At 45.0% G+C, this 1,064,198-nt stretch overlaps 17 protein-coding genes across 27 annotated transcripts; 8 read left to right on the top strand and 9 right to left on the bottom strand.

The window, feature by feature from the left end:
* Nucleotides 1–4,188: 4,188 nt before the first annotated feature.
* LOC119659112 lies at nucleotides 4,189–67,466 on the bottom strand. The gene is made up of 18 exons (XM_038067034.1): nucleotides 67,311–67,466; nucleotides 62,361–62,541; nucleotides 58,010–58,331; nucleotides 57,793–57,944; nucleotides 52,483–53,997; nucleotides 52,291–52,428; nucleotides 45,419–45,655; nucleotides 44,670–45,249; nucleotides 39,432–39,944; nucleotides 35,227–35,467; nucleotides 24,774–24,963; nucleotides 18,558–18,824; nucleotides 17,816–18,049; nucleotides 10,787–11,336; nucleotides 5,163–5,384; nucleotides 4,830–5,102; nucleotides 4,603–4,749; nucleotides 4,189–4,468 (listed from the first exon to the last, which is right to left on the bottom strand). Exons 1-18 carry the CDS (start codon nucleotides 67,388–67,390, stop codon nucleotides 4,248–4,250), a joined length of 6,063 nt encoding a protein of 2,020 aa, XP_037922962.1. The 5' UTR covers nucleotides 67,391–67,466; the 3' UTR covers nucleotides 4,189–4,247.
* Nucleotides 31,449–32,279, top strand: LOC119659125. Its single transcript, XM_038067049.1, has one exon. The coding sequence runs from the start codon at nucleotides 31,607–31,609 to the stop codon at nucleotides 32,258–32,260; it is 654 nt and encodes a 217-aa protein (XP_037922977.1). The 5' UTR covers nucleotides 31,449–31,606; the 3' UTR covers nucleotides 32,261–32,279.
* A 3,598-nt stretch (nucleotides 67,467–71,064) lies between the features above and the next one.
* Nucleotides 71,065–101,037, bottom strand: LOC119659460 (zinc finger protein 2 homolog). Its single transcript, XM_038067546.1, has 8 exons — nucleotides 100,780–101,037; nucleotides 87,224–87,427; nucleotides 86,964–87,149; nucleotides 84,239–84,346; nucleotides 83,604–84,186; nucleotides 76,765–77,265; nucleotides 76,563–76,709; nucleotides 71,065–71,433 (listed from the first exon to the last, which is right to left on the bottom strand). Exons 1-8 carry the CDS (start codon nucleotides 100,927–100,929, stop codon nucleotides 71,294–71,296), a joined length of 2,019 nt encoding a protein of 672 aa, XP_037923474.1. The 5' UTR covers nucleotides 100,930–101,037; the 3' UTR covers nucleotides 71,065–71,293.
* Nucleotides 101,038–101,156: 119 nt separating this feature from the next.
* Nucleotides 101,157–102,416, top strand: LOC119659461 (SAGA-associated factor 29). The gene has a single exon (XM_038067547.1). It carries the CDS (start codon nucleotides 101,421–101,423, stop codon nucleotides 102,300–102,302), a length of 882 nt encoding a protein of 293 aa, XP_037923475.1. The 5' UTR covers nucleotides 101,157–101,420; the 3' UTR covers nucleotides 102,303–102,416.
* Nucleotides 102,417–112,108: 9,692 nt separating this feature from the next.
* Nucleotides 112,109–130,261, top strand: LOC119660367 (zinc finger protein 260-like). 3 transcript variants are annotated; one of them, XM_038068878.1, is made up of 9 exons: nucleotides 112,109–112,349; nucleotides 112,409–112,603; nucleotides 112,656–112,808; nucleotides 116,505–116,585; nucleotides 116,832–117,129; nucleotides 117,185–117,268; nucleotides 117,332–117,925; nucleotides 129,820–129,966; nucleotides 130,020–130,261. In XM_038068878.1, exons 1-9 carry the CDS (start codon nucleotides 112,191–112,193, stop codon nucleotides 130,124–130,126), a joined length of 1,818 nt encoding a protein of 605 aa, XP_037924806.1. In that variant the 5' UTR covers nucleotides 112,109–112,190; the 3' UTR covers nucleotides 130,127–130,261. The 3 variants fall into 3 exon arrangements, with proteins under 3 accessions (XP_037924806.1, XP_037924805.1, XP_037924804.1); XM_038068877.1 differs by having other exon boundaries at nucleotides 116,505–117,123; XM_038068876.1 differs by having other exon boundaries at nucleotides 116,505–117,129.
* A 2,808-nt stretch (nucleotides 130,262–133,069) lies between these two features.
* LOC119658827 (acyl-coenzyme A thioesterase 9, mitochondrial-like) lies at nucleotides 133,070–142,542 on the bottom strand. Its single transcript, XM_038066561.1, has 4 exons — nucleotides 142,331–142,542; nucleotides 142,196–142,275; nucleotides 134,443–134,685; nucleotides 133,070–134,380 (listed from the first exon to the last, which is right to left on the bottom strand). The coding sequence occupies exons 1-4, from the start codon at nucleotides 142,426–142,428 to the stop codon at nucleotides 133,455–133,457; spliced, it is 1,347 nt and encodes a 448-aa protein (XP_037922489.1). The 5' UTR covers nucleotides 142,429–142,542; the 3' UTR covers nucleotides 133,070–133,454.
* Nucleotides 142,543–142,874: 332 nt separating this feature from the next.
* Nucleotides 142,875–154,483, top strand: LOC119658826 (poly [ADP-ribose] polymerase). The gene is made up of 7 exons (XM_038066560.1): nucleotides 142,875–143,126; nucleotides 149,388–149,529; nucleotides 149,588–149,930; nucleotides 149,984–150,508; nucleotides 150,571–151,143; nucleotides 151,203–151,359; nucleotides 152,977–154,483. The coding sequence occupies exons 1-7, from the start codon at nucleotides 143,004–143,006 to the stop codon at nucleotides 154,111–154,113; spliced, it is 3,000 nt and encodes a 999-aa protein (XP_037922488.1). The 5' UTR covers nucleotides 142,875–143,003; the 3' UTR covers nucleotides 154,114–154,483.
* A 9,543-nt stretch (nucleotides 154,484–164,026) lies between these two features.
* Nucleotides 164,027–165,317, bottom strand: LOC119659908 (60S ribosomal protein L6). Its single transcript, XM_038068233.1, has 2 exons — nucleotides 165,146–165,317; nucleotides 164,027–164,748 (listed from the first exon to the last, which is right to left on the bottom strand). The coding sequence occupies exons 1-2, from the start codon at nucleotides 165,254–165,256 to the stop codon at nucleotides 164,074–164,076; spliced, it is 786 nt and encodes a 261-aa protein (XP_037924161.1). The 5' UTR covers nucleotides 165,257–165,317; the 3' UTR covers nucleotides 164,027–164,073.
* An 873-nt stretch (nucleotides 165,318–166,190) lies between these two features.
* On the bottom strand, nucleotides 166,191–167,030 carry LOC119659111 (uncharacterized protein K02A2.6-like). Its single transcript, XM_038067033.1, has one exon. It carries the CDS (start codon nucleotides 167,028–167,030, stop codon nucleotides 166,191–166,193), a length of 840 nt encoding a protein of 279 aa, XP_037922961.1.
* A 19,572-nt stretch (nucleotides 167,031–186,602) lies between these two features.
* On the bottom strand, nucleotides 186,603–188,297 carry LOC119659525 (phospholipid phosphatase 1-like). The gene has a single exon (XM_038067661.1). It carries the CDS (start codon nucleotides 188,161–188,163, stop codon nucleotides 187,222–187,224), a length of 942 nt encoding a protein of 313 aa, XP_037923589.1. The 5' UTR covers nucleotides 188,164–188,297; the 3' UTR covers nucleotides 186,603–187,221.
* Nucleotides 188,298–202,517: 14,220 nt separating this feature from the next.
* Nucleotides 202,518–676,308, top strand: LOC119659230 (IDLSRF-like peptide). Its single transcript, XM_038067205.1, has 5 exons — nucleotides 202,518–202,617; nucleotides 202,766–203,109; nucleotides 656,461–656,589; nucleotides 663,189–663,387; nucleotides 674,111–676,308. The coding sequence occupies exons 2-5, from the start codon at nucleotides 202,983–202,985 to the stop codon at nucleotides 674,256–674,258; spliced, it is 603 nt and encodes a 200-aa protein (XP_037923133.1). The 5' UTR covers nucleotides 202,518–202,617; nucleotides 202,766–202,982; the 3' UTR covers nucleotides 674,259–676,308.
* A 20,335-nt stretch (nucleotides 676,309–696,643) lies between these two features.
* On the bottom strand, nucleotides 696,644–717,544 carry LOC119660541 (rho GTPase-activating protein 11A-like). 2 transcript variants are annotated; one of them, XM_038069173.1, is made up of 6 exons: nucleotides 717,367–717,544; nucleotides 717,098–717,289; nucleotides 700,328–700,826; nucleotides 700,110–700,263; nucleotides 699,981–700,046; nucleotides 696,644–698,633 (listed from the first exon to the last, which is right to left on the bottom strand). In XM_038069173.1, the coding sequence occupies exons 1-6, from the start codon at nucleotides 717,475–717,477 to the stop codon at nucleotides 696,800–696,802; spliced, it is 2,856 nt and encodes a 951-aa protein (XP_037925101.1). In that variant the 5' UTR covers nucleotides 717,478–717,544; the 3' UTR covers nucleotides 696,644–696,799. The 2 variants fall into 2 exon arrangements, with proteins under 2 accessions (XP_037925101.1, XP_037925102.1); XM_038069174.1 differs by having other exon boundaries at nucleotides 700,340–700,826.
* Nucleotides 717,545–717,907: 363 nt separating this feature from the next.
* LOC119660346 (protein max) lies at nucleotides 717,908–731,064 on the top strand. Of its 4 annotated transcripts, none has more exons than XM_038068838.1 (5): nucleotides 717,908–718,200; nucleotides 718,284–718,346; nucleotides 730,364–730,474; nucleotides 730,531–730,654; nucleotides 730,712–731,064. In XM_038068838.1, the coding sequence occupies exons 1-5, from the start codon at nucleotides 718,162–718,164 to the stop codon at nucleotides 730,852–730,854; spliced, it is 480 nt and encodes a 159-aa protein (XP_037924766.1). In that variant the 5' UTR covers nucleotides 717,908–718,161; the 3' UTR covers nucleotides 730,855–731,064. The 4 variants fall into 4 exon arrangements, with proteins under 4 accessions (XP_037924766.1, XP_037924767.1, XP_037924769.1 ...); XM_038068839.1 differs by having other exon boundaries at nucleotides 730,364–730,471; nucleotides 730,712–731,059; XM_038068841.1 differs by lacking the exon at nucleotides 718,284–718,346 and having other exon boundaries at nucleotides 730,364–730,471.
* Nucleotides 731,065–743,520: 12,456 nt separating this feature from the next.
* Nucleotides 743,521–754,110, bottom strand: LOC119660221 (protein farnesyltransferase subunit beta). Its single transcript, XM_038068659.1, has 6 exons — nucleotides 753,921–754,110; nucleotides 753,600–753,856; nucleotides 744,366–744,801; nucleotides 744,171–744,303; nucleotides 743,957–744,071; nucleotides 743,521–743,895 (listed from the first exon to the last, which is right to left on the bottom strand). Exons 1-6 carry the CDS (start codon nucleotides 754,011–754,013, stop codon nucleotides 743,646–743,648), a joined length of 1,284 nt encoding a protein of 427 aa, XP_037924587.1. The 5' UTR covers nucleotides 754,014–754,110; the 3' UTR covers nucleotides 743,521–743,645.
* Nucleotides 754,111–761,154: 7,044 nt separating this feature from the next.
* On the top strand, nucleotides 761,155–816,837 carry LOC119659972 (cyclin G-like). 4 transcript variants are annotated; one of them, XM_038068336.1, is made up of 6 exons: nucleotides 761,155–761,309; nucleotides 798,206–798,633; nucleotides 805,446–805,685; nucleotides 814,685–815,059; nucleotides 815,124–815,341; nucleotides 815,471–816,837. In XM_038068336.1, exons 2-6 carry the CDS (start codon nucleotides 798,226–798,228, stop codon nucleotides 815,544–815,546), a joined length of 1,317 nt encoding a protein of 438 aa, XP_037924264.1. In that variant the 5' UTR covers nucleotides 761,155–761,309; nucleotides 798,206–798,225; the 3' UTR covers nucleotides 815,547–816,837. The 4 variants fall into 4 exon arrangements, with proteins under 4 accessions (XP_037924264.1, XP_037924263.1, XP_037924262.1 ...); XM_038068335.1 differs by lacking the exon at nucleotides 761,155–761,309 and adding an exon at nucleotides 792,661–792,813 and having other exon boundaries at nucleotides 815,476–816,837; XM_038068334.1 differs by lacking the exon at nucleotides 761,155–761,309 and adding an exon at nucleotides 792,661–792,813.
* Nucleotides 816,838–829,933: 13,096 nt separating this feature from the next.
* LOC119660428 (proclotting enzyme) lies at nucleotides 829,934–894,925 on the bottom strand. Its single transcript, XM_038068979.1, has 7 exons — nucleotides 894,406–894,925; nucleotides 845,498–845,572; nucleotides 844,860–845,420; nucleotides 838,455–839,031; nucleotides 838,283–838,393; nucleotides 830,249–830,561; nucleotides 829,934–830,187 (listed from the first exon to the last, which is right to left on the bottom strand). The coding sequence occupies exons 1-7, from the start codon at nucleotides 894,431–894,433 to the stop codon at nucleotides 830,029–830,031; spliced, it is 1,824 nt and encodes a 607-aa protein (XP_037924907.1). The 5' UTR covers nucleotides 894,434–894,925; the 3' UTR covers nucleotides 829,934–830,028.
* A 34,874-nt stretch (nucleotides 894,926–929,799) lies between these two features.
* Nucleotides 929,800–1,063,173, top strand: LOC119660389 (nicotinamidase). Of its 2 annotated transcripts, none has more exons than XM_038068913.1 (9): nucleotides 929,800–929,914; nucleotides 978,251–978,369; nucleotides 998,736–998,922; nucleotides 1,027,530–1,027,634; nucleotides 1,027,690–1,027,824; nucleotides 1,029,218–1,029,346; nucleotides 1,029,402–1,029,570; nucleotides 1,029,629–1,029,771; nucleotides 1,062,587–1,063,173. In XM_038068913.1, the coding sequence occupies exons 2-9, from the start codon at nucleotides 978,284–978,286 to the stop codon at nucleotides 1,062,704–1,062,706; spliced, it is 1,074 nt and encodes a 357-aa protein (XP_037924841.1). In that variant the 5' UTR covers nucleotides 929,800–929,914; nucleotides 978,251–978,283; the 3' UTR covers nucleotides 1,062,707–1,063,173. The 2 variants fall into 2 exon arrangements, with proteins under 2 accessions (XP_037924841.1, XP_037924840.1); XM_038068912.1 differs by lacking the exon at nucleotides 929,800–929,914 and adding an exon at nucleotides 978,069–978,195.
* The last annotated feature ends 1,025 nt before the right edge of the window (nucleotides 1,063,174–1,064,198 follow it).

The raw sequence follows: 1,064,198 nt of genomic DNA, 5'->3' as shown, positions 1-1,064,198 counted from the left end.
TGCGGACCTCAGCATCTCCTCCACGAAATTATGGAGTTCGATAACTGGATTGAGGGCGTCGTTCAACCTCCTTTCATTCGCGAATCTCGGACAGTGGAACATAACATGCTCCGCGTCCTCGGGTGTAGCGGCGCATTCGGGACAGTCTAGAGACTCATCCAATCTGAAGCGATGCAAGTACTTCCTGTATCCGCCGTGTCCCATAACAAACTGCGTTAGGTGGTAATTTAATTCTCTATGCTTGCGCTCGACCCATATCTCAATATACGGGATCAATGTATGGATCCAGCGGCCCTTTTCGGAATTATCCCACCGTTGCTGCCATCTCCTGTACAGCTCCTTCCTAGTGGCTTTTAGGAAGCCCGCGGCCAATTCGGTCATTCGCCAGAAGATCCAAGAGAATCATTCCCGCGATGGCACACACTGCCACTTCTGATACCGTTCTATATGCACTACACACCCTCAGCGCGATTGGTTGGTATGCCGAACTTACCCTTCTCTGGTTCATTGTGTTATCCAGTGCGCACGTCCAGACAGGAGCCGCGTATAGCAAGATTAATTTCACCAGCCGGCGACTAGATTTCAACACTCCAATATTTGGCATCATCCTTGCTAGAGATGAACTAGCCTTTGCTGCCCTTCGCGAGTATAGTTCAGGTGCCCCTTGAAGCTCAACCCCAGGTATCTAATGATCGATTTTCAAACGACCTCGTGATTTCCAACTCGAATTTTGAGTGTTTTTTCCTGCGATTGGTAATAAAGACCGCCTCCGTCTTACCTTCCGCCAGGTTCAATTTACCATTTGGAGCCATGCTTTGACAGCATGAATGGTTTCACTTGCGTACAGTACCACGTCCTGGTGGTCTTTCACAACTAGTACCACTGCCAGGTCGTCTTCAAAACCAATCAATGTTGCTTCCCTTGCCACGCGAACACGGAGAACTCCATCATACATTATGTTCCACGGCAGGGGCGCCAGCACGAAGCCTTCTGGAACACCTGCTGTCACAATATATTCCTTCGGCCCGTCGTCCGTCTCGTACCAAAGAAGTCTCTCCGAAAAATCACTCTCGATTATCCGAGATAAGTAACCAGGGACACCCAGATTAGCCAGGGTGCCCTTAATCTAATAACCGGTTGGCTGACATCCAGGGCTATCACCGCGCAGCCCTTACCAGCGGCCGATGCCTCCCGGGCCAGGTCCACGACCGTTACAATGGCATCAACCGTGGAGCGCGCTCCACGAAACCCATACTGCCGATCCGATCGGAAGCAGAGTATTGTATATCTCCCTGTCCAACATCTTCCCCATAGTGTTTTAAAGACAGATAGGCCGATATGAAGAGAGTGCGCCAGGTGGTTTTTGGGGTTTCAGTGGCAGAACCAACCTCTTCCACTGAGCGGGCAACACTCCTTCAACCATCCATGATTCAAATGTACTTATGAACCATGCGGGCCTGATTTTAGCAGCCAATTTCAGGTCTTTGTAGTTCCTCTTCCTTCACCCCGGGGATTATGAAAACATCCTATTGAACTATTGGATGAGGTCCGCTTTCTTCTTGCTGTGGGAAAAGGATTGTTATTTTGAACAAGAGTCGCGGACAGGTCACTTGGTGTAATTTTTGTCCATGAATCTTGTTCACTGTTTCGTATTTGCTTCAAGGCACAACTGCTTGCAGCGATTCAGTTTACTTTCCCGTATAGTGTTCTTAAGGCTACTTCGAAGATCGCGGTATTCTTTCTCCGATTGCTGATGTTCTGGCTTCCCTCTGGTCCTTTGACTAAGCCTCCTCGCTCGCAGACACGATGCTCTCAACAGCGCGATTTCTTGGTTCCACCAGCAATTCCTATTGTGATGATGCTTGCGTCGCGGCATTGTAGAGTCCCAGGCCTCAGTTATCCGTTGACATAATTGGCTCACTTTTTCCAGCGCCATTCCCTTCGGGTCGTAACCTCCTTCTAAAGCCACCAGGAATGTCTCTTCCTTGAAAGCTCCAGTGGACCACCCAGCTATCCTGATTTGTCCGCTTTTGATGCTCACTCGGCTGTCGCCTCCCCCGTTCCTGACGTCGAAAATGATGGCCTGATGGTCACTCTGGGTATAGTACTCACCCACCCACCAAACCATCTCTCGACAACGAGGTACTGAGGTAGGTTAGATCGACGATTGAGCAGAGGTCTTGCAAGGTGTGCACGCATCCAGCGTTGGTGAGTACGGTGTCCAGCTCCGCGAAGGTTCCAAGCAAGATTTGGCCCCTGGTTTTCGTCATTCGACTTCCCCAGTCTAAGGCCCATGCGTTGAAATCGCTGGCAATGATTTTGGGGCCGTACAAAGCCCACTTCAAGGCCCTGATCCAATATGGATTGTTGCGCCAACGATTTACAAAGCCGGTTCCCGGGAATGCCATTGTTTGTTGAATGGTTTGCGGTCCACATGCACATATCGCCGCGTGTGAGTCTTTGACCCATTTAGCACTAACGTAATTTCGGTACGGTTTACATATTATCGCCACGTCCACATTCGGCTCAAGCTTTGACCGCGTATATCCGGAAACTGCTCAGGAACTACTGGATCAATTTTGATACTTGCTGTTGTCAAAATGAGCATAATACTGACCACTATGGCCCAAACTAACATTTCCGAGATTCGTTTACATTAAATTCCTTTTTAAGATTTTGTCTCAAACAAAACCTTATTAGAACCGATTCAATGTATGTCTGTCTGTCACACTCGATTTATTCAGAAACGGCTAAGGCTACTGTCACGAAATTTGGTGAGAACATGTGGTCTGTGAATTCCTTTCCATACACTAAGTGGCGCCAGTTTGTGTTGAGTTTAAAGGCAGTCGTCGGCAGAAACTTCGCTTCCTAAATATACACATTGATCAACCGACGCCTGCGATGCTCTGCCCATTAATGCAGATAGGGTGAGTGCGAAAACTCGTCAGTAAAAGGATCTTAGTTTTGTTCGTGTTTATCTTTAGTCCAAATCTACTTGACTCTCTTGCCACATCCGGAGCCATGTGACCAGGTTCCATGACCCAGTTAGAGAGCAAATAGATGTCATCAGTCGTAGTTTTACGCCGTCATGTCGCTCTGATAATAGCTATTAGCTTCTATGGAATGCCCTGCCTACATAGAGCAGATACGCTCCCTGTTCACGCTATAGAAAGGTTTCTCGAAATCGATGAAGAGCAGGTGCAGTGAAGAATTAAATTCCACGCGCCATTTCAAAATGATCCGTAAGGTGTTGATGTTGGTCATTGCAGGAGCGGTTCTTTGATGCGTTCCAGAACCATTTTAGCTATTATCTTTACGAGGGCAGGGAGCACGCAGATACCCCTCCACTTGTCACATTCAAAACGGGTGCCCTTTTTGTGATCTTAACGATCATCCCCTCCTTCCACTCTCTGGGAAAGGTCTCGGATTCCCAAGATTCCCGTATGAGCGGAAGCAATACATCTGCAGTAACTGCAGGTGCAGCAATAAATGACTCTGCGGGAAGACCGTCAAGCCCAGCGGCTTTACTCCGTTTGAGTGTATTGATGACCGAAACGATATCTCTTCTACTTGGAGGAACAGTCCGTATCCACATGTTATGGTGACTAGCCATTTCATCCACAAGAGGAGGAATCTTACCGAATGTAATACGGTTAAGAACCATGGTGAAGTGTTTCTTCCACCTCTTCAATTGTTCACTATCGTAGATGAGAAAGAAGTAAATCGTCCAATTAGCTGATATAGCGGTGAGCTTTTGCAACCGGTCATCAAATCTCTCGACTCCTTTAATGACATCACGGAAAGCATCAGAGATGGTGATGCTAAAACCATTTTTAACTAGTTCGTGTTCTACGTCACAGCTTTTGGTATCACACCAGCGAGTATCTCCCTCTTTCCAGTAAGGGTACCCATATTTAGCGTGCAGATATTCATTTATTCTACTCGAACTAATTTATCTTCCTCCTGACGCCATCCATGCATCAAGAACCCTTGCTGATTTCTAGACAGAACCGGAGCCAGTCTTGTTGCGCCGACTAAGGTAAACGCCCTAGTATTTCTTCGAGGCTTTGAATACAACGCGATCATTTTTGTTTTTAACAACATTCAATGCATTTTCTTGGTCGGCCTGTTGGCCTTCTTCTTTATCTTAATATATTCTTTCCTGATTCAATTCAATTACAAACCAACTTCTAGAAAACATTTATTGTATTGATATTTTCAAATATTCTTCTCAGCGAGTCTTGCTGTTATGCCAAAATATCATCGTCTTCGAAGATACTCATTTTATCTTCCTGATTACTGAATGAAGCTTCTTGGCTATCAGTTTTTGAGCCCTTAGGTTCCTCATCATTAGGTTGGTGGTTTTCAACATCATTTGCTGCTAAATCATCCATTTCTTGCTCGTACATGCTTACCAGCTGCTCATTTAGATTTTTCAATTCTGCGGCCGAATGAGTTAGAGAATGATCTGTAAAAATGAACGACTCATTACAATCTCTGGCACTGAAGAAAGGAACAATTGGGTCTCGAAATATGATACAATGACATTTTTTAGCCAAAAAAGAAATTACTTTGAAGCATAGAAGTGAGAGAGCAACATACTTTTTAAGGTACTGCAGGAAGCGTATCGTTTTCCACATATTCGGCAGATGTATGGTTTTTCATTAGAGTGTTGCCGCGTATGAGCTCGCAGCTTAGGCAGCCACCTATAGGCAGCAGGACATTGATTGCATTTATAAGGATAATTTTCTGTAAGATTAATAAAATTGTAATGTTAATAAATATGAGTTCAGGGCTACATATTCTGACTTTGAATCAGTAAAAGTTACCTTCGTGGACCCGTTGATGGCACAGTAGTTCGTAATTTTCCGAAAATCCTTTTCCACACTTTAAACAAACGCAACGTTTCTCCTTGCGATGTATCCGGCGTACATGTGCTTTCAAATGAGTTATACGTTTGAACCCGTTGCCGCATTCTGTACAGTTGAAAGGTCGCTTCTCTACGTGCCGTTGCAAGTGCTGTTCTAAACCATAAGTTGTAGCAAAGAAACGAGGACAGAGAGTACATTTGAAAGTTGCTTTTTTCGAACGTGTGCTCGTCGCTGCAAATTTATAGTACTTCAGGTAAAGATACACACAAACGCATATATTTTACAACTTACATCTCACAATTTTGGTTGTACCCACTTTTACTGGATATCTAATTAATGGTGAAGCCTTTTTCTCTTCTTCTGTATGTTTATTAAAGTGATTTTCCAGCCCCTTATAAGAGAAGCCCTTTCCGCAAACTGGACATATATAGCTTCGTTTTTGATATGCCTTCGACACCTCGATCGCATGTTTTTTACCTTGATGTACTCGTAGATGAGTGAAACCAAGAAATGCTAAAATTATAAAAAAAAGATCGCTTGACACTTTGAATCCAAGCCGATAGTCTTTCATATTTAAGTAGGTTTCTGCTTCAAAGTTGTCCGACTACGCAAAATCGATACGAAATAAGGAAAGTATATGCTCTTTTGTGGATCATAGGCCGCTCCATTACCAACTAAACACCTGAGGTTATTAGTTCAAAAAACCCCTTGCCATCCGATCCCTCTACCGATCGCAATCAACCTCCTTGGTAACAAGAAAACCCCAACGATAAAATTGTTGACGAAACCCACTAATCCATTGCAGAGCCTTGCCAATCTTGTGCAGGTAACACTGAAAACCTACATGCCCACTTAGGTGTTAGGTAAAGAAATAATCAACCTCACCATGCTTTCCATCAAGCCACGGATCTAGTTCGTTTATTCCTGAAAAAATGACCTTTCCGGCGGGTAGTATCGAAGGTAGTTCTCCCCTAACCAAATTCTGCACTAGCTGGACGGAATGAGTTTAAGCAAAGCAAAGTAACTGGAAGTGTGCTCCACAGTCACATGGTGGGACTTTTGTTCCGTTCCTCGAAAAAATGTTCAATACCGTATATCATTACCAATTTTGGTCCACCTAATCTTGCCGATACTGTACGGACAGTCAGATTGACCGCTTTGCGATCAGCAGTAGATTTAGGAGTTGTCTCCTGAATGTGCGTAACAATAGAGGTGCAGAGAGCGGCCTCGAAAGACAGGGACAGGCTGGTTTTTGCTCTGGATCCTCCTGCATTGACCACATCAACACTTTACGGATCATTTTGGAGTAGCGCGTGGAGTTCAGATCTTGACAGAGTTTTCGACTGCGCCGACAGAGAGTGTGTCTGGGTGCTTTAAGCGGAAAAGGCATTCTGGAGGAACTAGTAGCTATCATCAGAACGACACACAATGGCGCCAAATGTCACATGCTGCATCGAGGTACAATCTCAGAGGAATTAGAAGTCCAAGCGGAGACCGCCAGGGTTGCATCTTGTCACTGATTGTATTTCTTCTTGTTATCGATGACGTTCTTCATGCTTGTCCGGAGGATGTGGAAGAGTTCAATGAACGATGACATTTTTCCCAAGCTTTCGACTACGCTGATAACATCTGTTTGCTCTCCTACCGCTCTCACGCTCAAGGTTCATGACCAGATCTTGGCCAAATGACTCTGGGTTAGGAAAGAGACATATGTTCCCTCTCTCACGGAGTCATGGATCTTGGCCAATAGGCTTTGGATTTGGAAAGGGAGGCAAGTAGAGTTGGACTGAAGAGAAACACTAGCAAAACCAAAATTGTTAGTCTGACGGGGCATTGCATTCTCCCTATCTGCATAAATGAACAAAGCACCGAAGGCATCGATCGATTTGTATAGCTAGAAAGTTTGGTTTCTGCCGACGCGACGGTCGCACGGAACTGGATGACGCCCAGCGCAATAACCACGCTAAATCCGCTTTCGCTACCTTGTCGGAAATCTGGAAATGCAGTTATCTCAACAGCAAGATCAAGTCGAGACTGTTCCGTGCTAGTGTTGTCTTCTGGAAGTAGCACATGGAAAGTAACTCTCACTATCACTCGAACCCTCCAAGCTTTCATGAACAACTGTCTGCAACGTATCATAGGAATACGGTGGCCTGATACTCTTACAAACGAAGAAATCGATGGGGGTAATTGAAGGCGGAAGTGGTAGTGAATAGGTCACACATTAAGGAGGGAAGACAATTGCATTGCTAGCTACGCCATGCAGTGAAATCTTCTCTCCCAAAATGGCCGACGAGCGGTTCGCCCCAAGAACTCTTGGCACAGTACCGCACAGGAAGAGTGCTAAGAGGGAACAATTTAAGCATTGCGGAATAGAAGAGAGTCCAATAAAGAGGATAAGAAAAGCATATAGGGGTACACAGACCGCTGATTTCACCGGAAAATCAGCGGTTAAATTGATAATCACGAGCGGGGTAAGATTAGGTTAGATCCTATGCCAATCTCAGGAGATGCTCCATGCATGTGGATGGTAAGTCATGCAAAAAACGAAAGGCTTTGTACGGGCAAAAGTCCATGGCGTTCACATCTGCAACTGGTATGCCCTCTTAGTGCAACAATAGCCCAATATGAAGGGATGCTTGGTGTTGGACGCTAGAAACCACAGCACTAAAATTATTGACGGCGATTTCAACTGTGTGGCTTGGAATGGGGAAGCTGAATGACAAAGATCAGGGACCAAATCCTACTTAAAATCATCGCAAAGCTAGACATTGTACTAGTCAACATAGGATACATGCCCACCTTTCGAGGCAGAGGGTTAGGTTCGTTCTGATTTACATCAATACCTCGTTGGCAAACGGGGTGGTCTGCCACGTGAGTGAACCCTACTCCTGTAGGCCATTTTTCTCGATATTAAAAATGGAGGAGACCACAATCGAGAAGGTAGCAATCCAAGGAGTAACAAACGTGAAAGAACTATAATAGCTGGATGATCCACTGGAGCTTTCGAGGAGGAACATTCCTGGCGACTTTAAAAGACGATCACGGCCCGAAGCGAATGGCACAGGAAAAGGTGAGTCAACTCTACTATGCGATGACATTTCCATCACAGTAGGAAACCAAACTACTGGTGGACCAGAAAATGTCGCTATTAAGATTAGCGCATCTGCGAGCAAGGAGACTTCGCCAAAGAACGAGAATTAAGCCAGCATTGGCCGATGAAGAAGGAATACTGAAATTTTTGAAGTAGGCTTAAGAAGACCATAAGGAAAAGTAATCGGAATTGCTGCAGACAGTTGTGACTTGAGGTAAATACGAACCCGTGAGGCACGCCTATAAGGTTCCAACGGACCACATCCGTGCGCAAAAATTAGTGATGTGCTCACACATGAAGAAAGCGAACCTCAGCCAACGGTTCAACATTACGTCTTCTTGAGCCTTGGGGTGACTGACGAACTAGCGAACTGGACGAATTGAGGATAATAAGGTTCCGGGATTGAACGAAAGTTTAGCTGCTAAAATCAGACCCACATCGCTCATAAACGCATCTGAATCTTGCATTATGGATGTAGTGTTTCCCCCTCAGTGGAAAAAGCAGAAGTTGGTTCTGCTACTGGAACCCTAAAAACCAGCAGCCCTCTTCATATCGCCCTATATGTCTAATGATATAGAACAGACTGCTTGCCTTCGTCGTTGGTCTATCGCGAAGCATATTATGTTCCTTTGTTAAAAATCGCGGATAAAAGAAGAAAGTTGAAACACGCCCTCAACGTAGTTATCGTGTGCCATGAGGAGCATATCCACCCTTTCCCTGGTGACACTGATGCAATTGCCACGTTTCGAACTCATGGTAAAAAGAGAAGCAAATCTTGCAGCGTCCAGCTTCAGTTGAACGGCATGTGCACCTGTGGCCGTAGCAGAACCACCAAAATAATCACAAACTCAACCATGGAAATCGGTACTAATACTACCGCCTTCAAATACTGACTCTCAAGGTCGAGACCACGATAATTAAGGAGAACTAGAAACATTGGAATGATAGCCATCTGAGGAACCATGTGGTGCAAAGATGGATCTAAGACAAAAGACGGGATTGCAGTTGGGATACATGGAGTGAACCTGAGGCACGAAAAGTCACAAGCTCTAGGTCAACATACAACTGTTTTTCAGGCGGAAATATATGCAGAAATCATCATTAATACGGCCAAAAACATGCTTGGCCCTAATCGATAGAAAAAGTTGGGACGGCCAGTACGACGATGAATGTAAGCTAGCAACAGAACGGAAGAATGATGCATACCGGGTAATCATACACTCTCGGGCACGCACAGAGACCTATCACAAACTCCGTCGAGTGGAGAAGTGACTTCGTAGACAGAAAAAGGAAGGCTGGGATAACCAATAAATCTGGAAACTCGAGAAGTACAGTTAGCACCCGCACCAGGGGCGGAGGTTTTCTCAGTAATTCAACAGGATGGAGCCTTAGACACCCCGATGCTCATCCTGCCCAGACAAAGAGGGAAATCTGATTTCCGACCGTATGGGCATTTTGGAGCGAGGGGTTCAGCACTACTGCTCAATAATCAAAATATCAGCGAGTTGGTGGTCCTACCAACTGAACACGACGGACAAATGCTGCCACCACTAACCATGGACATGGCATTTATCTGTCCTATACACAAAAAGGATAGCTGAGTGGTTAGAGCGGAAGGCTGTCGTACGGAAGGTCGCGGTTCAAATCTCACTGGTGGCAGTGAAATTTGTATCGTGATTTGATGTCGGATACCAGTCGACTCAGCTGTGAATGAATAGCTGAGTCAAATCAGGGTAATAATCTCGGGCGAGCGCAATGCTGACCACATTGCCTCCTAGTGTACCGTTACGGTCTTGAATGAAGTGCTCTAACACACTTCAAGGCCCTGATCCAACATGGATTGTTGCGCCAACGATTATTATTATTATACACAAACAGGGGACAATTATAGATGTACCGCGTTACTGAATACCATATATAAGATATTCTCCGCTATCTTGCTAGGTCGGTCAGCCACATACGCCCAGAACATCACCGGCCCTTGCCAAAGAGGCTTCATTCCCAGCAAATCAGCAACAGTTCAGATTTTCTCTCTGTGGCAAGCGATGAAAAACGTCGACTTCAAACCCACCAGCATAGCCAGGGTAGAATTGTACACCATGAGAGAATTCGGTATCCCGAAGAAAATGGTAAGATTGACTAGGCTGACCAATGAGCGAGGCAGCAGGATCACCCTCGGGACCATTCAACACTAACAACGGTGTAAGACAAGAGGATCTTTAACTGTCAGTGGCAACGACCTGTCGAACCGAACGATTGACATATCTCGGACCAATGCTATCGGCCAATGGTGAGCGCGTTATAAAATTGCTTCACGCATCAGCGCAACCTAGTTTCTTTGTGATTGACGGATCAACGAACATCTCACATTTAAAATTTACCGCAATGTCGCCCTTTTTGAACTTATTGTTTACTTACGGTCAGAAAAAGATATGTGTAACAAAAAGGGTCCCGACATCAACCTCCGACCAAACAAAAAATATCACGTATTCCAAAGTCGAGGTACTTTTGATCAGAATTAAAACACGAGTAGCGTAGTACGAAATATATACAAAGACTCGACACACCAAATTACTTCCACGGATAAAATAAGGAATTGCTGAAAGTTGAAAGTTAAATCGTCGCAGAGATTACAGGATGGCATCTAAGAGTGATAACTCATCTCTTCTAAGGCGAGCACGAATTATTTCAGGACCCACTATTCGTTTTAAAGGTACGGCAAAGAGTCCCCTCTCCACAATTTCTCAAATTCTGAATTCGTACATTTACAGGTAGAAAGAAATATGTATACAATAAAAAATTCGTGACATTCTAAACTTACATTCTCCACACATATCACATAAAAAGCTTCGTTCCACAGGACCAGTATGTTTAGCTTCGTGAATTCTCATGTTACGCGGTTGCATGAAACCTTTCCCGCAATGTTTGCACTGGAAAAGTTTTTCGTCGGTATGGGCTTTCATGTGGCGTTCATAAGTGTATTCAGTTTTTAGCACTTTCTTACACTCGGGACACTCCCGATTGACAACGGCGATATGCTCTTTCTTATTATGCTTTATCAGATAATATTTACTATGAAAGTCTATGTTACATATTTCACATTTAGTGAGTCCTCGTTCGTGTATTTTTCGCATATGGTTTGTGCGTTGATTGAAAGTTTGAAAACTGCAAAAACAAATGGGGCAAGCAGGTTGTCCTTCGGAATGCATAGTGTCAATGTGCTCCTCCAATTCTTCATCAGATTCAAATCGTCGAGTACAATATTTGCACAGCTTCCCAATGACTTTGGGGCACAGCTGAATATGCAGCCTCACACGAGCAAATTTATTGTGACAATAAGGACATGTCTCCTTCCTTTCAATATTTTTGAACTGCAAATAGAAAAAAAATAGAAATTAATTCTATGATTCGGTTGTTTATTTAGAGGAATAGAACGGAAATTAGGATATTCCCAAAATACGTGAGATTTTACAGGAGATCCAGGAGTCCAGAGAAGAGAAGTACACGCAGCCGTCTACAACTCCTTGCCAACGTTGATGGGGTTTTGTGAGCCTAGTTCTGCTAAGGTGGTAGTTGTGGCGTGTATCTGGAGCCAGTCCATTCGGGACCCTGATCGGGTAGTGTGCATTGAACTGGTATTAGTAGAGCGCTGACTTCCGGGATCAGCTCAGCGTAGGTCAGGCCTCAGGGGACTATACCCGTTTCTGACCATTGCACACGATGCGCTGGTAAAAACTTCAATGAAGAATAAAAACGACATAAATGAGAAAACAGCGAAAACGGAGAAAGAGTTGGCTGCGTTTGTATGTATGCAGCACGAAAACGCGTCTCTCGGCGTAACCCCCAGTGAAGGACGCAGAAAGGGCTGAAATTCGAGACATGGGGGTGCCCAAATAAAGAGGAAGACACGCAAAGTAATTCGGCACCTGGGACGGAGACGGCAACCCAGACAGTACCATGCAGTGCTGTTGTTGCGGAAAGAAGCACCGTGAAAACTGCTGAAACTGACCAGATGGCGTCGAATATAAGCCGAGTGGAAGTGTAAGCAACTGTTCTTGTGAAAGTCGAAGAGGAAAGGCTTATCAAGAAATGTGCAGCAGTTGTGAAGCGCATGTGGTCTGCGACGTTCCTCCAGAAAAACATCAGCAAAGGTGTGAAAAACGAGCTAATGAATCTGAATGAGTTCCTGGATCGAATTTCATACTACAGGCGGATATAGAGAGCAACAGAAGATGCGCTAAAAGCAGAAGCAATTGCGTCCCCCGCTGAAAGCACCGCAAGCGCCAAAAAGATCGCAGATAGCCCGTTGCAGAGCGTCTGTTTTTCAGGCGGAGATATATGCATTAATATGGCCACAAACGTACTTGGCTCCGTCGATGAATGTAAGCTAACAACGGAACGGAAGAATGCTGCATGTCAATGCTACAATCTCAAAGAACGCGGGCACGCATGAACTTCGTCGAATAAAGAAGCGAATTCACAGACAGAAAAAGAAAGCCTGGGATAACCAACAAATCTGTGAGCTCGAGAAGTATAGTTAGCAGCCGCATCAGGGGCGGAAGTTTTAGCAAGCCAGCAAGATGAAGCCTTATACACCGCAATGCTCATTCTGCCCAGACAAAGAGGGAAACATGATTTCGCAGATGGCCCGTTACAGAGCGAACTGGGGAAAACATGAAAGGAGAAAGGGCCATCTGAAGAAGACTTTACTCAGGTACTCTTCAGGGCTCCAAAAAAGAAGGTTAAGAGGGATAAAAGAAGACAACACGACGTGTCGTCAGAAAAACCTCTGCCTAAAATTAAGGCGGACACGAAAGGTGGAGCAACAGAAGAAAAGATGCGGATACGAAGGAGGACTAGACGATCAGATCTACTTATTACGCCGACGGAAGGCAAGACTTTTGCGGAAGTATTCAGCGAAATTCGTTATAGAACCAAGCCTGAAGAGCGGAAGTGTCTTCCTTTCGAAAAACGAAGGGTGATGAAGCCTTAGTCGAAGTCCCGAGGATAACAGATAAAGGGACTCTGGGAGAGATGGCTTTGGTTTCTAGTCTAGAACCCACGTACTCTCTGGAAATCCGAGATATTGACTGCCTCACAAAAAAGAATGCCATTAAATGCGAATGTCCGGAGGTAGCCAATGCCTGGAATGGTATTACCTTCGCGAACTAGCGAAGCTAAAAACTTGCTGGGATGGAAGTTGCCAAACAATACGCGAGGAAATTTCTTAACAGCGGGAAAATCAGAATTGGTTGAGTAGCAGTAGGAGCATACCAAATGTTACAGTTGTTTAGATTATGGACACACGTTTGCAACCTACCGGGGACCTGGCAGGAGGGCAACGTGCCACGGATAGAGCCAGGTAGACCACAAAGCAAAACCTGTAACCAAAAGGCGAGTTGCGTTCTATGCAGGGATCGCGGCACGTCTGATGAAAATTTTGCGCACACTGCCGGCTCGGAACGTTCAGTTTTGAGGGCAGAAATGGAAAAACTAGGACGCGGCTAACATGATCCCCACCCTACAGATCAATATGCACCAGACTGAAACCGCCCACAATTTGCTACAGCAATTTACTACGGAGATTAAAGCTGATCTAGTGCCTATCAGTGAACAGTGCCGAAATAAGCATCCAGCTTCGTGGTACCCCGACATGTTAGGTACCGTTACCATTTAGGGTTCTTGCCCAAGGCCTGGGGGACGGCTTTATCTGGATTCGGTGCTTAGGGGTAACGTTTTTCAATGTTTACCTAATATCGAATGAGACGATGCCGAACTTCGACGCAGGTTTGATGCTCTGGAGGGTGCTATCTTGGGCACAGAAAAGCGGATCCTGGTCGAGGGTGACTTCAATGCCAGGGAATTTGAATGGGACGTAATCCAGACTCCAGAGGGAAACAAATTCTCGAAATGGCGGCGAGAACATGACTCGTAGGCTGCGGAGGAAGCATTCCAGATGTAACCTTCACATAAAAATCACTGGTGTCGCTGGTGAATGGGTGGCGAGTTCTGGAAGACTTCTCGGCAAGCGACCATCAATACAACGCCTCCGAATTAGTTGGCACAACCTCTCGAAACCCTTGTAGCAGGTGGGGCGTGCTAGAGGGCACTACTGGGAGTAGCGGCGTTGTAGCTGACAATGCCGTAAATTCAGTTATAAACCTGATAACAGCGGCCTGTGGTGCTTCCATACCCAGAAGGGCAAGCCTTCTATGGATTAGTGGACAGCAGAAATTGCAGAGCTCCGGAAGGAATATGACAAACTCCGCCGCTTGGCACAAGGTTTAAACGACCATGAGGGAGCATGTACCACAATGATAGAGTCCAGATGAGCCAAAACGCAATGAACAAAAGCAAAGCTTACTGCTGGCAGACCCTAGTTGACGAGGTAAATGGGGACCCGTAGGAACTCGGTTACAAACTAGTAATCCAAAAAATTGGGGATCTCCGGAAACCCTATTCACTTAAGGCCAAGCATATGAATTGCATTGTAGGGGCACTATTCCTTGTACATCCCATATGGGAAGGTGACACCAGCGCGGACGATGCCAAGAACACTTTTCTCTATAAAAGAGTTGGAAGAGGCAGTCCTCTCTGTGAAAAAAAAAACGAAAAGGATCCGATGGTATCTCGGCAGAGATATACACACTGGTGCTCCAATATTGGCCAGACCTTACTACTCGGCAAATTCAACGCTTGCCTAAACGAGAGCATTTTCCATTCTACTTGGAAGGTAGCTTGCGCTGATCAGCAAAGGGAAGGGCATCCTGAGCTGCCGCCGTCTCCATACCAACTACTTCGTATCTTTGATACTGTTGGGAAAGTGCTCGAAAAGCTCAACAAGATTAGACTCGCTGAGGTAATACGTGCTTCTGGAGACTTATCCCCACGGCAGTTTGGCTTTGGAACAGGGAGATCCACAGTTGAAGCTGTCATGTAAGTCATGGATCCCGTTCATCGAGAGGAAGCTATCGAGCTCGATAGGTGGTGTTCTTCGTAACGTGACGATAGAAATGCCTTTAATTCCTTAAAATGGAAAGGCATTCTAAGCATACTAGATAATACTTTCCCCGTGCCGAATTATTTTTTACGGATATTGAGGGACTATCTGAGAAACCGCTCCCTGCTCTATAAAACGAAAGAGGATCATTCGAGAGTGGAAGTCACGTCGTGGGTAGCGAAAGGAGCCATCCTAGGGCCGGTTCTTTGAAACGCATATTATGATAGCCTGCTGAGGCTCGACATGACAGAAGAGTCGCACCTGGTCGGTTATGCTGATGATGTCGCGACGCTTGTTGCAGGACGCACTGTCGAACAGGCGCAAACCAGACTTGGCATATTGATGCGACGAGTAAGCGGATGGATGACTGCTCAAGATTTCAACTGGAAAAAACCGAAGTAGTCATCTTGACAAAAAGAGTATCCTAACCCTGCCTTCCGTATCTATCGGCGAGTCGATAATCATATCAAAACCAACGGTTAAATATCTTAGACTGACCAAACATTGGGGGTCTCACGGTTAGCAAGCAACGTCCCCTGATGAATTCTGATCTGCTCTACGGCGCAAAGGTATGCGTTAACACTCTTGACAAGGAAGTATATCGTAAGCGACTTGCGCAAGTACAGAGACGGGGAGCTTTGCGGGTGGCGTCTGCGTACCGCACCGTCTCTAATCTGGCCGTGAGAGTGATTACCCTTCTTGCTAAGGAGGTAGTTTCTCATGACGAACGGTAACGTAGACTAGATAAATAGTAGCTCTATTGGCAAAATGAGACATGAGACAGATGGACTTTCCGAAAAGCTTGCACTCTTTTTCCAGTTTATACGACATGTTGGAGTAGCACAACCCGCCGGGCCTAATCTAGCTCGTATTCCGTCAAAGCTCATCATTTGGAATTCTCTTGGATGTTGCTTTTGTTGGTATTTACCTTCACTATGACTCTGCTTACCTCCTCATTAAAAAAAAACAGCCAATCAGCCAATTTATATGTGTCGGTATAGAGTAAAGAGGTGTTACAGCGCAATCGAAGGAGGATAGGATATCCACGCAGTCCATTAGCTGTTACCGATTCTCACACATATTTTATTTTCAAGAAAACTACGCTTCAGTTTTGCTATGATCACACTTAATACTGTGTAAGTGATAAGCTTACAGCAGTGGAGACAAACAATAAGACGAAAAAAAACAAAAATCAAAGATGACATGGTCCAATAAAACCAAGGCGTCACCGATAACAAGAAGAAAAAGTATCTACTGATCCAATTTACGTTCCTTCCTCCTCCCCTGTAAACACCAAACCTTATTAAAATCGGTTTACCGTCTGTCTGTCTGTCCGTCACACGCATTTTTCTCGGAGACGGTTATAGCGATTGACACCAAATTTGGTGGAAAGATGGGAACCGTGAACGCTCACACATACAGTGAGTTACATCCTTTTACGTTGAATTTAAGGGGGGGGGGGTCCCCATTCATGCAAAAGGGGAGTGTAAAATTTTTTTTCATCAAATATAGTCATGTGGGGTATCAAATTAAAGGCCTGGATTAGTACTTTTCGAAGCCGGTCTTAATTTTGGCATTTCTTGCAAACGTGGGGAGTGCGGGGGTTGAAAGTAATCATTTCTTTAAGGGGGCCATTCTCAGAAACTACCAAACCGAAAAATCTGAAAAAAATCAGGAGGCTGCCAGTATATGGTGCCTTGGTTCCGAAATACCTTTCATACCGATATCTGTTCAAAGAAAGTTAATAATATTACTATAATTTTTTGTAATTGGCTGGAAACCTCCCTTAAATTCATCCTAGCGGCACGAAATTCTGCAGTGATATAGGCTATAATGTAGAGCATGATCATACCATGGAAATCGCACTATTACTAACAAATTTATAATACCTCGAAGTTATTGCTTCTTTGAAAATTGAAGACTATCAATGTCAATATCACCCGAAAGTGGACATATGCATATATTACGTGCTACGTACTAAGAAATACACAAAACCTTTCGTACCTGAAGCGTCCAGCTTCCGGTTTCCCGACTTGTTTTACTTGTCAGGTTGTAATATCTGCTATCGGCATTCTTTCCTAATTTTGCCGTTATAGCTGTGCATTTATGAAAAAGACGCCTTGTTGGCTACATCAGTCTGGTGGCTTCGATTTTTCGCAATTTTAAAACTAGAAATGTGAGTTTGACCCAACATTTATCAACCGTATCATTGCTGGGGACGAGACCTATTGCTATCAAGCCAAGACCGAAAGGTCATGGAATTTTTGGTCGAAAAAAATGGGATTATGCTGGTGTTTGAATCCCAATTCACCACGGACTTTTGTGTTTATCTTTCTACTATTCCGCTGCAGAGAGCATATGCAGAGCACCGAATATGATGATAATAAGCACAGTCACGTTGAAAATTGAATAGGAAAAAGATATAGCAAAACGAAGAGGAGATACTCCGCAATGGAGCAAACAGGAGGCATATATACTGAAAAAAAAACATGAAACGTCCTGTGAAACTACAGATAATAAGCTGCAAAACTTGCAATTCGATCATAGATCGTACAAGTATAGACAGAGTGTTATATCAGCACTTAGCTGCTGTCCAGAGTCTAACCACCATTCCCATCTCAGCACCATAAATCTTAGAAAAAAAAGAGGGCGGTTGAAAAGGTTTCCACAAATGCCAGATGCCAGCGATAAATTAAACAATTGGTTAGCAATGTCAGGAAATGAGAGTGCAGACCTTTAGATCCAATAACAACAGCTAAAAGAAGAATCAATTTTTCCAAATATCAAAATTATCTTCTGGAATGATCCTTAGAACTAAATGATTAAAAATTGATTGTGTTTCATCCATACCAAACCTTTAATGTGTACTTTATTGGACTTTTCCTGTTTCTGGTTTCGAGTTGAGCTCTCGAGCTTAGATACACCAGGTCGCACATCTCCCTTCTCTGTTTCCTCCATCTCCCCATCGTCCGTATCAGAATCCGAATTTAGGACGTATTCACACTTCCAATCACTTCCCTTCGGTACCATTTCATCCTTAGGTAAATTATCAGAGTCTAATGTTGTCTTGCTTTGGGTTTTATTCTAAAAAAAGAAAAAAAAAGAATTTAATGAGGGAATTGTTGACTTTAAAGGTAATATTCCATAACAAGTGAAGGAAACGAAAAAAAATTTATAGGTATGTGGGCGCTACGTCCAAAAGAGAAGTCATTGGATGACTCTCCATTTGATCTGATCCGACGTAAAGTGAATAGACTTAGGCTCTCTCATTTCCTAAATAAAAAAATGCTTTTCATATTTCTAGAATGAAGCATTAAGGAAACGATCAGATATTACATCCGCGGTACGTATTTGAGAGAGTTTCCAATATTCTATTAAAGTTATACTTTCTACTACTTTTTTACCCTGGTAGGTAATGTGCTTCCTAATTCACCAGTTTTCATCATTTTAATTTCTCTACCAAGGAATCGGAGTCGGCAAAATAGCAATGACGAACACGGCAGGAATAAGCCTAACGTGAAGGTTTTCCAAGTAGCTATGACAAGTTATTCTAATTTACCTAAAAACAACTTTAATGTTCTTAATATTATACCTCACAGTCATTGTTTTCATTATCACTATCGGATAAAAGGAAGTCATCGTGTAAATCCTCTATTATAACCAGATCTTCCTCTTGCTTAAATTCCGCTTTTGGTACTTCAGCGAAGTTCAATGTAGCTGCATCTGCGGATTGCAAACTAAAAACTGCCAATAGACGCTCCTGAACTTTCTCACAATGTTTACGAAATTCACTAAAAGCTGCAAATGTTTTGAGACAGTTCTTGCACATCTTTTTCGGGAGCCCATCATTTTCGTTGAACTGAAAAAAATAGAACAAGAGAGTCGGTTAATAAAGTAATAAAGTAAGACGGGAATTATAGAAATGATGGGAAGAGCCAGGGTTGTAATTCTTATGAATTGGGGTCGAAACACACAGCAAAAACTAATATTTATAAGCGGTGGGCACCATCACCATAGTTGGAGTTTGTAAATACACAAAAAATATTTGTCTCTTTTCGTAAAAGGCAGAGAGATAGAAATTCGAGGGCTGCCAACCTTAAAATCTCAAACGTTCACAACCTCTCGGATAAGGACTGATCTCACGGCTACAATTTTTCGCTATCAAAAATGATTTATAATTATTAGGTTGTTGCAAATGAAATGTCGGATATTTGAGTAAAATTTCAAAAAACTATAACTTTTATGAAAATTAATTTTATTAGTCAAAATAAGAACCAGCAGCTTCAATGCACTTCTCCCAACGAGATGCAAGGGCATTTATTCCAGTTTCGTAAAAGTCTGGGTTTCTAGAGCTAAGAAATTCTTCAAAGGCACTTTTGACAGCTACTTCATTGCTGAATTGTTTCCCCGCCAAAAATTGATCCAAATGCTTAAAAAAGTGGTAGTCGGTTGGCGAGAGGTCGGGTGAATATGGTGGATGAGGAAGAGTCTCATATCGTAATTCATTTAATTTTTGGACCGTCATTCTGGAAACATGAGGTCGGGCGTTATCATGGAGCAGTATCACTCCATCTCTGTTGACCAATCTAGGCCGCTGAACACGTAATTTCTCGTGCATTTCATCAAGTTGGGCACAATATTTCTCTGCATTAATTGTTTCACCACGCTCCAAAAACGAATAATGAATAATTCCAGATGCAGACCACCAAACAGTTACCATTACCTTGTTCGGGTGAAGGCTCGGTTTTGGCATGTGTTGTGGAGGCTGATCGGCATCTAGCCATTGCGCTGATCTGCACGGTTGTCGTACAATATCCACTTTTCATCGCATGTCACTATTCTGCGCAAAAAGGGATTGTTCCTGTTGCGGTTGAGTAGAGAACTGGATATTTCCATTCGCAGCGCCATGTTTTGCTCGTTGAGTTCATGCGGAACCCACTTATCAAGCTTCTTCACCTTTCCAAGCTGTTGTAAGTGCCGAGATACTGTCGAATAGTGTACGCCTATTTTCTCTGCAATGTCACGAATCGATGATCGGGGATCAGATTCCACTATCAAACGCAACTCGTCGTTGTCGATCGATGGTCCTGGGTGTCCACGAGGTTCACTTTGGAGGGTCATGTCGCCTGATCGGAATTTTTCGAACCACCGCTGTGTCGTTCGTTCGTTTGCTGCGTCAGCTCCAAATGCTCTGCAAATGTTTCTGGTTGCCTCCGCTGCGTTGTGACCAAGTTTAAATTCATATAGAAAAAGTAGACGTTTTTGACTCCCTTCCATCCTTTTTTCTTTGAGTTTTACTTGGAACTTCAATGACGATCGAAACTGAAATGACTCCTTGATCGAACGAACGACTATTTATACTCAATTATCCCATACCACCAGAGTCACCTTGCGGCAGTTTTAAACATTAAAATCATAACAAACTTCACTTCATTGAAAAATCCGACATTTCATTTGCAACAACCTAATAGTTTCTGGGATGTGTGCACGCTTGACAACGCTATCATGAGTCCCAAACATTTTGGACCTAAACAAATTGAGATGGCTGACCTCGAGGGATGACTCCCTTCCCTTCTATGACACTGCACTTTTGTACTCTAGAAAGCTAAGTCCGAGCAGACGCAAATCTGATATCAGATTATTGCTAACATCTCTTGCAAAAGGCGCTCCTATAAGCTCAGAGCCGGTTTCTGGCAGGATCTTAATTGCCAGATTCTGGTATAGGTTAAGAGGCATCACAATTGCGCATTACTCTGCATCAGATACCCAAAAGAGGCCGCGTTGGTGGTTTGAAAATCAAGCTCCTCAGGGGTCGTCAGTGACTTTTAACTGGTTGCTTACCATACGGGATGTAACGTCCCCGAAGTGCCCGAGTAAATAGTTGGCCACCTAGCTGGCAGTATACAATACAGAACGTCCTAGGTAGGCCTTGAGAAACATCTCGGTGAAAAGCGAACCGCGAATGACCGGTACATGTCGAGACACACTGGAAGTCCCCACAGCCGTCGAGTCGACAGCTCTCTACAGACGTCGATGGAGTGATGTGACCCTAGCTCTGCCAAGATGGTAGTTGACGTGTGACGTGTATCAGGAGTCAGCCCTTTCGGAACCCTGGTCGGATAGTGTGCATTGAACGAGCGTGCGCTGATTCGTCCGTGAATTCCGGGATCAGTTAGCGGAGGTCAGACCTCAGGGAACTGGGGTAAGGGCTGCGTTCCCGAGGGTACACCCGTTCCTGACTCTTGCGGCACGCTCCCTTGCACACGATGCGATGGTAAATTTTCCATGGAGAATAAAACTAAACCAACAAAAAAAAGCGACAAAATACCAGGGAATGGTTAGGGGACCACACCACCGAAATATATTCAAGAATATTACGGACGAAGGATTTATAAAGGGAAAGCCGGACATTTTGGAAGCACGGCTTAGTACATTGACAAATTAAATCGGAGTTTGCTGTCAAAGGTCACACCTAGATCCTTGTAAGAGGCAATCACGGTTGGCCATCAAGATAATAAACGGATGTCCGGGCACAAGTTTTTAGTAAATAGCATAAAGAGTAGCATTTCATCACATTAAGTAGCAACTTGTTAAGAACGCACCACTGAGATATTGTGTCAAGATTTGACTGAAGGCTACACTGATCAGTAGGCAAACCGAACAAGGAAGGAAGATCATTCACAGATCACACACAATTGAAAACAGAAATGGACCCTTGGGGTACACTCGATGATGAAGAACAACCATTGAAGAAAACACAATTTACTCTACCATTTAAATAAGATCTTAACCAGGAAAGAACACTTGTCGGAAATCCATACCATCTCAGTTTGGTGAGAAGCAAGGAGTGGTCAATGGAATCAAAAGCTTTAAAGATGTCAGTATATATGGACGTCGTTTCTTGTATTTACTGACTTCGCAACAAAGTTGGTGAATTCCAACAAATTGGTCACAATAGCGCGACCGGATTGAAACCCATATTGGCCTTTTATAATGAGGTAATTGAAACCAGACGAAATGCAGTCTTTTACGTATCTTTCAAAAATTTTGGAGAACCAGAAAAGGATGGATAAAAGTCGATAGTTTTCGGCCTGGTTATTGTCACTTTTTTTGATGAGATAACTACATTCCGAAATGTTAGACATTGTTAATGCGTCGGACATCATCCAGTTTGGTGTCATTATCGGCAGAAACCAGGTTTTCTAGATATACAAATTCATCGACGCCTTCAATGCTCTTCCCATTAATGCAGATAGCAGATGCGATGACTCATCAGACAGAGAACATTGGCTTAGTTGGTGTTTATCTTCAGTCTAACTCTACTTGTTTCTCTTTACAAATCCAGAATCATTTGCCCAATGTCCATGACCCGGTGAGAGAGCAAGCAGATATCATCAAGGTAGGCGAGGTGCTTGAGGAAAGATGTCACAGTCCATTGATGTCTTCCACGTTCTCCGACAAGGCAGACGAACAACGTCGCCGATAACAAGAAGAAATAGTATCGCTGACAAGATGAAGCTCTAATGGATCCCGTTTTAGACCTCAAAATCCTCCGAGATTTTACCACGGTACATCACGCCACATTTTGTACCATCATAGCATTCGCTCTTATAATAGTTATTAGTTTCTCCAGAATACCCATCCTGCGTAGAGCTCACCAAATACACTCCCTGTTCACGCTGTTGATCGTCTTCTCGAAATCGATGAAGAGCAGATGAAGCGAAGATCTAAACTTCGCACACGGGTATTGATGTGGTCATTGAGGAGAATTCGGAGCGGAAACAAGGCTCCTCTCTATCGATCAAGCTTTCGAGATGTTCTTTGATGCGCTTCATGATTATTTTAACAATTATCTTTGCGACGGAGGGAGCACGCATCTACCCCTCCAATTCACAATGAAAATGAGTGTGGAGTTCTTTGGAATCTTATCGAGCATTCCCTTCTTCCTCTCTTTGGGAAAGGTCTCGGATTCCGAAAATGTTCGTACGAATGGAAGTAGGAGATCTGGGGGTAACTGCGGCTGCAGCTACAAACAACTTTGCTGGGAAACCGTCAAACCCAGCGGGTTTACTCCGGTTGAATGAATGATTTCTTTTCTGCATGGAGAACCAGTCCTTATCCGCATGCTACGACTAACCATTTCAGCTGCAAGAAGAGGAACCGCGGATGTGATACTGCTAAGAACCGTGTTCAAGTTTTCTTTTTCCATCTCTTTAGTTGCTCGCCATCCTGGACGAGAAGTCAACCGTTGACGTCCGTCACAAGACCGTCGAAAGATTTGCGACCACATGCAAACGTAAGCAACCATTAGATAGTGATCCCTTTCGAGGCCAACGTCAATGCCTTTCTCGTTACAAGACAACTTCTAAATCTACTGCTGATCACCACATGGTTAATCTGATTGCTCGTGCGGTGTCGATTAATTAAAATCCAACTGACCTTATGGCAGGTTCTGTGCTCGAACAATGTGCCACCAATAACAAGGTGGTGAAAATTGCAGAAATCCACAAAGCTCCCACCATTATCATTATGGCCGCCAAGACCGTGTTTCCCCATCACATCTCCGAGCAAGGTGTTTTTAGAGCCCACCTTAGCATTCAGATCACCCATCACGAACACAATGTCGCCTTTTAGGAAGTCCCCACGGAACTCCGTATAATTGCTCGTAAAAAGGATCCTCCTCCACTACATCGGAAGTCTCCGTTGACACACAGCACTTTACAATTGTGATGCTCCTTAACCTGGATGAGAATCTTGCAAGTCAGAATCCTGTTGAAAACCGGCTCCGAGATCAAGAGAGCGCATATTACGGTAGCTATATCAAATTCGCATCGGCTCTCGGTTTTCATAGCATAATACAAAGCACATTATCGTATGAGGGAGAGGAGTACTCTCCAGAATCACACCATCTTACTTCCCTTAGGCCCAAAATATTCAACTTGGAGAAAACGAGCATTCGGAGGATCCTCGCTACCATTATCAAGGTGTGTCTGCATATTCCAAAGACCAGCTATTGTCTGTTTTCCATAGCCAAAGGTCATAGCCGTGAGGTCATCTTGTTTCTACTAAACACATCAGTCCTTCAGTTCTTTACCAGGCCATTTTTAATGAATTTACTTATGGTAGACTGATGAAATACTAATGATGTAAGGCTAACCTTACACGATCAGTATTTCATCAGTCTGGCGTCAGTCAGAATGACAAAATTATGGCAAAGTGAATGTCTAAGGTATTTTTATGGCAATGACTGATGGATCAAATAAAATGTGCCAGTCTGGCTGGACTGATAATAAGTTAAGTGTAGTGCAGTTATCATTATGTTGTTAATCGAAACATGACTTGCAAATGGTTCGGATCTTCAAATGCTTTGGGATTCTGTCGTCATTAGTTTTGAATTATGTTTCCGTTGGTAATGTACTGTTTCCGTCGCTCATGGCGACAAACTTCTCAAATTTTGTTTCAGTTCCTAATTCAAATTTAATTAATACTGTTTCTGTTCTATTAATTATTACAATTCCACCAGTCGAAAGTAGCCTGGCTTTTATGGCGGACTTAATAATAATAATCGTTGGCGCAACAATCCATATTGGATCAGTGCCTTGAAGTGTGTTAGAGCACTTCATTCAAGACCGTAACGGTACACTAGGAGACAATGTGGTCAGCATTGCTGGCTGACTTAATAATCTTAAAATCAATCGAACAATTCACTTATAAAATTCGGTAATGTAAACTGGAGGAATATGCGAAACCCTATTGAATTGATTAACAACATCACATGCACCCGTTTGGTACTGAACCGCATACTCACTTTGAATTCAAGAGAATGCAAAAGGTGGACAATTTCTTTGGAAACTGCCGAGGCCGATGTGAAAAGATGCGTAAATTCAGCATCACTTTCTGCCGTCGTTCCACAAGTGCGGCATGTGTTGCCAATCGGCCGCTGCTTGAGATTCAGTTGGTCAACATCGTTCATCATCACTTTACGGGGGATTTTCGCTCTTTATTTAAAAACACCAGAGCCACGGCCAGCGGACATACAGCACCCTTTGACACTATTCCCGAGCGAGTGTTCGTCCCTTGATGTCATTGCAAGAAAATGACATTCGTGTCAGCGCGCAAAAGATCGCTACAGCTGCTTGTCTCTTTCTAACTTGTCAATGTAGTGCAGCCAAATGTAGAAAAAAATATGTTATTACTCTACCGGATGTGACGTATTAAAGTTATTGTTGGTAAACACAATTGAGGAATAAAGTGAAAGTAACATTAATTTCTCAAGCTACCTCAGTTATGGCTCGGACGGTGTGAGAAAGGTTGCATTCGTGGAGAGGAATATGGATGCGAAAATAAAAACCAATTTAAAAAAAAATCTGCATGCCAGCGCATCGATATTTGGGTATTTATCAAACTGCCAAAATAGTCACCCGAAACAAGGCAGCAGCGTGATGATTATATTAAGGAGCGTTTTCCAACTGTTGCCACTTTCGGTCATGCTGCTCCCAGAGTAAAGGATAAGGCAGCGTTTGATGAATTACCTTTGCCCTGGACGAAACTGTTAGTCTTTCTTTATGGACTTAATTATTGAAAATTTAGGAATATTATTAAATGGCAGAAAGCATGGTTTTGATGCGGAGCAAATTCACTTAAATATGGTAGTTTAGTGTTTTGACACATTCATTTCTCATTGTTCGTATTTAAAACTATCTAATCGAAGTCAATTCGCTCAACATCAAAACCACGTTTTCTTCCATTTAATGGACAATATTCGGCCATGATTTTTACACCTCATTTGAAAGCTAACATGATGAGATAACTTTTTTTCAACTTTGTAGGTTTTAAAATTTAGATGAAAAATCGATTTTAAGATTTCTTTAAAATTTGAACAGTTATATCTTCGAATAATTAATGAATTGAAAAAATGTAATTGAAAAAAATATTTATTTATAAAAAAAAGTTAAGAAATAAGGAGTGGAAAATTGAGATTTTGTTAGGACAGTCAAGCTTTTTGACAACATTCGCGAAAAACGCTATAACTCTGCAATGTTAAAAGATATAGTGCCCATTCCATGAACCAATTTTCCTCAAACAAGTGGTAGTACCTATCATTACAATTTCTACCATCGTGAGCCCGACACACTGTATATTGATTGTCTAAGGACCGCTTAAGAGACTCTCTAATTCAACATGGTTAATGGTACATACGGGAATGATATTTGGTTTGAAATATAACTCTAAAAGAAAGAAATAAAAAGGGTTGTGGGACTATGTTTTGTGGAAGCTCGTTGTTTCCCCTGAGCAGTAACCAATGATATTGAATTGCGTCTATGCATGGAATCAACACGCTGAAAAGACAAAATTGAGGATATGTCAATTTTCACTCTAGATTTATTCCTCAAGATGATTATTTGTTGCGTTTCTATATGGCGTGGACGCTCTGAAATGTTGGCTCCTGCTAATTTCCATCATTTGTCGCTTTGAGGATAGCTGTTAGTTTCTCTGGGATACCCTTTCTACATAAAACACTCAAGATGCATTCTGTGTTCATTCTGTCGAAAGTTTTCTCGAAATCGATGAAGACGGATGAAGGGAAGATCTAAACACCGCACACTGTTCAAAAGAAGGATCCGGAGCGGAAACAAGCCTTCTCTCTATTTATCAAGCTTTCGAGATTTTCTTTCATGCGTTTCATGATTATTTTAACCATAATTTTTGCGACGGGAGGGAGCGCGTAGATATCCCACCCATTGTCATATTCAGAACGGATGCCCTTCTTTGGAATTTTAACGATCATCCCCTTTTTCGTCGGATTTCCGTACGAGTGGAATTAGCAGATCTGTAGTAAATCAGGTGCTGCGATGAATAACTCTGCGGGAAAATCGTCAAGCCAGTGCCATTACTTCGTGTGGATACATTACTTGGTGAGATGATTTCTTTTCTGCTTGGAAGAATGTCCGCAAGTTACGGTGACTGTTCTTTTCGTTTACAAAAAGTCGGACTTCACTAGATGTGATACGATTAAGACCCATAGTGAAGTGTTCTTCTCACTTCTTCAGCTCTTCAGGAGTCGCCCCGCAAGCTCTTTCGTGATGCGCTATACATTTCTGAAATCATTGCGTTCTGCGGTATCTTCTCTTTCGCTGATCAGTGTTGTAACAAATCCCCTTTGGCCAGCATCTATACCAGTGAATGCGAAGTATAACTCATGCATCTATCGGAACTAAGGAATACAACGTCGTGTTGTACAGGGGAACCCCAGGATTGAGCTCACAAGGAGCTCCGGCGATAATTTGGTCACAACTATTAAGCTTCCAGAAGAGACCAATCGCAAATAATTGTGCCGAGATCACATCCCCCAGGAATTCTCCTAAGACATGATACCAAAGCCACTTTAAATGGGTCCCTGGTAAACTCAAGAATAATCGCCGCGCTCAAGTTGATGTGAATACAGCGTTTCCCGGTACAACTACTTGGAAGTTCTTCGTGTGCCGTTTGGTGTTGACTCCGCCAACAAAATTGCTACCCTATTTGCCTCTTCGTCATCTGTCGTCCCTTTTCAGAATACAAAAGCGCATTGTCGCACGACGGAAAGAAGTACTCATTAAAATTCCACCATCTTACTTTGTTTAAGCCCACAGGATTTTGTACTGCGCCCACTGTTGTGGAAGATCAGATACTATATGCTGTATTGCAGTAACCATCAGAAACAACCCGACACCGAATTCGCGTCTGCTACCACTTGGCTTTCCAGTGTAAAAAATCACATCGCCAGAAGAGGGAGAAGAGTACTCTTCAGAGACCCACTATATTATTTCGCTTATGCCGAGAATGTATAACTTATATCATTGCAATTCGTGGTCGAGTTAGAGAAAGTGAGCATTCTGGGGACCTTCGGTACTGTTGTCAATGGGTGTGCGCAAACTCAAGAAATCAATCTTAGTCCGCTTTGGATAGACAAACTTCTCAGCTTTGAAGTCAGCTACTATTCGAGGCGTTGTTAATATTTCGGTCGCAGTAAGGTTTGGAAATTTGCAGGTGGCTAACCTACAAAATGTCCTTCCATCTTAGTCGTCGAAAAGCAGGGATCACCTTGATTGTGCTTTTAAGCCCCAGCTCACAGGGGAAACAACTTGCGTCCACTTTCTTTGGTCCACAGACCCATCTTTTTGACCTTAGCACTATATCGTGAAGACCGTTATTTTTCTTTTATTCAAGACTATAAATTTCCGTCCATTTTCGACAATTTTTATGGATTTTCTTACATTAATTAATTCCCTGAGTTAGTTTGACGCGAGTCCTAAGGTGAGGTTTAGACACATGAAATTGCTATGCATCGTGTGTGAGGAACTGAAGTATTCAAAATTCCTAATCCTTCATCCCGAGCTTAGCAAGCGAGAGGTCCGTAAGTTTGTGGCGATGGAATACTTCAGTAAAACTGCCTCAAAGATGTCTCAGCGATCGAGATTGACATTAAGCAACTCTTAGGGTCAATTCACATTCACATTCAGGCCAGCTACTAATCGAGACTGACTATATTTCGTAAAGAACAATTTTAGAATCGATCTCCCTCCCCTCTTGCATGTGCTATAACCGAGGAGAACGCACACGAACCAGTTATTCTCCTGAGACATATAAGTTCAGGGACTATCCCGGTTGCCACGATACCAGTATTCCCCTGGTAAGGTTTCGCGACCCAAAGCCGCTTCAGATGAGTCCCCCGTCAGTAAAACAAAAATAAAATGCTGAGATCAGGGAAGGAGATAAATAAAGTATAGTTGGAGTTATTCCACTGTGCTTAACCCCACCTACTCTCTCTTGGTGACAGGTCCCGCGACAGGCTGATAAAAAAAAAACGCATCCAATGTCGTAAAAAACAAAATGATGGTGTTGAGAGATCGTAAGCCTTACAGAAATGCGTCTACCTCAGTCGACGCCGCAGTGTGGGCCTCGGCCCTGTTGAGAAATGGGCACAGGTTCTTGACAAATGGGCGGCGTCCGGACGTAAAGCCCGTCATCCACTTTCAGTTCGGCTTATCAGTTACGCTGAAAGAGCCCGCAGTGCACCCCGCCGCTAATTGAACTGAAAGCACCATCCACGTTCCGGTAAGCAAAGCGGCATCATTAGTTTAACTCTGCACGTGGAAGGCGCTGAGATGTAAATTTGAGATATAAACAAACGTAGAATTTCACGCTCGCAGCATAGACAAACATATCCGGCCGAATCAATTTTTGGTCAATCACCACCGCCTGAACAGTCAAAACTGACAGACCAACTGCATCCCATCTTCGTTACGGCCGCGGCGAACTAAACTCGGATGGCGGGCTTATGTAAATTAGTCCGAGCAAAACAAATAGGTGTTTGCAACCTAAATATTAGCACCCTCACTGGAAAGACCGAGGAGCTCGCAAGAGACCTTAGGAAACGGCGCATTGATATTTGCGCTCTACAAAAAACCCCATGCAGTGCAACTTACTCTCACTTTTTTGGTCCACGAACCTTTTGCTTTGGGCATACCGGACACCGCAACATCTAGCACGTATGCAGAATGGTATATTTCTGCATGATTTGAACCAGACTGTGTGAGAGTCCCAGGACATCAAGGGAAGCCTTGAGGGATTTAGGTACAATACCTGTAGTTCACAATATTATGAGAACTAAAATCACCCGCACGAGATGCCAAATTTTTTTGATTTCCCGAGCCAGTGGCTCATAGTTCGCCTACTTCTCCATGTATTTCCATTCAATGTTGCTATTATGGGGGTAGCAACATCAATAATATACGCGGCGCGACCTATCTTGCCAACTAACAGTACGTCAGGCTTTATATGTGGAATATAGCGAGCAGTTAGAACTTGGGCGGTCCCAATACATGCTATAAGCTGAACTATCAAGTACTGCTTGCGGCTCATATCGGTAAAACCGACATGTTCCCGTGATCAGCCCAAGCTTGTATGGAAGGTTTTGATGAATCACCTTACATACAGCATTATACCTGATGCTATATGGCACCGGTGCTATCACAGTACAGCCAGAAATGAGATGGTCTAACGTCTCTAACGCCGAACCACACATTCTGCACTGGTCGTTCTCCACCCACTCTTTCATTATATGCTTGTTATAAGTTCGGGTGATGACAACGCCGTCCCGAATTGTGCACATGAATTCCTCCGTCTCTGCAAAGGGTACCCAGCCCACAGCCATCTGTTCGACAAATGCAAATCGACAAATGGCTGCCAAAGACAATTTACGTGTTTACAATGCTTTGCCTTCGACTTCCATTAATCAATCTGCTCTTGGTCCGACTTCACCCCATTCAAATGATTGAAAGATCGATCCTTCAAGTCTACAGTCTGCCTTACAAACAGCCGCATGCAAGGGACTTGCCTGCTCTTCGCTGTAAAAATAAGCGCGCAGCGAGTCGACTTGGCGATGATGTTGTGCCGCCACGTCAACCACGCCTCTACCTCCGATGTCACGAGGCAGGTTCATCCGCTCCACGGCAGACTTTGGGTGATGCATTCGGAATTTGGACATAGTTGTCCGTATCCGCCGCTGGACGTTTTCCAGATCGGTCTTCGTCCACGGCAATATTCCGAATGCATAAGCCAGTGAAGGGATGGTGAATACATTCAACGCGCTTACTTTATTCTTCCCAGCTTTACACGTCGCAGGAATTCGGACAGCAGAGCTTCTTTCAGATCACCAACTCGAGCATGGGTTCCTTGCAGAATTCCTAGGTACTTGTAGAAGTCTGTCTCGGTCATAGCTTCGATGTGGATGGCACCAATGCTATGTCCGGCATGTGGCTCGTGATGACCTTTGCGGATGGCTTGGATTCGACACTTGTCTAATCCAAACTCCATCCGAATATCACGGCTGAACATGTCTATTATTCGCAACAGACTTCTAAGATGGTCGTCAGTACCAGCATACAGCTTGATGTCATCTAAGTACATCAACTGTGTCAGTTCGCACTTAGCACGTAGGCCATACTTTATTGCAAAACCATGCCCTCTAGCATCATTCAGTAGCCATGAAAGGGGGTTCAGTGCCATACAAAACCAAAGGGGACTCAATGAATCCCCCTGGAACATGCCCCTCCGTGTACGGATGGGCTCTGAGGTATTAGTACCCTCAGATGTACGGACTGGTAAGGTGGTATGCCACATTATTCTTTTAAGGGGAAATTGCACTGCGTCCTTAAAGAACTATTGTGCCCTTTTTAATGGTTATAGTGTACCTTTTGACTATAGTATCTCAAGCAAGCCTATAACACTGTTATTATACAAATATATAATGTTACTATATGTAAATGATTTTCTGTATTACTATGAGTGTATAATCAAGTTTCTTGAGTCTTACAGCCGTATCTATTTTGCATTTATTTGCATGCCATCTACTATATAGCTATATATCTACTATATTTTCACTTATATCTGAGCTACAATATTTGCGGTTGTGAATAGTTTGATAAGCCCAAGCACACGATAACTGGTGACCTATCATCACATAAATTCTCAGACCATCCCATTATGTGGTTTTAGTCGTAATCAACAAAAGATAAGGCGCAAATCCAAAGATCTAGCATTTGTGTAAAGTAAAAACAAAAGTAGTTTTGTCTGGATTATGTATCTTCGAAGTTCATCATGTGTTCTACGCTCCAAATTCGACTAGCTAAAGATGAAGATCAGGAAGATATCAATTCATCTTTTCTTCAACACTTCCTCCAGACCGAGCCAATGAATGTTTATCTCAAGGATTATAAACCAGCTACACCCAGCGATTTTGAACATGCTCCAGACTTTGGACTCACTTTGGTTGCAGAAGTCATCGAATCTGAGGATCAATGCAAACTAGCTGGATTTCTCATATGTAAAGTGTGCGAACGAGGAACTGCATCTGAATCTAACACATCCTTCATACTCGAAGAGGATCGTGCAGGATTTGAGATTTCGCGCCTCCTGAAAGAGCTGAACGATGAATTTGATGTGTTTCGAATGTATGATGTTCAAGAAGCTGTTGATTTAGTGATTCTGGGAACAGTTCCTGAATACCGCGGTCGATCAATTGGATTTAAATTATGTGAAGCAGCTATTGATCTTGTTAGAGTTCGTGGCTATAAAGTGATCTTTATGGACTGTACCAGTTCTTATAGTGCAGCTATAGCTCAAAAGTGTGGAATGGAGTGTATTGGTGAAATTTCCTATGACGACTATCAGAAGAAATTAGGTGAAAGATTATTTGTTGTGAACTCTGTTCATACACATGTTCGACGATTTGTTAAGATATTAAATCAATAATATAAGTTCTTAAAACCGTTTTCTTTGTTGTCTTTTGAAACTTTAAGACCGAAGTAACATTAACGTGAAGTTTTTAGGGCAACTTCTAAGTCTACTCATCATCATCAACGACGCAACAGTCAGTATCCGGTCTAGGCCTGCCTGGGAACCCCAGACATACCGGTTTTGCACCGAGGTCCACCAATTCGATATCCCTAAAAGCTGTCTGGCGTCCTGACCTACGCCATCGCTCCATCTGAGCCAGGGTCTGCTTCGTCTTCTTTTTCTACCATAGATATTGCCCTTATAGAGGTTCCGGGCTGGATCATCCTCATCCATACGGATTAAGTGATCAGCCCACCGTAACCTATTGAGCCGATTTTATCCACAACCGGACGGTCATGGTATCGCTCATAGATTTCGTCGTTATGTAGGCTACGGAATCGTCCATCCTCATGTAGGGGACCAAAAATTCTTCGGAGGATTCTTCTCTCGAACGAGCCCAAGAGTTCGCAATTCTTCTTACTAAGAACCCAAGTCTCCGAGAAATAAATGGGGACTGGCAAGAACACTGTCTTGTACAATAAGAGCTTTGACCCTATGGTCAGACGTTTCGAGCGGAACAGTTTTTGTAAGCTGAAATAGGCTGACAACAACCGTGCGCGGATTTCATCATCGTAGCTGTTATCGGTTGTGATTTTCGACCCTAGATAGGAGAAATTATCAACGGTCTCGAAGTTGTAGTCTCCCATCTTTATTCTTCCCGTTTCACCAGTGCGGTTTGATGTTGTTGGTTGGTTGGTTTTCGATGCTGACGTTGCTACCATATACTTTGTCTTGCCTTCATTGATGTCCAGCCCAAAATCTCGCGCCAATCGCCGCCTGCTCGATCTGGATGAAGGCAGTTTGTACGTCTCGGGTGTTTCTTCCCATGATGTCGATATCGTCAGCATAGGCCAGTAGTTGGGTGGACTTAAAGAGGATCGTACCTCTTGCATTTACCTCAGCATCACGGACCACTTTCTCCAGGGCCAGGTTAAAGAGGACGCATGATAGGGCATCCCCTTGTCGTAGACCATTGTTGATGTCGAATGGTCTTAAGAGTGATCCTGCTCCTTTTATCTGGCCTCGTACATTGGTCAGGGTCAGCCTAGTCAGTCTTATTAATTTCATCGGGATACCGAATTCTCTCTTGGACGTGTACAGTTTTACCCTGGCTATGCCATCATAGGCGGCTTTAAAGTCGATGAATAGATGGTGCAACTGTTGTCCATATTCCATCAGTTTTTCCATCGCTTGCCGCACAGAGAAAATCTGATCTGTTGCTGATTTGACGGGAGTGAAGCCTCTTTGGTATGTGCTAATGATGTTCTGGGCGTATGGGGCTATCCGGCCTAGCAAGATAGCGGAGAATATCTTATAGATGGTACTCAGCAACGTGACACCTCTATAATTGCTGCACTGTATGATATCTCCCTTTTTATGTATGAGACAGATAATGCCTCGTTGCCAATCGTCAGGCATTGATTCGCTGTCCCATACATTGAGCACAAATTGATGGACCACTTGGTCCATCCAGCCTCCATATTTAACTAATTCGGCTGTAATTCCATCGGCTCCTGGCGACTTATGATTTCTAAGCCGATGAATTGCACGGACAGTTTCTTCGATACTTGGTTGTGGCAGTATTTGTCCGTCGTCTTCAGTTGGCGGGACCTCCAATTCCCTGATGTTCTAGCTGTTCAGTAGCTCATCAAATTTCTCAACCCATCGCTCCAATATGCCCATTCTGTTGGAAATCAGATTTCCCTCTTTGTCTCGGCAGGATGAGCATCTACTAAGGATTCGAATGTTGTCGATCACATTTGATGCTTTAAAACTCTTTTCCTCTGTTGCCGTTGAATCCTCCAATAGCAAAAATACAGAAACCTTGATGACGTTACAGACACAGGCATTCAAAATCTATCCCGCGGCTTCGATTACTTTCCAATAGTTGCATCGGGTACATTTCGTTAGAGTATAATGAACCCCCGCGGTCTAAGTGCTCAGAGGCCCTCTCCTCCACACTGCCGCAGTTCACCACTTGAAAGAGTAGCGCATATTCATTTCTAGGAAGGTCAGAGCGATTCCGTATTTGATGAACGACAAGACGCCAAGGAACTTGACACAAAGGTTGCCTCCGGATGTTAACAAAAAATCGATTATTCTGGATGGGATGAACAACGCGTGTTATTGTGGCAACAAATTGTAAAGCGAGGATTACAGAAACTATAAGCTTACACTCCGCGCATTTTTAGCAATCAACTCAAAGACATGAATTGTGGCATCAAAACGGCGCACCAAAGCGCTAATTGGGCTCCTCGGAGCGGCCACTGATACCTACCTACCTACCCAAAGTCATGAAAATCGTATATAATTCAGATACTACGGACGCCTACATTCAGGCCCGTGCTCACGAAGGACAGAAAGGTTCTAAGGCGTCTCCCTCCTCTTCAGCGTTAGGCAGCTTTTGCACTCAGGTTTGTCTACCCTCGTAGTCCATTTTGCCAATTCGCAAGGAGTTTACTCTTTCATTGATGCTGGATACCGCTACACATGGAGACAACCGGCACGTATAGTCTAAAGGGCAGCAAGCTACGTTGAGACCATGGGGACTTGTCCACGAGAAGCGGACCGCTACGAACTCTCTGCTGGAGAAAGACGTTTGCCGCTGGAGCAGAAAGGTGTATATAATATCACAGTGAAACTTAAAGAAGGATGATGGTTCCGTTACTAGCTGCAGTGTAACGCGCTAATATAAAACTTTCCGGATAACTCAGGAAATTCAGACAACGAATTCTCATTCTCATTGCTAAAAATAAAACAGCAGAATCCATACATTCTTATTTGAACACTAAGATCTTATATTTACGTTTGTTTCTTTTCACTAGGGTCACTTAAAATAAGTTAAAAACATTTCCAATGTAAGTCTAAATGATATAAATTAAATTTCCTCCATTTGTTCAACTTCGAAAACTTGAATTCCATTGTCTTCCATATAATTGTCCTCCATTTCACTGTCATCCATTTCAATTTCCTCCAATTCATTTTCTGTGAGTTTTTCCATGTCAAAGTCGTCCTCTTTGATTAGATGTTCATATGGTATGTTTTTGCGACGTAGATGTGTGATCAGAACTCGTTTGTTTTTATATGCGACTGGGCAGTGGAAACATTTGTAAGGCCTCTCACCTGAAAGGGAATAATTAATTTTTATATCTATTAGTTGGAGTTCATCAAAGGCGTGAATTTCTTAAACTTCAAGGATCAAATTCTAGGTGGGTGGATTCCTACAGGGTTAGTAAAAGGACCTTGACAATGGGTGCTACCCATTAATTCTTTTTATTCTAATCTACGTCTGCAAAGGATAAATCGCCTGAATTGGCGCTCCACGTGTGACATAGTCTGTCGAAAGGACAACTGTCTGATTGTGAACAATTTTATCAAGCACATCTTGACTTGGAGTTGGTGAGCTGATTCGGGATCCTTCTGTTTAGTTTAGTTTCGATAATCGGGCGGAGGTCTTTCTTCTAGTTTTGCAATAAAGTTTTATTCTTAGTATTTTAGCCGAACTAGATAGGAGAAACTCTAAACTATCGCATCGGAAAGCCACGGCTCAACTCTCACTGATTACAGAGGGATTATAATCATAAATTAATTGCTGAATAATCCGTCGATTCAGCTGTGAAAGAGAATGGTTTTCTGAGCTCTGAAAACAATGAAAGATATCTTTTCAGTTTTATTATTACTTCTAATCATGTGCATCTAGGTTACGTACAAAGCTAGATGCTTTTTGAGGTTGAAAAAAATGGACTGCAATCAACCTTTGTCTACCTACCTACCCAGATTTTTATTGCCGCCAGACTTTCGCCGGACGTCGTGGCCCGTCAGCAAACTTTTAGGCACTCTGTGGGGACCAATTTTCAAAATCAAGTTTCCTTTTCTTTTATAAACTAACAAAACGACTTTTAAAAATAAATTCTAACAACTCCAGGTAGGTTAGCACTGATGAAGGGGTTCCCGAAATATCGGTATTTACAAGAATAAATATCCATACCAACGAAAAAGAAACAACAAGTTTTATTATTTCAAACTACAGGTAATTAGTACGGCGAAAAGCGGCCCTAGGCGCCGCAAAACCAACAACGACGGAATTACACATACCATCTGATGACGAAATTAACAATGACTTCGAATCATAGCAGTAAACGCCGGCGAGCTCGACGAGATGCGAAATAAGTATGATGATGTGCTGAGGCAAAATGAGAATCAACGTACTCAAATCGAGCTGCTGACGAAAACGATCGGCGAACACACTGCTGCCCTGACCAAGCCAACAGAAGTTCTAGTTGGCTTTCCTCCACTGCGCGAGCCACGTCATGAAGCCACTTCGTCATCCCGTCCAACACAAGTGAACCAAAGCAAACACCCGATGCAGAAAAGATATGCCTTGACGTCGTCTCTCGGCGGAAAAAGCTCAAACGCAACAGGTGAGTGCTAAAAGGGTAAGTGGTCCCCAAGTGCCAAGTTTCTATGTCTTAATGCTCAAAAAGGAGGCAATTCCTCCAATTGCGACATGTAATATAATTCACTATTCCGCAGCTACTCAAACCACTAAAGACAAGAGCCTAAAGGCGGAGTTCACAGGAAACCATGCCAAAAATTTGTTGGACATGTTGCTCAAAATTGCTCGATGCTCGAGATGCGTTAAATGCACAAAAAGCCATCCGTGTGGGGAACATTCAAGACACACGACAGATGTTCCGCATTGCTACAACTGTGACCAAACTGAGCACCCAGGAAATTATCGTGGAATGGTAGCCAGACGGGAAGCTGCCAAAATTCAGAAGGCAACTGAGAAATTTCAGTTGGCTCAACTTGAGTTTGACCAACCTAGGCATGTCATGCGTGTAAACTGCTTTCTCTTTCCAAAACAGAGAATCAAGCGAACGCCAAACAACCAAACGGAGGTTTCCGAGAATAGGTTGAAGCTCTCGCTTCTGCGCCCAGCAACGAGCAGCGTCAATTGGTGGCCATTAAACTTTTCCTTAACTTATGAGGTTAAGTATTGTCACATTTGACTCCGCGTGCGTAATCTCACACAACCAACGTGTCACCGCCCAATTGTAAATTGACTCTCTGAAGGCAGACTTCTTCTGCATTTCCAACATTTACCTTAAGAGCATAATGAAAGCTTCACCGGATATAGCATCATTCGGAAATATAACAATTCCGGCGCTTTTTGAGGAAGTCGCCATCCAACATGCCAATTTCTTCCACTGCGCCGGCAATAGTTAAAATCACCGATGGTATGCGGATCTTGGTAGTCTCCGTCTACATCAAATGGATTTCTGAACGAGTGGGAACTGACTTGGCAGACTTGAGCAATCTCCAGTCAGGACCCTTTTTCGCCCACCAATATTGAGATGGTTTTGCTACATATACTGACAGGTGTATCCTCGATTACGAACTAAACGATCCGGCCTTAATTTCAACTGTTGATGCGACAATTAGAAAATTCTTCTCTTCCAAAAAGTTAGTGACCTTTTCGGCTACGAACATCGAAGTCAGACCAGTGGATTCGCAACATGTTCTGAGTCTTCTACAAAAAAATCAGCTGAACCTGACGAATTTACCAATTTCGTCATTAGAAATTTACCTATCGTCTTCTTAAAATTTCTTCTAGCAGTGTAGCTTGAATAACGGCTATTTCCATATTCTTGGAAAGTGGCAAAAATCGATCCAAAAGAAAGGAATCTAGGACAACTTTTTGAGAGAGCTTGGACAACACGGACCGCTGCATGAATCTAGCTTCCTTTTCGACGCTGTCGTTTCTAAACTTAACGTCAACAATCAACCAACCGTAGCTGCTTACGGGCTTTGACTTCGTATGGGTAAACGGACTCATATACAAACTAATCGAAAACCACTTCCCAATTCCGATTATCAGAATTGCCATCAGCTTCTTCGAAGATAGGCTGTTCTATGTCAGTGCGTGAAACGAATTTTCCAATCTTTTGTCAATATCATCAGGAATACCAACATGTTTTGTAATGTTTTCACGGCTGATATTCCCATTCCTAAGATCGACACTGATATCATCCAATATATCGATGCACCCTTATCTTCGCGTCAAACCTCCGCCTAAAGAAAGCCTTGGCGGCTTTAGAAAAATACTTGGTACTTCTCTGCAAATACTTCCGCTATTGGGGCATTAGAATAAATTAGGCAAAAATGCAATTATGTAATTTCAGGAGACAATCTACACGCTAGATCCATAAAAATGTTAAACGCTTGAAATGAATCAAATTCTTGGGAGTTAAGCTTCACGAACTTCTCAAGTTTAATGCGCACCTGGAGCTCGCTATCAGTAAGGCACGCGCGGCGCAGTTAGTAAGATCTACTATCTTCTTCGCAAGAAATTAGGTCTTAGTGTTAAAGCCATACTGATTCTCTGCAAGACCTTGATAAACCATTATCTGTTACGGAGCCCAGAAATCCAAACTCTGCTGCGAAGCATTTGAACGCCGAATACTGTCTTATAACTGGAAAACTAGAAAGATCGGAAAAAACGCAGAAATATAAACTACTTTGAGAATATATTCTCTATTAAGGTTTTTCGAGAAAACAAAGACCATCCATGAGCACATTCCTTTCGGCCATATTTCTTAGGCGCTGCCAAATTGTAAAGAGTGGAGGCTTTTAACTTATTACTATAAAACCCTCCACTCTTCACCTCTTTGACACTCCTGGCCTGACAGGGATACATAGAGGATAAGCACAAGTTACTACAATGTGCGATTGTATGTAGTAATTTTAAGTATCCTAAGTTAGAATTAAGCATCTAAATAGTAGTTTTTTAAGTAAGTAAAATAAAAATCTTCTGGCGCTAAAAACTAAAATTAATTTTAACATTCTAGTTTGTAACAGAAGTGCAATCCCAACTTTTACTTTTCCAACTTCGGACATATGCAATAATTGGGAAGAAGTTCTAACTGATACTCTCATAACAGACAGTAGAGTTTCGAAGGTGTACAACTTGGGAAGTGAGTGATATTAATATACTCTGATAATTTAACAGCATAAAGTTGAGCGACAGTAATTCACATAAACTACGAAAATCATCAATAACAATAAAAAAAAAAACAAATCTTACCTTCATGAACCCTAGAATGATATTTCAATCCGAATAAATCCCAAAAGTTTTGATTGCATACGCCACATATAACATCCTTTTTCTTCCCATGAGCTTTTCGAAGATGAGCGACTAGCTCATATCTTCGAATAAATCTGCATCCACAATTTTCACAAACATATTTCTTCTGGGGATCATGCATTGATAACATATGATTCTCCAAAGAATAGGCTTTAGTGAAACCTTTCTTGCAAATATCACAAGTAAATTCGAGAGCCTTTTCAACTTCCACGAATCTTCGAAGAATGCCATGGACCACTTCCATATGTTTCAAATATAAGGTTCTCCTTTCGAATCTTTCTTTACATAATATGCAGCTTGAAACTTTATTTTGCTGTCTTATGTGGCCGTACTTATGCTCCCGTAGCTTACGCCTCGTGCTGAACGTTTTACTGCATAAATCACATTTGAATTCACCTTGTTTCTTCTCATGGCCCACAACATGTTCCAGATATCCTTGTTTGTATGGAAACGCTGAAATTAGAGAATAAAGTGAATATTTTATAAATTCTTAGAAGATCGGTAGAATTTGAGAGCTGAACTAGGGAATGTGAAAGTATATTCTGCAGAGTATGAGGCCGTTTTCTTTTGTTAGTATATTATTTCATTTGCGCACTATGTATGCCTCGCCGGTGGCACTGATGAAGGAAATAAGGGGTTCAAAAAATACTAAAATTTAGCGAAAATAAGCAATATCTTATGCTTCATTAATCTATAATTGAAAACGTATACATTAAAAGAAATTGTTGCAATGAGTGAAGAGATTGAATGAACATCTAGAAGTTCTGAGAAACCACGGGAAACCCGAAACTAAGCGGTGATCCCAAACCTAATAATAGTAATAACTCCGTCGTAGCCGGTCCCAAACCCGGTTGTGAAAAACGAAGGGATGGATAAGTTCAATCTGAATGGCTGTACGCTACCACAGCGTCTCAAGGAGGTTCAGCAGGTTCGCGTGGCGAGGAGATAAAGTAGACTGAAGAAACCAACTTCTTCATCATTCGTACCTACTACGAAATAACAGCGAGGGAGGGTACCATATCTTACCATCCTTTGTTGCACCAGAGATTCGTCCAGCATTTAACGCTATTCGCGTACATGACTGCAGCGAATCGCAGACCAGTACTGTTTTATTACTCGCAGCGGCACAATGCCGGTCATCATCAGGGAACGTGTTCGACTCGAGGCCATCGCGGAAACTAGTGACCAAGAGTCGATCGGGGCGGAGTACTCACAGAAGCGCTCTTCTTCACCGGCCAGTTGAAGTTTCTGCTGAAGTTCGGGACGAATTCCAAAAAGCGTGCATAGAATTCTCGGAAATGGATCCTTTAGGTAGACCAGGTATTCCCAGGCTCTATGTATTCAGCAACTCCGAGAGTTCTATATCAAATCAATGATGAGATTGCATCTGACTGTCAGATTGCATGGTCAGAAGATTCGCTTTCGCGTTATTGGTTTGAGCGACCGAAGAGATCCACCATGGAAAATTCGTTTGAAACGTCGACGTGACTCACTAATGCAGGACATTACTAGGGTGATTCAAATCAGTACTGGCAATGCCAGCAGACGAGTGAGAAATAAAGTGCAGAGAGTTTACAGGAACTATGCCAACCCCAGTGAAACATCCGTAGTTAAAATTCTGGACTAAAACAGAAACTTCCTGTCGTATGCAGTCGGTTACGACGGTAACTCGAAAGTACTCCAAACGTGTCCAAAATGCAACATACGCGAGAAACCAGAATCCCAAGCTGCAACATACGCGAGGAACGAGAGGAGTTTGCTCAGATTTCTAGATGAATCTTAACAGCTTCCAGACAGTACAGCATGCTGAGTGTATTACCGTTAAAAGAACCCGCCATGCCACTATGCGGATTTTATCGAAGAGGAGGTTCGACAAGCCATAAACAGCTCGAAAAACTTGAGGGGTCCAGGTCTGGATCGGGTGCAGAGTTTCTGGTATAAAAAGGTTACCAGTGTACAGTGTACAGCATAAATCAGGTCATTAGCCGGCCTGGGGAATTTTCACCTTTCCTCACTGCGGGAATTACCCACCTTGTTCCTAAAAGGAGCACGGTGCAGGGCCCCGCAGACACAAGAACGATTATTTGCTTATCAACACTCTACCAATTCATAACGTCCGTTATTAGTGGAAAGGTTAATGCGCACCTCGAAATGAACAACATGCTGTCCGAGGAGCATCGAATCGTAAATCGTTTTCATCGACTTGTGAATCAGCGCATTACCCTGGTAAGACTGCGGTTTTTTCTTTGCCATGTAAGGCCTTTTCTGCTTAATTGCGTCAACCAATCGATCCAATACTTCAATGAAGTGGTCGCTGTCCAAAGGTAAAATTCCTTGGATGTCCCAAAACACAGAGGCCATGACCTTGCCTACTGACTGTTGTGTCTTCGGACGCTCTGGTCGGCTTTTGCCTTTTCGTCTCCATTCGCCTGACGCTCTTTTTGACTCTGGAGTATAATGATAAATACAGGTTTCATCCATTGTTATGTACCGACGTAAAAATCCTTTCTATATCACGTAAACAGCTGCAAGCAGCCTTCTGAATCATCAATTTGCTGTTGTTTTTGCTCCACTGTGAGCAAATGCGGTATCCAATGAGAACAAATAGTCTTTCATATTCAAATTGTCATATACTTCCAACCTTGCTCTATGATTGGATATAACGACTTTTAGGACTTTTGGATGTTTTCGGGCGCAGCCACCTCGCGCACTTTGCATTCCTTTCGACGGGCACTTTTCTGGGTAACACTTTTTCAACTCTTGTGCAGCCTTTTTCCCATTAAAAAACAGTGGTTGATTAACACGCGGAATTCATTTTTTTCCATTGTCACTTAACCTTCAATATCTCAAAAACCGAATGAAATTTTGACACGTCTTCTCTAGTTGGTTCTACTTGAAAAAAAAAACATGGTAGTATGGTAATCGCGGCGCGATGTGTGTGTTAATTTCGGGACTTAATGACCTATGTGTTATGTTCAAGTTCTTAATGCATCATCCAAATTCTGCCGTGGAGCGGATAAACTTGCCTCGCGATATAGAAGACAGGGGCGTGGTTGACATGGCGGCACAATATCATCGCCAAGTCGACTCGCTACGCGCTTATTTTTACGGTAAGAATCAGTCGAGTCCCTTGCATGACTATGGGTTGACTCCATTTAACTTGAAGGATCGATATTTCTATCCTCTGAGTGGGGTGAAGTCGGATCGATGAATGGAAGTCGAAGGCAATGCATGGGAAACACGTGAATTGTCTTTGACAGCTATTTGTCGAACAGATGGCTGTGTGTTGGGACGCTTTTTGGTGACACGGAGGGATTTATGTTTGCCATTCAGGACGGCGTGGTCATCGCCCGAGCTCAAGTGGAGAATGTGTGGTTTGGCGTTAGAAACGTTGGACCATCTCATTTCTGGCTACACTGTTATGGCATCGGTGCGATACACGAACAGGCATAATGCTGTATGTAAGGTGATTCATTAAAACCTTGCATACAAGCATGGGCTGATCGTGGGAAAATGTCCGGTTTATCGGTATGAACTGCAGGTAGTACTTGATAGTTCTGCTTACATCATGTATTGAGATCGGCAAGTTCTAATAGTTCGTCACATACTCCAGGACATGCCTAACGCGCTTTTAGTTGACAAGACGATCGCTCGGCGTATATTATTAATGTTGCTATCCTCCATAATGGCAACTTTGAGCAGAAACACGTGGAGAAGGTGAACTATGAGCCACTGGCTGGGAAAATCAAAGAAATTTGGCCAATCGAGAAGGTGGTTCGAGTTCCCATAATATGGTCAACTATAAGTATTGTACCTAAATCCGTCACGGCTTTCCTTGATGTCCTAGGACTCTCATAAAGTTTGACTCAAACCATGCAGGAGTGTACTATTCTGCATACGTGTTCGATGTCGCGGAGAGTTTTCGATGCATTCTCCCATTAACCTACCGTCAACCACCACCACCTGACCGCCTTTACCTTTTAAGTAGTTAGGACCTTCCGAGCCTGAATGCTTGGCACTTAGTGCTAGTATTAGATAAAATATGGCATCTGCCGAGATTGTGACAACTCGGACACTCTATCCTTAAAAACCTTCACATTAATTGAGCACAATGCAATCTTACCCTTATTCCTATTTTCTTCATGGTGTTTCGCCAGAACGCCATTGATTGCTCATCATATTCTGAGCATAAATCGTAATAAATCCTGAGCTAACTCTGAGTCGTCAATTGCTTGAAAAACTAATTGGAGCCGTCCCAAATTTCATTCTTTGCACTTTTTCTTCTTGCTCTCTCCTTTCCCGGCCACAGTCGTTCACTGAACAAACACCAAAATCGGAATCATTTTTTTGTTAAGGACGAGAATGATCTCCAGAGTATCCCTGCTTCTTCCGAATCTAGAGGAAGATTAACCTGGGACGGTGCCCACTTTTACTCTCCACTTATCTAATTTTCCTGTTTGCAGTCTGAAATGTATGCTTCCGCTACTAAGGCACAGCGTCACTTTGAACTAGGCCATGTTTGCTCAAAAAGGCTTAAGTCTTTCTGCACTCTCAAAACACCAAACGATCCCTTCGGTGTACTCCTTCCAAAAGACAAAAGGACTCGGTGCCCCTAATTCCTACTTTTGGAATTGAAAAGTAAGTGAATGCCGGGATGGGAATTATGAATTAGAAAAAGAGCTAAATGCCAGCTGTAGCCGCTTTCGGCTACGCTGTTCAACTGGGAGAAACAGCTGTTCCGCTGAGGCAGCGTCTGATGAGATCGCTTGTCCTGCAATCGAAACCAACCAAGCCACAAGTATTGGGCACATGCCCAAGCAAAGAATAATCCGTGCACTTAACAGAGGAAGGAAGTTCCTTCTCAAACTAGTGCGCCATTAAGTGGATGGCGGGCCCAGAACAACTTATTTCCAAACAAAAAGAGTTCAGTTTCATTAATCAACTATGAATAGTCTTTCGCTAGTTAATATCTGTCAGCGAGCTGTCGTAGGACCCAATATCACATACACAAACTTTGTGTTTGTCTAGTTCTACAGAGTCTACAGAGAGGCCAGCTACATCCGTTCTTTGTAAGTACAGCCACTCTTTAATATAATCAAAGGGAAATCAAAGCTGCTTCTGACTTGATCTAATCAAAATATATTCGTGTACTTACTATTTTCAAATCAAAATACTTACAACGTCCACAAATGTGACATAAATGTGGTTTTTCCCCTGTATGTGTACGCATGTGGTTCCTCAATTGGACAGAATTTTCAAACCGTTTGTCGCATTGATCACATTTATGTTTTTTCCTTTCTGCATGCTGCAAAGTATGAGTTCTGAACTCTTTCGGATGCGTAAATGTAGCGTCGCACATTTTGCATTCGAAAAACCCTTCTCGGTGTACCCGTTTTTCATGATCCTCAAGAGATGCTTTTGAAAAATATACACGTTGACAAGTCTCACATTTATATTCTTTCCGCTTTTCATGCACACGTTCAATGTGGGAATCACGAGCTCTTCTCGTAGCAAATTTCCGATTGCAATGCGGACATTCAGGTCTCAAATCATCTTTGTGGAAATCTTCCATATGTTTTTCGAATTTTTCTTTATCTTCACATTTTATTGTACAAACAACGCATATTAAATCGTCAACCTCATCAGTTGAATAACGGTATTCACAGTTTTTAGTATGTAACTCAAGAGTAGCGATCTTGAAGAAGCAACGTCCGCAAAATGTACAACAATGTAGCACTTCTGATTCCAGTGATTTGTTCTGAAAATTAGAATTAATTCAGTTGAAATATATTTTCGTAGCCAAAGAGTAAATTAGAGGAGTTTCGTGCACGTAGTCCATTAGCTGAGGTCTTTAAAATATTCCCTTCAATGGTGTTAACCAAAAAATATTTAAACATTTTTAACGGAAAATATCAGTAAATACATACATTTATCAAATTTCCACTCTTCAGAATTTGCTCTGGTCCCGACGATGGACGGTGAAAGCCTTGGAAACATGGATCTAAACATAATCTGGGAGAGTTCGGACACTCCTTGCAATAGTAGTCAGTAAGCCGTTGACACAATTTGCACCTCTTCCTTCCAGCACTCGAAGTTTCTGAATCACAGTCATACTTACTTGGTACATGTTTTACTGGCAGAGAATCATTTTTCGCAGAGAAAGGCTTTGAGGAAATATAAAAATAAAAAGTAAGATTTATGGTAGAAATAAATAAAGAAAAATTATTAAAATTCAGAACACAAAATGGCGTGTCTCAAATACACTCTGTTTCACTTAATGCGGACAATATTTCCTTTGAAACATTGGTTTGTGGGGACTGTTTTAAAATTCAATTTCGCACATTACAAACTCAACATAATTCTGCACCCCCAAAACTGCAATTACTTTAACGCAGAATGCCGTTGGTAGTTTACTACTACACAAAGGGTGTCCAAAAACACATGAAGGATTGTAACTCTCCAATTGGTAAGAAGTCACAGACTTCGACCCGCGACTTTGAGAAATCAGGTCATGGCCGAGGCACGGATTTTAAAGACCTCACCAGAGATGATGGAAATCTGTGAAATACAAGCTCTTCACTTCAGTGGAAAACTTGTAACCAGTGTCTACGGCGCGGTGAGTCAGAAAGAGTGTGTGTGTATATGGTGGGGAAAAAGCTACAGCTTCTGAGCACTCAGGCCGTGTTAGCCCACTGTACTCGCCTCCCCCGTCTAACGGAATATTTCAGATTCGTTAACGTATCGCAGGATTTCCGTTAGTGGATGTGATGCTACCCGCCGCAATTGGAGAACATCGGCACCAAAGATCTGATGCCTGATGCGTCCATAGGAGGGGCATTCACATTGGAAATGCTCCGTGGATTCCGCTTCCTCATTACAGGAGGGACACGTATCATCTTCGGTAATTCCTATTCTGAACATATGCCCAGCTAGTGAATTATGGCCTGCCAGAATGCCCACAATACACCTGCACGTCTTCCTGCTTTTCGACAGGATAAACTTTGCGGTAAGTATGGTCGATTCTGACAGGAAAAGTTTGGTATGTTGAGCAGCATTTAGGCTCTGCCACCTGTCATTATGGGAAGCTTGTTCCCAGTTTTTGAAAACAGACTTAGCCAATGCTACTGATACTCCAATTGCTGGCTCTGGTTCCGGCATAGGGGAGATTGACCTCTCTTTCGCTAAAGTGTCCGAGATTTCATTTCCCTCTATGCCACAGTGACCAGGTACCCAGAGTAGTTCTACCGTATTGAATCTAGAAATAGAGTTCAAACGGTTTCTACATTCCTGAACGATTTTCGAGGTGATCAAAGGACAGCTCAATGCCCTCAATGCAGCTTGACTGTCGCTGCAGATTGCGATGCGCCTGCCCTTCAACCGCTCGTCAATCAGCCAGTTTACCACCCTTCGGATCGCATAAACTTCGGCTTGAAAAACCGTTGCATATTGTTCCAAGCCAAAGCCCATTTCTCGTTTTTATTCGAGAGGTAGACTCCAGCTCCAGAACCCTCTTCTGTTTTTGAGCCATCGGTGTAGAAGACTACCGTATATCCCGCCACGCATTCCTCTGGGTCTTCCCAGTCCTCTCTACGCTCCAGGGTAACTTCATATCTTCTACCAAACACGAGAATCGGAAGGCATTGTAAGAACTGGATTCAGTCCTCCCAATAACTCTTCCAATGCTCTGTGCCCCCCACATCCGTTGTTTTCCCATAGATCTAATCGAATTAGTCTATGAGCTGCTCTCATTGCAGTGCTTTGAATAAATATATCCAGGGGCTGCAAATTGAATAGTGCATTCAGAGCTGCGCCGGATGTCGTGCTCATGGCACCAGTGATACCCAGGCACACAGTTCTTTGCAGAGCGGCTAGTTTACGGTGAATACCTTTTTGTCTCACCTTAACCCACCACACTACGGATGCATCAGAAAGGTAGTACAGCAACTCCCTTAATGAGAGGAAATGGAAAACTGACCACGGCCGGCCTGTCGGTGACACTGTGGCCTAACCCTTCCAAAAACGGGATTAGAAGGCGCGGCAGAAGGAAACTTCAGTCGCAGAGAAGAAGGGTCTACAGGCTTGTCTGTCAGAAAAAATCGGAAGAAAGGGAAGCGGAAGGGTGAGTTGGACACAACTGTTCTAATTCCGATATGTGGAAACAAATCCATGCAGCCCGGACACCAAGTGTGGCGATATCCAGAGAAATCGGACGAAAGAAAGCGGAACTTTCGACGGAAAGTGAGGACAAGCTGGTGACCTCGGAGAGATCCACACTGAATTTAGCAGACTCAGTTAGCGGCGGCTTTCCTATTAGACTACAATTATGTCTACAAACATAAGAGCTAGATAAATTAATTTCCAGCATGCCAAAGCCTCTTTATCTCTACTGGCAGCAAAGTTGCCAAAGATGCAGGGCTTCCCTTATATATTTCTGGTACATGAACCATGGGTTAGTTTTAAGAAAATCTGTGGTATTAGATCAGTTTCCGTAGCCTACATAACGACGAGACCTATGACCGAAACCATGATCATCAGGTTGTGGATAAAATCCGACTCAATAGGTTGCGGTGGGGGGGTCACTTAATCCGTAGGGATGAGGATGATCCAGCCCGAAAAGTCTATAAGGGCAATATCTATGGTAGAAAAACAAGACGAGGCAGACCCTGCCTGAGATGAAGCGATGGCGTAGGTCAGGACGCCAGACAGCTTTTGGAGATATCGAATTGGTGGACCTCGGCGCAAAACCGGGATGTCTGGAGTTCGTTGTTAAGGCAGGCCTAGACCGGATACCGGTTGTTGCGCCGTTGATGATGATTAGATCAATTAAGGGGACTAGGATCTTCTTTGATGAGAGATCTCCAAGACCGAGGGCCTGCGTTCTGATGTCAAAATTGTTAGAGGCAATCTTGCTAAGATAATTCTGTTCCCAGGACCTTGTTGCGGTTAACTTAGAATACCAAGTTAGGGTAAGAGGAGAAACGTCATAGTTGCCTTTGCTTACTTACAATATAATTCTTTGTGAACTAAGGGATCTGATAGTGTATGTAGAATCAAGTGACCTTGAACTTTTATTAAATTGTGATGCGAACGCTCAGCATATTTGTTGGAGCAGTAGCAAATCCAATCCTAGAGGAGAGAAGCTGTTTGATTTTATCACTTCGGCTTGTCTGATGACCGCGAACGTAGGGTGTGTCCCTACGTTCGTGGGACCAAGAAGAAGTAAAGTAATTGACTTGACAATCAGTACTTCAAAGTTGTTAGAACTGATTAGAGACTAGCGAATGCTCGACGAAGTTTCACCCTCAGATCATCGTTACTTAGAATTTAGTCTGACTATTGCAGGCGAACAGTCTGTAATAAAAAGACGAAATCCTAGGAAAACGAATTGGACAAAGTTTAATGAACTTCTTGGCGACAAAGTGGAGGGCCGTAGGCAGAATCTTTTGGCGATAGAAGGTGAATTAGAAATTCTGAATCGCACACTTGTAGAGTGCTTTGAAAAGGCTTGTCCTATTTCCCGAGGCCAACGCGGTAAAACGGTTTCCTTGTGGAACTGAGAGCTGCAAAGATTCACGAAATCAACCAGATGACTTCTAAGTCTTGCATGCAAAAGCAATAAGAATGAAGATTGGTTAAACTTTCGGAATTCACAGCGTGAATATAAGAGGCTCGTAAAACGTTCGAAACGGAACTCCTTTAGGTGAAAGGAGATTTTCAGGCTGTGCAGAGTCCTTAATAAGGACGAGTTGGCCAACTTGGATTCCCTTAGAAAGTCGGATGGTACTTTAACGAATTCCAGAGTGGAGTCAATACAGATTCTCTTTGAAGTACACCATCCGAGAGAACAGGTCGCAGAATTGAGAGGAAGAGAATTGGCAGTTTCTGCAAACTTTACAACTCGAAGGTGTTTTAAGTGGAATTGGGACACTGCGAGAACGGTTGTTACCAGTGAAAATGCGAGAGCTGCTATACTATCCTTTGAACACTTCAAAGCACCTGGCATGGATGGCATCTATCTAGCGATGCTAAAGTAGAATATAGAGCACTTAGAGCAGCTTCTAAGAAATATTTTTCGAAGATGTCTTGCTCTGGGCTACGTGCCTTCATCTTGGCAGAAGGTTAAGGTAGTCTTCACCACTAGACCTGAGAAAGATGGCTGTTCAAATTCAAAGAACTTCAGACAAACCAGCTTAACATAATTTTCGCTGAAATGCCTGGAGAGACTGGTTGAGCGTCACATTCGCATTCGCAAGAAGGCGTTAAGGTCGCACCCTCTAAATGAAAACCAACATGCTTACCGACGTAGAAAGTCCTGTGAGTCTGCTCTTCACTTTTTGGTTTCAAAGGTAAGGGACGCAAACCTGAAGGGCGAATACGCGATGGGATGTTCGTGGACATTCAAGGCGTTTGACTGTGCGTTCTTCCAAAAGCTGTGTGATGACACCAGAGAACATGGCGTTGATGAAACTTTGATTAAGTGGATCTACGAATGTTATGTTAACGCAGAAATTGCTGTGTGCTGAAGTGGGTGTTGATTGCTACCTAACAACAGAAGTGACGAAAGACTGCCCGAGGTGTGCTATCGCCGCTTCCGTGGAGTATGTTGATCGCCTCATTACTATGTGAACTGCAAAGTCTGCCAATACACGCTCAAGCTTATGCGGATGACATGACGTGGCTGTGCTAGTTGTTGGACGAAATCTCGAAATGGTGTATAGAAATGCACAACGCGAAAGTTGGAGCCTCATGCATGGACTTTCAGTAAATCCAAATAGTAAGGAAGCTTAATACTCTTTGCCTTCCAGAGATGAGGGGTACAAACCTTCAACTCTCCGAAGAAGTGAAATATCTGGGAATTATTCTAGACAAGAAGCTTCCTTGGAACAAACATGTAGAGGTAAAGATGAAACGAGCTCTCACAGCTTATGGGCTGCGTAGGCGGACGTTTCCCTCGACATGGGGACTTAGGCCTCAGGTAGTAGTGTGGACATTCGGCGGATGTTCGCTTATGGATCCGCAGTGGCTAGGGTTAAGGCGATATAAAAGGGGTTTCCCTGCAAAGTCACCACTCTTCAAAGAACTGTGTGCCAGGGTATCACCGGTATCATGGCCACGACATTCAGCTTAGCTCTGAATGCATTATTTAGTTTGCAGCTCTTGGATTTGTTTATTCAGAGAAATGCAATGAGAGCAGCTCGTAGATTGATTCGACTAGATCTATGGGGAAACAATGGACGTGGGGACACAGAGCATTGGAAGAGTAATTGGGAGAACTGAATCCAGTTTTCGCAATGTCTTCTGATTCTCTCTTCTACATCTATTTGGTATAAGATATAAAGTTATCTTGAAACGAAGAGAAAACTGGAACGAACCAGAAGAATACGAGTATACTTGACGTCTTATACACCGTTGGCGTAAAACCAGAACAGGTTTCGGGAGCGGAAGTCTACCTCTCGAATAAAAACTAAAAGTGGGCTTTTCCCTTGGGACAATTTACAATGCAATGGAACATTTTCTATGTGCCTATTTTTGGTGCTGATGTGTTACAACTGCAGCGGATCATCCACACATCCACACATCCACTAACAGAAATCCTGCGATACATAAACGAATCCGGGATATTCCGTTAGAGGGGCGAATCGAGTACAATGGACCACTGGAGCCTGAGTGCCCACCTCAAACACACACGCAAGTATATTATTCAATAGTTTTGCATTTTCAGTACTTTACTAAAATCAAATGAACCTAGTTTGCTTAGATTCGTAAAGAGACCCTAACTAACGTAAAGGAATTTGTCTCTATTCCTTAATTAATACTTCTTTTATTCTGTGTTAGTAGGTTGTCTTACAGAAAAACAATCGTTGGCCACCAAGTAATTCTTGGGTTTGTGGGATGTGTGTATGTGTGTGTATGGTGGGGGAGAAGCTACAGCTTCTGAACACTCAGGTCGTATTGGCCCATTGTACTCGCCACCCCCGTTTAACGGAATATTCCGGATTCGTTAACGTATCGCAGGATTTCCATTAGTGGATGTGATGCTACTCGTCGCAATTGGAGAACATCGGCACCAAAGATCTGCTGCCTGATGCGTCCATAGGCGGGACATTCACATAGGAAATGCTCCGTGGATTCCGCCTCCTCATTACAGGAGGGACACGTATCATCTTGAGTAATTCCTATTCTGAACATATGCCCAGCTAGTGAATTATGGCCTGTCAGAATGCCCACAATACACCTGCAAGTCCTCCTGCTTTTCGACAGGATAAACTTTGCGGGACGTATGTTGGGTTCTGACAGGAAAAGTTTGGTGTGTCGAGCAGCATTTAGGCTCTGCCACCTGTCATTATGAGAAGCTTGTGCCCAGTTTTTGAAAACAGACTTAGCCAATGCTACTGATACTCCATTTGCTGGCTCCGGTCCCAGCATAGGGGAGATTGATCCCTCTTTCGCTAAAGCGTCCGACATTTCATTTCCCTCTAGGCCACAGGGACCAGGTACCCAGAGGTTTCTGCATTCCTGAACGATTTTCGAGGTGATCAAAGGACTCACCATCCATATTTCCAATCAAGTGAAACGGAGTGTACATGTATTGTTAAAATGCATAATCGGAAATGTTACTCCTACATGAAAATGAAACGAGTCAAGGATATAAGAGCAATATGAACGTCGTCAAATCACCGTTCAAAGAAACGGGCGCAAAAGTTTCGCATCACTAGCGTATCGCTTATATTGCTCTTTAAAATGTGTACCCTGAGTTGAAATATTTTCATATGGGTATGCTGAAATAGGCTAGAGTTACCTTGTTTACATCGGCTTGAAAATTGGATTCGTTTGGAAATACTTCATCTTCTGGATTAATAAAATATTCACATTTCCAGTCGTCGTCACTTTCGTCATCCGAAGGAAAGAATTCATCATTCCTTAAAATTTTGTTTGCCTATAAAGAATAATTGTCAAACGGAATCATTATAGCATGCATGAATTTGTATACCCAAAGTGTGTCAACGTCAACATCACCTCCTTTATCAAGTTTTCGTTTATTGTTGATTTTCTTATTAACTTTGCCGCAACGATTATTCGTTGCAGGTTTGGAATATGTGACAGAAATGATAGGCTCCAAAATCTTTGGAGGTGCAACAAAAGCAATCTCACAATGTTCTTTAGATTCAACAGGCTCTGAAATTCGGGTAGAATCAAATTTCGTAGGTTTGATTGTTTGATCTTGGTTGTGGTTGTCATCCTTGGAGTTTAATACATGATCAATGTTCGCAGGTTTACAGGTTTCAACAGAGCTAACAGGCTTGGTATTTTGTACAAGATCACCTTTTGTCGACTGGCTGTGATTAAAGGAGGCAGGGTCAGCATTCGGAGGATTGAAATTTTGTTCAGAATGACTATTGGCAGGATTAGGACTTTGAATATAGCTAGAGCTAGCAGTCTTGGCAGTTTCTACAAGATCAATTTGGGCTGGACTGGGAGTTTGGCTATCGTTAAAAGAGTTAAGGTCAGCCTCTTCAGGATTTAAATTCTGTTCAGAGTGAATATTCGCAGGATAAGGACTTTGGACAACGTTAGAGCTAGCAGTCTTGGTTATTTCCACAAGATCAATTTGTGTCGAACTGCGAGGTTGGCTGTCGTTAGAAGAGTTAAGGCCAACCTTTTCAGGATTGCAATTTTGTTCAGACTCAACAATCGCAGGATCAAGGGTTTGAAGATGATTTGAGCTAGCAGACTTAGTACCTTCTACAAATTCAATTTTTGCCGAATTAGATTCTCGGATGTGATTAAAGGAAATAGAGTCAATATTGGAATTTTGTTCAGGATCAATATCTACAGGTTTTGAGATTTGAAAATGTTTGGAATTAGTAGGCTTGATAGTTTGTGTAAGGTCAGTCTTAGCGACATTGGAAATTTTGACGGTTATAGAGGACGTAGAATCCGGACGTAGGATCGCAGCATGCTCAGCATTTTTAAGATTTAGATCATTTTTCGTGCATTTTGAACTTTCAAGATTGTCAATATTAGCGGACGTAGAACTTCGAACGGGATCAGGATCCACCGGCTCGGGTGGTGGAACATGGACAAATTGGGCGGGTTGGGAAATTTCAATGGATTTTTCCTGATCCTCTGCCTTTGCTACATTGGAATTGTGAAAGTGTATGTCGGATTTAGAGTCAACCTCATTTTTAACACTTAGATCATTTTCCGCATGTTTGGAAGTTGTAAAATTGTCATCATTAGCAGAATTAGAAGTTGGGACAGGGTTAGTTTTTGCCGGTTTAGGTGTTTGAGCTTGGATAAAGTCGACAATTTTCGAAATTTGAACAGAGCTAACCTGTAACGCTGGTTTAGCATTATCAACTGTATCTACGTTTTCTGTTGATTTGAAATATTTTACTAGATCTCTCTGAACACTTTGACATTGCTTTCTAAATTGCATAACTATTGAAAAACTCTGCAGACATTTTTGACAAATTTGTTGAGGCAAACAATCGTTTTCTGTCACCTGGAAAAAAATGGAAGATTATTTATTTTTTATTCACATGTCAAATGTCCTTTATTGAAATATGAAACTTTATTCAATTCAACTTAACATCAATTATCAAAGATTCTATTCATGCATGCATCTTCTTCTTTTTGTTCAGCCTTTGTCCCGTTCACAAGCGAGGTCGGCTCGTCGTGATCGTTTCGCCATTTGGCTTTATCGAATGCCTGATCTAGGTGCAATCTCGAGGCTTTTAAATCCCCATCCAGCGTATCAAGCCACCGTTGTTTCGGCCGGCCTTCTGGTGGTTTACCATTGACTTCGATGTTCAGACCAATCTTGGCAAGTGAATTCTCGTTAGCACGAATTGCGTGACCATACCATCAAAGATGTCTCTCTCGCAATTTTTCCACGATCGGTGCAACCCCATAACGATCGCGGATATCCTCATTTCGGATGTGATCAAAAAGTGTCACGCCACTAGTCCAACACAACATCTTCGTCTCCACTACCGCAAGACGCCATTCATTGTCTTTTATAGTCGGCCAACACTCAGAACCATAGAGGGTGACAGGACGGACGACATTGCATGCATCAATTTAAAATAATAATAACTATTGGCGCGACAATCCAATTGGATTAGGACCTTGAATGGTGTTAGAACAAACAACACCGTAACGATACAACACAGGATTGCAATATACCGTAGGAAGCAATATGGTTAGCATTGCGCTTGCCCATGAGTATTGACTCAGGTTCTTATTCCCAGTTGAGTGAACTGGTAACCGACATCCAGTTACGATACAAATCCTTCTGCTCCCAGTGAGATTTTAACCTTGATCTACGACAGCCTAGCGTTCTAACCACTGAATCACCCGGTCAAAAATAAATCTATTACTTATCACATTGTCATAGTTCACTTTTTTTAAAGCCAAGCAAAATAGGGCATATATCCATTTTTTAGAAAAGGTTGAGCGATTTGGTTCAGTATTAGAGATTTCAAAACAAGTTGAAAATAAAACTGCATTTTCTCCACATTTTACTCTGATATTTTCCGGAAGAACAAAAGTGCAGCCCTGTAAAAATTGTGTGAAGTTAACGGTGACAATGCTCCCAACAAACATTATTGTCGAAACTGTTTCAAGAAATTCCGCACTTGGAATTTCGAAATTTAATATTCTTCTCGTTCAGAACGGCCCATCTAGATTCATGACGACAAAATTCAAAGTCAAATCAAACCCCTTTACATGATTCATTGTAGAAACATTAAATGTGTTGACCTACACCTAAAGAAGCTTGAATATTTAAACAAGCTCGACATCCTCATGAACTCAAAAAAATAAATATCCGCGATATGCTCTTGAAACGCCAAGGAAACGATTTTTTTGAGAAGATTGATAACTGACGATGAAAAGTGGATCTTTTACGAGAATGTGTAAAGCAAACGGTCTTGATCTCGATCCACCTTAAACGACTTCAAAATTAGAACATCACCGAAGGAAGGTTATGTTCTCAGCGCTGGTGGTTGTAAAGGGTGTGACCTTTTTTGAACTCCTACTCAGGAACCGAACAATCAATTCGGAGGAATATTGTCGGCTTTTGGGCAGTCTGAACCCCTTTTTATCCGGAAAATTTTGAAGCTCAGCAATGGTATGTCCATCATCACAATCAACGGCGGAACAAGCGATATGCGGTCTAGGTATGCCTTAGTAAGGAACTCCAAACATCCCAATTTTGCATCGGGGTCCACCAATTCAACCTCCCTAAAAGCTGTCTGGCATCCTAGCCTACGCTATCGCTCCCTCTCAGGCAAGGTCTGCTCGTCCTCATTTTTCTACCATAGATATTGCCCTTCTAGACTTTCCGAGATTATCTTTTTCCATACGGATTAAATGGCCCGCCCACTGTAACCTATTGAGCCGAATTTTATCCACAACTGAACGGTTGTGGTATCGCTCATAAATTTCGTCGTTATATACATACGCTACAGATTCACACCTCCTCATGTAGGGGACCAAAAATTTTTCGGCGCAATTTTTCTTACTTAAAGGCCCAAGTCTCCGAAGAATATATGCGGCATTGTATGTTCGATAAAGATCATTTGAGGCCCAAACAAAATTATTTGAGCTTGCATGGGATGTGCCTCATGTAGCGTCCTCCATTGACCTTACGTCGTCAGACTTTCACTTAAAATGCCCTGAATGGAGGAGCCTTAAATTGAGGTGGGGCGGCAAATCAGCACCATCTTCAGTTTTTCGCCAATAAAGACGGGTAATTCTACGAACGGGGAATTATGAAGCGCAAGGAAAGGTGATAAAAGGTCGTTGAACAAAATTTCATGTCATTTTAAATATTAACCACTTACCGCAACCACCTTATTTGGCTTCATACGATTTATATTTAATCAGAAAATTAAATTACGTCATAGAAGGAATGGATTATACAAACGGTGATAGCATTCAACCGCAATTCCGAATTTGATAATGAGCTAAAAACTATAAATCTAATGAATGGAAGCGAATAATAAACTTGTTACTTTTAGAGCGGCATGGTGGTACTAGCGCACACACTTGCCACAAAAAATTAAGTTGTGAAAATTATCCACACTAGTAATGGAATCTTATATTGCACCCTACATATAAAAACTGATCCTTGCAGTCCCTGCAATTTCTGTACAGCTGATGCCTCCGTTCTTTCAAAAATCCTGGGAATCTGAGATCTTTCCAAGGAGTGGTATTTTTGCGCTCCTTGCGTCGATAGTAGCTGAAATAATCCTGGAAGAATGGAACAAGCTTGTCTCTTGTGTAAATCTTCCTGCACCGACCAGATTAACAGTCTTCGGATTACTGTGGACCAATGTCCAAAGTGGAAGCGGACTTAGGACTTCCCAATTCCTAAAAAAGTTGTCTAGCTTTCCTTGTCGTGTTTGCGAATTATAAAAGGGAGCGTATACCATCTGCGAATGATAAAAGGGAACGTATAACATCTGCGAACCGCTTCGGTCACGCTGCTCCCAGGGCAGAGGTGAGACAGCGTCTGAAGAATTGCCTCTGACCTGGTAAACTTTGGTGTTAAACCCAAAAAGAGGAGTCCGTGGACCATCAAGAGTCAGAGCAAGTTGCTCTCCATTTGGTCCGGTCCGGCATCGAGTGGATGCGGACTTAGGACTCCCCAATCCTTAAAAAAGACATGATTTTTCGGGTTTCGTCGGATTCGAAAATCGATCGTTTCTATGGCCTGCCGTGTCCTTACAGTATGATGTCTTCCCGATCTTGGTCGTTCTTTCACATCGTTAGCGTCGTCAAATAATTTATAGCATCATAGCTAAATATACGGCTTATACTGAATAGCTTTAGTGTTTTAAATGTCAGACTTTTTTCCATCTCGAACTTAGCGCAATTATCGCAATTCTATTTTATTTGACGCTACACTCCATTGAAAAACAAAAGAAACCGAAAAAGCGACACAGTTGTGCAAATACTTCTAGACTTTAAGGACTCTTAACAGCAGAGACATGTAGACGTTCAATAAAAGTCAGTGCGGCGTAGATCCCACTAGGCAAGACTGCTACCGAACAGGACTCTTCGGACCACAACACAGCTTAGATCGAACATCTTCAGCGGTTTATGTAAATTTTGCGAGACAAATTCCGCCATCGGGGTGCCAAATGATCTATTCAGCTAATTGTGCCTCCATGACCCTGTCTAAGTGCTCTAAACTCCTTTTGAAATATCCCAAAATTTAAACCAATACTACTCTAATTTTGAGAACTTTGTTCTATAAAAATTGAAAATGTAAATTTCCAGTCATGCTTACTTGCAAACCAAAAGCGATTAATTCGTTGAACAAATCTGGCCGGAAATTTTTAAGTGATAAAGGCCCCGCAAACAGTTGAGTACAATCCTTTTCGTCACTAAACTGCACAGAACATGTTCGGCATGTTGTTTCCAAACGAAATATTGTTCTAGCTGTAAAAGACGAAGTTGGAAATTTTTGATAATTTATAGATTGATTCCACTTATCTCATACTTACACGTCAGATTTTCTACATGGTTTGTATCCTGGTCAACTGCAAAGAGAGTTGGTACAGCACCTTTTTTCAATCTCAGATTATCAACTTCAACTTTATGATCAACACCTTCCTGGTTTACAAATGATTTCTTTTTCATAAGATATCGATCTTCGAAGTGTATGTGGCATATTTGAGATCCTCTAAGAAATTTAACTTTTTTGTCTGGTATTCGACTGGCCCAACGAGCTTGTACCACGAGGCTGTGCGGAACACGAAAAAATGTCACGCCGATAGAATTTTTATTTGATGAACAATTTGGTATAAAGCAACGCGGCGAGTCTCTCTGAAATTGAAAAAAATAAGAAGATCATATTGTAGATATCCTTACAACAGTAACATGCATCCTTCTTGATAGCGGAATTTAGTTTCCTGAGACAAGGAATTGGGGTGTTTATTTATTCCATTAAACATTTTCTAATACCGAAATATGTTCAAACCTTTTTAGGGGGGAAGTACAGGGTACGTTATATTTATGTCGATATGAAAATATCCAATGACTTTAGCATATACCCATCAACTAAAACGTCATTTCAGTGCAATTTTAACCATGAAACAACGCGCCGAAGTAGTGGCAATGTGGATTCAAAATAGTCGTCCAGTTGTGCTAACTCAACGTGCATATCGTCAAAAATATCGTGGCCAACAGGCACCGTTTAACAGTCCTATCTGCCATTCGTTTCGAATTTTGTTGAGTACGGGGCAACGGGAGATCGTCAACATACTGTTCATCAACGATCAACACGTTCAAATGAACTGCTTGAAGCGCTGAGAGAGAACGGTGCCATGAACCCAAAAGTGTCGTATCGTCACCACGCTCAGCGTTTTGGAGGATGCATTTTGCAGGATGATTAACATTGTCCCTATGTAAAACGTAGTTGATAGAAACGGTATTGCCGACGGACCGTCCAGGTCGCTTGAAATACGACCAAACAGTCGGCCAAATGGAGACCCATTTCAGGGTGTTAATAATTAATAAATTGACCCATTTAGGGGAAGAATCCACACACACAAGCATGATGGAAAAGTGACTGTTTGGGCCGGCGTTCGCACCAAAACTATCACTGAACCATTTTTTTTCAAAGAAAATGGAACTGTCGATGGAAATCGATCCTGGTGGATGTTGGCTCACTATGTCAGGCCACAAATGCGTAAAAAAGCTATTCATGGCTACTGGTTTCAAGAAGATGATGCACCATGACACAATGCAAATCAAACAATCCAGGAAGGAAAAAAATAGGCGACATTGACCGGCTACTTACTTATCTCCAGATCTGACCCCTCCGGACTTGTTTTTGTGGGTTCATTTAAAAAGCAAAATGTACGCCAGCAACCCTCAGACCATTGAAGAGTTCTAACCAAACATTCGTGCGGAAATCAATGCTGTACCACCCGAGATGCTCGAAAAGATAATGGAAAACGTAGCAATAAGGTCACAATTAACTTTACTCAAAAAAGATGGCCACTTGATCGACGTGGTATTCAAAAACTAGCCCAAATAAATTGCAAAAGGAGTCACTTTAACAAAAATATCACATATATAAAAATCAGGTTTTTTCGTAAGTTATTCGATGTTTTTATACCAACATTCCAACGTCAAAAAGTTAAAAGAGCATTTCATTAGTGATGAAAACAGATAGCTTTTCTTGGTACACAATTCTTATTACATATAAATGTCGATGACAAAAAACACCAGTTGTGGAACGTCACTTCATCCAGGTTGCGTTAATGTGTGAAGCAATTTCATAACGCAGTTCTCCATTGGCTGATAGCGTTGACCCGAAGTACTTAAATCGCTCAGTTCTGGGCAGATCAATGGCGCTGTGATTGCGCCTGTTTCACGGGGAACTCAATCATTATGTTTGTAACGACAAATCGAAAGCTGCGAGAAAACTCAAGAGAAGCACTAATAGCAATTCAAATTAGAAAGTGAAGGTGATGCTGGAATCCACATTTTGCGAAGACCAGCAAAAATGTAGTTAGGCCACGAACTAAATGGAAGAATTGAAAGTGAATGACGAAAATTGGGCAGAAATCCAAATTCAATTAGGAACAGAATAGGACTGTATCTGAAATAGGAAATAAACAGGACGTTTTACTCCGAATATAATGCACAGGAACATACCTATATATACAGTTGAGTGCATAGAAATATTTTTAATTAAGTATTTTTCAATTTTTGGTTAAATATGAAACAGATTGGATAACACTTTTAGAAATAAAGCACACGTTCGTGAGTTTATACTGACAAAACCTTAACAAATACGTCTAAATTCAGAGTGGTTGTCATAAACACCTATGATGAGCATAGCAATTCAACCACACCCACGAGCCACCGTTTCCGGCTCCTGCAAATATGTTTAAGCTCTCTCCCAAAGTGCAAGCTTTTCAAAAGAGTGTGCACTCTTCCTCCGTCGCTCTGCGCCACGCAGGAGCCACGATCGTCAATCATCTGGGGCAGTGGGTTCCATTGCACGGTATAATCGCAATGTGACCTATGCACTGCTTCTTCGGGCTTTTGACCAACATTTTCACGAGTATCCGGCTATTCGTCGACGAAGTTCTGCGTTTGATATTGTCTCAGGCAAAAATACAGTGGAACCCACTTAGCATCACTATGAAGCAAGCATTCTTTATCCACAAAAACGTGCGTAGAAATATATGCACATATGAGCTGAAACATATACGGCGCTAGCGTCTGAGAAGAAACTTTCATATGCTACGGCGCCCTTAGGCAACGCGCAAATTCCTTAAAAGTATGCATTGATTAAGCTACATGCTTTCTCCTTCAAATTTGTTCTAGAATCCAGTTAATAACTTAAATATTTATAAGTGCAGTGTCCGAATGGCTCAAGTGGTTAGAGCGTCGTAACCGAAGGTCGTGATTCAAATCTCACTGGTGGCAAAGGGATTTGTAATCGTGACTGGATGTCGGATACCAGTTGACTCAGCTATGAATGAGTACCTGAGTCAAATCAGACTAATGATCTCGGGTGAACGCAATACTGACCACATTGCCTCCTACAGTGTACTGTAGTGTACCATTACGGTTTTGAATGAAGTGCTCTAATACACTGTAAGGACTTGGTTTTTTTTGTTCTGTTGAACTTACAATTGGTAGCAATCTCGTGCTGCATATGTGTATACTTTTTTTAGTTACTTAAATTTACTTTCAAGTAAAAAAAGCCCACAGGAGATTCGTCACTCAGCCCATTGCTTGAATATATAGTGGAAGAAAAGCATTCCACATGTTCCACATTCTTCCATCACATGTACGCGAAAAAAATATTTATGGCTTACCACATGGGGTGGTGAAACATATAGAAGAAACCCATCTAGGCGATCAAGGAATAATAAAATGTTTCAAAACATATTAGCGTATACATCTTGTACCAAAACAGCTTTTAGTGTCAGAAAGCGGAGTTTCTCAGCAGGATTTTTCAAAAGCAATTTATGTTTCAGGGGCTGCAAAACTTATTAAAAGATGTTGGTCGTTGGTTGCTCTGAATAATGGAAACCTTCCAGAATATCATACTTTTATCGACGCAGAAGTCCAACAGCTTCTGCCTATTTCGAAAATGCATTTAGAGAATATGTTCCTTCTGTGCAATATAAATATTGAGTGCTTTGGAGAGATTACGCATGAGGAAAATGTGGCAGAAGTGATGGACTGCAGCACTGAAATAACTGAAGGCGATAACGAAGCCGAAGAATCGCCAGAAATTGAAAGTATAAAACGAATTACCTCACCACTTTCTGTACTCAAGAAATGATAATGAAAATATTCATTTTGAATTGATTAAAGCCATTCTAAAGAAATCAATCACAATCTCGGACGAGAGCAATGCCCACCACGAACGAAATGCTCTAACACACTTCAAGGCCCTGTTCTAATTGTATTGTCACGCAAACAATATTATTAGATATACAAATTATTCAACGCCGTCAATGTTGCGCCCACCAGTCAGACTGAGAACCTTGGTTTTGTTGGTGTTAATCTTCAATCTGACTCTACTTGCAAGAGCCATTTGGCGAAGGTCCATGACTTGAAAAGAGAGTAACGTAGTCGAGGTATTTGAGAAAATATGACATCGCCCATGGAATCTCTCTAAGCTGTCAAGCCAAGGCACGGTTAACGATAAGCTATCGGTCACAGAATGCCAGCCTAGGTCATAACTTCAGATAGCATGTTAACATCAGCGTGTATTAGTAGAAAGCTTAAAATAACATCAAATAATATCTTCAATTTATTCTGAAAATTTGGTACTTTCTTCCTTATATCTCTAAGCGTCGAAATCCTCTTAATGGGACTTACCTTGATTTTTAACTTCACTGATGGAACTGCAACACTTAATAACCGAAGCTTTTTACGAACTTTTATATAAGAGTCCTTTGAAAAGTGTAGGGAACAAACGGCTCCCTTTGGGGGAATATTTCGATCTGGCTTACCAATTGCTTTAAGCCATTCCTTCCGTTGAGCCTCATCAGAAGGAAGCCTGGAAATGAGAGAAAAGCAAAATCAATATATGGCAAGCAACTCAAATAACTTCGAAACCTATATTTATTAAATATGTACATTAGATCGTCATACATGTATGAAACTCTTTAATTATTTTTCCCATGTCATGGTGGCCGATTAAGACTTTTCACTGATATTAAAATGCACTGGTCAAATAAGAACAATAAAGATAGGAGATAACAACTTTGAGATCGTTAATAATTTCTCCTAACTAAGGTTGAAAATCATAACCGATCACAATTACAACAATGAAATCCGCGCATAGTTGTTGGCGGCCAACAGAGCCTATTTCAGCTTACAAAAACTGTTTCGATCGAAACGTCTCACCATAGGATCAAAGCTCTTACTGTACAAGACAATGATCTTGCCAGTCCCCATTTATTCCTCGGATACTTGGGCCCTTAGCAAGAAGAATTGCGAACTCTTTTTGTCGCGTTCGAGATAAGAATCCTCCAAAGAATTTTTGGTCTCCTAAATGAGGATGGACAATTCCGTAGCCTACATAACGACGTAATCTATGAACGATACCATGACCGTCTGGTTGTCGATAAAATCAGGCTCAATAGGTTACGGTGGGCGGGTCACTTAATCCGTATGGATGAGGATGATCCAGCCCGAAAAGTCTATAAAGGCAATATCTATGGTAGAAAAAGAAGACGAAGCAGACCCTGCCTAAGATGGAGTGATGGCGTAGGTCAGGACGCCAGACAGCTTTTGGGGATATCGGATTGGTGGACCTCGGTGCAAAACCGAGATGCCGGGAGTTCCTTATTAAGGCAGACCTAAACCGGATACCGGTTGTTGCGCCGTTGATGATGATTTATCCCGTTCACAATAGGGGTCACATCATCGAAGACGCTTCTCGCAATTTTTCCACGATCGGTGCAATTCCATATCGATCGCGGATATCTTCATTTCGGATGTGATCAAAACGTTCCATCTTCGTCTCCATTACCGCGCGGCCAACCCTCACAATCATAGAGAGCGACAGGATGGACGATATTGCGGTAAATTTTAGATTTGAGACGTTCGTTGATACGTAGATCACAAAGAACAGCAGTTGTAGAACGCCACTGGTCACTGCCGTTGACAGTGATTGTGCCTGTTTCGTGCGGATCGGTCGTCAAAAATTCAGTTTTGTTTAAATTCAATCTGAGACCGTGTTGCATGAGGCGATCATTCCATTTTTGAACAAGTTGCTCGAGATTATTTTTGCTCTAGGAAAACATCATCTGCATAAAGTAGTGTACAGGGCACTGGACGTTGGATGCCCCACGTGACGGTGTCCATAACAAGAACAAAGAGGAGTGGCGAGAGGGCGCTTCCTTGATGAACACCAACAGATACACCCGTTACAGTTCGAACTTTACTTTTCGGATCGCAGTGCACAAGTTCTTCTGGCACTGAGTGTTGTCCTAGAACATACCAGAACAAATCCAGAAATGCAATGTAAGAGGGAAATGCTTTTCACAGTGTTTTTCCGTGTACCGTGTATTGTGCCAGTAGTTCCGTAGTAGTTGACAAATCTGGCTTGATTCCCGGTTATTTCAACGACTTGCGAATACGGTGTTGGTGACTGCTCTCACTAAATTGGGCCATTCAACTTTATCAACTGTTTTCTATTTGCGTACTCTATTCCCTTTAGCATTTCCTCAAAATGGGAGAGAAAGTATTAAACGGAATTTACAATTTAACGATAATTTTTTTCAGCACCTTTCTCAATCCGGCGTATTTTTGTAGAAAGAGCCGACGTTTTTAAATGACGCAATTTAAATGTGGGTCGTGTATGTAGGTATTCTGCATAAAACCAATTTGAATCGACACTTTATGCATACATTTCGTACACCGCTCACCGAAGTTTGGTCCCGCGGTTTGAATCATCCACGGAAACAGGATCCGTGGTGAAACTTTTTCATTGAAATTTCTATGTCGCACGTTAGTTTGTGAATACACACCTACATACGAGTACATGAATTTAAGAAGATTTGTGATTTGCACCGTGGAATCGATTCTTCGATTTCGACTTGCACTCTATTGATTCTCTATCTGACACCATAAAAGCAAATTATGAGCCGGAATTGGCTATCTTCCACAGATTCAAGAAATCTGTAAATAAGAAATATTAGGCCTGAATTCAAGAAAAAATGGACCCATGTTCGGCGCCATTTGTGACGAACTATTCTGGGTTAGGGTGGTCAAACCACCATCCTTAGTGGACGAAGACGACCCAGAGGGGAGAGCTATGCCAAAACCTAAAAGAAATTAGCTAAGTGTCCGTGAAGGTCTACCCGCAAATACTGAAGCTCCATCAAACCGCTCAGTTGAAACGTTCGTGCACGCTTCTGTGCTAGCCAGGCTCGGGAATGTGGGGGTGGGGTCCTTTGCATACTCCGATCGCGCACGTGTCATTTTTATTATCTAATTTTCCGTGACGGGGAGCAACTCGATTGTTGTTTCTTCGTTACTAAGCACCGTGGGTGGAAGTTTTTCTGCACACAGGTGAAACAGATTTCCTTAGATTGGGATGGCATTTAAGCCATCCGAGAATTGTGCAGAATTGATTAAAGGAGTTGAACATTTAGGAACATCCTCCAAAATAATGGCCGGAGGATGTCAGGGAGCCTCAGGGGCCGCGCCTCATTGAAAATCGGAGGCAGAGGAAACAATTTATTTATTTATTTTTTTAATGAGACAATACACAGAAAACGAATTCCTTATTACATATTGTCCTCAGAGGGAAGAGTAAATGAATGGCTTATTTTACGTTTAAAACTAGAGAAGAAAATAGAGTCAAAGGACCCGAGCTGTAGGGCGTTATAGGACCGGCATAGCCTCGGGATCGGAGAGTGGAAGTAGACTTCGAGCTCCGCGAAGGGTACATCAAAAATGTCCGCACTACGTGTGTTATGAGACGAGGCGATACGGAAAGTAATATCCGAGTTGGAAGAGCAGTCTATCACACAATTGTAGAGTCTGAAAAGAGTACACATATCACGGAAAATACGGCGTTGCTGTAAGGAGGGGAGATTGAGGGTGCGGAGTCGTGACAGATAATCAACCTGTGGAAAGTTCTTTTTGTAAAAAAGGGTCCGCGTGAATTTGCGTTGTACAACTTTAAGAGCGGCAGTCACGAATGCGGAAGGGGGACCAGACTGCACAGCAATATTGAAGGATGTTTCTGACAATGGATGAGGTAAAGTCGGAGGAGGAACGTAGGATAAAACCAGACATTTTGGAAGCTCTATTGATGATATCAACGAAGTGGGAATTGAAACGAAGTTTGTCGTCAAATATTACACCCAGGTCTTGGAAGGAGGTCAGTGGTGAAAGGGGTTGTCCACTGTAGAGAATAGGAAAAGGATATGGGGGAAAGTTTAAGCGAATGGCACAACCAGTGGCATTTGTTAACATTGAGTGTTAGCTTGTTGACCGAACACCAACGGACAAAATTATCAAGGTTGGACTGTAAGAGAGCACAGCCCAGCAGAGACGAAACAGAGGCAAACAGGGGCAGGTGAGGATGTAAGCGAGGTCATTGATAAAAACAGGAAGAGTAGCGGGCCAAATATAGAGCCTTGGGAAACACCAGAGGAAGGAGAGAAGGAACGAGATGAGTAACCATGAGAAGAAACTTTGCAGGATCGGTATGAGAGATAGGAGGAAAGCCAGCAGATGACTGAAGGAGGGAAGTCTAGTAATGAAAGTTTAGAGAGGAGAATGTTATGATCAACGGTGTCAAAGGCTTTGGAGAAATCGGTATAAATAGCGTGTACCTCCTGTTGTGAATTCAAGCATTTAGCAAAAAGGTTGGTAAAGACCAGAAGGTTTGCATCCGTAGATCCATGTTTCGCGAAACCATGTTACTCTTTGACAATGGGGTGACCGAAGTACGCGGTCAACCAGTAGTTGACGTATCTTTCGAGGGTTTTGCAGCAAGAGGAGAGAAGAGATATGGGGCGGTAGTTCGTAGCAAGAGGAGGGTCTCCGCTCTTGAGGATAGGGATGATAAGGGTCTCTTTCCAGAGACGAGGAAAGTAGCATTCATCTAGATTTTTGTTGTAGATTATACTCAGGGGGAGGGAAATGTGTTTTCTACAGTTAAGGAGGAAGAGGTTAGGAAGCGCATCGGGGCCAGGTCCGACATTGGGGTCAAGATTTCCAATGAGGAGCTCAACTAAGGAAGGCGTAAGAAGAGGAATGGCCAGAGATTCGGAGCAATCTGCAGTTATGAGAGGTGTAGAGGGTGGAGGGCTCGGGGGAGAAAACACTGAAGAGTGGCTAGTTTAAGAGAAGGCTTTGGTAACTAATCAGGAAACTATGTGCTGTCTTGAAATCCGGGTTCTAGACTCTCTCATAGAAAAGATCAAAGTGGAGTTGACCATGAGACGCGAATGTAACCAATGTCCGAATAGGTACCACCTCTACAAATCACTGAAGCCAAAAACTCTCTGTGGTGGTAGTTACCGTGCAATTAGCGGGAAAACCAGAAGCAGAACCATAAAGCAAGGTTTCGTAAGCGTTGACTGCTTCTACTTGGCGGATCGATTGAGAAGGTATAAAATTACATGAAGGCGCAGTGCCTCCTTCAAAGTTTGGAATTCACATTTCAATTTCTTATTTGAACGGGGAAAACTAAGCGAAGTGCGCTGGGTATATGTACACAGGCGATTTAGTGTTTTCTAAATTAAGAAAGGTCGGTTCACGGTAAAACCCCTCCATAAACTAATTATTTATAAATTGACTCACTTGTGAAAAACTATTCCAGGCGCTTTCCGTTCTTGATTTGAAACGCAACCTTTTACGAGACATTTCATTTTGGATTCCATTGAGAAATATCTTCAATAAACATCCAAATACAACACAACGCAGGATTCCAATAGCGCGGCACGACACTGAAAACGTCAAAATTTCTGACTACTCAAGACTTGTCAATTCTGTTTCGCATTACTACAGCATATGTACAAAGTTCGTGTACAGCATGGATTTTAAATATAGATTAGCGTTTAACTTGGCGAATATATGTAAGCGTTATTTATTTAAATTCAGCCTGGCATCTATCATCACTCCAAGTTATTTAAATGCTGGCTTTGAAGTGATGATATTCTTCCCCATTCTGATATGGGTAATGGTTTCCTTACGCCGCTTCGTAAAAAGCACCGCCTCTGTTTTATCCTCCGCAAGTGCGAGACCTGTATCTTTCAACCACTTCTTTATAGCGGTGATTACTTCGGTTGAATACAATTCCACATCCGCCAGATCTTTTGCAACAATAATCATCGCTATATCATGGGCGTAACCCACTATTGTTACCTCCCTAGCAACTAGAACATTGAGCACATCATTATACATGACGTTCCACAATAGCGGTCCCAGCACAGAGACCTGTGGAATACCCGCGAAGACAATGTATTCTTTGGTTCCATTGTCTCTGTCGTACCAAAGCCTTCTAACTGTTAAGTAGCTGTCGACTAGCGCAGTTAATTCCTTGGTTAAACCAATCGCCGCCAATGGCAGAGATTAACGCATTTTGCACGTCAAGGGTAATCACAGCACAATGCTTGCTAGTGCGACCCGTTCTGTGCATCGCATTTTCAGCTAAACCAATGACCAGTTTGATGGCGTCGACCGTTGATCTGGCCGTACGGAAGCGGAATTGTCGGTCTAATAAGCCTCCCAAACTTTCTACAGCCGGGAGCAATCTGTTGTAGATTATTCTCTCCAATATTTTCCCCATAGTGTCCAATAGTTATATAGGCCTGTAGGAAGATGGTTCACCAGGAGGCTTACAAGGTTTAGGCAACATCACCAACTTTCGACGGCCAACTTAAAGGCTTTGTTTGGTATGCCGTCGAGGTCGGCCGCTTTGTTGTCTCTCAGCCTACTGCAAATCTCCAGTTCTTCTTCCTGCGTTACTGGGGGTATTACGGCCACATCTAAAGATGTACGTAGATTGTAACCCCTTGTGTTCTCCTACGGGAACAAACCCTGAACGATTTTCAGTAGGAGATCGGGACATGTAATTTGTGGAGCTGCCTGACCTCTAAATCTTTCCATCACAACCCTGTAGGCGCTTTCCCATGGGTCTATATACGCCTCTGCGCAGAATTGTTTAAACCAATCTCTCTTGCTTCGCTGTATAGCCAGCTCCAGGTTTCTTCGGGCTTCCTTGTAAGCTCGTTGTTTTACCTCCTGGTCAATCCTACCCATTGCTCTCTGAGCCGCTCGTCCGACGGCACACCGATCAGTTGGGTCTTTTACTGGGGAAAGTATAACGTCTCGGCATCGATGAATCGCATGCCTTCGCGATATACTTCGTGATATGGAGGGCTCTTTCGAATGGTGTACCTTGTATAGTGTCCTGGTTCAACCACACATCTATGAAAGTTAGCTCTGCTTTCGCAGCCCAACCTAGCGTTCCCCTCATTTTTGGACGAGCAGATTTCCAGCCGCTTGTTTTGCTCTTCAGGTCAAAAAGTATTGCCTGGTTATCTCTATGGGTGTAAATTTCACTGACGTTCCAGGACATATCGCGAGCTAGTGAAAGACTAACAAAAGTCAGATCCACAACGTCGAATGAGTAATTTTTGGGCTCTCCTTCAAATCTTTCTCATCTTCCCGCGATTTGTTGTATAGAACCCTGATGACTGACACCATATGCTTGATTGCTTGGTGCACGTTGTGTTTATCTTTGATGAATTCTGACAACTCAACTATTTTCGCTCCAAGCAAAATGAAGGATGACTCTTGCAGGTCGGACTTCTGTTCCAAAGCCTCCATTCTTCTTTCCGCACAATTTCTGGCGTCAATGGGATTCCTGTGGCCCAGGTCCTTTTTTGCTTTGGATATTGGGGGAGATCTCACCGTAAGTTTATACACCTTTTCTTCGTCCATATCGGTTTATTATTCTGGATACCCTTCCCATAGCCATTTTTATCCACGGGGGGAGTTCTTCTCCCACCTACCCGACCTACGCATAAATATGCCCATGCACGCACGCATTCGAATGCGTACAAGTACATATTTATAAGCATTCGCCGAGCATTCCCCTATCTGCACGAAGAAATGCGCCTGATGGGAGATCTAGCAACTCCTCAGAGGTCGTTTCAAAGGTCTAATTCTCCTCTATACAAGTGATCACGAATTAAGCTCCTTTTCTCGAAATTCTCAATACGAACGGAAATACAAGCGTTTAAAGTTTTTCAAAAGATTCCTCCACTTTCCGGCCATTTTCCCGACACCTAGACCCCCGAACCCATATACCATTTCAATGGTCTAATTCTCCTCTATATTATTAATTACTTATTTGACTTACAGATACCAATATTTAAAGACACTCATAGCAATACTCCCTTTACATGCAGGAAGTGGCACCATTTTGCGTTGTGATTAATATATCCGAAAGGGGATGTACATTTTTTTCGTAGCATATGGTCGTGTAGGTTATCAGAGAAAAGGACTCGATTGATATCTTTCGAAACTGATCTTACTTCTGATGAAATTATGTGAAGGACCACTAGTACTGGAAGACTACCCATTGGCATGAAAGTCATAGTGGTGTATTATATATCGTTATCAATGACCCAACAAACGGCGTTCGGTCTAGGGTTGTCTTAATAATGAACTCCAAATTTCCAGGTTTTGCGCCAAGATTCATCAATCCGATATGCCTAACAGCTATCTGGCTTCATGGCATGCGCCATCGCTCCATTTGTAGCACAATCTGTCACGTTTCCTTTTCATAACGTAGATATTGCTGGACATTCCGGAGTGGATGGATCGTTATTACACATATGGATTCAGGAAAAAAGCAGCAGATGAGGATGCAATCCATTGTTGATCTTCCCTTCTCGATAACAGCACACGGATCTTGATGTCATCCGACTCATTTCGGTTTTATCCAAGCATCCAAAAGAACCCTCCCACATTTCCGAGTCTGAACAGTACCAAAGCGTACAAGCACATGTTGATCGGACATTTCAGTGGATCATCATCTATTATGTCATTTTGGAAGTGTGCATTTGTCAGCGGCACGAGGGAAATTTGCTTAAAACGATCGACAATGAACGGATCCTTTCATCCTTTTACTTAGACTGTCTGCTACGTTCCTAATTAATTCGTCGAATGAAATTTTGTCAGTAAATCGAGGGTATGCCGTCCCTATGTACTCGAGCGAAGTGGTACCATGCGAACCGAGATGGCCCTTTGAGAGCCTATGATCCAGAAGAATTTCTGGGTGATACCCTCTCGGCCCGGTTATTGTCGGTTGGCCCCCTTGTGAGAGCTTCATGGTGGTTGCAGCTGTGCTCATATTCAGGGCAAAACTTCTCTGGCGGAAAACCATAGAGTTGCGCTGTACAACTCAGGCGCCGTATTAAACGAACAAAATTTCGGACCAGTATACAGAGTTGATTAATTTTCCCACGTGCGTACTCAATATGTGTGGATCATCTGCACAAAAATCTACGGAAAGTTTCTATATTTGGGAATTAATAGACGCATATATTATTCAGTCTGCTCGAATCGCATCGTTTATTTGATTAAGTAATAAACAAGAGAAATCAAGTCATTCTCCGAATGGAATCAATCTCTTATATTTACGAGAGACGTTACTAAAAAAAATAGAACTTAATCAAAATTTCGTTATATGTAAAAGGCATGCAAAAAATGCGTTTCTTTTCATCAATTCTCTTAAATTTAAATACAAAGTTGTGACTTTCTAATCTTTAAATTCAAACATTTATCAAATCATCTTTCATTTCTTCGCTAGGCTCGTTACTGTCTATTCTAGATGTCGCTTCCTCTAGTTCTTTTCGCACCAATTCTGACATAAATTGTTTTTGTGAATCGGAGTGCACCCTTTGCGTATGTACTGGAAAAAAATGATTTGAAAATAATTATCTGAGAAGGAGAAAGTTAGTCTAATGATAAGTAGTGAAAGTGCTGCTTTAACTAAACCAATACGAAAATGTTCAGAAATTCGAATCTTCTGGTCCTTATTTCTGGCTTTCTTTTAAGATACTTTTATTTAAATTTCTTAATTTTTTTAACAATTTTGAGGAGGATTGAAATCGAAATCGACAGGAAGTACAAAGGTACAAACTATTAGGTTGGGGAACAAGTAATGTCGTATTTTGTCAATAGATGGCGACACTTAAACATATATTGTGTTGTACTTATCGCATCGGGTCATACTTTATGATCGTACGTTTCAGTCTCAAGTTGGTTCGATCGATTTCGTTCTGGTGTAGTGGATGTCGAAGATACACCCCGTACTGGTAGGCCAATCGTCGTAGAAACCGATAAAATCGACGAAATGATCCAAGTAGACCGGCATGTGAGCATTCGCTCGATTGGCCAGGAACTGGGTATAGACCATAAAACCAAATGGAACCATTTGCAGAAGATTGGATTCCAAAAAAGTTGGATGTTTGGGTGGCAACTGAGTTGACGGAAAAAAATCTCTTGGACCGAAACAACGCCTGCGATGCACTGCTGAAACGGAACGAAGTCGACCCATTTTTGAAGGCGATGGTGACTGGTGATGAAAAGCAGATCACGTACGAAAATCTCAAGCGAAAAAGAGAGCCGGCCCAAACCATCGCCAAGCCCGGATTGACGGTGTGTGTTTGGTGGGATTGGAAGGGAGCCCATCACGCTATCAAAGACCAAGTGCGTTCTATCAGGGCGACGTTCTTTAAGGCTAAAGAGGATGTAAAAGTACGCGAAGAAGGTATACTGCCGAACAGCCAACAGAAAGTGATGGTTACTGTAGCAACACAAACTATGGTGAAAACATCTCTTCCCAAGAGGCTTTTTAACAAAGAAGGTATCCAAGGTGAAAGAGACATCTCAGCAATGCGCAATAAGCGACAAAGAGACCCCAACGAAGAGGTACAATCACCCCAACGGACAGCGAAACGCAAAAAGGAGAAACCAATTCCGGCGCAACCTAGGAAGACAGGCCACGGAAGCTTATCGGCCCACCCGGAAAAGGCCACTAACCGCGCCGAAGAATCTACCTGGACTAAAGTAGAAGGTAAGAAACGGTTGCAAAGGAGAGCCAGGCCAGACGCGCTGATTATAACAAAAACTAGCGAGCCGACGTACGCGGAGATTTTGCGTAAAGTAAAAGCAGATACCTCCCTGACTGAACTAAGCGGTAATGTTACGCGTATCAGGCGTACGCAGAAAGGTGATCTGTTGCTGGAGCTTAAAGCGGATGAAGATGTAGGCGAAAACCTATGAAAAAAAATCGAAGTGGCACTAGGTGAGGCTGCAGCAATCAAAATGAGCAGAGATTCAGTGGTGATAGAATGTAAGGACTTGGATGAAATCGCCACAAAGTCGGAGATCTGTGAAGCCTTGCAATCTCAATTAGGACTACAGTCAGTGAGCGAGGCCAACGTGCTACGACTTAGGAAGGCGTACGGGGATACACAGATAGCGTCGATAAGTCTTCCTATCGAAGCAGCAAAAAAGGAGATAGCAGCAGGTAAAGTTCGTATTGGATGGGTGGTTTGCCGGATACGAGAGCAAAGTCAGGTGCATAAATGTTTTAAATGCTGGCAGTTCGGCCACATTGCGAAAGCCTGTACCAGCTCACAAGACAGATCTAGTCTGTGTCGCAAGTGCGGAGAGCAAGGCCATTTTGCGAAGGATTGCAACGGAAAGCCCAAATGCGTGTTCTGTGTCGAAATGAAAAATAGCGACAGCGCGAGCGGCCCAAGACCTGCTCTCCCAGAGCGTGTTTGAAAATAATGTCGACGTAGCTATTGTATGCGAACAATATGAAAATCTTCATAGCGGAGTATGGGTAGCTGACAAAAACAGCGATATGGAGCTGCGGAAGTCGTGCTATAGAAGATGTAAAAAAACATCCAGAGAACGGATTTATACGTGCCAAAATAGGAGGTATATACATCTATAGTTGTTACGCAGCCCCGAGCCTCACGCTGGAGGAATTCACTTTGTTGCTTGAGAAACTATCTTTTGATGCCAGGCGCTATAATCCCAAAATAATTGCCGGTGATTTCAACTCATGGGCAGAAGAATGGGGAAGCAGAAAAACAAATGCAAGGGGGCAAATACTGCTAGAGGCATTCTCGCGTCTAAATGTCGTACTTGCGAACTCTGGGGGAGCCAACACATACCGGAGGGAGGGGAGAATTACAATCGGTAGTAGACCTCACTTTCGTCAGTGACACCCTTATCAAAGACTTGCAGTGGCATGTTAGCGAAGAGTACACACACAGCGATCATCAGGCTATTGTCTTCCAAACCTCGCGTAAGAATTACATGAAGCCACAAAAAAGAATAACGATGAGCTGGGTAACTAACAAATTCGATGAAGGAATGTTCAAGGAGGTACTTCTAGATGACACATTAGTATCGGGAAGCGCACAAGAAAAAGCTTTACAGGCCGCGGAAAATTTGCAGCGGGCATGCGATGCCTCTATGCCACGGCGTAGCGCTTTCCGAAGACGAAATCCCAATTTCTGGTGGAATTCAGAAATTGAGGAATGTCGGAAAAACTGCCTCAGAGCTAGGAGATGCTCCCAGCGCAGAAGAAATCAACCTGAATTCGTTGAGCTGCACATGCAATACAAGAACGCGAGGAAAAAATTGCAAGTAGCTATCACGAAGAGCAAATCCGAAAATTTCAAGCGGATGTGGACCGAAGCTGATTCTGATCCATGGGGTGGCGCCTACAGGTCTGTAATGTCATCACTGAAAGGCAAGCCCCCACCCATTACCTGCCCAAAATTACTACAAAACATAGTGGACACTCTCTTCCCAGAGGATGTGAACTACACAAATCTGCCTAAAGTGCATGTAAACCCCGACGAAATCCCTGAAGTGGTAGAAGAGGAAATTTTTGATGCAGCAAGTAAATTCGCTGAAAATAAGACCCCAGGGCCAGATGGAATCCCGAATATCGCCCTGAAAGTGGCAGCCAGGTCAGCACCAAGTATGTTTGCCAAAGTTTTTACGGCATGCCTTAGAGAAGGAGAATTCCCCGAGAAATGGAAGTTGCAAAAGTTGATACTTATTCCGAAGCCAGGTAAACCATTGGGAGACCCCTCCTCATATCGACCGATATGTTTGGTCAATACCATTGGTAAACTATTTGAACGAGTATTATACAACAGGCTGCTCGCTGTTGCGGAAAAGGAAGGAGGCCTATCCGACAAGCAATTCGGGTTTCGTAAGGGGAGATCAACCATCGATGCAATCAACATGGTGACTGGCCTGGCTCGCGCTGCAATACAAGATGACAAATGCTGCGCAGTGGTGACCCTCGATGTAAAAAATCCTTTCAACACTGCAAAGTGGACGAAAATCGTAGAGGCTCTAACCAAACTAAATGAATGAAGCGATATGGGAGATCAATTCCTGGTTGAAAAAGTCCGGTCTATCACTTGCTGAGCATAAAACGGAACTAGTGCTAATCAGCAAAAGAAGGAAAGACACGATCGTGAAAATTAAAGTTGGTGGAAAAACAATTTACTCCCAAGAGTCGCTTAAATATAATATTTGGGAGTAATGATTGACAAAAGACTCAACTTTAAAAAACACATTGAGTGCGCTGCAACTAAAGCATCTTCCATCGCTGTAACGATCTCGAGGATACTACCGAGCATTGGTGGACCAAGACAAAGTCGACGTCGTCTTATTTCAAGGGTAGTTAGTTCCGTGCTACTCTACGCAGCTCCAGTTCCGTATCGACTAAGTGCACTCCGGGTATGCAGTGCTTATCGAACGACATCAGGAGAAGCAGCATATGTACTGGCAGGGACAAACCCCATAGACATCTTGGCGGATGAAGGTCGGCGTCTCTACGACAATATGTATGCAATCGGTGAGTCTATTGTACTTCGACGGCAACTAGCACGGCGAGAATCCATCGCAAAATGGCAAAAGAGATGGAACGAGGCACAAACTGGCCGTTGGACCTACCGTATCATTCCACACATTCGAAGATGGATGGAAAGGAATCACGGGGAACTAAGCTACGAGCTAACACAATTTTTAAGTGGACATGGAGGTTATGGGGCTTATCTTTATCGATTTGGACACGACGAGTCACCACGGTGCCCAAGATGTGGTAACGTGGCTGAGAATGCGGAGCATGTTGTGTTTGAGTGCCCAAGGTTTACAGCACACCGGACTAGGCTGGAGGCAATCGCAGATAGGCGCTTAACACCTGGAAATATAGTGGAGTTTATGTTGGAATCCACGGAGGCTTGGAATCAAGTGGTAATTGAGCTGAAAATGATTCATGAACAGCAAAGGCATGCAGAACTGCGAAGAAAGCAAGAAAGGGAGCGAACATTAATGCGCCGCAGTTAAGAACTGATCCAGCCCCACGATGCAATACTTATAGCAGTCCCGTGGGGAGAGTGGAAGAAGAAGGAGGTGGTTTTAGTGAGTAGAAGTCTCACATAACTGTTTGGCAGGAGCCAGCAGTAGGTTTTGAACCTTTCCACCTTCCAACGATGAAAAAAAAAAGACCCTAAATTCAGTCCTCTACTGTGAGCAACTCGACTGTTTGAAACAGGCGATTGACCAGAAGTGGCCAGGATTGGTCAATAGGAATAGTGTTCCGTTCCACCAGGACAACGCTCGGCCTCACACATTTTTGATGACCCGCCAGAAGCTACGGGAGCTCGGATGGGATGTCCTATCGCACCCACCGTATAGTCCGGACCTGGCACCAAGTGATTACCATCTCCTCCGGTCCTTGCAAAACGCTCTTGGTGCTACTAAGTTCACCTCAAAAGAGGCTTGCGAAAACTGGCTGTCTGAGTTTTTTGTAAATAAGGAAGGGGAGGTTTTATAAGGGGGGGATAATGGAGTTGCCTTCTAAATGGCAACAACTTTGCGAACAAAACGGCGCATATTTGACCTAAATCGGATAATTCTAAGTATGTTAAATAAAGCGTTAAAATTCGAACACAAATACGACATTACTTTTTCCCCAACCCAATATTTACTTACACACAACTATGGTACGATTGAAAAACCGCATATCGCAAATGCCACAAGCATATTCTTTTCTGCCTTCATGTTTCAGCATATGATCTTTCAAGGACCGTTGCCGTTTGAACGAAGCAGGACATTTAGTGCATGTAAATGGCCTGGCACCTGCAACAGAATACTGTAGTCATCTAATAAGTTAAAATACACGAAATTGTCTTACTGTCATGCACCACCATGTGCGCTCGTAGCGCACATTTCTCCAGATATTCCCTTCCACATACTTCACATTTGTGCTCCGTTATCTTCAAATGCATACGTTTAATATGCAACTTTAGGTGATCGGATCGTTTATATCCATTTCCACAATGTGGGCAAACGTGTTTACGTTCGGTATCTGTATGAATTTTTATATGCTTCGATAAACTCGTTAACACTGAGAATCCTTTTGAACATTTTGGGCAATTAAACGGGTAATTAGTTTTACGTTTTGGATTGTATTCAGCGATTTTATGTTCATTGTATTTATGTGCGTAGAGATCTAACTTGTAGGCGAACGCTTCGCCGCATATTTCACACGCGTGATTTTTGCTCATGTGTTTGCGTTTGTGATTAGACAACTGACGATTCGTATAAAATGTTAAACCGCACATATCACATGCTATATCACGCTTACTTTCGTGAGTTTTCATGTGGTCCAGGAATTGCGTTCGATAACGGAAAGCTGAAATTATACCAGTTAATTATGGGTTAGTATGAATATTTTGGTGTTAGAAATTAATGACTTAAAATTGAATAAAACAAATTTCCATAAACAATGAAAGCATTATTCAATCAGTGATCAATTTATGATATTCCCATTATTATCTTATGGAGCACTAAGCAGCACCTGTAGAATTACAAGAAAGATAAAAACACTTTGTAAACGATCCAAGAAAAAAAGCATGTTTAGTAAATAAATTCTCAGCATTAATCTAATCAGAGTCACACTATCCGGGCTCTTTGGGGTCAAATTCTCGTCCTCATACCCCGAGTTAGAGCAAGGTAAGCGGCGCTCATCGGTGGACCGGCCCAAGTTCAGTTCGAGACATTCGTAATTCAATTAGTGGTCAATTGATAGCAGCGCATAGTTTAGGCAAAATGTGTTTTCTGTAGAAAATTCGCCGCAGTTTCCGGGTGTATAGGTTTGTATGTGCATCGGACCGTGCATACCATGAGAAGTTGTATTGAATGTTTGCATCGTTTCGTTGCCGACAGCAGAGGCGGACTTACATAGTTTGTTTGTAAATGAAAAAGCACCACAGGAGCACATGAATTTCGAAGCGCGCAGCTGAAGCGATCTCGAACGTCACATCGCTACCATCGCCTCTAATTTCTCCGAAATAAAGGAGAAAGTCGATCGCACTTCTAGCAAGAGGAAACATCAGCAGGACCAGGACTCGATGGCGAAGTAACCGAACCAAGAAAATTAGACGACCAGTAATTCAAATTTCCATACATGGATCAAATTCGCATTCAGAGCAAATAATTACAGCTCAATATTTTGCTGCAGAAAATTCTTTCGCGCAAGCCCCGCCCCGTTTTGGCGGCGAAACCCGGATGCGAAAGGAATCAATTGCTGACAGATTTAACTCTTGGCGATCGCACATCCAGCCAGTTTCTTCGGGCAATGGAACAGCTGGGTGGGGACAAGGTCGGTGCGGAGCTCCTAAAGTCCTTGTGGCTTCAATGACTGCCAAAGGGCACGCAGGCCATCCTAGCGTGTGGGGACGGCAATTCTCTTAAGGTATTGGTCGCGACGGCGACTAAGATACACCAGGGACACGCGCACCCCGTGGTCGCGGAGGTGTCTCCCGAATCCGCCGACTTGACGAAACTTCGGAGACAACTGGCAGCGCTTATGAACAATGTGGCCATACTGTCGGCAGCAAAGCATCCAGCTTTGCATTCGAGAGAGCGGTCTCGAACTCGTTCAAAGGACACCTCGAGAAATGGACGTTTGGGCGCGGCGCGCGCGGTCTACATCGAACTCCGGCGTGTACTGATACCACCGTAGGTTTGTGGATCAAACTGCGATATATACCACCAAATGTACTTTTAACGCAAATCCAAAAAAATGAGTTCGCTGGAGGGCGCGCCAACGCCTACCCGAAGTGCAAAAATACGTCGCCTTACAGTATACCTTCATCATCAACGGCGCAACAAACGGTATCCGATCTAACCCTGCCTTAATAAGGAACTCCAGATATTCCGGTTTTACGCCTAGGTCCACCAATTCGACATCCCTAAAAGTTGTCTGGCTTCCTAGCCTTCACCATCGTCCCATATCAGGCAGGGTCTGACTCTTCTTCTTTTTCTACCATAGATATTGGTAGATCATCCTCATCCATACGAATTAGGTGACCCGCCCACCGTGACCCATTGAACCGGATTTTATCCACAACCGGACGGTCATGATAGCGCTCATGGATCTCTCGTCGTTATGTAGGCTACGGAATCGTTCATCCTCATGTAGGGGGCTAAAAATTCTTCGGAAGATTCTTCTCTCGAACGCGGCCAAGAGTTCGCAATTTTTCTTGCTAAGAACCCAAGTCTCCGAGAAATACATGAGGACTCGCGAGATCACTGTCCTGTATAGTAAGAGCTTTGACCCTATGGTGAGACGTCTTGAGCGGAACAATTTTTGTAAGCTGAAATAGGATCTATTGGCTGACAACAACCGTGCGCGGATTTCATCATCGTAGTTGTTATCGGTTGTGATTTTCGACCCTAGATAGGAGAAATTATCAACAGTCTCAAAGTTGTAGTCTCCTATCTTTATTCTTCCCGTTGGACCAGTGTGATTTGATGTTGTTGGTTGGTTTTGGTGCTGACGTTGCCATCATATATTTTGTCTTGCTTTCATTGATGTGCAGCCCAAGATCTCGCTTCAATCGCCGCGTGCTCGTTTTGGATGAAGGTAGTTTGTGCGTCTCGGGCCGTTCTTCCCATGATGTCGATATCTTCAGCATAGGCCAGTAGTTGGGTGGACTTAAAGAGGGTCGTACCCCTCGCATTTACCTCAGCATCACGGATCCCCTTTTCCAAGGCCAGGTTAAAGAGGGCGCATGATAGAGCATCCCTTTGTCTTAAGCCGTTGTTGATGTCGAATGGTCTTGAGAGTGATCCTGCTCCTTTTATCTGGCCTCGCACATTAGTCAGAGTCAACCTAGTTAGTCTTATCAATTTCATCGGGATACCGAATTCTCTCATGGTCGTGTACAGTTTTACCCTGGCTATGGCTATAGGCGACTTTAAAGTCGGTGAAAAGATAGTGCAACTGATGTCCATATTCCAACAGTTTTTCCATCGCCGAAAAGAGAAAATCTGATCTACTGCTGTTTTGCCTGCAGTGAAGCCTCTTTGGTATGGATCAATTATGTTCTGGGCGTATGGAGCTATCCGACCTAACAAGATGGAGGAGAATATTGTATAGATGGTACTCACTGTTCCAAACTTTAAGCAACCGTTGATGAACCGCTTGGTGTAATTGGTCGCCTCCAGATTTAAGTTCGGCTGTAACTCCATTGGCTCCTGGCGGCTTATAGTTTTTAAGTCGATGAATTGCACGAATTGGTTCTTCTATGCTTGGTGCCGGCAGTATTTGCCCGTCGTCTTCATTTGGCGGGACCTCAAACTCGCCCATATTTTAGTTGTTGAGCAGTTCATCAAAATACTTAACCCATCGCTCCAATATGCCCATTCTGTCGGAAATCAGATTTCCCTCTTTGTCTCGGCAGGATGAGCATCGAGATGTATAAGGCTTCATTCAGCTGACTTGTTCGTAAAACTTGTGTGCCTGTTGCGTTTGGTCTCTGTACTTTTCGAGTTCACAGTTTTGTTGGTTCTCCCAGGCTTCCTTTTTGTGTCAGTGAAGTCGCTTCTCTGCTCGACGGAGTTCGTGATAAGTTTCCACGCGTGCCTGTGTTCTTTGAGAATGTAACGTTACTCGGTATGCAGCATTCTTTTGTTCCGTTGCTGGCGCACACTCATCGTCGAACCAGCCATTCCGAGTTTTCTTGCGGCTGGGGCCAAGTATCTTTCTGGCCGTATAAATGATAATCTTCTTCAGATGGCTGTGAGGATCATTTGTTGATGCTTCATCTCCAGGACATCCGTTAGCTGCGGTTATTGCGGCATCCATTTCCCTCTTACAGCTTCAGTTTTTCACCGGAAGGTCAGAGGCTATTATGGGCGATTTTGTTATTCGAGCTCGTAACTCCATACCAACGAGATAGTGATCCGAATCTATTGGCCCCCCTATATGTTCCGACATTCATCAAGGCTGAGGGGTTGAAAGTGGTCCCGTCTTGAGAGGCCCACGTTTGCTTGTAGACCACTTTCCGTGCAAACCAGGTACTTCCAACAACCATTTCTTGTGAAACCCCTATCTGAATAATTCGCAATCCGCTATCATTTGTATTTTGATATAAGCTATGGGAGCCGACGTATCACCTGAATACGGGTTCCGTCCCTAATCCCCAAGTATGATCTTGATATCATACCTGGGTCAGACTTCGAGGGGTTGCTCTACTGCCTCGAAGAAGGTATCCTTCTCCAACTCTGCAGTCTCCTCTGTAGGGGCGTGAAGGTTAATGAGTCTTATATTTCAAAATTTGCCCCGCAAGGGCGGAGTGTATAGCGTTTCGCTTATATTTTCAAAGCCAATAACAACAGGTTTAACTTTTTTGCTGACTTAGAAACCTACTCTGAGCACATAGTTTACTGAATGACCACTATAATATATCGTGTAGGTGCTCTTCTCCAGCAAACCGCTCCCTGTCCAACGCATCTCCACCAAGCTGTTGTTGGCAGAGATGGCTCTGTACATGGAGCGCACATTCCATGAGAAATGCACAAATCGTTATTCCGCTGTCGTCGCCTGTTTCGGCATTGTATAGTCAATCCAGTCCGAAACTCCTTTTGCGGCTTCCTAATAGGTATTTTTCGTGTAGGGTTGCTAGCCGGACATTCAGTTGCACTTAAGTGACGGACATGCACATGCGGTAATTGAAAAGACGCAATAGCTTGGTTACCGGAATTGGAAAAACCGAATTATTTTTTTTGCCGGACAAGGCAGAAGGAGGCAAAAGATAGGGCGCAGAGTCGCAGAGGATGGCCGCTTGCCAATTGGTTTGAGGAGATTCAGAGCCATTGCCAGCCGCAGCATCAAAAAGATAAGGAGCGGATTCCATCCCATTGTAGCCGGATCTGTAATGCGCATTATCTTCCATGAAATTCCCTTCACGCAATTTCTCGGTTCTTCTGTCAAGGAGCATAGCCGTTTCGTTTAACTACAGCAATAGTTTCCCTGGAAGTCCGCACGCAAAAGTCCTAATGCATCCGTGTGTTTTTCACGGATTGGCTCTGGTTTGCGTTTGTTCTGAGTATTTTTCAGGATCCAGTGCGAACTCACGCACTGGCAATGATACGTGATTTTCTTTGTAAAATAACACTGAAGGATCGAAATGTTCAAAAGAGCCCCATTCAAATTTTTGTCATGACATCTCACTCGCCAAATATGTAGTGAATTGACCGAACGAAGAAAACAAAGAAAGGCGCTTCCACTCACATGGACACAAGCAATGCTTTTTGTATCGAATTGAGATGGGAATGAAAAATGAAAGAGAAAAGAATGGTGGCTCCGGAAGAACGCCAACGCCGAGAGTCAAGCAGCACCTTCACCCAAAGACCATGATTTACGCTTCGTGAGATAGGAACTGTATAGTACATTGGGAGATAATTAAAAAAGCAGCACAAATTACCCAGCTACATGACGTAAATGACGCAATTCAGCTGGAGAGATTACTTCGACAAGGATTAGGAATAGGTTTGATGTTACACCACCATATTCCATCCAATGAATTTCCATCCTTTCCGTTCCCTGTCGAACCAAATGGTGTTACTTTTGACAACGAAGAGAACCCCAAAGACTTACTCAACTTTTCGACACGAAACCAGCCAATTTCCAGCCCAATAATTTACATTAATAAAGTAATAATAATCGTTGGCCCAACAATCCAAATGGATCAAATGAGACGAGATCAGAGAAATAAAGAATTAACACAGATTATTAATTTAAAGGAAAACAAATCGAAGGGCATCGTAGATTGGCACAGAAAGAATTCAGATATCGTAGAGTCTGTTGATCACAAAGGCGATTTTCGAGACTGGAGGATGGATGTTTATACAGAGCTTAGAAAGATGGAATGAGAAAGTCGCACGAAAATTTATAATAGTGCTAAGGCGGAATTTAAAGGAATCTCTTCGGTATATCACACACCAATACTATAGAGAAAACCGAACGGCAGCTCTACTGGGCTGGGTACCTATAGTCGATTTCAGAATGGATAAAATCTTATAGACAATGTGTAAGGAGACCGAAAACACAGAGGCATGATATGCAGAAATGTGATGTGTGGAACCAAGTTCAGACGGGAGGTTATGGGCAAAGCAAAGCCGTCATCAATGAACGCCAAAGAGAATTTGCATCCTCCAATGATAACAGAAAAACGACATTGAACTTGAGAACCAACTTTTTTGGCTCATACGAAAAGAAACGTGTTATTCACGAACTCACAACTTGATAAGAAATTATAAAATCGCAATCAAATTCAGCCAACAATGTAAGTTGTATAAAAGTTAAAGAAGTATGAAAAATCACATATAAGAGTTTCCATCACGAAATTCCCACGGTATCGTGCTTTGAAAGCTTCCGGGTTTTAAGATAATCAATCAGAGTACGGAGGTCTCAGCATCGATGTAAACACGCTTGTAAAAATACGTACGAAATAAAGTCAATGTATAACTCGCTTTCAAGACCTATGTTAACAACTGACAAGCGTTCGCTACATTCTGTTAATAGTTTAGAAGCCCTACCCGCCAACTATGATTTGAATTTCAATTCACACATCAACAATAAGTCCATACCTGGAGCGATTTTCTAGATACATAAACTAACATACTAAGATCTTAATAAATAACATAAAACTTGAAAATTCTCACAAATATAAATGTACTTACCGACACCGCACTGGTTGCACAAAAATGGTCTTTCTCCGGTGTGAGATCGTTCATGAACACGCATAACGAACTGCGTTGCAAATGGCTTTTCACAATATTTACATTTGAATTTCATATTTTCCGGATGAGCATGGGTCCAGTGATAACGGTATTTATTCCAGTTCGAGAATTTCTGATGACAAATGGAGCATTCATTTTCGCAATCCTGATGATGCCGCGTCTTGTGATATTTCAGATAAATATTTGTCCTGAATGACTTTTCACATAAATCGCAATGATATTCTTTTTCAGTATTGTGCGCAGTTGCTATATGTGAATCCCGATTAGAGGTACTTGCAAACGTTTTTGAACATATTGGGCACATTGGTTCGCCTCCATTAGGATGTGCGTCGGTCATGTGTTTATCAAGAAGCTCTCTAGATTGGAACGCAACTGTACATATTGAACAAGGAAGCTCTGACCGTTCGGAACATACTCTAATGTGACGTGATAAGGTTGATAATGATTTGCATGGTTTACCGCAATGATTGCAGGGAAAAGTGGGTTTCGGAGTGACTTCCTTTTGTTTGCTGTCTGGGGAATCCTATGAATGAGGGATGTAATTAGGATAGATAATGAGCGGAGTAAAGTAGTACCTTCCCCTCCTTTGTTGGCGATCTTGTTTTTTTAGTTGCTTTTTTAACTTTTGTGACTCCTTTCATGTAGTCTTTTAGTGGTATGTCATCTGAGTCGCTATCGCTGTCCTAAAGTCAAAGAAAAATGTGAAATTAAGCACAAAGCTCATTCGTTTCTGGTGTAGAAGCTACTAACAGCACTTTCTTAACTTAGAAGTAAGGAAGTGGATAAGTCGACCTGCAGAAAACTTGTGAAAACAACTCTCGTCATTTAGGAGACCGCACAAGTGAGAAAAAACGGACGTTTGTAGAACCATTTCTGCGCCAATATGGTGGCACTACTACTGTCCTTATATTTATTGGAAGCGGAGCGCAAGCGAGACCTTGAAATCTTGCCTTCTCTTGTCTGTATTTGGGCCGGATTCCACACAATATAATCCGTCCCAAATACAGACAAGAGAAGGCAAGATTTCAAGGTCCCGCCTCTGCTCCGCTTCCAATAAATATAAAGACAGTGGTAGTGCCACCATATTGACGCAGAAATCCGGTTATAACGGGAATGCCATTTTGCTACTGCGAAGATAGTCCACGAATTCACGGTTTCACTGTTATTTTGCTGAGTATCAACCAACTTGACAATATTTTTTTGAGAATTGCGTGGTCCTAAGTCCGCATCAACTTGATGCCGGACCGGACTAAATGGGGAACAACTTACTCCCTCTTTTTTTGGTCCAGGAACCCTTCGTTTAGGGCTTAGCACCCAAACTTTCAAAATATTAAGCGAAGTGATAATCCGTTCAGTGGCGAATGCAGTAAATGCGCCAGATAACAGTGAGGTTGCGGAGTTCAAACCCCAAATGACAGCCGTAACGAGATCAATAGAGAAATTAACTTTGGTACCTTTCGCTTCTGATTTGTCTAAATTTCGGTGTAATTTGAACTAAATTAATTTGTTCATTTATGAAGAAGCTACATAAGATTTTATTGACAAAATTACGGGGGAAAAATCTACATAGTATAGCCATAAGTTCTGTCAGTCGATGCGTATAGCGAGAAATGTTAGGCCGCCGAAACTGGTAATATTGCGCACGGAGAGTACTTAATCATACCGGACTTCCGTCAGACTTTCAGGTTCCGAAGGTCAATGCGCGTGAACGACAACACGATGAAGTTCGGTAACTATGAAAAAAGAATTGCGATTATCGCATTGCACCAATGTGGGAATACGCCGAAAAAGATTCATAGTTTGTTAAAAAAAACTGACTATAAACGAACGATTCGTTTTTAGGACCTTAGATCCATATCGCGAAACAGCTGATGTGATTGACAGGCCGCGGGAGGGGCGCGTAAGTCGCCGGAATGTCGTGCATGCTGTGCGTGAGCGTGTTCGCCGCAATTCTTTCCGCAAGCAGAAACGAATATCAGCGGAAATTGGCGTTTCAACTCGAAGTATGAGTCGTATTCTACGAGAAGATCTCGGTCTCAGTGCGTTTGCCATATGTTAACGCCAAACCTGAAGGAAATACGGCGAACTCGGTGTGCTACTCTTCTGCAACGATTTCCCGGTAAAAATTATCGCAAAATTCTATTTTCTGATGAAAAAATTCTTACCATGGAGGAAAAATTCAACCGACAAAATGATCGAGCATATGCTCACAATTGTTATGAAGCTAAAGAAAATGCTCCGCGACGTCACCATCAGCTCCAACGTCGTCACCATCCGACTTCTGTCATGGTATGGTGAGGCGTCTCATATCACGGAGTAACTGATATTCATTTCTGCGGGATCGGCGTCAAAAACAAAGCGAGCGTGTACGACAAGATGTTAGAGGATGTAGTTGAGCCATTGAGTGAATCTCTATTCGCCGGGAAACCATGGTGCTCCCAGCACAACTCGGCCCCCGCTCACAAAACCAAGATAATTCAGCAGTAGTTAGCGGTGCATGTTCCTGACCTCATAACCGCGCATGAATGGGCATCAGGCAGCCCAGATCTGAATCCTCTGGAATACAGCCTTTGGGTTAAGTTAGATGAGACTGCCTGCGATCGAACTTTGATGGCCAGCATCGTGCGCGCAGCTCGAGAAATGCCGCTTCACATCGTGTGTGAAGCGATCGATGCATGGCCTCACAGACTTCGGCCCTATATAGCTGCTAGCGACCGCCATTTTTAATGATTTTTTTTTTTCATTTGAAAGCTGTATATTTCCCCCTTTCTAATGGTGTACATTTCGATTGATTTGGCTTATTACTTCGTGAGAAATAAAGATTTGTTTGACTGACAGAACTTATGTCTATACCATGTAAAAATTCAGTTTCCGAAACACCAAATTAATAACTAATCTATATCTAATAAAAATCCATAGGCTATTAAGAACGATAAATAATCGGAAATGCTATTCCACATACTTCCAACAAAGCTTTGCTTATCAGGGTTCGGTAGTATTCTACGCTGCCTTAAGGCCACTGAGTTTATGACACTGTTTGTTGCTGCTGTCAAGACGGCGAACAATGGTTGCCTAAGGGCTTAACATTAGATTTTTGCCTGGCGAACAAGCAGAGCATGATTATTCGCCACGTATAAACACTGGCTTAAATGTATACTTCAATATAAAGAAAAACAACCTGCGTCGCCCAAACTAGATATTACAGAGTTTGCTTTTGTGGCTCTTACAGAAAAGAAGAAAAATAGAGAATAATATCTTGATATTTCATGCGTAAAATTTCATAATGGCAAACATACACACCTGAGCCTTTCGTGTATTTAAGGAACTTTCCTTTGACGATGTCTTTTCCGAACCATCGTGCCCATTGTTGATAGGAGTGTCCGTCATCAAATATTCACTTTCCCATCGATCTTCGTCTTCATAAAACTGCGCATCAACGTTTATTTCCTCGATTTTAGTGGAGTTCGCTGGGATTTCTTCTAATTTCTGAAGTTTAGGAGAGAATTATCATGATATTTATCCAACAAATAAAGCGACTGTTTTCCTGTTTTCCAACTCACTATTAGTTCAGGTTCTGCCTTCACGAAATTATCGTCATATTCTTGAAGCACTTTCACGTCAATTGTATTCTTATCATTGCGAACGTAAATTGCCTCTAATACATCTTGGGCTTCTCTACAATGATCACGAAACTGTACGATGAAATTGAAATTGTCCAAACATGCGGAACATATTTGTTGTGGAAGTCCATCATCCTCGCTTATCTGGAAATATGAAATTGAAAATTTAAAAACTAGAATAATAAAAATTCGTTGTAATGAAAAATTGAATGATAATTTCGGCTTATTTTCCATTGTCATCTTTTTTACTAGATAATGTGGGAGTCTGTAATCTGTAAGTTCAATATTTTATTGCCGCACTTGTGGTAAACCTGAAACCTTCAAATTTCCTTCACCTTCTCCGGCATCCTTCCCCTCTCCATTGATATATCCACCATCACTCTAGATTGTTTAGTTTGCTTGCTGTGTCGTGTTGAGTAGACGTGTGTTGGTGATGCTCGTCACGAGAAACGAAATGTGTCGCGATAAAATTTTGCGCCAGATTGGGCGAAACACCTTCGGAAACGTACGCTAAAATTGTAAAAGTGCATGGTGATAGTGCTCTTAGTCGTGCCCCGGTGTTTCGATGGCATAAAGAGATGCGAATGCGCAGCGTGTGCGCGTCCTAATCCGTGAAGATCGGCATTTAGTAGTTCAAATGTTGGCCTCGAAACTGGGTATGAACCGTGAAACAATCAGACAAATTTGAACAGGCGATTTCGGGATGAAAGAAAGAAGAAAGAAAGAACCTTTCTGAGGAGCAAAAGCAGCATCGAATGACCGCCCCAGAACACTGTTTGGAACAAGTGAAAAACGATCCCACGCTGCTTGATCGAGTTATTACAGGCGATCAGAGCTGTTTTTTCCAATGCGTCCCGGAAACCAAACGTCAAAGCTCTCAATGGTTGTCTCCGTACGCCCCCCGCCCGAAAAAAGCTCGCATGAGCAAGTCGAAGGTGAAAACTATGACTATTGCCTTTTTTGATAGCCGTGGAATCATCCACAAAGAATTTGTTCAACCGGGACAAATCGTAAATCAAATCTAATATCGCCGAAAGATTGCGAAAACGTATCAACAGGATGCGCCCATACATCGCTCGTAACTGGATCCTTCATCACGACAACGCGCCGTGCCACACCGTCCTCAGCGTATCCCAGTACTTAGCCTCTAAAGGGATCGCCGTGTTTCCGCCTTATTCGCCCGATATTTAACCCTGTGCCTTTTTTTGTCCCCTAGAACAAAATTGATGGTGAAAGGAACGCATTTTGAGTCAATTACGGACATACAAGCGGTCATGACAAGGGTACTCGCAGACATCCCAGTCGAAGTGTTCCAGAAATCGCTGTATATCTGCCCAAGGGGATGGCAGAGTTGCAGAATAATTTTTAAATATACGGTTTTTATGAAATCAGTCTCATTATTTAATTGTCTAACCTCGTAGCTTCTCCTACACCGAATTATTAATGGGCAAAATATCGAGCGTCAAATAAACGTGGTGGCCCCGAACTCGACGATGTTCATTGCATTAAAGCGCTACACCCGTTCTGCCTGTTTCATCTAAAATCTAGAAATGGCGCTCAATGGCCACATAAATTTGAGGTTGTTTTGCACTAAATATTTCTGTTCTGCTATATCAGATGAGCACATAGAAAATGGTCGCCATGTTACTCGCAAACTCCAAGTCTTCGTTAACACACAAATTCCCATCCGAGTTTAGACTTAGAATCGAACTATTTATCTTGGAATCATTTATGACATTTCAAATGAAAATCTAGCCGAGACGAAGAGACTGCAACTTGCAGACCCAGATTACAACAAAAAGTCGAGTGCTGAGGAGCGAATGTTTTTTAAGAAATAATACAGCCCCGAATCATAAGGGGAAATCGTCACCAAGAAGACTAGATTAGGCTGAATTCTATTCGGAAAGGTTCCTATAAAGACAAAGACAAGCAGGACTATCGTACGTAATATATCCACGTTCAAATTCCAAGTAGCACTTAAAAACTTCTCCGATTTGGGTAAGGTTCGAGGAGAGCCGCCGTCTGTCAATGAGTGCAAAGTCATTTCTGAGAGCACGATCTCTTGTGAAACGGATGGAAATTATGAAGTTACATTGTCCTTCAAAGATAATCCTAGTATATAGCCATTGGGAAACTCATACAACAGGGCATTAATATGTTTACGGTAGTTGGAAAAGCAACTTGATAAGGACAATGAACTGCAAATAGCGCATCATAAGGCGGATGCAGGAATACATCAAGTTAGATCATATGAAACCCGCTATTCCCTTCGTAGAGGAGGACAAAGATGTTTATTACCTTATTCTTATCAGATATCGAGCATGATCGGCATGCAGCCGTGTCATAGGGATCTCCAAAAGGATGATGTGTAGACCAATAAAAAATATGCTCCGGGCACAATCCTTTCAATCAGAATGAATGAAGGGAATAAGTTCTCTATTGCGGAGAAAAAAACGAAAAGGATTTTTCCGTCAACAATTTCTGGAGCCGAACTGAAATAAGAAGCGATTACAGATTTTCCGAAAGTATTTGGATTAAACTTGTGAAAGTGGGTTACGAACGACTTGAGATTGCTGCATGAAATCCCGGACAAATCTAAGGAATTTGGATTGCATACGATAACACAGGAAAAAACTATCGCCACATTAGAGGTACTGCGGAATCCATCATCGAATGACATTAGATTCAAGTAGATAAAGTATGATTGAACGGAGCGGAAGATACTGTTTAACAACGCTGCAGTGGCTTGCACCAATGACGATAGCAATCAAACTATTGATGCAGAAAATTTAGCGATCATAAATTGGCGGACGATGTGCCTTCAGAAGATACTGTTGAGCAGTGGGAAAAAGTATGCAATCTAGCTTTCAAAACTGGAATCTATCTGAATACCGAGGTGGATCCATTATGTAAAAAGAAACCAGTGCGAGTTACATGGTTTTTCTGAAGCTTCGGAATCAGCGTATCTGCGGACATCCACAGCAGGACAATTGATGAACGGTGTGTGCATGACTATTTGAGGGTAAAACCCTCGCAAAGCCTTTGAAGCATTTGAAGCCTTCCAAAGCTAAAATTGAAGGACGCCATGCTTCTAGCAGAGTTCATGAAAAAGATAATCTCCACGATGGAACACAAGGAGGTAGCAGCGTATTGCTGGTGTGACTCAACGACAGTTTTGGGCTGGTTTAAGAAAGATCCATCGAAGCTGGATAAGAATGTCGGTCGCCAGGTTAAAGAACAACCCAGCAGTTTGGCGTCCAAAGGCATAAGTTCTCGAAGTTTGGTGAATCTTCCCTCTATGTTGAAAAGGGCCACAATGATTGTCTGTCATAGAGGTCACTAGGAAGGTGATCAGCTCCACCAGTGTTCATCATAACTGATGTATTGAAGCGGTTTTCAAGTTTTTAGGAGACATAAGAATAGTGTTTCCTTCCTTTCGATTCACTAAGTATTTAAGAGGTCGGATTTGATGATGAGAATCGACTTCGGGGTTTCCATTTAGTACAAAGAACTGAGTTCACTAAGGAAATGAAGATATCATGACAAGAAACTCCAAATCTGTACAGAGGAGACTGTGAAACCTGAATCCGTTCATTGACAAACAAGGCCTGCTAGGGCCAAACTGCGTAACGCTAACACCACAGATGATAACAAACACCCAATTATGTTACCGCAAAGTCATCACGTTATATTTACGATAATATGGGAGGCTCATAAGAATACCCTCCAAGGAGGGGTTACAAGTGTCCGGGAAGTTTTGATGATGCGATAGTGGATCCTGAATGGTAAAAAAGTGATCCGAAGTGAGCTCCTTCGTTTTCTGACCTGTGTTAGATATGCAACCGTTGGGAAACATTCTTGTCGTTTCCGCCATCTCCAATCCGCCGTTTTTACAATGCGGAGTAAACGCACGTCATTTCAGGACACAGATGTCCAACGGCCGGGATTCTGATGTTCTAAAAGAATATGTTTGCATATTTACCCTATGATCAAAACCTACCGAAAATGTTTAATTTAAAAGAACCCTCGGAAATCTTGAACTTGGCATTGTTTTCAGAAACGCTCATCACATTGTGGTGAAAATTTTGCGTATGAAATGTACCGCATCCGACTCATACCAAAAGAGCTGAATTTCATGCAAAAACAATATTTAAAGGCGAATGCAGACATGATTTCTGAAGCTAATAATGACGCGACCTTCATCAATCTGATGGTAATAACAATGATAGTCCGAGTGGCGTTTTAACAATGAACCAAAGCCGAAAAAAACAGAATGTGACGAGAAAACTAAATGTAATTGGAATACTGGAATACTGGCGTGGGTGTATTACTTCAAAAGCATTTTATTTTGGAGGAAATAAAATAAATTTAATTGAAAATTAAATGGTTTTCTTTTCCTTTCAAAATTTCCAGTAGTTTTTTTATCATAGGTTATGTGCATGGTGATATTTGTAAGTAGTAAGCGGCTTGTCTTTCGAAACAACATTTAAGCGATTCACTGTGAGGAGATGTGACCACTGGTTCGATTAATTTTGTATGAGCCAGCAATCAATTGAACAACGAAATGCGGCAAGCGACAGAAACGGTAACCAAATACTCCTAAGTATTTGAGTTGCACAAAAGCGAAAAACAAAAATTTCTTAGGAATTCTCCTTGAACATTTTTTATAAAAATATAGAAATCCATACATCAAAAGACAATATCAAGTCGGGAAACCGGAAGCTGGACGCTTCAGGTATGAAAGATTTTGTGTATTTCCTTTATAAAAACATTTGGGTGGACATTTGTCCCATTATTACTAGCACGTAAGATATTTAAGTATTTATTCAGTTTTATTAAAGCTATTGCATTATTGTCACTAAATTGTCTTTTATATACAAAAATATTTAATTTAATTCAAAAGAAAAATATTTGAAAAGCGAATCGTTTGAATTGACATAATCATAGAACTTATCTTTTTTTTTTATATTATTTACAATTATTCTTTAATTTAAGATGAAATACAAAACCAAAACGACCAGTCCGGTTGATGGTTGAGAACTGAATTCCTTCTTGCTTCTCAAACGTTAGAGGCAGAAAAGACGTCTCCCTTCATTTGTTTCTTTTCTGCCCCTAACTCATGGCACACTCGCCGGTCCTCCACTCCCGTGTCGTGATCCGCAAAGTGGATAGATCCGCGCCATCTACTCGTTGGCACTCGCAACATTCGAAATAAATTTCGAATGCCGCGAATCCTGCCGCGCCACAATATGTATATATTATGTGAGAATATCCATTTTGACCTTTTATAACTTTGTTAGTAATAGTGCGACCTCCACCAAATTTGGTAGGACATGCCTATAATGCTGCATTTCGTGATTCTAGGAGGAATTTAAGGGGGGTTTTGCAATCCACCACTAAAAAATTATATATATGGAGGATATTTCGGAGACACCATATAGAGGCAGCTTCTTGATTTTTTCAGATTTTTCCGTTGGGTAGTTTCTGAGAAATGATCATTTCCCTCACCGAAAACGTGAAAACGCTGGTACTTCGATGGCACCTGGTAACAGACGAATTCTCATTCGCAATAGATGAGAGAAGAACAATCAAATCACACAAAACGTTCCTTATTGTCTGAGTGAAATTATGCGGTGTTTCCAACGATTAATTAATTGAAATAATTAAAACTTGTTGTTTCTTTTTCGTTGGTGTGAATATTTATTCTTGCAAATACCGGTTAGTAGCATCGAATTGCAAGGTAGCCCCCATCAAAACACAGCCCCGTTTGGAACTATGTGGTACAGTTCCATTAGTGGAACTTATGACCTTAGTAGTGAAAGGACATGGACGCCTTATCTCAATTAGAGGCGCTCTCCCGATCTGTCCCCTTGTGATTTTTTTCTATGGGGTTTTTTGAAATCCCGTGCTTATATGAACCGTCCAAGAACCCTACAAGATTTGAAGACCAACATCCAAGAAGAAATTGCCAACATAACACCTGCTATGCTAACAAGAGTCATGACAAACGCCAGAAATCGGTTTACGCAATGTATGGAGAATGGGGGACGTCACCTAACAGATTTGATCTTCAAAACTTTAGACATGTACCTACATTATAAAAAATAAATAAAAATTTTCCGATGCATACAATAGTTTTTATTGAGTTTTGAAAAAAGTTCTCGATGCGTAAAGACAATGTTTGGTAGTAATGCGTGGAATTTCTAGTGTGTACGGATAATAGAGGAATTCACAAGGACGCTGAGACTGAGGTGGTCATGAAGGTAAATAAGTAAGGAAAGTTATACATTTTTTACATTCTTTCCCTTGATTAGTAGAAGTTGAATCTTTAAACTATAGCATTTAATTACTTTTAATAACCCTGGTGGTTGCATTTAGGAAGGGAAAATTTTCTGTATACGTGCGAGGTCAAATTTAGTGAAGTCCTTTTTTCAATCAAAATAGAAAAACCGAGCTCTCCTGATCATCAAATATTTAGGAATCAATTTCAATGAATTCCTAGGGAATATTAAATCCTATTGGCAAGGCAAGTGGTTAGAATCCACTTTCTTCTTCGCAACAAAGTGGATTTAAGCACCAAAGCCAAGCTAATCCTATACAAGATCCTCATCAGACCCATCGTATGCTACGGAGCCCCTTCGTGGATCACTTGCTCTTCGAAAGCCATAGATAAATGCATGTTTTTCGAACGCCGTGTATTCGTTTTCCGCCATTTGCTTTGTTCGACTGCAGGTCTCGCGTACGATATAGACGGTTACAAGTGCCGTATATATCCAATTAGTAAATTAAATTCGACGGTGCGTAACGGTTTACGTGCCGTTTATGTCAATAAAAAAACAGTATCGGCAAAAAAATCGATCCTTTAGCACCTTCTGTTACCTACGCTACTAGTTTAGGATATTTTGCATCACCATCGTCAACCTGGAATGCAGTTTAAAACCCGGGTGGCTCTTGGTGGGCGGAATGTAAGAGCATTGAACTGTAAATTGCAATTATTCTAATTCCCACAATAAACTTACAAGTATCTAGTTTCACACATTACTCCACCTCGGACACCACCTTGTCATGGTAATTTACTACTAAAATAAGGGTGTCCAAAAACACATGAAGATGGAAACAAAGGATTGTACCTCTCCAAGTGGTAAGAAGTCACAAACTTCGAACCCACCCGCGACTTTGGGAAATCAGGTCATGGCCGAGGCACGGATTTTGGAGGCCTCACCTAATTCCTGTTCCCCCCACGGAGAAATCTGTGAAAGGTAGGCTTTCCACTTCATTGGAAAACCTACACCCGGTGTCTATGGGGCGGTCAGCCAAAAGGATAGTACAGCAACTGTCTTAATGAGAGGAACTAGAAATCTGCCTGTGGCCGGCCTGTCGGTGACACGGTTGCCCTCTTCTAAAATACGGGGGAGGAAGGCTCGGCAGAAGGAAACTTTAGTCGCAAAGGAGAAGGGACTACAGGCTGAATCCTGCCTGTCAGAATATTCTCTTCCTCCTGTACCCGGAAAAACGGAAGAAAGGGAAGCTGGTAATTTGGACACAACTGATCTAAAGCCAGTATGTGAAAACAGATCCATGCAGCCCGAACTCCGTGAACTTGGGAGGGCTTCTAGCCGACGACGACGGAATGCACTTCGAAAGAATGCGAAGTTTCCTGGGAATGAGGACATGGACGTTGTTACACCACCAAGTGTGACGATATCCAAAGAAATCGGACGCAAGAAAGCGGAACTTTCGGCGGAAGGTGAGGACAAGCTGGTAACCCTGGTGAGATCTACACTGAACGCGGCAAACTTTTCAGTTAGCGACGGTTTTCATATTAGACTGCACTTATGACTAGAAACATAAAAGTTAGTCAAATCAATCTGCAGCTTACCAAAGCTTCTTCCTATCTACTAGCGAACAGCCCGTAATACAAAGACGGAATCCTAGAAAAGCGAATTGGACGACAAAATTGAGCTCTCTAGGCGACTGAGGAGTCCTTTGACGATAGAAGATCCATTGAAAACTCTGAATCGCACACATTTAGAGTGCTTTGAAGACGCTTGTCCTATTTCATGAGGACAACCGAGCAACACTTAGAGTAACTTCTAAGAAATATTTTTCGAGAATGTCTTGATGTCTTTCCCTTGAAATATCTGGGAATTAGAGTGAAATTATGCGGTGTTTCCAACGATTAATTAATTGAAATAATAAAACTTGTTGTTTCTTTTTCGTTGGTGTGGGTATTTATTCTTGCAAATGCCGATATTTCGGGAACCACTTGTTCCCTTCATCAGTGCAAAACTTTTTCGTTGGTGTGGGTATTTATTCTTGCAAATGCCGATATTTCGGGAACCACTTGTTCCCTTCATCAGTGCAAAACTTGTTGCACTGATGAAGGGAACAAGTGGTTCCCGAAATATCGGTATTTGCAAGAATAAATACCCACACCAACGAAAAAGAAACAACAAGTTTTATTATTTCAATCTGGGAATTATTCTAGACAAGAAGCTTCTTTGGAACAATCATGTAGAGATAAAGATGAAACGAGGTCTCACAGCTTATGGGCTGTGTGGGCGGACTTTTGCCTCGACATGGGGACTTGGGCCTCAGGTAATAATGTAGATATACGTTGCTATCATTAAGCCGTTGTTTGCTTATGCATCCGTAGTGTGGTGGGTTAAGATAAAATAAGAGAGTTTTCGCTGTAAACTTGCCACACTGCAAAGAACTGTGTGTCTGGGTATCACCGGTGCCATGAGCATCACATCCGGCGCAGCTCTGAATGCATTTCTCAGTTTGCAGTCCTTGGATTTGTCTATTCAGAACACTGCAATGAGAGCAGATCATAGACTAACTCGATTAGATCTATTGGAAAGCAATGGACGTGGGGCGCACAGATCATTGGAAGAGTCTTTGAGGTGTAGAGGAAAATGAAATCTCGGATGCTTTAGCAAAAGAGATTTCAAGTTTCCCCATGCCCGGACCGGAACCAGCAATTGGGATGTCAGTATCATTTGCTGATGCTGCGATCAAAAGCTGAGAAGAAGCTACCCATAATGACAGGTGGCGAAGCCTTAATGCTGCTAGACAGACAAAACTTTTCCTGTCACAACCAAACAAACATACTACAAAATTTATCCTGTCGAAAAACAGGAAGACTAGCAACAGTATTGTGGGCATTCTCACTGGCCATAATTCCCTCGCTGGGCATCTGTTCAGAATAGGAATTATCCAAGATGATAGGTGTCCATCCTGTAAAGAGGAAGCGGAATCCACGGAACATTTTCTATGTGAATGCCCCGCCTATGGACGGGGTGGTGGTCAAAGGGTAGTATAGGTGCCAGGGCGAAACGTGGATTGGTACCCACGAGGGAACATAAAACCTGAGAAACGACTGCTGAACCAACATCAACAGCTCTACTACGAAACCCTATCTCCACCTCCATGTGGTGACCGCTGGGAGCTCTTTCTTAACGAAAACTGCTGGCGGAGAAAGATGAGGGCGAATCTCCCGCACCTAAAAACGGGACAAATTGTGTAATTGAGTGATCCTCCAGGTTGGGGGTTGGGTAGGGCTGACAAACCTACACGGAAAATAACTTGTTACGAAGCCACAACAGGAGCCTCGGACTGGACGGATAATACAACGACGAACCCGGCAACGACAAAGGAATAACGATTTGCGCATTTTCTCATGGACCATGCGCTCCCCGTACAGAGATGAATTTGCTGAGCAGCTAGCCGATACGCTGTCCCAATATAGGGCTGACGTAACAGCGTTACAGGAGATGCGTTGGAGAATAGTTGCTGCACCATATATTATAGCGGCCATCCAGTAAACCATGTGCTCAGACTAGATTTCTTAGTCAGCCAAAAAATGAAACCTGCTGTTATCGGTTTTGAAAACATAAGCGAACGGCTATGCATTCTGCGCTTGTGAGGAAATTTAAAAATATAAGCCGTTCACAACGTTCACGCCCCTACAGAGGAGACTGCAGAGTCGGAGAAGGATACCTTCTACGTGACAGTAGAGCGAACCCTCGAAGCCTGCCCCAGATATGATATCAAAATCATACTTGAGGATTTTAACAGGCAAGTAGGGAAGGAGCCCGTTTTCAGGCGATACGTTGGCTCCCATAGCTTACACCAAAATACAAATGATAACGAACTGCGGACCATTCAGTCAGCAGTGTCACACGAAATGGTTGTTGGAAGTACCTGGTTTTCGCGGAAAGCAGTCCACAAATATACGTGGACCTCTCCAGACGGGACCACTTTCAACCAAATTGACCACGTATTGATCAAACGACGCCAACTCACACCCTTGAATGAATGTCAGAACATATATGGGGGCCAATATAAACTTGGATCACTATTTCGTTGGCATGGTGCTCCGAGCTCGAATAACAACACCACCTAGAATCCCCTCTGACAATCAGGTGAGAGATAACACTGAAGCCATCCACTACACAGCTCTCCGCAACACCTATAAGAGGGAAATTGATGCCGCAATAACCGCAGTCAACCGAGATCCTGGAGATGAAGCATCAACAAATGATCTTCACAATCACCTGAAGAACGTTATCATAAATACGGCCACAAACATGCTTGGCCCCAGCCGCAAAAAGAGTCGGGACGGCTGGTTTGACGATGAATGTAAGCTAACAACGGAACGGAAGAATGCTGCATACCGTGTAATGTTGCATTCTCAAAGAACGCGGGCACGCGCAGAGATTTATCACCAACTCAGTCGAGCGGAGAAGCGACTTCACAGACGGAAAAAGGAAACCTCAGAGAACTAACAGATCTGTAAACTCGCAAGTTTTACCAACAAGTCAGGTTGGTGAAGCCGTACACACCTCGATTTTCATCCTGCCGAGACAAACAGGGAAATTTGATTTCCGACAAAATGGGCATATTGGAGCGATGGGTTGAGTACTTTGATGAACTACTCAACAACCAGAATACCGGCGAGTTGGAGGTTCCGCCAACTGAAGACGACGGACAAATACTGCCGCCACCAAGTATAAAAGAAGCAGTCCGTGCAATTCATCCGCTTAAAAATCATAAGTCGCCAGGGGCCGATGGAATTACAGCCGAATTGGTTAAATATGGATGCGACCAATTACACCAAGTGGTTCATCAACTTGTGCACAAGGTGTGAGACAGCGAATCAATGCCTGACGACTGGCAAAGAGGTATTATCTGCCTCATACATAAAAAGGGAGTTATCATACAGTGCAGCAATTGTAGAGGTATCACGTTGCTGAGTACCATCTATAAGATATTCTTCGTTATCTTGCTAGACCGGATACCTTCATACGCCCAGAACATCATTGGCCCATACCAAAGAGGCGTCACTCCAGGCAAATTAGCAACAGATCACATTTTCTCTCTGCGTCAAGCGATGGAAAAACTGTTGGAATATGGACATCAGTTGCATGCATCATCGACTTTAAAGCCGCCTATTGATGGCATAGCCAGGGTAAAACTGTACATAGTCATGAGACAATTCGGTATCCCGATGAAATTGATAAGACTGACTTGACCCTGACCAATGTGCGAGGCCAGATAAAAGCAGCAGGATCACTCTCAAGACCATTCAACATCAACAACGGATGCCCTATCATGCGTCCTATTTAACCTGGCCCTCGAGAAAGTGATCCGTGATGCCAAGGTAAATGCAAAAGGTACGATCCTCTTTAAGTCCACCTAACTACTGGCCTATGCTGACGATATCGACATCATGGGAAGAACGACCCGAGACGTACAAACTGCCTTCATCCAGATATAGTAGGCGGCGCGAGATCTTGGGTTGCATATCAATGAAGGCAAGACAAAGTATCTGGTGGCAACATCAGCAGCGAAAATCAACCTACCAACAACATCTAACCGCACTGGTCAAAGGGAAGAATAAATATAGGAAACTACAACTTTGAGACCGTTGATAATTGCTCCTATCTAGGGTCGAAAATCACAACCGATAATAGCTAGAATGAGGAAATCCGCGCACGGTTGTTGTCAGCCAACAGAGCCTATTTCAGCTTAAAAAAATTGTTCCGCTCGGAACGTCTCACCATAGGGTCAAAGCTCTTACTGTACAAGACTATGATCTTACCAGTCCTCATGTATTCCTCAGAGACTTGGGTTCTTAGCAAGAAGAATTGCAAACTCTTGGCCGCGTTCGAGAGAAGAAACCTCCGAAGAATTTTTGGCCCCCTACATGAGGATGGACTATTCCGTAGCCTACATAACGACGAAATCTATGAGCGATACCATGACCGTCCGATTGTGGATAAAATCCGGCTCAATAGGTTACGGTGGGCGGGTCATTTAATCCGTATGGATGCGGATGATCCAGCCCGGAAAGTCTATAAGGGCAATATGTATGGTAGAAAAAGAAGGCGAGGCAGACCCTGCCTAAGATCGAATTGGTGGACCTCGGCGCAAAACCGGGATGTCTGGAGTTCCTTATTAAAGCAGTTCTAGATCGGATACCGGTGGTTGCGCCGTTGATGATGATGATCAAACGATTTATTTAAATCGCTTTCTGAAGGCTAGAGGGCAATGGAATTTTTAACTATGTGACACGGAACACAAGTATCACGCCGTCGTCACTCCTCACATCTTCTTCCTTCTCTTCAGCCTCTGTTCCGTTCCGAGCCGTTGCGGGATCGGCTCGTAGTGATCAATTTCGCCATTTTATTTTAACAAATGCCTGGATGTAATCACGAGGCTTTTAAATCCCCATCCAGCGTATCAAACCTTTTGCCTTTTGGTCGTTTACCATCGACTTCGATGTTCAGCCCAATCTTGGCAAGTGAATTCTCGTTTGCACGAATTGCGTGACCATACCATCGAAGACGCCTCTCTCGCAACTTTTCCACGATCGGTGCAACCCCATAACGATCGCGGATATCCTCATTTCGGATGTGATCTAAACGTGTGGCGCCACTAGGCCAACGTAGCATCTTCGTCTCCATTACCGCAAGACGCCGTTCATTGTCTTTTATGGTCGGCCAACACTCAGAACCATAGAGAGCGACTGGACGGACGACATTGCGGTAAATTTTAGATTTGAGACGGTCGTTGATACGCCGACCACAAAGAACACCAGTTGTAAAGCCAGGTTGCGTTAGTGTGAAGCATTTTCATTACGCAGTTCTCCAATTGGCTGATAGCAGAGAGAGTAGGAACTTTAGTCCCGAGCAACATGAACGTAGGAGCGAACAAAGCGATTATAACGAATACGATCCGAAGTATGTTAATTTGGTTTCTGCGGCAACTGACGGCATATCTACCGGCAAACAATTTATGACACAGAATTCACCCCACAAATGTCCAAGATCCGTCTAATCACGGAACAAACACCAAGAGTTTTTGAGAATCAAATTGTATGAATCTGGTACCATAAATGGGAACGCTACAAAGAATTTTTCTATTAACACTCCCTATGCCCTCTTTAATATTCTTATTTGAGTAATTTCCCTAAACTGCATTCACATTACCTTCAAGCTGAATGCATACAATTCCGCCAAGACATCTTCTCTTGCTCGTTGACATGATGTAGGCCCGGCGAAAAGTGGAGTGAATGTTTCGCTATCTTTCTGAACGGCACAAGTTCGACATGTTGTCCGCACGGTCTCAGGAACCTCCATCTTTAGTATTTTCAAAGCACCAAAATAAAACTCCTAAGAAAAACCAACGAGACGAAAATTGTCAACAACCGACAAGCATTCCTATGTTCCCGTCATCCTGACATCTGTCACTTGATCTCGCCATTGAACTTGAATTATTTTAAATTAGTTATCAGTGGTCTTTCCCGATACAAGACAGCGCCCAGGTCACAAAACATATTTTTATTGCCATTTAAACAATTTGAAAACTAAATATCAAATTGTTTAAATGGGTGTAAGTATTTTATCGTTCATATTTAATGTTTTCCTTTGGGAAGGAAAACTAAGATCGAAATTACTTTGTCCTAAAGAAATGACCTTACTTCACCGGTAAAGCAAAATTCCTAAGCAATGGCAACACTAACTACAATCCCAAGAATAAATTAGACTTGACAATTCATCATAAATTGTTTTGTTTACGGTTGGCCGTGTCAGTTGTGTCTGCTTGTGTCTACCATTTTCTTGGATAAAACATGCCGCTAACAGCTGAAGCGGCAGCACAACAAGTGCAGGAACGCTTAAAGGACCTTCAAGGGCTGATTCATGACATTGAAGACGAACGCAAAAAGAACGAAGCCAACCTGGGCAGCATTATTCGAGCTCAGGAGAAACTCATCCACGATGATCGCAACGCTCTTCCCCAACACAAAATGAAAGCTTTATACAAGGCCGGACTGCAGGATGCAGCCGAGGAGGAAGCACTGATCCGGCAAGCATTGGGTAAGATCCAGGAGATCCGGAACATAAGAAACGAACGCCGCATGCAAGCCCGTAATGCCGGAAACAAGGAGACCATCCGTCGGGGCGCTCTCATGAATATGTTCCAAATCACAGCGCAAACTTTGCCCTTGTTCGTAAGCAAACCAGGCGAAAAAGTCCCTCCACTTTGCGGTGCAATTCCAGCCGAAAGTAATTATATTGCGAAACCTGGCGACATGGTGGCAGCTTTGGTAAAAGGCATCGAAGTTCCAGAGAATTGGATCCTTGCAGAAGTTGTACAATTTCTCAGCGGGCAAAACAAGTACGAGGTGGACGATATCGACGAGGAAGAAAAAGAACGTCATATACTAAGTAAAAGGAAGATTATTCCATTGCCGCTGATGCGAGTGAACCCCGAGACAGACGGCCATGCCCTTTTCCCCAAAGGCACTATGGTTCTGGCATTGTATCCGCAGACGACTTGTTTCTACAAAGCTCTAGTGAATCAGACGCCACAAACGGCAAGTGAGGACTACGAGCTTCTCTTTGAGGATGGTAACTACGACGAAGGCTACTCACCTCCGCTTCAGGTGGCCCAACGTTATGTTATCGCTTACAAACCGACGAAGAAATCAGGCGGTCTTTCATCCACTTGACAGCAGTATTCTTCGGATAACTCCATTGAGGATTGTTGAGCTGAACACGAAACGATTATTGATTACGATATGCTCGTTAAATTTAAATTGCAATAAAAATGGAAAGAAAATAAATCAGATAAAAGTTTCTTTTGTGTGAAAGTCCATCGGCATCATTGTATGATTGGTGCGTTGTTTGATATTTTAACAGTAAGGTTTTTTAATAGCTGGAAGGTTTCAAAAGGCCTGCCTCAAGGTTCACGATCCCGGAGAGTGTGGGTTTTTTACCCACTAAAACCACCTCTCGACAAGCTACAAGCTTTATTGGGAGAAGACCCTGGGGTATACACCAGCGATTCGGTTGGCTTCACTGAGGAATTGGCTGTTCCTCAGTAGCTTATATCCTTTATGTTAGCAAGTCATTTGGCTTTACTCTTTTCAGTCGTCTCATTACATCAGCGTTATAAGTCTATTTCGGACTTCGTTATTCTCATGTAATCGTAGCCGGTGGCTATGGTTAATTGCTTGGTCTTTAATGACCTTACTAACCAGCTGTACTCTCAAGTCCCTATACAGATCCTCATTATGAACCGAATGGGCCAGAGAGCGGTTTCTATGCTTCTAAGCACTTTTAAATCAGGGCTCTGTGGAAGCCCTGCATACTAAGCCCCGACCAGATGAACCGTATTGTGCGGGCATTGTTCCCCAGACACCCTGTACGGGTTGATGTAAATAGCGCGGAAAGCGTCGTGGATTGCCCCCTTTTCACAATGAGAGAGCTTGAAGAAGCGGTTCTCACTATGAAAAACAGGAAGGCGCCAGGTCCTGATAACATCCCGGCGGAAGTTTACAAACTGGTGTTCTGCCAACGGCCAGAATTGCTGCTTGAAGTGTTCAACGCGTGCTTGAAGGAGGACATTTTTCAAAACCAGCGATTAAATACCTTGGTTTAATGCTCGACTCGAAAATGAACTTCTTCGAGCAAATCAAAACAGCAGCGGACAGGGCTGCAGCTGGAGTCGCGGCCTTGAGTCGGCTAATGGCGAATGTCGGGGGCCCTATATCAACTAGGAGGCATATCCTCATGGGAGCAACGCAGTCGGTTCTTCTCTATGGTGCGGAGGTATGGGCAGATGCTCTTGACAAGGACGTGTATCGTAAACGCCTTGCTCAAGTGCAAAGGCGGGGAGCTTTGCGAATGGCGTCTGCTTATCGCACCGCCTCCGAACCGGCTGTGATGGTGATCGCGGGAGTGAGCCCCGTTGCCCTCCTTGCCAAGGAGCGCAAAGCTATCTATCGCCGTAAGGGCGAAAACTTAAGAGAAGTGGTTGCCCGTGAAGAACGTCAACGCACCCTTAGCGAGTGGCAACTTTCTTGGCAAAAAGAGCCAAGGAGCAAGTGGACTGCGCGGCTCATCGACAAATTAGACCCATGGTTGAACAGAACGCACGGTGAGATTGATTACTTCCTTACCCAATTTCTAAAAGGGCATGGAGGTTTTCAGTCTTACCTGCACAGGATTGGAAAGGCGCGATCCTCTGATTGTGTGTTCTGCAATGGAGTGGCGGACGACGCTGAACACACCTTTTTCTCTTGCGCGATTTGGGACGGACTCCGCCAGCAGCTTTATGCAGACGCAGGGGAGCTCTCTTCAGACAACATTGTCAGAGAGATGCTGAAGAGCGCTGGTAGCTGGAATCGTATTGCGCATTATGTTCGGGCTTTTCTTATTACGAAGAAGATTGAACTCGACCGGCAGAGGGATCGGACGGTAAGGGGTTCCCTGAACTAACAACAACTCCCTTCCTCCCCTCCCCTCCCGTTGGTGAAAGGAATTCCCTGACTTGAAGGCTCCCAAAGCCGGGAGAGCGGGAGGGCTAGCCCGAAGTAATCTGTCAAACGGTTCCAGGCTAGTTCTCTGATGACAGGGAGGTGTTTAGTTGGTAGTCCGCCAGCGTGCTGTTGCGGGAGTCCAACACTGTGTGCGTAAATGCATTCACCTACCCTACTCTCAAAATAAAAAAGCATTTTATTTTGGAACGTTTGTATGACTTTTAAGTTTAATTCTTTGGCAAAGCCCCAGAGCTGGATACCATACGTCCATATGGGCCTTTGGATCTGTCACGTGGATATAATTTTTCTGGCCACTTCCGAAGTATTCTAATCTTCAGGCTTCGGCCACGGATGGGAAATTTATCGTTGTGACTGTTCTCCTCTGCTTTGCCGCACATGGATTTGGAATTGGTTTTTCGAAAAGAACAGGGACGAGTAGCGCGCGGGCAATTGGTACTTAAGGAAGAAATGGATATCTCATACACTGATCTTACGTTTCCATAGTTTGTGTTTATTTTTAGGAATATAATTTTTGTTGCAGACACGGAGCGTCTTCACATCACCGATCGTGATTAGCGCGAGAAATCGGGTGGAAGAAAAAACGTTTCTTGTGTTTTCAGTTGATTCTCGATATGCCATGAGGCGTTCATGACCACGGTCCCTGTTCAATTGGGAAATTCGCTTAAATAAGCGGGGACTGAAAATTGGGTTTGTTGGTGTGCTCACTGGCAGAAGTCGCGAATAATTTGGAGCTACGAGTGACGAAGCCGCCACAGCGGAAAGCACAAAGTTGCGAGCCTCTCCCCCAGTTTGCGAGGTAAATTGGTTTCCATATTCTGGCGGATGTTTGGTCTCGTTGATGAGGTTAACGCCGGGCGCTCGTCTCAGCACGCAAAAGCATCTTTGACGGAATCTCAAAAGCGGCATATCAGCTGGCGTTTACTGACCGGAACAGCTTCCGCCTGGGCAGACAGGTATTCGAAAAACGTGGAAAAAACCGTTGGCCCAGTGGCAGCTTGATCACCACATCGAAGACTTCTCTACAAAAATTGTTAGTAGCAGTAAAACCTGGTAGTCGTGAGTATTTTTTTTCTTGAAAATATGAAGGACAATTTATCAATCGAAATCTACTGCGGCCTTTGTTTGGATGTGAGTCGACCGAAATATTATAAACTGGAACCAATCTTCTACTGGCGTTGATCCTTTGATATCTTATTTAAAACACAAGTGAAAATATACATTTAATTCATTTCATTTCATTTAAGAAGGATCTACTTTACTAGTTTTGATATACACCGTATCATACGGGACTTTCCTACCAGGTTAAGTTCGATACGTATTGTTTCCTTCGCCACATGCAACCGGCATACATTCTTTTTTAAGAGAATCTTTCCATTCTTAAGGTACCAGATACAAGTATGTCTGCGTTTTTTAAGGTTTTGTGTAAAACAAAACCTTATTAAAATCGGTTTACTGTCTGTCCGCCGGTCGGTCACACGCATTTTTCTCGGAGACGGTTGTAGCGGTTCGTATCAAATTTCGTGGAAAAATGGGAATTACCCAACTCAAAAATCTGAAAAAAAATGAAGAAGCTGCCACTATATGGTGCCTAGGCTCGGAAATATCCTCCATATTACTATAATTTTTAGTAATTGGCTGCAAAACCACCTTTAGTTCATTCTAGCACATCAATGTAGGGTATACCATAGAGGATGATCCTACCAAATTTGGTGGAAATCGGACAAAGTTATAATAGTTCAAATTTTTCGCTTCTTTGCAAATTCAAGACTGAAAATGGATATTCTCACATAATATAGGCATACATTATCTGCTACGTACTAATGGATGGCGTCGGTCCTACCATTTTTACGGTTCCCACCATTATATTGGAAGCGGCAGGGGGCGGACGATTAGTTTGGGGTGGGCCACCGCAGGGCTATCATATCAACTGACCGCCCATGAGGAAGAAAGGAAGGCGGGGGCCAGTCGTCGCATAGATGTTCGCCTCGAGACTTCACGTCTCTAATAGAATAGTTTACCCCAGGTGGGTTCAGTTTTGTTGACTTCTGAGTCAAGGCATGTGATTAAATCTCTGTGTCCTGACAGGGAGATAATATGTGAGAACCAAGAACCCCGGCCCACATTTCGGCGAACTGCTAGTATTCGGGTTAGCCCCAGCGCGTGTTCACCGGTTCCATATACATTGTATTATCTCGCGCAGCCGGTGTTCACGGCTGTCAAACCTGTTAGTAGAGTTTGGTTGGTTGACAGCCTTAATGACCGTGTTGGTGCCAAGATGATGCAACGTTCGACTCTCATTGTAGATCTACTTATAGATTAGCAGCTTGTTGTCGATACTCAGCTGGGAATTCCTCCCCAATAGCCAGTAACATCTGTATGTCTCTGGCATTTAGCTCGTCCTTCTTCCTTAGGATGTGGCTTTTCCATCTGAGCTTAGCATCGAGGGTCATACCTAAATATTTGACCTCACTCGCCTGTGGCACATCTTGTCCGTTTATGATGCTTTAGCCTTAGCTGAATTATCTTTTTTGTTGGTGAAGTTAATGTACGTTGATTTGCGTTCGTTGAATTTTATTTTCCATTTCTTGTTCCATTCTAAAGTGTTGGCGTCAATAGCTGTTTGTAACTTTATTTTTCCTTCTTCTATAGTTTTACCCGTGGTAAGAATGGCAGTGTCGCCCGCGAATGTCGTTATTTTGGCTTTTTCACAGCAAGGCATATCATTGGTATACAGGAGTAACAATGTTGGGCCCAAGACACCAGCTGTAATTTTTTTTCAGTTCAGAGTAGGTTCCTTCGTACTTCACTCTGGAGAGGCGCTCTGATACATATGATTTTAACATAGCAAAAAATTCTTCTGGGAGCTCCCTATGCAATTTATACAACAACCACACCTTCTTAAACGCCTAGGCGACATCAAGAATAATGCCCGCTCTTTTTCCATTGCATTTTCTATCGGATTCGAAATCCTGTGCACCTATTGAATTGTGGAATGCTTTTCGCGGACACCGAATTGATGGGGTGTTATTTGATTTCGATTCACACTGATTTGTTTCAGTCTCTTAAAGAGAAGCCTTTCAAATAGCTTGGCTATAGTAGGGAGTAGCGATATTAGTCGATACGATTCGATTCTACTTGTCTCCTTCCATGGGCATGATGCATTGTAGAGAGGATTTTCCCAGCTTTGTAGGAGGGGCAAAAGCTTGATAACTAAATCTATTGAAAGTTCAGGCAAACCACCTCTGTATGTCTCATATATTTTTAAGCATTGTGGGTTGCCATTCACATCTTGGTGGCACATAGTCCATCAATTACTCCTACGCCACTAAAAAAACGCTTCAGCTCGTTCCCGAGAACCTGAAACTTCTCCTTTGCAAGTTTACGCCAGGTGCACTTGGGATTATCTACTCTTTGGACATTGGATTCCACTCCAATGGAATTGTCGTCCCTCCTTAATGTATGACCCATCCATTGTTACTTCCGGCTTCTGATTACATCGACCGATGATACGTCGCAGAGAGATGTTCACGAAGGCTTGGAGCTTTCGAATGACAGTGGTGGTCACCTTTCATTTACTACTCTCATATAGCAACACAGAACAATCTCAACTTGATCTTGGCTTTCAGATACCCGCATTTCGAAATCTTAGACAAGGTAGCGAATTCGACTCTACTTTCCTCTCTTTCCAAATCCAAAGCCATTTGGCCAAGATCCTCGCTGAAGTCGATATACACTTCTGAACTTTCGTTTCCCTCACCAGAGTATTAACAAACTTCTTTTTATCCCGGCGCAGACTACTTTGTACTTATCGGGATATCGGAGCACGAGCGCATCACGTTTGCCCTAACCCACAGCGGTCGAGCGACACCACGATCACAAAAAAACGGTCGATCTTGAACTTGAGGGCTTGAAGCTCTCAAACCCTACAAGAAGAAGCGACCATCAGATGGTGATCCATTTGGAGGCCGATGTCCACCCCTCTATTGTTGTGCACATCTAGAAGACAACTGCTAAATGTACCGCTTTTTAAACCTTAACTGGAGTCATGGGGTCCAAATGGACGTAGGCATTTTTGCTTTAGTAATTTTTTAAGTAATCTCATTACGGTACGTGCTGCGGTCGTTACCGAACGTAGTGCGGCTAATCTTTGCTTGAAACAGAAATACAAATGGTGTGGGACCCACGACATAAGTTATATATATCTATTTTTTTAATTTGAATTTATAAATATTATTTTCGTTTTTTTTTTTTCATTAATTTGAAACAGAAGTCTGGAATTTGGAAACATTTCGAGAACTGTTCAAGCAATTACGATAGGTCAAAGTTATGCCGAAGATGCGGAGAAGAAGGTCATATTGCCAAAGAATGCAATGGGAACCCCAAATGCCTGCTATGGAGAGAAACACAGGAGGGTAACATCGACCATATCACAAGCAGTTGCAGATGTCCGGCATTTAAGAAGGCGATTTCAGCTTTCTGTAAATGAAGTTCCTACAGCTGAATTTAAACCATTGCTAGGCAGCTCAGGAACTGCTCTCTCAAAGCGTGCTTGAAAAAGAAATTGACGTTGCCATTATATGCGAATATTACAAAGATATCCACAGTGGTATCTTTGTATCAGACAGAAGTGACAATCTGGATTTGCGGAAACCGAGGAATTGAAAACACGAGCAATAGGGCAGAAGACGGATTCACACGAACTAAGGTAGGCGGCATTCACATATTCAGCTGCTACGCTGCGCTTAGCCTCACGCTAGATGAATTCGTACTGATGGTGGGAAATTTAGCTTCCGAAGCAAACTGCCGCAACCCAATAATAATAGCTGGCGTTTTTAACGCTTGGGGCAAAGATTGGAGTAGTCACGAAACAAGACCGCATATTGATCGAAGTATTTTCACGTCTGAATGTCGTTCTGGCAAATACTAGCGGCGTTAATACTTTTCGTAGACGGAATATGGGATCAGTGATAGACTTTACGTTTATTAGCGATACATTATCTAAGGATCTCCAATGGCAGGTGAGCGCGGAGTATACGCATAGTGACCATCAGGCTATCATCTTCCAGATGGAGCGTAGGACAGCAGCAAAGCGAAGAAAACTGCAGTAGCGGGTTGGACATCCAAAAAACTTGATAAGGAAATATTCGAGGAATCGATGCTAGTGGGAAATGCACAAGAAAAGGTGAGGCAAGTTCTTGAAAAGATACAAAAAGTGTGTGACGCTTCCATGCCCCGTCGCACGGTACTCAAGAAACGAATGCAAAACTCCTGGTGGAATGCCGAAATCGAAGAACTCGTGCCTTAAACCAGAAGACACAGCCAACGTAGCAGAGACCGGCCTGAGTCTGATGAGTTGCACAACCGATATTAGAAGGCGTGAAAAGAACGGCGAGCAGCCATATCTAGAAGTAAAACTGAACACTTCAAGAGGTTATACAAGGAAGCGGACTTCAATCCATGGGAAGGTACATACAAGGCAGTTATGGCATCAATCAAGGGTAAGCGCTCACCGCCGATCACCAATCCTGATTTGCTGCGGGATATCATTAGCACTCTCGAACCTTCCCACTGCCCAGATAGATCATGATGAAATTCCCGAGGTTACCACTGAAGAAGTCCTGGATCCCATGAAGATGATTGCCGAAAATAAAGCCCCAAGTTTAGACGGCATTTCCGAATAAAGGACTGACAGTGTCGTCGAAACAGTTCCAAGGTGGTTCGCTGAAATATTTACGACGTGCCTCATATATGGGATTTTCCCGGAAAACTGGAGGAAATAACAGCTTGTGCTAATCCCGAAGCCAAATAAACCTTTGGGTGATTCTTTGTCTTATAGGCCTATATACCTGCTAAACACCAAACTTTTCGAACGGGTCATCTTCAATAGGGTTGTGCCAATCACAGAAGAGGAGGGTTTCTCAGACAGGCAGTTTGGATTCCGAAAGGCAAGATCTATACCTGGTGCACAAATTCATGCAATTTCTCCGGGAGAGGACGTTGTGTTACGATTCGGACGATGGACCTAAGACGTATAAAGCAACCTGCGGGGTTCCACAAGGATCAGTCCTCGGTCCTCCCCTGTGGATAATAATGTATGACGGAATTTTAAAGTTGCAACTACCCAAAGGGGTAGACGTAGACGACATCGGAGTGACTATCGTAGCACTAGATATTTTATGAGATCGAGGTACTCACAAACGAGACAATTGTTGACATCAGATCTTGGCTAGAGAAAGCTGATCTGACGCTCGCAGAGCATAAAATCGAGGTAGTTTTGATCACCAAGCGAAAGAAGCAAACATCGATAAAGATCAGGTTTGGTGAACACATTATACAGTCGCAACTAACGCTTAAATATCTAGGAGTCATGGTTGACCAAAGGCTGAAATTCAAGTCCCATTTTGAAAATTTAGGAGCCAAAGCTTCCGAAATGGTTACATTGTTGGTAAGAATGTTACTAAATATAGGTGGTCCTAGGCAAAGCCGTCGATTCATGATCTCGAGAGTTGTCAGCTCCATCTTACTTTATGCAGCTCCGGTCTAGGCACCGTCTTTGAAGTTGGAAACAAATAGAAGAAAAATCGCAGCCCCATACCGGTTGAGTGCATTGCGGACGTCTTGCGCTTACCGTACATCAGACGAAACAGTCCGTGTAGTAACAGTCATGGTCCTCATCGACATCTTGGCGAACGAGGGTCGACGCCTCTATGACCCATCATATGCAATCGGCGAGTTCTGTATCTATTATCGGCAATTGGCAGGCAGTGAATTTATTTTGGAATGGCAAAAGAGATGGGATGATTCACCTAAAGTACGCTGGACACACAGGATCATTTCAGATGTCTCTAAATGGATCAAACGAAGGCACGATTTTCAGCGTTTTTACTACTTTTGTCGGAAGCTTGAAGACGATGTGGATTTTGTGTTTTTAAGGATTCTCCCGATTTATTCCGTTGTGCTTTTTCTGCACGGTAACGAGGGGAGTAGTTTTTTTAATAATACGATTGCTTGCTTGCTTTACCGTTTTCAATTCCTGGTGTAGATGCACCTTGTCTGCAGTGTTTACACTTCTGTAGATGGCAGAATTGAGGACCGATTGTATTTGAAATGGATGGTGATGTGATGTTGAATGTAGATCTCTGTTGGTATGCGTTGGTTTCCTGTATATATTATGTCCTAGTGAGTTGTCTGGATTCTTAACTACAAACCAACACGTCAAGAAAGCGTAGTTTCCTTTTTTATTCTTTGGCCATGTTTGGATGCAACCCGTTTAAGTATACCAGAAATCCCTGAAGTTTGGCCAGATTAAGAAGATATCGTCAACGTATTTGAACCAAACTAAATTGAATTCTTCGGGATAAAATTTTTGATTGTTGATTCGAACTAGTTGATTATTTCTTCTTCAGGAATTTTAGTTGGTGCAATGGCGAAATTGTATCCTTTTGATACAGCTTTCACGGCTGTCAATGGTTTGATTAAACAAATTTTTGACTATGAACGGCTGATCTTTAATTCTTGGTGACGGTGAAAATTTCTCGAATTTCCGTTTCTGTATTTCTCTGAGTTGGATTGTGTGCAGCGCCCATATTTATCACCAGTAATACCGGATGGCTTTGTGTCGTGACTGCATATCGGATACCAATCGACTCAGTTGTGAATGAGTACCTGAGTCAAATCAGGGTAATAATCTCGGGCGGGCGCAATGCTGACCACATTGCATCCTATCGCGTATTGTATTGTATCGTTACGGTATTGAATGAAATGCTCTAACACGCTTCAAGATTACTTAGCGATTTCGATGTGTTTCCCGCTGATCAAACTTTGCCATTCACAGTGAATGTCGTCTGTATTGCTTTCGTTTTCTAACGGAGTTTAGTTCTTATTAGTGAGCTTGTTTGCAGCGGTTCGTTCTTGTCGCCGGCCAAAATCTGTTTGACATACAGCTGTTTGATTGACTTAAGGGTCTTGTCACCTCTCCAGAAAACATCCCGTCTAACAGGAGCAGTCGTTGGTAGTTTATGTTTCCTAGATTAGCAGACGAATAATCCCATTGTAATGTCTAAAGACGTTGATGTGGACTTGTTGACTACCTGCCGTACATGCCTAGAAGTCAACGTCGAACGTAAAGGATATATGGCCTTGTTTACACCCACAAATTCTTTGAAGGTGGCTCCAAACAATGTTCTTGTGGAGTTAGACTCTTTCCAATTGGGGGTAAGTACGATATCAACTTCAGAATTCGTTCTTTCTACAGGTTATTCCGCATTTATCAGATAACCAGAGATGATGGTCTCCCACAACAAATCTGCTCGAAATGCCGTGAAGCATTCTCATCTATCAATCAGTTTAGGAAGCAATGCGTGGAAGTGCAGAAGAAGTTAGTAACATACTTTACCCGGGTCGACCTTAAGCCTAGGTCAAATGAGGAAGATTCACTCGAATCCCTGACCGTCAAGTCGGAGGAGACTGTAAGTCGTTACTCTCTGCTCTTATTATTATATTAACTAAGCTTCTTCAAAGGATCCTGATACAAAGAAGAAGTTGGAAAACAAGAACGAGGAAGAGTGTATTTACGAAATATATGAGCATGAACTGGTTGAGGTTGAAAGTTTAGATGGAACGATTAAGTTAGAAGAGCCCAATGAATCGATTCAAATATGTGAAAGGGAGGAGGTGAGTAATTTGGCTTTATTAAGTTCTGTTAGTGACAATGTTCTGTGCTAAATATAATCGAAAGGAAGCTTCCATTTAGGGATGGTTCACTATAAAAAAATTGAATAAGAAGAAACAGTCATCATCCAGCCGCCGTTATGTACGGATCGTGATATTTTTTCTTTTGCTTAATCTTGACCCGCGCAATGCTGACCACATTGCCTCCTGCAGGGTGGTGTACCGTTACATTCTTGAATGAAGTGCTCTAACACACTTCAAGGCCCTGATCCAATTGTATTGTTGCGCCAACGATTATAATTATTTTCCGAGTTGTCCCAACCTCGGCAGATGTCGGATTTTATCTAATACTAGCACTAAATTCCAAGCATTCAGGTTCAGTACTGGTTTTGATGGATGACCTTACATACAGCCTGTTCGTTTATAGCACCGGTGCCATAACAGTGCAGCCAGAAATGAGATGCTCGAACGTTTCTAACGCCGAAATACACATTCTGGACTGGGCGTTCTCCACCTGTTTTTTATAAGTTCGGGTCGCGACCACGCCGTCCTGAATGGCACACATCCGTCTCAGCACACAGCAATCGGTTTGACAAATGCAAATCGGCAAATGGCTGCCAAAGACAATTCACGTGTTTACCGTGCATTGTCTTCGACTTCCATTTATTGATCCGCTCTTGGTCTGACTTCACTCCACTCAGAGGATAGAAAGATTGATCCTTCAAATTAAGTGGAGTTAGTCCACAGTCTGTCTTACAGACAGCCGCATGCAAGGAACTCGTTTGCTCCTTGCTGTAAAAGTAAGCGCGTAGTTAGTCGACTTGGCGATGATGTTGTCCCGCCACGTTAATCAAGCCCCTACCTCCGATGTCACGAGGCAGGTTCATTGCTCCACGGTCGAGTTTGGATGATGCATTGGACATAGTAGTCCCTGTTCGCCCCTGGGCGTTTTCCAGATCAGTTTTCGTCCGTTCGAATACGTTCTTCTTCTTTTTCTCCAGCCTTTGTCCCGTTCACAAGCGGAGTCGGCTCGTCGTGATCGGTTACGCCATTTGGCTTTATCGAATGCCTGATCTGGGTGCAATCTTGAGGCTTTTAAATCCCCATCCAGCGTATCAGGCCACCGTTGTTTTTGGTCGTTTACCATCGACTTCGATGTTCAGACCAATCTTGGCAAGTGAATTCTCGTTAGCACGAATTGCGTGACCATACCATTGAAGGCGCCTCTCTCGCAACTTTTCCACGATCGATGCAGTGGTACTTTCTTGCCAGTCAGATGGTGTTCTCCCTTCCTGAATAACCCGATTAAAGAATTCACTGAGCCACAGTGTTGGGTCTCAGCTCTTCGCTTTTCAGAGCTCAGATGCGATGTCGTCAGGTCCTGCGGCTTTCCCCGATTTCATTCGTTTTATTGCCTCCTCGACTTCAGTTGCGCTGACAGTTAAGTCTCTGTGGGTTAACGTGAGCACCCGTCCAGTGGACTTAATCTCACGGTCTTCTTAAGACACGGATTGATTTTGTGACCACAATCAGAGCCCCGATGAGACAAGCAACAGCGGTACCAGTCTATACCAAGTGCATGGCTTAGCATTCATACTGGTGGATGCAAGACATACCTAAATCTCTACCGAACTATGGAGTAGGGCACCCGTGTTGAAACGCAACACCACGCCGAGGCCCGAAGGTCTCTTCTCGCTTGAGCATAACCACAGCCACCATGAAACTCCCACTAGGGGGCCTACCGCAAATAACCGAGCTGTACTCACATACAACGGGAGTTCACCCGAAGTATGAGAGTCCAGGAGCTATCCCGGTTCCCATGGTACCGGTATACCCCTGGTAAGGTTTCGTGGCCAATCACCCCTTCAGATGAGTCCCCGTGTATTTGCTGATCGCCCTAATTAGGCCTTTGGAGCATTCGCCTACTGCATTACGGCCGGCAAACCAAAGTGAGTATAGCGTCTTCCGGTGCCACCACTATGAAGGTTCCTCGGCCACTTGGTTTTGGTTTGGCCGACAGGGTTGCCACTCCGTCTTCCTCACCGCCACCTCCGAGCACCAGTTGCACTGACAGGTGGAACTGGTCCAAATGTCGGCAATGATTGTGGAAGTGGGGGTTGAGCAAATTCTTCAGTTGAAATCTGCTCGAAGTATTCTCGCCACATATCCGTTGCGGTTCGACGGTTGTCATTAACGCAACAGAAGTGTTCGATATCCTGTGTACGTTCGTTACGGCTTTTAGCAAGTCGATACAGATCTCTCTCACCATCCCAAATGTCCAGTTCGTAAAGATTTTTGTAATGATTCGTTCGGGTGACAGCGACCAATTTCTTTGCTTTCCGGTTGGCATTTTTATAGATTTGCCAATTAGCAGGTGTTTTATCGTCGAGAAATTTGTGGTAGACGCGTTTCTTTTCACGGACTTTCATTTCAACATCATCATTCCAAAGCCAAGTATCTCGGTTGATGTACCACTTACCCGGCTTGGTGACCCCGAGGGTTGCAGAGGCCGCTTTGTGGATCGTGTCTTTCATTTGGTTGCCAACAACCAACTTGAGTGCCAATACCATATTGAGTGTGTGGGTTACCAAAATAGAGAAGTTTATAGCAATTTTTACTGCGTTTGCGTTCAATGTCGCAGCTTTTGGCACCAGACCATCGGGTTTCTTGCAGAGCGCAGATATCAATGCGCCTTTTCCGAAGGGCTCTTGCGAGTTCCTCCGTATTTCCAGTTAGATTACCAACATTGAGCGTGCAGACACGTATTTGTTTTGTTCGGACTAACTTGCTTACGTCCTGGCGCCGTCCATGCGCCAAGAACCCTTGTCCATTTCTCGACAGGACCGGGGCCCGTCTTGCCGCGTCGATTGAGGTGGCTTGGGACCAGCATACTATGTTAATAGCATGGCGGAGTTGCCAACGAGATAGTGATCCGAGTCTATATTGGCACCCTTATATGTTCTGACATTCATCAAGGCTGAGAGGTGGCGGCATTCGATCAACACGTAGTCAATTTAGTGGTGGTCAAAAAGTGGCCCTGTCTGGAGACGTGCTTGTGGACAGCTTTCCGCGTAAACCAGGTACTTCCAACAATCATTCCATGTCACACTGCTAATTGGATATTCCGCAATTCGTTATTATTTGTATTTTAATGTAAGCTATGAGAGCGAACGTAATGCCTGAATAGGGGCTCCGTCCCTACTTGGCTGTTAAAATCTCCAAGTATGATTTTGATATCAGATCTGGGACATGTTTCGAGGGTTCGTTCTACTGCTTCGTAAAAGTATCCTTCTCCGACACTGCAGTCTCCTCTGCAGGGGCGTGACCGTTAATGAGGCTTATATTTCTAAATTAGCCTCGCAAGCGCAGAGTGCATAGCCGTTCGCTTATGTTTTCAAAGCCGATAACAGCAGGTTTCATTTTTTGGCTCACGTTTAGGTTTACTTCGTTAGACTGTCGCGAATTCCCTTGTTCGTTGTGTCATTTTTAGATCCGGTGCGGATCCACCCATCGGTATAACGTTGATTTTGTACAAATGACACATGGGGGATAAAAGCGCATTCTCAAGCCTAGCTAGCGCAGAGGCGTGCTTTATTATTTTCAGGCTAACCTTCACGGTCACTAAGCCAATGTCTTTTACGTTTTCACGTTTCAAGCCTATATATTACAACAATTTTTATTTATTTATATAATTTTCAGTCTGTGACGGGAAATCTCCAGGAATCAGAGGATACTTCAATGGATGAATTCATAATTATACCGACAGAAGAAGACACAACGGTAAACGAAATCCCAAATTATATAGAAGTCATTGAAAATTCAACGCCCGAAAAAATAGTTACTCATTTAATTACCAACACTAGCTCATCAAATACTCTAATATGCTGTTTTTGCAACAAAAGTTTCGAGTCATCATCAAGTCTCGAATCCCATTTAGAATCGTGTTTGCCGAAAAATCGATCATTTGTTTGCCCGATCTGTAATCGTAAGTTCAATAACGCTTCAAATCGAAATTCACATTTGCAGTCACATAATGAGCTTGATACGCATAGATGTGATATTTGCAACCAAGGATTTAAGAGCAAAATTTACGTAGCGAAACACAAACGGGCAGTACATGAGACTGGCAAACATGAATGTTCGGTTTGTTGTAAAACATTTACGAATACGATGAAGTATAACTATCACATGCGCTCTCATAATCCTATAAAGAAATACAAATGCACGTACTGCGATAGGTCGTTTATGCAACTTCACCATTTGACGAATCATGAAAGGACACATACTGGATTGCGTCCATTTCTGTGTAACATTTGCGGTAAAAGTAGGTCAAATAATTGGATGGTCGATCTTTTACGACACTAACATATATTTTATAGATTTTAAACAGGAATCGAACTTCAAGATACATTTACGGGTGCATAGTGGTGAACGACCGTATGAGTGCGATATTTGTGGCAAAAGTAAGAACCCTATTGTATAGTTTATAAGCATTAAATTGAGGTTTGCTTTCTTTTCTCTTCCAGATTTTGTTCAAAGAACTGCATTCGTCATGCATATGCGGCATCACAACAATATTCGTCCATATCAGTGTGAAATCTGCGGTAAAAACTTTATTCAAAAGTCAACATTAACTGCTCACCAACGGACTCATACCGGTGAAAGGCCTTATAAATGTGATTTATGCGACAAAGCGTTCGTTCAATCGCATCAATTGAAATATCATAAGTATTCGTCACATAATGGTCGGTCCGGACCAAATAAAAAACAAAAAATTAGGACAGAAGGATCATCAACAAAAGAATCTAGCATGGAAAATCATTCTGCTGAATCTTTAGAATCGTCTGATGACCAACAAAGTCTCAATCAACATTTATATGTTTGCCAAATTTGCTCGAGAAGCTTTAAGCTGCCATCGTCTTTAACATCTCATTTAAAATGCCATTCGGAGGAGAGGAAGCATGTTTGTAAGATGTGCGGTAATACATTCAAACGCGCTGAACATTTGCGAATCCATGTGAATGGGGTACACTTAAAAAAGAAGCCGTATGCATGTAATTTATGTGACAAGACGTTTTCCCAAATTGGTGATCGAAATATTCACATGAAAAGTCATACAGGTAAGAAATTTTACTTTCAATATTGTTTTTTAAGGTTTTGTTGTTGCCTGTCTGTCCGTCTTTCATACGCACTTTTCGCAGAAACGATTGCACCGATTGACAAAAAATTTGGTGGGAAGTTAGTTAGTTAGTTTAGTTAACTGGGGGGGAGCCGCAGCTCCAAGCACTCAGGCCATTATTAGGCCGATTGTACTATCCCCCTAAGTTGCCTATTCAATAGCTTCCCGCCTACGGTGTTCGCAGGCTTTAGCGAATCTGAGAACATTCTCAAGAGGCAGAGAGTGTGCGGATTCCTCATTGAAGAAAACCTTGCCAAGGTGTCTTCGTCTGAGATTTGAGGATGCCGGGCAGCTGCATAAAAAGTGCAGGGCCGTCTCCTCCTCCTCCTCACATTGGCTGCACATAGCCGAAACCACTACCCCAATCTTTTCCATAAGGTAGTTTAAGGGGCAGTGTCCCGTCAAAAGCCCTACTAGGGTTTTCATGTCCCACTTCTTAAGGGACAACAAAAATGCCGCTCTAGTGGCCCTAGGCTCCTTCACAAGGATTTTCGCTTGCCGGCAAGAGTCCAAATTTCTCCATTGGGTTGCGTGAATCCTTGCAATTTCACCCTTCAGAGTAGACCTGACAGTAGATGGTCGGATTCCAAGAGGTGGTTCTGGCCCCACCATTGTGGATCCAGACCCTCGGCGAGCCAATCTGTCAGCCTCCTCATTACCGGCGATGTTAGAGTGCCCCGGCACCCACATCAGGAATGTTTCGTTCAGTCGGCCAAGCTTCAGCAGCACGTGATGACAACTCCACACCAACTGGGTTGATATGTTGTTGCCATTTAGTGCTGATAATGCCGCCCGACTGTCGAAACAGATACGAATGGTGCGACCCCTCCATTTTTGTCGCAGACATTCTTCTGCTGCCAATGAAATGGCATATATCTCCGCCTGGAATATGGTCGTCATTTTTCCGAGAGGTCGGACCAGTTCTATAATCGGATTCTCCGAGAACACACCTGCACCCGATCCATCCTCCGTGACTGACCCGTCGGTGAAGATTATTAGGTCTGTAATCTGAAAAGACTCATGGCCACTTGTCGACCATTCTTCTCTTTCGGTGATTACGACACTGTATGTCTTTTCAAAGACGAATCTGGAAACCATATGATTGGTCAGCATCAGGGCTACCGGATGTTTTTCAAGGAATTTCCAGATAGACGCATGCCCGTTGGATTGGCTGCCTTTCCACGCCCCAATGGTATCGAATCTATATGCGTCGTTGGCCGCTTTCCGTTTCACCTCCAAGTGAATGGGGGGTAAATTTAGGATAGCTTCAAGTGCCGCAGTCGGCGTAGTACTCCAGTAATACTTAGTGCTCCAGTAATACTTAGGCAACCAAGTCTCTGAATCTGCGTTAGCAGCTTTCTGCTGTTAGCAAAGTTTAGTCTTGGCCACCAGACGATGCATGCATACATCAAAATGGGTTTTATTATGGATGTATACATCCAGTATTTCCGTTTAGGTGAAAGTCCCCAGGTCTTACCTATCGCATTCCTACAGCACCAGAGCAATCTGCAGGATTTCTGATATTGTTCCTGGATATGATGCTTCCACGTTAACTTGGAGTCGAAATGTACTGCTAAGTACTTGACTATTTGTGCCAGCTGAATTTCCGCCCCTGCTAAGGTGGGTATCGTATAGCTGCCCCACCTGACGTTCCTAGTGAACATAACTAGTCCAGCCTTTCTAGCGTTCACCGTGAGTCCATTGCGGAGACACCAGCTGTGGATTACATGCAGAGTTGCATTCAAGCGGTCACATACTGTGTCCGCAAACTTGCCGGTAATTATTACGGGTAGGTCGTCCGCAAATGCTTGCGCGAAGACTTTTTTGTCCTCCAGGAGCCACAGCAGGGTATCTATCACCAAGAGCCATAACAGTGGAGAGAGAACCCCTCCCTGTGGGCAGCTCCTGAGACATCCTGCTTCAATAGACTTCTGGCCGACCGATATGTGGATTTTTCTACACTCTAGCATGTGAAATATTCAACTGATTAGCAGCGGTTCGATTCCATGCTGTCTTGCCGCATCACAAATTGCCGCAAATGAGGCATAATTGAAGGCACCTTCGATGTCCATGAATGCGCCTAAGGCGTATTCTTTTTCGGACATCGCCTTTTTAAATTTTGCCGTAAGTTCATGGAGTGCTGTCTCCGTGGATTTGCCTTTCTGGTAGGCGTGTTGCCTATGGTGAAGTGGCCACTTAGGAATGTGTGTATCCCTTATGAACCGATCTACTAGTCTTTCTAGTCCTTTTAGCAGAAAGGACGTTAGGCTGATCGGTCGAAAGCTTTTTGCGTCTGTATAGGTGGGTTTTCCTGGTTTGGCAATGAACAACACCTTCACATCCCGCCATTTAATTGGAATATAAGCATGTGCTAGACATGCACGATATATATTCCGAATGTGTAGACCCAGAGCATCCATTCCTTCTATTACTAGCGCAGGGATGATGCCATCCGGACCTGCAGACTTGTATCTATGGAACGAGTTAAATGCCCATTTCACTCGGTCCAGTGATACTACTTTGCATGTCAGATTCCAGTCTCTCGGTTGAGGGCTGTTGGCCCCGAGATTAGATTTTGGATGCTGCCTGGGAAGTGTACTTCAAGCAAATGATTTGCCGTTTCATCATCGCTTTCTGTGTACTTCCCATTCTGTACACGTGCATAACCCAGTTTCTGGCTACGTTCTTTGACCAGAATCCGCTTCAGCTTTGAGGTTGCCTCAAGAGAGTTAGTTTCCTCGCAAAAGCGTCTCCAAGATGATTATTTACCTGATTCACCCTTCAGAGCACGATTAAGGAACATCCTTGTCCTTCTCCTCTGTTTTGCCAAATCCGAGTTCCACCATGGTGTTTTACCCTTCTTTGGCATCTTGAGTGGGCAGCTTTCTTCGAAAGCTTCTCTCATGCTAGTTGTGATCATCTGGGTTGCCTTCTCAATTCCAGCAATGGATTTGATGCGCTTCCCAGGGATCGTGACTCGGGCGCTCAATTCTGTTTGATACATTACCCAATCTGTCTTTCTGGGATTCCGAAATGGAGCGGGTGGAGGTGGATCCATGCCCATAACGAAGTCAATGTGTCTGCGATCCGAGAATGTGATATCGTTTGATACTCTCCACTCTCCGACCAGAGCGGCGATGTCAGGAGATGCCACCGTGATGTCAATGACCTCTCGCCTGATCACGTTGAACAAAGTGGGTTCAATACCCAAATTAAGGATTTGCAAATCGGTTCCTACTAGATACTCCAGTACTCTCGATCCTCTTGCATTGATGTTCGAACTTCCCCAGCATATGTGGTGAGCGTTGACATCACATCCTGCTATTACCCCCATGCCTCTACTTTTGGCATATTGGATAGCTCTGATGAATGTTCCACTGGGAACGTCTTCTGCGTCGTAGGGGAAATATGCAGAGCACCATAGTATCTCTTTATCTCCCTGTTGACTTTTTACGGTTAGCTTAGCCGATGTGGTGTCGCCATCACATAGGTCGTTAACCAGGTTTGCCTGGAAGTCTTTGGAGACTACCATGCAGGTGCGGGGTCGATCGCTTCCATTGGCATACAATAGGTCAGCATGTTGGAAGTTTAGGCCCCTGACTGCCCCACCAACCAATTTGGTGGGAAAGTGGGAACTGTGAACACCCCATGCAGTAAGTTACATCGTTCTATGTGCAATATAAGGGGGGTCCCTATATATGCAAAAGGAGGTATACATTTTTTTCACCAAATATAGTCAGGCGGGGTGTCAAATGAAAGGTCTAGATTAGTACTTTCCGAATCAGCTCTTAGTTTTAAAGTTGATTGCGAATCGGGGGAGCGAGGAGGATATAAAAGGGTTACTTAAATTAAGGGACCCTTTTCAGAAACTCTTCTTCTTTTTCTTCAGTCTTTGTCTCGTTCACAAGCGGGGTCGGCTCGTCGTGATCGGTTTCGCCATTTGACTCTATTGAATGCCTCATCTGGGTGCAATCTCGAGGCTTTTATCAGGTGTACTCCTAATTAATTTCCGGTTTTTTTTTCGAGAGATGGCATTCTATGTTTTGTGTCGCTGTTGGTCACACATACGTGTCATTTTATTTAGTTGTTGTCGAGTGTCTAAACTGCGTTGACGTTTCCCCAAAAAGTTCCTCCAACAAGTTTCTATTGCGCGCCAAATATGTCGACGTACGTACCGAATTTCGAGGATATGCGCCATGCATTGCTTTTCATGTTCAATCAAGGAAAAAAAGTGTCCGAGAGCCACTGTGCACTTGTGGAAGTTTATGGTGGTGCATTAACACTTCGAACGTGTGAAACATGGTTTCGACAATTTAAAAATGGAGATTTCGACCTGAACGACGCCCTACTCTCTGGCAAGCGAAAATCGTTTGGTTACGCCGAATTGCAGGCATTATTGGATGAAGACAATACGCAAACGCAACGACAGCTTGCAGATACGTTAGAAGTTCAACAGCAAGCAATTTCGAAACGTCTGCGAGCCATGGGAAAAATTCAGAAGTGTGAAAAGTGGGTAGCGCATGAACTGAACGAGAGACAAATGGAGAACCGAAAAGTGACGTGTGAAATGCTGCTTCAACGGTATAAAAGAAAGTCTTTTCTCCATCGAATTGTTACGGGCGACGAAAAGTGGATTGCCTTGGAGAACCCTAAACGCAACAAATCGTGGGTGAGTTCAGGTGAAGCATCGACATCGACGGCACGACCAAATCGTTACGGTCGGAAGGTCATGCTGTGTGTGTGGTGGGACCAGACCGGTGTGATCTACTTTGAACGCGAAACTGTGAACGCCGTTCGCTACAAACAACAAATGAAAGATTTAAGCCGAGCGATTGCGGAGAACCGACCAGAATATCGAGAAAGACAGAAAAAGTTGATTTTGTTCGCTGGAAAAAATCAAGTGGGAGGTGCTTAACCTTTCTCACAATTTTTCCACGATCGGTGCAACCCCATAACGATCGCGGATACCCTCATTTCGGATGTGATCAAAATGTGTCAAGCCACTAGTCCAACGCAATATCTTCGTCTCCATTAGCGCAAGACGCCGTTCATTCGCTTTTATAGTTAGCCAACACTCAGAATCATAGACAACATTGCGTCCTGTCGCCCTCTATGGTTCTGAGTGTTGTTTCAGAAACTATATAAGAATAATAATCATTGGCGAAACAATCCAATTGCATCACGGCCTTGAAGTGTGTTAGAGCACTTCATTCAAGACCGTAACGGTACTCTACAGGATTATAGTACCCTGTAGGAGGCAATGTGGCCAGCATTGCGCTCGCCCTTATTACCCTGATTTGAATCAGGTACTTATTCACAGCTGAGCTACAAACTCCACTGCCACCAGTGAGATTCGAAACACGACCTTCCGTACGACAGCCTTGTGCTCTATCCACTCAGCTATCCAGACACTTTCAGAAACTATTCACTAGAAAAATATGAAAAAAAAATCATGATGATGCTTTATATAACATCTAGGCTACCTATCTAGCTATCCTCCATAGCGATATCTGCTAAAATAAAGTTAATAATAGCATATTAATATATTTTTAAAATTTGCTGCGAATCCCCCCTCCTTAAGTTCATCCTAGACCCGTCAAATTTTACACTAATATAGGCTTTAACATGGAGCAGCTTACTGGTGTGGAGCATGGACGAATCATCGTTAATTAGCTCTCGCCTCCACACTACCCCATCTCCAGGTGATATTGGCTTTCAGTGATAAACCCGACTCCTTTTCCTCCCTTTTCCTCGAAGCCTCATCCCCGGAAACTAAAGGCTGTAATCTGGACACTAAGACGTTCATGGGCCTGCCGTCGACGTCAAGCCTAAAGAAGTACTCTCCCAAGTTCAACACTTCACATGGACCCTCATATGGTAGTTGCAAGGACTTCCGGGAAGTATCCACGCGAACCAAGACGTGTGTGCAGACATCCAAGTTCTTAGGGATGATAACCCTCGTCGAAGAATGACGGGATGGCGGGGTAATTTTAATCTTGCCACGGTGTCCCGGAAAACGCAAAAGCTCAGTGGTGGAAAGGGCTAACCTAGTGTCGAACATAGGATCACTGAGGAGTCCCGACGGAGCTGGCGACAAACTCTTCACGATGGACTTTAAGTAAGCCAAGTAAACCGAAAGGCAGGACTTCCGACCATGAAGAGTCGTCGTTTGCCATCATAGCAGCCGTTAAAGTCATATGCCAGCGTTCCATCATCCCATTGGATTGCGGATGGTACGCAGTCGTCCGGTAGCATTTGAAGCCCAGGAGTTTGACCAACTCGGAGAACAGGGTAGACTCGAACTGCATTCCCTGGTCAGTAATGACTTCGGCCGGAACTCCAACGCGTGGGATCCATTCACGACAAAGTGCCTCAGCGCAATGTGCCACTATGTGAGCATATCGATGATTGTGAGGCAATACTTGAAGCCATGCGAATCTTGCAACGGGCCAATAATGTCCAAGTGGATCATGTGAAAACGCTTTGTAGACCGAGGGAATGAGCTTACCTCTTTCTGTACATGCTTGGTGACTTTAAACTTCTGGCACGCGATGCACTGTCTGGCCCAACCTTATTCATTGTTGGCCAGAAATATTTATTAGTGACAAGCCGATTCGTTGTCCGAATGCTTTGGTGCGCAATATCGTGTACTGCATGGAATACTTCCTTGCGAAAAGCGGCCGGAATATATGGCCTAGTTCCCTTTTCAGAGATCTCGCAGACTATTTCGGCGGTTGGTTCGGGAAACTACCAAAATTTGTATTTGGAGTTGTCCTTGAGGCTCTCCAGCACTGTCTATGGCTCGGCGATTGCCGAAAAATCGACCGTGGCAGGGATTTTAACCTCTGAAACGTGTGACAAATCGTTTGTAACTACATTACCCTTGCTGTATGTCCGAAGTAAACTGGCTTATGAAGCTCACGTGCCGGAGTTGGCGAGGGGACGCTTTGTTGGGCATCTGCTTAAAAGCGAAGGTAAGAGGCGTGTGGTCCGTGAACACTGTGAACGGTCCGTCTTCTAGGGAGTATCAGAAATACTTTATTGCCATGTACGCGTACCTACTGCGATGTCTGAGGCATCGACGAATACGGCTAGGAGTGCAACTGTTTGAGGAAATGACAGGAGTGTAGCGTCAGTCTTTAGTCTTGGGTTCAGACAAGAAGGCATTGAGGATCGCTTGATGTTGTGCGGCTTTGAGCAAGAAACGACGGTAGAAGTTTAACAAGCTCAAAAACCTTCACAGATCCTTTACTGTTTTAGGTTGCGGGAAGTCTGCGATGGCCTGAACCTTGTCTGGATCCCTCAAGGAAAATCATGTGGCCTAAAAATTTCACCTGCTGTTGAAGAAATTTGCATTTTTCAACGTTAAGCCCAAGATCGACCTCAAGGGGATGTTGAAAAATGCATTTGAGATGTTCCAAATGCTCAGACTCTGAACAAAAGGTGATTAAAACATCATCCAAGTACACGGAACAAAAGTTAAGGTTTCGCAGGACAGATTGCAACCTCTGAAAAGTTTACGCCGCATTGCACAGACAAAAAGGCATCGGTGTGAACTCGAAGAGTTCGAAGGGCGTGCATATTGGCGTTTTCGGAATGTATTCTGGAGCTACAGGGATTTGATGGTCCCTTTTCAGAGGTGTGCAAAGTCGTGGATGAGTGGTATGGGATAGCGGTCTGGAATGGTCTGAGCATTCAGACGTCTGTAATCGCCACATGGGCTCCATTCGCCGTTGGACTTTAGGACTATGTGTAGTGAAGAAGAGCAGCAGCTGTTTGATGGTCTGCAAATATCCTCCTTTAAAAATGTTCGAATTTTTTCTCAGCAACAACGAGCTTCAGGGGTGGTAATACGCATCTTCGAGAAGCTAGGGGAGCCAGTAGTGGGGATGTGGTGTGATGTACATCATGCTTAGATGGCTGCGAGAGACTAGTTTTGATAGTTGTGCTGCGCGCGAATGCGAGGGTCGACTACTTCTTCAAAAATGATCGAAAGACTGACAGTAAAACAGGTGGCAAGTTTACCTGAAGACCTGAGCGAAGTTACGGGATCTATAAGAGACTTATTCTGCAGATCCACTAGCAATCCAAAGTGCCCTAGAAAGTCTGCCTCTAATATGGGACTACTGATATCCGCTACAACGAAACGCCATGAGAACGTTAGTCGAAATTTCAGACTTACGTCTACTTGCCTGTAGCCGTAAGTGTATATGATTGAAGAATTTGCCGCCGCTAGTTTGAGTTGTTGCAGGATCAGTTTGTGATTCCGCGATATCGGGAGAACTGAGACGTCGGCGCCTGTGTCGATCAGGTAACCGCGCTTACTCAAGGGGTCGAATATTGCTAAGCGGCGTGGAACTGTGTTTTGGATAGCCGCCGCCAACGAGTTCAGTTTTTGAAGCCGTGAACGTATTTGTTTTGTTGGCAAAGATGCATTGGTACCAGCAAATTCCTCGCTGAGGTCCCCGACGTATAACTACCCGATCACCCATTTCGGGTGACGGACCGCGAACGAGTTCGGGACCTAGTTTAGAGACGGTAGCCGCGAGGGCTGCCACCTCGGCAGGGCTCAGCAGTTTGGCTCGTGGCTTCGCACGACACTTCACTGACCACGGTGCGCGCATGCATTTCATGAATTTTATCAGCAGTGTTCGCCAACACCCCCAATGATCCGGAGTCCGCACAGACTAAGATGGTCTGGGTGCATTTCGGGGAGCGCCAGCTCCATCGACAAGTGACATAGCTGTAAAATACTGTAAAACTTACCCACATTATCATTGCTTATTACGTACTATTTTCTCCCATATACTGTACATTCATATGTACCTAAAAGTACCAAAAGGCCTACTAAGCATATTTAAGTTTTGTATAAATTAGGAAACATGAATTTAGAAATATATAGTTTCTCAGAATTATCAAAGCTGAACAGGACGTGTTTAAATGTTGTGGAGTTTAAGCAATTGCTGCTCCCAAAATCGGTTGGCCTGGAGTTTGGCACTTTAGCTACTCCGACTTTGCATAAACTCGCATAAAGAGAAGGCAAGATAAAGAGGCTAGGATCGGAGGGAGCACAAATACGACTCTTGGGAACTATCATTGGACTGGTAACATCACACAGCTTTACTGACTCACCGACAGTCGCTTTATGAGAGTGCCCTTTAATTTCGAGTAGGAACACACTTTCGGCTCCTACTCTTTATGGGAGCAAGTTGCTTTTCATTTGTTCCAGTCCGACATCAAATGAATGCGGACTTAGGACTTCTCAATTCCTAAACAGAAATTGTATAAAAGGGAGCATCTAACACCTGCGAGCGGCTTTCCTGGGCAGAGGTGAATCAGCGTCTTCATCAATCTTTTATTTATATGCAAACAAAAAATTGAAAACAAGGTGGAAATCAGCGCTTCAGATACAAAAGGTTTTATGATTTTTTTATGTGACCATTTTTGGGTCCTCCATAAAGTCCGTAGTGTATTCGTACTGTTCGACTATTCATTTTAATGGGATGCTGACATTCTAGATACACGTGGTGCCTTAGGCTATAGTAAATTTACGGGAAAAAGGCAACTTGGAACTACTAAAACTTGCCAGTAAGATGTTCTATACATTTCATAGCGTATGTTAGGGAAAGTTTTATTATTTTAGAATGAACTTAAGGGGGGTTGCGTTCGATTTCCAGAAAAAAAAATAGTAACATATTACTATTAACTCTATTGTAGAGGATACCTAAAGAGATTATTCCGGATTTGCTGATAGTTTCCCTTGATTAAAGTGACACCAACAAACTTAAATTCATCGAAGAAAAATGCTCACCCCTGATTTGCATGTATGAAGAGAAGTTCAACAACAACAGGGTTATTCACTGCATGCGTGTGGGTTCACATTTTCAACCTTTCCAGCATGACAGATTGCCTTGGAAGATATTTTCCCATTTTTTTGACTAAAAGTATCTAATTTAAACAAATACGTATTTCGGGGACCAACTGACACCTTCTTCAGTGCTTTATCTTCTGAAAAATTTTGCCCCATTTGGGTTTTTATAGCTGTTCTAATTAGGTTTTTATTCTTCTCCTAGTTCTTCCTAAAAGCTCTACCAAGGTGGAAACCTTTTTTCGGGGCGAATTTTTGAGATGCGGAGACTCTCATAGGAATCTACTCTCCTAACGTCGTACACCTACTTCAAGATATTGGCGTTGTCCAAAGACATTTGTTGTCCCTGCTCTATTATATGTCTGGCATCCGCGGACCTTATGTAAGGGTTATTCTTATTTTTAGCAGATGCGGCCTTCTTTAAGGGTTCTAACACCCTGGTGCGGACTAGCCGTTTTGTTTGCCCTACGTAAATCTTGTTGTAGTCCTGGCAGGAGATCTTATAAATGCCGTTTTTTCCGTAATCCCTTTTTTGTCCTTGACTGATGTAACCGAGTCCTAAGCAGATATCTTCTGCTGGTCGAGGTGGCCCGGAATCCACGTTTAGGTAGCCGCCTTTTGATGTTCTGCGTCCGACTCGAGTAGGTTAGTGTTATCCATTGCCTAGATCTGTGTTCACTTCCTGGTAGAATGTTGAACATTGCTGTCTTAAGGCTTGGCGTAGTTTCTTTTTGATCCGATTTTCGATGAGGTTTCTGTTGTATCCGTTTTTCTTGGCTGTTTCCAGGATATAATTCATTTCTTTATTTCTTCGCCCCTCATTGAGCGGTGTTGTGACCATCCTGTAAATCATAAAGTTGTAAGCCGCCATCTTATGGTGGAAATCGTGGTTTGAGCTGTATGTGATATTTTGTTGTGTCTGAGTCGGTCTTCTGTAGATGTCAAATTCAAAATCCCCTCTTTCCCGAATTATTTTTAAGTCTAGGAATGGTATCTACCCTTCCTTTTCGATCTCTATGGGAAAATCGATGTTCCTGTGTGCCCGGTTGCTTTCCAGCATATTTCGTGTTACTGAGTGTAATCGTTTTTAAGTAAAGGTCGTGTTTTCTAGAGAGCAGAATACAGGGGTCAGCCACTGTACTCCGCATTCACAAAGTCAGCTTCTTTAAATTCAATGGAAGACCTACACCTAAATTGAATTCCAATCGACATTCCTTCTGTAGATTTTTACTCCGGGAGACGTTGTAATCACTTTGGTTTGCCGGCCGTGATTCAGTAGGCGAATGCTCCAAAGGCTTAATCAGGGCGATCAGACCCGAGTCTGCACGGGGACTCATCTGAAGTGGCAAATTGGTCACGAAACTTTACCAGGGGTATACTGGTACCATGGGAACCGGGAAAGCTCCTGGACTCACATACTTCGGGTGAACTCTTGTTGTATGTGAGGACAGCTCGGTTATTTGCGGTTGGCCCCCCTAGTGGGAGTTTCATGGTGGTTGTGGTTATGCTCAAGCGAGAAGAGACCTTCGGGCCTCGACGTGGTGTTGCGTATCAACACGGGTGCCGTACTCCATAGTTCGGTAGAGATTTAGGTAATTCTTGCATCCACCAGTATGAATGCTAAGCCATGCACTTGGTATAGACTGGTACCGTTGTTGCTTGTCTCAGCGGGGCTCTGATTGTGGTCACAAAATCAATCCGTGTCCTAAGAGGACCGTAGGATTAAGTCTCACGACAGGTGCCTACGTAAAACACCATGGGCTTCACTGTAGATTTTTACTTAAATGAGTAGTTCTTCCAATCAGATGTCAAACAAAGAAAATTATGTTATTGTTCCGCTTTGTTTTTCCCTATTCCTTAGAGCTTACACAGCAATATGATTCTATTTCTTTATGGCAGCCATGGAATAGCTTCAATTCATGTTAGCGTTTGATACTTTGGTAATCATTGTTTTATAATAATTACAGGTGATAAACCGCATGCGTGTAGGTACTGCAATAAAAGATTCAAATTGCAAAAATCTCTTCGAGCACATGAGCGGATACATACGGGTGAAAAGCCATTTGTCTGTGAAATTTGTGAGATGGGTTTCATTTCATACAATGCCCTCGCAAGTAAGTTTGTGTTTGAAAACTGTAAATATTAATCCTTACCTTCATCGTTCCAGTTCATATCATGAAACATACGGAGGAGGAAAAGAAATTCATTAAAGAGAAGACGTTGCAAGAGATGCAAGATTGGATTAGTAAAAACAGTAATGAAACGAAGAGCTAAAAAGAACTTTATCAGGAGAATTGCACGATTATTGTAATACCTTGAAGAGAATCCTGTGTGATTATTAGTCATTGTGAATCCAGAGCTAGGGTGGGTAGTAATAAATGAAATTTTGACGTACGCAAATTTGTTTTCAAAGAATACGTAAGCATTTATTAGGATTATCATTTCTTCGCCTTTCTAATCAGCTTTTGTTCCGTTCAGGAGCGGGTTCGTGGGGTCCTGATCGACTTCGCCATTTCACTCGGTCATACTCCTGATTTGGATGGTGTCGAGAGGTTTTCAAATCACTAGTGTATCAAACCATCGTTGTTTTGGTCGAACCATCGATTTCCATGTTCAGAACAATGTTAGCAATTGTCGCTGCAAATGGTATACCATCAAAAATAGTGAGTAAAAAGTGATTGCTTTTTTTTCAACGGATGGTATTGACACAGTTTCGGAACCTTCTAGAGGTCTAAAAAAATTGAAGATCGAAGATGGGGTAGGCTGCCTCAGCCAGCATATTTACCTGACCCGTACCGGCAGAGTTCTACTTGTTTCGCTCTTGAATGGTAGGTATCAGTGGCCGCTCACAGGAGCTCAATTAGCACTGTGGTGCGCCGTTTTGAAGTCACAAACTCCTAAGACTGTGACTGCTGTTATGAGAGCAAGGTCGCAGAGTCCAGCCGGCTCAGATATTCAGAACCAGCTCATAGCATCCACGGAGGAAAGCAGCTCTCTCATCCTGCGGCTAGAAAACTCTCTGGGGTACCCATAGATTGGTTTATCCAGTGTCCGTAGCCCCACTCTAGCTAGAGCTGGGCAATCACATAGGAAGTGCCTGAGGGTTTCCTCCTTTTGTCCGCAGCTTCATCAATGCGAATTGTAGGGTACGCCGAGCCTGACGGTATGGTCCTCTATGGGCCAGTGCCCCCTACAGACCGCCGTAATCTTGTATGCATTTGTAAGCGTCTGGTACAGCAGCTCTCGTGATCGGGTTTTGTTATAAGCGAGCCAAATATTGACTATTGGCTTGGCACAGGTGGTGAGCCTTCGACATTTGAGGTCCGCAGCTGCTAAGTAGTGCGAATAGATTCTGCCCTACCCGCTAAAGGACTGCCAAGAGCAGAGCCTCGCCGTGTGCCGCCCAGACTGTTTAGCGCATTTCTGTATTGCCACACCAGCCTGGAGGATGTCGTCGCTAAGTACAAGACCTTAATGACCGCTTGGTTGTCGGTCAGAATGGTTATGTTACCCTTGGGCTCGGATCATACCCCAGCTATCGACATGCTTCCAGTATCGCCAGTATTGGAATGTCCACAGTAAAGTTTCTCGTGAAGTTCAGCTTACGTGTGGCATAGTCCGTGGGGAATGCCCAGATTTCCCGAGGTACTTCGTCTAAGATGTTACTATGGCCATAGGGCTTCGCTGTCCAGCATCGGAACTCATGGAGTCTGATGGCACTGCACACTACGACATATTTTATATGGAGGTGTAAGGCGAAGAGATGCAGGAGATGCAGCTGCCGGGCAGGACTGCAGAGCCCGGTAGTGTGGCGCGGCAGCGAATACCAGCGGACAGATTACGTCACCGGCGCTCCACTCAGTTCAGACCGCGCTACAAGAGTGAAGAACAGAGTAGGTGACGAGAAACTTCAGATGAAAAAAAATAATAAGTAAGAAAAAAGTTGGTTGGCAGTCATTGTGAAAAGAACGAGTTTTGTGCAGAAAGAAAATAGTTACGGACGGAAATCAGTATAATTTCTAATATCCCTGAGTTATAATAGGAGTACTTTTTTGAAATTGTGTATTGAACTTTGTTAAATACGAGAACTTTGTAAAATACAAAAAACATGCCAGAAAACTATTTCAAAAGTACCTGGTTGTTAATTTTATCTGGAATTCCGGACGAATTGTTTACATATTATTAAGTTTTCGTTAAAGTGAAGGGATAAACATGGGTTCAACTTGGAAAAGAATACAAGCTCCTAAGGTAGCACCTGTACATGCAGTTCTTTGAATCCTATTAAGCTGTGTTCTATTCTACTTTCTGCTCAAAGCCTACCACCATACATTAGTCGTATGTTAGGATGGGACGCACCACAGCTGTGTACTTCCAGAGGATCATTCCCGGCCGAAGACCCCATTTGTTTACAAAGGTTCTCTTGTAGGCATAGAAGATTATACAGGCCTTCTTAATCCTCAGTTCTATGTTCAATCTCCAATTTAACTTTGGATCCAGAATTACACCCAAATACTTTACATTGGAGGAAAGGACCAAACTTTGTTCATTCAGTTGCGCTAGATGGAATTCTAGTACCCTTGCTTTGGTGGTTCCGTTTTGGTTGGCTTTCTGCCGAGTCCGCATCTTGTGGTCCACAGCCACATCTTTCGCAACGCTCCTTCCATGATGTCACTCCCAAAGGAGGGAAACGTCCCGGTATGAAAACCACTCGTGCGCATCTCCAGGACTGTGGTACGCATCCTAAAGAGATGCAACTCCAATAAATCTTAACAAGTCACGGCACAACCCTTTCCTGCTGCTTCTGTAGCATGCTTGGCATTATGTCATTTGGACATGGAGATTTATATACGGAGGAGCTGTTTATAGCCCAACCGATCTTATCCTCGGTAAGTTGATAGTCTCGCACAGCTGAGGTGGCCGCAAACCCTTCAAGCAAGGCTCTGACTCACAGTCCTCCTCGTCTGCGGGAAAGTTTGTGTGAACCAGCAGCTGCAAGGTTTCACCAGAATAAAGGATGAGCTTCTATGTTCCTTGGACAGAATCTTACTTAGCCTTTCGAATTCGCTGCTTCAATGTTCTGACAATAGTCCAATGAAGGCCACCTCTTGGCAGTCTTAATGATCGACTTGTAGCTTCAAGCCGCTCTTGTTTTATTATTTTACCTACTCTTGGAAATTTTTACCGGTGCTGTGATGGCAGGACATCAATCTAATCGGATTCAGTTCAAAGTTGCATTTTATTCAAATTTATTTGTTTGACATTTCAAATACATTTCTGTTAGGATTTGACTTCATCTTGGCCTATAATTAATTGCCAATAATAGCGACGCTATTATACTGAATTAATGATGAAGTCTAGCTCTCACTGTAGCATGGCATATATATAATATCGTAACAATATCCAAATGTATTTCTGTTACTATCCAAATTATGAGTAAAATGTTAGTGTAGCATTCGATACATTTGTTCCTATACATATAAACAAAATTATCATATAAGATAAATGCTTCAACATTTTTTTCTTAAAGGACAGGAGGAGCTAAAATTATTTCATTTAAATCCATTTAAGTACTAATGTCCACTAATTATAAATGTAAAGTTATTCAAGCATGCCCCCGGGCATACTCCATTTTTCTTTTGCCCTGCAAGAACCATATGGCCTCATGATAAGTTTTAGGAACAATGGCTGGACACTGCTTATCAACTGAAAACGTAAAGTAAAATTCATTAGTAGTAAACTGCTCGCCTGTTAGAGCGTCGTGAATATTTGCAACGCAAACGATTTGCATGTAGTTCTTCTCCGTGTAGAGGACATGTGCTACCATATTTATGAAGGACGAAACTGGAACAGGTTTCCTGAAAGCAATATCGCTTATATGTTCCAACGTGGGTCGTAGTTTTGAAAACATGTAGGCACAAGAAAATGCCATTTCCAATGCCTGGCGCATCAAATAACCGCCAAAAATTTTATCATGAGCATTGCGATTTTGGGGGTGGGTTAAAATAAGATTTGACAGCTTGGTATCGGAAAGCCATACAGAATTGGGAGGCAAGTATGACTCATTCACTGCGTGAATATCACCAGGGATAGTTTTCATGAAAATTGTGTGGATAAGCCTTTGCTCTTCATCATTGGGCTCCACTTTGAACAACGATTGCTCCTGCAATTGAATACGTCGCTTCCGACGTTGCTCACCGCCTTCTAAAATCTTGCGTTCCTCCTCATTGCCTGGAATCAGTTGGTTAACACACGCCGCTTTTGTATTAGTGGCGTTTCTGGCGGCAAATAAAAATAGCGCCCTCGTTATTTTCTTCCAATCATCGTCGACAAATTGTTCGAGCCACACTACAATCTCCATCGATGAACGTCCAACCCAACTAATATGACCTGAAATCCGAACATCCTGATCTACTTTGGATGATATCGGAGTGAAGTCGATTCGGTCCACCAGAATAGTGACAAATGTGTAGGGAAGGTGCACACTGGGATCTAATTTCGGTATATAAATATGTTGATGACATACCCAAGCTGCAAGAATGAAGCTAAATGAATCAATCAATCCATGGAGACTATTTACAAAATATACATACATGCAAACAGGTCCATGTCTTCTAATAATCTTCCAAGCCTCAGGCGACCCAGGAAAGCTGTGTATTTATCACGAAGCATCAAATCAGTACTTAATGGTATAATAGCTGAAGTAAACGAATCCTGCATACTGCGTGGCGGGAGATCCTCGGGAGTCGGTTCGTATTGTGTTAGATGATCACGTGGCACTGGATTTAGGCTGTATGTCAAAGGCAGACCAAGACTAGCTCGTATCTTTTCTTTCACTGTAAATAGAAGAATATAGTTAGCACTAGAGCCAAACCTGAAAAACTTTGTTTCAAATTAAAAGAGGAGCCAACAAGTTAACCATTCTGCTTACTTCTCGTATACACACCCCTCGGAATGGGGAACGGACAGCAAAAGGTATTCCCCCGGACGTGAAATTCTTTCGGGACTTAGAGTAGAAATTTTAAGAAAATTGTGCAATATGGGATCATTTTCACCCCGGACTCTGTTTCTAATCCCCACAACCCTGAACAATGAATGAATCGGCGAAACGAAGCCACGCTTCCCATCTACAATGATGAGCAACCCTAGCAAGGTAAGGCGATCTTCCGGCAAATTCTTCCTTGCAGCTCCTATTAGAGCAAGGTTCATGTCTCGATGAAAGAGCGAATAGATGTCATCAGCGCATTCGCAGGAGGGTTTAAGGAAAGATGTCCTGTGCATTGAACTACGACAGGTTCTCCGGACAAGGCAGTATGAAGAACGTTACCGATAACTAGTAGAAGTAATATCAATGACTAATTGCGACCCGCTTTGGGCCTCGAAATCCTCTCAGATTTTATCTTGGTGTAGCACATACGCTCTGATAATAGCTATTAGTTTCTATGGAATTCCCCTTCTGTTTAGGCATGTCAGATACACTCTCTGTTGACGTTGTCGAAAGTCTTCTCAAAATCGATGAATAGCAATTAAAGCGAACCGTTCGAAAATTATGTCAATTAAGCTTTAGCTATAATCTTAGCAACGACAGGAAACACGCAGTTACCCCTCCAATTGCCGCACTCAAGACGAGTGATTTTCCCGGGATTTCGCATGGTATTAGGGCTTGCTGACGATTTGCGTAACACCCGATGATTTTTTATAGGCCAAATGTTCGTCGATATTCTCAAGCGGGGTGCTCAGGGTATCTGCCGTCTAATCAGCCAGATGGGACTCCGACTGCCAAGCGATAGCTAGATCATATAAGTGGCGGACGCAACACGAAGCAAAGGTAAGTGACCATCCGGTAGTGAATTCTTACGAGGTCGATGTCACCGCCTCTCTTGTTACGCCCATCTAGAAGACAACTCCTAAATCTACTGTTGATCGCAAAATGACCAATCTGATTGCTCGTAACGTGTCGGTTAGCTGAAATCCATTTTATGGCAAGCTCTATACTCGAACAATCTGCCACTAATGATGAAACGGTAGAAGTAGCAGAAAACTACAAACTTCCCAATTATCGTCACAGTCGCTAAGGCCATGCTTCTCCATAACATGTCTAAGCAAGGCGTGGTCAATGGCAATCAGATTACCCACATCAATCACAATATCAAAATTGCAGTAAAAATCCTTTTATAAGGAGCGCATTTTCGCTGGCTTTCCAGAATACAAAAGCACATGGCTGCAAGAGAGAGAGGAGTCTAACCACCAAATAGATTAAAAAAAACTCCAACTTTTCGTCAACACCAGTCTGCTCGTGTCGGCCGGTATACAGGCCGTACGCACTATGATCAGAAGACACAATTGGCAGTGGATAGGTCATACATTGAGGACGGGTGACAATTGCACTGCTAGCAATGTCTCAAGAATTCGGGGAGGAGGCTGAAGCGTATTTCAGGTAGCCGTGAGTGATGATATGTAGAGGTGGTTGACGCGCTGTACTCCAACAAGTGGTGAAGGGCAACCATATATATACACATAGTTCACAAAGCCCACGAACCTTCTTCCCGCCGGATGGGCTGAAGGTAGCATACAAAGGCCCGCCACAGCGATGATATGTTTCAACGTAAAGTGTGTGCATCCTTGCGACAATGTATTGTTACATCCCGATTGTCAAGCAATGACACGGTGGTTCTAAACTACAGAGACATAGATCTTAAATGGAAGACAGTACAAATCAAGACTGAAGCCCATTAGGTCAAATTTTTACCAGACAGGACTCTTCCGAACATAGCATAGGTTGCAAGGATAACCGCTTTTTGCATCTCCATGCCCGCTTTTTGGAGTCCAGCCGTAAGATCGAGTGTTTTCAGCGCTTTATGTAAATTTTGCGGAACTAATTCCGTCGCTAAAATTATCACTGGGGCTATTTCGATCTTCTGTTGTCTCCAAGTCTGCTTCAATCGTCCGCCAGAGGGCCGTAGTTCCAAATTTTTCCTTGCTGTTTTTCAACAATGTTCCTGTCTAACGGTGCGGTTACATCGATTATGAAACACGATCATTCTTTATTGAGAAGCAGAGCTAGATCGGGTATATCGTGGTTAACACTGTCGTGGGCGGCAATAGTGTGCTCCCACAGTAGTTTGGCCCGAGTATTTTCTAAGATTCTCTGCGGAGTGCACTTATAATAAGGATGATAGGTTGAGTTATAGTTCAACGCAAAGTTTTGATGGAGGATCTTGCAGGAGTTATAACGATTGAGGTACTCGTTACTGCTCAACACCCTGCACGCAGATGTTATGTGGTTTTCAAGGGCTGCTTCTACGTCAGCTTCAGTTATGTCAGGCATGGTCATTTCGGGAAGGGCCTCTCATGAATGCATAAGATGTGGAAGTCACGCTGCTTCTAAATTGCAACGGCTAGGTTTGCTCCAGAAGTCTTCTGCCGGGTCCAGACCGAGGTTGCTTCCCCGATCTGAGTTTGTAAGATTTTTATAGAATCCCCGTTGGTTTGTCCTTCGCTGAAAGCTCTTTAGATACCTACGGATGCGATTGGAGCATACCGCAAGTTTCTGCTCAAGCATCTCGACGATTCCTTCGACTGGCAAAGCATTGGGTAGAGTAGTTTCCAATGATGTTGGCAACGCATCTGTGCATTCTTCCTTTCTCAATTTTTAGACACTTTTGTTGAGTCGAAACACCCAGAACGATAAAGTCTTCCTGCGCATACCTCCCTCCAAGATGTTGTTATGAACCTCTGTCGGAGTAATCTCACTAGCCAAATGATGAGACAAAATTCTGTCAACGGCAGCAATGATGTTGGTAGTTGCCGAAGTAAACTTTAGTTTTGGGATCTTTGGCCTAGCGTCTGGGAGAATCTCAGCATGTTTTGTGAATGCGACCTGGAATGCGGTCAAACCCTCATTATGAATTGGGTCGACATCCCTAGTTACTAAGCTTCTTCTGATTACTGGGTTCATGGAGCACCTTATAGGTACGCCCGGAAGTGATCCGGAATTTACAAAAAGGGGACGTACCTTATGCCGACATCCTTAAGCAAGTTAAGTCGGACCCACAGCTTAGAGATCTAGAGAACAACGTCAACCGAATTAGGCGGTCACAGAAGGGTCACCTCATGCTGGAACTAAAGAAGTCTAATGGCAAAATAGCGGAGAAATTTTTCGGTCAGGTGAAAAAACCCTTGGCCAGCAGGCTGAAGTAAGGGCCAGACGGCAGGAGGTAACTATCTAGTGCAAGGATATCGATAAGGTTCCCACAAAGGAGGATGTGGCGCAGCACTAGAAACGGTGCTCGAGTTTCCGGGACTACAGGAGTCAGCAGTCAAATCGATGCAAAAGGATTATGGTGGAACGCAGACTGCAGTTATCAACCTACCAGCAGAGACAGCGTTTAAAATGCTAGCAGGGGTCGGCTCAGAGAGCGAGTGGAAATGATCATATAGTCGCAGTATGCATCAGGGTCCATGATAAATCAAAGCGGTGCAGAAAGTGCGGAGGAGAGGGACATATTGCCAAGGAGTGCACAGATGACCCGAAATGCATGCTGTGCGAAGGAAAGGAGAGCATCGACAATCAACATATTACAGGCTGTAGCAAATGTCTAGTGTTCAAAAGAACGCTAAATACATGGCCCAAATGAGATTGATTCAAATCAATCTGGTCTTGCGGATGAACAATATGTGGTTCCGCAAAGCTCGCTCTACTGTTGGTTCTGTGGGAAGAATGGTGGACTTGGCTCGAGAGGCGATGCTTTCTGGCAAGCGCTGTGCCGCGGTGACGGTTGATTTAAAAAAATGTATTCAACTCCGCCAACTGGGGCTGCATTAAGGAGTGGTTAGTTGGCTAAGTTAATCGAGAGTTACCTGACGGACAGAGCTCTATGGAATGGGACGGACGACGGGTCTAATGAATACATCATCGCAGCGGAGGTACCACAAAATTCGATATTGGGCTCTTTGCTCTGGAACGTGATGTAAAACGGGGTGCTCTTGCTTCCCGTAGCAGAGAAAGCCACGTTGGTCGGATTTGCAGATGACCTTGCCATAGTGATCGTTGCAAAACTCCCGGAGGATTTGGAGGTTTGCGCCTTGGCTGTAAGGTCCTGACTTGGGTGGTCTGACTGAGCCTGGCGGATGAAAAGACGAACGCAAAAAATTCTTCGGAGGGTTCTTCTTTCGAACGTGGCCAAGAGTTCGCAGTTTTTTTGCTAAGAACCCAAGTCTCCGAGGAATACATAAGGACTGGCAAAATCATTGTCTTGTACATTAAGAGCTTTGACCCTATGGTGGGACGTTTCGAGCGAAACAGTTTTTGTAAGCTGAAATAGGCTCTATTGCAGCCAACAATCGTGCGCGGATTTCATTGTCATAGCTGTTATTGGTTGTGATTTTCGATCCTAGATAGGAGAGAACGGTCTAAAAGTTGTAGTCTCCTATCTCCATTATTTTCGTTTAGCCAGTGGTCGATGTTGTTGTTTATTTCGGTTTTGGCGCTGACGTTGCCACCACGTATTTCATCTTGCCATTCATTCATTAATGTGTAGCCCAAGATCTCGCGCCGCCTGCTCCATCTGGATGAGGGTAGACTGTACATTTCAGGTTCTTCTTCCCATGATATCAATGTCGATATCGTAGGCCAGTAGTTGGGTGGATTTGAAGAGGATGGTGCCTCTCCCATTTACATCGGCATCGCGAATTACTTTCTCCAGGGCCAGATTAAAGAGGACGCGAGTTATGGTTTTTAAACCGATGAATTGCAGGGAATGTTTCTTCTATACTTGGTGGTGGCAGTATTTGTCTGTCGTCTTCAGTTGGCGGGACCTCGAACTCGCCGACATTTTCGTTGCTGAGAAATTCATCAAAGTACTCAAACCATCGCTCCAATATGCCCATTCTGTCGGAAATTAGATTTCCCTCTTCGTCTCGGCAGGGTGAGCATCGAGGTGTATAAGGTTTCATCCGGCTGGCTTCTTGGTAAAACTTCTGCGCCTAGTGCGGTTGCTCGATGTACTTTTCTAGCTTACAGACCTGTTTGTTCTCCCAGGCTTCCTTTTTCCGTCTATGAAGTCGCTTCTCCGCTCGACGAAGTTCGTGATCAGTCTCTACGCGTACCCGCGCTCTTTGAGTATGTAACATTACTCGGTATGTGGCATTCTTCTGTTCCTTTGCTAGCTGACATTCATCGTCGAATCAGCCGTTCCGACTTTTCTTGCAGCTGGGGCCAAGTATGTTTGTGGCCGTATCAATGATAACGTTCTTCAGGTGGTTGTGAAGATCATTTGTTGATGCTTCATCTCAAGGACATCTGTTAGCTGCGGTTATTGCGGCATCTATCAGGTTTCGAGGGTCCGCTCAACTGCCTCGTAGAAGGTATCCTTCTCCGACTCTGCAGTCTCCTCTGTAGGGGCGTGAACGTGTATGAGGCTTATATTTCTAAACTTGCCTTGCAAACGCAGAGTGCATAGCCTTTCGCTTATATTTTCAAACCTACTCCGAGCACATGGTTTACTGGATGGCCTTTATAATATATGGTGTAGCGGCTTTTCTCCAGGAAACCGGTCCCTGTCCAGCGTATCTATTGCCTTATATTGGGACTGGGTATTGGCTAGCTGCTGTGTACATTGAGTGCATTTTCCATGAGAGGCTCCTTCCGTGGCTTCGTAACTTTGGTTTTCCGTGTAGGCTTATCAGCCCTATCCAACCCCCAACCTGAAGGACCAGTTGGTACATTTTGTCCCGTTTTTAGGCGCGGGAGAGTTTTTTATTAAGAAAGAACGCCCAGCGATCACCACATGGAGGTGGAGATAGGGTTTGGTAGTAGAGATGTTGTTGTTGGTTCAGCAGGCGTTTCCCAGATTTTATGCTCCATCGTGGGTACCAATCCACGTTTCGCCCTGGGCCCTCATTGCAAATCGCCGGAGAAGAAATACGATCAGTCTGCCAGCCAGGTTGAGTTTCAAAGGGCATATATCGGACGCCTGTGAAAAAGCTGCCACCACGGCTCTTGCCGAGCGGATGTGGGCCAAAACAGTGTAGCTGCTGATAGCTGGGGTCGTGCCATATTGTTGTACGCGTGGCCTGTATGAGCGGAGGCACAACGTACAGAACTGGAGGAAGGTGAATTCTACCTATCGTCTGATTGCGCTGAGAGTGAGCAGCGCATTTCGAACCAGTTCGGATGATGGGCTGTTCGTAATCGCAGGGATGGTCCCTATTGACCTATGAGCGAGAAAGATGCGATGCCGGTACGGACGGAGGCAGGTCCATCAGGAACAGAAGCAGATCACCGGCGAACGGCAAGAGAGGAGTCGCACAGACTCTGGCGACGACGGTGGGACGAGTCGCCGAAGGATCGGTGGACATACAAGCTTATTCTTGATATTAAGGAATGGCTTGACTACTACCTCATGCAGTTTCTCACTGGGCACGGTGGTTGCTGCCGAACGTATTTACGTCCCATCGGTATGGATGATTCCCCGAACTGTTACTGATGTCGTGGGAACCCGGAGCATGTGCTGTTTGAGTGCCAGAGATTCTGGGAGGAGAGAAGAGCCTGAGTGAGGCCCTGGGAGCCGACGTGAGCCCCCAAAACTTAATCCGGGAAATGCTCAGGCCAAAGGCAAACTGGACTTCGGTCATTCACGCAATTGTGAGGACCCAGTCCTGAGAGAAGTACGCATAAGAAGAGCGCAAAGAAGTGGAGAGCTGAAAATATGAAGGCAAACCCGTTTTGCGAAGTAATACCTAAATGGTGGTCCTGTGGGGCAAAGGCAGGAGAGATGTTGTGGTGGTCTTTTAGTGGGAGTGAATCCGACACTACATCCATGATGCTTTATTATTATTGCTATAAAGCCATGTGTTTTTTAAAATTTACCATAAAATTTAAGTTTTAGATTTACGAATAGAATCATCTGGAAGGGCAGAAGGGAAGGGATAGAAATAACCCTTTCTCGAAAAACAATATTAGACCACTTTGTAGATAAAAAGGCAAAACCTCATGTACTCCAGCCACGCCAAAATGCTAAATCTGATAAATAAAGAAAATCTGGAATGCCTGCAGTTGTTTCTCTTACTTGGCGGGAAACAGTATCGAATCGTTTACAATTTTCATTTCAGCTAACAAAATTACCATAAAATATTTTATGACATTCATGCTCTGATGAAGCTCATACACGCGTACTGTGCTAGACGATCGCGAACATGTACACAGAGCGATAGTACACACGCTCTGCTCATTAGATACAGAAATATCTTAAATTACCAATTAAACTGATTTGCCAAGGTCAGTCAGTGAGTCTTTTTCACGAGTCCAAAGATCATTAATATCTACGGCCAATATTCATAACTCACCTTCTGCCATTGTCATAGTGGGTTTCTTCTCAGAATTGCGTTGTCCAGCTGAACGCCCAACAGTCGAAAACCGTCGAAATCTACAACATAAGAAATGTAAATAAAAGATCCGAAACAAATAGTTAGTCTTCTTACAGGATCTCCATTTTTACAGTTGTGTTCCGTTGGGGAGGCGGTTTACATATGAAAGTTTGCAATCGCAAAGCAGAACTGATTAACTTAAAAGTCGACATTCCCTAACTGAAATTTGCACTCAGATCGCAGGCCGCACTGCAACTTCGCTCAAAGTACGCCAACAATATAACATCGCCACAAACGTCATTCGATGCCCAAAGTTAGACTAGTAAACTTAGTATTGCGCAAGAATGTGCACATTTGGTGATGTCATGGATCATATGACGGAAATTATACTATCCGAAACGTCAAAAAGAAATATTTCTATACGAAATAGTGCATCCACATCAAACCAAGGGTATGACAGCATTTTCCTTTTGTTAAAACAACAACCGCCCCAAAGGATAACTTCCCTTCCTAGTTAGCCAACTTCCGTTCTAGTTAAATTTGAATTTTACTCGAACCTTATCCGAGACACAATAACCGCCGTATTTTCGTCAAGTCAGCTAACAGCTGTCTTTGAAACATACCGGCAACAAGCGCGCCTTTTGAACCGGTTCGCGGACAGCGGCTACAAAACTTGTGAAGGAATTCGCAATTGCAAAGATTGGTTCAGGCGTCTCGATAGTGTCGTTACTTCGTGGAAGTTTTAGTGTTTTTCGAGCTTGATTTGCGTTGATTTTGATTGCGTGTCATGGCTACAGCAGATGAAGACCTTCCGTTCCGTGCGGAATACGCAAAGACTGGCAGGGCCAGCTGCAAAATGTGTAAATCGCCAATCGGGAAAGACTCATTGCGACTTGCCGCCATGGTCCAGGTGGGTAGAGCGTCATTTTCAGTTGTGAAATTATTCGGACGCTTTGATGGAAACGGACAACAATGTTTTTTTTGCGTTGGACTAGGGAGACGCTTATATATCGATAATTGAATGTAGACCCCACTATCTAGGAGGGTAAACACAATCGATAAGATGCGTTTGTTTCCGATAACGATATGCTCAGTGTTTTGACTTTGGTTGCCGGTGGAGTAGGAAGATATTGGCTTATTTGTTGGTTGAATTGATTTGTCTCTTCCCCAGAGAAATTGTATAATGGTCCAATTTATAATGCAATTGTGGGTCTGCTTCAGGACGTTTCCTTGTTGTGCGAGGTCTGGTTGCATCCTTGCTGCTGTAGATGGGGATGTCATTGGGGCTACTGTGTTTTTACACGCGCGGTAAGCTTTCTAGCCGGCTAACTTCCTACTAGACCCTTGAGTATTTTAGGCCGCAGTCATGTTAATTATTTTTAATTGTTTTTGTGAAACAAATTTTTATTAAAACCGGTTTACTGTGTCACTCGGATCGACACGAAATTCTGGTGAAAATTCATGCATGCGACTTGTGATATCATCGTCATCAACTGCGCAATAATCGGTATCCGGTCTAGGCCTTCCTTAATCCAGAGACATCCCGGTTTTGCCCCGAGATCCACCAATTCGATATCCCTAAAAGCTGTCGGGTTCCTGACCTACGGCATCGCTCCATTTTAGGCAGGGTCTGCCTCGTCTTCTTTTTCTACCATAGATATTGCCCTTATAGACTTTTCGGACTGGATCATCCTCATCCATACGGATTAAGTGACCCGCCCACCGTTACCTATTGAGCCGGATTTTATCCACAACTTGACGGTCATGGTATCGCTCGTAGATTTCGTCGTTATGTATGCTACGGAATCGTCCATCTTCATGTAGGGAGCCAAAAATTCTTCGGAGGATTCTTCCCTCGAACGTGATCAAGGGTTCGCAATTGTTACCCAAGTTTCCGACGAATACATGAGGACTGGCAAGATCATTGTCTTGTACAGTAAGAGCTTTGACCCTATGATGAGACGTTTTGAGCGGAACAGTTTTCTTAAGCTGAAATAGGCTCTGTTGGCTGACAACAACCGTTCGCGAATTTCATCATCGTAGCTGTTATCGGTTGTGATTTTGACCCTAGATAGGAGCAATTATCAACGGTCTCAAAGTTGTATTCTCCTTTATTCTTCTCGTTTGACTAGTGCGGTTTGATGTTGTTGCCTGGTTCGTTTTCGGTGCTGACGTTGCCACCATATATTTTGTCTTGTCTTCATTGATGTACAGCCCAAGATCTCGCGCCGCCTGCTCGATCTGGATGAAGGCAGTTTGTACGTCTCGGGTCGTTCTTCTCATCATGTCGATATCGTCAGCATAGCCCAGTAGTTGGGTGAACTTAAAGAGGATCGTACCTCTTCCATTTACCTCAGCATCCGGGATCACTTTCTCGAGGGCCAGGTTAAAGAGGACGCATGATAGGTCATCCCCTTGTCGTAGTCCGTTGTTGATGTCGAATGGTCTTGATAGTGATGCTGCTGCTTTTATCTGGCCTCGCACATTGGTCAGGGTCAGCCTAGTCAGTCTTATAAGTTTCGTCGGGATACCGAATTCTCTCATGGCCGTGTACAGTTTTACCCTGGCTATGCTATCATAGGCAGCTTTAAAGTCGATGAATAGATGGTGCAACTGATGTCCATATTCCAACAGTTCTTCCATCGCTTGCCGCACAGAGAAAATCTGATCTGTTGCTGATTTGCCTGGAGTGAAGCCTCTTTGGTATGGGCCAATGATGTTCTGGGCGTATGGGGCTATCCGGCCTAGCAAGATAGCGGAGAATCTTATAGACGGTACTCAGCAACGTGATACCTCTATAATTGCTGCCCTATGTGATATCTCACTTTTTATGTATGAGACAGATAATGCCTCGTTGCCAATCGTCAGGCATTGATTCGCTGTCCCATATCTTGAGCACAAGTTGATGGCCCACTTGATGTAATTGGTCGCCTCCGTATTTAACCAATTCCATCGGTTCCTGGCGACTTATGATTTTTTAGCCGATGAATTGCACATACTGTTTCTCTTAAACTTGGTGGTGGCAGTATTTGTCCGTCGTCTTCAGTTGGCGGGACATCCAACTCGCCGATGTTCTGTTTGTTCAGTAGCTCATCAAAGTACTCAACCCATCGCTCCAATATGCCCATTCTGTCGGAAATCACATTTCTCTCTTTGTCTCGGGAGGATGAGCATCGAGGTGTATAAGGCTTCATCCTGCTGACTTGTTGGTAAGACTTCCGCGCCTGGTGCGGTTGCTCACTGTACTTTTCTAGTTCACAGAATTATTGGTTCTCCCAGGCTTTCTTTTTCCGTTTGTAAACTCGCTTCTCCGCTCCACGGAGTTCGTGATAAGTCTCTGCGCGTGGCCGCGTTCTTTGAGAATGCAACATTACTCGGTATGCGGCATTCTTCCGTTCCGTTGCTAGCTTACATTCATCGCCAAACCAGCCGTTCCGACTCCTTATGCGGCTGGGGCCAAGTATGTTGGTGGCCGTATCAATGATAACGTTCTTCAGGTGGTTGTGAAGATCATTTGTTGATGCTTCATCTTCAGGTCCTCTGCTGACTGTGGTTATTGTGGCATCCATTTCCCTCTTATAGGTGTCGCAGAGGGCTGTGTTGTGGATGGTTTCAGTGTTAACTCTTACCTGATTGTCAGAGGGGATTCTGGGTGGTGTTGTTATTCGAGCTCGGAGCATCATGCCAACGAGATAGTGATCTGAGTCTATATTGGCCCCCCTATATAATCTGACATTCATCAAGGCTGAGAAGTGGCGGCGTTCGATCAACACGTGGTCAATTTGGTTGAAAGTGGTCCCGTCTGGAGAGGCCAATGTATGTTTGTGGACCGCTTTCCGCGCAAACCAGGTACTTCCAACAACCATTTCGTGTGACCCTGCTAATTGACTAATCCGCAGTCCGTTATCATTTATATTTTGGTGTAAGCTATGGGAGCCAACGTATCGCCTTCCCTACTTGAGTGTTAAAATCCCCAAGTATGATTTTGATATCATATCTGGGACAGGCTCCGAGGGTTCGTTCTACTGCCTCGTAGAAGGTATCCTTCTCCGACTCTGCAGTCTCCTCTGTAGGGGCGTGAACATTAATGCGGCTTATATTTCTAAACTTGCCTCGCAAGCGCAGGGTGCATAGCCGTTCGCTTATGTTTTCAAAGCCGATAACAGCAGGTTTCATTTTCTGGCTGACTAAGAAACCTACTCCGAGCACATGGTTTACTGGATGGCCGCTATAATATATGGTGTAACGGCTCTTCTCCAGGAAACCGGTCCCTGTCCAATGCATCTCCTGCAACGCTGTTACATCAGCCCTATATTGGGACAGGGTATCGGCTAGTTGCTCATCAGCTTCATCTCTGTACAGAGAGCGCACGTTCCATGAGAAAATGCGCAAATCGTTATTTCGTTGTCGTTGCCGGGTTCGTCGCTGTATAATCCGTCCAGTCCGACGCTCCTGTTGTGGCTTCGTGACAAGTTGTTTTCCGTGTAGGGTTGTCAGCCCTACCCAACCCCCAACCTGGAGGACCAGTAGGTACAATTTGTCCCGTTTTTAGGCGCGGGACACTCGCCTTCATCCTTCTCCGTCTGCAGCTTTTCGTTAAGAAAGAGTTCCCAGCGGTCACCACGTGGAGGTGGAGATACGGTTTGGTAGTAGAGCTGTTGGTGTTGGTTCAGCAGGCATTTCCCAGGTTTTATGCTCCATCATGGGTACCAATCCAGGGTTCGCCCTGGGACCTATACTACCCTTTGACCACCAAGCCGCCGTCTTGTTAATTATTTTTAATTGTTTTTGTAAAACAAATTTTTACTAAAATCGGTTTACTGTGTCAGTCGGATTGACACGAAATTCTGGTCAAATTTCATGCATGCAACAAGTGATGTCATCCATGGTTGAATATTAAAGAGGGTTCCCATACGTTCAAAGGAGGGTGTTAAATTTTTCCGCCAATAGGAGGCAGAGTGTGGGTGTTGCATTAACAAAAGGAAGGATGCCTTTTAGCCGAGTCATCTCAACCTCGGAATCTAGAACTAACTAACCGAGTTCGATGAGGGATCGTCCTTAACTGCCCTATTAAACATATGTATGGTCGACATGAAACTCCGTGTGGGGCGTGGAGTTTCAATCACCCTTACGTCCTATCGGCGTCATTTTCTGGCAATGTGCTTCAGCTAATCCATTTTCCTTCACTCTTGTATGCCATATCTAGATCTAGGGCGTTTCACTCGGCCTCATTTTATAGTAAATTTGATGTCAGCCAAAGGGCTATCGAAATGGACTATGATTGGTTTCTGTAATATGCTCACGCTCCTCGAAAACGGTAGCGAGGGTCCTTAGAAGGCTTGCTTTCTCCAAATCGAGCGAGAATTCCAACGAATAACCTGGGCATTCTGGGCCTAGGCGAAGAAAGTATTGCTCTCCCTCTTGCCACGCTAATGGCAATGTGCTTTCGTACGCTGAAAACACAAGTGGCAGCAGGCGCGAATCCGATGTCGAGTTGCTTCTGACGGCTACCTCAAGGCGAGCAACTGGAATTGCAAGATTTCGGTCCAGGTTAAGGAGCATCACAATTGTACAATGTTACGCATCAACGGAGACTTCTGATATAGTGGAAGGTCTTAGTGGTTTAACGTGAGTATCTGCCGTGCAGGCATGATCCCACGGTCCTCTTCGGGCACTGATTGATTTGGAGATTAGAATCAGAGCCCCGCCATGACTGGCACAGCGACACTGGTTTATACTGAGTGCAGGCTCAGCATTCACATCAGTGGGTGCAAAGCCTATCTGACACCTCTGCCGCAACTCAGGGGTACGGTGCCCGGGTTGTACAACGCAACTCCACGCTTGAGCTCCAAGGAGCTCTGCCCACGATGTAGGCATAACCACAACCACCATGAACTTCCACAAGGAGCTTATGCTCTCAGAGGGCCAGCCCGGTTACCATGGTACCAGATAACCTCCGATGAGGCTTCGTGGCAAGAGCCACTTCAGATGAGTCTTTCCGAGACTCGGGTCTGATCGCCCTTCTCGAGTGTGTGGGGACGGCACTTCCCAACGGGTTAACTGGAATTAGCTCGAAGCGGAGAACCGCATCGAAACCATTCCACCAGTCCGCTCTGCGTACAATACAACACGAAAGACGTCACAAGACAACACTAGCACAAAAAAAGTCGAGAAACCGGAAGCTTGACGCTTCAAGTATAAAAGGTTTTGTGTTTCTCTGTGTGAGAAGCATAACGCAATTCTCCATTGGCTGATAGCATTGACTCGAGATATTTAAATCGCTCAGTTCTGTCAATGGCAGCAACCTGTCCAGAACTGAGCGATTTAAATATCTCGGGTCAATGCTATCAGTTAATGGAGAACTGCGTAATAAAATGAAGTGGCATTCCACAACTTGTGTTCTTTGTGATCGACGTATCAGCGAACGTCTCAAATCTAAAATTTACCGCAATGTCATTCGCCTATCGTTCTCTATAGTTCTGAGTGTTGGCCGAATATAAAAGGCAATGAACGGCGTCTTGCGTTGATGAAGACGAAGATGTTGCTTTGGATTAGTAGGGTGACACGTTTTGATCGCATCCGAAGTGAGGATATCCTTTCTGAGTCCCTCGAAGAATCTCGACTGCCTGGAGGTAAAGTTGCCTTCAGTAGGGACCTCCCAAGTTTTGAGCTTTTTCGAAAAGGATCCGGTGTAGATCTCATTTCCACTCCACTAAGATCTCTTGTAGCATTAGATGCTAAAGTAGCCATGTTCCCCAGTTCTGAGGCACTGCGGTCGTTGGATATCGACGGCCGAGGCCCGCTTGCCCACTCCCAAAAACCGCCGGTACTGGATTTGCGAAGCCCTGCATCGTAAAAAAATATTTATCTTGTCCTCTATATGTGGTTGGATTTCTGAGTGTCCTTCCCATAGCCAATGTTTTTCCATGGGTGGGGGTTTATTTCCCACCTACCCGGCCTGCGCATAGACACGCCCATGCATACACATTTCCTGATGCGTGCATGTACATATCCTTATGGGTGTCAGTTTACTGCCCACTTTCGCAAAGATTTCGAGTGGGATATCGTTCAGGTAATTGTCATTCGTGTCTCACTCGGCGGGTCCCATAACTTTAAACATTTAAGGGGTTGATGCACTGTATTCATTTAATCTTCGATATTTTGATTCCAGTCGAGTTTCTTCGATGGAAGGCAACCGAATTGGTTTCATGAGAGCTGTTTCTTTAAAAAGCAGCGTCCGGCGTCTGAAGGTGATATCGCCAACTTTGAGAACATTCGTTATGATGATCAGCAGCGGATAAAAAAACAAATTGGTAATATGCACATATTTCATTTACATTTAAGTTTTTCTAATTAAAACGAACACTGTAGCGGATCTTGGCAACGGAGCTGTGATAGCACCCACTGGAAAAGGTAAAAAGCGATCCAAAGGGGACTCTGCGGCAATGAAAGATTTCGGAATTGAGTATTCGAAATCTGGGAGAGCGACATGTCCTGGCTGTCAACTGAAAGTATCGAAGGATGACGTACGTGTGAAGAAGGTGGTTTATGATACTGAAGTGGGCATGAAATTTGGTGGCCAAGCTTTGTGGCATCATCTTGAATGTTTCGCACAAATTCGAAATGATTTAGGATGGCTGGAAAAGGGGGAAATGTTACCTGGATTTAAAGCGCTCTCTGCTGAAGACCAAAAAAAAGTGAAGACACTTTTACCGTAAGTATCGACTGGGTTGTTAGGCTGAGTAGTCTCTGACATTATTTTTATAGGGCAATAAAAGCAGAGGGAGCTCCGGAGGTGAAGAAGGCAAAACTGGAGCTCAAAGAGGATCCGGAAGCAAAGGAACTTGAGGAGAAGATCGCCAAACAGAATGCTGAATTATTCAAATATCGCGATAAAATCCAGAAAGAAAAGATGAAAAAGGACGATATGATCGCTATTCTAGAGGAAAATGATCAAGATGTGCCGGAGGGAGACACCCTCAAGCTGCTAAATCTGGTTTGCGATGTCTTAACATTTGGAGCTTTGAAACGGTGCAAGAAATGCAAAACTGGGCAATATGTTTTCAACAAATCTGGTTACATCTGCACTGGTGATCTGAGCGAGTGGGTTAAATGCGCCAATTTAGAGAAGGATCCACCTCGCAAGCCATGCATCATAAGTCGGGAGTTGAAGGAGCAGTACTCGTTCCTGAAAAAATACAAAGGGAAAGTACAAACTAGAGCTATTAAGTATGTTCCTCCAAGCGCTCCCTCCTCACTTGAGCCCATTAAAAAGGAGGAAGACTTAGATGGGTAAGTGTTTCTTAATTGCCATTTACAAACGAAATATACATCCAGTGGGTATTGCTCTGCAGGACACCGAAAGTTAAGCGCGAGAAACCGCCACTTTATCAATTGCAATTCGTTATCATTGGTTTGAAACCCAGTGAGGAAAAAATCAAAAAAGCTATTCACAAGTTAGGCGGTAATGTTGTTTCGAAAGTACACGAAGGTCTCGCGGCGGTTATTTCTGACGAAGAAGCGGTCGAGAAAATGGGTTCTCGAATGGAACAAGCAAAGTCTTTTGGTATTCAGGTTGTGCCGGAGGATTTCGTCGATGCTGTAAAGGACGATCCATCAGGAGCGATTTCTTATATTACCAGCAAGAGTATTTGTGATTGGGGAACTGACCCTCACTCTCGTATACCTCAGGAGGATTCAAACAAATCGAAATCCAAGAGCATCTACACCAAGTCCGTTCCAAAATCGAAAAAACTGAAGTTGAAAGGCGGCGTTGCAGTAGATCCCGATTCCGGATTGGATGAGGTTGCCCATGTTTACATTAAAGGTAAGGAGGTATGGAATGTGGTGCTGGGCTTGATGGATCTACAGAAGAAAAAGAATTCTTTCTACAAGTTGCAGTTGTTAGAACGTGATACTGGGAACAAGTAAGTTTTTGGGTAAAGTTGTGCAAGGAGTTCAGAATGGTGGAATGGTTTTATTTTAGGTACTGGCTCTTCAGATCTTGGGGAAGGATAGGGACAACAATTGGGGGTAATAAGGTGGAAGATTGTCGCGGTTTAATAGAAGCGCAGAATAAATTCATGGAACTTTATGAGGAGAAGTCTGGGAACCCGTGGGAAAACAGAGATAATTTCCAAAAAGTGCGTATTTTTTTAATATTATTTAATATTAGGTTGGGGAAAAAGTAATGTCATATTTTGTCAATAGATGGCGACACTTAAACATATCTTGTGTTGTACTTATCGCATCGGGTCATACTATACGTTGATTTGAAGACGACAATCTGGGCTACAGATGTCTTTTTGACAGTTTTATGATCGTACGTTTTAGTCTCAAGTTATAGTGCGTCAAAAATGGGAGCCCACCAAGGAAGAAATCCCTCATATTTTACATTTTTACTACCTGAGAGGTAAGAATGCAACGAAAGCGGCCAAAAAAATTTGTGGAGTTTATGGGTCCGATACTGTAACGATTCGCACAGCGCAGCGTTGGTTCGATCGATTTCGTTCTGGTGTAGTGAATGTCGAAGATACACCCCGTACTGGTAGGTCAATCGTCGTAGAAACCGATAAAATCGTCGAAATCATCCAAGTAGACCGGCATGTGAGCATTCGCTCGATTGGCCAGGAGCTGGGTATAGACCATAAAACCGTTTGGAACCACTTGCAGAAGATTGGATTCCAAAAAAAGCTGAATGTTTGGGTGCCACACGAGTTAACGCAAAAAAAAATCTCTTGGACCGAATCAACGCCTGCGACGCACTGCTGAAAGGGAACGAATTCGACCCATTTTTGTAGCGTATGGTGACTATAATAATAATAATCGTTGGCGCAACAATCCATATTGGATCAGGGCCTTGAAGTGTGTTAGAGCACTTCATTCAAGACCGTAACGGTACACTAGGAGGCAATGTGGTCAGCATTGCGCTCGCCCGAGATTATTAGCCTGATTTGACTCAGGTACTCATTCACAGCTGAGTCGACTGGCATCCGACGTCAAATCACGATACAAATTCCACTGCCACCAGTGAGATTTGAACCGCGACCTTCCGTACGACAGCCTTGCGCTCTAACCATTCGGCTATGGTGACTGGTGATGAAAAGTGGATCACGTACGAAAATCTCAAGCGAAAAAGATCGTGGTCGAAGCGCGGCGAGCTGGCCCAAACCATCGCCAAGCTCGGATTGAGGGCCAGGAAGGTTTTGCTGTGTGTTTGGTGGGATTGGAAGGGAGTCATCCACTATGAGCTGCTTAACTATGGCCAGACCCTCAATTCGGTTCTCTACTGTGAGCAACTCGACCGTTTGAAGCAGGCGATTGACCAGAAGCGGCCAGGATTGGTCAATAGAAATGGTGTTCTGTTCCACCACGACAAAGCTCGGCCTCACACATTTTTGATGACCCGCCAGAAGCTACGGGAGCTCGGATGGGATGTCCTATCGCCCCCACCGTATAGTCCGGACCTGGCACCAAGTGATTACCATCTCGTCCGCTCCATGTAAAACTCTCTTGGTGCTACTAAGTTGGCCTCAAAAGAGGCTTGCGAAAACTGGCTGTCTGAGTTTTTTGCAAATAAGGAGGGGGGATAATGATGCCTTTTAAATGGCAACAAGTTTGCGAACGGCGCATATTTGACTTAAATCGGATAATTCTAAGTATGTGAAATAAAGCGTTAAAATTCGATCTCAAATACGACATTACTTTTTTCCCCAACCCAATGTTTGTGGTGAGATTTTTACTAAATTTAATTTTCACAGCTTCCAGGCAAGATGTATCCAATAGATATCGACTATGGGGCAGATGAGGAGAAACTTGTTGGCATCGGGCACAGCAACATTAAATCCAACTTACCTGACCGCGTGCAAGATTTCATCAAATTAATTTTCGATGTTAATATGATGAAAAAGGTGATGTTGGAATTTGATCTGGACATGGAAAAGATGCCTTTGGGTAAGCTAAGTACGAAACAGCTGCAAAGCGCTTATAAGGTGCTCACGGAAATTTCTGAGTTGATTAAGAATGGCGGGGAAACTTCCCAATTTATCGATTGCACAAATCGCTTTTACACATTGGTTCCTCATAATTTCGGTGTGAATAATCCGCCGATATTGAACACAGTTGAACAAGTGACCCATCACAGTGAAGTACTTGACTCTCTAATGGAGATCGAATGTGCTTATAACATGCTCCAGAGTGAGGAAGCTAGTAAAGACGTTAATCCACTTGATCAACACTACGCCCAGCTTAAGACCGATATGGTTCCTCTGAGCAAGGATACAGACGAGTTTAAATTGCTCGCTCAATATGTTCAGAATACTCACGCGGAAACTCATCGTATGTACGATTTGGAAATCGTAGACATATTCAAAGTCGCACGTAAGGGCGAAGAACGTCGCTTTAAACCGTTCAGAAAGTTACATAATCGCAAGCTTTTGTGGCACGGTTCTCGTCTCACAAACTTTGTGGGCATTCTTAGCCATGGCTTGAAAATTGCCCCGCCGGAAGCTCCGGTAACTGGTTATATGTTCGGTAAAGGTATTTACTTCGCTGATATGGTGTCGAAATCGGCCAATTATTGTTTCACATCAAAGGAGAACAATACGGGTTTGCTATTGTTGTCTGAAGTTGCTTTGGGCGATATGCTGGAGTGTACTCAGGCGAAGTACATCACTAAGCTGCCGAAGGACAAGCACAGTCTTAAAGGTATCGGACGAACGCAACCAAACCCTGAAGAGTCTCATGTGCGTGCAGATGGGGTGGAGATACCATTGGGAAAACCCCTTACCTCACAGGATCTAAAATCCTCGTTATTATACAATGAATTTATTGTGTATGATGTCGCTCAGGTTAATATTCAGTACTTGTTTAGAGTCAACTTCAACTACAAATATTAGAGTGCTAAGCAGGGACTTTGTTATATTCTGTTGTTTTACGTTTTTTTTTGCCACATTTTCGAAAGTAATGCGTTGTTGCGTTGCAGAGCTTTGAGACCAAAATGGAAAATTGCTGAATGCGCCACTGATTGATAACTGTAGAGGAACGCTTTGTTTTAAGCAGAAAAAAAAGAGTTCGATTGTCTTATTATTGGATATAAGTGGCCCATTTCCAAGTTTTCATTCTAATTTGAAAGCTCGAGAACTAACAATGTGTTGTTAACCTAAACTTTAAAATTTATGCATAACACCACAGGTTATGATTGAGCTACATTCGCATTCCTTTTTATGTTTACGATTAATCTAATAAAGTTGAAAGCCTACAGTGAAATTTCGTGGTTTCCCTCTAATATTAAGGTTTGATAAAACATCGATAAAAGTGTAAAAGACAGTAAGAAAAGCGATTCGCCAGCTTGTGAAATTCGTCTTGAAAGACACAAAAAGAAGTCAATTTTGTATCGAACAATTACCGGTGATAAAATTTGACTCACTATGACAATAGTGAACATCGGGAAGTTCGCCGAAGCTCTTGGAGCAGGCAGGGGCGCGCTGGAGGGCGCTCCGAGGGGTGGTAGTGTCACAGCTGACACCGTCGTAAATTCAGTGATGAACCTGATAACGACGGGGTCCATGACCCGGAGGGACCCCAGGCGTGACAAGCCTATGCAGTGATGGACGGCAGAAATTGCCGACCTACGGAGGAAGGTGTCATAAGCTCCGCCGTTTGGCCAAACGTTGGCACGCCAACGAGGAGGCATGCGCCATAAATGCACAGTATAGATAAGCAAAAAGGAGACTCCGGAGCGCTTAAATAAAAGCAAAGCTCGCGGCTCGCAGAGCCTTGTCAACGAGGTGAATGAGGACCCGTGGGGTCTTGGCTATAAGCCTGTCCCCCGGAGAATCGGTGCTCTGCGGAGGCCCTGCATACTAAGTATCGACCAGATGGACCGCATTATGCGGGCATTGTTCCCCAGGCACCCGGTACGGGTTGATGTCAATAGCCCGGAAAGCGTCGAGGATTGCTCCCTTTTCACAATTAGAGAGCTTGAAGAAGCGGTTCTCACTATGAAAAACAAGAAGGCGCCAGGCCCTAATGACATCCCAGCGGAAGATTACAAACTAATGTTCCGCCAATCGCCAGAATTGCTGCTTGAGACGTTCAACGCTTGCTTGAAAGAGGGTGTTTTTCCTGGTCGCTGGAAAATGGCCAGACTTGCACTGATCAGCAAGGGTGAAGGAGACCCGGAGTCCCGTCTGCATACCGACCGCTGTGTAGGTTTGACACAGCCGGAGAAGTGCTCGGCAAGCTCATCAGGAGTAGACTCGCTGAAGCGATCCGCGCTGCCGGGGACTTATCCTCAAGGCAGTTCCGGTTCAGAACAGTGAAATCCACAGTAGATGCTATTACGGAGGTCGTAGATACGGTTCGTTGAGCCGAGGCATACACCTGCCAATCTCGAGGGACAGTGCTCCTCATAACGCTTGAAGCCAGAAATGCCTTCATTTCAGTAAGATGGACAGATATACTAGACAGATTAGAAAACTCATTTCATGTGTGAAGCTATCTCTTGCGTATATTGATGGATTATCTTAAAGACCGCTCTCTGCTCTATGAGACGCTAGAGGGCCAGAGGAGGGTGGAAATCACGTCGGAAGTATCAAAGGGATCCATCTTAGGGCCGGACCTCTGGAACGCCCGAAGATTCGCGCCCGGTCGGTTATGCAGACGACGTTGCGGCACTTGTTGCCGGACGCGCAGTTGAACAGGCGCAAAGCAGACTTGGCATATTGATGCGACGGCTAAGTGGATGGAAAAAACCGAAGTAGTCGTCTTGATCAGAAGGAGAATCCTGACCCTGCGTCCCCTATCGATCGGCGAGTTGACTATAGAGTCAAAACCAGCGGTTAAATACTTTAGTTTAATGCTCGATTTGAAGATGAGTTTCTTCGAGCAAATCAAAGCAACAGCGGACAGGGATGCAGCTGGAGTCGCGGCCTTTACTCGACTAATGGCGAATGTTGGGGGCCCTATATCTACTAGCAGACGTCTCCTTATGGGATCAACACAGTCGGTTCTGCTCTATGGCGCGGAGGTATGGGCTCATGCCCTTGGCAAGGAGGTGCATCGTAAACGCCTTGCTCAAGTGCAGAGGCGGGAGCTTTGTGAGTGGCGTCTGATTATCGCACCGTTTCCGAACGGGCTGTCACGGTGATCGCGGGAGTGATCCCCGTTGCCCACCTTGCCAAAGAGCGCAAAGCTATCTACCGCCGTAAGGGTGAGAACTTAAGAGAGGTGGTTGTCCGTGAACGTCAGCGCATCGTTATCGAGTGGCAACTTTCTTGGCAAAATGAGCCAAGGGGCAGACGGACTGCGCGGCTCATCGACAATTTAGACTCGGGGTAGAGCTGAACGCACGGTGAGATTGATTATTTCCTTACCCAACTTCTAAGTGGCCATGGAGGTTTTTAGTTTTACCTGCACAGGATTGGGAAGGCGCGATCTCCTGATTGTGTGTTCTGCAATGGAGAGGCCGACGACGTTGAACACACCTTTTTCTCTTGCGAGAAGTGGGACCGCTTTCGTCAGCAGCTATATGCAGACACAGGGGAACTCTATCCAGACAACATTTTCAGAGAGATGCTGAAGAGCGCTGGCAGCTGGAATCGTATTATTGCGAAGAAATCTGAAATCGACCGGCGGAGGGATCGGACGGTAGGGGGTTCCCTGAACTGACAACTCCCTTCCTCCTCTCCCGTTGGTGTCCCCTGACCTGAAGGCTCCCAAAGCCGGGAGAGCTAGCCCGAAGTAATGTGTCAAACGGTTCCAGGTTAGTTCTCTGATGACAGGGAGGTGTTTAGTTGTAAATGCATTCACCTACCCTACCCACCCAAAAAAAAAAACAGTGAAGCCAGGTGACAGGTCAATATCGACACCAAAACTAGACATTCCCGGCAGCTGATGTTGCGTATCTGGTGGGACCAACAAATTGGTCACAAACGAATAAAATTATGACAGTTGAACGATATCGAGAGCAAATGAGCCGAAAGACAAACGGGATTTTGCTTTAAGACAACGCTAGATCTCATGCTTCGAAAATCGTAAAAGAAATGTTGCAGTTGCTTGGTTTTGCCTCACCTGCCTTATTTTCTGGACACTGGACATTCGAACTAGCATTTGCTCCGATCGATGGAAAGTGGTTTACTAGAACAGCACTTCAAAAACTACGAAGAAACCAAAAATTGGGTCGACCACAGAGAGAACCATTTTTTGCCCAAAAGAGCAAAAGGTCATCGATGCAAATGGAAAATATTTTACTTCATTTCGGCTGCAAATATTTTTTTAAATAAAATTATTTTCGAATACCTAAAAACGCTTGTTATTTATTCCACCTCCCAATATTTATTATCTCCACACATTTCTCCAAGTCAGCCTGAAGGTTTTCTCGCGCACTCACCTTTGTCGCGTTTCATATTACGCATATTGAATTCGGAGACAAGGTTCAAGGTGCGACCCCATATACGCGACGCGATACTACATTTAGCACAACGACCGCGACGCGGCATGTCTACATTGCATTAGCGCGGCAGCCAACAACTAAATGTTTTGACATTTTAACGGGTGGATACCAACCAAAACTGGAAAATCGTAGCAGTCAACTGAGGCAATATCGGCTAAGAAAAGACTTGTTGTCACTTTGAGGTGAGGTTTATTCTTAATTAGGAAAATGCATTTTATTCAAATTTAAAATGTTAATTAGGAAAATAAAATTTTAATGAAATTTTAAAAATAATTACAAAGTACAATAAAATAATGGTGTGGTCAAAGGGTCCCAGGTCCCAGGGCGAAACGTGGATTGGTACCCACGATGAAGCATAAAACCTGGGAAATGCCTGCTGAACCAACATCAACAGCTCTACTACCAAACCGTATCTCCACCTCCACGTGGTGACCGCTGGGAAATCTTTCTTAACGAAAAGCTGCAGACGGAGAAGGATGAAGGTGAGTGTCCCGCGCCTAAAAACGGGACAAATTGTACCAACTGGTCCTCCAGGTTGGGGGTTGTGTAGGGCTGACAACCCTACACGGAAAACAACTTGTCACGAAGCCACAACAGGAGCCTCGGACTGGACGGATTATACAGCGACGAATCCGGCAACGACAACCGAATAACGTTTTGCGCATTTTCTCATGGAACGTGCGCTCCCTGTACAGAGATGAAGCTGATGAGCAGCTAGGCGATACCCTGCCCCAATATAAAGCTGATGTAACAGCGTTACAGGAGATGCGTTGGACAGGGACCGGTTTCCTGGAGAAGAGCTGCTACACCATATATTATAGTGGCCATCAAGTAAATCATGTGCTCGGAGAAGGTTTCTTAGTCAGCCAAAAAATGAAACTTGCTGTTATCGGCTTTGAAAACATAAGCAAACGGCTATGTACTCTGCACTTGTGAGGCAAATTTAGAAATATAAGCCTCATTAACGTTCACGCCCCTACAGAGGAGACAGCAGAGTCGAAGAAGGATACCTTGTACGAGGCAGTAGAACGAACCCTCGAAGCCTGTCTCAGATACGATATCAAAATCATACTTGGGGATTTTAACAGCCAAGTAGGGAAGGAGCCCGTATTCAGGCGATACGTTGGCTCCCATAGTTTACACCAAAATACAAATGATAACGGACTGTGGATTATTCAATTAGCAGGGTCACACGAAGTGGTTGTTGGAAGTACCTGGTTTGCGCGGAAAGCTGTCCACAAACATACGTGGGCATCTCAAGACGGGGCCACTTTCAACAAAATTGACCACGTGTGGATCGAACGCCGCCACCTCTCAGCCATGATGACTGTCAGAACCTATAGGGGGGCCAATATAGACTCGGATCACTATCTCGTTTGCATAGTGCTCCGAGTTCGAATAACAACACTACCTAGAATCCCCTCTGACAATCAGGTGACAGTTAACACTGAAACCATTCACAACACAGCCCTCCGCGACACCTATAAGAGGGAAATGGATGCCGCAATAACCGCAGTCAATAGAGGACCTGGAGATGAAGCATCAACTAATGATCTTCACAACCACCTGAAGAACGTTATCATGGATACGGCCACAAATATACTTGGCCCCAGCCGCAAAAGGAGTCGGAACGGCTGGTTTGACGATGAATGTAAGCTAGCAACGGAACGGAAGAATGCCGCATACCGAGTAATGTTGCATTCTCAAAGAACGCGGGCGCGCGCAGAGACTTATTACGAACTCCGTCGAGCGGAGAAGCGACTTCACAGACGGAAAAAGGAAGTCTGAGAGAACCAACAGTCTGTGAACTAGAAAAGTACATCGAGCAACCGCACCAGGCGCAGAAGTTTTACCAACAAGTCAGCCTTATACACCTCGATGCTCATCCTGCTGAGACAGAGAGGGAAATCTGATTTCCAACAGAATGTGCATATTGGAGCGATGGGTTGAGTACTTTGATGAGCTACTGAACAACCAGAACATCGGCGAGTTGGAGGTCCCGCCAACTGAAAACGACGGACAAATACTGCCACCACCAAGTTTAGGAGAAACACTCCGTGCTTAAAAATCATAAGTCGCCAGGAGCCGATGGAATTACAGTCGAATTGATTAAATATGGAGGCGACCAATTACACCAAGTGGTTCATCAACTTGTGCTCAAGATATGGTACAGCGAATCAATGCCTGACGATTGGCAACGAGGCATTATCTGTCTCATACATAAAAAGGGAGATATCACACAGTGCAGCAATTATAGAGGTATCACGTTGCTGAGTACTATCTATAAGATATTCTCCACTATCTTGCTAGGCCGGTTAGTCCTATACGCCCAGAACATCATTGGCCCATACCACAGAGGCTTCACTCCAGGCAAATCAGCAACAGATCAGATTCTCTGCGGCAAGCGATGGAGATTCTGTTGGAATATGGACAACAGTTGCACCAACTATTCATCGATTTTAAAGCCGCCTATGATAGCATAGCCAGGGTAAAACTTTACACGGCCATGAGAGAATTCGGTATCCCGACGAAATTAATAAGACTGACTAGGCTGACCCTGACCAATGTAAGAGGCCAGATAAAAGCAGCAGGATTACTCTGAAGACCATTCGACATCAACAACGGTCTACGACAAGGGGATGCCTTATCATGCGGCCCTTTAACCTGGTCTTGAGAAAGTGATCCGTGATGCCGAGGTAAATGCAAGAGGTACGATCCTCATTAAGTCCACCCAACAACTGACCCATGCTGACGATATCGACATCATGGGAGGAACGACCCGAGACGTACAAATTGCCTTCATCTAGATCGAGCTGGCGGTGATTGGAGCGAGATCTTGAGGTGCACATCAATGAAGACAAGACAAAATATATGGTGGCAACGTTAGCACCGAAAACCAACCAACCAACAACATCAAACCGCACTAGTCTAACAGGAAGAATAAGGATAGGAGAATACAACTTTGAGACCATTGATAATTTGTCCTATCTAAGGTCGAAAATCATAACCGATAACAGCTACGATGATGAAATCCGCGCACTGTTGTTGTCAGCCAACAGAGCCTATTTCAGCTTACAAAGACTGTTCCGCTCGAAACGTCTCACGATAGGATCAAAGCTCTTACTGTACAAGACACTGATCTTGCCAGTCCTCATGTATTCCTCGGAGACTTGGGTTCTTAGCAAGAAGAATTGCGAACTCTTGACCGCGTTCAAGAGAAGAATCATGGAACCAAATGAAAGACACGATCCACAAAGCGGCCTTTGCAATCCTCGGGATCACCAAGCCGGGTAAGCGGTACATCAACCGAGATACTTGGCTTTGGAATGATGATGTTGAAATGAAGGTCCGTGAAAAGAAACGCCTCTACCACAAATTTCTCGACGATAAAACGCCTGCTAATTGGCAAATTTATAAGAATACCAACCTTGAAGCAAAGAAAGCGGTCGCTGTCACCCGAGCGAACCATTTCAAAAATCTTTACGATAAACTGGACACTCGGGATGACGAGAGAGATCTGTATCGACTTGCTCATAATGAACGCACACAGGATATCGAACACTTCTGTTGTGTTAATGACAAGAACGGTACTTTGCTTACCAACCGTCGAGCCGCAACGGACAGATGGCGAGAATACTTCGAGCAGATTTCAACTGAAGAATTTGCTCATCCTCCACTTCCACAATCATTGCCGACATTGGGAGCAGTTCCACCAGTCAGCGCAACTGAAGTTGAGGAGGCAATAAAACAAATGAAATCGGGGAAAGCAGCAAGACCTGACGACATCGCATCTGAGCTCTGGAAAGCGAAGAGCTGGGACCCAACATTGTGGCTCAGTGAATTCTTTAACCGGGTTATTCAGGAAGGAAGAACACCATCTGACTGGCAAGAAAGTACCACTGTTCCAATATGGAAAAAGAAAGGTATCCCAGCAGAATGTTCAAATTACCGTCCGATCCGGTTACTTTCCCATACCATGAAGATTTTTGAACGCATTTTTGACAATCGTATTCGCGAAATCGTTGAAATAACCGTGAATCAAGCCGGATTTGTCAAGAACTGCGGAACTACTGACGCAATACACGCTGCGCAGTTACTCATGGAAAAACACCGTGAGAAGCATCGCCCTCTTTACATTGCCTTTCTGGATCTAGAGAAAGCGTTTGACCGTGTACCACACGAACTCATCTGGTATGCTTTACGACAACACTTCGTGCCAGAAGAACTCGTGCGCTGGGTTCAATTGCTCTACCACGATCCGGAAAATAAAGTTCGAAGTATGGCGGGTGTATCAAAACCGCTTCGTGTCTCTGTTGGTGTTCATCAAGGAAGTGCCCTCTCACCACTCCTCTTTGTCCTTGTTATGGACACCGTCACACGGGATATCCAACGTCCAGCGCCCTACACACTGCTTTATGCAGATGATGTTTTCCTAGCATCTGATAGCAAAAATGATCTCGAGCAACTTGTTCAAAGATGGAATGATCGCCTCATGCAACACGGTCTCAGATTGAATTTAAACAAAACTGAATTTTTGACGACCGATCCCCATGAGGCGGGCACAATCACTGTCAGCGGCAGTGATCTGCCCAGAACTGAGCGATTTAAATACCTCGGGTCAACGCTACCAGCCAATGGAGAGCTGCGTTATGAAATTGCTTCACGCATTAACGCAACCTGGATGAAGTGGCGTTCCACAACTGGTGTCCTTTGTGATCGACGTATCAACGAACGTCTCAAATGTAAAATTTACCGCAATGTCGTCCGTCCAGTCGCTCTCTATGGTTCTGAGTGTTGGCCGACCATAAAAGACAATGAACGGCGTCTTGCGGTAATGGAGACGAAGATGCTACGTTGGACTAGTGGCGTCACACGTTTATATCACATCCGAAATGAGGATATCCGCGATCGTTATGGGGTTGCACCGATCGTGGAAAAGTTTCGAGAGAGGCGTCTTCGATGGTATGGTCACGCAATTCTTGCAAACGAGAATTCACTTGCCAAGATTGGTCTGAACATCGAAGTCGATGGTAAACGATCAAAAGGCAGACCTAAGCAACGGTGGCTTAATACGCTTAATGGGGATTTGAAAGCCTCGAGATTGCACCCTGATCAGGCATTTGATAGAGCCAAATGGCGAAGCCGATCACGACGAGCCGACCCCGCTTGTGAACGGGACAAAGGCTGAAGAAAAAGAAGAAGAGAAAAATCCTCCGAACACATGAGGATGGACTATTCCGTAGCCTACATAACGACGAAATCTATGAGCGATACCATGACCGTCTGGTTGTGGATAAAATCCGGCTCAATAGGTTGCGTATGGGTGAGGATGATCCAACTCGGAGTCTATAACGGCAATATCTATAGTAGAAAAAGAAGACGAGGCAGGCCCTGCCTAAGATGGAGCGATGGCGTAGGCCAGGACGCCAGACAGCTTTTAGGGATATCGAATTGGTGTACCTCGGCGCAAAATCGGGATGTCTGGAGTTCCTTATTAAGGCAGGTCTAGACCGGATACCGATTGTTGCGCCGTCGATGATCTTATCTTATGCACAGGTTGCTTTTGAAATCTGATCCAGTAATGACAGGTGTGAGACCACACAGGAGGTAACCATCGGAACCTTTTGCGAGTGAACCTATTTCCATGCTCGAATCTAGTGGCCATGACTTACCTGATATCCTATTTGATGATTTTTAGGTTCTGAAAACTAAATATGTGGCTGGTGTTGAACCGACAACCACGCCCTGTTGTGATTGGCTGTTGCATTCAGCTAAACGGAAACGTCATGTAACGTAAAAGTTAGAACGCTGCAAGGTTCTATGCCATGCAATGCGTATCGTAATGTGACCTAGGAGTTCTCAAGTGCTTGACTCTTACGAGCGGCTTAAATTAAGTGCAATAGGTTCAGTGACATCTCATTATGTGCATCATAAATGCGTTGCAAACATCCCAATTACAGAACCTACGCACAAAACGCATGAGAACAATGCGATGCATTATATCAATTTCAAAGGATTAAGAGGAAAGGTCGCTCACCCCTTTCACTTTCATGGGATACACGGGGCAAGTTCAGGAACGAAACTTCAAAAAGGAAGTACCACCCACGCACAAAGTTGCCATGAACACAATTGACAAACTCAATACTGTTCTGGGGATTCACCGATCAATCGAGCTGGGCCCGTTGAGTTGAGGTGCGGTCAGATCGGATAAGTAGAGAGAAACCACTCCGAAAGGTAGAAATAAACAAAAACACAACAAATAAAAAACAGGGAGTTTCGCACACACCAAGATAGTCTTCCCTGAAATACACTAGACGGGTTTCACCGGTCTCCAACTTCTGGAATAAAAAGCACAATTTAAGTTTAAGATTGTTTTATTTTATGTAAAAATGCCACTGCCATCTTAGAACCTCATTCTGTGAGGGTATTGTGTGGCGCGGAGGCTGAACATGCTCTTCAGGTATTTGACGATGAATTTGCCGTCCTTGTTCTTCTTGATCACCTTCAAGATAGCGTCGTCGACAGCCTTCTGGTCGGCCTTGCGTTGCTCATTGGGCACATACTTGGTCTTCTTGGCGGCGAAAATATCGGCCTCGCCGGTCTTCTTCTCCTTGTTCAGGATACGTCGGAAGTACTTGTCGTCGAGGTGCTCTGGAACCTTGTACTTGCTCAAGTTCAAGCGGGTTTGGCAGGCAATCACGTATCGCTGTGAGATGCGACGAAGAGGACAGCCGTTCACTGTGTATGGGCCAGTCACCAACAAAAGACCAGATTTCAGGACCTTGAGGAGGACGACTCGCTTGCCTTGGTGGCGTCCAGCGAGCAAGATCAGGACACGACCAGGCTTCAGTGAGCGGCGTGTGTAGCGGGTATGAGCGCTGAATGTGGAGCGGGCTGGTCTCTTCTGGACACGTTTCTTGGTTGGGTAGTCAGCCTTTGGCTTCTTCAAGTAAACTGTTCGCTCACCACCGTTCTTGGGACCTCCGATCTTCTTCACCTTCTTGATGGGGATCTTCTCTTTCTTGACTACTGGGCGCTTGACGTCCTTCAGCCGGTACAGAGCCCTCCGTTTGTACATCTACGAGAAAAAAGGTTAGCTACCACACAATAATAACATCGACTTCTTCCCGATGGTATCCTTGCGTGTTTGAGACAATATTTGACTAGTATCCGTCCATGGAATGGCAGGACCATAACAGAATCAGTAATTCTCCACCTGTGAATGTCATGAGCTTCTGCCAATGACAGGTGCATTGCCATTTATCAAAGGCGGATTGCGACTTTCTAAATTCCAGGACCATTACGTTAGACGGAACTTTTAGAAGGAAGCCCGAAGGAATTAGGCCACAATAAACGATCCTTGCGGCTGCTCATCAAGAATATTTTCTTCAAAACATTCAGCATCAGTTGTCAAACACGCGAGACACCACCGAACTTCAAAGTCAAAAACCCACTGAAATTCCTGAAATCCGTACCTTACTCTTTGAATACCGCATGATGCCAGCCCCCAAGATTGCATTTAGAGGATGTTTATTCTTTTTCTTGCCGCCGGCAGCGGGTTTTTTTGATTTAACTGCGTTCACCATTTCGACACACGTGTACACCGTACAGGATTTCACGGAAAAAGGAGGGTTATGTTTCCAATTGGTTCGAGTGCCAATCGCATGGTGGCGCTTTTTGACATTCCGCCATTTTGAGATAGTTTGGAAAGTGAAACATAATGACATTCGTTGAATTTTATATTTTCCATGACACGAACCGCAGTTCGACTGTGGGAACGAAATAGTTTTGGCGGGAAATAGGATTTGTTGACTAATTTTTACCGGTTCGTGTTTTCCCGGATGTGACTCCTAGGTTGGTCGAGAGAATTGTAATGGCTTCCTCCGGTTAAAATACGCCTATTTTCGTTCGTAAGGGGATATTCATGCTCATCTAATATATTAGAAGTAATTAATTCTTTGTAAGATTTTTTGTAAGAAGAAAACCTTTTCAAATCGGTTCATTAGCTGTCTATTTGCCACTATAAATGACATGATATTATATGAAGTTTAAAGAGTTAAGAAAGTGACGAGATGATGATAAATGAAAATGTAAGTTGTTTATTTACTTGATATTTGGTTGGATATTCTTTTTGTCACGGTCTTGTTTGAAGTGCTCTAACACACTTCAATGCCCTGATCCAATATGGATTGTTGCGCCAACGATTATTATTATTTCCGAGTTGTCACAATCTCGGCAGATGCCGCATAAGTGCCAAGCATTTAGGCTCGGACAATCCGAAAGGGGCGCATGTGGTGATAAGTCAATGGGAGAATCCGTCGAGAACTCCCCGCAACATCGAGCACGTATGCAGAATGGTGTACTTCTGCATAGTGTTGTGGAATCATATTTATTTGAAAAAATATTTAACAGTTGAATGTATACTAAATACAGTTGTAGTAAACTTAATTGTTAATTCACACTATGTATTACATTTAATGGTTAGTTCACACTGTTACATTTCTCCTTCCTTCAGTAATTTTACATCTCTTCGACTAGTCTCTTGGGTCGATTTCTTAGCCGTTGGCTTCGCCGTACTGGATGTTCAATTTGTTGTGCTTCGGTGTGTTGTCCTTGTTCACTCATGTTTCCGTTTTCATGCGACGGTATAGCGGGCTGCATAGACTGCTGATGTTCCTGTTCATCATTTGCTGTCGGGCTTGCAGATTGGTAATGGAAACTGTTTCGCTTAAAATCTGAGACATCCCGGAAGTCGATTGATGGTGGTATTACCCTCCGTTCTCGGATATGATCTGCATGTCGTCTTCTTTCTACACCGTCCTTCGTTCGAACACGGTAGGAATATCGATTTGTTCTTTCGACTTGACTGTTAGGCTGCTCTGCTTGAAGATTTTGTTTTACATGTTTAAAATGCATCTCTCGCCGTACATTAGGCTTCAGATTGTCTAATAAAGTTCGCAGGCGTCGACCTAGCAAAAATTCAGATGGTGTCTTCCCTGTAAAGGAGTGTGGTGTGTTTCGATATGTAAATAGAAATGTGCGCAAGCGCTGACGTTGTGATAAACCATCATATTCACTGGCTTTCATGCGCTCCTTGAATGTTCGTACGAATCGTTCGGCTAGTCCGTTGGTTTTCGGATGGTACGGCGAAGACGTTACATGTTTTATTCCATGACTTTGACAATAATTTCGAAACTCTTCTGACGTAAATTGACTACCATTATCCGACACGATAATTTCCGGATAACCAAATGTTATAAACTTCTCCTCTAGGAATTCGCACAAAGTTCTTGTGGTGGCAACATAAAGTACATCTGCTTCTACCCACTTTGATAAAGCATCAACAAGCACAATCCACATTTTTCCTTCGAAAGGACCTGCAAAGTCCACATGCAGTCGTTGCCAACAATGCTCTGGCAGGGATCAAAAGTAGATTGGCAGTTCAGATTGTTTTGGGCGTTGCCGTTGACATGCCATGCATGATTTCACTGTATGTTCCACGTCCTTGTCGATGTTCGGCCACCATACATAGTACCTCGCTGACGCACGCATAGAGCCAATGCCAGGATGCCCTCTATGAAGATGCCTCAATGTTACTTCTTGAAGATTATCGGGCACGATAATTCGTCCTTGCCACATCAAAATACCGTTTTCGTATGATAGTTCCTCCCGTTTGTCGTAGTATGGTTTCAGCTCGTTGTTGATACACTTCGTGTCTGGCCAGTGACGCTCAATTAACTCAATTACTCGTCGTAATATTAGGTTATGTTTCGTCTGCTTCCTAAGTTCCTGTTCTGTTAGTACAATATCATCAAGCTTCCGTGTTTGAATTCCCGCATAAATTTTATGAATCTTCTGCGCTTCCTCCGAAATTGCTTCATGTGCGTTTGGTAAGCGTGATAAGCAATCAGCTAGAATATTGTATTTGCCTTGACGATACTGTATATCGTCATCTCGTCAGACGGTTGTTTACGATTTTTTGCAAATTTCGTTTGTCTCCCAACAGGTGTTGAAGCGGCTTGTGATCCGTAATTAATGTAAACTTTGTCCCATGTAAATATGGATCAAATTTCTTCACGGCGAAAAATATTGCTAAGGCCTCCTTGTCAATGGTAGCGTATTTTTGTTCTGCTTCGTGCAATTTTCGTGACGCGTAGGCGATAGGTAACTCGTTGTTAGCCTCGTCCTGATGATATAAAACAGCACCAAGGCCTACATCGGATGCGTCTGTTGCCAAATAAAGCGGTTTTGTGTGATCGTAAGGAGTTAGATGACGGGCGCTAGCTATCATATGTTTAACATTATCAAATTGTTTCTGTTCCTTTATTGACCATCGCCATTGCGACTTTGTACCAGTTAATGCGTGTAGTTCGGAACATGCTCCATGTAAGTTGGGTATGAATTTCTCGTAAAAATTGACTAATCCCAGAAAGGATCGTAACTCCTTTTTGTTAGTGGGTATTGCAGCATTTTTTATTGCTATCAGCTTGTCTTCCACTGGATAGATCCCTTTTCGGTTGAATTGATGGCCCAAATAGTCGATACTGTCTTGAAAAAAGCTACATTTGTTCTTTTCGATACGAAAACCAGCTTCACGCAGACGTTTAAAAACTTCTCTTAATGATCTTAGATGGCTACCTTCATCTGGACCTGTAATGCCTATGTCGTCGAAATAGATTGCAACGTTGGGTATGCCAGCAAGTAGATTTTCCATATAATTTTGAAATGTTCCGGGTGCACTCGATATACCAGGAGTCATACGGTTATACTGAAAATACCCTTTGTGTGTGGATATGATTAGGTATTTTCTTGACTCTGGACTAATCTCGAATTGTAGATAGGCATCGCGTAGATCTAATTTCGTGTACTTCTCACCCTTGGCAAGCTGCTGACGGATGTTTTCGAATGTTGGTACTGGATGTCGTATTGTTACTAGTGCTGGATTCAGAGTAACACGAAAATCACCACAAATACGTATATTTCCGTTTCGTTTAACCACGTTGACAGTGGGTGTTGCCCATTCGATCGGTGTTTCGTTGGGGTCAACAGGTGAGATAATTCCAAGCTGCTGTGACCTTTCAAGTTCGAATTCCACGCTTTTTTGAATTCCGAATCGGACTGGCCTGGCTGGAATATGTATTGGTGTTGCTGTTTCCTTTACGTGAATTTTAACTTGGTAGTTATTTATTTTTCCCAGTCCTTCTTCGAATAGCTGCTTGTTCTCTTCCAATATGTCATTTAACTTCTGATGCAGTGGTTTCGTTGTCGGCTGCACGTGGTTGTTGACACGATCTACGTTGTACACAGGTTCGGGCAGTGGCAAATTGAAGGCTTCATTCCACTCTAAGCCAAATAACATTGGATTCGCGTTGTCCACCACGACTACTTTCAAAGATCGCGTTCGCTTGTTCAGCGTCACTGTCACTGTAGCTTCCCCTTGGCAAGGTAAATCGAAATTGCCATAAGCCCGTAGTTTTGGCTTCCCTTTAAGCGTTGGTGATCCGATCTGTTTCCAAAAATCTGTATTTATAATGGAAACTGACGCGCCCGGATCCCAGTCCATCGTACACGTGACACCGTTTATCTTAACGTCAATGTTTCTTTTCTTAGCAATGGCACTCATTACTTTAAAAACTTGCTCACAACTCGAAATAGATGTATCACTATTTTTTACGTTGTAAATACGCTGTTGTTTCTTTTTGTCTCTCGCGATCAATTTAGCTCTGCCTTTTCTTATACAGCACGACCCGTAATGTCCACGTTTGCCACACGCTTCACAATTGTGATTCGCCGCCTTGCAGTTGTCTTTTGAATGTCTTTCACGCGCACCACATCTTAAACATTGTTCTTCCGACAAAATTCGGATCCGCTTACCGATTTTCGCACGACGTTTTACTATCTTTTTTCCTCACACAATTCCAAAAGTTCGTTAGAGCTTTGAAGCGCGTGGTTTTTCGTTCAAAAAGCTTCACGAATTTTTCCGCGATTTCCGTGTAAGTCAGGTTTTCAAATTTTTTCTTTGCGTCCGCAAATGCAATTTTTAGTTCACGATAGGTTTCCGGCTTTAGACATGATACGAATAATTCTCTTTTCGAACTTCTATCATCCGCGATTCCCCACATGTGGCACTGGGCTTCAAAATAATCTACGAAAACACTAGCCGTTGTAACGCCATCATATTTCTCACATTTTTTAGGATATTTTGTTTATTTACCTCTGTAGAGATGTTTTCTCTACCAACCGTCACGGTAGCGAAATTTTCAAGAATTTTTAGGATGGCGGTTTGTTGCTCCGCCTGTACACGTAAAAATTCGGCAAACTGTGTGGCGTCCATATTTAACTCGCGCTCGGAAAAACGAAAAACACGACCGTCCTCGTCGCCAGTATGTTGTGGAATCATATTTATTTGAAAAAATATTTGACAGTTGAATGTATACTAAATACAGTTGTAGTAAATTTAATTGTTAATTCACACTATGTATTACATTTAATGGTTAGTTCACACTGTTACACATAGTTTGAACCAGACTGTGCCAAAGTCCCAGGACATCAAGGGAAGCCGTGAGCCATTTAGGTACAATACCTGTAGCTGGCAATATTATGGGAACTACAACCACCTTACCGAGGTGCCAAATTTCTTTGAATTCCCAAGCTAGTGGCTTATAGTTCACCTTCTTCTCTACGTATTTCCGTTCAATGTTGCTATTATTGGGGATAGCAACATCAATTATATACGCGGAGCGGCCCGTCTTGTCAACTAACAGTACGTCATGTACGTAGAGTATGGCGATCAGTCAGAACTTGCCGGTCCCAACATATGCTGTAGGCAGAATTATCAAGTACTGCTTGTGACTCATATCGGTAGACTGGGTATGTTCCCGTGATCAGCCCATGCTTGTATGCAAGGTGTTGATGGATAACCTTACATGCAGCATTATGCCTGGTGATGTATTCCATCGGTGACATAACAGTACAGCCAGAAATGAGATGGTCCAACGTCTCTAACGTCGAACCAGACATTCTGCACTAGTCGTTCCCCACCCGTTCTTTCATGATGAGCTTTTTATAAGCTCCGGTGGCGACCACGCCATCCTGAATGGCACACATGAACCCCTCCGTCTCAGCAAAGAGTTCCCCAGCACATAGCCATCTGTTCGATAAATGTAAATCGACAAATGGCTGTCAAAGACAATTCACGTGTTTACCGTGCATTACCTTCGATTTCCATTCATCGATCTGCTCTTGGTCCGACTTCACCCCACTCAGAGGATTGAAAGATCGATCCTTCAAGTTAAGTGGAGTCAGCTCATAGTCTGCCTTACAGACAGTCGCATGTAAGGGACTCGCCTGCTCTTTGTTGTAAAAATAAGCGCGAGGCGAGTCGATTTGGCGACGATGTTGTGTCGCCACGTCAACCACGCCCCTACCTCGGATGTCACTAGGCAGGTTCATCCGCTCCATGGTAGATTTCAAATGATGCATTCGGAATTTGGACATAGTTGTCCGTATCCGCCACTGGACGTTTTCCAGATCGGTCTTCGTCCACGGCAATATTCCGAATGCATAAGTCAGTGAAGGGATAGCGAATACATTCAACGCGCTTATTTTATTCTTCATCGAGAGATGCGATTTTAGCACTTTACACGCCGCAGGAATTCGGACAGCAGAGCATCTTTTAGATCACCAACTCGAGCATGCGTTGCTTGCAGAAATCCTAGGTACTTGTAGAAGTCTGTCTCGGGTATAGCTTGGATGTGGAGGTCACCAATGCTATGTCCGGCATGCGGTTCGTGATGACCGATTGCGGATGGCTTGGATTCGACACTTGTCTAATCCAAGTTCCATTCAAATGTCACGACTGAACATGTCTATTATTCGCAACAGAATTCTAAGGTGGTCGTCAGTACTAGCATACAGCTTGATGTCATTTATGTACATCAGATGTGTCATCAGATCAGATGTTCGCACTTAGCACGTAGGCCATACTTTATTGCAAAACCATGCCCCCTAGAATCATTCAGTAGCCATGAAAAGGGGTTCGGTGCCATACAAAACCAAAAGGGATTCAACGAATCCCCCTGGAAGATGCCCTTCCGTATACGGATGGGCTCTGAGGTGTTATCACCCTCAGATGTGCGTACTGATAAGTTGGTATGCCACCCATCCATGACTGTCGCCAAAAACGTTATTAGTTTCGGATCAATGCGATGCAGATGTAGGACATCGATTAGCCAGGTATGCGGAATGCTATCAAAAGCCTTGGCATAATCGATATAGCAACTAAAGAGGTTTCTTTGGCCTCTAGTTGCTTGTCTTACAACTACCGAGTCAATAATGAGTTGCTCTTTGCAACCCCTTGACCCAACTCGACAGCTCTTCCGCTCCTCGGACAGAATGTTGGTTTCGAGGGGCGCATTGACCCTTCCACTAATAATGGACGTTATGAATTTATAGAGGGTTGGTAAGCGAGTAATCGGTCTTATGTCTGCGGGGTCCTGCACCGTGTTCTTCTTAGGGATAAGGTAGGTAATCCCCGCAGTGAGGAAGGGTGGAAATTCTTCCGGCTCATGACCTTATTTATATTGCGTACCAACCGACTGTGTACGCTGGTAAATTTCTTATACCAGAGAGTCTGCACCCGATTCAACTCTGGGCACCTCCAGTTCTTCGAGCTGTTTATGGCTCGTCGAACTTCCTCTTCGGTAACATCCGGAAAATTCATGCCAAGCGTATTGGCATGGCGGGTGTCTTCGGCGGTGATTCACTCAGCATGCTGGGCAAGTAACCCCCAAAGTCCACCCCAATACTTTTTCGCTTCCGTCACCGAAAACTGTATTGTCTGGACGCTCTGTTGCGATTCGTTGAGAGATCTGAAAAGCTCCGCTGGTTCCTCGCGTATGTTGCATTCTGGACACGTCTGGAATGACTTTCGCAATACCGTCGTAACCGACTGCATATGGCAGAAAGTTTCTGCTTTAGTGTGCCCAGAATTTCAACTAAGGGTGTCTCACGGGGGATGGCATAGATCCGGTAAATCCTCTGCACTTTATTCTTCAACCGTCTGCTGGCATTGCCAGTTCTGATCTGAATGAGTCTAGCAATGTTTTGCCAATGTTCAGCAGCGATATATCAGCACACAGCCGAGATGCAATCTCATCATTGATTTGAGATAGAATTTCTGGAGTTGCTGGAGATGCATAGAGCCTGGGAATACCTGGTCTATGCAAAGGATGCATATCCGAGAATTCTATATACACGCTCTTTGGAATTCATCCCGAACCTGAGCGGAAACCTCAGCTGGACGAAAACAGTGCTTCGGCGAGTATTGAAACTGTTGCCTGCAGTGCGGCGTGGTGTTGTTGATGCCGTCGTCTCTGCCCCCATCGACTCTCGGTTACCAGTTTCCCCGATGACCTCAAATCGAACACGCTCCCTGATGGTGGCCGGGATTGTGTCGATGCGAGTAATAAAGTGGTATTCGTCTGCGACTCGCTGCAGAGTCATCTGTGCGAATTGCGGGAAACGCTCGACGAATCTCTGGTGTAAAAAGAGGCGGTAAGATGTTGTACCTGCCCCCGCCGTTATTTCGTAGTAGGAACGGATGATGAAGAAGTTCATTTCTTCAGTCCACTTCATCAGCTGCATACGCGAACCAGCTGAAGTGGTCCCCACAGATTGTGGTGAAACGGTTGCAGCAGGCGGAGCAATGCTCCTGGTCGTCGTATTTTATTGAGAAGTGTTAAAATTTATGGTTTTAATATTTCTATCAATCGTGTTTAAGACACATTTTTGCGAAAAATTGAAAATGGTGAAGTACGCGATAAATGGCTGTGATAGTTATCAAGGCAAAAGAGGAAGCACCTTGAGATTCTTTCGTTTTCCGAAGAGTCATACAATTTGCGAAAAGTGGAAAAAACTTTGCGAAAAGTGTAGGGAGATCGACTTGAAAAACGCTCGTGTGTGTTCAAAACATTTTACGCAAGACGATTATAAGCCTCAAGACATACTTTTGAAGACTGTGGAAAGCAAAAGGCGGTTGAAGGACGACGATATTCCGAGTCAGTATTTACGGCAGCACGGTAATGAAAGCGACAGATCCAAAAGAGTAAAGCTTAGGAGACAAAGTACGGTGGTACAAGATGCTGTATCGTCTTTTGAGAGGTATGTTATTCAATTTGAAGACAAAATTTAAAAAATAGAAAAGGACTAGATGCTGTCATGCAAGATGGAGGCATAATTTATCAGACGCTACCTGACCTCCACCTTGTCAGCAGTGTGACCAAAAAGCGGTAGTTAGGTATTGTATTCTGCTTATGTTTATTCAGTGTTCCTCCTTCTTGGACGAAACCGCTTTTTCCTCTTTTTTTCATTGGGTACTTGCCCATGAACGAGGGGTACGCGCATAAAAAGTGGCACAGCAAGTTTCTGGCGAAACCTATCACGACGAGCCGACCCCGCTTGTGAACGGGACAAAGGCTGAAGAAAAAGAAGAAGAAGATATATTAAAGGTAAGAAGAAATTGCAAGTTGTCAAAGCGAAGTTGAAAGGTATTTTGCCTCTTCAACCGACTTGAAAAGACGCCGAGGTTCAAACGACTGTTTGTTTGATCTTTTGACGAGATGAAGATCAGAAGTACTTTTGAGTATGATAAGGCCAACGACTGTGTTTTGCATCCATATAAATATGTTCAAGTGGCGATGATTTGCCGTATTTATAAAAATTGGAAGCAAATCATATATTAAGATTGTGCCATGACCGCTTCAATATTTAAGCATATAGCTGGAGACTGCGGGTTATTAATTTCATTGTTGTAGCTATAGTTTCAGATATGGGACCCACAAACGTAGTATTCATCATCATCAACGGCGCAACAACCAGTATACGGTCTAGGCCTGCCTTAATAAGGTACTTCAGACACCCTGTTTTTGGCGCCGAGGTCCACCAATTCGATATCCCTAAAAGCTGTTCTGACCTACGCCATCGCTCCATCTCAGGCAGGGTCTGCCTCGTCTTCTTTTTCTACCATAGATATTACCCTTATAGGCTTTCCGGGCTGGATCATCCTCATCCATACGGAATATGTGACCCGCCAACCGTAACCTATTGAGCCGGATTTCATCCACAACCGGGCGGTCATGGTATCGCTCATAGATTTCGTCCTTATATAGGTTACGGAATCGTCCATCCTCATGTAGGGGGCCAAAAATTCTTCGAAGGATTCTTCTTTCGAACGCGGCCAAGACTTTGTAATTCTGTCTTGCTAAGAACCCAAGTCTCTGAGGAATACATCACTTTCTCGAGGGCCAGGTCAAAGACGACGCATGATAGGGCATCCCTTTGTCGTAGACCGTTGTTGATGTCGAATGGTCTTGAGAGTGATCTTGCTGCTTTTATCTGGCCTCGCACATTGTTCAGGGTCAGTCTAGTCAGTCTTATTAATTTCGTCGGGATACTGAATTCTCTCATGGCCGTGTACAGTTTTACCCTGGCTATGCTGTCATAGGTGCCTTTAAAGTCGATGGATAGATGGTGCAACTGACGTCCATATTCCAACAGTTTTTCCATTGATTGCCGCAGAGAAAAAATCTGATCTGTTGCTGATTTGCCTGAAGTGAAGCCTCTTTGATATGGACCAATGATGTTCTGGGCGTATGGGGCTATCCGGCCTAGCAAGATAGAGGAGAATATCTTATAGATGGTACTCAGCAAAGTGATACCTCTATAATTGCTGCACTGTGTGATATCTCCCTTTTTATGTATGAGACAGATAATGCCTCGTTGCCAATCGTCAGGCATTGATTCGCTGTCCCATACCTTGAGCACAAGTTGATGAACCACTTGGTGTAACTGGTCGCTTCCATATTTAACCAATTCGGCTGTAATTCCATCGGCTCCTGGCGACTTATGATTTTTTAGCCGATGAATTGCACGGACTGTTTCTCCTAAACTTAGTGGTGGCAGTATTTGTCCGTCGTCTTCAGTTGGCCGGACCTTCAACTCGCTGATGTTCTGGTTGTTCAGTAGCTCATCAAAGTACTCAACCCATCGCTCTAATATGCCCATTCTGTCGGAAATCAGATTTCTCTCTTTGTCTCGGCAGGATGAGCATCGAGGTGTATAAGGCTTCATCTTGCTGACTTGTTGGTAAAACTTCCGCGCCTGGTGCGGTTGCTCCCTGTACTTTTCTAGTTCACAGACTTGTTGGTTCTCCCAGGCTTCCTTTTTCCGTCTGTGAAGTCGCTTCTCCGCTCGACGGAGTTCGTGATAAGTCTCTGCGCGTGCCCGCGTTCTTTGAGAATGCAACATTGCTCGGTATGCGGCATTCTTCCGTTCCGTTACTAGCTTACATTCATCGTCAAACCAGCCGTTCCGACTGCTTTTGCGGCTGGGGCCAAGTATATTTGTGGCCGTATCAATGATAACATTCTTCAGGTGGTTGTGAAGATCATTAGTTGATGCTTCATCTCCAGGTCCTCTGTTGACTGCGGTTATTGCGGCATCCATTTCCCTCTTATAGATGTCGCGGAGGGTTGTGCTGTGGATGGCTTCAGTGTTCACTCTCACCTGATTGTCAGAGGGGATTCTAGGTGGTATTGTTATTCGAGCTCGGAGCACCATGCCAACGAGATAGTGATCCGAGTCTGTATTGGCCACCCATATGTTCTGACATTCATCAAGGCTGAGAGGTGGCGGCGTTCGATCAACACGTGGTCAATTTGGTTGAAAGTGGTCCCGTCTGGAGAGGCCCACGTATGTTTGTGGACCGCTTTCCGCGCAAACCAGGTACTTCCAACAACCATTTCGTGTGACCCTGCTAATTGAATAGTCCGCAGTCCGTTATCATTTGTGTTTTCGTGTAAGCTATGGGAGCCAACGTATCGCCTGAATACGGGCTCCTTCCCTACTTGGCTGTTAAAATCCCCAAGTATGATTTTGATATCATATCTGGGACAGGCTTCGAGGGTTCGTTCTACTGCCTCGTAGAAGGTATCCTTCTCCGACTCTGCAGTCTTCTCTGTAGGGGCGTGAACTTTAATGAGGCTTATATTTCTAAACTTGCCTTGCAAACGCAGAGTGGATATCCGTTCGCTTATGTTTTCAAAGCCAATAACAGCAGGTTTCATTTTTTGACTAAGAAACCTACACCGAGCACATGATTTACTGGATGGCTGCTGTAATATATGGTGTAGTGACTCTTCTCTAGGAAACCGGTCTCTGACCAACGCATCTCCTGTAACGCTGTTACATCAGCTCTATATTGGGACAGAGTATCGGCTAGCTGCTTGGCAGCTCCATCTCTGTACAGGGAGCACACGTTCCATGAGAAAATGCGCAAATCGTTATTCCGTTTTCGTTGCCGGGGTCGTCGTTGTGTAATCCGTCCAGTCCGAGGTTCCTGTTGTGGTTTCATAACAAGTTGTTTTCCGTGTAGGGTTGTCAGCCCTACCCAACCCCCAACCTGGAGGACCAGTTGGTACAATTTGTTTCGTTTTTAGGAGCGGGAGACTAGCCTTCATCCTTCTCCGTCTGCAGCTTTTTGTTAAGAAAGAGCTTCCAGCGGTCATCACGTGGAGGTGGAGATAGGGTTTGGTAGTAGAGCTGTTGGTATTTGTTCAGCATCCCTCCATCGTGGGTACTAACCCACGTTTCGTCCTGGGACCTATACTACCCTTTGACCACCGATTCTTACCTATAATTTATGATTGTGTGGTAGTCTGCGCTAAACAGCAGCAGGATCCAAAAACTGCGATTGTCAGCACTACTTAGACTGTGCGGTTCGAAACAGACGTCCTGAAAGTATATCTGCACCTCCGTCTACTTGAACTTTAAATACACCAGAGTATACATATTAGGCAAGGGAGTATTACGGTTGTAGCAATATCTTGGGCCTGCTACTAGGAGGATTTAACATCTGCATTGATTTGATTAGTCGGTGTAGAGACGAACTGAACTGTCGGGGCAGTCTAATGAAAGTCTTTCCCTTCTGGGTTCCCGAACCTAAGAATGTAGAGCAGAACAAGCGGGTCAACGAGCTGGCCGAAAGGGGTTTCGGGTTTTTCTCTTTGGCTGCCTGACGGGCGTAGTCTCCTGGCTGTGGTGTACAGCGGAGCCTACTTGCAGTACTTGTCAGTTGCTGATTCCAGAGGGTTCATGCTAACCATCTGAGCTAAATTGAGGAACATTTGGTTCCCTACAGCAAAATACTAACACAGGTGCTTATGAGCCGGATAGGGGGGGATTTTTACAGGATCACAGCGATCTGTACGGGGACGGGCCGCTAAAAAAACTTCTATAAAATTGCTTCGCGATTGCCTGGTGTTAGTTACAGTCAGACATGCAGAATAAGTAATCTGTTCCTTGACTATCTTGTAAATTTCAAGGGTTGGTTCTAATATCCAGAGCCCACCAGATTTTTCTCCTTTTCTGATAGTAGTCATAGCGTTGGAAATAACACTTTTCTCTATGTACCTCACCTTCACTGAAAGAAAAAGTAGCAAGAGATCAAGGACAGAGACCGTTATAGCGGCATTTTCGTTGTTATCTGGAAAGGGACAGGAATTAGCGAGGATTCGTAGAAATTCACTGCCACAATCTCCGTCACCAAAGAACTCAGGCCATCTTGGCCAGTGCGTACTCCGGATCATTGAGTTTTTCGTTCGTAGTGGGGTTCGGACCTTTCTTCATTTTTCTTTTCTAGGTGGTTCGTGTATTTTTTTTATGAATGTCAATTAATAACAGCGCGGCAAACGCCTCCGGCACCTCAGCACAGCAAAGCTGAATAATTCGCTGACGAAGCTCAGTTTAGGTGACCGCTCTGCCTCTCCCTAGTGGATCTGCAGAATAGGTCTCTTATAGATCCCGTAACTTCGCTCAGGTCTTTAGGAAACATTGCCACCTGCTCTACTGCCAGCCTTTCGATCAATTTTGAAGAGGTAGCCGACCCCCGCATTCGTGATCTTTTCCAAAAATTCAGCAACATAACTATCGGATGTAGCCAGCTAAGCATGATGTACAGCACTACTGGCTCACATGTCTTCTCGAAGGTGTGTCCGTTGCCACCCCAGAAGTTCGCTAAGAAAGAATTTGACACACTCTTAAAGCAGGACATTTGCAGACCATTAAATAGTTGCTGCTCTACTCCACTACACGTGTTCCTAAAGTCCAACGGCGACTGCAGACCATGTGGAGATTAAAGACGTCATAATGCTCAGATCATTCCAGACCGCTACCCTATACCACTCATCCACGACTTTGCGTACAATCTCGCTAACTACCGTGTTTTCACGACCTTGGACCCAAGGTGCAAGGTATCAAATTCTTGTAGCTCCAGAACATATTCCGAAAACGGTAATACGCACACCCTTCAGACTCTTCGAATTCACACGGATGCCTTTTGGTCTGTGCAATGCGGCGCAAACTTTTGCCCTGCGAAACCTTGCCTTTTGTTTCGTGTACTTGGATGATGTTTTGGTCGTCTCTTCTTCTGAGTCTGAGCATTTGGAACATCTCGAATGTATTTTTCAACGTCCGCTATAGGCCGGTCTTGTACTTAACGTTGAAAAGTGCACATTCCTTCAACAATAGGGGGAGTTTTTAGGCTAGATAATTTCCATTGAGGGAATCCAACCAGATTCAGACAAGGTTCAGGCCATCATAGACTTCTCACAATCTAAAACGGTTAAGGATCTGCGAAGGTTTTTGGGTATGTTAAACTTCTATCGTCGTTTCTTGCCCAAAGTCGTACAACATCATGTGGTCCTCAATGGCAACTTGTCTGACCCAAGGACTCACTCGTGATGGCGTGGTTTACAGAGGCTCTTCAGGCATTTGAGCTAGCGAAACGTCAGCGCTACGCTTCTGTCATTTCTTGAAACAGATGCACCTTTAGCCATATTTCCCGATGCCTCAGGCATCGCAGTAGGTGTTGCCCTTCACCAAAAAGTGAACCCAATCTGGCAGCCATTGAGCTTCCTTTCGAAGAAATTAAATACAGTTTAACAGAACCTTCGATCGTGAGCTAGTCCGACACTTTTGAGAAGGCGGAAAGTTCACAGTGTTCATGGACAACAAGCCTCTTACCTTTGCGTTTAAGCTGAAGTTCTATAAAGCGTCCGCCCGCCAACTACGGCATCCGAGCTTCAAAAGCCAGTTTCCTTCGCACATTCAACATGTGTAGGGAAAGGATAATGTAGTTATAGATGCTTTGTCATGCGTTTCAGAGGTTAAAATTCGTACCACGGTTGATTTTTCGGCATCCGCCGAGGCATGAAGGATGACGCAGTGCTTCAGAGCCCCGGGCACAACTTCAAGTACACGAGAGTTTCCTCTTTTCGGCTCAACCTCTGAAATAGTCTAGGGGATTTAGAGATCTAGACCATATATTCCGGCCATTTTTCGCAAGGAAGTATTCCATGCAGTACGTGATCTTGTGCACCTAGGCATTCAGATAACGAATCGGCTTGTCACTAGTAGATATTTCTGGCTCTCAATAAATAAGGATGGTAGCTCTTGGGCCAGACAGTGCATCGCGTGGCAGAAGTGTAAAATCACGAAGCACGTACAGAAAGAGGTAGACTCATTTCCTCAGTCTACAAAGCATTTTTACAGGATCCACATCGATATTATTGGCCCCTTGCGAGATTCGCATGGCTTAAGGTGTTGCCTCACAATCATCGATAGGTTCACGCGGTAGCCTGAATACCTCTGGCCGACATTTCCGCACAATCGTGCAGCGAGGCTCTTTGTTATGAATGGATCCCACGCTTTGGAGTTCCGGCCGAAGTCATTACTCATCAGGGAATGCAGTTCGAGTCTACCCTGTTCTCGGAGTTGGGCAAACTTCTGGGCTTTAAACGCCATCGGACGACTGCGTAATCCAATGGGATGTTGGACCGTTGGCATAGGGCACTGAAGGCCGCAAGACTCCTCGTGGTCGCAGGTCTCGCCTTTTGTTTTACTTTGCCTACGTACAGCCCATCGCAAGGAGTTTGCCGCCGGTTCCGCCGAGTTATTATTATTCTGTTAAGGGAAAGTCGCACCGCGTCCTTGAAGAACTATTGTGCACCTTTTACTGGTTATAGTGTACCTATTGATCATAGTATCTCAAGCAGGCCTGTAACCGTTAGAAACTTTAGTATGTTCCCCACTTCCAGAAGTTTCAGCTTTGCATCTGGTATTAAGTGTTCTCCCAGATGTATCGACCTACTTTGCACAAGTGCCGGACACTGTCCCAGGACGTGCATAGAGGTTTCGTCCTCCTCCTCACAGAACCTGCAGGCAGTGTCCGTAGATATCCCTAGCTTCCCTAGGTGGTAGTTCAGCCGACAATGACCAGTGAGAATTCCCACTATGATTCGAAGGTTCTTTTTGGTGAGGTTTAAGCAATCCTTTGTGCGCATGGGTTCGTATCCCCCAATTAGCACCCTGGACTGCTCCATCCCTGGTAGGCCCGCCCAATATAGTTCCCTCAACCGTTTCTCTTCGTTTCTTAGATTCATAGCCATGAAACCGTTTCCGATTCCACAGAAGGGTTCTGGCCCGTGTAAAGGCATCCCTGCTCCCTTCTTGGCTAGTTCATCCGCTGCCTCATTGCCTTCTAGCCCAGCATGGCCTGGAACCCAAAGTATCCAGACCTTGTTGGACGAGCCGAATGTATTCAGTCTCTCAAGGCATTCCCATACCAGTTTAGAGTTCACCTGGTTGGACCTAAGTGCCTTGATCGCTGCTTGGCTATCGGTGAGAATAGCTATGTTCTGCCCCCTGTAGTTCCTTTGCAGGTTAAAGGAGGCACATTTGTCTATGGCGTAAATTTCCGCCTGGAATATGCTAGTGTACCGGCCCATTGGCTCAAAGTACATTTTCCTTGGACCAATGACACCGGCACCCGCTCCCTCTGCTGTGAGGGATCCGTCAGTGTACCAAGTAATCAGTTGCTGGTTTAAGCCGTATGTCGCAGCCACGCTATCCCAGTTTGCCTTGTTACTCCAACGTGTTTCAAACTTCTTATCGAAGTGAAACCTCGTTGTCATGTTGTCCCTCGGTATCAGTAATTCGGGATACCGCCTAGAAAGGATATCAATCTTCCTTCCATTTAGGCAGCTCCCCGCCTCACTCATGCCACCGGCCATCCTGAATATTGATCTCCTAGCCTGCATCTGTATGTGCAGATGGAGAGGGGTTAATCCCAGAAGGACCTCCAGGGATGCCGTTGGGCATGTCCTCATTGCCCCACTGATACACACGCAAGCCAGCCTTTGGAGCTTATGTAATTCCCTGGCTTGTGTGCTGAGTTGGGTTCTTTCTGCCCAGATTACCGCTCCATAGGTAATCATTGGTCTTACTATTGCAGTATATATCCAAAGTAGTATCTTCGGGCTGCAACCCCATTTTTTTCCTGCTATGGATCTGCAAGTCATCAGAGCCCTCGTGGCTTTCCGACAAGTGTTTCCGACATGTGTCTTCCAGAGTAATTTTTGGTCTAGCGTGATTCCCAAATATTTGACCTCTGTTTCTCGTTTCACCTCCATATCATGTAATGTTATGGCTTTCAGGTGATCCAGCTTACGCCTCCTAGTGAATGGTACTATGGTGGTTTTGGTTGGGTTGATCGGCAGTCCCACCTTCCTGCACCAGGCACTAGTAACCCTTAATCCAGTTTGGATTCTATCACATAGGGTATCTTCATATTTGCCCCTACAGATTAGAACAATGTCGTCCGCGTAGCCCTGGACTTGTATTCCAGTATTAGTTAACACGTCCAGGAGTTCATCCACTACCATACTCCACATCAGCGGCGATAGTACTCCGCCCTGTGGACAGTCTTGAGTGGTGTTCATGATAATAGAATTTGTACCTGTTTGTACCTCTATTTATCTGCTTTCTAGCATTTTGCCCATCCAGAGTGCTAGGGTGTTTCCCACTCCTTTGCGGCTCAGGGCATCCTGTATCTCTGTGTGCGATGTGTTGTCGAATGCTCCTTCGATATCCAAAAACGCGCACAGTGCAATTTCTTTTGTTTCTATGGCGTCCCGTAGTACCTCTGTCAGCTGATACAGAGCAGTTTCAGTTGACCTTCCTGCCCGGTAAGCGTGTTGACAGTGATGTAAGGGATTACGCTTTAGAACGTTAGTTCTAATATATAATAGTTGTCTATGACCTTCTCCACCGTTTTGAGTATGAACGATGTTAGGCAGATTGGTCTGAAAGATTTAGGATGAAAAGGATCCTTTTTACCCGCCTTCGGAATAAAGACCCAGTGCTATGCTCCCCGTTACCACCCTCAGAAGAAACTCTAAGATAATTCCTAGGCCTCTCTGGATAAGTGCTGGGAAAATGCCATCTGCTCCGGGAGATTTCATTGGTTGAAAGGTTCCCACTGCCCATCTTAGCCTACCTCTTTTGCTAGTTTCCAGCTCTCTTTCATTCCCCTTTTATTCGTTGTTGGGGTGTCAGGCAGATTATTGTCGCCTGCCGCCGAGGGGTAGGACCCCGGGAAATGAGTTCTGAGAAGCAGGTGTACCCTGTCCTCCTCATTCTCGGTGAATGTCCCATCTTCCTTTTTCAGGCAGACAGAGGATATTCCCCCGTCTTTGGCTACAGCTTTGTACAGCCTGGTTGCTTCTGTGATCTGTTCAATCCCTTCACAGAATTCCCTAAAGCTGTTCCGTTTCGCTTCCCTGATGGCGTTGCTATACGCAGTCAGTGCATTTTTATACCTCCGCCAGTCCCCGGTTCGTTTTGCCCGGTTAAAGAGTTTTCGTACCTCCGTTCTCATTCTGGCTAAGTTCCTGTTCCACCATGGTACATCCCTTGATGACTTGACTGTCTTGGCAGGACAGCTGGCCTCATATGCGTCAATGACGATTCTGTTGAGGTCTTCCACCACCGTTTCTAATTCTAATTCGCTCCTGATGTCACCGCCCCTTGAAGGTGGGCAATGTTGTTGCTCAAGTGCGTTGCGTAGGATTCCCAATCCATTCTCCTGGGATTCCTTATTATTCTTTCTATTTCGGAGTTACCCTCAATGTCGAATCTGATTATCCTGTGATCAGACATTGAGGGTTTATCCGACACCCTCCAATTCCTGACCATTCCGCTCATTAGGGTATTTCCTAGAGTTATATCTAGTACCTCTTGTCTGGTGCTGGTCACAAATGTTGGAGTGTTCCCTACGTTGTATATTTCTAACTTATTACTAAGAATAAATTCGAGAAGGTACTCACCTCTACGATTAGTGTCACTGCTTCCCCACACTTCGTGGTGGGCGTTGGCATCGCAGCCGAGAAGAAGTGGTAACGCCCTCTCCTCGCAATACTCCGTCAGCTTTGCGACTTGTTCCGGTGGAGCCCGGCTCTCGTCTCCTGGAAAGTATCCCGATGCTACAACTACCTCTCGAGTGCTTCTCCCGGCTTCCAATGAGACTTGGATAGCCACAAGGTCCCCGGTTAAGAACTCTGAAAGACATATGTATTTTAAATTACGTTTGAGAATTATACAAGCTCTTGGTTTTTCACAAGAGGAGTCCCAAATTACCTGCATGTCTCCTCCTTGCAGACCGCGAATCTGCCCCCGGTACACCCAGGGCTCCTGAGCCAGCACTATTCCAATGTTCTCCTTGGAATTTGCCCTTGCAATCACTGCAGATGCAGCTCTCGCATGGTGGAGGTTTATCTGGGCTATCCTAGTGCTGGCCATTGGCTCCGTTATTGTTTGGAGCTCTTCTCCACTGTCGGAGTGTCACCCTCCTCCTCCGACATGGCGCTTTCCTGCGCGTCACTGTCCACCCCGAGCCCTAGGAGTCCTAGGTCTAGGTCGTCCAGCTTCTGCTCTTCACTGGGCAGCAGGTCTATTTCCCTGGTTGATCCCGTTCTTTCCGCCTCTATGGCTTCCGCGACTTCTTCAGGGACATCGGTAAGTTTTCCACCCGATGCCTCCTCCGAGGTCTCTTTTCTTGGCTTTTCCTTGTGCACATGCACGGGTATGTTGCCAAATCGGTAGTTGATATGACAACTCCGACGTTTAATTGCCTCTAGGGATCGGTCATCTACCCCGATCGTGAGGAGTTTACCCTTTCCCTCCACCTTGCTTCTGAAGACTCTCCATAGTCGAGTATGGAGATCTTCGTTCTGAGCAATTAGGAGTCTCATAAGGTCTTCTGTTACTATTGCCGCGGCCTTTGGGAGAAAAACTGTCACCATGTGGGCTCCTGGTATATCATCTCCAGCACATGTTGACAACCGGAGTCTACCTCTCGAATAAAAACGAGAAGTGGGCTTTTCCTTTGGGACAATATGCAACGGTTTTTCAAGCCGAAGTTTATGCGATCCTAAGGGTGGCAAACTGGGTGATTGACGAGCGGTTGAAGGGCAGGCGCATCGCAATCTGCAGTGACAGTCAAGCTGCACTGAGGGCATTGAGCAGTCCTTTGATCACCTCGAAAATCGTTCAGGAATGCAGAAACCGTTTGAATTCTATGTCTAGATTCAATACGGTGGAACTACTCTGGGTACCTGGTCACTGTGGCATAGAAGGAAATGAAATCTCGGACGCTTTAGCGAAAGAGGGGTCAATCTCCCCTATGCCGGGACCGGAGCCAGCAATTGGGGTATCAGTAGCATTGGCTAAATCTGTTTTCAAAAACTGGGAACAGGTTTCCAATAATGACAGGTGGCAGAGCCTTAATGCTGCTCGACACACCAAACTTTTCCTGCCAGAACCCAACATACGTACCGCAAAGTTTATCCTGTCGAAAAGCAGGAGGACTTGCAGGTGTATTGTGGGCATTCTGACAGGCCATAATTCACTAGCTGGGCATATGTTCAGAATAGGAATTACCGAAGATGATACGTGTCCCTCCTGTAATGAGGAAGCGGAATCCACGGAGCATTTCCTATGTGAATGCCCCGCCTATGGACGTATCAGGCATCAAATCTTTGGTGCCGATGTTCTCCAATTACGACGGGTAGCATCACATCCACTAACGGAAATCCTACGATACGTTAACGAATCCGGAATATTCCGTTAGACGGGGGACGCGAGTACAATGGGCCAACACGGCCTGAGTGCTCAGAAGCTGTAGCTTCTCCCCACCACCACACACACACACACACACACATGTTGACAGTTCCACCCCTTCCCAGCCTGGCAATCTAGGAATTATGGTTCTAACTCATTCTGCGGTACCTTCCGTCGCGCAGTCCACCAGTATAAGGCCTGGTCGAAAGCGTATCCCGACGTCCAACCCTTGATCATCTGCTTGACGACAAGTTCTTCAATGATTTCCTGTTCCTCCCGAGTGAGTATTTGTTCGGGAAATCTTTTTGGCAGTATGGCCAGTCGAATGCCCTTAACCGCACTAGCATAGCTAATGCCGGGCTTCCTGGGTCCTGCTTTCACTCCTGACCTGCCCGGGTTTTCTCCTCCCGTGGGTTCAGGTCTGGGTTTTTTGGGAGCATTCCGTTCATGCGGGCTGATCTCTGCTGCTCCCCGCTTTCTCGGCTCCGGTAGAGATGGCTTAGGTCTCTCCTGAGCCTTCTTCCGCCGAGTTAGTATACGGAGAGAATTTCAGACTCCCTAGCGATCCTGTGTTCGATACCCGGTGGGCCCTTTCCGCCACTGGGTTTTTGCGCTTGCTTCGGGACACCGTGGGAAGATTTAAATCACCCTCGCCAACCCGTCATTCTTCGACGAAGGCTGACACTCCCAGAGACCTGAATGTCTGCACACACGTCTTGGTTTGCGTGGATGTTTGCCAGAGGCCCTTGCAGCCACCATATGAGGGTTGATATGAAGTGGTGAACAGAGGAGGGCACTTGTTCAGGCTTGACGTCGGCGACAGGCCCAAGAACGTCTCTGTCTCCAGGTTAAAGTGTCATATACCTTCTTCTGCACGTGTTTATTAAAATTGAAGTTCACGTTTATGGTGACTTTATTTTTCATTGTACATAAATTTCATGATTAAAAACTATTCGCTAATCTAGAAAGAGAGTGAAATTCCTTTGGATGCAAGATCATTTTTCTGTTCATCCGTTCTGGTCTTCCAGGAAAAATTGGGAGCAGAAAAGGAAATATAATAGTTCTCCAAAATTTCCTGGTAAACGCTCGAAAAAAATGGGAGCCTTTGGTATGTAGAATGCAAATAACAGGCAAGAGGAGCCACCCTCTTGCTTCGAGTAGGAAGGCAAATTTCCGCTCTTAGAACGACCTTGGGCTAAGTGGAAATTTCCCTCCCCCGAGAATCAGCACCATGTTTTCCAAACGTTATTCGAAATTCACTAGCAAACCGGTGAGTAGTCCTTTCTGGCCTGCAAGGTAAAGCTCTAAATCTCCGTAAATGGTAGAGTTTTCATTACTTTTTCAGAGGATTCACTGAATTTCGATTTTTTTTTGTTGAACATGTGCGTTTCTCCTGGTGCAGTTTTGGTCTTTGCAACTGTTTCCTTTTCCTGAGTTGACATCCTTGGGATGGAAGAGGCGCTTCTGCCTATTTTCCAAATGTCTCTCACATCCAAAAGGACTTCATGTTCAGAAGGAAAGCTTTAAAATGTTCAGATCATACCATTATTTTCCTAAGTGGGTAGACATCTTCGGCAATAAAAAACATGAAAGACGCCAAACTGACACCGATTGCGATCCCTGCGGCAACATCAGTCCAATGGTGTAGGTTATCAGTTACCTGCGCAGATGCAATGTATATTAAACTGACGGCCAAACTCGCTTGTAACATTGGTTTTAAAATGCAGCCAAATTCGAATGCCCAACGGTACTGCAGGACGAAAATAACATAGGTCGCTGCATATGCAACCAATGCTACCAGACAGCTGGGAAACGACTGACGTGCACGAGTAATGATATCCTGAGCAAATTTTCTGTTTGTACAGCTAAAATCGGATACATAGGCTAGGATAAATTCTGGCGAAGTGCAGTTGATACCACGATTGGATACTGGTTCACACACGTCGTAAAAGTTTGGTCCCAACCGTCCGACGGTTTTTTGAAGGACAATCACAATTAGGCAATCAATTCCACAGCCAAAAAGGAAGAGACCAACATATTTATAGGTATCCGCAACAATCCCGGGAATCTGCCACTTCCCTAAGCGGTGGGGACTCTTCATCCCGTTGTAATGACATAGTTCGACGATGACCGTAAACAGGATAGCAGCCCCTAATGAAGCGAGAATTGTTGGCCACCAAGGAAATGTAGCCTTTTTGAACGGTAATCGAATAGCAGTATCGTTGCAGAAGAATCCATTTCGCACAATTGGCATAAACCGATAAAACAGGACGTTGATGACGATACAAAGAATCAGAAGGACTGACACATCTATTGCTACTTTTAACAAGGTTTCGAATGATTTCTCTTCGTCCTCAAGTTGCTTTGCATACTCCGACACATCAGGGAGAATTTCTGAACTATAATTTCTTGTCCGGAATCTATAGTTTCGTCCGGTCTTTGTTAAAGGATAATTTTGTTGGCTCCTGTTTGGGTGCATAGTCTGAATTTGGATTTACGCCTTTGCGGAGTAAAAATAATAAAACGTATAAAACGAAAGGTCTAATTTTTCAATTTTACATAATGAAAGCAAACGATGGGATTTGCACCAGAATGTCATTGTGACGTTGGGAGCATGTACTGCTGTAACTTATTGAAAGGAACTCGTAGCATTTCTTAAAAAAAGTTGGAGTTATTTCCTCAAAATATTTCGGAAACACTTTAAATAAATAAAGTCCATTGTATTATCCCCGAAAATCGACTACTCAATAATGTGAATATGAAAACGTCCTCCAGAGACCGAGAATGCGCAAATTCTTCGTTGAAGGAAACCTTAGCGAGGTATCTTCATCTGAGATCTGAGGAGGCCGGTTAGTTGCATAAGAAGTTCAGGGCCTCCTTCCAGAACACCACCCCAATTTTTCCTATGTGGTAGTTTAGAGAACAGGGCGCCCTATCAGCGTTTTCAGGATCCATTTCTCTATAGGCTAACAAAAACGCTGCGCCTTCACAAAGATTCCTGCAGGCAGGAATTCATATTTCTCCGTTAGGTTGTGTTGGTCCTTGTTATTTCTCCATTTATAGTAGACTTGACCGTGCATGGCCGAATGCCAAATACGGGCTTTGGCTCCTCTGGATCCAGACTAGTCTGCCAGCTTCCCCATTATCAGCGATGTTCGAGTGTCCTGGCAATCTTATCACGAATATGTCGTTCAGTCGGCTAAGTTTCAACAGTAACTGGTGGCAACTCCATACCAACTGGTTTGACATCATTATCATCTCCATGACACTGCAATCCGACGTCGGACCCTGCCGCCTGGATCATTGTCCTTCAATTATCTTGGTCACGTGATTGCGTCCTCCAATCTTGGAAGCTCAGTAGTTGCTCGGCGTGCATATATTTTGTGCTCTCTCACCTTGCTCTCCGTCTTCCCCGTAGTTTCACTTCGTCATCTGTTCATAACCTTTTTAGGCATGAGATCGTCGTTCATTCGTTGGACATACCCTGCCCACTGAAGGCGTTGTAGTTTAACGAATTTCGAAACATCTAGCTCATCTTATAGTTCATACAACTCATGGTTGTACCAGATGCGCCATTCATCACGGTCGCGAACTGCGCCGAAAAATCGCCAAAGGGCTTTCCTTTAGGGTTAGGGTCTAGGTTTCGCACCCATAGCATAGCACTGGTCGTATGCTTTTTTGTATGCGCGGAGTTTCATGTTTCCGGGCACATGCTTCGAATTCATTATAAGAAGGACCGAGAAAACAGTTTTATTCGCTAGCTGTATCTGTCGCTTGACTTTGTCATTGGCATCCTTTGACAGGCTGCTATCCAGATACATAAGCTATGAATTTGATGTTGAGGTCCCCTACTTTGATGCTCGAATGAGCTGCTGTCCTACTTCTTGATTGCATCATTATTTTCGTTTTTCACAACAGTGTCAAGAGTATGCAGAAGTTCCTCTGCGTCGGTCAGTTTTTGAGATATGATGTTGATGTCATCTGTGTCTGCTCACAATTGTGTCGACTTAATGAGTAGTGCCCGGTTGGTGTCGGTATCCATTGCCCGGATAGTGTATTCGAGTGCTAGGTTGAAGAGCGTCGGTGCCAGTCTGTCGCTCTGCTTCAAACCATTACGTGTTTCAAAAGGATTAGTTGACCTGTTCTTGATCTTGACCTGTGGGATGGAGTTGGTCATAGTATGTCAGTAGTACTAGTTTATCTAGTATATCAAAACGCAATAATTACTTGAAACCGACAGAGATTTGGTACACGTCAACGTTATATTCCCAGCACTTCTGCAGGATTCATCACCATCAACGGCGCAACAACCGGTATCCGGTCTAGGCCTGCCTTAATAAGGAACCCTAGACATCCCGGTTTTGCGCCGAGGTCCACCAATTCGATATCCCTAAAAGTTGTCTGGCGTCCTGGTGTACGCCATCGCTCCATCTTAGGCTGGGTCTGCCTCGTCTTCTTTTTCTACCATAGACATTGCCCTTATAGACTTTCCGAGTGGGATCATTCTCATCAATACGGATTAAGTGACCCGCCCACCGTAAACTGTTGAGCCAGATTTTAACCACAACCAGACGGTCATGGTATCGCTCATAGATTTCGTCATTGTGTAGGCTACGGAATCGTCCATCCTCATGTAGGGGGCCAAAAATTCTTCGGAGGATTCTTCTCTCGAACGCGGCCAAGAGTTCGCAGTTCTTCTTGCTAAGAACCCAAGTCTCCGAGGAATGGATGAGGACTGGCAAGATCATTGTCTTGTACAATAAGAGCTTTGCCCGAGTTGTATTCTCCTATCCTTATTCTTCCTGTAATGGTAATCGCGGGAGTTATTCCGATCGCTTTCCAAGCGGTCGAACGGAGGCTTATATACTTCAGAAAAGGCGAGGGAAATAAAGAAGCTGTCGCTTGTGAAGAGAGAGCCTGGCACTCTCTGCGCATGACAGCAATTTTGGGAAAGAGAATTCAGAGGTAGATGGACCGCGCATTTCATAAAAGACGTGTGGCCACGGTTTAATTCAAAGTACGGTGTGGCTGACTATTACCTAACCCAGCTACTCATCGGACATGGGTATTTCCTATCTTACCTGCACACAATCGGGAAATCACGGTCGCCCGACCGCATTTATTGCAAGGATGTGGTGGATGATGCCCGCCACACTTTTTTCTTCTGCAGAAGGAGGGGGTGCCATCGCCATCACCTTTCGATGGAAGAGTGTCTTAGGTCCTCGGAGATCACAATTGATGCCATGTTGCAGAGTGTTCTCAAGGCATTCGTAAAACGAAAAAGAGGGAGATGAATAGGAGAGATACCAGGGTAGCTCAGGTTCCCTGAATCCACGGGGTTTTACTCCTATACTGAATAGGTCTGGCCTGAGGTAATGTGTCAGACGATCCTGGGTCAGAGTCGTAGACGCTCCAGGGGGGTGTTTTAGTCGGTGGTCTGTCTGAGACAGGAGTCCGACACTTTCTGTGTAAATGCATTTCACCTCCCTACCCAAAAAAACTATAGTGACCTTCGTAGGTACTAGAAATTCTTAGTTCAGTTTAGATTCCTTCAGATAAGATATTCTCATATTTGTCTCTACAGATTAAAATAATCTCATCATCGTAGCCCTGGACTTGTATTCCAGTGTTAGTTAGCTCTCCTAGGAGTTCATCAACTTTCATATCCCACGGTGATATTATCCCATCTTGTGGATAACCTTGAGCAGTATTCATGACAATAGAGCTAGACATTTCTGTTCGCTTGCGCTCTAACATTTTGCCTATTTATCATAGAAGGCCAGGGAGTTTCCCATGTTATTGCGGATCATCTCGTATTTCTGTATGCCATGTATTGTCGAACGCTAGTTGGATGACCAAAAGCGCACATTGTGCTGTTTCTTCAGTTTCTATTGTATCTGTCGCAGTACATCCGTCACCTGATACAGGTGTATTGACATGGATACAGAGAGTTAGAACCTTAGAACGAACGTTAGTTCTAATCTAGTTGCCTATGACCTTCTTTACTGTATTGAGGGCGAATGATGTCAGGCGAATTAATTTGGAAGATTTAGGGCGAAAAAGATCCTTTTAACACGCTTTTGGAATAAATATCACTTTTGTCCGCCTCTATGTCCCTCCTTCCTAAGGCTATGCTGCTCTTTACCACTCTTAGGAGAGATTCTAAGATGATTTCGTGGCCTCTCTGGTTGAAACTGCTCATCTCACTGTAGCTTCCGAGCATATCCCTTAATTAGTTTCAAATTTTAATTTTCCCCTTTCACATGTTGTCAGTCCATCTTTGTACCTCGACCAGTCCCCGGTTTGATTTGCCTGGTTAAAGAGTTTTTGGACCTTCCTTCTCATTTTGACAAGCCCTGTGTCATCAGGTATATCCCTTGATGACGGGACTGTCTTAGCTGGAGACCTGACTTGGCATATGCGTCAATGACGACGGTGTTGAGATCTTCGATTAATGTTTCTAGTTCTATTTCGCTCTTCATGTCACTGTCCACTTGTAGATGAACTACGCTGGTGTTCAGGTGTCTTTTAGTGGAGTCCCAAACTGCCCCCTCCCTTCAAATTGCTCGCTATTTGTTCTACTTCAGAGTTGCCCTTAATATCGAATTTGATTATTCAGTGCTCAGATATAGAGGGCTCATTTGGCATCCTTCAATTTTTGACTAGCCCGTCCGTTGGAGTATTCCCTAGAGTTATGACTCTCTCTTGCTTGGTGCTGGCCACGAATGTTACCGTGTTTCCGACATGATATATTTCTAGCTTATTGCCAAGAATAAATTAAAGAAAGTGCTCAATATTGCAGTAGAGAAGAAGTGTTAACCCCTTTCTCTCGCAGAATTTCACCAGTCTACTGCCTCTCTAGTTCTCCCCCGGCTTCCATTAAGACTTGAACAGTCACGAGGTCTCCAGTCAGGAACTTTGGAAGACATATATATTTGCATTCAAGTGTTATTCAAGCTCCTGATTTTTCGCAAGAGGGATCCCAAGTTGCCTGCAGGTTTCCTCTTTGTAGGTCACGAAGCTGGCCCTAGTACATTTGGGGATCTTGAGCCAACACTATTGCAATGTTATTTTTGAAAATATCCCTTGTAATTACTGCCGAAGCATCTTTTGCATGTTGGAGGTTTATCTGGGCTCTCTTGTGTGCTGACCATTGCTCCATTAATGCTTGGAGCTCTTCGTCAATGTTTGAGTGCTATGCGCGATACGCAAGAAAGTGTCATGTCGGAGAAGGAATTCTCCGACATGACACTTTCTTGCGTATCGTTGGGTGCCTTGAGCCTTACTAGGTTTGTCCGGGTCCTCCCCTTCAGTGGGCAGCAGGTCCTCTTCCCAGTTTGGTCTTGCTCTTTAAACCTCTATGGCTTCCGCGATTCCTTGCGGGATCTCGTTGGGCTTTCCACCCGATGTGTCCTCGAAAGTACCGTTGCCCATGTTATCCTACCGGCTGCGCCAATTGTTAGTTGGTGAGTATCCTACCGGCTGCGCCAATTGTTATGTGGACGCTGATAGCATCCACCGACTCCTGTATTAATTTGAATACCAAAACTGTTTTAAAGTAGAAAATCCCTTATTATGCTCATTTTATTTTCGTTTTATAAACCCACCTGGGGGGGGGGGGGGTCTCGCTGTTTTTTGCTTTTTTCGTTGCCGGTATTCCAATACCTCGACCCTCTTCCGTTCTTGGAGTTTCCGCATGTGGATCCCCGTTTGCCGCTGGGTTTCCCCGTTCCAATCGCCTGGTGACCTTTCGTCCTCCTCTTGGATGTCGTGGAACTGTTGTATCATACATACCTCCGTTACTGAGGGCCACACTTGAAGACGGGCTTGGTACTCCGTAAGAGTAATTGCCTTCCGTCTGGTGTCTGTTGGGGTTGGTCTACTGCTCCCAGGGACCTCTTTTGGCTCGTCTTGTGGCAACTAGGAGAGAGATGACAGTGCACCGAAATAGCCAGAAGTTGGCAAGAGGCCAGAATAACAAACTAATTCGGATATTGGTGCATGCGGTAGAGTTTTGGGAAAAGGAAGCTAGGATTGGCGCTGTGGATGGGTAAGTTTCGAAAATCGGGATGAGGAGTAGTTACCGGTGTAGAAGACTACTCTACCGTCGGGTTCAAAAAGGAGGTTTCGGGTATGGAGAGATAAGACGATTTGAGGGAACAGATCAGTTCGTAGAAGATTCCCTTCGACGATCTCGATTTGCATCTCCTGGGAGATAAGGAGAACCCATCCTAATCGGTTTGATATTTAGTGAAGAAATTGAGGGCATGATGGGCTAGGATGGCGTCGATGCGGGGCGTTTGGCAGGTGTCGTAGAAGATCTGGCTGAAGATGTATTTTGAGCGGTCTTCTTGTTGAAGGTTGGAAGGGCTGGGCTGAAATGGGCTAGGTTGATGGTGGGATGGCAACGGTGGAATTGTTCCCCGTTCTAGTTCGACCGTGCATCGAACCAGGACGGGTGTCTGACGTTGAGGTCTCCACCGATAATTAAGAACCACTGTTTTTCGGGAGGACGTGGTTGAGAGGCGTAGAGGGACTTTATACGAATGAAGTCGTGTGTATCGAGGGATTAGTTAGGGCAGTAGATGAACGCGAGGAAGACCGACGTTGATTGGAATTCGAAGGAGATGGGGTGGTTTCTATTGTATGTTGGAGTTGATGTTCAACTCGATTATCTTAACGTCCATTAATTGATGTCCAGATACCGACCATTGAGTTGAACATCTGCAGGAATTCTTAAAATTTCCTGGGGAACTCAAGGAAGTCAAGATAGGAGATGGTAGTGGGGTTATACGGGTAGGTACCTGGGGGAAGTTTCCGCTTCGTGCGGTGTCTGCAAAGGACAGGTGAAGGCGAGATTGGTTATTGGGCGACCAGAGGGACGTGAGGTAGTTGTGCGGAGAGGGTGGGTGGTTGGCGCACATTTTTGTGCATTTCTCCTTGCCCCTATCTGGACAAACCTGGGACATTTTCTTTAGTTTGCCCCCCTCCGTTGCCCCCACAGTTCACGCACTTTGGTACCTGCTCTGCAGTTTTGGCGCACACGTCTGGACCATGAAGCTGGTCACAGTTGACGCATCGGTACGCAAGATGGCAGTTGGTTGCCGCGTGTCCGATGAGATTAGATTTTCGTCTGCTACTTGTAGTCCAGTCTAAAATTAATAGACAAGAAGTAGCTTTCTCCCAAACTACAATTTTTCTACCATATGTATGATATATATATATTTCGAGAGCGACATACCCCTTCTGGCAATTTTTACATTGCAGTACCTGTTTATTTTTGATTTGTTCGAAGCGAACGATCATGTGTTGAATGGATTTTACGTTACGTAACTGTTCCTCCTTGAACGTTGTGTCAAAACTGACCAACCCCAAATCGAGGTTAATGCTATTGCTCCTAGCCCAGGTCGTGGCGAAGGGTTTTGCGTTCAAGGTACTGGAGACTTCCTGAACTTTTAGTTTGTCGACGATCTCCTGAGGCGAGAATGTTGGCTAGGTTAACCACGAAGGATGAGGCTGGTAGTCTTTCGTGCAGGGAGGGTATAAGTGAAGAACTTGTTATGGTTCTCCACTAGGAGAACACCTGCCGGTGTTCTGGTTAGTATATCGTGTGGCTTACCTGATTTTTTGATCAGGTAAGTCTGCTAAGCTGTTAGGGAAAGCGCAGGAAATGCTTTGTATTATGCTTCTAAATATCTTGGAGGGATGTTTCCATTTACCTCCTATTTGTTTCTTGGTGTTGCATTGTAGGTGGTAGCGGTTGATTGGCTCTTCTCCCCTGGTGATGGTTGCTTGGCCGCGCTGGTGGGACGTAGCTTCTTGGCTTCGGTGAGGGTGGGGAAGTCCTCGGGCTGGGACCCAGTTTTGGGCACTAGCGGTGACTCATCCACGTGTGCGGGTGCGCGGTAGTGTCCACCTCCTTTGGTTTTCTGTTGGTCGGCATGGGGAGAGGGGGGTGGATAGGCTGGGTGCCCCGAAAGCACGCACCATCGTGGCCTCTAGCGACACGATCACGGCCATAAGCTCTTTGATCTTTTCATCTTGAGGTCTGTTGTTCTTGGGCTTCCTCGAGTTTCCTTGCTAGTTTCTTGTTCTCTTGCCGACTTGCTGATCGCGTTTACCTATACCGTATTCCTCACGGTATCGTCAGAGCCAGACTGTGAGTCGGACTTGATAGAGTCGTTTTGGACACGGTAACGTCGCCGTCGCCATCCAGCTGAAGTTCAGCGGTCAGGTTGTCTGTCGCCTTACGAGGCTTTTCCGCACTAGAAATTGTTTTGCACTCGCACTGAACTGTCACTAACTTGAACGTGCCTTGAGCTGTGATAACACGTCCTACTGGCTGTGATGACATGATCCAAAAAAATGAACTGTAAGAAGTTGCCGTAGACTGTCATCACTATGTGTTCCTGGTATATTATTTCCAGCCCATGTCGACAGTTTCGGGTTCCTCCAGCCTGGTATTTTGGGGCCGATGGTCCTAAATTAATCCACCGTGTCTTCCGTCGCGTAGTCTACCAGTATGAGACCTGATCGAAATCGCATGTCAGTGAACAAAAGCTCCGTATTCCTTTCCTTGCACATCTGCATGGTAATGTGGTCTTTGATGATTTCCTTCTCCTCACGAGGGAGCTTTTGCTTCGGAAATAATTCGGCGGGTCCTACCTTCAGCCCTGACATATCCGGGATTTCCTCCTCTTTGGTTTCTTGAAAGCATTCTCCTATTGTGGGCTAATCTACGCTACACCTTTCTTCCTTGGATCCGTTGTTGATGGCTTAGGTCTATTCTGAGCCTGTTCAAGTGCCTCTTTCGATTTCAGGCTTACTTCAGTTAGCACAGATACCATTTAACTCCTGTGCCATTGACTCATGTCGCCTTTGTAACACCTGATATAATCTCTGAGGTACTTTTGATGGCTCCTGCCCTCTTAACAAGGACTTTTGTCCCCCTTCTTAGTGTAGTCTGTGTATGTAATGTCAATGCAATATTTGGCGGTAGTTCTGCGGGAAATGAGATAGCTTTAGTGTCCAAAAATCTACACGCTGGTAACATAAGAGGACCAGCATCTTTTGAAGATTCCCACCCCTGGAGAGGCCTGTGCGGAGTTGCCAAATCTCCCATCAGGCGCGTCCCTTCGTGCGGATAAGGGAATGCTCGGCGAATGTGTCATGGGCATGCACATGCACGCATCCGGAGATGTGCGTGTATGGGCATGCTTATGCGCAGGCCGGGTAGGTGGGAAGTAAACGCCCACCCGTGGATAAAAATTGGCTATGGGAAGGACACCCAGAAATTAAACCAAATATGGAAGAGGAGAAAAGTAGTTTTTTTACGGTGCAGGGCTTCGGAAACCCAGTGCCGGCGGTTTTTGGGAGTGAGCAAGCGGGCTCCCGGCCGTCGATATCCAACGACCGCAGTGCCTCAGTAGTGGGAAACTTGGCTACTGTGGCATCTCATGCTACAAGAGACAATGGTGGAGTGGAAATTAGGTCCACACCGGATCCCTTTAGGAGGAGTTCGAAGCTTGGGAGATCACCACCGAGAACAATGGTTCTGTTTGGTAGTCGAGATTCGTCGCGGGATTCTGAAAGAAATACGAATAGTCCCTTAATCGAGATCATTCCTTGTGGCGCAAGGCGCGAAAGCAAACGGGAACATACCGGAATGGCGTTCGTTATACTCGGGGAACGAATAAATGAACTGTGCGAGTTCATCAAGGAGAGGCGGAATATCCACCAAAATATTCGAGCCTTGATAAGAGGCATTAAATTGTCTTATATCAAGGCACTCGAAGAAAAGAATTCCCAAGGGTCAGTTGGCAAGGTCACAAGGGAAACGCAGGTGACACCTCCCCGTGATAAAGCAGGCGTGAAGACAGGAAAACGGGCTAGAGACGGTACCAGCGAGCCTCTTGGACCACAGCAAGTCCCGAAGAAGCAAAAAACCTCTTCACCAAAGAAGGCGGAGCCGGCGAGAGTACCCGCGAAAGTCGGTAATCTCACGATTGCAGCCACAACACCTACAAAAGTGGAAGAAACCAACGCCCGGAGGCCCGAACAATGGACTAAGGTGAGCAACAAAAGGAAAAAGGACAAAAAGAAGCTCCGCCCGGAAATAATAATTATTTCCAAGAAGGGAAATATGTCCTATGCCGACATCCTCCGAAAGGTGAAGTCAGACCCGGAATTGAAGGATTTGGGGGATAGTGTGAGCCGTATCAGGCGAACACAGAGAGGGGATCTGATGCTGGAGTTAAGTAAATCCGCCGACAAGTCGGCCGATAACTTCCGCGGGAAGGTGGAAAGTGTACTTGGAGAGGAAGCTGAGGTAAGAGCTCGGAAACAGGAGATAGTGGTCGAATGCAAGGACCTAGATGAAGTCACCTCACGGGAGGACATCTGTGCTGCGCTGAAGCAACAGTTCAACCTTGGTAATATAGACCAGAGTGCCATAAGAAGGATGAAGAAGGCATATGGTGGCACACAGACCGCTATTATTAGTTTGCCGGCGGAATCAGCTATTAAGTTAATTACCGCGGGCAAGGTAAGAGTAGGTTGGGTCGTGTGCAGGCTCAGGGAGCAAATCTCTCTAAAGAGATGCTTCAGATGCCTCGATTTCGGCCATTTTGCGGCGGCATGCACTAGCCAGCATGATAGATCGAGGAGTTACAGGAAGTGCGGGGAGAAGAGGGCCACCTCATCAAAGATTGCACCGGAGATCCACGGTGTAAGTTATGTAGTGGGAAAGAGGACGTGGACGGCCGGCATATTGCGGGAAGCAGCAGATGTCCGGTATATAGGAGGGAGCTGAACCGCACAGGCAAATGAGATTGATACAAATCAATCTCAATCACTGTGAGGCAGCTCAGGATCTGCTCTCGCAAACCATTCGAGAGTCGAATGTCGATGTCGCGGTTATTTGCGAGCCGTACAGAAACTACGGCGGTGCGACTTGGGCGGTGGATGCGTCTGGCAACGCCGCAATCTGGGCGTGCGGAAGACAGGCCATTCAGGAAGTCATGGTCCCCCCGGCAGCCGGTTTTATAAGGACGAAGGTCAACGGTGTCCATATTTACAGCTGCTACGCTCCTCCTAGTGCAACCTTAGCAGAATATGAGGAGATGTTAGACAGTCTGGTGTTGGATGCTAGAGACCGCAGCCCTAAAATCATTGCGGGCGATTTCAACGCGTGGGCCCTGGAGTGGGGAAGCCCATCGACGAACACCAGAGGTCAAATTCTGTTGGAGTCATTTGCGGAGCTGGACATCGTGCTGGCCAACGTTGGATGCGTGCCCACATTTCGAGGAAGAGGGTCGAGTTCGATTGTTGACCTGACATTTGTTAGCACTTCACTGGTGAGGGAGATGGCTTGGCAAGTGAGTGAGCACTACACTCACAGTGACCACCAGGCCATTTTCCCCTGCGCTGGGAACCGGGGAAGCAGTCAACGACGCTCTGGAGGTGGAAAGGCTAAGGCGGTTGGCTGGTCTATCGGAGCTTTCGACGAGGAGACATTCCTGGCCGCATTGGAGGGAGCCCATGATCCGGATGGAACAGCGGTGGAAAGGATCACACAGCTGTCTCAGTGTGTAACCGAATCATGCGACGCTACGATGCCACGACGACGTTTGCACCACGGCAAGAGGCCAAACTACTGGTGGAACACGGAGATCGCTGCCTTGAGATCCTCTTGTCTCCGAGCGAGGAGACTTTCCCACAGGACAAGGGGAAGGCCGGAGCACCAGGAGCGTGAGGAGGAATACAGGGATCTGCGAAGCAACCTTAAGAAGGCCATTCGGAGAAGCAAGCGGGAATGCTACCAGAAGCTCTGCATGGAGGCTAATACGAATCCGTGGGGTACAGCCTACCAAGTTGTAATGAAGAAGACCCGCGGGCGAAAATCACCTTAAGTGACATGCCCACGGCTCTTGTTGCAAATAATTACAACTCTTTTCCCGCAGCAGGAGCAGGACGAAAGAGAACCCCAACTGGCAGCTCAGCAGGACGTCTTCTCGATCCCTGATGTTACCGAAGAGGAACTTTGGGAAATCTGCAGACGTATTGGGGACAGCAACGCTCCGGGATTGGACGGAATTCCGAACGGGGCTCTGAAGGTGGCGGTCAAGGCTAGACCAAGGTGGTTCGCAAGCACATTCGAATCGTGCATGGCGGAAGGAGTGTTTCCCGCCCAGTGGAAGAGGCAGAAGCTGGTCTTGCTACCGAAGCCCCGAAAACCACCCGGCGTGCCCTCTTCATATCGCCCTATTTGTCTCTTAGACACCATGGGGAAGATGTTGGAGAGGGTGATATACAACAGGTTGCTCCCGTTCATCGAGCTTGCGGGTGGTCTTTCAGAGCGGCAATATGGGTTTCGGCGAGCCCGTTCTACGGTCGATGCAGTAGCAAAGGTCGTGGAATTGGCTCGAAATGCAATGGCCATGGGCAAATGTTGTGCTCTGGTGACGCTGGACGTCAAAAATGCTTTTAACTCAGCCAACTGGGGCTGGATTAAGGGCGCTTTGACCAAACTGGGTGTTCCTAGCTACTTGGCTCGGCTAATAGAGAGTTACCTTTTGGACAGACTTCTCTGGTACGAGACGGACGACGGGCCGAAGGAGTAATTGTGACAGCAGGTGTGCCTCAAGGTTCTGTATTGGGACCGCTGCTGTGGAACATAATGTACGACGGAGTGCTTGGCCTTCGCGTGCCGGAGGAGACAACGCTGATTGGTTTTGCGGACGACTTGGCGGTAGTTGCAATTGCAAAGCATCCCGAGGACGTGGAGCTTTATGCAAATGAAGCCATTCATACCATCAAGTCATGGTTACGAATGGCCAAGCTGGACCTGGCGGACGAAAAGACGGAGGCGGTCCTCATTACCAACCGTAGGAAGAACAACACGGTTACCATCCAGGTTGGTAATCGTGAGGCCGTCTCAAAATCGGTTGTCAAATACCTGGGGGTGATGATCGATGCCAAGCTGAGTTTCAAGGGACACTTGGATTATGCGCGAGAGAAGGTAGCAAATGCCAGCTCATCCCTTGCAAGGATGATGCCTAACGTGGGAGGGCCGAAGTATAGTCGTAGGCTACTCATCGCGAGAGTGGTGAGGTCGATGCTGCTATACGCGGCCCCTGTTTGGGCGGGAGCGTTGGACCACGCTGTCAACCGGAGGAAGATATGTTCGGCATACCGGCCAATTGCGCTAAGGGTGTGCAGCGCATTTAGGACGGCGTCGACGGAGGCAGTGTGTGTTATCGCGGGAATGATCCCTATAGATCTTCTAGCGAGCGAGGCACACTGGCTCTACGAAAAATGGAAGGCAAATCCAGCCGAGGTGAATGCGGATTTCCGAAAAGCCATTAGGAGAGAGTTGTGTGGCAAGTGGCAACAACGATGGGCAAACTCCGACAAGGGCAGGTGGACTCATACATTGATCCCGTGTATCGAGAAATGGGTCAACCGAAAGCACGGAGAGTTGAATTACCACCTGACACAGTTCCTTACGGGACACGGTGGCTATAGGAAGTGCTTGTATCGCTTCGAGTTGGACGAGTCTCCCAACTGTCCTGAATGCGATGCTACACCCGAGGACCCGGAGCACGTTATGTTCCATTGTCCCAGATTTCTGCAGCAGAAAAGGAGGTTGAACAGCATCTTAGGGGCGGACATCGAGCCTTCGAACCTGGTGGAAGAGATACTGAAGTCGGAGGAAAACTGGATGGCGGTAAATGAGGCAGTAGCCGTGGTGCAGACAAAACTCCAGGAGTTGGATCGAGCTCGGCAGGCGGCGCGACGAAGACGTGACATGGACGAGCTGGTATAGCGAACCAGAGCCTCCCCCGCGAAGTAATACTTCACGGTGGTCCCGCGGGGAGGGGCGGAAGAGTGGGGGTGGTTTTAGTGGGTGCGAATCCCACACAGTGCTGCAACCTGGCGCAGCAGCGTCTTTCTAAGATTTCCACCTCCATCCATAAAAAAAAAAACCCCTGGAGAGGGGACCAGTAGGCAGTGACTTTCTCACATAAATCCTTAGCACCCGGAACTATTTATTATATATTTCGTCGTGCTCGTATTTATTACGTTTTCGCCACTGCATTTCTTTCTTGTCCATATTATTAGGACAATTTGGTTAGAACTATTTGAACTCCTCTCCTTGATGCATGCTGGGAAAGTATTCACTCGGTTGTCCTGGTGATGCACCAACTTCTGACATGTTTTCCCTTCATCACTCATCATTGATATATTTATCATGAAATTTTCCTTTCAGAATTTTTACCGTATACCATATATTTCCATGAACACCGCTGTCTCCTTGTTCACAGATTCGTCTTTAGCTTTCTATGTGCTTTTTGTTCTCATCCTTGTTATGTTGCCCTTCAAAACCATGTAACCCTCTGCATTCCCACCACAGAACATGTTGACTTGCTTCGTTTTCCCACTTTTCCTCTTGCATGACACCCACATATTATCCTTCGTTTCGCGGTTCACATTCAACAATGTCGTCCTGTCTTCCTCAGATGGCAGGTTCCTTACAATAGAGAGAACAGGACAGGCTGCTGAAGCTTTTTGATGACGTTGCAGATAATCAACCTGTTAGCAATGGGGGCGAGAAGTAGGTCCTTGAGGAGCTTTCCTTGTCAGTGACAGTGCGGGCTTGGGAGTGGTTTGTGCGCTCGTTTTTCGTCCTTTTTTGGCCAGTGCAGCAGTCGTCAGGTGAGTGCGTATAGTGGCGCTTTCCTGCATTTGTTTTAATTAGGTATGTGGGTGGATAGGTGGCGTCAGTCGAAGGTCCTTTTTTTGCCTTGCTGGCACGTCATATATATGAAGGATTGAAAAGCTCACAATTAGACAGTCGAATTTTAAACTTGCTCTGATTCACTTTGAGAGCCTTTCACGGATTCCAATCGATTTTGTGAAAGGACATTTTAAAGTAAATCCTTGCATTTAACATAGAATATTTTTATATTTTGTTTAGAGAACTTTTCAAGTTTTTTTTTCCACCTTTAATTTATTTTATTGCGCGTTTCATTTTTATGATCCTTTTTTCTTTTCATGTTTTATTATCCTTCACATTTCAGGTGTTGAAGTAATCCCAAAAGAGAGTTCGCTTCGTCTAAAATACTTGAAAATTCGTTTAAGTTGTACGGGCGTGAAATTGTCGGATCGTGAGTTAAAAACAGGAGCAAAGAGTGCGCTCAGGCCGTTTGCAACGGATAACTTGAGTCCTTCGTAAGGACATTTTCAACAAGTGTGAATAAAGGAGTCGTCCAACCCTAATTGTATTATTCTGCCAATATGTCTAAAGTGGTGTTGTGCTGTGCTGTGCTGAGCGTTTTTGTAGCAACGCTTCCCTTCTCGGCGAAGGCAATCGATTTGAGTCGTCTGTATGGCCATTTGGGATCACCGGTTCAGAAACGCAGTGGTAAGTTGTAATTGACGTGGTAATGTTCATACATTTTTTATGGGAAAACCTGTTTTATATTTAATTCGACTCCTACATGTTGGCGTTGTGAGTCAGTAGGCGAGGTAATTCAGGAGAACAGGACATTGGGTCGTTCCTTGATAAGCAGGCATGCATACATGAACATGTATCCTTTCGACAAGCGTCACCTAATGACTAGTAGAAAAAAAGTTTGGGGGACAATTAGCCCTGGATTTGAATCAATGTCTGATTATCCCGTGCTGAGTTAATTTTGCTGCGGATTGGAGTTTCTATCAATTAAATTCTACTTTTGACACTTTGGTTATGACGTTTGGGGCTGACGCTAGGCTCAGTATCAGCAGTAAAGCTGGCGACCGTATTATCATGTATTTATTGTTGGGAGAACTATGATAATGTGCAACAGATATAGGGGGGCGAAAAACCTAATGGTGGTACCATGTCACTATATTGATTGCTTTCCAGGTAAACATAAAAGAAGTCAGGTTGAAAGAGCCTGAAATAAGCTTTTGTAAATGGAAGCCTATCCAAAGAATATCACCCTTCTGCTGGTGCTAATATGAGTTTGATTGCAGAAGGCTTAAAAGTACGTAAGCATTCAGTGGAAGAATTCCGTCATTACTTGCAGGAGAACCTGAGTTTTACAGTGTATAATACATAAGTCCCATTAGCGCAATCTTATCGTTGAAGGATCTACACGCATGGAGATTTGAGTGGTTGTTCCCATAATGTTTTGTGACTTCCCAGATCTTTTGTTCTGTCCGACACGGTCTATTTTATCAAGCGGAGACATGTCCTGTATGCTTATGTTGAACCAAAATTATCCTTCTCTTCGGTGCTTTTATAAACTGGAAGCTATCACGTAAACTGCAGGGTACTTCGAGTTATGCTTCAGAGCGCAAATTATCGCCGCTTCACAACCACATGTCTTACATTGGTGCTTTGTTCACATGAGGTTCATAACTGCTTTTTGTTCTGACCTTATTGTTAAATTAAGCGAACAGCGTCAATCATCATTAAGTTTATTGCACTATTAGACTGCTTCCGTTTCAATGTAAAGCTCCTTGGCTTCTTACTATTTTCGTCCTTAGGTAGTATCGTGGTCTGCATCCACGAGGGTGGCGGAATAGGTAACTTGGTCTACATACTGACAGAGGTCGAAAATGCTATTTGCATATTTTGTTGTGAGGCTACTTCCTATCAATCCTTATCGCTTCCAGTAATTTTAACATTAGCTTATCGTCTGATGATAAGGGTCTCGAATAGAATCGATCGGTTTACGTGATAGTGAATAATGGATGAATCCGAGTTCTTGGAAGGGATTGTAAATGAGATTGAAGGATTGGATTTAATCATATTTAGTCATCTGGTTCACGAAGTCAAACAACAACAGGGCAAAGAATGATTCGATATGATTGATTGACAGTGTATAAGTCATTAAAAAATTAATGGGGTAGGTAGGGGCTGATTTGTAATGAATTTGGTTACTTTGGAGTGGAGACACATAATCATTTGAATAGTTTGACAAGAAGAAAGAACTTGACTCTTGTCTAACTATTAAAGTTAAGCGTTATAGGAATTAGTTAGTACTTAGACGGGGGACCGCCTGGATTTATTTAAATACCAGTTCCGTAGTTTATATATGGTTGCTATTCACCATTTGGTGGGGTATAGGGCGTCAACTAAATCCTATGCGCCATCGTTCACGGTTCACTGGAATGTGGTTCAACTTCCCAGAGGACTTCCCCAGATGCCTGCACTCCTCTACTACTGTTCTGCGCCAACTGCTCTCGAGGCAACCTTCTCGTCGGTCATCTGAAACGAGCGGATACCATTGCATAGCCTAGTCAGCAATGGAATTATCATCCCTCTTTAATGTGTGACCTGTCTACTGTCACTTCCGCGTTCCGATAATATTGTCACGGGTAATAGGACTGTGGGCCGACTTAGTTTTTTGTCCGAAACAGTAGGTCAGCGTGCAACGATGATATGCCGTAGACATGTGTCTATGAAGGCTTTGAGCCTTCGAGTGACAGTGGCGGTCACTTTCCATGTGCTACTGCCATATAACAACACGGAAAGAACATTATCATAAAACAGTCTCATCTCGATGTTGCTGTTGAGATAACTGGATTTCCAGATTTTAGACAAGACAGCGAAAGCGGAACTAGCGCTAATAATGCGTCGCGTGATATCCAGGTCGGTGCCTACATTTCCGAGAAATACTAATTGAGCAATGCCTTTAATGTTCTGCCCATTAATGCAGATAGGGAGAGTGCGATGATCTGACAGACTGAGTTCAGTCCAATTTTCCTTACCTCTCTTTTTAAATACAGAGTCGTTTGGCCAGTCCATGACCCCTTGAGAAAGTAAACAGATATCATCAGCGTAGTTGAGGTGTTTGAGGAAAGATGTCATAGTCTAATGAGCTCGGTAATAAGATGCAACCCCGGCGGACGCCGCTTTGGACCTCAAATTCCTCTGAGATTTTGTCCCATTCCATACTCTTATAATTATTAGTTTTTCTGGAATACTTCTTCGTCCTAGAGTACTCTAGATATACTGCTATTAAACGCTTTCTCGAAATCTAGGAAGAACATGAAGCAAAGATCTAAACTCCGCGCAGGATGATCCAGAATGGAAATCAGTTTGCTTTCTGTCGATCAAGTTTCCAGATATTCTTTGATGCGTTGCCAAATTATTTTAGTTATTATGTTTGTGTCATACCTCTCCAATAATTAGATTCAAAATGGGTGCCCTTCTTTCGAATCTTCACCTCCTTGGGAAAAATCTCGGATCTCAGTACGTCTCCGAACGCAGCGGCTTTATTCCGTTTAAGTGCATTGATGTCAGAAATGATCTCTTTTTCTACTTGCAGAAACAATGCGTATCCGCGTGGTAGGGTGACTAGATATTTTTTTTTTTTTTTGTGCGTACACGGAGGTGGAAAATCTTAGAAAGACACGTCCGCCGCCCGAACGGCGGAACTACAGCGGGCGCGTGTGGGATTCACAACCACTAAAAACCTACACAAGCGACGAGTAGACCAGGGTGGAGCGCACCACTCCGACTAGCACCAACCTCTGGCAATGTTTCGGTCCACCAATATTTGGCAACATTTTTGCAAGTGCCGCGGTGGCACTGGCTGCCTTTTGGCATGCATACTCTAGGTGTTCCCTAAAACTCAATTTGGTGTCAATTATTACCCCCAGGTATTTGATAGCCGGCTTTGATACGACCGTATGTCCACCGACCTCCACTTTTACAGTGTTATTTTTCCTGCGTTTCGTTATTAAGACCGCTTCCGTTTTCGCGTCCGCCAAGGTCAGCCCGGCCTTTTCTAGCCAGGACTTTACCGCTCTCAGTGTTTCCGTCGCGTAAACCTCCACATCTTCTGGGTGTTTTGCTGCAATAACCACAGCTAGGGGACGGGAAGAGCAAGCACCCCATGATATTCCACAACAGGGGACCAAGTACCGATCCCTGTGGTACCCCGGCTGTGACAATGTACTCTTTGGGGCCCTCGTCCGTCCCGTACCAGAGAGTCCTCTCTGAGAGGTAGTTTTCCACCAAATTCGCTAAGTATCCGGGGACACCTATGTCAGCGAACGCCCCTTTAATTCTATTCCAGTTGGCCGAGTTGAATGCGTTTTTGACATCCAACGCCACCACGGCACAACAGCCGCCAGAAATCAGTGCACTTTTTGCCAGGTTTACCACCATGCCAATTGTGTCCACCGTAGAGTGGGCGCGTCGGAAACCAAACTGGCGTTCCGACAAACCATTGCTGGCTTCGACGATGGGCAGGAGTCTGTTGTAGATGACTCTCTCCACCATCTTCCCCATTGTATCCAACAGGCAGATAGGACGATACGACGCTGAGTTTCCAGGTGGCTTGCCAGGCTTCGGAAGCAACACCAACTTTTGCTTTTTCCACTGGGCAGGGAATATTCCTTCTTTTAGGCACGACTCGAAGGTGTTGGCGAAAAGGTCGGGCCTAGTCTTCACTGCCAGTTTCAAAGCTCGGCTGGGGATGCCATCCAAACCTGGGGCCTTGTTTTCACCGAACCTACCACATATTTCCCGCAGCTCCTCCACAGTTACAGGCGGTATTATGCCGTCATTTAGCTGGACAAAAATTTGCCTTCCCCTATTTTTGTGGTGACGGAACAGAGTGGTAATAATCTGTTTCAGGAGGCGCGGACAGGTCACCTGGGGTGATTTCCGCAGCCTTTTCATCTCCACTCTGTAAGTCTCGCCCCAAGGGTTTATGTCGGCATGGTCGCACAGCTATTTGAAGCAGTTCTTTTTGCTCCTCCGAATGGCTTCCTTTAGGCGGCCACGCAATTGCTTGTGTGCCTCCTCTCGACCGTCGCCACCGGGTTTTCCCCTGAGCCTCTGGCAAAGCCTCCTTGCCCGAAAACATGCAGCTCGCAAACTAGCGATTTCGTTGTCCCACCAATAGTTGGGTTGCCTACTGGGGAGCAATCGCCTTCTGGTCATAGTAGCATCGCATGCTTCCGTCACCCATCGAGTGATCTGGGTGGCTTTCTCTCCAGCCGTACCAATCAGGGATATGTCGGATTTGAGCACCACGGAAAACGTGTCCCCCTCGAAAGCTTTCACTGTCCAGCCAAGCATACCACCCGGCATTCTGCGAAAACTCTTTCTTCGAGCTCGATCCGCCCTTGATCTCTATGCAGATTGCCTGGTGGTCGCTGTGAGTATAGTCCTCACTGACATGCCAAGCGATTCTACTGGCTAAAGTGGCACTCACGTATGTCAGGTCCACTATAGATCCCAGGCCCCTTCCCCGGAAAGTGTACGAAGACCCAATATTCGCCAGTACCACGTCATGCTCCGCGAATGCTTCGAGGAGAACACGTTCCCTGACATTAGTTATCCGGTGACTAGTTATTTACGGATAGATAGATAGATACGGTTAGGAACCGTGGTGAAGTGATATACCTCTTCACCACCCGCTTGTCGTCGTGGACAATTGTCAATCGTTAATGTTCTTCACAGGACGACGATCGACAGATTTGCGACCACATGCCTGTTTCTTCTTGATGCGGCATATACTTCTGAAATCATTGCGTTCTGTGGTACCTTTCACTTCACTGACCAGCACAATAACAAATTTCCTTTTGTCATGCCGCTGAACTTCCCGAGATTTCGCACGGTATCGTAGCTTGAGCGCGTCACGCTCACCATTGCTCGGAACCGTTAAAAGAGCCTTCATTCCCTTCTGTTCATCGATCCGCTTCCATGATTCTGTAGTCAACCAAATCTTACGACGCCCCCTCCAAGAAAAAAGCCAATGCTCATCGATATTCTCAGGCGGGTTACTCAGTGTATCTACCATCCGATGAGCAAGATAGCTCTCCCAGTGTCGAGCGGGATTTAGTTGAACTTGGGGGGTCTCAGCTCTCCAGCCTTTCAAGAAGTGATGGACCCAGCATGAAAACGGGACTTAGCAAGGGTGATCTTCCGCGAGGTCGATGTTAGTGCCTCCCTTTCCACCCACATCTAGAAGACAACTCTTAAATCAACCACTGACCGCACAAAGGTTAATCTGATTGCCCGTATGGTATCGGTCAGTCGCAACCCATCTGGCCTTATGGCAATCTCTGTGCTCGAAGAATGTGCCGTCAATGACGAAGTGGTGGAACCTGTAGAAATCCACATTCGTCGCATCACTATCATTACGGTCACCACATGCCTGAACAAGGTGTTGTCAGAGTCCACCTTCGCATTCAGGTTATTCACTGTTAGCATTCAGGTTAGCTCTAGCACGTGTCGTCCGATTTTAAAAATTATCTCTCGTTTAAAGCCGAGAAGTTTGGAATCCATTCTCAGCACAAGATTGTGCAGTGCTGTCTTTCAGAGGTATCGCCTCAGCCCACCGCGTAAACATATCGATGATTTTGAGGAAATACCGCGTCCAAACCGTGCGACGGGCCAATGATGTCGAGGTAAATTGTATGGAAATGCTTGGTGGACCGAGGGAACGCACCTACCTCTTTCCTCACATGCTTTGTTGTTATGGACTGCTGGTACGCGATGCACTGTCTTGCCCAAAAATTAATGTCCTTGTTCATGGATGGGCAGAAATAATTTCCGGTGACTAACCGATTCATTGTCCGAATGCCTGGATGCGCTAGATCGTGAACGGCGCGAAATACTTCCTTTCGGAACTCGACCGGAATATATGGCCTTGGTCCCTTGTTTGACGTTTCGCAGTATATATTGGATATTCATCCGAAGATAGGAAACTCCCTGAAGGTGTATCTGGAGTTAGTCCTTAAGCTCTGAAGAATTGTCTCCCTCTTCTGCGTCTCGGCGATTGCCGGAAAATTGACCTCCACGTGACAAAGCATCAGCAACCACGTTATCTTTTCCAGGCATATGTTGAATGTTGGAGGTGACCTGGTTGATAAAGCTCAAGTACCGCTCAAGTGGCGAGGGGACGCTTTGTCGGACTATTGTTTCGAAGTAAAAGTGAGTGGCTAATGGCCAGTGATCAATGGGAGCGGTCTTCCTTTAGGAGAATACCGGAAGTATTTAATTGCGAGGCTGTTTGAAGAAGGCTGCCAGATTTGATTCACTTTTTGTTGAAGAGCAGCACCTACGGCAATATCTGAGGCATCGACGAATATGGTTAGGGTGCATCTTTCTGAGGGAATGCCAGAAGTGCAGCATCCACTAGCTGTTGCTTCGTGGTCTCAAACGCCTGGATAGCCTCTGGGAACCACACAATCAGATGGGAGTCTTTGGTTTTCGGCCCAGACAAGAAGACGTTAAGGAACGATTGATGGTGGCCGGACTGGGCAAGAAAGGACGATAGAGGTTTACCTTATCCAACGGTTTTGGAAGCGGGAAGCTCGAAATCGCTTACACTTTGACTGGGTCTGATTTGGGGCCTTGAGGGGTAATCAGGTGGCCGAGGAATCTCACCTGCGATTGCAAGAATTTGCATGCCAGAAAGAATGAAATAGAAATAGAGGTTTCTCAGAATAGAGTGGATGAATCCCTGGAAGGTTTCTGCCGCGTTGTACAATCCAAAAATCATCCTAGTGAATTCTAAGAGTTCGAAAGATGTGCATATTGCCGTTTGCGGAATGTCTTCGGACCTACAGGGATCTGAAGGTCGGTAAAATACGACAGTTTGAGATAGAGGGCGCAAAATCGTGAATGAATGGGATGCGGTATCGGTTTGAAATGGCATGAGCATTCAGACATCTGTAATCGACAAACGGTCTCCATTTGCCATTGGGTTTAGGGACCATGTGAAGTGGCGAAGACCAGCAAACAGTTTAGCGGTCCGCAAATGCCCTGCTTAAACAGTTCTTTGAACTATTTCCGTGCAACTGTGAGCTTCTGCGGTGGACGCACCTTAGAAAAGATCGGGAAGCCAATAGTATTGATGTGGTGCTGAACATCATGCTTAACGGGTTCAACGACTAAGTGCGAATATGTGCGTCGTCTTCAAAAACAATGGAAAGAGTGCTGAGTGAGCAGGATGAGATTTTTACTGATGACCTAAGGGAAGTTGTGAGGTCAATGAGGGACCTGTTATGTATATCCATTAGCAATCCATAGTGGCACAGGGAATCCGCGTCTAAGATGGGTATTCTGATATCCGCGGTAATGAAGCCCCAAGAAAATGCTCGTCGAAGTCCTAAACTCAAGTCTACCTGCCTGTAGCCATGCGTGCAGATGGACGACGGATTTGCTGCCGCGAGTTTTAACGATTGCGATATTATTATTATTATTATGCCAGAATATTGGAAGAACTGAAACTTGAATGCTTGTATCAACCAGGTAGTTGCGTCAGTTCAAGGGGTCGTAAATTGTGAGGCGACGTGGTGCTGCTGGTACATTTCTTAGGTTTCTCGGCGAACCTACGATGGTACCAGCATGCCCTTGTATTTGCCGAAGGTCCCGACGACCTACTATCCAATCGCTTATTTCGGGAGGCGGATCTGAACCTGGTCCTACTCCTCGAACGCAAAACCCCGACGGTCTCTGCCAACTCAGAGACAATAGCCGTTGATGCTGCCACCATCTGCTGCAACTGAGCCACCTGGCTCGACTCATCGCGAGACACCCCACCAACCATGGATCGCACGTAGTTCCCACGAACTTCATCCGCGGTGGTGGCCAACGAGTCCAGAGATTCCGAATCTGCATATGCCAGGATGAGTTGTGTGCTCCCCGGGAGCTCCTGCAGCCGCAAAGACTGTAGCAGCTTGGTGCCGACTTTGTCACCACCCAACTGCTTCAGGAGGAGGATGTCGGAAATAAGCTCAACTGGCTCCTCGCCCAGCCCAATCAGCGCGTAATTGTGTGTCTGAAGCCGACTAAAGTGAATTGGGCCTCGAACAGGAGGAACCATGCTGCCGGGCTCCTACGCGAAAGCAGCGGCACCTGTACGCCCACCGTAGTCATCGATTATATTGTAAGCGAAAGCGAACATCCCAAGAGAGAGAACACTCAAGTGGAATGAGTAGTGGAACAAGCAGAAAGAGCGGGGGAGAAGGAAAACGGTCCTGCTCGGTCTCTTGCGGCGTTTTTGATAGGTAAACGTATCTTTCCTTGGTAGTGTTTGTTCGGTATTTTGCCCGTTTGCCCACAATACACCTGCAAGTCCTCCTGCTTTTCGACAGGATAAACTTTGCGGTACGTATATTCGGTTCTGGCAGGAAAAGTTTGGTGTGTCGAGCAGCATTTAGGCCCTGCCACCTGTCATTATGGGAAGCTTGTTCCCAGTTTTTGAAAACAGACTTAGCCAATGCTACTGATACTCTAGTTGCTGGCTCCAGTCCCGGCATAGGGGAGATTGACCCCTCTTTCGCTAAAGCGTCCGAGATTTCATTTCCCTCTACGCCACAGTGACCAGGTACGCAGAGTAGTTCCACCGTATTGAATCTAGACATAGCGTTCAAACGGTTTCTGCATTCCTGAACGATTTTCGAGGTGATCAAAGGACTGCTCAATGCCCTCAATTGACTTGGCAGTCACTGCAGATTGCGATGCGCCTGCCCTTCAACCGCACATCAATCACCCAGTTGCCGCCCTTAGGATCGCATAAACTGTGGCTTGAAAAACCGTTGCATATTGTCCCAAAGGAAAAGTTCATTTCTCGTTTTTATTCGAGAGGTAGACTCGGCTCCAGGACCCTCTGGTGTTTTTGAGCTATCGGTGTAGAAGACTTCCGTGTATCCCGCCACGCGTTCCCCTGGGTCTTCCCAGTGCTCTCTACACTTCAGCGTAACTTCATATCTTCTACCAAACAGATGTATGGGGAGACGAGAATCGGAATGCATTGTAAGGACTGGATTCAGTCCTTCCAGTAACTCTTCCAATGCTCTGTGCTCCCCACATCCGTTGTTTTCCCATAGATCTAATCGATCTGCATGCGCTCTGGCGGCAGTGTTTGAGAAGGTGCACAGTCAAAGTCCACGAACACCCCCATCGCGTACTGGCCATTCAAAGTTGTATCCTCTATCTTTGTGACCAAGAATGAGGAGCAGACTCACAGGACTTTCCACGTTGGTAAGCATGTTGGTTTTCACTAAGTGGGTGTGACCTAAGTGCGTTTCCACGAATGTGACGCTCCACCAGTCTCTCCAAACCTTTCAGCAAGAATGAAGTCAAGCTGATCTGTCTGAAGTTCTTTGGATTAAAATAGTCATCTTTTCCAGGTTTCAGTATGAAAACTACCTTACCCTGTTGCCAAGAGGAAGGCACGTAGCCCAGAGCAAGACATCCTCGAAAAATATTTCTTAGAGGTGGCTCTAAATGCTTCATACCCTCCTTTAGCATTGCCGGATAGATGCCATCCATGCCAGGTGCCTTGAAATGTTCAAAGGACAGTATGGCAGCTCTCACCTCTACATGGGTAACAACCGCTTTCGCAGTGTTCCAGTTCCCCTTGCAACACTTGCGTGTTGAATGGGTCGCAAGAACCGTCAACTCTCCCCCTACCACTTCTCTCACCCGTTCTCCCGGGTGGTGTACTTCCAGGAGGGTTTATACTGAATCCAGTCTGGAGCTCGTGAAAGTACCGTCGGGTTTTCTAAGAGAATCCAACTTGGCCGACTCATCCCTTTTGAGGACTCTGCACAGCCTTGAAGTCTCTCTTTCGCCTTCCAGTTCCTCACAGTACGCTCTTAAGGAGTCTCGTTTCGAACACCTAACGAGTCTCTTATATTCACGTTGTGAGTTCCTGAAATTTAACCAGTCTTCGTTCTTGTTACTTTTGCAAGCACGGTTTAGAAGTCGCCTGGTTGATTTCCTGAGTTTTTGCAGTTCTCGGTTCCACCAAGGAGCCGTTTTACCGCTTTAGCCTCGGGAAATAGGACAAGCCTCTTCATAGCACTCTAAAAGTGTGCAGTTCAGAGTTTTCAATTCATCTTCCAGCGTCAAAGGAGTCCTTAGTCGCCTAGGGAACTGTACTTTATTGCCAAGAAGTTCATTGAATTTTGTTCAATCCGTTTTCCTAGGGTTCCCTCTTTGAACCGCAGACTGTTCGCCCACAATAGTCAGATTGAATTCTAGGTATCGATGATCTGTCAGTGAGACCTCGTCTAGCACTCGCCAGTGTGTAATCAGCTCTAACACTTTTGAGGTACAGATTGTTAGGTCAATTACTTCGCTTCTTCTCGGTCCCACGAACGTAGGGGCGCACCCTACGTTTGCAGTCATAAGACTAGCTGAAGTGATGAAATCAAATAGCTTCTCTCCTCTTGGATTGCATTTGGTACTGCCCCAACAAATATGTTGAGCATTCGCATCGCAACCTATTAAGAGTTCGAGACCATTTGATTCTGCATGCGCCACCAGATCCCTAAGCTCTTGTGTCGGTGGAGGATACAAAGAATCATAGGGTAAATAAGCGGAGGCAACTAGGATGTTTTTCCTCTCGCCATTTATCTGGTATTGTATGATGACCGTAGTTAAGTCCTGGGAACAACATTGTCTCAGCATAGTTGCCTCTAACCGTTTTGACATCAGGACGCAAGCTCTCGGTCTTATGGATCTTTCGTCGTAGAAGATCCTAGCCCCCTTTACTGATCCAATGCCACAGATTCTGTTAAATCGAACCCACGGTTCTTGCACCAGAAAGATATAGGGGAAATCCTGTAGCTTTGTCATTCTCGGTGCCAACAGGTAGGAGGGAGCTTTGGCATGCTGCAGGTTGATTTGACCAATCTTTATGTTTTTCGACATAAACTTAGTCTATTGTCGCTGACAGAAGAGTCTGGTGCGTCCAGTGTGGATGTTACCGGGGTTTCCGGTTTATCCCCACCTTCCGCCGGAGATTCCGCTTCCTTGTGTCCGATTTCTCTGGGCGTTACCGCGCCTAGTGGTACAGCCACGTCCATGTCCTCATTCCAAAGGTGCTTCTTCTTCCTTCGCAGTGCTCTCTTCTGCCGTCGGCTTCGGGCCTTTCCAGGTTCACGGTGTCCGGACCGCTTGGATCCATTTCCACACACCGGCGTTAAACCAGTAGCGTCCACGTCACCAGCTTCCCGTTCTTCCGCTCTTCCTGGTAAGGATGAAGGAGAAGGTTCTGATAGGCAGAATTCAGCCGTAGTCGGATTTCCAGTTTCTCCCAATTTGAAAGTTTCCGTACTTTCCTTTCTGGCTAACTTCGCCGTAGGCACCAAGTGCAAACTTTCCACTGAGTCGGAAAGCATGCTTTCTACAGATTGATCTGTAGGCGAATATGAATGTGGTGAGGCCTCCAAAATCCGCGCCTCGGCCGCGACATGATTGCTCATGGTCGCGGGTGGATTCGAAGTCTGTGACTTCTTACCACTTGGAGAGTTTAAATCCATCGTTTCCATATTCATATTTTTGGACACCCTTAGTGTAGTTGTAAACTACTACAGGCTCCCCCACCGCGACAAGGTGGTGTCCGAGGGGGAGGCCGCACGGCGTAGTCAGCAATAGAATTATTGCCCCTCCTTAATGTGTGACCTATCCACTGCCAATTCCGTGTTCCGATCGTATCACTATGGATGACAGTCTTGTGCTTGGACTAAGTTTTTTGTACGAAATAGTATCAGGTTAGCGTACAACGATGATGTGTCGCAGATTTGAAGGTTATGAAGGTTTTGATCCTTCGAGTAAAAACACGAAAAGAACACTAGCACAGAATAATCTCAGCTCGATGTGGCTGTTGAGGTAACTGCATTTCCAGATTTTAGATAAGACAGCGAAAGCGGATCTAGCGCTACTAATGCGTCGGGTGACATCCAGTTCGGCATCACCGTCGGCAGATATTACCTGTCCTAGATATCCTAATTGATCGATGCCTTTTATTTTCTGCCAATGTCATCAGCGTAGTTGAGATGTTTGAGGAAAGATGTCATAGTCTGTTTAGACCTCAAATTCCTCTGAAATTTTACTTTGATGCAGCATGTAACATTTTCTACCATGCCATGCTCTGATAATAGCTATTCGTTTTTCTGGTATCCCCCGCCTAGAGCACCTGAGGTATTCTACTATCGAAAACTTTCTCGAAATTGGTGAAGAACACGTGAAACAAAGATCTAAACCCCGCGGATTTTACTGATATGGACAATGCAGGAGGATCCGGAGCGGAAATCAGACTGCCCTCTGTCGATCGAGTTTCCGAAATGTTTCTTGACGCCCAGGATTATTTTAGTTATTATGTTTGTACCATATCTCTCCAAGTGACAGATTCAAAACGGATGCCCTTCTTCCTCTCCTTGGGAGAAGTTTCGGCTTGCCAGGATTTCCATACGGGTGGAAATAGAAAATCTGCAGTAGCAACAATAAATAACTAGGCTGTCAGATCCAGTGGCTTTAATCCGTTTGATTGCATTGATGGCCGAAATAATTTCCCTTCTACTTGGACGAATAGTCCGCATCCGTATGTTATGGTGACTGGCTATTTCATCTGCATGAGATACGGTTAAGGGCACCGTGGAGAAGTGGCCTTTCCACCTCTTCAGCTGCTCGCCATTGTGGATAAGAAGTCGACCGTTAACGTTCTTCACAGGCCGATCGACAGATTTGCGGCCACATGCCAGTTCTTCCGTTCTTCTACGGTGTACACTTCTGAAATCATTGCGTTCTGTGGTACCTTTCGCTTCCCTGACCAGCGCAATTTGTTAAAGTGCATATTATGTTGAACTTCCCGGCATTTTGCACGTAGTTCGAGTACATCACGCTCACCATTGCTTGCAGCTGTCAAAAGAGCCTTCAATTCCTTCTGTCCATCGATCCGCTTCTATTATTTACTAGTCAGCCAGATTTTAGAACTGTGTAGCACTCTTGAACAGAGCATTTTTGATGGTGGCTCAATGCTCATCGATATTGTCAAGTGGGCTACTCAGTGTATCTGCCATCCGATGAGCAAAACAGCTCTCCCACTGTCGACAGGTTGGTGTTGAACTTGAGGAGTCGTAGTTCTCCAATCCTGCGAGAGTAAGCGATGCTGAGGCCGATGTTAGTTTTAAAACTACTGCCAACCGCAAAGTGGTTAATATGATTGCCTGTATGGTGTCGATCAGTTGAAACCCAACTGACCTTATGGCAACCTCTGTGCTCGAATAATGTGCTATCGATGACGAGGCCGGTGAACCTGCAGAAATCCGAAAACCTCTCATCATTTTCGTTAAGGCCACCAAAACTGTGTTCCCCACTCACATATACGAGCAGGGTGTTGTCAGAGCCCACTTTGATATTCAGATCGTTTATCAGGATCACAATGTCACCTTTAGGAAACCTCTCCTAAACAGCTTGTAATTACTGGTAAAAAGCTTCCTCCTCCATTATATTGGAAATCTCCGTTGGTGCATAGGACTGTACACTGGTGATAGCCATGAACCTGGATCAGAATCTTGTATTCAGAATCCTTTCAAAACCGGTTTCCTGGTGAAAACACTGCGCCTTGCAGTAGTCAGCAGAAACAATCTGACACCGCAAAAGATCGTAGTATTCGAGGCATTGTTCACGTTTCAGAAGTAGTAAAGGTTCGAAATTCGCTGGTTGCTGGCCCACAAATTTCTATCTCTTTTAGTTACCTTTTATGAAAAGCAGATAAGACTTCGAGTGTATTTTGACACTGACAGAGGACAGCTTTCGCTGTTTGGTTTCGTAAAAATGTTTTTTCTATTGGTACTGCGGGAGAACGTTTTGAATACTCCGCGTGTTGTTGGCACGACGAATAAAGTTAATATTAAATGAAAACTTGGTTCACCTCTGATAATCGAATTGATCCGTTATTGAAAGTGGTAATACAAAGTTGGGTAAGCATTTGATAACATCATAGGTCGTGAGCACAATAAAACGAAATGAATTTTGGAAAAAAACATTTTTGTCCGATTGTTAAAGTTCGCCCTTGTCGCCTTCTGTGACTCTGACTGTTGGCCGACTATAAAAGACAATGAATGGCGCCTCGCGGTAATTGAGATGAAGATGTTGCGCCACGCCACATCCAAAATAAAAACAAATGCCATTTGCAGTATCGAAGTAAAGCCTCAGAGGAATTTCAAATTCGAAGGGGAGTCCGCCAGGGGGGCATCTTGTTGTCGAAACTTTTTCTCCTCATTATCGGTGACCTTTTCCTAAGCACCTTCACTACGCCGATGGCATCTGTTTCCACTCTTACCGAGTTATGGATCTTGGGTAAATGGCTCTGGATGTAGATTCGGACTAAAGAAGAACACATCAACAAAACCAAGTTTCTCAGTCTGGTGGGTCATCGCACTGCATTAATGGGGAGAGATTTGAAGGCGTCGATATTAATGATATCTAGCAAAAGTGGTTTCTATCGTTGGTGGCACCGAATTGGACGTCACTCCACGCATTAACAGTGTAAGATCTGCCTTCGTTCGATATGGAAATACCCATCTTAACAACAATATTAAGTTGAGACTGTTCTGTGCTAATGTTCTTTTCGAACTGCTAGACGGGAGCAGCATGTTACATGAAAAGTGATCCCCACTGTGTCTCAAAAGTTCCAAGCCTTCATCAATACTTGTCTGCGACGTGTCATGCGGGTACGCTGGCCTGATACTATTTTGAACAAAGAATTTTGTCGATGCACAGGCTAGTTATCCGTGGACGAGTTGTTCAGAAGGCGGAAGTGGCAGTGTATAGGTCACACATTAAGGAGAGGCGATAGTTCCATTGCTGACTACGAAATGCAGTGGAACCCATTCTGGGAAGATGATCGACGAGTGGGTCACCCCAAGAACACTTGGCGCAGAACAGTGGAGGAGGAGTGTAGGGTTCTTGGCAAATCCTGGAAGGAGTTGAAGCGCACTTCAACAGACCATGTATGATGACACGTAGATATGATAGACGCCCTATGCCCATCCTCGGTGGATGACAACTATGTACATACTTGGAGAATATTAATTAACAATTAATCCAAATCTGATAAAATTCAACCCCTTCTCATAAGTCACCGACTCGTAGGATCGCAGACTGGCAGCCTGGCAGCCTGGCGACAAACTTCCTTCCTTGGAAATTCTACGAGTGATGTTTTTCAAGGCATCTTCCGTGCTCTTTTCTTCTTCGATTCGATGTGCAGTGCCAGAAAACTCATTTTTCGGGTCCTACTTCCAAGGCCTTGTTTTAGTTCGTACGCTTACAAGCGGTGTTTCATGGAGCGGTGTCCGAGATACACTGTCTAACGGCCTAACAAGGGAGGGGTCAAAATCATTGTGTCCTAACAGGGAGATAATACTTTTGAATCAAGAACTTCGTCCCTAATCTCGCCGAACTGCTAGCATTCGAGTTAGCTATAGCACGTGCCGTCCGATTTTTAATATTATCTCGCGCAGTCGGTGTTCATGACTGGCAAACCACTTAGGGAAATTTGGCTGGTTGATAGTTTTGTAAACCGTCTTGATGATGCAACTTGCCATCTATACCAGCTCGCGGAACTTGTAGCAAATTTTTGTCGATTGGCTGTCTGGAGGCCAAGTAGAACAAGTGGCAGGACCTGTGACCATCGTCCTGTGCCATCTTTCGAGCATCCTATTGGATTGCGGGTGATACGGTGTTGTCCGGTGCCGTTTCAAGCCGGGAAGTTTCCCCAAGTCTGAGAAAAGGGCGGACTCAAACTGTATTCCTTGGTCGGTGATTATAATTGCCGGCACACCAAAGGGTGGAATCAATTTTCGACAGAGGGCCTCTGCATAAGATTGTGCAGCAATGTTTTTCACAGGTATCGCCTCAGGCCATCGCGTAAACCTATGACTTTGAGGCAATACCCTGGGAATCTCGCAAATGGCCAATGATGTCGAAGTGGATTGTGTGGAAACGCTTGGTGGAACGAGGGAACACTCCTACCTCTTTCCTCACATGCTTTGTAGTTTTGCACTTCTGGCATGCAATGTACTGTTTGGCCCATGAATTAATGTGCTTGTTCATGGACGGCCAGCAATACCTCGCGGTAACTAACTGATTCGTTGTCCTAATGCCTGGGTGCGCCAGATCGTGGATTGGCGTGAAATACTTATTTTCGGAAATCGGTAGGAATATATGGCCATGGTCCCTTGTTTGAGGTCTCGCAGTATATACTGGATATTGGGCCGAAGGTAGGAGACTCCTTGAAAGTGCGCCTCGGCGATTGCCGGCAAATCGACGGTGGCGGGGATTTTGACCTCTGCAACCCGTGACAAAGCGTCAGCAACCACGTTATCTTTTTCAGACATATGTTGAATGTCCGAAGGGACCTGGCTGATAAAGCTCAAGTGCCGAAGTTGGCGTGGCTAATGGTCCGCAAATAATGTGAACGGTCTGCTTTCAAGGGAATATCGGAAGTATTTAATTGCGAGGTACGCGGCGAATAGCTCACGGTCGTAGGTGCTGTAGTTTCGTTGAGCGGGATTGAGCTGTTTGAAGAAGCAACTGAACGGCTGTCAGATTTGATTCACTTTTGGTGAAGATCAGCACTTTAGGCAATATTTGAGGCATTGACGAATATGGCTAGGGGTGCATCTTGCTGAGGGAATGCCAGAAGTGTGGCATCCACCAAATGTTGCTTGGTGGTCTCAAACGCCTGGATAGCCTCTGGGAACCACACAATCAGATGAGAGTCTTTGGTTTTCGGCCCATACAATAAAGCGTTAAGGAACGATTGATGGTAGGCGGCACTGGGCAAGAAACAACGATAGAAGTTTAACATGCCCAAGAACCCTCTGAGATCCTTAACTGTTTTTGGAAGCGGGAAGCACGAAATCGCTTACACTTTGACTGGGTCCGATTGGATGCCTTCAGGGGTAATCAGGTGACCGAGGATTGCAAGAATTTGCATTTCTCAAAGGTAAGAACTAGACCTACCTCAAGGAGACGTTGAAAAAGGTACTCCAGGTGTTCTAAATGCTCGGACTCAGAGGAAGATGCGACCAGGATATCATCCAAATAAACGAAACAGAAGTTGAGGTTTCTTAGAATAGAGTGGATGAATCCTTGCAAGGTTTGCGCCGCGTTGTATAGTCCAAAAATCATCCTAGTGAACTCTGAGAGTTCGAAAGTTGTGCATATTGCCGTTTGCGGAATGTCTTTCGGACCTACAGTGATCTGAAGGTCGGTAAAATACGACAGTTTGCGATAGAGGGCGCAAAATCGTGAATGAATTGGATGGGGTATCCGTTTGAAATGGCCTGAGCATTCAGACGTCTGTAATCGACACCAGGTCTCCATTCGCCATTAGGTTTAGGGACCATGTGAAGTGGCGAAGACCAGCAACTGTTTGGCGGTCTGCAAATGCCCTGCTTAAAAAGTTCTTTGAACTATTTCTGTGCAATTGTGAGCTCCTGCGGTGGTAATGGGCGCACCTTAGGAAAGATCGGGGCGCCAATAGTATTGATGTGGTGCTGAACATCATGCTTAACGGGTTCAGAAACTAAGTTCGCGAATATGTGCGTCGGCCTCAAAAACAATGGAAAGAGTGCTGAGTGAGCTGGATGAGATTTTTCCTGATGACCTAAGGGAAGTTGTGGGGTCAATGAGGATACTGTTATGTATATCAACTAGCGATTCATAGTGGCTCAGGAAATCCGCGCCTAAGATGGGTATGTTGATATCCTCGATAATGAAGCGCCAGTAAAATGCTCGTCGAAGTCTTAAACGCAAGTCTACCTGCCTGTAGCCGTACGTGCGGATCGACGAAGAATTTGCTGCCGCGAGTTTTAACCATTGCGGTATTATATTATCATATTATCGCGATGAAACAGGCACAATCGCTACCTGTCCAGAACTGAGCAATTTAAATACCTCCGGTCAACGCTATCAGCCAATGGAGAACTGCGTTATGAGATTGCTTCACGCATTAACGCAACCTGAATGAAGTGACGTTCTTTGAGATCGACGTATCAACGAACGTCTCAAAACAAAAAATTACCGCAACGTCGTTCGTCCTGTCGCCCTCTATGGTTCTGAGTCTTGGCCGACTATAAAAGACAATGAACGGCATGTTGCAGTAATGGAGACGAAGATATTACGTTGGACTAATGGCGTGACACGTTTTGATTACATCCAAAATGGGGATATTCGCGATCGTTATGGGGTTGCACCGCTCGTGGAAAAACTGTGAGAGAGGCGTCTTCGATGGTACGGTCACGTAATTCGCGCTAACGAGAATTCACTTGCCAAGATTGGTCTGAACATCGAAGTCGATGGTAAATGACCAAAAGACAGGCCGAAACAACGATGGCTTGAAGCGCTGGATGGGGATTTAAAAACCTCGAGATTGCATCCAGATCAGGCATTTGATAGAGCCGCTTGTGAACGGGACAAAGGCTGAAGAAAAAGAAGATATGGGAAGAACTGAAACTTCAGCGCCTATATCGACTAGGTAGCCACGCCGATTCAAGGGGTCGTAGATTGTGAGGCGACGTGGTGCTGCATTTCGGGTAGCAGTCGCGAGAACTCTCGGCAGGCCTGAATTGGTTAGTTAAAAATTGCAGGTGATGGTACATTTCTTAGGTTTCTCGGCGAAGCTACGATGGTACCAGGATGCCCTTGCACTTGCCGAAGGTCCCGACGACCTACTATCCAATCGCCTATTTCGGGAGGCAGATCTAAACCTAGTCCTACTCCTCGAACGCAAAGCCCCGACGGCCTCTGCCAACTCAGAGAAGGTAGCTGCTAATGCTGCCACCATCTGCTGCAACTGAGTCACCTGGCTCGACTCATCGCGAGACACCCGACCAAGCATGAATTGCACGTGGTTCTCACGAACTTTATCCGCGGTGGCAGCCAACGAGTCCAGGGATTCCGAATCTGTATATGCCAGGATGGGTTGTGTGCTCTCCGGGAGCTCCTGCAGCCGCAAAGACTGTAGCAACTTGGTGCCGACTATGTCACCACTCAACTGCTTCAGGAGGAGGATGTCGGAGACAAGCTTTACCGGCTCCTCGTCCAGCCCGACCAGCGCGTAATTGTGTGTCTGAAGCCGGCTAAAGTGAATTGGCCGTCGAACTGGAGGAATCATGCTGCCGGGCTCCTACGCCAAAACAGCGGCACCTGTACGCCCACCGTAGTCATTGATTACATCGCCATTCGTTACATTTTTCTTCGGCCACACGCTTGTATTCTTCTCTTTAGCTTTCTCTTCTTCCTGTAGCTTTGCGGAGGTGAAGCAGAATATCAAGGATGTTTGGGTGCGGATGTTGGTAGAAGCATGACTGCGAAACTCTTGCTCATCCTCAAGTTCTTTGTGTTCCCCGTGGGATTTTGGGTATTGACAATGGGAAACCATTTGCCAACTGTGACCCTACTAAATTTCCAACCGACGCCGGTGATAGCTGCCAATGAGATGGGGGCTGTTGTTGCACTTGTGACCATAAATGATGCTGTGGTGGCTGTTGTGGATGCTGCACCTGCTTTTATTGCGGGCGAATGCGCTTGCGCAGACTGTGATTTTATTGATGGTAATGGTGATGTACTTGTGCAGTTGGGTGGAATTTTAGCAGCTGTTGGCATTGGCTCAACCAGTAGAGGTAGAGATGCAGTTTTTTGATTGGATATAGGCGCGAGAACTGCACCTTTCTTCAAAACTTCAATTGTTTACGGGCGGAAAATTCCTATCACAAATAGAAAGTGGAACTCGTGGCTAACTTTTCTAATTAGACCAGTTGGGAAGTTAAGCGTTCTAAGAATTTTGGCTCTTAGATGGGGGACGCGGATATTTCATTTGTGAATCCGGGACCGAGAGGTTGATGATCAACCATCACGTGCCCGCCTTGTGACAATATCGGGGAAATCCAGAGAAAGGCAATGAGAGGTTGAAAATGACTCGCTGCAGTGTTCTTTATTCAGAAAGTTTTCACCTTTTGAGTTTCTTAGATGTCTCAGTAAACTTTCTGCTAAGGGATCATTGGGGTTCCTTTGGTTTTGGACTATATTTTAGAATGTAAGCATATCGTCCTTCTTTATACATTTAGGGCGGTTATGATACCAGTTCAGCCAGCATTACTAAACGTTGTTTCATGTATGTGTTGATGTCCTTCCACTGAAAGCACGCAAGTAAGTGGAAATATACCTACATAAGTACCTGGTTATGTACGATATATTGGGTGTCGACTTGTGACTTTATTCCAAGGATTAGATTACCACTATCATCTAATAATACCTCATACAAGAACCGTGGGTTGTTGATGGGGCAGTCAGGGGCCTAAACTTCCAACATGCTGACCTATTGTATGCCAATGGAAGCCATCGACCCCGGACCAAAGTCTTCCAGGCTAACTTGGTTAACGGCCGACACCACATCGGCTAAGCTAACCATAAAAAGTCAACAGTGAGATAAAGAGATACTATGGTGCTCTTTATATTTTCCCTACGACGCAGAAGACGTTCCCAGTGGAACATTCAGCAGAGCTATCCAATATGCCAAAAGTAAAGGCATGGGGGTAATAGCAGGATGTGATGTCAACCCTCACCACATATGCTGGAGAAGTTCGAACATCAATGCAAGAGGATCGAGACTACCGGAGTATCTAGTAGGAACCGATTTGCAGATCTTAAATGTGGGTAATGAACTCACTTTCTTCGACGTTGTCAGGCGAGAGGTCATCGACATCACGGTGGCATCTCCTGACATCGCGGCTCTGATCGGAGAGTGGAGAGTATCAAACGATATCACACTCTCGGATCACAGACGCATTGATTTCGTTATGGGCATGGGTCCACCTCCACACACTCCATTTCGGAATCCGAGGAAGACAGATTGGGTGATGTATCAAATAGAATTGAGCGCCCGAGTCACGATCCCTGGGAAGCGCATCAAATCCATTGCTGGAATTGAGAAGACAACCCAGATGATCACAACTAGCATGAGAGAAGCTTTCGAAGAAACCTGTCCACTCAAGATGTCAAAGAAGGGTAAAACACCATGGTGGAACTCGGATTTGGCAAAACAGAGGAGAACGACAAGGATGGTCCTCAATTGTGCTCTGAAGGGTGAATCAGGCACTAGCTGGAATCGCTATAAAGAGGCACAGAAGGTTCTAAAGAAGAGCATAAGATCGGCTAAGCGATCATCTTGGAGACGCTTTTACGAAGAGACTAACTCTCTTGAGGCAACCTCAAAGCTGAAGCGGATTCTGGTCAAAGAATGTAGCCAGAAACTGGGTTAGTTACGTTTAGGGAATGGGTAGCACACAGACAGCGATGAAGAAACGGCAAACCATTTGCTTGAAGTACACTTCCCCGGCAGCATCCAAAATCTAATCTCGGGGCCAACCGGTGCATACAGCCCTCAACCGAGAGACTGGAATCTGGCATGCAAAGTAGTATCACTGGAGCGAGTGAAATGGGCGTTCAACTCGTTCCATAGATACAAGTCTGCAGGTCCGGATGGCACCATCCCTGCGCTAGTAATAGAGGGAATGGATGCCCTGGGTCTACATATTCGGAATATATATCGTGGATGCCTAGCTCACGCTTATATTCTAATTAAATGGCGGGATGTGAAGGTGTTGTTCATTCCCAAACCGGGAAAACCCACCCACACAGACGCAAAAAGCTTTCAACCGATCAGCCTAACGTCCTTTCTGCTAAAAGAACTAGAAAGACTAGTAGATCGGTTCATAAGGGATACACACATCCCTAAGTGGCCACTTCACCATAGGCAACACGCCCACCAGAAAGGCAAATCCACGGAGACAGCATTCCATGAACTTACGGCAAAACTTGAAAAGGTGATGTCCGAAAAAGAATACGACTTAGGCGCATTTATGGACATCGAAGGTGCCTTCAATTATGCCTCATTCGCGGCAATTTGTGATGGCAAGACAGCATGGAATCGAGTCGCTGCTAACCAGTTGGATCCTTCACATGCTAGATTGGAGAAAAATCCACATATCGGTCGGCCAGAAGTTTATTGAAGCATAATGTCTCAGGGGCAGCCCAGAGGGAGGGGTTCTCTCTCCACTGTTATGGTTCTTGGTAACGGATGCCCTGCTGTGACTCCCGGAGGACACAAAAGTCTGCGCAAGCGTTTGCGGACCACCTAGCCGTAACAATTACCGGAAATTTTGCAGACACAGTATGTGATCGCTTGAATGCAACTCTGCATGTAATCCACAGCTGGTGCCTCCGCAATGGTCTCACGGTGAACGCTAGGAAGACTGGACTAGTTATGTTTACTAGGAACGTCAGGTGGGCAGCTATACGCTACCCACCTTAGCAGGGGTGGAAATCCAGCTGGCACAAACAGTCAAGTACTTAGGAGTACTTTTCGACTCCAAGTTAACGTGGAAGCATCATATCCAGGAATAATATCAGAAATCCTGCAGATTGCTCTGGTGCTGTAGGAATGCGATAGGTAAGACCAGGGCACTTTCACCCAAACGGATATACTGGATGTATACATCCATAATAAAACCCATTTTGATGTATGTATGCATCGTCTGGTGGCCAAGATAGAACTTTGCTAACAGCAGGAAGCTGCTAACGCAGATTCAGAGACTTGGTTGCCTAAGTATTACTGGAGCAATGAGTACTACGTTGACTGCGGCTAAATTTACCCCCCATTCACTTGGAGGTGAAACGGAAAGCAGCCAATGATGCATATAGGCTCGATACCATTGGGGCGTGGAAAGGCGGCCAATCAAACGGTCATGCGTCTATCTGGAAATTCCTTGAAAAACATCCGGTAGCCCTAATGTCAACCGATCATATGGTTTCCAGATTCGTCTTTGAAAAGACATACACTGTCGTAATCACCAAAAGAGAAGAATGGTCGTCAAGTGGCCATGAGTCTTTTCAGATTACAGACCTAATAATCTTCACCGACTGATCAGTCATGGAGCGTGGTTCGGGTGCGGGGGTATTCTCGGAGAATCCGATTATAGAACTGGCTCAATCCCTCGGAAAAATGACGACCATATTCCAGGCGGAGATATATGCCATTTGATTGGCAGCAGAAGAATGTCTGCGACAAAAATGGAGGGGTCGCACCATTCGAATCTGTTCCGACAGTCGGGCGGCGTTATCAGTACTAAATGGCAACGACATATCAAGCCAGTTGGTGTGGAGTTGTCATCAGGTGCTGCTGAAACTTGGCCGACTGAACGAAACATTCCTGATGTGGGTGCCGGGGCACTCTAACATCGCCGGTAATGAGGAGGCTGACAGACTGGCTCGCCGAGGGTCTGGATCCACAATGGTGGAGCCAGAATCAGCGCTTGGAATCCGACCATCTACTGTCAAGTCTACTCCGAAGAATGAAATTGCAAGGATTCACGCAACCGAGTGAAGAAATTTTGACTCTTGTCGGCAAGCGAAAATCCTTGTGAAAGAGCCTAGGGCCACTAGAGCGGCATTTTTGTTGTCCCTGAAAAAGTGGGACATGAAAACCCTAGTAGGGCTTTTGACGGGACACTGCTCCTTAAACTACCATATGGAAAAGATTGGGGTAGTGGTTTCGGTTATGTGCAGCCAATGTGAGGAGGAAGAGGAGACGGTCCTGCAGCTGCCCGGCATCCTTAGATCTCAGACGAAGACGCCTTGGCAAGGTTTTCTTCAATGAAGAATCTGCACACTCTCTGCTTCTGGAGAATGTTCTCAGATTCGCTAAAGCCTGCGAACACCGTAGGCGGGAAGCCATTGAATAGGCAACTTACAAGGATAGTACAATGGGTCTAATAATGGCCTGAGTGCTCGGAGCTGCGGCCCCCCAGTAAATTAAACTAAAACTAATCATCTAATAATATTAAACAGAGGTCATGAGACCCGGGCAGTATCATGATCATTCAACTCCTACACCGGAGCGTGACGACGGGCCACCAAGAAATTGATTCGAATTCCTTGGAATTTCGTCTTGCTATTAATTTCTCGTCCTTGCATATCGTTACATAGCATCTTGTGAGATTCACCTAATGCTTAGCAAGGGAGGATTATGCAAATTGTGGGAACTAATGTCATTTGCATGATGCATTTTTGAGCAACTTCTTGGAAGTCCTGAAATGATATCCTTGATGTCTAGGGTCTATGGTCCTGTATGCTGCTATAGTGACAATCTGATTACACGAGGATTCGATGTGTAATGCCAGAAACAATGCGAATGTAACTATTTAAAACTTCCATTTCCCTCGCTTCATGGAACTGCAAAGAACTTTTCTACTCTAATCAAGCCCTGCCATGTGTCTCCGTCCTTCCTAGACCGACATGACATATCCTTACTGGGAAATATATACTAAAGACGCATACATCACACACTAAAGCTAATTAGAATTCTAATATGATGAATTCAGCACACTAAGCCCATGAACTGTGATGTCTTTCTGCCTTTGCTGAGCTGGTGGGTGCTTCCTCTGTTAATTAAGTTCCGTACTTCATGCTTGAATACGAACCTTTAGCAGCCTCATTTACTCATGTCGTCCTTTTTTTGGAACGAATTAAAGCTTGTGATATATACGGCACGCTGCACAGTCGACAGGCCGACAGGGTATGTTGTATTAAGTTAATTGAAAGGTTGATATTTGTGAGATAGAACGACTGGGACGATTAGAACTAGTGAATATGTCTGATCAGAACTTTTTCAAGGTCTTCTCGGCAGGGGAAGCAAATGGATTTAGTTACAGTTGGCTAACTTCTAAGAGCAGCTTCTGACAACCTCACCAAGTTTTAGTTGAATTTATTCCTTTAATTTTATCTTCTTATATCCTATGCCAAGTCCATTAAAGTTTGGGAAATTCATGGAGCTCTTGTCTAGATGAAACAGAGTCTGTCAGACCCATGTGCACCTACTTGCCAACCACGCAAGCATGCTATGTGAAATTCTATGGTCAAGAATAGAATTCGTTAGAGGAGCTCGGATATATGCAGGTCGTAATATGAATATGCAAGGACTAGTACCAGCTCCACCTCCTACAACATAAAGTTAATTGAAATTACGAATATTCTGGTTTTCACTTGGTTAATAAATTGAATGTTGATTCCAGTGTTGGTAGCTTAGTAACTGTGGGTGGATAATGTGAGCATTTACTTTACATGCATATTCATACGTGTTCACACATATGCTTAGTGCAGCTAACCCGAAGAGCATTACTTTGGAGTTATCAGAAAATTTGTAGAATATATACATTCGGAGTTAAGAACTTTGTGTAGGAGGATCTTATTTAACTTAGGAGGACTTTCCGTGTTGTGTGGTGTTAACCAAGGGAACGATTATGGAGTTCCGTTTGCCTTTAAGTTGGTAAAGTCCTACGATTTGGTAAAATTATTATAAGCGATAGTAACACATGACATTCAGCGGATGCATCTGGGTTCCCTGAGGAGCCATTTTGTTAAGAAGAATAATCAAAACCCCAAACCACTTATCCACTACCGTCGGCTGAGGGTTGAACGTCACATTGGGTTAGGATGTGGCTGTGAACGGTGAACCTTGGGTGCTAGGTGACAGGCAGTTTCAACAAGCCTGGCTTCGACTCTGTCAAGATTGACTTACTTTCTCTGGAAAAACAAAGGCCATGGTGGCAACCAGTTATGGAAAATTCAAAAACAGGCAACGAAAACAAAAATTAAATTTCGATTGAGACGAGACCTAACTCTGAACTCAGATTCTCAACTTATTCAACTGGGAACGAATCCAATTGGGAACCAGTCCTTAACGGACGATTAGAGGCAGGCGCGTCTGGTCCCGAGTTCCAGTTGGCGATACCTGATGAGGCTAAAGTCCCATCGGAGAGCATCTGTTTTCAGACAGAAAACAAGCTGTGGAAAAACCGCCTTCGGACGAAACCTCCCCGGGCAAAACCGCAACTCCCTGTCTCAGGGGTCGTTAGCGATTTTTAAACGGGTCGCTTACGATACGGGGTGTGACGTCCCCGAGGTGCCCGAGTAAGTAGTTTTGCCCCCTAGCTGGCAGCATACCTGCGTCCTAGGTAGTAGCCTCGAGAAAGCTTCTCGGTGAAGAGCGAACCGCGAATGACCGGTACACGTCGGGACACACTGGGAGTCTCCGGAGCCGTCGACAACTCTCTGTCGGCGTCGACGGGGTGATGTGAGCGTAGCTCTGCCAAGGTGGTAGTTGCGACGTGTATCAGGAGCCAGCCCCTTCGGGACCCTGGTCGGGAAGTGTGCATTGAACCGGTGTTAGTAGACCGCGTTGCCCCGAGCGAGCGCTGATCCGTCCGTGAATTCCGGGATCAGGTAAGCGTAGGTCAGGCCTCAGGGAACTGGGGTAGGGGCTGTGTCCCCGAGGGTATACCCGTTCTTGACTATTGCGGCCCGCTCCTTTGCACACGATGCGCTGGTAACTTTTTCATGGAGAATATTCTGAAAATTATAAAAAAAAAACGACGAAACAATAGACAAGGAGGAAGAGCTGGGTGCGTTTGGGCGGAGCACAAAGATGCGTCGTTCACCGCAGCGACCAGTGAAAGAGGCAACGAGGGCTGATATACCCGATGAGACACCGGGGCGCCCAAATAAAGAGGAAGCCTCATCAAGTGGTGCGACTGACCGTGCGGGGATGGCAACTCCACTACCTTGCAGTGCCCCTGTCCTGGAAGTAAGCTCAGTGAGAAACGCTAGTCCTGAGCAGATGGATTTGGGCACAAATCGAGTGGAAATGCATTCGACCGTCCTCGCTAGAGCCGAAGAGGAAAGGCTCATCAGAAAGTGCGCAGCAGTGGTGAAGCGTATGCGGTCGGCAACGTTCCTTCAGAGAAACGTCAGCAAAGGCGTCAAAAACGGGCTGATGGAACTGGAGGAACTACTGGACCGCGTTTCCTTTTATAGACGCACGTGGAGAGCAGCGGAAGACGATTGTAGAACAGAAGCAGTCGCACTCCCCGCTGAGAATGCTGCTTGCGTCAAACGGACCGCAGATAGCCCTCTGCAAAGTGAACAGGGGAAAAAACGGAAAGAGGACGACGTGCCTGAAGGAGACTTTATCGAAGTAGTCTCCAAGGCCCAAAAAAAAAGGCGAAAAAGGATAAAAAGGAACAACGGACTCCGGCGCCAGAGACACGTCTGTTCAAAAACAAGGAGGCTGCCAACCCAAAGCCAGTAGCGGAAAAAACGAGGAAACGAAGAAGGACTAGACCGTCGGCTCTGCTCATTAAGCCGACGGAAGGCAAGACATTTGCGGAAGTCCTTAGTGAAATCCGCTACAGGATGAAACCCGAGGAGAACGGAGCAGAGGTGTCTTCGATACGGAAAACGAGGAGTGGTGGAGTTCTCGTCGAACTGGGCCCAAAGACGACCAACAAGAGCACGTTCTGCGAAGCGGTCAAGGGGCTATTGGGGGAGAAGGCCAGCCTAGAACCCATGTGCTCTCTGGAAATACGGGATCTTGACTGCCTCACAGAAAAGGTCGAAGTAGAGGAGGCGCTAAAGCGTGAATGCCCAGAGGTAACCAATGCCCGGGTAGCTATTACCTCTATAAATGCTCGAGGCCAAAAACTTGCCGTGGTGGATGTCCCCGAGCAATATGCGAAGAAACTCCTTAACAGCGGGAGAATCAAAATCGGATGGGTAGTATGCAGGGTACAAATGCGGATAGTCCCCACCAAGTGCTACAGGTGTCTGGACTATGGACACACGTCAGCAGCTTGCAAGGGTCCGGACAGGAGGACAGCATGCCGGAGATGCGGCCAAGCGGGTCATCAAGCGAAGACTTGCAAGGAAAGCGAGAGTTGTGTTCTCTGCAGGGATCGTGGCGCGTCTGGCGAAAGCGTCGCAGACACTGCGGGCTCGGGACGGTGTCCGATCTTCAGGGTGGAATTGGAGAGGGCTAGGGTGCGAACGCCATGATCCGCATTTTGCAAATTAACATGCACCGGAGTGCAACCGCTCACCAGTTGCTAGCGCAGTTCGCTGCGGAAGTAAATGCTGATCTAGTGCTGATTAGCGAGCAATACCGAAACAAGGACCCGTCCTCATGGTATCTGGACTGATCGGGCACCGCTGCCATTTGGGTTCGGGACGACGTTCGACTTCGTGTTCTTGCCGAAGGCCGGGGGGACGGATTTGCCTGGATCCGGTGTTTAGGGATAACGTATTTTAGCGTTTACCTGACGCCGAATGAGTCGATTCCGGACTTTCAACGCCGGCTTGATGCTCTGGAGGACGCCGTTTCGAGCACGGAGGGACGAATCCTGGTTGGCGGTGATTTTAATGCCAGGGCTCTTGAATGGGGCATGCCTCAATCAGACTCCAGAGGGAAACGAATTCTAGAAATGGCGGCGAGAACCGGGCTCGTAATTTTAAACACTGGATCCACGCCAACGTTTCGGCGCTCAGGTTGTGAAGGAAGCATTCCCGACATCACTTTTGCGTCGGAATCTCTGGCATCATCGGTGGACGGGTGGCGAGTCCTAGAAGACTTCTCGGCAAGTGATCATCAGTACATTGCGTTCGAAGTGTTTGACGCTACTTGCCGGCGAGCACCAACACGACGTTCCCCCTGCGTGTGGAATGTCGCGAAGGTGAACATCGGAAGGTTCGTCGAAGCTCTTGGAGCAGGTAGGGCCGCACTGGGGGGCACTCCGGGGGGTGGTGGTGTCGCAGCTGACACCGTCGTAAATTCAGTGATGAATCTGATAACGACGGCGTGTGAGGCTTCCATGCCCCGGAGAGGCCCCAGGCGCGACAAGCCTTCTATGTACTGGTGGACGGCGGAAATTGCCGACCTACGGAAGGAGTGTCATAAGCTCCGCCGTTTGGCACAACGTTTGTACGCCAACGAGGAGGCATGTGCCATAAAGGCACAATATAGATCAGCAAAAAGGAGACTCCGCAGCGCTATAAATAAAAGCAAAGCTCGCGGCTGGCAAAATCTTGTTAATGAGGTGAATGATGACCCGTGGGGACTTGGCTATAAGCTTGTCACTCGGAAAATCGGGGCTCTGCGGAAGCCCTGCATACTGAGCACCGACCAGATGGACCGCATTGTGTGGGCATTGTTCCCCAGACACCCTGTACGGGTTGATGTAAACAGCGCGGAAAGCCTCGTGGATTGCCCCCTTTTCACAATGGGAGAACTCGAAGAAGCGGTTCTCACTATGAAAAACAGGAAGGCGCCAGGCCCTGATGGCATCCCGGCGGAAGTTTACAAACTGGTGTTCCGCCAACGGCCAGAATTGCTGCTCGAAGCGTTCAACGCGTGCTTGAAGGAGGGCATTTTTCCTTGTCGCTGGAAAGTGGCCAGACTCGCGTTGATCCGTAAGGGTAAAGGAGATCCGGAGCTCCCGTCTGCATACCGACCGCTGTGTATGCTTGACACGGCCGGAAAAGTGCTCGAGAAGCTCATCAGGGGTAGACTCGCTGAAGCGATCCGTACTGCCGGGGACTTATCCGCAAGGCAGTTCGGGTTTAGAACAGGGAAATCTACAGTGGATGCTGTTATGGAGGTCGTAGATGCGTTTAATCGAGCCGGGGCGCACAGCCGCCGATCTCGACGGATAGTGCTCCTCATAACGCTTGACGTCAGAAATGCCTTCAATTCCGTAAGATGGACAGATATGCTGGGCACACTAGAGAACTCCTTTCACGTGCCAAGCTATCTCTTGCGGATATTGAGGGATTATCTGAAAGACCGCTCCCTGTTCTATGAGACGCTAGAGGGCCAGAGGAGGATGGAAATCACGTCGGGAGTAGCGCAGGGATCCATCCTAGGGCCGGACCTCTGGAACGCTTCCTACGATAGTCTGCTGAGACTCGATATGCCTGAAGAGTCGCGCCTGGTCGGTTATGCAGACGACGTTGCGGCACTTGTTGCCGGACGCACTGTTGAACAGGCGCAAAGCAGACTTGGCATATTGATGCGACGGGTAAGCGGATGGATGACTGCTCACGGTTTCAACCTTGCGCTGGAGAAATCCGAAGTAGTCATCCTGAGCAGAAGGAGAATCCCGACCTTGCGTCCCATATCGATCGGCGAGTTGACTATAGAGTCAAAACCAGCGGTTAAATACCTTGGTTTAATGCTCGACTCGAAGATGAGCTTCTTCGAGCAAATCAAAGCAGCCGCGGACAGGGCTGCAGCAGGAGTCGCGGCCTTGAGTCGGCTAATGGCGAATGTGGGCGGCCCTATATCAACTAGGAGACGTCTCCTCATGGGAGCAACGCAGTCCGTCCTTCTCTATGGTGCGGAGGTATGGGCTGATGCCCTTGACAAGGAGGTGCATCGTAAACGCCTAGCTCAAGTGCAGAGGCGGGGAGCTTTGCGAGTGGCGTCTGCTTATCGCACTGTCTCCGAACCGGCTGTGATGGTGATTGCGGGAGTGATCCCCGTTGCCCTCCTTGCCAAGGAGCGCAAAGCTATCTATCGCCGTAAGGGCGAAAACTTAAGAGAGGTGGTTGCCCGTGAAGAACGTCAACGCACCCTTAACGAGTGGCAACTTTCTTGGCAAAATGAGCCAAGGGGCAGGTGGACTGCGCGGCTCATCGACAAATTAGATCCGTGGTTGAACAGAAAGCACGGTGAGATTGATTACTTCCTTACCCAACTTCTAAGTGGGCATGGAGGTTTTCAGTCTTACCTGCACAGGGTTGGGAAGGCGCGATCTCCTGATTGTGTGTTTTGCAATAGAGTGCCGGATGACGCTGAACACACCTTTTTCTCTTGCGAGAGGTGGGACGGCCTGCGCCAGCAGCTTTATGCAGACACAGGGGAGCTCTCTCCAGATAACATTGTGCGAGAGATGCTGAAGAGCGCTGGCAGCTGGAATTGTATTGCGCATTATGTTCGGGCTCTTCTTACTACGAAGAAGATTGAACTCGACCGGCAGAGGGATCGGACGGTAAGGGGTTCCCTGAACTAACAACTCCCTTCCTCCCCTCCCCTCCCGTTGGTGAAGGGAATTCCCTGACTTGAAGGCTCCCAAAGCCGGGAAAGCGGGAGGGCTAGCCCGAAGTAATGTGTCAAACGGTTCCAGGCTAGTTCTCTGATGACAGGGAGGTGTTTAGTTGGTAGTCCGCCAGCGTGCTGTTGCGGGAGTCCAACACTCAGTGCGTAAACGCATTCACCTACCCTACTCCAAAAAAAAAAAAAAAAACCGCAACTCCCGGGATACCAAAGCTAAGGGGAAAGGATCGTCCGGGACATCTGCGGCCAAGGGCAAACCGAAGCGGCGGTGGTCCTCTGACGATCCCAACTCCTTTGTTACAACGGCAGCCTAGAGAGCTCGGTTGGCCATGGCTAAATCGTTATTCGCAGCCAAGGCTATCGAAGCCAATGGATGAGTCTTGTATGGCGACAACAATCCATCCGGTTATAGCTCAGAAGAAACTCCTCCTAGTTTTAAAGATTGTATGCTCGCGAGGCATTAAACTTCGGTTAGATGTATACCATAAAATGTTACGACTAAACTTTGCCGACGATAGCACGCCCGGTTGGCCTGGGTCTCTGAACTGCTATGGTTCAACAAGTATTTTCTCTAACTTCCAGAGAAGGAGCGTAATTGTGGCGAGGTTCTGGAACGATACGGTGCCCGCAATAACCTCCACCTGGATGCTACTTGTTACTAAATCAGGGGAGGGGAGGGGGCTGGTTGGCCGAGAACTGTCCTCACTATTGGCGTTCCTGAACCGAATGTTAAGAATGTTTGGGACCAAACGAGCCATCGGCTCTGCTACGGGCTTGGGCCCGTTACGTTACAAGTGTGCGTTCCTGAAGTAGGTAAAGGGGACGTGCGGCCTATCATCATCAGCGTCATTAATGGCGCAACAACCGGTATCCGGTCTAGGCTAAAAGCTCTCTGGCGTCCTGACCTACGCCATCGCTCCATCTTAGACAGGGTCTACCTCGTCTTCTTTTTCTACCATAGATATTGCCTTTATAGACTTTCCGGGTGGCATCATCCTCTTCCATACGGATTAAGTGACCCGCCCACCGTAACCTATTGACCCGGATTTTATCCACAACCGGGCGGTCATGGTATCGCTCATAGAGTTCGTCGTTATGTAAGCTACGGAATCGTCCATCCTCCTGTGGGGGGCCAAAAATTCTTCGTGTGATTCTTCTTTCAAACGCGGCCAAGAATTCGCAATTCTTCTTGCTAAGAACCCAAGTCTCCGAGGAATCCATGAGGACTGGCAAGGTCATTGTCTTGTACAGTAAGAGCTTCGACCCTATGGTGGAACAGTTTTTGTAAGCTGAAATAGGGTCTGTTGGCTGACAACAACCGTACGCGGATTTCTTCATTGTAGCTGTTATCGGTTGTGATTTTCGACCCTAGATAGGAGAAATTGTCAACGGTCTCAAAGTTGTATTCTCCTATCCTTATTCTTCCTGTTTGACCAGTGCGGTTTGACGTTGTTGGTTGGTTCGTCTTCGATGTTGACGTTGCCACCATATATTTATGCAACCCAAGATCTCGCGCCGCCTGCTCGATCTGGATGAAGGCAGTTTGTACGTCTCGGGTGGTTCTTCCCATGATGTCGATATCGTCAGCATAGGCCAGTAGTTGGGTGGACTTAAAAAGGATCGCATCTCTCGCATTTACCTCAGCATCATGGATCACTTTCTCGAGGCCCAGGTTAAAGAGGACGCATGATAGGGCATCCCCTTCTCGTATACCGTTGTTGATGTCGAATGGTCTTGAGAGTGATCCTGCTGCTTTTATCTGACCTCGCACATTGGTGAGGGTCAGCCTAGTCAGGCTTATTAATTTCGTCGGGATACCGAATTGTCTCATGGCCGTGTAGAGTTTTACCCTGGCTATGATATCATAGGCGGCTTTAAAGTCGATGAACAGATGGTGCAACTGTTGTCCGTATTCCAACAGTTTTTCCATCGTTTGCCGCACAGAGAAAATCTGATCTGTTGCTGATTTGCCTGGAGTGAAGCCTCTTTGGTATGGACCAGTGATGTTCTGGGCGTATGGGGCTATCCGGCCTAGCAATATAGCGGAGAATATCTTATAGATGGTACTCAGCAACGTGATACCTCTATAATTGCTGCACTATGTAATATTTTCCTTTTGATGTATGAGACAGATAATGCCTCGTTGCCAATCGTCAGGCATTGATTCGCTGTCCCACACCTTGAGCATAAATTAATGAACAGTTTGGTGTAACTGGTCGCCTCCTTATTTAACCAATTTGGCTGTAATTCCATCGGCTCCTGGCGACTTATGATTTTTAAGCCGATGAACGGACTGTTTCTCCTAAACTTGGTGGTGGGAGTTTTGCCCATCGTCTTCAGTTGGTGGGACCTCCAACTCGCCGATGTTCTGGTTGTTCAGTAGCTTATCAAAGTACTCAAACCATCGCTCCAATATGCCCATTCTGTCGGAAATCAGATTTCCCTCTTTGTCTCGGCAGGATGAGCATCGAGGTGTATAAGGCTTCATCCTGCTGACTTGTTGGTAAAACTTGCGCGCCTGGTGCTCCCTGCACTTTTCTAGTTCACAGACTTGTTGGTTCTCCTGGGCTTCCTTTTTCCGTCTGTGAAGTCGCTTTTTCGCTCGACGAAGTTCATGATCAGTTTCTGCGCGTGCCCGCGTTCTTTGAGAATGCAACATTACTCGGTATGTGACATTCTTCCCTTCCATTGCTAGCTTACATTCATCGTCAAACCAGCCGCTCCGACTCCTTTTGCGGCTGGGGCCAAGTATGTTTGTGGCCGTATCAATGATAATGTTCTTCAGGTGGTTGTGAAGATCATTTGTTGATGCTTTATCTCCAGATCCTCTGTTGACTGCGGTTATTGCGGCATATATTTCCCTCTTATAGGTGTCGCGGAGGGTTGTGTTGTGGATGGCTTCAGTGTCAACTCTCACCTGATTGTCAGAGGGGATTCTGGGTGGTGTTGTTATTCGAGCTCGGAACACCATGCCAACGAGATAGTGATCCGAGTCTATTTTGGCCCCCCTATATGTTCTGACATTCATCAAGGTTGAGAGGTGGCGGCGTTCAATCAACACGTGGTGAATTTGGTTGAAAGTGGTCCCGTCTGGAGAGGTCCATGTATGTTTGTGGTCCACTTTCCGCGCAAACCACGTACTTCCAACAACCATTTCGTGTGATACTGCTAATTGAATCATCCGCAGTCCGTTATCATTTGTATTTTGGTGTAAGCTATGGGAGCCAGCGTATCGCCTGAATACGGGCTCCTTCCCTACTTGGCTGTTAAAATCCCCAAGTATGATTTTAATATCATATCTGGGACAGGCTTCGAGGGTTCGTACTACTGCCTCGTAAAAGGTATCCTTCTCCGACCCTGCAGTCTCCTTTGTAGGGGCGTGAACGTTAATGAGGCTTATATTTGTAAACTTGCCTCGCAAGCGCAGAGTGGATATCCGTTCGCTTATGTTTTCAAAGCCGATAACAGCAGGTTTCATTTTTTGGCTGACTAAGAAACCTACTCCGAGCACATGGTTTACTGGATGGCCACTATAATATATAGTGTAGCGGCTCTTCTCCAGGAAACCGGTCCCTGTCCAACGCATCTCCTGTAACGCTGTTACATCAGCCCTATATTGGGACAGGATATCGCCTAGCTGTTCATCAGTTTCATCTCTGTACAGGGAGCGCACGTTCCATGAGAAAATGCGCAAATCGTTGTTCCTTTGTCGTTGCCGGGTCCGTCGTTTTAAAATCCGTCCTATCCGAGGCTCCTGTTGTGGCTTCGTAACAAGTTGTTTTCCGTGTAGGGTTGTCAGTCCTACCCAACCCCCAACCTGGAGGACCAGTTGGTACAATTTGTCTCGTTTTTAGGCGCGGGAGACTCGCCTTCATCCTTCTCCGTCTGCAGCTTTTCGTCAAGAAAGAGCTCCCAGCGGTCACCACGTGGAGGTGGAAATAGGGTTTGGTAGTAGAGCTGTTGGTGTTGGTTCAGCAGGCATTTCCCAGGTTTTATGCTCCATCGTGGGTACCAATCCACGATTCGCCCTGGGACCTATACTACCTTTTCACCATCACGGCAGCATAGCAGCATATATTTGGGTAAAGCTTAGAAAAACTCCTCCCAGTTGTAAGGATTGCATCCTCGTAAGGCATTAAACTTCGCTTTGAGTCGGTAGATATATACTGTAAAATGTTACGACTAAACTTTGCCGACAAAAACACGCCCGGTTGGGTCAGACAGTACTGGTCCTCCCTTAACGATGTGAGAGGGTTGGCGACTAACATTGAAGAGGGTCTCTGAGTTGCTATAGTTCAAAAACTGCTTTCTCTGACTTTTAGAGAAGAAACGAGGTTTTGGAACGATATGGGGCCCGGAATAACCTCCACCTGGATGCTGCTAGTTAGCAAATTAAGAGGGAGACGATTGGCCGGGAACTGGCCCTACTATTGTTCCTGAATCGGATGTTAAGAAAGTCTGGAAAGAACCGAACTGCCGACTCTACTAAGAGCTTGGGACGTGCGGCCTATGGCTCTTCATTTGAAGCGTAGATGAGGTGCTATACCTAAATAAATTTGCAGAATTGTGAAGTAGCCACTGCACTAATGAGCCATCATGGAAGAACCATGGATTGCTCGTGGCGAAATCAGGGGATTAAACTTGCGGCAGAATATCGGAGGCATGAACCACGACTGCATTGCCGGTGGTGAAATGGCCTTCGCACACGCACTGTACTGCCGCCGACACGGCTGGCGGCCTGACACGGCGCGCGAACTTCCATCTTTCTGATTCGAACAAAAAAACAAAAGTTCAAAAAAACAAATTAATATTTTCTTACTCGTCCCACCCTTGTTTAACATAGAGTAATGGTTTTTTAATTTAGAAGGTTGTCAAGTTAAGTGGACCAGGCTTCTGGACGAGGTTTCTAAAACTGGTAACCCCGACAATTCGGACAACTTAGACAACAAAAACGGACATGGTGTACAGCAGTTTCCTGGAAAGTTGCGAGGATTTTCGTCTTAGATTCAACGCAAGCAAAAAAGTTGCGATTTCATCATTCGTTTATCAGTGCCTGATTGCCAAAGTAGAGGAGTTTTTGCAAATGGGAACCGTTGAAATTGGGTTGGTGAATCAAAGAACAAACTGCCATCAAAATAACAGTCGTGCCTTACAAGTGTGGAATGCATTGTTGATTCTCCGCGTCCACAAGTTTTCCACATTTTTAGTGAATTCATCTGAGGTTTCATCAACGAGAGGTTTTCAACTCAGACAACTCAGAGCAGAGCCGCTGTCTTTCCCAATATTAACAAATGAGTGGACAGCGAGAGAGTATTGAACAAGTTCAGTATAGAGCCGATCTTGTAATGTGTCCTTCATTATGCATCCGCCTGGAAGTGCATTGGAACCACGCAAACGTCACAATGAACCCAGAGTTGTGCCAATACAGAATCAACTACCAGTAACGACAACCTTGCAGAATTCAGAGCAGGCGACTTAGCAAGCTCTGATGACATAGCAACAACAGAACTTAGCATAGCAGCCACGAAACCTACAGCAGAGAATCGAAAACCGCAACTACAAAAACTCATCCAGCAGAAAATCAAGGACTTCCACAATCCGCCCAGAACTCTCGACGCTCGCCGGAGAAGTTTACACTTGTGGGGGTCGTGAGTTCATTCTGTTCTCTTTTCGTTTCGGTCGTCGGATTACGCTCCGGTGTTCCGTCTCTGCTTCACTTGCTACCTCACATGTCTCGGTAAGACAAACAAGCGGGAGACGTGATCCCCTCCTGTGGCAGCGGTTTCAGTCCGGGTGCCCCTCTTTTGGCGGCGCAACCCGCTGACAGGCGTTAAAAGAGACGCCGTTATCTGTCTCAACGAGGAGACCATTAGTTTGTTCACGGGTGCTCGCGGAAGTCTCTTGAGCCACACGTCAGGGAGCGGGAGTCCTGAAAGCAATGGTGACGGCAGTTGTGGACGTCGTGCCCAAACCTATGACGACCGTAGGTGTTTTGTGTTTGGGAGGTAGATCTCGATCACAGTCACGGTCGAGGTCTGCTTTCATAAAAAAGGGCGTTCGGGCGGTCGCACGCCCGACGATTTGCTGGCACCACCGTAAATTCGGAGCTCAAATGACTAAATGTACCACCAAAACTTGCGACTGGTTACCGCGAACTCCTCTCCCATTCGCATTTACGGCTACAGACAGCTGGACGTGAGTCTCGAACTGGGCCCAACCTTTTTGTGGCGATACATTTTTGGAGATGTTAGCACCTTCATTCCCTGTGTCACTATGGGCTATTAGTGGACCTGCTGAACAAAGCCCTAACAGTCATCGCAACCTCTTTAAAGTCATCTGGAAAAATTTCCACCTGCGCAAACGACACTCTTTCCATTGTTTTCGAGGAAGTTGCCGACCATCGCATTCGCGCACTTATTGGAAAATATCGCAACATCCAGCCGATTAAGCACGAGGTGCAGCACCACATCAACACTACCGGTTTCCCGATCTTCTCAAAAGTGCGTCCCCTATCACCTCAAAAGTTAGCTGTTGTAAAGAAAGTGTTCGATGATCTCATGAAGCGGGGTATTTGCAGAACTTCCAATAGCTCTTGGTCGTCTCCACTCCGTTTGGTCCCTAAGCCAAACGGCGAATGGAGGCCTTGCGGAGATTATAGACTTCTGAATGCTCAGGTAATTGCCAATCCTATTCCACCACCTTGAATCTGGCCAAGGCATACCACCAAATACCTATGGCTACCGAAGACATACCGAAATCGGCTAGCGGCACAACTTTCCGACTTTTCGGGTTCACCAGGATGACCTTGACCCTCCAATCTGTCCTACGAAACTTAAATTTCTGTTTCGTTTACATGGATGATGTTTTGGTTACCCCTTCTTCTGATTCTGAGCCTTTGGATCATCTCGAGTGCATTTGTCAACGTCTCCTTGATGCTGGACTCGTTCTAAACGTTGAAAATTACAAATTCCTACAGAAGCAGCTGAAATTTCTCGGCCACAAGATTACCCCTGACGGAACTCAACCAGGTCCAGACAAGTGAGACGGTGAAGTATCTCATTAGCGCTTGGTGATGAGGACTGCTTCCGTTGTTTCCTCCGTAAGTGTCAGTTTAGCGCTATCTAACCAAGCCTTAACAGAATTGAGTGCTTTACATGAGTACAACTCAGTATCTTTAAGATGCTTAAGATGGCATAACTTATCACAATGTCCGGATAGCTCCGTGGTTGGAACCCAAGCGGTCGTACGGAAGGTTCAAAACTCACTGGTGGCAGTGGTATTTGTACCGTGATTTGATGTCGGATACCAGTCGACTCAGCTGTGAATGAGTACCTGAGTCAAATCGCTCTTGTAAGTAGTTATCGACAGCGGGATGAGTGGGAACATCAATCGTCGTCATCGTGCTGTAGATAATATCCCTTCAGATATGCACACTTCGAGCAGCTAGCAAATATATACCTTCTGGATATCACGACGAGCTTCGGTATATCGTCCAGGGCCGGAGCTTTGTAATTGCCTATTATACTGCAGATCTCCAACATCGTCTCTGGTTACTGCAGGAATTACCGTCACATTCAGAGATGTCTGAAAAGTGTCAATGTCCTTCTCTTGCTGGGGGAATGACGCGTGGATCATTTTTAAGAAAAGGGTAGGGTTCATGATCTGCGGTGATGACCGGTGTTTAGATTGTTCCATCAAGGGTTGACATACGCTTCCGAGTAGAAATCTTTACAGCATTCCCTCTTCCTCCGTTGGATGCTTAGCTCGAGAATTTTATGGCCTTCCTTATATGCATGTTCTTTTTGACCCTGATCGATTTTACCTACTGCCCTCTGAGTAATTCGTCTGGCTCGGAGGTAGGCTGATCAAAGGCTCGCTAGTTTACAATTCCATCAATGGTTGAGTCTTCTATGCTAACGAGCCAGGGCATATCGCGCACCAATGCAGGACCGACACAGGCCACAACTTTCCTTTCGAAAAGGCGCTCTCACCATCTTCACTGACCAGAATTATATCCAACTGGGCAAAAGTCCTCTGCTTCCCCCACTCGAAACGTTCAGCTGGCCAGGCTGTTTGGGCGGAAAATTCCCCATTCGGAATCACTGATGTCGCTGGTGGACGGGTGGCGAGTTCTGGAAAACTTCTCGGCAAGTGATCATTAACGCATTGCATTCGTTGTACCCTACCCCGGCGCTCTTTCTGAGAGTGGAACGTCGTGAATGTAAACACGGGGAAACAATTGAAGCAGATGGGGCCCCCCTGGAGGGTACTCCTGGGGGCGATTGTACTGCAGCTCGCGCTGCTGTAGACTCAGTTATGAAGCCAATAACGACGTGTTGTGGAGCTTCCATGCCGAGAAGAACATCGAGACGTGGTAAGCCTACTATATATTGGTGGACGGCAGAGCTCCGGAAGGAGAGTTACAAACTCCGCTGCTTACTGTAGCGCAATAAACAGTGGCAAAGCTCGCTACTGACAGGACCTGGTCGACGAAGTGAATGGGGACCCGTGGGGACTCGGTTATAAACGGGTTATCAACCTAAAAAATGGGGGCTCTCCGGAAACTCTATTCCCGCAATTCCCGGGCATTATTGCCTTACGAGATGATGACAGAAGCGCCGAGGACTGCCCATATTTCTCTATAAAAGAGTTGCCAGAGGTGCTCCTCTCTACGAATATGTGGTATACAGAGGTATATAGACTTGTTCTCCAGCATGGGCCAGGTCTACTGCTCGGCCCATTCAACGTTTGCCTGAAAGAGGGCATTTTCCCTTCCCGTTGGAAGGTGGCAAGGCTTGCGTTGATCAACAAATTCGAAAGTCGACCATTAGTTATCGTGTATACTTGCTGGGAAAGTGCTCGAAAATCTCAAGAGAACTAGACTCGCTGAGGAGATACGTGCTGCTAAAGACTTGCCCCCACGTCAGTTCGGCTTTAGAACAGGGAGATCTACTGTTGATGCTGTCATGCAAGTCGTGGATGCCGTTCATCGATCGATGGAAACATACAGGCGTTGAGCTTGATGGTAAGTGCTCCTTGTAATGCCTTGCCTTGAAATGCCTGTAATTCCGTAAGATGGAAAGACATTCTAGACACATTAGATAATACTTTCCAAGTGATAAGCTAACTATTACGGATATAAAGGTATTATCTGAAGACCTGCTTCTTGCTTTATGAGGCGCTAGAGGGTCAGGGGAGGATGGAGGTCATGTCGCGGTAGCGCAGGGATCCTTCCTAGGGTCGGATCTCTAGAACGCTTCCTATGATAGTGTACTTAGACTCGAAATCCAGAAGAGTCGTCCCTGATCAGTTATGCAAATGTCGCGGTGCTTGTTGCTGGACGCACTGTCGAAAATGCGACGGGTAAGCGCATGGATGTCTACTCATGGTTTCAACCTTGCACTGGACTGACTAAAAAGAGAATTCCGACCTTGCGTCCAATATCGTTCGGCGAGTTGATAGTCAAGTCAAAACTTGGACTAATTCTTGACTCAACGATGAACTTTTTTGAGATGCAGCTGGAGTGCTACGTGTGGTGAATTCAACGCGGCCTGTTCTAGTTAACGGCGTAGTGGTATAGGCTAACACTCTTGGCAATAAAGTATATCGTAAGCACCTTGCGCCGGTACAAAGACAGGGAGATTTGCGAGTGGCGCTGTCTCTGAAACGGCGATGATGGTGATGGCGTGAGTAATTTCCGTTGCCCTTCTTGCTAAGGAGCGTAAAGAAATATATAAGCCCAGAGGAGAAGAACCAGAGGAGGTGGTCTGGATGCTAGATGAACGGCGGGGCTTATTGGCAGCTTACGTGCGTGGCTGATTCGGAAGCATGGTGGGACTGATTATTTCTTCATCTAACTTCTAAGTGGACTTGGAGGTATGATTTCCTTCCTGATTGTGTATTTCCCAATGGGGTTGTGGACGACACGCATCACACCTTTTTTTGTGGAAGGTGGGCTGGGATTCGTTAACCACTCTATTTAAACACAGGGGATCTCTCTTCACGCAATATTTTCGGGGAGATACTGAGGAGCGCGAATGCGTGTTGCGCATTACATCCGAGTTCTTCGCGTTGCAAAGAAGATAGAGCTAGACTGGTGGAGGGGCCCGATGGCAAGGGGTTCCTTAAACTGATAGTTCCTTTCCTTCTTTCAACTCCCGTTGGTGAAAGGATTTCCCTAATTTGAAGACAGCGCAAGGCAGGATAGCTCGGGGGCTAGCCCGAAGTAATGTGACACGCGGTTCCGGGTAAGCTCTTTGACGATGGGGCGGTGTTTACTCTGTAATCCGACGGCATACCGTTATGGGAGTCCAAAAAACAAAAATATGTGTCCCTGGTATATCATCTGCAGCACATGTCGACAGTTCTGATATCTTCCAACCTAGGAATTTGGGGATTCTGATCCCTCACAGTTTACTAGTATAAGACTTGTATGCCGGTGAACACGAGCTCGTTACTCTATTCCTCGCATATCTGTATGGTGATGCGGTCTCCGAAGGTTTTTCGCTCCACATGAGGGAGTATTCGCTCCGGAGATGCTTTCAACAGTATAATCAGTCGAATACCCTTCACTGCATAAGTATAGCTAACGGCGGGTCTCCTGACTCTTACTTTCACCCCTGACTTACCTCTTGGGAGCAATCTTTTTTTAAGGGCTGATCTCCTCTATTCCCCTTTTCCTTGGCTCCGTTGTTGATGACTTAGGTCTGTCTTGAGCCTTCCTAAATGCCTTTTCCGCCAGATAGCGAGGATACCATATAGAACTTGCGCCACTGAGAACTGTCTCCTTTCTGACGTCTGACGTACTAGTCTCAGAGGTACTTTTGCTTATTCCAGATTTCTGAGCAAGGACATTTGTTGGTTGCGGTCTTTGCAATAGGCTATAGTTGACTTTGGCTCCAGTGTTTGACTTCCCAATTTCTATCTTCTGAGAGTTCATTGTTATGTTTCGTTTGCACCAAGTATATCGACAATTCTTCCTTCCTCTTGTTGATGCAGTCGGAGGCAAACTATTTTCTCTGCCACTGACCGCTATTGCCACAAATCCTTACGAACCTAGGAACATAGATAACCTTCCAGGACACCACTTGCCAATCTACTCTTCAATGCCACTTACAACATTATTTAATTAACCAATCAAGGAACATGAATGACATAGTAGCCTGGAAATTGGAAGACAAGGGTCGAATCCTTACAAGGCATTTTCACGTCGGAAATTGTCAGGCACCCAACTAGGTGTGGTTGAACGGTCCACAATTAAGAGAATTAGAAATCACTAAGACAGGATGAGCGTGTACTGTTTCGGTCCAGGGTCAGTTAGACATGAAGCGTTCGTCAAGGACATAGTCTCCCGTCCACAAATTGAAATGTATGCTCATGTGTATCCTTCAAATTCCTAGGAATTTATGCCTTGATTTGAGGAATGAATTGCCCCATCAACTTCCTGAAAGATACTTCTCTAGTCCGGGGAGGTTTTGTGGAGATGAACTTTGAATTTTAAAGGTTTTCGCAGTCCATTTCGAATCGGGTGGTTTTATTGGCTACGATAAATTGCTTGAAAAAATGTGAAAAAGCCAATACAGGGATCGCAGGAGCTTCGGGGAGAAAGTGCAAAGAGTTATAATAATAAAACCCTTTTACGCGTTCAGATAGCTTTGGCTTACGAAAAAATTTATGAGATATTTGGCGTTTGCATTTTATTCGGTGAGTTTACGTCCCTGTTGATGTACTCCGCCTTTTTGAAAGTCATTCTTTATTAAGTGAATCCGAGTTGAGGTGCGTTTATCATTCGGTCATACCTTTTCGCTCCTTTCATAACTTAGTCGATAACGTTTCTTGCTTTTATTCGAAGGAAATTGAGAGGGTGTTATGAGAGCCAAAGAGGGTTGCTCGCTTTCTGTGGAAAAAAAGCGAAGATATAACTTAAGGATAACTTTTGTGAACAATTTTCGGGAATTGTTAAACTTTCGCAGTTCACTTTGAGTTCGTTTGAAGAGAATATTTTCATTGTGAATACTATTTTAGGTCGAAATGGAAGTGTGGATAAATGAGGGGCTTCCGCTACTTTTCGATATCCATTCTAGGGTGAAACAAAATTCAGTTCTTTCAGCTTACTAGTGGTAATTATACGGAATAGGTGTGACCCAGGGTCAAAATTCCTTTGAAAATTCCCCCAGGAAATTCTTAGAAACGGAACCGTCTCATTTCTAGTTGCGTGCTCCATTTTTCCAGGACGGTAATGGATTTTCTTGAATCTTTGATCTTGATACATATACTTTGCTTTCGAGTATGCATAATGAGAAGTGATTTGTTTGATGTTGTCTTATTAAGTTTAGATTCAAGTGGTTACGATTAGACGCTTATTTTTAAGGTTTTGTTTGCAAAACAAACCCTTATTAAAATCGGCTTACTGTCTGTCTGTCTTTTTTTTTCTGTGGAAATCTTCAAAAGACACTGGTCTGGACACACCAGCGTGAGGGATTTTTACTCACTAAAACCACCCCCGACTCCTTCCCTGCCCCGCGGAACCACCATAAGGTATTACATCACGGGGCGGAGTCAGCTCATTCTAGCTTAGTCACCTTTCTTCTATACGCGGCGCACGTGACCGCGTTTTTCTCCTCTCCTCTGCTTTTCGCAGTTTATTTTGGATAGATGCGATCATAGAGTTGACCGCATCCCAATTCTTTTGATGTGCTAGCATTTTCGGCTCCAGATTTTCTGGTATCAGCACCTCTCCTAGAGTCTCCTCTAGATTCTTCCTTTCTTCCACAAATCTCGGACAGTGGAAGAATACATGCTCTGGGTCCTCTGGGACTCCATCGCAATTTGGACAATCGGGTGAGGTCTCCAATTTCAACCTGTGAAGGTATTGGAGAAATCCTCCATGCCCCGCGAGAAACTGGGTGAGATTATAATTAATCTCACCGTGTCGTCTCTCTAACCACTCCTTGATGGCAGGAGTGAGCCTGTGAGTCCACCGACCCTTTCCCGAACGTTCCCACTCTTGACATCTATTTATGGATCTCTCCCTCTCAGTCTTCTTCGTTCGCAATGAGGAAGAGGTTGGCTTCGCATTGTATATGTTCGCCATCTTATCTGCCAAGATGTCAATCGGCATCATCCCAGAGATGGCGAACGCTGCATCATCTGAGACAGTCCTGAAGGCAGAGCATACCCTCAGGGCTGTCCTTCTGTAGACTGAACTCAGTTTCGTAACGTTCCCTGACATGCACAACGCCTCCCTCCAAACTGGGGTTGCATACAGCATAATCGAGGTCACTACCATGGCTATAAGCAACCTAGAGGTATGCCGTGGCCCTCCCAGGATCGGCATCATTCTTGCCAGGGCCATACTTGCAGTTAATGATTTGTCGCAAACATACCGCACATGTTGCTTATAGCTAAGCTTCCTGCCTAGAACCACCCCCAAGTATTTGAATGTCGGCTTGGAAGTGATGATATTGTTATATGCGTTCTGGGTTCGTTTGGATTAAAAACACTATTTTCCGTTTTATTTACACACACACTTTATTTTACTGTTTCAATTTAATCGCGGTTATACTAATTTCGCGCTCTCGGCGACACGTCCGCACATACGACATTCTCGCTCACCATTTTGCTTTTTCTTGCGCTTCCAAAATCACTCTATTTCTATTCGCTTCCGCAATTTTAGTCGGTATTTTTCTGCTTCAGCTGGTCGTCGCACAGTTGCTTCCAATTCCTTTTCCCGACGCTGCATCTCTTGCTCCTGAACAGCAATCCCCTGTGTGCGTTCGACCACCTTCACCTGCCTTTGTTTTGCCTGTTCGTGTGGAACTCGTCAGTGTCAATTCGATTTGTCAGTTCAGTGTTTGTTTTTGTGTTCAGTGTGTTTACGACACTACCCCCCCTTTAGTCCCTTCGCCCCGAAAGGGTGCCGCTTCTAATGTGTTGGGTCGTTAGCCGTATATGGTGCCAGACGGTCGAGATGTACCACTTTCATCTTCGCTCTCGGTTTTCCGTGCCGTTGAATACGATAAACGACGTCATTGATGCGGGTAATCACCAGGTACGGCCCTTCCCAGTCCGCTTGTAGTTTCGGTGATAAACCTTTTTGTCGTTTCGGGTTGTAGAGCCACACCAGATCGTCAGCCTGGAAACCTGCGGTATTAGCCCGCCTGTCGTACCGTGTCTTCATGCGGTCGCTGGTAATTTGTAACCGTTTCCTTACCAAGTGGTGTACATAATTCAATTTGTTTTTCAGTTCGCTAACCTACTCCGACATGATGCCTGAATATCCCGGCGGTGTTCCGAATTTCAGATCGGCTGGCATCCGGATATTGTTTCCAAAAATTACTGTGGCGGGCGACTCCCCGGTTGTCGAGTGTTCTGCTGATCGGTAAGCCATCAAGAATATGGGAATATGGCGGTCCCAATCGCGTTGATTCTCGCTAACGACCTTGGCAAGATGGTCCTTGAGGGTCTTGTTGAATCTTTCGACCATGCCGTCCGATTGAGGGTGTAACGGTGTCGTGCGAGTTTTTCGGATTCCTAACAAGTTGCACATTTCGCTGAATATCTGCGACTCGAAATTCCTTCCTTGGTCCGAATGGATTTCGTTCGGGACCCCGTAACGGCTTATCCAATTGAACACCAGCTGTTCGGCAATCGTGGTTGCTTCTTGGTTCGGGATTGCGTATACTTCAGGCCACTTGCTGAAATAGTCCGAGATCACTCAAGTGTAACGGTTACCATCATTTGTTTCCGGGAATGGTCCTGCGACATCGATGGCGATACGCTCGAAGGGTACCCCCACATTGTAGAGCTGCATTTTTCCACGAGGTTTGTGTTTTGGGCCTTTGACAGACGCGCATGCATGGCATTTACGGCACCAGTCTTCAACGTCTTCTCGCGCGTGCATCCAGTAGAAGCGCTCACGGACCTTCGCCAAAGTTTTGTTGACACCTAAATGTCCTCCGGTTGCGCCTTCGTGCAGTTCTGCCAGTACTTCCTTTACCCTGGAACGTGGAAGTAGTAGCTGCATCCGATGTTGCTGACCGTCCGGTGATTCCCATTTCCCATTTCCGTTTCAGGACACCATTTTCAATATGCAGGGAGTCCCATTGGGCCCAGTAGCTCTTCAACGTGGCGCTTTTGTCCGATATATCCGCCCAGGCAGAACGCTGGCTCTTTTCCTTCGCTGTAATGACTAAACCGATGTCCTCGTCGTCCAATTGAGCCTTGCGTATTTCTTCCGCAGACCATCCAATTTCTGGTTCCACCGCTAACGCGTTGACTCCGATTTCGGTCGCCTTGTGTTCCGTCTTCCAACAATGTTTGCAATCCTGTGGACAAGGCCGTCGAGATAATGCGTCAGCATTGCTGTGGGTGCGACCTTTCCGATGTACGATTTTAAAGTCATAGGCTTGCAATCGTTCGATCCATCGGGCAATTTGTCCTTCCGGATTTTTAAAATTTAACAGCCATCGTAGTGCCCCATGGTCGGTCCGGACTACGAACTTCTGGCCATACAGGTATTTGTGGTAATGTTTGGTCGCCTCTACAACCGCCAATAATTCCCTGCGGGTGACGCAATAATTCCTTTCACTCTTTGACAGTACTCGGCTGTAAAATGAAATTGGTCTCTCCTCGCCGTCCACTTCCTGCGACAGTACTGCGCCTATCCCGATATTGCTGGCATCGGTGTCGATGATGAAGGTTACTCCCGGTCGTGGATATTCCAGCATGAGTGCTTCGATCAGTTTAGCTTTGAGTGTATCGAACGCATTCTGGCATTGCTCGTTCCATTTGTATGGCCGGTGCTTCTCCGTCAGTTGATGTAAACATTTGGCGATTTGCGCGAAGCCCTTCACGAATCGTCGGTAATATGTGGCTAGCCCCAGGAAACTGCGTAGCTGACGTTTGTCTTTCGGTGTTGGCCAATCCTTTATCGCCTTGATTTTGTCCGGATCGGTTTTAATTCCATCGGCAGAAACTGTATGGCCCAGATATTTTACTTCCTTAGCAAACAAGGTGCACTTCTTCGGGCTAAGTTTTAGGTTTGCAGATCGTAGCCTTAGGAATACTTCTCGAAGATTTTTCAGATGTTCCTCGAAACTCCGGCCGATCACGATTATGTCGTCGAGATACACTAGACAAATTTACCAGCTGAGTCCTCGAAGTACGCATTCCATCAGCCTTTCGAACGTTGCTGGAGTATTGCATAGACCGAATGGCATCACCACAAACTGCCATAGCCCCGATCCAACAGAAAAGGCAGTCTTTTCTCGATCGCTTTCCTCGATTTCCACTTGCCAGTATCCACTTATTAGGTCCAGAGTCGAAAACCATACTGATCCTGCAAGTGTATCCATAATGTCATCGATGCGCGGCAGCGGGTAGTTATCCTTCTTAGTGACATCATTTAGTTGCCGATAGTCTACACAGAATCGAGTGCTTCCGTCCTTCTTTTTGACCAAGACCACCGGTGACCTCCATGGACTATTTGAGGGCTCAATGATTCCCTGTTTTTCCATGTTGGCCATCATTTTGTCGACTTCAGGTTGCTTAGCGAGTGGTAGTCGACGAGGTGCCTGCCGGATAGGCTTTGAATCTCCAGTGTTGATTCGATGAGTTACCAGCTTCGTCCTTCCGCGATCATCGCTGCTTTCGGCAAAGACGTCAGAAAACTCGTCCACCAGATTCGCCGCCTTCTGATATTCTTCAGCTGACAACCGGTTTGGTTCCAGAACCTCAGTAGATACTCGTCGCAATGACACCTCAGCTTTCATTTCACTCGATTCCAGCCTCGTTATCGTTGCCACTGGTTCGCAGAGACCGATTACGTCACCCTGTTTTATGGCTACTGGCCTTTCCGATGTGTTTAGGACTCTTATCGGTATTACATTGTCGTCGCGTGGTTTGATCAGTATTCTTGCCAGCATTAGATTTTTGACGGCTGGCGTTTTCGTTGGCTCCACGAGATAGAACCTGTGGCCTTGCGGATTGCCGTCTATTTTTGCAGATATTAAACTTTCCGATAACGGTGAAATGGTCGTATTGCTGTCTATGATCACTCGCAGCCTTTTAGCTTCCATATGTGTGATTTCTATCGGAACTTCGACGTTCTGCCACTTAAGGAGTCGCTCTTTGAAGTTGAGTGAGAAGCCGTGCGCTTTGAGGAAATCCATTCCGATGATGCATTCGTCAGTAATATTCGCCACTAGGAAATCGTGCCTGAATTCCAGGTCGCCAAGCTGAACCTTTCGGTTGACCTCTCCTAGTACTGGTACTGCTTCCCCTGTCGCTGTTCTAAGCACGTAGTTACTGGATCCAAATAACCTCACATTCGCTATGTCTGGCCTCAGAATCGACTTCATTGCGCCAGTGTCGATAGTTATAACTCGCCATTCGCCGTTGATTCGTCCGCTTAAGCTCAAGTCATGATTGTTTTTGTGAAGACGGGCGATTATGATGGTGTTGTCGTCGGGGCCACAGATTCTATTAGCCAACTTCTGCCCCACGAAATTGGCTTTTACTCGTTTCCCGCTTCCTCGACGGGAGAGGCGGGAGAGGCAGAATTGCGCGCCGTTCGTCTGCGCATAGCTGCACAATGTTGGCAGAAGTATGCCCGTTGTGGCTTTTTGCAGTCACGTTTTAGGTGACCCTTTTCTCCACAATTCCAGCATCTTGGTGCTCCTGCTGCCGATGACTCCTTTAAAATTTCGGCTCGTCGACACTCGCAGTCGTGAACCCGTTCTTCAGCTACCTCTCGAACTTTTGCAGCGGTTTTGCACTCCTCTCTGCTGGCTAGGTAGCGTAGGCTGTACGAGAGCGCCTGTTGGACAGAATTTCTCTGTTTGGCCATCGTCACGGCATGTTTCAGCTCGGGGTCTCGTAAAGCATTGATGAAAGCGTCGACTCCTTGCACGGTGCGGCTTTCCGGACTCTCTGGGTAGCCAAGAAGTGCCAGCCTCTCGATATCCTGGGCAAGTTCCTGAAGTGTTTCACCAGGCTTCTGCACTCGTCCTCGTAGCTGAGATCGATAGATGATGATTCTGTCATCAACTTCCTCCTTGAGCTGCAACATTCGTTTGTCGACTTTTTCGATTTTGTCATTTAGGCCTTCTTCCGTTTTCCGGATTTCCTCGCGGACTTCGCAGAACCTCGAATCGATTTTCGCCAGTTGATCGGTAATAACCGTCGTCTTTGTTGCCTGCTCCTCGAATCGTTGATTCATCGACACAGTTTGTTCTTCGAGGCGTTGATTCATCGATGCTGTTATTGATGTTGATTGCTCCTCGAATCGTTGATTGTTGCTCGAGTCGTTGATTCATCGTCGATGTCATAGCTGACAGCATTTCCATTATTTTGTCGGTTTTGGTTGGTGCCTGCTCGGGGGATTGTTCAGTTTCCGAGTCATCCGATAATTCTTCCGCTTCCGGGAATTCGTAGGTATCCGGGTCGAATCCTTCGTTCGTGAGGGCTTCTATTAATTCCGCTAAAAGGCTGGCTTTATTACCTCGCGTCGGCAATCCTCGTTTCGCGAGCTCAGCCTTTAGCTCACTCGCCTTAAGCGAATAAATATCTCGCGGCATTTCCGACTATTTACACTGCTCTGTTTTTTTTTTTTTTCACACAGTTCAGAGTCACTCACAGTCACTTTTTGATTTTAATCCCACTTCTGACACCAATGTTATATGCGTTCTGGGTTCGTTTGGATTAAAAACACTATTTTCCGTTTTATTTACACACACACTTTATTTTACTGTTTCAATTTAATCGCGGTTATACTAATTTCGCACTCTCGGCGACACGTCCGCACATACGACATTCTCGCTCACCATTTTGCTTTTTCTTGCGCTTCCAAAATCACTCTATTTCTATTCGCTTCCGCAATTTTCTCTAGTCGGTATTTTTCTGCTTCAGCTGGTCGTCGCACAGTTGCTTCCAATTCGTTTTCCCGACGCTGCATCTCTTGCTCCTGAACAGCAATCTCCTGTGTGCTTTCGACCACCTTCACCTGCCTTTGTTTTGCCTGTTCGTGTGGAACTCGTCAAACCTGTCAGTGTCAATTCGATTTGTCAGTTCAGTGTTTGTTTTTGTGTTCAGTGTGTTGACGACAATATGATTCCCGCTCTTTGGCCAACTTTTAACAGCACTGATTGTCTCGCCTGAGTATAACTCAGCATCTTCGAGATGCTTTGCGACAACAACCAGCGCTATGTCGTCATCGCAACCTACCACTGTGGCTTCCTCCGGAAGGAGAAGATTAAGTACATCGTTGTACATAACGTTCCACAGTAGTGAGCCCAATACGGAGCCCTGTGGGACACTCGCGGAAACAACGTATTCCTGGGGTGCGTCATCGGTGTCATACCAGAGCCTCCTTTCAGTTAAATAACTATCAACGATAGCAGCGAGATAGGCGGGAATACCAACTTTCGCTAGAGATTTCCGTATTAGATTCCAATTGGCCGAATTGAATGCATTTTTTACGTCCAGGGTTACTACCACGCAATATTTTCTGGTACTACCCTTTCCGTAAATTGCATCTCCGGCCAAGCCAGTAACCAACTTGATGGCATCAATGGTTGATCTGGCTTTACGGAACCCATACTGCCGATCTGAAAGGCCGCCTTGACTCTCAACAACTGGGAGTAATCTATTATATTATAGATTTCCTCACATTGTCCAAAAAACATGGGTCGGTATGAGGATGGTTCACCTGGAGGTTTACGAGGCTTACGCAGAAGTGCCAACTTCTGCCACTTCCATGTCGCTGGAAATATTCCCTCGGACGTGCACGCTTCGAACAACTCAGCGAACATGTCCGGCCTGGATTTCACGGCAAGCTTAAGGGCGTTATTCGGTACTCTGTCCAGGCCCGGCCCTTTATTATCCAGTATTCAGATCTCCAGCAGCTCGAATCTGGTGACTGGCAGAATTACCGTCACATTCAGAGGTGGTTGGAATGTGTCCATAAAAAAATCAATCCAAAAATCTGGCTTCAGTTCATCTTTGTTTGGTCTTCTGGTCTACTGGTGTTCTCGGTAAGGTCGTAGTCCGCTTGAACACCTCCTTCTCCAGATCCAAATCGCTTGTAACATTATATGCCAAGGTGGCCAAGTTGTCCACCACCGAGCCACTGCGGTCGAGGGATATCGACGACCGGGAGCCCGCTTAAACACTCCCAAAACCCGCTGGTACTGGGGCTCCGAGCCCCTACACCGTAAGTTTCCTCCTTCTCTCGTCTTCTACTGTGTTTTTATGTTCTGGGTATCCTTCCCATAGCCATTTTGGTTCACGCACCAGAGATGAGCAAACACTAGCCCATGCACAGTCAGAAAAGAAAAGTGCATGAACATATATTTACACATCAATAGGTATACCTCAATCCGCCAGCTGGGGTCGCGCCTGATGGGAGATCTGTCTGTCTGTTACAAGCACTTTTCTCAGAAACTCAACTGACTTTACGCTAACCTTTGTGCTCGAACAATGTGCCATCAACTACGAGGTGGTGAAACTTGGGGAAATCCAAAAACCTCCCATCACAATCATTACGGTCACCAAGACTCTGTTCCAACGTAAGGTGTTGTCAGAGTCCACTTTGCCATTCAGATTATTCATCAGGATCCCACTGTCATCTTTAGGAAACCTCTCTCGCTAATTGCTTGCAGAAAGTATCCTTCATCGCTATATCGGAAATCTCCTTTGGTTTGTGATTCTCCTTCACCTGGACCGCTATCTTGCAGTCAGAATCCTGCCAGCAACCGGCTTCTTGGTGATGACAGCATGTTTTGCGGTAGCCATCAGAAATAACCAGACACAGACAAAATGCCCAGCTCATATCGTTCTCGCTCAAGCGTTGTCGCGGGGCGCGCACATTTCAGGAAACAATCATAGTCAGTTTTCGATAGGGAAAGATCTTCGGCGTGAGATCAGTCCCTATTCGAGGCATTGTTGACATTTCGATAGCAGTAAAGTTTTGAAATTTGCAGGTTGCTAGCCTATAAATTTCTAGGCCTTTTACGGTAAGTGGGCTCTACTCTGAGTACTGTTATTGGTCAGAATGGCTACGTTGCGCTTGGGGTTACAGTATCGCCAGAACTTCCGCTTGGAATGCATTGGCGAAACCTGGAAGACCATACGCGTGTATTCGAAAAAACACCGACTCCACAGACCATTTTCGATCCTGGATGGAAAGTCCACAGCAAAGTTTCTCGTGAATTTCAGCTTGCGTGTCATAGTCCGCGGGGGATGCCCAGATTTCCCAATGTACTTCGTCTAGGATGCTACTATGGCCGTAGGGCTGCGCTGTCAGAATCCGAGCTCACGGCACTGCACGCTATAACGTATTTAGTGTGGAAGTCTAGGGGGGGGAGATGCAGGAGTACATTGAGAGTATCTTCTAGGCAGGACTGCAGAGCCCCAGTAGCACCTGGACCCGCGGTTCTTTGGATTCTATTAAGCTTCGTCCTATTGTACTTTTTGCTCAAAGTCTGCCACTATACAATAGAGCCGTACGTTAGGATCAATATTAACCAGAGCACTGGGGAGATGGCGCCATTCAGGGGCATGCCTCTATTTACAGCTCTGGTCGAAAGTTCTTCGCGGGCTCATGGCCGCGTCTGGGAGAAGCTGTTTATAACCCAAATATCAATTTGAGGGTCTCGTGCGGCTGTGGTAGCTGCAAACCCTCCAAGTAAGGCTCTGACTCACAGTCCTCCTCGCTGGCGGGAAAGTGCGTCTGAACCAGCAGCTCCAAGTTTTCACCAGAAGATTCCGTCCAGGAGCCTTCCGATTTTTTAAGAAAGGATGAACTCTTATGTTCCCTGGGCAGAATCTTACTGAACCTTGCGGATTCTTTGGTGCTTTCGATATTCCGACAATAGTCTGACCAAGATCGTCTCTTGGTGCTCTTGATTGCCGATTGTAGCAGATGTTGAAGATTTCCCTGGTCAGCTTCCCGAGGCTGGAGAGATCTTCATTCCACCGCGGTGGCAGTATATTCTGGCTGTAGTTAGCAGGGGAGGAGACTTTAAAAGGCATTCGGCCTTTTGCAGAGCTCCGACCTTTGACTCCAGTTCGTTTATCGTGCCAATCTTGCCAATTTGTGCCCGGGAGAGTTTGTTATCGATTACTAAACCGAACTTTCGCAAGACGATCCACCTGGTGTCTCTGAAGTGAAAAGTATCCAACTATGATCTGAGAAGGACCTCTGTTTAGGAATTCTCCAGTTCTCTACTCTAAGAATCCCATTGTCGGTTAGTAGGGTGGTATGGTGGAGGTGATCGGTCGTGAGCCATGTAATCCGGGGAAATATATAATATACGTTCTCTGACCCAGCCTGCTCCAGTTTGACTACGACTATTTCGCTGGAACTGAGATGCAGACACAGAAAAGGGTGCAGACTCTTCCTCGCGAGAATACATGCTTTAGGTCTGTCCTTATCAGCGTCTGCTGTTCGTTGGAATAAATTATAATATTTCGTTTGAAGCCCTTCGATGGTTCGGTCGCCTCCGACTCAAAGCTCTTGCATTAGTGCGATGTCGATAACGCCGGAGTCGTTCCATTTGGAATGGGGAAGTGTAGAACCAGAAAATGAGGAGGAGTTGGATAAACTGTTTGCATCGCAACAACCTAATTTTCTAGGGAGTTGGGATGTTGTATTTGATGCTGGGACATAATGTCTCGAAGGCACCGGTTGCACGGCTCAGTGCGTTGATCATACAGGGTACGTGGGGCAGAGGCGAGTTTATAGTCACCCCAAGATATATGACTTCTTTGGCAGTTGGGATGAGAGTTGGACTTTAGGAACATGGTAAAGATATTCTTCCACATTCCTACTTCCATGGAGTAGGAAGGTTTCGCATTTCTGGAGATTCAGGGGTGGGATGGGTGTGGTTCGTACGGTAGGCAGGACTAATGAAAACTGATAATAGGAAAAGTTGTGAGGATAAGAATTTTTCGGATATGAGTTTGGCTTTGTCGCTGCAAGTATTGCGGCCTTGAGGTTAGGTTAGGTTCGGTCCCCACGGAGAAGTTTGACATTACGGAATCTGAGGTTGTATCTATAGTTCAGCTTGGTTTTACACAGGAGGACAATATTGGGTTAATTTTCACCAAAAATAGACTGAATTTGTGCCTGCGAGCTCGGCCGAAAATTGTTTATTTTTACCCAATCAAACTTTGCCACCTACCTCTACTGATTTAACCTGATTATTCTAACGGTCATTAAACATCTGGAGGAATTCTAGGACTTCATGGCGAACGCCAGGAAGTCAGGATTTGAGATGGTGGTAGGGGTTGCAGGGGTGGGAGTGTTTGAGGAGTTTCTTTGTACGGCATCTGCGAAGGGCACAGATGGTCGTGGGAATGGTGGATTGGTTATCGGGAGGCGGATGCTCGTCTAAACTCAGACGGCAGCTAGACAGTTGCGGTAGTTGGCTGGATGGTCGTTCCGCCATAGTGTACGCATTTAGTTAGCTGTTCTGGGGTCTTCGGGCACTCTTCCAAACCATACAGCTGGTTGCATTTGACGCAGCGGTTGTTGTTTGCTACCGCGTGCTCCATTCGCTGGCAACTTCTTCGATTTGCTACAGCTGATCTGCGCCTCAGTGAAGGAGACGTCGAATATGACCAGCTACCGGACGAGGTTTATGTTACTGGTTTTTGCCCACGTCGTGATGTAGATTTTGGCGCTCATGGTACTCGAGATCCATTGAACTTTCAGCTTATCGACGATCTCCTACTAAGGGAAAGTTGGGGCGAAACCTCTCATTATTATTATTCTGTTAAGGGAAAGTCGCACCGCGTCCTTGAAGAACTATTGTGCCCCTTTTACTGGTTATAGTGTACCTGTTGATCATAGTATCTCAAGCAGGCCTGTAACTGTTAGGAACTTTAGTATGTTCCCCACTTCCAGAAGTTTCAGCTTTGCATCTGGTATTAAGTGTTCTCCCAGATGTATCGACCTACTTTGCACAAGTGCCGGACACTGTCCCAGGACGTGCATAGAGGTTTCGTCCTCCTCCTCACAGAACCTGCAGGCAATGTCCGTAGATATCCCTAGCTTCCCTAGGTGGTAGTTCAGCCGACAATGACCAGTGAGAATTCCCACTATGATTCGAAAGTTCTTTTTGGTGAGGTTTAAGCAATCCTTTGTGCGCATGGGTTCGTATCCCCCAATAAGCACCCTGGACTGCTCCATCCCTGGTAGGCCCGCCCAATATAGTTCCCTCAACCGTTTTTCTTCGTTTCTTAGATTCATAGCCATGAAACCGTTTCCGATTCCACAGAAGGGTTCTGGCCCGTGTAAAGACATCCCTGCTCCCTTCTTGGCTAGTTCATCCGCTGCCTCATTGTCTTCCAGCCCAGCATGGCCTGGAACCCAAAGTATCCAGACCTTGTTGGACGAGCCGAGTGTATTCAGTCTCTCAAGGTATTCCCATACCAGTTTAGGGTTCACCTGGTTGGACCTAAGTGCCTTGATCGCTGCTTGGCTATCGGTGAGAATAGCTATGTTCTACCCCCTGTAGTTCCTTTGCAGATTAAAGGAGGCACATTTGTCTATGGCGTAAATTTCCGCCTGGAATATGCTAGTGTACCTGCCCATTGGCTCAAAGTACATTTTCCTTGGACCAATGACACCGGCACCCGCTCCCTCTGCTGTGAGGGATCCGTCAGTGTACCAAGTAATCAGTTGCTGGTTTAAGCCGTATGTCGCAGCCACGCTCTCCCAGTTTGCCTTGTTACTCCAACGTGTTTCAAACTTCTTATCGAAGTGAAACCTCGCTGTCATGTTGTCCCTCGGTATCAGTAATTCGGGATACCGTCTAGAAAGGATATCAATCTTCCTTCGATTTAGGCAGCTCCCCGCCTCACTCATGCTACCGGCCATCCTGAATATTGATCTCCTTGCCTGCATCTGTATGTGCAGATGGAGAGGGGTTAATCCCAGAAGGACCTCCAGGGATGCCGTTGGGCATGTCCTCATTGCCCCACTGATACACACGCAAGCCAGCCTTTGGAGCTTATGTAATTCCCTGGCTTGTGTGCTGAGTTGGGTTCTTTCTGCCCAGATTACCGCTCCATAGGTAATCATTGGTCTTACTATTGCAGTATATATCCAAAGTAGTATCTTCGGGCTGCAACCCCATTTTTTTCCTGCTATGGATCTGCAAGTCATCAGAGCCCTCGTGGCTTTCCGACAAGTGTTTCCGACATGTGTCTTCCAGAGTAATTTTTGGTCTAGCGTGATTCCCAAATATTTGACCTCTGTTTCTCGTTTCACCTCCATATCATGTAATGTTATGGCTTTCAGGTGATCCAGCTTACGCCTTCTAGTGAGTGGTACTATGGTGGTTTTGGTTGGGTTGATCCGCAGTCCCACCTTCCTGCACCAGGCACTACTAACCCTTAATCCAGTTTGGATTCTATCACATAGGGTATCTTCATATTTGCCCCTACAGATTAGAACAATGTCGTCCGCGTAGCCCTGGACTTGTATTCCAGTATTTGTTAACACGTCCAGGAATCCATCCACTACCATACTCCACATCAGCGGCGATAGTACTCCGCCCTGTGGACAGCCTTGAGTGGTGTTCATGATAATAGAATTTGTACCTGTTTGTACCTCTATTTGTCTGCTTTCTAGCATTTTGCCCATCCAGAGTGCTAGGGTGTTTCCCACTCCTTTGCGGCTCAGGGCATCCTGTATCTCTGTGTGCGATGTGTTGTCGAATGCTCCTTCGATATCCAAAAACGCGCACAGTGCAATTTCTTTTGTTTCTATGGCGTCCCGTAGTACCTCTGTCAGCTGATACAGAGCAATTTCAGTTGACCTTCTTGCCCGGTAAGCGTGTTGACAGTGATGTAAGGGATTACGCTTTAGAACGTTAGTTCTAATATAGTTGTCTATGACCTTCTCCACCGTTTTGAGTACGAACGATGTTAGGCAGATTGGTCTGAAAGATTTAGGGTGAAAAGGATCCTTTTTACCCGCCTTCGGAATAAAGACCACTTTTGCCCGTCTCCATGCCCTTGGTATGTAACCCAGTGCTATGCTCCCCCTTACCACCCTCAGAAGAGACTCTAAGATAATTCCTAGGCCTCTCTGGATAAGTGCTGGGAAAATGCCATCTGCTCCGGGAGATTTCATTGGTTGAAAGGTTCCCACTGCCCATCTTAGCCTAGCTTCTGAGCATACCTCTTTTGCTAGTTTCCAGCTCTCTTTCCTTCCCCTTTTATTCGTTGTTGGGGTGTCAGGCAGATTATTGTCGCCTGCCGCCGAGGGGTAGGACCCCGGGAAATGAGTTCTGTGAAGCGGGTGTACCCTGTCCTCCTCATTCTCGGTGAATGTCCCATCTTCCTTTTTCAAGCAGACAGAGGATATTCCCCCGTCTTTGGCTACAGCCTTGTACAGCCTGGTTGCTTCTGTGATCTGTTCAATCCCTTCACAGAATTCCCTAAAGCTGTTCCGTTTCGTTCCCTGATCGCGTTGCTATACGCAGTCAGTGCATTTTTATACCTCCGCCAGTCCCCGGTTCGTTTTGCCCGGTTAAAGAGTTTTCGTACCTCCGTTCTCATTCTGGCTAAGTTCCTGTTCCACCATGGTACATCCCTTGATGACTTGACTGTCTTGGCCGGACAGCTGGCCTCATATGCGTCAATGACGATTGTGTTGAGGTCTTCCACCACCGTTTCTACTTCTATTATAATTCGCTCCTGATGTCACCGCCCCCTTGAAGGTGGGCAATGTTGTTGCTGAGGTGCATTGTGTAGGATTCCCAATCCGTTCTCTTGGGATTTCTTATTATTCTTTTTATTTCGGAGTTACCCTCAATGTCGAATCTGATTATCTTGTGATCAGACATTGAGGGTTCATCCAACACTCTCCAATTCCTGACCATCCCATTCATTAGGGTATTTCTTAGAGTTATGTCTAGTACCTCTTGTTTGGTGCTGGTCACAAACGTTGGAGTGTTCCCTACGTTGTATATTTCTAACTTTTTACTAAGAATAAATTCGAGAAGGTACTCACCTCTACGATTAGTGTCACTGCTTCCCCACACTTCGTGGTGGGCGTTGGCATCGCAGCCGAGAAGAAGTTGTAACGCCCTCTCCTCGCAATACTCCGTCAGCTTTGCGACTTGTTCCGGTGGAGCCCGGCTCTCGTCTCCTGGGAAGTATCCCGATGCTACAACTACCTCTCGAGTGCTCCTCCCGGCTTCCAATGAGACTTGGATAGCCACAAGGTCCCCGGTTAAGAACTCTGAAAGACATATGTATTTTAAATTACGTTTGAGGATTATGCAAGCTCTTGGTTTTTCACAAGAGGAGTCCCAAATTACCTGCATGTCTCCTCCTTGCAGACCGCGAATCTGCCCCCGGTACACCCAGGGGTCCTGAGCCAGCACTATTCCAATGTTCTCCTTGGAATTTACCCTTGCAATCACTGCAGATGTAGTTCTCGCATGGTGGAGGTTTATCTGGGCTATCCTAGTGCTGGCCATTGGCTCCGTTATTGTTTGGAGCTCTTCTCCACTGTCGGAGTGTCACTCTCCTCCTCCGACATGGCGCTTTCCTGCGTATCGCTGTCCACCCTGAGCCCTAGGAGTCCTAGGTCTAGGTCGTCCAGCTTCTGCTCTTCACTGGGCAGCAGGTCTATTTCCCTGGTTGATCCCGTTCTTTCCGCCTCTATGGCTTCCGCGACTTCTTCAGGGACCTCGGTAAGTTTTCCACCCGATGTCTCCTCCGAGGTCTCTTTCCTTGGCTTTTCCTTGTGCACATGCACGGGTATGTTGCCAAATCGGTAGTTGATATGACAACTCCGACGTTTAATTGCCTCTAGGGATCGGTCATCTACCCCGATCGTGAGGAGTTTACCCTTTCCCTCCACCTTGCTTCTGAAGACTCTCCATAGTCGAGTATGGAGATCTTCATTCTGAGCAATTAGGAGTCTCATAAGGTCTTCTGTTACTATTGCCGCGGCCTTTGGGAGAAAAACTGTCACCATGTGGGCTCCTGGTATATCATCTCCAGCACATGTTGACAGTTCCACCCCTTCCCAGCCTGGCAATCTAGGAATTATGGTTCTAACTCATTCTGCGGTACCTTCCGTCGTGCAGTCCACCAGTATAAGGCCTGGTCGAAAGCGTATCCCGACGTCCAACCCTTGATCATCTGCTTGACGACAAGTTCTTCAATGATTTCCTGTTCCTCCCGAGTGAGTATTTGCTCGGGACACCTTTTTGGCAGTATGGCCAGTCGAATGCCCTTAACCGCACTAGCATAGCTAATGCCGGGCTTCCTGGGTCCTGCTTTCACTCCTGACCTGCCCGGGTTTTCTCCTCCCGTGGGTTCAGGTCTGGGTTTTTTGGGAGCATTCCCTTCATGCGGGCTGATCTCTGCTGCTCCCCGCTTTCTCGGCTCCGGTAGAGATGGCTTAGGTCTGTCCTGAGCCTTCTTAAGGGCCTCTTCTGGTTTCAGGCCTTCCTTCAGATAGCGCAGGTACCATTTAACCCCGGCGCCACTGAGACCTGTCTCCTTCCTGACGTCTGTTATATTTATCTCAGACGTGCTTTTGCTGGTCCCTGCTCTTTGAGCAGTTGTGTTCGTTGGCTGTAGTCCACGCAGTATACCAATGCTCACCTTGGATCCACTGCTTGACGTCCCAACTTCTCCCTTCTTGGGTGTAGTCACCTGGCTTTCAGTAATTCGGAGACGTGCCTCCGCCTGATTAACCAGTTTTGATGCGGTACGGGGCCCCGCTTTTTTGGTTTTTGTTTTCTTTTCTAGTTTTGTACTCATTTGATTCCCACGAGTATGGGGGTTAAGAGGTCCGCCGTGCCACAACCCCCCCTAGCACGGTAAGATCTAACTTACTTACTGAGGCGACCAGGTATCAGTGAGGCTCCGTTCGAATACAGCCAGTTACCCCCGACTGCAAACTATCCAATGGGCACGGTTCGCATGACACCCTGGACAACTCATCCTTAGAGAAAGATAGGTTGGCCTCGGGGAGCTATGTTCCGCATCAGTCTATTCTGCAGTACACTGCTTGACCCCGAAACCTCTCATGATGAGACTTGTTGTTTTTTAAGGAAAAAGCATTGGGATGAAGAACTTGTCTGGTTTTCCACCAGGATTTTTTTGGCGGCCTAGTAGTCTTCTGTGGATTTAGTGGTGTGCATTACCTTTTGATCTTGGACTTGACTGTCTTGAAAGTTTTCTACGACGAGTGGAGGAATTTTTCGACTTGCATCCTTTTGCTTTATCAATCCAGCAGCGTTGCTGCAACTGGCTAGGGATCAGTTCCACCGACCGCTCATTTAATATTCGATGACATGATGATCGCTTAGAGTCTTCGAATGAGATCCATCTGTGACTTATTTTTGGCGCTTCCTTAAGCCTTTTGGGGAGGCGCTTGTTTCAGGGCAGCGGATTTCTATATCTCTCCACCGAATCAAAACCGGAAGCTGGATGCTAAATCTGTGAAAGTTTTAGCGCTTTCCTATGTATGGAACTCTGAGTGCATGGACATTTAATTTTACTTTTTTTGTTTGGAATTGAAGGAACCCTGGGTCCGGCTTCCACTTGATAGCGGACTGGAGCAATTGAAGAGAAACTGCCTGCTACATTTCTGTCTACTATTTGTAACGAACCAAGATATTGGAGACCTTTATTTTTGGCCCTGATGTCTTGGGTCATTACAAAGTAATTTCCAACGCCGATTTTGGACTATAGTTAAAAAATTAACTTTCATATTGTCCTTAATTCGTTTATTGTGTAAAGACTTTGTCGCCAACTTGGATTCTATGGGATTGCCTTATTTCCCCTTTTATAATGTAGAGGAACATTCGCACTAAAATAAGAAGGGCCACCCTCTTATGTAATACCAGAACACAATGAGATATATTTCAGATCAAACCTCCCGATGGCCCATTTATATGATGAGAGGTGCTTGTATTCCATTGCCTGGATGAAGTCCCAATAAAATGGTACGAACAAGTTGGGAAAGACAACTTGTCGACATGACCACTACAAAACCATGATATATCAAATCAGTTTCCGGAAGATGTGGGCAAAAATACATTAAAGCAATTCAAGTGAATAGTGGAGCAACATTTGTTAGAATTTCTCCTGGAGGATTTCATGGCTTCGTGACCAAGATACTAAATGGTGGTGTTAGTTCGAAGTTCATCCTATCGTAGCAGTCCCCCACTCTTCCAAATTTTCGTGAACATCGTTGAAAATGATGGAAATACATCCCAGTCTACCGATGAATCTCTAAGGAAACTGAAAAGGATATCAGTTTTATGTTTTACTTAACTGGCGTGGTGGTGCACTTCGGATATTAATTCCGCTGGGGGCACTGGAGCGAATGGAAATGCACAAACATTGGTAAGCAGCCCGTGTTGTTGCCAAGTTTTCCTCCTTGTGTACTGCTTTTCCGCCGAGTGCGGATTGTACGTTGATAAATGATTCCGCTTCGAAATTGCCTTTGCAAAGTTTACTTTGTTTCCGCCAAATAATCTTGATTATTGTTTGGAATTTCAGCGATAAAGTTGCGACAACTTGAGGGACTTTTGTAATTTGAATGAATCAGGGTAAAGGCTGAGGTAAATATCTGTTTTAAGATGAATAAATCTGTTGTAAATAAAAAGGCAAAACATAATCACGTTGAACTTTGGGAACTTTCTTTGTGTTTGCCCTTTACGCCCAGGGCATGCTATTTTGAAGATTAGAGTCCTTTATGTTATTATTTCTCAAAAGTGACTTAAATGCCCCTTACCCAAGCCAAAATTCTCTAATAATCGGTTTACAGTCGGGAAGGGGCTATTGTTACCCGCTAAACCTACCCCTGAGCTCCCATCCCTTCTCTACGGAACCATCATGAAGTATTATGTAGCTCTACACTAGAACTCTAGCTACCTCGCCCTTTACCCATCGGCTGCCTCTTTTTCTTCCCGCCATTCTAGAGTAAAGCCTGCGGGTTTACCGTTGGTACTTGTCATGTCGGCTTAGCCCCACGGTCCTCTTTGGACACTGCTGATTTTTGTTTGGGTAGGACAGGCGAATGCGTTTATGCAAAGAGTATTGGACTCCCGCAATGGTTCATCACGGACTCTAGACACCCCCCCGTCATTAGAGAACTAGCATTCCACCGTTTGTCACATTATTTCGGGCTAGCCTTCCTGCCTTGGGGAGCATTCAAGTCGGGGAATTCCTTTTGCAAACGGGAGGGGGAAGAAAGAAGGGAACTATTAGTTAAAGGAATCCGCACGGGTCTCTTTGCAACCAGAAGAACCCGAAGGTAATGCCACCTGTCAGTACTCCTTACCATCTAATCGGCTATGTTATCTGCAGAGAGTGTTCCTTAGTTTTAATAAAGGAGATGACAAATTCAATTCAATTTTCCACAAGAAAACAAGTCGGGAAACCGCCTTTATTTCGTCGTCTGCAAGGTAATGCACTCCGGATGCAATGCACTTAAGCCAATGTTTATTCCAGTTCTCGAAACATTTGTTAAAATCTGTTCCCAAAATCGCCTTTAGGGCCTTCTTCAATGCGGTTTGAATCTTCTCAATCGAGTAGAAACGATGTCTACGAAGTGTCAATTTCAGTTTGGGGAACACCCCGAAGTCAGACGGAGCTAAATCAGGGGAATAGAGTGGCTGCGGTACGATATGCGTTGCATTTTTGATGAAAAAGTCACGGAGAACCAATGCCGTATGTGAAAGTGTTTTATCGTTTTGTCCGTACCAAACGAGATGAGATGCATCTGAGGCCTAATTGGTCTTTGGTGAAAGTACCAATCGGGACCTTTCATTTGATACCCTACATGACTATATTTGGTGAAAAAAAAGTTTTTTAATTATGGGGATCCCCCCTTAAATGCGACGTAAAATGATGTAACTCACTGTAAGCATGAGTATTCACAATTACCACCTTTGGTGTCAATCCGAGAAAAATGCTTGTGATAGACAGACAAACAGTAAAATCGATTTTAATAATGTTTACAAAACTTACACCTAAGTTGTCAATGAGCCATCCGCATTTTGTCTCGTTTTGCCAAGGGAGTTGGTACTCATGTAGTGTACGTTGCCGTTCTTCATGAGCAACCACCTCCCTTGAGTTTTCTCCTTTACGCTTTAGGTTCCTTAGCAAGATGGGCAACAGAGATCACTCATGCGATCACCATCATTGTTAATTCAGAGATAGTGCAGCAAGTAGACAACATCGACAAAGCTCCGTAACTCTGCACTTGCGCAAGGCGCTTAGGATATACCTCGTTGAGCATCAGCGCATACCTCCGCTCCGTAGAGCAGAACAGAACACGCCTCCAGCTAGATTTATTACCTTCAATGTTTGCCATTAGTCGATTTAATGGCAAACATTGGAGGCAGCCTTGTTCGCTGCTGCTTCGATTCGCTCGAAAAAGCTCCTTGACTTGAGCGTCAATCCGAGGTACCCATAACCGCTCGATTATCGATTCGCCGATCAATATGAAACGCAGGGTCGGGATTCTCGTTTTAGTCAAGGTGACTACTTTGGTTTTTCCAAGCGCAAAGCTAAAACCATCGGCAGTCATCCATCCACCAAGGGCGACTCTTCTGGCATATCGAGTCTTAGCAGGTTATCGTAGGAAGCTTTCAAGAGGTCTGGCCCTAGGATGGGTCCCTGCGTTACCCCTGACGTTATCTCCATCGACCTTTGACCCTATAGCATTTCACAGAGTAGAGGGTTACTAGTTTATAACTGAGTCTGCTCGGGTCCCTATTCACCACGTCAATTAAGTCCTACCTTAAGCGAGCCTTGTTCCTGTTTATTGCGCTGCAGAGTTTCCTTTCGACTGATCTGTACTCTGTCATTATGCTGCATGTCTTCTCTGGGTCAGTTAGGCGTTGCATCAAGCGGTGAAATTTATGACACTCCTCCTGGAGCTTCACTACTTCTGTTTACTAGCAATACATAGAAGGTTCGTCACCTCTCGCGCTTTCTCAAGCACGGAACTTTCGCACGCTGCCGTTAAGTCGGGTTTCCATGAAGCTTGGTCCCTGTTCCGGTGCTGTTCATAATGAGCAGCGAACTGGGCTAGTAAATCATGAGCGGTTGCACTCCGATGCATACTGATCGGTAGAATTCAGATCTAGCTGTTTCCAATTTTTCTCTGAAGGTACGACACCGCTCCGAGCCTGCAGTATGTACAATGCTCTCATTAGATGTTCCATGATCCCTGTATGGAACGCAGCTCTCCCTTTCGTTGCAGGTATCCGCTTTATCACCTAACTGATCGCATCTGCGGCATGCTACCCTTTGTCGGGTTCCCGGCAAATCGCAGACATGTGCCCATAATCTAAGCATCTGAACCACATGTTAGGGACTGCCCAATTCCTTACTCTGCATACTACCCACCCTCATCTAATTTTCCTGCTGTTAAGAAGTTTCTTCGCGGATTGTTCGGCAACTTCCTCCACAAAGAGTCTTAGGTCTCAAGAATTCGCAAAGATGATATAAACCTCGCATTGATTACCTCCGGACATTCGCGGTGGATTCCTCTTTGTATTTTCTGCGAGACAGTCAACATCTCGAATTTTCAGAGAGTAAATAGGTTCTAAGCTAGAAACTAAAACTTTCCCTCCCAAAGGCCCCTTCACCGCTTCACAGAACGCTCATTCGTTTATCGTCTTCGGACCTATTCCGACAAGGACTCTACCACCAATTGTTTTCCGAATGCAAGAGACTTTTGCTCGGCTGCTCTCGGGCTTGATCCCATAACAAATCTAGCTGAGGACTTCCGCAAAGGTCTTGTCTTCTTGTCTCCGCACCTTTTCTTTTGGTGGTCTACTATTCGCGTCCGCTTTAACTTTAGGTAGAAACTGTGAACCCTGCGTGTTACTGTCTTTTGTCTCTTCTCGCTTTCTCCTTTTGTGAATGGAAAGTATCTGGGTGAAATCTCTCGACTTCGTCCTTTCGCCTTCTCCCGAGTTCGCTCTTCAACCGCGATCCGTTTGGGGCTTAGGATGCTCTCGGCAGGGGCGCGGTCGATTCTGTTTTTTGCGCGTTTTTTGCTGCTCTCCATGCCTGCCTATGGAAGGAAATGCAATCAAGGAGTTTCTCCAGTTCCATAAGCCCGTTTTTCATACGTTTGTTGAAATTTTGCTGGAGGAATGTTGCACACTGGCTGCGCCGCGCATTTTCTCATAACCGTTCCTTCTTCGGCTTTCTCAAGCACAGTCGATTACGTTCCCACTCGGGTCATTTTAGAAGTCAACTGCCCATTTTCAGCGGCTTCCTCTGTGCCGCTTTCCCGAACAGCGCACCGCGTGGTACTGGGGTTGTCGTACCCGTCCCGGGTGTCGGATAATTTGCGAGTTATCTTCATTTGGCTGTGCGAATCCCGATGCCTCGTCAGATATTTCAGTTCTTGCTGCATCTTTTGCTGTACGTTACGGGCAGTGGCGCATTCTCGTGTAGCACACAAACGCAGCCAACATCTTCTCCATTGCTGTCTCCTTAGCTTTATATCTTTTACTAAACAATAAAAGTTTTGTGGCGCGGCAGGATTCGCGGCATTCGAAATTTATTTCGAATGTCACGAATACCAGCGGGCAGATGACGCCACCGGCGCTCCACTCAGTTCAGACCTCACTACAAGAGTGAGGAACAGAGTAGATGGCGAGAAACGTCAGATAAAAAAATAATAATAAGAAAAATGAGTTAAGAAGATAGTTGGCAGTCATTGTAAAAGGAGCGAGTTTTGTGCAGAAAGAAAATAGTTACGGACGGAAATCAGTATAATTTCTAATATCCCTGAATTATAATAGGAGTACTCTTTTGAAATTGTGAATTGAACGTTGTTAAATACAAGCTCCTAAAGTTTAACCAACGTATCTTCCGCAAAGACGCGGGCTGTAAAAGTCAAGAAAGGGTGTACCCTCGGGGACAAAACCCCTAACCTAGTTCCTTGAAGCCTGGAATTTATGGACGAATCAGCGCCCGCCCGGGGGCAACGCGGTCTACTAATACGGGTTCAATGCACACTATTCCGAAGGGGCTGGCTATAATTACTACTTTCGCAAAGCTAGATTTACATCACTCCATTGGCTCTAAGGACTCCCAGTATGCGCCGGCGTGTATCGTTTTTCGAGACTGATGACCCCTGAGGGAGATTGACTTGGAGACCACAATCAGAGTCCAGCCATAACTGGTATAGCGATTCTGGTGTTCGATGATTGCAAGCTCACTATTCATACCAGTTGATGCTAGGTTAAGATAAACCTCCACCGCATACAGTACAACTCCACACTTGAGCCTACAAGGAACTTTGCCCACGATATAGGCAAAACCACAATGGAACTCCCCAAAGGGGGCTAACCGTAGACTTCCCGGCCGAGAACATACCGCTCAGTAATTCTGCTGATAGATAACCGGTGGTGAGGCTTCGTGGCATGAGCCACTGTCACATCTGCCTCCTTACCACCTCTGACTGGAGCACTTTCCAGCACGTATAGCTGCGCCTGCTATTGGATCGTATGAATACTCTCATAGTAAATGTGTGTAACATTTTTTTTGTGTCTGACACGTGTAGTGGTGGACGCGCTAGCTGCTAGATCGTATGAGTAGTAGTAGTAGTAATCTGCAGTTCCACCTATTAGTGCGACTGAAGTGAAACAAAACGATTGAAGTTGGGGAAAGCAACATTACCTCTGAACTCAGGAAAGCGAAGAGATGGGACCCAACATTGTAGCTCAGTGAGTTCTTTAATCGAAAGATAGAACATCGTCTGACTGGCAAGAAAGCACCACAGTTACAAAATGGAAAAAGTAGTCCATTAGCGTGTTCAAATTATCGTCCCCATACCATGAAGATTTTTGAATGCATTTTTGGCAACCGTATTCGCGAAAACGTTCTAATAACTATAATTCAAGGTGGGTTTGTCAAGAACTGTAGAACTACTGACGCAATACTCAATCAAAACCACTTCGTGTCTCCACCGGTGCTCATCAAGGAAGCGCCCTTTCGCCACCTCTCTTTGTTCTTGTAATAGACATCGTCACAGAACGCTATACACTGCTTGATGCAGTTGATGCTTTGGTTGCCTCTCATAGTAAATCTGATCTAGAGTATGAAATGAAATGACCATCACTGTCAGTGCCTGTGAACTGCCAAAAATTGAGCTATTTATATATTCTGAATCAATGCTATCAGCCAGTAGTGGACTGCCGTCCGTTCGGCCTCTATGATTCTCAGTGTTGACCGACTATAAAAGACAATGACTGGCGCCTTGCGGTAATGGAGAGAAAGGTGTTGAGTTGAACCAGTAGTGTAACGCGCCAAGATCACATTGGAAGTCGACCTCGCTTTTTAATGGGACAAATATTGGACGATTTTCCAGTTAACCATGTAAGCAGGGCATCTCTTTAAGGACAGCATCAGATGGTTTACAATTTTGAAATAAAAGAAAGCCACTTCTGAGAATGCTATGCTATCCTGTCTAGTTTCATTGGTAGGTATCACCTCACTTCCATAATAGTGAGGTAAGGCAGTAAAGCATACCCACGCAAATTGAAGATGAGAATCATACTTCACCTACGCAATCAAGCGAACTCTCATCTAATTAGTCCAAAAACATTACAGCAAATGTACTCCAATTATCTTGAATTTCAGTCCAATGAAGTCTTTTTTCCGAAAAAGAACTGAAACCATGAAAGCCAACCGAAGCTCGTCGAAGTGGATACATTCGTAAAACGTAATCCCTCTTTGCTAAGTAATCCACTATTCAAAGTGAATGGTTTCATACAGATACGTATAGTGTGTATATATATAAATAACCTCCCATTCGCTCTATATTGAACACATCAGAAGTAAAGGACTCCACTTCGAGGGGACGTGGGAAGGAAGCTTCACAAAGAGGTATCGAGCTCAACCGGCATATATGAAGGGTATTGGTGTCATTTGCAATAAGAGAGTGGAATTGAACTTATTTTTGGCAGGCACTTAAGTATTAATTCTCTATATTGAGGAAATAAGGACTCCAAAGGTGAAAAAAATATTACGAAAATTAATAAATGCAACTGGAGTAATCGCCGTTCAGGTTTTTATCTCATATAGGCTAAGGATTTTAAAGCCGTTTCCGTAGATATATTATTTATTCGGTTCCAAGTTAGCACTTTCAAGATTTGTTGAAAAGAAAAACCTTATTAAAATTGGTTTAATGTCTGGGTGACTGTCACACAGGATTTATTCAAAAAAGGTTGATCACTGCGAAATTGTGTGCCGTGTTGGAACTATGAGATCATTACTTTGGTAGAAAACTATTTTCCCCGAATATACAATGGTCATGCAGTATCAAACGAAAGGTCTTGATAAATCTTTGGATACTCGTGGCAGTCACTCTTTTTTATCAAATTATGGTGTTTCAAATTGGGACTTTTTAGATCATCATGGTAAAGTTGGGTATACAAACTGCTGCTCTCGGAGAGAAAAAGGGTGCAAAAGGTATGCAGGAGTGGGACGAAGTTCTATCTTTGAAAACTCTAGTAATGTAAACCATAATTGTAATGAACCTAAGGGAAATAGGACGACCTAGGGGGAAGAGCTATCCCAAAACCTTAAAGAAATTGGCTAAGTGACTGTGAAGGTCAGTCCGCAAATACTGAAGCTCCATTGAAGCGCTCGATTGACACGTCTTTGTCCTAGCCAGGCTTGGGAATGTGGGGGTCCTTAGAGCGCTCCGATCCCTCACGTGCCAGTTTTACAAAATCAATGTGTCTATACCGATGCGTGGGTCCGCATCGGATCTAAAATTAATCAAACCAACAAGGCGATTCGCAATGGCTTAACGGGATAAACCAGAACGAGTGCTAAAACCTGGAAAATAAAAAAAAAAACGGTTCTACTGCGCACGTCGAGCCGTGAATCTCCGGACCCGAGTGCTGCGATCGAGGGGGGAAAATTCAGGACGGATCGCAGCCTCGAAAATTGTTTCATCTGCTTCAGATTTTCAATGAGCCGCGGCCCCTGAGGTTCCCTCCTTTCATTGACATCCTGCGGTCAAGGGTTTTGGAGGATATCGCCATTGTGTATGAGTTTTGCGGGGTCAAGGAGGAGGAGAACAGAAGGAAGTCCTCAAAATCAAAGAAACGTAACTACAATTCATCGCCACAGGTAAATTTTAAAACCATAGATCAGGAAAGGTTATCCGTAAACCGGATATGTTCCTATGAGCAGCCCATGCTTGCATGAAAAGTTTTGGTGAATTACCTTACATACAACATTGATTTCTGTATCACGCCGGTGCCATGGCAGTGCCGCCAGAAATGAGATGGTCCAACGTCTCTAACGCTGAAACACACACACACACACACTCTGTACCGGTCGTTTTCCACCCGCTCTTTCATTAAGAGCAAAGAGCTCACCAACATACAGCCTTCTGTTCGACAAATGCAAATCGACAAATGGTTGCCAAAGATACATTACTTTCCACTTCCATTCATCGATTCGCTCTTGGTCCAACTTCACCCTACTCAGAGGATTGGAAGATCGATCCTTCAAGTGAAGTGGAGTCAGTCCACAGTCTGCCTCACAAATAGTTGCATGCAAAAGGCTCGTCTGCTCTTTGCTGTAAAAATAAGCGCGTAACGGTCTCGGTCATAGGTTGGATGTGGAGGTCATCAATGCTCTGTCTGGCAAGCTGCTCGGGAAGACCCTTGCGAATGGCTTGGATTCAACACTTGTCTAATGCAAATTCCATCCGAATATCACGCCTAACCATGTCTACTATTCGTAACATACTTTCGGTTTTCGTCAGTGTAAGTTGTAAGTGTGTAAGCTTGCATTTAGCACATAAGCCACTCTTTATTGCGAGATCCCCCGGAAGATGCCCTTCCGTATGCGGTTGGGTTCTGAGGTGTTGGTACCCTGAGATGAATGCACTGATAAGGTGGTATGTCACTCTTCCATGACTGTCGAAAAAACTTCAATAATTTCGGATAATGAATAATGAGTTGCTCTTTGCAACCCCTTGACCCAACTCGGCAGCCTTTCTGCTGCTCGGGCAGAATGTTATTGATCTCGAGGTGCGCATTCCGATCCTTCCACTAATAATGGACGTGATGAATTTGTAGAGGGTTGGTGGCAAAGTAATCGGTCTTGTGTCTGCGCGCTCCTGCATTGTGTCCTTCTTAGGGATAAGGTAATCCCCGCAGCGAGGAAAGGTGGAAATTCCTCCGGGCGAATCATGACCTGATGCATGTTCAGTACCAACCGACCATGTATACTGGAGAACTTTTTTTACCAGAAGTACTGCACCCGATTCCGAGCTGGGCTCCTCCAGTTCTTCGAGCTTTTTATGGTCGAACCTCCACTTTGGCAACTTCCGCAAAATTCATGCCCGACAAATTGGCATGGCGGTTGCATTTATCCATAATCCACTCAGCATGGTGGGTGATTCTTTAGCTTCCAACACCAAAAACTGCACTGTTTGGATGCTCTGTTGGGATTCGTTAAGTGATCTGGAAGAGCTTTCCGAGAATTCTATACACACTCTTTGGAATTCGTCCCGAGCCTGAGCGGAGATTTCTGCTGGACGGTGAAGAAGAGTGCTTTGACAAGCATTCAAGCAGCAGCATTCAAACTGTTGCCTGCAGTGCGGCGTAGTATTGTTGTTGCCGCCGTCTCTCTCGACTCTTGGTCAACAGTTTCCGTGATGCCCTCGAGTCGAACACGTTCTTTGATGATGAACGGGATGTCGCTGCGAATAATGAAGCAGTGCTAGTCCACGTGTTCGTATTGCGGGAAACGCTTGACGAATCTGTGGTGCAACAAGGGGAAATAGTATACCCGCCCTCGCCCTAATTTCGTAGTAGGAGCGGATGATGCACCTACGCGAACCTGCTGAATTGGTTGCCACAGATTGTGGCGAAACAGCTGCAGCAGGACGCCTAAACGTCGAATCGCCCCACGAATAGCGGTTTCGAGGCCGTACTGTCAATTACGGGAGCCCGACCCAGTCACGACTCCCACTTAACTTTATACCTAACTTCCAGGTGTGGTGATAGCTTCCTCAGTGACTAATATACAAGACTGCAAAGTTCCTCCACTTTCCTCACGTACTCCCTGAGACGCTGCGGTGGTGTACAGTCATTCAGACTCCTCCTTTCACAACCGGGCTTGGGACCGGCGGAGGCTATTATTATTATTATTAAACTGAGTCCTGAGTTTACAGAGGCCATATAAGAAAATAGCCCCTTTTCATATCTTTTAAGGAATAGTAGCCGCTACCTCCACTCTTCCTCTTACATGCCCTCTTTACCCTCTACACTTCCGAAGCAAATCAAACTTTTCCATGACGATATTAAAATGATCTGTAACTTTTTAAGCTGGGACAATTTCCGCAATTCTTCAAAGGATTTTGAGAGAAAGGACCTTCCGATTATCCTTTCTTACCTTCCTTTCCCCTTATAAGGGTGGGGCTCAAAATTAAACCCTGCCATCATGACATGAAAATGGCCCCGATTTGAGGCGCTATGACATTTTAAAGGGTAGGGTCGCGGCCGTAATTCTTTAAGGAGATCGAAAAGGGAGAGCTTTGTCTTCCTTCCACATATCCTCCTTATCCTCTTCTTACCATTTTATCGGATCTTCTTTAATGTTACGTCTCCTCCTCTCCTAAGTGCTTACGCTCTCACCCTGTCTGGTGCACAACTGAAGTTCACAAAAAACATATACATAGTCCATCTGGATTACGACAGTTGGAAAAGCGGCTTGAAAAGGACAATTGCGAATAACGTCTCATAAGACGATGCAGGAATACATCAACTTAGGCCATATGAAGCCGACGATTCCATTCGTAGGAGAGAACAAGGATGTGTATTACTTGGTACATCATCCAGTCATTAAAAAGGAAAATACAACGAGTAAGGTCCGACAGAGTGTTTGACGCCTCGATGAAAACTTCGACAGGAATTAGCTTGAATGATCGACCTTACACCGACTACTACCGGAGATGGAAAAAGTATGAATATGCGTTCTTATCAGATATCGAGAAAATGTCCCGCATGGTTAACATGCAGCCGTGCTATAGGGATTTCCAAAGGATGCTGTATAGGTCAATGAAGAATATGCCAGTTCAAGAATACGTCTTTACAACAGTTTCATTCTGCGAAACTCCAGCCACAGTCCTCTCAGTCGGGACATAATACCAGCCGGCTAAGGACGAAAAAAATAGGTTCCCTATTGGGGCGGACAAATTAGAAAAGGATTTTTTTTGTTGATAATTTCTTGAGCGATGCTGATATAAAGGCGGAGAAAACGTTTCTTATTGAGCAAATCAAAGATCTTCTGAAAGTACACGGTTTCAACCTAAGAAAATCTGCTCCGAATAACCTAGGATTACTGAGGGGAATTCCGGACGGACCGAAGGAAGTCAGACTACATGAGATAACAAAAGAAACAACCATCGCGGATGACATCAGATTCAAGTCGGTGAAATACGATTCGACTGAGAGCCTAACCAAGCGTAAGATACTGTCCAATATTGCTGGGATCTACGACCCTCTGCAGTGGCTTGCAGCAATGACAACAGTAATGAAACTACTAATGCAGAAGTAGTGGCAATCAGAAATTGGCTGGGATGACCTTCCTCTAGAAGATATTGTGGAATAGCGGAGAAAGTATGAAGCCGAGCTTCCAGAGCTGGACGTATACCACGGTGAATTCATTATTCAATGAGGAACCGGTGCGAGCTTCATGGTTTCTGTGATGTCTCGGAATCAGCGTATGCTGCGGTCAACTATAGTAAGACAATAGATGGATTTGGGGAGGTATCTGTATCCCTACTTTGTGCAAAGGCTCGCGTGAAGCCTTTAAAAAGGCAGTTCACGCTTTCAAAGTTGGAGCTGAAGGGTGCCATGCTTCTACTAGAACTCATGAAAAAGGTGATTTTCACGATAGAAGTAATGGAGGTAACGTTGTATTGGTGGTACGACTCAACGATAGTTTTGGACTAGTTTACGAAGGACCCAGCGAAGTTCGATAGTGATGTCAACGAGTATGTGGTCCAGTTAAAAATGCTAGTGGAGATTCCTGGACTTGGGGCCATATCAGGTCGAAAGACAACCTATAAGTCCTCGCAGTTTGGTGAATCATTCTTTATGGTGGAAGGGTGTGGCTGGCGTACAGGGAAGGGATGATTGGCGGCAATTATTTGAGTTGTATTTGAGAAGGTGATTCGAAACGAACTTCATTGCTACCTGACCTGTGTTAGATACAAGAACAGATGTACTCAGCAACTGATGGGAAACATTCCTGTCATTTTCGTAATCTCCAGCCCCCCGTTTTTGCATTGCAGGATAGACTACGCAGGTTCTTTCACAGGCAAGGATGTTCAAAGGCTGGCTTACTACAGGGTGCGGCAGCATAACTTCCTTTTTTCAAAACTCAATAAAAACTATTGTATGCATCGGAAAATATTTATTTATTTTTTATAATGTAGGTGTATGTCTAAAGTTTTTATTTACATTGTTTTGAAGATCAAATCTGTTAGGTGACGTCCCCCATTCTCCATACATTGCGAAAACCGATTTCTAACGTTTGTCATGACTCTTGTTAGCATAGCAGGTGTTATGTTGGCAATTTCTTCTTGGATGTTGGTCTTCAAATCTTGTAGGGTTCTTGGACGGTTCACACAAACACGGGATTTCAAAAAACCCCATAGAAAAAAATCACAAGGGGACAGATCGGGAGAGCGTGCCGGCCATTCCAAATCGCCTCTAATTGAGATAAGGCGCTCTGGAAACTGTTCCCTCAAAACAACCATCGATGCTCTTGAAGTGTGTGCTGTTACACCGTCTTGTTGGAACCAAGTGTCCCCCAAATCCAAATTTTCTAGCCGTGGGAAAAAAAAATTCTGTAGCATGTTTACATACCGGTGCGAAATCATTGTCACTGAAACCTCATTTTCCTCAAAAAACCAGGGACCAATAATTCCAGCTGAGGAAATTGCACACCACACTGTGACTTTGGGTGAATGCACAGGCTTTTCATACAATTCTCGAGGGTTGGTGTCAGCCCAGTGGCGTATGTTTTGTTTGTTAACCGACCCACACAAATGAAAATGGGCTTCATCGCTAAAAAAAAACAATAGCACCCTCGGGAACGACATCAAGAAGAAGCTCACACGCGTTCATCCGAGAATTGAAGTCACGCTCTGAAAGTTCCTGCACTATCGCCATCTTATAGGGATGAAAATGAAAATCATCACGAAGAATTCTTCTCACAGAACGATCGGATAGTCCAAGGGCAGATGCGTGTTTGCGCGCAGAACGCCGTGGCGATCGCAACATTGACGCTCTCACTGCTTCAATGTTCTCAGGTGATCTAACGGGCCGAGGGACTCCAGTTCTTCCTTTTGTCGCACTTGCAGTTTGTCTGAATGTAGTGACCCATGTAACAATTGATTTGCGGTCTGGGACGGGAGCCAACGGGGATAAATTAAAGCGATTCCGAAATGCACGCTCTGTTGCAATAACCGAACATCCGCTTGAAAAGAAAACCTCAACGGCAAAGTCACGCTCCTCACTATTCCAACGCATGATGGCGACTGAATCGTGTCGGGACAAAACTTTACAGTATCCCCTCTTGAACGAGATCACTAGCGCTCCACTATGAAATCAACTAACTGAGTGGCGCGCATTTTAAAAAAGGAAGTTATGCTGCCGCACCCTGTACTATTCTAAAAGAATATGTTTGCGTCTTCATATGCATGGTGACCAAGGCTGTGCATTTGGAACTAGTGAGCCACTTGGCTACCGAAGCTTCCTTGGTGGCACTCACAAGATTCGAGGTCTATAGTGATCATGGTACTAATTTTGTAGGAGGAAGCAATCAATTAGACAAGGAGATGCAACAGGCGATAGAGGTGGCAACGAAGAGGGTCGCAGCTATGTTCGCGAAAGACGGTATTACCTGGAAATTTATTCCTGCAGCTACGCCAAACTTTGGTGGGCTCTAAGAGGCTGCAGCGAAGTTAGCTAAACAACACCTGAAGTGCGTACTCGACGAAGCGAAAATAATTCCAACATTTGAAGAATTTGCGACTATACTATGCCGAGTGGGGGCTTGCCTGAACTCAAGACCTCTAGTTTCACTCACAAACAATGCTGATGATTTCGAAGTGTTGACGCCGGGAGATTTATTGGTGCAACGACCATTGATTCCAATTCGTGAGACTGATAGGACTCAATGGAGTCTGTTCGAGTGGTGGCAACAACTGAAGGCGATACATCAAACTTTCTGGTAGAGGCCGACTCGAGACAGGCTAGATCAAAATAGTTTGACGAGGCTTCTAACGGAACGACTGGACAGCTGCTTCTGCTCCGAGAACGCGACACGCGGTCGACGAAATGACCGTTGCCACGAATCTGGAAGATCCATCCAGGAGATGATGGGAGAGTTTGAACCATCGCCGTCCGTTATCATGGCTGCCAGAAGAAGCAGTTTGGCGTGGTGAACCTTTGTTCGTTCCAGATCAAGGTTTCGGAAGATGCGAAGACCACCCTGCCGTCAGGGGGAACGGTCCATTTGAAGCGGAAAAAGCGGTTGCCGGGACCATCGGATATAAGAGATATCAAAATAGTCCCAATTTGAGGTACCATACATTTTTGAAGGGAGATGTTCGCCGCCATTTTCCAACGGAGTTAGAGAGGAGGGGTTGTCCCCTTCTTCCTACATGCTATCTACATATAATTTAAAAACAACAGTTTCGGAAGCCATCACTTTTTAAGGGGAAAACCTCCTCCTTACCCCCATAAAATCTTCACACTCTCCGGCGATAAATTGGAAAATTCAACCTTTACCATTATGTTACTATTAAAATATTATTTGTTCTTATGAAACCAAGATATATCCTTTCCAATCAGATTCCAAACTCCATGATTCCTTACCAAATAGTATAAAGCATTTGAAAAAGCAAAGATATATTTTACTAAGAACCAAATCTCATAATCACCAAAGTTTTGAACTTTGAAGTTCATTTTTTGCTCTTTCACAGTTCATGAAGTCGGCACTGCAAATGTGAAAAGTTTGGTGAAATTCCTATCACTATTAACACAATGGCAGTAGCGTCAAATCTGATTTTTCTTCTGAACTGTCATAACAATTTTTGAGATAGTAAACCACTTTCATCTTATAAAGAAGATTTATTCAGTAACAGATTTAATTTCAAAACTACAGAGTATGCATGTATATTATATCCTTTAGTAATAGTTTGAGATTCCTTCATGATTCCTACTCTCTACATATTTAATTCCCTTGGAAACTGGTCTGGCTTCATGTGAACTATCAAAAAGGATTTCAAGGCTTTCCATCTGAACAGGCTTTACGTGCTTTCTCGATTTAATTTCACTTACACAAAAAAAAATCCCAACCAACCTTTTTCCAATAAATAAGACAGCAAACTCGATTTCCTAGTCGTTGAAAGGTTTCGATTATATCTATTTTGCCATGTCACGTTCATGACCTATTTCATGGTAACAAGCACAGCCATCACCATCGACTTCCATCCATATATATTCCTTGAATCCACCACCACCGCAGAAAATGCTTCACGGAAAATTCCAACTAAAAATAGTTGATGTAATTATATAGGATTGGATTTGAAATTCGAAGAAATCCAGTGGGGGCGAAGTTGAAAGTAATTATATAATAGCTTCCTTTATGGGGTTTTATTGCAACTCATGCCTATCAAAGGAATCAATGATTACAGCAAGACCTATCTCACTCATAAATTAGATATTGAATGCCAAGTGCAGGACAGGTTCATTCTACACTATCAATAAAACTACGGAGCTTCTAGGACGGCCAATAAAACTGCATGCTTCGTTCCTTCGTTATTGATTTTATCGCTTAAAGGATTCGATGAGATACTGGAAAGAAGCGAAACGATATTAAGAGCTCTTAAGTGCCTTTGACACGGAAGATTTGCAATCGATTCCAAGTAGGATGCATCTGAAAGCGATGCTGCCTCTCGATGGAATAGATGGGACTATTTTTCTATTCACTAATTTGATATTTGAGAGTTATCAATAAATTCGGAACGACGTCAGGTGCAGGCTACATAAAAAAGTAGGAACGGAGGATCACATTCGTCATTCCTTTCAGGATTAGATTTGCTTCCACAAATTATAGTCTTCCTACTGTACTGAATATTTATTCGAGCTCGGATGTGGATGAAAACCTCTCAAATATCTCCCTCTAGTTCCTAATTCTGGTGTTGCATTATTGTTTCCACTGGCAGCTGATATACTATTGTCAAAGGGGCCGAGACAGAAAGCAAAGTCTTTAACTGATTTACAAGAATTGTTTATTTCACGTTTTTAGACACGGAACATATTGTGGTCCATATCGGTCGGCGTCTCGAACTCGACTCTTTTGCTACCCATCGTTGTCGCGATTGCTCGTTTGTGACACTATTATTATTATTCTGTTAAGGGAAAGTCGCACCGCGTCCATGAAGAACTATTGTGCCCCTTTTACTGGGTATAGTGTACCTATTGATCATAGTGTCTCAAGCAGGCCTATAACCGTTAGTAACTTTAGTATGTTCCCTACTTCCAGATCTTTCGGCCTTGCATCTGGCAGTAAGTGTTCTCCCAGATGCCTCGACCTACTTTGCACAAGTGCCGGACACTGTTCCAGGGCGTGTATAGAGGTTTCGCCCTCCTTCCTAGGTGATAGTTCAGCCGACAATGACCAGTGAGAATTCCCACTATGATTTGGAGGTTCTTTTTGGTGAGGTTTAAGCAATCCTTTGTGCTTATGGGTTTGTATCCCCCAATAAGCACCCTGGACTGCTCCATCCCCGGTAGGCCCGCCCAGTATAGTTTCTTCAACCGTTCCTCTTCATTTCTTAGATTCATAGCTATGAAACCGTTTCCGATTCCACAGAAGGGTTCTGGCTCGTGTAAAGGTGTCTCTGCTCCCTTCTTGGCTAGTTCGTCCGCTGCCGCGTTGCCTTCCAACCCAGCATGACCTGAAACCCAAAGTATCCAGACCTTATTGGACGAGCCGAGTGCAGCGAGCCAGTGTCTCAAGGCATTCCCATACCAGTTTAGAGTTCACCTGGTTGGACCGAAGTGCCTTGATCGCTGCTTGGCTATTGGTGAGAATAGCTATGTTCTACCCCCTGTAGTTCCTTTCCAGATTAAAGGCGGCACATTTGTCTATGGCGTATATTTCCGCCTGGAATATGCTAGTGTACCTGCCCATTGGCTCAAAGTATATTTTCCTTGGATCAATGACACCGTCACCCGCTCCCTCTGCTGTGAAGGATCCGTCACGGTACCAAGTAATCAGTTGTTGGTTTAAGCCGTATGTCGCAGCCACGCTCTCCCAGTTTGCCTTGTTACTCCAACGAGTTTCAAACTTCTTATCGAAGTGAAACCTCGTTGTCAGGTTATCCCTTGGTATCAGTAATTCGGGATACCGCCTAGAAAGAATATCGATCTTCCTTCGATTTAGGCAGCTCCCCGCCTCACTGATACTGATACTCCCCTGAATATTGCCCTCCTTGCCTGGATCTGTATGTGCAGATGGAGAGGGGTTAATCCCAGAAGGACCTCTAGGGATGCCGTTGAGCATGTTCTCATTGCCCCACTGATACACATGCAAGCCAGCCTTTGGAGCTTATGTAATTCCCTGGCTTGTGTGCTGGGTTCGGTTCTTTCTGCCCAGATTACCGCTCCATAGGTAATCATTGGTCTTACTATTGCAGTATATATCCAAAGTAGTATCTTCGGGCTGCAACCCCATTTTTTTCCTGCTATGGATCTGCAAGTCATCAGAGCCCTCGTGGCTTTCCGACATGTGTCTCCCAGAGTAATTTTTGGTCTAGCGTAATTCCCAAATATTTGACCTCTGTTTCTCGTTTCACCTCCATATCATGTAATGTTATGGCTCTCAGGTGATCAAGCTTACGCCTCCAAGTGAATAGTACTATGGTGGTTTTGGTTGGGTTGATCCGCAGTCCCACCTTCCTGCTCCAGGCACTAGTAACCCTTAATCCAGTTTGGATGCTATCATATAGGGTATTCTCATATTTGCCCCTACAGATTAAAACAATGTCGTCCGCGTAACCCTGGACTTGCATTCCAGTATTTGTTAACACGTCCAAGAGTTCATCCACGGGGGGTTACGCTTTAGAACAGCTGATATACTAAGTAACCACGTTACCCTCACAGGAAAATCAGCGGATGCAATGGTCATTGGTCTAAAAAAAAAGTACTTTAAACCAATGGGAAAGCAAAGCAGGCAGAAATATTTATACATTTTGCAAGTCTAATTAAGAATTTTTCAAATGAAATTCAGAATTTTCTGAATTAATTTCAGACCTTCCCAAATTAAGGGGGTCATCCCGTGTGAAGGTCGTTTTTACGGTTTTATGTACAACAAAACCTTATTAAAATAGGTTTACTGCCTGTCTGTCGGTCTTTTTTTTTTGACAGGGTACGCATGCCGGACTCTTACGGACTAAAACCTCTCATATTTTCTCCACACTCTCCCCCGCAGGACGACCGTTCCGGTATTGCTTCGCGGGGCTGTTCAGCTCTTAGCTTTTCACTCTAAACGAGCTACTACCGCTTTGCGTGGCGTTAATTGCAGTAGCTTCCCTTTTATGTTTCCGCTGCGCTTCTGCTGCTTTTAGCTGTTGGTCGCTCCGTTTCACCATTGCAACTAGCGCGTCCCATGTTGTATTCGATTGCACCATGTACCTTATCAGCTTTTCCACCGTTAAACGGGTATTTAGCCCTGCTTCAAGCTTTCTCCTTGAGGTTTTAAATTTTGGGCAGGCATACGTAGGACAATTGGGCGATTCATCTAGACCGAACCTATAGAGGTAATTCCTGTGTCCACCGTGTCCACTCAAGAACTGAGCCAGATCGTAACTTGTCTCACCGTGGTTCCGTGGGATAAGCTTGTGTGTCCACCGGCCATTTTCTAGCTGGTCCCATGCTGTTTGCTACGCAGCTTATGGCCGCATATGCTCACCTTGCTTGTTTAGGTTCGCTTCCTGATTCTCGTACAGAGGACTTGTCTTATAGGTTAAAATATCCCCTGGGATCATCCCCGCATGCCGCCTCTTAAGATGTTGTTCGGTAGGTGCAAAATGTTCGGAGAGCTCTTAACCAATATGCAGCTTGGAGTTGTTTGCGACTTTCTCCGGTTTTTATCGTCGGCGATAAGGTGCCGCGTATACGGCGATAAGGGTAATCGTCAACTGCGTTTTGGTCCGGTTGATAGTCGCCGCTTTCTGCCCAGTAAGCTTTAAGTGGAGTTTAAAGCTCAGCTTGAAGTCGAATGTTACTTCCAGCGATGGTTGAGAGCTAACGACATGCGTACCGATGCAAATTTCAACAGTTGCCTGTTTCCGCTGCTTTGCAAAAAGCACCAGCTCCGTCTAGTGCTCGCGAAACTCCAGCCCGTGGTCCTAAAGCCAACACTTAATCGTTCGTACAGTCTCGTTTACCTATATTTGTACTTCGTCGGGGTGATTGGATGTTATGACCACTTCAAGGTCATCTGCGAATCCCACGACAAAGGCTTGTTTGGCTACTGGAAGTAGTAAAACGCCGTTATACATTAAGTTCTATAGCAGAGGGCTCAGAACACACCCCAGCGGATTACCTGCCGTTATTACATACATCTTCGATCATTCGTCCGTATTATAAATATCTGTCTGTCTATCACACGCTTTTTTTTGGAGACGGTTACAGCGACTGATACCAAATTTGCTGGAAAGGTGGGAACTGTGAACGCTCGCGCATACAGTGAGTGACATCCTTTTACGTTGAATTTCAGGAGCGGTTCCCATACATGTAAAAGGGGGTATCATTTTTTTTACCAAATATAGTCATGTGGGATATCAAATGAAAGGTCTTAGTTAGTACTTTCCGAAGCCGGTTTTAGTTTTAACAATTGTTGGAAAGGTGGGGAGGGTCGACATTGATCATTTCTTTAACGGACCCATTCTCAGAGACTACCCAACCGAAAACTCCCAAAAAAAATCAAGAGGCTGCCACTATATTGTGCCTAGGCTTCGCAATACCCTCCATACCGATATCCTTTCAAATAAAGTTAATAATACTATATTACTGTAATTTTTAGCAATTGGCTGCAAAATCCTCCTTAAGTTCATCCTAGCACCACGAAATTGCATTTGCAGGAATGTAGGCTGTAATATAGAGCATGATCATTCTAAGTTTGGTGGAAATCGCACCGTTACTAACAAAGTTATAATAAAATTGATAGACCAGTAGCTTCCTCCAAACTACAATTTTCATTTTTCAATGTAGATGTATATTTCGGAAGCAACTTACCCGTTTCATCAGTACAAATGTACTTATAGCTATCAACTTTAGGCTAGACTACAAATAGCCAAACCTTTCATACCTGAAACGTCCAGCTTCCGGTTTTCCGACTTGTTTTCTTTTGAGGAGGTGGAAATTTTCAAAAGACACTGGCTTGGACACGTCAGCGTGTGGAACCTTTACCCACTAAAACCACTCCCGACTTCTACCATGCCATTCCCGAAATGACCAACGCAACACCATCTGAGACAGTCCTAAAGGCAGACTGCACTCAGTTTATGAGTATTGGCTGAAATATGCAACGTCTTTACCTAAACTGGGGTTGTATAGAGCAAGATCGAGCTCACTACCTTGCCTATAAGCAACTTAGAAGTATCCCAAGGCCATACTTGCAGCGATTGCATTGTTGCAAACATACTGTACGTATTACTTATAGCTGAGCGTCCAAGTATTTGATGACCGGTTTAGAAGTGATGATATAATCCCCAATTTGAATACGGGCATCAATTCTTTTGCGACTCTTGGTAATGAGGACCGCTTCCATTTTTCTTCCTCCGCAACCAGTGCTATATCGTTGGCATAACCCACTACCGTGGCTTCCTCCGAGACCGAAAGATTTAGCCCAGTAGAGAGCTCTGTGAGACACTCATGGAGACCACATACTCCTGGAGTCCGTCATCGTCGTCATACCATCCTCCGTTCTTGTAATTAGCTATTGACAATAGCCACCAGATAATCGGGAGCACCTATCTTTGCCAAACATTTCTGTATTAGGTTCCAATTGGCCGCATTTTTTACGTCCAGGGTCACCATCAGGAAAATTGTTGATCTCGCTCTACGGAGCCCATACTATCGATCTGAAATGTCCCCTTGGCACATTTTTCCCACAGTGTTCATAAGACATATGAACCTGCCTTAGGCAGAAGTATTCTACTGCAAAATTCCAGTAGCTTCTGGTGACTGCTGGAACCACTGTCATATTCAGAGATTGCTGGAAGTTATTGATGCCCTTCCATTTCTGGGGGAATGACCAAGAGAGTAGGGCATGTGATCTGTAGAGATGAACGACCTCTGAACGGTCCCATTACGATTCTATAGGCCCTCCCCCACGCAGCAAGCATTCCCTCTTGATCCACTGAATAGCCAGCTTGAGGGTTTTGGGGGCTTTTTGTAGGCGCGCTTTTTCCTCTCTGATCGATCCTGCCTACTACCCTGTGAGCTATTATATTTATCTGGCCCGGTGGCAGGCTGATCGAAGGCTGGCCAATTCACCATCCCACCAGAGAGCTCTTTTTGTAGAGGCGGCTGATCTACTAGGTTTACTAGGTCGATCTAACCACACCTTTATGAAGGTCTGCTCATCCAAAGCCTTTCCAGACCAGTCTGATATCTTTCTCCGTTTTGAGCATGATGGTTTTCTGCCCTGTGGCTTCTACCGCAGTTCAAAGTGGATAGCCTGGTGGTCGCTGTGGGGGTAGTCCTCGCTGACGTACCAGGGCACACCATGGCTGATGAAAGTCAAATCTACGATTGAGGTAGACTCTCCCGTCCGAAAGTTGTTTATATCACATCCAACTGGGCAAAAATTTCTAATAGACTATGCCTCCTCGCATTTGTTTCTTTTCTATCCCACTCAAGTGCACAAGCATTGAAATTACCGGCGATCACCTTTGGAAATCTGTAGCCCATTCGGTACTTCACTTATAATGGCAATTTTCATCTCCGATTCGTAGGTAGTCTTCTTAAGCAAATCCTGAGCGACCTTGCAATTATTGAGATTTATTTCAACAAACCTCATTTTCTCATTGCAGTCAATGCCTTTCTCAATTCCTGGCATTTACCACTTCCTGCTATCACGCCCCTTCTTTCCTTCACACAACATGCATTTGGGGTCCCTATTGCACTCCCTGGCAATATGGGCTTTGCCCCACACTTTCTGCATTGACCGGATCGATTAAGCTGCAAGCCTTCACGTCGTGTCCTACATAATGCATTTAAAGCACTTCTTAAGTGGGATCTGTTCTCGCACTTTGGCCATTTGCTCTGTAAACTTTTACTTCCGCTTTTTAGGATTCCCTAGGTGGTCCCTCCTTTTGTCGTACTCTCTTATGTGGTCTTAATTCGACAGCAGTACGGTTATGCGTCACTTGAGTGGTCTGAGACACTGTTGGGACACCTGGGTTCGGCTTCTCCTTGGAATTTATTTCGTCCCCTGCATTCTATTATAGAGGACTCTGATAGCTCTTTCCATATTCTTTATGGCTTGGTGCACGCAGTGCTTGCTCTTGATAACTTTATTCTTTTACTCCGAGCTGGGTGATCAAGGCTCTATTCTCTATGAGTCCCAACGAGATTACTTCTCTTATACATTTCTTCACGTTTGGCTTGTATTGACCTGTCTTGTACTCTTTATTTTACAGTCCTTGGCATTGACGGAGATTTCAGAGTTGACGAGCTCCTCCTGAATGGGTCCTTTTCCTGGTCTTGAACCACCTCCTGCTGTCATCCTTCTTGAACAAACGCGGTGGGTGTTATTACCGGTTTTTTAGTCCAGTGATCTGCTTTTACCTCAGTTTTCTTTGGTTGTGTGTTCCGGTAACATGGTACTACGCCTGCAGACTCCTTTCTCTAAATCTAAAACCCTTATCCCCCTTAGCCAAGGCACTGCGGTCGAGGGATATCGATGACCGGGAGCCCACTTGCTCACTCCCAAAATTCCCCGGTACTGGGCTTTCGAGCCCCTGCACTAAAAGTTTACTCCTACTCTCGTCTTGCATGCTGGTCAATAGGCATGCCTGTATCCGCCTCCTGGGGTTGCACTTAATGGGAGATCCGGTAACTCCTCATAGTTCCGTCTGTTAGTCTGTTTGGCAGTCCGTCTGGCTGTCTGTCCCTCTGTCTGTCTCTCCGTCTGTCCACCTTTTTTTTGTTGATGGAGGTGGAAATCTTAGAAAGGTTCTGCTGCGCCAGGTTGCAGCAGGCTGTCCGTCTGTCCACCTGTTCGTTTGTCCATCTGTCCACCTTTTTTTATCGATGGAAGTGGAAATCTTAGGAAGTTACTGCTGCGCTAGGTTGCAGCAAGTTGTGCGTTTGTCCACCTTTTTTTAACGATGGAGGTGGAAATCTTAGAAAGATACTGCTGCGCCAGGTTGCAGCACTATGTGAGATTCTCAGCTATTAAAACCACCCCAGTTTCTCATCTTCCTTCCCCGGGGAAGCGTTATAAGGCATGACTTCGCGAGGAGGACTACGCTTTAAGCGACCAAACCTTCCGTTCTTTGCGTACCTTGCGTGCTCCGCTTTTCCAAGCTCCTCTTGTATACTTTTGATTGCGAGGTTCACCGGACACCAGTTTCCTTCCGACTTCAGAATATCCCCGACGATGTTCTGCGGACTAATGTTGATTTTCAGAAAGCCTTCCAGGCTCTTCCTCTCTGAGTAAAATCGTGGACAGTGGAACATAGTGTGCTCCGAGTCCTCAGGTGTGCAGTCACATTCAGGACAAAAGGGGGAATTGTCCAACCTGAATTGGTGCGTACAGACAGCCTGCCTCACTTGCACTGTCTTGCTATGTCCATCGGGATCATTCCCGCAATAACACACGCTGCCTCGCCTGATACTGTTCTGAAGGCGCTGCATACCCTTAGCGCCACTAAGTGGTAAGTCATATTCACCCTCTTACGATTACTCTCACACGCTAGTGCTTCCTCCCAAACGGGTGTCGCGTATAATAGTGTGAAGTAAACCACCTCGGCCTCAAGTAATCTGCGACTGCATCTTGGATTTCCAATGTTAGGCATCATACGTATTAATGATACGCTAATATTTTCCGTTTTCTCACAGGCATAGTCTAGGTGTCCCTTGAAATTGATTTTAGTGTCATCCAGGCATTTGATAACCGGCTTCGAAGTGATGATGTGGCCACCAACACGAATATTAACAATATTCCTCTTCCTGCGGTTGGTAATCAAGACCGCCTTGGTCTTTTGTTCCGCAATTGTTTCCTTAGCGTACACTTCCATGTCTTTTGGTTGTTTCGTGGAGACAACCACGGCTAGATCATCTGCAAAACCGATTATCGTGGGCCCCTTTGACACGCGAAAGAGAAGGACTCCATTATACATCACGTTCCTCAAGAGAGGATCCAACACTGAGCCCTGTGGTACAACACTGAGCCCTGCGGTACCCCTACAGTGACAGTGTACTCCTCCCTCATCCTTATCGTACCAAAGTGTCCTTTCCGAGAGGTAACTTTCGAAGAGCTTAGTCAAATAACTAGGGACACCCGTTTTGGCTAGTGAACTTTGTATCCACTCTCAGCTGGCTGAATCGAACCCATTTTTGAACTCCAACGTTATCACGGTACAGTATTTATTAGACGACATCGCGTTTCGAGCCAGCTTCAAAACAACGTCTACGGCGTCGATCATTCGTTGAAATGAAATTAAATGAATTCCAAATTGTTACTCCGATAGTCAGAGGCAGAAGTGTATTGCTGATGGCCCTTTCGAGAATCTTTCTTACCGTATCGATAAGGCGGTATGTTGATGTATGTACCGGTTGCTTATTCGGTTTTGAGAGCAAGACTAGTTTTTGCCTCTACCACCAAGCTGATAAACCAATCAGGTCAGGCTTTAACAGCGAGTTTAACAGCTCTATTATTGGGGGCACCATGGGGAGCTTTGTTATCATCAATTCTTCTGCAAATTTGCGCAGATTCCTCCTCAGTTATAGCAGGTATGGTGTAGACGCCCAATGCCTCCTTATGTCTTTTGGGCCATCCAGGGGGAAGAGAGCCATTACGATATCGAGCAGAAGATGCGGGCAGGCCCTCTCATCATCTTCATAACCACCCTGTATGCTGCTCCGTAGGGGTTTTGGTTTGCTTCTGCGCAAATTTCTTCGAAGCATTCTCGCTCGCTGGTCCATATAGCCTGCTTAAGCCAACCTCGGAGACTCACATATACTTACCGTTTCTCGACGAAGTTTGGTCTTCCTCTAGATCGCTGGTAGATCCTTCTAGCTCGAAAACATGCAGTTCACAACTCTGCGATCTCTTCATATCACCAGTTGTTTGACCACCTTTTTGCGGGATTGTTGCCTCCCAATAGCATCTCTATGAATGCATCCTTTTCAAATTCAATGTCACGGTCCAGACCTGGTGCCTAGCTTCGTGGGAACGCCAATGTGATACTCACATATATCAGATCGACTATTGAGCCTGACCTTGTCCCACAAAAGGTGGACACATTTCCCATATTTCATCATCATCATCATTAACGGCGCAACAACCGGTATCCGGTCTAGGTCTACTTTAATAAGGAACTCCAGACATTCCGGTTTTGCGCCGAGGTCCACCAATTCGATATCCATAAAAGTTGTCTGGCGTCCTGACCTACGCCATCGCTCCATCTTAAGCAGGGTCTACCTCGTCTTCTTTTTCTACCATAGATATTGCCCTTATAGACTTTCCGGGTGGATGACCAGTGCGGTTTGATGTTGTTGGTTGATTTGTTTTCGGTGCTGACGTTGCCACCATATATTTTGTCTTGCCTTCATTGATGTGCAGCCCAAGATCTCGCGCCTATTGCCGCCTGCTAGATCTGGATGAAGGCAGTTTGTACGTCTCGGGTGGTTCTTCCCATGATGTCGATATCGTCAGCATAGGCCAGTAGTTGCGTGGACTTGTAGAGGATCGTACCTCTTACATTTACCTCAGCAACACGGATCACTTTCTCAAGGGCCAGCTTAAAGAGGACGCATGATAGGGCATCCCCTTGTCGTAGACCGTTGTTGATGTCGATAGGTCTTGAGAGTGATCCTACTGCTTTTATCTGGCCTCGCACATTGGTGAGGGTCAGCCTAGTCAGTCTTCTGAATTTCGTCGGGATACCGAATTCTCTCATGGCCGTGTAAAATTTTACCCTGGCTATGCTATCATAGGCGGCTTGAAAGTCGATGAACAGATGGTGCAACCGTTGTCCATATTCCAACAGTTTTTCCATAGCTTGCCGCAGAGATAAAATCTGATGTGTTGCTGATTTGCCTGGAGTGAAGCCTCTTTGGTATGGACCAATAATGTTCTGGGCGTATGGGGCTATCCGGCCTAGCAAGATAGCGGAGAATATTTTGTAGATGGTACTCAGCAACGTGATACCTCTATAATTGCTGCACTGTGTGATATCTCCCTTTTTATGTATGAGACAGATAATGCCTCGTTGCCAATCGTCAGGTATTGACTCGCTGTCCCATACCTTGAGCACAAATTGATGAACCACGTGGGGTAACTGGTCGCCTCCATATTTAACCAATTCGGCTGTAATTCCATCGGCTCCTGGCGACTTATGATTTTGTAGCCGATGAATTGTACGGACTGTTTCTCCTAGTTTAGTCCTGACGAATCCAATCTCTGGAAACTCCATCACTGCTTCAATGGCTTTATTTCGACACGCTCGTATTGCCGCCTTGCCAGTTACTTCTGTAGCCCAGGCACCGCTATTATTATTGCGATAAGGCCAGCTGATTATAGCAGCTTCGATTCATTTCTCGTAGATGGTCTGCGACAGGTCCAACGACCCAACCTATTTTTACTTTACCAGCCGCCAGCATTTTGAACGCTGCTTCAGCTGGTAAGCATATAGTTGCCGTTTGTGTGCCTCCGTATGCCTTCTCCAGTCTTCTGATTGCGGAATTTTGCAAACCAAGTGATCCGAACTGCTTTTCTAAGGCCTCGCGGATATCCTCTTTGGTCGTGATTTCATCAATCCCCTTACGTTGTATCACAATCTCCTGCTTTCTGGTCCGTATTTGTGCGCCTTGCTCTAAGGACTTTTCCACCGTGACGAGGAAATTTTCGGTCGTTTTACCCAGGGACTTCTTTAGCTCCAGCATCAAATCTCCTTTTTGGGAGCGTTTGATTCGGCTTACGCTTTCTTCAAGATCCATCAACTCCGGATTGAATTTTACTTTCCTGAGGATATCGGCATATGTCATATCACTTTTTTTCGAGATGATAGTCAAGTCGGGCCGTAATTTTATTTGACGTGTTGCTTTTTTCTTCCCCCCAATCTTGGTCCATGATCCTTGGTTCCTTTTTGGGGCTTTACCTCCCTTGGCTCGACTGGAGTCGGCGTCGCTGTTTCCACGGTTTTGGTCATTTTGTTTGCCTTCCCCTTTGCTGGTAGGAGGCCTTTTTGCCTGTTCGCATCCTGGGAGAATTCGAAAGAGTCGTTCGTGCCCTCTCTATTCCTGGGTTCTTCTATAAAACAGAATTATGAAAAGCTTTAAGGTCCCAAGTTGTTTTTCGATTACAACAACAAATTAAACCCTAATCATGCTTCTGTTCTCCACGGAATTACCTGGTTCGGTTATTTCCTAGAGCAAATAGCATAAAGCAATTTTAATGGCCGTTATTGCAGCGCATAGACGCTGCCATAAACGCATATCCTACATGAACTTCTGTTTCAATTTTCATTACCAACTCAATAACATCAACAAAAATCCATTAAACAAGTGCTCAAATATTTATGGGGGACAAGCACAACCTTCACTTACTTCTGAAGCCCCATTCATCACTCAGTGTCAGCTGGCAACAAGTTTAACCCCAATCCAATGGAATAAGGGTGCAGAGGATACAACCACAAGGCGCGCTTGCACTATGGCTTTCGCATTCACATGAATAAAGGCGCCTCCACGTCATGGAGATATGTGTGTACATCCTGTCGTTCATTCGACCCCGTATATTCCATCCTCAGACAACGGGGAGTATGGTTGGCATAGCAAGGACACTTGCTGTTAACCTTGTATGTCGCACTCCTTCCGGACTGTATGATGCAAGCCTCACATCTGTCGACTAATAATTGCAGGAAAAATCGATAAAGTTAGAGTGGTCATACATGTTGAAGGATGTTACCCGGGTTTGATTGAATCGGGAACATGAATGGAAATTACTATTTTGCATTTGCGGGTGTTGCGGGAATTGAGAAGGATTATGGGATCAATCACGTCAGTAATACAGGAAAGCTCAGAGTAATCTGGCATTCGAAACGTAGGAGTTTTGCTAAGGTTAAGCATTCAAGACAAAAAGGGGGACCTAAAATAATGTTCATAAATCTAAGGCTCCTTCCCGGACCATTCTTTAGAATTATAGTCATCGCTTACCTTTCCATTGTACAATCTTCTTACCTCCTTATCCAAAATGTCAGTGGGTATCATGGAGAGGTAATTTGCCCAGATAGGTGTGGCTTACAAGGATATCGACAAAATTACATGAAAGAGGGCGTATGGAGGGAATTGGTTCGGTAATTTAAAATTCAAGATGGCAGTGACCACGAATTAAAAGGTAATCAAGAACTTGCTTCTTCTTCTTTGTCTATGTCCCGTTCAGAAAGGAGGACGCCCCGTCATTTTGCTCTGCCAACCATCTAGCGTATCACCATATCACCACCGTTCCTTCGGCCGGCCTTTTGGTCCTTTACGATTGACTTCGAAATCTCGTTAGTGCGAACTACGTGACCATACCATCTCTCACAATTATTCCACGATTGGTGCAACGGCAGCAACATCTCTCTGACAATGTTGTCTGGAGAGACCTCCCCTGTGTGCATAAAGCTGCTGACGAAAGGAGGAAAAGGTGTGTTCAGCGTCGTCCACCACTCCATTGCAGAGCACACAGTCAGGAGATTGCGCCTTCGCAATCTTGTGCAGGTAAGACTGAAAATTTTCATGCACACTTAGAAGTTGGGTAAGGAAGTAATCAATCTCACTGTGCGTTCGGTCGATGAGCCGCAGAGTTCGTCTGCCTCTTGGTTTATTTTGCCAGGAGAGTTGCCACTCGGTGGGTGTGCGTTCACGTTCTTCATGGGCAACCACCTTTCATAAGTTTCCGTTCTTGCGGCTGTATATAGCTTTACGCTCCTTAGCAAGGAGGGCAACGGGAAATACTTTCACGGTTCTGAGGCAGTGTGATAAGCAGACGTCATTTGCAAAACTCCCCGTCTTTGCACTTGAGCAAGGCGCTTACAATACACCTCCTTGTCAAGGGCATCAGCCCATACCTCCGCGCCATAGAGCAGAAAGGACTGCATTGCTGCCATAATAAGGCGTCTCCTAGTAGATATAGGGCCCCAAAATTTGTCATTAGGCGACCCAAGACCGAGACCCCAGCTGAAGGGAGCTGCGGTCCTAGGATGGATCCCTGTGCTATTCCCGATGTGATCTCCATCCTTCTTTGGCTCTCTAGCATCTCATAGAGCAGGGAGCGGTCTTTTAGATTGAGGGATACTCAATATCCGCAAGAGATAGCTTGGCACACTGGAATGAGTTTTCTAATGTGCCTAGTATATCTATCCATTTTGCGGAATTGAAGGCAGTTCTAATATCACGCGTTATGAGGAACACTACCCGTCGAGATTAGCGGCTGGGTGCCTCGGCTTGATGAACCGCATCCACGACCTCCATTGTAGTACCCACCGTGTATCTCCCTGTTTTGAGCCCGAAAAGCCTTGAGGATAAGTGTCCGGCAGCGGGGATCGTTTCAGCGAGTCTACTCCTGATGAGCTTTTCGAGCACCTGCTCAGCGGTCTCAAACATACATAGCAGTTGGTACGCAGACGACAGCTACGAGTCTCCTTTTTCCTTGTTGATCAACGCGAGTCTCACTACCTTCCAGTCACAAAGAAAAATGCCCTCAATCAAGCAAGCATTGAACGCTCCGAGCAACAAATCTAGCTGTTCGCGGTACACCAGTTTGTAAACTTTGGCCGGGATACCGTTAGGACCTGGCACCTTCTTGTTTTTCAGCGGTGAGAAACCCTGCTTCGAGCTCTCTCATTGTGAAAAGTGGGCAATTCTCGACGTTTTCCACGCTATTGACATTGACCCGTATAGGATGTCTGGGGAATAACGCCCGTACAATTTGGTCCATCTGGTCGGTATGCAGAGCTTCCGCAGGTCCCCGATTTTCCGGGTGACCAGTTTATAGCCAAATCCCCACGGGTCCTCATTCACGTCGTTGACCAGGTTCTGTCAGCCGCGAGCTTTGCTTTTATTTAGAGCGCTGATCTATACTCTGCCTTTATGGCGCATGCTTCCTGGTTGGCGTGTAAACGTTGTGCCAAACGGCGGAGCTTATGACACTCCTTCCGTAGGTCGGCAATTTCTACCGTTCACGAGTCCATAGAAGTCTTGTCACGGCGGGGGCCTCTCCGGGGCATGGAAACCTCAGACGCTGTCGTTACCAGGTTCATTACTGAGTTTACCATAGTGTCGGCTGCAACGCTACCGCTCCCCAAAGCGCCCTCCATCGTAATTCTGCCTGTTTCAAGAGCTTCGAGGAACTTTCCGATGTTCATTTTCACGACATTTCACACGCAAGGGGAGCGCCGGGTTGCTAATCACTTCGAACGCGATGTATTGGTGAGCACTTGACGCGAAGTCTTCCAGTACTAGTGACCCGTCCACCGACGTAAAAGTGATGTCAGGGATGCTTCTTTCACAGCCTGGGCGCCGAAACGTTGGCGTTAATTCCTTGTTTAAAACTATGAGTCCAGTTTTCGCCGCCATTTCCTGAATCCGTTTCCCTCTGGAGTCTGGCTGAGGCATGCGCCATTCAAGGGCCCTAGCATTAAAATCACCGTCTTCCAGGATTTGTCTTCCCGCGCCCGAAACGGTGACGTCCAGAGCATCAAGTCGCCGCAGAAAGCCCGGCATCGCCTTATTCGCCGTCAGATAAACGCTGAAAAATGTTATCCCTAAATATCGAATTCAGACGAACCCATTCCCTCGACCTTGGACAAGAACACGAAGTCGAACATCGTTCCGAACCCAGATGACCGCGGTACCCGATAAGTCGAGATGTCATGAAGCTGGGTCCCTATGCCGGTATTGCTCGCTGATTAGCACTAGATCAGTCTTCACCTATGCAGCGAATTGCGCTAGCAACTCGTTAGTGGTTGCACTTCAGTGTATGTTATTGCTATTCGGGCCCTAGTCTTTTCCAATTCCGCCCTAAAAATTGGATACCGTCCCTCACCCGCAGTGTGTGCGACGATCTCACCAGATGCACCACGATCTCTGAAGGGAATCCAACTTTCATTTTCATTGCAGGTCTTCGCTTGGTGACCTACCTGGCCGCATGCGCGGCATGCTGTCCTCCTGTCTGGTCTTTTGCAAGTTGCTGACGTGTGTAGATAGTCCAGACACCTGTAACACTTGGTGGGGATTATCCATATTCGTACCCTGCGTACTAGCCATCCAATTTTGATTTTCCCGCTGCTAAGGAGTTTCCTCGCATATTGTCGGGGACTTCCACCAGAGGAAGTTTTTGAGAGAGAGGTGATAGCTATCGGGGATTGGTTACCTCTGGAAATTCACGTTTTATGTCCTCCACTTCCACCTTTTCTCTGAGGCAGTCAAGATCTCGGATTTGTAGAGAGCACATAGGCTATAGGCTAGAGACAAGGGCATTCTCCCTAATAATCCCTTCACCGCTTCGCAGAACGTACACTTGCTTGTCGTCTTCGGACCCAGCTCGACGAGGACTCTGCCACCCTTCGTTTTCCGTATGGAAGACACCTCTACGCCGTTGTCGTCGGGTTTCATTCGGTAGCGGATTTCACTAAGGATTTCCGGAAATCTCTTGCCTTCCGTCGGCTTAATGAGTAAAGCTGACGGTCTAGTCCTTCTTCGTTTCTTTGTCTTTTCTGCTACTGGCTTTTGGTTTGGAGCCTCCTTGTCTGTAGACAGACGGGTCTCTGCCGGCATAGTTAGTTGTTTCCTTTTATCCTTCTTTGCCTTTTTTTGGAACGTGGAAACTACTTTGATAAAGCCTCCTTCAGGTACGACGTCCTCTTTCCGCTTTTTCCCTAGTTTGCTTTGCAGTGGGCTATCTGCGGTCCGTTTGGCGTCAGCAGCGTTCTCAGCGGGGAATGCAGTTGTTTCTGCTTTCCAATCGTCTTCCGCTGCTCTTCCCGTTTGCCTGTAGAAGGACATGCTCCTTCAGTTCCATCAGCCCATTTTTGACACCTTTGCTGACGTTCCTCTGGGTTAATGTTGCCGACCGTATACGCTTCACCACTGCCGCGGATTTCCTTAAGAGCGTTTTCTCTTCGGCTCTAGCTAGGACGGTCGACTGATTTCTACTCCGTTCGTGTCCGAATCAACCTGCTCAGGACTGGCAGGATCGCCTGCTGGGTTTTTTTTGGAACAGGGGCACTACAGGGTATTGGAGTCGCCGCCTCTGCACCGTAAGTCGCGGCACTTGGGAAGGCTTCCTCTTTATTTTGGCGTCCTCTTTCGCTGGTCGCTGCGGTGAGCGGCGCATTTTTGTGCTACGTCCAAACGCAGTCAGCTCTTCCTCCTTTCCCACTATTTTGTAGATTTTTTTGTTTGTTTAGATTTATTCTCCATGGAAAATTCACCAGCGCATCGTGTGCAAGGGAGCAGACCGCAATAGTTAAGGACCCCTCAGGGATCGTCAACGATCCTTCATGGGTCGTTTACGATACGGGGAGTGGCGTCCCCGAGGTGCCCGAGCAAGTAGTTCTGACCTCCTAGCTGGCATAATACTTGCGTCCTAGGTAGTAGCCTCGAGAAAGTTTATCGGTGAAGAGCGAACTGCTAATGACCGATACACGCCGGGACACACTGGGAGTCCCCGGAGCCGTCGACAACTCCCTGTCGACGTCGATGGGGTGATGTGAGCCTAGCTCTGTCAAGGTGGGAGTTGTGGCGTGTATCAGGAGCCAGCCCCTTCGAGACACTGGTCGGGTAGTGTGCATTGAACCGGTGTTAGTAGACCGCGTTGCCCCGAGCGAGCGCTGATCCGTCCGTGAATTCCGGGATCAGCTAAGCGTAGGTCAGGCCTCAGGGAACTGGGGTAGAGGCTGTGTCCCCGAGGGTATACCCGTTCCTGACTATTGCGGCCCGCTCCCTTGCACACGATGCACTGGTAAACAACTCAAATGGAGAATAAAAACGAACAAAACGAGGAGATAGTGGAAATGGAGCGCACGAAAATGCGCCGTCCGCCCCAGCGCCCAGCGAAGGACGCAACAAGGGCTGAAATACCCGACGAGACATCGGGACGCGCAGACGGAGAAAAAGACTCGGAAAGTGATGCGGCACCTGCAACACAGATAGGAACGCCGACCATACAGCACAGTGCTGTAATTGGGGAAAGAGGCACAGTGGAAACTGGCGAAACTAATAAAATGGTTTCGAATATAAGCCGAGTGGGAGGACTGTCGATTACTCTGGCGCAAGCGGAAGAGGAAAGACTTATTAAAAAATGCACGGCAGTTGTGAAGCACATACGATCTTCGACGTTCCTTCAGAAAAACGTCGGTAAGGGGGTGAAAAACCGGCTAATGGAACTGGAAGAACTCCTGGACAGGATTTCATACTATAGGCGAACATGGAAAGTAAGACAAAATCCGCAGGAAGCGGAAACAACCACGCTTTCCGTGGAGAACACCACGAGTACTAAACGGATCGCTGACAGCCCATTGCAGAGCGAACTTGGTAAAAAACGAAAGGAGGAAGGGACATCTGAAGGAGACCTCACTCAGGTACTCTCCAGGGCTGAAAAGAAGAAGGCAAAGAGGATCAAAAGACAACAATACGTCGCGCCATCAGAAAAACCTCTGCCTAAAACTAAGGCGGACACGAAGAACGGAGTGCCAAAAGAAAAGGTGGGGAGACGAAGGAGAACTAGACCGCCAGCTTTGCTTATTAAGCCGACGGAAGGCAAGACTTTTGCGGAAGTCCTCAGCGAAATCCGTTACAAAATCAAATCCGAAGACAACGGAGCGGAGGTGTCTTCCATACGTAAAACGAAGGGTGGTGGAGTCTTAGCCGAACTAGGCCCGAAGACTATAAATAAAGTCACGTTCTGTGAAGCAGTCAAGGGGCTTCTAGGAGAAAAAGCTTTGGTTTCTAGCCTGGAACCCACGTGTGCTTTAGAAATTCGAGACCTTGACTGTCTCACGGAAAAGAACGAGGTAGAAGAGGCCATCAAACGCGAATGCCCGGAGATAACCAATGTCCGGATTGGTATCACCTCCGCAAACTCCCGAGGCCAAAAACTCGCTGTGGTGGAAGTTGCCGAGCAATACGCGAGGAAGCTTCTAAACAGCGGGAAAATAAGAATTGGTTGGGTAGTGTGTAGGATACGAATTCGGACCGCCCCAACCAAATGTTACAGATGTTTGGACTATGGGCAGACATCTGCAAACTGTCGGGGACCTGACAGAAGGGCAACATGCCGTAAATGCGGTCAGGCAGGCCATAAAGCGAACAGCTGCAATGAAAAGGAAAGCTGCGTCCTATGCAGGGACCGTGGCGCGACTGATGAGAGCATTGCGCACACTGCGGGATCGGGGCGGTGTCCAGTTTTCAGAGCAGAACTGGAAAGAGCTAGGATACGGTCAACATGATTCGCATCCTACAAATCAATATGCAGCGGAGTGCAACCGCTCACGAGTTGCTAGCGCAGTTCGCTGCGGAGACCAAAGCTGATTTGGTACTCATCAGTGAGCAGTACCGAAACAAGGGCCCAGTTTCATGGCACCCAGACATATCAGGTACCGCTACCATCTGGGTTCGGGACGGCACCCTTCTGGGGGTTCTTGCCCAAGGCCGAGGGGATGGCTTTGTCTGGATTCGGTGTTCAGGGATAACGTTTTTTAGTGTCTATCTTACGCCGAATGAGACGATGCCGGACATTCGTCGGAGGCTTGAGGCTTTGGAGGACGCTATCTTAAGCACGGATGGGCGGATCCTGGTCGGGGGTGACTTCAATGCTAGGGCACTTGAATGGGGCATGCCTCACACAGATTCCAGAGGGAAACGAATTCTAGAAATGGCGGCGAGAACAGGACTGGTAGTTCTAAACACCGGATCCACCCCAACGTTCCGGCGCCCGGGCTGCGAAGGAAGGATTCCAGACGTAACCTTCGCATCGGAATCACTGGTGTCGCTGGTGGACGGGTGGCGAGTTCTGGAAGACTTTTCGGCCAGTGACCACCAATACATTGCTTTCGAAGTGGTGGACACAAACTCTCGGTGTGCGCCACCCCAGCGATCTTTCTGTGTATGGAACGTCGCGAAAGTGAACACCGGGAAGTTTGTCGAAACTCTGGGAACAGGTGGGGCCACGCTGAAGGGTACTCCTGGGGGCGGTGGCGCCGCTGCTGACACTGTCGTAAATTCAGTTATGAACCTGATAACGACGGTCTGCGGAGTCTCCATGCCCAGGAAGACATCGAGGCGCGGCAAACCTTCCATGTATTGGTGGACAGTGGAAATCGCAGAGCTCCGGAAGGAATGTCACAGGCTCCGCCGCTTAACACAACGTCTAGGCGACCGGGAGGAGGCATGTACCATAATGATGGAGTACAAATCAGCCAAAAGGAGACTCCGCAGCGCAATAAACAAGAGCAAAGCTCGCTGCTGGCAAGATCTGATCGACGAGGTGAATGGGGATCCGTGGGGACTCGGTTACAAACTTGTAACCCGAAAAATCGGGGCTCTGCGGAAACCCTGTTCACTTAAGGCCGAACAGATGGACCGCATTGTGAGGGCACTCCTCCTGCACACCCCGTATGGGATGGTGACGTCGGCGCGGAGAGCGCAGAGGACTGTCCACTTTTCTCTGTAAAAGAGTTGGAACAGGCAGTCCTTTCTATGAAAAACAAGAAGGCGCCAGGACCCGATGGTATTCCAGCAGAGGTGTACAAACTGGTATTCCAACACCGGCCAGACCTACTGCTCGGCGCATTCAACGCTTGCCTGAAAGAGGGCATTTTCCCTTCTCGTTGGAAAGTTGCGAGGCTTGCGCTGATCCCTAAAGGGAAAGGCGATCCCGAACTGCCGTCTTCATACCGCCCACTGTGTATGCTTGATACTGCTGGGAAAGTGCTCGAAAAGCTCATCAGAAGTAGACTCGCTGAAGCGATACGCGCTGCCGGAGATTTATCTCCTCGGCAGTTTGGTTTTAGGGCAGGGAGATCGACAATTGATGCTGTCATGCAGGTCGTGGACGCCGTTCGACGAGCAGAGGCACATAGCCGCCGAACTCGACGGGTGGTGCTCCTCGTAACGCTTGACGTCAGAAACGCCTTCAATTCCGTAAGATGGAAAGACATTCTAGGCACACTAGACAATACCTTCAACGTGCCGAACTACCTCTTACGGATTTTGAGGGACTATCTGAGGAACCGCTCCCTGCTCTATGAAACACTAGAGGGTCAAAGGTGGGTGGAGGTCACGTCGGGGGTAGCACAGGGATCCATCCTAGGGCCGGACCTCTGGAACGCTACCTATGACAGTCTGCTTAAACTCGACATACCAGAAGAGTCGCGCCTGGTCGGCTACGCAGATGATGTCGCAGCGCTTGTTGCTGGACGCACTGTCGAACAGGCGCAAAGCAGACTCGGCATATTGATGCGACGGGTAAGCGGGTTTCAACCTTGCACTGGAAAAAACCGAAGTATTCATCCTGACTAAGAAGAGAATTCCGACCCTGCGTCCCATATCGTTCGGCGAGTCGATAATCGAGTCAAAATCAGCGGTAAAGTACCTCGGGTTGACTTTTGACTCAAAGATGAGCTTTTCTGAGCAAATCCAAGCAGCAGCGAACAATGCTGCGGCTGGAGTTTCGGCGTTAAGTAGGCTAATGGGGGGTCCTACGGGGGTCCTACGTCTAGTAGGCGACGTCTCCTGATGAGCTCAACGCAGTCTGCCCTGCCCTACGGCGCAGAGGTATGGGCTGGCGCTCTTAACAAGGAGGTATATCGTAGACGCCTCGCGCAAGTACAGAGACGGGGAGCTTTACGGGTGGCGTCTGCGTACCGCACAGTCTCTGAACCGGCCGTGATGGTGATCGCGGGAGTTATTCCCGTTGCCCTTCTTGCTAGGGAGTGTCAGGCCATATACAAGCGCAAGGGAGATGAGCGAAGGGAGGTGGTTGCTCGCGAAGAACGGCAACGCACCCTAGACGAGTGACAGCTCTCTTGGCAAAATGAAACTAGAGGCAGATGAACTGCGCGGCTCATCGGCAACTTAGGTGCGTGGCTGAATCGGAAGCATGGTGAGACTGACTATTTCCTTACCCAATTTTTAAGTGGGCATGGAAATTTTCAGTCTTACCTGCACAAGATTGGAAAGGCGCGTTCTCCGGATTGTGTGTTTTGCAATGGAGTTGTGGACGACGTCTACTACACTTTTTTTTCTTGTGGAAGGTGGGATGGGGTTCGTCAGCAGCTCTATTTAAACACAGGGGTTTCTCTCCAGACAACATTGTGGAAGAGATGCTGAGGACTGCTGATAGCTGGAACCGTGTTGCCCATTACGTTCGGGCCCTTCTCGTTGCTAAGAAGATAGAACTCGACCGGTGGGGGAGCCGGATGGCAGGGGGTTCCTTGAACTGACAGTTCCCTTCCTCCGCTCCCCTCCCGTTGGTGAAAGGAATTCCCTGATTTGAAGGCTCCGCAAGGCGGGAGAGTTCGGAGGCTGGCCCGGAGTAATGTGACAAACGGTTCCAGGCTAGCTCTCTGACGATGGGGAGGTGTTTAGTTGGTAGTCCGACGACGTACCGAATCGGGAGTCCAAAACTGTGTGCGTAAATGCATTCACCTACCCTACCCCAAAAAAAAAAAAAATAGTTAGGGACGGGTGTACCCTCGGGGACGCAACCCCTACCCCAGTTCCCGGAGGTCTGACCTACGCTTAACTGATCCCGGAATTCACGGACGGATCAGCGCTCCGTCGGGCAAAGCGGTCTACTAACACTGGTTCAATGCACACTACCCAACCAGGATCCCGAAGGAGCTGGCTCTTGATACAGATTACAACTACCACCTTGGCAGCGCTAGGTTCACATCACCCAATTGACGTCGATAGAGAACTGTCGACGACTCCGGGGAATCCTCGTGTGACCTGACGTGTATGGGTGATTCGCGGTTCGCTCTTCACCGAGAGGCTTTCTCAAGGTATCGGAAGCGACCCGTTAAAGGGGGATTTTGGATAAGGTGTTTATGATGACTATCTAGTCGACATGTTGCACCAAAGGGATGGAGCTCGAATTGATATTTAGCGACAGGTTCTCGGTCCCAAAGGTATTTTCGAATCCATTCCCAATCTGTTTTCGCGAAAAAAGATTATCTGACACTTCTTAGGATTGAGGCAAGTTTCTATTTGGTAAAGTATGTGTAAACCTCGTCCAAATATGGATTCAGTTGATTTATATACATATGTCTACACCAAGTGCAAGTAAGCAAATTATTGGACCTTCCATACCAGAAGCTCTTCGCTTCCAGCCTTCCGCTTCCTTTAAAATGTTCCCACAAAACGCAATTTGAAATGCAAATAAATACAAAATGTTTATTGGAACCGTTGAGAGAAAATTCATACAAGTGGCTTGGAATGCCACCAATTGCCTTTGTTGCTGAATCCCACACCCCCATCTTTACCGAGGAGACCCACATTATTAGCTTCCATTTTTGTGAAAACGCTGCAAGTTTGTCACACTTGTAACAAAAGTAAATTCAAAAATAACATGTGCAAACACTTCCAGCTATTTACGTAACACATCCAGTATCCTATTTCAAAGGATCCAGTCCCGAATGTACATATGTTGTTAGCAGATTTGGGAAGGTTGGGAAGGACGGTTTGAAACGAGAGCAACATTGTCCTTCCTACACTTAAAAATTCCATGGATTTTGTAATGTTGTGCTCCATTCTCGAAAGTTCTCCTGCGTAGGATTCGTTAGTTTCTCCCATGGGTATATGGTCATGGGTTTGGGCTGCTTTGTATTCAGTAAGGATATCCGAACATAAAAGCCATTCATTGTAATTGTATTTCGAGCAGTACAGTCTGTAGATTGCCGTAATTGAAAGTTGAGCCCGACATGTTAACTTGTTAGAATGTAGCCATTTGTTTTTAGTGTGCGTTCCGTTTTTCTGGTGTTTCTACACTTTATTAGGATAATTATAAAAATTGATTCAGGTTCACTTTTGAAAGTTATAAAACCTCAAGGACTCGAGGCTTCATGACCATAAGATAGCATAACATAGCACAAAAGTTAGATAATTTTATTCTCAGATTTTACGACAAGGTGGTCGTGCAGTTTCTAAGTCGTCAAAAGTCCTTACGGAGCCATTGTTGTTGTTTAAGCTGCTCAATTGGAGAATCAGGCATTGTAGGCTCTGCCACCGCAAGAAGCAATCTTCCAAGCATACAGTCGGTTGGAGCAATCGGGAATTTGTTGTCTAGTTCATCCCGCAGCGATATGATTGGCCTAGAGTTAAGGCAAGCCACGATGCGCACAACAAGGATGTATAGGTCTTCCCACTAGACGGGTCAAATGGTTGATTTGACCGCTGCCTCCCATAACTCTCCCCTGTGAAAACGACACGTGGAGAGCTGAAATGCAAATGTCACCAAGTCTGACAATGCCTGTCGATTCTGATCCAATTCAACGACAGCCCGATTCTGGCGAAGGATCCTTTTGAGCTGATGAAAACCATGCATTATCAGCGTATGGGTAAGCGCATTTCCCTCGACGCCCGATGAAACATGTGACAGTGTCGAGAAACGGCTGGTAGTTGAGGTCCTCCACTTCTTCAATGTGCATGGCAAGCGTAGCCATGCAAACTAAAATGGCCAAATACGCTTTCTGGGTAGCGCTTGGTGTCAACGCGCAGAATAATTGACCTGCTGGTATGAAGAAAAAAGCGCCCAGTGGAGCCCACTTCTGAGAACGGAGCCATTTGCTGTTCGGTAAGCCTCTTCCAGTAATGTCAACATACGGGCTGGCTGTTGCGGTCACCATCTAGAATCGTGTGTTAGTAGCATGAGCTGCACCCAAGAAGATTATATAGACATGATATTCAACTCCCGGCACATTCTTTGAAATTTTATGGTGACGGAAAGTCACTGCATATTTTTGACGGCGATGGGAGTTGTGCGACAATAATTTTATTCATAAGAGCTGGTGTTAGTGCCGTGTATGTGATCCAGTGCATTGGGGTGCGCCCATGTGGCTGCGAGTTGCTGCGAGCGCGTGGCAGCATATATCATAATAATAGATATTGCACAGCTGTTTATGACTTCCCACATTCCAGCGTGAAACAAAAGCCAAAAAGTTTCCTTAAAGATTCATTTCGGATTAATGATAATGGATGTTAATGAGATTCCACTATAGGCAGCTTGGTGGAAGCAAACACGCGCAACATTCTCGGCAATTGTTGCATGCGAGGAGCAATTAAGTAGATGAATCCAAGATCAACCTTTCGGAAACATCCGTTTCCTGCTGGTATAGGATTGGAAAACACACAACGAAACCATCTAAGCGACATCGACACACCGGCACACCAGTACATTAACCATAACGGGCCATCGCGGGCGATTAAGGACCATTTACTTACGTCGTCCCTTCGCAAAAAGTACACAATGCGATTCCGTGCTCCTTTGCTGGATATGCACCTTTTGGGTATAGTCTTTTCTGCTGCACCACAAAGTTATAAGTGATGAGATGCACCTGATGGATGAGAAACTGAGATAAAGTGCCGGTCCTCGGCACTAGATCAGGAAGCGCTGATCATGTAACTGAGAGCTTAGAGTGTTAGATTTGCCCTCCTAATCGAAGCAATCTTTGATCTCCCAGATGTGGGGTGACGGGGAGGAGAGGACTAGAACTCGCCAAGGGAGTGTTGCCACGGAGTGCCTGAAGTTCTGCTGCTAAAACCGTGCATTGCTTGATGCGAAGTACCAGCGCCCGGACCAATTCATGAGCGCTAATATTTGGGGTAGACAAATATCAATGGCTGCTCCGAGGAGCCTAATTAGTGCTATGGTGCGCCGTTTTGATGCCCCAAACTCCTAAGACCGTAACTACTGTTATGATAGCAGGGAAGCAGTCGGTTGAGATCTTCAAAGCCAGCCCGTAGCATTCGCGAAGGAAAGCAGCCCTTCCATTCTGCAGCTTGAAATTTCTTGGAGGTCCCCAAAGAATGGTTTACCCAGTGTCCGTAGCCTGACTCTAGCTAGAGCTGGGCAATCGCAAAGGAAGTGCCTGAGAGTTTCTCCCTCTTCTCCGCAGCTTCGGCAATGCAAATTGTAGGGTATGTAGAGCCTGGCGCTATCGTCCCCTATGGGCCACTGCCCTGTGCAGACCGCCGTAATTATTTGCACCCGTCTGGCACAAGAACTCTTGTGATCGAATTTTATTATAAGGGGGCCAAATCCTCCTTGACTTGGCACAGGTGTTGAACCTTGTGTAGTGTACTGTACTACAACCTATCACAATAATATTCCCGTGCACTGTAAGCTATATCACATTTCCTTACACTTGGCCATTTGAGGTCTGCTGCTGCTAAGTAGTGCAAGTAGATTCCGCTCTTGGCAGTCGCCAGCGAGACACCGACTGTATACGCCGAAGGACTGCCAAGAGCAGAGTCCTGCCCCGCCAATCCGTCAGCCCGCTCATTCCCCTCTATATTCCTATGACCGGAAACCCGTGCCGGCCAGAGTCTTCAGCGCGCTTCTGCACTGTCCCACCAGCCTGGAAGATGTCGTCGCTGAGTATAGGGCCTCAATGATCGCTTGCCTCTCGGTCAGAATGGCTATGTTAAGCTTGAGGCTGGGATCATGTTCTACCAATCGACAGGCTCGTATCGCTCTTACCTCCGGTTGAACTACATTGGCGAAACCTGGGAGATCATACGACTCAGATACAGTGTTCGTATTCAAGAAAACTCTCGCACCGACCCGTCGGTGAATAATTCTTTGTCATAGCCTTGCAACACGTCGCCGATGTTATACTTTGCCCTGGTTTGAAAGTCCACAGCAAAGTTTCTCGTGATGTTCATCTTGCATGTGGCATAGTCCGTGGGGAATACCAAGATTTCGTCTAGGATGTTACTGTGGCCGTAGGGCTTCGCTCTCCAGCGCCCTGACTCACGTAGTCTGACATCACTGCACGCTACAATGAATTTAAGGTGGAGGTCTAGGGGGAGGAGATGTTGGAGTACATTGAGAGCAACTGCCGGACTGGACTGCAGAGCCCCAGTATAGCACCTGCACACGCGGTTCTTTGAATCCTATTAAGCTTCGTTCTATTGTACTTTTTGCTTAAAGCCTGTCACTATACAAAATAGAGCCATACGTTAGCATTGAACGCACGATAGCTGTGTACATCCAGAAAACCCTAATCGGCCGGAGACCCCATTTCTTTGCAAAGGTTCTCTTCTAGGCATAGAGGGCAATATAGGTGAGGCTGATTGGTCGAAAGTCCTTCGCGGACTCATGGCCCCACCTGCTCGCTTTCGGTATGAAAACCACCCGTGCGCGTCTCCAGGTTTCCTGTGGTACGTATCCTAAAGGGGTACAGCTCCGGTAAATCTTTGCAACACACGGCACAACCTTTTCCTGCTGGTCCTGTAACATGATTGGCATTATGCCATCTAGACCCGGAAATTTATGAGATTTACATGTGAAGAAGCTGTTTACAGCCCACCCGATCTTACCCTCGGTAATTACCGAGATGTTAGTTTTGTGCGGCTGGGGTGGCTGTAAATCCTCCAAGCAAGGCTCTCAGCACCCTCTTGTTCACGGTCGACTTGTACTTCTTCACGCAGTCGTTGTATAATAATAATATTTATGCCTGCAACAGATGTTAAAGATTTCCTTGGTCAGCTTCCTGAGACTGTAGGGATCTTTATTCTACCACGGTGGCAGTGTTTTCTTGCTGTATTCAGCAGGGCACGAGACTTTAAAGGCGGTATCGAATGCCTTTTCCAGAGCCCCGACCTTTGACTTCAGTTCGTCTGTCATGCCAGTTTCATTAATTTTCGCACGGGAGAGTTTGTTCTTGACAACTTAACCAAACTTCCATCAGTCGATCCTCAGGTTGGCTGTTTCTTCGGGGTTCCTCCTCCTTCTCCGCCCGTGGTAATCCTGGGATTTTGAAGGCGCAGGGATTGGACGAGCTTGTCCTTATCCATGCGGATCTTCTGCAACCAGATGTGAGAGACCGGTCTCCTGGAATCTCGTAGTAGGGGATGACTTTGAGCTTTACGCCCTCCCAGGTGTCGCTGATCTTATCGACTTATGAACCAAGAAAGTCCCTGGAGAATTGGTCCTCGCATGCTATAGCGTGGAACCCACGACCACCTGAGAGGGATCAAAGCAAAGGACGGATCCCTCTTTGACATCCAGGAGATGCTCAATGACCATCTCCGAATGTCTCGGCTCAACGCTGGTCCACTTTTAACTAATCTTCACGAGGCGGAATCGAAACTTTACTGTTCTCACGATAAGCTCGCTCTTGTGAGATGCCCGGGGAATTTTCGTAATAGAAAAGTCGAGATCGGATTGAAAGAAATCAAAAGATTGGACTTGTAAAGATTTGACTTGATTTACTTTATTTAATTCTTACAATACTTTTCTATTACTCGCGCTGAAGTGATCTGTCTCGCGGTTGGGAACAGAAGAGACCGACTTATTTCCATGCGGTCCTTACTGTCCCAACCAACGGCACTTTTTTACCGCTGGCTCTCCACTTCCCCGGTGCGTTCTGAAAACGCGTGAGTGGAGAGTTTCCACGTTCAGCGCCATCTACCCGTCCGCATCCGCAACATCCGAAATAAATTTCGAATGCTGCAGATCCTGCCGCGCCACACACTCCTCCGTCGCTAGTTTTCCGCTAGTGGAGTTGCCATCCGCCAGCGTCACACATACGTGGCTACTTCACTGAAAGGTTTCGCAGTTCGTTCGTCGGCTGGCGGTTACTGGTTACTTTTCTCCAGAGGGTGCTATTATATTTCTCAATAATCGTGTGCTATTTAGCGTGCTCCTTTCCAGCTCGTCGACAGTACCGGGCTCCTTATTCTTAGCAATCTTGCTGCTTCTTAGCTGATTTCCGGTGGCCGACGGTTTTGTCGGCCTTTACTTTTGAAGGATCCTCTGAAGTCGACGGTTTCGAGCTAGGAGTACTATGTCTGGTACTCGCTACACCCAGCTTGACGGCAGCAGATTCCAGGCTGGAAACCGCTAGTCCGTCTATCACCACGCTTTGGGAGGTCTGATTTCAGCACAACGGTGCTACGGCCGGCACCGACTGTAAAGTTCTCGACGGTTATTGTCTCCTGACTGGATGCCAGCAGCCCGTACTCCAATGATGCCCCTCACCACCTCTTCTTCTCTTGTCGGTTTATTTTGTTTTTTGTTATCTGAGCCCATGTCTTGGTCTCACGAGTAGTCCGGGAAGAATGTCCATCCTAGCTAGTCCGGTCTCCAGGGTAAAGATCATATTTGCCTAAGGTGTTTAGAGTTCGTGTGCTAAAGACCAAGCTTCCGTTGGCCACGCAGCCCTCGGCGAATGCTATTCCACCTTGGCCTGAGGTCCTATTTGCATCTTCTCCTGTGCAAGGAGGACGATCCCCGAGCTGTTGCTTCGGTTCATCCCCCGTCCGATCCATTTGAACTTAACGCACGCTAATCGATGAAATGCCCAAGAGATGTCGTAGAGAAGGGATCCAGCGCCGAAATTAGCTAAATCGATCCAAGAAGAAAATGGTTATCTTGCCGATTGCTAAAGAGGATAGTCAAGAAGCTCGGTAGGTAAGACTCTGCGGCTGGCGGAGCCAGCGGGTCTCTCGTCCTATTTTACATAGCGCTACTCGTTTGGGGATGAGAGGTCCTGGATTCTCTTCACACATAGGGTTTCAGTTCCGTAGGGTTCTTCGGAAACAAGCAAAACACGATCTGCAGGTCGGTTCAATATGTGGACGGGTACGAAAGCGCTGAAGGCACGTTACCTATCATTGCTGCCAGGAAAAACGCGTCGTTCAGCTCTAACCTCGGAATTGCAGCACCGTATTGTGGTAGATTGATTTGTTGTGATATCTTAAGAGGGACCACCTTAGTACTTGCTGAAATGAAGGCGGCATGGTTGTGACCCTGGATACGCGCTTAGACGACCACACTACAAGCCTGTATACTGGCGTTCGAAAAACCATGAAATGCCATCATGCAACTAGAAGCCATATGTGACTATCGTGGAATGCGGAGTTGATTGAAGCCGTCCATTCCATTGCGAAAAGTGAGCTATGTTCACGCCGTGGTTTTCTTCAGTCCAAGCCAACAGCCCAGAGAAACTGGTGATAATGACGACTATCCCAGAAAAATGATGAATGCCACAAAGCCCACAGTATCGAAACGTCACCTCTTGCTAAGCACTTGTCGTTTAGCCGGAGGTGACGTCAAGAATGGAAGGTGCAATCGAAAGTAAAGCTCGTCAGAGATTGAATCCCATCGTAACCCAAGTACCGACATGGGAGATTGTCCATATCTAACTCGGTAAATCGAGCAGTAGTGCCAGAAATTTCTTGCATCACCGAAATCTCATTAGACTTCTACTTGTCTACTATGTGCCGCCAGCTGTTCGGTATCAAGGCTTATTTAAAAATCGTCGATGTAGAGCGACCAAAAGATTGGATTTCACGCAGTTGCTGCATCACTAGCAACGATCACTAGTTGATAAAGTCCAAGAGGTTTGTCGGGATGCTCTCGCCAAATGATTCGCTAGTAATCGCGATAGTTGGGTGAAACCTAAATCTGCTGGAAAATTTTTTCGGCGTCTGCCAGTAGTCCCACTCAGAACTGCCTGAACCACAAGAAGCTGTATATCAGAGAAGGCTGAATTGACATTGGACTTTGACACCCCCGAAGCATTAAAGGCGACATGAAATTTCTGTTGCAGGGCATAGTGTAGGACGTAGTAACTATGGTGGTCCTGGTAGATGATCAACGAGTAGTATGTGATGAATATGAACGGAAAATCCAGTGATTATGAAACGCTTTAGCAACCGATTGAGCCGTTTGGTCTCACAAAGGGACAGCTTCGGACCACGTAGAGAACCTGTATATTATCGTGGAACAGTACTTGAATCCCTGTCATTTGATTAGGGGTCTCACTATATCCACCTGAAAGTGTTAAAACCTCGCGTCCGGAATCGGGATAGCATGGATTGGGTCTTTATTGTGACGGTCGATTTTCGAGTGTTGGCACGGGATGCAGGTACGAGGCCACTAATGAACACCTTTGCTCATTATCGTCCACACGAACTTTCTTTCTTCTGTAGTTGAGCCGCGTCCTTTAATAACCGTCGGTAGAAGCCTCCGGAAGTCTGAAAGTCCTTGACGATTTTGGATTTCGCACTGCATCAACCCGAAGTTTGGGAGGCGCTATACCGTTCTGAGTGACTGTATGGCCTAAATATTCGATTTCGGGGACTTGAAATACGCATTTGTCGACATTGATGACGATTGAGTATTCAGAGAGGCGTTGCACTAACATCCTCAAATATTATTCATCCTCGTTTGGTTCTCGCGATGCGATGAGAATGTCATCCACATAACACGCACAGAAATCCAATCTTCGGAGGACCTCATCTATAACTCGCTGGAAAGTATGGTATGGGCGTTTTTTTTACCGAAAAGTCATCAGCGTAAACTCGTATAAGCCAAACGGCGTGATGACTGCTGTCTTCGGAATATCCTCTTCCGCTACGTGGTCCAATTTAGAAAATATCTTCTCCTTGTGCAATCCAGCGACGATGACCTGAATGTTATAAAGCGGGTAGACGTTAGGACGAGTGAAGTTGTTGAGGCGTTGGTAATCCCCACAGGGACGTCAGGAGTTCTTCTTGGGCGTCAGATGAAGCACGCTTCCCCAAGGGCTGGACTATGGGTTGCAGTAACCTCTTTTCAGTAAAAACTTAAATTCTCGATAACCCACTTTCAGCTTATCTGGAGGCAAACCATCGTAGACAGGGGGACCTGTGGCTTTTATGTGGTGCTTAACTCCGTAACTAATGTTTTGTTTGCAAAATGCCGGATTTGTGACCTCTGGAAACGCCAGTGGAACCAACACATCGGCCTTTTGTCGGTTTTTCCCCGACGGGATGATATGGAGCGGCTTCACGAGCCGAGCACGTTGGGCATGCATTACGTCCTAAGGGCTTTTTTTTAGTGGTGGCGCGCAACTCAGCAATTTCTTGCGCCAGAGAGTCTGTAGGGGGAGGGGGGACATTTAAGATTTGTCGTACGGTAAAGAAGTACTACCCTAATTTACTTGCTACGAAGATATGCCACAAAGAAGTACACAGAATTAACTAACCATCCCAACTGTTACTCCGTTTTCAACTCCTCTTCTCGCTGTAGACCACAAGCCCCCTAGTGGCTTTTTGTTGAACCGCCACATATAAAGCAGCATTTCGGGGAGCATAGGAACAAAATAATTACTGTTGGCCTTTTGAGGAAGTCGCGCATTAGTTAAGAATGAGTTTGGAAAACCACAATGGATGATGTGTTTACAAAGCAAACTTTTAATCATGTTATGTCGCATACACGTAAGGACCATCCATCCTTTCCCTCCAGAAGTAGTTCAAAAAGACTTGACAACTTCTTAGCCCCAATTATGAAGTTATTCTTCGGTCTGGCTAACTAATTAAGGTGACAGTTTCTGTCCTCGCAAACTTTCTCCAATTTCCTAGAAATGAATAAGTTTTCACACTCAATAAATAAATCTAGGAAATATTGATTGAATCAACTAAATAATATCTTTTTCTTTCAGGTAAGTGCTAAGCAAAAGAAAAATCAATCACATCATGATATTCTGGACTTTAAAGGGTAATTGTGGTTTATACTGAAAATAAAGTAAGTTTTGCTTAAGGGTTGTTGTGGCCCGCTAGACTAGACTGTTTTTTTTCTTGATATAAGGAAACACCAAACATCACCAACACCAAATCTAATGGGGATGGAGGATTTTAATTTCTCCGCAAATTCTTCCCCTGATAATTGGTCAGAACCTTCAGAACATGGCCACTGCCGCTCCAATTTAATTACTTTGGTTCACAAAAGGGAGTACAAATGTTAACCTGTGTACCACAAACGCTGCTCCAAAAGAAAGCTTAGTGAGGTGCGAACAGTTTGTGTCCGCGATGCAATTAAACTGCTCTGTACCGTCTCAGCCAACTTTTCTCGAATCGGCCGAAATCTAAGAGGGCTACACTTAGATGCCATTATCCATATGCGCAATATTTCTCTTTAGCGAGAAATATGCATTGGAAGTGTAATTCTTAATATGCAAGATGAATAAATCAATGTGTAAACAACAACAAAAAAAGGTTAATGATCGTTTTCGAAATGTTAGAAAAATTCTGTATTAGCCTTGAAATATTTAAATGAATTTTAGGGTTTTGTGGTGAAAGCATTTGGTAAATGGAATTAATATTAAAAATTATTGTTTTAAAGTTAATATCTTAAAATAAATGGATATTGGGATGGGAAATAGGAAATTGAAAGAAGAGTAATGGAAGGCATTGAAGGGGGTTAAATAGGAGCACAGTAAAAACGTTGTATATAAGAAACTCAATCCCTCATCCGCTCATTACAGTACAAAGGGAACGAAATGATACGAATGCCGAGAATCCACGGATTTCACACTTAACAACTACTAAGAGGGAGTGTGGTGCCACAATTTCACTTACCAGAGAAAGCAGTTCTTATTTGGATGTTGTGCCGATTAATAATCTCACGTGGTGGTGTGAAACTTTACTGGTTGTGATACGACTCCTACGCCCTCTTACTTACCAGTAAAAATCAGTCGACCGTATTTCGGGAACCATTTATTCCGTTCTTCAGTGCTCTTACTCCGAAGTTGGGCTTGGATGATTTAGAAGTTACCAAGGTGGGCGGGGGTTGGTTTATGAGACGATCCGCCGAAATCTTAAGCAACACCAGACGGGTTTGTTGAAAGGTATACTTCTGCATAATTTGGACTAAACTGTGCGAGATTTCCAGCACATCTAGGGAAGTCCCGAGGGATTTTGGTAGAACACCTGTAGCTGACAATATTGACAATATTATGCAAACTACAAATGCAATGGGTTCAATCATTTCTAAAAAAAGCGCGTGTGGTAGATGACTAGAGATAGAAGTAGCTCGACACAGGGACGGCCAGATTATTTTGATTAGGTTTTAGTTTCACAGGCTAACCCCCGACGTTCGAATCGCTAACTTAATTTTATTAAATTTATTTTATTTAATTTAACGGACAACAAACAGAGAAAAACTCTAATTAATTATTGTCCTCAGGAGGAGGAGACAGCAAAAAACTTATCCTACGTTTAAAACTACTTAAAGTATAGAACTTCAAAGGACCAAGCTGTTCTGCGTGGTAATTTAGGCAGAGCCTAGGAATCGGGGAATGAAAGTAGACTTCGTGCTCTGCGAAGGGCACGTTGAAAATGTCTATCTACGCTGTTGTAGGAAGGGAAGGTTCAGAAAGCGGAGGCGGTAGCGGTAGTCCACACGAGGGAAGCTTTTCTTAAAGAAGAGGGAACGGGTGAATTTAGGTTGTACATTTTCAAGGGCAAGATAATGACAGTTACGGGAGGGAGACCAGATCACAGAGCTATACTCGAGCGTATTCCTCACGAGGGAATTGAAGAGAGCTAAGAAGGGTTGGATGGAGTCAAAATCAGAGGAGGAGGGAAGTATAAAGCCTGATAATTTTGCTGCTCGATTGATGACATCGCGGCAATGGGTGTCAAAGCGGAGTTTATTATTGAAGGTGACTCCGAGGAAAGGAATGCCCGTTAAGAGAGTAGGAGAAAGAAGTGAGTGAGGATTTTAGGGAGTAGCACATAGAGTGACACTTTCTGACGTTTAGCGCTAAACTATTAGTCGAGCACCAACGAACCAGAGTGTCCAGGTTAGACTGAAGGAAAACACAGTCCATATGCGACGATATAGCGAAAACAGCTTAAGGTCGTCTGTGTAGAGCAAACAGGGACAAGTAAGGAAGAGGGGAAAGTTGTTAATCAAAAATAAAAGTAACAAGGGACCCAGAATAGATCCCTGTGGGACGCCAGAGGAGGGGGAGAAGAAGCGGGAAATACAGCCGTCAAAAGAGACGCGGCTGAATCGGTTGGAAAGGTAAGAGGCAAGCCATAAAACAAGTGGTATGGGAACGTTTAGAGACGAGAGTTTGGATAGAAGTATCTTGTGATTTACAGTGTCGAAGGCTTTAGCGAAGTCAGTGTAAATGGTATGCACTTTTTGCCGTGAATTTAGACATTTGGCGACAAAGTTGGTAAAGTCAAGCAGGTTGGAGGTAGTGGACCTATGTTTAACAAAGCCATGTTACTCTTTGACTATGTGCTGGCCAAAGTGGGCGGACAACCAGTCGCTGACATATCTTTCGAGGATTTTGGAACAGGAGGAGAGGAGGGAAATGGGACGGTAATTTTCGGCAAGCGTACGATCGCCCCTTTTGTGTATGGGGATGATGAGAGCCTCTTTCCACAAGCCGGGAAAATGATTCTCTTCGAGGCTTTTGTTGAAAATAAGAGATAGGGGAAGGGAGATGTACTAACCAGTTTTGAGCAAAAAGAGGTTTGGAAGAGCATCGTAATTAGGTCCGACATTGTCAACAAGTTTGCCAATGAGGTACCTGAAAAGGATATGGGTAAGAAGGGGAAAACATAGAACATAGTTGTCATCTAGAACTATTTGCAGAAGTCTGTCAGATATGCGGTACATGATGGCATTTACGGTTGTGTCAATTAATAGCTAGAACATAGGCAACATTTGGGAGCATAACCATGTCGTCTGGTATGAACATCAAAAGGGATTTAACGGATTCCACTTAGAAAATGCATCTCCGTGTTATGATGGGTTTTGATGTGGTGTTATCCTCAAATGAGGACACTGACAAGGCAGTATACCACCCTTCTATGTGCGTTACAATGGTGCGATGGTTGCGGGGGTAGAGCGTCAGCCTCTCAATATCGTTGCTCTAGGTTTTGTGTTTATTTCGCTGCTGGGAGCTTATAGAGTGATGAGAAAGGAACTTGGACTTGTGGATGCTTTATACTTCACTAAGGAGTTAATAGGATGCACTAATGATTGTCGCCAAAAATTGATATCGATCAGCCAGCTATGCGGGATGTGGTCAAAAGGCTTCGCATAATCGATTTAACGACTAACCAAATTTCGGTCCTAGTTATCTATTTTACTACTGGAAAGTCGATAATGAACTGCTCTTTGCCGACCTCCGATGTGCTATATGCGTTTGACAGAAGAAATGCTGCAGCACCAACAAAGATACAATAAATACAAGGCTTCTATCCCGGGAAGTGGAAGGGCCTCTGAAGGCCACATCCTTTTCATTTCACGAAATGGAAAGCGTAGTACAAACCAATTTGTTAAAAAATTGGTTTCTAATGTTAACTGAAAAATAGTTCAATATTTTCAAGTAATTCCCATATATTCAAGTAGCGGCGTTTTCTTCATCCAAGCTTCCCTATCCTTATTACCCACTCACCTTCAATGGAACACGCGGAAAAATGGAACCTAGAGACATGAATGAAATTGGCTTGATCCCAGCTTGTGGAATCGGACCTGCACAAACCATGAAAAAGAGCAGAATGCACGAAGAGATGAGACCTTCTGTGGATGAGGACATGGGCACTGCTGCATATCCGATTCTCGGAGAAATCGATCATGAGGGGATCGTGTATTTGTCAGTATGGTGGAAGAGAAATTTATTTACATACCGACCATAATATACGCTTCAAGCTGTTTTCTATTACATATTAGATTAAGCTTACGTTGAAAAACCTAAAGGTTGGTCATATTAACCTGCAGCGTGCCAAAAGCTCCGCCTATCAGCTGGCAACCAGATTGACAAAGCTGCAGGACGGCCCTTATGCTCCTCTGGTACAAGAGCCATGAATTTGATTTAACAAAATATGTTTCACTGAGGTGGGGGTTAGCCAAAGTTCAATGAACTTCCTGGGAATAAAGGGCAATTCCTTAGACGACTATGGGCTCCTTTGGCGATTGAAGATCAATTAGATACTCTGAATCGCACACTTTTAGGGTGCTGTCAAAATCTCAGAAAATCATGCTTGCAGAAGCAATAAGAATGAAAACCGGTAGAACTTCCGGAACTCAGAAGCACGTGAAACGGTCGAAGCGAGACTCCCGGACGGCGAAAAAGAGGCTGTGCCGAGTCCTTAACAGGGATAAGTCGGCTAAGTTGGAGTCTCTTTGAAAACGGGGTGGAACTTTCCCGTACTGCAGAGTTGAATCAGTGCAGACTCTCTTGAAAGTGCCCCATCTGGGAGAACAGGCAGCCAAAGTGGAAGGTAGAGAATTTATCGTTTCTATAAACGTTCCAACACTAAAGTAACAGCGGTGGTTACCAATGAAATGTGAGAGCTGCTATACGGTCTTCACTTCAAACACCTGGCTTGGATGGCATCTGAAGGTTTAGAGGACCTCGAGCGACTTTTATGAAATACTTTTTAGGGTTTGCTGTAGATTATGTGCTTACCTATTGGCAAAAGGTTAAATTGCCAAAACCCTGTTTAGATGACTATTGAAGTCAACTTCAGACAAATCGACTTGACATCATTCTCGATGAAATGTTTGGAGAGGACGGTTAAGCGTCACATTTGCGAGAAGGCGCTAAGCTCACACCCACCAAATGGAAAGTCCTGAGAGTATGTTCTTCATTCCTGGGTTTCAAAGATAGAGAATGCAACATGGGTGGGCACTGAAGGGGCCTTTGACTGTACTTTTGCAAGAATTTTATGGTGCTACCTGAGAGCATGGTGTGGATGATATATACTTTAATCAAATGGATCTATGCAATGCAATCGCAGAGGTCGCTATGCGCTGACGTGGTTGTTAATCGCTACCTAACAACAGAAGCAATGGAAGGCCCCCCGAGGAGGTCTACTGTCGCCACTTCTGCGCAGTATACTCATCGACTCATTACTATGTATGCGAACTAGAAAATTTGCCAATATACGTCCAAGCTTATGGGTTGACTTCATTGACAGTAAACTGAAATAAAACCTTAATGGGCCTTCCCCTTGGGCTAGTATGCTAAAGTTACACTCTCTAAGTCAAAATCAACATGGTCACAAGCATTGAAAGTTCTGAAAGCCTATTTCGAAGATAGAGGGCGCGACTTCCTGGGCATTGAAGGGGCCTTTGATTGCCCGTCTTTTCTAAGAAAAGAGAATTCAATTTCTGCTATGCAGAATGGGCAATTGGAGAGTCATTTGCATTTTCAAATAGTGCTATGAAAAACTGAAAATGGGTTTACTTTAAGAATAAGTGGAACAGGCTAGTCCCACCAAACTTTTACTATCAGAGATAGCAGATATACTTTAAAGTTTGCCCTGTTGTGACCCTCACTAGCTGGATACGCATTCAGAGTAGGAGCATTACAAGATGATAAGGGTGGAACCTGTAACGACCAGGACCAGGATTCGAACCCAGAGCAAAAATACCAAAAAGCTGGCTCTCAACCAACTCTACTACTGCGCCGTCAACATATACCACCAAATTTGTATTTATTTGATTGAAATCAATCCCCAGCAATCGAATATGAATATTCTCCAATATTCTCTATTCTGAAATTTCTACTCTGCTCCTGCCTTCTCTATTTCGAAATTTAGTTAAACCCTTGTTTGAAATTCCACCCAATTCAGATCATCAATCAAAAGGGATGTTCCCCTTTTCTCCCCTATATACTTCGCACTTTGTCATTTTTTCCTATTAATTCAATATCAATCGTAAATTTGATGTTATAAACAAAGAAAATTGACTGATTACGGCTATTAATCAAAAAGTGTGTAAGTTTTTGCCATTCGGATACACATTTGGCTCGAAGGGAAGCACATTGCCCCAGCTTCTCGGTGCTGGGTAATGTCTCATTTTATGGTCAACATTTTATTTGAGAAATTAATGGGAAGCATAAAGCCCTGACTAATGTTCCTTACTTGCTTTTTACACCAGATATAACCCAGATAACATCCTTAGGATGGCTACATCATTGAATTCAATTGGCCGACAACAAAAATGTAATTTTCCCATCGGACTCTTTCAGCATCCCATGTAATTTCAAAACATTGGAGCTGAAATATGGGGTCGTAAGCAGGTCTGAGATGTTTGAATGAGGAAAGCTCCCTGAAGCATATATCCTTGTAGGTATCGAAGAAGTTACTTTAAGAGCCGCGATGAATTGCTTCGTTATAAGATCCACCTTTCAGCAAATCATCGATTTTAATCCTCCAGCCCTGGATGTACGACTTTTTCCTCCTCGATTGTATCTAATTTTTTTCAGGGCATGTTCAGCTTCTGTCTTTTTAATGTCTGTCTTTGCAGATACCAGGCTTCAAACCTGTCTAGGGGTTTTTGTGTGATTTATCATGACAGTCGTGTCTCAGTCCAAGCACACGGATCCCCTATAAATCAATGTCGTTTCTTCACTCCCTTTGTACATTTGACGTAATGTCCTTTTGGATAGTTCATTCAATTTCTGGAAGTCTGCATTCTTTCTTTTATATGTCACCGTTGTATAAACCTTGTCGTTATACACATATATTCGACAGGACGACAAAAGGTATTTAGTTCATTTTCAAGGAAGCATTAAAAATAGATGTCACGTATTATCCAATGAAGTTTGGGGATGCAAGGGTAGTAGGTGGCATTTCCTTGACCTTTTAGCTAGAGGGTAACAAGTCAAGTGAAGTCACTTCCACTTAGGGTGTCGGAATTTAAAAAGGATTTGGAAGTATTGTCAATTTAAATTTGATATTGGAGATGAAATCAGTTGGCCAACATCATGTCCTTTGTCAAACATTGGAGCATCCATGTAGTCTCTTCTTCGTATTGTTAGTTTTTCCCCCATTTGATTTTCGATGATATTGTATTTCATTTTTTATTATCATCATCATCATGTGCAGCGATATGCACAGGTGGTAAGTTGTCAGCAGTAGGACAGCGCAAAGTCCAATCCAAACATCCAGCACGAATCGGGATTTGAACCCGGGGCAACGAGATTAAGATCAACTCGATCATCATCAGTTAGCAAACATGCTATGCTAAACTGAGCTCAGCTGTTAGAACGATTTGGCAACAATGCATTCGTTTTTTTTTTTGGGGGTAGGGTAGGTGAATGGATTTACGCACACAGTGTTGGACTTCCGATTCGGTACATCGTCGGACTACCAACTAAACACCTCCCCATCGTCAGAGATCTAGCCTGGAACCGTTTGTCACATTACTTCGGGCTAGTCCCCGAAATCTCCCGCCTTAGGGAGCCTTCAAATCAGGGAATTTCTTTCACCAACGGGAGGGGAGAGGAGGAAGGGAACTGTCAGTTCAAGGAACCCCCTGCCATCCGGCTCCTCCACCGGTCGAGTTCTATCTTCTGAGCAACGAGAAGGGCCCGAACGTAATGGGCAACACGGTTCCACCTGTCAGCAGTCCTCAGCATCTCTTCGACAATGTTGTCTGGAGAGAGATCCCCTGTGTTTAAATGGAGCTGCTGACGAACCCCATCCCACCTTCCACAAGAAAAAAAAGTGTAGTAGACGTCGTCCACAACTCCATTGCAAAACACACAATCCGGAGACCGCGCCTTTCCAATCTTGTGCAGGTAAAAATTAAAACTTCCATGCCCACTTAATAATTGGGTAAGGAAATAGTTAGTCTCACCATGCTTCCGATTCAGCCACGCACTTAAGTTGCCGATGAGCCGCGCAGTCCATCTGCCTCTAGTTTCATTTTGCCAAGAGAGCTGCCACTCGTCTAGAGTGTGTTGCCGTTTTTCGCGAGCAACCACCTCCCTTGGCTCGTCTCCCTTGCGCTTGTATATGGCCGGACGCTCCTTAGCAAGAAGGGCAACGGGGATCACTGCCGCGATCACCATCACGGCCGGTTCAGAGACAGTGCGGTACGCAGACGCCACCCGTAAAGCTCCCGTCTTTGTACTTGCGCGAGGCGTTTACGATATACCTCCTTGTTAAGAGCTCCAGCCCATACCTCTGCGCCGTAGAGCAGGACAGACTGCGTTGAACTCATCAGGAGACGTCGCCTACTAGACGTAGGACCCCCAATGTTTGCCATTAGCCTACTTAACGCCGAAACTCCAGCCGCAGCCTTGTTCGCTACTCCTTGGATTTGCTCAGAAAAGCTCATCTTTGAGTCAAGAGTCAACCCGAGGTAATTTACCGCTGATTTTGACTCGATTATCGACTCGCCGAACGATATGGGACGCAGGGTCGGAATTCTCTTTTTAGTCAGGATGACTACTTCGATTTTTTCCAGTGCAAGGTTGAAACCATGACTAATCATCCATCCGCTTACCCGTCGCATCAATATGCCTAGTCTGCTTTGCGCCTGTTCGACAGTGCGTCCAGCAACAAGCGCTGCGACATCATCTGCATAGCCGACCAGGCGCGACTCTTTTGGCATGTCGAGTTTAAGCAGACTGTCATAGGTAGCGTTCCAGAGGTCCGGCCCTAGAATGGATCCCTGTGCTACCCCCGACGTGACCTCCATCCACCTTTGACCCTCTAGTGTTTCATAGAGCAGAGAGCGGTTCCTCAGATAGTCCCTCAAAATCCGTAAGAGATAGTTCAGCACGTTGAAAGTATTATCTAGTGTGCCTAGAATGTCTTTCTAGCTTACGGAATTAATCGCGTTTCTGACGTCAAGTGAGGAGCACCAGCCGTCGAGTTCGGTGGCTATGTGCCTTTGCTCGTCGAACGGTCTCCACGACTTGCATGACAGCAGCGATCGTCGATCTCCCTGCTCTAAAACCAAACTGCCGGGGAGACAAATCTCCGGCAGCTTTTCGAGCACTTTCCCAGCAGTGTCAAGCACACATAGTGGGCGGTATGAAGACGGCAATTCGGGGTCGCCTTTCCCTTTATGGATCAGCGCAAGCCTCGCAACCTTCCAACGAGCAAGGAAAATGCCCTCTTTCAGGCAAGCGTTGAATGCGCCGAGCAGTAGGTCTGACCGGTGTTGGAATATCAGTTTGTATACCTCTGCTGGAATACCATCGGGTCCTGGCGCCTTCTTGTTTTTCATTAGAGAGGACTGCCCACCAATACATAGAAGGTTTGCCGCGCCTCGATGTCGATGTCTTCCTGGGCACGGAGGGTCCGCAGACCGTCGTTATCAGGTGAACTTACGACAGTATCAGCTGCGGCGCCACCGCCCCCAGGAGTACGCTCCAGCGTGGCCCCACCTGTTCCCAGAATTTCGACAAACTTCCCGGTGTTCACTTTCGCGACGTTCCATGCACAGAAAGATCGCAGGGGTGGCGCACATCGAGAGTTTGTGTTTATCACTTCGAAAGCAATGTATTGGTGGTCACTTGCCGAGAAGTCTTCCAGAACTCGCCACCCGTCCACCAGCGATACCAGTGATTCCGACGCGAAGGTTACGTCTGGAATGCTTCCTTCGCAGCCCGGGCGCCGGAACGTTGGGGTGGATCCGGTATTTCCAGAATTCGTTTCCCTCTGCAATCTGTGTGAGGCATGCCCCATTCAAGTGCCCTAGCATTGAAGTCACCCCCGACCAGGATTCGCCCATCCGTGCTTAAGATAGCGTCCTCCAAAGTATCGGCATCGTCTAATTCAGCGTAAGGTAGACAATAAAAAACGTTATCCCTGAACACCGAATCCAGACAAAGCCATCTCCTTGGGCAAGAACTCTAAGGAAGGTGCCGTCCCGAATCCAGATGGCAGCGGTACCTGATATGTCTGGGTGCCATGAAACTGGGCCCTTGTTGCGGTACTGCTCACTGATGAGTACTAAATCAGCGCTAGCAACTCGTGAGCGGTTGCACTCCGGTGTATATTGATTTGTAGGATGCGAATCATGTTGACCGTGCCCTAGCTCTTTCCAGTTCTGCTCTGAAAACTGGACACCGCCCCGATGCTGCAGTGTGCGCAACGCTCTCTTCAGTCGCTCCACGGTCCCTGCATAGGACGCAGCGTTCCTTTTCATTGCAGGTGTTCGCTTTATGGCCTGCCTGACCGCATTTACGGCATGTTGCCCTTCTGTCAGGTCCCCGACAGTTTGCAGATGTGTGCCCATAATCCAAACATCTGTAACATTTGGTTGGGGCGGCCCGAATTCGTATCCTACACACCGCCCAACCAATTCTTATTTTCCCGCTGTCTAGAAGCTTCCTCGCGTATTGCTCGGCAACTTCCACCACAGCGAGTTTTTGGCCTCGAGAGTTTGCGGAGGTGATACCAATCCGGACATTGGTTACCTCCGGGCATTCGCGTTTGATGGCCTCTTCTACCTCGTTCTTTTCCGTGAGACAGTCAAGGTCTCGGATTTCCAAACCACACGTGGGTTCCAGGCTGGAAACCAAAGCTTTTTCTCCCAGAAGCCCCTTGACTGCTTCACAGAACGTGCCTTTATTTATAGTCTTCGGGCCTAGTTCGACTAAGACTCCACCACCCTTCGTTTTACGTATGGAAAACACTTCCTCTCCGTTGTCTTTGGGTTTAATTTTGTAACGGATTTCACTGAGGACTTCCGCAAAAGTCTTGCCTTCCGTCGGCTATTCGAATATGTTATGCGAAAGTTACGTGCACAGAAGGGCATAGTAATTCCGCGGTGTAAATGTTTGCAGTGACGACCTTTCGTGCAGGTGTGTAACGGCCCCATGTTGATGTCAACATACGTAGCGACACAAATATCAAGAGACAACCCTTGATGTCAACAACCGTACATGCGGAAGCTGATACCCAGGAGTTAAAGCTTAGTGCGGGGTTCTTTCCTTTGCAGATATCGTGCCGAGCAAAAACCCGTCTGCTCCAACATCTCAACGCACAAATTTCCCGAACATTTCCAATCCTGATTTCCTCGAGTTCGCCAGAAAATCACAGTCCTGCAAATGTTCAACGCAATTCGATATTCTAACGTTCAATAATGGACGTTGAACATTAACTCGATTATCGGCCGCAGGCATGAACTGGAGCTATTTTTTGGCGAGCATAATCCCCACATTGTGCTCCTGTGTGAAACCAGGCTGCACTATAAGCAAATTTCTACCTTTTCAGAACTGATGTCCTCAGTCTAGTCCTCAAGGCCGAGACACCTGTGGTGGAATGGCCATCCTTCTTTCCGACGAATTCCTTGCCAAACAATTGTTCCCTCCATCCAATAGCTTCAAATCTATTGAGGTTACGCTTATTTCCTTAGAAGCCCAACCTTACTTGGTTTTCGTTGCTGCTGTCTACTGTCCTGATCAATCCTTTGATACCCATGACATCCGTTTTATTCTTTCCTATTGTGCCGTCCAACCAAGAGCAAACAAGTTCTGGTTCATAATTATATGTGGAGACCTCAACGCCAGGCACCTGTCATGGTTCGATGTACGGTCGAACAAGAAAGTCATTTAATAAAGGTTATTACCATTCCTAGCTTGACCAATTCCTAATCAGCAGCAGTTTAACCCTCAAAGCCAATCCCAATAGTTATCCCTTCCTAGAAACAGTCCCCGGTATCAGTGACTACGATGCGGTGGTCTTAGATATTTCACTTCCCGGCAGAGCCACCTGGCCCTTTCCTACTTTAGTCGCTGACTTCCAGAAGGCGAACTGGAAACTCCTTAACCGTACACTTAAATCTAAACTTGAACCTCTCCTCCTCCCTTCCAATGAAACAATTTCCAACAATTTCCAATGAAACAATTTCCAACACTATAGATTGGGCAATTCGTCAATACACTGAAGTAATTCAGCAAGTATGTGACGAACTTCTCTCCTAAATGATCTCCTTGAAGATATAAAATACAAACGTACCCTAAGGCGGAGGCTATTTAGAAATAGATACTCTCCGCAATCCTCTCCTCTCCGTGACGAGAACCTTTCCCTTGATAGGTTAATCCGCGATAGAATTTTAACCGTTTACACCAACCACTTCCACAAACGTCTCTTCAACATAGAACTGAATCTTGATACCTTCAGGGAATTCAGAAAAACTTGCCCTCGTCTAGGCAAGTCCACCCAACAAACTACTATCTTTCCGTAAAATATTTCAACTCACGAAAAGGTGAACATCCTAGCGGATCACGTCCTTCAAGCACACCATTGCACCCTCCGCATTCGTAATCAACACTTCGAAAGTTTTGTAAGCGAATCCATAGAGCAACTCCAATCCTTACCAACTTTTTACCGCCCCAGTCCAAACCTAAACATTTTCTCTCAACGCCTTATTCATCCTGTTTCTCTCATCCACTTTGTCAGCCCAAATTCAGTGGAAGCTTTAATTGCCACTTCCAAGAACAAACAAGTCGGGAAACCGGAAGCTTGACGCTTCAGGTATAAAAGGTTTTGTGTTTCCCTATGTGAGGAGCATAACGTAGTTCTCCATTGGCTTATAGCATTGACCCGAAATATTGAAATCGGTCAGTTCTGGGCAGGTTACTGCCATTGCCAGAACTAAGCGATTTAGATATCTAGGATTCGCCCATCCGTGCTTAAGATAGCGTCCTCCAAAGTATCGGCATCGTCTAATTCAGCGTAAGGTAGACAATAAAAAACGTTATCCCTGAACACCGAATCCAGACAAAGCCATCTCCTTGGGCAAGAACTCTAAGGAAGGTGCCGTCCCGAATCCAGATGGCAGCGGTACCTGATATGTCTGGGTGCCATGAAACTGGGCCCTTGTTGCGGTACTGCTCACTGATGAGTACTAAATCAGCGCTAGCAACTCGTGAGCGGTTGCACTCCGGTGTATATTGATTTGTAGGATGCGAATCATGTTGACCGTGCCCTAGCTCTTTCCAGTTCTGCTCTGAAAACTGGACACCGCCCCGATGCTGCAGTGTGCGCAACGCTCTCTTCAGTCGCTCCACGGTCCCTGCATAGGACGCAGCGTTCCTTTTCATTGCAGGTGTTCGCTTTATGGCCTGCCTGACCGCATTTACGGCATGTTGCCCTTCTGTCAGGTCCCCGACAGTTTGCAGATGTGTGCCCATAATCCAAACATCTGTAACATTTGGTTGGGGCGGCCCGAATTCGTATCCTACACACCGCCCAACCAATTCTTATTTTCCCGCTGTCTAGAAGCTTCCTCGCGTATTGCTCGGCAACTTCCACCACAGCGAGTTTTTGGCCTCGAGAGTTTGCGGAGGTGATACCAATCCGGACATTGGTTACCTCCGGGCATTCGCGTTTGATGGCCTCTTCTACCTCGTTCTTTTCCGTGAGACAGTCAAGGTCTCGGATTTCCAAACCACACGTGGGTTCCAGGCTGGAAACCAAAGCTTTTTCTCCCAGAAGCCCCTTGACTGCTTCACAGAACGTGCCTTTATTTATAGTCTTCGGGCCTAGTTCGACTAAGACTCCACCACCCTTCGTTTTACGTATGGAAAACACTTCCTCTCCGTTGTCTTTGGGTTTAATTTTGTAACGGATTTCACTGAGGACTTCCGCAAAAGTCTTGCCTTCCGTCGGCTATTCGAATATGTTATGCGAAAGTTACGTGCACAGAAGGGCATAGTAATTCCGCGGTGTAAATGTTTGCAGTGACGACCTTTCGTGCAGGTGTGTAACGGCCCCATGTTGATGTCAACATACGTAGCGACACAAATATCAAGAGACAACCCTTGATGTCAACAACCGTACATGCGGAAGCTGATACCCAGGAGTTAAAGCTTAGTGCGGGGTTCTTTCCTTTGCAGATATCGTGCCGAGCAAAAACCCGTCTGCTCCAACATCTCAACGCACAAATTTCCCGAACATTTCCAATCCTGATTTCCTCGAGTTCGCCAGAAAATCACAGTCCTGCAAATGTTCAACGCAATTCGATATTCTAACGTTCAATAATGGACGTTGAACATTAACTCGATTATCGGCCGCAGGCATGAACTGGAGCTATTTTTTGGCGAGCATAATCCCCACATAGTGCTCCTGTGTGAAACCAGGCTGCACTATAAGCAAATTTCTACCTTTTCAGAACTGATGTCCTCAGTCTAGTCCTCAAGGCCGAGACACCTGTGGTGGAATGGCCATCCTTCTTTCCGACGAATTCCTTGCCAAACAATTGTTCCCTCCATCCAATAGCTTCAAATCTATTGAGGTTACGCTTATTTCCTTAGAAGCCCAACCTTACTTGGTTTTCGTTGCTGCTGTCTACTGTCCTGATCAATCCTTTGATACCCATGACATCCGTTTTATTCTTTCCTATTGTGCCGTCCAACCAAGAGCAAACAAGTTCTGGTTCATAATTATATGTGGAGACCTCAACGCCAGGCACCTGTCATGGTTCGATGTACGGTCGAACAAGAAAGTCATTTAATAAAGGTTATTACCATTCCTAGCTTGACCAATTCCTAATCAGCAGCAGTTTAACCCTCAAAGCCAATCCCAATAGTTATCCCTTCCTAGAAACAGTCCCCGGTATCAGTGACTACGATGCGGTGGTCTTAGATATTTCACTTCCCGACAGAGCCACCTGGCCCTTTCCTACTTTAGTCGCTGACTTCCAGAAGGCGAACTGGAAACTCCTTAACCGTACACTTAAATCTAAACTTGAACCTCTCCTCCTCCCTTCCAATGAAACAATTTCCAACAATTTCCAATGAAACAATTTCCAACACTATAGATTGGGCAATTCGTCAATACACTGAAGTAATTCAGCAAGTATGTGACGAACTTCTCTCCTAAATGATCTCCTTGAAGATATAAAATACAAACGTACCCTAAGGCGGAGGCTATTTAGAAATAGATACTCTCCGCAATCCTCTCCTCTCCGTGACGAGAACCTTTCCCTTGATAGGTTAATCCGCGATAGAATTTTAACCGTTTACACCAACCACTTCCACAAACGTCTCTTCAACATAGAACTGAATCTTGATACCTTCAGGGAATTCAGAAAAACTTGCCCTCGTCTAGGCAAGTCCACCCAACAAACTACTATCTTTCCGTAAAATATTTCAACTCACGAAAAGGTGAACATCCTAGCGGATCACGTCCTTCAAGCACACCATTGCACCCTCCGCATTCGTAATCAACACTTCGAAAGTTTTGTAAGCGAATCCATAGAGCAACTCCAATCCTTACCAACTTTTTACCGCCCCAGTCCAAACCTAAACATTTTCTCTCAACGCCTTATTCATCCTGTTTCTCTCATCCACTTTGTCAGCCCAAATTCAGTGGAAGCTTTAATTGCCACTTCCAAGAACAAACAAGTCGGGAAACCGGAAGCTTGACGCTTCAGGTATAAAAGGTTTTGTGTTTCCCTATGTGAGGAGCATAACGTAGTTCTCCATTGGCTTATAGCATTGACCCGAAATATTGAAATCGGTCAGTTCTGGGCAGGTTACTGCCATTGCCAGAACTAAGCGATTTAGATATCTCGAAGGGCAGGTTACTGCCATTGCCAGAACTCAGCGATTTAAATATCTCGAGCCAATGCTATCATGGGGGATTTGAAAGCATCGAGCCGACTCCGCTTGTGAACGGGACAAAGGTTGAAGAACAAGAAGAAGAATGCTATCAGCCAATGGAGAACTTCGTAACGAAATTGTTTCACGCATTAATGCATTCCCCAACTGGTGTTCTTTGTGATCGACGTATCATCGTACGTCCCAAATTTAAAATTTACTGCAATGTCGTCCGTCTGCCGCTCTCTATAGTTCTGAGTGTTGGCCGACAATAAAGGACAATGAACGGCGTCTTGCGGTAGTGAGGACGAAGATGTTGCATTGCACTGGTGGCGTGACACGTTTTGATTACATCTGAAATGAGAATATCCGCGATCGATATGGGTTTGCACCGATCGTGGAAAAACTGCAAGAGAGACGTTTTCGATGCTGTGGTCACGTAATTCACGCTAACGAGAATTCAACAACCAGTATTGGTCAGAACATCGAAAGCAATGGTAAGCAACCAAAAAGCCGGCCAAAACAATGATGGCTTGATACGCTGGATAGGGATTTAAAGGTCTCGCAATTACATCCTGATCAGGCATTTGATGAAATAAAATGACGAAACCGATCACCACGAGCCGACCCCGCTTGTGAACTGAAGACTGAAGAAAACGAAAAAGATGTGAGGAGTGACGAGCGGATGACAGCTCCGTGTCACATAGCTAAAAATTCCATTGCCCTCTATTTTTTAGAGGCGATTTAAATAAATCACTTGATGGAAACCCCTGTATTGATAATAGTCAACCTCATACGCTGCATACTCTGAGTTTAATATTATTATCAAATGCGAAGAATTTAACCGACACCAGATATAAACAAGTCGGGAAACCGGAAGCTGGAGGCTTCAGGTATGAAAGGTTTTGTGTATTTCTTAGTACGTAGCACGTAATATATCCATATATTATGTAAGAATATCCACTTTCGGATGATATTGACACTCATAGTCTCGAATTTGTAAAGAAGCGACAGTTTTGACCTATTGTAACTTTATTAGTAATAGTGCGATTTCCATCAAAGGTAGGATCATGCTCTATGTCATACCCTGTATTGTTTTGTGGTGCTAGCATGAGCTTAAGGGGGGTTTTGCAGCCAATTACTAAAAATTATAGTAATGTACTATTATTAACTTTATTTGTACAGATATCAGTATAGAAGGTATTTCGGAGCTCATGCACCCTATAGTGGCAGCCTGATGAGTTTTTTTCAGATTTTTCGGTTGGGTAGTTTCTGAGAATGGCCCCTTAAAGGAATGATCACTTTCAACCCCTCGCACTGCCCACCTTTCCAACAAATGTCAAAACTAAGGCCAGTTTCGAAAAGTACTAACCGAGACCTTTAATTTGATACTCCATATGACTATATTTGAAGAAAAAAAAAATGTACACCGCCCTTTTGCATGATGGGGACCCCCCTTAAATTCGACGTAAAAGGATGTAACTCATTCTATGCGTGAGCGTTCACAGTTCCCATCTTTCTACCAAATTTGGTGTCAATCGCTATAACCGTTTCCGAGAAAAATGCGTGTGACGGACAGACAGACATACAGACAGACAGACCGACAGACAGATAGACAGACAGACGGTAAACTGATTTTAATAAGGTTTTGTGTTTACACAAAACCTTAAAAAGAAAAAAAAACATGGACGCGAGTGAAAAACACTTACTTTTCTTTTATGAGAACTTGGTAACAACGTGGCGGAGGCAACCAGAAATATTTGCAGAGCATTTGGAGCTGTTACGGTAAAGGAACAAACCATACAGCGGTGGTGATATGAGCCGTCAAACTGAGCCACGAAGGCATCCAGGATCATTGATCGACAACGACGAGCTGTGCTTGGTAGTGGAGTCTGGCACACATGCATCTATAAGGGGCATTGCAATAAAATTGGACGTGCACTGTTCGACAGTTTCCCGGCACTTGGGACAGTTTGGAAAGGTGAAAAAGTTTGATAAGCCAGTTCCGCATGAACTTACAGAGCAAAACATGGCGGTTCGAATGGAAATTTGCAGAATAGTGATATGCTATGAAAAGTGATATCGGTAAGGTGCTGAAAGTCGGTAATGGTGACTACTCCCAGGGCAGAGGTGAGGCAGCGTCTGACGATTTGACTCTGCTCTGGTAAGAAACCGTAAAGCCTTCATCGCCTGACATTTTTTTCAAGTTTGGGTGCTAAGTCCTAAATGAGGGGTCCGTGGACCACAGAAAAAAGGGGTAAGTTGCTCCTCATTTAATCCGGTCTGGCATTAAGTTGATGCGGACTTAGGACCCCACAATTCTCAAAAAATATTATCCACTATTGTTTTTTGCAACGTAGTGAAACGATTAATGCAGAGAAATACTGTGCCCTAATCAATAAATTGTATTGTACAGCAGACATGGAGTGATGATATGGATTGACAACGCACGACCTCATGTGTCCAGAATAACGGCCCAAAAATTACCGACCTCTTGCCAACCGACTACCACTTTTTAAGGTTTTGTGTAAACACAAAACCTTATTAACATCGGTTTACTGTCTGTCTGTCTGTCTGTCTGTCTGTCCGTCTGTCTGTCTTTTTTTTTTTTGTTGAGGAGGTGGAAATCTTCAAAAAGACACTGGTCTGGACACACCAGCGTGTGGGATTTTTACCCACTAAAACCACCCCCGACTCCCTCCCTACCCCGCGGACCCACCATAAGGTATTACATCACGGGGCGGAGTCAGCTCCTCACTCTAGCTTTGTCACCTTTCTTCTATACGCGGCGCACGTGACCGCGTTTTTCTCCTCTACTCTGCTTTTCGCAGTTTATTTTGGATAGATGCGATCATGGAGTTTACCGCATCCCAATTCTCTTGATGTGCTAGCATTTTCGGCACCAGATTTTCTGGTACCAGCACCTCCCCTAGAGTCTCCTCTAGATTCCTCCTTTCTTCCACAAATCTCGGACAGTGGAAGAGAATACATGCTCTGGGTCCTCTGGGACTCCATTGCAATTGGGACAATCGGGTGAGGTCTCCAATTTAAACCTGTGAAGGTATTGGAGATATCCTCCGTGCCCCGTGAGAAACTGGGTGAGATTATAATTAATCTCACCGTGTCGTCTCTCCAACCACTCCTTGATGGCAGGAATGAGCCTGTGCGTCCACCGGCCCTTTCCCGAGCGTTCCCACCGCTCTTGCCATCTATTTATGGATCTCTCCCTTTCAGTCTTCCTCGTCCGCGATAAGGAAGAGGTTGGCTTTGCATTGTATATGTTCGCCATCTCATCTGCCAAGATGTCAATCGGCATCATTCCAGAGATGACGAATGCTGCATCATCTGAGACAGTCCTGAAGGCAGAGCATACCGTCAGGGCTGTCCTCCTGTAGACTGAACTCAGTTTGGTAGCGTTCCCTGACATCCACAACGCCTCCCTCCAAACTGGGGTTGCATAGAGCATGATCGAGGTCACCACCCTGGCTATAAGCAACCTAGAGGTATGCCCTGGCCCTCCAATGTTCGGCATCATCCTTGCCAGGGCCATACTTGCAGTGGATGATTTGTCGCAAACATACCGCACATGTTGCTTATAGCTAAGCTTCCTGTCTATCACCACTCCCAAGTATTTGATGGTCGGCTTGGAAGTGACGATATGATTCCCGATTCTAATACAGGCGTAATCTCTCTTCCGGCGCTTAGTAATGAGGACCGCTTCCGTTTTTTCCTCCGCAAGTGTCAGACCAGAGCTCTTTAGCCAACTTTTAACAGCACCGATTGCCTCACTTGAGTATAACTCAGCATCTTCGAGATGCTTTGCGACAACAACCAGCGCTATGTCGTCAGCGTAACCCACCACTGTGGCTTCCCCCGGAAGGGGAAGATTAAATATATCGTTGTACATGATGTTCCACAGTAGTGGGCCCAATACGGAGCCCTGCGGGACACCCGCGGAAACAACGTACTCCTGGGGTCCGTCATCGGTGTCATACCAGAGCCTCCTTTCAGTTAAATAACTATCGACGATAGCAGCGAGATAGGCGGGAATACCAACCTTCGCTAAAGATCTCCGTATTAGATTCCAATTGGCCGAATTGAATGCATTTTTCACATCCAGGGTTACTACCACGCAATATTTACTGGTACTACCCTTTCCGTGAATTGCATCTTCGGCCAAGCCAGTAACCAATTTGATGGCATCAATGGTTGATCTGGCTTTACGGAACCCATACTGCCGATCCGAAAGGCCGCCTTGGTCTTGGTCTGAGTAATCTATTGTAGATTACCCGCTCTAGCATTTTCCCCACCGTGTCCAGGAGACATATGGGTCGATATGACGATGGTTCACCTGGAGGTTTACCTGGTTTAGGCAGAAGTACCAACTTCTGTCGCTTCCATGCCACTGGAAATATCCCCTCGGACATGCACGCTTCGAACAACTCAGCGAACATGTCCGGTCTGGATTTCACGGCAAGCTTAAGGGCCTTATTCGGTACTCCGTCCAGGCCCGGCGCTTTGTTGTCTCCTATTCTACCGCAGATATCCAACAGCTCGTCTCTGGTGACTGGCGGAATTGCCGCCACATTCAGAGGTGGTTGGAATGTGTCGGTGCTCTCCTCTTGCTGGGGGAATAACCCCTGGATGATTTTTAGCAAGAGGGTGGGGCACGTGATCTGCGGAGATGAACGGCCTCTGAATCGTCCCATCACGATTCTGTAGGCATTCCCCCACGGGTTTATGCTCAGAAGCGGCAGAGCTCCTTAAAGCACTCCCTCTTGCTTCACTGGATGGCGAGCTTGAGGTTTTTGCGGGCTGCCTTATAGGCGCGTTCCTTTTGTCCCTGTTCGACTCTACCTACCGCCCTCTGAGCCACTCTTCTGGTTCGGTGGCAGGCTGATCGAAGGCCGGTCAGTTCATCATTCCACCAGTAGTTTGGTCTTCTACTGGGGAATGAACACCTTCTAGGCATGGACGCGTCACACGCTTTGGCAATGCATTGAGCCAGATGGACGGCTCTTTCCGTAGAGGTGCCTGCTTTATCAGGCTGATCTAACCACACCTTTATGAAGGTCTCCTCATCCAAAGATTTTGCAGACCAGCCTGAAATCTTTCTCGGTTTCGGGCATGATAGCTCTTTGCCCTGTGGCTCGACACATGTCTCAAAGAAGATTGCCTGGTGATCGCTGTGGGTGTAGCGTTCACTGACGCACCAGGACATACCACGCGCCAGCGAAGGGCTGACAAAGGTCAGGTCTACAACCGAGCCTGACCCCCCTTTCTGGAAGGTATTTACAGCACCTTCGTTGGCCAAAACTATGTCCATCTGCGCAAAAGCTTCTAATAAACTGCGCCCCTTAGCATTTGATTCTCTACTACCCCACTCTAGGGCCCAAGCATTGAAATCACCAGCAATCACCTTTGGACTACGTCCCCTCGCGTCGAGAACAAGATTATCAAGCATTTGCTCGAATTCAGACAGTGTCAAACTTGGCGGGGCGTAGCAGCTGTATACATATACACCACTTATTTTCGCCCACACGAAGCCACTGCCTGCTTGACTTGCAGTACATTGTATGGCCTGTCGACCGCAAGCCCATATCGCCGCTCCACCAGTCGAATCTTTGACCCATATGCCACCGTGACGGTGTCTATACGGTTCGCTTATGATGGCGATTTCCATCTCAGATTCGAACGTGGCCTGCTTAAGTAAATCCTGAGCGATCCTGCAATGATTGAGGTTTATTTGGATAAACCTCATTTTCTCATTGCAGTGAGCGCCTTCCTAAATTCCGGACATTTACCACTTCCGGCAATATGCCGGTTATCTTGTCCCTCTTTTACTTCGCACAATAGGCATTTGGGGTCCCCATTGCACTCTCTGGCAATATGACCTTTCTCCCCACACCTTCTGCATCGATCGGATCGATCAATGCTGCTGGTGCATGCCTTCGCGAAGTGCCCAAACATAAGGCATTTAAAGCACCTCTTCAGTGAAATTTGTTCCCTTAAACGGCAGACAACCCATCCAATCCGAACCCTTCCGGCAGCCAATAACATCTGTGCTGCCTCCGCTGGTACTCGTATTGTGGCTGTTTGAGTACCACCATAGGCTTTTCGTAAGCCCACAATAGACTCCTCGGTGAGTTCTTTCAACTTGAATTGCTCCCTCAGAGCAATACAAATTTCTTCTTTCGATGTTACTTATCGAGATCCTTACATTGAAGGTAGATCTCATGTTTTTGGGCACGCACTGCGGCATTCTCCCCAAGTGAGTTTTTCACTTGAGTGCGAAAGTCATCAGTTTTGCCCACGCTGGATCTTTTCAGCTCGAACATGAGATCCCCTTTCTGGGTTCTTCGGATTCGGTTTACATTTCCGCTCAGATCTTTCAGGTCGGGATCCGCTTTGACCTTTTTGAGTATCTCCGCGTAGGATAGATTGCCCTTACTGGAGATAACAATTACATCTGGACGAGTTCGCACTTTTGCTTTTCGTTCCGCTTTTTTGTTGGTAACTTTAGTCCATCCATCGTTTTCGCTGGTCTTGGGCTTCGCAACGCTGGTCGAGTTTCCTAGATTCGCTGTACGGTTTCCTCCTTCTGGCCTGTTGGTGTTGGTTTTCAGGATGTCCTGTCCTCCTTTTTTTCTCTAAGGCGCCTGCTGATTATTTACAGGATCCTCCTCTTTTTCACGTACTCGCTTATTTCGCTGGAATTGGATGGTAGTACGGTTAGGCGTCACTTGGGTCGCTTGTGATACTGTTGGCGCAGCGGGGTTCGGCGTGTCCTTATTATTCTTTTCCTCCTGTGATCTATTGTAGAGCACTCTAATAGCCCTCACCATATTCTTTATGGCTTGGTGCACGTTGTGCTTGTCCTTGATAAACTCGGACAGCTCAACTATTTTTGCCCCAAGCTGGGTGAAGGGTAATTCCTCCAGATCAGGACTCTGTTCCCTATAAGTCCCGGCAGGGTTACCCCTTTTACACGGTCCTTCACTTTTGGCGTTTGTTCACCTTGCCTGTACTTTGTCCTTCATCGTCTTTGGCATTGGTGGAGATCTCAAAGTTGATGAGCTTCTTTTGAATGGATCCTTATCTTGTTCCTGGAGCACCTCTTGCTGTCGCGCGTCTTGAACATATGCGGTGGGTGTTGTTACAGTTTTTGTCGTCCAACGATTCATCTTCAGTTCATCCTTGGTTGTTCTTGCTACTGGTGTTCTCGGTAAGGTTGTACTTCGCTTGAACACCTCCTTCTCCAGATCCAAATCACTTGTAACATTATATGCCAAGGTGGCCAAGTTGTCCACCACCGAGGCACTGCGGTCGAGGGATATCGACGACCGGGAGCCCGCTTGCTCACTCCCAAAAGCCGCCGGTACTGGGGTTCCGAGCCCCTGCACCGTAAGTTTACTCCTTCTCTCGTCTTCCATGGTGGTTTTATGTTCTGGGTATCCTTCCCATAGCCATTTTGGTCCGCGCACCAGAGATGAGCAAACACTAGCCCATGCACAGTCAGAAAAGAAAAGTGCATGAACACATATTTACACATCAATAGGTATGCCCCTATCCGCCACCTGGGGTCGCGCCTGATGGGAGATCTGGCCACTCCTCACAGGTCCGTCTGTCTGTCTGTCTGTCTGTCCGTCACACGCATTTTTCTCGGCGACGGTTATAGCGATTGACACCAAATTTGGTGGAAAGCTGGGAACTGTGAACCCTCACGCATACAGTGAATTACATCCTTTTACAACGAATTTAAGGGGGGGTCCCCATACATGCAAAAGGGGGGTGTAAATTTTTTTTTTATCAAATATAGTCATGTGGGGTCTCAAATTAAAGGTCTCGGTCAGTACTTTTCGAAGCTGGTCTTAGTTTTCACATTTGTTGAAAAGGTGGGGAGTGCGGGTGGTTGAAAGTGACCATTCCTTTACGGGGGCCATTCTCAGAAACTACCCAACCGAAAAATCTGAAAAAAAACAAGAGGCTGCCACTATATGGTGCCTGGGCTCCGAAATACCTTCCATACTGATATCTGCATAAATAAAGTTAATAATAGTATATTACTATAATTTTTAGTAATTCGCTGCAGAACCCCCCTTAAATTCATGCTAGGACCACGAAATCTCGCAAAAATATAGGGTATAACATAGAGCATGATCTTACCAAGTTTGGCACTATTACTAACAAAGTTATAATACGTCAAATTTGTCGCTTCTTTGCAAATTCAAGACTATGAATGTCAATATCATCCGAAAGTGGATATTCCCACATAATATATGCATATATTACGTGCTACGTACTAAGAACTACACAAAACCTTTCGTACCTGAAACGTCCAGCTTCCGGTTTCCCGACTTGTTAAGATTTAGTGACACAAACGGACAATCAATCAAGAATCAACTGGCTCAAAATTTGTTGACTGCGATGGGTATTGTCGTTAAATCTTATCACACTAAATGTCTTGGCATTTTCGCCGCTTTTCTCGACTTTTGTATAAAGCTCTTCGAATCTGTCTTACCGCTGTAACAGTTGTTGTGACACTACGCTCTCTGATGCGATCCAGCTTATGCATTAGCACATAGCAGTGTTAGCGAGTTGGAACGGCCAACTCCAATCTGCAGCCATCAGGTACATCCCCGTGCTTAATCCCGCTATCCGGCGCTTTATTTGGTGTCAATATATCACCGGCCACCATACATCAGCCGCCTTCATTCCGAACTCCTCTCCTACGCATTCGGGTGGCCCACTGCTTCAAGTCGCATCACCGCCTAAGCAACGTTTCGTTACCAGATTTGTCTGTTCTACTTCTTCTGATGAAGTAAAGCTGGCTTATCTCCATCGCGTCTTCCGTATGTGAAACTGACGAAGAATGGCTCCTCCGATCGCGTATTTGCATCCTTTAAAGTGACGTGTCCACATGACTTCAATGTCGTCGCTCAACCCTCCTTTTGGCAGCAAGGAGTATTCATTAAGCCTTATGAGCGGAATAAATTACGAACAAATTTCGGTGTCGCCCGTCTGCCTCGCCGACCACCATAAACAACTTGTCTAGTAGCGTCTTTATGATCACCAAGCTGTCGTGTTTCAATCTTTCTGCTCTGGCTTTCCAACATCATCTCATCTGTATCACTGGAGCGTGGTTGGATGATAGGATTTTAAGCACTGAGCTCCTCGAGGGTTTCTCAGTCTTTCACTGCGACAGAGATCGCGTAGCTTCAGGTAAGTCAGTTGGTGGAAGTGCCTTGATCGCAGTTAAGTCCCCCCTATGACCCGAATCCATCTTTTCTTTATCTTCTACTCCCTATGATTGTATCAACTTTCGTGCTTTCCCTCCCAACCCCAGTCCTTTTATTATCTGTTGCGAATACTTCCCTCGCCTCCCTTCTATCTGTACGATGAATTTTTCGACAGTCTTTCAGAGATCTTTATTGGGGAAAGTTGCTTTATTGCTGCTTTTCCGTCCAACCGCACCACAAATCATCTAAATTGCACTCCCGATCTAGTCTTCTCCAACACGCCAGAACGGTTCCTTCCTCAATCTTCGTTTGTTCTTCCCTATGTCGCTCTTGATGCCCCTCATCCTGCTTTTGAGTTCGGGGTACAACTGCCACGCCTCAATTCCCATACTATGCGTAAGCCCTCTAAGCTCATCTTTCGTAAGGGCAATTTTGAGGGTTTGAACTTAACTCTGGCGTCAATCAATTGGGTTCCCATTCTCTAACCGTTAATCTGCTACCAAGCGGGGGAAAAAGCTTTCATCCACCGGAAGCCATGCAGACTTTGACCATTTCAGCGCTTTGTGATCGTCAGTTAAGCTGCTGATAGTTAAGTCTAGGAAGGATTATCTGGACAGTGCTGGAAGTCGAATTGGCGCGTGGTAACTTGAAGCCTTTCTGGTCTCACATTCGTAACGCCCGCAATGCCTCCCAGTCTCCTTCCTCTTTCATCAAATTCTCAGGGTCCACTGCTACCTCTTCTGAGCTATCCTGTGATTTACTTTGCAGTTACTTCTCCTCGGCGTATAGCTCGTCTCCTTCTTCTTCCTCTCTCCCCCTTCGGAGTACAGTTTCCTCTGAATCTCCTGCCATTCCCCTCTTTACTCCCTCATTGGTAGCGTACCTCATTGACTACTTTGATGCCAATGTCGGACACGATCGGGATGATCTTCTCAACCTCTTCCTGATTAAAACCTTAAGTTCATTTCTCTTCCCCTATGCATTATTTTCAATAAGAGCCCCGAAGAGTGTCATTCTCCTTGGGAATCGACGTAGCTCGGCGGCTGTCTCTGGTTTCGAGAATTCTTTGATGGCTTGGACTTTGCGTGGAGGGGGCTCGATACCATCAGCTGAAATTAAGTATTCTACTTCGTTTCTACCCAGGATTCATTAATCCGGGTTACTCCGGGCGGAGCAGGATGGCAAGCAAATTTTGGATGTTTGATGGTGGTCATCGTTCGCTACAAAGATGTCCAAATAACATTTGGCGAATGGGCAATCCCGCAAGAGGTGATGATTCTCTGCTCCTGTAAGTCGTGAAATTACTCCTTGGCGGCTTTGAGGCAGTGGCCGACAAGCCTCGGATATCGATTAGCAGTCCGCGCTTCGATAGGAAATCTGCACCGAGGATTGCTGATTGTATGTCTGCGACGATAAACTGCCAAGGATGTGGACGTTGCAGGCAAAATTCAGCATCATCGCGAATGTGCCGAATGTGGCGATTCGTCAGGTATTGGCTGCGTGGAGAGTAAGAGGCTGACGCTGGTGAGGCTTCTTCTCAACCACTGATTTAGGGAGTAGCGAAATATCCGATCCAGAGTCTATTAGAAATTTGATTTTGGTGTTCCGGTCGAGCACGTGCAGGCGGTTTTCTGCAGGGACTGTAGCCCCGACTTCTGCCACCTGGGTCGGGGGTGGCTTCCGTACTTGAGGGCCATATACTTGGCGATACCTACACCAGCTTGGGTTGGTTGCTAGAGAGTTGGGACGGTCTCTTAGTAGACTTTGCCCTCCTGACTTTCTTTGATGATAGGCGAAAACGTCGGTTTGGCTCTGGATCAACTGCCTAGTCAGCGCGATAAGCTGAGTTATATTGAGACGGAGTGCTGCAGGCTTCTTGGTTATCGGTTCGACGTTTGTTTGGGCAAAGGATGAAGGTCGAGACTGGCATGCGCTAGCGGCATAGACGAAAGGATCTATAGAGATTACCTTATCTGCGAAGGTTTCTTGTTCGCCAAGGATGAAGGCTTTGTGGATCTTCAGCAGTCTGTTTAGGTTTGGGGGCAGAGCAGTTGAGGTTTTTGGAGGGTTGCAAGCGACGATAAGTACGGCATCGGTACTTGTCGGTGGTTCGATAGTCACCTGCATTGTCGAGATGCAGATTGTGTCGCTGGTGGCAAGATGGTGGGCTACGTTCTTCTCTCCTTTTCGGGGTCATGGGTGGGGTGACGCGATCGTTTTGCCAATGCGATCGTTCAGTTTCACCAATTTAGGGTAGCAGATGGCCTAGTGGGGTTCCCTAGTGGGGTTTCCTATCATGGTGAAAGCAATGAGTGCGTGTTGCCAAACGGAGCCAAAGGCAGGCTGGCGATGGTTGGTGTTTTGCGTTTGAATCCGCTTAAAGGGTCGGTTTTGAGTACGAAGAGTGCGTGCTCGACTGAATGTTGCGGATGATTTGCAAACTGAAAGTTTGGGATGATATCGTTGGCCGCGCAGTGTTCGCCAATCCTCGTTTTGATGGCTCACTCAAAGAGTTTGGCGGTTGACGGTAAGATTGAGATGGGTCTGTAGCTATCTGGTGTCAACAAGTTCTCGTTTTTCTTCGGGATAGGGGCTTTTTTTGGCATTCCAAATCGTGGGGAAGTACGTATTGAGTGTACAGTGATTGAAAACGTTGGGGAGGAAGGGACTGAGAGAGGCGGTGGGTTGCGTTAGAAATGCTGGTGAGTTGAGGAGAGAGGAGATAGAGGAGGCGACTTCCTTTTCTGCCTAGAAAATGATTGGATGATTGCTCGGTTTTTTCCGGTGGTGAAATGTTTTGAGGCAAGATGGTGCTTGGAGTATTACTTTTACCAAGTCTGGAACATGTTTGTCTCAGTTCAGGGTAGGTGTGCGGGTTGAAATCGATATTGAATAGTTGACCGTATGGTGCTCAGCGTAGATAGTTTGGATTCCTTGACGAATCGAATTACCGAGATCGTAAATCTCGTTATCTCATTTTTGAGGGAGAGACAGTGGGCGTCATATCTGTTTCTAAAAAGTCTTCTTCGAATGGTTCTAGTCAGTTTGATGTCCCTTAGGAGATGTTCAGGCAGCGAGATTAGGTTTCTATAGTTGAGGGAACGTTGCGGTATTTGTTTTTCGTACACCTTCATTGGAGATGGGTGTGATGTTACTGATTTCGATCTGTGAGAGCGAGGATTTGAGGGACTGGTTGATACTTCTCCAGTTTGCCTCTTGGTAGTCGGGGATGGTTCAGTGATTGGGGAGGGAAGTGCTATCAGGCAGGTTGATCGCAAGTACAACCGTATTATGATCGCTGATGCCTGGAACGGTTTTGAGGAAGGGAAACGTATTTGGGCGTGGGATTGGATTTAGGTCGTTTGTTGTAAAGAAGTGGTCAAGGTGTGATTGAGTGTAAAGGTTAATATAACTGGATAGGGCAGGACTGAAATGTTGGAATTTCAGGGCTGGCGGAGCGGGAGCGAGCCAGTCGTATAGTTGAAGGCCGTTTAGGTTGTGGGCCGTGTCAAGTCAGGACCTATGTCTCATCTCTGATGATCATGTGCCGTGATTTGTAGTCGGGGTGCAGATGGGATGCGCAGACGTTGAACAGACTTGAGAAATCACTAGTATCGAGGAACTGATTTGGGCACTAGACCGAGGCTAAAAGAATGTGTTTCTGTAGCAACAACTGTTACTTCTTGGGACACACACATGTTACTGGGAGGGAACATTTGGGCGGTTGGAAGCTTGTCGGAGGTGAGAATTGCAGTACCTCCTGCCAAGTTGTTACTGTTTTCGTTGTGGTGGTTGGTTTTGAAAAAGTTAAACCCGGAAAAGGAAGGTTTGTAGCCGAAGTGAAGCCTGGTCCCACGTAGGAGGACTATTTGGGGTTTGTGCTTCTTGAGAAAAAGGTCGAACTCGAACAATCGAATTGATGTTCAGTTCGATAATTTTAATGTTTATGACTGGACGAAAGGGCAACAATCATTGCATTGAACATATTCAAAAATTGTTGTGATTTTTCAACAAATTCTTGCGTGTTCACTGGGAAGCTTGATTTGTTTTGGGTTGATTGCTGCGTGCTAGTGCGAACAGCGTCAGCGAAAAAGACGTCTAGAGAGCAAAAATGACCTCTAGTGAAACCAGAATTGAGGATCTTTCACGGGGTTGGAGGTGCTTGTTTGGGTGCGTTCTACCTGGCGTCGGCTCGAATAAAGGCAAGGCAATTCCTGTAATTAGCCGGATGGTCAGGACTGTCCTAGTTAACGTAGTAGGGCTCCTCTCGGGTGTTGCTGCTCTCCAGGGCGGTGCGTTTTATCGCATTTAGCACAGCGATATCCAATTTGGGCGCTACGTGACCGCGTTGGCAGTTTTTGCATTGCAAAATCTGTTTCGCCTTGATTTGTTCGAAGCGAACAATTTTATGGTTGAAGGCTTTCACTTTGGACAGTTGATTCTCGTCAAAGGTGGCGTCAAAAGTGGTTAGCCAATTTCTGTTTTGGTTGTTATGAAGGCTTTATGCCTTTAATGTTTTTGATCCTCTGGGCGGAGAGGTCGTCTTTGATTTCCTCAGGTGAATAGTTGTGGTCCAAGCCATGAAATATCAGAGAAGTGGTCTTCTCGGTCAGCAAGGTAGAGTTATAAAATTTAGACTTTTTGTCGACCAAGACGTTCTTCGCCTGGTTGTAGTCCTCCGAGGAGGTGCTGCTGGTGTGGCTGTCACAGTTGAAGGCCGGACGGGTGGATGCTGGCGGGATGCGGGAACTTCGGAGGTGCGTCTCTTCACTCCTAACGGTGGGAAGTCGTTCGCTGGCGGAGGAGGAACATGATATGTCGGTGCTGGTTTTTCCCATTTCTTATCCGGGAAAGCCGGATGGTGAATTGCAGCGACTTCAGTCGTCCGGTTGAGGGTGGAAATTTGTTCTTTCTGCTGGACACTGAGAGCGAGAAGTATTTTGCACTCGTTCCTTAGAGCTTCTACGTCGTCGTCCTTCTCGGGTTAGTTGGGTGCAGCGGTGTGGAGGGAAACTTCGTCTGGGTCATCAGACTGGTATTCGATGTTGGATAACATCGAAAGTTCCTCGTTAAATTCATCCTGCAAGGCGTCGTTCGGTTGGAGTTTCTATATGAAACTCATTTTGCGGCATTTGGGGCCGCTAGACGGTTTACCCATTGTCGTCAGAAATCTGTAGGGAGTAAAATCCGGCGCAACGGTTTGCCAGAGGGTGAAGCTGTTGGTGGACAGACTTCTCGGTTCGAGTCTGTGCTCACGGTGTAAGTCCCCGGTGGATATCGGGGGTACCATCAATTTATGCGCATCTCTTGATCAAGTGGTCCCAAGTTGCGTGATTTGTCGAGACGCTTCTCCCTTTACTGATGCCCAAAGACATTGTATCTTCAGTATCCCGGACAAGCTCCACTCCAAACTGACCGCCACTGCTTCTGATGATGATAAGGTTCCATCCACTGAACCATTGGTATCTCTCCATCGCCACCTGAACTCCGACACTCAGGTACTTCTGCAAAAACTCTTTCTTTTGAGCCAGGTTTTCAACTGAAAGGTGATTACTTTCTTTCAAGGTGATTACCGTCTTTCATTTTCAATGCAGTACTACCAGTTTCGTTTCAAAGTAAAGTTCGTTATATCGAGTCTTTGTATCCCTCTTCAAGTTCTGGGTGACAATTAATGGGGTGAATGGGTGAATTACCTGTTCATACTTGGTAGAGGGTGAAAGTCGTCGTATTGGTTTGCGTGAAGCGTATCTTTTTGCGAAGAGTCTAGTATGATGATTTTATTCTGGAGTGGAAATAGTATTGATGACCTGAGCGTTGTGGAATGCGGAGGGTTGATAACGCGTTTCTTGAACAGTAGAAAATATGGAAATGCTCGGAACAATCTAATCTACTTGTCTAGCATAAGACAATAAAGAAGCAAAGATGATTTGTATGTCGCGTTGATATAGTCTTTTGTCGTCCTGATCACGAAAGTACCGAGGGAGGTATTTTCAGGTTATTACTTTCATCACTCTTTCCAAAAGCCATCAAGAGGAGGTGGCGATTCCATTTTATCTGAATTAGCCAATTTATTTTCCACTCACTTAATGGGAGAGGTCCTGAAATGTGGACTGTATTTTGTTGGACCTATCCACAATACGTATTAAACTTTATAGCACACAATTCATGCTGTGAAAATTTCAAGTTAGATTCTTTCCTCACTTTATTTCATACCCAAGACACAAAATTCAAATCTGGGACTGAAATTCAGCAAAACCTGCATAAAAAAATCAACTGAATTCCCTCTGATTTTGGGCGTGCACGTTGCCGCTATGAATAACAATAGAACAGACACATCGTATCTTTTTACGATACGCGAGTAGCTCCTAAGTATTAATATGCATAATGAGCGAATGATTTAATTTTTATGCCAGCACCTGGAACGCATTAGCCCGTCACGAAAAAGCTTTCCTTTTCGTACATAAATCCACATCCTACAGCCATTCGATGGACAGGACTACCAGCACTGTATTGAATAGAATGCCAGTAATTTATGTTCCTTTCTGTACGTGCAGATATGGAGGTAGGTAAGGTGGTATCCACCGAATATATAAGGTTTACGAGGATTTCGTGCTCAGCAATGTTATTCGCCGGGAGGACCTCTGTACAGCCAAGCACGTTGGCTTAGCAATGGCTTTGACTTGTCTTCGCTGAGAAGGTAACTAGCTCATAAACAGGAACGGGGGAACTCAGTCGTGTATATGAGTCAGCGAAGACATTGAAAGCCAGTGAACTCCTGGCACATGTCCTGAAATTCATTAAAAAGTGGAATTAGCGGTTTATCTGCGTTTCTGTAACATATAGCCTTTGTCACTGAATCTTATCTAAAGAAAATTATCCAATTTTTTACTGTACAGAGAAAGGCTGTAAAACCTTCTGGGGATCCTCAGGGGCGAAATAACCTTTCCTTTTACAATGGGGGAAATTGAACATTTTATGTTTAAAACCCCTACAGGGAATATCCCCGAGCAATGAGCTTAATTCTTTCGAAAAAAAACCGAGCAAACATCGAAGCGCATCAATGGAATCAATATAGAGTGTAAATTGCACAAACACACGTCGCCACTATATAAAGCCAATCCTTATACGTATTTATGTATAAAAGCCGTGTCTGAGGCATTCACTAATCCCATCGACATTTATCTAACTGGGATGTGCTGGGAGAAAAGTGGGCAGCCCCAAGGAGAGATTACTCCTGTACCTGTTTCAACCGAAAAGGTAGCACAAGGATTAATTTTCGAATGCAATTTGCTTCAGTTCACCTCGTTGAATATCCATTAAAGGGGTTTAATAAGTTTTCCTTTCCATAATGGTATTGATTCTAGTGCAGTCAAATGGTTGATTAGCTCAGAATTAAGTAGTGGGTTTAATGGGGGTAACCTTTCATGTTTAATTTGGTTGAAATTCAGGGTGTGAATACTTTTGAAATTAAAAGTGAGAATTTAGAAGTCATCTCTGATCTTGTTAAGATATTTGAGTATTGCCGTATTGCTAAGGATGAGGATGTTACTCTAGGAGAACTTCTTCTGAAATTGATTCTCTCTAAAATTGCCCAACCACTGCGATGAGAGAGTTAATTTCAAGGGTTTAGTTTACCAAGGTGTGTTCGTCTGAGATCTGAGGAGGCCGGGCAGCTGCATATAAAGTGCAGGGCCGTCTCCTCCTCCTTCTCACATTGGCTACACATAGCCGAAACCGCTACCCCAATCTTTTCCATGTGGTAGTTTAAGGAGCACTGTTCTGTTAGAAGCTCTACTAGGTTTTTCATGTCCCACTTCTTAACGGACAACAAAACTGCCGCTCAGGCGACCCCAGGTTCTTTCACAAGAATTTTCGCCTATCGGTAAGAATTCAAATTTCTCCACTCAGCTGCGTGAATCCTTGCTATTTCACCCATCAGAGTAGATTTGAAATGGATGGCCGGATGCCAAAAAGTGGTTTTGGCCCCACCATTGTGAATCCAGACCCTCGGCGAGCCAGTCTGTCAGCCTCTTCATTACCAGCGATGTTTGAGTGCCCTGGCACCCACATCAGGAGTGTTTCGTTCAGTCGGCCAAATTTCAGTAACATCTGATGACAACTCCACACCAACTGGCTTGATATGTCTTTGCTGTTTAGTAGGTAGGCAGGTAGGTATCAGTGGCCACTCCGAGGAGCCCAATTAGCGCTTTGGTGCGCCGTTTCGATGCCACAAACTCCTAAGACCGTGACTGTTGTTATAGGAACAGGGAAGCAGAGTCCAGCTGGCTCGGATCTTCAGAGCCAGCCCGTAGCATTCACGAAGGAAAGCAGCTCTCCGACCCTGCAGCTAGAAATCTCACTAAGGTCCCCAAAGAATGGTTTACCCAGTGTCCGCAGCCTGACTCGAGCCAGAGCTGGACAATCGCAGAGAAAGTGCATAAGGGTTTCCCTTCCTTCTCCGCAGCTTCGGCAATGCGAGTTGTAGGGTAAGCCGAGCCTAGCGGCATGGTCCCCTATGGGCCAGTGCCCCGTGCAGACCGCCGTAATCTTGAATGCATTTGCACGCGTCTGGCATAGGAGCTCTCGTGATCGGGCTATGTTGTAAGCGGGCCAAATTCTCCTTGATTTGGCACAGCTTGTAAGCCTTCGCCATCTCAGGCCCGCGGCTGCTAGGTAGTGCGAGTAGACTCGGCCCCCGACAGCCGCCAGCGGAACACCGACTGTATTCGCCGAGGGACTGCCCTCTATGTTCCTATGCCCGGGAACCCAGGGGAGAGTGATCTTGAGCGTGCCGCCCAGATGGTTGAGCGTGTCTCTGCACTGCCCCACCAACCGGGAAGATGTCGTTGAGCACAAGGCCTTGATGGCCGCTTGGCTGTCGGTCAGAATGGCTATGTTACGCTTGGGGCTCGAATCACGCTCCAGCCATCGACAGACTTCCAATATCGCCAGTACTTCCGCCTGGAATACACTGGCGAAACCTGGGAGACCATACGACTTGGATACACCGTGTGTATTCGAGAAAACCCCCGCGCCGACTCCATAGGCCATCTTTGATCCGTCTGTAAAGAATACCGTGTTATAGTCTTGCAACACGCCGCCGGTCTTCCACTTTGCCCTGGTTGGAAGATCCACAGCAAAGTTTCTCGTGAAGTTCAGCTTGCGTGTGACATAGTCCGTGGGGGATGCCTAGATTTCTCGAGGTATTTCATCTAGAATGTTGCTGTGGCCGTAGGACTTCGCTGTCCAACATCCGGACTCACGTGGTCTGACGGCACTGCACGCTGCAACATATTTTATGTGGAGGTCAAGGGGGAGGAGATGCAGGAGTACATTGAGAACATCTGCCGGGCAGGACTGCAGAGCCCCCGTAGCACCTGCGCACGCGGTTCTTTGAATCCTATTAAACTTCGTTCTATTGTATTTCTTCCTCAAAGCCTGCCACCATACAATAGATCCGTACGTCAGGATCGGACGCACTACAGCGGTGTACATCCAGAGAACCATCCTCGGCTGGAGACCCCATTTCTTGGCAAAGGTTCTCTTACAGGCATAGAGGGCTATACAGGCCTTCTTAACCCTCAGTTCTATGTTCAACCTCCAATTTAGCTTAGGATCCAGGATTACACCCAGATACTTTACATTAGAGGAAAGAACCAATCTTTGTTCATTCAGCCGTGGTAGATGGAATTCAGGTATCCTTGTCTTGGTGGTGAATAGCATCAGTTGCGTTTTGGTTGGGTTTATGCTGAGTCCGCATCTTGCGGCCCACAGGCACACCTTTCGCAACGCTTCTTCCATGATGTCGCCCATAATGGACAGAAACATCCCTGATACTAATATCACCAAGTCGTCGGCATACGCCACCACCTTCACCCCGCTGCTGTCCAATGTACGTAAAATTTTGTCCATTACTATTAACCAGAGCACCGGTGAGATAGCACCACCCTGGGGCGTGCCTCTGTTTACAGCTCTGGTCAAGTGGTTGCCTCCCAGATCGGACTGGATTATCCTGGTACTCAGCATGGATATAATCCAATGCGTGAGATACCCCTCCAGTCCAATACCGGTCAAGGCTTCCTTGATGGCGTTGGTACTAACTTTGTTGAAAGCTCCTTCTATATCCAAGAAAGCAGCAAGGGTATACTGCTTGTACTGCAGCGACCGCTCAACCGTGCCAATTACTTCGTGGAGGGCGGTTTCTGTGGATTTTCCTTTGAGGTAGGCATGCTGGGACTTAGAGAAAGGCGTTCTCTCCATAATCGTCCTTAAGTGAATGTCCAGGACGCGTTCTAGGGTCTTCAGCACGAAAGAGGTCAGGCTGATTGGCCGAAAGTCCTTCGCGGACTCATGACCGCGCCTGCCCGCTTTCGGTATGAAAACCACCCGTGCGCGCCTCCAGGACTGCGGTACGTATCCTAAAGTGATGCAGCTTCGGTAAATCTCAACAAGCCACGGCACAACCCTTTCCTGCTGCTTCTGTAGCATGACTGGCATTATGCCATCTGGGCCTGGAGATTTGTATGCGCAGAAGCTTTTTATAGCCCAGCCGATCCTCTCCCCGGTAATTACCGACTTGATAGTCTCACACAGCTGGGGTTGCCGCAAACCCTCCAAGCGAGGTTCTGACTCACAGTCCTCCTCGTTGGAGGGAAAGTGCGTTTGCACCAGCAGCTCCAAGGTTTCACTAGAAGATTCCGTCCAGGAGCCTTCCGAATTTTTAAGGAAGGATGGACTCTTATGTTCCTTGGACAGAATCTTATTGAGCCTCGCAGATTCACTAGTGCTTTCAATGTTCTGACAATAGTCTAGCCAAGACCGTCTCTTGGCGGTCCTGATAGCCGACTTGTACTTCTTTAGGCAGTCCTTGTATGGCTGCCAGTATTTTTGCCTGTAGCAGATGTTGAAGATTTCTCTGGTCAGCTTCCTGAGGCAAGAGAGGTCTTCATTCCACCACGGTGGCAGGGTCTTTTTGCTGTACTTAGCAGGGCACGAGACTTTGAAGGCGGTATCAAAAGCCTTCTCCAGAGCCCCGACCTTTGACTCTAGTTCGTCTGTCGTGCCAATCCTACCAATTTGCGCACCGGAGAGTTTGTTCTTAATTACCTGACCAAACCTTCTCCAGTCGATCCTCCTGGGGTCTCTAAAGGGCTTGGAGACCTCTGCGACGAGATCTAGACTGAAGAGTATGCAACTGTGATCAGAGAAGGATCTCTGGTCAGACACTCTCCAGTCCTCCACCCTAAGAATCCCGTTGTCGGTTATTAGGGTGATATCAAGGACCTCCTCCCAACCGTCACAGTTCTCCGAGCAGGGGAAATGAAAGGTTGGTGTACTGCCCCTGTTACACACCGATAGATTTGAAGTAATAATAAAATCAAAGAATGACTCACCTCTTTCGTTGATTTCGGAGCTGCCCCAAAGCGTATGCCTTGCATTTGCGTCGTAGCCTATCAGCAGGTTGGCTTTCTTTGGTGTTATGGTGTTCGTCAGATGTTGTAGTTCTTCTGGCGGAGTTGATCGGTCGTGAGCCATGTACGCCGAGGATATATACATGTTCTCTGCCCCCACCTGCTCCAGCTTGACCACAGCTACGTCACTGGAGCTCAGGTCCGGGCACAGGAAAGCGTGCAGACTCTTCCTCGCAAGAATACATGCTTTAGGTTTAGCCTGATCAGCGTCTCCGGTGGTGTGGAATAAATTAAAATATTTGCTTTGGAGCCCTTTGATGGTTCGGTCGCTTCTGACCCAGGGCTCCTGTATTAACGCGATGTCGATGTCTTCCTCTAAGAGAAAGACGAGCAGATTAGCCGAGGCACACTTCGAGTGCTGCAGATTTATCTGCGTTACCCTCAGCATGATCTGCTTGCGTGGGGGGTTTGTCAGCCCCCGTCGGACCGTCGATCGTCATCTCCTCCAACAGCTCGTTGGCGGCGTCGATTGGGTCAAGGTCGTCGTCCGGTTTTGCAGAGCGGAACACTTTTACTTTGGCATTCCTGACTCCGAGCCACACTTTATAATCAGCCTTTTTTAGTGCCTCCAGGCACTCCTCGTTTATGCGGAGTAGTACGGGCTGGCTGTTTATCTGAGGTTCCTCCTCCTTTATAACAACTCAGTCGTCCATGGGGATCCCGGGGTTGTGAAGGCGCAGGAAATGGACCAGCTTGTCCTTCTCCATGCGGATCTTCGGCAACCAAATGCGAGCGACCGGTCTCCTGGGAATCTCGTCGTAAGGGATAATCTTGAGCTTAACGCCCTCCCAAGCGTCGCTGATCTTAGCGACACACGAGCCGAGAAAGTCCTTAGAGAACTGGTCCATGCAAGCTATTACGTGGAACCCACGGACCACCTGAGATGAATCAAAGTAGGGAGTGAGTCTCGGGTGTTTACCTCCCGTTTCCACGAGATGTTCATAGACCATGCCCGACAGCCTAGCCTCAACACTGGTCCACACCTCCAGCGTTAGTTTGCCGCTAGCAGAATTGCCATCCGCCAGCGCCACCCATAAGTGACTTCTGGCCACATCGCTGAAGGGCTTCGCAGTACGTGGCCCACCGGCTGACGGTTGCTGTACAATTTCCTCCGTATGTTGCTTGGCGTCTGCGCTCTTGCCCACTCTTCTCCGGTTCTTATCTTGTTCGACCTCGTCTTGAGATCGGTTGCGTTTTAGAGCGATGGGATTCGCCTTCTGCTCGTCAGCCCGGCGTTTGCTGTTGTATTCATCAACAATCGCCTGGTATTTAGCGAGGTCTTTTTCATCCCGCTCGTCGACAGTACCGGCCTCCTTATTCTTGGCAATCTTGCCGAGAATATGCATGGCCTTCTGGTACTGGCTCTTGAGCAGGACACCCGTGGACCTTCGCTTCTTAGCCGGTTTCCGGCGACCGGCATTCTTGTCAGTTTTCGCTTTCGAGGGTTCCCCCGACGCTGGGGGCTTCGGGTCAGGAGTACTATGTCTGGTACTCGCTACACCCAGCCTGACGGCAGTGGGTTCCAGGCTGGAAGCCACTAGTCCGTCTGACGCCTCGCTCCGGGAGGTCCCTGCGGTTGGTTTCAGCACAACGGTGCTACAGCTGGCACCGAGTGTACTGCTCTCGACGGCCACTGTTTCCTGGCTGGAGGCTAGCAGTTCGTCCACCGATGATGCGCCTGGCATCATCGCCTCCTCTTCTATCGTCGTTTCGGTTTTTTTATTAATTGAGTCCATGTCTTGGTCCCACGAGTAGTCCGGGAAGAATGTCCACCCTGGCTGGCCAGGCCACCAGGGTAAGGGTCTTATTTGAAATTGAAGGTGCCCAAGGTATTCAGAGTTCGCATACTAAAGACCAAGCTCCCCATTGGCCACGCAGCCCTCGGCTGTTCCACCTTGGCTTGGGGTCCTATTAGCACCTTCTCCGGTGCAGGGAGGACGATCCCCGGGCTGTTGCTTCAGTCCATCCCCCCGCCAGATCTACTTGCCCCTAACACATGACCAGCAGACAAGCAGATCCTCTTCAGTTGGATGAGCCCACTCCCACCCGGCCCTACACACTCTTGGCCCGCCCGAACACGGTTTCCAGCGGCCACCACGCGGAGGTCGTGTGAGGACTTGCCTAATTATGCAACTTTAACCTGAAGCATAATCAGACCAGGCCGCCTGCTGTTTAGTACTGATAATGCTACCTAACTGTCGGAACAGATTCGAATAGTGCGACCCCCCATTTTTGTCGCGGACACTCTTCTCCTGCTAATGAAATGGCAAATATTTCTGCCTGGAATATGGTCGTAATTTTTCCGAGGGTTCGGGCCAGTTCCATACTCGGATTCTCCGAAAACACCCCTTCGCCTGATCTGCCTTCCATGACTAACCCGTCGGTGAAGATTATTAAGTCTGTAATCTATATCTGAAAAGGCTCATGGTCATTTATCGACCATTCTTCTTTTTTGGTATATAGCTTTTTGAAGACGAATCTGGCCGGCATCAGAGCTACTGGATGTTTCTCAAGGAGATGCATGACCGTATAATTGGCCGCCTTTCCACGCGCCAATGGTATCGAGTCTATATGCGCCGTTGGTTGCTTTCCTTTTCACCTCCAAGTGAATGGGGGTAGATTTAGGATAGCTTCAAGTGCGGCAGTCGGCGTAGTACTCATTGCTACAGTAATACTTAGGCAACCGAGCCTCTGAATCTGTGTTAGCAGTTTCCTGCTGTTAGCAAAGTTTAGTCTCAGCTATCAGGCGATAAATGCATACATCAAAATGGATTTTATTATCGATGGGTGCATCCAATGTAACCGTTTTGGTGAAAGTCCTTCCTAGTGAACATAATTAGTCGAGTCTTCCTAGCGTCCACTGTGAGTCCATTGCGGAGGCACTAACTGTGGTTTACATGCAGAGTTTCATTCAAGCGGTCACATACAGCGTCCGCAAACTTGCCGGTAAATATTACGGCTAGATCGTCCGCAAATGCTTGTGAGAAGACTTTTTGTCCTCCAGGAGCCATAACAAGGTATTATAAGCCATAACAGCGAAGAGAGAACCCCTCCCTGTGGGCAGCCTCTAAGATATCCTGGCTCATAAGACTTCTGGCCGAATAATATCTGGGTTTTCCTTCACTCTAACATGTGAAGTATCTAACTAATTAACAGCGGTTCAATTCCATACTGTTTTGCCGCATCCCAAATTGCCGCGAATTAGGCATAATTGAAGTCACCTTCGATGTCCATGAATGCGCCGCTTCACTTGTCACCTCTCGTTTCCTAGAGAATCTTCCTTACTGAGCTCCCTCATCATGATAAATTAGGTAATCATCGAGGGAGTGAATCGAAATTAACATGGAAAACAAACAGAAAACCTCACAATCCTCCTTGCACTGGATAAGGTGCTACTAGGACCTCAAGTCAAGGTGGTACAGCATATGCCGGGGGCTGTGTAATCTATGGGAAGAGTTTCTAGTATGTGGACTCTGAAGACCTTGAGCACTTTAGTTTCAAGCAAGACCCTCATTCTGTTAGTCGGGGTAACCAGGGAGGATATTTTTTCCCGGATTATTCGTGAGACCGAGAGATTGACTCAACAAATATAATTTAATAAGTCGACGACTGCAGCTTGAATGTACCCAACATTCAGTTTGACGTGGTACTGACATCTTAAATCGTAGGGAGTAGTAATTTAACGTATAAGGGGCAACTTTGACCTACTATAACTTTGTTAATAATCATATGAATTCCACCAAACTTTCCAGTATGATGCTACCTAATAAACTGCAGGATCTAGGGTAGACTTAGGAGGGTGTTCTATCCTCATGGTTTCAACAGCCTGATATTTTTTCGCATATTTGGAAAGTAGATTAGGTTAAGAATAGGTCATAAAAGGATTTTGAGAGAAGCACGTTTCTTCCTGGGTATTCCGAAGGTACAATATAAACACCTGCGATCTTTTCGAGCGCTTAGTGGCATGTAAAGGCTGCGCTCATCCGCTTGATGATATTTGCCTAATTTCAAAATAATGAAAATCTCTCCAGGGGAAAGCATAGCCAACGAGACACTTATTGACAAGAAATATAAATAATATTTTTTGTTGAGGATGCTGGGAGTCCTAAGTCCGCACCCAGTTAGTGACGGACCGAACCACTTGGGGAACACCTTACTCCCTCTTTGTAATTTCCGGACTCCTCTAGTTTTGAGTTAAACCCAAGTTTACAAAAAAAGACAAAAAGTTGACTGACGGTTTCGTCCAGGGCAGAGGCAACTCATCAAAATATAAAGAGAGAGATAAAATGACCGTTCAGGTGCCACCAAGTTGCCCATGGCATTTCCACAAGGACTATGGTAAGGGCTTTTCGTTATCTTCAGTGGTTGCTTTCAAATTAATTCCCAAAAATAAACCCCGGAATTTATGCTTGACAGTAGAAGATCGGTTTAATGGCCGTTCACAGTAAATTTTCAAAATACAATAATATACTATTATTAACTTTATTTGCAAAGATATCGTAACGCGAAGTATTTTGCGGTCTAGATACCATACGCTCCACCTATCAAGTATTTCAGATTTCAGGGTTAGGTAGCTTCTGAGAACAGGGTCTTGAAATAATTGATCCCTCTATGACCCCGCCCTCCTTCCTTTCGCAATCAATGTCAAAACTAATATCTGCTAATCGCACTAATCGATACATTTCCTTTGTTACGCTACCTGACTATATTCGGTGAAAAAAAATAGAACACCCTCCTTAAACTCAACGTGGAACAATGGTACTCACCGCATGCAAGGGGATTCACAATTTTTACCTTTCCATCGAATTTCGGTACAGTGGGTTCTGAGAAAATGTGTACGACAAACAGACAGACAGACAGTAAACCGATTTGAATAAAGTTTTGTTTTCAACAAGACCTTAAAAATGTTCGACGATAGATGAAAAAGGGGTGATGTTGCCGGACGCATGATCGAAGGACGAGCTGTTTGTGTTCAGCCAGGAGACAGTGGTCTCGCGAGGTCAGTGCAATGGGTGTTTTTGGTAGCACCGCTGTGTTGAAGCCAGTAAGAGTGACCTTCGGGAGCAAGACTTCAATTCGGCTAGCAATTTACTACTTGGAAACCCCTGTCGTCAAACTGGATGTAAGCAGTACCAGCAACAGCTGTCCTACCACCCTACTATTTATAAGTGGGATAAAAACGATTTTGTATAATACCAGCCATTGAATGCAGCGGTGGAGGCGAATTCATAATGGCGCCTAGGTTCTTGCTGCGATATGTCGCTGCACTCGGATACCAAGAAACCTCTGCAAACAGTGAAACAGTAGCGGTACAAAACTTCAGAGACCTGACCAGGAGCACACTTATAGGTGGTGCCTATGTGGTAATTCGAAGGTGTGGACCAGTGCTCAGGTTATGGTGATCGAGGTCATCCAGGTCATCCAGGATGCCAAAGAGCAAAGGGGGAGGGAGGCGGGTACATCCCTTACTTTGATTCCTGTCAGATGGTCCCAGGTTCTATTAAAATCGAATAAATGTCTAGAGGAACTCGTGGACCATAAAGCGCGTCGGAATTAGGAACACAAAGAAAAAACAAAGTATTCTGGATGCATTCAACGCCGCGAATAAGCTGTTGGACGAGATGAAAATGGACGGTTCAACGAGGACTGACGAACCTCCTACGTAAGCAGATCATGCCGCAGGTAAATTTGCAGCACTCGAATATCGCCTCAGCTAATTTCCTAGTCTTTTTTCGAGAGAAAGATACCGGCGTCTGATTAATAGAGGACCCCTATATTGGAGGAGGCCGAAGCATGAAAGTAAATCATTTATTATAAAGCACACCGCACACTGATTGGGTCAGGCGTACACCATGTATCATTGCGAGCAATCGCCTGCACACTTTTCTCTGTAGGCACTTGAGTTTCAGCGAACTAAAAAACTGGAGCAGTTGGGAGTGTAGAACGTTTATATCTACGACTGATCACAACAAAGGAGGCCAATCTGTTGATAGGCTGCGAAGGCAATGCAAGGCATACGCTTTGGGGCAGCTCGGAAATCATCGAAAATGCTGAGTCTCCTTTTGAGTTTTTTATTAATAGAAACCAATCAATGTGGAGAATTGGAAAATGTCTGATTGATCTTTCTCATATCATAGTTGGATACTTTTCGGACCGAATCTCGCTGTAGAGACTCCCAACCCTCTCAGAGACCCTAGGAGGATCGACTGGAGGAAGTTTTGTCAAGCTGTCAAGAACAAACCCTTCGGTGAGCTAATCAGTGGATTAACTGGACTCAAAGATCGGGAAAAGGCATTCGAAACCCCATATACAGTCTCGTACCTTTCAAAATACGCAAAAAGATATTGTCTCCGTGGTAGAATGAAGGTCTGACCAAACTCAGGAAGCAGACCAGAGAGGTTTTTTACTTCTGCGGCTTCCAAAGAGCGAACATAGGAGCCTTTTCTTTCTTAAAAAGTTCGAAGGTTCCTGGGCGGGATCTTCTGTTGAGATCCTGCAGAAATTGATGGGCAGCTAAAATTTCGCTCACTGCATAAGCTAATGCAGCTTATCCAGTTTTAAAATGTTGGTACAACACGTTATAGGAAAACATTAAAAAAATTCAGAATTTGAAATGGAAAATTCCGAATTTGAAGTAGAAAATTCTGAAATTGATTTGGAAAAATCTGAATTCCGTTGAAAAAAATTTGGAAAATTCCGAATCAGACTTTCAAAACCTATACAACTTCCGAACGCAGAATGCATAATGTCACTTATGCTTCAGAACCAGCAAGAAAGGAGTGTGCGGTGGCTCGTAGAGATTCACCGGAGTTGCACTTCTTTCGTATCTGTACTGCACCTCTGGAGACGCATATGCGTGGCTTTCATACCGAATCACCTTGAGTCCGGGAAGGACTTTCGTTCGATCAAGCTCACCTTTTTCATATTAAAGATCCTAGACCGCGTCCCGGCGATTCACTTAAGAACAATCATGGGGAGAGAACACCCTTCCGCGAGGTATTTAGTACGGTTGAGTCCTCGCTACGCTACAAGCGGTATACCCCAGCTATCTTTCTGGGCACAGAGGGAGCATTTCATAACTTTTATGCTGGAGCTATTAAGGAAGCTCTATCCACAATAGGATAGGAGGGATGTCTTTCACATTGCATAATATCCATGTAGAGGACCAGGATAATCTGTGGGTAGAGGGACGCCGTATGACGACGGTACATCTCCGGTTGATGGTGATGGATGAAAATCTACGCACTTTGGACAGACGCGAGGTAAATGCGGTGGTATGTACTAACAACTTGATAATGTTAGTATCAGGAATATTTCCCGCTGTTATGAGTGAAATTATGGACGGCGCGTTGGCAAAAGTTTGCGTATGGGCTGCTAGATACGGACTTGCCATAAATCTAATCAATCTATTATATTTACCACCAAGACAAGGGTACCCGAATTGTATCTCCCGCGACTAAATGACCAGAGAGTGGCGTTTTTCTTCCGATGTAACATATGTGAGTGCAATCCTGGATTCTAAGTTGAATTGGAGACTGAATATATAACCGAGGGTTAGGAAGTCCTGTATAGCCCTCTATGCCTGTGAGAGAATCTTTGTAAGGGAATAAGGTCTTCGACGGAGGATGGTTCTCAGGATGTACACAACGGTGGTTCACTCTATTCTAAATACGGTGGTGGTTCACAATATCCTAAATAAAAGTACGGCTCTATTGTGTGGTGGCGGGCGCCGAACAAGAATTATAACAGAACCAAGTTTAATAAGGGGGCTCCATATTCCCGTCTGGTAGATGTCATGTACTCCTGCATCTCTTCCCCCAATAATCTCCATATTAAATGCGCTGTAGGGTGTAGTTCTGTCAGAATACGTGAGCCCGGATGTTGGAAAGCGAAACCATACGGTCATAGAGTGTAACATTATAGACAAGGTTATTAGACAGTATTCTTTACCGAAGGATCAAATATGACTGTGGAGTCGGTGTGGGAGTTTCCTCGGATACACACAGTATAGCCAAGTCATATGGTCTCCTAAAGCGCAACATAGTCATTCTCACTGACAGCCAGGTGGCAATTAAGGCTTTGCACTCCGTGAAAACATCCTCCACGTTGCTGGGCAGTGGAGGGACATGCTGAATAATCTGGACAGGCTCAATGTCACTCTCTTCTGGGTTGCCGATTATAGGAGCATAGAGGGAAATTAGAGGGCTGACGGATTGCCCAGACGGGATTCAGCACCTGTCCGTCCCTCGATGGGGACAGTCCCACTGACATCCCACATCCTTTCCCAGTACTTAGGAACCGCTGACTTCAAATAGTGATGACTAGCCACCTGCACCAAGTCAAGGAGAATTTGGCCCAATCGCGACAGCTTTTGAGCCAGTTGTGTATAAATGGATACAGGATTACGGCGGTCTATACGAAACACTGGTCTGTGGGTTACGATGCTGTCAGATTCGGCATACCCTACAACTCGCATTGCCAAAGTTGGGTAGAGAAAGGGAACAAACTCTCTGAGGACCATAAAGAAATTTCTTGGATTGGTAAGCTGCTATTTTTCGGGAATGCTACTGACTGGCTCTGAGGACCTGAGCTGGCTGGATTTTGTTCCTCTTGCTCTTCCATAGCAGTCATTGTCTTAGGAGTTTGTGGAATCAAAACGGCGCATCACAGCACTGATTGGCTCCTCGGAGCAGCCACTAATACCTACCTATCCTGGCCCTTGTTAATATTCTAGTTTATATGTAGTGCATGACATCAACAATATTTTTTTTTTATATTCCTTCAAAAACATACTTTTAAGGCAATCTCCAATTTTACGGTGAATTATGTTATTTGCCTTTACGTGTTGTAGGATTTTTATAAGCTTCATAAAAGCCTGACGTACATATCTTGCTTTAATTTCTTTCCATCAAATCACGAAAATGGACTAGCTGCAAGGACATCGTTCATTAAGCAATGCGTATAATATATGTGCGTGTAAAATCCGACACTCGGAGATAAGGATTTTATATTCACCTTCCTGGACTGGACTTCCCCACGGTAGTTGCCTTAAAATTATGAGACTGTACTAGGCAATTTCTCGTTCTCTTAAGTAGCTTTTCGGCCAAATCCGAAATATCTGAAAGAACTTTTACAGGCAAAATCCTATCCCATTTGGAAGAGGGTTCACTTTTCTTTTTCAGTGTCCTTTCCTAATCCTTAATAGCATTTGTCTTGAATAGGTAAAAGTTGCCTATTCTGCAGGTCTTTTAATTTTTATAAGGGTTGAGCAGGAAGACAACCAAGGAAGGACATGAACAAAATGACCGGATTCTCCAACGGTCTTCCTTGAATTCAAGGATGGAATTTATCTGTAATGGAAACTACTTGAATAAGCTTTTACAACTCCTCATGGAATTCTTGCAAGTAATGAAAATTCTTGAAATGACAATTTTATGGGCGCTCTCTACGGTTTTCTTTTCGTGATATTTCTTCTGCTATCATCAGATATGTGGGACGGGGTAAATCTCTTGAATTAGAGAAAATAAATTATGTGGAAGAAGGTTTGGCGGTAACAGGGGTGGGGTCAGAAAACAACTTTACCTGCGCTCAACAGCATGTGAATTGACCGGGAATCCAATCTGAGCTTTACCTTTTGATATATGTGGAGTGTAGCATATCAGCCGTATTTAGGCGCCACCGACCGGGGTTCGTTAAGATGTGCTTCAGCTTCTCCCAAGACTTCTCGAAGTGCCCGACTTCCTTCTCTACCATTCTGCGATAAGTGCTCTTGGGGTGACCTACACGTCGGCCATATTGGGATAGTGGGTTCCACGGGTGTTCACAAAGGCTTGGAGCCTTCGACTGTTGGTCACTTTCCATGTGCTACTCCCACACAGTTACGCAGAAAAAAACCCTGGCACGGAGCAGTCTTAACTTGATCTTGGTGGTAAGATAACAGCATTTCCAGATTTTAGACAAGGCAGCGAATGCAAATCTAGCGCTGTCAATGCGTCAGCCAACATCCAGTTTGATACCACCGTCGGCAGAAACCACGCTTCCTAGATATATAAATTAATTGACGGCTTCAATGTTCTGCAATGACCCGCCAGACTGAGAACTTTGGTTTTCGTGGTGTTTATCTTTAGGCCAGCCTACTTGCCTCTCTTTTCAAATCCAGAGTCGTTTGGCCAGGGGGGGAGTTGCGTCCCCGAACTGCCCGAACAAGTAGTTCCGACCCTCTAGCTGGCATATACCTGCGTTCTAGGTAGTAGCCTCGAGAAAGTTTCACGGTGAAAAGTGAACTGCTAATGATCGATACGCCGGGACTCCCTTGTCCACGTCGATGGGGTGATGTGAGCCTTGCTCTGCCAAGGTGGTAGTTGTGGCGTGTATCAGGAGTTAGCCCCTTTGGGACCCTGGTCGGGTAGTGTGCATTGAACTGGTATTAGTAGACCGCGTTGCCCCGAGCGAGCGCTGATCCGTGCGTGAGTTATGGGATCAGCTAATCGTGGGTCAGGTCTCAGGGAACTGGGGTAGGGGCTTTGTTCCCGAGATTGTACCCATTTTTGACAATTGCGGCCCGCTCCCTTGCACACAATACGCTGGTAATAACTAAAATGGCGAATACAGTTAGAGTGAATGAAGAATAACCTGGGTGCGTTTATATCCAGCACGAAAGTGCGTGCAAGGGCTGAAGTACCCGATGAGACAGCGGGATGGGCAAACAGGAAAGAAGAAGTGATGCGGCACCTGCAACGGCGACGGCAACCCGGACAGTACCACGAAAAATGGAAAAAGGCACAGCGGAAACTGCTCAAACTAATCAGATGGTTTTAAATATAAGCCGAGTGGGAACGCTGTCGACTACTCTGGCGAAAGCTGAAGAGGAAAGGCTTATTAAGAAATGCGCAGCAATTATGGAGCGCATGCGATCTGCAATGTTCCTACTCAAAACGCTAGCAAAGGGGTGACAAACGAGCTGAGGAGACCAAATTTCGTATTATAGGCGGGCACAAAATCCGCCGGAAGCAGAAACAACCGCGTCTCCCGATGAGAACATGGCAAGCGCTAAAGGGATCGCAGACAGATTGTTGCAGAGTGAACTGGGGGAAAAACCGATAGAAGGAAGGGCATCTGAATGAGAATTCACTTAGGTACTCTCCAAGGCTCAAAAGAAGAAGGCGAAGAGGGACAAGAGACAACAACATGCCACGTTATCAGAAAAACCTCTGCTTAAAATTAAGTTGGACACAAAGGATGGAGCACATAAAGAAAAGTTGGGGAGGCGAAGAAGGACTAGACTGTCGGTTCTGCTTATTAAGCCGGCGGAAAGCAAGACTTTTGCAGAAGTCCTTAGTGAAATCCGTTACAAGATCAATACCGAAGATAATGCAACAGAAGTGTCTTCCATTCGAAAAACGAAGGTCGAATTAGGTCGGCGGACAGCAAATAAAGTTACGTTCTTTGAAGCAGCCAAGGGTCTTCCGGAAGAGAAAGCTTCGGGTTCCAGCCTGGAACCCACATGCTTTCTGGAAAGAAGAGAAGAGAACAGGCTACCAAATTCGAATGTCTGGAGGTAACTAAGGTTCGGATTGGTATCACCTCTGTCCGAGGCCAAAAACTCGCCTTCCTTATTCTTATTACAGTTAACTCATCATCATCAACGGTACCACAACCACTATCCAGTCCAGGCCTGCAAGGAACTCCAGATATTCCGGTTTCGTGCCGAGGTCTACCAATTGGATAACCGCATAAGCGGCCTGGTATCCTAGCTAAAGCTCTATCTGAGGTTGGGTCTGCCAGGTCCTCTTTTTCCACCATAGATATCGCCATTATCGATTTCCCGTGCTAAATCATCTTTACCCATACGGATTAAGTGACACATTTACCGCAACATATTGAGTCGCGGTATCGTTCACAAATTTTATCGGTGTATAGGTTACGTAATGGAATATTTTCCTGTAGGGATTCGAAAATTCTGGAACGCCGCTAAGAATTCGCAAATTTTCTTGCTAAGAGCCCAAGTATCCGAGAAATCAATGAGGACACGAGCTTTGACACTATGGTAAGGCCTTTCGAGCGAAACAGTTTTTGTAAGCCGAAAAAGGCTCCCAACAGATTTGTCGTCATAGCTGTTATCGGTTGTGGTTTTCGACGTTAGACTGGGGAAATTAATAATAATCGTTGGCGCAACAATCCAATTGGATCAGGGCCCTGAAGTATATTAGAGTCCTTCATTCAAGACCGTAACGGTACACTACAGGATTTCAGTGTCCTATAGAAGGCAATGGGGTCAGCATTGCGCTCGCCCGAGATTATTACCCTGATTTGACTCAGGTACTCACTCATAGCTGAGTCCACTTTTATCCGACATCAAATCACGATAAAAATCCCACTGCTACCAGTGAGATTTCAACCGCGACCTTCCGTATGACAGCCTCGTGTTCTAACCACTCAGCTATCTGGACACACGGGGAAATCATCCATAGTTTTAAAGTTGTAGTTTCCTATTTTAATTGTTTTGAGTTGACCAATGTCATTTGATGCTGGCGGTATTCTTTCCTCATCCGTCGATGTTCTAGCTTCCCTCTTGTTCTTGGGCGAAGTCTCCGCGCAGGCATGACAATTTCAACGGTGCAATTGGCTGGTTCCACCAATAGTTTGGTTCCCTACTGCAGTGGAAAAGCCTCCACGTCATTGTACAGTCACAGACTCAGTTACTCACTGATATAACTGACTAACCTTTTTCGGCGCCAGCCGCTCTGAAAGGACTTTCACTACCGTCCAAGGCTGTCAATTCCAGATTGGCTTTCACTTTCCGAAGGATATCTTTTATTTACGAACGGATTTCCTTTTTCTCCCCCTCCGGTTTTTATTGCTCACTTTTGCTGGGCACCAAAGTGTTCACTAATACCGACCCTACTCCGTTTCCCCGCGTTCTTATCAAACTTATGTTGAGGAAGTGTCACTTGTGGTTCTTGTGTAACCTAATCACATAAAACTTGGGTATTTGATGGTCGATATTAGCGTCCTGATATTTTCGTTTAAATCCTGTTCTAGTCTATAGCTTTCGTTCTTCTTTTACCATAGCAACATTAATGTTGATCCATGGACTATTCATATTCCCTTCCAAATCCCGCGGCGATTCTCGGTTGCTGGGGGATAACTTTGCCTTCGGAGGTGACCTTTGAAGCTTCGAACTCTAATGAAAAGGATCTGATGTGGACCTTATTTCCACTCCACTGTTATATCTTGCAACATTATATGTCAAAGTAGGCAAGATTCCCACTACAGGGGTACTACGTTTGCTGGATATCGATAGCCGAAACCCCGCTTACCCACTCCCAAAGATCATTGATAAAGAGTTTTCATAGTCAATTTTTATCCACCCTTTATCCTGTTGTGTACATATGGAAGCCCATAACGCAGTCGCCGAACGTTCCGTAATGCCAACGAAGGGTCGCGCCTGATGCGAGATTTGACAACTACAGGAACGTGGCGAGATGGTGGAGGTGGCCCTTATTTGGGAACGGTCCCTGTGGTAGGTAGGTAGGTCCCCCCGTGTATCATACCACAGGACTGGCAGCAAACCTCGGATAGTATGCAATTGTCCGCTGGTGTTTGAATTCAAGGAGCTTTCCGAGCTCTGAGAAGAGAGTGGATTCGAATTGGATACCCTGGTCTGTGATGATGCCCTTGCCCCAGGCTACAGTATAAACCGATCAATGATCGTGAAGCAATACTTGTAGCCGTGCGACTCTCGTAAAGGGCCTACTTAATTTGACTTAAGGAATACGCCTACCTCCTTCCTAGCATGCCTTGAGACACCTTACATTACAGGCATGCGACGCCCTCTCTGGCCCTCTCTCTGGAGATTAACCGGTTCGTTGTTGGAATGCCAGAGTGCGCAGCACTTCCTTAAGGAAAGCGGCTGGAATATATGGCTTAGGTCTCGCAACATACAGAAGAAGGTGAGCCAACAATGGGAAACTTCTTAAACTTGTGTTTACACTCCGACTGTAGGCTCTAAAAGACTGCATTATCCTTCTAGGCCACAGCGATTGCGAAAAATCGACTATGGCTGGAACGTTGATCTCGAAGTTCCTTGACAGAGCATCAACGACTAAATTGTCTTTATCGGACACATGCTGAATATCCGATGTAAACTGGCTGATTCAGACTAAGTTTCGACGATGGTGAGGGGACACTCTTTCGGGCTTGTGTCTTAAGGCAAAAGTATCCGTGATTCAGTTAAGAAGGCCTGTATAGGCTTCTATGCCTGTAAGAGAACCTTTGCCAAGAAATGGGGTCTCCGGCCGAGGATGGTTCTCTGGATGTACACCGCTGTAGTGCGTCCGATCCTGACGTACGGATCTATTGTATGGTGGCAGGCTTTGAGAAGAAATACAATAGAACGAAGTTTAATAGGATTCAAAGAACCGCGTGTGCAGGTGCTACGGGGGCTCTGCAGTCTTGCCCGGCAGATGTTCTCAATGTGCTCCTGCATCTCCTCCCCCTTGACCTCCACATCAAATATGTTGCAGCGTGCAGTGCCGTCAGACTACGTGAGTCCGGATGCTGGGCAGCGAAGTCCTACGGCCACAGCAACATTCTAGATGAAATACCTCGAGAAATCTGGGCATCCCCCACGGACTATGTCGCACGCAAGCTGAACTTCACGAGAAACTTTGCTGTAGACCTTTCAACCAGGGCAAAGTGGAAGACCGGCGGCGTGTTGCAAGACTACGACACGGTATTCTTTACGGACGGATCAAAGATGGCCTATGGAGTCGGCGCGGGGTTTTCTCGAATACACACGGTGTGTCCAAGTCGTATGGTCTCCCAGGTTTCACCAGTGTATTCCAGGCGGAAGTACTGGCGATATTGAAAGTCTGTCGATGGCTGGACCGTCATTCGAGCCCCAAGCGTAACATAGCCATTCTGACCGACAGCCAAGCGGCCATCAAGGCCTTGTACTCAACGACGACATCTTCCCGGTTGGTGGGGCAGTGCTCAACCATCTGGGCCGCACGCTCAAGATAACTCTTCTCTGGGTTCCTGGGCATAGGAACATAGAAGGGAATGAGCGGGCTGACGGATTGGCCACGCAAGGCTCTGCTCTTGGCAGTCCCTCGGGGAACACAGTCGGTGTTCCGCTGGCGGCTGTCGGGGGCCGAGTCTACTTGCACTACCTAGCAGCCGCGGGTCTGAGATGGCGAAGGCTTACAAGCTGTGCCAAATCAAGGAGAATTTGGCCCGCTTATAACATAGCCCGATCACGAGAGCTCCTGTGCCAGACGCGTGCAAATGCATTCAAGATTACGGCGGTCTGCACGGGGCACTGGCCCATAGGGGACCATGCCGCTAGGCTCGGCTTACCCTACAACTCGCATTGCCGAAGCTGCGGAGAAGGAAGGGAAACCCTCATGCACTTTCTCTGCGATTGCCCGGCTCTGGCTCGAGTCAGGCTGCGGACACTGGGTAAACCATTCTTTGGAGACCTCAGTGAGATTTCTGGTTGCAGGGTCGCAGAGCTGCTTTCCTTTGTGAATGCTACGGGCTGGCTCTGAAGATTCGATCCAGCTGGACTCCGCTTCCCTGTTCCTATAACGACAGTCACGGTCTTAGGAGTTTGTGGCATCAAAACGGCGCACCAAAGCGCTAATTGGGCTCCTCGGAGCGGCCACTGATACCTACCTACCCCCATCCGTGATTCAACAATTTTGAGAAAAAATTCAACGGCGGTATCGAAGAATATGTAGGTTTGCATCCTGCTGAGGAAATGTCAAAAGTGTAGTGCGGACGGCTTCTGGAGACCATACCACTTCCCGTGATTCTTTGATCTTAGGACCAGACAGGAAAGCGTTAAGTAAGGCCTGGTGGTGAGCGAGTTTGGGTTAGAAACGACGTTTTTAGCAGCGGAAAGTTCGCAATCGCTTGTACCTTGCCTGCGCCGGGTTGTATATCGTCAGGGATGAAGGAATGACGTAGAAATTTCACCGGCACTAGTCATCCGTGTGAATTCAAATACCCTCGAGTGCTACAACGATCTGGTGGTAAGTCTCGGCAAAATCTAAGGTCCGGTTTCGTTTTTCACCCCTTTTCCCGCTCCCTTTTTGGCCGTTGGCGCACCCGAAAATGCGCAAATCGTTATTCCTTTTCCATTGCCGGGGTTTCTTCTGAAGACCAATTGGTGCAGGCTGTCCTGTTTTTAGGCTCACAGGAGTTGCCTTCATCCTTCTACGTCTGTTGTTTTTCGGAAAGAACTCTCAACAACCAACATGGGGAAGTGGAGATGAAGAGTTTGGTAACAGAGCTGTTGGTGTTGATTCAGCAGGTATTTAACAGGTTTTGCTATACGATATACGTAGCTCGGAAGTTTCGGAGGTGGAATTGGCTAAGTGACCGTGAAGGTCTGCCTGTAAATACTTAAGCTCCATCAAAACACTCGGTTGACACGTTCTTGCACGCCTCTGTGCTAGCCCGCCTCGGAGCGCTTCGATCCCTCACATATCATTTTTATAAAATAAACGTGTCTATTCCGATTCGTGGGTCCGCACCGGATATAAAAATAACCAAACAAACAAGGAAATTCGCAACGGCCTAATGAGATAAATCAGAACGCGAGTAAAACTTCTTCTTTTTCTTCAGCCTTTGTCCCGTTCACAAGCGGGGTCGGCTCGTCGTGATCGGCTTCGCCATTTGGCTCTATCGAATGCCTGATCTGGGTGCAATCTCGAGACTTTAAAATCCCCATCCAACGTATCAAGCCACCGTTGCTTAGGTCTGCCTTTTGGTCGTTTACCATCGACTTCGATATTCAGACCAATCTTGGCTAGTGAATTCTCGTTTGCACGAACTGCGTGACCATACTATCGAAAACGCCTCTCTCGCAACTTTTCCACGATCGGTACAACCCCATAACGATCGCGGATATCCTCATTTCGGATGTGATCTAAACGTGTGACGCCACTAGTCCAACGTAGAATCTTCGTCTCCATTACCGCAAGACGCCGTTCATTGTATTTTATGGTCGGCCAACACTCAGAACCATAGAGAGCGACAGGACGGACGACATTGCGGTAAATTTTAGATTTGAGACGTTCGTTGATACGTCGATCACAAAGGACACCAGTTGTGGAAGGCCACTTGGAAAATAAAAAACGAGTTGACCGTGCACGTGGGGCCGTGAGTCTCCGGCCCCGAGTGCCGCGATTGAGGGGGGGGAGGATATCCACACCGAATCACAGCTTATATCACTGTTTCCTCTGCCTCAGATTTTCAATGAAGCGTGGTCCCTGAGGTTCCCTTCCTTCCTCTTCATCCTCAGGCGATGGAGGATGTGTTCGAGTTTGCGGGGTCAAGGAGGAAGAGAAAAGAAGGAAGTTCTCAAACTAAAGAAATTACCTTAAATGCATGGTATATGTATTCAAGCGAAAATGCTAGTGCCAGTACAACCATCGATAATGCAAATAAAATATATATTCAGAGGAGCAACACGAAGAGCAAACGGAAAAAGGCCAGGGTTGCAAAAAAGTTGGTTTTCGTGTAAATTCTCCGGTGAAGAATAACAAACACTGCGGGAAAACTCGACAGCTGTTCTGATGAACGGCGAGAACTGACGTTCACTGAAGACTACAGTCACAATGCCAAAGGAAAACTCCTTAATTTTCGTGAAATTCTGTTCATGACCAAGCGAAAAGTTATTGAGTGAGTACGGAGTCACTTCAATATTAAATACATTAACTACAATTGGGCAGTGACATAGTCCAGGCAACACTCCTTCGCGGACAGAATTTCTTCGGAATCGTACAACTATTTACAAAAATCAAAAAGAAAATCAACAAAAACACAGTTGGAAACGAGCATAGCGTCTCCACTACGCTGAACGCAAAACTCTTCCCAAACTATGAGTGATTTCCCAAGTGGCCGCACTCCATGGCACACAGTTTCAATCGAAACTGACGCAGGAAAGAAACTCAACAATGTAAGTTTTGCGATTCAAGACAAAATTTTGCACATTAACCACGGTTGGTGGCTAACTTTGCAAGTTTTCAGGCTATCCATTCCACAAAAATTCCGATAAAACTGCACGAAACAATTAACTACTACTACAATAACTTTAAATAAATTCACCTTGGTTGAAAAAGGAAAATCGCGGGAAACCAAAAGCAATCCTCCCGCCCGAAATGACAACCTGTTATTAAAACCTCGCGATTTGGATCCAATTCATTCATTTCTAAGTGTGATTTCTCACGGTTAGAATTCTCCTCCTCGTCTGTCGGCGCAAAGAAGAGCATAACTCACATTCGCCTCCAGCAAGTCCAAAATCTGAGTCAAAAATGATCTCCTCTGCCCATCAACTGTCTCTCGATCAGCCGGTCTCGCTAAACTTGGCCTTGAACTTCGCGAGTTCATGTTGCTAGTAACAAGCGCAGCAGCGTTGACGGATGCGGCAGATCATTCCTCTCTATAACGATCAATTCGCCCGAATGCATTCAATTATGTGCAATATGCGGCGAGTAAAGTAATTACATACTATATAATGCACTATTTGATCAAATTAATCCCGAAAAGGCGAATAAAATCCTGCTCCCATGGCAAAGCTGCGGCCACTACAGATGAACAAATAAACATTACTGGTAGCGTGACTGGGCTGGAATGAGTGTTGATTCTGCATTGTTTACAGGAAGATCTCGTTATATGTTTCGTGGAATTTTTTCGAAAGTGTATTAAATTTTGATGCTAGGTATGTATCAAAGGAATTATCTTTTTTTAAACGTTTTGTGTAAAACAAAACCTTATTAAAATCGATTCAATGTCTGTCTGTCTGTCTGTCTTTTCTTTTTTTTTTGTTTGAGGAGGTGGAAATCTTCAAAAGACACTGGTCTGGACACACCAGCGTGTGGGTTTTTTACCCACTAAAACCACCCCCGACTCCCTCCCTGCCCCGCGGAACCACCATAAGGTATTACATCACGGGGCGGAGTCAGCTCACTCTAGCTTAATCCCATTTCGCCGCGTATAGAGGCGCACGTGACCGCGCTTTTCTCCTTTCCTCTGTTTTTCGCAATTTATCTTGAATAAATGCAACCATGGAGTTGACGGCATCCCAATTCTCTTGATGTGCTAGCATTTTCGGCACCAGATTTTCTGGTACCAGCACCTCTCCAAGAGTCTCCTCTAGATTCCTCCTTTCTTCCACAAATCTCGGACAGTGGAAGAATACATGCTCTGGGTCCTCTGGGACTCCATCACAATTTGGACAGTCGGGTGAGGTCTCCAATTTAAACCTGTGAAGGTATTGGAGATATCCTCCATGTCCCGTGAGAAACTGGGTGAGATTATAATTAATCTCACCGTGTCGTCTCTCCAACCACTCCTTGATGGCAAGAATGAGCCTGTGAGTCCACCGACCCTTTCCCGAGCGTTCCCACCGCTCTTGCCTTCTATTTATGGATCTCTTCCTTTCAGCCTTCTTCGTCTGCGATAAGGAAGAGATTGACTTCGCATGGTATATATTCGCCATCTCATCTGCCAAGATGTCAATCGGCATCATTCCAGAGATGACGAATGCTGTATCATCTGAGACAGTCCTGAGGCAGAGCATACCCTCAGAGCTGTCCTCCTGTAGACTGCATTCAGTTTGCTAGTGTTAACTGACATCCGCAATGCCTCGCTCCAAACTGGGGTCGCATAGAGCATGATTGAGGTCACCACCCTGGCAATAAGCAACCTAGAGGTATGCCGTGGCCCTCCCACATTCGGCATCATCCTCGCCAGGGCCATACTAGCAGTGGATGATTTATCACAAACATACTGTACGTGTTGCTTATAGCTGAGCTTCCTGTCTATCACCACCCCCAAGTATTTGATGGTCGGCTTGGAAGTGATGATATGATTCCCGATTCTAACACAGGCGTAATTTCTCTTCCGGCGCTTCGTGATGAGGACCGCTTCTGTTTTTTCCTCCGCAAGCGTCAAACTAGAGCTCTCCAACCAGCATTTGACAGCACCGATTGCCTCACTTGAGTATAACTCATCATCTTCAAGATGCTTTGCGACAACAACCAGTGCTATGTCGTCCGCGTAACCCACCACTGTGGCTTCCTCCGGAAGGGGAAGATTAAGTACATCGTTGTACATGATGTTCCACAGTAGTGGGCCCAATACGGAGCCCTGCGGGACACCCGCGGAAACAGCATACTCCTGGGGTCCATCATCAGTGTCATACCAGAGCCTCCTTTCAGTTAAGTAGCTATTGACGATAGCAGCGAGATAGGCGGGAATACCAACTTTCGCTAGGGATTTACGTATTAGATTCCAATTGGCCGAATTGAATGCATTTTTCACGTCCAGGGTTACTACCACGTAATATTTGCTGGTACTACCCTTTCCGTGAATTGCATCTTCGGTCAACCCAGTAACCAATTTGATGGCATCAATGGTTGATCTGGCTTTTCGGAACCCATACTGCCGATCTGAAAGGCCGCCTTGGCTCTCAACAACCGGGAGTAATCTATTATAGATTACCCGCTCCAACATTTTCCCCACCGTGTCCAAAAGACATATGGGTCGGTATGACGATGGTTCGATGTACCATGTACCGATGTTCGACGATGGCAGAAGTACCAACTTCTGTCGCTTCCAAGCCGCCGGAAATATTCCCTCGGACATGCATGCTTCGAACAACTCAGCGAACATGTCCGGCCTGGATTTCACGGCAAGCTTAAGGGCCTTATTCGGTACTCCGTCCAGGCCCGGCGCTTTATTGTCTCCTATTCTACCGCAGATCTCCAGCAGTTCATCTCTGGTGACTGGAGGAATTGCCGTCAGATTCAGAGGTGGTTGGAATATGTCGGTGCTCTCCTCTTGCTGGGGGAATAACCCCTGTATGATTTTTAGCAAGAGGGTGGGACACGTGATCTGCGGAGATGAGCGGCCTCTGAATCGTATCATCACTATTCTATAAGCACTCCCCTACGGGTTTATGTCCGCTTCTGAGCAGAGCTCCTTAAAGCATTTCGCCTTGCTTCGCTAGATGGCGAGCTTGAGGGTTTTGCGGGCTGCCTTATAGCCGCACTCTTTCTGCCGCTGATCGAATCTACCAACCGCCCTCTGAGCCGCTCTTCTGGCTCGGTGGCAGGCTGATCGAAGACCGGTCAGTTCATCGTTCCACCAGTAGTCTTCTACTGGGGAATGAGCACCTTCTAGGCATAGACGCGTCACACACATGCTTTGGCGATGCATTGAGCCAGATGGACGGCTCTTTCCGTAGAAGCGCCTGCTTTATCAGGTTGATCTAACCACACCTGTATGAAGGTCTGCTCATCCAAAGATTTTGCAGACCAGCCTGAAATCTTTTTCGGTTTCGGGCATGATAGCCCTTTGCCCTGTGGCTCGACACATGTCTCAAAGAAGATTGCCTGGTGATCGCTGTGGGTGTAGCGTTCGCTGACGCACCAGGACGTACCACGCGCCAGGGAAGGGCTGATAAAGGTCAGGTCTACAACCGAGCCTGACCCCCCTTTCTGAAAGGTGTTTACAGCACCTTCGTTAGCCAAAACCATGTCCATCTGCGCGAAAGCTTCTATTAAACTGCGCCCCCTAGCATTTGATTCTCTGCTACCCCACTCTAGGGCCCAAGCATTGAAATCACCAGCAATGACCTTTGGACTTCGTCCCCTTGCGTCGAGCACAAGATTATCAAGCATTTGCTCGAATTCAGGCACTGTCAAACTTGGTGGGGCGTAGCAACTGTATACATGTACACCACTTATTTTCGCCCACACAAAGCCACTGGCTGCCTGACTTGCAGTACATTATATGGCCTGTCGACCACAAGCCCATATCGCCGCTCCACCAGTCGAATCTGTTACCCATACGCCACCGTGACGGTTTCTGTACGGTTCAATTATGATGGCAACTTCCATCTTAGATTCGAACGTGGTCTGCTCAAGTAAATCCTGAGCGACCCTGCAATGATTGAGGTTTATTTGAATAAACCTCATTTTCTCATTGCAGTGAGCGCCTTCCTAAATTCCGGACATTTGCCACTTCCGGCAATGTGCCGGTTATCCTGTTTGTGTAAACACAAAATCTTATTAAAATCGGTTTATTAAGGTTTTGTGTAAACACAAAACCTTATTAAAATCGGTTTACTGTCTGTCTGTCTGTCCGTCACACGCATTTTTCTCGGAGACGGTTATAGCGATTGACACCAAATTTGGTAGAAAGGTGGGAACTGTGAACACTCACGCATACAGTGAATTACATCCTTTTATGTCGAATTTAAGGGGGGGTCCCCATACATGCAAAAGGGGGGTGTAAAATTTTTTTTCATCAAATATAGTCATGTGGGGTATCAAATTAAAGGTCTCGATTAGTACTTTTCAAAGCCGATCTTAGTTTTGACATTCGTTGGAAGGGTGGGGAGTGCGGGGGGTTGAAAGCGATCACTTGTTTAAGGGGGCCATTCTCAGAAACTACCAAACCGAAAAATCTGCAAAAAATCAGGAGGCTGCCACTATATGGTGCTTGGGCTCCGAAATACCTTCCATGCTGATATCTGTTTAAATAAAGTTAATAATAGTATATTACTACAATTTTTTGTAATTGGCGAGAAACCCCCCTTAAGTTCATCCTAGTACGATGAAATTTTGCAGTGATATAGGCTATAATATAGAGCATGATCTTACCAAGTTTGGTACTATTACTAACAAAGTTATAATACCTCAAATTTGTTGCTTCTTTGAAAATTGAAGACTATGAATGTCAATATCACCCGAAAGTGGATACTCTCACATAATATATGGATATATTACGTGCTACGTACTAAGAAATACACAAAACCTTTCGTACCTGAAGCGTTTAGCTTCCGGTTTCCCGACTTGTTTATATTTGATGTTGGTTGAATTGTTTTCATTCGCTAATAATATTAAACTGAGAGCGTGAAGCGTATGAGGTTGATCATTATCAACACAGGGCTTTCCATCAAATGATTTATTTAAGTCGCTTTCTAGAAAATAGAGGGTAATGGAATTTTTAGCTATGTAACACGGAGCTGTCATGCGCTCGTCACTCCTCACATCTTCTTCGTTTTCTTCAGCCTTCAGTTCACAAGCGGGGTCGGCTCGTGGTGATCGGTTTCGTCATTTTATTTTATCAAATGCCTCATTAGGATGTAATCGCGAGACCTTTAAATCCCCATCCAGCGTATCAAGCCACCATTGTTTTGGCCGGCTTTTTGGTTGCTTACCATTGCTTTCGATGTTCTGATCAATACTGGTTGTTGAATTCTCCTTAGCGTGAATTACGTGACCACACCATCGAAAACGCGTCTCTTGCAGTTTTCCACGATCGATGCAAACCCATATCGATCGCGGATATTCTCACTTCAGACGTAATCAAAACGTGTCACGCCACCAGTGCAATGCAACATCTTCGTCCCCATTACGGCAAGACGGCGTTCATTGTCCTCTATAGTCGGCCAACACTCAGAACTATAGAGAGTGGCAGACGGACGACATTGCAGTAAATTTTAGATTTGGGACGTGCGCTGATACGTCGATCACAAAGAGCACCAGTTGGGGAATGCCACTTCATCAAGGTTGCGTTAATGCGTGAAACAATTTCATTACGCAGTTCTCCATTGGCTGATAGCGTTGACTCGAGATATTTAAATCGCTCAGTTCTGGCAATGGCAGTAACCTGCCCAGAACTGAACGATTTCAATATCTCGGGTCAATGCTATAAGCCAATGGGGAACTACGTTATGCTCCTCACATAGGGAAACACAAAACCTTTTATACCTGAAGCGTCAAGCTTCCGGTTTCCCGACTTGTTTATTTTTTTTATGGATGGAGGTGGAAATCTTAGAAAGACGCTGCTGCGCCAGGTTGCACTGCTGTGGGATTCGCACCCACTAAAACCACCCCTACTCTTCCGCCCCTCCCCGCGGGACCACCGTGAAGTATTACTTCGCGGGGGAGACTCTGGTTCGCTATACCAGCTCGCCCATGTCGCGTCTGCGTCACGCCGCCTTCCGACCTCGTTCCAACTCCAGGAGTTTTGTCTGCACAATGGCTACTGCCTCATTTACTGCCATCCAGCTTTCCTCCGACTTCAGCATCTCTTCCACCAGGTTGGAGGGCTGGATGTTCGCCCCCAAGATGCTGTTCAACCTCCTTTTCTGCTGCAGAAATCTGCGACAATGGAACGTAACGTGCTGTGGGTCCTCGGGTGTAGCACCGCATTCACGACAGTTGGCAGACTCGTCCAAATCGAAGCGATGCAAGTACTTCCTATAGCCACCGTGTCTCGTAAGGAACTGTGTCAGGTGGTAATTCAATTCTCTGTGCTTTCGGTCCACCTATTTCTCGATACATGTGATCAATGTATGAGTCCACCTGCCCTTGTCGGAGTTATCCCACCGTTATTGCCACTTGCCACACAACTCTCTCCTGATGGCTTTTCGAAAATCCGCATTCACCTCGGCTGGATTTGCCTTCCATTTTTTGTACAGCCAGTGTGCCTCGCTAGCTAGAAGATTTATAGGGATCATTCCCGCGATGACACATACTGCCTCCGTTGACGCCGTCCTAAATGCGCTGCACACACTTAGCACAATTGGCCGGTATGCCGAACTTATCTTCCTCTGGTTGACAACGTGGTTCAACGCTTCCGCCGAGACAGGGGCCGCGTATAGCAGGATCGACTTCGCCACTCCCGCGATGAGTAGCCGCGACTATACTTCGGCCCTCCCACGTTAGGCATCATCCTTGCAAGGGATGAGCTGGCATTTGCTGCCTTCTCTCGCGCATAATCCAAGTGTCCCTTGAAACTCAGCTTGGCATCGATCATCACCCTCAGGTATTTGACAAGTGATTTTGAGATGACCTCACGATTACCAACCCGGATGTTAGCCGTGTTGTTCTTTCTACGGTTGGTAATGAGGACCGCCTCCGTCTTGTCGTCCCCCAGGTCTAGCTTGGCCATTCGTAAACATGACTTGATGGTATGAATGGCTTCATTTGCATAAAGCTCCACATCCTCGGGATGCTTTGCAATTGCAACTGTCGCCAAGTCGTCCGCAAAACAAATCTGCGTTGCCTTCTCCGGCACGCCTAGGCCAAGCACTCCGTCGTACATTATGTTCCACAGCAGTGGTCCCAATACAGAACCTTGAGGCACACCTGCTGTCACAATTACTCCTTCGGCCCGTCGTCCGTCTCGTACCAGAGAAGTCTGTCCAAAAGGTAACTCTCTATTAGCCGAGCCAAGTAGCTAGGAACACCCAGTTTGGCTAAAGCGCCTTTAATCCAGCCCCAGTTGGCTGAGTTAAAAGCATTTTTGACGTCCAGCGTCACCAGAGCACAGCATTTGCCCATGGCCATTGCATTTCGAGCTAATTCCATGACCTTTGCTACTGCATCGACCGTAGAACGGGCTCACCGAAACCCATATTGTCGCTCTGAAAGACCACCCGCATACTCGATGAACGGGAGCAGCCTGTTGTATATCACCCTCTCCAACATCTTCCCCATGGTGTCTAAGAGACAAATAGGGCGATGTAAAGAGGGCACGCCGGGTGGTTTTGGGGGCTTTGGTAGCAACACTGACTTCTGCCTTTTCCACTGTGCGGGAAATACTCCTTCCGCCATGCACGATTGGAATGTGCTTGCAAACCACCTTGGTCTGGCCTTGTTCGGAATTCCGTCCAATCCCGGAGCCTTGCTATCCCTAGTACATCTGCAGATTTCCCCAAGTTCCTCTTCGGTAACACCAGGGATCGAGAAGACGTCTAGTTGGGGACGCCAGTTGGAGTTCACTTTCATACTGCTCCTGCTGCGGGAAAAGAGTTGTAATTATTTGCAACAAGAGCCGTGGGCATGTCACTTCAGGTGATTTTTGCCCGCGGATCTTGTTCATTACAACTTGGTAGGCTGTACCCCACGGATTCGTATTAGCCTCCATTCAGAGCTTCTGGTAGCATTCCCGCTTTGCTTCTCCGTATGGCCTTCTTAAGGTTGCTTCGTAGATCCCTGTATTCCTCCTTACGCTCCTGGTGTTCCGGCCTTCCTCTTGTTCTGTGAGAAAGTCTCCTCGCTCGGAGACAAGAGGATCTCAAGGCAACGATCTCCTTGTTCCACCAGTAGATTGGCTTGCGGTGGGGCCATGACTTCCTGAATGGCCTGTCTTCAAAGGAATTATCTGTAGATATATAGTATTATAATGCCTAGAATGTGGAAAGGTGATATCGTTTACAGGATTGTGTAATTTCCTTGAATTCAGCATGTTATTTTCATATTATGTCTACGTCTTCAAACTCAGTAAAAGAAGATAAGATCGTCTAGCATTGCCTCCCATATTGAGCGTCGCTGAATCGAATTCAAAGTAGTTTTCATTATCACTCATGCAATTACATACAGCTAAAATATTTATATGTACATTTCGTAAGCAAGATGTCCGCACATATATTAATAATAATAATAATCGTTGGCACAACAATCCAATTGAATCAGGGCCTTGAAGTGTGTTAGAGCACTTAAAATGCTCTATCCTACAAACTAATAGTCCGACAACTGTCAAATTTGCACACGTGTCTTTTGAAGGTTAGGGTTAACTAAAAATCATATGGATTTGATGCCAGTAGTGCCATATGTGTGTTAGCCAACGAACTTTTCATCCCAACTGTAGATATCTTAAATCTGGGAATAAAGAAATTTTTCTTAACGATTTCTTTCAAAACTTTTTAACTAATTTGTTTAGTCATCTTTCGTTGAAACGGCCCTTTAGCACGATTGTCTAGGACCTAAATTAAGCTATTCGTGAGCCCCCTAAAGTCATAGGATAAACGTGGAAATGATTCACGCTTAATCCCTGGTGCCAATGTTAATACCAAAATTTATGGTATCCCCGTATATGCAAATATTCGAGCCTACATGCTAATATTCTCAGAATACCCAGCGGCGAGCTCTCAAAAACATTATCCTTATTCGCTGTTAAGGTGTGAATGGACAAATTGTTCCTGTCAGCAGACAGATTGTGTGTTTAGGAAGCAAACATAAGCCTAATGTGAGCTTTGCACGAACAATAACTGAATTCGCTCTCTATAGTGCGATAAGTTCTCCTTTCTTAGAGTTCGTCGTGTTTTGGAATCTCTATTTATGGTATAGTTGCTGCGAAGGATGTTTAATATTTGTACTTCGAAATTTATATTCCCTCCGGGGAGCTGTGAACAAATATATGTTTAGCAAAAGTGTTCTGGCATTGACACTTCAATTAATCTTGTTGGAGCTATAGGTGTCCATTGTGGATATAAATTCAGTAACAGGACACAGTGTTGAATGCTTCTAAGTTTACTCAATGTGTTTATCAGTAACTTTTATGATTGCAAGGAATATATGTTTGTATTTCGTGAGAATTATATATGTCTTTCCAAGGCTAGAGATTTTGAGTAATAAGGATAGTTTGCGACGATCGAGAAAAATTGACGATAATTTCTCTCATGCACTTTCTCTGCGATTGCCCAGCTCTGGTCCGAGTCAGGCTGCGGACACCGGGTAAATCATTCTTTGGGGACCTCGGCGAGATTTCTAGCTGCAGGGTCGGAGAGCTGCTTTCCTTCGTGAATACTACGGGCTGGCTCTGAAGATCCGAGCCGACTGGACTCTGCTTCCCTGTTCCTATAACAACAGTCACGGTTTTAGGAGTTTGTGGCATCAAAACGGCGCACCAAAGCGCTAATTGGGCTCCTCGGAGCGGCCACTGATACCTACCTACCTATCTACCTTACCAAGTAACAATACCAGAGAAGCATTTCAACTTGCTTCAATAACACTCTTTCGTTAATTTTAGAAGACGTTGCCGAACCACGTATTCGGGCACTTCTTCGAAAACTCAGCAACACAACTACCAAATGTAGTCTCCCAAAGCCGGTTAAGCGTGATGCTCAGTGTCACACCAACACTAACGATCCTATCTTCTCCGAGATGTGAAACTCGCGGTTGTCAAAAAAAGGTTTTCTGAGCTCCTGAAAGGAAGTATATGCAGATCTTCCAACAGTTGTTGGTCATCTCCACTCCATATGGTTCCTAAACCAAATGGTGAATGGAGACCTTGCGGAGTTTACAGGCGCCTAAATGCTCAGACAGTTCCTTACCGGTACCCTATTTCACTCAGCCATGATTTCGCACATTATTTGACAAACTGCTGTGTTTTCTCGACCTTAGATCTAGTCAAGGCATACCATCAAATCCCTGTAGCTCCTGAAGTATTCCGCGCTCTTCGAATTCACTAGGATGACTTTCGGCCTGTGCAATTCAGTGCAAACTTTTCAGGGGTTCATCCACTACGATTCTACGAAACTTAAACTTCTGATTCGTCTACATGGAGATGTCTCCCTCAGAATCGCTGGACTTGGACCATATTGAGTGCATTTTTCAACGTCTCCTTGAGGCCGGTCTTGTTCTTAACTAAACTTGCTTTTTCTATTCGCTAGTGATATTTTTTAAGCTTGCAAAGTGATATTCATTAAGTTTGCAAATACCGATTTTCATAAGTGCTAACAAAAGACTTGTTGACAGAGGGAACAAGTGGTTCCCGAAATATCGGAATTTGTTAGCTTAATAAATATCACTGGCGAATAGAAAAAGCTAGTTTTAATTATTTCAAATAATTTAATCGCTTGAACCACCGCGAGATTACACTTAGATTGTTTTTCTTGTTGATAAATGCTAGTTCCTAAGAAAGCAGGTATTACTCTTGATGGAATTCACCCAGACCCAGGTAAGGTACACGTCACGTCAAAACTGTAAAGGACCTGCCAAAGCTTCTGGTCATGTTGAACTTCGATCGTTGTTTCTTGCCCAGAACGGCTCACCATCAAGCGATCCTCAACGCTTACTCGCCTGAGCTCAAAATAAAGGACTCTCGCATGATTGCATGGTCAGTCCGTCCAGGCAACAGTTGGTTGACGCGGCACTTTTGCTGTTTTCTCAGTCAGATGCACCTTTAGCTATGTTCGTCGATGCCTTAGACACAGCGATAGACGCTGCTCTTCACCAGCGAGTAACCTCGTAACCTTTGAGCTTTTTCAGGGGAATCCACCTCAACGGAACTACAACGCCTACGATCGTGAGTTCACTTAGATTGTTCTTCACGTTGATAGATGCTGTCAAGGCTTCTGGCCATGTTGAACTTCTATCGTTGTTTCTTGCCCAGAACCGCTCACCATCAAGTGATCCTCAACCCTTACTTGCCTGAGCTCAAAATAAAAGACTCTCGTATGATTGCATGGTCAGGCCGTCCCGGCAACAGTTGGTTGACGCGGCACTTATGGTGTTTCCTCAGTCAGATGCTCCTTTAGCCATGTTCGCCGATGGCTCAAACACAGCGATAGACGCTGCTCTTCACCAGCGAGTGAATCAAACTTCATAACCTTTGAGCTTTTTCAGAGGAATCCAGCTCAACGAAACTACACCTCCTACGGTCGTAAGTTACTCGCCGCATACCTCGCCATTAAATACTTCCGTTTCTCCCTCGAGGGCAGGTCGCTTACAATGTTCACGGTCCACAGGTCCCTCACCGGACAAAGCATCTCGTCGCCAACTTCGGCAACTGAGCTTCATCAGTCAGTTCTTCTGATATTCCACCCGTGTTCGGCAAGGACAATGTGTTTGCAGTTGCTTTGTCACGTGTCTCCAAGGGCACGGTTGCAGCAACGGTCGATTTTACGGCAACTGCCGTGGTACAGAAAGAAGTCCCAGCACTTCAGAGCCTAAGGACAGATTCCAAATGTTGATTCAAAAGTTTCCTATTTTCGGCTCAAACTCTCACCTATTTTGCGAAACCTCGAAAAAGGGACCAAGGCCATTCATTTCGGCCGCTTTTCGGAAGGAAGTATTTCGTGTTGTCCACGATCTCGAGTACTGAGGCATCCGGGCAACGAATCAGTTAGTGGCAGGAAAGTTTTTCTGGCTCTTCATGAACAAGGACATGAGTTTTTGGGTCAGATATCGCATGTTAGAAGTGCAAGGTCACTAAGCATGTAAGGAAAGAAGTAGGCGTATTCCCTCGTGCGATCAAACGCTTTCACACCATTCACCTCGATAATATTGGCCCTTTGCGAAAATCGCAAGGATTTAAGCATTGCTTCGACAGGTTCACGACGTTGCCGGAAGCAATAGCCCTGACTAATATTACTGTACAATCATGTGCTGGGGCCCTTTGTCGAGAGTGGATCCCGCGCTTTGGTGTACCAGCCATAATTATAACAGACCAGAGAATGAAGTTCGGGTTTGCTCTTTTCTCGGAGTTAGGCAAGCTCCTAGGTTCAAGCGCCACACCACCCAGAGTCCAATGGGATGTTGGAACGATGTCGCCGAACGTTGAAGGCTGCTTAATAGCTCCCAATGATCCGTCTTGGTCGCGGACCTTGCCTTTTGTCCTGCTAGGCCTCCGAACAGCCCAACGAGAAGAAGCCCTGTGGAATCGTTGTACGGGGAAAACTTAAGACTGCCCGCCGACCCTGTGCTTGGCACAAGGTTGAGTTGGTGGTGATACTGGTACGCTGCACCTGCTAAAAAATGCGGCTTCGAAGCTGCGACCGCCTAAGCCTAAGAGAAAGTCGACACCCCTAGAGGTTTCGAGACGTGTTCGAAGAACCTCATCAGAGTAGATGCTGCTCCGGGCCCGCTGCAGTACCATACAAGGGTCCCTTCAAAGTCCTGGAGCGAAGCACTCACGCATTCAAACTTGATGTCCAGAGCAGGCCCGAGTAGGTCTTCCTATCGAGACTTAATCCATTTACGAGGCAACAGGTGATACCGGTAACACAACGCCTCCGTTCCGCCAAGTGTAAGTAAGTCGGAGCTAAGTAGTGGCATTTCATCGCTGAAAAAGCACGGCTTCCGTTCATTCGAAAAACATTTCCATGAGATTGAGAACGAATTCTCTAAGTGGTCTGACATTTGCTCGTCGACATGGCCCCCTACATGAGGATTGACAATTCCATAGTCTACATAACGACGAAATCTATGAGTGATACCATGACCGTCTAGTTGTGGATAAAATCCGGCCCAATAGGCTACGGTGGTCGGGTTGCTTAATCCGTATGGATGAGGATGATCCAGCGCCAAAAAGTCTATAAGGGCAATATCTATGCTAGAAAAGAACGAGGCAGACTCTGCCTGAGATGGAGCGATGGCGTAGGCCAGGATGCCGGAGAGCTTTTAGGAACCTCGTTTTGGTGGACTACGGCGCAAAATCAGGATGTCTGGAGTTGCTCATTAAGGCAGGTCAAGACCGGATATCGGTTGTTGCGCCGTTGATGATGATGATGCTTTACTGGTAGCAATCTTAAGGGGAGGATTGAACTTTGGGAATCTATTGAGTTGGATTCCCAAATACGTAATGGATTTTGATCCGTTCGCTGTAGTATTCCAGACTTTGAGCTTTAAGCGTCTAGGATTCTTGTGAATGGATCTAGAATCTGGGTATCTAGATTTTCTCCAAAAGATGCAAACTGTGACAGAATGAGTCAGGTTACCCACATAGAGCCAAAGGCCTTTCCTAGCTCAAGAGTATACTCTACCGTATTGACGTTTAGTCGGGTACTCACGGTACCGTGGAAGTAGCTTAGAGCATTCTGGGTAAAGTGTTTGAATGGGAATCTAAACTGATGATGATGGGAGAGGCGTCTCCGATGATATGGTCATGTATAGTACGTGACGGCGCCGCACCAGGCCTTTAGCAGGGCAATATATCATGAAAGAAGGCTAAAGAAAAAGAAGATTACTCGATTTTGCAGTGCTGAGGTCGAGGACATTTTGAGTTCCACTGCATAGTGGCCTGGTGGAATTTTAAAAGAGATCACTTGAAAGCTTTGTCTCGTTTCCTCAGATAACAGGAAATAGTCAAGGAAGGATTGGCTAGAAGGTCTTGTAGGAGAATTCGGTAAAAACTTCTCAAGGTTGGTTGGTGTCGAAGGGTCGTGGATCCATTTCGGTAGGGTTTCCCCATTTTTGTTGACTGCTTTATCGCCCAAGAAAGTATGCCCCGAATTGAAACCGCCTCTGAAAATAAGGTATTTAGACTTCAGCTTGAGATTGCCCAAGATTTTCAGGTCTTGGTTCAGTCGTTCAATATGGGAGCTGTATCTAATATAGACGAAGTCGACCAAAATCCGCCTAATATCTGCAGTTTTTAGTATTGCCGAAAGGGACGAGCAGGACCTCGATGACGACTTTGTCAAAATGACAGTCTTTCTTGACTAAAGGGACGGCACCAGTGTTGTTGTTATTCCGGATATAGTTATATCTGCTAATTTGAAGATTGTTCCCACTCTAAAGATGTGTTTCTGAAACCCCGAAGATGTCTGCTTTCAGAGTGTCAATCAATACTTGTGCAATAGATCAGGGATCCGGAGTAAAACGTTATGATGTTTAACTCTATAGCTTGGGAATCAGTTTCATAACAGCGAATTGACACTTGTCGGGTGGACTGGGAACCGGTAGAACAATCGCTTTTGAGAGTGTCTTGAGTGTAAGAAACTCCGGGACTTGTCGACAGTTGTGCCACCGTTTGCTTGGCATGGGGGACTTCGGTTATTTTCCGATTTTTGACAGCCTCCCTAACATCTTTTTGTAGGCTGGGCATCAGCGATAACTCGCACGGTGGCCAGCTTGGCTATAGTTACCACAGTGTGGCACCTCACTTGTGGGTTTTATGCACCCCCCGTGTATCTCTGTACAATCGTACAGTTTAGGCCGATGTGCCCGAAGTTCTGACAGTTAAAGCACCACATTTGTTCAACTGGCTTTACCTCTTCAAAAGTGACCTTTGGATGAAGGATGTATCCATCCTTTTTACGAATTCGATAAGCTTTTGAGCGAGTTCGAAGGTGGGCACGATGAGAACCTATTGCGATTTAATCGGGACCGTAGGGTTCCCCGAGTGGAGAGTCACAAAATTTGCGCCTGAACGTACGTTAAACTGAGGGTATTCAGCTTTTATATCCAACAGAATATCGGTTAGGTCTGTTTCCTGGTGGAAGCCTCGAATAATTAAGGACTGTGTCTTGAATGAAGGAGGGGTACTTATTGGGGCATTCACTCATAGCTATTTAAGACTTGTGAAAATCTTTCCGTGGTTCTCGACGGACTGTGCGAATATAAGGGTCCTACTTGCCTTGGTGTTTTTACGGGTTGCTTTCAATCCATTCCATCCTTCAAAACCCGCAGAAGTTGCGTTAAGTTCAAATGATATCCGGTGATGGAAGGTTTTTTTTTCGTCTTTACTTCTCCGGATAACGATCTGGTTCCAATTGGACTGGAGAGGGGATGCCTGTGAAGCACTAACCTGCTTCTTAGTTCCCTTCTGCGAGCTGCTACAAATTTGAATGGGTCCTCATTCGTTGTTTCATCCCCGGTTAGAACTACTTCTAGGGACATGCCTCCCGGTGCTAACCGGTCTCCTGGTAATCTCTCCGTATGGGATAATCCTGCCCTTTGCGCCCTCTCAGGCGTCACTGGTCTTAATGGCGCACAAACCGAGAAAGTTCCTGGACAATTATTATAGATCTTGCATTCTATCACGTGGAACCTATGGATCATTTGCTGACGCTAGCAGAATTTCCATCTGCCAGTGCCACCCGTAAGTTTCTCCTGGTCACGTCGCTGAAGGACTTCGCAATGCATACTTCATCGGTTGGCAGCCGCTGTTTCACTGTTAGCAGAGGTTGCTTGGCGTCCAAACCCTTGTATACTCTGCTTCTTTTGCTTTGTTGTCCCACCTCGAGATCGATTGTGATTGCAGCCTGTAGTTTTCGCCTACTACTGATTTCTCAGGCGGTTGTTGTTGTATTGCTCTAGAATCAACTGGTAATCTACGAGATCTTTTTCATGCCGCTTGTCGATAGTGCCGCCCTTCTTATTCTTCACAATCTTGCTCAGAATATGTATGGCCTTCTGGTACTGGCTAGCAAGACTTCAACAGACCATCGCTGACCGACATTCTTATCGACCTTTGTTCCTTGCATGAGTCGCGGGGTCGACGATTTCGGAGTAGGATTACTGTGGTTGGTGTTCGCTGCATCCAGTTCGACGGTGTCCGTTTTTTATTTGTTTTTAGAGAGTCCGTGTCTTTATCCCATCCCCCCGGAAATAATGTTTAAACTGGCTAGCCCGACCGTGAGGGTAAATGTTATTTGAAACTTAAGCTGCCTAAGTTGTTCAGAGTTCACCTGGTAGCCTTTGACACATGCTGTTCCACCTTGGCTTGGGACATATTAGCATCTTTTGTAACGCTGGGTAGATGGTACTCAGGCTGTTACTTCGGCACATCCTCGCCAAATCGCCAGCAGGTAAACAGATCCCCCCAGGTGGAAGAATCTATTCGCAGCCCGGCCCTACACACTCATGGCGCGTTCGAAGATGGTTTCAGCGGCAAACGCGCGAAAGTCGTGGGGGGACTTGCCGAATTATGCAACCTTAAACTGAAGCATAATCAGACCATGCGGCAGAGAGAACTGGAAAGGTGGGCCTTTTGGCTATACGAGCGTGAGGATTGAAAGGAGTTAATTGATGTATTGGCATCAGCTTCAGAGCTTTGGTCAGGGGTGTAGGGTCATGAAACAGCTTTTTGAGTTTTGCCCGATGTTGAAAAGGCGATAATGGGAATTGGTTAGTATAGGGGATCCTTTAATGGAGCTGCGGAAACCATGAATCTTGTCCATTAGGAAGGAAGAAGAAGAATAAGTATTTCTCCTGAAAGGGATTTTACGGCGCATATGTTGTTCGGATCAAAAAGTTGGTTAAGACATAGGAGAGAAACGACATATAAGAAATCGGGGGCGGCATTCTATTGAGGTGATGGTAACTTCTAGAAATTCGACGGCATTGGCTGAAAGGAAGATTTGCTTTGCGAGGAATTTTTCGGAGGTGGTATGAAGTTGTTTGGTTAGAATCGTGTCGGTCTCTGTCGAGAAGGTTTAAGTTTGAGAAGTAAGTTTGTATCGATAATGTAACCTGGTTTCACACGGTACCAGTTCGAGGCTATGTTTTCGAGTCCGAACAACTATAGACTTGATGTTTGACACAATCATTCATCATCTATGCTCTAAAGAAAAAACTGCGGCAATTGCCTAACGAATTGACAGAGGTGCTGAATGGCTGGGTTAGATGGTGTTTGTTGAGCCGAGTTGCCGAAAGGCATGAGGTTTAGTGGATAGGATTGGAAAGGTCCGAGATGGAGGAGTCACCATTTTGACGAAGGCATGGCACTTGCAGTAGTTCCGGGTGGTCGGTTGCGCTATAGTTTATATATCTGGGGCTTTTGTCGAACGTGTCAAAACACACATTTGGCTCGTATGTTTCACAACTTTTCATGCGGTTTTTCACTTAACAGCTCATCTATCCAGTATAGGTTTTAAGAGAGCCAAATTTTTCCATGAAATAAATTGAAATGTACTCGTACCTGGGGCAGCTCCGAAAGCAACGAAAGAGGCGAGTTATTCTTTGATTTTCTTATTACTTCAAATCTATCGGTGTGTAATAGGGGCACCAACCTTCCATTTCCTCTGCTCGGAGAACTGTGACGGTTGGGAGGAGGTCCTTGATATCACCCGAATAACCGATAATGGGATTCTTGAGTGGAGGACTGGATTGTGTCTGACCAGAGATCCTTCTCCGACCACACTTGGATACTCTTCAGTCTAGATCTCGCCGCAGAGGCCTCCAAGCCCTTTAGAGACCCCAGGAGGATCGACTGGAAAAAGTTTGGTCAGATAATTAAGAACAAACTCTCCGGTGCGCAAATTGGTAGGATTAGCACGACAGATGAACTGGAATCAAAGGTCGGGGCTCTGGAGAAGGCATTTGATACCGCCTTTAAAGTCTCGAGCTCTACTAAGTACAGCAAAAAGACCCTGCCACCGTGGTGGAATGAAGACCTCTCTTGCCTCAGGAAGCTGACCAGAGAAATCTTCAACATCTGCTACAGGCAAAAATACTGGCAGCCATACAAGGACTGCCTGAAGAAGTACAAGTCGACCATCAGGACCACCAAGAGGCGGTCTTGGCTAGACTATTGTCAGAACATTGAAAGCACTAGTGAATCCGCTAGGCTCAGTAAGATTCTGTCCAAGGAACATAAGAGCCCATTCTTCCTTAAATAGTCGGAAGGCTCCTGGACGGAATATTCTAGCGAAACTTTGGAGCTGCTGGTTCAAACGCACTTTCCCTCCAGCGAGGAGGACTGTGAGTCAGAACCTGGCTTGGAGGGTTTGCGGCAACCCCAGCTGTGCGAGACTATCAAATCGGTAATTACCGAGGATAGGATCGGCTGGGCTATAAACAGCTTCTCCGCATACAAATCTCCAGGCCCAGATGGCATAATGCCAGTTATGCTACAGAAGCAGCAGGAAAGGGTTGTGCCATGGCTTGTTGAGATTTACCGGAGCAGCATCTCTTTAGGATACGTACCGCAGTCCTCGAGGTGCGCAAGAGTGGTTTTCATACCGAAAGCGAGCAGGCGCGGTCATGAGTCCGCGAAAGACTTTTGACCAATCAGCCTGACCTCTTTCGTGCTGAGGACCCTAGAACGCGTCCTGGACATTCACTTAAGGACGATTATGGAGAGAACGCCTTTCTCTAAGTTCCGGCATGCCTACTTCAAAAGAAAATCCACAGAAACCGCCTTCTACGAGATAATTGGCACGGTTGAGCGGTCGCTGCAGTACAAGCAGTATACCCTTGCTGCCTTCTTGGATATAGAGGGAGCTTTTAACAACGTCAGCACCAATGCCATCAAGGAAGCCTTGACCGGTATTGGATTGGAGGGATATCTCACGCATTGGATTATATCCATGCTGAGTACCATGGATTATCCTGGTCTGGGATCTGGGAGGCAACCACTTGACCAGAGTTGTGAACAGAGCACGCCCCAGGATGGCGCCATCTCACCGGTGCTCTGGTTAATATTAATGGACAAAATTTTACGTATATTGGACAACAGGGGGGTGAAGGTGGTGGCGTATGCCGACGACTTGGTGATATTAGTATCAGGGATGTTTCTGTCTGAGGGACATCATGGAAGGAGCGTTGCGAAAGGTGTGCCTGTGGCCCGTCTCAGTATACACCCAACCAAAACGTAACTGATGCTATTCACCACCAAGACAAGGATACCTGAATTCCATCTACCACGGCTGAATGAACAAAGATTGGTTCTTTCCTCTAGTATAAAGTATCTGGGTGTAAACCTGGATCCTAAGGTAAATTGAAGATTGAACATAGAACTGAGGGTTAAGAAGGCCTGTATAGCTTTCTATGCCTGCAAGAGAACCTTTGCAAAGAAATGGTGTCTCCGGTTGAGGATGGTTCTCTGGATGTACACCGCTGTAGTGCGTCCGATCCTAACGTACGGCTGTGTTGTATGGTGGCAGGCTTTGAGGAAAAAATACAATAGAACGAAGCTTAATAGGAGTCTAAGAACCGCGTGTGTAGGTGCTACTGCTATGCCACACGCAAGCTGAATTTGACGAGAAACTTTGCTGTGGATCTTCCAACCAGGGCAAAGTGGAAGACTGGCGGCGTGTTGCAAGATTATGACAAAGTATTCTTTACGGACGGATCAAAGATGGCCTGTGGAGTCGGCGCAGGGGTTTTCTCGAATACACACAGTGTATCCAAATTGTATGGTCTCCCAGGTTTCTCCAGGTGGAAGTACTGGCGATATTGGAAGTCTGTCGATGGCTGGAGTGAGATTCGAGCCCCAAACGTAACATAGCCATTCTGACCGACAACCAAGTGGCCATCAGGGCCATGCATTCAGCGACGAAATCTTCCAGGCTAGTGGGGCAGTGCAGAGACGCGCTCAACTGTCTGTGCGGCACGCTCAAGGTCACTCTCCACTGGGTTCCCGGGCATTGGAACATAGAGGGGAATGAGCAGGCTGACAGATCGGCCAGGCATGGCTCTGCTCTTGACAGTCCTTCCGCGAATATAGTCGGTGTTTTGTTGCTGGATTCTGCCTCCCTGCTCCCATAACAACAGTCACGGTCTTAGGAGTTTGTGGCATCAAAACGGCGCACCAAAGCGCTAATTGGGCTCCTCGAAATGGCCACTGATACCTACCCTACCTATCTACTCGTATCTGGTCCATTAACGTAGCATACCCTCGTGAAACATTCAGAATCCACCGGCACAGAAATAAGTTTGTCTTCCACAATTCCTGGGATGAATAAATCTAACTTTTTAATTTACTAAATTTATAAAATCTACATATAACAGCGCTCGTGTTCGGAATCATCTTTATTATCCCAAACACGTCTGCAATTCGTCAGATACGGGTATGCCCTTTTGTGGCTCTAATAAAAAAGCTCACGTAATGGTGAGCACCTTTTTCCCTTGAAATTTTGCATTTCGCGAAGTGTTTGAATTGCGTATTCTTAACTTAAAATTCAGATTTCGTCTGACCTACTAAGTTACTGCAGAAATGGTAACAAGGAGTGTTTCTGATCCCTTTTTCGGCTTTTAAGTGTGCTGTACTGTACTGCTGCACTCCTGTGTGCTACGGAGCGGAATGAACTGGAAAGTCTGAAATGTGAATGGAAAAATTGAAAAGAAAAATATATTGCATACTCCAAAAAGGTCTGAAGTATTTTCGGTCCAGCTTTGAAGAGAGGGCTATTGTGATTTGGCTCCTTAAAATGAACTATGAATTTTGATTCGTGTTTCAAAAGGTGTATTTTATTTGGGAACCTCGAAGTTCTTTTTTAGCATTAAAGTTGTTTGTTGAAACTCTTAACCAATTTTAGTAAATACAATTTATATCTTGCGTCCTCTTTCCCATTCAGGGGAGTTGGACCATCCATTCAGCTCAATCCCATTGAGTTATAATAGATACTAACCTCGAAATAGAGAATCATCATGGATCAGACTTTTTTTGAGCCTTTAACACCTTCCACACAATTGCTTCCGAGCAGCCCTTCAGAAATCTGCATATGCTTCGACCAGATTCACTATCCTTCTCTCCTTTGTAAAGGTAAAGTGATGGTTTGAGAATGCGTTGACCTTACTGTGACAAAGGATGTCAAGTAGTTTTCGCAACTACCTTAATGGCAAATCCCTGTGCTGAGATCCAAGGAAAACCTTGAATATCTTGAACTTCTAGCTGGACAGTATAGCCCCCCTCTCTTCCGAATGTCCTTAGATATCCGACAATTTCTCAGCCCTTCTTTGAAGAAGAGCTAACTACTGCCTTGCTTAGGGAGAAGCCTGTTTCTGCCCCTGGGTCTGACAATATTACTTACCAGTTTATACGCTGGTTGGCGCCGGAAAATTTCTCTGCCTTGCTGCAAGGTTTGGACCTCATCTGGTGCAAGTTAAGTCCGCCCGAGGATTGGCCTATTACTAGGGTGGCACCCATCCCCAAAACGCTCAAGGACCCTATACTTTTGACTAGTTGCCGCCCAAGTGCTCTCATTAATATATTTGTTAAACTGCTTTAATTAATGATCAAATTTCGAATCAATAAATTCATTCATGAATACAAAGTCCTACCTGTAAACTGTTATGCTTATTGTGCAGGTAAACCTGCACCCGCCTGCATCAATGATGTGTTATTGCACATTTTGACCACTAAAAATAAAGGTTCAGCAAGTATTGGCTATGGCGCTGAATGTGAAGAATGCCTATGAGAACGTTGTTCTGGCGACCCTAAGTTATATAATGCTTGACTTTACCAACTTTGTCGCCAAATGTCTAAATTCACGGCAAAAAGTGCATACCATTTACACTGACTTCGCTAAAGCCTTCGACACTGTAAATCACAAGATACTTCTATCCAAGCTCTCGTCCCTAAACGTTCCTATACCACTTGTTTCATGGCTTGCCTCTTACCTTTCCAACCGATCCTGCCGCGTCTCTTTTGACGCCTGTTCTTCTCGCACGTAAATTCACCCGTTCCCTCTTCTTTAAGAAAAGCTTCCCTCGTGTGGACTACCGCTCCCGCCTCCGCTTTCTGAACCTTCCCTTCCTACAACAGCATAGATCCTATTTGGATCTATGCACATTCTTTAAACTTTCCTCGGGTCTGATGGACTGCTTCGCCACTGACGAGACCACCTGCCGTCCTGCGTCTTATAACACACGTAGCGCAGACATTTTCAACGTGCCCTTCGCAGAGCTCGAAGTCTACTTTCATTCCCCCATTCCTAGGCTTTGCCGAAATTATAATGCAGAACAGCTTGGTCCTTTTAACTTCCCTACTTTAAGTAGTTTTAAATGTAGGATAAGTCTTTTGCGTTCTCCTCCTCCTGAGGACAATAAGTATTAGGTGTACAAATAAGTTTCCGCGGTTTTTTATAAAAAATTAGGAATTTATTGTGAAGGACCAGTACATTACGTTTTATTTAAAGTATTTTCCATCATTTGCCACTACTTTTCCCCATCTTTCTGGCAACATTCGGATACCCCGTCGAAAAAACTCTTCATCTTTTGACGCTATCCACAAATCTACCCAATTTTTGGTGTCTTCATATGATGTGAAGCGCTGCTCAGACAGACCATGTGCCATCGACCGGAACAGGTGATAATCGGAAGGGGCTAAGTCTGGTGAATACGGCGGGTGGGGTAAAACTTCCCAGTTGAGTGTTTCCAAGTATGTTTTTACCGGCGCCGCAACATGTGGACGAGCATTATCGTGTAAAAGAATAATTTTGTCGTGTCTGGAGTAGTAATGGGCGCGTTTTTCCTTAAGTGCCCGACTCAATCTCATCAATTGTGTTCGGTAGAGAGCTCCAGTAATGGTTTCGCTTGGTTTCAGCAATTCATAATACACGACACCAAGCTGATCCCACCAAATACACAGCATAAGTTTTTTTCCATGAATATTCGGCTTAGCTGTCGATGTTGATGGTTCGCCGGGCTTAACCCATGACTTTCTCTTCTTTGGATTATCGTAGTGAATCCATTTTTCGTCACCAGTGACTATACGATGCAAAAAACTCTTTTTTTTATTCCTGGCAAGCAGCATTTCACTCATGCATAATCGGCGTTCAACGTCTCTCGGCTTTAGTTCATATGGAACCCAATTTCCTTGTTTTTGAATCATTCCTAACGATTTTAAACGTTGTGAAATTGCTTGTTGAGTCACTTGTAATGTAAGTGCAAGTTCTTTTTGCGTTTGGGACGAATCTTCCTCCAATAGTACTTCTAATTCCATGTCTTCGTACACTTTCGGCCTTCCACTGCGTTCTTTGTCCTTCACGTAAAACTCACCGTTCTTAAACTTTTGAAACCATTCCTGACAACTTCTCTCACTTAAAGCAGCTTCACCATATGCTTCTAGAAGCAATCGATGCGCCTCAGCTGCAGATTTTTTCAAATTAAAGAAGTAAATCAAAAGTTCCCGCAAATGATGCTTATTCGGCACAAAACTTGACATTTTTGCACGAAAAAAATTACGTGATGCTGATACGGAATCACTAGTACTTTAAGGTTATGGTGTTGCCGGATGACGAAACTTGGGATATTACGTTTTACATCTGACAATTTCTCCATAACCTTCTGGTGGGGCAATCTTTTGACAAACCGCGAAAACTTATTTGTACACCTAATAATTGGAATTTACTCTGTTGGTTGTCCGTTGAATTAAATAAATAAATAATGTCAAATTTTCTTTTTCTTGCTTAAATTGTTTTATGGGTGTCAAGGATAATGTCCAAATGACGCCCTCAGCTAGGGTTAGACTGTTCAAGTAGGCAAACGCGGACAATTTTCTCATATTAGCCACTATAGATGATTGGATTTCGACTTCCAAATGTCTGTAAATGCAGGTCAGTGAGTTCGTCGCTGAAGCCCATAGGTTGGACCTACCGATTAGTCTAACCAAATCCAAATCTATCTCCTTCAAAAGTTGCAGAGTAACACCCCTGCTTATTAAAATTAATGATCATACCCTCGCCCATGTTATGTCCATCAGCTTTTTAGGCAGGGAGATAGCGAGGACGTGCTCTGTAAGAGACCACTTGAATTCAAGGCTGGTAGGTTGATAAAGGTAGGTTGAGTAATTTTTCAACCGGTTTTTCTTGGAGTACACCACCCCAAAAGACTATTAATCTCTATTGATCTTTGGTAAGGTCCATCATAGAATATGCCGCCACTTTCACTATGAACCCTACAAAGTTCTTTTGAAAACACACTCAACTCAATATCTGCTCGTATCTTGAGAAGATGCTTGGTGTTGACTAGAACCACCCCCTTACACCAGTCTTTGCTTAAGCCAAAGACTACTCCATTTCAGAAGGCCTCTTCTGGCAGCCAGAAAACTTTTTAAATTAATGGAAATGAATCCTAGAACTTATCAATTGCTGGTGCCAAATCTTGATGCTGACAATGGTCGGTACTTGATCTGTTAGTCTTTCCAAAGCCTGTGTGATACTGTAATTCCCAACGGGTATCCTGTCGTATGATTTGGGTGTCGCTGGCAGTGCCCATGTGACGGCTGCGTATGGCAGTGCTATGGAGGATCTTAAGTCAAGGGGTTTTCTAGTCTTTGGGTCGGACGCTTCTATCAGAAGGGATGAGTTTGCCTTCACTATAATAGGTTTTGAGGGGACGTATGTCTCACGTTTTTCTTTGAAAGTGAATACGGTCCTGGCTGTTGAACTTTTCGCCGTTCTTCAAGCCATCAATGTGGCCTTCACAATGGGAGCAGAGAAAGTTGCTATGTAATGATACTTATGGAGATATGAGATCCAGTCGATCCCTTGAGTGGCCGATAACGACCTAGAGGGCAGAGCTATCCCAAAAAAACTAAACAATTTGGCAAAATTTGACCGTGAAGGTCCGCCCACGAAGATTGCAGCTCTATCAAAGCTCTCGGTCGACACGTTCTTGCACGCCTCTGTGCTAGCCAGGCTCGGGAATGTGGGGGGGTCCTTTGAGCGCTTTGATCCCTCACGCTTCATTACTAAAAATAACGTGTCTTTACCGGTGCGTGGGTCCGCACCGGATTTTAAAATCGAATTTATGTAGGAATTCGCGACGGCCTATCGAATAAAACCAGAACGCGAGCTAAATTGGAAAATTGGAAAATAAAAAAAAACGGCTCGACCGCGCGCGTGGAGCCGTTTGTCTCCGGACCCGAGTGCCGCGATCAAGTATTGGAAAATCTACGACGGATCACCTTCCCGATTGCCGTCCCTTCCGCCTCAGATCTTGAACGAGGCGCGGCCGGTGAGGTTCCCACCCTTCCTCGACATCCTCCGGCCAGTTATTCTTTTTTTTTTAGAGGATGTCCCTTGTTATAAGAATCCCGCGGGAGTAAGGAGGAACTAAGGGAAGGAAGTCCTCAAACTACCTTTGATTATTCACCCATTAATGTATTTTTTTCACGCTTATGATCATAATACAAAGAAAGAAATTATTACAACCAAGAAGAAATTAAAATAAAGTTAACTAAAAATGTAAATTTATGAAAAAGAAAATGAAAATAAAATAAGAGAAAAAAAACAATAAATAACCAAAGTGTAATAATTACCAACGAAAAGGGAAATAAACTAAAAATCATACAAAAAAAAGAAAAGAAAAGAAAATAAACAACCACTTACCCAAATGTCACTCCGAGCTCGGACCGATCCTTCGGGTACCTATTTCTTTGTTTGTCTTTGAATTCAAATTATTTAAAAACTAAAAAAAATATATATAGTCCTACGACACAAAACTAACGTTAGTTCACTTCTTCTTTAAGATTTCGTTCTTCATGCTTTTATGAGGGATTGTTTATACACAACGCGCAAATTTCGACACTAGACTTCTGCAAATTAGATATTAACTTCTTTCCGTTACGATTTCGTCTATTCCAGTTGTTTTTCTTCTCTTTGTTTTAAACTCTGTACTTTATTCATGTATTAACGATTAAACGATTTGAATCTAATCTCCGAATCTTCGTTTAAACTACACTTCCGATAGCACGATGTGGTGTTAGTTTTCTCGGTCGGATTCTTTTATTTTGCTCGCGAAAATCTTCACTTTAGGATGAATCATCCTCTTCTTTATCCTCCGTCCTCACTCTTCTCTTTCCTCCTCCTCGGTTTCTTTTTCCCCTCAGTCTTGCTGCACCTTCCTTCGCTCAATCCACCAGCCTTCTCCTCAAGATCAAAACTTGCTCCTCCACCCAAAAGCTCCTCGAACCGCCGTCTTTCAGTTCTCTGACCAAACTCCCCGTTTTTCCTTCCCGCCAAAAACCTCCTCCTCGCAACATTCTCGCTGCCTTTGTTCGTGCACCGCTTCTATTCCCGCTACATAGCCTTTCTCACTCGCTAGGCAATGTTGCGGCAACATACGCATGCGCCTGCGGATGCGGCAAATCATTCCCCTCCTGTCAAGATCAATTCGCTTGAATACATTGAATAATGTGCAATCTGCGGCGAACTTTAAGGCAATTGCACACTATTAAATGCATTGTTTAAGCAAATTGATTAAGAAAGAGCCGAATGAAATTCCGCTCCCGTCGCGCAGCCGCGGTCACTACAGGGCAGCTGGGTTTTCGAGACCCGCTCGAGGAAAGAAAGCTGAAGACCAGTGAGGGCCTCACTGCTGATAGCGGCTGGGTGTTGGCGGTTACAAGGAAAGGTAGACCGAGATCCAAACCCACATTAGGTCTTGAGGTCCTTCGCGTGAGCGATGCCCAGGTTACGACCCTCCATGTCCTCCAGCTCGTATTGAACCGTTCCGACTCGACCGATGACCTTCGCCTTCACGAACTTCCGATCCAATTTGGCATTATATCGCTTTGCTGCACTGCTTAAGTTGAAGAGCCGCTTATACACGATATCTCCGACCTGAAATTCACGAGCTCGGGATCGTAAGTTGTAACCCCTTTCCTGTGTCTCTCTTGCCTGAAGGATTCGCCCTTGAACCTCTGCTCTCAGAATAGCAAGTTTATCCTGAGAACAGATCTCCAAGGTCGCATCAGGTAAGGCGTTCAGGCGTCGTAAGAGGGCGTAGGTACTCCCATGGGTGACCATGCTTTGCCCAAAAACGACGTGATAGGGTGATGTCCCTATCGAGACGTGTTTCGCTGAACGCAAGGCACAGTTGATGGATGACAACTTGTTATCCCAATCTCTTTGATCAGGACCGATATAAGCGCGTATAGCAGCCAACAGTGAGCGATTTACTCGCTCCGAGGCGTTTGCCTGCGGGGAGTATAAAGCGGTGTAAATGTGTTGAATGCCATACTGGTTCAGAAGATCGTTGAAAGCCACGGATTTGAACTGTACCCCATTATCAGAGGTGATCGACTCAGGGATTCCAAACACAAGAAAGATTCTCTTCTCCAAGTATTCTGTCAGCACGTTTGCGGTAAACCGTTTAATCGGCTCCACAAATGAAAACTTTGAGAGAGAATCGAGAACGACTATTGCTCCGATATTTCCGGCGCGAGATCTGGGGTATGGGCCGATCAAATCGATATACAAACGTTGAAATACCCGATCGGAGATGAGCGCTTTTCCCATTAGAGGTTGGAGCGTTTGGTTGGGAGCTTTTGACGTCTTGCACGTTTCACAATTGCGAATATAGTCCTTGACCTGTGAAACCATTTTAGGCCAATAAAACCACAACCGCAGTCCACCCAAGGTTTTACCAACCCCCCCATGTGCACTCAAAGGATGATCATGGGCACGGGTGATCACCTCCATCGTCAGCTCCTCCGGAATCCAAAGCTTCCAAGCCTGTTGTTCTTGCATCTCATCTCCTGAAGCATGATTGGTTCGTTTGTATACCAATCCATCGCACACCTGCAGATCAGGGAGTTTGTTGGAATTCTCCCTAATACGCTCTATTAACTGCAAATAGTTCGCAGACCGAAAATGTGGTGAATTAAAATCCACGTCTGCGTTGTTCCCACTTCTCTCCAAAGCATCCACCTCCGCTGGTGAATACATGCGAGATAGAGAATCCGGGACCAGATGTTGTGATCCCTTTCTGTGTTTAATGATGAACGAGAATCCTTGAAGCTTCAATGCCCATCTGGCCAGTCTGCCGTGAAGGTCGGACTGGTTCATCAGCCATTTGAGCGAAGCGTGGTCAGTTACCACTTCGAATGTTGTGCCTTCAACATACGCTCGGAATTTGCGCACTGCCTCCACCGCTGCCAGACATTCTTGCTCAGTGACAGTGTAGTTTCGCTGAGGCTGTGTAAGCTTCTTCGACATATACGCTATAGGAACTTCATGTCCCTCCTCTGTCTTCTGCATCAGCACCGCTCCTATGCCATGTTGACTTGCGTCACAATGTATGGCGAAAGGCTTGGAGAAGTCGGGGCTGTGCAGAACTGGAGCCGAGGAGAGACTCGTTTTCAGAGCGTCGAAGGCCGAGATAGCTTCCTCAGACCAGCAAAACTGACGCTTCTTCTGAAGCATGTCTGTCAACGGTGCAGTCAGCGAAGCGTAATTTGGCACAAATCGCTGATACCACCCACACATCCCAAGAAACCGCCGCAGTTGCCTGACGGTTTTCGGCCGCGGAAAATCTTTGATGGCGTGTACCTTGTCGGGATCGGTACAAATCGTCCCGTTACCGATGATGTGCCCCAAGTATCGAACTTCCTTCATGACAAATTTGCTCTTCCGGATGTTCAACGTCAAGCCAGCGCGTCTCATACAGAGAGCCACTTCGCTTAAGAGCAGCAGGTGCTGGTCGAAGGTCTCTGTAATAAGCAGCAAGTCATCTAAATATACAAAGACTTGATGACGTAAGTGAGCAGGAATGACCTTATCCATCAGTCGCTGCATGGTTTGAGGTGCATTGCAGAGCCCAAACGGCATGGTCACAAACTGATAGAGTGGCCGACCTGGGACGGTGAAGGCAGTCTTATCCTTGGACGCCTCATCCAGAGGAATTTGCCAGAACGCATCCTTCAGATCTAAACTCGTAATGAATCTAGCCTTCGGGAGACGACTGAAAATTCCCTCGATGAGAGGTAAAGGATAAGCGTCCTTCACTGTTACACTATTCACTTTACGTGCATCAAGGCAAAGTCGCACTTTACCAGGCTTCACCACAAGGGTAACTGGCGAAGACCAGGCGCTTTGCGATTCTTCGATGACTCCCAAAGCCAGCATCCTATCAATCTCTTCGTAGAGGAGCTTTTCGATGGCGGGAGAGACTGAGAAGTGTCTCTGTTTAATCGGTTTGTTACCGCCGACATCGATGACGTGTGTCGTAAGACTTGTACGTCCTAAGCCCTCCGACTCGAAAGACGGAAAACTGCCAATGACAGCCTCGAGCCTTGCTCGCTGGTGTGTCGTCAACTGGTGTTGATTGACGTTCTCAACATTTTCTATAGAACAAACGGAAGGTACAAATAAGTCCTGTGCGAGATCGAACTTGCGCACAAAATCAGCTCCAAGGTAAAGATTTTGCGTTAACGACGGGATAAGGAGGAACGACATCGATTCCGTCCGATCACGAAACGTGATGTCAGCTGACACTCTGCCTACTGTCGAGTGGCTAGTCCCGTCAGCTGTCCTGAGATCGATGCGTAATCTCTCCCACTTGTACCGACCGTCGTTAATAATTTTCCGGGCGAAATCCGAAGCTAAGCAACTTACAGTGGCTCCGGTATCAATCAGTCCTGAAACACGCTCACCCAAGACTGTGACATCCGCATACGGGCGAATGTCGTTATTGGGCCGACTCGTGAGAATGGCAGAGTAGTAAAGACGACGGTTGCGCATTATTCGCATCCAATAGTGGCGTAAGCGAAGAGTTGAACGCTTCGGTTTTTTCGTCGCCATCTCTGCTACTCCGAAAATTCGTTCTCTGGCCGCTTGATATTGTTGCAGTCTTACGTGCAACGGCCTCAGAACCGAAAGCATCGGTTTCCTTGAAACAATTGGTGGTGGGGTCAAATCCGGGTAGGTCATGTTTAAGTTATCGGACCGCTTCAACACGGTAACTTTCGGAGTTACTGTGGAAGACGTTGTCGCAACGCCTGCGCAGTCACGTGCGTCCAATGCAGGAACGCCCTGATGACTGGGGCTGGGCTCCGGAACTCGACAGTTCGGACATACGGGCTTACGAGTGTTCGGGCGCCCGCAACCGAAACAAAAGACTTTGGGATCCTCCCAACAGTCTTCAAACAAATGTCCAATCTGCCGACAATTCCAGCAGACCAAGTCCAAATCTCGATCATGAATCTCAGACTGAGGATTTCCTGAGATGTTCTTTATGTCAACACCCTCTTCAGATTCAGCAGAATAGCTGTGTAATTGGTGAGAGAGCCTGCTTGAGAGACGCTCCTCTAAAATTTCGCTCTGCTGCACTAACTTACGCAGCTCGCGAACCGTACTAGCCGGAAAATAGAGAAGTTGCCTCTGAACGTCGGGTCTCAGCCCACGACGTAGCAACTCTACCAACTTGTCTTCCGTTAAAGAATTTTCTAACCTATTGGCTAGCGAACGCACAGCTTTATAGTAACTGTCGAAATCTTCGGATGGACCTTGCATGCGGTCCCTCATCAGTTCAAGGATATCCCAGTCATCTAGAGAATCCTTAAACTCATGGCGAAGAGCCTCACGAAAAGAGGTCCACTCGATTCGTCCGACAGACTGGTGATAGTCCCAATACCAATCTGCTGCTCTGTCTCTGAAAAGAGTGTGTACATAAGTACACAGCAGGCCGAAATCCCCCTGTAAGGTTGTGTTGGTCAAAGCCTCCACGCGGAACAAAAATTGGTTGATGGGAAAAGTTTCCGATGTGCCATCAAAAACCAAGTTCCAGGATGCCAAAATTGAATAAACACGATCCGTTGACATGGTACTAAGCGGTCGTGCCTGGCATCCATACGGCGAATCGTCCTCGTCAGAGTCAGTAAAATTGTACATATAGTCGAGTCCGGATCTGTCGTCATGTCGTTGAATGTTCTCGGATCCGGACCTGTCGTCAAGTCCGTAAAAATTGTCTTTATTATGTCCATTGTCACGGTTGTCCTCAACATGTACTGCACGAGTTGAAGCAGGCTGATGTTGAGCTGCCTGATGCATTGAGTGCGTGTTCGGGTTCGAGTCTCGAAGCGCAGCAAATTGCTCTCGAACCAATCCTTCAACTCGTGAAGCGTCCGTCGCCCTAGCATCCCGCGTGGAAGGATCAACCCAACCCACAGGATCTCTCCTCGCCGCCTCATGCCACCGTCAGTCGTCACGGCGTGCTGGCAGGTCAAGCTCAGCTGAGCTCCATTGACCTGGAGGTAGCGTGGAAGGAAGACGATAAAGGTCGCGAGACCCGTGATCTCTTTGATGAGACATATCGTTATAGAAATTTAAAAAAAAATAAAATTGGAAACGACCAAAAGGAAGTCCAAGAAAAAAAAAAAAAAGAAAAAGGAAAAAGAATGCGAAAGAAAAAAAAACGAAATATATAAAAGAAAGCAAAACAAAATTTAAAATAATTGAATGAAATCGAAAAGAAAAAGAAGCAAAAAAAAACAAGGCAAAAGAAAGAAAATAGTGAAAAACAAGAACGAAAAAGGAAAAAAAAAATGAATTATGAGGACTCCTCTCTATCCAAATTCTCAACTCCATATTTAACTCCCGCAAAACTCTCGGATGACCAAAATGCCATCCCAACCTCATAAATTTTTTCACATCTGTGTGCAGAAAACTTCCACACACAGTGTTTTTCATCATGAAGAGACAGCAATCGAGTTGCTCCCCGTCGCAGAATATTAAATAAAAGAACAAAAGCAAAAAGGAATCGCGAGAATTCAATCTTCCTCGTCTGGAGTCAGAGAACAAAGTGAAGATGAATCATTGAGGACGGAACGGTACAGCATGTAGCCGACTACCTCCGTATTCCATCAAGGATCCATCTCACCCGTCACTTCATCCCTACGAAGAAGAAAGAATATTTAATTTTCTTCAAATCTGAATCGAAGAGATAGCCGTTTCACATAAAGGTAGGGAAGGACACTCCTCAGAAGCTCGGACGGCAATACCTTTCAGCTTATAGCCGCAAAGGCCCGTAGATCCAGAGGCTTCTGGGAGGCAATCACCTACGAGACGTTAAGTCTCAAGACAAACACAACAAACGACTAGCTCTTTTGGTATTCTACCAAGGATAGGGCAGGAAACTCTACGTTACAAGGTGGGAAAGGAAATTGAGGCTTAGGAACACTTGCTTCCGGGGAAAAAGGCGTGAAACCTAAAACTAGAAATCTGAAGACAAGTGTACGTGGAGCCTAGCCGGGAACAATATTGAGAATCTATTGATTCTCTATCCGACACCACCAAACGAAGTTGTGAGCCGGAATAGGCTATCTTCCACTTGATTCAGGAAACCTGTAAATAATAAATTATGCCTGAATCCAGGAAATGTTGGGCCCCACGTTGGGCGCCATTTGTAATGATACTTATGGAGATATGAGATCCAGTCGATCCCTTGAGTGGCCGATAACGACCTAGAGGGCAGAGCTATCCCAAAAAAACTAAACAATTTGGCAAAATTTGACCGTGAAGGTCCGCCCACGAAGATTGCAGCTCTATCAAAGCTCTCGGTCGACACGTTCTTGCACGCCTCTGTGCTAGCCAGGCTCGGGAATGTGGGGGGGTCCTTTGAGCGCTTTGATCCCTCACGCTTCATTACTAAAAATAACGTGTCTTTACCGGTGCGTGGGTCCGCACCGGATTTTAAAATCGAATTTATGTAGGAATTCGCGACGGCCTATCGAATAAAACCAGAACGCGAGCTAAATTGGAAAATTGGAAAATAAAAAAAAACGGCTCGACCGCGCGCGTGGAGCCGTTTGTCTCCGGACCCGAGTGCCGCGATCAAGTATTGGAAAATCTACGACGGATCACCTTCCCGATTGCCGTCCCTTCCGCCTCAGATCTTGAACGAGGCGCGGCCGGTGAGGTTCCCACCCTTCCTCGACATCCTCCGGCCAGTTATTCTTTTTTTTTTAGAGGATGTCCCTTGTTATAAGAATCCCGCGGGAGTAAGGAGGAACTAAGGGAAGGAAGTCCTCAAACTACCTTTGATTATTCACCCATTAATGTATTTTTTTCACGCTTATGATCATAATACAAAGAAAGAAATTATTACAACCAAGAAGAAATTAAAATAAAGTTAACTAAAAATGTAAATTTATGAAAAAGAAAATGAAAATAAAATAAGAGAAAAAAAACAATAAATAACCAAAGTGTAATAATTACCAACGAAAAGGGAAATAAACTAAAAATCATACAAAAAAAAGAAAAGAAAAGAAAATAAACAACCACTTACCCAAATGTCACTCCGAGCTCGGACCGATCCTTCGGGTACCTATTTCTTTGTTTGTCTTTGAATTCAAATTATTTAAAAACTAAAAAAAATATATATAGTCCTACGACACAAAACTAACGTTAGTTCACTTCTTCTTTAAGATTTCGTTCTTCATGCTTTTATGAGGGATTGTTTATACACAACGCGCAAATTTCGACACTAGACTTCTGCAAATTAGATATTAACTTCTTTCCGTTACGATTTCGTCTATTCCAGTTGTTTTTCTTCTCTTTGTTTTAAACTCTGTACTTTATTCATGTATTAACGATTAAACGATTTGAATCTAATCTCCGAATCTTCGTTTAAACTACACTTCCGATAGCACGATGTGGTGTTAGTTTTCTCGGTCGGATTCTTTTATTTTGCTCGCGAAAATCTTCACTTTAGGATGAATCATCCTCTTCTTTATCCTCCGTCCTCACTCTTCTCTTTCCTCCTCCTCGGTTTCTTTTTCCCCTCAGTCTTGCTGCACCTTCCTTCGCTCAATCCACCAGCCTTCTCCTCAAGATCAAAACTTGCTCCTCCACCCAAAAGCTCCTCGAACCGCCGTCTTTCAGTTCTCTGACCAAACTCCCCGTTTTTCCTTCCCGCCAAAAACCTCCTCCTCGCAACATTCTCGCTGCCTTTGTTCGTGCACCGCTTCTATTCCCGCTACATAGCCTTTCTCACTCGCTAGGCAATGTTGCGGCAACATACGCATGCGCCTGCGGATGCGGCAAATCATTCCCCTCCTGTCAAGATCAATTCGCTTGAATACATTGAATAATGTGCAATCTGCGGCGAACTTTAAGGCAATTGCACACTATTAAATGCATTGTTTAAGCAAATTGATTAAGAAAGAGCCGAATGAAATTCCGCTCCCGTCGCGCAGCCGCGGTCACTACAGCTATCATTACAGACTCTCTCCATATCTGTAAATTACTCAAACAAACTGTGCTGTCGCATCACCTAGTGGGTGAAATACATGCCGTTGCTTCTGACCCCTTTTTAAGTCACTGATTTTATGGTGCCCGGCTCATGCGGGGTACCCACTAGACGAACTGGTCCATATTGAGGCCTGTAAGGCTCTGGGGTGCGGTGCTACCAGGTTCGTTGAATTCCCTCCTGAGGATGTTCTTAAAGCAATTCAGGAACACTGCTATAGAGAATGGAGGGATGATTTTCTGTCAAAAGCGCGGGTCAAAGGAAAGAAAAATTACTGAATCGTTTTCAGACCAATCATATACAAAATAAAGTTTTCTTCTCAAGATGTTTGGCAACATAGATTTGGATAAATCTTCTTGAGTAGAAATCCTTGCATGATTGATAACCTTAACTACGGAGGAGTACCCACAGCAACAAGTTTCTACCGGCTTGCTGGGTTTGAGGTGATGCACATTTTATCTGAAAGCCACAGCCAGCCGGATCAGCGGTTTGTGTGGGAGCCGCAGTCAGGAGTTCGAGATCTCAGCACTCGTATACCCTGGATTCTAACATGCATCCTGTTTTTCAGATCTTAACATTCCGTATACTGGTACCTAAGCGCATCTCGTTTCAGCATTATCAACCAACTTGCCAAACGCATCCCTTGTAATGCTGTGACATCAGTCCTATATTGGGGCAGGGTGTTGGCTAGCTGCTGGACAGCATTCGATTTGTACAGGGACCGCACGTTCTATGAGACATTCCCCGACTTTACTAGACCGGAGTTTACTCGTTTGAAGGTTTTGTGTAGAACAAAATCTGATTAAAATCGGTTTATTGTGTGTCTGTTTGTCTATTTTCTTTTTTTGGTGAAGGTGAAAATTTGCAAAAGGCACTGGTCTGGAGATGCGACAAAAAACATACCAAAGACCTTGTCATTTATCATCATCCCCTACCATAAAGGAGAGATTGACTTCGCAGTGTATATGTTCGTCATCTCATCTGGCAAGATGTTAATCGGTATCATCCCCTAGATGACGAACGTTGCGTCATCTGAGACAGTCCTGAAGGCTGCGCATACCCCTAGGTATGTCCTTCTCGGCACTCAGTTTAGCGTCCATTTCTTCCTCCCCAAGTATTAGATGAGAACCCTCTAGCCAAACCTAAATAGCACTGATTGTTTTTCATGAGTATAACTTTCGTGGTTCTTTATTAGTATAACCATCGCTATATCGTTGACGTAACCCACCATCGTTGCTTTCTCTGTAACCGGAAGACTAAGTACATTGTTGTACATGATGTTCCATGTCAACCGTGTCATACCATCATAGTCGTCATTCATATTGACGTTTGCAGCGAGGTAGGTAGGAATACCAATCTTCGCCTGGGATTTCTGTATTGAGTTCTGACTCTTCTTCTTTTTCTTCAGCCTTTGTCCGCCATTTGGCTCTATCGAACGCCTGGACTGGGTGTAATCTCGTGGCTTTTAAATCCCCATCCAGCGTATCAAGCCACCGTTGTTCCGGCCTGCCTTTTGGTCGTTTACCATCGACTACGATGTTCAGACCAATCTTGAATTCTCGTTAGCACGAATTGCTTGTCCATACCTTCGAAGACTCCTCTTTCGCAATTTTTCCACGATCGGTGCAACCCCATAACGATCGCGGATATCCTCAATTCGGGTGTGGTCAAAACGTGTCACGTCACTAGTCCAACGTAGCATCTTCGTCTCCATTACCGCAAGACGCCGTTCATTGTCTTTTATAGTCGGCCAACACTCGAAACCATAGAGGGCGACACAACGGACGACATTGTGGTAAATTTTTGATTTGAGGCGTTCGTTGATACGTCGATCACAAAGAACACTAGTTGTGAAACACCACTTCATCCAGATTACTTTAATGCGTGAAGCAATTTCATAACGTAGTTCTCCATTGGCTGATAGCGTTGACCCGAGGTATTTAAATCGCTCAGTTCTAGGCAGACCACTGCCGCTGACTGTGGTTGTGCCTGTTTCATGGGGATCGGTTGTCAAAAAATCAGTTTTGTTTAGATTCAATCTGAGACCGTGTTGCATGGGGCGATCATTCCATTTTTGGACAAGTTGCTCGAGATCATTTTTACTATCAGATGCTAGGAAAACATCATCTGCATAAAGCAGTGTATAGGGCGCTGGGCGTTGGATATCCCGTGTAACGGTGCCTATGACAAGAACAAAGAGGTGTAGTGAGAGGGTGCTTTCTTTATGAACACCAACAGAACCACATGCAAATCCTTATTCCGTTTTCATTGCCGGGTTCGTCGTTGCGAAATCCATCCAGCCCGAGGCTACTACCCAACCTGGAGGACCAGTTGGTACAATTTGTCCTGTTTTTGGGCGCGGGAGACTCGCCTTCATCCTTCTCCGACTGCAACTGAAGAAAGAACTCCCAGCGGTCATCTGATGGAGGTGGAAATAAAGTTTGGTTTTAGAGCTATTGGTGTTTGTTCAGCAGGCGTTCCTCAGGTACCTATACTACCATTTGACCGTCATATACGTATATTCGATTTTAGAAAAATTCCCGATTCGTCGAGATTTCTTCAGTCATAAAGTAATCATCCAATACATGCTTTATACTTTTGGCTGAGATAGATATATATGTGCCTACCTCCTTCAAAATCCAGAAAAAAATTGGCAAAAGTCTATGACTTGGTGGAAGAGCAAAGCGATGCCATTAGCGTAGTCGAGGTGTTTGGAGAAAGATATCATGGTCCCCGTCATCCGGATGGCACCATCGAGGACGTCATCGATAATAAAAAGTGATGGTATCAGCAACAGACAACGGGGTGAAGGGGGTGGCGTATGGCGATGACTTGGTGATATCAGTATCCGGGATGTTTCTGTCCATTATGAGCGACATCATGGAAGGAGCGTTGCAAAAGGTGTGCCTGTGAGCCGCAAGATGCTATTCACCACCAAGACAAGGATACCTGAATTCCATCTACCACGGCTGAATGAACAAAGATTGGTTCTTTTCTCTAATGTAAAGTATCTGGCTGTAATCCAGGATCCTAAGCTAAATTGGAGGTTGAACATACAACTGAGGGTTAAGAAGGCCTGTATAGCCTTTTATGCCTGCAAGAGAACCTTTGCGAAAAAATGGGGTCTCCGACCGATGATGATTCCCTGGATGTACACCGCTGTAGTGCGTCCGATCCTAACGTACGGCTCTATTGTATGGTGGCAGGCTTTGAAGAAGAAATACAATTGAACGAAGCTTAATAGGATTCAAAGAACCGCGTGTGCAGGTGCTACTGGGGCTCTGCAGTCCTGCCCGGCGGGTACTCTCAATGTACTTCTGCATCTCCTCCCCTTAGACCTCCACATTAAATATGTTGCAGCGTGCAGTGCCGGCAGACTACGTGAGTCCGGATGCTGGGCATCGAAGTCCTACGGCCACAGCAACATCCTAGATGAAATACCTCGGGAAATCTGGGCATCCCCCACGGGCTATGTCACACGCAAGATGAACTTCACAAGAAACTTTGCTGTGGATCTTCCAACCAGGGTAAAGTGGAAGATCGGCGGCGTGTTGCAAGACTATGACACGGTATTCTTTACAGACGGATCAAAGATGGCCTATGGAATCGGCGCGAGGGTTTTCTCGAATACACACGGTGTATCCAAGTCTTATGGTCTCTCAGGTTTCGCCAGTGTATTCCAGGTGGAAGTACTGGCAATATTGAAAGTCTGCAGATGGCTGGAGCGTGATTCGAGCCCCAAACGTAACATAGCCATTCTGACCGACAGTCAAGCGGCTGTCAAGGCCTTGTACTCAACGACGACATCTTCCAGGCTAGTGGGGCAGTGCAGAGACGGGCTTAAGTGTCTGGGCGGCACGCTCAAGGTTACTCTCCTCTGGGTTCCCGGGAATAGGAACATAGAGGGGAATGAGCGGGCTGACGGATTGGCCAGGCATGGCTCTGCTCTTGGCAGTCCCTCGGCGAATACAGTCGGGGTTCCGCTGGCGGCGTCGGGGGCCGAGTCTACTCGCACTACCTAACAGCCGCGGCCTGAGATGGCGAAGGCTTACTAGCTGTGCCAAGTCAAGGAGAATTTTTGGGCAGACGCGTGCAAATGCATTCAAGATTACGGCGGTCCACACGGGGCACTGGCCCATAGGGGACCATGCCGCTAGGTTCGGCATACCCTATAACTCGCATTGCCGAAGCTGTGGAGAAGGAAGGGAAACTCTCATGCACTTTCTCTAGAATTGCCCAGCTCTGGCTCGAGTCAGGCTGCGGACACTGGGTAAACCATTTTTAGGGGCCCTCAAGGAGATTTCTAGCTGCAGGGTTGGAGAGCTGCTTTCCTTCGTGAATGCTACGGGCTGGCTCTGAAGATTCGAGCCGGCTGGACTTTGCCTCCCTGCTTCCATAACAGTCACGGTCTTAGGAGTTTGTGGCATCAAAACGGCGCACCAAAGCTCCTCGGAGCGGCCACTAATATCTACCCATCAGCAACAGAATGCAGGTTTTTCAGACTCCGTTTTGGACTTCAAATTCATCTGGGATTTTATCTTGATCCGACATGTGTTATTTGGTGTCGGTACATACCGTTCTGATTAGAGTTGCTTAGAATGTTCCTGCTGCGTAGATCATTCCAGATATACTCCCTGTTAACATTTTCGATGCCTTTGTTGGAGTTGCTGAGGAGTCAGTGCAACAGAGATTTAAACTCCGCACACTGTTCCACAATAAGTAGGAAGCGGTCAATACAGGAGGATTCAGAGCGAAAACCAGCTTCTTCTTGGTAGACCAAGCTTTCGAGGAGTTCCTTGATGCGTTCCAAGAATATTTTATCTATTATTTTTGCGATGACGGGGAACACGTCAATACCCATTTTTGATGGCAGCCCAATGCTCATCAATGTTTTCCGGCGAGTTTTTCAGGATAGTTATCAGCCGGTCAGAAGGATAGTTCTCCCACGACAGCCGAATCCTGGAACCATGTTGAACTTTAAAGTTCACGGCTGTTCGCGTATATCCAGAAGGCGACTCCTAAATCTACCTAATTGATCGGATTAGAAGTATGGTACATTCGTGGATTTTGCGCTTTAACACCACACCCGCCAATGATGAAGCAATGGAAATTACAGAAAGCGATAAATCCATAAACCCTGTTTCCCCATCATAAGCCCAAACAAGGTGTTATCAGAGCCTACCTTGGCAATCAAATCAACTTTTGCGGTTGCGATGGTCTTCTTTCGGAAACCTCTCGTGGTCGGCATTCAATTGATCATAAAAGTCCTTTTTTTCTTTCGTATCGGAAGTCTTTGTTGGTGCGTAACACTATACTATTGGAATGTTCCTTATTTTGGACCTGGGATCTGGGAGTTAATATTTTGCCTGATATTAGTTCCCAGGAGATGAGGAACGTCTTGTTATCAATTCGACACCACATTCGCGCCTTCTTCTTGCAGGTTTATCAGAGTATAATAATGCAATGCCGATAGAGGAAGGTTTGCTACCGTTGAAGTTATATATGGCAAGTGAGCATTCCGGGAGACTACTTGTGCAGGAGTGAACTTCTCAAGTTACCAGCAAATACTTACACTCTGAGACGCCCAGGTTTAATGGTGTCGCTTGATGTATATGGGAAGGATCTTGTTGGACGTTATCGACTAGCGCACCGGTTTGGAGTTGCCTTCAAGTACCCCCCCCCCCCCTTGAATATTTATGGTAGAAAAAGAAGACGAAGCAGATCCTGCCTGGGATGGAACGGCAGCGTAGACCAGGATGCCAGACAGTTTTTTTAGGGATATCGAAATGGTGGACCTCGGCGCAGAACTGGGAAGTCTGGAGTTCCTTTTTAAAGCAGACCTAGACCGGATACCGATTGTTGCGCCATTGATGTGGATGAGCTACCAAAGGGGCATTTGTGACCCGGGTTGAAAATGATCCTGCCCCCTTGAACATTGCAAAATTTGCAAAATTTCGTCCCTAATTTTCACTTCGTGAAAATGCTAGGCCCCGGGGATGAATTTGGGTATGAGCCAAATGTTCCCCATTTGGGAATATGATGATGCGTTAGAATGTTACAGACAGGAAATGGGGGTACTGCCTACCACGTAAATGCCAATGAAATAGTGTCAGAAATCACAAAGTTTGGTAACATTTCATGCCATGAAAAGTTCAACCCAATCACTTTTAAGTAGTCCTTAAACTTGCTCCTTGCATATACGAGTATTATGAAAATTGCAGAATATTTTGCTGGTACAGTTCAGATTTTATTCTTAGAAAGAATGAAATCACAATTAGAATGGGTTAAAAATCTTTTCCCTTCCCTTTCTGAGCCTACGTCTTGTCATTGGTGGTTTTCTTCATTTATTATGATATTTTCTCTATTATCCAGGGAATGATTTGTTCATGAAAATTTGATAGCTCTTCTAATCTGCCATGACAACAGGTGTAGGTTGCGAAATACATTGAATTCATATAAATGATAAAATTGGGATACAGAATTTGTATTTATTCGAAGCGTTGGCCTCGAAAAGAGATCCTAAGACAGTAGGAGTACACCTTGATTGACATTAGAACAATGACAGGTGAAGGTAATAAATCTAATCGGATTAAATGAAACTTAATACGAAATAATTCAAAATGAAAAGATAAAAACAAGAAGTGAAAATATATATATATATTTCTTGCCAATATGTATCCATATTTCGCATAGATACTTATTTTAACGGCTTTTTTGGGTCCAATGCCAGGCTATCTGTCCATCTATCCGTCAATTTTTAGCCTTGTTTTACACAAAACCTTATTAAAAGCAGTTCAATATCTGCCTGGCTGTCAGACACACTTTCCTCAGAAACGGCTGCCACGATTGACACGAAATTAGGTGAGAAGGTGGGAATAGGGAGGAAGGGGGGTGGCGTCCCCATACATGCAAAATGGGGGTGTAATTTTTTTCACCAAATATATTCATGTGGGGTAGCAAATGAAAGTTCTTGATGAATACTTTCCGATGCCGGTGTTGTATTTTACATTTATTGGAAAGTCGGCGTATAAGGGGTCCGAAAATTTCTTCCATGGAAATCATTCTCAGAAATTAACCAACCGAAAAACGTGAAAAAAAATCATGAAGCTGCTTTTATATGATATCCAGGCTTCAAAATACCCTTCATACCAGTATCTATTATAATTAAATTAATAATTGTATACCATGTTCTTTGAAAAGTTGACAAGAAACCCCCCTTAATTTTTTCCTAGAGTCATAAAAATGGTACCTTTTTTTCGCGATTACTCTTACTATTACTAACAGAAAAACAAACGGAAAACTAAATATCAATACCACACTTAAGTGAGTAGTCTGACGTTTGAATGAAACGAAAAGATCGAAAAAATCGAACATTGAGGACCACGTAGTCAGCCATGCTGAATGCATATATATTACAACTAAATCGAACAGTTTTCCACTCAAATATGCGTACGGACGAAATACACAAAACCTTTCATACTCGAAGCTTTGAGCTTCTGGTTCTTGCTTTGCTAACGGAGTTGAAATTTTAGAAACGAGTAATCTGCGATTTTATGTTGAGCTTCCGATCATCATCATCAACGGTGCAGTAACCAGTATCCGGTCCATACCTGCCTTAGTAAGGAACTCCAGACACCTCGGATCTGCGCTCAGGTCCACAAACTCGGTATACCAAAAAGTTGTCTGGCGGCCTGGCCTGGACTGTAGGACTTTCCAGGCTGGGTCATCTTATCACATACCGATTAGGTGACCCTCCCAACGCAACTTTGAGAAATTGAGCTTCCGTCGATAATTTCTGTATGTAGTTGATGATCGGGTTTGATACGGTGGTGTGGTCACCAACTAGAATACAAACAGTATTCCGTCGCATATTTGTGACCAAGACCGCCTTCATTTTGGTTCCGTCAGGTCAAGCACGACCATCTCTAGGTATATCTTACCTATAAAGACATATGATGGACAATTATCAAATGGGCAATGACCATTTGTAATGACGAAATGGGATTAGCGATGGTCCGAAGACCATCCTAAGTGCCCGAAGGCGGCGATCAAGAGGGGAGTGCTATCCCAAACATTTGAAAAGATGGCGCAATTGACCGTGGAGGTCAGCCCACAAATATTTAAGCTACATGGACGTGTTCCGTAGGCGAGTGCTTCCAGGCCCTTATATTAGCCAGGCTAGGGAGTGTGAGAAGGTCCTTTGAGCAGTTTGATTCCTCACGAGTCATTACAAAAAAATTCAGGTGTCCTTTTAGCCAATGCATAGTTCACACCGAATTCGTATTCAGCCCGTATTCAGGCGATACTTTGGCTACTATAGTTTACATGAAAACACCAAAATAATAATGGACTGCGGATTATTCAGTTAGCAGTATCGCACGAAATGGTTGTTGGAAGTACCTGGTTACGCGGAAAACGGTCCGCAAACATACGTGGACCTCACCAGACGGAACAATTTCAATCAAATTGACCACGAATTGATTGATGAATGTCAGAACATATTGGGGGCCAATATAACTGGGATGACTATTTCGTTGGCATAGTGCACCGGGCTCAAATTACAACACTTTCTCCAATCCCATATGACAATCAGGTGAGAGTGAATACTGAAACCATCCACAATACAGCCCTCCGTAGCACCGCAACTACAGAGATCCTGGAGATGAAGCATCAACAAATAATTTTCACAATCATATGAAGAGCGTTATCATTGATTCGCCCACAAACATACCTGGCTTCAGCCGCATGAAAAGTCGGAACGGCTGATTTGATGATGAATGTAAGCTAGTAACGGAACGAAAAAAGGCTGCATACCGAGTAATTATCACGAAACTCGTCGAGCGGCGAAGCGACTCCACAGAAGGAAAAGGGAAGCCTGATTGAGCCAGCAGATATGTGAACTCGAAAAGTACAGGGGGTAACCACGCGCAAGTTTCACCAACAAGTCAGAAGGGTGAAGCCTTATACATCTCGATTCTCATCCTGCCGAGACAAAGAGAGAAATCTAATTTCCGACAAAATGGACATATTGGAGCGATGGGTTGTAGATGACCCGCCAACTGAAGACGACGGACAAATGCTGCCACCGCCTAGCATGGAAGAAACAGTCCGTGCAATTTATCGGCTTAAAAACCATAAGTCACCAGGGGTCGATGGTTTTACAACCGAATTAACTACACCAAGTGGTTCATCGACTGATGCTCAAGGTGTGGGGCAGCGAATCAATGCCTGAGGAATGACAACGAGGCATTATCTGTCCCATATATAAAAAGGGATATATCACGCATTGCAGCAGTTACATGGGTATCACGTTGCTGAGTACGATCGGTGAGATATTCTCCGCTACCTTGCTAGACCAGATGGCCCCATACGCCCAGCACATCATTGGCAAATACCAAATGGGCTTAAATCGAGGCAAATCAGCAACAGATCAGATTTTCTCTGTGCGGCAAGCGATGAAAAAAATGTTGGCATCATCCTCTTCAAGTCGACCTAACTGCTAGCTTATGGTGACGATATTGACATTATGGAAGGATAACCCGAGATGGACACCTACACCTTCATCCAGATAGAGCAGGCGACGCGAGATCTTGGGCTGCCCATTAATAAAGGCAAGATGAAGTACATTGTCGCAACGTCAGCGCCAAAGCACAAAGAATCAACAAAATCAAGTCAAGAGAGGAGACTACAACTTTGAGACCGTTGAAAATTTCTCTTATTTAGGGTCAAAAATCGCAACCGATAACAGCTATGACGATAAAATCCGCCCACGGTTGTTGGCTACCAACAGAACCTATTTCAGCTTACGCAAACTGTTACGCTCGCTTCCCCATAGGGTTAAAGCTCTTACTGAATAAAATAATGATGTTGCCAGTCCTCATGTATTCCTCAGAGTCTTGGGTTCTTAGCAAGAAAAAAATTGCAAACTGTTGGCCGCGTTCGAGAGAAGAATCTACCGAACAAAGGCAATATGTATAGTAGAAGATGGAGCAATGGCGTAGGTCAGGACGCCAGACAGCTTTTAGGGATATCGAATTGGTGATCCTCGGCGTAAAACCGGGATGTCTGGAGTTCCTTATTAGGGGAGGCCTAGACCGGATACCGGTTGTTGCGCCATTGATGATGATGATGATGCTGCTATGACGTGACACTCATGGACCACACGCGAGAAGTTAAAATATCAAATGGGTTTGCCCTGATTCAATCCACTGCCAAGCATATATATGTATACAGTAACCGCTTCAAACGGTTCCATATTAGTCCACCCCTCCGATGATAGTTTGCAGTTATTATGCACCAGCGTCACATGCTGGCGGCATCTGACCATGTTTTTGAAGGGTTAAACGGTTTCCATAATGTTGCGAACCTTATCCCTTTTGTTAGCCTCATCAACGTCAAAAACTTCTATTTTGGCTTCTAATGGACCTCCTTGCGTTCATTGTTTCCTGTTCACTCCATAGTGGTGAATAGGGGATCCACACAGTCTCTGATGAGGCTGTACTTTAGTTTCATTATGTTCACATTTGGTGGTGTGTATATGATAAATTCACAGCACCAAGCCAAACGCAAGATGAACCCAGATATCCACGACGGTTTGGATTCCAATTTAGACTAATGAGATTGAGAGGCTGGCACTCTACCCCGCAACCATCGGGCCATTCCTGATATTTGGCATTGTTTTTTCGCTTCGTTCGTTAACCATATCCACCTCCCTGGTGGTAATATTGTCACGAGTATAGACCAATATCCGGCAATAGCTCTTGAGAAGGATTCCTGCGGGTTTTCGTTTTTTTCCGAGTTTTTCGGTCTCGATAATTGGCAGCCTTTTCTACCTTTGTCACATGAGCATTTCCGTAAGAATGCTATGTATAGCACTCACTATGACGTTTTGACAACATTGGTTTCCGATAGTCCTTCTGTCTCATTATCAGATATCTTCACTGATATTGGTTGCAGCATCAGAATCCATGCTTTGTCACACCGGCTAGTCAAGCTACCATGAAAAACGCCATGAAACCAAAGATACTCATGATCAGAACAATAGCAACACCTCCGCCAGGGCGCCTGAAGGTCATCCGCAACAATCGCAGACTCTGGAATTAAAGGAACGATACCTCCTAGGTGTGTCGGCGCAATTTCATCTGAGGAGCCCCGACGAAAAACCCAAGCAGAACCGGGACTCAACCGATCGCTTGGTGTTCAATTGAACCTGTGAGTCGCCGCCGAGGGGATCCTTCGAAACGTCCCCGGCTTTTGATCTTCGCTGAACTCGCAACCCGCCTACTTGGACGTCAAACTTGCACGTCCCGTGCAGATCGTGCTGATTGCAAACTGAACCCAAATAAAGGGTTGACAGCGAAGTAGATTGTGTCGCGCAACTCCGCTCCGGCCGCTTTCCCTTGAACGGAAAACGTGAAAATTCACTCAAAGAAATCACCACCTGGCCATGGTTTATGAAGATTGTGATGAGGTTACTCTCCGGATAAGAAATTAAAACCCCTGCAAGAGATAGTGTACAACAGCTTTTCATCGCGGGTTTTTCATTCCTTTGGCGAGGTACTCTAATTACTTTCGGCCTGCGCATAAAGCGCCCGCTTTGGGGTGCGTCGTTGGTGTGCCTTTTTCTTTGCTCGTGCGGACATTTGAAGGTACGGCTTGCCGTGTCGATTAGGGCTTTAGCTGAAGTCGGTATCACCGCGTTTTCGTCACTAATTCGCGTCGTAGTTTTACCTTTCTGGAATGTCAGTTGACGGCAAAGACGCGGCAGGTCCATCGGACCCGCAAGTGACCGCCCTCGCCGTGTGCGTCCCTCCGTTTTGGCGGCGGAACTCGGAACTGTGGTTCGTGCATTTGGAAGCACAGTTCCAGATATCCGGGATCACAGCGGACGCGACTCGCTTTAATCACGCGGTGGTCGGCCTGAACGAGGAGACCATCGTGTTGGTGCCCGACGTAGTGAAATCGGCTTCGTACTCGCTGCTGAAGACCGAATTGATCAGGCGCCTGTCAGTAAGTGAGTCGGCAAAACTAGATCACTTGCTGACAGGCCTAACCTTGGAAGATCGAACTCCCAGCCAATTGCTGCGCGAATTGAAACAATTGGGTGGGAGTAAGATTGACGACGAATTGATAAAGTCGCTTTGACTGCGTCGGCTCCCGGAGAGCACCCAGGTGGTTCTCGCGTGCGTCTCCGGTTCTTTGGAAGGACTGGCAGCTGTGGCCGACAAAGTGCACGAGGTGCACGCACGCTCGACCATAGCGGCCGTTCAACAGCCGTCGGACGAGGTGGGCGACTTAAGGCGCGAGATAGCCGCCTTAACAGCCAGTGTGGCCGAGATGCGGGCGGCGCCGGACGCTCAGCATTCGGACGCCAGATCACGAGCTCACTCGGCGATCGGGTTCTGGTCGCTTCTTCCTCAGAGTCTGAGCACTTAGCCCATCTCGAGTGCATTTTTCAATGTCTCCTTGAGGCCGGGTTTGTCCTAAACGTTGAGAAATGTAAGTTCCTTCAAACACAGGTAAGATTCCTCGGCCACTTCATTTCCCCTGAAGGAATACAGCCCGACTCAGACAAGGCGCAAGCGATTACAAGCTTCCCGCGTCCGAAAACTGTAAAGGATTTGCGGAGGTTCTTGGGCATGCTAAACTTCTATCGTCGTTTCCTGCCCAAGGCCCCCAACACCAATCCGTTTTGAACGGGTACTTGTCTGGCCCCAAAACTAAGGACACACGAGAGATCGTGTGGTTTGAAGAGGCTGTCCACGCGTTCAATAAATCCCGACAGCAACTGGTTGATGCTACACTCTTGGTATTTCCTCTGCAAGATGCACCTCTAGCCGTTTTTGTTGATGCCTCTGACACCGCAGTAGGTGCCGCTCTTCACCAAAAGGTGAATCACGTCTGGCGACCGTTGAGCTTCTTCTCTAGGCAGTTGAACCCCGTTCAACGGAATTACAGTACCTACGATCGTGAACTGCTTGCCACGTACTTGAGCATCAATTACTTCCGTTTTTCCCTTGAAGGCAGGCTGTTCACAGTGTTCACGGACCATAAGCCTCTCACATATGCTTTGAAACAAAAGCCCGACAAAGCGTCCCCTCGTCAACTTCGACATCTGAGCTTTATAAACCAGTTTACGTCAGACATCCAGCACGTGTCTGGCAAGGATAACATAGTTGCTGACGTTTTGTCTTGTGTCTCCGACACTATGTCTCGTGCCTCACTCGACTTCTCGGCTATTGCCAAGGCGCAGCAGGATGACGCAGTACTTCAGAGCCTCAAATCCAACCCAAAATACAAATTTAGGGAGTTGCACATCTTTGGCTCGAACCTCTCTCTCTACTGCAAAGACTCGGAAAAGGGACCTCGGCCATACATTCCGGCCACCTTTCGCAAGAAAGTTTTCCACGCGGTTCACGACTTAGCGCATCTAGGCATCAGGTCAACAAATCGGTTAGTCATCGGGAAATAGTTCTGGCCCTTCATGAACAAGGATGTCAACTCCTGGGCCAAAGAGTGCATTGCATGCCAAAAGTGTAAAGTCGCCAGGCATGTAAGGAAAGAAGTGGGCTCATTCCCCGCACTACCAAGCGTTTCCACACAATACACCTCGACATAGTAGGGCCTTTGCGAGACTTGCACGGTTACAAGTATTGCCTCACCTTCATGGACAGGTTTACGGGGTGGCCTAAGGCAATACCTCTGAAAGACATTACGGCGCAATCTTGTGCCGAAGCCCTCTGTCGAGAATAACAAAATATTTCAGATCTCTCTCTCTTTGGCTTAAAGTATGGGCGGATTTAGATTCAATATAATTCGTACTCACGTAGTGTTCTGCGAATTATATAAAGGAGCATTTAATATCTGCGAAACATTTCCGTTACGCCGCTCTCAGGACAGAGGTGAGGCAGTGTCTGAGAAGCTTCTTGTGTCCTAGTACGAAACCGTAAAACCGTCTTCGCTTATCTTATTTCTTGCATGATCCTATTCGGTTTAAATTTATTGAACTTGAGGTTGGCGTAAACCCTTGCAATAATCATGAACTGTATTGCGTCCTGTTTAATGAAGAGTTAATTAACCCCGACAATGGCTAGATAATAAATTCGCGAACTCAATCTTTTGTAATACTTCCACTCCTTCAATTAATTATTAACTATTCTGCTTTGATCCTTGGCAAAATTTCCAGGATTGCTGAGCTAATCTTGCATGTTCAATTATTTTATAATCCCAGATATGATAGCATCCTCCAAAACCATCTCACAAAGTCAAAACTAATGCATAATATAAAAGGAGGAAAATATTCGAAAGTTGATATTCAAAATTTTAAATGGGAATATCTTTCCTTGCAGAATATGTAATTAACTCATTAACAAAGTTTCAAGATGCAGAACTTACTGAATTCAGATAAAGCTGATGAGGGTTGATGATATGTTCAGCAAGTGATGGAAGCTTCATCTTGCGGAATTCTTATAAAGGGGATGTTTTGAGGGACCCACCCTTTCTTCTAGAAATGTGGAAGTAGAAGCACGTCATGCAAACGAAAGACTTCATCTAAATTCAACAAGTTCTGCAGCTTCCTTGTGCAACAGAACTGAAGGAAACCGGAATAATGAGGAACTGTTAATGAGGACTAAATGACAAACTTTAGGTCTGTATCGAGTTTCGTAATTGTAGTCCTAGTTATCTGGCTTGCATGGACGAATGGTTTCTGTTTCGTATCTCACGATACGATGTGCTTTATATTGTGCTCAGAAGGTAAAGGATCCAAGTATTTATCAAATATAATGAGATGGTTCATAATAGATAAGGCTTCTTCAGGTACAGCATTATTATGCGAATATAAAAAAGTTTGTATCCCTCCCTGAAAACGTTTTGCTGTTGAATTTATTTATATTTTGCCTTGAGAACCTTCAGGGCTTCAGTAGATACTTTTCCTATCTCCATGAATTCTAAAATAAGATAACAAATAGAACTATAGTGTTGGTCTTCTTTCCCTTCGATATTCTTGGTTGAAGCTGTTTAAGAGAGCAAGGGCAAGGGCAACTTTCCCTTACTGAATTGACTAAGTTGGGAAGCCAGCGAAACCAATATTTTTATTAGTTGAAGTTAAAGTGAAATTATTAAAATTTTATCGAGACGTTATGCTTGTATGCAGCTTCGACAGTACAGCTCCACTTGCAGCCACGATAATAAAGAGACAGTTGACTCAGGATCTGAAAATTGCCTTTGCTTCTGCATGAAAACACTAAATGTTCAATTTTTAAGGTTTTGTTTGGAAATCTTCAAAAGACTCTGGCCTGGGCACGCCAGAGTGTGGGACTTTTATCCGCTAAAACCAGCCCCGACTCCCCCCTACTCCGTGGAATCACCTTTAGGTATTACATCACGGGGCGGAGTTAGCTTACTTTAGTTAGGTCTCCTTCCGTCTTCCCGTGGGTTCGTAACCTTCCTCACTTCATCTGCTTTTCGCAGTTTCTTCTGGATTACGACGATCATGGAATTTGCGATCAATCCCATGATTCCCAGTCTTTTTGCCAAGCTACCATTTTCCGAACAAAATTTTCTGGTGATAGCACTTCACCTAGCCTTTCCTCTAGATTCCTCTTTTTTTCACGAATCTAGGACATTGGAAGAATATGTGTGCTGGGTCCTCTAGGACTCCGTCGCAGTTTGGACAATTAGGTGAGGTGTCCAATTTAAACCTGTACAGGTATTGACAGTATCCTCCATGGCCGGTGAGAAACTAGGTGAGATTATAATTGATCTCCCCATGCTTTCTCTCCAGCCCCCCAATGGAAGGGATCAACCTGTAAGTCCAACGACCCTTTTCTGACCGGTCCCATCGCTATTGCCATCTGCTTATGGATCTCTCCCTTTCGGGTTTTTTCACCTGCGATAAGCGAGAGATGGATCTGGTGTTATAAATATTCATCATTTCGGTTGCCAGGATGTCAATCGGCATCATTCCCGAGGTGACGAACGCTGCATCGTCCGAGACGGTCCTGAAGCCAGAACACACCCTTAAGGCTGTTCTTCTGCAAACCTTAGTCAGTTTATATGCATTGCCTAAAACCTGCAGCGCTTTTGCCCAAACTGGGACTGCATATAGCATGATAGATTTCACCACTTTGGCTATGAACAGCCTGGAAATGTGCCTCGGGCTTCCTACGTTGGGCATCATCCTTGCCAGAGCCATACTCGTGGTATACAAGTATACTCTATGTGCTGCTTAAAATTAAGTCCTCCGTCTATCATCACCCCCGAGTATTTGATGGTCGACTTGGAAGTGATGATACGATTCCCGATTCTAATGCAGGCGTAATTTCTTTTGCGGCGCTTAGTGATGATGACCGCTTTTGTTTTTTCCTCCGCGAGTGTCAGTCAAGCACTCTCTAACCAAGCCTTAACAACACTAATTGCTTCGCTTGAGTATAACTCAGCATCCTCGAGATGCTTTGCGACCACAACCAGTGCTATGTCATCGGCGTAACCCACCACCGTGGCTTCCTCCGGAACCGGAAGGTTAAGCACTTCATTGTACATGATGTTCTAGAGTAGTGGGCCCAGTACAGAGCCCTGTGGGACACACGCGGAGATAACGTACTCCTTGGGTCCATCATCGGTATTATACCAGAGTGTCCGCTCTTTTAAGTAACTATCAATAATTGCGGCGAGGCAGGTGGGAACATCAATCGTCGCTAGAGACTTTCGTATAAGGTTCCAATTCGCCAAGTTGAATGCATTCCTCACATCTAGGCTCACTACCACACAATATTTGCTGGTACAACCCCTTCCGTGAATTGTATTTTCGGCCAAGCCAATAATCATTTTGACGGCATCAATGTTTGATCTGGCCCTTACGGAACCCATACTGCCTATCTGAAAGGCCTCCTTAGCTCTCGACGACCCGCTTCAACATTTTCCCCATAGTGTCTAGAAGACATGTGGGTCTATGGGAGAACGTTTCCCCTGGCGGTTTGCCAGCCTTATGCAGCAGCATCAGCTTCTGCCACTTCCATGATGCAGGAAAGATACCCTCGGACATGTAAATTTCGAACAGCTGCGTGAACATATCCGGCAAGTTATCCAATACCAATACGCCGTCCAGACCCGGGTTTTGCTGTCGCCTATTTGACTGCAGATGTCCAGCAGCTCGTCCCTGGTGACTGGTGGAATCGACGTCACATTCAGGGGACGCTGGAAGGTGTCATTTTCAACAAAAGCATAGGGCACGTGGTGTGCGGGGATGATCGGCCTCTGAATCGTCCTGTCCCGATTTTATACCTCACGGATTTATGTCCGCTTTCAAACAGAGCTCCTTGAAACATTCCCTTTTACTCCGCTGGATGGCGAGTTTAAGGTTCTTGCGTGATTTCCTATAGGCATGCTCCTTTTGCCCTTGATTTATCCTACCTATTGCTCTTTGAGCCGTTCGTGTGGTTTTGTGGCAAATCGATCGAAGGCTGGCAAGTTCACTATTCCACAAATAATTGGGATTTCTAGTGGGGAATGAGCATCTTCTAGGCATCGATGCGTCACATGCCTTAGAAATGCTTTGTGTAACATGGAGAGTTCTCTCTGTGGAGGTACCTGCTTTGCTAGGCAGGTCTAACCAGACTTCCATGAATGTTTGCTCATCCATCGATTTTGTAGACCATTCTGATGTTTTTTGGATTTTGGCTTCCAGGGTGCATGTGTCCTGCCTTGTGGCTTCGTCCTTAGTTCAAAGTTGATTGCCTGGTGGTCGCTATACGTGAAGTCCTCGCTAACGTCACGTGCCAGCGCAGGGCTGGCAAAAATCAGATCTAGAATTGAACCAGTTCCCCCTTTCCGATAAGTGTTTCCATCGCCTTCGTTGGCCAGAACTATAGCCAATTGGGCGAATGCTTCTAATAAGCACCGTCTCCTTGCGTTAGTCTCTTTGCTGATCGACTCGATATCCCACGCATTAAAGTCACTTTTGGACCTCGTCCCCTTGCTTCGTGAACAAGATTGTCTAACAGTTCTTCAAACTCAGACAGTGCGAGGCTTGATGGGGCGTAACAGCTATACTTTTTGCCCACAGAAAGCCACTAGCCGCCTGACCAATGCTATATTGGATGGCTTGACGACCGCATACCCATATTGCCGCTCCACCAGTCGAATCTCTAACCCATACATCACCGCCAAGGTTTCTGTACGGTTCACTAATGATAGCAATTTTCATCGCGGATTCGTAAGTGGTCTGCGCAAGCAAATCTTGTGCGACCCTGCAATGATTGAGGTTTATTTGTATTAACCTCATTTTTTCACTGCAGGTAACGCCTTCCTAAATTCCGGACATTTACCACTTCCGGCAATATGCCGGTTATCCCTTCCCTCTTTTCCTTCGCACAAAATACATTTGGGGTTCTCTATTGCACTCCTTGGCAATATGTCTTTTCTCCCCACACCTTCGACATCGATCGGATCGATCGATACCGCTAGTGCATGCCTTCGCGAAGTGTCCAAATATTAGGCATTTAAAGCACCTCTTTAAAGAGATCTATTCCCTTAGTCGGCAAACAACCCTTCCAATCCGAACCTTCCCCACGGCCAACAACTTCTGCGCTGACTCCACTGGCAGTCGCATTGTGGCCGTTTGAGTACCGCCATAAGCTTTTCTAAGGCTCACGATAGATTCTTCGCTGAATTCCTCCAACTTGAATTGTTGTTTCAAGGCAGTGCAGATCTCTTCTCTGGATGTTACCTCTTCGAGAGCTTTGCACTGTATATAGACCTCATGTTTTTGGGAACGAGCCGCGACATTCTCCCCAAGTGAGTTTATAACTTGATTACGAAAGCATCAGTTTTCCCGACGCTGGGTTTTTTCAGCTCAAACATGAGGTCCCTTTCTGGGTCCTTCTGATTTTGCTGACATTTCCGCCTAGGTCTTTTAGGTCGGGGTCAGATTTCACCTTCTTCATTATCTCCGCGTACGTTAGATATCCTCTGCTGGAAATTACAATTGGCTCTGGGCGAATTCGTATCTTTGGTTGCTTGTTTCTTTTTTTGTTCACGACCTAGTTCAACCATCGTTCTTATTGTCCTTTAGTTGCGCTTCACTAGCCGGCATTCCTATTTTGGGTGCTTTGGGCCCTTCTAAACTTTTAGTTCCATTTGTTGGACTGATCAAGAACCCTTTTTTCCTTGTTGGTTGCTGTTGATTCTATGAAGCTTCCCCCTCTTTGTCTCGCACTCTCTTACTTGAGCGAAGGTCGATGACTTTGTGCTTTGTTGTCACTTCGGTCGCCTGTAACACTATTGGGGCTGGGATGTCCGGCTTTTCCTTGGCTTTCTTATTTCTTCCTGCGACCTATTGTAAAGCATCCTGTGTGTACCCGGCTCAACGAAATGTCCTTCAGATTTTTCCGGGAAGCCAACACTCTCCCTCTACCATTTGGCCCTTTGTGTTTCTAGGGTAATCTACTCCCTTTCTTGTATGTTTATGACCTACTGACAGTCATTTCCGCCTTCTCATCAATGCATATACCGATCCTTGGCCCATACGCCGACTCTCCAAAACCATCCGAAAGGTGTTAAGATGGCCAATACACAATGATCCAGAACGGAAACTAGTCTAGACTGTGGTTTGTTTTTAAGGTTTTATGTGAAACAACGTCTTATCAGAATCGAGTCGATGTCTATCTGTCCGTCTGTCTGTCTGCTTGTCTTTTTTTATAAAGAGGTGGAAGACTCTAAGTGTGGGATTTTTATCCACTAAAGCCGCCGCCGACTACACCTGCCTCATGGAGCCACCATAAGGTATTACATCACGGGGCGGAGTAAGCTCATTTTAGCTATTTCTCCTATCGTCTATGCGCGACGTTCGTAATCGCGTCTTCCTTACCTTTTCCACTTTTCGCAGTTTGCTCCGGATTGATGCGATCATTGAATTGATTGCATCCCAATCCTCCTGGGATGTTAGCATTCTCCTTACAACATTTTCCGGTATCAGTGCTTCACTTAAAGTTGCCTCTAGGTTTCTCCTCCCGTCCGTGAATTTCAGATAGTGGAAGAATATGTGCTCTGGGTCCTCAGGGACTCCCACGCAGTTTGGGTAATTGGGCGAATTGTCAAATTTGAACCTGTAGAGGTACTCCAATCCCTGTCAGAAACTGGGTTAGATTATAATTAATCTCCCCACGTTTTCTTGAATACACACAGTATGGTCTACCGGATTTTCTGTCGATGGCTGGATCATGACCTGAGCCACAAGCGTAACATAACCACAGCCAAGCGGCGATTTAGGCCTTGTACTCAGCGACAACATCCTCTAGGTTGGTGGGGCAGTGCGGAAACCTGCTGAACAGCCTGGGCCGCACACTCAAGGTCACCCTCCCCTGGGTTCCCTGTTATAGGAATATAGAGGAGAATGAACGGACTAACGGAGTGGCCAGGCGGGGCTCTGCTCTTGGCAGTCATTCAGCGAGTACAGTCGATGTCTCGCTGGCGACTGTCAAGGGCAGAATCTACTTGTGTTACTTAGCCGCTGGCGTTAGATGGTGAATGCTTATAACCTGCGCCAAGTTAAGGAGGATTTGGCCAGCTTATAACAAAACCCGATCACGGGAGATCCTGTGACAGACGCGTGCAAATGCGTACCAGATTACGGCGGTTTGTACGTGGCACTGGCCCATAGGGGACCTTACAATTCGCATTGAGGGGAAACCCTCAGTAACTTACTCTGTGATTGCCCAACTCTAGTTAAAGTCAGCCTACGGGCACTGGATAAATCATTCTTTGGGGACATCAGACAGATTTATAGCTGCGGGGTGGAAAAGCTGCTTTCCTTCGTGACTCTGACGATCTGAGCCGATGGGATCCTGCTTCCCTGCTCTCATAACAGCAGTCACGGTGTTAGTAGTTTGTGGCATCAAAATGGCGCACCACCGCGTAAATTGAGCTCTTCGAAGCGCCCACTGATACCTACCTACATAGCTCCGCTTGCTGTCATCTCCCCAGCCACTCCTTGATGGTGGGGGTTAGCTTGTGTGTGCGCCTGCCCTTTTCCGAGTGACCCCAACGCTCAGATCTTTCCCTCTCGACGTTCTTCCTTTGAATCCAAGAGAGACTGACTTCAGATTCATCTCATCTGTCAAGATGTCAATCGGCATCATTCCGGAGATGACGAATGCTGCCTCATCTGAGACGGTTCTGAAGGCAGGACATAACCTTAGGGCTGTCTTCCTATAGACCCCACTCAGCATATGAGCATTACATGACATGCGAAATGCATTTCCCCAAATAGGGGTGGCATAAAGTAAGATCGATCTTACCACCCTGGCAATAAGTAGACTACAAGTATACCGTCACAGTCCCATGCTCGGCGTAATCCTTGCATTATATTGCACAACTTAACTTTGCCTCTATCATCACTCCTAAGTATTTAATGGTTGGCTTGGAACTGATAATGTGATTGCCGATTCTAATTCGGGCGTAATTTCGCTTCCGGAGCTTTACTATGAGGTCCACTTCCCTTTTTTCTTCCGCAATTGCAAGTCTATTGCTCTCTAACCAGGCCTGAACAGCGCTTATTGCTTCGAAGGGAGCTGTCCATTTATGATGCCAAAGAAGGATAAAACACCATGGTGGAACTCGGATTTGGCAAAACAGAGGTGAACGAAAAGGGTGCTCCTCAACCGCGCTTTAAAGTCTCATTCAGCCGCATACTGGATTCGGTACGACGAGGCTCAAAAACCTTTAAAGAAGAGTATAAGGTTGGCCAAACGATCATCACGGAGGTACTTTTGCAAAGAGACCAACTCTCTTGAGACAACTTCAAAGCTATATTGGATCCTTGTCAAAGAACCTAGCCAGATGGAAAGATGGAAAGATTAGATCGGTTCATAAGAAATACATATATCGCTAGGTGGCGACCTCACTTGAGGAATATGCCTACCAGAAAGGAAATCCATGGAGACAGTACTCCATGAGCTAACGGCAAAAATGGCGATGTCTGACAAACAATACACCTTAGACGTATTCGTGGACATCGAAAGCGCTTTCAGACAAGACAGCATGGAATCGATCCGCTGGTAATCAGTTGGATCCTTCGCATGCTAGAGTGGAGAAAGATCCACATATTGGTCGGAGAGATGTCTATTGATACAAGGTGCCTTAGGGGTTTCCCACAGGGAGCGGTTCTCTCTCATCTGTTATGGCTCCTAGTTGTGGACACCTTGTTATGGGCCCTGGAGGACACAAAGGTTTTCGCATAAGCATTTGCGGACGATCTAGCCGTAATAATTATCGGCAAGTTTGCGGGCACAGTATGCGACCTCCTGAATGCAACACTGTCCAATCCACAGTTGATGCCTCCATAATGGATGGCTGCACTTGTTATATTCACAAGGAACGTTAGGTGGGGCAGCTACACGCCACCCACCTTAACAGGATCAGAAATTTAGCTGGTATAAGGAGTCAAATATCTAAGAGTAACTCTCAACTCGAAGTTAACGTGAAAGAACCGTATCCAGGAACAGTACCAGAAATCCTGCAGATTGCTCTGGTGCTGCAGGACTGCGATCGGTAAGCCCTGGGGACCTTCACCAAAACTGGCTCATTGGATGTATACATCCATAATAAAACCCATTTTGATGTATGCATGCATCGTCTGGTGGCCGAGACGAAAATTTGCTAACAGCAGGAAGCTGCTGACGCAGATTCAGGGGCTCTGGTTGCCTAAGCATTACTGGAGCAATCAGTAGTACGCCGACTGTGGCACTCGTCAGTCTCTAATCAGCTCTAACAACTTTGAAGGGCAGAATTAATTCACTCCTTTTTGGCTCCTCGAACGTAGGGGTTCGCGGATCGCGGTTATCAGATCAGCTGAAGTGATAAAATCAAGCAACTTCTCCTCTAGAATTGCATTTGCTACTGCCCAAACAAATATACTTAGGGTCCGCATCTCAACTTATTAAGAATTCAAGGCCACTTGATTCTGCATACATTACCAGATCCTCTAGTTCTTGAGTCGGCGGAGTACACAAAGAATCAAAGGGAAGTAAGCAGAGACAACTATGACGTTTCTGCTCTTACCATTAACCTGGTATTGTAAGTTGACCGCAACAAGGTCCTAGGAACAAAATTGTCTCAGCATCGTTGCCTCTAACAATTTTGACATTAGAACGCAAACCGAGGGTCTCGAGGATCTTTCATCATAGAAGATCCTAGTCCCCTTTAATGGTCCAATACCACAGATTTTGTTAAAATGAACCCATGGCTCTTGAACGAGAAATATATAAGGACAGCCTTGCTGCCAGTAGATAGGAAGAAGCTTTGGCATTCTGCAGGTTAATTTGACTAATTCGTATGTTTTTAGACGCAAATGTAGTCTAATATGAAAACCGCCAAGAGTGGCCAAGAGCGCAGACGCTAAGCAACATCCGAAGGACATTGCGGAGCAACCGTCAGCCGACGGGCCACGAACTGCGAAGCCTTCAGCGACGTGGCCAGGAGTCACTTACGTGTGACGCTGGCGGATGGCAATTCCGCTAGCGGCAAACTAGCGCTGGAGGTCGAACGGGAGACCGGTCGCTCGCATCTGGTTGCCGAAGATCCGCATGGATAAGGACAAGCTTGTCAAATTCCTGCACCTTCACAACTCCGGGATTCCCATGGACGACTGGGTTGTTATCAAGGAGGAGGAACCTCAGACAAATAGCCAGCCTGTACTACTCCGTATAAACGAGGAGTGTGTTCGGGAGTCAGGAATGCAAAGGTAAAAGTGTTCCGCTCTGCAAAACCGAACGGTGACCTAGACTCAATCGACGCCACCAACGAGCTGTTGGAGGAGATGACCATCGACGGTCCGACGGGGACTGGCGAATCCCCCACGCAAGCAGATCATGCTGAGGGTAACGCAGATAAATCTGCAGCACTCGAAGTGCGCCTAGGCTAATCTGCTTGTCTTCCTCTTAGAGGAAGACATCGACATCGCATTAATACAGGAGCACTGGGTCGGAAATGACCGAACCATCAAATGGCTCCAAAGCAAATATTTCAATTTATTCCACAGCACAGGAGACACTGATCAGGATAGACCTAGATCATGTATTCTTGCGAGGAAAAGCCTGCACGCTTTCCTGTGCCCGGACCTGAGTTCCAGAGACCTAGTCGTGGTCAAGCTGGAGCAGGCGGGGGCAGAGATCGTGTATATTTCCTCGGCTTGCATGGTTCATGACCGACCAGCTCCGCCAGAAGAACTACAACATCTGACGAACACCATAGCAACAAAGAAACCCAACCTGCTGATAGGCTGCGATGCTAATGCAAGGCATACGCTTTGGGGCAGCTCCGAAATCAACGAAAGAGGTGAGTCATTCTTTGATTTTATTATTACTTCAAATCTATCGGTGTGTAACACCAACCTTCCATTTCCCCTGCTCGGAGAACTGTGACGGTTGGGAGGAGGTCTTTGATATCACCCTAATAACCGACAATGGGATTCTTAGGGTGGAGGACTGGAGAGTGTCTGAGCAGGGATCCTTCTCTGACCGCAGTTGGATATTCTTCAGTCTAAATCTCGCCGCAGAGGTCTCCAAGCCCTTTAGAAACCCCAGGAGGATCGACTGGAGAAAGTTTGGTCAGGTAATTAAGAACAAACTCTCCGGTGCGCGAATTGGTAAGATTGGCACGACAGACGAACTGGAGTCAAAGGTCGGGGCACTGGAGAAGGCACTCGATACCGCCTTTAAAGTCTCCTGCCCTACTAAGTACAGCAAAAAGACCCTGCCACCGTGGTGGAATGAAGATCTCTTTAGCCTCAGATCAGTAATTGCCGAGGATAGGATCGGCTGGGCTATAAACAGCTTCTCCGCATACAAATCTCCAGACCCAGATGGAATAATGCCAGTCATGCTACAGAAGCAGCAGGAAAGAGTTGCGCCGTGGCCTGTTGAGATTTACCGGAGCCACATCTCTTTAGAATACGTACCGCAGTCCTGGAGGCGGGCACGAGTGGTTTTCATACCGAAAGCGGGCAGGCGCGGTGATGAGTCCGCGAAGGACTTTCGACCAATCGGCCTGTCCTCTTTCGTGCTGAAGACTCTAGAACGCATCGTGGATATTCACTTAAGGACGATTATGGAGAGAACGCCTTTCTCTAAGTCCCAACATGCCTACCTCAAAGGAAAATCCACAGAAACTGCCCTCCACGAGGTAATTGGCACGGTTGAGTACAAGCAGTATACCCTTGCTGCCTTCCTGGATATAGAGGGAGCTTTTAACAACGTCAGTATCAACGCCATCAAGGAAGCCTTGACCGGTATTGAATTGAAGGGGTACCTCACGCATTGGATTATATCCATGCTACGTATCAGGATAATCCAGTCGGATCTGGGAGGCTACCACTTGACCAGAGCTGTGAACAGAAGCACGCCCCAGGGTGGCGCCATCTCACCGGTGCTCTGGTTAATAGTAATGGACAAAATTTCACGTACATTGGACAGCAGCGGGGTGAAGGTGGTGGCGTATGCCGACGACTTGTTGATATTAGTATCAGGGATGTTTCTGTTCATTATGGGCCATATCAGGGAAGGAGCGTTGCGAAAAGTGTGCCTGTGGGCCGCAAGATGCGGACTCAGCATAAACCCAACCAAAACGCAACTGATACTCTCAATGTACTCCTCCATCTCCTCCCCCTCGACGTCCACATTAAATATGTTGCAGCGTGCAGTGCCGTCAGACTACGTGAGTCCGGATGCTGAGCAGCGGAGTCCTAGGGCCACAGCAACATCCTAGATGAAATACCTCGGGAAACCTGGATATCCCCCACGGACTATGTCACACGCAAGCTGAACTTCACGAGAAACTTTGCTGTGGACCTTCCAACCAGGGCAAAGTGGAAGACCAGCGGCGTGTTGCAAGACTATGATACAGCGTTCTTTGCGGACGGATCAAGGATGGCCTATGGACTCACAGTGTATCCAAGCCGTATGGTCTCTCAGGTTTCGCCAGTGTATTCCAGGCGATATTGGAAGTCTGTCGATGGCTGGAGCGCGATTCGAGCCCCAAGCGTAACATAGCCATTCTGACCGACAGCCAAGCGGCCATGAAGGCCTTTTACTCAACGACGACATCTTCCAGGCTGGTGGGGCAGTGCAGAGACGCGCTTAACCGTTTGGGCGGCACGTTCAAGGTCACTCTCCTCTGGGTTTCCGGGGATAGGAACATAGAGGGGAATAAGCGGGCTGACGGATTGGCCAGGCAAGGCTGTGCTCTTGGCAGTCCCTCGGGGAATATAGTCGGTGTTCCGCTGGCGGCTGTCGGGGGCCGAGCCTACTCGCATTACCTAGCAGCCGCAGGCCTAAGATGGAGAAGGCTTACAAGCTGTACCAAGTCAAGGAGAATTTGGCTCGCTTATAACATAGTCCGATCACGAGAGCTTCTGGGCTAGATGCGTGCAAATGCATTCAAGATTACGGCGGTACACACGGGACACTGGCCCATAGGGCGCCATGCCGCTAGGCTCGGCATACCCTAAAACTCGCATTGCCGAAGCGAAACCCTCATGCACTGTCTCTGGGATTGCCCAGCTCTACCTAGATTCAGGCTACGGACACTGGGTAAATCATTCTTTGGGGACCTCAGAGAGATTTCTAGTTGCAGGGTGGAAGAGCTGCTTTCCTTCATGAATGCTACGGGCTGGCTCTGAAGATCCGAGCCGGCTAGACTCTGCCTCCCTGTTCCCATAACAACAGGCACAGTCTTACGAGTTTGTGGCATCAAAACGGGGCTCCAAAGCGTTAATTGGGCTCCTCGGAGCTGCCACTGATAGCTACCTACCTACCCATGAAAACCGCCGCTAACTGTAAAGTCTGCTGCGTTCAGTATGTGTCGCATCGTGGTTATCAGCTTGCCTTAACCTTTCGTCGGGAGTTCCGTTGTCGTCGACTGGGAATCTTCCCGGGTTGCATGGATCTGTTTCCGCATACCAGAATTAGACTAGTTGCATCCACATCAGCAGCTTCCCTTTCTTCCGCTTTTCCTGGTTAAGCCGGGGAAGGTTCTCACAGGCAAGTCTGTTGTCCCTTCTCTTTTGCGGTTTCCTTCCTCTCCCGTTTTTTGGGAGAGTTAGGTAACAGTGTCATCGGCAGGCCGGCTGTAGTGAGGTTTCTAGTTCCTCTCATTGAGGGAGTTACTATACTATCCTTTCTGGCTGACCACGTCGGAGACACTGGGTCTTCCACTGAAATGAAGAGCCTGTCTTCCATAGATTTCTCCGTCGGAAACATGAATCATGAATCTGGTCAGTCGTGACCTGATTTCTCAAAGTCGCGGGTGGTTTCGGAGTCTGTGACTTCTTATCACTTGGAAAGTTACAATCCTTTGTTTCCATCTCTATGTCGGAGGAGTAGCCTCCTGGGGGGTTCTCCATTTATTTCCTAAATTTGGGCTCATTAACAGCCGATCTTATTCCGGACCAAAACTGCACATCTGATATCATGGATTCCCACTAATGCCCCACCCAGAATAATAGCCTCATGATCCAGCACCACAAGTTACAAACAGGTGTTGACGTGAAATATGTAGGTTCTTGAGCAAATAGTCTCATTAATCTTACGAACTTTGAGATTTCCTTAATGAAAAGAAATTTTCAAGGAATGGTTGTGTATATGGAATATAGCCTTCCTTCCAAATTACCATAGATTTACGGGGCAATGATCTGTAAATTGGTACTTATTTTTATGTATTTTCTTGAGTACTTCTAATCTTTGCCAATCTCAAACAGACCTCATCATTGCAAACACCGAACTGCGGTTACATATGTTTTATGTGTGTCTTATGCCCTTTAGCCTGCTTAGAAATAGGAATTGGGATCAATAGATCAACAAGCTTTGTCGTAACCTCGCAACCTCTTATTAATACAAATTCTCTCGTCTATATCTGATGCACGTACCAAAGATACATATATCTAAGTGCGTGTACGAAAAGAACCCAATCATCTGGACCCCTTCCTTTCCTTGTTGGACATTCGGAGTTGCTTTTCTTCCACTCCTCTTAAAGTAGCATCCTTGGAAAATCTTTAGTGTGTTCGCATAACAGGAGCAGATGCGCTAACATTATCTATAATTTGCCTTTTATTACGTCAAATAAAATGTTTTATCCGAAGAATACAAAGCAGAGCGAACATTGTCGGTCTCACAGAAGTGGGGGCTGTATTTTATCTGCTTTATTTTATTAACTCCACTGACAAAGATTCAAGGAGCGACCTTAGGTTTTCTCGTCGGACATAGGAAGCACAGAAGAGTGGCTTCTAGGAGAAAACGAGTATGTTTGCCCTGGGAAAGACCACAAATGAATGTATGTGTGCATATGTACTTCAGACGAAAGTAAATTTCCTTGTGGGCTGCAATAAAAATGTAAATTCTATGTTAATAATAAATTCGCAAGTCTGCTCGTTTCGTGTGGCGGAATGGTTGGTAGAAGATAAACTTGCATCGTGAAGGATGAGTTTTTATGCTTTATAACGATGGTGGTTGCCAATTATAATAAAAGCCTAATGGACATAAGTTGAAGTTGAAGATACCGGCACCAACGAGGTTCCTCTGCTTTGTGAAGTATGCGCCTCTCGAAATCTACCACTCATTGCTAGTTTGGTCCTGAGTCCTTTTATTGACCGAAAAGGCTTTCTCGAAATAAGTTTCAGTTCTCTCCAACTATTCCCGGGATGCCTACTGTTTTTCATTACATATTTCTAGGGCCCTTTTTTAAGGTGTGACCTATCCACTGTCCTTTCCGTCCTCTAATTAATACGTCTGCTAGGACCTGCCCGTTAATACAGATAAGGAGATTGCAATTTTTTTTTTTTTTGGGAGTAGGGTAGGTGATTGCGTTTACGCACAGAGTGTTGGACTCCCGCAATAGCACGCTGGTGAACTATCAACTAAACACCTCCCTGTCATCAGAAAACTAGCCTGGAACCGTTTGACACATTACTTCGGGCTAGCACTCCCGCTTTCTCGGCTTTGGGAGCCTTCAAGTCAGGGAATTCCTTTCACCAACGGGAGGGGAGCGGAGGAAGGGAGTTGTTGTTAGTTCAGGGAACCCCTTACCATCCGATCCCTCCGCCGGTCGAGTTCAATCTTCTTCGTTATAAGAAGAGCCGAACATAATGCGCAATACGATTTCAGCAGCCAACGCTCTTCAGCATCTCTCGCACAATGTTGTCTGGAGAGAGCTTCCCTTGTATCTGCATAAAGCTGCTGGCGAGGGCCGTCCCACCTCTCGGAAGAAAAAAAGGTGTGTTCAGTGTCATCAGCCACTCCATTGCAGAACACACAATCAGGAGATCGCGCCTTCCCAATTCTGTGCAGGTAAGACTGAAAACCTCCATGCCCACTTAGAAGTTTGGTAAGGAAGTAATCAATCTCACCGTGCGTTCTGTTCAACCATGGGTCAAATTTGTCGATGAGCCGCGCAGCCCATTTGTCCCTTGGCTCATTTTGCCAAGAAAGTTGCCACTCGCTAAGGGTGCGTTCTCTTAAGTTTTCGCCCTTATGGCGATAGATAGCTTTGCGCTCCTTGGCAAGGAGGGCAACGGGGTCACTCCCGCAATCACCATCACAGCCGGTTCGGAGACGGTGCGATAAGCAGACGCCACTCGCAAAGCTCCCCGCCTCTGCACTTGAGCGAGGCGTTTACGATGCACCTCCTTGTCAAGGGTATCAGCCCATACCTCCGTACCATAGAGAAGAACGGACTGCGTTGCTCCCATGAGTAGACGTCTCCTAGTTGATATAGGGCCCCCAACATTCGCCATTAGCCGACTCAAGGCCGCGACTCCAGCCCTATCCGCTGCTGCTTTGATTTGCTCGAAGAAGCTGATCTTCGAGTCGAGCATTAAACCAAGGTAGTTAACCGCTGGTTTTGACTCTATAGTCAATTCGCCGATCGATATGGGACGCAGGGTCGGGATTCTCCTTCTGGTTAGGATGACTACTTCGGTTTTTTCCAGCGCAAGGTTGAAACCGTGAGCAGTCATCCATCCGCTTACCCGTCGCATCAATATGCCAAGTCTGCTTTGCGCCTGTTCAACTGTGCGTCCGGCAACAAGTGCCGCAACATCGTCTGCATAACCGACCGGGCGCGAATCTTCGGGCATTCCCGAGGTCCGGCCCTAGGATGGATCCCTGTGCTACTCCCGACGTGATTTCCATCCTCTTCTGGCCCTCTGGCGTCTCATAGAGCAGGGAGCGGTCTTTCAGATAATCCCTCAATATCCGCAAGAGATAGCTTGGCACGTGAACGAAGTTCTCTAGTGTGCCTAGTATATCTGCCCATCTTACGGAATTGAAGGCATTTCTGACATTAAGCGTTATGAGGAGCACTATCCGTCGAGATCGGCGGCTGTGTGCCCCGGCTCGATTAAACGCATCTACGACCTCCATAACAGCATCCACTGTAGATTTCCCTGTTCTAAACCCGAATTGCCTTGCGAATAATTCCCCGGCAGCACGGATCGCTTCAGCGAGTCTGCCCCTGATGAGTTTCTCGAACACTTTTCGGGTCGTGTCAAGCATACACAGCGGTCGGTATGCAGGCGGGAGCTCCGGGTCTCCTTTACCCTTACTGATCAACGCCAGTCTGGCCACTTTCCAGCAACAAGGAAAAATGCCCTCCTTCAAGCACGCGTTGAACACTTCAAGCAGCAATTCTGGCCGTTGGCGGAACACCAGTTTGTAAACTTCCGCCGGGATTCCATCAGGACCTGGTGCCTTCCTGTTTTTCATAGTGAGAACCGCTTCTTCGAGCTCTCTCATTGTGAAAAGGGGGCAGTCCGCGTTATTTACATCAACCCGTACAAGGTGTCTGGGAAACAATGCCCGCACAATGCGGTCCATCTGGTCGGTGCTCAGTATGCAGGGCTTCCGCAGAGGTCCGATTTTCCGAATGACAAGACGGGTCCTCGTTCACCTCATTAACAAGATTCTGCCAGCCGCGAGCTTTGCTTTTATTTATAGCGCTGCGGAGTCTCCTTTTTGTTGATCTATATTGTGTCTTTATGGCACATGCGTCCTCGTTGGCGTGCAAACATTGTGCCAAACGGCGGAGCTTATGACACTCCTTCCGTAGGTCGGCAATTTCTGCCGTCCACCAGTACATAGAAGGCTTGTCGCGCCTGGGGCCTCTCCGGGGCATGGAAGCCTCACACGCCGTCGTTATCAGATTCATCACTGAATTTACGACGGTGTCAGCTGCGACACTACCACCCCCCGCAATGCTCCCCAGTGTGGTCCTACCTGCTTCAAGAGCTTCGACGAACTTTCCGATGTTCACCTTCGTGGCTTTCCACACGCAGGGGGAACGTCGTGTTGGTGCTCGCCGGCAAGTAGCGTCAAATACTTCGAACGCAATGTACTGATGATCACTTGCCGAGAAGTCTTCTAGGACTCGCCACCCGTCCACCAATGATGCCAGAGATTCCGACGCAAAAGTGATGTCAGGAATGCTTCCTTTACAATCTGGGCGCCGAAACGTTGGCGTGGATCCGGTGTTTAAAACTACGAGCCGGGTTCTCGCCGCCATTTCCAAAATCCTTTTACCTCTGGAGTCTGATTGAGGCATGCCCCATTCAAGAGCCCTGGCATTAAAATCACCGCCAACCAGGATTCGTCCCTCCGTGCTCGAAACGGCGTCCTCCAGAGCATCAAGCCGGCGCCGAAAGTCCGGCATCGTCTCATTCGGCGTCAGGTAAACGCTAAGAAACGTTATCCCTAAACACCCGATCCAGACAAATCCGCCCCCCCCCGGCCTTCGGCAAGAACACGAAGTCGAACGTTATCCCGAACCCGGTGGCAGCGGTGTCCGATAAGTCGAGATACCATGAGGACGCGTCCTTGTTTCGGTATTGCTCGCTAATCAGCACTAAATCAGCATTTACTTCCGCAGGAGATTGCAATGACCAGTCAGATTGAGAACTTTGCTTTTGTTGGTGTTGATCTTCAGTCCGGCTCTGCTTACATCTCTTTTCAAATTCGGAATCATTTTGCAAAAAAAAAATATATTGATCCATTGAAGCCCTCCATATCTTCCGGACAAGGTAACATGGATAACGTCACAGAAAATAGGAAGGAATAGTATCGTCTATAGAACCCAAGCTTCTCAATTCCCGAAAATTTTATCTCGATGCAGCACGTGACATTTTGTGCTATTGTATCTTCTTATTCTTTAACTTTTGTCCCGTTCACAGGCGGGGTCGACTTGTCGTGATCGGTTGCGCCATTTTGTTCTATCATCTGCTGTATCCAGTCGGGAGGTTTTCAAATCTCCATTATCAAGCCGCTGACCTTCATCATTGTAGCATGATAGATCCTGGTCACACTAGCCATATGCCTGTTTTTCTTACTAATTGTGCTTAAACGGCAATCTTACGTTTTTCTTCTTGTTGAGAATTCGCTGATAATCATGGTGAAGGTTTTTTGCGTGTTGTGTGTTGGATCCTCGGTGTTGGTTCTTTTTCTAAGTTCTAACACTGTTTTTTCCACTCATAGCATTGGGACCTTAATCATGAAGTCATCAGGCGCAGAGAGGCTGATGTCCTACTGGGGTGTCTACTCCTCCGCCCTAATTTATCTAGAGTCGTGGGCCTTACAGACTATGTAAGGCAGCCCATCTGAAAGCAGTTGGGCACCTGAACTCTTAAGATTTTCCAAAATCTTATTCAGATGACGTCTGTGGATCCTCTTGGAATCTCCTTCAACCTTTTGAAGTGTTCAAGGGACTTCTTTGAGTTTTCCTTCTTATGTTGTTTGTTGGTTTTGGTAACTCCATTTAATCCTTTAACATCGGGCTCCCTCTAGTGAGATGCAGCTGTTCCTCAACACTGGACTCTTTTACTATGTCCAGATGAGATGGGCGTTTGCTCCCATGCGTAGTAGCCTCAGTCACCTACTGTGCAATTACACTCTACAATATGAATATCTGGTAGTAATATGGTAAACCAGATACGCATTAAAGATTGCTACACCAGCCTTACGGCAGATAAGGATAGCAACAAATGATAGAATGAGCCTGTAGCCAGAACGCAACTGAAACGTGCTTGCAGACGACAAGGACCTGTACTGTGAGTGGGAGGACCTTGTAAGAAAGTGGCAGCAGTTGGAGTTTCGTGGATATCTCTTCACGAGAACTGATATAATAGTTCACAAAATGGTCATAGGTCGATAGTCGTCGGGTCAAGCCAGCTTGCAATGTAGAATGTAAGTTGTCGACCACACAAACCAAAAAAAAGCCAGCCTTTTAGTCGCTTTTTCGACTCCGATGCTCCGACCAATCTTGGCAATAGAACTCTCGTTAGCGCGAATTACATGACCATACCTTCGGAGACATCTCTCACGTAATTTTTACATGATCGGTACAACCCCATATCGATTGCGATATCTTCATCCCTCACTAGTCCAAAGCAATATTTTCGTCTAAATTTCTGTGAGACGCAGTTCATTGTTTTTTTTTATAGTCGGCAAACAGAACCATAGGTAGAGGGCGACAGAGCGGAACATCAAAAGGATACCACTTGTGGAACGACATCCATCCAGGTTGCGGTAATGCGTGTTGCATGAGGTGATCATTCCATTTTGGGAAAAGTTGCTCTAGATCATCAGCTAGGAAAACATCATCTACATAGAGTAGCGCATAGGCCCGCTGAATGTTGCATGTTCCATGTGGCAGTGTTCTTGATGAGGCTCTGACAGAAACATGAAGCGTACACTCGTCACACTTCCAACTTTACTTTTCGGATCGTGATAGAGCAATTTAACCCACCGCACAAGTTATTCTGTTACTAGGTGTTGCCATAGAGCATACCGGTTGGTACACGGTCAAATGCTTTCTCTAGATCCAGAAATGCAATGTAAAGAGAGGGGATGCTTCTCACGATGTTTCTCCATGATTAACCGCGTAATGTGTTGCGTCAATAGTTCCGCAGCTCTTGACTGTTGGAACTGTGGTACTATCTTGCCAGTCAGATGGTGTTCTACCTTCCTCAATAAACCGATTGAAGAATTCACTGAGTCGCAGTATTGCGTTCCAGCTCTTCGCTTTCCAGAGCTCAGATTTGATATCGTCAGGTTCTGTTACTTTCACCGATTTCTCGACTTCCGTGCCGCTGGCAGTTACGTCTCTATGGTTTTACGTGGGTACCTGCCTCGGGGACTTAATCCCACGATCTTCTTAAGACAGGGATTTATTTTGTGACCACAATCAGTCCCCCCCCCCCCCCCTGTGACTAGCTACAGCGGTACCAGTCTATACCAAGTGCATGGCTCAACATTCATACTGGTGGATGCGAGACCTACCTTAATCTCTATCGAACTAAAGAGTACGGCTCCCGTGTTGAAACATAACACCATGTCGAGGCCCAAGGGTCTCTGTTAGCTTGAACGTAACCAACAACCCCCATGAAACTCCCAACCGCAACAATCGAGCTGAATGCGCATACAACAAGAATTTCCCTGAAGTATGTGAATTCAGGCTTATCCCGGTACCAGTATACCCTTGGTAAGGTTTCCTGACCTATTGCCACCTTAGATGAGTCCCCGTGCGGACTCGGGTCTGATTGACCTAATTAGGTCTTTGAAGAATTCGCCTAAAACATCACGGCCGGCAAACCAAAGTGATACAGCGTCTCCCGGTGTCACCACTATGGAGGTTTTCCTCGGCCATTTGGTTTTGATTCGGCCGCCAGATTTGCCGAGGCCTTTCTCACCGCCATCTGTGAGCACCAGTGCTGATGATTAGTGGAATTGCTTTAAATGTTGGTATTGCGTGTGTAAGTGGAGGATGAACAAATTTTTGGGTTAAAATTTGCTCGAAATATTCTCGCCGTATATCCGTGGTGGACCTTCGGCCGGTAAGCAAAGTACCGTTCTTGTCATTAACGCAATAGAAGTGTTTGATATCCTGTATGCATTGCTGTCGGCTTTTGACAAGTCGATACAGATCTCTCTCGCCATCCCGAGTGTCCAGTTTATCGTAAGGGTCTTTGTAATGAGCAGCTCGTGAAACACCGACCGCGATCCATAAGCCTCTCGCCATCATCATTACGATTCCTTCCCCATCACATTTCCGAGGAAAGTATTGTCAGAGCCACCCCTCTCTCTCTCTCCAGAGGGCGTTAAGTAAGACTAATTAAGAAAGAAAGAATAAACCTTTAGGAAACCGAAAGAGGCTTCACGTTAGCTGTGTGCCGTAGAGGCATACGCTTGAAGGGGCTCTCTTCAGCGATGAACATAAGCTTGTGGTGAGGCTTGGGATCACTTAAAAGCCATACGTCACTGCTAACCGCACACCGGATACACTGAGAGTCGACAACTCCTTGTCGATGTCGATGGGGTGATGTGAGCCTAGCTCAATTAAGGTGGTAATTGAGGCGTGTATCAGGAGCCAGCTCCTTCGGGACCCTGATCGGCTAGCATGCAATGAACCGGTTTTAGTATCCCGCGTTGCCCCGAGCGAGCGCTGATCGATCTGTGAGTTCCAGGATCAGCTAATGGGTGTATCCATTCCTGACTATTACGGCCCACATTCTTGCACAGGATGCCCTGGTAATAACTGGAATGGCGAATAAAGACAGTATGAATAATGAGATAGTGGGAATTGGCGTCATTAGCCGCATTACCTACCGAAGCACACAGCTAGGGCTCAAAAAGTCGACGATACATTGGGATTCGGGAACAGAGAACAAAACTAGCAAAATGATGCGGCACCTGCGACAGGGATGATAACCCAGATAGTACCACGTAGCGCTGTTGCTGCAGAAAGAGGCACAGTGGAAACTGCTGAAGCTGACCAGATCGCTACGAATATAAGCCGAGTAGGAGCGCTTTCGACTACTCTTGCGGAAGTCGGAGAGGAAAGGCTTTTTAAGAAATGCGCAGCAGTTGTGTAGCACAGACGGTCGGCAAGATTTCTCCAGAAAAACGTCCGCAAAGTGGTTTTCACCCCTGGGCTGATGAAGTTGCGTTCTATGCAGGGATCGCGGGGTATCTGGTAGGAGCGTTGCGCACACTGCATGCTTGGAGCGGTGTCCAACCTTCAGAGCAGAACTGAAAAGAACTACGTCGCGACTAACATAGTCGGCGTCCTACTAATCTATATGCACCGGAGTGCAATCGCTCACGAGTTGCTAGCGCAGTTCACTGCGTAACAGTACCGAAGCAAGGACCAAGCTTCATGGCACTATATCAGATACCACCGCATCTTGGTTTGGGACGGCATCCTATCTAAGATTCTTCCCCAGGGCCGAGGGGATGACTTTCTATGGATTCAGTGTTTAGAGGTAATGTATTTCACATACATTTCCTTCGAAGTGGTTGGCGCAACTTTTTAGTGTGCCTTTCCTGCGTGTGGATTGGCGCGATAACGACGGCTTGCGTAGCTTCCATACCCAGGAGGGCATCGAGACGTAGCAAACCTTCTAGGTATTGGTGGATGGCGGTAATGACAGAGCTCTGGAAGGAGTGTCACCGACTCCACCGCTTGAAACGACATTTATACGACCGGGAGGAAACATGTGCCACATTGACAGAGTACAGGTCAGCCAAATGGAAACTCAGCAGCGCAATGAACACGAACAAAGCTCGCTGCTGGCAGGATCTAGCCGACGAGGTAAATGGGGAACCGTGAGGACTAGAATACAAATTGCTAACTCGAAAAATCAATGCGCTGCAGAAACCCTGTTCACTTAATGTAGATGCAGATGGACCGCATTGGAAGGGCACTATTCCCTGCGCACTACGTACGAGATGATGGCGGCAGCGTGGAGAGCGTTGAGGACCGCCCACTTTTCTCTATGAAAGAGTTGGAGGAGGCTGTCCTCTCTATGAGAGACAAGGAGGCGCCTCGACACGATGGTATCCCGGGAGAGGTATAAAAACTGGTGCTTCAATATCGGTCAGAGTTACTGCTCGGCACATTCAAGGTTTGCGTGAAAGAAGAAATTTTCCCTTCACGTTGAAAGGTGACGAAATTTGTCCTGATCTGTAAAGGGAAAGCGATCCTGAGCCGTCTTCATACCGATCACTTTGTATGCTTGACACTGCCGGGGAAGTGTTCGAGAAACTCATTAGAAGTGAACTCGCTGGAGCAATCCGTGCTGCCGGAGACTTATCCCCACGACAGTTCGGCTTTAGAGCAGGGTGATCCACAGTGGATGCTGTCATGCAAGTCGTAGATGTCGTTCATCGAGCGGAGGCGCAGAGCCGCTGAGCTCGACGAGTGGTGCTCCGCGAAACCCTTCATCATCATCAACGGCGCAACAACCGGTATCCGGTCTAGGCCTGCCTTAATAAGGAACTCCAGACATCCCGGTTTTGCGCCGAGGTCCACCAATTCGATATCCCTAAAAGCTGTCTGGCGTCCTGGCCCACGCCATCGCGAAACCCTTGACGTCAGAAATTTCTTGAATTCCTTGAGATAGAAAGACATTCTAGGTCCACTAGAGAATACTTTCCACGTGTCGAGCTATCTTTTACGAATATTGAGGGAGTATTTGAGGAACTGCTCTGCCCTGCTCTATGAAACGCTAAAGGGTTGGAGGAGGATGGAGGTCACGTCGGAAGTAAGGCAGGAGTCCATCCTGGAGCGGACCTCAGGAACGTTTCCTATGATAGTCTCTTTAAACTCGACATGCCGGAAGAGTCTCGCCTGGTCGATTATGCAGATGATGTCACGGCGCTTATGGCTGGACGCACTGTCGAACAGGCGCAAAGCAGACATGGCATGTTGATGCGATGGGTCATGGTCATGGATCATGGTTTCAACCTCGCACTGGAGAAAGAAAGAGAATGAAATAGTCAACCTGACTAAAAAGAGAATTCCAATTCTGCGTCCCATATTGACAGACGAGTCGATAATCGTTTCAAAACCAATGTTAAAGTGCCTTGGACTGACTCGTGTCAGCAGCAGTGACCAAAGTTCCAGCTGAAATTTCGGCTAATGACAAATATTGGGGGTCCTACGTCTAGCAGGTGACGTTTCCTGATGAGTTCAACATACTCTGTCCTACCCTACGGCGCAAAAGTATGGGCTAACATTCTTGGCAAGGAGGCATCGTCTCTCGCAAGTGCAGAGACGAGGAGCTTTACGGGTGGCGACTGCGTACCGTACTGTCTCTAAACGGCCAGAAGAGCCGGGGCAAGGGAGGTGGTTGCTCGTTTAGAACGGCGACGTTCACTAGATGAATGGTGACTCTCCTGGAAAAATGAGACTAGAGCCAGATGGACTGCGTGACTGAATTGGAAGCATGATAAGGCTGACTCTTTCAGGCACAATCTCCTGGTTATGTGTTTGGTAATGAGGTTGTGGGCGACGTCTACCACACCTCTTTTCTTGTGGAAGATTGGATGGGATATGTCAGCAGCTCTGTTTAAAAGCACAGACAAGATTTTCGAGGATATGCTGATTAGCGCTGGAAGGGGGCCGTGTTGCGCGTTATGGTTATTGCAAAGAACATAGAGCCCGACCGGTGGAGGCGCTGGATTACAGAGGGTTCTTTGAACTAACAGTTCCTTCCCTCCTTTGTCCTTCCGACAATATACGCCAAAGTTAAATGTTTAATATAGAACCCGCGTACTTTTTACCCCCGGCCCGGGGCTATCTATGACCTTGCCGTTGACGCATAGATATTCCCTTACTTCGAATCCTTAGATTGCTGCGTTGTTATTTCATCAACGTAGTAATCACAGGTCGATAACAATCCTAGTGGTATAATGATATTTTAATTTTATGTAAATTGGTGTTGTGAAATGATATCATCATGTGGGTCTTACCATTCATTGTTTGTAATAGATATGATCCCTGACATTTGTCATGAATGGCGGTTTATTCAAATTACATTTAAGGATTTCTGTACAGTTGTATACTTTCATTAGGATTACATTGCTTGTTTCTGTGAAATATTCACACAATCTTTAATGCCATTCATTTGATCTATCTATTCCATTGACACATGTTTTTTCTTCTCTTGCAGGTACGTAAAATTCTCATTAGGATAAGAGTGAAAATTGCTGTTGTAGGACTACTTGAAAAGGTATAAATATGTCAATATAAACTTGGTCGTTTTTCAGATAAACTACAAAGCATAGATAATTTATTCCTACACTTACAAGCAAGCAATAGGCACCATAAGCAGGCCTGACGAGAAGGAAGTGGAAAAGGGGGAGTCCCCCCGGATCCGGAATTGTTGGGGGCTCGAAGTAGAAATCTCTATGAAAAAAGGTATATTAGATGGGTCCGCATAATATTTACCTCAGACTTGCAAAACTTTCACCTCGGGCCCCATTTTACCCATAATTTCCACCTCTGGCCCGGATTTTCCCTCTACGGCCCTGACCATAGGAAATGAGGGCAAAATCAGTGCGTAGTTTTTTATGGTGGGTATCAGTGGCCGCTCCAAGGAGCTCAATTATCGCTGTGATGCGCTGTTTTGATGCCACAAACTCCTAAGACCGTGACTGCTATTCTGAGAGCAGGGAGGCAGAGCCCAGCCGGCTCGGATCTTCAGAACCAGCCAGCAGCATTCACGAAGGAAAGCAGCTCTCCCACCCTGCAGCCAGAAATCTCTCTAAGGTCTCCAAAGAATGGTTTACTCAGTGTCGGCAGTCTGTCTCTAGCTAGAGCTGGGCAATCGGAGAGGAGGGTAACCCCCTTCTCCACAGCTTAGGCAGGAATTGTAGGGTAAGCCGAGTCTGGTGGTATGGTCCCCTAGGTGCCAGTGCCCCGTGCAGACCGCTGTAATCTTGAATGCTTTTGCACGCGTCTGGAACAGGAGCTTTCGTGGTCAGGCTATGTTATAAGCTAAATACTCAAATACTCCTTGACTTGGCATAGGTGGTAAGCCTTTGTCATCTAAGGTCCGCGGCTGCTAAGTAGTGCGGGTAGATTCCGCCAGCGAGACACCGATTGGCTGCCAAGAGCAGAGTTTCACCTGGCCAAGCCGTCAGCTCGCTTATTCTCCTCGATGTTCCTATGGCCGGGAACCCAGAGGAGGGTGACCTCGAGCGCGCTGCCCAGACTGTTCAGCGCATTTCGGCCCTGCCCCACTAGCCTGGACGATATCATCGCTGAGTACAATGCCTTAATGGCCGCTTTTTTTTTTTTTTTTTTTTTTGAGGAGGTGGAAATCTTCAAAAGACACTGGTCTGGACACACCAGCGTGTGGGATTTTTACCCACTAAAACCACCCCCGACCCCCTCCCAGCCCCGCGGAACCACCATAAGGTATTACATCACGGGGCGGAGTCAGCTCACTCTAGTTTAATCCCATTTCTTCTATACGCGGCGCACGTGACCGCGTTTTTCTCCTTTGCTCTGCCTTTCGCAATTTATCTTGAATTGATGCGATCATGGAGTTGACCGCATCCCAATTCTCTTGATGTGCTAGCATTTTCGGCACCAGATTTTCTGGTACCAGCACCTCTCCTAAAGTCTCCTCTAGTTTCCTCCTCTCTTCCACAAATCTCGAACAGTGGAAGAATACATGCTCTGGGTCCTCTGGGACTCCATCGCAATTTGGACAGTCGGGTGAGGTCTCCAATTTAAACCTGTGAAGGTATTGGAGATATCCTCCATGTCCCGTGAGAAACTGGGTGAGATTATAATTAATCTCACCATGTCGTCTCTCCAACCACTCCTTGATGGCAGGAATGAGCCTGTGAGTCCACCGACCCTTTCCCGAGCGTTCCCACCGCTCTTGCCATCTATTTATGGATCTCTCCCTTTCAGCCTTCTTCGTCTGCAATAAGGGAGAGATTGGCTTCGCATGGTATATATTCGCCATCTCATCTGCCAAGATATCAATCGGCATCATTCCAGAGATGACGAATGCTGCATCATCTGAGACAGTCCTGAAGGCAGAGCATACCCTCAGAGCTGTCCTCCTGTAGACTGCATTCAGTTTGCTAGTGTTAATTGACATCCGCAACGCCTCGCTCCAAACTGGAGTCGCATAGAGCATGATTGAGGTCACCACCCTGGCTATAAGCAACCTAGAGGCATGCCGAGGCCCTCCCACGTTCGGCATCATCCTGGCCAGGGCCATACTAGCTTTGGATGATTTATCACAAACATACTGTACGTGTTGCTTATAGCTGAGCTTCCAGTCTATCATCACCCCCAAGTATTTGATGGCCGGCTTGGAAGTGATGATATGATTCCCGACTCTAACACAGGCGTAATTTCTCTTCCGGCGCTTCGTGGTGAGGACCGCTTCCGTTTTTTCCTCCGCAAGCGTCAGACCAGAGCTCTCTAACCAGCATTTGACATCACTGATTGCCTCGCTTGAGTATAACTCAGCATCTTCGAGATGCTTTGCGACAACAACCAGTGCAATGTCGTCAGCGTAACCCACCACTGTGGCTTCCTCCGGAACGGGAAGATTAAGTACATCGTTGTACATGATGTTCCACAGTAGTGGGCCCAATACGGAGCCCTGTGGGACACCCGCGGAAAGGACGTACTCCTGCGGTCCGTTATCAGTGTCGTACCAGAGCCTCCTTTCAGTTAAATAACTATCGACAGTTGCGGCGAGATAGGCGGGAATACCAACCTTCGCTAGGGATTTCCGGATTAGATTCCAATTGGCCGAATTGAATGCATTTTTCACGTCCAGGGTTACTACCACTGAATATTTGCTGGTACTACCCTTTCCGTGGATTGCATCTTCGGCCAAGCCAGTAACCAATTTGATGGCACCAATGGTTGATCTGGCTTTACGGAACCCATACTGCCGATCTGAAAGGCCGCCTTGGCTCTCAACTACCGGGAGTAATCTATTATAGATTACCCGCTCTAGCATTTTCCCCACCGTGTCCAAAAGACATATGGGTCGGTATGAGGATGGTTCACCTGGAGGTTTACCAGGCTTAGGCAGAAGTACCAACTTCTGCCGCTTCCGTACCGCTGGAAATTTTCCCTCGGACATGCACGTTACGAACAACTCAGCGAACATGTGCGGCCTGGATTTCACGGCAAGCTTAAGGGCCTTATTCGGTACTCCGTCCAGGCCCGGCGCTTTATTGTCTCCTATTCTGCCGCAGATCTCCAGGAGCTCGTCTCTGGTGACTGGCGGGATTGCCGTCACATTCAGAGATGGTTGGAATGTGTCGGTGTTCTCCTCTTGCTGGGGGAATAACCCCTGGATGATTTTCAACAAGAGGGTGGGGCACGTGATCTGCGGAGACGAACGGCCTCTAAATCGTCCCATCACGATTCCATAAGCTCTTCCCCACGGATTTACGTCCGCTTCTGAGCAGAGCTCCCTAAAGCATTTCCTCTTGTTTCGCTGGATGGCGAGCTTGAGGGTTTTGCGGGCTGCCTTGTAGGCGCACTCTTTCTGCCCTTGATCGACTCCACCTACCGCCCTCTGAGCCGCTCTTCTGGCTTGGTAGCAGGCCGATCGAAGGCCGGTCAGTTCATCATTCCACCAGTAGTTTGGTCTTCTACGGGAGAATGCGCACCTCCTAGGCATGGACGCGTCACATGCTTTAGCGATGCATTGAGCCAGATGGACAGCTCTTTCCGTAGAGGCGCCTGCTATATCAGGTTGATCTAACCACACCTCTAAGAAGCTCTGCTCATCCAAAGATTTAGCAGACCAGCCTGAAATCTTTTTCGGTTTCGAGCATGATAGCTCTTTGCCCTGTGGCTCGACACATGTCTCAAAGAAGATTGCCTGGTGATCGCTGTGGGTGTAGCGTTCGCTGACGCACCAGGCCATACCACGCGCCAGCGAAGGGCTGACAAAGGTCAGGTCTACAACTGAGCCTGACCCCCCTTTCTGGAAGGTGTTTACAGCACCTTCGTTAGCCAAAACTATGTCCATCTGCGCGAAAGCTTCTATTAAACTGCGTCCCCTAGCATTTGATTCTCTGCTACCCCACTCTAGGGCCCAAGCATTGAAATCACCAGCAATGACCTTTAGACTTCGTCCCCTTGCGTCGAGCACAAGATTATCAAGCATTTGCTCGAATTCAGACAGTGCCAAACTTGGTGGGGCGTAGCAGCTGTATACATATACATCACTTATTTTCGCCCACACAAAGCCACTGGCTGCCTGACTTGCAGTACATTGTATGGCCTGTCGACCGCAAGCCCATATCGCTGCTCCACCAGTCGAATCTGTGACCCATACGCCACCGTGATGGCTTCTGTACGGCTCACTTATGATGGCGATTTCCATCTCTGATTCGAACGTGGTCTGCTCAAGTAAATCCTGAGCGACCCTGCAAGAATTGAGGTTTATCTGAATAAACCTCATTTTCTTATTGCAGTGAGCGCCTTCCTAAATTCAGGACATTTACTTCTTCCGGCAATATGCCGGTTATCTTGCCCCTCCTTCACCTCGCACAATAGGCATTTGGGGTCCCTATTGCACTCCCTGGCAATATGGCCCTTCTCCCCACACCTTCTGCATCGATCGGATCGATCAATGCTGCTGGTGCGTACCTTGGCGAAGTGCCCAAACATGAGGCATTTAAAGCACCTCTTTAGTGAAGTCTGTTCTCTTAAACGGCAGGCAACCCATCCAATCCGAACTTTTCCGGCAGCCAACAACATCTGCGCTGCCTCCGCTGGTACTCGTATTGTGGCCGTTTGAGTACCGCCATAGACTTTTCGTAAACTTACAACAGACTCCTCTGTAAGTTCTTCCAATTTGAATTGCTCCTTCAGAGCAGTACAAATTTCTGCTTTTGATGTTATTTCATCGAGATCCTTACATTGTATGTAGATCTCATGTTTTTGGGCACGCACTGCGGCATTCTCCCCAAGTGAGTCCTTCACCCGAGTGCGAAAGTCATCAGCCTTGCCCACGCTGGATCTTTTCAGCTCGAACATGAGATCCCCTTTCTGGGTTCTTCGGATTCGATTCATATTTCCGCTCAGATCTTTTAGGTCGGGATCCGCTTTCTGAGTATCTCCGCGTAGGACAGATTGCTCTTACTGGAGATAACAATCGCATCTGGACGGGTTCGCAATTTTGCTTTTCCTTTCACTTTTTTGCTCGTAACCTTAGTCCATTCATCGTTTCCGTTCGTCTTGGGCTTCGCAACGCTGGTCGACTTTTCTACATTCGCTGTACGCTTTCCTCCTTCAGAGCTATTAGTGCTGGTTTTCAGAGTTTCCTGTACGCCTTTTTTTCTCTTAGGTGTCTGCTGATTATTTGAAGGATCCCCCTCTTTTTCCCGTACTCGTTTATTTCGCCGTGTCTCGATGGTAGTACGGTTAGGTGTCACTTGGGTCGCTTGTGACACTGTTGGTGCAGCGGGGTTCGGTATATCCTTAGTATTCTTTTCCTCCATCTGCGATCTATTATAGAGGACTCTAATGGTCTTCACCATATTCTTTATGGCTTGGTGCACGTTGTGCTTGTCCTTGATGAACTCAGACAGCTCAACTATTTTTGCCCCAAGCTGGAAAAATGGTAATTCCTCCGGATCGGGACTCCGCTCCTTATAAACCCCGACAGGGTTACTCCTTTTATACGCTGTTTCACTTTTGCCAGTTATTGATCTTGCCTGTACTTTTTCCTTCATCGCCTTTAGCATTGGTGGAGATCTCAAAGTTGATGAGCTTCTTTTGAATGGATCCTTATCTTGTTCCTGGAGCACCTCTTGCTGTCGCGCATCTTGAACATATGCTGTGGGTTTTGTTACAGTTTTTGTCGTCCAACGATCCATCTTCAGTTCATCCTTGGTTGTTCTTGCTACTGGTGTTCTCGGTAAGGTCGTACTTCGCTTGAATACTTCCTTCTCCAGATCCAAATCACTTGTAACATTATATGCCAAGGTGGCCAAGTTGTCCACCACCGAGGCAAACCGGTCGAGGGATATCGACGACCGGGAGCCCGCTTGCTCACTCCCAAAAGCCGCCGGTACTGGGGTTCCGAGCCCCTGCACCGTAAGTTTACTCCTTCTCTCGTCTTCCATGGTGGTTTTATGTTTTGGGTATCCTTCCCACAGCCATTTTGGTCCACGCACCAGAGATGAGCAAACATGAACACACATATTTACACATCAATAGGTATGCCCCTATCCGCCACCTGGGGTCGCGCCTGATGGGACATCTGGCAACTCCTCACAGGCCTTAATGGCCGCTTGGCTATCGGTCAGAATGGCTATGTTACGCTTAGGGCTCGGATCATGTTCCAGTCATCGACAGACTTCCAGTATCGCCAGTACTTTCGCTTGGAATACACTGGTAGACCATATGACTCTGATACACTGTATGTATTCGAGAAGACCACCGCGTCGACTCCGCAGACCATCTTTGATCCATCGGTGAAGATATACTGTATCATAACCTTGCAACACGCTGCCAGTCTTCTACTCTGCCCTGGTTGGAAAAGTCACAGCAAAGCTTCTTGTGAAGTTCAGCTTGCCTGTGGCATAGTCCGTGGGGATGCCCCAATTTCCCCGAGGTACTTTGCTGTCGAGCATCCGGACGGCACTGCACGCTACAAGGTAATTAAGGTGGAGGTCTAGGGCATGCATGCAAGAGTACATTGAGATGCATGCAGAGCCCCAGCAGTATCTGCAAACGCGGTTCTTTTTATCCTATTAAGCTTCGTTCTATTGTATTTTTTGCTCAAAGCCTACCACCATACAATAGAGCCGTATGTTAGGATGTGACGCACGATAAACACGGCACGGTAAACATCCAGAGAACTATCCTCGGCCGGCGACCTCATTTCTTTGTAAAGGTTCTCTTGTAGCGATAGAAGGCTATCAAGGCCTTCTTAACTTTCAGTGCTATATTCAATCTCCAGTTTAGTTTTAGATCCACGATTACATCCAGATACTTTACATTGGAGGAAAGAATCAATCTTTGTTCATTCAGGCGGGGTAAGTACAATTCAGGCACCCTTGTCTTGGTGGTAAATATCATCAGTTCCGTTTTGGTTGGGTTTATGCCAAGTCCGCATTTTGCGGTCCACAGGCAGACCTTTCGCAACGCTCGTTCCATGAAGTCGTCATAATGGACGGAAACATCTCTGACACTAATATCACCAGGTCGTCGGCATGCGCCCCAAACTTCACCCCGCTGCTATGCAATGTTTGCAAAATTTCGCCCATCACTATCAACCAGAGCACCGGAGAGATATTCCCAACCTGGGGCGTGCCTCTATTCCTCCCAGATCCCACTGGATTATCCTGGTTCTTAGCCTAGATATAACTCAATGCGTGAGATGCCCCTCCAATCCAGTACTGGTCAAAGCTCCCTCTATATCTAAGAAGGCAGCTAGGGTATACTGGTTGTATTGCAGTAACCGCTCAACCGCGCCAATTACCTCGCACAGAGCGGTTTCTGTGTATTTGCCTTTGAGGTAGGCATGCTGGGAGTTGTCCATGACGCGCTCTGGGGTCTTGAGCACGAAAGAGGTGAGGCTGATGGTGAGGCGCTACTCGTGCGCGTCTCCAGGACTGTGGTAACTATTCTAAAGAGAGTTTGTTCATAATAATGACTAGATTTCCATCCAACAGTAATGACATATGGAAAGTCGGCCCATTTAATTGTTTGTTACTTTATTCAAGAGACATCCAAATATGGAACTTGTTTTTATAACCAACTTGTTTAAATGACTGCCATTAGTGGCCCTGGTGCTTCTAGTAAAAGTTGTAAATAATTTCAATTTTAGGCTCCGTTTCCGGCGCTTGTAAACTTTTGTTGCTCCCTTTCTCAACGCTCCCAGAATTCGGGACCAATTTGTCCCTTTGTAGGACGAGTAAATTCCACACTAACAGTCGCCAGCGGAAGACAGACTGTGTCCACTGAGGGACTAGCTGCCTCAAGGAGTATGCCCTGCATTGGCGTCACAGCTTATCAACAGGTTAGCCTTCTTTGCTGCGATGATGGCAAATGTTGTACTTCTTCTGGCAGAGTTGATCGGCCGTGAGTCATATAAGTCGAGGGCATATACAAGTTATTAGCTCCGATCTGCTTCAAGTTGATCATGGTTAGGCCACTAGAGCATAGGGTCGAACGCAGAAAAGCCTGCAAGCTCTTCCTGGCGAGGATTTATGCTCTAGGGCTGTCCTGACCAATGTCTCTTATGCTGTAGATGAAATTTTTATACTAGCTTTAGAGTCCTTTGATTGTTTGGTCTCCTCCGATCTAGGGCTCTTGTACTGATGCGACATTGACGTCTTCTTCTAAGAGGAAGATTAACAGGTTAGCTGAGACATGCTTCGAGTGTTGCAGATGTATGTTATCTTCGGTACCCTCAGCATTATATGCTTGCGAAACGGGTTGGGCAGTCACCGTCGGGCCGTCGATGTTCATCTCCTCCAACAGCTCGACCCGATCCGGCTCATTGTATGGTTTTGCGTAACGGAACACTTTCCTGTTCCGAACCGCACTTTGTAATCAGCCTAGCTGTTCACCTGGGACTTCCCCTCCTTAATAACCACCCAGTCAATGGGAATCTCGAGGTTTCGAAGGTGCTGGGAGCCGTAGAAAGTCATCTTACATTATGTTCCTTAGCAGAGGACGGAGATCAGACCTCTGCAGAACACCTGTCATTATCTTGCACCTCCTTGGTCCTTCATCCGAATCGTAGAATAGCTTTCGTTATTGAACGCGTTCTTGATGTTGAAAGTCACTAGTGCGCTGCATTTCCCTTTGTTAAACGCTTTTCTGGCTAGCTCAATAACCATTTTACTACCGCCGACCCAGACTTGCGGAAGCGACGGTTATTGAGCTGCCTCCAGGTATTCTTCATTTATACAGAACAGAAAAGGTTGGCTGTTCACCATTGGTTTCCCCTCCTTGCTAACCACCAGGTAGTCAATGGTAAACCCGGAGCTTCTATTTATCCATCCCGCAGCCTACTGGGCATCCCGTCGAATGGGATGTCTTATGTCCTCCCGCCACGCACGAACCGAGAAAGTGCGTTCTTCTTTGGTGCCCATGAGATGTTCGATAACTATCCCCGACGAGTTGACCTCAACGCTGGTTCACATCTTTGGTGCTGGTTTGCAGTTAGCGGAATTAGAATTCGCCAGTCACACCTAAGCTGCTTCTGACCAAGTCGCGGAAAATTTTCGCAGTTTATGGATCATTGGGCGGCTGTTGTTGCTTAGCTGTTTGTAGAGGTTGCTTGGCGTCCGAGTCCCCTGATTCGCTTGTCCTCGTCTTGAGCAAGATTGCGTTTGTTGTTGTATATCAGTTGGATGAACCTACTGCCAGCTCGTCTCTAGTCCCTCCTCCTCCTCAAAACTGACCACCACTAAACTAAGCCCTAAATGAGAATGGAGTGTATTATGGCCGTTTACACCCAAAGAGCTATCTTCGATATTACACTTTCTATTAAACGCAAATATGCGGATATAGTAAGCTAAGCTGGCTTTCTTAATCTGCAGCTCCCTGTTTTACTTTCAATTCAAATTATTATCCAACACTATATCAAGATACTACGCACCTTGCCAATGTCAACCTCTGGCTGTCCAGTCGGCATGGGTTGAAGACCCTTATTTAAAATTTTCGTGGTGAACAACATCAAGTCGATTTTACTTGAATAAACACTGGCACAACAAGTTACAGCCCATGAGTACACCACATCCAAACTTCCCTTAATCATTTCACCGATGCTGGAGGGGAAGTGTTTTGACACTGATATCAACACATCAGCTGCATATACCACAACTCAAACCCCATGGGGTATTTCTCTGCTGACTCATTTCGTAAGTCGACTGATTTCCAACTTCACTGCAGTTCTCTTGCTTCTTGGCCTAGATACTATCAATTGAGTGAGATCTTCAATCAAATATTTTTTAAGGTCTGTGGATAACCTTACCGGATTTACCCCAATATCGTCCGCCCTGTCGTCCTCCATGGTTCTGAGTGTTGGTCGACTGTAGATGACAATGAACAACGCCTCGCGGTAATGTAAACAAAGATAATGCGTTGGAACATACCATTATCCACCCGAAATGTGGATATCTGCGATCTATATGAGGTTGCACCCATTGTGGAGAAATTGCGAGGGAGGCATCTTTGATGATATAGTTACGCAATTCGCGCCAACGGGAATCCACTTGACAAAATTAGTCTGAACATTGAAATCGATTTGAAACGAACAATTGGCCGGTCCAAACAACCATGGCTTGATGTGCTTGATTTGAAAGTTTCTCGACTCCCGGCTATTAGGGCTTTCACCGAACAAAATGGCACAACCGATCAAGACGAGCCAACTCCGTTTCTGAACGGGACAAAGGCTGAAAAAGAAAAATATCTGGAATGGTAGGTATGGATACTTTTTGTTCTGAATTACCTGTTCAATGGTTGTACCATCTTTTGCTGGGCTATCTCAGTGGATCTTTCGGCCGCATCAGACCTGCTTAGTGGTGATCCGTCTATTATTTCTCTAATAGTGCAAAAGAAGTGGGGACAATTTTTCTGAATTTCTTCAAACATTTGTATATTCGCCTTTTAGCCTTCGGAATGAAGACCATTCGTAGGTATGTCCTGTAGACACGAACATGGCCACGGAACTTCTGCAAAAAATATTTTCACGTTAGCCTTTTTTACATATATTTTTGGATCCTAGCTACTCGTCTGTTTAGTGAAGTGGCCTCGTGACGAAACCAACGAAATATTTAGCCGGGCGAACCAGCACTAAGTCCATAGGGCAGTTATGTGAAAAGAAAGCCGCCTTGTCCATAGCCAGTTTTTTTGACTTGGGTAGGTGAACGCACTGAGTGTTGGACCTCGCACTGGTGCATCGTTGGATTGCCGAATACATACTTCCCCGTTGTCAGAGAACAAGCGCGGGACCGTTTCATAAAATTACTTTGGGCTAACCCTCTTGCTCTGCTGCCTTAGGGCTACAAAAGTACGAGATTGAGATTTGATAGGGAGCAAGGGTTGTCTCTGTGGAAGGCCTTATCCTTCCTGGTCACAAGATTTAAAACCGAATGAACTTTTAAAAGTTGGTGCTCTGAAATGAATTCCGATATAATATCGTCGGGATCAGTTTGCCTGTGTGGACAATAGTTAATTATGAACTGAGCCCTGAAAGATGTAGGGGCGTTGAGACTTCGTTGTTTCATCAACAAAAAAAATTTGGCGAAGCCTTCTGTGAACTCCAAAAAAATAGTGTTCTATCACTCCCAATGTTTTTAGTGTCGCCTTTAACCCATTGTTCTCGAGCAGTATCAATAACTCCGTCAAAATTATAATATTATTAGCAAATGTTGAAGAAACTGTCTTCTTTTTAGCCTTTGAAACAGAATACTTACACATTTAGCTCCACAACGTTGCTTTTCGTGCCTTTTCGCCGAAGTTGAACGAGTCCTTTTTTGGTCCCTCCTCGCCGTCCTCATGACACATCCTCTCTATTTCGGGTGCCTTCTTTGAGTCACTTGCCGTCTGTTCCCCTAAAGGACGGGATGACGAATTCGCTGTTTGACGTAGTTTGCGCAATGGTGGAAAGTCAGCTGGTACTCCGCTTGTCTTCATCAGCACTGCAGTGTTCTCTGGCTCGCTAATAGCGTCAACATAGATTGCAGGAATTTCAGGGTGTCCCTAAGTTCGGTTATCGTCTTTGTTAGCAACTCGGTTTAAGTGTATTGATCCTTGTTTTACCGCAGCCCAGCATCATATTTAGCTCGCATTTCCACGAGCTAAGGTATACTGGACTCCACAGAGATTTATTGGGATGATTCGATGCCACTATAATTTTCATTCGTCGGATGCCATAGGCAACTCCGACCTCACGTCATCCTCGAAAACGTAGCTATAATTTTGGACGTCGCGCTCCCTTGGTTCACTGCTGGTATAGAAGCGCTTAGGGCCGCTTTGTTTCGAATTGTTAATAGCTAATTTAGAAAAAGTTTGTCAGCTCCCAAAGGAAAAGACAGTTATGAAAAATGGTCGGCACACAGTGCCTGAATGTTTGTTGTCGAGTCGCAATGTTCGACATAGTTTGGCGGCATTAAAGCCCTTTACTCTTACAAAATGTCGCCGCTCTTAACTTCCCCTCTGTAGACGCAGATACAGGTTGGTGCGTTCCTTCAATACCTTTTATACTTATTTGATGGAATCAGGCAATGGATCAAAGTATCCTTCACTTTTTAGTTTCTCGTGTACTTGTTTATTATATTCCTTTTTGTCTATGATTACTAACGAGTAGTCCTTGCCCCCTGTTTGGTGCATCCTTTTGTTTCAGCTGTTTAACCAGTTTAGTTTCCTTGGAAAGGCAAACGAATTTCTTGTTAATTACAGATTTTATCACTTTCGCTGGACTTTAAGTTTATCAAAAAAGGGTTTCATTGAACCAACCACCGAACCATCCACCCCACCTTTTTTTTTTTTTGGGAGTAGGGTAGGTGAATGCGTTTACGCACAGAGTGTTGGACTCCCGCAACAGCACGCTGGCGGACTACCAACTAAACACCTCCCTGTCATTAGAGAACTAGCCTGGAACCGTTTGACACATTACTTCGGGCTAGCCCTCCCGCTCTCCCGGCTTTGGGAGCCTTCAAGTCAGGGAATTCCCTTCACCAACGGGAGGGGAGGGGAGGAAGGGAGTTGTTGTTAGTCTGATCCCTCTGCCGGTCGAGTTCAATCTTCTTCGTAGTAAGAAGAGTCCGAACATAATGCGCAATACGATTCCAGCTGCCAGCGCTCTTCAGCATCTCTCGCACAATGTTATCTAGAGAGAGCTCCACTGTGTCTGCATAAAGCTGCTGGCGGAGGCCGTCCCACCTCTCGCAAGAGAAAAAGGTGTGTTCAGCGTCATCCGCCACTCTATTGCAGAACACACAATCAGGAGATCACGCCTTCCCAACCCTGTGCTAGCAACTGGTGAGCGGTTGCACTCCGGTGCATGTTAATTTGCAAAATGCGGATCATGGCGTTCGCACCCTAGCCCTCTCCAATTCCGCCCTGAAGATTGGACACCGTCCCGAGCCCGCAGTGTGTGCGACGCTTTCGCCAGACGCGCCACGATCCCCGCAGAGAACACAACTCTCGCTTTCCTTGCAAGTCTTCGCTTGATGACCCGCTTGGCCGCATCTCCGGCATACTGTCCTCCTGTCCGGACCCTTGCAAGCTGCTGACGTGTGTCCATAGTCCAGACACCTGTAGCACTTGGTGGGGACTATCCGCATTCGTACCCTGCATACTACCCATCCGATTTTGATTCTCCCGCTATTAAGGAGTTTCCTCGCATATTGCTCGGGGACATCCACCACGGCAAGTTTTTGGCCTCGAGCATTTACAGAGGTAATACCTACCCGGGTATTGGTTACCTCTGGACATTCACGTTTTTGCGCCTCCTCTACTTCGACCTTTTCTGTGAGGCAGTCAAGATCCCATATTTGTAGAGAGCACATGGGTTCTAGGCTGGAAACAAGAGCCTTCTTCCCCAATAGCCCCTTGACCGCTTCGCAGAACGTGCTCTTGTTGGTCGTCTTTGGGCCCAGTTCGACGAGAACTCCACCACTCCTCGTTTTCCGTATCGAAGACACCTCTGCTCCGTTCTTCTCGGGTTTCATCCTGTAGCGGATTTCACTAAGGACTTCCGCAAATGTCTTGCCTTCCGTCGGCTTAATGAGCAGAGCCGACGGTCTAGTCCTTCTTCATTTCCTCGTTTTTTCCGCTACTGGCTTTGGGTTGGCAGCCTCCTTGTTTTTGGACAGACGTGTCTCTGGCGACGGAGTCCGTTGTTTCTTTTTATCCTTTTTCGCCTTCTTTTTTTGTGCCTTGGAGACTACTTCGACAAAGTCTCCTTCAAGCACGTCGTCCTCTTTCCGCTTTTTCCCCTGTTCACTTTGCAGAGGGCTATCTGCAGTCCGTTTGACGCAAGCAGCATTCTCAGCGGGGAGTGCGACTGTTTCTGCTCTACAATCGTCTTCCGCTGCTCTCCACGTGCGTCTATAAAAGGAAATGCGATCCAGTAGTTCCTCCAGTTCCATCAGCCCGTTTTTGACGCCTTTGCTGACGTTTCTCTGAAGGAACGTTGCTGACTGCATAGGTTTCACCACTGCTGCGCACTTTCTGATGAGCCTTTCCTCTTCGGCTCTAGCGAGGACAGTCGAATGCACTTCCACTCGATTTGTGTCCAAATCCATCTGCTCAGGACTAGCGTTTCTCACTGAGCTTACTTCCAAAACAGGGGCACTGCAAGGTAATGGAGTTGCCATCTCCGCACGGTCAGTCGCGCCACTTGATGAGGCTTCCTCTTTATTTGGGCGCCCCGGTGTCTCATCGGGTATATCAGCCCTCGTTGCCTCTTTCACTGATCGCTGCGGTGAACGACGCACTTTTGTGCTCCGCCCAAACGCACCCAGCTCTTCCTCCTTGTCTGTTGTTTCGTCGTTTTTTTTATAATTTTCAGAAAATTCTCCATGAAAAAGGTACCAGCGCATCGTGTGCAAGGGAGCGGGCCGCAATAGTCAAGAACGGGTATACCCTCGGGGACACGGCCCCTACCCCAGTTCCCTGAGGCCTGACCTACGCTTAGCCGATCCCGGAATTCACGGACGGATCAGCGGTTCAATGCACACTTCCCGACCAGGGTCCCGAAGGGGCTGGCTCCTGATACACGTCGCAATCACCACCTTGGCAGAGCTACGCTCACATCACCCCGTCGGCGCCGACAGAGAGTTGTCGACGGCTCTGGAGACTCCCAGTGTGTCTCGACGTGTACCGGCCATTCGCGGTTCGCTCTTCACCGAGAAGCTTTCTCGAGGCTACTACCTAGGACGCAGGTATGCTGCCAGCTAGGGGGCAGAACTACTTACTCGGGCACCTCGGGGACGTCACACCCCGTATCGTAAGCGACCCGTTTAAAAATCGCTAACGACCCCTGAGGGCACCTGGCAATTATAAAAGTGGATTACCCACAAAAGTGTTTTCACTGAGCTGAGGTCTAGGGTAGCAGGTAGCTAACTACCATTTTCAAGAGCTTCATTGTTCCAGGTCTCTAGTGTTACCTTTGAGTCGGCAAATTTCTCATTTACCGGAGCTAGTTTTTGGTGGTTTCTTGTCACCCTATCCTGGTATTGGCATTTTTTTTTCTATTTTTTCATTTGGTTCCAGGAGAGTCGGGATACCAGGTGACTTAGTTGAAACCCAAGGTCCCTCAAGTATTCGACGTTCGCACACTAATTACCATATATTCACTTACTCACGCAGCCATGGGTCTATGGTGTTTCACTTTTAACTTGAAAGCTACCTCAGTGTCTATGCAAGGTCAGACAGTCCTTAAGTTTTTACTTTAACTGTTTCATCAGCTGGTGCTCAAAGGCGGCAAGGAGGTAAAGAGGACAGCAACCCCGTCTGTTGAGTCAACAACAAAGTGGTCAAAGGGGAATCCACCATGAGATGGTACTGGGAAATGCTGAATTCACTATAGTTTGCTGGCTGTGATGCAGTAGGCGGATATCTTGAGACCTTGCCTAACAGCAGCTATAAGACTGTTGGCAAAGTCGACAAGTGTTAGATTAACGTACTATTAGACTATATGTATTGGGTTCATTTAGTCCTATAAACACAAATCAAACTTTGGTAGGATCTTGCTGGTTCTAGGCTGAGTTGCTCTTGTGTTTCAATTTTTGTTCCTTTGAGGATTTGTTCCTGTCATTAAACGTAGTGAAGGTGAGTTTTGACAAATATTGGATATTGTAAGTAATGTAACCAAAAATGCACGTGAGGCATCCAAGCATGACATAACGACCTCCTGGAGCTTGGAGTGCACGCAGAATCCAACAAAACCCTAAAAGAACTATTGCGTCGGCTTAAGAGAAAGCTATACCGAACGCATGCTTGGGGGTTGAACACTGTGCAGGCATGCTTCAAATGTGCTCAACGGTGAACTTGGACTCGAGGTGGTTGCGGTGTTAAGCAAGTGAACCTGCTAGAGATACATCCCCGGTGAGGGTCGCCTAAGTGTGCCCTCTTCGAGAAATCTTCCATCTAGCTTGCTAGAAAAACCCCGTCTCTTCGGATGGGAAAGTTTGTCCGTAAGGCACGTGCTGTAGACACAAGAAGCTTGTTCCATCAGCCACCCACGTACTTGAGGAGTGCGATTAGATCCAAATCTGCAAGGAACGCATCTAGAATAGCTCTTGCCATGGAGCCCCACCGAGGGTGACCTGCATTCACTTATTAAAAATGTAGGAAAAAAAGTGTGAATAAGCAATGGATCTTCTATAGGGCCTACAAATAAGTTCTGTCGGTTTTTTTGTTAAATTTGAAGCTTTATTGTGAAAAATTGGTTATACATTCATTGTTCGAAGTATTGCCCATCGCTAGCCACAACTTTTTTCCATCTTTCAGGCAATTCATAGATACCATCGCGCCAAAAATTGGCCGGCTTGGCCGCTATCCACTCATCGAGCCATTTTTTGAGTTCCTCGTAATTGGAGAAGTGCTGGTCAACCAGGCCATGCTGCAGCGACCGGAACAAATAGTAATCAGAAGGAGCAATGTCTGGGGAGTACGGCGGGTGGGGTAGGACTTCCCATTTCAACGTTTCTAGATATGTTTTAACGGGCTGTGCAACATGTGGACGAGCATTGTCATGTTGCAAAATAACTTTATCATGCCTTTGCTGGTATTGCGGCCGTTTTTTCTTGAGTTCGCGGCTCAAACGCATCATTTGACGTCGGTAGAGGTTGCCCGTGACCGTTTCGTTCGGTTTTAGCAGCTCATAGTATACCACACCCAGCTGGTCCCACCATATACACAGCATGATCTTCTCACCATGAATATTCGCTTTGGCCGTCGATGATGAGGCATGGCCGGGGTATCCCCACGTTGCCCGACGCTTGGGATTATCGTAATGGATCCACTTTTCATCGCCAGTAATTATTCGATGCAGAAAACTCTTCCTTTCTTGTCGTTGGAGCAGTTGTTCGCACGTGAAAAAACGGCGTTCGACGTCTCTTGGCTTCAGTTCATACTGAACCCAATTTCCGACCTTTCGGATCATTCCCATTGCTTTTAAACGGTGAGAAATGGCTTGCTGAGTGACTCCAAGTGTTTTTCCAAGTTCTTCTTGCATTTGCGGTGGATCTTGGTCGAGCAATGCCTCTAATTCTTCATCTTCAAAAATTGTTGGCCGTCCGGCGCGCTCTTCGTCTTCCAAGTCAAAATTGCCACTTTTAAACCGTCCAAACCACCTCTGACACGTTCGCTCAGATAGAGCATGGTCACCATAAACTTCCACCAAAATGCGATGACTTTCGGTTGCTTTTTTCTTCAGAATGAAATAATGAAGTAGAGCTCCCCTCAAAAACACACTATTTGGTACAAAATTGGCCATTTTCGTTGATGAAAAAAGTATTGTTGTTTACACTTCAATTAAATAATTTATACTGACGTTTGTGCCTATTGACAGTAGCTTTCCGATGAATGTTTGGAAATGTGGTTCAATGGAATAAAAAACAAGCTACGCCATCTATTGTGAAAACCGACAGAACTTATTTATAGACCCTATATTATATTTCAATATTGGATTCTGATCTGATCTACCCTTTCTTGAAATTTGTCATTTTCTGTCCATCCACGCAAAACTCAGATACAAGTCTGGGGTCGCTATCACTCAGGCCACTATTATAAAGATACGAGGTGTGAAAATTTGATGCTGAATGGTAATCAAATCCCACAAATCGCCCAAGTGAACTCTTTTTCTCCTAGGTATCAGGCGACCCCCAGTTCCAACTGCCCTTGTCTGAATCTTGTCTGAATGCCGGGATCGACCTGTTTTCCCAGGAGAAACCAAGTCCATGGCAGACAACCATGAAAGCTTAAAAAAAGTAAAATAAAGGACATGATTTTAACTCCAGGTTCGGGCTTGGGTAGGGCTGACAACCCTTCAAGGAAAACCGACTTTACGAAACCACGAACCAAGCCTCGGATTGGACTGACAGCACAACGACGAACTCGACAACGAAAACAGAATGTTAGCAGTACAGACCGATACTGCTCTGTAACTAGCCGAAACCCTGTCTCAATATAAGGCTGATGTAACGCCATTGCAAGAGATGCGTTGGACACGGCCCGGTTTCCTGGAGAAAAGCCACTGCACCATATATTATAGCGGCTATATCGTTGGCATAGTGTTCCGGAATAATGGGAGGGTGAACGTTTCCGCATCTCTACAATGACGAAAAATATGAGTGATACCACGACTGTGTGTTTGTGGATAAAATCCGGCTCAAAAGGCTGTGGTGGACGCGTAGCTAATCTGTATGGGTGAGGATGATCCAGCTCGGAAAGTCTATAAGGACAATATCTCTGGTAGAGAAAAAAGACCTTGGTAGACCCTGCCTGAGATCAGCCTTTCAGTGAATAAAGGCGAGGTTCCCAAACATTGGGCGACTCCGAATGCCTAATCCTACGCTTCCAAGAATCAGATGTTAACCGAAAATCCACAAGGAGGGAGACGAGATGCGAGAAATCATTACAAACTCGAACTCACTGACGGACAACATCGCCAAATGGTTGATCAATTAGTACCAGGCCTTGGGACGACGAATAGTAAGTATTCAGTGGCTAACTCCAAGCTGCGACGAATTGAGAGGATGCATGAGGACGAGATGATGGTGTCGTTCGACGTGAAGGCATTGTTTCCCAACATGCCAGTGAAAGTGTCAATTTTCAGACTCAAGAGATGGCTGAGCCAAGTTGGATTTGGCCCGGAATGGAGAAGAAAAGTTCGAATCTATGCAAACCTTGTACTAGAGTTAGAAAAGGATGGGCTCTACCCTTCCTAGATCTGAATATCATCAACTCTAGCGGGAAATTGATAGACAAGCGGTAGCTCCTCCAAACTACAATTTTTAGTTTTAAATGTAAATATATATTTCGGGAGTGACTTACTCCCTTCATCAGTACAAAGCTAAGTAAGTAGCTTTCTACTGATAAAGGGGGTAAGTCCCTCCTGAAATATATATTTAAATTTAAAATTAAAAATTCTAGTTTGGAAGAAGCTACCCCTTGCTTATCAATGCCTTCAAACAAACTGCCTCCGAGCAAACGAAGCTATACCAGGGGTGAGGAAAAGGCATCTTTTTTTTTTTTTTTTTTTTTTTATGGATGGAGGTGGAAATCTTAGAAAGACGCTGCTGCGCCAGGTTGCAGCAGTGTGTGGGATTCACACCCATTAAAACCACCCCCACTCTTCCGCCCCTCCCCGCGGGACCACCGTGAAGTATTACTTCGCGGGGGAGGCTCTGGTTCGCTATACCAGTTCGTCCATGTCACGTCTCCGTCGCGCCGCCTTCCGAGCTCGATCCAACTCCAGGAGTTTTGTCTGCACCACGGCTACTGCCTCATTTACCGCCATCCACTTTTCCTCCGACTTCAACATCTCTTCCACCAGGTTGGAGGGCGCGATGTCCGCCCCTAAGATGCTGTTCAACCTCCTTTTCTGCTGGAGAAATCTGGGACAATGGAACGTAACGTGCTCCGGGTCCTCGAGTGTAGCACCGCATTCAGGACAGTTGGGAGATTCGTCCAACTCGAAGCGATGCAAGTACTTCCTATAGCCACCGTGTCCCGTAAGGAACTGTGTCAGGTGGTAATTCAATTCTCCGTGCTTTCGGTTGACCCATTTCTCGATGCACGGGATCAATGTATGGGTCCACCTGCCCTTGTCGGAGTTATCCCATCGTTGTTGCCACTTGCCACACAACTCTCTCCTGATGGCTTTTCGGAAATCCGCATTCACCTCGGCTGGATTTGCCCTCCGTTTTTCGTAGAGCCAGTGTGCCTCGCTCGCTAGAAGATCAATAGGGATCATTCCTGCGATAACACACACTGCCTCCGTTGACGCCGTCCTAAATGCGCTGCACACCCTTAGCGCAATTGGCCGGTATGCCGAACATATCTTCCTCTGGTTGACAGCGTGGTTCAACGCTCCCGCCCAGACAGGGGCCGCATATAGCAGGATCGACCTCACCACTCCCGCGATGAGTAGCCTGCAACTATACTTCGGCCCTCCCACGTTAGGCATCATCCTTGCAAGGGATGAGCTGGCATTTGCTGCCTTCTCTCGCGCATAATCCAAGTGTCCCTTGAAGCTCAGCTTGGCATCGATCATCACCCCCAGGTATTTGACAACCGATTTTGAGACGACCTCACGATTACCAACCTGGATGGTAACCGTGTTGTTCTTCGTACGGTTGGTAATGAGGACCGCCTCCGTCTTTTCGTCCGCCAGGTCCAGCTTGGCCATTCGTAACCATGACTTGATGGTATGAATGGCTTCATTTGCATAAAGCTCCACGTCCTCGGGATGCTTTGCAATTGCAACTCCCGCCAAGTCGTCCGCAAAACCAATCAGCGTTGTCTCCTCCGGCACACGAAGGCCAAGCACTCCGTCGTACATTATGTTCCACAGCAGCGGTCCCAATACAGAACCTTGAGGCACACCTGCTGTCACAATGTACTTCTTCGGCCCGTCGTCCGTCTCGTACCAGAGAAGTCTGTCCGAAAAGTAACTCTCGATGAGCCGAGCCAAGTAGGTAGGAACACCCAGTTTGGCCAAAGCGCCCTTAATCCAGCCCCAGTTGGCTGAGTTAAAAGCATTTTTGACGTCCAGCGTCACCAGAGCACAGCATTTGCCCATGGCCATTGCATTTCGAACCAATTCCACGACCTTTGCTACTGCATCGACCGTAGAACGGGCTCGCCGAAACCCATATTGCCGCTCTGAAAGGCCACCCGCAAGCTCGATGAACGGGAGCAGCCTGTTGTATATCACCCTCTCCAACATCTTCCCCATGGTGTCTAAGAGACAAATAGGGCGATATGAAGAGGGCACGCCGGGTGGTTTTCGGGGCTTCGGTAGCAAGACCAGCTTCTGCCTCTTCCACTGGGCGGGAAACACTCCTTCCGCCATGCACGATTCGAATGTTCTTGCGAACCACCTTGGTCTGGCTTTGACCGCCACCTTCAGAGCCCTGTTCGGAATTCCGTCCAATCCCGGAGCCTTGCTGTCCCCAATACGTCTGCAGATTTCCCAAAGTTCCTCTTCGGTAACATCAGGGATCGAGAAGACGTCCTGCTGAGCTACCAGTTGGGGTTCTCTTTCGTCCTGCTCCTGCTGCGGGAAAAGAGTTGCAATTATTTGCAACAAGAGCCGTGGGCATGTCACCTGAGGTGATTTTCGCCCGCGGATCTTCTTCATTACAACTTGGTAGGCTGTACCCCACGGATTCGTATTAGCCTCCATGCAGAGCTTCTGGTAGCATTCCCGCTTGCTTCTCCGAATGGCCTTCTTAAGGTTGCTTCGCAGATCCCTGTATTCCTCCTCACGCTCCTGGTGCTCCGGCCTTCCCCTTGTCCTGTGGGAAAGTCTCCTCGCTCGGAGACAAGAGGATCTCAAGGCAGCGATCTCCGTGTTCCACCAGTAGTTTGGCCTCTTGCCGTCGTGCAAACGTCGTCGTGGCATCGTAGCGTCGCATGCTTCGGTTACACACTGAGACAGCTGTGTGACCCTTTCCACCGCTGTTCCATCCGGATCATAGGCTCCCTCCAATGCGGCCAGGAATGTCTCCTCGTCGAAAGCTCCGATAGACCAGCAAACCGCCTTAGCCTTTTCACCTCCAGAGCGTCGTTGACTGCTTCCCCGGTTCCCAATGCAGAGGAAGATGGCCTGGTGGTCACTGTGGGTGTAGTGCTCACTCACTTGCCAAGCCATCCCCCTCACCAGTGAAGTGCTAACAAATGTCAGGTCAACGATCGAACCCGACCCTCTTCCTCGAAAGGTGGGCACGCATCCAACGTTGGCCAGCACGATGTCCAGCTCCGCAAATGACTCCAACAGAATTTGACCTCTGGTGTTCGTCGATCGGCTTCCCCATTCCAGGGCCCATGCGTTGAAATCGCCCGCAATGATTTTAGGGCTGCGGTCTCTAGCATCCAACACCAGACTGTCTAACATCTCCTCATATTCTGCTAAGGTTGCACTAGGAGGAGCGTAGCAGCTGTAAATATGGACACCGTTGACCTTCGTCCTTATAAAACCGGCTGCCGGGGGGACCATGACTTCCTGAATGGCCTGTCTTCCGCACGCCCAGATTGCGGCGTTGCCAGACGCATCCACCGCCCAAGTGGCACCGCCGTAGTTTCTGTACGGCTCGCAAATAACCGCGACATCGACATTCGACTCTCGAATGGTTTGCGAGAGCAGGTCCTGAGCTGCCTCACAGTGATTGAGATTGATTTGTATCAATCTCATTTGCCTGTGCGGTTCAGCTCCCTCCTATATACCGGACATCTGCTGCTTCCCGCAATATGCCGGCCGTCCACGCCCTCTTTCCCACTACATAACATACACCGTGGATCTCTGGTGCAATCTTTGATGAGGTGGCCCTCTTCCCCACACTTCCTGCAACTCCTCGACCTATCATGCTGGCTAGTGCATGCCGCCGCAAAATGGCCGAAATCGAGGCATCTGAAGCATCTCTTTAGAGAGATTTGCTCCCTGAGCCTGCACACGACCCAACCTACTCTTACCTTGCCCGCGGTAATTAACTTAATAGCTGATTCCGCCGGCAAACTAATAATAGCGGTCTGTGTGCCACCATATGCCTTCTTCATCCTTCTTATGGCACTCTGGTCTATATCACCAAGGTTGAACTGTTGCTTCAGCGCAGCACAGATGTCCTCCCGTGAGGTGACTTCATCTAGGTCCTTGCATTCGACCACTATCTCCTGTTTCCGAGCTCTTACCTCAGCTTCCTCTCCAAGTACACTTTCCACCTTCCCGCGGAAGTTATCGGCCGACTTGTCGGCGGATTTACTTAACTCCAGCATCAGATCCCCTCTCTGTGTTCGCCTGATACGGCTCACACTATCCCCCAAATCCTTCAATTCCGGGTCTGACTTCACCTTTCGGAGGATGTCGGCATAGGACATATTTCCCTTCTTGGAAATAATTATTATTTCCGGGCGGAGCTTCTTTTTGTCCTTTTTCCTCTTGTTGCTCACCTTAGTCCATTGTTCGGGCCTCCGGGCGTTGGTTTCTTCCACTTTTGTAGGTGTTGTGGCTGCAATCGTGAGATTACCGAGTTTCGCGGGTACTCTCGCCGGCTGCGCCTTCTTTGGTGAAAAGGCTTTTTTCTTCTTCGGGACTTGCTGTGGTCCAAGAGGCTCGCTGGTACCGTCTTTAGCCCGTTTTCCTGTCTTCACGCCTGCTTTATCACGGGGAGGTGTCACCTGCGTTTCCCTTGTGACCTTGCCAACTGACGCTTGGGAATTATTTTCTTCGAGTGCCTTGATATAAGACAATTTAATGCCTCTTATCAAGGCTCGAATATTTTGGTGGATATTCCGCCTCTCCTTGATGAACTCGCACAGTTCATTTATTCGTTCCCCGAGTGTAACGAACGCCATTCCCGTATGTTCCCGTTTGCTTTCGCGCCTTGCGCCACAAGGAATGATCTCGATTAAGGGACTATTCGTATTTCTTTCAGAATCCCGCGACGAATCTCGACTACCAAAAAGAACCATTGTTCTCGGTGGTGATCTCCCAAGCTTTGAACTCCTCCTAAAGGGATCCGGTGTGGACCTAATTTCCACTCCACCATTATCTCTTGTAGCATTAGATGCCACAGTAGCCAAGTTTCCCACTACTGAGGCACTGCGGTCGTTGGATATCGACGGCCGGGAGCCCGCTTGCTCACTCCCAAAAACCGCCGGCACTGGGTTTCCGAAGCCCTGCACCGTAAAAAAACTACTTTTCTCCTCTTCCATATTTGGTTTAATTTCTGTGTGTCCTTCCCATAGCCAATTTTTATCCACGGGTGGGCGTTTACTTCCCACCTACCCGGCCTGCGCATAAGCATGCCCATACACGCACATCTCCGGATGCGTGCATGTGCACGCCCATGACACATTCGCCGAGCATTCCCTTATCCGCACGAAGGGACGCGCCTGATGGGAGATTTGGCAACTCCGCACAGGAGGAAAAGGCATCTTTCGCAGTATCTACAGATAATAGTAAACCGAAATGGCAGACTTCCTTAGACAGATTTCAACTCGCCAACCTAAACGGTAGCTAATTAAACCCGGCCGACAACGGTTTATTTTTGGTGGAACCAAATAATGTACATTTTTATCTAAGCTGATGGCACCAGTTTTTAAGGTTTTTTCTGGATGTCTGTCTATTTTTTGGCGGAGGAAATCCATGATAAATACGTGTCTGCAATCGAGGTTGGACATGTCGGGCTTTTACCGACGGATACCCTCCGCTTCTTTTAGTCGCTGGTAGATTCGTTTCACCATTGTCACTACCATGTTCCATTCCGTATTTGATTGCACCATGTATCTTACCATATTTCCATGAGAACCGAGATGGCCCTCTGAGTGCATGTGTTCCTGTAACCAGTATAAACCAGTACTGGTACATGGTAGAACCCTGATCGTGGTCTCCAATTCAACCCGCATCCAATCAGGACCGTGGGACTATCCGTACACAGCGTTGAATCTCCAAGACTTTCATGTTCCTTTAGCTACTTCTTTCTTGTCGCCAAAGCATGGCCGGAAGACATGTAGGTCAATGTTACTTAAAAAAGCTTACACCTAGCCCGGCTAAACACACCTTCCTTAGAGGGTAAAAAAATGCTTGTTATGTAGCATTAATCCGAAACATTAAAGAACAATTAAAATTGTATCGCGGCTTTCTATACTACCCATTCAGAGAACACCAAATTGCGCCCCAGAGAAATTGGTTTGTTATCTCTAATCAGTGGACATTTAAGTTGGCGGGTGCCACCAAGAGGAGCATTCTCTACCTGTTCAAACATGAGTAGCCCACTTGGTTACCAATTCTACCATTTTCAAGTACAATATAACTGATTTTCGGTACCTAGATAAAAGATACTCACAACAGATATCACTTTCTGCTGCTGCTGCTACTTTCATTCGAGTTCGTCTACCATGAACTTCTTGCAACACCTTCTATCCTGGCCCCAGTTGCATGGCTCATTTTGGCTTATTTGGTTTCAAAACTAATCCTGCACACATGAACATATTCTATCCTCTTTGATGTGGTTATGCGTGTACCCTCAAAGCCAGGGGTTTGCTACAAACTATGTGGGAAAATAAAACAAAATACGGAGCCCACAATTAAAGCACCCAAAGCAAACAGGCCAAAGTAATAATTTCGGAATCAAGGACTAATTAAAATCCCCTTCATTGCCACCCCCATAAAGGATTTCCATATAAATGCGGCAAGCCGATTAACAGTCATTATAGATAATTGGAAGCGTACACAAGATGAATTATGCTGAAACGACGTGCTCGTTAAGAATTCCAGTTTATAAACCAAAATCAATAACAATTCAACCATTTTCTGTTGTTTGTATCCTACACACTTGCTGGGCTCCAATTGAGTTTCCACATTAATTATTATCAGTCATTAACTTCAAATTAAATGAAAACACACTTAAAAACAATCAATAATGACCTTTTATCGAGTGGAAATCAAAATGCTCTCGGGTAATTGGTGGAAAATGGTCAAATGACCAAAGGTAATCAATTAGGTGCCGTTTAATAGCAGAAATAAATTTGAATTTATGGGGATAGGTTGGCAATTTGAATGATCATGGTTTGATTGATTTTGCCTTTCATTCTTCTTTAGATAATCAGAAGTGTCCAATTTGTCCGAAACCGAGAAAGTTGTCAGGCTGGTCCGCTAAAGCTCTGGATAAGCAGACCATCATGGAGGTATGGTTAGACCAATTTAATAAAGCAGGCGCCTCTACGGAAAGAGCTGCCCATGTGGCCCAATGAATCGCCAAAGCGTGTGAGGCGTCCATGCCTAGGAGGTGCTCATTCCCCAGTAGAAAACCAAACTACTGGTGTAATGCTGAACTGGCCAGCCTGTCATCGAGCCAGAAGAGCGGCTCAAAGAGCGGTAGGCGGAATCGACCAAGGGCAAAAAGAGCGCGCCTATAAGGAAGCTCGCAAGACCCTCAAGCTCACCATCCAACGGAGCAAGAGGGAATACTTTAAGGAGCTCTGTTTAGAAGCGGACGTAAACCCGTGGGGGTGCGCCTATCGAATTGTGATGGGGCGGTTCAGAGTCCGATCATCGCCGCAGATCACGTGCCCTTCACTTTTGTTAAAAATTATCCAGGGGTTATTCCCTCAGCAAGAGGAGGGCATAGGCAGCTTCCAGCGACCTCTGAACGACACGGTAATACCGCTAGTCACCAGTGACGAGCTGCTGGAGATCTGCGCTAGGATAGGAGATAACAGAGCTCCGGGTCTGGATGGCCGTGCCGAATAAGGCCCTTAAGCTTGCCGTGAAATCCAGACCGGACATGTTCGCTGAGTTGTTCGAATTGTACATGTCCGAGGGTATCTTTCCTGCATCATAGAAACAACAGAAGTTCGTGCTACTGCCTAAGACTGGCAAACCTCCAGGTGAACCAACCTCCTACCGACCTATTTGTCTTTTAGATACTGTGGGCAAAATGCTAGAGCGAGTAATCTATAATAGATTACTCCCGGTTGTTGAGAGCCAGGGAGGTCTCTCAGATCGGCAGTATGGGTTCCGTAAAGCCAGATCAACCATCGATGCCATCAAAATGGTTAGTGGCTTGGCCGAAGATGCAATCCACAGAAAGGGTAGTACTAGCAAATATTGCATAGGAGTGACCCTGGATGTGAGAAATGCATTCAATTCGGCCAATTGGAGTCTAATACGGGAATCTCTGGCGAAGATTGGTATTCCCGCTTATCTTGCAGCTATTGTCAACAGCTGTTTACAACAACGGAGGCTTTGGTATGACACCGATGACGGACCCAAAGAGTACGTTGTCTCCGCGGGTGTCCCACAGGGCTCCATACTGGACCCACTGCTGTGGAACATCATGTACAACGATGTTCTTAATCTTCCCTTCCGGAGGAAGCCACGGTGGTGGGCTACGCCGATGATATAGCGCTGGTTGTTGTCGCAAAGCATCTCGAAGATGCTGAGTTATACTCATGCGAAGCGATCAGTGCTGTTAAGGGTTAGCTAGAGAGCTGTGGTCTGACACTTGCGGACGAAAAAAACGGAAGCGGTCCTCATCACCAAGCGCCGTGAAGAAATTTTGTCCGTATTCAAATTGGGAATCATATCATTACTTCGAAGCCTGCGATCAAATACTTGGGAGTGATGATAGATGGGAAGCTTAGCTATAAGCCACACGTGCAGTATGTCCATGACAAAGCATCCACTGTGAGTGTGACCCTGGCAAGAATGATGCCGAACGTGGGAGGGCCACAGCATGCTTCCAGGTTGCTTATAGCTAGGGTAGTGTGTTCGATCCTGCTCTATGCAGCTCCAGTTTGGGGAAAGGCATTGCAGGTTACATTAACGCTAACAAACTGAGTTCAGTCTGCAGAAGGACACCCCTAAGGGTGTGCTCACCATTCAGAACTGTCTCTGATGATGCAGCGTTCTTCATCTCTGGAATGATGCCCATTGACATCTTGGTAGATGAGATGACGAATATATATAATGCGAAGTCTATCTCTCCTTTATCGCAGACGAAGAACGCCGAAAGGGAGAGATCTCTAAATAGATGGCAAGAGCTTTGGGAACGCCGGGAAAAGGGTCGGTGGACACACAGGCTCATCCCTGCCATCAAGGAGTGGGAGAGACGACACGGTGAGATTAATTATAATCTTACTCAGTTTCTCACGAGGCATGGAGGATATCGCCAGTACCTGCTCAGGTTTAAACTAGATACCTCACCCGATTGTCCAAACTGCGATGGAGTCCCAGAGGACCCAGAGCATGTATTCTTTCACTGTTCAAGGTTTGTGGAGGAAAGGAAGAAACTAGAGGCGACTCTAGGAGAGGTGCTTGTACCAGAGAATCTGGTGCGAAGAATGCTAGCATGTCAGGAAGGCTGGGATGCAATCAACTCCATGGTCGTATCTATCCATAGCAAACTGCGAAAGGCAGAGGAGACCAGAAAAGCGCGGTTAGGTACGCCGCGTAGAGACGAAAGCGGACCAAGTTAAAATGAGCTGACTCCGCTCCGCGATGTAATACCCGCTGGGCTTGGAAGGAGTCGGGGGTGGTTTTAGTGGGTAAGAATCCAGGCCAGTGTCTTTTGAAGATTTCCACCTCCTCAACAAAAAAAGAAAAAAAGAAAAGGAAGTGTCCAATTTAGAACTAAAGAGAGACTGACGGTATCCTTCATGCCCCATGAGGAACTGGCAGAAATTGTACTTAATCTGCATGCTTACTCTCTAGCCTTTTCCGAGTGGCACGCATCAACCAGTGTGTTCAACAACTGTTTAAATAATTCCGTCACTGTTTCTTCTTCTCATGGATTTTTCCTTTCTGGCTTTTTTTAAGGCTACATACAACCAGATGGAGCTCACTACCCTCATTATAAGCGTCCTAGAAGTAAGACGCGTTCCTCCTACACTTGCCATCATTCTTGCTAGAGTCATACATGCGATAGATGCTTTGTTTCAAGTAACTTCGTGTCTTCTTCTTCATCTTCAGCCTTTGTCCCACTCGGAAGCTAGGTCGACCTATTTAGCTCAGTCATGTGCCTAATCTGGATGGAATCGAGAAACTCTCGAATCACGATCTAACGTATGAAGCCACTATCCTTTTGTTTGTTTTCCATTGACTTGAAAGTTGAGACCAATATTTTAAAGTTGGTTCTCATCATCGCGAAATACATGCCTATACCATCGGAGACGCCTCTCTTGAAGCTTCTCTACGATTGGCAAACCCATTTCGGTCCCGGATATCCTCATTTCTGATATTGTCATAGCGCGATTTGCCACTGTTCCAATGCAATATTTTTGCTTTCATTAGCGCGAGGCGCCATTCATTGCCTTTATATAGTCGGTTAACACTCAGAACCATACAAGGCAGACAATTTTGCGGGAAATTTTTGGATGACAGCCTTGGGACTTTGGATATCACGTGGGACGTCTCCACAACAAGAACACACATGAATGGTGAATGACGCTTTCTTGTTTAACACCAGCAGAAATATGAAGCTGCTTTGATAAAAACACCGCACATCGAGCTTTACTTTTCGTTTAGAATTAATTTTTAGATTTCTTATTACACCCAAGTATTTGATGGGTGACTTGGAAATGCCGCTATGAGTCCTCATTCTAATGCGAGTGAGTTTCCTGCCGGGAACTTCCGTATAAGGCTCCAATTGACCGAATGAATCATTCCTTATGTCTAAAGTCCTCACCACATTGGTACTATGTGGATTGCGTCTTTGGACAAGCCAGTAACCAATAACGGAAATCAGTTGGCGATGTGAAACCCATACTGCGAATCCGAAAGGTCTTCTTGGCTCTCCGCAACTAGGAGCAATCTATTATAGATTACTCGCTTAAACATAACAAAACTAAGAGATAACCGGGGCTATAGAGGGATGACTCGCCTGGAAATGAAACAGCCTTAGGCAACAATACCTGTTTGTACTACTTTCATGCAGGAGGAAACATTCCTTCGGATATGTACGCCCCGCTGACTTAGTTGTTGCCGCATACCATATTGCAGATCACCAGCCGCCTGTTTCTGGTTACAGTAAGGATTGCCGTCACATTTGGCGGTCTCCTAAAAGTATAAGCATCCCTTTCTTAACTGGAGGAGTAGAACCTGGATGATTTTCAGTAAGAGAGTAGGACACATGATTTCTAGACTTCTATCTTATCCCATCGCAACTCTACAAGCGCTCTCCAACGAGTTTCCGTACACCTCCTAGCAGAACCTTTTGAAAGATTCCCTCTTACTCCACTTTATGGCCAGCTTGAGGTTTTGTGTAAAACGAAACCTTATTAAAATCGGTTTACTGTCTGTCTGTCACACGCTGTTTGCTCAGAAACCGTTGTACCGATTGTCACCAAATTTGGGAGAATGTGGGAACTGTGAACCGCCCACACGTGCAGTGAGCTACATCGCACTAAGCGGAATTTAAGAGTGGCAAACAAAAAGGGGGCGAGCTTGTTTTTCTCCGAAGATAGTCGTCTTAAGGGGCGGGCAAAAAGGGGCGAACTTTTTTTTCTCCGAATATAGTCATCTACGATATAAAATGAAAGGTCTCAATTTATACTTTTTAAAGCTGTTCGGAGCTCTGACATTTAATGCACAAGCCTAGCAAAGCAGGCACTTCCACGGATAGAGTTCTTCATGTCACACAAAGCATCTCTAAAGCATGGGACGTGTCGATGCCTAGGAGATGCTCATTCCCCACTAGAAGACTCAATTATTGGTGGAATAGTGAACTTGCCAACCTTCGATCGATTTGCCACAGAGCTAGACGACCGGCTCAGAGGGCAATAGGTAGGATCGATCAAGGGCAAATGGAGCATGCCTATAGAGAAGCCCGCACGAACCTCAAGTATGCCAACCAGTGAAATAAATAAAATTATCCGTGGGAGAGCGCCTCTAAAATCGTGCAAGACGATTCAGAGGCCAATCATCTCCGCAGATCACGTGCTCTATGCTCTTGTTAAAAATGATCCGGGGGTTATTTCCCCAGCAAGCGGGGGGGGGGGGGGGAGGGTACTGACACCTTTCAGTGCCCCTTGAATGTGACGCTGATTCCTCCAGTCAAAAGGGACGAGCTGCTCGAGATCGAAAAGGTGACAGCAAAGCCCCGGGTCTCGACGGCATACCAAATAAGGCCCTCAAACTTGCCGTCAAATGTAGACCGGATATATTCGTGGAGCTGTTCCAAATGCGCATGTCCGAGGGTATCTTTCCTGCACCATGGAAGCGGCGGAAGCTGGTGCTGCTGCCTAAGGCTGACAAACCTCCAAGGGAACCGTCCTCCTATAGACTCATATGTCTTCTAGACACTATGGGGAAAATGTTGGGGCAAGTAATTTATAATGGATTACTGCCAGTCGTCGAGAGCCAACGAGGCCTTTCAGATAGGCAGTGTGGGTTCCATAAAGCCAGATCAACAAATGATGCCATCAAAATGGTTACTGGCTTGGCCGAAAATGCAATCCACGGAAGGGGTTGTACCAGCAAATATTGTGTGGTGATGACCCTGGATGTGAGGAATGCATTCAACTCGGCCAATTAGAACCTTATACGAAAGTCTCTGGCGACGATTCGTGTTCCCATCTACTCCGCCACAATTATCGATAGCTACTTGTAACAGTGGACGCTCTGGTATAATACCGATGATGGCCCAGGGAGTACATTGTCTCTGTGAGTGTCCCACAGGGCTCTGTACTGTGCCCACTACTGTGGAACATCATGTATAATTGTGTACTTAACCTTCCGGTCCCAGAGGAGTTCACTGTGGTGGGTTACGCATACGGTATAGCACTGGTTGTGGTCGCGAGGCATCTCAAGGATGCTGAGTTGTACTCAAGCGAAACAATCAGAGTTGTTAAGGCTTGGTTAGAGAGTGCTGGACTTCACTCGTGGAGGAAAAGACGGAAACGGTTCTCATCACGAAGTACCGCAAGAAAAATTACCCCTGCATTAGAATCGAGAATCGTATCAACACTTCTAAGCCGGCCATCAAATACTTGAGGGTGATGATGGACGGAAAACTCAATTTTAAGCAGCACATAGAGCATGCCTGCGAAGAAGCATCCACAACGAATATGGCTCTGGCAAGGATGATGCTGAACGTAGGAGGACCGCGACATACTTGCAGGCTGCTCATAGCCAGGGTGGTGATATCTATCTTCTTGTTTGCAATCCCAGTTTGAAGAAAAGCCCTGCATGTTTCAGGCAATGGACATAAACTGAGTACGGTCTACAGAAGCACAACCTTAAGGGTGTGTTCTGCCTTCAGGAGGCAGCGTTCGTCATCTCAAGAATGATGCCAATTTACATTTAGCCAATCGAGATGATGGACATTTATAACACCAGATCCATCTCTCCCTCATCGCAGATGGAAAAAGCCGAAAGGGAGAGACCCATAGGCCGATGGTAACAGCGATAGGAGCAGTCAAAAAAGGGTCGTCGGCTTTACAAGTTGATCCCTTCCATCGGGGATTGGCTGGAGAGAAAGCATGGGGACATCAATTATAATCTCACCCAGTTTCTCACCGGCCATGGAGGATACCATCAATATCTGTACTGGTTTAAATTGGACACCACACCGGATTATCCACATTGCGACGGGGACTCAGCACACGTATTCTTCCAATGTCTTAGGTTCGTGGAAGAAAGGAGGAACCTAGAGGAAACTGTAGGTGAAGTGCTATCACCAGAAAATTTTGTCCGGAGAATGGTAGTTTGCCTGGAGGATTGGGATGCGATCAATTCCATGATCCAGTAATCCAGGATAAACTGCCAAAAGCAGAAGAAGTGAAGAATATGCGGTTACGAACTCCGCGGGTAGACGGAAGGAGACCTAACTAAAGTATGCTAACTCCGCCTCGTGATGTAACACCTAAAGGTGGTTCCACGGAGTAGGGGTAGGGAAGGGGGGGTGGGGCTTGATTTTAGTGGGTAAAAATCCCACACTCTAGCGTGCCCAGGCCAGAGTCTTTTGAAGATTTCCACCTCCTTAAAAAAAGACAGACAGTAAACCGATTTTAGTAAGGTTTTGTTTTACACAAAACCTTGAAAAGTGACAACCATTCAGGCTGAGAACTTGGTTTTATTGGTGATTGTCTTCAGTCCGACTCTGCTTTTTCAAATACAGAGGCATGATTGAGCGAACTAATGTCATCAAGGTTACTAATCTCTCCGGAGTAACTCTCTAATTTATACTCACGTCGTGTTCATGAATTGTATATGTTATAAAGGCACAAACAACACCATGTAACCACTTTGATCAAGCCGCTGGCAGAGTGGAGGGTGAGACAGCATCTGATGAGTTGTATCTGTCCCAGACGAAACCGCAAGTCGTATATTTGTTGTTGAAAAAGTTATTGATCCATATATGGTGTTTTCCCACGAATAAATCAAAAATATCCAGTGAAGGTGGAGCAATAAGACCTGCCGAAATCAATCAATTTTTTGGACGTCATTGTACTCGTGTCGTTATTTATTCAAAATAACCGAATGCCGACAATGACATCATAAAAAATGCCGGAAAAAAGAACAGACCAAAAGCAAGTTATCTATTATGTATGGTCCTAGGAATTGTTCAGATTTAATGCAATTCTCTCCATTCGCCACGCAATGCGCAAGGATCAACCTCAAAACTTTCCTTCTGTTCCTTGTCCCTGCCACGTCTGTACCGAATATCGATTTAAAAGTCACTCATCCTGGAAAAACACTTACCATTTCAAACGAGTACCTTGTTACCCCCTACGCCTCCTGATATTCTGATGTTGTGGTGGCTCAAAATAAACGGTACGCGGAGGTAACCACCAGAAGCAGGTGCAAATTCTCTACCGATTTACTCTCTAAAAACGACACGACTCAACTCCTGTTTAATAATGTCGACTTGTCTTTGGGTGGTTGTCCATAAAGCAACAAAGGATTTTCTCCTGGCGGGACACTTTCCATGACTTGCACCTGCAAGGTGAGGGGAATGCGAAGTACGTTGGTAGAATAATAAAAAGTCCTTGAATGACATGGGGTTGACTTTCGTTTGCCACCTTGATGTGCTCCGCGATTTAATGAATATGTGGGAGTAAAGGTAACTATAGTAGACATGGAAATTTGCTGCAGGCATTTGACTTGTAAACATCTATAATGAATATTGTGTTTATTATAATTCTGAACAAACTAGGGGTTGGGGGTTTTCGAAAAAAATGGCTTTGTTTGTCGAAGCGAAAAAAAAATGTTTGCACAATGTTTCCGCCACCACCATCTTTCCCGTATTACATTCAAATTTTAAGATGCACACGTCTGTAGGTTTCAATGTTCTTTCTACATCCGAAAAAAAATATAAGGAAAAGCGTTCATGAATTTTTCACTTGATAACATAACGAATCTAAAACCATGCAACCAATTTTTGTCATTTTTCCCGGGCATGACATTATCTATTATTGCTCGGTGAATTTTAATCATGTCTTGTGATGTGATATCACATCGGAACGAAGAGTTCAAAATATTACTTACTACAAAAGTAATATCATCATCACTTCATTTTCAAAGATAATGTTGTAATGTTAAATGATGTTGTTATATTAAATAACCTTGTGATGTCAGGTGATGTTTGGTGGATTCTGATTGTTTTCGGATTGCAATCGGTGATGCAGTATTACACTTTAATGTTATATCATATTGGTGATATTACATATATCTCTACTCTCGAGTCCAGATAGCTCAGTGGTTAGAGCACTGGACTGTCGTAACAGAAGGACGCGGTTCAAATCTCACGGGTGGATTGTATCATGACTGGATGTCGAATTCCAGTCAACTCAGTTAGTACCTAAATCAGGGTAATAATCTCGGACGAGCACAATGTTGACCACATTGACTTCTTCAGTGTACTATAGCGTACTTTTACCTTCTTAAGAAAGTGCTCTATCAGGCTTCAAGGCCGTGATCCAATCCGCATCAACGATTATTATTATAATCTCTACTCTCAGCCAATGACGAACTGCACAATGAAATGAGGGTACTTTTATCGTACATTGGGTTCCACGTATAGAATATCAACGAAATTTACTGTGGAGTCATACTCCCTATCACCCTCTATAGACCAAATTCTTTTGATGACTAATGGCATCAACCGCTATATGGGCTCGTTGAAACGGTGTGAGTAGACAGACTCGCCCCCTGCGTTGGTGCAAATTCCATCATCATCATCAACGACACAACAACCGGTAGTCGGTCTAGGGCTGCCTTAGTAAGGAACTCCAGACATATCCGTTTTGCGCCGAGGTCCACCAAATCGATATCCCTAAAAGCTGTCTGGTCTCCTGACCTATGCCATCGCTCAATTTTAAGTAGGGTCTGCCTCGTCTTCTTTTTCTACCATAAATATTAACTTTCTAGACTTTTCGGGCTGCATCATCCTCATTCTTATGAATTAGGTAACCTGTCCACCGTAACCTATTGAGCCAGATTTTATCCACAACCTGACAGTCGTGGTATCGCTCATAGATTTCGTCGTTATGTAGGCTACGGAATCGTCCATCCTCATGTAGCGGGCCAAAAATTCTTCGGAGAATTCTTCTCTCGAACGCGGCCAAGAGTTCGCAATTTTTCTTGCTAAGAACCCAAGTTGTACAGTAAGAGCTTTGACCCTATGGTGAGACGTTCTGAGCGGAACAGTTTTTGTAAGCTGAAATAGGCTCTGTTAGCTAACAACAACCGAGCGCAGATTTCATCATCGTAACTGTTATCGGTTGTGATTTTCGACGCTAGACAGGAGAAATTGTCAACGTCTCAAAGTTGTATTCTCCTATCCTTATCATTCCTGTTTGACCAGTGCGGTTTGATGTTGTTGGATAGTTCGTTTTCGGTGTTGACGTTTACATCCTATCACCAATATTATTTCTTCTAGTTATTGGTGGCTTTCTTGATGCTGCCTTGTCTGAAGGACGTGGAGGAGCTCAATGGACTATGATGCCTTTCCTCAAACGCTTCGACTACGCTCATGACATCTGTTTGCTCTCTCACCGGGTCATGAAACCTGGCCAAATAGCTCTGAACTTGGAAAGAGAGGCAAGTAGAGTTGGACTGAAGATAAACACCAACTAAATCAAGGTTTTCAGTCTGACGGATCAACGCACTCTCCCTATCTTGCATTAATGGGCGAGGTATCGATCAATTGTATACCTAGGAAGCGTAATTTCTGCCGACGGTGGCACCGAACTGCAAGACACTGTTCTGTGCTAGTGTCCCTTCTATGTTGCTATTTGGGAGTAACACATGAAATTGAACTCCACTGTTACCCAAAAGCTCCAAGCTTTCGTCAATACCTGTCTGCGTCGTATCAACAGAGTGCGCTGGCTTGACACTATCTCAAACAAAAAACTTGGTCGGCCAATAGGCCTGCCACTCGTAAGCACTGTGATCGGAAGACGAAAGTGGCAGTGGACAGGTCACACTTTAAGGAGGGGCGACAATTGCATTGTGGAGTACGCCATGCAGTGGAATTCACTCTCAAAAGATGGGCGACGATTGGGCCGCGATGGCGAAGAATAGTAGGGGGGGGGAGGGGGGGGGGGGGAGTGCGAGCGTCTTGGGAAATCATGGGGAAACCTTTCAGCACATTTCAGTTAACTGTCTTATGAGGCTACTTGTATATGCCTATTAAACGGCATCGGAAAACTTTTCGAACGAGTCATCGATGGGCTTTTGCCGATCACAAAGAGGGAGAGTGGTATCTCAGACACGTTTCAGATTCTAAAAGGCGAGATCTATTATCAACGTGTCCGCCAGTACGCCAGTAATTCCCCAATAATTTTTGCGCAGTAGCTACCCTCACTGAGAGAAATGCCTTTAATTATGTGAGGTGGAACAACATAATTGAGGCGATAACCAAATTCGCTGCTTCCAAATACTTGATGCGCAAAATCATAAAAGTCTTCTAGAAGACGTCATTGTCGTACAATTAGACGTATCAAACAACGGGTGGCGTACTAGCAGGATTAGCCGTCGGTCCTATTATGTAAATAATATTGTACTACGGACTTTTGAGCTTACAGCTCCCCAAAGAGGTGACTCCTATTCGCTTCGCAGATGACATGGGAGTGACTGCCGTGGCAAAATGGATCCTCACAAATGAGACAATTTTTGAAATCAAATCTTGGTTGGAAAACATGTGTCGAGGTAAATGTGACCCCCAAACGAACAACATTGATAAAGGTTAGGATTGGCGAACACACCATGCATTCGCCACCATCGCTTAAATACTTAGAAATCATGATCGACCAAAAATTAAACTTTAAGTCACATCTTGTGAATTTAACCTTAAAGGCTTCTGGAGCTGCTGCATTGGTGCAAAAAAAATGCTACCGAATGTAGGTGGCCAAAGGTTATGCCATCGGCTCCTTATCTCGAGAATGGTCAGCTCCTTTCTGGGCCTCGGCTTAGAAGTAAATAGACGAAAATCGCAACCTCATACCAATTGAGTGCATTGCGAATGTCGTGCGCTTGTGATACAACATCAGATTAAGCAGCATGTGTGTAGTAGACATGGTGACCAACGACACCTTGCCGAACGGAGGTCGACGCCTCCATGGCCCAAAATAGGCAATTAGTGAATCTTGTACCTATCATCGGAACTTAGCCCAAAGTGAACCTATTTTGGAGTTCCAAAACGATGGGACGGTACACCTAAAGACCGCTAAACTGACAGAATTAACCAAGATATCTAAAGTGAAGTGAGCCACGATCTAATCCAATTCCTAAGCGGACACGGAGGGTATCGTTCAAGCCTTTATTGCTTCAGGCGTGACGACTCCCCTTATTGTCTGACATGCGAGATGATTCCCGTCGATGTTTTTAACTGTCCGAGATTTGCCGCATACTGCGCGGGTTCGCAGTTGTCATCCGAGACTATGTAAACCATATGCTAGCCTCTGCGTCAGGCAATAGCCAACGGTAGGTTTTGAACCTTTCCACCTTCTAATGGTAAGAAAAAGACAGACAGGCATCCTCAACACCCAAACTTACGGGAGACAATTCAAAGGCCCCAAGGATGATTTAGAAACTTTCCGACTTCATCCGCACCATCTTTACAGTCGAAAGAAGTGGCGACTCTGATCCAGATGAGCCTTCCCTAGTACTGGAATCAGGACTAGAGAAGAATAGTAACAATGGAATGTTACTGCTGATTCAGAATTGGAGGACCTATTCCAAGAGTGACGTGCTCTATCGAAAGCCCAATATATGACATGAATTTCGTTTTTTCATTCATAAGGAAAATCGAACAGAAACAGTTTTCCACTTCGTTAACCCTTCGCTAACTTGACTAACTCACCAGTCACCACAGAATCCTTGCATTTCATCATTCATAGTTGAACCTCGGACTATTTCCATCCGTGACATTTTATAAATTTAATCTCATCTTTAACGTAAAACTCTATTCCATTCGATTTCATTCCCAGAGGCAAGAGAAATCCACAAACTGCGTATTAGACAAATCCTGCAGGCTATGCACCATTTTCCATATATATTCCTGATGGAAGGGGATGAAGCAGCTTGTTGAACTTGAATCTCCATAGCCCACAATGCATTACCCTTGAAGGGAAACTTCCCGAACCATAACATAACTATTATCCACTTGAGTTGAGGACGTTTACGTATGTATGCAAGCATCCTTATAAACATGCTTTTCAATATGGCTATGAACGTGAATGGTGGATAAAGCGGAAATGTATAACCTGCAGAGACCAGAAAATAGTTAGAAATGTTTGCCTTCCAACCCTGTCAAAGCCATTAAATATTAACTCCTGTAGGAGTTAGGTCTTTGGCTTTGAAAGATTTAAAATGGAGGACGGGTAATTACTGCTGGAGTTATTTTACTCAATTGACTGCGTTAGTTGGATGAACTGCAGGAAACGTGCCAGAAGAAAAAGTTTCATTGAAAAGAGAACGTCAAATATTTATGAGATAAATACTTGTGGAGAAGGCAGTGCGATACCCTACATTGACACTGAGTTGACAGTTGGCAAGGGCAGTTGAATTGAACTTAACTAGGTCACTAACATCATACAGAACATTCCAACTTAAGTCGTTAGGAATCATTACAATAATCTCGCTCCCAATTTTTCATGGTGTGGTATTTAGCAACTAGTGTACCCAAAATGGTCCTGAAGGCCAAATACACCCTGAAGGTTGTCTTTCTGTAAATTGCGTTCACTTTAAATAGAACGCCTTTCCCATCCATAAAGCAGAATGGGACTCATCATCTTAGCTATGTATAAGCGGCCTACAGATATGTATATCCCAACAATGTCCTGGCCAGAGCCACACTGGTGCTGAGTACCTTGCCAGGGGTACACTGTATGTGCCGTTAAAATTGATGTTCTGCAGTAGTAGTCCTACGAAAGAGAGATCTGGAGCTCCCATGGAGAAGACGTTTTCCTTAGCTCTATCACCTGTTTCTCAAAAGAGCCTTTTTTCCTAAACAGCTTTTCACGATAGTAGCGACGTAATTGAGAATATCAATACCAACCATCTTGTTAACTGCTTTCCAGTTTTCCTGACATGCAGACATTTTCGCAGCTGACATGGTTAGGTGCAGCGGAACTATAGTTGGTACTACTTGTTTTCGTCACCTCTGACATTCTAAAGCCTTCTTTCTGAAGATAGCTATCTATAAGTGCGCCTGTATACCGATAGACAGATTGTCGTCAGGAAACTTCATATCAGGCTCCAAATTGGGCACACTGAGTGAATTTCGGACATAAATGGTAATTCATCATCATCATCAACGGCACAACAACCGGTATCCGGTCTAGGCCTGCCTTAATAAGGAACTCCAGACATCCCGGTTTTGCGCCGAGGTCCACCAATTCGATATCCCTAAAAGCTGTCTGGCGTCCTGGCCTACGCCATCGCTCCATCTTAGGCAGGGTCTGCCTCGTCTTCTTTTTCTACTATAGATATTGCCCTTATAGACTTTTCGGGTGGGATCATCCTCATCCATACGGATTAAGTGACCCGCCCACCGTAACCTATTGAGCCGGATTTTATCCAGAACCTGACGGTCATGGTATCGCTCATAGATTTCGTCATTGTGTAGGCTACGGAATCGTCCATCCTCATGTAGGGGGCCGAAAATCCTTCGGAGGATTATAAGCCTCCGCTCAGCAGCGTGGAGATCAATCGGAATAACTCCAGCAGATACGACTCGGAAAGCCCACCGCGGTTGTACTTGGGCTTACTGAGAGAGTCGGCCCATACTTCGGTGTCATAAAGGAAGACGGACAGAACGGCACTCAGTAAACGCCGCATACTGGATAAGGGACCTCTCACATTGGACATCGGCCGACAAATCGCAAATATTCTAGCCGGAGGTTCGTCTGCGGTGTGGCGAATCTGCTCCAAGAAACTCATCTCCGTGTCTATCATGATGCAGAGATATTTCACGGCAGATTTCCCCAAATTAAATAGGCCGGACTGTGGGAATCTTTTCCCTTGTCGGAACAATGACTTCGGTTTTTACCAGAGCTAGAGAGAGGCCATGTTCAACCATCCATCTACTAATTCGCCGCATACCAGTTCCCCGTTTATCCGACCAGATGCGATTCATCAGATACTTCAATTCGTAAAAGATTGTCACATAAAACGTTCAAAGGGACCAGACCAAGGGCAGATCTCTGAGCTACCCCGATATGACCTTCATTTTATGCTTCCCTCCCCGGGTCTAGTAGAGCAGGGCACGGTTGTTTAAATAATTCTTAAATATCAGCAAAAGGAAGGCTAGAATTTGGAAACCATTTTTCGGCGCTTCATGCATGTGGCACCACCTCGCAGAATTGAAGGCGTTTTGAACGTCTAGGACACAAGAAGCACCATTCACCGACAGTGGCAACTACTACAATCGCATCAATTGTGGATCGTCCTGCTCTAAAACTCCCCGCAGCATGTATTGGGTCAGTCAGTTTTGGCTTGATAGTCTTCTCAAGCAGCTTCCCCGCTGTGTTAAGCACACTGAGAAGACGTTCCGCTGGTGGTGCATCGTAGTCGCATTTGCCCTTGCTTATCGGCACAAGCCAAGATTGCAGCGGAGGGAAAGCACCCGCTGTAAAACACGAGACGAATGTGCTGTGCAGCAAGCCCGGCTTATACTTACATACAAGTCCCAGCACTTCGCTGGGAACACCATCTGGTTCTTTACAGTGATGAGTGAGCGTTCCTCAGTATCCACCTTCTTATCGACAGAGCCAGCTGGATGGGGAGGACAGGAAAAACGATATGAATGATCTTTCCATCTTCTTCACTGTTTCGACGAAATAGGGCGATCGAAGGGGACCGTGTTTTTTGGTAACGAACTTATACCGGAGGCTCCAAGGCCCCAGGCAACCAGCGTGCTTTCTGCCTATTTATTTCTACGGTGGAGTTCCTTTTTCCTTCTCTAATATTCGATCCTCTGAAGTGAAGAACTTTAGCCGTCCACCAGTGCACAGGTAACTTTCCGTGACATAGTCTATTTATGGACGCCGATGCATTTCAAACTACGGTGATAAGATTCATTCTTGAATGTTCTTGTGTCCACGCCCTGTTGCTCATTTACCCCTCTTGAGAGAGCTTTGGAAAATTTTCCAACTTCGATTTGCGCGGTGTTTCACCTGGTAGATGTTTGCCAGAAGGGACAGAACATTGGGAGAAGCCGTTTATCACTTCGAAGGAAATGTACTGATTATCGGTGGTCGTGAAATCTTCCAATATCTTCCTTCGTTAGACAGCCGATGCTAATGACTGCGCAGAAAAGGTTACGTCACGAATGGTGCCCTCACAAGCATGACATCGGAATGTGGGAGTCCCATCGATAAGACAATAAGTCCTATCCCGGCGACCGTCTCTAAAATGTGCACCGAGAATCTGGTTGAGGCATGCCTCATTCGTGGGCCACACTTGTAACACAAACTTCTTCTATCCTGCCCTTTTCAAGCCTCTGCAATGTGCCCGTAGGCACAATATTTAAAACAGCGGGTTTGAAGTGTATTTCACCATATCCTGCAAATAATCTACCCGATCTTTATTCTCCCGACATGAACAACTATGCTCGCTGTCTTTTCAGGGGCGACGACAACGGCCAAGTTTTGTTTTCTGGAGTTGACAGATGTAACTCCCACTTTAAAGTTGCTCACAACTAGGTCAGACCTTTTAATTGTCCCGTCCACGTGTTCCGTGTTCGTGAGGCAATAATTTATTTCAAGGATGCGGATGGGTTCTAGGTTGGAAATAACTATTTTCGTGCTTAGAATGCTTTGGACTGTCCCAAACAACGTACTCTTCTTATCGGTTTTCGACCCGAACTTGACAAGTGTATCGCTGGTTCGAGTCGGCCGGATAGATTTAATGTCTTCCCAGCATCTTCTGGTTTGGCGTTGCTTCCGACTTTCCGAAAAACTTTCACCAAAGATCTTTCTTCGTGTGACTTGATGGGAGAGAAGAGAGAAGAATCAATGGTAATCACTGACAAATATTACTGCTGCTGAAAGGGTACTACTCATTACTGACCAATTTAATGGCGTAAATGGTTGATCTGGCTCTGTGGAAGCTGGAATGTTGGTGAAATAAACCACTCCCACAGTTTTAACAACAGGAAGAAATATGTTGCAGATTAATCATTCTAAAACTTCTCTCATAGTGACTAAGGTTCACCAGAAAACTGTTCACCTGCTTAAGGGTTTTTTTGGGTATACCGCCGAAGCTCGGTTCTTCATTGCCCCCAATCCGTAAACGCTTCTCCGCAGAATTTTGTCAACCCCGTTGAGAAGCGCCTGCTTTCGCCTCCTGGTCAATCCTATCCTATGCTTTGTGAGTCCCTCGTCTGACAAGGTAACGCTGGGTCTATCAGCGATCGATACGTATTTATCCCAGGTACATTAACTAATATGAAACGTTTTCCAAAAGCAAAGCCTTCTTTGTGAACTTCCCCGTTCTATGGTCTACGTAGTGGAGTTATCCGGATTGACTTTTGGACTCCCCCTGGTGTCAGCATATCCTTGAACTATACCAACAGGAAGCTTAAAGGAGTACAGTAACTACAAACGTATATGCCGCATAATAATTATTATAATATATTATATTAATTACAGATTGGCTCATATATTCGTTCTATATAGCTTAGTTGCGTACGACAGCAACATCTTCTGACCTAGCGGATCTGTCGTCCCAATATTATTGCCAAGGTTCCTATGATGTTCACTTGCTACATCAACCTGTACCTCCAATTCGTAGGTGCAGTGATGTGGGTTGATTCAAATCAATCGCCGCTTTAGACATATTCCCTGGCAATTTGAACCTTTTCTCCTAACCTTCTGCATTTGATGAACCATTTAATAGCACTTAAATGTGCCCTTGAACGATAGTTGTACAATAGAGACTTGAGGTCTATTATCTCAGTTGACAGATAGCGGATTCATTGCGTGATTTTGCTGCGTACTGAAATGTATATTTTCCACTTACTCCTTGGTAGAGTACAGCGCGTCAACCTCCCAACGTCAACGCTCCCGATCACATTTCGTTCGGGTGCGCCGACTAAGTTCTTCGCTTGAAACAGTATTAGGTCAATGTACTCCATGAAAGCTTGGAATTTTCGAGTGTTCCGTATGCCACTCCCATATATCAACACAAGAAGAACACTAGCACAGTACAGTCTCAATTTGACCTGGGTGTTGAGATAACCTGATTTCGACATCCAGTTTGTTGCTACCGTCGGCAGAAACCATGCTTCGATGCTCTACCCATTGATCATTGATGATCCGTCAAACTGAGAATCTTGGTTTTGTTGGTGTTCAACTTCAATCCAACTTTACTTGTCTCTACTTGTTTTCAAATCCAGAGCCATTTGAACAAGAATCAGGACTCGGTAAGAGAGCAAACAAATGTCATCACCGTAACTTTTACACTTTACATTGCATTTCTCGATCTGGAGAAGACATTTGACTATGTGGCGCACGTACTCATCTAGTATGTTTTACAACAACACCTCGTGCCAGAGGAACTCGTTCGCTGACTTCAATTGCTCTACTACAATCCGAAAAGTGAAGATCCAAGCATGATGGGTGTACCAAAACGGCTTTGTGTCTATGGTCATATAATTCGCGCTAATGAAAATTCACTTACCAATATGGGCCTGAACATTGAAATCGATGGTAAGCGACCAAAAGGTATACCGAAACAACTGTGGCTTGATACGTGACTGCAGATTCGGCCTTTCATAGAACAAAAATGGCGCAAACGATAGCCACTAGTCGGCCTTGCTTGCAAATGAAACAAAGATTAAAGGAAAAGAAGAAGAAGTGTAGCAGAAATGTTTGAGAAAAGATATCACAGTTCATAGAACTCCTCCACGTCCTCTGGACAAAACAGCAGCAAGAAAGTCACCGATAACAAGAAGAAATAATATCGGTGACAAAATGGAACCCTAGTGGACTCCGCTTTGGACCTTAAATTCATCTGAGATCCCACTTCGACGCAGTACGTCACATTAGCTTTTAATTTTCCGGAATGCATCTTTGGGAATGTATCTGGCATGCGCTATGCCAGATATACTCCCGATTCAGACTGTAGAAAGTTTTTTCGAAATTAATAAAGAGCAGATAACGCGCGCAGGAAATTCTGCGCTCTGTTCCAAAATAATTCGTAGAGTGTTGACGTCGCCAAAACAGGAAGATCGGAAGCGGAAACCAACCTGCTCTCTGTTGATAAACCTTTTAAGATTTTCTGGGAAGCATTCCAGGATTATTTTAGTTATTATCTTTGTGACGACAGGGAGCGCTCAAATACCTCTCCAACTGTCACACTTAAAGCGGGTGCCCTTCTTTGGAATCATAACGATAGCTAACTCAGCCGGGGGACCGTCGAGCCCAGCAACTTTACTTCCAGTGCACTACGCTGAATTTCTCGATAATTTGCGCGGAATCAGATCTCCAGTGTGACACATTCGTTATCACTCGCAGCGGTCAATAGAGCCTTAAGTCCCTTCCGTTCATCAATCCGCTTCTGAGATTCCGCAGTCAGCCAGATTTTATGACGCACCTCGTGACGTGGCCTGCGTAGTGCACGAGAAAAGATCATTTTTCATGTCGGCCCAATGTTCATCGGTATTCTCTGGCGGGTCACTCAGTGTATCTGTCGTCCGATCAGCATGATAGCTTCAGGCGACAGATGGATCATGTAAACGGTCAATGTTGAACTTGCGGAGCGCAGCTCCCCAACTCTGCTAGAAGTGGTGGACGCAACACACAAGTGGTCGAAAGCGACTATTAGATGCTGTCCCTTTTCGAGAAATTCGAAAATCTCCCAGGATCTCCCAGGTTACCCTGTCACATCTCCGAACAAGGTGTTGTCAGAGAGCCCTTGGCATTCAGATCACCCATTACAATCATTATGTCACCTTTAGGAAACCTCTCCTGAACTGCGTATAATTGCTCGTAGAAAGCTTCCTTCTACGGATGCTATGGAATGTAGCTGATACCCAACCGTATATTTGTGGATGGTGTAAAGGAAGACGAACACCCCCGAAAACAGCAGATTCCCAAAAAAGAAAAAGACGTGTCACCCATTTTGAGGGGAAAAATAATGCTTAAAATGATGGCACTCCCACGGGAGCCGGCGTTCAGTCGTGACGTTTGGAGTAAGGTTGAGCCAAAAACGCTAAAAAGAAGGAAAAAATGAGGTTCCGGGGATGTGACAAGGAGGCAAGACATATTGGCGGAAGCATGTGTCTTGAATTCAAAAAGACGCTAAATGTGGTAGAAAAATGAGGTTGATCCAGGTGAGCTTCAACCAATGCTAATCAATCAATGCCGCCCAAACCCTGTTTTCGCAGACTACACTGTCACTGATTGCAAAGTCGTTCCCTATGAGACCATCGCACCTCAACATCGGCCGTTGATTGCTGTCCTGCGAATTAAGCCACCGATAAAACGGCGTGAGGAACGCACTGGCCCGCCGCGCATTAAATGGTGGCGATTTGGTGAGAAGAACGAAGAAACGGTCTCACTCATACGATTGCCAACCATTACGAATGTGGAAAAATCATGGAACCAAATGAAAGACACGATCCACAAAGCGGCCTCTGCAACCCTCGGGGTCACCAAGCCGGGTAAGCGGTACATCAACCGAGATACTTGGCTTTGGAATGATGATGTTGAAATGAAGGTCCGTGAAAAGAAACGCCTCTACCACAAATTTCTCGACGATAAAACGCCTGCTAATTGGCAAATTTATAAGAATGCCAACCGGGAAGCAAAGAAAGCGGTCGCTGTCACCCGAGCGAACCATTTCAAAAATCTTTACGATAAACTGGACACTCGGGATGGCGAGAGAGATCTGTACCGACTTGCTAAAAGCCGTGATGAACGCACACAGGATATCGAACACTTCTGTTGTGTTAATGACAAGAACGGTACTTTGCTTACTGATCGTCGAGCCGCGACGGATAGATGGCGAGAATACTTCGAGCAGATTTCAACTGAAGAATTTGCTCATCCTCCACTTCCACAATCATTGCCGACATTTGGAGCAGTTCCACCAGTCAGCGTAACTGAAGTCGAGGAGGCAATAAAACAAATGAAATCGGGGAAAGCAACAGGACCTGACGACATCGCATCTGAGCTCTGGAAAGCAAAGAGCTGGGACCCAACACCGTGGCTCAGTGAATTCTTTAACCGGGTTATTCAGGAAGGAAGAACACCATCTGACTGGCAAGAAAGTACCACTGTTCCAATATGGAAAAAGAAAGGTAGCCCAGCAGAATGTTCAAATTACCGTCCGATCCGGTTACTTTCCCATACCATGAAGATTTTTGAACGCATTCTTGACAACCGTATTCGCGAAATCGTTGAAATAACCGTGAATCAAGCCGGATTTGTCAAGAACTGCGGAACTACTGACGCAATACACACTGCGCGGTTACTCATGGAGAAACACCGTGAGAAGCATCGCCCTCTTTACATTGCCTTTCTGGATCTTGAGAAAGCGTTTGACCGTGTGCCACACGAACTCATCTGGTATGCTTTACGACAACACTTCGTGCCAGAAGAACTCGTGCGCTGGGTTCAATTGCTCTACCACGATCCGAAAAGTAAAGTTCGAAGTATGGCGGGTGTATCAAAACCGCTTCGTGTCTCTGTTGGAGTTCATCAAGGAAGTGCCCTCTCACCACTCCTCTTTGTCCTTGTTATGGACACCGTCACACGGGATATCCAACGTCCAGCGCCCTACACATTGCTTTATGCAGATGATGTTTTTCTAGCATCTGATAGCAAAAATGATCTCGAGCAACTTGTTCAAAAATGGAATGATCGCCTCATGCAACACGGTCTCAGATTGAATTTAAACAAAACTGAATTTTTGACGACCGATCCCCATGAAACAGGCACAATCACTGTCAGCGGCAGTGATCTGCCCAGAACTGAGCGATTTAAATACCTCGGGTCAACGCTATCAGCCAATGGAGAGCTGCGTTATGAAATTGCTTCACGCATTAACGCAACCTGGATGAAGTGGCGTTCCACAACTGGTGTCCTTTGTGATCGACGTATCAACGAACGTCTCAAATCTAAAATTTACCGCAATGTCGTCCGTCCAGTCGCTCTCTATGGTTCTGAGTGTTGGCCGACCATAAAAGACAATGAACGACGTCTTGCGGTAATGGAGACGAAGATGCTACGTTGGACTAGTGGCGTCACACGTTTAGATCACATCCGAAATGAGGATATCCGCGATCGTTATGGGGTTGCACCGATCGTGGAAAAGTTGCGAGAGAGGCGTCTTCGATGGTATGGTCACGCAATTCGTGCAAACGAGAATTCACTTGCCAAGATTGGTCTGAACATCGAAGTCGATGGTAAACGACCAAAAGGCAGACCTAAGCAACGGTGGCTTGATACGCTGGACGGGGATTTGAAAGCCTCGAGATTGCACCCAGATCAGGCATTCAATAGAGCCAAATGGCGAAGCCGATCACGACGAGCCGACCCCGCTTGTGAACGGGACAAAGGCTGAAGAAAAAGAAAGATCAGTGGCCGTAATAAGTGAACCCTATAGAAATCCTAATAATAATATTATAGATTGGTAGCCGATCCTATAAAGGGGATGCTTTGTGGACATGCTCGGACCGAGCTTTACACAAATGTATGAAGCAGCCCACAAGTGGGTTCGTCCGGGAAAAAGTAGAAAGCATATATGTCTACAGTTACTATGCTCTTACAAGCCTGATATTGGCTCGAGTATATGTTGGAAAGATCGGTCTTGGAGGCAAAAAGATGGACACCAAATGTCATTGCCAGTGATTCATGAAAAGCGGGGCCGGCCCAGTTGTGAACCTGAACTTTGTTAGTCCTTCATTAGCTCGCGATATGCCCTGCAAATCAGTGAACACTACACCGTCTTCATGGCCTTTGACCTGAAGAATAAGCCAAGCGTTTGGCGACCTGCACGGCCAAGAAAGATTAGAACGTCAGGTTGGTCCACGACAAAAATTGACGAGCTAACATTTATAGATTTGTTAGGACCAGGACACTATACTAGGCACACTCGGAGGGAGCCTTCCATATCACGGAATACAACGCGATGGCATTCGACCTATAGATGGTGAGACGTTATACTTCCCCCAGTAGAAGACCTAACTTATGGTAGAACAGTGAACTATCTGATCTACGGTCGGTGTGCCATCGGACCAGATGAGCGGCGCAAAAATCAATGTGTACAATTTACCAGGGAGTGTAGCAGCAGGAAAGCTTGAAGAAACCTCAAGATAACTATACAGCGCAAAAGAGGAAATAACTCTGCGCAGAGGCGAATATAAACCAAGACGGAACCGCCTACAGAGTTGTAATGGCGAGATTCAAAGATCAGACAGCTTCGCCATTAAATTACTTGTCTCTATTTATATATATATATATATATATATTATTCAAAAAGCCCACGGACCCTTTATATATATACCTGGCGTACCAGGTTTATCCTCACCTGAGTTGCAAACGCAGAGCTGCATGCGACCAGGCGCGTGTCATGGGTTGCGGATAATGACATGACCCACCGGGTCAGCTACGAATATCGCAAGTTAATCTTGTAAATAAGTAGCCGCGGACAAGCAGAACGTTTCCCTTTGTGTTCGTCCTCCCTTACCGATTCTTCCCGTTCAGGGGGAGTAAACCTCCTTAACAAATTCGTAATCCGGGGTGAAGGGATCGACGCGCCTATCGTATGAATTGCAGTGACGTTACACTGTATTTCAGCGGCTCCCCTCCAAATACCTTCCCTACCTTTGGAGGTAACCATGGGGCATTGCAACATTGGGGCTCTGTTGCAGGGTTGACTGCTTCCCCAATACTCGTGGGAATAAAAATTGGGGAAAACAATTTAAATTCTCTTAATGGGACCCCAGGGACACGAAGACAGTACCCAACACGGTTAAGGGTCGTTCAACAACATCAGAGCGGCTCTTCGCCCTTGGATGTTTTGGCGGTTATGCCGTCAACCACCAGGGACGGGAGACCTAGGCGTCGTATGGTTTGGACGAACCAACTCAACGAATTTATCGTCCGCGCCTATTACCGTGTCACGGATTTGGAACGGAATCCATCAGGGTACAGACATCGACTACATGATGCTAAGTCATGTTCCGGAACAGAACGTCGTCAACCAGTACCGGGTGATAGTGAATAACAACCGAGTTGCCTTACCAACTAGGCAACAAATCTTTCAAGAGGTTTCACTTGAGCTCGGGCTGGAGTCATCAAATTACCGGACTAGTCAAAGGAGTGACACAAGTACTCCACCTGTAAGGCACTCCATGAATCCAGTAGTCAGGAGAAGCTTAGTAACTGGGGATGTCGACCCAATTTATAATGAGACTTTGACCGCATTCCAGGTCGCATTCACAGAGTATGCTGAGATTCTCCCAGACGCTAGGCCAAAGATCCCAAAACTGAAGTTTACTTCGGCAACTACTAACATCATTGCTGCCGTTGACAGAATTTTGGCTGATCGTTTGGCTAGCGAGATTACTGCTACAGAGGTTCACAGCCTGATCTACGTTGCAGCTGCCACGGTTATTCGCCTCCATAACCAACATCTTAGAGCGAATAACAGAGGTATGCGCAGAAGGACTTTACCGTTCACGGGGGGGGGTGTTTCGGGTGTTTCGACTCAACAGAAGAGTCGAAAAGTTGAGAAAGGAGATTGGTCGTGTGACGCAAGCACTCCTTGGAAATCCATCACCAAGAGTGCACAGATGCGTTGCGAACATCATTGGAAACTACCATCTGGCCAATGATGTGCCAATCGAAGAAATCCTCGAGGTGCTGAAGCAGAAACTTGCGGTATGCTCCAATTGCATCCGTAGGTATCAGAAAAGCTTTCAGCGAAGGACAGACAACACCTTGTTCTTCCAGAACCAACGGGGATTCTGCAAAAATCTCACCAGCTCAGATAGGGAAAGTAACCACAATCTGGATCAGGCAGAAGACTTCTGGAGAAGTGTTTGGAGCGAATCCAGTCGTTGCAATTTAGAAGCAGCGTGGCTCCCACACCTTATGCGGTCATGCGAGGCCCTCCCCGAAACGACCATGCCTGACGTAACTGAAGTCGACGTTAAAGCAGTCCTTGACAAAGCAGGTAACTGGAAGGCGCCAGGAGTTGACAAGATTCACAACTTCTGGCTGAAGCGGTTCAAGAGCACTCACAGGATATTGGCAAATCAATTTAATCAGATGATTGCCGATCCTGATTTAGTTCCACCATTTTTCACCAAGGGAATAACTTTCCTCATCCACAAGGAACGGGGTGCCTCTTGCCCTGCAAAATGTCGACCAGTTACTTGTCTTCCTACCATCTACAAGGTCTTCACTTCAGTTCTGTGCGCGAACATCTCAAAACATCTTGATGTTCATAAATTGATAGCTGAGGAGCAAAAAGGATGCGCAAAAGGCTTCCGAGGCTGCAAAGAACAGCTTATAATCGATACGGTAGCTGTAAAGCAGGCTGTCCACCAAAAACGAAACATCTCGACAGCCTACATCGATTATAAATCAGCCTTTGACTCCATATCACATTCGTGGTTACTACAAGTGTTACGCTTGTATAAAATCAACCCGAATGTCGTTCTTCTACTGAGAACAGTAATGAAGAATTGGAGCACGAAGCTATCGGTATCTTCGCAAACATCAGGAGAGATACCAATCAGGCGTGGCATTTTCCAAGGCGACTCTCTAAGCCCACTGTGGTTTTGTTTGGCTTTGAATCCGTTATCCCATCTTTTGCATGAAAGCAAATACGGGTTCCAAGTCAAGCATGGCATATTGTCGAAATGTACATTAAGCCATTTAATGTACATTGACGACATCAAATTGTATGCCAAAGACGAAAACCAACTTCGCTCCTTGCTGGCCATCACCATCCAGCTCAGCAGGGATGTCGGCATGCAGTTCGGGAAAACACACCGACAACGAAGGATACAGCCAAAATAACATCCGAATTGAGGGCATAGATTCGGACGACGTCTACAAATACCTCGGCATATTGCAAGCAACAACACCTGCTGTGGCAATGATCAAATCTAAGTTGCTGGGGGAATTTGAGCGGCGTCCGGATCTTGTCCTTAAAACTGAGCTGTACGGGAAAAATAAAATCATGGCAATCAACACCTTTGCCATTCCCGTCCTTCTATACACTTTCGGTGTGATACAGTGGAGTAATACTGATTTAGAATCTGTCAATAGACGGGTAAGGGTAGTTCTTGCAAACAACAACATGCACAATAAAGCTGCCGAAAAATTGAGGATCACTATCCCACGTCATCAGGGAGGAAGGGGGGTACTTGATTTAAAAACGTTGCACTACAATCAAGTGCATTCCCTTCGTGAGTTTTTCTATGAGAAACAATCCTCTAGCCAAATACATCAGGCTACCGTCATGGCAGATAATAAATTATCTCCTTTGAACTTGAGAAGCAGAGAATGGGATCCCATGTCGAATGTTACTTCAGTCCAACAGAAGATCGACATGTGGAAAGAGAAACCCATTCACGGAGGTCATATAAAAAATTTGTTGTTGTCAGGCATTGACATCGAAGCCTCCAACAAATGGTTGACAAATGGTGTACTGTTCTATGAGACCGAAGCATTCCTAACTTCAATTCAGGATGCTTCGCTCCCAACAAAAAATTATAAATGGTACATTCTTCACGACTCCTCAATCACCAACTCCAGTTGTAGGTTATGCAACTGTGAAGAGGAGACCATCCAGCACATAACATCTGCGTGCAGGATGTTGAGCGGTACCGAGAACACCAATCGTCATAACTCCGTCTGCAAGATTCTCCATCAAAACCTTGCGTTGAAGTATAACTTAGTGGCAACCTACCATCCTTACTATAAGTATACTCCGCAGAGAATCTTGGAAAATGATCGGGTCAAACTACTGTGGGATCACACTATTGCCACCGACCACAGTGTTAATCATAACAGACCCGATCTAGTTCTGCTTCTGAAGGAAGAACGAGCGTGCTTTATAATCGATGTAGCCGTACCGTTGGACCGGAACACTGTTGAAAAACAGCACGAAAAAAGCCGGAACTACGGCCCCTTGGCAGATGATATGAAGCAGACTTGGAGACTACAAAAGATCCAAGTAGTCCCAGTAATAATTTCAGCGACGGGATTAGTCCCGCAGAACTTACATAAAGCGCTGAAAACGCTCGATCTTAGGGCTGGACTATACATGGAGATGCAAAAAGCAGTTATCCTTGCAACCTGTAGCCGATAGTCTGCAAGCAGCGTAAACTACCTGCCCTCCACGTTACATTTGAAGTACTTAACGGCGGCGAAAGTAACGATAAGCTTGCGATCGTACGTCGTGTACCTCTGATCCGTGGGCGATAGCTTTCTAGAATAGATTCCCAAAGGAACCCAGCTTCCATCCATGCGGCGGCTATGGCGTTGCTAGAGGTGTCTGTTCGAGGCGAGGGGGCCTTGCGAGGAAAGGAAAGCCGTAGTTGTAGCGTTAAGGATGCTATCTTTGCAGCTTTAGAAGGCGTCGATGGTGGTTGTTGTCCATTAAAAGAGCTGAAGACAAGCCTTTCAGCAATGCGGTGAGCGTAGCTTGCATATCAGCCGTGTTCAGGATGCAACGTCGATAAAAAGTGAACATGCCGAGAAATACACGTCACTCGCTTTGACCTGGTATCCATCGAAGGTAACTGCGTTCTTCCTGAAGTGACACTTCGCCCAGTTGACGGAAAGCTTCGCGTCTCGCAGGGTGGAGGTAATGTCGATGCTTGTCGGGGCTGCTGGTAAAAAGCGCAATGGAGGTGGATAATGGAGAAAACCGTGCCTTGGCAATCCTACAATAGGTCCTCGATCACCGGAAGCGGGTAACGGCGTGTCTTTATTCCGGCCGTCGCCGGGTTTAGGCACAAGGTGTAGCGAGCTGGCCCACTAGATTGAAGACGGCCTGAAAACCACCCTTCTTCAGAAGCCCCCCCCCCCCCTTCCTCCTCCTCCCCCTCCACCTATGAATCGGTCACCGTACGAGTTATTCTGCCAAACGTGTGCCACTTTATCATATCCTATGCATATTTTTCATGCCTTAGGACCCCTTTCCACTTTCCTATCTACTTTTATGCACACCTGTACCGCCCTCCAATTTAACCTTTCTAGAAACGACTTAGATCACACTCTTGATTTTGTCCTCGCTAGCCTTCTTGTGCATTGTCTTTTCCAACCCCCTTAATGCCTTCTTACTTTGCCACTGACGCTCATCATCATCCTGCTCTCGAGTTTGATGCTCAGATATCCCGACTCCACTTCCTTGTCGCGCGCGAGCTTACCAAGTTTAACTTTCGTAAGGCGAACTTTCTGAACTCAGCCCAGACGACAATCAACTGGGTTCACCTTTTCTCTACATTAACGTGTGGCTAAGGACTTAATACTTTGCATATCAGTTTATTTGCTCTTCCTGGTTATATCCCATCCTCTTCTAACTGCTTGCGCTCTTACCCTGTCTGATTCACCACTTTGATTTCAGTGGCGAGGGAGAGTTCCTGTCTTCTAGAACCTATGCTGACTTAGTTTTTTTTAAAACTCTACGTTCCACGGTCAAATCCTTAATATGTAAGTCTTGAAACGAATATCTGACCAGTGCTGGTGACTCACTAAAGCGCGGAAATCTCAAACCTTTCTGGTCCCACATTCGCAACTCCCGCTCTCCCACCCAGCTATCTCCTCCGTCCATTATGGCCCCTCAGCTAACTCCCTCCAACTATCTTGTGAAGTATTCTGCCGCACTTTTCCCCAGTCTATATTCTCTCTCCTCCGCCCTCTTTATCCCCCTCTTCACCATTAGTGAATCTAGCCTGCCCTGCATCGCCTACCATTCCTCTCGTTACCCCTCTCCTTGTCGTTCACCTCATTGGCAAACTTGATGCCAAAGTCGGTCCTGGTTACGATGGTCTTCCAAACCTTCTTTTGTTTAAAACTGGTAAGCCCGCATCCCTTCCCCTATCCGCCAGGTTCAACAAAAGCTTCGAAGAGAATCATTTTCCTGGCCCGTGGAAAGAGGCTCTCATCATCCCCATTCATAAAAGTGGTAATCGTACTCTTGCCAAGAATTACCGTCCCATTTCGCTGTTCTCCTCCTATTCCCAAGTCTTAGAGAGATATGTTAGTGTCCGCCCACTTTGATCACCTCACCTCCAACCTACTCAATTTTATCAACGAACATATTCTATGCATCTGTAAATAACTTTCGCGTCATTATTGAACAGCAAATTAAAATGGGCGACATTAGCCCTTGTAAGGATAAAAATTGCTAGGATCACGAATATGTTCAGTGAACTACCCACAAAAAATCACAGTGTAGGCCGCCTCGAAATCCAATACATAACAAACATCCCGAAATACTACAATTTCGATCCTTCCATTACGAAAAGAGATTACTTCCATAAACTTTACAATGTGCTAGTGCTCCTTGCTCGGAATTATGCATCCCCTTCTCTAGCATTTCTCTCAAACCAGACATGGTACCACTCGTTGCCAACTGTATCCTGCAATAACGAAAACATGCTTACGGAATTGGAAATATTGGACATGTATTTTCCATTCTCGTATTACCCAAAGGAATAAATTCTGCGCATCCATAAATATTTCATCCAAAAAAAGGTCCTGTCGAATTGAAATTGAGTTTTTGGGAAAAACAATCTCAGTTCCTTTATCTTCCATGAGAAGTGCGCATGCAATTTCTCATTCGGCATCCAAGTTCCTTAGATGTATTACTTCTTGCATTTATGGGCCATACGTGCTTCCTACGTAGAACTTTCCAAAACTTTTTTCTATAAATTGGTTTTGTTTGGGAAGGACCCGAAAGTGCAAGAAGATGTGCATGATTTGTAGCGCCATGATTAGCAATTCTGCCCAGTCAGGTCTCCATATTTTAATCATTTCTTCTTTACTTTTTTCCATAAGGCAAAACCCACTTCCGCAAAGAAATGAGGATCCTTCGATGTAAATTTGTACTAAAAATATAGACATAGTCAGTTTGAGGTAGTCGTAAATGCTGAATTTTGAAAAAGATCTGGGCAAACCATTATTATTATTATTCTGTTAAGGGAAAGTCGCAGCGCGTCCTTGAAGAACTATTGTGCCCCTTTTACTGGTTATAGTGTACCTATTGATCATAGTATCTCAAGCAGGCCTATAACCGTTAGGAACTTTAGTATGTTTCCTACTTCCAGATCTTTCAACTTTACATCTGGTATAAAGTGTTCTCCCAGATGCCTCGACCTACTTTGCTGGACACTGTCCCAGGACATGTATAGAGGTTTCGTCCTCCTCCTCACAAAACCTGCAGACAGTGTCCGTAGATAACCCTAGCTTCCCTACGTGATAGTTCAGCCGACAATGACCAGTGAGAATTCCCACTATGATTCGGAGGTTCTTTTTGATGAGGTTTAAGCAATCCTTTGCGCGCATGGGTTCGTATCCCCCAATAAGCACCCTGACCTGCTCCATCGCTGGTAGGCCCGCCCAATACAGTTCCCTCAACCGTTCCTTTTTATTTCCTAGATTCATAGCCATGAAACCATTTCCGATTCCACAGAAGGGTTCTGGCCCATGTAAAGGCGTCCCTGCTCCCTTCTTGACTAGTTCGTCCGCTGCCTCATTACAACCCAGCATGGTCTGGAGCCCAAAGTATCTAGACCTTGTTGGACGAGCCGAGTGTATTCAGTCTCTCAAGGCATTCCCATACCAGTTTAGAGTTCACCTGGTTGGACCTAAGTGTCTTGATCGCTGCTTGGATGTCGGCGAAAATAGCTATGTTTTGCCCCCTGTAGTTCCTTTGCAGATTAAAGGAGGCACATTTGTCTATGGCGTATATTTCCGCCTGGAATATGCTAGTGCCTGCCCATTGGCTCAAATATACATTTTCCTTGATGAATATTGAATATTGATCTCCTTGCCTGCATCTCTTTGCGCAGATGAAGAGGGGTTAATCCCAGAACGACCTCCAGGGATGCCGTTGGGCATGTCCTCATTGCCCCACTGATACACACGCAAGCCAGCCTTTGGAGCTTATGTAATTCCCTGGCTTGTGTGCTGAGTTGGGTTCTTTCTGCCCAGATTACCGCTCCATAGGTAATCATTGGCCTTACTATTGTAGTATATATCCAAAGTAGTATCTTCGGGCTGCAACCCCATTTTTTTCCTGCTATGGATCTGGAGGTCATCAGAGCCCTCGTGGCTTTCCGACAAGTGTTTCTGACATGTGTCTTCCAGAGTAATTTTTGGTCTAGCGTAATTCCCAAATATTTGACCTCTGTTTCTCGTTTCACTTCCATATCATGTAATGTTATGGCTCTCAGGTGATCCAGCTTACGTCTCCTAGTGAATGGTACTATGGTGGTTTTGGTTGGGTTGATCCCCAGTCCCACCTTCCTGCACCAGGCACTACTAACCCTTAATCCAGTTTGGATTCTATCATATAGGGTATCTTCATATTTGCCCCTACATATTAAAACAATGTCGTCCGCGTAGCCCTGGAATTGTATACCAGTATTTCTTAACACGTCCAGGAGTTCATCCACTACCATGCTCCACATCAGCGGCGATATTACTCCACCCTGTGGACAGCCTTGAGTGATGTTCATGATAATAGAATTTGTACCTGTTTGTACCTCTATTTGTCTGCTTTCTAGCATTTTGCCCATCCAGAGTGCCAGGGTGTTTCCCACTCCTTTGTGGCTCAGGGCGTCCTGTATCTCTGTGTGCGATGTGTTGTCGAATGCTCCTTCGATTTGTTTCTATGGCATCCCGTAGTACCTCTTTCAGCTGATACAGAGCAGTTTCAGTTGACCGTCCTGCCCGGTAAGCGTGCTGATAGTGATGTAGGGGATTACGCTTTAGAACGTTAGTTCTAATATAGTTGTCTATGACCTTCTCCATCGTTTTGAGTACGAACGATGTTAGGCAAATTGGTCTGAAAGATTAAGGGTGAAACGGATCCTTTTTACCCGCTTTCGGAATAAAGACCACTTTTGCCCATCTCCATGCCCTTGGTAAGATAATTCCTAATCCCCTCTGTAGTACTGAGAAAATGCCATCTACTCCGGGAGATTTCAGTGGTTTAAAAGTTCCCACTGTCCATCTTAGCCTAGCTTCTGAGTATATCTCTTTTGCTAGTTTCCAGTTCTTCTTCCTTCCCGTTTTATTCGTTGTTGGGATGTCAGGCAGACTGTTGTCGCCTGCAACCGAGAGATAGCACCCCGGGAAATGAGATCTGAGAAGCAGGTGTACTCTGTCCTCCTCATTCTCGGTAAATGTACCATCTTCATTTTTTAAGCAGACAGAGGATATTCCCCCGTCTTTAGCTACGGCCTTGTACACCCTGGTTGCTTCTGTGATCTGTTCGATCCCTTCACAGAATTCCCTGAAGTTGTTCCGTTTCTATTTCGGAGTTACCCTCAATGTCGAACCTGGTTATCCTGTAATCAGACGTCGCCTACTAGACATACGGCCCCTAATGTTTACCATTAGCTAACTTTATGCCTAAACTCCAGCTGCAGTCTCATCTTTGAATCAAGCGCCGTCCAAGGAACTAAACCGTTGGTTTTGACTCGATTATCCATTCGTGGACGGTATTGTCAAGTGCACCAAAAAAGTCTTTCGATCTTACGGAATAAACGCCATCCATGACTTGCATGACAGCATCTACTATGGATCTTCCTGTTCTAAAATCGAACCGCAGTGGTGGTAACTCTCCAGCAGCAAATATGACTTCAGAGAGTCTAATTTTGATGAGCTTTTCGGACACTTTCCCGGTCGTGTCAATCATATAAAGTGGTCGGTATGTAGATGGCAGCTCAGGGTCGTCTTCCCCTTTGCTGATTAGCGGAAACCTAGCACCTTCCGTCGAGAAGGAAAAATCCCTTCTTTCAGACAAGCATTGAATGCGCTGTGCAGTAGGTCTGGCCGATCTTGAAGCGCCTTTGCCGGTATAACATCGGGCCTTTCGTAGGCAGCACAGCCCCAACCCTCTTATCCATAGAACTGAGCAATCCTCGGCGCCTTTTACGCTTCTGAAATTATCAACTCGTACAGAATGCGCAGGGAATGGTGCTCGTATAATGAGCATCAGTCTATATACCTAATATTCGTTGGAAGGACCGCCTCTCCCAACTTTTTTATAGAGAAAAGTGGGCAGTCCTCGCATCCTCGGCACTACTGTCATCATCCCGTACCGGGTGCGCAGGGATTAGTGCCCGTACAATGCGAGCCACCTGATCAAACAGGGCTTCAGCAAAACCTCGATTTTTCGGGTTACTAGTTTGAAACCCCACGTCCCCATGGGTCTCTATTCACTTCGTCGATCAGGTTCTGCCTGTTTATTACGCTGCGGAGTCTTTTTTTGGCTAATTTTTACTCTGACATTGTGGTAAATGCATCCTCACGGTCTCGTAAGCGTTGTGTCAAGCAGTGAATTTTGTCACACTCTTTCTGGAGTTCTGCAATTTCCTCCATCTACCAATACATAGAAGACATGGCACGTATCGATGCTCTCCTAACCATGGAAGCTCCGCAGACGTCGTTGTCAGGTACATATTTGAGTTTATGACATTATCAGCTTTAGCGCCACCACCGCCAGGGAGTCCCCTCCAGCACGGCTCCATCTGCTCAAAGAGCTCCACAAATCTCCCTGTGTTCTCCTTCGTTCCACGCGCAGAAAGTGCACCGAAGCATTTTAAAGGCAACGTATTGATGGTCGTTTGCCGAGAAGTATTCAACAACTCACCACCTGTCTACGAGCGACACCAGTAATCGCGACACGATGTTAAGTCTGAAATGCTTCTTTCACAGCATGGATGCTGGAACGGTAGGGTGGATCTGGTATTTAAAACTACGTGCCCTTCTCTCGCGGCTGTTTCGAGAATTCCTTTTCCTCTGAAGTCAGGATGAGGTATGCCTCATTTAAGTGCCCTGGCATTGAAGTCAGTCGCTGTGAGAATCCGCTCCTGCGTGCCTAAGATAGTGTCCTCCAGAGCATCAAACCTGCGTTGAAAGTTCGGGATCGTCTCATTTGGTATCAGATGGACACTGAAAAACGTTCCCGCTAAACACCGAATCCAGACAAAGCCGACCCCTCGGCTTTCGGCAAGAACCCTAAAGTGGGTGCCGTCCCGAATCGAGATGGCATCGGTACCTAGTAGGTCGGGGTGCCATGAAAGTGGGTCTTTGTTTCGGTACTGTTCACTAATAAGCACTAAATCAGGTTTTATCTCCGCAGCGAAATGCGCTAGCAAACTCATGATGGATCGAATCATGTTAACCGCATCCTAGCTCTTTTCAATTCTGCTCTAAACACTAGACACTACCCCGATCCCGCAGTGTACACCATACTCTCAGACGCACTACGATCCCTGCTTAGAGCGAAACTCTTCTTTTCGTTGCAGGTATTCGCTTCATGGCTTATCTGGCCACATCTCCGGAATGTTGCCCTCCTGCTGGACCCCTGGCGGCTTGTAGACTTGTGCGCATATTCTAAAAATCTGTACCGTTTGATTGGGGCTGCCCGAATTGATTATGATTTTCCCGCTATTAAATAGTTTTCTCGCGTATTGCTCGGAAACCTCTACCAGTGCTAGCTTTTGCCCTCGGGAATTCGCAGAGGTAATACCAACCGATGCCCGGGGTTACCTCTGGACATTGGCGATTAATCGCCTCTTCTGCTTCGTTCTTTTCTGTGAGGCAGTCAAGGTCTCGGATTTCCAGAGAGCAGGACGTTTCTAGGCTAGAAACCAAATCTTTCTCTCCCAGTAGCCCCTCCCCCGCATCACAGAACGTACCAGTTTATTGTTTTCGGGTCGAGGACTCAAAGAGTGGCAGTTTTCCGAAAGGAGGTCATTTCTGCTTCGCTATCTTCGGGGTTGATCCTATAACGGATTTCGATGAAGACTTCCGCAAAGGTCTTGCTTTATGTCGGGTTCCGTCTAATCCATCTTCGTCTCAGCACCTTTTCTTTTGGCGTTTCACCATTCGTGTCCGCCCTAATTTTAGGCAGCAATTTTTCTGACGACACGGCGTCTTCTTACCTCTTGTCTCTCTTCGTCATTTGAGCTTTGAAGGGTACTTGCGAGAAGCCCATTTCAGATGCCCTTTTCCTTTCGTTTTTCCCCAGTTCGTTCTGCAGCGGGCTATCAGAGCCGCTTACGGTGCTCTCATTGGAAGGCGCCGTCTATTCTACTTTTTGAGCACTTTCTATTGCTCTTCATGTCCGCCTATTTTACCAAATTCGATTCAGGAACTGCTCTAGCTCCATTAGTCCGTTTTCACGACTTTACGGACGTTTTTCTGAAGGAACGTTGCAGTCCTCTTTTCGCAACACCAGTACTGCGTTGTACTGTCTGCGTTACCGTTTCCGTCCCAGGTGTCGCACTGCTTTGTGAGTTTAATGTCTCGTCATGTATGCCCTTGCTGCGCTGAACGCCACGGCGAGCAACGCATATTCGTGCTGGGCACAACCGCAACCAACTCACGGACGAATCAATACACACTATTTGGCCAGGGTCCCAAAGACTTCTGATACACACCACAATTACCACCTTTGCAAAGCACATTATCTCATCGACAGGACCTCGGCAAGGAGTTGTCGCTCTTCACCCAGAAACTTTCTCAAGGCTACTACCTAGATCGCAGGTATAATGCCAGCTCAGTCAGAGCTATTTGGTCGGCCACCTCGGGACGCCACTTCCTGTATTGCGCGACACGTTAAGGATCGCTGCCGACCCACGAGGGAACATTGTTGTCAGCTTTACGCTCGCCCGGAACTATTATGCCATTGAGTCAACTGATCCGAGACTTCCAGTCTACGATACAAATCTCTCTGCCACTTGCCTCTATGAAATTTAAACCACACAGCGTTTCGCATTATTTTCGATATTAGCTGCCTTCTATCAGCATCTTTGGTTGGTTATTTAGATGTAACAATCTAAACGGCTGTGAGTTTTCAATTGTCTGATCCCATGGTGACACTTTTCAACCGGAATAGGTTTTGTAAGCTGAAATAGACTCTGCTGGCCGCCAATTAGCTCCACAAACCACGCCGTTCCGTCTTCACTCCCAGCTGAAACTAAAGGGGTTTAAATAGGGAACCGCTGGGTTTTTTTAGAAAGAAAGGTTTACGCTGCGGGGGAAGACCTTCTTGGGCGTATCTCCGAAGTCAAGACTGAAATAGTGTCGGCCTCGCTGGAGGACCTCATAGGGGCGCTAATAAGGTGGGTGCTACGGTATCCAGGAGGCGTCCATCCTAATTAGGACGTGCGTGCAGGACTCGAGATCCCTAAGTACGTCCCCAGGACTTGCAACAAATTCCCCGAGATTAGCTGCCCGGAGGCCTAGTAGAGCGAATGGCAGGACTTGCGATCAGGAAGGTCTTGGGCCATATAGCAGCTTTCATCGTCCTGTGCCATCTTTCAGGTATCCCATTGGGCTGCATTGATGATTGTGATGCAATACTGAAACAGTGTGTGTCTTGCAAGGTGTCGATTATGTCGAAATTGATTGTGTGAAACCGCTTGGCGGACCGACTTAGCACGCCTACCTCGTTCCTCGCATATTTTGTAACCTTGTACTTTTGGCATGCCATGCACCGTCTGGCAGAAGAATTTATATCCTTGTTCGCGGACGGCCAAAAGCTTTTGGCGGTGGCCAGTCGATGCCTGGCCTGTAGCCTTGGTCATTTGTCAGCTTAGCAGAATATATTGGACGTTAAGTCGATAATATGAAAGTCCTTAAATAAGTTGTTCCTAAGGCTCTGTAGGATATCGTAGAGGGAACTTCGTTTTCCTTTCCAAACACGTGTTGAATGTCGAAAATGGAATGACTGATAGAGTTCAGGTGCCGAAGTTAGGTTTCTGTTACAAAACGATGATGATTGGCTTATGGTCAGTGAGCACTGTGAAAGGCCTGCCTTCAAGAGAATACCGGAAGTAAGTTAAGCGAGGTTGCTTGGAAAAGAAGCTGAACGGCTATCAGATTTGGTTCAACTTTTGGAGAAGGGCAACACCTACGGCAATGTCTGAAGCATTGACGAATATGGCTAGGAGTCCATTTTGCTACTACTACTACTACTGCTTGCTGGTCCTAAGCGTTTGGACCGCCTCTTGAGAGCACACTATCAGCCGGGAGTCCTTAGTCTCTTCAGCCCAAACAGATAAGCGTTAAGGATCATGAATACGGCAATCTGCGATTGAGTTCGAAAAGCCCTGGTGGAATGCTGTTTCGGTCTGGATACTATGAGCGTTTAGACGATTGTATTCGCTATTTTTAAGACCAACAGTTGTCTGAAGGTCTGCAAATACCCAGATTAAGAAGGTTTTCGGACTTCCCCCATGCGATTTTAAGGGACGCATCCATAGTGGTATAGGAAGTCTACGCCTAAGATTGGGGTGCTGATATCTGCTGTAACCAAGCACCAAGAAAAATCTTTTAGATGATGCTGCGTTTGGTGTAGTCACTGCCAGAGCTCCCGGTGAGTCTAGACTTTTCGGAAAAAAGTGAAAGGTCTTGGACATTTAGTGACTATTTCAGTGAACTTTCAGTGGTACTAGCACGCTTTTTTACACGTTGATGATCCCGAATGCCCACCGTCAGATTCCCGTTTTCAGGAGGCGGATCTAAACTATGATCTAGTCCTACTTCTCCCGAAGGCAAATCATCAACCGTCTCCGCTAACTTAGAAACGGGGGCTGTTGGCGCTTTCACCGTTTACTATGGCTGGGCCACGTTACTCGGCACCCCTTGTTTTTTATTGGCGGTGGAACCCTAGGGAACCCTGAATCCGCATATGTCAGGATGGCCTGTGTGCTCTCCAAGAGTCTCTGCAGCCACACAGACCATCAGCTCATGGCCAACGCACTTTTCTTAGAAACAATTGTACTGATTGTCACGAAATTTGATGGGAAGGTGGGAAATGTGAACCCCCACACATATCGTAAATTACATTGCTGCACGTTGATTTTGAGGGAGCCCCTATATACATAACGGGGGGGGGGGTGAAAAAATTTTTTATGTACTAAATATAGTGATGTGGGGTATCAAATGAAAGGTCTCGTTTAGTAGAGTGCGGATGTTAGTTTTGACATTAGTTGCAAATGGAAGGACTGCAGGAGTATTCACTTTGCTCTTAGGAACTACCCGACTTTTGTAACGAATTTCGATTAATTTTGATTGAGATGAAAGGTCCAATCACACTAAGCTGCTTGTAATTAGTGCTACCAGTCAATGTTAATACACCGACATGACGGTTACTTCAGCAAGTCTGAATAATATCAAATCAGGCTGAAATAACCTCAAGGTGAATACACCGCATGTACAAGAAATCAATTAAATCTTAAACCACAAAATTGATTTCACCCTTTGATATTCAGTGAAGTGTTTTCCGCGAATGTAAATTCCTGAAAACCCATCTTGAACTTGAGTAAGGTCGAAGTGGGGAAGTGGGTCGAAGAGTTTTGGTCTTTTTTTAGGTATAAGGTACCGTTTGCAAATACCAAACCAATTTAAGGCATCCTTCCATTTTAAAGAGTGCTGAAAGGTCAAAACATCAAACCTTACCTAGTAACTAACAATTAGAAAAAGTCCCTGAGGGACTTCAAATTCTCGGGTCGCCTTTTGCATAATTACTTTCTTTCCACCTACAAACGTTGCATGATTGCCGAAGCAATTAATTCTTCACACTTCAGCTTGCTTCCTGGCTATTTTTTCAGAGCTTCATTTACGTATCTGGGAATTCGTAAGTGGAACTTTGCAGGCCTCGATGCTCACTTGACTCCTATGGAAATCACGAAAGCCAGGCAGGAAATTTGCAATTAGTCGTAAGCCTAAAACAACCCTGGTACTCCAGGATAAGATCTATTACCAAATTCAAATTGTGATTTGGATTAAGGATGATGGGAGTTTGCTGGCGCTCTACAAAAAGGACTCAACAAATTCTAGCCTATATTGAGTGCGATAAGGCGACTGACTGCTTAAAGATTGCACCAAATATAAAGTTCCTCCAATTATCGCTATACCTTATGATGCTGGACTAAGGATACTACAAAAAGTTTCAACGAAGGATGGTTTCTTAATGTAGGCTGAAGAACGTGGAGAAAAATAAGATAAACCAAAAATTTACATATAAAATGAATCATTTGCATGAACAATTCAAACAACTTGAGTCATCTGGGGTTAGAGTCAGTAATCCAATGATTTCACATAACATGGACTTCATTAAAGTGTGCAGCCTCTTGGACTCATTGTGGGGGCAATTACAAATACTGTCATGAATGGCAAAATTCCAGCATAATAGCTTGTAGGATCCTTTTAATGTTCCCATTATCGCTTATGCTAATGTTGGTTATTTGTATTATTCATTGTTTTATGGATGTGGGAATTACATCTGCGTTTTGAAAGTGCATTTCGTTCCTGGCAAGCCTCCGCTATTTGCAGTATTTGAATTAACTTTTCTAAATAGGTTTTTAGTACATATTTTGACGAAAATCACTTTGGAAAATTATGTGTGGCGTCAATGTGAATCGTAGTTATGACAAGTTGCGTCTTTGCCATGTTGACTAACATCATTCAGCCGGTTTAACGGTAAACCAGTGACAGTTAGAGATTTAGTTCACGTGCCATCTCGATAACAAAGTGAAGCCGAAAAAAGCGAATGTGAAACGAATGACACTGAACCACAGCATGTTAAGGACGCGGAGCCAGTTTACACCATCGCTGCTCATGGACTGGGCAATTCTAACATCACCACACAACTTCTTCATTCGGCCGAAGACATGATTAATGGCGAATGTCTTTGAGGACCAGCCGGACGCTCGGAACGGTGAAGTAAATTCCTCTATCAATTACATCCACAGACCTCAAGAAGAATTCAAACTTGCCTCAAGGAAGTCTGTCTTCAAGCGAAAACAAACGAATTCGGGCATCTCGGACATCGGGGTCCCAACGAGGAAAACCCGTTTCCATTTTCTCTCAGACAACGAGCAGCGCCCCGAAGCGACGCACCACGTCCCGGAACTTTAAAATCTACTGATTCGGCCAACCCGCTGGTACTTAAAGATATTAGTAGAATTTATTCCCCCCCCCCCCATATTTCTCTATGGCATTACCAGCTTACCAACCAACAAGCTCAAAGTCCGGCTCAATTGTCACAAGCGACTCCTCCGTTTAATCAAGATCACCAAACTAGAGGGTAATTCTTTCACTCTGAAGGAGGAGAGGAAGCCAACCCTCAGAGGAATCTCTCCTCACGAAAATCAAGGAATTACCATAGGTTACGCTGATTCGCGCAACAAGGCCCACAACCCCGTGGTCACGGGTCATCGACACCAACTTAAGCCTCTTTCGCATGAGCTTCAACTTCGAGGCAGATGCCATCCTAGTCTCTAAACTAAAAACCCCACTATATCAGCAGATCAGCTGGAAGAAACCTAGAAAAGGGGATGTCACTCAATGAATTTGGCCACGTTTCTTCAAATTGCGGCTACCACTCCAGATGTATCAAATGCGCAGGCCCACATGCCTTCAGGGACGGCCTTCGTTTGACTGTCCAAAATAAACCTGATAAGGAGTCGGCGTCGCCTCTCAAATGCCAAACTGAGGCCAAACTGGGTCACCCAGCGAATTTCTCCAAATGTCCCCGTAGGTTGAAATGCATCCAACGTAAAAAGAGAGCTAAAACTGTCCTGCACTCCCGCCTTGGTCCATTCCAACTAATCCCCCGCCCCCACCCCCCCCCCCCCCCCCCTTGAACAGACTCTCCGCTGTTCGTGATTCTCAGCCTGGCTCTCTGCCTCATTCCAACTGAAGCACCCTTCCCTCACTGACCCCTTCTTTCGCCGCAGTAGCCAGGGGCCGATTAAGCCCCAAAGCCCTCAACTACTCATCGCCCCTACATTCTTCCATTTCCAGGTGCTTCTTCATGGAAGGCATGTCATTCTCCTCCCTCTGCAGCACAATCTGTCACTTCTACCACAACTACCTCTGTCTCCCCCTGAAGAGAAATCCGAAGCGTACTTATAATTTCTCTTTAAATTGCTAGACAACCAAAATGAAGGTGCTCACACTCAACGCTAATTTGCTCATATCAAACGACAAAGATTTTGCTCTCCACAAGCTCCTCTAGGAAATTGATCCCAATCTAGCTCTCCTAAACGAAACCAGACTGGGAAAGCCCCCAACATACTTTCCGCACAGCCATCTTAGTCAGATCGAGAGCAAACACCATCCCATCGGATGCACTTGCATCAAACTGCTTGTTAGAAGTGGTCAGACAACCTGTTCGAGGCGGAGGCGTCCTCCGAGTCCTAATCGACTCACTCCACTTCCCGGACAGTACAGGTCACTCCCATTCTATTCGAACTTTGGGAAATCGCGGCCAGTCTCAACGCTTTCCTCCTTGGAGCGACGAATAACGAGCGTTAAGAACGAAAACGGCAAAGCGCTTTTTGATTGGTTCCAGCCAGTCCCATTCCTCAGCACGGACATCTTTAACGCGGGAGTACGTCCTATCCTCCAGGGTCTTCCTTCCTAGACGGTTTTATAATCTTGTCCAATCTCTCTGCTTATGTTACTAACTGTTCCTCGTTGGCAGCTCACTCCAACCATCTTGCCCTCCACTTATCTATGCATTTACAGCTTGGATGCGAAGGTCACGAATGCTATGTCAGGCATGTGACTCGTAATGAACGTCACGGAGAACTTGGATTCGACACTTGTCTAATCCACCCAGCATCGTTTAGTAGTCAAGAAAGGGCGTTCAGTCTTATACAAAACCGAAGAGAACTCAATGAATCTCCTTGGAGCGAGGCTTGAGGCGTTGGTACCCTAAGGTGAATGCACTTGAAACTTGGTATGCTACTTTTCCATGACAGTCGCAAAAAACTTTATTAGTTTCGAACCATTGCGGTACAGATGTTGGACATCGATTAGGCAGGTATGGGGGTTGCTGTCAACAGCCTTGGCATAGTCGAGATAGCAACTAATGAGATTTCTTTGCCCTCTAGTAGCCTGTCTTCCAACTGCTAAGTTGCTCTTTGCAATCCAATTATCCAACTCGGCAGCCCTTCTGCTCCCCGAACAGAGTATTGTTCGTCCCTTGATACGTATTTACCCTTCCACTAATAGCAGAAGTTAGGAACTTGTGGAAGATTGGTAAACAAGCAATCAGCCTTGTGTCTGAGGGGCCCTGCTCCTTCTAAAAGATAAGGCAGGTAATCCCTGCAGTAAGGAAGAGTAGAAATTTCTCAGGCCGACTTGGTTTATACCATGCGCCAATCAACCATCTATACTGGCAAGCTTTTGATACCATAAATTCTGCACTCGATCTAGACCAGAAACCCTCCAGTTCTTCGAGCTTTTATGGCTCGTTGGTTCTCCTCTTCCGTAGCATCCACCAAATATATGCCCGATGGATGCTTCAGCGGAAATCCACTCAGCAGGCATGAGCATCAGTTAGGCATAAACATGCAAATCTACTAAATAAGGAGAAAGAGAGACGTAAGCTCTCATACGGAGAACCGGCGGTATCTGATTATGCGTCTGGGTCGGGGTCCCGTAGTAGACAGCATGGCGCCAATACTGCTAATCGTGGGCAATTCGTAGTCTAGGCAACACGATAACCAAGAGAATGGCACAGTCTGTCAGCTGGCGACCAGGAAATGAGCCTCTTTATCATTCGCCTTTTCTTTTTCTTCAGCCTCTGTCCCATTCACAAGTGGGGTCGACTCGGCGTGATCGGTGTTTCCCTCGGATTAACTTACTTACGTCCTCACGTTCATGGGTCAATAACACTTGCCCATTTCTCGACAGGACTGGGGCCCGGCCTACCACGTCGGCTGAAATGGACGCCCAGGCATTTCTCTGAAGCTCATTGTTACTAAATTCGAACATTTTGTATTTAATGACATTGGATGAATTCTCTTAGCCGGCCTGTCGCGGGACCTGTCACCAAAAGAGATCAGGTTGGATTTATCATATGAAATCTTACTGTCCTTTATTGTACCAAAAATTTGTCGTACCCTTTCCCGCAATATGCGTACATAGTTGTCCAGCGTCAGATAGGTGAAGAATAAAGTTGAGAAGGTTTACTGGAACTATCTCACCCTCTCTAAGATGCGGGTACCGGTTGCGAGAAACCAGTGGAGTTTTTTCAGATCACTCGGTGAATCGAGACAGCGCAGTTTTCGGTGGTAGGTTCCTCACTGAGTAATCTCAAGGGTTCCAAACTTCCTGTACTATCCTCATCTACCCTCTGAAATTCTGCGCCGGCGTACAGTCATTCAGACTGAAGCTATCTATCTCTGCACCTTTCACAACCGGACTTGAGACTGGTTACGGAGAAGTTTTTATTTTTATCGCAAGCTTTCACAATCTAGGTAGATGCCGGATTTTGCCTAATACTAGCGCTAAGTGCCAAACATTTAGGCTCGAACGATCCCAACTACTTAAAAGATAAAGGGGCGCTTGTGGTGATTGCCGGTGGTAAGTTAGTGGCAGAATCCGTCGTGAACTCCCGCAGCGTCGAGCACGTATGGAGAATGATGTCCTTCTGCATGGTTTGAACCAAACAATGTCAGAGTCTCAGGACATCAAAGGAAGTCGTGAGAAATTTAGGTACAATACCTGTAACTGACAATATTATGGGAACTACAACCAGTTTCTCAAGACGCCAAATTTCTTTGATTTCCCGAGCCAATACATGCTGTACGTTATCAAGTACTATTTGCTGCTCATATCGGTAACCCGGACATCCCATATTCCCGTGAACACACCTTCCTTGTATGCAAAGTTTTGATGAATCGCCTTACATACAGCATTATGCCTGTTTGTGTTTTGTAGCGGTACCATTAGAGTGCAGCCAGAGATTAGATGGACCAAGGTCTCGAACGCCGAACTTTTTATAAGCTCAGGTGGCGACCACGCAGTCCTGAATGGCACACATAAATCCCTCCATCTCAGCAAAGAACTCCCTAGTACACAGCCATCTGTTCGACAAATGAAAATCGACAAATAGTTGCCAAAGACAATTCACGTGTTTACCATGCAAGTGACTCGCCCGCTCCTTTCTGTAAAAACAAGCGCACAGGGAGTCCACTTGGCGGTGATGTTGTGCTACCACGTCAACCACGCCCCTACTTCTACTTTCACAAAGCAGGTTCATCTGCTCCACGGCATAGTTTGGATGATTCATTCAGAATTTGGACATAGTGGCCCATATCTGCCGCTGGACGTTTTTTATTCCGAATGCATAAGCCAGTGAAGAGGTGATGAATGCATTCAATGAGCTTATTTTATTCTTTCTCGAATCATACGAATTCATTACCAGCTTTAAACGTCGCAGCAATTCGGACAGCAGAGATCACTAAGATCACTAACTCGAGCATGGATTCCTTGAAGAATTCCCAGGTATTTGTATAAGTCTGTCTCGGTCATAGGCTATGTCCGGCATGTGGTTCATGATGACCTTTGAGAATGGCTTGGATTCGACACTTGTCTAATCCAAATTCCATCCGAATATCCCAGCTGAACATGTCTACTATTCGCAACAGACTTGTAAGATAGTCGTCAGTACCGTGATGTCATCTAAGTACATCAAGTGTGTCAGGTCGCATTTAGCACGTAGACCATGTTTGACTGCTCCATCTAGCATCATTCAGTAACAATGAAAGGGTGTCCAGTGTCTTGCAAAACCAAAGGGGACCTAATGAATCCCCTGGAACGCACTGATAAGGTGGTGTGCCACCCTGCCATGGCTGTCGCCCGAAACTTTGTTAGTTTCGGATTAATGCGACATAGATGTAGGATATCGATGAGCCCAGTATGCGGTACGCTGTCGAAAGCCTTGGGATAATCGATAAAGCAATTAAAAAGGTTTCTATGGCCTCTAGTTGCTTGTCCTACAACTACGAATCGATAACGAGTTGCTCTTTCCAACCCATTGCCCCGACTGGGCAAGCAATCTGCAAATTGGACATGATTTTGTTGGTTGAGGTGCGCATTGACCCTTCCATTAACAATGGACGTTATGAATTTGTAGAGCGTTGCTAAGCAAGTAATCGGTCTTGTATCTGCGGGGTCCTGCACCGGGTCCTTCTTAGGGATAAGGTACGTAATCCCTGCGGTCTGGGAAGGTGGAAATTCTTCCGGCCGTCTAATGACCTGATTTGTCCTGTGTGCCAACCGACTGTGTACGCTGGTAAATTTCTTATACCAAAAATTCTGCACCCAATCCAGACCTGGACCCTTCCAGTTCTTTGAGCTGTTTATGGCTCGTGGAACTTCCTCTTCGGTAACATCCGCAAAATTCATGCCAGGCGTATTGGCATGGCGGGTGCCTTCGGCGATGACCCAGTGAACATGCTCAGCATGCTGGGCAGGTAACCCCCAAAGTCCACCCCAAGATTCTTTCGCTTCCGTCACCGAAAACTGTGTTGTGTTGGAATTCGTTGAGTAATCTGAAAAAGCTCCGCTGGCTCCTCACGTATGTTGCATTTCGGACACATATGGAGTGAATTTCGCCATACCATCGTAACCGATTGCATATGACAGAAAGTTTCTGCTTTAGTGTTTTAATTTCTGTAAACCCTCTGCACTTTATTCTTTACCCGTCTGCTGGCATTGCCAGTGCTGATCCGAATCAGTCTAGCAATGTCCTGCCTTAGTGAGCCCCGCCGACGAATTTTCGTGCAATCTGACAGTTCTAATCGCTCCACAATAAACAAGTGATTGTAGTTGCAGCAGCGACATATCAGCACATAGCCGAGATCCGATCTCATCATTGATTTGAGATAGAATTCTCGCGGTTCCTGGAGATGCATAGAGCCTGGGAATACCTGGTCTATGCAAAGGATCCATTTCCGAGAATTACAATTACACGCTCTTTGGAATTTGTCCCGAACCTCAGCAGACGGTGGAGAAAAGTGTTTCGGCGAGTACTGAAACGGTTGCCTGCAAGATGGGGTGGGTTGTTGATGCTGCCGCCACTGCCCTCATTGACCTTTGGTCAGCAGTTTCCGCAATGACTTCAAGCCAAACACGCTCCCTGATGATGGCCGAGATTGTGTCACTGTGAATAATAAAGCGACTGGCCTAGACGTCGAATCATTCCACGACTAGCAGTTTCGACGCGTGCTGTCCATTACGGGAACCCGATCCAGTTACCGGGTTAGACAACTCCCGCCGATCATCCGTACCGAACCTTAAGTTTCTACTTCTCCTCACTAGATGGATTTGCATTTAATACCTAACTGCCAGGCTTGGTGATAGCTTCCTCAGTGAGTAATTTGCACAGACTGCAAAGATCCTGCCCTTTCCTCACCTACTCCCTAAGACGGTGCGGTGGTATACAGCCATTCAGACTGAAGCTATCCATCCCTCCTTCTTTCATAACTGGGCTTGGGACCGGCTACGGCGGACTTATTATTTTATTTATTTATTTGTTCGTTGTTTATTTTGGAGCTTTCTAATCATTTATTATTATTATTATTCTGTTAATGGAAAGTCGCACCGCGTCCTTGAAGAACTATTGCGCCTCTTTTACTGGTTATGGTGTTCCTATTGATCATAGTATCTCAAGCAGGCCTATAACCGTTAGGAACTTTAGTATGTTCCCTACTTCCAGATCTTTCAGCCTTGCATCTGGACGTGTATAGAGGTTTCGTCCTCCTCCTCACAAAACCTGCAGGCAGTGTTCGTATATATCCCTAGCTTCCCTCGGTGATAGTTCACCTGACAATGACCAGTGAGAATTCCCACTATGATTCGGAGGTTCTTTTTGGTGAGGTTTAAGCAATCCTTTGTGCTTATGGGTTCGTATCCCCCAATAAGTACCCTGGACTGCTCGTCCGCGTAACCCTGGACTTGTATTCCAGTATTTGTTAACACGCCCAGGAGTTCATCCACTACCATACTCCACATCAGCGGCGATAGTACCCAACCCTGTGGACAGCCTTGAGTGGTGTTCATGATAATAGAATTTGTACCTGTTTGTACCTCTATTTGCCTGCTTTCTAGCATTTTGCCCATCGGCTCAGGGCATCTTGTATCTCTGTGTGCGATGGGTTGTCGAATGCTCTTTCGATATCCAAAAACGCGCAGTGCAATTTCTTTTGTTTCTATGGCATCCCGTAGTACCTCTGTCAGCTGATACGGAGCAGTTTCAGTTGACAGTCCTGTCCGGTAAGTGTGCTGACAGTGATGTAGGGGATTACGCTTTAGAACGTTAGTTCTAATATAGTTGTCTATGACCTTCTCCATCGTTTTGAGTACGAACGATGTTAGGCAAATTGGTCTGAAAGATTAAGGGTGAAACGGATCCTTTTTACCCGCTTTCGGAATAAAGATACTTTTGCCCGTCTCCATGCGCTTGGTATGTATCCCAGTGCTATGCTCCCTCTTACCACCCTCAGAAGAGACTCTAAGATAATTTCTAGGTCTCTCTGAATAAGTGCTGGGAAAATGCCATTTACTCTGGGAGATTTCAGTGGTTTAAAAGTTCTCACTGCCCATCTTAGCCTAGCTTCTAAGCATATCTCTTTTGCTAGTTTGCAGCTCTCCTTTCTTCCCCTTCTCTTCGTTGTTGTTCGGATAGCTGGGCTCATATGCGTCAATGACGATTGTGTTGAGGTTTTCCACCACCGTTTCTAATTACAGTTCACTGCTGATGTCACCGCCCCCTTGAAGGTGGGCAATGTTGTTGCTCAAGTGCGTTGCGTAGGATTCCCAATCCAGTCTCTTGGGATTCCTTATTATTCTTTCTATTTCGGAGTTACCCTCAATGTCGAATCTGATTATCCGGTGATCAGACATAGAGGGTTCATCCGACACCCTCCAATTCCTGACCATTCCGTTCTTTCCCTAGAGTTATATCTAGTATATCTAGAGCCCGGATTTCGTCTCTTGGGAAGTATCCCGATGCCACAACAGCCTCTCGAGTGCTCCTCCCGGCTTCCAATGAGACTTGGATAGCCACAAGGTCCCCGGTTAAGAACTCTGAAAGACATATGTATTTTAAATTACGTTTAAGAATTATGCTAGCTCTTGGTTTTTCACAAGAGGAGTCCCAAATTACCTGCATGCTTCCTCCTTGCAGACCGCAAATCTGTCCCCAGTACACCCAGGGCTCCTGAGCCAGCACTATTCCAATGTTCTCCTTGGAACTTGCCCTTGCAATCACTGCAGATGCAGCTCTCGCATGGTGGAGGTTTATCTGGGCTATCTTAGTGCTGGCCATTGGTTCCGTTATTGTTTGGAGCTCTTCTCTACTGTTGGAGTGTCACCCTCCTCCTCCGACATGGCGCTTTCCTTCCCTTCCTGGGCCTTCCCACCCCTTCCCAGCCTGGCAATCTAGGAACTATGGTTCTAACCCATTCTGCGGTGTCTTCCGTCGCGCACCACTATAAGGCTTGGTCGAAAGCGTATCCCGGTGAACACCAGTTTTAAAGTCCAACCCTTGATCATCTGCTTGACGACAAGATCCTCAATGATTTCCTGCTCCTCACGAATGAGTATTTGCTCGGGAAACCGTTTTGGCAGTATGGCCAATCGAATGCTATTGACCGCACTAGCATGGCTAATGGCGGGCTTCCTGGGTCCTGCCTTCACTCCTGACCTGCCCGGGTTTTCTCCCCCTTTGAGGTCAGGTTTGAATTTTTTGGGAGTATTCCCTTCATGCGGGCTGATCTCTGCTGCTCCTCGCTTTCTCGGCTCCGGTAGAGATGGCTTAGGTTTGTCCTGAACCTTCTTAAGGGCTCTTCTGGTTTCAGGCCTTTCTTCAGATAGCGCAGGTACCATTTAACACGGGCGCCACTGAGAGCTGTCTCCTTCCTGACGTCAGTTATATTTATCTCAGACGTGCTTTTGCTGGTCCCTGCTCTTTGAGCAGTGGTGTTCGTTGGCTATTATCCACGCAGTATACCAATGTTATCCTTGGATCCATTGCTTGACGTCCCAACTTCTCCCTTCTTGGGTGTAATCACCTGGCTCTCAGTAATTCGGAGACATGCCTCCGCCTGATTAATCAGTTTTTGGCGGTACGGTTCCCCGCTTGTTTGGTTTTCGTTTTCTTTTCTTTTTTGTACTCATTTGGTTCCCACGAGTATGGGGCTTAAGAGGTCCGCCGTGCCATAGCCACCCGTAGCACGGTAAGATCTAACTTACTCACTGAGGCGACCAGGTATCAGTGAGGCTCCGTTCGAATACAGTCAGTTACTCCCGACTGCAAACTGTCCAATAGGCACGGTTCGCATGACACCCTGGATTGGGGGAGGTGTTTTTCGACTCCCCAGTCTAGATCCGTAGCGTTTTGTTAATAGTAGGGTCACCTGGTACAGGGTCTGGCTATCACCACTCACTAACGGTCTTGGTAGACGAGAGGCTTGGCCCCTGAAAAACTAAGCACCGGCCCAGAGGAGAGACAGCTCATTCTCAGAGAGAGATAGGTTGGCCTCATGGAGCTATGTTCCGCGTCAGTCTATCCTGCAGTGCACTGCTTGACCCCTTCTAATCATTTACTTTACGTCTAACCTTGCGAAGTTTCAAGCAAAGGTAAGGAAACAGACCCCTTTTGAATCATATACTTTCAGTGACCTTACTTTGATATTACCAACCCATTTGATTTTAATTATATACACATACGAGCTCGACATATCTTTTCCTTTCGATTTCGTATCTAATTTTCCCTCTAATGCAACATTGGCTAATATATCCTCCTAATTTCGGAGGATATGTCAATAACAGGTGACCCATTTTCCACCATTTTATGGTAAGCAAGGATTCGTTGTAATTATTTGCTCACAAAATTCTCTACTGTTGTGGCCAAGTTACCGGAAATACGAACGCAATAAAGGAGCTAATAAATATCTCTGTCGAGTTCATTATTGTGGATAACATGAGTTGGGTTTACTTTGCCATACTCAGTTTAACGTTGTCCATAAAGAGGGCAATATAGTGGTGTAGCTTGAGCAATCCAGTGAAATTGAACCTCATCTAAAGTTTATAGGGTGGATGTTCTTTGTTAATTACTTGATCCATCTGTTCTGGCTCCATGATAATTTACCAATGGGGAAGTTTTTACACAGACTTCAACTTTTCCTGAATTCCTTACCCTTATCATGAAAAATAAGTCAATAATATGATTGTCCTGATAAACCTTTTCTTTCTCTTTCCAGGTAAGTTTTAAACAAACAAGACTTCAGCGGCAAAGTATGCAGCCATCAGCCTCAGGTTTGTCCTTGCTTGTCGAGGTAAAACTCCAACTCAAACATTCAATCGGAAATTCCCAAAACAGATTATCCCCTCCATACTTTTTTTGGGAACTTTCTTTAATGCTACTATTAACTTCTAAGGACCCGAACTTTGTAATGAGTCCTCGTTAAGACAACAGTAGTTTGAACTTTATCCAAAAAAGGACAATGAGATGTTCATCCTTGAGGCAAGCTTCCACCTACAACCGGTGTCCAGGATGGAAACTGGCACATAGGCATTTTTTGCTCCTTCGTCTTCCATAAAATTATCAAAGAATAATTTAAATATTCCAAGGACATTTTTATGAAAAGTTGAATGGATTAATGGTGGCCTCGCCTGGGGGATGCATTGGATATCAAAAATGAATAGATGATCAAAAATAATTTTTTTCAGCCCCGAAAGGATCCAGATAGAAGCTTTTTAATGGAGGAAAGACAAATATTTAAATGAGGAAAAATGGAAGGTCTTTGAGTTGACAGACTCGCTCCCTACTTATGCAATCTAAATGAGAGTCCACACAGAATTAATCCACCCGTTTCTAATATTTAAGTTGCAAATACCTAAGGACATGTGTCCACATTCGTGTATAATATACCGAAACATATAGGATACTATCGCAATGCTACCAGAACTTAGCAGTTCCATTCCGTCCGTTGAAATTCAACAAGTGTTGAACTAAATGAGAAAGTGGAAAGGACTCGTAGCAATCGTTGGATTTTAGTCGTCCTGTCACGCAAAAAGCAGTTTATCGATGTGAAATGACTTGAGGGCGATGAAATTCGCTGATAATTGCTTTTAACGGTTCAGATGGTATCCGAATGGTTATTTTATGAGAATACTTTTCATGTTAGCGAAACATGACCTTAAGCATTGAGTCCTGTAACCGAGGAATGGGTTTTCCGTAAAAGTTGCTACTCCTTTCAGAACTGAGCGCAATTATAGTTCGGAGAGGACATTAATTATGCGAATAATGGGAACTGAAATTTATCACCCACTTTTTAAGGTTTTGTGTAAAATAGGAGGCATGCGCACAGTATAGATCAACAAAAAGGAGACTCCGTAGCGCTCTCGGGGAGCCTTGGCTATAAGCTTGTCACCTGAAGAATCAGGGGTCTGCGGAGGCCCGACATAGCAAGTATCAACCAGATGGACCGGATTGTACGGGCATTGTTCCCCAGACATCCTGTACCGGTTGATGTCAATAGCGCGGAAAGCGTCGAGGATTTCCCCCTTTTCACAATGAAAGACCTCGAAGAAGCGGTTCTCACTATGAAAAAGAAAAAGGCGCCAGGTCCTGATGGCATCCCGGCGGAAGTTTACACACTAGTGTTCCAGCAACGACCAGACTTGCTGCCTGAGAAGGTCAACGCTTGCTTGAAGGAGAACGTTTTTCCTTGTCGCTGGAAAGTGGCCTGACTCGCGCTGATCAGCAAGGATAAAAGAGACCCGGAGCCCCCGTCTGCATACCGACCGCTGTGTATGCTTGACACGGCCGGGAAAGTGCTCGAGGGATATTGAGGGATTATCTGAAAGACTGCTTCCTGCTCTATGAGAAGCTAGAGGGCCAGCGGAGGATGGAAATCACATCGGGAGTAGCGCGCCTGGTCAGTTATACAGACGACGTTGCGGCAATTGTTGCCGGACGCACTGTTGACATAGTGATGCGACGGGTAAGCGGATGGATGACTGCTCACGTCTTCAACTTTGCGCTGCAAAAATGGGAGTAGTCATTTTGACCAGAAGGAGGACCCTGCGTCCCATATCGATCGACAAGTTGACTATAAAGTCAAAACCAGCGGTTAAATACCTTGGTTTAATGCTCGACTCGAAGATGAGCTTCTTCGAACAAATCAAAGCAGCAGCGGACAGGGTTGCAGCTGGAGCCGCGGCCTTGAGTCGGCTAATAACGAATTTTGAGGGCCCTATATCTATTAGGAGACGTCTACTTATGGGAGCAACGCAGTCCGTTCTGCTCTATGGCGCGGAGGTATGGGTTGATACCCTTGACAAGGAGGTGCGTAAGCACCCTTTTTTTTTTTTTTTTTTTTTGTGCGTACACGGAGGTGGAAAATCTTAGAAAGACACGTCCGCCGCAGCTCCGCCGCCCGAACGGCGGAACAACAGCGGGCGCGTGTGGGATTCACACCCACTAAAAACCACCCCCGGCCTCTCCAGCCCCAGCCCCGCGGGACCACCATTGAGGTATTACTTCGCGGGGTAGGTTTGCCCTTAGGCACTCATCCTTCTCCTATTTGCAGCTTTCCTCCTTCTTTGTTCTTTCAGCAACTCCTCCTGCATTTGGATGATTGCGGAGCTAACCGCAAGCCACTTCTCCTCGGACTCCAGCATCTCAGTAACCAAGCTCTCCGGGGTCACGCTCCTGCCCAGCACCTGGTTTAAGCTCCTTCTCTCCATCGCAAATCGTGGGCAGTGAAACATCACATGCTTTGGATCCTCCGGTATGCCATCGCATCTGGGACAGTTCGGAAAGTCATCCAACCCAAAGCGGTGCAGATACTGCCTGTAGCAACCACCGTGTCCCGTGAGGAACTGGGTAATGTGGTAGTTGGTGTCCCCATGTTTTCGCTCAAGCCACACCCTAATGTTGGGAATGAGCCTGTGCGTCCACCGACCTTTCGCAGACTCGTCCCATCTGCGTTGCCAGAGATCAAGCGACTCTGACCTTGCCGCATTTCTACGCTGTACATGCCCCTCCATATGTCTTGCATTGTACAGGACACACATTTCTTTGGCCAGAATGTCAACCGGGATCATGCCTGCCACCACCAATGCTGCCTCATCTGATGTGGTTCTAAAAGCACTGCCAACCTTCAAAGCCATCCGCCGGTAAACCGAGTTCACCTGCTTCCGTCTCTGAGAGTTTGCAAGCGCCTCTGCCCACACAGGCGACGAGTAGAGCAGGATGGAGCGCACCACCCCGGCTAGCACCAACCTCCGGCAGTGTTTCGGCCCACCAATATTTGGCAACATTTTTGCAAGTGCCGTGGTGGCATTGGCTGCCTTTTGGCATGCATACTCTAGGTGCTCCCTAAAACTCAATTTGGTGTCAATTATTACCCCCAGGTATTTGATAGCCGGCTTTGATACGACCGTATGTCTACCGACCTCCACTTTTACAGTGTTATTTTTCGTGCGTTTCGTTATTAAGACCGCTTCCGTTTTCGCGTCCGGCCTTTTCTAGCCAGGACTTTACCGCTCTCACTGTTTCCGTTGCGTAAACCTCCACATCTTCTGGGTGTTTTGCTGCAACAACCACAGCTAGGTCATCAGTAAAGCCGACAATCGTAGTCCCCTCTGGGACGGGAAGAGCAAGCACCCCATTATACATGATATTCCACAACAGGGGACCAAGTACCGATCCCTGTGGTACCCCGGCTGTGACAATGTACTCTTTGGGGCCCTCATCCGTCCCGTACCAGAGAGTCCTCTCTGAGAGGTAGTTTTCCACCAAATTGGCTAAGTATCCGGGGACACCTATGTCAGCCAACGCCCCTTTAATTCTATTCTAGTTGGCCGAGTTGAATGCGTTTTTGACATCCAACGCCACCACGGCACAGCAGCCGCCAGAAATCAGTGCACCTTTTGCCAGGTTTACCACCATGCCAATTGCGTCCACCGTAGAGTGGGCGCGTCGGAAACCAAACTGGCGTTCCGACAGACCATTGCTGGCTTCGACGATGGGCAGGAGTCTGTTGTAGAGCGTAAGCACCTTGCTTAAGTGCAGAGGCGGAGAGCTTTGCAAGTGGGCTCCGCTTATCGCACTGTCTCCGAACCGGCGTGATGGTGATTGCGGGAGTGATCCCTATAGAGAGGTGATTGCCCGTGAAGAACGTTAACGTACCCTTACCGAGTGGCAAATCTCTTGGCAAAATGAGCCAAGAGGCAGATGGACTACGCGGCTCATCGACAAATTTAGACCCGTGGCTGAACCGAACGTACAGTGAGATTGGTTACTTCCTTACCCAACTTCTAAGCGGGCATGAAGGTTTTCAGTCTTACCTACATGAGATCAGGAAGGCACAATCTCCCAATTGTGTGTTCTGCAATGCAGTGGCGGACGAAGCTGATCACACCTTTTTCTCTTACAAGAGGTGGGACCGCTTTCGTCAGCAGCTTTAGGCAGACACAGGGGAGCTCTCTCCAGACAAGATTGTCAGAGAGATGCTGAAAAGCACTGGCAGCTGAAATCGTATTGCGCATCATGGTCGGGCTCTTCTTATCGCGAAGAAGATTGAACTCCACCGGCGGAGGGATCGAACGGTAAAGGGTTCTCTGAACTGACAACTGCCTTCCTCTCCTCCCTTCCTATTGGTGAGAGGCATTCCCTTACTTAAAGGTTCCCAAAGCTGGGAGAGCGGGAGAGCTAGCCCGAAGTAATGTGTTGAACGGTTCTAGGCTAGTTCTCTGATGACAGAGAGTTGATAGGGAGTTGATAGTCCGACAGCGTACTGTTGCGGAAGTCCAACACTCTGTGTGTAAACGCATTCACCTACCCTACTCCTCAAAAAAAAAAATGAAGCCCTCTGGGTTGCGAATCTCAGACAATGAAATCAAACGTGTTCTACGTCCTCTGCAATATTTGGGCACTTTAGGTAATATGGCGAATCATCATGCCCGATTCGATACAAATATGCTCGATAACTTTCGTCCGTTCAAGAATTAAGTGAGGTCGAAACTCGAGTCATTTCTGGATATTCCATATGATTCTGTGAGTTCAGCTTCGCCTGCCGCCTACAAGAGCAAATAACTCTAAAAAGATGCTTCAGGTGTTTGGAATTTTGGCACATGGCGAAAAAATGTACTAGCGTACATACGGGGGGGTTCCGAACTTTTGGTGGAACTCTAAATTCGGAGAATGTCACAAGGCCTGCCTCAAGGCCGAAAAGGACGGCACCCTCCCTGAGAATCAGTTCAGTTTTTGAAAGGGTATGTCTATGACGAACGCAGTCGTCCTGCTGGCTAACACAGCTAAGACCGCATTTAGCGAGGAGAAAATATGCACAGTGATCACACTCTACGTGAACAAAGCTTTCAAATCCGCAAAATGGGGCAAGAAACTTAAGTCCCTAATCAATTTAGTCGTGCCGAAGTACGTATTGTTGTCGACTTTCTAATCGATATGCTTCTGGGCTGCAAATCAGACGAAGGAATGAAATTACAGCAAACGACATGCGAAGTCCCACAAAGGTCTGTCATAGGGCCACTCTGGTGGATTATTATTATGTATAATGGAGTACTGACCTAGCGTCAGTCCTACTGGTGTGCCCTCCATAGGTTTCGCGGACGACTTTAATGTAGCAGTTGTTTCACACTTCCACGAAGAAGTCGAGCTTTATGGAAATGAAGCAGTCTATGACATTAAATCCTTATTAAATAATGCTAGTCTACAGCTCGCAGAACATAAGGCCAAGCGCAGAAAGTGCACGTCCATGAAGATCAAAGTTGGAACACCAACTATTCATTCCAAGCCTGCACTCAAGAAACTAAACTTCAGATGGCTTATGGAAGATGCAGCAACCAAGGCATATAACATCGGGGCGATTATTGTGAGAATACTACCAGATAAAGGTGGCCCAAGGTTAATTACCGCTATACGGTTGGAAAGGGTTTGAATCACATCGGTGGTTTTGTTTCCAGCTTCCTAAACTTATCATCAACGACGCAACAACCGGTATCCAATCTAGGCCTGCCTTAGTAAAGAACTGCAGACACCCGGGTTTTGCACCGAGGTCCACTAATGCAATTTCTCAAAAAGCTGTGTAGCGTCCTGACCTACGCCATCACTCCATCTCAGACAAGGTCTGCTTCGTCTTCTTTTTCTACCATAGATATTGCCCTTATAGACTTTCCATGACGGATCATCCTCATCCATACGGATTAAGGGGCTCGCCCATCGCAACCTGTTGAGTCGGATTTTATCCATAACCAGACGGTCGTGGTATCGCTCATAGATTTCGTTGCTATGTAGGCTACGGAATCGTCCTTCCTCCTCATGTAGGGTGCCAAAAATTCTTCAGACGATTCTTCTCTCGAACGCGGCCAAGAGTTCGCAACTTTTCTTGCTAAGAACCCAGGTTTCCGAGAAATACATAAGGATGGCAAGATTATAGTCCTGTACAGCAAGAGCTTTGACCCTATGGTGGGAAGTTTTCTAGCGAAACAGTGCAGCCCGATATTTCCCACCTTTTGTTCAATCTGGATGAAGGTAGACTGTACATCTCGGGTGGTTCTTCCTATGATGTCGACATCGTCAGCGTAGGCCAGTAGTTGGTTGTTGCATTGACATCTGCAGCCCGAAACACTTTCGCCAGGGCCAGGTTAAAGAGAACGCATGATAGGGCATCCCCTTGTCTTAGACCGTTGTTGATGTTGAATGGTCTCGAGAATGATCCTGTTGCTTTTATCTGACCTCGCACATTGGTCAGGGTTAGGCTTATCAGTCTTACCAATTTTTACGCAGGCTATGCTGTCATAGGCGGCCTTAAAGTCGATAAAATGATGATGCAAGTGGAGGCTAGATTCTAACAGTTTTTCCATCGCTTGCCGCCGAGAGAAAATCTGATCTATTGCTGATTTGCCTGGAGTGAAGCCTCTCTGGTATGGTCTAGTGACGTTCTGGGCGTATGGGGTATTCGCCTAGCAAGATAGCGGAGAATATCTTATAGATGGTGTTCAGTAACGTGATACCTCTATAATTACTGCACTGCGTGATATCCCCGGTTTTGTGTATCGGACAGATAATTCCTCATTGCCAGTCAGGCATTGATTCGCTGTCCAACACCTTGAGGGTTAGCTGATGAACCGCTTTTTATAGTCGGTCGCTTCCATATTTAACCAATTCGGCTGAAATTCCATCCGGTCCTGGCGACTTATGGTTTTTAAGCCGGTATCCAAAATACCGCTACTGCTTTGGTTTGCCTTTTGTCGCAGATGCCCCAAATGATCCGTTGCTTTCAACATTGGCACAACCCGGGGTTTACGGTCTACTCGAGGGCGGTCTGCCCAGGGGCTGTTTGGTACCCGAAGCCAGGTACTTACCCGTAAGCAAGACTTTAGCCTCAGGAGATGGTACGGACTGGAGCCCGGAGTCAGGAGTGTTGACAGAAGGGGCCTGCTTGGGCTCGTAATTGGACTCGTTCCCACTTGAATAGGTAGACAATCTGAGTCAAGACTTAGGTTCTCCGTCCATGAGCTCAAGGCTGGATCGTCATAATCGAAATTCATTTTATACTTTTGTTTTGTGTTCGGGTTTCAAACTGTTTCATAGTTGGCTGCCATTGCCTTCCTTCTACCGGAGCACATAAATCCATATCGGCAGAGCCCCTTTTTGCCGAGCGAGGCACAACTATTTATACACTTTCATATCGGGAGCGAGCACTATGTATAGCACATTCAAAGGCCAATATTTTTGGAAATATTGAACCGAAGATATTCCTAGTGGAGCAAAATTCTGACACTCTTTCCACTCGTTTCCCATGAAAAAGACGTCTATGAACATTCAATTGAATGAAGAGTGCCTAAAGTTCATAGGTGAAAAGTTCTTGCAGTTCCTATTAAACTTGCATAAACACAACATGAAAACGTTATTATTTATCTGATACTGAAGTAGATAAAGTAGCGGATAGCAATTACCCATATTATTTTGAGAAGAAATGCTAACATTTACTGCAAACTGTGTAAGATAGTGCAGCAGGGAGACCAGTAAATAAGCTCCTCTAGATGCGAAAAACAAGAGGTGAAATCCTACTCCCTGGGGGTGAAAGTTTGGGATATTACGAGAGAATACCAATTAAAATGTGTATAAATTTTTTATTTTGATGAAAGTTGGGCTTCTCTCGGTGCCCCCAGGAAATTTTCAACCCTCCCTTTGTTTGTATATTGTTATGCTAACCCGAGTGCGAAAAGATAGTAATGAATTCTGAGCGACGTTGGTAAATGTTCTCTAGATCTTTAGAGCAGATACGTATCTGTGTATCTATAAAACTCGCTTAAGGACCATTCTTAGAGACGTTGCGCAATAAAAATAACCAGAGAACTTGTTTGAAGTTCACTCTGTGTTTTTAGCATCCTCATCTTAAGCGCCTCCACCGAGGTGTACAAATTGTAAGATAATACAAAAGGCTCTTCGGTGTTAAGTGCATTGCACAAGTGACTCTCTGCTTTTCTTATGCAGTCAGGTGTTGTTGTTGTTACGAAAATAACTTTAAGATAAGTGTGTAGTTCCATGCTTACAAATGTTTGGTCGGTTGAACTTGATTTAGATTAATCAATAAAATTCTTCTGCAGAGAATTTTGATACGGCGTATATCGACCCAAAAAGTATAGTTTTGCGATAAGTCTCAAGACATCGCCCCCTCAACCCCTCTGAACAACTGAATCTGTCGTTTTCAATTCAATTTTCATCAGCGCTCTCTCAGGTCAATGCTATCAGTCAATGGAGAACTGCGTTATATCCGCCCTGTCGCCCGCTATAGTTCTGAGTGTTAGCCGACTATGAAAGACAATGAACGACGTCTCGCGATAATGGACACGAAAATGCTACATTGATCTAGTAGCGTGTTACGCCTTGATCACATCCGAAATGAGGATATCCGCGATCGATATATCGTTGAAACATTCGTGGAACAATTGCGAGATTGGTGTCTTCGATGGACTTCGATGGACTGTTCGGCTCGAAACGTCTCACCATAGGTTCAAAGCTCTTACTGTACAAGACTATGATCTTGCCAGTCCTCATGTATTCCTCGAAAACTTGGGTTCTTAGCAAGAAAAATTGCGAACTCTTGGCCGCGTTTGAGAGAAGAATCCTCCGAAGAATTTTTGGCCCCCTACATGAGGATGGACGATTCCGTAGCCTACACAATGAGCGATACCATGACCGTCCGGTTGTGGATAAAATCCGGCTCAATAGGTTACGGTGGGTGGGTCACTTAATCCGTATGGATGAGGATGATCCCACCCAGAAAGTCTATAAGGGCAATATCTATGGTAGAAAAAGAAGACGAGGCCGACCCTGCCTAAGATGGAGCGATGGCGTAGGTCAGGACGCCAGACAGCTTTTAGGGATATCGAATTGGTGGACCTCGGCGCAAAACCGGGATGTTTGGAGTTCCTTATTAAGACAGGCCTGGACCGGATACCGGTTGTTTCGCCGTTGATGATGATGATGTCTTCGATGGTATGATCATATAATTCGCGTCAACCGCCTCGATTTGTCTGAACATCGAAGCCGCTGATAAGCTACCAAAAGGTCAAAACAGCGGTAACTTGATAGGATCGATGGGGATTTTGAAAGTTTCGCGGCTGCATCCAGATTGGACATTTGATAGAACCAAATTGCGTAACCGATCACGACAAGCGACCCCGCTTGTGAACGGGACAAGGGCTAATGAAAAAGAAAAGATTTTAGTTATTACCCTGCCATAAGCAAGCTAAGCTTCTTTCTTAATAATAACATAATCGTCAAGGTCCTAAAACTTAGTATTCGGGGTAGGCTTGCCTTAATAAGGAACTCGAGACGTCCTGTTTTTGCGCCGAAATCCACACATTCAATGTCCTTAGAAGATGTTTGGCGTCCTGGCCTACGCCACCGCTCCACCTCAAGCAGGATCTACCATGTCTTCTTTTCCTACCATAAATCTTACGCTTATAGACTTTCCTAGCTAGATCGTCTTCACCTATACAGATTAGGTGTCCCGTCCACCGTAACCTATTGGGCCTAATTTTATTCACAACCAGACAGTCGTGATATCGCTCATAAATTTCGCTGGTATAGGAGCTATCTGTGTGTGTGTGTGGTGAGAGAGAAGCTACAACTTAACGTATCAAAAGATTTCCAGATTAACCCAGGTTGCCGAAAATACTTCACCTAGAAAAACCGTTGCATATTGTCCCAAGGGAAAGAGGCTTCCCTACACGTTCTTCTGAGACTTCCCAGTATTTCCTACGATTCAGGGTAACTTCATATATTCTACCAAATAGATGTATGAGGACCCGAAAATCGGACGATCAGCATAAGCTTGAGCATGTTTTGGCAGATTTTGCAGTTCGCATAATAGTGAGTCGATCAGCATACACCACAGACGTGGCAAAAGCATACCTACTTGGGAGCAGCCTTTCGTTGCTTCTTCTGTTAGGTGACGATCGATACCCACTTCAGCACACAGCCTGCGTTAGCATAGCATAGATCTACTTAACTAACGTACCATCGACACCATGCGCTCTGGCGGCAAGTTTTTAGAAAGGCGCACAGTCAAACGCCCCTTCAATGCCCACGAACACCCCCAAAGCGCACTTACCCTTCAGAGTTGCATCCTCTATCTTCGAAACCAAAGGATGAAGAGTAGACTCATAGGACTTTCCACGCTGGTAAGCACTTTGGCTTTCATGAAGTGGGTGCGACCTAAGCACCTTCCCACGAATGTGACGCTCAACTAGTCTCTCTAAACCTCTCCGCAAGGATAAAGTCAAGCTGACCTGTCTGAACTTCTTTGGATTAGAATAGTCATCTTTCTCAGGCTTCGGTATGAAAACTACCTTAACCTTCTGCCAAGAGGCAGGCACTTAGCCTAACGCAAGACATGCTAGAATAATATTTCTTAGCGTTCGCTTTAAGTGCTCCATACCTTCCTTTAGCGTTACTGGATGGAAACCATCCGTGTCAGGTGTTTTGAAGTGTTCAAAGGACAGTATGTCAGCTCTCACCTTTTCGTTGGTAACAATTGCTTTCGCCGTGTTTCAGTTCACCTCGCAACACCTGCATGTTGAAAGGATTGCAAGAACCGTCAACCCTCCCCTTTCCAGTCTGGAGCTTGTAAAAGTACCATCGGCTTTTCTAAGAGAGTTCAACTTGGCCGACGCATCCCTTTTAAGGACTCAGCACAGCCTTCTTTCGCCCTTCAGTTCCTCATAGTACGCTCTAAAGAAGTCTCGTTTCGAACATTTAACGAGCCTTTTATATTCACGCTATGAATTCCGAAAGTTTCATCAAGCTTCATTCTTATTGCTTCTATAAGCACGGTTCAGAAGTCGACTGGTTGATTTCCTGAGTTTTTACAGTTCGCGGTTCCATCAAGGAACCGTTTTACCGCTTTGGCCTCGGGAAATACGACAAGCCTCCTCATAGCACTCCTCTAAAAGTGTGCAATTCAGAGTTTCCAGGTCATCCGCAAGCGCCAAAGGAGTCCTTGGTTAAGTAGCTTCACTTTGTTGCCAAGAAGTTCATTGAATTTGATCCAATCCGTTTTCTTAGGGTTTCGTCTTTGTATTACAGACTGTTGCCCTGCAGTAGTCAGATTGAATTCTATGTATCGGTAATCTGAGAGTGAGATTTCGTCAGCACCCGCCAGTCTGTAATCATCTCTAGCACCTTTGAAGTATACATTGATAGGTCAATTACTTCACTTCTTCTCGGTCCCACGATCCTATGTTCGTGCACCCTACGTTTGCAGTCGTCAGACCAGCTCAAGTGATGAAATCAAATAGCTTCTTTCCTCTTGGATTGCATTTATATTAAGAGTTCGAGACAACTTGATTTTGCATTCCCAGATCCCAGATCCCTAGGTTCTTACGTTGGTAGAGGATACAACGAATCATAGAGTAAATAAGCGAAGGCAGTTATGATGTTTTCCCACCTGCCATTAATCGGATATTGTACGATGACCATAAGTCCTCGGAACAGAACTATCTCAGCTTGGTTGCCTCTAACCGTCTTGACATCAGGACACAAGCTCTCGGTCTTATGGATCTTTCATCGTAAAAGATCCTAGCCCTCTTTACTGATCCAATGATATAGAATCTATTAAATCGAACCCATGGCTTGTGCACCAGAAAAAGATATGGGCAATCCTACAGCTTTGTCCGCCTCGCTGCCAGCAGATAGAAGGAGCCTTTGGCATGCTGCAGAGTGCATTGGTCTGTTAGACTTAACACCTTCACTGGTTTGCGTCGTCCGGCTTACATAGACCCGATGACACGAAAAGTTTGGTTCATGTCTCTGGCTTCCCTTTCTTCGGCCTGTTCCATAAATGGTGTAGGACAAGTTACTAGCAGGTAGGATTCATTCTGTAGTCCCTTCGCGGTGCGAACCCCCATGCGGAGCTTCACTACTGTATGCACTATCCTCCGCACGCAGCTCCGTTGTGTGTGAGTCGAAGATCATCATTGTTCTTCTCCCTCAAAATGGACATGATGATCTACAGTTTCCTAATATGATTGAATATCAATTTATCTAGGAAAAATTGGAGCACTATATGGGGGCTTTCCCTGAGCACATTTAGACTCTTTTGGTCACTTTTGTAAATTTGTCCTTCCTGGCATTCATGAACTTTAGCCTCCAGTTCCGAAATCCATGCCCGGGTTCTGTTCATCCAACATATAGATGATGTCCCCTATCTTCCTTCGAAGGTCAGGTAACCAAAATCCGATATTTTCTGCTCGAAGGGTTCTCAATAATGAACTTGGGCCGACCGCCACAACTGAAAGCCGGAATTACTTGGTAGAACCACTTTAAGGCAGCCTCATCAATGTACTCCAAAAGGAAAAGCTCAACGCGAAAACCTGGCTCCAGCATTTTTTCCGGAGGTTTACCCGGATGATGGCAAATCGTTCCTCTGACATTTTGCCATCCTTGGAGGAGGCTGCAGCTTCTCTTCCTTTCCACCTTCGGGTCCGTATTTCTATGAGGGGAACTAGCTTAGTTCAGATCCCTCTCGCTGACTTCATCACCGGTCCTATATCCCCGGGAAACCCACGGATGTAGGCCCTAGTGCAGAGCATAATAAAGCGTCGCCCATCACAGATGTGTTAGTCCTACGCTTCTTGCGCCTTCCTATTTTCTTGTAAAATATTCCCTATGAGGTGGATAACAGTCAACATGGTAATCACAATTAGTTAGATAGTTTAGTTGCCTGAGGAGAGGCGCAACTCCGAGCACTTATGTCATTCTTAGGTCCATTGTACTATGCCCGTAAATCGCGTTCGCAGGATTTAGCAAATCTGAGAACACTCTCCACAGTGTCTCTCCACACAGAGAGTGTGCAAATTTTTCATTGAAGAAAACCTTACCAAGGTATCTTCCTCTGAGATCTGAGGAGGCCGGACAACTGCATATAAAGTACAGGGCCGTCTCCTCCTCCTCGTCACATTGGTGGCATATTGCCGAAACCACCACCCCAATTTTTTCCATATGGTAGTTTAAGGAGCAGTGTCGCGTTCAAAGCCCTACTAGGGTTTTCATGTCCCACTTCTTAATGACAACAAAAATGCCGCTCTGGCGACCCTAGCTTCTTTCAAAAGGATTTTTACCTGCCGGCAAGAGCTAAACTTTCTCCACTCTGCTGCATGAATTCTCACAATTACACCCTTTAGAGTAGACTTGACAGTGGATGGCCGGATTCAAAAAGCTGGTTCTGGCTCTACCATTGTGGATCCAGACCCCCGGCGAGCCATTCTGTCAGCCTCCTCACTACCAACGATATTAGAGTGCGCCGGCATCCCTATCAAGAATGTTTCGTTCAGTCGGTTAAGTTTCAGCAACACCCGATGACAACTCCACACCAACTGAGTTTATATGTCATTGCTGTTTAGTGCCCGACTGTCGGAACAGATTCGAATGGTGCGACCCCTCCATTTTTGTCGCAGCCATTCCTCTGCTGCCAATTAAATGGTACGTCTGGAATATGGTCGTAATTTTTCCGAGGGGTCGGGCCAGTTCCATAATCGGATTTCCCGAGAACCCATACGCCCAATCTGTCTTCCATGACTGAAACGCCGGTGAAGATCATTAAGTCTGTAATCTGAAAACACTCTTGGGCATTTGTCGACTATTCTTCTCTTTCGGTGATTACGATTGTGTCTACCCTCGAATCCTCGAATTTGGAGACCATATAATCCGCCAGCATCAGAGCTACCGGATGTTTGTCCAGAAAGTCGCGTGGCCGTATGATTAGCCGCCTTTCCACGCGCCAATGGTATCGAGTCTATATGCGTCATTGGCTGCTTTCCGTTTCACCTCCAAGTGAATGGGAGTAGATTTAGGATAGCTTCAAGTGCCTTAGTCGGCATAGTACTCATTACTCCAGTAATACTTAGGCGACCGACCGTCTGAATTTGCGTTAGCAGCTTCCTGCTGTTAGCAAAGTTCAATCTCCGCTACCAGACCAGTCCGTGGATTTCCGCCCCTGCTAAGGTGGGTAGCGTATAGCTACCCCACCTAACGTTCCTAGTGAACATAACTTGTCCAGTCTTCCTAGCGTACACCGTGAGTGAGTGAAGTGGGCATTTGGGAATGTGTGTATCCCTTATGAGCCTATCCACTAGTCTTTCTAGTCCTTTTAGCAGAAAGGACGTTAGACTGATCGGTCGGAAGTTTTTTGCAGCCCGTTTGTTCCCGAACCTTCATCACGTTCGGAAACGCGGATAGTAAGGAAAGTTTCCGGCCTATCGACTCTCTCTCTCCTGTTTTACTACCTAGCAGCATCCAGGCGGAGTGTTGAGGTTACTCTGGACACCAAGTTGTTCCAGAACCTCAGCACCATTACGCTCTTTTTCTGGAAGCCAGAGGAAGCCCTTTCTGAGCGATGGTAACTCAGAGACCCTTTCCACTATTCACATCGTTGAGGGAGGAGCAATACTGCATGAGCACTCGTTCGTGTTTTCGTCGGAAAAATTTTTCCGTAACATTGTACGGTGTACACCGGTCGATTCAAAGCGAAGCCTAATGCCTTGCGAGAATACAATCCTTGCAGTTAGGAGGAGTTTCTCCATAAGCTGTTTGCACTACTCAGTATCGTAACCGGATGGATTAGTATCGTCATACAAGACCCATCCATCGGCTTGGATAGCCTTGAGTGCAAATGAAGACATAGCCGTTCCGGTCGAGCATTCTTTGCTGCTTTTTTTGTCGAAGAGTTGGGATCGTCTGAGGACCTTGGCACACCTGGTGGGTTGTGATTTGACCGAAGGCGGTTTGCTCGGAGACGGTTTGCCCGAAGGCTGTTTGCTGTTCGTGGACAGGTCTTTACCCATAGACAAGACTTTAGCCTCAGCAGGTCGCGCCGATTGAAAGAGTGTTGACAGAACGGGCCTGCTTCAGCACGTCGTTAACGACTGGGTCCCAAATAGATTGGTTCCCACTTGAATAAGTGGACAATCTGAGTCTAGACTTAGGTTGTTCATCGATGAGCTCCCCCCGGGATTCGATAGTCACGATCGAAATTTAATTTTAGTTTTTTAATAACTTTTTCTTTTTTTAAATTCTCATAATTGGCTGCCATGGCCTCAGTTTTATCAGCGAAAGTAAGTCGATCCCGGCAGAGCCCCTTTCTGTCGAGATAAGGCTAGTTGAAACTGGGGGTCGCCTGGTACCCAGAGTTCACCATCTACGGCCACATCTTAACTCATGTGACCATTCAGCCCTTGGCGCGGTAATCACACCTCGACTTGGGGTTTTGATTACCGCTTGGCTTCAGGTGACACCTCTCGTTTCCTAGAGGATCTTCCTTACTGAGCTCCCTCACCACGACAAGATGGGTGATCGTCGAGGGAATAAACCCAACTAACCCTCTTTTATTTAGTGTACAATTTTATTCCTTTCCACGTTTCTTCGATAACTTTTTAAAACTTAGAATTTAAGATTTAACCAACTTACTTTCCTCGTCCTTGTTAAACTTTTCAACGTAAGTCTTGCAGATGACGCCTCCATTTGCAAATGAGGTTATGAACAAATCCTGCTGCACGAGAAATCCCTAAATAGGGTGTGAGCTCCTTTTCAAATTTACAACTTCTCTAACGGAAACTATCATCGCTGCCTAAGTGGTTCTGACATGCAATTAGCAAAACTTTCTGTTGTTCTGGTGAATGCACCTAGTTTCTGCGACCTGGTCCTGGGAACCTGTCCTGTGCAATTTTGAACGTCAAACTGTCTTCGATAAGCATACGGAAAGAAACCTTCTGGATGAAAAAGGACTCCTCCTTCATTAGTTGAAATCTAGTTTTACATATGTTATATTCCTCCCGGAATTTCTGAAAAGGTGAATTTATTCAGATATCCTTTGAAAAGACAATTGCTCATTGCTGACATTTGGGAATGCTTCTTTATAGCCTTCGACAAAACACCAGAGGAACCCTATGGCTGACAACTCAGAATAAATATGTCTTCTCCGTCTATTTGCTTAAATGTTTGTGTTTGCACCTTGTGAATTGAATTCCTTGTATTTGTAAGGAATACTGGGTTAAATTTAAGAATGTTCCACTCCCTTGTGGCTCCATAAAGACACAGCAATCAACCCTGCATAGCTGGAAACTTGCAGCAGAATTTCACTTGGCCATGGAGGTGTCATGGTAATAACTTCTGTCTCCTTGCAAAATATTCAATCCAGACTTTTCCATCAAATACGTATGCATATATCCTCAGTTCTTCTTTTTGGGTAGATGCAGATACAGAGGACACAAAACCAAAAGACTGAGGCACTGTATAGTATCTTCAGAATTTTACATGTCACATTACGTTTGTAGTTTAAGACCAAAGGGAACAAGGATAAAGCTCCAATTGTTTGCGAATCTGCCACCTTTTCGGTCCAGGAGGAATTCAATCACGATGGGATTATGTGTGAACTACCTCGGAACAACATACTAATACCACTCGCTAGGATGCTAATACCATAGGTACATAGAATCATTGGCCTGTACAGTACGAACTGGACGCAGAAATCCATAACGATCATACGCTGTTCATGGAGGGTATGTCAAGGTTAAGCTCAGCACATATTGAATATGAGAGTAATACGTCCGACATGGAAATCGATGGTATCGAGGAGAGAATCCAACTATGGAAGCCGAAATATATTCAATGTTACCGAACGAGAGAGCCTGTCGTTCGATACAAGGGAAATTCAAAAAACTAATTGGACATACGAGTAAAGGAAAAGGATTTATGAGTATTACGAGGGTGGTGTAAAACTCATATGAATTTTTGAAAGAAGGGTTTTATGAAATAGGTTTCAGCAGGAGCACTACCAAAATTTAAATAGAGATTTATATTACAGGAACCGACGAAGCATGAATTTCCACTGAAAACCAAGTACAATATTTATCAAATCGACAATAGAAGAAATAAAATGGAATGAGTCCTAGAGAGGGTGTAGAATTTGTAGGAATTGACAAATATTATGTTGAGCTGACAGCACATATACCATACACTGTCAGTATTTTGAAAATTTCACGCACGACTTTCACTGGCCTTCAAAGTGGCAAATTGGAGTACTAACGACGACAGGCGACTTCTTTAAGCTTATTACACAAAGAACCAATGGATTTAAGTCTGGTCTTCCGGAAGGCCAGTCAGCCAATGCTATGAAATCTGGAATATTCACCGATAACCAATTTTCAATTTTCTTGGCCTTGTGGGCGGGAAGCTTTCATTCAGTGGCTCAACTACGGTCTCTAACATCTGTTGCTTGGTCTTGACACCAGTTTCACAAAAGTGAATGTTCTTCACGCCTTTGTGGCGCAGCAGGGTTAGCAACATTCGAAATTTATTTCGAATGTTGTTAATTCGACAGATAGATGCCACCACCGGTGCACTCCGTGTAGCGACATGGTAATGACATGACAGCACCAACAGCCGAAAACATCCCTTCAGAGTGATTTCCGGCCGCCGATAGCTAATCGACCAGCAGGCGTATTCGTGGAAGCGGCACGCATACAAAAATTTCCGTCATTTTATCGACCCGACCCGGCATTTTGGTTTGAGCAGGTAGAGGCTGCGTTCCACACTAATCACATCACGTCGGACGAAACAAGATTTAAATATGTGATACAATTTGCCGAGCCGGAAATCCTTCCGCATGTGATCTCGATAGCACGCAATCCTCCGGCAAAAAATAAGTAGGAAGCCGTGAAGGAGAGGATATTGGCAGCATTTGCAGAGTCCGCCGAATCCAAGCTGCGACGACTTTTCCAAGGGAAAAATTTGGAAGGAAAGAGACCATCGCATTACCTGCAGGACTTGCGAAACACTGGCGGAGAGCAGGTAACTGACGCCATGCTAAGATCGTTGCTACTTGAGCAATTGCCCGAAAATATTCGAATGGTGTTAGCGATTTCTAACGAAGCAGACGTCGATAAATTGGCGAAAATGGCGGATTTAATGATCGAGATGCAACAACTGCCTTGCATTTCCACCGTTCAGAAGGCATCCACGGAAAATGATGTCTTGGAGCAAATATTGAGCCAAATTGACCCGACTGGAAATCACGACACGCAACCGGTCCCGATCCAAACAACGGAGCACCAGAAGGCAAAGATCAGGTTCACGGAATCGAGGGTCTTCTTTCATCAACGGTTTGGGAAACAAGCACGTAATTGCCGACCGCCATGTAAGTGGCAAAATAATTCCGCGACTTCGGAAAACTAAATTCGTCGTCCCGAATTTCGGCGGTCGAGGACGACCCCTCTCACAGTAAACCCAGCCGATTATTAGTACTCGATCGGAAAAGCGGCATGCATTTACTGGTGGATACCGGTGCTGATATTTCAGTTTTGCCTAAAGACAAAAATCAGCACACGCCAATGCAATTTCAGCTTTATGCCGCCAACAATACGCCGATTAAACCATATGGACATCGCATCATAACGCTCGACCTCGGCTTACGACGACCGTTTACCTGGAGGTTCGTTTTAGCGGATGTTCGACAACCAATAATTGGTGTCGATTTGCTGCACCATTATGGCTTATTAGTGGACCTACGCAGGAGGAAGATAATCGACGAAAAGACCAACTTATCCTGGATCGCAAAGCTCACTGGCACCATAACTTGTGGTATGACAACACTGAAGTCTAGCGAAAGTTATCATGACATTCTGAGAGATTTTGTCGACATCACAATTCCATCTGACCGAGCGAAAGTGATGGCTCATGATATCTACCACCATATCCTGACTAAAGGACCGCCTGTTTTTGACCGACCCAGACGATTAACGCCCGAAAAACTGCGCGAGGCAAAGGCTACAACAGGGAGTTTGCCAACCATCGAGTAGCCCATGGGCGAGCCCGTTACACTTGGTACGGAAGAAAAACGGACAATGGAGACTATGTGGAGATTATCGGCGTTTGAACGCTATCACCGTCCCAGATAAGTACCCCATCGCTCACATTAGTGACTTTGCGCACAAACTGAGTGGATGCAAGGTATTTTCCACGATTGATCTGACGAGAGCATACCACCAGATTCCTGTAGCACCCGAGGACATTCCCAAAACAGCTGTCATTACTCCTTTTGGGCTTTTTGAGTTCCGAGTAATGATGTTCAGTCTACGTAATGCCGCACAAACTTTCCAGCGGTACATTGATCATGCACTCCGCGGATTGGACTTTTGCTATCCATACATCGATGACATTCTTATCGCTTCTAAATCGAACAAGGAGCATCGGAAGCACTTATTGGCGATATTTAATCGACTCCATGAATACGGATTATCCATCAATGTCGATAAATGCAGCTTCGGAACATCTTCTGCCGAATATTTAGGATATTTGGTGAGCGAAAATGGCATCAAGCCCCTTCCAGGACGAGTGGAAACCATTTTGAATTTCGGAAAACCGTCAACAATTGCCGATTTGCGACGATTTCTAGGAGCTGTTAATTTCTATAGAAAATCGTTGTAGAATGCAGCCGAAATTCAAGCACCTCTCCACGAGTATCTCATTGGTGCAAGGAAACGGGATAAACGCAAAATAGAATGGAATCCACGTGCAAATGTCTCATTTGAAAAGTGTAAACAGCAAATTGCCAACGCCATCAAATCAGGCGCATCGGACACGGCTATGGGAGCAGTTCTCGAACAGTGGAACAACGATGTTTGGGAACCGCTCGGGTTCTTTTCGAAGAAGTTCTCCGATACACAACGTAGGTACAGCACTTACGATCGAGAACTCCAAGCAATCTGCAGTGCAGTCAAGTTTTTTCGCTACATGGTCGAAGGTCGTCAGTTATTAATCAAAACCGATCATAAGCCGATAACGTTTGCCTTCCAACAGAAAGCCGATAAAGCTAGCCCACGGCAATTAAGGCAACTGGACTATATCGGCCAATTCTCGAACAATATCATATACGTCACTGGCGAGGAAAACGTTACAGCAGACGCCTTGTCCCGAATTAGTGCTGTTACATTGCCGGTTGCCATAACGCCCGAAGAATTAGCTACAGCGCAACGAAACGATGAGGAACTCCAGCATCTACTGCGTTCTGAAACAACCTTGGATTTGAAAAAGTTGCGAGCTGACGACAAGGATACAATGTTGTACTGCGACGTGTCAACTCCCCAAATACGGCCGTATATCCCAATACTTCTCAGGAGGAGAATATTTGAGATTACTCACCGACTATCTCATCCAAGCGGACGCGTCACGAAGAAGCTGATTTGCCGAAAATATGTCTGGCCTAGTATGTCCAAGGACATTCTCGAGTGGGCACGAACATGTCTAGCGTGTCAACGAAGTAAGATTGGACGACATGCAAAACCATCGCATGGCCAAATCGATATGCCGGACACGAGATTCAGTCATGTACATATCGATATTGTCGGACCGCTAACGCAATCACAAGGTCACTCGTATGTATTGACTATGATCGATAGATTTACGAGATGGCCTGAAGCGGTTCCGATACGATCAATTACGGCAGATGTTATCGCAGACGCATTCTACACCAACTGGATTTCACGATTTGGAGCACCTACTATATTAACATCGGACCAAGGATCCCAGTTCGAATCCTTGATCTTCCAGTCGCTGACACACTTAGTGGGTTGCAAAAAGATTCGAACCACTGCATACCAACCTGCTTCTAACGGATTGATTGAGCGATGCACCGATCGATGAAAGCAGCTATTATGTGCCACAACAACCGTGAATGGGTCGAAGTTTTGCCAACGGTTTTGCTCGGTCTTCGTACAAGCGTTAAGGAGGATATTGGCGCAACAGCTGCTGAGCTATTCTATGGGACAACGATTCGCATTCCTGGAGAGTTCTTTCTTGACGAGGAAATGCCTCCCAATCCGAAATTTTTCGTTGAGAAATTTCGTCACCATATGACGCAAGTTCGTGCAACGCCAATCTCTCGACATGATAGAAGGAAGGGTTTCGTCCACAAGGATCTTTCTACATGCTCACACGTGTTCGTGCGGATTGATCGAGTGAAGAAGCCGCTAGAGCATCCGTACGAAGGACCATATAAGGCGTTAGAAAGACTTTCCGACAACGTTTTTAAAATGGAAATTCAGGGCAAAGCAACAAATATCAGCGTCGAGCGACTAAAACCTGCCTATTTCGAAGTAACATCTGATCCAACGGAAGCAGCCCAACGACCAATAAGTTTGGCTCCCAAAATGTATGTAGGACCAAGAGCGAAATCAGCGAGTGAGAGGCGAGTAATATTCGATACGTAGTTTTCCAGCCGTTAACCGTGAAAACTACTCAGGAGGGAGCAGTGTAGCGACATGGTAATGACATGACAGCACCAACATGACAACGCCTTTCAACAGCTGATATGCTCAACAAAGTAACGTCACTATATGGATCGGCAAGGATATAAATTCGACGCCATCCGACTCTTGTACGCACTCTTTCTCTCGACCTTCTCGGTGTTTGTTGAATAAATGGGTAGAACCTTAAAAACATACTTTTTCATGTTTCTACATCCGTGGCGTAGTAGGCCTTGCCAACTGATGTGAAAAATTGTGTAAATAATTGAAGGGAGTTAGTTGCTAGCGTTCGGCCAAACTGGTCGAATTAAAACTTAAGAATTTACTTGTCATTCACAGAAAGGGGAAGAACTCCTCATAGTATTCTTCAATTTTAAGTTTTCAGTTGAATTCAAGTTTTAATTGAATTGTCATTGTACTCGTATATCCTTGATGTTTTTTGTAATAATAAATTAGAGTGATAAGCAACTAAATTGGTGACCCCGAAGAACTCGCCCGGTTCGAGAATAATTGGAATAAAATTCCCGATTGATTGGAACGAGGAGAAAAGGCAGGCGACGATTGTGTCCAGGTAGAGCCAGGCAGCGTAGCCAGGACTTGAGCGAGAGCCGACATTGTCGCAGGGCCAGTTCGTGCTGTTTTTTTGTGTGCCGCGCGTTGCGAAAACGGCGAAAGGTGGCCAAACCGTGCTCCTGAAGAAGCCAGACGCAGCACCGCGAACGCAGCTTCGAATGAACGGTCGCAAGAAATTCATTTAGTGGAACGCCGTCGTCGTGGTTGTGGCCACCACATAGTTGAATTCTGTCGAGGACATCCCGTATCAGCGGCGACTGGAAGGTTCGTGCCGTTTATTTTGCTGGGAGAGGTGCTTAGATCGTCGCTGAATTGAAGAGCATAGCGTGAAGTAGACATATTGCAGACGCGAAAAATTCCGTTGGTTCTTTTGTGCTTCCGACGTCTAGTGCTGAAATCATTGATCAGTCCGTTGAGCCGCCAGCCCCTAAGAAGCGGAAGCTGATTTCGACGACGTCACCGCAGGAAACCGGGGCCGCCGACAAGGATCAACCGCACAGTCAGGAGCCCCAACTTCAAAAACGCTGTCAGTTCAAGCTGCCGCAGGGAAAAAATTTCTAAGCCGTAAAATTTTGTATTGGTTGATATTCATGACCGCTTTTGAGCACTCTGGCAATTCAATTTTTCTTCCATAGAAAAGATTTTTTCATCCGTAAAAAGAATTTGTGATGTTCGTTTTTGGCGAAGGGTTTTTTTTCAGTTCTTTTACCATCGCTGAAGATGGATTTCTTTTAATTTCTTTTAATTTAGACGTAAGTAAATGACGTTCATGTCATTTGCTAAACGCTTTAGTTTGTGCAATGGATTCCGCTAAACTCTTGAACGAACAGCCTGCACAACATTCAGCTGTCGTGCAGACGTCGGACGCCCCTCTTTCGGCCGAACTTTGATTTGTTTTAACGTTCGATAGTCTAAGCGTTTTATGAATCTCTTTTTCAGTCTTTCCACACTCGCAAAGGTAACAATAGCCATGCATTACTCGTATTTGCCAAACCTTATCGTTACGCAGCTTACCAAAAACTAACTGTGGCGATCTGAAACTTAAGGAGTAAGAGGCGGGATCCTATATTACACCTTCACAGTATTCCCACTGTTTTTCGTTTCTCAATTCTTTCGCTACGTTTCGTGATTTACTGACAGACGGCTGTGTTGCTGACATACTAGTTATGAAAGTTATGGTGATCCTTCGAACACTTCGATCCCTTACGTGTCATTTTACAAAAATTCGCGTATTCTTTGCGATGCTTGGATCCGTACCGGGTCTTAAAAAAATAAACAAGCAGAGAAATTCACGCGAGCCTACTGAAATAATATCACGCGGGCTAAACTGGAATGATAATAAAAAAAAACCAAAGCTCAACCCCGCCGTGAAATTCCGGGCCCAAGTGCGCATGATCGAACAGGAGAATCCATGACAGATCACATCTTTGATCGATGTTTCTCCTGCCTCAGCTGTATGTTGAGGTGCGGGCACGTAGGGAGGGAACTTCGAATGATGCGTCTCAATATACATCTGAGGCAAGTGAAACATCGATCGAGGTTGTGATCTGTTTGGATTCCCCTGTTTGACCGTCGACACGGGCTTGCACACATCCACCCCTCCTTGGCGAAGATGCGGCGATCTGATGAGAAGGTTCATTTGATGGTGGGCGACGTTTTTCCTTTACTTACTATTTAGTATCCTTCAATATCTCCACTTTCCTATTTCCCATCCAGGCATATTTAACAAAAACATTAACAAATTTCAAAATATTAATTTAGAAATAATCACATACAATTACATATATATCTTCTGAAATCTTTACTCACAAAAAACACTTTTACCTTTCAAATTTCCCGCAATTCTAAAACCCATTTAAATATTTTCAATTCTTGTATGGAAATTTTTGAATATTCAAAAATGATCATTAACCTTTTTTGTTTGTTGCTGTTTTCACCATTGTATGGGTCGACCATATACGTACATGTCACGCTGTGTATTAGTAAATGTATGTTTAGCATTTGTCTCGGCCTAATGTGAAACGATAGAGAAGTATTGCTACAAAACCAGCTGACATTCCGGGGATTATTGTAGCGAAGTTAACTTTTCTATGTTCTTTTGTTCGGAATAAAAAAATCTGGTTGCTTGTAGGGATCGGTGCTGCTGTTCCTTCCAGTTTCTCGCCTATACCCTTCCTTTCCTCTGCGAATCTAGGACAATGGAAGAAAACATTTTCCGGGTTCTCCGGAATACCGTTGCAGCTGGGAGAGTTGCCAGGACCATGCTAACATTGGACACCTAAGTGCAAATATGTTGTAAGTAAAATTCAGCCCCGCATCTATAATATCATCACTCCAAAGTATTTAATTGCTGGTTTTGAAGTGATGATATGGTTCCCCATTCAAATACGGGCAGTGGTTTCTTTACACCGCTTCTTGATAAGCACCGCCTCTGTTTTATCCTCCGCGAGTACAAGATCTGCATCTGTCAGCCACTTCTTTATAGCAGTGATTGTTTCGGATTAATATAATTCCACATCCACCAGATCTTTTGCGACGTTGCGGACATCATTATACATGATCTTTCACAATATCAGTCCAAGAAAAGAGCCATATGGAGCATCCGCGGAGATAGTGAATTCTTTGGTTCCATTGTTTGTATCGTACCAGAGCCTTCTATCTGTTAAATAGTTAAGTAACTGGGTACACCAATCGCCGCCAATGACCTCTTTATAAGGAACCTTATAAGGTTCCAACTGGCGATTTAAACGTATTTTGCACGTCAAGGGTAATCACAACACAATTCTTGCAAATGCCACCCCTTCCATGCATCCCATTTCCAGCTAAGCAAATGATGAGTTTGATGGCGTCGACGGTTGATCTGACCGTATGTATGCCGAATAGTCGGTCTGATAAACCTCCCACACTCTCTGCAGCCGGGAGCCATCTATTGTAGATTCTCTCCAACATTTTCCCTTAGTGTCCAATAGAGATGTAGGTCTGTAGGAACATGGTTCACCAAGAGACTTACCAAGTTTAGGCAACAACACCAACCTTTCTCTTTTCCATGTCTTGGGAAAGATGCCATCCGCCAAGCGTGCTTCAAACAACTCTACGAATATGTCTGGCCTCGACTTAAGGGCTTTGTTTGGTATGCCGTCCAGGCCTGGCTCTTTGTTTTCTTCCAGCCTACTGAAAATCTTCAGTACTTCTTTTACTGAGGGTATTCCAGCCACATCTAAAGATATCTGTAGACTGCAACCCCTCGTGCTCTCCTAAGGGAACAAACCCTGAACGCGCAGGGGCGATCGGGACATGTAATTTGCGGAGCTGCCTGACCTGTAATTCTCCCCATCATAACCCTTTAGGCGCTTCGCAATGGCTCCATATCCGCCTCTGCACAGAATTGCTTGAAGCACTCCCTCTTGCATAGTTGTATAGCCAGTTTGGAGTTTCTTCGAGCTTCCTTGTACGCTCGTTGCTTCACCTTCTGGTCAATCCTAGCCATTGATCCCTGAGCTGCTCGTCTGGCCCGATGACACGCCCACCGAAGGTCACACAATTCAGTATTCCACCAGCAGTTTGGCCTTTTACTGGGGAATACATTCCGTGATACGGAGGGGTCTTTCCGAAGGATGCACCAGGTATAGTGTCCTGATCCAACCGCACATCTGTGGATGTTTGCTCGTCAATTGCTTTCGCAGAACAACCTGATATTCTCCTCATTTTTGGACCAGAAGGTTTCCATTCGCTTGACTTGCTCTTGAGGTCAAAGACTATTGCCTGGTGATCACTATGAGTGCACTGTTCACTGACGTTCCAGGAGATATTGGGAGCTAGTGAAGTACTAAGAAAGACTAGATCCACAACCGAACCGCGCTCATTTTTCCGGGAAGTATTAACCTGACCGTCATTAGCCAATATTATATCTAATTGTGCGAAAGCCTCCAAGAGACAACACCCTCTTGCATTCGTCAGTGAACTTCCCCATTCTGTAGTCCATCCATTGAATTAACCGGCGATGCCTTTTGGTTTACGTCCTTTTGTATCCAAGACCAGTCTGTCCAATATGTCCTCGAATTCAGCCAAAGTCAGGCTTGGAGGAGCATAGATGCTGTAGACGTATATGCCGTCTATTTATGCCCATACGAACTCACTTGTGGACTGCCTCATACATTCCTGCATGGCTACCCGCATGCCCACAAGGCCGCCCTACCTGTAGGGTCAACTACCCATTCATTATCGTTAGGGTTACTAAAGAGTTCACTCATTATAACCACTTGGTCCTCTGATTCGTGGATGGTCTGGAAGAGCCGGTCTTGAGCGACCCAACAGCGATTGAGGTTGATTTAGATCAACCTCATTTTCCCCCTGTAGTTAACGTCTTTTTGAACTCGGAACACTTTCCGCTTCCGGTAATATCCCCGCTGTCCAGGCCCTCTTTTTCATTACACAAGATACATTTGGGATCATTGTTACAATCCCCGCTGTCCAGGCCCTCTTTTTCATCACAGAACATGCATTTGAGATCCTTTTTACAATCCCGAGCCATGTAACCCATTTCTCCAGGTTTACATCGATCAGCCAGATGTCAGTTCAAGAGACACATGAAGCATCTCTTCAATGAGATTTGCTCTCTAGGCCGGACCTTGCCGACATCCAGCAGCTTGCCGGGTGGTCGCCGTTTGTATACTTCTATGCACCTATTTAAGGCTTACAATGGATGCCTCCTGCAAGTCGTGCAGCTTGCAGTGAGCTGTTCCACTAAGGCAGTGCAAATTTCCACCTTAGAAATGGCCTCATCTAGGTCCATGTACTGTATAGTAATCTCCTGCCTTTGAGCATTCATGGCAGCACTTTCTCTAAGTAAATTTTTGGTTCCCCGGATCCTACTTGCATTTCCGTCCAAATCTTTGAGATCAGTGTCAACTTTCACTCTTCCTTGCTTGAAATGATGATCGCCTCGGGCGGATCCTCATTCTCTCTTTCTTCTTTTTTGGCTTCTTTGGTCCAACGTAATTCCAACCACTATTTTCCCGCCTTCCGTTGTTTTAGGCCCCTTCTTCAATGCGGGTGATACGCCTTTGTTATGGGTATTCTAGGGAGTGATGTGCTCGGTTTAAATACCTCCTTATCTAAGCTGCTTGTAGCATTAGATCCCATAGTGGCCAAGCTGTCAACCATCGAGATTCTGCAGTCGAAGGATATCGATGACCGGGAGCCTGCTTGCCCACTCACAAAAGAAGCCGACACTGGGGTTCCGACCCCGTACCGTAAGTGTGTACACCTTCTCTTCGTCCATATTAGTTTATTATTCTGGGTGACCTTCCCATAGCCATTTTTATTCATGGATGGGCGTTTTTCTTCCACCTACCCCACCTGCCCATGCCTTTGCACGCACACCTTCGAAAACGTACAAGTACATATTCATACGCATCCCCAAGCATTCCCTTATCCCCCTGATGCGTGATCTGGTAACTCCTCACAGGTCTGTCTATCTTTTTTTTTTGTTTTTTTTTTTTATACGTTGGAAAGTGGAAAGGTTCAAAACCTACCGCTGGCTCCTGCCATACGGTTATGTGAGACTTTTACTCACTAAAACCACCTCCTTCTCCTTCGCTTACCCCACGGGACTGCCATTTCGGTATTACATCGCGGGGCAGAATCAGTTATCAACTGCTGCTTCTGTCGTTATTTGTCACTTTCCTCCGAAGCTCCTCCCTCCTCAGCAGATTGTGGATCGCCTTCATTAATTTTTCAACCGCCCTCCAAGATGTTTCAGAAGCTAGCATGTGGTCCACGATATTCTCGGGTGTCAACCGTGCCTCGGCGTTAATTTCCGCCTCCGCTCTGTGTGCAGCGAACCGCGGGCAGTTAAGAACAACATGCTCCGCATCTTCCGGAATCATCACGCATGCTGGGCAATATGGGGAGTCGTCACGCCCGAAGCGATGAAGGTATGCACGGTACCCTCCGTGTCCGCTTAGAAATTGAGTTAAGTGGCAACTAACCTCACCGTGCCTTCGCTTGATCCATTTAGAGACATCTGGAATAATCCTGTGTGTCCAGCGTCTTTAAGTGATTCATCCCACCTTTTTTGCCATTCCAAAATAGAATCACTTCGTGCCAATTGCCGACGATTGGTATAAGACTCACCGATTGCATATGATGGGTCATAGAGCCGTCGGCCCTCGTTCGCCAAGATGTCGATGGGGATCATGCCGGCTATCATACAAGCTGCTTCATCTGAAGTTGTACGGTAAGCGCATGATGTACGTAATGCGCTCAATCGGTATGGGGCTGCGATTTTTCTTCTGTTTGCTTCCACCTTCAAAGACGATGCCCAGACTGGAGCTGCATAAAGCAAGATGGAGCTAACAACACTCGAGATTAGGAGCCGACGGCTTTGCCTAGGACCACCTATATTTGGCAACATTCTTGCCAACAATGTAGCCACTCCGGAAGCCTTGGTTGCTAAATTTTCAAGATGAGACTTGAATTTCAGTCTTTGGTCAACCGTGACTCCCAGGTATTTAAGCGCTGGCTGCGACTGTATTATGTGTTCTCCAATCCTGACCTTTACCGACGTCTGCTTCCTTCGCTTTGTAATCAAAACTACCTCGGTTTTATGCTCCGCGAGTGTCAGACCAGCTTCCTCTAGCCAAGACCTAATTTCGAAAATTGCCTCGTTTGTGAGTACCCCGACCTCATCAATGTCTTGTGCGACGATAGTTACTCCGATATCGTCTGCGAAGCCAATGATTATCACTCCTTTGGGAAGTTGCAACTTTAGAATTCCGTCATACATTATTATCCACAGGAGAGGACCGAGGACTGATCCTTGTGGAACCCCGCAGGTTGTTGTATACGTTTTAGGTCCATCGTCCGAATCGTAACACAATATCCTCTCCCGGAGAAATTCCATGACTATGTGCACCAGATATTTAGGAGCGCCCAATTTGGTTAAAGTCGCAATTATTTTGTTCCATTTTGCCGTATTAAAGGCATTTTTCACATCGAGAGTAACTACCGCGCAAGATTTATTGGCCTCCATTGCTCCAATTTCCGTCACCGTGCTGATGGCATTGACAGTAGTTCTTGCCTTTCGGAATCCGAACTGCCTGTCTGAGAGACCACCCTCCCTTTCTGTGATTGGTACAAGCCTATTGAAGATGACCCGTTCGAAAAGTTTGCCGATGCCGTTTAGCAGGCATATAGGTCTATAAGACGAAGGATCACCCAAAGGTTTATTTGGCTTCGGGATTAGCACAAGCTTCTGTTTCCGCCACTCTTCCGGGAAAATCCCATCTTTGAGGCACGTGGTAAATGTTTCAGAGAACCACCTTGGAACTGTCTTGACGGCCACTGTCAGTGCTTTATTCGGAATGCCGTCTAAACCTGGGGCTTTATTTTCGGCAATCTTCTTCGCGGCTTTCAGGACTTCTTTCGTGGTTACCTCGGGAATTTCACCGGGATCTACCTGGACAGTGGGTAGGTTCGACTCACTTGAAACGTATGGGAAAAGAGTGCTAATGATTTCCCGCAGCAAATCAGAGTTGGTGATCGGCGGTGAGCGCTTTCCCTTGATTGCTGCCATAACTGCCTTGTATGCACCTCCCCATGGGTCGAAGTCCGCTTCCTTGCATAATCTCTTGAAGTGTTCAGTTTTACTTCTAGAGATGGCTGCTTGCAATGCTTTCCTCGCCTTCTTATATTGGTTGTGCAACTCTTCAGACTCAGACCGGTTTCTGCAACGTTGGCTGTGTCTTCTGGCTTTAAGGGAAACTTTACGAAGTTCTTCGATTTCGGCATTCCATCAGAAGTTGGGCATTCGTTTTTTGAGTACCGTGCGGCGAGGCATGGAAGCGTCACAAGCTTTTTGTAACTTTTCAAGGACCTGTGCCACCTTTTCTCGTGCATTTCCCACCGGCATCGCTTCCTGCAGAAGTATTTCCTCGAACATTTCCTCATCAAGTTTTTTGGAGGTCCAACCCGATATTGCAGTGTTCTTGCTTCGCTTTGCTCCTGTCGTACGCTCCATCTGGAAGATGATAGCCTGATGGTCATTGTGCGTATATTCCTCGCTCACATGCCATTGGAGATCCCTAAATAATGAATCGCTAACAAAGGTGAGGTCTATTACCGATCCCATATCCCGTCTCCGAAAAGTATTGACGCCAACAGTATTCGCCAGAACAACGTTCAAACGTGAAAATACTTCGAGCAATATGCGGCCTCTAGCTGAATGTCTCTACGAAAGGGAAGATGTTACAGTCTAGTATGATAGTGATGTTAGAGGAAATTACCAAGTGATCTAGTTAGGAGTGACAGTTGGAGTGGAAAAAGGTTGGTTGGGCAAAACTAAAGTGGGACATACTTCGGGTTGAGGAAGAAGACCTGGAGTTGGTGACCATTGAAATTGGGGTTTTTGTCGAGCCATGAAGGATGTTTGGCATTCAGGTCCCGCCAATGACGAGGGCTCAAGACTTGGCTACCTCTCGTGGTTCAGAGGATGAGAGGAGCAAGAAGCGTTGAGGTCGGAAAAGCCAGAGTCGAAGGATTGCTTAGGGCAGTAAATAGCTGCAATGTATACCGTGATAGACACAAGCGTTAAAATCGCCAGCTATTATTATTGGGTTGTGGCAGCTTGCTTCGGAAGCTAATTTTTCCAACATCAATGCGAATTCATCTAGCGTGAGGCTAGGCGCAGCGTAGCAGCTGAATACGTGAATGCCGCCTACCTTGACTCTTGTGAATCCGTCTTCTATCCTATTGCTCGTATTTTCGATGGCTCGGTTTCCGCAAGTCCAGATTGCCGCTTTGCCGCTTCTGTCTGATACAAAGACACCACTGTGGAAGCCTTTGTAATATTCGCATATAATGGCAACGTCAATTTCATATTCCAGCACGCTTTGAGAAAGCAGCTCCTGAGCTGCTGAAATCGCCTTTTTAAACGCCGAACATCGGTAACTGCCTGTGACATGATCGACGTTACCCTCCTGTGTTTCTCTGCATAGCAGGCATTTAGGATTCGCATTGCACTCTTTGGCAATATGCCCTTCTTCTCCACATCTTCGGCACAACTTAGATCTATCGTACTTGCTGGAACAGTTTCTCGAGATGTGTCCAAATTCCAGGCATTTGAAACACTTCTTTGGCGATATCTGTTCTCGCAGTCGACAGCTGACCCAACCGACGCGTATTTTGCCAACAGTAACAGCCTTTTTTGCTGCTTCGAATGGTAGGGCTATTGTGGCCGTCTGAGTACCATCATATGTTTTTCGCAGCCTTATCACATTGGACTCAAGGATCGAATCTAGCCCGAGTTGAGTCTTTAAGGCCTCGCAGATCTCCGCTTTTGTGGTGATCTCATCCAGGTCCTTGCATTCAATTAGCATTGAGTCCTGGCTCACCTTTACCTTAGCTACTTTGCCTAGTGATGACTCGATCTTCTTATGTAAATCGTGGGAGTTACTCTGTCCTGGCCTAAGCTCAAGGAGCAAATCGCCTTTCTGCGTGCGTCTTATACGGATCACGTGTTCACCCAAGTCCAAGAGGGAACTGTCTGTTTTTACTTTCCGTAAGATTTCTGCATATGTCAGGTCGCTTGTTGATTTTATAATAAGCGCATCGGGCCGTGACCTCTTTTGTGGCCTACCTTTTCGCTCTACTTTAGTCCAAGTAGAGTCACTGACGCGTATCTCCTAATGGTTTGGTAAACTTTCACCGAGAAAGTTTGTTGATTGCACTTGCTGTAATTTGCCTTTCTTGCGCTTTGGAGTCCGCTCTGGGGATTCTATATTAGCGTCCCTATGCCGTTTGCGGGGCTCTGCTATTTTTTTTTTTTCGCGAAGGCGATCCACTGCTAGATTATCAGCTCTAGTCCGAGTCTGTCTATCTGTCCGTCTGTCTGTCTGAATGTCTGTCACACGCATTTTTCTCGGCAGCGATTATACCTATTGACATCAAATTTGGTGGGATGGTGGGAACTGTGACCGCTCGCGATGCAGTGGGTTACGTCGTTTTACGTGGAATTGAAATATGGGGACCCCCCTCCCCCCTGTATACAAAATGGCGGTGAAGAATTTTTTTTACCAAATGTAGTCATGTGGGGTATCAAATGAAAGGTCTTGGTTAGTACTTTCCGAAGCCAGTCTTAGTTTTGACATTTATATTACGTGCTAGGTACTAATAGGACAAATGCCCACTTAAATGTTTTTTTATAAGAAACACACAAAACCTTTCACACGTGAAGCGTCCAGCTTGCGGTTCCACGAATTGTTTAGTCTTTTTGTCCTTGGCATCATCTAGTATAACTTTGGCTAGAACTTTTTTCAAAGTTTCGTTTTCGTCTGTTGGGCGGTATTAAATACCCGCTTCGATGTCCACCTATATTAGAAGTCTCCCCTCCTTTAGACCGTAGTTCATGGGATGATATGTTTTTTAACGATGCTCAATGTGTTTTCGTCGCTTTAACGGGTAACCTATTACGAGAGAGATCAGATAGGATTCATCACTGGAAAATAACTCCGAATATACTTTGTGTTTTTATTCCACTAAGAACGGTACTGGATATGTTTACATCAAACCATCCTTTAATTTGCCGCAGGACAGGCTTACTCTTCAGCCCAAAATAAATAACTTGCTGTCTTGCTTATTTGTTTCATGCTGAATAGCTAGACAAAACAATTTAGCTCCTCGATTACACTCGTCTGTACTCCAGCTAGAAGTCACTACCTTACCCTGCATTTTTTCAATTATCAAAGAATATACGCTTGCCATATATGCCAGGTTCAGTTGAAAGAGCATCCCAAGCACACATGGGAATTCAATCAGCTTAAATTGATTAAAAACAATCTTTTACTAAACAAATATCCTTAAACGAATCCGTTTCGCGAATTCTATAAATTATTAAATTAGTACCCGTCCTCATGTCGGGAAATATACAACCCAAATATGCAATACATAAATATTATGTTTATCTTACTACCACGGAGGATATCAGGAACAGCGTGGGAAAGCAAACAAGGATACCCAATAACATAATATCAATATACAGCGAACATTGAATACTTTCACGACCAATTTTCATCTGATATAATACGAATATATCGTCATTTTCCACATTGCTTGGATATCATAGCATTGTTGCTCGGTTGAAACCTTTCCCCCTCTCTCGATTTTATCCCATCGTTTACGTTCATAATACTATGACCTATCGATGGGGGTGTAAGATTTCAGCCCGGGGAACATAACATGTAAAGTATGATACATATGTATGATGCCACCCCTTTATATGGTATGTGAGCAAATATTTATGGTAGTTGCTAAATCTGGTGAAATGTATACAACGAGGTCCTATTTGCATGGCAGGACGCAACATGAGAAATTTCGTGATGGAATTTTAACTATGAACAGAAAAGTCACATGTTTAGGAACGAAAACATCTACTAGCTGGGGGCCGCGCAATCGAGTCTTGTAACCGCTAGTGCAGTGGATTCCCCGTCTGAGTGGGGGATGAGTTTCACTTCATAGTGAATTACATCGTTCCCGTGCGGAGCCCGGACGAATCCGTGTTAATTAGCCTGTGCCTCCACACTACCCCATCCCCAGCTGATACTATACTTCAGCGATAACCCCGGCTCCTGGCCCGCCAACTTCAAATCTCACGCGCCGTGCACCCCTTCTCCCAGAAGCCACAGCTCCGGAGACAAAAGGCTTTAACCTGGACACCGAGACGTTCTTGGGCCTGCTGCCGACATCAAGCCTAAAGAAGTGCTCCATTTTGTTCAGGCTTCCGGAAAACATTCAAATGAACCAAGACGCGTCTGCAGACATCCAGATTTCTCAGGGGATGTCACCCCTCATCGAAGAATGATGGGATGGTGGGGGTGATTTAAATCTTGCCACGGTGTCGCAGAGTAAACGCAAAAACCCAGTGGTGGAAAGGGCCAACTTGGTATCAAACACAGGATCACTGGGGAGTCTCAAGTTCTCCCGTATACCAACTCGACGGAACTGCAGCAACTCCTCGCGGTTGGTTGTACGTGGGCCAAGTAAAACGAAAGGCAGGACTTGCGACAACGGAGTCATCGTGGGCCATTATAGCAGCGTTCAGTGTCCTTTGCCAGCGTTCCATTATCTCATTGGATTGCGGGTGGTACGCAGTTGTCCGATGACGTTTGAAGCCCAGGAGTTTGCCCAACTCCGAGAGCAGGGTAGACTCGAACTCCCTGATCAGTAAGAACTTCGGCCGGAACCCCAAAGCTCGCGGCAAAGGGCGCAGGATTGTGCCCAAATGTCGGCGTGAACCAATCGATAATTATGAGACAATACTTGAAGCCATGCGAATCTCGCAAGGGACCAATAATGTCAATGTGGATCGTGTGAAAACGCTTTGTAGACCGAGGAAATGAGTCTACCTCTTTCAGTACGTGCTTGGTGACTTTACACTTCTGACACGCGCTGCACTGTCTGACCCAGGAGTTGACATTCTTATTCATTGATAGCCAGAAATATCTACTAATGACAAACCGATTCGTTGTCCGAATGCTTGGATGCGCAAGATCGTGTGTTGCATGGAATACTTCCTTGCGAAAAGCAGCCAGAATATATAATCTAGGTCGTTTTTCAGAGGTCGACCTGAAAAGGGGAAACTCTCCAAATTTGTATTTGGAGTTGTCCCTGAGGCTCTGAAGCACTGCGTCATCCTTCTGTGCTTCGGGATTTTAACCTCTGAAACGCATGACAAAGCATCTGCAAGTACATTATCCTTGCTGGACAAATGTTGGATGTCCAAAGTAAACTGGCTTATGAAACTCAGGTGCCGGAGTTGGCGCAAAGGTAAGAGGCTTGCGGTCTGTGATCACTGTGAACGGCCTGCCTTCTGGGAGTATCGGGAGTACCTTATTGTCATGTACGCGACTAATCGCTCACGATCATAAGTGCTATAGTTCTGCTGAGCGATAATCAATTTTTTAGAAAAGAAGCTCAATGGCTGGCAGATTTGGTTCACTTTTTGGTGTAGGGCAGCACCTACTGCGATGTCTGGGGGATTGACGAATACGGCTAGGAGTACATCTGTTTGAGGAAATGACAGGAGTTTAGCGTCAGTCATCTGTTGTTTGACTAGCTCAAAAGTCAGAACGGACTCTGTAGACCACGCAATCACGCGTGAGTCTTTAGTCTTGAGTCCAGACAAGTTGGCAGTGAGGATCACTTGATGTTATGCGGCTTTGGGCAGGGAACGACGATAGAAATTTAACAAGCCCAAAAACTTTCGCAGATCCTTAACCGTCTTAGACGGTGAGAAATCTATGATGACCTGAACCTTCTCTGGATCCGGTTGGATTCCCCCAAGGGGAATCATGTGGCCTAAAAACTTCACCTGCTGTTGAAGGTATTTGCACTTTTCAACGTTAAGCACAAGACCCGTCTCAAGGAGGCGTTGAAAAATGCATTTGAGATGTTCCAAATGCTTGGACTTTGAAGAAGAGGTAATCAAAACATCATCCAAGTACATGAAACAAAAGTTAAAGTTTCCCAGGACAAATTGGAACCTCTGAAAAGTTTGCGCCGCATTGCACAGACCAAAAGGCATCGGTGTGAACTTGAAGATTCCGAAGGGTATGCATATTGCCGTTTTCGGAATGTCTTGTGGAGCTACAGGGATTTGATGGTGTGCCTTGACTAAGTCCTAGGTCCCTTTTCAGAGGTGTATGGTATAGTGGTCTGGAATGGTCTAAGCATTCAAACGCCTGTAATCGCCACATGGTCTCCATTCGCCGTTAGATTTTGGGACTATATGTAGTGCAGTAGAGCAGCACCCATTTGATGGTTTGCAAATGCCCTGCTTTAAAAGTGTGTCGAATTCTTTCTTAGCAACAGCGAGCTTCTGGGGTGGTAATGCGTACCTTCGAGAAGCTAGAGGAGCCAGTGTGCGAATGTGGTGTGATGTACATCATGCTTAGATGGCTGCGAGAGACTACTTCCGGTAGTTATGCTGCTGTATTTTGCAAGGGGCGCACGAATTCGAGGGTCGGCTACTTCTTCAAAAATGATTGAAAGACTGACAGTAGAGCAGGTGGCAAGTTTTCCTGAAGACCTGAGTGAAGTTACGGGATCTCCTCCTCTAAGTGATTCAGCTTTGCCGACTCACTTACCGACAGTCGCTTGATGAGGGCGCCCTTTAACTTCAAGTAAGAAAGTAGGAACACTCCTCCAGAATGTTGGCGACGAGCCCAATCGACTCCTCCTCCAGGCCTACGAACGCGAGATTAAATTTTGTGACATCAGCAGTGATTCCCGTTGGCGTGAACTGCACCTCCGGGTTACGTCGCCAAAAGGGCGGCATTCGTACCGCCACTGCGGCCACAAGGAGTGTGGAGGCGCCAAAAGCGTTTACTGCGCCGTTAGTATTACCCGAACACCATGATTTATTCATTATCCTTCTACACTGACATTCGTCTTTCCGGAACTCGGGGTATCTCGTAACAGTGACCAATTTTGGCTAGTATTTTCTGGATGTTTGGGAACAGACTATCGACTTCCAGCAGGACTAAGATATCCCCATGGCCCTACAATGCATCTCTAATTTTGGAGTATTTCATATCTAAATAATCGTAGTAATCGATGGATGTTAGATGTGTTGATACGATCTACATCCTCAGGCTAGCAGCATTGAGCTTGACAAACCAGTCACTCATTTTGTTGTCTGATGATTTGACTTCATCCAGTTTTTTTAAAGAATTGTTCTAACTTGTTAGAGGCAGTCGTGTCGCATTCTCGGATCGGCATTAACTGTCCAGGCCTTACGTTAGGGATTTCCTTAGTCCTGGATTGTAAGTACTGCAAATATTCCTGGGACCACCTTTTCGAAAATATCTGATGTTAAGCAATCGTTACCGTTCGTGAAGGTCTTGCTAGAATCTATCTACCTCCGGTAATGCTGTTAACGTTCGGTACACCAGAAAGTATCCCGGTGTTAATGCTTCGAGGTCTTCAGGATTGCTTAATAGTGGGGCCAGTAGCCTTGAATATAAACAAGCCTCAATTTTATATAACACTGTCGTAAATTCCTTCAAAGTTGGGAATATTTTCGCCTCATCAAACACACATTTCAACTGTCGCTTAATCGATTTTACCGCAGCTTCGCATAACCCACCAAAATTCGCGGTTACTGCAGGAATAAATCGCCAAGTAGCCCCATCTTCTTCGAAAATCGAGGCTACCTTTTTCGATGCCGAATATATTACCTGCTGCATTTCCCGATCCATCTGGTTCTTCACCCCTACAAAGTTTGTTCCGTGATCACTATATATCTCCGAACATAAATCTCTTCTTGCCATGAATTGTTTGAATGCGGCCAAAAATGCTTCTGTTGATAAGTCGCTGACTAATTCGAGATTGATAGACAAGGGGTAGCTTCCACCAAACTACAAACTTACCTCCTTTACATTACATTAGTACAAAGCTAATTCGAGATGTGCAGCCTTTCCCACCATGCACACGAACACGCAGCCGTACCCTTTCAACATTGCCGAGGAGCGCCCCTTAGACATCTTCATCTTGTATGAGCCTGCGTGATCTACCCCGCAATGCAGGTACGGTGGACTTGGAGTAATCCTTTTTGCAGGAAGTTTACCCATTTGCCACTGACTAACTGCAAAGTCGTGGAAGCGGATCGATGAACCGAATGGGTTGAAGGCTCTACTGACGCTGCAAATGATGGCGAACCTAAGGCGCTCGAACTCCGAGAAGTTCAGCGTAGTGTACGCCATGACAAGAGAGAATTTGCTATTACGCTTGTAAAAGAAGTGGAAGATGCCGCAAATCGCAATGATTTCAGGAATGTGTACCGCATCACAAAAGAGCTTCCACGTGATCGCAAATCTTTCAATGGTCCTGTGAAGGACGTCAACGATCGACTACTTATCCACGATAATGAAGAACCGAGGAGGTGGAAAAAAAGTGGTTCTTAACCGTATTAGATCCGATGAGGTTCCTCTTCTTGTGAATGAAATAGCCAGTCACCGTAACATGCGAATACCGACTGTTCCTCGGAGCAGAAGAGAAATAATTTTGGCCATCAATGCACTCAAGCAAAGTGAAGCCGTTGAGCTTGACGGTCTCCCCGCAAAGTTATTTATCGTTGCACCTGTAGTTAGCGCTGATTTACTGCTTCAACTCGTATTGAAATCTTAGGAATCCGAGACCTTTGCCAGAGAGTTGAAGAAGAGGATGATGGTCAAGGTCCCAAAGAAGGGCACACGTTTTGAGTGTGACAATTGGAGGGATATCTGCGTGCTCCCTGCCGTGGCAAAGCGAATAGCTAAAACAGCAGGCTGGTTTCCGCTCGGGATCCTTCTGCATTCACACATCAACAACCTGCACATTTTAGAAGAGTGCATACAGTTTAGATCTTCACTGCACTTACTCCTCATCGATTTCGAAAAAGTGCTCTAAACAAGAGGACATCTCTTATATTATATCAGAGCGACATATAATGGCGCAAAATGTCACGTGCTGCACCGAGGTAAAATCTAGGAGGGTTTTGAGGTTCAAAGCCGAGTCCGTCAGGATTGCATCCTATCACCAATATTATTTCTTCTTGTTATCGGTTCTTCATGCCGTCCGGAGGACTTGAAAAATACAATGGGTGATGCCATCTATCCTCACACGCCTCGACTGCGTTGATAACATTTCTTTGCTCTCTCACCAGGTCGTGCAACTTGCCCAAATGGCTTTAGATTTGGTAAGAGAGGCAAGTAGAGTTCTCAGTGTGATGGGTCATCGCACTCTCCCTGTCTGTATTAAGGGGCAGAGCATTGAAAGCGTCAATCAATTTGTATATCTAGTAAGCGTGGTTCCTATCGGCGGTGACGCCTAATTGGATATTGTCCGACGCATTAAGAGCGCTAGATCCACTTTCGCTGCCCTGCCTAAAATCTGAAAATGCAGTTACCTCAACACTAAGATCAATATTTTTTTGAAAATTGTGGGGTCCTAAGTCCGCATCAAATTAATGCCGTATCGAACCAAATCAAGTTGAAACTATTCTGCGCTAGTGTTCTTTCTGTGTTGCTATATAGGAATAGCATATGGAAAATGAAATGTTACTCAAAAGCTCCAAGTTTTCGTCGATACCCATTCGCGTTGTATTATCGTCGCCCCATGGTCACTTGGCGCAGAATAGTTGAGGAAGTCGTGGAAGGGAGCTGAAGGACATTTCAGGTAAGCGCAAACCATAGCGCATAGATGCGGTTCATGCGGTATACCCCATATATATATTTAGATTTTTGGGATAGTTCTCCCCCAACTAAAACGGGCTTTGATCATAGCCTCAATCCCATTTAGTCATCACACTTCAACATGGTGACTTTCGGAGCTACCTTAGAAGCCATGGTCGTAATGTCCACGTAGTCCCGTGCATCCGATGTAGGTTTTTAAAGTTTTGTGAAAAATAAACCCTCACTAACATCGGTTCATTAGTTGTCTATCAGTCCCTCTCACGCAGAAACAGTTACATTGGCAGGAAACCATACTGGAAAGTTTGGCCGAAATCCTACTATTATTAACGGAAGAAGAATCCTCCGAAAAATTTTTGCTCCCAACATGACAATGAAAGATTCCGTAGCCGAAGGAATACCATTCGGAAAATAAAAACAGAAATGGGTCGAGGATGGAATCTTCTGGTATTCCCAATGAGGGGAAAAGTGGAGACGAAATGCAATGGTTGAAGAAGATACGATTTATTACCATATACCATCTAAGTAAGATCTTAACCATGAGAGACTGGTAGGTAGGTATCAGTGGCCGGTCCGAGGAGTCCAAATGGGGCTGTGGTGCGCCGTTTTAATGCCACAAACTCCTAAAACCGTGACTGCTCTTTTGAGAGCAGGGAGATAAAGTCCAACCGGCTCGGATCATCAGAGCCAGCCCGTAGTATTCACGAAGGAAGCCTGCAGCTAGAAATCTCTCTGAGATCCCCAAGAATGGTTTACCCAGTGTCCATAGCCTGACTCTAGCTGGGCAATCGCAGAGAAAGTGCATGCGGGTTTCCCTTTCTTCTGCGTAGCTTCGGCACCATGAGAGAATACTTGCTGGATGTCTATACGATTGGAGTTTGGTGAGTAGCAAGGAGTGGTCAATTGAATTGATAGCTTTGGAGAAGTCAGTATAAATTGTACGGGCATTGTTTCTTGTATTCAAAGATTTCGCGACAAAGTTGGTGATTTCCAAAAACTTGGTTACAGTCGAGTGACAGTATTGAACCTTAGCTGCTTTTTCAATATGAGCTGACCAAAACGAGAGGAAAGGCTATCTTTTATATATTTTTAAAAAATTTGCCGAAGAAGGAAAGGATGAATATTGGCCGGTAGTTTTCGACTGCGGAACATCATCCGTTTTGTGTAAGGGGTTAATACCAGCTACATATCCATAAAAATACATTCGGACAAACTTTTGTTATAAATGATAATAAGAGGAAAGGAGATGTTCTGTTTACATTATTTTAGAAAGTGATTCTGATTTCTATTGGGATCGCAACCGCCACTAACGTCAACGTTTTTAAGAAGGAATTCAACTATGGAGGAATTCGGAACAGGAATGGAAGATACACTATTATAGCTGAAGAGGAATCGGAAGAGAGCTGAGATGAATAGATAGCCCTATCTTCGGCATTACCGAAGCGTTGGAATCTCAGACGAGCTTTGTGTTTCGATCGAAGAGTATTGCAGACTTCTACAGTGAAACAGACAGTGTATTTGCTTCGACTAGGATGAGATAACTTCTCTTGAATCTTGAGTCACCTCCTAATTTTCGAACCCTCCTTACCAGGCTATTTTAACGACTGTCTATTCCATCTCTATTTCGTTTTCTTAGGTACCTATATACAGGGTGTGGCAGCATAACTTCTTTTTTTCAAAACTCAATAAAAACTATTGTATGCGTCGGAAAATATTTATTTATTTTTTATAATGTAGGCACATGTCTAAAGTTTTTATTTACATTGTTTTGAAGATCAAATCTGTTAGGTGACGTCCCCCATTCTCCATACATTGCGTAAACCGATTTCTGACGTTTGTCATGACTCTTGTTAGCATAGCAGGTGTTATGTTGGCAATTTCTTCTTGGATGTTGGTCTTCAAATCTTGTAGGGTTCTTGGACGGTTCACACAAACACGGGATTTCAAAAAACCCCATAGAAAAAAATCACAAGGGGACAGATCGGGAGAGCGTGCCGGCCATTCCAAATCGCCCCTAATTGAGATAAGGTGCTCTGGAAACTGTTCCCTCAAAACAGCCATCGATGCTCTTGAAGTGTGCGCTGTTGCACCGTCTTGTTGGAACCAAGTGTCCCCCAAATCCAAATTTTCTAGCCGTGGAAAAAAAAAATTCTGTAGCATGTTTACATACCAGTCCGAATTCACTGTCACTGTAACCTCATTTTCCTCAAAAAAACCAGGGACCAATAATTCCAGCTGAGAAAATTGCACACCACACTGTGATTTTGGGTGAATTCAAAGGCTTTTGATACAATTCTCGAGGGTTGGTGTCAGCCCAGTAGCGCATGTTTTGTTTGTTAACCGACCCACACAAATGAAAATGGGCTTCATCGCTAAAAAAAACAATAGCACCCTCGGGAACGACATCAAGAAGAAGCTCACACGCGTTCATCCGAGAATTGAAGTCACGTTCTGAAAGTTCCTGCACTATCGCCATCTTATAGGGATGAAAATGAAGATCATCACGAAGAATTCTTCTCACAGAACGATCGGATAGTCCAAGGGCAGATGCGTGTTTGCGCGCAGAACGCCGTGGCGATCGCAACTTTGACGCTCTCACTGCTTCAATGTTCTCAGGTGATCTAACGGGCCGAGGGACTCCAGTTCTTCCTTTTGTGGCACTTGCAGTTTGTCTGAATGTAGTGACCCATTAACAATTGATTTGCTGTCTGGGACGGGAGCCAACGGGGCTAAATTAAAGCGATTCCGAAATGCACGCTGTGTTGCAATAACCGAACATCCGCTTGAAAAGTAAACCTCAACGGCAAAAGCACGCTCCTCGCTATTCCAACGTATGATGGCGACTGAACCGTGTCGGGACAAAACTTTACAGTATCCCCTCTCGAACGAGACCACTAGCGCTCCGCTATGACATAAACTAACTGACTGGCGCGCATTTTAAAAAAGGAAGTTATGCTGCCGCACCCTGTATTACTTAGACTCAATTCTAGACCCAGACAAATTTGTTGTCTTCATCAAGGACCTCCCTCGCTTTCGGGTGTGAGAATGGCTACAATAAACAAATACTCATATTATTTACATATAAGCATCGAAATGCACTGAATAGGATTTAATTTAGATACACAAATATCTATACCATTGCTCCGAGGATTTAATTGGATCATATCTCTGGAATATACTATTTGTAAACAGTTAAGATTTCAATTTGTATTTCAAACATTGAAATAATTGAATTTACAAATAAATTTCAATTCCAATCCGCTAAAATAACATACGTATGAATATAAATATACTTTGTTAGTGTTACGCAAACACCATCAGTTACATTTTCTCCTACTGCTGATGGAAATTGCTTTTCATTTGCATACCGGGAAGAAACTCCCAGCAGTAATGAGAATTTCTATTTATGAGCTACTCCTATACGCATAAACAGCAACTATTTGGAATTAGTTTTCCGCATTTATCCGTTACTAGGTGTGGATTTTATATACTTTCCATAATGATGAAATGCATGTACAAGAAAGCTATGCGAAATATCATTATTTCGACATCTCATTATGTAAAAAAGGAAATTTTTGAGATTACCAAAATGAGCAGCGCAGAGCTATCCCAAAAACTCAGCATCTAAATACAATTCAACTGAAATGTCCCGTCCATACGCGGACCTCTGTGTTAGCCAAGGTGCGGAAAATAAAATAGCTTTTTGAACACTTCAGTCCCCAGCCTCTCATGTACAAAAGTTCAACTGTCTTTATAGAGAGTGCTCCCCTTATGATGGTAGAAATTTTAATGATGGATAGCTCCACTTGTTTGAGGAAAATTGGACCATGGAATGGACACTCTATCTTTTACCGTTACAGAGCTATAGCGTTTTTTGTGAATAATGTCAAAAAGATTGGCCTTTCCAACAAAATCACAACTCTCCACTCCCTCAATCATTTATCTCTCAGATTTGATTCCATTTTCGGAAACTACATAAAATTTCTTATAAATTGATATTTATTGAATTGCAAAGGTCATCATCATTTCGATAATATGTCTTCAAACTTTAATATAATTTCAAAATCGATCTTTTATCTAAATTTCAAAATGCAATATCGTAACGGTACTTTAAACTTAGAAACCTGCAAAGTTGACACAAGTTGCGTCATTATGTCAACTGTATAAGGTGAGTAGTAGTAGTTTTTCCAGCCGTTATGTTTCAGCAACTGTCAAAGTTACCAAAGCCATTCAGCTGTCAAAGTATTCAGCAAGCTTCGTCATTTCATAACGAATAATTTCAGACTTGCCAAACGTCATGAAACTTGACACCCTTCCTTATTTTCCCTGGGGTTACGACAAGTCTTTAGTCTAGAGGCTAAGAAACCAACTTTGGGCCAGCTCGAGTCTAATATTCGAGGCGCAATTACCGGAATAGTTCCCTATACATATTGGACTGAGTCTTCCAGAATTATACCAACTGGTTAAAGTATTGCCAACGCAACCAAAGCGAACATTTGAATTATGTGCTTTTTCGTAGATAATAATGTGAATGTAGGTTCAATCAAAAACTGCTTTTCCTTTATTTAAATTTATTCTCTATCGTTCTGATCTGATCACTAAGTACATAGTGTATTGAGTTCACACAGATTGTGAAATAAAGAAAACCAAGTCGGGAAACCGGAAGCTGGACGCTTCAGGTACGAAAGGTTTTGTGTATTTCTTAGTACGTGGCACGTAATATGTGCATATACAATATTATGTCAGAATATCCACTTTCGGATGATATTGACATTCATAGTCTTGAATTTGCAAAGAAGCGACAACTTTGACGTATTATAACTTTGTTAGCAATAGTGAGAGTTCCACCAAACTTGGTGAGATGATGCTCTAGATTATACCCTATATTGTTGTTCCTGGTGCTAGCATGAACTTAAGGGGGGTTTTGCAGCCAATTACTAAAAATTATAGTAATATACTATTATTTCGAAGCCCAGGCACCATATAGTGGCAGCCTCCTGATTTTTTTTCAGATTTTTCGGTTTGGTAGTTTCTGAGAATGGCTCCCTTAAAGGAATGATCACTTTCAACCCTCCGCGCTCCCTACCTTTCTAACAAATGTCAAAACTAAGAGCAGCTTCGAAAAGTACTAACCGAGACCTTTGATACCCCACATGACAATATATATTGAAAAAAAAAATGTACACCTCCTTTTGGCTGTATGAGGACCCCCTTAAACTCGTCGTAAAAGGATGTAACTTACTGTATGCGTGAGCGTTCACAGTTCCCAGCTTTCTACCAAATTTGGTGTCAATCGCTGTAACTGTTCCCGAGAAAAATGCGTGTGATGGACAGACAGACAGTAAACCGATTTTAATAAGGTTTTGTATTTACACAAAAACTTAAAAATGAAAGGTGCAGTTAAGCATTCCGAGTTTTACGTTGAGAGTTCCGCGTTCCGATGTTGGAGTTCCCAGTGTACACATGCTGCGGTCAACTACCATTGCTTCAGTTTTGCTTCACGTAGAAAATATTCCGTGAATTCCGGTTCCTTATTAAGGATGGACACGTATCATCTTGCGGAATCCCTATTTTGAATATATGTGTAACTAGTGAATCATGGTCAATCAGCATGCCAGCAATACAGCTGCATATCTTCCTGCGTTTCGACAGGAAAAACTTTGCAATGTGTTTGATTTCGACAGGAAAAATTTGTCTTGCAGCATTAAGGTTTCTTCCTACATTTGGAAATAGCATTAGCCAACGCTACTAAAACTCCAATTGCTAGTTGTGGTCCAGGCATGGATCAAATTGAACCCCCATTTACTGAACCATACAGTTAAAGATAACTTCATCTTTTCTTTTTTTTCTTCAGCCTCAGTCCCGTCCACAAGCAAGGTCGGCTCATCGTGACCGATTGTGCCATTTTGTTCTGTCAAAAGCCTGATTTGGATGCAATCTCTCAAGCTCTCAAATCCCCATCAAATATACCAAGCCACGGTTATTTCGCTTACCATCGATTTCGATGTTCAGACCTATCTTGACGAGTGAGTTCTTTCTCACAATTTTTCCACAATTGGTGCAGCTCGATATCGATCGCGGAAATCCTCATTTCGGATATAATTAAGACGTGTTACGCCACTAGTCCAACATAACATCTTCGTCTCCATTACGGCGAGACGGTGTTCATTGTCTTTTATAGTCGCCCAAAACTCAAAACCATGGAAGGCGGCAGGGCGAACAACATTGTAGTAAATTTTAGAATGGGGATGGTCCTTGATACGTCGATCACAAAGAACACCAGTTGTGGAACGCCATTTCATCCAAGTTGCACTAATATGTGAAGAAATTTCATAACGCAGGTGATATTCAAATGACTCTGTTCGGGGGCAGATCACTGCCACTACAGTGGTAAATTCTATTTTATTCAGATTCAATCTGAGACCATGAAGCGACCATTCCATTTTTGAACAATTTGCGCGAGATCAGTTTTCTTATTAGATACTAGGAAAACATCATCCGCCTAAAGCAGTGTAAAGAGCGCTGGACATTGGAAATCCCCTGTGACAATGTCCATAACTAGAATTTGATATGACTATATTTGGTGGAAAAAAATTTTACGCCCCCCCTTTCACATGTATGGGGACCCCCCTAAATCTCAAAGTAGGAGGATATCACTCACTGCATGTCTGGGGATCCACAGATCCCACCTTCTCACCAAATTTCGTGTCACTCGGTATAGCCGCTTCTGAGAAAAGTGCCTGTGACAGACAGACAGACATTGAACTCATTTTAATAGAGTGGTGAGAGGGCGCTTCCTTGATGAACACTGACAGAGACACGAAGCGGTTTTAATATACCCGCCACATTTCGAACTTTACTTTTTGGATCGTGGTAGAGCACTTTAACCCAGCACCCGATTCTTTCTGGCACTTGGTGTTATCATAGAGCATACCTGCACACGGTCACACCCCTTCTCTAGATCCAAAATGCCATTTACATGGCATGGCGTTGCCTCTCATAGTGTTTTTCTATGAGTAACCGCCGCCAATACGATTGTCAACAGTGTCTTTAAAAATCTTCATGGTATAGGACAGCGACCGGATCTGACGGTAATTTGGACATTTTGCTGGTCTACTTTTCCTTGTTCATATTGGAACTGTGGTGCTTTCTAGCCAATCAAATAATGTTCTATCGTCCCCAGTGACCCGAATTCCCTGAGCTACAATGTTGGGACCCAGCTCTTCACTTTCCAGAGCTCGGATGCGATGTCGTCAGGTTCTGTTGCTTTCCACGATTTCATTCGTTTTATTGCTTCTTCGACTTCAGTGGCGCTTTCTTTGCATCCCGGTTAGCATTTTTGTAAATTTGCCAATTGGCCAGCGTCTTATCGTCGAGAAGCTCGTAGTATAGGCGTTTCTTTTAAAAATCGTCATTTCAAAGCCAAGCATCTCGTTTGATGAACTGCTTACCTCATCCCCCAAGGGTTGCATGGGCCGCATTGGAGATCGTGTTTTTAATTTGGTTTCACGATTCTTCCACATGGTTGATAATCGCGTAAGAGCGTCCACACACGGCAAACCAAGTTGGTGACCAAGTTTGCGGTTCGTTTGCCACAGACGCAGCAATCGACCGGCAACTTCATTTCGTTGCGAGATCTCGACCAGTGCACATCAACGCGCCGTAATGGTCATTATTATGCGAGATGTCGAACAGGGCACATCGTTGCGTCGTGAGCTTCGCTATAGATATATGTTTCCTTGAAAAATGAAAACGCACGATTTACTTATTAATATAATTTTATTTGTTTCGACAAACTCAACTCTAACAACTCAACTGCTCGTTCCATGTCTTTTTGGTGTCCTTATATGTGGACAACATTGTCTTAAAATCAACCTTCGAACTATTGACTAGATAAGAAAAATGAAACGCTCATTAGAATTATCTGAAATACATTATCGCGTCGACTCATTAAAATGCATCTTTCTGCTCATACGCATTTTAAGCCTAATCAGAAAATTGATTCTCGCGTCTCAAATTTATCTCTATTTGTCGTTGTCGTTTCATTTTTAAGGTTTTGTTTGTAAAACAAAACCTTATTAAAATCGGTTTACTGTCTGTCTGTCTGTCTGTCTGTCTGTCCGTCACACGCATTTTTCTCGGAGACGGTTGTAACGATTGGCACCAAATTTGGTAGAAAGGTGGGAACTGTGAACGCTCACGCATATAGTGAGTTACATCCTTATACGACGAATTTAAGGGGGGGGTCCCCATACATGCAAAGGGAGGGTGTAAATTTTTTTTTCATCAAATATAGTCATGTGGGGTATCAAATTAAAGGTCTCGATTAGTACTTTTCGAAGCCAGTCTTAGTTTTGACATTTCTTGAAAAGCTGGGGGGTGCGGGGGGTTGAAAGTGGTCATTTTTTTAACCAACCCATTCTCAGAAACTACCCAACCGAAAAATCTGAAAAAAATCAGGGGGCTGCCACTATATGGTGCCTAGGCTCCGAAATACCCTCCATATCGATACCTGTTCAAATAAAGTTAATAATAGTACATTACTATAATGTTTAGTAATTGACAGGAAAACCCCCCTTAAGTTCACCCTAGAATCACATCATTGCAATTATATAGGCTACAGCATAGAGCATGATCCTGCCAAATTTGGTAAAAATCGCACTATTACTAACAAAGTTATACTAGGTCAAATCAGCGCTCTTCTGCAAATTCGAGACTGTGAATGTCAATATCACTTGGCATATCAATCAGTCAATATCAGTGGCTATTTTCACATAATATATGCATATTTTACGTGCTACATGCTAATGGGACAAATGCACACCCAAATCTCTTTATAAAAGAAATACACAAAACCTTTCATACCTGAAGCGTCTAGCTTCCGGTTTCCCGACTTGTTCTTATCTGGAGTGGTCTGGTTTATGACTCTATGTTGCACGCTCTCTTTTAGTGTGGCGAGATATATGTTTTCTTGAAAGTGAAAACGCACGATTTATTTATTAAGATGATTTTATTTCCAATCGTCAAACCCAACTCTAACAACTCAACTGCTCGTTACATGTCTTTTTCGTGGCGCTCTCTGGATTTTTACCAACATTTGATCCAGCGGGGCTCCAATTAATGTTGCTTCTCTGGCCAATTTTAAATGGGTACTATATGCCTTTAAGTTTTGTTTTGCTTGTTGCGCTTAGAGACCCGAGATTGTGATATTCAGGGCCTGTAGTTCCATGCGTTTCTTGACCTCCCCGGTTATACTATGATTAGATTTTATATGAATTTGTTGGGATTTTGGTATTATATTATTATAAAATCGAATCGTAGTATAACCTGGATACATACACCCTAAACAAGGATGGCTTCCATAAAGAAAGAATGTTCATTCTTGATACAGCAATCAAGAATGGTTAATGGAATAAAATCCTTCCTATGAAAATACAATATAAAAGTGGTCGGATCAAGCAGAGACGCAACTCAAAAGACAATTAGGGAGCGAAAAGGACCTATTAACGGAAGAGGAAAAAAGTGAGATTTACAAGCTCAGCTGCAATGATTGCGAGATGGTCTACATTGGCCAAACAAAACGCCTCATCACGACTAGGTTCCAAGAACACCTAAAGGAAGTAGAGAAGGGAGAAAGACGAGGAACCAACACGGTGTGTTCTTCGGTTGGGATGCACGTCATCGAGGAGGGTCATTCTATGACGAGGCCAAATTTGGAGCTGGTACGACCAGTGAATAAGCCACACACTTTGGACGCATGGGAGAGCTTGGAAATATTGCGAAAGGATGCGGCAAAATTGATGAACACAGATGCAGGAAATTGTGCATCGAGGCTGATTAAAAAAACTCGCTGACAAACATAGGGACCGCACCACCCACTAACTATTGATAATTGATGGCCATCAACCCAAAAGTTATAAGATTATCCCTTCCTGCATGTGGACCTTTTTGCGTTTTTCTCTTTACCTTTTAGAATGTGTACCCACATACGGATCTTTAACTTTTAAACAACTTTTTATCATCTGCCCCTACAGACCTTTAATTTGTTTTATTTAAAAATCAGGGAAAACTTCCTAATGATTTAGTAACTTAAGTACTGAGGAAGAGAGTAAGTAGCTCTCGAAATACGTATTTACTAACTATTAAAATATATTGTAGTAGGAGAAAGCTACCTAGTTTTATTTTTATTTAGAAGAACTACAAGCATCGGAACGATAACTATTGGTAACGAGGTTTCGGTTTGTTCGCCACACAGGCAGCAATTGGTGCTGCAACTTCATTTCCTTGCGAGATCTCGAGGAGTGTACATTCGCGCATCGTGAAAGTAATTTTGGTTACATTGTCGTGAACTGGAAGTGGGTGGTTGAATTGGATTGCGTGGGAAAAGTGTATATATAGAGATTTAAGAGTGAATTGAACGTATTTGCAGTGGATTTTATAAATTGTGCAGTTAATAAAATAAACATGAGTGTGAATTTGAAAAGGGCCTTATTATGTGTCATAATAGACGAACTATGTAATGATGATATACAAGAACCAACCCAAATAAAGAGGAGAAAGGTTTGGTCTAAAAGTTGGTATTTAAATAGGCCTGAATTATCACATTCGAACTACTAGCGTTAGTTAGCGCAAACTATGTGTTTTTAATGGTTGAAGCCGGCGCAAATGGGCGTGTTTCTGATGCTGGTGTGTTTCATAATAGCAAATTTTTTGCGAAATTGAATTATGGATTACTTAACATTCCACACTCACAAGCTATACTTGAATTTTCAGAAGTAGATATGCCCTTTGTTTTTGTGGGGGATGATGCCTTTCCATTATTGAGGAATTTGATGAAAGCGTACAGCCGCAATAATCTATCAATAGAGGAAAGGGTATACAATTACAGTGTGGCAAGGGCTAGAAGGATTGTGGAAAATGCTTTTGGAATTGTGGCAACGCGATTCCGCATACTTATAAACCGCATGAATTTGAACCCTAAAAAAGCTAGCATAGTAGTTCTAGCATGTTGTTATTTCCACAATTTTTTAAGGAGAACCAACCCCTCGGTCTACTTAAGAGGAAGTGTTGATGTTGAACATATAAATAATGGTGATATTCAATTGGGTGCTTGGAGACAAGACAGCCAGCAGCTTTCTGAACTTCAACTAACTGCATCGAGAAATACAGCTTCAATAGCAAAAGATACAAGAATGAAAAGGAAAAGGTATTTTAATGAAGTTGGAGCAGTGCCTTGGCAAAGTTTGTTTATAAATGAAAACAACAATTAGGATTTTTCATCTTATAAGTATGTATTTATATGTAACTATATGATTAAATAATAACAGGAAGGAAGGAAGGTTATTCACCGCTATGCTCACTTGAAGTTGCTAAGGCTTCAGCAATATTGACTGTAGTCAAACGTAGGGCTCCCAATTGCCCCAGCGTGAAAATATCTTGTATCGTATTCGGTATGGCGACGTCACCATCTATTAAAGGGCCATTTTTTAATCATTACCAAGCGCGAAGTATATATTTCACCTTTGAACATGTATTAAGAATTTTCCTTTTATTTTTAAACTAGACTTACTTTTTATTGCCTATGATAATCCTCATATCTGGGATTAGCCAGCTCACCCCGCCGGAAAATACTTAAGCCATAAATATTCTATAATAATATAATATACTGATCCTGCAGAAGGCAAATGCTTGCAAAACAATAAAAAAATGGAAACTTTCGTACAGCTACATATTCCTTAATTGAAGCTGTCCTTCCTGAAATGCAAGCCATAATTCTCAAAGGCGCCGTGCATATTTTAAAAAGGTTCCTAACAAAATATATGCGTCCCATCCCAACATTTATTAGACTTCAATTTTTATTGGCCATCATTATTTTCATTGTCGGCATTTCCCACCTCACTCAACCAACAATCCTTTATAAAACATCACACAAATGAAACGTGATAAAGAGGTAAACCTGAAAATGGATATATGGTATCTGTAAACAATCACTAATTGCGTTCCTCTCCTTTTTTACACATATTTGAAATTTTGTCTCCAACCTAATTACCATGATTGCCATTGTCGGTCTTACTTTCCATTTTGCAGGCAAACTAATTAAGTTAGCCGACGATCCGTTGCAAGGGAAATGATTGCTAAACAGAAACAAGTCGGGAAACCGGAAGCTTGACGCTTCAGGTATAAAAGGTTTTGTGTTTCCCTATGTGAGGAGCATAACGTAGTTCTCCATTGGCTTATAGCATTGACCCGAGATATTTAAATCGCTCAGTTCTGGGCAGGTTACCACCATTGCCAGAACTCAGCGATTTAAATATCTGGAGGGGCAGATTACTGCCATTGAAAGAACTGAGCGATTTAAATATCTCGAGTTAATGCTACCAGCCAATGGAGAACTGTGTAATGAAATGTTTCAAGCATTAACGCCACCTGGATGAAGTGACATTCCGCAACTGGTGTTCTTTGTGATCGACGTATCAGCACACGTCCCAAGTCTAAAATTTACTGTAATATCGTCCGTCTGTCGCTCTCTATAGTTTGAGTGTTGACTATAAAGGACAATGAACGGCGTCTTGCGGTAATGGGGACGGAGATGTTGCATTGCACTGGTGGCGTGACACGTTTTGATTACGTCTGAAATGAGAATATCCGCGATCGATATGGGTTTGCACCGATCGAAGGAAAAAACAGGAAAAACTGCAAGAGAGGCGTTTTCGATGGTGTGGTCACGTAATTCACGCTAACGAGAATTCAACAACCAGTATTGGTCAGAACATCGAAGTCAATGGTAAGCAACCAAAAAACCGGCCAAAACAATGGTCGCATGATACACTGGATGGGGATTTGAAGGTCTCGCGATTACATTCTGATCAGGCATTTAATAAAATAAAATGACGCAACCGATCACGACGAGCCGACCCCACTTGTGAACTGAAGGCTGAAGAAAAAGAAGAAGATGTGAGGAGCGGTGAGCCTGACAGTTCCGTGTCACATAGTTAAAAATTCTATTGGCATCTATTTTTTAGAAAGTAATTTAAATAAATCATTTGTTGGAAAACCCTGTATTGAAATAGTCAACCTCATACGCTTCACACATATTATTAGCAAATGCCAACAATTTAACCAACATCAAATATAAAAAGGGCTAGGGAGAATTAGATTCTTCTTGAATGGAATTTTAATATTTCACTCGAATTTCAATTATTCTCGTTAATTATGAGGTAAGCATCTTATTTGTATGGCTTAGGATGCTGTTAATTAGCACGAAATTGATAAGTTTGAACTGCTATAACTTTCCCACTAATAGTTGGATTTTCATGAAACCTGGCGTGTGTATGCACGAGGCCTTCCTCTATGTCGGTGTAGTACACTTAGGATGAACTTAAGGGGAGTTTTTTAGTTTATTTCTAAAAGTTGATAATATACTATTAGTAAATTTTTTGAGCAGATACCGGAATGGGACATCTCTCGAAGATTAGATTTCACATAAGTGTTTTACACAAAACCTTAAAAAGGGCTGCAGATAAATAGATTCTTCATAAATGCGACTTTAATATTCCACGCGAATGTCAATTATTCCGGGTAATTATGACGTCAGCATCTGATTTGCATGGCTTTGAAAGCAGTAAACTCGCGCGAAATTGCTAAGTTTGAACTCCAATAACTTTGGCGTTAAGTGCCTGATTTCTATGAAATATTGTCCTCTATGCTGGTACAAAATTCGGAAGTCCTAGGATGAATTTAAGGGGGGTTTTTCAGTAAATTTCTAAAAAGTAGTAATATACTATAAGTAAGTTTATTTGAGCAGATATCGGAATGGGACATATTTTGAGGCCTAGATTTCATCTAGGCGCACCACCCTGATTTTTTTCGGATTTTTAGGTTGGGTAGTTTCCGAAAAGGAGTCCTGTCTCACTTCAAGTGCGTACATTTTGACTCCTTACTCACTCACTTTGCAATTTATGCCAAAACTAATGTCAGTTTCGGAAAGTACAAATCGAGACCTTTAATTTGATATCCTACACAACTATATCCGGTTAAAAAATTTTTTGAATCCCCCCTTTGCATGTATGGGGAGCCCCCCTTTAAACTCCACCTAAATTTATGCCACTCGCTGTATGCGTGGGATTTCCCATCTATCCACCAAATTTCGTTCGGATCGGTTTAGCCGTTTTGGAGAAAAATGCGTGTGACAGACAGACATTGAATTGATTTTAATAAGGTTTTGTTTTACACAAAACCTTAAAAAATGGGAAAACTATGGTAAATAATGTGCTTATTTACAAAAGCAAAATGAGGAAATGTATGTGCCACCTTTGAACATTGCATTTAATGCTTTGTTTTTCTTGTGATATACATTTATATTTCCCCTGAAAAATTAATAAATGGTTTCAAACAATTAAATTATATGTATAGAAGTAGCTATTCCGCTTATAGAAGGTCATGTTACCTATAGATTAAGTACAAATATAAACACATCAAAATGTATATCTGCGTCATCTTTCACCAATAGGTTAATTAGAATTTGATGGATCAACTTCTTAATTTTCAGTGCGCATAATTTAATTTAATTGCATGTTTATAAATACAAAGAAATTAACGGTATATTGAGCGAATTGCTGATTATTGTATCTTAAATGATTTTCCTGTGATTACCTGTTGCATCTTAATTAACGAGTTAATTTCAAGATAAAGCAAAGGACAAGCGTCACTATAATTTCTCATTTTCAGAAAATGGTAGGCAAAGTTACAGAGTACAAGTACATCGCAAATCCATTTTTTTTAAAAAAACGAAATTCCTATTTGAACAATACCCAAACGCGGTATTTTGCTTTCGTTAATGCAGAACATAATTATTAATTACGAGGCATGTGCCGCACGGGAATTCAACCGTTGCTGCAACCGTTGCCCCAACCTGAGTTTGTATGGAGAATTTCTCCACAGACGTCCAACCGCACTGCAACCGACAACTTGGTCACCAACTTGGTTTGTCGTCTGTGGGCGCTTTAAGTGATCATTTTTTCTTTGTTCTCAGGAAATCGCCACCATCCGCGGCGGACCAGTGCGTTCCGCCGGTTTTTTTTATCGGTGGATTGATTCGCAAGAGAGTAGTCAACGGCCGATCTTGAGGTGCGATGGTCTCATATAGAACTACTTTGCAGTCACCTCTGCCCTAGGAGCACCGTGACAAGGCGGTTTTTTTCCTCGTTATAATTCATACACATATTGTGTTTTAGAATTAATATAAGGGACCAAATGCCAATGGTGAGGCAGCGTCTGATGAGTTGCCTCCGCCCTGGACGAAACCGCAAATCATATACTTTGTGTAACTTGGGGTGCTTACTCAAGAACGAGGGTTTCGTGGACCACAACCGTAGAAGTATGTTGCTTTCCAACTGGTCCGGTCCGCCATTAAGGAGACGGCGGGCTTAGGAATCCCTCGATTCTCAAACAAGGGTAAAGTTAATTAAGTTAACTCATGTCTCGAAGAGTCACTCAGGATTTACATTCCCAGACCGCCTCCGAAGTGAACCTTATAGAAGCCTTCTTAATAATATCTGGATCATACATTAGACTGAGGTGCACATTCTCTCACCAAAGGCCCTAACTACTCATAGAAGAGATGATTATCCAGAAGGTGGAAGGTTAAACTGATCGAAGTAGCGCCTAAAGCGACCTCCAATTAGATGCTTGGAAGGCTTCTATTCAGAGATAAACATAAGTTTTCGTGGATTTCTTGAGGGTGTGATAGGACCACTCGAAAAGCATACTTTCCCGCAGGTCATGTGGACCAATCTCCTGCTGAAAATCATTCAAGGATGTTTTCTTCAGCAAAGAAGAAATCGTGGCTGCAATCAAAGGCATGGGAAGTGGGTACTACCCCCAGAAATCAAAGACGGGCTACTGGAAAATTGCGGTACGATGTGCAGAACCGCAGATTTGGGGCCGGAAGGCAAACTTAATAAGGTCTTCCAGCTCGTGTTGCTGAGTTATTCGAAGCATGCATTGCAGGAAACATTTTTCCTGCATTATAGGCATGACAGTAACTTCTTTTGGTACCAAACCTCATAAACGTTCATCTATTGAAAAGCGTAGTAAAGCGAGCTGCTACTGAAATTAATGCAGCTCGATATTCAGTAGATGGTAGTAGATGGGCCCCACTAATTAATAATTAACCCCTAGACAAAAAGTAGTTGTACTACCGTAAACTTTATTAACATATACATAAGCATATGTCTGTCTCGAAAATTGTTGAGTTGTCGGAATTTATCAACAATAAACACCAAGCAAAGAAGCATATGGTGAGAGTCAACAGGGTTCCATATAACAAATCGCGGCAAGATGTGAAACAATTGAAGAAGAGCCCCAAAATTACTCTTTCGGCAGTAACGCAGTCAACGCAGGTGACACCCACCCGTAAACCGTCGATAAGCAGAGGAAAAAGAGGGTTCGGGAAAATGAAGACGAATATACAGGAAATCTGTAGGTTTCCAAAAAACAGGAGCCTAAACCCTCGGTAAAAAAAGGAGCCTAAAACCTCGGTAAGTGGGAAAATAGTACCTAAAACACTAGCGCCATCAAGGAAGCCGATGTCTCAAAAGGTCCACGACGTTTGAACTAAGGTTGGACCCAAAGAGGAAAAAAGAAGAAGGAAGAAGGAGTCCCGAGGCGATCATCATTTCAAACACCGGTAGTATGTCCTACGCAGATACACTAAGTAGAGTGAAAGCTGACCCTGATTTCAATGCCTTGCGGGGAAATGTAAGCAGGATCCAGAGGAATCAAAAGAGAGATATCATGCTGGAATTGAAAAGGTGCGAAAAGAGCAAAGCCGAAGACTTCCGCAGCCAGGTCAGAAATTTACATGCGTGCTCAAAAGCATGAGATCGTTATACGGTGGAAGGACCTAGATGAGGTCACTTCTAAGGCGGAAATCTGCACTGCCTTAGCAGAGCAGTTCAAGCTGCATGACTTGCAAGAGACGTCCATTGTAAGCTTTAGAAAGGCGTATGGGGGTACATAGGCTGCCACCATCTGGCTAGCTGCAGAAACAGCGCGCAAGCTGTTAGATGTCGGGAAAATCCGTATTGGATAGTTAGTCTGTCGCCTTAGAGATCAAATCTCGTTGAAGAGATGCTGAGGTGCCTCTTGTATAGACATCTGGCGAGAATATGCGCAAATGCGGTTGACCGGTCTGACCGATGCAGATGTTATGAAGAAAGAGGTCACTTTGCTCGAAATTGTAACAAGGATCACAAATGTTGTGTGATGAAAAAGAGGTCCTGGATAGCGGGTATATTGCCGCAACCGGCAAGTGTCCTGAAATAATCAAAAAATGAAAGCTAAAATATGCCTCGCTTTCAAGTGAGTTCACATTATATGATAATGATGTCACGCGTCTTGGAGTACAATGGATTCAAATACAAAACTTTGACCTCCTATAACTTTGTTAGTAATCGTTGGATTGCCTTCAAACTTCCCAGAATTATGTCTTATATTATCATTTATACTGATGCAATATTCACACTTCTAGCATGAGCTTAAAGGAGTCCTCCGGTAAATTTCTAGAATACAGTAATAAAGAACGGACGTGTCTACAAATTGATATTATTAATAAAAATAATTTAAAATTGAAATTAAATTAACTTTTATCAAGAATATAAGAAGATATTTATATTACTTAATTAATAATATATAATTTAAAACTTAATTGAAACTAATTTACTTTTGAGTTATTATCTAAGTTACTTTTCCTTAAATAGTTTTGAGAAAAAATTTGTTTTTTTTTGGCTTGACGGGAATGAGCGGCGAGCCGCCGGCGGGTGGCGGACCAGACCGGCCCCACCATAAGGCCTAGGGGCACTGGGATCGGTCGTGGAGTCCGCAACGAGGAGGATCCAGACTTGAAAATAGCCAAAGTGAGGATAGCCAATCTTGAAAGAAGAAATGGCGAGCTGGCGAAGACACTCGAAGATTTGAAAAAGCAAATGACAACATTGATAAAAAAAATGGAAAGCTTACCTGAGCAGCTAATGGCTGGGAAGGCGGGCCTGCCGTCTCCAAAGGTAGCCAGAACAAAGGTTAAGCTTTCCTCGACTACTTTTGCAGTCATGGAGGAACCGCGCTGCCTTGAGGGCGAACAAGTTCTCGACAGCGAATTTGTCCGTATGGAGGACATAGAGAGCAGTAAAGCAGACGATACGAGAGTCGGCGACAACGGTGGCGATGGAAATGTCCCAGAAGAGGATGCTAACCAGGCAAGTTGCAATAGTGAAGATGGAAAATTGGGTGAGTTTTTGGTCTATGTTTCCAAAAAATTCAAGAAAAAAAACAAAACTCAAGAAAAAATGTTAAATAATGTTAAAAATAATGCAAGTACGAGTGAAAATTTAAACAAGTCGGGAAACCGGAAGCTGGACGCTTCAGGTACGAAAGGTTTTGTGTATTTCTTAGTACGTAGCACGTAATATATCCATATATTATGTGAGAGTATCCACTTTCGGGTGATATTGACATTCATAGTCTTCAATTTTCAAAGATGCAACAAATTTGAGGTATTATAACTTTGTTAGTAATAGTGCGATTTTCACGAAACTTGGTAAGATCATGCTCTATATTATAGCCTATGCACTGCAATTTCATGGTACTAGGATGAACTTAAGGGAGGTTTCTAACCAATTACAAAAAATTGTAGTAATATACTATTATTAACTTTATTTAAACAGATATCGGCATGGAAGGTATTTCGCAGCCCAGGCACCATATAGTGGCAGCCTCCTGATTTTTTTCAGATTTTTCGGTTCGGTAGTTTCTGAGAATGGCCCCCTTAAAGAAGTGATCACTTTCAACCCCCGCGATCCCCACCCTCCCAACGAATATCAAAACTAAGATCGGCTTTGAAAAGTAATAATCGAAACCTTTAATTTGATACCCCACATGACTATATTTGATGAAAAAAAATTTTACACCCCCCTTTTGCATGTATGGGGTTCCCCCCTTAAATTCGACATAAAAAGATGTAATTCACTGTATGCGTGAGCGTTCACAGTTCCCACCTTTCTACCAAATTTGGTGTCAATCGCTATAACCGTCTCCGAGAAAAATGCGTGTGACGGACAGACAGACAGACAGACAGTAAACCGATTTTAATAAGGTTTTGTGTTTACACAAAACCTTAAAAATGGTCCGACTGGGGATACAATTAGCACCCGAAGTAAAGAAAAGGGGGAAAGGGTGCCCCCCATTAATGTTTATAAATTAGGTGGTAGAGATTTAGCCACTCTACTTAATAGGAGCGCGGGGCTCTCAAATTTTGTTATTAAAAAGACGGGGGCCGAGAGAGCCCAAGTCAAATGCAATAAAATTGCAGATTACAAAAAAGCACGGGAGGTCCTCGAGCGAGTGAAGGCTCCTCACTTCACCTACACTCCAAAGGAAGAGAAGGTACAAACCTTCCTTCTGAAAGGCTTGGATGCGGAGGAAGAGCCCGATGAGGTGCTCAAAATGCTCCGGGAGACGGGAACTGAGGTTAAGTTCCTCTCAGTGTCACGATTTAGTACGAGGAGGTCCATTTTGGAAAAACGAATCCTGCCGCACTTTCTCGTGCAGATAAGTCCGGAGAGCCGGGGAAGCGATCTGATCGGCATTAGGTCGCTTAATTACCAGGCCATTCGTTTTGAGCGCCTGCTAAAGGACAAAATAGTCCAGTGTCGAAGATGCCAGCGCTATGGTCACTCGGCAGTGAACGGTCAAATGACCTTACGATGTGTAAAGTGCGGGAAAGACCATACCGCAGCTGAATGTTCGCTGACTGAAGCAGATGGCAAGGAAAAAACTTTCTGTGTTAACTGCGGAAGCGGAGGGCATCCGGCTTCGTACCGTGGATGTCCTGCATACCGCAATGTTAAGGTCTCAAGGCAGCAGGCACCGAGATCGGCCCAAAGAACGAGGGTGTCAGCGTTGGACGGTACCGTCCCTTCGGCACCAATCGTTTCGGGGATCCCATTTGCAGAAGTAGTTCGACAAGGGGGAGCTAAGAAGCCCCAACAAGATGCAAGTGGTGGGATGAACACTATTCTCAATAAAATACTAACCATGTGTGAAAACATGCAGCATACGCTACACGTACACAATACAAAAATAAATAGCATAACAGAATATTTACACAAACAGCATGCCCGCTGCTAGGTCTGCAGTCACAGCGGTACCACTGGATGGTCTCCGGATCATCGCGATTAATGTGAATTCCATCGTAGGAATCCATCGAAGAGCGGAGCTCCTTGATTTCGCTGCCAGACAGCAGCCTGACATAGTCTTGATTTCAGAAACCCACCTCAATCCGAGGCATTCGATAGCATTCAAGGATTTTGAATTCGTGAGGAACGATAGACGAAATTGTGATGGGGGAGGTGGTACCGGAATACTTGTGGGTCGCCATTATCGTTTCAGGCATATTAATAGGCCTGAATTTGAAACCTTTGAGTGTATCGAAGTCTCATGTATTCTTTTTTCACTGCCTAGAGGAGGGAATTTATACATTCTGTCAGTCTATGCAGTGGGAAACAACCGAGCCAAGTTCAAGGAGGAATTCCATTCTCTGTTTACGATACTCGAACTGAATAGGCTGCATAATTACTATATTATAGCTGGCGACTTGAATGCTAAGCATACATACGCCACAAACAATCCCAGAGGGGTATTCCTCAAATCTTGGATAGAGCAATACCAGATAGAGTATAAATGCGAATTATATGGGTCAGAGAGTCCAGCCTGGCCCAGGGCAAATTCCTATCTGGATTTGTGCATTGCTGACGCGCGCTTGAACTTTAATTTTAGGAATCCTCAACGGAAACTACAGACTCTTCCTTACGATAGCGACCATAACGCTATTCTTATTGAAGTTCTGTTTGATGGACGAAGAGTTCGCCTTCTTCCGATGGACAGTGGCGTCCACAGGCTGAACTTTAAACAAACAAATTGGAAGAAATTCCAAGAGAGGTATTCGGGGATATCGAGAGGAATGCCCACCTCTTGATGGGGAAAACGATAGTACAATTGCACCAGGTGACAGCAACTTGAGCAACGAGGAAATACTTCACTATCTTCTCAAGCTGGAGAACTTGACGCTGGAAACAATTGAACAAGTCGTCCCTAAGATTAAACCTCGCAATAATATGGAAGGATATAAAACAGCAGCCATAAAACGGTTGAAAAAAGTGAAAAGCCTTCTGCTCACTCGCGTCAACAAAATCTATCGGAGATATGGGGACTATCATCATCCCATATTGGTTGAGTTCAAATCACTTCTAAAGATCGCGCCGGATCTTATCCGTCAACATTACGTAAATGAAGTGAACTTCCAATGGCGGGAGAAGTTAAAGAGTATTTCACCAAGCCATCCAGATTCCATGTTTACTAAGATAAATACGTTATTCCGGAAGAAGTCACGAATAACTGTGCCGAGAATTAAAGTCGGTGGCAGCGAGATACAACACCTTATTAACTCAGGTATAGACACGAATAGTGTAACTGCTGATGCGCAAGGCAATTACATCGTGATGGATGATGCTCTGAAACTCGAACTTATAGGGGAGCACTTTGAATCGGTGCATCGGCCCAGAACGGACTTAGAGCCAACGCGACTTTCGGAAATTGTAGAACGAGATGTCCACAATTTCAAATATAGCCTGAACGGCACCACAGTTCTCCAATTTAGCTCTGCGTTGCAGGCTGATCTCGTACCGAGTGATAATCTGCTTGATTACTTTGTCTCATGTGTAGAGTTAACTTCCATATTCAGAAGAGTAAACAATAAGAGATCATCCGGTATGGATGGCATTCCCAACGTGGTCCTCAGGCATTTACCAGACATTGCCATTCGTAATTATTGCATTTTGTTCAATAATTTATTGAACAATTCCTTCTTTCCAGGACAATGGAAGAAAGCCCGAGCATTCCCGATTTTAAAGAGAGGGAAGGATTCATCCAGCCCTCAAAGCTACCGCCCAATCAGCTTGCTGCCTAACATCAGCAAGGTGTTTGAGGTTTTGGTATTGAAAGCCTTGAAAGGGCATATAAAGAAGAAGGAATTATTGCCGAACGCGCAATTCGGATCAGGACATTCAACAATACATGCAATAACGAAGGTAACGTCTGATATTTGCTGGCGGATTAACAATGGTGAGTGCGTAGGCGCTTTCCTTATAGACATGGAGAAAGCCTTTGATACCGTCTGGTTGGATGGACTGATTTTCAGGCTCCTGAAGAATGAGTTTCCCAGTCACCTCGTAGCGATGATGTGTAGTATGCTTTGTCATTACGGACGGAAATCTCACTACTAGCAGAGAATTTCATGTTCTGAATGGATTACAGCAAGGGACAGTGACTGCGCCTACACTTTTTGCGGTATTTGCCGGCGAATTGCTCAATTCTTTCGATTTTAATAAATCTCCTAAAAGGTCGTTGGTTGCCTTTGCTGACGATCTGATAGCCTACACGGCGCACAAGAAGGTAACTGAGGTGCAAGTTGAACTTCAGAAGATGTTCAATGATATTAAGTTCTTCACGAACAGTTGGCGGATGAAAATCAATGCGCAAAAGTGTGAAACGATTCTGTTTCGAAATTCCTTGGCGTATGCCAGTAGGAACTTGAAAAGGAATTGGAGAGATTTCCACATTGTCGCGAACGAGGATAGTTCAGAGCGCATTCCTCATAAGAAGTGCGTTAGATACCTGGGTGTGCGTCTTGACGAGCGTCTCCAATTTAACGAGCACGTTAAAGTCGTGCTAGAGAGCGCTCGCAAGGCATTCATGTCTCTCCGAAGACTCTTTTATGCTCCACATCTTAGCCGGAAGGTTAAGATTATTTGCTATCTTACTTTGGTTAGACCGGTGCTCACCCACGGGTGAGCTATCTGGTTTAATTTGAGTGCTAGCCAAATGGAGAAAATAAGGATCTTTGAAAGGAAATGTCTGCGTGCTTACACGGGGCTTAATAGGACTGCTTCGTCAAACTATGAGCACTATATAACTAACGAAGTGATGTATGCAGCTGCTGCTGTGCCAAGAATCGACACAGTTATCGTCAGATTGATTCGGAATCATATAGTACGATCTGCTTCGCATGGTGAGAACCCTTGGGTTTCGCAGCCGTTCTACCCAAATGATGGGTATTTCGAGAAAACTCTCACGACAGGTTTCATTCCTCCCGAAGCGTTCGTGTATCTTGACAGGAATGGTCTAATTCTTGATTCTGCCGGTGATCCAGTTATGTATCATATATATAGACGGGCCACGGACAAAAGGATAGAATACCCCCCGAATTTGACAGTGGGGGCTCCGGGATTCGACTGGAGATACTCCAGAGCGAGAGCAATTGATATTAAGCGGGATGAAAAAGAGAAATCTTGGTACTGGTGGCTGCGGGATGCCGGTTAGCGGTGGCCGTGCTCAGTTCTGCTATTTGTTTCTTGGTGGGGCTTTGTAAATATGTACATATTGAACGGGTGCTGATTTTGTTTCCAGTTGTAACTTATAAATACATACGTTATTATTCTTTGTTTTTTTTGTATGGATGTTATTGTAAAAAAAAGAAAAAATGTATAATATAAAATATATAATTATGATAGTTTTAAGAACAATAATTTAAGTTTAAAGTATCTTTTGAAGCGATCAAATATTTATTATTACTTTTATATTTCTTTATTTGCCACTAAGGCCAAGTGAATTCTGTCGGGTTTTTGACCATTTCCCGACAACTTATTGTAAAATTAGATTTTTATTTATTACTGTTTCTCTTCTCTGCCTGTAAATTGTTATTCGAAAACTTTGAGAGCCCACGGTGGCTATTAGATTTAAGTTATTTTTTGTTATTTTAAAAGATTGTTTTTTATTGTTCATTTTTCCAATCTAGGTACTATTGTTACCTATTTCTTAAAAATAAAAATGATTTCAAAAACAAAAAAACAAAAGGCCTAGATATCATATAGATGTTATATTGTGTTTTTGTTCAGATTCGGTTGGGTTCTGAGAACGAGACGTGTTTCACTTTGTGTTGTCCATATTTTTAGCCCTCACTACCCTATGTTTCACCCAATAATAGAAATATCAGGAGAATCAGTTTCGAAAAGTACTAATCAAGTCCTTTCATTGGTTACACTCTCATTTAGCATGTTTGGGAGCCCCCCCCCCCCCTCCCAAATTCGACACAAAATGTAAAGTGCTTCACAGACCACACCTTCTCACCAATTTCGTGACAATTGCTTCAGCCTTTTCCGAATAAACAGGGTGTGACAGACAGACAGACATTGGATCGATTTTAATAAGGTTTTGTTTCACACAAAACCTTAAAATTGTTGATCAATAATAGATATATGATGTTTTAGAATTCAGTAAATTCGCACGAAGAGCACGGCTTTGCTTCACTATAAATTCGTTACTTGAAATAGCATTTACATGAAACTTTCCAATCACCGACATTATGGCTTGCATTTTGTAGTCCTAGCACAGACTCTGAAAAGAAATTCATAATTTCCATATGATCGTAAAGTTTTGTACCGATAAGCTTGGCCGTTTTCGCGGAAAATGTGTGCATAGTCAGAATACACAGTGGACAATTTCGACGTACTAATAATGCTTGGATTTCCACCAAACTTTTCAGTATTGTGCCCAATGCTATGATCTATTTTTTGCAAAGCGGTGCACTTTTAGAGTAAATGTAAATACAAGCTTCCAGTAAATTTACGAAAGATACGCACGTACTGTTACTAACTTTATTTGCCGGTGTAAAAGGAATGAATAGGGGAGCCGGATGGGAAAGGGGGATAAGGTAGGGCCTAGAGGTCATACACGGGCATTGTTGTTTTTTCAGCTTTGTCGGGTGGGTAGTTCCTGAGAATGGATCCGTCTGTAAGTCTATAATTTTTTATCATTGTTTAAACAGAATTGTATACCCGAATATTGTAGCTATTCATTTAAAGAATGAATAAATCGAAAACTCAGAAACACTGCAATTTCAGAAGCCGCAGTAACTCATAATTCAGCAGTCACGCATCCAACACATGTATCTTATGTAGTAGAATAAAATATCTTTCCCTATTATCACTTCTCTTATTGCTCAATAAAGAACGTAAACTCTGAACAGTAAACATTTGTTGTCCCAGAACCGATTGCTACGTTAACTTCACGATGGATGTGGGTCTTCCAGAATGCTAACATTATTCATAAATAAGGATGGAGGTCCCCTGATTGAATATCGAGGTGAAATCCATTTTCGATTCAATAAAATCATTCGATTCACTGCATCTTGATTGCATTTTCAAAAATTATCATATCTGCCAATGCACGATGCAGTCAATTTCATCATCAGATTGACCTTCAGCATATTTGAACTTACTAAATACCACCCACAGCCTGAACTTCACTTCGGTTGACTTAGCACATCACATTACATATCACGGATCAATTTCTCCATTCCCACAATTTTCAATTTAAATTATGCATGTAAACGCATGTGGTGATTTACTAAACAAATACAATTCCCCCACGCGGTTATGGCTTCAGGAAAGATAAATTCACGGTCAAAATATTCGATATCAGCTTTGATGTATTTTCGTGTTTTATCACCTGGGGCGGGGCAGGATATAATACGCCCCAAACATATTGGTTTCATTTCATTTAGTTTCGTTCAGGGATTTGTGGGTTCTTTTTATTGCAATCAATAAATTTAACACCGACGAAAACATTGAAAATATTAAGTTTCATTTTCGATTGGTTTTTCCTAATTGGATCTAGATGGCGGGCAAAAGATTTATTTGATTTTTGCTTGTTACAATCCACAATGGGGGAAATTTATACCTTTTTGTGTGGGTAACCATTTTAATGTAATATTGGGAACCACATCATTTGCTATTCTAATACCGACCTTGTAGCCGCTATAATTATTCAAGAAAAATAATAATAAATAACGTAAATTAAAATAAAATAAATTACGTCATTAATTTTGAAGAGGGTAGATAGGCAAGCCCGAAGCTATGTCAAAAATACCAACCCCGGTTGAAAAAATCTAGGAGCCCCCATTGACCCTTGAATTTGTAAAGGGTTGGTAAGTAAGCAATTGGTCTTGTGCCTGCGGGGTCCTGTACTGAGCCCTTCTTAGCGATAAGGCAGGTAATCCCCGCAGTGAGGAAGGGGTGCTATTCCTCCGGCCGACTCATGACCTGATTTATGTTGTGTGTCAACAGAGGATGTATACTGGTGAACTTGTTGTACCAGAAATTCTGCATCAGATCCACACCTAGGCCCCTCCAATTCGTCGAAATGTTTATGACCCGTCGAACCTCCTCTTCGGTAACATCCGCAATATTCATGCCCGGCATAGTGACATGGCAGGTGGCTTTGGCGGTAATCCACTCAGCTTGCTAAGCGGATAACCCCAAAAGTCCACCCCAATATTCTTTCGCTTCCATCACCGAAAACTGTACGGTTGGGACGCTCTGTTGGGATTCGTTGAGTTACCTAAAAAACCTCCGTTGGTTCTCCGCGTACGTTGCATTCTGGACACGTCTAGAGTGACAATTTCTGCTTTAGTATGCCCATCACATAGTTCCAGTAAACCTTCTGCACTTTATTTCTCACCTGTCTGCTGACACTGTCAGTACCGATTTGAATCAGCCTAGCAATGTCCTGCCTTAGACAGTCACGCCGATGTTCCAGACGAATTTTCCATGGTGAATCTCTTCAGTCACTCAAACCAATAAGGCGAATCTTCTGACCGTGCAGTCTGACAGCCGTAACTGCACCACAATCCATAAATAATTGTAGTTACAGCGGCGACATATCAGCACAGAGCCAAGACGCATTGAATTGAAATAGAATTCTCGGATATGCTAGAGATGCATAGAGCCTGGGAATACCTTGTCTATACAAAGGATCCATTTCCGAAAATCCTGTACATGCTCTTTGGGATTAATCCCGAACCTAGCGGAGACTTCAGCTCCAGCGAGTACTGAAACTGTTACCTGCAGACGAACCTGCAACAAGGGCTGGGGAATTGGTTTTTTCGGGAAGAAAGAAGAAGAGAAGGAAGGTGGCAAGTACGGAGTGTGTCTTGCACGTTGTTTTTTGAGGTTGGGATGTCGAAAATTGTAAGTATGGGGGTCGCCTGGGGTGAAAATTGACAAATAGTAGGCTCCGCCCGGTCAAAGCCACTTAACTATGAAAAGTGGATCGCGATTGTGTCGGACATATTCTGCTTTCCTATCGAGTGCGAAAGCAAACGTCGTCATTTCCATTATTGTTCCCCGGATTATTGGTGGGAGGTTGTGTGTTACGAGCAAATAAATGCATCTGGCTCACGGCGATTTGAAATCGTAAACTCAAGAAAAATCGGGAAATTCAACCACCGTGAAAGATAAATCCGTGATTTTTATTCTACATGACAGCCTTTGTCGCGTTACGTTAGCCACCCTTTTAATGGTCGTGTCGTCCAGGCGTCGATGTGTGCGTCATTGGCGCCTTGACCGGTTGTTTTCAACCGTAAGGAGGGGTACCTGTGCAAGATGAGGATCTGCCATGTCCGCGGTGACAACATCATCCATTGTAGTCCATCGAGTCCACCGCGACTATGTTCGCTGTCGAGAGTGAAGGCACTATGTCGACGATAAGCTCAACCATATGAAGGATCAAGTTCCCCGTGTATAATTTTTTTAATTGGTGGAGGTGGAAATCTTAAAAATACGCTGCTGCGCCAAGTTGCAGCAGTGTGGAGGATTCTCACCTACTAAAACCACCCTTACTTTTCCGCCCATATCCTCGTGGGACCACCGTGAAGTATTATTTCGCGAGGAGGGCTCTGGTTTACACCAGCGCAACTAAGTCACTCGTCCGTCGCGCTTTCCGAGCTCGCTCCAGTTCCTTTAGCTTCTCCTGTGTCGCAATTACTCTTCCGCTTACCACACTCCAGTTTGCTGCGGGCCTCAGCGATGAGGGCATCGTTTAACCTCCTTATTTCATTCGCGAATCTCGGACAGTGGAACATAGCATGCTCCGGGTCTTCGAGTGTAGCGGAGCATTCGGGACAGTCTGGAGACTCATCCAATCCGAAACGATGCAAGAATTTCCTGTATCCACCATGTCCCGTAAGGAACTGCATTAGGTGGTAATTTAGTTCTCTATGCTTGCGCTTGACCCATCCCCCCGGGGATTGTGAAGACGTCCTGTTGAACCATTGGATGAGTGATTTTTGTCCACGAATTTTGTTCATTACAACCTTATAAGCAGCGTCCCACGAGTTCGTATTTGCTTCAAGGTTCAACTGCTTGTAGCAATTCCTCTTACTTTCCCGTATAGCCTTCTTAAGGCGTTCCTGATATCGAGATAGATGGCTTGATGGTCACTGTGGGTATAGTGCTCACTCATCCGCCAGACCATCCCTCTCGCCAACGAGGTACTGGGATAGGTTAGATCGACGTCCTCTGCCTCGGAATTTGGGCACGCATCCAACGTCCAGCTCCGCGAAATTTTCAAGCAAGATTTGACCCCTGGTGTTCGTCACTCGACTTCCCCAGTCTAAAACTCACGCGTTGAAATCGCCGGCATTGATTTTGGGGCTGTGGTCTCCAGCGTGCAACACCAAGCCGTCTAGCATCTCTTGATATTGCGCTCCAGTCCACTTAGACTTGTTAGCACTGATAAAGGGAACAAGTGGTTCCCGAAATATCGGTTTTTGCAAAATAAAATTTTTCACTAGCGAGTAGAAAAAAACAAGTTTTATTATTTCAAATAATGACTTCCGGACGAGTCTTCTTTTTCTCTTTGTACCGCTTTTTGCCGTTCACCTATATCCATTCTTCGCGTTTACGAGCTGTAGGCTGTTCCCCTTTTGTCATAATAGGACCCGTAATCGAAGAACTACCCGGAAGTTTCGCCGACGCAGCTTTCTTTGACGCTGAGGCATTTTTCTTCTTGACCGCTTGTTGGACAAGAAGAAATTCACTTATTTCGTCCCTACTCCGTTTGCCAGTGTTCTCGCCTGTCTTACGTTGAAGTGGCGTCACCTGCGTCTTCCATGTGACTTTGCATTCCCCCAATGCAGCAAACGCTGTTGCAGTTTGCTGCCATCCACGATCGCATTTTACAGCATCGATAGTTATATCAGCCTTGGGACTCTCCCAGTTCCTTTTCGAGTCCGTCAACGAATCTCGACTGCTGAACTGGGGTAAAGTTGACTTCAGTAGTGACCTCCCAAGGTTTCAGCTTTTTTGGAATAGATCCGGTGTAGATCTCATTTCCGCACCACTAAGATCTCTTGTAGCATTCCTCACGCGTTAGGTTTTTGTGAGTTAGTCCTCTGCCTTATAAGGCCGTGAAGTATTTTAGCTCCTTTGGGATTGATATCCATGGTGATGTCACTCCGCCTCGAGACTGCACGTCTCTATTAGAGTAGTTTACTCCAGGTGGGCTTTATTTTGTTGACTCTTGAGTCAAGGCACGCGATTAAATCACTGTGTCCTGACAGGGAGATAATATGTGAGAACCCAGAACCCCGGCCCACATTTAGCCGAACTGCTAGCATTCGGGTTAGCTTCAACATGTGCCGTCGGTTTCTATATATTATCTTACGCAGTCGGTGTTCACGACTGGCAAAGCTGTTAGGGGAGTTTGGTTGATTGACAGCCTTGGTGGCCGTGTTGGTGCCAAGGTGATGCAACGCCGGACTTTGACTGTAATATGCAGCAACCGGAGCAATGCTCCTGGTGATCGTGGTGCCTAGAGTTCGAACCGCCCCCCTATTAGTGGTTTCGAAGACTCAGCCACCAAGTTAGACGACTCCCGCCGATTATCCGTACCGAACCTCAAATTTTTCCTTACCTTCATTTTTGGATTTGCCTTTTATATCTAACAGTCAGATGTGGTGATAGCTTCCTCAGTGAGACTGCGAAGTTCAAGCACTTTCGTCACCTACCCCCTGAGACGCTACGGTGGTGTGCAACTATTCAGACCGGGCTTGGAACCGGCTAGGGTATTTAACATGCCTCTTTCCCAAAATCGAGGTATGTACGATGTTAGAAGCTAGTAGAATGTTGTGGTATGTTTTGATCAAATATTAATATTCTTAGATCCTTCTTTCAAATATTTTAAGACTTTTGAGCCGTCGAGTTCTGGACTCTTGTAACAGATCCTTTGCCAAACTCTGGAGTGAGACCACGGTTGTTTGCATGTCTTCATTTGACTTCGCAGAAAGAATATCTGGACCCGTGGTGAAAATTATACAGAAAACGAGGTAGACGGTAGATACAATCCTCGCCGATTGCATATGTTGCATCATAGAGACATCAACCCTCGTTCACCAAGATGTCGATGGGAAACATGCCTGCTACTACACATGCTGTTTCGTCTGATGTTGTACGGTAAGCGCACGACTTTCGCAGTGTTCTGAATCGGTATGAGACTGCAATTTTTCCTCAATTTGATTCTGGCTGCCCAGATAGGAACGGTATTAAGCAAGGTGGAACTGACAACTCTCGAGATGATTAGTCGACGACTTTACCTTATAGCAAGTTCGGAAGCCTCTGGTACTTAATTCTCAAGATGTGACTTGAAGTTTAGTTTTTGGTCAATTATAACTCCAATATATTTAAGCGCTGGTTACTAATGTATGATATTGTCGCCACTCCTAATCTTTATCGATGTATATTTCCCTCGTCTCCCCTGATCAGAATTACCTCTTTCTGCCAAGATCTGATTTAAAAATTGCTTTGTTTTGTCAGAAACTCGATTTACAATGTGCCACGATAGTCACTCCGATGTCATCTGCGAAGTCAATGAGGGTCACCCCTTAGCAAAACTGTAATCTTTCGTTCAAATTATAACACAAAGTCTCCCAGAGAAATTCTATAACTATGCCCATCAGGTATTTGGGAGCGCCTAATTTTTTGAAGCCTCAATTATTTTGCTCCACCCCTAGAGAGTAACTTCAGCGTCCCGGTACTGATCGCATTAAGAGTAAACCTCCCTTTCAGAATCCGAACTGCTTACCTGAGAGACCACCCTCCCTTTCTGTGATACCGTTCCGTAGGCATATAGGTCTATACGATGAAGCATCATCCAACGGCTTTATTGGCTTCAGAATTAACACTAGCTTCTGTTGTCTCTACTTTTCCGCACGGACCTGTTTGAGTGAACCAATTTGGAACACACTTGACGTAGCGGTTCTCAAACCTTTCTCGCCTTTCTATATCGGTTGTGCAATTCTTGAAACTCAGAACGGTTCCCACTACTCTGACTGAGCCCCCTGGCTTTAAGGCAAACTTTGCAGCATTCTTCTAGCCTGAGGCTGGGTGCAGCATACCAGCTGTACATGTTTGTGTTTGGGCGCAGGCCCATATTGCAGTTTTGCCGCTTATATCTGATACCACTCCGAGGTCTCTACACATATTGCTCGCCTGTGATGACAACGGCAATCCTATTTTCCAGCGCACTTCGAGAAAATTTGCCCTGAGCTGGCTGTCAATGACTCAAGTTCTGCTACCTGTGATATGGGCGACTTCAGCATTTGCCCTGCTGATTTTCAGAGAGTCTTCTCGGCTACTCCTATTTGAGCAAAAACGTGGACAGTAAAACATAATATGCTCCAGGTCGTCAGGTGTGCAATCACATTCAGAGCAAAGGAAGAATCATCCAACCTGAATCAGTGCAGATACCTCCTGTAACCACCACGCTCCGACAGGATTTGTATCAGGTAGTAGTTAATCTCGCCATGTCGTTACTGAATCTACTCCTCAATACGGGGAATCATAGTGTAGGTCCAGCGACCACTCTGCGAGATATCCCACCATTGCTATCTCGCTTGAGATTGTTCTGAAAACGCTGCATACTCTTACTCCGATTACTCTCACACGCTAATGCTACCTCCCATCATCCGCCTCTTCCACCGAACGAGAAAAATTGCTTCTATCATGCATGCCTCAAATACGCCGATAAACCAGTCGGGTCTGATGTTAACACCGAGCTGAAGGGCTCTGTTGGGCACACCATCCAAACCAGGAGCTTTATTATCTCTGATTCTCCGGCAAATCTTCAAGTTGCACCTTAGTTAGCACAGGTATGGTGTAGACGTCTAACGCTTGTTTTTTGCACTCCCCTTTATCCGCGCCATCACTATATAGAGTCGTAGATGCGTGCAAGTCAACTGGGGTATTCCCCCTCTTATCTTCCTCATAACAACTCTATACGCTATTCCCCAAGGCCTTTGGTCTGCCTCCGCGCAAATCATTCTGGCTTACTGGTCCATATAACCTGCTTAAGCCTACCTCGGTCCGCATATACTTGCCGTTTCTCGTCCAAGTCTGGTCTTCTAGCATACCGTTGGAAGATCCTTCTTACCACGAAAAGCGGATACATCTCTGATATTTGGAAGCACTGAGTCTAGCTCCGCGAAAGCCAGGAACAGAATTGGACTCCCGGTATAAGTAGTTCGACTTCTCCAATCCACAGCCCACACACTAAAATCACTCGCCATGATTTTGGTGTTTCGATTTCTTGCATCTGAGACCAGCTTACACATTATTTCTTGATTGGTTTGATTTCCGCACACCTATAACACTCTTATTGTTGTGATAAGGTTCGCTTTGGTTCCCTCACACCCCCTCCCCCCTAGGACGGTCTGAAAGGGTAGGTCTTGCACTGCCTCGCAGGGGTTGACGTTGATTTGCATCACTTCATTTCTTCATTGCATCCAAGGCTTTACCAAACTGAGCATCTTCTGCTGCCTGCAACATGCCAACAGTCAACGCCCTTTTTTTTCTTTGCAAAACATACATTCAGAGTCAGCCTTGCACTCCCACTGACCTTGTCCCCCAAATTTTCTGCACTCACAGTCGCGGGTGCATTTCGCCGCAATGTGGCCAAATTCAAAACATCTTAAGCAGCGCTTGAGGGACACCTGCTCTTTGAGTCGGCAACGGACCAACCTATTTTTGCTTTACCAGTCGCCAGCAATTAGAATGCTGCTTCAACTGATAAGCTTATAGTTGCCGTTTGCGTGCCTCGATATGCCTTCCTCAGTCCGCTGATTGCGGAATTTTCCAAACCGAATAGTCCGAAATGTAATTTAGGGGACTTACATATATCCTCCCTGGTCGTGTTTTTATCAATGCCCGGAGACTTCTTCAGCTAAACCATCGGAACTCCTTTCTGGGGGTGTATGATCCGGCTGACGCTTTCTTTAAAGTCCATCATCTTCTGATCGAATTAAACCTTCCGAAGATATCGGCGAATGTAATATCTCCGCCGTAATCTTCTTCCCTGGTTGCTCTTGGGAACTTTACCTCCCTTGGGTCGATTGGAGTCAATGGCACTGTTTCCACAAATTTGGTTACTTTGTTGGCCTTCCCCGGCAAGGATCCAAAAGAATCTTTTGCGACCTCTCTACCATTCCTTACAAGTCTACCGCTTTTTGAATTTTGAGGACGCATGACTTGTATTGCCTGAGTGATGCTTGCTTTCTTCGAGGAACTTTGATCATCCTTGGCACTATTGTAAAGGCACTGACTATGTTTTTGATGGTCTGGTGCACATTTCGTTTCTCCCTTATGAATTCGGATAACTCTGTTATTTTCCCTTCGAATAAGGCGAACAAAGATTCGTCCGTATTCTGACACTGTTCCTCTCTATGGTTTTCCCACTGTGCACATCCGTATTTTTTTGCCTCCCGAGAGCTTACTTTATTTCCTTATTTCAGCAACGTTGACTTCGGGACAAATCGAAGGATTGCCGGTCTTCTCTTTAGTGAGCCAAGCACTAGTTCCTGCGGCATCTCCTGACCAGTTGTAGTCACCCCACTGTGAGCTGATGAATAACCAGCCTGTGAAGCATCTTTTCGTGTTTTAGAACAAGGGTTGTAATGACTCTGAGGATTGTCGATGACTAAATGACCATGGGTCACCGACAATCCTCAGGGTCATTACAAACGCTTGTTCTATAAACACGATGGATGGAGACGACCAAGAAGAGAGAGCTAACCCCCAAAAAAACCTAAAAAAAATAGCGAAGTTGACCGTGAAGATCCGGCCGCAAACAAAATGAAAAAAGGCGGCTCGACAGCGCCCGTGGAGCCGTAAAATTCGAGACTCGAGTGCCACAATCGAAAAGGAGGTGTATTGCAATTGTAAGGCGCGGCCTCTCAGGCTCCAACTCTACCTTGACATCCTCAGACCATGATATTATGTCCCTTTATTATGAGTTTTTGGGGGGTTGGAGAGGAGTAGGGGAAAAGGAAGTGCTCAAATTAAAAGGGGAATCAATTCTGACTCATCTCCATATATAATTCAACAAGAGAAAAGTTATAAATTCAGAACAGAAAAAAAATATAGAAATGAGGAAATAAAGATCTAACAAAAAGAAATAAAAACAAGAAAATATTAATAAAAATAATAAAAAATAATTTGAAAATGGGAAAATAAAATATGCAAAAAAAAATAAAATAAGGAAATAAAACAAGTATCACTCAGATACCATGAAATAGAGGCCTTGAGAGCTTTCCAGGGGAGTTTACATAAATACTGAACTGAACCCAATTCCAAGGACAAATACGATCCTACTAATGGTTTGCGGAATCCGGTGCTCACCAGCTATCAGCAATAAATAGGAATCTACTTGGGGCAGATTCTCTTCTTTTCCCTACGCTATGGCAAATTCAAGTGAAGCTAAAAATGAGAGTAGCCTTGGATCGAGCATGTTGAAGGAATCCAGGATCAATTGATTTTAGTTCGGAACTGCGACAAACTTCAAACACTGAGCGAATCCAAACATCAAGATATTGCGAAGGCACAACCCTCCCTTTCGCGTTAAACATGCACCATCGCCCAGAGTAACTTCAAAATAATTCCTCTTTTCCGCAACCACCGTTTGCATATTCTCAAACTTAATATTTCGTCGGTGCACTAGCATCGATGCCTCCGCATGTGTGAAGAATGCAAGCGAAATAAGAACCCAGGCGGAGGAAACACGCATTCATTCCTCGGTCTGTCGCGGCCACCGCAGAAACAACACTCAAGAAGGTTTCAAATCGAAACGTCAAATTGAAGTTACCCGTCTGAACTTCCACGCTGACTAATTTCCCACCAATTTGGTTTTCCTCGCAAGGAAGGAGTGTGCCCATCCGCTATGCTTTTGGAACAAAAAAGAAGAGACCCTTTCGAATACTATATGTCTATGATTCTTTCTCAATCGAACTCCTTCATGACCACTATTACTTTACTACAATTTACCAATTCACCAAGGGAATGGTGACACTTTCATTTCAACTGATCCGCTGTCAATCGATCAGCCGGTCTATGGTCTTGAAAGTCCATGCCAGTTCAGTGTCAGCAGACAAATACACTTTTGCTGAAGTGTACGGCGAGCATTTCTCTCAGCCACGAATGTGCAACCTTGATGACGTTCATTCATGCAATACGATATACCAGTCGAAGAGTGAAAACCCATTGTTATGGTAAAGTCGAAATAGTATAGGCAACAGAGTTGCTTAGCACTTTATATTCTCCCGTAGTTTCCATGCATCTACGCGTTTGTCAAAACCACGGTTCCCTAAATAGATTTGTAACAAAAGAGCTCACAACTGCTAACGAGTTCTACAGAAAATAAAACATGATATTCTCCCCGAATTTACAGGTGCTGCATTTTCGCACCAAATTCATTCAATTTATGCAGAAATGTTAAAAACTCTGTTTCCATGTTACCTCAATATAGTACACCGAAATACAAACATACACAAAACAACGAGGTCCTCCTGATATAAAGTCACTATCTGCATCAGATAGAATGGCAGCTAGGACAAAACAGGACCTGGCCACCCCCTTGCTCAGTTTGTTCAACTTCCCTGTAATTTACAGGGAGAAACTCGGTCCCGCGATACAATGGAAAATGGCATGCACATTCGTTCAGACAAGTAATTGAAAATTTGCTGAAAGCAAACTGTCACGACCAAGAGAATTTAGGCAAAAAAAAATGGTTTTAATTTACTTACCTGCAGGGAATCCTTGCGCAAAAAAATAGATGAGATGAATGCTCTCCACTCTGAAAATGCCAGGAAAATAGCAACGAGTTTTTGAATAAAACATGCACCGGGGAGACAATGTTTCGTTGCTGGGGTTGTTTATGTTGAACTAAACAGAGGAGTCATGCACTAGTGCGAGGCTTGAGAGTCGGAAAACAAATATTATGTTAGCAGGAATTAGTTGCATTTGCAGTTACTGCACTAAAGGGTTTTGTTTATACTTCGCTAATTGCATTCAAAACCATTAACTCGAGGAGTTGCTATAGGGTTTGTATTAATTTCTTATGTGTATATTTGATACATACGGCAGTGTGTCCTCTGAAGATAATTCCTTCTATATATGTACGTATAATTCAAATGTTTGCTTCCCTTATAGAAGGCGCAGGATGATAGGAATACCTTTGACCCTCTGGAAAGGTGAATCGCTTTTGACCATATACGGAAATATGTTCTGTCGAAAGTTATTTTCCTTGAAAAAGTTCGAAAAGGTGTGACTTATAGCCAAAAGAGCATCCTAGTTAGCCAGCGTCGACTTAAAGGGGAGCACTCTCCCAGAAAACCTAAAAAGTTGGCGAAATCGACCATCAATGTCCGCCTGCAAATATTGAAGCTCCACTAAAATGTTCCGTCGATACGTGCTTGGTTGCCTCTTTGCCAACCAGAAACGAAACTCCAGTGCCACAAAAACTTCACGTATCCTTATACAAATGTATGGGTCCCCACCGGAACCTGAAAAACTAGCAATCGTCGGTAAATCGCGTGTATCCAAGTTCGAAAGTTCGATCGAAACGAAAGATTCACGACGGACCACATCCTTAATCAATGCTTCTCCTGCCATAATCATTCAGGAGGCGCGGCCTTTCTGCTTCCCAATCTGCCTTCATATGCTCAACCCATTATAATCGAGAATGCCCCTTTTACGGACTAAAGAGGAGAAGAGGAAGAGGAAGTCCTTAAATTAAAAAAAGTAATTCATCTAAATGTCTCTATAATCTAAATCTTAAAGAAAAAACAGGAAGTAGTAAACTGCAAAAAAAAACATAAAAATAAATCAAAATCTAGATAATCTTTAGACTAAAATTAAAATAAGAACTTAAAACATAAGAATATAAACAAATGAAATAAAAATAAAAGGATACAAATAAAATGCCTTGCACCTTTAGAGATCTAGAAGGAAGTGGCAAATTGTATCTTTTGTACAAATGAATTCTGCTGCAAACTAGCTAAAATTTCAGGATTTTCAACAAAAGAAAATTTTCATTGATCGTCCTTAAGTTCTACAAGATAACGAGCCTTCGAAACACGAAGTGAGCTAAAATTTGTAGGGGCCACGGCTTCGCGACGGGAGCTGGATTTCATTTGCCTTTTTCGGGATTAATTTGATCAAATAATGCGTTCTATAGGTGCCATTACCTTAAATTTCGTCGCATATTGCACATTATTGAATGCATTTGGCCGAATTGATCGTGACAGAGGGGAATGATCTGCCGCATCCGTCAACGCTACTGCGTATGTTACTGGCAACGTGAACTCTGGAAGTTCAAGGCGATTGTAGCGGCATGGAAAGCTGTTCCTAGTGGACAGCTGATTAACGGCCGGTGAATTGGCAACTTCGTGAGCGAGGCGGCGGATGGCGGGGAGTCTTCCGAGAACAAAGGAATCAATCAACCGGTCCGAAGAAAGCGGAACAATAGAGACGTTGGATTAAAGCTTAAAATATTGTGAAGTGGGTAGGAATCAAGAACTTAAAAGGAGAGTTACGAAAACGAAGTTGTATTGAGGAAAGAAATCGATTACGAGCGGAAATCAGTGTAATTTTGAATATCTGGGAGTTATAATTCTTGAAATTTTATTAGGCATGGTAAAATTCGTATACAGAATGGTGTGTATGTGTGTGTGTGTGTATGGTGGGGGAGAAACTACAGCTTCTGAGCACTCAGGCCGTGTTGGCCCATTGTACTCGCCTCCCCCGTCTAACGAAATATTCCGGATTCGTTAACGTATCGCAGGATTTCCGTTACTGGATGTGATGCTACCCGTCGCAATTGGAGGACATCGGCACCAAAGATCTGATGTCTGATGCGTCCATAGGCGGGGCATTCACATTGGAAATGCTCCGTGGATTCCGCTTCCTCATTACAGGAGGGACAAGTATCATTTTCGGTAATTCCTATTCTGAACATATGCCCAGCTAGTGAATTATGGCCTGTCAGAATGCCCACACTACACGTGCAAGTCCTCCTGCTTTTCGACAGGATAAACTTTGCGGTACGTACATTGGGTTCTGACAGGAAAAGTTTGGTGTGTCGAGCAGCATTTAAGCTCTGCCACCTGTCATTATGGGAAACTTGCTCCCAGTTTTTGAAAACAGATTTAGCCAATGCTACTGATACCCCAATTGCTGGCTCCGGTCCCGGCATAGGGGAGATTGACCCCTCTTTCGCTAAAGCGTCCGAGATTTCATTTCCCTCTATGCCACAGTAACCAGGTACCCAGAGTAGTTCCACCATATTGAAACTAGACATAGAGTTCAAACGGTTTCTGCATTCCTGAACGATTTTCGAGGTGATCAAAGGACTGCTCAATGCCCTCAGTGCAGCTTGACTGTCACTGCAGATTGCGATGCGCCTGCCCTTCAACTACTCGTCAATCACCCAGTTTGCCACCCTTAGGATCGCATAAACTTCCGCTTGAAAAACCGTTGCATATTGTCCCAAAGGAAAAGCCCACTTCTCGTTTTTATTCGAGAGGTAGACTCCGGCTCCAGAACCCTCTGCGGTTTTTGAGCCATCGGTGTAGAAGACTTCCGTATATCCCGCCACGCATTCCCCTTGGTCTTCCCAGTCCTCACTACGCTTCAGGGTAACTACATATCTTCTACCAAACAGATGTATGGGGACACGAGAATCGGAAGGCATTGTAAGAACTGGATTTAGTCCTCCCAGTAACTCTTCCAATGCTCTGTGCCCCCCACATCCGTTGTTTTCCCATAGATCTAATCGAATTAGCCCATGAGCTGCTCTCATTGCAGTGCTTTGAATAAATATATCCAGTGGCTGCAAATTGAGTAGTGCATTCAGAGCTGCGCCGGATGTCGTACTCATGGCACCAGTGATACCCAGACAAACAGTTCTTTGCAGTGCGTCTAGTTTACGGTGAAAACCTTTTTGTCTCACCTTAACCCACCACACTACGGATGCATATACGAACATCGGCCTAATGATGGCAACATATATCCACATTACCACATGAGGCCTGAGTCCCCATGTCGAGGCAAAGGTCCGTCTGCACAGCCCATAAGCTGTGAGAGCTCGTTTCATCTTTACCTCTACATGTTTGTTCCAAAGAAGTTTTTTATCTAGAGTGACCCCCAGATATTTCACTTCTTCGGAGAGTTGAAGGGTAGTACCCCTCATCTCAGGGAAACAAAGTCCATCCAGTTTTCTCCTTTTTGTGAATAAAACCATTGTGGTTTTATTTGGATTAACTGACAAACCATGTCTAAGGCACCAGCTGTCTATCAAATCAACGGCACGCTGTATATTCCTACACACCGTTCCAAGATCCCGATCAACAGCAAGTACAGCCACGTCATCAGCATAAGCTTGAGCATGTATTGGCAAATTTTGCAGTTCGCAAAGCAGTGAGTCATCAGCATACTCCATAGAAGCGGCGAAAGCACACCTCCTTGGGGGCAGCCCTTTGTCGCTTCTGAAGTCAGGTAGCGATCGACCCATACCTTAGCGCACAACAATCTTTGCGTTAGCATAGCATGGATCCACTTAATTAAAGCATCATCAACACCATGCGCTCTGGCGGCATCACAAAGTTTTTGAAAAGGCGCACAGTCAAAAGCCCCTTCAATGTCCACGAACACCCCCATCGCGTACTCACCATTCAAAGTTGCATCCTCTATCTTTGTGACCAAAGAATGAAGAGCAGACTCACAGGACTTTCCACGTTGGTAAGCATGTTGGTTTTCACTAAGTGGGTGTGACCTAAGTGCGTTTCCACGAATATGACGCTCCACCAGTCTCTCCAAACCTTTCAGCAAGAATGAGGTCAAGCTGATCTGTCTGAAGTTCTTTGGATTAGAATAGTCATCTTTCCCAGGTTTCAGTATGAAAACTACCTTAACCTGTTACCAAGAAGAAGGCACGTAGCCCAGAGCAAGACATCCTCGAAAAATATTTCTTAGAGGTCGCTCTAAAGGCTCCATACCCTCCTTTAGCATTGCCGGATAGATGCCATCCATGCCAGGTGCTTTGAAATATTCAAAGGACAGTATGGCAGCTCTCACCTTTTCATGGGTAACAACCGCTTTCGCAGTGTTCCAGTTCCCCTTGCAACGCTTGCGTGTTGAAGGGGTTGCAAGAACCGTCAACTCTCCCTCTACCACTTCTCTCACCCGCTCTCCCGGGTGGTGTACTTCCAGGAGGGTCTGTACTGAGTCCAGTCTGGAGCTCGTGAAAGTACCGTCGGGTTTTCTAAGAGAATCCAACTTGGCCGACTCATCCCTTTTGAGGACTCTGCACAGCCTTGAAGTCTCCCTTTCACCTTCCAGTCCCTCACAGTACGCTCTAAAGGAGTCTCGTTTCGAGCACCTCACGAGCCTCTTATATTCATGTTGTGAGTTCCTGAAATTTAACCAGTCTTCGTCCTTGTTACTTTTGCAAGCACGATTTAGAAGTCTCCTGGTTGATTTCCTGAGTTTTTGCAGTTCTCGGTTCCACCAAGGAACCGTTTTACCGCTTTGGCCTCGGGAAATAGGACAAGCCTCTTCATAGCACTCTAAAAGTGTGCCGTTCAGAGTTTTCAATTCAATTCAAAAGGAGTCCTTAGTCGCCTAGGGAACTGTACTTTATTGCCAAGAAGTTCATTGAACTTTGCCCAATCCGTTTTCCTAGGGTTCCGTCTTTGTACTGCAGACTGTTCGCCCGCAATAGTCAGATTGAATTCTAGATATCGGTGATCTGACAGTGAGACCTCGTCTAACACTCGCCAGTGTGTAATCAACTCTAAAAATTTTGGGGTACAGATTGTTAGGTCAATTACTTCGCTTCTTCTCGGTCCCACGAACGTAGGGGCGCACCCTACGTTTGCAGTCATAAGACCAGCTGAAGTGATGAAATCAAATAGCTTCTCTCCTCTTGGATTGCATTTGCTACTGCCCCAACAAATATGTTGAGCGTTCGCATCGCAACCTATTAAGAGTTCGAGACTACTTGATTCTGCATACGCCACCAGATCCCTAAGTTCTTGCGTCGGTGGAGGATAGAAAGAATCATAAGGTAAATAAGCGGAGGCAACTATGATGTTTTTCCTCTCGCCATTTATTTGGTATTGTATGATGACCGTAGCTAAGTCCTGGGAACAATATTGTCTCAGCATAGTTGCCTCTAACCGTCTTGACATCAGGACGCAAGCTCTTGGTCTTATGGATCTTTCGTCGTAGAAGATCCTAGCCCCCTTTACTGATCCAAATGCCACAGATTCTGTTAAATCGAACCCACGGTTCTTGCACCAGAAAGATAAAGAGGAAGTCCTGCAGCTTTGTCATTCTCACTGCCAACAGGTAGGAGGGAGCTTTGGCATGCTGCAGGTTGATTTGACCAATCTTTATGTTTTTCGACATAAACTTAGTCTATTGTCGCTGACAGAAGAGTCTGGTGCGTCCAGTGTGGATCTTACCGGGGTTTCCAGTTTATCCCCACCTTCCGCCGGAGATTCCGCTTCCTTGTGTCCGATTTCTCTAGGCGTTACCGCGCCTAGTGGTACAGCCACGTCCATGTCCTCATTCCCAAGGTGCTTCATCTTCCTTCGCAGTGTTCTCTTTTGCCGTCGGCTTCGGGCCTTTCCAGGTTCACGGTATCCGGGCCGCTTGGATCCATTTCCACACACCGGCGTTAAACCAGTAGCGTCCACGTCACCAGCTTCCCGTTCTTCCGCTCTTCCTGGTAAGGATGAAGGAGAAGGTTCTGACAGGCAGAATTCAACCGTAGTCGGATTTCCAGTTTCTCCCAATTTAAAAGTTTCCGTACTTTCCTTTCTGGCTAACTTCGCCGTAGGCACCAAGTGCAAACTTTCCACTGAGTCGGAAAGCATGCCTGTGATTGATCTGTAGGCGAATATGAATGTGGTGAGGCCTCCAAAATCCGCGCCTCGGCCGCGACATGATTGCTCATGGTCGCGGGTGGATTCGAAGTCTGTGACTTCTTACCACTTGGAGAGTTTAAATCCATCGTTTCCATATTCATATTTTTGGACACCCTTAGTGTAGTAGTAAACTACTACAGGCTCCTCCACCACGACAAGGTGGTGTCCGAGGGGGAGACAGAATGGTGTACTTCTGCATGGTTTAAACTAGACTGTGTGAGAGTTCCAGGACATCAGGAGAAGCTGTGAGGGATTTTGGTACAATACCTGTAGCTGACAATTTATTGGAACTATAACCACCCGCCCGAGACGCCAAATTTCTTTCGTTTTCCGAGCCAATGGCTCATAGCTCATCTCCACCTGTTTCCGTTCGATATTGCTATTATGGGGGACAGAAACATCAACAATATACACGGAGCGACCCGTCTTATCAACTGACAGTACCTCAAGCTTATTGTGCGGTATGTGGCGATCAGCTAGAACTTGCCGGTCCCAGTACATGCAGTAAGCACAACTATCAAGTACTGCTTGCGGCCCATATCGGATACCCGTGATCAGTCCATGCTCGTATGCAAGGTTTTGATGAATCGCCTTACAGACAGCATTATGCTTGTTTGTGTATTGCACCGGTGCCATAAAAGTGCAGCCAGAAGTGAAATGGTCCATTGCATTGCGTTCGACTTCCATTCATCGATCCGCTCTTGGTCCGACTTCGCCCCACTCAGAGGATTGAAAAACCGATCCTTCAAGTTAAGTGGAGTCAGCCCACAGTCTGCCCGCATGCAAGGGACTCGCCTGCTCTTTGCTGTAAAAGTAAGCGCATAGCGAGTCGAATTGGCGATGATGTTGTGCCGTCATGTCAACCATGTTCCTGCCTCCAATGTCACGAGGAAGGTTCATCCGCTCCACGGCAGAGTTTGGATGATGCATTCGGAATTTGGACATTTTAGTCCGTATCCGCCGCTGGACATTTTCCAGATGGGTTTTCCTTCTCGACAATATTCCAAATGCATAAGTCCGTGAAGGAATAGCGAATACATCCAATCCGCTTATTGTATTCTGCCCCGAGAGATACGATTTCAGTACCATCTTTATACGTCACAAGAATTCGTACAACAGAGCATCCTTCAGATCACCAACTTGAGCATGGGTTCCTTGCGGAATTACTAGATACTTGTATTAGTCTGTGTCGGCCATAGCTTAGATGTGGAGGTCACCAATGCTATGTTCAACATGCGGCTCATGATAAACTTTGCGGATGGCTCGGATTCAACACTGGTCTAATCCAAGTTCGATCCAAATATCCCGGCTGAATATGTCTACTATTCGCAACAAACTTCTAAGGTGGTCTTCAGTACCAGCATACAGCTTAATGTCATCTAAGTACATCAATGTCAGCTCGCACTTATCACGTAGGCCAAATTTGATTGCAAAACCATGCCCTCCATCCGACATTGGCCAATACCAAAGAAACTTGACTCCAGACAAATCAGCAACAGATCAGATTTTCTCTCTCCGGCAAGCGATAGAAAACTAATGGAATATGGACATCGGTTGCACCATCTTTTCATCGACTTTAACGCCGCCTATGATAGCATAGCAATAGCCATAGGTTCACTGCCTACCTGCTCCCCGTGTGGTGAGGAGAGAGCATGTTTACAATTTTTCGTAGAAACCGTAGACAGGTCACTTGGGGCGACCTTTGCCCCTGCAACTTCTTCATAACCAGCCAGTAGGCCATGCCCCAGGGGTTTATGCTGGCATCCACCCACAGTCACCTCAAGGAATCTCTTTTGCTCCTACGAATGGCCTCCTTTATTCTGCCACGCAACGTTCTATAATCCCATTCGGGCTCCTGGTGATCGGGTCTTCCCCTGGATCGCTGGAACTGCCTTTTTGGTCGATCCCCCCTGCGGGGGCACCAGAGAAACTAATAGCTTCTTTTAAAGCAACATATGTCGAGGTAACACCTCAGAGAATTTAGAGCACCAAACCAAAGCCCGCCAGGGTTACATCTTGTAACGTGGGGGAGTTCAATGGACTATCGCATCTTTCCTATACCATCTCCACTAAACTGATGACATCTATTTGCTCTCTCACCGAGTTATGCACCTTCAGCAAATGGCCCTCGTAGAGTTGGACTGAAGATAAACACCAAAACGCAAAGGTTTTCAGTTTGATTATTCATCGCACTTTCCTTATCTGCATTGATGGACAGAGCATTGAAGGCGTGGATCAATTTGAATATCTGGGAAGTGTAGTTTCTGCGGATAGTGGCACCGAACTGAATGTTGGCCGATGCATTAACAGCGTTCAAGACATCCCGCTGATTTTTCTTAAATTTGGAATGCGATTATCTCATCATCATATTGTTTTCTGTGTTGTTATACGGAAGAACCACATGGAAAGTGACCACCATCATCATCATCATCAACGGCGCAACAACCGGTATCCGGTCTAGGCCTGCCTTAATAAGGAACCCCAGACATCCCGGTTTTGCGCCGAGGTCCACCAATTCGATATCCCTAAAAGCTGTCTGGCGTCCTGACCTACGCCATCGCTCCATCTTAGGCAGAGTCTGCCTCGTCTTCTTTTTCTACCATAGATATTGCCCTTTCCGGGCTGGATCATCCCCATTAATACGGATTAATTGACCCACCCACCGTAACCTATTGAACCGGATTTTATCCACAACCGGACGATCATGGTATCGCTCATAGATTTCGTCGTTATGTAGGTTACGCAATTGTCCATCCTCATGTAGGGGGCCAAAAATTCTTCGGAGGATTCTTCTCTCGAACCCGGCCAAGAGTTCGCAATTCTTCTTGCTAAGAACTCAAGTCTCCGAGGAATACATGAGGACTGGCAAGATCATAGTCTTGTACAATAAGAGTTTTGACCCTATGGTGATACGTTTCGAGCGGAACAGTTTTTGTAAGCTGAAATAGGCTCTGTTGGCTGCCAACAACCGTGCGCGGATTTCATCGTCGTAGCTGTTATCGGTTGTGATTTTCGACCCTAGATAGGAGAAACTATCAACGGTTTCAAAGTTGTAGTCTCCTATCTTTATTCTTCCCATTTGACCAGTGCGGTTTAATGTTGTTGGTTGGTTGGTTTTTGGTGCTGACGTTGCCACCATATATTTTGTCTGCCCTTCATTGATGTGCAGCCCAAGCTCTCGCGCCGCCTGGTCGATCTGAATAAAGGCAGCTTTTACGTCTCGGGTTGTTCTTCCCATTATGTCGATATCATCAGCATAGGCCAGTAGCTGGGTGGACTTAAAGAGGATCGTACCTCTTGCATTTACCTCAGCATCATGTATCACTCGCTCCAGAGCCAGATTAAAGAGGACGAATGATAGGGCATCCCTTTGCCTTAGACCGTTGTTGATGTCAAATGGCCTTGAGAGTGATCCTGCTATCTGGCCTCGCACATTGTTCACAGTCCTAGGCTTAGTTAGTCTTATCAATTTCGTCTGGATACCGAATTCCCTCATGGACAGTTTTACCCTGGCTATGTTATCATTGGCAGCCTTAAAGTCGATGAAAAAATAGTGCAACTGATGTCCATATTTCAATAGTATTTCGATCGCTTGCCGCAGAGAAAATCTGATCTGTTGCTGATTTGCCTGGAGTGAAGCCTCTTTAGTATGGGTCGATTGTGTTCTGGGCGTATGGGGCTATCCGACCTAGGAAGACTGCGGAGAATATGTTATAGATGGTACTCAGTAAAGTATTATAATACCTCTATAATTGCTGCACTGTGTGATATCTCCCTTTGTATGTAGAAGACCGATAATGCCTCGTTGCCAGTCGTCAGGCATTGATTCTCTGTCCCACACCATGAACACAAGTAAATAAACCACTTGGTGTAATTGGTCGCCTCCATATTTAACCAATTCATCAAAGTACTCCACCCATCGCTCCAATATGCCCATTTTGTCGGAAATCAGAGTTCCCTCTTTGTCTCGACAGAATGAGCATCAAGGTGTGTAAGGCTTCCTGCTGACTTGTTAGTAAAACTTCCGCGCCTGGTGCGGTTGCTCCTTGTGCTTTTCGAGTTCACAGACTTGTTGGTTCTCCCAAGCTTCCTTTTTCCGTCTGTGTCGCTTTTCCACTCGCCGGAGTTTGTGATAAGTCTCCGCCCGTGCAAGCATCCTCTGAGAATGCAACATTACTCGGTATACAGCATTCTCTCGCTCCGTTGCTAGCTTACATTCATCGTCAAACCAGCCGTTCCGACTCTTTTTGCGGCTGGGGCTAAGTATATTTGTGGTGGTTATTGTGATAACGTTCTTCAGGTGATTGTGAATATAATTTGTTGATCTCCAGGATCTCTGTTGACTGTGGTTATTGCGGCATCCATTTCCCTCTTATAGGTGTTGCAGAGGGCTGTGTTGTGGATGGCCTCAATGTTAACTCTCACCTGATTGTCAGGGGGGATTCTGGGTGGTGTAGTTATTCGAGCTCGGAGCACCATACCAACGAGACAGTGATCTGAGTCTATATTGCCCCCCCATCAAGACTCAAGGATGGCGGAGTTCGATCAACACGTGGTCAATTTGGTTGAAAGTGGTCCGGTCTGGAGAGGCCCACGTATGTTTGTGGACCGCTTTCCACGCGAACCAGATGCTTCCAGCAACCATTTCGTGTGACACTGCTAACTGAATAATCCGCAGACTGTTATCATTGGTATCCTAATGTAAGCTATGGGAGCGAACGTATCGCCTCAATACGGGCTCCGTCCCTGCTTGGCTGTTAAAATCCACAAGTATGATTTTGATATCATACCTGGGACGGGCTTCGAGGGTTTGTTCCACTGCCTCATAGATGATATCCTCCCCCGACTATGCAGTCTCCTCTATAGGGGCGTGAACGTTAATGAGGCTTATATTTCTAAATTTGCCTCTCAAGCGAATATTGCATAACCGGTTGTTTATATTTTCAAAACCAATAACAGCAGGTTTCATTTTTTGGGTGACTAAGAAACCTATTTCGAGCACATGGTTTACTGGATATATGGTGTAGTGGCTCTCCTCCAGGAAACCGGTCCCTGTCCAACGCATTTGCTGCAACGCTGTTACATCAGCTCTATATTGGGACAGGGTATCGACTAGCTGCTTGGCAGCTCCGTTCCGCACGTTCCATGAGAAAATGCGCAAATCGTTATTTCGTCGGGGTTTGTCGTTATATTATCCATCCAGTCCGAGGCTCCTGTTGTGCCTTCGTAACTTCGGTTTTTCGTGTAGGGTTGTCAGCCCTACCAAACCCCCAACCTAGAGGACCAGTTGATACAATTTGTCCCGTTTTTAGGCGCGGGAGACTCGCCTTCATCCTTCTCCGTCTGCAGCTTTTCGTCTAGAAAGAGCTCCCAGCGGTCACCACGTGGAGGTGAAGATAGGGTTTGGTAGTAGAGCTGTTGGTGTTGGTTCAGCAGGCGTTTCCCAGGTTTTATACTCCATCGTGGGTACCAATCCACATTTCGTCCTGGGACCTATACTACCCTTTGACCACCGAAATGTTAATTATTCTCGTTAATTATGTCAGCATCTTATTTGCATGGATTTAGAAGCAGTAAATTCGCGCGAAATTGGTAAGTTAGAACTACTATAACTTTGGCGTTAATAGCCCGATTTCCATGAAATTTGGCACGTGTATGCAAGATAGTGTCCTCTATGCTGCTGCGTGGTATTCCTAGGATGAACCTAAGGGGTTTTTTTAGTCAATTTCTAAGAGTTGGTAATTTACTTTAAGTAAGTTTTTTTGAGCATGGCAAACGGCACATATTTTGACACCTAGATTTCATCTAGGCTCACCACCCTGATTTTTTTTGGGATTTTTTGGTTGGGTATTTTCCGAGAATGAGTCTTGTCTCACTTTAAGTGTGCCCATTTCGACTCCTTACTGGCGCACTTTACAATTCACGTCAAAACTAATATCAGTTTCGAAAAGTAATAAGTGACTTTTCATTTCAATCAACAATATCGAACCGCACTGGTAAAACCGGAAGAATAAGGATAGGAGAATACAACTTTGAGATCGTTGATAATTTCTCCTATCTAGGGTCGAAAATCACAACCGATAACAGCTACGATGATGAAATCCGCGCACGGTTGTTGGCAGCCAACATAGCCTATTTCAGCTTACAAAAACTGTTCCGCTCGAAACGTCTCACCATAGGGTCAAAGCTCTTATTGTACAAGATAATGATCTTGCCAGTCCTCATGTATTCCTCGGAGACTTGGGTTCTTGGCAAGAAGAATTGCGAACTTTTGGCCGCGTTCGAGAGAAGAATCCTCCGAAGAATTTTTGGCGCCCTACATGAGGATGGACGATTCCGTAGCCTACATAACGACGAAATCTATGAGCGATACCATGACCGTCCGGTTGTGGATACAATCCGGCTCAACAGGTTACGGTGGGCGGGTCACTTAATCCGTATGAGGATGATCCAGCCCAGAAAGTCTATAAGGGTAATATCTATGGTAGAAAAAGAAAACAAGGCAGACCCTGCCTAAGATGGAGCGATGGGGTAGGTCAGGACGGCAGACAGCTTTTAGGGATATCGAATTGGCGGACCTCGGCGCAAAACCGGGATGTTTTACACAAAACCTTAAAAACGACTTCAATATGCTCAAAAGTTCGTTTATGAGCCAGAGAAAGTTTTGGAAAACAGTTATTTTTGAAGCGAATCCAAATTTAACAACATAATTCAAGCCCGCCGTAGTAATATGGCGGATGCCTTCGGCGGGGATCCACTCAGCATAGTGGGTGGATAGCCCCCAAAGTCCGCCCCAACACTCTTTTGCTTCCGTCACCGAAAACTGCACTGTCAAGAGGCTCTGTTGGGATTCGTTCAGTGATCTAAAAAAAACTCCGCTGGTTCCTCGCGTACGTTACATTCTGGTCACGTCTGGAATAACTTTCGCCATACCGTCGTAACCGACTGTATACGACAGAAAGTTTTTGCTTTAATGTGTCCAGAATTTCAACTACGGATGTATCACTAAGGATGGTATAGTTCCTGTAAACCCTCTGCACTTTATTCTTCACTCGTCTGCTGACATTTCCAGTGCTGATCTGAATCAGTCTAGCAATGTTCCGCCTTAGTGAGTCCCACCAACGTTCCAGACGAATTTTCCATGGTGAATCTCTTCGATCACTCAAATCAATAACGCGAAAGCGAATCTTCTGACCGTGCAATGTGACAGCCGCAACTACACCACAATAGACAAGTAATTGTAGTTGCAGCGGCGACATATCAGCACATTACCGAGATGCAATCTCATGATTGATTTGAGATAGAATTGTGGGAGTTGCTGAAGATGCATAGAGCCCGGGAATACCTGGTCTAAGCAAAGGATCCATTTCCAAGAATTCTATACAGTATCTTTGGAATTCGTCCCGAACCTCAATTGGACGGTGGAGAAGAGTGCTTCGGCGAGTACTGAAACTGTTACCTGCAGTGCGGCGTGGTGTTATTGATGCCAGTGCCTCTGCACCATCTGAAAATTAGGAAATGTCAACAGTAGACATAGTAGATTCTTTTACAGATCCTTAGTGGTTAGTTACAGTCATTTTAATTCTTAGATCCATTGTTTCCTTGTAATTTGTTTGTGAAAGGAAAAAAGGATGGAGGTTCGATTTTAATAAAAATTTTCTCTCTGAAAACCTTAGAGACATTCTACGATATTGGAAATTACAATGGACCCTTGGGCATTAAAACACCATATTTAAAAATATGACGATTCATACCTCTTTGATTGGTAATTGAGTGGATAAATTAATTTCAATCGACTTCCTTCTATCAACCAGAAAAGTTATATAAACGTCCGAGAATATGTACACATCCTTTGCACTATAAATGAACTACAGAACTCTCTAAGGATGTATTACGAAAATAGATTCAATTTACTCTTCCGGAGTTGAGTTTTGATTGATTTCCCATGGACCTGCAGCCAGCTCCGGCGCTCGGCTCTGTTGAAAGTTTCTGTTATGCCACTCATTCTAGACAACTTTGTGAATGTGAATCACGAATGGCGAATACAAGTGAAGACCAATAAATCAGGAATGCCTGTACATTAATAAGTATCAATCACCAGCTCGGATGCAGCCTATTCACTCGACGTATTCATTATTCATTTGTCATTTGAGTGGCATGTATGGAACTCTAACACTCAGAGCGTTAGTTGGGCTTGATTTTTAGGTTCAATAAAGGACAATAGTTGATACGACGTAAGCTGGACGTTTTGAGGTCAAATCTCGTGTTGATAGGACAGAGGCAACTCATCAGACGCTGCCTCACCTAGCATGAACGAAATCGTCAATCAACCTCTTTTTTAAAACTTAACTCAAAAAGAGAGGTCTGCAGACCACCAGAGAGAAAGTTATTTGCTTCCCAAGTGGTCCCTCCGTCATCTAGGGAATGCGGGCTCAGGACTCCCTGCATCCTTAACAAAAAATTCACTTCGGCCTAGTTCAGGTCTGAACATACGATACATTTCACTTCAATATAATTCGTACTCATGTCGTGTTTGCGACTGCGACCTGTCTCCACTTTTGGTCACGCTGCTCCCAAGGTAAAGGCGAGGCAGCGTCTGATGAGTTGCCAATGCCCTGGACGAAACTGTCAGTCAACCTTTTTTTTCCTTCTTCATTGTTTTTATTGATATGTACGAAGTTAAAGTTGCCTTAATGGAGAAAGTGGATCGCATAACTAACTAAAATTATCAGTACAATAATTGAACCAGTTTACTGCTTCCAAATTCTTGCTTCTCAACCCGTTCATAACATTCGTTGCAATAAGGACACCAGCTTGATGAATTCGCGTACGGAGCTGCCAACAAGCGCCATGAAATTTAACCTATTTACCTTCTTCTCCTTCCGTCTTTGTTCCGTTCAAAAGCAAATTTAGCCCATTCATATTCTGATAAATATGTAGTTCACAAAGTGATTTAATTTTTAGTTGAATAAATTTAACGAATTATACATCATGAGGACCATCGCAGTGTAAATTTTGCCAACAATATGTAAATAATTCAATAATTTGGAAAAATCTACGACTGATCACCCAGCGATAATGAAGAAAGTGTATTTATTAAAGCCAAAAACAATGCCTACAATTTGCCTCAACTGAACTGGCTTTTGTTTGATTTTCCTTTTGGTCGGTACCATAGGCTCTGCCTTTTAGCACTCGTTTGGGTATCTTTCCCTCAAGCATGTACTTGATGGAGAGAGGCTATAGCCTCTGAGCACTGAGACCGTGATGACCCGTTGAAATTGGAACACTAAAGATGTGAAGTCTAATGCGTCCATAAGCGGGGCATTCACATAAAAAATGCTCTGTGGATTCCGTTTCCTTATTACAGAAGGAACACGTATCATATTTAGTAATTCCTATTCTGAATATATGCCCAGCTAGTGCGTTATGGCCTGTTAGAATGTCCCCAATCCGTCTGTAAGTCTTTCTGCTTTTCAGCAGGATAAACTTTGCCGTGCTTTGTTTAGTTCTGACTGGAAAAAATTGATGTGTCTAGCAGCATTTAGGCTCTGCCACCTGTCATTATGGGAAGCTTGTCTCCAGTTTATGCAGATACCCTTAGCCAATGCCACATATACTCCAATTGCTGGTTCTGCTCCTGGTATGGAGGATATTGAACCGTCTTTGGCTAACGCATCTGAGATTTCATTTCCCTCTACAACACAGTAACCAGAGTAGTTCCACCGTCTTGAATCTAGAGTTCCAACGGTTTCTGCATTCCTGAACAATTTTTGAGGTAATCAAAGGACTGCTCAACGCCCCCAATGCAGCCTGGCTAACAACTGCAGATTGCGATACGCCTACCCTTCAACCGGTTGTCAATCACCCGTCCCACTTCTTGTTGTTCTGACCATCGGTGTAGAAAACCTCCATATATCCTGCCACGCATTCCTTTGGGACCTCTCTACGTTTCAGGGTAACTTCATATCTTCTACCAAACAGATGTATGGGGACCCGAACATCAAAAGGCATTGTAAGAATTGGATTCAATTCTGCCAGCAACTTTCAATGCTCTGTGCCCCCCCCCCTGCCAAGTCCGTTGCTTCCTAACAGATTTAATCGAATTAGTCTATGAGATGCTCTCATTGTAGTGCTTTGAAAAAAATATATCCAGGGGCTGCAAATTGAGTAATGCATCTGACATTTTACCATCCCTGGAGGAAACTTATACACAAACAGTCAGGAACGAGCCTGCAGCTTGCGCATACGTCCTCTTTCTTCCCGCCTTCGTATCCGAATTCCTATGGGAGGGACCAGCTTCTCTCTGTTACTGATTTGATCACTTACCGGCTTATCCCCGTAGGACGCATGGATGTAAGCCCTGGTGCGGAACACACTCCAAGGTGCTTCAACTTCCTTTCCAGTGCGTTCTTCTGCCACCAGTATGCAGCCTTACCAGGTTACTTGGGTCCATTTCCACATACCGGCGTTAAACCAGTAGCGTAAGCTCGTCCCAGTAAGGGTGAAGGAGAAGGTTTTGACAGGCAGGATTCATCCTGTATTCCCCCCTTCTTTGTTGTTGGAGTTCCCTTCTGGCGAGTCTTCCTCTTCCATTTACGGGTAGATTTGGGCAGTGGTACCTCGGACGGGTCGGCCATTGTCGGCTTCCCAGTTTCTCCCAAGTTGAGAATTACCGTACTTTCCTTTGTGACTAGCTTCGCCGTAGGCACTAAATGCAAGCTTTCCATTAAGTCTGAAAGCATGCCTTCTGGAGATTTCTCCGTAAGGGGACATGAATTTGGTGAGGCCTCCAAAATCCGCGCCTCGGCCACGACCCGATTGGTCATGATCGAAGTATGTAACTTCTTGCTATTTGGAGCTTCCATATGCATTTTGGACACCCTTATTGTAGTAGTACACTACTACAGGCTACCCCACCACGATAAGTTGGTGCTCAAGGCATAATGTATTTTATGATTGTACCTATTTGTTTCGCCAAACACCGTCTTACTTTATTTCCAGACATTTTTCAGTGAATTTCCTTACAAAAGTATAGAGATGCTTTCTTGACACTTGCGGCAAGTTTCTGCAGTGAAATTCTCACACTGTCTGCGACTCCATGATTTTTGCAAAATTCTTCATCTTCAGCCCTTGCTCTGTTCAGAAAGAGGATCGCTTTTTTCAGGTTGTAATGATTGCCAAGCTAGTATAAACGACATGGGGGCAGTCTTCTTATAACGAAGGAACTGTACAACAGCAAACCAAATTTAATTTAAGGGTAATGGCAATCTATGGTATATACCACACCATAGCCCATTAGCCTCAACCCACTTATGCGCCATAGTTTTTGGTTCAATGAAATGTGCATCAGCACCCTTCTTCTTCTTCCCGAGAAACCCACACCCCTCCTCTACTGCGCCATGGATGTTTAGGTCGACCCAATCGTCGACCTCTCTGGGATGGTGGATTCCATAGCATGACCTAGTGAGCAATGGAGTTGTCGCCCTTTCTTAAAGCGTAACCCGCCCGCTGCAACAAGTCTGCCAGTGCCTGACCCGTATGACAACGCAGTTTTCCCTCGAGATTATGTCAGACCAGATCTCCCTAATGATATGGCTACAGCAAATGGTCATGAAGGTTCGGAGCTTTCGAGTAAAACTGTCGATTACTTTCCATGTGCTAACAGCACAGAGAGATGCTTGGTCCAGAAAAAAACCCATCACCAGTCGAAACAACGTCTTCCAGATAAACAAATTGATTATTTTCAGTTCGACCTTACTTGCCTTCACGGTGTAAGATGACACGGTTCCTCAAGTCCCCTCCCACCGCGCACAAAGCGTTACCGATGACAAAAACGAATACTATCGTTGACAGAATGTAACCCTGACGGACTTCCTCCAAAATGTTACTTCCATGCAGCATCTGATATTTTGTGCAGTCATATGTCCTCTGATATAGTTATTGGTTTCTCTAGCATACCTCTCCTGTGTAGGGCATTCGAGATACACTAACTATCCACGCTTTTGAAAGCTTTTCCAAATTCGGTGAAAAGCAGGAAAAGTGCAGCTCGAAACTCCATATTCTGCCCACAATGATCCAGAGAGTGTTGATGTGGTCAGTGCAGGAAGATTGGAAACATTCTGGTCTCGGTCGATCAGATGCATTCGGCGGAAAACCCTTGGCTTGGTTATGAAACTCAAGACCTGCGATCAGAATGAGTCGTTCGGTGCCATAATAACGGCCTTCAGAGGCCGGTGCCGTTGTTTCAGCATCCCATTGGACTGCAAATGGTATGCAGTCGTTCGATGGCATTTCAAACCGAGGATCTTTCCGAGCTCCAAAAGGAGGACTAATTCAAACTGCATTCCTTGGTCTGTAATTATTACGGCTGAAATACCAAAGCACCGGATCCACTCTCGGCAGATAGCCTTAGCAGATAAGTGTGCTGTAATGTCCTTCAGAGGTATTGCCTTAGGCCACTGCGTAAACCGATCAATGATCGTGAGGCAATACTTGCAGCCGTGCCAGTCTCGCTTTGTTTACCTAGGGAATACACCTATTTCCTTCTCTTACACTTCTGACATGCGATGCACTCTCTCGCCCAAGAATTAACGTTCTTGTTCACATGGACGCGAAAAACATTTGTTAGCGACCAGCCGGTTCGTTGTCTGAATGCGAGGGTGCGCAAGTTCGTGCATTGAGGTAGACACTTCCTTACGAAAAAGGTCGAAATATATAGCTAGGGTCCTTTTTCGGAGATCTCGCAGCAGTTAGAGGAAGGTGAACCTATGATAGGGAACTCCTTGAACTTGTGTTTAGAATTCGACTGCAGGCTTTGAAGTCCCCAACCTACTGGCTTTGGTTCGACTTCCGGTGAAAAGTAGCGTCTTCTGCGATGTCTGAGGCATTGACGAACACGGCTAGAGATGCTTCCTGTTGAAAAAATGTCAAAAGTCTAGCGTCTACTGCTTAGTGGTCTCAAACCTCTAGACAGCTTTTGGAGACCAGACAAAAGCCTCCCACAATTCTTTGGCTTTTGACCTAGCCAGGAAAGCGTTAAGAAGGGGCTGGTGGTAAGCGACTTTGGGCAGAAAACGTCGGTAGTAGTTTAGCATGCCCAAGAATCTTCTGGGATCGAGACAGTGGAAAGCTCGCAATCGCTTGTACCTTGCCTTGTTCGGTTTGGAGAGTTGGTGGTGATGAATTCGCATTTTTCAACATTTGGAGCTGCTGTCGAGATTTGCCAAATGCTTGGAAACGGTGAAGGAAGCAGCCGTGTGGACCCGAAGAGACCGGAAGGTGCACACCTTTCTTTCTGTTTTTAGTCGAGAAAACACCACAGTTTAGTAGATAAGTAATGCGCAAAGTGTTATATGCGATTTTTGGGGTTCCCGTCCAAAATCGTCTGAGCATTTAGGCGTTTGTAATCTCCACAAGGTCACCATTTTAAATTGTGGACCAAATGGAGTGTAAATAACCAACAACTAGTATTAACTATACCCTGTTTAAGAAGTTGTTCAAACTCTTTCCGCGCGCAGCGAGCTTCTGGGGTGATAAAGATTGCACATTCGAAAAGATTGGGTAGCCAGCAATATTGATGTTGTGCTGAATATTATGCTTAACTGCCCTACATTCGAAAGAAATATTTCGGCATCCTTTCCACACAGGAAGGCTACGCTTAATATGGGGGTACAGATGTCGGTTAAAAGGAAGCCCCACGAAAAAATCCTATGCCAATCAAAACTCACGCCTACTTGCCGGTAGCCATAAGTGTTTATTGACGTAAAATTTACTGGCGCCAATTCTAGATGCTTTGGAAATTGTAATTTGTTGGATCTGGTGACGGGGAGAGGGGGTTGTACACTGTCAAGCCACGTGTTACTGTATTTCGTGGAAACGTCGTCACATCCTCCAACGAACTTGGTTGTTTTGTTGTGTTGCGATATACGTGCCTGAACTGTTACATTTAGTAGTTCTGTCTGCAAATCTGCGATGGTACCAATACGCGCCGAAGTTCGTTGTGGACCGCGGAACGCGACTACTTGACCGTTCGTTTCGTAAGGTGGATGTCGAACGTGCCATCCTTTCCAACAAATAACATTCGGGGCCGCTGTCAGCGTGGCTGTGAGACCACCCATTTGTTTCCGCATTTCCGCGATCACGGGGTACATCTCCTATATTTTATTGGCCGTCGCGGTCAACACCTCCAGGGAGCTGCCATCGGCACATGCTAGTACGCCTTGAGTACCCGCTGAAGCCGCAAAAACTTCAGGCACTCAGTGACAACTTTATCTCCACCCAGCTGCTTGATTTCATTCAGCAATTGGCTGGAAGTGCTATCGCCTGCCAGCAAGTGCTTCAGCTTTGCTGTCTCATTTATAGACAGGCACCTGATAAACTGTTCCTTAAGTTCAACGTGGAAGCCCCCACCCAGAATATCAGCGATGAGCATGAGTCACTCCACACCCAGGTCCATCCTCCAGTTCCTGACACTGCTCGATCCACCTCTATGTACCCACCGCCAGCCAGATCTTATGGCACCCCTCGAGACGTGCCGACAACTTGACTCATGGCATAGGTAAGAGTGCTTGTTATGGCGGCCCTTAAGGACCTGGCGAGCGCTAGGTGAGTCTCTTCGGTCCCAGAATAGAGGCCTTAACAAAATTAGATATGGAGAGCGACTTCTATTCACGGTGGGCTCAGATTTTCTCTCTACAGTCCTACTTATGTAGGTATAATTCAAGAAGCAATGCTGGGTATTGATAGGTCTATTCAATGCAAAAGTTATGGGCATGATGGTCGACCGGGTCATTGCATCTTTCAAGGTTACTTATCCGCACGAAGTTGATGTCCTCGGCAACCCTTCTTTCTGGCCTGAAGGTGTATTCATAAAGCCGTATAAACGCCCCAATTCGCGGGTAAATTTCAGGGCAACCCGCCTGCCTCGCCGAGCTATATAACTGGATCCATGTTCACTGTCCGTCTGTCCTATCAGAACGTCAGGGGTTTAAGAACCAAGCTGGGGGCCTTCAATTTATCCGCGCTGGCTCAGCAACACCATGCCATCTGTATCTCCGAAACCTGGCTAGACGATGCCATATTATACTCCGAGCTCCCCGAAGGGTACTCCACTTTCCGTTGTGACAGGGACCGGGATGCTTCTCGTAAGTCCACTGGCGGTGGAGTCCTAATTGCTATAAAAGATTCACTCCCCGCTGAACTCGTCTTCTCCTCCTCTGGCTTTCCTTTTGATTGTGTTGCTCTTCGTGTCTCCCCGCCCAACTTCCTCCCGTTCATTGTTTCTTGTGTATATGTCCCCTGTGCTAGCCCTTCTCACCTGTATGAAGAATTGTTTGACAGTTTGTCTGAACTCCTTACCGTCAGATTCCCTTCCCTCCCTTTCTTCCTTTGTGGAGATTTCAACCTCCCCATACTCAACTGGCCTAATCATCCTAGTCTTCCAATTCCTTCCAACAACCTCTCCCATTCTTCCCTCCCACTTTCTTCTTTTATGTATACTTGCTCTGCCCTGAATTTCAATACCACCAAAAACTCCTTGGGCCGCACTCTCGATCTCTTCCTTTCCAACCTCACCGAGCGCCACCTCTCTTTATTTCCTGGCATATCCCCGTATGTAAAAACCGACGCTCACCATCCCGCGGTTGAATTTGAAGCGGAGCTCCCTCGTTTAAAACCCAAAACCAAGCGTAAACCCACTAAGTTCAACTTCCGCAAAGCCAATTTTGACGGTCTGAACTCAGCTTTAGCGTCTTTCAACTGGGTTCATATATTAAGTAATTCATCGTGTGATCAAGCTCTTAACACCTTCTACAATATCCTCTCTGATCTCCTCTCCTGTTATGTCCCTTCTTCCCCTCCCTGCCTACGTTCTTACCCAACTTGGTTCACAACGGAACTTCATATTAACATTCGCTTGAAACATACACTGAGGAAGAAGTTTCGGGCTTCTAAAAATGACGCCGACCTTGCTCACTTTAAAGCTATACGATCTACTGGGAAATCAATGGTCAGAAAAGCGCGTAAAAGGTACCTATTTAGCGTCGAAGCCGCCCTTGCCCGCGGTAACTTAAAACCCTTTTGGTCTCACGCTCGCAACTCTCTTAATCCAACTCAATCTGTCCCTTCTTCTATCAGCTTCGCTGACTCCACTGCCAACTCCCCACAACAATCCTGCGACCTTCTCTGCACCTACTTCTCTTCAGTGTTTTCTCCCTCGAGCCCTTCACCCTCTACATCTTTCATAACCACAGACTCCTCCGAATCGCTAGCCATTCCTCTCCTACGTCTTCCTTGGTTGAGTTCCTCATTGGTAACCTTGATCCCAATGTCGGACCTGGCCCCGATGGGCTTCCTAATCTCTTCCTCCTTAACTGTAGAAAACACATTTCCCTCCCCCTGTGTATAATCTACAACAAAAGTCTAGACGAATGCTACTTTCCCCGTCTCTGGAAAGAGGCCCTTATCATTCCTATCCTCAAGAGCGGAGACCCTTCCCTTGCTGTGAACTACCACCCCATTTCCCTTCTCTCCTCTTGCTCCAAAATCCTAGAAAGATACGTCAACGACTGGTTGACCGCGCACTTCGGTCACCTCATTGTCAAAGAGCAGCATGGTTTCGTGAAACATAGATCAACGGCTTCAAATCTTCTGGTCTTTACCAACTTTGTTGCTAAACGCTTGAATTCACGACAGGAGGTACATGCTGTTTATACTGATTTCTCCAAAGCCTTTGACACCGTTGACCATAACATTCTCCTCTCTAAACTTTCTTCGCTAGAGTTCCCTCCCTCAGTCATCTCCTGGCTTTCCTCCTATCTCTCATACCGTTCCTGCAAAGTTTCTTTTCATGGTCACTCATCTCGTTCCTTCTCTTCTTCCTCTGTTGTTCCCCAAGGCTCTACACTTGGCCCCCTACTCTTCCTGTTTTTTATCAATGACCTCGCCTCCATCCTCACCTATCCGTATTTGCTTTACGCAGACGACCTTAAATTGTTTGCCTCTGTTTCGTCTCCATTGGACTGTGCTCTCTTACAATCCAACCTTGATAATTTAGCCCGTTGGTGTTCGGTCAACAAGCTAACACTGAATGTCAACAAATGTCACTGGATGCGCTATTCCCTGAAGCCCTCCCCATCATCCTCTTCCTATTCTCTCAGTGGTCAACCCCTTTCACTACTGACCTCCTTCAAAGACCTGGGTGTAATATTCGACGATAAACTTCGTTTCAATTCCCACTTCGTTGACATCATCAATAGAGCTTCCAAAATGTCTGGTTTTATCCTACGTTCTTCGTCCGACTTTACCTCAATCCAGCCCTCCTTAACACTCTTCAATTCCCTTGTCAAAAACATCCTTGAATATTGCTGTGTAGTCTGGTCCCCCTACCGCATCCGTGACGGCCGCGCTCTTGAAGCTGTACAACGCAAATTCACCCGGACCCTCTTTTACAAAAAGAACCTTCCACGGGTTGATTATCCGTCACGACTCCGCACCCTCAATCTCCCCTCCCTACAGCAACGCCGTATCTTCCTTGATATGTGTACTCTTTTCAAACTCTGCAATGGTCTGATGGACTGCTCCGCCAACTCGGATATTACTCGGATATTACTCCTCGTCTCATAACACACGTAATGCGAACATTTTTGATGTACCCTTCGCCGAGCTCGAGATTTACTTTCACTCTCCGATCCCGAGGTTTTGCCGGTCCTACAATGCCCTACAGCTTGGTTCCTTTGACTCTATGTCCCTCTCTAGCTTTAAGCGCAAAATATGCCATTTACTTGCTCCTCCCTCTGAGGACAATATGTAATAAGAAATTTGCTTTCTGTGTATTGTCCTCATTAAATAAATAAATAAATAAATATTGCCAAGGAATGTAGCTCGACCCAATGTCCGTGTCATGCAAAGGTAAGGAATATTTTTGAAATACCCAGAACTATGTTAACTAAAGCGGAAGAATAAAATTAATCCGACCTCAACCTTGCAAGAGCGGTTCAGAGTTTCCACTTTCAGGCCACTTCCCAAGTAAATCTTTCCGGAAGCTCCCCAAGAATGTATGAATCACTGATTCGGCAGATAAAACCCCAACTTAGACGTCCGGTGAACATATACTGTAGATGAGATCATCATCATCACCAACGGCGCAACAGTCGGTATTTCGTCTAGGCATGCCTTAGTAAGAAACTCCAGATATCCCGGTTTTACGCCGGGGTCCACCAATTTGATATCCCTAAGAGCTGCCTGGAGTCCTGACCTACGCCATCGTTCCATCTCTTCTTTTTCTACCCTATTGCCCTTATAGACTTTCCGGCCTGGATCATCCTCACCCATACGGATTAGGTGACCCGCCCACCGCAACCTGTTGAGCCGGATTTTATCCACAAGGCGGTCGTAGTATCACTCATAGAAGGAAGGATAAAGATGAATGTTGGGGACCAAAAATTCTTCGAAAGATTCTTCTCTCGAACGTGACCAAGAGTTAGCAATTTTTCTGTCTCCGAGGAATACATAAGGACTAACAAAATCATTGCCACAGGTGGTATGAAGGATAGTTTTAGGTTATTCAGAGTGACTCACTGCGAACATGGTTATTGCAAATAGATGTTGAAATCCGAGAATGTTAAGCTTTACACGAGCAAGGCTACTTAAAGCTGACTCAGATAGCTTTAGACCATGTGGTTCAAAAAGATACACCATCATTCACAGGGCAGTGTCTACTAATCGAAACCATGCAGGCTACAAAAATCCTGTAGACCTTCCATAAGCTCTTATGAATGCTTTACCCAAACTATAGGAAATATTTATCTTCACTTAAGCCACGAACAATTTTAGGGTTAATGCGAATAAACAAGGTACACCCATAAATTCAGTGGGCGCGTATAGCATTTAGTAGGAAGTGACAAACCAAAATCGAACACAATTCATTGCCTAAAGATTAGACCCGCCGATATTAAAACCAGATAAAAGGCAACCACCCCCAATAGCATTCGAATGAAATAAACTTCTAAATTTGAATGTCATGGACGAGCAAACAACCCTCAATGATAGCAAAAACAAATCAATAGGATAAACAACTTCAACTTTCAACTTAGGAAAAGCTAAAAGCAACAGAACAGAATATCTTTTTCTGAGGAAATTATAAGGCGCTAAGGTTAAAAGGAAGAAATCCTCTTTTGCAAACTAATTCAAATACACATAACAGTTCAACAGGAAAGATGGAAAAGATATCTTTTCACATCCTTTAAGTGGATAAAAACCGTCCAAAGCCTAACAACTGCAGACTCTTTCCCTTTCGATTCAACTTTATGTCCCAGAAAGTTTCAACTACTTTGGAGCTGGTTCAAACTTATCTGCGGAAGGACACCAAAGAGAAAACACGTCTAACAGACGCACCAAGAGCTATACATAGCAGCGAAGGACAACAAATTTTTGGGTGGCTACAGATAAATAAGGCCTTTCCTGGAAACACTCAATTTCCACACAAATTTTCCTTTTCTTTGGGTTCGTCGAGGATAGGGGAACAATCGAGTAATTGGGAAAGTTTTCGGAATGTAGAAATTATATTTCCACCGAAAAAAAATAAATACATAGAAAATTAAACTGCACGGTTAAGTCCTTGGACTCGTATAATTGCGTTGGAATTACCAGCAATCGCTTTTGGGTGGTTTTCGCCCACATCAATGATGATATGAATCATGGTGGGTTAAAAGTTCGGGCGTTACTTCATATATTACTTTATTGTTTGGTAAAAAGCTGGTTTTATCTTAAAGGTTTGTTTTGCTCTTGTATCCTGGCGAATGGTACATATTTAATAAGATCCAGATTCGAAGATTTATTAAAACGAGTATGTAAAATAACAACTACTGTGCGCAGTATGAACATGAAGATTGGAAAGACCTAGAAGTGACCAAGATGGCAGCTAAAGTACTTCTTGTTCTTTTTGTTGTCAATGGCAGCGAAAGTTAGATGTTTCGAAATATAGGGTTGCCGCACAGCCCTCATCCGAGTGACGAAACTTGTTGAGGAGCAAAAGTTAGGTGTTTGTTGTTTCCTGGCGTATGTTCGTAAGGTCGGCTAAGATTTTATCATAGCTCTATTGAAGTTGGTAATGCGACAGTTACACTGATTGTATTTTCGTAGTAGGCTGGCTTACTTGAAAACATGGTCAGATATGCGTTCAAGCACCTCATAAAGTCTTTCGTACGGTTGCTCGCATGGTGTCGACTCTGATGAAAACATGCTTGTAGGTTTTCAAATCCTTGAAAATGTCTCATTTGATGTGCTGTCAGTATGGACTTGATGGCGAATCGAAACTTTCATGTAAACAAGAGAGGATCGATTTGAGGCTCACTCTCGAAAAAACAATTGTTCAGAAATCCGACGAGATATACCATAAAGTAAATCAGCAACTGATGCTTCAATGTTATCCTTGAAAGAGGTTCGTAGCCCGGACAACATAGTTGGTAGATCTTCTGGCAATTCAGATTTTTCGTGGCACTTTTTGACTGACTTGAGCCATCTGTGCCACCGCTCTACCATTCCGTTTGACGCTGAGTGGTAAGCTATTGTTCTCACTCACTTACTGCTTCTTTAAAGCATCAAAACACTAGGACTCGAATTGACTACCCCTGTCTGTTGTGATGGTTTTTGGTGAATCGAACCACGCGATCCAACCGTTGAAAAATTAGGTGACGTATGGGCCATGATGTTTTTTAATGAGAATGCCCCAGACCATTGCGGAAATTGGTCGATTGCTATTAACATAGTATGCTGGTCCCAAGCCCAGGTAAAGGAGGAGGGTTTGAGGCAACGTACTCTGTACTATCCTCAGTAAAACAAAAATAAAATGCTGAGATCAGGGAAAGAGATAAATAGAGTATAGTTGGAGTTATTCTACTATGCTAAATCCTACCTGATCTCTCTTGGTGACAGGCCCCGCGACAGGTCGACCAACAAAATGCATAGAATGTCGTTACAAACATGATGATCGGATTCAGTCACAAGCCTCGGAGAAATGCTAGGGCGTCCACCTCATTCGACACGGCAGGACGGGCCCCGGTCCTGTCAAGAAATGGGCAAGGGTTCTTGACGCATGGACGGCGTCAGGACGTAAGCAAGTTAGTCCGCACACAACGAACAAAACAAATACGTGTCTGCACACTAAATGTTGGTACCCTAACTGGAAAGACCGAGGAACTCGCAAGAGCCCTTCGGAAAAGGTGCATTGACATCTGCGCTCTGCAAGAAACCCGATGGTCTGGTGCCAAAAGCTGCGACATTGAACGCGAACGCGGTAAAAATGGCTACAAACTTCTCTATTTTGGTAACCCACACACTCAATATGGTGTTGGCATTGCCATCTCAGAGGGTTTCCGTGATGCCATTAAAGAAGTCGAACGATTTGATAATCGGCTGATGAAGCTCACCATTATATCAGCTGATCGCACTATTCACTTCTTCACCGCGTATGCACCACAAACAGGTCGACCTGATGCCGAGAAAGATGCCTTCTGGCAACTTCTCGATGAAAAGACTTGTCACATGCCTGCTGACGATTACATAATCATTGCCGGCGACCTTAATGGTCATGTGGGTGAAAAGGCAGACGGTAACAGGTGCCATGGGGGAAAGGGGTTCGGAGCGCGCAATGAAGGTGGCGAGCGTATAATCGATTTTGCGGACACCCATGACCTTGTACTTATGAATACATGGTTCATCAAACGATTGTCTCACCTTCCCACATTTTATAGTGGGAACAATAAAACGCAAATCGACTATATTCTCATAAGGCGCCAACATTTTACCACTGTCACTGATTGCAAAGTCGTTCCCTATGAGACCATCGCACCTCAACATCGGCCGTTGATTGCCGTCCTACGAATTAAGCCACCGATAAAACAGCGTGAGGAACGCACTGGCCCGCCGCGCATTAAATTGTGGGGGTTTGGTGAGGAGAAAGAAGAAACGGTCTCACTCATACGATTGCCAACCATTACGAATGTGGAAGAATCATGGAACCAAATGAAAGACACGATCCACAAAGCGGCCTCTGCAACCCTCGGGGTCACCAAGCCGGGTAAGCGGTACATCAACCGAGATACTTGGCTTTGGAATGATGATGTTGAAATGAAGGTCCGTGAAAAGAAACGCCTCTACCACAAATTTCTCGACGATAAAACGCCTGCTAATTGGCAAATTTATAAGAATGCCAACCGGGCAGCAAAGAAAGCGGTCGCTGTCACCCGAGCGAACCATTTCAAAAATCTTTACGATAAACTGGACACTCGGGATGGCGAGGGAGATCTGTATCGACTTGCTAAAAGTCGTGATGAACGCACACAGGATATCGAACACTTCTTTGCTTACCAACCGTCGAGCCGCAACGGATAGATGGCGAGAATACTTCGAGCAGATTTCAACTCAAGAATTTGCTCATCCTCCACAATCATTGCCGACATTTGGAGCAGTTCCACCAGTCAGCGCAGCTGAAGTCGAGGAGGCAATAAAACAAATGAAATCGGAGAAAGCAACAGGACCTGACGACATCGCATCTGAGCTCTGGAAAGCAAAGAGCTGGGACCCAACACTGTGGCTCAGTGAATTCTTTAACCGGGTTATTCAGGAAGGAAGAACACCATCTGACTGGCAAGAAAGTACCACTGTTCCAATATGGAAAAAGAAAGGTAGCCCAGTAGAATGTTCAAATTACCGTCCGATCCGGTTACTTTCCCATACCATGAAGATTTTTGAACGCATTCTTGACAACCGTATTCGCGAAATCGTTGAAATAACCGTGAATCAAGCCGGATTTGTCAAGAACTGCGGAACTACTGACGCAATACACGTGAGAAGCATCGCCCTCTTTACATTGCCTTTCTGGATCTAGAGAAAGCATTTGACCGTATACCACACGAACTCATCTGGTATGCTTTACGACAACACTTCGTGCCAGAAGAACTCGTGCGCTGGGTTCAATTGCTCTACCACGATCCGAAAAGTAAGGTTCGAAGTATGGCGGGTGTATCAAAACCGCTTCGTGTCTCTGTTGGAATTCATCAAGGAAGTGCCCTCTCACCACTCCTCTTTGTCCTTGTTATGGACACCGTCACACGGGATATCCAACGTCCAGCGCCCTACACACTGCTTTATGCAGATGATGTTTTCCTAGCATCTGATAGCAAAAATGATCTCGAGCAACTTGTTCAAAAATGGAATGATCGCCTCATGCAACACGGTCTCAGATTGAATTTAAACAAAACTGAATTTTTGACGACCGATCCCCATGAAACAGGCACAATCACTGTCAGCGGCAGTGATCTGCCCAGAACTGAGCGATTTAAATACCTCGGGTCAACGCTATCAGCCAATGGAGAGCTGCGCTATGAAATTGCTTCACGCATTAACGCAACCTGGATAAAGTGGCGTTCCACAACTGGTGTCCTTTGTGATCGACGTATCAACGAACGTCTCAAATCTAAAATTTACCGCAATGTCGTCCGTCCAGTCGCTCTCTATGGTTCGGAGTGTTGGCCAACCATAAAAGACAATGAACGGCGTCTTGCAGTAATGGAGACGAAGATGCTACGTTGGACTAGTGGCGTCACACGTTTAGATCACATCCGAAATGAGGATATCCGCGATCGTTATGGGGTTGCACCGATCGTGGAAAAGTTGCGAGAGAGGCGTCTTCGATGGTATGGTCACGCAATTCGTGCAAACGAGAATTCACTTGCCAAGATTGGTCTGAACATTGAAGTCGATGGTAAACGACCAAAAGGCAGACCTAAGCAACGATGGCTTGATACGCTGGATGGGGATTTGAAAGCCTCGAGATTGCACCCAGATCAGGCATTCGATAGAGCCAAATGGCGAAGCCGATCACGACGAGCCGACCCCGCTTGTGAACGGGACAAAGGCTGAAGAAAAAGAAAGGTTTGCCTTGTATGATGGCTTAACGATTATATCGATATGGACGTGTTGAAATCGTGTTTTTCGAATGGGGATGTCCTGTGGAGCCTTTGTATCGCGGTGATTCACTTTACTTCGTTGGTGCGCTAGACAATATTAGGCCCATTCGGCGTTTGGCGGCATTAATTCCTCCTCGTTGCGCGACCGCTCGTATATGCCATACTAGACTTCATAGAAATTCCGGAACGTGCGGTCGTATTCGTTCTAGAAATATGTCGCAAAAAAATGGTTAGACTGTCGGTGAACTGTTTGGTTCCAGGTTAAACGCAAATTATCTCTAAAGAAGGTGCTTCAACTCGTCGTCGTCCTCTTGGTTGGCATTATGATGACGTTAATTGGAGAAAAGGCTTCCGCTTTGAAGTTTGCCGCACCTTGAATGCGAACTAGTGCATAATTGGGTAATATATATAATCCAATTGTCTGTGTTGCCGTGGCGATGCTTGGTTTGCTTTCTGACGAAAGGCAATCATTATTGGCTTATGTTCGGTCACGATCTGAATTTTTAAACCTTCGAAGATTCTTTCGTCACATTGATGGTCCTGTAAATCGCGAGTTATTCGCAGTCGTAAGCCCTATAACATCATCATCATCATTAACGCTGCAACAACCGGTATCCGATCTAGGCCTGCCGAGGTTCACCAATTGGATCTACTCGAAAAACCTGGCTGCTGTCCTGACCTACGCCATCGCTCCATCTCAGGCAGGGTCTGCCTCGTCTTCTTTTTCTAGATATTGCCTTATAGCTGATTTGCCTGCAGTAAAACCTCTGATGTTCCTAGCCTAGCAAGCTATCGGAGCATGTTTTATAGGTCATGCACTGCATAATACCCCTGTTTTTATCTACGGGACCGATGATGCCTCGTTTCCAGTCGTCAAGCATTGATTCGCTGTCTCACACCTTAAACATCAGTTGGCAAACCACTTGACGCACGGACTGTTTCTTTGATACTTGGTGGTAGCAGCATTTTGTCTGTCGTCTTCAGTTCGCGGAACCTCCAACTCGCCGATATTTTAGTTATTGAACAGTTCACTAAAGTATTTAACCCATCGCTCGAAAATCAGATTTCCCTCTTTGTCTTGGCAGAGTGAAGATCATATGTATAAGGTTTGATCCTGCTGACTTGTTGGTAAAACTTCCGCGGCTAGTGCGGTTGCTGTCTGTACTTTTGGATTTCACAGACCTGATGGTTATCCCAGGCTTCCTTTTTCCGTCCATTTGGTGGAGTTCATGATAGGCCTCTGTGTGTGCATGCGTTCTTTGAGAGTATTGTAGGGTATGCAGCCTTCTACCGTTCTGTTGCTAGCTTACCTTCATCGTCAAACCAGCCGTTCCGACTTTTTTTGCGGCTAGTTCCAAGTGGGCTTGTGGCTGAACCAATGATAATGCTCTTCAGGTGTTTGTGAAGATCATTTGTTGATACTTAATCTTCAGGCCCTCTATTAACTGCAGTTATTTCGGCATCCATTTCCCCCTTATAGGTTTTACGGATTCACTCCTATAGGTACGCTAGCAACACATTTTTTTTTATTAGCGATTTACATTCTCGTAGCCTACATAACGATGAAACCTATGAGCGACATGACCAACAGGTTGTGAATAAAATCCAGCTCAATAGGTTACGGTGGGCGGGTCACTTAATCACTTTTGGATGAGGATGATCCAGCCCGAACAGTCTATAAGGGCAATATCCATGGTAGAAAAAGAAGACGAGGCATTAAACATTGAAGCGGTTGTCCAGCATTCCGTAAACCAAACGGCATAACATTATTTCGAGACAATCCGGACGGTATTATTATGGCGATTTTATGTAGGTCTCGTAATGCGATTTTACTCTGCTGAGCGAGCTAAGTCTATTATGTTAAAAACGACGCCTCAATCCAACTTCTAGGCAAAACCAGAAAACTTTGGTATCGGGTGTTGATCCGGAACTTTTTTTTGAATTAAGGCCCCTGTAATCGCCATAGGTTCGCTAGCCAAAAGGTTTTTTTGGGATAAAGTGTATTGGCAATGATATTCGCTATTTAGCGGCTCGATTGATGTGGTCACCATTGGGCACGCCCGAGATTATTACCCTGATTTCAGTCAGGTACTCATTCATTGAATTGGCAGTCCAGCGCTCTAATCACTTGAGTCAACAGGAAATCTTACGCGATGACGGCTTTATTGTTTCTTACCAGGACAGAGGCAAATCGTCAGACGCTGCCTCACCTCTGCCTGGGAGCAGCGTCACTGAAACGGCTCGCAGATGTTAAGTGCTCCTTTATATAATTTGCAGAGCACAACATGACTAAGAATTATATTGAGAGCAAATCCGCCGTATTGACCAGAGCTTAACCAGAGCTGAAAATATTTAAACAAAAATATTCTCAAAAAAATTCAACCGAAAATCGATTACTCCTTGCTCGACGAGATATTCGACTTCCCTTTTCGCTGCCTCGAGTCGTTCACCTAGTAATCTGCAAACTTTCTCGCAGACGAGTGAACCTTCGATTTGGATTTTATGCTCAATTAGGAATTGTTCCGATAAGTTCTCTTTCCTAAATTGGGTGATCCCACAAAACCTTTCAAGTAAATCTAAATACTTGCAGGTTGGGTCGAGTGTATTCAACGAGGTACTGTGATTAGGAGATCGTACTGACATACTGCTGCTAGCATAAATTTTCTTTGAAATTATCGTCTAAGACCCAAATCAAGGTAGAGAAGACGGGTAAGGTACATGTTTATGGGTGATCCATTTACAACGTAGAGACGACATTCTTTTTTAAAACTAGGATTCGGAAAGACTGGAAGAACGTCCACTCCGGTGTCTACAAGAAAAACGCAGTTTGTGACTTCTCCAAACGTGGTTGGAATATGTGGAATATGTGGTTCTACTTAGTTTTGTGCTCTACACTAAAACGAGCATGATAATAATACAGCCTGAAAGTAATTTGGGTCCGAGCCCACAACTAATGCGAGCAGAGGCTGGTGATGAGAATTGGATGTTTTGAACTATGTATACGGTTCCCAAACTTTATATATTACTCAATGTAAAAATATCTGTTGAGAATTACATATGACTTAGAAGTTTTATCACAGATGACAACACTTAAACAATTGGCTAGTGTAGTATGTCGGCACAATAATATATCAGCTGTTCAGCTTGAGATAGCAGCTGTCAAACGTGATATAAATTACTTCTTAAATAAGCAAATAAATTATTATAATTTTAGAATGAAAAAGACGCAGTCAATTGCTAAAAATTATAGTAATATATTATACTATTATTAGCTTTATTGTAACAGATATAGCTATTAAGACTATTTCTGAGCGTAGGAAACATGCAGTGGTAGCTTCGATATTTTTTCAAATTTGTCGGTTCTGAAGATGGCTCCGCGAAAGAAATAACCACTCTCCGCCCCCACCCTCCCCCGTATTGCATAAATGTTAGAGCTGAGGCTAGCATTCAAAAGTAGTAATCCAGACCATCCATTTGATACCCCACATGACTTTACTTGGTGAAAAATAGATTTACACCCCCCCCCCCTTTTAGATTCTAAGTAACTCACTGTATGCGCGGACATTCACACACACACAGACGCCTTCCTACCAAATGTGGCTATACTCGATACAAACGTTTCTGCGAAAATTCCGTATGCCCGGCAGACAGACAGTAAACCGATTTTAATACGGTTTTGTTTTGCACCAAACCTAACAAAACGAGCACTTTCTGAGAAACAACCATAGTTGGAGAATCTACGCATCGAAGTTATTCTGCAATATGACAATCGACGGCCCCATGTTGCCGAAGTTGTCCAAAACTATTATACCTGATTGAAGTGAACTTAGATATTTACCATATGCAGTAGACATTGCTCCTTTTATCAGTTTTGTCTGATCAGCAATTTCATAATTGCGAAAATAAGATATTTTTCCCATGCGGAATCTGCTTTTTATTTGAAAGACGAAAAACAAAATTTCAGGATCGCCAATTCTCATTAATTTCAGGTTGTCAATTGCCTCCATGTTCAACTTCCAGCGCACAAAAGACTTGCTTTTTTTATAAAACGAAATTGAATTTAGCTATTTCGTCGTGTTTTTATTCTTTTTAATTCTTTAGCACTTATTCTAGCTATTGAGCCGGGGTTTTAAAAATACCCTGAAAGTATCCTCTCGCTGCGGTCAGGGATTTCGATGCCAGAAACTCCTAGAGTAGTAACTACTGTCGTAAGGGCAAGGGAGAAAAATCCAGTCAGCTCAGATCTTCTCAGCTAGCACATAAAATTTAGGGATAGCAGCTCTCTCATCCTGCTACCGGAAATCTCTTTGAGGTCGTCAAACAATTGTTTATCAACTCCCGCACCCTGAGCTGAGCAATTACAAAGGAAGTGCTTGAGGATTTCTTCATCTCAACGCCCTCCCCCCTAGTTTGACAGTACGAATTTCAGGGTATTTCGTCGGGCGGCATGATCCCCTATAGGGAGAGGAGGTCACTATATAATGAGGCGCTTGTATTCCAGGACTTTCAAATTCTGACACAGAGGAAGCACTGAAAGCCGAAGCAACTCTTTTATTCTTTTCAAAATCGCATCAAGAAGTCTCTTAACACTTTCTTAGGTGCCCCTACAGAGCACAAATGCCACCTTCATAATTATAGAAAGGGGCACCTACCCATCCACAAATAATTGTTTGCACCTATCCAAAAGTTCAGTAACTTTCCTGGCAAATTAATTAAATCTCATATAAGTTCAAAGATATTATTTAAAAATATCCATTTTTCCAATTTTAAAGTTTTTCTGAATTCACAAAGGTCAATAAAATTTCTTCTTCTGACAAACATCCCCTATTGCATCACGTCCTCCCATGCGCTCCATACGGATTAGCTTCAACAAGCAAGGATTTATCTCCATAGATGTTTCGAAAGAAATATTTGCTTGAGGCTCCCCAAAGTGTCCTGGCTGATGTCAATGTGTTTTGTCTGGGTTTCAGATGCAAATTGGAAAAGTTGGCCTTACAGATGTTATTGCATTGTTGTTCGGTGTTTTGAGATTCCATAAGTTTCAGGCTGAGTCAGTTCCATTCATATGAACGAACATAGTTGGCTTCATGTGCATTTGGCCCAGACAGATATGAAAAACTCGCAGGAGAATGAGATTGGATTTCTTCATTACAATTTATATAATTCAGGAAGATCCTTAGAATTCAAAATTTAAAGTTTTCCTGAGCACTCAATATTTTGACTTTGATGAGTTTTCAAGTTTTGAACTTAAGTAAAAAAGGATAACGCCACTATTTGCTTATGCGACTTTTTCTTTTCCTCCTTAATTTTTGTTCCTTTTTGTGGCAGATAAACATGGCCCGCGTGGAACTAAGAGCTGTCGTATCAAACCGTTTTGGTCATTATTTGGGTCGTTTTCCATTGGCTAATCGTAGATATTGTTACGAAAATGACACATAGGAAATCGTAACAATTGGTGACAGCGGTGGCGTAAGCCAGGATGGTTAAATTCGAGGGCTTGAAAGTGGAGCAGCTGAAAAAGGAGCTGCTAGCGCTAGAGCTTCCTACGACGGGAACTCAAGCAGAACTACAGAAAAGACTTCGCGAAGCTTTGGAGTTACGAGGTATTCATGTCGAGGAGCGTGAATTCCAGTGTGAGCCTACACCGTCTGTTGAGAGTCGTGAGGAAGCAGCTGGAACGACCCCGATGAACAACAACGACATAGTAGCTCTAGTGCAAGCTATGTAGGTTAAATATCCGCTTGGGTCGCTTATCTCCCATTTACAGTTAATTCCGAAACATTGTAAACATTATTGAGTGCACCTGCATAACGGATGCACAAACCAATAGAATCATAAACATTATTAAGTGCACCTGCATAACGGATGCACAAACGAGCGAGCATCGTAGGTATTAAGGTAGCAGTAAGATAATAAAAGGAAGAGTCTAGTTGGAACTGTGAGAGGATGAAGATCAATAAAATATGTTAAATTAATAACTTCAAGTATTATTAATTTTAGTGGCGCAGTCGGTAGGATCCATGCATCGAGCAGGATCCAGTGATACGCGAAGTTACGTGTTTTAAATTCGTTCAAGAACCGGCGCAATTTTTTAGAAACAAAGTTGTTTTAACTAAAAAAATCAAGTGTCGCGATTCGTTTAATAATATAAAAAAAAAAAATATATTAACTAAAATAAATACAAAGCTAGGAGGCGGAGTAACAAGCATAAATCCGTCTTAAAACACATTCTGAGGCTGGTTTGGAATCCTAGCAATAAAAAAAAAAAAAAAAAAATCTAATATAAAAGTGCAGTGAAATAGACTCACCTCAAGACTCAACGTAGAGACAGACTAGCTATTTACCATCGACGCATCCTTCAAGCCGAAATGGATAACGTATTAGCGCAACGATTGATAGCAGCTTTGGAGAATTTAGCTAATATGCAACGGCCGAATCGAGCAGAAACAATAATAAAACAAATTGCCTACATAAAAGAGTTTTCGGGAGACAGGAAGCAGCTAACGCAGTTTCTAACAACCGTTGGTGGTCATCTTAGTGCTATTGATGAATCACGGGAAGAAGCCTGGCAGGTAATTTATAACATAAAAATTACAGGAGCGGCAAAGGAACTTTTGTTAAATAATCGTCCGGAAAACTGGGAGTCGGCTAGAAATTTACTCAAACAACATTTTCGACCATTCACGAACTACAAGGACCTTTCGAGAAGAATAACGCAACTCAAAGTATATTCTATCTCCGATCTTAACTCTAAAATTGAATATATTATAGAAGAAATCAATACATTCGCCACTTATGAATCGAATACAGCGGAAACTCGCCAAACTTTCTACGCGTTATTAGTGAATAGAATTAAGCAAATAGTTAGTGGTAATTTGTCACGTGATATAAGAAATTTGTTTGATTTACATGAAGTAAAAGAAATTTTATACTCGTACGTGGGCTACGATCAAGATAATTTAGACCGAGAAACACTATATCAGGAAAGAAAGAATTATAACAGTCAGGACTATAGGAAACACCATAACAAACAGGACAATAGACAGAAACAATCCGGTAATCATGGACAATACAATTCAAATTTTGGTATACCAAATAGGGTAGAATCAAATCAATGCAGACGTAGCTCGGGACATTTTTGGCAAGATCGACAAAATTCTCGACTAAATAACTTCCGAGATTCTGGGTTTAGAAGTAATAATAATCCTACTCAACATAGACAACATTCCTGGAATCGTTCTGACCAGGTTAGGCGATCACCACCTGAACCTATGGAGATAGGTACCGTGACCCATAGAAGATCAAACCAAAATAGAAATGACCCATCACCCGGGTCTAATTCAGTAAACGAGGAGGTTCATAATATTGAACCAGAGTTTTTTTATGAATTAGGCCTCGGAAACAAAATCTTTGCTAATCTTACCATTGATGATAAGCTGTACAAGTGCTTGATAGATACAGGTTCAACAATGAGCATTGTGAACTCTGCTAGAGTAGATTGTAGCAAGTTTAAAATCTTCGATAAGACTAACATCCGTTTGCAGACTATAAACCATACAACCACGGAAAGCGTTGAACGAGTAATTACAAATATTCCAACAGAATTTAACTTTGATCCAAAAGGTGGAATCAAATGGTATAAGAGGGATTTATTAGGGAAGTCGTATGACTTTTTAATCGGAATGGACATATTATCCAAAATTGTGAAAATCTTCAATTTTGAGAATAAATGTCTCATCCTAAATAATGGTAGTAAAATATCTTTAGATTCTTCAGAAAATGAAGAAAATCTCAAGTGCTTTGAACTTAATGCCGAACAAGGGGAAGTTGACTTAAGTCATTTAAATAAAGAAGAAAAAAGTGAAATGGAAAAATTATTGAAAGAATTTAGTCAACGTAATCAACGGTGGTTACTGAAACTACAAGAGTATCAGTTTGATATAGAGTATATCAAAGGTAAGGAAAACAAGGTTGCAGACTTCTTGAGTCGCATTCCAGAAGCCACTAATCAAAAAGAAAATTCCACTGATAACCAATCGATCAATGATTTGTCAGATAACGCTACAGTTCATTCACAAGATGAACAACAGTTGGATCACATTCCTATTAAAGAGACCATAGTAAATAAATATAAAACGCAGTTAATACTAGCATATGACGTAGATCAGGAAATAGAAATATTGCATAATCGTAGAATAATATATATGGATATGACTAGGGATAGGGACCATTGGGTTGACCTTTTAAGAAGGTATATTCGACCAGGTATAACAGGAATCTACACCGAACTTTCATACCATCAGTTTAATAAAATTCAGCAAGTATTAATTGAACTATTTGGAGACGATAGGAACATAAAGTTTATCAAAGCTACAATGAGGGCTAGAGAAATAAAAACAGCAGAGGAAATCCATAGACAGATATCCTTATATCACACAGTTGAGAGTATGCACAGTGGGATTATAGAAACCTTTAATAGTCTAAAAAATAAATTGTATTACCCGAAGTTAGTCGAGGAGATAACCAAAGTTATTAATAATTGTAAAACGTGTTTGGAAACCAAATACGAACGTAAGCCTTTCAGAGTTAAATACAAAATTAGTGAAACTTCCACTAGTATAAACGAAATTTTGCATATGGATATATACTATTTCATGAAGCAGGCATTTCTAACGCTAATTGATAAGCTGACGAAAAAAGCTTATATTTATCATTTGCAAAATAGAAATTGGAATAGGAAGATCGAAGTGTTGGAAGAACACTTCTCTATATTTGGTAAACCGCAGAAGATTATTACCGATAATGAGTTCGCCAGTATTAATATCAAGGACTTCTTTAGAACGCAAGGTATAGCATTACATTTCACGAAACCTAATACCCATACAGGGAATAGTGATATCGAAAGGTTTCACTCAACATTACAGGAAAAACTAGTATCTATGAGGAAATTAGATCTAACTTTATTACAGAAAATACATAGGGCAGTAAGTAATTATAATGATAGATATCACTCTTCTATCAAAATGACTCCGAATCAAGCAGTACGGGCTGATCCTGCAAAGCTTGAAAAGACTTTGAAGGAGTACAAGAATAAATATATAAATAAGCTTAATAAGAAAAGAGAAGATTATAGGGAGACTAGGAGAATTATTCCAGTTAAGAACTATAAACGTAATTACTATAAGACCGAACCGAGATATAGGATTAAAGAATTAGGTAGAGAACATCCCATTAATATAAAACGTCCTCGTAAATTTGCAGGTGATGACCTCAGTTTGGGTAGTTGCACTGCAACTTCTACTATTAGCAACACCACAGATAGACAGGAAATAGTAGAACATATCCAACTAATAGAAGAGAATTGTGAAAATGCAGTTCAAAACCTTAATAAATAAATTGAACTCAATTCTCATTTTAATAACTCGATTAAATACCTTAAAAATCTGATAGAGTCAGAGAAATTATTAGTAAAAAAAAAAAAAAAAAACAACTGAAAACAGACCAAATTTTAAAAACTCCGAATTTTGGAAGAGAAGTTAAATCAGATTATTGACAACATAGCAATGATGAAACATGGATTGATTCACTCTAGTATGCTAACAGCAACCGAAATTTTGACGACTAAACTGGAGTTTTATAAACTCAAAAACGTACGAACCGGACTACTGAAGTATAAGGAAAACACAATAATTTTGGCCCTTAAAATTCCAAATTCTTACAAAATTGAAGAGTACAAATTAATTACATCGTTACCCACTACGAATAATTTACAAGCAATGTTAGAAGATCAGTATTTTATAGAAATAAATGGAACAAAATATGTTTATGATGAAAAATTGAATTATGAAAGGGAGTTGAAACCCTTGAGTAAGAGTATTACAAGAAATAATTGCGTACGTGTAGAAAATAATGGAACAGAAATTGTGAAGGTTGATGATAACACTATAATCTGTAAGAATCTTAAACAAACTAGTATTGTTAATTATTGTGACGACAGAAACATACACCTAAATGGTAACTATTTAATCAACATCAATAACTGTACAATCCAGATACTAAATCAAACCTTTGGTAAAACAAATGTAAAATTTATTGACAGGTTCTTTTATAATGAAAATACGGATTATAATTTCACCAAAAACATTGATTTCAAAGAGATAGTTTTAGAAAATAAGAGAAGCTTGGAACATATCAATATTTTAAAATTTCATAAAAATGTAAATTACCTATCTGGTTCAATTGTAAGCGCATTTTTGTTAATACTATTTATCATAATACTTACTCTATATCATGGACACAAAAAAATTGAAAATTGTTGTAAAAAGCTCGCAATCCAGTAAAATTACGGAGAATTTCAAGTTAAATAGGGGAGAGGTTAAATATCCGCTTGGGTCGCTTATCTCCCATTTACAGTTAATTCCGAAACATTGTAAACATTATTGAGTGCACCTGTATAACGGATGCACAAACTAATAGAATCATAAACATTATTGAGTGCACCTGCATAACGGATGCACAAACCAATAGAATCATAAACATTATTAAGTGCACCTGCATAACGGATGCACAAACCAATAGAATCATAAACATTATTAAGTGCACCTGCATAACGGATGCACAAACGAGCGAGCATCGTAGGTATTAAGGTAGCAGTAAGATAATAAAAGGAAGAGTCTAGTTGGAACTGTGAGAGGATGAAGATCAATAAAATATATTAAATTAATAACTTCAAGTGTTATTAATTTTAGTTGTATAGAATGCAACAAGAAGAATCTAGAAAGCAACAAGAAAAATCTAGAAAGCAACTAGAAGAATTTTTAAGACGGCAAGAGGACAAGGAAGCACGACAGGACGAAACGCTGGCAAAATTTATGAAAGAGATGACAAGTCAACAAGAAGAATCTAGAAAAGAACAAAAAGAAAGCATGAGCAAAATGAACGAAGCCATCGAATGGTTTGCAAAACGACAGAAAGAAGACTTCGAAGGGAGCAAACAGCATATAGGAAGCCTTGATACCATGTATGACGAGATTACCCGAAAACTCGATTCAAAAGTCGAGGATTTGAACATTAAATTTAAGAATCTACAAGGAAGCCTGAAATGTGATTCAGGAAAAATAGTGAAGTTGGAACAAGAGCTACAAGAAATTAAATTGGGTGAATGTTCGCTTCAGCGCTTCAGCGAAAATACGGAAGCGAACATAGAAAACAAGTCTTCCGAATGGAGTTCAAGAATAGGTCTCAAAGAGTTGGTGAAACTCTGCAAGACTTTGTAGCAAAAGTGGAAAGATTGGCGCGTATGGCTTATAGAGATTGCTCGGCAGACTACATCGAGCGAAGCAAAATTAAAACATTTCGCCAAAAAACCCTTAAATGGAGACTGTTTCGAATGCATTAGTGTCGGAAGCTGCCTCTGCAGTATGCCGACCAGCCTGCAAGGTGCGGAATCTGGAGTGCGAAGATGACGAATTCGAAATGAAAGTTCGCCGTGTAGCTTTGGGATTGCCAGCGCCTCGAGGTTTTAAAGGCAAATGTTTTAATTGTGATAAGGTAGGACATATAACTCGAGGTTGCCAGAAGACTCGAAAAAGATCCAGTTCGTCCGAATCGCATGAGGCAGGAAATAAAAAGGAATGTTTGAGACGTCAAGACGAAAAATACAAACAATGATTGGAAAAAATATTTAATGAAAAGGAGTTGACCGAAGAACAAAAGGAAAGCGCTCAGGAAATAGAATGCCGAGAGAATGAAAAATCGCAGTATGAAGGTACTCCAGAAGTAGTAGAACAAATAGCAGAAACTACAAAGCAATTGCGAGATTCCCCTGAAGAACCTCAGGAAAGAAAAGACGGACCTGTAGTGTGTCAGAACGTGAAGCTAGTGTTTCAAAAAGTTAGTAATCAGGAAGTGAATATACAGAAGGAAGTGATACAGCATGAGAACGCCAACGAGATTCCAAAGCCGATGGATGAGATGGTGCAAGAAGTTGAAAACCGGCAGGAGGAAGCTGACAAGTTGCAGTCCAGTCAGGATATTCGAGAATCACAAGAAGTGATTAGTCAAGATGTGACTGAAGAGAAGGAGCGAAACTGCCGAGAAGCAGTAAACCATGAAGAGGTCATGAGTGAAGATGTAAAATGGCAGAAAGGGGCCATGAGAGAAGGTATGAAACAGGTGGAAGAAATTTGTAAGCAGGATGAGCATAACTGGCAGGACAGTGCAAAGCCGGAGGAAATGACTATTCGAGAAGTAATATGTCGGCAGACGAAAAATGTGAAGTGGCGAGAAGTGATTGACAGCTAGCAACAGGCATATGCTGGACGGAAATGAACCTAACATGGATTGGATGTCACCGAAACTATAACGAAGAGCAAACGGCGGATTTATTGGACTAGATGTTTAGGATGAGATTGCGTGAGATCATGTGGAATGCATAACTTTGCAAAGAGGCCGAAGAGACGAAGAAGGTGGTACATGCTATGTGAAATTGGAACTATAATACATTCGGAAGGAGATTTATGGTTAAGGATCAATTGGTATTGCTTCAGAGTCTACAGCCCAAGAAGGAAGATACACGAAAGTCGCAATCGAAATTGGAAGGACTTCGTGGGGAAATTAGGGACTTTAATGACACCATTAACTAAATTAGGAAAAGTCGATAAATGCCGGACGAAGATTGAATTGAATTACCTGTAGAAATGGTCACGATTCGGAACACCAGGCAGATAGCGTTGATTCTTGTTCGGGACAAACAAGTTTAGTTGGTGGGCGGTGTTACGAAAATCACTTTGGAAAATTATGTCTGATGTCAATATGAATCCTAGTTATGATAATTAGCGAAGACACCAAAATTGTATAGCAGTAGGGCGAATATTTAGTTACGATAATTGTCAACAGATGACTCTAATGCCGATAAAAAGATCCCGTCGCAAAGTATTATAGTTTTCTAGTAAAGTGTTTACATGCCTTTCCGGAATATTCTGCGGGGTATGAAAGGGCCGAAAATCCGCCCACAAAGTCAGTCTGGTTCTAAAGTGAGAACAGATCGCGTCAGGTATGAATACGCCACGAATTGTACTAGTTAAATTGTTCTATAATTAATTATACAGTACGGTTGTATAATTTAGTGTTGAATAAACGCTTGTATTAAAGTTATAGAATGGGTTTTTGTTTAGTGCTACGCAATCCAGTGATACGAGCCTACGCAAAGTAAGTTATGTAACGAGTGACAAGTACGAATAGCTAAGAACGTAACAATTGGTGACAGCGAAGGGTTTACGTGAAGGAAATCGTAACAATTGGTGACAGCGGCAGAAGTACGTAGAAGCAAATTCGTAACAATATTATTTAAAGAGCTGTCATCAACGGGCTGACATGACATCCCAGCTTCTACCGCTTCCATGCTGTACCCCTTCGGACATGCACACTTTCAACAACTCAAAAAATATGTACAATCTGAACTCTATGGCGAGCCTAAGGGCTCTATTTGGTATCGAAGTCAGTCTCGTGGCTTTATTATCACCTATTCTGTTACAGATCTCCAACAACGTCACATTCAGAGATCTCCAAAATATGTCAATGCCTCTCACTTGCTGGGAGAATAAACCCTGGCTGATTTTCAACAAGGGGGTAGTGTACGTAATCTGTTAGATGACCAGCCTCTATGCTATCTGTCACGATTCCTTAAGCAGTTCCCTACGGGTTTATAACGCCCCAAACAGAGCTCCCTAAAACACGCCCTGTTGCTCCGCTGGATGGCCAGCTTGAAGTTTTTGCGGGATTAAGGATCCCTCCTTATTTCAAAGATGACTGCCTGCTGATCACTGTTTTCTCGTAGTCCGTGCAGTGCTGACAAAACTCAGGTCTACGATTGAAGTAGGCTGCCCGTTGCGAAAGGTACTAGCATTACCTTCATTGGCCAAAATTATCTCCAACCAGACAAAAGCCTCTAATAGATATCCACCACTTGCGCTCCTTGCTTCGCCACTCAAGGGCCCAAGTGGTGAAATCACTGGCAATCACCTTTCAACTTTTTCCCCTTGCGTCGTGATTCTCTGTCTGTCGCACGCACTTTTCTCAAAAACGGCTACGCTTTGAAATTCCATGTATGACATAAATATGCGTGGAGCATAAAGGAGGCCTCTTGAACCATGCATAAGGCGGAGTGTAATTTTTTTTTTCTCCTAGTATACCCATGTAGGGTATCAAATTAAAGGTATCAATTAATACTTTCACAAACACATAGCGCATAGCATGGGTGAGTAAGTGTCAAAATGCGCAAACTTAAAGTGAGACAGGATTCATTTTCAAAAACTACACAGCCCAAAAATTTGAAAAAAATTCCGGACAATGCGCTTTTATGAAATCTAGGCCACAAAACATATCCCATTCCGATATCTGCTGAAATAAACTTAATATTATATTGACAAATTTAGGACATTAACTTGAAAACCCGCCTTAAGGCTAGTATCGCGCATAACACCTGCTGCAAAGCTTCATATATGAAAAACCTACATTTCCCCACTCTTTTTTGAGGTTTTGTTGAAAACAAAATCTGTTTGTCTGCCTATCTATCTGTCCGTCTGGTCATCTCTCTGCCCATCTGTCCGTCTGTCACATCCGATTTACTCGGAAATGGCTGAACCTATGTCACGAAGTTACAGTTATAGTTAATTTACAATAGCACACTGGAAGAAAATATAGGCCTTAAAATACATTATATCCCGATATCTGCTTAAATAGAATTAATATCTTGCATATTACCATATTTTATAAATTTCCCTGAAAACCCCCCTTAAGTTCTTGCTAGAAGCATAAAGTTTGCCACCATTATAAAGCACAATATAATACAGACCCGCGCTCCTCCTCTACTGTTCTGTGCCAAGTGCCCTTGGGGTGATCCATTCGTCGGCCTTCTCGAGAGAGCCGATTCTACTGCATGACATAGTCAGCAATGCGAGTGTCCTTCCTCCTTTATGTGCAATATAAAGTTAATGCAACACGCAAGTAAACGTAAGCGACCATCAGATGGAGATCCTTTTCGAGGCCGATGTTAGCGCCTCCCTTGTTACGCACATCAAGTAAACAACTCCTAAATCTACTGCTGATCCCAAAGCGGTTAATTAAATTGCTCATACAGCGTCGGTCAGTTGAAACTCAACTGACCTTTGCAATGACGAAATGGGATTGGCGATGATCAAAGCGACCACCCTGAGTGGTTGGAAACGACTAAGAAGGAAGAACTATCCCAAAAACCTAAAAAGATAGCAAAATTGACCCTGAGGAAGTGTTCCATCGATATATGTTTGCATGCCTCTGCGCTAGCCAAGTTCGGGAATGTGAGAGGGGGGTCGTTTGAGCACTTGGATGTCATCATTCAAAAATTGACGTGCCCCTTTAACCGACGCCTGAGTTCATACCAGATCCTGAAACTTCCACAAACAGGGTAATTTCCTCGATCCTACCGAAAGATCAACACGCGATCTAAAATTTGAAGACGAAAATAAAAAAAAAACAATAATGGCTTGATCAAGTGCGTGAATTCGTAAAACTCCGGAACCGAATGACGTGATCAAAAGGGAAGTTCGACGACGGTTCGCATCGTTAATCAATGCTTCTCGTGCCTCTAATGCTTTGGCATCTTCAGGCTATTCTATTGGAAAATGTCCGTTTTGTAAGAGAGCTCTCTGGGGTAAACAGGAGGAGAATGGGAAAATTTTTCCAACAACCCCTGTATTTACTGTTAGTATTGATACGATCGGCAGTATGTAACCTTTCCTGTTATACTCCAAAAAAAAGTTAATCGCATTCATAGGGATCCTACTACATATTATAATGAACCTAAAGAAAGAGAGAGAGAGAGAGAGAGGGAAGAGCTATACCAAAATCTAAAAGGCATTTGCAAAGTGACCGTGAATGTCAGCCCGTAAATACTGAAGCTCCATCAAAGTGCTCGGTTGACACCTTCTTGCACGCCTCTGTGCTAGCCGGAGTGGGAAATGTGGAGGGAGGTCCTTTGAGCACTTTGATCCCTCATGTGTCATTTGTACAGAATCAACGCGTATGTCCGCACCGGATCAAAAAATGACGCAACGAACAAGGGAATTCGCGAAGGCCTGACGAAATAAACTATAACGCGAGCTAAGCTTGGAAAAATGAAAAAAACGGCTCGACCAGGATCAAGAGGGAAGATCCACGACGGATCACAGTGTTGATCCTTGCTTCTCCTGCTTCAGATGGTTATTGAGGCTGAGGTTACCTCCCAACTTTCATATCCTCATTATTTGGAAGATGTCCCCAAAAGAGTTTTGCGGCGTCAAGGAGGGAGAGAAAAAAAGAAGTCCTCAAATTATAAAGAAGGATTCAAGGAAAAGTTCCCATTTTCCAAGTAAAAGAAGCAAGGTGGTTCCTCGTACGTAACAAAAATAAATTGGTTGTCTTCCTTGTTTTCTTTCCTGAGCCTCTCCAGCCACGCATACGCGAGCGGGAAAAAGTCCCGCACACATTCCGACCAGAAATTCTCGGCGACATTCTCCGTATACCGCACACTCAATGGAGCAGCTCCACGAAACTAAAACTTCGCCAGAAATCACTACAAGATTTTTCCAGCGAGAAACTGAGGAAATTCACGAGGTCAGCAGAAGCAAAGCAAGCTCCTCCTTGACAAACGTTTTGTCGTTCGTTAATCACGTCCTCTTGGCAGAATATGATTTCTTCTGCTTTTCGTCCTGCCGGCTCACGCCCAAGTACAAATTTCCCAAAACTTAATTAACGACGTTTTAGAACACATATTTAATAAATATCAGGTAGAAACGGTCGTCCGTCGTCACACAATTGAAAACTCTCCACTGATGACTAATAAAAGAAATTCCCCGAGTTTCCGACTACGCCTCCACGATATCCACCGCCTCGCTTGCCAACTTCCTTTCCAATCTTCCTTCTTCTCACCCTTTATAGCCGGAAAGGATTATTTTATATCCTTGAAGGCGGACTGAATACGTCTCGAACGAAATACCGAAAAAAACCCCGCACCAAACAAGCGTATTCCTCTATGCTCCCAGAAACTAATCCCAAAATCTTCTCCCAGACTCCGCACGTTCATTAGCTGTCCACCCGCGAACCGGTCTCTATGCTCTCTACGCTCGCTTTCAACTTGGAGAGTTCATGTTGCAACAACATACGCATGCGCATACGGATGCGGTAAATCGTTCCCCTCTGTCACGATCAATTCGCCACTACAATATCACCAAAGGTTCTAAAGAGCTCGTATTGGTTAACTATTTATGGGCACTTCTGTATAACACCTTCACGAACTGTTCGTCATAAATCTTTTGACGATCACTAAAATAATAGGTAACACTGAATGGATTCAACCAACACACGCAAAGTTATCGTGAAATATTTCTTTCCGAGTTAATATTGTTAAAATGAAAGTTATCTAGACTTCGAATTTTTAAAAAGGTTCCCATAATCGTGAATTTGGAATGAAAAATTTAACCAGCATTAAACAATTAATATGCAGGAAGTAAGCTCCTAGTCCAGCGACAATAAGACAACTCCTCTCTCTTCGAATGACAAAAACGATCTCCCTTGCTACGTCAAGCTGCCAACGGTCCCAATCAAGCTAATTCTCACTTTTGCTGACCCCGACCTTGAACTTCAAACCGCCCATGTCGCAAACAATGTGCCACGGATGACGGGACGTACAAGCTGCAGAACTCCACAAACCTCCCATCAATATCATTACGATCGCCAGGACCGTGTTTCGCCATCACATGCCCGTGTCAGATCACCTATCACGATCACTATGCCTCCTTTAGGAGACCTCTCCTAAAATGCATGTAATTGCTCGTAGAGAGCATCCTTCTCCACTATATGGAAAATCTTCGCTGGCGCATAGTACTCTGCAATTATGATGCTCCTTAACCTGCACTGAAATTTTGCAGCCAGGGACCTATCGGGAATTGGTTCCCAGGTCAAGCGAGCGCCTTGCTATAGCCGTCAGTAACATTCCGACACCTAGCAGATGGGAATCTGCTATCACTTGAATTTCCAGAGTACGAAAGCAGATTGCTTCAAAAGATAAAGGAGTACTCTCCAGAGTACCACCATCTTACTTCGCTTGGGCTTGAAATATCCAGTTTATATTGTTGGAATTTCCGCTCGAGTTGGAGAAAGCGGGCATTCTGAGGACCCTCGATACCGTTGTCGAGATGCGTGCTTCCTTCGAAAACCAATCATAGTACGTTTTCGATAGCCAAAGGTCGCAGTTGCGAGAAGGGCGATCAGACCCGAGTCTGCAAGGCTCTCATCTGAAGTGACTTTTGCCACGAAGCCTTACCGGGGGCTATCTCGCCGAGCTATATAACTGGATCCATGTTCACTGTCCGTATGTTTTATCAAAACGTCAGGGGTTTAAGAACCAATTTATCCGCGCTGGCTCAGCAACACCATGCCATCTGTATCTCCGAAACCTGGCTAGACGATGCCATATTATACTCCGAGCTCCCCGAAGGGTACTCCATTTCCGTTGTGACAGGGACCGGGATGCTTCTCATAAGTCCACTGGCGGTGGAGTCCTAATTGCTATAAAAGATTCACTCCCCGCTGAACTCGTCTTCTCCTCCTCCGGCTTTCCTTTTGATTGTGTTGCTCTTCGTGTCTCCCCGCCCAACTTCCTCCCGTTCATTGTTTCTTGTGTTTATGTCCCTTGTGCTAGCCCTTCTCACCTGTATGAAGAATTGTTTGACAGTTTATCTGAGCTCCTTACCGTCAGATTCCCTTCCCTCCCTTTCTTCCTTTGTGGAGATTTCAACCTCCCCATGCTCAACTGGCCTAACCATCCTAGTCTTCCAATTCCTTCCAACAACCTCTCCCATTCTTCCCTCCCACTTTCTTCCTTTATGTATACTTGCTCTGCCCTGAATTTCAACACCACCAAAAACTCCTTGGGCCGCACTCTCGATCTCTTCCTTTCCAACCTCCCCGAGCGCCACCTCTCTTTATTTCCTGGCACATCCCCGTATGTAAAAACCGACGCTCACCATCCCACGGTTGAATTTGAAGCGTAGCTCCCTCGTTCAAAACCCAAAACCAAGCGTAAACCCACTAAGTTCAACTTCCGCAAAGCCAATTTTGACCGTCTGAACTCAGCTTTAGCGTCTTTCAACTGGGTTCATATATTAAGTAATTCATCGTGTGATCAAGCTCTTAACACCTTCTACAATATCCTCTCTGATCTCCTCTCCTGTTATGTCCCTTCTTCCCCTCCCTGCCTACGTTCTTTCCCAACTTGGTTCACAACAGAACTTCATATTAACATTCGCTTGAAACATACACTGAGGAAGAAGTTTCGGGCTTCTAAAAATGACGCCGACCTTGCTCACTTTAAAGCTATACGATCTACTGTGAAGTCAATGGTCAGAAAGGCGCGTAAAAGGTACCTATTGAGCGTCGAAGCCGCCCTTGCCCGCGGTAACTTAAAACTCTTTTGGTCTCACGGTCGCAACTCTCGTAATCCAACCCATTCTGTCCCTTCTTCTATCAGCTTCGCTGACTCCACTGCCAACTTCCCACAACAATCCTGCGACCTTCTCTGCACCTCTACTTCTCTTCAGTGTTTTCTCCCTCGAGCCCTTCACCCTCTACACCTTTCATAACCACAGACTCCTCCGAATCACTAGCCATTCCTCTCCTTACGCCTTCCTTGGTTGAGTTCCTCATTGGTAACCTTGACCCCAATGTCGGACCTGGCCCCGATGGGCTTCCTAATCTCTTCCTCCTTAACTGTAGAAAACACATTTCCCTCCCCCTGTGTATAATCTACAACAAAAGTCTAGACGAATGCTACTTTCCCCGTCTCTGGATAGAGGCCCTTATCATTCCTATCCTCAAGAGCGGAGACCCTTCCCTTGCTGTGAACTACCGCCCAATTTCCCTTCTCTCCTCTTGCTCCAAAATCCTAGAAAGATACGTCAACGACTGGTTGACCGCGCACTTCGGTCACCTCATTGTTAAAGAGCAGCATGGTTTCGTGAAACATAGATCAACGGCTTCAAATCTTCTGGTCTTTACCAACTTTGTTGCTAAACGCTTGAATTCACGACAGGAGGTACATGCTGTTTATACTGATTTCTCCAAAGCCTTTGACACCGTTGACCATAACATTCTCCTCTCTAAACTTTCTTCGCTAGAGTTCCCTCCCTCAGTCATCTCCTGGCTTTCCTCCTATCTCTCATACCGTTCCTGCAAAGTTTCTTTTCATGGTCACTCATCTCGTTCCTTCTCTTCTTCCTCTGTTGTTCCCCAAGGCTCTACACTTGGCCCCCTACTCTTCCTGTTTTTTATCAATGACCTCGCCTCCATCCTCACCTATCCGTATTTGCTTTACGCAGACGACCTTAAATTGTTTGCCTCTGTTTCGTCTCCATTGGACTGTGCTCTCTTACAATCCAACCTTGATAATTTAGCCCGTTGGTGTTCGGTCAACAAGCTAACACTGAATGTCAACAAATGTCACTGGATGCGCTATTCCCTGAAGCCCTCCCCATCATCCTCTTCCTATTCTCTCAGTGGTCAACCCCTTTCACTACTGACCTCCTTCAAAGACCTGGGTGTAATATTCGACGATAAACTTCGTTTCAATTCCCACTTCGTTGACATCATCAATAGAGCTTCCAAAATGTCTGGTTTTATCCTACGTCCCTCGTCCGACTTTACCTCAATCCAGCCCTCCTTAACACTCTTCAATTCCCTTCTCAAAAACATCCTTGAATACTGCTGTGTAGTCTGGTCCCCCTACCGCATCCGTGACGGCCGCGCTCTTGAAGCTGTACAACGCAAATTCACCCGGACCCTCTTTTACAAAAAGAACCTTCCACGGGTTGATTATCCGTCACGACCCCGCACCCTCAATCTCCCCTCCCTACAGCAACGCCGTATTTTCCTTGATATGTGTACTCTTTTCAAACTCTGCAATGGTCTGATGGACTGCTCCGCCAACTCGGATATTACTCTCCGTATCGCCTCGTCTCATGACACACGTAATGCGGACACTTTTGATGTGCCCTTCGCCGAGCTCGAGATTTACTTTCATTCTCCGATCCCGAGGTTTTGCCGGTCCTACAATGCCCTACAGCTTGGTTCATTTGACTCTATGTCCCCCTCTAGCTTTAAGCGCAAAATATGCCATTTACTTGCTCCTCCCTCTGAGGACAATATGTAATTAGAAATTTGCTTTCTGTGTATTGTCCTCATTAAATAAATAAATAAATAAATCTCGTACCATGGGAACCGGGATGGCCCTCTGAGAGCACATGCTCCAGGAGAATTCCTGGAGGATGTATTCTCGGCCCGGTTATTTGCGGTTGGCCCTCTAGTGGGAGTTTCACGGTGGTTGTGGTTATGCCTACATCGCGGGCAGAGCTCCTCGAAGCTCAAGCGTGGAGTTGCGCTGTACTACTCGGGTGCCGTACCCCTTAGTTGCGGTAGAGGTGTTAGATAGGCCTTGAATCCACTGCTGAGTCTGCACTCATTTTAAACCAGTACCGCTGTGCCAGTCATAGCGGGGCTCTGATTGTGGTCTCCAAATCAATCCGTGTCCGAAGAGGACCGTGGGATTATGCCTACACTGCAGTTACTCGCGTCAAACCCCTAGGATTTTCATCCCTTTTAGTCACCTTTTATGACAAGCAGGTTCGACTTCGAGTGTATTCTTAAACCCCAACTCACAAGGGGTGAATTTGCGTGGACCAAAAAGACATTGAAGGCTTTGAACAGAACTTACCAACCCGTATACATATGAAGCCGTCTGGCCTGAAATTAGGACGACTCACCGTCAATGGGATTAAGTTGGTCTTATAAATGATTCGCCGAGCTGACTTCCATGGGGTTTAATGTTTGAGTGGCCAAGTAATAATTTTATTTTGACTTTCTTTCCTAGCCGACGCACGGGGGATTAATTGGCAAATAAACCATCAAACGACTCCGTCATATATAGTACAAAAATTAAAGAATTGCTTGTTCAGTTTTTCATCAACTTTAAAGCTCTCCGGAATATTTATTATCTTGTACCCTTTTGAATTTTAAGTCTCCCTTAAATGGAATATTCATCAACTCTGTTGCCGTAAATAAAATTCATTTAGTATTTTCAGGCACCTAACCGCCGTCATAATTTAAAAGGACAAAATTTACGGCAAAATGTCAGATTCACTTGAGGAATTCAAGCGCTAGCTTAATGGAGCAATAGTGGGTAGACTTTCCTTCCTTTGGGTATAATAAATGTTGGAATATATTTCTGCCAAAACTACGGTGTAGTGAATCAAAAGGAAGGAAAGGACCCTTTTGAAGCTGCCTCTATTTTGCTTACATTACTTTTTCCAGGATAAGATTTTGTTATGTGCAACCGAAATTGATAAAAATTTTGGAATACGAAAATGAATGGTTTGCAAAGTGACCAACTCATTTATTTTTCCACCCCCCCCCCCTTCCAGAGAAATTAGACGGCAAAAAATAATACTGCGTCCAGTGGATCTTTGTAAGGAGCCCTAACCATCTTACTATCGTTGTCCAACGTTCTTTCCAAAAAACAGCTCAGTACGAATAAGTTTGAATGAAGATAAAGCTCTCTTTTTTCTCAACCCCTTCCATCAACCATTCCTCGTCTGAACCTTGCTAATGAGTACAGCATTATGAAAATGAAGTGTGCGAAGAAAGCAGCCAACACCTTGTTATTCCCAATTGCACAATATATTTATGATTCATCTTCATCTTTAAATCCCTCGTTCACAATTCAAAAGATTCGATTTTCATCCCCTCTGGGTGTGCTAAGGTAACTTGTGTGGTATAGCATGTACGAGAATCATCCCTAAAAGAAATTAATTTTAATGTTTTGATGTATGTAAGAAATTGAGTGCTTTGTGAGGTAAGTTGTTAATATTAAATGTCGATTTGGTAACTTAAAAGGTTCGTAATTTATGACAGTTAAAAAAGCATTTGAAACATCGAAAGCGGTTGATAAACTGATCTGTTTAACTTTTTGGGGTCCTCACTCCCTTGTACTTATTTATATCAGAAATTCGAAAAGTACTAATCGAGGCGTTCCATTTGATATCCCACATGCCTATATTCTGTAAAAAAGAATTTTACACCTCCTTCCGCATATATGAGGAGCCCCCTTAAACCTAACATAAAATGACTCTAGTCGTTATATATGAAGCGGTTCACAGACTACATATTCCCACCAAATTTGGTGATGATAGCTCCAGCCGTTTCCATACAGCCCCCTTCCGCATATATGGGGAGCCCCCCTTTTTTTTTTTTATAGGGTACGTGAATGCGTTTACGCACAGAGTGTTGGACTCCCGCAACAGCACGCTGGCGGACTACCAACTAAACACCTCCCTGTCATCAGAGAACTAGCCTGGAACCGTTTGATACATTACTTCGGGCTAGCCCTCCCGCTCTCCCGGCTTTGGGAGCCTTCAAGGCAGGGAATTCCTTTCACCAACGGGAGGGGAGGGGAGGAAGGGAGTTGTTAGTTCAGGGAACCCCTTACCGTCTGATCCCTCTGCCGGTCGAGTTCAATCTTCTTCGTAGTAAGAAGAGCCCGAACATAATGCCCAATACGATTCCAGCTGCCAGCGCTCTTCAGCATCTCTCTGACAATGTTGTCTGGTGAGAGCTCCCCTGTGTCTGCATAAAGCTGCTGGCGAAGGCCGTCCCACCTCTCGCAAGAGAAAAAGGTGTGTTCAGCGTCATCCGCCACTCTATTGCAGAACACACAATCAGGAGATCGCGGCTTCCCAACCCTGTGCAGGTAAGACTGAAAACCTCCATGCCCACTTAGAAGTTGGGTAAGGAAGTAATCAATCTCACCGTGCTTTCTGTTCAACCATGCGTCTAATTTGTCGATGAGCCGCGCGGTCCACTTGCCCCTTGGCTCATTTTGCCAAGAAAGTTGCCACTCGTTAAGGGTGCGTTGACGTTCTTCACGGGCAACCACTTCTCTTAAGTTTTCGCTCTTACAGCGGTAGATAGCTTTGCGCTCCTTGGCAAGGAGAGCAACGGGGATCACTCCCGCAATCACCATCACAGCCGGTTCAGAGACGGTGCGATAAGCAGGCGCCACTCGCAAAGCTCCCCGCCTCTGCACTTGAGCGAAGCGTTTACGATGCACCTCCTTGTCAAGGGCATCAGCCCATACCTCCGCACCATAGAGAAGGACGGACTGCGTTGCTCCCATGAGGAGACGTCTCCTAGTTGATATAGGGCCGCCGACTCAAGGCTGCGACTCCTGCTGCAGCCCTGTCCGCGGCTGCTTTGATCTGCTCGAAGAAGCTCATCTTCGAGTCGAGCATTAAACCAAGGTATTTAATCGCTGGTTTTGATTCTATAGTCAACTAGCCGATCGATATGGGACGCAAGATCGGGATTCTTCTTCTGGTCAGAATGACTACTTCGGTTTTTTCCAGCGCAAGGTTGAAACCGTGAGCAGTCATCCATCCGCTTACCCGTCGCATCAATATGCCAAGTCTGCTTTGCGCCTGTTCAACAGAGCGTCCGGCAACAAGTGCCGCAACGTCGTCTGCATAACCGACCAGGCGCGACTCTTCAGGCATATCGAGTCTCAGCAGACTATCGTAGGAAGCGTTCCAGAGGTCCGGCCCTAGGATGGATCCCTGCGCTACTCCCGACGTGATTTCCATCCTCCTCTGGCCCTCTAGCGTCTCATAGAACAGGGAGCGGTCTTTCAGATAATCCCTCAATATCCGCAAGAGATAGCTTGGCACGTGAAAGGAGTTCTCTAGTGTGCCTAGCATATCTGTCCATCTTACGGAATTGAAGGCATTTCTGACATCAAGCGTTATGAGGAGCACTATCCGTCGAGATCGGCGGCTGTGTGCCCCGGCTCGATTAAACGCATCTACGACCTCCATAACAGCATCCACTGTAGATTTCCCTGTTCTAAACCGGAACTGCCTTGCGGATAAGTCCCCGGCAGCACGGATCGCTTCAGTGAGTCTACCCCTGATGAGCTTCTCGAGCACTTTTCCGGCCGTGTCAAGCATACACAGCGGTCGGTATGCAGACGGGAGCTCCGGATCTCCTTTACCCTTACGGATCAACGCGAGTCTGGCCACTTTCCAGCGAGAAGGAAAAATGCCCTCCTTCAAGCACGCGTTGAACGCTTCGAGCAGCAATTCTGGCCGTTGGCGGAACACCAGTTTGTAAACTTCCGCCGGGATGCTATCAGGACCTGGCGCCTTCCTGTTTTTCATAGTGAGAACCGCTTCTTCGAGTTCTCCCATTGTGAAAAGGGGGCAATCCACGACGCTTTCCGCGCTGTTTACATCAACCCGTACAGGGTGTCTGGGGAACAATGCCCGCACAATGCGTCCATCTGGTCGGTGCTCAATATGCAGGGCTTCCGCAGAGCTCCGATTTTCCGAGTGACAAGCTTATAGCCAAGTCCCCACGGGTCATCATTCACCTCATTAACAAGATTTTGCCAGCCGCGAGCGGGGCGGGCCCCCCTTAAACCTAACTTAAAATGACGCTAATCGTTGAATTTCTTGGTGATAGCTCCAGCCGTTTCCATACACCCCCCTTCCGCATATATGGGGAGCCCCCCTTAAACCTAACATAAAATGACGCTAATCGTTATCTATGAAGCGGTTCACAGACCATATGTTCTCACCAAATTTCTTGATGATAGCTCCAGCCGTTTCCGAGTAAAATCCGTGTGACAGACGGACAAACAAGAGTTGAACCGATTTTAATAAGATTTTGTTTGACACAAAACCTTATTTTAATTAACTAGGAATGAGTGTTCCCTTCCCTTTGCTGACTCACAGCTTCCACCCGATGCTTAACTGATACAGCAAAATTTTTGATGAATTCTTCTAAGAACTCCTCCGATTGATTCTTTGATTGGGTGATTGAAAACAAAACCTTATAAAAACCAATTCACTGTCAGCGTGTCTGTCTGTTTTTTTTTTTTTTGTGTAAAGAGGTGGAAATCATCAAAGGACTCTTGCCTAGACACTCCAGAGTATCAGATTTTCACCCATTAAAGCCACTATCGACGCCCCGTGAAGTCACCATAATGTATTACATCACGGAGCGGAGTTAGCTCACTTTAGCTATTTATCCTATCTTCTATGCACGAGGTTCGTAACCGCGCCTTCCTCAACTTCTCCTCTTTCGCCCTATATTGATGCGATCATTGAGTTGATGGCATCCCAATCCTCCTGCCATGTTAGCATCCTCCTCCCCACATTTTCCGATATCAGTGCTTCACCTAAAGTTTCCTCTAGGCTTTTCCTCTCGCCCCTGAAAATAAGCCAGTGGAGGAATATGTACTCTCGGTCCTCGGGGACTTCCTCGCAGTTTGGACAATTGGGCGAATTAGCCAATTTGAATCTGTACAAGTACTGGCGACACCCCCATGCCCCGTCAGAAACTGGGTGAGATTATAGTTAATCTCCCCATGTTGTCTCCCCAACCGCTCCTTGATGGTAGAGATCAGCTTGTATGTCCGCCGGCCCTTTCCCGAGCAGTCCCAACACTCCTGCTATCTATTTACAGGTCTTTCCCTTTCGACGTTCTTCGTCTGCGACAAAGGAGAGACTAAATTCAGATTGTATATACTCCTCATATCATCTGCCAAAATGCCAATTGGCATCATTCCGAAGATGACGAATGCAGCCTCATCTGAGACCGTTCTGAAGACAGAACCCACAGCTAAGGCTGTCTTCGTATAGACCGAACTCAGTTCATGCGTATTACATGATATGCGGAATGCCTTTCCCCAAATAAGGGAAAAACAAAATTGAATTCACCACCCTGGCAATAAGGCGCCCACAAGTATACCGTGGCCCTCCCATCTTCGGCATTATCCCTGCTCACTCCAAAATATTTTATGGTCGGCTTGGAAGTAATGATGTGATTGTCGATTCTAATTCGGGAGTAATTTCCCCTCCAACGCTTTGTGAGCGCGCTCTCTAACAGCACTGATTGCTTCGCAAGAATATCACTCATCATCCCAGATACTCTGCGACTACAACCAATACTATACCCACCACCGTGGCTTCTTCTGGAACTGGAAGGTTAAGTACGCCGCTGTCCATGATGTTCCACAGTATTGGGCCCATTGCAGAGCCTTGCGAGAGACCCACGCAGATAACGTCCTCCTTGGGACCACCATCGGTGTCATACCAGAGAGTCCCTTCTGGCAGGTAGCCATCGACAACAGTTGTGAGATTGGTGGGAACACCAATCGTCGCCAGGCACTTCCATATAAGCTTCCAATTGGCCAAATTAAATGCATTCGTCACATGCAGGGTCACCACCACGCAATATTTACTGGTACTGCTCCTTCCGTGAATTGCATTTTCGGCCAAGCCAGTAACCATTTTGATGGCATCAATGGTTGATCTGGCGGCACGGAACCCATACTGCTGAGCTGAGAGGTCTCGTTGGCTCTTGACGATCGGGAGTTATAAATTACCCGCGCCAACATTTGCTCCAGAGTGTCTAGAAGACATATGGGTCTACAAGAGGATAGTTCACCTGGAGGTTTACCAGCCTTAGGCCACTATATAAGGGAGTTGCTCTCTAAAATACTTTAAAACTGGTACAAGTCCTAGACAGAAAAAAAGATTGAAAAAGAAAGATCCGAACAAATAATTATCTCACACCGCAACAAAATAAGATGCCACATTCAATTGGACCCCCAGAATAAGTCGAACATAAAAAAGAACATTAAATACTTCCATTCCTAGAACGGAAGAAATACCCCCATTGCCCGGAACTTAACCAGAATCGACCCAAAGTTATGCAAACAATGCTTCGAAATAGATTTTCATCAAGAAAATACTCCATTATTTCTCACATAAAACAGTCGTTTCGTTTCTTCAGGTGATTTCCGCCTCAATAAAAGTCGTCTGGACAACGAAGAGAACAAATTGTTTGAGACAACCCGTCCTTGTCCAAGTTATTTCATCTAATATTAGGAGAAGGACTATTAGCTTCACAAGGACACATGACTGGAAAGAGGAAAACTTGGTATATTACCTTATTTGGTTAAAGGGTGGGAAAACATCACCGTTAATGAACTAAAACAGGGATGTCAGCACGCCAGATTTAAGGAAAACAAATCTAATAAAAATCTTACAACCATAATGAAAGTATTGGAATTTGTGACTTTAGATGGGAAGGTAATCATAGATGTGAGTTGCATTCGCAAATGTACGTCATATATTAAACAGATATACAACCAATTTAGATAAATCCTTTTCATGCTTCCTCCTTGCATTCACACTTTCCAAAACGCATAGTATGCAGCCAAGTGCAACTTTACTTTCACCTCAGGCTGAAGACACGGATTGATTTTGGGACCACAATCAGAACCCCGCCATGATTAGCACAACGATGCTGGTTTATACTGAGTGCAAGCTCAGCATTCATACCAGTGGATGCAAGACCTATCTAACACCTCTGGCGCAACTAAGGGGTACGGCACCCGAGTAGTACAGCGCAACTCCACGCTTGAGCTCCGAGGAGTTCTGCCCGCGATGTAGGCATAACCACAACCACCATGAAACTCCCACTAGGGGGCCAACCCCAAATAACCGGGCCGAGAACACATCCTCCAGGAATTCTCCTGGAGTATATGCTCTCAGAGGGCCATCCCGATTCCCATGGTACCAGATAACCTCCGGTGAGGCTTCGTGGCAGAACCACTTCAGATGGGTCCCTTGCAGACTCGGGTCTGATCGCCCTCCTCGAGTACGTGGGGACGGCACTCCCCAACGGGTTAACTGGAGAGCAAGGACGACATATGCGACTGGTCTACTGTGCCTACTACTCTATATCTCATCCTTTCCTCTTTTCCACTGTCTATGGCACTATCATCGCCGCTTTGCCGGCCGTTACACTATGTTTTCAGTTTTGCCGAAAGTTACAATCGAGATCGCTGGTATCCAATCACCCTTACTTGTCCTTGTATTACTACTCCCAAAGAAATAAAAGAAGATATATTGGAACCTAAGATTCAAAATGGAGATAGAGAACAATGGAGAACTCCCATTGATCATTGATATCAGCTTTTTTTTATTTATTTTCTCGTAGAAAGCGTGAATAATAGCGAAATTGATGAAAAACTTTCAAACCTGAAACGCCCAACTTCCGTTTTCCTACCTGTTTTGAATAACTATATTTAATCCAAAAACAAGGGATCCGTTGACAACAAAAGTGGAAGTAAGTTGCTTCCCAATTGGTCCAGTCCGCCATCAAATCAATGCGGAATTAGCACTTCCTCAATCCTCAAACGGAAAGAAAAAGAGAAGGAAAGGACGTAGCCTGGTGGGATTTCTGCAGGACTATTATATGGCGTAGATAATGGTAGCTGAACTTTCACCTGGAATCGCCGTAGTTGTATCGCGATAGGGAGTCGATGCCTTTACTTATATTAAGAAGGCATGCTATTCTTGGGGTCTTGCGGCTAATTCCGAGCAAGACATCGGTTTTATTCGAGTGACCTCTTCGCTGGGCGCAGTGAAACTCTGGAATAAAGTTGTCACTATCGCAGCGCTCGTCAATAATTGATTTGATAATGATTTAGGAATGGAATTGTCTTTATGTTTTGATTTGTGGTGTTGTAGGTCCATTGTACGTAGAGAGTGCCAGCTGAAATAGGAGATATTTCGAGCAGCAGGACTTGTTGTCAACCAACGGTGCAGCTAACGATCATTTTTGTTAAGTAGAAGTCAAAAAGAAGGTATACCTGGCATTTAAATCGCCCCCTAAAATTAGGGACCACGATTTGCCAGGTGGGCGTGGTTGATCCACACAGAAGGAATTTATGGTTGATAGGTCATTCAGATCAAAGGTTTTATTTAGGACAATAAACGGAAAAGATATGTACGAAGCGAAATACTATTTCGATTGAGAACAATGGTCACCGCGAGGGATTCAAGACCGTTAGTGTTTAGGCAGAATTGTGTAGTGATGAATTTTTTAAGGATTGCAATTGTGGCGCTTCCGACGAGGAGTGTGATCATTTGGTTTGGATAGTGTCTATGGGTTCGGAACAGTTTGAAGTTAGGATATAAAACCCTATGGCAGTAGATGATTAAAGCTTCCTGATTTTTTAACCAGGAAATTCTTGATAACAGAGTTGGGAATCCAGGATTGAGTACACCGTCCGGGTCCTACGACCACTATTAGAAGAGTTTTTTGTACTAACCTGTTTTCTCCGAGGTGCCTGCTGTTGCTTGGATGTCAATGGTTGCTACTGCACTGGTTTGGCAGAAACGAAAAGTGTGGTATCCATCTTCGATGATTCCTATTTTGTTGGCGACTGGCGCGGTACCTGGTGAGGCTGTGGCGATGGTGGAACGGCGGTTGCCTTCGGGCTCGATCTCCAGAAGTCCGCAGTCTCCAGCGAAGCTATCGTTGCTTGAAGTTTCGAACTACCTCTTCCAGGTAGTTGCTCTTGCACAGAGTCTCCTTTAGTTTGTGACGGAGGCTTGCATTCTGCTTTTCCAAAGTGACAATTTGGTGAATTTCGCCAACGCCTATTCCGGCCAGTTCATTCTTGATGGTACCATCGGAATCGTTGCTTAGATTGCGAGTAATATAAGCCTTCATTCTTCCTTGAAGCTTAGAGCCTATCGTCCTCTGGAAGTTAATGCAAGGTTCGAATTGATAATTGACTTACTTATGCACTGAGAGTTGCATAAGTAAGTATCGTCAATCTGTAGTGTTTGGTCGTAATCCTGATCTCCTTCATCACGCTTTGCCGTTCTTAAAGTCCCTTCTGAATTCGTTATCTCTCGGTGTTAAAATATGATTAGTTGGTGCTTTTATGAGTTCTCAGGATCGTTGGATTAACTAGTCCTTTTTATCGATGCTAACAAGGGATGCAGTCCTTGCTAGGCAATTTAAAGAGGATTTTGGCCCTCCTTTTGTGAATTGAGGTGGTATCATCAAGCTATAGATGGCCGCCCCGAACAGAATACCACCTGAATATCTCCTGAAGAACATATATTGGTAATATTTGGTACCACCAATGCTGGCACACTAATAACTTCATTTTAAGACCCTGCATAGATTTTTAATGATTTGCTACCTTTAGTTTGAAGCAACTGGTCGATTCTTTGATAAGACTTCGGTGTTTTCCTACTTTAGAAAGTTGAAAAATACCTTTTTTCCACTAACTCTCTCCGTTGTCAGCTCTACAACTGAAGTACATTCTTTCCTGAAAGGTTTAAAGACAGTTTTCACACTCAGAGCGGAATTAGTAAATTGTGATTTCTCAGAAATGAAATAACAGTTGGATTTGCTTCTTTTATTTTGAAGATAAAGACTGAATTCAAAATAAAAAGTGTATCTGATTCTTCTTTTTCTTCAGCCTTTGTCCCGTTCACAAGCTGGGTCGGCTCGTCGTGATCGGCTTCGCCATTTGGCTCTATCGAATGCCTGATCTGGGTGCAATCCCCATCCAGCGTATCAAGCCACCGTTGCTTAGGTCTGCCTTTTGGTCGTTTACCATCGACTTCGATGTTCAGACCAATCTTTGCAAGTGAATTCTCGTTTGCACGAATTGCGTGACCACACCATCGAAGACGCCTCTCTCGCAACTTTTCCACGATCGGTGCAACCCCATAACGATCGCGGATATCCTCATTTCGGATGTGATCTAAACGTGTGACGCCACTAGTCCAACGTTGCATCTTCGTCTCCATTACCGCGAGACGCCGTTCATTGTCTTTTATGGTCGGCCAACACTCAGAACCATAGAGAGCGACTGGACGGACGACATTGCGGTAAATTTTAGATTTGAGACGTTCGTTGATACGTCGATCACAAAGGACACCAGTTGTGGAACGCCACTTCATCCAGGTTGCGTTAATGCGTGAAGCAATTTCATAACGCAGCTCTCCATTGGCTGATAGCGTTGACCCGAGGTATTTAAATCGCTCAGTTCTGGGCAGATCACTGCCGCTGACAGTGATTGTGCCTGTTTCATGGGGATCGGTCGTCAAAAATTCAGTTTTGTTTAAATTCAATCTGAGACCGTGTTGCATGAGGCGATCATTCCATTTTTGAACAAGTTGTTCGAGATCATTTTTGCTATCAGATGCTAGGAAAACATCATCTGCATAAAGCAGTGTGTAGGGCGCTGGACGTTGGATATCCCGTGTGACGGTGTCCATAACAAGGACAAAGAGGAGTGGTGAGAGGGCACTTCCTTGATGAACACCAACAGAGACACGAAGCGGTTTTGATACACCCGCCATACTTCGAACTTTACTTTTCGGATCGTGGTAGAGCAGTTGAACCCAGCGCACTAGTTCTTCTGGCACGAAGTGTTGTCGTAAAGCATACCAGATGAGTTCGTGTGGTACACGGTCAAACGCTTTCTCTAGATCCAGAAAGGCAATGTAAAGAGGGCGATGCTTCTCACGGTGTTTCTCCATGAGTAACCGCGCAGCGTGTATTGCGTCAGTAGTTCCGCAGTTCTTGACAAATCCGGCTTGATTCACGGTTATTTCAACGATTTCGCGAATAGGGTTGTCAAGAATGCGTTCAAAAATCTTCATGGTATGGGAAAGTAACCGGATCCAACGGTAATTTGAACATTCTGCTGGGCTACCTTTCTTTTTCCATATTGGAACAGTGGTACTTTCTTGCCAGTCAGATGGTGTTCTTCCTTCCCAAAAGTGTATCTGATTGTTGTTATTAATATACACAGGATTGTATTTGATGTTGAAATTGCCCTTTTTTGGACTTGATCGAACTTCTCCTGCTTTTTTACCCAACCTGACAGTACCTTGGTCCTGTCAAAGGAGAGTTAATGTCCCGATAATAATTTGTTCTCCGCTAGGGTTGACTATGTGAAGCAGTTGTGTTTTACATTGCTTTCGTGCTCCTTAATCCGTTGTTGTATCGTGCTACCGGCCTCCGCTATGTAACATAGACTTTTTTGCAGGAGCAAGGAATTTTACATTTCCCTAGTGTGTGAAGTGGCCGCATTTTGTCCATCATGGTTTTTAGCATTTGCCCTATTTTGGTCGGCGACTTAAAGATGATGCGGAATCTGTGTTTCCTGAGAATTTCCCAGATGACGTTCCATGTAGATATCTATTGATGTGCCCCGGTTTCCTGTATACATTATAGCCTTGTGTGTTGTCTGGTTTCTTTATACCAACACGTCAAGAAATGGAACATCTGATGTTTGAGTGCAGCCCGTTTACGTATCCCAAGGATTCATTCTCACGTTTATGTGGGCAGATTAAGAGAACGTCATCGACGTATCTGAGCCAGACTTATGGTTAGTATGGGACCTCTTTTAGCGCTGTGGACTCAAAGTGTTCCAAGAATATATTGGCAATGATGGGCAAGATGAGGGATTCCATAGCAGTCCGGATGTTTGTTGGTAGATTTAGATGTTGATCGAGAAGTATGTACTGATAAGACAATGTCCTATAAGGGAGATGAGATGTACCGCAAAGAATGTCCATAATTTGGGATATGCACCTTCGTAAATAAGGATTCAGCTTCGAAAATGGTTAGTGTATTCGTTGGTTGAATCTTTGAATTTATTGAACCTTTTGACAGAAAAATTTTAAAATAGAACACGCTTGGGTTCTTAGCAAAAATACTGCGAACTCTTGGCCGCGTTCGACAGAAGAATCCTCCGCAGAATTTTAGACCCCCTATATGGGGATGAACGATTGCGTAGCCTACATAACGACGAAATCTATGAGCGATACCACGGCCGTCTGGTTGTGGATAAAATCCGGCTCAACAGGTTGCGGTGGGCGGGTCACTTAATCCGTATGGATAACGATGATTCGGCCCGGAAAGTCTATAAGGGCAATATCTATCTATCTATCTATCCAGACAGCTTTTAGGGATATCGCAAAACCGGGATGTCTGGAGTTTCTTATTAAGGCAGGCCTAGACCGGATACCGGTTGTTGCGCCATTGATGATGGTGATGAGTCTTTCGCTTCGAAGGCCGTACTATTAAAGATTAAACAGGCATCATACATATATACCAAATACTCATCTACACAAAGTCAAATCAATACCACACTTTGTCTTTCTGTTGTCGTATATGTAACTTTAGTGGTTCCCTCCAACATAGCGTAAATTTCTCCCCTGAATATAACTACTTCCTAAGTGCTTCCACTGTAAATTCAACTCCATCCCTAACCAAAATAAAGATGTGCTTCGTCATGGAGTCTATCTGTTCTTTTACCGCCGCTCTTCATTATCTTCTTGTCTTTTTAAGGTTTTGTGTGAAACAAAACCTTATTAGAATCGAGACGGTGTCTGTCTGTCCGTCTGTCCGTCTGTCTGTCTGTCTGTCTGTCTGTCTGTCTGTCTGTCTGTCTGTCTGTCTGTCTGTCTGTCACACCCGATTTATTCGGAAACGGCTGGACCGATTGTCACGAAAATTGGTGAGAGTATGTAATCTGGTGATCCCTTTACATGCAGTAAGTGGCGCCATCTTGTGTTAAGTTTAAGGGGGGGCTCCCCATATATGTGAATGGAGGGTGCAAATTTTTTTTTCACAGAATATAGCCATGTGGGGTATCAAATGAAAGGCCTCACTTAGTACTTTTCGAAACTGGTGCAATATTTGATATTGGGTGAAACATGGAGGAGTGAGCGCTCAAAATATGACCCCCAAAAAGTGTAACAGGTCTCGTTCTCAGAACCTATCCAACCGAAAAATCTGAAAAAAATCACAGTGACGCATCTCTACAAAATCTAGGCCTCAAAATATATCCGGTTCCGACATCTGCACAAATAAAGTTAATAATAGTATATTTCCACATTTTAGAAATTTACCCGGCACCCCCCTTATGTTCATCCCAGAAGTACAAAATTCGGCGTGCGCGTAATGAAGAACATAATGCACAAATCGGTCAAATTTGAAGAAAATCCAACTATTATTAACAAAGTTATAGGAGGTGAAACTTTACAATTTTTTGTGAATTTCGTGCACTCTACAACCTGCATGACGTCATCATCACATATCAATTCGTCAATACTACAACGAAATAAGTTCTTATGAATTGGGTCGCGGAGAATTATTTTGTTTTAGTTTTTTTAGTTATTTGCCAGCCAGACATGTGTGCATGTAGGTATATAATATATGCGTGCTAATGAACTTTGCGGGTAGTGCCTAATTCAAATAGATATAAGAAGTAAATCGGAAATATGGGTATTACCAATTTATATACGTGCATATGTATGTACAGTATTCGGAAATAGGCAGTTTGTTTGTTTAGGGTGAGCGTAGTATCTATGGCTGTAATATGTACGTATGTCTCGTAGTTTGGAAAAATATGAAGGATTATGTTGGATTTGTAGCTAAATACGGATAGCAAAATATGCGTTGAAATTTCTTACATAAAATGAACACAAAACCTTTATATCCGAAGCGCGAGCTTCCGGTATTCCGACTTGTTTTATTTTGTACAATTTCCCATCTACACACAAATTTACTTAAACTACAATTAAAGATGCAAAATTTCAAATTCACCAGATTCCCAAGCGAACTATAGCCAAGTGTTGAAATTAAATAAGTAAAAAGTTATCTTTGATTTTTTCCAGATGCCTGCCATCCATACGAACCATTCAAGTGTCCTGGGGATGGAAATTGTATTTCCATCCAATATTTATGCGATGGAGCTCCAGACTGTTCTGATGGATACGACGAGGATATGAGACTTTGCACAGCAGGTAATTTAAATAAACCGCATTCAGCCCAGAATCATCCCCCCCCCCTTCCGCTTTTGGGAATGAATAGAATCTGTAAGTTTGAAAAAAACCGAGCGGAAACCACTGATGAAATCCGGTACTTTATTTGCGCTTTGAATTGGGTCTTCCTCAAACGAATTTTTTATTGAGTCGGATCGCTGTAATGGAGTGCTGACGAGGTTGGGTTAAACAATGCCATGATATCCTCAAAAATTATGGAAGTGGAACCTCAATAAGCGGCTGGTACCCAACAATGGAATAATATTTCGTGGAAATTACAGGGAATTCACGCACGCCAAGACTAATGCTTCTGATTTTATCCTTTTCTGGTTTGTAGCCATAAAAACATGTTTTACTTGTCGGTCGTCGGAAATTTTAAATAAATGCAAAATGTCTACGGTTTTCGTCCAGTCAGAAATTCGAACGGGAGGTTTATATTAAGCCTAACTAAAAGATTTGATTTAAATTTTATTTAATAAAAAAGTAAATCCTTTTGTTGATAATATGATCGACTATATCACTGGCGGATGTATTCCCTGCATTGGTATATCCGTGTGTCGCTGGAATTTAAATGGTTTTCTTATGTGTGTTTCCCCATTCCATGTGACAAGTCATAAACAGCTGTGCAATGCCACATGCCTGCAACGGGTACGTCCCGAAAGTAAGTATACACAATTCGTGGAGGATTCAGAAAAAAAAAATGTACGTTTGTTAGATTTGTATATTTCGATTCAGATTATGAGGTGGTGATCAATTTTTAAGGTTTTGTTGCAAATAAAGCCTTCGTAAAATCGGTTCACTGTCTTTCCGTCTTTCTGTCTGTCTGTCACATGCTTTTTTCTTAGAAATCGTTACACCTATTGACAAGAAATTTGGTGGAAAAGCGGCACCTGTAAACGCCCACGCATACAGTAAGTTACATCATCGTACCTTGAATTTAAGGGCAGGGTACCTATCAGGCCTGACGAGAAGGGAGTAAAAAGGGCCCCCAGTCCAAGAACTTAGCCTTTTTCGTGTAATTACCGTTAATTTTCTTGAGTGTTATATTGTTGGAAATTGCTTTGTGCTAATTGTACTGTGATTTTAGGCTTAACAAATCGCACGAGTTTTTCTGTGTGCAGTTTCTACCTCGAACCTCTGAATCTGTTGCCTGAACATATGCAATATAATAGCGATGCCTTACTTAAATCGCCTTTCAACTTGCTATACACCACCGGTGCAGCAGTCTTCAAAGAAAATGCTGGCAACAGATTATCCTGCTCTTACATCCACGCCTGATTCATCTGTACGCATCGTTATCATCATCATCATCATCATCATCAACGGCGCAACAACCGGTATCCGGTCTAGGCCTGCCTTAATAAGGAACTCCAGACATCCCGGTTTTGCGCCGAGGTCCACCAATTCAATATCCCTAAAAGCTGTCTGGCGTCCTGACCCACGCCATCGCTCCATCTTAGGCAGGGTCTGCCTCGTCTTCTTTTTCTACCATAGATATTGCCCTTATAGACTTTCCGGGCGGGATCATCCTCATCCACACGGATTAAGTGACCCGCCCACCGTAACCTATTGAGCCGTATTTTATCCACAACCGGACGGTCATGGTATCGCTCATAGATTTCGTCATTGTGTAGGCTACGGAATCGTCCATCCTCATGTAGGGGCCCAAAAATTCTTCGGAGGATTCTTCTCTCGAACGCGGCCAAGAGTTCGCAATTTTTCTTGCTAAGAACCCAAGTTTCCGAGGAATACATGAGGGCTGGCAAGATCATAGTCTTGTACAGTAAGAACTTTGACTCTATGGTGAGACGTTTCGAGCGGAACAGTCTTTGTAAGCTGAAATAGGCTCTGTTGGCTGACAACAACCGTGCGCGGATTTCATCATCGTAGGTGTTATCGGTTGTGATTTTTGACCCTAGATAGGAGAAATTGTCAACGGTCTCAAAGTTGTATTCTCCTATCCTTATTCTTCTTCGTGTTTGTGTTTGACCAGTGCGGTTTGATGTTGTTGGTTGATTCGTCTTCGGTGCTGACGTTGCCACCATATATTTTGTCTTGCCTGGATGAAGGCAGTTTGTACATCTCGGGTCGTTCTTCCCATGATGTCGATATCGTCAGTATAGGCCAGTAGTTGGGTGGACTTGAAGAGGATCGTACCTCTTGCATTTACCTCGGCATCACGGATCACTTTCTCGAGGGCCAGGTTAAAGAGGACGCATGATAGCGCATCCCCTTCTCGTAGACCGTTGTTGATGTCGAATGGTCTTGAGAGTGATCCTGCTGCTTTTATCTGGCCTCGCACATTGGTCAGGGTCAGCCTAGTCAGTCTTATTAATTTCGTCGGGATACCGAATTCTCTCATAGCCGTGTACAGTTTTACCCTGGCTATGCTATCATAGGCGGCTTTAAAGTCGATGAACAGATGGTGCAACTGTTGTCCATATTCCAACAGTTTTTCCATCGCTTGCCGCTGAGAGAAAATCTAATCTGTTGCTGATTTGCCTGGAGTGAAGCCTCTTTGGTGTGGGCCAATGATGTTCTGGGCGTATGGGGCTATCCGGCCTAGTAAGATAGTGGAGAATATCTTATAGATGGTACTAAGCAACGTGATACCTCTATAATTGCTGCACTGTGTGATATCTCCCTTTTTATGTATGAGACAGATAATGCCTCGTTGCCAATCGTCAGGCATTGATTCGCTGTCCCATACCTTGAGCACAAGTTGATGAACCACTTGGTGCAACTGGTCGCCTCCATATTTAACCAATTCGGCTGTAATTCCATCGGCTCCTGGCGACTTATGATTTTATAGCCGATGAATTGCACGGACTGCTTCTCCTAAACTTGGTGGTGGCAGTATTTGTCCGTCGTCTTCAGTTGGCTCATCAAAGTACTCAACCCATCGCTCTAATATGCCCATTCTGTCGGAAATTAGATTTCCCTCTTTGTCTCGGCAGGATGAGCATCGAAGTGTATAAGGCTTCATCCTGCTGACTTGCTGGTAAAACTTGCGCGCTTGGTGCGGCTGCCCCCTGTACTTTTCTAGTTCACAGACTTGTTGGTTTTGCGGCTGGGGCCAAGTATGTTTGTGGCCGTATCCATGATAACGTTCTTCAGGTGATTGTGAAGATCATTTGTTGATGCTTCATCTCCAGGTCCTCTGTTGACTGCGGTTATTGCGGCATCCACTTCCCTCTTATAGGTGTCGCGGAGGGTTGTGTTGTGGATGGCTTCAGTGTTCACTCTCACCTGATTGTCAGAGGGGATTCTAGGTGGTATTGTTATTCGAGCTCGGAGCACCATGCCAACGAGATAGTGATCCGAGTCTATATTGGCCCCCCTATATGTTCTAACATTCATCAAGGCTGAGAGGTGGCGGCGTTCGATCAACACGTGGTCAATTTGGTTGAAAGTGGTCCCGTCTGGAGAGGCCCACGTATGTTTGTGGACCGCTTTCCGCGCAAACCAGGTACTTCCAACAACCATTTCGTGTGACACTACTGACTGAATAGTCCGCAGTCCGTTATCATTTGTTTTTTCGTGCAAGCTATGGGAGCCAACGTAACGCCTGAATACTGGCTCCTTCCCTACTTGGCTGTTAAAATCCCCAAGTATGATTTTGATATCATATCTGGGACAGGCTTCGAGGGTTCGTTCTACTGCCTCGTAGAAGGTATCCTTCTCCGACTCTGCAGTCTCCTCTGTAGGGGCGTGAACGTTTATGAGGCTTATATTTCTAAACTTGCCTCGCAAGCGCAGAGTGCATACCCGTTCGCTTATGTTTTCAAAGCCGATAAAAGCAGGTTTCATTTTTTGGCTGACTAAGAAACCTTCTACTCCGAGCACATGGTTTACTGGATGACCGCTATAATATATGGTGTAGTGGCTCTTCTCCAGGAAACCGGTCCCTGTCCATCGCATCTCTTACAACGCTCTTATATGAGCCCTATATTGGGGCAGGGTATCGGCTAGCTGCTCGTCAGCTTCATCTCTGTACAGGGAGCACACGTTCCATGAGAAAATGCGCAAATCGTTGTTCCGTTGTCGTTGCCGGGTCCGTCGTTTTAAAATCCGTCCTGTCCGAGGCTCCTGTTGTAGCTTCGTAGCAAGTTGTTTTCCGTGTAGGGTTGTTAGCCCTACCCAACCCCCAACCTGGAGGACCAGTTGGTACAATTTGTCCCGTTTTTAGGCGCGGGAGACTCGCCTTCATCCTTCTCCGTCTGCAGCTTTTCGTCAAGAAAGAGCTCCCAGCGGTCACCACGTGGAGGTGGAGATAGGGTTTGGTAGTAGAGCTGTTGGTGTTGGTTCAGCAGGCATTTCCCAGGTTTTATGCTCCATCGTGGGTACCAATCCACGTTTCGCCCTGGGACCTATACTACCCTTTGACCACGCATCGTTATACGTACCAACTAATTGTTTGTCTCGAGGCTTGCCTTCGACACCTCCTCGGATGACATCCTAAGCTATGTTAAAGGTATACTACGATTCTTGCCGACACCGGTTGTTAGAACTAAGTTACCGAGGGACAACAATCCTGGCCGAGTCATAGGGATCAAGGATTTTCAAACTCACCCTGTAAATTTTCGAAAGAATCACCGCAATCATCGTCACAGTTAATGCCGTTTTCCCTATGCTTGTACTATCAAAATGTGAAAGGTCCCAAAACAAAGCGGCCGGATTTTGGATTAATGCGTGAAGCAATTTCATGGAGAACTGCGTCATTTAGTTGCTTCAGGCATTAACGCAATCTGGATGGAGTGGCGTTCCACAACTGGTGTTCTTTGTGATCGACGTATCAACGAACATCTCAAATCTCCTCCTGTCACTCTCTATGGTTCTGAGTGTTTTCAGTCGGATTTTGCTTGCCCCCATCTTCGGTGAGAAAGCTTATAGTTTCTTAGGAATCTCCCTCTTTTGTAGAATACTCTAGATATTCTCCCTATTCACGCTATCGTGGACTCTCAAAATCGGCGAAGAACAAGTGAAGCGATGATCTAAACTTAGTGCGTTGCTCCACAGCGATCCGCAAGGTGTTAAGGTCGCTTCAGGAAAATCCAGTGCGAAAACTAGCTCTCTATCGATCAAATTTTCTTCCTTTGATGCATTTCGAGATGATTTTAACTAGCCCTTTTTCGGAATTATGAAAATCATCTTTTTCTTCCACTCCCTGGGAAGATACTAGAATTCTCGAAATATACGATTCTGCAAAACCTTCTGGGATTGCGGTAAACGAACGATGTATAACCGAGACGTGTTCGCATGTAACGGTGACTAGTCATTTCAACCTCGAGAAGAGAAATTTCATCGAATATGATAAGGTTGAAAACCATCAAATTATGGTCCCTTTTGAAACCGAGCCGAACTTTCACCGCATTACGACTCTCACTACCTTTAGTGACCGACACCATCTTAACGAGGAGTATGCCAATGTGAAGCGTGCAGACATGAATTTGTCAGACTAGGATTAGCTTGCTTACGTCCTTACAAGGCTTATTGTATGGACCTATCACAAGGGGAGACCAGGTAGGATCTGACATGATGGTGCAACCCTATCTATACACTTTTATCTCTTTCGCTGTTCTCATTAATTTTGATTTGATTTTACGGAAGATGCAACTGGAAGGAGGATATCTTTCTGTATTATATCTAATCACCTCATTAAACTTATCTTAATCACTTTAGTATGTATGTATGCACGGTCTATTTACAAATGTGTGTAAAACATAACCTTATTAAAATCAGTTTACACACGCACGTTTTTAGAAAGCTTTAGAACGTGGAAACTGTGAACACCCACGCATACAGTGAGTTATATCCTTCTATGTCAAACTTAAGGGGGGTCTTCATAGATGCAAAAGGGAAGTGTAAAAACTTTTTCACCAGACATAGTCGTGTGGGGTTCCAAATGAAAGATTTCGACATTTCAACACTGCCCTCACTTCTGATATTTAATACAAAACGGGAGGGGCGGTGGCTGGAATGTGATAATTTCTTTCAAAGAACCATTTTCAAAACACAACCCCAACCCAACCGAAAAATCAGGAAAAAAAAATCACGAAGCTGTCACTATGCGTGCCTAGGCCCAGAAATGCCCTCCATGCCGATATCTGTACAAATAAAGTTGGTAATAGTATATTACTATAATTTTTTGTAATTGACTGTAAAACCCCTTCAAGTTCATCCTAGAAACATGAAATTTTACAGTAATGCTATGATGCAAAGCATGGTCCATTCATCATGATGAAGTTTAGTAGAAATCGCACTATTATTAGCCAAGTTGTAGTAAGCTGAAGTTGCCGCTAAATGCCAATTCTAAGACTGACTGTCAGTGTCACGCTGAAGTGAATATTCTGACATAATATGACATATGCGTGCTAGGTACATATGGAACGAATATCCACTCAAATATTTTTTATATGAGAAATACACAAAACATTTCATACCTGAAGCGTCCAGTTTCCGATTTCCCGTGTTTTTGTTGTGAATAATTCAAACTGAAATCTATCCTAATCCCATATGCAATTGATTCACATGATTCGAGAGACAATTTATAAATTTTTCTTTCCTTATTTTTTTCACAGCAAAACGACCACCCGTTGAAGAAACAGCATCTTTTCTACAGAGCTTGATAGCATCACATGGCCCTAATTATTTAGAAAAATTATTTGGAAGCAAAGCACGTGATGCTCTTCAGCCTTTAGGGGGCGTAGAAAAAGTGGCAATTGCATTAAGTGAATCACAGACTATTGAAGATTTTGGAGCTGCACTGCATCTTATGAGGTAAGTGAATTTGTATGAATAAAACAATGGAATCCCTTTTTGTGTTCGCAAACTAATTATGACTATTGACTACAGACGTCAGTCGGTTTGCAAAACTGTGGGCTGTTCTAGAGCTACCAAAGCTGATCATGCACAATATAATGAAGTCGGGGAAAGCAACAGGACCCGACAACATCGCATATGAACTCTGGAAATCGAAGAGCTGGGACCCAATATTGTGGCTCAGTGACTTCTTCAATCGGGTTATTGAGGAGGGTACACAGTTCCAATGTGGAAAAACAAAGGTAGTCCAGCAGAATATTCAAATTTCCGTCTGATCCAGTTACCTTCCCATACCATGAAGAATTTAAAACGCATTCTTGACAACCGTATTTGCGACGTCGTTCAAATAACCGTGAATCAGACTAGGTTTGTCAAGAACTGCGAAATTACTCGCTGTGCGGTTACTCATGGAGAGACACCGTGAGAAGCATCGCCCTCTTTACGTTGGATTTCTGGATTTAGAGAGGTTGTTTGACCGTGTGCCACTCGACCCCAGTACCGGTGGCTTTTGAGAGTGAGCAAGCGAGTTCTCGGTTGTCGATATCCCTCGAACGCAGTGCCTGGGTGGTGGACAACTTGGCCACCGTGGCATAGAATACTACAAGTGATTTGGATCTGGAGAAGGAGGTGTTCAAGTGAAGTGCCACCTTACCGAGAACACTTGTAACAAGACCAAACAAAGATGAACTGAAGGCAGATCATTGGACGACAAAAACCGTGATAACATCCACCGCATATGTTCAAGATGCGCGACAACAGGAGGTTTCCAGGACCAAAAAAAAAGAAGAAAAAGCTCGTCAACTATGAGATCTCCATCAATATCAAAGACGGTAACGGGTAACATACAGACAAGCTCAATAAACGCCAAACGTGAAGGAACTTATAAAAGAAATAACCCTGTCGGGGCTCTTAGAGAGCAGATTCCCGATCCGGAGAAATTGCCTTATACTCAGCTTGGGGCAAAAAATGTTGAGCTCATTCCTGCCATCAAGGAGTGTTTGGAGAGATGACACGGTGTGATTAATTATAATCTCACGCAGTTTCTCACTTGGCATGGAGGATATCGCCAATACCTGCACAGGTTTAAACTAGAGACCTCACCCGATTGTCCAAACTACGATGAAGTCCCAGAGAACCCACAACCACTGTCCGAATTTTGGGGAAGAAAGGAGGAATCTAGAGGAGACTCTAGGAGAGAAGCTGGTACCAGAAAATCTGGTGCCGAAAATAGTAGCACGTCATGGGGATTGGGATGCGGTCAACTCTATGGTGGCATCTATCCAGAACAAACTGCGAAAGGCAGAGGAGAGGAGAAAATCGCGGGCACATACGTAGCGTATAGAAGGAAGGTGATCAAGCTAGAGTAAGCTCACTCCGCTCCATAATGTAATACCTTATGGTGGTTCCGCGGGGCAGGGGAAAGTTCAGGGTGGTTTTAGTGGATAAAAATTCCACACGTTGGTGTGTCCAGATCAGTGTCTTTGAGGATTTTCACCTCCTCAAAAAAAAGACAGACAGATAGTCTACTTACTTGGCCGAAAATGAATTCACGGAAGGGGCAGTACCAGCAAATTCTGGTTGGTGGTGACCCTAATTCGGCCTATTGGAACCTCATACGAAAGTGCCTGGCCACGATTGGTGTTCCCACCTATCTCGCAGCTTTCGTCGATAGCTACCTGCGAGAACGGACGCTCTGATATGACACCGATGATAAGAAAAACGTCGAAATAAGTAATGTGAGCTAACTCCGCTCGGTGATGTAATACCTTATGGTGGTTCCACGGGGCAGAGGGGAGTCGAGGGCGGTTTCAGTGGGTGAAAATCACTCTGGCGATATTATTCCAATGAAGGTCACAACTAGAGTTCTCCAACTGCCGGATTATGGAGGAGTAGGGAAGTGAAACGCATAAAGTGTCAGACTTCTGACTCAGGACTCGGCTCCACGTGTCTTTGCTCTGCAGCATGGTCTCAATTATGATGTCCGGGGAACCAAGACACCCTTCCTTTAAACGGTGATGGTAATGACGCTCCCACCTTCTATAGAAGAAAAAGATATGGCTAGCATCATCCATCACATCCTTGCAATAAATACAGTCGACCATGATTTCTCGATTGTGTGTAGGGTTATGTAATAGTCAACATCATCGTGCTCTCGATTGAACCACAGCCACGTGTCTTTGATAAAATGCGTGGTCCATCCACCTCTCGATTCTGTTTCCCAAGATCACTGCCATGCGCAGAGAGTACGGGGTCTCTATTCCCAAGCGACAGCTTCGTTATTTCCCTAGCCCTTCCTGAGGTATATAAGCCTCCGTTCGGCAGCATGGAGAGCGACCGGAATAATTCCCGCTATTACCATTACAGCTGGTTGCGGGACACAACTCGCAGAGCCTCTCGTCTGAGTACTTGCGCTGTATTTGATTAAGGAGGGGGTCAGCCCATATTTTGAAACCGTGAAGGAGGACAGACTAAACCGCGCTCATTAGCAAGCGACGCCTGCTGGATAAGGGACCTCCGACGTTGGATATCAGCCGGAAAGTCGCAAACATTCTAGCCGCAGCCTTGTTTGCGGTGTTGCGAATCTGCTCGAAGAAGCTCATCTTCGTGTCTATCATGATGCCCAGGTATTTCACCGCCTGCTTCGACAAGACCATGATTTCATCAACCTGAATAGGGAGGACTGTAGGAACCCTCTCCTTGGTCAGCACAACTTCAGTTTTCTCAGAGCTAGGGAGAATCTATACTTAGCGATCCATCTGTTCACTCGCCGCATCATCATTCCCAGTGCATGCGGTAAGTAGTGCTAACATACTGCCCTTGTTTGCGGACCTTTGCCCTTGCTTATCAGCACAAGTCTCGCAGCTTTCCAACGGGATGAAAAAGCACCCGCTGTCAAATATGTATTGAATGCGCCGAGCAGAAATTCCGGCTTGTATCTACATACGAATTTTCACACTTCGCTGGGAATACCGGTTCCGGTGCTTTTTTGTCCTTCATGGAGAAGACAGCCTCCTTCCTCAGCACTCACGATTTCATCGACAGCGTCAGTTCGAAAAAAGGCCTGCACAATTTCTTCCATCTTCGCTGCTTCCTTAGAACAGGGACACCGATGAACACCGAGTTTTTTGGTAGGTGTTTGCCGGACAGTACAACATTGGGAAGTGCGGTTTGTCACTTCGAAGGAAATGTACTGAACCGCTGACACTAAGGAATCCGTAGCGAAAGTTACGTCAGGGATAGTGTCCTCGCAACCAGGTCATCGAAATGTCGGAATGCTACCGGTATTTATTTAGGACAATGAGTCCTGTCCTGGCGATAAGCTCTAAAATCTGCGTGCCTCGAAAATCTGATTGAGGCATGCCCCATTCGAGGGCTCTGGCGTTAAAGTCACCTCTCAATAGAATTCTCCCTTCCGTTGTCCTCCAAAGCGGCGAACCTATTCCGAAAAGGTTGTATAGATCCGTTCGATGTGAGGCAAATGCTGAAAAACGTCATCTACGCACAACGAACCCAAACGAAGCCGTCCCATCGACGGTGACCCCATACTCGCAAGTTAACTGTGTCTCTCACCTAAATGGCAGCGGTGCCAGATATATCTGCACACCACGATGGTGAATTCCTATCTCAATACTGCTCGCCGAGAAGCAACAAGTCAACTATTTTTTCATGCACTATCTCCCCCACCAATCTTAACCATGGTGCTTTAGTTTTCGCTGTCTGTAACTCTTCTTTGAAAACCTGGCAACGCCCAGAACCGGCAGCATGACCCACATTTTCTGTCTGCAGACAGAACTGCCCTTCGTCTTATTCTGCAAATAATCCACCCGACTTTTATTTTCCCGCGATGGAGAAGTTGGCTCGCTATCTTCTCAGGGACAGTGGCAATGGCCAGTTTTTGTCCTCTAGGGTTGACAGACATAACTCCCACCTTAAGGTTGCCCACATCTGGGTAATCCCTTTTTATTGCCTGCACCTCTTTCTTATTATTGAGACAATCCAGATCCCTCATTTCAAAGGTGCACATGGGTTCTCGAGTGGAAACCATTACCTCGTTCAGCTTAATGAGAATGACCTCTGACCATGGTTTTCCCATTCTCTTATTCTTTGGCGCTGATGTTGCCTTTGTCTTTGTCGACTTCGACTTTGCTACAGTGGAGCCGTTGCTATGGCTATTTGACTTAGGTTATTACCACTGAATTTTCTCCTGTTTTCCACAGTGCTTGGTCCACTTGGTTACCACCTCGCAAAATTCTTCTTGTTACGTCCTCTTCGGCAGATCCCCTCTGTTTTCCCCTCGCCTCCCTTTGCCATTTTTTGTTCGCTCTCTAGCGAGTTTAAAGCACTGCGTTTTGTGAAACTAAAGGCTGCGTTAGCGATATACTGTTTCCTTAGCTCCTCTTCAGCTGTCATCCAGGAGTTTCGCTGGTGTGAAATAAGGTCCAGCAGTTCTTTCATATCCATTATGCCATTTTTGACATCCATGGAGATGTTTCGCTGGACGATGGAAACACCTTCATTTTCCGTAGGACCACCCCGCACTTCTTTAGTAGCTTTCCTTCTTCTACTCGAGATGACTTACTTTTCCGCCTGATTGGAGAGTTCGTCTCCCTTTCTTCCCAACAAAGAAATGGCATACAAATCGAAGTTTTCAATCATTTTTCGTGGTCCCTTTTCCGAACTCGAATTCGATGGCGTCTCTCCTTTTTGGTAGCCAAGGCTCGTAGCCTCTACCGTGTCACTCCCTTTTTCACTCTCAGTCGCCTTCACCGTTGGAACAGTGGGTCTTTCTAGGTGACCATCGTAACTTGGCGCTTCTCGCAAAGGGATTTATAATGGCTCCTCCCATTTCAGCTGCTAGAAACGGTGTGCGTGGTGTTTTGCTGCTTCTTCTAAAAATTTTGTCTATGGCCTATTGCCTATTGCTGGTTGTGTAGTCGTGTTTATTGTTGCTATTTTTGTTGTTGTCATTTTAATTTGAATCCCAGCTGCAAGCCGCTGTCTCCGGTAAAAAGTGCAGTCGCCTTAAATGTGTCACGTGATTGTCTATGCAAGCAGGAAGGTCACTCATGGGTTGAGACACATCCTTATGGGAGTTCTGAGCCGGGATCAGGCAATAGTCAAGAGTTCATCTAAACTGAGCCTGCACTGCCAAGTTAACAGTGTAATAGCTTTGAGCGTACTTGTAGCTCCGCCAAGATTATAATCAGGACGGAGGCAGCTGTAATATTAGCTTTTTTTTTTTTGAGGAGGTGGATATCTTCAAAAGACTCTGGCCTGGGCACTGGGCACGCCAGAGTGTGGGATTTGTACCCACTAAAACCACTCCCGACTCCCCTCCTACCCCGTGGGACCACCTTTAGGTATTACATCACGGGGCGGAGTTAGCTTTCTTTACCTGGATCTCCTTCCGTCTACCCGCGGGGTTCGTAACCGCGTCTTCCTCACTTCTTCTGTTTTTCGCAGTTTTTCCTGGATTACAGCGATCATGGAATTGATCGCATCCCAGTCTTCCTGACAGGCTACCATTCTTCGGACTAAATTTTCCGGTGATAGCACTTCACCTAGAGTTTCCTCCAGGTTCCTCCTTTCTTCCACGAACCTAGGACACTGGAAGAAAACGTGCGCCGGGTCCTCTGGGACCCCGCAGTTTGGACAATTAGGCGAGGTGTCCAATTTAAACCTGTACAGGTATTGACGGTATCCTCCATGGCCGGTGAGAAACTGGGTGAGATTATAATTGATCTCCCCATGCTTTCTCTCCAGCCACTCCCCGATAGAAGGGATCAACCTGTAAGTCCAACGACCCTTTTCTGACTGGTCCCATCGCTGTTGCCACCTGCTTATGGATCTCTTCCTTTCGGCTTTTTTCACCTGAGATAAGGGAGAAATGGACCTGGTGTTATAAATGTTCATCATTTCGGTTGCCAGGATGTCAATCGGCATCATTCCCGAGATGACGAACGCTGCATCGTCTGAGACGGTCCTGAAGGTAGAACACACCCTTAGGGATGCTCTTCTGTAGACCGCACTCAGTTTATGTGTATTGCCTAAAACCTGCAGTGCTTTTCCCCAAACTGGGACTGCATACAGCATGATAGAGTTCACCACCCTGGCTATGAGCAGCCTGCAAGTATGCCGCGGGCCTCCTACGTTCGGCATCATCCTTGCCAGAGAAATACTCGTGGTGGATGCTCGTTTACAAGTATGCTCTATGTTCGTTTTGAGAATGCTCTATGTGCTGCTTAAAATTAAGTCCTCCGTCTATGTATCATCACCCCCAAGTATTTGATGGCCGGCTTGGAAGTGATGATACGATTCCCGATTCTAATGCAGGCGTAATTTCTTTTGCGGCGCTTAGTGATGAGGACCGCTTCCGTCTTTTCCTCCGCGAGTGCCAGTCCAGCACTCTCTAACCAAGCCTTAATAACACTGATTGCTTCGCTTGAGTACAACTGAGCATCCTCGAGATGCTTTGCAACCACAACCAGTGCTATATCATCGGCGTAACCCACCACCGTAGCCTCCTCCGGAACCGGAATGTTGAGCACATCATTATACATGATGTTCCACAGTAATGGGCCCAGTACAGAGCCCTGGGGGACACCCGCGGAGACAACGTACTCTTTGGATCCGTCATCGGTATCATACCAGAGTGTCCGCTCTTTCAAGTAGCTATCGATAATAGCGGTGAGGTAGGTGGGAACACCAATCGTCACCAGAGACTTTCGTATAAGGTTCCAATTGGCCGAGTTAAATGCATTCCTCACATCTAGGGTCACCACCACGCAATATTTGCTGGTACAACCCCTTCCGTGAATTGCATTTTCGGCCAAGCCAGTAACCATTTTAATGGCATCGATGGTTGATCTGGCTTTCCGGAACCCATACTGCCTATCTGAAAGGCCCCCTTGGCTCTCGACGACTGGAAGCAATCTATTATAAATGGCCCGCTCCAACATTTTCCCCATAGTGTCTAGAAGACATATGGGTCTATAGGAGGACGGTTCACCTGGAGGTTTGCCAGCCTTAGGCAACAGTACCAGCTTCTGCCGCTTCCATGGTGCAGGAAAAATACCCTCCAACATGCACGTTTCAAACACCTCTGCGAACATATCCGGTCTACTTTTGACGGCAAGTTTGAGAGCCTTATTCGGTATGCCGTCAAGACCCGGGGCTTTACTGTCGCCTATTCGACTGCAGATCTCTAGCAGCTCGTCCCTGCTGACTGGTGGAATCGGCGTCACATTCAGGGGGCGCTGGAAGGTGTCAGCACCCCCTCTTGCTGGGGAAATAACCCCTGGATTATTTTCAACAAGAGCATAGGGCACGTGATCTGCGGAGACGATCGGCCTCTGAATCGTCCTGTCACGATTTTATAGGCGCTACCCCACGGATTTATGTCCGCTTCCGAACAGAGCCCCTTAAAACATTCCCTCTTACTCCGCTGGATGGCGAGCTTGAGGTTCTTGCGAGCTTCCCTATAGGCATGCTCCTTTTGCCCCTGATCGATCCTACCTATTGCCCTCTGAGCCGTTCGTCTGGCTCTGTGGCAAATCGATCGAAGATTGGCAAGTTCGCTATTCCACCAATAATTGGGTCTTCTAGTGGGGAATGAACATCTCCTAGGCATCGGCGCGTCACATGCTTTAGAGATGCTCTGTGTGACATGGAGAGCTCTATCCGTGGAGGTGCCTGCTTTGCTAGGCAAGTCTAGCCACACCTCCATGAATGTCTGCTCATCCATCGCTTTGGCAGACCATCCTGGTGTTCCTCTGGATTTCGGCTTCCGGGGTGCGGGTCTCCTGCCTTGTGGCTCCATCCTTAGTTCAAAGGTGATTGCCTGGTGGTCGCTGTACGTGAAGTCCTCACTAACTTGCCAGGACATGTCACGTGCTAACGCAGGGCTGATAAAAGTCAGATATACAATTGACCCAGTTCCCCCTTTCCGATAAGTGTTTATATCGCCTTCGTTGGCCAAAACCACATCCAACTGGGCGAATGCTTCTAATAAGCACCGCCCCCTTGCGTTAGTCTCTTTGCTGCCCCACTCGATAGCCCACGCATTAAAGTCACCGGCTATCACCTTTGGACTCCGTCCCTTTGCATCGTGAACAAGATCGTCTAACAGTTCTTCAAACTCGGGCAGTGTGAGGCTCGGTGGGGCGTAACAGCTATATATGAATATACCGCTTATTTTTGCCCACACAAAGCCTCTAGCCGCCTGACCCATGCTATATTGTATGGCTTGACGACCGCACGCCCATATCGCCGCTCCACCAGTCGAATCTGTGACCCATACAGCACCGTCAAGATTTCTGTACGGTTCACTAATGATAGCAATCTCCATTGCGGATTCGTAAGCGGTCTGCGCAAGCAAATCTTGTGCGACCCTGCAATGATTAAGGTTTATTTGTATTAACATCATTTTTTCACTGCAGTTAACGCCTTCCTAAATTCTGGGCATTTCCCACTTCCGACAATATGCCGGTTATCCCTTCCCTCCTTTTCTTCGCACAAAATGCATTTGGGGTCTCTATTGCACTCCTTGGCAATATGTCCTTTTTCCCCACATCTTCGACATCGATCGGACCGATCATGCATGCTTTCGCGAAGTGTCCAAACATTAGGCATTTGAAGCACCTTTTTAAGGAGATCTGTTCCCTTAGTCGGCAAACAACCCATCCAATCCGAACCTTCCCTACGGCCAACAACTTCTGCGCTGACTCCACTGGCAGTCGCATTGTGGCCGTTTGAGTAGCGCCATAAGCCTTTCTTAGGCTCACGATGGATTCTTCCCTGAAATCCTCCAACTTGAATTGTTCCTTCAAGGCAGTGCAGATCTCTTCTCTGGATGTTACCTCATCGAGATCCTTGCACTGAATATAGATCTCATGTTTTTGGGAACGAACCGCGACATTCTCCCCAAGTGAGTTTAAAACTTGGTTACGAAAGTCGTCAGTTTTACCCACGCTGGATTTTTTCAGCTCAAACATGAGATCACCTTTCTGGGTCCTCCGGATTTAGCTAACATTTTCGCCTAGGTCTTTTAGGTCGGGGTCAGATTTCACCTTCTTCAGTATCTCCGCATATGTTAGATGTCCTCTGCTGGAGATTATAATTGCCTCCGGGCGAATTCGCACCTTTGGTTTCTTATTTCTTTTTTTATTCACGACCTTAGTCCAACCATCGTTCTTATTTTCTTTCAGTTTCGGTTCGCTAGCCGACTTTCCTACTTTTGGTACTTTGGGCCCTTCTGAACTTTTAGTTCCCTTTGTTGGACTGATCAAAACCCCTTTTTTCCTTTTTGGGGCTTGTTGATTCAAAAAAGCTTCCCCCTCCTTGTCTCTCACTCTTTTACTTAAGCGAAGGTCGGCGACTTTGTGCTTGGGTGTCACTTGGGTCGCCTGTGACACTGTTGAGGCTGGGATGTCCGGCTTTTCCTTAGGTTTTCTTATTTCTTCCTGTGACCTATTATAAAGCAGCCTGATGGCTCTCACCATGTTCTTAATCGCTTGGTGCACGTTGTGCTTGTCCTTGATGAATTCGGACAGCTCAACTATTTTAGTTCCAAGCTGCAAAAAAGGTAGTTCTTCTGGGTCAGGGCTCTGTTCTCGGTGAGTCCTGGCCAGACTACTCCTTTTACTGACTGCTTCACCTTTTTCAGTTGCTGAGCTCCCATGAGCTTTCTCTTTTGCCGGCTTTGATATTGGAGTAGATCGTAAAATTGATGACCTTCTCCTGAATGGATCTATTTGCTGCTGCTGGAGTACCTCTTGATCAGATCCGATGGGTGTCGAAATCGCCTTTTTTGGCCAGCTATCTCCTTTTAGCCCATCATTCTTTGCCTTCGCAATTGGTGTTCTTGGCAGAGTTGTGCTTCGTTTGAACACCTCCTTCTCCAAATCTAAAACACTTGTAGTATTAGATGCAACGGTGGCCAAGTTGTCCACCACCGAAGCACTGCGGTCGAGGGATATCGACGACCGGGAGCCCGCTTGATCACTCCCAAAAGCCGCCGGTACTGGGGTTCCGAGCCCCTGCACCGTAACTTTACTCCTTCTCAGTTCGTCCATGTTGGTTTTATTTTCTGGGTGTCCTTCCCATAGCCATTTTGGTCCACGCACCAGAGATGAGCAAACACTAGCCCATGCACAGTCAGAAAAGAAAAGTGCATGAACACATATTTACACATCAATAGGTATGCCCCTATCCGCCACCTGGGGTCGCGCCTGATGGGAGATCTGGCCACTCCTCACAGGCTGTAATATTAGCCTGAAAGCCGTTTCAACGGGGTGTCACTCTCGTGTACTAAGTTAACAGAATGCCATAGCTGTCAGCTCCGAATCGTTTGCCAAATCATAAATCAATGCCATGCCAAGTTGTCGCCGTTCTCGCCGTTTACGTTAGTTAACCACCAGGTTGACTAGTGGTTATCCGGGCTACTAACTTGGAGGTGTGAGTTCGGAAATAACAAGGATCATTGCCAGCCAGCAACTTTCTAGGGGAAACCCGTTTAATGTATTCTGGGATAGCTAAGATAACGATTTATGCAATAAAAAGAAGTCGATTCTGAAAACCTCCTAATGTGGTTTCCCCCCTTAAAGCCATTTATTTAAATTCCAGTCTAGCCTTTTGTAGAGTGAAAATTTCGATCACTACAAATACTATTATCTCATTACAGGTCCGATTTGGAGCACTTACGATCTGTTTTCATGGCTGTAGAAAATGGAGATCTTGGAATGTTGAAATCACTAGGAATAAAAGACTCGGAGTTGGGTGATGTGAAATTCTTCCTCGAAAAATTGGTCAACACAGGATTCCTCGATTGAGTAGGACCAGATCCAGCTTCCCCATATTATTATTCAGTTCCAATTAACAGTCAATTTTATTCATATTTAAGTTCATATATCGACAGATATAATTATTAGATTTCCAATTATTCAAATTTGTAGATTATTTTTTTTTTATTTATTTATAGATTTCTATTGTTATGATAAATACTATGTTTCAGAAAAATACAAAAAAAAATATAAAACAAATTAAGTTGCTTGCATGGTTTAAGTTGCTCCAACATACAAATAAAAACCACAAAAAAAAAAGAATTTATTTCGCAAAATAGAGAATTGGATATTTTTATTAGAGGAAAAGCTGACACTGTAGGAGTCATCTCTATATTGCGAAATACCCTTAAGAACAAATAGTAAATAAAAAAAAATAGTAGAAAACACAATCTACGTGTATTAGAGGCTGGCAAATATACGTATATTACTCTGCTTAACCCCAATACAATATGGTATAGTTAAATCAACATTAGTTTTGTTTTTCTGGAATTGCATTTTGTTAGGTGATCTTATTATTCATTTAATTTCAACCATTTCGAATTCAAAAGTAAAAAATAAATATCTGGAAGCAATTTTGAAAATATTCTAAGGTCACTTTCCGTTATTTTTTCAATGATAATTAACGCATATATTTCTTAATGGAAGCAGGATCGAATTGAACAATGAAAATATATTTTTAAAATGATAATAATACGAAAAATTGTTAATGTAACAGTTTTGAACTTTTTTCAACGAAAAGTTTATATTTTAGGATTAAATTTTAGAAAATCCTTTTAAATATTTATTAATATTACAATAAATTTCATATTTGGTCAACAATTTGAACTACTCTTATATTATTATTAATTTTTTTCATTCATTGCAATTGCTATAAATTTATTTATAAATTTTTCATTGTTAATTCTCTATAAATTAAATGTTTTCCTGCAATCAATATTCAGATAAAAAAGATACTTGGATCCACCAAAAAAGGATGTTTATAGATATTTCCAAAGTAGCTCAGCTAGTAAAAAGAACCGGTCCTTTGCCTAGCCGTTTAGACAGTGACAATGTTCCCCAGCAATAATTGAAGGTAGTTGTCGTAGTTGATCCAATTTCACATTATTGCTAAATGAATCTTGAAATTCTGCATGTCATGTGATATGTGTTTCTTATGTCCTACCCTTAACACAGAAAGAGGAAGTTGAACAAAGTAAATTATTATATGGAGTGCCGCAGCCCAAAACTAACAATTAATATCAATCTAAAGAAAAAAACATGAACTTATAACTAAATACCTGAACAAATATCTGTGTGTAATCAACTATCTTACAAACTTGAAAATAGCACAATCGTGAAGCATAAATATATATATATAAATATATATTTTTATTTACTCTCCATACACAAGTAACATGAATATATTTTTAAAAGTCTAAATCTAATGTAAATTTAAATATCAACAAACATATCAATTACACTCATAACTATTCTCTGTAAGTGATGTTAGTATTAGAAAGGACTAACGAGAAATTGAACAAGTGAATTATGGAAGCAAATGATCCAAATGCCTAAAACTATTGAGTCCAGTCATTAATATACGATAGTAGTATATGAAATTCATGATAATAGATTTATAAAACTAATGCAAACTATTTGAAATTTGGTATTTAACAAACACATATATATACATATCAACCGTTTCACAAGCATATCCACTGAATTTTGATTAGAAACAAAGAGAACTGTGAATATGGAATCAAGTGAGTAAACCCAAATTAATTACATATCATACTTTTAGAGACTAATTTAACGAGTGGATAAAATATTGAAATCCCTGAAAAATGTTTATCAAGTTTATGGTTTTCAACACCAACTCACTGTAACACTTGTTCATATTATAATCTTATATACAACATCAAAGACAAAATTATTAAAAAAAAAAATTTGAAAATGGCAAAAAGATAAGAAAATAGTCATAGAAAAAAGGAGAAATTATGAAGCTAATGGAGTTATGTACCTTACACTAGATTATTAGAAAAGAGAAAATACCATTCACAAAAAATGCTTTCCTGCGTTAGGACAAATAATGATAAAAATTCCATAAATTATATTTATTCTAATTGTTAATATTTTATGCATTTTCCGATTATAATATTTTCTTTTTTTTATTATTATTATTGAACGATTGCAAAGACTGAGAAAGCAATTTGCTTTGAAATAAGGGAAGTTATGTTACTTATAATTTTACTTCGATATATGAGTTTTTGATCTCACTCTCAACAGAAATACCAATAGTAATTAGAGTGGGAGAATGGTAACTAAACCACTTTTAGATATGTAACCCCTGTTGGAGTTTAATGTTAGCAAAATGGTGACTTAGGACTTCGGAACTTCTGCATTTTAAAATAGAAAACAAAATTCTGTGTAACCGGATTATAACATAAGGTCAACCTCAGTTATAATCGGTCACGACATTACAGAAGAAATTAACGCACCAAACAGAGAGAAATAAAACTTTATTTGTAATTATTTCTCCGAAATAACATAAATAAAAATCTCCAGAGTACATACCTATATCCAAATAAAAAATGGAAAAACGAAAACGTATCACAGTCACGGCACAAAGAACACAAAAAGTGAAAATAGGTGCGCTAAAGTAATAATCGATCACTGAAACATAAAGACTCACATTTTTCCAAGAGGACAAAAAAGGCACACCAGTAATTCGCTCGTAATACACTTCTCAATCAACACGACATCGAAGAAACCAAACCACTAGGATTTTGCTCCATTCCACCAGTAAACGCTCTGTCCACTGTCAACTGTCTTTCACGCAGTTTGTTGTCCAAAAAATCACAACGGTTCTCTGCAGGGTTCAAGTCTGGCGACTGTGGAAAGGGTAGGATATCCGAGCCGCAATTATAGAGCAGCCATAATCGAGTATCTAACGCGGTTTGTTTAGGATCCTTATCCTGATATAGCTGGAAGGTCCACGGTAATCCCACTTTAAGGGACCAATATATGATGCAGTCCCCCCAATAGCCCCATCGTCACAGAGCTAGCCTGGAACTGTTTGTCACATTACTTCAAGTTAGCCCCGAACTCACCCGCCTTGGGAAGCTCTCAAATCAAGTAATTCCCATCGGAAGAGGAGAGGAAGAAGGGAATGTCAGTTCTAGGAACCCCCTGCCATTTAGCTCCTCCACCGGGTAGCTCTATCTTCTTTACAATGAGAAGAAACAGAACATAATGCGCAACACGGTTCAATCCCTCAGCGCTCCTCAGGATCTCTCTGAAAATGTTGTCTGGAGGGAGCTCCCCTGTATCTACCTAAAGCTGATGACCTTTTACAAGAGAAAAAGGTCTGTTCACCGCCATCCGACACTTCACGGCAGAACACACAATCAGGGGATCGCGCCTTCCCAATATTGTGCCGGTAAAACTGAAGACCTCCATGCCCACTTAGAAGTTGGGTAAGGAAGTAATCAACTTCATCGTCTGTTCAGTTCAGCCGTGGATCAAAATTTTCTATAAAACGGGCAGTCCATCTGTCTCTTGGTTCATTTTGCCAAGAGAGTTGCCACTCGGTAAGGGTACGTTGACATTCTTCACGGACAACCACCTCTCTTAAGTTTTCGTCCTTGCGGCTGTAGATAGCTCTACGCTCCTTAGAAAGGAGGGCAACGGTTGTATCTACATTTGAGCAAGGCGCTTACGATGCATCTTCTTGTCAAGGGTATCAGCCCATACCTCCGCGCCATAGAGTAGAACAACTGCGTTGCTTTCATGAAGAGGCGGTTCCTAGTAGATAAAAGGCCCCCAACATTCGCCATTAGCCGACTCAAGGCTGAGACTCCAGCTGCAACCCTGTCCTTTGCTACTTTGATTTGTTCGAAGTAGCTCATCTTCCAGTCGAGCATTAAACCAAGGTATTTAACCGCTGGTTTGGAATCTAAAGTCAAGTCGCCGATCGATATAGGACACAGGATCAAGATTCTCTTTCTGGTCAAGATGACTACTTCGGTTTTTTTCCAGCATAAGGCTGAAACCGTCAGCAGTCATCTATGCGCTTGCCCGTCGCATCAATATGCCAAGTCAGCTTTGCGCCTGTTCAACAGTGTGTCCGTCAATAAATGCCGCATCGTCGTGTGCATAACCGACCAGGTGCGATTGTTCGGGTATATCGACTTTCAGCAGATTATGGTAAAAAGCGTTGCAGAGGTCCGGGCCTAGAATGGGTCCGTGTGCTACTCCCGACATCATCTCCATCCTCCTCTGACCTCCTTTCATAGAGCAGGGAGCGATCTTTCAGTTAATCCCTCAATATCCATAAGAGATAGCTTGGCACGTGGAATGAGTTTTCTAATGTGCCTACCATATCTGTCCATCTTACGGAATTGAAGGCATTTCTGACATCAAGCGTTAAGAGGAGCATCATTCGTCTAGATCGGCGGCTATGTGCCTCACCCTGTTCTGAACCCGAACTGCCTTGGGGATAAGTCTCCGGCAGCGGGGAGCACTTTAGCGACGAGTCTACTCCTGATGAATCTTCGAGCACTTTCCGGGCGTAGCAAGCACGACAGCTTCGCGTCCCCTTTTCCCTTGCTGATCAACGCAAGTCTCGCTGCCTTCCAGCGATAAGGAAAAATTCCGTCTTTCATGCAAACGTTGAACACGCCCAGCAGCAAGTCCGGCCGTTAGCGGAACACCAGTTTGTAAATTTCCGGCGAGATATCATCAGTACCTGGCGCCTTCTTATTTTTCATGGTGAGAACCGTTTCTTCCAGCGCTCTCATTGTGAAAAGAGGGTAATCCGCGACGCTTTCCACGCTATTGACATCTATCCGTGCGGGATGTCTGTGGAATAATGCCCGTACAGTGCGGTCCATCCGGTCGGTACTTAGTATGCAGGGCTTCCGCAGAGCCCCGATTTTCCGGGTGACAAGTTTATAGTCAAGTCCCCACGGGTCCTCATTCATCTTGTTGACCAGGTTCTGCCAGTCGCGAGCTTTGCTTTTATTTATCGCATTGCAGAGTCTTTTCTTCGCTGATCTATACTCTGCCTTTATGGTGCATGCCACCTCGCTGGCATGCAAACGTTACGCCAAACGGCGGAGGTTATGACACTACTTCCGTATATCGCCAATTTCTGCCGTCTACCAATATATAGAAGGCTTGTCACGGCTGGGGCACGGGAACCTCAAACGTTTTGGTTATGAGCTTCATTACTAAGCTTACTACAGTTTACCACCTCTACCTGCTCCAAGAGTTTCGACAAACTTCCCGATGTTCACCCTTGCGACATTCCTCACGCATTGGAAGCGCCGGGTTGGTGCACGCCGACAAGTGGTATCAACCATTTCGAACGCGATGTGCTGGTGATCATTTGTCGAGAAGTCGTTCAGGACTCGCCACTTATCCACTGATGGTGTCAGAGATTTCGACGCAAAAGTGATGTCAGGGATGCTTCCTTAGCAGCCTAGGCGCCGAAACATTAGCATGGATCCGGTGTTTAAAACTACGAGCCCGGTTCTCGCCGCCATTTGCAGGATCGGTTTCCCTCTGGAGTTTGGCTGAGGGCATGCCCCAGTCAGGGGCCCTAGCATTAAAATCACTGCCTACCAATATTCGCCCATCCGTGCCCGAGACAGCAGAACATTCGGTGTCAGGAAAACGTTAAAAAACATTATCCCTAAGAACCAAAGCCAATCCCTCTGCCTTGGACAAGAGCATAAAATCGAACGTCGTCCCGAACCCAGATAGCAGCGGTACCCGATAAGTCAAGATCGAGATGATTCATGTAAAATGCGGATCATATTATTCGTGCCTTAGCCTTTTCTAGTTCCGCCCTAAAGATTGGACACCGTCCGGACCCCCAGTGTGTGCGACATTCTTACCATACGCGCCACAATCCCTGCAAAGAACACAACTTTCACTATCATTGCAGGTCTTCGCTTGGTGACCTACCTAACCGCAGCTGCGGTATGCTGTCCCCCTATTGAGTCCGATGCAAGTTACTAACATATGTCCATAGTCCAGGCACTTGTAGCATTTGATGGGGATTATCCGCATTCGTACCCTGCATACTACCCATCCAATTTCGATTTTCCTGCTGCTAAGCAGTTTTCTCGCATATTGCTCGAGGACTTCCACCACAGCGAGTTTTTGGCCTCGAGCATTTACAAAGATGATGCCTATCCGGGCATTGGTTACCTCTAGACATTCACGTTTAATGGCCTCCTTCACTTCGGCCTACTCTGAGGGGCAGGCAAGATCTCAGATTTGTAGAGAGCACATAGGTTCTGGACTAGAAATGAAAGCCTTCTTCCCTAATAACCACTTGACCACTTCGCAGAACGTAATCTTGCGAGTCGTTTTCGGGCCTAGTTCGACGAGGAATCTGACACCCTTTGTTTTCCGTATGGAGAACACTTCTGCACCGTTGTCTTCAGATTTCATCCTGCATCGAATTTCACTAAGCACTTCCGCAATATCTTGCCTTCCATCGGCTTTCTTCCTTCCTTCCTTCTTCCTTCCTTCTGCGTTTCCTCGTCTTTTCTGTTTCTGGCTCTTGGTTTGTAACCTACCTGTCTTTGGACAGACGGATCTCTGGCGGCGTAGCCAATTGTTTCCTTTTATCTTTCTTCACCTTCTTTTTTTAGGCGCTGGAAACTCGCTCGACAGGTGTTAACTACGTGCTAAGTTACGTAAGTGTCAAAGGGCATTCATCAGCAAAGAACTGTTCTGCCGGATCCTTTTTACCCGCTTTTGAAAAAAAGACCACTTTTGCCCGTCTCCATGCCCTTGGTATATAACCCAGGGCTATGCTGCCCCTTACCATCCTCATAAAAGACTCTAAGATGATTTCTAGGCCTCCCTTCATTAGTGCTGGGAAAATGCCATTTACTCCGGGGGATTTGAGTGGGTTAAAAGTTCTCACCATCCACCTTACCATAGCTTCTGAGCATACCTCGCCAATTCTCCGGTTTATTTTGCCCAGTTGAAGACTTTTCGCGCTTTTGTTCTTATTCTGGCCAGGTTCCTGTTCCACTATGGTACATCCCTTGATGACTTAATTGTCTTAGCCGGACAGCTAGCCTCATATGCGTCAATGACGACTGTGTTGAGGTTTTTCACTACTGTTTCTAGTTCCAGTTCGCCCCGGTGAAGTTTTGCCACGTTGTTGCCCAGGTGCGCTACATAGGATTCCTAATAAGTTCTCCTGGGATTCCTCATTATTTTTTTATTTCGGAGTTACCCTCAATGTCGAATCTGATTATTCTGTGATCAGACATAAAGGTCTCATCCGACACCTTCCAATTCCTGACCATTCCGTTAGAGTATTTCCTAGAGTTATTTCTAGTACCTCTTGTCCAGTGCTAGTCACAAATGTGGGAGTGTTCCCTATGTTATATGTTTCTAACTTATTGCTAAGAATAAATTCAAGAAGGTACTCACCTCTCCAATTTGTGTCGCTACTTCCCCAGACTTCGTGATGGGCGTTGCCATCGCAGCCGAGGAGAAGTTGTAACGCCCTCTTCTCACAGTACTTCAGCAGTTTAGCGACTTGTTCCTTTGGAACCCGGATAGCGTCTCCTGGAAAGTATCCCGATGCCACGACCGCCTCTCGAGTGCCCCTCCCGGCTTGGGGAGTTCAACCAATGAAACTTGATAGCCACAAGAACTCCGGTCAGAAACTGTGAGAAACATATATATTTTAAATTACTTTTATCAATTACGCAAGCTCTTGGTTTTTCACAAGAGGAGCCCCAAATTACCTGTATGCTTCCTCCTTGCAGGCCGCGAATCTGTACACGTACATCCAGGGCTTCTGGGCCAACACTATTCCAATGTTCTTTTTGGAAGTTTCCCTTGCAATTACCGCAGATGCAGCTTTCGTATGGTGGAGGTTTATCTGGACTATCACACCACCACAAACTCCGTTATTGTTTGGGGCTCTTCTCCGCTGCCGTAGTATTGCCTTCCTCCTCCGATATGGCGCTTTCCTACACGTCGCCCTAGAAGTCCTAGATCTAGGTCGTCCAGCTTCTCCTCTTCACTGGGCAGCAAGTCTTTCCGCCTCAATGACTTTCAAGGCTTCTTCGGGGACCTCGGTATGCTTCTCACCCGGTGTCTTTCCTCGGCTTTTCACTGTACGCGTGCACAGGTATGTTGCCAAATCTAAAGTTGATATGGCAACTCCGACGTTTGATTGCCTCCAGGGATCGGTCATCTACCCTTGCTTCTGAAGACTCTTCATAATCGGGTTCTGAGCGATTAGGAAATCCATGAAATCTTCCGTTTCTATTGTTGCAGCTATCGGGAAAAACACTGTCACCATGTATGCTCCTGGTGTATCATCCCCAGCACATGTTGACAGTTCTGCTCCTTCCCAACCTGGCAATTTAGGAACTGTGGTCCTATGCCACTCTGCAGTGTCGTCCGTCGCACAGTTCACCAGTATATGACCTGATCGAAAGCGTATCCCGGTGAACACAAGTTTCGCAGTCCATTCCTTGCACATCTGCCTGACGATAAGGTTTTCGATAGTTTCCTGCTCCTCACGAGTGAGTATTTACTCGGGAAACATTTTTGGCTGTATGGCCAGTGTAATGCCCTTGACCGCGCTAGCATAGCTAATGGCGGGCTTCCTGATTCCTGCCTTCACCTCTGATCTGCTCGGGTTTTCGACCCTCTTGGGTTGAGGTTCGGATTTTTTTGGGAGCAATGTCTTCATACAGGCTAGTCTCTACTGCTCCCTGCCTTCTTAGCTCTGGTAAAGATTGCTTAGGTATATCCTGAGCCTTCTTAAGAGCCTCTTTTGGTTTCAAGCCATCCTTCAGGTAACACAGGTACCATTTAGTATCAGCGCCACTAAGACCTGTCTCCTTCCTGGCATCTGATCTATTTATCTTAGACGAGCTTTTGCATGTTCTTGCTTTTTGAGCAGTAGTGTTTCTTGGTTGTTGTCCTCGCAGTACACCATTGTTGACCTTGAATTCACTGCTTGAGGTCCCAATTCTTCCCTTCTTGGGTGTAATCATCTGACTCTCAGAACTTCGGAGACGTGCCTCAGCCTGGTTAACTAGTTTTTGTGCAGTACAGTGTCTGAATATAGTCAGTTACCCCCGACTGAACACTATCCAAAGGGCACGGTTCGCATGAGATCCTGGATTGGGGTAGGTGTTTTTCGGCTCTCCAGTCTAGATTCGTAGCGTTTTGTTAATAGTATGGTCACCTCGTACAGGATGTGGCTATCACCACTTACTAACTGACAAGAGGCTTGGCCCCTTTGAAGCCACACATCGCCTTAGAGGAGAGACAGCTCACCCTCAAAGAGAGATAGGTTGGCTTCAGGGAACTATATTCCGCGTCAGTCTATCCTGCAGTGCACTGCTTGGCCCCTGTCATATGTCAACTTATCACCTTTTTCTGGATAGGGCATATTACACTTCCTGACCACACTTGCAGGATCTGTTGCATGGAGTGCAAATGGAGGCAACGAAATTATGGGTAGCCCTCTTGAACCGCTGAAGTTGATGAGTTCCGCGGGGATGCCATCTATACCCGGCGCTTAGTCCTTTTTTGACATTTGATTGTTGTTTTGTACCAATGTTGGCGGTTCAATGTTCGCATTATGCTTGATCATAATTCTTGTGGCTTATGGTGATTGGGTTCAGGACGATGTACAGATATATATGACGACCAACGGTTTCCTTCGGTTTCGGTAGAAAGAGTTACAGAAGTGATGCAAGGATTCCTTGAATGGGGGGGGGCGACTACAATTGACACCACTTTTTATGCAGAATATTTGCACTTTAGCCAGATGTGCGTGCAAGGTGGGTTCCTAAAGTGGTACACTACACAAGAAACTAAGGAAAAGTCTAGTTTATTCAAATGTTTTTAACTGATGTGAAAATCTAACTTCGTAGCCATAAAAAAGGATTAGTAAGGTTAGGAAGCCATACTCAACAAAAAAATTGGTGTTAAATAATAATTAAATAAATAAAAATTGGAGTTAAAAATAGTAACAGTTACAAACTGGGTCATAGAAAAGAAATTCTGGGCCCGGGGTCAAAATCATTCTGGCTCCCCTCAATGAACCTTATTATGTTCAAGAATCTGGTACTGCCTCTTACGCCCCCCCCTCCCTTCCCTCTCGATGGGCTTAGTTACAAGCAGAAGATTCCGTTGTTCAGAGGACTCACCAATTAAAAACAATTTATATCTGGACTAGTGAAATGAAACTTGCTGGAGAAATACAAATTCTCCTCCGTTCAAGTATTCAGTAATGAGTTTTTACTGAATTCAAGGTCATAAAAATGGCGAGTATTTCTTGAGCTTTCCGTAAGTCTTTAATGCAACGCGATTCGTCAAACCGTTTCCTCAGGAGTACAGCTTGGTAGCGATAAATATGCCTCCGATCGTCCTACGCTTCTAGATTTCGCAAAGCCCTTTTATGAAGGCTACAAACTTGTTGTATTTATTTTTATTTCATTACACTAAATTAAAAATCAATTCATTTAAAATTGTATTCGTAATTCAAAACTTTTTCATCTCCTTCCTTAATTCCAAAAACGTCACAATTCATTTTTTTTAATTTCAATTCTTTTTTCGACTTCATCCAGGCTGACTCCGCCACGGAGAACATTCGGTGGTGGCAACTGTCAACCGAATTAACAACATTCGAAATAAATTTCGAATGTTGTTAACCCCGTTGCGCATTCTATCTAGAGATGTGAAAACCAAAACTCATATATTGGAGCCTTTGAATTTTCGTGCTGCTTCAAAAATGTTAAACCCTAGGACTAACATTTTTAACCCTTATGATTTGCTAAGCTAAAGTATCTTCAAATTTACAAAAATGAACATGAAAAACTTTATTCTTAAAACTTTTTTCAACATCTAAATGTCTACTTATAATCTAGTGATATCTAAAGCTTATCAAAGGCAATCTAACCTCGTGCATACCTACCGATGAACAATGATAGATACAAAACAATGTGAACCTTAAAAACCATAGAATGGTGCGATATGAAATGTGCAGCTAATATTTGTTAAAATAGTGGACAAAGTTGATAAACAGAAATAACTAATACCAATGTAAGGCATCAGATCAATTAAATAGATAAAAGGAGCATATTAAGATACAAAAGTCTTTCTTAATCCGTAAATTTTGGGTACTCTCAGAAATTTTGCAAATGCGAGTACATACTTAATTGTGTCAAATTTCGTACTTTTACAAATTTTCAAAATTATTTCCGCTCGTCTCAAAGTTTGAATCGTTTAAATGGAGACTTCTCTTACTGACTTGGTTGTCCACTGCAAGGACTAAGGGGCTTCAAATGAAAATTTCACGGAAGAAGTGATTCATTTCACAGCAGCTAGATGTAAGTACAAGGACAGGACAAATGATAAAATAAAAGATGAGATATAAAACAAAACATATCCACTAAACATATCATATTTACAAGAAACCCAAAAAATATAATACCACGTAGTCTAGCAATCCCACAAGGACTAAGGTCTTATTTTTCTCAATGTACTAATTACTTAGAAATTAGGAGGATTTTGATGAGAAGCCAGTGATGAGCGTAATGTGAATAGAACCCTAAATTGGAAATTAGAACATTTCAAAATTAAAATTGTATTATCGGCATTAGAAATTGAAATGTTGTGTCCCGAAGTGGGAAAGTGAATCCTGACCCGACACATTCAAAAGCAAAATACCAATCGCTTTCCCATTCCGGAATACAACGCAACCTTTAAAAGGATTGTAATCAGATAATTTAAGTAATTTGGCTACATAAATTTTGTGCTTTATCCATTGTTATAATTTCTATTCGCATGTGAGGAATTTTTTGTATTCAAATTTTATATTTGTATAAGAGGATAAACGACCGAAAAAAAACCTTTCACTTGATACATGATAAGGATACATTTACCAAAGAAATGGAACTCAAAACGAACGTATTGCGAGAGAGTAAAAGTGACGGATCGATTATGAGAATATTGACATTTGTGCATTTGTACAGAATTATATATAATATTTATTTAATGGTAAATAAATTTTATCATTGAAAATGAATAAGCAATTGTGTTGTTATTAATGATACTTTCGAGTCATGCATGCCGGACCAAAGGGAAGAAATCCGGGAGCCAGGGTGCCAATTATACCAACACCCACATCCATTAAAATCAAATTAAATCTGTATTGGCTTTTTCTCTTTTCTTCTCTTTTTTAAGGTTTTGTGTAGTCGGAGATGGTTTGAACGAAGCCACCTAGCCCTAGGCAGCAGCACCAGTTTCTGCCGTTTCCATAGGGCAGGAAAAATTCCCTCGGACATGCACGCCTCGAACAACTTCGGGAACATATTCGGTCTACATTTGACGGCAAGCTTGAGGGCCTTATTCGGTATGCCATCCAGACCCAAGGCTTTGCTATCACCTATTCGACTGCAGATCTCCAGCAGCTCCCTGGGCACGTGATCAGCGGAAGTGAACAGCCTCTGTGTCCGGATGGCTAAAGTGGTTAGAGCGCTGAGCGCGAAAGATCGCGGTTCAAATCTCACTGTTGGCATCGGGGTAATAATCTGGGGCGAGCGCAATGCCTCTCCTACAGTGTACTATAGTGTACCGTTACGGTCTTGAATGAAATGCTCCAACACACTTCAAGGCCCCCGGGGCCCTTAATAGAAATTTCAATGAAGAAAGGGATAATAGGGGGCCCGCATAGCTTTCACCCCAGGCCGGTATTTCCACCCCGGACGCGGATTTTCTCTCTACGGTCCTTAATATGGACTTAAATGACATCAAGCTCCTAAGGTGGTCATCAGTATAGTCAATCATCAATCATCATACACTAATGACCACATTAGGATTCTGTTACGAATGTTAAGTCGTGATGTTCGGATGCAATTTGGGCTAGACGAGTGTTGAATCCAAGCCACACGAGGTCATCACGAGGCACATGCCGAACATAGCGTTGATGACCTTCACATCCAAACTATGGCCGAGGCAAACTTTTACATATACTTAGAAACTCTGCAAGGAACCGAGTTAGCGATCTGAAGGATTCTCTAATCTCCGAATTTCTGCGACCTGTAAAACTGGTGCTAAAATCGTATCTCTCAGGCTGACCTCCTTAACTTGGAGTATCGATCTTTCAATCTTCTGGATGGAGTGCAGTCAGACCAAAAGCGGGTCTATGAATTGTCTCTGCCAGCAATTTACCGATTTGCGTTTGCCGAACATATGGCTATGTGCCATTAGGATGACGTGGTCGCCACCTGAGCTCACAAAAAGTTCATAATAAAAGAGTGAGCGGAAATCGACCAGTGCCCACCCACTTATTTCTAACTGCACTGTCATGGCATCGGTGCAAAACGTGAACAGGCATTATGCTGCATGGAAGGTGATCCATCAAAACCTTGCATGCACGTTTAGTATTTAATGAATTATATACTGTTAAACTTAATTTTATTTAAAAAACAAAATAAATTTCATAAACTAACACAATTCATAAAAGCTTTTTATATCTCAAAGTGTAAGCGAAGTGCAGATGTCGATTCCTTTTTTTTCTCCAGGTCGTTGTCAGTCGAAGTCGAAGTCCAGCAATTATTTTTTTCAAATGACATTCTGCCGTCCCTTCATGGCACTCTGCTCTCCACTCCTGTGGTGAGATCTAAACTGAGTGGAGAGCGCCGGTAGCGTCATCTGTTCGCTGGTATTCGCAACATTTGAAATAAATTTCGAATGGCGCGAATCCTGCCGCCCCACACACGCATGCGTTGATCACGGGAACACAACGGATTTACCAACATAAGCGTTGGCTTTTGATGAGGATCATGGAGTTCCCAAAATGTTATCAACTACAGATCCCTTGCGGCTTGCCCTTGATATCCTGGGACTCTCAAGCAGTCTGGTTTGAAGCATGCTGAAATGCACCATTCTACAAACGTGCCCGATGTTGCAGGGGCTCTCAAGGGACTCTCCCACTAACCTACCACCGCCTGTATATATTTATTTAGTAGGTAGGATTGTCCGAACCTAAATGCTTGGCACTTATTGTTAGTATTAGGTGAAACCCAACACTTTCCGAGCGTGTTATATCTCGGAAATAAGAAAAACATTGAGAAAGTAGCCCAGAAAAGCCAAAGTCCACTGTTCGTTATGTATCATAATAAAACACTAAAAAAGTAGCTTCGCTTCTGGTAAAACGGGTAGTTCTTGACTTCCGAAAATATCGAAGTCGGAAAGGTGGGAGAACACCCACCCGTCCACAATAATGGATATGGGTTGGACTTCCAGAACATGAAACCAATATAGAGGAAGAAACGACAATAAAGCTCACAACCCCAGTGCCTGCGGCTTTTGAAAGCGGTCAGTGCCAGTGGGGCAGTTTAAACTGCTTGGTTCGCTGGAGTCCGCAATTAGATACTTAGGAATACGTATGGAGGCTCGCAAATGGCTTGCTTATAGCTTGGGTCGTTTGCCTACCCAGAGAGCAAGTGCCCCTTAAGTGCTGTTTTAGATGGCTTGAATATTTGGCCACATAGCGGTGATATGCACTGGTGGATGGCTACTTTTTTCGAGCGATTATCTACGATGCTGAGTATGAACTTGCATAGATGTGGGTGGAAAGACAGGGAATGATTTAATTTATGGACTAGTCCGTACTGCCAGACTGAGTCGAAGGCCTTCCTTAAATCAAGAAGGCAGGCTATGATAAGGGTTGAGGTTCAGTAGGATGTCCGTTTTTAAGACAAGAAGAGCATGCTCAGCCGAATGTGCAGGACGGTTTGCGAACTGGAAATCTGGTATAAAGTTATTGCAGTCGATTAGATCATCGATGAGCGTTTTGATAGTTCTGGCAAAGACTTTGGCTAGCGAAGAGGGTATCGAGAGTAGCCGATAGCAGTTAAGTTGAAGTAGATTTTCTTGTTTTTTGAGGATTAGGACGATTCTTGCGCATTTCCAACTTGTGGGAAAGTGTGGATTCAGGATGCAGTGATTTATTGGGTTGGACAGGAAAGGGCTGATGGATTTGGCGCCATTTCTTAAGGACGACCATAGGAATACGATCGAAACCGGCTGACCTTTTATTTTTGCTCCTTATTTTGACGTTTTTGACCATACTCTATACTTGGTGGTCAAAGGGTAGTATAGGTCCCAGGGCGAAACGTGGATTGGTACCCACGATCGAGCATAAAACCTGGGAAATGCCTGCTGAACTAACAACAACAGCTCTACTACCAAACCCTATCTCCACCTCCACGTGGTGACCGCTGGGAGCTCTTTCTTAACGAAAAGCTGTAGACGGAGAAGGATGAAGGCGAGTCTCCCGCGCCTAGAAACGGGACAAATTGTACCAACTGGTCCTCCAGGTTGGGGGTTGGGTAGGGCTGATAACCCTACACGGAAAACAACTTGTTCCAGAGCCACAACAGGAGCCTCGGACAGGACGGATTTTAAAACGACGGACCCGGCAACGAACACGGAATAACGATTTTCGCATTTTCTCATGGAACGTGCGCTCCCTGTACAGAGATGAAGCTGATGAACAGCTAGCCGATACCCTGTCCCAATATAGGGCTGATATAACAGCGTTGCAAGAGATGCGATGGACAGGGACCGGTTTCCTGGAGAACAGCCGCTACACCATATATTATAGCGGTCATCCAGTAAACCATGTGCTCGGAGTAGGTTTCTTAGTCAGCCAAAAAATGAAACCTGCTGTTATCGGCTTTGAAAATATAAGCGGCTATGCACTCTGCGTTTGCGAGTCAAATTTAGAAATATAAGCCTCATAAACGTCCACGTCCCTACAGACACTGCAGAGTCGGAGAAAGATACCTTCTACGAGGCAATTGAGCGGACCCTCGAAGCCTGTCCCAAGTATGATATCAAAATCATACTTGGAGGTTTCAACAGTCAAGTAGGGACGGAGCCTGTATTCAGGCGATACGTCGGCTCCTATAGTTACACAGGGAAATCAATGATAGCGGACTGCGGATTAGTCAGTTGCCAGTATCGCACGAAATGATTGTTGGAAGTACTTGGTTTGCACGAAAAGCGGTCCACAAACATATGTGGGCCTCTCCAAACGGGATCACTTTCAACCAAATTGACCACGTGCTGATTGAACGCCGCCACCTCTCAGCCTTCATGAATGTCAGAACATATAGAGAGGCCAATATACTCAGACCACTATCTCGTTGGCATAGTGCTCCGAGCTCGAATTACGACACCACCTATAATCCCCCCTGACAATCAGGTAAGAGTGAATGCTGATGCCATCCACAACACAGCCTTCCGCGACACCTATAAGAGGGAAATGATTGCCGCAATAACTGCAGTCAACAGAGGACCTGGAGATGAAGCATCAACAAATGATCTTCACAATCACCTGAAAAAAAAAGTCGGAACGGCTGGTTTGACGATCAATGTAAGCTAGCAACGGAACGGAAGAATCCCACACACCGAGTAATGTTGCCTACTCAAAGAACGCGGGCACGCGCAAAGACTAATCACGAACTCCGGCGAGCGGAGAAGCGACTTCACAGACGGAAAAAGGAAGCCTGTGATAACCAACAAGTCTGTGAACTAGAAAAATATAGGACCAACCGCACCAGGCGTGCAACTTTTACCAACAAGTCAGCAGGATGAAGTCTTATACACCTCGATGCTCATCCTGCCTAAACAAAGAGGGAAATCTGATTTCCGACAGAATGACTGAAGACGGCGGACAAATACTGCCACCACCAAGTATAGGAGAAATAGTCCGTGCAATTCATCGGCTAAAAAATCATATGTCGCCAGGAGCCGATGGAATTACAGCCGAATTGGTTAAATATGGGGGCGACCAGTTTCACCAAGTGGTTCATTAACTTGTACTCAAGGTATAGGATAGCGAATCAATGCCTGACGACTGGCCACAAAGGCATTATCTGTCTCATACATAAAAAGCGAGATATCACACAGTGCAGCAATTATAGATGTATCATGTTGCTGAGTACCATCTATAAGATATTATCCGCTATCTTGTTAGGCTAGATAGCCCCATACGCTCGGAACATCATTGGCTTATACCAAAGAGGCTTCATTCCAGGCAAATCAACAACAGATCAGATTTTCTCTCTGCGGCAAGCCATGGAAAAACTATTGGAATATGGACATCAGTTGCACCATCCTTTCATCGACTTTAAAGCCGCCTATGATAGCATAGCCAGGGTAAAACTGTACACGGCCAGAAGAGAATTCGGTATCCCGACGAAACTAATACGACTGACTAGGCTGACCCTGACCAGTGTGCGAGGCCAGATAAAAGCAGCAGGATCACTCTCAAAACCATTCGACATCAACAACGGTCTAAGACAAGGGGATCCCTATGATGCGTCCTCTGTAACCTGGCCCTCGAGAAAGTGATCCGTCATGCTGAGGTAAATGCAAGAGGTACGATCTTCTTTAAGTCCACCTACTGGTCTCTGCTGGCGATATCGATACCATGGGAAGAACCACCCGAGACGTACAAACTGCCTTCATCCAGATCGAACAGGCGGCGACTGGCGCAGGATCTTAGGCTGCACATAAATGAAGGCAAGACAAAGTATATGGTGGCAACGTCAGCACCAAAAACCAACCAACCAACAACATTAAACCGCACTGGTCAAACGGGAAAATGAAGATAGGAGACTACAACTTTGAGACCGTTGATAATTTCTCCTATCTAGGGTCAAAAATCACAACCGATAAAAACTACGATGACGAAATTCACGCACGGTTGTTGTCAGCCAACAGAGCCTATTTCAGCTTACAAAAACTGTTCCGCTCGAAACGTCTCACCATAGGGTCAAAGCTCTTATTGTACAAGACCATGATCTTGCCAGTCCTCATGTATTCCTCGGAAACTTGGGTTCTTAGCAAGAAAAATTGCGAATTCTTGGCCGCGTTCGAGAGAAGAATCCTCCGAAGAATTTTTGGCCCCCTACATGAGGATGGACGATTCCATAGCCTACACAATGACGAAATCTATGAGCGATACCATGACTGTCCGGTTGTGGATAAAATCCGGCTCAATAGGTTACGGTGGGCGGGTCACTTAATCCCTATGGATGGGGATAATCCCACCCGTAAAGTCTATAAGGGCAATATCTATGGTAGAAAAAGAAGACGAGGCAGACCCTGCCTAAGATGAAGCGATGGCGTAGGTCAAGACTCCAGACAGCTTTTAGGGATATCGAATTGATAGACCTCGATGCAAAACCGGGATGTCTGGAGTTCCTTATTAAGGCAGGCCTAGACCAGATACCAGCTGTTGCGCCGTTGATGATGATGAAGAAAACGTTCGTCGAAATCCTAAACTCAAGTCTACCTGGCTGTAGCCATACGTACGGGTCGACAAAGAATTTGCTACCGCGATTTTCAATGATTGTGGTATTAAATTGTTATGGCGGGATACAGGAAGAATCGAGACTTTAGCGCCTATATCGACCAGGTAGTTGCACCGGCTCAAGGGGTCGTAGATTATGAGCCGACGTGGTGTTGCATTTCGGGTGGCAGTTGCCATAACTCCCGGCAAGTCTGATTTATTTGGTGAGAAATTGCAGTGGCTAGTACACTTTGTGGTGGTGGACTTTGTCCGCGATGACGGCTAGCGTATCGAGACACCCCAAATCCGCACAAGTCAGGATGGCCACAAAGGCTGTAGCAGCTCGGTGCCGACTTTGTCATCACCCAACTGCCTCATCTCACGCTGCAGTTGACTTGGCGCACGATCACCCAGCGTTAGCTGTCAGTAAGCAGTTAAATTTAGCCGTCTCACTTATTTACAGCGTTTTCACGAGTTGCTCTTTCAAGCGCCTCTAAGAGCAGTCCTCGAGGACCTCGGAGACAAGCCCAACTGCCTCCTCGTCCAGCATAATTAAAACGAACAGCATCCGCTGTGATGCCGGCTGATGGCAATATTTGTTGTTGGTACTGGACTGGATCCTCCGAAAACGATTTCATTCTCGATGAAGGCTGTGTGGATGCTGCATCTGCGGTTGTTGCGTCTGCAAGCCGGGCGATTATGCTTGCACAAACTTTCATTGCGGTGCAGGTTTTTGATTGAATATAGGCGTCAGAACTGCACCTTTTTTCAAAACTTCATCGGCATACTTGAGAATTCCGTTTCTCGCCGGCTTGTTTCAAATTGAATGATTCTTCCTTTGTTGCACAAGAACTTCTGAGCAACACTTTGCTGCGTACGTGCGTTGACAGGGGGTCACCAATTATAATAAAAAAAAACTTTAATGAATTTTCGCTGTCAAAAATTGTTTTTCGATGTCATGGCCAACCCGATTCGCACTTGCGCACGTGCAGTTCGTTCCACGCCGATCAAATTTAAAGGAAGACGAATTTCGCTTTGAAATTGCATTCAAACTGTTATAATAATAATCGTTGGCGCAACAATCCATATTGGATCAGGGCCTTGAAGTGTGTTAGAGCACTTCATTCAAGACCGTAACGGTACACTAGGAGGCAATGTGGTCAGCATTGCGCTCGCCCGAGATTTATTACCCTGATTTGACTCAGGTACTCATTCACAGCTGAGTCGACTGGTATCCGACGTCAAGTCACGATACGATTCCCACTGCCACCAGCGAGATTTGAACCGCGGTCCGCCGTATGACAACCCAGTGGTCTAACCTCTCTCTCTAATTCAAACTGCTGGCAGTTGGTAAAGTAAAAATACCTTGGGTCGTTTGCCTACTCAGAGAACAGGTGCCCCTTAAGTGCTGTTTTAGATGCCTTGAATATTTGGCCACATACCGGCAAAACGCACTGCGATATATCAAAGAAATGCTTTACAAAGGAAAAAGAAGAGCCTTGAAACCAATCAAGAAAGGAGGTTAAAGCAAATCAATCTCAACCATATTGAGCAGTTGAAGTGACCAAAATGAGGGAGATAGAAAGAAAACAGAGAGGAGAAAAGAGAAGATAGAAAGTAGAAAGAGGGAGGAGGTGCGTGGAGAGGGGGTGGGGTTAGTTGCGTCTATTAGGTCGGTTGGGCTTCACGTATTGTGAAGGGGAATAGGGGCCAGTGAAGAGGGCGACTGTTCCTTCTTCGTCGAACACGTTTCCGCGATCTAGATTGTGGAGGGTTATCTGGATTAATTGGTTGACTGTAAGGAGATTTTCTTGATTGGAGGGTTCAGGTGGATCTTGCACTTTGAAAGGAATTTTATTCATTGGTTGACGAGGAAAGCGTCAATGCGAGGGATTTCGCCGGTAGTATAGAGGATGGTATGTTCCGCCAGCGTGTCGTAGGAAGCATCTTTCTCTACAGGTGTTTTTGCTCCATCTGCGCTGGGAATAAATCGCACCAGAAAATAGGGGCCTCGATTGAGCAAAAAGGGGCGAAAGGGGGAGTTGGCCTTGAGAAGGGTTTCCTTGATGTGGGGAATATTGGATAGTTTGAAGTTCATTATGACTCCTAGGTATGTGCCATTATTAGTGTTTGGAATGGGAGAGTTGTTAATTTGAAGTGACATGTTTTTGAGGTAGCTTCGGAAGGCAATGGTTCGGCCTTTGTGGGGATTCAGGACGAGTGAAATAGTGCTGCAGGTCCTCAAAATAGGAGTTGAGGCGGAATTCCCTGCAAAGAATCTTTCTTTTCGAGGTGTAGATGATGAGGTCGTCTGCGTGTTGGAGGATTCTAATGGGGTTTTGAGATGAATGTGGTTTTGGGAGGTCTGTCATGAAGAGTAAGAACAGGGTGGCGCAGAGGACCGAACCTTGTGGGGAGTCAGCTGGACAAGACTAGGGTGGTGAGGTGAATTCGTGAATGGCTACTTTTTTCGAGCGATTATCTACGAAGCTGAGTATGAGCTTGCATAGATGTGGGTGGAAAGACAGGGAATGGTTTAATTTAAGGACTAGTCCGTGCTGCCAGACTGAGTCGACGGCTTTCTTAAAGTCAAGAAGGCAGGCTATGATAAGGGTTTAGGTTCAGTAGGATGTCCGTTTTTAGGACGAGAAAGACATGCTCAGCCGAATGTGCAGGACGGTTTGCGAACTGGAAATCTGGTATGGAGTTATTGCAGTCGATTTGATCATCGATGAGCGTTTTGATAGTTCTTGCAAAGACTTTGTCTAGCGAAGAGGATATCGAGAGTAGCCGATAGCTGTTAAGATGAAGTCGATTTTTTTGTTTTTTGAGGATTAGGACGATTCGTGCGCGTTTCCAGCTTGTAGGAAAGTGTGCATTCAGGATGCAGTGATTTATTAGGTTGGACAGGAAAGGGCTGATGGATTTGGCGCCATTTCTTAAGGACGACCATAGGGATACAATCGAAACCGGTTGACCTTTTATTTTTGCTGCTTATTTTGACGTTTTTGACCATACTAAGCTTGGTGAAGAATAGGGATGGAGTGGATTCGGGTTATGTTGGATTTTAAAATGGATTGGCAAAAGTATTGGACAAATGACGCTTTAATGAGTAGGTGTTGAACGATTTTAATCGGGAGATATTCTCTACGATTTCCGATTCTGTGAGGGAGTTTTGCACTGCAACAGTGGTTTGGTAAGCTTCGAAGAAGTAGTCCGCAAGCACTTTGGCCTGTTCCGGTGAAGAAATATTCCGAGAAAAGATCGTCGAGGAGAGGAGAAAGATTTTCCAAGATCAGACCAGGCAGGTACTCGCTGAACGCGAGTTAGTATGTTCTGAACACAGAGGGCGGATTCTAGTTCTAAAAGACAAGTCGAACTCCTATAGCTTGGCTTTTAGGGTATGGAAATGTGGCAAGAATCTATTACTCTCTATCTAATCTACGAAAGGGAAGATGTTACGGTTTAGTATGATGGTGATGTTAGAGGAAATGACCAAGTGATCTAGTTAGGAGTGACAGTTGGAGTGGAAAAAGGTTGGTTGGGCGAAACTAAAATGGGACATACTTCGGGCTGAGGAAGAAGACCTGGAGTTGGTGATCATTGAAATTGGGGTTTTGGTCGAGCCATGAAGGATGTTTGGCATTCAGGTCTCCGCCAATGACGAGGGCCCAAGACTTGGCTACCTCTCATGGTTCAGAGGACGAGAGGAGCAAGAAGCGATGAGGTCGGAAAAGCCAAAGGAGTCGAAAGATAGCTTAGGGCAGTAAATAGCTGCAATGTATTCCGTGATAGACACAATAAGGGGATGAGAGTGGCTTCAATGGATTTGAAGAAATTCACTGGAGGGTAGTGTTGCGTTGAGAACAATTTATTGGAGATAACCACTGCGGTTCCACCGACAATATTGGAGCCGGGTTATAGCTGTTGAAAGCGGTATGTACGAAATAGATCGTAATTAGGGAAAAAGGGCTTGTAGCTGCTTCTCAGTGTTCCAACACAAAAAGCAAACACCTGGATTTTAATGATACGCATTTTTATTTCTTTTTTTTTAAAGTGACTTCTAAATATATGCTTACACATAAAAAAATATAAAATATGACACTTAATGAACGACAATCTCAATGAGATGCAAATAATGTACGCAACAATGGTACATTTATTAAAAACAACAAAACTAAGAAGTGTATTTATTCTCGGATTGTAGCTTCAGCCTGGGCGAGCATCGCGTTCCTACAGGAGTTGCCTTTAAAGGAGTGCGTCGTCCCCCGCTCGTGTTAGACTGGCCCCGCGGCGTTTTTACAAAACGTCTTGGAGAATTCACTTGCAACGGTTTTTTTATCCGTGGCGTATTGCAATATGGACTGTCGGCATTACTCGACTTTCTGCCTGAGTTCGCACTACGCGACAGTGAGTTATTCTTCACATTGCCGTCACTGTTATTAGATACATTTTCAATATCATTTACGATATTTTCTATCGTGGCTCGATTCTGGATAACTTGTCGTGACAACGACAACTTTTGCATTTGTCGCTTTTGCACATATCCAGGACTTTTCGGGGTGACTTTTCGACGAGGAGTTTTAGCACTGGAAAAATCAGACATTCTATCTTTTGGCATCTGAGTGATAAGGTTTTTGTAAGGAACTAAATAACAGTTGTTAGCCTCGTTATGTGAACTGATTTTGTTCTGATAAATTGAACTTTTCCGGCGATTCTCGTTAGCGCGAAGTGGAAGTTTAGGCTTATCCACATCGGAGCCTAGCTCATCGAAAAGTTTAGCTTTGGCCATAACCATTCCGGCATTTTGACTTCTCAAGCGTGCAATTGACGCCCTTCCTTGAAGACCGTCTTCAGGAACAGGTTTTTGGATATTTTTGGGTTCAATTTTTGAATGTGATTTAGAGACGCTAGCCTTCTTAACAGTTGACTTTGGCGGCAGCATAGGCGTTTTTGCTTCGTTGAGATTGATAGTTGTTATATACATGGGAGTCTCATCATTTGATTTCGGTCGTTTGGCTGGAGTTTTGAACTCATTTGTTTCAGCGTTCTCCTCTACGATCGCATCAGTAGTACTTTGAACGCCAATACTTCGCCTCTTCGCCCCATTTGTATTATTAAAGAATATTTCTGCCGACGTCCACTTTTCTCCCTCATTTAAATTATTGTCGTCTATATTATCTTCTTCCATCTTAGAAATCGACCCGGGTTGATGCAATCCTGTGAACACTGTGTTCGGCCTTCCTCGCTTAAGATTGCTCTTCGGATAAAATGGTACGACTCCATTTCTAACTTCTATATTTGGTTGCACCTCTGTTACTTTGTTGCTAATATGCCACGTTTTATTTCGCGCTAATTTAACATTCTCCCGTGAGCGGCGTCGCATCGTTCCAATCTTCCGTGCAGACGGTGACCGGATAACTTTATGCTCCTCGCTTCCTCGGATTTTTAATTCTCGGGAAAGTCGCTTTGCTAAAAGCTCCGTTTGTGGTGAAGTTACATTTCCTGCCTCTTCCATAGTTTTCTCGAATTTATTTAGAACTTTTTCGGGACCGCTTAGGCTGTTATCTAAATCTGAAGATGATGAACGTAGAATACAGTCCCTGACACTCCCAAATTCCTGAGAAATCCGAGTTTCTATAGCTGAAACTCTTTCTTTAATCGCTTCGTATTCGCTTTTCGGTATTCGTACAAAATCGTAATCACATACTGCATTCGTGGGTTCAGTAATGCTTAGTGTCTTATCTTCATCTTTTTCGAACGTTTCCACCGGTGTATTTTCTTTCGGGCTATCTACATCGACAATGCACGGCGCTGACATAATTGGAGATAACGACGGATTGGAAGCTTCCACTTTTCGATCGAATTCCGTTTGACTATGCTTTTTCCGATTCCAACCAGGACCAACCATACTCCAACGACGTTCAACGGGTAGCCCATTAGCAGACGTACTCGACGAGCTCTTCGCAACTTTTCGACCACCCAGACTTAATCTAGTCTTTTTCGTTTCTCTGCAGAGTAAATGGAAATATATAAAAGATCATTAATTTTAAATCTGCTTTCCAGTTAAAATATTGAGTTGGGGAAAAAGAAATGTTGTATTTGTGATCGAAATTTGACGCTTTATTTAACATACTTAGAATTATCCGATTTTAAGTCAAATATGCGCCACAAACTTGTTGCCATTTAGAAGGCAACTTCATTATCCCCCCCCCCCCCCCTTATAAAACCCGCTCTCCTTATTTGCAAAAAACTCGGACAGCCACTTTTCACTAGCCTCTTTTGAGGCCAACTTAATAGCACGAAGAGCGTTTTGCATGGACCGGAAGAGATGGTAATCACTTGGTGTCAGGTCCGGACTATATGGTGGGTGCAATAGGGTCCTATTGACCAATTCTGGCTGCTTCTGCTCAATCGCCTACTTCAAACGGTCGAGTTGCTCACAGTAGAGGACCGAATTGAGGGTCTGGCTATAGTTGAGCAGCTCATAGTGGATGATTCCTTTCCAGTCCCACCAAACACACAGCAAAACCTTCCTGGCCGTCAATCCGGGCTTGGTGTTTTTTTAGGCCGGCTCGCCACGCTTCGACCACGATCTTTTTCGCTTGAGGTTATCGTACGTAATCCACTTTTCATCACCAACCAACATCGGTTTCATAAATGGGACGAATTCGTTCCGTTTCAGTGGTGCACCGCAGGCGTTGACTCGGCCCAAGAGATTTTTTTGAATCAACTCGTTTGGCACCCAAACATCCAGCTTTTTTTGGAATCCAATCTTCTGCAAATGATTCCAAAGGATTTTATGATCTATAGCCAGTTCCTGGCCAATCGAGCGGATGCTCACATGCCGTTCTACTTGGATGATTTCGACGATTTTATCGGTTTCTACAAAGATTGGCCTACCAGTACAGGGTGTATCTTCAACATCCACTACACCAGAACGAAATCGATCCAACCAACGCGGTGCTGTGCGAATCGTTACAGTATCGAGCCCATAAGCCTTCGTTGCATTTTTACCTCTCAAGTAGTAAAAATGTAAAATATGACGAATTTCTTGCTTGGTGGACTCCATCTTTGACGCGCTATGACTTGAGACTGGAAAGTACGATCACAACACTGTCAAAGAGACACTTGTAGCACAGATGGTCGTCTTCAAATCGCCGTATAGTATTACCCGATACGATAAGTACAACACAAGATATGTTTAAGTGTCGCCATCTATTGACAAAATACGACAATTCGTTTTCCCCAACCCAATATATTAAAATTGATAGGAAATTATTTCGCCACAACATAGAAAAAGATTCGCCGTTGTACATTAAGGGAAGATAAATCATATCCACGTTCGAAGCACTTACTTTTCTGAAAATGGTGTGTTTGGAAGTACTCCTTCGTTCTCGGGAAACAACGCCAGCAAATCCTTTCTGAATTATCGTTCAAACAGATCAAAATTCTCTACACAACGTAACTAGTATGCAAATACTCACTTCTTTTTCGCACTGAAAGCTGATACATCGGCCAATTTTCTCTTCTTTGCCGATTTACTAAGGCACGGCGTGGCTGGCTCATTTTCTGCTGTGCTATCCAGATTTTCAGCCGATCCAATCACTCCAACAATCTTTCGTAAGCCGTTGAACATGCCTACATGAGGAGGGAGAAAGTAAAAATAGCTAAGTCCAGCATATTTCTAATTGAAACACATTACGAGTTAGCGAACCGCTTCGTCTCTTTTTCTTCTTTTTGTCGGCCCCCGATGGAGTTTTTGCCGCCAAATGGTTCAATTTCTCTGCGATGCTTTCAGGCAAAACCCCGATCAATTCTGATTTCTCAATAAGTAATTTGACGACTTTTACGTGGTTGGCGAAGCGAACTCCACTTATATCGGCTAAAGGCATCAGACCTGGTGTGAACAATATTGCTAAGTTGTCGGTAGTCATCTTATTTCGGTGGGAGGATAACGAAACCGTATGAAGAAATTGCATAAAAAATGCCAATGTGTTTATATTCAGCATTGGTAGAAGTAAGCATGTCATCAGCAATGGCTTTGTGCCTCTTTCGCCAGCTAGCAAGCTGCGTAACAACGGCTCTTGAATACTAGGTGGAATCAGCGGCTCTGGTAATTCACGGAAAAAGGACTTAAGCACATTTGCCACATCAATAACGTGATGCAATCGTCCCAAAGGCAATCCAGCTTCTAAACCGACCTAGGAAAAGGAAAAAATAGGAAATGAGATATTTGAAAACAATTTGAACGTTGATAGAACTTGTACAGTTGTTTTTTTGGGACTAAACTATTCTACTACTCATGCAATACTGCGCCGTGGTAACTATGGTACGCATACCAGATTTAAATGCGAATCCGTAGACGGATATTGACGGCAACGACATACGCAAGGCAAATACAATTTGATTTCGAGAGTTACATGCACAACAGTGACTTCCGATGCCCAAAAAGAAGAATGAATTCCAGAGCAAGCTCCCTAAGAGTTGACTTCGTCATCATAACGGCAAAAGCTTTGTAGACATCTGCCTCCGCCGTATCATTGCTCAAAGACATAGCTTACCCTAAGACATCCTACATCTGCTAATATATTTGATCAAGCAAGAGAAGGATGGATACTAGAGGTGATAATATTCAAAAGGACGTTTGAGTTATTCATTGTAAAAACGAATGAATGAGTTTTTACTATTTGCTGAAATGAGTTGAATGAGCATGAGTCTTGCTACGATTAAGACAATATATCACTCGAGCCAATATCTTGTAGTGGCCGCAGCTTTGCGACGGGAGCAGGATTCATTCGCCTTTTTCGGGATTAATTTGCAATAATGCAATCTATAGTGTGAAATTACCTTAAAATTCGTTGCATATTGCACATTATTGAATGCATTCGGGCGAATTGATCGTGATAGAGGAGAATGATCTTGTTCAGGCTGCAGTAAAAAACCGTCTGCACGCGCATCCGGTGCATGCAAAAAATATTTGCATATCCAAGGTGAATATTTTCCGCATGCACGCATATTTAGCATGTAAGCAATTTGTAATTTTTCTCATAGCAAGTAAACATTTTTGTACACTTTTTGATATTAGCGTGTAAGCACTTTTGTTCCTATTTAAGCGAGAACAATTAATAAAGAATTTAGTGTATTTTCAAGTCCCGAAGAACTAAGCCTTTTATTCTTCTCCAGTGAGGCTGCTGGAGACTTCGAAGATTTGGAAATATACTCTACTGGACTAAACTTGATTCGGTGTTCCACCCAATTAAGAAAGACGGACTCATTCGGTTTTTCACCCAATGAACATACTGACAGACTTAAAAACGAACTTTACTTGGTTTTGACTTGAGCAGGTGTTTCACTTGATCAAGAAGAAAGACTCACCCGGTGTATCACCGAGTGGACCTATCAGGATTAAGACATTTTTTGGTGACCCCGACGTGATCGGCCGATCACAACATTAAAGGGACACGAGGCGAGTTAATAACTTTGTGGAATTATCCTAGCCAATCATGGAGGCGATACTTGAGAAAGTTAATAATCTTACTCACCAACAAGATGTGACGGGCCAGGAGATTCAGCGTCTTTTGAGTAACTACCGGAAAGATTCGGTAGCTCGTAAGACAAGGGAATATCTCACGACGAGATTGGAACAATTGGAAAATCTCTGGACAGCCTTTTCGGAGAGAAATGAAGAGCTTGAAGAGTTAGCGCATTATCTTCCAGCTCATCCATATTTCGAGAAACAATATTTCTCTTCAATGCAGCGCGAGTACACCAAGTACAAGGACGACATTGCGGAACGCCTTCAGAGTTTGGAAGGCACGTCCAAGTTGAATATCAATTTGGGTAAATCAGCCACGGATGCTTTAGATACAAAGGCCGCCAGGGCAGTAAACAATGCTCAGAACGAGCGATGTCCCAGCGATGTCGTGGTACTAATAAGGCAACAGGAATCAAGGATACGGGCTGTGGAAAACATTATTAGCGGCATCGACACAGTTGAACAGGCACAACCCAAATCATACTACGAATTGAAGACAGCTACTTTATCAAAGTACTGGGAAGAGTTGCGTCAAGGCCATCAGAATATATGGCAATATTCCAGCGATCCAAATGAGTTAGGGTACAACGAGGAGAATTTTCTCAACCTCGAAGAGCGAATTCAAGACACCTTAATATTTCTCGCTGAATGCCGTTCAAAGCTGGATCCTAGCATAGCTCCCGCTACAAGGGCCTTTCCAAGCATCAACTTGCCACACGTGACAATTCCTGCCTTTGACGGCGATTATGCACAATGGCAATCTTTCCACGACTTATTCCGCCAGATGATTCACGAGCAGCAATTGGGAAATGCTCAGAAAATGTGGTATTTGAAGAGCAATCTAAAGGGTGAAGCAGAGCGACTTATACGTCATCTGCCCATCACTGACGAAAATTATGACATTGCATGGACAACGCTAACAAACCGCTACAGCAATCAACGATTGATGGTAGCCACGCTATTGGATAGGCTCACACAGCAGCCGATGATTACTTCGGACTCCCCCAGTGCTTTGAAGAAACTTCATGACATTACGAAGGAATGTCTAGCAGGACTCAAGAACTTTAATATCAATATAGCTAGTTGGGATCCCATTTTATTACATATTTTACTGAAGAAGTTAGACAAGGTTACGCACGCCTTATACGAACAAACTTTGACTTCACCACGAGAACTGCAGCCGATTGATGCATTTCTCGCGTTTTTGGAAAGACGCTTTCAGTCTTTAGAGGCCTTGTGTAGCGACAAGAGGAGTACGACTCAAAACAAACCTACAAACCGAACCTCGGCTTTAATATCCACCAAGGACAGTCAATCTTTACAGTGCAAAAACTGCAAGGGAAGCCATCGAATCTACACATGTGAAGCCTTTAAACAATTGTCCATCTGGGATCGAGTAGCCAAAATCAAGCAGCTGAGGCTATGTTTGAACTGCCTACGGGAAGGACATCGAAGTGCACAGTGCAGCGCAGGAAATTGTCTTAAATGTGACAAGAAGCACAACACTCTACTACATATGGACGCCAACAATCAAGACAAAACAACGCTCTCTATCACCGCAATTCAAACAACAGACAGCGCCACCAAGCAAGGTCAAGTATCACGTGTTGTAAAGGACAAGGATTCTACAAATGTCAACCATTCTATTGCATTATCAACGGAAATATCTGCATCAGAGGGGCCTTTTGTTCTATTAGCTACTGCACTCATCAAGGTGACAAACCAAAAGGGCAAGTCGATAGAAATGAGAGCTCTGCTGAATAGTGGCTCCCAAATAAACATAATTACAGAAACGGCTGTGAGAAAGCTGGGACTACAACCAACTAGTTACCATATACACATTCGTGGTCTGGGCGGAGCGTTTGCAACAATCGCAACAGAAGGTAACGTTGTCATTGCAATCAAGAATCACTACGTTTACGCGGAAGATAGACGCTATAGTTTTACCACATATAACATCCTTTCAACCATCGCAATGTCTGAATTCAAGGAATTGGGCCATACCCGGCAACATTCAGCTTGCCGATCCTCATTTTGATCGGGAAGGGCGTATTGATCTACTTCTCGGAGCTGACATCTACTACGAACTATTAGCTACAGGGCAGATGCGGCTATCAAGGAACCTGCCACTGCTGCAAAACACGGTCTTTGGCTGGATAATTGCTGGAAGAGTTGCAACATCCTATTAGAAAGAGGTTACATGCGGCATCCTCAACACCGACGATTCCAAGCTCAGCGAGCAGATAGAGCGTTTTTGGAAATTGGAGGAACCAGAATCTACAGAGAACCTTGCGATGACAACACAAGAAATAAAGTGTGAAAATCATTTTGCTCAAACCATGAAACGAACGAACAATGGACGTTTCATTGTGAAACCGCCTTTCAAGGTGGATCCAGCAAAACTCGGCAAATCTAGGGGCAATGCGGAGAGGCGACTTTTCAAATTAGAATGGAGATTAGCACGAAACCCAGAACTACGCAAACAGTACAATGAATTTATGAACGAATACAAGCAACTGGGGCATATGACGGAAATAGATGAAGGAAGTATTCCGAGTCTTCATTACTTTCTTCCCCATCATAGCGTTCTGAAGCCAGAGAGCACCACCACTAAACTTAGAGTAGTTTTTGACGCCTCTTCGGAAACCTAGGCCCTACCATCCAATCCGAATTATTTACCATTCTCGTACGATTTCGGCTGCCTTGCCTTGTTTTTACTGCTGACATCGAAAAGATGTATCGGCAAATCCAGGTGTCGGAGGAAGACAAGAGATTTCAACTAATTCTATGGCGAAATGAGCCTAATGAACCTATAAGATGTTATCAGCTGAACACGGTCACATATGGTACTTCCTCTGCACCATATCTAGCCACTAAATGCCTACAAGAATTGTCATCACAGACAACGCATAAATACCCATCCGGTTCGACTGCATTAAGACGGGATTTTTATATGGACGATGTGATGTCAGGTGCAAACACCTTGACAGAAGCTATTGGGACGCAACATCAACTTCGCACAATCTTGCAATCAGCCGGCTTTAAGCTTCGAAAGTGGTGTGCAAACAACAAGAATCTTTTAAACAACATTCCTGTTGAAGATCAGGCACTCCAACTGGACATAACCCAAGAAAGGGAGGAAAACGTGAAGACACTAGGATTAGTTTGGACTCCTAAGACAGATGAATTTCAAATTAGATGCCCATACACGGAATCTAAGAAAGTAACAAAGAGATCAGCGCTATCAGATATCGCTCATCTGTTCGATCCGCTAGGATTGATGGCACCAGTTACAGTTACTGCTAAAATCTTCCTTCAAAGGCTGTGGAGCCTCAAAATAGGATGGGATGAAGAAATTCCTTTAGAACTACAGGCGGAATGGTCAAGATATTATAATGACTTGCAGGGGCTGAATCAAATGAAGGTACCTCGTCACATATTTGGAGGGAAGGTACCTGAAAAAATACAGTTACATGTCTTTTCGGACGCTTTGGAAAAAGCGTATGGTGCAGCGGTATATTTACGAGCTATTCAGTCAGATGGGATTCGCACAGTTCGTCTTTTATGTGCAAAGTCGAAGGTGGCACCATTAAAACGAGTGACCCTACCAAGATTGGAATTGTGTGCAGCAAGGCTAGCAGCTGAACTCGTTCATCGGCTTAAACGGGACATAGAAATTCCAGACTATAATTGCTTTTACTGGACCGACTCCGAAATTGTCCTAAATTGGATCAATGCGGAAGCATCGTCATTTTATACGTTCGTGGCTAATCGAGTCGCTGCTATACAACAAAAATCCTCACCCAAGCAATGGAGGCACATACATTCAAAGGAGAATCGAGCAGATTTGGTATCGAGAGGTGTCGCTCCTGGAAAACTGCAGAATTATGCCATCTGGTTCTATGGGCCTATATTTCTTGATGGGACTGAAGAGTGCTGGCCGGAAAGGTTTCATAGTGTAGATACCACCTTGGAGAAAAAACGTTCAAAAATGGTATTGGCCATGGTAAAGGACTCAATTTCCCTTATCAATCAAATCGACCATCAAAACTCGTTTCAACGACTGCAACGCATAATGGCACATGTGATACGGTTCGTTAGGAATGCACGAACAACGAACCACAAGGAACGAGAAAAATCGCTCTTAACTGCAAGCGAAATGGAGGAAGCCTTGCGAGTAATAGTAAAGGAAGCTCAATGGGATGTATATCGAGAATCAATGCAGCAACTAACATGTAACAAGCAATTAAACAACAGCGATCCATTGAGCAGTCTGCATCCATTCTTAGACGAATTCGGACTTTTGAGAGTCGGCGGTCGGCTTGAAGCTTCAAATTTAACTTATGATACCAAACACCCGATCATCCTTCCTTACGGTCATTACGTAATTCGATTGATTTTAAATGATCTGCACCATAAGCATCTTCACGCCGGACCACAAGCCTTATTGGCAATAGCGAGACAACGATTTTGGCCTATCAAGGGCAAAGCAGCCATCAGATCTATCGTGCAGAGCTGTATGAAATGCGCAAGGGCGAAACCAAAACTCATGACGCAACTCATGGGAAACCTGCCCGCCCATCGAGTACAACCAGCCAGACCATTCACGAATACTGGTATCGACTTCGCCGGCCCTCTATGGATTCACTTTAAGGGGAGAGCCAATCGTCCGCAAAAGGCGTACCTTGCTGTTTTTTGTTGCTTTGCAACAAAGGCGGTGCACCTGGAACTAGTGACAAATCTAACGATAGAAGCCTTCATCAATGCGCTGAAACGTTTCATTGGGCGTAGAGGACATTGTCGAAATCTATATTGCGACAATGCAACTAACTTTGTGGGCGCCAAAAATCAACTAGCAGAATTAAACGAAAGCATATACGGGGAACAATCCCCAGAACAACTAATCAATTTTTGCACACCCAAGAGTATTGATTTTCATTTTATTCCACCAAGATCGCCTCATTTCGGTGGCCTGTGGGAGGCGGCAGTAAAATCTGCCAAACACTTTTTAATCAGAAACATGTCCCCAGCAAAACTTACGTATGAAGAAATGGCAACTTTAATAATCGAAGTCGAGGCTATTTTGAATTCAAGGCCACTGACACCTCTATCATCCGAGCCCAGAGACCTTACGGCATTAACTCCAGGCCATTTCTTAATTGGGGAACCACTAACGAACCCAGTTGATGTACACGCCCAAGCAGTAAAGGCAAATTTACCGCAAAGATGGAAGGAAATCAATGACATAAAGAATAGATTCTGGCAAAGATGGTCAAGCGAATATTTGTCGGAACTGCAACATCGTCAAAAATGGAAACAGAGCTGCGAAAACGTAAAACCTGGAATGCTGGTGGCTATCAAAGAAGACAATATTCCCGTTCTGCAGTGGAGATTGGGGCGAATAATAAAGGGGATAAAAGGTCGAGATGGTCTAATAAGAATAGCAGAGATCAAAACATCGTCAGGAGTCCTACAGAGAGCAATTCATAACTTAGCACCGTTACCGGTAGAACCGAACGACACTGAAGACTCCTCGCAGCAAAAACCCCCAGCTCCATCAAAGGAACGGATTATAGATACCTGCACGCAAAACTCAGAAGCAACTCGATGTTCAAGAGCGAAGAAGAAGAGAATTTCGCACTCCCTCGTAAACCTGCTATTGTGGACTAGTTTAATCCTACCCGTTCTAGCCAACCCAGCACGGATCACCCCTTTCCAATCTCCACCAGGTATCTACTTCGAAAATTTAGGAGCCACCCACTTGATCCTGAACGATTGGAATTTGATAATCTATTACAACCTCACATCATACTGGAAGAACATGGACAACCTACAAACAGGAATTGCGAGACTTCACAATATTTGTAACCAACTACACAACAATAACTCCTGTTTAGCCACCACAATGCAGCTTAACCATCTCTTAAGCGATATAGCAGTTAATAACGAACTGTTACGGCCATTCAATAACGAGATGTCACGAAGACATAAAAGAGGAGCTCTAAATATCGTTGGTAACCTTGCCAACTCACTCTTCGGAGTACTCGATTCTGACTATGCTACAAAAATGACAGAAACCATAAAGAACTTAAAGGGGAACGACGAACATCTCCTGCAATTACTGAAAAACCAGACGTCCATCGTTGACTTCACCTTCAATGTAATGATGAACTTGGAGCAATCAACCCACAAATCGATGCAAACTCTAAACGTAGCTCTCAACCATACCGCCACACAAACAAACAAAATAGCCAAGGAAGTGTGGGAGCAAGAAGTGATGCAGACCTTGTCATCAGCAGCGTTGCAGCTCTTATTATCAGTCAACCACTATCAAAAGGTACAAACAAGTTTACTAGACATCCTTATTGACACACACCATGGAAAATTTAACCCGCAATTGTTGGCACCACAACAGGAGTTATCCAACATCAGGGAGGAACTACCTCCACATTTACGGGTGCCAACTAAATCGAACGATCTACTAGAGCTGTATAATATCATGACTATTGAAGGACGCATCATGGCAGAGCATATTATCTTCCGATTAAAACTACCATTAATATCGGTCGAAAGTTTCGAGCTATTCTTTATTGTTCCTGTGCCCATCTCTGCTAATGGAATCGTCACTGCAATCACAACAACGTTACGTTATCTAATCGTTAATTGGGATCGTGACCAGTACTATCTCATGCCTGATCAGGAGATGGAGCACTGCTATCGGACTCAGAAGTTGAACTACGTCTGCAGACAACGGCATCCCTTATATCGGATAGGATCAAGAGTGAATGCATGTGAAATGAGCTTCGTCAGTCACATTCCTTCCAAGGAACGATACAAAATGTCCAAATTAGACAACCCTCCACGATGGATCCAGTTGCCAAACACCAACCGTTGGATATATTTCTTCGAAGACAAGGAGATAAACATAGGCTGCGGCACAACAGTTACTCAGATGACTCTATCGGGAAGCGGTATCATTGAACTACGTGAAGGTTGCACCATAAGAGAGGAATCACTAACTATCCAAGCACATCAAGTATTTCCAAGCACTATTAACATTTCATTTACACCAATTCAGAATCTTACCGAATTCGTTTTACCACCGCATAGCAGCGAATTAAGTAATGACGAAGGCATGGTTTGCGCGGAAAGCGGTCCACAAACATACGTGGGCCTCTCCAGACGGGACCACTTTCAACCAAATTGACCACGTGTTGATCGAACGCCGCCACCTCTCAGCCTTGATGAATGTCAGAACATATAGGGGGGCCAATATAGACTCGGATCACTATCTCGTTGGCATGGTGCTCCGAGCTCGAATAACAATACCACCTAGAATCCCCTCTGACAATCAGGTGAGAGTGAACACTGGAGCCATCCACAACACAACCCTCCGCGACACCTATAAGAGGGAAATGGATGCCGCAATAACCGCAGTCAATAGAGGACCTGGAGATGAAGTATCAACTAATGATCTTCACAATCACCTGAAGAACGTTATCATGGATACGGCCACAAATATACTTGGCCCCAGCCGCAAAAGGAGTCGGAACGGCTGGTTTGACGATGAATGTAAGCTAGCAACGGAACGGAAGAATGCCGCATACCGAGTAATGTTGCATTCTCAAAGAACGCGGGCACGCGCAGAGACTTATCACGAACTCCGTCGAGCGGAGAAGCGACTTCACAGACGGAAAAAGGAAGCCTGGGAGAACCAACAAGTCTGTGAACTAGAAAAGTACAGGGAGCAACCGCACCAGGCGCGGAAGTTTTACCAACAAGTCAGCAGGATGAAGCCTTATACACCTCGATGCTCATCCTGCCGAGACAAAGAGGGAAATCTGATTTCCGACAGAATGGGCATATTAGAGCGATGGGTTGAGTACTTTGATGAGCTACTGAACAACCAGAACATCGGCGAGTTGGAGGTCCCGCCAACTGAAGACGACGGACAAATACTGCCACCACCAAGTTTAGGAGAAACAGTCCGTGCAATTCATCGGCTAAAAAATCATAAGTCGCCAGGAGCCGATGGAATTACAGCCGAATTGGTTAAATATGGAGGCGACCAGTTACACCAAGTGGTTCATCAACTTGTGCTCAAGGTATGGGACAGCGAATCAATGCCTGACGATTGGCAGCGAGGCATAATCTGTCTCATACACAAAAAGGGAGATATCACACAGTGCAGCAATTATAGAGGTATCACGTTGCTGAGTACCATCTATAAGATATTCTCCACTATCTTGCTAGGCCGGATAGCGCCATACGCCCAGAACATCATTGGCCCATACCAAAGAGGCTTCACTCCAGGCAAATCAGCAACAGATCAGATTTTCTCTCTGCGGCAAGCGATGGAAAAACTGTTGGAATATGGACAACAGTTGCACCATCTGTTCATCGACTTTAAAGCCGCCTATGATAGCATAGCCAGGGTAAAACTGTACACGGCCATGAGAGAATTCGGTATCCCGACGAAATTAATAAGACTGACTAGGCTGACCCTGACCAATGTGCGAGGCCAGATAAAAGCAGCAGGATCACTCTCAAGACCATTCGACATCAACAACGGTCTACGACAAGGGGATGCGCTATCATGCGTCCTCTTTAACCTGGCCCTCGAGAAGGTGATCCGTGATGCTGAGGTGAATGCAAGAGGTACGATCCTCTTCAAGTCCACCCAACTACTGGCCTATGCTGACGATATCGACATCATGGGAAGAACCACCCGAGACGTACAAACTGCCTTCATCCAGATCGAGCAGGCGGCGCGAGATCTTGGGCTGCACATCAATGAAGGCAAGACAAAACACATGGTGGCAACGTCAGCACCGAAGACGAATCAACCAACAACATCAAACCGCACTGGTCAAACACAAGCACGAACAAGAATAAGGATAGGAGAATACAACTTTGAGACCGTTGACAATTTCTCCTATCTAGGGTCGAAAATCACAACCGATAACAACTACGATGATGAAATCCGCGCACGGTTGTTGTCAGCCAACAGAGCCTACTTCAGCTTACAAAGACTGTTCCGCTCGAAACGTCTCACCATAAGGTCAAAGCTCTTACTGTACAAGACTATGATCTTGCCAGTCCTCATGTATTCCTCGGAAACTTGGGTTCTTAGCAAGAAAAATTGCGAACTCTTGGCCGCGTTCGAGAGAAGAATCCTCCGAAGAATTTTTGGCCCCCTACATGAGGATGGACGATTCCGTAGCCTACACAATGACGAAATCTATGAGCGATACCATGACCGTCCGGTTGTGGATAAAATCCGGCTCAATAGCTTACGGTGGGCGGGTCACTTAATCCGTATGGATGAAGATGATCCCACCCGGAAAGTCTATAAGGGCAATATCTATGGTAGGAAAAGAAGACGAGGCAGACCCTGCCTAAGATGGAGCGATGGCGTGGGCCAGGACGCCAGACAGCTTTTAGGGATATCGAATTGGTGGACCTCGGCGCAAAACCGGGATGTCTGGAGTTCCTTATTAAGGCAGGCCTAGACCGGATACCGGTTGTTGCGCCGTTGATGATGATGATGAAGGCATAGGAGAATCCCTTCTAAAAAATTTAACAGAACTGAAGATGGATCTATACAACTTGCAACAACGGGAGCATCTAGTGACTACCATACTACCAAAGGACGTTCACCATATCACTGTCGCCTACATTTGTCTCGGTGGTATTCTAACAGTAGTAATTTACCTTTATTGGAAACACAGATGTAGGACCTCTCGGAACACTACTACGAAACCGATACCTCTACCTAGGAATCTTTCAACCCCAGCCTTTACGATTGCGATCGATCCAGAATAACGGTTGACCTAACGCTCAACGGAGGGGAGGATGTTCAGGCTGCAGTAAAAAAAAAAAAAACCGTCTGCACGCGCATCCGGTACATGCAAAAAATATTTGCATATCCAAGGTGAATATTTTCCGCATGCACGCATATTTAGCATGTAAGCAATTTGTAATTTTTCTCATAGCAAGTAAACATTTTTGTACACTTTTTGATATTAGCGTGTAAGCACTTTTGTTCCTATTTAAGCGAGAACAATTAATAAAGAATTTAGTGTATTTTCAAGTCCCGAAGAACTAAGCCTTTTATTCTTCTCCAGTGAGGCTGCTGGAGACTTCGAAGATTTGGAAATATACTCTACTGGACTAAACTTGATTCGGTGTTCCACCCAATTAAGAAAGACGGACTCATTCGGTGTTTCACCCAATGAACATACTGACAGACTTAAAAACGAACTTTACTTGGTTTTGACTTGAGCAGGTGTTTCACTTGATCAAGAAGAAAGACTCACCCGGTGTTTCACCGAGTGGACCTATCAGGATTAAAACAGATCTGCCGCATCCGCCAATGCTACTGCGCAACATGAACACGAGAAGTTCGAGGACAGGTTTAGCGTTTAGGTTTAGTTTACACTTAAAACTAAAGTGCAAAGTCCACGGGACCAAGCTGTAGTGCATTATAACTCCCGACAGAGTCTCGGGATCGCGAAGGGCACACCGAAAATGTCAGCGTTACGCATGTTGTATGACAAGTTACGAAGAACGATATCAGCAAAGGTACAGAGTTTGAAGAGGGTGCAAAGATCGATGAAGATTCTACATTGTTGGAGATAAGGGAAACGAAAGGTACGGAGGCGGGCGGGATAGTCAACACGGGAGAGGTTCATCTTGAAGAAGAACGAGCGGGTGAATTTGCGCTGTATCTTTTCTAGGGCAAGACAATCACAATTACGGAAGGGGGACCAAATCACGGAACAATACTCAAGGATACTTCTCACGAGGGAGTTAAAAAACATTATGGAGGGTTAGACCGAGGTGAAATCAGTACAGGAACGCAGTATGAAACCTCACATTTTGGAAGCACGGTTGATGGTATCGAAGTAGGCTATCAAAACGGAGTTTATCGTCGAAGGTTACGCCCAAGTCGAGGATAGAGTTCAAATAAGACAGAGAGCAACCACCAAGTGATTTTTTTATAGGAAAGGTTCGGAGAACGAGACCGGTTTCACTTTTTGGTGCGCACATTTTGAGCTCGGTCTCCCCTACGTTTCACCCAATATCAAAAATACATTTCGAAAAGTACTTATTGAGCCCTTTCATTTGATATTCCACATAACCATGTTCTGTGAAAAAAATGTACACCCTCCTTTCTTATGTATGAGGGGCCCCCCTTCAAACTCAACATAAAATGGCGCCACTCACTGTATGTGACCACACGGGTTCTCACCAAATTTCGTGATAATCCGTTCAGCCGTTTCCGAATAAATCGAATGTGACAGACAGACAGACTTTTAATCGATTTTAACAAGGTTTTGTTCCACTCAAAACCTTAAAAACGTCTGGGGAGAAGTAGATTCTGAACGGAATTTTAAAATTTTACTCGAATATCAGTTCATTGTCAACGGCGCAGCAACCGGTATCCGGTCTAGGCCTGCCTTAATAAAGAACTCCAGACACCCCGGTTTTGCGCCGAGGTCCACCAATTCGATATCCCTAAAAGCTGTCTGGCGTCCTGACCTACGCCATCACTCTCGTCATCTATTTCTACCATAGATATTGCCCTTAGAGACTTTCCGGACTGGATCATCCTCATCCATACGGATTAAGTGACCCGCCCAACGTAACCTATTGGACCAGATTTTATCCACAACCTAACGGTCACGGTATCGCTCATAGATTTCGTCGTTATGTAGGCTACGCAATCGTCCACCTTCATATAGGGGACCAAAAATTCTTCGGAGGATTCTTCTCTCGAACGCGGCCAAGACTTCGGAATTTTTCTTGCTAAGAACCAAAGTCTCCCAGGAATACATGAGGACTGGCAAGATCATTGTCTTGTACAGTAAGAGCTTTGACCCTATGATGAGACGTTTCGAGCGGAACAGTTTTTGTAAGCTGAAATCGGCTCTGTTGGCTGCCAACAACCGAGCGCGGATTTCATCGTCGTAGCTGTTATCGATTTTGATTTTCAACCCTAGATAGGAGAAATTGTCAACGGTCTCAAAGTTGTAGTCTCCTATCTTTATTCTTCCCGTTTGACCAGTGCGAATTGATGTTGTTGGTTGGTTGTTTTTCGGTGCTAACGTTGCCACCATATATTTTGTCTTGCCTTCATTGATGTGCAGCCCAAGATCTCGTGCCGCCTGCTCGATCTGGATGAAGGCAATTTGTACATCTTCGGTCGTTCTTCCCATGATGTCGATATCGTCAGCGTAGGCCAGTAGTTGGCTGGATTTAAAGAGGATCATACCCCTCGCATTTACCTCAGCATCACTTTATCCGGGGCCAGGTTAAAGAGGACGCATGTCGAATGGTCTTGAGTGATCCTGCTACTCCTATCTGGCATCGCACATTGGTCAGGATCAGCCTAGTCAGTCTTATCAATTTCGTTGGGATACCCAATTCCCTCATGGTCGTGTACAATTTTACCCTGGCTATGCTATCATAATCGATGAAAAGATGGTGAAACTGATGTCCATATTTCAACAGTTTTTCCACCGCTTGCCGCAAAGAGTGATGTTCTGAGCATATGGGGCTATCCGGTCTAGCAAGATAGCAGAGAATATCTTATAGATGGTACTTAGTAACGTGATACCTCTATAATTGCCGCACTGCCTCATATCTCCCTTTTTATGTATGGGACAGATAATGCCTTTTTGCCAGTCGTCAGGCATTGATTCGCTGTCTCATACTTTGAGCACAAGTTGATGAACCACTTGATGTAATTGGTCGCCTCCATATTTAACAAATTCGCCTGTAATTCCATCGCCTCCTGGCGACTTATGATTTTTTAGCCGTTTCTTCTATACTTGGTGGTGGCAGTATTTGACCGTCGTCTTCAGTTCGCCAATGTTCTGGTTGTTCAGTAGTTTATCAAAGTACTCAACCCATCGCTCCAATATGTCCATTTAGTCGGAAATCAGCTTTCCCTTTTTGTTTCATCTCCAGGACTCTGTTGACTGCGGTTATTGCGGCATCCATTTTTTTTTATAAGTGTTGCGGAGGGCTGTCATTGTCATTGTCATAGGGAATTTCGGGCGGTGTTGTTATTCGTGCTCGGAGCACCATGCCAACAAGATGGTGATCCGAGTCTATATTACCACACCTCAGACATTGCAATAAGAGCTGCTCTTCACCAGATGCTGAACCAAAGCTGACAAACGTTTCGTTCAACGGAATTACTGTACCTACGATAGTGCATATCTGAGCATTAAGTACTTCCGTTTTACCCTTGAAAGGTGGCCATTCACCGTGTTCACGGACCATAAGCCTCTAACTTTTGCCTTAAGGTAGAAGCTCGACAAAACGTCCCTTCGTCGATTTCGGCACTTAGATTAGATCGCATCGAAAATTCAACGTGTGCCCAGCAAAGACAACTGAGCCTTTGTCCCGGATCTCTGAGATCAATATCCCAGCCGCAGTCGATTTTTCGGATGACGCAGTTCTTCAAAGCCTGCAGTCGGTCTCCAAATACAAGTTTAAAGAGTTCCCCATCTTTGGATCACCTCACAGTAAATAGATACTGCAAGACCTCTGAAAAGGGACCTAGGCCATATAACGAAGTGTTTCGCTCAGCGCACGATGTTCGGCATTCGCCAACGAGCCGGCTAGTCTCCAGCAAAACATCTTTGGCCGCCCGTGAACAAGGACGTGAATTCTTGGTCTAGAAAATGCATGCTAAGGAGGAGTTATTGTTTTCCCTATCAGCAATGTGCTCTTAAACCATACATCTCGATACTGTAGGCGAAAGTATTGTCTCACGACCATGGATCGATTTATGCGGTGGATGGATGCAATACCTCTGGATGACATTACAGAACAGTCATATGCCCTCTGTCGGGAATGGATTCCGCGCTAGAACGTTGGCATCGAACGCTGAAGGCAGCCATTATGGCGCGCGACGTGCCGTCCTGGTCACAGGTCTTGCCTTTTGTTCTGTTTGGCCTCCACCAATAGTTTCCTGCCCTGGTGTACGAGAAGAACATACGATTGCCCAACAACCTGATCCTCGACAAGAGAGACGGGCTTGAAGAAACCGGATTGTTGCGTCTGCTAAGGGAGGCCGTTTTACCATCTCATAACACATGGCCAACGGTCCACAAACCTGTGGAGCTTGAAATCTGCAACGATATTCTGGCGAGGATTGGTGCGACTAGGAGGCCGCTGCAGTCAACGTACAAGGTTCCAAAATGTGCATAAATCTAGATCGGTTCTACCCTGTTGTACGGAGGGAAGGCACTCCTCACGAAGATTTTTTTTTTAAAGAAAAGGGAACGAGTGAATCTACGCTGGTCCTGAAAAGATGACAAGAGCAAAACAAACGCGATTACGGGAGAGTGACTAGATCAAGGAGAGAGTTGAAGAAAGTTAAGGATGGTTGGATCGAGTCAAAATCAGAGGAGGAGCGAAGTATAAAGACTAACAATTTTGCTGCTCGATTGATGACTCCAAAGTCGTGCGACTCAAAAGTGACTCCGAGGTCTGACCTGTGGTTCTGATTTGATAAGAAATATCCGACACGGTTGTAGGAAAAGGAAATGGGTGAGGATTTGGGCGAGTAGCGCATAGAGTGACACTTTCTGACGTTTAGCGCTAAACCATTAGTGGAGCACCAGTGAATAGGAGTATCTAAATTTGATTGAAGAGAGATACAGTCTGTGGGCAACAATATGGCGGAAAACTGCTTATTGTAATCGGCAGAGCCACGTAAGGAGGGGAGATGTCATCTATAAAGAATAAATATAACAAAGAGCCGAGAATAAAGCTCTGTGGGCCGCCAAAAAGAGAAAAAGAAACGGACCCTAATCAAAAGGTAAAGGCAAGACCCCAAAAAACATAAAACCAGGAATGGTCAACACCAGATCATGGCCGTTCCAAACCAAATTTTAAAATACACTTTCCAATACGCACCCTGATCTCTTTCTGTCGATTGGCTGATCCTGCCTTCCTGAACAATCCCTCGGTTTCCACTTGCTCCAAAATCCGCTGACACGCGTCCGCCACAAACTTGGGAATCTGCACAACTCCTCCGCTCGCCAGAACCACATCAGTCAGCTCCAACGCAGCCAGTGGCATTCGGAATATCCTCCTACAGCATTTCTCCTTCATAACAAAACAGTCACCATAAGTCACATTCAAATTTTTCCGCGGGCAGCGGACACTTCAAACCGAAACATTACCTGAGCACTTTTGGTCTTCTTTTCCTTGCGAAATTTGATGCCGAACTCTTTCAACTCGGCTATCACCAGCGAGGACAGCTCGTCTTTGTTTAACACATCGCCTAATAGCATTTTAAAATTGATAAATCTAGTCTAGGATCGACATTTCACGCATCTCGGCTAAGAAATCTGCTTTTAAACGAACAACACACAAAAAATTCAACTGTCAACGGACTCTACGACGTTGCCCATTCAAAATTTCCCATTGGGGGCAATTCATATCCTTGCCAATCCAACTGAAGAAAGTACTCCATCGAGGAAACCTATTCAACCAATGGTGGGTGGAGCTATTAGACTTGATTTAGCTAATAATTGCACAGAGCGTGCGAGTCGTTCATATCTATGGGAAAAACTGTTGTTGCAGTAGAAATCAATTACGTAGAATCTAGAAAGTAATTGATTGTCTAAATATTTGCATCCTCCATTGTAGCATGAAATGCGATGAATTTTTCATCAACACGTAACATTGGTAACCCGATTGCTATTTTCTGTGCCTTGACAGATCTCCATGTGCGGCGAACGTGTGTAGGTGTTTGTGATGTTTATTTGCTAATTTTGAAGTTGCTCCGTCGAGTGCTCGAAGAGCCGTCGTCCCCGATCACTTCCCTTGATGCAGCAGAACCGCCGTCAATTGCATTGTGATTTCGCCAAATTCGGAACATTTAGTTCGCCCGCGGCCGAATAGTTTCGTGATAAACAAGGAATTGTGTGAATGTCCGGAAGAGTCAGCATTCTTCCAGCCCCGAGCAAGTTACTATGAGCGAGGATGACAGGGACATCGACATCGAGAGCGACGTACGTGAAATGAATAATTTGCAATTCAGGCAATGTAGCACCGCCGTCAGTAATGGTTGTTGTTGCGTTTTGTTTTCTTGCAGGAAGAAAATGACTCCGACCCACGACCGCCGCCGCGCAATGCAATTAATCCCAGCTACTCACAGGTAACTGCGTGGAGTTTGTTTTGTTGATGGCAGACGTGAGTTCTGTGTGCGCCCGACGGCCAGCCCGGGAACTGAGTCGTTCACGTGTCACGTGTTCGGGGCCCGTGTTCGACCGTTAGCACTTGCAAAATGTGTGCCAATAACATTTGCTTTCCGCTTGACCAACCAAGGGACTTAGGGCGAGGCCTTGCTGTTTATCTTTTGCTAATTTATCGGAAAACAGCTCAGGGCGGAATTCCCAAACTCTCTCGCTTGGCCGCACTGGAGAGGTTGGTCGACAATGAGTATCGGGTGTGATAGGAAAAACCAAATAACGCAGGCCACAGCAATCATTTTGCTTTCCAAGTCTAAACCCAAAAGGGATGATGTCTGCGGAATGTATAAAACGCAAACACGATTTTGTATTTTTTTTCTAAATCCCATTAAATTGTCAAGCGCTTGTCATTTAGCAATATAAACTGCGTAAAAATACATTTCTGTTGTGTAAAATGAAGGTTTTGGCAGGAGTCAACTAAGCACGAAGATTCCTAGCACCAACTTAATTTGGAATGGTCAACGTGGAGCCAGTCCCACTTCCAAATTATTTTGTGTACGTTGATCTTTTAGAACGGCAGACAACCTTCACCTCACTCGAAAGAGCAAAGGTCGAGGAAATCGTAAGCTGTTTGTGAGTTTGAGGTGGGGGAGAGGCAAAGCCTCTGAGCACTTAGACCTTAGTAGTCCATTGTACTCGATTCCCCCGTCTAGCGAAATATCCCGGACTCGTTTATGTATCGCAGGATTTCCGTCAGTGGATGTGATGCTATCCACTGCAATTGGAGCACATTCATCATCAACGGCGCAACAACCGGTATCCGGTCCAGGCCTGCCTTAATAAGGAACTCCAAACTTCCCGGTTTTGCGCTGAGGTCCACCAATTCGATATCCCTAAAAGCTGTTTGGCGCCCTGACCTACGCCATCACTCCATCTCATGCAGGGTCTACCTCGTCTTCTTTTTTTACCATAGATATTGCCTTTAGAGACTTTCCGGGTTGGATCATCCTCATCCATACGGATTAAGCGACCCGCCCACCGTTACCTATTGAGCCGGATTTTATCCACAACCAGACGGTCATGGCATCGCTCATAGATTTCGTCGTTATGTAGGCTACGGAATCGTCCATCCTCATGTAGGGGGCCAAAAATTCTTCGGAGGATGCTTCTCTCAAACGCGGACAAGAGTTCGCAATTCTTCTTGCTAAGACCCCAAGCCTCCGAGGAATGCATGAGGACTGGCAAGATCATAGTCTTGTACAGTAAGAACTTTGACCCTATGGTGAGACGTTTCGAGCGGAACAGTCTTTGTAAGCTGAAATAGGCTCTGTTGGCTGACAACAACCGTGCGCGGATTTCATCATCTTAGTTGTTATCGGTTGTGATTTTCGACCCTAGATAGGAGAAATTGTCAACTTTCTCAAAGTTGTATTCTCCTATCTTTACTCTTCCTGTTTGACCAGTGCGGTTTGATGCTGTGGGTTGGTTCTTCTTCGGTGCTGACGTTGCCAACATATATTTTGTCTTGCCTTCATTGATGTGCAGCCCAAGATCTCGCGCCAATCGTCGCCTGCTCGATCTGGATGAAGGCAGTTGGTACGTCTCGGGTCGTTCTTCCCATGATGTCGATATCGTCAGCATAGGCCAGTAGTTGGGTGGACTTAAAGAGGATCGTACCCCTTGCATTTACCTCGGCATCACGGATCACTTTCTCGAGGGCCAGGTTAAAGAGGACGCATGTTAGGGCATCACCTTGTCGTAGACCGTTCTTATTTTTCTTCAGCCTTTGTCCCGTTCACAAGCGGGGTCGGCTCGTCGTGATCGGCTTCGCCATTTGGCTCTATCGAATGCCTGATCTGGGTGCAATCTCGAGGCTTTCAAATCCCCATCCAGCGTATCAAGCCACCGTTGCTTAGGTCTGCCTTTTGGTCGTTTACCATCGAATTCTCGTTTGCACGAATTGCGTGACCATACCATCGAAGACGCCTCTCTCACAACTTTTCCACGATCGGTGCAGCCCCATAACGATCGCGGATATCCTCATTTCGGATGTGATCTAAACGTGTGACGCCATTAGTCCAACGCAACATCTTCGTCTCCATTCCCGCAAGACGCCGTTCATTGTCTTTTATGGTCGGCCAACACTCAGAACCATAGCGAGCGACTGGACGGACGACATTGCGGTAAATTTTAGATTTGAGACGTTCGTTGATATGTCGATCACAGAGGACACCAGTTGTGGAACGCCACTTCATCCAGGTTGCGTTTAATGCGTGAAGCAATTTCATAACGCAGTTCTCCATTGGCTGATAGCGTTGACCCGAGGTATTTAAATCGCTCAATTCTAGGCAGATCACTGCCGCTGACAGTGATTGTGTCTGTTTCATGGGGATCGGTCGTCAAAAATTCAGTTTTGTTTAAATTCAATCTGAGACCGTATTGCATGAGGCGATCATTCTATTTTTGAACAAGTTGCTCGAGATCATTTTTGCTATCAGATGCTAGGAAAACATCATCTGCATAAAGCAGTGTGTAGGGCGCTGGACGTTGGATATCCCGTGTGACGGTGTCCATAACAAGGACAAAGAGGAGTGGTGAGAGGGCACTTCCTTGATGAACACCAACAGAGACACGAAGCGGTTTTGATACACCCGCCATGCTTCGAACTTTACTTTTCGGATCGTGGTAGAGCAATTGAACTCAGCGCACGACTTCTTCTGGCACGAAGTGTTGTCGTAAAGCATACCAGATGAGTTCGTGTGGTACACGGTCAAACGCTTTCTCTAGATCCAGAAAGGCAATGTAAAGAGGGCGATGCTTCTCACGGTGTTTCTCCATGAGTAACCGCGCAGCGTGTATTGCGTCAGTAGTTCCGCAGTTCTTGACAAATCCGGCTTGATTCACGGTTATTTCAATGATTTCGCGAATACGGTTGTCAAGAATGCGTTCAAAAATCTTCATGGTATGGGAAAGTAACCGGATCGGACGGTAATTTGAACATTCTGCTGGGCTACCTTTCTTTTTCCATATTGGAACAGTGGTACTTTCTTGCCAGTCAGATGGTGTTCTTCCTTCCTGAATAACCCGGTTAAAGAATTCACTGAGCCACAGTGTTGGGTCCCAGCTCTTCGCTTTCCAGAGCTCAGATGCGATGTCGTCAGGTCCTGTTGCTTTCCCCGATTTCATTTGTTTTATTGCCTCCTCGACTTCAGGTGCGCTGACTGGTGGAACTGCTCCAAATGTCGGCAATGATTGTGGAAGTGGAGAATGAGCAAATTCTTCAGTTGAAACCTGCTCGAAGTATTCTCGCCATCTATCCGTTGCGGCTCGACGGTTGGTAAGCAAAGTACCGTTCTTGTCATTAACACAACAGAAGTGTTCGATATCCTGTGTGCGTTCATCACGGCTTTTAGCAAGTCGATACAGATCTCTCTCGCCATCCCGAGTGTCCAATTTATCGTAAAGATTTTTGAAATGGTTCGCTCGGGTGACAGCGACCGCTTTCTTTACTTCCCGGTTGGCTTTCTTATAAATTTACCAATTAGCAGGCGTTTTATCGTCGAGAAATTTGTGGTAGAGGCGTTTCTTTTCACGGACCTTCATTTCAACATTATCATTCCAAAGCCAAGTATCTCGGTTGATGTACCGCTTACCCGGCTTGGTGACCCCGAGGGTTGCAGAGGCCGCTTTGTGGATCGTGTCTTTCATTTGATTCCATGATTCTTCCACATTCGTAATGGGTGGCAATCGTATGAGTGAGACCGTTTCTTCTTTCTTCTCACCAAATCGCCACCATTTAATGCGCGGCGGGCCAGTGCGTTCCTCACGCTGTTTTATCGGTGGCTTAATTCGCAGGACGGCAATCAACGGCCGATGTTGAGGTGCGATGGTCTCATAGGGAACGACTTTGCAATCAGTGACAGTGGTAAAATGTTGGCGTCTTATGAGAATATAGTCGATTTGCGTTTTATTGTTCCCACTATAAAATGTGGGAAGATGAGACAATCGTTTGATGAGCCATGTATTCATAAGTACAAGGTCATGGGTGTCCGCAAAATCGATTATACGCTCGCCACCTTCATTGCGCGCTCCGAACCCCTTTCCCCCATGCCACCTGTTACCGTCTGCCTTTTCACCCACATGACCATTAAGGTCGCCGGCAATGATTATGTAATCGTCAGCAGGCACGTGACAAGTCTTTTCATCGAGAAGTTGCCAGAAGGCATCTTTCTCGGCATCAGGTCGACCTGTCTGTGGTGCATACGCGGTGGAGAAGTGAATAGTGCGATCAGCTGATATAATGGTGAGCTTCATCAGCCGATCATCAAATCGTTCGACTTCTTTAATGGCATCACGGAAACCCTCTGAGATTGCAATGCCAACACCATGTTGAGTGTGTGGGTTACCAAAATAGAGAAGTTTGTAGCCATTTTTACCGCATTCGTTTTCAATGTCACAGCTGTTGGCACCAGACCATCGGGTTTCTTGCAGAGCGCAGATGTCAATGCACCTTTTCCGAAGGGCTCTTACGAGTTCCTCCGTCTTTCCAGTTAGGGTACCAACATTTAGCGTGCAGACCGTTGTTGATGTCGAATGGTCTTGAGAGTGATCCTGCTGCTTTTATCTGGCCTCGCACGTTGGTCAGGGTCAGCCTAGTCAGTCTTATCAATTTCGTTGGGATATCGAATTCTATGCTATCATAGGCGGCTTTAAAGTCGATGAACAGATCGTGCAACTGTTGTCCATATTCCAACAGTTTTTCCATCGCTTGCCGCACAGAGAAAATCTGTTCCGATTTGCCTAGACTGAAACCTCTTTGGTATGAGCCAATGATGTTCTAGGCGGATGGGGCTATCCGGCCTAGCAAGATAACGGAGAATATCTTATAGATGGTACTCAGCAACGTGATACCTAAATAATTGCTGCACTGTGTGATATATCCCTTTTTATGTATGAGACAGATAATGCCTCTTTGCCAATCGTCAGGCATTGATTCGCTGTTCCATACCTTGAGCACAAGCTGATGAACCACTTGGTGTAACTGGTCGCCTCCATATTTAACCAATTCGGCTATAATTCCATCGGCTTCTGGCGACTTATGATTTTTTAGCCGATGAATTGCACGGACTGTTTCTCCTAAATTTGGTGGTGGCAGTATTTGTTCGTCGTCTTCAATTGGCGAGACCTCCAACTCGCCGATGTTATGGTTGTTTAGTAGCTCATGAAAGTACTCAACCCATCGCTCCAATATGCCCATTCTATTGGAAATCAGATTTCCCTCTTTGTCTCGGCAGGATGAGCGTGGAGGTGTATAAGGCTTCATCCTGCTGACTTGTTGGTAAAACTTCCGTGCGTGATACGGTTGCTACCTGTACTTTTCTAATTCACAGACTTGTTGGTCCTGCCAGGCTTCCTTTTTCCGTCTGTGAAGTCGCTTCTCCGCTCGACGGAGTTCGTGATAAGTCTCTGCGCGTGCCCGCGTTCTTTGAGAATGCAACATTACTCGGTATGCGGCATTCATCGTCAAACCAGCCGTTCCGACTCCTTTTGCGGCTGGGGTCAATGTTGTGGCCGTATCAATGATAACGTTCTTCAGGTGTTTCTGAAGCTCATTTGTCGATGCTTCATCTCTAGGTCCTCTGTTAACTGCGGTTATTGCGGCATCCATTTCCCTCTTATAGGTGTCGCGGAAGGTTGTGTTGTGGATGGCTCCAGTGTTCACTCTCACCTGATTGTCAGAGGGGATTCTGGGTGGTGTTGTTATTCGAGCTCGGAACACTATGCCAACGAGATAGTGATCCGAATCTATATTGTCGTTGCCGGGTTCGTTGTTGTGTAATCCGTCCAGTCCGAGGCTCCTGTTGTGGCTTCGTAACAAGTTGTTTTCCGTGTATGGTTGTCAGCCCTACCCAACTCCCACAATTTGTCCCGTTTTTTTGAGCGCGGGAGACTCGCCTTCATTCTTCTTCGTCTGCAGCTTTTCGTTAAGAAAGAGCTCCCAGCGGTCATCACGTGTAGGTGGAGATAGGGTTTGGTAGTAGAGCTGTTGGTGTTGGTTCAGCAGGCATTTTTCAGGTTTTATGCTCCATCGTGGGTACCAATCCACGTTTCGCCCTGGGACCTATACTACCCTTTGATCATCAGCACATTAGCACCAAAAATCTGATGTCTGATGCGTCCGTACGCGGGGCACTCACATAGAAAATGTTCCGTGGATTCCGCTTCCTCTTTACAGGATAGACACGTACCATCTTGTAATTCCTATTCTGAACATATGGCCAGTCATAATGTCCACAATACTTTTGCAAGTCTTCCTGCTTTTCGACAAGATAAACTTTGCAGCATGTTTGTAAGGTTCTCACATTATGGGAAGCTTCCCAGATTTTGATAGCAGCATCAGCCAATGTTACCGACACCCCAATTGCTGGTTCCGGTCCGGGCAGGGGGAAAGTTGAAGCCTCTTTTGCTAAGGCATCCGAGATTTCATTTGCTCTACACCACAATGACCAGGTACCCAGAGTAAATCTACCGTATTGAACTAAAAACAGAATTCAATCAGTTTTAACATTCTTGAATGCTTTTGAAGTAATCAAAGTACTACTCAACCCCCTCAGTGCTAGATTCAGTTCTCCCAATGACTCTTCCAATGCCCTGTGCCCCCCACGTCCTTTTCTTTCCCGTAGATTTAATCGAATTAGTCTATGAGCTGCTCTCATTGCAGGTCTCTGAGTAAACAAATCCAAGGGCTGCACATTGAGTAATGCATTCACAGTTTCGCCGGATGTGGTGCTCATTGCACCGGAGACAACCTAAACACACCGTTCTTTGAACTTTGGCTAGTTTACAGCGAAAACTCTTCTGTTTCACCTTAACCCATCACACTACGGATGCATAAGCAAACATCGACCTAATGATAGCAACATATATCCACATTACTACCTGAGGGCTAAGTCCCCATATCCAGGCAAAGGTCCGCCTACACGGCCCATAAGCTGTAAGAGCTCGTTTCATTTAGGGCGTGCGACTTTAACGCCTTCTCGCGAATGTGACGCTCAACCAGTCTCCCCAGACATTTCAGCAAAAATGGTATGGTATAGGCTGATTTGCCTGAAGTTCTTTGGATTAGAATAGTCACCTTTCCCAGGCTTTGTTATGCAGACTACCTTCACCTTCTGCCAAGAGGAAGACACCTAGCCCAGGGCAAGACATCTTCAAAAAATATTTCTTAGAATTTGCTCTAAGTGCTCTATACTCTTCTTTAGCATCGCTGGGTAGATGTCATTCATACCAGGTGCTTTGAAATGTTCAAATGATAGTACAGCAGCTTTCGCTTTTTCACTAGTAACAACCGCTCTCGCAGTGTCCTAATTCCCCTTGCAACACCTTCGTGCTGAAGGTTTTGCAGAAACCGCCAATTCTCTTCTTCCCACTTCTGAGACCTGTTTTTCCGGGTGGTGTTCTTCTAAGAGAGTCTGTGTAGACTCGTTCTCGTCGGCTAGAAGCCCTTCCAAGTTCACGGAGTCCGAGCTGCATGGATTTATTTTCACATACCGAAATTAGACCAGTTGCGTCCACATTATCAGCTTCCCTTTCTTCTGCTTTCCCGGGTACAGACGAAGGAGAAAGTTCTAACAGGCAAGCCTGTAGTCCCTTTTTCTTTGCGACTAAAGTTTCCTTCCTCCCCCATATTTTAGAAGAGTTAGGTAACAATGTCACCGACCAACCAGCCGTAGTCAGATTTCCAGCTCCTCTCATTAAGGGAGTTGTTGTACTATCTTTTTGGTTGACCGCGCCGTAGACACCGGGTGTAGGTTTTCCACTGAAGTGGAGAGTCTGTTTTCCACAGATTTCTCCGTGGGGAACATGAATTAGGTGAGGCCTCCGAAATTCGTGCCTCGGCCACGACCTGATTTCTCAAAGTCAGGGGTGGATTCGAAGTCTGTGACTTCTTACCATTTGGAGAGTTACAATCCTCTGTTTCCGTCTTCATGTGTTTTTGGACGCTCTTAGTGTAGTAGTAAACTACCACAAGCCACGACAAGGTGGTAGGCCGCAGAAGCATGGGCTTACGCTCTTGGCAAGGAGTTATATCGTAAGCGTCTCGCGCAAGTACAGAAATGCGGGTGGATTGATCCCCGTTTCCCTTCTTACTAAGGAGCCTCAAGCCATATACAAGGGGGAAAAGCCAAGGAAGGTGGTTGCTCGTGACGAACGACAGCGCACCCTAGATGAGTGGCAGCTCTCTTGGCAAAATGAAATTAGATGCAGATGGACTTTGCCGCTCGTTGGTATCTTTGGTGCATCGCTGAATCGGAAGCATAGTGGGGCTGACTATTTCCTTATTCAGTTCTTAAGTGGGCATGATGGTTTTCAGTCTTATCTGCACAAGATTGGAAAGGCACGATCTCTGGGTTGTGTGTTTTCCAATGGAGTTGTGGACGAAACCCAACCTTTTTTCTCAGACAACATTTTCGCGGAGATGCTGAGGAGCGCTAACAGGTAGAGCCGTGTTGCCCATTACGTTCGGGTCCTTCTCATTGCAAAGAAGATAGAGCTCGACCGGGTGGAGGAGCCAGGGCTTCCTTGAATTGACTGTTCCCTTCCTCCCCTCTCCTCCCGTTGGTGAAAGGAATTCTCTGATTTGGAAACTCCGCAAGGCGGGGGCTAACCCGAAGTAATGTGACAAACGGTTCCAGGCTAGCTCTTTGACGATGGGGAGAGTAAGGTTTAGTTGGTGATCTGTGGACGTAGCGTTGTGGGAGTCCAACACTCTGTACGTAAATGCCCATGCCCACCAAGTAAACCCCCTGTCATCAGAGAACTAGCCTGGTACAGTTTGACGCATTTCTTCGGGCTAGCCTTCCGGCTCTCATGGCCTTGGGAACCTCCAAGTCAGGGAATTCCTTTCACCAACGGAAGGGGATTGGAGGAAGGAAGTTGTTAATTCTGGATACTGCTTGCATTCCGGTCCCTCCATCGGTGGAGCTCAATCTTCTTCGCAATAAGAAGAGCCCGAATAAAATCGGCAACACGACTCCATCTGCCAGCGCTCTTTAGCATCGTCTCTTTAACAATGTTATCTAGAGAGAGCTCCCCTGTGTATCCATAAAGCTGCTAACGAAAGCCGTCCCACTCTTCTGAGACAGTGCGAGAAACACACGTTATTCGCGAAGCTCCCCGTCTCTGGGGGCATCAGCCCATACTCCCGCGCCATAGACCAGAAAAAAGAACTAAGTTGCTCCCATAAAAAGACGGCTCTTAGTAGATATAGGGCCCGTAACTTTCGCCATTAGACGACTTAATGCCGAGACTCCAGCTGCCGCCCTGTCCGCTGCTACTTTGATTTGCTCGAAGAACCTTATCTTTGAGTCGAGCATCAAACCAAGGTATTTAACCGCTGTTTTTTGACTCTATAGTAAACTCGTGGATCGATATTGGACGGTTCGGGATTTTCTTTCTAGTCATAACTTCTTCGGTTTTTTTCCAGCGCAACGCTGAAACCATGAGCAATCATCCATCCGCTTACTCGTCGCATAAATATTCCAAGTTTGCTTTGCGCCTGTTTAACAGTGCGTCCGGCCGGAACGTAGTCTGCACAACCGGCCAGGTGTGACTTTTCTGGCATGTCAAGTCTCAGAAAACTATCGTATGAAGCGTTCCTGAGATCCAGTCTTAGGGTGGATCCCTGTGCTACTCCCGACGTGGTCCTCCTCTGGCTGTCTAGCGGTCAGATAATCCCTTAATATCCACAAGAGATAGCTCGGCACGTGGAATGAGTTTTCTAATGTACCTAGCATATTTAGCCGTCTTACGGAATTGAAGCGTTATGAGGAGTACATCATTCGCCGCCAAAGACCCTATAGGGTTCCAACTGGTCAAGTCATCACATATATGATAGATCTGTAGGAAAATGATGCAAATCCCTAGTGCTTCTTTCGACGTCACTGGGGGTATTACAGTCACATCTAAAGGTGTCTGGACACTGTGCCTGACCTTTAAAACCCTCCAGGCGCTTCGCCATGGGTCTATATTTGCCTCTGTTTGAAGAAGTCTCTCTTGCTTCGCTGTATAGATAGCTTGAGGTTTCTTCGAGCTTCCTTTTAGACATGCTGCTTTGCTACATGGTCAATGCTATCTATGGCTCTCTGCGCCGCACGTCTAGCCCGATAACTGCTTTCGCAGACCAATCTGACGTTCCCCTCATTCGAGGATGAACCGGTCTCCAACATGTCCTCGAATTCATTCAACGGCCGACTTGGAAATTGGGTTCACTTATTTTAGCCTTTTGCTGGACACTTGCCGCTGCGGCAATATGTTCGCTCCATGTTGGATCTTGCTTACATTTCCCTCCAAGTCTTTGACATCCAGTTGTTAGAAACGATTATCGCCTCGGGGCGAATCCTCATTCTCTCCTTCTTCTTTTTAGGCTTTGCCTAATTTTGGCCCAACTGTAACATACCTTTTGGTCAGACATCGGTTCCCTTGGCAGCACTAGTGTTTCAAACCCTATTTTACGCCTACCGATGTAATGGGCCGCTTTCTAAGCTTCCTTATTTCTTGGGAACCTGCTAATTTCCTGAATGTTCGTCGTCTCTTTTCTGAACTGTTTCCTCTGTCCATCCACGAATATTCGGTTGGGTGACACCTGTTTTGACATACATAGAACACGAATGACTCTCACCACAGGGTTGATTGCTTGGTTTACTTGTGTTTGGCTTTGTTCAATTCCGACAACTCAACAATGTTCGCTCCAAGGTAAATGAAGGATGCTCTTCCAGGTTTGATTTCTAATTCACAGTCTCTTTCTCCAGAGTGACCTCCATTTTACTTTCCGCAGATTTTGGGGCATTATAGATATTGAATATTGAAAGGGATCTCATAATGAGTTTCTCCTAAATGGACCCGGTACTCGATCTTGAGAAACCTCTCATAGCCCCTTACGTTCCAATGCTGCTGGTGTTACTGTGGCTTGACACGCCCACCTTTCTCCTTTTCCATCGACTTCTTTCTGCGCTTTTGTCATGAGTGTTCTAGGTAGCCACGAGCTCGATTTAAGCCCTCACGTGTCTAAGCTGCTTTTAGCATCAGATGCAATGGTGACCAAGCTGTCTACAATCAAAGCACTGCAGTCGAGGTATGTCAACGACAAGCAGCCTACTTGTCCACTCCGAAAGGCCCCGGTACGCACAGTTCCGAGCGTAAATTTCCACCATCTCTCTTCTTCCATTTTGGCTTTTTTTATTCTAGGTGACTTTCCCATAGCCATTTTTGTCCACGGGTGGGCGGTTTCTTCCCACCTTCCCGATCTGCGCATAGAAATGCCCGTGAACACACACCTCCGAATGCGTATAAGTGCATATTCATACGCAGCATCCCCTTATCCACACAGAGTGACGCGCCTGATGAGAAATTTAGCAACTCCATCTATCTGTCTGTCACACATACTTTTCTTAGAAAGGCTGCACCCATTGAGATGAAATTTGGTGGGAAGGCGGGGACTGTGAACGCCCACATATATAGTGATTTACATCCTTCTACGTTGAGTACATACAAAAGAGGGGTGTATTTTTTTCACCAAATACAGTTGTGGGAAGGTATCAAATCAAAAGTCCCGAACAGCATATTCTAAAACCGGTGCCATTTCTGCCAGGACAAGTGGCGGGGATCGCTAGTCATCAGATTTCCTGCAACTAACAAAGGAGACATCCCAAGTTTCCATTTACTTCCCGACTTCTAACGGGTATTTTCAACGGCACATCGAAAGTCATGGAAAGAAATGTGATCGAAACAGATGGCTGATGTTGAAAAGGAATGGAATATTCCTGGAATTTGTGTTGCTGTAAATGTACCAACAACAAACACTGTTACCAATTTATTTTTCTTTCTCACAGTTTTCCTTTTGCTGTTTGTGCCACTAATTCAATGTAGCGAGCTGTAGACTGACACACCTATCAAACGACATAATTTCTTCTTTTTTTTTCAGGCCGAAAAGCGGGCTCATCACAATGCTCTAGAGCGAAAGAGGCGCGATCATATAAAAGACAGTTTTACGTCATTACGTGAAGCGGTTCCATCACTTCAAGGCGAAAAAGTAGTTAGTTTCCATTATGGTCGCTCAATCCATTACTAAACTGTTGCTTATCCTTTTAGCCAAGTAGAGCACAAATACTCAAAAAAGCAGCCGAGTACATTCAGTTTATGCGGCGGAAAAATCAAGCACATCAACAAGATATCGAAGACCTGAAAAAACAAAATAACGCATTAGAGTCACAAAGTAAAAATGAAGCCTCTGTTAATGTGAATAATGTACTATGACATTTTACCTTTACAGTACGGCAACTGGAAAAGGCGAAAGATTCATTTTCAGACCAAATGGCAGACCGGATCAAGTCAGAACCAGAAAGTTCGGATGATGATGAAAATCACATGAATGGACGCCGGAGTAAAAAGATGAAGTCGTCAGCTTATCACTGAATGCTATTGGTCAAGGATTAACCGCAAGCTGAAATCAAAGAATGGAAATGATCAAAATAAATCCATAGAAACGTTCAGGAATTAAATGGCGATTGTATATTTCATTCATTTTTCTAGTTGACGGATAATAATGACTTTTGTAAAGCCTGCATACACTATTAATTTTTAGGGATATTTTTGTGCAAAATATAATAAATTATTTTAAGATGATCTTGTCGGTTCCTTAATGCCATACATTTCTCGATGTAACAGAATTTTACGAGCTGTTCAGGCTAAATTATAGTGTAATCCAGGTTGTATACACTGGCACAGCTGGGTCAACAACAGACTTTCGTTCTAGGGCAGAATCAATTCATCAGACGCCGTACCGCCTCTGCCCTGGGAGCAGGATGACCGAAGCGATTTGCAGGCCTTATGCGGTCCCTTTAAAATAATTGACAAGAAAAAAGGCATCGGTGAGCGAGGCACTAAGTGGAATCTGCGCTACCTGAAGAAAAGTCTGCATCTCAAGAAAAGAGGGCATCATAGATCAATGCTCCCAAGAAAGAAGGAATCTCAGGTAGGTTAGAAGCAAAGGTAGGAGCCAGGAAACCCTGTGTTAGCTAGCCAGCACAGCCAAGAGTCTTCTTCTTTCTTCTTTTTCTTCAGCCTTTGTCCCGTTCACAAGCGGGGTCGGCTCGTCGTGATCGGCTTCGCCGTTTGGCTCTATCGAATGCCTGATCTGGGTGCAATCTCGAGGCTTTCAAACCCCATCCAGCGTATCAAGCCATCGTTGTTTAGGTCTGCCTTTTGGTCGTTTACCATCGAATTCTTGTTTGCACGAATTGTGTGACCATACCATCGAAGACGCCTCTCTCGCAACTTTTCCACGATCGGTGCAACCCCATAACGATCGCGGATATCCTCATTTCGGATGTGATCTAAACGTGTGACGCCACTAGTCCAACGTAGCATCTTCGTCTCCATTACCGCAAGACACCGTTCATTGTCTTTTATGGTTGGCCAACACTCCGAACCATAGAGAGCGACCGAACGGACGACATTGCGGTAATTTTTAGATTTGAGACGTTCGTTGATACGTCGATCACAAAGGACACCAGTTGTGGAACGCCATTTCATCCAGGTTGCGTTAATGCGTGAAGCAATTTCATAACGCAGTTCTCCATTGGCTGATAGCATTGACCCGAGGTATTTAAATCGCTCAGTTCTGGGCAGATCACTGCCGCTGACAGTGATTGTGCCTGTTTCATGGGGATCGGTCGTCAAAAATTCAGTTTTGTTTAAATTCAATCTGAGACCGTGTTGCATGAGGCGATCATTTCATTTTTGAACAAGTTGCTCGAGATCATTTTTGCTATCAGATGCTAGGAAAACATCATCTGCATAAAGCAGTGTGTAGGGCGCTGGACGTTGGATATCCAGTGTGACGGTGTCCGTAACAACGACAAAGAGGAGTGGTGAGAGGGCACTTCCTTGATGAACTCTAACAGAGACACGAAGCGGTTTTGATACACCCGCCATACTTCGAACTTTACTTTTCGGATCGTGCGCTGGGTTCAGCACGAGTTCTTCTGGCATGAAGTGTTGTCGTAAAGCATACCAGATGAGTTCGTGTGGTACACGGTCAAACGTTTTCTCTAGATCCAGAAAGGCAATGTAAAGAGGGAGATGCTTCTCACGGTGTTTCTCCATGAGTAACCGTGCAGCGTGTATTGCGTCAGTAGTTCCGCAGTTCTTGACAAATCCGGCTTGATTCACGGTTATTTCAACGATTTCGCGAATACGGTTGTCAAGAATGCGTTCAAAAATCTTCATAGTATGGGAAAGTAACCGGATCGGACGGTAATTTGAACATTCTGCTGGGCTACCTTTCTTTTTCCATATTGGAACAGTGGTACTTTCTTGCCAGTCAGATGGCGGTCTTCCTTCCTGAATGACCCGGTTAAAGAATTCACTGAGCCACAGTGTTGGGTCCCAGCTCTTCGGTTTCCAGAGCTCAGATGCGATGTCGTCAGGTCCTGTTGCTTTCCCCGATTTCATTTGTTTTATTGCCTCCTCGACTTCAGTTGCGCTGACTGGTGGAACTCCTCCAAATGTCGGCAATGATTGTGGAAGTGGAGGATGAGCAAATTCATCAGTTGAAATCTGCTCGAAGTATTCTCGCCATCTATCCGTTGCGGCTCGACGGTTGGTAAGCAAAGTACCGTTCTTGTCATTAACACAACAGAAGTGTTCAATATCCTGTGTGCATTCATCACGACTTTTAGCAAGTCGATACAGATCTCTCTCGCCATCCCGAGTGTCCAGTTTATTGTAAAGATTTTTGAAATGGTTCGCTCGGGTGACAGCGACCGATTTCTTTGCTTCCCGGTTGGCATTCTTATCAATTTACCAATTAGCAGGCGTTTTATCGTCGAGAAATTTGTGGTAGAGGCGTTTCTTTTCACGGACCTTCATTTCAACATAATCATTCCAAAGCCAAGTAACTCGGTTGATGTACCGCTCACCTGGCTTGGTGACCCCGAGGGTTGCAGAGGCCGCTTTGTGGATCGTGTCTTTCATTTGGTTCCATGATTCCTCCACATTCGTAATGGTTGGCAATCGTATGGAGAAGGTCGTGGGTGTCCGCAAAATCGATTATACGCTCGCCACCCTCATTGCGCGCTCCGAACCCCTTTCCCCCATGGCACCTGTTACCGTCTGCCTTTTCACCCACATGACCATTAAGGTCGCCGGCAATGATTATGTAATCGTCAGCAGACACGTGCAAGTCTTTTCATCGAGAAGTTGCCAGAAGGCATCTTTGTTGGCATCAGGTCGACCTGCCTGTGGTGCATACGCGGTGAAGAAGTGAATAGTGCGATCAGCTGATATAATGGTGAGCTTCATCAGCCGATCATCAAATCGTTCGACTTCTTTAATGGCATCACGGAAACCCTCTGAGATGGCAATGCCAACACCATATTGAGTGTGTGGGTTACCAAAATAGAGAAGTTGGTAGCCATTTTTACCGCGTTCGCGTTCAATGTCGCAGCTTTTGGCACCAAACCATCGGGTTTCTTGCAGAGCGCAGATATCAATGAGCCTTTTCCGAAGGGTTCTTGCGAGTTCCTCGCCTTTCCAGTTAGGGTACCAACATTTAGCGTGCAGACACGTATTTGTTTTGTTCGTTGTGTGCGGACTAACTTGCTTACGTCCTGACGCCATTCATGCGTCAAGAACCCTTGCCCATTTCTCGACAGGACCGGGGCCCGTCCTACCGCGTCGACTGAGGTGGACGCCCTAGCATTTCTCCGAGGCTTGTGACTCAATCCGATCATCATGTTTGTAACGACATTCTATGCATTTTCTTGGTCGAGCTGTCGCGGGGCCTGTCACCAAGAGAGATCAGGTAGGATTTAGCATAGTAGAATAACTCCAACTATACTCTATTTATCTCTTTCCCTGATCTCAGCATTTTATTTTTGTTTTACTGAGGATAGTACAGAGTACGTTGCCTCAAACCCTCCTCCTTTACCTGGGCTTGGGACCAGCATACTATGTTAATAGCATGGCCAAGAGTATCCATCTAATAATCATTGAGAACACTACTATCAGGCAGATGTATCAGGGAGGAATGCCCAGCTTGTATTCAGCGGCATACGCTTTCGACCAGACCTGCAGTTCCTTTGAAAATTAAAGGAGACACATCTATCTATTGCGTATGTTTCTGCCTGGAATATGCTTGTGTGCTTACCCATTGGCTCCAAGTACATTTTCCCTGAACCAATGACCCCAGCACCCGCTCCGCCTGCTGTGAGGGATCCGTCAATATACCAAGTTATCAGTTGCTGGTTTAAGCCGTATGTCACAGAGCCACGCTCTCCCAGTTTGTCTTGTCACTCCAAAGTATTTCAAACATCCCTTGGTGTAAATAATTCGGGGTACCGCCTAGAAAGAATATCAATCTTACTTCGATTTAGGCAGCTCCCCGCCTCCCCGATTTATGGTGCAGATCAAAAACAACAAGTACCGCATCAAATACAGATTCGGTAACATCCCAGTGCACATGCACAAGGAGAAACCCAAGAAGGATACTTTGGAGGACACATCATTTCGAAAATTTGAAGGGTAGGAGCGAGTAAAAAAGTGGACCTGATACTTATTAAGGAAAAGAGCCTGGACGATCTAGAGTTGTATTTCACAGAGAAGTACCATATCAAAGGAAGAGAACGATACTCCGACATTGGAAAAAAGCTACCACTGAGCAACCAATGCAATCCTCCACTATGCATCTGCGGTAATTGCAGTTATTCCAGTTGCTAGCTCAGAGTGTACTGGGGGCAGATTTGTGGTCTGTAAGGGGGAACTATGCATACAATTTGGGATTTCTTTCTTGAAAAACAAAAAGCTTGCATCACTCTTATATCCAAAGCGATATATATATACTGTGACTCATAAGTCCGATCGAATTATCGCTTTTCACCATCATCAAGGGCGCAACAACCGGTATCCAGTCTAAACCTGGCTTAATAAGGAACTCCAGACATCCCGGTTTTGCACTGAGGTCCACCAATTCGATATCCCTAAAAGCTGCCTGGAGTCCTGACCTACCCCATCGCTTCAACTCAATCAGAGTCTGCCTCGTCTTCTTTTTCTACCATAGATATTGCCCTTATAGACTTTCCGGGCTGGATCATCCTCATCCATACGCCCACCATAACTTGTTGAGCCGGATTTTATACACAACCAGAAGGTCATGGTATCGCTCATAGATTTCGTCGTTATGTAGGCTACGCAATCGCCCATCCTCATATAGGGGGCCAAAAATTCTTCGGAGGATTCTTCTCTCGAACGCGGCCAAGAGTTCGCAATTCTTCATGCTAAGAACCCAAGTCTCCGAGGAATACATGAGGACTGGCAAGATCATTGTCTTGTACAGAAAGACCCTATGGTGAGACGTTTCGAGCGGAACAGTTTTTGTAAGCTGAAATAGGTTCTGTTGGCTGACAACAACCGTGCGCGGATTTCATCATCGTAGTTGTTATCGGTTGTGATTTTCGACCCTAGATAGGAGAAATTATCAACGGTCTCAAAGTTGTAGTCTCCTATCTTCATTTTCCCGTTTGACCAGTGCGGTTTGATGTTGTTGGTTGGTTGGTTTTTGGTGCTGACGTTGCCACCATATACTTTGTCTTGCCTTCATTTATGTGCAGCCTAAGATCCCGCTTGTCGCCGCCTGTTCGATCTGGATGAAGGCAGTTTGTACGTCTCGGGTGGTTCTCCCCATGATGTTGATATCGTCAGTACAGGCCAGCAGTTGGGTGGACTTAAAGGTTACCGTACCTCTTGTATTTACCTCACCATCACGGTTCACTTTCTCGAGGGACAGGTTAAAGCGAACGCATGATAGGGCATCCCCTTGTCGTAGACCGTTGTTGATGTCGAATGGTCTTGAGAGTGATCCTGCTGCTTTTATTTGGCCTCGCACATTGGTCAGGGTCAGCCTAGTCAGTCTTACCAATTTCGTCGAGATACCGAATTCTCTCATGGCCGTGTACAGTTTTACCCTGGCTATACTATCATAGGCCGCTTTAAAGTCGATGAATAGGTGGAGCAACTGATATCCATATTCCAACAGTTTTTCCATCGCTTGCCGCACAGAGAAAATATGATCTGTTGCTGATTTGCCTGGAGTGAAGTTTCTTTGGTATGGGCCAATGATGTTCTGCGCGTATGGGGCTATCCGGCCTAGAAGGTAGAGGAGAATATCTTAGAGATGGTACTCAGCAACGTGATACCTCTATAGTTGCTGCACTGTGTGATATCTCCCTTTTTATGTATGAGACAGATAATGCCTCTTTGCTAGTCGTCAGGCATTGATTCGCTGTCCCACACCTTGAGGACAAGTTGATGAACCAATTCGGCTGTAATTCCATCGGCTCCTGGCGACTTATGATTTTTTGGCCGATGAATTCCATGGACGGTTTCTCCTAAACTTGATGGTGACCGTATTTGTCCGTCGTCTTCAGTTGGCGGGACCTCCAACTCGCCGACGTTCTGGTTGTTCAGTAGCTTATCAAAGTACTCAACCCATCGCTCAAATATGCCCATTCTGTCGGAAATCACATTTCCCTCTTTGTCTCGGCAGGATGAACATCGAGGTGTGTGAGGCTTGACTTGTTGGTGAAACTTCCGCGCCTCGTGCGGCTGCTCCCTGTACTTTTCGAGTTCACAGATCTGTTGGTTCTCCCAGGCTTCCTTTTTCCGTCTATGAAGTCGTTTCTCCGCTCGAGTTTCGTGATAAGTCTCCGCCCGTACCCGCGTCCTTTGAGAATGTAGCATTAGTCGGCAGCCAGCTCGTGGCAGCTGGAATCGTATTGCGCATTATGTTCGGGCTCTTCTTACTACAAAGAAGATTGAACTCGATCAGCAGAGGGATCGGACGGTAAGGGGTTCCCTGAACTAACAACTCCCTTCCTCCCCTTCCTCCTCGGTGTGCAACATTCTTCCGTTCCGTTGCTAACTTACATTCATCGTCAAACCAGCCGTTCTGACTCTTTTTGCGGCTGGGACCAAGTATGTTTGTGGCCGTATTTATGATAACGTTCTTCAGGTGATTGTGAAGATCATTTGTTGATGCTTCACATCCAGGATCGTATGTTTGTGAATCGCTTTCCGCGCAAAGCAAGTACTTCCTACAACCTTTTCGTGTGACACTGCTAATTGAATGATCGGCAGTCCGTTATCATTTGTATTTTGGTGTAAGCTATGGGAGCCAACGTATCGCCTGAATACGGGCTCCTTCCTTACTTGGCTTATATTTCTAAACTTGCCTCGCAAGCGCAGAGTGCATAGCCGTTCGCTTATGTTTTCAAAGCCGATAACAGCAGGTTTCATTTTTTGGTTGACTAAGAAACCTATTCCGGGCACATGGTTTACTGAATGGCCACTATAATATATGGTGTAGTGACTTTTCTCCAGGAAACCGCTCTCCGCCCAACGCATCTCCTGTAACGCTGTTACATCAGCCCTATATTGGAACAGGGTATCGGCTAGTTGTTTGGCAGCTTCATCTCTGAGGGGAGCGCACGTTTCATGAGAAAATGCGCAAATCGTTATTGCTTTGTCGTTGCCGGGTTCGTCGTTGTATTATCCGTCCAGTTCGAGGCTCCTATTGCGGCTTCGTAACTTCGGTTTTCCGTGTAGGGTTGTCAGCCCTAACCAACCTGGAGGACCAGTTGGTACAATTTGTTCGGTTTTTAGACGCGAGAGACTCACTTTCATCCTTCTCCGTCTACAGCTTTTTGTTAAGAAAGAGCTCCCAGCGGTCACCACGTGGAGGTGGAGATAGGGTTTTGTAGTTGAGCTGTTGGTGTTGGTTCAGCAGGCGTTTCCCAGGTTTTATGCTCCATCGTGGGTACCAATGCACGTCTCGCCTTGGGACCTATACTACCCTTTGACCAAGGAGGAGGAATGGTTGAGGGAACTATATTAAACTAACTTACCAGGAATGAAACAGTCCAGGGGGATCATGGGGAATTGTGAGCCAAAGCGCTGCACCTCACCAAGGACAGCCTTACGGTCGTAATGGGAACACTAACGAGCCATTGCAGGCTAAACAACTACTTAAGGAAATTAAGAATATCTGTTGACAATGTCTGAAGGATACTGAATATTACACGCTAACAAAACAGAGAGTAGTAAACATCATTAGAGTTCAGTGTTGATCGACATATTATAGATAGATAGACCATAACCATTAAAGGAGTTCGTTTCGTTTTGTTCGTTCGCTTGAAACTGTATGGTGGAAAAAGTCATTGCACATGTTCGACCTTCTACGGTATGAGCGCGAGAAAAATTCCACACATTAGCTCTAGTGTTCGTGCCGTGTTTGTGATGCAGTGCATTGGTGTGGAGCCACGTAGTTGTATGCACAGGGGGATGGCGGAACACACACAAGGGAACAAAGGCCACGGGCTAGTTAACTACCTAGTCCCTACTCCAACCAAAGAGCTGTGCCAAGGTTGAGGGGAAAGGAGCGTTCGGGGCACCTGCGGCTAAGGGGAAACCGAAGCGGCAGCGGTCCTCGGACGATCCTAACTCTTCGACACAAAAGGCGGCAAAAAGGGCTCGGCCGGCAACGGCTAGGCCTTCGTTTGCAGCCAAGGCTATCGAAGCCGACGGATGGGTCCTGTATGACGACTCTAATCCATCCGGCTACGATACTGAGCAGTGCGAACAGCTTAGAAGGAAACTCTTCCTAGCTGTAAGGACTGCGTCCGCGCAAGGCATTAAGCTTTGCTTTGAGTCGGTAGGTGTATACCGTAAAATGTTACGGCTGAACTTTGCCGACGAAGACACGAGCGAGTGGCTCAGGCAGTACTGCTCCTCCCTTAACGATGTGTGGGAGGGTGCGCGACTAACCTTGAAAAGGGTCTCTGAGCTGCCATCGATCAAAAAGTGCTTTCTCTGGCTTCCAGAAGAAGAGCGAAATGGTGTCAGGGTTCTGGAACAACTTGGTGTACAGAACAACCTTAACACTTCCACCTGGTTGCTGCTAGGCAGCAAAACAGGAGAGAGAACCGATAGGCCGGGAACTTTTCTCACTATCGGCGTTCCCGAACCTGATGTTAAGATAGTTCGGGAAAAATCGGGTTGCCGGCTCTACTATGGGCTGGGGACCGTCACGTTACAAGTGTCGGCTCCTAAAACCATTGAAGGGGACATGCAGCCCCCGGCATCTACATCTGAAACATAGATGAGGTGCCACATCTCCCAAGTAAATTTGCAGCATTGTAAAGCGGCGACTGCACTTATCAGTCGTCGGATCAATAGCTGCAAGACATTTATATAGCTCATACAAGAACCGTGGGTTGTTGGTGGGGCAGTCAGGGGCCTAAACTTCCAACATGCTGACCTATTGTATGCCAATGGAAGCGATCGACCCCGCACCTGCATGGTAGTCTCCAAAGACTTCCAGGCTAACCTGGTTAACGATCTATGTGATGGCGACACCACATCGGCTAAGCTAACCATAAAAAGTCAACAGGGAGATAAAGAGATACTATGGTGCTCTGCATACTTCCCCTACGACGCAGAACACGTTCCCAGTGGAACATTCATCAGAGCTATCCAATATGCCAAAAGTAGAGGCATGGGGGTAATAGCAGGATGTGATGTCAACGCTCACCACATATGCTGGGGAAGTTCGAACATCAATGCAAGAGGATCGAGAGTACTGGAGTATCTAGTAGGAACCGATTTGCAAATCCTTAATTTGGGTATTGAACCCACTTTGTTCAACGTGATCAGGCGAGAGGTCATTGACATCACGGTGGCATCTCCTGACATCGCCGCTCTGGTCGGAGAGTGGAGAGTATCAAACGATATCACATTCTCGGATCGCAGACACATTGACTTCGTTATGGGCATGGATCCACCTCCACCCGCTCCATTTCGGAATCCCAGAAAGACAGATTGGGTAATGTATCAAACAGAATTGAGCGCCCGAGTCACGATCCCTGGGAAGCGCATCAAATCCATTGCTGGAATTGAGAAGGCAACCCAGATGATCACAACTAGCATGAGAGAAGCTTTCGAAGAAAGCTGCCCACTCAAGATGCCAAAGAAGGGTAAAACACCATGGTGGAACTCGGATTTGGCAAAACAGAGGAGAAGGACAAGGATGTTCCTTAATCGTGCTCTGAAGGGTGAATCAGGTAAATAATCATCTTGGAGACGCTTTTGCGAGGAAACTAACTCTCTTGAGGCAACCTCAAAGCTGAAGCGGATTCTGGTCAAAGAACGTAGCCAGAAACTGGGTTATGCACGTGTACAGAATGGGAAGTACACAGAAAGCGATGATGAAACGGCAAATCATTTGCTTGAAGTACACTTCCCAGGCAGCATCCAAAATCTAATCTCGGGGCCAACAGGTGCATACAGCCCTCAGCCGAGAGATTGGAATCTGGCATGCAAAGTAGTATCACTGGAGCGAGTGAAATGGGCATTTAACTCTTTCCACAGATATAAGTCTGCAGGTCCGGATGGCATCATTCCTGCGCTAGTAATAGAAGGAATGGATGCCCTGGGTCGACACATTCGGAATATATATCGGGCATGCCTAGCACACGCTTATATTCCAATTAGATGGCGGGATGTGAAGGTGTTGTTCATTCCCAAACCAGGAAAACCCACCTACACAGACGCAAAAAGCTTTCGACCGATCAGCCTAACGTCCTTTCTGCTAAAAGGACTAGAAAGATTAGTAGATCGGTTCATAAGGGATACACACATTCCTAAATGGCCACTTCACCATAGGCAACACGCCTACCAGAAAGGCAAATCCACGGAGACAGCATTCCATGAACTTACGGCAAAAATTGAAAAGGCGATGTCTGGTAAAGAATACGCTTTAGGCGCATTCATGGACATCGAAGGTGCCTTCAATTATGCCTCATTTGCGGCAATTTGTGATGCGGCAAGACAGCATGGAATCGAACCGCTGCTAATCAGTTGGATCCTTCACATGCTAGAGTGGAGAAAAATCCACATATCGGTCGGCCAGAAGTCTATTGAAGCAGGATGTCTCAGGGGCTGCCCACAGGGAGGGGTTCTCTCTCCACTGTTATGGCTCTTGGTGATGGATACCCTGCTGTGGCTCCTGGAGGACAAAAAAGTCTTCGCGCAAGCATTTGCGGACGACCTAGCCGTAATAATTAACGGCAAGTTTGCGGACACAGTATGTGACCGCTTGAGTGCAACTCTGCATGTAATCCACAGCTGGTGCCTCCGCAATGGACTCACGGTGAACGCTAGAAAGACTGGACTAGTTATGTTCACTAAGAATGTCAGGTGGGGCAGCTATACGCTACCCACCTTAGCAGGGGCGGAAATCCAGCTGGCACAAACAGTCAAGTACTTAGGAGTACATTTCGACTCCAAGTTAACGTGGAAGCATCATATCCAGGAACAATATCAGAAATCGTGCAGATTGCTCTGGTGCTGTAGGAATGCGATAGGTAAGACCTGGGGACTTTCACCTAAACGGATATATTGGATGTATACATCCATAATAAAACCCATTTTGATGTATGCATGCATCGTCTGGTGGTCAAGACTGAACTTTGCTAACAGCAGGAAGCTGCTAACGCAGATTCAGAGACTTGGTTGCCTAAGTATTACTGGAGCAATGAGTACTACGCCGACTGCGGCACTTGAAGCCATCCTAAATTTACCCCCCATCCACTTGGAGGTGAAACGGAAAGCAGCAAACGACGCATATAGGCTCGATACCATTGGGGCGTGGAAAGGCGGCCAATCCAACGGGCATGCGTCTATATGGAAATTCCTTGAAAAACATCCGGTAGCCCTGATGCCGACCGATCATATGGTTTCCAGATTCGTCTTTGAAAAGACATACACTGTCGTAATTACCGAAAGAGAAGAATGGTCGACAAGTGGCCATGAGTCTTTTCAGATTACAGACCTAATAATCTTCACCGACGGGTCAGTCACGGAGGATGGATCGGGTGCAGGCGTGTTCTCGGAGAATCCGATTATAGAACTGGCCCGACCCCTCGGAAAAATGACGACCATATTTCAGGCGGAGATATATGCCATTTCATTGGCAGCAGAAGAATGTCTGCGACAAAAATGGAGGGGTCGCACCATTCGAATCTGTTCCGACAGTCGGCCGGCATTATCAGCACTAGATGGCAACAACATATCAAGCCAGTTGGTGTGGAGTTGTCGTCAGGTGCTGCTGAAACTTGGCCGACTGAACGAAACATTCCTAATGTGGGTGCCGGGGCACTCTAACATCGCCGGTAATGAGGGGGCTGATAGACTGGCTCGCCGAGGGTCTGGATCCACAATGGTGGGCCCAGAACCAGCTCTTGGAATCCGACCATCTACTGTCAAGTCTACTCTGAAAGGTGAAATTGCAAGGATTCACGCAACCGAGTGGAGAAATTTGGACTCTTGCCGGCAGGCGAAAATCCTTGTGAAGGAGCCTAGGGCCACTAGAGCGGCATTTTTGTTGTCCCTTTAGAAGTGGGACATGAAAACCCTAGTAGGGCTTTTGACGGGACACTGCCCCTTAAACTACCATATGGAAAAGATTGGGGTAGTGGTTTCGGCTGTGTGCAGCCAATGTGAGGAGGAGGAGGAAACTGCCCTGCACTTTTTATGCAGCTGCCCGGCATCCTCAGATCTCAGACGAAGACACCTTGGCAAGGTTTTCTTCAATGAAGAATCTGCACACTCTCTGCCTCTTGAGAATGTTCTCAGATTCGCTAAAGCCTGCGAACACCGTAGGCAGGAAGCCATTGAATAGGCAACTTACGGGGATAGTACAATGGGCCTAATAATGGCCTGAGTGCTCGGAGCTGCGGCTCCCCCCATTTAACTAAACTAAACTAACTAGTCCCTACTCCACGAATACGCACTGTCACTCCGTATCTCTTAGGCCCTTTGATTTGCTCCTCTTGTTCTTAGCCATCTTGCCGCAGGCCATTGAGGCTATGTTGTATCTGACACGCTCACTTACTGTTGTTGGTAAGTATGAAAAGAGCTTTATGCCTTTTGTTATGTACTCCACGTGCGCCTTTAATAAAACTTCCAGCTGAAAATGAGTTCTACAAAGTTGCATATCGGTTAATTCATATAAAAATCAAAAGCATATTTTCGTGAACACGAGCAATTAGCAACCGATGGAAAGCTAATGCAATCTCTATTTGTCTATTCTTTTTATAAAAAATACACCACACTAAGTAGTGAAACATCAGAACAGCTAGTTTTTGGTAAATTTAACTTGAAGGTTTCGAGTTATTTGTCTCGTCACTTTTATCGGACGACATTTCATCATCATAAAAACTGCATTTTTGAAAATATTTTATACAATTTATAACAGACATTGGAGGTACGTTATGGAGCGGATGCACAGGTAACAGTTCGTTTTCAGGATTTCCTAGAACGTATGGTTGCAAGTAACTACTGCAGTGTTGAGCAACTGATACGCCACTTAATGTGTAGCACGTGTGATACAAGTCTTGTGGTCTGTGGATAAAGGATTTTTAGATTAACAAAGAAGCGTTTTGTCAAAAACATATATACTTACTTTCCTGGCTTATCAATAAGACCACCGTTTGGCTTCTGGCAACATAACAGAATATATTCTTGCAAAGCTTCACTGTTCAATAAATGGTTCTGCAAAATTTCAGAGGCAGCTGGATCTGAAAAGTTAGTTAATATTTTTTCAAAGAATGGATTCAATTATCTGTCGCATGGTCTACAAAGTTATATTTTTATGAAAGACAACAAAACATATTTACCGTTTTTCATAAGTATTGCTTTCACTATTGGGAAAATGGCTCCAACCCAGAAAGAATAACACCCGTCTACTAATTTATTCGTTCTACCTTGAAATCCGCCTTCGAAACGCATTTGACGCGATGCTGTCCATTTCTGGAAGCAAAATACATATTTAACTTCATGTGATATTTACAGATATATTGCATAGAGGCTACCAATAAACGATCAAGATTGCATTTATCCGTACAACCTAAAAAGACTAGAGAAGCGATCCCACAAAATGTATAACCTCCGTGTGCTTCTAGATCTGGAGCACCGCCGAAACCTCCTTCGTAAGTTTGACAACTTGCTACCCAGTCGGCTGTTCCACGGAAAACTTCCTTTTCTTCTTCTTCTGAAAAATTTACTAGTTTGGCACAAGACAGGGCACAGTAAGCGCCTCTAACATCAGTTTCTCCATCCACGTGTAGTCTGAATGCACCATCTGGATCTCGAACAGATAAAAGAAACTGTTTAAGGGTTTTCCTGTTAATCGCTTCGTACGCTCTTTCTGTCCCAATGATACATAAACTATTAACAGCGGCATAGGTAGGGGCTAAGTGTGCATATTGTCCAGGGCCACCACCGAAGCCGCCAGTCGGAGCACGGCATCTGAATAGAAGAAAAAATAAGATCAAATTAAAAACAAGTCAGAATACCGTCCGGAAGCCGGACGCTTCAGGTAGAAAGGTTTTGTGTTCATCTCTATCCACGTGTTGTATCATAATTCGTACATAACTGAGAATTTATTTACATTTTACAGGTAGAAAATCATCCAATCCAAAGCGGTGCAGATACTGCCTGTAGCAACCACCGTGTCCCGTGAGGAACTAGGTAATGTGGTAGTCGGTCTCCCCATGTTTCCGCTCAAGCCACACCCTAATGTTGGGAATGAGCCTATGCGTCCACCGACCCTTCGTAGACTCGTCCCAGAGATTATTTGACTCTGACTTAGCCGCATTTCCACGTTCTGTGTGTCCCCCTCCACACGTTTTGCATGGTACAGCACTCTCATCTTCTTTGCCAGAATGTCGACAGGGATCATGGCGGCTACCACCAATACAGCCTCACCTGATGTGGTTCTAAAAACAGTGCGAACCCTTAGAGCCATCAGCTGGTAAACCAAGTTCACCTGCTTCCGTCTCTGAATAAAACGAAGCTTAATAGGATTCAAAGAACCGCATGTGCAGGTGCTACGGGGGTTCTGCAGTCCTGCCCGGCAGATGCTCTCAATGTACTCCTGCATCTCCTCCCCCTAGACCTCCACATCAAATATGTTGCAGCGTGCAGTGCCGTCAGACTACGTGAGTCCGGATGCTGGACAGCGAAGTCCTACGGCCACAGCAACATCCTAGATGAAATGCCTCGGGAAATCTGGGCATCCCCCACGGACTATATCACACGCAGCTGAACTTCACGAGAAACTTTGCTGTGGACCTTCCAACCAGGGCAAAGTGGAAGACCGGCGGCGTGTTGCAAGACTATGACACGGTATTCTTTACGGACGGATCAAAGATGGCCTATGGAGTCGGCGTGGGAGTTTTCTCGAATACACACGGTGTATCCAAGTCGTATGGTCTCCCAGGTTTCACCAGTGTATTCCAGGCAGAAGTACTGGCGATATTGGAAGTCTGTCGACGGCTGGAGCGTGATTCGAGCCCCAAGCGTAACATAGCCATTCTAACAGACAGCCAAGCGGCTATCAAGGCATTGTACTCAACGACGACATCTTCCCGGTTGGTGGGGCAGTGCAGAGACGCGCTCAGCCATCTGGGCGGCACGCTCAAGATCACTCTCCTCTGGGTTCCCGGGCATAGGAACATAGAGGGGAATGAGCGGGCTGACGAATTGGCCAGGCAAGGCTCTGCTCTTGGCAGTCCCTCGGGGAACACAGTCGGTGTTCCGCTGGCGACTGTCGGGGGCCGAGTTTACTCGCACTACCTAGCAGCCGCGGGCCTGAGATGGCGAAGGCTTACAAGCTGTGCCAAATCAAGGAGAATTTGGCCCGCTTATAACATAGCCCGATCACGAGAGCTCCTGTGCCAGACGCGTGCAAATGCATTCAAGATTACGGCGATCTGCACGGGACACTGGCCCATAGGGGACCACGTCGTTAGGCTCGGCTTACCCTACAACTCGCATTGCCGAAGCTGCGGAGATGGAAGGGAAACCCTCATGCACTTTCTCTGTGATTGCCCAGCTCTGGCTCGAGTCAGGCTGTGGACACTGGCTAAACCATTCTTTGGGGACCTCAGTGAGATTTCTAGCTGCAGGGTCGGAAAGTCGCTTTCCTTCTTGAATGCTACGGGCTGGCTCTGAAGATCCGAGCCAGTTGGACTCTGCTTCCCTGTTCCTATAACAACAGTCACGGTCTTAGGAGTTTGTGGCATCAAAACGGCGCACCAAAGCGCTAATTGGGCTCCTCGGAGAGGCCACTGATACCTACCTACCTACCCCTCCGTCTCTGAGAGTTTCAACCCGCCTCTGTCCACACAGGTGACGAGCGAAGCAGGATGGATCGCCCCACTCCGGTTAGAAGCAACCTCCGACAGCCTTTCGCCCCAACAATATTCGGCAACATTTTTGCAAGTGCCACGGTGGCACTGGATAATTTGGCATGCATAATCTAGGCGTTCTCTGAAGCTCAATTTGGTGTCAATGATCACCCCAAGGTATTTGATTGCCGGCTTTGATACGACCGTACATCTACCGACTTGCATTTTCACAGTTGTCCGCCAAGATCAGCCCGGCGCTTTTAGCTAAGACTTTACCGCTCTCACTGTTTCCGTCGCGAAGACCTCTACATCTTCAGTCAGTATTCTTGAAACTGGAGCAAGTGACTGTTGAGACGCTGCAGTGTGGAGCCGCTTAGCGGGGATTCACCGGAGCTCTACATCAAAGTAGCGCAACTCACCCGCCTGAGTAGCTCGCCTACTTGCTGGTTGCAAGTCGACAGCAACGGGGCCAACGTAGGAACTGCACAGTTGAGTCTGGGGTCAGTCGTGTAAAAAATAAGAATGATATAAGATTGAGATAAATAATTAAATAAATTTCAATTTAAGTCTTAAGTTCAAGTGAAATCTTTAGTGATGACCCCGAATAAAAAAGCAAAATTAATAAACGTGTAATGAGTAGTCCATCCATTTGATTGCGTCTAAACATATTCGTTTCGTTTTCATCCAATCCAATCTCCACTGCATAACTGGTCGACGTCGTCGATGTTATTATTTAATTGGTTAAATTTAAATTATTTCAAGTTGTCACAATCCCGGCAGATGTCGGATTTTACCTAATCCTAGCACCAAGTGCCAAGCATTTAGGCTCAGACGATCCTACCTACTTAAAAGCTAAAGGGGCGCTGGTTGTGGTGGCCGGTGGTAGGTTAATGGGAGAATCCATCGAGAACTCCCTGCAACATCGAGCACGTATGCAGATTGGTGTACTTCTGTATGGTTTGAGCCAGGCTGTGCGAAAGTCCGAGGACATCAAGGGAAGCCGTGAAGGATTTAGGTATAATACCTGCAGCTGACAATATTATGGGAACTACAACCACCCGCTCGAGACGCCAAATTTTTTTGATTTCCCGAGCCAATGGCTCATAGTTCACCTTCTTCTCCACGTATTTCCGTTCAATGTTGCTATTATGGGGGATAACAGCATCAATAATATACGCCCGTCTTGTCAACGAACAGTACGTCAGGTTTCTTGTGTGGAGTACGGCGGTCAGTCAGAACTTGCCGGTCCCAATGCATGCTATAAGCAGAACTATCAAGTACTGCTTGCGACTAATATCGGTATTCCCGTGATCAGCCCATGGTTGTATGCAAGGTTTTGATGGATAACCTTACATACAGTATTATGCCTGGCGATGTATTGCACCGGTGCCCTAACAGTACAGCCAGAAATGAGATGATCTAATGTCTGTAACGCCGAACCACACATTCTGCACTGGTCGTTCTCCACCCGTTCTTTCATGATGAGCTTTTTATAAGCTCGGGTGGGGACCACGCCGTCCTGAATGGCATACATGAACCCCTCCGTCTCAGCAAAGAGCTCCCCAACACACAGCCATTTACTCGACAAATGCAAATCGACAAATGGCTGCCAAAGACAATTCACGCTCTTGGTCCGACTTCACCCCACTCAGAGGATTGAAAGATCGATCCTTCAAGTTAAGTGGAGTCAGTCCACAGTCTGCCTTACAGACAGCCGCATGCAGAGGGACTCACCTGCTCCTTGCTGTAAAAATAAGCGCGCAGCGAGTCGACTTGGCGATGATGTTGTGCCACCACGTCAACCACGCCCCTACCTCCGATGTCACGAGGCAGGTTCATCCGCTCCACGGCAGATTTTGGGTGATGCATTTGGAATTTGGACATAGTTGTCCGTATCCACCGCTGGACATTTTCCAGATCGATTTTCGTCCACAGCAATATTCCGAATGCATAAGCCAGTTAAGGGATAGCGAATACATTCAACGTGCTTATTTTATTCTTCCCCGAGAAATGCGTCGGAGGAATTCTGACAGCAGAGTATCCTTCAGATCACCAACTTAAGCATGGGTTCCTTGCAGAATTCCTAGGTACTTGTAGAAGTCTGTCTCAGTCATAGCTTCAATGTGGAGGTCACAAATGCTATGTCCGACATGCGGCTTGGCTTGGATTCGACACTTGTCTAATCGAAACTCCATCCGAATATCACGGCTGAACATGTCTATTATTTGCAACAGACTTCAAAGATGGTCGTCTGTACCAGCATATAGCTTGTCATCTAAATACATCAAGCGTGTCAGTTCACACTTAGCACATAGGTCATACTTTATTACAAAACCATGCCCTCTAGCTTCATTCAGTAGCCATAGAAGGGGGTTCAGTGCTGTACAAAACCAAAGGGGGCTCAATGAATTGCCTGAATTATTATTATTATTCTTTGTGAAAAGTAAAAAACGTTAGGCTACAAGAATCGGCGCAAAGTTTTCTGAAAAAAAAGACAAAGTTGGGCCGACTGTGGACTCTGGCGGTCCGTTAGTTCTCTTGGTTCCGCTTCGGACGTGGTATTGTTAAACTTTCTGCTCTGATCGCAATTTGCAATGTCGTATGAAAACACTGTTTTCTCCAGGCGTTTCCGGCACCTCCGCACCCCCTGTGGCTACAGTGGTGGTACGGGTGCTACCGTTTTTGGCGATGTAACCCGGAGGTCTGGTTCCACCAATTGGAGGCACAGTTCGCGCTCGTGGGAATCACTACTGATGCCACGCGATTTAAACACGCACTCGTCGGCTTAGACAACGAGTCGGTTAGGCTCGTCGCCAACGTGCTCAAAAAGTGTTCCTACTTAAAACTAAAGGGCACCCTCATCAAGCCGCTGTCGGTAAGTGAATGAGCAAAGCTGATTCACGTCCTGACGGAGTTCACCTTAAGCGGCCACTTCCCGCGCCAACTGCTGCGTGAGATGAAGCAATTAAGCGGGATAAGGTCGGGATTGAACTTCTGAAGTCGCTACGGTTACGGCAACCACCCAGGCCATCTTAGCCTGTGCGGACTCCGTATCTTTCGAGGTGTAGGCGAACGCCGCTGACAAAATTCATGAAGTGCGTGGGCGCCCCGTGGTCAGTGAAGTTTCGCGGGAAGCGACGGGCCAAATTTCCGAGTTTCAGAAGACGGTAGACCCCTCTCGGCTACCGTCACTAGCGGCAACAGCCGGCGCTTTGCGTTCGGAAGGTAGATCCCGAAGTCGTTCGTGGTCGGTGAACCGAAATGAGCGATTGGGTAGTGGCGCGTCGTGAACCTCAACGAGTCCTGCAATTTACTGGAACAGCTCGTGCACGTTCACAGCTTCAAAAAACTGAACTCGTTGCGAGCTCTGGCGGCGGCTACCCAGAACAAAGCTCCACGCCGCCTAACAATATATGATTCTTTCAACAAGCGCCATTACCTGGTCGTTCTCCCGGTATCGCGGAATGACAAACTGATTCCGCAACAACTAGCGGCGGCAAAATCCTCACCTATACACACTTACGGCTACAGGCAGGTAGACGTAAGTCTAGGACTTCGACAAACGTTTTCATGGGTCAGAGTGAAATTATGCGGTGTTTCCAACGATTAATTAATTGAAGTAATAAAAACTTGTTTCTTTTTCGTTGGTGTGGGTATTTATTCTTGCAAATACCGATATTTCGGGAACCACTTGTTCCCTTCATCAGTGCAAACAAGTTTGCTCATCTGCTAATTTAGTTTTCTAAACAATGGGGAATAGCAATTACCCAAATCTGAGTTCAACCTAGTGTCAATCGGTTGTTTGTTAATGAACCAGCTTTCGTAAGCATCCAGCTGGTTAGTCTTTTTTACCTGCTTTAGGAATTTCAAGTCCTCAGCGCTTACTTTATGGCCGCATTCGACCATATGTTTTGCCACCATAGATTTAGTGGGTTTTCGGGAGTGCTTTACAGCCAGCTCTGCTTCTTTCATGTGCTCCCTAAATCTGGTGGTTGCCAATCTTTTTGTTTGCCCGATATATACCTTCGGGCAATCTGAGCAGGCGATTTTATAAATGCCGCTCATCTCTTCTACCATTTTTCGACCTTTTTCCCCCGCCAGCTGGGTTTTTAGCTGGTAGATACGGCTTGATCCTACCAGCTGTATGTCAAACCTTTTCAATGTCCTTTGTATGTGTTTGGACAGATTTGAGAAGGTGACACTTGATCTTTTTTGAGCAGTTAAGGGTAATTGTTGGCTATAGAGTGTAGTAAGATTACTACGTTCTAACCTTCGGGTGTGTTTCTTAATCATTGTTTCTATGGTGGCGCTGGGGTCCCCGTTCTTCATAGCCGTGTCTAAGATGTAGAGTTTTTCGCTCCGGTAGTCTTCCTCAGTGAGCGGAATTGTTAGGAGGCGGTGGATCATAGTGCCATAAGAAGCCATTTTGTGTTGGTAGCTGTGGAACGAAGTGGCCGGGATTGTACGTTGAGTGCTGGTCGGTTTCCTGAAAATAGAAAAGGTAACTTGTCCGTTTTGACGTTTGATTGTCAAATCTAGGAAAGCCAATTGATTATTAACTTCAATCTCGTGAGTGAAGGTTATTTTAGGGTGCAGAGTGTTGATTTTATCCAGCATATTTTGGATATTTGTGTCCGGGATCACTGCCAAAATGTCGTCCACGTATCTGAACCATTTATTTGGCAATAATCCATCCGCCTCCATTTTTTCCTGTAGTGATGCCATGAAAATTTCACTTAGGAGTGGGGAGAGGGGATTGCTCATCGCTACACCTGAGGTCGTTTTGAAATATTTTCCCCTGAATGTGAAATAGTTCTCACTCATGCAGAGGGAAGCCAACCTCGCATATTGTTTAGCCTTTTTCCTCCATTCTGGTGTTGAACCAAAACGTAGTAGCCACTCTTCAAATTTTGTTATGGCTTCTTTTACAGGCGTGCTTGGGAATAGAGCTTTGACGTCAAATGACACTAGTCGTTCATTATCCGCCAAAGCCCCCACTGCACTCAATCTATCAATCAATTCTTTCGAGTTTTTTACGGATTGGTTTCCGTTAATGGATCCCAATTTTTGGCATTCCTCGACCAATTTAGCAATGTTGTACGTAAGGGAGTTAGAATCTGCAATGATCTCCCTCATCTCATTGCCTGGTTTATGAATTTTTGGTTGGCATCTAATTCTAGGTAACGAGGGGTTTGGCATCCGCAGCCTGGCGGGGTTACCAACCACTAGAGAGCATTCTTTGAGGGCCTTCTCTACTCTTTTTATAGATCCTGGTAGCGGGTTATTCCTTAGTTCGAAATAGTTTCCTCCGGTCAATTTTTCCATTACAAGGTTATCGTAATGTTGCTTGTCCATAATTACGATCATGTTACCCTTATCCGTTTTTAAGTAGTATACCGGCTTCTTCTTCAGTTCTCGTACGATCTTGATTTCACGCTGGTTAGCAGACTTCCGAATCCTGTTCTGGTGACCCATGGCTTTTGACATTTGATGCCGGATTTCCTCCTTTGCTTCATTGCCCATGAATTTTATAGCTCCTTCTACATCTACTACAGTGTGCTCAACTGGCAGGTCGCCTGCTCAGATTGCGCGAAGGTATATATCGGGCAAACAAAAAGATTGGCAACCACCAGATTTAGGGAGCACATGAAGGAGGCAGAGCCCGAAAACCCACTAAATTTATGGTGGCAAAACATATGGTCGAATGCGGCCATAAAGTAAGCGCTGAGGACTTGAAAGTCCTAAAGCAGGTAAGAAAGACTAACCAGCTGGATGCTTACGAAAGCTGGTTCATTAACAAACAACCGGTTGACACTAGGTTGAACTCAGATTTGGGTAACTGCTATTCCCCAAAAATACAGCAACATAACTACCGAGAATAGTCTCTCGCAGGCAGCTAAGCATGATGTACAGCACCCCATCCCACCCCAGAAACTCAATCCAAGACCAAAGACTTGCGCATGATAACGTGGTCCACAGAGACATTTGAGCTAGCTAAACGACAGCTGGTGGACGCTACAGTCCTGGCATTCCCTCAGCCAGATGTACCCCTAGTCGTATTCGTCGATGCCTCAGATATCGTATCTGGCGACAGCTCAACAGAACTACAGCACCTACAATCGTGAGTTATTAGCCGCCTACGTGGTAATCAAATATTTCCGATATTCCCTAGGAGGAGGTCCACAACCCCCTTACCTTCGCTTTTAAGCAGAAGCGCGCCATAGCGTCCCCTCGCCAACTTCGGCACTTGAACTTCACAAGCCAGTTCACTTCGGCCATCCAGCACGTGTCCGTGACACTTTGTCACGCATTTCACCGTTTAAAATCCCTACCACGGTCGATTTTTCGGCAATTGCCGAAGCAACGAAGGATGACGCAGCCTCAGGGACAACCTTAAATACAAATTTCGGGAGTTTCCCCTTATCGGCTCAACCTCCGAGATACTCTGCGCGACCTCTGAAAAGGGACCTAAGCCATATATTCCGATCTTGCGCACCCAGGCTTTCGGACAACGGGATGACTGGTCACTAAGAGCACTTCAACCGCGCTGACAGGTGGATTTGCTCCAAATATCGACAGTGCTTGTAGAAGTGGAGGATAAACAAATTCTTCCATTGGAATATTCTACCCATCGCGGGTCGACGGTCGGTAAGCAAGGTACCGTTCTTGTCATTAACGCAGCTGAAGTGTTCGATATCATGCGTGCGTTGGTGTCGGTTTTTGACAAGTCGATACAGACCTCTCTCGCCATCGCCAGTGTCCAAATTATCGTAAATACATGAATCTACTCTCAGAAGTCATAAAGGATTGCGTGAAATTCTCAGTTATGCGCTTCGTAAATTATTCTATTGCAGTAATTTATGGTTATATCAAATAAGCTGGTCATTATACCACCCAAATTCGGAAAATACTTACTTTTCTAAAAAGTCAACGACATTATCCAGCAATTCGTCGCTAAACTTGAAATTGAGCAAATGCGCTGGATTCAGAATCCAATAAACCAGCCACGGCCGGCTGCTATCCAAACATTCGTATGACGACGACAAATATCTCAAGGCATTTTCTAGATATCTGATATGCTGATCGCGATAGAAATAAGGCAGCGATTGGTCCAAGCATTTAAGCTGTTCGAAACGATCGAAACACTTCTCGATCAGATGCTCGGTGTTTATCTGTTGATAAGATGAGGGCATGAGTAAGTGCTTCTCACCACCCGCAAACAACCAAATATAATACCTGTTCGCGTGAGGTTATTGTTGATATTCGTTCATCATTGAACTTCTCCCTTTTCAGCGCTGCAAAATCTCGAAATTCCGCCGGCGATTCCATCTTGTATAAAATTCTTAAACGAAAGAATCCTTATCCGAACTTTGTCAAAGTAATGTCAACATTTTTCAAATGTCCAATTGGAAATGCAAGTTGACAGATTAACAAGAGGTGGTTATCAAACGACCAGCTAAGGGAGTGAGTTGATAGAAGACAAGCGCTTCCTTTTGAAAATAAACGGTTTTGATAATATATGATTAAAATTGGAGATTGAAGAGCATAACCAAATTGACCACGTGTTGATCGAACGCCGCCACCTCTCAGCCTTGATGAGTGTAAGAACATATAGGGGGGCCAATATAGACTCGGACCACTATCTCGTTGGTATGGTGGTCCAAGCTCAAATAACAACACCACCCAGAATCCCCTCTGACAATCAGGTGAGAGTTAACACTGAAGCCATCCACAACACAGCCCTCCGCGACACCTATAAGAGGGAAATGGATGCTGCAATAACCGCAGTCAAGAGAGGACCTGGAGATGAAGCATCAACAAATGATCTCCACAACCACCTGAAGAACGTTACCATGGATACGGCCACAAACATACTTGGCCCCAAAATTGATAGACCAGTAGCTTACTCCAAACTACAATTTTATTTTATTATGTATATATATATTTCGGGAGCAACTTACTCCCTTCATCAGTACAAAGCTACTGAAAAACTACTTGGCCCCAGCCGCAAAAAAAATCGGAACGGCTGGTTTGACGATGAATGTAAGCTAGCAACGGAACGGAAGAATGCCGCATACCGAGTAATGTTGCATTCTCAAAGAAAGAAAGAAAGAAGAACTCCATCGAGCGGAGAAGCGACTTCACAGACGGAAAAAGGAAGCCTGGGAGAACCAACAAATCTGTGAACTAGAAAAGTACAGGGACTAACCGCACCAGGCGCAGAAGTTTTACCAACAAGTCAACAGGATGAAGCCTTATACACCTCGATATTCATCCTGCCGAGACAAAGAGGGAAATCTGATTTCCGACAGAATGGGCATACTGGAGCGATGGATTGAGTACTTTGATGAGCTACTGAACAACCAGAACATCGGCGAGTTGGAAGTCCCGCCAACTGAAGACGGCGGACAAATACTCCCACCACCAAGCTTAGGAGAAACAGTCCGTGCAATTCATCGGCTAAAAAATCATAAGTCGCCAGGAGCCGATGGAATTACAGCCGAATTAGTTAAATATGGAGGCGACCAGTTACACCAAGTGGTTCATCAACTTGTGCTCAAGGTATGGGACAGCGAATCAATGCCTGACGATTAGCAAGGAGGCATTATCTGTCTCATACATAAAAAGGGAGATATCACACAGTGCAGCAATTATAGAGGTATCACGTTGCTGAGTACCATCTATAAGATATTCTCCTCTACCTTCTAGGTCGGATAGCCCCATACGCCCAGAACACCATTGGCCCATACCAAAGAGGCTTCAGACAAATCACCAACAGATCAGATTTTCTTTCTGCGGCAGGCGATGGAAAACCTGTTGGAATATGGACAATAGTTGCACCATCTATTCATCGACTTTAAAGTCGCCTATGATAGCATTTTTTTTTTTTTTTTTTTTTTGGGGTAGGGTAGGTGAATGCATTTACGCACACAGTGTTGGACTCCCGATTCGGTACGTCATCGGACTACCAACTAAACACCTCCCCATCGTCAGAGAGCTAGCCTGGAACCGTTTGTCACATTACTTAGGGCCAGCCCCCGAACTCTCCCGCTTTGCGGAGCCTTCAAATCAGGGAATTCCTTTCACCAACGGGGGGGGGGGGAGAGGAGGAAGGGAACTGTCAGTTCAAGGAACCCCCTGCCATCCGGCTCCTCCACCGGTCGAGTTCTATCTTCTTAGCAACGAGAAGGGCCCGAACGTAATGGGCAACACGGTTCCAGCTATCAGCATCTCTTCCACAATGTTGTCTGGAGAGAGATCCCCTGTGTTTAAATAGAGCTGCTGACGAACCCCATCCCACCTTCCACAAGAAAAAAAAGTGTGGTGGGCATCGTCCACAACTCCATTGCAAAACACACAATCCGGAGAACGCGCCTTTCCAATCTTGTGCAGGTAAGACTGAAAATTTCCATGCCCACTTAAAAATTGGGTAAGGAAATAGTCAGTCTCACCATGCTTCCGATTCAGCCACGCACCTAAGTTGCCGATGAGCCGCGCAGTCCATCTGCCTCTAGTTTCATTTTGCCAAGAGAGCTGCCACTCGTCTAGAGTGTGTTGCCGTTCTTCGCGAGCAACCACCTCCCTTGGCTCATCTCCCTTGCGCTTGTATAGCAAGAAGGGCAACGGGGATAACTCCCGCGATCACCATCACGGCCGGTTCAGAGACTGTGCGGTACGCAGACGCCACCCGTAAAGCTCCCCGTCTCTGTACTTGCGCGAGGCGTCTACGATATACCTCCTTGTTAAGAGCGCCAGCCCATACCTCTGCACCATAGAGCAGGGCAGACTGCGTTGAGCTCATCAGGAGACGTCGCCTACTAGACGTAGGACCCCCAATGTTTGCCATTAGCCTACTTAACGCCGAAACTCCAGCCGCAGCCTTGTTCGCTGCTGCTTGGATTTGCTCAGAAAAACTCATCTTTGAGTCAAGAGTCAACCCGAGGTACTTTACCGCCGATTTTGACTCGATTATCGACTCGTCGAACGATATGGGACGCAGGGTCGGAATTCTCTTCTTAGTCAGGATGACTACTTCGGTTTTTTCCAGTGCAAGGTTAAAACCATGAGTAGTCATCCATCCACTTACCCGTCGCATCAATATGCCGAGTCTACTTTGCGCCTGTTCGACAGTGCGTCCAGCAACAAGCGCTGCGACATCATCTGCATAGCCGACCAGGCGCGACTCTTCTGGCATGACGAGTTTAAGCAGACTGTCATAGGTAGCGTTCCAGAGGTCCGGCCCTAGGATGGATCCCTGTGCTACCCCCGATGTGACCTCCATCCACCTTTGACCCTCTAGTGTTTCATAGAGCAGGGAGCGGTTCCTCAGATAGTCCCTCAAAATCCGTAAGAGATAGTTCGGCACGTTGAAGGTATTCTCTAGTGTGCCTAGAATGTCTTTCCATCTTACGGAATTGAAGGCGTTTCTGACGTCAAGCGTTACGAGGAGCACCACCCATCGAGTTCGGCGGCTATGTGCCTCTGCTCGTCGAACGGCGTCCACGACCTGCATGACAGCATCAATTGTCGATCTCCCTGCTCTAAAACCAAACTGCCGGGGAGATAAATCTCCGGCAGCGCGTATCGCTTCAGTGAGTCTACTTCTGATGAGCTTTTCGAGCACTTTCCCAGCAGTATCAAGCATACATAGTGGGCGATATGAAGACGGCAGTTCGGGATCGCCTTTCCCTTTAGGGATCAGCGCAAGCCTCGCAACTTTCCAACGAGCAGGGAAGATGCCCTCTTTCAGACAAGCGTTGAATGCGCCGAGCAGTAGGTCTGGCCGGTGTTGGAATACCAGTTTGTACACCTCTGCTGGAATACCATCGGGTCCTGGCGCCTTCTTGTTTTTCATAGAGAGGACTGCCTGTTCCAACTCTTTTACAGAGAAAAGTGGACAGTCCTCTGCGCTCTCCGCGCCGACGTCACCATCCCATACGGGGTGTGCAGGGAAGAGTGCCCTCACAATGCGGTCCATCTGCTCGGCCTTAAGTGAACAGGGTTTCCGCAGAGCCCCGATTTTTCGGGTTACAAGTTTGTAACCGAGTCCCCACGATCCCCATTCACCTCATCGATCAGGTCTTGCCAGCAGCGAGCTTTGCTCTTGCTTATTGCGATGCGGAGTCTCCTTTTGGCTGATTTGTACTCCATCATTATGGTACATGCCTCCTCCCGGTCACCTAGACGTTGCGTTAAGCCTGTGACATTCCTTCCGGAGCTCTGCGATTTCCACTGTCCACCAATACATGGAAGGTTTGCCGCGCCTCGATGTCTTCCTGGGCATGGAGGCTCCACAGACCGTCGTTATCAGGTTCATAACTGAATTTACGACAGTGTCAGCTGCGGCGCCACCGCTCCCAGGAGTACCCTTCAGCGTGGCCCCACCTGTTCCCAGAGTTTCGACAAACTTCCCGGCGTTCACTTTCGCGACGTTCCACACACAGAAAGATCGCTGGGGTGGCGCACACCGAGAGTTTGTGTCCACCACTTCGAAAGCAATGTATTGGTGGTCACTTGCCGAAAAGTCTTCCAGAACTCGCCACCCGTCCACCAGCGACATCAGTGATTCCGATGCGAAGGTTACGTCTGGAATGCTTCCTTCGCGGCCCGGGCGCCGGAACGTTGGGGTGGATCCGGTGTTTAGAACTACCAGTCCTGTTCTCGCCGCCATTTCCAGAATTCGTTTCCCTCTGGAATCTGTGTGAGGCATGCCCCATTCAAGTGCCCTAGCATTGAAGTCACCTCCGACCAGGATCCGCCCATCCGTGCTTAAGATAGCGTCCTCCAAAGGCTCAAGCCTCCGACGAAAGTCCGGCATCGTCACATTCGGCGTAAGATAGACACTAAAAAACGTTATCCCTGAACACCGAATCCAGACAAAGCCGTCCCCTCGGCCTTGGGCAAGAACCCCCAGGAGGGTGCCGTCCCGAACCCAGATGGCAGCGGTACCTGATATGTCTGGGTGCCATGAATCTGGGCCCTTGTTTCGGTACTCCTCACTGATGAGTACTAAATCAGCTTTGGTCTCCGCAGCGAACTGCGCTAGCAACTCGTGAGCGGTTGCACTCCGGTGCATATTGATTTGTAGGATGCGAATCATGTTGACCGTATCCTAGCTCTTTCCAGTTCTGCTCTGAAAGCTGGACACCGCCCCGATCCCGCAGTGTGCGCAATGCTCTCATCAGTCGCGCCACGGTCCCTGCATAGGACGCAGCTTTCCTTTTCATTGCAGCTGTTCGCTTTATGGCCATCCTGACCGCATTTACGGCATGTTGCCCTTCTGTCAGGTCCCCGACAGTTTGCAGATGTGTGCCCATAGTCCAAACATCTGTAACATTTGGTTGGGGCGGCCCGAATTCGTATCCTACACACTACCCAACCAATTCTTATTTTCCCGCTGTTTAGAAGCTTCCTCGCGTATTGCTCGGCAACTTCCACCACAGCGAGTTTTTGGCCTCGGGAGTTTGCGGGGGTGATACCAATCCGGACATTGGTTACCTCCGGGCATTCGCGTTTGATGGCCTCTTCTACCTCGTTCTTTTCCGTGAGACAGTCAAGGTCTCGAATTTCTAAAGCACACATGGGTTCCAGGCTAGAAACCAAAGCTTTTTCTCCTAGAAGCCCCTTGACTGCTTCACAGAACGTGACTTTATTTATAGTCTTCGGGCCTAGTTCGACTAAGACTCCACCACCCTTCGTTTTACGTATGGAAGACACCTCCGCTCCGTTGTCTTCGGGTTTGATTTTGTATCGGATTTCACTGAGGACTTCCGCAAAAGTCTTGCCTCCTGTCGGCCTAATAAGCAAAGCTGGCGGTCTAGTCCTCCTTCGTCTCCCCACCTTTTCTTTTGGCACTCCGTCCTTCGTGTCCGCCTTAGTTTTAGGCAGAGGTTTTTCTGATGGCGCGACGTGTTGTTGTCTTTTGATCCTCTTCGCCTGAGTACCTGAGTGAAGTCTCCTTCAGCTGTCCCTTCCTCCTTTCGTTTTTTACCAAGTTCGCTCTGCAATGGGCTGTCAGCGATCCGTTTGGTACTCGTGGTGTTCTCCTCGGGAAGCGCGGTTGTTTCTGATCCTGAGGATTTTGTCTTACTTTCCATGTTCGCCTATAGTATGAAATCCTGTCCAGGAGCTCTTCCAGTTCCATTAGCCCGTTTTTCACCCCCTTACCGACGATCGCATGTGCTTCACAACTGCCGTTCATTTTTTGATAAGTCTTTCCTCTTCCGCTTGTGCCAGAGTAATCGACAGTCCTCCCACTCGGCTTATATTCGAAACCATTGATAGCATAGCCAGGGTAAAAGTGTACACGGCCATGAGAGAATTCTGTATCCCGACGAAATTAATAAGACTGACTAGGCTGGCCCTGACCAATGTGCGAGGCCAGGTAAAAGCAGCAGGATCACTCTCAAGACCATTCGACATCAACAACCGTCTACGACAAGGGGATGCCCTATCATGCGTCCTCTTTAACCTGGCCCTCGAGAAAGTGATCCGTGATACTGATGTAAATGCAAGAGATACGATCCTCTTTAAGTCCACCCAACTACTGGCCTATGCTGACGATATCGACATCATCGGAAGAACCACCCGAGACGTACAAACTGCCTTCATCCAGATCGAACAGGCGCCGACTGGCGCGAGATCTTGGGCTGCACAAAAATGAAGGCAAGACAAAGTATATTGTGGCAACGTCAGCACCGAAGACGAATCAACCAACAACATCAAACCGCACTGGTCAAACACAAACACGAAGAAGAATAAGGATAGGAGAATACAACTTTGAGACCGTTGACAATTTCTCCTATCTAGGGTTGAAAATCACAACCGATAACAGCTACGATGAGGAAATCCGCGGACGGTTGTTGTCAGCCAACAGAGCCTATTTCAGCTTACAAAAACTGTTCTGCTTGAAACGTCTCGCCATACGGTCAAAGCGCTGTACAAGACAATTACCTTGCCAGTCCTCATGTATTCCTCGGAAACTTGGATTCTTAGCAAGAAAAATTGCGAACTCTTGGCCGCGTTCGAGAGAAGAATCCTCCGAAGAATTTTTGGCCCTCTACATGAGGATGGACGATTCCGTAGCCTACATAACGACGAAATCTATGAGCGATACCGAAATTGAAGCGTAGTCCTTTTAAAATGAAATCGGAGGAAAATGATTAAAAAGAAGGAATCTGGTAGGGTGTCCTCTACTCCGAAAAAGACCGAACGGGAGACCTAAATTAATAAACTAAAGTGGATTTAACCTTCCTACACTTTGTCTACTTACTCAGGTTTTTTGCCATAAATAATTTTTTTCTTTTTCGTCAATAAACACCATCATACAATACACGGTATATTGCCAATAGCTTTATATAAAATTTAAATCTATTGCGCGAAACTTTTCGTTTCGTTCAAATTTGTTCCCGCTTGAATATGGCCAACCAAATCTTCACGCCGGCCATCTTTAACTGCATAAGTTTCGTTGACTTCATTCGTGGATTTCTGTCTTATAAGAAATATCGTCTGCTGTCAGTGCGGGAACGAAAAAATTCTTAAATGGTGTATTCTCAGTAAATTTAAAGATTAATTTGTTTTGTGACGAGTATACTAAAAGCCTAAAAAGTGATCAGAAGCATCCGGGTAAGTTATATCGTGTGATGTGGATGTATATTTCCTTTCGAAAAATTTCCGATGTTTTCAAAGATGATGAAATTCAAAATGGTGGAGTATATTTTGAATGGAAGAGTTCGATGTGAAATTTATTGGTTAAGGTTTGAAAATAGTGCATGGACTGCTGCGTGTGAAGTGAGTTTAATGTGTGGTTAGTTTTGAATGGATGAATGGTTTTCAAGATGTTTTCTCAGGTTTTTTTAGAGGATTCAATATGTTGGTCCTGCGAACTTTGCGACTGAGCAAGAACAGGTTCAAGATCTGAACGCTTTTGCGCAGTGGAAATTCCGGCATCCTCATTGGCTGGAGTCTATTCTGACGTAAGGGCTTGAGGGCGTACGATTTGGACTCAATCACTTATCTTCGCTTGGACGGACAGGTCCGTTCTTGAACTTTCCACGCAGTGTCGTCGAATATTTGCGTAATCGCATCCACAAACGATTCATTGCGATCTTTGGCAGCCGCCAAAACGTCTGGCATTTTTTTTAGTGACGTAGATCGGAAAACTACCTGGCAGCCGCCGATCGAAATTTCTGGAAATCTCCAGCACCTCTAGGTAGCGGTATAAGTGGTGGGTGTGCGTAGCTTACACCTGATCCACAAACAAGTGCAGAATTTCAACTTGTTCAGTCATGTTCCGTTGCTTTTCCAGCTTTTCATAATGGCATATGAATGAGAAACTGCAATACGCGTAGGCCTCGTCCCAGCGCTTAATGGAAAATGGTTTCAATTGAACAGAGTCCTGACGCGATGGAAACAAATTTTGTTGGTGCAAGGAATCATTACTTATCCTAAGAAAATAAAATAATTTCGAACATGCAATTTATGGCTTGATTGGGCGATTTAGGGGAGGACTTTTATACAATCACCCTCACATCTTCTGTATCCGTGCTTTAGGGCACTTCCCCGTAGAACGCCTACCTCAAAGGAGGCACTGTGGCCCGGCAGGATTCGCAGCATTCCAAATTTATTTCGAATGTTGCAAATACTAGCGGACAGACGACGCCACCGGCGCTGTCGGGAATTATTGAACGCGCGTACAGCCTCTTCAGACCACACGATCTCTCGTGTGTCCTTAGTTTTGGGGCCAGACAAGTACGCGTTCAAAACGGACTGTTGTTGGGCGGCCTTGGGCAGGAAACGACGATAGAAGTTTAGCATGCCCAAGAACCTCCGCAAATCTTTTATAGCAACTCTTGGCATTTCCACTGCAAGATGCACCTCTAGCCGTTTTTGTTGATGCCTCTGACATCACAGTAGGTGCTGCTCTTCACCAAAAGGTGAATCACGTCTGGCAGCTGTTGAGCTTCTTCTCTAGGCAGTTGAAACCCGCTCAACGGAATTACAGTATCTACGATCGTGATCTGCTTACCGCGTACTTGAGCATCAAATATTTCCACTTCTCCCTTGAAGGCAGGCCGATCAGTGTTCACGGACCATAAGCCTCTCGCATATGCTTTGAAACAAAAGCCCGACAAGGCATCCTCTCGTCAGCTTCGACATCTGAGCCAGTTTACGTCAGACATCCAGCACGTGTCCGACAAGGATAATATAGTTGCTGGCGCTTTGTCTCTGAAGTTAACATCTCCGCCTCACTCGATTTCTCGGCTATTGCCAAGGCGCAGGAGGATGACGCAGCACTTCAGAGCCTCAAATCCAACCCCAAATACAAATTTCGGGAGTTGCCCATATTCGGCTCGAACCCCTCTCTCTGCTGCGAAGACTCGGAAAAGGGACCCCGGCCATTCATTCCGGCTACCTTTCGCAAGGAAGTGTTCCACGCGGTTCATGACTTAGCGCATCCAGGCATCAGGTCAGCAAATCGGTTAGTCACCGATAAATACTTCTGGCCCATTATGAACAAGGATGTCAACTCCTGGGCTAAAGAGTGCATTGCATGCCAAAAGTGTGAAGTCACCAGGCATGTAAGGGAAGAAGTGGGTTCATTCCCCCGCACCACACCTCGACATAGTAAGGCCTTTGTGAGACTCGCACGGTTCAAAGTATTGCCTCACAATCATCGACAGGTTAACGCGGTGGCCTGAGGCAATACCTCTGAAAGACATTACGGCGCAATCTTGTGCCGAAGTCCTCTGTCGAGAGTGGATACCTCGCTTTGGCGTCCCTGCAATGATCATTACTGACCAGGGAATGCAATTTGAGTCCATCCTTTTCTCGGAGTTAGGCAAATTCCTGGGGTTTAAACGCCAGCGGACTACTGCATACCACCCGCAATCCAACGGGAAGCTAGAACGTTGGCACCGGACGCTGAAAGCCGCCATTATGGCACGCGACGATCCGTCTTGGACCCAAGTCTTGCCTCTCGTCCTACTCGGCCTACGTACAACCCGAGAACCCGAGACTCCCAAGTGATCCGGTCTTCGATAAGAGATCGGGTCTCACAGAGTCGGCGTTGGTGCGTCTGCTGAGAGACAATCTTCGACGCATCAAGGCGAATCCTCCCACCCAACATTCTGTGCGTCCAAGGAACTGGACACGTGTACGCACGTCCTGGTCAGGATGGATGCCGTCCGGAAGCCGCTACAACTTTCTTATGAAGGCCCGTATCGCGTTCTCGAGCAGGGAGAACATTCCTTCCAGCTCGAGATCGATTGACACAAAAAGGCGATCTCCCTGTTTAGGCTGAAGCCTGTGTGCATCCCAAAACAACGGCGCGTTCGCTTCAAGGACTGATAGGGAACACAGTTCGAGATTCGATCGCTGAAACCCCTCGGTTTCATCTGGAGGCGGAGTGATGTGACGCGGCAGGATTCGCGGCATTTGAAATTTATTTCGAATGTTGCGAATACGAGCGGACAAATGACGTTACCGGCGCTCTCCACTCAGTTTAGACCTCGCCACAGGAGTGGAGAGCAGAGTGCCATGAAGGGACGGCAGAATGTCATTTAAAAAAAAAAACAATTGCTGGATTTCGGCTGGCAACGACATAGAGAAAAAACAGGAATCGGCATCTGCACTCCGCTTACATTTTGAGATATAAAAAGTTTTTATGAATTGTGTTAGTTTATGAAATTAATTTTGTTCTTTAAATAAAATTAAGTTTAACAGTATATAATTCATTAAATACTAAAGCACCATAGAAATCGAGAATTTGAGGAGTGCCAGGAGAACCAGGCTGATCCAATCTTATCTGCGAAGAATCTATTTGATCAGATCTGTGAGTAGAGACGCATCCCACTATAAGGCCACTAAACTACTGGCCTATGCTGACGATATTGATATTACGGGGAGAATAACCAGAGATGTACAATCTACCTCCATCTAGATCGAGCGAGCGCCGCAAGATTTTGGGCTGCACATTAATGAAGGCAAGATGAAGTATATGTTGGCAATGACAGTGCCAAAGAACAAAGAATCAACAATATCGAATCGCAATGGTCAAACGAAAACAATAAAGATAGGAGACTGCAATTTTGAAACCGTTGAAAATTTCTCATATCTAGGGTCGAACCTCACAACCGATAACAGCTATGACGATGAAATTCGCGAAAGGTTGTTGGCTGTTTCGCTCGAAACGTCTCACCATAGGGTCAAAGCTCTTACTGTACAAACCTATAATCTTGCCAGTCCTTATCTATTCCTCGGAGACTTGGGTCCTTAGCAAGAAAAATTGCGAGCTCTTAGCCGCGTTCGAGAGGAGAATCCTCCTAAGAATTTTTGGTCCTCTACAGCCCCAGTTCATCAAATTAGCATCACTAACGTTTTTTCTCTAAATTCAGTTTCCTTTGGCATGCTTTCTTAGCAGCGGTTACTCATGTCTTTGATATCATCGTTATTTTCTCAGATAATCGATAATTTTTGCCCTGAGCACCTATAAAATGGGATTAGGGAAGGAACAAACTTTCGAATTCCACAGGCTCCAAAGATCGGGGAAATTGCCAGACCAAGAAAGAATCGGGATATTGCAGGTATTTATCAAATTAAGGGAGGATATAACGTAAAAAATCCGCAGTGCCTCAGATAATCTATCCGGCAATGTTAAAGGAAGGTATGGAGCATTTAGAGCGACCTCTAAGAAATATTTTTCGAGGATATTTTGCTCTGGGCTACGTGCCTTCCTTTTGGCAACAGGTTAAGGTAGTCTTCATACCGAAACCTGGGAAAGATGACTATTCTAATCCAAAGAACTTCAGACAGATCAGCTTGACTTCATTCTTGCTGAAAGGTCTGGAGAGACTGATGGAGCGTCACATTCGTGGAAACGCACTTAGGTCACACCCACTTAGTGAAAACATGCTTACCAACGTGGAAAGCCCTGTGAGTCTGCTCTTCATTCTTTGGTCACAAAGATAGAGGATGGAACTTTGAATGGTGAGTACGCGATGGGGGTGTTCGTGGACATTGAAGGAAGTTTTGAATGTGCGCCTTTTCAAAAACTTTGTGATGCCGCTAGAGCGCATGGTGTTGATGATGCTTTAATTAAGTGGATTCATGCTATGCTAACGCAGAGATTGCTGTGCGCTGAGGTATCTGTCGATTGCTATCTGACTGCAGAAGCAACGAAGGGTTGCCCCCAAGGAGGTGTGCTTTTGCCATTTCTGTGGAGTATGCTGATCGACTCACTACTATGCGAACTGCAAAATTTGCCAATACACGCCCACGCTTATTCTGATGACGTGGCTGTGCTTGCTGTTGATCGGGGTCTTGGAACGGTGTGTAGGAATATTCAACGTGCCGTTGATTTGATAGACAGCTGGTGCCTCAGACATGGTCTGTCAGTTAATCCAAATAAAACCACAATGGTTTTATTCACAAAAAGGAGAAAACTGGATGGACTTTGCCTCCCTGAGATGAGGGGTACTACCCTTCAACTCTCCGAAGAAGTGAAATATCTGGGAGTCATTTAGATAAAAAACTTCTTTGGAACAAACATGTAGAAGTAAAGATGAAACGAGCACTCACAGCTTATGGGCTGTGCAGACAGACCTTTGCCTCGACATGGTGACTCAGGCCTCATGTGGTAATGTGGATATATGCTGCCATCATTAGGCCGATGTTCGTATATGCATCCGTAGTGTGGTGGGTTAAGGTGAGACAAAATGGTTTTCACCGTAAACTAGCCGCACTGCGAAGAACTGTGTGTCTGGGTATCACTGGTGCAATAAGCACTACATCCGGCGCAGCTCTGAATGCAGTAATCAATTTGCAGCCCCTGGATATATTTATTCAAAGCGACTGCAATGAGAGCAGCTAATAGACTAATTCGATTAAATCTATGGGGAAACAACGGATGTGGGGGGCACAGAGCATTGGAGGAGTTACTGGGTGGACTGAATCCGGTTCTTACAATGCCTTCCGATTCTCGTGTCCCCATACATCTGTTTGGTAGAAGATATGAAGTTACCTTAAAGCGTAGATAGGACTGGGAAGACGCCGAGGAATGCGTGGCGGGATATACGGAAGTCTTCTACACCGATGACTCAAAAACAGAAGAGGGTTCTGGAGCCGGAGTCTACCTCTCGAATAAAAATGAGAAGTGGGCTTTTCCTTTGGGACAATATGCAACGGTTTTTCAAGCCGAAATTTATGCGATCCTAAGGGCGGGAAACTGGGTGATTGACGAGCGGTCGAAGGGCAGGCGCATCGCAATCTGCAGTGACAGCCAAGCTGCATTGAGGGTATTGAATAGTCCTTTGATCACCTCGAAAATCGTTCAGGAATGCAGAAACTGTTTGAACTCGTTATCTTTAGATTCAATACGGTGGAACTACTCTGGGTACCTGGTCACTGTGGCGTAGAGGGAAATGAAATCTCGGATTCTTTAGCGAAAGAGCGGTCAATCTCCCCTATGCCGGGATCGGAGCCAGCAATTGGAGTGTCAGTAGCATTGGTTAAGTCTGTTTTCAAAAACTGGGAATAAGTTTCCCATAATAACAGGTGGCAGAACCTAAATTCTGCTCGACACACCAAACATTTCCTGTCAGAACCGAACATACGTACCGCAAAGCTTATCCTGTCGAAAAGTCGGAGGACTTGCAGGTGTATTGTGGGCATTCTGACAGGCCATAATTAACTAGCTGGCCATATGTTCAGAATAGGAATTACTCAAGATGATACGTGTCCCTCCTGTAATGAGGAAGCGGAATCCACGGAGCATTTCCTATGTGAATGCCCCGGCTATGGACGCATCAGGCATCAGATCTTTGGTGCCGATGTTCTCCAATTGCGACGGGTAGCATCACATCCACTAACGGAAATCCTGCGATACGTTAACGAATCGGGAATATTCGGTTAGACGGGGGTGGTGGCGAGTACAATAGGCCAACACGGCCTGAGTGTTCAGAAGCTGTAGCTTCTCCAGCATACACGCACACACGCCTCAGATAATTAAAATAAGAAATCAAGATTTAGGCAGTGACAGGCAGGTACTGGCGGGGGTCCATTGTTCCTTGCACAAAATATACGGGTCCAAGTCCATCGGCGAAGATAACTGACCAGAACAACGTTGCTGGTCGATTTTTTATCGTCGCAGGACGCATTCTTCATTGTATCGTTGTGATGGTCTTTTTCGAACATATTGGCGGTCCACTAACCGCCTGCAGCCTACATTCGTTGCACAATGCTTCCCAAATGAGACCAAAAAATGTTCTTCATTTTCGTGGTTAGTTTAAGCTTTTTTGCCGGTCTTTTCGATCTTAAATTTTGTTAGTAATGCCTTCTCCTTAATGTCATTTACGAAATGTGTATTTTCCCTTCTTAAAGCCCCTGATGCAGTCTTTAAAGTAGAAAAAAACCTCCTCACAAGCCTTTTCAATGATTCTGCGGGAAGTAGTTCTGAGAAGTAGTTTCCCTTTTAAAGCAGCAACTTTACCGTTTGTTGCGGACTTGTCCTTCATGATGGATGTATCCTGATGATTGTGCTCAGTGTTTGATAGGAAACGTTTTCCTTCTTTGCGATATTTCGGAAGGAAAGCATGTTGGTGCTTGATAAAGCCAGTATTGCACTCCCTTTTTCCAGGATTAATGTTCTTACGCCTTCCCATTTTGAAATTTTACCGAACCACAGAAAATTTTTTTACGAATTTAACACTCCACAGTTTTTCTGTATCTTCAAACAATTTCACATAACTCTTCAGTAAATTACCAATAATTATTTTCCAAAAATGTATAAAAGAATATTGAAAAATGCTTTTCTTAATTAGTTCAAATATCTTTAGGAAAATCTCAAAGATTAGGTAAAAAGGAGGTGAGGTAATAAAACTGCCTTTGAAAAAGGGTTAAGGGTATTTTACTGATAGATTTATTGTTAAGAAGGAGCATTCCCATTTTCATAATGCCACAGATAAAATTTCCAGAGAATTGTAAAAAAAATTGATTGGCTCTAATTCAATAGACAGGGATTGTATGGGTGGACGATTCCGTAGCTACTATAACGTCTGGTTGTGGATAGAATCCGGCTCAATAGGTTGTAACCTGCCTGAGATCAAGCGATAGCGTAGGTCAGGACGCCAGACAGCTTTTAATGATATCGAATTGGTGGACCCCGGTGCAAAACTGGAATGTCTGGAGTTCCTTACTAAGGCAGTCGTTAATCGGAATGTGTTCTTTCGTTCTGAGTGATATTATGAAGGGCGCATTTCGAAAGGTATGCAAGATACGGACACCGCATAAGTCCAACCAAAAAGAAGCCGGCATTATGTACTACCAAGGGAAGGATAATCGAATTCCACTTCGGCGGCTAAATTGACGTTCCTCAATGTAAAGTATCTGAGTGTGATCCTGCACCCCCGGTTAAATTGAAGAATTGAAGGTTAAGGGCGACTACCAGGTGCACAAGTTTACATCCGTTTTTTTTTTTTTTTTTTAAATAATACATCTTTTTTGTAGGAATCAAAAAAAAACTTTATTCTTGCTTTTCCGTCTTTCGGGTAATTTATAAATACCATGCCAATAAAACTGTTGATGTTTCGAGATAAACCACTTATCAAGCCATTTTGCGACGTCTGCGTAAGAATTGAAGTGTTGCTCAGTGAGCGAGTGACCCATCGATGAACACAGATGATAGTCGGATGGGGCCAGCTCCTGGTGAATAAGCGGGATGGGGTAGTATCTCCTAGTTGAGCGTTTCTAAGTAGTTTTGAACTTTTTTCGACGTGTGCGACGGAGCATTATCATGAAAGGAAATCAGCTTTTCATGTCTTTGCTGATATTCCGGCCGTTTTTCATTCAGAGCACGATGCAATTTTATGGGTGGGTGGGGATCGACAGTTTCACCAGCAGTTCCTAGTAGGCAATACCCCGCCGATTCCTTCCGTCCGAAGCGATTTGGTCTTCGGAAGATGTCGCTCGTTGGCCGGCATCAACCCACGATTTTTTTCCTTTAGGATTCTCGAAATAAATTCACTTTTCGTCGCCAGTCACAATGCTTTGCCGCCGCTCTATCTGGCTATCGTTCAATTCATGCGGTATCCATTTTCCGATCTTTCGAACCTTACCTATTGCACATAGACGCATGGAAACGGTTTGTTGAGAAACACTTAATTTCTTGGCGAGCATTTTCTGCGCTTGAGTATCGTCTTCTTTCAAAAGAGCCTCTAATTCCTGGTCCTTAACTTTCGTGGGCCGATTTTCACACTCCTCGTCGCTCAGATCGAAATCGCCATCTTTGAACCGACGGAACCAGTCTCGGCACGTTGTTTCCGATAGAGCATTGTCGCCGTAGGTCTTTACAAGCATTCGATGCGATTCAGCGGCTGATTTCTTCGAATTGAAGCAAAAAAGTAGAGCTTCCCGGAAATGCTTTTTTTCCGAGAACAAAACTGGACGAGAACGAAACGAAGAGAAAAAATATGTTTTTGCATGAAATCGCTGATGATATGATCTGACAATTGTTGACAAATGTCTTTCTAAAAAAAATATGGCGTGCTCATACCAGCTTGATACGCTCGCTGACGCCATCTGTGAGCAAACAGCGGATTTAAGCTTGTACACCTGGTATATCGGCAATATAGTCATGCAAGATGACTTTCCTGAGGAGATGGGGTCTTCGTGAGTCTGGCTACACAACTGTAATAACTTTATGGCGGAAGTGAAGTTCCCAACGGAAGCCGAGCTTCAAGGGACATTTTTCTATCGGTTTTCTAGCCAGGATAGAGTGGGGTGATATGTTGCAGCGTTACGAAACAGTATCCTTTACCAACGACTCAAAAATAGAATCAGAATTGGGAGTATGGGAGTATTCCGGATATGCATAGTGTAGTCGAGTCGTATAGTTGATACTGAAGGCTTTTCAAAGCCATTCTGCCCGACATCCAAGTCGCCATCAAGGTCTTTTCTTAAGTGGCAACATCTATGTTGGTAGAACAGTGTAGAAATACGCGGGTTATTTTGGGTGGTACGTTCAAGTCATCCTACTCTGGGTCTGATTTTAGGAATATAGAGGGGCAAGCGAAAATCCTTGTGAAAGAGCCTAGAGCTACTAGAGCGGCGTTTTTGTTGTCCCTTAAGAAGTGGGACATGAAAACACTAGTAGGGCTTTTAACGGGACACTGCTCCTTAAACTACCATATGGAAAAGATTCGGGTAGTGGTTTCGGCTATATGTGTCAATGTGAGGAGGAGGAGGAGACGGCCCTGCATTTTTTATGCAGCTGCCCGGCATCCTCAGATCTCAGATGAAGACACCTTGGCAAGGTTTTCTTCAATGAAGAATCTGCACACTCTTTGGCCTCTGGAGAATTTTCTCAGATTCGCTAAAGCCTGCGAACACCGTAGGCGGGTAGCCATTGAATAGGCAATTTACGGGGATAATACAATGGGCCTAACAATGGACTGAGTGCTCGGAGTTGCGGCTCCCCCCAGTATACTAAACTAAACTAAATATGAATTAAAAACAGTTAAATAATTTAATTCAATCCTTATTTGGTAATCTAAAGAATATTAATCTAGTTTTTAACGTTTTTATATAAACTGATTTTGATTGAGAATGACCTTCTGAATGTTATTGCAAAGAAGTTGAAACCTATAAATTAAATATCAACCAACGAAACTGAACTGTTATTTGACATCTTCATTTGATTGAATTTACAATTAACAATATCAAACAATCTTTAACTGTAATTGACGTTATCGCTGGTGCAAATAGACCAACCCGAATCAACCCGTGTTTATCTTCAACAATTAAGCCTCTAAACAACGCAATGTTTCTCAAGTACAAATTTTAAATTATCGCATCATAAGACATTCTTATCTCCTCCTTCTTATCTGCATCAGTTTTACTAGTGTCATATTACTACGGATCTTCTTTCAGAGCCTTAATCAGAAAGTCCAAAGTTAAATATATGCACAGCCGTTGTATTTTTCAATTGGAACTTGCTGTTAATCAATTCGTTTTACGTTTAATCTAATTCATAAGTCAATGGGGGACTGATTAAAACCAATCTAACACCATTCAGTGGTGTTATACTTGATTTTTTGCGTACCTCTCAGATTTTTGCGAGACCTCTTATCTGTTTAGATTTCGCCATGGAGTATGCATTCAGTCATGAGAATGAATGTTGATGTTCAGATACGTACGAATACAGATGCGCGTAGGCATTGGGTTTAGTAATTTCTTTTGGCTGATGCAAAAATGAAATTCAAGTAATGTGTTGATAATATATAGTCACATCTTAAGGTATACATACTTGTTGGAACGTCATTCTATAGCGGGAGTAAGTTTCACAATAAAGACAATTGAGGTTCATTGAATTGAAAGTTGTGAGATGGAGGTTTTGTGAGAAAAATATGAGGTTGCGTTTCGAAGGTTTACGTGATATTTGACGCAATGCTATGGCAAAAACCTAATATTATAAAAACATCTTGGATGAAAAATGGGGCTAGCTTTTGATTTATCAGATTTGTATAGATATACACTTAGGCAAAATTATTAGATTCTTTAAATCTACGCGAATCTATTTTTTATTTGTGTTCAATAAGTCAATAAAATATGAACAAAAATCGATATTTCATGCGGTGGACATTTCTAATAACAATCAGCTTGTCATCTACTGATAAATGCATTCCAACCGTTCCGAACAAGTGAAATATTGAAATCTGACAAAAAAAATCGAATGTAGTTCTGCTGCGGAACTTGAATCGACAGATAAGATATTTTCAACTGTATGTGCTGTTGCCAGTTTTTCAGTTACATCATGGTCATATTTTTAAGAATATTTGAAACGTTGTCCTGTTGATTTAATTGATCTATATCTCGTGACTTGCTGATTTCACAGTAGCGGTTATTTTTTCAAAGTTTGACTCTGATTTTTGTGATAACAGTCATTGAAGTCTCAAGAAAACTAATTATGCAATTAGTTGTGGAATGAGTTACACAGCTCTCGCTTGATTCTGGATTGTGTAATGAACTTAAATTGGGTATTATACGTTTTGCGATGATGGATACGTTAGTATTAATTTATTCGTTTTTATTAGGAAACCTTATCGAAAGCCTTAACCCGGATTGATAAGATGTTATCTACAATCGTTGGGGATATCGGTGCAATTGAGGGATTATGCTAGTGTAGAAATTTCAAAAAATCAATCTTTTGTTTTTTTTGTCCGACAAATGTCCCAACCATTTAAGAACGTCATACTCAAAGGTGGACAAAATTTTTAAATATTTCCTTTTTGGATTTTAGCGTAGCACCCTTTAGTCTGATGCGAGCATAACGAAAATTTTGTTCGTGTGTAAAACAAAATCTTATTAAGGTCGACTCAAGATCTGTCCCGTCTGTCTGTCACATGCACTTTTCTCAGAAATGGTTCTATCGATTGACGCGGAATTCGGTGAAAAAGTGGGAACTGTGAACGTCCAAACATGTAGTAAATTACATCTTTCTATGTTGAGTTTAAGAGGGGAGGGAGTTCTCATACATGCAAAAGGGGGGTGTACAATTTTTTTTCACCGAATATAAATCATGTTGGGTATCAAATGAAAGATCTCAATTAGTACTTTTCGAAGCCGGTCTTAGTTTTGTCATTTGTTGGGATGGCGGGGACTGCGGGGGGTCCAAAGTGATGATTTCTTTATCGGACCCATTCTCAGAAAATACCCAGCGGAAAAATCTGAAAAAAGTCATGAAGTCATACGGTGTCCTGGCCTCGAAATATTCTCCATATTGATATCTACTCAAACTAAGTTAATACTAGTATATACAGTACAGCCATAAGTTCTGTCAGAAAATCGTGAAACGTCTTACCTAGAAAAATGAGAAACGAAAAATTGTGGCATAATATAGGATCCCGTCTTACCCCCACTTAAGTTCCAGACCGCCATAGATAGTTGTTGGTGAGTAGCGTAACGATGATATTCGGCAATTACTAGAAACGCGTGGCTATGTTGCCTTATACGGGTGTGGAAAGACGGCCAAAGAGATTCTTAAGTGAATGATTCGTGCATCGAACGTTACAATGGTACAGAAAAACAAATGACATCGAAGATCGAGAGAGGGGCGTCCGAGGTCTGTACGACAGCCGAATCTTTTGCAGGCTTTTCGTGACAAGCTTATTGAAATCCGCTGTGCGAACAGAAGCATTTAGCGAGTGAAATGAACATCTCCACACGTACCATGACTCGTATTTTATGTGATGATTTCTAGTTGAGGGCCTACAGATGCTGTGAAAGCAATTTATTTACGCCTAAATTAAAAGAAATCCGTTTTCAGCGATGCAAGAAACTGATAAAACGCTTCGCAAAAAATGAGTATCACAAAATCCGTTTTTACGGATAAAAGAAACCTTTTCTATCGAAGAAAAATTTGGTTGCCAAAGTGATCGGGTGTAGGGAAGGTCATTATCAGGCTAAGGATCGAGCACCACGCGTTCAAAGGGAGCACCACCCTCCTTTTATGGTAATGTGGTGGGGAGTTTTCTAACATGCCGCGGTTGACATTTATTTTCTGTGAAACCGGTGTCAAGACCAACTCATCGATGTATGGATAGATGTTACAGATCGCTGTTGAGCCTCTGAATAAAAGCTTGTTCGAGGGTTATAATTGGTGCTTTTAGCAGGATTCTGCGCCACCCAATAAGGCCAAGGAAATTCAAAATTGGATATCGGTAAACGTGTCAGATTTCATAGCGTCGCGTCGGTTAACTGGAAGCCCAGACTTAATCCATTGGATTGTTCTCTGTGGAAGAAGCATGTAGAGGTAACCGCTGAATACAATTCTGCAGCAATCGATGAGTGGCCCATTCGTCTGAGGCTTTGTGTGAAGAACCGTTGCGTTCGTTTCGAATAACTATGTACGCTTACTTATTACACTATTTTGTGCCTTGGGGCGTAATTTGTATCTATTTTAGTCTTGCTGTGATAAATTTTCAAAGTACTGACAGAATTTATGGCTATACTGTGTATTACATGTTTTTGGGAAATTAGAAGCCGACAAGCGCCAGGAGATAACGCTGGCGGTTGACGGTTAAAATTTGATTTTTCGTAAAAAAAAAAATCAGTGGTAAACGTCGAACGATGAGGCGTCGCATTATCGTGCAAAAGTGCCATTGTCGTGGTGATGCGGCGAGCTTTAAAAAAATGAAAAAAAAAAAACAATATCGGTCGGTGATTCGATTTTTGTTTTTGGCAGTGAAGTCAAAGAGCGCTTGGATGCTGTGTACGGCGATTCTACTCCTGCGATGGCGACCATAAAAAATTGGTTTAACGGGTTTTAACACACGTTGGTTTTTGATGAGCCACGCTCAGGTGCCTTGAAAACGGCTACCACGGAGGATAAAGTGCCAAAAATCTACGATCGGCACATGGCCGAACGTGCTCGGAAGAAGGAAGACTGCCCTATCGGCCGTTTTCTTGGATTGGCAAGGTTTTATCTGCATCGACTACTTGGAGAAGGGCAAAACGGTCACAAAGCTCTACTATGCCATATTATTGGGCCGATTCGACGACGAATTGCAGAAAAAAGGCCCCATTTGGCTGAGAAAAAGCGCTCTTTCACCATGACAACGCACCGGCGAATTGGGCTACGAGCTGCTACCCCATCCATCGTATTCAGATTTTGCGACTATTTTTTGTTTCCGAACTTTCCGAACACATGAAAATATCGATCAGCATACGGAAATATTCGGGCTGTGCTATTAACGGTTGCGCGATGCTTATATCTTTCCACTTTGAGTGAACGAGATAAACTAAACTGTCTCCCGAATGAATAAATTTGTCCAAAACATTAATTCGTGTAAAAAAAGCCACGATTTCCTGGATTTTTTTTTAATGACACAGTTAAGATCTATTAAAACCAATGGTACATTGAGGTATACTGTAGCATTCGAACAGAAATTATTCGGAAGCGTCTCCGATAAAAGTAGAATTGTGGTGGTCCTCATAACTCGGTGCTGGATCATGTGAAATTAAAACAAGTCGGGAAACCGGAAGCTGGACGCTTCAGGTACGAAAGGTTTTGTGTATTTCTTAGTACGTAGCACATAATATATCCATATATTATGTGAGAGTATCCACTTTCGGGTGATATTGACATTCATAGTCTTCAATTTTCAAATAAGCAACAAATTTGAGGTATTATAACTTTGTCAGTAATAGTGCGATTTCCACCAAACTTGGTAAGATCATGCTCTATATTATAGCCTATATCACTGCAAAATTTCATGGTATTAGGATGAACTTAAGGGAGGTTTCTAACCAATTACAAAAAATTGTAGTAATATACTATTATTAACTTTATTTAAACAGATATCGGCATGGAAGGTATTTCGGAGCCCAGGCACCATATAGTGGCAGCCTCCTGATTTTTTTCAGATTTTTCGGTTTAGTAGTTTCTGAGAATGGCCCCCTTAAAGAAGTGATCACTTTCAACCCCCCACGCTCTCCACCCTTCCAACGAATGTCAAAACTAAGATCGGCTTTGAAAAGTACTAATTGAGACCTTTAATTTGATACCCCATATGACTATATTCGATGAAAAAAAATTTTACACCCCCCTTTTGCATGTATGGGGACCCCCCCTTAAATTCGACGTAAAAGGATGTAATTCACTGTATGCGTGAGCGTTCACAGTTCCCACCTTTCTACCAAATTTAGTGTCAATCGCTGTAACCGTCTCCGAGAAAAATGCGTGTGACGGACAGACAGACAGACAGTAAACCGATTTTAATAAGGTTCTGTGTTTACACAAAATCTTAAAAATCAAAGCTCTTCCAGTAGATGGTCGCTGTCCTCAGAAAACGATGGGGGAGGGTTTCTCGAAATTTCAATTTTTCACATTTTGGGAACACTTTGAAGTGAAAAGCGTAATTTTTGCGGAAAAAAATTGGCTAATTTATTATTGCATAATAAAAAATATTGACAAATTTAAAAAACTCCAGCGTTACTTTGTAAATTATGAACAGAAATAGTTTTCAAAATTCGAAATGGATCGGTATAGTAATGTTGGAGCTATGGGGGGTATCGATTTTGAAAACGTGATTTGTTGGAAAAACGCTTTGAAATTTTAAACACTAATTAGTTTGGAATGAAACTTTCATGAGTGAGTGCTTTCGGCTTAGCTCACACTGAATCATAAAAGGATAATGTCCATAGAGGGTGTTGCTATCATCCATAATGTCTGAAGCACCTTTCTGCTCCTGTCTATGATGTATCCTGCCTTCTTTAGTTCGTTTTTCAGCTTTCTGCTCCGCTTGGCTTATGAACGCATGGTTAGTAAAGCAAAGAACTTTCATTGAAGACAGGGTGATACATAAACTGTAATTTCAGCGATGACTGAGGTTCGGCTCAAGTGCTTTCGTGAGATTTTCCAAACAAGCTTATTCAAGCTCTTATTTTTGTTTTGCGTAAAATGTCCGTCCTATCGATCCAGGAGGGCATCTTTGCTCAATTCTCCATAGATAGGCTTGATGGCATCCAAAACATCCTTGGCAAGAGCACTATACGTGTGTTTGAACGAATTCAATGCATTAGCGCTGCAGCGTTTTGCCATTCGAATCACGAATCCGTGCTGAGTAATGTATGAGACGTGGTTGCTTAAACCGCTGTATCTTCCTTAGTTTTGTTCCGATTCATTTCACACGATATACTTGAAAGATTCTCCATTCAAAAAAAAAATAAAAAAAAAACCTACTTGTGGAACGATAAGTATGGAATTTTTGGCGAAAAAGTGCAGTGTGTGGGTACATTATCGTGATATAAAAACCAAGAATTGTCTGCCCATAATTCAGGCTTCTTCTTGCGAATAGCTTCACGCAAACGACGCATAGTACTCAAATGGGTAGGTAGGTAGGTATCAGTGGCCGCTCCGAAGAACCCAACTAGAGCTGTGGTGCGCCGTTTTGATGCCACAAACCCCTAAGATCGTGACTGCTGTTATGAGAGCAAAGAGGCAAACTTGCATCCAACATGCAAAATGTAAGATTTGTGGTTTCGTCCAGGGCAGAGACAACTCATCAGACGCTGCCTCACCTCTGCCCTGGGAGCAGCGTGACCGAAGTGATTACAAGATGTTATTTGCATCTTAGGTGCTTACCCAAGGATGAGGGTTTCGTGGAACACAACCGCGAAAGCATGTTACTTTCCAACTGGTCCGGTCCGGTCCGGCATTAAGTCGATGGCACACTTAGGAATCCCTCAATTCTTAAACAAAATTTTAAAGAGGCAGAATCCAGCCGGCTCAGATCTTCGGGGCCAGACCGTTTCATTCATGAAGGAGAGCAGTTCTCTCACCCTGCAGTACTTAAATAATAATCTTTGTAGACGATTTGTCTGGATGAAAGGAATTCCGAATGGATAATCGTTGAAAACTGCCAGCATGACCTTGATTTAAGGGCGACTTTGGCGCGAACTTTTCAGTTTGGCTTCACGTTTTGCACGATAATTAACTGGATTGGTCGCTGGTTTCTGGATCGTAAGCGTAAATTCTAGTTTTATTTCCAGTAATAATTGGTTTCATGGCAGACATGAGAGTATCGTTCATAGATGTTAATACTACGCTCTCGAAGAGATTCAGTTCTTTTGAGCACTAGTCGGGACTACACGATTTAGGCCCAAAATATTTTTCAGATCAGCAATGTCTATAGCAGCCATTCCACGATTGAGAAGCATAAGTTTTTCGATTTTCTTGACGTGTTCATCAACCATCTTTGAACTATTTGTTTATATCATTTGTAAACATTCCTTTGGAGCAAAGCATGATCCCAGAAGGCTATCTTTATCATCCTGAATGTTTCTGCAACCGAAAATTTACTTCGCAGGAGAAATTTAATGCAACTCTGAGTGAAATTATGCGGTGTTTCCAACGATTAATTACTTGAAATAATAAAAACTTGTTGTTTCTTTTTCGTTGGTGTGCATATTTATTCTTGCAAATACCGATATTTCGGGAACCACTTGTGTTTGCCCCTTGTTTGCACTGATGAAGGGAACAAGTGGTTCCCGAAATATCGGTATTTGCAAGAATAAATATTTACACCAACGAAAAAGAAACAATAAGTTTTTATTATTTCAAGTTAATGCAACTTCTTTGCTTAATTTAATTAGGCATTGCAACACTCGCAGAATGCACTTTATCGTCGTTCGTACGAAACCAAGTCTGAAGTCTGAATTTATACAGTTTGTCATATGTACAGTGAAGGATCTTTTTTTCGACGTCACAGAATTGATTTACTTCACTATCTCTCTGAGAAAAATTTTGAAATATGCTCATTTTTCTCAACGCTACAGTGTCCTAGAAGCGTCATCAAAGAATAAATTTTAATGGTAAACCTTTTCACTAAAGCTTTTTCATATTTTACAACATTAAAATGGATTGTTTTCCAAGTTTGTGAAATCGGAAGACAAACTGAAATTAATAAACTAAAGTCAATTTTTTTCCGGTCGAGATTTGTATGCCAAGCGTATATCATCCATTGACTATTTTCACCCCTTAATTCATACGTAATGTATTAGTGTATATGAGTCGCACCCTCTTTGGGCCTCTATCCCATTACAAAGTCAAGCTGAGCAAGTTTCGTTGAATAAAGGTGTTCCAGAGACCAGCTGCAAAGTTAAGTTATGCAGTCACATGGAAGCGAGGGTTATCGTAACTTTTTGTACTGTTTTTTATCTCCCTTTCATTATGTCCCATACCCTTATGTTGTAACTACTACGTCAAATTTCATATAAATTTTTTGTAACCTGTTTAATTTAGGAGATTTGAATAGTTGTGGGTACGGTTTCTATTTTTGTTAAGTTTTTGATTATGACCTCCAATAATTAGTGTACGGAAGTTTAACTAATATCTATTTCTGGCAAAAACCAAATCGATGAACGTGTAGAAGTTATTCTTGAGATTTATTCAAGGTTAGGCAGTCAAAATAGCTCTTTCCAATCATCATCACTAATGGAGCCAACCAGATTCATTCTAACTTATACAGCTTGTTTGCAACAGCTGCTAACATGTTTATCTGTTCACCTTGCCGCATTTTGCAACATTTTCGATGTTACTTACGAGCATACAAATATTTGGATAATCCTCACGTATATTAGCCTAAGGTCATTATGGCCCTCATATCTGAAAGCGTAGAGTTCAAAAACTGAAAACTGTCTGCAACATAAACGGCGCGTGATACATTGTTCATCGTTTATTACATTGGTAGAGTCATGGCTGCGACACAGTTATCGAACAACAGCTGCTGTTTGAGAGTCATGTGTCTAATGTATGCGATGAATTTCCAATTGAATACCTTAAACCTGCAATATATGTTTGTAATAAGCTCGTCAGACTGTTAAATTTTATGGTAAACGACATCAGGCAAAATTTAGACTTCAATTTTTTTTTCGAAAGTTTTCTTCTTTCTATGCCAGACGCTAATGCAATGTGTGATGTGGGTTTAGGTTTTAGTAAATATTTCTTCTTTATGTTTGATGTGCATATGAGGGACAAGCTTTCGTTTACTGAGTTGTTAGCCAACTATTATGGTTAGCAAATTTCTTTCCTCGCCGGAAATTTATGGCCACGAAAAAATGAAATATGTGACAATATCACAGTTCAGTATTTTCGGTAGAGAAACTTGGTGTTCTGTACAAGAGCTGTTGATGCAATACATACTTCAGTTGTGAACGAACTATATATTTCCAATAATTGAAAGTGATGGTAATTGTCTAACAATTAACAAAATTTTAAATAGGCCTAGTTGTAGTGAGCTACACCGCTTGAAGTGTAAGTAAATAAAGTTGTTGTTTGGGGCAATTGACCACCCTACAGAAACGTTTTCTCATATAGTCTTCGTGATCGGCTAGGAAAATGGTTACCAACAAATAGTTTTATTCAATTTAGTCCATTTTGCAGGATTGATGTAGGGTTGAATTAGGACACTTCCGTTAACATTTTAGTGTCGAAAACTGTAAAGTAATGGAGCCATAATAATGCGCTTAAACGTTTTCCATCCTTCGAAAATAATATTAGGTTGGGGAAAAGGTAATGTCGTATTTTGTCAATAGATGGCGACACTTAAACATAACTTGTGTTGTACTTATCGCATCGGGTCATACTATACGACGATTTGAGGACGACAATCTGGGCTACAGGTGTCTCTTTGACAGTTTTATGATTATACGTTTCAGTGTCAAGTTATAGCGCGTCAAAGATGGAGTCCACCCAGGAAGAAATTCGTCATATTTTACATTTTTACTACCTGAGAGGTAAAAATGCAACGAAGGCGGCCAAAAAAAATTTGTGAAGTCTATGGGTCCGATACTGTGACGATTCGCACAGCACAGTGCTGAAACGGACCCAATTCGAGCCATTTTTGAAGCGGATGGTGATTGGTGATGAAAAGTGGATCACGTACGAAAATCTCAAGCGAAAGAGATCGTGGTCGAAGCGCGGCGAGCCGGCCCAAACCATCGTCAAACTCAGATTGACGGCCAGGAAGGTTTTGCTGTGTGTTTGGTGGGATTGGAAGGGAGTCATCCACTATGAGCTGCTCAACTATGGCCAGACCCTCAATTCGGTCCTCTACTGTGAGCAACTCTACCGTTTGAAGCAGGCGATTTATCAGAAGCGGCCAGGATTGGTCAATAGGAATGGTGTTCTATTCCACCAGAACAACGCTCGGCCTCACACATCTTTGATGACCCGCCAGAAGCTACGGGAGCTCGGATGGGATGTCTTATCGCACCCACCGTATAGTCCGGACCTGGCACCAAGTGATTATCATCTCTTCCGGTCCATGCAAAACGCTCTTGGAGCTATTAAGTTGGCCTCAAAAGAGGCTTGTGAAAACTGGTTGTCTCAGCTTTTTGCAAATAAAGAAGGCGGGTTTCATAAGAGGGGGATAATGGAGTTGCCTTCTAAATGGCAACAAATTTGCGCACAAAATGACGCATATTTGACTTAAATCGGATAATTCGAAGTATTGTGAAATGCAGGGTTAAAATTCGATCACAAATACGACATTACTTTTTCCCCAACCCAATAAATTCCATACTAAAAGATCACGAATATCGACGCCCTTACATTTAAAGTTCAGCATCAACAGTATGCCCGAAGTATCTTTCGTAGCGTAACGAACAACCAAAATCATTTGCTTAATTTTTAAGGTTTTGTGTAAAACAAAAAAATCGACTCATTGTCTGTATGTCTGTCACACGCACTTTTCTCCAAAACGGCTAGACCGATCCGAGCGAAATTTGGTGGACAGATGGGAACTATAAAATCCCACGCATACAGCGAGTGGTATAAATTTAGGTGAAGTTTAAAGGGGGCTCCCCATACATGCAAAGAGGGGATTAAAAAATTTTTTTTCAGTGGTGTAGGGTATGAAATGAAAGGTCTCGATTAGTACTTTCCGAAACTGGCATTAGTTTTTTTTTTCGTGAATTGCAAAGTGCGTGAGTAAGGAATCAAAATGTACGCACTTAAAGTGAGACAGGACTCATTTTTGGAAACTGCCCAACCCAAAAATCGAAAAAAAAAATCAGGAAAGTGTGCCATCTAAGCACACTCTAGGCCTCAAAATATATCCTATTCCGATGTCTGCTCAAATAAATTTACTAATAGTGTGTTACCAACTTTTAGAAATTGACTAAAAAACCCTCGTTAAATTCATCCTAGAACATCAAAATTTCGCACCAGCATAGAGGACAATATTTCGTATGCACGTGACAAATTTCATGGAAATGGAATGAAATTTTTAGCTGTGTCACGCAGCTGTCATCCACTCGTCGTTCCTCACATCTTTTTCTTCAGCTTTTGTCCCGTTCCCAAGCGGGGTCGGCTCGTCGTGATCGGCTTCGCCATTGTATTTTATCAACTACCTGATCTGGATTTTTTTCATTTTTTATTTTAAAATCATTTATTATCATTTATTTATACATAGCGTTTGTTTATTATTACTAGCCTAAATGTAAAAAAAAAACGGGTGGCTATTACAATGTTTGGCCTGCCCGACCTTCTCTGACATTACTTTTTACGGTGTATTTACTTTACACATAGATCTTGACAATTCATGATTAAAAAACGACATATATTTGAAAAAAAAATGCTCTTGCACCTAGAGCGCGAGAAGGCTTATTTACTTACTTATTCTAACTTAATCTAATCTAATAAATAATACTTAAATCTAATTCTTATAACTAATGTTTTTATAGCGCTCACAATTTCGCGCTTAACCTCTGTGCACCCCTACCAGGCAAGGAGTGTCGAAGAGAGAGACAATGGCGGGTTTTAATGCAGAGCTCACAATTTGGCAAGGCCTTAAGAATGTGGCCAATGGGGTGGAGTTACCCTCCAGATAAAGGTGCCTCATGAGTGGATTGGGGTGATTCTCCGTTCTTTCGAAGAATCTTTCTAACAGGTTGAGAGCGAACTCTCGAAGAGGTTTAACTTTTACTCGCCTGTACACTTCGGCGTTGCGGTCGCATTTCTTGGTTCTCCAATTGTACGACAAGCCGACGCAGTGTCTCAAAATTTCGTGCTCGAAGGACTCGCACTTCTTCATAGCTTTGGTCGAGCAAGAGATCCATGTAGGGGCTCCGTAGCAAAGAATCGGTCTTATGAGGACTTTGTATAGGGTCAGTTTAGATTTAGTGCAAAGTCCTACTCTTTTACGAAGAATAGAGTAGGTTTTACTTAGTGCACCGCGTGCTCTGCTGAGAGCAAGATTAAGGTGGGGGTCGAATCGTAGGTGTTCATGAAATAGCATTCCCAGGTATTTCATTTGTTGTGAATTGTTTACTACGGTATTTCCGATGCGTAGCTTTAAGCGTTTAGCTTTTCTGTGGATGTATCTGGATTTTCTCCGAAGAGTAATAACCTGTGTTTTAGCCTCGTTGATTTTTATCCCCCAGGTCTGGTAGTACTTGCAGAGATCTGTTAAGTATTTCTCTATAGCATTAGCTGCCTTACTGGGTCGGAGGCTTGGCGAGAAGATAAGCGTGTCGTCAGCGAACTGTAATAGTTCTGTGCCGCTCTCTGGGATTGGAGCATCGGCCGTGAAAATGTTGTAGAGTGCAGGTCCTGAAATGGATCCCTGCAGTACTCCAGAAGTGATTGGTAGGAGATCGGAATAATCATTTCTCACGCTGACATAAAAATGCCTATCTTCGAAGAAACTTATTATAAGTCTGATCACCGGGATAGGGAAATCAAGGCTGATTAATTTGAAGATAAGTCCGTTGACCCACACGGAATCAAATGCCTTTTCGAGGTCTAATGCACACACTACTGTGGACTTGATATTGACGTTAAGTCTGCTACTCACTGAATCGTGAAGGTAGCTTAGTGCGTGTTGGGTCCCGTGCTTTGTCCGGAACTCGAATTGATGGTTCGGAATAATGGTTTTCCGATCGCAATGTTGGACTAATCCCACTGTCCATACTTTTTCGAAGAGCTTGCCCAATTTGGAGAGGAGAGAGACGGGCCTGAAGTTTTGTGGTTCGTGGGAGCCGCCTTTTTTTTAATGGCGATTATTTTTGCTACTTTCCAAGTAGTGGGAAAGTAACCATTATTGATGCAGTTGTTGAAGACTGCAAAAAGGAACTTCATTGATGCCCTAGGGAGGTTTTTGATGACAATATTTGCTATGTCATCTGGTCCAGTGGATTTTTTGCCGTTAAGGCTTTTAGTGATGGCTGCGAGCTGTGATAAGATCAAAAAGGTTTTTGGGTCATTTGGTTTGCAGGATGGGTTAAAGGTGGAGAAGGTAGTTAGTTTGAGTGAATGCTCATGAAGAAAGTCTTTGATTGTCGTGTCTACAATCGAACTGACGGCTCGGTTGTTACTAGGTGAAGGAGAGTTTAGTTGATTTAGGAAAGACTCCGCGAGTATTTGAGCTTTCCTAGCGTCACTGCCGATGTTTTCATTGTTCTTGGTAAGAATGAAGTTTTTGGATCTGTTGCGGCCTGTCAGCCTATTTATATGTACAAACATATTAGATCCGGGTTTCACATCTGCTAGCTTGCGAGTGAGTTCCTTGCTACGGAATTGTTCCACCATTTGACGGATTAATGTACTAAGGCAGTTAATCCGCGAAATTAACACTTTATATTCCGTGTTAGTTCTGTTGCCATTTTTGTGGAAGTTTCGTTTGAGATTTCTGCGCCAGATTTATCTGACTTTCAAGTGTTTCATTATCTCATGCGGCAGTTTATTGAACTGAATCTCATCGATTTTGAGGAGCTTTGTGTTTCTGCGTGTAGCAGAGTTGATGGCATCAGTAGCCAAGATGATGACCTCATCGATTTCCTTGTCCGTTAGGTTTTGCGAGACAGTGATTTTTTTCAGGTTTAGCTGTGGTGCTAATTCTACCCTGAATTTATCCCAGTTAGTATGGGCGAATGATCTTATTGCGCTGGGTACTCGCTTTTGCAGTTGAGAGTTCCTGATCTGGATGTAATCGCGACTCTTTTAAATCTCCATCCAGTGCATCCAGCCACCGTTGTTTCGGCCTGCCTCTTGGTCGCTTACCATTGACTTCGATGTTCAAACCAATATTGGCAAGTGAATTTTCGTTAGCGTGAATTACGTGACCATACCATCGAAAACGCCTCTCTCGCAGTTTTTTCACGATCGATGCAACCCCATATCGATCGCGGATATCCTCATTTCGGATGTGATCAAAACGTGTCACGCCACCAGCCCAATGCAACATATTCGTCTCCGTTAGCGCAAGATGCCGTTCATTGTCTTTTATAGTCGGCCAACACTCAGAACTATAGAGAATGGCAGACGGACGACATTGCTGTAAATTTTAGATTTGAGAAGTTCGTTGATACGTCGATCTTAAAGAACACCAGTTGGGGAATGCCACTTCATCCAGGTCGCATCAATGCGTAAAGCAAATTCATTACGCAGTTCTCCATTGGCTGATAGCATTGATCCGAGATATTTAATTCGCCCAGTTCTAGACAGGTTACTGAAGCTGACAGCACATAAGGAAACACAAAACCTTTTGTAACTGAAGCGTCAAGCTTCCGGTTTCCTGGCTTGTTCATATTTTTTTAGTGGAAGCACGTACAGTGTTCAAGAGGAGAGGTTTTAAATGATTAAGATTTATAATTGAATTGCTTTTGAGATTTAAATACAAAATATAATTTGCAAATTATGTTACATTGTGTAGATCGGCGCAAAAATTAAATTTTGAGAGGATTGTATATTGACAATTTAATTTAACCTGTGATTATGTACTTTCAAAAATTAGATAGACGAAAATGAAATTAATCGAGGAACCGGAATGACTCGGCAATAATCTATAGATTCATATATTCAATTCGTAATTCATTTCCATTTCCGCGTGTTTCACTTGTATGACCTTCACACTGTGAAAACGCACTATTGAAATATCTCTTGCCTTTTCTATCTTCATCTAAAGTATTGGAAATTCATTTTCAAAATTAGATACTTGGGGTCACATGGTTCTGTCATCCTCTCATAAGAATAGATAAAATTTGTTCGTGAAAATTAACAAATCGCTAACAACTATCGCAGACAACTTAAAGGCTTAGTGTTAGTATAACTGACAAAAACGTATGAAATGTAGAGTCACGCAAAATCTGCGTCGTAGACGTTTCTAGATTGCGCGTTCATGCGAAGATTGGGCAAATTGAGTAAAAAAGCTAGAAAAAACTCTTCTGTTAGTTTGTTAGTATAAACTGTTGATTTGTTTGCGTGTAGTTTTAATGGGACTTGTATATCTAGCTGGCTCATGGTGCACAAATTGTGTTAGCTCCCTAACATAGCATCTGGATATGTTGAGTTTTGAGTTTTGTTGATCGATTCTGATGTTTAGGGAGTCCCGTTAAAATTTCTGCAGATGGTTTGGTCAGGTTTTAGTGTACTCTTTCGCTTTAGTATTTGCCATTTAATGTTGATCTCTCTTTCGTTTGAGCTAAAGAAATTAGATTTTTTGAATGATTTCGTCAAATTTGGAACTCGTTAAATCAATAAGATTTTGGATCAACAGAACTTTCCAGTTTCCTGCTTCAGGCTCTGAGAAATAACTGAACTCATTCGAATTTTTGAAGAGTTTTGCGTATACTTGTTCGCATTTTGCTAATTTAAATAGTTCACAGATAAGCCATGGAAACTTTTGCTATTACGCTGAGAATGATTTTTTTAACTGATTTTTCGATTATATGGGTTTTATTTCGGCCTCTAGTTGCTTTCCTATTTGAGTTTTCTCCCTTAATTAATTGTTAACTTACAAATTGAAAGGCAAGGTTCTTCCTAAATTTATTTTTAATAAGGGCTTTCCAGATAAATTCACTTAAATAGAAGTAATTGGTAAGGTACAACACATTACAAAAAAAATTTGTAGATGCACCAACTCAAAATTAGAGAAAGCAAAATGGTGCATTGCGTTCCAAAGCCAAACAGAAAATAGGCCATCAACCCCTCCTGTTTATCTATTTATAATAATATTAGCTATAATGTTAGCAGCTTTAATTGCATATTTGGAATGAACGAACATAAGGTCTTATCAAAATCGGTTTACTGTGCGTCACACGCTCTAAAACGGCTGCACCGATTGAAACGAAATTCGGTGGGCATATGGGAGCTATCACACGCATATAGTGAGTGGCATACTTTGCGTGGAGTTTAAAGGGGGGTCCATACTTGCCAAGGAAGGATGTACATTTTTTCTCCTAATTAGCCGTGTTGGGTATTACTTGAAAGATCTTAATTAGTACTTTCCATAAGCAAATTTTAGTTTGCACGTAAACTGCAAATGGGGGGTAAGGGGTGAAAAATGAGACAAGTGAGACAAGACTCATTTTCGAAGACTACTTAGCTCAAATATTTTAAATTTAGGCCTCAAAATACATACCACGTATTCCGCATAAATTTAATAATAGTATATTACTACTTTTGAAAATTGATCGGAAAATTACCCTAATACCATGAGAAGTAGTAAAAATTACCCAAAATTCAAGTTTTTTTTTCTCAGCTATTTTATTACATATGGCAATGATAATGTTACTACGCATTATTTTAGCCTTCAAAAGTACTGAAGAAAATTGTCTGGTTTTCTTGTCATTTTTCAAAAAAAAAAATGTAGAGGGCGCTTGAAATTAGACCCTCCAAAAATGCATCGTCCCATTTCGGCCAGTAAATCCTAGAAATGGTAAATCTGGAACAAAAAAACACTTTAACAAGAAGGTTTCTTACATGAAAATTTCCTAGTTGAGATTTTATTTTTTATTCTGGTAAATTGTCAACGTTATACACCTTAAGAAAATCTAACAAGATTTATTAAAATCGGTCGAACGATTCCTGAGAATAACTGTCCGCACTTTGAGAAAAACGCGTACAGTTTTTTCACGATTTATTTAGGTAATATTTCTTTAAAAAAAATAAGTTTTAACATTTCCAATTGAGCAATTTGCTATCTGTGGATGACATAAAAGTTCTCCTGAGTTGATATACTCTTGCTCCTCTCCTTGCTGCGCTATTTTATTTGGTCGAAAACGCTACCTTCGTCGTAGCTATTTCGGCGATTGCAATCCTCCCTTTATTGTTTGCATGGCGCATTCGTAGAATTTAAAGTCAATTGAGCAGCTCACAATGTCTAACAGAGTTATCCTGTCTTTATTGAACCTGGCCAGTATAATATGCATGCACTCAATCCATGACTTCCTTACCCGTAAATGTTTGTTTACGAATGATCGTCCAAAGCGTTTTTCATAACACTCGTTATTTTGAGTGTTTTTTTTACCAAACAACGTTTGAGTACACCGTGGGCCGCTAATTTTTCAAAAACAGGTTTAATATACTCCCCTTAAATCCAAAATGTACAGAATCACTATTCGGCTTTTCCGCCTCTATCTTGCTCTAACATATCTCTGGAGCTGGCGTGTATATCTCTTTTTAAGGTTTTGTTTGCAAAACAAAACCTTATTAAAATCGGTTTAATGTCTGTCTGTCTGTCACATGCACTTTTCTCAGAAACGGCAATACCGATTGATACGAAATTTGGTGAGAAGACATGCACTGAGTGACATCCTTCTACGTTGAGATTTTGGGGGGTCCCCATACATATAAAAGGGGGGTGTAAAATTTTTTTTCACCGAATATAGTCATGTGGGTTTGTTAGTTTTGCGATTTGTTAGAAAGGCGGGGACTGGGAGGAGTGGAAAGTGATGATTTCTTTAACGGACCCATTCTCAGAAACTACCCAACCGAAAAATTTGAAAAAAATCATGAAGCTGCCTCTATATGGTGCCCAGGCCTCAAAATACTCTCCATATTGATATGTATTCAAATTAACTTAATAGTATATTACCATATTTTTGTCTTTACCGTGTAAATTTACAACCTGAAGTACTAAATCTGACATGCTAAATGCATATACATAACGGGCTACCATACCTACAAATGGGATAGTTCTACACTCAAATATACTCACAGAAGAAGCAAACAAAACTTTTCATACCTGAAGCGCTCAGCTTCCTGCTCCCCGACTTGTTTCGCCTGTAGATATTTACACCACATTTTACACTTGCCCTGTTGCTTTGCCCTGGCTGCTGGCACTTGCACAAAGTCGAAGATGCGCGCACGAAAACTAATCAGACGCTGCCTCATCTCTGCCCTGGGAGCAGCGTGACCGAAAGTGGCAATAGGTGGAAAACGGTATTTGGTCCGGTCCAACATTAAGTGTCAAAATGTACATAGTTAAAGTGAGACAGGACTCATTTTCGGAAACTCCCCCTCGTGGTCAGATATATTTACGTCTTTTGCTTTAGTTTTTTATTAAAACATATATTTCGGATATTTCCTGATGTACATATTAAAGCACGTTTTATTACAGCTTAAAAGCTACGTAATTATAAAACAGTTAAATTAATAATGAAGTGTATTTCAGATTGCCTACAGATGTAAATAATAACATTAATATTTACTGGGCCCATCCCCTACCTCCAATAGTACCTTGATCTTATGTGGCATGAAATCAATTGATTTTCTGGAGTAATTGAGAGAAATATCATTCTTCCACGTTTCTGTTATTTATGAAATTATGTCGGATTTTTTTTTGGGCTTTTTCGAATCGCGTATTTTTTGAAAGATAAGACAGCAGTTTTTATCTGGACCATTTCCGGCTCAATTTAAAGTCGTAAGCTGCATTTGTTGCAAATATGTCTTTATCTACTAAAGAAGGAAGGTAGTAATTTTAATATTGGTGTGTAACTTTCTTGCGATAATGATAATGGGCACAAACAAATGCAATGCTACCTGTGGCATGGCGTAGAGTCAACTCGGAAAATTTGATCAATCGCCGTAGGGAACAGTGAGCCGATTGATAGCTGGCTCCAAGTAATTCGTTATAATGTTTTTGTAGTTATCCGCATTGAGTGAACCTTCAATCGACGCCAAATTACTAAAACCGTAATATGAGATTTTAGGCACATTTCCTTCCCACGATCCTTCCGCGTCGTCGTTATTCGGTTCGGTTTTCCACTTCCAGAAGCTCTCTCCCCATACATGCAAAAGGAGGTGTAATTTTTCTTCACCAAATATAGTCATGTGGGGTAACAAATGAAAGGTCTCGGTTAGTACTTTCCGAAGCCCGTTTTCGTTTTGACATTTGTTGGAAAGTTTGGGAGTGCAGGGGGTGGGGTCTAAAGTGATAATTTCTTTCATTTTCAGAAACTATACAAACGGAAAATCTAAAAAAAATCAAGAGGTTTCCACTGTATGGTGCCTAGCCTCGAAACACCTTCTACATCGATATCTGTGCAGATAAAGTCAATAATAGTACATTAGTATATTATCATAATTTTTAGTAATTGACTGCAAATAAAACCGTTCATATCGGAAACGTCCTGCTTCCGGTTTTCCGACTTATTTCTTAAAAGACGAGAGTCTCACAATATGTATTAACTGATGCTGCTAACCGCCTTTTAATAAACATTTACTAAGTTGTCGAAAACAAATTGAGAAAATGTCATATCATCCACTGCAACTGTTTATAACCCTTTGACTTCAAAATTGCAAATTTTCTGATTACTACTTAGTTAACTTCCGTACTTTCACTGCTTGCCACTCCAGTCACTACTGCAAATGACTGCATGCGCGTTTTCTTCCGAATTTTGTTCAATTTCGATAAAGGGACTTTTCTACACAACCAGCTTCACAGTACGGATCTTAAAAATGTTATGAAAAAAAAAACAACGCTGCTATGCTCGATTGTTTTCGAGTCAAGTTTGCTACAGGCAATTATCTGGCCATCACAATATTTATACCAAAGTAACATCGTTCCACAATAATAATAATAATTGTTGGCGCAACAATCCATATTGGATCAGAGCCTTGAAGTGTGTTAGAGCATTCAGTCAAGACCGTAACGGTACAATACAGTACACTGTAGGAGATAATGTGGTCAGCATTGCGCTCGCCCGAGATTATTACCATGATTTGACTCAGGTGCTCATTCACAGCTGAGTCGACTGGTATCCGACTTCCAGTAACGATAACAAATCCCTCTGTCACCAGTGAGATTCGAATCGCGATCTTCCGCTACGACAGCCCAGCGCTGTAACCACTTGAGCCACCTGGACATCGTTCCATGTTGAGCTTAAAGAATCGAGGGGGAGGTGAGGGTGTCATATATGCATAAGATGGGTTTAATTTTTTTTCATCACATCTTGTCGTGTGGGGTATCAAATGAAAGATCTCGATTAGTACTTTTCGAAGCAATTTTGGCATTGGCTGAAAGGGGGTAGGACTGCAGAGGCACGAAATGGCCAATTACTTCAAGGGCCTGTTTTCAGAAACTATTCAACCGAAAAATTTGAAAAAAAAAATATGGTTGTTCAGGCATGTGGTATCGAGGCCTCAAAGTACCCCATGTTCCATCAATATATACTCAATTAAAGACAATAATAGTATATTTATTAACAATCACTATATTTTTCAGAAATTGTTTGGAAATCATCACCGAAGTTTATCCTAGTATCATCAGGTTTTGCAGTAAAATAAACTACAATATTGAGTACGATACTCTCAAGTTTTGTGGAAATCGAATTATTCCTAACAAAGTTCAAAGTGTCATTCTTGTGGAAATTTACTGCAATCTAAGGATTTGAATGTCAATATCACAATAAAGTGAATTGCCAGTCATGCTAAATGAATAAACATAACGAGCTATGTACAAAGCGGACAAAGGGAGGATCAATGATGCTGCACTTGAATTAAGTTTAACTTACTGCTTCCACCTTCAATTTTTACAAGAATTGGGGGCCGTTTGCATTTTATTATAATATTCCATTGGAATGATCCGTCCGAAAACTACCTTATTGATAACGATTATAGCGAAAACCAAAGTCGAATTTTCACATAATACAACATTTCAGATGTGAGTAGGGACCAAAGTAGAAGTGACGAATTTTCTTCCCGGGAAGTACAAATTCCATTAGAGATATTTTAAAATGCTCGGAAAATTTTTGGTAATTTCTATGCAACTGATAAGTTTCCCATAAGAGGTCTGAAAATATGACTCCTTATTGTCTCCGATAGATTGTTTAGTCATTTAGATTAAAATGACGCATTCCCTTATCGGATTTTTGAGGTAAATCATGAACAACTATGGTATGCAAAGTAAAAATGGTAACACCTCGAAAAATGCCTCGGCCATGGCAAAATCGTACGTGTATATGAAGAGTGTGGGGTGTGTTCATTGGACTTTGCAATGTGTATAGCACGTTCGGGTATATCGACTCAATCTCACGCGTACGCTAAGCTAAGTTGTCCATGGTCGCATACAGGTCGGCAGAAAGAGATGTAGCAATGTTGTACTTTGGTATTTCAATTGAGAGCCGAAGTTGAACGAGGTCTTCTGGATTTTCAAATGGGCTGATTTTCACTATTGTGTGAGTGTTGTAATATGAAGTTTGTTATTTTCTTGGGCACTTTTCAGTAATACTCGTTCAGCTGTGATAACATTAAGCAAGTTCAAACCAAAATATTGTTAGCATGACAAAATCAGTTGTTCAATGATTTAGTGATTAAATTTGCCTGCTCAGCGTTATATGGAAATCAGGAAAAGTGAGTGAAAATTTGTTGTATTGTAAATGAAAACAAAAGTGTTCAATTTCCCTGGGCAATATTGAAACTCGCATCAAGCGAATTGCGTATATCGGATGGGTGGTTGTGTGCGTGAGAGAACGATTGGAAGTGGAACAATTGGACTCAATAAGAATTTACTCTATGTGTGAGTGACTACCTACCTAAAGTTTTGAGTTTTTCATTAAAAGTCACCCATGGACCTACTAGTCTTTTACAGTAAATTAAAATATAGTTGGGATAGTTTAGAGCTAGATAATTCTGTTGAGATCAGAAGTTTATTTCATATGAAGAGAGTATGCAAATTTTGTATAGCAATTTTAAACAACAAGCTCCTTTAGCATTCGTATAGGAACTCACAACAGGATTGTTTGTCTCTCTATGAGATTCATGTTCTAAACAAAGTTTTGCAAGTCATTCACCTTTTTTGAAGCGACACTCCGTTTGATAACGAACTTGATTCTTTTCATATTAAAGGATAATTGTAGTTGTGTGACCAGCTAGCCAAACTTTTAAAGAAAAAAATTTTCAGATAAAACACTGAAGAAGGAGACAGTTGGTTCCCGAAATACGTATTTGTATATATTTTCATTTCCATATTGGGTTTGTCTATGGAGTCTCCTAACAATGCCCTTTTCTTCAGCCTTTGTCCCGATAACAACCGGGGTCGGCTCGTTGTGATCGGCTTCGCCATTTGGCTCTATCGAGTACCTGATCTGGGTGCAATCTCGAGGCTTTCAAATCCCCATCCAGCGTATCAAGCCACCGTTGCTTATGTCTGCCTTTTGGTCGTTTACCATCGACTTCGATGTTCAGACCAATTTTGGCAAGTGAATTCTCGTTTGCACGAATTGCGTGACCATACCATCAAAGACGCCTCTCAACTTTTCCACGATCGGTGCAACCCCATAACGATCGCGGATATCCTCATTTCGGATGTGACCTAAACGTGTGACGCCACTAGTCCAACGTAGCATCTTCGTCTAACAATGCCCTATCTAAAATAAATTATTTTCTTCATTGTCAAGTCTGAAGTATGTTTGTTAGTCAGTTTTTTCCGTTTTGGGTTAAATTCGGTACTTCGGGAACTGGAGAATCAATCAAAAGGTTCCCGAAATAGCGTATATGTATGCAACATAATAGATTTATCCAAAAACGCAAAAAACTTAAAACGGGGTCCCCAAACACGCAAAGGGGGGATTCAAAAAAATTTTTCACCGAATATAGTCGTGTAGGGTATCAAATGAAAGATCTCGATTAGTGCTTTGCACAACTGCGCGAGTGAGGAGTCAAAATGTACGCACTTAAAATTAGACAGGACTCATTTTCGGAAACTTCCCAACCTAAAAATCCGAAATAAATCAGGTTGGTGCGCTTAGATGAAATCTAGGCATCAAAATATATCCAATTCCAATATCTGCTCAAATAAATTTGCTAATAGTTTATTATCAACTTCCAGAAATTTACTGAAAAACTTCCCTAGGACTTCCAAGTTTTGTATCAGCATAAAGGACAATATGCCGTATATACATGCTAAATTTCATGGAAATGTGGCCATTGACGCCAAAGTTATAGCAGTTCAAACTTAGCAATTTCGTGCGAATTAACAGCATCCTAAGCCATACAAATAAGATGCTGACGTCATAATTAACGAGAATAATTGAAATTCAAGAAGAATCTAATTCTTCCCGGCCTTTTTAAGGTTATTAAAATCGGTTCAATGTCTTTTTTTTATACGTTCGAATGTGGAAAGGTTCAAAACCTACCGCTGGCTCCTGCCATACGATTATGTGAGACTTTTACTCACTAAAACCACCTCCTTTTCCTTCGCTTACCCCGCGGGATTGCCATTTCGGTATTACATCGCGGGGCAGGATCAGTTATGAAGTGCGGCTTCTGTCGTTATTTGTAACTTTCCTCCGAAGTTCCTCCCTCCTCAGCAGATTGTGGATCGCCTTCATTAATTTTTCCACCGCCCTCCAAGATGTTTCAGAGGCTAGCATGTGGTCCACGATATTCTCGGGTGTCAACCGTGCCTTGGCGTCAATTTCCGCCTCCGATTTGTGTGCGGCGAATCGCGAGCAGTTGAAAATAACATGCTCTGCATCTTCCGGAATCATCACGCATGTCGAGCAATACGGGGAGTCGTCACGTCCGAAGCGATAAAGGTATGCACGGTACCCTCAGTGTCCGCTTAAGAATTGAGTTAGGTGGTAACTAACCTTATCGTGCCTTTGCTTGATCTATTTAGAGTTATCTGGAATAATCCTGTGTGTCCAGCGTCCTTTAGGTGAATCATTCTATCTTTTCTGCCATTCCAAAATAGATTCACTTCGTGCCAATTGCCGACGATTCGTATAGGACTCGTCGATTGCATATGATGGGTCATAGAGGCGTCGATGGGGATCATGCCTGCTATCACACAAGCTGCTTCATCTGAAGTTGTACGCTAAGCGCATGACGTTCGCAATGCACTCAATCGGTATGGGGCTGCGATTTTTCTTCTGTTTGCTTCCACCTTCAAAGACAATGCCCAGACTGGAGCTGCATAAAGCAAGATGAAGCTAACAACATTCAAGATCAGGAGCAGGTGGACGGCTTTGCCTAGGACCACCTATATTTGGTAGCATTCTTGCCAACAATGTAGCCACTCCGGAAGCCTTGGTTGCTAAATTTTCAAGATGGGGCTTGAATTTCAGTCTTTGGTCAACCATGACTCCCAAAGTATTTAAGCGTTGGCTGCGACTGTATGATGTGTTCACTAATCCTGATCTTTATCGATGTCTGCTTCCTTCGCTTGGTAATCAAGACTACCTCGGTTTTATGCTCCGCGAGTGTCAGACCAGCTTCCTCTAGCCAAGACCTGATTTCAAAAGTTGCCTCGTTTGTGAGTACCTCGATCTCATCAATGTCTTTTGCCGTTATAGTTACTCCGATATCGTCTGTGAAACCAATGATTGTCATTCCTTTGGGTAGTTGCAACATTAAAATTCCGTCATACATTATTATCCACAGGAGAGGACCGAGGACTGATCCTTGTGGAACCCCGCAGGTTGTATACGTCTTAGGTCCATCGTCCGAATCGTAACACAATATCCTCTCCCGGAGAAATTGCATGACTATTTGCACCAGATATTTAGGAGCGCCCAATTTGGCTAAAGCCGCAATTCTTTTGCTCCATTTGGCCGTATTAAAGGCATTCTTCACGTCGAGAGTAACTACCGCGCAAGATTTTGGCCTCCATTGCTTTTTCCGCAATTTCCGTCGCCGTGCTCAATGTCAATGTCTATCTGTCCGTCTGTCTGTCGCAGGCACTTTTCTTAGAAGCGGCTATACCGATTGACACGAAATTTGATGAGAAGGCGGGACCTGTGGACTCCCAGACATGCAGTGAGTGGTATCCTTCTACGTTGAGATTTAGGGGGGTAGGGAGTGGGAGGGGTGGAAAGTGATGATTTCTTTAACGGACCCATTTTCAGAAACTACCCGACCGAAAAATCTGAAAAAAAATCATGAAGCTGCCTCTATATGGTGCCCAGGCCTCAAAATACTCTCCATATAATTTTCTTGGCATTTGTCTAATAATATTAAACTCAAGAGTCTAAAGCGTACGAGGTTGACTATTATCAATAGAGGGCTTTCCATCAAATAATTTATTTAAATCGCTGCCTAAAAAATAGAGGGCAATGGAATTTTTAGCTATGTGACACGGAGCTGTCGTGCACTCGTCGCTCCTCACATCTTTTTCTTCAGCATCAAGATGTAATCGCGAGGCCTTTAAATCCCCATCCAGCGTATCAAGTCACCGTTGTTTCGGTCGGCTTTTGGGTTGCTTACCATTGACTTCGATGTTCAGACCAATATTGTTAAGTGAATTCTCTGTTATGCCACCAGTGCAATGCAACATCTTCGTCTCCATTACCGCAAGACGCCGTTCATTGTCTTTTATAGTCGGCCAACATTCAGAACTATAGAGAGAGGCAGACGATTTTATTAAAATTGAGTGATAAAGATTTTTTCTATTTTTTTTTTAATTAAACTCCAAAAAGTTGCAATTTGCCAATTATAAAAGGTGATATCTGAGGGTGGGAAATATGAGTTGCTCAAATGTCTCATTGGAATCTCATTCCCAAAAAAAGTTAGGTAAATAAAATGCCGAAATTAGAAGAAAATCTTACCTCAGTACGCACAATACTTCTCTATGAGTGCTTGCCCAATACGAAAAATAACTCCCATAATTGCAAAATAATCGTTAGAAATCAGGTACATAAACGTCTCAATCTCATAGCGAATAACTGTATTTGCTTCTAGGTTTTTCTTAGTGTAGGTGGCTTCACTACCAACTATGTATATATATCGTTGTCATAAGTTGAACTGGTTTGAGCGTATCCATCCATATTTGTTTGTGCGTACACCTAAAGTCAATGTATATGTGAGTTTGGTTCGATTTCCAGATGTTCCGCTTTGAATTTTCAGACATTGCGTCAGATTAATGCTGGAAACATCAGTCGTTTGTTCAAACAAAGAAAGAAGAAGTTCTGTTTATGTTTTCCGTTAGGATAGCTTGTTAATTTTCTATTTATTTTGAGAAATTGTGACCAATTAGTACAAATTAAAATGCTAGTGCAATAGAATTATATGGAGCGTGTGTGTGTTTTAAGTGTGTTCTGTGAATAGTCCTAGTTATTAAATTATTATCATCATATCATTTCAAGGTAACTATGAATTATCCATTTCAGTTTATATTAATTTTTGTGCATATTTTCGACTACTTACAGCAGATTTTCTGGTAAATTAAAAGAATATAAAGCAGAAAGAGTTCGCAGTTTATTCTGCGATAAAAGCTTTTACCTGCTGAATTGTGTTTTTGAACGACAAGTTCAATAAAAGAGGGTACCAAGGTTGTTTCCTTGAAACGTAAAGTTTCGCTAAACGACCAATTTGTGCCTGTTTTGATAGCGTACAAGACTGGTGACAGAATCGAATATTTATTCTAAAACGAGGGTGCTGGGCTTGATTTTCAAAAAGAAAATCAAAAATATTTAGCATATAAAAGTACGAAGGTCTTTGTTGTTTCAACTTAGACCAGTGTGTACTACATTGAAGTTCGAATCGACCTTTAAGGTGGTTTGAACAAGCATACAATATCTACAATCGCTCATTATATTGTACTGTATAAGATATACTGCAAATCAAGGCTTCAATTAACTGTCGAATTTGTTGTGTCGAAAGATCCCTTTTGAACGCTCCACTTCGAAACAGACAGAAGTTTGAATTGCAAATATCAAGCTAAATTACACTAGTACTTAGTGAAAAAAAAAAGAATCACAAAAAAGACTAAAACTTTATATTGTAAACATTTTCGAAATACTAGGTACTAGGCCAGCCCTCAAAATGTCTGTCCCTGTACGCTACTCTGCTGCCAAATGTGATTCATCGGCTGGTGGTAGTAATATCGTTTGTATGAGCGATAATTTACTACAAAATAACGCCACTGATGTCAACATGGTGGATACGGAGATGCGAGAGCAGTGGATTAGAATGCCGTCGTCGTCTTCAGGCGGCGATGGGGGGTGTCGGCTTGGGATACCGGGTGCTGCTGCTGGTGGATATCAAGAAGAACATCAGGAGAAAAATCAACAACAACAATCGCAATCAAGTTTACAACTCTTACAACGGAATAATTCTCAAACTGCAGAATTTGACGCACTCTCTAACGATGTTTTGTATGGAAAATTGAAGGAGTTTTACACTTTGGAATCCAAGTATCATACTTGCTTGATATTACCGCAAGAATCACCGGTAAGTACCTTTTTTTCATAATCTCTCAAAACCATTGTCGCTATCTATATGATCAGTATATCGTTTATTTGTATCAAAACTCTTATAGTCGAGAGTTGTATGTTATACGAATTTTTTTCTACCCTCCTATCCTCCTTTTTCATACAAAAGTAGATCAAACTAAAAAACAAGTCGGAATACCGGAAGCTCGCGCTTCGGGTATAAAGGTTTTGTGTTCATCTTATGTGAGAAACTTCAACGCACATTTTTCTGTCCGTATATAGCTACAAATCCAACATAATCCTTCATATTTTTCCAAACTACGAGACATACGTACATATTTACAGCCATAGATATCACGCTCACCCTAAACAAACAAACTGCCTATTACCGAATACTGTACACATATATGCACGTATATAAATTGATCGCACTCATATTTCCGATTTACTTCTTATATCTATCTGAATTAGGCTCTACCCGCAAAGTTCATTAGCACGCATATATTATATACCTACATACACACATGTCTGGCTGACAAATAACTAAAAAACTAAAACAAAATAATTCTCTGCGACCCAATTCATGAGAACTCATTTCGTTGGGGTATTGACGAATTGATATGTGATGATGACGTCATGCAGGTTGTAGAGTGCACGAAATTTACAAAAAATTGTAAAGTTTCACCCCCTATAACTTTGTTAGTAATGGTTGTATTTTCTTCAAACTTCACCAAACTGTGCATTATGTTCTTCGTTACACGCATGCCAAATTTTGTACTTCTGGGATGAACATAAGGGGGGGGGGCCGGGTAAATTTCTAAAATGTGGAAATATACTATTATTAACTTTATTTGTGCAGATATCGGAACCGGATATATTTTGAGGCCTAGATTTCGTAGAGATGCACCACAGTGATTTTTTTCAAATTTTTCGGTTGGATAGGTTCTGAGAACGAGACCTGTTACACTTTTTGTGGGTCATATTTTGAACCCTCACTCCCCTATGTTTCATCTAATATCAAATATTGAACCAGATTCGAAAAGTACTAATTGAGACCTTTCATTTGATACCCTACATGGCTACATTCTGTGAAAAAAAAATGTGCACCCTCCATTCACATGTATGGGGAACCCCCCCTTAAACTTAACACAAGATGGCGCCACTTACTGCATGTAAAGGGATCACCAGATTACATACTCTCACCAATTTTCGTGACAATCGGTCTAGTCGTTTCCGAATAAATCGGGTGTGACAGGCAGACAGACAGATAGACAGACAGACAGACGGACAGACAGACACCGTCTCGATTCTAATAAGGTTTTGTTTCACACAAAACCTTAAAAAGCTCAAGTAATTTCAAAAATATCGTCTAATATTTTGGGTCAGCTTCGTCCTTGAAGTGAGAATGACAAGTTTCGATGCAGGTGAAACGTCACGCCGTCAAGTAACGACTTGACGGCAAATTTATTGACCTATCTACCTACAAAATTTGCCGTCTGGGTAGTTGAAATTATCGTGATTTCAGTAGAGAAGGAAGGAATTATGGCGAATTAAAAAGTAGGCTCTTGGTATCTGGATATCTGATTTACCATTTGGAAGGGGAACTTTTAAATTTGAGCAAAGTGTCCTGGTGCAAGTGCCATTGTCATCGGACGGGGGTTATATACAGGCTGGGTGTTGATAAACTCGTCGAAGGCAATTTTGATGGCCTCTTCATTCCTTTTTTTTCCGCCAAAAGATCCAAATGCTTTAAAAATTGATAGTGGCCAAAGGTCCGGTGAACATGGTGGATGAGGTAGAGTCTCATATTGCAGTTCATTCAAGTTTTGAACCGTTGTTCTGGATTCATGAGGTCGTGGATTGCCGTGAAGGAGTATCACATCATTTCTGTTGACTAATCTTGGTTGAATATTCAATTTTTCGTGTATTTCCTCGAGTTGGGCACAGTATTTCTGTGCATTTATCGTTTCTCCAGGTGCCAGAAAAGAATAGTGGATAACTCCAGCTGTAGACTACCAAACAGTCACCAATATCTTCTTCAGATGGAAGCTCGGTGTGGGCATATGCTTCGTCGGCTCATCAGCATCTAGCCATTGTGCTGATCGGCGACGATTGTCGTATAATATCCACTTTTCATCACATGTCACTATTCTCTGCAAAAAGGAATCGCTTCTGTTGCGAGAGAGTAAAGAACTGCAAATTTCCATTCGAAGCGCCATGTTTTGCTCCGTAAGGGCTTGCAGAATCGAATCCATTTGTCGAGCTATTTCACCTTCCCAAGTTGTTGCAAGTGCAACAGTTCTCTGGTGTTCCCGAAGGCTCTAATATTTGGCCTTCTACTCTTCCTGTTTTTTATCAATGATCTCGCCTCCATCCTCACCTGCCCGCGTTTCTATTAGTGGACAACCTCTTTTACTACTGACCTCCTTCCAAGACCTGGGTGCAATATTCGACGACAAACTTCTTTTCAATTCCGACTTCGTTAACATCATCAATAGAGCTTCCAAAATGCCTGGTTTTATCCTACGTTCCTCCTCCGACTTTATCTCAATTCAGCTCTCTTTAACACTTGTTAACTCACTTGTCAGACACACCCTTGAATAATGTTGTATAATCGGGTCCCCCTTCCGCATCCGTGGCAGTCGCACTCTTGAAATTGTACAGCAAAATAAGCGGGGTGGGGTCGTATCTCCCAGTTGAGTGTTTCTAAGTAGTTTCGCACTTTTTTGGAGGAAAATCAGCTTTTCATGTCTTTGCTGATATTCCGGCCGTTTTTCACTCAGAGCCCGATGAAATTTTATGAATTGTTGGTGATAACAGTGGGCATCAACAGTTTCGCCAGGTTTCAATAGTTCATAGTAGAGAATACTCCGTTGATCCCACCACACGCACAGTATCGTCCTCCGTCCGAAGCGATTTGGTCTTGCAAAAGATGTCGCTGGTTGGCCGGCATCAACCCACGATTTTCTTCCTTTAGGATTGTCGAAATAAATCTATTTTTCGTCGCCAGTTACAATCCGATGCAAAAACATCTCTGCTTATCGTTCTATTCATGCAGCATCCATTTTCCGATCTTTTGAACTTTATCCATTGCATGTAGACGCATGGAAACGGCTTGTTGAGAAAAACCTAATTGCTTGGCGAGCATTTTCTGCATTTGAGTATCGTCCTCGTCTAAAAGCGCCTTCAATTCGTGGTCCTTAACTTTCCTGGGCCGATTTTCACGCTCCTTGTCGCTCAGATTGGATTCATCATCTTTGAGCCGACGGAACTAGTCTCGGCAAGTTGTTTCCGATAGAGCAGTGTCGCCTTAGGCCTCCATAGCAACTCGATGCGATTCAGCGGGTGATTTCTCCAAATTGGAGCAAAAAGTTGAACTCCCGGGAAATGGTCTTTTCCGGGAACAAAACTAGCCATGATGAGTCCTAGTGTTGCGTACACTCGGAAGTTTTTATTTAATCGTTTAATATTCGAAAATTTAGTATAAGGTAACAAAATTACGGTTGATCTGGGACTGTCATTAACAGTTTAATGTAAAACTCCAGAGGATTATATTTTTCAGAACAATAAAATTCGTCGATTCAACGAAAAGCAGTTGTTTGTTCAGATCTGGAGAATCGCATAGGTTGTATCTGAGTTTTTAACGAATGCAATTACCCCGAGGTCCTATCCTTGTTTTCCTTCAGCTTGAGCTAGAGTCCAGTCACATCCTCTAATTCGCGTAATGTAAAAAAGTACACTTCGCTTTTAGATATATACATGAAGGTTACATAACTATTTTCGTTCAAATTGTGCCCCTCATTTGACATTCAAAGTGCAAAAAATCTTTAAAATAATATTCTTGTATTTGTAACGCGTGTGTATTTAATCCCACCTATGTCAATCGATTTAGAGATCTCATTACTGTTTACCAGTGTCGTTATCTTCATTGCTTTAATTCAAATAACATTCGTTCCTCAATCACGATTCAAGTATTCAGCCATTTTGACCCGAAATTAAAGCTGTTGAAAAATATAGATAAGCCGAATAAACAAATTACGCGTTAAATTTTCGGAACTTATATCCGAGACATTGTGACTGTGTTCAGTTTTTATATCAGAAAAACTTGAAAGTTTCATAATTTCCGAAAAGTAGAACATTGCAAAGCTGCTGTTAGTTTGATATCAAGACATTGCTTCTAGAATTTAAAGAGAAAAATATAACATTCAGAGAAGTTAGCTCATATCTATTATTATGATAAAATGTACAAACAGATGCAAAGCGGGGTTTTACTCTACACTTTATAAAAAAATTGCGATAATGTAAATATTATCTAAATGTAGAGAATGTTTTGGGGGGTTGTATATTGTTAGTGTGTAGACTTAATCTCGGACACTTCTTGACACACTCTGCTACAATACTCAACCATCAACCTGTTTCCACACAGCCTCAATAAAAACAAAAGACATTTCGTCAGTTATTCGCGTCAGAACTGAATATTTTATTGTTGTTATTCTAGGTACGATTTCATGCTCACACTCGCTGTCCTTGAAAGATATCTTCCTATAAAAAATACTTGTTCATTTGAATTTTCGGTGATGATGAATAAATCTCATTAGCATTTTGCAATTTAGACCGGTTCATACCTAACAATTGCATGGCTTCCTGCCTAAACAATTTTTCATAAACATTAATTGCACTAAAACTTAAGTTTCTCCTAAACATTTTCATTGCCAATACCAGGCAATCTCAATGAAATTAAAAATGAGTACGTTTTGGCATTCAGCCAGCACATAAATATGTATATATATTTTTAAACACAAATTTCTTCACATAAGACATTCTTCGCTTGTTTGTGCGTAAAAGTTTGAGAGACATTTGTTTTTGTTGTGATTTTGAATCGAAGCGGAATTAGCTTGTTTATAGAATATTAATAATGATGGTCCATGATTACAAATCATTGGTCAGGCATATAGTACGGTTTTGGGTGGGACCTGTTTCCATTTTATCTGATGATAACAAGTTCGTTTCCATAATGTAGTTTCGCTTGAAGTAGGCATCTTGTAAATTGCTTTGTCTTCTTCTTTTTCTTTAGCCTTTGTCCGGTTCACTAGCGGGGTCAGCTCGTGGTGATCGGTTTCGCCATTTGGCTCTATCGAATGCCTGATCTGGGTGTAATCTCGAGGCTTTTAAATCCCCATCCAGCCTATCAAGCCACCGTTGTTTCGGCCTGTTTTTTGGTCGTCTACTAACGACTTCGATGTTCAGACCAATCTTGGCAAGTTAATTCTATTCTCATTAGCACGAACTGCGTGGCCATACCATCGAAGACGCCTCTTTCGCAATTTTTCCACGATCGGTAAAACCCCATAACGATCGCGGATATCCTCATTTCGGATGTGATCAAAACATGTCATGCCACTAGTCCAACGCAACATCTTCGTCTCCATTACCGCAAGATGCCGTCCATTGTCTTTTATAGTCGGCCAACACTCAGAACCATAGAGGGCGACAGGACGCACGAAATTGCGGTACATTTTAGATTTGACACGTTCGTCGATATGTCGATCACAAAGAACACCAGTTGTGGAAGCCATTTCATAACGCAGTTCTCCATTGGTTGATAGCGTTGACCCGAGATATTTAAATCACTCAGTTCTGGGCAGATCACTGCCGCTGACAGTGATTGTTCCTGTTTCATGGGGATCGGTCGTCAAAAATTCAGTTTTATTCCGATTCAATCTGAGACCGTGTTGCGTGAGGCGATCATTCCAATTTTGGACAAGTTGCTTGAGATCATTTTTGCTATAGTCGCTAGGAAAACATCATATGCATAAAGTAGTGTGTAGGGCGCTGGACGTTGGATCTCCCGTGTGTCGATGTCCATAACAACAAAGAGGAGTGGTGAGAGGGCGCTCCCAAGATGAACACCAACAGAGACACGAAGCGGTTTTGATACACCTGCCATACTTCCAACTTCACTTTTCTGATCGTGGTAGAGCAATTGCACCCAGCGGTCACGGTCTTCTTAAGACACGGATTGATTTTGTAATCACAATCAGGGTCCCGCTGAGACAAGCAACAACGGTACCAGTCTATACCAAGTGCATGGTTTAGCATTTATACTGGTGGATGCAAGACCTGCCTAAATCTCTACCGACCTAAGGAGTACGGCACCCGTGTTGAAACGCCTTTTCCGAAGATCTCTTGTTACCAACATTTAGCGTGCAGACACGTATTTGCTTTGTTCGGATTAGCTTGCTTACGTCCTGACGCCATCCATGTGCCAAGAACTCTTGCCCATTTTTGACAAGACTGGGGCCCGTCCTGCCGCGCCGACTGAGGTGGACGCCCTAGCATTTCTCCGAGGCTTGTGACTCAATCCGATCATCATCTTTGTAACGACATTGTATGCGTTTTCTTGGTCGGCTTATCGCGGGACCTGTTACCAAGAGAGATCAGTTAAGATTTAGCATAATGAAATGACTCCAACTATATTTATCTCTTTCCTTGATCTCAGCATTTTATTTTTGTTTTACTGAGGATGATACAGAGTACGTTGCCTCAAACCCTCCTCCTTTAGCTGGGCTTGGGACCAGCCTGCTATGTTAATAGCATGGCAGAGTTTGTAAATTGTTTTGTATTCTATCGAATTATATATCTTCCATCCGTTTCAACTGTACACAAGAGAAGAGTAATCAAATCGAATCTTTGTATCTGAACCATTTAAAATTGTCAAGAACTTGTTCAATTACTTTTTAATTTACGATCTGATCATATAGTTGACACACGTTCCATTAAATATATTGAATTTTGTTGCTTGACACTAAAAATTTACTTCATCAATTTCAGCGTGAAATAACAGCTGGAGCACGAGACGGTTCGGCGTATGTTCTACGATGCCTAAAAGTTTGGTATGAATTGCCGTCGGATGTATTGTTTGCTGCGATCAATTTGGTTGATCGATTCCTCAATCGAATGACAGTTAAACCAAAACACATGGCCTGCATTAGTGTTGCATCATTCCATCTGGCCATTAAACAACTACAATTGGAGCCGATCAATTTAGATGATCTAGCAACAATATCACAAGTAAGTATTAAGCATATGTAACTTGATAAAACCGGGAACTTCTAGGCTTCCTGCTATCTACAAAGGTTGTGTCCCATTATGTTTCATAGTCTTCTCAGTTTATCGTTTGCGTTATTCAAATAACCATGACGTCAATGATGATTGTCGTTCGCTTTGTATGATTTGACATTGAAAACTATAAAAAAAAATTCAAATGACACCTCATAATACAGCGAAAGATTGGAAATATTTGCCAGAGCTTCTCCCGGGGTCTTGGCCTTAATCTTTCAAACATGAATCTTTTTGGGGGCGAAAAATGTTTGAGTTCATTTGCCTGAATGATAATTTTAGAATGGTGTCTTATGCTGATTAATTCTAGGAGATATGCCAACATTGGATAACTTGAGCGACCTTTCATCGTGCGTTGATTTAGACACTTCAGGAGAAAATATTGGAAAAGAATTTGTTTCCTTCTAAACTCACTTAACGTTTGCCATTTATGCTTTAGTATCCCGTATTTACCCTCCTTTAATATCATAGTGGGCGATGAATTTAGGAATCGACTGAGTGCGGCACACCGATTGCATTTTACTTAACCCTGGATTAACTCAAACACTAAATTTCTATGTGGTCGCAGGTACGACAAGCGTTTTCATACGTCGATAATTCAAATTGAAGGTCATCATCGTACGCAATATATTTTATCAGTAAATTACATTGCAAGTTTGGTTTTTCGTCTTAGCTTGCTGAGTTGACATCATGCTCAGTTGATAAACCGATAAATAGGTTTTCAAGTTAGCATTTTATTGAAATTGTAAGGAAAGCATTTTTTTGGTTGTGTGGAATCCCCGCGAGGTGGTGTTTGAAATTGGCCTTTGGGCATCGTCTTATTTCCCTCCAAAAGAGATGGGTTTACAGAGATTGTAGTCAAGTAAATCTATGTCGATTTTCGTCTGTTTTCCATGAGTACACTCAACTTACAAAGTTTCCATGCAAATCTATCTAATCAGGGGAGACATAATATTCAAATTAGTTATGAAAAAAAATCTACAAATAATGTCATCGTTCCTCTGATTAGCCTGCTGCCGTGACCAAATGTGCTTAGTTCTTCCAGTAATAGTTAGGTGCTCCCCATTCAGAAGCGGGGTCAGCTCGACCTGATCAGTTGCCCCGTTTTGCTTAGTCAAAGGCCTGTATCTGAATGGAGTTATCGTTTTTTTCGGCCGTTCTTGTCAATGAGAATTGCATGATCAAAATATCGAAGACGCCTCTTTCGCAATTTTTCCACTATCATTTCTGATGTGATCAGTGCGTGTTGCGCCACTAGTCCAATATAATATCCTGGTTACCATTTCTGCGAGGCGCCATTCATTATCTTTAATATCCCGTTGACACTCAGAACCATAGAGGGCGACAGAGCGAACGACACTGCGGGAAATTTTGTTTGAGACGTTCATTGATGCGTCGATCATAAAGAGAGCTACTTTATCTACGAGGGTTGTTTCAAAAATAAGATTCCCCATTTTTTCCATGCACAAGGAATTTATTTGAGGGACCAGGAATTTTTATTTGAACGAATACACCATTGGAAACGTTGATCTTTAAACTATTTTTCTGCACTTTTTTTTGACGAGTAATCTACTTTTGCACTCCCGCCTCAAAGAAGTCCGTCGCCAACCCACTGAGATACCTGGAAATGTCGTCTTTCAATTCGTGGTCCGTCTCGAAACGATGATCGTCTAGGTGCTCCTTCAACTTCGAAAACAGATAAAATTCGCTGGGTGCAACGTAAGGACTGTAAGGGAGATGGGCAATGACTTCCCAGCCAATTCCCTCGATTAAGTCCCTTGGTTTGTTGCGAGACATGCGGACGCGCATTGTCGTGGTGGTCTTACGCCTTTGGTCATTTTTCCGAGTTTTCCCCTAGGACGGTTTTGGATTGCCCGTTTGAGCTTTTTCAGGGTCTCGCAAAAACTTGTCTAGTTTATTATGATCCTTCTAAGCACACCACGTCGGGTCAAAACACCGTTGCTATGACTTTTCTTGTTGACAGTTTTTGCTTAAATCTCTTTGGTTTGGACGACTCGGTGTTTCCACTGGCGAGATTGTTGTTTTGTAAGTATTAACGTAATGGCACCACGCTTCATTCTCCGTAACAATGGACTCTAAGAAATCTTCGGTATTCTCGTCGCATTCACTCAAAAACTGTGGATTTCAGAAAGCATGTGCGGCACCCAGCGCACATACGTTGTTGGTAGTCTAGTTTTTCTTTCAAAATCTTGTCAACTAAAGGTTCACAAGCCTCAGGAATTTCAGCAGTCAATTGCTGGATCGTGATTCGCCGATCTTCGAGCATGATTCGTTCAACCTCCGCTACAACTTTGTCGGAGATCGACGGCTTCCCGCTCCGTTGTTCATCGTGGATGTCCGTGCAGTGGAGTGGAGGTTGGATGGATGCATGGAGCATATTGTCGAAAGTGTCTCCGAGCTCTTGAGTGGAATTTAGGTATGATAAGGAATGTCTGTTAAGAGAGTAAGAAAAGCAGACATTTTCTGGCCTTTAGAGCTAAAGCATTAGCAGAGTACTAACGAACCAGAGTTTCTAGGTTTAGATTTGAAGGTAAGCGCAGTCCATCCGCGACGGTATAACGGAAAACAGCTAAGGTCGTCGACATATAGAGCAAACAGGGACAAGTAAGGAAGGGAGTGGGGGAGGTCGTTGATAAAAAATAAAAATAATGAAGGACACAAAATAGGTCCCTACGGGATGCCAGAGGAGGGGGAGAAGCAGCTGGATGTCCAGCCATCAAAAGAGACGCGGCAGGATCGGTTGGAAAGGTAAGAGGCAAGTCATGAAACAAGTAGTATGGGAACGCTTAGAGACGATAGTTTGTATGCATTTTCTGCCGTGAATTTAGACATTTAGCGACAAAGTTGGTAAAGTCGAGCAAGTTGTGGAGGCAGTGGACTTACGCTTAACAAAGCCGTGTTCCTCTTTCACTATGTGGTAGCCAAAGTGGGTGGACAACCAGTCGCTGACATATTTTTGCAAGATTTTGGAACAGGAAGAGAGGAGGGAAATGGAGCGTAACCATACGATCGCAACTTTTGTGAATGGGGATAATGACAGCCTCTTTCTACAAGCCGTGAAAATGATTCTCTTCGAAGCTTTTGTTGAAAATAAGGGATAGGGGAAGGGCATCTCCCTGACTGACTAGTTTTACGCAAAAAAAGGTTTCGAAGACCATCATAGCCAGGACCGACATTAGCATCAAGTTTGCCAATGAGGTATTCGGCAAGGAGAGGAGTAAGGAGGGGAATAATAGGCATTGTGGAGTAGGGTACATTCACTAGCGGGAGGGAAGAGGAGAGGGAACATGGACTGAGGAAAAGTAGCGGTAGAGTAAATCACAGGATAGATGGAGGAGTCAGCTGAGGAGCCAGAGAATTTAATGAACGGATTGGATAGCTGGGCAGGTCAGCGGAAGTTGCAACTGTGGGCCCAGAAAGTTTTGAGGTTTCCGAATTTCAGTGAGTTTTTCAACACTGGTCCGATATTCGTTTCTGGATTTCGTATTAAGCATTTGACCGAGGAATGCAGAGTTTTGAAAAAAAAACGTAAGCCAGCATAGGCTCTAGAAGACAGAAACTTGTTCCTCACAGTGTGTTTTTGTGGACTTCAGTGGTGAATTAGACAGCGCAAGCACTTAGGAGAGATTGGGACATAACAGGGAAGATCAGATAAAGTGGTATAGAAGGTGGTGAATACTTGGTCACACGTGAATGAACAGAGGAGGGGGACCCATTTGATTGCCGCCAGAGCCGAGTTCCCTTTCGAAGTTCGCCCTGCGTTGGTAGGCTTGCGCGCGACAGGGGAGTGGATTCGCGATATCTGAGGATCAAACTCGCTAGCAGGATGATGGCCGCCAGAGGCAATGTAAGAGGGGGGGGGGGGGGGGGGGGGGTCATGAGGGGATTGGAAAAAGCAACGCGCAGGAAGGTTAAAGAGGACATGATCAAGAGTACGATCTAAGTAGTTTCTAGAAAAGTTAAATTGGAGGGCGGCACGGGTGTACATGAAAGTGGATTAAGGAAAGGAAGGGAGTGGGTGGAATTATTAGGGAGGGAGGGAAGGAAGTCCGGGTATCGTAGGCTAGGAGAACATAGGAAGATTAAAGTCGCCACAGAGGATGAAAGGAAGTGAGGGGAACAACACGATTCGGACTTCTGATAATCTATCGAAGAAATTCTCGGGCAGAGAAGGTGGACTGAAGCAGGGAAAATATACACAGGATATAAGGAAATTAAAACGTAACACCGTCTCCGTTGCTAGTAGTGATTTTATTAAGCAAATATCGACATTTCGAGAACAACTTGTGTATATACACCCGTGCACTGAAGAAGGCAAGAAGGTTTCCGAAATATCCATATTTGCTTATTAAAATAACGACGGAGACGGTGTTACGTTTTAATTTTCTTAAACCTGCTCGCTTGAAACACTGCGTATCATACCTTAATTATACACAGGATATGATAAAGGGGCATATGTTTGGCGGAATGCTTCGAATGGTGACAGAATCGTAGGTGGAGGAGGACGAGGAAAAGGTGATTTCCACACGAAGAGGGGACTTAACAACTATTAAGGCACCTTCGCCGATTGTCTTGCCAAGCGTAGCACATTTTCTGACCCAATGAAGGATAGAGTAACCTTCGAGGAGCTCGGAATCTAAAATCTTGTCTTCCGACCAGGTTCCAGGAATGCAGATGATGTGAAGTCGAATGCTAAGGCAGACAGTTTGAAACTCGATAGCATGATCCTTAGACTCCTTACATTTTGATAAAACAGTCTAAAGTAAGTTCGGCGAGGAAGGCGGGAAATTTTCTCGAAGCTTAGTCCCCTGATAACGCTTGACGAAGACCCCTTGTGGTCAAAAGGAAGATTTGGATAGCATCGAAGTCGTCGGAATACGTCACTTTGAAGGGAGCTATCACTTGGTCAGGAGAGTCATCCTTCGACAGCTCGCACATGAGAGAGGTGACCAATCTGAGTTGGCCTTGCTTCTGATATAGGCCAAAATATCGTCGAAAGTGGTGGAGTACGCTAGCCTTGACAAGGACAGTTGTTTCGGTGGCGAGGCAGCGTTCAACAGGGGCCGCTCGGGCAAAATGAGGTCGGGAAGACCGCAGGTGTGGCTTGCGATGGCGTTAATGCAGCGATACTAGCATAATCGTCAGAACTGCCTAGCGCACCCGATGTTGAGTAGGAAACATGCCCCTCGGATATTGGGCGATTGTTAAATTGGCTAGTGGACGTTGTGGGCTGGTATGACCTTTAATAGACGCAGTGGAACAGACGTCGACTGGGGTGACTTGGGTATGGCATCAATATTGTTGGCCGCAGTCGCCGGTATAAGCAGAGCCAGAAAGCGGCGTCTTAGAAACCGAGTTTACGCTGGCGCTCGACGAAGCAGTAACTGGAGGGATAAGCTAACATGGAGATTTTGAGACTGTATGTTGAATCGATGCTAGAGTCCCCGTGTGTTGATGCAATATTTGAATTGCGTCAGATAGCCTGGTACCACAGCAGGCGTTACAACGGTAGGTAACGTTCAGTAATAATTTTGCGCGAATGTCTACAAACGCACACGGTATCCCCAAACATTTAGCGTGAAAGGTCGCATCACAGTATCCATCGCAGTTGTTTTGTGCTTTGCTCCAATTCATCTGAAATTTCCAAATCAAATACAAAAAAATGTGAAAACGTGGCCCCCTTTAATGTCAAATATGATTTCACTTCTATTTACTTGGTTGGTCTGTGTAAAACGAGGGTGGCCCTACCTCTACAAGGACAATTCTATTATTCATGCATTCCATAACTACAAGTGAATTTTGCTTTGTTCAGTCGTTGGGGTCGGAAAGCTCTTCTTGTACAGGGTGCGGCAGCATAACTTCCTTTTTTCAAAACTCAATAAAAACTATTGTATGCATCGGAAAATATTTATTTATTTTTTATAATGTAGGTACGTGTCTAAAGTTTTTATTTACATTGTTTTGAAGATCAAATCTGTTAGGTAATGTTCTCCATTCTCCATACATTGCGTAAACCGATTTCTGGCGTTTGTCATGACTCTTGTTAGCATAGCAGGTGTTATGTTGGCAATTTCTTCTTGGATGTTGGTCTTCAAATCTTGTAGGGTTCTTGGACGGTTCACACAAACACGGGATTTCAAAAAACCCCATAGAAAAAAATCACAGTGAAGTCCTCGGTGTTTAATGTAGGTACCTGTCTTGACACTTAATCCTACGGCCCTCTTCAGACACGGATTGATTTTGTGATCACAATCAGAGCCCCGCTGAGACAAGCACAACGGCACCAGTCTATACCAAGTGCATGGCTTAGCATTCATACTGGTGGATGCAAGAATTACCTAAATCTCTATCGAACTATGGAGTACGGCACCCGTGTTGATACGAAACACGCCGCCGAGGCCCGAAGGTCTCTTCTCGCTTGAGCACAACCACAGCCCCCACATGAAACTCCCACAAGGGGGCCAACCGCAACCAACCGAGCTGTACTCAGATACGACAGGAATTCTCCTGAAGTATAAGAGTCCAGGGGCTACCCCGGTTCCCATGGTACCAGTATACCCCTGGTAAGGTTTCGTGACCGAAACCACTTCAGATGAGTCCCCGTGCAGACTCGGGTCTGATCGCCCTTAATAGACCTCGGAGCATTCACCTACTGCATCACGGCCGGCAAGCCAATGCAATACAGCGTTTCCCGGTGCCACCACGTGGAGGTTCTCCTGGGCCACTTGGTTTTGGTTCAGCCGACAGGGTTGCCGCCTTATCTTCCTCCCCGCCACCTCAGAGCACCAGAAAAAAAATCACAAGGGGACAGATCGGGAGAGCGTGCCGGCCATTCCAAATCGCCTCTAATTGAGATAAGGCACTCTGGAAAGTGTTCCCTCAAAACAGCCATCGATGCTCTTAAGTGTGTGCTGTTGCACCGTCTTGTTGGAACCAAGTGTCCCCCAAATCCAAATTTTCTAGCCGTGGGAAAAAAAATTCTGTAGCATGTTTACATACCGGCCCGAATTCACTGTCACTGTAACCACATTTTCCTCAAAAAACCAGGGACCAATAATTCCAGCTGAGGAAATTGCACACCACACTGTGACTTTGGGTGAATGCAAAGGCTTTTGATGCAATTCTCGAGGGTTGGTGTCAGCCCAGTAGCGCATGTTTTGTTTGTTAACCGACCCACACAAATGAAAATGGGCTTCATCGCTAAAAAAAACAATAGCACCCTCGGGGACGACATCAAGAAGAAGCTCACACGCGTTCATCCGAGAATTGAAGTCCCGTTCTGAAAGTTCCTGCATTATCGCCATCTTATAAGGATGAAAATGAAGATCATCACGAAGAATTCTTCTCGCAGAACGATCGGATAGTCCAAGGGCAGATGCGTGTTTGCGCGCAGAACGCCGTGGCGATCGCAACATTGACGCTCTCACTGCTTCAATGTTCTCAGGTGATCTAACAGGCCGAGGGACTCCAGTTCTTCCTTTTGTCGCACTTGCAGTTTGTCTGAATGTAGTGACCCATGTAACAATTGATTTGCGGTCTGGGACGGGAGCCAACGGGGCTAAATTAAAGCGATTCCAAAATGCACGCTGTGTTGCAATAACCGAACATCCGCTTGAAAAGTAAACCTCAACGGCAAAGGCACGCTCCTCACTATTCCAACGCATGATGGCGACTGAACCGTGTCGGGACAAAACTTTACAGTATCTCCTCTTGAACGAGACCACTAGCGCTCCGCTATGACATCAACTAACTGAGTGGCGCGCATTTTAAAAAAGGAAGTTATGCTGCCGCTCTGGAAGACACATGTCGGAAACACTTGTCGAAAACCAACGAGGGCTCTGATGACTTGCAGATCCATAGCAGGAAAAAATTGGGTTGCAGCCCGAAGATACTACTTTGGATATATACTGCAATAGTAAGGCCAATGATTACCTATGGAGCGGTAATCTGGGCAGAAAGAACCCAACTCAGCACACAAGCCAGGGAATTACATAAGCTCCAAAGGCTGGCTTGCGTGTGTATCAGTGGGGCAATGAGGACATGCCCAACGGCATCCCTGGAGGTCCTTCTGGGATTAACCCCTCTCCATCTGCACATACAGATGCAGGCAAGGAAATCAATATTCAGGATGGCCGGTAGTATGAGTGAGGCGGGGAGCTGCCTAAATCGAAGGAAGATTGATATCCTTTCTAGGCGGTATCCCGAAATACTGATACCGAGGGACAACTATATTGGGCGGGCCTACCAGGGATGGAGCAGTCCAAGGTGTTTATTGGGGGATACGAACCCATGCGCACAAAGGATTGCTTAAACCTCACCAAAAAGAACCTCCGAATCATAATGGGAATTCTCACTGGTCATTGCCGGCTGAATTATCACCTAGGGAAGCTAGGGATATCTACGGACACTGCCTGCAGGTTCTGTGAGGAGGAGGACGAAACCTCCATGCGCGTCCTGGGGCAGTGGAGAACACTTAATACCAGATGCAAAGCTGAAACTTCTGGAAGTGGGGAACATACTAAAGTTCCTAACGGTTACAGGCCTGCTTGAGATACTATGATCAACAGGTACACTATAACCAGTAAAAGGGGCACAATAGTTCTTCAAGGACGCGGTGTGAGTTTCCCTTAACAGAATAATAATAATATGCTGCCGCACCCTGTATAATTTCACTGCTATTTAGTTGGGCGGTCTGTGTAAAACGAGAGTGGCCCTACCTCTACAAGGATAATGTATTATTTATGCGTTCATGAGCTACAAGTGACTCTGGCTTTGTTCAGTCGTTGGAGTTGGAAAGCTCTTCTTGTATTTAAGATTCCCGATTGGGAATAATCTGACGGTCCTACCTATTAACAACTTTGCTAAACAACTTCCTTGATTTCGTTAAAAGTTCCATTGTCTAAACAAATTTTTCTATTGCTTAATTTCAGGTTGGTTGTACTGCTCGCGATTTGGAACGTATGGCCGGGGTCATCGAGAATAAACTTGGTGTCCAATTTGGTCATCCGCCAGTAACAGCACTCAACTTTGTACGTTTGATCTACATCCTATTCAGGCGCTTGGCTATGGAAATGGGTGGACTGTTCTTTGATCAATTCGAGAAAGTCATTAAGCTGGAAGAACTCGAAATGGCCATTGAAATCTTGCTATGTGACGTTCGAACGACCTTGGCTGTACCCTCGACATTAGCATTGGCACTCGTCTGCAATCATCTCGAGATGCATTTGGGTAAAAGTTACTCGATTCAAAGTCCTGAGATTAGCCGTCTTGCCGAGTACGGTGTCTACTTGCAAGAATTCATTGGGGTGAGTTTATTGAATTGTGGGAAAAGTGGAGAAGTTATAAATTATCTGATTTTATCTTGAACAGATGCCGCATGAAGTGTTTATTTGTGCGAAGTCTCTAGTTTCGCAAATTCTACATTCATACAACAATCAACACAAAACTCCTTACAAACAACGCCTCGTGTGGCGATTGTCAACGAGAACAATGCGAGCCCTGCGACCAACAAACAAGTTAACTTCTTACTTGCCAACCATTGAAGAACATCGTAGCAGCATGATGGATGACAACCCTTTCCGTCTCAGGTTCGTATTTTGTTCGTTTAGATCCTTAAGTTGATACAGTTCTATACCAAGTCCACTTCTTCCTTGAAAACTTTGAAAACAGCGCGAAGTACACTTCTAATCTGAATATTTCTTACGAATTTTTCACAGAACAGAAAGCTCAAGCTCCGAAGAAGAAGAAGATTGGCCCACCTCCCCAATAATTCCGATTTTTGAACAGTGTTAGCAGCGCAAGGAAGCAGCCAGTGTCAGTGTTTTAGTTCGAAAAGCGTAGTCTATCGCAAAAGTGTTTTCCTTTGATCAGTTTCAATATTGAAAGACAAACGTGTTTTATGAAAAAGTGGCAATTGAAAAGTGTTATAACGCGGAAACAAAGTGTTTGATCGCAAGACAGTATAGCAAAAAAGCAAAAAAGACTAAAAAAAAAAATTTAAAAGCGAAAAAAATTAAAAAAAGTACAAAGTAAAAACTAATTTTTTAGATTTTAAAGCTACTGAAAAGGGAAAAACAAATCACTAGCAACTAAGCTATATAATCTCAATTAAGGACAGTTTTTAATTAAAACAATACAAAGAGAAAAATTTCTAAAGAGACCAAGAAAATCTGATCATCAGGCAACCGTTAGCAGTTGAATTTGGAAACGAGCAAAAGATCGCGAGCCCAACGGCCAACGAAAAAGCATTTCTTCGGTTTTTTGTATATTTTTTTGTCCGTAACGGTATTTTCATTTATCTCTTGATATACAACAGACTAAAAGTAGTGGAAGTCGTTGTCTTGGTGTTTTGTTGAGAAACGTGCATAAAAGTCGTGAATCTAGTAGTTTACAAATAGAACGCAATTACTGACTTACATTTGTTATATAACTCGTAGAAATTCGTGTTCAACTCGAAATAAAATATTAAATTTATAGATAAGTCGAAAGGACATTTCAGAAGCCATAAAAATCCAAAAGAGAGCTAGGATTTTCTTCGTTATTTTTCCTTATGCTTAAAAAAAACTCGCCTTTTTTTTGTTTTCTATCAAAACAACACAAAATATAAAAATTTTCACTGATAATATTGTTCAAACAAAACAAACAAAAAAAAAACTTGCAAAGAGACAATTGTGATTATTTTTTTCGTCGCCTATTTGTAGAACAAACTAAATATGTATTTCCCCCTCTTTTTATTTAATTAAAATATCGAGTCTTGTGATCTACTATAAATAGAAAGCTTCGTTTTCTTAAAAGGATATATATTTAAAGTATTCTCCAAGGAACGCGTAATAGTCTTTATCTTGAAGGCTGTGCGAACGGAAGAGAAGTTAAAGTTTACTGCAATTGCATATTGTCGAAACAATAAGTCATTTTATTAGTTTTTTTTTTCTTCACTTAAGCATACATACTTCCTGCAATCAGAAAAGAGAAGGATATTTCTTCGGAAAAAAAAACTTATATCTTTGATTCAAATAAAATATTTACAATTACTTTAATTTCAACATTTTTTGAAAATATAGAAAGTGAAAATTTTATAAAAAAACATGTATGAGTCTATTTATTATAAATCGAATAAGATCTTTGTATTAAGTATTTTTATTAGACGTAATCATAAAAATAATAAATTAGTGTATTTTTCAAATTTTAACTTCTTGCATTTCTCTGCTAGTGTGAACAGTAGGTAGCTAGGCAAAGCATTTTACGAATAAGAAATGTCTGTCTAGGGAAAACTTGAGGAGGGTTATCTGGTGGTTGACATATCACGAAATTGGAGAGGGGGAGGGGGAGTAGGGTAGGTGAACAGATTTCGCACAGAGTGTTGGACTCCCGCAACAACACGCTGTCGGGCTACCAACTAAACACCTCATCATCAGAGAATTAGCCTGGAACCGTTTGACACATTACTTCCGGCTAGCCCTCCCGCTCTCCCCGCTTTGGGAGCTTTCAAGTCAGGGAATTCCTTTCACCAACAGGAGGGGAGGGGAGGGGAGGAAGCGGGTCGTCAGTCCAGGGAATCCCTTAACGTCCGATCCCTGCGCCGGTCGATTTCAACCTTCTTTGCAATAAGAAGACCCCGAACATAATGTGCAATACGATTCCAGCTGCAAGCGCTCTTCAGCATCTCTCTGACAATGTTGTCTGGAGAGAGCTTCCCTGTGTCTGCATAAAGTTGCTGACGAAAGCCGTCCCACCTCTCGCAAGAGAAAAAGGTGCGTTCAGCGTCGTCCGCCACTCCATTGCAGAACATACAATCAGGAGATCGCGCCTTCTCAATCCTGTGCGTTGAAATTGGGTAAGAAAGTAATCAACCTCACCGTGCGTTCGGTTCAACCACTAATTGAATAATCCGCAGTCCGTTATCATCGGTATTTTTATGTAAGCCATGTGGGCCAACGTATCGCGTGAATACGGGCTCCGTCCCTAATTGGAAGTTGAAATCTCTATTATTTTGATGTCATACTTCTGCTCCCTCGTAGAACGTATCCTTTTCGAACTCTGCAGTCTCCTCGGTAGGAGCGTGAACGTTAATGAGGTTTTTTTTTTCTAAAATTGCGAGCGCGTAGTGCACCGCCTTTCGTATATGCTTTCAAAGCCGATAACAACAGTTTTCATTTTTTTGGCTGACTAAGATCTCTGCTCCGAGCACATGGCTTGCTGGCTGGTCACTATAATAAATGGTGTTGTGGCTCTTGTGTAACGCTGTTATATCAACCTTATATTCAGATAGGGTATCGGCTAGCTACTGGTCAGCTTTCGATCTTTTCAGGGAGCGCACGTTCCATGCGCAAATTGTTAGTCCGTTTTTATTGTCGAGTTTGTCTTTTTAATATCGATGCAGTCCCAGGTTCCTTCATAACAAATTGTTCGCCGTGTAAGGTTGTCAGTCCTCTCAAATAGTTGGTACAATTTTTCCCGTTTCTAAGCGCGGGAGACTCGTCGTCATCCTCTCCCTCTACAGTTATTCGTTAAGAAAAAAGTTACGCAGAACGTTTACTTACAGAGTATTGGACTCGCACAATGGTACGCCGGCGGACTGCCAATTAAACAGCCCATCATCAGAGAACTAGCCTGGAACTGTTAGTCACGTTACTTCCGGCTAGCCTCAGAGTTCTTTCGCCTTGAAAACCCTTAAAATCAACGACTTCCTTTCACTAGTGTAACGAGAAAAACCCGAATGTAATGCGCAATAAGGCTTCACCTATCAGCACTCTTCTTCTGTCTGGAGAGAGATCCCGTGTGTTTAAATAAAATTGTTGGTGAACCCCGTCCTACTTTCTACAAGAAAAAGAGGGGTGATAGGCGTCGCCCACAACCCCATTTCAAAACACACAATCAGGAGATCGTGCCTCCCCCGTCCTATACTCTATCTCCTCTGTTGAAAAAATTGGTATTACTTCTATACGGAATGAGGATTACCAGGAATTGACTCATGCGGAAGAAATTTTCCTCACTGATCTCAATCACCAAAACACTTGAAAGAACCTACTAAAGTACGGCTGAGACCTTCTATGTCTATCCGGAAAGGAAGACATTTACGCGCGGTGATTTGAAAACCTTAGAGAGTAGTATAGATTTAGATGGATATGTACATAATAATAATACGGTACAGTGGCGAAGGATATGCTTTCCCTCGAGGGCAGCATATCGATTGAAAATGATTTATGGTTTAATTAACTGCTAATTGCAGAAAATCTTGACCTTTAATGACGGGAGATTATCGAAGTGGAGATGGAAGTACAGTAATTTGACGGCGCCGTTTACAGCTTTTATTATAGAACCCTTTTTCTGAGAAGATGATGGACAGGTTTCAGTTGATGGTGGTGCCAAAATAGATAACCTAGCTCACTGTGAGGATGGGATCAGTACGAATTTTTAAGAACAAATTTCTGATGTCGGAAACTACTTCCGGCGTCCTTTTAACTTTGCCTCTAAGAACAACTGTTTGGTTGGATTGGTAAGGACAGGACAGCTTTTGATCCTTTACTTGGAAATAGGGGGTGTGGCATTTAGCTAGCACAAACGTGTATAGTAGAGGACATTGTTTAACTTATAAATCAATCCGTGTTGCCACATGAAGTCGAGAGCTTGCTTCATGTCAAGGATCAAAACTAACGAACAAGGTTTCGGTTCTCAGGACCATTTCAGGAGCAGGAAGCCAAGTTCAGTCCAGCGGTCTGATCGACTGGTGAAAGTGTGGTTGCTATCGCAGTGTTCATCTACCGCTGATTTGATGGTTCATTCGAAATGTGGCATTGAAGTGACTGACTGGTCGATGCAGAACATTTCTTAAGGATCATGAATGGATTTTTGTCAAGGTTAATCCACTTTTTGTTCTTGCCCTGTTTGATGGACGTTGCAGTTGTTTTGAGCTTGACGGAATTCATTTGCGGGATTGAGTCATTTAGTCTGTTTGGTAGGAGGGGACGGTGGAGCAGAAATGTCTGGCTGATTGTTTTTTGTAAGACAGTAAGGATTGAAGGGTGATATATAGTTGATGTGTCGAATTAAGTTCCAACCCTTTGGTCAAACAAGTATACAGTGGTAGGCCAGGACGTTTGCTTCTTAATTGCGGAATGTTTTGTGAAAAGAAGTCGTTACAAGTGACAGCTTAGCCTTATTTGAACCCTCAGTAAGAGATTGGGTATAGAAATGGTTGGTGCACAAGGTCAAGATTTTTCGACAAATTGAGGTGACAAGATTGTAACGTTACGGGAATTGGGCTGTGTGTTGGCACGAATTTATTACATACCTGCATCTTGAATCACTTTGAAATAATTTATTATCGAACAGTGCGGAAAATTTTTTGATGCTCTCCGGTTTTGTGGGAGTTTGCATTTAAGGTTTTAGCACCAGTTGTATTCTGATCTAATGTTGTGCAAGTAATACCCCTACATGAGCCACAAGTTGGCATCTCTAACATTGGGTGCGTTAGCGCTAGTGCCTGAATGGCACGACGTGGAAGTTGAGTGCAATGTAGTCGCTCATAAGTTTAAGGAAAGGGAACGTGTTTGGGTTTAGATTTACGCTGCTGCTGCTTATCAAAAACTGTTCAAGGTGTGAATGGCTATTCCTTACGGTGCCGATAAAATATCCCGAAAAATTGACATGTCATGAAATTGGAGAGGGGGATGGGGAGTAGGGTAGGTGAACAGATTTCGCACAGAGTGTTGGACTCTCGCAACAACACGCTGTCGGGCTACCAACTAAACACCTCCTGTCATCAGAGAACTAGCCTGGAACCATTTGACACATTACTTCCGGCTAGCCCTCCCGCTCTCCCCGCTTTGGGAGCCTTCAAGTCAGGGAATTCCTTTCACCAACGGGAGGGGAGGAGAGGGGAGGAAGGGAGTTTTCAGTTCAGGGAACCCCTTGCCGTCCGATCCCTCCGCCGGTCGAGTTCAACCTTCTTCGCAATAAAAAGACCCCGAACATAATGCGCAATACGATTCCAGCTGCCAGCGCTCTTCAGCATCTCTCTGACAATGTTGTCTGCAGATAGCTTCCCTGGGTCTGCATAAAGCTGCTGACGAAAGCCGTCCCACATCTCGCAAAAGAAAAAGGTGTTCAGAGTCGTCCGCCAATCCATTGCAGAATACACAATTAGGAGATGGCGCCTTTCCAATCATGTGTAGGAAAGACTGAAAACCTCCATGTCCGCTTAGAAGTTGGGTAAGGAAGTAATCAACCTCACCGTGCGTTCAGTTCACAGTTCGCAACACAGGTCTAAATTGGCGATAAGCCACCCAGTCCATTTGCCCCTTGGCTCATTTTGCCAAGAAGGTTGCCACTTGGTAAAGGTGCGTTGACGTTCTTCACGGGCAACCACCTCTGTTAAGTTCTCACCATTATGGAGGTAGATAGCTTTGCGCTGCTTGGCAAGGAGGGCAACGGGGATCACCACCACAGTGCTTCGGAGACGATGCGATAAGCAGACGCCACTCGCAAAACTTTCCGCCTTTGCACTTGAGTAAGGCGCTTACGATGCATCTCCTTGTCAAGGAGAGCAGACCCGACTGCGTTGCTCTCATAAGGCGAGTCTCCCAGTAGATATAGGCCCCTGACATTCGCCATTAGCCGACTCAAGGCCGTGATTCCAGCTGCAACCCTGTCCGCTGCTGCTTTGATTTGTTCGAAGAAGCTCATCTTCGATTCGAGCATTAAACCGAGGTAATTAGCCGTTGGGTTTGATCTAAAGTCAACTCGCCGATCGGTCAAGATGACTACTTCGGTTTTTTTCCAACGCAAGACTGAAACCATGAGTAGTCATACATCCACTTACCCATCGCATCAATATGCCAAGTCTGCTTTGCACCTGTTCAACAGTGCGTCCGGCTACAAGTGTCGCAACGTCGTCTGCATAACACTAGACGCGACTCTTCGGGCATATCGAGTCTCAGCAGAATATCATAGGAAGCATTCCAGAAGCCTGGCCCTAGAATGATCCCTTTGCTACTCCCGACGTGATTTCCATCCTTCTTTGGCCCTCTAGCGTCTCATAGAGCAGGGAGCGGTCTTTCAGATAATCCCTCAATAAACGCAAGAGGGAGCTTGACAGGTGAAATGAGTTTTCTAGTGTGCCTAGCATATCTGTCCATCTTACTGAATTGAAGGCATTTCTGACATCAAGCGTTATGAAGAGCACTATCCGTCAAGACCATCCACTGTGGATCTCCCTGTTCTGAACCCGAACTGCCTTGAGGATAAGTCCCCGGCAGCGCGGGTCGCTTCAACGACTCTACATTTGATGAGCTTCTCGAGCATTTTTCCGGCCGTGTCAAGCATACACAGCGGTTGGTATACAGACGGGAGCTCCGGGTCTCCTTTATCTTTGCTGATCAGTGCGAGTCTGGCCACTTTCCGGCAACAAGGAAAAATGCCCTCCTTTAAGCAAGCCTTGAACGCCTCAAACAGCAATTCTGGCCGTTGACGGAACACCAGTTTGTAAACTTCCGCCGGGATCCCATCAGGGCCTGGTGCCTCGAGTTCTCTCATTGTGAAAAGGGTGACCTGTGACAGACTCCCTTGGAGAATAATGCCCGCAAAATGCGGTCCATCTGGTCGGTACTTAGTACGCAGGGCCTCTGCAGAGCTCCGATTCTCCGAATGACCTTTCCAATTCCGCCCTGAAAATCGGACACCGTCCACCGACCCTCTCACCAGGCACGCCACGATCCCTGCAGAGAACGGAACACTTGTTTTCATTGCAGGTCTTCGCTTGATGACCCACTTGGCCGCATCTCCGGTACGATGTCTTCCTGTCCGGTCCCTTGCAAGCTGTTGACGTGTGTCCATAGTCTAGACACCTGCAGCACTTGGTGGGGACGATTCGCATTCGCACCCTACATACTACACATCCAATTTTGATTCTCCCGTTAGTAAGGAGTTTCCCCGCATATTGCTCATGGACTTCCTCCATGACGAACTTTTGGCCTCGAGCATTTACAGAGCTGATACCTATCCGGGCATTGTTTATCTCTGGACATTCACGCTTTATCGCTTCCTCTATTTCGACCTTCTCTGTGAGACAGTCAAGATCCCGGATTTCTAGAGAGCACATGGGCTCTAAGCTGGAAACAAGAGCCTTCTCCCCCAATAACCCCTTGGCCGCTTCGCAGAACGTACTGTTGTTAGTCGTCTTCGACGAGAACTCCGCCACTCCTCGTTTTCCGTATGGAAGACACCTCTGCTCCGTTGTCTTCGGGTTTCATTCTGTAGCGGATTTCATTAAGGACTTTCGCAAGTGCCTTGCCTTCCGTCGGCTTAATGAGCAGAGCCGACGGTCTACGTCGATTTTTTTTATTAATTTATGTTTCATCATCATTAACAGCGCAACAATCGGTATCCGGTCTAGGCCTGCCTTAATAAGGAACTCCAGACATCCCGGTTTTGCGCCGAGGTCCACCAATTCGATATCCCTAAAAGCTGTCTGGCGTCCTGACCTACCCCATCGCTCCATCTCAGGCAGGGTCTGCTTCGTCTTCTGTTTCTACCATAGATATTGCCTTTATAGACTTTCCGGGCTGGATCATCCTCATCCATATGGATTAAGTGATTCACCCAGCGTAACCTATTGAGCCGGATTTTATCCACAACCTGATGGTCATAGTATCGCTCATAGATTTCGTCGTTATGTAGGCTACGGAATCGTCCATCCTCAGGTAGGGGGCCAAACATTTTCGGGGGATTCTTCTCGAACGCGGCCAAGAGTTCTCAATTCTTTTTGCTAAGATGAATACATGAGGACTGGCAAGATCGTTGTCTTGTACAGTAAGAGCTTTGACCCTATGGTGAGACGTTTCGAGCTGAACAGTTTTTGTAAGCTGAAAGTTCGTTTCACATATATACGGTTCCATTTGGTTCAGGTCAGTTTCGGTCGCTGCCGGCAAGGGTGAAACGGTGTTTCGGCTTAAATTCGGTGTATATTCAGTACCTAATTTAAACTGTATAGAACCGAAGGCTCCCACGACACGAAGTGATTTTAGCAGATTTCAGTTCGGTTCGCATTCGTATGCAGGGAACAAAAAGCAATCGACGCTTTCACAAACGCACGGTTCAGTTTAAGTTTTGACCTCATGGTAAATAGTTTTAATGAGTTGTATTTGTGTATTTGTGAAGGGGCTTTGTTCAGTTCAGTTGGTTTTCGCTGGGATTGGGAACATATGTGAAACGAGCTTTACTCCCAGTCGTGCTATCCGAGAAAATTTGAACGTGAACGATCTGCTAATCTGAACTGGTACCATCTGTCAGCTCTTGAGTTTGTGGCAGGAGCTCATAGCATTGTTCAACGCGGGCGGTTTCTCGTTAAGTAAATGAACGGCTAATCACCCCGAGTTTCTATCATCCATCCCAATTAATCGGCTTGCCATCGCCTATCTGTGGAATCTGACCGTCTTCGGACGGTGCATTCCACTTCAAGGTAACATATCCGACTTTCGACGGTCCGGTCACCAAAAAGTCAAGCGCGCTCTGCTACCAGTCGTCTTTACGATCTTTCAGGTTAGATCTCGTTCGTTGCGGTTAGTTTTAGGATCTATATGCAGAGCCGCTGGACTCTGGGGATGCTGTAGGGTGACTCGCAATACCACCCGCTTCGCGGGCTCCTTGGAGTGTGTTGCTGCTCCGTCTTTCTGAAGTTTTGCGAGCATCTACCACGCAGTATCAGTATATCCAAGGAGAATCTCCTGCGAACCGAGATCCATAGCTGAGCTCTTTTATGGTGTTATATTCGTACGGGCTTTTCCTCTTTGCAGGAGAATCTCGCTGCAATTTCCTCATCTCTAAAACGAAGGATGCATGACCTAAGACACCTGGCGCTTATTGCCATTATGTTGCTGTCGTAAATAATCCTGCGGATGTGGCCTCGGGGGGAGTGTTCGCTTATGTCCTTATCGACTCGACGTGGTTCACGGTTCCGAGCTTCCGTGCCCTTGTTCAATCGCTCGAGTCTCCATCGGGAGGTTACGGCGGGTGTGCCTCACCACCTCTGCGGACGATGGACAGGGCATGTTCCCATCGCGAATTTATTTAGTTTTCACCGCTTCGCATAGATTCAGCACTTTAGCATTGGAACAGGTATGTATGTGCAACGCTTACATTTTGGTACGGAGCTTCAAAACGTTGCCGCTGGGATACTGAAAGTACGCTTCCGACAGAGATGCATACTGGACCAGAAAATCTTGTTGTGCATGGGTGGGCGGTTTCGACACTTCTTACTTCATCAGGAAGAGAAACATCCGTGCATTCAGTCTTGCGATTGATTTTTATTTCGAAGCTGCTAGCGCGAAATGTATAGTACATAATCACACTCTGCATGGAGGTTTGTGCGGCTGGCATCAGCGTGCCGCATTTGCATCTAAATATACTTGAGCGTAGACATTGCAGATCCTATCCATCTACGAGCCCCCCGAGGGCGGGGAGTGCGGACATATAAATGTTATATCGTAAGCTTCGTTTGCTTCGCCACCCGCGCCATTCACATTGAGGTCTACTGTAGATTTTTTGCTGGCTTTTTGTTGATTCAGGCCGATAAGAGATTGCCCCCTTGGCAAGGATGGGACAGTCTGTGGGTTTGATCCTCCCGGTATTCATCATTTCGGCAGACTATTGAAGACCATTTGAGACGTATCCTCGGAGAAGTCTCGCATATCTTTCCTGTTTCAATTTTCGTCTTTTGAGGCCTCAATCTGGTGACCCCACCAAACCTCTGTGCTAACGCTGGTCCTTTCTTGATCGTTTCTGCTCCGTACACAATTCCAGAGTCTTCGTTAATTCACCTAACAATCTCATATTTCTCTCGTTGGCAGCTGTTGTGCTCAGTGCAAGAGATATTTTGGGGGGTGTTGGAGGGCAGAATATCTGCCACGACCAAAGTGGCGTATGCATAGTTTCGTTTCGCACCGAACAATTGCTACCGTACAAGTGGGGAGGACAGTTCCATGCGACTGTAAGGTTGCACACTCTCTCATCAACATTCCTTCGCTCCATCACAAAGATTAGCGTGCTACCTTTCATATCCGTGAAGGCCGTCGGGATGTTTGAGAACCAGCTGAGAATACCAACGCATGCGCATTCTGGCTCTCTCGCTCTTTGGCTTTGTAACCTTTAGTCTTTTTGTGGTAAAAACACTTATAATTTCCATCCATCTTTCTTCTATAGATCCTGAACCTCCTCCTTCTTCTCAAGATCAGACGATGTTCTTCTGCGATTCTTCTTCTTTTTTTTTCTGACGTGCCTTGAGCACACGTCTTTTTCCCTTTTAAAGGGTTTGTATGAAACAAAACCTTATTAAAATCAATGTCTTTCTGTTTGCGATCTGTGAACCGCTACACGTGCAAGGAGTTGCACCATTTTATGTTGGATTTAAGGGAGGGAAGGTAACATTTTTAAGGTTTTGTGTGAAACAAAACCTTATTAGAATCGATTCGATGTCTGTCTGTCTGTCTTTTTTTTTTTTTAGGAGGTGGAAATCTTCAAAAAGACACTGGGCTGGACACACCAGCGTGTGGGATTTTTACCCACTAAAACCACAAAACCACCCCCGACTCCCTCCCTGCCCCGTGGAACCACCATAAGGTATTACATCACGGGGCGGAGTCAGCTCATTCTAGCTTTGTCACCTTTCTTCTATACGCGGCGCACGTGACCGCGTTTTTCTCCTCTCCTCTGCTTTTCGCAGTTTATTTTGGATAGATGCGATCATGGAGTTTACCGCATCCCAATTCTCTTGATGTGGTAGCATTTTCGGCACCAGATTTTCTGGTACCAGCACCTCCCCTAGAGTCTCCTCTAGATTCCTCCTTTCTTCCACAAATCTCGAACAGTGGAAGAATACATGCTCTGGGTCCTCTGGGACTCCATTGCAATTTGGACAATCGGGTGAGGTCTCCAATTTAAACCTGTGAAGGTATTGGAGATATCCTCCGTGCCCCGTGAGAAACTGGGTGAGATTATAATTAATCTCACCGTGTCGTCTCTCCAAACACTCCTTGATGGCAGGAATGAGCCTGTGCGTCCACCGGCCCTTTCCCGAGCGTTCCCACCGCTCTTGCCATCTATTTATGGATCTCTCCCTTTCAGTCCTCTTCGTCCGCGATGAGGAAGAAGTTGGCTTTGCATTGTATATGGTCGCCATCTCATCTGCCAAGATGTCAATCGGCATCATTCCAAAGGTGACGAATGCTGCATCATCTGAGACAGTCCTGAAGGCAGAGCATACCCTCAGGGCTGTCCTCCTGTAGACTGAACTCAGTTTGGTAGAGTTCCCTGACATCCACAACGCCTCCCTCCAAACTGGGGTTGCATAGAGCATGATCGAGGTCACCACCCTGGCTATAAGCAACCTAGAGGTATGCCGTGGCCCTCCAATGTTCGGCATCATCCTTGCCAGGGCCATACTTGCAGTGGATGATTTGTCGCAAACATACCGCACATGTTGCTTATAGCTAAGCTTCCTGTCTATCACCACTCCCAAGTATTTGATGGTCGGCTTGGAAGTGATGATATGATTCCCGATTCTAATACAGGCGTAATTTCTCTTACGGCGCTTAGTGATGAGGACCGCTTCCGTTTTTTCCTCCGCAAGTGTCTGACCAGAGCTCTTTAGCCAGCTTTTAACAGCACCGATTGCCTCACTTGAGTATAACTCAGCATCTTCGAGATGCTTTGCGACAACAACCAGCGCTATGTCGTCAGCTTAACCCACCACTGTGGCTTCCCCCGGAAGGGGAAGATTAAATACATCGTTGTACATGATGTTCCACAGTAGTGGGCCCAATACGGAGCCCTGCGGGACACCCGCGGAAACAACGTACTCCTGGGGTCCCTCATCGGTGTCATACCAGAGCCTCCTTTCAGTTAAATAACTATCGACGATAGCAGCGAGATAGGCGGGAATACCAACCTTCGCTAAAGATTTTCGTATTAGATTCCAATTGGTCCAGGAGACATATGGGTCGATATGAGGATGGTTCACCTGGAGGTTTACCTGGTTTAGGCAGAAGTACCAATTTCTGCCGCTTCCATGCCACTGGAAATACCCCCTCGGACATGCACGCTTCGAATAACTCAGCGAACATGTCCGGTCTGGATTTCACGGCAAGCTTAAGCTTATTCGGTACTTCGTTCAGGGCCGGCGCTTTATTGTCTCCTATTCTACCGCAGATATCCAACAGCTCGTCTCTGGTGACTGGCGGAATTGCCGCCACATTCAGAGGTTGTTGGAATGTGCCGGTGCTCTCCTCTTGCTGGGGGAATAACCCCTGGATGATTTTTAGCAAGAGGATGGGGCACGTGATCTGCAGAGATGAATGGCCTCTGACCTGTCTGTCTGTCGGTCTGTCTGTCTGTCTGTCTGTCACACCCGATTTATTCGGAAACGGCTGAACCGATTGTCACGAAAATTGGTAAGAGTATGTGATCTGCCATTCCCTTTACATGCAGCAACTTGCGCCATTTTGTGTTAAGTTTAAGGGGGGCTCCCCATACAGGTGAAAGGAGGCTGCAAAATTTTTTTTCACAGAATGTAGCCATGTGGGGTATCAAATGAAAGGTCTCAATTAGTACTTTTCGAAACTGGTTTAATATTTGAAATTAGGTGAAACATAGGAGGGTGAGGGCTCAAAATATGACCTCCAAAAAGTGTAACAGTGTAGTGATATCATTCAAAACGATTCATTAGTAATACGAAACGATAGACAACTTACCCGACCTCACACAAATTTCCAATTAAAAATATGTAAACAATAACAATCAGTCATTAACTGACCCATATTTCTTCTTCATAAGAGTTCACTTTGTATCTACCGTCAAGAAATAAGATCCACTTGAGTCACAACATACCATGCATACATGAAATAAGATCCACTTGGGTCACAACATGCTATGCATACATCACCCATATACACAGCTACATGACTATGCATAAGAAATGCATAGAGTCATATGACCAGCACGACCCGTATGTTTGTAGATTGGTAAATTGAAAGAAAGAGAAAGTTATGACGTCACAATCATATATTGTTATGTACAGACCCAATTGGTCAAGAAAGTAATTAAAGGAATTTGATTGGTTACTGCATAGAAAATAAGGAATTAACATATGTTAGAATGTAAGTAAGAATCATATAAAAAGAACTAGAGCCCCGAGGCTCGACACACTTGGTTATTTGCTTTTCATAAGGATAGATAATTGCTATACAGCGATATCTTTCCTGAGCAATTCCAGTGTCATTTAGACCAACGGCAGACTGCTGCTGATTGTAGCTTCCGCAGATTGTTGCGGAGATAGGAAATCAAAAGAAGGTTTTTATTTTTTAATAAAGTTATAATTCATGATAACTTATATAGCTCTTCTTATTTTAACTATCTGAATAATTTCACGATGTCGACTTCTCATCCCTACAACAGGTTTCGTTCTCAGAACCTATCCAACCGAAAAATCTGAATAATAAAACTAGGTAGCTTTCTCCTACTACAATATATTTTAATAGTTAGTAAATACGTATTTCGAGAGCTACTTATTCTCTTCCTCAGTACTTAAGCTACCTGAGCTAAGGAGTAGCTTAAGTGCTGAGGAAGAGAGTAAGTAGTTCTCGAAATACGTATTTACTAACTATTGAAATATATTGTAGTGGGAGAAAGCTACCTAGTTTTATTTTTATTTAAAATTACTAAGTTAATTAGAAATCCAGAAAGAATAACTCGAGTTCCAATTTCTTTTGTTCGTCTCCATTACCGCAAGACGCCGTTCATTGTCTTTTATAATTGGCCAACACTCAGAACCATAGAGGGCGGCAGGACGGACGACATTGTGGTAAATTTTAGATTTGAGAAGTTCGTTGTTACTTCGATTACAAAGCACACCAGTTGTGGAATGCCATATATATAAGTTTGTTGCGGCTGCGACAGCCTTCATTACGCCTGCTTTCCACCGTTCGAAATAAAAATTTCAATATATTTAATTCTAATGGCAAAATCTTCACAAAGTAATTTCTTCCAAATTATTATTGTTTATACGCACCAGTCTTGATAGAAACCATATAGCCCCTAGAAAGTCACTTCAGTTTAGGGAGGACAGAGCATCGCAGCACCGTAAAAGAATTAAAATTTCCATTTTCATATTAAAAATTGTTTACTTCAGGACTTTTGTTATAAAAAGGTGAGTGTTATTCTACTATGTACAAGTGTGAAAAATAATAAATAATTACATAAGTTAAACAGCTTTCACATTGCTAATTTAATCTCGAGTGTGAGCTCTAATCCAGTCCATGTACTCGGATATTCTAGTATAAACACCAGGATAACCTGGTTCGCCACATTTGTTACCAAATGAGACAACACCCAACTGAGTCCACTTAGAGTCAATGCGCATCATAAGGGGGCCTCCAGAATCACCCTGAAAAAAAAAAACATGCAATTTATATAAATTTTACTTACATTAATATTAATTTCTTTACCTGACATGCATCAACTCCACCCTCAGAGAAACCTGCACAAAGGAAGTTTTCTGTGATCGGCTGGAAGTAGGCTCGGTCGCAATCTTCATTCCGCCATAGCGGGAGGTCAGCTTGTCTTTGTACGGTGGATTCCTTGCCACCGTAATACGTGGTACCCCAACCAACAACAGTCGCCCGACGTCCAGCTAATCTTTCTTTTGGAGGTATGAATCCGGCTTTAGGAAGACAAACTGGAATTACATATTTCGATTTCCGGACAGGTCGGTCTAATACAAGAATGGCCAAGTCATTATAGAATCCAATTCGAGAAAATCTGGAAAATTGGAAGAAAGTTTTCTCTTTGATATGTGTAGGTTTATTGAATATACTGAAGAGTAACCGTTCAGAAGATAATGGTGAATGATTTCTTTTGTTTCACTGATTATTCAGACCGAGTTAAAATTTTCACATTCATTCGAAAAAGGCGGTGGTAATTACCAGTCCCGTGAGCACAATATCCTGCACAGCCCTAGTGCAAATCGACAACATTCTATCGACATATGGGCAACCCTTAACTAAAAATAACTTATAGGAAAATGTATGCATATACGAGGTTGTTCAATAAGGTTTGCGGTTCGATAAGAGAGGGCGTTGCTACTAGCCTACATTTTGTTGTGATGTAGGTACATTCTGCATATGAAGGTATGTGAATTTTTCTTTCAGTCTGTCAATTTGCTCTTTGTTTACGTGTCACAGTATTTTTTACAACGGAAAAAATCATGTATGGTGCAGTGATTGAATTTTTATTTTTGGGAGGTTTAAAAGCAAAGCAAATTTATGAACGAATGTTGAAAGTGTATAAGGACTAATCACCTTCAATCAGTACAGTAGCAAGATGGGTTACTAAATTTAAACGTGTCAATGACGTTCAAAAACAGTAACAACAACGGAAATTGTAGAAAAATTACAGGACACGGAATTGGAAAATCTTCGAGTGACTGAAACAGATTTAGTAGAAGCCCTAGGCATCTCATTGAGCAGTGTAAGCAATATTTTGACTGAAGTATTGGGTTTCAGAAAGCTGTGTGTACAATGGGTGCCGCGTTCGCAAACAATAGAGCAAAAAAACATTCAAATGCGACTTTCTCAGCGACATTTAGAGCATTTTCGGAAGGATAAAGTGGATTTTGTGCGTCCATTCATCACTATGGATAAGACTTGGGCCTATCACCATGATTCTGAATCAAAATAAGAGACTGAAGAATGATGTGAACCTGGTTCCTTGGCTCCGAAACGAGTTCGGGTCCAGAAATCGGCCAAGAAGGTGTTAGCATGAGTTTCTTGGGATGTGAAAGGAATTTCGTTTGTGGATTACTTGCAAAGTGGTAAAACTATAAATTCTGAATACTATTGTAACCTTTAAGACAAGCTAAACGAAAAAAATCGTGAAAAAACACCCGTTTTTCCGAAGAAAAAAAATCATTTTCAGGAGCACAATCCACCATGTCACAAGAGCATTTTGACAATGGCGAAATTCCATGAATTCAAGTTCGAATTGTTGGAGCATTCACCGTATTCACCAGACTAATGACTAATGACTCCCATCTGTTTCCAGACCAACAAAAATTCATTCGTGGAAAGCGTTTTTCATTAAATGGTGAGGTCAAAACAGTTGTGGGAGCGTATTTTGCAGCCTTTTAAGATTCTGCCTTCAGGGATAGAATTCATAAACTGGAATCCCATTCGAGTATATGTATTGATGTTCGCAGAGACTATACTCAACAATAAAGTGTATATCAAACCATAAAAGTGTGTTTTTCTTATCGAACCGCAAAACTTATTGAACAACCTGGTATAATCGCTATATTTTTCTGGTCTCTCAAGGGTAGACGCCGATAGTCAATTTTTAATTCCAGCACGCTTTTTCACCACCGTTTTGTGAAAGTTTTGTGGAAATCATCATCATTTTAGGGCTCTGCGGAGATTTAATCTCAACGGGCTGTCGCTTTAACCATTCATTGATGGCAGGAATCAACTTGTGTGTCCACCAGTATTCCCAACCATCTTCAGATCTTTTTATAGATCTCTCCATTTTGGCGTCTTCGTTTGCGATAAAGGAAAGATTGACTTCGCATTGTATATGTTCTTGATTTCATCTGCCAGAATCTCAATCGGCATCATTCCCGAGATGGGAAACACTTCAACATTTGAGACAGTCTTAAAAGTGGAGCACGTTCTTAGGACTGCCATTCTGTAGCGTGCACTCAATTTATTAGCATTAAATGAGCTTACTACCCTGGGTATAAGTAACCTTGAAGCCTATCGTGGCCATCCTACGTTTGGCATCACCTTCTGTCACAAGGATACTGTGTGTGTTGCTAATCTGAGCTTTGCATTCACCACTGCCAACTAGTGATGTTATGACTCTCAATATAAATACAGACATAATTTCTTTTACGATGCCTGGTAATGAGGACTGCTCTTCCTGTGTCAGACCAGAACTGTCTATTCATCCTTTAACAGCACTGATTATTTCGCGTGAATATAACTCAGCATCTTCGAGATGCTTTGCTACTATAACCAGTACCATATTGCCGGTGTACCTCACCACTGTGACTTCTTCCGGAACTGGAAGATTGTACATGTGTTCACAGTAGTGGGGGCAGTACGGAGGCCTATGTGGCCACGGTGGGGAAAATGTTAGAGCGGGTAATCTATAATAGATTACTCCCGGTTGTTGAGAGCCAAGGCGGCCTTTCAGATCGGCAGTATGGGTTTCGTAAAGCCATTGATGCCATCAAATTGGTTACTGGCTTGGCCGAAGATGCAATTCACGGAAAGGGTAGTACCAGCAAATATTGCGTGGTAGTAACCCTGGACGTGAAAAATGCATTCAATTCGGCCAATTGGAATCTAATACGCAAATCCCTAGCGAAGGTTGGTATTCCCGCCTATCTCGCTGCTATCGTTGATTGTTACTTAACTGAAAGGAGGCTCTGGTATGACACTGATGACGGACCGCAGGAGTACGTTGTTTCCGCGGATGTCCCACAGGGCTCCGTATTGGGTCCACTACTGTGGAACATCATGTACAACGATGTACTTAATCTTCCCCTTCCGGAGGAAGCCACAGTGGTGGGTTACGCTGACGACATTGCACTGGTTGTTGTCGCAAAGCATCTTGAAGATGCTGAGTTATACTCAAGCGAGGCAATCGGTGCTGTCAAATGCTGGTTGGAGAGCTCTGGTTTGACGCTTGCGGAGGAAAAAACAGAAGCGGTCCTCATCTCGAAGCGCCGGAAGAGAAATTACGCCTGTGTTAGAATCGGGAATCATATCATCACTTCCAAGCCGACCATCAAATACTTGGGGGTGGTGATAGACAGTATGGTCCTGGCGAGGATGATGCCGAACGTGGGAGGGCCACGGTATACCTCTAGGTTGCTTATAGCCAGAGTGGTGACCTCAATCATGCTCTATGCGACCCCAGTTTGGAGCGAGGCATTGCGGATGTCAGTTAACACTAGCAAACTGAATGCAGTCTACAGGAGGACAGCTCTGAGGGTATGCTCTGCCTTCAGGACTGTCTCAGATGACGCAGCATTCGTCATCTCTGGTACGATGCCGATTGACATCTTGGCAGATGAGATGGCGAATATATACCATGCGCAGCCAATCTCTCCCTTATCGCAGACGAAGAACGCTGAGAGGGAGAGATCCATAAATAGATGGCGAGAGCGGTGGGAACGCTCGGGAAAGGGTCGGTGGACTCACAGGCTCATTCCTGCCATCAAGGAGTGGTTGGAGAGACGACACAGTGAGATTAATTATAATCTCACCCAGTTTCTCACGGGACATGGAGGATATCTCCAATACCTTCACAGGTTTAAATTGGAGACCTCACCCGACTGTCCAAATTGTGATGGAGTCCCAGAGGGCCCAGAGCATGTATTCTTCCACTGTCCGAGATTTGTGGAAGGAAGGAGGAATCTAGAGGAGACTCTAGGAGAGGTGCTGGTACCAGAAAATCTGGTGCCGAAAATGCTAGCACATCAAGAGAATTGGGATGCGGTCAACTCCATGATCGCATCTATTCAAGATAAATTGCGAAAGGCAGAGGAAAGGAGAAAAGCGCGGTCACGTGCGCCGCGTATAGAAGAAATGGGATTAAGCTAGAGTGAGTTGACTCCGTCCCGTGAGGTAATACCTTATGGTGGTTCCGCGGGGCAGGGAGGGCGTCGGGGGTGGTTTTAGTGGGTAAAAATCCCACACGCTGGTGTGTGCAGACCAGTGTCTTTTGAATATTTCCACCTCCTCAAAAAAAAACAAAAACAAAAATATGGAGGCTTATGGAACACCCGCAGAGATAACGTAATCCTGGGGTCTGTCATCAGTAGCATATGCAAAATTTCCGCTCTTGTAGTAGCTATCGACAATAGCAGCGAGGTAGGTCTGTTTGCCTGTCTGTCTGTCTATCGCACGCACTCGTCTTAGAAGTGGTTATATCTAACGCCATAAAATTTGATGCATAGATTGGAAATGTGAGCTCCCTCGCATGCGGTGAATAACATTATTTTACGTTAAATTTAAGCTGGAAACTAAGAATTTTTTTATAGGATATACAACTGCGAGAAAGGAATCGACTTCAACTGAAAGTTAGCCACGAATTATGGCTGAAACAGCGTTGTTTTGATACGCTAGATGGTGATTTGAGAGTCTTTTGACTCCATCCAGTTCAGGCGCATGATCAAGGAAAATAGCGTAACCGATCAAGATGAGTCTACCTCGCCCCTGAACGGGAGAAAGATTGATGAAGAAGATGAAAAGGGAGAGTGTTCTCATTTTATGAGATATCCCCGAGAATCAAACATTGAAAATATGCGCATATGACGTTTAATCGTTTAGAAAAAAGGCTGCACTAAAAGCACGATCTGCTATGAAAGGTAATATTTTTTTTAACTATTTCCACATATTGTATCAAGAAAATGATCGAATTTTTTAAATAAAGGAGGAGGAGGAGGAGGAAACTCTCAAATTAAATAGATTTAGTTAGAATTCATGGCGTCATAATTCATATTAAAATTCAAACAGATACAACAACAAGAACCATGCCAGGATGAAAACTATTCAAGAAAAGAAATAAATAGAGTTAAAAGCTCTAAATAAAATTAAAAAAAAAAATAATAAAGTGAATTGAAAATAAAAGAATAATCGTAAAAATAAAATTCTGCCGTAGCCGGTCCCAAACCCGGTTGTGAAAGGAGGAGGGATGGATAGCTTCAGTCTGAATGACTGTACACCACCGCAGCATCTCAGCGGGTAGATGAGGAAAGTGCAGGAACTTTGCAGATTACGCACCGAGGAAGATATCACCACACTTGCCAGTTAGGGATAACATGCACCGCTAAAAATCAGGAGAAGGAGAATTTTAAGGTCCGGTATGGATAACCGACGAGAGTAGTCTAACTTGGTGACTGGGTCGGGCTCTCGGAATGGACAGGACGGCGTCTAAACCGCTAGTCGTGGGGCGGTTCGATGTGTAGGCGCCATGATGGCCAGGAGCATTTCTCCGCCTGCTGCAGCTGCTTAACCACAATCTGTGGCGGCCACTTCAGCAGGCTCGCGTAGGCAATGGGTGAAGTTGACTGAGGAAATGAACCTCTTCATCATCCACCCCTACTACGAAATAACGGCATAGGCGGGTATAACATCTTACTGCTCCTTGTTGCACCAGAGATTCGTCAAACGTTTCCCGCAATTCGCGCATGTGACTGTGCAGTGACTCACACACCAGTACCGCTTTATTACTCGCAGCGACCCAATCCCAGCTATTATCAGCGAGCGTGTTCGACTTGAGGTCATCGCAGATGGCAACCAAAGAAAAGACTCAAATTGCATTCCCTGGTCGGTGATGATCACTGTAGGGATGCCAAAGCGAGGGATCCACTTTCGACAGAGGGCTTCGGCACAAGATTACGCCGTAATGTCCTTCAGAGGTATTGCGTCAGGCTACCGCGTAAACCTGTCGATGATTGTAAGGCAATACCTGTAACCGAGCGAGTCTCGCAAAGGTCCTACGATATCGATTTGTTGTCCTGATGCCTGGATGCGCTACGTCGTGAACCGCATGGAACACTTCCTTGCGAAAGCTGGCCGGAATGTATGGCCGGGGTTCCTTTTCCGAGTATTCGCAGTAGAGAGAGAGAGAGGTTCGAGCCGAAGATGGGCAACTCTCGAAATTTATATTTGCGGTTGGATTTCAGGCTCTGAAGTACTGCGTTATGTTCCTACGCCTTGGCGATAGTTGAGAAGTCGAGTGAGGCGGGTATGTTAACCTCGGAGACACGTGACAAAACGTCAGCAACTATGTTGTCCTTGCCGGACACGTGCTGTATGTCGGAAGTGAACCGGTTTATAAAGTTCAGGTGTCGAAGTTGACGAGGGGACGCTTTATCGGGCTTTTGTTTCAAAGTATATGTCAGAGGCTTATCGTCTGTGAACACTGTGAACGGTCTGCCTTCAAGGGAGAAGCGGAAGTACTTAATGCTAAAAAACGCGGCGAGCAATTCTCGATCGTAAGTGCTGTAGTTTCGTTGAGCGGGGTTTAACTGTCTGGAGAAGAAGCTCAACGGCTGCCGGCTGCCAGAAGTACGCGTTCAAAACGGACTGGTGTTCGGCGGCTTTGGGCAGGAAACGACGATAGAAGTTTAGCATGCCCAAGAACCTACGCAAATCCTTCACGGTTTTCGGACGCGGGAAGGTTGAGATCGCTTGCACCTTGTCTGGGTCGGGCTGTATTCCGTCAGGGGAAAGGAAGTGGGCGAGGAATCTCACCTGTGTCTGGAGGAACTTGCATTTCTCAAAATTTAGGACTAAACCGGCCTCAAGGAGACGTTGAAAAATGCACTGGAGATGGGGTAAGTGCTCAGATTCTGAGGAGGAAGCGACCAAAACATCATCCAAATATACGAAACAGAAGTCGAGGTTTCGCACGACCGAGTAGATGAACCTTTGAAAAGTTTGCGCCGCATTACACAACCCGAAAGTCATCCGTGTGAACTCGAAGAGTCCAAAGGGTGTGCATATTGCGGCTTAAACCCCGGTTGTTAACCCCGCTGCGCCACAAGTTTTCGAAGAAGCCGAAAGTTTATGGACCAGGTATAACTGATTAGTTAAGATCTTATGGTTCTTAAGATTTGCAAACTAGGATAATTGCGATTCATCAGGATTCCTACTCCACACGTTAAAATGCAGTTTATTTTATTTCTTTAAGATGAGCAGGTCGGGACACAATGTGGACGGCACAGGAGTTCCCCAAGCGGAAGCTTTCATGCTCGTTGTCGATCAGAACCTGGAGGCGTTTTTTCGTGTGCGCCAGGTCTTGCTAGTCATTATCTTTATGACTGTAGGCAGCACGATAATACACTCCTTCTTCCGCTTCCTGTGAGAAATTCCAGATCCTCAGGGTTTTTGAATATGCCTTGAATAAGATGTATAGACTGTAAGGAATAGTTCCAGGAGAGACCGTCAAATTTGCTTTCTTAACCCGACTTGAGAACGTTGGTGCTCGCTATTTTATCTATGAAAGAGGGACTTCACTAGTATATAGGATTGGGAATTGGGATGAAGTGTGCCTTCAATCTCATTGGTTGCTCCTCATTGTGAGTGCTCAGGGCCCTAGAGAAAAATTCTAGACCTGGGGTGAAAATTACACGGAAAAACCGAGCTCGGGATGAGGATGAAAATTATGCGGGCCTCCTATTATCCCTTTTTCTTATTAAAATTTCATTCCGGACTCCCAAGAAAACTCCCCACCTCTCGTCGGGCTAGTGGGTGCCACTAACATTTTTTTACCGGATCAGTGAAACACGTACGGTTTTTTTGATGGGGTGTATGGTATGGAAATCATTATTATTTATGGCAGTCTCTGCCTCCCTTTTGTAATGATGGACCTACTCTGTACTTCGTGTTATTTGGCATGATATCGAAAAGATATGCAAGAATATACTGCTAAAAAACTAAACCGGGTTGAAGAAAAATCTTTATTTGGTTTACCTTTCATGTGCGCGAACTTCTTTAACGTTGAAAGTAACTGGAGCTGAAGGCTCGTCATCTGTCGATAAATCAATATCCCCAAGTCGTACAGTAAATTGTCTGGCTGCAAACCTATAAAACAGTTTGGTATATTATCATTAAAAATCGTCAATATTAAACATTATAAGGTTACGGTTTCTGTCTTGAATCCCTGGTACAATGTGCTGCTGTGAGGATGTATTTCGACCCTATTAACGAACCTCCACACCAAAATTCTGTCCGTTTCGGGCCGTGTAAAAATATTGCTGCCATCCAAGGCCATTGTCCATTGGGTGCTTCTACGCCACCAACAATACGACCAGTAGTGAATTCCTGTTGACCACAGTATTCTGGATCCACTATGTTTGTAAGACTACCCTCGATGCCATTGTCAGGCGACTCGATTATAGGTGGGAGGGGTTTGGGTGTGCTGTGCTCTACTGGGCGTTGTGGGACCAGTACCAACGATTGCTGAGTGGTATGAAGTGTTGGTCTGGTTGTTGGTCGTAGTGTAAGTATTACTGGCTTTTGTGTTGTTAAAATGGTCGATTGTTCGATAGGGCAACAAACTCCCGGAACGAACAAGCTTTTAAAGCAAAGTGACTCTCGTAGGCTACCCAAATCCAAAAGGAGGGCAGGGCAACTGCTCAGATCTTCACATCTTCCTCTTTTACCGTCTGGGGTTTTACAGCGATTCTCGCCTTCCTTACCGTTGGCTTCGTTTATAAGTGCTAAAAATAAAAGAGAAAAGTCGAGTAAGCTTAGAAATATAATTTTCAATTTTCATTCAATATTCAAAACGAAAGGATGATAATCTGAACCTAATTATGAAACGAGTCTAAAAAATTTCAGTATGCCTAAAGCAACCCTTTTGTTTAACAATGTATCGATAGAGCAGCGAAAAATAATAGCAACTCGTTGCAACTGCTTTTCGCACATTTAATGAAAAAGTATCTAAATTTCATTGCCATTGAGCTGGTGTTTGAGAATACCCTGAAGGCGACTAAAAGGGATAGAAATTTTTGAGCCTTGTAGATTGCTAATTTCGTAGTTTTCTTACTGCCGAAATGTCGAAAGCGTTTCCGATGTAGACTATCCTGACGGCTACGAACTTTGGCTATCGAAAACGAGTTTTGTTGGGTTCATGACCTGGGACCAGTTTCTGACAGGATGTTGACTGTCGAAAGTGGCTCCAGGTTTAGCAGCATCACAATTGTAGAGTGTGATCATGGTGGGTAATCTGAATGCCAAGATGACTTCTGAGAACACCTTCCTTGGACATATGATGAGAAGACATCATGGAAAAGCTTGCAACTGATCGTAAGTCCTTGGATTACTCTGTGAGAGCCATTAACGGTAGGCTTCTCATCTACGTTGATAAGTAAGTGAAGAGGTGGAAGGAGCATTACGATACCACGAGTTCCAACCCACTTAAACGGTGTAATGTGTCCGGCCTTGGTGGTCTCTCTGCGGAACTGTTCTTTGCAACCCCTGCAAAGCTACTGTATCTGGTTATTCCCTAGAGATATTTCCCAGCGAGTGCAAAAAAAGGATGAACGATGCTCCCGTCTTGAGTGTAACAAACGGAGCGATATTTGTGTGGTCCCTGGTATCGCAGATAATAGCTGAAATAATCCTAAATGTATCCTCCAAGAAAGCTTGATTGGCCGAGAGAAACCTTATCTGGATCCCCCTGTACCGACCACGTTAATATTCTTCGGATCATTGTGGCGAAGTATATGGCGTTTAGATCACTGCTTCTTCTGTTCTTCATCTCTTTCGAGAAGGTTTCCGCCAACGTCAAAACACCAGTACCTGGAATATTCTACACAGAAGAAGCATTGTGGGGAGCAGTGATTAGCGGGATATATAACGGCCCAAAATGTCGCGCCAAACAAATTTGAAGCGCAAAGCGGGTTCTGTCACGATTGGCTTCGGTGGGTGATAATTTTCCTCCCCGCTATTTGCAACCTCTTGCATATTGCCCTGGGTGCAGAACGAGTAGAGTTTCAATAGGCTACACTAACCCTCCTCCAACACCTCGATCGCGCTGATAACAGTTCCTTGTTCCCTAAATGAGTCATAGACCTTGGCCAAAAGGCATGGAATTGGGAGAAGGAGACAGGCTTATTCAGATTGAAGATAAATACCAACAAAATCACGGTTTTCAGTCTGACCGGTAATCGCGCTGTATACTAGTATCTAAGAACCATTATTTGAGCCAACGCACATCTTTATCGCTTAACGAAAATATCGATAATAAAACCCTTTGGATATCAACCATAAGGATGATAACTATCAGTAGCACAGAAGTTGCAAAGACGAAGAAATCTATGAAGCCGGAAAGAGACACACATCCTGATATTCGGGGTCAGTGAATCCTTCAATCGAGGATAAGACACCATCTTATTGGCAAAATACCAAAAACGTCAAGGTATGAAAGAGGAACATGCAACGTCCAGCGAATTGCATGCTGTTTTGATGCTCAAACTGCAGAAAACATGAAAGAGCTGAGAGCGGAAGGATAATTGTCAGTGCCACTGATAGCACCCGTTTAGTATAGAGCAGCACCTTGGATTGGTGTTTTCACTGTGCCCTGAAATTACTTCCAACATTAGCGCAACTGGATGATGTGGCGTGCCTCAACGTCTTGTACGCTTTGTTGATGAATCAGACCAACGCTTCCGAGGTTTTCCGATTCCCCATAGTGAACACCTGCCTGCGTTGTATTATCGAAGTATGTTGGGCTGACACTATCTCTAACGAATAACTTATTTCCGCACAGGCCTGGCACTCGTACGTACTATGACCGAAAGGCGGAAGTAGCAGTGGATAGGTCACACATTAAGGAGGGGCATTGCATTGCGGTGGAATCCACGCTCCCAAGAACGCCGACGAATGAGTCGTCCGAAGGGTACTTGGCGCAGAGTAATGGAGTATGAGTGCGGGGGTCTCGGGAAGTCATGGGGAGCTGAAGGATATTTCAGGTAACTGCGAGCGATGGCTCGTAGGTGTGGTTGAGGCGCTACACCCCGCTAAGGGGTGAATTACAACCATATATATCGCCGGTTTCGCATCAATTTATCGCCAATTTTTTATTTTAAGATTTCCGTTTTGGTGCTATACGTTTTCGACGCTGTTCAATCCACGCCTGCCGTGGTGTCAGTCCATATGGAAATACATTAATCAAATTTGTGTTGTGCGCCATTTCTCGTTACAACGGGTGCCATTATCTGACGTAAAGGAACTGGTAAAAAAAAGACAGCGACCACTCTGAAAATGATAGGGAGAGTGAAGGCCAGAATTGAATGAATGCCGTCCCAAAGTGGCAGGAATATGCCTACGTCAATAGTTCGAATGGAAAAGTCAAAAATTTGCTTAGCTTACCCGAAATTGGCAAGTTGGCGAAAATTTAAAGTCCGCAAATCCTATATGTGGTTGCCTTTCACCCCTTGGTACGGTATAGAACGTCAACCACACCTACGCCTTATCATTTGGAATTGACTGAAATGCGCTTCAACTCCCTTCAGGACTTCTGAAATGCTGGCACTCCTCCTCTACCGTTCTTCACCAAGTGCCCTTGGGGAGTAGCCAGTAATACAATCGTCGCTTTTTATTCGTGGGACCAACTCACTGCCACTTACGTCTTCCGATTACATCGCCCGTGGGTGACAGGCTTGAATGCAAGTTTTTTCTTTGAAATAGTACCAGGCCAGCGTATTCCGATGGTATATTGTACTTTCTATGTGCTAGTTCTATATAACAACTCAGAAGGAGCATGTCCATAGATCGGCCGCAACTTGATCTTGGTGTTGAGATAACTGCATTTCCAAATTTTAGACAAGGTTGCGTAAGTGGATCTAGCGCTTTTAATGCGTCGAGCGACAATCAGTTCGCTGTCATCGTCGGTAGAAACCATATTTCTTAGATATACAAATTGATTCGATGTTCTATCCAGGGGGGGGCAGACCTTGATTTCGTTGGTTCTTCTTTGGTTCAGATCTAATTGCCTCTTTTCCTAAACCTAGACTCATTTGGTCAAGGCCCATGGCCCGGTGTTAGAGCAGACTTCTTTCTGTCCTCTGCACAAGGCAGCATGAAGAATGTCACCCATAACAAGAAATAATATTAAATTGCAGGACTCTGCTTTGGACCTCAAATTACTCTGAGATTTTACCTCAGTGGAGCACGAGACATTTTGCGCCATCATATTCCGCTTTAACAATAGCTATTAATTTCTTTGGAATGCCCGTCCTGCATAGAGCACTCTAGATACACTCCGTGTTCACGATGTCCAAAGTTTTCACGAAATTGATGAAGAGCAGGTAAATCAAAGATCCGCGCACTATTCCAAAATGATCCGCAGGGTGCCGATGTGGTCAACGTAGAAGGATCTGGAGTGGAAACCAGCCTGTCCTCTGTCGATCACGCTTTGTAGATGTTCTTTGATGGGACTGAGCTGGTTATTGTGAAAATGTCTTGGACAGTGTATTGAAGCCAAGGGCACGCAATTTCCCCCGTATAGAATGGGCATTTCAATTAGTCTTCTAAGGCCTGGGTCAACCAAGAATGATCGAAAAACAACGTTCCACACATTATTTCTTTGAAAAAATGACTGGCAAATTTTTTGGTTGCAAACCCGATTTTTCCTCCTAGAGAATATTGTAAAGAAAGGTTGGTCCTAAAAGTATCAAAGCTCTGACAACATGATTGAAGTGGTGACTCTTCAAAGTTAGTGCAATTAGCGCCGAGGTTGTCACAGCTATGCGAGGGCAAGCGAACTAGAAATACCTTCACCAGAGAGTTCGAGATTTCCTTGAAGTCTACTCTACAGTTAAACATTTGCTTCTGTCAAAGAATAAATTTTCTAATGGTCTTTGCCCGGTTGTAGCTTGAGTTAGGCAGCCATAAATGTTAAGGATGAGAACGCTAAGGAAAATTAAAGGTGGAACACAGACCGCCATCATCAACCTACCAGCCTACGTACCGACTATGGGTCAACAATTTGAGCAGCGGGCACTGAAGCGGTGCCTTAGATGGAGGAGGAGGATGAGAACCATCCGCAAATTGCAGGTGACAGCAGGTGCCCGGAATGAAGAGTGGATTCACCAGAGTAAAAGTCAAAGGGATCCTCATGTATTGCTGCTATGTTCCAGCCCGCTTTACACTTGCCCAGTATGAGCAGATGTGAGCGATTTGATTCTGGAAGCTAGAGACGGGGAGGAAAATGTTTGCAGCGGATGTTAATGCGTGACCTCTTGAATGAGGCAGCCAAAGCGAATGTTGGGACCACTCTACGGTGGGTGTAATAAGCATGGTGGTGAATTTTGGAAATGACGCGGTAAGTCTTAGCGATTGCTGTACTGTGTTGGTATTGGATGCCAAAAATATATTCAACTTGGCTAACTGGAACCAAAATAATGGGGTGTTGGCTGACACAGGGCTATCGGGATATTTGGCGAATCTAGTCGAGAATTACCTCTCAGTGACTCTCTTCTACTGGACTGATGAGGGTCCCAGAGAGTATGCCGTCACAGCAGGAGTACTGCAGGGCTTGGTGATGAGTCCCTTCTTGTGGAATGTCATAAATAATGGGGTGTTTGTTCTTCCCGTCCCTGGAGAGACTGCGATTAGAGGGTGATGGTTGATGCCAAACTGAACTTTAGGGAACACCTAGAAAATCCTTGCACACTATCAGAGAAGGAAGCAAGTGAATCCAGTTTACCGGGTGGTAGCCTTGAGTATTGACAGTGTTCGGCATGATACCAGTTGACATTCTAACAAAGAATTGAGCGTGCTGTATCATAGAAACCGTATGAAGGGGTACACAGAACACAGGAATGCAGTAAGGTCAGAGTCGTACAATCCTTGGCAATGCAGATGAAAAAAGTCTATGAATAGTCGGTGACGCATAGGTTCATTCTCAACATTATTGTATAGATTGAGTGGAGACTCAAGAACACCAACTGTCATGTTACGAAGTTCCTTACGGGACAGGATAGTTGCTATGAGCAGTATTTGCATTGACTTTGGGGTGGATAATACGCGGGATTGTCCTAGATGCGGTGGTATAGTGAAGGGTGCAGAGAAGCAATCTAAACCAATCGCTGGGAAGGATACGGATACGGTTTCCTCCATATCGAAAAAATACCGAATGAGCTGCAGAAGGAGGAAAGCAGAAAAAATAGAAAACCATCACCTGAAGTAATACCTAAAGTACCTAAAGTAATACCTAAATTGTGGCCCGCGAGCTGAAGGTGGAGCATCCGTCCTGGTAGCCCCCTAGTCGAAGGAGCTACAGGTGTTGTTGGTTGCAAATTCAAAAGCTTAATATGGGCATGGCTTATATTGGAGGATGTAGACACTGGCTGGCCTATACCTAAATTCCTCAAGCAAAAGGTTTCACCATATTTTAGTAAGATCACACGAAGTCTTGATGAACCCTTTCAGTGGCAGAAGTAAACGAATATAGTAATACGCAAATAGATGTTTTGTAAGTTCAATGGAAGTTATATAGCTTAAAATATCTGAAGAGGGTTCTGAAATTACTGGAACTTACCTTGGATAGGTGCCTCGGTGGTGGTTGTTGTGGTTGTGCTAGTTGTAAGGATTGTATGCGTGTCCTTCTTCACTTTGTTCTTCTTCTTCTTTTTCTTTTTAACCTCTATCAATGCAGTAGTTGATTCTTCTTCAGTCCCGATACGTTTTTTAATTAATGGTTCAACAGTTTTTGTTACATTTTGTCCCAGAACTGTTTTCGTCAAAGTTAATATTGCATCAGGAACACTTGATGAATTATCAGCCGAATGGGTAGGTGTCTGTCCTCGAGTCATATCTACTAAGAAATGTCCTACGGTATTTAAGGCTCCAAGAGTTTCTGAAATTTTATTGAAGGCTGATGATGAAAGCACGCGACCTTCTTCCCCGTCATCATCGTCGTAATCTTCACCGCTGGAACTATCTTCCGTTGATTCGGTTGTATCTTCATCCTCTCGGCGAAAACGACGTACTTCTGGACTAGCGAAAATTTCCTCCTCTAGAAATTCATTACGACTAGTTCGACGAACATGGCGTCCTTGTATGAATGGGTTGAAGGCGGCCTGTGGCTGAGAGTAAGATTCTACCTTGAACGTAGATTTGAAAATCAAGACACTCTAGAATTGACTTGATATATAGTTAAATTGTGAACTTTCTTACCTCTGTGTAGTGGTATATATTCCGGATGGAATAGCTGAGTTGAGACCTGGTTGGAGAACCAAACTTGCACGATCCCTGAAAATGAGAAAGAATTGTGAATTCCGAGCAAATTTAAATAAAATAATATATTGTATTATAAAATATTTATGATTCATGAGAGTGTTTAGGAAGGCTCGAATCATGCCTTGTCATCGACGGGTTTTCAGAATTCCGCTTGGAATCCACCTATGAAATCTGGGAGATCTGGGGAAGTCGGCTACACTGTGTCTATCCGAGAAAACTTTGACGCCGATTCCACAGATCATCTTTGATTCGACGGTGAAGAATACTGTGTTCCACTCTGCTTCGACTAGAAAGTCCAAAGCGAAGCTCCGCTTGAAGCTCGGTTTGCGTGTGACGTAGTTCGTGGAGACCGCCCGGAGTTCTCGAGGCACTTTGTCTAGGATGTTATTATGGCAGTAGAGCTTCGCTGTCCAACATCCGGACTTACGTAGTCTGATAGCACTGCAGTGTATTTACTGTGGAGTTCTAAGGGGAGGAGGTGTAAGAACACAGAAGGAAGTAGAGCCGGTTTGAAGATAAGCACCAACAAAACTAAGGTTCTTAGTCTGACCGGTCATTGTATATAGAGGAAGTGTGGTTTCTGCCGACGGTGGCATTAAACTGCATGTCAGCTGGTACCACTTCGAACAAAGAATTGGGTCGGTGCACAGGCAAGTTACCCATTGGCGAGTCGATCAGAAGGCGGAATTGTCGGGGCTACTAACTACACCCTGCAGTTGAACTCATTCTCTTAAGCTAGGCGACGAGTAGCTGGCTCTAGAAACCCTTGGTGCAGAACAGCAGAGAAGGGGTGTAGCGTTCTCGGGAAGTTCTGGACGGACATGATGGACGCTGAAAGATTGGTACCGATTAGGCTGAGTTTCAAAAATTCCAGCCTTTGAATCCAAGACCATAATGACTCGAAACAAGGTAGCCTCATAGTTTTTGGGCGCAGCCTTCCTTTTTTAAAATCCGATGCTATCTGTCATCATACAGCGATTACTTCGCCTACAGCATAGTTAGTTTAAAAAATCCTCTAGTCCGGGCCGCTGAGAAAACTTCGAACCCACGGAGAATCACCTCACTTCGCCCTCTCTCCAGACAGCGTTCTTATTTTTAATTTTTTTCTTTTGGAAATACGCATATTTCGACGGCAACTTATCGTGTTTTTCAGTGGTAAAATTTGAATTCGATGATTGTAACACCAGCGACTTTAGTATAACCCAAAGTTTAGTGTTTGGTGGTAGTATCTTTTCTGTGACTGATAAAATCCATTCTTATTTTTGTGAAAATGTTAGAGAACATCGAAAAATATGTTTATAAAATTTGCTACTATTTTTAGCAAACTGATTCGTCACATTTTTGAATGCTCGCAGAAACTCCACTATGTGTGAAGCGCCCCAAATAACAGCAATTTCGAAGTCGATCATTTATAACTAGCACTTTAACACTTGGACATCAATTACCAGGCGAATGCCTACTCCACTGGTTATCTAAGGACAGCACGTCTTGAATCGACAGCAACTCCACATCACGTTATTCATCACCATCGGTAGCACTATCCATGCAGTCTATCATAGGACGACCGAACAGATGGAGTTCTGAAGGGGAGTGACTCTAGCTCTAGTTTCGCGCCGAAAAGACAGACATGCCTTCACTGTTAACAGGGTACATTTCCAGCGAACTTTCCCCTCTAAGGAGAATTTCGAACCATCCCTCGTCAGTAGCAACACGAGAATAAAAGAAACGAACCTTTTGTGATTTCTGTCTCTCTTGGATCTTCGCCGAGCCAGAGATTGGACGTTCTCCGAGAGTGATCCTCTTCATCTCTTCTCATGACATAAAGGGTTTGGTCGATGGAAAAAGGGTCATCCTGAGTGATCGGAGGCGACCAAGAGGATAGCGGTATCCCAAATCATAAAAAAGGAAACTTGACAAAATTGACCGTGAAGGTCCGCCCGCTAACACTGAAATTCCATCGAAGTGTTTCGTCGACACGCACTTGCTTGCCACTATGCTAGCCAGGCTCGAGGATGTGGTAGGTCCTTTGAAAACTGCGATCTCTCCCATGACATTTTACAGAATTTAATATGTCCTTAACCGATGCGTGGGTTTTCACCGACACATGAAAAATAACAATCTAGCAACAGACCCACACACAGGCTAGACCTGGAAAAGTAAAACAAAAACAAATGACGAGTATCGCGATCGTCAGGGAAGACCCACAATGTATCGTATCCTCATTCAATACCATTCCTGTTTCAGAGGTTTTATGAGGCGTGGCTTTTGGGATTTCCCTCTGCCTTGACATCCTCAGGCCATTAAATGGAGGATGCCCCTAGTTAGTGTGTGTTCTGCGGGTGTAGACAGGACGAAGAAAAGAGGAAGTCCTCAAATAAAAAAAAATAGTTGTAATTTATTTCATTATATTGAAAAATAATAAATAAAGGAAAAAGAAAGAAACAATAATTCAGGAGAAATTATCACGAAGACGAAAAAAAATAAATAAGAGAGCGTCCAGAGAGTACAGTTTTTGGTGACTTTGGGGGTTACCCGCCCAGCATGTGGGGTGGATCACCGCTGAAACCATTCGTATAAAACTACGCCTGGCATGAATTTTACGGATATTACCAAAGAGGAGGTTCGTCGAGCCATAAGCAACTCGTAGAACTGGAGGGGTCTTGGTTCGGATCGGGTGCAGAATTTCTACAATAAAAAATTTACCAGTATACACAGTCCCATACCATACCATAAATGAAATCATTAGTCGGTCAGAGGAATTTCCACCCTTCCTCACTGGCGGACCCTGCGCACACAAGACCGATTACTTCCTGAACAACCCTCTACAAATCCATAACGTCCATTATTAGTGGAAGGGTCAATGCGCACCTCGAGACCAACAGCATTCTGTCCGAGGAGCAGAAGGGCTGCCGAATCGGGTCAAGGGTTGCAAAGAACAACTAATTATCGACAGGGTAGTCGTAGGATAAGTAACTGGAGGCCAAAGGTTGCTATATCGATCATGCCAAGGCATTCGACAGCGTACCGCACACCTAGCTAATGGATGTCCTACGTTTGTATCGCATTGATCCCAAACTATCACCTTATCAGTGCATTAATCTGAGGGTAGCAAAACCTCAGAGCCTATCCATATTCTTCGAATCCCCCTATTCGTTGAGTCCACTATGGTTTTGCATAGCACTGAACCTCCTTTCATGACTACTGAATGAGGACATGGTTTTGCAATAAAATAAGGAATACGTGTTAAGTGCGAGCTGACACACAAGATGTAATTTAAAAACGCCAGTTATTTTTCGAAAATTAACTGTAGGTTTTGTTAGATTTCTCTACAGAAATGATGGATGATGAATTGGTACTGAAAAGAAGGCGGGGAATTTATTGCATCAGGTGCACCTCCAGGTTGGGGGTTGGGTAGGGCTTACAACCCTACACGGAAAACCGATGTCACCAAGCCACAGAAGGAGCCTCGGGCAGGATGGACTTTAAAACGATGAACCCGGCAACGACAACGGAATAACGATTTGTGCATTTTTTCCTGGAAGGTGCGCTCCATGTACAGACTGAATGCTACTCAGCAGTTAGCCGATACCCTGTCCCAATATAAAGCTGATGTTACTGCGTTGCAAGAAATGCGCTGGACAGGGACCGGTTTCCTGAAGAACAGCCACTACATCATAGGAGAAGGTTTCTTAATAATAATAATAATCGTTGGCGTAACAATCCATATTGGATCAGGGCCTGAAGTATGTTAGAGCACTTCATTCAAGACCGTAACGGTGTACTACAGCACACTGTAGGAGGCAATGTGGTCAGCATTGCGCTCGCCCGAGATTATTACCCTGATTTGATTCAGGTACCCATTCACAGCTGAGTCGACTGGTATCCGACGTCAAATCACGATACAAATCTCACTGGCACCAGTGAGATTCGAACCGCGACCTTCCGTACAACAGAAGGTTTCTTAGTCAGCCCAAAAATGAACCCTGCTGTTATCGGCTTTGAAAATATAAGCGAAAGGCTATACACTCTGCGTTTACGAGGCAAGTTTAGAAATATAGGCCTCATAAACGTTTATGCCCCTGCAGAGGAGACCGCAGAGTCGGAGAAGGATACCTTCTACGAGGTAGTTGAGTGGACACTTGAAGCCTGTCCTAAATATGATATCAAAATTATACTTTCAACAGTCAAGTAAGGATGGAGTCCATATTCAGGTGAGACGTCGGCTCCCATAGTTTACATAGGGGTACCAATAATAACGAACTGCGGATTATTCAATTAGAAGAGCGTTATCATTTACACGGCCACAAATACTTGTCCCTAACTGCAAGAAAAGCTGGAACGGCTGGTTTGACGATCAATGTAAGCTAGAAACGGAACGGAAGAATGCTGCATACCGAGTAATGTTGCACTCTCAAAGAACTCGGACACGCGCACAGACCCATTACGAACTCCGTCGAATGGAGAAGCGACTTCTCAGATGGAAAGGGGAAGCCGGGGAGAATCAACAAGTCTGTGAACTCGGAAAGTATAGGGAGCAACTGCAACAGGCGCGGAAGTTTTACTAACAAGTCAGCATGATGAAGCCTTATACACCTCGATACTCATCCTGTCGAAACACAGAGGGAAATTTGATTTCCCACAGAATGGTCATATTGGAGCGATGAGTTGAGTTTTTTGATGAACTGCTCAACAACCGAAATATTAGCGAGTTGGAGGTTCCGCCAACTGAATATGACGGACAAATGCTGCCACCATTAAGCACAGAAGGAACAGTCCGTGCAATCCACCGGTTTAAAAACAATAAGTCGTAAGGGCCGATGGAATTATAGCGGAATTGGTTAAATATGGAGGCGACGAACTACTCTAAGTGGTTCATCAACCGATGCTCAAGGTGTGGGACAGCGAATCAATGCTTGGCCACTGGCAACGAGGCATTATCTGTCTCATATATAAAAAGGGGGATATCACGCAGTGCATCAATTATAGAGGTATCACGTTGCTGAGTACCATTTATAAGATATTCTCCGATATCTTGTTAGGCCGGATAGCCCCATACGTCCACAACATCATTGGCCGATACCAAAGAGGCTTCACTCCAGGCAAATCAGCAACACATCAGATTTTCTCTGTGCGGCAAGCGATGGAAACTGTTGGAATATGGATATCAGTTGCACCATCTTTTCATCGATTTTAAGGCCGCCTATGATAGTATAGTCAGGGTAAAACTGTACACGGCCATGAGAGAATTCGGTATCCCGACGAAATTAATAAGACTGACTAGGCTGTCCCTGATCAATGTGCGAGGCCAAATAAAAGCAGCAGGATCACTCTCGAGACCATTCAATATCAACAACGATCTACGACAAGGAGATGCGCTATCATGCGTCCTCTTTAACCTGGCCCTCGAGAAAGTGATCCGTGATGCAGATGTAAATGCAAGAGGTACGATCCTCTTTAAGTTCACCCACCTACTAGCCTATGCTGACGATATCGACATCATGGGAAGAACCACCCGAGACGTACAAACTGCCTTCATCCAGATCGAGCAGGCAGCGCGAGATCTTGGGCTGCACATCAATGAAGGCAAGACAAAATATATGGTGGCAACGTCAGCACCGAAGACGAACCAACCAACAACATCAAACCGCACTGGTCAAATAGGAAGAATAAGGATAGGAGAATACAACTTTGCGACCGTTGAAAATTTCTCCTATCTAGGGACGAAAATTATGATGATGAAATCCGCGCACGGTTGTTGTCAGCCAGCAGAGCCTATTGCAGCTTAAAAAGACAGTTCCGCTCGAAACGTCTTTTTTTTTTGTGCGTACACGGAGGTGGAAAATCTTAGAAAGACACGTCCGCCGCAGCTCCGCCGGCTGAACGGCGGGGTAGGTTTGCTCTTAGGCACTCATCCTTCTCCTATTTGCAGCTTTCCTCCTTCTTTGTTCCTTCAGCAACTCCTCCTGCATTTGGATGATTGCGGAGCCAACCGCAAGCCACTTCTCTTCGGACTCCAGCATCTCAGGAACCAAGCTCTCCGGGGTCCCGCTCCTGCCCAGCACCTGGTTTAAGCTCCTTCTCTCCATCGCAAATCGTGGGCAGTGAAACATCACATGCTCTGGATCCTCCGGTATGCCATCGCATCTGGGACAGTTCGGAGAATCATCCAACCCAAAGCGGTACAGATACTGTCTGTAGCAACCACCGTGCCCCATGAGGAACTGGGTAATGTGGTAGTTGGTCTCCCCATGTTTTCGCTCAAGCCACACCCTAATGTTGGGAATGAGCCTGTGCGTCCAACGACCTTTCGCAGAGTCGTCCCATCTGCGTTGCCAGAGATCAAACGACTCTGACCTTGCCGCATTTCTACGCTGTGCATGCCTCTCCATATGTCTTGCACTGTACAGGACACTCATTTCTTTGGCCAGAATGTCAACCGGGATCATGCCTGCCACCACCAATACTGCCTCATCTGATGTGGTTCTAAAAGCACTGCAAACCCTCAAAGCCATCCGCCGGTAAACCGAGTTCACCTGCTTCCGTCTCTGAGAGCTTGCAAGCGCCTCTGCCCACACAGCCTCCGACAACGTTTCGGCCCACCAATATTTGGCAGCATTTTTGCACGTGCCGTGGTGGCACTGGCTGCCTTTTGGCATGCATACTCTAGGTGTTCCCTAAAACTCAATTTGGTGTCAATTATTACCCCCAGGTATTTGATAGCCGGCTTTGATACGACCGTATGTCCACCGACCTCCACTTTTACAGTGTTATTTTTCTTGCGTTTCGTTATTAAGACCGCTTCCGTTTTCGCGTCCGCCAAGGTCAGCCCGGCCTTTTCTAGCCAGGACTTTACCGCTCTCACTGTTTTTGTTGCGTAAACCTCCACATCTTCTGGGTGTTTTGCTGCAACAACCACAGCTAGGTCATCAGCAAAGCCGACAATCGTAGTCCCCTCTGGGACGGGAAGAGCAAGCACCCCATTATACATGATATTCCACAACAGGGGACCAAGTACCGATCCCTGTGGTACCCCGACTGTGACAATGTACTCTTTGGGGCCCTCATCCGTCCCGTACCAGAGAGTCCTCTCTGAGAGGTAGTTTTCCACCAAATTCACTAAGTATCCGGGGACACCTATGTCAGCACACGCCCCTTTAATTCTATTCCAGTTGGCCGAGTTGAATGCGTTTTTGACATCCAACGCCACCACGGCACAGCAACCGCCAGAAATCAGTGCACCTTTTGCCAGGTTTACCACCATGTTAATTGCGTCCACAGTAGAGTGGGCGCGTCGGAAACCAAACTGGCGTTCCGACAAACCATTGCTGGCTTCGACGATGGCTGTTCTCTGTCTGTTGTAGATGACTCTCTCCATCATCTTCCCCATTGTATCCAACAGGCAGATAGGACGATAAGACGCTGGGTTTCCAGGTGGCTTGCCAGGTTTCGGAAGCAATACCAACTTTTGCTTTTTCCACTGGGCAGGGAATATTCCTTCTTTTAGACACGCCTCGAAGGTGTTGGCGAAAAGGTCGGGCCTTGTCTTCACTGCCAGTTTCAAAGTTCGGTTGGGGATGCCATCCAAACCTGGGGCCTTGTTGTCACCGAACCTACCACATATTTCCCGCAGCTCCTCCACAGTTACAGGTGGTATTATGCCGTCATTTAGCTGGACCAAAATTTGCCTTCCCCTATTTTCGTGGTGAGGGAACAGAGTGGTAACAATCTGTTTCAGGAGGCGCGGACGGGTCACCTGGGGTGATTTCCGCAGCCTTTTCATCACCACTCTGTAAGCCTCGCCCCAAGGGTTTATGTCAGCATGGTCGCACAGGTGTTTGAAGCAGTTCTTTTTGCTCCTCCGAATGGCTTCCTTTAGGAGGCCACGCAATTGCTTGTGCGCCTCCTCTCGACCGTCGCCACCGGGTTTTCCCCTGAGCCTCTGGCAAAGCCTCCTTGCCCGCTCGAAACGTCTCACCATAGGGTCAAAGCTCTTACTGTACAACACAATGATCTTGCCGGTCCTTATATATTCCTCGAAGACTTGGGTTCTTAGCAAGAAAAATTGTGAACCCTTGACCGCGTTCGAGAGAAGAATGCTCCGAAGAATTTTTGAGGAGGACGATGGACGATTCCGAAGCCTACATAACGACGATGGAACGATGGATAAAATCAAACTCAACAGGTTGCCATGGGCGGGTCACCTAATCCGTATCGATAAGGATGATCCAGCCCGGAAAGTCTATAAGGGCAATATCTATGGTAGAAAATGAAGGCGAGGAAGACCATACCTGAGGTGGAGCGATGACAGGATGACAGATAGCTTTTAGGGATATCGAATTGGTGGACCCTGGCGCAAAACCGGGATGTCTGGAGTTCCTTATTAAGGCAGGCCTAGATCGGGTGTAGGTTTGCAGGTTAAGGTGGAGAATGCTTACATTTTCCGGAAGGAAACCGAATTTTAGACTATCGCCCTTGCAAATGAAACTCTCTACATTTCAGCTTATGATTGGAGCTCACAAACTGGGTGTACGTTAAAGTGATCTCAATTAAAAATTGCATTTTATGTAAGGTCCTATAGACCACAGTTGATCGGGCCTAGTAACCGGTATGCCATTGTCTCCGCTTCCGTCTTTATTATACAACTCATCGCCTAAAAACCAAAACAAATCAATTAATGTTTAATGCATGTGTTTTATATTCGATGGGTCAGGAATGATGTAAGCCGCTGAACTCGAATTAGACTCCATTAAAGAGGAAATCAAGTTTGTGTAACTAAGCGAGTCAAATTATTGTGTGCGCAATTAAACATTAAACCAATTGATTGCAGTCTCTGGAAGAAAGTTCATGCGCATTTTTTCTGACCAGGCTCTTATGGAGAAGTTAATATTTCCAAATCAGGTATTGAAGCATGTCACCCGACAATTACGTTAATTCACCTCATGGTCGCTTTGCCTCCATCATTCGCTAATATTAAGTAAACACAATGTCCCGCTTTTAGCACCCACTTCCATCAACTCGATTCGCTTTAATGCGAAGTGAAAGTAGCCGCGACCTGCATATCAATTTTCTCCGAATTTTATCTTAATTGACTGTTTTGAAAATGTCTGCCTGTTCATTATATTTATTGCTTGAAGTTTTTCTTGATACTTATCTCATTTTTTTATTCCGGCAGGGAAGTAGTAGTGGCGGCGCGGCCTTGAACGACCTTTTGCCAGCGGGCAGACGGGCGGACGTACGATGAAAGTATCTAGTAGTCATGTTAATATCTAAATCTTCCACGAAATTGAAAGAAAGGCCGATTCAAATGCGGTGATCGTCAGTACTATTGCATAACTTCTTTTTAGCGGAGAATGATGCCTCAGTAACGTTCACATGATTGGAGATGAATCACTCCGTGTTAAGATGCTATTCGTGTGGAAAATCCTCAATCAGATACGATCCGCTCTTGTAGCACGTGCGCTGTGTATTAGGTAAGTTCTTATGATGCTTTCAGCGGATTTGTAACTTAAAAGATAGCACCTTTATGTAATTGATTTGAAGAAATGACCGTTTCTTCGAGGCAGTCTAAGATGGAAGCCGAAAAAAGAAACGAAATGTGGCGCTCTAAGAAAGCCTATTATTATAGGTGCAACCACTGGATTATTAAAAGTATGAAATCCTCTGAATTCTACCAAAAATATGAAGATCTAATGATTATGCAAGTGAGTGAGTGAGTGGTCAAAGGGTAGTATAGGTCCCAGGGCGAAACGTGGAGTGGTACCCACGATGGAGCATAAAACTTGGGAAATGCCTGCTGAACCAACACCAAAAGCTCTACTACCAAACCCTATCACCATCTCCACGTGGTGACCGCTGGGAGCTCTTTCTTAACGAAAAGCTGCAGACGGAGAAGGATGAAGGCGGGTCTCCCGCGCCTAAAAACGGGACAAATTGTACCACCTAGTCCTCCAGGTTGGGGGTTGGGTAGGGCTGACAACCCTACACGGAAAACAACTTGTTACGAAGCCACAACAGGGGCCTCAGACTGGACGGATTATACAACGACGAATCCGGCAACGACAACGGAATAACGATTTGTGCATTTTCCCATGGAACGTGCGCTCCCTGTACAGAGATGATGTACAGGAGGTGTTACAGGAGATGCGTTGGACAGGGACCGGTTTCCTGGAGAAGAGCCGCTGCACCATATATTATAGTAGCCATCCAGTAAACCATGTGCTCGCAGTAGGTTTCTTAGTTAGCCAAAAAATGAAACCTGTTGTTATCGGCTTTGAAAACATAAGCGAACGGCTATACACTCCACGCCTGCGAGGAAAATTTAGAAATATAAGCCTCATTAACGTTCACGCCCCTACAGAGGAGACTCCAGAGTCGGAGAAGGATACATTCTACGAGGCAGTAGAACGAACCCTCGAAGCCTGTCCCAGATATGATATCAAAATCATACTTGGGGATTTTAACAGCCAATTAGGGAAGGAGCCCGTATTCAGCCGATATGTTGGCTTCCATAGCCTACACGAAAATACAAATGATAACGGACTGCGGATTATTCAATTAGCAGGGTCACACGAAATGGTTGTTGGCAGTACCTGGTTTGCGCGAAAAGCGGTCCACAAACATACGTGGGCCTGTCTAGATGGGACCACTTTCAACCACATTGACCACGTGTTGATCGAACGTCGCCACCTTTCAGTCTTGATGAATGTCAGAACATATAGGGGGGCCAATATAGACTCGGATCACTATTTCGTTTGCATGGTGTTCCGAGCTCGAATAACAACAACACCCAGAATCCCCTCTGACAATCAGGTGAGAGTTAACACTGAAGCCGTCCACAACACAACCCTCTGCGAAACTTATAAGACGGAAATGGATGCCGCAATAACCGCAGTCAACAGAGGACCTAGAGATGAAGCATCAACAAATGATCTTCATAACCACCTGAAGAACGTTATCATGGATACGGTCACAAACATACTTGACCCCAGCCGCAAAAGGAGTCGGAACGGCTGGTTTAACGATGAATGTAAGCAAGCAACGGAACGGAAGAATGCCGCATACCGAGTAATGTTGCATTCTCAAAGAACGCTTGCACGCGCAGAGACTTATTACGAACTCCGTCGAGCGGAGAAGCAACTTCACAGACGGAAAAAGGAAGCCTTGGAGAACCGATAAGTCTGTGAACTAGAAAAGTACAGGGAGCAACCGCACCAGGCGTGCAAGTTTTACCAACAAGTCAGCAGGATGAAGTCTTATACACCTTGTGGCGCGGCAGGATTCGCGGCATTCGAAATTTATTTCGAATGTTGCGAGTGCGAACGAATAGATGGCGCGGATCTATCCACTTTGCGGAGCATGACACGGGAGTGGAGGACCGGCGAGAAAAGTGTGCCATGAGTTAGGGGCAGAAAAGAAACAAATGAAGTGAGACGTCTTTTCGGCCTCTAACGTTTGAGAAGCAACAATACAAGTCAGTTTTTCTTGTGAATATTTAAACTATACAGCAAATGAATAAAAGCGCCTTATAAATGTTTATTATAATATATGTATTTATTATTGGATAAATACTTAAACCTCGATGCTCATCCTGCCGAGACAAAGAAGAAGAGACAGAACGGGCATATTGGAGCGATGGGTTGAGTACTTTGATGAGCTACTGAACAACCAGAACATCGGCGAGTTGGAGGTCCCGCCAACTGAAGACGATGGACAAATACTGCCACCAACAAGTTTAAGAGAAACAGTCCGTGCAATTCATCGGCTAAAAAATCATAAGTCGCCAGGAGCCCATGGAATTACAGCCGAATTGGTTAAATACGGAGGCGACCAGTTATACCAAGTGGTTCATTAACTCAAGGTATGGGACAGCGAATCAATGCCTGACGATTGGGAACGATGCATTATCTGTCTCATACATAAAAAGGGAGATATCACACAGTGCAGCAATTATAGAGGTATCACGTTGCTGAGTACCATCTGTAATATATTCTCCGTTATCTTGCTGGGCCGGATAGCCCCGTACGCCCCATCATTGGCCCATACCAAAGAGGCTTCATTCCAGATAAATCAGCAACAGATCAGATTTTCTCTCTGCGGCAAGCGATGGAAAAAACTGTTGGAATATGGTCATCAGTTGCACCTTCTCTTCATTGACTTTAAAGCGGTCTATTTATTTATTTGATGTCCGGATAGCTCAGTGGTTAGAGCACTAGGCTGTCATACGGAAGGTCGCGGTTCAAATCTCACTGGTGGCAGTGGAATTTGCATCTTGATTTGACGTCGGATACCAGTCGACTCAGCTGTGAATGAGTACCTGAGTCAAATCAGGGTAATAATCTCGGGCGAGCGCAATGCTGACCACATTGCCTCCTAGTGTACCGTTACAGTCTTGAATGAAGTGCTCTAACATACTTCAAGGCCCTGATCCAATATGGATTGTTGCGCCAACGATTATTATTATTATTATTTATTTATTTATTTATTTAATTAACGGACAACAAACAGATAGAATTCCAATTAATTATTGTCCTCAGGAGGAGGAGGAGAAAGCAAAAAACTTATACTACGTTTAAAACTATTATACTTAAAGTAGGAAAGTTAAAAGGACCAAGCTGTTTTGCATTATAATTTCGGCAAAGCCTGGGAATCGGGGAATGAAAATAGACTTCGAGCTCCGCGAAGGGCACGTTGAAAATATCTGCGTTACGTGTGTCATAAGACGCAGAACGGCAGGTGATCTCGTCAGCGGCGGAGCAGTCCATCAGGCCCGAGGAAAGTTTAAAGAATGTGCATAGATCCAGATAGGATCTACGCTGTTGTAGGAAGGGAAGGTTTAGAAAGCGGAGGCGGGAGGAATAATCCACACGAGGGAAGCTTTTCTTAAAGAAGAGGGAACGGGTGAATTTACGTTGCACATTTTCAAGGGCAAGACAATCACAGTTACGAGTGGGTGACCAGATCACGGAACAATACTCGAGGGTATTTCTCACAAGGGAATTGAAGAGAGCTAAGGAGGGTTGGATGGAGTCAAAATCAGAGGAGGAGCGAAGAATAAAGCCTGAAAATTTTGCTGCTCGATTGATGACATCGAGGCAATGGGTGTCAAAGCTTATTGTCGAAAGTGACTCCGAGGTCTTGAGTGGAATTTAAGCAGGATAAGGAATGCCCGTCAAGCGAGTAGGAGAAAGAAGTGGGTGAGGATTTTAGGGAGTAGCACATAGAGTGACACTTTCTGACGTTTAGCGCTAAACCATTAGTCGAGCACCAACGAACCAGAGTGTCCAGGTTATTCTGAAGGGAAACACAGTCTATAGGCGACGATATAGCGGAAAACAGCTTAAGGTCGTCTGCATAGAGCAAACAGGGACAAGTAAGGAGGGGAGGAAGGTCGTTAATAAAAAATAAAAATAACAAAGGACCCAGAATAGACCCCTGTGGGACGCCAGAAGAGGGGGAGAAGGAGCGGGAAGTACAGCCGTCAAAAGAGACGCGGCAGGATCGGTTGGAAAGGTAAGAGGCAAGCCATAAAACAAGTGGTATGGGAACGTTTAGGGACGAGAGTTTGGATAAAAGTATCTTGTGATTTACAGTGTCGAAGGCTTTCGCGAAGTCAGTGTAAATGGTATGCACTTCTTGCCGTGAATTTAGACATTTGGCGACAAAGTTGGTAAAGTCAAGCAGGTTGGAGGCAGTGGACCTACGTTTAACGAAGCCGTGCTGTTCTTTCACTATGTGTTGGCCAAAGTGGGCGGACAACCAGTTGCTGACATATCTTTCCAGGATTTTGGAACAGGAGGAGAGGAGGGAAATGGGACGGTAATTCTCGGCAAGCGAACGATCGCCACGCGATGCGGGGCAGGCTACATCTACTATCGGGAGGGATTCGGAGGAAGGGGGAGGAACATGGACTGACGAAAAGTAGCGGCAGAGTAAATCACAAGATCGTTGGGGGGAGTTAGCTGAGAAGCCAGAGAATTTAATGGACGGAGGGGATAACTGTGCAGGGCAGCGGGAGTTGCGAATGTGGGACCAGAAAGGTTTCAAATTTCTGCGCTTTAATGAGTCTTCCACTCTGGACAAATATTCGTGTCTGGACTTACGTATCAAAGATTTGACCGAGGAACGAAGGGATTTGAAAAAAACTAAGTCAGCAACGTTTCTAGAAGACAGGAACTTCTTTCTCGCAGTCTGTTTTTGACTTAGTTTTTTGTGAATTTCAGTGGTGAACCAGACGGGGTAAGAGCGTAAGCACTTAGGGGAGGAGCGAACGTAACAAGGAAGATCAGATAAAATGGTATAGAAAGTGTTGAGTGCTTGGTCACATGTAAATGGAGAGAGCAGGGGGACCCAGTTGATTGAGTGCAGACCTTCGAAGTTCGCCTTACGAAAGTTGAACTTGGTAGGCTTGCGAGCGACAGGAGAGTGGGGTCGGGATATCTGAACATCGAACTCGAGAGCAGGATGATGGGCGTCAGGGGCAACGTAAGACGGAGCATGAAGGGATTGGGAAACATAACGTACAGGAAGGTTAGAGAGGACAAGGTCAAGAGTGCGATCTAAGCGATTTCTAGAGAGGCTAAATTGGAGGGCCCCACAGGTGTACATGAAAGTGGATAGAGGAAGGGAAGGGTGGGTCGAGTTATTAGGGGGGGAGAGAGGCCAGGAGTAACGGGCCAGGAGAGCATAGGAAGATTAAAGTCACCACAGAGGATGCAAGGAAGTGAGGGAAACAAAACGGTTAGGGTCTTTGATAATCTGTCGAAGAAATCCTCGTACAGAGAAGGCGGGCTTAGGCAGGGAAAATATACACACGATATGATAAAGAGACATACGTTTGGCGGAAGGACACGTATGGTAACAGAATCATAGGAGGAGGAGGAAAAGATGATTTCAGCACGGAGAGGGGACTTAACAGCTATTAGGGCACCTCCGCCAGTTGTCTTGCCAAGCGCAACGCAGTCTCTGTCACAACGAAACACAGAGTAACCTTCGAGGAGCTCAGAATCTAAAATCCTGTCATCCAGCCAGGTTTCAGAAATGCAGATGATATGATGTTGGAATCCTAAGGCAGACAGTTTGAAATCCGACAGCTTGGTCCTTAGACCCCTTACATTTTGATAAAATAGCGTATAGTTATTGGAATCATTCAAGTTCGGCGAGGCAGGCGGGCGGGCCGGAAATTTTCGCGAATCTTAGACCTCTGATAAGGCTTAGCGAAGACCCCCTGTGGCCAAAAGCAGTATTGGACGATAGCATCGAAGTCATGGGAATATGTCACTTTGAAGGAAGCTATCACTCGGTCAGGAGAGCCAACCTTCGTCAGCTTCACACAGGAAAGAGGTGACAAAGTTGAGTTGCTTTTGCTTCTGATATAGGCCAGAATTTCGTCGGGCGTAGTGGAGTACGCTAGCCTTGACACGAACAGCTGTTTCGGTGGCGAGGCGACGTTCAATTGGGGGTCGCTCGGACGACATGAGGTCGGAAAGGCCTGCGGGATATAGCATATATATGATAGCATAGCCAGGGTAAAACTGTACATGGCCATGAGAGAATTCGGTATCCCAACGAAATTGGTAAGACTGACTAGGCTGTCCCTGATCAATGTGCGAGGCCAGATAAAAGCGGCAGGATCACTCTCAAGACCATTCGACATCAATAACGGTCTACGACAAGGGCATGCGTCCTCTTTAACCTGGCCCTCGGGAAAGTGATCCGTGATGCTGATGTAAATGTAAGAGGTACGATTCTTTTTAAGTTCACCCAACTACTGGTCTATGCTGACGATATCGACATCATGGGAAGAACCACCCGAGACGTACAAACTGCCTTCATCCAGATCGAACAGGCGGCGATTGGTGCTAGATCTAGGGCTGCCTATCAATGAAGGCAAGACAAAATATATGGTGGCAACGTCAGCACCGAAGACGAACCAACCAACAACATCAAACCGCACTGGTCAAACATGAAGAATAAGGATAGGAGAATACAACTTTGAGACCGTTGACAATTTCTCCTATCTAGGGTCGAAAATCACAACCGATATCAGCTACGATGATGAAATCCGCGCACAGTTATTGTCAGCCAACAGAGCCTATTTCAGCTTATAAAAACTGTTCCGCTCGAAACGTCTCGCCATAGGGTCAAAGCTCTTACTGTACAAGACTATGAGCCAGTCCTCATGTATTCCTCGGAAGCTTGGGTTCTTAGCAAGAAAAATTGCGAACTCTTGGCCGCGTCGGAGAGAAGAATCCTTCGAAGAATTTTTGAGCCCCTACATGAGGATGGACGATTTCGTAGCCTATACAATGACGAAATTTATGAGCGATTCCATGACCGTCCAGTTATGGATAAAATCCGGCTCAACAGGTTGCGGTGGGCGGGTCACTTGATCCGTATGAATGAGGATGATCCAGCCCGGAAAGTCAATAAGGGCAGTATCTATGGTAGGAAAAGAAAAAAGAGGCAGACTCTGCCTGATGGAGCAATGGCGTAGGTCAGGACGTCAGACAGCTTTTAGGGATATAGAATTGGTGGACCTCGGCGCAAAACCAGTAGAAATATACTGTCAGAGGAGAAGAAAAGACGCTCTGCTTCACAAAGTGGCATAGGAATCAGTCAAAGGTACAATTGTTTCATGGGAAAAGGCGAGTTTTTGGCAAAAAAGTCGCGAAGAACCAATACAGTATGACATGGTGCATTGAACGATTTTGGCACCAATCGAGATTTGACGCTGAGCCAAATGATATTCCAACACTATTAACAAGGTCTCTAATTGTCAATCGACGATTTTCAAGCACCAAATCTTTGATTTTTTTGACGTGGCCCTTGTCGGTAGAGAGCGCGGTTCATCTTCAACGCGTTCTCGGCCCGCTTTGAACTCGTTGTACCACTTATAAACATTTTTTTTGGGCCATATTTTGATCACCAAAGGCCTTCCGCAATATTTTCAACGTATCCGCACAAGAATATTCACAAACAAAATTTGATGCAAGTTCTTTGCTCAACAAAATCAACCATTGTAAAAATCGAAAAATACGCTCTTGGTTGTTTACAAAAACGCGCGTAACTCGGAGATAATTAAACCTTTTGCCAAACAGACGCCTGGCAAAGGTTATAGACACTCCTACCAAACTAGGAAAAAAAATTTACTTGCGTTCCTAATGCCCGAGAGTTTTAAATGATAATTTCACCTTAGTTTTTGATCACAGTAGTATGAGTATTGACAAACAGGTAAAGATACATACATGATTGAAAACTTTTGAAGCTTGCCAAGGAATTTTTTTTTTGTTGAGGATGCTGAGAGTCCTGAGTCCGCATCCACTTGATGACAGACCGGACCAGTTGGGAAGCAACTTACTTCCTCTCTTGGGGTCCACGGACCCCTGTTTTTAAGTGAAACACCCAAGTTTTTTAAAAAAAAGGTTGACGGCCGGTTTCGTTCAGGGCAGAGGCAACTCATCAGACGCTACCTCACCTCTGCCCTGGGAGTAACGTGACCGAAAGTGGCGACAGGTGGTAATCGCTCATTTATATATAATATTTGGAACGCTAGAAGTTTAGCAAATAAGAAAACCGAATTTGTTGAGTTTTTATCGTCGAGCAATACTGATATTGCATTAGTTTCGGAAACTCGGTTAAAGAGTGACAGTGCTTTTACGAATCCAATTTTTTTTGTATATACAAAAGATAGAAAGCAATCTAAGGGTGGTGCTGTTGCAATTTTTATACGAAGAAATATTAAACATGAATTATTGACTAACCTAGGAACAATAGCTATTGAATCTATTGGAGTAAAGGTTAAACTTCAGTGGGGCACAGATTTGAATATAATTGCAGCTTATTTTCCAGGTGGTAATTCTAATGACATTAACGAAAAATTATTTATCAGCGATTTACGGAAATTATGTAACCTATTGCAGAAATACTATTTGGGGTTGCAAGAGGAACAACAAATGGGGGAATATTCTATATAAATACATCCAAACTCACCCCTTCTCAATGTTTTTCGCGGATGAACCAACGTATGTCCCATTTAACAAAAAAGTTTCGCCGTCAAATCTACATGTGGTACTGTGTAATGTCCAGAATATCTGTTCTGCACTAGATGTAGTTAACGAGCTAAACTCTGATCATTTGCCAGTTATCTTTAAGTTATATAGTTCTCCAGAGCTATTAACCAAACAATTCTTTTATAATTTTAAGTCTGCTGACTGGTCAAGGTTTCAAAACAGTTTAAATACTGATATTGACCTCGCACAGGTTTCCAAATCAGATATTGCATCCACCGACATAATTGACAAATATCTCAGATCTTTTGAAAACTTGATATATAAGGCTATAAATCGTAGTGTCCCGAAAACACCTGTTAAAAAATTCATTCACATTTCCTTTCCCCTTGAATTGAAAAAGCTCATTGCGCTCAGAAACGCCTATAGACGTGACTGGCAGAGACACAGGAATGCCAACTCAAAATTCAGGTGGAAGCAAGTAAACTCACTGATTCAAGAGTTACTCATCATTGTTAGGAACAATTAGTGGAATAATATGCTGAGCAAACTTAAACAAGTCGGGAAACCGGAAGCTTGACGCTTCAGGTATAAAAGGTTTTGTGTTTCCCTATGTGAGGAGCATAACGTAGTTCTCCATTGGTTGCTGCCATTGCCAGAACTCAGCGATTTAAAAATCTCGAGTCAACGCTATCAGCCAATGGAGAACTGCGTAATGAAATTGTTTCACGCATTAATACAACCTGGATGAAGCGGCATTCCCCAACTGGTGTCGTCCGTCTGCCACTCTCTATAGTTCTGAGTGTTGGCCGACTATTAAGGACAACGAACGGCGTCTTGCGGTAATGGGGACGAAGATGTTGCATTGCACTGGTGGCGTGACACGTTTTGATTACGTCTGAAATGAGAATATCTGCGATCGATATGGGTTTGCATCGATCGTGGAAAAACTGCAAGAGAGGCGTTTTCGATGGTGTGGTCACGTAATTCACGCTAACGAGAATTCAACAACCAGTATTGATCAGAACATCGAAAGCAATGGTAAACAACCAAAAAGCCGGCCAAAACAATGGTGGCTTGATACGCTGGATGGGGATTTAAAGGTCTCGCGATTACATCCTGATCAGGCATTTGATAAAATAAAATGACGAAACTGATCATCACGAGCCGACCCCGCTTGTGAACTGAAGGCTGAAGAAAAAGAAGAAGATGTGAGGAGCGATAAGCCTGACAGTTCCGTGTCACATAGTTAAAAATTCTATTGGCATCTATTTTTTTAGAAAGCTATTTAAATAAATCATTTGATGGAAAGCCATGTATTGAAATAGTCAACCTCATACGCTTCACACTCTGAGTTTAATATTATTAGCAAATGCCAACAATTTAACCAACATCAAATATAAACAAGTCGGGAAACCGGAAGCTGGACGCTTCAGGTATGAAAGGTTTTGTGTATTTCTTAGTACGTAGCACGTAATATATCCATATACATATTATGTGAGAGTATCCACTTGCGGGTGATATTGACAAGCAACAAACATTGTTAGTAATAGTGCGATTTCCACCAAACTTGGTAAGATCATGCTCTATATTATAGCCTATATCCCCTCATGGTACTAGGATGAACTTAAGGGGAGTTTCTAACCAATTACAAAAAAATTGTAGTAATACACTATTATTAACTTTATTTAAACAGATATTGGCATGGAAGGTATTTTGGAGCCCAGGCACCATTTAGTGGCAGCCTCCTGATTATTTTCAGATTTTTTGGTTTGGTAGTTTTTGAGAATGGCCCCCTTAAAGAAGTGATCACTTTCAACCCCCCGCGCTGCCCACCCTTCCAACGAATGTCAAAACTGAGATCGGCTTTGATAAGTATTATACTAATCGAGACCTTTAATTTGATACCCCACATGACTATTTTGATGAAAAAAAATTTTACACCCCTCTTTTGCATGTATGGGGACCCCCCTTAAATTCGACGTAAAAGGATGTAATTCACTGTATGCGTGAACGTTCACAGTTCCCACCTTTCTACCAAATTTGGTGTCAATCGCTATAACCGTCTCCGAGAAAAATGCGTGTGACGGACAGACAGACAGACAGACAGACGGACAGACGGACAGACGGACAGACGGACAGACGGACAGACGGACAGACGGACAGACGGACAGACGGACAGACGGACAGACAGACAGACAGTTGAAAAAGTTGAAAGTTATTACAGCCATCGGAAAGAAGCTTAGGCAGGAGGAAGTCATCCGAAAGAATGAACGCGAGAGGAACACGAATGTTGACATGAGCGCAGAATAAATTCTGATCCAGCCCCGCGACGTAATACCAAATGAGAATTCCGCGGGGAGAGTGGAAGGAGGAGGTGGTTTTAGTGGGTAAGAGTCCCACATAACCGTGTGGCAGGAGCCTGCGGTAGCTTTTGAAGTCCATCGGGGGAGAAAAAAAAAGACAGACAGACACAAAACCTTAAAAAGGGCTAGGGAGAATTAGATTCTTCTTGAATGCAATTTTAATATTTCACTGGAATTTCAATTATTCTCGTTAATTATGACGTCAGCATCTTATTTGTATGGCTTAGAATGCACGAAATGCACGAAATTGATAAGTTTGAACTGCTATAACTTTCCCAATAATAGTTGGATTTTCATGAAACTTGGCACGTGTATGCACGCGGCTGTCCTCTATGTCGGTGCACACTTAGGGGTAACTTAAGGGGAGTTTTTTAGTCAATTTCTAAAAGTTGATAATATACTATTAGTAAATTTTTTGAGCAGATACCGGAATAGGACATCTCTCGAAGATTAGATTTCACATAAGTGTTTTACACAAAACCTTAAAAAGGGCTGCCGATAAGTAGATTCTTCATAAATGCGACTTTAATATTCCACGCGAATATTAATTATTCCGGGTAATTATGACGTCAGCATCTGATTTGCATGGCTTTGGAAGCAGTAAACTCGCGCGAAATGTCCTGTATGCTGGTACAAAATTCGGAAGTTCTAGGATGAATTTAAGGGGGGTTTTTCAGTAAATTATTAAAAAGTAGTAATATACTATTAGTAAGTTTATTTGAGCAGATATCGGAATGGGATATATTTTGAGGCCTAGATTTCATCTAGGCGCACCACCCTGATTTTTTTCGGATTTTTAGGTTGGGTAGTTTCCGAAAATGAGTCCTGTCTCACTTCAAATGCGTACATTTTGACTCCTTACTCACGCACTTTGCAATTTATGCCAAAACTAATGTCAGTTTCGGAAAGTACAAATCGAGACCTTTCATTTGATACCAACTATATCCGGTGAAAAAATTTTTTGAATAGCCCCTTTGCATATATGGGGAGCCCCCTTTAAACTTCACCTAAATTTATGCCACTCACTGTATGCGTGGGATTTCATAGGTCCCATCTGTCCACCAAAATTCGTTCGGATCGGTTTAGCCGTTTTGGAGAAAAGTGCGTGTGACAGACAGACAGACATTGAATCGATTTTAATAAGGTTTTGTTTTACATAAAACCTTAAAAATATTGACTGACGGTTTCGTTCAGGGCAGACGCAACTCATCAGACGCTACCTCACCTCTGCCCTGGGAGTAACGTGACCGAAAGTGGCGACAGGTGGTAATCGCTCATTTATATATAATCGCAAACACGACATAAGTGCGAATTATATTGAAGTGAAATCCGTCCCAAGTTCAAACCTGGACCACACTGCTCCCAGGGCAGAGGTGAGGTAGCGTCTGATGAGTCCCCTCTGCCCTGGAGGAGACCGTCCGTCAAGATTTTTTTTTCTTCGCCAAGGAAGTTTACTAGCGGAAATATTGTGTGAAGTGCAGTGCGGTTCTGGACTTATCCAGGCTTCCTTGCTATTGATGTCAATCTGCACCAAGATATGAAAAATTCTTTCACTTAATCAGTATTACAATATTAGATTCGTAAGCGAACATGAATACCCTGAGATCTGCTGGTTCACGGAATATAGAGAAATCCGAGATACACAATAATTGTTAAAGAATGTCGGAAAAGCTTGGGTTAATCCTAAAGTGTGGTAAGTGACTAATTTTTAGATTTCGCCGGTTTTATTTATCTATTTATGAAGCAATTTCGACAATATTAGTTTGTTGGGTGCATTCACATAGTGAATTCAGATAACTTATTTGATTTTTGTTTATGTAACGATTGAGGTGCTTATTCAGCCTCACCTTCAAGGAAATGGGTTTTCCACACCTTTTAAATCGTCTAGCAAATATGAAGAAATGTCCCTGAAACGTTGGCGATGCAACATACCATGTACCTGAGCCAGCAACCGTAACAAATAGTAACTAGCCCACGAATGTGCACTTACTTACCTGTACCTAGGTAAGTACCCACCTCAACGGTATGAAATCATTGGGCAAACGAGTATTACATTGAAAAGTGAAATTACTTTCTAGAGAGTGACGCCACACACGGATTTCCACTGGTTATTGCAACAATGCCCATATCGAGGGGGAAGATGCGAGTACTTGTGTAAGTCCGTGAATGTGGCTTTTAGATGGAAATTTTGCATTACATAATGGAAGCTCAGCCAAGTTTTGTTTTTATTGAACATTCGTCTCTGCTTTGTGTTTTTGGATAAGGAAATTGATGGATTGTGGATTGTCTATAATATAGTACGATTGTGTGGTAGATTATATGCTTATGTGTTACCTTAAATGAACGTGGACAGGTGACTATCTATTATCTTCATTTATGATTATTCAAGGTGTGAATTAACTCAGAACTCAAATTGTGTAACGATTTAGAATTTTGCTTGTAGAACTGCAAAGATAGACGTCCTACTTGGGTTCTAATGGTATTTACTCAACGTCCAAGGTCCTGTAATGAAGATTCGCCCGAGTTTTTTTCGTGAAAGTATTTAGTAAACGTAATAGAGTAAGAGTCCGCGGACCCCAGACCTACGTTATAGTATAAAAGTTAAAAGTTTGTCTGTGGAAAGTCTCCAGACAGTTACCACCCCCGCCAGACAGTTACCACCTCCGCCAAACACCCCAAAGTCCTATCAAATGTAGATATATCTACGTCTAGGGTGCGCAGCATAACTTCCTTTTTGTCAAAACTCAATAAAAACTATTGTATGCATCGCAAAATATTTATTTATTTTTTATAATGTAGGTACATATCTAAAGTTTTTATTTACATTGTTTTGAAGATCAAATCTGTTAGGTGACGTCCCCCATTCTCCATACATTGCGTAAACCGATTTCTGGCGTTTGTCATGACTCTTGTTAGCATAGCAGGTGTTATGTTGGCAATTTCTTCTTGAATGTTGGTCTTCAAATCTTGTAGGGTTCTTGGACGGTTCACATAAACACGGGATTTCAAAAAACCCCATAGAAAAAAATCACAAGGGGGACAGATCGGGAGAGCGTGCCGGCCATTTCAAATCGCCTCTAATTGAGATAAGGCGCTCTGGAAAGTGTTCCCTCAAAACAGCCATCGATGCTTTTGAAGTTTGTGCTGTTGCACCGTCTTGTTGGAACCAAGTGTCCCCCAAATCCAAATTTTCTAGCCGTGGGAAAAAAAAAATTCTGTAGCATGTTTACATACCGGTCCGAATTCACTGTCTCTGTAATCTTATTTTCCTCAAAAAACGAGGGACCAATAATTCCAGCTGAGGAAATTGTTCTTGCTTTTGTCGCACTTGCAGTTTGTCTGAATGTAGTGACCCATGTAACAATTGATTTGCGGTCTGGGACAGGAGCCAACGGGGCTAAATTAAAGCGATTCTGAAATGCACGCTGTGTTGCAATAACCGAACATCCGCTTGAAAAGTAAACCTCAACGGCAAAGGCACGCTCCTCACTATTCCAACGCATGGTGGCGACTGAACCGTGTCGGGACAAAACTTTACAGTATCCCCTCTTGAACGAGACCACTAGCGCTCCGCTATGACATCAACTAACTGAGTGGCGCGCATTTTCAAAAAGGAAGTTATGCTGCCGCACCCTGTATTAAGGTTCTACAGGATATTTTTTTGGGCCCGTGGAAGATTTGAGGTTTAATGTTTCGGACGTTTGATTCGCGGCGCGCAGGAAATCGACCACCAAATGGCTCCAGACGTGCGGAACAAAATCGTTAGACTGGCCTCTCCAATATCTAGACTTAACCTCACCGAAAACCCCTGGACTATTTTAAAATGGTCGGTCACATGGGAGGTGGGAGTACTAACTAACTAACAGATCCCATTTACAGTGAAAACATTATGAATATTACGAGTCACTGTAAATCTAACAACGTCATTAAATTTACTTATAAACAGGTCCTGTTGGAGGGAAAATCGAAAAAAACGCCATTTGCTGAAATGTTGAAGCCATCAAAAACATTCCCCTGCCAACTACGATGAAGGATCTGCGAAGGTTCTTGGCTCTTAAAATTCTATCGTCGTTTCCTGCCCAAGGCGTATTCCCTCGGTCGACCTAGCGTTTCCACACCATCTACCTCGACATCATTAGCCTTTGGCGAGACTCGCACGGATACAAATATTGCCTCAAAATCATCGACAGATTTACGCGGTGGCCTGAAACAATACCTCTGACTAACATTACGGCACAATCATGTGCCGAGGCCCTCGAGAATGGATCCCGCGCTTTGGTGTACCAGCCGTAATCATCATGGACCAGGAAATATAGTTTGAGTCTACGATTTTCTCGGAGTTAGGCAAACTCCTGGGTTTCACTATATTTATTTTACTTTAACAAATATTGGCATAGCGAGCATTTCGAGGTCTAGACCATATAGTGGCAGCTTCGTGATTTTCTCAGATTTTTCGGTTGAGTAGCTTGTGAGAATGGGACCGTGGAAGAAATTATCACTTCCCAGTGTCCGTTTTCCCATATTTTGCATTAAATAACAGGCTAGCTTTGAAAAGCACTAATCCAGATCTTTGATTTGATACCCCATATACCTATATTCGGTATGGGGACTCCCACTTAAACTCAATGTAGAACGATGTTAGTCACTGCATACGAGAGGAGTTCCCAGTTTGCAGTTCCCACTTTTCTACCAAATTTCGTATCTATAGGAGTAACTGTTTCAAACAGACAGTAAACGGATTTGAATATGATTTGGTTTCATACAAAACCCTAAAAAACGAGGTGGGCCAAATGGGGATCGAGGATGTGGATGGGATGAGAGGAGGGACGGACGTTAATGATGGACGTTAGTGATGGGAAGGTTTGTAAAATTAGGACTGGGGATCAGGTCATCCACGAATTGAACAATTCGGTTGGGGTATGGGTGGTGGTGATTTAGGGAGGTTTGCGATGAACAAGAAGAAGAGGGTGGCAGAAAGGACTGATCCTTGTGGGATGTTAGCAGGACATGAGTAAAGTGGCAAGAGGTTTCACTGTATGCAGACTTAAGATTTTCACCCATCCAAAAAGCTACGGATTACCTTTCAGAGTTGCGGATGGAAGTTTATAACCCGGTAAGCTTAAAGGTGAGCTTATACTCTCAAACCGAGTCGAAAGCCTTCCTTAGATAGAGGAGATAGGCGATTGTCGGGGCTTTCCGGTTTAGATCCAGAACAAAAGAAAAAAAACAACAATGAGGAGGACATGCTCAATTGAGTGTTTAGATTGATTGGCGAATTGGAGGTAGGTGACTGTGCATATCTATGTGGGATTTTATGGTCCGCTCGAAGATTTTGACGATAGAAGATAAGATCGAAATAGCTCTGTAGTTACTTAGATTGATAGGGTTTTGGTTTTTCTTAAGAATTGGGACAATGCGAGCTCCCTTCCAGTTGGCGGAAACGTGGGCTTTGTAGAGATAGTGACTGATAATTGACGATAGGATGACATCAGGCATCACACCATGTTACGGTACGTTGCACAATCATAGAGGACATGAAGTCAACCCTTTGAATCTGTCCCACATAATGCACATCCCTGACTTGAGGTAAAGTCCCGCGACATTAAAAACTCATTAAAGCTATCATGCTCCGTTCTGTCTGATCTGCCACTTTAATGCAACACTATCAACAAACAACCTTTTAACTGCAAGCGATCGTAATCTCTCCACCAGACTAGCACTAGTTAAATCAGCTTCCGGTTTTCAGCCTGTAAGCCGTAGCACGTCGGACTACATCTAGGTCAAGAGGAGGAGTACACAGCAACACCAGCATGTCTCATTCACATCGCAGAACACGGCTCAACATGCAAACCAATTTGATTAAATTCGGCCTTAGCTCGATCAAGGTGCGTTTGACTTAAATAAGGACGAACGACGTAAGTTCCTTTGAACAAAATCCAGACGGTTTTCTCCGCAGAGATCCCGACGATGACTTTGAGAGTTTCCTAGGCCTCACAGTCTAACAGCACCTGATCTAGCAGCGTCTGATCCGACTACAATGTGGACGTTCTTCCTTCCCAATATGTGAAGAATCCAGTTTAGTAAAAGCGAATCGATGGTTTCTAACTGATGAATTATGAAAGAAACCTATAGAATGGGGGCTACCAAAGGACACTGTCCTATTTGAGGCAAACGTGTTTACATTGGGATAAACATAACGAAAGATGGCGAGAAAAAGTAGCGTATAACGCTCAGAATAGAACCCTGTAAGACGCCAGAGAAGGACGAGGAGGAACGAGATGTGCATCCATCAAAAGAAACTTGACAGAATCGGTTGGAACGATGAGAGGCAAGCAATGACACAAGTGATAAGGAAACACTGAGAGAGATGAGTTTGGACCGAAGTATTTTGTGATTTGGAGTGTCCAAGGCTTTAGCAAAGTCAGTGAAGATGGTATGTATTTCCTGTCGTGAAATTATATATTTGGCCACGAAATTGGTGAAGTCAACCAGGTTGGAGACAGTGGAGCTACGCTTAACAAACAAGAGTTTCTCTTTCACTATAGGATGGCCAAATTAGTCGTTGACATACCTTTCCAAGGAGAAGAGGAGCGGAATTGGGTAGTAATTCTCAACAAGAGAGCGACCACCACTTTTGTGAACACGGTGACAGCCTCTTTCCACAAGTTAGGGAACAAGGTTCTTTTTGAAAATAAGGGTGCGGGGAAGGGGAATGAACTGACCAGTTTTAAGCAAAAAGAGGTTAGGAAGACTGACATGACCAGATCCGATATTGGTGTCAAATTTCCTAATGAGGCACTTGACAAGGACGGAATAGTGGGAGATACGAGGCAGGTTGCCTGAACTAGTGGGAGAAGGCAATCTGAATATCAAACTCGAGAGCAGGAAGATGGGCGTCGGAAGCAACGTAAGAGGAGGCATGGAGGAATTGGGAAAACGCACAGGAAGGTTAGAGTTGATAATCTGCCATAAATTCTATTCTTCTATAAAAAAAAAGCGAGCTGTGGCAGGAGAAACATACATATGTTAGGATATGATAAAGCGGTATACATGAGGCTAAATGACTCTTACTGTGACGGAATTGTAGGTGGAAAAGTAGGAGGAAAAGATTGTTTCGAAACGGAATGGGGACTTAACAGCTACCAGTGTACCTTCGCCTGTTGATTTGCTAAGTGCAGCGCAGTCTCTGCCAAAATGAAAGAATTTCAAATCCTGTTATCCGGCCAGGTTTCAGTAATACAGATGACGTGATGTTGGAATGCTAAGGCAGATAATTAGAAACTCGACAGCTTGCTCATAAGGCCCCTTACATTTTGGAAAAAAAGTGTTACATTTTGAAAATCATTCAAGGTCGGCGAAAGAGGCGGGTTGGTGGGAAATTTTCTTGTAACTTGGTTCTCCGATTAGGCTTGCTAATAACCCCTTGTCGTCAAAAAGAAGATTGAGCGATAGCGTGAGGAGTTGTGGGGATATGTAAATTTGAAGAAGACTATGACTCGGTCGGGAGAGTCATCATTCGATAGCTTGACACACGAGAGAAGTGTCGGAGTTAAGTTAGCCGTGCTTCTGATGTAGGCCAGAATATCGTCGAAAGTGATGGTGTAGCCTCTACACGAATAGTTGTTTTGGTGGTGAGGTAACGTTTAGCAGGAGGCCTTCGCCTTAGCGGTGGCAGGCATCAAAGACTCCCACGAGAGAGCACGTGGAGGCGCTGGTGTAGCGACAGTACAATGATTGTTGGAGCTGTGTATCATATTTGCACTAGAATAGTGCATAGGAGTCAAAGGTGGGGGATTTGTTGGCCAGGGCGACTTAGATATGGCACCAGTATGGGTCACCGCAGCCGGTAGCAGACTATATGCAGGCAAGGGCGACTCAGAAGCTGAAGCTACGTTGGTGCTGATAACGTTGAAACTGCATGTTGAATCGTTCTATTATGTGAATTTTTTCTTGGTCTAGACAAGAAGCACGAAATCAAAAACTTTTCTGAAATTGAGTTTCCAAATCTAAGCAAGTATTTAGTGGAGCTATTATCACCTTATGTTATATTAGTCTTTCATATCTGCCAGGAAGTTTAAAAATGTACAATTGAACAGTTCCCAATAAGGGAAAGGACTACTTTCGAGAGTCATTACCCAGGAATTCACTATGATGGAGAATTGTTTCCTTACTTCTCAGCTGAGGGAATCGAGCGTTTTAGATGGTCTGAATCATCGGTAGGAATGGTTTGCTTACCTGATTTGTTATGAAAGTAGTAAGATTCATAGGTCGTTTGCTGCAGCAACAATACGCGTTCAAATTTTGCGTGAAGCTTGATTAAACGGACAACGGGAGTCACGATATGAATAAGGACACAGTGATGCTGTCATGGGTAGTCGGGTGTTTTTGGCACAAATTGTTTCGAGGGGGTAGAGAAAGAGTAGAAGACGACGACCGCTCCGGGCGCCCTTCAACAAGCAAAATCGCCAAAAATATGTCGCGAGTGAACAGTGATCGTAGGATGAGTATCACTCATGGTTTCAGCATTGAGACAGTAAGCTGACGTGGTCTCGGGGACTTAACCCTACGGTCTTTTTCAGACACGGATTGATTTTATGACCACAATCAGAGCCCCGCTGTGACAAACAACAACAGTACCAGTCTATGTTGAGTGCATGGCTCAGCATTCATACTGGCAGATGCAAGACCTACCTAAATCTCCACCGAACTATGGAGTACGGTACCCGTGTTGAATCGCAACATCACGTTTGAGGCTCGAAGGTCTGTGTTCGCTTGAACGCAACCATAATCCCCTTGAAACTTCCACTAGGGGTGCAACCGCAACCACCGAGCTGAACGCACATATAACAGGAATTCTCCTGAAGCATGTGAATTCATGGTCTATCCCGCTTTCCATGGTACCAGTATACCCATGGTAAGGTTTCGTGACATACTGCCACTTGAGATGAGTTCCCGTGCAGACTCGGGTCTGATCGCCCTAATTAGGCCTTTGGAGCCTATTGCATCATGGCCGACAAACCAGCATCTCCCGGTGGCACCACTATGGAGGTTCTCTTCGCCCACTTGGTTTTGGTTCGGCCGACAGGGTTCCCGTTGGCAGCAGTACATAGATGTGGAAGACTACTACTATGAAAAAATCTAATCGTTTGTACTATTCTCATGAATAAATTTAAAAAGAAATGAGAAAACTCTGGCCTGAGGGAAACCTCCCTTTCCATCCCCTTCTCGTTAGGTCTGGCGTATGACATTGCAGTGGCTGAAGCGGTTGGTCGTTAGCTTTGCGATTATCGTGCCGCGAGTTCGAATCTTAGCTCAAGTCATCAATTTGTATAGAATACCAATAGAGTATACATATATGCTCTTTTAGCTTTTGATAGTTTTTGTTTGAAGATAAAAATGAATCAAGTGATTTCGTCCCTCCTTTCATCCAACTGCAGTGCGTAGAGTTTGAAATTTCAATCAAAAATATTGAAAACACAAAAAGTAATGTGGTTGAGATATTCCAGTAAAGATATTCTATATTGCTCTCGATTTACATAATGGTGTCAACGAGTTTTATTACGCAAATGAGTTGGATTGTAAAGTAATTAAGAGTGCCTCTAACATGCTACGTTAATCACATATGGATACTAGTAAGGTGTGTTAACAAAGTGAGCATTTACCACCTTTGACTTTTGCGCTGATTTACTTTCCGGCAATTTATTTGGACAACATCAACATTTCTAGTTATGGTACGAGTTTCTAGAGATACTTTATGGTGTAACTGAAATATTTTTGAACTTTTCCCCACAGTTTCAAGTCGCGCTTAAATATTTATGTCACTTTCACCAGCTGCATTTGTTTATTGTAAATATTCGACATCTACCATACCAATGGAATGCAAATGAGGATATTATATAACTGAGCTGGAAAATATTTGCCAATAATTTGCATAGATAATCTATTGTTTAGTAGTTTCTTTGTTTGTTGTGGTTGATCCCGCAGCATTGAAGTTGTTTTTTTTTTATTTATTTATATGTTTATTTATATGCAGAGTTATTAGGATATTGATGTTCCTTGAAATGGTACCAATTCATGTTGAAAATGCACCTAATTGCTTCAGTAAATTGTATACTTTACACAGCAAGAAAAATGCAAAGTACTGGGACGATTTCTGGGGCCAAGTTTAGCTGTCCCATTAGAATCAAGGGAGATTTCAGCTCTTGCTGAATTCTATACTCAATTCTTTCAGCCATTATGTTGGTGTGACTCTTCAGTCTGGCTAAATGTTTACTAACGGACCACTCCATTCCTTCTGCTATTGCTTTTATTTCCAGGTCGTTGTGGAGGTCAATGTTATGGACATACCCGGGAACACCGGATAAACATCTCAGAATTTTAGATTGACTCCATAGATGGCGTTATATCTGTACCCAACATAGCCTCGAGAAAGTTTCTCGGTGGAGAGCGAACTGCTACTGACCGATATATGTTGAGGTACACTGTCGACAACTTCTTGGCGACGTCGATCGGGTAATCTGAGCCTAGCACTGCTAACCTGGTAGTTGCGGCGTATATCAGGAGCTAGTCCCTTCGCGACCATGGCCGGGTAGGGTGCATTGAAGCGTTAATCCGTCCTTGAGTTTCGGGATCAGCTAAAGGTAGGTCAGGCTTTGTTCCCGATGGTATATCCGTTCCTGACATTTTTGTCCCGCTTCCTTGCATACTTAGAATGGTAAATAAACTGCAACGGAGAATAAAAACGGCATAAATAAGCAGGCAATGGGAATGGAGAAAGAACCGCTTATCGTAGCGCCCAGCGAAGGGCACAGGGGCTGAAATACCTGAAGAGACATCGGAATGACCAAATGAAGAAGAAGCCTTGTAAAGCAACGCGGCATCTGGGACGGAGACAGCAACCCAGACAGTCCCATGCAGTACTGTTGTTGCGAAAAGGGGCACAATGGAAACTACTGAAACTGATCAGATAGCTTCGAATCTAAGCCAAGTGGGAGCGCAGTCGACTGTTCTTGCAAAAACCGAAGAGGAAAGGATGCAGTTTGCAATGTTCCTCCAGAAAAACGTCAAGAAAGCGATGAAAGCAGGCTGATGGAGTCGGAGGAGCTCCTGGACCGAATTTCGTACTGTAGGCGGACATGGAAAGTGACAGAAGATGGGCGAAAAGGAAAGCAAAGCAACCGCGGGCCCAGGTGAGAACACCGTAAGCATCAAACGGATCGCAGATAACCCGCTTCAGAGCAAATTGGGGTAAAAACAAAAGGAATAAGGGGCATTTGAAAGAGATTTCACTTAGGTGGCTTAAAAGGAGAAAAGGGACAAGGGGCAACAATACGCCGCATCATCAGAAAAACCTTTGCCGAAAATCAAGGCGGACACGGAGGGTGGAGTACCAGAAGAGAGGAGATGAAGGAAGACTCGACCGGCAACTTTGCTTATTAAGCCAACGGAATACAAGACCTTTGTGGAATTCCTCAGCGAAATCCGTGATAGGATCAAACCTGAAGACAGTCTAGCGGAAGTGTTTTCCATTTGGAAAACGAAGGGTGGTGGAGTTCAAGTCGAATTAGGCCCAAGGGCAACAGATAAAGGTACGTTCCGTGAAGCAGTCAAGGGACTATTGGGAGAGAAAACTTTTGTTTCTAGCCTATAACCCAAGTGCTTTCTGGAAATTCGAGATCTCGACTGCCTGACAGAAAAAAACGTAGTAGAACAGGCTATCCAGCGCGAATGTCCGTAGGTAACCAATGCCTGGATTGGTATCACCTCTGCGAACTCCCGAGGCCAAAAAATCGCTGTGGTGGAAGTGCGGAGCAATATGCTAGGAAGCTTCTTAACGGCGGGAAAATCAGAATTTATTGGGTAATATATAGGATACGAATTCGGGCCGCTACAACTAAATGGTATAGATGTTTAGATTATGGGGACACATCTGCAACCTGCCGGGTACCTGACATGAGGGCAACATGACGCGGACGCGGCCAGGTAGGCTATAAAGCGAATACCTGCAACGAAAAAAAAAAACAGTTGCGCTTTGTGCAAGGATTGTGGCGCATCTAATCTTCAGAACATTATTGGAAAAACCTAGCACGTCGTTAACATGATCCGCATCCTACAGACCAATAAGCACGGGAATGCAACCGCTTATAAGTTGCAGTTAGCTGCGGAGATCGAAACTGATCTAGTGCTCATCAGTGAACAGTACCGAGGGAAGCATTCAGCTTCAAGGCACCCGACATATCAGGTACCGCTACCATCTGAGTTTGGGACGGCCCTCACCTTAGGAGTCTTGTCCAAGGCCGAGGGGACGGCTCTGTCTGAACGTTTTTCAGTGCCTCTCTAACACCAAATGAGGCGGTGTCGGACTTTCAACGCAGACTCGATGCTACAGCACAGAAGGACACCGGATCAACCCCAACGTTCCTGTGGCTACGCTGCGAGGGAAGTATTCGCTTCGCATTACTAGTGTCGTTGATGGGCGGGTAGCGAGTTCTGAAAGACTTCTCGGCAAGCTTTCGAATTGGTTCACATAACCTCTTGTTGTGGGGGCGACCTTTCTGTGCGTGGAATGTCGCGATAGTGAATACGAGGGGTTTTGTCAAAGCTTTTGGAGCAGATGGGGCATTTCTGAGAGTGGTGGTGCTACAGTTGACACTATCGTAAATTCAGTTATGCCCAAAAGGGCATCGAGACGTGACGAGTCTTCTATGTTTTGGTGGACGGTGGAAATTGCAGAGCTCCAGAAGGTGTGCCACAAATTCCACCGCTTGGCTAAACGGCTAGGAGGAGGCATGTACCATAATGACCGAGCACAGATCAGCCAAAAGGAGACCCAATAGCACAATAAACAGGAGGAAACCATTCATGAGGTGAATGAGGACTCGCGGGGACACGCTTACAAACTGGTAACCTGAAAACTCTGACTCTGCGGAAACCCTGTTCATTCAAGGTCAAGCAGACGCACCGTATTGTATAGTCATTATTCCTTGCGCATCCCGTATGGGATAATGACGACAGCGCGGAGGGCGCCGAGGGACTGCCCACTTTTCTCTATAAAAGAGCTCGCAGAGGCAGTCGTCTTTATGAAAAAGAAGAAGGCACCAGGACCCGATGGTATCTCGACGGCAGTATAGAAACTGGTACTCCAATATGAGTCAGACCCACTACTTGGCGCATTCAATGCTTGCCTCTCTTCTCTGGCGAGGCTTCCGCTGATTAGGAAAGGGGAAGGCGACCCTGAGTTGCCGTCTTCATACGGACCACTTTGCATGCTTGACACTGCTGGGAAAGTGTTCGAAAACCTCATCAGAAGTAGACTCGCTGAAGCGATACGTACTGCCGGAGACTTATCCCCACGGCAGTTCGGTTTCAGACTAGGGAGATCCACAGATGATGCAAGTCGTAGATACCGTTCATCGAGCGGAGATACACAGCCGCCGAGCTCGACGCTGGTGCTCCTCGTAAAGCTTGACGTCAGAAATGCCTTTAATTCGTCGATAATCGAATTAAAACCAATGGATATACATTGGACTGTGGCTTGACCCAAAGATGGGCTTTTTCGAGTAAATCAAAGCAGCAGCGCATAGGGCTGCAGTTGGAAATTTTGCTCTAAGTTAACTAATGGCAAACATTACCTCTAGCAAGCGACGTCTCCTGATGAGTTCAACGCGGTCTGTTCTGCTCTACCGCGCAGAAGGTGGTTTAGAGGGAACGGTGATTTTTTGTGGAGTACCAACAAAAAAACCTTGAACTTAGTTTGAGTTTCTGATTTTCCGTTTGTATGAGGCACTTCCAGATGAGTATTCTTTCCAGGTATTTAACGTCATATGATTGGCGTACAGCAATTTTGTTCATTTTTACCTGAAGGCAATTTCTTTCCTTTCGTAAAGTGAAAGTTAATTGTACACACTTTGACTTGACTTGACTTGACTGAGTGAAAGTACTCTCTGTATCTGAAGCCAGGTTTCAGCTTTCCCTAGATGTCAGTCCAGTTATAGGGAAGTCAGTTTTGGGTCTCTATGTGGACTCAAAATTGCGGTATCCTCAGCAAAGGTAGCTATGGTGGTAAGTCCACTAACAGGAAAATCTTCCAGAGTATTCTTGATGTATGTCAGTCAGTAAATAGGCAGACCTGCTCATATGTGGTCAAGTTTGCTGCCTAAGATAGCCTCATACATTTATCTGAATTGACTATTGTCAACCATAGGGGAGGAATTACACACCATTATGGAAAAATTAACGACAACTGACTGTTCCGACTAGTTCGGCATTTGAGTCCAACTCTACTGAGTTGCTCGACTGTGCTAAAGAGGAATTAGGGCCGATTTTTTGGAATGTCAGTTGCGACTTACATCGAGGTGGGGGAAGGCCGAAATTACTTCCGAAATCAAGATGAATTGCTACACAATAAAAAAGGACAGGAGAGAGCAGCATGACCGTAACAGAGAATGGCTATCGTTAGACAATAATAGTATTGAAATAAATTTTTCTAAGGTTCCCGGTACTTTACTTACGATGCTTCAGCCATTTCACTATTGTAAAAGTAAGCTTTTGATGCAAGAATCTTCCAGTACCTTTGGTTTGTTGTTTGTTCGGTCACTAGATTCTTTTTAATTTGGCCTTCTAACATTTCCTTGAAAAACACGGCTTACATTCATTCAAGATCCTGCATCGAATTCTGTTTGAATGAAATGAAATGATCTTGTATGCGATTCCACTTGCACAAATCTAATTTCAATATCCTGACTGCCTATCTAGTTGCCCATAGTGGTGGCAATAGCAAGGTGAATGAAATATAAGTGGACGTTTATTATAACAAACTAAGGACTTATGTATTCAGGGAGATAATAAAAATCGAGGGATGAATGTGAATTTCATGTGAGCTATGAGAAGAACAATCATGAACCATCACTTGGGATTACTACCTCGATTTCATTAAACCAAGCCATCTATATGTGGTTTTTTAATCAATATAATAGTAGTAAATCTCATCTCTTTCACCAGTGGTTGTAGAGAGAAAACGTGGGTGCGGAGGTTTTCCGTTTTTCATTGAAATTTAGTCATACAGGGGCCTTCGACAAGGAGAGTAATGATGAGTACCGAAAAAATCAGGATAATTGATTCATCACCGCCTCGTTTCCACTTGCATTGACAACCAGAATACCAAACGCATTTACATTCGTTTGCGTTAGCTTCTTTGTTGCGTCAATTTTGGAAATTAGTTAATGTACTCCGTTTTTCCCCACTGTGCCTCGACACAATTTCAAACGATAGGTTCGTCAATCTGCAGTCCAGGTTCCAGTAACTACATCGATCAAAAAGCGGAAATAACGAGGAAACTAGCTTTACACACTTTCATTACAGATTATTATCGGCATTGAGTCTATTCTCCATCAAACAAGACAAGTGAATTGTCCCAGAAGGGCATAACGCAGATCTATAAGTCGATATTTTCCTACACAAGTGCGCTAAGTACATTTTGCACCGAAAATAGGTTAATTGCAGGGTGTTTGTGGCCTTAATCATCTCGAAGGTTGTCCAGGATGATTCCAAAGAGTAATCAGCTATTTCCTTCGTTAGCATATGCTCATAGTTAGGTGTAAAAAGAAAAGTGATTTTTAGTCTCCTAATGAAATTGTGACTTAGGACCTTTGTGCAGAAAAGTATAATATTGGTAAGAAAATTTTCGCAGTTATTCAGAAAATCGGAAATGAAAGATTATTTATCAATATCTATATTGCCCCCTTATACAGAACTAATACCAGTGATGGCACTGTGCGGTGCGTCACTATGGTCCATAATCCACGAGCTCTTTGTCCATAAATCCTTTCCTTTTTCTCGAATTGCACAAACCTCTCTCAATGCCCAAGAATTGGACCAACTTTAATAATTCATGTTGGATCAGGGTCTTCAAATGGGTTAATGCACTTCATCCAAGACCGTAACGGTACACTACAGTATACTGTAGGAGCCAATGTGGTCAGATTATTACCCAGATTTGACTCAGGTACTCATTCTCATCTTAGTCGACTGGTATCCAACATACAGTCATAACAAATCCCTCTACCACCAATGAGATTTGAACCGCGACCTTCCGCTACGATAGCCCAGCGCTCTAACCTCTTAACGTCTAAGGACTGGGCCAACTTTGCCCCACTTTTTTGGTCCATATAATCCTCTTTTCTAGCAATGCCCACCTATTTGTAGTTGCTCTGAAATTCCCGTTCTGCGTATACCACTCGAGATACACGCTGCCGAAAGCTTTCTCGAAATCGATGAAGAGCATGTACAGCGGGGATCTAAACTCTGAAAATTGCTCCACAATGGTTGTCAATGTGCTCGATACTCGACGAATCTGGAGACGAAACCAGTCAGGTCTTAATCGATCAAGCCTTCGAGGTGTCCTTTGATGCATCTTAGAATTATTTTACCTATAATCTTTGCGATGGCAGGTACCACTCCGCCAGTCGGTCCTGTTTCGAGGAGCAGTCCGTATTTTCATGTTACGGTGGCTTGGCATATCATCCACAAAAAGTGAACCTTCGCCGGAGGTGACAAAATTGAGAATTGTGGTAAAGAGCTCCTTCCATATCTTCAGTTTCTAATCACTGTGGGTGAGGATCCATAGAGGATCATTTAAATGTTTGGGCCTATCTGCCCCGACCTTCATGAAATGCATAATTACTGCTGATGAGATGTGGATCTACAATTTTGACATGGAGACAAGCCAACAATCGTCCGAGTAGTGCTTCGAAGGCTGGGATAGCCTTCGGCTTACAGATAGTGTATGGTCAGTTGTGTGAACCGCTAGCGCAATTGTGTTGCTCCTGGTGGATGTTATTTTGTAGGAGATAGAGAAAATTTGCCTGAATATTAAGCCGTTTTTGTTTCATTTATAAAGTCACCGTACTTTTTATCATCACTGTTATTTCCATCAGTTTCTACTCCCCTCACCACTGCAATGGTCAAATTCGTTTGACAAACGCGTCGAGCTCACCCTTCCTTGTAGAGATCAATAGAGCTCTCAGCACTTTAGGTTAATCGATCCGCCTCCACTTTTCTGAATTCACCCAGGTTCTGTCACACCCTTCGGGCGGACGTGGGCGTGTGGCCTAATGTTTATCAATATTCTCGGGCGGGTGGTGGGATTTGGGGAGTAACTTTCTTCCACGCACACAAAGCAGACGCATTTACGACATGCAAGTGAAGAGCAGCCATTTGATGGCGATCAGTTTTGAGATCGTGCAGCCATACGATGACGATCAGTTTTGAGATTGAGAGCGCATTCAGGTAAAATCTAACGCACGCTCTGTACTTGAAGAGTGTGCAAAAATTGGTAAACCTGCCACTACTGTTGATATAGTCACCAAAACCATGCCTCCACTTCAGAAACGAGTTTCAGGTTATGGGAGCGCGTATTGCGATAGATGTCAGCAAGAAGTTTCCTTTTCTCTCAGTGTATATGATTGGTTAGTTAGCGAGTCCAACTACTGCCCTTTCAGTGGTTCTTTAGGTTCTTAAAAATACCTCTGACAAGCAATGTTGGCTGCCGAATTCTACAATGTGGGAGTAGATATAATTTTTCATTAGCAAGTTTCCAATCGACATGAAGGGATAGATTTGGGGTTGTGAATAACTGCCAACAACGGGAAAAGTCCTTTTTCGGATTGCCTTCATCATCATCACTAACGGCGCAGCAACCGGTATTCGGTTTAGGCCTGCCTTAACAAGGAACTCCAGACACCCTTTTGGGCCGAGGTTCATCACTTCGATATCTCTAAAAAGCTCTCTGGCGTCCTGACTTACAGCATCGCTCCATCTCAGGCAGGGTCTACCTCCTTTTGTTTTTCAACCATAGATATTTCCCTTATAGATTTTCCGGGCTGGATCATCTTCATTCATCGGATTAAGCAACCCGCCCATTGCAACCTGTTGATCCGAATTTTATCCACAACCGGGTGGTGGTGGTATCGCTCATAGATTTCGTCGTTCGGCTACGAACAGCGGATTGCCTTAACTTTCCTAAATTTCGGATCCCCATTCAGTGAAGTTTTACAAATAATGAAACCGGAAATTTAGGCCGTACCCGAAAAATGGCCTGTTAGTGTTTACCTGCTTCTTTTAATAGGGTTTTATGACAACTTGGATAGAGATATTATCGTGAAAAACCTAGCAATTACCGTGGCTCTGGGTAGAGTTGTTTCCTAGATAACCTAACCTAGGTAAGTGCCTGCAGAGGATTGACTACATCATTCGCCTGCGTTGAGGGCAAGGAAATTACGATGATTCAGTTGGCCGTATCTGCTATGAATCTGTTGTATTCCATTGGTTAAACTATTAAAGGTCTGTCTGGTAATGATCAGGAAATCTAGCCAGTCTGCCAGATTTTGTTGATTTTGCCACTTTACGTTGTTGCTTGAACAATTTTTCGGGTGTCTCTCTCGGGAGTGGAAGTCGTCTCAGATTGGTTTCTCTTCTATATCGTCGGCCATCGCATAAGCAGTCTGGCAATTTTAACTTATCCGTTTTGCTGATCATCCGATATAGGTTCTGGTACGGATGTTGGACTATCTTCTTTGGACCATCGTTCCGGATAAAGACATGGCTTGTTGTCGCCAGATTTTTGAATATGAAGACTCATTTGCTGTTATGTTGACTTCCACTGACAAAGAGTGGCATTTGGAAACGCTGTCTTAATTCGTAATGGCGTAATGGCTGACCATACACCATTTTCGCTATAGTTGTGACAAGGTCTTTCTTTCAAGTTGTGCGATTGCCTAGTCGCACGACATGTAAGCTCGACCAAACCATTAACTGCAGGATGGTGTGCTGCAGTTCTGATATGTGTTGCACCGGTCAGGTTGCTGAGTTCTTGAAGCAACCTCAATTTAATCTGTCTTCCTTGATTTGTCTTGATCCGAAGTGGTATGCCAAACCTGGAGATCCATGTGTGCGCCTGGCAGTTGTGATAGCTTCTTGATCGGGGATTGGTGTTACTTCCGACCAACGTGAGAAACGGTCTACCATGGTCAGGCAGTAGCGTTGTCCCTCACAATAAGATTCAGATGAACGTTCTCGAATTAGATGATGGTGGCCTAAAGATTGCGACTGTAGACGCGTCATACCACAGCTTGCAACTGGCCACCGGCACCTGGAATTGCTTTAGTCGAAGCATTGTGTTCCCCTCTTGAAGCATTTTGAGCCCTTCCTTGAGCTTTCGTAATTGATAATTGATTGCACTCAACAGCGTTGTCGCAACCGGATAGGTGGTAAACTGCCAATGTAATCTAGATGACGAAATTCACGTGATCAGTACTCAATCTTTTTATAGAAGGCGAAGGTTAGCGGCCATATCACGGTTATACGTTAGACTGGACCGAGTTTGAAAAGAAAGACAATTGTTGCTAACTTCATTTAATCCGTTGTTGGAGACTGCTTCAATCGTGAAGTCAGATCCATCGCAGGAGATGGGAAGCATCTTGGATTCGGTCTCATAGAATAGTACACCATTAGTTGCAGGCTTCAATGCCTGGCAACAACAAATTCTTTATATGCTCTTCGTGAATAAGTTTCTCTTTCTTCATGTCGATCTTCTGTTAGACTGAAGTAACTTTCGACATGGGATTCCATTCTCTACTTTTCAAGTTCAAGGGAGACAATTTATTATCTGACATGACGGTAGCCTGATGTAATTGGCTAGAGGATTGTTTCTCGAAGGAAAACTCACGAAGCGAAGACACTTGACTGTGGTGCAATATTTTTAAATCAATCCCCTTCCTTCCTGCTGACGTGGGATGATAATTCTCAATGTTTTGGCAGCTCTATTGTGCATGATCTTGTTTACAAGAATTACTCTTACTCGTCTACTGACAGATTCGAAATCCGTATTACTCAGTTTTCACGACAAGATCCAGATGCCATTCAAATTCACTCAGTAACTTAGATTTCTTTCGCTGAAAGCTCTTTAATGAAAGATTGCCTTGGAAGATATTTTTCCTTTTTATTGGCTAAAAGTATTTGGTAATATATACATATTCGTATTTCGGGGACCAACTATCCTTCTTCAGTATTCTATCTAGTGAAAAATTTCCTTCACAATTTGGGTTTTTATAGTTATTCCTGTGATTATATCATAATATCTTAATTAAGCGTCTATTCTTCTCCTAGTTCTTTCTAAAGTTCCACCTAGGTGGAAAAATTATTTGCCATGTCGGTTTTTAGCCTTTTTTTGCGGGAAATTTTCCAGATAAGGAGACTCTCGTAGGAATCTAGCCTTCTAACGTCGTTCACTTCCTTCAAAATATTGGCGTTATCCAACGACAAATGGTGTCCCTGCTCTATTATATGTCTGGCAACCGCAGACCTTATGTGTGGGTTACTCTTATTTTTAGCGGATTCGCCCTCCTTTAAGTAATACCTTGGTGTGGACTAGCAGTTTTGTTTGCCCTACGTAAACCTTGTCGTAGTTTGGGCAAGAAATCTTATAAAAGCCGTTTTTTTTCCGAACACTCTTTTTTGTCCTTGACCGATTGTAACCGGGTCCTAAGTAGGTAACGTCTGCTAGGCGAGGCGACTCGGAATCTACGTTTATGTAGCCGCTTTTTGATGTTCTGCGTCCAACCCGAGTAGGTTAGTGTTATCCTTTGCCTAGGTTCTGTGTTCACCTCTTGGAAGAGTGTTGAAAGTTGCTGTTTTAAGGCTTGGCGTAGTTTCTTTTTTCTCCGACTTTCAATGAGGTTCCTGTTGTATCCGGTTTTCTTGGCTGTTTGAAGGATTTAGTTCTTTCTCTCCTTATTGCGCTGCGTTGTGACCATCCTGTGAATCATAAAGTTGTATGCCGCCATCTTATGGTGTAAATCGTCGTTTGAGGTGTATGTGATGGTTCGTTGTGTCTGGGTCGCGTTAGGTATCAACCTACGGGTCCGAATGGAGCATACCGCAAGTTTTTGCTTTAGCAGCTCAAGGATTTCTTCGATTGGCATATCGATGGTAGTCTCCATTGATGTTGGCAAAGCATCTGTGCACTCTTTGTGATGGATTTCCAAGAAGTGGTTTTGTGACATGGCTAATGTCCTTTATCAACAGAACGGCAAAGTCCTCCTGTGCATACCTCTGTTATGCGCCCCAAGATGGTGATTATTGAGGCGAATAACTGTGGCATCTGCAGCGTAGATCAGGCTGTGAACCTCTGTCGCAGTAGTGTCGGTACCCAAACGATCAACCGGATTTCTGACAACGACAGAAATGATATTGGTAGTTGCCGAAGTAAACTTTAGTTTTGGGATCTTTAGTCTAGCGTCTGGGAGAATCTTAGTAAATTCTATGAATGCGAGCTGGAATGCGGTTAAAGCCCCCATTATAAATTGGGTCGACATCTCTAGTTACTAAACTTCTCCTGACTACTGGGTTCATGGAATGTCTTACAGGTGGAGTACTTGTGTTGCTCTTTTGACTAGTTCGGTAAATTGATGATTCCAGACCTAGTTCGAGTGAAATTTCTTGGAAGATTTTGTTGCCTAGCTGGTAGGGAAATTCGCTGGTTATTTACGATCACCTGGTACTTATGGACGGCGTTGAGTTCCGGAACATGACTTAGTTCCGGAAAACGGATTCTTCTTCTTTTTCTTTTTTTTCTTCAGCCTTTGTCCCGTTCACACGCGGGGTCGGCTCGTCGTGATCGGCGGAAAACGGATTATGAATGCGTTATGGAGTCAGTGCCCCTATCCTGATGGATTCCGTTCTAAATCTGTGACACGGTAATAGACGCGGATGATAAATTTGTTGAGTTGATTCGTTCAAACCATACGACGCATAGGTCTTTCATCCCTGGTGGTTGACGGCATAGCCGCCAAAACATCCAGACTCTTAACCGTGTTGGATACTGTCTTCGTGTCCCTGGGGTCCCATTAAAATTATTTATATTGTTGTTTCCAATTTCTTTCTCACGATTAATGGGAAACTAATGAGCCCTGTAACAGAGTCCCAATATTGCAATGCCCCATGATTACCTCTAAAGGTAGGGAAGGTAGCTGCTGAAATACAGTATGTCATTGCAATTCATTCGATAGGGGCGTCAATTCCTTCACCCAGCAATACGGATTTTTTAAGGAGGTTTACTCCACAGAAAGGATGAAAGAGTTTAGGAAGACGAACACAAAAAGAAACGTTCTGCTTGTCGTCGGCTACTTATTTACAAGATTAACTTGCGATATTTGCTGCTGATCCAAAGGGTCATGCCATTATCTGCAACCCATGACACATGCCTCGTCGCATGGAGTTTTGCGTTTGCAACTCAAGGCGGGCTTAACCTGGTACATCAAACTAGAAGGGTTACCCATTAACAAATGAGCATTTGATTATTGGATTCTCAAATACTTTTCTATAGAAATCTACAAATCTTTCCTACCTGAAGGAGCTTCCGGTTATCAACTTGTTTGCCTAGTTAGGATTTCCTAGATATGCGCAAGATATAAATTAAACTACCAAAACTAGGGTCTAGGCGTAAGGACAAATTCTAGTATGGAGTTTTGAATTAGTCATACTTATTATGCTATGTAAGGACAGAAAGCTATCAACGGATTTTGATATGTGATTTTCTACCAAAGGTTGAAGAATAGGTTTTGCTTTGAATTAGACATCATTTTGTCGAAAAATTATCATCGGTATTTTTGGTAACATTTATTTAATTGAATTACATAATTAAGTTAGAGGAATTATATGTAGAAGGTGTAAACTTTACTGAAGTCTTGAATTAAGCGATATTACTTAAGAGAGTCACCCCGTGTGTCGGATCCGAGGAGTCGAATTCTTTCTTTTGACATCAATTGTATCTAAATACAGTGTAAAATATATGGATAAATTGATTTTTCGATATTCGGAGCCGTTCGGAAATTATAGTGTTAAATACGTGATAAGTCACATGTCAGATTTATGTCGATCGCCGTCATAAAACGCGTGTTTATCAGTCCGAATGACGTTCGAATGACTTTGTTAAAACGACAAGAATTGACGCCGAGGCTGTACATGTGTTTCTTGAAGAAACCTAAAGTTTATGTACTAGATATAGCAGATTAATGGTCAGTTAAGGTTTTATGGCTAAAAATCGCATTCTACTTTTTAAATGCGTTTTTCTCGAAACTGCATGTTGAAAATCGGCTGCCACCATAGCCCAAAATTTATCCAACGAAATTCTTTGAAATTTTCAGGACTTATTCAGAATATATTTCTACGATCTGTAAACTAGGATAATTGCGATCCATTCAGTAGTTCTCTTTTTATTCATTAAACAAGCGGAAGAATGGAAATCTAGAGACGTAGGTGGAACTGGTTCGATGCCACTTTATGGAATCAGCTCTGCGAACCGGACACGGGCAACCGGAGAAGATGCAAAATCCAAAACAGAACAATGCTTTTCGTAAAGAGATGAGACCCTTTACCTCAGAGAAGTACAGTAGAGTGTGTGGGAAACTTGGTAAAGTAGCAACGGCAGTATACGCTCCTCCGACTGTGCTTATATTGAAAAACATAAAGGTGGGTCAAATAAACTTAGAGCATAGCAAACGTTTTTCTTTTCTTTTGGCAGCAAGGTTGATGAAGCTGCAGGGCAGCCCTTATATATTTCTGAAGCAAGAAACCTGGGATCAATTAAGAGGGCTAGGGTCTTTTACGATGAAAGATCCATGAGACCGAGAGCTTTTATCCTGATGTCAAAATTTTCAGAGGCAACCAGGAAGAGACATATCTGGTCCGAGAGTCTAGTTGTGGTCATTTTCCAATAGCAGATTAATGGCAAGAGGGAAACAAGTCGGAATACCGGAAGCTCGCGCTTCGGGTATAAAAGTTTTGTGTTCATTTTATGTAAGAAACTTCAACGCACATTTTTCTATTCCTATATAGCTACAAATCCAACATATTCCTTGATTCATTCTCTTCTAAACTACAAGATATACATACATATTACAGCCATAGATATTATCCTCACCTTAAATAAACAAACTGCATATTTCTGAATACTGTTTATATATAATAAATCGGCTGTGACAGACAGACAGACAGACGGACAGACAGACAGACAAACAAATTCAATGAAGAAATGTTTAAGGAGGTACTTCTAGATGACACATTATTATCGGGAAGCGCACAAGAAAAGGCTTTACAGGCCGCGGAAAAATTGCAGCGGGCATGCGATGCCTCTATGCCACGGCGTAGCGCTTTCCGAAAACGAAATCCCAATTTCTGGTGGAATTCAGAAATTGAGGAATGTCGGAAAAACTGCCTCAGAGCTAGGAGATGCTCCCAGCGCAGAAGTTGCACATGCAATACAAGAACGCGAGGAAAAAATTTCAAGTAGCTATCACGAAGAGCAAATCCGAACATTTCAAGCGGATGTGTACAGAAGCTGATTCGGATCCATGGGGTGGCACCTACAGCTCTGTAATGTCATCACTGAAAGGCAAGCGCTCCCCACCGATTACCTGTCCAAAATTACTACAAAACATAGTGGACACTCTCTTCCCAGAGGATGTGAACTACACAAATCTGCCTAAGGTTCATGTAAACCCCGAAGAAATTCCTGAAGTGGTAGAAGAGGAAATTTTTGATGCAGCAAGGAAGTTCGCTGAAAATAAGACCCCAGGGCCAGATGGAATCCCGAATATCTGCCCTGAAAGTGGCAGCCAGGTCAGCACCAGGTATGTTTGTCAAAGTTTTTACGGCATGCCTTAGAGAAGGAGAATTCCCCGAGAAATGGAAGCTGCAAAAGTTGATACTTATTCCGAAACCATTGGGAGACCCCTCCTCATATCGATCGATATGTTTGGTCAATACCATTGGTAAACCATTTGAACGAGTATTATACAACAGGTTGCTCGCTGTTGAGGAAAAGGAAGGAGGCCTATCCGACAAGCAATTCGAGTTTCGTAAGGGGAGATCAACCATTGATGCAATCAACATGGTGACTGGTTTGGCTCGTGTTGCAATACAAGATGACAAATGCTGCGCAGTGGTGACACTCGATGTAAAAAATGCATTCAACACTGCAAAGTGGACGAAAATCGTAGAGGCTCTAACCAAACTACAGGCTCCAAAGTACATTGTACGCATCGTTGTTGCATTTCTTCTTGGAAGAAGATTATATTGCGACTCGGACGATGGAGAGAAATTATTCCCAATGATGTGCGGCGTACCACAGGGGTCTGTCTTAGGTCCCTTACAGTGGTTAATTATGTACAATGGAGTGCTGACGCTACGCCTTCCTAACAGTGCGCTGCAACTAAAGCATCTTCCATCGCTGCAACGATCTCGAGGATACTACCGAACATTGGTGGGCCAAGACAAAGTCGACGTCGTCTTATTTCAAGGATAGTTAGTTCCGTGCTACTCTACGCAGCTCCAGTTTGGGCAACCGTTCTGGAAAACAAATCAAATTGTGGAAAACTAGGAATGGCGTATCGACTAAGTGCACTCCGGGTATGCAGTGCTTATCGAATGACATCAGGAGAACCAGCATATGTACTGGCAGGGACAATCCCCATAGACATCTTGGCGGATGAAGGTCGGCGTCTCTACGACAAAATGTACGCAATCGGGGAGTCTATTGTACTTCGACGGCAACTAGCACGGCGGGAATCCATCGCAAAATGGCAAAAGAGATGGAACGAGGCACAAACTGGCCGTTGGACCTACCGTATCATTCCACACATTCGAAGATGGATGGAAAGGAATCACGGGGAACTAAGCTACGAGCTAACACAGTTTTTAAGTGGACATGGAGGTTATCGGGCTTATCTTTATCGATTTGGACGCGACGAGTCACTATGGTGCCCAAGATGTGGTAACGTGGCTGAGAATGCGGAGCATGTTGTATTTGAGTGCCCAAGGTTTACAGCACACCGAACTAGGCTGGAGGCGATCACAGACAGGCGCTTAACACCTGGAAATATAGCGGAGTTTTTGTTGGAATCAACGGAGGCTTGGAATCAAGTGGTAATTGAGCTGAGGCATGAAGAATAGCGAAGAAAGCAAGAAAGCGAGCGAACAATAATGCGCCGCAGTTAAGAACTGATCCAGCCCCACGATGCAATGCTTATAGCAGTCCCGTGGAGAGAGTGGAAGAATGAGGTGATTTTAGTGAATAGAAGTCTCACATAACTGTATGGTAGGAGCCAGCAGTAGATTTTGAACCTTTCCATCTTCCAACGATGAAAAAAAAAAGACCCACAGACACACAGACAGACAGACGGCGGTCTCTCTCCGAAATTCAGTTCGGTTTTCGATAGGGGAGGTCTACAACGGATGCACTTGTCCTAGTAGCTAACACAGCTAAGACCGCACTTGACGAGGGCAAATGTTATGCAGTGATTACACTTGATGTGAAGAATGCCTTCAATTCCGCTAGATGGAGGAAGGTACTTGAGTTAACTTAGGCGTGGCGAAGTACCTGATGATGATGATGAAGTACCCGGTGCGTATCGTTGCCGACTTCCTAATCGATAGGATTCTGTGCTGCGAATCAGATGAAGGAATGAAATCCTACCAAACGACATGCGAAGTTCCACAAGGGTGTGTCCTAGGGCCACTCTTGTGGATTATTATGTATAACGGAGTACTGACCCTAAACCTTCCTACTGGTGTGGCTTCCATTGGTTTCGCGGACGATATTGGTGTGATGGTTGTTGCACGCCTTCTCGAAGAAGTCGAGCTCTATGCACATGAAGCAGTCTATGAGATTAAATCCTGGTTAGAGAATGTTGGTCTAAAGCTCGCAGAGCATAAGACGGAACTTATTTATTACCAAGCGGAGAAAGTGCACTTCCATGAAGATCAGAGTTGGAACGCAAACAATTTATTCCAAGCCTGCATTTAAGTACTTAGGTGTAATGATTGACCAGAGGTTGAATTTCAGATTGCATGTGGAGGGTGCAGCAACCAAGGCATATAACATCGGAGCGCTGGTTGCGAGAATGCTACCAAATATAGGTGGCCCAAGGCCGAGCCGTCGACTCCTTATTTCAAGGGTGGTCAGTTCGATCCTACTGTATGCAGCCCCAGTATGGGCAGATGCACTGGAAAATATAACAAATAAGAAAAAGATTGGAGCTGCGTATCGCATAAGTGTACTCCGAACATGTTGCACTTGCAATGAAGCAGCTTGCGTGATAGTAGGAATGGTCCCAATTGAGATTCTGGCGAAAGAAATACAACGACTTTACGATCGAACGTACCTCACCGGAGAATCTCCTGCCCGTCGGCGACAGTTCGCACGAGCTGAAACGGTCGCGGAATGGCAAGAGAAGTGGGACGAGTCAGAAAAAGGCCGTTGGACTCACAAAATTATATGGGATATCCGGAAATGGATCGAGCGACCTCACGGCGAAGCAGGTTTCGACCTAACTCAATTCTTGAGCGGACACGGAGGCTATCGAGAATATCTGTATCGATTTGGGCGTGATGATTCGCCATATTGCCCACAGTGTGCAAACATTCTTTTTTCACTGCCCCAAACCCAAAGGGCTACATTAGAAGCTACAACCGGGGATCACTTTACACCCGAAAATATCATGGAGCTTATGGTGAAAGCCAAGGGGATATGAACCGAAGTTGAAAAAGTGATTACAGCCATCGGAAAGAAGCTTAGGCAGGAGGAAGTCATCCGAAAGAATGAACGCGAGAGGAGCACGAATGTTGACATGAGCGCAGAATAAATTCTGATCCAGCCCCGCGACGTAATACCAAATGGGAGTCCCGCGAGAAGAGTGGAAGGAGAAGGAAGTGGTTTTAGTGGGTAAGAGTCCCATATAACCGTGTGGCAGGAGCCTGCGGTAGCTTTTGAAGCTTTCCACCTTCCAACGGGGGGAAAAAAAAGACAGACAGACGAGCAGACAGACATCAACTCGATTCTAATAAGGTTTTGTTTCACACAAAACCTTAAAAAGCCTTAAAAAAACACCAAAATTCACATTCACATTCAAAAAAAGTTTAACACGGCACCAAAAATTTAGCTTTTAATATTTTTTAATAATCCTAGTTTGCGGACTGTAGGTAAGTCCGTACGTTAAAATGCCGTTTACTTTTTTTCTTTAAGACGGTCGCAGCGCCCTCTAGCGTGGCAGCAGAAAAACATCTTTTTTTGAAGATGGGTGTATAAATTGCTCTGTATTTCAATAACCAACTATGCAATCGGCCTGAAAAAATTACTATGCATGCTCAAGATATTAATAAATCTATGTTGAAAAATTCGTATTTGTATCTTTTTCCAGTCCTTCACAACAAAATTCTAAAAAAGCCAAAAAACGGCCTCCACACGGGATGACCCCCTTAAAATTGGACCGCTTTCTTTGTAAGGATGAGTGAATTTGAAGATTTATTTTTGGGATTGTAATTTAATATTGAAGGATCTTAAAGCGATACTGAAGGCCTCAAAGTATCTGCATTAATTACTTGTGTTCAGTTGAAAGTGCATTCCGATCTACCAACTTACCCAATATCAGTAGCCATCTAAATCCCATGGTGGAAGCTGTGGTCCGAAGCGAACTCAAAGAAATCACAGTGGAATGAAGCAAGAAAGTCAGTGATCTCCAAGAATTTATGCAATAATAAAATTTTCTCTGCACTTCACAAACCTATTTTGCACTTTTTATTGAATGACGACAGTGGCAATTGCCCGAAGCACTGAATGCATTTAGTACGCGGCTAAGACGGATGGAATGGCCAAGACGCGCTGCGCAAGACGAAAACGTTTTAGACCGGAAAGACACGATTTGTCCGATGAAAATGAAAGTTCCACACAATAAATGGCGCCACCGCGAAATGTATGGAGCATGAAGGTAAATACGGCTTGGCGGCGAAATAGTAACAAAAATTTTCCGTCAAAACGCAATGAAAATTTCACTTTTAATGACGCCACGCAAGACCGAATCCGTACGTAATCTTGCACCGATCGAAGGAGAATGTTAGCGTGCTGAACTCCGCAGTCTTCGTCGGCTTGACAAAACCCATTTGACTGCACAATCCAAGTTTTTGATTTTAACAAATGTCGACAAGAGTTTGGGTTCCACCACCTGAATCTTTTCAAAATTTAACCGTCGTCTCAACGGAAGCGTAATGGTGCGGCGCCAAGGTGGGATCAATGTTACAGATTATAACCGTGCACTTGGAAAGGTAAGTTGTTAACCCGCTTAGTCAGGTAATGTTTCTCTGTAGCTCTGTTTATTTATTTATTTATTTATTTATTTATTTATTTAATGAGGACAATACACAGAAAGCAAATTTCTTATTACATATTGTCCTCAGAGGGAGGAGCAAGTAAATGACATATTTTGCGCTTAAAGCTAGAGAGGGACATAGAGTCAAAGGAACCAAGCTGTAGGGCATTGTAGGACCGGCAAAACCTCGGGATCGGAGAGTGAAAGTAAATCTCGAGCTCGGCGAAGGGTACATAAAAAATGTCCGCATTACGTGTGTTATGAGACGAGGCGATACGGAGAGTAATATCCGAGTTGGCGGAGCAGTCCATCAGACCATTGCAGAGTTTGAAAAGAGTACACATATCAAGAAAGATACGGCGTTGCTGTAGGGAGGGGAGATTGCGGGTGCGGAGTCGTGACGGATAATCAACCCGTGGAAGGTTCTTTTTGTAAAAGAGGGTCCGGGTGAATTTGCGTTGTACAGCTTCAAGAGCGCGGCCGTCACGGATGCGGTAGGGGGACCAGACTACACAGCAATATTCAAGGATGTTTTTGACAAGGGAACTGAAGGGTGATTGAAGGTGAGGATGGAGGCGAGGTCATTGATAAAAAACAGGAAGAGTAGGGGGCCAAGTATAGAGCCTTGGGGAACACCAGAGGAAGGAGAGAAGGAACGAGATGAGTGACCATGAAAAGAAACTTTGCAGGAACGGTATGAGAGATAGGAGGAAAGCCAGGAGATGACTGAGGGAGGGAAATCTAGCGAAGAAAGTTTAGAGAGGAGAATGTTTTGGCCAACGGTGTCAAAGGCTTTGGAGAAATCAGTATAAACAGCATGTACCTCCTGTCGTGAATTCAAGCGTTTAGCAACAAAGTTGGTAAAGACCAGAAGATTTGAAGCCGTTGATCTATGTTTCACGGAACCATGCTGCTCTTTGACAATGAGGTGACCGAAGTGCGCGGTCAACCAGTCGTTGACGTAGCTTTCTATGATTTTGGAGCAAGAGGAGAGAAGTGAAATGGGGCGGTAGTTCACAGCAAGGGAAGGGTCTCCGCTCTTGAGGATAGGAATGATAAGGGCCTCTTTCCAGAGACGGGAAAAGTAGCATTCGTCTAGACTTTTGTTGTAGATTATAAACAGGGGGAGGGAAATGTGTTTTCTACAGTTAAGGAGGAAGAGATTAGGAAGCCCATGGGGGCCAGGACCGACATTGGGGTCAAGGTTACCAATGAGGAACTCAACCAAGGAAGGCGTAAGGAGAGGAATGGCTAGTGATTCGGAGGAGTCTGTGGTTATGAAAGGTGTAGAGGGTGAAGGGCTCGAGGGAGAAAACACTGAAGAGAAGTAGGTGCAGAGAAGGTCGCAGGATTGTTGTGGGGAGTTGGCAGTGGAGTCAGCGAAGCTGATAGAAGAAGGGACAGATTGAGTTGGATTACGAGATTTGCGAGCGTGAGACCAAAAGGGTTTTAAGTTACCGCGGGCAAGGGCGGCTTCGACGCTCAATAGGTACCTTTTACGCGCCTTTCTGACCATTGACTTCACAGTAGATCGTATAGCTTTAAAGTGAGCAAGGTCGGCGTCATTTTTAGAAGCCCGAAACTTCTTCCTCAGTGTATGTTTCAAGCGAATGTTAATATGAAGTTCCGTTGTGAACCAAGTTGGGTAAGAACGTAGGCAGGGAGGGGAAGAAGGGACATAGCAGGAGAGGAGATCAGAGAGGATATTGTAGAAGGTGTTAAGAGCTTGATCACACGATGAATTACTTAATATATGTACCCAGTTGAAAGACGCTAAAGCTGAGTTCAGACCGTCAAAATTGGCTTTGCGGAAGTTGAACTTAGTGGGTTTACGCTTGGTTTTGGGTTTTGAACGAGGGAGCTCCGCTTCAAATTCAACCGCGGGATGGTGAGCGTCGGTTTTTACATACGGGGATGTGCCAGGAAATAAAGAGAGGTGGCGCTCGGGGAGGTTAGAAAGGAAGAGATCGAGAGTGCGGTCCAACGAGTTTTTGGTGGTATTGAAATTCAGGGCAGAGCAAGTATACATAAAGGAAGAAAGTGGGAGGGAAGAATGGGAGAGGTTGTTGGAAGGAATTGGAAGACTAGGATGATTAGGCCAGTTGAGCATGGGGAGGTTGAAATCTCCAGAAAGGAAGAAAGGGAGGGAAGGGAATCTGACTGTCAAACAATTCTTCATACAGGTGAGAAGGGCTAGCACAGGGGACATATACACAAGAAACAATGAACGGGAGGAAGTTGGGCGGGGAGACACGAAGAGCAACACAATCAAAAGGAAAGCCAGAGGAGGAGAAGACGAGTTCAGCGGGGAGTGAATCTTTTATATCAGTTAGGACTCCACCGTCAGTGGACTTACGAGAAGCATCCCGGTCCCTGTCACAACGGAAAGTGGAGTACCCTTCGGGGAGCTCGGAATATAATATGGCATCGTCTAGCCAGGTTACGGAGATACAGATGGCATGGTGTTGCTGAGCCAGCGCCGATAAATTGAAGGCCCCCAGCTTGGTTCTTAGACCCCTGACGTTCTGATAAAACAGGCGGACAGTGAACATGGATCCAGTTATATAGCTCGGTGAGGCAGGCGGGTTGCCCTGAAATTTACCCGCGAATTGGGGCGCTTATACGGCTTTATGAATACACCTTCAGGCCAGAAAGAAGGGTTGCCGAGGACATCAACTTCGTGTGGATAAGTAACCTTGAAGATGCAATTACCCGGTCGGTGTTGTCGTCTTTTGTGAGTTTAATGCAGGACAGAGGAGGGAGTAAACCAACTTTGCTCCTTATATACTCCAGAACATCGTCCGTAGACGTTGGGAACGCTAGCCTGGAGATAAAGAGCTGTTTAGGTGGGGACGCCACCTTTAACTTTGGGCCACTAGTATGGATGGTTGAAGTGCCAGGATATATGGCGGTAGCGGGAAGCGGAGCTTCGTTGGCGACAGGAACGATGTCAGAAAATGGGGCGGCTGTGTTCCGATTCAAAACTTGCTGAGGAGGCTGCGGATATTGTCCCCTCGTAGGCGCGATGGAGCGAGACAGGATCGGAGGCTCGGTGGACCGTAACTCGTCGCATGGGGGCCGCTGGATTAGGGGTGTAGAGTCAGTGGAAGCAACAGATAATTTCAACAGATTCTTACATACGTAAGACATCAGGAGCGAACTGGAACTAGAAACGGTGGTGGAAAACCTCAACACAGTTATTATCAACGCATATGAGGCCAGCTGTCCAGCTAAGACAGTTAAGTCATCAAGGAATGTGTCAAGCAGTGCACTGCAGGATAGACTGACGCGGAACATAGCTCCCTGAGGCCAACCTATCTCTCTCTGAGGATGAGCTGTCTTTCCTCTGGGACGGTGCGTAGGTTTTCAGGGGCCAAGCCTCTCGTCTACCAAGACCGTTAGTGAGTGGTGACAGCCACACCCTGCACGAAGTGATCCTACTATTAACAAAACGCTACGGATCTAGACTGGGGAGTCGAAAAACACTTCCCCCCAATCCAGGGTGTTATCTGAACCGTGTCCATTGGATAGTTTGCAGTCGGGGGTAACTGACTGTATTCGAACGCAGCCTCACTGATACCTGGTCACCTCAGTGAGTAAGTTAGACCTTACCGTGCTACGGGGGGCTATGGCACGGCGGACTTCTTAGCCCCCATACTCGTGGGAATCAAATGAGTACAAAAAAAGAAAAGAAAACGAAAACCAAACAAGTGAGGCCCCGTACCGCACAAAAACTGGTTAATCAGGCGGAGGCACATCTCCAAATTACTGAGAGCCAGGTGATTATACCCAAGAAGGGAGAAGTTGGGACGTCAAGCAGTGGATCCAAGGTTAACATTGGTATACTGCGTGGACAACAGCCAACGAACACCACTGCTCAAAGAGCAGGGACCAGTAAAAGCACGTCTGAGATAAATATAACAGACGTCAGGAAGGAGACAGGTCTCAGTGGCGTCGGTGTTAAATGGTACCTCCACTATCTGAAGGAAGGCATGAAACCAGAAGAGGCCCCTAAGAAGGCTCAGGACAGACCTAAGCCATCTCTACCGGACCCGAGAAAGCGGGGAGCAGCAGAGATCAGTCCGCATGAAGGGAATGCTCCCAAAAAATCCAAACCTGAACCCAAGGGGGGAAAGTCCTGGGGGTTTAACGTGAGTACCTGCCGTGAAGGCTTAATCCCACGGTCCTCTTCGGACACGGATTGATTTTCGGACTACAATCAGAGCCCCGCCATGCAAGCACAGCGGTCCTGGTTTATACTGAGTGCAGGCTCAGCATTCATACCAGCGAATGCGAGGCCTATCTAACACCTCTGCCGCAACTAAGGGGTACGGCACCCGAGTTGTACAGCGCAACTCCACGCTCGAGCTCCGAGGAGCTCTGCCCGCGATGTAAGCATAACCACAACCACCATGAAACTCCCACTAGGGGGCCAACCGCAAATAACCGGGCCGGGAGCACATCCTCCAGGAATTCTCCTGGAGCATATGCTCTCAGAGGGTCATCCCAGTTCCCATGGTACCAGATAACCTCCGGTGAGGCTTCGTGGCAGGGCCACTTCAGATGAGTTCCTTGCAGACTCGGGTCTGATCGCCCTCCTTAACTGGAATCAGCCCGAGGCGGAGAACCGCAACGGAACCTTTCACCAGCTAACTACCGCTCTGCGTACAACACAACACAAAGGACGTCACAAGACAACACTAACACCAAACATACAACACTAGTGGCTAACCACCGCGGCCACTAGGCCATTCGCCCATCAGCTGCAAGCGAAGCAGCATCGAGAAGCTTCCTCCTTCGTCGGAAGGCAGCACGCGCGAACCCATTAGCGCATTTAAGTGTCCCATTGCTAGCAAGGCACTGGCTAACATCGTAGATACCGTTCAATACGTGAATGCCCATGTCGTCTAGATTGCGGATGTCACGGTACGCTGGACAGACACAGAGAACATGTAGCCAGTCCTCCGAGTCAGCCCCACATAAAACACAACCCTGACTCGAGGCAAGGTTGCGCTTGAAGAGGAACTCATTCAAGCTACCATGCCCAGTCAGGAGGAAGCCCATCTCAAGCCCGAAGTCCACAATGGAACTTCCTCTGGCAGACACATTCCTAACGTACTTATACGTGACCCGACCTTTCCCACATTCGTTCCATCTAAGCTGCCACTTAGATGTTACACTCTCGTCTAACAACTTCGTGACCGCAAGCGGTCCTAACCACTCCACCTGATCACCAGCTACTAAATCTGTTTGCAGTAAAGGTACGCCCCTCCTGATCCTGTAGGTCGTGGCACGCCGGACTACCTCCAGATCAAGAGGAGGAACACCCAACAAGACCTGCATGGCGTCGGTCGAGACCGTACGACAGACAGGAAGACATGCTGACAAAGCCACTCGCTGACAAGCGTAGAGCAGCTGCCTGCCCTTCACCGTCAGTGCCAAGTCATACAACATAGGAGACCCATACGTGGAACACGCAAGGAAGAGCCCCACATAAATGGATCTAGCAGCTCTACTGCTTAGACCCCACTCACACCTCATCACTCGGCTCATCATACACACCAATTTAGTTAAGCGTAGCCTGAACTCGTGACCAAAGACATGCGTTCCGCGATCGTGACTCCCAAGTAGGTCACTTTCTGCCGGATCTTTAAGGACCCTCCGATCAACTTTACGCAAGGCTGACGACATCTTCTCCGTTGAGATCGCGACACCGACTTTACTGGACCACGCGTTAACGATGCGCATGTATTCGGCAGCCTGCTGCTCAAGCTCACGGCGAGTGCTCCCCTCAACAAGAATGAGGAGATCATCCGCGTAGGCAACACATTCAGCCACGGAAGAAACCTCACCCAACAGTTCGTCCATCATCAGATTCCATATAAATGGACCTGCGATAGATCCCTGCGGGCAGCCGCGCTCAACATTCACCCACACACGCTCATTGACACCTTGGACGAATGCCTTTCTACCGTGGAAGTAGCTCTTCCACAGAGCCAATTCCCGGCAGTCACACTCACGAATTTTGGACAACACAAAGGACCAACTTAGGTAGTCAAATGCACCTTTCAAATCAACAAATATTCCAAGGACGTATTTGCGAGGACAACGGACAACAAAGTTCCTAACATGCATCAAGGCGTCGTCGGTGGACCTCCCAACCCAAAGGGGGAGAAAACCCGGGCAGGTCAGGAGTGAAGGCGGGACCCAGGAAGCCCGCCATTACCTATGCTAGTGCGGTCAAGGGCATTCGACTGGTCATACTGCCAAGAAGGTTTCCCTAGCAAATACTCACTCGTGAGGAGCAGGAAATCATTGAGGACGTTGTCGTCAAGCAGAAGATCAAGGGTTGGACTTCGAAACTGGTGTTTCGGGATACGCTTTCGATCAGGCCTTATACTGGTGGATTGCGCGACAGAAGACACTGCAGAGTGGATTAGAACCATAGTTCCTAGATTGCCAGGCTCAGATGGGGTGGAACTGTCAACATGTGCTGGGGATGATATACCAGGAGCCGACACTTTTTCTGCCAAAAGCCGCGGCAATAGAAACGGAACACCTTATGAGCCTCCTAATCGCTCAGAATGAAGATCTTCATACCCGACTATGGAGAGTCTTCAGAAGCAAGGTGGAGGGCAAGGGTAAACTCCTCACGATCGGGGTAGATGATCGATCCCTGGTGGCAGTTAAACGTCGGAGTTACCATATCAACTCCCGATTTGGCAACATACACGTGCATGTGCACAGGGAAAAGCCGAGGAAAGATACCTCGGAGGAGGCACCGCGTGGAAAACACACCGAGGTCCCTGAAGAAGTCTCGAAAGCCATAGAGGCGGAAAGGGCTGGATCAACCGGGAAAATAGGCCTGCTGCCCAGTAAAGAGCAGAAGCTGGACGATCTAGACCTAGGACTCCTAGGGCTCAGGGTGGACACCGATGCGCATTAAAGCACCATGTTGGAGGAGGAGGGTGACACTCCGACAGTAGAGAAGAGCTCCAAAAAATAACAGAGCCAATGGCCAGCACTAAGATAGCCCAGATAAACCTCCACCATGCGAGAGCTGCATTTGCCGTTCCAAGGAGAACATTGGAATAATGCTGGCTCAGGAGCCCTGGGTGTACCGGGGGCAGATTCGCGGTCTGCAAGGAGGAAGCATGCAGGTAATTTGGGACTCCTTTTGTGAAAAGCCAAGAGCTTGCATAATTCTTAAACGTAATTTAAAATACATATGTCTTCTTAACCGGGGACCTTGTGGCTATCGAAGTCTCATTGGAAGCCGGGAGGAGCACCCGAGAGGCAGTTGTGGCATCGGGATACTTCCCAGGAGACGAAATCCGGACTCCACCGGAACAAGTCGCAAAACTGATGAAGTATTGCGAGAAGAGGGCGTTACCACTTCTTCTCGGCTGCGATGCCAACGCCCACCACAAAGTCTGGGGAAGCAGCGACACCAATCGTAGAGGTGAGTACCTTCTCGAATTTATTCTTAGCAATAAGTTAGAAATAGACAACGTAGGGAACACTCCAACATTTGTGACCAGCACCAGACAGGAGGTACCAGATATAACTCTATGAAATATCCTAATGAACGGAATGGCCAGGAATTGGAGGGTGTCGGATGAACCCTCTATGTCTGATCACCGGATAATTAGATTCGACATTAAGGGTAACTCCGAAATAGAAAGAATAATAAGGAATCCCAGGAGAACGGATTGGGAATCTTACGCAACGCACTTGAGCAACAATATTGCTACCTTCAAGGGGGCAGTGACATCAGAAGTGAACTGGAATTAGAAAGGGTGGTGGAAAACCTCAAGACAATCGTCATTGACGCATATGAGGCCAGCTGTCCGGCTAAGACAATTAAGTCATCAAGGGATGTACCATGATGGAACAGGAACCTGAGCAGAATGAGGACAGAAGCACGAAAACTCTTCAACCGGGCAAATCAAACCGGGGACTGGCAGAGGTACAAAAATGCGCTGACTGCGTATAGCAACGCGATCAGGGAAGCGAAACGGAATAGCTTCAGGGAATTTTGTGAAGGGATCGAACAGATCACAGAAGCAATCAGGCTGTACAAGGCTGTAGCTAAAGACGGGGAAGATCTTCTGTCTGTTTGAAGAAGGAATGAGGAGGACAAGGTACACCTGCTTCTCAGAACTCAATTCCCGGGGTCCTACCCTACGATGGCAGGCGACAACATTCTGCCTGACACCCCAACAACGAATAAAAGGGGAAGACAGGAGAACTGGAAACTAGCAAAAAAGGTATGCTCAGAAGTTTGGGTAAGGTGGGCAGTGGGAACTTTTAAACTACTGAAATCTCCCGGAGTAGATGGGATTCTCCCAGCATTAATCCAGAGAGGCCTAGGAATTATCTTAGAGTCTCTTCTGAGGGTGATAAGGGGGGGATACATACCAAGGGCATGGAGACGGGCAAAAATGGTCTTTATTCCAAAAGCGGGTAAAAAGGATCCTTTTCACCTTAAATTGTTCAGACCAATTTGCCTAACATCGTTCGCACTCAAAACGGTGGAGAAGGTCATAGACAACTATATTAGAACTGACGTTCTAAAGCGTAATCCCTTACATCACTGTCAGCACGCTTACCGAGCAGGACGGTCAATTCAAACTGCTCTGTATCAGTTGACAGAGATACTACGGGATGTCATAGAAACAAAAGAAATTGCATTGTACGCGTTTTTGGGTATCGAACAAGCATTCGACAACACATTGCACACAGAGATACAAGATACTCTGAGCCGCCAAAGAGTGGGAAACACCCTGGCATTCTGGATGGGCAAAATGCTAGAAAGCAGACAAATAGAAGTACCGACATTGTCATGAACACCACTCAAGGATGTCATGAACCCCACTCAAGGATGTCCACAGAATCGCCGCTGATATGGAGTATGGTAGTGAATGAACTCCGCGCGGACGACATTGTTTTAATCTGTAGGGGCAAATATGAAGATACCCTTTGTGATAGAATCCAAACTGGACTAAGGGTTACTAGTTCCTGGTGCGGGAAGGTGGGGCTGCGTTTCAACCCAGCCAAAACCAAACCACTAGGAGGCGTAAGCTTGATCACCTGAGAGCCAGAACATTACATGATATAGAGGCGAAACGAGAAACAGAGGTCAAATATTTGGGAATTACCCTAGACCAAAAATTACTCTGGAAAACACATGTCGGAAACACTTGTCGGAAAGCCGCGAGGTCTCTGATGACTTGTAGATCCATAGCAGGAAAAAAATGGGGTTGCAGCCCGAAGATACTACTTTGGATATATATTGCAATTGTAAGGCCAATGATTACCTATGGAACGGTAATCTGGGCAGAAAGACCAGAACTCAGCACACAAGCCAGGGAATTACATAAGCTCCAAAGGCGGGCCTGCGTGTGCATCAGTGGGGCAATGAGGACATACCCAGCGGCATCCTTGGAGATCCTTCTGGGATTAACCCCTCTCCATTTGCACATACAAATGCAGGCAAGGAGGGCAATATTCAGGATGGCCGGTAGTATGAGTGAGGCGGGGAGCTGCCTAAATTGAAGGAAGATTGATATTCTTTCTAGGCGGTATTCCGAATTACTGATACCAAGGGATAATATGACAACGAGGTTTCACTTCGATAAGAACTTTGAAACACATTGGAGTAACAAGGCAAACTGGGAGAGCGTGGCTGCGTCATACGGCTTAAACCAGCAAGTGATTACTTAATACACTGACGGATCCTTCACACCAGAGGGAGCGGGTGCTGGTGTCATAGATCCAAGGAAAATGTACTTTGAACCAATGGACAGGTACACTAGCATATTCCAGGCGGAAATATACCCCATAGACAGATATGCCTCCTTTAATCTCCAAAGGCAGAACACAGCTATTCTCACCGACAGCGAAGCAGCGATCAAGGCACTTAGGCCCAACCAGGTGAACTCTAAACTGGTGTGGGAATGCATTGAGAGACTAAATACACTCGGCTCGCCCAATAAGGTCTGGTTACTTTGGGTTGCAGGATATGCTGGGTTGGAAGGCAACGAGGCAGCGGACGAACTAGCCAAGAAGGGAGGAGGAACGCCTTTACACAGGCCAGAATCCTTCTGTGGAATCGGAAATGGTTTCATGGCTATGACTTTAAGAAATGAAGAGGAACGGTTGAGGGAACTATATTGGGCGAGCTTACCAAGGATGGAGCAGTCGAGGGTGCTTATTGGGGGATACGAACCCATGCGCACAAAGGATTGTTTAAACCTCACCATAAAGAACTTCCAAATCCTAGTAGGAATTTTCACTGGGTACTGTCGGCTAAACTATCACCTAGGGAGGCTAGGGATATCTACGGACACTGTGTGCATGTTCTGGGCGGAGTGTGATGAAACCTCTATACACGTTCTGGAACAGTATCCGGCACTTCAAAATAGGTTGAGGCATCTGGGAGAACACTTAATACCAGTTGTAAAGTTGAAACATCTGGAAGTAGGGAATATACTATAGTTCCTGATGGTTATAGGCTTGCCTGAGATACTATGATTAATAGGTACCCTATAACCAGCAAAAGAGGTACAATAGTTCTTTAAAGATGCGGTGCGACTTTCCCTTAACAGAATAATGATAATATATCGGCATGCGGTTCGTGATGACTTTTGTGGTTGGTTTGGATTCGACACTTGTTTAAGTCAAATTCCATCAGAATATCACGGCTGAACATGTCTACTATTCGCAACAGACTTCTAAGGTGGTCGTTAGTACCAACATACAACTTCATGTCATCTAAATACATCAAGTGGGTCAGTGCGCACTTAACACGTAGGCCATATTTGATTGCAAAACAATGCCCTCTAGCATTATTCAGTAGCCATGAAAGGGGGTTCAATGCCATGCAGAACCAAAAGGGACTCAACGAATCCCCCCCGAAGACGCTTTTCTGTATATGGATAGGCTCTGAGGTATTAGCACCCTCAGATGAACGCGCTGATAAGGTTGTATACCACCCCTCCATAACTGCCGCGAAAAACTTTATCAGTTCCGGATCAATGCGATGCAGATGTCGGACATCGATCAGCCAGGTAAGCGGTACACTGTCGAAAGCTTTGGCATAATCGATATAGCAACTAATTAGGTTTCCTTGGTCTCTAGTTATCGAGCCGAGGAGTTGCTCCTTGGAACCCTTTGACCCAACTTGGCAGCCTTTCTGCTCCTCGGACAGAATGCTGTTGGTCCCGAAGTGCTTATTGACCCTTCAACTAATAATGGACGTTATGAATTTGTAGAGGGTTGGTAAGCAAGTAATCGGTCTTATGCCCGTGGGGTCCTTACCGTGTCCTTTTTAGGACAAGGTTGAGAGATCTGAAAAAAACTACACAGATACATCGTGTACGTTGCATTCTGAGTACGTCCGGAGTGACTTTCGTCATACCGTCGTAATCGACTGCATACGACAGAAAGTTTCTGCTTCAGTCTGTACAGAATTTCAGCTACAGGGAATGAGACAGTTCCGGCACATAGTTCTGCTCTTTGTTTCTCACCCTTCTAGCTGGCATTGCCAGTGCTGACCGGAATCAGTCTAGCAATGTTCTGCCTCGGTGAGTCAGGCTGACGCTCAAACCAATATCGCGAAAACGAATTTTCTGACTGTGCAATCTGACTGGATGCTGTCAGATGCAGTTTCATCATTGATTTGAGATAGTATTCTCGGAGTTACTGGGCATGCACAGAGCCTGGGAATACCTGGTCTTTGGAAAGGATCCATTTCCGAGAATTCTAAACATGCTCTTTGGAATTCGTTCCGAAATTTCGCGGAGACCTCAGTTGGACGGTGAAGAAGAGTACTTCGGCGAATACTAAAACTGTTGCCCGCAGTGTGGCATGGTGTTATTGATGCCTTTTGGTCACCATTTTCCGCAATGACCTTAAGTCGAATACGCTCCTTGATGACGGCCGGGATTGTTTTGCTGCGGGTAATAAAGCGGTATTGATCTGCGACTTGTTGGACAGTCACGTACGCGTAGTACAAGAAACGCTCGACGAATCGCTAGTGCAACAAAGAGCGGTGAGATGTTGGAGATTTGAACAGTGTCAAAGATTATCTCATAAAGGGAGGTTTTATAAAGGAGAAGCAAGGGTATAACCAGTCGTGTTGATCCAAAGGTTACTCCCCTGTCGCCCTCTATGGGACTGCGTGTTAGTCGACTATAAAACACAATGAACAGCGTTCCGCGGTAATGAAGACGAAGATGTTTTGTTGGAATAGGGGCGTAACACTCCTTAATCACTTCCGAAATGAGGATATCCGCGATCAATATGGGATTGCGCTGATCGTGTAAAAATTGGGAGAGAGACGTCTTTGATTTCTTGGTCGCGCGGCTCGCGACTGATTCCAGATCAGAGCTTTGGCAGAATAAAATTGCGCAATAGATTAAGACGAGCCGACCCTGCTTCTGAGCGGGACAAAGGCTAAAGAAACAGAAGAAGAAGACACAGTACCCAAGTACATTTTTTTTCCAACGTTCCTCCACTTTCCCCAGAAGTTCCGTGGAAGCGCAATGGGGAATTCACCTTTGTAGTGGCACACGTTGCGTTGATGCTCGCCAGTTTTATCACAGTATGGGAATTCTAGTACGTGTTCACGTTCACTTCTAGCCCATGGCTACTCATATGTAGATATTTCATCATTTTTTGAGAAAAGTGACATTAAAAAGTAATATCACAGACTCATCCTTCATTATTCTAATCCTACATGTGATGTTTCATCACTAACATCATATATTATTCTCGTAAATCGGCATTAACAAATATTACTTACCACTAGTGTGAAAGAGTGTTTACCTGCAACATGCATACAGAAGCAAAAGATTCCCATACACTATTGCAAGATAATTTTACATGCAATGAAAAAGGAATCATGATACTTACGAACGGGCATACTTCATCACTTCTATTGTTTTGCTCTGTCCCACACTATCCCATACAAACCTAAAATCATTTTTCCACGCTAAAGTCAGCCGAGCAAGGATCATAACACTAATAAATTCGTTTTGCAAGGGATAGTCATAATCTGTTCGACACTCGGCAGGGTAACTGTACTAAGAAGGACGGTGATATTTGGTGATTTTTTGCAATGTGATATCAAATCGCCAGGGACATTAGAAAATATTACTTATCAGAAGAGTAATACCATAATCATTTCTCTACTGGGTGGTGATGTGAAATGATGTTGTAATGTTCAGTCATGTTGTAAGGTTTGGTGATGTATTGATTGTACTCGGTGATAACTACGTGATATTACACTTTAAGTTGATATCACTTTTGCGATATAACATTCGTCACCTACCCATATCTTGGCCATACTTTACCTAGGCGTTTCTAGCAACTGCGATATCTTGCAACTTTCTTCAGTTCGAGATTTGTACTTCCAGTTACTCGCATGTTTTCATATCAAATTCTAACACAAATTTAGATCCGATTTTCAGCTTTTTAATGCATAAATGATTCAGTGATGGGAAAGTTTCTCTAATGGATGAATATATATATCTTGCAAACGTAAAGATGTATGAACTCGTATCTTAAGTACACATATCATTAAGATACATAATATATATATGTATATAATCCGCTATGAGATTTAATTTAACGTATAAAGTTGATTTATCGAAAAGCGATTAGCAAGATTAACAGTGGTGAAAGCTTTAAGGACGGTTACCAGAGCTTGAATGTCCAATCAACCTGACAACAGTGTTAAAATTGCGAATTACAAGATTAACATTACGTCGCGAAAGTCATCCTCCTACTTTTTTTCAGGGATAATTCCAAAAACGACGGTGAGAATTCAAGCATATATACATAAGCATTTGTTACCAAAATATGTCTGTTGATCGTGAATGGGTTAAGCGAGTCGTCTACATTATGAGCTTTATTGTTACTTCAATTGCCTCATAAATGAAATGTGAGTTCCGTGGTAACAACGCTTGGAAAGAAAGAAGTGAAAGGTTTAGGTTTGAACTGCTTCAAATACACAACAAAGAGGCAAACGCGCTGGACCAACAAACAATTCAGTTCTCTGCATGCACTTGAATAAAACCTCCTGGAATTGACAATTATCTACAGCGCAGAGCATAAGCTAATCGGAACCATTTTTTCGGAAGCAACAATTTCTTTCTCTGAGTTTGATGGCGTAACTAATAAAATACCCAAACTTTAATTTCTTGTCTTTCTTCTGAGGTCTTATTACTTTTGTTTGTTCGTTTGTTCATGATGCAAATGAGTTCATTGTTTTAAATAGGATCGTGATAAAAGTTACGCTTTGGATAATATGCTAATTGCTAGTAGGAGGTAGATACGAGTATAATAAGTCACAAATCACCTGATCTGGGAGATGTGATGAGATGAGATCTTGGAGAAATTTGATTTAAGATGAACAGAATAAGAAGGGGAGAATATGTGAAGTCACATGAATCCTCAAGCAGAAAAATATTTACCTTAAACAGCGGTTTCGAAATTTACATTTCTGCTATTGTTCTTCTTTAGCCGTTGTTCCGCTCACAAGGGGAGTCGACTCATCTTGACCCGTTGCGCCATTTTGCTTTATCAAAGGCTTAATATGGATGCAGTCGCGAAGCTTTCAAATCACCATCCAGCGTATCAAGCCGCCGTTGTTTCGTTCGGCCTTTCGTTCACTTCCCATCGACTTCGATGTTCGGACCACAGTTAGATACTAGACAGCTACCTCACTCCCCCTTGCCCCTCAAGGGGGGAAATCAGTGCGAATACACACGATTTCAAATTGTTTTGCCCTTGAGCATGAGCGAGATGTACCGAAAACCCGATCAGCTGTGTTTGACATACCGCCCGGACTTGCCAATGTATTGGTGAGATTGGCAAGTTTTTGCTTATGTATAAGTGAATACGGGAAACAACTTTTTGCTACATGGGTGAGCACGCCGTATTACCAGAATAGCAAAAGCTCGCCGATCTCTCTCTTACCAATACGACTTGACGAAGATTATGCCTTTTCCTTGTTTAGCATCTCTGATGTGTACAGATAAGCTTCTGCAAGCACTTTTGCAAGTGGGGTCATTTTTGTAAGGGTACTGCCTATAGTAGATCTACTGTGGTTCGGACCAAGTGAATTCTCGTTTGCGTGAATTACGTGACCAACACCATCGAAAACGTCTCTCTCGCAATTTTTCCACGATCGGTGCAACCCCATATCGATGATGGACTTAAGACAACTACAAAGTTTTCGTTCATCAAAAATGCAATGTGAATAGGCTTCTCACGGTATTTCTTCGTGAGCAACTGCGCGGTGTAAATTGCGTCAGCAGCTCCCCAATTTTTGACAAACCCGCCTTGATTCAAATGATATCGCGAATACAGTTGTCAAAAATGCGTTAAAAAATCTTCATGATATGCGACAGCGGAGGAGGTGCGGTGGTGCTTTCTAGCCAGTCAGACGGTGCTCTACCTTCCTAAATAGCCCGCTAGAGAAATTCACTGAGCCACAATGTTGGGTCCCAGTTCTTCAGTTACCAGGCCCTGTTGTTTTCCTCGATTACATTCAGTTTATTGTTTCCTCCACTTCGGTCGCGTTGACAGTCACGTCTTTGGTAGTTTAACGTGAATACCTGTTGAGTTGATTTAATCCCACGGTTTAAGACACGGATTGATTCTGTGACTACAATCAGAGCCCCGTTGAGACAAGGACAGTGGTACCAGGCGCATGGCTCACCATTCATATACTAGGAGATGCGAGAACTGCCTAATTCTCTACTGAAATTTAGACTACGGCAGCCGTGTTGAGACACAACACCACGTTTGAGACCCCAAGGTTTCTTGCCCCATGAAACTTTCACTAGGCGCGAACCGCTACAACCAAGCTGAACATACATGGACCAGGAATTCTCCCGAGACATGTAAATGTATACCCCTGGTGAAGTTTGTTGAACCAAAGCCACCTCAGATCTAATTGCCCTAATAGGCCTTTGGAGCAGTCGGCTACTGCATCACGGCCAGCAAGCTAAAGTGAGTTCAGCGTTTCTCGGTACCACTTTGAGGACGTTCTCTTCGGCCACTTGGTGGTTAGCCTCGTCGGCAGGGTTCTGCCCCGTCTTTCTTGCGGTTACCTCATAGCACCAGTCGTGGTGACAGGTGATATGACTGAATGGAGAATGAGTAAATTCTTCGCGTTGAAATCTGTTCGAAATATCTCCGCTATCTACAAGTCACGGCTTATGGGTCGGTTAGCAAAGTTCTTGCCATTGACGGAAGATAGGCGGTCGATACAGACCTCTCTCACCATTCCGAGTGTCCAGTTTATCGTAAAGATTTAGAATGCACCGCTCGGGTGACAACGGTCGCTTTATTTGCTTTCCAGATGGCATTCTCGTAAATTTGCCAATTAGCATTTTATCGTCGAGAAATTTGTGGTGGAGGCGTTTCTTTTCACGGACTTTCATTTGAACGTCGCCGCGCCAAAACCAAGTGTCTTGGTTGATGATGTGGCGATGCAGCGGAAACGCGAATCACGCGCTGCATTACCAGCGAGCAGTGTGTCGGGGAACGCACCCACCGCTGACGTACTCAACTACCTCCGGCACATTTAACGGCCTAGCACGATGCTCTCACGGAGCGGTGCTTTCTCCGCGACGTAATTTCCGCGGGGTGCAGTAGTGTTTAACCGCAAGATGTGTTGGCAGCATAAGCCCCTCACTTCCGCTCTCAAACAAAAGCCTGACAAAGCATCCCCTGGCCAACTAGACCCGAAAGTTACAGTCCCTGCCGCGGTCGATTGTACGGCAACCGACGACGCAGAACTACAGAGCCTGAGGAAAAACTTCAAATTCAAGTTCAAGGGGCTTCCTATCTTCAGCTCAAACTTTTACTCATTCTGCGAGACCTCGGAAAGGGGACCTAGGCCAAATATTTTGGCTGAATTTTGCAAAGGAGTATTCACCGGAAGATGCTTCTAACCGTCGATGAACAAGGACGTAAACTCTTGGGCCAGACAGTGCAACTTGTCACATCAACAAGTACGTAAAAAGGCAAGCAGGCGTATTTCTTGGAACAACCAACCTCTTTCATACCATCCACCTAGAAATTGTTGGCCTTTTGCGAGAATCGCACGGTTATAAGTATTGCCTCACAACCATCGACAAGTTTACGCGGTGAACTGAAGCAAAACATCAGAGCAGGTGTGAAAGTGCATTAATTGCGGGAACAACGACAACCCTGCAAACTACCGAAACTGTCCAAGCTCCGTTAGGGTTGTAGTGATGAGAAATGCTCAAAAACGAGTACCACCTTTCGGTCTCCAACCCATTCAAACTACTCGAGCGTCGTTCCATCCTATTACTAATCTGGCTTTCACACGTCTATCTGTGTCCATCGCACCACACCATCCGCCCAATCCTACCCAGTAGACCCCGATTTCCTTGAATTTGCCAGGAAATCGCAAGAATTCCTGCAAATGCTGAACGCGGTGGTTGGTATTTTGCGTTCCATCAATTGACGTTAGGATCATCGAGTTGAACGTCAACTCCATTATGGTTTCCCTTGAATGCAGTTCCACGTCTTGGGGCTGTTTCGCAACTACTACCACCGCCTCATGGTCTGCAAAACCAATCAATATTGTCTCCTTTGGCACGCGAAGGCCGAGCACTCCGTCATACATTATGGTCTGCAGCAGGGGCCCCAGAACGATGCCTCGGGAACATCTGTTGTCAAAACATATTCCGTCCCATACCAAAACAGTTTTTCCGAGAGGTAGCTCTTAATTATCCAGACTAAGTAACCAGGGACATCCAGTTTAGCCAGGTTGCCCTTAATCCAACCCCAGTTAAAAGCATTCCAGCATCACCACCGCGCAGCACTAACCAGTGGCTGATGCTTTCTGAGCCAGGTCTATGACCATTGCTATTGCATCGACAATGGACCGTGCTTTGCGAAACCCTTGTTACCGCTCCTAAAGATTACCCACTAGCTCGATGAACGGAAGCAACCTGTTGAATATCACTCCCTCCAACATTCTCCCCATAGTGTCTAAAAGACAGATAGGGCGATATGAAGAGGGTGCGCCAATTAGTTTTTGGGGCTTCGGTAGCAGAACCAACACTCCTTCAACCATGCACGATTCAAATGTGCTTATGAACCATGCGGGCTTGATTTTAGTAGACAACTTCAGGGCTTTGTTCGGAACCCCATCCAATCCCAGAGCCTTATTATCCCCAATTCGCCCACAAATCTCTCGTAGTCCCTCTCCGATCACCCCGGCGATTCTGAAGACGTTCTGTTGAACCGTTGGCTGAGGTGCACTTTCTTCCTGTTTAGGGGAAGTGGATTGCGATTATTTTGAACAAGGGACGCGGTCACGTGACTTGGGCTGATTTTTGTCTATGAATCTTGTTCATCACAACCTTGTACGGAGCGTCCCACGGGTTCGTATTTGCCTCAAGTCACAACTGCTTGTAACAATTGCGCTTACTTTCCGGTAAAGCCTTCTTAAGGTTACTTTGAAGATCATGGTATTCTTTCTCTTTAGTTCTTTGGGAAAGCGTCCTTGCTCACAGACAGGATACTTTGAACAGCGAGATTTTTTGGTATTTTTACTGCCTACTATGGTGAAACTTCCGTCACGGCATTGTAGAGTCGTATACCTCACTTACCCACTGACATAGCTGGCTTACTTTTTTCAGCGCCATTTCTTTCGGGTCATGACCTCTAACGCTGTCAGAAAAGCTATTCTCTTTTTCCACTTCTGTTGCTTTCTCGACTATCTCGACTGTCGCCTCCCTCTGATGTCGGGAAAGATGGCCTGGTGATTACTGTGGGTTTAGTCTTCACTCATTCGCCAGACCATCCCTCTCTCCAGCGAGGCACTGAGGGAAGTCAGGTCAACGATTGAGCCTAGCCCACTGTCTCGGAAGGTGGGCACGCATCCAATCGATGTCTAGCTCTGCGAAGGTTTCCAGCAGGATTTAGACCGGTGGTGTTCGTCACATGACTTCCTCAGTCTAAGGCCCACGCGTTGAAATCGCCGGCAACGATTTTGGGGCTGTGGTCTCTATCGTCCAAGACCAAGCCGTCTAGCATCTCTTCATATTGTGCACTAGCAGGAGCATAACAGTTGTCTTGATCTGCCTCGTAATGTTTGAGGTTGATTTATGTCAACCTCACTTAGTTCTACGATTCAGCTCCCTCCTGTATGCCGGGCACCTGCACCATCTGTAAGGCGACCGTCGTTCACTCCCTTTTTCCCTCTCCAGTGCAGTCTTTGATAAAATGACCCTCATTTCCACACTTCCTGTAACAAATATATTGTATCTGATTTGATACCTCCTGCTGTGGCCATACCTCTTGAGGCGCAGTAAATTTGGTATCAAATTATTCGTATCACTTTTCGAGCTGGAAGATAAGATATCAACCGCAACTGAAATATGCTCTAATTCCCAAGAGCCAAATGTCGAATAAAATCGATCGGTCTCCATTATTCCAGTATATCACCTGCGAGTTCACAAACATCGCACAATAGCTTGGTGCTACAATCCAGTCAGATTCATTATCATCAGATACACCTAACCCTAAGTATTATAATTATACTGAAAATCAGAAATTTAGCGGTACGCTTTTAGCTTGTGGAAAACACTAGATATTTTTGGTTATGCTATAAGGTCATATGTTGGCTTTGGAAAAAACATACACATGGGCATGGGTGATCATGGACCTACTTTGTAGATTGGCTGTGACGATTTGTGATAACTGCCAGCATACATATTTGTGATCAGCCAATATGATGGAAACTACTCGAGATTTCACCATACTTGTGGGCTTCCCGAATGTCAATGTAGTCATCGTCAACTTGCCTACACAACCTCATGACTAAGCCTCTTTTATTGGCACATAAGGTTACCCAAATAAAGTAAACTCATTTTTCGTCTCCGATTTCTTTCATTACAGATCGATTAATCTAGGATTCAAATCGTTTTTCTCCTATTCATTGATATCAAATTTGTTACTACAACTTCAGTTACTCGAGAGTTATTGAAAAAAGATACAAAAGTATCTTTTCTTTCTATCAGCAGTAAATAACAAACCTGTATGGAGCAAGCTACCCTTAAAAGTTTAAATTCAAAACAAACAAAAGATGACATTCAAATGGAGAGTATTATGTAATTAGAAAGTTTTTCGCGGAATTTAGCTTTTAAACCATATATTTAAGATACTGTTGCTCAAGTACGAATGTTTGTATCCATAAATGCTAGCAGTGCTTTCCCGTACGAATTTCTGCTTGGCAGACTTTGGATTTCCAGATTACTGAAATATCTGCAATATTGATTATGTGTACGTAATAGGAATTACCTGAAGTGGAGTGGTAATGATATATGAGTTGCGTGGGAGATTCGTATGTACATATATCAGTATATTTATTATGTGTATCTATTTATGTTATTTTAATCGTGGAAATATTATAAATTTTTTAATCCCCTTTAAAAGATTTTTACCTACAGAAGGCTTGCATATATTATAATTTGATCTATAGTTGGCTGTTAATTTAGATAATCTTCATGAAAGTCTTCTCAGATCTATCCTAGCTTATTTAGACACCACCTGGGACACCAGTTTGTCGTAGTGAGACAGCCTGTTTTGGGTTACTACTACACTGAGGGTGTCCAAAGCATGTATATGCAATCTATGGATTTGAACTCTCCAAGAAGTGATTCCACCCGCGATTTTGAGTAACCACGCAGCTGCCAAGGACCGGATTTTGTAATCCTCACCAAATTCATGTCCGTATTCGGTGAAATCTATGGAAGATATGCGTTCCACTTCAATGGAAATCTTGCATTTATTATTTACTGTGTAGTCAGCCAGCAAGGAAAGTACCACAAATTTTAGTTTACTGGGGGAGCCGCAGCGCCGAGCACTCAGGCCATTGTTAGGCCCATCATACTATCCCCGTAAATTGCCTGTTCAATGGCTTCCCGCCTACAGTGTTTGCGGGCTTTAGCGAATCTGATAACATTCTCCAGAGGCAGAGAGTGTGCAGATTCTTCATTGAAGACAACCTTGCCAAGGTATCTTCGTCTGAGATCTAAGGATACCGGGCAGCTGCATAAAAAGTGCAGGGCCGTCTCCTCCTCTTCCTCCTCACATTGGCTGCACATAGCCGAAACCACTACCCCAATCTTTTCCATATGACAGTGTCCCGTCAAAAGCCCTACTAGGGTTTTCATGTCCCACTTCTTAAGGGAAAACAGAAATGCCGCTCTAGTGACCCTAGGCTCTTTCAGAAGGATTTTCGCTTGCCAGCAAGAGTCCAAATTTCTCCACTCGGTTGCGTGAATTCTTGCAATTTCACCCTTCAGAGTAGACTTGACAGTTCCTATAACAACAGTCACGGTCTTAGGAGTTTGTGGCATCAAAACGGTGCACCAAAGCGCTAATTGGGCTCCTCGGAGCGGCCACTGATACCTACCTACCTACCTACCCCAGACTTGACAGTAGATGGTCGGATTCCAAGAGCTGGTTCTGGTCCCACCATTGTGGATCCAGACCCTCGGCAAGCCAGTCTGTCAGCCTCCTTATTACCAGCGACGTTAGAGTGCCCCGGCACCCACATCAGGAATGTTTCGTTCAGTCGGCCAAGTTTCAGCAGTACCTGATAGCAACTCCACACCAACTGGTTTGATAAGTCGTTGCCATTTAGTTCTGATAATGCCGCTCGACTGTCGGAACAGATTCGAATGGTGCGGCCCCTCCACTTTTGTCGCAGACATTCTTCTGCCGCCAATGAAATGGCATATATTTCCGCCTGGAATATGGTCGTCACTTTTCCGAGGGGTCGGGCCAGTTCTATAATCGGATTCTCCGAGAACACCCCTGCGCCCGATCCATCCTCCATGACTGACCCGTCGGTGAAGATTATTAGGTCTGTAATCTGAAAAAACTCATGGCCATTTGTCGGCCATTCTACTCTTTCGGTGATTACGACAGTGTATGTATTTTCAAAGACGAATCTGGAAATCATATAATCGGTCGGCATCAGGGCTACCAATGTTTTCAAGGAATTTCCAGATGGGCGCATGACCGTGTGATTGGCCGTCTTTCCACGCCCCAATGGTATCGATCCTATATGCGTCATTGGCTGCTTTCCGTTTCACCTCCAGGTGAATGGGGGGTAAATTTAGGATAGCTTCAAGTGCCGCTGTCGACGTAATACCCATTACTCCAGTAATACTTAAGCAACCAAGTCTCTGAATCTGTGTTAGCAGTTTCCTGCTGTTAGCAAAGTTCAGTCTTGGCCACCAGACGATGCATGCATACATCAAAATGAGTTTTATTATGGATGTATTTATCCAGTATATCCGTTTTAGTGAAAGTCCCCAGGTCTTACCTATCGCATTCCTACAGCACCAGAGCAATCTGCAGGATTTCTGATATTGTTCCAGGATATGGTGCTTCCACGTTAACTTGGAGTCGAAATGTACTCCTAAGTACTTGACTGTTTGTGCCAGCTGGATTTCCGCCCCTCTTACGGTGGGTAGCGTATAGCTGCCCCACCTGACGTTCCTAGTGAACATAACTAGTTCAGTCTTCCTAGCGTTCACCGTGAGTCCATTGTGGAGGCACCAACTGTGGATTTCATGCAGAGTTGCATTCAAGCGGTCACATACTGTGTCCGCAAACTTGCCGGTAATTATTACAGCTAGGTCGTCCGCAAATGCTTGTGCGAAGACTTTTTTGTCCTCCAGGAGCCACAGCAAGGTATTCATTATCAAGAGCTATAACAGTGGAGAGAGAACCTCTCCCTGTGGGCAGCCTCTGAGACATCCTGTTTCAATAGACTTCTGGCCGACCGATATGTGGATTTTTTTCCACTCTAGCATGTGAAGGATCCAACTGATTAGCAGCGGTTCGATTTCATGCAGTCTTGCCGCATCACAAATTGCCGCGAATGAGGCATAATTGAAGGCACCTTCGATGTCCATGAATGCGCTTAAGTCGTATTCTCTTTCGAACATCGCCTTTTCAATTTTTGCTCTAAGTTCATGGAGTGCTGTCTCCGTGGATTTGCCTTTCTGGTAGGCGTGTTGCCTACGGTGAAGTGGCCACTTAGGAATGTGTGTATCCCTTATGAACCGAATATGTTGACCCAGGGCATCTATTCCCTTCATTACTAGCGCAGGAATGACGAGTTGAATGCCGATTTTACTCGCTCCAGTGATACTACTTTGCATGCCAGATTCCAGTCTCTTGGTTGATGGCTGTATGCCCCTGTTGGCCCTGAAATTAGATTTTGGATGCTGCTTGGAAAGTGCACTTGAAGCAAATGGTTTGCCGTTTCTTCATCGCTTCCTGTGTACCTCCCGCTTTGTAAACGTAAATAACCCAGTTTCTTTCTTCGTTCTTTAACCAGAATCCGCTTCAGCTTTGAGGTTGCCTCAAGAGAGTTAGTCTCTTCGCAAAAGCGTCTCCAAGATGATCGTTTAGCCGATCTTATGCTCTTCTTTAGAGCCTTCTGTGCCTCTTTTTAGCGATTCCAGCTAGCGCCTGAATCACACTTCAGAGCACGATTGATGAGCATCCTTGCCGTTCTCCGCTGTTTTGCCAAATCCGAGTTCCATCATGGCGTTTTACCCTTCTTTGGCATCTTGGGTGGACAGCTTTCTTCGACAGCTTCTCTAATGCTGCTAGTTGCGATAATCTGGGTTGGCTTCTCAATCTCCCAGGGATCGTGACTCGGGCGCTCAATTCTATTTTATAGGTCACCTAATCTGTCTTCTGCGGATTCCGAAATGGAGTGGGTGGAGGTTGATTCATACCCATTATATTGGGGGAAACTGGAAATCCGATAACAGCCGGCTGATCCGCGATAGTACTGCGACCTGTAAGTAAAAGAGGAAGGCTCGATAGAAGGAAACGCAGTTACAAAGGAAGGTGGGACTACCAGGAAGAAAAGAAGAAAGAGAAGCTGTTGATGTGGACGCTTCTGGTTTAACGCTGGTTTGTTAAAATGGAACCAAACGGTTCAGACATCATGGAAACAGGAAGGCTTATAGTCGTCGGCAGAGAAAATCACTACGAAACAAGGTGAAGGTCCTTGAGAGTGATGACGTGGATATGGCTGCACCACCAGGTGCAATAATCCCCAGAGAAATTGAACTCAAGAACCAGAATCTTTGGCGAAAGGTGGAGAGAAACTAATCACCGTGGTGAGACTCACACTGGATGCAGTGAACTGTTCGGTCGGCAGTAATTCGCGCAAGAAGCCAATAAATCCGTGGTAGATAACGCTTTATTGTACTCCGGTTTGCTGGGACGTAATCAAATCAGCGATAAAGATCTCACCGATCTTTCTCCCATTGAGAAAACCAAGACGAAGGTAGGAAGGAACAGAACGTATGCGTAAGCCGCAGTCTCATTTCTAATCACTACCGTGGGACAATTTAACATTTTAGGTGGCCTATGCCTATGGAAAAAAATGTTTGGCCCCGAAACCAAACTAAGATTTAATAATCAAGATTTGCAAGATAAGTTCCTCCAGTAGCTTTGAGTTATGGCTGTGCACGTAAGTTTACCATTGTGAATACCGACCTATGTAGGACGAAACATACCAGATGGTGGATACCTGGCACTCATCGTTCGTATGGTGGTTGATTGATTTTGAACACTGGAGGGCAAGTTCCTTCACTGTCAGGAGGAACAAATCCATAAATGAAGTCTCACTGTCATACCACAGATACCTAGAATTCAACTTGCGGTTCTATGAGTTAGTGATTAAGAATACACTCAGAGTTTTTCCTGCTTATCGTAAGAGGCGACTAATACGATTGCCATTCACCACTTGGTGGGGTATCGCGCTCAACTACCCCTACACGCTAGCGCTCGCCGTTACTTGAAATGCCCCTCAGCTCTCCCCACGACTTCCTGAGATGTTTTCATTCCTCCTCTATTGTTCTGCGCCAGGTGCCCTTGGGGCGATCCACTAGCCGGTCAACTTGAGAGAGTGGATTCCACTGCATGGCGTAACCCGCAATGAAATTGTCGCGCCTCCTTAAAGTGTGAGCTATCCATTACACCTTTGGTCTTCCGATTGCAATGCGCCGACCAAGTTCTTCGTCTGAGATAGTGTCAGGCCAGCTTACTCCCATGACACGATGCAGTAAGAACACGTCTAAAAGGGACAGAGGCGGCCAAAGGGTAGTATAGGTCCCAGGGTGAAACCTGGATTAGTACTCACGATGGAGCATAAAACCTGGGAAAAGTCTTCTGAACCAACAGCCCTATTAGCAAACTCTATCTCCACCGCCGCGAGTTCTTTCTTAATGAAAAATTACAGACGGAGAAGGGGATGAAGGCGAGTCTCCCGCGCCTAAAAACGGGAGAAATTGCACCAAATGGTCCTCCAGGTTGGGGGTTGGGTAGGGCTCGCAACCCTACATGGAAAACAATTTCTTATGGAGCCACAACAAAAGCCTCGGACTGGACTCCTAATACAACGACGAACCCGGCAATGACAACAGAATAACGATTTGCGCATTTTCTCATGGAACGTGAGCTCCCTGTACAGACTGAATGCTGCCTGGCATCTAGTCGATACCCTGTCCCAATATAGGGCTGATGTAACAGCGTTGCATGACATGCGCTGACCACGTGCTGATCGAACCCCGCAACCTGTTAGCCTTGATGAATGTCAGAACATATAGGGGGAATAATATATACTCGGATCACTATCTCGTTGGCTTAGTGCTTCGCGCTCGAATTACAACACCACCTACAATCCCCTCTGACAATCAGGTGAGAGTAAATACTGAAGCCATCCACAATACAGCTCTCCGCAACACCTATAAGAGGGAAATGGATGCCGCAATAGCCGCTGTCAACAGAGGTCCTTGAGATGAAGTATCAACAAATGATCTTCACAATCACCTGAAGAACGTTATCATAAATACGGCCACAAACATACTTCGCCCCAGCCGCAAAAAGGGTCGGAACGGCTGGTTTGATGATGAATATAAGCTAGCTACGGAATGGAAGAATGCTGCATACCAAGTAATGCTGCATTAAGAAAAGGACGCGGGCACCCGAGGAAATTTATCACGAACTCCGGCGAGCGGAGAAGCACAGATGGAAAAAGGAACCAATGGAATTACACCCGAATTAGTTAAATATGGAGGCGACCAATTACACCCAGCGGTTCATCAACTTTTGCTCAAGATGTGGGACAGCGAATCAATTCCTGATTTTTCATCGACTTTAAAGTCGTCTATGATCTATGAGAGTCGTCGGTGATCTATGAGAATTCGGTATCCAAACTAAATTGATAAGACTGACTAGGCTGATCCTGACCAATGTGCGAGGTCAGATAAAAGCAGCAGGACCACTCTCAAGACTATTCGATATCAACAACGGTCTACGACATGGGGATGCCCTATCATGCGTCCTCTTTAACCTGGCCCTGGTGAAAGTGATCCGTGATGCTGAGGTAAATGCGAGGGGTGCGATCCTCTTTGACTCCACCCAACTACTGGCCTATGCTGACGATATCGACATCATGGGCAGAAAGACCCGAGAGGTACAATCTGCCTTCATCCAGATCGAGCAGGAGGCACAAGATCTTGGGCTGCACAATAATGAAGGTAAGACAAAATAGATAGTGGCAACGTCAACACCGAAAACAAACCAATCAACAACATCAAACCGCACTGGTCAAACAGGAAGAATAAAAATAGGGGACTACAACATTGAGACCGTTGATAATCTCTTCTATCTAGGGTCGAAAATCTCAACCGATAACAGCTATGAAGATGAAATTCGCTCACGGTTGTTGTCAGCCAACAGAGCCTATTTCAGCTTACAAAAACTGTTTCGCTCGAAACGTCTCACCATAGTGTCAAAGTTCTTACTGTACAAGACAATGATCTTGCCAGTCCTCATGTATTCCTCGGAGACTTGGGTTCTTAGCAAGAAAAATTGCGAACTTTTGGCCGCGTTCGAAAGAAGAATCCTCCGACGAATTTTTGGCCCTCTACATGAGGATGGACGATTCCGTAGCCTACATAACGACGAAATCTATGAGCTATACCATGACCGTCAGGTTGTTAATAAACCTGTGCGGAGTTGCCAAATCTCCCATCAGGCGCGTCCCTTCGTGCGGATAAGGGAATGCTCGGCGAATGTGACATGGGCGTGCACATGCACGCATCCGGAGATGTGCGTGTATGGGTATGCTTATGCGCAGGGCGGGTAGGTGGGAAGTAAACGCCCACCCGTGGATAAAAATTGGCTATGGGAAGGACACCCAGAAATTAAACTAAATATGGAAGAGGAGAAAAGTAGTTTTTTTACGGTGCAGGGCTTTGGAAACCCAGTGCCGGCGGTTTTTGGGAGTGAGCAAGCGGGCTCCCGGCCGTCGATATCCAACGACCGCAGTGCCTCAGTAGTGGCTACTGTGGCATCTAATGCTACAAGAGATAATGGTGGAGTGGAAATTAGGTCCACACCGGATCCCTTTAGGAGGAGTTCGAAACTTGGGAGATCACCACCGAGAACAATGGTTCTTTTTGGTAGTCGAGATTCGTCGCGAGATTCTGAAAGAAATACGAATAGTCCCTTAATCGAGATCATTCCTTGTGGCGCAAGGCGCGAAAGCAAACGGGAACATACCGGAATGGCGTTCGTTACACTCGGGGAACGAATAAATGAACTGTGCGAGTTCATCAAGGAGAGGCGGAATATCCACCAAAATATTCGAGCCTTGATAAGAGGCATTAAATTGTCTTATATCAAGGCACTCGAAGAAAAGAATTCCCAAGCGTCAGTTGGCAAGGTCACAAGGGAAACGCAGGTGACACCTCCCCGTGATAAAGCAGGCGGGAAGACAGGAAAACGGGCTAGAGACGGTACCAGCGAGCCTCTTGGACCACAGCAAGTCCCGAAGAAGAAAAAAGCCTCTTCACCAAAGAAGGCGGAGCCGGCGAGAGTACCCGCGAAACTCGGTAATCTCACGATTGCAGCCACAACACCTACAAAAGTGGAAGAAACCAACGCCCGGAGGCCCGAACAATGGACTAAGGTGAGCAACAATAGGAAAAAGGACAAAAAGAAGCTCCGCCCGGAAATAATAATTATTTCCAAGAAGGGAAATATGTCCTATGCCGACATCCTCCGAAAGGTGAAGTCAGACCCGGAATTGAAGGATTTGGGGGATAGTGTGAGCCGTATCAGGCGAACACAGAGAGGGGATCTGATGCTGGAGTTAAGTAAATCCGCCGACAAGTCGGCCGATAACTTCCGCGGGAAGGTGGAAAGTGTACTTGGAGAGGAAGCTGAGGTAAGAGCTCGGAAACAGGAGATAGTGGTCGAATGCAAGGACCTAGATGAAGTCACCTCACGGCAGGACATCTGTGCTGCGCTGAAGCAACAGTTCAACCTTGGTGATATAGACCAGAGTGCCATAAGAAGGATGAAGAAGGCATATGGTGGCACACAGACCGCTATTATTAGTTTGCCGGCGGAATCAGCTATTAAGTTAATTATCGCGGGCAAGGTAAGAGTAGGTTGGGTCGTGTGCAGGCTCAGGGAGCAAATCTCTCTAAAGAGATGCTTCAGATGCCTCGATTTCGGCCATTTTGTGGCGGCATGCACTAGCCAGCATGATAGGTCGAGGAGTTACAGGAAGTGCGGGGAAGAGGGCCACCTCATCAAAGATTGCACCGGAGATCCACGGTGTATGTTATGTAGTGGGAAAGAGGGCGTGGACGGCCGGCATATTGCGGGAAGCAGCAGATGTCCGGTATATAGGAGGGAGCTGAACTGCACAGGCAAATGAGATTGATACAAATCAATCTCAATCACTGTGAGGCAGCTCAGGACCTGCTCTCGCAAACCATTCGAGAGTCGAATGTCGATGTCGCGGTTATTTGCGAGCCGTACAGAAACTACGGCGGTGCGACTTGGCGGTGGATGCGTCTGGCAACGCCGCAATCTGGGCGTGCGGAAAACAGGCCATTCAGGAAGTCATGGCCCCCCCGGCAGCCGGTTTTATAAGGACGAAGGTCAACGGTGTCCATATTTACAGCTGCTACGCTCCTCCTAGTGCAACCTTAGCAGAATATGAGGAGATGTTAGACAGTCTGTTGGATGCTAGAGACCGCAGCCCTAAAATCATTGCGGGCGATTTCAACGCGTGGGCCCTGGAGTGGGGAAGCCGATCGACGAACATCAGAGGTCAAATTCTGTTGGAGTCATTTGCGGAGCTGGACATCGTGCTGGCCAACGTTGGATGCGTGCCCACCTTTCGAGGAAGAGGGTCGGGTTCGATCGTTGACCTGACATTTGTTAGCACTTCACTGGTGAGGGGGATGGCTTGGCAAGTGAGTGAGCACTACACCCACAGTGACCACCAGGCCATCTTCCTCTGCATTGGGAACCGGCGAAGCAGTCAACGACGCTGTGGAGGTGGAAAGGCTAAGGCGGTTTGCTGGTCTATCGGAGCTTTCGACGAGGAGACATTCCTGGCCGCATTGGAGGGAGCCCATGATCCGGATGGAACAGCGGTGGAAAGGGTCACACAGCTGTCTCAATGTGTAACCGAAGCATGCGACGCTACGATGCCACGACGACGTTTGCACCACGGCAAGAGGCCAAACTACTGGTGGAACACGGAGATCGCTGCCTTGAGATCCTCTTGTCTCCGAGCGAGGAGACTTTCCCACAGGACAAGGGGAAGGCCGGAGCACCAGGAGCGTGAGGAGGAATACAGGGATCTGCGAAGCAACCTTAAGAAGGCCATTCGGAGAAGCAAGCGGGAATGCTACCAGAAGCTCTGCATGGAGGCTAATACGAATCCGTGGGGTACAGCCTACCAAGTTGTAATGAAGAAGATCCGCGGGCGAAAATCACCTCAGGTGACATGCCCACGGCTCTTGTTGCAAATAATTACAACTCTTTTCCCGCAGCAGGAGCAGGACGAAAGAGAACCCCAACTGGCAGCTCAGCAGGACGCCTTCTCGATCCCTGATGTTACCGAAGAGGAACTTTGGGAAATCTGCAGACGTATTGGGGACAGCAAGGCTCCGGGATTGGACGGAATTCCGAACAGGGCTCTGAAGGTGGCGGTCAAGGCCAGACCAAGGTGGTTCGCAAGCACATTCGAATCGTGCATGGCGGAAGGAGTGTTTCCCGCGCAGTGGAAGAGGCAGAAGCTGGTCTTGCTACCGAAGCCCCGAAAACCACCCGACGTGCCCTCTTCATATCGCCCTATTTGTCTCTTAGACACCATGGTGTCGGAGGAGACAACGCTGATTGGTTTTGCGGACGACTTGGTGGTAGTTGCAATTGCAAAGCATCCCGAAGACGTGGAGCTTTATGCAAATGAAGCCATTCATACCATCAAGTTATGGTTACGAATGGCCAAGCTGGACCTGGCGGACGAAAAGACGGAGGCGGTCCTCATTACCAACCGTAGGAAGAATAACACGGTTACCATCCAGATTGATAATCGTGTGACACTTGGATTATGCGCGAGAGAAGGCAGCAAATGCCAGCTCATCCCTTGCAAGGATGATGCCTAACGTGGGAGGGCCGAAGTATAGTCGCAGGCTACTCATCGCGGGAGTGGTGAGGTCGATCCTGCTATACGCGGCCCCTGTCTGGGCGGGAGCGTTGAACCACGCTGTCAACCGGAGGAAGATATGTTCGGCATACCGGCCAATTGCGCTAAGGGTGTGCAGCGCATTTAGGACGGCGTCGACGGAGGCAGTGTGTGTTATCGCAGGAATGATCCCTATAGATCTTCTAGCAAGCGAGGCACACTGGCTCTACGAAAAACGGAGGGCAAATCCAGCCGAGGTGAATGCGGATTTCCGAAAAGCCATCAGGAGAGAGTTGTGTGGCAAGTGGCAACAACGATGGGATAACTCCGACAAGGGCAGGTGGACCCATACATTGATCCCGTGCATCGAGAAATGGGTCAATCGAAAGCACGGAGAATTGAATTACCACCTGACACAGTTGCTTACGGGACACGGTGGCTATAGGAAGTACTTGCATCGCTTCGAGTTGGACGAGTCTCCCAACTGTCCTGAATGCGGTGCTACACTCGAGGACCCGGAGCACGTTATGTTCCATTGTCCCAGATTTCTGCAGCAGAAAAGGAGCATTGTCCCAGATTTCTGCAGCAGAAAAGGAGGTTGAACAGCATCTTAGGGGCGGACATCGAGCCCTCCAACCTGGTGGAAGAGATGTTGAAGTCGGAGGAAAACTGGATGGCGGTAAATGAGGCAGTAGCCGTGGTGCAGACAAAACTCCTGGAGTTGGATCGAGCTCGGAAGGCGGCGCGACGGAGACGTGACATGGACGAGCTGGTATAGCGAACCAGAGCCTCCCCCGCGAAGTAATACTTCACGGTGGTCCCGCGGGGAGGGGCGGAAGAGTGGGTGTGGTTTTAGTGGGTGTGAATCCCACACACTGCTGCAACCTGGCGCAGCAGCGTCTTTCTAAGATTTCCACGTCCATCCATAAAAAAAAAAAAAAAGGTTGTTAATAAAGTTCGTTTGAATAACTAAGCTTATTAATAAGGGCGGCAATACACTATTGTGCCTTAATTTCAAGAGGTCATAATGGGGTATGGTTGAGGTTCAGTATTTGGCTAGTGCTAAAGAAGGTTCCTAGTGGGGACTTTTTACCTTACTCTGATATAATTGGTAGATGATTTTTTGGCCTGACAAGGAATTGTCTAAGCAAGTTGAGAATGTATTTTCGAGGTTCTTTTCGCCCTCAGGATCATTGTCGAAGTGTTCAGATTCCAATTGTATGTAAGAGTTGTGCAATGGGACCGAGTTCGATGCAGAACCATCTTTTGTCATGTTTGCTGTTCTTGCATATTGCATACCAAAAGAGCTTGTTGGGGGTCATAAAATTTTCCATGGTCCAGTGAGGTATGTGCCTTAACGGTGATCATCCATTATAAGGGGCATCTGAAGAAGTAAAAGGAACATTTCACCTCGATTCTAAATCAGAAAATAATCGGTGGATTGCATGGTAAGTTAGCGGACTATTTCCGTACGCAGGAATAGATCTCCATCTCTGTGTGTCAAAACACACCTCGTTGGAATGTTCCTACAGAGTTGCTATTTTTGCTTATTCGTAAATCATGAGATCTCAATGTTAAGGGATGATTGTTGAGCATCTGAAAAAAGGTACATAGCTTGAGGGCGCCAATTAGCGTGGTTTGCGTGTCTTTTGCTGCCGCAGACTTTTCCCTTCTTATGCGAATCTAGGATAATGGAAGAAGACAAACTCCGAGTTTTCCGGGAAACTGTAACAAGGACAGTTAGGTCCGATGTGTGCCTCCGTGCCTTCTTTGCGTCCGAACCTTAATTTTAGGAATGGACCTGTGAGTGTGTCGACTTTTGCCCATTGTTGCCCTCCGCCGTTTTTCATGCGGCGAGCAGTGAAAAACCAGACCCATCATAGTTACGCGTCATCTCACCGGCTGGAATTCGGATGGACACGTTCCCGGCTCCCGTCTGCGCTGGGAATCTGAGATCCTTCCGAAAGAGGAGCGTCATCGTTAAAAATCGGAAAAGGGACACCGGTATTGAGTGCGCCAATTGTAGGGGTATTTGCGTGCTTCTTGCTGTAACGAAGATATTGGCTAAAATCATTCTGGAGCGCATTAAGGAACACCTCAAGAACTTGATCGATGAAGTGAAGGCTACTTCCCGCTCTGGCTCCTCCTGCCCCTGTGTGGAGATTAGATCACCGTCTGATTTTCATTGATTTTGAGAAATCTGTTAATAACGTGAACAGGTAATGGGTCTGGAATGATTTACGCAGGAGGGGCATTCTAGAGAAACGAAAAGCTGTTATTAGAGCGATAAATGACGGTGTAAAATGTCAGGTGGTGCATCGAGGTAAACACTCAGAGGAAAAAGGAGCGGGATTGCATCTTGCCACCGGTTTTTTTTTTCTTGTTAGCGCTGACATTCTTCATGTTGCCTTGGTTGGAGGACGTGAAGGGGTTCGCTGGACTATGTCACATTTCTTGCTTTTGCATGGTCCTGGAACAGCTGCCAAGCAGAGTTATAGTGAAGATTAACACGGTTAAAACTAAAATCCTTAATCTGATTGGTCATCGTACCTCTCTTATTTTCATCAATGGACATAACAGTGAAAGCGTTGTTCAAGTTTCTATGTATAGGAAGCCCTTCTTACTTATTCCTATTTGCTCTAAGCCGACAACCTTAAGCTGCTTCCGCGAACGGTGATGGTAGCGACCTTGATGTCGCTCGGCGTATTAATAATTGTTACATTGAAGGTTGATGTGTAAGGATATTTTCGTTAGCTGGATAATCTCTCTGTGATCCGGAGTTAATTTATTAAGCAATGTCGTAATTACCAATTACGCTCATAAACATCATAATGACGTATATCATTCTATTACATTACCCATGATGAAAGAGCTACACTAGTTTAAACGCTACTGAGAATGTTCAGTAGTTAGATGGTAAATATGACGGCCATAAAAAAAGTTCTGCGCGTAAGAAATGCACAAAATTGTTCATACCTGAAGCGTCCAGTTTCTGGACTTGTTAAATAATTGGAAAGGATTTGTTTTGGAATGTATAATTATTTTGAATGAAGTGCTCTGACACGTTTCAAGGCCTAGATCATCATCATCAACGGCGCAACAACCGGTATCTGGGCTAGGCCTGCCTTAATAAGGAACTCCAGACATCCCGGTTTTGCACCGAGGTCCACCAATTCGATATCCCTAAAAGCTGTCTGGCGTCCTGACCTACGCCATCGCTTCATCTCAGGTGGGGTCTACCTCGTATTTTTTTTCTACCATAGATATTGCCCTTATAGACTTTTCGGCCTGGATCATCCTCATCCATACGGATTAAGTGACCCGCCCACCGTAGCTTATTGAGCCGGATTTTATCCACAACTTGACGGTCATGGTATCGCCCATAGATTTTGTCGTTATGTAGGCTACGGAATCATCCAGGCCTAGATCCATTACTACACATTTAATATGTAAATACGTACCTTTCTGTTATTACAGTCTGCCAAGCCCTCAGCCTTTGTGAACCAGGACATGCTTCCATTTTTGACACATGCATTGTCCATGCCTAACGTAATCGAACATTGGCAAACTTAATTTTTTAATTCGGCAGCTAGGAACCATTTCGCACGAGAGCTTGCTGAAAGCTCTCGGATCAAATGAGCAATGAATAATCGTAAACATCGTTTGCCGGCTTCAATGTTGCTTTCCCAAAGCAGCACACGTTTCTCGTCTGTCGGGATCGCTTCACGTGGGATCTCATTGGTGCTGCATTTTACTATTACTGTTATCAGTGTGGTTTTGTTTGTATGCTGACCGGCCTCCAGTTTTTCAAATTGCTTTAAATCGCGAAGCGCGGGCAGTTGTGAAATACTATGCACTCGTTTCCATGGAAACCGGTCTGTTAGCCCATGTGATTTATAGTGACGTCACTTATACATGTCATCGCTCACGCAATCCATTCCCGGATATCGATTTTTCCCAGAAGCTGGTGGGGTCCACGCTGCATAGTCATTATCAGAACTTCCTAATTTTCGAGCCGGCGCCGTGAAATCGTGTTAGTAACATAAGAGTGCGCCTGGTTTTTCTGGTAATTGAGTTTTGCATCTATTTAGGCGTTTGACTTCTACTGCCATCTAGCGGCAAATTTACTACAATTTGCGAGCTATAGGGCATGCAATTGTGTCGCTGTGTTTTGTGTATCCAACATTAACTGAGTAAGTATTTATCTCTGTAATCGGTTCAAAGTCACTTCGGTCACACTGCTCCAAGGCCAAAGGTGAGGTAGCGTCTGATGAGTTGTCTTTATGCTGGACGGAAACGTCAGTTGTCCTGTTTTTAAAAATTCGGGAGGGGTAAGAGTGGAAGAAAATCCCTTCTCAATTGGTTCTGTCCGTCGTCAAGTATGGGTACTATGTCAATTATGTTATCAGTCAGGAACTTTCCTTCCATTTTGTCTACACCTAACACCTTTTTAAGGTTTTGTGTAAACACAAAACCTTATTAAAATCGGTTTACTGTCTGTCTGTCTTTTTTTTTTTTTTTTTTTGAGGAGGTGGAAATCTTCAAAAGACACTGGTCTGGACACACCAGCGTGTGGGATTTTTATCCACTAAAACCACCCCCGACTCCCTCCCTGCCCTGCGGAACCACCATAAGGTATTACATTACCGGGCGGAGTCAGCTCACTCTAGCTTAATCCCATTTCTTCTATACGCGGCGCACGTGATCGCGTTTTTCTCCTTTCCTCTGCCTTTCGCAATTTATCTTGAATTGATGCGATCATGGAGTTGACCGCATCCCAATTCTCTTGATGTGCTAGCATTTTCGGCACCAGATTTTCTGGTACCAGCACCTCTCCTAGAGTCTCCTCTAGGTTTCTCCTTTCCTCCACAAATCTCGGACAGTGGAAGAATACATGCTCTGGGTCCTCTGGGACTCCATCGCAATTTGGACAGTCGGGTGAGGTCTCCAATTTAAATCTGTGAAGGTATTGGAGATATCCTCCATGTCCCGTGAGAAACTGGGTGAGATTAAAATTAATCTCACTGTGTCGTCTCTCCAACAACTCCTTGATGGCAGGAATGAGCCTGTGAGTCCACCGACCCTTTCCCGAGCGTTCCCACCGCTCTTGCCATCTATTTATGGATCTCTCCCTCTCAGCCTTCTTCGTCTGCAATAAGGGAGAGATTGACTTCGCATGGTATATATTCGCCATCTCATCTGCCAAGATGTCAATCGGCATCATTCCAGAGATGACGAATGCGGCATCATCTGAGACAGTCCTGAAGGCAGAGCATACCCTCAGGGTTGTCCTCCCGTAGACTGCATTCAGTTTGCTAGTGTTAACTGACATCCGCAACGCCTCGCTCCAAACTGGGGTCGCATAGAGCATGATTGAGGTCACTACCCTGGCTATAAGCAACCTAGAGGTATACCGTGGCCCTCCCACGTTCGGCATCATCCTCGCCAGGGCCATACTAGCTTTGGATGATTTATCACAAAGATACTGTACGTGTTGCTTATAGCTGAGCTTGCTGTCTATCACCACCCCCAAGAATTTGATGGCCGGCTTGGAAGTGATGATATGATTCCCGACTCTAACACAGGCGTAATTTCTCTTCCGGCGCTTCGTGACGAGGACCGCTTCCGTTTTTTCCTCCACAAGCGCCAGACCAGAGCTCTCTAATCAGCATTTGACAGCACTGATTGCCTCGCTTGAGTATAACTCAGCATCTTCGAGATGCTTTGCGACAACAGCCAGTGCAATGTCGTCAGCGTAACCCACCACTGTGGCTTCCTCCGGAAGGGGAAGATTAAGTACATCGTTGTACATGATGTTCCACAGTAGTGGGAACAATACGGAGCCCTGCGGGACACCCGCGGAAACGGCGTACTTCTGCGGTCCGTCATCAGTGTCGTACCAGAGCCTCCTTTCAGTTAAATAACTATCGACAATTGCGGCGAGATAGGCGGGAATACCAACCTTCGCTAGAGATTTCCGGATTAGATTCCAATTGGCCGAATTGAATGCATTTTTCACGTCCAGGGTTACTACCACGCAATATGTGCTGGTACTACCCTTTCCGTGGATTGCATCTTCGGCCAAGCCAGTAACCAATTTGATGGCATCAATGGTTGATCTGGCTTTACGGAATCCATACTGCCGATCTGAAAGGCTGCCTTGGCTCTCAACTACTGGGAGTAATCTATGATATTATAGATTACCCTCTCTAGTATTTTCCCCACCGTGTCCAAAAGACATATGGGTCGGTATGAGGATGGTTCACCTGGAGGTTTACCAGGCTTAGGCAGAAGCACCAACTTCTGCCGCTTCCATACCGCTGGAAATATTCCCTCGGACATGCACGCTTCGAACAACTCAGCAAACATGTCCGGCCTGGATTTCATGGCAAGCTTAAGGGCCTTATTCGGTACTCCGTCCAGACCCGGTGCTTTATTGCCTCCTATTCTGCCGCAGATCTCCAGGAGTTCGTCTCTGGTGACTGGCGGGATTGCCGTCACATTCTGAGGTGGTTGGAATGTGTCGGTGCTCTCCTCTTGCTGGGGGAATAACCCCTGGATGATTTGCAACAAGAGGATGGGGCACGTGATCTGCGGAGACGAACGGCCTTTAAATCGTCCTATCACGATTCCATAAGCTCTCCCCCACGGATTTACGTCCGCTTCTGAGCAGAGCTCCCTAAAGCATTTCCTCTTTCTTCGCTGGATGGCGAGTTTGAAGGTTTTGCGGGCTGCCTTGTAGGCGCACTCTTTCTGCCCTTGATCGACTCTACCTATCGCCCTCTGAGCCGCTCTTCTGGCTTGGTGGCAGGCTGATCGAAGGCCGGTCAGTTCATCATTCCACCAGTGGTTTGGTCTTCTACGGGGGAATGCGCACCTCCTAGGCATGGACGTGTCACATGCTTTGACGATACATTGAGCCAGATGGACAGCTCTTTCCGTAGAGGCGCCTGCTGTATCAGGTTGATCTAACCACACCTCTAAGAAGCTCTGCTCATCCAAAGATTTTGCAGACCAGCCTGAAATCTTTTTCGGTTTCGGGCATGATAGCTCCTTGCCCTGAGGTTCGACACATGTCTCAAAGAAAACTGCCTGGTGATCGCTGTGGGTGTAGCGTTCGCTGACGCACCAGAACATACCACGCGCCAGCGAAGTGCTGACAAAGGTCAGGTGTACAACTGAGCCTGACCCCCCTTTCTGGAAGGTGTTTACAGAACCTTCGTTAGCCAAAACCATGTCCATCTGCGCGAAAACTTCTATTAAACTGCGCCCCCTAGCATTTGATTCTCTGCTACCCCACTCTAGGGCCCAAGCATTGAAATCACCAGCAATCACCTTTGGACTTCGTCCCCTTGCGTCGAGAACAAGATTATCAAGCATTTGCTGGAATTCAGACAGTGTCAAGCTTTGTGGGGCGTAGCAGCTGTATACATATACACCACTTATTTTTGCCCACACAAAGCCACTGGCTGCCTGACTTGCAGTACATTGTATGGCCTGTCGACCGCAAGCCCATATCCCCGCTCCACCAGTCGAATCTGTGACCCATGCGCCACCGTGACGGCTTCTGTACGGCTCACTTATGATGGCGATTTCCATCTCTGATTCGCACGTGGTCTGCTCAAGTAAATCCTGAGCGATCCTGCAATGATTGAGGTTTATTTGAATAAACCTCATTTTCTTATTGCAGTGAGCGCCTTCCTAAATTCAGGACATTTACTACTTCCGGCAATATGCCGGTTATCCTGCCCCTCTTTCACCTCGCACAATAGGCATTTGGGGTCCCTATTGCACTCCCTGGCAATATGGCCCTTCTCCCCACACCTTCTGCATCGATCGGATCGATCAATGCTGCTGGTGCATACCTTGGCGAAGTGCCCAAACATGAGGCATTTAAAGCACCTCTTTAGTGAAGTCTATTCTCTTAAACGGCAGACAACCCATCCAATCCGAATTTTTCCGGCAGCCAACAACATCTGCGCTGCCTCCGCTGGTACTCGTATTGTCGCCATTTGAGTACCGCCATAGGCTTTTCGTAAACTTACAACAGACTCCTCTGTAAGTTCTTCCAACTTGAATTGCTCCTTCAGAGCTGTACAAATTTCTGCTTTTGATGTTATTTCATCGAGATCCTTACATTGTATGTAGATCTCATGTTTTTGGGCACGCACTGCGGCATTCTCCCCAAGTGAGTCCTTCACCCGAGTGCGAAAGTCATCAGTCTTGCCTACGCTGGATCTTTTCAGCTCGAACATGAGATCCCCTTTCTGGGTTCTTCGGATTCGATTCACATTTCCGCTCATATCTTTTAGGTCGGGATCCGCTTTGACCTTTCTGAGTATCTCCGCGTAGGACAGATTTCCCTTACTGGAGATAACAATTGCATCTGGACGGGTTCGCAATTTTGCTTTCCCTTTCGCTTTTTTGCTCGTAACCTTAGTCCATCCATCGTTTCCGTTCGTCTTGGGCTTCGCAACGCTGGTCGACTTTTCCACATTCGCTGTACGCTTTCCTCCTTCAGAGCTATTAGTGCTGGTTTTCAGAGTTTCCTGTCCGCCTTTTTTTCTCTTAGGTGCCTGCTGATTATTTGAAGGATCCCCCTCTTTTTCCCGTACTCGTTTATTTTGCCGTGTTTCGATGGTAGTACGGTTAGGTGTCACTTGGGTCGCTTGTGACACTGTTGGTGCAGCGGGGTTCGGCGTATCCTTAGTATTCTTTTCCTCCATCTGCGATCTATTATAGAGGACTCTAATGGCCCTCACCATATTCTTTATGGCTTGGTGCACGTTGTGCTTGTCCTTGATGAACTCGGACAGCTCAACTATTTTTGCCCCAAGCTGGATAAATGGTAATTCCTCCGGATCGGGACTCCGCTCCTTATAAGCCCCGACAGGGTTACTCCTTTTATACGCTGTTTCACTTTTGCCAGTTATTGATCTTGCCTGTACTTTTTCCTTCATCGCCTTTAGCATTGGTGGAGATCTCAAAGTTGACGAGCTTCTTTTGAATGGATCCCTTTCTTGTTTCTGGAGCACCTCCTGCTGTCGCGCTTCTTGAACATATGCGGCGGGTGTTATCACGGCTTTTGTCATCCAACGATCTGCCTTCAGTTTATTTTTGTTTGGTCTTGTTACTGGTGTTCTCGGTAAGGTCGTACTTCGCTTGAACACCTCCTTCTCCAGATCCAAATCATTTGTAACATTATATGCCAAGGTGGCCAAGTTGTCCACCACCGAGGCACTGCAGTCGAGGGATATCGACGACAGGGAGCCCGCTTGCTCACTCCCAAAAGCCGCCGGTATTGGGGTTCCGAGCTCCTGCACCGTAAGTTTACTCCTTCTCTCGTCTTCCATGGTGGTTTTATGTTCTGGGTATCCTTCCCATAGCCATCTTGGTCCACGCACCAGAGATGAGCAAACACTAGCCCATACACAGTCAGAAAAGAAAAGTGCATGAACACATATTTACACATCAATAGGTATGCCCCTATCCGCCACCTGGGGTCGCGCCTGATGGGAGATCTGGCAACTCCTCACAGGACTCTCTGTCAGTCTGTCTGTCTGCCTGTCCGTCTGTCTGTCTGTCTGTCTGTCCGTCACACGCATTTTTCTCGGAGACGGTTATAGCGATTGACACCAAATTTGGTAGAAAGGCGGGAACTGTGAACGCTCACGCATACAGTGAATTACATCCTTTTATGTCGAATTTAAGGGGTGGTCCCCATACATGCAAAAGGAGGGTGTAAAATTTTTTTTCATCAAATATTGTCATATGCGGTATCAAATTAAAGGTCTCGATTAGTACTTTTCAAAGCCGATCTTAGTTTTGACATTCGTTGGAAGGGTTGGGAGCGCGGGGGGTTGAAAGTGATCACTTCTTTAAGGGGGCCATTCTCAGAAACTACCAAACCGAAAAATCTGAAAAAAATCAGGAGGCTGCCACTATATGGTGCCTGGGCTCCGAAATACCTTCCATGCCGATATCTGTTTAAATAAAGTTAATAATAGTATATTACTACAATTTTTTGTAATAGGTTAGAAACCCCCCTTAAGTTCATCCTAGTACCATGAAATTTTGCAGTGATATAGGCTATAATATAGAGCATGATCTTACCAAGTTTGGTGGAAATTGCACTATTACTAACAAAGTTATAATACCTCAAATTTGTTGCTTCGTTGAAAATTGAAGACTATGAATGTCAATATCACCCGAAAGTGGATACTCTCACATAATATATGGATATATTACGTGCTACGTACTAAGAAACACACAAAACCTTTCGTACCCGAAGCGTCCAGCTTCCGGTTTCCCGACTTGTTTGTTCTTCAATGCTTTTAGTAAACAATGTAAATTTATCCGCCCTTAACTTCATCCTAGGAGCACCAAATACGAGTGGCGTAATAGAATGAAGAATAGTATGGGGCATAATACTGGAAAGTTTCGTGAAAAGCTATTCATTTCCGATGAATTTACTAAATCTTTATGGCCTAGGAATTTAATGGTGAGGTCAAAATTAACAAAAATAGTTGGAATTGTACTAGAGATTCATATTTGTACATGTACATATGAAGTAGCTATTTTTGTCACCCTCTTAAGGTTTGTGTAAAATTATTGTTATTATTATTTTGTTAAGGGGAAGTCGCACCGCGTCCTTGAAGAACTATTGTGCCCTTTTACTGGTTTTAGTGTACCTATTGAACGTAGTATCTCAAGCAGGCCTATAACCGTTAGGAACTTTAGTATGTTCCCTACTTCCAGATCTTTCAGCTTTGCATCTGGTATTAAATGTTCTCCCAGATACCTCGACCTACTTTGCACAAGTGCCGGACACTGTCCCAGGACGTGTATAGAGGTTTCGTCATCCTCCTCACAAAACTTGCAGGCAGTGTCCGTAGATATCCCTAGCTTCCCTAGGTGATAATTCAGCCGACAATGACCAGTGAGAATTCCCACTATGATTCGGAGGTTCTTTTTGGTGAGGTTTAAGCAATCCTTTGTGCGCATGGGTTCGTATCCCCCAATAAGCACCCTGGACTGCTCCATCCCTGGTAGGCCCGCCTAGTATAGTTCCCTCCACCGTTCCTCTTCATTTCTTAGATTCATAGCCATGAAACCGTTTCCGATTCCTCAGAAGGATTCTGACCCGTGTAAAGACGTCCCTGCTCCCTTCTTGGCTAGTTCACCCGCTGCCTCGTTGCCTTCCAACCCAGCATGGCCTGGGACCCAAAGTATCCAGACCTTGTTGGACGAGCCTCGTGTATTCAGTCTCTCAAGGCATTCCCATACCAGTTTAGAGTTCACCTGGTTGGACCTAAGTGCCTTGATCGCTGCTTGGCTATCGGTGAGAATAGCTATGTTTTGCCCCCTATAGTTCCTTTGCAGATTAAAGGAGGCACATTTGTCTATGGCGTATATTTCCGTCTGGAATATGCTAGTGTACCTGCCTATTGGCTCAAAGTACATTTTCCTTGGACCAATGACACCGGCACCCGCTCCCTCTGCTTTGAGGGATCCGTCAGTGTACCAAGTAATCAGTTGCTGGTTTAAGCCTGCCATGTTACTCCAACGTGTTTCAAACTTCTTATCGAAGTGAAACCTCGTTGCCATGTTATCCCTTGGTATCAGTAATTCGGGATACCGCCTAGAAAAAATAGTAATTTTCCTTCGATTTAGGCAGCTCCCCGCCTCACTCTTACTACCGGCCATCCTGAATATTGCCCTCCTTGCCTGCATCTGAATGTGCAGATGGAGAGGGGTTAATTCCAGAAGGACCTCCAGGGATGCCGTTGGGCATGTCCTCATTGCCCCACTGATACACACGCAAGCCAGCTTTTGAAGCTTATGTAATTCCCTGGCTTGTGCGCTGAGTTCGGTTCTTTCTGCCCAGATTACCGCTCCATAGGTAATCATTGGCCTTACTATTGCAGTATATATCCAAAGTAGTATCTTCGGGCTGCAACCCCATTTTTTCCTGCTATGGATCTGCAAGTCATCAGAGCCCTCGTGGGTTTCCGACATGTGTCTTCCAGAGTAATATTTGGTCTAGCGTAATTCCTAAATATTTGACCTCTGTTCTCTGATCAAGCTTACGCCTCCTAGTGAATGGTACTATGGTGGTTTTGGCTGGGTTGATCCGTATTCCCACTTTCCTGCACCAGGCACTAGTAACCCTTAGTTCAGTTTGGATTCTATCACATAGGGTATCTTCATATTTGCCTCTACAGATTAAAACAATGTCATCTGCGGAACCCTGGATTTGTATTTCAGTATTTGTTAACGCGTCCAGGAGTTCATCCACTACTATACTCCACATCAGCGGCGATAGTACTCCGCCCTGTGGACAGCCTTGAGTTGTGTTCATGATAATATCATAGAATTTGTACCTGTTTGTACCTCTATTTGTCTGCTTTCTAGCATTTTGCCCATCCAGAGTGCCAGGGTGTTTCCCACTCCTTTGCGGTTCAGAGCATCTTGTCTCTCTGTGTGCGATGTGTTGTCGAATGCTCCTTCGATATCCAAAAACGCACACAGTGCAATTTCTTTTGTTTCTATGGCATCCCGTAGTACCTCTATCAGCTGATACAGAGCAGTTTCAGTTGACCGTCCTGCCCGGAAAGCGTGCTGACAGTAATGTAGGGGATTACGCTTTAGAATGTTAGTTCTAATATGGACAACTATATGACCTTCTCCACCGTTTTGAGTACGAACGATGTTAGGCAAATTGGTTTGAAAGATTTAGTGTGAAAAGGATCCTTTCGGAATAAAAATCACTTTTGCCCGTCTCCATGCCCTGGGGTATGTCTCCCAGTGCTATGCTCCCTCTTACCACCCTCAGAAGAGACTTTAAGAAAATTTCTGGGCCTCTCTGGATAAGTGCTGGGAAAATGCTATCTACTCCAGGAGATTTCAATGGGTTAAAAGTTCCCACTGCCTATCTTAGCCTAGCTTCTGAGCATACCTTGTGTAAAATTGCTCTACGTTGAAATTTGTTCTCATGCATATAATTAGGAACTCATCCTTCTAAACTAACTGTTAGAGCTGGTCACTACGTGGGACAAATTTGGTTACAAAAACCAATTTCCAAAACCAACAATTAATTCCCAATGAAAAGAACGTTTTCAGAATATGTCAATAACAATATAATGACAAAAAGGAAGGAACTTTAAACCTAACGTAACCTCCGGTCCTTTACGGTTTGTCAACATCCTGCGTGTCTATCTTACGCCGAATGAGACGATGCCGGACTTTCGTCGGTGGCTTGAGGCTTTGGAGGACGCTATCTTAAGCACGGATGGGCGGATCCTGGTCGGGGGTGACTTCAATGCTAGGGTACTTGAATGGGGCATGCCTCACACAGATTCCAGAGGGAAACGAATTCTGGAAATGGCGGCGAGAACAGGACTGGTAGTTCTAAACACCGGATCCACCCCAACGTTCCGGCGCCCGGGCTGCGAAGGAAGCATTCCAGACGTAACCTTCGCATCGGAATCACTGGTGTCGCTGGTGGACGGGTGGCGAGTTCTGGAAGACTTTTCGGCAAGTGACCACCAATACATTGCTTTCGAAGTGGTGGACACAAACTTTCGGTGTGCGCCACCCCAGCGATCTTTCTGTGTATGGAACGTCGCGAAAGTGAACACCGGGAAGTTTGTCGAAACTCTGGGAACAGGTGGGGCCACGCTGAAGGGTACTCCTGAGGGCGGTGGCGCCGCTGCTGACACTGTCGTAAATTCAGTTATGAACCTGATAACGACGGTCTGCGGAGCCTCCCATGTATTGGTGGACAGGGGAAATCGCAGAGCTCCGGAAGGAATGTCACAGGCTCCGCCGCTTAACACAACGTCTAGGCGACCGGGAGGAGGCATGTACCATAATGATGGAGTACAAATCAGCCAAAAGGAGACTCCACAGCGCAATAAACAAGAGCAAAGCTCGCTGCTGGCAAGATCTGATCGACGAGGTGAATGGGGATCCGTGGGGACTCGGTTACAAACTTGTAACCCGAAAAATCGGGGCTCTGCGGAAACCCTGTTCACTTAAGGCCGAGCAGATGGACCGCATTGTGAGGGCACTCTTCCCTGCACACCCCGTATGGGATGATGACGTCGGCGCGGAGAGCGCAGAGGACTGTCCACTTTTCTCTGTAAAAGAGTTGGAACAGGCAGTCCTCTCTATGAAAAACAAGAAGGCGCCAGGACCCGATGGTATTCCAGCAGAGGTGTACAAACTGGTATTCCAACACCGGCCAGACCTACTGCTCGGCGCATTCAACGCTTGCCTGAAAGAGGGCATTTTCCCTGCTCGTTGGAAAGTTGCGAGGCTTGCGCTGATCCCTAAAGGGAAAGGCGATCCCGAACTGCCGTCTTCATACCGCCCACTGTGTATGATTGATACTGCTAGGAAAGTGCTCGAAAAGCTCATCAGAAGTAGACTCGCTGAAGCGATACGCGCTGCCGGAGATTTATCTCCCCGGTAGCTTGGTTTTAGGGCAGGGAGATCGACAATTGATGCTGTCATGCAGGTCGTGGACGCCGTTCGACGAGCAGAGGCACATAGCCGCCGAACTCGACGGGTGGTGCTCCTCGTAACGCTTGACGTCAGAGGCGCCTTCAATTCCGTAAGATGGAAAGACATTCTAGGCACACTAGACAATACCTTCAACGTGCCGAACTATTTCTTACGGATTTTGAGGGACTATCTGAGGAACCGCTCCCTGCTCTATGAAACACTAGAGGGTCAAAGGTGGATGGAGTTCACGTCGGGGGTAGCACAGGGATCCATCTTAGGGCCGGACCTCTGGAACGCTACCTATGACAGTCTGCTTAAACTCGACATGCCAGAAGAGTCGCGCCTGGTCGGCTACGCAGATGATGTCGCAGCGCTTGTTGCCGGACGCACTGTCGAACAGGCGCAAAGCAGACTCGGCATATTGATGCGACGGGTAAGCGGATGGATGACTACTCATGGTTTCAACCTTGCACTGGAAAAAACCGAAGTAGTCATCCTGACTAAGAAGAGAATTCCGACCCTGCGTCCCATATCGTTCGGCGAGTCGATAATCGAGTCAAAATCAGCGGTAAAGTACCTCGGGTTGACTGTTGACTCAAAGATGAGCTTTTCTGAGCAAATCCAAGCAGCAGCGAACAAGGCTGCGGCTGGAGTTTCGGCGTTAAGTAGGCTAATGGCAAACATTGGGGGTCCTACGTCTACTAGGCGACGTCTCCTGATGAGCTCAACGCAGTCTGCCCTGCTCTACGGCGCAGAGGTATGGGCTCGCGCTCTTAACAAGGAGGTATATCGTAGACGCCTCGCGCAAGTACAGAGACGGGGAGCTTTACGGGTGGCGTCTGTGTACCGCACAGTTTCTGAACCGGCCGTGATGGTGATCGCGGGAGTTATCCCCGTTGCCCTTCTTGCTAGGGAGCGTCAGGCTATATACAAGCGCAAGGGAGATGAGCCAAGGAAGGTGGTTGCTCGCGAAGAACGGCAAACACACTCTAGACGAGTGGCAGCTCTCTTGGCAAAATGAAACTAGAGGCAGATGGACTGCGCGGCTCATCGGCAACTTAGGTGCGTGGCTGAATCGGAAGCATGGTGAGACTGACTATTTCCTTACCCAATTTTTAAGTGGGCATGGAAATTTTCAGTCTTACCTGCACAAGATTGGAAAGGCGCGTTCTCCGGATTGTGTGTTTTGCAATGGAGTTGTGGACGATGCCCACCACACTTTCTTTTCTTTTTTTCTTGTGTAAGGTGGGATGGGGTTCGTCAGCAGCTCTATTTAAACACAGGGAATCTCTCTCCAGACAACATTGTGGAAGAGATGCTGAGGACTGCTGACAGCTGGAACCGTGTTGCCCATTACGTTCGGGCCCTTCTCATTGCTAAGAAGATAGAACTCGACCGGTGGAGAAGCTGAATGGCAGGGGGTTCCTTGAACTGACAGTTCCCTTCCTCCTCTCCCCTCCCGTTGGTGAAAGGAATTCCCTGATTTGAAGGCTCCGCAAGGCGGGAGAGTTCGGGGGCTGGCCCGAAGTAATGTGACAAACGGTTCCAGGCTAGCTCTCTGACGATGGGGAGGTGTTTAGTTGGTAGTCCGACGACGTACCGAATCGAGAGTCCAACACTGTGTGCGTAAATGCATTCACCTACCCTACCCCCAAAAAAAAAAAAATATAACATCCTGCTTCAAAATTGCCCACATCCAAAAGTTTTGGATTGCCCGGCAGACAAAGTCGTTGCGAGTTTGGAAGGGGGCGCAACAAGCAAGGCGGCCATTACTAGGACACGTCTGGGCAATTCTGCTCCTCAACCAGTGAGAGGTGGATATTTGTCATCCTTGATCAGCACGACGTTCCTTATTTAAAGGTCCGGAATACGTCGTCGCCACCTGCCTCGAGGTTGTAGAGTAGCCAAGTACTTGTCTCACCAGTATCGCCAAAAGTCCTGGTGAATTCATTGGGCACTGTGGGTTCTGGCATGCGAATTTATCGGCTGCGATATCCTGTAGCGGTGTGATTGGCCTAGAGTTAAAGCAAGCCTCCATGCGCATAGTATGGGCTTATAATTATCCCAAACAAAGGGACTGTCTTCCCACTGAACGGTTCAAGTGTTGCTTAACTTGATCACTGCCTTCCGTAATTCTCCCTGGTGATGAAATGTCAGTGTGATTCTTAAGTCTGCCAACGTATACTGATTTTGTCCAGATTCAAAGATCCTGTTTGTGTGGATGAAGGCCGTGCCATTGTTACTGTACAAGTCGGTGCATCGCCCTCTACGCACGGTAAAACCTGTGAATGCGTCGAAAAATGCCGTGGAGTTGAGGTCCTCAATTAACTCAATGTGCACAGCATGCGAAGATCGCGAGAGGTCTTGTTGCCAATGCAGGTGTTGGAGGCGGGGCCACCTGCTGTTCGATACACTTCCTCCGATGACGGTGATGAATTCATGTGCGTGCTGCCTGTTGCGCTTGCACAACCGAGTAGCATGTGGGCAGTGTTTCTAGCATGAGTTGCAGTTCGCCGTCAAAAGTGGACAAATATGCCTGATGGATGAGAAGCTGAGCCAAAACGCGGCCTTTAGCAGTATGATTGCAGAGGAGAGGACTAGAACTCGCCCAGAGAGTGTTGCCAAAGTGCGAAAGCGGTTCCTTGTGGGGTGTGACAGCGACTGGTCTAGTTCATGACTGCAAATTGTAGAAATGCCTAGAAGATGTCGAAAAGGAGCCAACGGCGAATATGAGGGACCGAAGTTGACTAAATCGATCCAAGAAGAAAATGAATCGGTATGCGAAAGATAGGTGCTGATATGTCAATGATAGGAGGGTCCTCTTCTAGTTGAACCTGACCCAAATTCGCTGGAAAAGGTGATTCATAGATTTCACATATCGGGCTTCAGTTGCGTAGGGTGTTTCCGATGTTATCAAAGGGCGACTTGAGAGACTGTCCAATATGTGCACGGGATTTCTGTCAGCGACAGCGCTGAATGCACGTTTGCCTAATGTTGCTGCCAGTAGAACCGCTTTATGTTAAAGCGATTCGTTACTATATTTTAAGTGGGGAAACCTTAGTACTTGGTTCAATGTGCAGGTCCTTTATTCTATTGCGAAATGCGAACCAGAGCAGCCGCTTGTTGTTGATGATTTTGCCTGAAATAATTGGGCTAAAGAGCCTGACTATCTCATTAGGTACCTGCGATTTAGTGGGAGGTGATGCCAAGGACGGGAGATCCACTCGGAATGAATTGGGAGATTGATCGATCGACAACTCGGTAAATGTGGCAGAAATGACGTAGATTGCTTGCACCATTGAAATCTCATTGGACTTCTACTTGATAAGTCGAAAGTGCCCTGCTGAAAGAATGTGGTTCCGCGGCTGTCTAGTTCAAATTTGCTCCATATTATCAAGCGTGCATGGCTGCAATGTGTGGATCGCGTTGTATAGGCTTGAAACCATTCCGTAGACATCGGTCGCTAGTTGATAATGTCCAAGAGGTTCGTCCAGATGTTCCCGCTAAATAATGTCAGAATATTTTTTCAACGACTGCAGATAGCATCACTCAGAATTGGCTGAAGCACAAGAGGGTGTGAAACAGAAGAGGCTGAATTGTGGGTCGGCTCCAGTGTCCGTTATTTAATGTATTGCTGTAGGTCAGTGGCTCTGAAAAGTTAAGCGCGTTTTTTTAGGTAGCATGGCACGGGATGTAGTAGTCAGGATATTGCTCCGGAAGAGGATCAACGTGCAGCGTCTGTATCTGGCCGCCCGCCATAGTTACATAGTTGCTAATTCAATTCGTCGATGAATAATTGTTGCCGAGACCATAGCTCCAAATTATCTGCAATTAGGTTGACTGTGAACATAGTAAATGGAGAGCGATACTGATTGTGTCAAACGAGGAAAGCGGGGTATCACTCCAACGCCTGCCTGCCAAGTCAACATCTGTATAATTTCTCCATAGTTGGATTTGCTGTGCCAATTGTAATAAATGAAACTTCTGGATTGCAAGGGGTTCGGATCGAATGTCGATAGCCAGACTTGCCAATAATGTATGCTCGTGCCAGAAGGATAACCCCATAGCCCCTTGCCAAATAGGAAGCGATAAATGCCGCTCAGAATGGTGAAGTAAAAAAAGCTCCGACAAGATTCGTAGCAATGTTCTGCTACTAGTGGGAGACGAGGGTTTCTGCACCGAGACCTGCTGTTGCACCGGAGGCAGCGTATCGCGGAAAATCATATGATGCCACTTCCTGCACTATCGGCAGTCACCTGTCTACACTCTTGAGGCGAATGGCTTGGTCTAAGGCAGTTGAAGTGGAGCTTATAGCCTCGTAACGCCTTAAACCTCCGGTCGCAGCCATTGTCTCCAGACGTTGACACCAACTTATTCGATGGGACAGAAGGGGCCGGAGGTTGGGTCCCCTTGTGCCAATGTAGACCACTTTAATTTGTATTCCGTTGATGGTATGCCAGTTGATGTTTCTGGCCGCTTTTGCAAAAAGTGGTGCCTAATGAGTTCCGTTTGTCTCGACAGCTTGATGGTTTCCGAAGCGAGGCGATGGGAAGAGCGTTCGACAAATCCCAGTGAATCCTGGAGTATGGGGATGTGGGACAGAGACAATGCCATTCCCCAAGCTTATTGCGTTGAACTCGGCAGTGGTCTCTTCAGAGTGCGCAACGATGTTTGTATAGTGTCTACCATTATTTTTGGTAATTCCTTCTTCACCCCCCTCTATGTTAAGGGATCGCGCAATATAAATCTCCGCCAGTTGCTTTGTCATAACGGCCGTTTACCGCATTCCAAACTTTCTGATTGTTGTAAAGCCCTGTCATACGAGGGGGGGGGGGGGGGGTGCGTTGATGGCTTGGGGTAATGAGTCGAGTTTGTAAGTCTGCAGGAAATCTTGATCATGTACCGAGGTTGTGAAAATATCCTTGAGAGCTAGCAAATGATGCAAGGCTTCATCAAAGGGGGTATCACCAATGGATCGTTTCCAGTTCTCCTTTCATTCCCTTTTGTTCGTTGTTTGGGTGTCAGGCAGAATGTTCTCGAATTCCAGGAAATGAGTCTTGAGAAGCAGGTGTACTCTGTCCTCCTCATTTTCGGTAAACGTTTCATCTTCCTTCTTCAGACAGACAGAAGGTATTTGTCTTTGTTTATAGTTTTGTATAGCTTGGTTGGATCTGTGGTTTGTTCGATCCCTTCACAGAATTCCCTGAAGCTGTTCTGTTTTATTTGCCTGATCGCGTTGCTTTACGCAGTCAGTGCATTTTGGGACCTTGCCAGTCTCTAGTTTGTTTTTGGTTGAAGAGTTTTCGCACCTCAGATCTCATTCTGCCTAAGTTCCTGTTCCACCAGGGTACATCCGTTGATGACTTAACTGTCTTGGCCGGACTGCTGGCCTCATTTACGTGAATGACAATTTTGTTGAGGTCTCCCTCCACTGTTTCCAGTTCCAATTCGCTCCTGATATCACCACCCCTTTGGAGGTGAGCCTACGTTGTTACTCAGGTGAGTTGTATAGGAGTCTTAATCCGTTCTCTTGGGATTTCTTATTATTCTTTTTATTTCGAAGTTGCCCTCAATGTCGAATCTGATTATTCTGTGATCCGACATAGAGGGCTCATTCGACATATTTCAATTGCCGATCAGCCCGATCATCAGAGTATTCCCTAGAATTACGTCTAGTACCTCTTGTCTAGTGTTGGTCACGAATATTGAAGTGTTCCCTATGTTGTATGTTAAGAACAAATTCAAGAAGTTATTCAACTCTTTGATTGCTGTCGCTGCTTAACCAGACTTCGTGATGGACTTTGGCATCGCAGGCGAGGAGAAGCGGCAGCGCCCTCCTCTCACAGTATTTCACCAGTCTAGTGACTAGTTCCCGTGGAATTCGAATGTCGATTCTTCGGAAGTAGCTCGACCCCACGACTGCCTATCGAGTTCTCCGCCGCTTTCAGTAACGTTTGCACAGCGACAATATTCCCGGTCAGGAAGTCGGAAAGAAAGATATATTTTAAATTAGGTTTAAGAATGATGCAAGCTACTGGTTTTTCGCAAGCGCAGGCTCAAATTACCTGGATGCTTCCTCCTTGTAAATCTCGAATCTGCGCTCGGTATACCCAGGACTCCTGAACTTGCCCTTGGAATTACTGCAGATGCAGCAGTTCGTTTTGGGGGCTCTTCTCTTCACTGGTCGGAGTATTACTCTTCTCTTTCAACTTGGCGTTTTCCTGCACGTCATTGTCCACCCTAAGCCCTAGAAGGTCTAGGCCGTCCAGTTTCTGTTCTTCACTGGGCAGCAGGTCTACTTTCCTGCTTGATCCAGTCCTTCGGGAACTTCAGTAGTTTTCCCACGCGATGTCTCCTTCGAAGTGTCTTTCCTCGGCTTTTCCCCATGCCCGTGCACAGGTATGTTGCTAATCTATAGTTGATATGGCTACTTCGACGTTTGATCGCTTCCAGTGATTGGTCATCCACCCCTATCGTGGCCAGTCTACCCTTGCCCTGCATCTTGTTCCTGAAGATTCTCCATCTTCTTCATTCTGAGCTATTAGGAGGGTCATTAGATTTTCCGTCTCTAGTGGGTGTGGTCTCTTTTGGGTGTCAATACTCGGATCTCAATGTTTCGGAGTTGTGCCTCCGCCTGGTTGGAAAGTTTGTGTGTGGTATCGGGGGCCGCTTGTTTGTTTTTATCCTTTTTATCTTTCATTTGTGTTCCCACGAGTATGGGAGTTAGGAGGTCCGCCGTGCCATAGTCTCCCGTAGCACGGTAAGGGCAAACTTACTCACTGAGGCGACCAGGAACTCGGATATAGTCAGTTACCCCCGACTGCAAACTATTCAATAGGTACGGTACGCATGACACCCTGGAATAGGGAGGTAATGAGTAACATAGTGCTATGTTGAATTCTAAGGGGGAGGGGAGGTGTCCTATATAGGCAGAAGGGGGATGTAAAATTCTTTTTCACTAAATATAGTCATGTGGGGTATCAAACGGAAGGTCTCGATAAGTAGTAGCTACGTTTTTGATATTCGATGTAAGAGGGGAGAGTACTTGTTTAAAAAAGCAACTTTTTTAAGTAGGAAACGTTAATTAAGAGTGAAGGACTGGGCGTATCGATCTAATTTCAGGTAGCGAAACGACGCTGCACTTACATCTAATTCAAAAGTAATTGCAGTTGTTCAATGAGAAAGCACGTTAGTTCTCGAGAAATATTATTAAAACGAGGTGGCAAATTTCTATTTACGTAATACAACAGTCGCAATTATCTCCTTTGAGCAACCGTTTAACATGCTATATTCGAGCCATGAAGGTACATAAGTGTATCTGAATAAAACCTGCGCCACCTACGGTTGTTTGGCGTTCTGCTTGACAAGGAAACAGTCCACTTGAATGAAGGCTCCAAATTGCTTCTTACAACCACATGATTGATTGTTGTAGTTCATTTCCGTAAAAGTTCCTTTTTACTCTAGTCTTGCAGTAAATGAGCTCCTGTGAACAATACATTCATGCCTGTCGTACCTTTAGGTGCCATGCCAAGTTTTTGAATGATATGACTGATATATTTCGCTCCTTCGAAAGTGCCTTTCCGTGAAAAGTTCGTAGTTCATAGTTCAATGTAGTGTGAACACATTGATGTTATCGCAGAACTCGTTGATGGAAAGGTAGCGCAGATACTACCGTGAAAAGTTAAGTTTCTGATTTCTGAGAAGAGAATTTTGAGTTTAAATTGTCCTGTCGGTACCATGATGAAAGTTTACAGTGGAAATCAATTTGGGTCAAAGACTTAAGAAATACCTCAAGCGTCCTTCATGGTCCTGAATTTAGATGATTTCATTTATATGTCATTTCACGTCTGGAGCCAACAGTCTTGGCTGAAAATATTAAGGATATTTCCTACTCTGCTAGGAAGTTAAAAGATCGTACAGTGGACTAGGTTTAAAATACTAATTTTTAGACCAGAAAAAAGTGAGCCTCATAAACGGAAGAAGCTTATAAGGGAAGTGGCACTGCGTCCTAGAATAACTATTGTGCTCTTTTACTCGTTATAGTATACCTGTTAACTATAGTATGTTGTGCAAGTCTATTAGCGATAGTAGCTTTATTAGGTTCCCGACTTCAGCATTTTTTTTTCATATCCCTTCGTTCCTCGGTCAAATCCTTAATACGTAAGTCCAGAAACGAATATTTGTCCAGCGTGGAAGACTCACTAAAGCGCGGAAACCTGAAACCTTTCTGGCCCCACATTCGCAACTCCCGCTGCTCTGCCCAGTTATCCTCTCCGTCCATTAAATTCTCTGGCTTCTCAGCTAACTCCCCCCCAACTATCTTGTGATTTACTCTGCCGTAGCGGCAGACATTCGTCAGTCTATGTTCCCCCTCCTTCCTCCGAATCCCTCCATATAGTGGATGTAGCCTGCCCCGCATTGCCAACCATTCCCCTTCTTACCCGTATCCTTGTCGAATACCTCATTGGCAAACTTGATGCCAATGTCGGACCTGGCTACGATGGTCTTCCAAACCTGTTTTGCTCAAAACTGGTAAGTCCATCTCCCTTCCCCTATCTCTTATTTTCAACAAAAGCCTTGAAGAGAATCATTTTCCCAGCTTGTGGAAAGAGGCTCTCATTATTCCCATTCACAAAAGTGGCGATCGTTCGCTTGCCGAGAATTACCGTCCCATTTCCCTCCTCTCCTCCTGTTCCAAAATCCTGGAAAAATATGTCAGCGACTGGTTGTCCGCCCACTTTGGTCAACACATAGTGAAAGAACAACACGGCTTCGTTAAACGTAGGTCCACTGCCTCCAACCTGCTTGACTTTACCAACTTTCTCGCCAAATGTCTAAATTCACGGCAAGAAGTGCATACCATTTACACTGACTTCGCCAAAGCCTTCGACACCGTAAATCACAAGATACTTCTATCCAAACTCTCGTCCCTAAACGTTCCCATACCACTTGTTTTATGGCTTGCCTCTTACATTTCCAACCGATCCTGCCGCGTCTCTTTTGACGGCTGTACTTTCCGCTCCATCTCCCCCTCTTCTGGCGTCCCACAGGGATCTATTCTGGGTCCTTTGTTATTTTTATTTTTTATTATCGACCTTCCTCCCCTCCTTACTTGTCCCTGTTTGCTCTATGCAGACGACCTTAAGCTGTTTTCCGCTATATCGTCGCCTATGGACTATGTTTCCCTTCAGTCTAACCTGGACACTCTGGTTCGTTGGTGCTCGACTAATGGTTTAGCGCTAAACGTCAGAAAGTGTCACTCTACTCCCTAAAATCCTCACCCACTTTCTCCTACTCGCTTGACGGACATTCCTTATCCTGCTTAAATTCCACTAAAAACCTCGGAATCACTTTGGACAATAAGCTCCGCTTTGACCCCCATTGCCTCGATGTCATCAATTGATCTTCCTTTGATTTTGACTCCATGCAACCCTCCTTAGCTCTCTTCAATTCCCTCGTGAGGAATACCCTCGAGTATTGCTTCGTGATCTGGTCACCCTCCCGTAACTGTGATTGTCTTGCCCATGAATATGTGCAACGTAAATTCACCCGTTCCCTCTTATTTAAGAAAAGCTTCCCTCGTGTGGATTACCCCTCCCGCCTCCGCTTTCTAAACTTTCCCTTCCTACAACAGCGTAGATCCTATCTGGATCTATGCACATTCTTTAAACTTTCCTCGGGTCTGATGGACTGCTCCGCCGCTGACGAGATCACCTGCCGTCCTGCGTCTTATAACACACGTAACGCAGATTCTTTCAACGTGCCTTTCGCGGAGCTCGAAGTCTATTTTCATTCCCCGATTCCCAGGCTTTGCCGAAATTATAATGCAAAACAGCTTGGTCCTTTTAACTTCCCTGCTTTAAGTAGTTTTAAACGTAGGATAAGTTTTTTGCTTTCTCCTCCTCCTGAGGACAATAATTAATTGGAATTTTCTCTGTTTGTTGTCCGTAAATTAAATAAATTTCTACTTGAAAATGCCTCAACTTTGCCCAAGCGACGGACACTGTCCCAAAACATGTGTTCGTAATTCTTCTCACAGAATTTGGTGATGTTTTTTTATTTTGGGAGAAGGGTAGGTAAATGAGTTTATGCACAGAGTGTTGGACTTCCGCAATAGTACGCCGCCCTACTACCAACTAAACGCTTCCCTGTCATCAGAGAACTAGCCTGGAACTGTTTGACACATTACTTCGGGCTAGCCCTCCCGCTCTCTCGGCTTTGGGAACCCCTTACCATCCGGTACCTCTGCCGGTCGAGTTCAATCTTCTTCGCAATAATAAAATCCCGAACATAATGCGCAACACGACACCGACTGCCAGCGCTCATCAATGTTGTCTGTGGAGAGTTCCCCTGTGTTTGCATAAAGTTGCGGACGAAAGCGGTCCCACAAGAGAAAAAGGTGTGTTAAGCGTCGTTCGCCACTCCATTGTAGAACACACAATCGGGAGATCGAGCCTTCTTAAGCTAGTGCAGGTAAGACTGAAAACTTTCTTAGTCAATTAGAAGTTGGATAAGCAAGTAATCAATCTCACCGTGCGTTCGGCTCAGCCACGGATCTAAATTGTCGATGTGCCGTGAAAAACTCGATGGTACGGTCACGTAATTCGCGCTAACGAGAGTTCACTTGCCAAGATTGGTCTGGACATCGAAGTCGACGGTAAGCGACCAAAAGGGCGGCTGAAACAAGGGTGACTTGATACGTTGGATGGGGATTTCAAAACCTTCCGATTGTATCCAGATTAGGCATTTCATAGAACCAAATGGGCAAAATCGATAACAATGACCCGACTCCGCTTGTGAACGGAACAAAAGCTGAAGAAAGAGAAGAAAATCAGCGTGAGTCTCGCTATCAGCGACAAGGTAATATGTCCTGCTTCAAACAAGTCTGGCCCTTGACGAAACATCAGTTTGGAAACTTTCCCCGGGATACCATGAAGACCTAGCGCGTTCTTGTTTTTGATAGTGAGAACTGCTTCTTCGAGCTCTCTCATTGTAAAAAGGGGGCAACCATCGACGCGTTTCGAGCCATTGACATCAACCGATACGGTATGTCTGGGGAATAATGCCCGTACAATACTGTCCATCTTGTCGGTACTTAATATGCAGGGCTTCCACAAGGCCTCGTTTTTCCGGGTGATAAGCTTATAGCTAAGCCAAGTCCCCACAGGTACTCATTCACCTCGTTGACTGGGTTGTGAAGGTTGTGAGCTTTACTTTTATTTATTGGACTGCGGAGTCTGCTTTCTGCTGATCTATACTCTGCCTTTATGGCGCATGACTTCTCGATGGCGTTGAAACGTTGTGTCGAACAGCGGACGTAGGTCGATAATTTCTGCCGTCCACCAGGATTTAGAAGGCCTGTTACGGCTGGAGCCCCTCCGGGGCATAGAAGTCCCACATGCTGTTGATATCAGGTTCATCACTGAGTTTACGACAGTGTCAGCTGCGACGTTACCACCCCCGAAGCACCATCCAGCGTGACTCTGCCTGTTCCAAGCGCTTCGATGAACTTCCCGATGCTCACCCTCGCGACATTCCACACGCAGTTGGAGCGCCGGGTAGGTGCACGTCAACAAGTAGCGTCAACCACTTCGAACGCGATATAATGATGATCGCTTGCTGATAAGGCTCCCAGGACTCGCCACCCGTCCACCGAGGGTGCCAGAGATTCTAACGCAAAAGTGATGTCAGAGATGCTTCCTTCGCAGCCTGGGCAAAGAAACGTTGGTATGGATCCAGTTTTTAAAACTACGAGCCCGGTTCTCGCCACCATTTCCAGGATTCGTTTCCTTCTGGAGTCTGACTGAGGCATGTCCCATCCAAGAGCCCTAGGATTAAAATCACCGTCTACCAGGATTCGCCCCTCCGTGCCCGAAACGGATTCCTCCAGACCATCAAGCCGGCATCGAGAGTCCAGCATTGTCTCATTTCGTCAGATAAATACTAAAAAAACGTTATCCCTAAACGCCGAATCCAGAAAAAAGACATTCCCTCCACCTTGGGCAAGAACACCAAGTCGAACCTTGTCCCGAAACCAGATGGCAGTGGTACCCGATAAGTCGAGATGCTATTAAGCCGGGTCCCTGTTCTAGTGTTGCTCGCTGATTAGCACTAGATCAGCCTTTACCTCCGCAGTAAACTGCGCTAGCAGCTGGTGAGACGGTTCCACTGCGGCTCTAAAGATTGAACACGGTGCCGAACCAGCACTGTTTGTGACGGTCTCACCAAACGCGCCACGATCCCTGCAGAGAACGCAACTTTTGCTTTCATTTCAGGTCCGCGTCTCCGGTATGTTGTCCTCTTGTCAGGTCCCTTGCAAGTTGCAGACGTATGTCCATAGTCCAGACACCTGTAGCATTTGGGGGGCTCATTTCAAATTTACCTCTACATTTTTGTTCCAAAGAAGCTTTTTATCTAGAGTGACTCCCAGATATTTCACTTCTTTGGAGAGTTGAAGGGTTGCACCCCTCATCTCTGAGAGGTGAAGTTCATATAGTTTTCTACCCCTCTCCCCTCTGACCCCTCTTTCGCTAAAGCGTCCGAGATTTAATTTCCCTCTATGCCGCAGTGACCAGGTACCCAGAGTAGTTCCACCGTATTGAATCTAGACATAGAGTTCAAACGGTTTCTGCATTCCTGAACGATTCTCGAGGTGATCAAAGGACTGCTCAATGCCCTCAGTGCAGCTTGACTGTCACTGCAGATTGCGATGCGCCTGCCCTTCAATCGCTAGCCAATCACCCAGTTTGCCACCCTTAGGATCGCATAAACTTCGGCTTGAAAAACTGTGGCATATTGTCCCAAAGGAAAAGCCCACTTCTCGTTTTTATTCGAGAGGTAGACTCCGGCTCCAGAACCCTCTTCTGTTTTTGAGCCATCGGTGTAGAAGACTTCCGTATATCCCGCCACGCATTCCTCTGGGTCTTCCCAGTCCTCTCTATGCTTCAGGGTAACTATAATACATATCTTCTACCAAACAGATGTATGGGGACATGAGAATCGGAAGGCATTGTGAGAACTGGATTCAGTCCTCCCAGTAACTCTTCCAATGCTCTGTGCCCCCCACATCCGTTGTTTTCCCATAGATCTAATCGAATTAGCCTATGAGCTGCTCTCATTGCAGCGCTTTGAATAAATATATCCAGGGGCTGCAAATTGAGTAGTGCATTCAGAGCTGCGCCGGATGTCGTGCTCATGGCACCAGTGATACCCAGACAAACAGTTCTTTGCAGTGCGGCTAGTTTACGGTGAAAACCTTTTTGTCTCACCTTAACCCACCACACTACGGATGCATATACGAACATCGGCCTAATGATGGCAACATATATCCACATTACCACATGAGGCCTGAGTCCCCATGTCGAGGCAAAGGTCCGTCTGCACAGCCCATAAGCTGTGAGAGCTCGTTTCATCTTTACCTCTACATGTTTGTTCCAAAGAAGTTTTTTATCTAGAGTGACCCCCAGATATTTCACTTCTTCGGAGAGTTGAAGGGTAGTACCCCTCATCTCAGGGAGGCAAAGTCCATCCAGCTTTCTCCTTTTTGTGAATAAAACCATTGTGGTTTTATTTGGATTAACTGACAAACCATGTCTAAGGCACCAGCTGTCTATCAAATCAACGGCACGCTGTATATTCCTACACACCGTTCCAAGATCCCGATCAACAGCAAGTACAGCCACGTCATCAGCATAAGCTTGAGCGTGTATTGGCAAATTTTGCAGTTCGCATAGCAGTGAGTCGATCAGCATACTCCACAGAAGCGGCGAAAGCACACCTCCTTGAGGGCAGCCCTTCGTTGCCTCCGTAGTCAGGTAGCGATCGACCCCTAACTCAGCGCACAGCAATCTTTTCGTTAGCATAGCATGGATCCACTTAATTAAAGCATCATCAACACCATGCGCTCTGGCGGCATCACAAAGTTTTTGAAAAGGCGCACAGTCAAAAGCCCCTTCAAAGTCCACGAACACCCCCATCGCGTACTCACCATTCAAAGTTACATCCTCTATCTTTGTGACCAAAGAATGAAGAGCAGACTCACAGGACTTTCCACGTTGGTAAGCATGTTGGTTTTCACTAAGTGGGTGTGACCTAAGTGCTTTTCCACGAATGTGACGCTCCAACAGTCTCTCCAAACCTTTCAGCAAGAATGAAGTCAAGCTGAACTGTCTGAAGTTCTTTGGATTAGAATAGTCATCTTTCCCAGGTTTCAGTATGAAAACTACCTTAACCTGTTGCCAAGAAGAAGGCACGTAGCCCAGAGCAAGACATCCTCGAAAAATATTTCTCAGAGGTCGCTCTAAATGCTCCATTGTCGGATAGATGCCATCCATGCCAGGTGCTTTGAAATGTTCAAATGACAGTATGGCAGCTCTCACCTTTTCATGGGTAACAACCGCTTTCGCAGTGTTCCAGTTCCTCTTGCAACACTTGCGTGTTGAAGGGGTTGCAAGAACCGTCAACTCTCCCCTTACCACTTCTCTCACCCGTTCCCCCGGGTGGTGTACTTCCAGGAGGGTCTGTACTGAGTCCAGTCTGGAGCTCGTGAAAGTACCGTCGGGTTTTCTAAGAGAATCCAACTTGGCCGACTTATCCCTTTTGAGGACTCTGCACAGCCTTGAAGTCTCCCTTTCGCCTTCCAGTTCCTCACAGTACGCTCTAAAGGAGTCTCGTTTCGAGCACCTCACGAGCCTCTTATATTCACGTTGTGAGTTCCTGAAATTTAATCAGTCTTCGTTCTTGTTACTTTTGCAAGCACGATTTAGAAGTCGCCTGGTTGATTTCCTGAGTTTTTGCAGTTCTCGGTTCCACCAAGGAACCGTTTTACCGCTTTGGCATCGGGAAATAGGACAAGCTTCTTGATAGCACTCTAAAAGTGTGCAGTTCAGAGTTTTCACTTCATCTTCCAACACCAAAGGAGTCCTTAGTCGCCTAGGGAACTGTACTTTATTGCCAAGAAGATCATTGAACTTTGCCCAGTCCGTTTTCCTAGGGTTCCGTCTTTGTACTGCAGACTGTTCGCCCGCAATAGTCAGATTGAATTCTAGATATCGGTGATCTGACAGTGAGACCTCGTCTAGCACTCGCCAGTGTGTAAAAAACTCTAACAATTTTGGGGTACAGATTGTTAGGTCAATTACTTCGCTTCTTCTCGGTCCAACGAACGTAGGGGCGCACCCTACGTTTGCAGTCATAAGACCAGCTGAAGTGATGAAATCAAATAGCTTCTCTCCTCTTGGATTGCATTTGCTACTGCCCCAACAAATATGTTGAGCATTCGCATCGCAACCTATTAATAGTTCGAGACCACTTGATTCTGTATACGCCACCAGATCCCTAAGTTCTTGCGTCGGTGGAGGATACAAAGAATCATAGGGTAAATAAGCGGAGGCAACTATGATGTTTTTCCTATCGCCATTTATTTGGTATTGTATGATGACCGTAGCTAAGTCCTGGGAACAATATTGTCTCAGCATAGTTGCCTCTAACCGTCTTGACATCAGGACGCAAGCTCTCGGTCTTATGGATCTTTCGTCGTAGAAGATCCTAGCCCCCTTTACTGATCCAATGCCACAGATTCTGTTAAATCGAACCCACGGTTCTTGCACCAAAAAGATATAGGGGAAATCCTGCAGCTTTGTCATTCTCGCTGCCAACAGGTAGGAGGGAGCTTTGGCATGCTGCAGGTTGATTTGACCAATCTTTATGTTTTTCGACATAAACTTAGTCTATTGTCTTATGGAAAACAGTTAGAAGCGTATGCGGCAGTCCGCGTATGACGGGGTTTCCCCCACACCGTACCGCCAGAGACTCGATCCCCTCATGATTGATTTCTCTGAGAAAAGCCGTACTTAAGAGTACCGCAATTCCCATGTTCTCATCCACGAAAGACCATCATTGTTCTTCGCTCTCAAAATGGAGATGCTGCCCTACAGTTTCCTGATATGACTGAATTTCAGTCTATATAGGAAAAAGTGGAGCACCATATGGTGACTTCCCCTGAGCACATTCAAATTCTGTTGGTCCAGTTCGAACACCAAGTTGAAGCCCTCCACGTTTGTAGATTGGTCCTTCCTGGCATTCATGAACTTCACCCTCCAGTGCCCAAAGTCTATGCCCGGGTTCTGTTCACCCAGCAAGCGGATGATGTCCTCTGCCTTCTTTCGAGAGCCCGGTAGCCAACATCCGACATGTTCTGTCCTGCGTAGCTCAGTGTTCATGATAGTGAACTTGGGCCGACCGCCGGAACTCAAAGTTGGGATTACCTGCTGGAGCCACTTTAAGGCAGCCTCGTCAGCACACTCCAAATGGAGAAGCCCATCACGAAAACCTTGATCGTTAAATCGTGGCTTCGTTCCAGGCTCCATCATTTTCTTCCACAGGCATTCCTGGAGGATGGTAAATTGTCCCTCTGACATTTTGCCATCCTTGGAGGAACTCCCACGGCAGCAGTCAGAACAGAGGCCGTAGCTTGCGCATACGTCCTCTTCCTTCCCGCCTTCGTGTTCGTATTCCTGTGGGAGGGACCAGCTTCATTAAGAACTCTCTCGCTGATTTGATCACCTCCTGGCACAACGGTCCTAATCCCCGCGAGACGCGTGGATGTAAGCCCTGGTGCGGAGCACAATAAAGCGTCGGCCACAGCAGATGTGTTGGTCTTACGCTTCTTGCGCGCATTACCGCTGAATGAAGAGTCTGGTGCGTCCAGTGTGGATCTTACCGAGGTTTCCAGTTTATCCCCACCTTCCGCCGAAGATTCCGCTTCCTTGTGTCCGATTTCTCTGGGCGTTACCGCGCCTAGTGGTACAGCCACGTCCATGTCCTCATTCCCAAGGTGCTTCATCTTCCTTCGCAGTGCTCTCTTCTGCCGTCGGCTTAGGGCCTTTCCAGGTTCACGGTGTTCGGACCGCTTGGATCCATTTCCACATATTGGCGTTGAACCAGTAGCGTCCACGTCACCAGCTTCCCGTTCTTCCGCTCTTCCCAGTAAGGATGGCGGAGAAGGTTCTGCCAGTGTTCGAGAAACGCTTCAAAAACAATGTTCGAAAAATGCGTTCTTTGAAAATACTGGGACCGGACTTCTTTCGAGATTCAACCAAATTCACGGTTGGGTGAGAACGAGTTGATATCAAAACAAAACACAAAGATTAGTGTTAATTGATTAATTTTATTGCCCGCACAAAGCAGGATGAGAAAAAGAAACGAAAAAACGAAACGAGAACGTGAAAACAGTAAAAAAGCGAATTGCGCGTGAAAGATGATAAGATAGACGTCAAGCGGAGATGTTGACAGAGAACCGCTGTAAATTTACACAAACAGTCAGCGCTAGCGCAGAGATAAGATGAGATGAGAAGCGGGAGATTTGAACAGACAGGCAGGATTCAGCCTGTAGTCCCCCCTCCTTAGTGGCCGAAGTTCCCTTCTGCCGGGCCTTCCTCTTCCGCTTGTGGGTAGATTTGGGCTGTAGTACCGCGGACGGGCCGGCCGTAGTCGGATTTCCAGTTTCTCCCAATTTGAGAGTTTCCGTACTTTCCTTTCTGGCTAACTTCGCCGTAGGCACTAAATGCAAACTTTCCACTGAGTCGGAAACCATGCCTTCTACAGATTGCTCTATAGGCAAATATGAATGTGGCGAGGCCTCCAAAATCCGCGCCTCGGCCGCGACATGATTGCTCATGGTCGCGGGTGGATTCGAAGTCTGTGACTTCTTACCACTTGGAGAGTTTATATCCATCGTTTCCATATTCATATTTTTGGACACCCTTAGTGTAGTAGTAAACTAGTACAGGCTCCCCCACCACGACAAGGTGGTGTCCGAGGACACCGTGGTTATTCGAGGAACTTTTGAGGTGGTACTATCTAGTCGAATCTGCGAACTTCCCTACGACTGATGAGCGGAAAAGATAAAGATTGTGAGCTCCATGAGAAATCTTGATTTAGGCAGGTCTCCTCTCTGGAATATCTCTCACCTTGGCACTTGTTTATGTATGTTTCGTTGTTTTCCTCATTCTGGTTGGGGGACTTCTTCCTCGCACCTAAGGTAATAAGTGTCTATGCTTCACCCTGACATTGCCGTCGTTAAGGGCATGCAATGTTAATTAAGCCTTTTTTATGATATATTTTGTTTATCAACGAAAACTTTTTGTGTCAACATTTTAAAGTTTTATAATTAAACTTTGATTATTCCTTCACATGGATGTGGTCATCACCACTTCGATAATTTCAAAATTATCAGAGCTCCAGGCTTTTACCCTCTAGTGGCCAATGCATAGCTGCGTGAAGCTAATATCTCTGGTGGGCGTTCCTACTTGCAATGTTGACCTTTACGCTGTGATTTTTGTTGGTTGCTTCCTGGTTCCATATATGTACACACGTGCATATACGAGTATCCATCCTTCATTTTCGCTGCAGTTTGCAGATTCATCAACAAACAGGAGCATATTTGTGAGCATCCTCAAATATATGGGATTTAATATCTGTTCTGCTTGTCATCCGAAGTGCAAGGTTAATTAAATTCATGTGGTCTGGACGTAGTCATGTCCTGTCGCTTATCACCTGGTGACCTTCACCTTCAAATGCAATATGCCTTTTTGATTGAAATTGTTGTTGACACGAAGCAGTATTGACGGTTACCCTTTGAACGTCATATTCCAGCTAAATTTAAATCCTGGCATGTGTGCAGGATAATGGATGTCAAGTTCATGGGGTACATGTAGACAAGAGCAAATGGTTACCGACATAAAATTTCATTTCATCGAAATATCACGGTGCAAATGATTTTATGCAATTTCTCCCTTGAATTTCCAATTTGCTTGGGAAATTCTGATATAGTCAAAGGTCCATTGCCGGTTTCGGTTATTGCATGAAAATGCGCATTAACTACGTATTAACGCCGGCAGTGACAATTTTGAAAATTAGATAAACGGAATAATCAATGCGCTTCCACGAATTCAAATATCGAAAAGTCTGGTTTAAGGCGGTATGGAGGCGGGCGGGATAGTTAACACGGGGGTGGTTCATCTTAAAGAAAAACAAGCGGGTGAATTTGGGCTGTATCTTGTCTAGGGTAAGACAATCACAATTTAGGAAGAGGAACCAAATCACGGAACAATAGTCAAGGATACTTCTCACGAGGGAGTTAAAAAGCATTATGAAGGGTTGGACCGAGGTGAAATCAGTACAGGAACTAGGTATGAAACCTTACATTTTGGAAGCACGGTTGGTGATACGGAAGTAGTGGCTGTCAAAAACGGAGTTTGATGTCGAAGGTTACGCCCAGGTTGAGGATAGAACTCATATAGGGCAGAGAGCAATTACCAAGAGAGTAGGAGAAAGGGATGGGAGAGGTTTTAAGCGAGTAACACATCGAGTGGCATTTACTGACATTAAGAGCCAACTTATTAACTATGCACCAATGGGCTAAAGTACCCAGATTTGCCTGCAGGGAAGCACAATCCATTGGGGATAAAACATAGGAAAACAGCTTGAAATCATCGGCGTATAACAAGCAAGGACAAGTGAGGACAGAGGGGAGGTCGTTAATAAAGAATAAAAATGAAAGAGGTCCTAGAACGGATCCTTGTGGCACACCAGAGGAGGGGGAAAAAGGACTAGAAGTGCAACCATCAAAATAAGCGCTACAGGATCGGAAGGAGAGAAAGGAGGCAAGCCATGTTATAAGTGATGGAGGAATGTTGAGAGAGGCGAGTTTGGACAATAGTATCTCGTGGTTAACGGAGTCGAAGGCCTTAGAAAAGTCCGTGTTAATGACGTGGACTTCCTGTCGAGAGTTGAGATATTTGGCCACAAAGTTGGTGAAGTCCAGAAGATTGGTAGCAGTGGATCGATGTTCTATGAAGCGGTGCTGCTCCTTAGCTATAAGGTGGCCGAAGCGGGTGATTAATCGGTCATTGACGTACCTCTCAAGGATCTTGGTGCAGGATGAGAGATACGAAATAGGGCGATAACTCTCAGCAAGAGTATGGTCACCGCCTGTATGTATGGGAAAAATAAGGGCTTCTTTCCACAGGCTAAGAAAATGACGCTCTTTGAGGCTCTTATTGAAAATAATGCAGTGAGGAAGGGAAATGAGCTTAGAAGTTTTAATCAAGAAGAGGTTGGGAAGACCATCGGACTGGGTCCGATATTGACATCAAGGTAGTCAATGAGGTACTCCACCAACTGGGGACTGGGAGGCATTGCGAGCATTTCTGATGTGAGACCAGAAAGGCTTCAAGTTACCATTCGCCAATTCGACTTCAACACTGTCAAGATAATCCTTCTTAGACTAAACTGAAGATCGCAGAGCGCTGAAATGGTCAAAGTCTGCATGGCTTTCGGTGGATAAAAACTTTTTCCTGGCAGCTTGCTTCAGACAAAGTTTTTTACGGGTTTCAGTGGTGAACCATAACGGGTACGAGCTCGGGGATTTGAGGGAGGAAGGAACGTAACTGGGAAGAAGGTCAGATAGAATGTTGAATGAAGGTCCGTGGAAAGAAACCGGCTCTACCACAAGTTTCTCGACGATAAAACATTGGTTAATTGGAGAGTTTATAAGAAGAACACCAACCGGGAAGCAAAAAAAAACGGTCGCTGTTACTCGCACGGTCCATTATAAAAACAGAATAAATTGGACACTCAGGATGGCGAGAGATCTCTGTATCGACTTGTTAAAAGTCGATAACAATGTCCTCAAGATATTGATCGAGTTGATCACTATATGGCGAGATGTTTCGAGCAAATTTCAACGGAAGAATTCGTTCATCCTCCGTTTCCACAAGCACTGCCGATATTTGGAGCAATTCAAGCTGTCAGCGCCACTTGCTCTTGAAGTCACCTAAAAAAGATAAAAGTAATCCTCGGTCGTACAGGGCGATATCTCTTCTCCCGGCCCTTGGCAAGGTCATGGAGAGGATTATGGTCCAGCGACTGGGGGTGAAAATATCTCATCTGGTATCTGATAGACAGTATGGCTTCCATACTGGTTGTCTGTGTTGTCGAAGCTTTGTGAGTGTGACTGGCAGGAATTAGCTCTGTGGAAGAGCTAGTTCCATGGTAGAAAAGCATTCGTCCAAGGTGTCAATGAGCGTGTGTGGGTGAACGTAGAGCGCGGCTGACCACATCTATGTATCGCATGTCCATTTCTATGGAACCTGATGATGAACGAACTGTTGCTGAATGTATTGCTTACGGGGATGATGTCCTCATTCTTGTTGAGGGGACTAGTCGACTTGAGTTCGAGCAGCGGGGTACTAAGTACATGAACATCGTTAACGCGTGGTCTTTGAAAGTCCGTGTCGCGGTCTTAACGGAAAAAACCGTCGCGATGATGCTGAAAGGCTGCCTACGTCGTCCGCCCTACGATAAACTCAATGGAGTTTCATTGGAATACCGGCAGAAAGTGACATACATGGGAGTCATGATCGCGGAACGCATGTCCTTGGGTCCGCACCTGCGCGAGCTCAAGGTGTGAAGGGGGTCTAAGCAGGAGAGCTGCTAGATCGATTTATGTGGGACTCTGCCTTGCATGATGTACATACGGGTCTCCTACATTGTATGATTTTGCGATGACGGTGCAGGGCAGAAACTGCTCTATGCTTGTTAGGGAGTGGCGTTGTTATCGTGTTTTCTTGTATGTCGTACGGTCTTGCCGACGTCGTGCATATCTTGTTGGGTGTTCCTCCTCTTGAGCTGGAGGTAGTCCGGCGTGTCACGGCCTACAGGATCAGGAGGGGCGTACCTTTGCTGCAAGCCGATTTAGTAAGTGTAGATCAGGTGGAGGGGCTAGAACCGCTTGCGGTCAAAAGGGTGTTAGATGTGAGTGTAACATCTAAGTGCAGCTTAGATGGAACGAATGTGGGAAAGGTCGGGCCACGTATAAGCACGTCAGATATGTGTCTGCCAGCGGAAGTTCCGTCGTGGACTTCGGGCTTGAGATAAGCTTCTTCCTGACGGGGGCAGAGCTCCTCGGAGCTCAAGCGTCGAGTTGCTCTGTACAACTCGGGTGCCATACCCCTTAGTTGCGGCAGAGGTGTTAGATATGCCTTGCATCTACTGGTATGAATGCTGAGCCTGCATTATCAACATTTTTGAATGCATTCCTGACAACCGTAATCGCGAAATCGTGCAAATTACCGTGAATCAAGGCAGGTTTGTTAAGAACTGCGGAACTACTGACGCAAAACGGGCTGTGCGGTTACTCATGAAAAAACATCGTGAGAAGCATCGCCCTCTTTATATTGCATTTCTGGATCTAGAGAAAGCGGTTGACACTGTGGCACACGAACTCGTCTGTTTCAGCATACTCTACAAAAACACCTACATAGTATCGGAATAGTTCTATCACGAGAGGGAGATTGAGGTTGCGGACTCGTGACGGATAATCAACCCGTGGAAGGTTCTTTTTGTAAAACAGGGTCCGGGTGAATTTGCGTTGAACAACTTCAAAAATGCGGCAGTCACGAATGTGGAAGGGGGACCAGACTAGAAAGCAATATTCAAGGAGGGCTGAATTGAGGTAACGTCAGAGGAGGAACGTAGGATGAAGCCAGACATTTTGGAAGCTCTATTGATGATGTCAACGAAGTGGGAATTGAAACGAAGTTTGTCGTCGAATATTACACCCAGGTCTTTCAAGGAGATCAGTAGTGACAGGGATTGTCCACTGAGAGAATAGAAAAAGGATGTTTGGAAGGTTTAAGCGAATAGCACATCCATGGCATTTGTTGACATTCAGTGTTAGCTTGTTGTCCGAACACCAACGGACTAAATTATCAAGGTTGGACTGTAAGAGAGCACAGTCCAGCGGAGACGAAACAGAGTCAAACAATTTAAGGTTGTCTGCGTAAAGCAAATACTGGCAGGGGAGGATGGAGACGAGGTCATTGACAAAAAAAAAAGGAAGAGTAGCGGGCTAAGTATAGAGCCTTGGGAGACACCAGAGGAAGGAGAGAAGGAACGAGATGAGTAACCATGAAAAGAAACTTTGCAGGAACGGTATGAGAGATAGGAGGAAAGCCAGGAGACCACTGAGAGAGGGAAGTCTAATAATGAAAGTTTAGAGAGGAGAATGTTATGGTGAACGGTAGCAAAGGCTATGGAGAAATCGGTATAAATAGCATGTACCTCCTGTCGTAAATTAAAGCATTTAGCAACAAAGTTGGTAAAAATCAGAAGGTTTGAAGCCGTAGATCTATGTTTCACGAAACCATGCTGCTCTTTGACAATGAGGCACCTGCAGTGCGCGGTCAACCAGTCGTTGACGTATCTTTCCAGGATTTTGGAGCAAGAGGAGAAAGGAGAAATGGAGCGGTAGTTCACAGTAAAAGAAGGGTCTCCACTCTTGATTATAGGGATGATAAGGGTCTCTTTCCAGAGACGGGGAAAGTAGCATTCGTCTAGACTTTTGTTGTAGATTATACACAGGGGGAGGGAAATGTTTTTTCTACAGTTAAGGACATTGAGGTCAAGATTACCAATGAGGAACTCAACCAAGGAAGGCGTATGGAGAGGAATGGCCAGAGATTCAGAGCAGTCTGCAGTTATGAGAAGTGTAGAGGGTGGAGGGCTGGAGGGAGAAAACACTGAAGAGAAGTAGGTGTAGAGAAGGTCGCAGGATTGTTGTGGGGAGTTGGCAGTGGAGTCAGCGAAACTGATAGAATTAGGAACAGATTGAGTGGGATTAAGAGAATTGCGAGTGTGAGACCAGAAGGGTTTTAAGTTACTGCGGGCGAGGGCGGCTTGGACGCTCAATAAGTACCTTTTACCCGCTTTTCTGACTATTGACTTCAAGGTAGAACTATCTGTTAATGAAGAACTGCTTTATGAAGGCACTTGACGGATAAGCGTAACCTGAATGAAGTGGCATTCCACAACTGGTGTTCTTTGTGATCCCTTAGTTTTATTATTTACGTACCAAAAGGGTCTGAGCTTTCCGTATTGTACATATTTAAGGAAGGTCCCTTTAATCGGTTCAAAAAAGTCAGAATCTTTTTCATCTAAAGATGTTGGCAATGTTGGTATACAGCTGTCATATCCTGTATGAGGTAGCTTAAGATATTTCCCCCTTAGCTGCCTTTACCGATTGATTTAAGATCTATACATTCTTCTAGGTACCACAGGCGAAAATGACCCCTACTTCTTGGTTATATCAAAAAGATAGTTTAATGTTCATTCAATTCATTTTATGATTATCCTTCATTATCGTTCATACCTTACACTTTAACATCACACCAAGGATACGCATTATCGTTGGCTCGATTTATTTCATTATTATAAGAATTTCTCTCTTCAAGGTTAGATGCCTAATTGCATAAAAGTAACCTCTTCAGTTAGCGGCACTTCTTTCAATCAGGTAATCGCATTTGTCCTTGGGTACTTTCTCCAGTGCACTTTGCACTGTCATCAGCACACAAAAGGATACTGAAATATCTGACATCTGCATAGTATCTGTCTGGCTCTGACTTGTTTGCCGAAGTGCAAGGTTAATTAAATTCATGTGGTCTCTTCGTAGTCATGACCTATCGCTTATCACCTTGTGACACCCACCTTCCAATGCAACATGGCTCTTCGATCACAATCCTTGTTCACGTCGAACTAGGTTGCTGGTTGTCCTTTGAACGTCATATCCTAGCTAAATATAAATACTGACATGTGTGTAGGATAATGGATGTCAAGTTCATCGGGTATAGACAAGAGTAAATGGTTGCTGACGTAAAATTTTATTCCATCGAATTACCGCGGTGCAAATGGTAACGTGTAATTTCGCCCCTCGGTATCTGATGTAGTTAAAGGTGCATTGCAAATTTGGGTTTTCGAGTGGAATTGAACATTGACGACATTGAATTTTTTGAAAAAAGATACTTGGAGGCTTTGCAAATTGAAGTTGATTGAATTTGCAATTGCTTGACGACTATGCGCCTTAGGAATGGAGGGGCCAATTAATTAAAACAAGGAATTCAATTTTCTGTTGAGGATATTGGGAGTCCTGAGTCTGAACCCACTTGATGACGGACCGGAACACATAGAAAGCAACTTACTTTCTCTCTTGGAGTCCACAGACTCCTCTTTTTGGGGTTAAACACCTAAGTCGCTGTCGCTACTTTCGGTCATGCTGATCCCAGGGCAGAGGTGAGGCAGCGTTATTTAATTTAATTCCGACCTTCCTCGTGGTGTAGAAAGCGCCGTGCCGTCGGAGGTTTCCGGTCCAGCGTCGTGGATGGCTCTTGCGTCGCAGGAGCCGCCTGAACCGAGGAAGCACATGGTGCTAACGCTGATACAGTCTTGTGGTACGACAACGGAGGCGATGGATATGAAGGTATTGGTGTGTGGTCTGCCATGTAAGCTGGCTTGAGATGGTCTGTCGAAAGTGTTCTTCGACATCGTTAAGATCCACGGGAAAGGTTCGGTCGTTGAATATCTGGATCACCCAGTGAGGGTCTGTAGTGGCTTCTTGACAGCATCAACGCGGCGGAAGATGTATTCGCAAGTGGGCAAGTCTTTGAAAACGAACGGATGATGTAATGTGTGTCTAGCCGGGGGTACCAGACGGATGGCGTTGAAGAGCTGCTGGAGTTTCAAGGCTAAGTTGTGTGGAGCAGTCTCGGTGGAACTTTCCGGCGCGATGAACCCGTCCTGTATGCGCAGCGATGTGCTGAATACCATCTCGGCCAATAATGCTTGGAAGTCCGGTGGTGCGGAGATCTAAGAAGATAGCTGGAGGTAAGCGAAGCCAAGGCGTCTCTGGTATGCACTTCAGGGCCGCCTTGAGTGTTCTATGCATCCGCTCGACCATGCCGTTTGCTTGGGGATGGTATGAGGTAGTGTGAACATCAACTCCGCTTCGAAATGGCAGCCTTGATCCGTTGCCATCTCGGGGGGTGTAAGGAACGCGGATCTCCAGTGATCGAAGAGGACTCTGGCGACAGTGGATGCCTTGACGTCTCGCGTGGGGGCCGTTTCAGACTAACGAGTGTAGCGGCCGATGATCATGAGACAGTTCTCGTAGCCCTCGCATAGTGGCATCTTGGCCAGGTCTAGATGAATGTGGTCGAGGTCTCCACCCGGAATTCGAAAGTTGCTCAGTTCGGCGCAGTTGTGAGCTGACAAGGAACATTTGGCTCAGCAGAGGACGTCCTTATGTTGACAGGAAGAATTTAAACGCTACCCTCTCGGGGGGCTGCGCGTCCACTCGGGTGGGATAGCTGGTGTACCGTATCGACAGCTTGGCGGCGAAGGGAAGGTGGTAGATACGGCTTGATGTTACCATTGAGCTTCGCATTATAGGCCTCGTTGCCGTCGAGATCGAGCCGGTGCATTTTGAGATGAGGACTGGCCCGGAGATGAGGAAGCCTTTTTGGCGTCTCTTGTAGGCACGCGTCGAATTGGCTGATAAAATTTAGTTGCATATTGTGCCTGGGCGTAGCCTTGTCAGAGCCTTGCGTTGGGGCGAAGGTGAGTGGACGGTGATCGGTGTGAATGACGAATATTCACCCTTTCGGAATGCGCTGGAAGTATTTAATGGCCGTGAAGACTGCCAAGAGCTTGCGGTCGTACTTCGAGTATTGCTGCTCGGTTTCCGATAATTTCCTCTAAAATAAACCCAAGGGGACAGGCCGTTGAATTGCTGCCAGAGGACCAACGGTTGGGAAGGCTCGAGAAAGGCCGTGGTTGCTGCGGATGTTATGCTATCTTTCCAGCGTCCGAAGGCGGCGTCGGGGTCCAGCATCTAGTTTACCTGGGACCGTTTTATTTGCATTCTTTTAGTAACACAGAGAGAGGTGCCTGACACTGGGCAGCATGTGGGGTGCAACGCGGGTAATAGCATGTCGAGGAAGTTCCAGAGCTGTGATGAGCCGCTCTGTTTCGGCAACTCGACAATAGCACGCGCCTTCGGTGGTGATGCTGCGCGGAAATCTTCGCTGTTGACTGAAAATCCGGCGAAGTAGTTTTCTGGAAGACTGACCAGGCACTTGTCCTAGTTGATCCGTAGGTTGGCTTGGCGCAGCGTTTCGAAGAGTTGATCCAGCAGGCGTTCATTCTGTTCGTGGCTGTCTGAAAAGATCAAAATGTCGTCCTGGTAGGCTCTAACGAAAGGAAGCTTCCCGAGGAGGTGGTTCATGGTTCGCTGCATAGTCTGCGTGGCGTTCTTCAGACCCAGCGGTAATCAAAAAGGCCGAAGGGCGTAGTTACTGCCGCCTTGCAGATATCGTCCGGGACCATCAGGACCTAGTGGAAGGCTTTCTCTTGGTCGATAACAGCGAAAACCAAACCAAGTGTTGAGTTCTAGATGAAAGGGTTAGCTTATTGGCTTGACGATGGTCGGATGACGCTGTGTTTGAGAAGGAGGTCGAACTCCCTCTTTGCGGCTGTGGGGCGTTCTCCAGCAAGGCGGGGTGGTCGTGCAAATGCCAGTGTTCCCATGGTGGTGAATAGGCCGGTCAGTGATCCAGGCCAACTCCGCAAATGGGACGGTGAGCTTGATGGACTTGGAGAGAATATCGGAATATGAGTCGCTGAGGGGGTGACATCATGAGCCCACGGCTCGTCGGCTCTTATTTTGTTTATTTTCCGTTATTTCAAACTCATTGCTAGTATTTTTATACTGCCATGTTGTCAATTCTAGGTCGTTAAGCAGGGTTTTTGACGATAAGATAGTGTTGTCTCCGCTACAGGCAGTGGCCAGCACTTGGAACTATAAACGGCTACAGACGAAGGACACTGCGGTAGATTTCGATTTTAAGACAATTCACTGACGAAGCAGCATCTACCCTGCCAAATTTTGAACTTTGCTCATCGGATTACAATAGAGTAATTTAACTCAGCGCATTTTACATGTTTGGAATGCATCTCAGATCAATTTGTGTAGCAGTAATCTAGAAAGGGATTATGCTTTTGACGCTATTTCGGCGTGTATTTCGTTAGTAGTTCCACAGATGTTGATGAATCCGGCACTTAACAATCTTTATCCACAACAACTGGTATCCGGTTTAGATCTCCATACATCCCGGTTTTGCGTTGAGGTCCATCAATTCCATATCCTTAAAAGAAGGTGTCTCGTGTCTTGGTCTACGCCACCGCCTCATCTCAGCCAAGGTGTGCTACGTCTACCTTTGCTACCTTCGATATTTCCCTTATAGACTTTCTGCGCTGGATTATCCTCCTCTATGCGGATTAAGTGACCCGCCCACGGCAACCTATCCCATTGGGATTGATTCACTGCCCCAAACCGTTGTTTAAACATATTTAATCAGTTCGGGTGGCGACTTATGATTTTTAATCCAATGAATTGCATGGACTGTTTCTTCCATGCGTGGTGGTGGCAGCATTTGTCCATCTTCTTCAGTTGGCGAGACCTAGGACTCATTGATATTTTGGCTATTGAACAGTTCACCATTTGGTTTTATCAAAGGCCTGATCTGGATGCAGGCGCCAAGCTTCTAAATCCTCATCCAGCGTATCAGGCCACCATTGTTTTGGCCGGCTTTTTGGTCGCTTACCGACTCCGACTTCGATGTTCAGACCAATTGTGGCTAGAGTATTTTCGTTAGCGTGAATTAAAAGACCATACCATCCAAAACGCCTCTCTTACAATTTTTCCACGATCGGTGCAATCCCATATTAATCGCGAATATTCTCCGCTATCTTGCTAGGCTGGATAGCGCCATACGCCCAGAACGTCATTGGCCCCTACCGAAAAGGCTTCACTCCAGGCAAATCAGCAACAGATCTTATTTTCTCTCTGCGGCAAGCGGTGGAAAAACTGTTGGAATATGGACATCGGTTGCACCACCTTTTCACCGAGTTTAAAGCCGCCTATGATAGCATAGCGGGGGGTACGATCCTCTTTCGGTCCACCCAACTACTGGCCTATGCTGACGACTAGAGCTTTGAGACCGTTGATAATTTCTCCTATCTGGGGTCGAAAATCATAACCGATAACAGTTACGACGATGAAATCCGCGCACGGTTGTTGTCAGCCAACAAAGCCTATTTCAGCTTGCAAAAACTGTTCCTCTCAAAACGTCTTACTATTCTGTAAAAGACAATGATCTTGCCAGTCCTCATTCCTTGGAGACTTGGGTTCTTAGCAAGAAAAAATGCGAACTCTTAGCGGTGTTCGAGAGAAGAATCCTCCTAAGAATTTTTGGCTCCTTACATGAGGATGGACGATTCCGCAGCGTACATAACGAAGAAATCTATGAGCGATACCATGACCGTCAGGTTGTGGATAAAATCCAGCTCAATAGGTTACGGTGGGTGGATCACTTAATCCGTATGGATGAGGATGATCCAGTCCGGAAAGTCTATAAGGGCAATATCTATGGTAGAAAAAGAAGACGAAGCAGACCCTGCCTGAGATGGAGCGATGGCGTAGGTTAGGACGCCAGACAGCTTTTAGGGATATCAAATTGGTGGACCTCGGCGCAAAGCGGGATGTCTGGAGTTCCTTATTAAGGCAAGCCTAGACTGGATACCGGTTGTTGCGCCGTTGATGATGATGGTGATGATTCTCATTTCGGATGTGATCGTCCGCGATTACCGCGAGGCACCGTTCATTGTTTGTTTGTTGCGAATGCCTTCACTCCTGTGTGATTGTCAGAGGGGATTCTAGGTGGTGTTGTTATTCTAGCCCGTTGCACTGTGCCAACAAGATAGCTAGTGGCCCGAGTGTTGATTAGCCTCCTTGTATGCTCTGACATTCATTAAGAGGTGACGGTGTTCAATCAACACGTGGTTAGTTTTGTTGAAAGTGGCCCGGTCTGGAGTGATCCATGTACGTTTGTGTACCGCTTTCCGACTCTGCAGTCTTCTCTGTAGGGACGTGAACGTTAATGAGGCTGATATTTCGAAATTTGCCTCGCAAACACAGAGTGGATAGTCTTTCGCTTTCAAAGCTGATAACAGCAGGTTCCATTTACTTATAGACTAATTTCTCCAGAGGTACCACCATTCTAACGCCAATCATCACGGGTGATGAGCCGCTTATTAATGGATCATGTTTTTGGTTCAACTCCATGTTTTTTCGAGTATTTTCTCGTAATATTGCTCCCATTTAACTCGCGATAGAGTAATACCTGTCTCACCTAGTTTCAACGATCGTTTTATGCGTAAGACATCAATCAACTTCCCGTATTGGGGTGCGATGGTTTTGTAGGGAATGACTTTTTGCTGTCAGTGATAGTGAGAAAAGAGGAGGGAGGGGGTCGTTTTGCGTTCTGTTGCACCCACTATAAAATTTAGGAAGATGAGACCAGTAACGAGATCACAAGTGTCAGCAAAATCGACCATGCGTGTGTTCTTTATTTACCCTCTATGCGATGGTTGCAGTCTGCATTTTCATTGACATGACCATTAAGGTCACCTGCAATGGCGATATAGGCATCGCTAATGCCAGAAGGTATTTTTCTAAGCATTGGGTCGATGTACCTGTGATGTGTATGTAAAAAAAAGTGAATCGTCCAGTGAATTGAGCTAATAATGAGCCACATAAGCTGGTCATCACATCATTCAACTTCTTTAACAGAATCACGAAAACTATCAGAGGTGGTAATGCCCACTACCAATCGAGTGCATTCGATACCAAAATACAGAAGTCTAAAGTTATTTTTACCTTGTTCACGTTATATGCCGCATCTCTTGAAACCACACCACCTGCTTTTTTGTAGGATGCAAATATTGATGTGCCTCGTCCGAAGGACTTCCGCAAGTTCTTCCGTTTTACCAGTAAGGGCAGCAATATATAGCGTGCAGATACGTGTTTATCCGGCTTGAACTTTCTTGCTTACGTGTTGACGCAGTTTATGCGTCAAGAACCCTTGCTGATTTCTTGACAGGACTGGGGTTCGGCCTACTGCATCGAAAAAGGTGTACACTGTACTCATTAATAGGTATTGTCTGTTTAATGACATTCTTTGGAGGGTTTGTCGCGCTACCTGTCATCAAGAGAGATCAGGAAGGATTTAACAGAGTAGAGTTACTCCAAGTACAACTTATCCTTTTCCCTGATCTCAGCGTTTTTATTTTACTTGTATATTCCGTTAAACCCTCCTTCTTGATGCCTATGCTAAAGGAAAGTAGCGGACTCAATCGGAATGAACCAAGCAGGCTACCAAACAGACAAAAGCCTGAAGAAGAAAGACCACTTCATCGGTATACTCTAGGTTGCGCATCCATTTAGTGTTATAGGCTCCTTGTCACTATCAAGTTCCTTCCTTTTCTTCTTATTATACTTCTTACTTCTCACTAGTGCTTAATAGAGTATCTGAAATCTTTAGTTTATCTGTCATGTCATAGCAGCTGTTGGGAGGTAATTTTGTCTTTCCATTGAGAACAGGATCCCCTAAAAGTGAGCATTCAAAGTTTATCAAGTTTGTCTTGTTATATTTTTATTGAAAACTGCTTTTATAAACGTCATTAAATTTTGCGTTTTGTCCTTGAATATACCATCATCTCTATTTTTCTACATTGTTGAGTTCCATGAATTTATTTATTAAATTTTCAGGAATTTAATCTCTAAAGTTGGATACATAATTGCATAAAATTAACTTGCTCCAGCCAGCTTCGTATCCTACATCGGTGACCTTTGTCCATGGCAATTGAATTTGTTGTTGGCTACTTCCTGGTTTGCACCTTCATCAGTGAACCGAAGCATATTCCTAAGTGCACTCTGACATCTGACATTTGGTCTGCCTATAACTTGCTGGCCAGAGTGCAAGGTTAATTGAATTCATGTGGTCTGCACGTAGTCATGACCTATCGTTTATCACCTTGTGATCCCACGTTCAAGTGCAGTGTTTCGACGTGAATTGCTCAAATGGAGCTATACTGGTGGTTACCCTTTGAACTTGATATTCCAGCTAAATATACATTCTAGAATATGTGGAGGATGTTGGTTATCAAGTGTATCGAGTCAAGGGTAAGTGGTCAATGGCGTAAATTTCATTGAATCAATCGAATTATTGCGGTATAGTGCAATTTCTCCACTGAGTTATTACATCCTTTTTGCGAAATGTTCTGTCACAGTCAGTTTGAGATTTTGAGTGAACATGTATGTCCTTTGAAACGTGATTTTGTCAACTCAGCCATGTGTTAAAATTGGTCGAAATTATGTTTACACAACTTTCTTTCATAGATGAGTGTGGGATGGTTATGCATCCTTTGTACGGTTTTCCTCTTGATTCTCAAAATATTTTTTTTTATTATTTTTTATTCGAAAAAATCTTAGAAAGGCCCCTTTCGACTCCAACCCAGCCACGCAAACGGAGCTAGAACATCTTCGATCTCTCCAGCCTAGGCCCGCGGAACCACCATTTATGTATTACTTCCCGGAATGGGGTTGTCTCTAAGCACTCTTGCTCTTGCTCCTTTCTGCTTCCCCCTTGTGCCTTCGTTCAGTAGCTCCTCTATTTTTACGATTGCAGAGTACACTGTAATCCTGTTCTTCCATTTCTGCGTCTACCCAACTATATTCTCCGGGCTCACGCTCCTGTATTGCGCTTGGTTCAAATTCCTGTTCTCCATTGCAAACCTTGGGCAGTGAAACATTATATGCTCTGGATGCTCTGCTATGATACCACATGTAGGACAATTCTGTGCGTCTAGCGACCCATTTGCGTTGTCAAAGGTCAAACAACTCTAACCTTGTCTGCATTCTGTGCACCCCTCCGTACCTCCTGCATAATACAGATCATGCTTACTACTACCAGTATTCATCTATCTTATGTGGTGCTAAAGCGTTGTAAACCCTCGAAGTTGTCAGCCGGTAAACTGAGTTCAAACACTTCTTTCCCTGAGAGTTTGCCGCTCACACAGGTGATGCAAAAAACAGAATGGATTGCACAACTACGGTGAGAAGCAATCTCTGGTAGTGTTTCGGTTGGCCAACGTTCGGCGACATTTTTGCAAAGGCTGTGGTGGCACTAGCTGCTTTTGGCTATGCATGCTCTAGATATTCCTTCAAGTTTGGCGTCAATAATTACCCCTGGCTTCGAGGTTTTCATTGTGTTTTTCTTTTTACGGTTCGTCATTAAGACCGCCTCCATTTTCTCATTCGTCAAGGTCAGCCTGACTTTACCGTCTCCGTTGCGTAGATCCTCTGGGTACTTTGCTGTAACAACTGCAGTCAGGTCAACTGCGAAGCCGATAATCGTAGCCACAGCCAAGTACCCCATTATACATGACATTTCACCGCAGGGACCTCCGCTGTAACGACATGCTCATTCGTCCATCATCAGAGAATCCTCTTTGAGAGGTAATTCTCGAACAGGTTTGCCAAATATCCAAGAACACCTATGTTCCCCAAACCTTTTTCAATTTTTTTTCATGCAATGCCAACATACGACACAGCAGTCGCCAGAACGTAGCGCGTGTTTTGCCAGATGCACAACCATATTTATTGCTTCTTCTGTGAAGTGAGCCCGCCAAAACCGCTACTTGTTGGCCCATCATTTTCCCTATTGTATCCAACATATGATATGATACTCAATCTCCAGGTGGCTTACTGGGTTTGGGAAGTAAATTCAACTTTTGCTTTTGCCACAGAGCAGGGAATATCCTAGCCTAGTCTTCACTGCCAACTTTAAAGTTCTGTTAGTCCTCGTTGTCCCTCATCTTACTATATATTTCCTGTAGCTCCTCCTCGGTTACTGGAGGTATCACGCACTCGTTGTGATGAACCACCGGTTGCCTTCCACTGTTTTGGTGGTGAGGAAACATAGCAATAACAATCTTTGTCAGAAGGTGCGGGACGATTACCTGGGGTGGCCTTAGCCTTGTTTTTTACTTGCTTGTTTTTTTGCTGCCGCCACTTCGTAAAAAGTGCCGACTCTGTCTTGTGTTTGACAAGCTTCAGCCCGTAGTCTTGAAGCCATGACTTGATTATCCATATAGTCTCGCTCACATAGATTAGAGAGAATGTTGAACGTATTCTTGCTGTCAAGAGTCGCCATTGCGCAGTATTTCTCTTCATCAAATGCTTTCCTGGCAAGCTCAAAAACCACCTTGGTAGCATCAATCGCTGATCTTCAGGAAGACGAACTGCCTACTTGAGAAACAACCGCCACTACCAAGACACGTTTCTAGGATCAATACAAGCTTTTGTGATTTTCACTTCGCGGGAAAAGATCCTTCTTTGAGGCAGTCTGTGAACACCTGGGCGAATATGCCTGGTGACTTTCTAATTGCTAGCTTTAGTGCCTTGTTGGGGATTCGCTCAATGCCGGGGGTTGCGGTATCCCGGAGCTTTTCCACTGCGTCTAGAACTAAGTCTGCCATTACTTGAGGGATGTTTTCGAAGCTCATTGGTATCTTTGGAAAGAAAACAATGTCAACAAAAAAATGGACTAAACATTATGGCTACTGTGGAGAAAGTTTTGTCCTGGTAAATAACGTGGATTGGCATCCACAATGGAGCATAAAACCTGGGAAACGGCTGCTGAGTCAACACCAAGAGCTCTATTACCAAACCCTGTCTCCACCTCCACGTGGTGATCGCTGGGAGTTCTTTCTTAATGAAAAACTGCAGACGGAGATGAATTAAGGCGAGTCTTCCGCGCCTAAAAACGGGAGAAAATGTACCAACTGGTCCTTCAGGTTGGGGATTGGGTAGGACTGAGAACATAGAAAACCGATATTACGAACCAACATAAGAAGCCTCGGACGGGATGGACTTTAAAACGATGAACCCGGCAACGACAACGGAATAACGATTAGCGCATTTTCTCACGGAACGTGCGTTTCTTGCATAGACCGAATGCTGCTTAGCAACTAGCCGATACCCTGTCCCAATATAAGGCTGATGTAACAACGTTGTAAGAGATGCGCTGGTCAGCGGACTGGTTTTCTGGAGAAGACGTACTTTTTTTTTTGGGGTAGGGTAGGTGAATGCATTTACGCACACAGTCTTGGACTCCCGGTTCGGTACGTCGTCGGACTACCAACTAAACACCTTCCCATCGTCATAGAGCTAGCCTGGAACCATTTGTCAATTACGTGGGCTAGTCCCCGAGCTCTCCCGCCTTGCGGAGCCTTCGAATCAGGGAATTGCTTTCACCAACGGGAGGAGAGAGGAGGAAGGGAACTGTCAGTTCAAGGGACCCCCTGCCATCCACTCCTCCACCGGTCGAACTCCAACAACTTAGCAACGAGAAGGGCCTGAACGTAATGGGCAACACAGTGTTTTCGGAGAGCCTCGATTTTTCGGGTAAGCAGCTTGTAACTGAGTCCCCACGGGTCTCCATTTAGCTCGTCGACCAGATGCTGCCAGTAGCTAGCTTTGCTCCTGTTTATTGCGTTGCGGAGTCTCCGTTTGGCTGACCTGTACTCTGTTGTTATGGTACATGCCTCTTCCCGGTCGTTTATACACTATGCTAAGCGGCGCAGTCTATCCTTCCGGAGGTTTGCAATTTCCATCGTCTACCAATAAATAGAAGGTTTGCTACATCGTGATGCCCTCCTGGGCATGGAGGCTCCGCAGGCCGTCGTTATCAGATTCATAATTAAATTTACGACAGTGCCAACTGCAGCGCCACCAGTGACAACCACCAGGAGTACCCTCTAGGGCGGCCTGTTCCAATAGTTTCGACAAACCTCCCGGTGTTCATTTTCGCAACGTTCCATGCACAGAAAGGGCGCCGGGGTGGATCACACCGAGAGTTTGTGTCCACCACTTCGAAGGCAATGTATTAATGGGTGCTTGGCGATAAGTCCTCTAGAACCTGCCACCCGTCCTCCAGCGACACCAGTGACTTCGACGCGAAAGTTACGCTTGGAATACTTTCCTCGTAGCCTGGGTACCGGAACGTAGGAGTGGATCCGGTGTTTAAAACTATCAATCCTGCTCTCGCCGTCATTTCAAGAGTTCGTTTCCCTGGAGTCTGGGTGAGCCATGCTCCATTCAAGTGTCCTGGCATTGAAATCACCTACCGACCAAGATCCGCCCATCCGTGAACAAGATAGTGTCCTCCAAAGCATCTAGCCTGCGTCGAGAGTTCGGCATCGTCTCATTCGACTTAAGATAGACACTGAAAAGCGTTATCCTAAAACATCGAATCCAGGCAAAGCCGTTCCCTCGGCCTTGGGCAAGAATCCTAAGGAGGGTTCCGTCCCTAGCCCAGATGGCGGCCCTGTTTCGGTACTGCTCACTGATGAACGCTAAATCAGCTTTGGTCTCCACTAGCAACTCGTGAGTGGTTGCACTTTGGTGCATCTTGATTTGTAGGATGAGAATAATATTGACTGCGTCCTAGCTCTTTTCAGTTTTGCTCTGAAGGCTGTGCAGTGTGTGCAACGTTCTCATCAGACGTGCCACTGTCCCTGCATAGGACGCAACTTTCTTTTTCGTTGCAGTAGTTTGCTTTATGACCTGCCTAATCGCATTTGCGGTATGTTGCCCTTCTGTCAGGTCCCCGACAGGTTGCGAATGTGTGCCCATAATCTAAACATCTGTAACATTTGGTTGGGCCGGCCCGGATTCGTATCCAACACACTATAAAACCAATTCTGCTTTTCCTGCTGTTTAGAAGCTTCCTCGCGTATTGTCCCGCAACTTCCACCACAGTAAGTTTTTGGCCTCGGGAGTTCGCAGTGGTGATACCAATCCGAATATTGGTTACCTCTGGCCATTTGTGTTTGATGGCCTCTTCTACCTCGTTCTTTTCTATGAGTCAGTATTTTCAGGGAGCACGTGGTTTCCAGGCTGGAAACCAAAGCTTTCTCTCCCAGAAGCCCCTTGATTGCTTCACAGCACGTAACTTTTTGTTATTCTCGGGCCTAATTCGACTAGGGCTCCACCGCACTTCATTTTACGAATGGAAGGCACTTCTACTCCGGTATCTTCGGATTTGACCTTGCAACGGATTTCACTAAGGACTTCCGGAAAAGTCTTGGCTTTCGTAGACTTAATAAGCAGAGCTGGCGGTTTAGTCCTCCTTCGTCTCCTTCTCCTTCTTTTGGTGCTCCGTTCTTCATGATCGCCTTAATTTCAAACAAGTTTTCCTGATGAGGCGGCGTGTTGTTGTTCCCCTTCACCTTCTTCTTTTGAACTCTGGAGAGTACCTGAATGAAGTCTCTTTCAGTTATCCCTTCCTCCTTTCGTTTTTCCCCCGGTTCGTTCTGCAATGTGCTGTCTGCGATCCGCAGTGTTCTCCTGGAAAGGCACGGTTATTTTTGCTTCTCGCGAATTTTCTCTTACCCTCCATGTCCGCCTATAATATGAAATTTTTTTCTGGAGAAACGTCACAGATTGCATGCGCTTCACAACCGCCGCACATATCTTAATAAGCCTTTCCTTTTCAGCTTTCGCCATAGTGGCCGACAGTGCTTCCACTCGGCTTATATTCGCAATCATTTGGTTAGTTTTGGCAGTTTTCAATCCGAAAAGTCTGAAAAAATCACGAAGCTGCCCCCTATATGGTGTCCAGGGCTCAAAACATCTTCTATACCAATATCTTTTTACAAATTATTGACTATCATTGTCTTATTTATTTCTGTTTGAGCAGCGAATTTTTTTTTTATGAAATGAAAGATGGAAAGATATGGGGAGATTCTAATCAGGCTTTAGATGTAGGCAACAATATTGCAAGCTTAAACTCTAAAATTCTGGCTGCATTCTTTGGTTCTTTTTCTAACTTTCCTGGGTTAGATACAAATTTTTAGATGCTTTGAGCACGCGGTCCCTTGCCGCCGAATAGTCACCGTCTGACTAATTCAAATTGCCTGCAATATCGCAGAACTAGAGTTTCTGCTTCAAAAATCATCGGACCAGAAAGTTTCCGCATGAATGGTTGGTCAATAATATATAAGCCCGTGTGAGTCCACATATGTCATGTACATATATATATCCATTGAACATGAGAATGCATTAAACGAGATCGAAAATAGTTCTAATAACGATAGTACTCCACTACCTGCAGTCTAAGTCCAAGTATCCGGGTTGGTGGGAGTTCTCTGTATCTAAGATACGAAGCGGGTAGGATATTTGTTAATTCGATAACTGACATTATTTTTGTTGATTTCCTTTCCAGTTGTTCACATTGGGAGTTCGACGTAGTTAAATCATGGATTCACCTGCATCCGTGTTCTTAGTTGACGATACCGAGCTAGTAGCTATGGACGCGTGTTTCACAGCTTTCGATAAAGACGGGTAAGCCCAACAAAATTTTATTCGTGGAAATTATGATAATGTTAAGAAAGGAAATTATCGTGAAATTGATAAGTGTGTCCCCGAGAAGTGGAAGTTCTTTCTTTCATTTTCCTTGTTATGAAATCGATTACAGAAGATGTAAAGATATCTGATAAGTGGTGTATCCCCTTTTCATCTATAATCAAGGATTAGTTCCGCAATTATTCATTCAAAATTCAATGAAATCTGTTCGTTATATAAACCCGCGATCAGTGTTTCCCGAAAAAGTTGTTGCTAACTTAATGGACTTCATTATTTCGAAATAAACAATAGAATAATTGTGCATTGTATGCTTTATGTTGTTGTCAATGGCAAAGGAACGTACTTTATGGTTTTGGCTCAATATCTTATATCTTGTTTTTTTTTTTTTTTTTTTTTGTGGTACACGGAGGTGGAAAATCTTAGAAAGACACGTCCGCCGCAGCTCCGCCGCCCGAACGGCGGAACTACAGCGGGCGCGTGTGGGATTCACACCCACTAAAAACCACCCCCGGTCTCTCCAGCCCCAGCCCCGCGGGACCACCATTGAGGTATTACTTCGCGGGGTAGGTTTGCTTTTAGGCACTCATCCTTCTCCTATTTGCAGCTTTCCTCCTTCTTTGTTCCTTCAGTAACTCCTCCTGCATTTGGATGATTGCGGAGCCAACCGCAAGCCACTTCTCCTCGGACTCCAGCATCTCAATAACCAAGCTCTCCGGGGTCCCGCTCCTGCCCAGCACCTGGTTTAAGCACCTTCTCTCCATCGCAAATCGTGGGCAGTGAAACATCACATGCTCTGGATCCTCCGGCATGCCATCGCATCTGGGACAGTTCGGAAAATCATCCAACCCAAAGCGGTGCAGATACTGCCTGTAGCAACCACCGTGTCCCGTGAGGAACTGGGTAATGTGGTAGTTGGTCTCCCCATGTTTTCGCTCAAGCCACACCCTAATGTTGGGAATGAGCCTGTGCTTCCACCTACCTTTCGCAGACTCGTCCCATCTGCGTTGCCAGAGATCAAGCGACTCTGACCATGCTGCACTTCTACGCTGTGCATGCCCCTCCATATGTCTTGCATTGTACAGGACACTCATTTCTTTGGCCAGAATGTCAACCGGGATCATGCCTGCCACCACCAATACTGCCTCATTTGATGTGGTTCTAAAAGCACTGCAAACCCTCAAAGCCATCCGTCGGTAAACCGAGTTCACCTGCTTCCGTCTCTGAGAGTTTGCAAGCGCCTCTGCCCACACAGGCGACGAGTAGAGCAGGATGGAGCGCACCACTCCGGCTAGCACCAACCTCCGGCAATGTTTCGGCCCGCCAATATTTGGCAACATTTTTGCAAGTGCCGTGGTGGCACTGGCTGCCTTTTGGCACGCATACTCTAGGTGTTCCCTAAAACCCAATTTGGTGTCAATTATTACCCCCAAGTATTTGATAGCCGGCTTTAATACGATCGTATGTCCACCGACCTCCACTTTTACAGTGTTATTTTTCCTGCGTTTCGTTATTAAGACCGCTTTCGTTTTCGCGTCCGCCAAGGTCAGCCCGGCCTTTTCTAGCCAGGACTTTATCGCTCTCACTGTTTCTGTTGCGTAAACCTCCACATCTTCTGGGTGTTTTGCTGCAACAACCACAGCTAGGTCATCAGCAAAGCCGACAATCGTAGTCCCCTCTGGGACGGGAAGAGCACCCCATTATACAGGATATTCCACAACAGGGGACCAAGTACCGATCCCTGTGGTACCCCGGCTGTGATAATGTACTCTTTGGGGCCCTCATCCGTCCCGTACCCGAGAGTCCTCTCTGAGAGGTAGTTTTCCACCAAATTCGCTAAGTATCCGGGGACACCTATGTCAGCCAACGCCCGTTTAATTCTATTCCAGTTGGCCGAGTTGAATGCGTTTTTGACATCCAACGCCACCACGGCACAGCAGCCGCCAGAAATCAGTGCACCTTTTGCCAGGTTTACCACCGTGCCAATTGCGTCCACCGTAGAGTGGGCGCGTCGGAAACCAAACTGGCGTTCCGACAAACCATTGCTGGCTTCGACGATGGGCAGGAGTCTGTTGTAGATGACTCTCTCCATCATCTTTCCCATTGTATCCAACAGGCAGATAGGACGGTACGACGCTGGGTTTCCAGGTGGCTTGCCAGGCTTCGGAAGCAACACCAACTTTTGCTTTTTCCACTGGGCAGGGAATATTCCTTCTTTTAGGCACGCCTCGAAGGTGTTGGCGAAAAGGTCGGGCCTAGTCTTCACTGCCAGTTTCAAAGCTCGGTTGGGGATGCCATCCAACCCTGGGGCCTTGTTGTCACCGAACCTACCACATATTTCCCGCAGCTCCTCCACAGTTACAGGCGGTATTATGCCGTTATTTAGCTGGAGAAAACTTTGCCTTCCCCTATTTTCGTGGTGAGGGAACAGAGTGGTAACAATCTGTTTCAGGAGGCGCGGACAGGTCACCTGGGGTGATTTCCGCAGCCTTTTCATCACCACTCTGTAAGCCCCGCCCCAAGGGTTTATGTCGGCATGGTCGCACAGCTGTTTGAAGCAGTTCTTTTTGCTCCTCCGAATGGCTTCCTTTAGGCGGCCACGCAATTGCTTGTGTGCCTCCTCTCGACCGTCGCCACCGGGTTTTCCCCTGAGCCTCTGGCAAAGCCTCCTTGCCCGAAAACACGCGGCTCGCAAACTTGCGATTTCGTTGTTCCACCAGTAGTTGGGTTGCCTACTGGGGAGCAATCGCCTTCTGGGCATAGTAGCATCGCTTGCTTCCGTCACCCATCGAGTGATCTGGGTGGCTTTCTCTCCAGCCGTACCATTCAGGGATATGTCGGAAACGTGTCCCCCTCGAAAGCTTTCACTGTCCAGCCAAGCATACCACCCGGCATTCTGCGAAAACTCTTTTTCGAGCTCGATCCGCCCTTGATCTCTATGCAGATTGCCTGGTGGTCGCTGTGTCCTCACTGACATGCCAAGCGATTCTACTGGCTAAAGTGGCACTCACGTATGTCAGGTCCACTATAGACCCCAGGCAAGCCCTCCTCCGGGTGCTCCATTATTTCCTGGAAAGCTTGTTCTCCACAAGTCCACAACGCTGCTTGGCCCGTTTGGTCTTTGACCCAAACGCTACCACCGCGGTTTCGGTATGGTTCACTTAGGATGGCCACATCGATGTTTTTCTCGCGGATGGTTTGCGCGAGTAGATCCTGCGCCGCTTCGCAGTGGTTGAGATTGATTTGTATCAACCTCATCTGCGATTTGTGCTAAGGGCTCTCCTGTATTCCGGGCACCTGCTGCTGCCCGCAATATCTTATATCTATCCACTGGAAGTAGGGTATTGAATAGCACTTATTTATGGTTTACTATATGCACACTTCACACACACTTCAAGGCCCTGATCCAATATGGATTGTTGCGCCAACGATTATTATTATTATTATTATATATGCACAGGTAGAGAGTGTTGTTTAAGGATATTCTCTCTCAATGTTTCAATGGAGACCTTTGTACTTTAGCCCTGAGTCATTTTGTCGCATTTCATTCCGTTGTTGGTTTCATCTATCAGGCGGCTTCCTTTACTTTTGTGTTAGAACGTAAATTTAAACCTTATGATCGTAATGTCCTAACAGCTAAAAACTCCTAAAGTTTCCAAATATTTGCACATAATGGGTTTGTCGACGGTCAAATGACCGAAAGGGGGGAGCTATCCCAAAAACCAAAAAGGATCGTGAAATTTACCGTCATGGGTCGCCCACAAATCTTGAAGCTTCATCGAAGTGCTCCTTGGAAACGTGCTTTCACGCCTCTGGGCTAGCCAGGTTCGGCAATGTGGGGGTCCTTTGAGCGCTTCGATCCCTCATGTGTCATTGCACAAAATTCCGCACCGGATCCTGAAAAAAAAAACCAAACACGGGGAATTTCGCGCAACTATCGAAATACTAAGATCCGAGCTAAACCTGAAACCGGAGGCTTGGCGCTTCAGGTATAGAAGGTTTTCTGTTTCCCTATGTGAGGAGCGATGAATACATGACAATCCCGCGTGTACATAGTTAAAAATTCCATTGCCCTGTAGGTAGGTAGGTAGGTATCTGTGGCCGCTCCGAGGAGCCCAATTAACGCTTTGTGCGTCGTTTTGATGCCACAAACTCCTAAGACCATGGCTGTTGTTATGGGAGCAGGGAGACAGAGTCCAGACGGTTGGAATCTTCAGAGCCAGTCGTAGCATTCACGAAAGAAGGCAGCTCTCCCACCCTGCAGCTAGAAATCTCTCTGAGGTCCCCAAAGAATGGTTTACCCAGTGTCCGCAGCCTGACTCTAGCCAGAGCTGGGCATTCGCAGAGAAAGTGCATGAAAGTTTCCCTTCTTTCTCCGCAGCTTCGGCAATGCGAATTGTAGGGTGTGCCGAGCTTAGCGGCATGGTCCCCTATGGGTCAGTGCCCCGTGCAGACCGCCGTAATCTTGAATACATTTGTACGCGTCTGGCACAGGAGCTCTCGTGATCGGGCGGGGGCCAAATTCTCCTTGACTTGGCACAGCTCGTAAGCCTTCGCCATCTTAGGCCCGCGGTTGCTAGGTGGTGCAAGTAGACTCGGCCCCCGGACACCCGCCAGCGGAACATCGACTGTATTCGCCGAAGGACTGCCAAGAGCAGAGCCTCGCCTGGTCAATCCGTGAGCCGGCTCATACCCCTCTATGTTCCTATGCCCGGGAACTCAGAGGAGAGTGACCTTGAGCGTGCCGCCCAGACTGTTCAGCGAGTCTCTGCACTCCCCCACCAGCCTGGAAGATGTTGTCGCTGAGTATAAGGCCTTGATGGCCGATTGGCTGTGGGTCAGAATAGTTATGTTGCGCTTGGGGCTCGACAGACTTCCAATATCGCCAGTACTTCCACTTGGAATACACTGGCGAAATCTGGGAGCCCATACGACTTGGATACACTGTGTTTATTCGAGAAAACCCTCGCGTCGACTCCACAGGCCATCTTTGATCCATCCGTAAAGAGTACTGTGTCATAACCTTCCAACACGTCGCTGGTTTTCCACTTTGCCTTGGTTGGAAAGTCCACAGCAAAGTTTCTCGTAAAGTTCAGCTTGCGTGTGGCATAGTCCGTGGGGAATGCCCAGATTTCCCGAGCTACTTGATCTAGGATGTTACTGTGGTCGTAGGACTTCGCTGTCCAGCATCCGGACTCACGTAGTCTGACGGCACTGCACACCGCAACGTATTTAATGTGGAGGGGAAGGAGATGCAGGAGTACATTGCCCTGTATTTTTTAGATCGGGTGATATTGACATTCAAAATCTTGAATTTCCAAAGAAGTGACAACTTTGACCTATTATAACTTTGTTAGTAATGGTGCAATTTCCACCAAACTTGGTAGGATCAAGTTCTATATTATAGCCTACGTTGTTTTAAATGTAGTGATAGGATGAACTTGAGGGGGGTTCTGCAGCCAATTACTAAAAATTATATAGGGCCTACAAATAAGTTCTGTCGGTTTTTTTGTTAAATTTGAAGCTTTATTGTGAAAAATTGGTTATACATTCATTGTTCCAAGTATTGCCCATCGCTAGCCACAACTTTCTTCCACCTTTTAGGCAATTCATAGATGCCATCGCTCCAAAAATTGGCCGGCTTTGGCCGCTATCCACTCATCGAGCCATTTTTTGAGTTCCTCGTAATTGGAGAAGTGCTGGTCAGCCAGACCATGCTGCAGCGACTGGAACAAATAGTAATCAGAAGGAGCAATGTCTGGGAAGTACAGCGGGTGGGGTAGGACTTCCCATTTCAACGTTTCTAGATATGTTTTAACGGGCTGTGCAACATGTGGACGAGCATTGTTATGTTGCAAAATAACTTTATCATGCCTTTGCTGGTATTGCGGCCGTTTTTTCTTGAGTTCGCGGCTCAAACGCATCATTTGACGTCGGTAGAGGTTGCCCGTGACCGTTTCGTTCGGTTTTAGCAGCTCATAGTATCCACACCCAGCTGGTCCCACCATATACACAGCATGATCTTCTCACCATGAATATTCGCTTTGGCCGTCGATGATGAGGCATGGCCGGGGTATCCCCACGTTGCCCGACGCTTGGGATTATCGTAATGGATCCACTTTTCATCGCCAGTAACTATTCGATGCAGAAAACTCTTCCTTTCTTGTCGTTGGAGCAGTTGTTCGCACGTGAAAAAACGGCGTTCGACGTCTCTTGGCTTCAGTTCATACTGAACCCAATTTCCGACCTTTCGGATCATTCTCATTGCTTTTAAACGGCGAGAAATGGCTTGCTGAGTGACTCCAAGTGTTTTTCCAAGTTCTTCTTGCATTTGCGGTGGATCTTGGTCGAGCAATGCCTCTAATTCTTGTTGGCCGTCTGGCGTGCTCTTCGTCTTCCAAGTCAAAATCGCCACTTTTAAACCGTCCAAACCACCTCTGACACGTTCGCTCAGATAGAGCATGGTTACCATAAACTTCCACCAAAATGCGATGACTTTCGGTTGCTTTTTTCTTCATATTGAAATAATGAAGTACAACTCCCGCAAAAACACATTATTTGGTACAAAATTGGCCATTTTCGTTGATGAAAAAAGTATTGTTGTTTACACTTCAATTAAATAATTTATACTGACGTTTGTGCCTATTGACAGTAGCTTTCCGATGAATGTTTGGAAATGTGGTTCAATGGAATAAAAAACAAGCTACGCCATCTATTGTGAAAACCGACAGAACTTATTTGTAGACCCTATAGTAATATGCCATTATTAACTTTATTTGAAGAGATATGGGTATGGAAGGTATTTCGGAGCCTAGCCACCATATAGTGGCAACCTCTTGATTTTTTTCAGATTTTTCGGTTGTGCAGTTTCTGAGAATGGCTCCGTTAAATAAATGATCACTTTTGACCCCCCGAACTCCCGCCCTTCCAACAAATGTCAAAACTCAGACCAGCTTCGGAAAGTACTAACCGAGACCTTTCATTTGATACACCACATGACTATATTTGGTAAAGAAAAAAATGTACCCCCCTTTTCCATGTATGGGAACTCTCCTCCGTGAGCGTTCACAGTTTCCACCTTTACACTAAATTTCGTGTCAATCATTAAGCCTGTCTCCGAGAAAAATGCGTGTGACAGACAGACAGACAGACATACAGACGGACAGATAGACAGACAGACGGTAAATTGATTTTAATAAGGATTTGTTTTACACAAAACCTTAAAAAGCAGCCTTTCTGCTGATTTTTACGACTCGGGGGTCGATTTTTCCTCGATTTCCGCCAGTCCCTCTGACCCTCGATTTTCCGTGTATCTAGCGATTTTATCATCCAAGAAAAATCCGACGATTTTGCATTTTTACTGATTTTTACGATCCGGGGGTAGCGGAGATTTTTCAAATTTCCTCGATTTCGGCCGCCCCTCTGACCGTAGATTTTACACGATATCACGCGTGTCTGTGATCGTAGCGTGAAAATTCGTGCATTTCCTGAATCCGAGTCGCCTCCCCGTTCAAATGACGTATTGCCCACAGCAGTCCGACGATTTGCATTTGTGTTGACCCGGGGGTCGTGGCAATTTTCAATTTTCCTCGATTTCGGCTAGCACCTCTGACACCCGATTTTCCGCGATATCTCACGTGCCTGCGATCGTATTATGAAAATTCTTGCATTTCGTGAATCTGCGTCGCCTCTTCGTTCGAACGAGGTATCGCCAATAGAAATCCGACGATTTTGCATTTTTTCTGATTTTTACGACCCGAATTACGGTCGTGGAAATTACATGTAGTACATGCAAAAGGGGAGTGTACAATTCTTTTCACCAAATATAGTCATGTTTGATATCAAATGAAGGGTCCCGATTAGTATAATACTTTCCGAAGCCGGTATTAATTTTCAGGTTTTGTTTGTAATGTCTGTCCGTCTGTCTGTCTGTCTTTTTTTACTGGAAATTCGCATCTGGAATCTGGGATACTCCTGTGGGCTCTTACCGACTAAAACCTCCCCTCTCCCGCGGGACCACCGTTTTGGTATTACTTTGCGGAACTGTTCAGCTCTTAGCTGTTAGCTGTTAGCTTTGCGTAGCGTTAAGCTTCCATTCTATGTCTCTGCTGCGCTTCTGCTGCTTTTAGTTGCTGGTGGATCCGTTTCACCATTGCAATAACCGCGTCCCATGCTATATTTGATTGCACCATGTGCCTAACCAGATTCTCCACCGGTAAACGGGTATTTAGTCCTCTTTGGAAATTTCGCCTTGAGCTTTTAAATCTTGGGCAGGTTAAGAAAACGTGTTCCTGAACCTTCATACGTAGGACAACCGGGCAATTCATCGACACCCAACCTATAGAGGTACTTCCTGTGCCCACCGTGTCCTGTTAAGAACTGAGTCAAATCGTAACTCGTCTCACCGTGATTCCGCCTGGTCCTATGCTGTTTGCATGCAGCCAATGACCTCGTATCATCCTCGCAATCACGCATGCCGCCTCATAAGATGTTGTGCGGTAGGCGAAACATGTTCGGATAGCGCTTAGCCGATATGTGGCTTCAAGCTGTCTGCGATTGTCTCCGATTTTTATCGCCGATGCCCACACTGGTGCCGCGTGTAAAAGGACAGAGCTGACGACTTTCGATAAAAGTAATCATCGGCTTTAGTTCGGGCCGCTTTCGTTTGGAAGCATATTTGCCAGTGTTGCGCTTATAGTCGCCCCTTTCTGGCCAGTAAGCTTTAAGTGGGGTTTAAAGCTCTGCTTGAAGTCGAATGTTACTCTCAGGTATTTCAGCGATGGTTGATAGCTAACAGCATGCGTTCCTATACAAGTTTCAACAGTTTTCTTTTCCGCCGTTTTGTAAAGAGCACCAACTCCGTCTTGTGTTCGGCGAGCTGCAGCCTTTAAGTCTTTAAGTCGAGACTTTATCGTCCATATATTCTCGTTCGCATATATCTGTACTTCGTCGAAATGATTGGATGTTATGACGACTCCAACGTCATTACCCGCTCGAGAACCTTACCTATTTTCCACTCTGCGAGGAAGGATTCTTCTTTTAGGCAGTATGTAAATACCTATGCGAACATGCTTGGTGCCTCATCACAGAGTGGCTTGAAGCAATATTTTTTACTTTTCATGATGGCCCACTGCAACTTTTTGCGTACCTGTTTATATTCGAGGTGCCTCTGGCGTGTTTCTTCAGCATTGACTCCGCCTTCTGGCCTTCAAGCATTCCGTACGACACTTCGCTATTTCAGCATTCCACCAATAGTTAGGGTTGTGTTTCCAAGAATGTGCACGGCTTGGCATGGTGGTGTCACATGCTCGGTATATCTGTTGGGACAGTTGCGGTGCTTCGCTATGGTCGTTCCTGTAAACTCGGTGTTCCACTGCAATACCTCCAGAAATGTATCCTCGTCAAGTGCTCTTGATGACCAACCTGTTTCTGGTTTCTTCATTTGAGGATTTATTGTTCTGGGTCCCTTACCAATAGTAATATTTACCGCCTGGTGGTCGCTATGCGCGTATTCTTCGCTAACACGCCAGTGTAGACGCTTGACCAGCGAATCACTTATGAAAGTAAGATCTACGACGGAGTCTAGCTCTCCACGTTTCAAAGTGTTTACGCTTCCGATATTGGTCAGGGTAACGTTTAGGCAGAAGAAAATCTCGAGTAGGATGCTTCACCTTCCATTTGTTTCCTGGCTTCCCCAAGCGTTGAAGTCGCCAGCAATAATTTTGGGGTTGTAATCTTTGGCTTCTCTCGCCAGTCTATCAAGCATGTTGCAATATTCTGGTATTGTCATACTTGGAGCGACATAACAGCTGTACATGAGAGGTCATCGATCTTAACCTTCACAAAATCGTGTTCGCGATACTTCATTGCTTGCTGGAAGGCTCGATTACCGAAAGTCAACACCGCAGCCTTTCTACTTATGTCTGATTCCCAAACGCCTTGATGGAGGCTTTTGTATTGTTCGCAGACAATAGGAACATCAATTTCCTCTTCATACACTTTCTGTACTAGCAGGACCTTGGCGGCTTGGCAGTGATTTTGATTCAGCTGGATGACTCTCATTTACGTCGGGTACTTAAAACGATCCTGTAGTTTGGACACCTGGTGCTATCCGTTATGTGGTTGCAATTGCGACCTTTTCCTGCGTAGAAGAAAGTGGGAGTTCAGTCTTTCGTCAAATGATTTTTCTCTCCACATTTTGGACACAGTTTGGATCAGTGTTGCTAGTGCAATCCTTCGCCATATGTCCGAATCCCAGGCATTTGAAAAACTTTTTTAGTGAAGTTGGCTCGGGTAGCCTGCACACGACCCAACCGACGTGGACTTTACCCGCAGACAGTGCTCTTGTAGTTAGTATAGTTAGCGTTGCTGTCTGCGTTCTCCCATACGCTCTCCTTAGACTCTTGATGTTCGTTTCTTGCACGTCCTCGAGTTTCAATTGGTGTTTGAGCGTTGCACAAATTTCCTCCTTGGTAGTGACCTCGTCAAGATCTTTACATTCTATCGTAACCATTGGCCGACTTTCGCGAACGATATTCCTTTGTAGGTCGTTATGATTCTTCTTTTCCTTTGATAGTTCGAATAGCAATCTTCCTTTCTATGTTCATCTAATTCACGTTACATTGTCGTTAAGCTCCTTCAGTGTAGGATCTGCCTTAACCCCTCGTAAAATACCAGCAAACGATATACCCTCTTTTGCTGTTATTACCAGCGCTTCTTGACGGTTTCGTTTCGTAATGATTCTCCCTGCTTCACCCCGCTCTTTCCTTGATTTAACCAAAGTCCAACAAAGGCTCAGATACTTCTGGCTTTGGCTCTTTTTAGTCCAGTAATGACCGATATTTTGGCTTGGGATCCTCCCTTCTTTTCTTTTATTCCTGTTGGTATACGGTTGAATCGTCAACGGGTTCCCTGACATGCTTTTGTGTTTCGTATCTGGGCTGTGAAACAATCTTGCGAAGCGGGGTTTCGGCCAGATCTTTTTTGTGGAGCAGCGTCGTTGGGGATGTTTGAGTTGCTCTATCTGCCGTTGTCTCCTTTGGCAGTGTAAGGCAACCATTGCCGAGTTCCTCGCGGGGTTATAAGAAGCTTGTATGGCTCGCATCTGATTTTTAATGGCGTACGTTGTACCTTGGGCTGACGTCGTTAGTGAACCCAGCAACCGGCAAGTCGTTAGCGAACCCAGCCTGGTGGTTCTCAGTTTGCACCTTGCTTGTACGGCGGTTTACACCTGTCTGTTTGTCACACGCACTTTTCTCAGAAACAACTACACCGATCGACACGAAATTTGTTGAGAAAATAAGACCTGTGAACGCCCAGATATGCAGCGTGCAGTGACATTTTTCTACGATGAAATTAAGTGGGGCGGGGAGGGTCCTCTTACATGCAAAAGGTGGATGTAAATTTTTTTTCACCGAATATTGTCATGTTAGGTATCAAATGAAAGGTCTTGATTGGTACTTTTCGATGCCGGTCAAGATACTCTCGATATCGGTATCTTTTTAAGGTTTTGTGTAAACACAAAACCTTATTAAAATCGGTTTACTGTCCGTCTGTCTGTCTGTCTGTCTTTTTTTTCCATCGCTGGAAGGTGGAAAGGTTCAAAATCTACTGCTGGCTCCTGCCATGCAGTTATGTGAGACTCCTACTCACTAAAACCACCTCATTCTTCTTCCACTCTCCCCACGGGATGTCTATAAGCATTGCGTCGCGGGGCTGGATCAGTTCTTAACTGCGGTGCATTATTTTTCACTCCCTTTGGTGCTTTCTTTGCAGTTCTTCGTGCCTTAGCTGCTGAAGAATCATTTTCAGCTCAATTACCACTTGATTCCAAGCGTCCGTTGATTCCAACATAAACTCCGCTATATTTCCAGGTGTTAAGCGCCTGTCTGTGATCGCCTCCAGCCTAGTTCGGTGTGCTGTAAATCTTGGGCACTCAAATAACATACAACATGCTCCGCATTCTCAGCCACGTTACCACATCTTCGGCAGCATGGTGACTCGTCGTGTCTAAATCGATATAGATAAGCCCGGTAACCTCCACGTCCAGTTAAAAACTGTATTAGCTCGTAGCTTAGTTCTCCGTGGCTCCTTTCAATCCATCTTCGAGTGTTTGGAATGATACGGTAGGTCGAACGGCCAGTTTGTGCCCAGTTCCGTCTTTTTTGCTTTGGATTCCCGCCGTGGTAGTTGCCGTCGAAGTACAATAGACTCCCCGATTGCATACATTTTGTCGTAGAGACGCCGATCTTCATCCGCCAAGATGTCTATGGGGATTGTCCCTGCCAGTACATATGCTACTTCTCCTGATGTCGTTCGATAAGCACTGCATACCCGGAGTGCACTTAGTCAATACGCCATTCATAGTTTTCCGCAATTTGATTTGATTTCCAGAACCGTTGCCCAAACTGGAGCTGCGTAGAGTAGTACGGAACTAACTACCCTTGATACAAGACGACGTCGACTTTGTCTTGGCCCACCAATGTTCGGCAGTATCCTCGAGATCGTTACAGCGATGGAAGATGCTTTAGTTACAGCGCACTTAGTGTGTTTTTTAAAGTTGAGTCTTTTGTCAATCATTGCTCCCAAATATTTAAGCGACTCTTGGAAGTAAATTGTTTTTTTACCAACTTTAATTTTCATGGTCGTGTCTTTCCTTCTTTTGCTGATCAGCACTAGTTCTGTTTTAAGTTCAGCAAGTGATAGACCGGACTTTTTCAACCAGGAATTGATCTCCCATATCGCTTCATTTGCATAGATTTCGATCTCGTCTTAGCGTTTTGCCACTATTGTTACCCCGATATCGTCGGCAAAGTCAAAAGTTGTCACGTCGTTAGGAAGGCGTAGCGTCAGCACTCCATTGTACATAATTAACCGCCGTTGATGATGATGATGAAGGGACCTAAGACAGACTTCTGTGGTACGCCGCGCGTCATTGGGAATAATTTCTGTCCATCGTCCGAGTCGCAATATAATCTTCTTCCAGGAAGAAATGTAACAACGATGCATACAATGTACTTCGGAGCCTGGAGTTTGGTTAGAGCCTCTACGATTTTCGTCCACTTTGCAGTGTTGAATGTCTGCCTTTTTTTTTTATACGTTGGAAGGTGGAAAGGTACAAAACCTACCGCTGGCTCCTGCCATACGGTTATGTGAGACTTTTACTCACTAAAGCCACCTCCTTCTCCTTCGCTTACCCCGCGGGACTGCCATTTCGGTATTACATCGCGGGGCAGGATCAGTTATGAACTGCGGCTTCTGTCGTTATTTGTCACTTTCCTCCGAAGCTCCTCCCTCCTCAGCAGATTGTGGATCGCCTTCATTAATTTTTCCACCGCCCTCCAAGATGTTTCAGAGGCTAGCATGTAGTCCACGATATTCTCGGGTGTCAACCGTGCCTCGGCGTCAATTTCCGCCCCCGCTCTGTGTGCAGCGAACTGCGGGCAGTTAAAAACAGCATGCTCCGCATCTTCCGGAGCCATCACGCATGTTCGGCAATACGGGGAGTCATCACGCCCGAAGCGATAAAGGTATGCACGGTACCCTCCGTGTCCGCTTAGGAATTGAGTTAAGTGGTAACTAACCTCACCGTGTCTTCGCTTGATCCATTTAAAGACATCTGGAATAATCCTGTGTGTCCAGCGTCCTTTAGGTGAATCATCCCACCTTTTCTGCCATTCCAAAATAGAATCACTTCGTGCCAATTGCCGACGATTGGTATAAGACTCACCGATTGCATGTGATGGGTCATACAGGCGTCGACCCTCATTCGACAAGATGTCGATGGAGATCATGCCGGCTATCACACAAGCTGCTTCATCTGAAGTTGTACGGTAATCGCATGACGTACGTAGTGCGCTCAATCGGTATGGGGCTGCGATTTTTCTTCTGTTTGCTTTCACCTTCAAAGACGATGCCCAGACTGGAGCTGCATAAAGCAAGATGGAGCTAACAACTCTCGAGATCAGGAGCCGACGGCTTTGCCTAGGACCACCTATATTTGGCAACATTCTTGCCAACAATGTAGCCACACCGGAAGCCTTGGTTGCTAAATTTTCAAGATGGGACTTGAATTTCAGTCTTAGGTCAACCATGACCCCAAGGTATTTAAACGTTGACTGCGATTGTATGATGTGTTCACTAATCCTGATCTTTATCGATGTCTGCTTCCTTCGCTTTGTAATCAAAACTACCTCGGTTTTATGCTCCGCGAGTGTCAGACCAGCTTCCTCTAGCCAAGACCTGATTGTCTCGTTTGTGAGTACCTCGACCTCATCATTGTCTTGTGCGACGATAGTTACTCCGATATCGTCTGCGAAGCCAATAATTTTCACTCCTTTGGGTAGTTGCAACTTTAGAATTCCGTCATACATTATTATCCACAGGAGAGGACCGAGGACTGATCCTTGTGGAACCCCGCAGGTTGTTGTATACGTTTTAGGTCCATCGTCCGAATCGTAACACAATATCCTCTCCCGGAGAAATTGCATGACTATGTGCACCAGATATTTAGGAGCGCTCAATTTGGCTAAAGCCGCAATTATTTTGGTCCATTTTGCCGTATTAAAGGCATTCTTAACGTCGAGAGTAACTACCGCGCAAGATTTATTGGCCTCCATTGCTTTTTCCGCAATTTCCGTCACCGTGCTGATGGCATTGACAGTAGTTCTTGCCTTTCGGAATCCGAACTGCCTGTCTGAGAGACCACCCTCCCTTTCTGTGATTGGTACAAGCCTATTGAAGATGACCCATTCGAAAAGTTTGCCGATGCCGTTTAGCAGGCATATAGGTCTATAAGACGAAGGTTCACCCAAAGATTTATTTGGCTTCGGGATTAGCACAAGCTTCTGTTTCCGCCATTCTTCCGGGAAAATCCCATCTTTGAGGCACGTGGTAAATGTTTCCGAGAACCACCTTGGAACTGTCTTGACGGCCACTGTCAGTGCTTTATTCGGAATGCCGTCTAAACCTGGGGCTTTATTTTCGGCAATCTTCTTCACGGCTTCCAGGACTTCTTTCGTGGTTATCTAGGGAATTTCACCGGGATCTACCTGGACAGTGGGTAAGTTCGTCTCACTTGAAACGTATGGGAAGAGAGTGCTAATGATTTCCCGCAGCAAATCAGAGTTGGTGATCGGCGGTGGGCGCTTTCCCTTGTTTGTTGCCATAACTGCCTTGTATGCACCTTCCCATGGGTCGAAGTCCGCTTCCTTGCATAATCTCTTGAAGTGTTCAGTTTTATTTCTAGAGATGGCTGCTTGCAATGCTTTCCTTGCCTTCTTATATTGGTTGTGGAACTCTTCAGACTCAGACTGGTTTCTGCTATGTTGGCTGTATCTTCTGGTTTAAGGCAAACTTTACGAAGTTCTTCGATTTCGGCATTCCACCAGAAGTTGGGCATTCGTTATTTGAGTACCGTGCGGCGAGGCATGAAAGCGTCACAAGCTTTTTGTAACTTTTCAAGGACCTGCGCCACCTTTTCTCGTGCATTTCCCACCGCCATCGCTTCCTGCAGAAGTATTTCCTCGAACATTTCTTCATCAAGTTTTTTGGAGGTCCAACCCGATATCGCAGTGTTCTCTGGAAGATGATAGCCTGATGGTCACTGTGCGTATATTCCTCGCTCACATGCCATTGGAGATCCTTAGATAATGAATCGCTAACACAGGTGAGGTCTATTACCGATCCCATATCTCGTCTCCGAAAAGTATTGACGTCGCCAGTATTTGTCAGAACAACGTTCAAACGTGAAAATACTTCGAGCAATATGCGGCCTCTAGCATTTGTTTCGCGACTTCCCCAATCTTCGGCGCAAGCGTTAAAATCGCCAGCTATTATTGTTGGGTTGTGGCGGCTTGCTTCGGAAGCTAATTTTTCCAACATCAATGTGAATTCATCTAGCGTGAGGCTCGGCGCAGCGTAGCAGCTGAATACGTGAATGCCGCCTACCTTAGCCCGTGTGAATCCGTCGTCTATCCTATTGCTCGTATTTTCGATCGCTCGGTTTCCGCAAGTCCAGATTGTCGCTTTGCCGCTTCTGTCTGATACAAAGACACCACTGTGGAAGTCTTTGTAATATTCGCATATAATGGCAACGTCAATTTCATGTTCCAGCACGCTTTGAGAAAGCAGCTCCTGAGCTGCCTGACAAAGGTTTAAATTCAGCTGTAGGAATCTCATTTGCGAAAAGCGGAAATCGCCTTTTTAAACGCCGGACATCGGTAACTGCCTCTGACATGATCAACGTTACCCTCCTGTGTTTCTCTGCATAGCAGGCATTTAGGATTCGCATTGCACTCTTTGGCAATATGACCTTCTTTTCCGCATCTTCGGCACAACTTAGATCTATCGTACTTGCTTGAACAGTTTCTCGATATGTGTCCAAATTCCAGGCATTTGAAACACCTCTTTGGCGGTATCTGTTTTCGCAGTCGACAGCTGACCCAGCCGACGCGTATTTTGCCAACAGTAACAGCCTTTTTTGCTGCTTCGAATGGTAGGGCTATTGTGGCCGTCTGAGTACCACCATATGCTTTTCGGAGCCTTATCACATTAGACTCAAGGATCAAATCTGGCCCGAGTTGAGTCTTTAAGGCCTCGCAGATCTCCGCTTTTATGGTGATCTCATCCAGATCCTTGCATTCAATTAGCATTGAGTCCTGGCTCACCTTTACCTCAGCTACTTTGCCCAGTGATGACTCGATCTTCTTATGTAAATCGTGGGACTTACTTTCTCCTGGCCTAAGCTCAAGGAGCAAATCGCCTTTCTGCGTGCGTCTTATACGGTTCACGTGCTCACCCAAGTCCAAGAGGGAACTGTCTGTTTTTACTTTCCGTAAGATTTCTGCATATGTCAGGTCGCTTGTTGATTTTATAATAAGCGCATCGGGCCGTGGTTGAGTATCTGCCTGTCTGTCCGTCTGTCTGACTGTCCGTCAAACGCAGGAAGGGTGGGGAGTGGGGGGGGGGGGGTATTGAAAGTGATTATTTCTTTAAGCGAGCCATTCTCAGAAACTACCAAACCGAAAAATCTGAAAACAATCAAAAGACTACCACTATATGGTGCCTGGGCTCCGAAATACCTTCCATACCGATATCTATTCGAATAAAGTTAATAATAGTATATTACTATAATTTTTTTTAATTGGCCGCAAAATCCCCTTAAGTTAATCCTAGTACCACGTGAGTGTAGTGATGTAGGCTATAGTGTAGAGCATAATCTTACTAAGTTTGGTGGAAATCGCACTATTACCAACAAAGTTATAATATGTCAAAGTTGTTGCTTCTTTGAAAATTGGAGACTATGAATGTCAATATCATCCGAAAGTGGATACTCTCACATAATATTTTTTTTTTTTTTTTTTTTTTTTTTTATGGATGGAGGTGGAAATCTTAGAAAGACGCTGCTGCGCCAGGTTGCAGCAGTGTGTGGGATTCACATCCACTAAAACCACCCCCACTCTTCCGCCCCTCCCCGCGGGACCACCGTAAAGTATTACTTCGCGGGGGAGGCTCTGGTTCGCTATACCAGCTCGTCCATGTCACGTCTCCGTCGTGCCGCCTTCCGAGCTCGATCCAACTCCAGGAGTTTTGCCTGCACCACGGCTACTGCCTCATTTACCGCCATCCAGTTTTCCTCCGACTTCAACATCTCTTCCACCAGGTTGGAGGGCTCGATGTCCGCCCCTAAGATGCTGTTCAACCTCCTTTTCTGCTGTAGAAATCTGGGACAATAGAACATAACGTGCTCCGGGTCCTCGAGTGTAGCACCGCATTCAGGACAGTTGGGAGACTCGTCCAACTCGAAGCGATGCAAGTACTTCCTATAGCCACCGTGTCCCGTAAGGAACTGTGTCAGGTGGTAATTCAATTCTCCGTGCTTTCGGTTGACCCATTTCTCGATGCACGGGATCAATGTATGGGTCCACCTGCCCTTGTCGGAGTTATCCCATCGTTGTTGCCACTTGCCACACAACTCTCTCCTGATGGCTTTTCGGAAATCCGCATTCACCTCGGCTGGATTTGCCTTCCGTTTTTCGTAGAGCCAGTGTGCCTCGCTCGCTAGAAGATCTATAGGGATCATTCCTGCGATAACACACACTGCCTCCGTCGACGCCGTCCTAAATGCGCTGCACACCCTTAGCGCAATTGGCCGGTATGCCGAACATATCTTCCTCCGGTTGACCGCGTGGTTCAACGCTCCCGCCCAGACAGGGGCCGCGTATAGCAGGATCGACCTCACCACTCCCGCGATGAGTAGCCTGCGACTATACTTCGGCCCTCCCACGTTAGGCATCATCCTTGCAAGGGATGAGCTGGCATTTGCTGCCTTTTCTCGCGCATAATCCAAGTGTGCCTTGAAACTCAGCTTGGCATCGATCATCACCCCCAGGTATTTGACAACCGATTTTGAGACGACCTCACGATTACCAACCCGGATGGTAACCGTGTTGTTCTTCCTACGGTTAGTAATGAGGACCGCCTCCGTCTTTTCGTCCGCCAGGTCCAGCTTGGCCATTCGTAACCATGACTTGATGGTATGAATGGCTTCATTTGCATAAAGCTCCACGTCCTCGGGATGCTTTGCAATTGCAATTACCGCCAAGTCGTCCGCAAAACCAATCAGCGTTGTCTCCTCCGGCACGCGAAGGCCAAGCACTCCGTCGTACATTATGTTCCACAGCAGCGGTCCCAATACAGAACCTTGAGGCACACCTGCTGTCACAATGTACTCCTTCGGCCCGTCGTCCGTCTCGTACCAGAGAAGTCTATCCGAAAAGTAACTCTCGATGAGCCGAGCCAAGTAGCTAGGAACACCCAGTTTGGCCAAAACGCCCTTAATCCAGCCCCAGTTGGCTGAGTTAAAAGCATTTTTGACGTCCAGCGTCACCAGAGCACAGCATTTGCCCATGGCCATCGCATTTCGAGCCAATTCCACGACCTTTGCTACTGCATCGACCGTAGAACGGGCTCGCCGAAACCCATATTGCCGCTCTGAAAGACCACCCGCAAGCTCGATGAACGGGAGCAGCCTGTTGTATATCACCCTCTCCAACATCTTCCCCATGGTGTCTAAGAGACAAATAGGGCGATATGAAGAGGGCACGCCGGGTGGTTTTCGAGGCTTCGGTAGCAAGACCAGTTTCTGCCTCTTCCACTGGGCGGGAAACACTCCTTCCGCCATGCACGATTCGAATGTGCTTGCGAACCACCTTGGTCTGGCCTTGACCGCCACCTTCAGAGCCCTGTTCGGAATTCCGTCCAATCCCGGAGCCTTGCTGTCCCCAACACGTCTGCAGATTTCCCAAAGTTCCTCTTCGGTAACATCAGGGATCGAGAAGACGTCCTGCTGAGCTGCCAGTTGGGGTTCTCTTTCGTCCTGCTCCTGCTGCGGGAAAAGAGTTGCAATTATTTGCAACAAGAGCCGTGGGCATGTCACCTGAGGTGATTTTCGCCCGCGGATCTTCTTCATTACAATTTGGTAGGCTGTACCCCACGGATTCGTATTAGCCTCCATGCAGAGCTTCTGGTAGCATTCCCGCTCTCACATAATATATGCATATATTACGTGCTATATATTAAAAAATACACAAAACCTTTCGTACCTGAAGCGTCCAGCTTCCGGTTTCCCGACTTGTTTCTGAACTATTGATGAGATTTGCGAATATTTAAGGAGTTACCTTGAATTTCCAGGAAGGGTAGGCCCCATTTTTGACCATTTCGTCAATCCATTTTAGATTACTTCTCATACTCTATTTTCAGAGAGATGTGATTACACACAGGAAGTACACCAAGTATTTACGAAACAAACCCAACGCTTTAGTTTAGGAGCAATACCAATCAGATGAGGGGGTTCAATTTGATTATCTTTAGTAAAACGCTTTTATGTTTCCATTCCTCAAATTCCGCTTACCCCCGAATTCCTATATTTATCTCTTCCGAATTTCTCAGCTGCATAAATGCCAATTTGCAAGTCTATTAATATTGGCCTTCAAGCAGATTGCATTTGCCTCCTTTTTTCTTTTGCACTCCACCTTGAAAAGTTACCCTAGCCCTTTAGCATTTAAAAGTAAATCTAGAAGGAAATTAAGCACAGAGCGTTTGGTAATTACCCACCGACATGCAACAATAAAGTTTTTGATGTTTTAATAGATACTAGATACCAGATACCGATCAAATTGCAGGTTTGAAAGCTTTCCTGAATGAAGTCGGAACAGTAGGAGTACATCCATGTGTACAGAGGAAACCCATATTCACATTTACTTATATAAAATAGATAGAAATCCATAGATACAATTGAGTTTCTGGTTCAAAGCCTTTTAAATGAAAATCGATATTTTCCTTTACAGTGATGGCCGCCTGTCTTTGCCAGAATTCACTTTGATATGCCGAGCATTATTCCGCAACGATAAAGGACATATTTATGATGTGCCACAGGAACGATTGGAACAAATGTTTAATGTTTTCGATAAAAACGGGGACGGCTTCATTGATCGCGAAGAGTTCCAGTTCTGCTGGAATCAATGGATTAAAACGGTGAGCGGAATAATAGTTCTAGTGATTGGGTGTAGACACCTATGAATATATCTATATCCTTTTGTGGGTTCTTTAATTTGCTCTCAATGGCTATAAATCAACACGTTACCAAAAATTATGCATATGCACGAAAAAGTATGTAAGTTTTGAACAGATGGCTTAACTTAGTAGCAAACTTTGATAGAATTGTGCTAATGTGAACCCCGTGATATCTTTATAATGAAAATCTAAAATTGTATCTTTGTCGGTACTTGTGTCAACAGTTTATTGTATACCAATTAGAGGTTCAACCAAATTTTTGGTGCAGCGTGTGAAATTTAGATTTGTGAGGGAGCCAATTGCCAAAATATTTATTTACGCGCCAAAATTGCCAAAATATTTATTTACGCGACTTAGATATCTATCTCATTCACTGTATATTTGACCCCTTATGGACCTTATAAAAATTGATACATTGTTTGACTGCGAGAGGAAGGGATGCAGCTTTGGCAAGTAAGGCATATTGGAGTGAAAAGTCTGAAATTGGGCTAAATGGCGCTTTAGCTAATAAATTTAACTAATAAACAATTTAGCTTTTTATTATTAAAACATTTCTACTATTATCTACTTTTAATTTTATTTTTTAAAATCAAAAACTTTCTTCTTCTTCTTTTTCTTCAGCCTTTGTCCCGTTCACAAGCGGGGTCGGCTCGTCGTGATCGGCTTCGCCATTTGGCTCTATCCAATGCCTGATCTGAGTGCAATCTCGAGGCTTTCAAATCCCCATCCAGCGTATTAACCCACCGTTGTTTAGGTCTGCCTTTTGGTCGTTTACCATCGACTTCCATGTTCAGACCAATCTTGGCAGGTGAATTCTTGTTTGCACGAATTGCGTGACCATGCCATCGAAGACGCCTCTCTCGCAACCTTTCCACGATCGGTGTAACCCCATAACGATCGCGGATATCCTCATTTCGGATGTGATCTAAACGTGTGACGCCACTAGTCCAACGTAACATCTTCGTCTCCATTATCGCAAGACGCCGTTCATTCTAATATAATTAAAATGTAATTTGAAAAATGATATGTGAGAAACAAGTTTTCACTCCATGAACGAAGTAGTTGCGTTCTTTCAAACCGGTCCCTTGGCAGGGCCTTCCTTCACTGTGTCCGGTATCTTTAAACCTAAGGGTTTCAGCGAGAAAACCCGTGGCCAGGCTACTCGGCTGCGGTCGATTGGCGAACGTCAAAATAACGCCCTCGTCCCCTTCCAGCGCTATCTACTTCCTGGAAGAAACTCTTCATTCTATCCAAGGAGATTCTCTTAGGTTTGCCAACAATGTCTAGGCTGAACGAGTGCTCCCCATGCTCGAGAACCTTATAGGGGTCCTCGTATCGCGGCTGCAGCGGCTTCCAGAGTACATCAGTCTTCACTTGAACGTGGGTATAATCTTCCAGTTCTCCAGGGGTGTGGACCTCATAGTAGGCGCAACAATCCGATCTTTCCAAGACCGTCTCTTTTGTCGAGGATTAAGTCGTCAGGGAGCTGAAAGATCTCTACTTACACCACTTTAGTAGGGTTGGTAGCAAACTCTTCGCGGACGGCTTACGGAGGCCAAACGCCACGAAAAGGTCCTACGGCAACCAAGATTCAAGTTGCGATGGGCGTGGAGTTTGCTGCCGCTAATTCTAGCTGTTGGGGAAAACGTTTGTTGGGGAGGACCGAGACTTCCGCGCCTGTGTCTATTAGATAATTCCAGCTACTAAGGGGGTCGTACACTATCAGACGACGTGTTAATGTGTCCCCCAGCAAACCTAGTTTTTTGGAATCGTGTTAAAAGTGCATGGGTTGGTACATTTCGTGGCTTAATCGTCAAGCCTATGTAGTATCAGTACACGATGGAGTTCGATATGGACCGCATCTTTTGGCTATCCAAACGCCCGAGGCGGCCGTTGAATGAGTTCGAGACCGCTATCTCAAACGCAAAGCATCTATCGCCACCGTCAATGTGGCCACGTTGTTCGTAAATGAGGTCAATTGTCTCCGAAGTTTCATCACGGATTCAAAAGATACCTCCACAACCATTTGACACACGTGTACCTCCTGTATCTTATTCGCAGCCACGGACAACATTTCAAGAGAACCGCCGCCTGCCCAGCTAGACTGCGTGTCCCCGGCAATTGTTGAAGCCACAAGGACTTTAAGAGATCCGCACTGACCTTGTCCCCACCTAGCTGTTTCGTCTCCCAAAGCGGATTCGCGCTCGCCAAGCGTTGAATCTGCCAGTAAGTGTTTCAATTTGACTGTCTCACTCATTGACAGGTGCTTGATGAGCTAGTCCTTTAGCCAGGCGTAGAAGCACTCGCTTAGTACGTCGGCGACGAGTGCGACGGATTTCTCATCCAGGCCGACTTACGCGTGATTAAACTTAGTGCCGTCCGTTGTAATGCCCGCCAGTACAAATTGTGACTCCAATTCGAGGAACCGTGCCTCCGAGTTCCGCCGTCAAAACGGAGGCATCCTAACAGTGGTTTCGGAGGCAGAAGGCCTCGCGACATCCTTTCTCTTGTGTGACATTATCAATAATTTTTTATAACTAACACTGAAAGCAAGCTAAATGGAGACCGGGACGGAATGTGGACTTTTCAAAAACTTCACACCGGCTTTTATGGCGAGTGCGCTTTTATTGTGTTAAAAAATTTGTATATAAAAATGGTTGAAATAAAGTTGATGAGCTCCTTCAACGGTTCAAAGGTTTGTTGTTAAAGAAAACTCAATGTCTGTCCGTCTGTCGGTCTGTCTGTTAGACCCGATTTACCCTGAGACGGCTGTAGCTATTGTCGCGAAATTTGGTGAGAACATGTGGTCTGTGAATTCCTTTACATATAGCAAGTGGCGCGATTATCTGTTGAGTTTAAGGGGAGGGACTATCCATCAATGCGAAAGGGAGGTGTAAACTTTTTTTGACAGAATATTGTCATGTGGGTTATCAAATCAAAAGGCTCGATTAGTTCTTTCCGAAAATGATTTTCTTTTGGGAGAAACAGCGAAGTGAGGGCTCAAAATATACTGATAGGCCAGTAGCTTACTCCAAACCACAATTTTTATTTTTCAGTGTAGACATATATTTCGTGAGCAATTTACCCCCTTCATCAGTACTACACTGAAAAATAAAAGTTGTAGTTTGGAGTAAGCTAGTGGTCTATCAACTTTAGGCTAGACTACAAATAGAAGACAATATCTATAATAATTTCTCAAAATATACGCCACGTAACGTGTAACAGATCTCGTTCTCAGAACCTATCCAACCGAGAAATCTGAAAAAATTCACAATGGTGCATCTAAACAAAATCTGGCGCTCAAAATACATCCCATTTCGGTAGCTGCTCAAATAAATCTTAATACCATATTTGGAAATTTACTCGAAAGTCCCCTTAAGTTGAACCTAGAAGTACAAGTTTCGGTAACATAATGCACGATTTTGGAAAGTTTGAAGGAAATTCAACTATCATTAACAAAGTTATAGAAGGACAAAATTTTGTATTTCACGTAAATTTATCGCGCGCATGGCGTCATCACCATATAAAGTGAATTGATATGAACGGTGGAGTGGGATACATCACGGGATATTTTGAATCTCTAGCTATGTACGAATGGAAAAAGGTGCATAGGAAATTTCTTACACAAAATGAGCACAAAATCTTTATACCCGGAACAACTAGGGGAATGGGGGTGCTTTACAGACAAGTGCGCTCATAACTAAGTAGAACATCAGGTGACCTTCAAGGCAGAAGTAATCCTTGAACTTAGCGTGGTGACCACGATAAAATGCCCCTCTGAAGTAGATTCTAGCCCTTCAATCCCTAAAGTTCGGTGAACTTTAAATAGCGAACAAGTTCACTAAGATCTCCAAATGTGGCTTATCTGACTAATATCCTTGTTTAAATGTGGGATCCAAATTCTAATCTTCTTCTGGCAGTTGATGCACTTTTTGGTCATTAAACTGATCGTCTCTCGCAGTCATGTTTTTTGCAAGTGCTGATGCAGATAACCCTTCGGTGTAAGGTACCGGTCTCAGGACAGATTGATTTCTAAGTTCTTTCGATACCATAGGAACTGCAAAAAGCATATGCGGTGAAGTCCAACAGATATGACACATTTTGGTCACCTACTTTACAACCCAGATAAAGCTCATAACATTTTTCTGGTTTTTCTATGTCAATACCCAGGCATACTCTCACTTTATTCCCGAGTTATCACAATCTCGACAGCTGCCGGATTTTACCTAATACTAGCACTAAGTGTCAAGCATTTAGGCTCGGACGATCCTACCTATCTAAAAACTAAAGGGGCGCTGGTGGTGGTGGCCGGTGGTAGGTCAGTGGGAGAATCCGTCGAGTATTCCCCGCAACATCGAGCACGTATTTAGAATGGTGTACTTCTGCATGGTTTGAACCAGGCTGTGCGGAAGTCCCAGGACATCAAGGGAAGCCGTGAGGGATTTAGGTACAATACCTGTAGCTGACAATATTATGGGAACTACAACCACCCGCTCGAGACGCCAAATTTCTTTGATTTCCCGAGCCAATGGCTCATAGTTGACCTTCTTCTCTACGTATTTCCGTTCAATGTTGCTACTGTGGGGGATAGCAACATCAATAATATATACGGAGCGACCTGTCTTGTGAACTAGCAGTACATCAGGCTTATTATGTGGAGTATGGCGATCAGTCAGAACTTGCCGGGGACACATGCTGTAAGCAGAACTTTCAAGTACTGCTTGCGGCTCATATCGGTAAACCGGACATGTTCCTGTGATCAGCCCATGCTTGTATGCAAGGTTTTGATGGATAACCTTATATACAGCATTATGCCTGGTGATGTATTTCACCCGTGCCATAACAGTATAGCTAGAAATGAGATGGTCCAAAGTCTCTAATGCCGAACCACACATTCTACACCGGCCGTTCTTCACCCGTTCTTTCATGGTGAGCTTTTTATAAGCTCGGGTGGCGATCACGCCGTCCTAAATGACACACATGAACCCCTCCGTCTCAGCAAAGAGCTCCCCAGCACACAGCCATCTGTTCGACAGATGCAAATCGACAAATGGCTGCCAAAGACAATTCACGCGTTTACCGTACATTGCCTTCGACTTCCATTCATCGATCTGCTCTTGGTCCGACTTCACCCCACTCAGAGGATTGAAAAATCGATCCTTCAAGTTAAGTGGAGTCAGCCCACAATCTGCCTTACAGACAGCCGCATGCAAGGGACTCGCCTGCTCTTTGCTGCAAAAATAAGCGCGCAACGAGTCGACTTGGCGATGATGTTGTGTCGCCACGTCAACCACGCCCCTACCTCCGATGTCACGAGGCAGGTTCATCCGCTCCACGGCAGACTTTGGATGATGCATTCGGAATTTGAACATAGTTGTCCGTATCCGCCGCTGGACGTTTTCCAGATCGGTCTTCGTCGACGGCAATATTCCGAATGCATAAGCCAGTGAAGAGATAGCGAATACATTCAACGTGCTTATTTTATTCTTCCCCGAGAGATGCGATTTCAGCACCAGCTTTACACGTCGCAGGAATTCGGACAGCAGAGCATCCTTCAGATCACTAACTCGAGCATGGGTTCCTTGCAGAATTTCTAGGTACTTGTAGAAGTCTGTCTCGGTTATAGCTTCGATGTGGAGGTCACCAATGCTATGTCCAGCATGCGGCTCGTGATGATCTTTGCGGATGGCTTGGATTCGACACTTGTCTAATCCAAACTTCATCCGAATATCACGGCTGAACATGTCTATTATTCGCAACAGACTTCTAAGATGGTTGTCAATCCCAGCATACAGCTTGATGTCATCTAAGTACATCAAGTGTGTCAGTTCGCACTTAGCACGTAGGCCATATTTTATTGCAAAACCATGCCCTCTAGCATCATTCAGTAGCCATGAAAAGGGGTTCAGTGCCATACAAAACCAAAGGGGATTCAACGAATCACCCTGGAAGATGCCCCTTCGTATACGGATGGGCTTTGAGGTATTAGTACCCTCAGATGTACGCACCGATAAGGTGGTATGCCACCCTTCCATGACTGTCGCCAAAAACTTTATTAGTTTCGGATCAATGCGATACAGATGTAGGATATCGATTAGCCATGTATTCGGAACGTTATCAAAAGCCTTGGCATAATCCATGTAGCAACTAAAGAGGTTTCTTTGGCCTCTAGTTGGTTGTCCTACAACTACCGAGTCGATTATGAGTTGTTCTTTGCAACCCCCTGACCCAACTCGGCAGCCCTTCTGCTCCTCGGACAGAATGTTGTTGGTCTCGAGGTGCGCATTGATCCTTCCACTAATAATGGACGTGATGAATTTGTAGAGGGTTGGTAAACAAGTAATCGGTCTTGTGTCTGCGGGGTCCTGTACCGTGTCCTTCTTAGGGATAAGGCAGGTAACCCCCGCAGTAAGGAAGGGTGGTAATTCCTCCGGCCGACTCATAACCTCATTTATACTGCGTGCCAACCGACTGTGTACGCTGGTAAATTTCTTATACCAGAAATTCTACACCCGATCCAGACCTGGGCCCCTCCAGTTCTCGAGCTGTTTAAGGCTCGTCGAACTTTCTCTTCGGTAACATCCGCAAAATTCATATCGGGCGTATTGGCATGGCGGGTGCCTTCGGCGTCGATCCACTCAGCATGCTCAGCATTCAACTATCATTAACAAAGTTATAGAAGGACAAAATTTTGTATTTCACGTAAATTTATCGCGCGCATGGCGTCATCACCATATAAAGTGAATTGATATGAACGGTGGAGTGGGATACATCACGGGATATTTTGAATCTCTAGCTATGTACGAATGGAAAAAGGTGCATAGGAAATTTCTTACACAAAATGAGCACAAAATCTTTATACCCGGAACAACTAGGGGAATGGGGGTGCTTTACAGACAAGTGCGCTCATAACTAAGTAGAACATCAGGTGACCTTCAAGGCAGAAGTAATCCTTGAACTTAGCGTGGTGACCACGATAAAATGCCCCTCTGAAGTAGATTCTAGCCCTTCAATCCCTAAAGTTCGGTGAACTTTAAATAGCGAACAAGTTCACTAAGATCTCCAAATGTGGCTTATCTGACTAATATCCTTGTTTAAATGTGGGATCCAAATTCTAATCTTCTTCTGGCAGTTGATGCACTTTTTGGTCATTAAACTGATCGTCTCTCGCAGTCATGTTTTTTGCAAGTGCTGATGCAGATAACCCTTCGGTGTAAGGTACCGGTCTCAGGACAGATTGATTTCTAAGTTCTTTCGATACCATAGGAACTGCAAAAAGCATATGCGGTGAAGTCCAACAGATATGACACATTTTGGTCACCTACTTTACAACCCAGATAAAGCTCATAACATTTTTCTGGTTTTTCTATGTCAATACCCAGGCATACTCTCACTTTATTCCCGAGTTATCACAATCTCGACAGCTGCCGGATTTTACCTAATACTAGCACTAAGTGTCAAGCATTTAGGCTCGGACGATCCTACCTATCTAAAAACTAAAGGGGCGCTGGTGGTGGTGGCCGGTGGTAGGTCAGTGGGAGAATCCGTCGAGTATTCCCCGCAACATCGAGCACGTATTTAGAATGGTGTACTTCTGCATGGTTTGAACCAGGCTGTGCGGAAGTCCCAGGACATCAAGGGAAGCCGTGAGGGATTTAGGTACAATACCTGTAGCTGACAATATTATGGGAACTACAACCACCCGCTCGAGACGCCAAATTTCTTTGATTTCCCGAGCCAATGGCTCATAGTTGACCTTCTTCTCTACGTATTTCCGTTCAATGTTGCTACTGTGGGGGATAGCAACATCAATAATATATACGGAGCGACCTGTCTTGTGAACTAGCAGTACATCAGGCTTATTATGTGGAGTATGGCGATCAGTCAGAACTTGCCGGGGACACATGCTGTAAGCAGAACTTTCAAGTACTGCTTGCGGCTCATATCGGTAAACCGGACATGTTCCTGTGATCAGCCCATGCTTGTATGCAAGGTTTTGATGGATAACCTTATATACAGCATTATGCCTGGTGATGTATTTCACCCGTGCCATAACAGTATAGCTAGAAATGAGATGGTCCAAAGTCTCTAATGCCGAACCACACATTCTACACCGGCCGTTCTTCACCCGTTCTTTCATGGTGAGCTTTTTATAAGCTCGGGTGGCGATCACGCCGTCCTAAATGACACACATGAACCCCTCCGTCTCAGCAAAGAGCTCCCCAGCACACAGCCATCTGTTCGACAGATGCAAATCGACAAATGGCTGCCAAAGACAATTCACGCGTTTACCGTACATTGCCTTCGACTTCCATTCATCGATCTGCTCTTGGTCCGACTTCACCCCACTCAGAGGATTGAAAAATCGATCCTTCAAGTTAAGTGGAGTCAGCCCACAATCTGCCTTACAGACAGCCGCATGCAAGGGACTCGCCTGCTCTTTGCTGCAAAAATAAGCGCGCAACGAGTCGACTTGGCGATGATGTTGTGTCGCCACGTCAACCACGCCCCTACCTCCGATGTCACGAGGCAGGTTCATCCGCTCCACGGCAGACTTTGGATGATGCATTCGGAATTTGAACATAGTTGTCCGTATCCGCCGCTGGACGTTTTCCAGATCGGTCTTCGTCGACGGCAATATTCCGAATGCATAAGCCAGTGAAGAGATAGCGAATACATTCAACGTGCTTATTTTATTCTTCCCCGAGAGATGCGATTTCAGCACCAGCTTTACACGTCGCAGGAATTCGGACAGCAGAGCATCCTTCAGATCACTAACTCGAGCATGGGTTCCTTGCAGAATTTCTAGGTACTTGTAGAAGTCTGTCTCGGTTATAGCTTCGATGTGGAGGTCACCAATGCTATGTCCAGCATGCGGCTCGTGATGATCTTTGCGGATGGCTTGGATTCGACACTTGTCTAATCCAAACTTCATCCGAATATCACGGCTGAACATGTCTATTATTCGCAACAGACTTCTAAGATGGTTGTCAATCCCAGCATAGAGCTTGATGTCATCTAAGTACATCAAGTGTGTCAGTTCGCACTTAGCACGTAGGCCATATTTTATTGCAAAACCATGCCCTCTAGCATCATTCAGTAGCCATGAAAAGGGGTTCAGTGCCATACAAAACCAAAGGGGATTCAACGAATCACCCTGGAAGATGCCCCTTCGTATACGGATGGGCTTTGAGGTATTAGTACCCTCAGATGTACGCACCGATAAGGTGGTATGCCACCCTTCCATGACTGTCGCCAAAAACTTTATTAGTTTCGGATCAATGCGATACAGATGTAGGATATCGATTAGCCATGTATTCGGAACGTTATCAAAAGCCTTGGCATAATCCATGTAGCAACTAAAGAGGTTTCTTTGGCCTCTAGTTGGTTGTCCTACAACTACCGAGTCGATTATGAGTTGTTCTTTGCAACCCCCTGACCCAACTCGGCAGCCCTTCTGCTCCTCGGACAGAATGTTGTTGGTCTCGAGGTGCGCATTGATCCTTCCACTAATAATGGACGTGATGAATTTGTAGAGGGTTGGTAAACAAGTAATCGGTCTTGTGTCTGCGGGGTCCTGTACCGTGTCCTTCTTAGGGATAAGGCAGGTAACCCCCGCAGTAAGGAAGGGTGGTAATTCCTCCGGCCGACTCATAACCTCATTTATACTGCGTGCCAACCGACTGTGTACGCTGGTAAATTTCTTATACCAGAAATTCTACACCCGATCCAGACCTGGGCCCCTCCAGTTCTCGAGCTGTTTAAGGCTCGTCGAACTTTCTCTTCGGTAACATCCGCAAAATTCATATCGGGCGTATTGGCATGGCGGGTGCCTTCGGCGTCGATCCACTCAGCATGCTCAGCATGCTGGGAGGGTAACCCCCAAACTCCACCCCAATACTCTTTCGCTTCCGTCACCGAGAACTGTATTGTCTGGACGCTCTGCTGGGATTCGGATTTGAAAAAGCTCCGCTGGTTCCTCGCGTATGTTGCATTCTGGACACGTCTGGAATGACTTTCGCCATACCGTCGTAAGCGACTGCATATGACAGAAAGTTTCTATTTTAGTGTGTCCAGAATTTCAACTACGGGTGTCTCACTGGGGATGGCATAGCTCCGGTAAACCCTCTGCAATTTATTTCTCACCTGTCGGCTGGCATTGCCAGTGCTGATCTGAACCAGTCTAGCAATGTCCTGCCTTAGTGAGTCCCGCCGACGTTCCAGACGAATTTTCCATGGTGGATCTCTTTTGTCACTCAAACCAATAACACGAAAGCGAATCTTCTGACCGTGCAATCTGATAGCCGCCACTGCACCACTATACACAAGTGATTGTAGTTGCAGCAGCGATATATCAGCACACAGCCGAGATGCAATCTCATCATTGATTTGAGATAGAATTCCCGGAGTTGCTGGAGATGCATAGAACCTGGTCTATGCAAAGGATCCATGTCCGAGAATTCTATACACGCTCTTTGGAATTCGTCCCGAACCTCAGCGGAAACCTCAGCTGGACGGTGGAGAAGAGTGCTTCGGCGAGTACTGAAGCTGTTGCCAGCAGTGCGGCGTGGTGTTGTTGATGCCGCCGCCTCTGCCTCCATTGACTCTCGGTCACGAGTTTCCCCGATGACCTTAAGTCGAACACGCTCCCTGATGGTGGCCGGGATTATGTCGCTGCGAGTGATAAAGCGGTACTGGTCTGCGACTCGCTGCACAGTCACGTGCGCGAATTGCGGGAAACGCTCGACGAATCTCTGGTGCAACAAGGGGCGGTATGATGTTGTACCCGTCTCGACGAATCTCTGGTGCAACAAGGGGCGGTAAGATGTTGTACCCGCCCCGTCGTTATTTCGTCGTAGGAGCGGATCATGAAGAGATTCATTTCTTCAGTCCATTTCATCCGCTGCCTACGCGAACCTGTTGAAGTGGTCGCCACAGATTGTGGCGAAACAGCCGCAGCAGGCGGAGCTGTGCTCCTGGTTGTCGTGGCGCCTAGACCTCGAACCGCCTCACGACCAGCGGTTTCGACGTCGTGCTGTCCATTACGGGAGCCCGACCCAGTCACCAAGTCAGACGACTCCCGCCGGTTATCCGTACCGGACCTCAAATTTCTTCTTCTTCTCATTTTTGGTGGAGCATTTTATCCCTAGCTGCCAGGTGTTGAGATAGCTTATTATTATTATTATTTTTGCGTATTTCAATAACATCAGATTAAAGATACGCGAAAATTTGTAAATAAGGTTTGAGAAATCAGAGAGGACCGCCACATTCTCGAGGCCTGCTGTAGAGCTGCGCTTAGGTGTTTTTTTTTGGGAGTAGGGTAGGTGAATGCGTTTACGCACAGAGTGTTGGACTTCCGCGACAGCACGTTGGCACACTTACAAATAAACACCTCCTTGTCATCAGAGAACTAGCCTGGAACCGTTTGACACATTACTTCGGGCTAGCCCTTCCGCTCTCCCGGCTTGGGGAGCCTTCAAGTCAGGGAATTCCTTTCACCAACGGGAGGGGAGGGAGTTGTTGTTAGTTCAGGGAACCCCTTACCGTCCGATCCCTCTGCCGGTCGAGTTCAATCTTCTTCGTAATAAGAAGAGCCCGAAAATAATGAGCAATAAGATTCCAGCTGCTAGCGCTCTTCAGCATCTCTCTGACGATTTTGTCTGGAGAGAGCTCCCCTGCGTCTGCATAAAGCTGCTGGCGGAGGCCGTCTCACCTCTTCCCAGAGAAAAAGGTGTGTTCAGCGTCATCCGTCACTCCATTGCAGAACACACAATCAGGAGATCGCGCCTTCCCAATCCTATGCAGGTAAGACTGACAACCTCCATGCCCACTTAGAAGTTGGGTAAGGAAGTAATCAATCTCATCGTGCGTTCTGTTCAACCACGGGTCTAATTTGTCGATGAGCCGCGCAGTCCACTTGCCCCTTGGTTTATTTTGCCAAGAAAGTTGCCACTCACTAAGGGTGCGTTGACGTTCTTCACGGGCAACCACTTCTCTTAAGTTTTCGCCCTTACGGCGATAGATAGCTTTGCGCTCCTTGGCAAGGAGGGCAACGGGGATCACTCCCGCAATCACCATCACAGCCGGTTCGGAGACGGTGCGATAAGCAGACGCCACTCGCAAAGCTCCTCGCCTCTGCACTTGAGCGAGGCGTTTACGATGCACCTTCTTGTCAAGGGCATCAGCCCATACCTCCGCACCATAGAGAAGAACGGACTGCGTTGCTCCCATGAGGAGACGTCTCCTAGTTGACATAGGGCCCCCGACATTCGCCATTAGCCGACTCAATGCGGCGACTCCAGCTGCAGCCCTGTTCGCTGATGCTTTGATTTGCTCGAAGAAGCTCATATTCGAGTCGAGCATTAAACCAAGGTATTTAATCGCTGGTTTTGATTCTATAGTCAACTCGCCGATCGATATGGGACGCAGGGTCGGGATTCTCCTTCTGGTCAGGGTGACTACTTCGGTTTTTTCCAGCGCAAGGTTGAAACCGTGAGCAGTCATCCATCCGCTTACTCGTCGCATCCATATGCCATATGCTTTGCGCCTGTTCAACAGTGCGTCCGGCAACAAGTGCCGCAACGTCGTCTGCATAACCGACCAGGCGTGACTCTTCGGGCATGAAGAGTCTCAGCAGACTATCGTAGGAAGCGTTCCAGAGGTCCGGCCCTAGGATGGAACCCTGCGCTACTCCCGACGTGATTTCCATCCTCCTCTGGCCCTCTAGCGTCTCATAGAACAGGGAGCCGTCTTTCAGATAATTCGTCAATATCCGCAAAAGATAGCTTGGCAAGTGAAAGGAGTTCTCTAGTGTGCCTAGCATATCTATCCATCTTACGGAATTGAAGGCATTTCTGACATCAAGCGTTATGAGGAGCACTATCCGTTGAGATCGGCGGCTGTGTGCCCTGGCTCGATTAAACGCATCTACGACCTCCATAACAGCATGCACTGTAGATTTCCCTGTTCTAAACCCGAACTGCTTTGCGGATAAGTCTCCGGCAGCACGGATCGCTTGAGCGAGTCTACCCCTGATGAGCTTCTCGAGCACTTTTCAGGCGATGTCAAGCATACATAGCGGTCGGTATGCAGACCGGAGCTCCGCATCTCCTTTACCATTACTGATCAAAGCGAGTCTGGTGACTTTCCAGCGGCAAGGAAAAATGCCCTTCTTCAAGCACGCGTAGAACGCTTCGAGCAGCAATTCTGGCCGTTGGCGGAACACCAGTTTGTAAACTTCCGCCGGGATGCCATGAGGACCTGGCGCCTTCCTGTTTTTCATGGCGAGAACAGCTTCTTCGAGCTTTCTAATTGTGAAAAAGGGGCAATCCACGACGCTTTCCGCGCTATTTACATTAACCCGTACAGGGTGTCTGGGGAACAATGCCCGCACAATGCGGTCCATCTGGTCGGTGCTCAGTATGCAGGGCTTCCGCAGAGCCCCGATTTTCCGAGTGACTAGCTTATAGCCAAGTCCCCTCGGGTCCTTATTCACCTCATTAACAAGATTCTGCCAGCTGCGAGCTTTACTTTTATTTATAGCGCTGCGGAGTCTCCTTTTTGCTGATCTATATTGTGCCTTTATGGCACATGCCTCCTCGTTGGAATGCCAAACGGCGGAGCTTATGACACTCTTTCCGTAGGTCGGCAATTTCTGTCGTCCGCGCTTAGTTGTTGGGAGACATGCTAGGGTAGCAGTGTGCTCATGGTTGGTCTTGGTCAATCTTGTATACTTAGGAAAAAACCTTGGTTACCCTAAACCCAATGGGCGTTTCCCGGAAATCGCAAGATGTTTTTTACTCGTCCAAGACTAGGACAAGCAACCGAAAAATTATAAAGCGCTTACTTTTGATTACGTGGCCCTTAAAATTGGATCTGACTCATTCTCTCCCTCTCTCATGACGACATGAAAACCCCCACCCTAATCTTTGACAAAATTGGAATATCCTTCTTGGCTTTCCTTCTCAAAATAACGTAAATCTCATATGACAAATTTATGATGTTAAAAGATTTATTTTCAAAAGATACATATATGAAAAAGTTCTAGAACGCCGCGGTCACGCACCCAAAATCGTAAAATTAAAAATACTTTGAACAGAGCAGTTACGATAAGTGGCACGTGTTTCGTTGGATAAAAATAAACACAGGTACGTCCTTTGCATATCAAAAAAGTAAATAATGAATCTTCCGGCCGACATATATGTATATCTAAGTCTACACTAGAAAAACGTAACAATAGAAACTGTTAATGTTCGTTATGAAAACGGCTACAGACATTAAGTCATAGCGCTGTCTAAATGAGTTCTGTCACGACAGTAATCATGTAACACTGCTAGTGCGACTGTATGTAGTGAACGTGATACAGGACGAACAATGGCGACAGAGTATCTTGGTAGGTATATACGAGTCTATACGCGTTTCTTAAAGAGCTCAGCCTAACCATCCCCAATATTTCTGAAACAAATTTTCTGGGATAACATGGTCTCCTTTGTGAATTTGGTCTCTTTGAAAGCTTAAAAAGGTTCATGCCCTAACGACTCTTTTATTATAATCTATCTTCTGCGATGTCGTAACTTGATTAGAAGATACGTAAACAATTAACAAATATTTGAAAATAGATTGTCTTTGTTAGCCTATCAGCCGCAAATAGCTAACTGGCGCCCAATGTGGGTGGCATAAACATAAATTACGAAGAACGCAATATTATTTATTAGTCTATTCTGGATTGGGGTTATAATCCTCACCCCTTCCAGTTTGTTGTAAAGAATACTGAATAGATTTTCATGGGGTAACCAGCCGTAGAGTCGTGAATTCGAGACAGTCCTCAAATTTGAATGGAGCTGAATGTCTGTATAGGAAGTTTCTTCGAAAACAATATGAAGGACCTCCAGAGTATTCCACTTTTTCAATTGAAGTGGTCATTCTTAAGGAAAGGATTAATTCTAGGAAAAACGGAAAGGGAATTAAAACTCGCCTATCTTCTCCTGCCACCCCCAGAGGACTACTCTATCTTCTCTGTCAAAAGGACTGTTATCACCAATGTATAGGGCAAGGATATGTGGAAATTGATTTGTTCGGAGGTAACGGGTTTCAAAAGATCACTGGATGGCTTTCAGGGCACCATCCTTGATGGCATGTCGAAGACCATGGTCCTAGAAAATTTGAGTCTATGCCTGCCTTAATAAGGAACTCCAGGTAACTCGGCTTTGCGTCGAGGTCAATCAATTCGGTATCCTTAAAAGCTCTTCCCCGTCGTTCCATTTGAGGCAGGGTCTGCTGGATTATCCCCACCCTTATGGATTAGGTAATTCCCTCACCGCAATAAGTTGCTATCGGATTTTATCCACAACCAGACGGTCGGGGTATCGCTCATAAATTGCGTCGTCCATCCTCCTGTAAGGGCCAAAAATTCTTCCCAGAATTCTTCTTTCGAACCCGTTCGTATTTTTTCTTGAAGAATTAGGTTTCCAAGGAATTCGTGAAGACTGGCAAGGTCATTTTCTTGTACAGTAAGAACTTCGACTCTACTGTGAGACGTTTCGAGCGAAACAGTTTTTGTAAGCTAGAATGGGCTTTGTTAGCTGCCGATCTGGATGAAGGCAGTTTGCATATCTCTGGTTGTTCTTCCCAAGATCTCGATATCTTCAGCATAGAGCCGTAGTTGAGTGGATTTGAAAAGGATGGTGCTTCCTGCATTTACATTAGCATCACGGGTCATTTTTTTCCAAGATGAGGTTAAAAGGATGCATCCTCTTGTTTTTATCTGGCTGGCTTCACGGCCATGATGTCAATAAAAAGATGATGCATCTGATGGCCATGTTTTGGTCAACAGTGTTTCCATGGCTTGCTTCAGAAAGTAAATCTGATCTGTTGCTAATATTGCTATAGATGGTACTCAGGAACGTGTTACCTCTATAATTGCTGCACACCTGATACCCCCCCCCCCCCCTCCCCCCACTTGTTTTTGGTTTTGTTTTACAAAAAACCTTATTAGAATCGATTCAATATCTGTCTGTTTCTTTTAATGGATAAGGCTGAAAATCTTAAAAACACCGCCGCGCCAGGTTGCAGCAGTGTGTGTGGGAAGGGACTTCCACCATCCAAAACCACCCCGATTTTCTCCTTCTTCCTTCTCCGCGGGACGGCGTAAGGCATTACTTTGCGAGTACGTCTGCGCTTTAAGCGACCAAGCCTCATCACGCCCTCATTGCGCGCTCCGCTTCGCCAACTTCGACCTGTATCCTTGTGACTGCGGAATTCACTGCGCACCGGCTTGCCCCCCCCCCCCCCGACGACCTTTCGAGGGCTTATGCTGATATTAAAAAAGTGTTCCAGGTACCTCCTCTCTGAGCAAAATCGTGGACAGGAGAACATGACATGCTCTGAGTACTTAGGTGTTCAACCAAATTCAGGGCAAAATGGTAAATCATCCAATCTGAATCGCTTCAGATACTTTTCTGCAAGCACCATGCTCTGACAGCAATTCAGTCAGGTGGTAGTTAATCTCGCCGAGCCATCCTGAATCTACTCCTCAATAGGGGTCATCAGAGTGTGGGTTCAGCGACTCTTCTGCGAGTCATCCCAACGTTGTTGCCACTTTTCGAGTAACTCGAGTAACTTCCGCTTTTCGGCATTCTTTTCAGGTAGATTCATTCTCCTTTTCTCGCACAGGCAGCGATTCTCACTTGTCAGAATGCCATTGGAATTATTCCCGCAATGACACACGTTGGCTCGCCTGGAATTGTCTTGAGTGAACTGCAAACCCTTAATGCCACTAAATGGACATCATTTGCGCTAAAGATTCGTAGGTATTTGTCGCTTCCTCACAGGCATAGTCCGGGTACGCCTTGAAATTGATTTGTTCCGCAAGGTCAGGGTTTCGCTAGCATACACTTCAACATTTTCGGGTTTTTTAGCGACGGCTAGATCATCTGCGAAACCGATTACCTCTTTTGGCACTTGAAGGGCATAGACTCTGTTGTACATCACGTTACACAGAAAAGGACCCGACACTGAGCCTTGTGGGACTCCGGCTGTGACGGCATACTTAGGTCCTTCATCCATATCCTACGTAAGTGTCCTTTCCAAGAGCTAACTTTCGAGGAGCTTAGTTAAATAACTAAGGTAATTAGTTTTAGCTAGTGAGCTTCCATTCCCAGCTGCCTAAATTGAACGCATTTTTCACGCTCAATGTTATCACGGCACAACATTTATCAGAGGCCATCGCGTCTCGAGCCAGCTTCAAAATCACATCTACGGCTTGACGAAAACTAAACTGTCACTCCGATCGACTATCTTTATATTCTATGATAGAGAGAAGCCTATTGTAGATACCCCTTTCGAGCATATTTCCTACCGTGTCTATAATGCAAACTAGTTTTTGCTTCTTCCACTGAGAAGGGAAAACTCCTCCAAACCAGGAGCTTTATTTTCAGCGATTCCTCGGCAAACTTGCGTAAGTTTCTCCTCGGTTACCGCAGGTATGGTAATGATGTGCAAAGTTTTGTATTGTTTGCACTCCCCTTTATGCAGGGCGAAGAGCGTCATCACTATATCAGGAAGAAGATACGGGCAAGTCAATTGTGGCGTTCGTTCTTTTATCTTCTTCATAACAACCCTGTTCCGCAGGGTTTTTGCTCTGCCTCCGCGCAAAGTTCCTTGAAGCATTCTCACTTGCTAGTGCGTATAGCCTGCTTCAGCCCAGCTCCAAAATACGCGTATACTTCTCGCTTGTCGTTGAAGTTTGGTCTTCTTCTAGATTGCCGGCAGATCCTCCTTGCTCGGAATCAAGCAGCCCGCAACTCGCGCGATTTCTTCGTTTTACCAATATTTTGTCGGCCTATTGGTAAGGATTGCGGCATGGTAGCATCTCATGTTCTCATTATTTGTTTCATCATCTGTGCCAGCTTTTCTGAAGCCATTCCATCAGGTTCATGGACTCCCAGTAGCATCTCTGTGAATGCATCTCCTTCCAAGGTTTTCACGGACCAGCTCTGATTTACAACTCCGCGGAAACGCGCCTCGTGGTGTGGCTCATTTTCGATCTGGGGGAAAATTGCCCGGTGGATGCTATGAGTATAGTGCTCACTGCCCCTCGAAAAGTGGCTACATTTCCGGTGTTTGGAAAGACTAAGTCCAGCTCGGGAAAAGCTTTGGGCAAAATACGGTCCCTGGTGTTCGTAGTTCGACTGCCCCAATCGACAGCGGAACAGTTTTTTGCAATCATATGTTTGCTTGGAACAGAAGTCGTGAGGCTAATACAACCGAATTGATTACGTTTTAATACAATTTCACACTTTATTCTAATTAAATAAACAATTGTAACATATTCACAAATCACTTTATAATGATCACAGTTTCTTGTAAATCATGTCTATATTCACTTTACTGGTTGAACCTCGATTTTTCATGAACCTTAGCTGATCGGCGGACAGGGAGAGTGTCGGATGGACAATATGTCACCCCAGTCCCCTGTCAGGTCGTAAGCTCTTACTACGGCCATTGACTGCAGCGGCAGAGGCGAATTCGCAATGGCGTTCAGGTTTGCGTCTCCGATGTGCCGTCACAATGTAATCTCATAATTGATTTTAAGCTAGAATTCTCGGAGTTGCTGGGGATGCATAGAACCTGGGAATACCTGGTCTACGCAAAGCATCCACTTCGAAAAATGTTATACAAGCTCTTTGGAATTCGTCCCGAACATCAGCGGAGACTTCAGCTGGACGGTGATGAAGAGTGCTTCGGCCAGTAATGAAACTGTTGCCGCCTCCATCGACTCTTGGTTCCAAGTTTCCGCGATGATCTCAAGTCGCACACGTTCCCTTATGGTAGTCGGCATTGAGTCGCTGCGAGTAATAAAGAGATACTGGTCTGCCGTTATTTTGTGATGATAAAGAGGTTCATATCATCAGTTCACTTCATCCGTTGCCTACGCACGGGGTTGTACGGGAAAAGAACTTGATTTTGGTCATACGGCCAAAGGACTGGTTCCCTCTTAGGGTTTTTTTCTTCTTGGTTATTTTTGAGGTTTTTGAGCCGGGGGGGGGGGGGGGGGGGGGAGGGTGGTATAATAGTTGGGTTCACTTCGGATTCGAAGCTTCAGTGAGTCATGTGAAGTCCATATGCAGTGGTTGAGCTATAAAAAAAATGTTTTCTTATTCAGGAGAGAGTATATTTTAATGACCTTCTTCGGGTCATCGGTGATGATTTTACTTTGGCTTTGGCTTGGATTCAGTGAATCACTTCTGTTGTTTTACTTAAGGTTCCTTCTTTGGTCGCCTCCGATCTTTCTGGTAGATCCTGCAAAGTATCTTTGAATTTTGAAATAATGTTTCGGTGACTTTTTTTATTATTATATTTCCTTTTTCTAATACAATAGACACTTTATGAAAATCTGAGTTACATAAGGATTCCAAAAAGGGGGTATGCGTTTTATATGGTGATTCGCCAAGCCGAACTTTAGGACGTTTTCCAATTTAATTCATCGACTATTGTGGATCACTCAGTTCCTTCGCATGTCATAAATCGCAATGAAATTGTCTCTCTTTCTCAACGTGAGACCTATCCACTTCCATTTCTCTCCAAAAGTGCACGAGAGATTCGTCCGTAGGCCTCCGAAATTCTTCATTTTTTATTTCCTCAGCCTAGAATACGACGATAACGCAATTGTGGACAAAAGAGCGAATGCAGGTCTAGCTTTTTATGTGCCGAATGACATAAAATCGAGTGCCACCGTTTGCAAAAGCATAGATCAAAAAGAGTGCCCAGTTAGCAGTCATTAACTCAAAGATTTTGTGAACTTATTAAACACCCATCTTGACGGTATACCGTCAGACATACATATATAAAGGGGTGATCCGCCAACCAGATGCTCAACCTATTCAACAGTTGTCCGAAGGAGGATTTTTTCTTTGCCACTGGAATATACTACCTACGTGCCGCCGCGGACTTATCCCTAAGGTGATTTGGTATAGCGCAGGGATATCCATTTTGGATCATCATCATCAAGGGCGCAACAACCGGTATCCGGTATCGGCCTGCCTTAATAAGGAACTCCAGATATGCCGGTTTTGCACCGAGCTTCACCAGCTGTCTGGCATCCTGGCCTACGCCATCGTTCGGCAAGGTCTGCATCGTCTTCTTTCTTCTACCATGGATATTGCCCTTATGGACTTTTCGGGCAGGATCATCCTCATCTATTAGGATTAAGTGACTCGTACAACGTAACCAATTCAGTAGGATTATATCCACAGCCAGACGGGAATGGTATCGCTCATAGATTTCGTCGTTATGTAGACTACCGAATCGTCGATCCTCATGTAGAGGACCAAAAATTCTTCGGTAGATTTTTCTCTCGAACGCTTTGATTCCTCAACGGAATAAATAACACGCGAGATATACCTGGAATTAAAAAAAAATAAAAAAAAGATGCCTAGACCGCGCATTTTCATCAAAGTGACGCGATCGAAAGGATGGATCCACGGCGGATCACACCCTCGATCATTGTTCCTCCTGCCTTAGACGTTTAGTGAGGCGTGGCCTCTAAGGTTCCCACCCTTCCTTGACATCCTCAGGCTCCTCCGCCTGCTGCGACTGTTTTACCACAATCTGTGGAGACCACTTCAGCAGGTTCGCATAGGCAGCGGATGAAGTAGACGGAAGAAATGAACCTCTTCATCATCCGCTCCCACTATGAAATAACTGCGGGGCGGGTACAACATCTTACCGCCCCTTGTTGCACTAGAGATTCGTCAAGCGTTTCCCGCAATTCGCGCACGTGACTGTGCATCGAGTTGTAGACTAGTACCACTTTATAACTCGCAACAACACAATTCCGGCCATCATCAGAGAGCATATTCGACTTGAGGTCACCACGGAAACTGGAGATCAAGAGTTTAAGAAAGCGATTTCAGGCAGGCAGCTCAGGAGCTCTTCTCTCAAAGCATCCTGGAATGCGTGCGAATATTACAAAGACTCCCACAGTGGTGTATTTGTATCGGACAGAAGCGACAATCTGGACTTGGGGAAACCGAGCGATCAGAAATACGAGCAATAGGCCAAAAGACAGATTCACACGAGCTAAGGTAGGTGGGGTTCACATATTCAGCTGCTACGCTGCGCCGAGCCTCACGCTAGATAAATTCTTACTGATGGTGGAAAAATTAGCTTCAGAAGTAAACCGTTACAACCCAATAATAAGAGCTGGCGATTTTAATGCTTGGGCCGAAGATTGGGGTAGACGCGAAACTAATGCTAGAGGCCGCATATTGCTCGAAGTATTTTCACGTCTGAATGTCGTTCTGGCAAATACTGGCAGAGTCAGTACTTTTCGGAGACGGGATATAGGTTCGGTGATAGACCTTTCGTTTTTTAGCGATACATTATCTAAGGACCTCCAATGGCAGGTGAGCGAGGAATATACGCACAGTGACCATCAGGCTATCATCTTCCAGATGGAGCGTACGACAGGAGCAAAGCGAATCAAGAACACTGCAATATCCGGTTGGACATCTAAAGAACTTGATAAAGAAATGCTCGCATAAATACTTCTGCAGGAAACGATGCCGGTGGGAAACGCACGAGAAAAGGTGGCGCAGGTTCTTGGAAAGATACAAAAAGCTTGTGACGCTTCCATGCCCAGCCACACAGTACTCAAGAAACGAATGACCAACTTCTGGTGGAACGCCGAAATCGAAGAACTTCGTAAAGTTTGCCTTAAAGCCAGAAGACACAGCCAACGTAGCAGAAACCGGCCTGAGTTTGAAGAGTTGCACATCCGATATAAAAAGGCGAGGAAAGGACTCCAAACAGTCATCTCCAGAAGTAAAACTGAACTCTTCAAGAGGTTATGCAAAGAAGTGAACTTCGATCCATGGGGAGGTGCATACAAGGCAGTTATGGGATCAATCAAGGAATTTTACTTTGGCTTACGATTCAGTGAATCACTTCTGTTGTTTTACTTAAGGCTCCTTCTTGGATCGTCTTTTATCTTTCTGGTAGATCCTGCAAAGTATCTTTGCATTTTGCTCCTTTTAAACTCTGGAGTGTTTTTACATTATTTTCATTTTTCGACACATTCTTTTCATTTTTCGACACATTCTTCTCTCTTTTTAAGCTTTTGTGCGAAACAAAACCTTATTAGAATCGATTCGATGTCTGTCTGTCTGTCTGTCTGTCTTTTTTTTTTTTTTTTTTTTTTTTTTGAGGAGGTGGAAATCTTCAAAAGACACTGGTCTGGACACACCAGCGTGTGGGATTTTTACCCACTAAAACCACCCCCGACTCCCTCCCTGCCCCGCGGAACCACCATAAGGTATTACATCACGGGGCGGAGTCAGCTCACTCTAGCTTAATCCCATTTCTTCTATACGCGGCGCACGTGACCGCGTTTTTCTCCTTTCCTCTGCCTTTCGCAATTTATCTTGAATTGATGCGATCATGGAGTTGACCGCATCCCAATTCTCTTGATGTGCTAGCATTTTCGGCACCAGATTTTCTGGTACCAGCACCTCTCCTAGAGTCTCCTCTAGGTTCCTCCTTTCTTCCACAAATCTCGGACAGTGGAAGAATACATGCTCTGGGTCCTCTGGGACTCCATCGCAATTTGGACAGTCGGGTGAGGTCTCCAATTTAAACCTGTGAAGGTATTGGAGATATCCTCCATGTCCCGTGAGAAACTGGGTGAGATTATAATTAACCTCACCGTGTCGTCTCTCCAACCATTCCTTGATGGCAGGAATGAGCCTGTGAGTCCACCGACCCTTTCCCGAGCGTTCCCACCGCTCTTGCCATCTATTTATGGATCTCTCCCTCTCAGCCTTCTTCGTCTGCAATAAGGGAGAGATTGGCTTCGCATGGTATATATTCGCCATCTCATCTGCCAAGATGTCAATGGGCATCATTCCAGAGATGACGAATGCTGCATCATCTGAGACAGTCCTGAAGGCAGAGCATACCCTCAGAGCTGTCCTCCTGTAGACTGCATTCAGTTTGCTAGTATTAACTGACATCCGCAACGCCTCGCTCCAAACTGGGGTCGCATAGAGCATGATTGAGGTCACCACCCTGGCTATAAGCAACCTAGAGGTATGCCGTGGCCCTCCCACGTTCGGCATCATCCTGGCCAGGGCCATACTGGCAGTGGATGATTTATCACAAACATACTGTACGTGTTGCTTATAGCTGAGCTTCCTGTCTATCACCACCCCCAAGTATTTGATGGCCGGCTTGGAAGTGATGATATGATTCCCGATTCTAACACAGGCGTAATTTCTCTTCCGGCGCTTCGTGATGAGGACCGCTTCCGTTTTTTCCTCCGCAAGCGTCAGACCAGAGCTCTCCAACCAGCATTTGACAGCACCGATTGCCTCGCTTGAGTATAACTCAGCATCTTCGAGATGCTTTGCGACAACAACCAGTGCAATGTCGTCAGCGTAACCCACCACTGTGGCTTCCTCCGGAAGGGGAAGATTAAGTACATCGTTGTACATGATGTTCCACAGTAGTGGGCCCAATACGGAGCCCTGCGGGACACCCGCGGAAACGACATACTCCTGCGGTCCGTCATCAGTGTCGTACCAGAGCCTCCTTTCAGTTAAATAACTATCGACAATTGCGGCGAGGTAGGCGGGAGTACCAACCTTCGCTAGGGATTTGCGTATTAGATTCCAATTGGCCGAATTGAAAGCATTTTTCACGTCCAGGGTTACTACCACGCAATATTTGCTGGTACTACCCTTTCCGTGGATTGCATCTTCGGCCAAGCCAGTAACCAATTTGATGGCATCAATGGTTGATCTGGCTTTACGGAATCCATACTGCCGATCTGAAAGGCCGCCTTGGCTCTCAACTACTGGGAGTAATCTATTATAGATTACCCGCTCCAACATTTTCCCCACCGTGTCCAAAAGACATATGGGTCGGTATGAGGATGGTTCACCTGGTGCTTTACCAGGCTTGGGCAGAAGCACCAACTTCTGCCGCTTCCATACCGCTGGAAATATTCCCTCGGACATGCACGCTTCGAACAACCCAGCAAACATGTCCGGCCTGGATTTGACGGCAAGCTTAAGGGCCTTATTCGGTATTCCGTCCAGACCCGGTGCTTTGTTGTCTCCTATTCTGCCGCAGATCTCCAGGAGCTCGTCTCTGGTGACTGGCGGGATTGCCATCACATTCAGAGGTGGTTGGAATGTGTCGGTGTTCTCCTCTTCCTGGGGGAATAACCCCTGGATGATTTTCAACAAGAGGGCGGGGCACGTGATCTGCGGAGACGAACGGCCTCTAAATCGTCCCATCACGATTCCATAAGCTCTCCCCCACGGATTTACGTCCGCTTCTGAGCAGAGCTCCCTAAAGCATTTCCTCTTGCTTCGCTGGATGGCCAGCTTGAGGGTTTTGCGGGCTGCTTTGTAGGCGCACTTTTTCTGCCCTTGATCGACTCTACCTACCGCCCTCTGAGCCGCTCTTCTCGCTCGGTGGCAGGCCGATCGAAGGCCGGTTAGTTCATCATTCCACCAGTAGTTTGGTCTTCTACAGGGGAATGCGCACCTCCTAGGCATGGACGCGTCACATGCTTTGGCGATGCATTGAGCCAGATGGACAGCTCTTTCCGTAGAGGCGCCTGCTATATCAGGTTGATCCAACCACACCTCTAAGAAGCTCTGCTCATCCAAAGATTTTGCAGACCAGCCTGAAATCTTTTTCGGTTTCGGGCATGATAGCTCTTTGCCCTGAGGTTCGATACATGTCTCAAAGAAAACTGCCTGGTGATCGCTGTGGGTGTAGCGTTCGCTGACGCACCAGGACATACCACGCGCCAGCGAAGGGCTGACAAAGGTCAGGTCTACAACCGAGCCTGATCCCCCTTTCTGGAAGGTGTTTACAGCACCTTCGTTAGCCAAAACTATGTCCATCTGCGCAAAAGCTTCTAATAAACTGCGCCCCCTAGCATTTGATTCCCTACTACCCCACTCTAGGGCCCAAGCATTGAAATCACCAGCAATCACCTTTGGACTTCGTCCCTTCGTATCGAGAACAAGATTATCAAGCATTTGCTCGAATTCAGACAGTGTCAAACTTGGCGGGGCGTAGCAGCTGTATACATATACACCACTTATTTTCGCCCACACGAAGCCACTGCCTGCCTGACTTGCAGTACATTGTATGGCTTGTCGACCGCAAGCCCATATCGCCGCTCCACCAGTCGAATCTTTGACCCATATGCCACCGTGACGGTGTCTATACGGTTCGCTTATGATGGCGATTTCCATCTCAGATTCGAACGTGGTCTGCTCAAGTAAATCCTGAGCGACCCTGCAATGATTCAGGTTTATTTGAATAAACCTCATTTTCTCATTGCAGTGAGCGCCTTCCTAAATTCTGGACATTTACCACTCCCGGCAATATGCCGGTTATCCTGTCCCTCTTTTACTTCGCACAATAGGCACTTGGGGTCCCTATTGTACTCTCTGGCAATATGGCCTTTCTCCCCACACCTTCTGCATCGATCGGATCGATCAATGCTGCTGGTGCATGCCTTCGCGAAGTGTCCAAACATGAGGCATTTAAAGCACCTCTTCAGTGAAATTTGTTCCCTTAAACGGCAGACAACCCATCCAATCCGAACCCTTCCGGCAGTCAATAACATCTGTGCTGCCTCCGCTGGTACTCGTATTGTGGCTGTTTGAGTACCACCATAGGCTTTTCGTAAGCCCACAATAGACTCCTCGGTGAGTTCTTTCAACTTGAATTGCTCCTTCAGAGCAATACAAATTTCTTCTTTCGATGTTACTTCATCGAAATCCTTACATTGAAGGTAGATCTCATGTTTTTGGGCACGCACTGCGGCATTCTCCCCAAGTGAGTTTTTCACTTGAGTGCGAAAGTCATCAGTTTTGGCCACGCTGGATCTTTTCAGCTCGAACATGAGATCCCCTTTCTGGGTTCTTCGGATTCGGTTTACATTTCCGCTCAGATCTTTTAGGTCGGGATCCGCTTTGACCTTTTTGAGTATCTCCGCGTAGGACAGATTGCCCTTACTGGAGATAACAATTACATCTGGACGAGTTCGCACTTTTGCCTTTCGTTCCGCTTTTTTGTTGGTAACTTTAGTCCATCCATCGTTTTCGCTGGTCTTAGGCTTCGCAACGCTGGTCGAGTTTCCTAGATTCTCTGTAGGGTTTCCTCCTTCTGACCTGTTGGTGTTGGTTTTCCGGATGTCCTGTCCGCCTTTTTTTCTCTTAGGCGCCTGCTGATTACTTAAAGGATCCCCCTCTTTTTCACGTACTCGCTTATTTCGCTGGGATTCGATGGTAGTACGGTTAGGCGTCACTTGGGTCGCTTGTGATACTGTTGGCACAGCGGGGTTCGGCGTGTTCTTATTATTCTTTTCCTCCATCTGTGATCTATTATAGAGAACTCTAATAGCCCTCACCATATTCTTTATGGCTTGGTGCACGTTGTGCTTGTCCTTGATAAACTCGGACAGCTCAACTATTTTTGCCCCAAGCTGGGTGAAGGGTAATTCCTCCGGTTCGGGACTCTGCCCCCTATAAGTCCCGGCAGGGTTACTCCTTTTACATGGTCCTTCACTTTTGGCCTGTACTTTATCCTTCATTGTCTTTGGCATTGGTGGAGATCTCAAAGTTGATGAGCTTCTTTTGAATGGATCTCTTCCTTGTTCCTGGAGCACCTCCTGCTGTCGAGCATCTTGAACATGTGCGGTGGGTGTTGTCACGGTTTTTGTTGTCCAAAAAGCTGCTTTTAGTTCATCTTTGTTTGGTCTTGTTATTGGTGTTCTCGGTAAAGTCGTACTTCGCTTGAATACTTCCTTCTCCAGATCCAAATCACTTCTAGCATTATATGCCAAGGTGGCCAAGTTGTCCACCACCGAGGCACTGCGGTCGAGGGATATCGACGACCGGGAGCCCGCTTGCTCAGTCCCAAAAGCCGCCGGTACTGGGGTTCCGAGCCCCTGCACCGTAAGTTTTCTCCTTCTCTCGTCTTCCATGGTGGTTTTATGTTCTGGGTATCCTTCCCATAGCCATTTTGGTCCGCGCACCAGAGATGAGCAAACACTAGCCCATGCACAATCAAAAGAGAAAAGTGCATGAACACATATTTACACATCAATAGGTATGCCCCTATCCGCCAGCCGGGGTCGCGCCTGATGGGAGATCTGGCCACTCCTCACAGGTCTGTCTGTCTGTCTGTCTGTCTGTCTGTCTGTCACAGCCGATTTATTCGGAAACGGCTGAACCGATTGTCACGAAAATTGGTAGGAGTATGCGATCTGCCGTTCCCTTTACATGCAGGAACTGACGCCATTTTCTGTTAAGTTTAAGGGAGGGCTCCCCATACATGTAAAAGGAGGGTGCAAAATTTTTTTTCATAAAATGTGCCCATGTGGGGTATCAAATGAAAGGTCTCAACTAGTACTTTTCGAAACTGGTTCAATATTTTATATTGGGTGAAACATAGGGGAGTGAGGGCTCAAAAATATGACCCCCAAAAAGTGTAACAGGTCTCGTTCTCAGAACCTATCCAACCGAAAAATCTGAAAAAAATCTCAGTAGTGCATCTCTGCGAAATCTAGGCCTCAAAATATATCCGGTTCCGATATCTGCACAAATAAAGTTAATAATAGTATATTTCCACATTTTAGAAATTTACCCGGCACCCCCCTTATGTTCATCCCAGAAGTACAAAATTTGGCATGCATATAATGAAGAACATAGTGCACAATTTGGTCAAGTTTGAAGAAAATCCTACTATTATTAACAAAGTTATAGAGGGTAAAACTTTACAATTTTTTGTGAATTTCGTGCACTCTACAACCTGCATGACGTCATCATCACATATCAATTCGTCAATATCACAACGAAATGAGTTCTTAGGAATTGGGTCGCAGACAATTATTTTGTTTTAGTTTTTTAGTTATTTGTCAACCAGACATGTGTGTATGTAGGTATATAATATATGCGTGCTAATGAACTTTGCGGGTAGAGCCTAGTTCAGATAGATATAAGAAGTAAATCGGAAATATGGGCACGATAAATTTATATACGTGCCTATATGTTGTACAGTATTCGAAAATAGGCAGTTTGTTTGTTTTGGGTGAGCGTAACATCTACGGCTGTAATATGTACGTATGTCTCGTAGCTTTGTAGCTGTATACGGGTATAAAAATGTGCGTTGAAATTTCTTAGATAAGATGAACACAAAACCTTTATACCCGAAGCACGAGCTTCCGGTATTCCGACTTGTTTCATCTATTTATGCTTGCTTTGCGTTAGTCGCCTCGGTCTGTTTCGATGTCTTCTACGCTCCGCTGCAATATAAATTAATTATAAATGATAACGTTTAACTCCCAGAAGGACTTTTATAGAAAAAGACCATTTCAAATGTTGTTCGGGTCAGAGATGCCAGGAAGGGTGGAATTAGGTACTCAAATGAGCGAACTATTAAAATTTTCTGGTGAATCCACCTTTCGAAAAGATTTTCTGTATGTGAGGAAGTATCCAACTTTTAGATAAAGAAAATATAATAGTTAATTAAAATATTTTCAGATTGTTCGACCAGTGAATGCCTTTTTGATTGTTGACGTTCAAAACGACTTCATTAGTGGCTCCTTAAACATCAGTAACTGCAGCGCACAACATAATGGCCTTGAGGTAAGAATAGTTAAATGGTTTCCTAATTACTGAGTATTGATTTGATGTGGTTTAGATCATTGAACCAATCAACAACTTACTAGAAACAGTCGATTTTGATGCAGTATTTTATTCATTGGATTGGCATCCGAGTGACCATGTCTCCTTCATTGATAACGTAAAGAAGAGGCCACTTCATGAATCTACACCAGTAAGTGTAACATATTCGGATACTACGCGGTTAGACAATTAAGTAATGAGACTGATTTTATTGCCGCGCTTGTGGTAAATCTGCAACCTTCAAACTCCCTCCACTTCCCCAGCATGCTTTCCCTCTCCATTGATATATTCATCATCGCTCTAGCTTGTTTAGTTCGCCTGCTATGTCGTGTTGAGTAGACGTGTGTTGGTGGTGCTCGTCACGAAAATGGAGAAACGAAATCTAGAGCAACGCGTCGCGATAAAATGTTGCGCCAGATTGGACGAAACAGCTTCGGAAACGGACGCTAAAATTGTAAAAGTGCATGGTGATAGTGCTCTTAGTTGTGCCCAGGTGTTTCGATGGCATAAGGAGTTTAAGGAGGGGCGCGAAGGCGTGGAAGACGAGGCGCGGAATGGGAGAGCAAACGAGGTGCGGACTGACGTGAATGCGCATCGTTTGCGCGCCCTAATCCGTGAAGATCGGGGTTTAGCATTTCGAATGTTGGCTTCGGAACTGGAGCCGTGAAACAGTCAGACAAATTTTAACAGGCGATTTAGGGATGAAAAAGTCGTGCGCAAAGATGGTCTCAAAGAACCTTTTTAAGGAGCAAAAGCAGCATCGAATGGCCGTCGCAAAAGACTGTTTGGAACAAGTGGGAAACGATCCCACGCTGCTTGATCGAGTTATTATAGGCGACGCGAGCTGGTTTTTCCAATACGACCCGGAAACCAAACGCCAAAGCTCACAATGGTTGTCTTCGCACGCCCGCCGCCGGAAAAAAAAACTCGCATGAGCAAGTCGAAGGAGAAAACGGTTACTATTACTTTTTTTGACAAAGAATTTGTTCCACCGGGGCAAACCGGAAATCAAATCTACTATCGCCAAGTGCTCGAAAAATTGTGAAAACGAGTCGACAGGGTGCGCCTAGACATCGTTTGTAACTGGATCCTTCATCACGACAACGCGCCGTACCACACCGCCCTCAGCCTGTTCCAGTATTTAGCCTCTAGAGGGATCGGCGTGTTGCAACAGTCGCCTTATTCGCCCGATATGTCACCCTGTGACTTTTTTATGTTCCCTAGAACAAAATCGGTGTTCAAAGGAACCCATTTTGAGTCAATTAAGGACATCCAAGCGGCCGTAACGAGGGTACTCGCGGACATTCAAGTCGAAGGGTTCCAGAAATGTTACGAAGAGTGAAAAATGCGCTGGAATCGCTGTATGGCTGACCAAGGGGACTACTTTGAAAGGGATGGGAGAGTTGTAGAATCATTTTTAAATATACGGTTTTTATGGAATCAGTCTCATTACTTAATTGTTTAATCTCGTATGTGTGCATACGGGTATGAATACCGGAATTTTACAGAACTTTGTTTGATAATCTTTTCTCCTAAATCTAAAGGTAGATGCAGATTCCGCGCAGGTTTATGATACAGTGGTTTTCGCTGGTCCACCTCCAATGAAGCAGCGACTATGGCCAAGGCATTGCGTACAAGATTCCTGGGGAGCAGAACTGCATAAGGATCTTAAGGTTAAGTTCATTCATATATCAATAGAATTGTATCTTTTATCTTTGAATTTCATAGGTTTTGGAGAGTGGCACGAAAGTTTATAAAGGCACAAACCCTGAAGTAGACTCTTACTCTGTTTTTTGGGACAATAAAAAACTCTCGGATACAACACTGAATGCGCAGCTAAAAATGAAGGGCGCAACTGACATATATGTTTGTGGATTAGCGTATGATGTTTGCGTAGGTGAGTGTCAATTTTGAAGGTTTGCCTTTGAACGTTACTAATCATAATTCCAATGAAGGAGCGACTGCTGTTGACGCCCTATCAGCAGGGTATCGTACGATTTTGATTGATGACTGTTGCCGTGGAGTCGATTTGCACGATATTGAGCACACCAAGGAAAATGTCATATCAAGCCACGGGGTGATCGTACATTCAAATGAAGTGAGTATTATTCCAGATATTAGATCATAAGGCTTGCTAGAGGAACCTTACATTTCAAATGGGTATCTCTTCGGTGAGCAAAATGATAAAAATGAAAACATTAGTTCGAAGCAGATGAATTGAGGCAATTTTTGAAATGATCATGAACTCTGCAATGTTGCACGACCAATAATAATAATTTTACATTGAAAATCTGAACTAAGCCAGGGTGCCATATTTATCAATATACACAAGAGATTTTAAATATTCCCATAAATAATAGACGCACACAGAGACGTTGGTCGGAAGAAGCGGAAAATAAAAGTCAATATTTCTCTTGATCGAACGGCAACCGAACTTTATTCGGAGCAACTCGAACAAAATTGTTCATGGGTGACATGGGTAACCTGCTGGAAGATAGTTCGGATTCACTTTCTGCTTCTTTCAGCTTCGGTGTCAAAAATGGTTCTAGCATAGCTGTGTATGGTTCTTCTTCTTTTTCTTAAGCCTTTGTCCCGTTCGGCTGGCCATCATCGGCTGCGTCATTTTGTTCAACCGAGGCTGGGGATGAAACAGAAAATCGGACTTCAATATAACAGTGCTAGGGACGCCCATCCATTCCATACCAAATTTCCTTGTTGTCATTTTCTATAGAATATTTATCCCACGAATTGCAGAGATATAAATCTCTGTCCGCACCTGGCATAGGCAGGATCCGATATATCTCAGGTCTGACGAGAGGGGGGATTCTCCCGAGCCCTCAGGAAGATAAGAATTTTCAATGGAAAAAGGAATACAAGTTGAGTCCACATAATTAACACCTCGGGCGCGGATTTTCTCTTTAAGGCGCCCATACCTCAACATAGAGTAGCTCAGTGATCATAAGAAGACGGTGCCACTAGAAGCTTCCAGCTTCAGACAAACACCACCAATCGAGTGGACCGAGACTAAAATAGTCCCGACACCCAAAAACGAAAAAGACCCCAGCTTTCAAAATGAAAAAAATCAAAAAATGGCTGACGGTTTCATCCAGGGCAGAGGGAACTCATCAGACGCTGCCCCACCTCTGCCCTGGGAGCAGCGTGCAATGATATAAGGGAGCGTTTTTCCACCTGCTGGCACTTTCGGTCACGCTACTCCCAGGGCAGAGGTGAGGCAGCGTCTGATGAGTTGTCTCTGCCCTGGACGAAACCGTCAGTCATTTTTTGATTTTTTCATTTTGAATGCTTGGGTGCTATGCCCCAAATTAGGGATCCATGGACTATAAAACGTGGGAGTAAATTGCTTGCCATTTGGTATGGTCCACTATCATATGAATGTGGACTTAGGATCCCGTATATCCTAAACAACCCCCCCCCCTCGTTACGTTTATTATCATCAACAACCGGTATTTGGTCCAGGTCTATCTTAGTAAGGAACTCCAGACATCCCGGTTTTACGTCGAAGTCCACCAATCCGATATCCCTAAAAGCTGTCTGGCGTCCTGACCTATGCCACGCTTCATTTTAGGCAGCGTCTGATAAGTCTTCTTTTTCTACCATAGATATTGCTGTTATAGACTTTCCGGGCTGGATTATCTTCATCTATACGGATTAGGTGACCCGCCCACCATAGCCGGATTTTATCCACAACTAGACGGTCATAGTATCGCTCATAGGTTTCATCGTTATAGAGGCTGGGGAATATCGAACGCGACCAATAGTTCGTAATTTTTCTTGCTAAGAACAAAGGTCTCCGATGAATACATAAAGACTGGCAAGATCATCGTTCTATATAGTTATAGCTTTGACCCTATGGTAAAACGTTTGGAGCGAAACAGTTTTCGTAAGCAGAAATAGGCTCTGTTGGCTGCCAACAACCATGCGCGGATTTTATTGTCATAGCTGTTATCAATTGTGATTTTCGACCCTATGAGAAATTATCAACGGTCTCAAAGTTGTAGTCTTCTATCTTTCTTCTCGTTTGATCAGTGCGACCTGATGTTGTCCGTTCTTTGGTCTTTGACGCGGACGTTGCCACCATGTACTTCGTCTTGCCCTCATTAATGTACAGTCCAAGATCTCGCGCCGACTATACATTATCATTATATTATAGTAGGCCAGCAGTTGGGTGGACTTGAAGAGGGTGGTGCTTCTCACATTAACAACTGTATCGCGGATCATTTTTTCCAGGGCCAGTTTAAAGAGGACGCAAGATAGGGTACTTTCTTGTGTTAGATGGTTGTTGATGTCGACTGACGGCCATGTTACCAAGGAGTAAAAGGTATCCTTTTCAGACTCTGCAGTCTCCTCTGTACGGGTGTGAACGTTAATGAGGCTTATATATCTAAATTTGCCTCCTGCAGAGGACATAGCCTTTCGCTTATGTTTTCAAAGACAATAACAGCAGGCTTCATTTTTTGGCTGACTAGGAGCCTTACTCCAAGCACACGGTTTGCTGGATGGCTGCTAAAATGTATGGTGTACTGGTTCTTGTCCAGAAAGCTGGTCCTTGACCGACGCATCTCTTGCAATGTTGCTACATCGGCCTTATATTGGGGCCGGATTCGTCGCTGTAAACTTCATTCTGCTCAAGACTTCTTTCGTGGCTTCGTAATATTGGTTTTTCGTGTAGGATTGGCAGATCTACCCAACTCCCAATCTGGAGGACCAGTTGGTATAATTTGTCCCATTTTTAGATGTTTATTAGGAAAATCAGCATATGAGCATCGAACACGATCAGTTTCCCTATTTCGTTTTAATTTTCTGAATACTACTTGCTCCCTTGCTTGCAGCTACGCGTCCGTTTTAAAGACTAACAACGAAAGAAATAATTAAGGATTTTACTTCACATTTATCAATTGAGTCTTCACTTCTTTACTTTAAATTATTTGTCTATTATTTACTGAAGCTTTTTACATGTAATAAAACTTGCCGTATCCGGTTTCACGACGTAGAAGTCATTTTATTTCTCTATTTTCGTGTGTCGATTTGCTGGACAGACTGGTTTAGTCATTTTCCTGGCCTATTACCTAGCAGCCTTCATCACCTCCATTATCCTCTTTTTTTCTCCTTTCTTCATATTAATAATTTCATTGTCAGTCAATCAAAGTTAGCTTACCATCAAGTGCATTTTTGAGGAGGGCCTCAAGCCAAGCCTGACTGACGCAGTACGTGCTGCGGGCCACTACTCATCAAATCAATATGGTTTTCGAGCGATTGATGATTGATGCGATTGAGGAAGGGGTTAAAGTGGGGTAAGGAGCATAGAAGTATAATAGCGAGTTGCGTCCGCCTATCGTACTGTTTCAGAGCCAGCAAGCGGCTGAACGGAGGCGGAAAAGGTGACGGAATTCAAAGAGCCCTCACTTGTGGAGAGAGCACACTCGTACTCTCTGAGCATGGCAGTATAGGAAGAGGAGAATCGAGGGGCACATGAATCGCGCAATTCATTAAAAACGTCCGGCCGTGGTCAATCGAAAACACGGTAAGATTGACTAGTACCTAACTTAGCTGCTCAGTGGATACGGGGGTTTTTTTCAGTCTTACCTGCACACAATCGGTAAATCATGATCATCCGGCTGCATTTACTGCCAGGATGTGGTGAATAATGCCTGCCACACCTTTTCTTCTACAGAAGGTGGGAACGCCACGCCTTTGGATGGAAGGGTAACAAGTGTCTCCGGACACTATTATTGGGGCTCGTGGAACTGAAGACACTCTTAAGGCGAATAGAGAGAGATGGGTAGGAGAGACACCAGAGTAGCTGTGATTCCCTGAATCATGGGGTTATGTTCCTACACTGAATAGAACTGATCTGCAGTAATGTGGCAAACAGTTCCGACTTATTGTCTTAGACGTAACAGGGGGTTTTGTACCCGGTAATATATTTGAGACAGGAGCCCGGTATTTTGTGCGCAAATGCATTTCTTTTTCCTGCCTCAGAAAAAATATCAAGTGCATTTTTGCTTGACGTATCGGTCCAGGCAATAGAGAAGTTTTCGTGTCAGGCTGTGAGGCTGACTTATGCGGGCCAGTTTTGTTTTTGGACGTGACGATATTTTCAATTCAATGGACGATTCGTCGTTCTTCCCATTCGAGAGTTTTCATCTCTATTTTCCGTAAATGGCTGATAAAAGTCAATAGCGAAGTTTTGATTCTTTTGCGAGCGCGTTTGGTGACTAGTTAGAAACAAAAAGGCATTGTTTTAGTTGCAGCGATCGTCGCAAATTTACAATCGTAACAAGCCACGTTAAGAACGTAAAAAAATATACTCTAAGGAAACAGTCTGGCAGATAAGGTCCTAGTTGGAGGGGCGGGGCGGAGTTAGCTTACTTTAACTAGGTCCCCTTCCGTCTACCCGTGGTGATCGCGACCGCGCCTTCCTCACCTTCTCTGCTTTTTGCATCGTTGCAGTCACGGAGTTGATTGCATCCCAGTCCTCCTGGCAAGCTACCATTTTCCGGTGATAACATTTTACCTCTAAGTTCCCCCTTTCTTCCACGAATCTCGGTCATTGGAAGAATACGTGCGCTCGGTCCTCCGGAACCCCATCGCAATTTGAACAATCAGGTAAGGTGCCCAATTCAAACCTATGCAGGTATTGATGGTATCCAACGAGGCTTGTTTGAATGGTACCATCGCGGCCATCTGATTATAAATCTCTCCCTTTCGGCTTTTTTCGCTTCCGATAAAGGAGAAATTATGTTTACAACATATGTTTGTCATCTCATCCGCCAAGATGTCAATCGGTACCATTCTTAAACACGCTGCATCATCTAAGACGGCCCGAAAGGCAGAATACACCCTTTTGACCGTTCTTTTGTGGACCGCACTCAGTTTGTGTGCACTAGATAAAACAACGCTGGAACGGTGATCCCCAAACTGGGACTGTATACAGTAAGATAGAATTTGGATGGATACAAGCAGCCTGCAAGTATACCTCCCACATTCTGCATCATTCTTGCCAGAGCCATACTGACTTACGATGGATGTCTTTTCGTGAATATACTCCACCTGTTGCTTAAAACTGAGCTTTGTATTTATCATCACCCCCAAGTACTTGATGGAAGGCTTGAAAATGACGATAAGACTCCCAATTCTCCCGACGTTTCATGAAGAGGACTGCTTTCATTTTTTCCTCCGCGAGCGCTAGTCCAGTACTAGCTAACCAAGCCTTAACAGCACTGTTGCTTGGCATGAGTACAACTTAGCATTTTCGAGATGTTTTGCGACAACAACTAGTGCAATGCCGTGTGATGACATTCCACAGTAGTGAGTTCAGTACGGAGCCGTATGTGGTACCCGCGGAGATGGTGTAATTCTGACGTCCATCCATCGTTTTATACCAGAGTATCTGTTCTTACAAGAAGCTGTCCACAATGTCAACGAGAATGCCGGAATTGAATGCACTTCCTACGTCCAGGGTCACTATCGCGTAATCTTTGCTGGTACTAACCTTTCCGTGAATTGCACATTCGGCCAAGGCAGTAACTAATTTGATGGCATCAATCGTTAATATAGCGTTGCAGAACCCATACTGCCACCCTGAAGAGCCTCCTTGGCTCTTAACGACCGGGAGCAATCTATTAAAGATGGAAGACATATGAGTCTGTAGGAGTATGGCGCACCAGGAGGTTTGCCAGCCTTAGGTAACGGTACCAATTTCTGCCGCTTCCAGTTCGTCTGTGGCTACTGCCGAAATTGCCGTCTTAGAGAGTTCTCTGAATGGTGTCAGAACCCCTCTCTTTTTGGGGGAATAAATCCTAAATGATTTTCAACAAGAGTCTGTCTGCCTGCCTGTCTGTCCGTGTGCTTGTACCATCCATTTCCTCAGAAACGGTTTCTTCTGCTCATAGGAAATGTAGTGAGAAGGTGGGAACTGTGAATCTCCTTGGTGGTCAGTAACATCGCTCTGCGTGGAATTTAGGGGGGGGGGGGGGTATTCCTCATACATGTAAAAGTGAGGTGTAAAATTTTTATACCAAATATAGTCATGTGGGGTATCAAATGAAAAGTCTCGATTAGCGAATTAGTTTTGACTTTGTTGGCAAACGGGAGGAGTGCGGGATTTCGAAAAAGTTCAATTATTATATTTCAATGATCGGTCTCAAAAGCCACCCAACCCAGAAATCCCAAAAAAAATCATCGTGGTCCATGCACATGGTGCCTAGACCTAAAAAGACTCCCCGTTCCGATATTTCCTCAAATAAAGCTAATTGTATATTATGATGTTTTGAAAATTTACTTCAAATCCCCCTTAAGTTCACCCTAGATCCCTAAAGGGCACCTTTCCTAATTTCAGTCTGTATTCAGTCATTGAATTCTTGTGCATTTAAGGTTTGGCCTATAAAATGGAAGCAACGCATAAATAAGTGAGAGCGAGATTTTAACCAACTGCAGGAAGGTTAGACACAACATTTGCTTCACTGTTTCAACGACATATTATAGACGTTTCTATATTCGTGACAAACAACAACCACATGCAACACACTGGCGTATGTGGAATTTCCCGATTTAAGTACTAATAATTTTAATAATAATAAGTTTGAATGTGACGCGACCACAAACACCAATTTCAAATTCTGAGTTATGAAGAGGAAAACTTACAACAATTACCTTGCACGCACGACACGAAGTGTTTCTCATACGCTAAAATGTGATGATATCTCATAAATGAAAAGGATTTGTTCATTAATTTGTTTATTCGTTTTCCTCTTTACAGTGAGGTGCATGTACTCTCTCTGAGGAGAAAAGGTTTCCTTTATTTTCACAGGAAAAATATTCTTTTTTGGGAGCCAGCCCTTTTACTGTGCGACTGATTCTGAAAATGATAACTGGTTAATGTAATCTGCTCGTTTCCATATAAAAAAAAAACATGTCGGGAAACCGGAAGCTGCACGCTTCAGGTATGAAAGGTTTTGTGTATTTCTTAGTATGTAGCACGAAATACATCTATATATTATGTGAGAGTATCCACTTTCGGGTGATGTTGACATTCATAGTCTTCAATTTTCAAATAAGTAACAACTTTGACGTATTATAACTTTGTTAGTAATAGTGCGATTTCCACCAAACTTGGTAAGATCATGCTCCACATTACAGCCTATATTACCGCTGCTAGGATGAATTTATGGGGGGTTTCCAGTCAATTACAAAAAAATATAGTAATATACTATTATTAACTTTATTTGAACAGATATCGGTATGAAAGGTATTTCGGAGACCAGGCACCATATAGTGGCAGCCTCTTGATTTTTTTCATATTTTTTTGGTTTGGTAGTTGCTGAGAATGGCCCCTTTAAAGAAATGATCACTTTCAACCCCCCGCACCCGCCACCTTTCCAACAAATGTCAAAACTAAGACCGGCTTCGAAAAGTACTAACCGAAACCTTTCATTTGATACCCCACATGACTATATTTGATGAAAAAAAAATTACACCCTCCTTTTGCATGTATGGGGACCCCCTTAAATAGATGTAACTAGATGTAACTCACTGTATGTGTGAGGGTTCACAGTTCCCACCTTTCTACCGAATTTGGTGTCAATTGCTATAACCGTCTCCGAGAAAAATGCATGTGACGAACAGACAGACAGACAGACGGCAGACCAAAGCCCCTGGGGAACAGCGTACAGGATAGTTATGAAGAAGATGAGAGGGCGAACACCACAACTGACCTGCCCGCATCTTCTGCTCGATATTGTGACGGCACCCTTCCCCCCGGATAAAGGGGAGCGCAAACAACACAAGCGAGCACTGGACGTCTACACCATACCTGCGGTAACTGAGGAGGAACTTACGCAAATTTGCCGGAGAGTTGGTGATAATAAAGCACTCGGTCTGCATGCTGTTCCCAATAGAGCCCTTAAACTCGCTGTTAGGACCAGACCCGACTGGTTTATCACCGTGTGCATGCATGATAGAAGGAGTTTTCCCCGACCGGTGGAAGAGGCAAAAACTACTTTTGCTCCCGAAGCCGAATAAACACCCAGGACACCCATCACCATACCGACCGATTTGCCTTATCGACACGGCAGGAAAGATGCTCGAAAGGATGATCTACAACAGTCTGCTCCCTATTATTGAATACAAGGATCGACTATCGGAACGACAATTTGGATTTCGTCAAGCCCACTCAACGATCGACGTCGTGGAGATTGTTTTGAAGCTGGCTCGAGACGCGATGTCGTCTAAAAAATGCTGTGCCGTACTGACGTTGGACATCAAAAATGCGTTCAATTCCGCAAGCTGGGAGTGGATAAACAGTTCACTGGCTAAAACGGGTGTCCCTAGTTACTTGACTAAGCTCCTCAACAGTTACCTTTCGGAGAGGACACTGTGGTACGACACGGATGAGGGATCCAAGCAGTACGCCGTCACCGCAGGAGTACCACAGGGCTCAGTGTTGGAACCTCTCCTGTGGAATGTCATGTACAATGGGGTCCTTGTCCTTCCCGTGCCAAAGGAGGCCACGATAATCGGTTTCGCAGATGATCTAGCTGTGGTTGTCGTCGCGAAAGAACCTGCAGACGTCGAAATGTACGCTAACGAAACCATTAGCGCCATAAAAGCGTGGCTGGAGATGGTTCAGCTTGACCTTGCGGAACAAAAGACGGAGGCGGTCTTGATTACCAATCGTAGGAAGAGGAATACGATTAATATTCGCGTTGGTGGTCACGTCATCACTTCGAAGCCGGTTATCAAATACCTGGGGGTGATGATTGACGCTAAGATCAATTTCAGGGAACATCTGGACTATGCCTGTGAGAAAGCGGCAAATACCAGTGTATCATTAGCGCGGATGATGCCTAACATTGGAGGTCCAAGGTACAGTCGCAGATTACTTGTAGCCGGAGTGGTTCGCTCCACACTATTATACGCGGCACCAGTTTGGGAGAAAGCATTAGCATGTGAGAGTAATCGTAGGAGAGTGAATATGACTTACCGCTTAGTGGCGCTAAGGATGTGCAGCGCCTTCAGAACAATATCAGGCGAGGCAGCGTGTGTTATTGCGGGAATGATCCCGATAGACATTCTGGCAAGTGAGACACGCTGCCTGTACGAGACAAGGAAAATGAATCCTCCTGAAAAGGATACAGAATACCGAAAGGCGGCAAGGCGAGAGTCGCTGGAGAAGTGGCAGAAACGGTGGAACGACTCGCAAAGGGGTCACTGGACCCACACTTTGATTCACGGTACTGAGGAGTGGATCCAGCGCCGACACGGCGAGATTAACTACCATCTGAAGCAATTCCTGTCAGGACATGGTGGTTACAGGAAGTACCTGCACCAATTCAGGCTGGATGATTCTCCCTTGTGTCCTGAATGTGGCTGCACACCTGAGGGACCCGGAGCATGTTATCTTCCACTGTCCATGATTTTTCTGAGAAAGGAGAAGTCTGGAAGACTCACTGAAAACCAACCTAAGCCCGCAGAACATCGTCGGGGAGATGTTGAAGTCAGAGGGAAACTGGTGTGCGGTGAACTCCGCAATCAAAAGAATACAGGAGGAACTTGGAAGAGCGGAGCGGGCAAGGAGGATGCGAGCGCTTAGTCGCTTAAAGCGCAGTCCACCCCGCGAAGTAATGCTTTGCGGCGGTCCCGCGGGGAAGGAAAAAGGAGAAAGTGGGATGGTTTTAGTGGTTGAGAATCGCAGACGCTGCTGCAATCTGGCGCGCTAGTGTCTTTGTAAGATTTTCACCTCCATCCCTAAAAAAAAAAAAACAAAAAGACAGATAGACGGACAGATAGCAAACCGATTTTTAATAAGGTTTTAAACACAAAACCTTAAGAAGATTGGAAAAGGAAACATCCTCTATGCTTTTATTTTAAAATTTAGGTTGTCTATCAAAATATATACTACGCGATTATTCGTTTATATTGAGAAGAATAGAAGTGACCCAAGATTATTTCCCAAATGCGTCAGCTCATTCTCCACTATGTTCCTATCACCGGGAATCCAGAAGAGGGCGATTTTGAGTGTGTCGCCCAATATGTTCAGCGCATCCCTGTACTGCCCTGCCAGCCTGGATGATATTACTACTGAGTACAAACCCTTAATGGGCGCTCGGCTGTCGGTTAGAATGGCTATGTTACGCTTGGGGCCCGGATCATGCCTCAGATATCAATAGTTTTCCTGTATCACCAGTACTTCTGCTTGGAATACACTCCTATGGGTCCATACGCCGCACTTCGTATATCCGAGAAAATTCCTGCACCGACTCCACAGGTCATCTTTGATCCGTCAGTGAAGAACACTGTGTCATCACCTTGCGACATGTCGCCGGTCATTCACTCTGCTCTGACTGGAAAATTGTAATGAACTGAAAGAGGATCAAACGATCATCCTAAGTGGCCGAAAACGACCTAGAGGATAGAGCTATTCCAGAAACCTAAAAAATTGGCGAGATTGATCGTGAAGGTCCGCCCGCCATGATTGAAGCTCCATCAAAGTGCTCGGTCGATACGTTCTTGCACGCCTCTGTACTAGCCAGGCTCGGGAATGTGGGGGAGTCCTCTGAGCGCTTTGATCCCTCACGTGTCATTACTACAAAATTAACGTGTCTTTTCCGATGCGTGGGTCCGCACCGGATTTCAAAAAGACAAAAAACGAAGCAATTCGCGACGGCCTAACAAATAAAAGCCAGAACGCGAGTTAAAATTGAAAAAAAAACGGCTCGACCGCGCGTGTGTAGCCGTAAGTCTCCGGATCCGAGTGCCGCGATCAAGAGGGAGGATCCGCGACGAATCACAATCCCGACCATCGTTTCTCCTGCCTGAGATCGTGATTCAGGCGCGGCCCCTGAGGTTCCCTCCCTTCCTTGACAACCTCAGGCCATTATTTCAGAAGATGTCCCTAATAAAGGTTTTGCGGGATCAAGGAGGAAGAGAGAGGGAGGAAGTCCTCGAGGTATATTTTTTTTTGGTTGGTTATTTCTTTGGCTTATCTTGGTTTTCGAGAATTTGCTACATTTCATTTTTTTTATTTATTTTCTTTCCCTTTTTTCATTCTATTTATATTATTTTGGCTTTGTCTTTTTGGTTATTTACAATTGGATTTTTATTTATTTCGGCTTCTCATTAATTTTTGACAATTTTCTTAGTTGTGATTGCTTAATTTGCGGTGCGACGGTGACCCTATATTGAATGGAGACGAACGAGGAGCAGGGGCCTGGCCGTCGACCCATAATCGGGGCGCGCAAACAAAGCAGCATTAGACAGGGAACTTCTCCCACGGCGGCTCAGGTTAGAGGACCATATGATGTGACACCGGAATCGCCGTCGATATCATATCTAGAAACCAGGTTGATGTCGAGGCTGAGTATGTTTGTTAAGGAGGTGTTGGATGAGGAACAGCGTTGTTCCACGATTATAATTCCTCCGAGAGTGGATCGACCCCCAGCTCCTGTTTCTCTTTCGTCGTCAGTACCCCCGTTAACTCTCCCATCCAGCTCATCGGGACGTGTGCACGCCGTGATGTCTCCGGACAAAATATCTCATGTCTTGAACTCTTGGGGCTTGGGAGATATGACGGCTCCGAGGGATCGCTACCAATAGAAAAATTCCTTTTCCAAGTCGAATTCTTAGTTCATTCGACTTTGCAGGGGAATTTTCCTATTTTCTTGGAATACGCCTACACACTATTTACCGGAGAAGCGGCGGACTGGTACTGGGAATATCGGCAAGGCAACCCCGACGCTCAATGGCCGGATCTGCGGGACGCTCTCCGGGATGAATTCCGGGATCGTTTGCAAGACATTGATCTTTAGGAGCGAATTCGGAGCCGGAACTTTTCGTAAAATTTTTCAAAGACATCCGACGTTTTGGTGTACCGACTCCAGCAACCGCCTAAAGAGGCTGAACTGGTGAAACTCTGCGTCGCAGCCTGAGACCTGAGATCATGCGGGCAATTTTCTCTATTTACATAACTGCAATTCGCGAGTTACGTGAATGGGTCGAACGATTTGAAAACCAGCAGGACCGTTTGGCCGTACACCACCTGGTTGAATTTTCAGTTCCAAAGCGTCATTTGTCGGAAGTGGACACAACCGAACTTTCTTGTGAACGGGGCAGTCCGAATCGTCCTGACATGAACGAAGCATAGGTCGAAGCTGTACAGCCCAAGGGTTGTTGGAACTGTGGGGATCTGGGTCACCAATGGCAAGATTGCGTGGGGGACTTACGTCGGTTTTGCTATGGCTGTGGAACTCTTTACATCATGAAGCCACAATGCCCCCGCTGCTCGTTGCAAAAAAACTGGAGAACTCGTTCCCCCGGGGAAGGGAGCCGCAAACCTCATTTGCCACATCAACACTAGTCTCCCCGACTCCCGGTCCGCCTTCTGTGTTGAAGCGGTCCGACAACTTAACTATGACTTATCCGGATTTGGTCCCACCACCTATCATTTCAAGAAAACCGATGCTTTCGGTTCTGAGGCCGTTGCACGTGAGACTCCAACAATACTACACAACAATAATAACGCCTAAAGTTCAGGAGGTATTTCGTCTAGGATGTTACTATGGCCGTAGGGTTTTGCTGTCCAAAATGGACTCATGTAGTGTAATGACTAAGCTGAAATTGCGATGGTCAAACGACCATCAGCAGTGGCCGGAGACGACCTAAAGGGAGGAGCTAAACCTAAAAGAAATCGGCTAAATTGGTCGTGAAGGTCTTCCAGTAAATACTGAAGCTCCATCAATACGCTCCGTTGATACTTGCTTGCATGCCTCTGTGCTAGCCAGGCGCGTGGAGCCATAAATCTCCGTACCCGAGTACCGCAATCGAAAGGAAGGATCTACGACGGATAACATCCTCGACCATTGTTCCTTCTCTCTTAAATGTTCAGTGAAGTGTGGCCTCTGAGGTTCCCACCCAACCTTGACATCCTATTAAGTGAGTTTTTTGGGCTAAGGAGGAGAAGAAAAGAAGGGAGTTCTAAAATAAAAAGAATTTAGTTGAATTTATTTCACACCTCAGGGCTCTTCGTGATCATCAATTCCACTCCTAAAAAGAAAAAAGGGTTATTATAACCAAGAGATTTAGCTCCTGGTTTTATGGTAACCCCTTGACCTAACTCATTTGTGTATACATAAATCTCCAAACTGCCAGTCACTTTCAGCTGACACTCCAGTTCCACTCCACTGTGCGCTTCCAGCCACGTTTCCGTACCGAAAGGAGGACGAGCCAACAATTGATTTCGGCGGACAAAAGAGCATCTGTTGGACAGAATTGCAGAGTTCCAGTAGCAGCTGCACATATGGTTCTTTAAATCCCATTAAGCTTCGTTCTATTGTACTTTTTGCTCAGCGCCTGCTACCACCCAAAAAATCCCTTCGTTAGGATAAGGTGAACCAAGGCTGCGTACATCAAGAGAACGATCATAACCGAGGGAAACAACTCTCACACCAATGTCACCACGTCGTCGGCATTCCTAGAATGCGTCCATCATTATCAAGCAGAGCACCGGAAAGATGGTATCACCCTGAACATACTTTACTCAAGGAGCTACCTCCCAGATCAGACATGGATATTATACAATGCGTACCCTCTCCACTCCTATTCTGGTTTGAGCTTTCTTGATGACGTTAATACTAACATTGTGTAATACTCCTTCTATAACCAGAAATCCAGCTAGAGTATATTGCTTTTGCTGGAACGACCGCTCGTGAAGAGTGGATGTCCAGGACGCACTCTAGGGTCTTCAACACGAAAGAGGTGAGGTTAATTGGTCGAAAGTCTTTCGCGGACTCATGGATACACCATGGAGAAGTACGGTACGTCTACGTTCTTGCTGTTTTTTTGGAGTGTGATGGGCAGATGGTATCTGGGCTTGGAGCCCAGTCAATTTTATCCCCGGTTATTACGAATTTGATAATCTCACACGACTGCGAATTACAGTCCTCTTCATTGACCGCTTTTTTGGCAGTCTTGATCGCTAACTTGTACCTTTTCAGCCCTTGCAGATGTTGAAGGCCTTCCTGGTTAGCTTCCTAAGGCTGGGCAGATCTCCATTCCACCACGGCGGTAATGTTCTCTTGCCGAATTTAGCAGGGCATGAGACTTTGAATACCCTTTCCAGAGTCCCGACCTTTGACTTCAGCTCGTCTGTTGTTTTAATGTTGCCGATTTGCGCACCGGACAGTTTGTACTTGATAACTTGACCAAACTTCTCCCAGTTGAACATCTCCTCTATAGCGTGATTTAGTCTAAAAAGTATCCAATCCAATTTGGTCAGACACTGTCCAGTTCTTCATCCAAAAAGCCCCACTATCGGTTACTAGGGTGATATCAAACACCCGAATTTATGCGTCGATATGTAACAATGGAAAAAACATGGCTGCATTATTTGATATCAGAACGTTACATAATGTTATTGGAGCGTTTGAAGGATGACATTGCTGCCCTATTTAAAGGAAAAGAAAGTGCTGTTTCATCGAGACAATGACGGTGCATTTTCATAAATTAATGAAAATAGTGGCAGAATTGCATCTGTTGCGATCTGTTCGCCAGCACTGCTTGCTGGAAAGAAATTTAGCACCGACGAAGAGGTAATCGATGAAACTGAGACCTTTGAGGCTAAAGATAAATCGAGGGGATATATCCGTTCTCCGCTCCCGCCTACTCTAGTTTGACCACGTTACGTCGCTGGCACTCAGGTCTAAACTCAGAAAAGCCTGCAGGCGCTGCCTGGCTAAGATACATACTCTAGGTCTGTCTCGATTAGTCTTTTGTATTAATGCGACGTGGATACTTTCCTCTAGGATGAAGACCAATATATTAGCTGAGATGCAGATGTATCTAAGCCACGCTCAGTATGATCTACTTGCGTATGGGGTACGTCCTTCCCCGTCGGAGCGTCGATCTTCATCGCCTCCAATAGCTTGTGGGCGGTGTGGACTGGAACCGGTTGGTCGTCGGATTCGATAGAGCGGAACAGTTTCACCTTTGCATCCCTGAATTCGATCCGCACTTTTTAATCCCCCTTTTCCATTACTTTCAAGCTCTCTTCATTTATACGGAGCCAGTCATCTATGAGAATCCTGGTGATTTGAAGACGCAAGATTGGACGAGTTTGTCCTTATTTATGCGGACTATTCGGCAACCAAATGCGAGCAAGCGGCTTCTTAGGAATTTCATCGTACGGGATGACCTTGAGTTTTACACTCTTCCTGGCTTCGCCGATCTTGACGACACAGAAACAAAGAAAGTCCTTGAGAATTGGTCCTCGCATCCTACGACACGAAACTCACAGACCACATGGGAGGAATCAAAGCAGGGTATGAATGCCCCTGTTCCTCTTTGTCGCCCAGGAGATGCTCAATGACCATCGTCGACAGCCTACCACCAATACTGCTCCACATCTTCGGAGGTAGTTGACCGCTAACTTAAGTAAATGATTCCTGGCTACGTTGCTAAAGGGTTTCGTCGTTCATGCCTCGTTGTTTGTACTGACTGTTTCGCTTTGTCCGAGTCCTTGTTTGACCTCAACTTGAGATCGATTGCGCTTGAAGGCTTAGCCTTCTGCTGCTTTCTCAAGGGTGTGTTATTCAATTCTTCAACAATCGCCTGGTATTAAGAAAACTGTGATATTCTGGTACTGGGCTCTTATAGAGAACTCCAGTGGACTTTCACTTCTTCGTTGGCTTCCAGTGACCGACATTCTTTTCAGCCCTTGCTTTCGAGAGAATCCTCGACATCGTTTTCAAGTTGGAAGCCCTCCAAGTCTGCCACCTCGCTTCTAGAGGTCCTTGTTGTTGGTTGTGGTACGGCTGACAATGACTGTACTGCAGTCTCGATGGTTGCCTCTAACTGGATGCCAGCAGCTCGTCCTCCAGTGGTGCACCTGGCGCAACCACCTCTTCTTCATCTCGTTGTGTGTTTGCGTTTGTTGAGTACATGTCTTGGTTCTATGAGTAAGCCGGGAAAAATGGCCACCCCGACTAACCCAGTCATCAGTGTAAGGGTATCACTTGAAACTGAAGGTAGGCCTAGGGTATTCAGAGTTCACAGACTAGAGACCAAGGTCCCCCGGGCCACGTAGCCCTCGTTGTATGCTGTTCCACCTTGGCTTGGAGTCCTATTAGCACTTTTTCCAGTGCAGGGGGGGAAACAGACCCTCGTCAATTGGATGAACCTACTCCCGGCTTCTTGCCCCCTCAGAAGACGATATCCTGCGGCCAGTGCAACCGAAATCTAAAGCTTAATCAGACCAGACCACGTAATATTCAAGGCATATACAAGATTTGTTATAGTTTGCTAATTAGATTCCAATCTTGGCGACGCTTGGAGACCTATAATATTGGGTTGGGGAAAATGTCGTATTTTGTGAATAGATGGCGACACTTAAACATATCTTGTGTTGTACTCATCGCATCGGGTCATACTATACGGCGATTTGAAGACGACAATATGTGCAACAAGTGTCTCTTTGACCGTGTTGGGATAGTACGCTTCAGTCTCAAGTTATAGCGCGTCAAAGATGGAGTCCACCAAGCAAGAAATTCGTCATATTTTACGTTTTTATTACCTGAGAGGTAAAAATGTAACAAAGGCGGAGGAACAAATTTGTGAAGTTTATGGGCTCGATACTGTAACGATTCGCACACCACCGCGTTGGTTCGATCGATTTCGTTCTGGTGTAGTGGATGTCGAAGATACACCCCGTACTGGTAGGCCAATCGTCGTAGAAACCGATAAAACCGTCCAAGTAGACCGGCATGTGAGCATTCGCTCGATTGGCCAGGAACTGGGTATAGATCATAAAATCGTTTGGAACCATTTGCAGAAGATTGAATTCCAAAATAAGCTGGATGTTTGGGTGCCATGCGAGTTGACGCAAAAAAATTTTTTGGGACGAATCAACGCCTCTGATGCACTACTGAAACGGAACGAATTCGACCCATTTTTGAAGCGGATGGTGACTGGTGATGAAAAGTGGCTCACGTACGACAATCTCAAGCAAAAAAGATCGTGGTCGAAGCTGGGCGAGCCGGCCCAAACCATCGCCAAGCCCGGATTGACGGCCAGGAAGGTTTTGCTGTGTTTTTGGTGGGATAGGAAGGGAATTATCCACTATGAGCTGCTCAATTATGGCCAGACCTTCAATTCGGTCCTCTACTGTGAGCAACTCGACCGTTTGAAGCAGGCGATTGACCAGAAGCGACCAGGATTGGTGAATAGGAATGGTGTTCTGTTCCACCAGGACAACGCTCGGCCTTACACATCTTTGATGACCTGCCAGAAGCTACCGGAGCTCGGATGGGATGTCCTATCGCACTGACCGTATAGTCCGGACCTGGCACCAAGTGATTAACATTTCTTCTGGTCCATGCAAAACGCTCTTGGTGTGCTAATAAGTTGGCCTCAAAAGAGGCTTGCGAAAACTGGCTGTCTGAGTTTTTTGCAAATAAGTAGGGTAGGTTTTATAAGAGGGGGTTTTATAAGAGGGGGATGATGCGAACAAAACGGCGCATATTTGACTTAAATCGGATGATTCTAATTATGTTAAATAAAGCGTTAAAATTCGATCACAAATACGACATTGCTTTTTCCCCAACCCAATATTTGCTTTGGAGTCCTTTGATCGCTTGGCCTCCTTCGATCCAAGTCTTTTGTATTAATGGGGCGTCGATGTCTTCCTCTAGGAGGAAGACCAATATATTAGCTGAGATGCACTTTGAATGCTGCAGATGTATGTGCGTTAAGCTCAGTATGATCTGCTTGCATAGGTAGTTCGTCCTTACCAGTGGGACCGTCGATCTTCATCTCCTCGAAAGTGGTGTGGACTGCATTCGGTTCCATAGAGCGGAAAAATTTCACCTTTGTATCTCTGACTTCGAACCGCACTTTTTAATCCGCCTTTTCCATTACTTTCAAGCACTCTCCATTTATGCAGAACCAGCCGTCCATGAGGATCCTGATGTTTTAAAGTCGGAAGGTTGGACGAGTTTGTCCTTATCTATGTGGACCATTCGGCAACTAAATGCAAGTGGTTTCTTAGGAATTTCATCGCCTGGGATGACCTTGAGTTTTATATTCTCCTAGGTATCGCCGATCTTGGCGATGCGGAAACCGAGAAAGTCTCTAGGGAATTGGTCCTCGCATTCTATGACACGAAACCCACAGACAACCTGGGAGGGATCAAAGCAGGGGAACAATCCCCCTATTCCTCTTTGCCGTCCAGGAGATGCTCAATGACTATCTCCGACAGCTTGCACACTCTGCTCCTCTTGTTTGACGCTTTGTTGAGACCGATTACGCTCGAAGGCTTAGCTTTTTGCTAGTTTTCCAGACGTGTGGTCGACAACTGCCTGGTGTTAAGAGAAGTTCTTTTCATGAAAACTGTGATATTCTGATACTGGTTTTTCAACAAAACTTCAGTGGACTTCAGTGGGCTTTCAGTGGCCGACATTCATTTCAGCTTTTGCTTTCGGGAGAACCCCCGACTTCCTTTTAAAACTGGAAACCATTAGTCCGTCTGCTGGCTCGCTCCTAGAGGTCCTTGTTGTTGGTTTCAGCACAGTTGTGCTACGGTTGACACTGACTGTACTGGTGTCTCGATGGCTACTGTATCGTCCTCCAGTGATGCACCTGGGACCACCACCTCTTCTTCATCTAGTTGTGTGTTTACGTTTGTTGAGTCCATGTCTTGGTTCTATCAGTAAGCCGGGAAAAATGGCCATCCCGACTAATCCAGTAATCAGTGTAAGGGTATCACTTGAAACTCAAGGTACCTAGGGTATTCAGAGTCCGCATACTAGGGACCAAGGTCCCCTTGGGCCACGCAGTCCTCGATGTATGCTGTTGCACCTTGGCTTGGAGTCCTATTAGCACTTTTTCCAGGGCAGGGTGGCAAACAGACCTTCGTCAGTTGGATGAACCTACTCCCAGCGTATTGGCCTGCCCGAAAACGATCTGCCAGTGCAACTGAAATCTGAAGCCTAATCAGACCAGGCTACGTAATATACACGACGGTTGCAAACCTATAATACTTCAGATGGAATTTAATCTTATATAGGACCATTTCGCGAAGGTTTCAAAGGTATATTTCCTTTGTCAGTGGTTTGGTTGAATGTATAAAAATCCCCGTGTTTTTTCCGTTATTGTATGGAAGGTGTATCGCTTGTACATCATTAACTAAATTGAAGCGTAGTCTGAACCAATAATTAAAAATAGCAGATTTATCTCTTTACAGACGACAGAATTGCAATGCATATGCAATGATTTCCTGAATATCGGATGAGTGCATAATTAAATTGTTGTCCCGGCCATAAAGCTGAAGCTATTGCGTTTCACAGAAGCCTGCACATCCTCATTAACAGGATATGTTTTTATGGCTGACACAAATGGATGTTTTAATTGGGTATCAATTTCCGTTCATTGGATATTATCCTTTGAAAGATTCAAAATTATATTGCGGTGTACAATATTCGCTTATTGGTCGTCCAAAATTCAAAGTGCATTTGGCTGTGTATCTATTGTTTGGAGTTTTAATTTTTTGATAAGAAGAAATTTGGTTTGGTTGAGTTTGCGTTGAGTTTAAAGCCTTTCCTCTGTCAGCCTTATACGGGCTACAAAATCACAGTAAAGTTTACACACGGGCCTGCCCTCCTTTGCTGAGTATATGACTGCCATAAACCTCGTAAAGGCTTAATGAGATTAATCGATCGTCAAAAGATTATACTTTGTGGCCGGAGACCACCCTCCTCTCTTGGTCAGATATCCTAAAACCTAACAAAAAACAGTTGGCAAAATTGACTGTGAAGGTCCTCCTGCTAATACTGAAGCTCCACCGAAGTGGTCCGTTGATACGCGCTTGTTTCCCTCTATGCTAGTCGGTGGTGAGGGAGGAACATCCTTTGAACACTTTGACCTTGCATGTGTAATTTTACAAACGTGAACCTGAAAAATCAGATCGGTATTTGCGCGAACCTAGTGAAAGATCAACTCGGGAGGTAAACTTCGAAATGAAAACCAAAAAATGTCTCGACTGCATGGAACTCCGGACCCGAGTCTCCCGATCGCGAGGGAAGGTCCACGACGTATACCATCTTGAACCGATACTTCTCCTACCTCAGATGTGCAATAAGGCGGGGCCTTTGCGCTTCCTTCCCAACCTTGGCATTCTCAGGCCATTAAAATTGGAGGATGCCCCTTGATTAGTGTAAGTTTCGCGGGTTGTTCTGTTGTGGTGTCCCGTGGGTTGTGGCTTAAGAATGTACTCAAAGTATTCCCTGCTTGTCGTAAGAGACGCCTAAAAGGGTTAGTCATTTTTCAGGCTAGTAACCTGGGATTGGGATTGTGAGGATCAGGCAAGGTAACAGATAGGTACGAAAATGGTTCTCTTCATCGTTTCTAAACTGCATGACCTAGATGATAAGCGCATTGGGGTACGCCTGGTATTTGGTTAAGCAGTTAGTGGCGCGATAGGGAAGAACAGCGCCGATGCGGGGAATTTGTCAGGAATCTTGTGGGATTTGGTTGGAAGTGTGTTGGAAGTGGTCAAAGGGTAGTATAGGTCCCGGGGCGAAACGTGGATTGGTACCCACGATGGAGCATAAAACCTGGGAAATGCCTGCTGAACCAACACCAACAGCTCTACTACCAAACCCTATCTCCACCTCCACGTGGTGACCGCTGGGAGCTCTTTCTTGACGAAAAGCTGCAGACGGAGAAGGATGAAGGCGAGTCTCCCGCGCCTAAAAACGGGACAAATTGTACCAACTGGTCCTCCAGGTTGGGGGTTGGGTAGGGCTGACAACCCTACACGGAAAACAACCGTTACGAAGCCACAACAGGAGCCTCGGATAGGACAGATGTTAAAACGACGGACCCGGCAACGACAAAGGAACAACGATTTGCGCATTTTCTCATGGAACGTGCGCTCCCTGTACAGAGATGAAGCTGATAAGCAGCTAGCCGATACCCTGTCCCAATATAGGGCTGATGTAACTGCGTTGCAAGAGATGCGATGGACAGGGACCGGTTTCCTGGAGAAGAGCCACTACACCATATATTATAGCGGCCATCCAGTAAACCATGTGCTCGGAGTAGGTTTCTTAGTCAGCCAAAAAATGAAACCTGCTGTTATCGGCTTTGAAAGTATAAGCGAACGGCTATGCACTCTGCGCTTGCGAGGCAAGTTTAGAAATATAAGCCTCATAAACGTTCACGCCCCTACAGAGGAGACTGCAGAGTCGGAGAAGGATACCTTCTACGAGGCAGTAGAAAGAACCCTCGAAGCCTGTCCCAGATATGATATCAAAATCATACTTGGGGATTTTAACAGCCAAGTAGGGAAGGAGCCCGTATTCAGGCGATACGTTGGCTCCCATAGCTTACACGAAAAAACAAATGATAACGGACTGCGGACTATTCAATTAGCAGGGTCACACGAAATGGTTGTTGGAAGTACCTGGTTTGCGCGGAAAGCGGTCCACAAACATACGTGGGCCTCTCCAGACGGGACCACTTTCAACCAAATTGACCACGTGTTGATCGAACGCCGCCACCTCTCAGCCTTGATGAATGTCAGAACATATAGGGGGGCCAATATAGACTCGGATCACTATCTCGTTGGCATGGTGCTCCGAGCTCGAATAACAATACCACCTAGAATCCCCTCTGACAATCAGGTGAGAGTGAACACTGAAGCCATCCACAACACAACCCTCCGCGACACCTATAAGAGGGAAATGGATGCCGCAATAACCGCAGTCAATAGAGGACCTGGAGATGAAGCAACAACTAATGATCTTCACAACCACCTGAAGAACGTTATCATGGATACGGCCACAAATATACTTGGCCCCAGCCGCAAAAGGAGTCGGAACGGCTGGTTTGACGATGAATGTAAGCTAGCAACGGAACGGAAGAATGCCGCATACCGAGTAATGTTGCATTCTCAAAGAACGCGGGCACGCGCAGAGACTTATCACGAACTCCGTCGAGCGGAGAAGCGACTTCACAGACGGAAAAAGGAAGCCTGGGAGAACCAACAAGTCTGTGAACTAGAAAAGTACAGGGAGCAACCGCACCAGGCGCGGAAGTTTTACCAACAAGTCAGCAGGATGAAGCCTTATACACCTCGATGCTCATCCTGCCGAGACAAAGAGGGAAATCTGATTTCCGACAGAATGGGCATATTAGAGCGATGGGTTGAGTACTTTGATGAGCTACTGAACAACCAGAACATCGGCGAGTTGGAGGTCCCGCCAACTGAAGACGACGGACAAATACTGCCACCACCAAGTTTAGGAGAAACAGTCCGTGCAATTCATCGGCTAAAAAATCATAAGTCGCCAGGAGCCGATGGAATTACAGCCGAATTGGTTAAATATGGAGGCGACCAGTTACAAAAAATGGTTCATCAACTTGTGCTCAAGGTATGGGACAGCGAATCAATGCCTGACGATTGGCAGCGAGGCATAATCTGTCTCATACATAAAAAGGGAGATATCACACAGTGCAGCAATTATAGAGGTATCACGTTGCTGAGTACCATCTATAAGATATTCTCCACTATCTTGCTAGGCCGGATAGCCCCATACGCCCAGAACATCATTGGCCCATACCAAAGAGGCTTCACTCCAGGCAAATCAGCAACAGATCAGATTTTCTCTCTGCGGCAGGCGATGGAAAAACTGTTGGAATATGGACAACAGTTGCACCATCTGTTCATCGACTTTAAAGCCGCCTATGATAGCATAGTCAGGGTAAAACTGTACACGGCCATGAGGGAATTCGGTATCCCGACGAAATTAATAAGATTGACTAGGCTGACCCTGACCAATGTGCGAGGCCAGATAAAAGCAGCAGGATCACTCTCAAGACCATTCGACATCAACAACGGTCTACGACAAGGGGATGCGCTATCATGCGTCCTCTTTAACCTGGCCCTCGAGAAGGTGATCCGTGATGCTGAGGTGAATGCAAGAGGTACGATCCTCTTTAACTCCACCCAACTACTGGCCTATGCTGACCATATCGACATCATGGGAAGAGCCACCCGAAACGTACAAACTGCCTTCATCCAGATCGTGCAGGCAGCAATTGGCGCGAGATCTTGGGCTGCACATCAATGAAGGCAGGACAAAATATATGGTGGCAACGTCAGCACCGAAAACCAACCAACCAACAACATCACAACCGATAACAGTTACGATGATGAAATCCGCGCAAGTTTCGTAGCGAGCGGGTGCATCGAACAAAAAAAAGAACTAAACAATTTGTGGACAAATTATAGTTTATTTAAAAAAGGCTCGGACAGAGTTTCGGCTTATGAGAGTACAACTTCAATGGGGCGAGTGTTACGTTTACGTGCTTTATATATTCTAATTATGCTGATGCAATTTACCGGTGTACGCTTGCATTTTTGTAATTTGAAGAAATCAAAAATGCTGACATTGTGTCTGGACTTTAGACAGGTGTCTAATTTCTAGTTTGCAAATGAATTTTGTTACTTTAGAATTTCTAGGTATTATTTCTATTACTTAGGTTGGAATTTATCTGACTAAGTATTTTAGTTACGTTGTCATCTGATGACGTATACATAACTCGCACGGTTGTTGTCAGCCAACTGAGCCTATTTCAGCTTGTAAAAACTGTTTCGCGCGAAACGTCTCACCATAGGGTCAAAGCTCTTACTGTACAAGACAATGATCTTGCCAGTCCTCATGTATTCCTCGGAAACTTGGGTTCTTAGCAAGAAAAATTGCGAACTCTTGGCCGCGTTCGAGAGAAGAATCCTCCGAAGAATTTTTGGCCCCCTACATGAGGATGGACGATTCCGTAGCCTACACAATGACGAAATCTATGAGCGATACCATGACCGTCCGGTTGTGGATAAAATCCGGCTCAATAGGTTACGGTGGGCGGGTCACTTAATCCGTATGGATGAAGATGATCCCACCCGGAAAGTCTATAAGGGCAATATCTATGGTAGGAAAAGAAGACGAGGCAGACCCTGCCTCAGATGGAGCGATGGCGTGGGCCAGGACGCCAGACAGCTTTTAGGGATATCGAATTGGTGGACCTCGGCGCAAAACCGGGATGTCTGGAGTTCCTTATTAAGGCAGGCCTAGACCGGATACCGGTTGTTGCGCCGTTGATGATGATGATGTGTTGGAATAGTTCTTTTTCTTACATATAGTAGGGCACTGTCGGAGAATCTTCCGTTCTCTCTGACGGAGCCTATCTGAGACGGGGAACTATCGTATGAGAAGGGGAAATAGAAATGAAGAGTGGTCTGCTCAGCTGTTTGTAGCAGAACTGCTTAATTTTCTTGGGCATTAGAAGAAAGGGACTTCATTTCATTCCGAGGTAAGTGACTTCATTCACAGTAGGAATGGGTGTGTCATAAATTTTGTTCTAAAGGACGGCAATGTCTTTCCTTACTTTCGGCATTGTCATCATGTTGCTGTGAAACAATTGTTTCACATTCCTTCGCGGGATAATCGGGGTATCGTCCAATTAGGTATTCAGACGAGCTTGGTGAAGGTCATCCTTGCGTTGCAGGAATTTGATAGGATTAGGGTTAGGACTCAGTCTAGCAGGGTGAGCGGTGAAAGGAAAAACGTGGAGGTTGAAGGACTGAACCTTGCGAAATGTCTTTTGGGTATATGTATGGGGATGAAAGTTCTTGTTGGATGTTGACTTATGAGAATTCGCTTACAGAGGTGCGGATTTCACAAAACTCAAACGTGAATCCGGATTACGATAGGGAGTCGGAGGCAGAGGCCGATTATGGTTCATGTCTTCCGGTTAATATTGAGAAGAATGTCCGCTTTAATAAGAAGAAGTGCGTGGTTAACGTCGGTCGATTGGAAATTGAGAAATGAGCAATTGGAGTCACAGTACTCGTCGATAATAGACTCAATTATTCGTTCGAAGATGTTAACGGAGAAGGATATAATGGAGATAGGCCAGGATTAAGAGGGTTTTCGTTTCTTATAGTATTGTGCGTTATACGAGTATTCTTGAAATCATAAGGGAAATGGGCATTGATTAGGCAGTGGGTAATAATTGAGGGAAAGAAGGGGGGGATGGGATTTTGTTGGGATCTACCGATTTTTTGTTCTTAGATGTCTTGACGTCGTGAAGATGTTCGATGTTGCAAAATGGATGTGTGGTATTTTTGCCCGGTGGTTCGGATGGTCAAAAGGATGATGGTTTCCTGTGGGTTGGGTGCGTGGTGGTTGATTCGTTTACTTCGGTGGGGGGTTTGGAAGAATTGGAAGGGGTGAAATTCGTTCACTGATTGATTTAATGAAGTTGCGAGTCGCGTTGGCCATGACATCGAAAAACTATTTTAAACAGCGAAAATTCTTTTTCGATCATATACAACTACTGTTGGTACAATAACTGCTTCGACTCTAATCTAAACATATGCCAATCAACATTTCAAGAAGCACCTCAAGCCTATCCAGGATCAATATTTGGTGCAAATGCTTTTGCAAATGCAGCATCAGCATTCGACACGAAATCATTGTTTGGCACAACAAACGCAAGTTAATTCCCCATCGGTCAGTTCAGAATCTCTGAAGATCCAAGCGAAGGCCACATTTTAAAAATTCCCGAAGGAGGCTGTAATTAGACCAGTTGTCGAACATCATTCGCAAGTTATTTTTTTTCTGCTCTTTTCTACACTCCTTCCGCTTGCGTTTTGTTGTGGGTTGTTCGCTTCCGTTTAGGATGTCTACCGATAGAATAGAGGCAAGTCCCTTGGTAACTGTCGTGGCCAGACAGGTGCCGTCATTTTGGCATAGGAACCCGACAGTGTGGTTCCTCTAATTCGAGGTTCGATCATTTTTGGTTAAGGCGGCCAAACATAACCACTTACTGACAGACCTAACGTTAGGTGACCGTACGCCCAGCCAACTACTGCCTAAAATGAAATAATTAGGTGATGACAAAGTCGGTACCGAGCTGCTACAGTCTTTGTGTCTGCAGAAACTCCCGAAGAGCACACAGGCCATCCTGGCATATGCGGATTCAGGGTCTCTGCACATGCTAGCCGCCACCTTGGACAAAATTTATAGGGTCTCCGGGCTACACATCAAGAAAAGTGCACCTGCAGTAGATGGTGGCAGCATTAACAGCTATCGTTTATTAGTTAGTAGAGGCCGTCGGTGCTTTGCATTCGGAAAGTGTTGTCCCGAAATGGGCGATCGGGTAATAGGTCCTCGGGACTTTCGGCAAGTACCGGAGCATGCTGGTACCATAGGTAGGTTCGCAGAAAAGACTACAAAATGTACTAGCCCCCGCAATTTTTCATCGAGAAATCTAGACTCGCCCGGAGCTCTGACGATTGCTACCTCAACTATAGCAGCATGTCGCCTCATAAAAGACTACAAAATGTACCAGCCCCGCAATTTCTCCCCCAAAAATCTAAACTTGTTGGAAGTTCTGGCGGCTGCTATCCGAAATGTAGCATCACGTTACCTCACAATTTACAACCCCTTGAACCGGCGTAATTACCTGGTCGATAAAGGCGCTGAAGTCTCGGTTGTTCCCGTACGCTGGCATTATAATTTTACACCGGAATCTTTAAAACTCGCAGAAGCAAATTTCTCGTCGATCCGCACATATAGCTACAGAAAAGTAGACTTGAGTTTAGGACTTCAACGAGCGTTTTCTTAGGGCTTCATTAGCGCAGACATTATCATTTCCATCGTAGGCGCGAATTTCCTGTGTCTCTATGGGTTGCTAGTTTTTTTTTTTTTGGGTAGGGTAGGTGAATGAATTTACGCACACAGTGTTGGACTCCCGACTCGGTACGTCATCGGACTACCAACTAAACACCTCCCCATCGTCAGAGAGCTAGCCTGGAACCGTTTGTCACATTACTCCGGGCCAGCCCCCGAACTCTCCCGTCTTGCGGAGCCTTCAAATCAGGGAATTCCTTTCACCAACGGGAGGGAAGAGGAGGAAGGGAACTGTCAGTTCAAGGAACTCCCTGCCATCCGGCTCCTCCACCGGTCGAGTTCTATCTTCTTAGCAACGAGAAGGGCCCGAACGTAATGGGCAACACGGTTCCAGCTATCAGCAGTCCTCAGCATCTCTTCCACAATGTTGTCTGGAGAGAGATCCCCTGTGTTTAAATAGAGCTGCTGACGAACCCCCTCCCACCTTCCACAAGAAAAAAAAGTGTGGTGGGCATCGTCGACAACTCCATTGCAAAACACACAATCCGGAGAACGCGCCTTTCCAATCTTGTGCAGGTAAGACTGAAAATTTCCATGCCCACTTAAAAATTGGGTAAGGAAATAGTCAGTCTCACCATGCTTCCGATTCAGCCACGCACCTAAGTTGCCGATGAGCCGCGCAGTCCATCTGCCTCTAGTTTCATTTTGCCAAGAGAGCTGCCACTCGTCTAGAGTGTGTTGCCGTTCTTCGCGAGCAACCACCTCCCTTGGCTCATCTCCCTTGCGCTTGTATATGGCCTGACGCTCCCTAGCAAGAAGGGCGACGGGGATAACTCCCGCGATCAGCATCACGGCCGGTTCAGAGACTGTGCGGTACGCAGACGCGACCCGTAAAGCTCCCCGTCTCTGTACTTGCGCGAGGCGTCTACGATATACCTCCTTGTTAAGAGCGCCAGCCCATACCTCTGCGCCGTAGAGCAGGGCAGACTGCGTTGAGTTCATCAGGAGACGTCGCCTACTAGATGTAGGACCCCCAATGTTTGCCATTAACCTACTTAACGCCGAAGCTCCAGCCGCAGCCTTGTTCGCTGCTGCTTGGATTTGCTCAGAAAAACTCATCTTTTAGTCAAGAGTCAACCCGAGGTACTTTACCGCCGACTTTGACTCGATTATCGACTCGCCGAACGATATGGGACGCAGGGTCGGAATTCTCTTCTTAGTCAGGATGACTACTTCGGTTTTTTCCAGTGCAAGGTTGAAACCATGAGTAGTCATCCATCCGCTTACCCGTCGAGTCTGCTTTGCGGTTGTTCGACAGTGCGTCCAGCATCAAGCGCTGCGACATCATCTGTGTAGCCGACCAGGCGCGACTTTTCTGGCATGTCGAGTTTAAGCAGACTGTCATAGGTAGCGTTCCAGAGGTCCGGCCCTAGGATGGATCCCTGTGCTACCCCCGATGTGACCTCCATCCACCTTTGACCCTCTAATGTTTCATAGAGCAGGGAGCGGTTACTCAGATAGTCCCTCAAAATCCGTAAGAGATAGTTCGGCACGTTGAAGGTATTCTCTAGTGTGCCTAGAATGTCTTTCCATCTTACGGAATTGAAGGCGTTTCTGACGTCAAGCGTTATGAGGAGCACCACCCGTCGAGTTCGGCGGCTATGTGCCTCTGCTCGTCGAACGGCGTCCACGACCTGCATGACAGCATCAATTGCCGATCTCCCTGCCCTAAAACCAAACTGCCGGGGAGATAAATCTCCGGCAGCGCGTATCGCTTCAGCGAGTCTACTTCTGATGAGCTTTTTGAGCACTTTCCCAGCAGTATCAAGCATACATAGTGGGCGGTATGAAGACGGCAGTTCGGGATCGCCTTTCCCTTTAGGGATCAGCGCAAGCCTCGCAATTTTCCAACGAGCAGGGAAAATGCCGTCTTTCAGACAAGCGTTGAATGCGCCGAGCAGTAGGTCTGGCCGGTGTTGGAATACCAGTTTGTACACCTCTGCTGGAATACCATCGGATCCTGGCGCCTTCTTGTTTTTCTTAGAGAGGACTGCCTGTTCCAACTCTTTTACAGAGAAAAGTGGACAGTCCTCTGCGCTCTCCGCGCCGATGTCACCATCCCATACGGGGTGTGCAGGGAAGAGTGCCCTCACAATGCGGTCCATCTGCTCGGCCTTAAGTGAACAGGGTTTCCGCAGAGCCCCGATTTTTCGGGTTACAAGTTTGTAACCCACGAATCCCCATTCACCTCATCGATCAGGTCTTGCCAGCAGCGAGCTTTGCTCTTGTTTATTGCGCTGCGGAGTCTCCCTTTAGCTGATTTGTACTCCATCATTGTGGTACATGCCTCCTCCCGGTCGCCTAGACGTTGTGTTAAGCGGCGGAGCCTGTGACATTCCTTCCGGAGCTCTGCGATTTCCACTGTCCACCAATACATGGAAGGTTTGCCGCGCCTCGATGTCTTCCTGGGCATGGAGGCTCCGCAGACCGTCGTTATCAGGTTCATAACTGAATTTACGACAGTGTCAGCAGCGGCGCCACCGCCCCAGGAGTACTCTTCAGCGTGGCCCCACCTGTTCCCAGAGTTTCGGCAAACTTCCCGGTGTTCACTTTCGTGACGTTCCATACACAGAAAGATCGCTGGGGTGGCGCACACCGAGAGTTTGTGTCCACCACTTCGAAAGCAATGTATTGGTGGTCACTTGCCGAAAAATCTTCCAGAACTCGCCACCCGTCCACCAGCGACACCAGTGATTCCAATGCGAAGGTTACGTCTGGAATGCTTCCTTCGCAGCCCGGGCGCCGAAACGTTGGGGTGGATCCGGTGTTTAGAACTACCAGTCCTGTTCTCGCCGCCATTTCCAGAATTCGTTTCCCTCTGGAATCTGTGTGAGGCATGCCCCATTCAAGTGCCCTAGCATTGAAGTCACCTCCGACCAGGATCCGCCCATCCGTGCTTAAGATAGCGTCCTCCAATGCCTCAAGCCTCCGACGAAAGTCCGGCATCGTCTCATTCGGCGTAAGATAGACACTAAAAAACGTTATCCCTGAACACCGAATCCAAACAAAGCCGTCCCCTCGGCCTTGGGCAAGAACCCCCAGGAGGGTGCCGTCCCGAACCCAGATGGCAGCGGTACCTGATATGTCTGGGTGCCATGAAACTGGGCCCTTGTTTCGGTACTGCTCACTGATGAGTACTAAATCAGCTTTGGTCTCCGCAGCGATGCGCTAGCAACTCGTGAGCGGTTGCACTCCGGTGCATATTGATTTGTAGGATGCGAATCATGTTGACCGTATCCTAGCTCTTTCCAGTTCTGCTCTGAAAACTGGACACCGCCCCGATCCCGCGCGCAATGCTCTCATCAGTCGCGCCACGGTCCCTGCATAGGACGCAGCTTTCCTTTTCATGGGTTGCTAGTGGATCTATATAACAGGTCCCTCATTGATCCTAGAAATTCCCTTAGTTTATCAAGAGAAATCTCATCCTGTTCACCCAGCATTCTTCCTGTCGTTTTTAAAGACGTTGCCGAAACATTTATTTGCACACTTCATTAAAAAATGCAGCAACATCACTGCCAAGTGTAACCTCTCTGAGCCCGCTTAGCATGATGTTCACCACCACATCAACACTACTGGCTGTCCAATTTTTTGTAAGGCGCGTTCATTACCTCCGCAAAAGCTCGAGGTTGTGCGGAAAGAGTTCAAAGAACTTTTTGAGCAGGGCTTTTGGAGACCTTTCGACAGTTGTTGGTTTTCGCCATTTCACATGGTCCCTAAATGGCGAATGAAGACCTTGTGCTGACTACAGACCGCTAAAAGCGCAGACGATTCCAGACCGATATCCAATTCAATTCCATTCTGGCACTTTTGCGCACTCTATCGCAAGCTTCCGTACTTTCTGGACCATGGACGTAGTCAAGGCGTACCATCCAATCTCTAGAGCTCTCGAATACATTCCGAAAACGGCAATATGCACATCTTTCGGACTCGTCGAGTTCACTAGGATCACTTTTGGATTGTACAACTCGTCACACACCTTTCTTAGATTCATCGACTCTGTGCTGCGAAACCCCTACATCTGTTTCGTATATTTAAGTGATGTTCTGGTCGCGTCTTCCCCTGAATCCAAGTATTTAGGGTACTTGAGTGGATTTTTCCACGTGTCATTCAGGCCAATCTAGTACTTAACGTTGAGAAATACAAATTCCTACAACCGCAGGTGAGGTTCCTCGACCACCTGATTATCCCTGAAGGCATCCAACCGGACCCAGTCAAAGTGCAAGCGATTTCGAGGTTCTTGGGCATGTTAAACTTTTACCGTCATTTCTTGCCCAAGGGTCCACCAGTCGATCCTTAACGCCTTCTTGTCTGGGTCGAAAACTAGAAGACTCCCGACTGATTGTGTGGTTCCAGAGGATGTCCAAGCGTTTGAGACTACCAAGCAACAATTGGTGGATGCTACAATTTTAGCATTCCCTCAGCTAGGTGCACCCCTAGCAGTATTAGTGGATTGCTAATGCATTTATAAAAGTTGACTGACGTTTTCGTCCAGGCCAGAGGCAACTCATCAGACGCTGCTTCACCTCTGCCCTGGGAGCAGGGTGACCGAAAACGGCGACAGTTGGCAATCGCTCCATTTCTAATACATTGCCGTAGGAGCTGCTTCCCACCAAAAAGTGAACCAAATTTGGCAGAAATTGAGCTGAATACTGCTCAACGAAACTACAGAACTTATGATCGTGAGTTATTAGGCGTTACCACGCAATTGAATACTTCCGGTATTCCCTTGCAGGCAGACCATTCACAGTGTCCACGGGCTATAAGCCACTCACTTTTCCTTTGAAACGAAAGCTTGACAAAGCGCCTCTTCGCTAACTTTGACACTTGAGCTTTATCAGTCAATTCACTTCCGACATTCAACAAGTGTGTGTAAAAGATAACGTAGTTACTGACGCTTTATCACGTGTTGCAGGGGTTAAGATCCTCGCCACTGTCGACTTTCTGGCAATCGCGGAGGCGCAGGAGGATAACGCAGTTCTTCAAAATGTGAGGACCAATTCCAAATACATATTTAGGGAGTTTCCTATCCTCGGCTCAAACAGTATATACTGCGAGACCTCAGATAGGGGACCAAGGCGACCGATTTCAAAAAGGAAGTATTTCACGCCCTTCACGTTCTGGAGCACTCAGGCATTTGGACAACGAATTGGTTAGTCACCGCAAAGTATTTTTGGCCGTCCATGGACAAAAACATTAATTATTGGGTCAGGCAACTCTTCGCATGCCAGATGTGCAAAACTACAAAGCATGTGAGGAAAGAGGTAGGAGTCTTCCCTCCGTCCATCAAGCGTTTCCACACAATTCACCTCGACATCATTGGCCCTTTGCAAGACTCGCGCGGTTTCAGGAATTGCCTCACAATCATCGATCAATCGCTGAAAGACATTACTGCGCAATCTTGTGTAGAGGCCCTCTGTCGAGAATGAATTCTATGCTTTGGTGTGCCGACAATTAAAGTCACCGAACAGGGAATACAGTTTGAGTCCTCCCTTTTCTTAGAGTTGGGCAAACTTCTCGGCTTCAATCTTCACTGTACAAGCGCGTACCACTCACAGTCCAATGGGATGCATGAAAGGTGGCATAAAACATTGAAGGCCGTTATAATGGCCCAAGAAGACATTTCTTGGTTGCAAGCCCTGCCATTCGTTTTACTTGGCCTCCGGGCAGCCAACTGCGAGAAATTTTTTTGCAAGTCCCGCGGAGCTGACATAGAGAAAGAACCTGAGACTCCCCAGTGACCCTGTACTCAACATAAGGTGGGGACTCAACACTATCGGTTTGTTGCTTCTGTTCAAGGACACAATGCTGAAGGTGAAGTCGCCACTATATGCCAACTACGCGAAAACCGTGACTGACGTGCCTGGGGATCTAGAATCCTACAAGCATGTCCTAATTAGGGCGGACCCTTCTCGGAATGCCGCTGGAGCCACCTTACGAGCGTCCCTTTGAAGTCCTCAGTGAGGTGAACACGTGTTTTTTTTGGGGGGGGGGGGGGGGGGGCTCATGGGCAAACTGTCTTGAGGAGATGGTTTAGCGGAGTTTATTATCAGGAAAAATAGTCCTTTTTGGAAACCTTTAATTTCAAGTAGTTTTAAGTCAAATTCTTTTCATTCAGTATATCTAAAATGATTTATATTTTTCTGATATTTTTAGGTAAAAAGAATGGTGGAAGGACGAGATAGACGCCCTGAGCTAGGATACAAACTGGCAATGGAATTGAATAATCCCAATTCAGTTCTGTCTCAGCGGAATATTATCAAACGCTCTCTATAAATATAAAGCTGTTAATAGGTGAATGGTAGAATAGCTTCTAAGGCTAATATTTTTGAAGTGCACCCCGGATTTTAGACATTAACTTTCCTTTCCTTTTTCCTTACTAATTTAAAAGCGGTAAAAGATATAATTTTGAGTGTAGGAAGTGTAAACTCACAATAGATACAAAAAGTTGAAATAGATTCAGTCTGAAGCTACTGCAAAAACAGGCTTATTAGCAAACTGAATTGTTGTAATGGCGCCTGATATTTAAGATACTATGTTAGTATTGACGGCCCTCTTTATATGCTGTACCAGTATAGTATATTTTAAGGACATAGCCTTAAGGAAAAACTGGTGAAAAATAAATCGCTTGCCTGGAACTTATGTATAGAGACATCACTTGTTAGTCAAACGCATACTAACCGCTGTTTATTTTAGGGTAATGTGGCTTGTACTTAAGAGGAATAAAGTCGTTTAACCGAAAATTGGGAGTGTTAGTAATATTTGAAGGATATATTCAGGAAGGATTTTTTCGTGAATATATGCCAACTCTAGAAAAACGTTGTGCAACTCACAAGTCAACCACCGTCACTACTGGTGGCTTTTATTTGACATATATCGATATTTCAGGAACAACTTGCTTCCTTCCTCAGAGCTGGATGTTTACGCACCTTCTCCGCAGACCTTCTTTGATCCGCCAGTAGTACCCCAGTATTGGTCCTATTGTATTTACAGCCATAGTTAGTATGGGACGAGCCACAGCTGTGGACATCCAGACACCCGAAGATCCCATTTCTTTACAAAGGTACTCTTGCAGGCGTAGAAGGCTATGTAGATCTTCTTAACCTCCAGTTCTATATTAGGATACCCTTGGCTTGGTGGTGCATCAGCCTCATTTTGGTTGAAATTAGACCAAGTTCGCATCTTGCAGTCCACATACGTCCAGCGATTTTTAAGAAAGGATGGGCTGATTTTCGCAAACTCACTGGTGCTGTCAATGTTGTGACAATACTCCAGCTGGATAAGCGGTCCTGGCAGTTTTGATGACGGATTTGTACCTCTTCAGGCAGTCTTCGCATGACTGTCAGTATTTCTACTCGTAGCTGTTGTTGATGATCTCCCTGGTAATTTTGGACAGGTCTTCATTCCATCAAGGTGATGTTGTCTTCTTGTTATATTTTGTAGGGTATCGGGTTTTGAAGGCGGTTTTGAATGCCTTGTCCAAACCCCTGACCTTTACTGCAGTTTCTTTGTCATGCCAATGATTCCAATATGGACAACGGAGAGGTTGTAACTTGACCAAACTTCGTTGATGCATTGATCACATAGCATGCTGGCCCCAAGCCTAGGTAAAGGGGGAGGGTTTGAGTCAATGTACTTTGTACTATCTTCAGTAAAACCAAAGTAAAATACAGAGATCAGGGAAAAAGATATAAGAATAAAGTATAGTTGGAGTTGTTCCACGACGCTAAATCCGAGCTGATCTTTTTTGGTGACAGGTCCCATGTCA

The sequence above is a fragment of the Hermetia illucens genome, chromosome 6 (genome assembly GCF_905115235.1).
Source record: "Hermetia illucens chromosome 6, iHerIll2.2.curated.20191125, whole genome shotgun sequence".
NCBI lineage: Eukaryota > Metazoa > Arthropoda > Insecta > Diptera > Stratiomyidae > Hermetia > Hermetia illucens.
This window is presented reverse-complemented; position numbering and strand designations above follow the sequence as displayed.

What these genes read in the sequence shown, in the direction of transcription:
- LOC119659125 (XM_038067049.1), top strand. Translation starts at nt 31,607, where the DNA reads ATGTGTTCTACGCTCCAAATTCGACTAGCTAAAGATGAAGATCAGGAA.
- LOC119659112 (XM_038067034.1), bottom strand. Translation starts at nt 67,390, where the DNA reads ATGGAATCCAAAATGAAATGTCTCGTAAAAGGTTGCGTTTCAAATCAA. An exon ending in GTTGAACAAATGGAGGAAAT is followed by an intron (nt 24,964 to 35,226) that starts TTAATTTATATC and finishes TTTTAAATAAAG; the next exon opens with AGCGAAAATCCCCCGTAAAG. An exon ending in CCATCAACGGGTCCACGAAG is followed by an intron (nt 4,750 to 4,829) that starts GTAACTTTTACT and finishes TTAATCTTACAG; the next exon opens with AAAATTATCCTTATAAATGC.
- LOC119659460 (XM_038067546.1), bottom strand. Translation starts at nt 100,929, where the DNA reads ATGGAGGTTCCTGAGACCGTGCGGACAACATGTCGAACTTGTGCCGTT. An exon ending in TAAATACACGAAAGGCTCAG is followed by an intron (nt 84,347 to 86,963) that starts GTGTGTATGTTT and finishes CTTTGACTTTAG; the next exon opens with GACAGCGATAGCGACTCAGA. An exon ending in CAATCGTACCATAGTTGTGT is followed by an intron (nt 71,434 to 76,562) that starts GTAAGTAAATAT and finishes ATTTTTTTCCAG; the next exon opens with TACATACGCAAAGGGTGCAC.
- LOC119659461 (XM_038067547.1), top strand. Translation starts at nt 101,421, where the DNA reads ATGCCGCTAACAGCTGAAGCGGCAGCACAACAAGTGCAGGAACGCTTA.
- LOC119660367 (XM_038068876.1), top strand. Translation starts at nt 112,191, where the DNA reads ATGTCTAAAGACGTTGATGTGGACTTGTTGACTACCTGCCGTACATGC. An exon ending in AAATATGTGAAAGGGAGGAG is followed by an intron (nt 112,809 to 116,504) that starts GTGAGTAATTTG and finishes TATAATTTTCAG; the next exon opens with TCTGTGACGGGAAATCTCCA. An exon ending in TTCATACAATGCCCTCGCAA is followed by an intron (nt 129,967 to 130,019) that starts GTAAGTTTGTGT and finishes TCATCGTTCCAG; the next exon opens with TTCATATCATGAAACATACG.
- LOC119658827 (XM_038066561.1), bottom strand. Translation starts at nt 142,428, where the DNA reads ATGTCGACTTTTAAGTTAATCAGTTCTGCTTTGCGATTGCAAACTTTC. An exon ending in ACTGTAAAAATGGAGATCCT is followed by an intron (nt 142,276 to 142,330) that starts GTAAGAAGACTA and finishes CTTATGTTGTAG; the next exon opens with ATTTCGACGGTTTTCGACTG. An exon ending in AGACATGGACCTGTTTGCAT is followed by an intron (nt 134,381 to 134,442) that starts GTATGTATATTT and finishes TCATTCTTGCAG; the next exon opens with CTTGGGTATGTCATCAACAT.
- LOC119658826 (XM_038066560.1), top strand. Translation starts at nt 143,004, where the DNA reads ATGGCTACAGCAGATGAAGACCTTCCGTTCCGTGCGGAATACGCAAAG. An exon ending in GCGGATAAAAAAACAAATTG is followed by an intron (nt 149,530 to 149,587) that starts GTAATATGCACA and finishes CGAACACTGTAG; the next exon opens with CGGATCTTGGCAACGGAGCT. An exon ending in GAACGTGATACTGGGAACAA is followed by an intron (nt 151,144 to 151,202) that starts GTAAGTTTTTGG and finishes GTTTTATTTTAG; the next exon opens with GTACTGGCTCTTCAGATCTT.
- LOC119659908 (XM_038068233.1), bottom strand. Translation starts at nt 165,256, where the DNA reads ATGGTGAACGCAGTTAAATCAAAAAAACCCGCTGCCGGCGGCAAGAAA. An exon ending in TGCGGTATTCAAAGAGTAAG is followed by an intron (nt 164,749 to 165,145) that starts GTACGGATTTCA and finishes TTTTTCTCGTAG; the next exon opens with ATGTACAAACGGAGGGCTCT.
- LOC119659111 (XM_038067033.1), bottom strand. Translation starts at nt 167,030, where the DNA reads ATGTGGATTGTGCTTGTTGATGCTTTATCAAAGTGGGTAGAAGCAGAT.
- LOC119659525 (XM_038067661.1), bottom strand. Translation starts at nt 188,163, where the DNA reads ATGCACCCAAACAGGAGCCAACAAAATTATCCTTTAACAAAGACCGGA.
- LOC119659230 (XM_038067205.1), top strand. Translation starts at nt 202,983, where the DNA reads ATGTCTAAAGTGGTGTTGTGCTGTGCTGTGCTGAGCGTTTTTGTAGCA. An exon ending in ACCGGTTCAGAAACGCAGTG is followed by an intron (nt 203,110 to 656,460) that starts GTAAGTTGTAAT and finishes GATTTTTTCCAG; the next exon opens with ATGCCTGCCATCCATACGAA. An exon ending in GCTGCACTGCATCTTATGAG is followed by an intron (nt 663,388 to 674,110) that starts GTAAGTGAATTT and finishes ATCTCATTACAG; the next exon opens with GTCCGATTTGGAGCACTTAC.
- LOC119660541 (XM_038069173.1), bottom strand. Translation starts at nt 717,477, where the DNA reads ATGCTATTAGGCGATGTGTTAAACAAAGACGAGCTGTCCTCGCTGGTG. An exon ending in ATCGACAGAAAGAGATCAGG is followed by an intron (nt 700,827 to 717,097) that starts GTGCGTATTGGA and finishes TCCTTTTCCTAG; the next exon opens with GTCGGTTTAGAAGCTGGATT. An exon ending in ACGAAGCGGTTCGCTAACTC is followed by an intron (nt 700,264 to 700,327) that starts GTAATGTGTTTC and finishes CTCCTCATGTAG; the next exon opens with GCATGTTCAACGGCTTACGA.
- LOC119660346 (XM_038068838.1), top strand. Translation starts at nt 718,162, where the DNA reads ATGAGCGAGGATGACAGGGACATCGACATCGAGAGCGAC. An exon ending in CACTTCAAGGCGAAAAAGTA is followed by an intron (nt 730,475 to 730,530) that starts GTTAGTTTCCAT and finishes TTATCCTTTTAG; the next exon opens with CCAAGTAGAGCACAAATACT. An exon ending in TAACGCATTAGAGTCACAAA is followed by an intron (nt 730,655 to 730,711) that starts GTAAAAATGAAG and finishes TTACCTTTACAG; the next exon opens with TACGGCAACTGGAAAAGGCG.
- LOC119660221 (XM_038068659.1), bottom strand. Translation starts at nt 754,013, where the DNA reads ATGGAATCGCCGGCGGAATTTCGAGATTTTGCAGCGCTGAAAAGGGAG. An exon ending in AGCAATACTTATGAAAAACG is followed by an intron (nt 744,072 to 744,170) that starts GTAAATATGTTT and finishes CTAACTTTTCAG; the next exon opens with ATCCAGCTGCCTCTGAAATT. An exon ending in CTTATTGATAAGCCAGGAAA is followed by an intron (nt 743,896 to 743,956) that starts GTAAGTATATAT and finishes CTTTATCCACAG; the next exon opens with ACCACAAGACTTGTATCACA.
- LOC119659972 (XM_038068334.1), top strand. An exon ending in ACTTGCAAGAATTCATTGGG is followed by an intron (nt 815,060 to 815,123) that starts GTGAGTTTATTG and finishes TATCTTGAACAG; the next exon opens with ATGCCGCATGAAGTGTTTAT. An exon ending in GACAACCCTTTCCGTCTCAG is followed by an intron (nt 815,342 to 815,470) that starts GTTCGTATTTTG and finishes AATTTTTCACAG; the next exon opens with AACAGAAAGCTCAAGCTCCG.
- LOC119660428 (XM_038068979.1), bottom strand. Translation starts at nt 894,433, where the DNA reads ATGGGATTTAGATGGCTACTGATATTGG. An exon ending in ATATATACCACTACACAGAG is followed by an intron (nt 845,421 to 845,497) that starts GTAAGAAAGTTC and finishes CGTTCAAGGTAG; the next exon opens with AATCTTACTCTCAGCCACAG. An exon ending in GAAGTTCGCGCACATGAAAG is followed by an intron (nt 830,562 to 838,282) that starts GTAAACCAAATA and finishes CCAATTTTCCAG; the next exon opens with ATTTTCTCGAATTGGATTCT.
- LOC119660389 (XM_038068913.1), top strand. Translation starts at nt 978,284, where the DNA reads ATGGATTCACCTGCATCCGTGTTCTTAGTTGACGATACCGAGCTAGTA. An exon ending in GGAATCAATGGATTAAAACG is followed by an intron (nt 998,923 to 1,027,529) that starts GTGAGCGGAATA and finishes AAATATTTTCAG; the next exon opens with ATTGTTCGACCAGTGAATGC. An exon ending in AGCGTATGATGTTTGCGTAG is followed by an intron (nt 1,029,571 to 1,029,628) that starts GTGAGTGTCAAT and finishes ATTCCAATGAAG; the next exon opens with GAGCGACTGCTGTTGACGCC.